Raw genomic sequence first — 1,147,128 nt, 5'->3', positions numbered from 1 at the left:
GGTTTCGTGGAAGCCACTGCTCTGGAAAGTGCATCAGCAGTGAACATGAATTTACTGGGTATGTAGGTCACAACCAAATCATATTTTTGCAACTTTATCATCATTTTTGAATCCTTAAGATGTAGTCATTTAGCGGTTTGCTAAATAACGCTATCAGGGGCTTGTGGTCCATTTCAACTTCCACTATCTGTCCATAAATATACTGATTGAATCTCTCACAAGCAAGCAATATTCTTAAAAGCTTCTTCTCAAGCTGTGTGTATCTGCCTCAGTCAGTGATTTGGATGCATATGCCAGTGGCTGCCAACAATCCTCTGTAAAATCACTGCACCTAACCCGGACTGTGAAGTATCTGCTGAAACTTTAATAGGCCTTTTTGGTACATAGAACTTTAACACTAGTTCTTGCATCAGTTGTTGTTTTAAACCTTCTCATGATTCCTCCTGTTCTGCACCCAAATACCATTCATTTTTATTCTCTAGGAGTACTTAAAAATGCTGTTTTGGTAGATAGATTAGTATGCATTTTCCAAGATAATTAACCATTCCCAGGAACCATTGAACATCTTTCTTTGATGGTGATGTGGCATCATTTCAAATCTTCCTCTTATCAGGTTCTACACCTTCGTTGGAAATAATGTCCCCAACAAAAGTCAGTTTTGTAACCTCTAAAAAACATTTCTCCCTATTTAGTTTAGCTCTAGTTGCTTCCAGGACTTCCTGAAGTCTACAATCATTCTCCTCTTTCATTGAGCTCCAGATGATGGAGTGATCCACTGAGGTGTCAAAACCATTAATATGTTCATAGATAATAGGTATAGTTTTGTGATACACTTCTCGTGATGAACCTATGATGAAGGGTAAGTATAAGAATGTATATCTTCCAGATAGGGTATTAAATGTGCACAGCTTTGAACTTTCTTCAGTTAATTTTAGCTGTCAAAACCTCAAGGATGCACCCAATTTACTGAAATCTTGAGCAGATGCAAACTGAGCCATAATCTCTTCTCTGGTTGATAGTTTAAAATGTTCTTTTTTTACAGCCTTGTTGAGGTCTCTAGTATCTAAGTATATGCATAGCTGGCCATTACTTTTCTCCACAATGACGAGGGAGCCTACCCATTTTGTTGGCTCCTGATTTTTTTGTATTTGCATTGCTTCCATCCTTGCAAGCTCAGTCTTGAGTTTATCACTGAGTGCAAATGGCACCTTTCTACATGAATGGATAACCATGTAGAGGGACCTGCTTGTTTATCCAGATTATATGTTCACCTTGCAAGCAACCCAGCACTTGAAATAGGTCATGATATTCCTGAAAGAGTGCCTCATAGCCAGGTTCAGTATGAGCTTGTAACGAGAGCACACACGTTTTATCAGATTGAGTTTTTAACATGCAGCCAGACTTAAAATTGGTGTCACCTCCTTTGGCACTACAATGAATGGGAGACCGTACATGGTGTTTTTATGGTTGATGCTGGCAATATACCTTCATAGGCATATTTATCCCAGAATAACCAGTTACTTTCATTTTTTTGATCCCAGTTTTGGTCATATTTTCAATCTCTCATAATCTTGTTCAGACAGAATGTTCCTCTGTCCACTTTCAGTGGAATAATTGTTCCATTCACTGTCATAGGTAGGATCCAGTCCCTGTCATCAGGCTTGCTAGATCCCAGTACGGCTATGAAAAACTCCTCAACCAGATTGTCTTTAAGTGAATACACTTGACTTTTCTGCACTTGGGATCTGCAGCATTTTACAAAATGATTATTTTTCCCACATTGATAAGAGAGTTTCCCAAAGGCATCACACTGTTTGATGCCATGCTATAATCCACACCTTCCATACGACTGTCTGTACCCAGTCTTTCCTCAAATAGTGGTTTTCATAGCAATTGGTTCCACTCTTCGATTTGACCAAATCTGGCTGTATTCTTTTGCATTTAGTAGATGGATAACACCATCTGGTGGATTTAGCTCTTTTGGCTTGTGCTTTCACAGTTTCTGCTGCCCTGCATATTTTTTCTAAAGTTAAGTCCCCTTCACGGAGCAGTGTCTCTCTTAACACATTGTCTTTAATGCCACAAACAAGACACTGTCAGCTGACCAAAGTCACAGGTTTTACTGAGTTCCCTTAATTTTGTGACATATTGTTCTATGGTGTTATCAGTTTTTTTCATGCATGTAAAAATTTGTCTTTCAAAGGTTTCATTCCTTTTTCACATGCAATGTTCCTCAAATTTAGTCAGTATTTTACTTAACTTCATGCTTTCACCTTTTTCAAACTTAAAGTTGTTATAAATATCCAGTGCTTCCTCCCCAACAACATGCAAAAAGACTGATGATTTCATTTTTCTCCTCTGCTCCTATGTTTGCCAAACGCAATTCAAATCTCTATCTAATTTTTTTTTCTAGTTGTCTGCAACATTGTCTGACAAATGCAGACTGAATGCAGATTGCAACATATCCATTTTAGGCTTATTTTCTCCCTTCTTAAGCTAGTCAAGCTAATATTGTGCTCACCAAATACATGCAAAAACCTCTGTGCCTGGTGCTCCACGAGCTTCTCTGGTGCCTCCCTCTGTCTCTGCTTTCAGCTGCAAACTTCAAATGTACTGCATCAAGTGTTAAGATGTGGAATAAGTTTCTGAAACTTTCCTAATGAAAGAGAGAGGTGTGTGTGTGTGAGTGCAAGTTAGAAGATTTGCTTCTTGAATATATCACACTTGGATAACAAAAACTGGGGTGCATGGTATTTTACAAAAGGTCCTCCCCATCTTTGCCCCCATGTCATGTGTTGTATTCCCTCCAAGGCACAGTATAGAATCTGGCCCCTTTTGTACACATCCAGCCTAAGTATCCGGGGTATAGCCACTCTAGGGTTTGTCTGGCTGTTTGTTTAGGTTGTCACCTGTGAGAAAACTAAGGTAGAGAGTTCAGATAGAAAATGTTGGGCTATTGTATAAGAGAAATAATCTCTGATGTTGAAATCTCAGAAGTCTACGAATCTTGTGAATTTCATCACATTGTAGGACTGTGTGTCTCAGTTCATTTGTGAAGCCGTTGGTGTCTGGAAGTTTTATAGGTTAGCAGTATACCAAGGTTAGATTTGTCTCTACATTAACAGACCAAAGGTAAAGTATTTTGTTCTGAATGATCTTTTCTTGCATTTGAGTTTAAAAGTGAGTTTACTCTGCCTCCAGATTTGTCCATTCTGAGTCTGTGGCAAATCAAATATTGAATTTATACACACAAAATTGTACAATTGTCAGCAAAGAAAATATGTGCTCTTACAGTGGAACTTGCTGTGCAGCTCTATAGGTGAATTATGCTAATAAAATCCTCATGTTCAAATACTTGCATTGTAAAAGAATTAGAAAATAATTTATAGTAGAATTCTGGATTGTTCATTTATTATAAAATATAGCTGAGCATATGCTGTGATAATTGGTAAATCTCTATACTGACATTATAAAGCAGAGCAAAAAATAAACCTGTCTTTTAAAAAAATATGTTTTCATTCAAATTTATATGTTTCCCTTAAAGTCTGAATAATCCACATTTTTGCTGTTCAGTATAATGAACCACTTCATGTAACCTCTTCAGACAGATGAGCTGTTTTTATGAAAGACTGGACTGATTAACAAAACCATCATAGTCATAAATATTATCACAGACGTAGTAGGGAACCATCACCTTCATGAAATCATAGTAACATCCCAACACTCACTTCTACAGACCACAAAAGAGCAAAGATCCAAAATATTTGCCCCATTAATATTTTCTCTATGTAGACTAAGCAAGAATACATCCTAGCAGAACATTAGTAATGATTACCAAAGACTATACATTACTCAGATGTCACGAGTATACAAAAAATGCAAAGTGTAAAACAAATCTGCATTTCTGCTAAATATTATCTTCCTGAAATTCTAAGGCACACAGTTAGAGTTCATGTTTTTTTATTGGCACTGCTCCTATAGCGTATGCGACATCCTAATATCTACTGCACCAGACTGAGTTGGGATCAGATTACAATACAGTGACTTTAAAGGTATCACTACACCCCTCTCCTAATGCTTTGAAAAATACATAGAGTATTTCCTTCAAGAAGATCGATACATAAAATTTCAGTACATGCTATACTTTTGTCAAGACAAGAGTTGATTAAAGTGAATCATTTACTGATATATCTCCATTTGAATAGGTAGAATATTGAAGCTCAGATGACACACAGTTCTGTTTGTCAGCATGAAAATATTCAGGGGCATATGCAGATATTACAGGCTCGATGTCATGCAGCGGAGATCATCCTCAGAAATTGCCATTAGTTATGCTTCTAAGCCGATAACAGCAGGATCTACATGTAAATTAGGATCCACTGATTGTGCATCTCCAGATTCATGGGCCAGATTCTTAGCTGACGTAAATTGGTGTATTTCCACTGAAGTCAACATTATTTTAGCATCTGCTATATTGTATACATTTGGAGTGAAATTGATTGCAGTGCAAATGGCTACCACATAGGCCCTTAACATTAGCCTTAAGAGAGGCATATGTGATGCATATTGTTTTGTGCAGACACTCTGCACTGGTGTAAATTTCAGTTTCACTGAAAGAATCCCACATGGGATGTGATTGATCAAAAGTGAGTGGATATACTGTTTTTCACGATTTTATACTATCTCAAACAAACAGACCTGGAAGGAAAAATTGGACCTTAACTGTTTCTTTGCTGTACGGATCTTTGTCATACAAAGACTGGATACCAATGAGATGTAAATATAACACTTGCATCTGTACCAGATGCTCCATAATCTTGTTCCAATATTGTTCAAATTATTTGAGGGCCAACTTCACTCATTTTCTCTGGAAAAGTTCATAATATCAACTCAGAAATAACTATCAATCCTGTATATGTTAAAATTAATTGTTCATCCTTTGAAACTGCAGAATTCTGGGGTGAATAAAGTGGTAAATTTACATTCATTGATTTTGAACATCACAAATGAGCAAACAAGAAAATGGAAATTGTTTATAGAATCATAAAATGGTAGCACTGGAAGGGACCTTGAGAGGTCACCTAGTCCAGTCCCCTGCACTCATAGCAGGACTAAGTATTATCTAGACCATCCCGGACAGGTGTTTGTCTAACCTGCTCTTCAAAATCTCCAATAATGGAGATTCTACAACCTCCCTAGGCAATTTATTCCAATGCTTAACCACCATGATAGGAAGTTTTTCCTAATGTCCAACCTAAACCACCTGTCTTTTTAATCTCTCCTCATGTGGAATCCGTTTCATATCCCTAATCATTTTTTGTTGTCCTTTTCTTTTCCTTTTCCAATTCTAATATATCTTTTTTGAGATGGGGCAACCAGAACTGCATGCAGTTTTCAAGGTCTGGACATACCATAGATTTATTTAACAGCATTATGATATTTTCTGTTTTTATTATCTATTCCTTTCCTAGTGGTTCCTAAAATTCTGCTACCTTTTTGGACTGCTGCTGCACATTGAGCAGATGTTTTCAGAGAATTCCTCAATGACTCCAAGATTGTGATTATTTTTTCCAATGTTCATTACTTGCATTTATCAACACTGAATTTTATTTGCCATTTAGTTACCCAGTCACCTAGATTTCTGAAATCCTTTTGTAAGTCTTCACAGTCATCTTTGGACTTTACTATCTTGACTGCAGGGGTGCCATGCAAAAAATAGTATGTGATCACGTAATTAAGTCTGTATCATAATACATAACTCATTAGAGGATGGCACAGAGCAGTAATTTCTGCTTACTGGGAAGCTGTTGTATGACCATCTGCCTCCAGTCCCAACAAAAAAAATGAGTAAGAAACACTTCCCTGCATAGGAATAGTTATCTAGTGCCTATTCCTGTGACGTGTTGAATTAAGTCAGTGACTGATGAAGATGCTTAGCACATTGCAGGATGAGGCCTCTATATTGAGGATGCTGTTGGTCAAAACATGTTGACAACTTTACTGTCTGTATGGAGGTTCCAACCACTGTGCTTCCATATACAACTTTCTCATTATGTATTGTTGGCCCAGCTTTATGATGTGACATTTCTGTCAAATATTGTCTGAGATAATCCCTGGTAAAATTATATTTTGGGTTACACTTTGTGACTTTTGGGGGGGGGGGGGGGGGAGAGGTTCAGCATCAAGCAAAAATGTGTTTCAGATAATACAGATATTCCTTCTAGTTAGAACATAAATAAGTGTGTTTTTCATATAATAGAATTACTAGGGAGACAGGTCTATGTTTTGAAGCCCAAATAAGGCACTTTGAATTAGTACCAAAAAAATAAAAAAATTTAAATCTATCACCTATATGGGACTAGCTATTGTCTGAACACTGACATCTTTCTCAAGTGCAGATGTGTAAACCTCAACTGAAACCATATTCACATACAAAGTCTAGCCAAAAAAAAGGGAATAATCTGATAGAACGTCTGCTGATCTTACAGCATGCTGAGATCTGCCAGCTTTGGGGTTTAAGTATTTTCTTTTTTTGAAGGGCAGCATCTGGATGACCCAAACTATAGATTTAAAAATGGGAAGATTTTCAGAAGACCAGCCTCCAAAGTGTGGTAAGTGTTCCCTCTTTACTGGATATACTATTAAAGGTAACTATTAATAGTATTCTTGGAGTTCTCCTATCCAAATAGTATATAAACAAATAGCGAATGACAGTATAAAAACCCAGAAAAGAACAATAGAAACATTTATTCTGTTGTGACCTACAGGCTGAAATGAAAGTCTTTCTAGTGGAAGTGAATTGATCATTGATATTTTTCAGTAAAATGCATATGTGGTAAATAATGTTGCTGTTTCTTTAAATACATGTTGACCTAATAACTGCTTGATTTGGAAACAGGGCAGCATATAAGGAGCGTGAAAGGCAGGAAAAAATGTGTAAATGCTTAGAAATTAAAAAGGCATAATATGAGATACTAACCAACCCTCCTGCGATATTTTATGTCCAAAACTAATGAGGTTACACTTGTGAGGATGCAACATTTGGTCTATGCTTTTTACTTTTTGATGATAGATCATTACAGTACATCAAGTTTCAAATAAGGCTCTTATGGATACAGGCAGCTTAAACAAATTTTTATTAGCATGCAAGGAGCTAAGCAAATCACATGCTCTGTTTAATAGTAATTGCATAGTGTTCAAAATGAACATTAACACTTTTAATGAAGGTAGATTAGAAAGTAAAATGGAAGACCAGATAATCTCTTATTAGAAGCAGCCACTACAGTATTTTAAAAAGGTCTCAAGCAAAGTTGTGCACTTGGATACAAAATCACCCAACTGTTAACTGTCAGAAATGCCACTACTATCTTAAAATTGTATTACTTGAAGACAAGAGAGAAATCTGACACAAAGAAAGTAGCCAGGGACTGCTGCAGTCATTACATAAAACCTTGTCACAGGACGTGGTCCAGTGATAAACAAGGTCAGGCTAACATACCATCTGCTCATGGATCATAATATTGATGCTTTATTCTTTGTGTTTTACAATTACTTTGTTTCAAATTGTTTAAACAGAAGCAAAATGCCACTGGAAAATGTGCTTGTTTGTTTAACTGTTAAATGGTAAAGAAAATAAGAAAAACAGAAAAGTGCAAGTATATTATGCTCTGTACACAACAATTCAACTTTAGATTAGTTTTCAAAACTATGTTATACCGCACATCAGTTATGTGCTCTTTAGAGGCTGATGAATCATGGTTTAGCTGCCCTTGTTTGGAAGTAGCTCCTCTGGAAGCGATTACCTTGTTGACATTAGTTTGAGGAGTGTGGAATTGCCTTGGAGAAATGGACTATTACGGTTTTCTGTAAAACTCTGTCCACAGTATAACTGGACTAGCTGAAGCTAAAGAGAGTTTAGTAGAACTATGTTTGAGACCATCCACATCACAGGGTTCTGTGGAGAGGGCATAGTCTGGTTAAAAAACATAGGTTTGTATTGTTACATTCAAGCACTTTTCACAGCTCAGGCATTGTTAAGGGGCCTTAAAGTGGATGCAAATAGGCTTTAGTGTAAAGGAGAATCAAGTCTTCTTTTAAATTCCTGTCTTCTGTTATATCTTAGCTTATTAAATCAAAGAATTAAAAAAAATCCAATTTACACTTCCCAAATTGGGCCTCATTCTGCCCTCACTGAAAAGAATGCTACTCTTACTGACTTGACTGGGAGTCACCCTGGATCAGTGAAAGCAGAATTGCACTTTGCTTTCTTTTTAGCATTTCCCTCATGTTGATCTAGGAAGACGAGTCAGTTCCTCATTCTGGGTCTCATGCACTAGCATTGGTCTCCACTGTCCAGCCTGCAAACACTGCAGCGGAATTTTTAATTCAAAATAAAATATATGAATGAAAACTGAAATTTAAGAGAAAAAATCATGAAGCCATCTTTATTAGTATGTTTATCTATCTCAGGTATTATATGGCCCTTATTAGCAGGGCCTGACCACCTCACAATCTTTGATCTTGACGTTACAGTACAGTGGAGTCTTCTCCAAGTTAAGGGCCAGATTAAGTGAATACATAGTGGGAGCAAGGAAGGAGAGTTCCTTCCCTCCTGTATGGTCATTTGTAAGATTCAAGCAGAAATGCACCCTTTGAATATTGTGGTGAGCAGAAACTGCTCCCTCTCTACTGCCCATGAGGAACATGAGCTTCAAAGGGGCTAAGAAAGATTGGGGAGGTGAGTTGCACATCAATTGTGTACATCAATCAGCAGAGCTGACTGATCATTTTGAGGGAGAAGGACTAAGCAACACCCCATAAAGATAGTAACGGCAGACACTCAAGGCTGGCTACACTTGCAAGTTACAGAGCATTAAAGCAGCCCCGGGCGCCCTAGCTCACTACCCGTCCACACTGGCAAGGCATGTAGAGCACTCTGACTCCAGGGCTAGAGCACTTCTGGTACTCCACCTTGGCGAGAAGATTAACACTTGGTGCGCATTGGCTGAAATGCCCGGGCATCAGTGTGAACGATGTGTTGCATTACTGCGCTCTGATCAGCCTTCGGAAACGTCCCATAATCCCCTTAAGTCAAGTGGCCACTCTTGTCGTTGTTTTGGAATCACTTCAGGCATGCCGATATGTGCTTTGAAAACTCCGTTTCTGACAGCCGGCATGCTTATCTGATCCAAGACAAAGCAACCATTACTGTGGAATGCTATGCGTGAGTGAGAGAGGCTGGGGGGGGGGTAGGGGTGAGGGAGGGTCTGTTGCTGTCTGAACTTACAAGACAGCATGCTGACATGCTCTCAGCCCCCCCATACCCACTCTCTCTCCCCCCACATACACACAACACACTCCTTGTCACATTCCACCCACCCTCCTAATTTGAAAAGCACGTTGCAGCCACTTGCATACTGGGATAGTTAACATGATGCACTGCTCTCTGTGGCCGTTGCAAGAGCTGTTAATGTGGCTATGCCAGTGCGCTTGCAGCTGTCAGTGTGGACAGACTGCAGCACTTTCCCTACTGCGCTCTACGAAGGCTGGTTTAACTCAAAGCGCTCTACTTCTGCAAGGGTAGCCATGCTCTCAGCTTCTGTGCACTTAAAAGCTCCAGTGGCCATCTCGCTTCCCAGAGGCAGTTCCCTTTTCTATGATCTGTATATAAATGGTGCAGTCAAGCCCTATATTTGTAAAACGGTATTTTATGTGAAGTGTTTCACCAAATCATATATAGCAAAAGATTCTGCCTTTTTTCCTATTGTATTTTCTATTGCTTTTTTTGTTTGGTGGGGGAGGGAGAAGGAGTTTTTGGTGTGGTTTTGTGTGTGTGTGTAGATTTGGAGTAAAGCCCCCAACCCTGTTGTGATATGTACAGAATCTGATATGTTCACTATTTGTGGTTATGATCCCTTTTCTTCCACTCTCCATTACTAAGCTGCTTTGGTGCCCAGTTTCTCTTCCTGTGGCCTATATTTTAGAGCACTTAAATGAGCTATCTTGTTGTGTAATGGACATTCCATCCTCTCACTCTGTCCAATTACAACTTTATACAAAATCCCCACCAGAGATACTTTGAGTTCATTTTAGCCTCTTTCTACCTGATAATTTTTTTCAAAAGATTAAGGATTATCAGGTGCCAACATTATTTTCTCTCCATTGGCAGTTTGTCTGATGTGTTTTTCTGAGCATTTATTGGTTTTTTTCTTTTCTAAATGTATAATTTCCCTCTCTCCTCTCTTACAAAGTCATTATTGTTCAAGCTGGTTTAACACACACATGCACCAGACAACTCAAAATCAAAATAATTCTAGTGAAGTCAATGCAAATTTTTCTTGAGAAAAGAGAGCAGAATTCAGCCCTAAATATTATCATATGCTTCCGCACCTATTTTTATTCAATTCCACTGCTAGTTTATTTTCCATCCTACTCTGAGTTGTATGTTTCTAACACTTTCACTGAACTGACTGATAATATTCGCTCCTATTTTCACAGAGCTGTGGTCATTAGGCCTGAATTATTCTACATATGTTAAACTTTTACATCAAAATGTTCTCTTCGTCCTCAATTACAATTGCAGACAGAATGTTTAGGAGGGTTTGAAAATTTTCTCCAGGTTACTTCACTTGGGGGATGTAAACAGAATGTGATCCTACCCTGCACAGTAACTTTCCCAAATTGACATTGGGGGGGGGGGGTCCCATATACAGTGTGGTGTTGTTTCACATATCAAATTTATTCTGTTTTAAAAATGAAAGGTTTTCTGTTTAATTCGACAGTCATTGAGTCCTTTATTCACCTTCACCCCCCGTCCCCCACCTCATACAGAAGTAGCAGCTCTGCATGTGAGATTAGACCCTCATCTACATTGACTGCACCACAATTAAAGGGGGCAGAATTTGTCTGGGCTTACTCAAAGAAGGATAGCTCTGCTTTGGTGGGGGCAGGGGCGGGAGAACTTCAGAAACTGCTGTAAAAAAGGTGCTTGGTGGTCAGCTTTGCAGCAGTGACTCACCGCCCGCCCCCCAGGAATGTGTATAAAGGTACAAAAGCTGGGTGGGGCAAGTCTCTTTGCTCCACGCAGCGAGGAAGTCAGCAGCAATCAGGATTAAGCAGTTTGGCACCAGGGGCACGGAGAAAGGTGAGCTCAGGAAAACAGGGGGCTGTTTTCCCCCCAGCTCCAAGGGCAGGAAAGGGCAGGCAGAGAAAATTTACAAGTTGGGGGTGATTTAGCAAGTAGAGCTTTGCTGCTGCAGTCAGGAGACAGGCTGGCTTCAGGCTCTCAGCATGGGAAACAATCAATGTGCATTGGGAGGGGGAGGCAAAGGCAAGGAAATGTAACTGTTTCAAGTACCACTGAGCAGTTTGCTGCTCAGGTGTCTATACCTTTGCCCAATGGAGCCCAAGGGCTGGAAGGGGACCCAAGGGATACAGTATTGCAGCAGGGGCAGGGGGTGCTCACAGATGCCCTGGGTGGTGTGTTTAATAACTCAGGGCCTAACCCAGGGCAGCCGCATGAACTGAGGGAGGGAAATGACCAAGGGTAAGCGTCCACGCATGTAGTTGGGCGGTCAGTGTGGATTAATGGGGTAGTCAGCAGAGCTGTGCAGCAAATGGTCAGTAAAGTTGTTTCTAAGTTTTCTCCACAGCATTACAGTGCTTCCAAAGGGCACAAGGTCACCTAGAACCAGGAAGCTCTCTTCTACTGAACAGAAGGGATGGCAGTAATGCTGATCACAGGGGTGAGTGTGATCTGAACCACACAGAGGTTGGGGATATGGGTGGCAGAGGTGGTATATGGCATCCCAGCCTGGCAAGGGGTGGCAGTTGCAGGGGCCACAGTGAGGTTCAGGGACAGTTGTCAAAAAGTTACTCAATGAGTTCACCTGATGGGGACAGGAGTGAGCCGATCAGGGTAGTAAATACTCTGGGCCCAGGAGTGGGAGGTCCAGAAGCCTGGGCAGACCCACCTTCAGTGTGGGCACTGATGGTATTACACAGCTGCTGCAAGCTAATTTGCAATTACTGCAGCAGATTCAGGCAGCTGTGTGTGTAGGGTCTGCACAGGGTGACAGGGGAGGCCCAACATGGGCTTAAGTTTTGGCAGAAGGCCCCCAGCAAGGGTAGCAAAGCCCATGTTGGGAACGAACCTGTGGGTACATGGGGACTCATCGGCCATCGGGACATGTAACTTCATGGGACATAGTAGAGACTCCTGGGAGGTCTGAAGGGTAGCAGGGCTCTGCAGAACTCCCTCCATGCAGACCTGAGTATGGTTATGCCGGGGTGGCTGACCCGATGGGAGTTCACCTACTCAGTACAACTAAATATATCCACGTATTCGCCTCTCAGGATTTTATATTGTGCCTATTGCACAGGGAGGTGACAGACAGTATACATGGGCAAGGCCAGCAAAATAGCAAACTGTCCAAGAGGCCAAGGGTGCCTAGAACATGAGAAAATTTGGAGGCTACCTTCCTCATCTATGCAGGTGTTATAGTACAGGCCTACCCAGAGAGGAGCTCTGCCTGGGTTAAGCATATGGATATAATTAGGCAGGCACACAATATGTTTGGGGGCATGTCCTGGTTTAATTATGATGAGCAGTTTCGATTAAGGGCAGCAATGCAAACTGGGATAAGGTGGGACATACCTCATCACATACTGTGGTCGCAATGGATGACACTAAGGGTGCCGGGGTTTGTTCATTCCTCAACAAACTCGGGAGGGGCCCCAGGCACGTAATAGCATTTACTGGACATTTAATGATGGTGGTTGTTTTCGCAACCCCTGTAGATACAGGCATGTTTGCGAGACATGTTTTGGGGCCCATTCAGCCCATTCTTGCCAGAGCAGAAGGGGAAGATATTAGGGAGGAAACAGGAATGGGGGTGGCACAAGCTTCAACCACAGGTTTGGCACGGGTGGAACAGGGTGTCTGGGACACAGAGCACAAGCTGGGGAGGGGAGAAAAGCGGGGGTGGTGCAATGGGCATGGGCCCCAATGCCAGTTATGCCGGATGTGTTAAGGGTTCGCCTATGGGATTACCCTAACATGGCAGATGGGGCATATTTGTGGTATGGGGTTACAGCAGGATTTTGGATCCATTTTGTGGGAAATAGAATTCATTTGATGTCAAAAAATATTTAAAGTCAGTAGCTGGGATGGGACATACTGTTCAAAAAAAAATTGCACAAGAATTAAAGGAAGGCAGGATAGCTGGGCCATTTAATCAATTGCCTATAGCACATTTCAGAGTTTCTCCCCTGGGGTTGGTCCCCAAGAAGACCCCAGGGACATACCGATTAATTCATCACCTGTCATACCCGCAAGGTGGCTCTGTTAATGATGGGATAGACCTGGCACTGTGTTCCGTACACTATTCCTCCATTGATGAAGTAGTTCGTATTGTTAGGGCATGTGGCCCTGGGGCGCTAATGGCTAAATGTGATATCAAGTCTGCTTTCCAACTCCTGCCGGTGCACCCACTGGACTTTGACCTGTTGGGTTTCTGTTTTGAGGGGCAATTTTATTTTGACAAGGCTATGCCCATGGGCTGTTCAGTATCCTGTGCAGCTTTTGAAAAATTCAGTACAGTGTTGCACTGGGCAGTGGTGCGGTCAGCGGAACTAAACCACATGGTGCATTACTAGGCCCTTCCATTACATTGACCTACCTGGGCATTGAGCTGGACACCAGGGAGGGCATATCTTGGCTCCTTCAGGATAAGCTTCAGGAGCTATCGGGGTTGCTCCAGAGAGCACTGGGGGCTAAAAAACTCAGGCTACAGGAACTGCAATGTATTCTGGGGCACCTGAACTTTGCTTGCAGGGTTGTTGCTCGGGGTGGGCGCAGCAATGGCCAGGCCACACCATTACATACAAGTCACTAGAGAGATGAAGGAGGACTTGGGGGTGTGGGAAAGTTTTCTGAGTCGATTTAATTGCATATCATTGTGGAGGGAGAAATGGTTATTACAAAGGGGGTTAAAAATCCACTTGGATGCAGCAGGGGGCACAGGTTTGGGGGTGTTTTATCAAGTCAAATGGTGTGCACAAAAATGGCCTGCTGCCTGGACACAAAATGGGGTTGTGTGAGACATGACCTTGGAATTTTTCCCCATTTTAGTTGCAGTGGTGATTTGGGGATTGGAGCTGGCTGATGAAAGCGTGTGCTTCTGGTGTGACAACATGACAGTAGTACAGGTTATCAATTGCCAAACTTCCAGATCGCACAGGGCTATGAAGTTGCTAAGGGTGTTTGTTCTACAACGCTTAACCTTCAACATCTGTTTTTCTTCAAAGCACATGCCGGGCATGGATAATGGCATAGCAGACACCTTGTCTCTTTTCCAGTTTGACAGATTTTGCAAGCTTGCACCAGGAGCTAGCAGTAAACTTGAGCAGATGCCGCTGGCTCTCTGGAACCTCGGAATATGATGTGGCGTGAAAGGGAGATTTTTGGCTCCAGCTTACAAGTTGTTTATTTTGTTTTGTCAATTCCAGGATCCAGGCAAGGGGTCATCTATGTGGCCCACCGTGGAGGGTTGTTGCAGTACCGGGTCAAGAACAATTCAGCTGTTGGTGCCCCTCGACAAACACACATGGGGCAATGGATTCTCTCTCTCCAGTAGGGCTGCTAGGCAACAGGCCATTTGGAGATGTCTGGGAACCCATCAGGGTTGGGGGGAGGCAGACAAGCAAATTGCTGGTGCCTCCTTGTGGCGGATGTTCAGTGCAGGTACTCCATAGGGAGGGCGGTTAGTGACCAGATAAATGGCCTGGTAAGGGACTTAACAGGAGGTACTGGATAAAGAAACAGAATGGGGGAGGGGGTTCGGGGACTCCATTGATTGGTACGGCAGGGAGCCAACCCACCCACCCCATTCTCATAGCCTTCCTTAACCCTCTTATGAAGCTGGTGGATGGTAAGGTCCAAGCCATGGGTCGGCTGGGGGACCTGGATGGAAACAAAGGGGGACTGGTGGAAGCCCCAGAGAATTGATTTGAATAAGCATGGATTTGCCTGCACTGTACACTTTGTCTGCCGGGTAGTCCCAGACAGCTATAAAATAAAGTTGCGGCCTGATTAAAACCCATAACAAGTCTCCTGTCCTTCTTGTGGTGTACCCAGACAATGGGTGAAGTTATGGAGTCACTGGGAATTTTGGCAGTAGCTTCAACTGAGCAAAAGTTTCACCAAGTGCCTTTATATAATATCAGGGGTATTTGTACTAGAGTCATATTCTGAAGACAATGGTTCTCATTCTCCATTCAGTTTGGGATTGATCTTGCAAGGTGCTGAGCACTCTGGCCCCAATTCAGTTAATCACTTAAGTACACACTCAACTTTGTAAATTGACTTCAATGTTTTATGATTAAATTTATGCATCTGATAAGGTACCTTGATGAATCAGCACCAAAATCAAAACCCAGTTAAAACCAGTGGAGTTACACTGGTCAAGAAAAAAATAAGTGAAAGGAAAATTAGGTCTTATCTGATAGCCTAAACTGGATTACTGAGTCTCTATAGTCACATAGCACAGGGGCAGGGCAGGGCCTAGAAGTTTACAAGAGTGTATGTAATATATTGATTATATGAACTTTAAGAACTAGCAAACTTCCCTCTGTGTCTTTATCAGTTGACAGAATTTGTGTGTTTGGTTTTTTTTATTGAACAGGCTTGACATGCCCTTAGCCTTGGCCAAGTAATTACTAAAATCATCACCAATCCAGCCTTTTTTTAAGCTTTCCAGCCTAAGACTAAATGAGATGGTTTTGCTGTAGGATATTATATCAGCTTTCAGCTTAATGGCGATACAATTTTTTTCCCATTTTTGCAGACTTACTGATTCCTTTTGTGTTCCAGAAAACACCTGTACATACTGCAGACACTCACAGGATAGACATTCCAACGAGAATCTCATGCCATGCCTGCTGAGACCCAGGGATATGGGCAGAATGAAGAGTCCAGGCTAATGGGCATGTAGAGGAATTAATAAAGAGTTAGCACTTAATCTATTGCCACTCTAAGTGGATAAAAAGGTTGAGAGGAGATAGAACAGGGGGCCATGAGAAAGCAAACACTCTTGAGTCAGAGTGGGACAAAAGATCAGGTTAGAGAGCAGCCACCCAAATGTTTACATCCTCTCTGCCCTGCGTTGAATGCAAAATAAATGAATATTCTCAACCCACACTATCTGCAAAAGACGGGAATAAAACAAGTGGGGTGGAGAGGGAGGAGGGTTGAACATCCCAACATATATTTTAAATAGGTTTTCTGGGCTAAAAGACACATTCAACTGAGCACCCGTGGCCAGAGTCCTACAGGACAGACATCTTTTTGGTAGATCGTCTAGAAAAATATGAGGGGTGGAAAACAAGAAGAAACAGCTCCACTGCCTCTTATAGACAAGTGGATCCAAAATCCCAGCATATGTGTCAGATTCCCCAGGCTTTGGACACTGGTCCACAGGGCTCTTCAGAGTTAGTAAGTGCCAACCTGTCACCAACTGATTGCTAGCTATTACCAGAATAGGAGCTGAACCTTGATAGAGGACCTCAGTCCTGGGACCTGATTGGTGGAATGCTAGGGGTTGTGATTCATTCATAACTTCTATTCAAACCTAGCACAGGGGCAGGGCAGGAAGTTGTCTGTGTAACTGGGTTTACCATGCTTAGGACTGCATCCTCTGAGATACTTGCCAAACAGACCTTGCCAGTCTCCTGATATCCAGTTCGTCCTCTGGCCTGACTGGGGCTCTGATCTACCAGTAACCCTACACTTCATGCTTCTGGACACCAGACTCTCAGTTTTGCCCTCTGGCCTTCCATGGACCCTGACCTTCTGGTATCTGACCTGACCTGGCCTGACCCCTGTTCTGACCACTAGGTCAGACTGCCCATGTCCTGGTCATGACAATATGGCCCTCTGCCTGCTGGCTGTTTAAAGGCCCATAAGAATTGAAATATTGCCCTGATTCCTGGGTATGTCACCTGATATTTACTAGCTACAACAAACTGAATATATTAAAATCACTGTAAGTAAGGCAATCAGACAGCAAACCTTCGCCCTCCACCAAACGAATTAATCAAAAATAATCCCATAATCATTATTAGAAAAGTATTTAGGAGATGACCAACACCAGTTCATATAGTTTGCTAGGCAAATCAATCACACAACCCCTTCCCCCTTGTTTATGTGAGAGGACAGAATATAGTTACTGTCTTCGCTGAAACCAGGCTTATCTGGGTTCTTGCTCAGCAGGATGTGGTATGTTGATTTGAGACTGTGAATGTCTACTGATTCCATTTGGCTTTAAATACTTAGCAGGAAAATAAAAAGCAAACAGTAAAAATTGAGAGAGGAAGTAATTTTGAAAAAATAGACTTTGTTTTCAGAATCCCCAGCAAGCTCACAGCAGGGGTTATAGCTGAGTCATGTTGTGTGCGCAGCAGGGCCGCCCAGAGGGGGGGGCACGCCCCACGCGCCTGCTTGGCGCGCTGGGGTCTAGAGCCGGTGCGCAGACATGCAAGCTTACATGGGGTCAGCTCATGAACAGAGTCATTCCATGTGTGTTCAGCAGCAGTTCTGTCTGATACAGAGAGATCCCTAGGGCACCTTACCAACCTGATATGGCTCCCCCAACAGTGGGAAGACTAAAATGAGTTCTAGTGTCTGCCCTTAAGCTCAGGATTGAGTCTCAACAGAAAAAAATGTGTGGGGGGGAGGATGAGAGAGAACCAAGCTAGACCCACCGAACAAGATGGTGGATATGGAGGGAGTACGTCTTCAGATTCATTTAGTTCCAGTAAGTACAATAACCCAACAACATAATTGTTGGATATAGAGGTGATGTAGTTTTCTGCTTCTCCAGGTTTCCAGAAGCTAAGGGGTTGGCCATCCTGCTTGACTGTAAAAATAGCCAGGAAGGCTATAAAGTAGGTCAGTCCATTCTCCTTGGCAAACTTTCTTACCATTTTGAACAGGGCTTCCCCCTGCCCTTTCCCCCTCCCAGGTACATCCTGATTGTACTTGAGAAATATCAGTATTTTATGCCCATTCCCCCTCAGGTGGGTTTTTTTTGGGGGTGGGGAGGAGCTTTTCAAAGGATAGATTCATTTACATTGTGTTTTAGGAATTTAAATATAAATACCTTGGGCCTGGGCATTATCTGAGGATCTTAAACAAAACTACTGGCCTGCCCTCTTCAATTTCCTCAGGAACCTGACCACTCCCAGATTTCTTCTTCTAGATGGGCACTCCAGGTCACTGATCTTATCTTGCAGCTTTTGGATCAGATTACGTTGCTGGTCTGTAGTGATCCTAGCAGAGCTCACATTGTCATGTAAGGTGGATAGTCTAGTTTCTGCCACCCCAGTTCTGGAAGATAGCTCCTGCAAACTGACCTGGTGTGCTGCAGTCATAGCTTTAATTGCAGCAATATCTTCTGTTTTCTTAATCAGGATTTGCTCTTCTAGTATCTACTTTGGCATTTTATACACTTGCTCCAGGCCTATCAAGGTCTCCTCCTTGAGCGGCGCCCTGCACAAGACTGATGGAGAGCCTCTACTTCTTCATAGTATGTGGAGAGTCTGGGTAAGAAGGCAGTGTGTGTCCAAAACCGGCTCCATCTGTACTAAGATGTTGAAGAGCAGGCTGACACACCCAGAGATAAACACTATGGTCTTAGTATAGTGGATGTGGATGGATTTTAGTAGGGCTGAGCAGGAGCTCTAAGTCTAGGCAGCCATCTAACACTGCTGGTTCCTGGAAGTCCAGAGGGGAAGGTATTTTGAGGATGAGAGTACACCTGGAGAGTGTGACAAGTTGGGAGGCAGGAGAGAGAGATTACTGAGCTGGGGACTGGTCTTAGGAACCACTGGAGGGGAGTGAAGAAGAAGATAGCTGTAGTAAGTGCAGGCCCTGATAAAGGCCCAGTATGAGGCCTGAGGCCTGAACTGAAGTAATGAACAAGACTTAGCTAAAAAGCAAAGTGAAGCTGTGAGCCAGAGGCAGGCCCTGCTCACAGAAGCAAGGAAAGGGCTGATGCTGCAAGAAGATATGTACCTAAAAGGTACTGAACACTAGATATCAGAACATTCACATACTTGCACATTCCACACGGATAACAAAGAACAGACTGGCCCATCCCAATGACAGGGGCAAAAGGGTAATATGATGGATAGAGTTATTTTGATCGAACCAACATGTACAAGGTGAGAGGCGGCACCTTAATACGTAGAGGGGTTGTACTGTGCTACGTAGAAAGGTTGCACCTCAATACGTCAGATGTGATGTGTAACTTGTTTGTATCTGTGTATAAGAATGCACTCCTGGGGCGGCGTCTTTGTCCAGCCGAGGGGGCAGTGGAAACTCCCGCCACTGACTGAGCTGGGTCCATTGCCAAGAGGCACTTTCTCGTAGTATGCCCTGAATTAGGCTAAGAAACCTACAGGCAACTGCCATTGTGTCCGAGGTCGCAATAAACCTAGTCGACGTGACTTTGCATCTTACTGGACTCTGTGGTTATTGGGGGTTCTCGTCGGGTCTGCTGTGTCAGCTATCTGGGCAGAGCTGGGGCAGCACACAGAGGGAACTCACGCACGCAGCCGAGTGATATCAACATTGGAGAGAGCAGAGCACCACACCGGTACAACTCTGACAACAATAGCTGAGGTCTGGCTGGAAGGAGGCAAGGCAATGAGTTCCTTACATGATTTCATCAGGCATCACAGTCAAGGCAGGTGGTCTCATAGCAGGTAGGCTAGGGAAGGCAGTGCTTAAAGTGGTCTGAAAAAAAGTGTGTGGGGGGCCTCTCATCCTTCCAATCAATTCTTCTCCCAAATTAGGTCTGCTGCCCCAGGTTCACTTGTGCTCTGTCTGGAGCTCCTAGGGCTCTTCCCCAGCCACTTCCCTTTCCAGGCCTGGGGAAACTGTAGCAGGGTCCCTGCTCCCCCTACCCAGGCTGGGTGTTGCAGAAAGGGAGAGGGAGGAACAGAAGAGTAATCCTGTTGCTCATTGGGGGGGAAAGCAGAATATCTCTGAGATGGTGAACTTTCTCTGCTCCTCCCTCTACTTCTGTGTCACTCATTAGCCTGATTGGCTGCTTTCCCCACTTGCCACCTCTGGAAGACTAGCTAATCAGATGGTTGCTCTGTCCCATCCAGGCCGTTCTCAGAATGCAGACTCATCAGCACATGGACTGCCTCTTGGGAAATTTTATTCCCCACTTCTGTGACCAGTTGCAACCTGGCTCATTTTAAATCGTGCAGATGGGTTTGTTTCTGAAGGGGGGGCATCAAAAAAAGAAATCCCTCCTTCCCTTTCCAAGCACAGCTAGTAAGATAAACTGCAACTGCTCAGCTTTGATTGGGAAGGCTGATTTTATATCCCTGAATTGGGAGCTGCTTTTAGCCTTTCAGCTCTCAAGAACATAGGAGAGAAAAGAGCAAGGTAGTGGTGGTGGTGGGGGTGACAGCTTTAAACTGTCAAGGGGAGTGGGGCACATGACTTATGAGGAGAGGCTGAGGGAAAACTAGGCTTGTTTAGTCTACAGAAGAGAAAAGTGAGTGGTGTGGCAAAGTACCTTCTCCTCAGCAGGCTTAGTCCTTTTTAGCCTTGGAGACACTGGCTTGGGCAAAGCAAACTCTTCTAGGTAGCACAGGATCTGGCTAATCCTTTCCTCAGTCAGTCTCTTGTACTTGTTTTCTCCCCTTCTGGGGGCAGAGCACAACCTTCCTTGCTGGTAGAGTTCAGCACTTTACTGCATCTCACTCTCCCCTCCTGCTTCCATGCCAGGGAGGGTTTAAAAAAGTCTCCAGCAGTTGGAGCCAGCTGAACTTAATTAGTTCCCTGGTAACCCCTTTTCCAGCTAAACCTTATTTCCCCATGGTTCTCTCTCCTCAGTGGATTGGGAGAGGCCTTTTAACCCCCTGGGACTAATTACTACCCCTCCCTTTGTAGCTATTTGTCCTGGGCTTGCCACAGTGGGGATTTGCTAGCAGTCTTCAACTACCTGAGGGGGTTTTCAGTGGTGGTAGATGACAGAACAAGGAGCAATGGTCTCAAGTTACAGTGGGGGAGGTCTAGGTTGACTATTAGGAAACACTATTTCACTAGGAGGGTGGTGAAGCATTGGAATGAGTTACCTAGGAAGGTGATGGACTCTCCATTCTTAGAGGTTTTTAAGGCCTGGTTTGACAAAGCCCTGGCTGGGATGATTTAGTTGGTGTTGGTCCTGCTTTGAGCAGGGGTTGGACCTGCTGAGGTCTCTTCCAACCCTAATCTGCTATGATTCTATGAAACTGCCTTCCTGTAGCCCTGAGGATTAATCTGTTGGTCTGTATAAAATGTCTTTTTGATAGAAGTGTGTAGGCTGCATAGATTAATAGAATTTGCAATAAGCTGTAATGAAGATACCTAGAAACTTCTAGACCAGACATCCTGGCCTATTTCCTCTGTGACGCTGAAAGCAACCTTTAAGACCCTTACTCAGAAAAGTGATAATAGGAAACAAACCTACGCAAATTGTCTATTTCGAATATCTGCTGCAAAAGGACCTAACAAGTACACCACAAGATACGTAGATAGTTGTCATTTAATACGTATACAAAGGTCAGCCTATGAAAACAGGTACCCTCACCTTTCCATGGGGAAAGACAAATTTGGGCATAAGAGGAAGGATTTCTCCCTATAAAAGGTGTGATAATCCACCATTAGGGTAGGCGATACACCCATCCTTCTATTCTCATCGCCTCACCCTGCCTACACCTACGAAAGCTGTCAACTAATGATAAGTCGTAGTGTTCTGTCCTTTCACAGCTGTAAGTATGAAATAATTCTTAATTTCTACTTCACCTCTAAAGCATCTATGTTCCCCATTTTGATTGTGGCCCCTGCCAGCTAGTCCAGTGTCTCAGGTGACAGTAATCTGTGATATAATGCTCAAGTTTCATGATTCAGATCCAACTGATGATTTATGGGGGAGCTGTTGGTTACACATAATAAAATTTGTTTTTTAAAAACAAACCAGCAATAACAACCAAGAAACCCTAGGAAATCATCCCCCAACACACACAGACACACATTAAAGGAACAGTACTTAGGTTGCAAAGCACTCAGAGCACTGAGAAGTTCGGAAACACAAAAATTAAGGTTGCCTGTGCAACCTTAATTCAGGTCCCTGCTGTGTATGCCTTATGATCCTGTCTTTAATGGTGTAACAATATTTTTTCCACAGCCTCAGGCATCATTTGGTGCATGGAATGGTTGCATAGGTGGGCAGAATGAAGGTTGCACAGGAAGCTGTAAATCTGTCATTTTCTAACTTTTGAGTACTTGACTTGGAAGCCTAATAATGCTCTTTTAACACTTGGGTGGGATTTTGTGTGTGTATGTGATATGTATAAACAGAGATATTGACTAGAACTGAGTGAAATATCTCACATTTAACTATGGGAGTTCAGTCAGTACCTCTTTATAATCACTTGGGAGCTGAGGAGTTGTGCAAGCTGCAAAAGCAGTTAGCAAATCTCACCAACTTCCGTGGGACAGCAGCAAAGAATCCTGTGGCACCTTATAGACACACTCCCTTAACAGTCTCCAAGACCACTAAATGACTGCTTCCTATTGCAAGTTTTTTGGAAGAAATGAGCTGTTAGGGTTTATACCCCTTCCCTCCTAATGGTTTTGTGGGAAGGCAGAGTGTTTATTTTTCCCATGTGCCATCTTTTGGCGGTTAGGATGATGAAAAGAGACCCAATGGTACCTCCTGCAGAGTAGTGAGCCTACTTGCCTTTCTAGCTATTCAGCATCATTTGGGAAAGAAACTCCCCTGGCCACAATTTCTGCTGCTAGACCAAGCCTACTCTCATTGTGAGGTCTTGGTATGAGTTGCTCCAGACTGCAGCAAGGGATAGCTTCGGGCAGTAGTAGCTATGGCATTTTCTCAATTATCTAGCCACTAGAAGGGAGAGATTTAAAATTTTTATTAAAGCTAGTGTTAAAAAATTATATAGTACACAGGTTAAGAAAAGAGTGTCTATACATCTGGGTAGAGTGCTTAGAGTATCCACAAATACAAAAGTTTGTTTAAAAAGTAAGAAGATACATATAATGCATAATCAGCAATAACCCAAATTTAGGTGAATACATTTAACAATACAGTTTAGATATTAGAATCCAAATACTTGGGTACATCACTCATGAAAAGTTGTACAGAGAGTTAGTTGTGGAAAGCAATATATATCAATGAGTGAAGATTGTCCCTCAGTACTTGAGAATTAGGTAGGTTGTCCATTTAGAAAATACAATCCATGAGTGCTTATCAGCACTCCAGCTCATCCCTCGTGGTATTGCTGATGTTCCTCGACCACCTGATGGTGTCTGATACCATGCGTTGCTGCATCAGCCGAATGTAGCGTTGACCAATTCCGCATTCTCTCAATACTTGCTCGTTACTGGAGTCGCATGCGCCTAGGGGTCCAATGATCAGCGTGTCTGTCTGAACCTGGTAACCCTTAGTTCTCAAGGTGTCAGCCAGAGGGGCATATTTCTCCACCTTTCGAGCTCGGACTCTGCGGAAGGCCGGGGTCCTGTTCTTGAAGAGCACTGTGATGTCCACCATGATGATCTTTTACACACTAAGTAATTCCAAGTTTCTAGTGACTAAACAACCTAATAATGTTTTGATCTGGTAGTCACATATCCTATTCTCAATTCATGCATGAAGTCAAGGAGAATTTGTGGAAAAATTGCATGCAATATATGGTAGAATTATCATCTTATAATTCACAGGTAATCATAGTTATTAAACATGTCATGTATACATAATAGAATAATATAGAAAGGCAAATGTAGCTTCAGATTATGAATATATACAGAGGTAAATTCCTCTACTTCTTTCATTTATAATCTTTTGTCCTATACAGTACTATTTATACTGTTTTTCCTGAGTACACAAAACTATTATGTCAGATGTATTAGCCCTTGTTTTCTAAATATTCTTTCTTTTTAATCAGCCTTCTTTTGCTACTAGTTTTAGTTTTTTGTCTTGTGAATTTTTGGACCCATCTATTTTTGGTTGATTCTGTCCCTGCCTGTGATTATATTCTTGTTACTTCAAAATCTTATACTTCTGTTAAATTCCTTAGCTATTTTTTTTCTCTCTCTCTCCCATCCCTCCCCTTCCCAGTCCTGCGGGGAAAAATGCTTTCCAATAAATCTCTTAAGTCCCTCCTTAAATTAATTCCTGGCCTGGAAGTTTCTGCTGTCATACTTATTTCTTATTTTCTTCGCCTCTCATACTTCCTCAAATCTTGACCCACTATACTCCTTAATTAGTTCTTGTGATTATTTACTGGTCTTTAACTCTAAAACTTGCTGCACATTTGTTTAGTAGAATGCAGCCAATCTTTCCCATAGCATCAATTTCTTCAGCATAAAGAGTTCAAAACAGATTCCCTACTGAGTGTTATCTTAATCAGGAAGGTAGCACTGCAAGGCTTACTCTCAGCTAAGAAGTCCCACTGCGCAGCATGTCTCTTTGAGTCTTTAATGTTTTACTCCTAATTTTACAGCAATCTAAAAGTTGGGAAACTTGCTAATCAATTAAAAGGTTAGAAATTTCAGGGTTTAATCATTTTATGGGCATTGCCCTGTATGTATTTCAAATATTGAAAAGATTCTGCTATTTAAAGGCATTCAGGCCTGGAAATTGATTAAGGGCTACGGTTAATGTTAACAACTGCAAAAACACAATCCAGGTAGTGTAGGAATGGCTAAGTAGCCAATAGCAGTTTGTACTTTCTTGAAATACATAAACAAAAGCTTTCTAAAAAGTGAAAGTAACATGAAAATCCTTACCATTTAATAGGAGGGAGGAGTGGAAAATATCCATCTAACGTTACTAGAATAAATAGCCCATCTAACTTCCCAATGTTTATTCTGTAGTATTTAATATATGTTTAGAGTAGAGCTAGTCAAAAATTTCCACTATTTCCATTGGAAAATGCCATTTCATCAAAAGCATTTTTGATGAAATTGAATTCTTTTGACAAATTTCCTGTGAACTTCTTTCAAAATGAAAAAAAAAATTGGGGGAAAAATTAAATTGTGTATAAAAATATTCATTTTTATAACTTCGTGGCACATTAGTAATAATAGCAGTGCTTGATTCATAAAGGAATTTAGGCATGCTGATATTTAGGCCTGGTCTACACTACAGAGTTAGGTCAAAGGAAGCCGCCTTAAGTCGACATGTTGATGTATGTGTCTACACTACCAGGTCCTTTATGTCGACCTAAGCCTTCTCTGATGTCGACTTCTGTAATCCACCTCTGTGAGAGGCGTAGTGCTTAGTTCGATTTTCATGGGCCAACTGAGAGGTAGTGCAGACACAGCATTATTTGACTTACTTGGTCTCCAGGTGGTGTCCCACAATGCTCATCTGTGACCACTGTGGAGATCATTCTCAACTCTGCTGCACTGCAGCCAGATACACAGGAAACAGCCCCTCCCCTGCTAAAGCCCGCGGAACTTTTGATTTCCTATTTCCTGTTTGATCAGCATTGAGAGAGTGCCAGCTTGAGCACAGCTGATCATGGAGACTACACGCCCCAAACGGGCTCCAGTGTGGTCTGCACAGAAGGTGGTGGATCTCATCACTGTGTGGGGGGAAGAGTCTGTGCTCCGATCCAGCAGAAGAAAACACTAACATTTGTGCAAAAATCTCTCAGGGAATGGGGGAGAAGGGCTACACAAGGGACACACAGCAGTGCCATGTGAAAATAAAAGAACTTAGCCAAGCATACCAGAAGGCAAGGGAGGCGAACAGTCATTCTGGTGCTGAACCCCTACACATGCCAGTTCTACAACAAGCTGCATGCAATTCTCGGGGGTGATCCTGCCAGCACCCCACAAGCAACATGGACACCTCACAGGTTTGTGAGTCTTGGGACAATAAGGAGGATGATATGGTAGATGAGGAAGAGGAGGAGGAGAATGGGAGACAGGAGAGTGGTGGAATCCATTCTCCCCGAGAACCAGGAAATATTTTTAACCCAGGAACCCTGTGGGTTGCAGGACATCATGGTGGCTGACCATGATGCCGGGGAAGGCACCTCTGGTGAGTATACAATTACAATGAAAGTCGAGTTAAACTTTAGCAGGCGCACATATTTGGTGGTATTGCACGTTTACTGTGCAGAAAAAGTGAGGTGCTGTGGTTCTCTGCTTACAAGAGGTCACTCCAGCTATGCAGAGGGTGGCCCCTGGAAAAGTCACATTATGTGGACTGAGATAGCCTGGGAATCCTTCATGGATATCTCTAGGAAATTGTCATGGATGTACTCTGCAATCCTTTGCAAAAGGTTTCTGGACAGGGCAGTCTTATTTCTTCCACTCCTGAATTAATTCAGCTGGCATCATTGTGGTACACAGCATAGCAGCATAAGGACCGGGTATATACCCAGACACTTGCAGCATCTCCTTCCTTTCTGCCTCTGTTACCCTCAGGACACTGATATCACATAGGGTGGCTTAGGGGAAGTTCTGATTAAAAGTACATACCTGAAAATGTTTCTCCCGTTCCAACTTTACAACCCCTTTTCCCCAAGGTTATATTTTTTTTCTGTTCTCCCTCTCTACTTATGTTTGTTAAATAAAGTAAATAGGTTTGAGAAATGTTCTTTATTGAGTAGAAGCAGTGGGCTTGGATGGAGGGTTGGCTTTACAGGGACACTGATACAAGGCAGGTGAAGGTTTGGGAAAGCACAGTGCAGACAAGCAGCTCACATTATGGTGACTCATTATTGAAACAGCTTTTCAAAGCCTTGCAGATACGAAGCACCCCTTGATGTGCTCTTCTTATTGCCCTGGCGTCTTGCTGTTCAAAAATCGCTATCATGTGACCTGTCTCAACTGTCAACCCCTGCGGAAAATTTCCCCCCTTTTTTCACAGATATTATGGAGCACACAGCAGGCAGCTATAACCATGGAGATATTCTCCTCACTAAGGTCCAACCTTGTTAGTAGACTTCTCCAGCACCCTTTCAAATGACCAAAGGTACATTCAACCACCATTCTGCACTTGCTGAGCCTATAGCTGAACCATTCCTTACTGCTATCCAGATGGGCAGTGTATGGCTTCATGAGCCATGGGAGCAAGGGGTAGGCTGGGTCCCCCAGGTTAACTATAGGCATCTCAATGTCGTCAATGTTAATTTTGTGGTCTGGAAAGAAAGTCCCAGATTTCAGCTTTTTGAACAGACCCGAGTTCCTCAAGATGCATGTGTCATGAACCTTTCTCGACCATCCTACACTGAAGTCGGTGAAATGCCCTGGGTGATCTACCAGCACTTGCAACACCATTGAAAAGTATCCCTGTCGGTTTATGTACTCTTTGGCAAGGTGGTCAGGTGCCAAGATGGGGATATGCGTGCCATCTATTGCCCCACTGCAATTAGGGAACCCCATCGCAGCAAAACCATCTACTATGTCCTGCACATTTCCCAGACTCACTACCCTTCATAGCAGAAGTCGATTAATGGCCCTGCAAACTTGGAGCACAGCAACTCCCACGGTTGATTTACCTACTCCAAATTGATTCCCCACTGACTGGTAACTGTCTGGCATTGCAAGCTTCCAAATAGCAATCACCACTCGCTTCTCCACTGTCAGAGCAGCTCTCATTTTTGTGTTGCTGAACTGCAGGGTAGGGGAAAGCTCTGCACAAAGTTCCTAGAAGGTGGCCTTCCACATTCAAAAGTTCTGCAGCCCCTGCTTCTCAACCCATACCTGCAAAATGATGCAGTCCCACCAGTAAGTGTTGTTTCACAGGACCAGAAATGGTGCTCTACAGAGTACAGCTGCTCTGTGACTGCCAGCAGCAACTGTACGTTGTTTTTTTTTCAATGGCTTGCAGCAGGGCTGCTTGCAGGAAATTGGTATATTCCACGTGGCGAGCCTTACTTCAGCTCTGGGAATACTGCAGGAGAAGGCGTGAGGTGTTTGAGATGCTCACAACAACAGAGCACAACTGAGCAGGATCCATCCTTCTGGGGTTATGGAGTACATGCGGTGGTTTTAAGGCATGAAAACCTCTGGGTTGTTTGCCGTTGATATGACGAGGGGAGCACAGTGCATCATGGGATGCCAATGCAATGTTCCCATTCTCCCCTGCGACAATGTTTTGGTCCCATGAAACATTGCACAAACTTCCCAAAGCAAACTGCGGCAAGTTGATCTTTGGGATAGCTACCCACAATGCACTGCTTTGTGCATCGATGCAGGCACTGCTAGTGAGGACACACTCCATTGAAACAATTAACATTATGTGGCCACGCACAATTGACTTCATTAATTCAGGGGCTCAAGGTCGAATTAGATAAAGTCGACTTAATTTTGTAGTATAGACAAGCTCTGAGTGTCATCATGCTTAATTTTTAGGAGCCTAGAAATCAGTGGGATTCACAAAGCGTGAATTCAGTGCCTAGGCCAGTGGTGGGTAACCTGCAGCCCATCAGGGTAATCTGCTGGAGGACCGCCAAACAGTTTTGTTTACATTTGCACTGCCCCCCGCAGCGCCCAGTGGCTGCGGTTCGCCATGTCCGACCAATGGGAGCTGCAGGAAGCAGCATGGGCCGCAGGGACTTGCAGGCCGCCGCTTCCCACAGCTCCCATTGGCCAGGAACAGTGAACCGCAGCCACTGGGAGCTGCGGGTGGCCGTGCAAATGTAAATAAACTGTCTGGCAGCCTGCCAGCAGATTGCCCTGACAGGCCACATGCAGTTCACGGATCGCAGGTTGCCCACCACTGGCCCAGGCTCCCTATACAATGAAAGGATAGTGTAGTGGGGTAGTCACCCCCCTCCTGCCTGAAGGGGATAAAGCAGCCCTGGAGAGGGCTGCAGTGGGGAAAGCCAGGCTGACTGGGAAAGCAGCCACAGTTGTGGTCAGCTTAATCAGGGCCCAGCTGGCCCTAATAAGAGGGTTGTGGGCCAGAAGCTGAAAAGAGACACCCTCTCTCTAGCTCTCAGAGAGAGAAGGATCTGGCTGCTGGGAGATGGGAAGGGTACCTAGGGTGGAGCAGTGTTGGGGAAGGGCAGAGGGATCTGCAGCCTAGCAAAGCTGCACGCTGAGTAAAAGGCCCACAAAAGGGTACTAGGGCTGCAGACAGGCAGCCCAGGAACAGGCAGAGACAGCTAGTCCAACCCCCCTTGCCGATGATGAGTGGTTTACAGACTGCCATCTGCACCAGTGAACGGGAGCTAGATGATGACTGGCAGTAGCCACTGAGGAGAGGTGAGGATAGGGGGTTGGGGATTCCCCTGGGAGGGGAGACCCAGACAGAGGGGGTACTGCCATGAGAAGAACGCCTGGGGGGAAAGGGCACCAGGGTCTGGGAGGGACATGGGGCCAGTGGCAGGAAAGACGCCAGCTGACAGAGGGTGCTCCAGAGCTGGAAGAGAGCTGATTTCCTGGACAACCAGCAGGAGGTGCTGCGTGGGTGAGTCATCTCCCTGCCACAGGTAGAGATTAAGCATTGCAGAAGGGGATTCACATAAGCCATCATGCTAAGTAGCTCCCTGCCCAATTTAGCCAATGGGAGATATTGGAGTGTTTTAAATTCTTCCCCTCTCAGGGACTGTAACTCTGTAGCCTGGGACTCTGTAGCCTGGTGGTTAGTGCACTCATTTGGGAGTCCCAGGATCCTGTGAAATTGTTTTTTAACATTATTTATCCACTGTGAATCCTAGTGTCTTTTCTATAGTGTCACCACAATCAAGTTTCTTTGTGAATCTAGTCCTCAGTGTACTATCAGATCCTATTATAATACATGAATTGACTGTGATATGACATGACTACTGACATGTCATAAAATAATGTAAAATGAAAATATACAAAATGAAAATTTTAAAACAAAAATTGGTTTTGAAACAAAAGTTTGATTTTTTTCAAAACAAAAATGGAATTGTTCTGAAATTTCATTTTGTGGGAAATTTTGAAAATATTTCTTTTCGTTCTGATTCAGAATAAAAACAAATTTCAAAATGTTGACTTGTCCCACAAAACAAATTCTGAGTGTATAAAGCAAGTGACATAAGAATGATGGTTATCAGCAAATTTAAGGAAAAGCATATTGTGATAGAAGAAAAAGCATATTACATAAATGGAAAACAAAACTGAGGCTTGATTCTGCTCCCATTCAATGCAGCAGAAATTTTAAACTTAACTTTAGTGACAGCAGGGTCATTGTTTTTATATGGATATAACGTAGTGTAATCTTGCTAGCTTATATTAGACCATCTTATGTTTGTTTTGATTCTGTTTAAAGCAAAATTATGAATCAGTTGATCTCTTGCACAGGCAAGATAATTTAAAGTAGGAATGTTTTAAAAGTTCACAACTATGAAAGTGATATGTTTCAGTGGAGTCTAGGTCACACCTTGACACAGTGATCTTCTTACAAAATTTTTATCTTTTCAAAAATGAAATTATTTGGCGGGAGGGGATAGCTCAGTGGTTTGAGCATTGGCTTGCCTAAACCCAGGATTGTGAGTTCAGTCCTTGAGGTGGCCGCTTAGAGATCTGAAGCAAAATCAGTACTTGGTCCTGCTAGTGAAAGCAGGGACTAGACTCAATGACCTTCCAGTTCTATGAGATAGGTATAGCTCCATATACTTCTTTAAAAAGGGAAGTGATCCAGCCAATTCTTCAGTGATGTAACCTCATTCATCACTCACTCTCCCCTTTCATGATATACTCTGCCCACCCATTCTTAATGTTGCTGCCTTGTTTAGTTCTATAGTGGAAATATAATGCTAGATGAATACTGTCATATTTATATATTTTGTTAAAATTTGTAGTGAAGACTTCAAAAGTGATGTGGTCCAATGATGCATTAAGTCAATAAACCTGTGTACTAGGAAACCTCGCAGTGTGAAATGTTGCTGAAATAGAATATTTTTTCATGAATAGAATTGGAATACTTAATCTGTGTAGGGTTATGAAATATGTTGCTTATATAGTAGTGTAATGAAGAAAAAATAGCATCAACTTTAAATATGGAGTGGCTACTACCAGTTCATGATACTGTATCACACTAGCAACCCACTACCCGGTGTTTCAGCCAACATTTCAGGACATAAAAGAAAAATGGTAAACTACAATGTCATATTATTCTTTCTCCCTAGTAGCAAAGTTTGAAGCACAAATGTTTGTTTTCATGCGCAACAAAAACTTAATTATGCAGTACAGGCATTTGGGTTCCAGACGTATACTTAATTGTATGCTTTCCTTAAATAAAGTGTAATTTAATGGCACCGTTTGTTTAATACTTTGAAAACACATAAAACCTGTTTGGGAAAAAAAAGAATCAGCAGTTGGCAAGACCTCTGCCTGAAATACTATTTATTAAGGAGTGGAAATGAGGACAGAGTCTGTACTGAAATGCAGTTTACCCATGCTGTGATGCTGAAGCTGAATTGCAACAATTTAGTTACTGCAAGCTTTTTGTTCTGTACTTGGGTTGGTTGTTCCCTTAATTCATGAACCAATGTATAGTATTCAGTAATTACAATCTGTGTCTAGTACAATTGCTTCAGGAGCCTGCTGTGATCAATAACTTTCTACCCTGCACCTCTCTAAATAAATATTCCTTTCAACTCTCATAAAAATCATGTAAATAATAGATGATGGAGGAGTTGAAAACCAAAATCAGTACTAAATAAAACTATCAAAACAGGACATTTTGGGTATCAAATCTCATACATTATCCTGTTTCTATCCCATTTTATAATACATTAGTTTTCTATTTATTTGTTTGGGATTTATAAAAATACCAAAAAGCACACTTAGTCATAAGCTCCATGTGCCCTTAGCACATCACAGATAATACTCCAATTTAACTAGAGTGAAGCAGCACAACTGAGTATAATCCTTCCAGCAGTGTAAAGCTCTAATCCCCTTCACCTCTCATAATTAATGATCCATTAACATAGTATATTCACCCCGGGTGGATCAAAAAGGATGTTTTTTTTCAGTTCACCATTGTAAAGTTGAATATTTTCGGCTGTGGGTGACATTTCCATTTCTAAAATTGCAGGGGTATAGTGTATGAGGGTTGGTGTCATGATAGATATGCCATTTTGATAATTTTACAATTGATTTTGCTACTGAAGGCCTAGGTCATATTTGCAAGAGTGACAAGCACTTAGCTCTTTAGTTTCATTACTTAGGCGCCTAATGCCTTATATTTTGAAAATGATACTTAGGCTCCTATATCACTTGGGTGCTTGTGAAAATTTTACTCACTATTCCTAAAAAGAAGTGGAAATTATGGGGCCAAACTCTGCCTTCATTGATACCCATGTATCTTCACTGATGTCAGCATAGGCACCGACTTCCACTGTTCCTGGTGGGTTCTTGAACCCATCCCAGCCCCTGGCCCTGCCCCTCCACCGCCTTCGCCCCGCCACCATTCTACCCCTTCCCCAAAGTCTCTGTCCCCTTCCTCACCTCCTCCCCTGAGCACTCCGCATCCCCGCTCCTCCCCTTCCCTCCTGGAAAGTCCTGTTTGGTGGATGGAAGCGCTGGGAGGTAGGCAGAGGAGCAGGGACACGGTGTGCTCAGTGGGGGGAGGAGGTGGGGTGGGGGGAAGTTGGCTGCCAGTGGGTGCAGAGCACCCACTAATTTTTCCCCATGGGTGCTCCAGCCCCAGAGCACCCACGGAGTTGATGCCTAGGGAAGTCCAGTGGGATTGTATGTCTCTAGGTATAAATGTTAGCAATGATATTTAGCTATATACCCAAGAGTAACAATGCATTTACAATTAATTTTGTAGTATTTTATATGTATTTGCTTTATTTAACAGGACTAAAAAGACTTTTTAAATGTGAAATGGCTCCTTTTGTCATAGTAGATTTGTCTACAATACCATACATGGACCCAATTCATGAGTAACATTATGTATGTGTACTCAATGGGATTAGTCACATGTATAAGGCTATTCATGTGCTTATGCGTTTGAAGGATTGGAGTGAGAGTTTTTATACTCTGTTTATTGAAACCATTATTCAATGTTCCAGAGTTCAGCTAGGATTCACTTTGGTAATATTAGCAGAGAGTCCTGTAGCCGTGTTAGTCTGGATCTGTAAAAGCGGCAAAGAGTCCTGTGGCACCTTATAGACTAACAGACGTATTGGAGCATGAGCTTTCGTGAGTGAATACCCACTTCGTCACCCACGAAAGCTCATGCTCCAATACGTCTGTTAGTCTATAAGGTGCCACAGGACTTTTTGCCGCTTTTACAGATCCAGACTAACACGGCTACCCCTCTGATATTTGGTAATATTAGCACTTGAACGATGCTTTAAAATTAATATAAAGGGCTATGTATTAAAATTGTGTAAATCAACTTTGATCTGCCCTCCCAAACCTGAATGAGTTCCTTGTAACCTTAATTTCAGATATATTACACCTGAAGGGGATACAAAAATTGACCATAAACCAAAACTAGGAATTCCTTAACAAAAAAACAAACCTCCCAATCTAACGGTCCACACAATATGATTATTCTAATCCATTTAGTGCCTTACAATGTACAGTACTGCACAGGCTCAACCTATATACAGTTGTTTAACAGCCATATAGAGCCCTTGTACATGTGCCATTTCCTTTGACAGCAGTGTTTGCAGATTAAGGGCAGTATATGGCCCAAAGAACTAATATTAATGCTCTTGGAATAGTCTTTTCTCTTCTGAATTTCTTTAGCTCTGAATTTAATACTTTTCTTTGTTTTGTAACCAAATGTGTAAATAATTTACAGTTTGCCTAAAGTCAGATAATCCTGTCATTATTTAATCTTGTTTAGTCTCAGCCAAATATTTAGCTCTTTAGTGATGGAAGGAAAAAGCTGTGTATTCAACAGTGCTAAAAAGCCAAAGGAATATATAACTCCTGGAAACTCTTGTAATTCTGGAATATATGTTTTAGTTACTGCCAGATACATGAAATTAATTATTTTCAGTCCTGCTAAATCAGGCAGAGGAGGAAAGGAGAACATGCTCTTACAAAAGGGTCAGGTAGCAAAAGATTTCATATTTTTTTAAAAATCAAACTTTGCCATGAATCAAATCCAATGTATTTTACAGGGGAGAGACATTTTTCTCTAAAATATTGTGCTTGAAGTGAGCTTACACAAACTGAAAGGTAACTTTGTAAAATTGGCACCTTCTTACTCAATAGATCTATTTTCTGTGTGTATTTCGCATCTTATCTGCTTATTTTAGTGACATATCTTTGTGCTGCTTTCTACTCCATTTCACACTGTGGAGCCAACCCAACTAAGAGAGAGTGAGCTGTGTTCGATTCCCCCTTGTGCATCAGTGCAATTGTTTACTAAGGGAAAGATTGTCACAGCCCTTATTTGGCCATGCAGGAGAATGTGGAGGAGTAAAACTCCTTAGTCCTCTGCCTGGTGCTGCTTAGGTCGTGACTCTGGCCATGGAGAGGAGAGCAGGGGTTCCTTGCTGGATTCTCCCAATTGTGAAGCTGTGGCCAGTGAGAGGGTAAAGAGAGGTGACTGGGGATAATGGAGCCCTGTCTCCCTTCTCCTTCCTTTGATGACTCGAGTAGCTGGCTGGGAGTAAACTGCTCTGTGGAAAGAAGTGAAGAGCATGGCGTGAACAGGTGAAATGTAATCCGATGAATCACAATTTGTTCTCTGGTCTCCTCCTGAGGAAGTGCAGCAACCCTGCTTCCCCTTACATTAGGTTGATTATAACTCTACTGTCTAGACCTAAATTGTCAGTTTCCATTTCATTGATTTCTATAGGGTTAGAGAAATGTCACTGAGAGCATAATTTGACTGCAGAACCATTATTACTAATGGTGAAACAAAGAACCCAGCTTGACTCTGAGATTCCAGGTTGCGTTTGCTGATTATTAAATGTGCAGTTTACAAATACAGATTCTCTGGCAAATAATAAACCTGGAACCCCGCAATGTTACATTTACACAGTCACATTTCAGAGCTGAGGGAGGGGTAATTATCAGTTGCTTGTATAATAATCATTTTTATACTCTGAATATTTCATATTGATTAGTGGGCAAACACTCATCTTGGAGAAGCCAAGTCTGGGCATTTTCACTGTGTAGACTTGATCCAATGCTGACAAGGTGGGGGAGGACAAATGATGTTAATGTGAATTCAGTAATAAAGTGTCTGCTAACAGGGCCAGCTCCAGCGTTTTTGCCACCACAAGTGGCGGCAAAAAAAACCTAAAAGCTGCGATTGGCAGCACTTCGGCAGCAGCTCTGCCACCTCGCCGCTTCATTCTTCGGCGGCAACTGCAGCCAAATTGCGGCCAAGGAGCCGGACGTGCCGCCCCTGTCCGTTGGCCGCCCCAAGCACCTGCTTGCTGCACTGGTGCCTGGAGCTGGCCCTGGATGCTGAGCTTTTTCAGAGAATCTTTGGCACTGTCTATAATATAAGGTACTTTATGCGTATGAGAAGTCCTATTGAAGTACTGGCATTGCAACATTTTTTTTTAAAAGAACATGGAACTATGTCATGAGAAGGTGTCATAGCACTGGTGATAGTGTTTTATTTCTCTTTTAGAAAGGATGAAAAGCTGAATGTCAGAAGGATTAATAATTGTTTGCAGAAGCAGGGCCTCTGGGTGAAGTCACCGCAGTTGCACTGGTATAAGTGAGAAAGAATTTGGACCTTTATGTATGTAGTTGGACTGAACATTCATTAAGTTACTTGAACAGCAGAGGACAAATAAATCATATTTCTAAAATCTAAGGTTTCTGCTACTCTTGTTCCAGCTCCACTGGTAACATTCTTAAGTCTTAGTAACTATTCTGATAATCTGGTTTCTTTGTTATTTATGGAAATCATTATCTGGTGTGTTTTTGTTTTGTTTAGCAGATGATCATATCACTGGAAAATTTGTCATAGGCAGCAAGATGTAAGAAAACAGTGCATTCCATGCTTTCCACCTACTGTTCTCTGGAATCATAGGAAATAGAGCATTGCAGGTATACTGAGCTTCAGGAAAGATCCTACAAAAGATTATTCTAAGTTAAGGTCCTGGGGGAGGCAAATGAAAATCTGTAGTGCAGAAAACCTGCTTCTCAGTTATGTTCTTGTTACTATTTTAATTTGCTATGCTGTGATTTAATACAAACAATTAACCTGATGAGTGTTTGGATGGTCTGATTTTTTTTTAATTGGCACTGATGGCACTCAGCACCTTTGAAAATCAGGCCCCAGGAATCTCATATTGGCCATTCAGAAATTAGAGCATTCAAAATTAGTGGCCCCTTTTGAAAACGTTGGCCTTAAAAATTTTGATCAGTATCATACTATTATCTAAGAAGTGTGGTACTAGTTCATAGGATAGTTGAGGCCATGTAATATTTGGCTCCTCATATAAAGGGCACTATGTAAGTGCAAAGTATTACTATTACTTAATCTAAAAATATTGGAAGGTCCCAATCCTGTAAACCGCTACACCTAGGCAGACCCTTACACCAGTGCACAGCAGCCTGAAGAATTGGGGCATAAGTTAGGAGTTACAATTATTGTGTGTCTGTAACCTTTAAATGTTTTTGTCAAGTCCATCTAATCATCAGTATGCTACCACAACAATAATTAAATAAAGCTCCTGTAGACTATTTTTCAGATTTGATTGTGGGACATCTGTGATCACTAAAATCAATAGTACTGTGATCACAGTGGGCATGAGCTTTGTAAGAATTACTTTCAGTAGAAAAGGAATCACATTTTAGGATATTGCAACAATCTGTCAGCAGTAAAATAATTAATGATAAAAAAAATCATCCGTAAGATAAAAAGAAATGGAAACACCACATAGCTCAGTAATCACATTGATATTTATTGCTTCAGACTGGAAAGATTATTTTTAATGTATCATGTTGTTAAAATGAAATGGTAGCTTACGTGTGTGTGTGTGCGCACAGATCTATGCGATGTATATAATGAATGACTGATACATTTTTAACTAGCAGTAGGTAAACATAGAACCATTCTTTTCAGGAAATAGGAAGGTAACTTGGTATGTTACCCCAGAAAATTGTTACTTAAAACTACTATTTTAATAATAGATCATATTTGATTTTAGAATAGAATATGGTAATTTTAAAATACTGATTAACATAACTGATTAACATCAGGTCAATTAGCAAAACAGCACAACTTTATGTAACTATGTTCCTTTATCTAAATAAATTTAAAATAAAAATAATATGATGATAAAATTTTATGTGAATAATTAAGGGAGAGAATCCTGCAGGTACTAAAATTCTTATTTTTGTCAGAAATTCAGCAGATCACTTCTGTTCATATACAACTGATTATTAATAAGAAATAAACCAAAAAGAGAAAGCTAAATCTATTATTAATACATTTAAAGTCAATAGCATATTGAAAATGGATAAGAATTAAACTAAGAGGAGACACTGAAAGCAAGCAAACTAAGATGACCACATTAGCATGCTGCAGGCACCAATAAACTGGTGGCATTATCTATAAACTCTAAACAGTTATTAAAGTTGTAGAATGAGATTCTGAAATATAACTCCGCTTTCATAAATTTTTATGGTGTCATGAAACAATGATATCACTATAGCTCAAAACCCTTGCTTTAAAGGGGATTTATTTCTGTGGAGAATGGAGATGACCTTGATATTTTCTGCAAGATTTTGTGATAGTTAAACCATTTTTCCTGTCTCCATATGTAATCTTATGGAAAATGACAAAAGTAGAAAACATGAGGTAGCTAAAGACTAAATGAGGCATATTTATAGGACATAGCATGGCCTTTTCCATCAGTAGGTTTTAGATGGATGTAGAAATGTTGTCTGGTTTCCTTGAACAGTTTCTCAGCAATATATAAAAACAGATTATTCAGTGTAGTGAAGCTATGTATCTGGACTCTAGTATCTCAGAGCTGGATTTGCCGCTGACTTTTATAGTAATTTCCCCGGGTGAAAAACTAGCAAATCATAATGGTGGCATTGTTCATCTAGTTTGCACAGATAGAGTTTACTACTCAAGAGGCAAGAAGTAAAGAATCAGGCCTTCTATCTATAAATAACAGAAAAATCCCCCAAATTTTTAACACACATTCGACATAGCTAATGGCATGTCTACACATGGAATTAGTTAGGAATAACTAATCGGACATAGTTATTCCTGAATAACTGTATGGGAGGACACTCTTATTCTGGAATTATTCACACCTGGAGTTATTCAGGAATGTCTATTGCACTTTAAACACATACCCTACCTTAATGTGAATTAACTTTTGAGTTTAGACAAGCCCTACGGTTTCCACTACTGGACTCATTTTTAACTTATCCTTATAGCAGCTTTAACTAAAACTCTGTTGAAAATGGTTCCAGTTACTGGAGCCTTGTCTATGCTGGGGCACCCACCACTTTTTACACTGGTTCATCTGAACTGGAAGTACTAGAATTGGTGGGAAATTATAGCTAAGTTTCCTCAGTGCAGAGCAGACACAAGGGCAGCTCCTCAGTTGCTGTAAATCGTCATAACTCCACTGACTTCAGTGGCTTCTAAGGCTCAAATTCTCATAGGCTCTGGGCTTGCAAAACAATTATAGCCATGTTTAATTTTACACGAGCAGTCTTGTAATGGGGCTTCCATTAATAGTTAAGCAGAGGCATTACTGTTTGCAGGATCAAAACCTTAGCTTTCCTCTCTCTCTTTTTCAATGAATGTAATGTGTTCCTTCTGCAAAACTTTGTTTCCCCTACAACAAAGAGAAACTTGTTTTTATGCTTGCTAGTAAATAATGAACAATATAGAAGGGTATGTTATAGCTGCACACTATAATGACCCCATAATTATGGATTTGTGGTTGAGCAAGCACATTCTTTATAAGCCACTAGTTTCAGGTACTTATAACTTTTTTCAAAGAGTCATCTCTGGGTTCTTGTTTATTACCAGGCCAAAGAAGGACTTTTTTAAAAAAAAACATTTATTAAGATTCTTTTCTGAGCTGTAAGAATGTGAGGGGAAACAGTGATGTCCTTCATAAGAAAGTAATTTTTTCACATTTATATTATGATGTTTGGATAATTCAAAATGAGTTTAAAAACCAAAATCTGGCTGTCATTTGGTTTAGAAATACAGTTAAGTATTTCTAAACCTGTCCCATGCATACAAGCTCATCCAATGTAACTAAAACTAATGATATGCCAGGGCACAGATATCCAGATTTACACATACTTATGTCTGTAGCTACACACAGTGAAGTCAATGCATGTGCATTCATTTCAGTTGTTATACAAATAATAAATATTAATAATGCATGATTTGTAGTATACATGTGATAACATTCACATAAATGCAACTTTCTTCTGCATGTTTGGTCAATCATAATTCCTAAATTATCTTCTTATTTTAACCCAAGAAATGAAATGGGAGGAAAAAAGGCAGAGGGGAAAGCAGTAATATGATTATGATATTAAATGCATAGGTATTAAGAAATTCAAAGCAATGGTTCCTAAGGCAGCTGTAACTTGTTCATCTTTTGTACATCAGACAAGTAAATGTAACATTCTGTATAGTAGTACAAGATAATATACTTGCACAAAGAAGGTGGTTCATATTGTGTAAAAGGGTGCGCTCATCCTTTATGGAAGACTGCAGGCGCAGCACACCCTGTTCCTGGATTTGGCCCAGTCTCAGTGGAATTCTGGAAGTTGTGGTTTCCAGGAATGAGCCGAACTATAGGTCTCACCAAGGAATTCTCGGAAGGGAAATTGTATTTAAGGAAGCCCGGGCCCTAGAGAGCTTACAGTCTCAGTGGTCTTTAATGGAAAGGTTTTTTTAATCTTTATTTTGTTTTTTACCTTTTATGTAAATTATCATCCAGACTGAAAGTCTGTGGTTGCTTTGTGTATGGAAAACAGCAGAAATTGTAGGATAATATCTCTAGTAAAACTCTGTAGAGGGAGTGTTTCTGCCTCACACTATCTTATTGAGACAAAGTTATTTCTGCTTCTTCTCAACCCTCCCTTGAAATATTTTTCTATGGTTTGGGAGGGACAGTGTCTCTTACCTGGATGCTTTGTTCTCGCCCCTTGCCACTGCTGGGTGGAGCTGCCAGCCAGCATCTATTGAAGTCCCTGGACAAAAGTGGTGGGAGGAATTAGGCCTCTGGTCTCTAATAAGGCTTCTGAGATTAGTAAGAACAAGAGTCTGAGGGCAGATTGCAGATGTAGCCAATGCTTATCTTTCTAACATTCATGGACTTGGGCTTGTATTTATGTTTTGTATCAAAACTTGAACCCATCCCCATTTCAGAAGCATTCAGGGTTCAGGGAAAATATTTTCAGAGCTCTGTCGATTGCTTCAATAGTTCAACCAAATAAAGATGTATGTGAACAAGAAATAGAGTATCATATTTCATATATGGCTAGGTCCATTCATAATACATGCATAGCCCTTGACATAATACCCTGACATCTATGAAGATGACAAGGAAACTGAAGTTACCCCTTGGCTAAGAAGTGAATCCCATATCCATAGATCCTCCAAATCTTCATAGGATAAATACAAAATTCAGACAATCAATGGGTATATATTAGTTTACTAACAGACCAACCAACAATTTGTTAGTAAAATACTAGAGCTTCAGGGCTTGCCTATACTTAAAATGCTACAGCAGACAGCTGCACGGTTTCAGCTGTGCTGCTGTAACGCTTCACTGTAGACTACCTACAATGACAGGAGGGGTTCTCCCTCTCCATCTCCCTGAGAGGTGGTAGCTTGTTCAATGCAAGAATTCTTTTGTTGACGTAGCTCCATCTGCATTGAAGCTTAGGTCAGCTTAACTATACCGCTCAGGGGGGGTGGATTTTTCACTTCCCTGACTGACGTAGTTATTTTCTAGTGTAGGCCAGACCTTAAGAACGGCTTTAATTTGTTCTGAAGTTGCAATTATTAGTAGTTTGTATAGTGAATTTCTCTAATTTCAAATTTGGATGCATGTGGGTGAAAATATGCTAGAAAGAATCTTGGTTTTGTTTATCACTAGTTTTGACATTGTTTAGCAAAAGGATACTAGCAACTGCGGTTGTCTTTAAATTTCCCACAACATATTGCAAATGGATTATTTAAATTCCTTTGATCTTAAGAGACTTCCTTTGTTGGAGCAGATATGCTTAAACTGTGTCATCAACATTGTCAAATATCAGACTTGGCAGAAGGATGACTAGTTTGCTCTGATACAAGTAATCTTGTCTCAGTAATATACAATTAAAACATATGATGTTCTTATTTGAAATGTGCCTGCGGGCTAGAAATAGGAACATCTTATAAATAGAAAGTAAATGAATAAAATGAGTGAATGAATGCTACCCAACATTATCTAGTGAAAGGAGAGTAATGCCCACTAAGCATCCATTAACATCTGGGAAGTAAATAATGCCAAATCTTAGTTAAATTGTTTCCTGTTTAACACACACAACTGGACATAAGCATTGAAATACTGTAGTACAGTGATTTGGGTTATATAAGCACTTAGCTAAGAAGAAAGATGTGCTGTGAACAAGTACTTATTGGGTCAAACTGTACTGCCTAAGCTTTGTTATCTGAAATACAGAGTACTTCATTAATAATCTCTTACATACCACTCTAGAGTACAATACCCCGCACTGAAGCCAGGAGTCTATTTTTCTTAAGTCAATGAGCACCTGATGAATTTGGCTTCTCCTTTCAACCTATTAAATGTGTTTGAAATGTATCCATAACTTTAGTGTCTAGACACCAAACATGTCAGTTTATTAACATTAAGTACATCATTTGATCTTATCTCTCCATCTTCTCCCCATTCCAGCTGTCTTTGATTTTCTTTCCCGCTTTCCTTTTCCTCTTCTCATTTTAATATCTCTTGTCATCCTTGTCAGATGTTAGTCAGGGTGGTAGTGTTATTGGAGGAAGACTTGTCCCTAGGGCCTGAGAGTGTGAACCTGGACCTTTTCTAGTTGAACAGCCTTTGAGAAGATCAACTACATTGAGGGCTACAGATCATGACACTGAATCTGAATATTAGGACCCAGCCATCTCATAGACAATGTCCTCTAGTTTAGTACCAGGAATTTTAAATCAGTCCAGAAGTGAAACAGGAGCCAGTGAAGTGAGCTGTCTTTGCTGCTTAAGAGAATAACCCCTATGTGCAGAATGAGTTATAGTTTCTACATAGCACTTAGATTGATCCCTGTATAGAGTTGCAGTAGCCTAACCTAGCATTAATGAAGGCATGGATGAGAATTTGTGGCAAGGTCCTCATCAAAGAGGGAAAGATGCAGTCTCTTGGCCAGCCATTGTGGTAGAATTCAGTGCTTGCATTGTGGCATTGGCATTCTATATAAAAGCTCCACATGTTGTGAAGTGTTTAACATAATCTTAAGGCTGCTTGCACCTTGACACTGTGAGGCTCTGACTTTAACCAGTAGTTATTTCAGCTACCTGTCAAGCTCCTCAAAATGTTTCCCTCTGCGAAGTTACCACAATGAGTCACCAATACAAATTAAGCCTTGTTTACAGAGACTAAATAGGGGAAGGGATTTTTATTTCTCATTTAATACAACAGTCTACAGTAACTGGAAGCTTAACAAGGAACAGATTGGAAGGATATCCACTGTTCTCACCACAGCTGCTGCTACACCATGATACATATTGCATCTGAAATGAAAATGCAATCAATTTCTGCTGTTCATGTTTGATGAAAGTGTCTCCTTTGATAAATCTGTCATAGTGCTAGTTTTTGAAAAACTAGAAGTAAAAATGCTAACACTGTTTTCTGAGTCTTCAAGGGACTAAGACAAAGATGGCAGTTGACCTTATTCTGGAGGTTTTTGACATTAAACAAATGCCAAACACCCAGCAAAACTTTTTAAAATTGGCAACGGATAACATATCACAGGTAACAACCAGACTTTGTACTAAGAGAACATATTTAAAACACAATTCCCATAAATACCCCCAATGACATACAAAATTTAGCCAATTTTAAGTCATATACATTGGCCAAACTGGACAGTCTCTACGCAAAAGAATAAATGGACACAAATCCGACATCAGGAATCATAACATTCAAAAACCAGTGGGAGAACACTTCAACCTCTCTAACCACTCAGTGACAGACTTGAAGGTGGCAATTTTGCAACTTCAAAAACAGACTCCAAAGAGAGACTGCTGAACTTGAATTAATATGCAAATTAGACACAATTAACTCAGGCCTAAACAGAGACTGGAAATGATTGAGTCATTACACTAATTGAATCTATTTCCCTATGTTAAGTTCTCCTCACACCTTCTATGGGTCATCTTAATTATCACTTCAAATTTTTTTTTCTCCTGCTGATGATAGCTCATCTCAATTGATTAGACTCTTCCTGTTGGTATGCATACTTCCACCTTTTCATGTTCTCTGTATGTATAAATATCTCCTGTCTGTGTGTTCCATTCTATGCATCCGAAGAAGTGAGCTGTAGCTTACGAAAGCTCATGCTGAAATAAATGTGTTAGTCTCTAAGGTGCCACAAGTACTCCTGTTCTTTTTGCCAATTTTAAGAGTTCATGTTCAAAACAGTGTGTTCTATTTTGTTTATTTTAACTTTCATGTTTAAGAAATTACTTTTCTGTCAAGTAATATTTGTAATGGCAACACAGGATATTTGTAGTCTAATCCACATATTGGGTGCTGCTCTCACTTTACATTTTTTCCTGTGCCTGCCTGCCTGTGCCTCTACTCACCACAGTCTTCCTTTTTCCTCACAAAAACTTATTTAAATTTTTTTATTTAGGGAGAGAAATCTAAGCCTTGAATACTTGCCCTCTATTTGTATTGAACATGCCTCATATGATGGGAGTGTCTCTTACTCTTCTGAGTGGGTCTGCTCTAACAATGCTAGGTTAGGTTTTCCCATTGCCGTATGTGCTAAAGGATAGAATAGGAAGCAGGGAGGAGTAGGACACTGATTAGAAAGTTTTCAGAGCTGAATAGCTGCACAAAGTACCACTTTCCACAGTTTAGTTTTAAAAGATTTCAGGCTTTCTGATGCATATTCCTATCCTTTAAAAGAAGCATCAGTTGTAGGAGCTAGACAAGATTTAGTACTGTGAAGACAGAGAACTGGACCCTTGGGTCCATTACTTGGTGTTAAAAGAATGGTCTTCATGTCTTCCTAACAGAAACTAATTTGATAAATATTTTTATTTTATAATATGGGTGACTGTGACAGGCCAGTTAAAGCAGTAATGGATTTTACATGCCTAAATGGAGTTTAAATACCTCTCAGCTACTTTATATGAAAGTTGAAGCATGAAGAATTTCCCACCCCTTTAAGAGAGAGGTACAAAATAATTGGAATTGTTGATCTGGAAACCATTTACTTAAGTTTCTTCATCACAAAAAGATGCTAATTTCTAAGCAATATTGACTCCTGGGCACATGGACTTGTTTTCCTGTGCACTCACTATATTTCCTGGACAACAAGAAATGGAGATTTCTGGAAGTTATATTTTTCCCCTCTACTTAACACAGAAACATATCTAATTCTGCTGGAGCTGTATTGTTTTTCCTGTAAACACAGACTGTAATTGCAATCCCCAGAAGTGGACCTTTCTTGTACCTTCCAAGGGAGCTATATGAGCTTGGGTCTTGTTACTACTTTAACTAGGTGGCTATGTACCCAGATCCATGTAAATACAGAGAAAATCAAATTATTCATCTGAAAATTCCAAGTAACTACATGACAATAGTGAGAAGACAGTTAAAGGTACTCCATTCCCCACACACAAACAGAGGGTAACAGGGTCCAACTGCAGATGTAAGTACATAGATCAGTTAGTAATTATATGGGAATAAAGGTTCACTTTAAACATGATAATTTGGCCATGCAGATAAAGCTATGAATGTAAGATTCTGTGATAATTCATGAAGCAAATAGTGTAACTTCAGAGCAATTACAATATAACTACCATGTATGTACAAGAATTCTAAATATGTACATGTGTTAAGTATGAGACTAAAGGAATAATTACTAATTCAGGCCTTACATTAAGCTTCTAGTTATTTGATTAATGGTAATTATACAAATACAAAAATAGAATGGCGTTGTAACTATGCTGTAATGTATCTGTATTATAGAGAAATGGCAAGCAAAAATCTAATACAATTAATCCTCCTGAGAAGCTTCACTGAGTGTGAAGTAGGCGAAAGTGGTAAGAACGCAAAAGACAGATCATCTGTCTCACCTACCGACAGATCATGGATTGAAGCACATTGATAATTCTGATCGCAAATCATCATGAGAACGCCTAAGCAAAGAACAGATGCATTTCCTCTCTATGTTTGATCGGTTAACTTGTGTATTTCAGAACCGTGAAGCACCAGTGTGCATAGTGAATGTTTAATTTTTACTTAAAATACAGGGGAAAAAAATCCAGAGAGAGCCATGCAGCAGTCCAATGCTTGGCAGGCAGCATGTATTTCCTGCAGCTCTCTCAAGCTGGGCTTCTACACAACTCTGTCTCCAGTCTGATCAAACAGATGTAGGATAGACTATTAGTAGCAACAATGTGCCAATTTAAGTTGTTCCAGACATTTCTATCCAATAGGATCACAGCAACTTACATGGATGCCATCCTAATACATGGATAAATACTGAGGTAACTAATCCCTTAGTTACTGGATTAGAAAGATAATTTGCATAATGTTTTAACAAGCCTCATGGTGATCAGTCTGTTTTCATTTCTGTGTCATTGCCACTATTCTCTTGAAATGTGTCAAATGAACACTGGAGAAAATTATATTGCATCTAGTTGGTAGGGTTTGCCCAATCAAAGTGTTAGTAGAAGGAGGATATGTTAGAAATTTGGCTCCTAAATCACTCAGCAGTAGTCAAAACCAAGGAAACTCAGTCATGCACCACAAATCAAATGTAGAGCTCTGGCTTTGCTTAATTAAACCCCAATATATTAATGTTTAACAGCCTGCTGGTTTATTGTAGAATAAAAATTAAAATCCAAACACTATTACTTACTTTCCTTCCTAGGCATTTTTCTTTTTCTTTTCTATAAAATCATCTTGTTAATATAGTTTAAAAAGCAGAAAGAAAATATGCTTGTTTTGTGCTGCTGTTCCAGTAGCAATGCATACATGGGGAAAACTTAACTGAATGCTGTGCTATATTATTTATCACTATCATTGTAGTAATTGTGACTGCCCGTAGAGAGACCTGCATGGCACCACTTTGTATTCTACTACCTAGTAGTGATTTCTGTGGGCAAATACATCAGTATGCAGCAGATTGCTATATTGTTGCAAATTGTCCTATGCAAGGTGGAAAATAAGTGTGTTTAATCTCAGTAGAACGCACTATTGTATAACACCTAAACACAAAATCTTTACTGGACTTTAGGGCAACAGAAATGATTTTTTAAAAATTGTATATTATTTACTTTTATATAAAAACATTTTTTTTCCTTTTTTTATTCCTTCACTACCAAAAATATCTTCACCACCTGCCCTTACTCTCCGGAAGCTGAGAATTTTATTAATTAAGGGAAAGTTCTTTTAGATTTCAAGAAGAGCAAAATATTCTTCTCCGATCCAGAATGTATCTCAGCTCTGGTATTATTGTGTTACATGCATGTGATCCTTGCTGACAGCAGTTGAAGTTCTGTGTGCATAAAGAGTGTGAGTGTGTTAGAGTGGAGGTCTACAATATAGATCTGTAAAGATTTTTATCTTGGAGAAGAGTGTCATTTATGACTGGGATCTTGGGAAAGATTTTAGATCTTTTGTCCTTTCTAAATCAGTCAGTTATCAGTGGGGTGATTCAGCTTCAAAGTTTTGTACCTTTTGGCTCTTTTGTAATTTGTCTCAGGCCCTGATCTTGCATTGAGTCCCGTGTACACAGCCCCTTATACCCCAGTGAAACCCCATTGAGGACAATGTGATTGCACACAGATGCAGGCATCCACTTGAGTGGAGCTCATTGCAGACAGAGCCTTAGAGTTTTATAGTTTATTTTTCCCTCCCTAGAATAAAATACCTTTAAAGCAAGTTTGTAGTTTTCTTCAAGCAAATTTAAATTTGACTAAGTTCAAGGTGAACATTCAGGTACAATCACCACAAGCAATATTTTTGAAGCAGAACTGTGTAGTTACAAGTATGTGTAAGCTATATATGCATTCGTACTGTAGACATCAGTCAAAAGTGGAGGATAACTTTAAGATATGGGGAGAGTGTTATTTATTTTATTAAAACTAGTTTTTGTATTTAATAATATTTAAATTCCAAAACCAGGAGTGCAAAATTAAAACAAAATAAAATATCCCATCCCACATTTTTGAACTTCAAAGATTAAGCCATATTTCTTTTTGAGTTTTAACATGTACTAGCTCTCTTTTAGCCAAACTATCATTTGACCATCCTTAATAGAATGTAGTAATGTGTGTTTATAGGGCTTAAAAGTGAAGGCATTTTCAAGTCCTTGGATGTAAGATTATTGCTGTTGTGGATTGAATTTGATTATGTAACAAGGTGTTTACTCCTCATAAAGCAACCTTTATTTTGACATACTGTGCCTATAATTTGTCAACAAGTGCAATTAAAAAAGAACTGTCTTAATCAATGAATTTAAACCTCCCCTAAGACCTTCGTATCACCTTAGAACTGTCACACTACTTCTTTTTTTCCAGAGTTATGGAATAGCTCTGGGCCATGTTTGAGCTTTGTCAGTAATTTCTGTGCTTTGCATGTTGGTGCTTTTGATGCAGTCAGCACTGAATCTTGCTCTGCTTTCATTGATTCTTGCAAGTGTGTTGATGCCATCAAGTCACATCATAGTGTTATTTACAATCCTATTGTTAATTTCATAACATTTCTTATGCTGAAGTCCTTGAAATTTTATTCTGGTTTTGTCATGAGTTACTGGAAGGCAGGACAGTGACTCAGGAGGGATCATATTATTCTGAAGGTTCCACAGCTAAGATAGCATTTTACCCATAGTGTTAAAATGTTTCCGCATTCTGTCAAAAGAATGATTAAAAAAAATAGACTGGCAGACATTACATTATTTCTACCTAATCATGTATTACACAAATAAGACTCTTCAGGGCCTGAATTGCTGCCCTCTGTTCATATACCTCATGTATAATATGAAGCAAAAGGCCAAAAGCCAAGTGTTTTCATCCATGCAGGAAGTGCAAATTATAGAACAATACTGCATACACTGGAACACATTTTTGCTACGATAGAATTATTCTGTATTGTTTTACAGGAAGTAGAAAATACACTGACAAAGAATCTTAAAATTTCAAAGTCAGTATTCTGACAGCTGGGGTCATGATGAGGTCATACCTGTGGGACGGCAGTACTGCAATCACACAGCTGTGATTTCAGCAAATCCGATTACCTACTTCCTAATTCCATTTTATAGTAAGACTTAATAGTACATTCTCCAAATGAACATCTTGGAGGCACTGAGTAGTTTTTGTGGCTTCAAACAGCAGAGATGTGTATCAATGGACCAATAAAACATGCTTTGGTGATAGTCTGTCCGTCCTCCAATTTTAGTGAAACTAAATGAACATTCTAGACATGCTTACTTGGGGCTGATTCATTTAGTTTCCCCCTTCAGATAACATCTCTAATAGATGTAGGATAGAATATTAGAAGTAACAGTGGCCCAGCTTCAGTTTTTCCTTTTTTTAAAAACAAAAATAAAAACAAAAGACAACTGATGAGACTTTCAAAAACTGCCCAAAATGCTCTGTTCATTTCTCTGTGTGTAATATTATACACTTTGTTGCATGTGGATACTGTGCATATGCATCTGGTACATCTGGAGTAGCTACAGACCATCACAAAAAATGCTTTCTCCAAATCATGAGAGTTAGAGCCCAGAATAAATCCTAAATGTGGATATTTGTTTCTCAGTTTTAAAACTGTCTGTTAAACAAAGCTGAGAATGCCTTGTTTCCTCTGAAAGAGTTTTTCACGTTAAGTACTAACAAATGTTTAGTTTACTTGTGCAAAGCAGTTGCAAACTAAACTGAGTTTCACCATGCATTAGAGTCAAGACTTTAACACAGTCACAGCAGTAAAATTGCTCTGTTCAGGATAAGCAGTGCCTATCTGTGTACAGACCTGCTGTTGACCTGTCTTGTCCTCTGGGATACACACATGAAATGGACTGTACACAGTTAAACTGGATTATAACTTTTCAAATCTGCCTAATTGCAGGATATCTTTTTGTCTAGTCTAAGATGTCTTTATAGTAGCAGAATTGGAAACAAACAAACAACCCCTTCCCCCCAAGTTTTCCAAAGAGGTGTCTGTGATTTGGACTTGCTCCAGACTTGACCAAGATATTTTTGACATGGCTTCACTTTGTCGTAAATAGAAAAATAATCAATCTAGAGAGTGAGGGAACATTACATAAAGATTGTGTCTTTAGTATCCTATTCCTTGTTCTATGAGGGTACGTCTACACTACGGGACTATTCCGAATTTGCATAAACCGGTTTTGTAAAACAGATTTTATAAAATCGAGTGCGCGCGGCCACACTAAACACATTAAATCGGTGGTGTGCGTCCATGGTCCGAGGCTAGCGTCGATTTCTGGAGCGTTGCACTGTGGGTAGCTATCCCGTAGCTATCCCATAGTTCCCGCAGCCTCCCCCGCCCCTTGGCATTTCCGGGTTGAGATCCCAGTGCCTGATGGGGCAAAAATCATTTTCGCGGGTGGTTCTGGGTACAGCCTCACCCCTCCCTCCCTCCCTGACAGCGGCAGACAACCGTTTCACGCCTTTTTTGCTTGGTGAACCGTGCAGACGCCATAGCACAGCAAGCATGGACCCTGCTCAGCTCCATACCGCAATCGTGGATGTTTTAAACACCTCGCGCACTCTCGTGCAGTATATGCTGAACCAGGACCTTCGAACCGAGGCGAGTAAGAGGCGGATACGGCAGCGCGGCGATGACAGTGATGAGGACGTGGACACAGAATTATCTCAAACCGCGGGCCCCGGCGCTTTGGAGATCCTGATGGTAATGGGGCAGATTCTATCCATTGAACGCCGATTTTGGGCCCGGGAAACAAGCACTGACTGGTGGGACCGCATTGTGTTGCAGGTGTGGGACGATTCCCAGTGGCTGCGAAACTTTCGCATGCGTAAGGGCACTTTCATGGAACTTTGTGACTTGCTTGCCCCTGCCCTGAAACGCCATAATACCAAGATGAGAGCAGCCCTCACAGTAGAGAAGCGAGTGGCGATAGCCCTGTGGAAGCTTGCAACGCCAGACAGCTACCGGTCAGTCGGGAATCAATTTGGAGTTGGAAAATCTACTGTGGGGGCTGCTGTGATGCAAGTAGCCAAAGCAATCACTAAGCTGCTGCTACGAAAGGTTGTGACTCTGGGAAACGTGAAGGCCATAGTGGATGGCTTTGCTGCAATGGGATTCCCTAACTGTGGGGGGGCGATAGATGGAACCCATATCCCTATCTTGGCACCGCAGCACCAGGGCACCCAGTACGTAAACCGGAAGGGGTACTTTTCAATGGTGCTGCAAGCACTGGTGGATCACAAGGGACGTTTCACAAACATCCACGCGGGATGGCCAGGGAGGGTTCATGACGCTCGCGTATTCAGAAGCACTACTCTGTTTAAACGGCTGCAGCAAGGGACTTACTTCCCAGACCAGAAAATAACAGTTGGGGATGTTGAAATGCCTGTCGTTATCCTGGGGGACCCAGCCTACCCCTTGATGCCATGGCTCATGAACAGGCAGCCTGGACAGTGGTCAGGATCTGTTCAATTACAGGCTGAGCAAGTGCAGAATGGTGGTGGAATGTGCATTTGGCCGTTTAAAGGCGCGCTGGCGCACATTACTGACTCGCTCAGACCTCAGCCAAACCAATGTCCCCTATGTTATTGCTGCTTGCTGTATTCTCCACAATCTCTGTGAGAGTAAGGGGGAGACCTTTATGGCGGGGTGGGAGGCTGAGGCAAATCACCTGGCCGCTGATTACGCGCAGCCAGACACCAGGGAGATTAGAAGAGCACACCAGGAAGCGGTGCGCATCAGAGAAGCTTTGAAAACGAGCTTCATCAATGGCCAGGGTACTGTGTGACTGCTGTGTTTGTTGATGAACACCCAACCCCCTTGATTGACTCAGTCCCTGTAAGCAACTCCCCCTCCCCCTTCGAGTACAGCTTACTTATGCAAATAAAGTCACTCTCATTTAAAAAGCATGAATTCTTTATTGATTCATTATAAAAAGAGGGAGAGAAGTAAGGGTGTGCTTTGGGAGGAGGAAAGGAGGGATGGAGAAGGCCATTAAAAAATAATTCAGAGTAACGGCATCCTTCTGGTTGGGCTGTCCACGGGGGTGGAGTGGGCGGGTGCACGGAGCCTCCCCCCACCCCCTCACACGTCTGGGTGAGGAGGCTAAGGAACATGGTGAGGGGGGAGGGTGGTTATACAGGGGCTGCAGCGGCACTCTGTGATCCTGCTGCCGTTCCTGAAGCTCCACAAGACGCCGGAGCATGTCAGTTTGATCACGCAGCAGCCCCAGAGTTGCATCCCGCCATCGCTGATCTTCCTGCCGCCACCGCTGATTTTCCTGCCGGTCTTCCTGCCGCCACCTCTCATCTCGGTTGTCCCTCCTGTCCTCACGTTCATCCCTCCTGTCCTCACGTTCACTGGCCTCTTTCCTGTAATTTGAAACCACATCCTTCCACTCATTCAGATGAGCTCTTTCATTGCGTGTAACTTCCATAATATCCGAGAACATCTCATCTCGCGTCTTCTTTTTCCTCCGCCTTATCTGTGCTAGCCTTTGGGATGGAGGAGGGACGCTTGAAAAATTTGCAGCTGCATGAGGGAGATAAATATTTAGAAAGATACATTTTACAGAACAATGGTTATACTCTTTCACAGTGAAAAGCACTATTCACCTTACATAGCACATGTGATTTCCCTACAAGGTCGCATTTTTCATCTTAATAGTGACTGCTTGCATCTCTGGGGTTACAGATCTCAGACACAGGTCCAGGCATCAGGATTCAGCTTGCATGTGGCCATGGTAAGCCACTGTCTCAGTGATTTACCCCTCCCCCCCCAACGCATGGCTAATACCACGCTAGCTCCCTGCTAATCAACAACCTTCTCCCTCCCCCCCACCCACTGCTTGTCCGGTAGCTTGGGGAAGATCGCCTCGCCGGTGACCAAACAGAAAAGATCATCGGCATTTCACTCCTCCCCTCCCCCCGCTTCGCTACGTGCAGGAAAGTGTTTTTTTTAAGCTGCTGCATTCCACGAACCCAGTAGAAAAATGGCCACCCCCCTTACTTAAATTCCTGATTTTTAACCAGGTTATCCTGAACGATATCACTTTGCTGAGGATAACAGAACAAGATAAAGAGCGGATGCTTCTTGAATGCCAGCAGTCACCGGGACCATACGCTGCGATGCTTTGCCACGCAATGATACCTGATTACTTGCTACATGCATGGCATGGTAAAGTGTCCTACCATGGTGGGCGGAACAAGGATGCCTTGCCCAGAAACCTTCTGCAAAGGCTTCTGGAGTACCTACAGGAGCGCTTCATCGAGATGTCCCTGGAGGATTTCCTCTCAATCCCCGGACATATTAACAAACTTTTCTAAGTAACTATACTGTCTGCGAATGCATCCCAAGTCCTCTGGGCAAATCAATCATTAAAAAAGGCTTGCTTAAAAAACACTGTTTGCTATTTGCAAAGGTACACTCACCAGAGCTCCCTTCCAGGGCGTCATTCTCTGGAATAGTTGCTTGTGAGGGCTGGGAGCAGGGTAATTCCGTCAGGGTGATAAAAAGCTCCTGGCTGCTGGGGTTCACGGAGTGCTGTGTGCTCTCTGCGAGGTCTTCCTCTTCTTCTTCCTCTTCATCTTCCCCGTCTGCATAATCCTCAGACATGGCAGAGATTACAACCCCCACCTCGGAATCCACGGTCAGGGGTGGGGTACTTGTGGCGCAGCCCCCTAAAATTGCATGCAGCTCATCATAGAAGCGGCATGTTTTTCGACCTGCCCCGGACCTTCCGTTTGCTTCTTTGGTTTTCTGGTAGGCTTGTCTGAGCTCCTTAACTTTCACTCTGCACTGCACGGAGTCCCTGCTGTGGCCTTTATCCGTCATAGCCTTAGAAATTCTTTCAAATACTTTTTCATTTCGTCTTTTGGAACGCAGTTCTGTTAGCACTGAATCATCTCCCCATATAGCGATCAGATCCATTACCTCCCGAGCGGTCCATGCTGGGGCTCTTTTTCGATTCTCAGGAGACTGCATTGTTAACTGTGCTGATGAGCTGTGCGTGGTCACCTGTGCTGATGAGATGAGATCTCCACGCTGGGGAAGCAGGAAATGAATTTCAAAAGTTCGCGGGGCTTTTCCTGTCTACCTGGTCAGTGCATCCGAGTTGAGAATGCTGTCCAGAGCGGTCAGTGGTGCACTGTGGGATAGCTCCCGGAGGCCAATACCGTCGATTGCGGCCACACTAACCCTATTCCGATATGTTAATACCGATATTAGCGCTACTCCTCTCGTCGGGCAGGAGTACAGAAACCGATTTAAAGAGCCATTAAAATCGATATAAGGTGCCTCCTAGTGTGGACGGTTGTGGCGTTAAATCGGTTTTAGGCTCCTAAAACCGATTTAAACGCCTAGTGTAGACCAGGCCTGACTTATTTATTTAGGGATTTTGTTGTTATAACTACATCTTTTGAGAGAAGAGTAAATGTATGTTTTGTGCGAATACACATCACTCCCCAGTCAGAAATCCTGGGGTGAATGCTCAGCTCCACTGAAGTCAATGGATATCACTTCTGGTATCTGTAACGGGAGCATTTTGCCACTGGATGCAACGCACTACAATTATAGTGCTTCTTTCAGCTACATATGCTCTTTTCAAGCAAGACTACAGTACTGTCATCTTGGGACATGACTAAGGCCCTTTACTCCAGCATTAGACATAGAAGAGGTAAATAGCAGTCTTCTAACTTTATCATTCATTTTATACATATTTTAGATTCACTGTAGAAAATTCTTAGAAGTCTAAATCTGTGGTGTTTACCACTGACTCATTAGGAGCTTTGGTGGTGCAAAGTTGGTGCTTAGCCTTTGCACCACCACAGGAGAAAGTAAAGAGATCCCCTGTTATGTGGGGCATAAGGGCTGGCCACAGTTGCGGCCCTGATTCCCCAAGTAAATGTAAGACCTGCACTCTGGATGTTTCCTTCTGATAACTATTGGATGGGATAGGGTAAGTATCCCATGCCAGACTACTGAGCTGGGTTGCATGTTCATGAAGCTGTGCAGGGAAGTATGTTGTACCACATAAAGTCGTGTCACAACCCCCAATCTGTCCACTCAATACTGAAGCTCAATGCCTCCTGGTCCTTCCTTTACCCCTCTGGCAACATATCTATGCACCACCCATGTAGCATGCATGCATCTAGTCTTAGGAGAGATCAAAGAAATACATTTTGTTTACATATCTACAGATTATAGGGATCCAATCCTGCAGTTTTTATTCTATCAGAATTCAGTGTGAATTTTCCTTGCATGTAGACTGTAGGATCTGGGCCCAAATTATTTAAGGCTTCATTCTGCCAATCTTACCTGCATGGAAAAGTACTATATTCCACCAGCAGTCCCACCGGGGCCTTTAGGTGTTTGTACTACACAACAGCCATCTATTTAGTCTTTGTGATAGTAGCCTCTCTAAACTGTGGTTGCATTTTCTGCCATCAGAGTACCTTCTTCATTTTAACTCTTCTTAGTTATAAAAGTGATCTGTGAGGCACAATAGAAGCAGTACCTATTTTTGTATTTTTTTATATTTTATCTCACTGCAGCATTAACAATTTTACTTTATGTGCAGTGCTATCATTCATGGCACAATTGTTTGAAAATGCTGAATATGATACATTAAAAATTGGTTTTTCTAAAATTCCACTCCATATTGGGAAGGCAATTACTTTGGAAATCTTCTTCAGCACTCCTGTTTTTCAGCAATTTTGCATCCTTGTTGTGTAACTATGCTTTTTAAATATTTATATGCACTCTTCAGTGGAATCTGACTGGGAAAAGGGGGGAGCTGTAAAGCAGTGGTGAGGATAAGCTATGCTTGTACTTTCATTTGTATATTTTAAAGGAAATAAATAAACTGTGTGAGGCCTATGTTTATATCTTCATTTTGGATGAATAGTAGGATGTTTTTGTATATGAAATTAGCTCACAGGGACACAATTGAAAATGTTGTGCCAGACTTTATTGAAAGGACACTCCTTAGTAGTTTTATTATTGTCTCTTTAATGTGACTATTCTGATTCACAAATGCTTTTTTGTTAAGATGTGGGTACATCAATGAATATGAAGTGTAGAAAGAATGTGTTGTCTGTCACAGTCAAAGTGCAAATAGCTGATGGCCCAAATATCTGTTTTGAGATGCATTTTTTTAGCCTTGTCTTTATTTGAATTGAATTAATGTTTCTGTGTGAACTTACAATGGGTTCAGCTCCTGTTGCTACAATTTCCAAATCAATATGGTGAAAGTTACCTTTTATGATTCTCTCAGATTGGGAGACTCTTAGGAGTACATGAAAAAATAATTCAGTGATCACAAACACAGTTACAAGTAAACAGTCTTGTTTATATTAAAGTTCTACATTACACTCACCTACAAATCTCCCTTGCTGACAGAGCCCAAGCAATAACCAATACTGTATTCATACTCACTTCCCCAAAGATATTATAGAGTCTGGTGGCTCTCTCAACAGGTAATCATCAATAGAGGGGTGGTTCCTGCTGAGTTCTTTCCACTTTTACCCAATCAGAGAAACTCTTGTATATTGTTCTGACCACGTCTAACACATTATGCACATGCATAAGGATTCCAACATCTTTTTCCTAATTTGTATTTCCACACCCCATACATTTTGGGGTGGCCCACTTTCTATAGATTGTTCATGTTCTCTTAGTTCCCCTTTCCCTTATTAGTATCTTATTAACATTTATGTCAATCTGCTTCCAGGGTTAACCCTGTGGTCAGAACAGAACTTTCTGTGATGTTACAGTCAGGTGTTTTGTGCTCTATTGACATATATTTTTTTCCATAACATCACCTATTGGCACATCTTTTACAGTAATCTTGTGGTCTTATTGGCATAGGGTCAGTTTTAGGAAACTCACTCATGTCAAATCTCCTTAAGCCTTCAGCCTAGTGTGGTTAACCTAAAATCTTACAGGCCTCAGCTTGTAGGCCTTGCTTTACTGCTTCACCTTACTTATATCCTTAATACTCCTATAATCCCATCCTACTTACCTGTTCATCATGCATTGATTACATATGAAATAACATGTGAGTTAACTGCAACAATAACACAACTGAATGATAAAATGAATAATTTGCTACAATGTACAAAGTACAGCGGTTACATATACCATGTTTATAAGATTTGGGGGTAGATTGCAAGCAATCCCCTTGATTTCCCATAGGACTATGTGCATAAGTGCTCACCAGTGTAAATAAGGGATCTGCAATCTGGCTCTATGTGAATACTATTTGCGCTGGGGTCTGGTAGCACTGTGTATCTATAACAGAGAAAGTGGTTCTGACCGGGTAGCACAGCCTTTTTACTGTTGTCAAAGGGGCTGATGGCCACTTATTAAAGGTTGTTGGCCTTGGAGATAATCAGAGGATTGTTACAGGGTTATTGTGGAGGGATGCTAATGGCCCACGCTGTTCAGGAGAATGTATGTCCCAGAGTTAAAGTTTCAGAGAGGTGGGTTATATCCCACGAAAGCTTATGCCAAAATAAATTTGTTAGTCTCTAAGGTGCCAAAAGGACTCCTCATTGTTTTTCCAGAGTTAATGTGTTTCCCTAGAGGTTTCAAATGCAGAGGCTAGTACTTGGTTCCACACTGTGACAGTTTGTGGGAGGAAGCCACAAAAAGTCCTTTTGTTGATCCTGGAAAGAAGCAGAGGCATCCCGTTTTGGCTGGAAGGGCTCAGTTGGGGTTTTTGAGCCAGGAAACTTCCTGTGTGCTGTCCATTCCTACTGCTGCTCAAGGAAACAGGACTTTTTGTGCATTTTTGTAAAACAAAACAAACAAGATTACATCAAGAATATACTACCAATTCAGTGTCAACAATTCCTTATCCAAACAGGTACCAGCCTACAAGGCCCTGAACTTTGGCTTTCTGTTTCGCCAAAGGGACAACACTTCCCTTCAAAGTCTGTCAAAAGTCAGGGCTGGGGTTGCTCAAGTGATGTGAGGCCTGGTGCTAAGTATGTTGCCTCTGCATCAGTGGAGGACATAGGTTATGGCCAACCAAGTTGACTCAAGACTGCATTGAGGATAGCTCAACACTCTGCACTCAGTTATCGTCTTGTAGTTTCATCAGCCTGTTATGTACAGGCTTATAATGTGATGGAGCAGGCCAATATGTCACCATGTTTAGGCTTCATTTGGCTTGAGTTGTTTTGACAAGTTAAGCAGCAACCCATAACTGTGATTTTTCAAGAACATAACTTACTCTAAAGTCATGATTTTGTAAGGGACACAAAAAGGGTCAAAATAAATCTTTTAATGGAAGGTGGTAAACGGGTGTGAGAATGTAAAGCTCTACTCCCTGGCATGCTAATATTCTGAATCACTGTTCTTTTGGGGTTGATATTTGTAGAGTATTGATTGTGTTCACATTATGAATATCATATTAGTTTATTTCCAGAAAACAGTCAAAAATAGCCTTGAACTCCTTTCTTTTTGTGCTTATGAAGATAAGGGAATTCAAGATTTCATTTGGCTAGTGCTGGAATAATTTGATATTTTGAAGTTGTGTCCAAACTGTTAAGTTTTGTCTAGTGCTTCCAAAAGATCATGCAAAAATCCATTCTTATTAGAAGAGTCTAATTTTCAGTAGGTTTTTTTTAAATTCCCATAGAAATTATAAAACTATTCTTTCTTGCATTTCTTTACTAGAATGGTTTCATGAAACTTACTTCTGTTCAAACTCACTCATTTTCCACCTCATATCCTATATGAATTATAAAAGTAAATTTTACTTAAGACAAAGAAACCTAGTGAAACTAGAAACAAGGGATCACATTCTCTTCTGATGTAATTCTATCAAAGCCAGTGTAGTTACTCCAGCAGAGAATTTGATCCATAGAAACAATAATAAATACAGGCTCCATATTGAAATACAACTTCCTAAATCTCAGAAAAAAAATGCACAACGCATATATTAATGGGAGGAAAAAACCTGGGAAATGATCATAGAAGAGTAATGAACAGCAGTGGGTGACATTGGACAGCAAACATACTCCTATTTTCTAATGAGATATGGTTGCAAAAACAACCAGGATCAGGTCCAAGACAGAAGGATTTGCACATACCAGACCAGGCAGAATTCATACCATTTCTTTATTTACATGAACAACAAAATCTATTACCTAATGCTGATGATAACATTATTATATAATTAATTTGTTGGTTTAAAATAACTAGATCAGTACACATAAATTGTAAATATAAAAATGTATAATCATAGTTCTTACATTTTTCTTTGCTACTTATTGAGTTTTCTGGTACATAGGTAAAAGCAATAAAACAATGCCTAATGATGCATTTAAAATTTTTAATGCGTTTTTTTAATTGCCTGCCTAAATACAGATTTATTTGCATAGTAGAGTCATGCTCACTATCCAGGGGCTTGTCTTTAATGAACAAATTTATCTGGATGATGATCTGCAGTGATACATTTGACTACTCAAGTAACTCTTTCAATGTTTCTTATCCATTTGCATTTCAAACATGATCAGTTATGAAGCAACCCTGTCCAGTGCCCTGAATCCCTCTACAGTTTTATAGCAACTGGTTGTTACGGGGGAGTAGGCTATCTGGCCCTTTGCAGCGCTCTTTTGTTGACCTATCCTGTTAGCAGGAATTAGTGCCCTGCATAAGACTGTTGAGTAAGTTCTGTATACTCATTGTGGCAAATGTGGCCTGTTAACATCACTATATAAATGGTGGGTTTGATCCTCTGCTCAGAGAGAACTTTGGGTAGCCAAAGGGAGTCAAACCTCTACAAACAGCACAATTTGGGGAGAAAGCTTAAACTGAAGATTATCTTCTATTTGAGTTACGGATATAGCCAAAGCCCAGGAAGGGATAAGTATGGCCTTATCTGATTGGCCAGATTAACATTGGGCCTAATGGAGTTGTGTAACAGGGAGTAAGACCCCACCCCAGGCCCCTGTGTGGATACTTTAGGGATCTGTTACAGCAAAGCACTCAAACAAGGGCTTAACACTCAATCAGAAAGGCCATTGGAGTAAATGGATAATTTATATAGAATCACAGAAATGTAGGGCTGGAAGGGGTCTTGAGAAATCATCTAGTCCATCCTTCTGTGCTGAGGCAGGACCCACATATACCTATACATACCTAAAAAAGAACACCTAATTAAGTACTTTACTAGAATAGGACTTAAGGCTCCCTGCATCCCAGATCCTGGTGTGGGAGGGAGAGCAGGCGCTACATGCTTGACGCTCCGTGACATTACCCAGGGTATGATCTGGACTGTTGAACAGCTGTGTCCCTTCAATTCTCTAACCTGGGGTGCCTTTTACACTGCTTTGCTGTGAGAGCTACCACTGCTGGTCTTCTCTCACACAGCCTCCAACATATAAATCATTCCCAGCTATACTGTATGAGTGCTTTGGCCAGCCACTCTTGCATTACACTGCAGAGAAACACCAGTAAATTCCCAGTTAAAGACTTTCCCCCAGAAATGCATCTTGCACTGCCCAACCCTCTCCTGGGCAACCCAAGCTCATATAAAGTCCATGATTTTATTAATAGAAAATTATATGCACAAATCCTCTTATCTCAAATGGAGCTTCCCAAACACTTCAATCCAAGTCCACTGGTCTAGATGAAAGAATAAAACAAGTTTAACTACAGATTTCAAGTGATTACAAGTAATGAAGGATAAAAGTCAGAATTGGTTACAAAGAAATACAAGGTATAACACAACCGACACCTAACTTAATAAGCTAAGTTAATTCAAAGCAAAAGTCTCTCTCACCACATGTTCTAGTAGTTTTACTGGCTGAATTCCTTTCTGCCAAGATCCCTCCCTAGTCCAAAGATGCATCCTTTGTCCTTCAAGTGTTGTCGATGCCATGAATAGAGATGAAGGGAGAGATATCTTGGAGCATCTGTTCCCCATTCTTATACTTTTTCTTTTTTAGGGTATGTCTACACTGGCAAGTTTCTGCACAACAAGTCATACCATTTTTTATTAAAACGCTGGAATTAAACTGATGTTGTGTGTCCACCCTGTGCTCCTTGTGATGGTGGAGCACATCCACATTAACAATTCTTGCAATGGCAAAGAGAGCAGTGCATTGTGGTAGCTATCCCATTGTGCAACTGACTGCAGGGTGCTTTGGGAAGGGTTTGCAATGCATCATAGGGCAGGCTCAGCATCACATGATGCAGGTTTCCCAATCCCATTGTTCCATGGGCATCCTACTACATTGCCAGCTGCTTTTCAACTGAAGTGTGTGTGTGTCAGGGGGGCAAAGTGTGTGACAGGGAGTGTGTGTGTGTGTGTGTGTGTGTGTGTATGGAGGGGGGGAGGAGAGACAGTTTGTTTTGGGGGGACAGAGTGTGTCAGCAGGCTGTCTTTTACCTTCAGATAGCGGCAGGAAGCAACCAGTCCTGAGCCGGGGGAGGGAGAAATGCCAACATCAGCCCCCACCTCCCTCTCCAGCTCTCTGCACAGCAATCTCTCTCTCTCTCTGTCTCACACACACACACACACACACCTGCCTCTGTGTTCAACAGCATGAGCATTCCACATTAATGGTTTGCTTGTGTCCCTGAGCAGATCAGCACAGCACACAAGGGCTGTCAGAAATGGAACTTTGAAAGGGGAGGGGCGCATGTCTCCAGGGCAACCAAGTTCAAAACAATGAGCAGAGTGGCCACTTGAGGGATTATTGGAAACTTCCGAGGCCAATTGATTGCTTTCTGTGCTGTAATGTGTTTACACTGCCAATACAGCGCTGGACCCTCTGCGCTGTAAGGCTTACGACTCCTGTTGAGGTGTTTTTTTGCAACTCTGCAACTGCGGAGTTTCTGCGCACTAAGTGGCTTGGCAGTGTGTACACCTCGGGAGTTACATCACAGAAAGTTGCTTTACAGCGCAGTAACTTGCCAGTGGAGACAAGGTCTGAGAATCATCTCCAGCTGGGGTACAGGAGACAGAAAGTCTGTGGAGATGGGAACCTCCAGCTGTTTCTTTGGCCAAGATGTAAATTTCTCGCTCGCACCCCTTTTTCCTTGCTCCATTTGATTTCATTGACATCCGGCTGAGGCATCAGTTTGCCTTTTGTCCCTGAGGAATTAGTGTGTGGAGCTTTGTCTTGGATGTGCCTAACATGCTGGCCAGTGAGCTCAGCTGGCACCAGATGGAAGCAAATGTCACCCTTCTCAGTGCTTCAGTAACTTACTTCACACTTAAGCAAGTGGGGATCAGGGAAGGAATTGTGGCTCTGCTGTGTATCTCACTTTGCACAGGGCCTTAAGGATTTGTCTAACTACATGTGTGTGCTTTATTTGGAGCAGGGTGGGAATGCCACCTTCTTCATGACTCTCAATGGAAAAGTGTACAACTCTGTAAATCATGCCATGCAATTGATCTAGACACATGGTCCTATTTGGCAGTTGCACTTTAAGAAAAATTAAATACTGTTTTGCTTTCAGTCACTTGGATCCTTTCTTCCTTGACCTTTTAAGGATGTTCTTTTACCTCTCCCACCATAGTATATAATAAGGATGCTCTGTTTGAAGACACTTTTTATTCCATTTCTTAGTAAAAAAAATAATTTTCTTTTACTGTGATCAAAATTTCTTTGGCTGTTTGAGATGAATAACTGCATTTTTTTGTTTTTTGTTTCTAAATGATTTTTCTAATTTAAAATATTTCATTTAAAGTCAAGGCTACAGTAAAGACATCTATAGTTTAAAAAGGTGGCATTGGCAGCCCTCATTGAAAGTTAATATCCTTGAGTGGTTTTTAAAAAATGGTTTTGATTTAAATATGTTTATAGCAGTTGAAAAGCTGTATAATGAGCAATGGTCTTCCTGTTCATTTCAATTCTACATGAATGAGAAAACTGACTCTTATTTGTTACTTCTATTCATTAATAAGTCTCTGTACTTAAAAAAAATCCATATATAATTTGCTATAGTGTGGATGTCTCATGAAGATAGTAATACGCCAACAACCTTTCAGTTACTGGTGCCTGGCTCACCTTCTACCCAGGTCATTAGAGGTTGACATTTGGTAATGCTGATGGCCATTTGAAGTGAGTTGTTGTTTTGAGCCCAGTTCTGGGTAGACTAGTGAAAAACCTTGCTCATTATATTCATCATTCTTCATGACAATCTGAAAGAAGTTAAAAATGGGCTAGGAATAAGGAACAAACTATTACCTCTAGAGATATTGTTTTTGAGGAGAGCTGAGTGATATGTATGGCTCAATCCTGCAAAATGCTGAGCTCTCCGGTCCTCATCCCTGAAAGCACTTAGGCAGATACTCAACTTTAAGCACATATATATTCCCACTGAAGTCAAAGTTAAATATCTACTTAAGTTGCCAGCTGGATCAGGGCCAGAGTGTTCCATGCCCTGCAGGATGAATCCATAGTAATGGAGATAAAAGCTACAATCTAAGAAAAGATTTTCATTGACCTGTCTGTATACTTTAAAATTTTTTTTAAAAAAAATCCAGAGGATGCTCCTGGCAGCATTGCAAATAAATTTGGCATGAATTCCCAGCAATGAGTCACTGATACAGAAACATGACAAGTATGAAATATTGTTTAGCTCTTAAATAGCCCCAGTCATCCAAGGATCTCAAAGTGTTAAACAAACATTAAGCCTCACAACACTTCATTATCCACATTTTACAGATGAGGAAACTGAGATGTGGAGGTTAAGTAACTTGTCTAAGTTAGCTTCAGAGGAACAAATCATACAAGTATCCTGATTCCTAATCCAGTACTTTAACTAGTAGATCACTCTCCCTCCTCCTAAAGATAGCAATAGTCGTTCTGTGCTTTCCTTATAGACTAAAGACTCCCTGATTGTATCTATATATTGTCATGTGTTTGGGGTACATTATAAATGTAGATGACTTTAGTACTGATACTGTAGTTGTCAACTGATCATTTTGGATAGATACTTCAAATATGCCTGTATGATTTACTTCTGGTTTTATACATGAAGGACCAACTTTTTTTTCTTTAAACCAGTTTTTCCTGCTTTTGCCTTCAGGCCATTTTCAAACTGGGTCATTTCAAGAACCTGCTCAGATTCTGAGCTAGAAGATTCCTGCGGGGGAGAGAGTGGTTTCTCAAAGACTTTGTATATAGTAGCACCCCTGCAGTGCTTAATATCTGAAGTTTATAGAAGTATGATTTCAATTTTCCCCTTAAAATGCGGCTCGAGCAATTTTGCCAGCACATATTCTTCTTTGTCAAATATTTCACTTATTGTAGGCTTTGGAGACAGCTTGAGAGCTATGTCTATTGCCAGCGTTTTTGCAGTTGTATGCCTTTGATCATCAAAAAGGGGTTGGATTTACTCCAGCACAATGCATAGATACTGTGTACTTTACCTGATTAGTAACAGTATCTAGCGAAGTTAAGACACATCCCAAGGGACAAGAGAGGCAACCAAGCTGCCTGTCAGATTCCAAAACTACAGATTAATATACCATCCCTGCAACCTCTTTTTACATGGCAAGTTCCTTGGTGCCAGGTGTACGGGTGACAATTTTGGGGGTACCCAGGACTGAGAGTCACATTGTTACTTCCCTGACTCCAGAGAGAGACAGACTTGCTACTGCTTAACTGGGTATCAGTTCCCTGATACCTCCAGTTAGTTAGCCGCTCAAAAAAATCTCCTCTGGACGATGTAAGCCCTTACTTTGATTTGCAGATTAACAATATTTGCACCCCAGTCCCTGAGGCTCTGAAGTGTTCCCCCTGTAATGTTCAGCTCCTTATCCACTGAACACTTACAGTAATGCCAGGTATGCAATCTCCAAGAGAACAGTGTCCACACCAACTTGAATGATTCCGTTTCGGATCAGCTCCTTGTACAATACCACAGAAACAAGATATATTTATAGTGAAGACAATCATAAGTTTATTAACAAAGATCAAGATTCAAGAGATAGAGTAAGGAAAATGAAACAGAAGGGTTACATATAAAATAAAATTGATACACACTGTCTAGAGAACAGTTAGCATAGTAAATCACAAAAAATACATTCAATGTATTTAAATTAAAATTTAAAAGAATAAAAAGCACAAGAGGAAGAAAATTCAGAGAACCATCTGCCATTTATGTATGTGATAAATGAAGTGTGTGTGTGGGGGGAAGGGCATGCTCCCTTTTATGGACACTCAGCCAGCCAGTAGCTATAAAATCCCTCTTAGTAGCTGTTCTCTAATTTCTCTACCTGTAAAGGGTTAAAAGGTCTCACTGCTATGCATAAGTAAAAGGAAGTAAGTGGACACCTGGCCAAAAGAGCCAGTGGGAAGGCTAGAACTTTTTAAAATGGAGAAAAGACTCTCCTTTTGTCTGTCTGTGGTTGTTCTCCCAGGGAGAGGCGAACAGGGCAGCAGCTATGCTGTAAGAAGCTTGGGCCAGGTATGAAAAATCATCATCATAGAATCATAGAATCTCAGGGTTGGAAGGGACCTCAGGAGGTCATCTAGTCCAACCCCCTGCTCAAAGCAGGACCAAACCCAACTAAATCATCCCAGCCAGGGCTTTGTCAAGCCTGACCTTAAAAACCTCTAAGGAAGGAAAAACCTAGTATCATACCTAGAAACTACTCATTTACAACCCCAGATATGTAAGTAGATCAGGAAATGTCTAGGAAGATGCAATTAGGTTTATCCCTTTTATTTCTTTATGGCTTGTGGATTCCTCTGTGCTAACCCCAGTTGCTTTTGTTTTGTTTGTGACCTTTAAGCTGGACCTCAAGAAAGCTATTCTTGGTGCTTGATCCTTGTGGTTGCTCTTTAAAATCTAGCAATACCTTGAGTTCCCAGATGTATTTTCTTTCTTTTTTTTTTAATACAATTTACCTTTTTTAAGAACAGATTTGGATTTTTGTGTTTTAAGAGGATTGTTCACATGTTGTTTAATTAGCTGGTGGCAATAGCTGATTTCTATTATTTTCTTTCTCAGCTCTTCCCTGGAGCAGGCGGGGAGATAGGGCTTGAGGGTACCCCCCAGAAAGGAATTCCCAAGTGCGCCTACCTGGGCTCTCAAAGGGGTTCTGCACTTGGGTGGTGGCAGCATATGCCAATACAAGGTCAGAGAGAAGCTGTAACCTTGGGAGTTTAATACCAGCCTAGAGTGGCCAGGATTAATTTTTAGAATCCTTGCGGGCCCCCACCTTGTGCACTTTAAGTCCCAGAGTGGGGAATTAGCGTTGACAATGCTCCACACAAGTTCAAATAGCTCACCACATTGAGGGACTAGGAATGGAGTTAGAGTTCAAATTCAGCTTTTTGATGGTGTTTGGAATGCTACCTTGGTGATTAGCAATGCAAAAGACTTTGTGGATTGGACTGGAGTGGAGGAGAGGGTGAAGCAGGACTAACTGTACCATTGCTGAGGAATCTGGAAATAACACCAGCAGCATGGTAGGGATTTTTTTTCTCTCTCCAGGAACAGAACAGAAGAAAGTAGATGTCAGTAGATGGAAGGAGAGTACACCAAGAACATCGGTTCTTAGAAGTCACTTGACAAAATAATTTTGCACTGTAAAATTGGATATAGTGGCTTGGGAGAAATATCTGCACAGTTAACAGGCCTTAAGCAGTGTACTATGAGGAAGGAGGAGGAGGGACTATTCAAGCAATACCGATAGTAAGTCATAAATAAGGTACCTACTGAGTATCATAACCTCCAATGTCCCTTTGCCACGTTCAGCCGTGTTGTGGTAGGTAGGGTGGTGTATAGGCAGAGTTCCCTGGTGAACTTACATGCAACTGTTGTAGAAACATTTAAAAGAGCAGCAAAAAGAGGAAGAAACACTTCTTTTATAGCTTCTGCTAATTTCTTGAGTGTGAGGGTTTCCTGGAACTCATAAAAAATGCACAGCACATTGTCTTTTCTACCAAGGGAGATGCATTGTTTTAAAACCCTTGGTCACGACCGCTTATAGAATGAAACAGATGCATCTTGCCACTTATATATGGACAGATGAATGCATGTACTTTACTGTACATTATCTTGTTTCTATTCAGCTCAGGAAAGGCAATCATTCCTTGCCTATTGATTATATTCTATTAATACTTGTGAAGTGTTCTCAGATTCCTGGTTAGAAGGTGCTATAGAAATGCTAAGTGATATTATTGGGAAAGAATAATTAGTTCTGCAATTTTTAAAAAATATCCCACTCAGCAATGCATTGTATATTTTGCAGAAGTTCCTATTTTAAATATATGTCACTTGAAATTATTCACTATAGTTAAGGTTATGTTGGGGCTTTCATTATAACACCATTTTCATATGATCAGAACTTTCTGAAAAAAATCTTATATGGGACTGAAACATGATCTCCACCCAGAAGTTTTTTGTTTTATTTTGGTGTGGGGTTTATTTTTATTTTTTTGAGTTTTCTTTTTCTTATTTCTTTACAATGTGAGGACATTTCTATCAGCTGTTTGAAAACACACTTTTTCAACACAATGACATTTTTTTTCTGCTATCCAATAACAAAAATGGCCAAGCCTCTCCAATAACTTTCCAAACCTTATTGAAGAAATCTTTGCTAGCTTTGGGGGTAGGAAGGGAATTAAAAATCAGAAAGTGTAAGTTATTGCAAAATCCATTTTGAACCCTATTGCATTTCTGCTATTGCATTGTCCCGTGTCTCAGTTACAGATAAGACAAGTTGCATTTGCTCATATCTCATTGAAACACACCTTGTAATTCTCCAAACACTGCAATCTGTTGTTGCTTCCCTCATCTGTTGCTTTTACAGCAGTGCTGTATCCAAGATGTGTTCAGTACAGACTTGAGGCCTTTCGAGGAGGGCACAGAACAGAAGTAATAGGTGAGAGGACACTGGCCTTAGCTAGATTGTACATCTGATTTTCTGGCCTGTTTTTATAGGTTAGTTCAGTCACTTGCTTAGATTATTGGAACTGGGTCATTTCAGGTACTTGTTTAGATTTTGAATAGAAAAACCCACCTAAGTTGTACTGGGAAGTGATATGTTCTGCTCAAGGAGAAATGTAGTGATTGAAAGAGCATTTTGAAGTGAGTCATAATGTTGTTGAAGTGCATTTGGTGATTGTATATGATAGGTGTAAATCAGTATCCTTGTGAACTGCTTATCTTTTGCAGTGCTCTTAACTGTGGAAAATATTTTGGTATTCAGTGTGTGTGTCCATGCAAATATATAATATGGCAGTTGTTCATACATAATATTTTTAAGCACCTAACTAGTGTGACTGGAAGAGCTTGGGGCCTTCAGATCAAAAGCAGGGTCCAACACACTGGAGAACAAATTAAGGTGACGGTGCTGTACCTCTTAAGAATCATAGTGGTATGTCTTTGCTGTTTGTTTTTAAATTCTACTTTACTTTACTCCCCATGGGTGCAGCCACATTCATATGCAACTGACAGACATTCTTTCAGATAAGGTTGCCAGCTGCATCAGAGATTATTAGTAAGAAGGCTGATAATATCCTCATCTAGCAACATCTATTACTGTTATTTATTCTTTATTTGTATAGCTTGAAGCATGCACATATCTCTTCATAGACCTAAGAAACCAAACTAGGTTTATTTTGGTACTAAGGACTATAAGAGACCAAAATGCAGACAGAAATTAAAAACGATTGTCCTCAGCATGCTTCTATTAGACTGAGTTTGTCATTCAGTTCAATTTGGCTAATTAGTCCATTAAAATGAGAGTACCTCAGAAATTATGGTTCACTTGTGGATATTCATTTGTTTTTGTTTTTTTAATTCCTAATTTTTTTAACCTTTTTCTTCCTTTTTTCTTCTTTTGTAAACCACTCCACTTGGATTATAATAATTCAGTATAAATTTGATGAGATTTGCCAAGAAATATGTGATATAAAGTTAGCAGCTATAAATGGTAGAGGAACAAGGATCTGAATTATCATCCATCTTCTCCTAAATACTACAATGTCATCATAAGCCTGGATAAATAGATGAGTTTAAAAGGCTTGAACTGAAAGTAACACAGTGAGTAACAAGTCGAAAACCAAATATTGAATGTGCCAGTGACCAATTGCATGTGAACATTTATTACAGGGAAGAAAAAATCCTCTTTACTTTCTCTGTATGGTTTACTTGATGGAAAAATATTAATTCTACAAGAGGCAGCAGTAACCACTATAATTAAGTATCAGAGGGGTAGCCGTGTTAGTCTGGTTCTGTAGAAGCAGCAAAGAATCCTGTGGCACCTTATAGACTAACAGACGTTTTGCAGCATGAGCTTTCGTGGGTGAATACCCACTTCTTCAGATGCAAGAAGAAGAAGTGGGTATTCACCCACTGAAGAAGTGGGTATTCACCCACGAAAGCTCATGCTGCAAAACGTCTGTTAGTCTATAAGGTGCCACAGGATTCTTTGCCACTATAATTAAGGTTTCCAGTCTGACCCTCCATTTCTAGTTACAACTTACCAAAACTTCGTGTTTTCAGCTTTGCTTTTTCTTGATACCTAAATTTGACTTTTAAAAAAACTTTGAGTGGAATAACATTTACTTACTTTTACATTCAAGGAAATAAAGGCACTTTCCCTCTTTTGAGGGGAAAAAATATTTGACTTTTTTAACCATTCCAGCTCTGAAATATTATGATAAAGCACTCTCTGCAGCATACCCAGTAGCAGCAAGGGAGCCATCTTATCTGTTTTGGTCAACTCAGCAATAGCAGCCTGACATTCTTTGTATTTGGAGATTCCTCCCCCCAACCCGCCCCGCACCTTTCCTCTCCCCCATGCATGGAAGTAATTTGCATTTGTCTCCTGCTTAAAGGTAAATCCAGTATTCCATAATGTGGTGTGTATCCATTATTAAGAATCTTATTATTTAAGATCCTTATTATTAATATCCTCACCTTATTGTTATCTTAAAGATCCTATTATCTTATTATTAAGAATTTTATTAGACATTCAAAATACATCTTGAAGATGCTCAAAGCTCTCTAAGCAAGAGTCTTGGTGATCCTCAATATCTTGTTGCAATTTTTCCTTAGTATGAATTTATTATTAATCATGTTTATACAGAGGTGCCTAAAGGGCCAACCAAGAATGGAGCCTCATTATACTCAGCACTGTACAAACACAGAGTAGCAGACAGTCCCTGCCCTGAAGAGCTTACAGTTTAAATACAGTCAGGACAGACACAACAGGGAATCCCCTGATTTCTGTCAGTGGGAAAGGTAATCTTGGACTCCTATTACAAATGTGTATGATTAGGAGTGGGATGCCCATGACAACACTTACTCAGAAGCCATGCTCCATGCATGTCATCACCCTAAAAAGCTCTGTCAGTCCTGAGTGCCAGAGCCTGACAGCATTTGGGGTATTGGGTCACTGCTTAACAGTGCAAACAGAAGGGCTGCTCAAGGGGTAACAACGTTCTCTGTTTTTGTAGCATTTTGTAAATTCTGGAGCCTGGCTGGCCTCAGCGTAGGTGTGTACCACAATAGTCAGCACAAGTGGGAACAGTGCCTTTGTCTGTCCCTAGGCAAACTGTTGTTGTTGTGGCTTTTTCCCTGATAACTGCAACAAAGTATTGATACAAGCAAATGAATAAAGTAGACTGTCTGTCTGTTTTTGGTGATGTCTTCAGTGGTCAGCTGGAATTCCCAGCCGTGGTGGCTAGGGTTCCTAGAGCTATGGTTAATTTCACAACAACTAGTAGAACATGTGTCTTATGAATCTGGCTCTCCTCAGCTCCTCATTGAACAAAAGAATGGCCATACTGGGTCAGACCAAAGGTCCATCTAGTCCAGTATCCTGTCTTTGGATCACTCACTGACTTTCTAATTTTAGCTTGTGCCTCTGGAACACCATCACCTTTCCATGACCATCCATGTCTTGGATATCCGATGCTCTGATTAAGGTCAAATCTTCCTCTTTTTAATCTGCCTCAGATGGACCAACTGCAGCATCACTGCTCATTCTTCTCAGCTCAGTCCCTGATTGCCAAAGATTCCTTCAGGTCACTCCTAACTCCTCCTTTCACACATCTCACTTCCCCAAAAAATGCCTCATTCTCTCAAATCTAAGTGGTATAGTGGGGTTTCATAGCCACTCCAGCACAGATATGTGGTGATTTAGAGGCTTAGATGCTAATTGGAGACATGGGGCCAGATTCCCTGATACACCATAGAAGGGCTCAGAATGCCAGAAGGGGAATGGCTTTATGGCTCTCCCTTGTTCCTAGAATCTGCCAGTGGTCCAGGAGACACTCTGCTGACCAGAGTCCCCAGAACTCCTGATGCTCCATCCTTGTCCTCTCCTCTTGCCTGCCTTGGAACATCCCCTGTGTTGAGGGTTGGGAGAGGAGGGAGAAAGTTGAGTCGTCTTTAAGCAAAGGTAATCCTCTGCTACTGAGTTAAGGCTACTAAAGTCCCTTCTGTGCTGCACCAGCTGTGCAGAGAGGATTTTTGAGTGGTTGAGGATCTCGCCCATTCTCAACATGCAGCTGCCAATATCACACTGAGCTTGTATGACCCAAGCTGGCCTAATCATGCTCCCCGCAATTCTAAAAATTAGTGATACCAGTTTACTTCCACAACCATTAACTATTTGCACATTCTGATCCTTCAGGTGCATAAACATTCTGCATGCATCTACCAAACTCCTCTGAAAATCCTGTGTGTGAATATTGCCTGCTTTCACTCTGGAAGAATTACACACTTAAAATGTTGTGCCTTAGTTTAGTATAAAATTAGTGTACCTTAATTTAGAGAGAAATCTATTAGATAATTTTCAGAAGTTGTTTTGCATAGGTGAGGGAAAAACTTAAGAGATGCTTATGAGGAGATTTTGAGAGTTAATAGACTGACTAAATAAACTAATACAGATGCCCCCAGGTTATGCAAACCCGACTTACGCAAATCCGCACTTACGGAAAAAGTTCTGTAAGCTACAAATAGGAAGTTGGGGTTTTTTCTCCATAATTGTTGGGTATACGTTTCCAACTTACGCAAAATTCGAGTTATGCAAGGCGTTCTGGAATGGAATGCTTGCGTAAGTTGGAGAGCGTTTGTATAATGCTACTCTAGATTTATAAATTCTTATTTTAAGGCAGATTTATTTATCCATTTATTTGTTAATCCTACTGGCAAGGCCACATAGCCCATAAGCAGCAAACTTTTGGCTTTAGAATGTGGTTCATTCAGCCAATACCAATGAGACCACTATATCCAATTTTACTCCAAATGCTAAACTTTCAAGGTAATCACATGATGCCTAATTTAGGAATAATGGGCCACACATTACAGTAACTCAGTGACATTTATGCTAGTTAGATTCTAAATTGGGCTAACAGAATCATTTATTTATATGGAAAAATCATAAAGCAAATTTATAATCCTAAAATAGAGGTAGAAAATGTAATATTTGAATTACTTGCCAGTTCCCACAACATCCAGCTGATGTATCTTATTTCTATGGCTCTAAATCCTATATGCTTTACTCTTTCTTTCAGTGTCATTTTCAAACATAAGCCTTAGCTCAGGGCATTCGGTCAGACACTCATTTAATAGAGAGAAGTCTTTTCAGCATCCCCTTATTGGTCTAACCATAATTGCAATAAGAATATCCAATAATTCTTAAATAGTTCCCATTGCCACTTGGGAAGGCTACAAACTTCATTATAAGAATATAGCTTAATTCACATCAATTTTCACTATTTTCTTGAGACCAAAATTGTCAGAGTCAGATAGAGTTTTACCTGTGTAATAACTTCAGGATCTGGCCTCAGTTCTAAGTTCAGAACTTCCCCTCCCTTTTATCACAGTCCCTCTTTCCCCCCAGGTATAATGTAATAACACAGAAAGATCCAATTCTCAATTAAACTTTTGAATTACATGGCCAAGCTCCAGAGTGATCCACAGGGCAGGGGTGGATAGACATTCCCCTGCCTATCTTGGCTTCAGGACCCATTCTGGTAGGTGTGCTCAGAGCATGCCTATTGAATCGGTTCCTATTAAAAAAATACAGCTGGAAGAGGTGGTGGTACTTCCCCTAGAACTTTTTGCCCAGTGGTTACAACACTTGCCTGCAAAACCTGGGTCCAATTTCCCCTTCTCCCTGGAGGGAGAAAGGCATGGTTAAGGCACTCTCCTGAGAGGTGAGAAATCCCTGTTCAAATCCTAAGTCCCTTTGTAGGTCTACGCCTGAGAGGCGAGATATTTTTAATGTATTGTTCCAGATGCATGGATGGCACTTTACAGACAAGGGCCCAGATCCTCAGAGGTATTTAGGTACCTAACTCCCATTGATTTCATTGACCTTCAAGGATCTAGACCAAGGTCACATCCCCAAGAAGATTACATGCAAATTTAAACTGATTATGTAATGACAGGGGTTACCAGATGATGAAGAAAGGATGAAAAGAAGAAACCAAACTAAGGGAGAGGAAAAATGCTCTTTGAAAAGATTTATTTATGGCATTCTGATTGTATACATATTTTCCAAGTTCCTGTTATAAGATAGGCATTGTTGATCGTGTGCATGTGAATATCATTAGAGTATTAAGATCACTTATTAATCTTAAATATCTTCTATCTAGCTCTTTCCTGAGTTTTGACTTCTTACTGTGATTTTTTTAAACTAACCAAGCAAAGAAGAAATGTCAAATCAAGTAGTGAAATACAATTGGATGAAGTTCATACAGTAAAATATAAAATCTGCTACTGATATATTTTCTGTTAGAAGTTGTACATTGTACATTTTCTTTTCTGTGAGCATATGACAGCAATTATGAGGGATGGCTGAAGATTGGATTCATTCCTAAGCTAAGAGTTAGTTAGAACTATTGATTGATTTTTTTTTCTAGTACTCTTTCTTTCAGTGTCATTTTCAAACATACAACTTAGCTCTGGGCATTAGGTCAGACACTCATTTAGTAGACGGAAGTCTTTTCAGCATCCCCTTATTGATCTAACCATAATTGCAATAAGAATATCCAATAATTCTTAAATAGTTCCCATTGCCACTTGGGAAGGCTACAAACTTAATTGTAAAAATATAGCTTAATTCACATCAATTTTCACTATTTTCTCGAGACCAAAATTGTTTATGAATCAAACTACATTCAAAGATATGACCTGCCTAAGTACTGTGGTAGAGTTCTTTGGTTTAGCTCTAGAAAATCATAAAGATTTAAATGCTATTTTAAATAATGAAATAAAAAAACATGGGTTGTGGAAAATGATTGGGCCAGATATTAGCGAATATTAGCGAACTCTTGCTTAGGGATAGTGATATTTAAATTAAGATCCTAAGATTGCATGACTCCTGCATGCTCTGTGTTTTCTGCTACAAGTAGGACTTTGAAAATATATTATGGACAATGATATTTTTTATGCAAGAGGCAATAAGGTCATCTTGACCTGTATTAATGATCCTGTCTTTAATAAATGAAGATAAACAACTACATACTTGCAATTGATTATGTGTGAAATCCCAGTTTTGTTTTGGTGTTTTTTTGAAAGTCAATAGTTTGTCTTTAATTAAAGGATCATAGATTTTCTTAATTCTCTTGCCAGGAACTACTACTTCCAATGAAAAGGTTTCTTAGCTGTTTTAAACATAGTGGTGTTCCAAATTGTTGCATTCTTGAAACAAGGAAACTTGATTGTGGTGGATTCTTCAGTCTCTTAAACTTTATGTGGTTGTTTTCAGCACCTCAGGCAATGAATGAGAAGCTCAGTAGAACTTACAAGATTCTAATCAGGTTTATGGGTGCATAGAACAATGAGGCTAAATCTTACCCTGATAAAACTATCCAAAAACTTTGTAGTTTCACTCTGCTGCTGCCTACAGACACCCACAGGTCACAGAAAGCTTCCTACTGGTCACAGGCAAATGCATTTTTTTCAAGCCATGAGTGGTACTTCTGAAAACTGAAGCTATTCAGTCCACCAGGCATTTATCTTTATATTACTTGATTTTGATACCCTTGTGCTTCTGCTTACTGATAAAGGACCTGACTTTCAGAGTGTTATGAGGTCTACTAGCCTTCTGCGTCCTGTGGATGTAGGATAGTGACCTAGTCAGAAAACCTTGACGCTCCAGATTGGATAGGCAAAGGCTAAATTAGAAAGGAAAGAAGTAATTGGAGCCTTTCCTGGAGCACAGAAGAGGGAAGAACAAGCCCATAGTGAGGGGCTTGGGGTGGCTGAGCAGTGGCTAGAATGGAGAAGACTTCATCAAGGGAGTACTTTTCACCTTACTGTAAGCCTACTTGACTTAGAAACTGTGCTTTTGTTGGACAGTTTAAGGGACTTTCAGTTCCCCCTAAATGAAAAAAAGGTCCAAAAATCTGTTTTTCAACTTGTTTATGGCTTTCTCTTTCCCTGTCTGGGGCAGAAGGAAAATCCATTTACTCAGTACGGAGGTGAAGGCAGTAGTCTCAAAGGCTGGAGAGTCTGTAGAGAGAACCCAGATTGTTGATTTGAAATCAGAACCTGAGACTGGACGTATATGAGGGGTTGCCCTCCCCGCTGCCTTGCGAGCTGTAGAACTATAACAATGGGAGGTTACCTCAGGACACAGATGTTCTGACCACCTCCAGTGCCTACTGACTTCATTTGTGCTCTTCCTCTCCAGTTATCTGTTCCCCTTGTAACTTGCTCATGCTTCCCCCTCCTTTCTACATTCCCAGCTTATCTGGAGACTTGTCTGGGGTAGGGGTTTCTTATAGCTCCCTTCTTCCTGATAAGTCTAGAAGGGGACTTATCTTGTGCTACTAGAAACTCCCTAGGCCTAGGCAGAATGAATGGAATGTTTCTTGTTCCCAGGCATGCTTCTCATTGCGTGGAAGGGGAGCAGTGAGAGCAAATCTTTTTCTGCATCATATTCTCCTACCCCTCTGCATTGTGATAGCTGACTAGCAGGAGTGCTGCTGAGCAATTTCAGCTGGGAAAGAGATGGAACAGCTGCTGGAAAGTGCACTCCTGAATCACACAAGTTCTAGCTGCAGACAAAACAGTGAGTGGGGAAGTGACACCTCATGCAGCTTCATTGAGCAACAGGCCTGGCTGGATATCTGTTAGACAGACTGTAGCTATTGAGTGGGACCGCTTGAAACTTTAAACAATGATACAGTGATTACTGGCCCAGTGTGGGGACTTGATCCATGCACTCCCACTCATCTCCACAGAATGCCTTCTAGGCATCAGGAGACAAAGCACCTGTAGATGAGATGGAAATGGTATCAAATTGGATGATTTTTGCACAGAATCCTGAAATTATCTGGCTTTTAAAACCCTTACTTGATGGTGGGGTGTCAGATCTGGAGTTACTTGCTCATGACTTGTTGCTAAAATGTTTGATATGATAGTATCAAATTTATCATCTTTGACAAGTCTAGAAATCCTTACTCCCACAAACTCCCCTTTGTGAGAATTATAGAATCAGTTCTGTTATAAATAGTCATATTCTAAAGTCAAAGAGTCGGATCACTGTTTTTGCTCAAAACACGGTTAAGTTTCCCAGATATTTACTGTGTTTTTTAGTGGTAATTTACTTTGGAAAGGATAAAAATAAGACACAATTAGACAGCTGTATTTGATGTAAAGTTCAAATGTAAGAGCCATCAGAGTCTGCAGGTTCCCTTTCTCTCAGCCCCCATATTGTGCCTGATCTTGCACCCATTGAAGTTGATGGCAAAATCTCCATTGACTTTAATAGATGCATGATTTTAATTCTTCCAGTTTTATTGTCTCTTTACTTGCTCATCCACTTCCTGTCTTTAGTTCATTTAACACTGGTCTACAAAGGGTGGTTTTCACTTTTTCTATGTAAAATACTAAGGCCAGGCCTGCAGGCAGTTATTACTAAGCATAGAAACTATTTTTTATGAGCATTTCCACCTAAAACAATGGGAATAATCACAAAAATAAGCTGTGCTCAGAATTGTGTTTGCAGGACAGTGTCCATATTTTGTGTATTGTATCTAGGACATTTTTTTCCATGCTGTCTGTGTGGATTAGAGGCACAATTTCAATCAACAATGATGGGAGTTGTCTATTTTTTTGATGTATAATTAGTTATATATGTTACTGGGTACATTCAGTGTCATACAGTAACAGATACAACCACAGGTTTTTGTAAAATACCTTTTAAAGAGGAACTTGAATGTTGACCAGAAAAAAAAGATTTGCAAGATACCAACAAAAAAATCCACAAAGATTTGGATGGCTGTAAACTTTATTCTTAAATACATATTTTTAGTGGGATTATAGGAGTCAGTGAGAGAGAGAAAGCATAACACAATAAATGATGACAGTACTGCCAGCACTGCATTACCTGAAAATTGTGGTTCACGGTAAAAAATAGCAGAGTATCACACTGAACGTGCTGGCCTGGCAGCCCCTTGACAGGTATGATGTAGGAATATAACCAGTGCTGAAAGTTCCTGCTTCCAGCTAACAGCAAATCACCATAGCAACTATAGTCCTCAGAATTTTGTAGTAACATTAGCTGTTCAAATTGACTTGCAAGGTGTTTTTAAGAGAAATATATCTTATAAACATCAGTTTTTTTTGTCAGAGCAGGCTGTGTTGGATCTTAATTTATATTTTCCCTTTAGGATATTTAGACAAACTGGTCACCAAAGTGGGAAATATGATTTCATACTACTGCTCTGTATTCTACACATCAGGAATATACTATATTAGTTGATAGCCATGTCAACCCAGAGTACAGACTGCTATCAGCCTTAGCATCTGCGGTGCACTTGCTGTGCCTATGACTATTAGATGCAGTGGAATAATTTAGTTTCATTGTTTCAACTGGAACATGTGGCCTGTGTTGCATGAAAATGGATCTTAATCATCAATCCCGATTCACGAATATGCAGCTTATCCCACCTTCTGGTGATAATATAACTAATGTATAGCTAAAATGGAATGAAGTAATTGCACTAAAGCTTAAAACACTGTGAAACTGGCAAAGAGGTTCACTGATATCAAAACAACATTTGCTAACATTTCTTTAAAAGTTTTGGAAGTGTTCTATTGGCAGCATGGGAGATGAGGTCACTTTCTTTTTATACGAATGGCTTCACTAACACACAGTTGCCCATGAGCAAATGCATTAGCAACATGTGATGTTGAATTTAATGTTAGTGTTCAATCACCCAATCACAGAAATGTAGGGTTGGAAAAGATATCAAGGAGTCATGAGGTCTGGCTCCTGACACTGAGGCAGGATAAAATATACCTAGACCATTCCAGACAAGTGTTTATCCAACCAGTTCTTAAAAACCTCCAATGATGGAGATTTCACAACCTCCCTTGGAAACCTATTCCAGAGTTTAACTATCCTCATGGTTATAAAGATTTTCCTAATATCTAGCCTAAATTAGATACTTTGCACCCCTCTCAGCTTGGTGTCATCTGAATATTGTACAAATATACTCCCCACACCATTATCCAAATCATTAATGAAATTACTGAATAGTACCACACCCAGACCACAGCCCAGCAGGACCCCATAGAATATGCTCTACTAGTTTGACAGTGAACTACTGAATAACTAATGAGTATATTTTTTCAACCAGTTGTGCACCTGCCTTATAGTAATTTCTAGAACACATTTCCTTAGTTTGCTTATGGAAAAAGTAATGGGGGACTAAGTCAAAAACCTTACTAAAATCAAGATATATCACATCTACAGCTTTCCCTGCTATCCACTAGTCAAATAACCCTGTCAAAGCAGGAATTTAGGTTGGTTTGTCATGATTTGTTCTTGACAAATCCAGGCTGGCTATTCCTTATAACCCTATTATCCTCTAGGTCAGTGGTGGGCAACCCACAGGCCACATGCAGCCCCTCAGGGTAATCTGCTGGTGGGCCACGAGACAGTGTTTACACTGACCATCCATAGGAATGGTTGACCTCACTCCCAGTGGCCGCGGTTTGCCGTTCCCAGCTAATGGGAGCTGTGGGAAGTGGCGGCCAGCACATCTCTGTGGCCTATGCCACTTCCCATAGCTGTCATTGGCCAGGAATGGTGAACTGTGGCCACTGGAAGCTGCGGGCGCCATGCCTGCAGATGGTCAATGTAAACACTGTCTCGTGGTCCACTAGTGGATTACCCTGAGGGGCCGCAGGTTTCCCACCACTGATCTAAAGTGTTGAGACAATCACCCCATTATTTAGTGAGCATAGCTAGTCAGAGAAAAATCTGTGAGATCTGATAGTTATCTTGTACGGTATGTACACCATGTACAATCTTACTATTGCAATTAACAGCTCAATTTGTTCTCCCATGAACTATATAAAGGAGGCAAAGCTTCAAAACAGAATAGATGATCAGAGTTAGCCCTGACTTTCACATTCATCTGTTAGCAGAGCTGTTTTATTGAAACAAAGTGTTTTAAAGGAAGTGTGCAGCTTACTTCTCAACTATGGTGTCAGTGGAACAAATGGAAACTACCAGAACATGTCTAATAGCCCGCTATCAGTTTAGCCCAATATGCAGCGAGGGTTTCAATTTTACTTATTATCTGAAAAGTAACAATGCTTGCACAATTTTAGTAAGGTGAAAGAAAAATAGTAAAAGAATTATAAGTACTGTGATCCTTTCCTGTCCTGACCTGCACAACTGGTATAGTGGAGCAGCAGAGAACAAACTCAGGGAGTTATACATTACATGAATATTTTTATATTAAGAATACCCTTTCCCAGACAGCTAGTACTGCATGTTGACTATTGCAAGGACATTGAGTCCATTCTCTGCTCGTATTCATTTCAAAACTACAATTGAACTGATAGCCCTGCCATTTAAACAAGATGTACACTTGAAAACTTCTTTTTAAAATCCACCAAGTTTAATTGCAGGGTTTCATAAGGGAGCTGCACAATACCCATTGTGACAAGAGGTATAATTACTTCATGCATACCAATTAAATTGTGATTGACAAATGCAGTGATATGAAACATGTTGTAGTTAAATAATGTGCTTTAAAGCTTCCCTTTAAAGAAAGAAAGCTGAAAACAACATATCAAGCAATTGTAACAGTACAATCATTTTAACAGGTGATAAATCTTTCCTGCGGTGCAAATTAGAAATGTGATTTATTACGAATGGCAGTAGTGCTCAAACTTTTTCAGTTGTGCCCTATGCTCATTCCAGTAAATGAATCTGTCTGCACCACCCCTCCCCCCCATTACTGCACAGCCAAGGCTTCCTCAGCAGTGGAGCTTGGACTGAAGAAGGAGCTGGGGGTGGAACTAGAGATGGGGGTTGTGGCAGGTTGGACTCCCCTTGCAGGGTGCAACCTGATGTGCTGGGGTCCCACTTAGCCAGTCCGTTCCACCAGCCTGGGCTCCCTCACTCTGTCCTGTGCACACACAGGTAGGGATGCATCCAGCTATAGAATCACACAGAGGCTGCAATCAGCTCTGTGTGGGAAGACTCAGCTCAAAGAATTGCTCAGCACTCTGGTGCACACACCCTCTGAAGTGTAAACCCAAAATTATATTGTCTCTCAATGTGGAGTAAGATATCCACAGTTTTTTGCCTCCCCCAATTATGAATTGCACAAACTGGGTTTTAAAATAAACAAAAAACAAGTGTATCAACTACAAAAGGTAAATTTTAAGTGATTATAAGGGATAGCAAACAGAACAAAGCAGATTACTGAGCAAATAAAACAAAACACACAAATTAGGCTTAATACATTAAAGAAATTGGCTACAAATAGCAATTTCTTACCCTAAATGTTGTTTTATGCAGGTTGCAAAGTTTCTTGAAGGTAAACTGCACCGCTTGCAGATTAAATCTCCAGGTATCCCCTTCACAGGCTGACGTTTCTTGCCTGGGCTCAGCCCCTGCCTCCCCCAGCTTAGTTCCTTTGTTTCTTCACTTGTTTTCAGCAGTCTTCCTTCTTGGTTAGGGAGGGAGTGGAGGAGAGCCAAGATTAGCTCACTTCCTAATCTTAAATAGGATTTGTGTACAGCAGGAATCCTTTGTTTCCTAGTTTGATCCCCAACCCCTTTCCGTGGAAAAGTACCAGCATTTCAAAATGGTGACATGATCACATGACCCTGCAGTGCTAAAGCAGCATCCCAGGAAACTTCTCAGGAAGGAGGGAGATTAGTATCTTCAAAGTCCTATTGTCCTTCCTAATGGCCCATCCACACTGTTTACATACTGTCTGGTGGGTGTTCCCCAGGTGAAAACACAGTTGTAATTTTTACATAGTCAATATTTCTAACTTCAGATACAAAAAATGATACATGCATACAAATTGGATAACCACATTCAGTATATCATAACCTTTCCAATGATACCTCACATGACCCATCTTGCATAAAATATATCTTAGTTATGCCATATTCATATCATAACAATTTTTCTATGAAGAATATGGGGCATAATGTCAGAGGTCGTGTTGCCAGGCATCTGGTTTTCGACCAGAATGCTCAGTCAAAAAGGGACCTTGGTGGCTCCGGCCAAGACCGCTGACGGGGCTGTTAAAAGTCCGGTCAGCAGCGCGTCGGGGGCTCGGGACTAAGGCAGGCTCCCTGCCTGCCCTGGCTCCGTGCAGTTCCTGGAAGTGGCCGGCAGGTCCCTGAGCCCCTAGGTGCATGGGTGGCCAGGGAGGCTCCACATGCTGCCCATGCCCTGAGTGCCAACTAAGCAGCTCCCATTGGTCAGGAACTGTGACCAATGGGAGCTGTGGGGGCAGCATCTGCAGGCACGAGGGCAGCATGCAGAGATTGACTGGCTGCCCCTGCACCTAGGGGCCACAGGGACCTGGCAGCCGCTTCCTGTGTGCTGTAGAAAATGCTGGAGGGACCCTGCACCCCCACCTGCACCCTAACCCCCTGCCCTAGCCTGAAGTCCCTTCCTGCACTGAAACTCCTGCCTGGAGCCCACACCCTGCAATTCCCCTCACTCCCCAACCCATGCCCTAGCCCTGAGCCTTCTCCTGCACCCCAAACCCTCCATCCTCAGCCCCATCCCAGAGCCCACACCCCCTACCACAGCCCAGAGCCCTCTCCACCACTGAAAACCCCTCATCCATGGCCTCACCCCAGAGCCCACACCCTAGCTGGAGTCCTCACCCACCTCCCATACCCCAACTCCCTGCTCCAGCCTGGTGAAAGTGAGTGAGGGTGGGGCAGAGTGAGCAATGGAGGGGGGATGAAGCAAGCAGGGGGTGGGGCCTCAGAGAAGGACTGGGGCAGGGGTGTTCAATTTTGTGCAATTTGAAAGTAGATAACCCTAGATGGGGCAGGAGCTGGGGCTAGACGCAGAGCAGGAATGAGGGCAGAGCCTAGCTGGAGGAGGGCCAGAAGTGGAACAGTGGTGGGGGTCGGAGAGGGACTGAGAGGGCAGAGCTGGGTCGGGATGTGGAGCAAGACTGGGAGATGAATGGGATTGAAAGCAGAGCTGGTTTGGGGGCAAGCAGGGCTCGAAGTGTGGCACTCCCTCCCTGCACCCCAGGGGAGCTGGCCCCAGCCCTGCCATGCACTCCCCCCAAACATTCTTCTGCACCCCTCTAGGGGTCATGCCCCACAATTTGCGAACCACTGACCTATGGCAATAAATTAATAACAAAACAAAACGTGCATCTATTTGACTTCCCCACGTCTTACTTTTAAATGTGCAGAAGATATTTGAATCAATAATTAAACCTTAGCAGAAGTCTGTAATTCACCACAATTCTACTGAGATACTGCTCACTAAAAACTGACCCTAACTGTTAAAGTCCACACATTTCTCTCCTACCTTCAAACTTCATTTTTTAAGAAACTCACTAGATGTTAAATACCAAGGCATCAATTATTGTAACACTATAGAGGATTCATTTAGTCAGGTCCAGTAAAATGCACAGCTCCTATTTTGTGTAAACAGACTAGAGAAATATGGTCTAGATAAAGCTACTCTACTGGTTGAAAGACTTACTCAAAGAGTCGTGAATGGTTCACTATCAAACTGCAAGGGCATATCTAGTGACTTGAATAATGGAATGGAGAATATGTTTATAAAATTTTCAGATGACACCAAACTGGGAGGTGTTCTAAGCACTTTGGAGGCTAGGATTGGAATTCAAAATGATTTTGACAAATTGGAGAATTGGCTTGAAATAATTTCAATAGAGATGAAAAGTCAATAAAGAAAAGTACAAAGTACTCCACTTAAGAAGGAAAAATCAAATGTATATCTACAAAATAGGGACTGATTAGTTAGGCAGTAGCACTGCTGAAAAGTATTTAGGGGTTATAGTGAATAGTACCCTTGGTGAAGCAGTTGCTAGAAAGGTTCATATTCTGGAATATATCAACAGGAGTGTTGTATGCAAGGCACAGGAGGTAATTGTTCTGCTCTATCTCGGGACTGGTGAGGCCTCAGTATTATGTCTAGTTTTGGGCACCCCAGTTTAGGAAAGATGTGGTCAAATTAGAGAGAGTCAAGCAGAAAGCAACAAAAATGATAACAGTTTTAGAAAATATGATACTAATAGGAAAGGTTAAAAGACTGTTCAGTCTTGAGAAATGACAACTGAGGGAGGACCTGATAAGTCTTGAAATATGTCAAGGGCTGTTATAAAGAGGACTGTGATAAATTGTTCTCCACGTCCATTGAAGGCAGGACAAGAAGTAATGGGCTTAACCTGCTGCAAGGGAGATTTAGGTTAGAATTTAAGAAAAACTTTCTAACTGTAGGGATAGTTTAGTACTAAATTAGGTTTCCAAGGGAAGCTGTGGAATTCCCATCATTGGAGGTTTTTAAGAACAATTTGGACAAACAGCTGTCAGCAGTGGTCTAATTATACTTGGTATTGAATGGGGTGGGAGAATGGACTCTCAAGGTCTCTTCTAGCCCTACATTTCTATGATATCCAGGTTCAAATTATCACTCTGCCTGATTGAGGCCGGAACTTGAACCCAGGTGTTCCACCTTCCTGGTACCCAAATTATACCAAGTCATTGGATATTCTCATGTGGGTGTCTCAGTGTCTCCCACTGAAGTTGTTTTACTTTGTGTAAATGATGAAATATTCATTTAGTAAGAGAGAGATAATGACTGTCTAGCCCAGTGGTCAGGGCACTAACATGTGCAGCCAGAAATCTTTGTTTAAGTCCCTGCTCCAAATCAGGCAGGGAGGGATTTGAACCTGTCTTCCACATTTCAGGTAACTATTTGAGTATATAAGGCCTGGTCTACACTAGGCGTTTAAACCGGTTTTAGGAGCGTAAAACCAATTAAACGCCACACCCATCCACACTAAGAGGCCCTTTATATTGGTATAAAGGGCTCTTTAAACCGGTTTCTGTACTCCTCCCTAACGAGAGGAGTAGCGCTAATATCGGTATTACCATATCGGATTAGGGTTAGTGTGGCCGCAGATCGATGTTATTGGCCTCCGGGCGGTATCCCACAGTGCACCACTGACCGCTCTGGACAGCAATCTGAACTCGTATGCAGTGGCCAGGTAGACAGGAAAAGCCCCGCGAACTTTTGAATATTTCCTGTTTGCCCAGCGTGGAGCTCCGATCAGCATGTGTGGTGATGCAGTTAAAAATCAAAATGAAGAAAGAGCTCCCACATGGACGATGCGGACGTGATCGCTGTAAGGCCAGGCAAATCTGTTCTATCAGCGCTCTGTTACAGAAGACGAAATTCAAAATCATTTTTAAAAAATCTCCAGACAGATGCAATAGCAGGGACTCAGCGCACTGCTGCATGACAAGCGTAACGGAAAGCCAAAGAATCAAATGGACGCTCATGGACTGGAGGACTCAAGCTATCCCACAGTTCCTGCAGTCTCTGAAAAGCATTTGCATTCTTGGCTGAGCTCCAAATGCTTCTAGGGTCAAAAACAGTGTCCGCGGTGGGTCAGGGCATAGCTAGGCAATTTACGCACCCCCCCACCCACCCCCAGAAGTGAAAGGGAAAACAATCCTCACTGGACTCTTTTACATGTCACCCTATCTTTACTGAATGCTGCAGATAGACGCGATGGTGCAGCACTCAACACCAACATCCTTGCTCCCCCCACGCCATGGATGGCTGATGGTACAATATGACTGGTATCCGTCCTCATCATCAGCCTATTGGCACATGGGGCAGTGCAAAAGGACTGGTAACCATGCTGACTAGCATGGGTAAGGTCAATTAAGGGTGCCTGGTCCTAATTTTTCGTGGTAGATGGTACAGTATGGCTGATAACCATCGTCATCATAGCAACAGGGGGCTGAGCTCCATCAGCCCCCAACCTTCATGTGTAAAGAAAAGATTCAATTGCCCCTGGACTAGCAGAGGGATGCTGGGCTCCTCTCCTCCACACTCCTTACTGTCCTGTCTGGACTATCATAGCAGCTGGAGGCTGCCTTCCACTCATATCTCACTAACAAGTCACTGTGTCTTATTCCTGCATTCTTTATTACTTCATCACACAAGTGGGGGGACAATGCTACGGTAGCCCAGGAAGGCTGGGGGAAGAACGGAATCAACAGGTGGGGTTGTTGCAGGAGCACCCCCTGTGAATAGCATACAGCTCATAATTTCTGCAGGATCTGACACAGAGCAGCTGTGCTCTCTGATTCTATGATACAGTGGTTCTCTAGTACACTTGCCCATATTCTAGGCAGGACTGATTCTATTTTTAGATACCAAAAAGGAGGGATTGACTCAGAGAGTCATTCCCAATTTTGGCTTTTGCGCCCCTGGCTGATCTCAGCCAGGGGCACTTATGACAGCAGCAAATGGTGCAGTGCAAAAGGACTGGTAGCCACGATCATCTTATTACCAATTTATGGTATGGTAGATGGTACAATATGGCTGGTAACCATCTCTGCTATCATGCAAAAGCAAAAGCATGCTGCTGTGTAGCGCTGCTGAATCGCCTCTGTGAGCGGCATCTAGTACACATACGGTGACAGTCACAAAAGGCTAAACAGGCTCCATGATTGCCATGCTATGGCATCTGCCAGGGCAATCCAGGGAAAAAAGGCACGAAATGCTTGTCTGCCGTTGCTTTCCCAGCGGAAGGAGTGACTGATGACATTTACCCAGAACCACCCGTGACAATGATTTTTGCCGCATCAGGCACTGGGATTTCAACCCGGAAATTCCAAGGGGCATGGGAGGCTGCGGGAACTATGGGATAGCTACGGAATAGCTACCCACAGTGCAATGCTCCAGAAATCGATGCTAGCCTCGGACCGTGGACGCACACCACCGATTTAATGTGTTTAGTGTGGCCGCGCACACTCGATTTTATACAATCTGTTTTGTTAAACCGGTTTATGTAAATTCGGAATAATCCCGTAGTGTAGATGTACCCAAAGAGTGTGGTGTTTGTTGTACTACTATTACCACCACCCCTCCTTGCTAACTTGGGGCTGAGGAGTCCACTGGGTGACAGGAAGCTTTAAAGTGAGTCACTGCAATGCCTAAGGGCTAGAGTCACAAAGGGATTTAGTTGCCTAACTACCATTTAGACACCTAAATCTGAGAATCAGGCTCCACTAGTATTCATAAAAAACCCACTCAGCTGCCGCTGAACCCTGTAGGCACCTAAACTCATTCAGTTCCTAAGGTTTTGTAGAAAAAGCTTCCTAGACATGTTTCTGCTTCAGAGCATGCACACTGCTGCCCTCCAGTTACCTAAGCCCCAGTGCAATACACAAATGGGAGGAAGATAGGTAATTATCCACCTAACTCAGTGGGGCAGAGCCACTAAGCACCTCTGAGTCTGCTTATCAGACTGGGCTGGGCATGTGAGCTCACTAGGAGCAGCAGCAGACGCACCCTCATAAATTTTAGCCCAGGTACTCATCTGGGATGTAGGAGAATGAAACAGTGCCTGGGTCAGAGAGAGAGTGAGCATACAAGCAGGAGACTGATTCAGTAGCCTGATGTTTAGCATGCTGAGGTGGGAGACCCTGGGTTCAGTCCTCCTGCTCCAATTACTCTTTCCTTATTTAGCCAAAGTAGAACAGCTTTAACAGGAGAGATTGAGCAAGCCCCAGCTCAGAATATTCCCTAACTCAGTGGTTTGAGCACACAAGTGATAAGTGGCTGATCCCTGTTCAGATTCCATCTCCTCCCACCCCCACTCAAGGTGAAAGGGAAACTCAAATTGGGGATCTCCCACATCCCAGTAGCCTAACCACTGCGCTAAAAGTTTTGAGGAAGCACCTCCTCCCCTCCACCCCAACAATGTAGGTACCTAACTCAGAGAGAGAGGCTTTGCTGCTCATGGAGGTGGAGTTATTAACTTGGCGTAGCGGGGCAGCTATATCAGGGGGAGTGAAATTTAAGTGTAGACACTCCCATAGTTAGGGTAAAATTAGCTGCCTTCCGTTGACCTAACTCTGTAGTGTAAATCACACCTAAGAATCTCAAGGAGAGGGGGGCACCTACCTCCAGCCTGGGCTTGGTAACTGAACTCGCTGAGAGGGGTGGGACACAGGACATACCCCTTGCCTTGGCATCTTCCATTGGCTGTGTTAGACAGAGAGCTGCCTAGCAGGCTGGCTTTTATGAATCCCACTCTTAGGCCTTGTCTACACTTGTGGCAGCATGTAGGGGACATGTAGCTACACACCACAGTGAAAAGCAGTCTGCATCCACACTCACTGTAGTGTGTAGCTACATGCCTCAGTGAAAGCAGCGTGGAAAGAGTCTGGCAGCAGGACATTATACTGCTAAAAATAGCAGTGTAGCTATGGGAGGCACTGCATGGGTATGTAAAGAGCAATGTAGGGCGTGACGGGTTGAATCACAAAACCCCCCTTGGGAGCTGCCACCTGATGTGCCAAGACTACTTCTGCCCCTGTTTTCCTGCCCTGTCAGCTTAGGACTTCAGTGCCCTGCCTGGTTTGAGCCAGACTTCCTAGCCTGCCGCAAACCTAGACCCAGGTCTGAACCACGTCTCCTAACAGCTGTAGGCTTGACTGAAAGCAGCTTACAGAAGTGCTCTTATCTTTAACACTCAGACGCCCAACTCCCAGTGGGGTCTAAACCCCAAATAAATCTGTTTTACCCTGTGTAAAGCTTATGCAGGGTAAACTCATAAATTGTTTGCTCTCTATAACACTGATAGAGAGAGATGCACAGCTGTTTGCCCACCCAGGTATTAACACATATTCTGAGTTAATTAATAAGTAAAAAGTGATTTTATTAAATACAGAAAGTAGGATTTAAGTGGTTCCATGTAGTAACAGACAGAACAAAGTAAATCACCAAGCGAAATAAAATAAAACACGCAAATCTATGTCTAGTCAAACTGAATACAGATAATCTCACCCTTAGAGATGTTTCAGTACGTTTTTTTCCTCAGACTGGACACCTTCCAGGCCTGGGCACGATTCTTTCCCCTGGTACAGCTCTTGTTCCAGCTCAGGTGGTAGCTAGGGGATTCTTCATGATGGCTCTCCCCTTTCTTCTGTTCCACCCATTTATATATCTTTTGCATAAGGTGGGAATCCTTTGTCCCTCTCTGGGTTCCCACCCTCTCCTTCTCAATGGAAAGACACCAAGTTAAAGATGGATTCCAGTTCAGATGACATGATCACATGTCACCGTAAGACTCCAAGCTTTCATTCCTCACAGCCTCACTCACAGGAAGGCCTGCCTGCAAACAGAGCCATCCACAGTCAATTGTCCTGGTTGATGGGAGCCATCAAGATTCCAAACCATCATTAATGGCCCACACTTTGCATAATTACAATAGGCCCTCAGAGTTATATTTCATATTTCTAGTTTCAGATAGAAGAGTGATACATTTATACAAATAGGATGATCACACTCAGTAGATTATAAGCTTTGAATTGATACCTTAGAAGAGACCTTTTGCATGAAGCATATTCCAGTTACATGATATTCACTCATTAGCATATATTTATAAAATCATATAGAGTGCAACATCACAATGGGTATATGACCTAAGGTTCTGGTATGTCTGTATGCTACTTGCCTAAGCAATGCCTCACATTCTGCTATTTATACTCATGCTGGCTGGACATACAATGTGCTGCCGTAAGTGTAGATCTAGCCTTAGGCATCTGTCTTCCTTCATTGATTGCATAGGAAGCCTGAGCACCTAATGCAGGCTTTGTGAATCCTAGTGATTTTGTAGGCACCTACGTTCCTTTCTGAGCCTAGCTCTAAGTGCCCATCTATCAATACATTAGCAAAAAAAAAAATGCACACTTCACAGAGGCACTTGTGCAGGACTTAAAAATGCACAATCAAACAAATATCTGTGCCCCAGGAAATTCACACCTATGCAATCTAGTCCTGACTTTTTAATTTAGAAAAATAGATTATTCATATAATGTATGAAGTATGCACCTTAAAAATTAGAGAAGGTAGGAAATGCAACTTGGCTACATTCCCAAATATAACAACTCCTATTCCTGTTTTCATTGTTAAATATATTAGGAGAAGATCTCACAAGCATGCAAGCATATGAGTTACTTTACACACAAGTATATTCATCGATTCCAAAGCCAGAAGGGTCCACTGTGATCAGCTAGTCTGACCTTGTGTATAACACAGGCCATTGAACTTCCCCAGAATCATTCCTAAAGAATAGCTTTTAGAAAAGCACCCATTCTTCATTTCAAAATTGCCCGTTATGTGAATTCACCATGACTCTTGGTAAATTGTTCCAATGGTTAATTACCCTCAGTGTTAAAAATGTATACCTTATTTCCAATCTGAAATCATCTAGCTCATTGACTTGTAACAAACTACTCACGTATTCTAATATTTTCCAGAATGGGCCTATCCTCTTTAGTTTGGAAAATATATTGCATCATGTTTATATGATATGAAATGGGAGTGATACGCTACTGAGGAAGGAATTTTAACTTTTCCCCTTTCTGATTTTTAAAAATCTTAATTGTGCAGTTATAGCTGTCATATATTTAAAGGGATGCCTTGCATTTACAAAATCACAGTTCTATTTGAAAGGTTTTTTTTTTAACTAACAAGAAATACGTAAGATTATTATAGATGAAATAAACAGTATTGCCAACCCCATGAGTATGTCAGCCCCTCCCCCATCATGAAATTAGCTTTAAAAGTCAGCAGGTTTAAAAGAAGAAGAATAAAGGAATGGTTTTTATTTGCCTTCTGATTTTTGAACCTCAGTGTTTAAGTGAGTCATGTTTTCAAGCTTTTTTCCTAGAAACTTATTTTTGTTTTAAATAAAAGCTCACCTAATCTACATGCCTCCAGCAAACAATGCTTTACGAAAAACACCAGTTATCACCATACTCAAGATAAATTATGGGAGTTAGCAATACTGACAAATTAGAGGCAAACAACATCTTGTTGTATTATCATAAGGACCAGGACCCCATGACACTGTACAACACAGAACTAAAAATCCCTGCTCCAAGGAACTTACAGTCTTAAATATAAGACAAGAGACAGATGGGGGGAGAACAAGGAAACAGAGACAATATTGATCAGCCTGGTAGCTTAAATAACCGGAAAGGAATAGCTTATTTCTACACTTGGTGCTGGGGAAGCGATTCCCAGCTCAAGTAGCTATACCTGCACTAGCTCTCATCGAGCTAGTGTCCCAAAAATTGTAATGTAGCTGCAGTAGCACAGGCAGTGTGAGCAGCAGTACAGGCTAGCTGCCCTGAGTACAAACACACCTGGACCCCATGGGTATGTACTCAGCACAGCTAGCGTGTGCTGCTGCTCACCACTGCCTATGCTACTGTGGCTACACTACTGCTTTTAGCACACTAGCTTGATGAGAACTAGCACAAGTATATCTGCCTCGGCTGGGAATCACACACCCGGCTCCAAGTGTAGACTTAGCCTTACTATATGCATTGAAGTGCAAATTGTATATAGTCAGTTTTGCGGTAGTGTTTCTCCTGTGAAATCATCTCCCCCAGTTCTGCAGAGTGATGCCTGCAGCAAGACTCTTTTTCCTGTGTGGAGTTGTATTGATTTAACTGGGATTCTGAATGAATACAAAGGTCCATCTGCAGGCAGCACTTGTCAGTGTGCGGGCCATAGATTCCCAGGGCTGGCACAACTCATAACATTTGGGAGGCTGCGACCACGGCGGCGGGACCTTCCTCCACGTCTGTTGGGGGCGGCATTTCGGGGGCGGAAATTTCCGCCACCTAGGGCAGCAAAAAAGCTGGCTGCGCTCCTGTAGATTCCTATTCTGGAAGCGGTTGTCTATGTGCTGAACTTTATATAAGCGAGTAGTCTCACTGAACTCAATGGATAAAGTGAAAAATGTGTATAAGAGTTTGCAAGGTTAGGACTTTGTCCAGTTACCTCTTTGTGGAAGAGTGACAGCAAACAGCAATAGTAAAAAGAGAACCATTTAAATAACCAGGAAAATGTGATTGTAAAACCACAAATATTGTCGGAGAGACTTGGAACTGGTAAAGTCCATGAAACTAATAAACTTTTTAATTGACTAGATGTCAAGTGGATGGTGTTCCTTCAGCGTATACTGCATGTATATCAGGTATATATTATATACATTGTTTGGTTCAGAGGGCAATAGAAGTAAGATATTACCTGAAGGGAAAAATATTTCTGAGATGTTTGTATATTGCCTGAAGCTGAAGCTTGGGAGCAATATGTACAATCAAAGGAACCAGTTTTACCAGAAGGCATTTTTTGGTTGGTTTACTATCATACTGATGACATCCAGAAATTGCGGGAGGTGGTTAACACCCTTAATTACTGCTTTTGGCATAAGTTAAGCCAATGGAGGGTCATCGGCAGAAGGAGAGTTCCTGAAGAAGACCAGGCATGGAGATTTCTCCTGGATGCAGGGAGATGCACTACAAGGTGTTCCCTTCCTTCCTTCCTTCCTTCCTTCCTTCCTCATCTCCCCAGTTCCTGCTCTTTCAACTCCTTGTTGTCCCAGGCCTTTCTTCCTATGTCCCTTCTCTGCCTTCTCATTGCCTGCAAGAGTAACATATTTTTGTTGCTTTTTAGCCACATGGTACCACTAAGTTATAGCAAAAGTAGCTCTTTGCTAAATTGGTTACTTTTCTTTTTCTGGGCTTTTCCTTTTACTTTCTAAAGGAGAAAATAAATGAAAATGTAACACTACATTAAGCTTGCACAGCTAAGCACCCAACAGTCTGGCAACCCCAAAATTAAGGTTGAGTAAACAGCTTTTTTCAAATGCATTATGATAACCTGTGATCACACAACTAAAGCCTATCACAATGTAATACGTGGAAAAGGGCAGAGTTAAGATTGTATGTTCAACTCTGACATTCATATTTCGTGACTTTTCAGTGCTTAACTGTACAACCTTGACATTGCATTAGTTTTGGATTTAATACCTTTCAGATCTGGTCTGTTGGACAAGAAGCTGTGTCAAAGCAATTTGGTGCTGCTATGTTTATGTATAAATGAGTTGTGTGCCTGATCATGAAAGTGTATAATTATTGTGAATTAAGTAGTTAATGGAATAATAAGTGGATCAGAGTTGTGTTCTGTATATGGCACGTCTCCCCGCTTCGAAGTATGTGTTACAGTTTATAATGGGCATCTCTTACAATGTTTGAGGGCTGCATAAGCACCCCCAAAGTGTGTAGGCTTATTCAAAGCTAATCCAAATCTCTAGAGCCTGCAAATGTCCCAAGAGTAGGCTCTCCCAAGATGTCTGGTACTTTTGTTTGGGCCAGAATTAAACAAAAGGGGAAACCTATCAGAATCTGGCTATTTCAGTTCAAGCAGAAAAGCTAAAACCACAACATGGGAAAGTTAAAATTACTTGGTTGGGGAAATGGGGAGAAGTTAACTGAACAGGTAGAGACCAGGGCTAGTAGGATGATCAAGGGAATGGAAATCCTATCTTACTGGAGAAGACTAAAAGAGCTTGGCTTGCTTAGCCTAATAAAATGAAACCTAAGAGGGTGATATGATTGCTTTCTATAAAAACATAATGTGCTCTACACCTGGGAGGAAGAAGAGCTAATTAAGCTAAAGACAATGTTGGTACAAGCACAAATAGGTATCACCTGGCCATGAATAAACTTAGACTGGAAATTAGAAATTAGACTGTCAGTGGAGTGAGGTTGTGGAACAGCCTTCCAGTTAGGTTTTTTTGCCTCCCACTACTCCTAACTAGTTTTACAATGGAACCTGATAAGTTTAAGGATGGATTTATAGATTGGGGTTGCCTGAGACATCAGGCGACGGAATTCTGTGACCCAGGAATTTCCTTCCACTCCTGTGTTCCTTTATTGGGAAGCAGGATAGGTTATGGGTGATCTGCCTATTTGAAAGGACGATACAGAAACTGGCTGGGGCAGATATGTGCAGACTGGCCTCTGAAATGCAGCTTCTGAGCATCTGAAAGCTAGCTATTAACTGTCATTAAGAGTATTTGTGTCCTTAATGGACCATCTCTTAGAGAAAGCAGCAAGTCCAAATGTAAGGTGTCTGGAGAAAACTGGTTTGGAATGTAAGGTAGAGGTTCTGGATTAAGGGAGGCATGTCTGGATATGCAAGCTAACCCTGCTGAAGGTGTTTCATAACAGAGAATTCCTGACTCTGCAAGGGGTTAGTATCTAATTAGCAAGGGAAGCTGATTGGTCAATCTATGTGACCAGAGAGGACATCACTGCTGCAAGATGTAACATTATTCTCTTTGTGATAAGTTGAGAATGCCTTATCTAGTTTAGTTGTTTACAGTATTGTTGTACCCATGTTGGTCCTAGGATATGAGTGAGAGAAGATAGGTGAGGTAATGTCTTTTACTGGACCAAGTTCTGCTGGTGGAAGGGATAAGCTTCTAAGCTTCACAGAGCTTTTTGAGTCTGGAGAAGGTAACCAGAGTGTGTCAGCTAAATACAAAGTGGGACAGCTTGTTACATATAAGAGGCTTGCACATGTTGTAGGAGAACACTTATACTGGAGTGGGCAAAGAGCACCTCTGCAGTCATAGGACAGAGATTTTTGCCACTTTTTGAAGTCTTGAAGCTCTCCAGTTTCCCAGTGAAATTGCTAACAGTTTCACTAGTTTCAGTGCAAACCTTGAAACACATCAAGTTAAACCTGGGCTGCCTGAGAGCAGGAACTCTAATAATTGGTTTGGATAGTGATGTGTGATGGGGAGTGGGAATCACATATTCTGGCATTGCTTGGTATTTTGGGAGGAAAGTCACAGAGTTTATATAACTGATTTATGAAGTGTCTTTGCAGTACTGCAGCTGCCACAGCCTTTGCAGTTTCTGAAGCAAGGAAGCAGCTCTAAAGAAGAGGCAACAGCTGTTCTCTGGTGCCCTCCTTCCTGGGCTCCCATTGCTTCAGTGCTAAATTGGCAGACATCGGAGGCCTGATCCAAAGTCCACTGAAGTCAATAGAAAGACTTCAATGGGCTTTGGATCTGGCCCTTGGTTAGCAGAAATAAATGAATTCAACTAACTTGTTAAGCTGGTTTAAAACATTTAATAACACTTTTTTGTTGCAGAACTAAAGAATATTTTTAGATTTAATCATGTGATCTTTTGATGTCTGACATTTTTTATTATTAACTCAGACTTTGCCTCCCTACTCATTACCACGTCCCTCTGATCAGACAATGCTTTTCATGACATTTACTGTGACAAACCATAGTGCCAAATATATTAAAAAGCAGCATGGCACAATGGGGCAGGAGCAATAATTCATGAATCGCCCACTGAAATGAGTGGGACATTTGTACCATCTTTGTAGTCTTTGAGCCCCTGACTCTTTCTAGCAGGTGGCAGTGTAAGGGTATATGTGACAGAGTGTAATTAATGCTGTATTGTTCGTGTATAAGTGTGTAAGTACTGCATTTTATTCCATGCTTCCAATGTGTGGTCTATGTACCTGTGTGGGAATATTTTTGCATGTGAATAACAGTGATGAGAAAACGGAGTATATTATTTGACTACTGTAATAATAGGAACATACAGTAATTTAAAAATATTGTATTGTGAATGAAAATGTGGTTAATATTACTCGATTACTGGTATAAGTGGATAGTAACCGTGATAGAATGGTTACGGGTATACAGTGTACCTCAGTTACAGAACAAGATGACTATAAACATTAGGGTAATTGCAAAATCATGAGGATATACATTCAGAGTGCTTGAGAATCCCATATGTACAGATGCTATGGGACTTGCATTCTAAAAGCTGTACACCTGGATAATCTGATCTCAGATAATTAGTTTAATAAGAATATAGTGAAAGTCCTCTGCAGATTTAGAAATGTAACATCACTATGTACGTCTGCAGTGAATGGCCTTGAAGGGATTCCTTTCCCCGCTTCTCCCAATGTATACTGGGTTTTGATTTGTTTTGTTGTTGGCTCCTTCCTCTGAAGCATGAGAGATGGCCACAGATGGAGATGGGACATTGGATGGATTCTCTCTCTTGCAGGTGCTTGGCCAGCTGATTCTTGCTGACATGCTCAGGGTCTAAGCAATTGCCATATGTGGGTTGAGAAGGAATTACCCCCCATTAGATTGGCAGTGAGTTTGGGGGGGGGTTACCCTTCCTCTGCAGCTTGGAGTGTGGCTCACTTAGCATGATCATCTGGGTATAGCTCACTTAATTAATTCCCTGCCACTGCAGGGAGCTTGGGCATCGGTGCACCTTGGTCCCCTCCCATTCTCTACCTGTGGCACATAATAATTTGGTCACCTGTGGGCTGCAATATTGTGGTTTAATTTCAGCTGTTGGGTTTAGTGTGCAGATGCTGCATGGTTTTGGTGGCCTGTGGTATACAGGGGGACAGACTAGATGATCTGGTGTTCTCAAACTCTGTACATATGTTTGTTAATACTTTATGTTTCTCTATACACTCTGCTGCTATGGAACATGTAGGAAAACAAATTAGTTTGTTCTGTTATCGAAGATTTCCTGTATGAAATGTTAAAATAAAAATAAAATAAAATAAAATAAAACCTATTTTGCTATCAGATTTATGCACTGACTTCAGTGGGAATTTCATGTGCTTATCTGACGTAGAATTTGGCCCAGAAGCTTTATGTTTATTATGTTAGAGCTGTTCAGAAGCAGATCTAAATTTCATACCTATTTGTTTGGAAACTCATGTGTTGGGGGAAGGGTAGGATTTTGGGGGTTTTTTTGGAAAAGGAGAATTTGAGGAGCTTGCTATCCTGATGCTTTCCTTCCTTGTACTTTCTGAGCTGTGTATATCACTCATATCTACTTAATTATCCGATGTGCAATATTTTTGGAAAGTTAGAAATGTTCACATTTTCAATTAAACTCCGTTAAAACCACACACAAGCCTCTGAAAATCATCTGCATTATGGAAAAGTCTGAAATACATATTGGGTAAATAATAGTAGACTAGGACTTGTTTTGTTTTGTTGTTTTGCAAGAGTTTGAAGACCTATATATCTATATCTTGGAGCCTATTCTAACCTCAGTACAGACATGCACTTTTCATGGACTCCAGTGGGAGTTACACAAGAGCTTCCAAGAACAGAGTTTACCTCATAGCCTCAGTCCGTTAATGGACTAATGCAGTTGCTGGGACTCGAAAACATCTGCTCATTTCATTGGGAATGGGGGAAGAGAAGGAGGAGATGATGCACCAACTATGCAGGATGGAGACCTAATTCTACAATTAGAAATGAGTTAAAGTCTACCCTGAGATTATCCCTGAGCTAAAGTCTACCCTGAGATTCAAGTGTGCTGATCTCAGCACTCTAGTGTTGAACAAAATGCACAGAGCTTGAGTTTTGGAAATCTCTCTATCTATAAGGTTTTCAGTACTAGTCTGAGTTGGAAGCTTTTTCTCCTGGGGCCCATTGAAGTTAATGGAAGTTGCATGTGTGCAATTGACAGGATGATCAGCCCCTTGTAATTTAAACCTGTATCTCTTCCCGCCTAAGGGGGAATCATTTTTTTAAAAGCCTTTCTAGCTAAAGGGAAACCTATGCTAACTGTCAGGCATAGAAGTTAGCTATTCCGGCACAAGTGGAATCCTGCATGTACAGTAATTATATTACATTCATTTTTAATTAGAAGCTGCAGCCTTCTGCTCCTTGAAAAATTATACTTTTTTTTTCCTTTTCTGACAGCTGTCTGATTCACTTCTTCCACTGCTTCCCATTGCCTATTTTCTTATTTTCTCCTGAACAGAATGTGAACCCCATAACATTAGGCGTATTCCCTCATTTCCTTGTCAGGGAAAAATGTTACCATTCATGGCTGTAGAATATTCTGTAGTTTTTTAAATAGTTAAGAGAGGGATCATGTTTAAAAGCAAAGTCTAAAGCAAGTATAATAAATACATTTTTATATACTAGCTTATGCTCTCTCTGGGCAGTAAAAGTCAATCCTAGATTTTTTTAGGAAGAACTATAAAAATGTAAATTACTGAGATCTGATTTGCTCTTATTGCCTTAGCTCAGTTCTAACACTTAAACTTAGAATATATAGCTGCTGGAGCTAATTAATACTAGGTGATTTACATATTCAGAAGACATCCTATAGTACTCTTTTTCTCTCAACTAATACGAAATAAATGATCAAAAGCTCCTGAAGATCCTTAAGAAGGGTTCTGTATTTGAAAATTTTGCCATCATTTAAATCTTCAGAATTCCTCCTAAAAATGGCATAAAATTTAAGTTGTCATATTTCCTTTGTTTTTATAATAGGACATAGGGAGTAAGACACACCATTTTGTTTTTATCTCACAATAAATGTTTATAGAGATATCAATATCTAAAGGAAACCGGAGTAATTAAAACATAATAAAGTTTGATGTAGAGGTTCTACCCTAATAAAATTTGCAAGATATGGTTTTATATCAAGAGACAAACATGTACATATGCAAAAATATCATTCTGCATTGTGGGAGGACATTTGCAAAAGAGCAAAGACAAGACTAGAAGCATAAACTAGACAAGAAGAAAAAAATATTGTCCCTTTTATATTAACTATATTATATTAGTTACTGATCCAGCAAAGTGCTTAAGCACATGCTTATCTTTAAGCACGTGAGTAGTCTCCACTGAAAGAAAATGGAATTATTTGCATGCATAACATTAAGAACATGTATAGTGCTGTAGGATCTGTCTGCTTTGAACTTTCACATTCATCTTTTGCATGGGGCTGTCATATGGCCCAGTTACAACAGAATATAAATTGTAAAGTTTGTTGGCCTATGGAAAATACTGAATCATATTGAAATACTGCGTCTTTATAAGCTGGATGTTGATGTACCATAATGATTTAATGCAAGTATAAGGGAGATGTAGTTGTACAGCATATAAAATAATGCAGAGAGCTGTCAGGCATTTCTGTTTATCCTTCCTATTTACTGGTGTCAACACTTCAAGAAGGATGTTGATAAACTGGAAAGGGTTGAGAGAAGAGCCACAAGATTGATTAAAGGACTGGAGAACATGTCTTATAGTGATAGGTTCAAGGAACTCAATCTATTTAGAGAAGAATAAGGGAATGACTTGATCACAGTCTATAAGTACCTACATAGGAAACAAATATTTGATAATGGGTTCTTCAGTCTAGCAGACAAAGGTATAATAAGATCCAATGGCTGGAAGTTGAAGCTAAACAAATTCAGAGTGGAAATAAGGTGTATCAGTGAAGGTAATTAACTACTGGGACAATTTACAAGGGTTGTGGTGGATTCTCCATCACGGCAAGCTTTAAATCAAGACTGGGTTTTTATTTTGTTTTATTTTTAAGTTCTAGTTTCAAATGAATTATTTTGGGGAAGTTCTCTGGCTGTGGAGATCAGACTAGATGAGCTCAGTGGTCCCTTCTGGCCTTGGAATGTATTAATCTATTCTTCATAATACAAGAGAAAGTAGGCCCTTTAATTTAATTAACTACAGAATCCCTACTTGTATTGGTGAGCCCTTATATAAGTAGTTCCACTGAAGTTATTGTGCAGATGGCTTGAGGGGAGAAGTGATTTTTATGTTTTTATGTGTGAGAGAGTTCTGCACATAGCCCAAAAGAATCAAATGTAAAACAGATGAAAGGAAATACTCCATGGAACATAAATGAGATGTGTGGAACTCACTGGCACAGGAACTTTTTGAGGCAAAAATCTTAAGATTCCAAACAGATTAGATAATTGTATAAATAGCAACTATGTTCAGACTAACTAAGGCAAATTATAAATACTAACAAACATCAGAAACAGATTGCCAGCTGCATTCAGTGGTATAGTCTGGTAATTGTTGAAGATTCATCAAGTATAAATCCACAAGTGATCATTATGATCATCTAACCTCCTGCATAGTACAGGCCATATAATTTCACCAAGTGCATCAAGTCCATAACTTCTGGCTGAGCTACTGCATATCTTTGAGAAAGATATCCAGCCTTGATTTAAAGTGACAGAGAATCCTTTATATCCCTAAGAGAATCCACTGGTTTGCTCCAGATTGGCAATTCCTATTCCTAATTTAAACATATTAAAATCTTTTTCTTTTAAGCAGGAATATATACTTTCTCTGAAAAGTTACATACTTGAATTTTCTCTGATAGGTAAGTAATAGTGATGAGGTAGGTATTTGACATTAAAATATCTCTGGTCTCTTAAATGGCAGATGTCTTTACTATAGTTGTCCTGTTTTTTTAGATGAATATCACCCTACGAATAGCTAGGTAGTTTATAGATATCACTTCTGTTTGCATGTAGCTAGATATCAACAAGGTAATTTCTGAAAATACAAAGACATATACCAACTTTTGGTGCTCATCTGATTTCTCTTTTTAAAAAAAAATATTTTTCCAAATGTTTGGTAATACATTATTTTTTCCACTAGATTCCAAGCTTTTATTTTTAGACAGACCTCTCATTTGCAATATGACATGAATCATGATATGATTAACATTTGTATACTGTTGTTTATAAAGTCTGCAGAGTTCACAAGCATGATAAAACTACAAATTATGGTCCAGATCCTGCAATCTCTCTGCATAGTCATAGGAACTTCTGCAAGGCAGGTCCCAGAAAGACTGCAGAGCAGGGCCCCATATATGGAACTGACATTTAAAGTTAGAAGTACATAGACACTGAACAAAATGTAATGTAAATAACGTTCGTATTTGTATGCACAAAAGTGACAGAATAATCTGAGATATGTCATTAACAGAGAGAGGAATGAAAGTATCCAGAATAAAATGCTTTCCTCCTTTACATAAAATATTAATTTTAAAAGGGGATATTATTACATTTCATCATTTTAAAAGTAATCTGAAATAACAAATCATTCTCCTTTTTAGTTCAGATTTATACCACTTAGTCATTTGCTCATCTCTACTATGCTATAAAGTGGATGGCTATTTGGAAAATTGATATTGAGGGTGAAAAAGAAATAGTGATGATTTAAGTATTTCTGTTATACACTGTATTTCCACTCCATGGATATGATACATTTCTACAGTTCCATTAGTCAAGGTCAGGCAACATATACTTTGTTATAGTAAGTTACATCAAGGGGGTCTTTTTTAATGGCCTAAAATTTTTGTTTGGGGAAAAAAGTAGCAATCATTGTCTCTGTCAGAAATACAGAAAAAAATGAGATTCCCATGAGCCACTCTGAAACCTACATATTACTGTCAGCAAGATTATTGCAGGTGGTTTAATATGTTCATTTTTATACACAGAAACAAAAGTGTCTGCTTGTCACACAAAGGTCACTTGACTAAAGAAGGTTTTGGCTAAAGGGCCCTTCATTTCCTATTAGAATCTGTGGTAACATGGATATATCTCATTTTGACACTTTAATTAGAAATGTGTTCTTAAGAACACATCAACATTATCGCTTCCATTTTGTGATAAATCAGTAAGTAAAGGTGTAGTGCCAGATTTGTACATGTATTTAGGCACCTAAGATGCAGACATGTGCCCAATGAGGTTTTCAAAAGCCAACCTGAAATCAATGGGAGTTAGGCACATAGACACTTTTGAAAATCTCACTGGATGTCTACCTTTAAAAATCTGGCCCAGTTATGATAATTGGTCCTGCAAATTTACCCTAATTGTGAACACAACCATGAAAAGTGTGTGAAAGTTCATAAAAAGTCTCAAAAACCAACATTACAAATGTTGGTGGGAAAAGTTGCAAAAAGGAGGAGACAAAGACCGAATTAATATAAAAAGGGTTTTACGGATATTACTCAAGGACTGCGTTAAGATTATGACTGGCAAACAAGAGAAGTACAGGACCAGAAATTGATAAACCCAAGTTGGTGTTTCAGAAATTGGGCCTATTGGTAGATAAAATAATGAGATGATGGACTCTTCTTCTCAACATTCCCTTCTGGGGTTCTTTAAAAGAAAACTTTTGGGAAAAATTACCAGAAGCAGCTGGTGTCTGCCAACAATCATTGCAGCATGACTTATCATCATGGCTATCATTCTCACCATCTCCTAGGACCTTCAACCTTCTTTGTCCTAATCCAGAGAGATGTTTTCACCAAATCAGGCCAGAGAGAGGATCCCAGATGATGCCAGTACCTCCACCAGCTCTAGCTAAATCCCGGAATCCACCTGATATGTGAGACTTTGTCTCCTCCCCTTCACCTGTGTGACCTTTTCTTTTCCTAACTTATTTTTCCCTCTCTCTCTCCTTTTGCTTTCTGCTTAATAAGAGTTACTCTTAGTTAGCAGATACTTTATATTTTGTAACACTGCAGTGAGTCTGTGACCAGAGAGAAAACTAAAATCAGTGCCCTAAATATCCCGTATGCTGGTACAAGCTGGCCAGGTCTCAGAGTTGCTGATAAACTGGTCTTGTGTTTTTCCAGCAGTGAGGTTGCAAATGAAAGTCAACACTACAGTCAACATAAGCTACATTTTCTATCTTTGCTCTTCTTTTTCTCTCCCCTTTTGAGCGTTTGTTTTCTTGGGAGATGTGATTGGACTTTCACAACAGCTATAACAACAACTCCAGCCTATGTTGGTTAAGTTCTTCTCTTTTCACCAAAAGGACAGTGTAAACAGAGTCTGAATGAGCTCTTCCCTGACATCTAGTGATGAGCTGTGGAAAATAACTTCAGGAGCTGATCTCGTTTGCATGGGCACACCCACCCTGCCTAGGTGCTCAGCAGGATGGGATTGCTTGACCAAATGGTCACTTTTGGCTGGTGTGAGATCCCCAGTCTCCTTGTTATTGGGGCAGGAGTAATAAACCTAAACTGCCCTTGCTTCAATTTAAGCCCATTGCTTCTTGTCCTATCCTCAGAGGTTAAAGAGAACAATTTTTCTCTCTTCTCCTTGTAATAACCTTTTATGTACTTGAAAACTGTTATCATGTTCTCCCTCAGTCTTCTCTTCTCTTCTTCAGACTAAACAAACCCATTTTTTTCAATCTTCCCTCATAGGTCCTGTTTTCTAGACCTTTAATCACTATTGTTGCTCTTCTCTGCACTTTCTCCAATTTGTCCACATCCTTCCTGAAATTTGGCACCCAGAACTGGACACAATACTCCAGCTGAGGCCTAATAAGTGTGGAGTAGAGCAGAAGAATTACTTCTCATTTCTTACATCACACCTGCTATTACATGATGAGGCATTAGGACAAATAACAGAAATATCCAATACACAAGACCTGGTAGCAAAGGGGAACTTACCCAGACATCTGTTTGAAAAGTAACATGGAAAACCACAATTTTTCCAATATTTTCTTGGATTGTGTTGAGGACATTTTGTTTCATAAAGTGGAAGAACAGCCATTTTATGGGTTCAGCCACTTTAGACTTGATTCTAACCAACAGGGTGGAATTGGTAGAGAATCTGAAGGTGGAAGGCAATTTGGGCAAAAGTGACTGTGAAATCATATATTTGATTATTTTAAAGAAAGGAAGAATTAAGAACAGCAGAACAAGGACAATGAACATCAAAAAATCAGACTTCAACAAACTAAAAGAAATGGTAGATAAGGTCCCATGAGAAGAAAATCCAAGGGAAAAAAGGGGCTCAGGAGAGATGGTAGTTTCTAAAGGAGACAATATTAAAGGCACAATTGAAAACTATCCTGATGTAAAGGAAAGATAGGAAGAATAGTAAAAGGCTAATCTGGCACTCTTTAATGACCTATAAAATGAAGTACAAACTGTGGAAACATGGACAAATTTCTAAGGAGGAGTGCAAAAGTATACCACAAGCACATAGGTTCCTTATATACATTAGGAACAAAAGAAAGATGAAGAAAAGCATAGGTCTTGTACTAAGCAGGGAAAGGAGAGCTAATCATTGATGGCATCAAGAAAGCCGAGGTGTTTAATGACTATTATGGGTCAGTCTTCACTAAAAAGGATAATGGTGACCTGATACTCAACATAATTACTATTAACAACAGGGAAGGAATGCAAGCTAAAATAGGGAAAGAACAGGTTAAGAAATATTTACATAAGTTAGATCTATTCAAGTTGGCTGGGCCTGATGAAATTCACCCTAGGGTAATTAAGGGGTTTCTGTCCTAGTGGATGGGGTGAAGCAGTAGACATTATATGTCTATATTTTAGTAAGGCTTTGCACATAGTCCCACATGACATTGTCATAAGCAAACTAAGGAAATGTGGTCTAGATAAAATTACTATAATGTGGATGCACAATTGGTTCAAAGGCTGTACTCAAAGAGTATTTATAAATGGCTCACTGTGTAACTGGGAGGGTGTATCTAGTAGGGTTCTTCAGGAGTGAGTTCCTGGTCCAGTACTATTCAATATTTTCATTAATGATTTGTATAATGGAGTGGAGAGTATGCTTATACAATTTGCAGATGACAGCAAGCTGGGAGGGGTTGCAAGCAATTTGGTGGACAGGATTACAATTCAAAACAATCTTGACAAATTGGTTTGAGTTCAACAAGATGAAATTCAATAAAGATAAGTACTTTATTTAGGAAGGAGACATCAAATACACAACTACAAAATGGGGACTTACTGGCTAGGTGGTAGTATTTTAAAAAGGATCTGGGGGTCATAGTGGATCACAAATAGAATATGAGTCAACAATATGCAGTTACAAAAAAGCTAATATTCTGTGGTATGTTAACAGGTGTTTTGTATGTAAGATATGGGAGGTAATTGTCACACTGTACTCAGCATTTCTGAGGCCTCAGCTGGAGTACCAAGTCCAATTCTGGGCCCCACACTTTTGGAAAAATGTGGATAATTTGGAGAGTCCAGAGGAAAGCAACAAAAATGATAAAAAGATTTAGAAAACCTGACCTTTAAGGAAAGGTTAAAAAACTGGTCATGTATAGTCTTATGAAAAGAAAACAAGGGGAGGGGGACCTGATAACAGATTTCAAATATGGTGATGACTGTTATAAAGATAACAGTGATCAATTGCTCTCCATGTCCACTGAAGGAAGGACAGTGAGTAATGGGCTTAGTCTGCAGAGATAGAGATTTAGGTATTAGATATTAGAAAAATCTTTCTAATGATAATGGTAGTTAAACTCTAGAATAGGCTTCCAAAGGAAGTTGTGGAATTCCCATTATTAGAGGTTGTTAAGAACAGTTTGGACAAACACAAGTCAGACTTTGGGCTTCCTGAGGTCCCTTCCAGGCCAACATTTCTATAATTCTATGGTATGAAGGTCTGAGGGGAAATATTTGCCAAAAACTGCTAGGTGTGTCATCCATTACTTTCATTAGAATATTCTGCAGCACTGGGGGGAAATATTGAGAAATTGTGAATCTGTCCAGAGAACTGAGACTGAACAATTCATTAAACAATGTGACTGGCAATTTATCATGTGCCATGCATGAGACAGCCCAGCAGAGATGGAGACTTGCTCTCTCTCCAGGCAGCAGGTGGATAATCCACAAAAGAGGCTTCATAGCATGCAAGAAAATCTTTCTGGTAAGAAGGATTATAGTTTTGGGCATAGTTGTGCGATGGCCCTTAATTCCTGCCACAGGCCTGGTATCTGTTGAGCTGGCAGGTGGGGTTGTATAAAAGCGTATAAACAAATTCAGCAAACATTAATAATAAAGCGTCATTGCTTTGTTGTAGGTATTATGGCACAAAAGATTAACACCTCCTGAGTCTACAGAGCAAAAATACATGAGATAAGATGTAACCCGAGAGACAAAACACATTTCAGAACTAGTGAGTTGCTATTAGAGTGGGATGAAATATGGGTATGGATATAGCTAGTATTCTGCTACCTGCCTTTATGTATAAAGTTTATACCACAGGGATTTTGGAAAGATGAATGACAAGAATGTCTGAAGAAAATGTAACTTATTTACATTTGTCCTGGGTTTGCCTCGGCAGCTGCTGTCTGTTGCTTCAGCAGCTTGGTTTCATGTAAGTGACAGGCTGTCAGATATTGAGTTTATTTCTTCTGGCTTTTTATTTGTTTGTTCTTTCATTTGTGGGTTATCATTTTAAGGAGAGGAATACTTATATTTCTTTACCAGAAGTTATTGTAACAGGGTAGCTGGCCCATTAAATGGATATGGGCTCAGCTCTCCTGTTCCAATCCAGGTGTTCCCAGTTCCTCCAATAAAGAGGGTGGGGCAGCACCTGGAGGGCTATATAAGATCAGGCAGGAGATGAGAGTTATCAGAGCTAGAGGATGGTTCCTGGCAGAAGACTGAAGTTAGGAGAGCAGAAAGAGGGGTTTGCTGGCTGGTAGCCCCAAGCCAGAGAGTGAGGGCTGAAGGCGGCAGTGAGAGGTACCTGCTGGTGCTAAACTGAAGAGCCAGCACCAAGGCCCAGAAACAGCTGACGGAAGGGGGAGCAGCAGAAGGGCTTATGTGCTGATGTCTCCTTGCTGGAGAGTTGCACCCTTGAGGGATGTTTCCACCAGAAAGACTGTGGGAGCTCCTGCTGGGAAGAGTGGGGTTGCACACCAGAAGCATGGGTGGCACACATAAGAGCCTGGGGGAGGCTTAGCCTCCCCTCAAAAAGGCTGCCATGCTGGGGGCAAATGTATAAAGTTTAAACCACCGGGATTTTGGAAAGATGAATGGCACGCCGGCACGCTGCCTTTGGAGCGCTGAATGAAGCTCCCTACAAGTGTGTGGGGGCCACCGGCACCTGAACCGTGGCTGTGCCCCGAGGTCCCACCCCTGCTCAGGTTATCAAGAGGGAAACTGAAGTGAGGGCCCACTTGCAGGGTTGCTCTGAAGCCATGAGAGGGTGCCTGGGAGGAGGACACTTGTTTACTGTTGTCATTTAAGGGTGGGTTTGTTTGTTTAGGACAAAAGTCTGTCATAAGGTAACAAAATGCCTGGACATCTCTGCTTCTCTTTTCCCAAGCTACTGCCTTTTGGGGAGGGTTTCTGCCACCTTCTGTGGTACTATAAGGGGAATGTTATTGCTACCTAGTCTCTCAACTCTAGGTTTCACAGCTACTAGGCATCTGGCTGTGAAGTGCCAACAAACATGCTCTCTCTGACTGCTGAAAAGTTGAAACACTGAAAAAAGATGAAAACTGCCTCTGTTCTTCCTTCCCACCTCGGCTGCTCCTAAAGTGGTAGTAATGGACCTAGGTGCATGGATTTTCCAGACACTGATTATAACAATCTTTTTAGTGTTATCCATGGATTGCAGGAGTGAGGAGGAAAGTGAGATTTTTTGAGGGGGCAGGGGGATGGTGTGGGAGAGGATGCTTTGGTATACAAACCCGTTTGTTGCATCTTTTTATCTGACATTAGCACACCCTAGATTGGCATATTTTATACACCTATAGTATAAGTGTATGTACTGTACCATAACTGTGTCCACTGATCAGTCATTACACTGGGTTTAATGTGCAGGTGCTGGCTGGTGGTGGTGCCCTGTGACTTTCAGGAGGTCAGACTAGATGATCTGATGGTCCTTTTTGGCCTGGCATTCTATGGCATGCTCACCTCAGTATATTGACTGATGAAGATGCACCCGGGACTATGCTGTTCCACTTTCTAAAAGGTTTAATTTTTAATTAAATGGTTCATTATTAAACAGCAAAGTTCACACAGGCACATAGTGCTTATGAAAAACAATCCCTATATAAAACTGTCTGAGCTAGATCCTAAGCTGCTGTGAAGTTGTGTACATCCATTGAAGCCAATGAGGCTATAGTGATCTACACCAGATCAGGTTCTGATCTTCTAATATTTAACCTCTATAGATTTAGTTCTTAAATGCACAATTTTAGCTACCTGTTTCTGGTTATTTTTTTATTATTATTATTATCCCTCTATTCTCCCTCACCCCCACAGAGCTGCTGTAATAATGATGCCACTTCATGTAACATGGGTAGGGGCTAGGAAGAATCTTTTGCTTATCTCACTAAGAGTCCTGCTTTCAACCTAGACCGCCCCCAGCTCATGCTTGTCATCTTGCTTTCTCTCCTGTGTCCTGGCCTCAAACTCTGGTGCTCATGCCCCTCTGCTGCTGCTGGACCTGTGATGCTGATATGGCTGCACAGAAGCAGAAATGCAAAGAAGAAATCATTAAGTACTTGTTTGCTTTAGAGTGGCTCTGCTCTAAATAGCAAAAGTTACATTTTTAATATCGCCCAATGGGAATTGATCTTCATTGCTGTTGGTCCTAGTTACATCAGTATCAGCGATTGTTAATCATTGCTGGTGATGGAGTGCCAGTATCAAAGAAAGACATTAGTTACCATTCTTGAGTAAAGGTATGGACAGGATAGTAGCCAATCCCCTCCAGCAATACCTGACCTCCACCAGTTTCCTAGAATATCTAGGAGTTGATTTCAGTGGGATTTAGGCACCTAAATACCCTTGAGGACCTGTCCCTCTCTCCCTACCAGACTTCAGACATTAATGTGGCAGAGCGATGATCCTGAGTGCTCTACTGTGAGATTTCCTTATAGCCTAAGGCAATGGACAAACATCCATGCTAATACTACCTGTTCTATGAGCTGCCTTCAACAGAATCACCCAAAACGACTGAACTGCCGGCCCATCTATGTGGCTTGGCAGGGGTCAATGGAGCTACATTGGTTTATCTTCATATTTGATTTAGGCAAATCCCAGAGGATTTGCTCCTCTCTGACTGCATATAGCAAAGGATGCCACCTTAACCCACCCCTGCCCCATGGCTAGATGTGGCATTACAGCTCCTTTTTGTCTCATTTCCCCCCACTATCCTTCAGCCTCCTCCAGCTATTGGAGTGCCCTGATCCTCCAGCCAGACCACTCTAGAGTCCAGCCTCTTCCAGAGCTATGGAGTCCTTTGCCAAAGTCCTACTGTAACATATACAGAAAACAAACCTTCAGCCTAGCCAAGCTCCGCAGGCCAGCTCTTCCTCACAGGCACACCTTGACTGCTGTAGTCTTTCCCGCACATCAACCAAAGCTCCTGTGCCCCCAACAACCCCAGTGTCTGGGGGCTGGCACATGCCTCCCCTCATTCAGGCTACAGCTCATCAAGTTTCCTGCCTCCATGCAGGCTTCCAGCTCAACCTGAGAGTAGCCTATCTGCTTCCCAGAGGTTAAACAAGGGTCCTTCCTGTCTCCCTCACCAGTTGGTCTTCCCCAGCAGGAGCTGATGACCAAGGCTATGTCTACACACTGAGCTAGGGGTCTGATTTTTTTCCTCCTGCTCAATTATGCATATGTGCGCTAGCTCTTATTGAGCTAGTGTGAGTATAAAGAGCCGGGCAATCGTAGCAGCAGCAGAGGCACGGCTGAGCTGGGGAGAGTACAGACCTACCTGAAACCGGCTCAGGCATGCCTCTGCTGCTGCTACCGCTACCGTAGCTGCTCCGCTATTTATACTCATGCTAGCTCAATGATCAGGGGAATCACACCCTTACCTCTTAGTGCAGACATAGCCCAAGTTGAGCCACCTGATCTACAGCTGATCAGGACCAGTTGGGGGAGGGGTAGCTGATCTGCAACAGACTGATCCCTTAAGAGCCAGCCTGCATGTGACAGAACCCTTATGCACAGGGCCGGTGCAAGAATGTTTCGCGCCCTAGGCGAAACTTCCACCTTGCGCCCACCCTGCGCCCCCGCCCTGAGGAGCCACCCCCTTGCGGCAGCTCCCCACCCTCCACCCTGAGGCACCCCCCCTGCCCCAGCTCACCCCTGCTCCGCGCACGAGCACCCCAAGCATGTCGTCGCTGCTTCATTTCTCCCAGGCTTGCGGTGCCTAAGCTGATTGGCGCCACAAGCCTGGGAGGTGGGAGAAGTGAAGCAGCTCACCCCTGCCTCGCCTCCTCCCCGAGCACACCATGGCTGCTTCACTTCTCCCATCTCCTGGGCTTGCGGCGCCAATCAGCTTAGGCGCCACAAGCCTGGGAGGCAGTAGAAGTTAAGCAGCCACGGCGTGCTCGGGGAGGAGGTGGGGCAGAGGTGAGATGGGGCGGGGAGTTCCCCTGCGTGCCGCCCCCCCCCTTACTTGCTGCAGGTGGCCCTCCCTGCGCTCCCCTGCCCCAGCTCCCTCCGCCTAAATGCTGGCAGTGACCGGAGCAGCCAAAGATCTGGCCACCGCGGTTGCTGCCAAAGAAAATGGCGCCCCCCCCCAAATCCCAGTGCCCTAGGCGACCGCCTAGGTCACCTAAATGGTTGCACTGGCCCTGCTTATGCAGAGTCTCACAGATCTCAGTCCCATCTCCCTCTCCTATTCACCATCTGTGTCAGACAACATGGGGAAACTGTGAGATGCTATTGGTTTAAATGACATTAATATGCTGATAACCAGGAGCGGTGCCACGGTTTTTGCCGCCCTAGGCAGCAGCACTCCTCCTCTGAGCATTCGGCGGCAGGGGTCCTTCTGCTCCACGCCTTTGAGGCACTTCGGCAGCGGGTACCAGAGTGAGTGAAGGACCCACTGCCGAATTTCCGCCGAAGACCTGGAGCAGAAGGACCCCCCACCGCCAAATTTCCACCGAGAGCAGCAAAATGTCACCCCCCAAATCCTGCCGCCCTAGGCGACTGCCTAGGGTCACCTAGTGGAAGCGCTGGCCCTGCTGATGACATAGGTACTGTAAACATTTATTTTCTTCAGGATCAGGATGTACTGTCATACAGCTGTTAAGGTGTCTGAAAGGAATAAACACTGGGATGAAAAAACAGCTGGCTCAGGCTAAATGCAGGAAAGCTTGAGGTGACCCTGGTGGAGGGAATAGAGAAGCACTGATTCCTTGGAAGGCACCTGACTTTGGGTTGTTAAAATGGTGGGCAGCCTCAGAGTCTTACTTGACTCCTCTGTACTACTGAATAATCAAATAGCAGTAGTGACCAGAAGTGATTTCCATGTTCCCCACCAAAAATTTTCACAGCAAGGAGGCTGTCCCTTCTCTTCCTGGGCACAAATCTTCCCATAATAGTGTATGTCTGTCCTCTTCAGACATGACTGCTGCATTTATTCAAACTGAGGAATTTTGTGAAGGTCATGTGGTAATGGCCAATATGCAGAAACTTTTCTCCTGTAACAGATGAGATCATATCACAACAGCATTCCACGACCCATGCTGGCTCCCCACTGAACTGCAGATCAGTTCTGTGATACTGGACCTCATCTTCAGAGATCAGCTTCTCTTTCCAAACCACACCATAAATCCTATAATTAACAGGATCTTTAGTGCACAGGTTGCAGCTCTTGGGTGCTGGAAATGGTTTTGGGCAGATGACCCATGGTTTGGGCATTTTCCTACCATTGAAGAGCAGGAAGAATTTGTGTCTTGTCTTCTCATTGGATTCTATCCAAGTTCTTGTACCACACCCATTCCTTTGGCGTTTGAATGTCTTTTCCAGTTCAAAATTAAGGCATGCATCTAGCTGTGGAAAGGGGTATCTTTCCTTCCTTTAGATATCTTCTACCTGTAATAACACATGGAAATATGACCCAAATGATGGAGGATCAGCCAATAATCTAACAGCAGTTATATTTCTACATCTTGGGGGAGGGATAGCTCAGTGGTTTGAGCATTAGCATCCTAAACCCAGGGTTGTGAGTTCTATCCTTCAGCAGGCCATTTAGGGGTCTGGGGATTGCTCCTGCTTTGAGTAGCAGGTTGGACTAGATACTTCCTGTGGTCCCTTCTAACCCTGACATTCTATGATTCCTTGAATTTGGTTTCTTAGTACTCTTGTGACATGTGCATTAAGACAATATAGATAAAGAAAGTAATGTGAAATGCTACAATGTCACCTTTGCAGACACATTTCCTTGTATAAAAGTGCTTTTATGTTTGGGGATTTTGTGATGTCAGTTATAAATTGAATGAAATTAAACAAAGAAAAAATAGGCTGAAAAGTAATACAAAAATCCAAAATGCTTTTGGAGCTATTAGATTTTGTAATAGTCTCCCAAAGGGAGGGATGGAAGCTCCATTACTTTAGACACTTAAAAGTAGACATTACAAAATGCTAGAAAATATATTGTAGAAAAGAACCACCTACCTTGGTAAAAGAATTGACTAGATTACCTATTAGGGCTTCTCCAATGTTTATTGTCTATGATTCACCTCATACAGTCATTTGGATAAAGGAAATGAGAGTTATGTAAAGCTCACAGTAATTAAGTTGTCCTGAACTGGTGAACTAGTGCATCAAGAGATAAAATAACCACAAAATAAAATGCATTCAGCTCCAAAACTACTTTATTTGTATTTGTAATGTAGAGCAAGAATGCTGCTAAATTAAAATATTTGCTTGAATAAATTTAATCAGTGTGCACACAGTCTGAGACTGTTCATTTTCAGATCCTTCACCCATCATTGTGGTCATTCAATTTTTTTTAATCTCTTTACTGTCTACTATCATCTCTAACTTCTGGCACTGCGTTTATGAAGAATGACCACTAGAGTGCTGCAGGTATCCACTCAAGTTGAGCTTCTGTACCTTCGCAGTCATTTTATCAGCTTTAGATAAGCAGCCATACATTTTACATAGAGAGTTGATTTCCTGCAAACTATATATATGTAAATAGTTTATGGCAGCTGTGTATCTATTAAGCCAGCTAATACCTGAAATCAGTGTGAGTGCAGGAAAAAAAAATCTGGTCACTTCATTTACTGGGATGCCTGGAAACTGCACAGTGAATTAGAGGAAGGACAAATACATCATCACCCCAGTGTGCTGAAAAAGATTATGAAGTAAGCATTTTTTAATCTCTGTGTGCTCTCTATCTATAACTCTATTGGTAAAGCTATCAATAATTTACGGGGAGTGTTTTATTAGTAAGCTACCATCGAGGCATGGGAGACTGTGTGCAAATAATGGGGCAGCAATACTGAGTCGCCAGTCAGAGATGACTCAGGTAATATGTTCCTTGTTTTGAAATGAAATGTAAGGTACTTAGATGCCATGGCTGTAAGCCCAGCATCCATTTCTGAATGAATAAAAATAAAACTACACAGTAGAACCTGACCGATTCAGTCTGCACACATGAAAATCTGCATTAAGGGCCCAATCTTGCTCCCCCTGAAGGCAGTGGTAAAGGTTCCAATGACTTCTGTGGGGCAGGATTTGGCTCAAAAAGACAGATTTCCAGGTTTGTAGTTTAGGGGGAACAGATCCATAATATGATGTGGCTGTGCAATGTGCTGAGCCAGAGGAGGTGATATCCAGGTTCCCAGAGGTAGTCCCAAGTCACCCTATGGCCCCGCACGCAACAGTGGCTAACCCTTGGGACAGGATAACTTATGATATATCTTCCTTCCCAGTGTTTGTTTCTCTTCCCTTTTTAAAGGACATAGCTGGTTCTCAGCTGGAACTGGACACAGAGTTCCTTCCAACTTCAAAGCAGCTTTAGGGGTGTCGTTCTGAGAGCAGTGAGTCTGACTCTGGCTCCCATTTCATTAGCAGTAGGGAGGAGCAGAACTGGTTAGTGATCCTGTGTCAAGACCTAACACATGCTGTGGAGAAGCCAGGGCGTGATACTATGCTTCCTCATTCCCCTAGAGGGAGCATGTCTCCTGTACTGGCTCTGTCCCGTTACTCACTACAGGGCAAAGGGCAGGCTGAGTCAGAAATGGGTTGTAAGGCAAGTGTGGCAAAGATGTTCCTGTCCCTAGTCTGTTGGGTTTGAGTGACTGTAAAGGAGCTATTTAAAAAAATCATTCTCAAGCTAACTTAAGACAAGGCCAGAATGTTACTGAGGGGAGTGGAAAAGAGACTGAAGGAAGCCTTGTCAGACAGGAACCATTACCATGGTAAAGAGGAAAAGGTAACTGCTCCAAGCTTGCTCCGGCGATTCTGTCAGTTACAGCACTACAAAAGGAAAGGCCGTTGGGACCAGGGCCGGCTCCAGGCACCAGCTTATCAAGCAGGTGCTTGGAGCGGCAACTCCGGAGCGGGGCGGCACTTTCAAGTATTCGGCGGCAATTCGGCGGAGGGTCCCTCACTCCCGTTCGGAGCGAAGGACTTCCCGCTGAATTGCCGCAGATCGCGATCACGGCTTTTTTTTTTTTCCTCTGCTTGGGGCAGCAAAACCCCTGGAGCCAGCCCTGGTTGGGACAAACAGTCCTTTCACCATCATTGCATTTCTTAATGTAGAATCATAGAATCATAGAATCACCATCTCAAGAGTAAGCTAAGAAATCCTTGTAAACCCCTGGAAGAGGAGGAGGGCTGAGGTCACTGTAGCTATGACGAGCAGCAAGATGGACAGAAAAGAGGAATAGCAAAAGAAAACTGAAACAAGAATAATCTCACACATGCACATGCTTTCTGTACAGCGAGGAAAAAAGGAAAGAGTCGAAAAGGGAGAAATAGCAATTTCAGTTTAAGTAGGGAAAGGCTGTAATTCTCTTGCCTTTCTCCTTGGCCTGCTATTAAATTCCTTTCTATTTCACACTCCTGTATCCCACATCAGCAGTGTCAAAACTGTGTTGTAAAGTTAATGAAGAATGTGGTTTTAAAGTGTTTGATCTTTAATATATCCTCTAAAGACTTTTATATGCCAGGAATTTCTAATTAAATTGATAAGTCTTTTATCAACCTTCCAATCTTTTTCAACCCTTGCCTCTTTTACGAAGCTGAGTCTGTATGCCAAAATCAAAGACCACTCTTGGAAAGTTTCAGAAATTCCATAGATCTATCTCAAACACATGGATTAATACAGGGTTTACCTAATCACCCATCTGGAATTAATCTCTGGAAACCTGAGAGAAAATCCTGGCACACAAAGTAAACCAGAATGCCAAATTCTGCCCTCATGTAGGTGTATATAAACCCATTGTCTACTTAAATGTCACCGTAACAAGTGACTCATAAATATTTATTGTTAGAATTTGGCCACTGGTGTGTTGTGGATTTTCAGCGATTTCATATTTCTGGGCATTAAAAAAATATTATTGACAGACAAATCACGTTACATCCCAGAGAACAATCAAAGGCCCTGATCTTGTCATGGAATGTGCACAGGTGGATATCACATGCACACACAGTCACTCTGAAGTCAATGGGATATCATGTAGGTATAAGGGTCCAGGTCTGTGGATTTCTTTGCAGGGTGAGGGTTTAAATGAGGACCAGCTCACCTACTGCTGCATTGAATAAAGTTTTGGGTGTTGTGGCTGATTGAAATTGTATTGTATATTGCTGAACACCTCCATCCTAGACACTCTAAGCAAACTTCTCACTGGCAAACCCCACTATTAGGCAACCTGAGAATCAGAGCTACATGACTACGAAGTTAGAAGGGGGTGGAGGGGCATGGATAGAAGTAGCAAGAATGTTCACAGTAGAATCTTGTGTCTTTTTTAAAAACTTCAGCCAGAATCTCACTGAATTTTTATTCTGATAGCTGGATAAGGGACTGTGGGTTCCACCATTTATGCATAATATTTACTTTTGTGAAATGTCATATTATGAAAATAGCAGCAAAGAATCCTGTGGCACCTTATAGACTAACAGACGTTTTGCAGCATGAGCTTTCGTGGGTGAATACCCACTTCGTCGGATGCAAGAGTGGAAATTTCCAGGGGCAGGTAAATATAAGCAAGCAAGAAGCAAGCTAGAGATAACGAGGTTAGATCAATCAGGGAGGATGAGGCCCTGTTCTAGCAGTTGAGGTGTGAAAACCAAGGGAGGAGAAACTGGTTCTGTAGTTGGCAAGCCATTCACAGTCTTTGTTTAATCCTAAACTGATGGTGTCAAATTTGCAAATGAACTGACGCTCAGCAGTTTCTCTTAGAAGTCTGGTCCTAAAGTTTTTTTGCTGGAGGATGGCCACCTTGAGATCTGCTATTGTGTGGCCAGGGAGGTTGAAGTGTTCTCCTACAGGTTTTTGTATATTGCCATTCCTAATATCTGATTTGTGTCCATTTATCCTTTTCCTTAGAGACTGTCCAGTTTGGCCGATGTACATAGCAGAAGGGCATTGCTGGCATATGATGGCATATATTACATTGGTGGATGTGCAGGTGAATGAGCCGGTGATGGCGTGGCTGATCTGGTTAGGTCCTGTGATGGTGTTGCTGGTGTAGATATGTGGGCAGAGTTGGCATCGAGGTTTGTTGCATGGATTGGTTCCTGAGCTAGAGTTACTATGGTGCGGTGTGCAGTTACTGGTGAGAATATGCTTCAGGTTGGCAGATTGTCTGTGGGCGAGGACTGGCCTGTAGTTCTCAAAACTACAGTACCCGCACGAGGAAATAAGGAAACAGATCAACAGAGCCAGACGTGTACCCAGAAGCCTCCTACTGCAAGACAAACCCAAGAAAGAAACCAACAGGACTCCACTGGCCATCACATACAGTCCCCAGCTAAAGCCCCTCCAACGCATCATCAGGGATCTACAACCCATCCTGGACAATGATCCCACACTTTCACAGGCCTTGGGTGGCAGGCCAGTCCTCGCCCACAGACAATCTGCCAACCTGAAGCATATTCTCACCAGTAACTGCACACCGCACCATAGTAACTCTAGCTCAGGAACCAATCCATGCAACAAACCTCGATGCCAACTCTGCCCACATATCTACACCAGCAACACCATCACAGGACCTAACCAGATCAGCCACGCCATCACCGGCTCATTTACCTGCACATCCACCAATGTAATATATGCCATCATATGCCAGCAATGCCCTTCTACTATGTACATCGGCCAAACTGGACAGTCTCTAAGGAAAAGGATAAATGGACACAAATCAGATATTAGGAATGGCAATATACAAATACCTGTAGGAGAACACTTCAACCTCCCTGGCCACACAATAGCAGATCTCAAGGTGGCCATCCTCCAGCAAAAAAACTTTAGGACCAGACTTCTAAGAGAAACTGCTGAGCTTCAGTTCATTTGCAAATTTGACACCATCAGTTTAGGATTAAACAAAGACTATGAATGGCTTGCCAACTATAGAACCAGTTTCTCCTCCCTTGGTTTTCACACCTCAATGGCTAGAACAGGGCCTCATCCTCCCTGATTGATCTAACCTCGTTATCTCTAGCTTGCTTCTTGCTTGCTTATATTTACCTGCCCCTGGAAATTTCCACTCTTGCATCCGACGAAGTGGGTATTCACCCACGAAAGCTCATGCTGCAAAACGTCTGTTAGTCTATAAGGTGCCACAGGATTCTTTGCTGCTTTTACAGAACCAGACTAACACGGCTACCTCTCTGATTATGAAAATATATGACTTTGCCTAGCTATAACTTTAAGTGCCTGGACAATCTACTGTCCTGCAGGATGGATCAGTATTCAGAGAAGTCTATTTGTCATCAGTTAAACATTTCAAGTGTATGTGCTATGCCTGTGTCACTGGAGTGGGGCAAGCTTATCTTTTGGACTGTATCTGTTGCTAGAATTGGGATTAGTTTTGATCTGTGTTCTACCTTTTTATAGTTAAAGAAGATTGGTGTATAGAGTGAGGGAGGGCTGAAAAGACTAGGGCTTGGGCATAGAAAAGCCTCCTCCATCAGCAATTGAGATTGTAGTTTGATGCATGTTTGGAATCAGATGCCTTTAAAATGTCTTTATTCAAAACTTTATTTTCTTCTGTGCATTTGGAAGCTTTTGGAATTTGCAATTCTCAGCCTCCTGAAAAAAAAAAACGAAGCTAGCCCAGGTTTGTTACTTCTAAATGCTGTATGTGTGAGCAGGCTTCTGATTATATGCATTTGGCAAACTAAAGAGTAACACACTATGTAGTACACACTATGTAGTACGTTTGTTACCGTACACAAAATGGGAGAAAGAACAACTTCCTCAGCAAGCGTGAAATTCTCCCCTGTGCAGAGGGCCAATTTGAGGCCTATGACCTACGTAAGCTCTCAAAATAGGACTGAAGTGGTGTACTGACCTTGTAGTGGCTCTCTACACAGGGGAGAATTTTGCTCTAATCACAAGAGCAGGCTAGTTGCACAAGGAAGTGCAAGGGGGAAAACTGTTGCATGAACTGAGAAGGTGCCTTGAGGAAAAAAGAAATACCAAGAGCCAATTTTGATTTTTGAGATAACTGGAGTTGTAAGAAGACATCCAAATGAAAATTGGCAGATGTTAGAAAGATTTAAAATTAAAATGGGACCTTGTGGGGCCACAATTCTATTTGTTTGGGTTTTTTCCTGGGTGCGGGTGGGGGGGGAGAAAGGAACTGAAAATCATGTTCAAATTCAACTACCACCTTGGTGCTGATGAGTCACAGATCAGCCTTTCTATTCCAGAACTGTCTTAGATTTCTGTCCAAAGTAAAATCTCAGCCAGTCTCTCTGACATCTCACGGATGTATAGCCATCAGCTCAAGCTCAACCTGGCTAAAAGACAACTCTTTATCTTTCCCCCAAGCCCTCCCCACTCCTCCCTCAATCATGATGGACAACACCACCATCCTGCCTGTCACTCAGGCCTGAAAGCTGGGTATCATCTTCAGCATGGACATTTCTCTCTAGGTTTCACATCCAGGCTATATTAGAAATTGCAAGATTCTTTCTACATAACATTTCTAAGACATGGCCATTCCTATACAGCTAACACTCTTGTCCGGGGTCTCCTCATCTTGCGTCTCAATTACTGCAACATCCTTCTCTCTGCCCTCAACAAGTAAACTCATGTTCTGCTCATACTCATTCAGAATTCTGCTGAGAAGATAATTTTTGTAGCCCACTGCTTTGACCATGTATCCACTCTTTTTGCATATCTCCACTGTCTTCCGCTTCCCAACTGCATAAAACATAAACTGCTTGTCTTCACTTTCAAGGTACTTAATGACCAATCCCCATTGTACCTCTCATTCACTGTTGGAATGTCATCTCCTGCCTACAGTTGTGATGCCAGCCTCCTTCACTCTTTGTTAAGTTTCAAACAAACACCTTCATGCTTTTGCCCAAGCTACCCCTCATGCTTGGGGAGGACCTCCCTGTAAACATTCACAAAGCTACCACATTATACATCTCCACGTCCCTCCTTAAAACTTTCCTTTGCTGTGATGCCTACAAAAACATAATAGTTATACTACTGGTGTGCTGATACCACTGCCTGTCATGCTGACCAATAATGTCTCATTGTTTCCTTGTACAAATAATAAATAATAAGAATAAGAATATCTGTATGTGCAGATACTCCTATATTCTCTGAGCAAAGAAGTGGTCAGTTCCTAAGACCCAAAGAGCACAGCTAAGCATTTGTGTGTTGAATACAAAACTATACTTGCTTTGAAAAATGTGCATCATTCATCAATGAATAATGCCAGCAATGCCTTCGGTTTGGCAGAGTTTATGCTTCACCTCTTGTGCTGGTGAGATACATGCAACACAGTCATCTTGGGATGCCAAAAGCGTTGAGTAATTTGTATCAGGGGAATATATTGGGCCTAAAAGGAGTGTGTTTTTAAACTAATACAGTTCAGCCTTGAGTGGTCCTAAAGATGTAAGTGTGATGATTAGCTTGTACAATGGCAGGTTCATATTTTGTTTTTGTTCTAAACTGTGGAAGGAACAAGAGCCAGGATTCTGTCAAACATCTATAGCTGTGATACAGTAATTACAGAGAAGGCCTGTTAGAGCATTGACCAGCATCTAACCTGTTAACATCTTGTACAAAAATAATTGATTTGGTCTTGAACTGGCTCCCATTGAAACCAGCTCATCTTGGGAAGGATTCAGTCTCTTGTTCACAGGTATTTGATTGATGTGGGTGGTTGGCAGAGCTATTTTATTTATGCATTCTGAGAGAGGCAGATTTGTATGCATTTTTGTTATACTATACACAGATGCCCCAAATGAGGAGGGAAATAATTTTCATAATTTTTTTAAAATATATAAATAAAATGCTGAATGAATAATTAGGACACCATTAGAAGACAATCTAAACCCTCAAACTTGCAAGTGTTAGAATAGCCTCTTGTGAGAGAGAGCCTTTTCTTTTTCTTCAGTTTTCCTATTGTCTTTAATGAGATTTAATTTGAAGACCTAGGCCAAGAGTTTAGGGCAGAGATTTTCTGAGAAGTTTAGTAGAACTCAGATGAGTTTCCTTCAATCTTAACTTTTTGTTTTTTAAAAAGTTTGCAAATGAAAACATGATTGTAAACCGGCCAACAAAGTGTCGTCGTTGTGCTGTCTTGAATGTGGATTTCCTGTTTGGAAAGGAACAAGATTGAATCAAGGTTTCCTGAACCAAACTCTGATCCAATCCTAACCTTTTCCCGCTGCCATCCAGTCCCTATCTCATTTTGTATCACTCTGCTCCTATTAGTGCTTTCTTCTGTACTAACAGGCCTGATCTAATTCTTAACTGGTTCAATACCCTCTGCTGATTTCCCATGATTTCATTCTTGAACTAATTGTAATCTGTTTGGTTGCGCCAGTCTCCATAATATTCAAGCACCTATATATCCAGTGATCCTCACACTCATTGTAGATCCTGAAAGCCTAATTATATTTTCACTTAAACTAGTTTTGCATCTGTTTATCTCCATTAGCTTCAGCTGAGTTACTCCAGACTTATACCAGCCTAAGGGAGGGCAGATTGAAGACTTGGGTCCCTACATCAGAGTGAAATCAAAATTCCATTTCAAATACTGGAGTAAATATGCAGATGCTTATATCAGCATGTCCAGATAACTTGTATCCAAGAGTTTTAAAAGATCTGTCTTAGAAGGTCATTGGATCATTTATGTTGATTTTCAATAAATCTTGAGCACTGCAGAAGTTCCAGAAAAGAAGGAGAAAGTTAATGTTGTGCCAAGTTTTTAAAAAAAGGCTAATCTGGATGATCCAGGTAATTATAGTCCTGTCATCAATCCCAGGCAAGATAATTGAGTGGATGATGCAGGACTTATTAATAAAGAATTAAAGGAGGGTAATGTTAATGCAAATAAACATGGGTTTATGGAAAATGGATCCTATCAAACTTACTTTATCAACCAGACTTATAATCTTATAAAAAAAAGTATAAAGATAATAGTGTTGATGAAATATACTTAAACTTCTGTAAACTTTTTGACTTGGTTCTGCATGATGTTTGGATTAAAAAAACCTAGAATGATATAAAATTAACTTGGCAAAAATTAAATGGATTAAAAACTGGCTAACTGGCAGGCCTCAAAATGTAACTGTAAATGGAGAATCATCATTGAGTTTTCAGTGGGGTCTCGCAGGGATCAGTTCTTGGCCCTATGCTACTTACCGCTTCTATCAATGACCTAGATAAAAATCTAAAATCATCACTGATAAAGTTGCAGATGACACAAAAATTGGGGGAGTGGTAAATAATTAAAAGGACAGGTCACTGACACAGAACAATCTGGATTGCTTGGTATACTGGGATCAGGCAAACAATATGTATTTTAATATAGCTAAAAGTAATTGTATACTCCTAGGAACAAAGAATGTAGGCAATTGGGAAATGGGAACTCAGTCCTGGGAAGCAGTGACTTTGAAAAAGATTTGGGTGGTTGTGTTGGATAATCAGCTGAACACTGAGTTCTCAGTGTGATTCTGTGGTCAAAAGAGTACATGGTATCCTGGGTTATATTCACTGGGGAATCTCGAGTAAGAGCAGAGAGTTATATCACCTCTCTATTTGGCATTGGAGCGACCGCTGCTGGAATCCTGTGTCCAAATCTGGTGTCCACAATTCAAGCAGGATGCTAATAAACTAGAGCCACAAGAATGAGTGAAAGATTAAAAAACATGCCTTACTGTGATAGGAGTTCTATCTTTGTAGCTTAACAAAGAAATGGGGAAAGGGTGTCTTGATTACAGTCTATAAGTACCTACACAGGGAACAAATATTTAACAAGGGGTTCTTCAATTTAGCAGAGAAAGGTATGACAAGATCCAGTGACTGGAAGTTGAAGCTAGACAAATTCAGCCTGGAAATAAGGCATAAATTTTAACGGTGAGAGTCATTAGCCATTGGAACAATTTACCAAGGGTTGTGGTGGATTCTCCTTTACTTGCCATTTCACATCAAACTTTGATGTTTTTGAAAAAGCTATGCTCTAGGAATTACTTTAGGGAAGTTCGCTGGCCTGTGTTATACAGAAGGTTACTCTAGATGAGCACAATGGTTCCTTCTGGCCTTGGAATCTATGAAGTTTTTTGACAATAATGATGAAAATTGGAACAGGCATGATGCCAGCATATTCCTAAGTTGCCTTTTCAGCTTCCTGCCTATGAAAGGCAATTGGTGATCCAGGCCTCAAGTCAGCAAAGCATTTAATCATCTTCTTAATGCTTAGTTTTAAGCATGTGGTTATGATCTTTGTGATTCTGGGACCTAAAATAAAATATATATTGCAAGTAAAATAACTGAAATATTTTCTGTCCTGTTGTTGGGTATGTGGTCTTTTTCCATTCTGAGGCATGCTAAGAAGCTCTTTGCTCCAAAGGAGAATGGGTTTGATAAGCTCTGCTGACCTAGTGAATAGAAATGAGAGGTTCAGCTACTACCTGCAGAGGCAGCAGCATTTTCATACTCTGTCTGACGATAACAGTTAGTCAGGCAGTCACCTCCCCAGGCTGGTGGTTGGTTTTTTGGTTACACCTAATACTTAGGGCCTTAATATTCAGAATTAAATCTATATTTTGGCTCCAAAATCAGTACCTTGATGGTCTTTCCTCCCTCCCCCTTGGTGCTTAATCAGCCACAACTCCTGTTGATGTCAATGGTTGCTGTGGTTATGGGTGAAAATTAGGCCATTTACTTAGGCAGCCAAGTTTGAAAATATTGGTATGATCAGATATGTTTAGCTGTAAATCTATATGTAGATCTCTATGTATTTCCAAGGTGGAAAATTAACTACAAAATTAGGAAATAACTAAGTTTTTCCTAATGTCCAACCTAAATCGCCCCTGCTACAATTTAAGCCCCTTGCTCTTTGTCCTATCCTCAGAGGTTAAGAAGAACAATATTTGTCCTTCCTCCTTCTAACAAGCTTTTATGTACTTGAAAACTGTTATCATGTCCCCCCTCAGTCTTCTCTTCTCCAGGCTAAACAAACCCAATTTTTTCAATCTTCCCTCATCAGTCATGTTTTCTAGACCTTTAATCATTTTTGTTCCTCTTCTCTGGACTTTCTCCAATTGGTCCACATCTTTCCTGAAATGTGGTGTCCAGAACTGGACATAATACTCCAGTTGAGGCCTAATCAGCGCGGAGTAGAGCGGAAGAATTACTTCTTGTATCTTGCTTACAACACTCCTGATAATACATCCCAGAATGATGTTTGCTTTTTTGCAACAGTGTTACATTGTTGACTGATATTTAGCTTGTGATCCACCATGACATGCAGATCCCTTTTCCCACTACTCCTTCCTAGGCAGTCATTTCCCATTTTGGATGTGTGCAACTGATTGTTCCTTCCTAAGGGTACGTCCATACTACCCGCCCGGGTCGGCGGGTAGCGATCGACTTCTTGGAGTTCGATATATTGCGTCTCATCTAGACGCGATATATCGAACTCCGAACGCGCTCCCGTCGACTCCGGAACTCCACCACCGCGAACGGCGGTGGCGGAGTCGACGGTGGAGCCGCGGACTTCGATCCCGCGCTGTGAGGATGGGTAAGTACTTCGAACTAAGGTACTTCGAGTTCGGCTACGCTATTCACGTAGCTGAACTTGCGTACCTTAGTTCGAACCCCCCACCCAGTGTAAACCAGGCCTAAGTGGAGTACTTTGCATTTCTATTATAAAGTCATTTATTAATAGAAGTTGTTAATAAATAAAATATCAATAATGAATTTATTAATTAATAATTAATAATTGATATTAAATAGTAATCAATAAGGTCATTTTTAATAAAAGTCACTTTGCATTTCTATTAATAAAGTCAAAATGTACTAGTGAGGCTAATATACTTCCATATTATTGTGGTCCCCCTTGAATAGCAATAAATTATCATTATGTTTGCCTGAATTTCACTTATAAAAAACTTTTTATGGGGGTCTTTATCTTGGCCACAAAAGTTTGCTGTCACTAAAGGAGGGAAGTTTGTTTCCATTAAAAATATGTAAATAATAGAAAAACAAATAAAACTTTGTGATGCAAGGGAGTAAGAGCTTTATGGAGTTTGGTTAAGTGCTTGTTTTAGTTCTTCCATGTCATAGTGCCCATGTGGACTCCTTCTCTCACTGAAGAAGAATTTTTCAGGAGTTTCAAGGGGCTATGGGCTCATCCCCACTTATGACCCAATTAGCTTGCCTTCTCAGGTGGGGAGCGTGAATCACATGACCATCAATCAGGCCCCTACCTTATTTAGCTTAGATACCTGGGGGAAAAAGCTGCAGAGTGAAAACAGAGTCCTGTAGAAGACTTGGAGATAGCAGGAGAGAAAAGGACTCCCACTAAGTAGGGCTGGGAGGGTCCTTCCAAGGTAGACGAGAGATAGAGTCCAGGAAAAGCCCTGATGGTTAGAGAATGGTTAGTTCTCTGGTAAAGAGTAAGAAAATCTTTATATAAGTAGAAGCCCAGGAGGGGTGGAGGACCATTTTGCCTTATGATGTACTTGGACTCCCCAAGGGGAAAAGCCTGGAAAGTAAGCCCTGGAAACAGGGCTGTGGAGTTCCCTTCTTCAAGAGAGAGGTTTTGTGGCCTAAATGGACACTGAGATTTGTGTGAAAGATTACCCCAGAAGGGGTGAATCTCATTTTTGTTACCTTGGACTCTGGAGGTTTTAAGGAGACCTAAGAAGGGGAAACTGAGGCAGAGCTGCTGCAGAGCCATTCCATGCTGTGAGGGGGGCACTAGAAACAGTGACTTGTAATAGAGCTTAAATTCCACTAGTATTGGGTTCCCAGTAAACAAGCAGCAAACAGTGCTCATGCAACCCCTACCTCCATAATACACAATTATTATTGAAGTAGAGAGAGTTCCCCACCCCCCTTGGCCCCCGGACTCTAACAATAGAAAAGGGCTCCTTACATAAAGGCATTTTGGGGAAGAATGGCCATTCCTTTCAAACACCACAATGACAATGGGAGGGTATCACCTTGAGCATTCATTACTGCCAAGGAAAAACATTAAATATGTGGTGTTGCTCATGCTAAGCTGAGATAGTGCTATGCTTTTCCCTTCCTTAGGCTGCAGAGGGAGCTACTCCATTCCTGTGGCTGAGGGCACTAGGCAGAAAGGAATGCACATGAGGAAAGAGAGGATTATGAAGAATAAGAAGCTGTTTATTTTAGGTACTTACTATCATGAGGGGACCATATGTCTGACCACCTCACCATCTTCAATGTATTTATCCCCACAACAGCCTTGTGAAGTAGGGAAATACTATTATCTCCATTCCAGGAGCTCAGCCTAGTTATCTTAACACAGGGTAGGTTAATGGGCAACTTGATCAGAGTTTATAAGCACTTGCATGGGGAACAAATATGTGATCAGCTTGTCAGTCTAGCAAACAAAGGCATGACAAGAGCCAATGGCTGGAAGCTGAAGGTAGATGCCTAAACTCACTCAGCACCTATTTTTTTGGATAAAAGTTCCCTTTGCACCTATGTTTCTGCCTCTATGCTCATATTCTGCTGCCTCCCTGTAGGTGTCTGGACACCTATCTCCCAGGTATGCCCCAATGCATTTCACAAACGAGGCAAAGCTAGGTGTTCAGCTGCCTAAGTGGCATGTGGGGCCTGATCTGGTAGGCATTCTCAAAGGCAGCCTACTGGATTGAGTCATATTAAAAATCTGTCAGGAGGAGGAAGTGGTGCTGTCTTATCTTACAGCTCCCAGTGGCTGGAGCACTCACCTGGGCTCTGAGAGATCTGGGTTCAATTTCCCTTTCCTTCCCTGCCTGTTTAAATCCTGCCTCTCAGGACAGCACTCTGGACATGGAGCTGTGGGATATTTTATAGGGCTGCCTCAGTCTCTCTCATTATTTATCTAGTGGGTCAGCTTCAACAGAAGAGTGGTTGGAGCAGGGATCTGGACCACCTGAGAGGTAGGTGTCCTAACCACTGGACTACAGGGTCACACTCTTTATGGCCCAATGACTCTGGGTAAATACTTAAATAGTCATTGGGCAGCGGGGTGTGTGTGTCTTTGCACATACCTGTTTCATTGGCATCTCCTATTGGCCAGCTTAGGCAGCTCCCTGCCTTGCATGCTGGCTTATGTGGATCGCGTTTCATGGGACCTCTTTCTCCCCATTCATTGTATGGAGAGCCTAGGTGCCTAACTTGGTTTTATGGATTGTTGTGTTGTTCCTTGATTTTTTTTTTTTTAGGCATCTAAAAGGTAGGTGCCATGACATTCAGCATTGCAATGCCTAAGTCCTGTAGTGGATCCCTAAGTGACCTGCCCAAGATCATGCAGGAAGTTTATGGTAGAGCAGAAAGTTGAACCAAGGTCTGCCAGGTCCTAAGCTAGTTCCCTAACCACCGATCTGTCCTTCCTCTCTTGCACTGTGGAACACAAGATTTGGAGATCTCATTTATGGGTGAAATTCACCTTGGGCAGACTTTCAGCATAAGGCTGAGGTACCACATATTTCTCACTTAAGTCCTGTTTAGAAGGTTTAAGTGAGGCTTACATAGGGCTTGGCTACACTTGTGAGTTAGAGCGCATTAAAGCAGCCCCGGGTGCCCTAGCTCACTACCCGTCCACACTGGCAAGGCACGTAGAGCGCTCTGACTCCATGGCTAAAGCACTCCTGGTACTCCACCTCGGCGAGTAGAATAACGTTTGCTGCATCTTGGCTACAACGCCCGGGCATCAGTGTGACCGAGGTGTTGCATTACTGAGCTCTGGAAATGTCCCACAATCTCCTTAAGTCAAGTGGCCATTGTTTTTGAATTGCTGCAGGAATGCGGATATGCCCTTTCGAAGCTCCATTTCTGACAGCCGGCATGCTTATCTGCTCCGAGACAAAGCAACCATTACTGTGCAATGTTGTTTGTGAGCGAGAGAGAGGCGGGGGGGGGGGAAGGGAGGTCTGCTGCTGTCTGAACTTACAAGATAGCATGCTGACATGCTCTCAGTACCCCAAAAACTGATTCTCTCTCCCCCCACATACACACAACATGCTCCTTGTCACATTCCACACCCCCCATTTGAAAAGCATGTTGCAGTCACTTGCATGCTGGGATAGCTGCCCATAATGCACCGCTCCCAACGCCACTGCAAGTGCCGCAAATGTGGCCACGCCAGTGTGCTTGAAGCTGTCAGTGTAGACAGATTGCAGCACTTTCCCTACTGCACTCTCCGAAGGCTGGTTTAACTCAAAGCACTCTACATCTGCAAGTGTAGCCATACCCTATAGTCTATTTGGCCTTGTACCTGCCCTTTGCCAAGGGGAGAATTTCTTATCTCCAAGCACTGTCCCCCTTTCTCTTGTAGCCTGGCTGTATATATCTTAGTTTCATGGAGTTTTCTGTTTTACCTTCTATATTTCAAAGATCTTTCTTCCCTTGCTGGGTGGGGCTGGCAATATCTACCACCTGCTAAGGTTTGTGGAGCTCAGAAGACTACAAATATATGGTAGTCCAATGACTTGGCATCTAAGTATTACATATTCTGCAGACAGTGGAAAAGAAGCAAGAGAAAACTTATCTTGCTAGCACATTCAGGCTTGCATATCTTGCTTGTAATTCAGACCTCTGAATTCCTGCTAAAATGCTCTATACTTGTTTACAGCAGCTTCTCTATGATGCTAGCTAATTGGCACCATCAGTAGGGCATGTAACAATTATTTACGGTTTCTGTCTGTTGATTTCAGTGGAAACAGAAGTTGTTCAGGCTGAGGTTTTACTGTTGGCTGTCAAAATATAGCATGATATTAAAAGAGCAAAGGTTAATTATGCATTCTTTTGAATCAGGTGCTTATAGTAGTTAGACATGTAGTTTGCAGACATAGCCCAAGCAAAGTAGTATAATATCACAGTATGAAATCATCTTGTACAGTTCCATGTTTTTGTTTTTTAAGTAAGTCTAAGAAATTACAGGATCGAAAAATAAAATTATTTAACTTACAGACTTGAAACTGTTTTTCTGCTTCTAACAATTAAATTGAAACTTTTAGGAGAAAAAAATGAATGGCCATCAGCTCTGGTTTGTGGGGTATATTCATGGCATCCCACGCTAGAACAAGAAAGTAATATTCTCTCTCTTTACTTTTCTGGTGGAACATCATGTAGAATATTGCATTCAATGCTTGGCATTGAAATACCAGGAAGGTGTACACCGAGTGACAGAAATTCGAAGACCAACAATAATTGATGTACATAGAGAACATTAAAACCCCAGACCCTAAATAAGTGTATCAGTAGCTTGGATAAATTATGATTAATACTAAAGCCCTTGCTTACTCAAAATGTCATCGATTTTGAGTAGCCACTGTGCCAGATTACTGGTCACAAATGAGGAAAACAAGAGCCTGATTTTTTTTCCAAAGGTGTAGAACACCCCCAAATCTAGCAGAAGTTTGTGAGAAGTGCAATTTCCAGGAACTCTGAAAAACAGGCCTTAAGCCTTTAGTTTTTGAAGGTGGTAAATACTGTGTCAGAAAGGAATTGTTAATTAAACTGGACCATAACTAGGAGTAATAGGATTAAACTAAGAAAAGGCAAATTTAGCTGGAATGTCAGAAATTAACATTCCAGTTGTGAAATCTGCCTTTAATAATATTCAAGGGAATGATTGCTATTCCTTTTCATGGCTTGCCATGTTTTTCACCTGTCTTTAGTCTTTTGCTAATCTTTTCCAATACTAGATTGGTAAACACTTGAAGACGTATTGTAAAGAACAATTCTGAGCTGATGGCAAATGGACAAGATAATCTATAAAGCCCCAATCCTGTAAAATACTCCATGTAATGGACCCCTGCCCTGGTGTGAAGTCCCATTAAAGTCCAGCCATGTACAGAATCCGCGTTTTAATCTGTTCTATGGCTAACTTTGACGGTGCTCTGAATTACTGTTAAAGAGCCTGGGGCTGCATGCTGTGTATTCACGAAGTTCTGTGTAGTCCATGTAGACTAGGGATTTTAAATGTTATCAGACTCTTCTCTCAGTTGTTCCTCTGGACAAACTCTCCCTCATCCTAATTGGTGATTTACTTCAACCCACACCTATCACTTCATAAGAGAGAATTATTTCTCCCTCTTTCCACCTGCCCTCCATACTCCACTCCTTCCTCTTTTTCTCTCCTTGCTTATCCCACCTTGTCTCCCAACCTTCAGCGCTCCTTCACTTCCATTTAGTTAATCCAACAAAGCACTCAAAATTTAAAATAATAACACAAAACACAGCATAACAAAAATATTGTGAGACTGGCATGATATTTGCCATCCATTGCAGTGATTCCTGTGCTTGTATTTTCCTCTTTACTCTCTTTTTGTCTTTTCTAGTTGGAGTGCAATCTCAGGGGAGGAACAGTCTCTTGTATGGTGCATAATGGGCTCTGATCTCAAAGCTCCAATGTGCCACAAATAGGTAAGAGCACTAGCGCTATAGAAATTTTGATCTAAATCCATCATAGAAACACAATCATGGGAGTCAGTTTGGCCATGAAGGTAGTCTTAGAAATACAATAAAGTTTTCCAGTAAGTATCTAGCACGCTTCTAATGCAACATAAATAACTCTACATGGGGAGACTTTCAAAGGCACAACTGGCAGTTAGCTACCCAAATCCAATTGAAAGTTACTGCTTAAATGTCATTTGTGCCTCTGAAAATCTCCCTCTTAGCTCTCATGTTCTCATGCAATTCTTCTACAATCCAAAATTTACTAATTTTCCCAATTCTGATTCTTTCAAGTCAAAAACCAATCACTTATTGTTTGAAACATTTTAAACAGTCTCAGAAGTGATTGTTTATGTGGAGACTTCAGTAAAGAATGTTTTGTTTTTTTACTTTAAAAAATATCATTGTGTACATGAGTATCCTAATATATTTTTGTTCATATTCCAAAGTAAAGAAGCTTTCTCATATTCCTCCTGGACCGTTTTTTAGTTATATGGTTGACATTTCAGCATTCCCACAGTATTCTTGCCAGCAAGTTAAATAAGTATGGGCAGGATGAATGGACAGTAAGGTGGATAGAAAACTGGCTAGATGGTCGGACTCAACGGGTAGTGATCAATGGTTCCATGTCTAGTTGGCAGCCGGTATCAAGTGGAGTGCGCCAAGGGTCGGTGCTGGGGCCGGTTTTATTCAATATCTTCATTAACGATCTGGAGGATGGTGTGGACTGCACCCTTAGCAAGTTTGCAGATGATACTAAACTGGGAGGAGTGGTTGATACGCTGGAGGGTAGGGCTAGGATACAGAGGGACCTAGACAAATTAGAGGATTGGGCCAAAAGAAATATGATGAGGTTCAACAAGGACAAGTGCAGAGTCCTGCACTTAGGACGGAAGAATCCCATGCACTGCTACAGACTAGGGACCGAATGGCTGGGCAGCAGTTCTGCAGAAAAGGACCTAGAGGTTACAGTGGACGAAAAGCTGAATATGAGTCAACAGTGTGCCCTTGTTGCCAAGAAGACTAATGGCATTTTGGGTTGTATAAGTAGGGGCATTTCCAGCAGATCGAGGGATGTGATCATTCCCCTCTATTCAGCACTGGTGAGGCCTCATTTGGAGTACTGTGTCCAGTTTTGGACCCCACACTACAAGAAGGACGTGGATAAATTGGAGAGAGTCCAGCGGAGGGCAACAAAAATGATTAGGGGGCTGGAGCACATGACTTATGAGGAGAGGCTGAGGGAACTGGGATTGTTTAGTCTGCAGAAGAGAAGAATGAGGAGGGATTTGATAGCTGCTTTCAACTACCTGAAAGGGGGTTCCAAAGAGGATGGATCTAGACTGTTCTCAGTGGTAGAAGATGACAGAACAAGGAGTAATGGTCTCAAGTTGCAGAGGGGAAGGTTTAGGTTGGATATTAGGAAAATCTTTTTCACTAGTAGGGTGGTGAAGAACTGGAATGGGTTACCTAGGGAGGTGGTGGAATCTCCTTCCTTAGAGGTTTTTAAGGTCAGGCTTGACAAAGCCCTGGCTGGGATGATTTAGTTGGGTTTGGTCCTGCTTTGAGCAGGGGGTTGGACTAGATGACCTCCTGAGGTCCCTTCCAACCCTGAGATTCTATGATTCTATGAATAAAACATTAAAAGGAACATGAAAGGTGCAAATTAGGATCTATAATAGCTCCAACAAATACATTAATACAATATTCTAACATTATTATTCTATATGAAAATCTCTTGAAGATAAAAAGGATTTGGTCTATAATATAAAATGTAGACATCTTACAATTGCTTAATATAACATGATGCTTAAAATGATTGCTCTCTATGTGAACACTTCAAAAGTAGCAACTAACTGAGAAATACTTTAAATGCAGCAAATCTAAAAGTTTATTCATTCTATTACAAATCCTCACATGAATAAATCATACAAGGAGTTAAACAAAGCAGAAGTGTTTGGAAGTTTAAATGGTCTCAGCTTAAAATTGTAGGTCCGACCTAACATTTTTCTAGACGCTCTCAACAATTAAGTGCATTTGAGAAAGTTTCATTTTTTGTAGTATTTCTGAGCATGAATTTTGTGTAAGGGAAAGGGATGGCTCTTAATGAAATGATCTTCCCACTTTCCCCCCTGCACCATCTTATGTCCTAACAGCAACCCGGGTCACTCATGTATGAAAGGTGACATCTTGGCCCCACTGAAGTCAATGGGAGTGTTGCCATTGGCTTCAATAGTGTCAGGATTTCACCTGCAGTGTTTGTTTCATAGAACTGTCTTAAGCATCAATTGGATCTGAGAGTCTCTAAGGGTTGTTAACAGAGATTTTTCTTGGTGTTTGAGAGGCAGCTTTGATCATCTGCACATGAATGCTATTTGCTGTCTAATGTCTAAGGCAGGGATCGGCAACCTTTGGCATGTGGCCTGCCAGGGTAAGCACCCTGGCGAGAGATGTGCTGGCCACCGCTTCCCGCTGCCCCCATTGGCCTGGAACAATGAACTGCAGCCAGTGGGAGCCGTGATCGTCCGAACCTGCGGACGCGGCAGGTAAACAAACTGGCCCAGCCTGTCAAGGTGCTTACCCTGGCAAGCTGCGTGCCAAAGGTTGCCGATTCCTGGTCTAAGGGTATGTCTACACCAGAAACACTACAATGGCGCAGCTGCAGGGATTATAATAATAAGAGATATACCTATCTCCTAGAGCTGAAAAGTCATTAAGTCCAGCCCCCTGCCTTCATTAGCAGGACCAATTTTGCCCCAGATCCTGAAGTGGCCCTCTCAAGGATTGAACTCACAAGCCTGGGTTTAGCAGGCCAATGCTCAAACCACTGAACTAGCCCTCATTCTTTCATTGCTGTAGTAAATCCACTTCTCTCAGAGGCAGTACTAAGTCAACAGAAGAATTCTTCTGTCAGCCTAACAGTTTGTACATTGAGGTTTAGGTTGGCTTAGCTATGTCTCTCTCAGGGGAATGAATTGTTCACACCCCAAGTGATGTGATTTGCTTGACCCACCTTTGTAATGTAGACTAGCCTTACATATGCTGTTGGTCTCTGATAGTTGGAATGCCACCTTCTGGTGGTCCACAAAAGATATAAACATTATTGCAAGTAACAAAACTTCCCTGTTAGCTCACCAAATGGAATCAAAGGCCTGGCATACATTAAAAAGTTAGGTCAACCCAACTGTTGTTCTGGGGTGTGAAAAATTCACACTCCTGAGCAACATGGTGAAGCCGACCTAACCTCAGCATAGCCACGCTAGGTCGATAAAATAATTCTTCTATCAACCTTGTGTATACCTCTTGGGGAGGTGGAGAACCTATGCTAATAGGAGAACACCCTCCCATCACTGTAAGTACTTTCTATGCTGACGCACTACAGTGGCACAGCTGGAGTTGTTCTCATGTAGTATTTAAAGTGTAGACAAAGTGTTAGGCTTTGTCTACACTGGAACAATGTTAGCAAACTTTTGTCATTCAGGGATTTAAAAAAACACTGCCCCAAATGACAAAAGTTTTACCAAAAAAGGATGCCAGTGTGAACAGTGCTTTGTCGGCAGGAGCGCTCTCTTCCACTGACAAGCAGCAGCTACACTGCACACCTTTTAATGGCATGGCTGTAGTGGCACAGCTGTTTTGCTAAAAGGTGGGTAGTGTAGACAAAGCCTTAATGTCAGTCTATTTGAGCAGGCCTGTAAAAAAGCTCTGTAAATGCAAAACTCCTGGGGGTGGGGGATTAAAAGGAGCAAGCAGGCAGATCAAGTCCAGTCTCTCATAACTAAAGAAGCTTTCAGGAAATCAAATGTTTTTACGTGTATTTGGTACTTTTCTGTTTGGTATTAAAAGAATAGAATGTTTCTCATTTCCTTTTCCATTCTGCTAACAACTAACTTCAAAAGTTTCATGTGACTGGGTTTCATATATATTATACTGAATTTGGAGAAGATGGTAATTATTTGATTCATATACTAATTTAGAGCAGGCAGCTCACTATGAAGTTAATCTTCCAAGGTACAGATTAATCCTGGGTTTTGTGACCCACCTGGGAGTATAGTATGACTGCTATCTGTATTTCTGCTTGAATTGTAACAGTATATTCATATTGATTTGCAACAGTCAAAACCATGGTAACATATCAGTGTTCACCCTTTTGTATAAAACAATTACATTTAGAAATAATCTTTTGAGAAAACTGGAAGGCATTCAGTTGAATTCATCTGAGTGTAATGTGCTGTGCTAATGAAAAAAAGAGCTAGAGTCACAAAGGAACTTAAGCGTGGTGATGCTGAGCATTGCCACGCCTAACTTTCATGCACTCAGAAAACACTGGGCCTCACAAAGCCTGAATTAGGTGCCTAAGCTCCCCATACACTGAATGGAGGGACATAGGTACCTCAAAATGGAATACACAAAAGCCAGCACACTAGGGAGTGCCTCACCTAAGCTAGCCAATGGGCTATATCCAGGAGATGATTTGCCCTAAGACCTGCCCCTCTTAAGTAGTTTGGTACATCCCTGCAGCCCAGAATCTGCTTGAATTTTCAGCTGCAAACCCTCTCTAGGAGTTAGGTGCCTACATGGAGATGGTGGGGGGAGGCGCTCCCTCTTAACTTTTAGTCCAGTGATTAAGCTACTCACCCGGGATGTGAGACACCTTCCTTGGTTCAAGCCCTCCCCCCTGCCCTCTGCCTGACGGAGAGAAAGGTCTGAACATGGGTCTCCTACCTCTCAGGTGAGTGTCCTAACCTCTAGGTTATTTATCTCCTGTTGAAGCTGTTCCACTATAAGTTAATGAATCGTTGGAATCTTCATTGTCACGAGTAGGTCTTCTGATAAGAAATCTAACAGTCTTCTATTGTGCTCTCAAACCACGAAACATATAGGCAGATACTTGTTGTCAAAAGAATGTTTCTATCACTGCTGACAAAAAAACCCATCATTATAAGTTTCATTTATCACCTAAAAACTCTTTTGTGTGTGTGTTACATCATCTTATATTTCATACACAGCATTTCACATAATCTGTGATCTCTCTGAACACATATAAACCTCTACAGTGCTTTAATGTTGCAGGGTTGTCATTCAGCCCCACTTCCACACCGAATGACTTATCAAATAAATGGCATATTGGGAAATACCCACTAAGTTCACAAATACTTAAGATGCCATTTCCTAGACCTACTTACTGTATTATTGTACACAATTCAGCATAGAGCAAGTTATATTGTTATCTCTAAGAAGCAAGCACTCAGATCACAGGGAGATTTGATTTACATTCCCAAAGCTACAGCAATTTCTAAAGCTTTTCTCCTAAGAAATGAACATAAATCACTTAGCAAAGAATGTGAACTTTAATAAGCAGCTTTTAAGTCTTTATAAATTCCATAACTGAATTTCAAAATTGCAAAGATTTGTTGTTGTTTTTTCCCCACACAATTTTTATGGTTGCATCCCAATTACTATATCTGAGTGCCTTGCCTTGGAGGAGTATATGGGTTGGGAGTTGAAAATTCTTCTCCTTCTACCTTCTAGATAGCTATACTCAGTCATTTTATAGTTGTTCTCATAAAGGATCTGTTACTTGTGGCTAATGCTACTCCATGGATTTGTCCATAGGTGGTAGTCCTGCAGTGACTGTTTGCCTCTAGTCTTCCAAGTTTTTCATGGCACTTGAACTTCATTGTTGGGAGCCAAAATAAACAAATAAATAAAATAAATAAGAGAAGGCCAAGGATATTTATCTATTCACATCCCTGTCTGCACTGCTGCCTCAATACCATTAGTTCAGCTTAAAATCTTTACTAGGTATTTTTTAATTTGCTTGTACATACTTGAAGAACATCAATATATATCTAGGTAGATACTGATGTCCCTCAAATACAAACAGGCAAATTAAAAAAAACCAACTATTAACATTTTTAAGCTGACCTAATGATCTAGGTGTACAACTTGTAGGAAGAGGGCCTGAAACATAAGCCCTTGTATCAGAGGCCTGGTATGAGGCCTGTGCTAAAGTAGTGGTCAAAGCTTTTCTTATATAAAGCAAAGTCAGGCTGTGAGCTAGGCAGGGCCTGCTCACAGAATCTGGCAAGAACAGGACTGATATTTCAAAAACACACATTCCTAAGAAGTGCTAGGCACAGACTATACACACAAACACATTCCAGAGGCGTGGTACCAGAACACCTTGCTACCAACACATTCCCCAAAAGATAACAAGAGCATGCTGACCCATCTTAAAGATAAGGCAAGGATAACAATATGATGGATAGAGATGTTTTGATTGAACCAACAGGTACAAGGTAATCGGTGGTGGTTAGTTATGTCTTAGGGTTGCCAGAGTTGCCAACTCTGACTGAAGCTATTCCAGGAGATTTTTCCCCCCAACATGACATAATGTCATTTTCTTAAACTATCCTATTAAAATCTCCTGGACTGCTTTCAATAGTCACTGGGAGATCAGTGATGATTCCGGGAGACAGTGGTAATAGGTACATCAGAGGGCAGTAACTAGCCACATCAAGTAACTAGCCACGTCAAGGGGGCAGCACATAACTTGTTTGTATATGTGTATAAAGATGTATCTCAGAGGGAATGTCTTTGTATGGCCGAGGGGAGAAGGGAAAGTCCTGCCATTCATTGAGCCAGTTCATTGTCACAAGGATACATGTGTTAGTGTACCTGTAACCATTGAGACAGGTCATTAGCACGTGCTTCATCGGCAATAAACCCGACCAAGTTCCATGGCTGAAAACCGAGTCTGTGAATTTATTGGGCAGTTTGATCAAAGTCTGCTGTCTCCACTATCTGTGCAGAGCTGGGGCAGCATACAGAGCAAACACACACCCATGCAGCCAAACATCTATCAACACAACTGTTCATGGACTTTATTCTTTATATATTTTTCATGTAAATTAAATGCATGTGAAAGCGTTAGCTGTAACAGGCCTGGCATCTAAAGTCTCTAGTCATAAACCATAGAAAGCTGTAAGGTGTCTTCCACTGTGCCATCGGTGTGTGCCAGCCATGAAATGGTGCAACTGGCTGAAAGGATAAGCAGTAGTGGTCAATTTCATTAGTCATTTAGGGACGAATTTTTTTTAAAGATATCTAGGCACCTAAGGATGCAGATATGCACCTTGTGAGATTTTTCTAAAGCTGTTTTTGAAATTCCACTAGTCACTTAGCTGCATCCTTAGGTGCCTAAACACCTTTAAAAATCTGTTCCTGAATCCTATACCACTCTACTGTGAAAGTCATCTAAGGCAGTGCTTCTCAAAGTCGGGCTGCTGCTTGTTCAGGGAAAGCTCCTGGAGGCCTGGGCTAGTTTGTTTATCTGCTGCTTCCACAGGTTCAACCAATCGCAGCTCCCACTGGCCGCGGTTCACCACTCCAGGCCAATGGGGGCTGCGGGAAGCAGCGCGGGCCGAGGAATGTGCTGGCTGCCCTTTCCTCAGCCCCCATTGGCCTGGGACGGCAAACTGCAGCCAGTGGGAGCTGCGATTGGCTGAACCTGCAGACACGGCAGGTAAACAAACCATCCTGGACTGCCAGGGGCTTTCCCTGAACAAGCGGTGGACCGGCTTTGAGAAGCACTGCTCTAAGGTACCAATTAATGCCAGTTGTATTGTTCTCTAGCGTGGATATCTGTACATTTTAAAGTAAACTGATTAACAGCAAATTCATTTCACATAGGCTGAAAAACATCTCTAAGAATATTGAATCTGTCCCAAGTTGCTAACTAGTGAGAAGGAGGCAAAATATTGCACTGCCAATCATCTGGGCCATCCAGTGTCCTGTGGTTTTATTTTCTGATAGTTATTAAAAAAGAAGGGAAAATGTACATTACCTCTTGTGTAAGTTCACGTAGAATTTTGTAAATCAAAAAGAAGTGCAAAGCCATCACTTTCCTGTAACACTTCAACCACCATCATGTCTCATCCTTAATGACTGAACCGGGGTCACATAGACAGGATTGTACTTCTGTTGGCAACACTCATTGCTGTACAAGTTGAGTTCAAGGGGTTCCAACTACTGGATGAAATTTTATGCAAGAGATCAGACTAGATGACCATAATGGTCCCTTCTGACTTAATCAATTTGTAATCCTTAAGTGGCATAGTGATATAGCTACAGTGTTGGTCTGAATTTCTATTCTTTAGGAGAGTGGTTTTCAGCCTTCTCTATACTGCTCCCCTGTCAATACCAGGGCCCCTTGAGCTTCCAGCCCAGCTATATGAGATCCAGTTCCCATTCAGCATAGCAGTATGGGATGGGGTAATGTGGTCTAAACTCCCTGAGACCTGTTTGTGACCCTCATGGTTCTTGTTTTGGAAAAAAAAGATTTTCCTTCTTTTTTTTCCAGATCTATTTAAGATAATAATATTATATTAATATATGATATTAATCATTTTGTTCTCCCTCCAAAATCCTCATTTATGTCTGTTTAATGATGAATGACATTAGAAGTACCTCAAAATAAAATAGGACACTTTAAGAAAAAAATCTGAAAGTTTGATTTCAAGTTCCTCATGCTTTATAAAAATCCATCTTAAAGATATATTTTTCTGGCTAAATGATGGCTGATAATTTACATCTAGTTCATGGAGGTAAATGTAGAATCCAGTTCTATAAATATTTAAATCAAAGTAATTGGAAAAAATACAGTAGAGTACATTTCATCTTATTAATGGACAATGATTCTCTTTTATACTAGATCAGAATTTCTTATTAAACAACAAAATAGGAGACTTTCTTTAAAAAACTATGAAATAAAACCTAGTATTTTCCCCCTTTCTGTTGCACTATATCATGTATATCAAATTTCCAGTTTCACATACTTGTTTTATACATGTGATCTGCAACATTTGCACTAACACTGCTGATATAGTTTTCTGTCTACTGAAACTTTTCATAAATTAGGTTAAGTATTTGTAATACTTTCTGTATATTAAATATCTGTGTTATCAGTATTATTTTCCAGAGCCGTTAACATCTTATGGAAGTTACATGAGCTGATGGTCTCTATCACAGGGTGCACAGGGTGCCTTTTAATGGGATTGGGGCTCATTTTCATCTGTGACAGGTTTATGCTGTCTCTACAGGTGCATGGAATGAGAGAGAACCTGCCTTCAGATGGGTAAGGCTCTGGGGAAAGAGCTGTGTCACAAGGTGAGATGACTCTTTGAGGTCCTAGATTTACTTCACCCATAAGTAGGTTCTTTACTAGTCCAGGGGTTACATGATGGAATAATGTGGTCTGCTGAGGGGTGTGCATGCTGCATGAGTTTATTCAAGGAAGAGAGTCATAGAAGCAGAAGGGTGTGTGAGCAGCTCCATTCAGAGACGCTCTGTGGTTCCCAGGGAAAGGGCCTGGGGAACACAAGCACGTAGGAAGGAGGGAGGAGTAGGAGACTATTAAAAGGAAAGTCTCATCTGGGACAGGACTAAGAACCCTGCACCAAAGCTGTGAGTCAGCTAGGAGAGAAGCATGGAAGATGTTAATGAACCAAACTCCCTAAAGGGGAGGGATATAGAAATTCACTGGTGGTGAAGAGGAAAGTGAGAGCCTGAATCAGCAAGGCCCTGCTACAGTCTGCATCTTCTAAGTGGACACACATCATTAATCACCAACACTGATATCTTTGGTTGTTAGGCCTGGTCTACACTATGAGTTTAGATCGAATTTAGCGGTGTTAAATCGAATTAACCCTGCACCCCTCCATACAATGAAGCCATTTACTTCGACAGAAAGGGGTCTTGAAATCGATTTCTGTACTCCTCCCCGACAAGGGGAATAGTGCTGAAATCAACATTGCTGGTTTGAATTAGGGTTAGTGTGGATGCAATTCGACGGTATTGGCCTCCGGAAGCTATCCCACAGTGCACCATTGTGACCGCTCTGGACAGCAATCTGATCTCGGATGCACTGGCCAAGTAGACAGGAAAAGCCCTGTGAACTTTTGAATTTCATTTCCTGTTTGCCCAGCGTGGAGAGCTGATCAGCACAGGTGACCATGCAGAGCTCATCAGCACAGGTAACCATGCAGGCCAAGAATCAAAAAAGAGCTCCAGCATGGACTGAACGAGAGATACTGGATCTGATCTCTGTATGGGGAGACGATTCCATGCTAGCAGAACTACGTTCCAAAAGACGAAATGCCAAAACATTTGAAAAAATCTCCAAGGGCATGATGGAGAGAGGATACAATAGGGACTCACTACAGTGCCGTGTGAACGTTAAGAAGCTCAGAAAGTGCACCAGAAAGCCAAAGAAACAAACGGATACTCCGGGGCAGAGCCGCAGACATGCCGCTTCTACACTGAGCTGCATGCAATTATAGGGGGGCCCGCCACCACTACCCCACCCCGACCGTGGATTCTGAGGAGGGGGTACCCTCAGCCATGCCTGAGGATTTTGCAGATGGGGAAGATGAGGAGAAGGACGAGCTTGCGGAGAGCACACAGCACACCGTTCTCCCCAACAGCCAGGATCTTTTCCTCAGCCTGACTGAAATAACCTCCCAACCCTCCCAAGGCGGTATCCCAGAGCAAGAAGCCAGGGAAGAGACCTCTGGTGAGTGTACCTTTGTAAATATAAAATGTGGTTTAAAAGCAAGCGTTTTTTAATGATTCATTTGCCCTGAGGATTTGGGATGCATTCGCGGCCAGTACAACTATGGAAAAGTCTGTTAATGTGTCTGGGAATGGAGTGGAAATCCTCCAGGGACATCTCCATGAAGCTCTCCTGGAGGTACTCCAAAACCCTTTGCAGAAGATTTCTGGGGAGGGCAGCCTTATTCCATCCTCCATGGTAGGACATTTACCACACCATGCTAGTAGCAAGTAATCTGGTATCATTGCATGACAAAGCCTGGCAGCGTATGGTCCCAGTGTTTACTGGCATTCAAGCAACATCCGTTCTTTATCTCGCTGTGTTAACCTCAGGAGAGTGATATTGTTCATGGTAACCTGGTTGAAATACGGGAATTTAATTAAGGGGACATTGAGAGGTGGCTGTTCCTACTGGGCTGTTTGCCTGTGGCTGAAAAGAAATCCTCCCTGCAAGTAGCCAAGCAGTGGGGGGGCATTGGCGCTGAGCTGTTTGCATTTGGCTAGCAGGGATCTTCCCTGATACCAGCCACGTGGTGGGGGGAGGGGTAAAGCGATCATCCCAGAGAATTGGATGGGGGGATAGTTTGGTTTCTGCTGCTGCACGTTAACAGGAAAGCCACAGCACTCAACGGGCTTTGCTTGGTATGTGGGAAAGGAGGGCTCTGCTTTTATGAAGGTTGCAGAAGCCGAAAGACAATAGCTTACCATGGCCGCATGCAAGCCGAATTCTGTTGCCTGCCCTGCATCTGTGATCTCTAACACCAAAACTGCAGACACTCAATATTAAGATGTAAAATGCGACCTTGTACCAAAATCACATGTGCTATGCAATGTGAATAGTGTTGTTCACTGTGAAAGAGTATACATTTTACAGAACAATGGGTATCTTTTTAAATAGTTCTCTCCCTTTTTTCCCTCCTGCAGCTGCAAATTTTTCAAGCCTCCCTCCTCCATCCCAAAGGCTATCTCAGATAAGGCGGCGAAAAAAACACATGTGAGATGAAATAGTTCACTGAGATCATGCAGTCGACCCGCAATGAAAGAGCTCATCTGAATGAATGGAAGGACACAGTATCACAGTACAGGAAAGTGGCCAATGAACATGAGGACAGGAGGGACGCTCGAGATGAGAGGTGGTGGCAGGAAGATCAGAGGAGGCAGGATGCAACGCTGGGGCTATTGCGGGATCAAACGGACATGCTCTGGCATCTGCTGGAGCTTCAGGAACAGCAGCAGGATCACAGAGTGCCACTGCAGCCCCTGTTTTACCACCCTTCCCCTTTCCGAAGTTCCATAGCCTCCTCACCCACACTCCCAAGAACGCAGAGGTGGGGGAGGCTCCGTGCACCCTGCCACTCCACCTCAGTGGACAGCCCAAGCAACAGAAGGCTGTCATTCAACAAGTTTCGGAGTGGCCTTTTCCTTCCCTCCTCCCTTCCTCCCACACCCCACCCGGGCTACCTTGTCAGTTCTCTCCCTATTTTTATAATCAATTAATAAAGAATACATGGTTTTTAAATGATAGTGACTTTATTTCCTTTGCAAGCAAGCTGTGATCGAAGAGGGGGGGGAGGGTGGCTTACAGAGAATGAGTCAATCAAGGGGGCAGGTTTTTATCAAGGAGAAACAAACAGAACTGTCACACCGTAGCCTGGCCAGTCATGAAACTGGTTTTCAAAGCTTCTCTGATGCACAGCGCTTCCTAGTGTGCTCTTCTAATTGCCCTGGTGTCTGGCTGCGCGTAATCAGTGGCCAGGCGATTTGCCTCAACCTCCCACGCCGCTATAAATGTCTCCCCCTTACTCTCACAGAGATTGTGGAGCACACAGCAAGCAGCAGTAACAATGGGGATATTGGTTTGGCTGAGGTCTGAGCAAGTCAGTAAAGTGCGCCCGCGACCCTTTAGAAGTCCAAATACACATTCTACCACCATTCTGCACTTGTTCAGCTTATAGTTGAACAGCTCCTGACTACTGTCCAGGCTGCCTGTGTATGGCTTCATGAGCCATGGCATTAAGGGGTAGGCTGGGTCCCCAAGGATAACTATATGCATCCAACGAAGTGGGTATTCACCAACGAAAGCTCATGCTCCAATACATTTGTTAGTCTATAAGGTGCCACAGAACTCTTTGCTGCTTTTACAGATCGAGACTAACACGGCTACCCCTCTTATACTATAGGCATGTCAACATCCCCAAAAGTTATTTTCTGGTCTGGGAAGCAAATCCCTTGCTGCAGCCGTTTAAACAGACTAGTGTTCCTGAAGACACGAGTGTCATGAACCCTTCCCGGACATCCCATGTTGATGTTGGTGAAATGTTCCTTGTGATCCACCAGTGTTTGCAGCACCATTGAAAAGTACCCCTTGTGGTTTATGTACTGGCTGCCCTGGTGGTCTGGTGCCAAGATAGGGATATGGGTTCCATCTGTTGCCCCACCACAGTTAGGGAATCCCATTGCAGCAAAGCCATCTACTATGACCTGCACATTTCCCAGAGTCATTACCTTTGGTAGCAGTAGCTCAGTGATTGCTTTGGCTACTTGCATCACAGCAGCCCCCACAGTAGATTTGCCTACTCCAAATTGATTCCCGACTGACTGGTAGCTGTCTGGCACTGCAAGCTTCCACAGGGCTATCACCACTTATAGACTCATAGACTCATAGACTTTAAGGTCAGAAGGGACCATTATGATCATCTAGTCTGACCTCCTGCACAAAGCAGGCCACAGAATCTTACCCATCCACTTCTATAACAAACCCCACTTGCTTGTGAATTGTGAGGGCTGCTCTCATCTTGGTATTCTGGTGCTTCAGGGCAGGGGAAAGCAAGTCACAAAGTTCCATGAAAGTGCCACTGGGAATCGTTTCACAGCCACTGGGAATCGTCCCACACCTGCAACACTATGCGGTCCCACCAGTCTGTGCTTGTTTCCCAGGCCCAGAATCGGTATTCCACGGCATGAACCTGCCCCATTACCAACAATGATCTCCAAAGCGCCGGGGCCTGCGGTTTGAGAGAATTCTGTGTCCATGTCCTCATCACTCTCGTTGCTGCGCTGCCATCACCTCCTCCTTACCGGGTTTTCCAGGTTCTGGTTCAGCATAAACTTCACGATAATGAAGTTTATGCTGGTGTTTACAATGTTCATGACTGCTGCGTTGAGCTGAGCGGGCTCCATGCTTGCCGTGGTATGGTGTCAGCACTGAAAAAGGTGCAAAAGATTGTCTGCCATTGCTCTGACGGAGGTATGGGCGACTGACGACATGGCTTACAGGGAATTAAAATCCACAAAGGCAGGTCTTTGCCTCAAGGAGAAACACAAACAACTGTCACACAGAATGACCCCCTCAAAGATTGAACTCAAAAGCCTGGGTTTAGCAGGCTGTTGATTTCACAGAGGGAGGGGGGGAAGCAAATGAATACAAAACAAATCTGGTCTATTTCTTGTTTTGATCCACTCCATCTATCTTTTACATCTTAGGCTGGCAGCAGACGGTGCAGTATGACTGCTAGCCATCGTCGTCTGGGTGCTTAGCAGAAGATGCTGCATTAAGACTGCACGCAATCGTCATCTCCTGGCTGCTCGCCAGAAGATGCTGCATTATGACTGCTAGCCCTCAACATCTCCTGGGTACTCGGCAGAAAATGGGAAATGACCTGGCTGAGTCACTCCCATCTCTGTATGATGATGATGGCTTTCAGGCACCATCTGCTGCCAAAAGGCAATGAGCTGCTGCTGTGTAGCAATGCAGTCCCACGTCTGCCAGCACCCAGGAGACTGACAGTGATGGTCAGCTGTGCAGGCTCCATGCTTGCCATGGTATGGTGTCTGCAAAGGTATCCCAGGAAAAAAGGCGTGAAACGGTTGTCTGCCGTTGCTTTCAAGGAGGGAGGGAGGGAGGGAGAGGAGGGCCTGATGACATGTACCCAGAACCACCCATGACAATGTTTTTTGCCCCATCAGGCACTGGGATCTCAATCCAGAATTCCAATGGGTGGGGGAGACTGTGAGAACTATGGGATAGCTACCCACAGTGCAACACTCCGGAAGTCGACACTAGCTTCGGTACTATGGATGCATACCGCCAAATTAATGTGCTTAGTGTGGCCGCATGCACTCGACTTTATACAATATGTTGCCAAAAATCGAATTATGTAAAATCTGAGTAATCCCATAGTGTAGACATACCCTCAGTCTCAGCAGAAATACCATACATTGAAATGGTATTGTCTAGTCTTCTGAACAGTCAGAGACAATTTGTATTCCAGGACTGGATTATTTTCTCATCAGGGCTCCAATTCAGTAGAACACAATACTGACATTAATGGACTTGCATCAGTTGAGGATCTCACTTGTTATGTTCAAATTTAAAATAATCAAAAAGAATCAAAGGCATGCCAATACCTTCTTAGGTTTTTAATGAACCACAAGGGTTTCAATACACATAGAGTAGAGGTATAGTAAACACTATCATAGTTAGCAAGTCCTTACAGAATTCTTCCTTTATATTATGTACATAATGCAGAGGCAGTTGTTGTCAGTGTATGACAGGAGAATTTTACCTCAAGCACTTTGGTCATCCTCTGATACTTCCACCCCAAAATATCACTCTCAGTCATTGGTGATAGTTCAGAGAGGATGCTGGGTAATTTATGATGAGATGAGTAAAATCAATTTAAATCTTATGGGTACAGGTCACAGTTCCTGCTCAGAGGCTAGAATAACATGCTTGACTGCTATAAAATTTTCTATTCCTGAATCATCACTCTTAGCTTGATTGTGTGAGTTACACCTGTTTTTTCCATTCTTCATTTCCTTATAATCATCTATTTTCTCCAAATTATACATTAACAGGATTGGCTGAGATGACTGTTGTTTCACTGCATTGTGTAGTGAAACATTTGTGGTAAGTTAAAAACCCAGCAAAGTGCTGTTATGTCCCAAGGCAAATAAATACTTATAACATTTTATAAAAATATAGCACTCCTCTCTTGATACAGAAAGTATTTACATAAAAAAGATGTCTGTGTTCTTTTTAGTTAACAGGTCTTAAATCTTCACAGAGGTAATTGCTGCTCCATTAACTATTCCCTGCCCGAAACACTTCATTGATGCAAAGTTAAGGTTGTCTGGCACCTTTCCAGAACATTGGATGGACCTCTAATTAAACCTCTGAAAACCAGGAAATGAAGGGGAGCCCCAGACTCTGTACTCTACTTTGGCAGCTAGGGGAGAGGGACGAGGCTTTGCAGTAAAGAAGGGTTTGAAGTAGAGACTTGAAGTGACCCATTCATCTCAAAGGTAGGGTTTCCGAAGACTCAAATATCCCATTAAGATGATGAATATAGCCGGACACAATAGCTGTGAGGAGAGTGAATTGATCCATTCCTTTCAGTGAGTATTTTTCTCCTCATTTTGCAAAGTTTACCTCAGCCCATTGTGGAATACTAATTTTCAAGACAATCTCATTATCCAGGTGAGTTTTTAGAGCAAATTGAATATTAAAATCAGCTCCTTGTTTGGGGGCTGTATCTGAGGAATCCTTTGACTATTGACTCCAAATTACCATCAAGAAATATCCCCATGCACCTGTTGTGGCATACCAGTATTCAAGAGGATCTCACATTAATTTTAAAGCATTTTGAAAATTAAAAGTAGCTCATAATGGGGGCAGGAGACCAAGATCAGAAAGTCCTTAAATAAATGACCCCAAATTTGTAACACAAACTCTACCTAGCCCCTCTTTTGGCACACCAGTTTCAAGACAATCTCCCTGTGCCTGTTGACTACTAAAATAATTGCGGTTCAACAAGGACAAGTTTAGAGTCCTGCACTTAGGACGGAAGATTCCCATGCTCCTCTACAGACTAGGGGCAAAATGGCTAAGCAGCAGTTCCGCAGAAAAGGACCTGGGGATTACAGTGGACAAGAAGTTGGATATGAATCAACAGTGTGCCCTTGTTGCCAAGAAGGCTAACTGCATTTTGGGCTGTATAAGTAGGAGCATTGCCAGCAGATCGAGGAACGTGATCATTCCCCTCTATTCGGCATTGGTGAGGCGTCATCTGGAGTACTGTGTCCAGTTTTGAGTCCCACACTACAAGAAGGATGTGGAAAAATTGGAGAGAGTCAAGCGGAGGGCAACCAAAATAATCAGAGGACTGGGGCACATGACTTATGAGGAGAGGCTGAGGGAACTGGGCTTATTTAGTCTGCAGAAGAGAAGGGGTGGGGGGGGGGGGATTTGATAGCTGCTTTCAACTACCTGAAAGGGGGTTCCAAAGAGGATGGATCTAGACTGTTCTCAGTGGTACCAGATGACAGAACAAGAAGTAATGGTCTCAAGTTGCAGTGAGGGAGGTTTAGGTCAGATATTAGGAAAAACTTTTTCACTAGGAGGGTGGTGAAGCATTGGAATGCATTACCTAAGGAGGTGGTGGAATCTCCTTCCTTAGAGGTTTTTAAGGTCAGGCTTGACAAAGCCCTTGCTGGGATGATTTAGTTGGGGATTGGTCCTGCTTTGAGCAGGGGGTTGGACTAGATGACCTCCTGAGGTCCCTTCCAACCCTCATATTCTATGATTCTATTATTCTACTTCTCTGAGGGGAGGGGGGAAGTAGAGAGTGGAAAGATGCCAAACAGTACAAAGAAGCTAAGATGTTGGTAGGGATATATAAACAGAATCAAATAGCCTTACAGGAAAGCTTGGAATGAGACACAGGAAGTTTGGGCAAAAGCAAGAAAGTGCTCAGACCAAAGATGAAGGAGGTGAGCTGGGGAAGAGGGCTCTGTGTTTCAGAACCCAACCCATGCTCTGCAGCAGAATGACCTGGATACCCCCAAAAGATTTCTGTCCCAGCCTAAAGAATGCTCTGGAGCAGTGGTGGGCAACCTGCGGCCCATGGGCCACATGCAGCCCATCAGGGTAATCCACTGGCGGGCCGCGAGACAGTATTTACATTGACTGTTTGCAGGTGTTGTGTATTTGGTTGTCATGGGTTTTGTTACTATGGCAACTTCATTGGAAGGCCTGTGTCAGACAAACCCTTTGACCAAATGGCTCCAACTTGCCCCACTAACTTGACTGCTGGCCCTAATGTGGCACGGCATCATTTTGCTGGGATGGTAGCATCATTACAGTCACAGTAGCCCCATGATGCTTATTTAACAGGGGTAAAAAGATTGACAAATTCTGTCTTTTGTGTTAGAGAATAACTGTTAAATGTTTGTAGTAGGGTTATTTTTTATTGGAATATAATTTGAGGTGTTAAGACACTTTAGCAAAGGGTCATGTGATTAATGTGACTAGTGTGATATTTCCTTCTGACCTCTTTTTCTAAGGAAGCATAGCACTTTGTGGAGTGACAGGTAAGTAGTCATGGAATAAGAGAGGAGGTCCTCTCATGGATCGGTAATGAGTTAAAAGATAGAAAAAGGATAGGAATAAATGGTCAGTTTTCAGAATGAAGAGAGATAAATAACAGGGTGCCCCTAGGATCTGTCCTGGGATCAGTGCTGTTGAACATATTAATAAATGATCTGGAAAGGGTAGTGAACAGTGAGGTAAAATTTGCAGATAATACAAAATTATGCAAGATAGTTAAATCCAAAACAGAGTTGCGAAGAGTTACAAAATGATCTCTCACTCCTGGGTAACTGGGCAACAAAATGGCAGATGAAATTCAGTGTTGATAAATGCAAAGTAATGCACATTAGAAAATATAATCCCAACTATACATACAAAATGATGGGGTCTAAATTAGTTGTTACCACTCAAGAAAGAGATGTTGGAGTCATTGTGGCTAGTTCGCTGAAAACATCCACAAGAGCAGTTAAAAAAGCAGTTAAAAAAGGAAATGGGTAGATAAGACTGTAAATAGCATAATACTACTGTATTAACACATGGTACGCTCACACCTTAAATACTGTGTGCAGTCCTGGTCATCCCATCTCAAAAAAAGATATATTAGAACTGGAAAAGGCACAAAAATTGGAGAATTGCAACAAAAATGATTAGAGGCATGGAACAGCTTCCATGTGAGGAAGCGATACAAAAGACTGGGACTGTTCAGCTTAGAAAAGAGATGATTGGGAGGGGACATGATAGAGATGTATACAATCATAAATGTTCTGGAGGAAAGGAATAGGGAAGTGTTATTTACCCCTTCACATCACACAAGAACTAAGGGTTACCCAATGAAATTAATAGGCAGCAGGTTTAAAATAAACATAAGGAAATACACATAATGCACAATCAACCTGTGGAACTCATTGCCAGTGGATGTTGTGAAAGCCAAAAGTGTGACTGGGTTCAAAAAAATTAGATAAGTTCATGGATTATAGGTCCATCAGTGGCCATTAGTCAAGATGGCCAGGGATGCAACCCCATGTTCCAGGTGTTCCTAAACTTCAGACTTCCAGACTTCCAGAAGTTGGGACTAGATGGCAGGGGAAGGATCACTCGATAATGGCAGTGCTCTGTTCATTCACTCTGAAACATCTGGCATTGTCCAGTGTCAAAGACAGGATACTGGGCTAGATGGACCATTGGTCTGAACTGGTATGGACATTCTTATGATAGATATGAACCCTTGAGTAGTGTAGACTAGATAAACTATTGTAGAAAGTTGAAATATGTTTTGTATTAATTCTTCATAATAAACATGTTACTGTTTTGACTGACAACAATATCCTGGCTCTATGTTAGTTAATGTTGACCTTAAGCCAGTCCTTAGAAAAGTGTTCTCTCTGATGGATGCTCAGCACCCTATTGGAGCATGGTAATAATGATGAGAATTGTGACTATTTGCTTTTCCTTGATTATATTCATTTCCATTGTTCAGGAAATGAGTGAGAGACATGTGGCATGATTACATTACACTAAAGCTGCTGCTTACTAGAATCTTTCACCTTCCCTCTACTTAATTAACATAATTTTCCTTGACAATATTTCTTAAGTAAAATGGGAGTTAGCATGTGAATTTTAGATTTTAGAAGTATTGGTTCTTAAACCAGAAGCTTTGCTTTCAGGGCAAAATTTCCAAAAGGAGCCCTTGCAGAAGAGCAGCTAATATACATTCACCAAAAGCTGCCACAGACTTTTACCCAGAGTAACTTTTGTGATATCGCTTGCCTAAAGGGGGCCTGGGTGCTGGATACCAGCTGAAATCAATCCTGAGCAGGTGATATCAACTTGTCAAAGGTCAGACCCATAATCTGAGTCCCAGGTGTGTGCAAAAAAATGTAAGAACAGTAACATTTTACTGCTCTTATTTTTTAGGGTTGCCATATCTCAGGTACCCCTAACTCAAACAACTTCAAATTTACACCACTAACCCTATTGCAGATCCCCATGAATTAAAGCAAATTTCAAGATAATCTTAGTAAGCATCTGGATTTTAGCTTACTTTATACAATTGGCTGTTGAACAGGAAGCTAGTCTCAAATGTAACTATATTAGTGACACTGTCCCACTAAAATGTAATGGCTAAATGTCAAGAAATATCTTCTTAAATCAGACTCCTCTTGTGACATTATAGGCAGAGATGACATCAATGCCAATAGTTAAGGTTGCTTAATATGTTCCATTATAAAATCCCATTTTCAGTTGCTTGTAACTTTGCCAAACAAACAGTTTGGGCTCAAATTATTCATGCTGGGTGTCTGCTTCAAGCTGAATTTTTTGAAAATTTCAGGAAAAGCAGTTCAGTCATTGTCTTGCCAATGCTAATAAATTCTTACAATCATTTCTCTTAAAGATCTAGCACCTCCACACTTTGGAGCATGGACTTGGAATTTGACAGGGGTAGCCTTGACTTCAGGAGCTACTACTATGAAAATCCACCCATGTGTGATCAGGGTACTAAACCAGTTATAAGGTTTCACAGGCAATCTTAATTCTAAAATGTTATAACTTGATTTTGCAACCTTAACAAATTACAGTAATTTATGTAATATAATAAACAAGACTTGCCCAGCATGAACATGAATCTTTTTTACATCCATCCCATGCTAGTGTTGGCACACGGCATAAAAATTAGTCTCTTCCAGTCCTCTCTGTCATTTGTGGCTGCTTCCATCTGCTGTGTTGAGATTGACTATTCTGCCTGTCTGTTACAGCTGCCTCCCTGCTGCATTCCTTTCTGTTTTCCTCTCTGTGTGGCCGCCCCCCCCGGCCATGGGGCTAGCAAGAGTCATAGCCTGGCCCTGCTCAGTGGAATGGCCTTTGCAGACTAACCGGAGCCATTGCTCTGCTCAGGTGGGGGTGGGCCTCTGCCTCCTTTGTTCAGACCTGGGCTCGGTGTAGGGGGCACTGCCCAAGAATGCAAGACCTTATATGGCCACATAGCTGAGCATGTAAGTCATGCCTGTGATTTAGGACTTGCCCGGACATGTCTGTACTCACCTGAAGTCTTCTCTCCTCCCCTGTAAGAAGGGGAACCAATCAAAGTTACTGGCGGGAAACTGCCTAAGTCTGCCTATATAACCAGACATTTTGTAAGCAGACCTCGGAGAAGGTCCTGCATTGCCACCTGGTCTGATCAGCTAGGGGTCTTTGAGAGGGCCCTCCCCCCGCTCTCGTTTGTTTTTGAGCGTACCCCCGTTTTTAAACTCCCCTCCCACGAACAACGAATTTTGCCTGGAGATCTCCTGATTATTGTGAACAAATTGAGTCCTCTCTGCGTCCTCTGATGCTGAAACTACTGTACCTGCTTCTGCCTCTGCTGTTGTCCTGGGGATTGGTAAGAACTCTCTCTTGCAGACCCTTCCTGTTTTAACTGCTGGCTTTTTCTTTCCCCAACGGACAGACCCAAGTTAACTCCTTGGTCTGCATCTGTAATCTGTTTCTGGTTTTGCAGCTCCTTTGCTGCTAGAAATAAGCCTGTGCCTCCCTGAATTCTATCCTGGGCAGCTTACCTGCTTTGTTCCACTGCTGCAGCCACACCCTTGAACAACCACCCCTAGTATAAGTATTAGGTTAAGTTAAGTTTAGCATTATACTCTGTAAGTTAGGTTTAAAGAATTGTTGCATTGTGTTTTGTTACTTGCTAATTTGTGTAGTCTTGGTTAAGTTAGATCATAGATAAGATTTTGCTGTGTTTTGTATAATTGTGGTTAAGTCTGTCTTTCCACTGCAACTCTCCCTCCCCCCCCAGCTTCTTTGTGTCTATCTGACTCCTTACAGTCTGTCTGTTCTCTGTGTCTCTCTAAGTTTAAATCTCCCTCTGCTCCACCACATGCTCCTCTTCCTCCATCCCAATCTAGCATAAAACCCCATTGGTTACTTTTCCCTCTCTGATGCACCTCACATTCTATATTTACACCACTGTGACACATTTTTACCTAAAATTGTTTGTTATTTAACACATTTTTATCCATAACTGTTAGTTGGTTATATGCTGCTGTGACTCACCTTTCTACATAGAAATTGTTAGCTACCTGTTACATTTATACCTCAGTGTTAATTGTTTACCAACTGTATTGTACCCCACTATTGAAACCCCCTATACTGTTCACCAAAAGAAACCCCTCCCCAATTGTCTACCTTAACAAACCCCACACCCCTCACTATTGAATTTTCCCTGTTTTTGTATTTTCTTAATAAAGTTTATTTTGCACCCCACCTGTGTGGTAATTGTCCCCCAAGATCCCCTACCTGCTGGCAGGGACACTGCCCTCCTTACTGATGGTTCTTCATATGGTTTCTCCTAGATACTCTCATTTGCTCACACTAGCTGACTTCCACTTGAAAGTTTCATGTGGGAGTCTGTGTGCTGGCATATAGAGTATGTGCCCCACATATCTTCAGCACATTCTTCCGAGTCTATTGCAGATGAGTTGCTAGTTGGTGATTTCTTGGATCTCTTTGTTGGTGAGGAAATATTTCCAACCAATAGATCTTTCATAGGCACTTTAGACACCTTCTAAAATAGTTTTCTGTCTAACTTTTTGGTAGATCTTCAGCTCTTGCAGCCATATTTTAGCACTGAGATTGTTTGAATTGAAAATTTCAGTTTTGTTCTGGCACTGTGAATCTTTGATTTCCATGCATTGTTCAATTTAGTGAATACAGTGAATGCCTTTCTTATCCTTTGTCACTTCCTTCTTGAGATCTTCATTTATCAATATGGTGTGCACTTTTTAGATCAACCTCATCATCTCCTCATATACAACCCACTTGAGGTCAATTCCTTCCATCTGTACTCAGTCCAAATTCCTGCTGAAGTCAGTGGGTGCATTGCCTGTGGGAGATTTGAAGGGTGTGGGGCATTGTGTATGTTCTGTTTTGCGTTTTACCATACTGTTTTCACTTATACTACTTAGGCCACATTCATTCAGGGATTAAGGGCTCTGTTCACATGGAGCTCATTACAGATTTGGGTCTTTTGTGTGTTCCTTATGGCAGGAACCTGTTAATTTTTGGTACAGATTTCCCATTGTACAGCCCCAGATACACTTATGTTACTAAAATAATTATAATGGGACAAAGTCTACTCTCAAATTTGGACATTTTTTCAGTGGAGTCACTCTGGATGAGTGAGATTGAGAAAAGAATTTGGCCAAATTTAACTATTATGAACAGTTATTTAAAGAAATGTACAACAAACAATACCAATATTTGAAATTTTATAGTAATTTTGAGAATAAAATATAAGCAGCTAAAATAGCTTTCCTGTTTTTAATTATTCACAGAGCTACAAAATCCAGTAACATTTTACTTCCTTTGATCCTTGTCTGACTTTTTGTCTTTCAAAAAAACACAAACTCCACTGACTCCAGTTAGGAGTGAAAAAAGTGGACATCTGTTTAGGGATCGAAGTTCTTGTTTTTGTTCATACACTAGAATATCACATTTTCTCAGAAGACCTTGGGTTTTGAAGTCAATGAGATTACTCATGTAGATTAAGCAAGTGCTTAAGTACATTGCTGAATTAGAGCCTCTAAGGAGGCATAAAATCACAGCCTGCATGATCACTTGCTGAAAAACTGGTGCTAAATTGGTAAACCTCTTGTTTGCATGGGGTCAGAGACTTCTAATTGTTCCTGCAAATCAGATGATACATGAAGCCAGAATTTCTGTTTTTTTTATATTTCTGTGCTATGTTCCCAAAGTCGCCTATTTCAATTTTACATTCATTACACACTTTAGAATTGCTGCAGTTAATCTTATCCATTTTTTCTAAAGTGATTTATAGTGTGCTCCATGCAGAGAAACTAATGTTTTGCTGACTCAGAAGATTCCTAGAAAGAGTTTTTTTTTCTTTATCTTTGGAAGAACAGTGCAAGTCTAACAAAGTCCACAAGTGTCAATTTAGTCCTGACTTGGTAATACAGTACCTAAATGCAATTACACAACTCAAAAAGGGCAGAAGAACTGAGGACTGGAGCTAATCTGAATAATGTAGTGTCTCTCGTCTAAAGAAAGGTTCTTGAAAGTATTTGCATGGGTCATTGGATACACTGTGTTAAAAGAACTTACATTGCTGCTGATTTTACTGTAGTCACATGGTTTCAATCCCAAGGTTTCTGGAGATATTCTCTGAATTTGTGCATGCCCCATGGACCAATTCAGTTTTGGTATTATCAGTTGACTAAAGTTGAGGAGAGTACATATTTTTATTTCAAAAGAGTGTGTGTGTGCATATATACATACATATAGATTTAGTACATAATTAATACGTTACATGAGTATGGTAAAATGTATTTATGGGTTTTGTGAATACCACTTGTGGTGCAAAAATATAAATAACTAGGAAAACAGTGTCAGGTTCAAATGATACATCAGAAGCATGCATGACATAACTAAACTCAATAAGGGAATGTATTTGATTGACCCTGCAAAGGAAAAGACTCTGAAATGTATCCTGTCACCAATTAAAGACAAGCTTTCCATTTGTGTTGCAGACAGACTGTCACCATGTTCTAATCAATCTTGGTTAGTCAAAGCATACAACAAAACTATTGATTTGTATTCATTCTGCTACAAATATTGACTAGATTCCAGCACTAATAGATAGTTCTGTTGTATGCTTTTGAATGATTACTGTGAAAAGTAAGAATATTTAACAGTCAGATGCAGAGTATTTTATTGTATCTGCAGTTAACCAGGCATTCAAATAAAATGTTATGGTATAGTGATTCCTTAATCTGATTATTACATTCTTAGTAATTAGTGTTCACAGTACTTCATTTGAAAGAAACATGCATGGACTTCTAACACCATTATATGCCAGTGCTAATTTATCTAGAATGACTGAGGGTTTTTTTATACTATATTTTATTAAAATAAAACCAATTTAGTTTTCACTAAACCACAGGTTTAAAGAACTTGGAAAACAGAGTAGCTAGATTGGGTGTTTCCCTAGTTAAGCTTTTGTTGTAACATCCACCCAATGCAAAGCCTTAAAATCAAGGAAAAGCCCAGTTTTGGGACACTTCTTAGCCATACCAAACACCTACATAGCATGTTTCTACACACAGTGACACACTTCTATAAGAAACTCCCTTCTGTCTCCTACTCGTAAGGAGAAACACTACATACAACACCCTAATCTCCCTCACTGTATAACCCAAATGTTAACCTTATGGTTGCTTAACCTCAGGAACACTAGTAAATATTGAAGTATGCAAAAAAGGTTTGTGGCATACTATGTGTTTGTGAAAGACGTATGAGGTCATAATTAAGGTTTTGTATTGCACTGAGAGCAAGACTAATGTGTTGTATGTACTATATGGGTTTCAGAACTAAAACCCCACTCTTTCGTAGCTATAATAATCCACCTACAGTACTAAAAGTAATTTAAGAGTCTGGAGATAATATTCAGTCTATATAAGCAATGAGTTAGGAAAATTACTTCTGATTGGTGTAACAGGGCTTCTCAAAGGCAAACAAATGAGGGTTTTGCTCATCTATATCAATATAGATCTCTCCTCTTCTGGAAACTGTTGGCTTTGATCCCAGGCAACATAGTTGATCTATAGGCATACATAATCCTAAATAAGAAACAAATAAGAATGTTCAGGACCAATAGCTCTGAACTTTTTCTTCTATAACAACACATTCAAAGCCCACTAGGTCTATTCTTCTGTACTTCTTTTGATGGGTCTTCTATATATCCCAAATGTTTAGATTTGCTTCTAAAATAGTCTCTCCCCACCCCTTGAAGATGCAAGGTTTCGTCTTTAGAAGAATAACATCTTTACCACTTTGGAATCTGTTGGCTTCCTAACTGCAGAAAAAGACTGCTAATATGAAAAGAATTAAAAGCACATAGGCATTAGGAGGGTTAACTAATAATTAAATTGAGAGGACAAGCTCTTCATATATGAAATATTTGTACTAAACAAAGTAGGGTTCATTCTTTATTACAGTATACATTATTTGTATGGGGCTTGCTTCTTAAAGAGACAGAACATTTAACAGTGGAATACTTCAGCAATTATTATATCTGTTGTGCTTCCTTTGACCAATAAGATGTCAGAGTAGTGAAAATCCAGGTTTATTAATGTGCCAGTCATACTTCTACAGTGTGATAACACTGTCAATTTCATAAAAGTGATGTGTCAGGTTGAAGCTAGTAATGAACTTTGCCAAAGGGGAGAAAGGAGCAGGCCATGCTATCTGTGACAAAGTGCTTGAAAACAGTAGTTGTACCAGCACTCTGATCACTGGATTACTAATTAAATCACCCAGAGTAAATTTGAGGCACAATGCTGTGCCTAATTGATAGATTGGGGATGGGCGGGAGACAGAACCCATTAGCCCAGAAAATAGAAAGGCAAAGGAAGGAACTGCTCAGGGAAAGGAAAGAGATTTGTATGCTATTGAGAGTCAGAGCCTGGAGAGCTCTCTCAGAGGGAAGATATCTTGGCTGAATGAGCTAAGGAGTGTATGCTGTTGTGTATATATTGAGCTGCACACATTTGCAAAGGTTATGTGTGTGCGTGGGGTGGAACACAGTAAATAAATTGCATAAGGTGTTTGGCCAAAAAAAAGGTCTCCATGCAGTTTGTGGCTAGAAAAGAGATAGGAGTGAGGCAATCCCCTGTCACACAGTCCCTTTCTGCCAGGTTTCATTCCTATGAGATGCTCAGCACCTTCAACTCCCATTGAGGATTGAAATTAATAGGAGTTGAGGGTGCTCATTACCTTTCAGGAATCACTCAGCACCTTGCATAAATGGGCCACTACAAAAGACAGTGCTGGAGCTTCTTGCTTGAAACATTCCATAAGAACAGAGGGACTGCCCTTCAAGTAGAATGAAATGAGAAGGGGAAGAATCATTAGATAAATGGGGTGGGACATTAACAACCCACAGAAAGACAGTCTAAGTAACATTAGGTCTGATTTTTCAAATGTCTTATGGCATGCAAATTCCAATGAGCACATAGCATAATTATCATACACACGTACAAATAAGCTTTTGCAATTCAGAGCAGGGCCAGCTCCAGACCCCAGCGCGCCAAGCATGCGCTTGGGGCGGTGTCCCGCAGGAGGGCGGCAGGTGGCTCCGGCGGACCTCCCACAGACATGCCTGCGGAGGCTCTGCTGGTCCCACGGCTCCGGTGGAGCATCTGCAGGCATGCCTGTGGGAGGTCCACCAGAGCCGCGGGACCAGCGGACCCTCCGCAGGCATGTCTGCAGGAGGTCCACGGGAGCCACGGGACCGGCGACCGCCAGAGCGCCCCCCGCGGCGTGCCGCCCTGCTTGGGGCGGCGCAAATCCTAGAGCCACCCCTGATTCAGAGGATATGTACATGTAACAGAATTCAAGTGTGCATGCACTTTGGCAAAATTGAAAATCTGGCCATTTCTGCCTTGCAAGTGTGTGTTTCCCAATTTGCCAAGTATACCTGCCAGCGTTAATATTCTATTTGTTTGAATGGATGACGTCTGTGGTTTAGACCCCTTCGTGTCTCTTTTGAGTCCCCCCCCACCCCTTAGATGACAATCCTAGCTTCTTCCGTCAATCTCAAGGGAAAAAACACATATTTCAACCTCTCTGGAATTGCAGCTCTGAGTGGCAGCGCCTCTATTTCCCAATCATGGCAACATGATAGGGCCCCAATTGTGTTTTGCACTGGTGACAGCCTCTAATTAATGTGAATCAAAACAAAGCACTATTTATTAATTAATTCTCCCAAAGATACATAACAATCTGAGTCAAGGAGAAAAACAATAAAGACCCGTTTGTATATTTTCTTACAAGCTTTGGTAAATTCCATTCAACCCACTTACCCACATCTCTACGCTCTGAGAAGCAGACAGTCCTGCTGTATTCTCTTCCTCCTTTCAGATGTCCTGTCAGCATCTTCACCCTGGACTGCTGCTCACACTCAACCCCCCTTCTTCCTTGGGCCATCGTCTTTAAGGTTTTAGTATCTGCTTTGATCCTAGGTTCAGGTCTGGGAAGAATTAAACCTTGCTAACATAGCTGGAGCCAGGCAGGGGTTATTTCCCAATTAATAGTTTCCTGGTGATTTCCTCAAGGACCCTTGCTATCCTCTGGACTGTACCTTATCTCCGTCATTGTTTCATTTCCTGTTTCCTTTCCCTGTAACAGCCTCCTTTGATTTAACTCCTTGCAGGCAGGCAGGATTATAGCAAATAAGCAAATTGAAGTTCACCTGATGTAAAAATAATAAACTCCCACTTTCTCCACAGTATCTGAGGCCTGGTCTACACTAGGACTTTAAATCGAATTTAGCAGCGTTAGTTCGAATTAACCGCTCAACCGTCCACACCAGGAAGCCGTTTAATTCGACCTAGAGGGCTCTTTAGTTCGAATTCGGTACTCCACCCCGACGAGGGGAGTAGCGCTAAATTCGACATGGCTATCTCGAATTAGGCTAGGTGTGGATGCAAATCGAACTTACTAGCTCCGGGAGCTATCCCACAGTGCACCACTCTGTTGACGCTCTGGACAGCAGTCCAAGCTTGGATTCTCTGACCAGCCACACAGGAAACGACCCGGGAAAATTTGAATTCCTTTTCCTGTCTGGGCACTTTGAATCTCATGTCCTGGTTGGACATCGGGGCGAGCTCAGCAGCACCTTCAACGATGCAGAGCTCTCCAGCAGAGGAGTCCATGCAATCCCAGAATAGAAAGAGGTCCCCAGCATGGACAGACCGTGAAGTCCTGGATCTGATCGCTGTGTGGGGCGAGGAGTCTGTGCTTTCGGAGCTGCGCTCCAACAAACGGAATGCAAAGACCTACGAGAAGGTCTCCAAAGCCATGGCACTCAGAGGATACAGCCGGGATACAACGCAGTGCCGCATGAAAATCAAGGACCTGAGACAAGGCTACCAAAAAGTCAGAGCGGCAAACGGATGCTCCGGAGCACAGCCCCAGACATGCCGCTTCTACGAGGCACTGCATGCCATTCTAGGTGGGTCTGCCACCACTGCCCCACCAGTGACCGTGGACTCTGAGTATGGGATAGTGTCGAGGGGCAGTTCCTCGGCGATGTTCGCCGATCGGGAAGATGAGGAAGGGTTTGTGGAGGACGACGCAGGCGACAGCGCTTACAATACCGCTTTCCCCGACAGCCAGGATCTCTTCATCACCCTCACAGAGATCCCCTACCAACCCTCCCCGGCCATTAACCCGGACTCAGAATCAGGGGAAGGATCAGTCGGTAAGTGCTATAAACATGGAAACATTTATTTTGTAAAAAACAGGAATAAAAAATATGTAAAAACTATATAAAAACTTTTCCTTAAAAAACTATATAAAGAGAAGGTCCACACATATAGGGATGGAACAGAAATCCTCCTGGGACAGTTCCACGAAGCTCTCGGAGAGCAGCTCGAAAAGTCTCCGCAGGAGGTTCCTGGGGAGAGGTGCCTCCGTGGAAGCACACTCTTCCGCGCCAGGCCATCCTAATGTACAGCGGAATCATTGCCTCCACCAGCATTGCAGCATACGGTCCTGGTCTGTGCAGGGATTCGAGCAGCATCTTCTCTCTCTCTCTCCGAGTGACCCGCCTCAGGGTAATCTCGTTCGGCGACTGCTGCATCTAATTAGGGCAATTAGTGTACTGTTACTATTGTGAATGCTTGACTTTTACTTTGCATAGCAATGACCTTCGTTTAACAGCCACGTGTTGGAGGCCACAGAGGAAAAGCATACAGTGATCTTTCCCGTGCACAGCCGCGAGGGGCTGGAACAGGGTCAGACTTTATTCTTTACAGATTGCCTTCAGCGGGAGGGCACAGCTATCCATTAACTGTTAAGCAGCCTATAGTGTAGGGCTTACCAGGCCTGGCTGCTACACGGATTCAGCTGTACCGCCCCGCTTGTCCGATCTCCTGTGCAAGACCGCAGCCAATGAAAGCGTATTCCGAAATCTTGAACTTGTCCTGAGAGCTCGTGAGACTAGGTGCCCTGTATGGTCTTGTTCACAGAAACTGACTAGACTGTGTTCAGTGTTCGCAAACGTATCTTTTCAAGGAAATCACTTCCTTTTTCCCATCACACAGCTGCGGGTCTTTCACGAACTGCCCCGGCATCCCCCTCACAGAGGCTGGCGCAGATTAGGCGGTGAAAGAAAAAGACTAGGGACGACATGTTCTCTGAACTGATGGCTTGCTCCAGAGCCGAGGCGGCCGAGCAGAGACAGTGGAGGGAGACCCTATGTCAGCACCAGCGCTCACACAGCGAACGGGAGGACAGGTGGCGGCAGGAAGACCAGCAGGCGACTCAAACGCTGCTTGGGCTAATGAGGGAGCAAACGGACACGCTCCGGCACCTTGTAGATGTTCTGCAGGACCGCAGGCAGGAGCAGAGAGCCCCCCTGAACTGTATCTGCAACCGCCTTCCCCCGCCACAAAGTCCTGTCCCCCCCTCACCAAAAATCACAAGAAGGAGGGGCGCTAGGGGCCGTGAAAACTGTCACTCCACCCCAGCAGAGCGCTCATGTACCAAACAGCTCTCATTCCCTAAAGTATGAGAAGTGCTTCCCTTCCTGGATCACCCAGTCCCAAATCCAAGTTTCATCCCCCCACTGTGTAGTTGAGTATTAAAAGTAGTTTATTGTTATTCACTGTTTCCGTCACGTTTTCCTTGTCAGAAGACTTTGTGTGAAGGGGGGGAGGGGTTTTTTAATTGCATAGGACAGCCTCCATTACCAGGGTACAGACTTGGGGGCAGGATCAACAGCAGGACACACACAGACTGCAGTCACTAGGCACTAGGGTCATTCTGGGAGGTGAATGCTGCCCTGGGTCAGTCTGTGAGGTGTATGCTGCCCCAGGGTCCTAGCGCCTGACATCCACAAATGGCAAGGCAGGCTGCCCTTACCATGCCCTTCCCCCCTAGCCACGAGCCTCTCCGATGCCCTGAGCCCCAGCAAGAGCCCTCATCCACGGACACATACTCACCCTTCCCACACACCCCTCACCCCTTCCTACGCCCCAACCCCCAGTCCAGAGCCTGCATCCAAACTCCGTCCCAAAGACGGCACCCCTCACCCCTTCCTGCAAACCCACCCCTTCCTGCACACTCACCTGCAACCGTCCTCCCCCCAGAGACCGCTGTAGGAGCAGGAGCCTGTCATTCCTCTAGTGTAGAAGCGGTCTGGACATCAGTGCACACCGTACCCACCACAGTCTGCGTCCATGTTTCAACCCTTGAACAGGAATTCATAATTAAAGAAAACTTTATTAATAATCAGTGTTCCATTAAAGTTATTTTAAAACGTGTGTTGGAAGGGGGAAACCTGGAGAATGGGGTATGTAACCGCATATCGAAGTCAACAGTCACTGAAACAGGCTCAGGTTCAGCTTCTCTGTAAATCAACTAGAGAGTCATAGGTTACCCTGCTCTCCGAGGAACCTATCTTTCAAAGCCTCCCGGATGCACAGCGCTTCCCGCTGGGATCTTCTATCGGCACGGCTGTCTGGCTGAGCGTAATCAGCAGCCAGGCGATTGGCCTCAACCTCCCATCCAGCCATAAAGGTCTCCCCCTTGCTCTCACAGAGATTGTGGAGCACACAGCAAGCAGCAATAACAACGGGGATATTTTTTTCGCTGAGGTCCGAGCGAGTCAGTAAGCTCCGCCATCTCCCCTTGAGACGTCCGAAAGCACACTCCACCACCATTCTGCACTTGCTCAGCCGGTAGTTGAAGAGTTCCTTCTCACTGTCCAAGGCGCCTGTATAGGGCTTCATGAGCCAGGGCATTAGCGGGTAGGCTGGGTCCCCGAGGATCACTGTAGGCATCTGCACATCCCCAACCGTTACTTTGTGGTCCGGGAAGAAAGTACCTGCCTGGAGGCGTTTAAACAGACCAGAGTTCCTGAACACACGCGCGTCATGAACCTTGCCCGGCCACCCGACGTAGATGTTGGTAAAACGTCCCCTATGGTCCACCAGTGCTTGCAGCACCATAGAAAAGTAGCCCTTTCAGTTAATGTACTCGCTGGCCTGGTGGGCCGGTCCCAGGATAGGGATGTGAGTCCCATCTATAGCCCCACCGCAGTTTGGGAATCCCATCGCAGCGAAGCCATCTATGACGACCTGGACGTTTCCCAGGGTCACTACCTTTGAGAACAGTTGCTCAACGATTGCGTGGGCTACTTGAATCACAGCAAGCCCTACGGTAGATTTGCCCACGCCAAAGTGGTTCGCTACTGACCGGTAGCTGTCTGGCGTTGCAAGTTTCCAGAGGGCTATGGCCACTCGCTTCTGCACAGTCAGGGCTGCTCGCATCCGGGTGTCCTGGCGCTTCAGGGCAGGGGACAGCAAGTCACAGAGTTCAAGGAAAGTGCCCTTACGCATCCTGAAGTTCCGCAGCCACTGTGATTCATCCCAGACCTGCAGCACTATGCGGTCCCACCAGTCCGTGCTTGTTTCCCGGGCCCAGAATCGCCGTTCCACACCATGAACTTGACCCATTGCCACCATGATCTCCACTGCGCGGCGTACCCTGCTTTATGAGAGGTCTGCGCCACTCTGTGACTTCCTGTCCTCACCGCGCTGCCGGAGCCTCCTCGCCCGATTTCTCAGCAGCTGACTGTGGAAGAGGTGGACGATAAGGTGCGAGGAGTTGACAACGGCCATAAGTGCAGCGATGATCGCAGCGGGCTCCATGCTCGCAGTGCTGTGGCGTCCGAGCTGTAACCGACCAGAGAAGGGCGCGAACAGATTTCCCGCCGGCGCTTTCAAGGAGAGAGGGCGGGAGTGACGGTTCTATAATGACAGTTACCCAAAACCACCCTCGACACATTTTTCCCCCCAGCATGCATTGGGGGGAAATCCCAGGATTCCAATGGGCAGCGGGGAGTGCGGGAACTGTGGGATAGCTTCCCACAGTGCACCACTTCCAAAGTCGACGCTGGCCCCGTTACTGTGGACTCAGACAGTCGAATTAGTGTATTTAGTGTAGATACACAAATTCGACTTCATAAGGTTGATTCCACAAATTCGAATTAAGTAGATTCGAAATAGTCTTGTAGTGTAGACACACAATATTATGACACACAATATTATGGGTAAAATCTTGACTCCCATTGACTTCAGTAGGGCTAGGATTTCACTCTGTGTGTTACGGGGAAGGGTTAAAATACATAAAGTTTATTGACCTTCTTATTTAACATATGGATGAGTTCCTTTTATTGAATACTAAAAGAACCAGAGTGCAGAATAGTCCAACTGACTCAAAGTTCCACTAGTTCTATTGGAGTATAACTTCCACCTGATTACTCCCTCCATTCTTACTCATACGAGTAGTCCCAGGAACATGATTTCCACATTAGAGATCAGGATTGTGATTAACAATCATTAAGTAAAAAAAAATCACCACTTAAATTACATTTATAGCTAAACACAAATTATACTTTAACTTCTCATGATAGGTGACAATCTTTTTAGGAATAAGTTAATTACTGAACTAGAGCAAGGGATACATTTTTAATTACACAGACATCTATCAAGGGGTTCTTTTAAACAATCTGATTATTAACAGGCCAAGCAAGTGAATATGTATTGCCTTTTTGTGGGTGAAAGAAAAGAAAGTGAAATAGAGAAGTAGATAAAGTTGAGTTTTCTCATGGGACAACACAATCAGAATTAACAGAAGTATTTTAAATTATTTTCAAGTAAAGTAGAAAAAGAAGGAAAATAGTTACTTGTAGTTTTCCTGTTAAATGATTGTTTTCAGACATCCACAATCTATGGTCTTTTCCTGTGCATCTGGACCCAGTGAAACTCTAAATTTCAAGCAGGGAAAGTACATGAATCAAATCACTTGACCGTCTCCCTGTACTGTGATTTTTCTGCCATTGCAAGTTATTTTGGATGATAGTAAGATCCAAAGGTATCAGGTGAGGTTGAAGGAAAATTGCGGATCTGGTGATGACCAACTAAGAACTTAATTTTTGCTTTCTCTGCAGTGGAAACTCCTCTTCATATTCTCACTTGATGGAGGCTGTGAACAGATGATGTTTTAGGTATGGTAGGACTAAAGAGTGTGACATTTAAATCTAAATATTAAGGAAATGGCCATGTGACCCTTACTCATATGATTAGTCCCATTGAAGTCAATGTAACTGTAACACATACAGTTTCTGGGTGTGGTGTTCTGTCCCATCTAGTGGCACCAAGACCACTTAGAGATAGAGAATTAAACGCGTCTGCTCTACAGCCTTAGCTAACAGCCAGTTGGCTTTTAGCTCATGCGGTAGAGGCTTATGCACTGAGATCCAGGTTCGATCCCGCTCACCGACAACCGGGATCTGTCGGTGTTACATAACTACTCACATAAGGAAAAACTCACCGGCATGTATGTATCTCATCCATCCTTCCTTCTCACCAGGATATGCTTCAGCCCTACTAGGCCCCCACCAGCATGAGTAATGGTTGCACAGGTGAACATAATGTTTCAAATATATGTAGAGCACAACTTTACTTTGTTAGCATAGGTCTTCACTTCAAGTTAAACTACTCATGTGAACAAAATTTAGCAATGTGCAGTATCAAGGCTTAAATTATACAAAGAAGGAAGACTGACTGGAAATGCTAAAATTTGTCTCAGGCAGTATGAGTCTTCAAGTCCACAGAAATTGTGATAAAACCTTTTGACAATAAGTAGAAGATTTCTTCACTTCTATATTTCCAGACAAGCACTCAGTAAATGGAACCAAACTTTACTTTGTAGGGTCCCAGTCTTTGATTAAAATGGGATCAAGTCTCTGATGTATTGACACTTAGGACACTTCCTTTTGGTCCTTATCTTATCTCACTGCTCCCTGCTTCTTTCAAAAAAGAGGCCACGGGAAAAGGATTTTTTCCCCAAAAAGGTCAGTTTCACTTCTAACATAACTATTTTTTGATGTATGTATCTCATCCATCCCTCCCACCATCACTTTTAGCCCAATGAGACCCTCTCAGCTTGTTAAATTTCTGTTTTAAGAGGGTGGGTTTTATAATTTTGTTTGGTATTCCAAGTACCTCAAAGGAGGGAGAAGACTTATAAGGCTTATAAGATTTTGATTAGTAACATTTTATAAAATACAAAAATATGTAATTATATTACACATTGTCTACATGTCTGCAAAATTGTATTTTTTTAAAATGACACCCTTCAGGACAGCAAATATTATCTTCTAAATTAAATATAAATATAAATCAAGTATAATGCAAGCCAGATGGCAAAATTTCCCTACACAACTTTGTGACTAATGATATTCTAGGCCAGATTCTCAGGTGGTGTTAAATCCAGGGGGCTATGCTTATTTACACCAGTTGAGGATCTGGCCTCCATTCCTGCAGAAACTGATTATATCAATAATTTGTGTGGTGTTTTAGTAAAGTTGACCTCTGTCTACCTTGAAAAGAATGAAAACTGGTGCATTATGTTATGAAGGGAAGTAGTGGATTTGCAACCTCTTGATGTCTTCTGTTCAAGACTGGATGCCTCTCTGGTGGATATGCTTCAGTCAAGCACTAGTTACTGGGCTCAGTATAGGGCAGGGATTGGCAACCTTTGGCACGTGGCCAGCCAAGGTAAGCACCCTGGTGGGCCAGGCTGGTTTGTTTACCTATCGCGTCCGCAGGTTCGGCTGATTGCAGCTCTCACTGGCCATGGTTCGCTGTCTCAGGCCAATGGGGACTGCGGGAAGTGGCATGGGCCAAGGGATGTGCTGGCCACTGTTTCCTGCAGTCCCCATTGGCTTGGAGCGGCAAACCATGGCCAGTTGCAATCGGCTGAACCTGCAGACGCGGCAGGTAAACAAACCGGCCCGGCCCACCAAGGTGCTTACCTTGGCGGGCCTCGTGACAAAGGTGGCCGATCTCTGGTATAGGGTAACTGGATGAAATTCTTTGGCCTGTGTTACATAGGAAGTCAGATTAGGTGATATAATGATTCCTTATGTCCTTAAAATCGGTGACTTTATGAAAATTAGTCTAGCAAAGCTGCTCATTCTGTAACTAATTTTTAAAAAGAAAGAAATGTATGATATTCCTGCTTTCAGCAGCAAATTACTTTTAAACTGTTTATAGTAACTCTTCAAAAAAAGAGGAGGTGAATAATGGAAACACAAATACAAATAAGTGACAAGTCATAGTGCTAAGCACTACTAATTTGCCACATATGCTCCAGAGGTGGACTTCAATTTACAAGGGGCCAAGGTGCTGTAACCTTATGCATCTTGCTATTAAAGATTAGAGGACATACAAGCTTAAAATGTGGAAATTATTTCAGGTCACAACATATTTGGAGCAAACTTAATACATGCAAATTGCTTGAATCTTTGAAAGCTCCCAAATTTTGACCTCTATGGGACTAGATCAATAGTAGTCCAGGGGAGCCCACTATTCTGTTTCCCCTCTGGGACAGATGTTTCATTTTTTGCCAGTCCAGTTTCTGTCAATCAGGACTGGGTTTGGCTTTATTAAAGCCAACCTGATGAAGGCCTATACAAGAAAAAGTGGTAAGATTTCTTAAATATATAGGAAATGTTCTCATGGCCCTTCACAGCTAACTGTGCTTCATCCATAGATGTCTTTTGAATAAATAAATACATACAAAGATCAATGGGATATTAGCAAACTATGCTAGGACTAGCCAGGTAAGTACCAATAACTATTAAAAATGTTATTTGAAACAACTTCCCTGACTTTTTTCTCCAGCCTCAAAAAGAAAAGCTCTTGGGCTTTGTGAATGGTTGAATTTCAAGCACATTCTAAGAACTGCAGAGCACCTGCAACTTCCACCAAAGCAATGATAATATAGTACTCAATAAGTTTCAATATTTATTATATGATTCTCACATGTCTTTCTGTATCTTAAGCATCAAAGAATGGCACAAAGAAGCAAAAGCAATGTCTGTGGATCCTTAAGATGGGGAAGATCACTTAATAGGGATTTTCTATATCCTAGTAAAGAGGAGAGGATAGAAGTTGATAAAGTACAGGTGAGAACTGAAGAGAAACAGACAAATAAAGAAAATTCCATTTAATTACATCACGTGAAGGCAGACAAATATTGACAAGTTTTATAAGTGTTTGTACACAAATGCTAGAAGTCTAAATAATAGGATGGGTAAACTTGAGTGCCTGATATTAAATGAAGATATTGATATTATAGCCATCACAGAAACTTGGTGGAACTATGATAATTAGTGGGACATGGTAATACCAGGGTAGAAAATATATAGGAATGACAAAGTAGGCCGTGCTGGGGGCTGGGGTTGGGGTTGGGGGAGTGGGGAGAGGAAGTTTCACTATATGTGAAAGAAAGCGTAGAGTCCAATCTAGTAAAAACTCTTAAAAGAATCAAAGTATACCATAGAATCTCTATGGGGAGAAATGCTTGAATAATAAGAGTATAGCAGTAGGAATATATTACCAACCACCTGACCAGCATGAAATGCTCCAGGAGATAAGAAAGTATATAAAAATAGAAAACTCAATAATATAGTGGGGGAGTTCAACTATCCCCATAGTGACTGGGTACGTGTCACCTCAGGATGGGAGACAGATACAATTTCTAGACACCATTAATGGCTGCTTCTTGGGGCAGTTAGTCCTGGAACCCACAAAGGGAGAGAAAATTCTTGATTTAATTCTAAGTGGAGCACAGGGGCTGGTCCAAGACGTGAATATAGCTGAACCACTCGGTAATAGCAACCATAACGTAATTAAATTTAACATCCTTCTGGGGGCAAAAATACCAAAGAAAACCACCCCAGTAGCATTTAACTTCAAGAAGGGGAACTGCACAAAAATGAGGTTAGTTAAATGGAAATTAAAAGGACCAGTCAGCAGAGTCAAATGCCTTCAAGCTGCATAGAAACTTCTTACAACATCATACTAGAAGCTCAAATTTTAATGTATACCCCAAAATAAAAAAAATTTAAAAAGTAGCATGTCCAAAAAAAAAAACCCATAAGCAGGGCTAAAAAACAGAGTAAAAGAGGCAGTTAGAAGCAAAAAGACTTGTTTTAAAAACTGAAAGTCAAATCCTATTGAAGAAAATAGAAAGGAGCATAAACTCTGGCAAGTCAAATATAAAGGTGCAATTAGGAAGACCAAAAAAGAATTTGAAGAGGAACTTGCAAAATACTCACATATTCACAGCAAAAAATATTTCAAGTACATCAGAAGCAGGAACTTGCCAAACAATAAGTGGGGCCACTGGATGATCAAGGTGATAAAGGAGCACTAAAGGATGATAAGGCCATTGTGGAGATGTTAAATGAATTCTTTGCATCAGTTTTTACTGCAGAGGACATGAGGGAGATTCACACATGCGAGCCATTCTTTTTAGGTGACAAATCTGAGGAACTGTCCCACATTCAGGTGTCAATAGAGGTGGTTTTGAAACAAATTGATAAATTAAACAACAATAAGTCACCAGGGCCAGATGGCATTCATCCAAGAGTGCTGAAAGAACTCAGATATGAAATTGCACAACTACTATTTGTGGTACAGGTTCTGTACCAGATGACTGGGGGATAGCTAATATCATGCCAATTTTAAAAAAGGCTCCAGAGCAATCCTGGGAATTAGACTGGTAAGCCTAACTTCAGTAGAGGGCAAATTGATTGAAATGACAGTAAAGAACAGAATTATAAGACAAATAGATTAACACAGTTTGTTGGGAAAAAGTCAACATAGCTTTTGTAAAAGAAAATCATACTTCACCAATCTATTACAATTCTTTGAGGGAGTCAGCAAACATGTGGACAAGAGTGATACAGTGGTCATAGTGTACTTGGACTTTCAGAAAGCCTTTGACAAAAGTATCTCACCAAAGGCTCTTAAGCAAACTAAGCTGTCATGGGATAAGAAGGTCCTCTTATGGATTCGTAGGTGGTTAAAAGAGAGGAAACAAAGGATAGGAATAAATGGTCAGTTTTCAGAATGGAGAGAGGTATAGTGAGGACCCCCAGGGATTTGTACTGGGACCAGTGCTGTTCAACATATTCATAAATGATCTTGAAAAGGGGGTAAACAGTGAGGTAGCAAAGTTTGCAGAGGATTCAAAATAGTTAAGTTCAAAGCAGACTGCAAAGAGGTACAAAGGGATGTCAGAAAATTGGGTGATCAAACAATAAAATGGCACATAAAATTCAATGTTTATGAATGCAAATTTATGCACATTGGAAAATATAATCCCAACTATACATACAAAATGATGGTGTCTAATTAGCTGTTATGACTCAAGAAAAGGATCTTGGAGTCATGGTGGATAGTTCTCTGAAAACATCTGCTTGATGTGGGGTATGGAATGGCTGCCATATGAGGAGAGATTAATAAGACTGGGACTATTCAGCTTAGAAAAGAGAGGACTAAGGGGGGATATGATAGAGGTCTATAAAATCATGACTAGTGTGGAGAAAGTAAATAAGGAAGTGTCATTTACTCCTTCTCATAACACAAGAACTAGGGGTCACCAAATGAAATTACTAGGCAGCAGGTTTTAAACAAACAAAAGGAAGTAGTTTTTTCACACAACGCACAGTCAACCTGTGGAACTCCTAGCCAGAGGATGTTGTGAAGGCCAAGACTATATCAGGGTTCAAAAAAGAACTAGATAAGTTCATGGAGGCTAGGTCCATCAATGGCTATTAGCCAGGTTGGACAGAGATGGTGACCCTAGTTTCTGTTTGCCAGAAGCAGGGAATGGGCAACATGGGATGGATCACTTGATAATTACCTGTGCTGTTAATTCCCTCTGGGGCACCTGGCATTGGCCACTGTCAGAAGACAGGATACTGGGCTAAATGGACCTTTGGTCTGACCCAGTATGGCCATTCTTATGTTCTTACGTGCAGTGGCAGTCAAAAAAGCTAACATAATGATAGGAACCAGAAGGAAAGGGATAGATAATAAGACTGTAAATAGCATATTGCCACTATAGAAATTCATGTGTTCAGTTCTGGTTACCCCCATCTCAAAAAAATATATTAGAAACAGGGAAACGTACAGAGAAGGACAACAAAAATGATTAGGAGTATGGAACAGCTTCAACATGAGGAAGGTATTCAAAAGACTGGGACTGTTCAGCTTGCAAAAGATGACTGGAAGGAGATCTAACAGAGATCTATAAAATCATGAATGGTGTGGAGAAAGGGAATAGGAAAGTGTTATTTACCTCTTCACATCACACAAGAACTAAGGGTCTCCCAATTAAATTAATAGGCAACAATAGGAGTTAAAATAAGCATAAGGAAGTACTTCACACAATGCATAGTCAACTTGTGGAACTCATTGTCAGGAGATGCTGTGAATGCCAAAAGCGGGATCACAAAGAATTAGATAAGTTGATGGAGGATAGGTCCATCAATGGCTATTAGACAAGATGGTCAGTGATGCAACTCCATGCTCCAGGTATCCCTAAACCTCTGAGTGCTGGGACTGCATGATATGGGATGGATCATGCAATAATGGCAGTGCTTTATTCATGCCCTCTGAAATATCTGGCATTGGCAAAGACAGGATACTGAGCTTGATGGACCATTGGTCTGACCAAGTATGACCATTTTTATGTTGAAGATTCTGCAGATGTTCATTTTTAAACTGTATTTAATTAATTTATGGTGTGAAGGTTGAGGTAGTTCTAGTGTTACGCACAACACTGGGCTTGCTCACCTTCTGCCTGTATAAAAGAGTTTGTGACCATGTGTGATGGCAAGTGCATACCCCACACTGGACAAGATGAGTGGTGAGAATCCTACCCCTCAGACTGTGCTGGGCATGCTCCAAGTGCTGTCTCAGTATGAAAGGGAGAAGTCCACCTCACTCTAGGCTGACCACCGTGGGGAGAAAACACTTGGTGGAGGCTCCAGGCCAGGAGCTGCTTCAGCCACAGACTTTGGGAACAAGAGAATCCGGGGACCAGAGTGGTGAACTGCTATCTCCAGCAGACAGCCAGGAGTTGGACTCCCAGGGAGTTACCCCCTCCAGGGAACCTGGAGACCCCTATGCTGTATGGACTGCTACCTCAGGAGATGCATTAGGAAGTGTCCCAGGGAGGCGAAGGGAGTGGTATCTACTACCCAAGCAGGTCAGCATGTTGCGGTAGGATTCCCTGCTGACTGGGTGATGACCACTCCCATCACCAACAGGGCCTTGGGCTGGGACCCAGTGGACAGGGAGTGTTACCTATCAGCTCTGTATTCTTGGGGAACCAGGGTGCAGTATCCAGCCTGTCTGACTCACAAAGGACACCCTCTCCCCCATCCTCTGCTTGAACCAATACCAATCAGAAGAAAGACTTACAAAATGCAATGAAAAGGCAGTGAGAGATACACCTAACCCCCTCTGATAAGGGTGACAGAATTAAGGCAACTCCCCTAGCCTCATTTGCATCAAAGACAGGACAAGGAGGCATCTCCATTAGCATACAGAATGAAGAACAAAGATTCCAAGGCAAGAACCACATTGAACTCTGGGATCAGAAAAGCACTGCATGATGGGTGATCTCTGCTCCAGCTGTTAATGAACCTATGCCTGCACACGCCCAGCTCACTAGTTATCAGACCAATTCTAGTAATAAATCCTTTATTGGTATCCAAAATACAGAAGCTGCCTAATTGTATTGTGAGCTCCCTCAAAGGAAGGAATGATCAGTTCCTATTGTCTAGCCAGAACAAAACAACTTTGGTATACTCCCTGGAACCATCAGTTTGCCCATAACCAAATCTAGTGTTCTTCCTTGAACCATTGTTGTTTCCCTACAAAAAAACCCTACTCATGCTCATGTAAGTCTTCTGATGCCTGGATCCAAAATCTGCATCAGTTCCTTTGGGACTTCATCTTCTTCTGACTGATCATGCTGGAAGCTCTGCCTGTCTCCAGCACTCCGGACCCTCAGCTACCACCACCACCTGGGAACCCTGACCAGTTCAAGCTTCACAGAGTGGTGAGAACTCAACTGTCACTCCCTCTCTCTCCCTCTCTCTGTTTTTTTCTACTCTAGGTATAGCTTTCTTACCCTGACTTGTGTAATCAGTTATAGTTATATACACCTCTACACCAATATAACGTGGTCCTCAGGAGACAAAAATCTCACTGCATTATAGGTGAGACCGCATTATATCAAACTTGCTTTGCCCCCACCCCCATTCCTTGTTCCCTGACCGCCCCCTCCAGAGACCCCCCTCCCTAATCACCCCCAGGACCTCACCCCCTACCCAACCCCCCTGTCCCCTGACTGCTCCGACCCTTATCCATGCCCCCATGCCCCCTGACAAGCACTCACCGGCAGCGGCGGGAAGCAGAGCAGCGTGGCCCTAGTCTGCTCCACTCCACCAGCTCCCAGACGCGATGCACCGCTTCCCGCCGTTGGTGAGTGTGGGGAGGTTGGTGGAAAGGATGCTCCCCTGCACTCACCTGTGGCAGGAAATGGAGCGATGTGGCCCCAGCCCACTCTGCTTTCCTTGCCCCGGCCCCAGCTGTGTCACTGGGAGGCGACTGGGGAAAGGTCCTGCAGCGGGAAGCGGAGTGCCATGGCTGGGAGCTGGCATAGTGGAATTGGCTGGGGCTGGGCTGCTCCGCTTCCTGCCGCCGGTGAGTGCAGGGAGGTTGGGGAAAGGACGCCCCCCGCACTCACCGGCGGTGGGAAGCAGAGCGTGGTGGCCCCAGCCCACTCCACTCTGCCACCTCCCAGCCACGGCGTTCCGCTTTCCCCTGTCAGTGAGTGCAGGGAGGTTGGGGAAAGGACGCCCCCCCGTACTCACCTGTGGTGGGAAGCGGAGCGCTGCGGCTGGGAACTGGCGGAGTGGAGCGGGCTGGGGCCGGGTTGCTCCGCTTCCACCACTGCTGGTGAGTGCGGGGGGGATCCCTTTCCCCCGAGTGACTCAGCTGGGGCCAGGGCGAGGGAAGCAGAGTGGGCTGCTCCTGGCCCCCTGCTAATCCCCTGGGCCACTCTGGGACTGTGGGGTCCCCAAAAGTGCCCTCCCACAGCTCCTGCCCCCCAGACTGGGGGGGGGGGGGAAGCCCCTGACCTCCCCCGAGATCCTCTGCCCCTTATCAAACCACTCAGCCCCGGACTGGTCTGGCACCCTTAACACACTGCTCAGAGCAGCATGTCAAAGCTTTACTGTGTTATATGCGAAACCGCATTATATCAGGTCATGTTGTATCGGGGTAGAGGTGTAGTTAATAGTAGTGTTTGCATAATTCTTCATAACAAACAAATGTATTATATTTTAAAACCCATTTAAAATCCATCAACCTAATATTTTTGTACGTCTGAAAAGCAAATGAAATTATAAACTTTTAATTACAATTAAGTAGATGATAGTGTAGTCTGGAAAATATCATTGCACTGTAGACTTCCCACAACAATTAATTGTTGACTTCCCATGTCAACATATATAATCCCTATTTTGCTTCAGTCTTCACTAAAAAGGTAAATTGTGGCTAGATACTTACCACAATTAATATTAACAAGGGGAAAGAAACGCAACCCAAAGTACAGAAAGAACAGGTTTAAAAAATATTTAGATGAGCTAGATATATTCAAGCTGGCAGGTCCTGACAAAATTCATCCTCTGTACTTGCGAAACTAGCTGAAGCCATCTCTGAACCATTAGCATTCATCTTTGAGAACTCATGGAGGATAGATGAGGTCCTAAAGGACTGGAGAAAGGCAAACATATTACCTATTTTTAAGAAAAGGGAACAAAGAGGATCTGGGGAATTATAGACCAGTGAGCAAAATTTGATACCTGGAATGATACTTGAACAAATTATTAAATGATCAGTTTGTAAACACCTAGAGCAGGGGTGGCCAACCTGAGCCTGAGAAGGAGCCAGAATTTACCAATGTACATTGCTAAAGAGCCACAATAATACATCAGCAGCCCCACATCAGTTCTCCCACCCCGTTCCCAGCACCTCCCACCCACCAGCAGCCCCACCGATCGGCGCCTTCCTCTCCCTCCCCACACCTTCCGATCAGCTGCTTTGTGGTGTGTACGAAGCTCAGGGGAAGGTGGAGGGGGAGGAGCAAGGGCACTGTAGGCTCAGGGGAGGGGGCAGGAAGGGATGGAGTTGGGGCAGGGCCTGTGGCAGAGCCAGAGACTGAGCAGTGAGCACCCCCCGTCACATTGGAAAGTTGGCGCCTGTAGCTCCAGCCCCGAAGTCAGTGCCTATACAAGGAGCCACATATTAACTTCTGAAGAACCACATGTTGGTCCAGAGCCACAGATTGGCCCCAGAGCCACAGATTGGCCACCCCTGACCTAGAGGATAATAAGGTTATAAGTACAGTAACTCCTCTCTTAAAGTCATCCCAGTTAATGTTGTTTCATTGTTACATTGCTGATCAATTAGAGAACATGCTCTCCATAGAGCAGGGGAGAACATGACAAGGGTTAGGATGGAGGGAGCCTGCTGGCAGCAACTGCTGTCTCAACTTGCTGATCTACTTAAAAAGGCAATGTACTTAGAGTGCGGTCAGCGTACTTAAAGGGGCAATGCACATCTCTCTCTCACACACACAGGGTGTGTGTCTCTGTCTTTGTCTGCCATGCTGTCTCCCCTCCCTCCATTTGTGCTGCCTTGTTGAGTGTGAGGTTACATTAACAACAATATGTTAACCCTGGAGAGCTCAGCTGTTCTAGTTCATCATTTAGCAGTAAGGCATTCCCTGGGAAATATCCCAACCTCTTCCACCCTCTTACTTCACCACCTCAACAAAGCTTCACAATCATCATTGTTCTGTAAAGTATTAAAATGTTTGTTTAAAACGTATACTGCGTATATATATATAGTCTTTTGTCTGGTGAAAAAAGTTTCCCTGGAATCTAACCCCTACATTTACATTAAATCTTATGGGGAAATTGGATTCGCTTAACATCGTTTCGCTTAAAGTAGCATTTTTCAGGAACATAACTACAACGTTAAGCGAGGAGTTACTGTTATGGCCAACATGGATTTGACAAGAACAAAACATGCCAAACCAACTTGACAGGGTAACTGGCATAGAGGATAGAGGGCAGACTGTAGATATGATATATCTTGATTTTAGTAAGGCTTTTGACATAGTCCCACATTACATTTTTGTAAGCAAACTAGGGAAATGTTGTCTGTATGAAATTACTATAGGGTAGGTACAAAACTAGTTGAAAATTTGCTCATTTCACCATATAATTATAAAATAAATCAATTGGAATATAAATATTATACTTACATTTCAGTGTATAGTATACAAAGCAGTATAAACAAGTCATTTCATGAAATTTTAGTTTGTACTGACTTCACTAGTGTTTTTTATGTAATCTGTTGTAAAACTAGGCAAATATCTAGATGAGTTGTTGTACCCCTTGGAAGACCTCGGTACTCCCAGGGGTATGTGTACCCCTGGTTGAGAACCACTGGTTTTATATATTAGAAAAAAACCTTTTTGACTATAAGCATAGTTAAGCACTAAAATAGGTTTCCAAGGGATGCTGTGGAATCCCCATCATTGGAGGTTTTTAAGCACAGGTTGGACAAACACCTGTCAGGTATGGTCTAGATTGATTTGGTCCCACCTTAGCACAGGGAGCTGGACTAGATGATCTCCCAAGGTCCCTTCCAGGCTTATACATCTATGATTCTATGATAAATGTGTACTAAATTATATAAATACTAATTAGAAATATTTTGTAATTTGTAATTCTGCAATGCTTTTTTTATTTGACATCCACAAAAATTCCCCATTAAATCTGAATTCTGTAAAACTAAGGCCATATTGTGATATCACTACTCTACAAGCAGTTGACCTTAGTGGGACAACTCATTATGTAAAATACTTTTCAACATGAGCAACAGTGTCAGAATCTGGCCCTAAATTTCCACCTTGCCCCCCGCTCAAAATCTGTAATCATGGAGTTCATAGCATTGTAGAATTATTTCCTATAAACAAGTAAGATATTGCACTTAACTCCCTAACCAGAAAAAGAATGGCTCAACATCCACTAACTCCATGCGATTGTTGAAGCTGTAATTCAACACACCTCTCAGAATAAAGGAAATCTATTTGCTGTGATACAAATGAAAAGCCACTAGATGACTTAATTCACAGTGGTGTCAGCTTATTTAAAAAAATCTTGTTTGTGTTGCTGCCAGATCAAAGATGAAAACTTAATTAATGAACTGCATGGAAGAGGCAACTGAATTGATCCCACCCCCACTATATCTCTGTTGGGACATCCTCCTACATCCAGCCAAAATGGAAAACTCTATCTCTATCACCCGAGCTCCTTAGTGAAAAATATTGCAAATATCGTTGTGAGAGTTATATGGGAATGTGACATCAGATAGAAATTACAGACTCATGCAGGACAGGTATTCTTAGCAATAACTAAAAAACAACTGTAGACTTTTTATGTCAGGCCATTCAGCAAAAAATTCTGCATAGCCCAGACAGGAATCCAGTACAGCTTCACAATTCACTTTGCAAAATTGGTTGTTTGCTATGTGATAAAAAACCCTGAAATAGATATTGCCACTGGAATTAATCTAATCTTAAAATAGAACCTCTGGTTTTACTTTTGGATGGTTGTTCTGGATAAAATAGGTGACTAAAACTTGATAATCATGGAAAGTTATATTTCTGAGAGACCTGAGAGACAGGTGCTAAAAATCACATTCTCACTAGGTGAAAGTGATTATCTTGAATGTAACACACTGCTGCAATCAATATTTTGGGAGTTTAAAAATGCTAACACAATCCCTTTTTCTCCAGCAAATAAACTTCAGTATTATGAGCAGATTTAACAGCATTTGCTGAGTTTTAAAATGTCTTTATTGCTTTATTTATTGTTGAAGTTGGTCAGAAAGTGGGAAAAAATATTTTTCACAAACTTTCTGAAACTTTCATTTGTCTTTCTTTGAAACATGATTTTCTTTGAAATTTTCCAACCATGTGCATTAGGTTATGCACATCTCTAAGAGGCCTGTCACCATAATACAGTATCTAGGCACCACTGAATATTAAAGAGTTCTCCAGAAACAAATTGCTGAGAACATTTAACAGGGAGGGAGGTGGATGCTCACTGAAAGATATGACACTACTTTTAATCTGAAGGATGAAAGATTGAGTTCACTCTAACTTCTGGTGGTAGCAAATGTCATAGGTAAGAGTCCTTTCCAGAGAATACTGAGCCAATTGGCCTCTGATAAATCAGTTTGTCAGATAGCTAGGCCCTACCCATTTGGGACTTTGAAGATAAGGATCAGGATCTTGAACTGAAGCCAGGATTGCGAGTAGTAGCAATTATAAGCACAGAGTATTGGCACAGTGTGTTACTGTCAGTCTACTCCACTTAGTAGGTAGACTGCTGCATGTTAAACCATGTGAAGTTTGTGGGTAGTTGTCTAGGTCGAACCAAGGTATTGCACAATAGTAGTTCAGTTCTAGGCTGACAAAAGTATGGATCACTATGGCTAGCTTTATATCTGAGAGGAACTACTTGAGTAAACTGGCCAGTCAAAAGTGAAGAGAAGGATTTGTGGACACTGCTGCTAACTGGGTACCAAAGGAAGATTCCATTAGGACATTGGACCACATGGCAATCAGAAGGCAATACTACCTCAGTACAGGGTGAAGTCGCATTTTTTGCTAGTTCTACCAACTATTCCCTCCCTCACATTTTTTGGGACATATGGATCCTTTTGAAAGGGGAGCAAATGCTCATCATAATCCTCTGCAATCTGAGATTTATAAAGGAACAAATTTATCTTAATGAAACATCATCCCTGAGTTCTAGTTCCCAAAGCTGATTCAGCAGCATTTCCTGAGCAATGGAAGACAAGGTTGCCACTAAGGCTAACATCACTAATATGAATCTGTCCATAGGTCTGAGGAGTGCCATCTGTGAAACTAGCACTGTTACTATGTCAAATCCAGGTAAGAAGCCATATTGGAAGAAGTCTAAGATATGGCTAGCCGCCACCACCTCAAAGCTCTTACCCAGGAAAGGAAGGTGACAAATTGTGAGTAAAATGTTTTCTTAACCCTGGTTTCAAACTATAGAGTAATTCAAGATTGTGTGGAGCTCACATTCTCTGAGGGAAGCATCTGATATCTATCAGTTGCTGCCCGAGGTATTCCCTGACTGGTTTATCTTAGCCATGGTGGACAAGCATCCATTTTGTATGTTTTCTTTACTTTCAATTTTTGTTTGCATTTGAACATTCCTTTGTAATGTTAACAATGCAAGCATTATGCTAGTGTAACACTGACAGACCCCGGTCATCATTGACCCTGGGACCTCTGGAGCTTAGTGCCTCTACAGCATGAACTAAAAGCCATGTGGCTCTTAGAAAAGACTGTAGGGCAAACTCATCTCTCTCTCTCTCTCTCTCTCTGTCAGTGGTCCGGGTGCCACTAGATGGGACAGAACAGCACACTCAGGAGGTGTGTGAGTTATACTAGGGCATAAGAGAAGATTACTCACCTTGTGCAGTAACTGAGGTTCTTTGAGATGTGTATCCCTGTGGGTGTTTGTGTGGCGCTGCGCTCGTAGTCGGAGACTTTTAGTAGCAGTGCCCGGTTGGGTCGCACATGCGTGGTCCCTGCCTCATGCTGCTTCAGGCAGTTAACCAATGCTGTGTGACCAACTCCCACTCCGTTCTTTCTCTACTGCAGAGACTAATAAGGAAACTCCGAAGTAGAGGGGAGGAGGGAGGGTAGTGGAGCATCCACAGGGACACACATCTCGAAGAACCTCAGTTACTGCACAAGGTGAGTAACCTTCTCTTCTTCTTCGAGTGCTGTCCCTGTGGGTGCTCCACATAAGGTTACTTCAGAGCAGTGCCCTCCAATGAAAGGAGGGGCTTCGGAGTTGAAGTCGTGACCTCCGATAGTAGAGAGCATCCGAAGGAGGTGTCAGATGTTGCCTGTGGCTCTAAGGCATAGTGCTGTCTAAAGGTATGGGCTGAGGCCCAGGCAACAATTCTACAAATGTCTGTGATAGGTACATTGTGCAGGGAAGCCATGGAGGCTGATAAGGCTCTAGTGGGATGTGAGTGAATCCCCCTGAGGGATTGGCAGTCGCACTGATGATAGCAGAGTTTTGTGCAATTATAGATCTACATGGAAAGTCTTTGTTTAGAGATGGTGCTCCCTTTGGAGCATTCAGTGATGGATAGAAACAGTCTGGGTGATTTATGGGATGGTTTAGTTCTGTCTATGTAAGAAGCCAATGCCCTCTGAACATCAAGATTATGAAATGTGTAATGTATTCTATCTGTGTGGAGTTCAGGGGTGTGGTCTGAGGGAGGCTTTATCTTCAAAGAAGACCACGTATGGGAGTTCTGCCATGAAAACCCAAAGTGCTCCCATACGTCTGACAGATGTTATTGCCACAAGAAATGCTACTTTCATAGAATGGTGTAGCAGTGATTATGTCATCCTGGGTTCAAACGGGGAAGAGGTGATTATCCAAATGACCAGGTTTAGGTCCCATGGTGTAGTAGGCTCGTTTAGTTCAGGGTAGGCATTATTGAGTCCTCAAAGGAAGCATTGGGTCAGTAGATCGGTAAAGATGGGATGGCAATCCACCTTGAGGTGGAATGTTGTGATGGTAGGTAGAAGGACTTTTATTGAGCTCATGGATAGGTCTGACCATTTGAGTTCTAATAGTTAACGCAGTGTAGAAGGTAATGTCCCTGGGATGGAAGTCATCCATTTTAGTTGGCACCAGGCTTTAACTCGTCTCCCCTTCAGGGTGTATGGGTAACAGTTCATTTCTGTTCAACTGTGTAACTATATTTTGTACCACATCTGAATAGGTCAGCTCAGGTTCCGTGAGCCATGCAGGAGCCATACTCTGAGATGGAGTTTCTGTGAATTCAGGACACGGCCTGAGTCCTGGGACACTGGGTGAGACAGAAGTGGGAGTGTGATTCATGTATGCACGGTCATGCTGAGGGGGTAAGGATACAACAGTTTTGCAAGACCATGATAATAGATGACTTGCATCCGATGAAGTGGGTATTCACCCACGAAAGCTCATGCTGCAAAACGTCTGTTAGTCTATAAGGTGCCACAGGATTCTTTGCTGCTTTTACATGATAATAGAATTACTGTGGCACATCCAGCCTGATTTTGTGAATCACTCAATTCAAGAGAGGAATAGGAGGGAAGGCATAGAGAAGGGGAGCATTCCACTCAAGCAGGAATGCATCGCCTAATGACTGTGCATCGAGACCTGCACCGGAACAAAAATGAGGGTGTTTGGTATTTTGTGCAGTTAATAAAAGATCTACTGTGGGGAAACCCCAGTGTTGAAATACATGCAGGAGTACTATGTTGTCGCATTCCCTTCACAATCTTGAGAAATTTGTCTGCTGAGTGTATCTGCTGTGGTGGTGTGGATATTTTGTCTGATGCACCATCGTCAGGGTTTTATGGTTTGCACATAGCGGTACTGCGAGTGTGCTCCCCCTTGTCTGTATATATAATACATACAAGCTAAGACTTCAAATAGCCTTGTCCTTGATGAGTGGCAGGAATTGGGAGCAAGCGTTGTGGACAGCTTGAAATTCCAATAGGTTTATATGTCAAAGGGATTCCGCAGGGGACCAGCGGCCCTATATAGATGTGGGTGCAGGTGTGTGCCACATCCCTGGAGTGAGGCATTTGTGGTCTGAATGAAGGGTGCCCCATGCATACATTGGTCAATTTTCCCCACCAGAGAAGGGGGTCCTTTATTTTTCCCGCTATTGTGGGGTGCTTGTTTATATCATACCTGTGTGGAACAAAGTTGATACATAGCCTTCCTTGTAGGCAATGAATGTTTAATCTGGTGCGTTTGACAGCAAATGTTGTGGCTGCCATGTGGACAAGAAATTGGGGGAAGTCCTGGCAGATACCTGTGGGCTATTTCACGCAGGGGGTATGAGGCTGGTGAGAGTGAAAGAACATTGTCTCGGTAGTGAGGCTATAGCCTCGATAGAGGTGAGGTGGGCCCCAATGAAGTCCAGCTCTTGCACTGTTGTTAGAGTGGGCTGGTCGGTATTTATTAGGAAGCCCAGATTTGTGAAGTCCTGGGACAGTGGGTGAGATGGGTTACCACCTCTTCGGTGGCTTCCAGTGCTGTCTGCTGGGTTGACGCTTTTAGCAGGAAGTCGCTTATAGTGTACAGTGTGACCATCTTGAATCGTGTTTCTGACGAACTTGTTGAATTATCGGAGGTCAAGAATTGGTCTCCATCCACTGGAGTTCTTGTTAGGGGAAGTTGATGGTTAGGATGCAGCAACTTGAGAAGTAGATTGTTGTCCCCTCATGGCCTGTGTCTGCGACCCTGTGAATCAAATCACCACTGTTGTTGTTTGAATACATTGGCCAGTGATATCATTGGGATGTAAAGTAATTCCTCTGTTTCCTCTTTGGTTTGTGGTTGTAGGTTCCCAAGGATCAGAGAGTCGCTCATGAGTCCCTGAGTGAGTGAAATGAGTCATCTGCCTTTTTGGCAAATAATTTGGGCTGGCAAGTTTTCCACCGTGGATTGCACTTCTTCAGAGAAGACAGAAAGATAGAGTGAGGAGACCTTTCTCATTACAACCACTGTCGACATAGATGTTGCAGCCCTGTCCTCAGAATCAAGTGCTGTGAATTGTTCTCCCTTGTCCTTGGCAATAAAATTAATCAATTCGGGCATTTTTGTGTAGTTTGTATAGTTGTATTTTGTTAGTAATGTCGCATAGTTGGCTATGCAGAGGTGCGGGGTAGCCAAGGAGTAAGCCTTATTGCCAAAACTGATCAAGTTTTTTCCAGCAGTGCCATGGTTTTTCCACCACCTCAGCTCCCAGAGCTGAGAGCACAGGCCTGCCGGCGGAGTGGCTGTAGATTGTGGCATGGAGGCACAGGGCTCCAACCTCCCCTCAGTTCCTGCACCAGAGCCGTTCCCCGAAGTGTCTGTCTGCAGGGGTCCTGGAGCTCTCAGCTACGTGAGCTCCCGGCGCTGACAGTACAGCCAGTGCTATTATTATCTGCGGGACGGTTGTGGGTTTGGTTTTTTTCCCGGCGGTGGAGACCCAAGTGCTTCCTCGAGTGTTGCCCGGCGTGGCAATCCGATGTGGGGTTGGAGAAAGCATTCCTGTCCGAAGCCAAGGCTAGCGAAGTGAGGGGGGTGGGGTCCGAAGCCTCATGCCCGGATGCAGGTCCAAGAGACCGCTCCACTCCCTGCCTTTCTGTGAGCCTGAGGCAATACAACACTTTTTTAGTGCCTGAGTCAGAGGCACTAACACACAGGCAGCAAACACACTGACTGTGACTGTTAGGGACAGGCACGTCAAGCCTGGAGGCAAGGCACTGAGGGCCCAGGAAAACAGGCATTCCCGTTGCGGGTGGGAATGGGGGTGGGGGAGGGCTTTCACCCTCAAAGCGGCTGTGTTTCTGAAGTTCCTGGCCGTGATTCTGTTTGTTTGTTTTTGTTTTTTTAAAGCAAGGAGAAAAGAAAAGGGAAACAAGCTAAGTAGCAGCTAATAAGGAAACTAAGTAACAGGGGTTTTAGCCCACAAAAGCTTATGCCCAAATAAATTTGTTAGTCTCTAAGGCGCCACAAGTACTCCTTGTTCTTTTGACTGTACCTAATTAACTAAAAAGTAGCGAGAGACGCTGCCGATTGCTCCGACTCATAGCCAAGAGCAGTAGAGAAGGAACTGAGTGGGGATTGGTCGCACAGTGTCTGGTAACTGCTTGCAGCCGCGTGAAGCAGGACCACACATGTGTGACCCAAGCGGGCACTACTACTAAAAGTCTCCGACTGTGAGCATAGGGGCACACAAACACCTGAAGTGGAGCACCCACAGGGACAGCACTCAAAGAAGAAAAACAAATACCTGAGAATAAACAAAAGTAAAGCTGACCCCTCTTTTCATCGTTTACTGAATAAAGTGCAAAAATAGAGCAATGAATTTTAAGCCTGTCAGTTTTAATAATTTAAGCATGTTTTATGTTTTTAAAAATCTGATTTTTTAAAAACAGATTAAAGGTTAATTGTGTGTAATTCATATTTTTCTTTAATCAATATGATTTTACCTATAGCTTAACCAAAAAAGGAACTGAAATGTAGTATAGCTTTTTCTTTTCTTTTTTAAAAATCAAATCAAGATGCAAACATTTTAGTCTTTTAAACAATTGCATCCAGGTATACTAAATTTCAGCAACATATGTTTAAAAATAGGATGAGCCAAGATATTAAACTCTGTCACAGTTTATAATACAAATATCAACTCGGTTTCAAAAGGGAACTGTCAATTATTTATTACCCACTGTTGAGGCTGAGGGTGGGAGCAAAGATGCAGTCAGGCTGTGGTGGGGGCTGGCAGCCATATCCATGGCCAGGTGCAAATCCACTTCTGGCCCTGCACCCGCCCCCAGCCTTGGCCCCAGGCCAGAAATGGACCCACAGCCAGTGGCCAAGGCTGAGGGCTGGCATAGGGCCAGGAGCAGAGCTGCGCTGAGGCTGGAGAGGAATGGGGTTAGGAACAGGGCCGGGAGCCAGGGAGGCAGGTGCAGGCAGGTAAGGGCTGGGTGGTGCTCCTTCCCTGCCCCCTGTGAGGGCTGGCCTGGGACCGCTGAGCCCCCCAGTCATTCCTCCACATCCTCCTAGGGGGTGGCCACCACACTTTGGGGACCTCTGATCTAAATGGAATCTCTTCAGGTCAGGGACTGTTTTCTTTTATTTTAAAAGTCTGTACAATGCCTAGCACTATGGGACCCCATTCTTGATTGGTCCCATGCATTACTGTATTAAACATGGTCAATCTTAGGTATTTCTATGGCCCCTATTACCATGCTATCTGAGCACCTCACAGTCTTTAATACAGTTAGCCTCACAACACACCTGTGAAGTAGAGAAGGTGGGGAACTGAGTCACAGGGAAATAAAAGCAACATCTATACAGCAGCTGAGAAGTGTAATCCCCAGATTGGGCAGATGTACATGCAATAATTCTGCTCAAGCTAGCACCTAAAAATAGCAGTGTGGCCACAGTGGCATAGGTTAGCTGCCTGAGTATGTAACCAGAGGGTCAAGTGGGCCTGTACATGGCTGGCTAGCTGAAGTTACTGCTCATGCATCTGTGGCTACATTGCCAGTTTCAGTATGTTAGCCCAAGCAGAGCTAGCACATGTATTCAACTGAATTCAACTTCCCAGCTTCTGTGTACATGTACATTAAGTGATTTGCTCAAAGTCACACAAGAAGTATGTGGCAGAACAGGCAACTGAGCCTGGCTCTCTCAAGTCCCAGGTCAGTGCCCCATTATTATGATTATTTATTAATAAATAATGCCTTGGTAAGGATATTTCCTGATATTTAGTCTACATTTTCCCATGTGTAATTTCATTTTACTATGTCTAGTTCTATCCCTCGTACCAGCTAAATAATTCGTCTCTTTCCCTGATGTGTTACACTCTTTATATACTTGTAGACTTGTATCCCACTTTCGTACTGCTTTTTCAAACTGTACATACTCAACTCTGTTTTTTCCCATAAAAAAATGTCAGTGTCTATTTTTGAACACCTGTTTATCTCTTTATTGTAGTGCCTGAAATGGAATGCAGCTTTCCATATGCAATTACATCATACTTCAGTAGGAGGAACTATTTCCTCTGCTCCATATAATAGATCTTATATAGCTACAAATTATATTGGCCTCTTTCCTGTCAGATTCCACTGTAAATCCCATGTGTAACTTGCAATCCATAATAACTGGTAGCTCTCTTTCAACATTAGCCAAATAGTGTGGTGTAGTGGTCTGGGCAGTGGCTCCAAGTAGCTGCATGGATCTTGCTGGCATGGTAAACTTAGTGAGGGTAGCTAGCAGCAAAAGCTGTTAGCCTTAGGGCACATCTGGCTATCCAAGTGCACGGAGTTTCCTATGGTGAAGCTGGCAAGATAATTTTCAAAATATAACATTGGCCAAAATGGTGCTGGAGCAGGCTAATGTATAGCTTAGAGCAGTGCTGCAGACAGGTTATAATACACAAAGCCAAGGAGTCATGGTCCAACACTTGGCAAATATTGGACTATAAAGACCAAAGGAAGACTGGAAAGAGAGAGAAAAGTAAGCAGGACAAAAAGGGCCATATTTGCTGCTCAAACTGAGGTGGGTGCAAAACATACATGATCAGAACAAACACACACAGAACAGTTATGTGACAAACTTGAAGGCTAAGACCTTTATTTGAACAGGCTGGAGTACCTGCAGTAATGATGACAATGCGAAGGCAAAGGAGAATTCTACCACAATAAACTTAGGATATTGATATCAGAAAGAGAAGATGGTGGGTACCAGGACAGAGTTGCATTGGTTCTAAAGCCAAAGGCAATCCATGATTTATGATATTTAACTCAGTATCTCCTCATATGCTGAAGTCAAGATTCAGAATCAAATCCAGTCTAGTTACAATAAGCAGTGACCAAGGAAGAAATTGATGACATTTATAATCTACAAAAAATGACATAGGAAGTTTTAAGAGAAGATGTGTTATTGGTGAAGGGAGATTTTAATGCAAAAGTAGGATCAGACTAGAATTCCTGGGCTGGAGCACTACACAGATTTGGACTGAGTGAAGAAAATGAAAGAGCAGAAAAGCAGAAATGTAATAGACTAAGCAACAACCTGCTGATGATGCCCATGCTAATTCAGCAAAGAAAGACACAGAGGAAGTGGAGATGGATATCACCTGATGGGCAAATGAAAACATGACAAACTTTGTACTTGTGAGCTGCAGATGGAAATCAAGTGTGGTGTCATGCAGATCATTTGTGGCTGATATTGATGTGACGGTGCCACCCATAAGGCTTTATGGAAATATGCTTATGAATGTATATATATAAAACATAACTAAAATGTGTTTTATGCTATATATGCCATGTAACATATCTCGGTAAAGGTCATGATCTACTGAATCTATTAATCCTATTTGTATGCATGTATCATTTTTGTATTCGAAGTTATAAATATTGGCTGCATACTTGTTTGATTCTAAGTAGGCTGTAGTGAAGCAGTTGGTCAGCTTCCAGAGAAAAGACTATTCCCAGAAAGTGCCCAATCAAGAAACACTTAAGCCAGCAATAAACTTGAAGACACCAATCCACATCTGGGCTTTCCCAGGAACGTGGATTGGCTGGTAAGGAACTCAGTCATGCATGGACATGTGACTTGCCCAGGTGACTCCAAAACTCCATTTTGTAGCTGGATTATGCATAGAAGAGAGGAGGGGGTCTCCACCCACAAGAGAAAGTCTATTTAAGCCCAGGGGAGACCACTCCATTTTGTCTTCATCTGGCTAAAGAGAGAGCTTCTCCACCCCCAAAGATACTTGAAAGAAACTGGAACAAAGGACAGTGACTGAAAGGGGTGTGAGTGATTGCTGGACCCAGACTAAAAGGAGATTAGTCTGTAAAAGGAAGCATTCTGGAACTGGTGAGGATTTTATCTGTATTCAGTTGGATTAGACATAGACTGGCATGTTTTATTTTATTTTACTTGGTAATTCACTTTGTTCTGTCTGTTACTACTTGGAACCACTTAAATCCTACTTTCTGTATTCAATAAAATCACTTTTTGCTTATTAATTAACCCAGAGTATGTGTTAATACCTGGGAGGCAAATAGCTGTGCATATATCTCTATCAGTGTTATAGAGGTCAAACAATTTATGAGTTTACCCTGTATAAGCTTTATACAGGGTAAAATGGATTTATTTGGGTATAGACCACATTGGGTGTTGGGCATCTAAGTGTTAAAGACCAGAACACTTCTGTGAGCTGCTTTCAGTTACATCTGCAGCTTTGGGACAAGTAATTCAGACCCTGGGTCTGTGTTGGAGCAGACGGGTGTGTCTGTCTCAACAAGACAGGGTGCTGGAGGCCCAAGCTGGCAGGGAGAGCATGAGCAGAAGTAGTCTTGACACATCAGGTGGTGGCTTCCAAGGGGGTTTCAGTGATTCAACCCGTCACAACTGGATCACAAGTTAGTCCAGGTATCAATGAGATTGAGCCTGAGAGCAATCGAAAAAGTGCCAAGGACTAAGATCTATGAGATGGGCAATTTGAAAGAGCTGGATATCAGGAAAGAATATAAAAAAGCCATGCAGACAAACATCAGGTCTCTGGTGAAAGAAGAAATTAACAGTGAAGAGATATGGAACAGTGTAAATAATGGGACTACAAGAGCAGCTAACAAGTGTAGGTCTACAAGGCCAAAATGAAGAAACCGAGGAGGATAATGGATGAAATGCTGCACTTGAGTGACGAGTATAGGAAACTGAAGGAAAATAAAAAGAAGGACATAAATATAAGAGCTGAGTACAAAGAGCTATAAACAAAAAATGAAGAAAGACAGGAACAACTGAATAAGCAAATATTGTAAAGAAACAAAAGAATATGTGAAGAGAAGTGTGACACAAAGGTTGTATCTCAAGATACAAGAACTGAGAGGGACATATGAGTTGAAGATGGTAGTGATGAAAGGCAAGTATGAACAAATAATTGAGAATGAACAAGCAATTGAAAGTTGTTTTTTTTAAACTTTATTAAGGCAAAGTTACACTAAAAATTAACGTATTGCATCATACATTACTTATTACTTATTCAGGATCAGATTAGTATTCAAAGAATCTGTCTAAAGATTCTGGCTTGCTGGTTGGCAAGCCTTCCTCCATTTGAGTATGCTAAAAAGTGTGAACAAATTTCTAATTACCTATCCTCTTTTTGGCATTTCTCTCATGTACATACTTGCTGTGAAAGCTTCCATTGTAAGGACATTCCATATTTTACTATACTACAACTCCATAGGAGGAGAAGTCACACTTCCCCCAAAAAAATGTGCAATACAATACAATACAGTAGATTCTAAAGAGCTATACACAGTAGATGAAATAGTCCTGGAAAATGAGGGAGAGCAGATGCCAAAATTTTGAGAAGGAATAGTAAAGATCTTAACAGAAAGCTTGAAAAAGAAAGTCACTGGGAAGTGACACCATAATAACAGAGTTGCTGCAAGCAGGAGAGCAATACACAGTAAAGGTAATGCATAAGCTATTTAATAAGATTCACAAACAAGAACAACTGCCAAGCAAATGGAGGAAAGTGATAATAGTACCAACCTATAAAAAGGGAGATAAGAGTGAGTCCAAGAACTAGAGAAGAATCAGCTTATTGAATGTGCCAGGAAAAGCATTCACTAAGATGTTGTAGCACAGGAGAATGAAGAGGTATGCAGAAGTGATGCTTGCAGAGGAACAGGATGAATTTAGACCAGGATGAAGTACAATAGAACAGAATGAAGTACAATAGATCAGTTATTTTGTGATAAGACAGACATAAGAGAAGTGCATAGAACACAAGTGAACCTGTTACAACACCTTTATAGACTTCACACAGGCTTTTGATAGCTTTTGGCAGAAAGGGTTATGGCAAGTTATGCAAATGTATGGCATGCCTGAAAAACATTTACAAGAAGTTGAGAGTGATGAGAGTAAACAAGAAGCTGATGGAATGGTTCAGGATGACTGTAGCTGTGAGATAAAGTTGCACGCTATCCCCAGATTTGTTCACTGTGGTACTTGAAGCAATAAGTGCTGTAGTACTGATAGATGAAATGGGAGGAGTCAAGTTATCTGGTAAGATAATGCATAACCTTAGATTCACAGATGTTATTGACCAAGGGGGATTGACAAAGAGTAAGTGTAAGGTAAGTAAGAGTAAGGTAGACCAGGACAGCAAAAAATTAAAATTGAAGATCAGCATGGAGAAGACAAAAATTATGGCAAGGAGAAGACAAGAAAGAGAGGTAAAGATCCAACTCTGAGAGAAAGAACTTGAACAAGTGGAAAATCATGGTGTACTTTGGAGGACTAGTATAGAAGAATGGGAATTGTTAAGATGACAGACAAAGAAGAATCAGACTAGCCGCTACTGCATCCAGAAAACTCTGCAAGATCTGGAAAGCACAAGACATTTTGCTAAAAAGAAAAATCAGTGTATATGAGACGACTGTCATGACACTACTGCTCTATGGGTCAGAATGCTGGAGTATGAGCAAAGATGATGAACAAAAGATTTTGGCAGCAGAAATGAACTGGCAGAGGGGAATACTGAGAGTTTCAAGACTGCAGAAAATAAAAAATGAAGAGATAAAACAGCTTATGCGAGAAATAACAAGAAAGATGACTGCAATAGTTTGGACACCTGTCAAGAATGGGTCTGAAAAGAATACCATATATGGGGATATATACCAGAGTGCAAGGAACTAGAAACAAAGGAAGAATTGAGAATGACAGAACAAAAAGTATTGAAGATAAACAAAGCCATGAAGCTGGTACAAGATAGAAGGAAAGTGGTGGAAAGACTTCATGCCCCTTAGTTGCTGATGAGCTGACAGATGGGAATCAAAGACAAGAAGAGAGTGGTGGGGGCAAAGGGCTGGGACTCAGATAACTGAAATTCTACTATTGTGACTTGACTTCTGTCTTGCTGTTTGGATGCTTTTTGCATCCCTCATTTAGGGATGAGGCTTATTTACCTTGGAATAGTGCTAGTAGATTCCTGGGTAAAAGAAAATAATTAGGAAATATTACTCTTTCCAGACTTCTTCCTTGTACAGAATGCTCACTCCCACCCTCCCAGTTCCATTATCCTCTGTCTAACCAACTTGATTATTACCACTATTTCTTGCCCATAACTCTTATCTTTCTATGCTATTAACTTTAGAGGTGTACTTAAGCTACACATTTCATTTCAGACTTTACCAGGATGGCTTGCCGCTTATGGGCGGAAGGACTGAGCCTAGGCAACCCTGTTTTACTTAAGAGGCAAAACTGGGGTGGATCAGAAGATTCCTTTACAAAGAGCAGCAGGAAGCTGCAGAGTGTGCCTGTCAGGAGAAGAAAATTAGGGCCAGAAGGTCAGCCAGAAAGGACTGTAACTGGTGGCTTTCTGTGAAGCAGATTGGGACAGAGGAAGAACTTTGTGGCAGAAGAATTAGAGTTGACTGTTGTGTAACGGACTTTATTTTGGGGACTCTGAGGATTGTTTGAACCTTTTCTTTTGTTAAACTAGCTATGGATGGGCGTGCTGTTAGCTGCAAGAAAGACGGTGGGGAGTTCTTAAGGGGCCTGCAAGAGGAGTGTAATGGGACAGGGTGCCTGCAAAGTAACCCCTACCCACGAGGAAGTGCTCACTAAGTGGCCTACACAACACAGACATGCCTGCCAGAAAAGAATCAAGCTTTATCTTCCAGAACTATGATGTTTTTCAATTAATAGCAGGAATTAAATAGCCAAAAAACAAACAAACCTGCACACACCAAAAAAAACCTCCCACAACTTTTTGTCAGTAAACAGATATAAATACACATAGGAAACAGATCTGCTTACTAAAAAGCCATTTTATATACCTGCCCTGAGCAATTTACAGTTTAAAAATAAACAGTAGATAGGCACATAAAGCATCAGGTACCCAAAAAATGTTACCATGCCACTGTGCTCATAACAGAGGAGTGCAAACTTGTTAATCAGAGGAGTTCAAGTTGTTAGATAATAGGACTTAATTGGGATTTTGACTGCCATTATTTATGAAAGATTTTGATGCTGAAGAGGAATTTAAACAGAGAGGGTGGTTTTCACATTGAGATGAAATGGCTGTTGCAAATGTAAGGAGCACCTGGAAGAAAGTAGAAAAAAGATATAAAAGCAATCATTGGACATAATGTGTGAAGTGAGTGAGAGGAAAAATGGAAAGAGATAAGAGCAGAGATGTGGGCTGGAAAAGAATAGTACAGAACCTTGGAGGTAAAGATGAGAAGAATGAAATTGATGTAGGAATCTAGAAGAAGCCAGTGGAGGTAAAGGTGGAGAGTGTGATATAGTCAAAAGATATACAATGAAGATTCCTATAGCAGCAGTTTGGCAGTTTTCAGGGGATTAGGTGGGAATAAAGGTCAGCAAGAACAAGGTTGTAATAGTTTAGCTGAGAAATGGCAGAGATAGAAAGGAAAATGCGACTTTGAGAATGAACAAGCAAGGGGTAGGGTTTGTGGTGGGAAATGGAGAGAATTGTGTCAAAAATTAGATTGTCGTCTCTACAGGCTGACAATGGTGGCATCATCAGTGTGATGGAGGAGAGAGAGAGAGAGAATAGGCAATCTGGACTGTTATTTTTTAATTTTTCTCTGTGTTTTTAGCCTTTCTAGCTTGTGTTCTAATTAATTTTATTTAAGGATTTTCTACCTTTTATTGGCGACTTACTATTTGGCTTTGGGATTTAAAAAATCAAAACTCATTTGGCTTCATTTATGTTATGGATTGTTGCTTTATGTGCCTTGCAGTAAAGTTGTATTTCCATTAATTGTGCCTATGATGGGTCATCCATTCAGTTATTTCTTCATTTCAGCATATTAAGCACTATAAATGTTAAATAGACTTGTACTGTAGATAATTTCATTTGATGCATGTTTTTGGTATAGTGGGAACTTGTGACATAGATCACATAAATTAAGTAACACTATGATCCTGCATTCCGGTACACACCTGGAACTCCCATCAAATTCCACTGGAGTTGTGGGCACATAAGGAATATTGCAAGTGTGACAGGGCACTACAAGTAGCACTCTAGTCACTGATCTTGGGGCACTGTGAAGAGTGCAGGCTTAAGTGAAGATAATTAATCAACTTCTTCTGGGGATTACTGGGCTAATTGGGTGAAGATTGCTGGGCTAATGGAGCAATTGGCTCTGGGATTGGGAGGATATAAAATGGAGGAACAGCAAATGGGACAGGCTCAGAGGGTGAGCCTAGGCTGAGGAGTGAAGGCTGTGTGGAAGCTGTCAGGGTAGTGACCAAGGTGCCTGGTGACAGCAGGGAATGTGGCATTAGCTGATGAGGTGTGAATCAGAAAAGTACCAAATAATGATACACTTTTTAATGAGGCTGTTCTATATCTCTGATTTTTCACTGTTTAAGATAGTAAGGATCAGATCCAAAATCCACTGAAATCAATTGGTGTCTTTCCATTGAGTTTAATGGGCTTTGAATTGGGCCCTGTAAACCAAAGAGAGCAGCTCCCAGATTGGAGAGATCATACGAGCCACTAATGAAGAATCAGGTAGAAGGTGGGGGGTGGGGTCGGCAAGGCACCTTGCTGCCACCTTTATTGCTGCCCCACTCCCCATTGATCCCAAATCTAGGAACAAAAAATGCAGGCCATGCTTACAGGATGGGAGATTCTACCCTGGGAGGCATTGATTCTGAAAAAAAATATAGGGGTCATGATTCACCTACCAAATTCATGGCTATGAAAAACATGTCACGGAGTGTGAAATCTGGTCTCCCCCAGGAAATCTGGTCTTTTGTGTGTTTTTACCCTATACTATACAGATTTCACAGGGGAGACCAGCATTTCTCAAATTGGGGATCCTGACCCAAAAGGGAGTTGCAGGGGGGCCATGGTATTGCCACCCTTACTTCCGCTCTGCCTTCAGAGCTGGGAGGCTGGAGTGTGGCAGTTGCTGTCTGGGCGCCCAGCTCTGAAGGCAGCATTCCACCAGCAGTGGCACAGAAGAATACCATACCATGCCACTCTTACTTCTGTGCTGCTACTGGTGGTGGCTCTGCCTTCAGAGCTGGGCTCCCGGCCAGCAGCTACCTCTCTTCAGCTGCCCAACTCTGAAGGCATCAGCAGTGCAGAGGTAAGGGTAGCAGTACTGCAAGCCCCCTAAAATAATCGTGTGATCCCTCTACAACTCCTTTTGGGGTCAGGACCAGTACAATTACAATATCATGAAATTTCAGATTAAAATGGCTGAAATCATGAAAATTATTATTTTTAAAATCCTATAACTGTGAAATTGACCACAATGGACCATAAATTTGGTAGGGTCCTAGTCATGATGGGTAATCAGGTGAATATGAGCTCCCAGTGCAACACTGTGGCCAAAAGAGTTAATGCAATCCTGGGATGCATAAATAGGGGAATTTTGAATATGAGCAGAGAAGTTATTTTATCTCTGTATTTGGCACTAGTGTGACTACTGATGGAGTACTGTGTCCAGTTCTGCTGCCCACAATTCAAGAGAGATGTTGATAAACTGGGGAGGGTTCAGAGAAGAGTCACAAGAATGATTAAAGGATTAGAAAACATGTCTTATAGTGACAGACTAATCAAGATCAATCTGCTTATTTTAAAGAAAAGGTTAAGGGGTGACTTGATCACAATCTATAAGTACCTACATGAAGAATAAATATTTAATAATGGGCTCTTCAGTCTAGTAGAAAAAGGTATGACACAATCCAATGGCTTTAATGTGACTACTCAAGCAAATAACTTGTCTGCACAACTAGGCCTGTATATTTTCTCAGATACATAAGTGAGTGTACATTTTGGCCCTAAAATTTGACACCCAGAAATGGAGGCCATCGATTAAAAACTTTTTTTTTCTAATGACAATCTAATTAGGTAGTTAATGCTGCTACATATTATTAGTGGAATTCTGGGACTTTAATTATAATTTTTAAAATATGTAACCAGAGGCCTTGGAGACATGCAGACATATACACACCTATGCTGCCCTTTGAGTTCAAGAATTGGGACCCAGGGGCAGGAAACTGAGTACAGGGGTAGGGGTGCCAAGGATCAATCAGTGACATCACAATTTTACTTTGGAATAATACTACTTGCTAAGAATAAGTGGATAACGTTTATCTCTAGCTGTAATCGTTCAAATGATTCCCCTTTTATACAGTTTCTTGACATTAAACTGCAAGTAAGAAATCCTTTTTTTTACATATCAAAGAATGTATAATTTTAATACTAGCCCCCTACCCCTCTCCCAAAAAAACCCCCATGAGGGCAAATAGACACTTTTTATGATTTAATTAGATTTTTCTTTTCTTTTTCTTTTTTTACATTTTTGCCACTTATAGGTAGTCATAAACCTTTCATCAGTAAGGATGGTGGTTTAACATACTCTCTTATCAATACAAGAGTGTAAGGGGATAATAAATCCATGCATTGTGTTCAAAGTATTAAACTATTGTTGCTGATCTTTTAGAGCCTCTGCTTCTTTCAGAGCTGGTCTATTGTGATCTCTCCTTTATTAGACTTATTAAAAAATAAAACACAGAAAAACTTTGCTTAAGCTGAAACATCAAATCAAATAAATATAAAATACATTTTTTGATTTTTAGTGGATATAGTGAACATACAAGCTCCAAACTAGCAAAGCAGTCACACCTCATGATTAAAATGTCATCTGAAATCTGTATTTCATGATTGACAGACTTTCATGAAATATTTTTTTAAAATTAGATTTAAAGTACAATTTTCAGAAGCCTCTAAGTGACGTAGCAGTTTACGTATCATTGAAAATTAATGTGACTTAAGCTTTTATGGTCTTAAGTCACTTTTGAAAATTAGACTGTAGAACATCTTACCCCTGGTCACTTTGAGATATATATACCTATTCTGTACTCCCTACATGGACACAACTGTTTAATGAATACAATTCTTTCTACTGCACAAGTTCCTTAAACATGCATATATATTGTGACAGGGTTAGGCCAGATGGCTACAGGAGAGTGATAGAAGGCAGATATATTAACCCCAGGTTAAGTAGGTCCCCTTTCCCAGGGTAAGGTAACAGGGAAGGTTCCAGAACAATCAGGAACTTTCTGGAAACAATTAAGGCAGACAGGCTGATTAGAACACCTGCAGCCAATCAAGAAGCTGCTAGAATCAATTAAGGCAGGCTAATCAGGGCACCTGGGTTTAAAAGGGAGCTCACTTCAGTTTGTGGTGTGCGTGTGAGGAGCTGGGAGCAAGAGGCGCAAGGAGCTGAGAGTGAGAGGGTGTGCTGCTGGCAGACTGAGGAGTACAAGCGTTATCAGACACCAGGAGGAAGGTCCTGTGGTGAGGATAAAGAAGGTATTTGGAGGAGCCCATGGGGAAGTAGCCCAAGGAGTTGTAGCTGTCATGCAGCTGTTACAGGAGGCACTATAGACAGCTGCAATCCACAGGGCCCTGGGCTGGAACCCAGAGTAGAGGGTGGGCCTGGGTTCCCCCCAAAACCTCCCAACTTCTGATCCAACACAGGAAGATCTCTGAGGCTAGCAAAATCCGCCAATAAGTGCAGGACCCACCAAGGTAGAGGAGGAACTTTGTCACAATATACATATATGCAATAATATTTAATTGCATGTAGAGTGGTATAAAAGTTCAAAGAGTAATCTCATCCAGGCTTTGGGTGCCCTTCCATAAATTACATGGAATAAGTAAAATTGAACAGCCAGGAGAACACAACTCCTCTGCATGACAGATCAAACTCCCAACAAAACTTACCCTCGGCAGCAGCCCACTGCCTATGTCACTCCTGCAGTGTGTCCTGAAGGCTAAAAGACCAGGACTATTTCAGAGTAGGGAGGACATAGGTTAGTGCTGAAGGCCCCCTACTACCACCCCTCTTTCTCGCTCTTGAATCAGGAGAATCTGGCTTGAGATTTTCCAATGAATGTAAAGGTGGCAGTGTGGCATGAGGGGAAAGATGGCCTCTCAATAGGATAGGTCTAAGCCAGAGGTTGTCAATTATTTTTTATCAAGGTATAGTCAAGGTCCAGACACCAGAAAAAAGGATAAAAAATAACAATGATAATAATAAATGCAGGATGCATTCAAAAGCATCTGATGGTATGGATTTGGCCTGTGGCCCACCTATTTGTTGACTAGGCCAGTTCTAAGCCATTTAAGGCCTTATAGCTATACATACTGTGTGACATTCTAAGCCCTGGTCTACACTATGAGTTTTAGCAGTGTTAGATCGATTTAACCCTGCACCCATTCACACAACAAAGCCATTTTTGTCGACTTAAAGGGCTCTTAAAAAATTGATTTCTGTACTCCTCCCCAATGAGGGGATTAGCGCTGAAATTGACATCGACAGGTCGAATTTGGTGTAGTGTGGACGCAATTCAATGGTATTGGCCTCCAGGAGCTATCCCAGACTGCTCCATTGTGACCACTTTGGACAGCACTTTGAACTCAGATGCACTAGCTAGGTACACAGGAAAAGCCCCAGGAACTTTTGAATTTTATTTCCTGTTTGGCCAGCATGGCGAACTCAGCAGCACTCAGCAGCACAGGTGACCATGCAGTTTCCCTAGAATGTTTCTACGCTCCCCATATCATCTCTGTCCTTGAGGTTATCGCAGATTAGAAGGTGAAAAAAATGCATTTGTGATGACATGTTTTCCGAGCTCATGCAGTCCTCCCGCACTGATAGGGCACAGTGTAATGCATGGAGGCATTCAGTGGCAGAGGCCAGGAAAGGATTGCAGTGTTTGCTTAACAGCAAAAGTATCATGCCTCACTAGCAATCCTGCCCAAGCCAGGTCACCGTGTCACATGACCTCTGTGCCATGCCTTGGGCAGGGGCATGACCGCTTTGTGAGGAGGAAGGCCATAGATATAGACATTGCATTAGGTAGCTTCTGTAGCTAGAGAAAACAGTCCTGTGCATTCGGCAAAATCTGTGCCAAAAAAGAGACGCCCCATAGTGTAGTGGTTATCATGTTCTCATGTTCACCTCTCATTCAAAAGCCCTGTAGTGTCGTGGTTATCATGGTCACCTAACATGTGAAACATTCCTGGTTTGAAACCAGGTAGAAGTAGCTCACTGTTCCTTTTTTCTGACTCTCCTCCTGCATTTTTAGTCTTAGAACAGACCATGCTGTGAAATTTTACTTTGAATTATATCAATTATGAGTTAAATAATATGGAAGCTCTCTCTAAGTTATAGTCCTGGGTTCCTTACCCTTTCAGCTGCTCTGATAAATGAACATTTTTGTTAGGGGTGGGGGAAAATTTTCATGAAGCCTTTTATAGGGACTAAATGCTATCTAGGACTCTGAAATAATCTTAACGTGGCCCATAGAGTGCAATCCTTCATTCTGGATTTGTCATTCCACAAGTTGAACTGCTCCTTACTACTGTCCGGGCTTCATGAGCCATGGGAGCAAGGGGCAAGCTGGGGTAGGTGCGACCACGCAGTGCTGCCGGCTGGGAGAGCAGCCTGAGGCAGAAGCCTCCAGCTCGCATGATATTCCAGGCAGGACTGAATCTCCAAGATATGAAACTTAAAGAAGAGAATGACCTGGAGTCACACCCATTCGGTGTTCTAAGAGGAGGATAGCCATGTCTGTCCAGGCACCCCTGATCAACTTCACCAAGGTCTGCCAGCTGAGCAGGGCTGAGCAGGACCCTGGCTGGCAGGAGCCGGCAGACATAGCCACTCAGCCGCTTCCAGTCTCGGGCTCCGTCCGCCGGACTCGTTCAGTCCGCTGCCTGCCTAGGGTTCCGGTCATCCAGGCAGGCAGCGGACTGAGCAGGTCTGGTGGACATGACCCCAGAAAAAAGGCGTGAAATGATTGTCTGCCGTTGCTTTCATGGAAGGAGGGTGGGGGCTGATGACATGTATCCAAAACCACTTGTGACAGATTTTTGTCCCATCAGGCATTGGGAGCTTAACCAAGAATTCCAATGGGCAGCAGAGACTGCGGGAACTGTGGGATGGCTACCCACAGTGCACTGCTCTGTAAGTCGATGCTAGCCATGGTAGTGAGGATGCACTCCACCGACTTAATGCGCTTAGTGTGGACATATGCAATAGACTGTATAAAATTAAATTCTAAAAAACCGACTTCTATAAAATGGATCTAATTTCATATTATAGACATAAAGCATTAACCCTGTAATGTTATCTTCCATAAGTCTATAAGCTAATCAAGGACTACTTTTTGGGGTAAATAGTGACCAACAGAAGCAAAGGGCTCACAATTTAGTTCTAAGCTGTTGTTTATTATTATTATTTATTTTATTATCTATTAAAAAGAGAGGAACTCATCATCTCTTTCCCTTCCTTTTTTTCCCAATATGAAATAGTCTGATTGGATCACTCACCCTGGTTGACACAGTCCTATTATCAGTGAATGACCTGTTTCATAAGTGTTTTGAATCAAACTCTATGTGGATGGGGGGAGGGGTCATGTCTATAAATTCAAAATGTTCAAGAAGAATCTCGAAACAAAAACACATGGGCCAGAGAGACATTTTGAATATATTCTTGTAAACAGGTGTAATCCCTCAGCTATGAACACATAGCAGAGAACGTGTGGAAACGCCGTTTGCATCTGTCTTCCGGTATAGATGTCCTCATAGCTCAAGTTTCTCGGTCATGGTGGTTATAATGGCTCCAGGAGCCGTTGGGATATGCTAATAGATGTACAGTCCATACTTTTACATTCGCTTCCTCTTTCTCTCACTCCACAACAGGCTTAGTGCATCCAGGATGTTTGGTCATTTGACTGATATAATTAGAATATTTTAAGTCAAAAGCAGAGAGAGCTACACCTAGAAACTGAGCAAAAGGCGACACAGGAGTGTTGAGAAAATGTCATTTTTCCAATTTACGTTCAAATTGCCCCGGGAATCTTTGTCCAGGCGTTAACATGTTTTGATTTCACGAGCAATATTTTTGGAGGTGGTGAATAGCTATAAACTCCAGTCACTGTTTACTTCAAGTCCCGTTTTATTTTCTCTTGCTGCAGCTACTTTACTCGCGGAGCAGCTTTAAGTCTCGGAGGCGGGAGCTTTCGCGGCCGCTCGCAGGGAAGCGTCGCCTTTCCCTTTCCCTGCGCGGCGCGGGGTATCTCCGGAGCGTTGTCCCTCCCGCTGCGCTCACAAGACGCCGCGGTTTTTGCCCTGTTTAAGCAGCCGCTCGCAGTCTCAGGGGAGTTGCTCTCGCCCAGGTTACAGCTACCCGAGCCGCCTTCTCTTCCCTCGGGGAGGGCGCTGCGCCCTCCCCCCCTTCCCTGCTCAAGGCTAAGCCCAGCTGGGCCAGGTGAAGCAGCCCCTTGGCACCCGCAAAAAAGTTCCTGGGAGAAGAGGGCGGCCGGATTCAAACTTCCCCGTCCCTCCTGTGACTCCGCGCATCTCCCCGCGCCCGGGCGGGACTAAAGGTCAGGGGTAGGGACCGCTTTTGCGGCTGTAAATCCTCTGGCCGCCCCCCGCTTGGCCACCCACCACCCGGGCTCCCCCAGAGCCACCCACCACCCGGGCCCCCGCGGAGGGCAGGGGCGACCCAGGGCTTCAGTGGGACAACCGGGAATCGTCCTCTGTCGCGCTGCGGGTGTGCGGGAGCCGCGAGAAGCCTCGCTCGCTCCCCGGCCCTGCCCCGGCTTCTGGGTGCTGCTGCCCCAGCGCCTAGGTGCTCCGTCCTCCCCGCCGCTTCAGCACCTCGGCCAGCGAGCGCAGCCTGCGCACCCCGCTCGCCGCCCAGGCAGCGGGGGCCGGAGCCAGCAGCAACGCACCGCCGCCTTGCGGGTCTCCGCCCTCCAGCGCGCAGCCACCAATGAGCGGGGTGGGGAGGTGGGGGGCCCCTTCTTCCCGCCTCTCTAGTTAAGGCCGCGGGGACCAGGCTGTAGCTCAGTGGAAGGGGCAGAGGCACGCACGGAGCGAGCGGTGGCTGTGAGGGGCAGCGCAGGGCAGGGCACCCCCGCTGGAGTTCAGGCCAGCTCCGTGCCGGCGGAGCGGAGAGACCCCAGGTGCCCAGAGCGGGGGAGGGAATTAGGCAACAATAAGCAGCCGGCCAAGCCTCTGCATCCGAGCAGCACCTAGGGCAGGCGGACGGTCCCAAGTGAAGAGCAGCAGCAGCGGTACTATGGAGCAGGAGAAATATCTGCCCGAGCTGATGGCAGAGAAGGACAGCCTGGACCCGTCCTTTGTTCATGCAATGCGCCTCCTGGCTGAAGGTAAGACTTCACTCCTCCTGGCGTGTGGCATGCCTCGTTCACGCTGCCTTGGTGTGTTCTTAGCCAGGGGACGTGCGCTGCCATGGACAAGCAACCGGAATCCTGCGCCTTGCCTTGGACTCAGCCAAGGCATTCCGCGCCCTAGAGCAGGCAGGCAGATGACCCTCCCCCCACCCCTTTTTTTTTTTTTTTTTTTTTTTTGGAGGGACCAAATCTCTCAGATGGGAGAGATACCAGCAAAGATTCTTGAGACTTGCTATCGGGGTGAGGAATGACTAATCGGCTTAGCCATCGCAGGCAGTGGCATGAGCAAGAAAGTGCAGCGTTCACGGAAATGCCCACTTCTGAAGTGGGAAAGATGGGGGGGGGGGCAAAATAAATTGTGATCAGCACATTGCTAGTGAGAGAACGTGTGTATAGGAACTATATAGTCTGTATTTCCGCAGCCTTTCTCAAGTGCAGAGTTGCTGTTTAAGCTCGTCACTCACAGGTTTCTGTAGAAATATTGAACACTAGAAAGGAAATCCGAATTTCATCGCTGACGATGAAACACTATGGCAGATCTTATTCCCTCTCTTGTGTCTACTGTACATGGAAATAATCAACGATCAGTTGCTTTGCAAAGTATGGATTGTGTTTTATATGTTTGTTGTAGTAAGGCAGAGAACATTTATTATATAGGGAGATGCATATTGTTCTCTGGGTCTATTAGCAATAGTTTTCCAAGCTTGTTCACGAATAGCTCCTGCTAGCCATTGTATGGAGTAACTTATAACATTAATTTAGCAAATATCAGCTTTGAGAATTATATTTGTATATAATAAAGATGTATATTTTATTTTTCAGTACTGGAAATGCCTGTCTTTTCATGATTTGTCATTAAAATGATTTATTTCATTGAGCAAATGAAGTATTGCTATTGGGTAGGTTCTTTAGTAGGGCTTTTATATGGTTCCTGATTTTATTTACACAAAGACAGATGCTAGGTTCTCATTAAACTCATTACATCTTGTTTTTCATGTTTAAGTATCATGTTTCAGTTTATATGATAACAGCTAAATCTACTACTATATCTATAATGCAGCATTTTGTCAGTTGACTTTTCTGTTTTTTATATTCACTGGATATGGCATATCAATTTCATGACATCATTTCAATAAGGACTTGATGCATTTATCTTAGGTTTGTACTGTGATCTAAAGAATTGTCTTGACACAAATTGGTCTTCATTATATCACCAGTGCTTGTGATATAACTACATTTTGTGAATTTTGAGGCAGCCAAATTACTTAATTAGGAAGACTTTACAAACTTTATCTTTCTTACTATGCTATGTTGTTAGTTATTGACTACAGGCCTTATTGTACAGCCCTTCAACTACAGAAGTAATACAATCAGTTAAACTCTCCTCATGCTTTCTGTTGCTTTTTCCTGTGTATGATGTTGATTCTTTAAAAGATTGTCTAGATTGGATACAAATGTAAAAGAGAAGTAGTGACAATGAATCATAAATCAAGATTCTGTATCCAAATCTGAAATGAAACTAAAACAAAGAAACCTGTAATGAGCTCATAAAAATATTACATCACAAATGTAAACTACCCTAAAATCTAGGAAAGTGAATAATTTTTCAAAGTTCCATATGCCTTTAAGCAAATTCATAAGCATTTAAAACTTTTTGTGCTAGCACTTAAAACAATTCTTAGGTCAGCAGCCTTCATATTGTCTTTCTTAAATTACATGGTTTATTGACTGAGAATAAAGTTACTGAATCTAGATTTTCAGAGTGCTTCTCTCTGATAATGGGAAGTCCAGGATGAACAGTGACACACATTTAATATACTTATAATACCTATCTTGCTGTTGCAGAGATAATCACAATAGTTTTTACAGCTGGTATACTAATTTGCAGATGATGAACCTAAATTCCTTATTGCTCAAAGGGGCATATTTCTTGCACTCTGCAATTTGATCTTTTCCCAGCAGGGGGAAGTATCTACTGAAAGAGTGCATTTGAGAGAGAACACATGAAATAAATAATTGAAAATGTGGAAAGTATAGTCAAATTAAAAAAAGTGTCATTTCTGGATTTGCAGTTCATGCAAAAGTTGCATTTCAGACAACTTTTGAGATTGAGTAAATTAATACTTTACTGGTTTCTTTTGAGTGTAGCTGGGCTGAGTGTACCTGAATATTTAAAAAAACAATGGTAAGTTGTCTCTGGAAGCTGTAGAGAATGCTAATATAGGATTCACACCAAATACCTGATATTTACCTTCAAAACACTATCTGTCAAGTTTTCTAGAGATCCATTTTAGATTTTTACATAAAATGACTATTGAAATAGTTTAATTAAAGTATGAGAGCAACTAGTTAAAGCAGCAGGAACAAATTTACTTGTTACTACTGGCTATAAATAACAGTGCCAGAGATTTTTCCTTTAGAAGGAAGTATGTACAATAGACATAAATTCATCTGGATGCCTCACAGGTAGAACAAAACTGGATAACTGTAAAAGGTTTCCTACACCACTGAGTTTCTATGGGATGTCTATATTGGAGCCATGGCCTCAGATTCGAGATTTTGACTGTATGAAAAATAATATATGAAAATCTTCATAGCAGCCAGCTACTCTTTTTAATTACTGTTTATCGTGCCTCTTGATTGGCAATTGATTTCAATTAAATGCACAGTACTGTAATGTTCTTTTTTTTTTTCTTCAGAGTTGAGAGCCTATTGCATTCACTCTGACTTGAAAGTGCTGTGATTTTTTGATGTCACTTGCTAACACCTGGATGTGAGAGTAGATAATCTTCTGCGGAATCCTTAGAAAGGCATACAGGAGATAAACACTCCATCAATACAATTTCAATTTAGGGCACCTTATTGCATTATAAAGATCATTTTGTTTCTTCAACAACTTGTATAATGTTCTTTAGAAATCTTTTTCATTGTGTATAACATTTAAAATGTGACTATATATTTTCCCCTTAATGCCTTTTTCCATAGGTAGAGAAGGGGTTCATGCATATGGAGTTAAAGTCTGGGGACTAGATAGTGTCAGTACTAAGCATACTCAAACTCCATTTAACTTAGCAAAGATGGAGAGCAATCAGCACCCAACAAAAGTACAGAGCACTATTATTATACTGCTGGAACCCCAACCATTGTGATAGGCACTGCGATAAAAATAGTAAGAGACAATACCTGCATTAAAGAACTTACATTCTTAACAGTCAAAGGAAGTATTATCTCAATTTTGGAGCTGTGGCACAGAGCAATTAAGTGACTTGCCCAAAATCACACAGGATATATGTAGCACAGTCTAGAATAGAACTGAGGTGTCCTAATGCCAAGTCCAGTGCTTTCACCACAACACAGTCCTTCCTCAGTATCATTAGCCTGCTCCTGTAAAGATGACCCCTATATCAGAATGGAAATAAGACATTTTTAAGTGAGAGTAATTAGCATACAAGGAGAACAAAAATTTAATAGTGGGCTCTTCACTCTAGCAGAGAAGGGTATAACACATTTCAATGGCTAGAAATTGAAGCTAGACAAATTCAGATTGAAAACCAGGTGTAAATTTTCAACAGTGAGAATAATTAACTATCAAAACAATTTTTCAAGGGTCACAGTGGACATTCCATGACTGTCAACTTTTAAATCAAGATTGAATGTTTGTGTAAAATGTATGCTCTAAGAGTTATTTAGGGGTAGTTCTATGCCCCGTGTGATACAGGAGGTCAGACTAGATAATCACAATTGTCCATTCTGGCCTTGGAATCTATGAATCATGATCACATCATTAGAGATGGGGAACTATTCACAAATGTTTTATTAGAAAAACTTGTGAAATATGAATATTCAGGTCTGTAATAGTTTATTCAATATATTTCCTCCAATTCAAATTATTTATTAAAATAATATCATCCAATCAGTTTTCAATACAGTGAAACCTCTGTTAATTGTGGCTGCTTACCCTGGTCTATCAGCCAGTAAAATCCAAGTCCCTGAGAGAGAATTTCTCTTTATTAATTATACTTGATTATGCAGCCACCTATTATAAAAGTCAGAATAACAACAAGCTCTTTGATGGCTCATATTAACAGATTGCACTGTAAATTGGTTGTAGTTTAACTTTTTTTTACTGATAAATAAGATACTACTGCTTCTAGTAATATTCCCCATTAGTATATAGGAATAGTTAATATTTGTTTTAAACAAGTAATATCTTACCTATCAATAAAACAGTAAGAAAACTTTTTGAGCTGTACCCTGCACCTTCCATATAAAATATTTGTTTGTCTGCCAGTAGCATTGTGACAGGTGCTGCACAGAGTCTAGGTGAGCACATGATGTGATTTACGTGGTTTTTTAAAAATAACTTTTTGCATGAGTGTAAACAAACATGAAAATGATTAAAATAGCTATGAAGATGTATGAAAACATGCTTGTGTGATTCATGATCTGTAAATGTAGGTGACCTATAGCAACCTACAAGCTACTAGATCATCTTTTGCTTTTTTTGAAACTTCTGTCTTACAACAGTAATATCATTATTTTTAGTAAGAGAGTGTCAGCAACTGGACATTCAGTTAGACCCAGGGCTGGCTCTAGGTTTTTTGCCGCTCCAAGCAAAAACATTTTTGTCTGCCCTCCACCCGAGCCCTGGGCTCCCCCCGCCCCAAACATGACCTCCTCATTCACCACAGCAATCCCCATTTACTCTTGCAGTGGGGATCAAACCGTTTCTCCTATTTTTATTTCACTTTAGTATAAATCTCGCCCCCCACCGTCCCCCGCAATTTTAGTGTTCCAAATGCACATAGAAGGCATAGGGACTAACCGTCAAACCTTGTACCCGGAAAAGGATGGGGATCTAGTAAAGAAGGTTCAGGCAGAGGAGTGGATGTGGGGGTGCTTGGGTCTGTACACTAGCGGGGTGTGATGTACTCACAGAGGAGGGTGGAGGAGGAGAGGGGGTATCAGGAGGGTTGTGGGAGAAGAGGTGGAGGGGAAGGGGAGGGGAGGGAGGAGAGGGCTGAGGGAGGGTACAAGGGGAGAGATGTGGGTAAAGGGAGAGTACAAGGGGAAGGGGTGCGGTGAAGGAGCGATGGGGGGAGGTGCAAGTGAAGAGGCTGTGAGCGGGACGGGGGGTGCAAGGGCTGAGAGGGGCAGGCGCTGACAGCTGCTTCCCCAGCCCCGTGCAGGCAGAGCCGAGAGGATGGACACTGACTCCCAGGTGCCCGAGCCGTGGGGGTTCCCTGGCGGGGCAGTATCCCCCACTGCCCCACTCGGAGCCTGGCTCTGCCTCTCCCCACCCCAGGCGCTGTGGGGGCATGGGGCAAGCAGCATGGGGCTGAGGTGGGGGAGGTGCGTGGAGGGCTGGGTCTGGAGGCAGGAGGGGGAGGCAGCAGCTCCTTGGCAGCTTGGGTTGCCCAGCCACTGGCCCCATCAGCACACAAGCCAGGATCCGCACCCCCTGCGCCGCCCTGGGGAGACTCAGAGCAGCAGCGGTGGCAGCAGCAGGACCCCTTCTCCCTTCCTGCATCCCGGGCCCCGCTTCTCTCCTTCCCCGGCTCCTCACACACTCCGGGAGCCCCTCTCGCCGCCACAGCCCAGGCTCGGCTCCAGGGTACGATGCTCTGTCTCTCCAGCGGCAGGGCTCTGGCCAGGGCTAGCTCCTGGCTTTTTGCTGGCCCAAGCAAAAAAAAACAAAAAACGGGGGGGCGGAGTGCGCCCCTTGGAAAGTGCAGCCCCAAGCACATGCTTGGAGCGCTGGTGCCTAGAGCCGGGCCTGGTTACACCATCATTGTAGAGACAAATAACAATTGTCTGCAGATAAATCAAATATTGCATGGACTATGCATGTGTGATTGTGAAAATGTCTTGCAAGATGTGATGTAAAATACACTTGCATGCTCACCTCTAGCACAAAGAGTACAAAGACCCAAGGTAAGAAAACCCAGTCAAAAGAAAAATACCTGCCCCCCATAGAAATTTCTGTATAATATATAGAATGATAATCCTATATTTCATGACAATACAGTTAGCCTCAGATTTTCAAATGATGCCCTGAAGCTAGTGGGGATACAACAATTTTTCATGAGACAAAGATGCTGTCAGCTTGTCCCCTAAGTGCACAATCCTGTGTGTCTCTTTGAAACCCCAGATATATCAACATAATCCTTTGATCTTTATTAATAAACCATACACCCTCCCGCTGTGTGTTTCTTCCCATAGATTTCATGATCTGTTGTTTTTTTCGCCATCTTGTTTAGCTAGTAACTCCATATGCAAATAGCCTTAGATTGTGAGACACACAATATACAATAAGAGATATAAACATCTGGTACCCTCCTCCCACCCTGTCTGAACAGAAGCTGTCAGAGGCATGTCACTTCCTGGTGACCTGTCTTTAACTTCAAGGATTTAAGAACATCATTTCCAGTATAGATGCATAATTTCTTAAATATTATCTATTCATACATTTTACTATGATTATGATGACCAATGGGCTCTTGGCAGAGCCCTTACATGCCACCCTGGCATGAATTATTGTGGATATGGGTGATCCAGGGGATACTTGTAAAACTCTATGCCTCCTGTGCCCTCAGCCAGTTGGCACAAAAGGGTTCCTGGGTTACACCGACCTCCATATAAGTCTTGACTTAGGCCCAGGCCTGCAAATTGTTCCATGGGGGCAGACCTTGAGCTTGCCCAGAGCCCCATTCAAATAAATTGGGCTCCATATAGGCTCACTCTCATCAAGCTCTTTGGAGGACCAGGGCCATTAATTCAACAGTGATGAAGTCATACAGCCTCCAAATCCCTTGAGCCCTACTGCTATCATTGACACAAGCCTGCAGTAATTGCTGTAGCCAGCATCACAGTTATTGGCTCAGTATATTTGCATTTTGCCTCCTACCTGATTAATGTACTGGGTCTACTGTACAACTAACAGTATTTTATTTTTAGGCCCCTGGAAATTAATTTGCTTTTTATATAACAAGGTGGTTTTGGATCATTAATATATATTTCTAATATGAATCTTGGGGCAATAATAAGGTCACTGTATGCAAATTACTTTTCCTTGTAATGTCTAATGACATGAAGATCATATCTTTATTGAAGTTGTGAAAGATTATTGGTTAATTCTGTGATTTACTTTAGTTAGGCCTCAGACATTTCTGTAATTTTTATTTAGTAGTATATAATAAGCTATTAGTCAAATGATATCTGCAGTCTTAGCAGCAATGAGAGTTCATTAGTTCACATTGTCTAAATATAGCTTTAACTTAAAATGAGTTCAATATAAATGTTAAAGCAAACTCATACATTAATATAATCTACAGTCACTTTTTCTACTATTGTGCTCCTTTTTTGTGTGTGTGGGTTTTTTTTTTGTTTGTTTTTGTGTGTGTGTTTTGCTGATGTTTACATCAGGGGAGAGGATATCTGAGTTGACAGAGAAGGAAGATTCTATTAATCATCATTTATTTTGTTGTTCCTGGAAACAGAGTAAATAATTAGAAGATTGACTTAAGAAACCATGCAAATTCTCCTTAGCATTTTAAAAGTTTTGTGTTCATTGCAAACAATGATTTTAGGGCAGTTTTTAACATTTTGCCTAAGCTCATGATTGATCTACATTTTTGTTTTTATTAAATGAAAAGAAACAAGTAGAGGTAGTGCAAGTTAAATACTATTATTATGTATTATTTCTAAAGTGTAGTAATGTGCTAGACATTATGGGCTGATCCAAAGCCCATTGAAGTCAGTGGGAGTTTTTCCTTCATAGCCTTCAATGGGTTATGAATCAATTGCTATACAAATATCCTATGCTATTGGCTGAGAAAATTAAATATAATGGTTAGAATAATAAACAAGGAAAATGGAAGTACTTTTATACTGTAGCATGGGTTTTTTTAATGGGATATATCAGTTGGACTACTTAGCTATTCAAAACAGGATGAACATTACCAAACATTATATATTTAGAAGTTTAACAGTTTCAGAAAGTATTTTTGTCTTTCGCTGTATAATGCAAGGAGTGTCCTGAACATACATCACTTTAGGGAGTAGTAAATAGACTAAAACCATTAAAGAATGACACAGGTGAAGCTGCCTCTGAAGCTGCCTTCCTCGGCCCGCATCACTTCCTGCAGCCCCCATTGGCCTGGAGCAGCGAACCGCGGCCAGTGGAAGCCGCGATCAGCTTAACCTGTGGACGCGGCAATTAACAAACTGGCCCAGCCCATCAGGGTGCTTACCCTGGCAGGCTGCGTGCCAAAGGTTGCGGATCCCTGTTATAATGCATAAATGTGGAAATGTTGGATAATTTCATGACTAATCTTTATTAGAATGCAAACACAGTATATGCAATTTGTGCTCCCAGCAGCAGTACCTTAGGCTGAGCACACTGACTGGGTACAATACTATTTTTAAAAAATATAACAGCCATTATATTGAAATGAAATGAAATTATCCCAACTGCAGTCCAGAGGAAGGCTAAGTCTTCCACACAAAGTGAGTGATTTTTAACTGTATTCAATTTCAAAGCTCATTCCCTCTCCTTCAGTTAATGGCACTAATAGGGGGAAGAGTTTAGTGCTTCCCCTAGCCCCTAACCCCCTTCATTTACTAATTCATTTTGTAGATATATGAAAAGTAAAAACTTTTTTGAAAGACGGGAAAGGAATGGGAGGGGACTTACTAAAGTGTGTATAATATAAAATATTTGGCGTAAGGGTGAGGAATATAATGTAGCCACCAGGGAGCAGAACTGATTCTACAATGCATTCCTTAGGAGGCTGCATATATCATGGGGCATTGTGGTCTGGCCAGACAAACTGGGAGTTTGAGATAAAGTTTGAACTGCATAGTACAGGGAGGGGACTGGACTGGATCCTTCATAATACTAAACACCTTGGTCAAATCCCCTTTAACACTTCTACCATAAGTTCCAGACAAAATAATCCTAGATATTACCATGTCCTTTAAATCATAGACCCATAAGACTGGAAGGGACCTTGAGAGGTCTTCTAGTCCAGTCTCCTGCATTCAATGCACTATTAAGTATTCCCTAGACCATCCCTGAGAGGTGTTTGTCTAACCTAGTCTTAAAAATCTCCAATGATGGAAATTCCACAATGTCTCCAGGCAATTTATTCCAGTGTTTAACTACCCTGACAGTTAAGAAGTTTTTCCTAATGTCCAACCTAAACTGCCCTTGCTGCAATTTAAGCCCACTGTTTCTTGTCCTATCCTCGGAGGTTAAAGAGAACAATTTTTCTCCCTCCTCCCTGTAAAAATCTTTAATGTACTTAAAACTGTTATGTCCCCCCTCAGTCTTCTCTTGTCCAGACTAAACAAACCAAATTTTTCAATCTTCCCTCAGAGGTCATGTTTTCTAGACATTTAATCATTTTTGTTGCTCTTCTCTGGATTTTCTCCATAGCAACCAATGACTATTAGCCAAGAAGATCAGGTATTCAACCGCATGCTCTGGGTGTCCCTATACCTCTGACAGCCAGATGCTGGGACTAAACCACAGGGGATGGGTCACGTGATAATTGCCCTGTTCTGTTCATTACCTCTGAAGCATTTGGCATTGGCCACTGTCGGAAGACAGGATACTGGGCTAGAAGGACCATTGGTCTGACCCAGTGTGGCTGGGTTCCTATGGTGAAATACCAGTACCAAATAGCAGTACCAAACTGTTTTAAATGACTTGTCTTTCTGAATTCCCTTTTGACATTGTAGGTGCTAAATAAACTATGATAAAGGTAAGGATAATTTTAACAGGATAATTTCCTCCATCTCAATCTTCCTACAGCTTTTCAGCATGAAAGAGAAGAATAATGTTGGATACATGATATTTATTTTTCTGATATATGTACAGCACAAAAGAACTACCAAGCAATTTAGGCTCCCCAAAAGTGTATGCATTTATCTCCCCAATGTTAGTATTTAAATTATTAGGGGTTATTAAAACACATTTTTAAAATGGGAAGGCATATCCTCCTGATGGTTTGTGTCTGGTTTTAGGCATATATGTGCAATGTGTGTGCAGATGCTCACGTACCTTTTTGTGTTCAAAGGCTCTTGGCAATTATTTTTGTCCTTCTGTGGTCAGATTTTTTCCCCCTTCTCTTCCCCACTCTGATTTTCACTGCAATGTTTTGATTGGTGTTCAGATAGGCTGTTACTAGTGCAAAGTGACCTGTGTTTTGCATTTTTAAAATTCAGTTTTGTTATGTGGTGCTGCTTCTGAATTATTGTTAATATTAGTGTTTGGGTTTTTTTTGCCTACCTCTGTCAGCTTGTATAAATCCAGATTTTGGAGCAATTTGCAGAAACAGCCTGTGAGGAATAAGTTAGTGATCTAGGGGAAAGGAACAAGGAGCACTGAAGGTTACAATGTCAACAAGGAAAGGGAACAAAGAGGCATGCAGGCTATACTATGAGTCCCTAGTTCCCCTTCCAGAAGAACTAAATTGCCAAGTAGACCATGGCGTGGTAGTGTGTACACCCAATACCAATCTGTGGCTCTACAAACCATCTATGGCACAGTTGAAAACACTGTTGGTGCTTAAAAAGTACGAGTCATCTGAAATAATGTGTCTGGAGCAAAAAAACAGTGACAGCAGAAGAGTGAGGTTCTGGCTGTTTTTTCATTCTTACCCAAGTTATGAGATAGCACATTTCTACAGTTAACCATTTGTACTGTTAACTCAAGTAGAAAGTTCCTGCAGTAAGAGAGGAAAGAGAAATCTAATTAGAGAAAAAGCAGAGAGGAATGAGTTTGAAATACACCCAGGAAAACGAGTTTAATGCAATTCTGCAGCTATATCAAACCCAACAAAATCTAGAGCTGGAGATGGAAATTAATGTAAACCGGTAGCAATGCTCCATGGTTTCTTCCTTCTTCTTGATCTATTCCTCTCCCTATTTCTCACAGCCTTTAGTTATTTGGAAGATATTTTACTAGGTACCAGTAACAAATATCTTTAAAAGGGAGGTGGGCGGAGAAAGGAACAAAAAAACAAAGGAGAAGGGAGATAAAAAGTGAAGGCGAATGCAAGGGTGAGAGAGGAGGAATTAATATAAAAAAGAGGATGGAGGTAATGACTCAAAGAAGGAGGTGGAGAGAAAGCTAAGGGAGAATTGAATAAGAAGTGCAGGGAATTAGACAAATCCCAATTTAAGAGGGGTAATAGATTCAATCACCCCCACCTCAGGAAACTGATGAAAGCCAGAAATTTTCAACCTTTCCATTATTTTAATTTGAAAGTTTAATAGGGAGGTCTGAAAGCTTACAATTAAGTTTTGATTAATTAAAATGAATAGATAAAAGCAGCTGCTAAGCATTTTAAATGAACTGCATTTATTTTAATATAAAATAAGGAAAGAAAGTTCAAAGTCCTATTTTAACCTTCTGCAAACATTCCATGAACAATTATGACTTTGAAGTTAGTGTATTTGGCTGTGGGTTAGGGGACATGTTATTGGTATCTGTACTGTGAAATTATATACTTATAATTAAACAATAATTACACACACACTTCCAACCATAAAGATGCTGCCAAAGCTGTACAAATCTGCCACAGAAATCTCTCCCTTGTAACAGAAGTTATAAACCTTTTAAAATATTATGGTTAGACCGGTGACAGTCACTATATTTGGGTATTATATTTTAAAAGCTATTACTGAAACACTGATTCGCTTTTTATTTAAATTCCTTTAATGTGTAAATTAGAATTCCTTAATCTTCATTGTAGCTTTTAGTTACACAGTTTGAGATTGCTTCTTTTTTCTCTTAATGAACCCTTTCAATTTTGCATGAGACTATATCAGTATTATGAACAAAGTGACCTGGGAAGGGCCTCTTTTATTTATTTCTATCAATAGTCTTCATAACAGAGATCAGAATGCTTGTCTAGGCTCTGATCATCATTTCCTCTTTGTTCCTCCAACTTCTTCCTTCTATACTGCCCTCCTCCAGCTTGTTCAGAACAAAGATGCCAAAATCATCTTCCTAATCAGTCACTAAGACCATATCACTCCCTTCTTTCACTGACTCCCTATGATGGGTTTACAGTACTGGTCTAGGGAAACCTCATCTCTCAGCAGCTGCAGGGTATTCTCCTGGTGGAAGGAAAGTTTAAATGGACCCTGGAACCCCAAGGGAAGGAGCTACAGATTGAGCCAGGAAGTGCGGCTGATGTCTGAAGCTGTGAGGAGAATGACAGTATCATTCCTAAGCTACTCTGGAAGCAGTGATACAGAGTCCCCTACCCCGACATATCTTTGGGAGTTGGAAACTCACAAAAGACTGCAAAGAATCAGACAGTGTCCTACTGAAAAAGTGGGTACTCCTTAGCCTGTGACCACACCCCAAACAGAGGAGCCACAGCCCAGTAGGAAGTGACCTAGGGGGGAGTATAACTTGGGGTGGATCCACAAGTAGTCTGGTTAGTGTGACACCTTTCCAGGGCCCTCAGTTGGGATGTGATGGAGTGGGAAGGCCTGGGTCTCCCTACCTTGCTTCCCTGTACCTCTACCATGATAGAACCCAAAGGGCTGTGGAAGAGAGACTCAGGAGGAATTGAGGCTTGCCACATATGATTTGGCCAGAGCTCCCTCTAGAATGATCAGGCCAGAAAGAGCTGTGAAGCCACTGACAGGCAGCTGGCTATCAGACTGATCCAATACACTCCCCCTTAAGCACTGTATCACATTTTATACTTCTTGTCCTCTCCTTCAAAACGCTTAACTACTCCCCAGTTGAACACAGACCTTTCCTCTCACTGAGTTCCCTTCAACTCTTCTGTTCCACCAAGTATGCAGGTCTTGATGCCTTGTCAGCTTCATCCTCCCTTTCTATCTCAAATGCACTTTTCCATGCTGCTCTCTCTTTATGAAATGCCATCCCAGTTTTCTCAAGTCCTTAAAAATATGCTTTTCCCATAAAAGCCTTCAAATAGTGAGTTTTATCCTCATTTCTGGACTTCCCAGTGTGTCTCATCTTCTAAAGGTCTAAACTAAACTTGTTGGGGAAAACATTCATTATATTTTATGTATAGCATATTGCCAAGAACACTGTTGTTGTATCAATTAGACCCTAGTTTTCAATAACAATAACATTTTATATTATTTTATTAATAATTATTATTTATTATTTATTGATTTTTATATTATTTGATTTTTGAAAAGCAAACAGCAGAAATTTATTATGCTTGCATACAGGCAAGGTTTATGTGAACAATTGAGTTTTCGTTATTAGTAGATTTGAATTGCAGATATGTGATTCATTTGCTGTGGACATTTATGAAATTCATCTTAGGTGGTTAGAAGTATTTAAATCACCAGCTTAGAATAGAGTTTCACACTTGTATAGCTCAGTGGTTCCTAAACTGGTTTGTGGACCATTTATGATCCATGGAATGCTTGATCTCTTCATTTTCTTCAGATGCATTTATAGATGCCCTGGGTTGTTTTTGCAAAGAGGGGGCTGCCTGTGAAAACAGCTAAAAATGAAGAGAAGGAGCTAGCCTAGTTGTTTTTGCTGTAAAGGAGGAGAAGCTGGAAAGGAATGGTTCTTGTGGACTGGAACAACTAATGTAAATGGACCTGCCAGCTACAGCAGGAGAGGAATGTCATGGAGAACTTCAGAGACAGGAACAAGTCAGTGGTAGAAGAAGACCAGGTGACTGCGTAGTGTATTCCAAGGGGACAAGGGAACCAGGTGACTGGAAAGAATGCATAGAGGAGTAGTGTGGGAGGTAGGAACAGACCCTTTGTGAGAGGGAGACAAATAAAGATTAAAATGATGTGATTTCCTTTTTCCAAAAACAGCATAACACTTATTGCATTAAAGACAGTACACAATCCTAAATACTTTCCAATTACACCTCTAACCCAATATAATGCTGTCCTCTGGAGCCAAAAAATCTTACTGTGTTATAGGTGAAACCGCATTATATCGAACTTGCTTTGATCCGCCGGAGTGCACAGCCCCGCCTCCCTGGAGCACTGCTTTACCGAATTCATGTTATATCGGGTCGTGTTATATCGGGTCGTGTATTATGTTTTCCATGTAAACAGTTTTTGTATTTGCTACATGTGCTCTGTGTTTACAGAAGGTCTGTTCAATGGCAAATGGGAAGGTTGGAGATCCTCAAGACAATCTCTCTAATAAGGCATAGTGTACACTATGGAAAAGGTTGTCATCTCTGCAGGCTATATCTTTTGTCCATTCTCATATCCCTAATGTGGGACTGGATGATTTTAGATAACAGAGCCGATACCATATTAAAATAGAATATAAATTAGGGCAACCAGATGTCTTGATTTTATAGGGACAGTCCCGTTTTTTGGGTCTTTTTTTATATATGCTCCTATTACCCCCCACCTCAGTCCTGATTTTTCACATTTGCAGTCTGGTCACCCTAATATAAATGGATCCATCCCAAAGGCCTGATTCATTGGCTTGGTTGTACAGTATGGTGTTGCGTATGCACTCCATCAAATCTGACCCTTCATAAGTACTCCGTGAACTTGGCATTTCCTAGGTCCATAAGAGTTGGTCTGACCAGGTCTTTGAACATTGTGCCTCTTGGTTAAAGGAAAACATTTTTATAAACATTTTGATCTGACCTCTTGTCATAAACAGATAGTTAAGGGTTAAGGTCTGTTTTACCTGTAAAGGGTTAACATGTAGTACCTGGTGACCACCTGACCAGAGGACCAATCAGAGATAAGATTTTTTCAAATCTCTGTGGAGGGAAGCCTTGTCTGGGTGAGAACTGTTTTTGAATCTAACAGAGGACAGTCATGTCTCCAAGTTCTCCTGGAGTAGTTTCTACTAATTAATAGTGAGTATTAATTAGAAAGGCGAATTAGTCTTATGATTTGATTTCTATATTTGCAATTGTGTGTTTGCTAAAGGAAATGCTTTATTCCTGTTTGCTGATATTACTTTTACTGAGAAAAGGGGGAGAGGGGATTCTCTCCAGAGATTGATAAGGTTATACCCTATGAGTGTCCAGCTTGGGCTCATAGAGATTCTGTACTTTCTTTTTGTTCTCTTAATAAATTCTTTTCTATTAAGGACTTGTTGGTCTTTCCTTGGGTGGATTCTCAGGGAAAGGGGAGGGGGAGGTATCCCTCTGTAGTTGGATCCCGGTATCTCTCCTAGAAAAAGGGAGGGGGGAGGAAGCAGGGGGAATGGTTTGTTTCTCCTGGGTGTGAGAACTCCATGGATTTGGGGCTCTTGGAATCCCCTAGGATTTTGGGGAAGGACTGTGTCTCAATTCACATTTCTTAATTGAGTGGTGGCAGCGAGAAGGAACCCCACCCTAAGGGTTAGGGTGGTGGCAGAATACCTGCGGGTCCCCATCTTTGAACCCACAAGCTCAAAGTGGGGGTGAGATCCCATAGGACATGGTGGCAGAATACATGCGGGTCCCCATCTTTGAACCCACAAGCTCAAAGTGGGGGTGAGATCCCATGACATGGTGGCAGCTTACTAGATCTAAACTAGAATTTTAGTTTAGAGGGAAACCAAGTCAGGTCCCCACATTGGAGCCGAACAGCTCCAAGTGGGGGTGAGACCTTTGACATGGTGACATGCGGGTCCTCACTTTGAAACCGCCCAGTTTCAAGTGAGGGTAGACCCATGACACCTCTGAATTAGAGAGTTGCTATTATTCTAACTAAAATGCTCAAACTACCATCACAATTGGCACTACCTTTCTGGTAGTGTCAGAGAGCTCAGGGAGTGATTGAGATTGAAAACCCAACAACCTATTCTATCTCATCTATGGTATAAGGGTCATTCCAGAAAAGGAATCAGATACGTTGAGAACATCTTGGAAAGCATGTTCAGCTGTTGTATGTTTTATGTCTAAACAGTGAATTACAGTCTCCAGTATTCAATATGGTACATTTCATATATAGCGAACTTTCATATATATTTTTTAAAATAATTTCTATATTATCTACAAATTGTATTAGTTTCTAAGCTGCATATTTGCCAAAAGTCCACTTCAAACTGTAAAGGGAAATGAACTAAAAAGAGGTAACAAAATGTCTCTCAATTGAGAATTCTGAGGGGGTAAGACTGGTTTGATTCACTCTCAGATCTTGAATCTCATTAGTGACATGCATAGTAAAATATTGATATAACTGAATTGAGCCTGCTAAATGGGGCATTTAAAATTAGAATAAAGATTAGTTTTCTCATTTATTTTATATAATAAATACAGTGATTAAAAATATTGTAAAACATTTTAAAGCAAGGTCACCATTTATTTATCTCAGGGATTTTTTGGCTGGTTTGAAGATATTTTACCATTTATAGTAGTGTACAGTAAAAGGCAGGACAGGAGAATCAACCTGAATATTGACAGGTAAAGGTATATATTGATCATAGAAATGTAGGTCTGGAAGGCACCTTGAGCAATCATCAAATCCAGCCCCTTGCACCGAGGCAGGACCACCCTGACAGTTGTTTGTCAAACCTGTTCTTAAAAATCTCCAGTGATGTTGGTTCCACAATCTGCCTTAGAAGTCTATTCCAGATCTTAACTACCCTTAACATTAGAAAGTATTTCCTAATATCTAAACTAAATCTCTGTTGCTGCAGATTAAGTCCATTACTTCTTTTCCTATATTTAGTGGACATTGAGAACAATTAGTCACAGTCCTCTTTATAACGGCACATAATGTATTTGAAGTCTGTTATCATGTCCTCCTTAGCCTTCTTTTCTCAGGACTTAACATGCCCAGTTTTATTAGTGTTTCCTCAGAGATCAGGATTTCTGAATTTTGTATCATTTTTGTTGCTCTCCTCTGGACTCTTTCCAATTTTTCCACGTCTTTCCTAATGTGTGGTGCCCAGAACTGGACAGAGTAGTCCAGCTGAGTCCTCCCCAGTGCTGAGTACAGTGGGACAATTACCTATGTTTTACACGGAGAAGGATAGCTCAGTGGTTTGAGCATTGGTCTGCTAAACCCAGGGTTGTGAGTTCAATCCTTGAGGGGACCATTTGGGGATCTGGGGTAAAAATCTGGGGATTGGTCCTGCTTTGAGCAGGGGGTTGGACTAGATGACCTCCTGAGGTCCCTTCCAACCCAATGATTCTATCCTGATAATAAATCTCAGTGTGATATTAACCTTGTTCACATGAGTCACATTGTTGACTCATATTCAATTTGTGATCCATAAATTGTAACCCCAGATCCTTTTCAGCCATACTACCACCTAGCTAGTGGCATAGTTTATACAATTTTATAATTATGCATTTGATTTTTCATTCCTAAGAAAAGTACTTTTAATTATCTTTATTGAATTTCATCTTGTTGATTTCAGAGCAATTCTCCAATTTGTCCACTTTGCTTTGAATTCTAATCCTGTCTTCCAAAGTGCTTGCAACCCCTACCAATTTATTATCTGCAGATTTTATAAGCATACTCTCCATTCCGTTATCCAAGTCATTAATGAAAATATTGAATAGTAGTGGACTGAGGACTCAGTTCTGCAGGATTCTACCAGATAAACCCTCCTAGTTTGATAGTGAACCATTGATAGCTTCTCTTTGAGTATGATCTTTGAACCAGTTGCATCGACCTTATAGTAATTGCATCTAGCCCAGTGGTTTTCAAAGCCAGTCCACCACTTTCCCTGAACAAGTGGCATACCGGCTTTGGGAACCACTGATCTAGAACATATTTACCTAGTTTGTTTATGAGAATGTCATGTGGGACTATGTTAAAAGCCTTACTAAAATCATGATGTATTGCAGGGATCAGCAACCTTTGGCACGTGGCCCGCCAGGGTAAGCACTCTGGCGGGCTGGGTCTGTTTGTTTACCTGCTGCATCCACAGTTTCGGCTGATCGCGGCTCCCACTTGCCATGGTTTGCCGCTCCAGGCCAATGGGGGCTGCTGGAAGTGGCGCGGGCCGAGGGATGTGCTGGCCGCAGCTTCCCGCTGGCCCCATTGGCCTGGAGCGGCAAACCGCGGCCAGTGGGAACCGCGATCAGCCGAACATGCGGATGCAGCAGGTAAACAAACAGGCCCGACCTGCCAGGGTGCTTATCCTGGCAGGCTGCATGCCAAAGGTTGCTGATCCTTGATGTATTGTGTCTACTGGTTTCCACACCCTCCATCCACTATATCAATAACCCTGCATAAGAAGGAAATTAGGTTGGTTTGGCATGATTTGTTCTTGACAAATCCATGCTGGCTATTCCTTATAACCCTTATAACCCTATTAGCCTCTAGATTCTAACATACTCATTGTTTAATAAGTTGTTCCAGGTATTGATGTTAGGATGACTAGTCTATAATTTCCTGGATCCTCTATGTTTCACTATCATTGCCCTTCTCCAGTCCTCTACCACCTGTTTGTCCTCCATATGTTGTTAAAGATAATTGCTAATGGTTCTGAGATTGCTTCAGCTAGTTATAATATATTTATCAAAGTTAGAGAATAAGGCTGAGGTCTTGAATCTTAAAGTCTGATCCAGCTCCCATTACAGTCCTTGGAAGGACTCTCATTGACTTTAATGAGTTAGATTGAACTGTTATTGACTAAAAAGAGAGGACGAATTATTGTAAGCTGCTAGAACTAAGCAGGGGAAGGCTACCATTTTCTTTGGATCTAACTTGGCACAATATTGTCCAAACATCATACCATATAAGCTGACTTTTCAAAGGCTGTTGCCTGGTGTAAAAGCTGGACATATAGGAGTCAATCCTGTATTCCTTGTGGACACAGCTTCCACTGACTTCATTGAAAATTTAGCTATATGGGGAATGCAGGGCAGGGCCAGCTCCAGCTTTTCTCTGCCCCAAGCAGAAAAAAAAAAAAAGCCCATCGGCAGCAGCTCATTCACTCCACTTCATTTTTTTGGTGGCAATTCGGCAGCAGGTCCTTCACTCCCTCTCTTCCTCTTCAACAGCACTTCAGCGGCAGCTCAAAGAGGAAGAAAGGAACTGAGGGACCCGCCGCCGAATTCCTGCTGAAGACCCAGAGGTCTCACCCCTATACCGGATGGAGTGCCACCCCTTTGTATTAGCTGCCTCAAGCACCTGCTTCCTTCGCTGGTGCTTGGAGCCGGCCCTGCTGCAGGGTTAGTGTTATACTTTCCCCCTAATTACCAAATTACTATATATCTGTAGCTTTATTTCTTAGAGTGAAAAATCCCATAACAAAAGGCAGTCTTATTGAAGTAGGAGAGTAGCATAGAAGGCTGGTTAGGCTCACCATTGAGTCTGATGGATAAGTCCTGGAAGGACATTTTAGGCAGAATTTTTCTTTTTATAGGTGGCAGATCCTTTTCATAAACTGCAAGATCTGTAGGCCCTCGCATAATTCTAAGATTGGTCAAAACTGAATGAGACAGAATTGAATAGGACAGTAAGGATAAAGAGAAAACAATGATAAATTCCAGGTGCTGCAAAACCAGGAAAAGAGGACAGAGTTGAGAAAGACTTGATGATTTTCTGGCAGATAATGGCAAATAGCTTAATGTTTCCAGTAAGTTCACATAAGCCTCCAGAGAAAATTAAACAAGTTACCCTGTATCCACATTCTTACATTAACTGTCTGAATTCACTCAACTGCATTTCCACAGTAGTTTATGTATAATACGTATATTGGAACAAGACAAGTGACTTAGATGAGCGGGGAAGAGCATTTCCACAGCTGAATAGCTGTGGTACCCTAAATCACTGAGACAACAAGTCTCCATACAGCTCCTTTTCTAATTCTTGAAAAGACGATGGACCTGATTCTGAGCTTACTTACTCTCGTACAAGCAAGAGCAGAATTTAGCTCCACATTATTTTTAAAACTAAGAACTGTAGATAAAAGATGAAGTCTGGTTCCATGTTCATATTTAATACCACTATTTTAATTTGTTTTGCTGAAACAGAATTAGTCTACAGATTTTCTGTTTGAATTTACTCATTGTTTTGAGCTAAGAATATTCCGTAGCTGCTGTAAAGATAGAAATTTACAGAAATTTTGCTTGTATAATTTTCCACCTCTCTCCCCAAAAATAGCAGTCACATGTTTGACACACACACATACAGTACACATACAAAGTAAGACAGTTTCTGCCCACAAAATATTTGCAATGGAGAACTGAAGCACAGAGAATTTAAATTAATTTGCCCACAGTCACAGAAGGAGTTTGTGGCAGAGCTGAGAACTGAATCCAGATCTCGTGATTCCCACTCTAGTACCTTAACTACCATCCTTCCTCTCCATGATGGAGGGTAGCCAATGAATTAACATAGTGGAGGATTTTTCCCTTTTCCCTCTTCTCCCCAAAAATCTTGTGTGCTTTTATGTACCTAGACATTAGTAGAATAGGAACAATCATCCCCCTACATAAGATCACACAAACCCTGCTTCCTTCTATTTATACCAGTTCTGATGGGTCAAGCTCTCCATCGGCACATATATATGGGCAGGATTTGGTATTGAGTTCAGAACTGCAAGGAAGGCTGCTTACTTACACCTCACACTCTACTGTCCATCTCACTGCTGTCATTCCTTTTATTTTTTGCACTTATATAGCATTTTTTATGCAAAAGCAGAAAATCTTTTGATAACAAATAGCACTAGAAAGCAGGAGAAATGAAGGAAATGAAATATGCAATATTTTCTAGATTTTGATGTTTTCTTTGGTTGATAGTCAAATATTGAATCTGGGAATTGCAGAAAGAGAGTGAGGCTTATGGTTAAACTATAGTAATTCCACAGTGAAAGCGACAGAAAGAAAAAACTAACAATAATGCTATGGACCCAAAACTAATCACAAGGGGAAACATGATGGTACTATATACAGCTATTTGAATAATATTGATTGCACTGAAGATGCACTACTCATTATTAAAATTTAACTTTGCAATATTTCTCTCATCTTTTATTTTTAAAGGTTAAATGTATTACTCCAATGTTTTGTTTGAACTGCATTATAGCATGGTTTGTCTCCATATGCATAAATTCTAAGGAAGGGAATTCAAAAAGAAAACACACTTTATGACTGAAGAGAGGAAATGACTGATGCATTTTCCCCAGGGTTTTTCTGTTTGCTATTTGTGGGAAAGTGACATGCTGTCTTCAGTTTTCACCAAAGATACGTTCCTAACTCGATAATTTAATTTCTGTGAAGTGTTTTATGCTAGCCTAGATTCTTAGGCTCTGTCAGCAGGGGGAGACAAATGTTAACTCCCATCTTTCATATTTAAAAATACTTGCCAGAGTCCACAGTGAACTCCTTTTCAGAATGTTTAACTTCCAAATAGGTTTTGATATTTATATCAAAGTTCTAATCTAGAAAGCTTCCTAAATGCTTGTACACACATATTATACATCATAGAGCTTTTGTTTAGCAGCACACAATGCTACACAGCATCTTAGGACAGGAAATGAAGAATGCTGAACATACAATTGAAATGGTAAGGGGAAGTTAAGTGATCAGACTATTACCAGCAACTACACTCTAGCCAGCATGCTGGAGCTGATATTGAAAAGCCTTGAGAATTTGAATGGCTACCACTGGGGATATGTGGGGTCTTACATCCAAATGGTGAAATTTTTCAGCAGCATTTTCTCCATTAGTTCAGTAGTGACTCATGGGAACTCATCCCCTGAGTCATCAACACAACTTCTTATATTATCCTAGATTTTCTCTAGATAACTAGCCCTGGTCCTACTTAGAACTGATGAGATCACAGATGCATTAGTTTTGCAGGTAATTAATCATCATGACCCCCAAATGTTTTTCAGAATCACTGGTTCCTAGGATAGAGTCTCCCATCCTGTAAAAATGACCTATGTTCTTTGATCCTAGATGTATACATTTACATTTAGCTGTATTAAAAGACATATTTCTTACCAAGCAATCCAGATCTCTCTGTATCCTCCCTGTGAATGAAGGTTACCAACAACAACAATACTCTTAAACAACAAGTCTCTGTAGTGCTGAATGTCCATGGCCACATTGTATGGCTTTATTCCAGGTGTCTAAAAGCTCCACAGGGTTATTACTGATTTGATGCAGCCAGGTTAATTGAAGAAGACCAGATGGCTGCTGCCAGTCCCCTTTTGATCTCAAATCTGATCTTCAGGGCTCAATGTGTAGGGACTTTATTTCTAAGGTGGGCTATGTGACCAAAAAGTGCCAGCTGGTGGTGAACAATGAAGACTTAAACCTCTTGAGGCTAGTTCTCAATAAAACATCATTATTACTTATAAACTCAAACCATCCTGAAACCAGCCCAATAATTGCTTCTGGAAACTCATGTGAAATGCTTTTATCCACCTTCTGTCTTGATTAAGCATTATTCATGTTTCAGGTCTGCATAAGAGGATTGGAAGTACACAGGTTTGATAAATCCATACTTTTGTATATTATTTCACTTTCTTTTCACTCCAGATCCTATGCAGGTGCTTCATGGCTGAGGCTGCTAAACCAATTCTCCTTAGGATGTCTTGCTGGCTGAGCCCATTTGATGACAACTTACTACCTAGATAGATGAAATCATCCACTACTCCTATAGTTTGCCCAGCAGCACAAATGTTTTTCATCACATTTTATTTATTAGTCAAAAAAGAACAGAATTACTTGGCTAACATCCTAAGCAAAAAGTTACCAAATTTCTTCATGTAACTTCCACTTCTTTCTTTCCTTCGAACAAGTTCATTTATAGAGAGAAAATTAGCTACATACATGCAGGGAACTTTCTTTGCTTGCATATTTCCCTAATGCACCCCTTGATCTTTCTGATAAAAAACATTCTGTCAGTTAATCCTTCATCTGAATACTGAGCAGTGTGAATGTCATAACAAGTCCCTGGCCTCTGAATACTAAAAAATGCCCTTATATTGAATTGTTAAGTTTTGTAACCTAAGACACATTAAAAAAACATTTGCTGGTTCAAGGGATCATCATGATATTGTCCAGGTAGAGGCCTTATCTTGATTCAAGTATTTATCTTCGAAGATGGTTACTGAATTTCTCCCATGAGGATTTCTGTGAGACCATGCCAGTGCATTGGTGATAAATAACCAATATTAGGTGTGGTTGGAGGCTAGAAATGTAAATTACTGAAGTAATCTGAAGGGTAGATCCAAAAAGGAACTTAGGTGTTGCAATGCCTAACTTTTAGGCATGTTGCCACCCAGTGGAATCCACAGCTCTGAGTTATTTATTACTTATTACTTATAATTTGTATTACCTTTTTACCTAGGAGCTCCAGTCATGGCCCAGGACCCCATAGTACTAGGTGCTATACAACCACAGAAGAAAAAAGACAGCTTCTTCCCCAAAGAGTTTCCAATCTAAGTATATGACAAGAGACAAGAGATGGTGACAGACAGATGGAGGAATACTATCTAATAATACAAGACAGACACAGAGCAAGGAAAATGGGTATAACACACAAGTAGAGTGAACAACGGTGGTGGCATACACCACTATTTAATTATTCCAGCTAAATGGAAGGGAAAGAGGTGAAGGGGGCAGGGCAGAGGAGGAGAGGGTACGGTGGTAGGTGTGAAGTGAAGCTGAAGTGAAGAGATTGTGAGGGAAGGCAAGGATTGGAGCAAACAGGCAACCACACGGGGTAGAGAAAATCAGACAACATGCAGCAGCTTTGACTGGAATGTCCAAATGTCTCTGCTGCTATCTCTGGAGTCTATGGCTGGTGGCTCTCTGAAGTTCTCCCCCAAGGCCATGTGGCAGGAGGAGGGAAAGCACCACCTGAACCTAGTGCCCCCGGAGTGTGTGTGGGTCTCTCCTGCACAGTTCTGGGTGCAGGGATTGTTGTGTGGAGGGCTCACTATACTCTGCAACAGGAGAGTTAGGCACCAAAGAATGGCATCCACAAAAGCCAGCACACTGAGAGGGCATCTGCCTAAACTAACCAGTAGAAAATGCTGAGGAGAGGGGTGTGGATCCACTCTTCTCAGGGAGTTACACCCAAAGGTCTGGGGTCGGGGGAGGTGCCTCTCTCTGCTTGGGATTCTTAGCTATGAATACTCTCCTAGAGTTATGCACCTAAGCGCTTTTTCTGCCACCTCCCCAAGAAATACACAGGGGAAGCCTCCTTGTTAATCCTTATCCCATTGGTTAGAGAACTCACCCAGGATGTAGGAGACACCGGTTTATTTCCCTATTTGGCTAATGTGAAGCGAGGATTTGACCCTGCATTTCCCACCTTGGACTGTAATGTCATTCTAATTTTTTATTTGGCTCAATGCATATTTGAACACTTATACCCAGTAGAGCCACTTCAATAGGAGAGATTGAGAGAGAACCCCCCTTTATCGTTGCCATCAAAATATCCCATAGCCCAGTAGTTAGCACATTCACTTGAGACGTGGGCAGCCCAAGTTCAAATCTCTTGTCCCACTTAGGGAAAAGGTGAACCCAGGTCTTCCACATCACAGGCGTACCTTACCACGGAGATACACATTATAAGGGGGGAGGGGGCTGCTGCCTCTTTTTTCCCATCCCAACTGTTTTATGTACCTCTAGGTGCACTCTGAGAAATCTATTGGATCAGACCCTGAAGGTCAGATAGGCCGGGCAGTGCCTAGTTTGAAGATCCTGCTGGAGCTTAGATGTGAGCCGGGCACCTAAACTGAGGCAGCTATGTACATGCTTGCTGGCACAAACTTAGGCATGTATGAATTTTAGGGGCCTCCTGGGCTATGCATCAGCTGAGCAAGGGTTTTGAGATACTCAGTTGAACCTACATGTTGGTCTTAGGTACCTAAGTTCTTTTGTGGATCTAGCTCTGAGTGCCTTGTTTGGTAAACTTGACTGCTGAATTCCTAACTGCATAGGTGTTATAATATGTTTTAGGGAGAGAAATCTGAAAATGGGAGAAGAAGCAGGACTTTTTGTATCTGGTTGGATACACTGATAAAGGAATATCTTCCAGTTGTCATTTGTGGAGCTTTACTATCATCCTAGATATATACTAGTAGGTGGAATAGATGAATGCTTGTGGTTGAGCAACAAAGAATTAAAAATTATTTTAAAGGATGATTCTTATCCTGTGCCCAAGCAATTTTATACATTAGGTTCAAGTTGATAGCTATATGTGTCTGCAGAAAGAGCTTAGTTATTCATATAGGGCTGTTCTATTCTATGACAGGTTTGGAGAACATATCCCTGCCCTCTATTTACCCTTTTTTCCATTTGGAAATTATTACACCACTAGACATATGAAGATCAAATTTGACTCCAGTTGCACACATCTTTTTTTCCTGGACTTTAACTTTATCTTTCCTATTAATAGTTCATGATCACCACCACATTCAGTACTTCTGTACATCCAGCAGTGACCTTTTATGCCTTTTCCTGATAGTAAGTCTGGTTTTTGGTTTGGCCATTGTGGAGTTCAAGTCACCTGTACAGGTCTTTGTGAGAAAACCAAGTATCGCCAGTAATTAGATTGTGCATCTCAGAGCAAGTTCTTAACCTTTCCTCTTTATCATTTGCTGTCCCAATGCCATATGGTCCAACCATGATCATTTTGTTACCATCTCCACTACCAACCTTTGCATCCATATCTCCCATTATCAGCATTATATCATGATTAGGAATCTCATATACAATGCTATCCAGCTGTTCTCTTTCTCTTCTGCTGCTTCTGTTGCCATGTAACACCAGATCACAGTTATACATAGCTTATTGTTGGAAGTAGGAATCCTTCTAATGGCAATTTGATCACACACCACCGGTTTCTAGTTGTTCATTGTTTATGATGCCCTGGAGAGGTTTTAGTTGGGGGCTGTAGGTGAGTGCTAGTTGCATTCTGTTACTTTCTTTGTTGGGCCTGTCTTGTGGTAGGTGACTTCTGGGTACCCTTCTGGCTCTGTCAATCTGTTTCTTCATTTCACCAGGTGGGTATTGTAGTTTTAAGAACACTTGATAGAGATCCTGTAGGTGTTTGTCTCTGTCTGAGGGATTGGAGCAAATGTGGTTGTATCTTAGAGCTTGGCTGTAGACAAATGATCATGTGATGTGTCCTGGATGGAAGCTGGAGACATGTAGGTAAGTATAGCTGTCAGTAGGTTTCCGGTATAGGGTGGTGTTTATGTGACCATCATTATTTGCACTGTAGTGTCCAGGAAGTGGATCTCTTGTGTGGACTGGTGCAGGCTGAGGTTGATGGTGGGGTGGAAATTGTTGAAATCCTGGTGGAATTCCTCAAGGGCCTTGTAGACGGGCTGACTCACCCCTGTGGCGCCTCTTGCTGGTGACTCTGGGAATTAGCTCTATTCCAGCGCTGGAGCGCCCTCTGCAGGCTGGTGATCCACCTGTCCTCAGGCCCCCGTGTCCCTCCCTGGACCCGGTGCCCTTTTATTGGGGGTGCTGCCCCCTGGCAGTAACCCCTTTCTCTCTGGGTCTCCCCTCCTTGGGGAACCCCCACCCTCTATCCCCACCTTGCCTCAGTATTAGCTACTGCCAGTCATTGTCTAGCCCCACACTCTGGGGCAGACTGCAGTATCAGCCTATTCATCACAGGCAAAGGAGTTTGGACCTGCTGCCTTGGCCTACCCCAGGGCTGCCCTCTGCAACCCCCAGTACCTGTTGGCCCACTGCTAGGCCGCAGCCTGGGGCTTTCTAGGCTGGAGCTCCCCAGCTCCTCAGCCTTTCCCCAGCCCTGCTTCACTCAGGTACCCAGTCTCTAGCTCCCTGCAGCCAGGCCCATCTCCCTCTGAGTGCAGAGTGAGACTGTCTGGGCTTCTAGCTTCCCTGGCCTTCTTATAAGGCCCTTGGCTCAGTTTGGGGCGTGGCCCCAGCTGCAGCCCCTTCCCCAATCAGCCCAGCCTAGAGTAGCAGCTCTCAAGCTCTACCAGGCTGCTTTTAAACCCCTCAGGGCAGGAGCAGGGTCCACCCTGCTACAGGCCTCCTTCCCATGGGTCTCGATGAGGAAGATGTCATCAATGTAGCACAAGTAGAGTAAGGGCGCTAGGGGACAAGAGCTGAGGAAGTGTTCTAAGTCAGCCATAAAAATGTTGGCATACTGTGGGGCCATGCAGGTATCCATAGTAGTGCCGCTGACTTGAAGGTATAAATTGCCCCCAAATCTGAAACAGTTGTGGGTGAGGACAAAGTCACAAAGTTCAGCCAGCAGAAACAGTATCTCCGATAATGTCACGGCAAACCTCAGCTCTTGTCTCTGCTCTACTTGTGCTACATTCATGACATCTTCCTCATCAGGACCAATGGGAAGGAGGCCTTTGAGGAATCCCACCAGGACACTTCAGAAGACAAACAAATAATAGGATGCTAAAGAAAATAATCCAAACACAACCAAAGTCGGTCTTACCTAGAGGTTGACCACCAGCTAGATGGGTGGACATTGTATTCAGGACATGACCAGGCTGGATTTACTAGAGCAACAAGCCATGGACAAGAATGAATGGTGATACTGTGCTGTTTCCTGTGTCTGCAAAGATACTCCAGGATGTATAGAAGACACCACTAGAAGGAGAGGAGGACACAATCTGTACCCTCTTCTGTGCACAGGACCTGTGTTTATGGCTGGCCCTTACATGGGCTCCAGAAAGGGTGGAGTTTTTAAAGGGCCACTTGTATGTTTTCCCCAGCCCTTTTCACCTGTGTAAGTCTGAATCTGAGCCTTGCCCTCCATGTAGTGAGAATCTTTTGTCTAAAGGCTCATTTTTGATGTGTACCAGCTCCTTTAATCTTTACCATGTTTGGTAAGGGATCCTGTATTTTCTGGTTTACTCTGAAATTTGACCCTTCCCTGGGGAATATACTTCCCTGATTGATAGGTCTGTGAACATGGGAGAGGGGGAAAGGAATAGGGGAAAAGTAGTTGTCTTTCACTTATGTATTCTGTTATTGTTCAGAAACTTTTCAAAAGACACTGGGACACATTTTGCCATAACTTGCATCTACATGGACTTCAATATCTTGCACAGGGTGTAGACCAGTTACAATCTTTGGAGTTGTGATGGGGTTTACAGACCCCACACTAAACCAGAGCAGGGCATGGGGTAGTACTAGGCCCTGGAGGCAGGGGCAGCTCTATGTATTTTGCCTCCCCAAGCATGGCAGTCAGGCGGCTTTTGGCGGCATGCCTGCGAGAAGTCTGCTGGTAACGTGGATTTGGCGGCATGCCTGCGGGAGGTCTGCCGGTCCTGCGCCTTCGGTGTACCCACTGCCGAATTGCCGCCGGGACCGGCAGACCTCCTGCAGGCATGCCACCGAAGGCACGCGCTTGGTGCGCTGGTGCCTGGAGCCTCCCCTGCCTGGAGGCCCTGTCCCTCAGCAGTTTTGGGGCATGCTCCAGGTGGAGGGACAGTTCAAAGGATCACTGGTAGGCCAGGGACAGGGTAGAAGGCATTACAGGAAAGAGAGGCTGATGGAAGAGTGGGAAGAGTGACTACGCATTAGAAAGGCTGGAAGCAGCAATCCATACTCTTCCTCTTTTGGAGTTGGCAACCCAAGAGAGCCCCTGAAGGAGGGGATGTTGTGCCCTTGGCAGACTATGTTGATACTGCTAACACTGTTACCATACCGCAAAGAGAGGAGCCACAGCCTGGATGGAAATGACCTGGGTGGGGAGTGTAACTTGGGATGAACCGCTGAGTGGTCTGGACACTGCAACAACCCTTTGGGACCCTGGGTTGGGACCCTTTGGAGTGAGAGGGCACAGGTCCAATTCCCCTCTGTCATGAGAGAACCCCAAAGAGAAGGAGGGACACATGAGAGGACAGAGGCCTGTTGTATGTGACCCGGCAGGGCCCCCTCCAGGATGAGTAGACTGGGGACAACTGTGGATCACTAGGCCAGCTGGCTGTTAAACTGACCCACTACAGGAGTCCTATAAAAAGAAGGGTTCTGTGAGACTTCAAGTATATATGCACTTTACGTATAGGATAAAGCTCTTCTCAAAGCTTCTTCTCTGCTTTTGTTTTCAATCATTCACAGAAGAGAAATTCAACTACTGTATAAACTACTGGTGTGATGAGGGAGAAACCTACCACACCTCTACTTCTACTAAACCTAGCTTTCCTTTCTAAGGACACAATTTGCAGATTTCATAAAAAGAAAGAAGCCATTCAAATATATACCCTTGCACTATGAAAGTCTTCAAAATTGGAGGATTCAAATTCCTCCCTAGAGTGTGCTGAACCACAAACTTCTATAACAGAAATAGGTTACTCAGAGGATGAAGAAGTGCAAAGATGCTGTAGGCTACTTTAATTATGTTTGCCAATTCTTGGGTCAGTGAAAAAGGAAAGTAAAAGTTGAAAGTCTAGTGACTTAAGTTGCTATTAAATCATTCCCATTTAAACAGTACTTTATGATATTTTTAAAACCACACTAACAGGACATCATTGTGTGCAAGCCAAAGTTTAAAAAGCTAGTTAAAACTGAATCAAACAAAATATGCTCAAGAAAACACCTGCCTTTCTGAATTCTATGTATATAATTGAGAGAAAGACATTTTAAATTAAAGTAGCTGGAACAGCTGAATTTAAAAACAACTTTGCTATTATCAAACCTACCGTAGGGTTTTTAATTGTCTGGGTTCATTCTGGCATTGAATCCTTTTAAGATCAACATTCTAAGATCATTTTGCAATTCAGTGGTATAGATTACCTTGAGTAAGAGAACTGGTATGTTTGTTAGACCCTATCTCTTTGGAATAGTCTCTCAGGAAAGTGGTGGCAACACTATTACTTATATTTAAAACTAGACTTGACAAAATACAGTAAATATACATTAGGGAACAACAGAGCAGAGAGATGGGTTTTTATTCTGGCAAAAACTCCAGTGCTCATTAGATTTCCTAATGTTTGGTGTTCTGGGTTTGTATTCAAATTTCATAGGATATGAAGGATTTCATACTTTCCAGTTTACCCCAGCAGACTTATGATGTTATCAAGGTAAAATCAGGTCCTTTCCCCCTTAAATCATCCTTCACCTGCTCCAAAGACTACAAGGAGAATATCTATAGATAACATATTTTAATTGGAAACTCATCCCAACATTGCAAACCTATATACTATATATGAGTATGTCATTAGCCAGAACCACCTACTGCAGCCAAAATATGCATAGAAGCAAAGAGGAAACTAGCCCCACTTTTTCCTAAATGTACATGACAGCATATGTCATAGAGTTTAAGACCAGATTGTCTTTTCTGACCACTTGCATCTGACTTTGGCCACATCAGAAGACATAATACTGGGTTAGACGGACCATTGGTCTGACCAAGTGTGCCCATTCTTATGTTCTTATGTTAGATGCATATTTTATAACACAGGGATTTTATGTGTAACACCCTTTTGAAATTCACATATCTTGTTATTTCTGCTCACTCTTTCAGTGGAAAAAGATGAAATGGAGGGGTATTTTCCCTGTGACATTCAATAGTATTGCTGATTTTTCTAAGGCTGTTCTCTAAGAGACGGTGTTATTTTATTAGAAAATGCCCTGTTGACACTGAAGTTAGGAGCAAGATCGTAGCAACAATATTGTGCCTCTAACTGGAACTTTGGATGGTTTTACAGAGCATGCAGAGAACTGTGGGAATAGGGTCCATATTAGTGTTTGGGAACATTGACTTCTCTCTTGGGATCTTCTTTTGTTATTATGTTTGACATTGAGCTTTCTCCTAGGCTTCTACTGTACAATAGTGAAATGAGGAGAGGAGTCTTTCATGAGATATATTGAAAGCACACACACACACACATTTTGTGATAAGAATAAGAAAAACTGAGCCATGTTGGTGATTTGTGATGCAGTAAAATAAAATCCTTTCCTAAAGAGTACAAATGCAATATTGTTTGCTGAGCTATGAATATCCTTATTTCAGAGACTTCAAGAATAGCCAGTTTCGGGATCTGAGGAAGTCTTCAGGGGGACAGGGAGTGTTTATGGTCGCTGGGGAGGAATAAAGCTTGGCTATCCTATCCTATGCAAATCCTCACTTGCGGCAGAATCTTCCTTCTCCTCCAGACCCTCTTTCTTTCTCTATTAACCTCCCACTATTGCCAGTCCCTGCTTCACTCAATGAAACAATAGTGAATGGATATCTGAAAGATGGGCCAGTTGCTGCAAACAAAGCAGAAGAGCTATGGAGCCAACAAGCAGCTCTGTGCTTAGAGGTCAGCTGGTGGGCAGAGTAGAAGGCCTGATTCAGATCCCACTGACTTCAATGGGAATTGGATCAGACTTCTAAATGACACCCATCATCCGTCTGTGTTTGTACAAATAACACCTAAAAAGCAACATCCTAGGGATAGTATTATACAGGAGAGGTTAGGGAGTAATTAGTTTGATTTACAAAAGTGTAAGGAAAAAGAAATGATGAATTAGTTAGTGTGCACCTGAAAAATGTTATGTTAAGGTTTATTTTTAAATTTTAAATGTTATTATTTAAAGAGAAAAGATCAAATGAATAGTAATGATCAGACCAAAATTAAATAATTACATATCAGTTCAAAATTGTAAAATCTATGTTTCTGATGATGATTGTATACAATTAATAATGTATTTCAACTTTATAATCCATATCTGATTACATCTGTTCCTAACATGACATAAAATTATTTTGTATTTCACGGAATTTTTCTAAGAAACTCTACTAGATGATAAAATAGCACCTATAGGCTGGCTCCCATTTATTATTATAAATGATAAGAGTGTGTTTCCTTCCCATTCAATTCCATGCCTCAAGTGCCAGAACAGTATGCCACAGTTAATAAAAAATAATTAAGAACTACCACGGGAAAAAATGGTTTCCTCAATGGCCCTTCTGCGAGACCTTGACTAAATGATTGATCGTTTTAGTCATTTGAAACAATGCCATGATTTCTTTATGGTAGTGTTCTGCATAGCCTTGATGGTAGGATCATATTAAAACCATTTCTTTTCATAAAATAAATGCAGTTCCTCTGAATTTTCTATTTGTGTTTCAAAGAAGACATAAAGCATTCCTGTTGACAGTCTTTCAGGTTATTATGGGATGGTTACCAGGTCCTTTTTTACATTTTGTGTACAGGGCTGTAAGTTATACAGATGTCCTTCTGATAAACCAATGAGCACTTTCTAGTATTGGTTGTAAGACATGACTAAAGTTTAAAAATGTGTTCTATAAAATCTGTACAGATTCGTCAAATATATAGTTATCTAAATAAATAAATCCCTAGTGTTCGTTATATATGGTACTGGAATTGATTTGAAGAGACAGTTTTTCATATGCATAGATGAAATGCCAGAATGGGAAAACCAGTCTGACTGGTATTTATATATCTATAGTAGCATCTGAGGCAGTAGAATATTTAGAGGAGGATGGAACAAAAGGCACATTTCAAAAATCTTGTAAAAGATTCTTTCAAGGCAGTGAGTTGTAAAAGATTTACATGATACATTATTTTCTCCTGAGTAATTTATATAAAATAGCTAAAATATTAAATCACTTTGAAGAGTAACATCTCAGGACAGAAGAAGGTCATATGATTTTCAGGGATCAGTGTTTGGTTCTGTCTTGTATAACATTATTATGAATGATCTAGAAAGAGAATATTAGTAACATTTGCTGATAATGCTAACTTGGAAGATGTTTTGACACTAGGTGAAATAACTAGTATCTTTAAGGGTCAGGGGGATATTAGAAATATGGACAGCAAACGACAAATTGAGACATATTTCTTTTTACAGATGGATTTCAAAAGAATTACTTTTGATAGACACTACTAGAGCTGAGGAGAATTTGGCCCATTGTGTCTCAGCCAATACATCCTGGTGAAAATAATAATGATCTAGATACTCAAAGAGAGAGATCCAAAATCCACTCAGATCAGCAAAAAGGCTTCCATAGGCTTTGGACCGGTATTAAAAGGAAAAGTCTGGAAAGCACAAATGTTGCAATGGAGAGCCAATAGAGACCAACAGATTAGATACAAATATGCAATATGACATGACAAGAAGGAATAATTAGGGGTCTGGATGAGATCATCATATAATAAAGAACAATTAAGGGGCCTAGTCCAATTAAAGGCCCTAGGATAGTGATGAATCCAGTCAACCCCTGTTGAGGGTGGTTAGTTGACCTGTTTGAAAGTGTTTAAATTTTCAAAACTTTGAGTATTTGCTTGCAATTTAAAGATAGATAGATAGATAGATAGATAGATGCTGCTTTTTCACTACATGACAATCAGTGGAGCATATAGTAATCGAAGTGTGTTAAGAGAAGGTTAATTTTGGGGATGCCATATGGGTGTAACTAGAAATAATGGGATAACATTAAGAATGGTAGAAATGCAGGTGAATATCATGAAAAAAAATCCTGTCAGCAAAAGTTATCAGATTATGGTATAGCATCCCATGGGATGTGGGGGAAGCTCCAGTACTTGAGGCTTTTACATCAAGAATAGATAAAACTATAGGGAATAATGTTGTGTTGGTGTGGTAAAAGACTAGAAGCAAAATCTTGCTCTCTGTATTTGTGAGTGGTCCCCTGGGACTTAATGGAGCTGTATGCATGAGTATGGCAAGCAGGATAGTGTGTGTGTGTGTGTTGGTATAATTTCTATAATTCTGTAACCCACAGTTTAGTCCTTGCACCTATCTATCTAGACTAATGTGTTTTCTTCTACAGTAACTCTTTTTCAATATGTTCAGTTGCAGTTTCCACTGGTGACTTTGGTATGTTCTACATGCTAATTACTCCATGTGCTATAAAGTTTCTCCTGAATTCCTTTAACAGCTGGTCTGTTCTTAATTTCAGTTTGTGCCCTCTTGTTTTTGGATCTTATTCTTTTTTATATCACACAAAATTATATTTTCCTCTAAAGATCTGGGAAGTTTTGCTATTGAATTCAGTGGTGCCAGGATTCCACCCTTGATTTTGTGAAATACTGAGTGCCTTCAACTACCACTGACTTTATCTAAATCTTTTATTTCCTAAGTAAGATAAATATAAACATTTTCCTTTGCCACCGTAGCATAATTATAGTTTGCAGAAAAAAATAACAGGTGTAACAAGTTCTTTTCCATAATTCAATCAGTTTAATTCTGGAATAGTAAACTTGCAGTATTTGTTTTCCATTTGTAAAAATAATTTTCAGAATCTTTGTTTATATCAGAAGTGTAGCTGCTGGCTACCATGCTGTATGTAGACTGTTTTAGCTGTGATTGAAAACAGGGCTTCAGTGTTCTGTTGCTTCATGATTTCTGGTAGGCACTGGAGTGCCAGTTTCAAAGAACTGAAACTGTGATGGGGGAAGAAGAATAAACAGGAAGAGAAAGATAAGTAAGACATCAGCCTTTTGTAATTGAAGGAAAGTAAATGTTTAGGGCCAGCTTATTTGCAAAAGGGCCACCAATGGATATGCAGGACACAATGGGACACAGTGGTCATAATACACTATTATTATAGACTTTTTGAAACCCTTTCTTTCTTTCTTTCTTTCTTTCTTTCAATCATCAGCTGCAGGAAATAGTAGATAGTAGTGTTTATGCAGAAATGTTGGATATCTGAGAATCAGCCTATATACTGGCATTAGGAGTTATTATTACTGAAACTCGTTCAACCATATCTAATAGCCTGGAGCTCATTGTCTTCATACTTCTCTTCAAAGAGCTCAAAGTAGGAATTTGTCCTTTATAACTAGTGTATGTCTCATAACTTTTTTGAACCTTAACTGTTAGCTTTAATTTTTCCTTCCCAGAAGTGTAAGATTGGCAGCAATAGATTAGTCATTAGAAATCGTGAAGCTATTGTGAAACTCTATTAATGTGTGTTTTTGATTTGTAATTGGAAATAATTATGTTATAAATCTGTACTATAAAATCAGTTTAAATATCTTACACCTGAACAAACTGTTCATGCTGTCTTCCCTGTACTTTTATTTTTTTTATTAAATCAGAGCTTAAACATGGTACTACATTCTTTCAGTGGTTGTTAAACAAATTTGCTTTGTTAAATATAGTTTTGGCTTTAGTGGGTTTTATTCAGGTTTAGAACTCCTTAATGAATTACTCAAGATGTAAATCAGGAGGGCACACCTGAAGGGAAGAAATGCTATAAACCATTCTAAGCCAATGTCTTGTAGAACCAGTACTAGTAGAACTTCAGGCCTCCTTCTGAACCTCACTGAGGGTGACAATCCCTTATGGGGTAGATGAAGCTAGTTCTAAGACTTTGGCACTGTTTAAGACCTGTTATAGGCTAGACTGTCAAGAGATATAAAAATTGCAATAAATCACGTGATTAATAAAATTAATCACGATTAGTCACATGATTAATTGCGCTGTTAAACAATAATAGAATACTATTTATTTAAATAATTTTGGATATTTTCTGCAATAATTACAAAACAGAATACAAAGTTTACAGTGCTCACTTTATATTTCATTTCATTGCAAATATTTGCACTGTAAAAAACAAAAGAAAGTATTTTTCAATTCATCTCATACAAGTACTGTAGTACAATCTCTTTATCATGAAATTTGAACTTACAATGTAGAATTATGTACAAAAAACCTGCATTCAAAAATAAAACAATGTAAAACTACTTCAGAGCCTACAAGTCCACTCAGTTCTATTTCTTGTTCAGCCAATTGCTGAGACAAACAAGTCTGTTTACGTTTGCAGTAGATAATGCTACCTGCTTCTTGTTTACAATATCACCTGAAAGTGAGAACAGGCATTCACATGGCACTGTAGTAGCCAGTGTTGCAAGATATTTATGTGCCAGATACACTAAAGATTCATATGTCCCTTCATGCTTCAACCACCGTTCTAGAGGACATGTCTCTATGCTGATAACGGGTTCTGCTTGATAACCATCCAAAGCAGTACGGACTGAAACATGTTCATTTTCATTATCTGAGTTAGATGCCACCAGCAGAAAGGTTGATTTTCTTTTTTGGTGGTTCAGGTTCTGTAGTTTCTGCATATTTCAAAATGTAGAAAAACATTCAAAAATATTTAATAAATTTCAATTGGTATTCTATTTTTGAACAGTTTAATTAAAACTACGATTAATTGCAATTCACTGTTTTAATTGCAATTACTTTTTTGAGTTAATCGCGTGAGTAAATGCCGCTATCGACAGCCCTACTATCTATCTATCTATCTATCTATCTATCTATCCTCATGGAAATAGAGTGGGATGGGAAGAGCTAATACTGTAGCTGCCTGCTAACAAGAGCCATGTTGTTTAAGTATATCTCTGCACCACTAGCTCTTTCTCAAGATATAGCAAGGCTAAATATTAACCCAATGTGAATGTTTAAAAATAGCTTCACATTAAAATTAATACAGCTTGGAGCTGTACTAATCTCTAGAAATGATCACATTTGCCAGCTGGGTGCCTGTTCCTGCTTGGCATAAATGTCCTTCATATTCAGTATGTATTTTTCCCCCCAACAATATCTCTACTCCTGTATGTTGGAGTTCTTTCCTTGCAGGAAAGAGGCCAGCATTTCATCTCTAGAGCTTCATTTGAAAAATGTATTATATCTTTTAAGGCATGATGGGCTGCAGGCAGTGATTAAACTGCCACTCGCCAAGTCACATTTTGCTAATCATTTATACATTTAGGTCAGATCATAAAATTGCTACTGGAACTGCTTGCAGTTGGCAAAGGAAAGAAAATCAAATGCAATTATCTCTGTGACACCAATAAATATGGGCTCATGAACCTGAGCTTTCAAAGCATACCAACCATAAGCCCAAATTCATAGCAGTTGAGAAGATAATTGCATTTGAACACAGTCAAAATGTCTGTTCTACTGTATTACAACCTGCAGTGCTAAAGATTTGTTTGATCTGCAGTCTTTAAATGGCTAAAGCCACCATAGAAAAAATCAGCATTAAGGCTTCCAGGTAATGGAAAACTATAATTAGAAGATGAAATTGCAAGGAAACAATATGGAAATATGGTTTTAAAAGTATGGCACTTAAAAAAATCTTAATAAAAACTGCACTTTTTTGTAACTTTTTGGGTTCTATTTAAATAAAACAAAACTTAAAAAACCTGTTATTCTTCTAAAAAGTTTTAATAGCTGTAGGTAAACTTAATCTTTAGCCCTGTGTATATTCTTGATAGAGTTCTTATTTTAGCCAAAGTAAGTGGATCACTGAGTCTATACATGCACTGTATAATTTCTGTTTTCTTAGTGTCTTGTACTCAGTTCAATCCTATTACTCCACTTTTATCAATAGTTAAAAAATAGCCTATACTAATAGGTTCAATAGAACAAACATGCCTGGTAACATCTAGTGTGATGGAGCAAGGCCGGATGGCTACAGGAAAGTACTGAGGAACAGGTATGTTAGCCCCAGGCTAAGCAAATCCCTAGTACCATGGGAACCAAAATGGCAGTTGCTCCAGGGTAATCAAGGCACCTGGGACCAATTAAGAACTTTCTAGAAGGCACCGGAGAGAGCTACATTGATTGGAGCACCTGCAGCCAATCAGGGCAGGCTAATCAGGGCACCTGGTATAAAAAGGGGAGCTCACTCCAGTCAAGGGAGGAGGAGCCAGAGGAAGGAAGTGCGTATGAGGAGCTGGGAGCCAGAGACACAAGGAACTAAGAATTGAGAGGGTGTACTACTGGAGGATTGAGGAAACACCATACATTCAAGCAGTATCAGACACCAGGAGGATCCTATGTTGAGGATAAAGAAGGTGTTTGAAGGAGGCTATGGGGAAGTAGCCCAGGGAGCTGTAGCAGTCAAGCAGCGGTTACAAGTAGCACTATAGAGACTGCTGCAATTCACAGGGCCCTGGGCTGGAACCCGGAGTAGAGGGCGGGCCCGGGTTCCTCCCCAAGCCTCGCTACTCCTAATCAGACATAGGAGGAGTTGATCCAGACTGTGGGTTTCATCCAAGGGGAAGGCCACCGAGGGAAGGAAATCCGCCAATAAGCGCAGGACCTACTAGAGGAGAGGAGGAACTTTGCCACACTAGTCAGAGAGTCCATTGCATTGATAGTGCGTATTAGTACCAAGCCAGTGTCAAATAACTTGTGTATCGTATACTCAGTAGAGATGTACATTATAATTATACATGTATAAATGTATATATTATTACAAAAGTTGAATGTTGTTGAATGGTGTTTGGAGATTTGAAAATGTAAGTTACATTTAAAATGTGTACTGTATGTTATAAAATCATACATTTTAAACAGATTAGCTTGCATATTTGATCCAATTGAAGGTAAACTATGTAATTTAAATGTAAATAGGCTGAGAAGCTAAATTTTGGTACTGTGTGAAGTTCTGTAATTCTAGCTTTAACTGTGTGTGTCTGTATTATTGACCACAGAGATCAATAAAGATAGATTGAGTTGTTTGAAGAGCCCAGATACAATCTGTGTGCCCATGGTATTCTAGTGCTTAGTGGGTAAGAGAAGGCTGATTTTGCAAGAAGGTTCAATGGTCCTACTAGCATGAAGCCAGCATGAGTTAGGGTTGCAGGACAAGGCTCTAAGCATTTAACTGCATTTTTCTCTTGTTCTGGTCATAATAAGACATAAAATCTCCTCTTCCTCATATGACAACATTAAAAGAAATCCAAAATATAACTTCACATAGTAAGACGTGTTCATAAAATTCATGCAAATTTTCAAAACTCCTGCAATCAGATCTGCGTGGGTGTTGTATCAACCAGGCAAGTTACTGACAACTTCAACAGGACTTTATTTTTACAGTGGAAACCTCTATACGAAGCAGCTGCTGCACCCTCTGTAACTCTCACTCAGCCTCCTCAACTCCTCCCCCCTCCTTCCTGTTTCCTGTCCTTTCAGACCCCCCAACAGCCAGTGCTCCCAGTTCTAATAATTACAAGCACATCTAAACACCACAGTGGCTAGATCCCTGCTGATGGGTTTCAACATGGATACAGGGGTCTGTGTGCTTGGATTTGAGTGTAGAATCAGGGCATTAGATGTAATACCTAAAAAGTATATTCTGATGTACAGCATATAGAATGCTTCCCCTTGGTATAACAGAATTACACCCTAATACAGGGATCAGAACCTTTGGCACGTGGCCCATCAGGGAAATCCGCTAGCAGGCTGGGAGAGTTTGTTTACCTGAAGCATCCACAGGTTCAGCCGATCGCAGCTCCCATTGGCTGCGGTACACCATTTCAGGCCAATGGGGGCTCTGGGAAGCAGCGCGGGCCAAGGGATGTGCTGGCCCGCGCTGCTTCCTGCAGCCCCCATTGGCCTGGAACAGTGAACCATGGCCAGTGGGAGCTGTGATCAGCTGAACCTGTGGATGCTTCAGGTAAACAAACCATCCTGGCCCACCAGCGGATTTCCCTGATGGGCCGCCTGCCAAAGGTTGCCAATCACTGCCCTAGTATGACATTAAAACAAAAAGAAACCATAAAACCCTACTAAATTAACTAATTGGGTATTTAAGTTACTTAGGGCCTGATTCAAAGCCCAGGGACATCAGTTGAAAAACCTCCTTTAGCTTCAGGCTCTTAGTTTCTGCTACTCCGAGTTTTGGATAGTCCTACTTAGCTAAACATCAGCTTAATACTCAAAGTGTGGCTTGGTTTGTTGCACTAAGAATATAAAAAGTAGCAAAGGAAATGCTAATCAATCAAACCTTGGTACCATACATAGTGAGTAGTCCCAGTGATCTCATCGTTGCATACAAGGGCACATTAATAAATGTTTATTTTACTGATAATTGTATTTTTTAAGGCACAGTCACTCAGTTATCTTGAAACTTGTTTTTTTTTTAAATTGTAAAATGAGAAGTAGCAAAAAACAATCCAACAACATATGTTTAAAGCAGTTTAATTTGTTTTGTTTCAGGTGATTTTGCATACTTGACATTTGTATTTTTCTGTGAAATGCTACAGTTGCTTGAAATGTGAGCATAAAATTTCAAGAAGATGTGGTATAATAGTTAGTTCTCATTTATTTATTTATTTTACAGTGAGGCTGAAAGAGAGAAATCTATTGTTCTGATGAAGCTATTTACCCCATGCTCCCTGTCCAGGTTGTCTCCTCCAAAGTTGACACAGTAAATGCTCACATTTATATACAGAAACCAGTGATGAGGTCACTGATCCACATGTTTGTTGGTGAGGTGAATTGTCTCATCCCATGCAGATCCTCCAGTCAACAAGTGAAGATAACAGTAACAAGTCCAAGCTTTGCATTTAATAATAGTATAGAGTCTATATGACTGAATGTAGAAAAGACAGACAAAATGCAGAGAGATCACCATAATTTATGAGCAGACAAGTTGTAATGTGGTCCCAAGATCAGTGTTTACATAGAAAAAGTATGATGTGCGACTACAAAAAAACAGCAGGAGTGGACACACTTGTTTCTTTGTTCCTCACTATGAACCAAAAAACCTCAAAGCATTGATGATTAATCAGTTACAGGAGTAGAGATGGTAAGCCATAATATGATAAAAACTTGGGTGATAAGAAAAGAGTTAAATAGATCTTTTGCCCCAGTCGCCCTCCAGGATTCCTTCCTAGCTGTAAATATGTTACCAAAGGATCTTATCCATATGTTCAGCTGTACATTGAACCAAACACACTAGAGGGCTACCGGTGTATAGATTTCACACAGGCATTTGTGGTAACCCTAGATGCAGTTTTTTCTCTGCTTAATTGTTAATCCCAAAGTGAAATAATTTCCTTTTCCAGTTTAAATAATTTGTGCCCTAGTTCTGGGACTACGTGGGAACTAAAAGAAGGGGAAAAAAACCAAAGCAAAGTTAAAAAAAAAAAGCCAGGCAAATGGTATCATAGTCAAACAATCAATAAGTGTGTAAATTATACTAGCCCTCCTAAATACAGTGGAGAAGATGGTGTAAATTGGCATAGCTTCTGCCCAGTATGCCTAAAGATAGTTACCGGGGACCCCCCAAAATATGGAATTGAGTTCTGATAAGCATCCAAAATATTACATAACTATAAAGGTGCTGCAGTTTTCTATCCCCACACAATCTGTCCCCAACCCTCACATTATCTGTGTTGTTTTCTTAAAGGTTTGACTGTTGGCTTGTTACTTCCTCAAGTGCCTTTGGTGGATTGCAGTCACCACTGGATCCTTTCCACTTTCTCTACATCCTTTCTATACAATAGTGACTAAAATCAGACACAGTACTCCAGGTGAGGCGTTACCAGCACCGAGTAGTGTGGTACTATCACCTCTCATGACTTGCATGCTATGCCTCTATTGATGCAACCTAAAATTGCATTTGCTTTTTTTGTGACATCCATTGCTGACTCATGTTGAAGCTGTGATCCACCACAACTCCCATATCCTTCTCAGCAGTGCTGCTACCAAGCCAGTTTCCCCCCCTTCTGTATTTGTGCATTTGTTTTTTCTTCCCTAAGTGTAGCACCTTACATTTGTCTTTGTTTAATTTCATTTTGTTCTCTATAGCCCATTTCTTCAATTTACCAAGATCCCTCTGAATTTTGCCTCTGTCTTCCAAAGTATTGGTATCGCTCTCTAGCTTTGTGTCATCTGCAAACTTGATAAGTATGCTCTCTGTACCCACATCCAGGTCTTTAATAAAGATGTTCAACAACACTTGATCCCAAACAAATCCCTGTGGAACCTCACTTCAGACCTCCCTCCAATCTTACATCACTCCATTAATAATTATTCTTTGCTTGTGGTTGTTTAACCAATTATGTATCCACTTAATGGTAGTTCTGTCAAGCCTGCATTTCTCCAGCTTACTTATCAGAATGTCATGTGGGACTGTGTCAAAAGCCTTGCTGAAGTCCAGGTATATTATGTCCACCGCATTCCCCCTACCCACCAAATCAATTATCCTATCAAAGAAGAAAATCAGGCTGGTTTGGCATGAACATATCTTCCTTTATGACACCCGACCATTTCTTCTAGGGACAGCCCCTCTGTCTTTTTCCTTCAGTCTTGATCTGTTGGACTCTTATCCATATAGGTTTTTTTCTGGACTGCATTTTACATGACCAACTATCTGAGCCCACACTCTCTGATTCGTTTTGTTTGTCTGTTACTTTGAGCATATGGTCTTCCTTGCTTATACCACTCATCCGTCTCAACATTTGCATTTCTGTGGAACAGATCAATTGCTCATGTGTCTTCTTTGTTGTCCAATACTCAGTGTCATATATTAAAAATGGACAGACAATTATTTTACAGACTTTCCCTTTTAATCTTAGTGGTATCTTCCTGTGACATACTACACTACTTATCTCTCTCCATTTGAGCTAAACATTTATTATTCTAGCTCTAATTTAGTCCTCCATTTTCCTGGATTCTGGAATTCAGATACTTGAAACTGCATTTTTTATATTGTTTGCCTATTTAATTTCAAGGATAAGTCTTCAGTATTCACATCATTGATATTACACAGGGCCGGCTCCAGGGGTTTTGCCGCCCCAAGCAGCCAAAAAAAAAAAAAAAAGCCGTGATAGCAATCTGCGGCAATTCAGCGGGAGGTCCTTCGCTCCGAGCAGGAGTGAGGGACCCTCCGCCGAATTGCCGCCGAATAGCTGAAAGTGCTGCCCCACTCTGGAGTGGCCGCCCCCAGCACCTGCTTTATAAGCTGGTGCCTGGAGCCGGCCCTGATATTACATAGCATATACTCAGTTTCTCCTCCGCTTATTTTGAGCCCATGTCTCTCCAACACATCTGTCCATTTATCAAGATCCTCTTCTAGACTATATTTATTTTCACTGCATAGAATTTATGCTCTCCTGACATTCACAAATCCTTGCACAGCTACAGCCTAAACCTGTAGGCACCTAAAATCCCTACGGTTTTATGTACACTGCAATTAAACATGCATGGCTGGCCCATGTCTGTTGACTTGGGCTTATGGGGCTCAGGCTATGAGACTTCTTAATTGCAGTGTAGATGTTTGGGTTCAGGCTAGAGCCGAGGCTCTGTGATCCTGTGAGCAAGGAGGGAATGAAACTGAGTGGTGTAGGTGCCTAATTCCAGGATGTGAACCTGTGAATCCTAAATGGAGATAGGTGCCTCTCTGTGGCCAGAACTTAGGTGCCTAAATCCCTTTGAGGGATGGGGGTTAGGCCACACCACTCAGCATTTCTTATTGGCTATCTTAGGTGGCTGCCTGCACAGCGTGTTGGCTTCTCTGAACCCTATTCTTAGGTATCTAACTCAGGGTTGTGAAATCCACTAGGCAGTAGGGCACCTAAAAGTTAGGGCTGCAACAGTGGGCATTATGGAACCTGATTCCCTCTTGTGAATCCCCACTCCCCTATGTACCTTTAGAGTATTATGGGAATATTTGAAAGAGTGCATGGCTGTGAACAGGTGAGGCTACGCTCTGATCACTCAGATGTTAATTAGTTCCCCTTGAGAAGGCTGACAGGTGTAATTAGACAACCGGGCTGGCTAGCTGGCTGGGATAAGAAGTCAATTGGCCCAAGGCTGATAAAGAGGCAGGAAGGAAGGGCCAGGGGAGAGAGGGGACCAGGACTAGTTGAACTTAGTTACATGGATGCCTCAAGGAAGGGAGACCTCTGTTCCCCTCAGGTCTAAGGGAGAGGGACAAAAAGCTCTGTTGGTGCTGTAACTAGATTGTTGCAGAAATGGTGGCGGGAACTTAAAAGGATACAGCAAAAGTATGACCACAGGACTCCATGCTGTTTCTGTGAGGGGAAGGCAGGAAAGGAGTCATGCCCTGTGACAAAATATAAATCAATCTGAACAAAATAATTATGAAATGGGAGAAATACTAGTGCAAAGTATACTATATTTTTAAAGGAAGCAATTGTTCCAAAAGACTGAAAAGTCACTAATGTGGTGACTCTCTAACAAAAGAAGCCAAAGGAAATCCTAGGAATTACAGACCAGGGTGCTTCGCTACCATTTCCGGGAAATTGATTGAAACTTTAATTAAGGGTAGAATAGTAGAGTACTTGGATAAATATAATCTAATAGGGTCAAAGCAGCACAGCTTCTGTAAGGGAAAATTGTGCCTCTTCAGCCTGCCAGAGTTCTTTGAAAAAAGTTAATAAAAGTACATAAAGATGACCAGCTCAATATAATGTACTTGGATTTTCATAAAGCTTTTGATAGGCTTCCTCATACTAGACTACAAAAAAAATGAATAACCAAAGAGTAAGGGGCAAAGTATAGTTATGGGTTACATTGATAGGAAACAGTCACAGTGCATGTCTGCTTCTCATAGTGGAAAGGGCCAGCACTGGGGCCAGAGTTATTTAACAATAAGGATTCTGAGGAGGAAGTTGGCAATACTTTGGCAAACTTTTTGATGCTGTAAATTGTAACTATTAAAAGCTGTGCAGATTGTGAGAAACGCCAGACAGACTGAAACACATTGTGGAGAAATGGGCTGCACAATGACAGCGTATATTTAATTTGGACAAATAAATATATATTGATGGTTAAGTTCCTTTGAGCAGGGTCTGCCACTTACTATGCCTATCTATGATACAATATCTACCACAAAGAGGACTTAATCTAATCTAGGCTTCTAAGTGCTACCACAAAAGAAATACTAATAATAATTAATAATGTTGATTGGCCAAAGTAGTCAACATTTTTATATGCCAAATATTACATAACAAGAAATGGGATAACTTTACTGGAACTACTATGTGCACAGTTAGTCACTGTAATGGTATATTGAAGATTTCCATAGATAACTATGGCAGGACTGACACATAATGAAAATTTGCAAAAACAAGGATTATTTATCTTGGAGAGGAGAAGAGTATGGATGTGCTCAATTGAGCTGCCAGATGAACTGCGCCTTAGACCTCTTTTAGTCCCTCTCAAGTGCACCCTTTAGGTGGCCAAACTAGCTTTCTGCACCTCACTCGAGGTGCAGCCATGTGGGCCAGCCACTCACAGACTGGATCTCTGGATTGCAGCTCCCTTGGTTCCCAACCGTGTTAAGGACAAAAGCCCAACTGAGATTGGGCACCTGTAAAAATTTCCCATCAGGAGTCTCTGACAGCATATGCTTTTAGTGAGCTTGAAACAGCATCTTGAAGCAAAACATTATTTATTCATTCCTCAAAGGTAAAAAGCATGTAAAGCAAACAGTAAAACCAGCAAAAGGCCTACATATTCCTTATACCTTTGTAAATTCCTTCAGCTCAGCTAACTCCATATCTGGCAGGAAGAAAGCAGACTGATCCTGCTGCAGTTTCTATCTCTTTCCAGTGTGTTTGCCAGCCTGTTAGCGTTGCACTCCTAGCACTGGGTAGGCCTTCCTACTTCACCCAACCCCTTTTTGTTCTCTAGGGTCTTTGAGGTTTTAGATCCCCTTGGATCCCAGTCTTAGACTTTGAAAAAATGAGCCATTCTAAACTGGATGGATCCAAACAGGTTTTTTTTTTCCATTGGTGGCTCAGCCATTGTTATCTAACGTGCTTTGGAGATGTGTACCTGAGGATGTCTTATCTTTGCCATTATTTCATTTCTTATTGGAATTGCCCTTGATAGTCTCTTCCAATTTAAGCAGGTTAATGTCAAACAATCTGAGGGGCATATGATACTTAAAAATACTACACATAGCGTCTTAATTCTCTACATGAGGTACTCAGGAAAATTAGTGAGTCCATCTCTTTACCTTCTACCTAACACAAAATCAAGGGGATATTTGTAAAATCAAAGCAGAGTGTATTTAAAACCTATGAAATGAAAGTCTATAGTCAATAGTCTATAGTGTAGGGCACTAATTGCTTCTACAGGACATTGAATCAAATACTCAGTCTTGTTTTTTTTAATGGGCTGAATACATAGCAATAAATAAATATTACGAGAGTAGAACAGGGGTCTCAAACTCAATTTGCCATAAGGCCAGTGCCAGTCCTCAGATCCTCCCAGTGGGCCAATTATGTCACTGAAGATGGTGTTCAGAAAAGAAAATGTTTATATTGTATTTTTTATTTTGAATTTCTTAGAAATAATAAAGCTGTCATACAACTTTATACAATTCTTTGCCTGCCAGAGAGTTTTTAGTGTTTGCCAGACACCTGGCAACGCTTCAGTTCTGTCAGTTTGTTGATGTTTGGCTTTCGTGACTGAGCAGTTGCAACCTTCAGGATTGCAGTAAGGTGTGCATCAGATAGTTGTGTTTGGTATTTTGACTTGTTTATAGTCATTGTGGAAAAAAGTGATGCTGTCTCCATAGCTGACTCTGCCCGGCAACTAATGATGCTGCCTCTATGGCTGATTCTGCCCAGAATCTAATGATGATGTCTCTGTCCCTCTCCCCCAGCCAATGGGAGCTATGGGGGTGGAGCCTACAGCAGACATTGGCGGCAGCATCTGCCTGCATCCCTAATCCGTGGGTCACAGTGGGGAGTTTCTTGGGCCACAGATGGCCCACGGGCCAGGAGTTTGAGACTCCGGGATTAGAGGAAGGGCACTTGATTCACCATTGCCCTGCACCTTGTGTATTCTTTTTAACCTTGTAAAGTGGACATAAAATGATACCAAATCAGAAATTTTACACTAATTTTTCATGTATAAATGTCAACACACAGTATAGGACAATGGAGAATTAGGCCTTGGATGTCTATATACTAGTCAAAAGAAGGGAATGAGACACCTTGATTTTTTAATTTCCAGCTCTGCTGCTGATCAGTGGCTTTGGCCAAGTTACTTAAGTTCATCTCATGGCCAGCCAGGTCTTGACATTTCACTGTCTTTCCCCAGTCTCTGTGTGTGCTACATTAAGATGCTTCAGGACCTGTAGCAGAGAGGGGGCTGTGGGCAGTTTGTGCTGCTGTGCTCTCCATCTTCTGACAGTTGGAGGCCACAGACTAGGTTCAAAGCTAGTGGAACCAATGGAATGATTCTCTAGCCCAATGTCTGTAGATATCCACTGTAGCCTAGTCAGTTCTGATATGTTTTAACAAAAAAAATATTCTTAGCACTTACATAGTATGAATTCCATGAGTGGTTTTCAATAGAACATCTATTCAGATGAATAGATGTTTAACAGGCAGCATGATTTCTACTAAAGTCAGCTCAGGACTGGGAGCCAGAAACTCTGAATTGTAAATCCTGGCTTTACCATGGGCTTGCTGTGTGACCTTGGTCATGTCACTTTAAAATAAAAGTTTTCAAGCTAGGGGGCCTAAAGCAAGAAAATCACATCTTGAAGCAAAACATTATTTATTCATTCCTCAAAGGTACAAAGAAGGGTAAAACCAACAAAAGGCCTACACGCATAGGTATTCCTTATACCTGTGTAAATTTTCAAAATTGACCTCTAAAGTCTGAATTTATGGATGCCAAACTCTGGACATCTAATTAAGGTACCTGAATCCATATTTAGGTATCTAGCTTTTTGAAAGATAGGACCTAAAGTTCTGAGTCTGCGCTTCCTCTGCCACTAGGTACTACCAAAATTTGAAAGATTGAGGCACAAAGATTAATTTTTATATCTTGAAATGGAATTTAGATTTTAAATATCTTGGGGAAAAGTTGAGAGGAGGAGTGCTTGTGTCTGTTTTTTGCACATAGAACTGATGGAAATTCATCATCCCAGCGTGTGTTCCCCGTGACCCACCACACAGCTGGTCTCAACTCAGATCTAGTTATAATATGAAGATGTTATGTGCACAATCCTCTGAGGCCACTGACAGAGCTGTTCTGTAGGTAGGTCTGCAGAAGCTGCTGAAGAGTAATGTAGCCATCACCAGTCCCTGTTATTGTTGTATAAATCCAAGACAGAGAATGAAGACTGCCCCTGCCGTGAGGATCTTGCAAGCTAAAGAATAGACACAGAGAAGACCAGATGAACTAGAAAACCCAGAGGAGAAACAATAGGTTGGGAATGGGGGTGGAGTGGGAGGGAGAGGTGTTCCGTGGTTTATTATTTAAAAAAAAAGATTTTTACAATTTTAATTGCTCCTTCTTATGAGCAACAGAGAAGAAATGAGATTTTAGGAATAATTTAAATAAAGATAGGGTGTGGCAGTTTGGAGAGAGCATTCCATGTAAGCGGCAGCCTCAAAAAAGTGCAGAGACTGAAGTGGGAGAAAGAGATGAATGGGGCAAAAGGCTGTCGTTAGGGGAGTGGAGAGGGGAAGGGGCTGTGATGAGAGATGAAGTCTAACAAGGTAGACCTGTGGAGGGAGTTTAGAGTAAGAACACAAAGTTTTAAAGTTCATGTAGATGTAACCTATATGCATTATATGGCAGCATTTGACTTTGTTTCTCCCAAAGAAAGATAGAGTGCCATTGGGGAGGAGAGATGGATTTTAGTTGGATACTCTGTGTATTTTCACACATGCAGAGTGCAGAGCAGGGCAGCTCAGCTAGAATGGCCAGAAATGAGATGTGGCAGTTACTAGACATGTTCAGTTGCTGTTTATGAAGCTGTATAGGCAGTGGTCATTGTGGGCAACCCCCCTACGAGTTATCCCTAGTCACCTTCTGAGAGCTGAGCCAATCAGAGGACATGGGAAAGATTATAAATATAGGAGTTAAAGACAGCCCTGTTGGCTGAGGGGCTGAATTATGCAGGAAATGTGTTTGTTGTGATGGCTTGTTCCCAATCCTTTTACCACTCTGAATACAGGTCAGTGCCATTCTAGCTTTACTTACTTGGGAAGCCTTCCATTAGGATAATGTTTAACCCACCTCAGTTGAGGGAGAGCTGGATGGAGAGGGGGGAGAGCAATTGTTACTTGCAGGGACTACAGAGTTTATGGAACTTGCATTTAGCTATCAGCTAACTTCTTTAAATTGAGATTCTGCCTCAGTAAAAGAGAGAATGGAGCAGAGCTGAGGGAGATGAGGGTTTGTTCATGCTTAACTGATTTAGTTGAATTTATGGGGAGAGGATAGTGCCTTTTGGAATGAAAGCCTTGTAGAGATCCAGGGAGCAGATATTCAAATGCTGATCCCAACACACCTACCACTTTGGATACAGACTACAGACTTCTGTTTCACCAGTAACTAAGGCCTTGTCTACACTACAAGACTATTTCGAATCAACTTAGTTCGAATTTGTGGATTCGACCTTATGAAGTCGAATTTGTGTATCCACACTAAATACACTAGTTCGACTGTGTGAGTCCACAGTAACGGGGCCAGCGTCGACTTTGGAAGCGGTGCACTGTGGGAAGCTATCCCACAGTTCCCGCACTCCCCGCTGCCCATTGGAATGCTGGGTAGAGCCCCCAATGCCTGCTGGGGGAAAAAATGTGTCGAGGGTGGTTTTGGGTAACTGTCATTATTGAACCGTCACTCCCGCCCTCTCTCCTTGAAAGCGCCGGCGGGAAATCTGTTCGCGCCCTTCTCTGGTCGGTTACAGCTCGGACGCCACAGCACTGCGAGCATGGAGCCCGCTGCGATCATCGTTGCACTTATGGCCGTTGTCAACTCCTCGCACCTTATCGTCCACCTCTTCCACAGTCAGCTGCTGAGAAATCGGGCGAGGAGGCTCCGGCAGCGTGGTGAGGAGAGTGGCGCAGACCTCTCACAAAGCAGGGTACGCCGCGCAGTGGAGATCATGGTGGCAATGGGTCAAGTTCATGGTGTGGAACGGCGATTCTGGGCCCGGGAAACAAGCACGGACTGGTGGGAACGCATAGTGCTGCAGGTCTGGGATGAATCACAGTGGCTGCGAAACTTCAGGATGCGTAAGGACACTTTCCTTGAACTCTGTGACTTGCTGGCCCCTGCCCTGAAGCGCCAGGACACCCGGATGCGAGCAGCCCTGAGTGTGCAGAAGCGAGTGGCCATAGCCCTCTGGAAACTTGCAACGCCAGACAGCTACCGGTCAGTAGCGAACCACTTTGGCGTGGGCAAATCTACCGTGGGGGTTGCTGTGATTCAAGTAGCCCACGCAATCGTTGAGCAACTGCTCTCAAAGGTAGTGACTCTGGGAAACGTCCAGGTCGTCATAGATGGCTTCGGTGCGATGGGATTCCCAAACTGCGGTGGGGCTATAGCTGGGACTCACATCCCTATCCTGGCACCAGCCCACCAGGCCAGCGAGTACATTAACCGAAAGGGCTACTTTTCAATGGTGCTGCAAGCACTGGTGGACCATAGGGGACGTTTTACCAACATCTTCGTCGGGTGGGCGGGCAAGGTTCATGACGCGCGTGTGTTCAGGAACTCTGGTCTGTTTAGACGCCTCCAGGCAGGAACTTTCTTCCCAGACCACAAAATAACGGTTGGGGATGTGCAGATGCCTACAGTGATCCTCGGGGACCCAGCCTACCTGCTAATGCCCTGGCTCATGAAGCCCTATACAGGCGCCTTGGACAGTGAGAAGGAACTCTTCAACTACCGGCTGAGCAAGTGCAGAATGGTGGTGGAGTGTGCTTTCGGACGTCTTAAGGGGAGGTGGCGGAACTTACTGACTCGCTCGGACATCAGCGAAAAGAATATCCCCGTAGTTATTGCTGCTTGCTGTGTGCTCCACAATGTCTGTGAGAGCAAGGGCGAGACCTTTTTGGCCGGATGGGAGGTTGAGGCAAATCGCCTGGCTGCTGTTTACGCTCAGCCAGACACCCGTGCCGAAAGAATATCCCAGCGGGAAGCGCTGTGTATCCGGGAGGCTTTGAAAGCAAGTTTCCTCGGAGAGCAGGGTAACCTATGACTCTCCACTTGATTTTAAGAGAAGCTGATCCTGGGCCTGTGTCTCTATGTGTTGAGTGAGATCTGCGGTTACATACCCCGTTCTCCAAGTTTCCCCCACTTCCAAAACACATTTTAAAACAAATTAAACGGAACAGTTATTGTTAATAAATCTTTTTTTTACTTTGCATTTCTGTTCAGGGTTTGAAACATGGACGCATACTGTGCTGGGTACGGTGTGCACTGATGTACAGACCGCTTGTACAATACAGGACGGACAGCCTCCTGCTCCTACATAGGTCTCTGGGGTGGGGGACGGTTTCAAGTGGTTGTGCATGTAGGTTTGCAGGAAGGGGCGAGTGGTGCCGTCTTTGGATAGGGATTTGGATGCAGGCTCTGGGCTGTGGGTTTGGGCGTAGGAAGGGGTGAGGGGTGTGGTGGAAGGGTGAGTATCTGTCCGTGGATGAGGGCTCTTGTTGGGGCTCAGGGCAGCGGAGAGGATCGCGCCTACGGTGGAAGTGCATGGTAAGGGCAGCATGCCTTAACATTAGGGGGTGGCAGGCGCTAGGACCGTGGACAAGCGTACACATCACAGAATGACCCGGGGCAGCATACACCACACAGAGTGACCCTGGTGACTACTGACTGCAGTCTGTGTGTGCCCTGCAGTTGATCCATCCCCTACCCCCCCTACATACACAGTCTTCTGACACGAAAGACGTGATGGAAAGAGTGAACAACAGCAAACAGCTTTTATTAATCTACTACATAGTGGGGTGATGAAACTTGGATTTGGGACTGGGTGATCCTGTAAGGGAAGCGCTTCTACACAGTTATAGCGTCAGAGGTGTGTGGTACATTAGCGCTCAGCTGTGGTGCGTGCAGTGACAGTTCTCACGGCCCCTACCGCCCCTCCGTCTTGTAATTTTCGGTGAGGGGGGGACAGGACTTCTTGGCGTTGGAGGGTGGTTGCAGATACAGTGCAGGGGGGCTCTCTCCTCCTGCCTGCGGTCCTGCAGCACATCAACAAGGCGCCGGAGCGTGTCCGTTTGCTCCCTCATTAGCCCAAGCAGCGTTTGAGTCGCCTGCTGGTCTTCCTGCCGCCACCTGTCCTCCCGTTCGCTGTGTGAGCGCTGCTGCTGAGAGAGGGTCTCCCTCCACTGGCTCTGCTGGGCCGCCTCAGCTCTGGAGCAGGCCATCAGTTCCGCGAACATCTCATCCCGAGTCTTTTTCTTTCGCCGCCTAATCTGAGCCAGCCTCTGCGAGGGGGATGCCGGGGCAGTCCAGGAAAGAGCAGAAGCTGTGTGATGGGAAACAGTAAGTGATTTCCTTGAACAGATACATGTTTGCGAACAGTGAACACAGTCTAGTCAGTTTCTCTGAACAAGCCCATACAGGGCACCAAGTTCCACGAGATCTCAGGACAAGTTCGAGATTTCGGAATACGCTCTCATTGGCGGCGCCATTGCACAGGAGAGCGGACAAGCGGGGAGAGACAGCTGAATCCGTCTTGCAGACAGTCCTGGTAAGCCTTAAAGTAGATCATGCTTATCAGTTAGTGGATAGCTGTGCTCTCCTGCTAAAGGCAATCTGGAAAGCAGAAAGGCTGAGCCTTTTCCAGCCCCTCCCGCCAGTGCACGGGAAAGATCAATGTATGCTTGTTCTCTGTGGCCTCCTGCACGTGGCTGTTAAGCGCGGGTCGTTGTTATGCAACCTAATTTTAAATCATTAACAATAGTAACAATACACTAATTGCCCTACTTAGATGCAGCCTGTCCAGAACGACATCACCCTGAGGCGGGTCACTCGGAGTCGGAGAGAGCGGATGCTAATGGAAGCCCTGCACAGACCAGGACCATATGCAGCAATGCTGGAGGAGGCGATGATTCCTCTCTACATTAGGATGTCCTGGCGCGGAAGAGTGTGCTTCCATGGAGCACCGAATAAGGCACCTCTCCCCAGGAACCTGTGGAGGCTTTTCGAGCAGCTCTCTGAGAGCTTTGTTGAACTGTCCCAAGAGGATTATTGTTCAATCCCTATATGTGTGGACCTACTATTTATATAGTTTGACATTTAAAATGTTGTATATAGTATTTCTATTTTTTCTATACCTGTTTTTTAAAAAATAAAAGTTTCCATGTTTATAGCACTTACTGCCTGATCCTTCCCCTGATTCTGAGTCCGGGTTAACGGGCGGGGACGGTTGGTAGGGGATCTCTGTGAGGGTGATGAAGAGATCCTGGCTGTCAGGGCAAGCGGTATTGTGTTCGCTGTCACCTGCGCCGTCCTCCACAAACCCTTCCTCATCTTCCCCATCGGCGAACATCGCCGAGGAACTGTCCAGGTACACTATGCCATCCTCAGAGTCCACGGTCACTGGTGGGGCAGTGGTGGCAGACCCACCGAGAATGGCATGCAGTGCCTTGTAGAAGCGGCATGTCTGGGGCTGTGCTCCGGAGCGTCCGTTTGCCGCTCTGACTTTTTGGTAACCTTGTCTCAGGTCCTTGACTTTCACGCGGCACTGCATCGCATCCCGGCTGTATCCTTTGTCTATCATGGCTTTGGAGACCTTCTCGAAGGTCTTTGCATTCTGCTTGTTGGAGCGCAGCTCCGAGAGCACAGACTCCTCGCCCCACACAGCGATCAGATCCATGACTTCCCGGTCAGTCCATGCTGGGGACCTCTTTCTATTCTTGGATTGCCCGGACTCCTCTGCTGGAGAGCTCTGCATCGTTGCAGGTGCTGCGGAGCTCGCCCCGATGTCCAACCAGGACGTCAGATTCAAAGTGCCCAGACAGGAAAAGGAATTCAAATTTTCCCGGGTCATTTCCTGTGTGGCTGGTCAGAACATCCAAGCTCGGACTGCTGTCCAGAGCGTCAACAGAGTGGTGCACTGTGGGATAGCTCCCGGAGCTACTAAGTTCGATTAGCATCCACACCTAGCCTAATTCGAGCTAGCCATGTCGAATTTAGCGCTACTCCACCTGTCGGGGTGGAGTACCAAATTCGAACTAAAGAGCCCTCTAGTTCGAATTAAATGGCTTCCTGGTGTGGACAGTTGAGCGGTTAGTTCGAATTAACGCTGCTAAATTCGACTTAAAGTCCTAGTGTAGACCAGGCCTAAGAGACGGTCATCTATTAAGCTGCTACCTGTGGAGATCCTCACACTGTTTGTTTTCTGACAAGGTTCTGAAGTGTTTGAAAGACTGAGATGCTGCCATTTTCACCATGCTCTGAAAAGTCCAGGTGACACACACTGCATATTATAATCACACCATAAATACTGAGAACTCATCTCTGAGAGAAAATCAGAGGGTAATACGTTTTAATTTGTGTGCTCTAAAATATAGAGTTGTAGATGTTATGCTGAAACCTTGTATTTGAATAAATGTAATAGCAACAAAGTGGGGTATAAGGAACACCAGTACATTAACTATTTAATAACTTTTGTTTAAAAGATATTTGTAGTATTCCAAATACTGTTTTCAGTGTTTTCTACTATTTACACTGTTTTTTTTCTGTGGGCCTTAAATCTTTGTTTTATTAAAAAAGTGTATGGAATTCTCTCTATGAAATTGACTGGGAAATTGTTAACCTCCATTTATCAAGATTTTACATACAATAGCCCTGAGGTCTAGCTCTGAAGAATTCTTTGAGAAATGTCCTTAAAAGACAGAACTCTGTGATTTGGCAGAGTTAAGATAAGGTGCAAGAAGAATGAGGGGCAGGGAGTATAACAGTTACACATAATATTACCTCAGTGTCTTCCTATATAGAGGTCCAGAGGGAAGTGAGAGAAGGAGTCACATAAGAGGGTGACAAGTTTTAATAAATACTATGGACTGTTGGCTGCATCAGTGTCACTTGTAGACCCCTCACACTGTAGTACTAGCTGTTCTGCCTGGCTGTAGTACTTTAGAACCAGTGCCTTTTCTTTCTCTTTCAAATGCCTGTTTTTAGCTCTCTGTCCATTCCCACACTGCATCATGGAGTGCTCTGTTCAGTGCTTTTAGGAGATCCTCAGTTTACCTGAAGGTTTTTCACCAGGCTGCTGATCCATTCTGTGCTATTTTCAATGGGTGTAATGATGCCTCTTTGTAGGATTGCCATTTCCTTCTTCAGTATCCCCACCAGAGCTGACGGAACTCTGTCTCATGGGCAGCTGTTGGGGTTCTATTTCCAACTTCAGTTTTGTCTCTCAGTGTCCATTTCCTTGAAACATGTCCTTATAGTCTCTTAGAATGCTGGGCAGGGACGACCGTGACTGTTCTCCATCTCTCATGTTGAAGATATTCTGTGGTTCCACTGCAATCAAATCCATGGCTTGCACTGCCCTGCTCCCCGGCAGTGAGTGGTACTCCTTTGTATAAGATACTATAACCTCAAATTATAAACATCTCTTGTTTAATGGGTTTCTTATTGAGAGCCTTCATTTCTCTACTGGTCGTATTGTATAGCATCAGCACGTGGACACATCTCTCCAGTCTAATATGGCTGCTTAATAGTGTTGCTGGGATTATATTACAGCTGGGTCCACAATCCATCTGGAATTGAATTGTTTTTTGATCTAATACCATAGTTGCAAATATGACAGTAGAATGGCTGAGACTCCTTTTGGATCTGCTAAAGTCATGCTGCATATTTTTTTCTCCTCATTTGGAAGTCTCCACATCCTGAATCTCTGTATACACTACTGATTTTTTAATTCCCTGGGGTAGCTGCAGCATTGGGACATACAGTGGTTCTGTTTCCCACAACTCTTACACTGTTGCCCAAAGGCTGGGAATTTTTCTTTCTGCCTTTTGTGTTGCTTTCTCCTGTATATACACTGAATCATGATGCCTGCATTCTTAGCCAGTCTGTTACTGTCCTGATCCTGGATTCCTTTGGCTTGAGCCTGTGCACTTATTCTGCAGTAACAATTGTCATTGTTTTGATCCATTTCCTAGACAGGTCATCCATCCTTGCTGTTTGGAGGCCTTTCTTTAGGGTTAGATCTGTTTCTTTCAACAACCTCTCCTATAAACTGGAATCCTGTCTTTAATATGGGAATCTTTAGTGTCTCCAGAATGACAAGTGGTTGCCAGTTCTCAGCTCTGGAAAGTAAGTATCTATTCCCCTTTCTGCGTCTTGGTTTCAGGGGAAAAAAAACAATATTGCTCTACAGTCTCATTCTGTCTGGGGTCACAGTACTCATCAAACACCTGGATCTGCTGTTCCAATATTTTAGGGATTATTCATGGTAACCATGTATGTTGTGTCTGTCTCATTTCTCACCCTTTTCCCCCCAGTGAAATAATGAAAATCTTTACCATCATTTTCTCATCTTTACACACGGGGGGAATACAGACTCAATTCTTGCTTCCATGCTTGTTCAAGGTGGTTTTATCTATCTATCTAAAAATCGGTCTACTTATCTGTATAGAAATCCAGCATTCCTTGTGGTCCAAATCCCTTCATGCTGTCTGTTCTGTTTGCTCTGTTTCTTGGTGCTACTTTGCTTGCCTGTCAGTCACACACACTCTTCTTTGCTATGAGTTTCACTAGCTTGACCACAACCACCATGTTTCACGTATTTCATTTGAGTAGTAACTTGAGAGGACTCCATGCTTGTAAAAATAAACTGGCTCTTTAATAAGAGGACTAGTTAAAGAGATCCTGCAACTGCAGATAACATTCTAGCTATGTGTATTTACACTAAGTTCCTGCTACCACCTCCAAATTCTTTCTTTCTGGTCCTCCTTCCAAGTTTCATGCAGGTTGCTATACAAACAGATCTTTGATTCTTTGTTGCAAAGGGAATAGATAGAAAAAACCTGGGATATCTTGAAGAGCCTAAGAAGCTGAAGCCATAAATAAAGTCTTTTCCTCCTTGAGAGTACCTGAAAGTCTTTAAAAAAATACTAAAAGTTCCCCAAAGAATCTGAACAGGCAACTGAAAGAACTCTCCAGAATAACCTATATTGCTATGAGAGACTGCTGATAAGGAGTGATACAGAAGTGCATTGAGATAAGGTCTAGTAATTGTTTGCTTAATGTTTGGTAAAGTTGTTTTGATCTATTTTACCTGTATAAATAAAGTGTTTTCCTTTGCTTATAGTGTGTATATAGGTCACTCTTGTTTTCATAACCACCCTGGATTTTTTTGTATATATTTTGTTTTTAGTATGTTGCTAGACTTAAGACCAAACTTTTTTTTGTAACTCTTCTGCACCTTGTCTAAATTAATTTTTAGGACACAGGCATTGAGGCCAGTGCCAGGTAATTGATCATTAAAGTCAATGGTATTATGCCAGTAAGGAATTTGACACCTTGTGTCTGCTGCTCATGTCTATGAGGAAGATTAATTGAGAGGAGAAGGCTCTCTAATGTGATTACTCTTGATTCTTGCTACCATAATATAGAGAGACATGGATGATAACACTGAGACCTATATACCAGCCAATAGGGATTATTTGGTGGCAGTGTAATTCATTAAAATTTTCATCTAAAAGTAATGCATTAAATTCCCTTGTTTATGATTGGCTTTGGGGGCAGCAAGAGTCAGCAACGACAAACTTGGATATGTGATAAGAAGCACTGCACAGATGTGACTTGGTTGCAATGCAAAGTTGTGGTTTTCCCACATACTCGAAGGCTCCAGAGAGATTTTTCACAGCCTCTCCAAGACATTCACATTGATACAACATTTACTCAAAAGATAGGTATGGTTTGATCTAAAGAATAATATATGGCTCACTAATAATTATCGTATTATGCTGAAGTTTGTGAAAATGAAGGCCATGTCTTAAGAAAAAGTTACTACTACTGTGAGGTCTAGTAACTGCTGCTTCATAGACTCTACAGATATGGAAATTCCAGGTTGCTGAGTGAGCATATCTGCACGCACACACAGGCCTACCAGTTTTAAAGTCTGAAAATAAACTTTAGTGATCAAGAGGATCATCTGAATTATGGATACTCCCTGGAGGAGATATCCTCAAATATTTGCATGGAAATCAAATTGGTATCTTGTGAAAGAGACAGTCTCACTCCAATATATTTCACTTGAAATTAAAATACCAATGATCCTCACATCAACACGGAGACATCCACTGATAAAAATGACTGTGAACTTCCTCTCAATTATTGACAACTCAGTAAAGAGTTAAATGGAGACAGTAATCTGTGAGCAGCCACTAACTACTATGTGCAAGGAGGTGGAATGCAAGAATGCATACTCAGAGGCAGAAACATAGGTGCCTACAGAACTTCTACTGCAAAAACTTAGGTGCTGAGTGAGCTTAGGTGCCTACAGGGTTTCAGCAGGAGATTTGTGCATCCCCCTGGAACCTAAAACTGGAACTTAAGCACCTTTTGTGTCTCAATTCCCCATCTGCAAAATGGGGACAAAAATACACTCTTTCTGTCTTCGCAGCAAAGAGTCCTGTGGCATCTTATAGACTAATAGATGTATTGGAGCATGAGCTTTCGTGGGTGAATACCCACTTCATTGGATGCATGATGCATCTTTCTATCTTGCTTATTTAGAGTGTAAGCTCTTCAGGATAGTAATTCTCTTACTATGTGTCTGTAGGGCATCTAGTACAATGGGGCCTACTAGGAGCTACTTTAATATACATAATAAATAATGATTATATACATTAATAGCATAATTGAAGTAAGATAAATAATATTTGGTCATCTCCCTGCCAGTGAAGATTCATATTGTAAAACTCTTTTCACCTGGCTAGACTGAAATTGGTAACATTAGGGGTGTGCTGGTGCTGTTCAGTATTCCAGTAGTGTATTCAATCTGCTCTCAGCTGTTCATTTTCTTTCACCTAGTGTTTTTATATCCTCTTCTGTTTATACAGACAATTTACTTCTGAATCTTATTTTGCATCTGAGACTGAATTAATCAATTTGGTTACCAGGTTTTTTAAAGCCTTATTTCACTTAAAATCTACTTGAAGAAATAATGCATGTTTCACAAAATAAAATATTTGAAAATGTAGTGCCATTTTCATATTTAAGAATTTTACAAGGTGTCTATTTTATTCAAAATATAATACTTACCTGCCACGAATGTAAAACCATACATATGGCTATATCTCCACATAGTGTAAATTGGCATCACTCCATTGACCAGCTGAGGAATTGTCCCATATACATTTCTATAATATGTTTTATAATAAAGTACTATTTATGTCTGTTTTTCAGTTTTTTTTATTGGGAGTGGCTTTAACATAAAATATCAAGTTTTATAACAAAAATCTCTATTTAAAATATATATGTGACTCACAGATAAGCAAAATTACTATGAAACAATTTAGTTTAGCACTTTTTTAACACTAAAGCACAAGAAGCATCTTTCTCATCATAAAGATCAAAATGATACACCATGATGCCTGGTTTTGCAATTAGAACAATTGAGATTAAAATTTCTGAACCTGAAGATTAATTTTGCTTTCTTCTACACTGCTCCATATACATGAAATAATCTGTCTGTATTCACCTAGTTCATGCTATCAGCTGTTCTTTTAAAAATAGTTATAATTTCACTAAGTGGTAATATAATAGTGATCTGCAGAGATAGGAGCTATTAAATTGCCCTGTTTAAGAAAAAGTTGAACCAATTCTCATTGTACTCTACCTTAACATTGGTTGAAACTTTAGAGTTATCCCATATTTTGTAATGGCACATGGAAAAATGAAAATGTAAGCCTGTGGTTTGGTTCAGGGTGTGCTTTTGTGAGAATATGACATCAGCTCAGCACCATTCATAAATACAACTTTACCAGTCAATCCTGATCATCAACAGTCATCTTGTTTTCAGTCATCAATGGTACTCAGACAGACCTTCAGCACAGAGAATTGCTCCTTTTTCAACATACTTAGAAATTTCTTGCACGTAAATAAGTAATAAAATAGTGGTTGGTTTGTTGACATAACATATTAGCAAAATTTCCATGACCATGAAAAGAGGTATGAAAAGTCCACAGAGAATTCTGGCATACCATTGTAGCATGAACCCCATGCTACTCCCTACATATATGAAAATATTGAATGATATCAGTGTGTTTAAAAATAAACGTGAAAATGTCATCCTTAGCTCAAGCCATTATAACTGCAGGTTGTGCAAAAGTGTGGGAGAAGATGCCTGTTCTTTTTCTAAAACTGCCCTGCCTTACTACTTTCTAGGTGGCTGTTTAAAAGATTTTGTTGCTATATGAAAACAAGTCACAGCAATGACCTGCCTTTAGCTACTGGATTCTCTGTACCATTTTCCACAATTATATGTTCACAGTCCAAATGAAAAATTCTATCCATGGTTCATGGTTGCAATAGCATTAATGCTAGAACAAAAGCCTTGGACCCAATAATTCAGCTGCAGTGTTGGCTTGAACCTTAAGACTGCCTGATTAGACTATATAAAATGGACAGTTGTACGACAGAAGAGAGGGGCACTATGATTTGTGTAATTAATTAACTATTTCCATAGCACATTGTGTCTTATTTAAAGTTTTGTGAGGCACTGTCCTTCTCCTGAAGTGTTTTACAATTTAAAGAGATCAAATCCAATATGAGACAAGGTATGGAGAAAATTTTGGAGATACTGTTGCTAAAACTAGGGTAGGAAGATTTTGTGGAAGAAGTGTGTTTGATGAAAGGATCTGACCAGAGGGAATGGAGAGATGGTATGATGGTCACTGGGAAGGGGGTGAGTTTTCCCAGTAACAGGTAATCTGCCAAAAACTGCTTTTGAGCTCCAGAAACAAGGAGAGCTCAGTCTGAGGCAGTTACTAACCTTTTTCTTCACCTCCCCCCCACCAAACCCCCAGCTCCTGCTTGAGGCAGACACACAGCACTTCTTTCAGTATGAGTGAAGGCTCTGGAGGGCTTCTTCTAGCCAGTGACCTGTGGTGGTCCTGGGGAATGCCGACACGGATAGAGACAAGGGGACTATAAACAGGGCTTTGAAAAGGCCCGAGACATTACCTGAACTCCTACTGGGAACAATAAGATTACCCGGGAGTGGGAGCTCCTCTAGGGAGGGGCAAGACTCAAAAATACTCTGGCTCGAGCCCAAGCTAAAGGTGAGCTGACTACAGATGGACATAAAGTGAGAGGTTATCCATGGATCGAATATAGTAGGAGTGAGAGAAGGAGCAGCACAGAGGGAATGGAGCATGGCAAAGAATCTGCCCCATGATCTTCCTAGGTTGTCGGTCTGATTTCATCCTCTCCGTCTTTGATGCTTTTCCCAGATACCACTTTTCTTTACCACTTAGGCCCCAGTTCAGCAAGTTACTAAAGCATGTGTCTGACTTAAAACTTGGGAGTAGTTCCACTGAAGTGAAGGGAACTGCTCGCATGCTTAAAGTTGTAGGCATGCTTTAAGTCACTTGCTGAGTGGTGCCTTTGATACTTCTTGAAAACCCCATTCTTTCACAGTTCCCACAATAAGTGAGTTGTTAATATTCACCATTTTATTTCTCTTTAATAAAATAAACAAAACCAACACAATTACTCAGCTAGCAAGATGCGCATATATTGTGCATAGATGTGCAGTTATTGTGTTGCCGTAAGCCTTATCCCTCCAACCTCATCTCCTCAATACTGTGTTTTACCATCCCATATTGTGTTATGTCTGAAATTTAGAATTTAATCTCCTTGTGGGAGGAACAGTGTTTTTCATTGTTTTCTGAGAAGCACCCATCATAAAATAATACAATAGTTAATGCACTGCAGCAGCAAAGATCTCTGTCCATCTGGAAAGCCGGCAAGGAAGGGAAACTCTCAGAGATGAGAACACCGTCCCGCCTCCTTCTTTGTAGTAGCCAGGAGGGTAGAAAGTAGATGTGTCAAATGGAGTTGTAGAGAGACATAGAACCATCATAGTGCCAGGGTCTGGAATTTGTGTCACTGAACTAAAATGTGATATTGTGTTGCATAGCTGTGATGCATTTGAATGCAGTGTCAGGGCATCAGGCCTGTGTATATTTTGTGTCTGACTGCAGCTCCTTGCAGTTACTAATTAGCTCTCCATCAACTCTCAGGTACTGCTGTTTTCAATGTTTACTAGCTAAGATTTAAAAAAAAATATTTTTATTAATTCTGTCCCTCAAGAAACTATAGCACACAGACTTACTGACCTTTTTACTTTTTTATTTTAAAAGCTTAACAGGGAGGTCTTACAGCATTTTAATATATTAATATAAAATTTTAATAAAATTATAAGTAGCTTTGGATAAGCCTTATTGAAATTCATAGCCAGACCTAAATATTTTTAATTAAAAATGCATATTGAGATTAAAGTCAAATTTCAACATTCTACACACCTTAGAGAGACAAGGTGTGTAAGGTAGTATCTTTTACTGGACCAGCTTTTGTTGGTGAGAGACACAAGCTTTCAAGCTCCTCTTCAGGTCTGGAAAAGGTACTAAGAGAACAGTAGTGCTGTTGGGTTAGGTTTTACACTGTTTGTTTGGGATAGTGGAGAGACAGCCAAAATTGGTAGGATTACCTCTGTTTCTCACCCACAGTGGATTTTGCATTCACATATTCTTAGAACTACAGGAATATCACAATGAAAACATCTATAGGAAGTGGCCTAAGATATCTCCCAACTCTGCTGCTTATGTTGACACTGAAAATCTGCAGACTTACAAGGCTATTGTTACCATGCAAATCAGATTACATAAGGCTGTTTCTCTCTCCTTTGCGCTTGGTGTCAACAACAGGTCCAAAAGGTGAGGGCAGGCTTCTATAACTATCTCAAAACTGGGTAATTCTGCTGCCTCTCAGTTTAGCATCATATTCTATTATCATTCAGGACACTGGCACTAACATGCAGTAGTAGTAATAATTAATACAGTGGTTGCCATTACAAAATCAACACTGACTAGAACTTGCCACACTATGGAATGCGAGATATTGTAGGCTTCTTCCTGTAGTTACAAAAGGAAAAACATTTCAATATCTAAAATACAACAGTTCATAAATGTAAACTTTTTAATAGCCATCACTGTATGTTTACAGCTCTCTATATAGCACATTGCCCTAAGGATTGCAAAGTTCTTTACAATAATACATCAAATAACAACAATCTGTGGTAAGTCGTTTTTTCCCCACTTTAGTCAAGAGGAAAATGAACACTTGAATAAGTTGCCCATACAGCCAGTTACTGATAATGCTGAGAGAAGAATCCAGATCCCCTGATTCCAAGTCCTATGCTCTAACCACTAAACCACACTCCCTAGATTAGGGATAGGCAACCTTTGGCATGCGGCCCGTCAGGGAAATCCACTGGTGGGTCAGGCCAGGTTATTTTACCTGCAGTGTCCACAGTTTTGGCTGATCGCAGCTGCCATTGGCCGCGGTTCACTATTCCAGGCCAATGGGGCCTGCTTCCCTGTATCTCTAAGCAACATCCTTTGCTAGTGAGTAGTCAACAGGTATATCAATCTCTGTGTAATGTAGCATTTCCAAGTACATCTTTAAATATACAGTAATTTTTCTTTAGTTTTCATTTAGGCTTCCTTGTCATACCACTGGTAGACTGAAATAGTAGCTCAGATTTACTTTATCTATGAACTGTCACTCAAAGCAATGTTACATGCTTCAATTAAATCTCTTCTAAATCCTATTACTGCCAAGAGGAAATGCCTCAGAGCAATCAGGGGTTTTTTTTAAGCAAACAAAATGCTAGCATCATACTCCAGAACAAATTACACTGTGAAGAGCAACATGTGTCTGACGAAGTGGGTATTCACCCACGAAAGCTCATGCTCCAATACGTCTGTTAGTCTGTAAGGTGCCACAGGACTCTTCGTTGATTTTTACAGATCATGACTAACACAGCTACCCCTCTGATACTTTACACTGTGAAGGTTGATCATTGCAAAGATTTATCATGTGAAAGATATAATTTTTCAGAGTTTTATGAGGAGAAGAGAAGAGAGTAATCTTCCAAGTTGTAGCATGAGATTAACCTTTTATTCTCCATCTACTTTTTTTTAAGAGCCACTGCTTTGGGAGAAATATTAAGGGCTGATCCTTCATCAGAAAAGTTAATAGGAGTTTAAAGAAATAACTAGTTGTCATAGGTTCCAATGGAAGGAGGATTAGCCTTTTATACTACACAGGAAATGTACAAAGTGAACTCTACTCCCTGCCTTGTTGTGCCTTGTTTTATAGAGACAATACATACTATCATCTATATATTTAACTTCATATTTATCACACATTCATTCTACAAAACATAAACTTTGTCCATTACAGAACCTAGAAGTAGCATAATATGAACAGAAACATAAATGCTGAACTTTTCACTCTTGACATTTTCAGTTCCTTTTTCTAATGCACTTGAATTTAGGCATTGAAAGAACTAGCATTCTGGAGGTACATCACAGTATACTGTTGCTATAGTTCACACAGGACTATGGCATCTAAATTTAGTGCTGCATAATCTTGAGGCTTCCATTTTAGGAGGGCAGCTACAGTAAGAACCTGCAGTCCCAAACACTTGATATTTGTATATGGCCTTTTCTTCCCCTTTTCATAGATTTACTGCTTTAAAAGAATTGCCTACACAGTTAAATTAGAGCAGTTTATTTACTTTGTTGTTCAGGCTTTGGTCTTGCATTTTGTTCCTTGAGAAGTGCAGTTTTTAGAAGATTATATTATAAAGTCGCACTTGTCTGTCATATCTACACTGCATCTCCGAAATTTATAAAATGTAATGCGTTCAGGGGGTTTACAGTAAGAAAATCTAAAAATGCCACTTGGCCCTAACAGAAAGTTTCACTGGTTGACAGCTCTGTTATAGAATTCAGTTAAGGAGAGCCACATCAGGCTGCAGATTATTTATGATTAATAATGGTCAGTGCACATTGGTCCACCCTGCAATGTGAGGAACTCGCACTTTATGTTGGAGAAGTTATCCCTCTCTTGCCTTCCTCCTCATTCCACTGATGTCAGAAGTCAGCTGCCCCATTCCATTCACTCCTCCACTCCTCCTAATGAAAGGTTATATTTTTCAATACAAAGGAGTTGCATGGCCTCATCACAGCCTGACTGTGTGAGGTCCACTTAAGCTGTAGAGTAGTGTAAAGGTGGTGATTTACATGAAGATCCCCTATTCCTGAGTGACTGTGGAGCTGCAATGATATTTTTCCCATTCTCTTGGATAGATCAGTCTTCTGTGCAGTCATCCGCACACTCAGGGGGACTTGGCTGGCACTGAAAGCCTTTTTTGTTGTTGATTTTGTTTTTTTGACTGGCTAGGGGCTTTTTTGTACAGAATAACTTTACACTCTTGAGTCTCCTCAGATCTGAGTCCAGTAGGAAGCTGTCTAGGTTTCAGGGGCGTGCCTGCGGGAGGTCCACCAAAGCCGCGGGACCAGCGGACCGTGGGACCAACGGACCCTCCGCAGGCACGCCTGCGGGAGGTCCACCGGAGCCACCTGCTGCCCTCCTGGCGACTGGCAGAGGACCCCCTGCGGCATGCCACCGTGCTTGGGGCGGCGAAATGTCTAGGTTTTATACATTTTAACTAAATAATAGATCTAATACTTGGGATTATCATGCAGATGTTTGGCAATCCCTGGAGGTTTTGGGATCCAGAAATCAATGAATGGAGTGAGATATATGTACTATATTTTTAACACCTGTGAGCAAATTGAGTATTTCTACTGATAGTGAAAATAGTCATTTTATTCCATTGTTGCTGAATATTATACATGAGAGAATGGAAGAGAATGACATATGCTCTTGCAAAATGTGAGAAGAAATTGGAGTATTTTGTGATATGTCAGAAGGATCAAATGTACTGTATTGCTGGGGTTTTGGTTGTGGTCAAGGCCGACATTTATCATGACATTTATGGTACTGAGAGACATGCTATGAAGTATTGCAACCCCAGTGCAAATTGTTGTATTATTGCTAAGATATAGATATACTATATGTAGAGATAGATATTGTGATCTTAATGACACAGATTTAAACATATATTAAACTGTTTGGCCACTATTGTTGTTTATTCCTCAGATCACACCGATCAATTATGCCAATGGCCTCCTTCATTAAAGAAATCTGAGGGAAGTCCATACTGGAGTGGACAGATGGGCATGTATGGGTTAAATGTGGATCATGTATAGTTGGAATACAAAACATACATCTGCAAAAATCAGAGGTGTAATTTGTTTTTTTCTGGTGATGAACAGTGAACCAGTGCACTTTGCAAGTGAAGCATACAAATCTTCAAATGGCAGAATTTGTTCCTGAGTTTGTTGCTGGAAATGATGTAATTTAGAATAGAAATACTATCTCTGTGGGTGAAAAAATGAAACTCAATACAGTTCTTGCTAATTTGCACATCCCCAAATCAGGGTCTGATGGGCAAGAATAGCTAGCAGTAGCTTTCTATTGCTTGTATGGGTTATTTCAAGTGGTCTGTTACAGTTTTATACCAGTTTGTGTGTGTGTGTTGTGTTGAGTTGGATATATTTGTCAAAACTTCAAAATTACTCATGACACGCATCTCTGGGGATAGTGTGTAGGGTTTTAATTGGTACAGGGACAGAAGTAGCATAGATTTTTGTATTGTCATTACATGAAATAAGTTTAAGGTTTTTTGTTTCTTACAGAATAAATCTGCTCTGGTGTTCTGTCTGATAGTTTTGAGAGAGAGTGAGAAATAGATTGTTTCTGGAATTTTATGGATTTTTTTTTTTGGCTGTACCTGAGCAAGATTTTTTTACTCCTTGTTCTATGTTTCGCCTAGATTATTTTAAAGAAAAATGTCTAGAGAAAAAGTTCCTGCTTGATTAGCATTCAGGAGTCTCAGAAAGGACTTACTGTTTTGGCTTTTTTTCTAAGAATACATTTAATAGCATATTCTATATGAATCTCTAATTGTTTTGAAAACAATGACTGTAGAAATATTATTATAACATACATATAGGCCAATTTACCCAGTGACAACTAGAAATTAATATGTTTTGCCATATTCTTGGCTTAGTAACTGTCATGAATTAATCAACACCAGTTCTTGAAATCTCAGTGCTTAACTGCAAAGTGTAAGTGTGTAGCTCACTGTGGCTTTTAGCAGTTTGCACTTAATGGGTGGCTTATTCTCTTCCGAGAGCACAGGTCACTATCTTCTCCAGGGTGTACAGCTTCAGAAATGGTGACTTCTGGGCATCACTTTATGCTAGTTTTACTTTTGCACTCATAATAGAGTAGTAATCAGAAAAGCTGCTAATGTTTACAAAGCCTGTGGCAAAGCTGCATCCTAGGTTTTGGTCACAACATTATCAAAGCCTGAAGCACTTATCTGGGCTACCTCTGAATTTATCCAGTACAACCAAATGGAGTAATATGGAGTGATGTTTTCAGTCTTTCCACATACTGTATAAGGGAAAATGAGCAAATGTCATTTTAGAACATTTTTGCTTTCTAAGGAAAACAAGTAGATTAACTAGACTCTACAATTCACTAGACTCATTCTATTTAAAGCTATCAGTCACATTGGACTTTAATACATTTTTCATGCTTGCTATTATGTTAATTAGTTTTGGCTAATTAAAATAGTTTTGTGAAGAAATAATATGTTTCTTCATAGTTCATCACTTCTTGCTATTTGATGTTGTAGTGATGACATAATGCTATACTTGTCACATCTTAATAATTTCTTTGATGAAGAATTGTGTGATGTTGGAATGTGATTTCAGGAATCATATTGTTACGAGGTTTCCAAGCTGCTTTTATACATATAGTTTTCATGCAACTGTCAAAGGTAATTACACTGATTACAATATTAAATGCACACTTTGGGGGATATGAACTGGGAACTCAAGGCAAAAACTCAAATACTTAAATTTTCAAGAAAACTTCTTTGAAAATTGGTTAACATAGCCTCCCTATGTAATTTCATAAAAGACATAATGAGCTTAATAACTGGGATCTTTAATTTGTATACTGTTGTAACACTCAAAAACTGAAAAGACTTTCAAATTGGAAAAAGGCATGATAATTTTTTTAAGGTTTTAATGCTATTTTGGTCTGGGAATTTGTTTTCTAATCTATCTGATATTTCAGTGCCTCTTATACAGACTTATAGTAAATGCCAGTTCTTGCTTTCCTTCTCTCTTTGATACGAAGTACCAAACAGGGCTGACCTTTCCCCCACTTACTATTTGTTCGGACTCTGGAACTCATGGAGATATTTCTGAAGAAATTTTAAGAGCGTCTCTTGATCATCATAAAATTTAAGGTGGCTGAAAACATAAACAGCATAAGTTAGTAAAAAATAATAATTAATCATTCATTGTACAACTCCATTGCTCTTTTCCAAGAATTGTATTTGCTTTGGCAGTTTTCTAAGCTTTAGAACACAATTTTGGTAATACTGTGGATGTGTCTTCCCTTGGATATGAAATTGGGTGGTTAACTTTGTTTACTCACTTTCCATTTTGGGAAGAAATGCACAAAGGGCTTACTTGATACTATCTGGGTCTCAATTGTTCCTTCACTTTAAATGGACACACTGTTTAATAATTGGAGATATACCAATCTTCTAGAACTGGAAGGGACCCTGAAAGGTCATTGAATCCAGACTTCTGCCTTCACTAGCAGGACCAAGTACTGATTTTTGCCCCAGATCCCTAAATGGCCCCCTCAAGGATTGAACTCACAGCCTTGGGTTTAGGAGGCCAATGCTCAAACCACTGAGCTATCCCTCCCCCCACTATAGTATGCAGTGTTGTTGTAGCCATGTCAGTTCCAGGATATTAGAGAGACCACGTGGGCAGTGATGAGCTGCCAAATTTTTAACAACCGGTTCCCTCCTCCCTCCAAAATTTTAACAATGGGTTCCCTCCTTCCCCCCTGCTCCGGGGGGGGGGTCGTGCCCCATCCAACCCCTCATGTTCCTTAACACACACACTCCGAGACCCCTGACCCATCCCCCCTTCCCTGTCCCCTGACTGCCGCCCCACCCAACCCCTCCTCTTATTCTCAATGACCCCCCAGAACCCCTACCCCATACAACTACCCCTTCTCTCTGTCCCTGAGTGCCCCCACCACCTCATCCAACCCTGCTCTTTCCTGACTGCTCCCCGGGACCCTTGCCCCCATTCAATCCCCCTGTTCCCTGTCCTCTGACTGCCCTGACCCCTATCCACCCCCCCACAACCCACCCCCTCCCTGCCCCCTTACCACACTGCCTGGGGACCGGGTCCACTCTGCCAGGACCACGACCGGCGCTGCGGGGCCCAACTCCCCGGGCCGGGCCGGCACCGGGGCCGTGCCGCGCTGCGGGGCCCGACTCCCCGGGCCGGGCCGGCACCGGGGCCGCGCCGCGGGGCCCGACTCCCCGGGCCGGGCCGGCACCGGGGCCGCGCCGCGCCGCTGGCCCCGACTCCCCGGGCCGGGCCGGGCTGGCACCGAGGCCGCGCCGCGCCGCGGGGCCCGACTCCCCGGGCCGGGCCGGCACCGGGGCCGCGCCGCTCGGCCCGACTCCCCGGGCCGGCATCGGGGCCGAGCCGCTCGGCCCGACTCCCCGGGCCGGGCCGGGCTGGCACCGAGGCCGCGCCGCGGGGCCCGACTCCCCGGGCCGGGCCGGCACCGGGGCCGCGCCGCTCGGCCCGACTCCCCGGGCCGGCATCGGGGCCGAGCCGCTCGGCCCGACTCCCCGGGCCGGCACCGGGGCCGAGCCGCTTGGCGGCAGCCGGGGGGCCCCACTCCCCGGGCCGGCGCTGGGCTGGAGGCAGCCGCGGTCTGGGACCGGGAGCTGCTGAGCCAGCCGCACCTCCCCTCCCCCTCCGCGCCCCAGCTTACCTGCCTCCATGCTGCTTGTTCAGGCTTCCCGCGAACATCTGATTCGCGGGAAGCAGGGGAGGGGGAGGAGAACGGGGCGGAGCAGGAGAGGAGCAGCGGGAACTTTTGTTAAATTTAGTAGCCCTTAACAACCGGTTCTAAAATGGCTGCTAAATTTAACAACGGGTTCGCGCGAACCCCTGCGAACTGGCTGCAGCTCACCCCTGCACGTGGGTGAGGTAACATTTTTTACTGGACCAACTTCTCTTGGTGAGAGAGACAAACTTTCAAGCTACACAGAGCTGGGCTGATCTGAAGAAGTGGTCTGGGAAGCTGGAAAACTTGTCTCTCTCACCAAGAGAAGTTGGTCCAGTAGATGTTACCTCACCCACCTTGTACATATTGTAGTATGTATTTTACAGTTACAAATATATGTTTATGCTTTACCAATACACTTTTGGAAGCTTGAAATATTTACCAACTTTTAGGTTTTTCCAATTTGGAAGCATGAGCCTTTTCCATGCATATCCTAATGGAGTTTGAAATTAAAATTTTTATAAATGTAATTTCTTATGTGTACACAATTATCATTAATCCATGATGTTGGCATATCTCTGGGAACAGTACTTGTTAGTTATCTGTTGCTGCTGCAAAACCAGTAGAATGTGCGCAAGACAAAACAACAGCATATTATATTTGAGTGTGTCTTACATAATCTTTGGTTTTTTAAAAATGTCTAATAGCATCAAATTATATAATGGAACTCCCTTGATGAGATTACTCCTATGCTTAAAACTTGATATATTATTCAAGATAATTGATGAATGATGGACATATTTAGGATTCAGAGAAATCTACATATAAGATAATTTATCATAACTTTAAAACAAATCACATTTGGAGCTAAACAAAGTAGCTATATGTCTTTAAATCCACCTATAATTACATTGTTTTCCTGTTGCTAAGATGAGATCAGACTTGTTTGAAGGCGGATGATAGGGGTGTTGGATTTCTTGATTGGTTTCTGAAATATTAGATTAAAACAATACTGTTATTACACATTTTAAACCAATTAACATTTTCTTCTTTGTAGTTTTATGGTGTTTATTTTATGAAATCATATGTATATTAAGAAATTATTGATTAAATATTTTTCTCTCATAAGTAAACAAACAGTCTGCATGATTTATGTCTATTTTGTGTAAGTGGAGCTGCCTGGCTTCCCAATACTGACTGACTGGCACCTTCCCATCCACCAATTTCTGCATTCTCATCCACTGAATATGCAGCTCTTCCTGCTTCTTCCTATCTGCTTCCCTTCTAAGTACCTTGAACCTTCCCCCTCCCTTCCACTGATATATATTCCAATCCATTCTGTCCTTGCTCCACTGAATGAGTGATCCCTTTCTTATCCCACCTATTGCCTCACACACCCTCCCTTTGAGTCAGTGTTTACCATCCCCTTTGCCCACCCTATACTCAGTGGTGTACAACTGCTTTCCTATGGCTAGAAGGGGGGGCACCTATCCTCTCCCAGCTGGCAGAAGGAAGGGTTAAAGGCCCACTAACCCCACATTCTGGAGCAAGGCACCTGATTTTTACGTCATGTCAATACTGAGTCTAGCAGAAAACTGGAAATTAGTCATCATCCAGCACCTCTCAATTTGACTAAATCTTCCACTCCAGTCATCTGGACTTGAGTTCATATGTTTTTTTAGAGAGGATGCATGTAGTTACACCTTTGTGAGGATGCTACCAAATAATAATGTTTCCTCTTCATATGATACTTCGTCTCCAGTTCCACTTGAATCCACATCCTTGATTCCCTGCCTGACCCATGTTCCCTCACAGTACAAAGATGAGCATAGGAACCTGTGATTCTGTTCTCCAAAGCCTGCACTAATTAAAGGCTAGCTCAGGTGAAACATTATTCTACTCTTTTGGTGGGATAACTGATGCATACTGCTTGGTTGTGAAGTCATTAACCAAATGGCTGGATACACATACTGTTATGCACATATCTGCTAATGAACATGTCCCATTGCAAACACTGTCAGTCAAGAAAATTATGTGGATTTGAGACACCTTTGGGAGAACTTTAATTCCATAAAACAAATTGGTAGTTTGTGATGTATATAATCCTACTCCCATATGTTTCAAACAAGGGAAATAGTACACATTTTGTTCCAACCAGCATACTGAAAGTTCAGTTAATTTTAGCATGAACAAATTCAAATATGCTGCACAGGAAAATGAATTTAAAAGCATCCTTTAAAAACTCTAAAATGAGCCAGGTGAGTACAGTCTTATACTAAATTTGATCACCACACAACAAGATGTGATGGAGTTGCAACATTTTGTAGAATGTGGCTGTGACAGCTTAACATGCCTTCTTTGCCCCCTGCTGGAGGCATTGGCACCTTAATACCTTCTGTTCAAGGTAAACCACTCAGAGTGGGCTACTGCGAGACAGTCTTCCAGAGGCCTAGAGGGGTCAGGAGGAAACACTGACCATGTGACAGCCAGCAGGCTAGTTAAGAAGGCATATCTGCTTCTTTTCAGGAGCAGATTTGGGTAAGACTGATATGGAGGAGGAGCTACTCCTCAGTGCTAGCCACCTCAGAGTCTTGTCTTCTAACTAAGTGCTTGTGTTTGAGGTTTTGTTTCTTTATTTAAAGGCACTATGACAGGGTGTACAAACCTCACACTGTGCAACAAGGGGTTAAAGGATTAATCTGGGGCCCAGCCAGCCCTGCCCCGCCACACCTGCAGCAAATGCTCCATTTGGTGGAGGAATTAAAAGACAGGGAAACAGCTTATTTGGTGCCAGACATGGAAGAAAACTAAAAAGTCTATGCCAGAGGACCTGTGTCATTGGGATCAGCTGATGGCCTCCCTCCTCCTGTTTGCCATTCGGGAAGTCCCACAATCCTGTACTGGCTTCTCCCAGTTTGAGCTCTTATATGGGAGACGACCCTGGGGAATTCTCGATGTGGTCCAGGAGATGTGGGAATGACAAACTTCTAGAACTGAGAGTGTCCTACAATATGTGGTGAGACTCAGGAAGAGAATTGAGACCGTGGGAACTTTGGCTAAAGAAAACCTCCTCACCATCCAGTAGACTCAGGAACGCTCCTATAACAAGGGGGCACAGGTATGCACTTGTAGGCCAAGCGATCAGGTACTCCTTCTGCTCCCGAGTACAGAATTTAAACTACTCACCAAGTGGCAGTGGCCCTATGAAATTGTGCATCAAGTAGGCCCAGTCAACTATGAGGTTAGAGAACCCAACATATGGAAGCCCACCCAGATCTCTCACATCAACCTGCTGAAGGCATGGAAAGAACGAGAGCCTATTTATCATCCTGTATCCCCCTGAACCAGAACTAGGGTCACAAGTGACTGAGACCCTTTCCCCAGGTGCTATACAGGTGATGGAACAACTAAGGGCCCTGGTGAGAAGCCACATGAAAGCCTTCCCAACAGTGTTCTCCTCCCAACCAGGAAGGACCCATCTCACACACCATCACATCCAGACCAAACCTGGACAGCTCATCTGGGAGAACCCCTGACAACTTCCCAAGAAAGTATGTGAGGCTGTAAAATAGGAAGTCTAGACCATCTTGGAGCTTGGGTCACTGAGGAATCCCACGGCGAGTGGTAAAGCCCTGTCATATTAGTCCCAAAGCCAGATGGCACTGTCTGGTTTTGCATCAACTTGAGGAAGTCAATGCAATCTCCAAATTTGACACCTACCCCTGCGTGGATGAACTGCTAGATAGGCTGGGCAAGGCTCAGTATATCACCACATTAGACTTAATGAAGGGGTATTGGCAAATCCCACCCACACCAGACACGAAAGAAAAAAATGGCTTTGCAACTCCATTCAGCCTCTATCAGTCTTAAACTATGCCCTTTGGAGTCCTCATGACATTCCAGCGCCTTATGGATCAGGTTTTGCAGCCACAGTACTCACAAGCCACAGACTATTTAGATGATGTTGTCATCTACAGCCCAAACTGGAAAGAACATCTGGCACAAGTTGCGGCCATGATCCAGTCCCTATGGCGGGCTGGACTAACAGCGAACCCTGCCAAATGTAAAATAGAGAAAGAAGAAACCACCTAGCTGGGATACATTTTGGGAAAAGGACAGATCTGGCCCCTTATAGATAAAGTTCAGGCCCTCTAGGCAACCCCACACACTTCCAACAAGAACAGGTCAGGAGTTTTTGGGACTCGCTGGCTGCTACTGCCGGTTTGTACTGAGATTTTTTGATGATCACAGCCCCTCTCACAGATCTAGTCATGAACAACAGCCCCAAAAAGGTACACTGGCCCGAGGCCTGTGAAAAGTTCTTTCAAATTTGAAAGAACTCCTATGTAAAAAACCAGTCCTATTCAGTCCACACTTCTCCAAATAATTTATTTTACAGATGGATGCTTCAGATGTGGAACTGGGTGCTGTCTTATCTTAGGAAATAAAGAGGGAGGATTGTCCCAGGCTCTGTTTGAGCCACAAACTGTTCCCATGAAAACAGGCCTACTCTGTCATTAAAGGAAGGCCTAGAGGTAAAATGGGCTGTAGATTTGCTCCAGTATTATCTCTGTATCAGTGACCTGTCATCTCCACTACTCAATTTTTGTGTCGTCTGCAAACTATATCAGTGATGATTCTATGGTTGCTTCCAGCTCACTGATAAAAATGTTAAATAGCATGAGGCCAAGAACCGATCACAGCAGGAGCCCACTAGAAACATATCCGTTAGATGATTCCCCATTTACAGTTGCAATTTGAAACCTCTCAGGTACCCAGCTTTTAATCGATTTACTATGTGTCATATTAATTTTAATAAAAAATGTCATGCAATATCAGGTCAAAGTATACTACATCAACACTATTATCTTTATCAGCCAAACTGTAACCTAAAAAAAAAATCAGGTTAGGTTGGCAACATATATTTTCCATAGACTCATGTCTAATGATTTGCATTAATTATATTTCCGTCCTTTCATAAAGAGTTAATCAAATCCAGTATCAACTGCTCCATTATCTTGCCAGGATCGATATCAGACTGGCAGGCTTATAATTACATGAGTCCTCACATTTACCCTTTGTAAATATTGGCACAATGTTAGCTTTCTTTCAGTCTTCTGGAACTTCCCCAGTGTCCCAGGACTTATTGGAAATCAGCATTAATGGTCCAGCAAGCTCCTTTGCCAGCTCTTTGAAAACTCCTAAATGCAAGTTATCCAGACCTGCTGATTTTAAAAATATCTAAGTTTAGTAGCTGCTGGTTTTCTTCTGAGATATTAGTGGAATGAAAATATTGTTATCATATGATATGACTACATCATCTGTTTTTCCAAAATACAGAACAGAAATATTTATTGAACAATTTTGCCTTTTCTGTAGTATTATTGATAATTCTACCATTTCCATCTAGTAAAGGAACAATACCACTGTTAGTTATTTTTGTCCCTAATATACTTAAAAACCTCCTTATTGTCCTTAACTCTGCTAGTTATAGATTTCTCCTTATGACCCTTTGCTTCCCTTATCAATTTTTCAAAGTCCTAGCTTATGATTTACATTGATTACTATCAGCCTCCCCTTTCTTCCATTTGTTATATATATAAATAAAAATATTTGCTGCCTTCACTTTCCCACTAAACCTGATCAGGTTTTTCATCAATATAGCCTTCTTCCTCTGTTGTGAGATGGTGTCTTTTTAGATATATGGTAAAATGCTCTTAAACAATTCCTATCTATCATTCACATTGTCAGACTTAAATTAAATCCTTCTTCCCAGCTGATTTGGCTCATTATTGTTTTCATCTTTGTGAAATTGGCCATTTTAAAGCACCAAGGAAATATATAAGAATTTACACACATGTGCATGTGCGCGTGCGCTTGCACACACAGACACACATGCACACGATATCAGTGTTTCTGCCTTTAACTTCATCTATACCACTCCACTGCTTGCGATAGCAGTGAAGGTGGCATATCCAATGACCACTGAAAAACAGTTATATTACATTCCTTTCCATTTTTTGCCTTACTTGGCACATTTCACAAAATACTCCATCTCATTGAACACATGCCTTTTCATGTCTGGACCTCCTGGTGACATTAAATATATCTTAACAGTAAATCAAGCACATTAAATATATCTTAACAGTAAATCAAATTCTTCGTCTTTTTGTACTTTTGTGGTTAAGGCACTGTACTGAAATTCCAGTGAGCTGGATTTTGTTCCTGGCTCTGCCACAGACTTCCTCTGTGACCTAAGGAAAGCCATTTAATCTCTTCCTCTCCCTCTGAGTTCCCCATTTGTAAAATGGAGATATGTTCTTTCCCTATACTTTGCCTGTATTGCTCAATTAGATTGTAAGTCCATTGAGGAAGTAACTGTTGCTTATATAGGAAGTAATATGCCTAGTGCAGTGGTGGGCAACCGGCGGCCCATGGGCCACATGTGGCCCATCAGGGTAATCCGCTGGCAGGCCGCCAGACAATTTGTTTACATTTGCATGGCTGCCCGCAGCTCCCAGTGGTTCACTGTTCCTGGCCACTGGGAGCTGCGGGCAGCTGTGCAAATGTAAACAAACTGGTGGCCCGCCAGTGGAATACCCTGACGGGCCCGTGGGCCATAGGTTGCCCACCACGGGCCCAGTGCAATGGTCTCTCAATATCTGATGGGGCCTCTAGGCACTACTATAATTCAAATGATGATAATTTTTTTGGGGGGGAGGAGGGGAGGGAATATTGAAGCAATCATCCTGTTATGACTCCGATCTTCCAGTACAAACATAAATGATACAATTAGGCATAGCTAAATTCAGACTGGAGATTAATTGACAAAATTCTGAAATTGGCAGCTGGAACAAAGAGCACTGCACAAACGCATGCATGCATATGACCAGTGAGTATACAGAAAACCATGCAAGAGCCAGTTTGGCACAGCTTTAGCATTAGCCAAACTGTGCATTATCACTGATTGCAAGATTTCCACTGCCCAAGTTGACTGTAAAGAAAAATACACAGACATTTAGGAGATCTGCTAATAGATCATGTCTTTAGAGTGTCTTAGCCCAAAAGTTCTCAAACTGAGGAGAGGCAGGGGGGCATGGAATATATTTTGGGTCTGTGTGAGAAGCTTTAGCGGGGGAAACTTACTGCACACAGTTTACCCACAGCAATAAATAACTAGCAAAGCTGATTCCTCCGGACATATCTGGTCCTCAGATAGCACTGTGCATTTTGACAGATTTCTGTTAAGCTTACATAGCATTAAGACAAAGTTGTTACCATCTGAATGTTAGTCCATTTGCTACGACGCAGCACATTTAATTGTAAGCATCAACCACAATCATAGTTTTGCTTTTGCTCTTATTACAATGGATCATTGGCTCTGTTTGAATCAGTGCCTTACTGTTTTTAATATTTTTGGGAGCTGCATGTTGATTTTTTGAATCGGTATATGTACTTGTGTTTGTGGGGAGGGAGCTAAAACACAAAGAAGGGGGGCCCTATCAAATAAGCTTGCAAACCAGTGTCTTAGCCCATGTATCAGAATGCCAGAGACATTATAGCTCTTTTTCAGTTCACTGCTGGCTAAAGAATCATGTACTGCATTAGCAGTCTAACAAACCTCCCCCATTTTTGTTTAAATTGTAGAGTTATATAATATTATGGAGTTGCCAGTCACAACTCTACGATTGGGTTACGTTGAATTTTGAAAGTAAACTTGGGAATCAACCTCTTTGTGATGTACGACGAATACAGTGTATCCTCTCCAGTTGCAGCACTTACTCTTTGAACACTGAATGCATTGTCTGAGAATATAAAGTAAAGCAGATGATTGGTTTCCAATCTAAAATTAATTTTAAATTGAGAAATTTGGAAATTTAGCACTGGAATTGGAGCCATCCTCCTCCCCCTAAAAGATCTTAATAATGGAATAAAATAGACTCTTCAAACACTGTGTATGGTTAAAACTAATTGAAATCTCATGTATAGGCACCCAATGAAGAAAATTATTAGCCTAAATTGTTAACAATTGTTGTATGTGACTGTTGTTATTCTACAGAATATAGAAAGGCCCAGGTTAACAGCCCAAGTCATTCCTCACTAGCACCATTGTAACATCAAAAGTAACTCAGCCAATTATTAGAATCATAGAAGATTAGTCTCCTTTGACATTCTCACATCCCCACTAACTTGTATGCTCTCCTCACACATAGCCACTTTCCTTGGTTCCCCACTTTGCTGCTTTCTAGTGTCAGGAAAGTTGGGGTGGGACAGATAGCTCAGTGGTTTGAGTATTGGCCTGCTAAACCCGGGGTTGTGAGTTTACTCCTTGAGGGGCCATTTAGGGATCTGGGGCAAAAATCTCTCAGGGATTGGATGACTTTTTAAGGTCCCTTCCAGTTCTATAAGATAAGTATATCTCCATATGGGCGGGGGGGAAATGTGAGGAGAAGGTAAGAAGAGAAAGTGGTGATGTGATAAGAGATGAGGAGAAAATACTATAGATGTGGGGAAAGCTAGGTCCATAGAAGGGACCAGGTTAGGAAGATTAGTGCTGTGCAAAGAGTCTGGAGGGTAGAAGACCAATCCCAGAATGTTGATGTCTCTGTGCTTTTTAAGGACTTCCCCTTGTGCTCCTGCCTCAGCTCACCAGCTTTGCTCTTTCAGTGGCATGGTGAGCTTTCAAGCACTGATGCTTTGTCCAGAGAAATTGGGCTGTCCAACACAGACCCATGCCTGTTGAACAGACCCAGTCTCTCCAGCACAGGAACCCTCACTACATAACCCTCTTTCCTCTCACCTCAATCCATTTCTATTCACTCATCCTGACCCTCTCACATAACTCCTTTCCCAAGCATCTCAAGCCTATACCACTAAAACAGCACTGTTCTCACTCTTCTCATCCCCTGCTCTCCCCCCACCCCATTCCCTGCCTCCCCCCACTGTCTAGTCTGCCTTCAGGGTTTCATAGACAGAGTTACATTTATCTTGTAGTGACACTATTAGAAAAAGTATGAAAACAAATGTCTTCAAAAATAAATGCAATCTGGAATGACAAATCCTAAAATGCCTTAATCATTAAATCATAATAGCTATTGCATGATATCATTACAGGGCAGAGAGGCAAGGTTGTATGAGTGCCCTAACACTGCATTTCCATATCTTAGATTAGCGTTCATTCTGAAATTCTAAATTTTGTATGCTTGTTTTGGGGATAATTATAAAATTCTTGCCATTTTTGTTACCGTTAAATTACTGGAAACTGCTAGAAACATGTGTGGGACTAACTTCTACTAATTTTCATTATGTTTTAGTATATTTACCATTCTTATAAATCAATTATTGTTTTGATTTTGGGTTTGTCTGCATTTAATTTAATTTATTTATTGTTTGTTCCTCCCTTTTTTTCTTGATGATCATTATTTGCATTATATTATTAATGATGTTATAGTTGTTGGTTCCCGTCATGTTACTTTGACATTAAAAGAATTTTTTAAAATCCTATATTGTGGGGACTACATTGTGTCTTCAGTTTTCTTCATGTCAGTGGGACCTGCAATTGAATAAATAAAAAGAGAATTTTGTCCATATGTATATTTAATTTGTATGTATTTTTACATGATGGTACTAATTTGAAATAAGTTAAAAGCAAATATTTCTTTCTATTTCTTAATGGTATCATTCTTTGTCTGGAAAAATAAGGATGGGATGACCTCAGATGTATAACATACCCAAGATTTAGTACCCTTGGTCTATGATTTAGCAATTGGTCATATTTGAGAGGGAAGAGATTTCAAAACATATTAATCTATTCAACAATGCATTTATTCATTATGAAAAAGTGGCATATTAATGTTTATAAGAAATATTTATAACATTGCACTGTAAAGAATTCATCAGAAGGCAATCAAGACAGATTAGTGGCTCAGAGGTATATTAAAATAGCAATGTAATTTATTTCAGCCTTATCACTAATAAACACAAGTAAATGCATTTTTAATAAAACATAGACCTGCTGCCATTTAGAAAGAGAAAAACATACAGTAGCTAAATTACTTTCATTGAAGTTGCTTGATCTGATATTCAGAACTGAGAAGAAAATTAAGAAGCGATCAAAGTTGAAGATTCTAAGTTATGAAGTTTGCACAGACACTTCATTAATGATTTCTGTTTCTTATTATTTTGCAGACAGTACAGTTGAGATGCTTGCAAGATATACATAATTTATAAACTAAGATGAAGTGGGCTTTAAGTCACTGATTTGACATTTCTTGCTAATACTTTGATACTAGGTTTTTCTTTCTTAAAGAAACTTTTTCATATGAACCAAATGGATTTGTATTAAATACAAGGTCTTTAAAATTTTATTTCAATTTATTAATGTCTAGATTCACAGGAAGACCTAACAATAAGATCACATGGTACCTAAACCACTTAGCTACCCCAATGAGCCTAAAAAATGGCCAGGAGCTAAAGCAGCCTCCTGTATAAGTTACAGCAGCCTGAGGGCAGGTTCTAACTTGAACCAACCTTTGGGGTCTATTACACTTCCAAGAATCATAGAATATCAGAGTTGGAAGGGACCTCAGGAGGTCATCTAGTCCAACCCCCTGCTCAAAGCAGGACCAGTCCCCAGACAGATTTTTGTCTCAGTTCCCTAAATGGCCCCCTCAAGGATAGGAGTCACAATCTTGAAATTAGTAGGCCAAGGCTCAAACCACTGAGCTATCCCCGCCCCAATCACCTAAGCACAGTATATTTCAATGTTGCCACTAAACACCCCTCTTTGGTCCAATGTCCTCCCGCTTCTATGCCTAGAGGGGGCCGGAGGGGAGGTATAACAGTATGCCAGCTGAGATCCCCTCATGAAGAGGAAATCCTCAGACAATTTACACCTGCTGCAAATGACTCTGGCACGTGCCAGAATCTGGCTCCAGTATTCTGGCAGCAGATATATTGAGGGGCTCAGCGCTTTCTGTTTTTTGTTTTCTTTATCTGTTTTTGCCTGAAAGCAAACTACAGATAAAGATGGTGAATGTAATTGTTGATCAGTTTAATAGTTAGTCCGTTGCTTAAAGGTATCTTAAAAAAGACAGATTCAAATTATTTTTTCTTTTTGAAAGAGAAAGACTGCCAACGACTTTAAAAATAGTCTATGTGGTGACAGAATCAATACTGAACAAATAGCAGCATCCAGATTTTTCAGTCATTGTAGATAAATTCAAGTGATATGGCACATGTATTGAATGGATGTGTCAGTACCAGTAACATCATCACAGTACTGCCCTTAGGACTAGTTATGTTGCCAGCTGGTAACTCTGGAAATTGAGGCTTATTCAATGGAAGGGTCCTGTTTATTTCAACTGCCTTAGTATGTAACAAGGCTACTACACGGGCAATAATTGACTTAACTCCTTTAAACATGAATTTGACTTAAGAAAATGTGGTTAACAGTAAAAACACTTGTATGTCCGTATACATCCATCAAAGTTTATTTAACATATTCACAGTGGGAAAACTGGATTCGGTATAATATTTGTTTAGCACAACCGAATGCATAAATGAAGCTGATTGCATGGGATAAATTCATTTCCTGAATGTACTCAGAGGAAATACTTTTATCTGGCTGCATCCTCACATTTCATTGATTGAAATGGATGTTCTATTATAATTATCCTAAAATGTACATTTAAAAGAATAGGAGTTAAAAGTTCATAAAAATAGCATGAATATCTTTAATCTCAAATGAAATTTATGCATAATGTTCATGAACAATTCATCCACTTTTGAAATTTCATTATGTGCTTATTCAAAAGAAAGCTGCTTTTATTTTGCTATGAACAATCATCAACAGAGCATAAGGGTTTTGATGAAACTCCCTCTGTGTGTCTCTGAAGGCCAGATATTTTATTATATATGTTAATAAAATAACAAATCATAATCCACATCTTTAGCTGGTGTAAATCAGTGTAGGCCCATTTAAATCAATGGGGTTAGCGGAGGATTTTAGCTGAAGATTTTGCCCAGTGAGGATTATCCTTAGCTGAGGATTTTGCCCAGTATGTCAAAGTTAAACTTTAACAAGAAAAGAGGTATTAAAATATTAGATATGTATGGTGTGGCTGATGCTTTTGCATTTTATTTCCTTTACTTTTTAAGGGAAAGAAAAGAAAGATCAAGTTATTTAGCTTTTTCAGTTTACAATTCTGCTGGCCTCACCTACAGAGCTTTTTAAAGTCACGTGCTATGGCGCTAATGAGCCAAAATGTTCCTGTAAAGCCCCTTAGTCAAGAGATAAGTGACTTGCTGACTTTGCAAGATCCATCTCTTGCTCTGAAGTTGTTACGCATCCAGAAGTTACACATGCTGTAGCGGATGAGCTTGTAAATTCCTGTAACCAAACAGCTGTATAGTTAACCACCTGTGCAGTACATCAGTCTTTAAGTGAACAGTTAAATATTTCTTTTGCCCACGTTGCATCCTGCATTTTCAAACTCAAAATGACTTAAATGTAAAGCCATATTTTCCATTCTCCATAATGCATTATGGCCTGTCTACATTTATAATCTAAATGTGAATGTACAAAGTTCAGCTCTTTTTGAGTTATCATTATAGAAACTGTAGTGAGGCATTTCTTTTTCCTAATGGAGAAAAAGCATTGTTCTTCTAACTCTTGTAATAGGTGAGGAGATTTTGTCAATCTTTCCAGAATATTTTGTCTTCAGAAAGGAACAAACATGGAAAAGTTCAGCCCTAAAAGCTGACTTTCTATACAGTTTCAGCATGTGAAAAGAGGGTATTAGAATGAAACCTTCTGCAATCTTCACTATAGCGGATGCAGCTGGTACAACTGATATAACTAGCAGGTTATGAATGTCTGTAAATTTGTCCTAATAAAGGGCCCAATTCTTCTACGGAAGGATGTGACTGGCTTTCATTGACTTATATGGGAATTACTTGTAGCCTGTAGTGGGAGAATATGATCCAAAAAACTAGTTTTTCATATAAATATTACTGACTAGTGATCAGAATGCTTTTTCTTGCAACTTGGTTGCAATAAGGACTAGACATCCTGTGCCAAATGCTATCTTGAAACTGGTGTTTTCAGTTCCAGTTGATTTGAACAGGAGTCAGCACATGTGCACCAGAGGACAGAATTTTACGCTTTTATAGCAGTACCTTAAGAAGAGTTGCTTAGCTTGAAGATCAGTGAGTGATGAGAATTCCAAACTGGTAGCTCAAAAAATGGTTACTCTTCTTAATTGCCCCTTTTGCATATCAATATACATTTCTTGTTTTCAACTGAAGGTACATAACAAAGACATTTTCATAACCTATCATGAACTTCAAATTAATAGGTGAAGTATTAGTTGTAGAAAATTAACTTAATTAAAATGGTAAACATTAGCTGATGGTATTTTTTCCCACAAAGAAACTGATCCGTATGAAAAAGTGCTATATTCATTGGAGGGATGTATAGGATAGCAATTGTGCTGACTTCAACGAGCATCACTAAAAGCTAGCACCACCTTAACTGATAAAGCATAAAGTTAAATTAGTGCACTTAGTAGTGAAAAATAAATAATATCACATTTCCGTAAAAAAAGTTCAACCAGTTAACAGTTCTGTTACCTTAAGTTCCAATTGCAGTGATAAACTTTGCCTTAGTTTATCTCTGTGCAACCCAATCTACCTTCAGTTACTACACCTATGCAATCCTATTCATAATCTTCAGTGGGGCTCACACATGTAAGAGCTAGGTTGTGCGCTGTGTACTGTTAGCAGTGCTGGAAGGGATGCACGAGGTCATGCAGCATCTGGAGTTCTCTGGAAGAATTCTCACTGACTCAACCAAATTTCTCCTAGGGAGTCTCAGACACTGCACATAGATGCTTGCTGCATCACTCTTGAAAAGGTTACATTACACTTTTGACTCATTGCCAAGCTAGGGTAGAAGGTGAAGGTCCCTTCCCTTTAGGTATCTAGTGCCTGAAGATGTAGAAAAAATAGAGGATATGTTCCCTATCATGATTCTAATCAGCTCCTGTGCTGGAGTGTGTCGCAATCCGATTCATAGTTATGGCTATGTATGGCCACTTGTCGGGTCAGGTTGTTTACTCGTCAACTCCAGTGTGCCGTGTGCAAAGCCTTCCGACGTTAACAGCTCGAAACCTGAAGGGAGGAGGGACCAGGGAGCCAATCAGATGCTGACACGAGGGAGTGAGACCCTTCTATAAAACTAGGTTTCCCCCCAAAATTTGTGTGGAGCATCCGCGTGTTAGCTGAAGGACCTGATCACTCGTTCGAGTGCAAGAAGGAGGAACTCTCCTTGCACTTTCTATTCATTTCTGCACCCATGTAGGGGCTTGCCAGAATCTGATCCAGAATTTGGCCATGCAATTTGAAATCAATGAACAACAGCGTGGAAGATTCATACTGTGAGAATCCATCTCATGTTGCATAACTACTATCTGTGCAGTGCCAAGAGGAGACAAACAAGGTGAAGATCTGGGCGTAAGATAATACCATTTCTACAGACCGGTTTTTAAAAAGTTTTGGAGGCAAAATAAGAAACCACCAGAACATAAGGTATGTCCAAACTTGGAGCTGGAGGTGTGATTCTCAGCTGGAGGACACATACTCACACTAGCTCTCATCAAGCTAGCAGGCTAAAAATAGAATATAGCCATGGCCAGGGCCGGCTCTAGGTTTTTTGCTGCCCCAAGCAAAAAAAAATTTGGCTGTCCCCCACCTCAGCCCTGGGCTCTCCCCTCCCCACCTGTGCCCTCCCCCACCTGTGCCCCCTGCCACCCCAGCCCTGGGCTCTCTCTTCCCCCCCCACCCGCACTCCCTGCCACCCCAGCTCTGGGCTCTCCCCCCCGAAACGTGACCTCCTCATTCACCACAGCAATCCCCATTTACACTTGCAGTGGGGACTCAAACCATTTCTCCTATTTTTATTTCACTTTAGTATAAATCTCGCCCTCTCCCAGTCCCCCGCAATCCCATCTTTAGTGTTCCAAATGCAGGGCCGGCTCCAGGCACCAGCATTCCAAGCTGGTGCTTGGGGCGGCAATCTGCAAAGGGCGGCAGTCCCTGTTGTTTTGTCCCCAGGCAGCGCACCGAATTGCCGCCACGGGCGGGGGTGGCAGTCCGTGTGCCCTTAGGGCGGCAGGCGCGTTTCCGCGGCGGCGGCAATTCGGCGGCAGCTTCTACGTTTAGCTGTCCGGAGCAGCTTCAGCTAAACACAGAAGCTGCCGCCGAATTGCCGCCACCCGCGGAAACACGCCTGCAGCCCTAAGGGCACAGGGACTGCTCCCCCGCCCAGCCCGCGGCGGCAATTCAGTGCGCTGCTTGGGGTGGCGAAAACTGTAGAGCCGGCCCTGTCCAAATGCACATGGAAGGCATAGAGACTAACCCTCAAACCTGGCACCCGGAAAGGGATGGGGATCTAGTAAAGAAGGTTCAGGCAGAGGAGTGGATGTGGGGGTGCTTGGGTCTCTACACTGGCAGAGAAGAGAGTGTGATGTACTCACGGAGGAGGGTGGAGGAGGAGAGGGGGTATCAGGAGGGTTGTGGGAGAAGAGGTGGAGGGGAAGGGGAGGGGAGGGAGGAGAGGGCTGAGGGAGGGTACAAGGGGAGAGATGTGGGTAAAGGGAGAGTACAAGGGGAAGGGGAAGGGGAAGGAGCGATGGGGGGAGGTGCAAGTGAAGAGGCTGCGAGCGGGACGGGGGGTGCAAGGGCTGAGAGGGGCAGGCACTGACAGCTGCTTCCCCGGCCCTGTGCAGGCAGAGCTGAGAGGACGGACACTGACCCCCAGGTGCCCGAGCCGTGGGTGTCCCCCCGGCGGAGCAGTATCCCCCGCTGCCCCACTCAGAGCCGGGCTCTTCCTCTCCCTGCCCCTAGCGCTATGGGGGCCTGGGGCAAGCAGCGCGGAGCTGAGGTGGGGGAGGTGCGCAGCGGGCTGGATCCGGGGGCAGGAGGGGGCGGTGGCAGCTCCTTGGCAGCTCGGGCTGCCCAGCCACTTGCCCCATCAGTACACGAGCCGGGATCCACGCCCCCTGCCCAGCCCGGTGGCATCCTGCACAGCCCACTCGGGCAGGGAAATGCCGCGCCGCCCTGGGGAGACTCAGAGCAGCAGCGGTGGCGGCAGCAGGACCCCTCCTCCCTCCCTGCATCCTGGGCCCTGCTTCCCTCCCTCCCCATCTCCTCACACACTCCAGGAGCCCCTCTCGCCGCTGCAGCCCAGGCTTGGCTCCAGGGGACCATGCTCTGGCTCTCCAGCGGCAGGGCTCTGGCCAGGGCCAGCTCCCGGCTTTTTGGCGCCCCAAGCAAAAAAAAAAAAGGTGGGGAGGCAGAGTGCACCCCTTTGAAAGGGCCGCCCCAAGCACATGCTTGGAACGTTGGTGCCTAGAGCCGGTCCTGTGCCCATCAGAGACCCTAGGCACTTTTTTGGAGCAGCTAGCCCATACTGCCACTCAAACTGCTGCAGCTACGTTCTGCTTTTAGTGTGCTACCTTGATTAGCGCTAGTGTGTGGAGATACCCCCTTAGCTCAAATGTAGACATACACCTAGGTAGAGCATTGGGTAAAATGTGAAGGTAAGCTAAGCTAAAACTAAAATATATTCAGAAGTTTGGTAGGTTATTAAGAAAAAACCCCTCAGATATTACTTTTGTTGAATTTTCATTACTTAGTTGTGATATGATTGCCATCTTATTCTATACAGATTATTATTTGGTTCCCATCACTGTGGTATCTGAGTGCCTTCTAGAAGTGTAATTTTGTGATGGGACTAGCATCTGTTGTGAGGTTTTTTCCTTCTTCCTCCCTTTACTATGACTTCTCAATGATTTTTCCCAAACTTGATGATGACAAACCTAGGCCAGAATAATTCATTGCTGGGTTTGTAAGTCTGACAGCTATAGCGGTCACGTTATTGTCTTTGTAGCTTATTTATTTATCTCTCAATGCTAATGATTAAAATAACTATTAAAATGTACACTTATGCTTCCTTCAAGTGGCTCATTTACATTTACAAATAAAGCACTGCTAATGTAAATAGATAATTTACTGTAAGGCAAAGATTTGTTTGCTGCTACTAGCCCAAGAGCTTATTTTCCATTTGAATCTGCTCCATTCTTTAATTTCCATTCAAGTTTAATATGAACACTTATCATTCATTTTTCTGCTATATTTCGATATGAATTCATAGCCATTTGTACTCAGTGAGAAAAAGGACTGATTCATATTCATCAACAGTCCTGGAGCAAAAATGCAAATATTTGGCAGTGACCCTAGGGCATGGACTTCTCTGATGAAATGGTAAAAACGTATCAGAACATTCATGATCTGTTCAAGAACATTTGCTGTTATTCACAAAGTCAGACATTCCACTGAGCCTTGGTGACCTTTTTGTGTTTAAAATCCCCCAAAACATTCACAGCAGGTAGTGTATGCTGAAGATATATTGGGTTTTGGTCTGCCTCTTTCTCTACTTGTTCCCTGCATGCACATTGTCTTATTATACGCATCCATGATATACAACATAGTTTTCCATATATCATGCTTTCAAAGTTGAGGAATTTGTTAGTCTCTAAGGTGCCACAAGTACTCCTGTTCTTTTTGCAGATACAGACTAACACGGCTGCTACTCTGAAACCTGTACATCATTGTTAATCATGGTTCAGAGTTACCTTTAGCCCAGTATTTTGTCAGATTGAAGAAATCGGGTGTTTTTTAAAAATCTTACTTCCTCCCCTTGTCTGCCATAACCATATTAAAGAAACAAGGTGGGTGAGGTAATATTATTTACCAACTTCTGTTGGTGAGAGAGACAAGCTTTTGAGCCACACAGATCTCTTCTTCAGATCTGGAAAAGGTACTTCCAGCATTGCAACTAAATGAAAGATGGACCGGATTGTTTAGGGTAAGTAGATAGCACATATTCTAAGGGACCATTCAAGGTAGAGTAGCTCATTAACACCTCTGCCTTCATAGGACAAAGGGAGGGGGTTAGTGAGTTACAGTTTGTTGTAATAAACTATAAATCCAGTGCCTCTGTTCAGGCTGTGATTTTTAGTGTCTAGCAGAATTATGAATTTAAGCTCCCAGGCTCATCTTTTGAAAGTGTTGTGCAGGTTTCCCTTGAGGACAAGGTCTGATAAGTCAGATATAGAATGATCACTTTGGGAAAAGTGTTCACCCACAGGTGATAGCGTGTTTTTGTCTGTTACCATTTTCCTGTGTGAGTTCATATTGCATTATGTTAAGGTACAGAGGATATACAAATCTGCTAAAAGAAGGGAAACAAAATTTGAAATAAAATATGTGTGAAACATAAACAAAACTGAATAACTGCATTACCTGATTCAACTTGGTTATTCAAAATATTACTGTCAGAAGGTGTGTTTTGTAGCCATCCATATTTCAGACTTCAATTCAAAGATGGGAGAACAATGGTTTGCAGCATAATTCTGAATGGAATGTGTGACATTCACTGGTAATGAGTATTGCAGTGCAAGATTAATGTCTATCAGTTGGTAATGGTCCCGGGCCTGATCTAGTGTGCATTGAATTCAATGGAGAACCTCCCATTAATTTTAATGGATTTTGTATCAGGCCTAGATGCATGTATAGGGTCACTACCTTGATCCCTAGTGAATCAGGAGTGAACAATGGCCCAAATTTCCCCTCCCGTAGTAGAGGTGCACAAGGGAGAGCTTTAAGACAGATCTTTTCCACTCAGACAGCTAAAACTCCTATTCAAATTCTCATAATCTCAAGTCTTGATTACAGCAACATCCTTCTCTCTTCTGCTTGACAAATACAATCTTGCCCTACTCATATCCACTCAGAATGCTGCTGCAAAGATCATTTTACTAGCCCATCACTTTGACAATGCTACCCCTCTCTTTGGATCCCTCCACTATCTGCCCTTCTCTATTGGATCAAATCTAAGAGGCTTGTCTTCACTTTTTAGGCCCTTCCCGACATATCCCTAAATTGCCCATCTACCTATCATTTCTCAGTCACTATTGATATGTCAACTGCTGCCTCTGATAAGCATATGATGCCACACCCAGATCTTACATAGTATGCTCATACACCCTTATTCCTGGCTAAACTCCACTTGTCGGATCCACGACAAACAAACTTAGGTGGCAAACAAAGAAGGATTCCAAATGAGTGTGTAAGATCACAGGTAATTGAAACACCCATATATATCATGTAACAAAATGGAATTTTTGTCACATCAATCTATTTTATTATACTAAGCAAAATTAAGAATTAACTCAAAAGAAATATTTCGTTTTCTTGTAATTGATAAGAGTAGTAACAAATCTTAGTGGATACATATGCATAATCCAAATATCATTGCTACTGTTGGAATCTTTCTCTGAAGAGAAATCAAGAAACAAGAGCCAGATTTCTTCCATCTTTATTCAAGTCAAGTAATCCATTGCTCTTTGAGTAGCCCCATTAATTTCACACTGGCGGATTAAGGTACGGTACTTCTCATCCTTAATAAGTTTGGTAGAATCTGGTCCTAAATAAGCATGGAGAATGACTAATCATTTATCATGGAAATGAGCCTATTAAGTCCATGTTGAACTGACACATTGGTAGGGACAGCATGGGGAAATTTGCATTGCTGATGTTTGTACAGTAGTTGTTCAGTGGACAAAAAACTTCAGTTTCAAGTGCTGTCCATCAAGCACCATTTATAAAGACTAAATTCATTTTTCCATAAACAAGGTAGTTTTAGAATATATCTAATGCTCAGCCAGCAGTAAACCATTTTATATTACTCTCTAATTTAGGACTTACACGATGGGTGTTATAATAGAAGTCCATATGGCATGTATTTGATACAAGAACTTTTGTCATATCACTATATACTTCTCCCAGTGAATGCTTCCTCCTCCGTTACAGTGTCATTTGTTTAACCCATTCTGCATTGCTGATGTTTGAGCGTGTCATTTAAGCATTTTTAGCAACTCATCATTGCAGCCTCCTCAGACTGTTGATCCATGAATAAAAGCAATAGTCTGTGCTGCAGCATTTCTTTTCAGATGCTTAGAAATTGCCTTTATTAAATACTTTCTATGCAGTTCAAGAGACAAAGGATTCATGGAAGACAATACCCAAAATACAGTATACATCATAAAGAAATATCTGTGCAGTTTCTGTTACTTGGCAGATAACCTGCACACATTGCACATACAACCTGTTTTGACACATTGTATTATGCCAAGAGATTCAATTAAATGAATAAATGATTGAGGCATTTTTAGACTGGACATAATGGACACACTGGACATCATATTCATATCGAAGCAATCAACCTGATCCTCTTTTCTTCATGTGCTATAGTGTGATGGCTGAAATAAGGGTGCTGGCTCGTAGTGTGCATATCATGTCTTTTGAGGCATGTAGCAATTGAGTGTTCAGTCATTGTAGTGCTCACATTAGCCACATCATTTTCTAAGGAAAAAAGATAGAGAACACAATACAAAAAGAATAAGTCTGATATCTTTCTGTTCAGTTATTTATATATTTTACTTATACTAGAAAATGGTGCTCCAAATACCAGTGATCGAAGCATTCCAGCACCCACCGCTACACTGCCTTCAAAGGACCCTTTCTATGAACCAGTGGTCTTTATCTTGGATCACAGATTATCTTTCTATTGCACTAGCAGCTAGACACATGATCTCAAAGAAAATATAATATTTTTTTCAAAGATTAAAATGAATCCACACTATGGACAATTCTTTTTATTGTTTGTTTTAAAATGTGTTTTGAATTGGGACGTATTTAACATTTGAACTGGTGATATGTCCCTAAAGTTTCTCTGACCGGGCTTGATTCTAATGACTTATACCTCTTGGAACACCTGTGTAATATTTACACCAGTGGTTTTCAAAATATGGCCTGTAGGTACATCACATTGTTTTTAGAACCTTCCGTGTCATCCATCATCAGTGCAAAGTGTGATGGGTCCTTTCTGTTTTGTTCTCCGCTTGGCAGGGTCTCTCTTAGAAAAGCCTGATCTTTATGTCTCCCAATTTTTTGAACTGCTACAGATGGCTCATCCAACATTAATTTCTTCTTTGCAGTATATGCCAGACCAAGTTGTGTCCTGTAGAAATTTTTCTCCTCAGCTTCGCCTACAATTTTTCTCCAATATATTAGGATTATTTGTCAGAATCCATAAAAGAATGTTAAATAAGACAGATGATAGGCTATCAGATTTTCCTTTCTGTATTTGGGCTTTCACCTATAATGACTATAATAAAGTCCTTCACAAGAGGCTGGTAAGGAAATTACATAGTCATGAGTTGAAAGGCAAAGATCTGTCAATTAGAAACTGGCTAAGAAAGAGAACAAAGAGTGGAAGTAAAACATCAATTCTCATGAGAGTTGGTTAATGCATCCCTAAGGTTGCGTGTCAGGTCTGGTGGTCTCCGATGTGTTCATTACTGTTGGGGGACAAGAGAGGTGGCAAAATTTGGAGATGAGACATAAGTGCTTAGATTTGTTGACTCGAGAAGACGGAGAGTAACTTATGGGCTAGATAGTGGCTGGCTTCAACCTGAACATGTAGGGGCCCCTTCTGTTTCCATTTTGTTCAGCTTCCCAGTATCTTGGGCTCAAGAGGAGGGGGAAGGTAGTGGGAGGAGACTGCGAGGAGTTTTCAATACCCTAACTCGCTGGTCAGTGGATCTCAGCCAGGGCAAGGGGAGTATGTTACACCTGGTAAAGGACTATAGCAAATTGCTCTACCCCTGTCAAGAGCAGGGGAGGAACTGTGACACTCTGAGTTTCATTCCTTCACAGACCTCCTCCCAGCATAGCTCATCTATGTGTAAAGGCTCAGTATAACCCTAAGAAAACTGACTGGACAATACAGTGGCAGGTGAAATTCAATGCACACTGGTGCAAAGTAATGTACATCTTAACAAACAACTTAATTAAATTCCTCATAAACCTGGACCATTCTAAGTTTGTCCTTTGTGTGTGTGTGTGTGTGTGTGTGTGTGTAATAGCCCAAATTCACATCACCTGTAGATAGCTTGCTAGCTGTAAAGGTGCTTCGCTTTCCTTTCTATGCTAATGTTAAAAAAAACAAAAAAACGAACAAATGAAAAACAGCCTTCACTGCCAAAGAAGAAGGAACATTTAAACTATTAGAGGACTGTGACAAGACAGAAGAAAATAAAAATACACAGAAGATTGCATTCCTCTTGCAAAGTACACGTCCTTTCTTTTCACTAATGCACTGTTCTTTTAATTAGCTATTTTTCACTTACAGCCCTATTTTCACTTTCCACTTGTGGTGCTGCATTAACAAAGCTTTACTCCTATCAGGAGCCTCCTTTAAAGTGACTGAAATTAGAATGGACATTAGTATTGGCCTCAGTCATCCAGATAGGCAGTCTGTAGGGACTAACTCTCACAGGGGTGAATGAAAATCCAACTTCTCCAGGACTGAATTTGCTGGCTATTTCCCAGCAAAAGAACAGTTTGGACTTCTATTTTTTTAATCCTATAGAAATGAAAAGATGAATCTGCACATTCTGCCAACTGTTGTTGGTGATGAGTACATCCAGACCACACCAAAAGACTTGAGAAAAGTAATGTAATTTTTATTTGCATTTCTAAAATGTCAGTTTATTTATTAAAATTTACTAGGGTATTTTAGGAAAAAAGCATATAACTAGTTGAAAGAAATATTCCTAAAATAACTTTTTTCTTAGTCTAGCACAGGGGTCTGCAACCCGCGGCTCCAGAGCCACATGCGGCTCTTCAGCCTCCTTGTTGTGGCTCCCTTCGGCCTTGACAAAAGAAAAAAAAAGAAAAAAAAAGAATAACGGTTATTTATTAATTTAATTTTTATTTATATATTATTTTATTTTTGTTTATTTTGTTGCACAGTTATCTTGGAGTTCGAGGTGATACTTTAACATTGAATTTTTAAAAAGTTTTTATAATTTGTCAATTAAAATATGCGTCACATCCACGTCTATAGCCCTGGCCTTTACCTGCAGGCGGCTTCTTGAGTGTGCGACCCCCGTGGTAAGCTAACCATGAATACATCCCAAAAAAGAAAAATCTCAGAAGAAAATAGAAAGTTTAATTCTGCATGGACAGATTCCTTTGCCTTCACTGCCAACGACGCTGGCTTACCTGTGTGCTTGATATGTGGCGAGAAATTAGCAAACAACAAAAAATGTAACGTTGAAAGACATTTTCAAAACAAGCACTCAGCATTTTCTGAAAAGTACCCAACTGAAGATGGGCGAAAGAGAGCGATTTCGGAACTACTACGGAAAGTTGAGCAGAGCAAACATACTTTCAAGAAGTGGATCAACTCTCCAAACTCAACTTCAGCTGCTAGTTTTGTGGCAGCTCATGAGATCGTAAGGAGGGGGAAGCCGTTCACAGATGGAGAATACATGAAAGAATCGTTCATAAAAATATCAGAGCATCTATTCTCCGAATTAAAAAACAAACAGGAAATTATTCAGAAAATTAAAGAAATGCCTCTCTCTGCAAAGACCGTTAAGGACAGGACCATTAAAATGGCAACAAACATCAACAGTAAGAAAATTGATGACATCAATTCAGCTCAAGCATATTCAATTGCCTGTGATGAGTCAAGTGATGTAAACGATATTGAGCAGACAGCACTGTTATGCAGATATGTGAACTCTGATGGGCCGCAGGAAGAACTGATTGAACTCATACCGTTAAAGGGCCAAACGCGGGGACAGGACATTTGTGAGGCTGTTTTGAGTTGTCTAAAAGCCAAAGGAATAAACACCACTCACCTGGTGTCAGTGTCTACTGATGGTGCACCCAGTATGAGAGGAGCACAGAAGGGCTTTGTGAATTTACTTCAAAAGTCGCTGGATCAAGAGCTGATGACGTTTCACTGCATCTTGCACCAAGAAGCACTGTGCGCTCAAACATTCCCCCCTGAATGTGTGGAAGTGATGAACCTCGTTATTAAGATAGTGAACAAAATAATTGCAAACGGGTTAAACCACCGACAGTTTTGTTCATGGTTAGATGAAGTCGAGAGCGCATATTTGGATCTCCTGCTGCACAACGGAGTTCGGTGGCTGTCAAGGAGAGACGTGCTGAAACGCTTTGCTGCTTGTCTGGAACATGTGAAAACCTTCTTGGAAAGCAAAGGCCTCAGCTATCCCGAACTGGGAGACCTCGATTGGCTGGAAAAGTTTTATTTCATGGTGGATATGACAAGTCACTTAAACACGCTGAATAAAAATCTCCAGGGAAAGGGAAGCACGGCCCTGCCATTGCTGGAGGATGTTCTGGCGTTTGAGCGCAAGATGACAGTGTTTGCCAGAGATGTACAGAGAGGTACGCTCTCTCACTTCCCCTCCCTGAGAGAGTTCAAAGAAGAGAACAATCACATAAATTGTGATTATTTACACCGTGCAATTATGGCAATGCAAGCTGCATTTGGAGAAAGATTCAGTGAGTTCAGAAAGGAAAAAAACACTCTGTCCTTCCCTGTCACACCGCTGGACATCGACCCATCCCTGCTGAACATATCCGCATTCACAGGGATAAGTCAGCCCAATCTTGAAATTGAACTGGCTGACATAGCGGATAAAGACTTATGGGTGTCCAAGTTCAAAAGCCTGACAGCGGATCTCGAAGAAGTCGCCCGTCAGAAGGCCACTCTCGCTAAAGAGCACAAATGGAATGATATTGAAAACCTCCCCAAACCCGACAAACTTGTTTTTGAAACATGGAGTGCCATTCCCGACACGTATATGAACATGAAAAAGTATGCATTTGGAGTCCTGTCCATCTTTGGCTCAACATACTTAAGCAAGCAAGTTTTCTCGAGCATGAACTTCATAAAGTCCAAATATCGCTCCCGCCTCACAAATGAGAGCCTACAGTCCTGTGTGAAGATCAAAGTCACATCTTACAGCCCCGACAAAGGGAAAATCAGCATCGAGCTTCAGAAACAGAAGTCACATTAAACAGGTGAGAACACTAGCATTTAACAGGCTATTATTATTCAGAAAAAAACATTTATTTCAGACCCGGAGCTGATGTAGTTTTTTATTGTATGTTCAGGTGCTTCGGTTGATTGCTGGCTGAGAAAGAAACCTGAAGAGGATGAGAGCACACTGAAATGGACTTGTCAAAAAACGTTCCTAATTTTATGTTTACTTTTTTAAAACTGCTAAGCTGCAACTATATGTTTTTTTATATTAAAGTGGGCTACGTTTTATTTTAATTTTACACAAATACGGGAAGGACTCAAAAAGGCCTGCATAGTTCAGTGTTTAATTTATTTCAAAGTAGGCCTACACATGCACACTGCACTTCTGTTTGTTGTATTCTGTTGTTGTAACAGGCAAAATTAAAAAAAGATTAAAACTTTTAAAAGTTTATAAGCAGTGTTATGTTTTGCGGCTCCAGACTATTTTTCTTTAGTGGAAGAGGGGGCAAAATGGCTCTTTTGATAGTAAAGGTTGCCGACCCCTGGTCTAGCATCAGATTAAAGTTCTTGTGTTGACTGGAGCATAAGCAGAACTAGAACTGATTGACTTGCAACACAGAACTCTCCTGGAAATATTCTTCTTTAAGAATGAGTCCTTGGCATTCTCTGAGCCCCAAAGGCTATTTCCTTGCTAATCTACACATCTGACAAATTCTTCAGTGTGCTTGAATCAATATAGGTTTGCCCAAGTTCCCTTTCTGCTCTGAACATTCTTAGAAACAGATTGACAGATGTTCCTTTTGACCAGCTGCTAAGATTTGCAGAGACAGATGTGTAAACAGATGAAAGGCAGTTAGTTTAAGAAATAAAATGCATGCAGTCTGATCAATTTGTTTCAACATTTTCATTGTGGGTTATACATTTTCTTGTATATTAAATATTTCATGACATATAAGCTATTACAGTATAAGCCATTTCATCAGGGCATGGTTAATTGGGATGTTTGTTTTCAAAGAGGGCATTTCTCAAATCTGGGCAACATTATATATCATACTGCTGCTTCAGCTGGGATGCTGGAAACAAGGGAGATTTATTTTAAGTTCCATTATTTAGCAGAAATGGTCAGGTTACTTACAATGATGAGGTGTGAAAGTGGGGAAGTAGGCTGGTGCAAAAGTTACAGGTGAAGTGCTGAGTGTTAATGGACCTGCATAAAGTATAATGATATTTTCCTTAGCTTGAAAATTCTACGTAAGGCAATAGTTCCTTCTTACATTTAAAATCAACAATTCAACTCCCTATTTAATTGTTGAATCCTGGTGGGGTGAAAAAAAATCAAAAAATGTTTTTATGGCTGAGTATGGTGTGTTCCAGTTCTGTGTGGCCAGTTTATGTGCAAATGTGCAATAGTAAAACTGATGAGAAAGCATTCTTGTGATCTTTCTCCTTAGTTCATATATATATATGAAATTTAGTTTTTTTGTTTGTATTAAATAATTTTCTGTGTTTTAAATGATCTTCGCTATTTTAAATGGATTCCTGTAACCCATCAGTAGAAGGAATTGAATCAAGGTGTTTAGCTAAATGGGACAGTCTCTTTGCCCTCAATACATTTTAATTAAGTGGCCTGACCTCTGTAATAAAAACAAATATTCCTAATGTAAGGTGCTCAACTGCAAGATAACATAGGCCTATGAATGAATATGCATATAGGTCTCCACTATAAGCTGGTGTACCACTGCTCTAGAGATTTACTTCTGCTCATCATTAGACTGGAGTAGTGAAATCACACTACTCTTGTGCTAGCACAGGGAGGTAAGACTATTTCTCCTTGTGAATACAAGTACTCCCACTTATAGTTTACTTGTTCAGCGTTTCAGTGTCATCTTCCATCTTAACTCTGGTCAGGGAGTTTTTATCCTGAGAATGCTTTGTTTCCAGTCAAAACTCAGGGCTCCACTTTTGAACTTCCATTGCATTTTTTGTTTGTAGGTGTCTAGTATAGACTGAGTTTTTGGAATTATTTGTGTATGACCATGGCAGATAATACCGAAGGCCCTGATCTGGCCGGATGCTGAGCATCTCATGTGGTATATGGAGTGCCCTTTTTCCCCATAATTGAATAGGAGATGAAGACACTGAGTATTACTCAACATATATAAAAGCAGAGGTGGGCAAACTATGTGGCCCGCATGACCCTCCTGCCTGGCCCCGGAGCTCCTGGCCCGGGAGGCTAGTCCCTAGCCCCTCCCCTGATGTTCCCCCTCCCCCGCAGCCTCAGCTCACTTTGCCACTGGTGCAATGCTCTGGGCGGCAGGGCGGGGCTCTGAGGTGTTGCCGGGCAGTGCAGCTGCAGAGCCGCGGCCTGACCTGGTACTCTGTGCTGTGCGGTGGCATGGCTGGCTCCAGCCAGTCGGCACGGCTGCCTGTCCTGGTCCTCTGAGCTGTGCTGCCAGCCACCAGTGCTCCAGGCAGCATGATAAGGGGGCAGGGAGCAGGTGGGGGGAGGGGGGAGTTGGACAGAGGGCAGGGGAGTTCGGGGTGGTGGTCAGGGGGAAGGGGGTGTGGATAGAGGTCAGGGTGGTCAGTGGGCGGGGAACAGGGGGCAGAGGTCCCGGGGGGCAGTCAGGAAGGGGGGGGGTTGGAGGGGCGAAGGGGGGCAGTCAGGGGCAGGGATTCTGGGGGGGATCAGGGAGAAGGGGTGGTTGGATGGGGCAAGGGTCCTGGGGGGGGCAGTCAGGAATGAGAGGAGGGATTGGATGGGGTAGCGGGGGGCAGTCAGGGATGGTGAGGTCTGGGGGTGGTCAGGGGACAAGGAGAGGTAGATGGGCAGAGGTCAGGTGGGGGCCATCAGGGGACAGGGAACAGGGGGGGTTGGATGGGGCAGGAGTCCCACAGGGGCTGTCAGGGGGCGAGACGTGAGGGGATCGGATAGGGGGTGGAGACTGGGCCATGCCTGGCTGTTTGGGGAGGCACAGCCTCCCCTAACCGGCCCTCCATACAATTTCGGAAACCCGATGTGGCCTTCAGGCCAAAAAGTTTGCCTGCCTCTGTATAAGAGGAATAAAAAACAAGATACTGTGCTTGTGGAACTACCTGTTTCAAATAATATTTGTTATTAATTTTTGAAATTACTCTGAATTCATACCCATGTAACTAAGAGCAGAATTTGGCTGTAAAGGTCTCAAATGGTTTAATTTACATGATAAAGGATAAAAAAAAAAAGCTTGAGTTACTTATATTCTTTAAATTCACTTAGGTATCTAAACCCAAGCTTTTAGTACCTGTGTCCCAGTGTTTAGTACCGGTGACCCTGGGCTCCACAAAACCCTTGTGTGGTTGCCCCCTAACTCTGTAGCTGCCTAAATTCACTCCGCCTACATTTCCACAATAATAGTTTCTTCAGTGCTTATGTTTCTGCCGCTAGGTAAGTGCACTGCTGCCTTACTCTAGCTGTCCAGATCCCTATCTCCTGTCTAAGACCCTGCACAATCCTCACAGTAGGAGAAGATTAGAACGCCTTCTCCTAGCTTGCTGGTAGGGCTCAAATGAGTGCCTTAACCACTGGATCATAGAGTGAATCTCAGTATTTCTCTGGCCCAATTAATATTTAATTTTTCAACATGTGAGACAGAGTGGCCCTCATAAGAATATCCTATAGTCCAGTGCACTCACCTGAGAGCTGGGGAACCCCTATTCAAATCCCATTGGGTAGAGGGGGGAATTGAAGTGGGATTTCCTATATCTTGGATAACTGATCTAAGCACAAGGCTAAGCCCTCCACCTCCAGCTGTTTGCATGGAGTTAGCCGGGACCAGGAGCCTAATTAATTATCACAAGAAACAGTTTAGGTGTCTAAAATGCATGATTCTAGCAGAGGGGTCCCCAGCAATGGATTGCTAGCACATATAGGTGTCTCCGTGCAGCATGGACTTAGGTGCTGAACTCTGTGAGAGGGACGAGGCTTAGGACACACTCATTTCTATTGGCATCTCTCTTTCTCCCCATTCATTGTATAGGGAGCCTGGCCTTAGACCTTTTAATTTAGCCCAATGTGTATTCTGTTTACTGTAGTGACAAAAATATGTTTCTATTTCTTTTTACTCCTGTTACCCTTGCAGAGTGAGAGGAAATAGTGAGGTGGGTACTACTACTACTTGTATATCATCAACAGAATTGTAACTGATTGGCACTCAGTAAACATTTGTGCAAGATGTTTGAGGGCAATGAGACTGCACAGATGTCAATAACGGTGTAGTTTACCCTACACAACTCTTATTACTGGTGATATAACTGAGAAAAGTGGAAGGTTGAGAGGGGATTGGAATGTTAGACTCTCTGAGTCCAGGCTGAGTTTCTAGGGATGGAAGTTAAGAAAATGTTTTCTCATAACCTGAGACAATTTTTTAAATAAACGGAGAGAAAATAAATGTATCTCCACAATGCCATATCTATAGAGTTACTTTTCAATAATGGGAATGAAATTAATGAATGGTCAGATCTTAAAAATGTTATGGAGAAACAAATGGCAAAATGTGGACACAGCCTAGACATGAGAAGTGAGGGAGAGGAAGGAATCAAAAATAACTCTCAACTTTTGAGCTTGAATGAAAGGGAAGATGGTGCTCTCAAAAGTGGCAAGGCATAAGAGAGTGGAGGTGTATCATAGGTTTCACCCCCACTCTGAACTTTAGGGTACAGATGTGGGGACCTGCATGAGAACCCCTAAACTTAATTACCAGCTTAGATCTGGTTGCTGCCACCACCCAAATCATTTAAAACAGCTGTTTATGAGTTATTTGGGAAACTCTGTCTTCCCCCCCAAAATCTCTCCCTCCCAAGTACTGTAACCCTTCCCTGGATAACCTTGAGAGACTTTTCCACCAATTTCCTGGTGAACACCAATCCAAACCCCTTGGATCTTAGAACAAGGAAAAAATCAATCAGGTTCTTAAAAATAAGACTTTTAATTAAGGAAAGGGTGTAAAAGAAATACCTCTGAGAGATTAGCATACAAGCTACTCTCACAGACAACAGATTCAAAACACAGAGGATGTTCCCCTGGGCAAAACCTTAGTTACACAAAAGAAAACCAAATTTGATTATCCCTCTAATGCAGAAAGACAAAGTCACAAAAGGAAATAAACATAAGGTAATTTATTCCTTCTCTAATACTCACTACCCTGCGTGATTCCTTGATCTTTTCACTCCGGCACACAACTTAATGAAGAGAACAAAGGAAAAACTTCCCTCTTTCCTCTTGAAACATCTTGTCCATCCATTGGTTCTTCTGGTCAGGTGTCAGCTAGGCTAGGTGAACTTTTTAACCCTTTACTGTCTGTTTATGACAAGGTGGATTATGATGGAATTAAGGAGTAAAGGAACATCAATCTTTCATGTGTGGCCATTGCACTTTTCCAGTTGTTTCCATCTAAAAATATTGTTTTTATCCTTTAATGTTATTCTAGAGAATTCACAAAACTAATCATTTCATGAAGGAAAAGTTTCAAATTACTGTGTAGTCACCATAGTGAAAATCAGATGTCTTTAATCAGTTTTTGTTCAGTTCCAAAGTAATTCAAGAGTATTTGCGAGTCAAGTTTTCACACTTATTATTTAGCCCTATGACTCTTTCTGCTATGAAGGGTGTGTCTACACTGTGATTAAAAAAAAAAACATGGCACTGAGTCTCAGAGGCCAGATCAGCTGACTTGCTCAGGCTCTGGGGCTCTGGGCTATACAATTGTAGTGTAAACGGGGCTCAGGCTGGATGCCAACCCCAGCCTGAACACTACACTGCCATTTGATAGTGATGCAGCACAAGTCAGCTGACCTGGGCCAGCCACGGGTCATTTACTGTAGTGTAGACATACCCTTAGACCTGGGGTGAACTACTGCCCATGGGCCGCATCCGGCCTGCAAGCCATTTTCAGCTGGTGCACGAGCTCCCACTGGGTAGCGAGGTCTGGGGCTTGCCCTACTCTGGTGCTCAGGCGGGGCGCTGGGTCAGGGGCCACACCATGCGGCATGGCCCCGCTCCGGTGCTCTGGCTGGGGTGCTGGGTTGGGGACTGCACCATGCGGCTTGGCCCTGCTCTTGCGCTCCATCCAGGAAGCTGGCTTGGGGGCCGCTTCGGCACTCCAGCTGGGGTACTGGCCGTTCCATGCAGCTCCTGGAAGCTGTGGCATGGCCCTGCTCCAGCTCCCAGGTGCTCCAATGGGAGCTGCAGGGGCAGTATCTGCTGACAGGGCAGCATGCAGAGCTGCCCGGGTGCACCTCCGGGTAGGAACCAGAGAAGGGACATGACACTGCCTCTGGGAGCCACTTGAGATAAGTGCTGCTCGGGGCCTACACCTCCTGTCCCAGCCCTGATCCCCTTCCCACTCTCTAAACCCCTCAATCCCAGCCCAGAGCACCCTCCTACACCCTAAAATCCTCATCCCCAGCCCCACCCCAGAGCCTGCAGTCCCAGCCAGAGCCCTCACCCCCTCCCACATCCGAACCCCAATTTTGTGAGCATTCATGCCCATCATAAAATTTCTATTCCCCAATGTGGCCCTCAGGCCAAAAATTTGCCCACCCCTGCCTTAGACAGATATAGGATAAAAAAATTTAAAGTATTTAAGTGATTTAGGAGATTAAGTCCCATCCTTAAAATTTACTTAGGTGCTTAAGACTAGACTTCTAAATGTATTACCTAACTCCCATTGAAATTAATTGGAGTTAGGCACCTAAATACCTTTGCTTTGGGATCCTGACTTTCAGTGAGACTTGGGTGCCAAAGTGCTTTAGTGCTATTGTATTTAATAGATTGTGTATAAGAATCCATAGTCATCCATTTTTTTAGATTTTATTAATTACTGAATATCCTTAATAGACAAGCAAGCGAGAAAACAAGCAAAATGATGGTTGAATTACCTTTTAAGCGAACGAACAAACAAAAACAAAATCTTTTTATATTTTGGTGATCTAGTGTTATGTGTCAATATGGGTGCTTGTAATGAACGTGCTAGTAACAAGAGATGAAAGGGTGCATGCATGTCAAGGAAAAATCTGAGTTCCATCATTTTCCTGCAGAAATGTTCATATTCATCACACATTCCAAAAAAAAAAGGGGGGGGACTTGTGGCACCTTAGAGACTACAGCCCACTTCATCAGATGCATAGAATGGAACCTATAGTAAGAAGATATATATACATACAGAGAACATGAAAAGGTGGAAGTTGCCATACCAGCTCTAAGAGGCTAATTAATTAAGATGAGCTATTATCAGCAGGAGAAAAACAAAACTTTTGTGGTGATAATCAAGATGGCCCATTCCAAACAGTTGACAAGAAGGTGTGAGGATACTTAACATGGGGAAATGGGTCCTACAAAAGTTTTTTTTTCTTCTGCTGGTAATAGCTCATCTTAATTAATTAGCCTCTTAGAATTTCCTCTTTTCATGTTCTCTCTTGTATATATATCTTCTTACTATATGTTCCATTCTATGCATCTGATGAAGTGGGCTGTAGCCCATGAAAGCCTATGCTCAAATAAATTTGTAAGTCTCTAAGGTGCTACAAGTACTCCTGTTCTTTTTGTGGATACAGACTAACACGGCTGCTACTCTGAAAAATTCAAAAAATTAAAAAATACCCAAAAAACTCCAAACAAACCTGGACTTAGGTAGCCAGTTAAACAAAATATCTTGTTTTATTGAAGTTTTCATGCCATTTGGCAAGCAGAATAGGAAGCTAAATGAGCTCTGAATGTGCACCATGGATCCGATCCTGCAAGAGTCCTCCTGCCTGGAGCTCATTAGGACTGGGGTTTTTGTGTGGTGTTCAGTGGAGTTTATAGATTAAGACCTTAAGGTCTTTCTAATGTAAAATGTTTATTTACTCCTTAAATTAAAAGTTTAATTTACCCAGAGGGAATTATCTGAGTCCTCACATTCTAAGTAGTATTTAAATGTTTTTAAAACTGGGTAAATTAAAACAAATAAAAACGATAAATCCTCCTATAAACACGGTAATAGTCTTTCTTTATAATGAAAAATTATGTAATCTTTTGGATGAATAATGAATTCCTAGAAATGTGTACTTATTCAGTGACCCTCTTCAAACTGTGAGACCTGAATTTTACCATAATAAAGCCTAATGTGAATGTTGGTGATATATGTATTAATAACGAGTGGAGTGATTAATGCTGAGGAATCAAGGCTGCTTAAAATGCTTACTAAACAATAAATCACTGTCTTACTAGTTTGCAAGAACTTATTCAATGAAACAATGAGAGGAGATGGGACACATTGAATGCAATAAACAATATAAATTCTTTGAGAGATATTGGCACAATTTTGGGTGTTGGCTTGAATTAATAACATTTCACCTTTTTCAGTTCGGTGGAATTGATTCTTAACTATAAAAAGTATGAAAAATGTGATTAGATTTCTGAAATTCTTGAAAATAAATTAGAACAACTTCAAATGCACCTGGAAGCAGCATTTCGATAAGGATAGCTCTTTAGTGTGAATAAACAATGACTGTTTATCAGGTGACTTCAGAGGAAATCTTCTCATGGAATTATACAAAGTAATATTGTAGGACTATGGTTATAATGTTGCTACTTCAAACTGAATTATTGTTTATTGCACTTTGTTCAACTAAAAGATAATTTGTTCATGCAATTTATTGGAGTATTATGTCAGTCTTATTCTTCCACTTATCTGTGGACTGGTAGAAATTTACTTTAATGTGAGACAAACTTACATTAGTGTTAGCTACTTGAATTACCACTTAATCAGAAACTTTCTCTTAAACTCTTAAACCATCCACCATTAAAAATTTACAAGAACGGGTTTTACTTGGCAGTTTGGAGGGGCTCAATGCGGTATGGGGAATGGAATGGGATACTGGAGAAAAGGCTGTAGTTGGATTAAACCACACTGTTATGGAAGATAATCTATAACAGAATGATTTCATCAGAGCTGAGTTACATACTGATACTGTACTTTTTGCTTTTCTTCCTCTTTTGAAGATTGTTCCCCAGTCATGATAAATAGTTTACAAACTACATAGTAAATTCCTATCCCTATGTTGCTCAGCACTGAAATTACATAAGTGTTAGGAAACATAACTGTTAGAAGCAAAGGTCCTAATCCTGAGAAGTTCTGGATGTCCTCAACTCCCAGTGATTCCCCACAGTTGTTTGCTGGTATGGATGGGATGCGACCTATCAACTCTTTCCTACTGAGCTGCACCTTGCAATCACTTTTTCACATATGACATACATTTTGAGCTGAGGAACTGAAAAGAACTTGAGAGACCACATTTTAAGTATTTGTAGACTCCACTCATAGACTTTGAGAATGGATTTTTGGTCAGAAACCTGTAACTTTCTTACATGCCGGCTAACTAGAAAACCAAAGAATCTGCAATCCACGCAAGAATTCATAATCATTCTGAACCTCAGCATCTCATCTTAGGCTGCAGTAACATGCATAGCTTCAATTTCTGATGTCATTTTCATTCTGTAACTTCTAAGCAAAGCTGTGAGTAGTAGAGGGAGACAATGAAGTATTCATAATGAAGAAGGACCATAAAAAAGGCTGGATAACAGCATCAAAGTCCATCTCCACCCACTCTGTTGATCCCTAAGGAGTAGAATAGCAGACATCTTTGAATCAGCCAAAAGGTTTTAGGCACGGGAAACAGTGAGCAGCTGCAAGGGGACTGCAAGGATTCACATATTATTAGGGTACTCTAACCTTAAATTTGTGTTCCCAATTAGTAATTTAAAAAAAATGAATAAAACCAAACTAAATTTGATCCTCCAGGACAGTCATAGATCATTTAATTTAATGGAGGGCTATGACTGACATAATAAATGAAAAAAAAATTAAAACTTTACTTAATATAAAATAGTTAGTTAAGCAAACATGCATTACAGGATAACCACAGACTGCATTTATACTGATACACCAAGTGAAATGATGCATTTAGGGATGATCAGTCCCTAAATGAGGAGAATTGTTATAATCTATTCTTCAGCAGTGCCTTGATGGTGGATGGAAGCACCTAATCTAAATTTAGCATGCTACTCTTTATAATCAATTATAATAATACCCTTAATTAATTAACATTAAATCCACCTTTTTAGCATTATTACATATTTCTATGTTCTCATTGGCTATTTAACATTAAACATTAATTAGCATCCTTGTAAATACCATACCAATAACTATCAAAATATTAAAATTATATCTAAAACACTTGTAAAAACCAGTTAGGACCAAAATATGTTTCCAACATGATCTGTGTTTATGCCCTAATTTATCTCCAACTTGCTTCTGAATGGTCTCACTTTACTTCACAGTACTACAATCGTACATAAATGTGCATTTTTAATACATCAGGTTCCTAAAATACTCAAATTAATTCAATAAGATTTGTCAAGCCTATTTTTAGGAAATAGATTTTTGGACCTTCTTACATTTCAACACATTTCTATATAAACATAAGTAAGCATCATCTCTATAGGCTTTAGTACATAAGAACGGCCATACCAGGTCAGATCAATGGTCTATGTAGCCAATATCCTGTCTTCCGACAGTCACCAATGCCAGGGGCTTCGGAGGGAATGAACAGAACAGATAATCATCAAGTGATCCATCTCCTGTCATCCATACACAGCATCTGGCAATAGGGTGACCAGATGTCCCAATTTTATAGGGACAGTCCTGATTTTTGGGTCTTTTTCTTATATAGGCTCCTATTACTCCCCACCCCGTCTCGATTTTTCACATTTGATGTTTGGTCACCCTATCTGGCAAACAGAGGCTAGGGAACTTCTGAGCATGGTTTCATATCTCTGCCCATCCTAGCTAATAGCCATTGATGGACCTATCCTCCATGAACTTATCTACTTCTTTTTTAACCTTGTTATAGTGTTGGCTTTCACAATATTCTCTGGCAAGGAGTTCCACAGTTTGACTCTGCATTGTATGAAGAAATTCTTCCTTTTGTTTGTTTTAAACCTGCTGCCTATTAATTTCTTTTGGTGACCCCTAGTTCTTGTGTTATGAGAAGGAGTAAATAACACTTCCTTATTTATTGTCTCCACACCAGTCAGGATTTTATAGACCTCTATTATATCTCCCTTAGTCCTCTCTTTTCCAAGCTGAAAAGTTCCAGTATTATTCTATCCTAATAAGGAAGCTGTTTCATACCCCTAATCATTTTTGTTGCCCTTTTCTGTATCTTTTCAAATTCCAATATATCTTTCTTTTTGATGGGGTGACGAGATCTGCATGCACCATGGACTTATATAGAGGCAGTATGATATTTTTTGTCTTATTATCTATCACTTTCCTAATGATTTTCCAACAGTCTGTTAGCTTTTTTGACTGCCTCTTTTTAAAGGATGCCTTTTTGCCTCAAACTGCTTCCTTTACTTTGTTGATTAGCCATGGTGGCACTTCTCTGGTCCTCTAACTGTGGTTTTTTTTGGTTTTTTTTTAAATTTGGCGTGTACATTTAAGTTGAGCCTCTATTATGGTGTCTTTAAAAAGTTTCCATTCAGCTTGCAGGGATTTCACTTTTGGCACTGTGCCTTTTAATGTCTGTTTAACTAACTCACTCATTTTTGTGTAGTTCCCCTTTCTGAAATTAAATGCTACTGTGGTGGGCTGCTTTGGTCCCCCTCCCCCCCCCTCCGGATGTTAAATTTTATTATGTTATGGTCACTATTACCAAGTGGCTCATCTTGGACCAGATCCAATGCTCCACTTAGAACTAAATCAAGAATTGTGTTTTGGGTTCCAGGACTGGCTGCTCCAAGAAACAGTCATTTAAGGTGTCAAGAAAGAATTGAATGGGACCTTTTTCATTTGACTTTTTCTCATCAGATCCTACCTGTATTTTATCATCTTCCATCCTCTCCTCTTTACTAGGATATAGAGACTCTCCATTAATAGATCCTCCCCTAACAGATGTCTCTGTCTGAACCACGTGCTCCTCCGCACCTGCCAGTTTTCCCCCAGCCCTTAGTTTAAAAACTGCTCTATGACCTTTTAAATTTTATGTGCCAGCAATCCAGTTCCATTTTGGTTTTAAAAGATCCCATCCTTCCTGTACAGACTCCCCCTTTCCCAAAAGGTTCCCCAGTCCCTAATAAATCCAAACCCCTCTTCCCTACACCAACATCTCATCCACACATTGAGACCCTGCAGTTCTGCCTGTCTATCTGGACCTGCAGGTGGAACTGGAAGTATTTCAGATAATTCTACCATGGAGGTCCTGGACTTCAATCTCTTATCTAGCAGCCTAAATTTGGCCTCCAGTACTTCTCTCCTATCCTTCTCTATGTTATTGGCATCTACGTGTACCACGACCACCAGTTTCTGCCCAGCAATACACATAAGCCTGTCTAGATGTCTTGAGAGATTCACAACTATCACACCTGGCAGGCAAATCACCATGCCAAGTCTGCCACTCCATGCAGATGGCAATTTCCTGCTGTATCCTGGATAAACTTTATTGGATTAAGTTTAAGTATTTTAGGAGCAGAATGTATTAAAAATGCAAATGTTTATGTGCTAATGTGGGATTGAATGGAACTTCTTTAGGATGAAGACTGGAATCTCTAGGAAGCATTATAAACTTCAGAAACATGGAGTATTTTGAATGGAAAGTGAGTTTCTAGGAAGTACTCAGGAGGAAGGAAATGCAAATTCTCACCTATGAAGCCAGCCTTTTAAAGCTATGCTGCGGACAGAGAAAATGATTACTTGCTCTGGAAACTCCAGTTCAAAGACCTCTGAACTACGAGGATGGTCCACTGAATTTTCATGTAGGCTTATTCTGAGCTGAGGCTGTTATGGATTTGTGACCACAGAAGAGACCCCTTTATGGGGTTTGAAGGATTAATCACCTACTTGAGCCCATGCTGTTGTTAGGGTGATCTCTGATAAGCTTATTATGAACATTTATGTAGATTCTTGTATTGTTTTAATGTTTTCTCTGTATTGCTTTTACCTTAAGAATAAAATAGACTTGCTTATAAGGAACTGTGTGGTAACTTATGACTGTAGCAATTACATGGTATACCATATCTGAGGAGAGAAGTGAAGCAGGTCTGCTTAGGCAGACTGCCTCTTTTGCTGGGAATGACATAGTGAAGGAAGGGAGCTGGTCAGCCTATCAAGAGGGAGAGAGACACAGGTGTCCACCCAAGAAAGGCAATGTTTGAGGAGCCAGAAGCCTGACAGTGGGTGCCCTTGCTGGACAATAGATGGGGGACTTGCCTTGAACTGTGGCACATACAAGCTAGATGCCAAAAGAGGCAGCCCCCTAGCAGAATCTAGAGAGAGCACCCTGTTAAGAATCTCAGCACTCACCTCCACTTTCCAGAATCTGGGAAAGAGTACTGGGCATCTCACCAGGGCACTGCCTATGGGCTTTATTGGTGTCACCCTCTCAATCCCTGATCTTTTATACCTACCAATGAAATGGTTAGTCGGTGTATGCCTCTGGCAAGGAGAGGTCTAGTAAATTTTGCAAGCCCTGTACAGGTATTTCTATTTCTTTATATGTGCAGATGCAAAACATCCTCCATAACTATTTTCTGCAAATCCCTTTGTGCCAGAAGTATACCAAACATACCAAAATCCAGATAAAACTAAACAGAATAGAAAGTATTATATCCTGTAAAGGAGATCTTATAAATCATAAAGTATAATATATGCATAATTAGTATTTTCACTACAGCCTAATCCAGCCAGGCACTTAAACTTGTGTTTAAGTGCCTTGCTGGATGGACCTTAGGGTGGTGGATGTTAGAGAAATCCCAGTTGATAATTAACTCTTTTCTCTCAATCATCAGAATCAAAGTTCTCCAAGGCTAGAGAAAACTGGGGAGACTGTTCCACAAAAGAAATGCACTTTAAAATGGCTTACTGTTTTTGTATGATTTTCCTTTCTTTTTGTTCTGGACTCAATCAGTAAATCTCTATGTCCGACAACTCACTTTTCCCTGACTGATTTCCTTGTCAGATAAAAGAAACACTGAATCAAATATAATAAATATTAGCAGCTTTCAAACTTGCCTTTCATCTAACTGGCAGCATATTCATAAGGCTTTCTAAGATGCTCTAGGGAGTTTGTTCATTAAAGTCCACCTGGCTAGCAAACAGCACTCTACAGTTCTGCCAATACAACAGTTGTGACATCAAGCCTTCATTATGGTCCATGCAGACTGTCTCCCCAGTGAGGGATACATATGACTTCAAAGACACTTTACAAGAATGTCAGTCTCCAAAATTTTACCTGTGGCTTTCTTTCTCCCTTTGGAAGGATTTCATGACAGGCATATTTAATGTATGGTATAACTTCTCAACTTTTTAATAGCAATATTCTCCCAAAAGCAATGAAGATTTTTAATATCTTTTAGCTAGCATTACTTTGAATCCTTGACTAAATCAAGGTGCTATATTTTACTGGGTCACCACTCCCACTTGCCATCAATTCCAAATCTTTTCTATATATTTCACACTCTAGTGCTGGCATCAAATAACCATTCTCATTCTTAACTAGGAGACAAAGGCCCCATCAACGGCTTTTACTTATCCTTTGGCTGGCTAGCTTAATCATAAACTGCCCATATTTCATATGTGTGGTCATATTTAGTATAGACCTATTATGGCATGGAGTATTTTATTGTGAAACTTATTGGCAAATTTATTCCCAGGAATCATATTCTCTGAGCTGGTGCTAATATTCTTAAATGTAGAAAGAATAGACCTTTCTACTTGCAACCCTCAATAGCTATTCAAAACTATTATTATTATCTCCAGATTCTGTTTAATCTACCACTGATCTAACTATGAATTGACATTACAGACTCACAGCTCCAGTAGTATTATAATTTGAAGATAATATAGCTTCTTGGTCCCAACACCAAGGGAATCTATTGATGTTAACACTGTGGCATTCAATTCTTATTAGAATGATTTTTTTTGGTAAAAATTAAAATATTAACATGTTGATGCATGTCCAATTCTGATTCATTATGCTGAGGAATGAAGTGATTTATCCCCTGCTTTCTCTTATTTTCTTCCTCTGATAGAGCTACTTTGCTTCCTTAACAAACCTTTCCAGCATTTACTGAATCTGGAATCCAAAAGTCTTTCGGGGTATTTGTATCTTCCCTATTTTTGTTGCTGCTTTCTTTTTATTTTAATTATATTTTAATTTAATTTAATTTTAAATATCTTGGATTTGGAGCTCTTTAAATAATATATTGAATTTTGTTTGATTTCCAAACAATGGCAAAAACATTGTCCTTATGGTAATGCAATATTGCTATGGGTTCCTTTTTGCTGTTTCCTAGAGAACAGATTTTGTTTCCATTAGGAGGCTAATTGATTTTAAGGACAGTCTTGTCAGGGCCATTTGCCTCTATCTTATATGACTCAGAATAAATTTTTAATTTTTTTCAGAGTGAAAGGATCAGCTAATATATAGTTCTCACCACAATAAGTATATCCAGTAACCAAGCAATGAAACACAACCTGTGTTTTTCCCTATTTGCATTCTTTTTGTGCAGCTGGAGTGAAATCCAGGATTTTCCATGGGCCTTATAGGTTTATGGTCTAGGATGAGGATAGATTACACAAATGTGACTCTTGTGCAGCAGGCTCTGTTTTGAACTTGAAAGGTCGTATATTTTTTTACTGACAAGCTAAGGGCCAGATTACACCACCCTTAGTCATGTTTAATCAGTAGAGCCACTTGCAGTGTAAGTCACTACTCAGTGTGAGTCTGGCAAAGTCCATCCGTTAGTCTTTTTCTTCTGAAGTTAATGTCAAATATTGCTCCTTACAATGTGCTGTTAAATTGTAACCCTAAGGAACACTTTTCTTACACTGACTCATTTGGCTTTTCTAATTATTTTCTAATTCTGTGTCAAATACAAAGCTATTTGGTTTGTTTTTTCAGGTTTACTGTTGTGTATTTTATAATAGATTTTATACATTCTAGTCTTATAATATCAAGCAAATGTTAGTTCTTGTCTTGGAACTGGAATGTTGGAATTGTTTACAGCTTTTCTACCTCTATGTGAATAAGTGTGTATTCTAAATTTCTCTACAGATACAAAAATGATGTTACATCGTGTTCCTTTTTATTGTACACTGTGTATCCTTGTATGCTTGAGAAAACAACATGCAGTGAGGAATGACTCATTTATAATTATTTAACATATTAGAAAATTGATGAATTAAAAAAAATTGTATGAAATGAAGGATCCTGGAATTATTTGGAATAGTCTGCATGTTTTAATAATATTCACTATGGATATGTGGAAATGTCCTTATGCAGTATTAATTATTATTTTTAATATTTATTTATCATTATTATATTATTGCTGACAGTGCCCCCAGTTTTGCAGTTGCATCTGCATAGGCAGACCACTGTGCCTCCACAGAGCTCTACCGGTCAGTGAGATAGTACATTGGCACATGGGACTACTTGCATACAGTCAGTTGCAGAAGCTGGGCCAATGTACTCAGCACTGTGCAAGATAAAAAGATAAAATCAGTCTCTGGTGTTAAGAGATTACAGTGTAAAACAGGGGTAGGCAACCTATGGCATGGGTGCCGAAGACGGCACACGAGCTGGTTTTCAATGGCACTCACACTGCCTGGGTCCTGGCCACCGGTCCGGGGGGCTCTGCATTTTAATTTAATTTTAAATGAAACTTCTTAAACATTTTAAAAGCCTTATTTACTTTACATACAACAATAGTTTAATTATATATTAAAGACTTATAGAAAGAGACCTTCTAAAAACGTTTAAATGTATTACTGGCACGTGAAACCTTAAATTAGAGTGAATAAATGAAGATTCAGCACACCACTTCTGAAAGGTTGCTGACCCCTGGTGTAAAAGATGGACAGGATGCACCAGACTTCAGAAAACAAACAAACAGAAAACCCCACCAGATTTTAGCACTCATGTATTTCCACATGGGAGCTTTTGGATGCAGAGTTCTTTTTAAAATCTACCTCTAAAAAGATACGAGAGAATAACTTGGATGTTTGTATATATTTTAATGGATTATAAGCATTATGAATTCTCTGTTTTTGCACAAATGAGATAGTTTCTTCACAAATAATTGCCATAGGCACTTACTATTTTTTTTAATCAGAGCCTTCAATTTGTCTTTAGTGAAGTCTTTTTGTGTATCATCTCTTTAAGAGCTATGTGGCAAATTTAATCTGTGTTTTCTTGGACGCTGTGATCTTTCAGTTCCGATGGCACTGAACCAGAATTATGCATACCTTTTGTCTACTCCAGATTGGATTGTTGTGATGTACTCTTTATGGAGTTACACTTGAAGATTACTACTGAGAAACTATATCTAGTGTAGAATGCAGTGGAACAGCTGCTTGAGGGAGTCCATTTGCAGAGAGCACACAAAACCTCTGCTTCACGGTTTGCACTGGTTTCCAGCTCATTTCTGGGTATAACTCTCGATATTGCTTTTCACCTCTAAAGATTCAATATGGCTTGGGACTTTGCTGCATGAGAAATTAATCTATCTTCAGGTTATACTGTGATAGTTGAAACCTGTGGAGTTGCTCAAGCTAGTAGCCCAATGATTTAAAGTGGAGGAGGTTGTGGGCAAAGTTTTTTCATTCATGAGCCCTTTACTCTGGATCTTATTTCCCCACATTTAAGATCCCAGATTTATCAACTTACTGAATATCCTGAAAGGCCTACCTTTGTATTAAGTAGGGCTGTCAAGCGATTAAAAAAATTAATTGCATGATTAATTGCACTGTTAAAGAATAACAGAATACCATTTATTTAAATATTTTGGATGTTTTCTACATTTTCAAATATATTTATTTCAATTACCACTCAGAATACAAAATGTACAGTGCTCACTTTATATTATTTTTTATTACAAATATTTGCACAGCAAAAAACAAAAGAAAAAGTATTTTTTTCAATTTACCTAATACAAATAATGTACTGCAATCTCTTTATTGTGAAAGTTGAACTTACAAATGTAGAATTATTTACAAAAAATAACTACATTCAAAAATAAAATAATGTAAAACTTTAGAGTCTACAATTCCACTCCATCCTACTTCTTGTTCAGCCAGGCAGTGTGGCAAGGGACAGCTGAACTGTCGGAAATGGTAGACTGCTGGCCGGCTGTTGCACAGGGAACTTAGAGGAGCGGGAAGCTGAGAGCGGGGCTGCTGCCCCACCCTGGTTCCAAGCCCCCACCAGCTAGCTCCTGCTCTTCCTGCAAGCAGTGAACAAAGCAGGTGGCTGCCAAACAAGGTTATAAGGGAGCATTGCCCAACTTTAAACGAGCATGTTCCCTAATTGATCAGCAACATAACAACAAAACAACGTTAACCTTGATGACTTTAAGTGAGGAGTTACTGTATCACGTGAAAGTGAGATCAGGCATTCACAGGGCACTGTTGTAGCTGGCGTTGCAAGATATTTATGTGCCAATTGTGTTACCTGGGGTTCTTTCAACCCAAAGCTCTTGGTAACTTTTACTCCATGCGAGGTGGTGTCAGGAAATAAATCAGGGGAGACACGGCTGTCCAACTGATAGATGGCTGGTACAAACAGGACAACACAAGAGTGCTTTCACTTAAAGCTAAACTTCACTTAGTCTCAAGCACTTACACACATCCACAACAGGTTAGTAAAACACCCCCAACTCTCAATAAATTCCAAAGCTGAGTATGGCTCTCGAGTGGCACAGCGGCAGCCCGTCTGCCAGTGGGGAACACAAGATGCATCCAGCAGGAGATACCAATCCCAAAGTGTCCCACACCCTCAAACTCTCTCCCTTATTTTATACATTAGTAACACAATGACATGTCCCTTAAAGAAAACTTGTTAAGCAAGTAGTTTCAATGGTCAAGCAAGAGGTTTCCTTCTGATTACTGATTAACCAGGTGTGGGTTTTCCCCAGAGTTTGCAGCCTTGAGTCCCTAATAGACATTCCCGAGGGCACATCCTGCTCTTCTAAAATGCATGTATCACCAACTTCTACACAATTGTTATTAGTAAGGACGCGGGGTAAAGCTGCCCTTTCTGTGGCACCCAAAACCCCCTCCCCTCCTGCCTTGGTCAAGCTGAGGCTGCTGCATGGCCACTTTACGGCCTGCTGACTTGGCTGCTTTTAGCAATAAGCCATAGTGGTTTCAGGCACTTTACTGGTTTGCCCAAATCTCCCCGAACAGATGCACTAAAGATTCATATGTCCCTTCATGCTTCAACTACCATTCTAGAGAACAGGTCTATGCTGATAACAGGTTCTGCTCGATAACCATCCAAAGCAGTGCGGACCAACGTATATTCATCATTTTCATCATCTGATGCCACCAGCAGAAGGTTGATTTTCTGTTTTAGTGGTTCAATTCTATAGTTTCCTCATTGGAGTGTTGCTCTTTTAAGACTTCTGAAAGCATGCTCCACACTTCGTCCCTCTCAGATTTTGGAAGGCACTTCAGATTCTGAAACCTTGGGTTGAATGCTGTAGTTATCTTTAGAAATCTCACATTTGTACCTTCTTTTGTCAGATCTGAAGTTAAAGTGTTCTTAAAATGAAAAAAACGTGCTTGATGCAGTTATATAGCAAAAAAAATTTACATTTGTAAGTTGCACTTTCACAATAAAGAGATTGCACTTCAGTATTTGTATGAGGTGAATTGAAAAATACGATTTCTTTGTTTATCATTTTTACAGTGCAAATAATTGTAATAAAAATAATAATATAAAGTGAGCACTGTACCCCTGGTATTGTGTTGTAATTAAAATCAGTATATTTGAAAATGTATAAAAACATCCACAAATATTTAATAAATTGCAGTTGGTATTTCATTATTTAACACTGTGATTTAAAGTGAGATTAATTGTGATTAATTTTTAAATTGCGATTATTTTTTTAAATTAATCACATGAGTTAACTGTGATTAATTGACAGGCCTAGTTTTAAGGCTTTCTTCCTGACGGATTAGTGTCAGGTGCTTTGTTGTTGTTGGGTTTTTGTTTTTTTGTTTCCCTTTAAGAGGACAGAGTTGGATTCTTCTATAGACTTTGACCCAATTTGTAAACAATTATTGGTTTTAATTACTGTACATGCACTAAGAATACATATTGATTCAAGCACTTTACAGCTCTTCATACCTATTCATCACCCCTCTCCCCCACAATACTGTACCCTTGTTCTAAAGTGTCATTAGGGTTGATTATGGCATTGACATACCTCCTTCAAATATGTGTGAGATTTTACCTGTCTGGGAATACTGTTTAATTTTGAATCCCGCAGACCAGGTCTTTTCTCACCTTGGAACCCCCTCATGCATGAAGAGTGTAGCGCAAATAGGATTAGCTGTTTTGGTGTCATCTTCCCCTTTGGAGTGAAGCAGATCCTGGAGTTGCTCAAACCCTGGTCCTCTGCCCTGACCACTTATATAAGGCCTAGCAGGTAAGACTGGTAGTCAGACTTCTAATTCAGTTGTATCCCTCTAGTCACAGAGTTTCATCTCCTTTCCTGCTTTCCTCTTTGCTCTCATTGCTCGGACTCACAGTCAGGCGCTCTCTCTCTCTTGTTCGCTCTCTCTTTATCTCATGATTCCAGCTTGTGGCAGGGTGTGTGGGTAGCAGCTGCACATCACTCTTGGGTTGGTGGATCCAGCCATTGACAGATTTTCCTGGGACTGTGGCTGGTTGTTCTGGCCTAGTAACTCCATCTAGCTCCCACTGGCTGTCCAGATTTGATTATTTGGGTTAGTCCATCATTTGGGGTCCTGTTGGTCCTTTTTTCTCTCTTGATAGATTCCCTATTCAGGGATTCCAGGGAATCAGTTTACTTTCATTTACCCAGTTGTTGCTATTGGAGCTGTTTAGTGTTTGCTTTCAACCCACAGAATTATTGGGAGCTACATTTACAATTTAAACTGTAAGACTTTGGGGCAGGAAATCCACCTTTATCTACTATGCACACTGATGGTGCTATATATAAAATAGTAATAATAACGTCATTAATAAAATAGAATCTTCAGTGATATTGCAAAGTCATTACACAAATGTACTTATAAACAGTATCATGCATTCACTCTCTTCTTATTCAAATACTTTCACCCAAACACTTCCACTCACCTAGAAGTTATGTATGTAGAGCACCAAACATATGTCTCCTAACACTAGATACACATTGCTATTTGTATTACTAGGTACATGCAAGAGCTAGGGGATATAATTCACAGATGAAATGAAAATTTCTCCCAGTTGGAAATAGACCATTCTTGAAAATAGTCTCATTGAGCAAATTGTGTTTTTTTAATGAAGAAATGCCACCACCTGCAATGCTATATAATAAACTGAAAAGCTAGATCCCCAAGAAGAAGCTAGGTAAGTGCTGGCATAATTCCTCTAAATGGGAAGCAAATGGTGACAGATTAAGGAGGTGTTTGTAGATTCCATTTTATGGTAGGTTGGACAGGCTGACAAGAAGAACATTATTTTTTGATGAGTTTTGACATGACTCTACATATAGCAAGGGGTTGTTTTTACTATGGGATGCCTAATTTTAATAGAAAAACTATATTAATGACACAAGTTTTGTAATAGATGTCAAGTACAGTGACGTGAACTATAATTAACATAATTTTATTGGCATTGTAAAAGTAAATCAGATAGTTTATAAAGAATAAGAGCCACTCTCTCTTTCTGGTGTGTTTTTTCCCCACCCTGTAATAGATCAGGCAGATAAAGGATGAAGGTAATTTCCTCCCCTGTGAAATTCATAGGGGACACTGGAGCACTATAGAATATTATATCTTCATACTTTCTCATATATAAATTATACATTATAATATGTAATATATGTATAACCTTATATATATAGATATATATAGTTCTCTTATACTTTCCTTCTGTACAATATAATACACATTCATCTTATCTCTCTTAATTGGAAGAGAGCACACACACCACAGTCACACCTGGGGTCAGGTCAAAACCAAAGAAGAGTTGTTCGATTAGAGAAATCCCTTACATTTTAGAAGACATATTTTCCCCAAAGAGAAATATATATATAAATAATTTCTCTTTGGTCAAAAATATGTCTTCTAAAATGTAAAGGACTTCTCTAACCCAGCAACTCTTCTTTGGTTTTGACCTGACCCCCCGGTGTGACTGTGATGTGTGTGCTCTCTTCCAATTAAGAGAGATAAGATGAATGTGTATTGTACAGAAGGAAAGTGTAAGAGAACTATATGTGTTGCTGATGAAAGGCAAGAATGGAGTATGCTTGAGGATTGACAGGTACTGTAGGAGGTAATTGAATGGCTATCTGTCTTCTTGCTTTAATTCAGTTAACTTGGAGGAAAAGTGGGTGGAAAACGTGTGAAGTTTTTCTTAAGAGCTGCTTTCTTTCCTTTTTTTCCCTTTCTTGTAGGATCAGTGTTGGTGAAAATGTTCCACTGGATTTCTTGTTTTTCTTCTTGTTGGATCAATGCTGATGCTCATATACCTGCCCTCTTAACTCTTCTGAAATCCCATAGTATCTCTGGCCTTTAGCAAAAACAAAACATCTAATGGTTGTATTGATAAAAAATAAAATAAATACTGTTTTAAAAACTAAAGTTGTTGAGTGAATTTTCATAATATATGTTGCACTGAGGGTGGGTTTTCTGTTGTTGATGGGGTTAGATAGGGAATGTGCATTATGGAGGGAGGCTTTATTGTTGTTTTTTAAAGTGAGTGAGCATATAAGTTTGTGCTGCTCACTTCCCCCATATTTACATTATATCCTAGTTTCATCATGAATGTATTGTATTTACTCTGAGAATTGGCACATCTTCCCCTTCCTTATTCTAATTCCAGAACTCTTTGGACGTTTTAGTAGCCCTTCAGTGTCAAGCAGTTGCTCATAAAAGGTCTGATCCAAAGCCAGTTGAAATCAATGGAGATCTCTCCATTGACTTCAGCAGTTTTTTTATTGTGTCTAAGGGCCTATGCGTCATCTAAATCCTACTTAAGCCATAAGTGGTACATAGGCTTTATGCTGGCCATCTGTTCATGGCTAAATTTCACTATAAAGGAAGGAGCCAGGCCCAAGGTTTAGTATCAGGGACTTGCCTGCCATGAAGAATTCAGGACCCAAACCTAATCACTGAAACAGCAGCATGATCAGCCCTGTAGTGATGGGGCAGAGTGTAAGTGCATCCCTCTGAGCTCTATGGCTGGTCCAAGGAAAAGCATAATAAGCAACAGTGGGAGCTCTTGCCTGTCAATGGGTGGGTCATGAAGTGGGCCCTTTGGAGGTGTGGTGGAATAAAAAGAACTGTGGAATTTCACAAGATGTTCTGATAAATTCCTAAGATAAGGATGTGGGTATGGAGAGAAAATTTCTTTTTTAAGTAATTGTTCAAATTTGCATACTACTGAAATACAGTGAACAGAAAAAGTCCTTTCTATACCAAATGGTGTGTATGGTTTTCTGTGGAAAAGCCATATACTGTAAACCAAAATATGTCAGGATTCACTGAATACCAGCCCAATGGAAAAAGGAAAGCCATATCTATAACTGTTAAGTTAAAAAAAACCCTCTTATATTTTACATTTTTTACTTTTTACAGACCTGGGGTTGAAATCCAGGTTCCACTGAAGTGAATGTGAATTTTGCCATTAGCTTCAGTGGGACCAGGATTTCAGCCTGATGCTGATCAGTGCAATAAAGCAAAGATGCATTATAAGTGATCAAGGAAATAGCTAATTTTTGCTAATTCGGTGTGTTCTGAAGGTCCTAATTATGACAAGAAATTTTTCAACCATGTCCATGTGGCAGGAAGTGTACCAGAAAATCAAGGTCAAATTTTTCATTCACCTTTATCTCTGTAAATCTGAATTGATGACTCCTGGGAAGTTAATATGAGGGTGCAAGGAGTCCAGGAGAGCTGGCTGTATTTTAAAGAAGCCTTATTGAGGGTGCAGGAACAAACCATCCCAAAGTGCAGAAAGAATAGCAAATATGGCAGGCGACCAGCTTGGCTTAACAGTGAAATCTTCAGTGAGCTTACACTCAAAAAGGAAGCTTACAAGAAGTGGAAATTTGGAGAGATGACTAGGGAAGAGTATAAAAATATTGCTTGAGCATGCAGGGGTGTAATCAGGAAGGCCAAGGCACAATTGGAGTTGCAAGGGATGTGAAGGGTAACAAGAAGGGTTTCTACAGGTATGTTAGCAACAGGAAGACGGTCAGGGAAAGTGTGAGACCCTTACTGAATGGTGGAGGCAACCTAGTGACAGATGATGTGGAAAAAGCTGAAGTACTCAATGCTTTTTTTGCTTCGGTCTTCACAGACAAGGTCATCTCCCAGACTGCTGCACTGGGCAATACAGTATGGGGAGGAGGTGAGCAGCCCTCAGTGGTGAAAAAACAGGTTAAGGACTATTTAGAAAAGCTGGACATGCACAAGTCCATGGGTTCAGATCTAATGCATCTAAGGGTGCTGAGGGAGTTGGCTGATGTGATTACAGAGCCATTGGCCATTATCTTTGAAAATTTGTGGCAATCAGGAAAGGTCCCAGACAATTGGAAAAAGGCAAATATAGTGCCCATATTTAAAAAAGGGAAGACAGAGAACCCAGGGAGCTACAGACCGGTCAGCATCACTTCAGTCCCCAGCAAAATCATGGAGCAGGTCCTCAAGGAATTCATTCTGAAGCACTTGGAGGAGAGGAAGGTGATCAGGAATAGTCAACATGTATTCACCGAGTGCAAGTCATGTCTGACCAACCTGATTGCCTTCTATGATGAGATAAGTGGCTCTGTGGATATAGGGAAAGTGGTGGATGTGGTATATCTTGACTTTAGCAAAGCTTCTGGTACAGTCTCCCAGGGTATTCTTGCCAGCAAGTTAAAAAAGTGTGGATTGGATGAATGGGCTATAAGGTGGATAGAGAGCTGGCTAGATTGTTGGGCTCAATGGGTAGTGATCAATGGCTTGATGTCCATTTGGCAGCCGGTATCAAGCGGAGTGCCCCAGGGGTCGGTCCTGGGGCTGGTTTTGTTCAACATCTTTATTAATTATCTGGAGGGATTAATTGCACCCTCAGCAAGTTTGCAGATGACACTAAACTGGGGAGAGAGGTAGATACGTTGGAGGGTAGGGATAGGGTCCAGAGTGACCTAGACAAATTGGAGGATTGGGACAAAAGAAATCTGATGAGGTTCAACAAGGACAAGTGCAAAGTCCTGCACTTAGGAAGGAAGAATCCCAGGCATCGCTTCAGGCTGTGGACCGACTAGCTAAGCAGCAGTTCTGCAGAAAAGGACCTGGGGATTACAGTGGATGAGAAGCTGGATATGAGTCAGCAGTGTGCCTTTGTTGCCAAGAAGGCCAACGGCATATTGGGTTGTATTAGTAGGACCATTGCCAGCAGATCGAGGGAAGTGATTATTCCCCTCTATTCGGCATTGGTGAGGGCACACCTGGAGTATTGTGTCCAGTTTTGGTCCCCCCACTACAGAAGGGATGCAGACAAAGAGAGTCCAGCGGAGGGCAACAAAAATTATTAGTGGGCTGGAGCACATGACTTATGAGTAGAGGCTGAGGGAACTGGGGTTATTTAGTCTGCAGAAGAGAAGAGTGAGGGGGGATTTGATAGCAGCCTTCAACTACCCAAAGTGGGGTTCCAAAGAGGATGGAGTTAGGCTGTTCTCAGTGGTGGTAGATGACAGAACAAGAAGCAAGGGTCTCAAGTTGCAGTGGGGGAGGTCTAGGTTGGATATTAGGAAACACTGTTTCACTAGGAGGGTGGTGAAGCTCTGGAATGGGTTACCTGGGGGGGGGGGTGGAATCTCCATCCTTAGAGTTTTTTAAGTCCTGGCTTGACAAAGGCCTGGCTGGGATGATTTAGTTGGTATTGGTCTTGCTTTGAGCAGGGGATTGGACTAGAAGACCTCCTGAGGTCTCTTCCAACCCTAATATTCTATGATCCTATGATTTATATGGCTAGAGTCACTTATGATTTTCATTGGTGTACTGTCACAGAGATCAGATTTTTGGGAAGTTTTTTAATGAAAATTGGTATTATTGATCCTATTGTTGGTAGCAACAATTATGATGTAAAATAATATCATTTTTGCAGTAGTGGTAAGCAACACAGTTCAATAAATAGTGTATCAACTCTTGCACTGGTTTAACAGTCAATATCTGTACTTTAATAATGTTTAATGTCGGTCCAATGAAATAAATCTAACCAGTTAACCTATATTTCAGCAAGATTGCAATTGGTTTAACTATTCAACCACTGAGTAAAATGTCCACTGCCAGCAGTAGGTGACAAAATAAAATTGTTCAGTTAAACTGATTATTTTCAAAAACATTTTGCAGTTCATAGAGGGTGAGAAATGTTTCTCAGTATGTGAATGTTCATACTTATGCAGTGAAGAACATGGGTGCAGCAATTTAAAAAAAAAACATATTCTAAAAGAGACTACTTGCTATGATTATACTGAGGAGATTTCAGAGGAAATGGGGTTAATGGGACTTATCAATGTTCATCTCCTCCGAAAATCATGTAGCTCAGGGATCAGCATCTTTGGCATGCAGCCCACCAGGGTAAGGACTGGCGGTCTGGGCTGGTTTGTTTACCTGCTGCGTCCGCAGGTTTGGCTGATCGCAGCTCCCACTGACTGCGATTCGCCACTCCAGACCAATGGGGGCTTCAGGAAGCAGAGCGGGCCGAGGGATGTGCTGGCCACCGCATCCCACAGCCCCCATTGGCCTGGAGAGGCAAACCACGGACAGTGGGAGCCACGATTGGATGAACCTGCGGACGCGGCAGGTAAACAAACCAGCCCAGCCCACCAGGGTCCTTACCCTGGTGGGCTGCATGCCAAAGGTTGCCGATCCCTGATGTAGCTTATTTGAGTGCCTAAATTTAACACTTGGATTTAAAAATATTGCCCCATGTGACTTGCCAAAGGCTACATTTTACTGTTTATGAAATAATAATTTTCCTTTAATTACCACACAGGGATATTGTGAGAATAACTTAATGTTAAAGCCTCAGTTCAGGAAATCATCCCTATTCAAGACAGCCCTTAGCTTGTGCTTAAGTCCCATTAAAGTCAAAATTAAAGTTAAGTACATGCTTAAGTGCCTTCCTAAACTGGGATCTATAAAAGTACTTTGAAGACTAAAAGTGCCACTATAAACTATAGATTAATTGATTTTTAGAGATGGGTTAGACATGTCAGTCCATCTCCCCTCCTGGTTCAATATTACCCATGTTGTACATTTATATTTGCTTTGCCCAGTCTCATTTGTATATCCATAGTGACAGGCCTTTCCCCACTTTCCTTAGAAATATTTCACAGTCTAATCGTTCTCCCTGCCAGGAAGCATCTCCAGATTTGCAGTCTAAATAGTCCCTTTCTTAATTTGATCCCATTACTCCTATTTATGATTCTGTGCACCACTCTAAATAATACCTCTCCCTTCTTGCTGTTTGGTCATATTAATCAACTTCCAAACAAGCTATATGTTTTCTTAACCTCCTCAGGAGTTTGCCCATTGTTCTGATAATGAAAATCCACAAATTGAATATTCTCTGTATGGCTGCATTAGAACTATGTATGAGAATACCTATTTACCAACCCACTGTAGAACGCAGTGGCTATTTTTGCTGCCATACATTGTTGTGTAAACTCATGCCTAGTTAACTGTCCACTATCACTCATACTGTTTCAGCCATGCTGCTTTCCTGAATTCTCCCTCCCATTGAATATTGTGTAGCACATTTGTTTCCCCAAGTATATTAGGCTGCATTTTGCCAAATTAGAACTCATTTTTGGAAATCATTTTATTTCTTTTAGTATTGATGAATCAATTTCCTTGTCCTGAATAATATTTGTGTCGCTCTTTCAAATTTAGTATCATCTGAAAAATTAAATTACTCACCGTTTCCTCCCTATTTGAGATCCATTCTATGTCTGTGTATGCCTATCACTGTGACATTTAAGTGCTGATCTATAATGAAGGGTTTAAGTAAGGCTGGATCTAACGTAGTCAATGTTAAAAGATCAACATTTATTCACAGATACTGAAGATGGTGGTAGCTTTGTAAGCACCAGGACAGAGGTGTGTCTGAGTAATTGCATATACATTGCTAATTATTGTTCCCCTTCCACTCATCTCTGGTTATCTGCCTCTGCTTTGTGATTGCAAGCACCTAAGGAATGCCCCTTCTGGAATGTTTGTTTGGAAAGCAGCTATAATAACCTGGGCACTACACTTAATAACTAGAAATAATGATATTGCTAGAAATATTGAATTTGTAATCATGCCCTCTGATATCACTAAGCTCTTTCACTAGACTCATCTCCTCAAAGTGATGTGTTGCTGTTTATCATTAGTCTTTGCTGACAGTGTTACTACCTGTTGTCAATGTATGTGACATTGTTCATAACTAAGTGAGTTTGAATAAAATTTTAGGGTGATTTTGTGAGACTGTTAAGTGCTTTTAAGTATCATTATTCCCATGTGTATTGAACTATGTCACCTAACAGCCCTGATCTTAGTTCAGAGAAGATATTGTGTAGTGTAACAGTTGATTTTGTCACTTGATTTAATTTTGCATATCAAGTAAATAAAGGGGGCAGATTAGTTAATATCTACTTAAAAGTAGTTTAAGAAGCTTTTTTAGTGAAAAGAATTGTTGGTCCTGAACTGCTAACTACTAACTACAGTACAATAAGTATCTTATTAATCCCAATTTTTCATGAGATCTAAATTAAAACGTCAATATGATATTTTATTATTGCATAATCAGCAGATTAAAACTGTTTGTTTTAACAGTAGCCACTTTAAAAAAATACACACAGATGTGTGCGTGCACACACACACAAGAAAGTGATCTCATTTGGAAAAGTAACCTGAACTTCATTTATGACCTCTATGAAAATCACACTTGCATGGAAAATGTCAGTAGAGTAATGACAAGATGATTCTTTCATTCTTGAATGCTTTCATTGTAAGCTAAACAATTACAAGCCAAATCTTACTGACTGTGGCAGGTCTCATTTACAGAGGTCCATCAAGCATAGCCAAAGTGTTTCTCTTCTCAGATTTGGTTGACTAAATGGAATCTTTGGTAAAGGTTTAAAGGGGAGGTTTTAAAAAATGTTCAGCATTGGTCTATTTCTTCCTCCCATTGAAATCAGCAGAGTTCTACTGTTAACATCAGCGGGAGCAGAATTAAACAATGCTGAGTGCTTTAAACCTCCCTCCCTAAAAAACACTCTTTGTATCAAATCCTAGTTTCAATGGAATTAATGATGCAGGGTTATAAAAATATGATGTAATTGGACAAAAAAACAAGCAGTTGTAAATTGACTTAAGTAAGACCAGACACAACTCAAAATTTACAACTGGTTGTTTTTTTGTCCACTTACATCATATTTTTATAAATAGAAGAAAAAGTCATATTAAGTCTAGCAGAATTTCTGAGGATGACAAATATCATCTCACTGATTGCTTTCTTTTTGTTAAATTTTTCAGAAATTGAAAAATTTCAGGGTTCTGATGGGAAAAAGGAAGATGAAGAAAAGAAATACCTTGATGTCATCAGCAACAAAAACATAAAGCTGTCAGAAAGAGTACTGATCCCTGTCAAACAGTATCCCAAGGTACTGTAACTATAATTTAATATACTGTTAGTGTTTCACAGCAGAGAAGTGGAACAATCATATGATTAATTATTTTGTTTTTTGACTTTAGAAACACTGTGCAGGGCTTCAGGATATTTAAAAGTCAGAATGACAGTTTCATTCTTGGATTTTGTATAATTAGAGAGTCTGGTCCAAACTGTAACTTGTGGCCTTATTCAAAAGCCACTGAAGTCAATGGAAGTCTTTATATTTGTATCAAGTCCTTAATCAGGCAAAAGTTTCATTGATTTGTCATAGGAGTTACTTCTTAACAGTGATGAGCTGCCAAATTTTTAACAACCGGTTCCCTCCTCCCTCCAAAATTTTAACAACGCGTTCGCTCCTTCCCCCCCCTCCGGGGGGGGTCGTGCCCCATCCAACCCCTCATGTTCCTTGACACACATACTCCGAGACCCCTGACCCATCCCCCCCTTCCCTGTCCCCTAACTGCCCCTTGCCGCCCCACCCAACCCCTCCTCTCATTCTCAATGACCCCCCAGAACCCCTACCCCATACAACTACCCTTCTCTCTGTCCCTGAGTGCCCCCACCACCTCATCCAACCCTGCTCTTTCCTGACTGCTCCCCGGGACCCTTGCCCCCGGGCCGGCACCGGGGCCACGCCACGGGGCCCGACTCCCCGGGCCGGGCCGGGCCGGCACCGGGGCCGCGCCGCTCGGCCCGACTCCCCGGACCGGGCCGGGCCGGCACCGGGGCCGCGCTGCGCCGCTCGGCCCGACTCCCCGGGCTGGCTCCGGGGCCGCGCCGCTCGGCCCGACTCCCCGGGCCGGCTCCGGGGCCGCGCCGCTCGGCCCGACTCCCCGGGCCGGCTCCGGGGCCGCGCCGCTCGGCCCGACTCCCCGGGCCGGCACCGGGGCCGAGCCGCTCGGCCCGACTCCCCGGGCCGGCGCTGGGCTGGAGGCAGCCGCGGTCTGGGACCGGGAGCTGTTGAGCCAGCCGCACCTCCCCTCCCCCTCCGCGCCCCAGCTTACCTGCCTCCATGCTGCTTGTTCAGGCTTCCCGCGAACATCTGATTCGCGGGAAGCAGGGGAGGGGGAGGAGAAGGGGGCGGAGCAGGAGAGGAGCGGCGGGAACTTTTGTTAAATTTAGCAGCCCTTAACAACCGGTTCTAAAATGGCTGCTAAATTTAACAACGGGTTCGCGCAAACCCCTGCGAACCGGCTGCAGCTCACCCCTGCTTCTTAATAAAGACTGCAGTATTTGTCCTTGTCGTTGTATAAACTTAATGGCCACATTTAGAACAGAATATAATTTCACAGCAAGAACATGTTGGAGAAAAACAGAGTTCTCACTCTCTGGTTGGGTGCAGCAAGTCAGATACTTTATTATCTCTAGCAATTGCATGAAGGGAGAGAGTGCACTAGGACACATGGTTTCCCCCACCTAGGCAGGTCTCTCTAAAGACAAACAATTAGAGCCAACATTTATACCTTTTTTACACACAATAATGAGCAACAGCTGCATATTGTTTATACATATTCCTTCTTGATATCTTATTTCTCTTAATTTCTGCTATAGTCTGCATTCCATTTTTATCTTAACACTAGGTCAAAACAACTTCTCACACAGTTCTTTCCCACTCGCCTCACACAATCCTTGCTTCTACAAGTCTCACGTTATTAGGGTTACAGCTAGCCTGACTCTTGCTCACAGAGGGGACTGTTTGCATTGAAATCCCCTTCAAATCCCTGTCAGTCTTGCTCTACTTCTACAAACATAAATGCAAGTCCAGTAATTATGAAAAGTCAGCTCAAATGAGCTGCAGCTTCTTCATTTGTTATACTAATTTAACGGAACAGTCGTTGGATAACTGGGCAGTGACTAACAATATACATGCCTTCCTGCAAAATTCACTCAGCTTTGGCCACAGCATCTTCTAATTTAGTAGTTTGGTCTCTTCTGCATTATATGTCATGATAAATGAAAATTATCATTAGCCCACAATTATCATACGTTAGCCAAACGTGTAGGTTCATAAGCTGAAAATGCCTCTCCATAGCTCTGTATAATAAAGAGCCAGGATATGTTGTTGTATTTTTACATAAAAGAAGAGAATGTGATTCTCTTTGGACAGCCTTGTATTTTACATAAACAGTTGTTGTAACAGTATTCAACCTGAAATGATAAACCTCTCAATTTGTCTCTAAAGCATTTTTTCTTGCTAATTTATTATCACATGGTATTTGGTTCACCATTAGCCTTGATTACACTCTCAGTTTTTTAGTTCCATCAGTAATAGCAATAAATCACAATGGGTAAAAAGCCTATCAACCAAAATGAAAGGTGTAAAAAATTGAGATTCAATGATTCAAGATGACATTTACTTCCTGAATAGTGAATATAAAACTGAGATAATGTAATCATCCAAATGGTAAAGACCTTAGAAACGCACACAGTGATATAAAGAATTACTTTCTTGCTTCATAGCCTGAGGTACTTTGCCTAGATTTGTAACATTTTGTATAAACGCTGTAGGTGACCTGAAATTCTTAATAAGAATACAGTAATACTGTATCTTTATAAAAGCTATTTCTGATATTCTAATTATTCAGAATACTGTTTAATGAGGATAGACGAATGAAAGACAAACTATTTAATAGATAAATGCAATAATCTATTCAAATACAGTACCTGTGTATGATTAAATTAACCTTCATTTGCTTTAATTAGCTTGTTATGTTAATGAGAAATGTAAGTTATAAAATATTTCTGGATGTTTTGAGCAGTCAAACAAATTATCTGTACTGTAGGTAAGGAATTTTTTTCATTAATATAAAATAGACTCCGAAAATTTCTGTTATTGATTTCCTGCCAACATTGTCTTCAGAATGTATAGTTCTCAAATCTTCATGTATTTTGCTTCTATCTGTTATCTTCTTTCTAGAAACATAGGATTTGCCATTTTGGATCAGATTATTGGTCAGTTTGATCCAGTGCCCTTTCATTGGTGGTAACCATCATCAATTACATTTGGGGAAAGTGAAAATCTTCCAAATCATTGCTAGCCAGTTCTGTAGTGCTGTACATGGAGATTGGTGGATATTTCTTCCTGATACCCAAACTAGAGCTCAGTCTACAAATTAAAACATTAGAATTGATTGCTTAGCAAGAATTTAGAATGTAATCCACAGCAGAAGCCAGGAAATTTCAAGATTTGGGAAGAATCAAGGATTCATTAAATAGGTCAAACGTGAAAGAATAAAGTATTAATGAGTTATCATCAAACCAGAGCTAAGTTTGGCAGCCCAGGATTACCTTTTATAAATGTCTCTACTGCTTAGTTAGTATGTTAACTCATCAGAGATTCCAACACTATGTTATTCTAGAAAACATACAATGTGTAAATTGGGCAACAAGGGCATAATTTCGTGCATTTATCAGATCATGTCAATAGGAGCCCTTCATTAGAGTGAAACCTACTTTTCTGGAAAGATAGGAAAAAGATATGCCATACAAAAATGTAAACCAAATGGTATATTATTTGGCCGTATCTTCTATGTGCTGTATTATACAAGAACATTATTTTAGTGATCAGCAATCACTGATAAACTATTACAAAATTAAAATTCCTAATGAGCACTGTTGGAGGGGATCTGAAAAGAAGGGGAAGAGCTATACATGTCTGCTGGGTGTGCCCGGGAGCACAAAACTTTGGATCAAAACACCTGACCAGATTAGGAGAAGAAAATACATTACATGTTGCCTAAAGATTCCCCAGATATTTAATTAGGGCTGCCAATCAACAAATAAGCTTTTTGGATGGAATTTGCCCCTGTCACGGCTTCTGCACCACTGAATTTTATACTGCGTATGGCATCATAAAGTGCTACAATCCAGCTCTAGATACACAGGTTGAGCATCACTATCTAGAGTATAACAGGAATAGACTAGCTAAAGTCAGTTTCAGAAGCAGATGGCTAGACCTGATTAAAATTAACCTGAACACACAGCAGGTTTCTGGTATCTAAACAGCTCTTCAAGTTGCAGAATGAGTGTTTTAAGTTTATCTACGCTCATGTGTCTATCATTTGATTCCTGAAGTTGCTGCTTGGAGACAGAGATCATGATTAGTGATGACTATCTAATATTATTATGTCAGGTAAAGGCAAAAACCTATTTTCCTTTAAGCAAGGAAGCATAAGAACAGGATCCTCGAGCCTAAAGTTTCCAGCTTAGACAAACCAGCTGAAATACCAGCTGAAAGGTGATAGTACTGGGTTTTGAACTTGCAACTTTGTTTAACTCTGCAACTTAAAAAATGTGTCAAAATGCAAATAGGTGTGTTTACAAAGATTCAGGTAACATTACCTTCTGGAAAGATTTAACTCTTTAACTCTTTCCAAGGAGAAGATGTCAAAATGCCTCTACTGATAAAGAGTATTGGTCTAAATCAGAAGTGATGTGTTAGGTAGTATCTTGCACTCATTCACTTATAGATCTGATATGTAAGGGAATCTAATTTACTGTAAGGACTTAAAACCAAAATAATGAAATTGGTTTAATTCAGAACATCAGTTTTTTTATTGAAAGTCTGTATTTGTTGATGCTCTCATTTCAGAACAAAAGTGTTCTATTTATGTGTAACTCACAGCACATTGAAATAGAACACTTTTATTCTAAAATTAACATAACACACAGACTTTCACCAAAATAATTGAAGGTGTGAATTACATCCAGTTTGATTATTTCAATCCCTATGTAGAGAAACCCTAACTTACACTTTCTCACAACTGTTTCCTGGCTAAGTTTAAACAGAAGTCTTTAATTTACATGTTCTTATGCCCTCCTGTTAGCTGCTTTTTCTCCACAACTCCTTTCTTCTAGTTCACAGGCATGGAAGTTAGTATAACTCACAACTTCCTTAGACTTTTAGGGCTTGTCTACACTTCAAAGGCTGCAGTGGTGCAGTTGCACTGATTAAGCTGCGCCAATGTAGCACTTTAATGAAGATGCTACCTATGCCAATGGGAGGGCTTCTCCAATCGGTGTAGGTACTCCACCTCCCCGAGAGATGGTAGCTATGTCAATGGGAGAAGCTCTCCTGTTAACCTAGCATTGACACTGGGATTAAGCATTGCTCAGGGATACAGAAAATCCACACTCCTGGGCAATGTAGTTATACCAACATAAATTGCTAGTGTAGGCCAAGCCTTAGTTTGACTCAGTGGGACAAACTTGGAGCTGATGTGTAAGGGAGGAATGGTCCCTTCCAACCCTGATATTCTATGATTTTATGAAATTACGTATTATATGAGTTTGAGTTGTAAAGAGTCTAAGTCCAGCTGTCGTCTATATTAGTATAATTCCAGCCAGACCCCAAACATCTACACCTCAGTTTTAAAATCCTGCAGCCTGAGCTCCCTGAGCCTGAATCAACTGTGTGTGTTTAATTGCTGTATAGACCTACCCTTGGAATATGTATATATAGGAAAGAGCAAAGAGGGATGGGCAACCGAAAGGAATGTAATTGCAGGAGACAATGAAGAATAAGAGGAAAACACATGTTTCTTTCCAAAGAAAAAGAAAAGAGAGGCAAGAAAAAGACATAAAATAATAATTTAAAATAATAGATAAGAACGAGAAAAGAAAAAAGGTGGCATGGCAATAATAGAGGGACAGCCAGGAGTCGTGAGAAAATGGAAGGGAAAACAGACAACTTTTAAACTTGTGACTTTCTTACTTAAGTCCTTATATTTTATTGGCAGCTTCCTTGTACCTCAGAAAGTTTCTGGGTTAGAGATGAGATGGCTATTTTGAGCATGTTCTATGAGTGTTGCTAGCTGCCTACCTACTCTGGATACTGTAGGTGAATAACATGCTGTTCATTTGGTTGCTAGTTACTTTCCTCTGGATTTTATAGTTAAATATTGATTGTTATCTAACTTTTGTGTGCAGCGGTCTCTTGTATCATCACTCACTTTCCCCGTCAAGATATGCCTTCACTTACTGAGGTAATACCTGGGCCTTAGGTATAGGCTGGAGTTAACTTAGAGCCTTCTATAAACAGTATGCTATAGATAGATAGAGAGGGCGGTTTTGAAGCCAACATATAACTTGGTTCATCCAAGGATTTTTGGCCATGTTTAAATATGGCCCTGCTTCAGGTGGCTCCACTATTAGTGTAGGAAGAACTATAGATGATCTGCTCACTTTCCTGAAGTCCAGCCTTGATATACCTCTTATAGGGGACTGGTTTTTAGTTTAAAATGTTATATACTACAAGAGGGCTCAAAATGAGGCAGGAATTTTGGCAATGCCCCTGATGACATCTCAGGCAATTCCTGGCTGTAATGGAGCAAGTGTTCTCTCTGACTCATTCACTTTCTATCTATGTGTACTTCAGTCATTCCTTTCCAGAGATATCTTATTTCTGGGGATCATAAAAATATTTCTGAATGGCACATTTTACCTCTTATGGAGGTCAGCACATTGCACACAATGCAAGTATTTTTTTTAATGGCTAAGGGGAGAGTATCCCAAAGTCCCATAACAAGGTCTTCATACCCTTCTTCAAATCACAGAAATGATTGCAGCCCTATACTATTGATATACCTAGTTGACTTATATGGAACACTTTTTTAACCATTTCAAATAAAGTGCACAGACTATAATCTTTCTTGCCAAGTAATAGTGTTTCCCTTCTTGAGGGCTGTGGCTGGGGATGGCTGACTGGGGAAGCGGCCGCAGCTGGGTCACGCTCCAGTCAGGCTACAGCTGGCCTATATACAAAGGCTGTTAGCCAGAGGCCTAAGATAAGTCTCTCTCCAGGCTGGGAGAGAGCTGGGCCTCGCTGCCTGCAGAAAGGGTACTGGGAGTGAAGCAGGGCTGGGGAGAGCCAGAGGAGCAGGGGAGCTCCAGGCTGGCAATTCCCCAGGCTGCAGGGGCTGGTCCAAGGCCTATAGAGTTACTGAGAGGCAGAAGAAGGCAGCAGGTCCGAACCCCCTTGCCTATGATGAGTGGCTTTTACACTGCAGTCTGCTCCAAGGAGTGGGGGCTCAGTGATGACTGGCAAGGTGGGGATTAGAGGGTTGGAGGTTTCCCAGAGAGGGGAGACCCATAGAGACTGGTGAGGGTTTTGCTAGGGGGCAGCCCCCAGGTAAAGGGGCACCTGGGTCCTGGGAGGAACACAGGGGCCAGCGGCAGTGGGACACCGGCTTGCAGATGGTGCTCTGAGGGCTGGAGAGCTAATTCTCTGAGATGAACAGCAGGAGGTGCCATGGGGTGAGTCCCGCACAAGTTCTCAAACTATTTTGTAGTGTAGACCACACTTTATTACTGACTTTATCCCTATGGCAATATGTGCATATGTGTAAGGAGAACAAGGGATTAGAGTAGAGATGGAATTAAAACCAATAGTAAAAGGTTTTATAGCCATATAAATAAGAAGAAAACAAAGAAAGAAGTGGGACCTCTAAACACTGAGGATAGAGTGGAGATTAAGGATAATCTAGGCATGGCCCAATATCTAAACAAATACTTTGCCTCAGTTGTTAATGAGGCGCTTAGGGATAATGGTAGGATGACAAATAGGAATGAGGATATGGAGGTAGCTATTACCACATCTGAGGTAGAAGCTAAACTCGAACAGCTTAATGGGATGCAATCAGGGGACCCAGATAATCTTCATCCAAGAATATTAAAGGAACTGGCACATGAAATTGCAAGCCCATTAGCTAGAATTTTTAATGAATATGTAAACTCAGGGGTTGTACCATATGACTGGAGAATTGCAACATAGTTCCTATCTTTAAGAAAGGGAAAAAAGTGATCCGGGCATCTACAGGTTTGACATCTGTAGTATGAAAGGTCTCGGAAAAAAAATTGAAGGAAAAATTAGTCAAGGACATTGAGGTCAATGGTAATTGGGACAAAATACAACATGGTTTTACAAAAGGTAGATCGTGCCAAACCAATCTGATCTCCTTCTTTGAGAAGGTAATGGATATTTTTAGACAAAGGAAATGCAGTGGATCTAATTTACCTCAATTTCAGTAAGACATTTGATATGGTTCCACATGGGGAATTATTAGTTAAATTGGAAAAGATGGGGATCAATATGAAAATTGAAGGGTGGATAAGGAACTGGTTAAAGGGGAGACTACAGTGAGTCGTACTGAAAGGTGAATTGTCAGGCTGGAGGGAGGTTACTAGTGGAGTTCCTCAGGGATCAGTTTTGGGACCAATCTTATTTAATCTTTTTATTACTGACCTTGGCACAAAAAGTGGGAATGTGCAAATAAAATTTGCGGATGACGCAAAGCTGGGAGGTATTGCCAATACAGAGAAGGACTGGGATATCATACAGGAAGATCTGGATGACCTTAAACTGGAGTAATATTAATAGGATGAAATTTAATAGTGAAAAGTGCAAGGTCATGCATTTAGGGATTAAAATAACAAGTATTATTGTTATAAGATGGGGAGGCATAAGTTGGAAGTAACAGAGGAGGAGAAGGACCTCGGAGTATTGGTTGAACACAGAATGACTATGTGCCGCCAATGTGATATAGCTGTGAAAAAAGCTAATGCAGTCTTGGGATGCATCAGACGAGGTATTTCCAGTAGAGATAAGGAGGTGTTAGTACTGTTATACAAGGCACTGGTGAGACCTCATCTGGAATACTGTGTGAAGTTCTGGTCTCCCATGTTTAAGAAGGATGAATTCAAACTGGAACAAGTTCAGAGAAGGGCTACTAGGATGATCCGAGGAATGGAAAACCTGTCATATGAAAGGAGACTCAAAGAGCTTGGCTTCTTTAGCCTAACCAAAAGAAGGATGAGGGGAGATATGATTGCTCTCTATAAATATATCAGAGGGATAAATACCAGGGAGGGAGAGGAATTATTTAAACTCCGTACCAATGTGGACACAAGAACAAATGGATATAAACTGGCTTTCAGGAAGTTTAGACTTGAAATTAGAAGAAGGTTTCTAACCATCAGAGGAGTGAAGTTCTGCAGCAGCCTTCCAATGGGGGGGAGTGGGGGCAAAAGACATATATATCTGGCTTCAAGACTAAGCTTGATAAGTTTATGGAGGGGATGGTATAATGGGATAGCCTAATTTTGGCAATTAATTCATCTTTGACTACTAGCAGTAAACATGCCCAATGGCTTGTGATGGGATGTTAGATGGGGTGGGATCTGAGTTACTACAGATAATTCTTTACTGGGTGTCTGGCTGTTGAGTCTTGCCCACATGCTCAGGGTTTAGCTGATCGCCATATTTGGGGTCAGGAAGGAATTTTTCTCCAGGGCAGATTGGCAGAAGCCCTGGGGCTTTTTTGCCTTCCTCTGCAGTGTGGGGCACAGGCCACTTGCTGGAAGGTTCTCTACACCTTGAAGGCTTTAAACCATGATTTGAGGACTTCAATAGCTCAGACACAGGTTTGATACAGGAGTGGGTGGGTGAGATTCTGTGGCCTGCATTGTGCTGCAGGTCAGACTAGATCATAATGGTCCCTTCTGACCTTAAAGGCTATGATTCCATCAGGGCCAGTGCAACCATTTAGGCGACCTAGGTGGTCGCCTAGGGTGCTGGGATTTGGGGGATGTCATTTTCTTCGGCCGCGACCGCAGCGGCCGGATCTTCAGCCACCCCGGTCACCGCCGGCATTTAGGTGGAGGAAGCTGGGGCAGGGGAGCGTGGGGAGGGCCGCCTGCAGCAAGTGGGAGGGGGCATGCAGGGGAACTCCCCACCCAGCTCACTCCTGCCCCGCCTCCTCCCCGAGCACGCCATGGGTGCTTCACTTCTCTCACTTCCCAGGCTTGCGGCACCAATCACCTTAGGCGCCGCAAGCCTGGGAGGCAGGAGAAGTGAAGCAGCAACGGCGTGCTTGTGGTGCTTGTTCTCGTGTGTGGAGCAGGGGTGAAGTGGGGCAGGGGGGTGCCTCAGGGTGGAGTGTGGGGGGGGGTGGGGAGCTGCCGCAAGGGGGCACCTCAGAGTGGAGGCGGGGAGCTGCCGCGGGGAGGGGGGGCCCCTCAGGGTGGGGGCGGGGGACCGGGGGGCGCAAGGTGGAAGTTTTGCCTAGTGCGCGAAACATCCTTGCACCGGCCCTGGATTCCATGAAACCTAAGAATGTTTTTCCCTAACTTCCGTATGTATGCATTTTCTTCAAATACATCAAAAATCCATTTGCCCATCTGTAATGGGTCCGACTCACCCCTGTGGTGCCACCTGCTGGTGACTCTGGGGAATTAGCTCTTTCCAGCGTTCGGAGCGCCCTTCTGCAGGCCGGTGATCCACCTGTTTGCTACTGGCCCCATGTCCCTCCCAGGACCCCGGTGCCCCTTTAACCTTTAATTGGGTTTCCCCTTCCCAGGGGAACCCCCACCCTACTATCCCCACTTCGCCTCAGTAGTGGCTACTGCCCAGTCTCTATCTAGCCCCCGTTCGCTGGGGCAGACTGCAGTAGCCAGCACTCATCATCGGCAAAGGGGGTTTGGACCTGCTGCCTTGGCCTACCCCTAGGTTGCCCCCTGCAACCCCCAGTACCTTTTGCCCTATACTAGGCCGCAGCCTGGGGTTTTCTAGGCTGGAGCTTCCCCAGCTCCTCAGCCTTTCCCCAGCCCTGCTTCACCCTAGGTACCTTGTCTCAATTCCCTGCAGCCAAGCCCTTCTCTCTCTGAAGGCAGAGAGAGACTGACTGGGCTCCTGGCTCATAGCCTTTTATAGGGGCCAGCTGTGGCCTGATTGGGGTGTGGCCCAGCTGCGGCTACTTCCCCAATCAGCCCAGCTTTGACAGCAGCAGTTCTCAAGCCCTGCCAAGCCACTTTTAAACCCCTTAAAACCAGGAGCAGGGATCCACCCTGCTACACCATCCGTAATCACTCCTTACTTTTTATGCTTTATTTTGAAGGAAGACAAACTTCCTTTTGAAATAACATTAAGTTCATCCTAGTGTGCAATTTTTCTAATTGGTATATTGCTGCATCCACTTCATTAAATGAAGCATGTCACATAAATGTGCTCTGTCCATAATGTAGATGTTTTTCATTTAGTAGCAGTTAATTTTTGTTATGTCAATTCCTATTCTCATTTTACTATAGCATACATATAAAAAGTATAGCATTTAAGCCTTGCTTTGTAAATTTGTCCCTTTGTACTATAAAAGGTTTGAAAATTTGGGCATGTACAGTGCACAATATCAACTGCAAGATTGTTCAATTTGGGGGAAGCCCTTTCCCCATTCAAGTGGGTGGGAGTTTTTCCTTTGATTTCAATAAAGCTAGGATTTCACCATTGTGTGAAAACTGGATTTGTTCATTGTTTCTGCTTTGTGTAAGCAGTAATTTATAAAATGCATGAACAACCTAGGGAATAATATACGCTAAGTATAAATAATTTATTGTCTTTAATATTACATTTATTCTAAAAAAATTTCACTGTATTGAATAATGTTTGTATCTTCTCAGATTTCATAAACTCATACCTTCATGTAAATAACTTTCATGGTCACTCACCAGAGCCACAGAATTTATTCTGAAAGCTGGGGTTTCCTGCCCTTGTTCTGTCACAGAAGCACAACTCCGCTAGAGAAAATGGTGATTTTATTTTCTTAGCATCCTCTTCCTTTTATGTTACTCCCCTGGGAGCCTGACAGCTATCTGTCCAGCTTTCACAGCAATTCTTGCTATGTTAAGCATCTCCAGGTGATTTGTGTGTTTGGGACCCTTTTTAAGCAAGTGAGTGCAGGGAGCAATAGGCAGAGATTGGTTGGTGTGAAAGGATATTAGAATTGCAGAGGAAACAGAGTATGAACTGTCAGTATTGCTGTTACCAGAAATGAAGAGAGGCCCTTGTTGACATGTATGGAAGCAGGAGAGTTTGATATATCACTCAAGTGAGGAAAAGTTCCTGGGGATTGGATGAAGGTTGATATTCGTTATAAAGGCAACAGAAGCCAAAAAGGCTAATTATAGATTGAAGACTTCAACTTGTACTTTTTAAGATGTGAAGACTATATACTTGGCAAAATATTGGAAACTAAGTTATCAGCAATGTGGATTGGAAGAATAGCTCTTGTCTAGTTTTTTTTAGAAGAGTAGCCCAAAATGAAAAAGGGGACAATGATTTATTTGGTTCCATTGTGCTACATTATAAAGGGGGTACTGACTTAATTAATTAAAAGGTTCTTTATCATACACCCAAAAAGTTTGCACTCTACCAGCTATTGATAGGTAGCGGGAATCACTGAACTGGCAACTCTTTCACACAGGTCTCATTTTTAGTTTAGTTTTAGTTTAGATTCACAAACTGATGATAGGTGATACCAAGTTTCTTTATCAGTCAGGAAATAGCCCCTCCACCAAGTTTAATATTTACCCAGAACCATTAGTACAAGTCACAGCATAAATTTTAGAAAAAGCAGTGTTGCCAACTCTTTCAACGTTATCATGAGTTTCATAATAGCTGATGCTTTTCTTAAAGCCCCAAATCCTGAATTCTTGTGATTACATGAGAATTTCAGCTTTTATTTTAAAAAAATGCCCCCCATGATTGCAAGGAAAAGCATGATAATATGACCCCTAAAGGCTATTATATCACTGGACAATTGAGAAGATCCATTTTTTAAAAGCTCGTGATTGAAGGGGCTGGACTCATGATTATTGAATGCTTGAGATTGGCGGCACCAAAAAGCATTGGAATTCTATCCCAGAAGGACGTAATATTTAATACATGAGCTCTCAGGAAGAATTTGGAGGGGAAGGGAAGAAGGGGAAACAGTTGAGTTAAATAACAGGGAGGATGTTGCCTTACAACTTTTCCCTCTCTTCAGTGTAATCACACTTGATTTTGCTCTTTAAAGTTACTTGGACACCCTGATTTATGGGGAAATACTTTTAAAGGAGATATCTGATTACGAAATAACCAGTGGGAAAAGAATTCATGATGCAGAGAAAACACAAGCAGAGAATCCAGAAATCTGCCAACTTTAAAAAAATCTAAGCTGGTCAGAAAATGCAGAAGAATGTATTATTTCACTAAAAATATAAATGAAATTTTACAATTAAAGTAAGTATATTATTTTTTTTTTTATTTATTTTATTTTCTTACCAGCTCTGTTAGGACCTCATCTTTTACCACTGACATTAATGGTAGCTCTAGAAGTGGTAGTGCACCATCAGGAGTCCAAATGTTAAGACCCAAGATTATCAAGTGACTGGCATGGAACAACCACTGTAGCTCCTTCCTTTCCATGATCAGCTGCAGGCTGAGGGAATTTTGCTCAGTGCCTGGAGAATTTAATTTGGCCATGTTGGTTTTAACATTTTTAACAGCATTTCTGTTAAAATCAACTCCAATTGTACTAGCCAACTTCTATGGGGTACTAAAGTATTTTACTCTCTGCAGGGTCCTAATTGCAAAGAATGACAATGTCTTCTAGATGAACTTTTAGATCCTTGATTCCCTTTGTTTCATTTTACTATCCAGGGCTATATAAATCTATAACAGCATAATTGAAAAGACAGACACATAATTAAAAGACAGCAGCACAAAAGCAGGCCCATAATGGAGATTTTTTTCCTGACAACAAAATCATGTAAAAATTCTTTTTACAATAGTATAGATTTCTTTTCTTCTTGTATATCCTTCCACCTCCAACTTTTATATCATGTCACTTGAACTCATCCTCCTTACAATTACAAACTGGGGAGCTAAATTACAGACCTTTGATTTACACTGACTTTCTCCTTTTATGAATTCAGTATTGTCCACAACATTTCAAGACACACTTTAAGAACAATTACTGCCATTTAACATTTATGTTGCGTCAGCACCCAAAGGTCCAAACTAAGTCAGGCCCTGTTGCTAGGTGCTATACAAAGATCTAATAAATAAAAGCCTCTGCTCTGGAAAAAAAACATTATTGGTGAATTACACAAATAAGAGGGTTGCATGGGGGAGAGTAGATAGCAAATATAATAGGATATGCATAATTCTAGCTATTATCAGGTTTCCTGAATGAATTACAGCCAAGTTGTGTTTTGAGGAAGGGCTTGAAGGTGATGGCTTTTTCAGCTTAATGGAAATTAAAACAGCAGTATCAAAAAATTGCTATTTCCCTAATGAAAATGAAATTATCAGGGAAATAGTGGATCTTTTTGATACTTCTGGTTAATTCAGCTACCTTTGCTGAAAACCCAGGGTTGCAAAAAAACCCTGCATTTGTGTTCCTCAGAAGCAAAACATTTTTAGGTACATTTTAAAATATTGCACTTGGTTTTATAGATATGATTTCATCAGAGATCCACAGTTAAAGTTTCTGCAATGCTTTATAAATGTAACCCTTCATTTTATCTCAGTCCAATAATGTGAATGCAAGTTTGACTGTTATCATAATAATGATCGTTGTATATTCTAATGCACACTGTCACGCACACAAACTCATAATACAGGACCAAAATTTTGTTTGGAAATGGAGAACAGGCCTCCAAATGTAGGAAAACCTTGACAAGCATTTTTCACCTTTACCCTTGCTTTTTGATGAAATGTGAGAATGTTTTGCATAAAGACATAAAGCAAAATATTTATTGAAGGAGGTGTAATACAGTTGAAGTAGGCTTTTCCATTGGAAACACTGCCAACATATAGAATAAGAGATCTGATCTTTCTTTTTAAATGTGGGGGAGTTGCATGTATAACTTCCATTAATAATAATGTATTCTAATTGGGAAGTTTGAAATGGCAGAGAAGCTTCAGACAAGAATAAAAAAGTTTTATTCCAATTATTTCATAATGGAATAAGTTTTCCTCTACAACATTCAACCTTCATATTTGGGGGATTAGCAGAATACTAAAGAACATTATACTAATCTTCCCATGAAGTTATGTGGTTATATTCTATGCCTCATTATGAGGAACTATATGGAACAGATATCCCATCAGCTTATGGGGATCTAGAATTTTTAGTAGCCATTTTATAATTTATATTTAATGCCCAGATCTTAGTAGTTGTAAAGCAAGGCAGGTAAATGTGGCATGTTTTCCTAAATCATTAAGGTTTATTTGTAATCCATATAAAACATGTCAAAGTAAGGATGTGGTGCAGGACTATCTGTGTTAGAAGTATGATTTAAGAATTAAATGTTCAGGAAAAATATCAAATTAAATGGTGTGGAGGGGTAGGGCTAAATGTTCCAAAATTGTGGGTTATATTGTGCACTGCAATTGATTTCATGAGGCAATGAATATTTGTGTACTTAGCTCACAGCCTGAAGAAATCAATTGGATTGCTCAGAGTGTAATTAAGCAGAAAATTTGTTCCAGTGTCTTTTAATCCTAGACTCATTGTAAGCAAAATCAAAATATGCACTTGAACTGTTACTGCAACTTATAATTGGTCAGATTTTTTCTTATTCCTATGCTGTTCTAGTCTAGACTGGTCAGATGTACTACTAATTCAGAATCTGCAAGAGCTAATCAGTTCCTGACTGCAATCTGGATATTGTACTTGCCTCAACCATATTAACATTTTGTCAAAGTAAAAGGTCTTTTTCCTCCTTTGACATTGCAGAACAAAATCTGTTATTCTGTTGTATGAGTCTGAAACTGACTACAAAATAGTCATCTATGTTAATTTTTGTATCCAGCTTTGGCAGAGGATTATTATAAATTCTGAAAGTCAGTCATCAGGTAAAACATTAACACACTAGCTGAGGCTCTATACTGATCTCATTCTATTAGTCCTAATTATTGCAACACATGACATAACAGAACACATCACATCACACCCTTAATTTGAGACTTCAAAAGTATCTAAGTAAAAAGGACAAATTAAGGACATGGGCCTAAATGTACTCCTTTCAGTGTATAATTTGTAAGAAGAAGGCTTAGCAGTCAGGTCACTCCGTGCAAGATGACATTTTCAATCTAAACTTGTGCTTCATAAGGGGGAAGGTTTTGAGGCTTTGCACATGGGACAATGACAAAGATGTCATATCCCAGAGAGAGAGGATCTGTGAAGAAAATCATATTCTAATTCTGTAAGAGCACTGAGAAATCCCTATATTGCTCCTAGAGACCTTCTTTCTCTTGTGAGAGAAACCTAGTGAGAGTCAGCTACCACCACTGAGCATTCCTACCAACCATGAGTTCATGCCATACTGTTGTTGTTGTTCTTTATCATTTGTATTATAGTAGTGCTTAGGAATCCCAATAATGACCCAACCCCATTGTGGTAGGTGCTGTACACAGAATAAGGTCAGTCCCAGCCCCAAAGACTTTACAATCAAAGTATAAGACCAGAGACCACAAATGGATATCAAGAGATGGAGGAATTCAAGGAAAGAATGAGATGATAAGCAGTGGTCTCTCTCAATGCACCAGCAGTCTAATCAAACTCAAGTTTTTTTGTAGGCCTCAGAGCAAATTAGATTTTTAAGGAAGGGTTTGAAGGAGGAGGATGAGTTAGTTTTGCAGAGGTTTATATGGAGCTTCTTCCATACTGAATGAAAGATGATTGATGTAGGGTAGGGATGGGTTGGGCAGGACCTTGCAGGTGAAGACAAAGTAGCTTATGTTTGATACAATAAAGGGGGAGCCAGTAAAGAGGTGCAGAGAGAGATTTGATGTGGTCAAAGCAACCAAGGCTAGGAAAATTATCTTTGCAGTGGCATTTTGAATGAATATCACAAGACTGCATTTATCAAGGACAGAGAAAAAGTGTTTGTGGTAATCAGAATGTAAGATGATGAGAGACTGCATGAGAGTTTTAGCTTTGTGGATGAATAGAAATGGCAATATCTTAGCGATGTCATGCAGAAAGAATCTGCAAGACTTAGGCATACTCTGGATGTGAAGACTTAGGGAGAAGTCCAAAGTGATCAAGAAAGAAGTTACCTCAGAGGGTTTGGGGAGAAGGTTAAGAGTTCTGTTTCAGCCATGTAGATCCTGGGATGGCAGCTAGACATCTATGAGGAGTTGTCAGAGAAACAGACTGAGATTTTTGTTTGGGCAGAAGGAGACAGGTCTGGAGTAGAGGTAGATCTGTGAATCAGCCACATAGAGATGGTGGTTGAATTTGTTTGTGGGTTAGATTACCCAGTGATAAGGTGTAGAGGGAGAAGAAAAGAGAACCAAGTTCAGATACTTGTGGAACCCCTACAGAAAGCTGGAGGGAAGAGTGGGAGCATCCTCCAAAGGACATGCTGAAGGAGCAATTAGAGAGGCAGGAGGAGAATCAAGAGAGGGCAGAATTGCAGAAACCAAGGGAGGACAAGATTTTAAGAGGAGCATGGTTGACTCTGTGGAAGGCAGCTAACAGGTCAAGGAGGATGAGGATGCAGTATGGTTCTGAGATTTGGCTATGAAGAAGTCATTAGAGACTTTGGCAAAAACAGTTCCAGTAGAGGGGAAGGGGCAGACGCCAGAATGGAGAAGATCTAGGATGGAATTGGAGGAGAGGAACTGCAGGCAATTGTAAATAGTGCATTCAATAACCTTAGAGATGAAAGGAAGAAGGAAGATGGGGAGACAGATAGACAAGCAAGTGGGGTCAAGATGTGTTTGTTTTTTTTAAATGGGAGAGACTCATCCATTTTTGGCAGAAGTGAGTGAGAAGTTAAGGAGATGAATAAGAGGAGGGGATCACTGTGGGTGCAAGGGAGATCACCAGGTGGGAGGGGATGGGGTCACTGGGGCAAATGGAGAGGCTAGAGAAGGAGAACAGATGAGAAACTTCTGTATCTGTGACCAGGGGAAAGATGGAAAGTCAAAACAGGGCAGGAGAACCAAGGGGAGGAAGCAGCTTATGTTGCATTTTGTATTTTGTCAAATTTCTCTTGAAAGAAATAAGCAAAATCCTGTGCAGAGAGAGAAATGGAGGCAGGAGGAAGTTTGAGGGGTGAGTCAATGATGGCTGGAATTGATCTGAACAGCATTAAACATTCATTTCAATTTTCCATAAATTTTAATCTCTTTTTTCAGGGGAATATGCTGTGTAGAGCAGCTGCTCCTCAAGCTTCCTTCACTGTTTATTTCCACACAATCTCTTTATAGCCTCACCCACATGGTTCTAGTGCAAAGGGCTTTGCAGGCTTGGGAACAATGGAGGGGCATTTTTTATGTGCTGATATCTTCCTTCCATTGTATGTCAAGCCTCTCTTTCTGCTGTTGTCTCCAATGCTGCATGCTAGGGGAGCATCAAGTTCAGTGTCTGTCAAACCTCAGCAATTTTTTTCTGTACTAATTTGTTTTTCTAATGTTAAACAAATACCAAACAAACAAGAGATTCTTTCCTAGGTTTGAGCTTTGGATGGATTTTGCACTACTGTTTATGTTCTGTAAATATAAACTTCAGGGCTTTTTAATACAGATTGTTTTTATGATTTTATTAAAATGTACTGAAAAAATCATTTTTCATTATCTTGCTTTTAACAAACTTGCATAGCTAAGGTATAGCACCACTATTCCATTGTTTCCCCTTTCCCATCTACCATTTTATTGGCACTCCCAGGGGTCAATTATCCATACTGTTCAGTTTAAAAAGGAATGTAAAAGGATGTGATAAAGTAGGCAATGGTCAATTTTTTCTCAGTGTCCACTGAGGGCAGGACAATAAATAACCAGTGACATCTGTAGCAAGGAAGATTTACATTAGATATTAGAAAAAATAAATATCTATCAAAATATTTAAGCATTGGATCAGGTTAGCTAGGGAGGTTGTGGAACCAGCATTGTTGGACATTTTTAAGAACAGGTTAGACATACACCTGTCAGGAGAGATCCAGGTATACTTAATCCAGCCTTAGTGTGTGAGGATGGACTAGATTTCTTGTGATCCCTTTCGCCCCTACATTTCTGTGATTCTATGTCCATATTCCATTAGATGATGTAAATATTCCCTAAAAGCACTTATGTAACTTTCCATTGATATGTGATTTCATTTCTTTTAGCTACTGGACAGCAATAGTCACTGAGGCTTATTTCCAATGTAATATGCTGTATTTTATCAACGTAATTGCTAGAGTTTCATTGATTTAGTCATATTAAATTTAACAATATTCCCTAACAAAAATAGGATCCAAATCACTGGTCTTTGTGCATCCAACTGGAGGAGATGAGAACAATAGGGAAGAGAGCTCTGCAGCATACTCCCCAACAACTCAGGTGGCAAACAGCAGGTCTGAAGGGTAGCCATACTCTGCTAGATGCAGATATGGGTGTAAGAGGGGCCAAAGTCTGCAGTAACTTGTGATGGTTCCCTCACCACATCAAGGAGGGGGTTTTCAGAGGTTGCCAGAGCTGGGAGATTATCCTGGCAGCACATTTCCTAGAAGAGCTGAGGGAGGGTTGGGATAAGCAGCAGTGTGGATGCCCCTGCCTCTGGTAGATCCTCTGAGATCAAAAAGTTTAATAGGTGGAACATCTGTCTTCCTCTGTAGGGATGTGTGGGTAGGGAGAAAGCTTGTCCCCTGGCAGAAGCATGTGGAGGAATGCCATGAGTTGAAAAACAAAGTTTCCATTCCTCTAGTCAGAAATATACCCTATAAGAAAGAGCAGGGCCCCAATTCTTCCCTAGTTACATAACACCTGACCTGAGGTATTTGCTCTCATGAATTTGTCCAGATAAGATGAGGAAGGGCTCCTCCTTTAACTGCACAGTATTGCATTTGAAATTAACAGATACATTCTATGTAACCCTAAAGCCATAAAGACCAAAATAAATTTAGTTAAAATGTTTGTTGTTCATTAACACAAGGGTAATATTTGAAAACTACAAAACAGTTTTGATCAGTGTCCCTTCTCTTTAAGGGCCTATTGGAGGAGGTAGATGCTGACAGGAGCTGAGGATGTTCACGATCTTCAAAGCTTCAGGCCTTTAGTATCTTCCCAAACCCCTTTGAAGAGAAATAGTATGAATAGATTATATTGTATAATGTGGAAACCGGCTGTCTGTTTAGTCTGAGAAGGCCTTCTTTGTTACACTGGAGTAAATCAGTGTGTTTGGTGACATTATACTGCTGTGAATATGATGACAATCTGGGCCAGGCTGCATACACATAAATGCTTTCATTTTGAATAACAGTGTGAAAGATAGAAAAATCTGATGTTTCCTTCCATAAGGTCTTTTCCATTCCAGTCTTTAAAGTTTTATAATCTAATTCAGCTTTAAGTGACTATTGTAAATAGGTTTCTCCTCCTAAAAAAGGAGAAAATAGTAACAAAATACTTCCTTTTTAGTGGAACAGAAACAAGGGGTCATATTCAGCCCTTGATCTATTGAGCATGTTGGGGAAGAGCCAAAGTAGTAGTAGGATTTGATCAGAGAGCAGAGAATATGGATGTCAGCAATAGGTGGGGGATTTGATAGTCCAGGGGGCAGACAAAGTGGAGATTGTTTTATCTTGCTCCTATTTTAATCACATATAGAAAAACATAAAGCTGGTTTCTTGGTATCTCTTTTACTGGACATGAGGTCTCAGAGGTGTTCCAACAAAACAGATTTAAAAACTGATTAAATACATGACAAGAAATAGATTCCAGGCTATCCGTTTTAGTTAGTTGGTGGCCCTATTATCTAGGTCCTTATGAAATGGCATCAAGACAAATAATACTATTTAAGAATTACTCTAAGATAGGAAATGGTATGTACAGAATGGCATAAATGGCATGACCACACACCATTTGCTTACTAATCATAGGCTTCCATGTACTGTGCATTGAAATATATTAAATTTTCAATTATGTGAACTCAAGAAGAGAATTAAACCTTTCTTTAGCCATTATTTTAAATAGAGGATTTTTTTTTAAATGGAGCAACTATAGGATTGATATTACCCTGCCAGCTTCTCTGGATCTTGAGCAGTACCCATACATTTATGCTATTAGAGATTTTTTTGTAGACCCTTGCTAGAATGTTAAAAGAAAAAGGAGAGTTGAGACAAACATCTGCATCCTGGAAATTACACAAATTTGGTTCAGGACAACAGACTTTTTTCAGTGTCTTGTTGAGAGGGCAGAGCATAGCTGTGGTGCACCAGAAGAAGCTCCAGAGAGGACTCACCCTCTGCTGAGGGGACAGACCAAGCCTTCATTCTTCCTCACCCACCTTCTCATGAGGAGTACTGGGGATGCAGCACCTGCTCTCCCTATGTACCCAGAGTATCCCAAATATAATCACACATGGGGGTGAGGTCAGACTTAACTCTGCTTTCCGGCACAGCTGTATTAGAGACAAGCCCAATATGCCTCTTAATATCAAGCCTGCTGAAGAGAATGTGGAGGTGTAAAAGATTTTTACTCATTTCTAATGGTGCTATCCCAAAATTGACCCAAACCAGGATGGTATCAGGGAAATGATTCATGAAGTAACTAATACAGAGCTTCTTATGTTCATATCTCTGTAATTTTTAGTTTTTATGCCTGGTCCTACACGTGAGCCACCTAGTCCAGTATCCTGTCTCCTACACTGGCCAGTACCAGATGCTTCAGAAAAAGGGGCAAGAAATCCCACAGATTATGCCAAATCTGTCCTTCTCTGTTAAGATTTCATCTTAATCCCTAATAAATCTCTGGTACTGTCATAGTTATGGGGCTAGCTATTTTAATGGATTGTAACAGTTACTGGGTGAACTGCACCCCTGACTCCTGCTGGTCTCAATGAATACATGTCATTCCAGGTCTCAGGCATCAAACCATCACTGGGCTCCAGGTGAAATCATGCAATTCTTCCATTCTGACCAGGCGTTGTCTGCAGTCCCCAGTATAGCCTTTTAAAAAAAATTAAATTGAATTTAGTATTTAACTTCTATGCGTTCAGCTCCTGTTGCTACAGTTTCAAATTCAACAGAGTGAAAATCACCTTTGGTTCTTTTCTCAGATTTGGAGACTCCAGGAATGCATGAAGGCCAACTTCATACTACAAGTTTGTACTACAAGTTTTATTAAATCAATATGTAAAATTACAATTACCAATGCATATGTAAATCTATAAAAGCCAATGCAATGACTAAGACTGTGATCATCCTCAAATCCTCAAAGATATTCTTTGGTCTGATGGATCTCGCCACAGACAATTGATAGGGGGATGGTTCCTGTTGGGGTTCCCCATGGGGTTGTCCCCTGGGGTCTTCCCACTTTTACCAAACCAGGAAACCTCTTTTATATTGTTGTTCTGACCATACAAAACACCTTATGTATGCACATGCGGGTTTCAAACCTCTTTTCCTTATTTGTACTTCCACACCACATGAATATTGGGGTGCCCCATATTTCATAGGTTGTTTCTGATTCCTCTTATTCTCATGAGCATCTATGCACAACACATAACCTATGGTCAGGCCAGGACATTCCATGCTGTTACAATCAGGTGTCTCCTGATCTTACACAATACGTTGAGGTCTATTGAAATCTAGTTTTCTGTAACATCGCTTATTGGTACATCTTTTACTGTAATCTTATGACCTCACTGGCATGGAGTTATTCCTAGATCACCCATTCATGTCAAGTGTTCTTAAACCTATGGCCTTCTGACCAGGTGGACTAGATCCAGAGGCCCCCTGCTGGAGGCTTGTGGCCCTGCCTCATCCTGTCCCAGAAAAGAGAGAAGTCCTCTAGGTGGCCTAGAGTGGCTGCAGGGTAAGCATATAAAAAGAAGCAGCAGAGACAGAGCAGTCAATTGCTGCCTGGAGCTGGAAGAGAGAACCAGTTTCCTCGCTGGCTGGAAGAGCAGCAAAACCATGGACAGCTCAGTGTGGGTAGGTCTGAGCCCAGGGAGAGCTGCCAAAGACTTAGGGAGCTTAGAATGAGATCCTGGCTGGCTGCGGGGGACTGAGCAATGTCTGAGCCCAGCCAGAACAAGTGAGGGTACTGCAATGGGCCCTGTTGGTGTGGTTAAAGACTGAGCCCAGGAGCAGGGCTGCTGAAAAGGACACACCAATGGAGGATACCACAATGGGCTCTGTTGGACTGGTATAGTGGCTAGTGTCTCCAGGGAGGAAGCCTTTATGGAATGTATACCCTGGAAGGGGGTTGTTATTTCTGTTCCACCTACAGACAGCGTGTGTGACTCAACCAAAGGGCTGAGTCACTACAGAAGACATCAGAAGAAGGGGGAGGGATAGCTCAGTGGTTTGAGCATTGGCCTGCTAAATACAGGGTTGTGAATTCAATCCTTGAGGGGGCCATTTGGGGATTGGTCCTGCTTTGAGCAGGGGGTTGGACTAGATGATCTCTTGAGGTCCCTTCCAACCCTAATAATCTATGATCAACCAAGAAGGAGGTGCTCATGAGAGGTGGGTCTCATCCATTTAAGAAACAGAAAGCTCACATCTGACCTGCAGTTGCCTATTACAGCTAAGCTAAAATCTTACAGACCTCTGCCTCTAGGCCTTGCACTCCAGCCATGCTTTACTTATATATCTAATATACACTCATGACTCCTAAATACTTGTCAGTCTTATACTTCTGTAATCCTACAACTTAAATGGCATATGAATTGACCATAACACCAAATAACACAATGATAAATGGATGATAAAATGATCTAATTAGCTACACGTGGTACTAATACTCATCACCTCAGCATGTGTGACTTAGGCTCAGGTCCTGCAGTTGTGTTCCCATTGGGGCAATGACGGTGGTGGTCAGTGACCAAACAGCCTTCTTAAAACAATGTATCATTTACTTAGAACAAAAGCTTTTAAGAGAAAACATATCTTAAAAACAATAAAACAGTCTATACTCATGCCTGCTTACCAGCCATGTAGTCATCTTCCACATGGGGGCCCTGGCAGGAATAGCTCCCTAGAGACTTTCTCAGAGCTACCCTCTGTGTTACCTTGATTCCTTGTCAGAGCTCACTGATGCTCCCTGGGACATCGCTGGCAAATCACCCCCCTTCATAAGAACCAAGATACTTTTTAACTGTTGATAGCCCTTTGATTTGATAACTTCCAGCTCTGGCAAAACAGGGTTTACAACAGGCTGGAGATGGGATCATTGAAACCAGCAGCTTACCCCATTGACTTTCAAGTGTCTACCTAGATTTTCTTTTCTGGGAAGCCATAGTGTTGCTTTCCTCAGATTTGTCTTGCTAGATCAATGCATTCACACAGGCAAATCCTATAACCCAAATATGCAACAATTTTTCTTTGCTACTCAGGACACGTATAGACTTCTTGGGAGTGATTACTACAGATTATTAAATAGCAGTTCCACTTCTGGCCTAATGGATGTCTCCCTCTGGTGGGTGAGAGTACTGAGTATGTGAGACCCCCTAACATCCCCTTTTATTCGTCTAACATACATTCGTCTTAGAATTCAAACACATAAATCACATTTTGGACTCTTGTCTACGGTGCAAAAAAACCATCCACGGCTGTGAGTCTCAGAGCCAAGGTCTACAGACTTGGGCTCAGGGCTCACACTACAGCAGTAGATATAGCCTTGTAAACATTCCTTATCAGGCTCCGAAACCCAGGGAGGAGAGGTATGTCTGTACTGCATTGTAAATCTAGGTCTGTGAGACCCAGGCGTGTGAACTTGGTGTTTCCAAGCCCTCACTTGAGTGTCCATGTCTTGCAATTGCTGAATCCAGGTCTCACAGGTATGCTACTGCATTATACAGATCTTCTGACTCAGGTCTGCAGCTTGAGCAGTGTCCACACAGGAGTTGTAACCAAGTCACAGCAGGTCACAGGCTCTGACACATCCAGTTATGCCCCATATTCTTCATCAAAAATATGCTTATGATATGAATATGGCATAACTAAGATGTATTTTCTGTAAGCTGGGTCATGTGAGACATCATTGGGAAGGTTATGATTTACTGAATATGATTATCCAATTTGTATGTATCATTTCTGTATCTGAAGTTAGAAATATTGATGATGTAACAATTACAACTGTGTTTTCACCTTGGGAACACCCACCAGACAGTATGCAAACAGCCTGGATGGGCCTTTAGGGGCAACAATAGGTCTTTGAAGATGCTAATCTCCCTCCTTCCTGAGAAGTTTCCTGGGATGCTGCTTTGACTCTGCAGGTCAGGTGATCATGTCACCTGGTACTGGACATATTGTACTTCTAGTGTTTTTCCATTAAGAGGGAGTGGGGGTCAAATTGGAAAACAGGATTCCCACCATATGCAAATCATATTTAAGGCTGGGGACTGAGTTAATCTTGGTTCGTTCTTCACTGAATCCCCACCCAAGATGACTGCTGGAGACATCTAAGAAACAAAGCCAAAAGGGAAGGGGGGCAGGGAAAGTACTGAACCTGGGCCGGGAATGGTGTTTGGCCTGTGAAGGATATACTTGGAGTTTTAAGCTGCAAGCAAGAGCTGTCTATCCACAAAGAAATTCTGAAATCTGCTTAAAACAACATTTAGGATGAGAAATTACTATTTGTAGCCATTTGTATTTTTTTAGTGCAGCGGTCCCCAACGCGGCATTTCGGCGGATGCTCGACCGCCGCCGCAGTCCTTCGTCTGGCACCCGCCAGATGAAAAGGTTGGGGACCGCTGTTTTAGTGTATTGAGCTTAGTTTGTGTGTTTATTTTATTTGCTCAATAATCTGCTTTGATCTGTTTGCTATCCCTTATAATCACTTCAAATCTACCGTTTGTCGTTAATAAACTTGTTTTTTTGTTTATTCCAAAACCAGTTTGTGTAATTCATAACTGGGAGGAGAGGGCAAAAAGCTGTGCATATCTTCCTCCACATTGAGAGAGAGAGCGAATTTCATGAGCTTACGCTGTATAGATCTCTATCCAGTGCAAGACAATATAATTTTGGGTTTGTACCCCAAAGGAGGTGTGCACTTGAGTGCTGGGCAATCCCAAGCTGAATTTTCCCGCACAGAGCTGATCTCAGTGTCTGGGTGCCTTTCCAGCTGAATGTGACCATACCTATGAGTGTACTAGAGTAGGCTTGAGGGCCTTGCACAACAGGATAGGGAGAGGGAGCCCAGGTTGGTGGAACGGGCAGGCTCAGTGGTACCCCAGTGCATCAGGTGGCACCCTGTCAAAGTGCTTGCTATTTTGAGTCAGATCAATTTGTGTCTGATGGAAGGAGGGGGCGGCTTGTGCTCAGACCTCGATAAGAATCTGGTCTTAGTGTGAAGTGTAGACATACTTTTATGGTTCTATCTCGTCATAGATTCCTATAAGGATGTCTACACAAGGATAAATGCTGACTTGGGCCATCAAGGCTTGAGGCTGAAAAATTGCTGTGTAGACCTTCGGGCTTGTGCTCCAGACCAAGCCTGAAGTCTAGACAGCAATTTTTAGCCCTGTAACCCAAGCCTTGCAAGCCCAAGTCAGCTGACTCAGGCCTGTCACAGCCATGACATGGGTCTTTTATCCCTGCATAGACATACCCTATGATAACTTTTGACTTTGTTCCTAAGACCCACAAAAGACAAGAACACATAACAGAGTGAGCTACAAAATTTCAAACTAAAAGTCAAGACATTTTTAGAAAAAAATAGCAAAATAAACCATTAACTACTATGTTGTGCTCTCCCATAAAAAATAGCCAAACTATGTAGAATAGAGTTATAAAACCCTGAAATTAGGGGCTCATAATGTAAATGCTGACAGAAACAGAATTCTAGAGGCATGGAGGGTGTCAGTTTAATTAAGTTAGAGCTAGTACAGATTGTGTTTTAGTATTCTCTTAGCTTCTACAAGAGGAGATGGTTTATTTCTTTCAGGCATAATTACATGTGCCACGTTTTTTTGAGATTGCAAGAATCATACTAGCATAAAAAGGCAAGATGACTTCCAGAGCACTTACCGTCATGTTTTTCATAATATCGTTAGAGAGAAGAGCTTACTGAAGGTGGAGGTAAAGTGGAAAACATTGCTTTTACTTTTCAAATATTTTTTCCAGCATTCCTTCTAAAGATAATTATTTTTACAAGAGATCATAGAATCATAGGGGGAGATCGCCTCCTCCAATGAAAATACCTGCAGAATGGGACACAGAGAGTAGGAAAACTCTGTGAGGTTTCCCTCATGGCATTTCTCTGAGAGTATTCCCTCAAGGAATCTGAAGTATCCACAAGTATCTGAACTTGGTTCTCTTTTCTTCTCCCTCTACACCTTATCACTGGGTAATCTAACCCACAAACAAATTCAACCACCATCTCTATGTGGCTGATTCACAGATCTATCTCTACTCCAGACCTGTCTCCTTCTGCCCCCCAAAAAATCTCAGTCTGTTTCTCTGACATCTCCTCATAGATGTCTAGCTGCCAGCCCAGGATCTACATGGCTAAAACAGAACTCTTAACCTTCTCCCCAAACCCTCTGAGGTAACTTCTTTCTTGATCACTGTGCCCCAGTGTGGAACAGAGAGTTTGGCTCAGAGAATCTACAGATTTTCTGCAAACAGGACCGTATGCATGCTGGCTCTGTGCTGGTGCACTGACTCTTGGGCTCTCTGCTACACTTTCACCATTCCGGCATCACTAGAACCATCTGCCTTGGCTTTCCTCCCTGTACCTACCTGGACTTCCCCTTTAGGGGGCATTCTACAGTCCATGGGGGCTCCACGGAAAACTTAATGTGACCTAGTGTTGCATGTTGCATTCACTTTTTCACACATTGTCTGCGGTCTGCCAAGGAGGAGGATGTATCTGGATCTCCCCTTGTTTGCAGGAGCCAGAATGTAGGAATTAGGGAAGGGATTCAGCTGAAGAGATGGGTGATCACTTCACTGCCTCGCTGTACAGTAAGGAGAAGGTTTGTAGGTGGAGGATCTCCCACATATGCGTATGTTGGTAGATTGCTCTTCCTCATTGAGACTTAGAGATGAGTGAAAAACTACTGCAATCATTTTGGAAGCAAAATAAACTCCCACTGACTTCAGTACAAATTTTGCTTAGTAAAGGACTGTGGAATTTGGTATAGAAATACTAATTGTCAACTTATCCATCCCCTGCCTGTTCACAATTATTACCTATATTATATATTCAGAGCTCTGAATAGTCCAGTTTTAAATTAGATAGATGGTGGGGCTTCTTTGTTACTTCCTTTTTGAGGATGAGTCCACAGACTTATAGATCTCTGAAGGATATATTTTCTTTTGGACAATGACAGTATAAATTATTAGAAACATAGGTGTGATGTGGTATATTTTATTAATCGATAAGCCCACAGTTTATTGAATTTGTAATATCATTTTTACAGTTCATTACACACTGTGTCTCTGGCTTCTTTACAATATTCATAAACAAGAAAGAAACATAATGATTGGAAAGTGTTGTCAAGTTGCTATAATTCATTTTATAGTATTTTATAAAATATTTCAAAGATATGTAACAATTTATTCCTTGATGGAGACTAACTTCAGAAGTCTATATTTCAGCAGAAATTCCCACATCAGTAACATTTGAAAGTCTTCCAAATGGACCTACACTATTTCAAGAACATGAGCACCTTTTAGAAAAATATCATTATTGATTTTTTTAAACAATAAGAGTATGGACAAATGAGAAGCACAACCAAATCTATCCCAACCAAAGCAAATTTAATTTATACTCCAATAGAAGTGACTGATAAAGATAAAACAGAACTAAACATAGCACAGAAACACAGACTCAATAATAATAATGATGAAGCTATTTTTGTAACATTTTGACCATTTCAAATAACCAAACTATTTTTTAGTTCCCCTACCTCTTTTCAATATTCATTCTTTTAGGGACTGATCCAAAGCCCCACTGGAAAAAATCTCCCACTGACTTCAATGGGCTTCGCATCAGGCATTTAATTATTGTAAAATTAAAGTAAAACTCTCCTGAAGCAGAATTAGTCTGTTAATAGTGTGAACCTTACTTTTGGTAAATATTTCATTGACAGAGGCTTGGTTACTTTCACGCTACAGCAGGCAAGAGAGAAACTCCAAACAAATCACCTTTCATAGCACATATTCACTGCAAAGAGGTAACAAGAATATGTTTAAATAATATATGACATTTTCATGTTACTGCTTGTATTATGAGTACTGGAACCTCAAAATACCTATTTAGTCAAATGAGAAAATGAATACTAATAACATGAAGTGTGTATGTGAGGCTTACTATCATAAATAGGATTATTGGGGATGCATTAATTGGATCTCTGTTGAGGGGAAGGAGGAGATTCTAAAGTTATTTCAGCAATATCAGTTTGACTTTGAATTTATCACTGAACAAAATGATCAATCAGTATAGCACTCTGAAAACTATAAAAGATTCTGAAAACTTACTGGCTATTAACACTTGTCAAGTTTAGCAAAGGGTAATGAGAGAATAACAGATTCCCCTCTGCACACATTCCTTCACTACCGACAGAGACTGTGTAAAATGTGGTGTGTAGTCCGAAAATAGGACTGTATGTATGTATGTATAGCAAGACAATTATAATCTATAATCATTAAAACAGCAGTGAACACAAAGCAAGAAGGGATGAAGAACTTGCATCACAAGTCTAATGTGACACCTGATAAAATCAGTATATGCCATATAGTTTAGTTATTTTAGAGACTAAAGACTCATTTGTGCCATAGAGGCACAGCTCTGACTAAGTATGAGGGGGGCAGTCATGATGGTATAGAAGGGATTGTGCCTTAAGTGAAGTGGTGCTTCATGGACCTTCCTGGTATGCAAGAGCAGAACATATACCTAAATTGAATATTCCTCTCACTGGCTAGAGAGTAAGTATGGTTCTAATAAAGGAGTTAGGAGACTTGGGTTCAATTCCCTGTTCTACAGACCGGTTTTTTTTGTTTGTTTGTTTTTGTGACTTTGGGAAGAACACTTAGGCCCCAAACCTCAAAGATATTTAGATGTCAAACTCCCCATATCAATTGGAGAAAAGTGCTTAAATACCTTTAAGGATCTGGACCTTAGTTTCTTCATTCCTTAGTACACGATCTGTAAAAGCACTTAATAGCACTTCCCTACTTTATCGGGGTGTTCTGAGGATACATTAAAGACTGGGCATGTGGTGTTCAGATGTGTTTGTAATTATTAGAACTGGGAGCACTGGCTATTGGGAGCCTGAAAGGACAGAAAACAGGAAGGATGGGGGAGGAGTTGAGGAGGCTGAGTGTGCAGCAGCAGCTTGGTAAAGAGGTTTCCACTGTAAAAATAAAGTCCTTTTGAAGCTTGTTACTACCTTGCCTGCTTGATACACCAGGGAGGTGCTCAAATACTACAGTGGAATCCATATAAATGCCTTAGATAAATAGGACTCAATCAAAAGCACAATACAATGAAGGGAAAAACTTCTGTGGCTCTGCTGGATTTCCTGAAGGTACTGGCACTATTGGTCATAGCCCTACTCTCTCCCTTTTAGGCTATGTCTACACTTGGAGCTCACAACCAGAGGTAGTGGTGTGATTCCCAGCTTGAGGAGATATACTTGCGCTAGTTCTTGTCAAGCTAGTACATTAAAAATAGAATTCAGCCATGTTAGCATGGGCAGTGGTGAGTAGCTGCATGGGCTAGCTGCCCTGAGTAAGTACCCATGGATTCTAGGTGGGTTTGTATGCAGAGCAGCTAACCCATGCCGCCACCATGCACTGCTGCCTGTGCTACTATGGCTACACTGCTATTTTTAGGATGCTAGCTCGATGATAGCTAGTGCAAATCTCTCTCTTTGAGCTGTGAATCACATCACTAGCTCTGTAGCCTTAGAGGAGCAGAGGGACTCTGCTACCACTACCCTTGTGCACCTTCTCAAGCGACAGTCCTAAAAGTGCAGCTTTCTTTCCAGATTTCTATAAGATTTAAGGAAGCTACATACATAATATTGTATCATTGCATTTTTGCTTTTTCACTATTGATTTATTATTCATCCCAGAAAACTGATGCTGATAGAGACCAGAGTATCTTCTCTGAGTGCTAGTCAATATTCATATTCCAAGTTGGTGGATGCAGATCCAGTGTGCACACATCAGAGAATTTTCTAGTCAGCAGTATCTAGTGGGGCAGCACAATGTGCCCTCCCTTTACTCATGCACTTTGCAAGGGTATAAAGCATGGAGCCGCACCTAGTTTTTTCTTTATTTCTTGGGGCAACTCTCTTCAGAATTTACCTCCAATTCAGCAATTATTAGTTAGCAGTTCAGTTTAGCTAGTTAATTAGACCTATTGGGCACTCTGGGGGAAAAGAGTTCTGCCCCCTAAGTCACTTGCAGTGCTGGCCGCCATGGCTGATCACCACAGATTGCTGAGTTTTAAGAACTGCTAATATTGAAAGGCAATCTTGCCTCTGAACGATGGACACATGAGGTGTGTTCTTGTTCTGGCAGCAACTCCAGCATGTGCCAGCCAACTTCAGCAAAGTAGAGATGAACAGCTGAAAGATCAGACTGGCAGAAATTGACTCAACTCTGCCAAAGAGGTTGGGTCAAAGGAATCAATGTCCAAAAGACCTACTACCATATTGTCAGGCCCGAAATGATCTTCACATCACTGATGGCCTGCTTCTGAAAGGACAGTACATTCTCATTCCTGTGCTACTTAAGAAAGAGATATTCTCCAAACTCCATGAAGAACACCAAGGTATAAACAAGTGCAGGGCATGAACATAACAGTCCTTATGGTGGCCAGGTCTGAGAAGTCAAATTCAGACCTTAGTAGAGAGCTGCAAAATATGTAACAAAGGGGAAAAATAACTTCCAGAACCATTACTCTGTACAAAGCTACCTGATAGGCCTTGGCAGCAGGTAGTCACAGATTTGTTTTTCTGGAAAGGACACACATACATTGTTGTAGTCAGTTACTTCTCCAGATATATTGAATTGCCTATATCTACACAGACTTCATCGGCACAACTCATCCAGAAACTAAAGTCAATACTTGCAAGACATGAAGTTTCATAAGTGCTAAGAACTGATAATGGGCCTCAGTTTAACTCCTAGCATTAGAAAAATTCCTAGCATTAGCAAAATACTTTGATTTTGAATATCATTCTAATAGTCCATGTTAACACCAGAGTAATGGGAAGGTGGACGAGCAGCGCAAACTTTAAAAAGATTTATGCAAAAATCAGTGGACCCATATAAGGCACTCCTGGTATATCAGTCAATACCACTTTCATCTGGACTATCACCAGGAGAACGTCTGATGGGAAGACGACTAAGGATGCCTTTACCTGTGGCACCAATACAGCTTAAATTTAAGATGTCTGACTAGAAGGAATTTCACGAACAGGATACTGAAATAAAAATTTGGCAATAACAAAACTTCAAAGTTCAGCACAGAACAAAAGCACTACCTGAACTGAGAGTAGAGAGCAAAGTTTGGCTCAAACACTCCCAGACAATTGGCACTGTTTGGAACTTGGCAGAAACTCCAGATCCTATCTAATGCAGACTCTGAAAGGACTTTGCTGGAGGAACTGGCTTCAATCTAACTCCACACACAAACTCAGCAGAAGTGAGAACATGGTATGGAAACTGATCAGAGAACCTCAAAAACCTTATCTTTAGAATACTGCACAGGATTATTTAAATGCAATTGATAAGGAGACAGAGTAGTGTCAATAGTTTTAAGGAATTTGAAGTATATTTTGAACTGTTTTCTGTACATACATTGGTTTATGATTTAAGGTTTAATCCTTTATAAAATGTATAAATAATGGGAGAGGTGAAATAATGAGTTTCTGGACCTCCACACTTACCAGAGATGACCAGGATGTGTTGCAGAAGGGATCTTAATAAATGGTGGAACTTCCTTGTTAGGCAGTTCTCTAGTAGCTGCTTACAATATGGCTTATTGTGTTTATGCCCTCATATTACAGTCCACTCTGTCTCAGTGAAGGCTATGTCCTAGAGTGCTGCAAAATCTGCAGGTCCTTCTCACAGCGGACCCAGCACTCAAGATAGTCACTCCTGAGGGCCTTACTTATGGAGCAGGCAATGAGGCCAGTCTCTGGATCCTTGGAAGACCGGATGCTATTGAAATCTGCCCCAGCTTCAACATTGACCATGTCTGAAAGGTCCTTTGGGCCAGCAGCTTCCTCATCCAGGAAGCACAGAGACAGATCAGAGTTAGTGTGCAAGACTACAAAGGAGAAGAGGCAAAAATCACCCTCTCCAGATTAAACTTTGAAGCCACATAAGACTACTTGACTGTTAGATATTGCCTCAAAATGTAGGAAAAGTTCCCTGAGCACCGGAGCCAATACCAACCTAGTGGACTCGGCATCGTCCGAGTGGTTCCGGCCATATTAGAGGACCTGCCATACTTCTCCATGGCCTTTTTAGCATCCTTGGTACCATGGCAACTGGTGAGATTGCTGGCTAGAATGGTACTGGGCAGAAACCTAACTCCAGTACTGGCCATGCTTTTGAATCTTGCACTGACTTCAGCATAATCACCTCTGAATTGATCTGCAGGTGCTCCTCCACCCTGGCCCACAACACCCCTATTCCTAAGGGAGCTGCATTCACCCCGATACCATCCAAGTCCCTGGACCTGGCTACTTTTTTGTTAACACCATCTGGCCAGGTTCCCCCTACACCCAGAGGGTGAGTACCACCCTTCCCAAAGGACTGTTCCCTCTCATCTTCTGACTTGCAAGAAAGTCCTCAGACATCTCTGGCCTAATTTCAGGACTTGTTGGCATTGATCTCAACCAAGGGGATAAGAATCACATACCCATGTCCAATGGTGGAGTGCGGAACTGACCCAACCTGGTATTGGGACCATTGGAATGAAACACCAGGTGGTCACAGTATGTGGAATATGTGGGTCCCCTGAGAGCCCCACTACTATCAGGGATTAGCCTCTCCACAACACTTGTGGCGCAGACAGTCACGCCCATGCCAGTGTTTGGAGCTGTCTGTGCCAAGAGAATTCTTTCCTGGGTGCTGGTGGGTGAGTCTTGCCCACATGCTCAGGGTTTAACTGATCGCCATATTTTGGGTCGGGAAGGAATTTTCCTCTGGGGCAGATTGGCAGAGGCCCTGGAGGTTTTTCGCCTTCCTCTGCAGCATGGGGCATGGGTCACTTGCTGGAGGATTCTCTGCAGCTTGAGGTCTTCAAACCACAATTTGAAGACTTCAATAACTCAGACATAGGTTAGGGGGTTGTTATAGAAGTGGATGGGTAAGATTCTGTGGCCTGCTTTGTGCAGAAGGTCAGACTAGATGATCATAATGGTCCCTTCTGACCTTAAAGTCTATGAGTATGAGTCTATCCGGAGTGGGCTGCCCTGATGCAGCTGATACAGAGAGAACTCCAGATAGCACTGGCCACAATCTCATTACTTACAGATAATGTCATAGCTCCAGATCATTCTTCTGCCATTCCTGAGGACTAGAAGATATTTCAAGACCTCATGAGATGAGTAGCAGCAGCCTTAGCGATACCTACTGAGGATATGTGGGACATGCCACACAAACTCCTTGATATTCTAGGATGCTTAGTGATCCCAATCAACAGGGGGATAGTGGAGATGGCAAAACCCCCATGATTGACTTCAGCATCACTGACACCGATGTCCAAATGGGAAAATAGATGGCACATGACTGCTGGAAGGACCTGGGCAATGTTTGCAAAGGGGTCCCATACAGTCCCAGTTTGCTCTCAAGAACCATGATCATCGGCCCTCCATGTTTGGATAATGGCCTCACATGGGTGATCTCACAGCTCAGGGCATGTGGTCCATTACAGACAGGGCTTTACACATCAGTATTCTAGAACTCAGGGCCATATACTGGACATATGTAACCTTCCTTCTGGATATTCACAGCCAGGCAGTCTTGGTGATATCAGACACTATATCAGCAGTTTTCTACCTAAACACAGATGTAGAGGGACAGGTTGCAGGTGTTGTGCCTGGACGTCATCCAGCTCTGCGATTTTGCTATAAGGCACAACATTACCTTGTCAGTGGTCCATCTCCCTGAGGTGAACCATGTGAAGACAGATGGCCTGAGCAGGCACTTCTGTGACAATCATGAGTAGTTGCTTCACATGAAAATCCTTCAGGACATCTTCCACACAGAACTTTCATGACAGCAATGAACAACATATGTCCAACATATTTAACTTCTGTTCATGGGGAGACCACAGTCCTGGCTCTCTTAAATGCCTTCTCCGAGAGATGGTTGGACTGTTCTATGCATTTTATCCATCCCTTTTGCTGCCCAAGATGCTGTGAAAAATCAAGCAGGAGAAAGCCAGGTATGGCCAAGGCAAATATGGTTCAGGAATCTCCATGACCTCTCTCTAGTACTGCCAATCTCTCTACCCTGGATCCTTGACATTCTAGTCTGTAATGGAGGATTGCTGCTACACCTAAACTTGAATTCCCCCCACCTGCTGGTGTGGATGCTTGCTGGTTGACACCAGTAGAGTTGATCTGCTTATGAAATGTTCAGCACATTCTTATTAGTAGCAGGAAAAAATCCACTATGTCTCTAGGTTTCCAAAATGGGCACAACAGCACTGGATTTCCTCCATGCATTTAGGAATTCAGGGGGTCCTGGAGTACCTACTGCACCAGAAGCACTCCAGTCTCTCACTGAGCTTACTTTCGGTTCACCTGGCAGCCATTTCTATGATCCACCCACCAACTGGCCAATCCTTGATCTTCTCCTACTCCATGACAACGAGGTTCTTGGCAGACCTCTTCAGATTTTACCTGTTGATCAAAGATATGGCCCCAGCATAGGACCTTAATCTGGTCCTTTGAAAACTGATAGATGCCACCTTTGCAACTATGGCTCTTTGCCTTACCTCTGGACATTAGCAAAATCATATTGTTCCACCTGAACAGGACAAGACCCTTTCAGAAATGTCCCAGGCTGTTTCTGGATTATGCAGCAAATTGAAGGACAAACTGTGTCTATGCAAAGAATATCAAATTGGATTTCCCAATTCATCAGGTCATGTTACAGGCTAGTGGACAGGCAACCACCCAGCAGAGTACATGCCCCCTCCAGCAAGGGACAGCCTACCTCGTTGGCTTCTGTAGTGAACCTGCCAATCCAGGATATTTGCAGAGCAGCAACCTGGTTGTCCATGCACACGTACATTCACAAAGCATTACATGTTAGTGCAAGTAGCCAGATACAAGTGGCCAGTGATACAAAAATTGGATGATCTGGGTTAAAATTCATATTTACACAGACTCTTTGTACCTGCCCTGAGTGGGGACTACTGCTTGGAAGTTACCAGCTGTGTAATATGTACAGACTATTACTCAAAGAAGAAAAAAGAGGTTACTATGTACGGTAATGGATGATCTTTGAAATGTGTAGTCAGTATACATATTCCACAACCCACCAACCTTCCCTGCTGCTTTGGAGTCCTGATGTCACGGGCTGTCATGGTGGTAAAGCTGTGGTGGAGCTTTTATGCCCTGGCGACGTGCACACGGAAAGAAAGGGCATGTACACCACTCCAGCAGGTGCGGCTGACTAGAAAATTTCCCAATGCATGCTCACTGGACGTGCACTCACCCACTGTGAAAAATGTAAATGGAATACATATCTCAAAGAATATTATTTACCTTTATAGGTAGAAACTTCTTTCTAAAAAAGAGCAGAAGTTTATACACTATCCCCAGCTTGAGATGGATTTCTTTCAAATGACTTGTCCTTATATCATCTTCCCTGATCCAGTATTCAATGAAATCAACAATTCTCATGAGCTTTAGGATAGGGCCCTCAACTGATTAGCACTATAGAAATTCTCTGCTTTTTCATGAAGCAGCTGAGCAGTCTGTCATGTCTTAGACTCCCACACTCCCAGACTGTACACAGTCTCAATCTGCATGTAACTACAATAATTGATTTGCATCCTTATTACAGTGTTTGTTCTTAAAACTTGCCAATTTTGCTGCAGACAAATGTATAAGATAGCCACAATATTTGGTGTATTCCTACTGTAGGACATTCTTAGAGATTACTGCAAACAATGAGGTAACTGTATCTGTTTATCAAAGGCAAGTGACATCTCAATGGTTAAATTAAAAATATAATACCAATGAAGAGATAACACAATGAAATATTATTAACACATATTTTAATTTCAAAATCATTCTAACAATAATAAAACATTTGTAATGAAACTCTGGTATTCCTTTGTACCCTAATTATCAAAACGTATTAGGGTAGTTTGTAAGCTACAGTATACACTAATATACTTTGCTTGCAAAACAAAATATGCATTTTAAAAAAAAAACCTGATCATTTTGAAACAATTTTGATTACCTTACACTTTGTTTTCATGATGCTCTATTCCTCTCTGTTCTGTTCCTGTTGTTTCCTTTCTGGTTCATCCAAAACAAAGCTGGTAAAAAATATGTAGGTAGTAGTAATAGCAAATATATATTGTTAGTATAATATCAAAATGCATACTAGAATCTTATCTGAAGTATTCAGCCTTTCTGTCTGCAAAATTAGGCTGGAAAACATTCAAGAAGACATGCCCTAAAGAGAGTTCCCCTACTTCAAGCTGGAGGTACTCTGAGAATAGCCTCTCCTGCTGTGTTTTGGCTCTTTCACTTCTGGTTGGAAGGCAGAGAGTTGTAAAAATGAGAGAATTTGTCAAAGAGTTGAACAAATATTTAAAATGGCAATATTCATTTCAATTTTTGAGTTTATTCTTATTTTTGCCAAACTAATATGCATCTTTATTACTGGGCACTTGAAACAACAGGGTTTTTTTTTTGTTTCATTTGTTTGTTTTTTTCTCTACTGAAAACAACACAAGACCTAGGAAGAGCATCTGGCTTCTTCTCAGTTACCTTACATTGAAACAGTAGAGTTTTGAGATGGTGGTCTAGATATAAAGACTCTGAAGTTGGAGTATGCATGACTAAGGCTACAGTTTTGTCACGGAGGTTGCAGAAGTCACAGAATCCATGACTTCCAAAGATCTCCATGACTTCAGTCTTGGCAGCTGGGAGCTGCAGGGTCCCCCCTCCTCCCACAGTGGCAGGTTAGCTGTAGGTCCCCTGCTGCTTGAGGCAGTGGGCCCCCAAGCTCTCAGCCACGATGGGCAGTAGAGGTACCCTGCAGCTCCCAGCTGCTGCAGGCAGGGGGGCTACTCCGCAGTTCCCCGCCACTGGTGAGGGGATTGGGGGACCCTGCAGCTCCCCTCCACCACAGGTGGTGGGGGGCCCAGAGCTCCCAGCCACCCTGTAGCTGCCCAGTCCCTTCCCATTTTATCATGGATATTTTTTCTAAAATCGGGGACAGGTCACAGGCTTCGGTGAATTTTTCTTTATTGCCCATGACCTGTTCATGACTTTCATTAAAAATATAAATGACAAAATCTTAGCCTTATTCATGACTCCCCTTCTTCACTCCCTCCTACCTCTTCCTCATACTATGATGCATTGAAAACTTCAACATATGCAGGATTGGATTAATAGATTGTAAGGCCAGAAGGGAGCATTGGATCATCTACTCTTGTTACCCAGGGTTCTTGCAACCCAAAGCTCTTGGTAACTTTTACTCTGTGCGAGGTGGTGTCATGAAATAAATCAGAGGAGACACAGCCGTCTGACCGATAGATAGCTGGCACAAACAGGACAACATGAGAATGTTTTCACTTAAAGCTAAACCTTTACTTAGTCTCAAGCACTTACACACCTCCGCAACAAGATTAGTAAAACACCCCGAGCCCTTGATAATTACCAAAGCTGATTATGGCTCTCGAGTGGCACAGTGGCAGCCTATCTGCCGGTGGGGAACACAAGATCCATCCAGAGGGAGAGACTAGTCCTGAAGAGTCCCCAAATGAGTCCCACTATCTCAAGCTTTTTCCCCTTATTTATACATTAGTAATAGAATGACATGTCCCTTAAAGAAACCTTGTTAAGTAAGCATTTCAATGATCAAGCAAGAAGTTCCTTCTGATTATTGATTAACCAGGTGTGGGTTTTTCCAGACCCTGCAGCCTTGAGACCCCAATAGACATTCCTGGGGCACATCCTGCTCTTCTAAAATGTATCAGCTACTTCAACACAATTCTTATCAGGAAGGTCGTGGTTAAGCTGCCTTTTCTGTGGCAGCCAAAACTCCCTCCCCTCCTGCCTTGGTCAAGCTGAGATTGCTGAATGGCCAATTTACAGCTTGCTGACTAGGCTGCCTTTAACAATAAGCCATAGTGGTTTCAAGCACTTTACTGGTTTGCCAAAGTCTCCCCGTACACCCCGAATTTTGCCCAGTTATCCATGTATTGAGCCTAACAATTTGTGTTTAAGTAAAGCATATTTTCCAAAAAGGCATCCAGTCTTGATCTGAAGACAAGAAGAACTGGAGAGTCTACCTCTTATTTTGGCAGTTTGTTCCAATGGTTATTCATCCTCACTGCTAATTTTCCCCTTGTCCCCCTTATTTCTAAGTTGAATTTGTCATGTTTTAACTTCCAGCCACTTGTTCTTGTTATGCTTTTCTCCACTAGATTAAAGCCCTTTAGCATCCAGTATTTTCTCCTCATGAAGGTGCTCACCCACCCTAATCAAGTCACAGTTGAAATTTCATCTTGATAAACTAAATAGATTGATCTCTTTAAGTCTCACTGTAAGGCAGTCTGAAGTGGTGACAGTTGAAATCCCAAGGCCCAGTTCCTGCAAGGTGCCAAGACTCCGCAACTCTCCTGAGTTTAAATTGTTGGCAGTTGAGAGTACCCAGCAATTTACAGGATGCACATAGGATCAGGCCCTGTTCTCCAAATACCCATAGAAAAAAGATCTGCAGATCACTGAATGATCCCCAACACCATCTTAAATACACAGAATTATTCAGGGCTCCAAAGGTTGCACACAAAGAACTTAGCAGGAGAAAAGTGGAAGCTCTTTAATGACATCTATTACTGCCTTGCATCCATCAAGAATTCAAATTAGAAACTATATCATATTAGGCTCTTCTGTAGTAAAGATGTTATTCCAGAAGGACATGTATATTTTACATGAAGCATTGTTCATTATAAAATCATTTTTAAACATAAAGGGCTTGATTGTAACTCTCCAATCCCTCCAGACAAAGGGGCAGTGCCGGCACCAGATTGAAACTCTGAAAGTTACAATCTCCTTCCTGCTTCCCTCTTGCTGCAGAGGTAAAGTAACCTGTACTAGCTCTTTTGCTGACATGAGCTACTTCCCTCTCTGTGGTGACACTTGTGCATTGGGGATTGGAGTCAAGGCTTTCCCCAGGGGAGTGACAGCTCATCGACAGCTACTCTCCTATCCACATTGATTTCAGTGATGCAGGTGGCCTATGCCAAGAGGTTCTTTACTCCCATTTACTCTTTTGTTTAGGTGCACTTTTTTTTACCCAGCGGTTGCGTCTAATATGCTGTGTGCTCTGCTACATGAAACACTTGTTTTGATTCTGTGCAGAAAGACAGAACCCCGCTGTCTAGAATGGCCATACTGGGTCAGATCAATGGTCCATCTAGACCAGTATCCTGTCTGTCACAGTGTCCAGTGCCAGATACTTCAGAGGGAATGAACAGAACAGGTCTATTTTCAGTGACTCAGACCACCATCCACTCCCAACGTCTGGAGGTGTAGGGACACCCAGGGCATGGGGTTGTGTCCCTCACTATCTTGGCTCATAACCATTTATGGACCTATCCTCTATGAACTCATTTAATTCTTTTTTGAACCCAGTTATACTTTTATCCTTCACAACATCCCCTGCCAACTGTCAGGTGGTCGGTAGTATACTCCTGCTACTATACTCTTTTTGTTCAAGCATGAAATTTCTATTCATAGGGATTCCCTGGTAGAGTTTGATACATTTAAGACTTTTATTATATTTGACTCTGATTTTTTCACATATAGTGACATTCCCACACCAGCATGATCAACTCTGTCATTCATACTTATTTTGTACCCTGATATTATCATATCCATTGATTACCCTTATTCCACCAAGTTTCTGCAATGCATATTACATCCATATCCTCATTCAATACCAGGGACATTAGTTCACCCATCTTAATATTTAAACTTCTATCATCTGTATATAAGCACTTTTACATTTTGTCAGTAATCAGTTCCTTATCTTCATGTGTTATATTTCAGTGGGGCTGATTTATGTTTGACTGTTCCTCATTAGCATAAGAACTTAAGAACGTACATACTGGGTCAGACCAAAGGTCCATCTAGCACAGTATACTGTCTTCTGATAGTGGCCAATGCCAGGTGCCCCAAAATGAACAGAACAGATAATCAAGTGATGCATCCCCTGTCTCCCATTCCCAGCTTCTGGCAAACAGAGGCTTGGGACATCATACCTGCCCATCCTGGCTAATAGCCATTAATGTACTTATCCTCCATGAACGTATCTAGTTCTTTTTTGAATCCTGTTATAGTCTTGGCCTTCACAGCATCCTCTGACAATGTGTTCCACAGCTTGACTGTGCGTTGTGTGAAAAAATAATTCATTTTGTTTCTTTTAAACCTGCTGTGTATTAATTTCATTTGGTGACCCCCTAATTATACTACTTATGCTTCACCAACTTCTATCCTCTCCTCTTTACTACGATATAGAGATACCCTTTAATAAATTCATCCATAAGGGATGTCTCTGCCCACACCATGTGCTCTTAGTTTAAAAAAATCCTCTACAACCGTTTTAATTTTACATGGCAGTAATCTGGTTCCATTTTGGTTTAGGCAGAGCCCATCCTTACTGTATAGGCTCTTCCTTTCCCAAAAGGTTCCCCAATTCCTAATAAACCTAAAACCACCTTCCTACACCATTGCCTCATCCACACATTGAGACACTACAGTACTACCTGTCTTTCTGGCCTCACACATTGAAATGGAAGCATTTCAGATAATGCTACCATGGAGGTTTTAATCTTTTACCTAGCAGCTAAACTGGGTCACCAGGACCTCTCTCCTGTCTTTCCCTATGTCACTGGTACCTGCATGTACCACGGCCACTGGCTCTTCCCCAGCACTGCACATAAGGCTGTCTAGATGTCTCATGACATCCACAATCTTTGCACCTATCCGGCAATTCACCATGAGGTTCTCCCAGTCACCACAGACGCAACTAACCATATTTCTAATAATTGACTCTTCCATTACTATTACTTGTCTCTTCCTAATAACTGAGGTTCTGTCCCCAGGAGAGGTATCCTCAGTATGAGAGGATACCATGACATCATCTGGAAGCAGGGTTCTAATTTTGGGATTATTTCCCTTCACTCCAGCTTGATGCTCTCCTTCCCCAAGACTTTCATTCTCCTTAATAGCACAAAGGCTGTCAGAATAGGTATGGGGTTGCTCTACTAATCTATTGTGACCCTGAAATTCTCCTCTGTGTACCTCTGTGTCTCCCTTTTCTCCTCCAGTTCAGCCACTCTGGCCTCAAAAGCTCAGACTGTATCTCTGTGGCCCACAAGCTGTTTGTACCAACATGCACGCATATGCCACCTGCCCACAGGCAGGTAATCTTACATGCTGTATTCAATGAAATAAACTGTATAGCCTCCTCTCTGCTGATGGACTTCTTCCTGTATTGTTTTTACTTTTGCAGGTTGTTTGTTTGGTTTGGTTTGATTTGTTTTTTTATGGGTGTTATTGGCCAAAGTTTAGAGCATGTTTGTTAGGTGCATCTGCCTCTCACACTTCCTCTGTAAACTCCCTCACAAAACTCCCATGTTTGCTGTCCTCTGTGAACTTAGGAGCTGGCTTTTTAAACCCCTGTTCTCACCGAGTTAGCCCCAACCCCTTGTCAAGGGACCCTATAGGAGTTAGTGATCAAAGAAGCTAGAGCCTCAGTAGTAAGCTCTCACTAGCCTGCCAGGCCACTTGGTTTAGCACAGAGCCCTCCAGACAGACAATGCTATAATCTTCAAGCAAGAACATGGCAAGCACAGAACAAACAAACTAAAAGACAAACTTACCCCAAGGATCACATAGTCTCTCCTCCTTCACCTGGAGAACTCTCTACCAAAACTCCCCTGTTTGCTGCTCCTGTTCACTAAAACATAAAACACAGAGAGAGAAGAATTTACAAGAACAGCTTAAAACAAATAACTTGGAAAAAGCAACACAACAGTTCTATGTATTTGCTGTTTCTCAGTTTCAGTGCAGAACAATACAATTCTATGATGGGAATATGAAATATTATCAGGCCCAGTCCTGCTCTTATTGGAGTCAATGATTTTTTTTCCCATTGATTTCACTGGGAGCAGGATCAGACCCATGATACAATAAGGCCTCAACAGAGCAAAGCTCTTAAACGTGTATTTAAATTAAGCACATGAGTAATCCCATCTCTAATCAGTAAAGCCTTTAAGCATCTAGGTAAGGGATTTGCTTAACTGAGGCCAAATAGTTTAACATATCTCAAAAAACTTTGCATGCAAAATGTTAAAGAGAACAGAGCCAAAACAGCTCTACTTCCTGCGAACATATATCTGTAGATTTTCATCATTTTTATCATAATTAAACTGTCATTGTAGTTGGTTTGAAATTGTTTAATACCTCAAAGGTTCTCATAAAAGCAAAACTCTCATACAATTGAAAATCAGGTATAACAGAATTCTAGATCAGATATTCCCGTAGAGCCCATTGTTTCTCTCTGATGTCAAGTTAATAACTTTATTTCATATTGTATGCTATTCCATATCCGGATGTCTCGTGTAATCAACTGGCATTTTGAATGCAAAGTGGTAACAAGATTTTTTTCACAAATAAGCAGTTGCAAGAAGAGATATTTAAAAATTCCAAATGACGCATGCAACTTCACAAAAGCAACACACGTTTGTCACTGTTGGGCCATTTTGCTTCTCTCGTGTCCAAACCTCCCAGGCAGAGAACTTTTACCCTGAAAGGTTATGTCCTGCTCCTTGCTGCCAGCTACTTTTGGGAGTTCTCTCAAATCCATCTCATCATAACACACATGCAGTTCCTCTCTAACATTATCTTCAAAGTCCTAAAAACAGAGACATGAACTATAAATCCTTCAAGGGAACAGAGTTTGGCTGCTACTTAGCAGCTCTGTGAATGCTCTGGGGGTAGTGGGAGAAGGGACAGCTTTTCCTGAAAAATCTGTTTTAGGATTCTGTTGCTATGGAGCATAGTAAGGTACTGCATCGATGTGTTAGGGCCAAAATGCATCCTACTGATTTTATGGCAGATTACTAGATCTGGCACTATTTATTTGTATTTGTATTGATATTTACTTAGTATAATTAACCTAAAGAAAAATGACATATTATTTTCAGTTATCAAATATTACATTTAGATTATATAGAGAAATAGTGACAATACCCATTTTTAAAATATATCATTTTCAGATGAAAAATACCTTTGTGTCATGATATGAAGACAAAAATCAAATCACTGAGAAAATAATTTATCGTAGTAAAATCTGAGTTTTCACCAAAATAAGATCACTAAATCTCGTGGGAAAAGAGAAAAGGATAGGACTATAGATGATCATTTAAAATTAATAGTTCACATATAAACATGGCCTAAAAGCTATGCTGAAAAGTTAGACCCTACACCTGCAAAAGACATGCACACATGCTTAAGTTTACATGCTGTGAGTAGTGTCACTGATGCCAGTGGCGCTATACACATTGCATAAAGTTTAGCATGTGTATAAGTCTTTACATGTAACTACCTTGGGGTTTAGAGAACATGGTCCATTTAAAACTTTTCCCTGAGGGCGTGCAAGGAAGTGCTGATTGTCCCATGAAGAGGAAGTGCTGTTTGGGGGCTGGGAGTGTGGAGATAGGGAGAGCTCCAGAAGAGAAAGAAGCAGTGGAGAACCTGCCCAAAGCCTGGGATTGGGGACGCCCCAGGATAGGAACCAGGAGGAGCACTGTGCCAGGGAGGAATCACCGAAGATGGACAAAGTAGAGCTGGATGCAGTATCACAGTTGCCCAGAGCTGCATGGGGCTGTGAGTACTAGGGCTTACAACTTTGCACTGGGAATAAGGAGGGAGGTTGTTAGCTAGTTAAGTGGGGAGGTGGTCGCTCTGTATGGCTTTGCAAAGAGAGCGGCAGAAGAGGGCACCAGAGGGGTTTGCTGGGGAAAGTTTATTGTCGCCAAAGATAACCAGAAGCACCCAAGACTCACTCCCAGACTGGAACTTTGCCCATGACTCTTGAACTCTTAGTGCAGATGCATTGCTCAGTGTCTGCCCTTTCAGATTGTGTACACTGACTGAGCCTGTGGGACCTCGTGTTGAATGTAATCCTGTTTTACTGCTCCCCCTATCTTCCGCTCTGTGGTTCTTCTCCATTCATCCCTCTGTGAATAAATATTTCCCTTTCCTATATTCATTGTATTATTCTGGTGTGCATGTGTTCACTCTGGGCAGGGGTGGCTCTAGGATTTGTGCCGCCCCAAGGAGGGCGGCACGCCACGGGGGACGCTCTGGCGGTCGCCGGTCCCGCGGCTCCGCGGGACCTCCTGCAGACATGCCTGCGGAGGGTCCGCTGGTCCCGCGGCTCCGGTGGACCTCCCGCAGGCAGGCCTGCGGATGCTCCACCAGAGCCGCGGGACCAGCGGACCCTCCGCAGGCATGCCTGCGGGAGGTCCATCGGATCCTCCTGCCGCCCTCCCGCGGGATGCCGCCCCAAGCGCGCACTTGGCGCGCTGGGGTCTGGAGCCGGCCCTGACTCTGGGGATTTGGAACAGGTGTCCCCTGGGGTGGAAGGGGGTTTCCTTGCTGCGTTCCTGCACATTCCTTTTCTTTGCCAGAGCTGCTTGCAGAGCAGACTCCATCTTGGCCACGAGGGCGCTAAAGTGACATACTGAATAGGGACCTTGATTGATAACAAGCTCTGTTTTCCAAAATCTGGTGCTAAGCCTTCTGATATTCCTGCTTCAGAACCATCATCAGAATAGGCTTACTTTTGGTAAGTCAGAGAACATTAAAATGTTTTCCAATCACTCCAGTTGTAGTATTCGTGCAGATTTTGATCTATAGATAATTTCAATTTTGCACAGAGAACTGCAGCAGATCTAAATAGCAAGAGCATATCTTGAAGTATGTTGAAATATATGTTCTCTAATATAACACAAACTGTGCGTCCGTTTATTCTGCCACACATTGCATGATTCTTTCTTGACTACAAGAAGAAGCAAATACAGTAATCACTGTGCCAGGACAAAGATTTAGCTTAATAATAAACAAATTGTAGACCCATTGCTGGGAATTTGAAAATCTTTGATATTTGAAAAGAAGGCAAAATAATTCAGCAAGTCTAACAAACAATTCAATTGAAAGGTCTCCCCCTTCAGATGTTGAAGGTATGTTCAGTATCCAGACAGAACTTTTGGTATGATTTTTTAACATTTCCAGTTTTCTATGCAAAAATGTAATTATCATTGATTAAAACAGCCAAAAGCATTTTGATGTGTTGTATGTCAGTTTCTAAAATGACTCTCAGCCCCATCTCTTTCGTAATAAAATCACTGCTGTCTCATTGTGACAGTTTAACAGACATTGGGTCTAGTTTTCATTCAGAAATATCAACCCTTCTGTGCAGGCCCTGTATGGCAGAAATATATGGGACCTGATTCTCCACTGCATTACTCTGGTTTTATGCACACTGATCTCCACTGATTTAATGGCCCCTGGTTCAAACAATACTTTTGGTGTCACAGCAGAAGTAGATTTAGATAAAGCTATGGATTCATCAGCCAGTCTATTAGCTTTGAATGCAATCAGGGATTGAGTCAGAAATTGTGAATCAATTCATAATCTCTTTGCACTTGTTAACTGTCCCTTTGGTTTTGTGAGAAGTTTTTCAGTTGAGCATTTTTCTAACAGTGCTCCCTACTTATTCTTCTCTTGCCTCTTTTATGAAGACATTAAGGCCAACATTTTCAAAAGTGGTCTCTGCTTTTGGGAGATATTTTTTAAACAAAATGACCTAAGTGCCTCCTTAGGGCAAAATCAATGTAAAGAATCACTCACTGACCCAGACAAATATTTTAGAAATTTCAGAAGAGGAACACGTTGTCTCTAAAAGCCATATTAAGTCAGCATTAATATAAATTTCCTAACAATTATCACACAAGAGACAGAAATACAGTATGTCTTAAAAAGAAGCATTTTACAGGCCTTAAAATAAACCAAATGTAAATAGGAGGAGAAAATAGGAGAGAAAGTATACCCAGAAAGCAGAAAAGCATCATGCAGCAGTATGCAGTCCCAGGAGTCACTTCCTATGGGCGGGACCCAAGATGTTAGCCTGGAGCACAGGAATGCCAACATTTATAATTCTGAAGCTTCAAGGATTTATATTTTCAGGAGTATGGTTTGGAAACTGTAGGAGATTTCACATGAATCATTTATAATGGATTATTCTGGGAGCCACTTTGTTTGGCAATTTTTAAATGAAATTTCCAACACAGAAAGTTTAAGGTCATTATTTGACATACATTCTGTTTTAATCCATAAAACAGTGAAATGTGGTTGTTATTATATCCATCTGTAGCAATGTAGAGCAATTTTACCAAGCTTTGGAATAAATACATTTAAGATGATACACATTTTTCAGTCGAGTCTGACATCTAACTTCATGAATAAAAAAGACCCTATTAATCATGGGTGATAGAGTCAAATACATTGTGTTTATCATTCTTGTAAGAGAATAAGTTGTCTTCTGTTAATGTTTTGAGGTACAGCATAGTAATTACACAGTACAAATAAGTCAAAGCAATAATGCACTGTGTTGTATGTAGTCACCTTGTGTACAAACTTCAAATAAAAGCAGCAAAGAGTCTTGTGGCACCTTATAGACTAACAGACGTTTTGGAGCATGAGCTTTTGTGGGTGAATACCCACTTCGTCGGATGCATGGGTATTCACCCACGAAAGCTCATGCTCCAAAAAGTCTGTTAGTCTATAAGGTGCCACAAGACTCTTTGCTGCTTTTACAGATCCAGACTAACACGGCTACCCCTCTGATACGAAACTTCAAATAATTGTTTCTAATTTTATATTAATCTTTTTACATTGTGTGGTAAAGGTCAGGTTGTTAGTGTATATGCAAATACAATCCACAGTATAGTATATAAACAAACTAAACTAAACAGCTCTTTAATACTTGCTGGCCAGCACTGTTCATAATCTTTCATATGATTTACAAAACAAAACGAATGCAAGGTTTATGTGGCAAGGACATAGAAACAGTCTTTTTTTCATTATTCTTTAATACAGTAAACCAGTCATCAACAATTCACTTACAATATTGTATTATTTATGCCAGAAGAAACAGTTAATAGTAATTTGGCATATATAGCTGCCTGCATTTCATGTGAAGGGGTTATTTTCACTTAGTTGATAGTACAGTATTAAGGGTATTTGATTATTGAAATGTTCAAGTATGGCAGAGACTAGATGTTTTAAAGGGGACTACAGAGCCTTTCACTTCCAGGTCACAGGTTTGAAAACAAACATAGCAAAAAGGCAACTGAAAGTCATTATCACCTGGCAGCTGTTCAGTGGCCTATGCAAAATGATTTGATAGTTTTAGTCCATTTCCTAATGGGAAAATGACTTTATCACAAAAAACAGTGGATTAGAAACAACAAGCATAATAAAATCCCTGAGAAGTGAATGAAATATTGTGAATGAGAATATATTAGGTAAAGATTTTGCAAATGAACATCAGAAAAAATGAAGGGTCACTTTTTAAAGCTCTAAGTGTTCAGTGGGCTTCGCTTTTAAAAGCTAAGTCCCATGTGTGTCTTACTATAGCATACCTGCTTTACTTTTATTATTATAAAATGGTGTTGGTCTCAAAAGTTCAATCAAATGGTGGTGGTTCTTCTTTTCCTCCTCCTCCTCTTCCAATGTTAGTTATATTAATTGTGCTTTGTATTGTTATCTCATAACTAGACTCTGCACTCCACACAACTCATATTTTTGCAGGCTTATGTACATATACGTATATAATCTGGAATCTCTGGACATCTAACCTAACTCTTCATATCTTCTTTCCCTTTCTTGCAGGCAGACTGGATTAATTCATATCCTGACAGTAATTATGCAGCAGCTCTATAGTTAAACCTCATTTCCCTCCTTCCCCACCCCGTATCATTTTGCCTCCAAAACACTGAGCCCCAGAAATTTCACAAGGCACATCTCAGCTCTGGGGAAAAAAATCCTGGGAAGTTTGGAATCAATTATGAAATGTATTTTAAAATTATGGTCACAGATCCTGTGCATGCCATGGCCCCTTTGCACTATGCTTCCAGCTCAAAGTGCCTTTAATGCTACCAGAGCTACCCACAGTGGGGCATAGAAGGCAGGGCTAGGCTATCCCTACATTGTGCTTATCCTTAGCTCAATATAAGCCTCTGAGCTCCATTGGCAACTGGAGCAAGTTAGAAGAACCCTCAAGGTTCTCTAACTTACATATGTTGACTTATTGACTGCACAGCCTACCCAGGATAAGGGGTTCAGAAAAGTGGCTTAATTAAGTACATGCAGCCTCATGAACTGTGCTGTGCTTGTTTAAAAAACACTCTCATTGATTTCAATGGGCTTTAGATCAGGCCTTAAGAATCTAGTTCAGCAAAAGTAGTTAAGCATATGCTTAAATCCATCCCGTGCTTAAGCCCATCAGCAAAGCATTTAACTATGTACTTAAGCATATTAAAATTAGACACTTGTATATGTGTTTTACTGAATAGGGTTAGACTGCTTAGGTTGCACCTACACTACAAGCTGGAGGGTGGTGATTCCTAGCTTGCTTAGATGTATTGATGCGAGCTCTTATCAAGCTAGCATGCTAAAAATGCGGTTCCATTTACTGGGTTATCCTGTTCTTCTGTAAGTTTTTGTGGTGGTTGGTTGGTTGGCTGGTGTTTTTGGCAGTATACAAAGTATTTGCCAAAAAGGACAATTTGAAAGTGAACCACTCTTTTTTTTTCTAATACTACAGTTGATCAATGATTAACTTGTATTTTTAAAAGCCACCTGACCCTATCAATCTAGCAACCTCATGTTGTGCTGGGTTAGGTCTTCTGGAAAACACTTCCTCTCAATAAGTGATAGGGAATCCTATATCCAGGATAAGATGAAAGAAGCAGCATAGACTAGTATTGACTGGATTAAAATTATGGGTAAAAAAAGTTTAGAAGGTCTAAACTTCCACCTGTTTAGTGTAGCAGGGTGGGGAAATTGCTGCTGCAGTCAAATTGATATAGTTGATGGACTGAAGCTCTCCATCTGCCCTCAAGGTGTCCCCTGTAAAATTAATGCCCGTGTTATTGTGCTCTGAAGAAGAACAGTGGTTTTACTTTAATTCCACTGCATGTTCTTTTTCTGGGTCCTTAAAGCACCCAAGCATGTCGGTGTCTTTTCCTTTTCTCTCAGATTTGTAACAGGGCCTTCTTTAAAGCTGCAGCCTATAAAAACAGTGCTTTAAACTTTCTGGATGAGAAGATATGCACATATCAAAAGCTTTTGCTGTTTCCATGGTCATTATTTTAAACTAACTATAAGGAAGACTTAGTAAGCCATGGGTTATGGAAACAGCCCCAGCTTTACACCCACTGTACACTACAAGCTGCAGCAATCAATATGCATGGCAGTATGGCAGCTTTTAACATGCAGAACTGAAAACAGTTAAACCTTGAAATATATTCAAAAGATTTAGAAAGAAATGGATAGATAAATTGTGACTCTTGAGCCACTGCCCATAGTACAGGAGTGCTTGTACCACTTTCTTCATCATAGTCCTTATCTATACTCTTCCTAAATCTTGCTAAGATTTGTATCATGATTTTGCACAATCTGTTTTTTTTCCTATTACCTCTTGCTCGACACAGAGTTTGGAATTAGAATCTGGAAAAATCACTGACTGCCACCTCTCCACCCCCACCATAGCGAGATGAATAACTGAGATGGGGGCTGGCATAAACTCTCATCTCTTGTCACAAAGAGGAAGTGGCCTCAACATATTACATATCATGCAGTAACACCTCTGCATCTCCATGGAAACAGTGGCATCTGCACATCTTCAGATGGCCATTGTTAAACAGGGCTATTGTATTCTTTAAAAACAAAATAATGAATTACAATAAAAATGAGGGCCATAAGCTAGAATTTATTATTCATATTGAGAGACACATTAGGAGTTTTCTTTAGGACACTCATTGTAAGCTGAGCTGGTTTGTTACATACTCAGGCCTTCAAAACACACACAGAGGTGTACTGCTTTATACTTAACTTTCATACAGAGTAAATGAGCATTAACAGGAGTAGGTTTAGCAATTTCTTGCATGTCCATCCTGTTGCCTAGGTCCCCACACACAAGTTTATTCTGTCTTTTGTAATGTTATTGTTGCCCTCATTAGGTGTCAATATCATCTATGAGCCAGATTTTTAAAGGTATTAAAGCACCTAAAGATTGAGATAGGTGCCTAGTGGGATTTCTAAAGCCACCAGAGTAGAATAGGCACCTCACTCAGGCAGATCTGAAAATCAAATTAGATGTGTAACTTGGTACTCTGCTACTAGGCACTTATCTGTATCTTTAGGCACCTAAATAACTTTGGAAATTGTCCCTCTACTTTTAAACCTGCACCTTATATATGAGGGGCCAGATCCTCAGGTGGTGTTAATTGACAAAGCTCTACTAAAGTCAGAGGCGTCTTTTCTTTTGCACACCAGCAAATTTCACCTTCTTACCCCATTGCTAGTTGCCATTGCTTGTTGTCTTCGTCCTTTTTGTATATACTGAATAGCCTTTACTGTGTCATGTATACATTCTCTCTTTCTATTGGTTGGCTGCCCATAGCACATTCTTATTCCCCTCTTTAGTGTCAGATGTGAGGGTTTTCAGCTAGACCAGTTTGCATTTGCTTATATGCCCTACTTTGCCATTATGCTTATTTCTTTGAACTGTGAATGGTATGGATTCGTGTCCATGTGGTATGCGTCTTTGGAATCCATGCCTTCCATGAATGTATGTACATACAGATACTCATGCTGGACATAACCATGATTCAGGTGTAATCTACTTTCAGCCTTTCTAGTTCCACTTTTCTCACTTGCACGTTTTCCTCAACACATGTGGAAGAATCTGGGTCCTCATTTTTATTTTTCAAGAATATATTTTAAAGGGAGGGGGATTTGGATATTTTGCATGTAACTAAATTATTATATCTAGGCCCGATCTTACAGCTTTTTGCATGTGGGTTCACAGATCTGTTCTCATGTAACATGTTGAAGGCTCAAGACATTCATTTGTATAACATATCTCTGTAGGTTTATATGCAGTATATACACTAGTACTCATACAACATACATCTCTATTTCTTATTCAGCTAAGTTCAAGTGTTTTTTTATTACATTCATATTTGATACATTCTCTGTTGGGGAACTATATCCTGCATTTTCAGTGGGCTGCTCTCTTTGGCCCCAGTCCTTCAAACTCATATATGTAGTGGACCCCTGCACCTTCCCAGAGCCAACCCCACCCATATCAGTGGGGCTCTGTGCTAGTGCAGTGATTTCCCCACACTCATGAACTTGGCAAGATTAAGGCCTGTGTTGTTATAGCTTTTTTCACCTCTAGTTTCTCAGAACTCTTGCCCATTTCTTCACATAAATATCTGTCACCACTGAATTATTCAAAACCATACCTTTTACTCAGTTCCAAAGTAAATTGTATAAATGTGAAATTATTCACTGTCAAAATGTCATTTTGTTTGAGAGATTGCTTTTTATTAAAGTTTAATTTTTTAAAAAATATGAACATAATTTAGTAAATGTAATCCTTGAAAGGCTGGCATTTTGCAGTCTTCCAGCCAAATGAATGATTAGGTGGATATATTAAATAGCAAAGAGTCCTGTGGCACCTTATAGACGAACAGACATATAGGAGCATGAGCTTTCATGGGTGAATACTCACTTCTTCGGATGCATCCGATGAAGTGGGTATTCACCCACGAAAGCTCATGCTCCTATACGTCTGTTTGTCTATAAGGTGCCACAGGACTCTTTGCTGCTTTTTCAGATCCAGATTAACATGGGTATCCCTCTGATACTATCATTAAATAGTAGCTCTAGCTAGTAGTGAGTGCTGTTGTTATGGTTGCCATTTTATCTGTATTTATCTGTAGGCTGGGTTTCACCCAATCACTTTCTGTGCTTGAAACTGGTATTTTCTTCTCCAGATTTCCAGCTATCTCTTTGTCCCCTCTCCAAGGTGCATCAGAAGAGGGCACAAAAGCCTCATGATTCTTTTACCCAAGTGGAGAAGTCATCCCAGGCATTGGTACATTTCTTGTAAACAATGACCCAGTGCCCTATTTAAATGTATATTACCTAAAGTGTATATGTATATATCAGTGGTGGGCAACCTGTGACCCATGGGCTGCACATGGTGGGCCAACAGAGAGGGTTTTTTTACATTTGCATGGCTGCCCGCAGCTCCCATTGGCTAGGAATGGCAAACTGCAGCCACTGGGAGCTGCGGGCAGCAGTGTAAATGTAAACAAACTGTCTGGCTGCCTGCAAGTGGATTACTCTGATGGGCCACAGGTTGCTCACCACTGGTATATATACTAATGATACAGTTAAAATAATGCATACTTCATAGAGGCCCTAGACAGGAGCTACAAGAAAACATACTTGTGCTTTCCAGAGTGACCATTCATTCATTCATTCATACAAAACCTTGGAAATTAACTAACATGGCTCCTATCCTAAAAAGATTTATGCCTGTTCTTAACTTTATGAATGTGAGTAGTCTCATTACATAAGATTTCTTGGGATCAAAGACCATATTAATGTAATTTTGTAGTTGCACAGTTAATATCACAAAAGTGTTGAAATGCAAAAGATCACATGCCTCCTGGACTTGTAGGCATACAAGCCTACAAGAAGGTATTAACTATTTTCTTCTTATTTTATATGTAATGTCTTTTAAAATATGTTGCATAATGGTCATTATTTGTATTGTTATATTCCAGACACACACAAAAAGACACTGCCCAAAAAACCAACTCCTCTACCTACCCCCCAAAATGATATACAGGATGAATGAATTAATATTGTGGTGGTCATTTATCTTTTGCATTTCCCTACTTTTTGTTACTGTTATCTTTAATTTTACAGTCACATAGGTAGCTATGCACACACATTGTGTTTGTGTTTCTGTGCATCTCTCTCTCTAATATTCTTATAGTCTCCAAAAATAATTTAAAATGTCAGGTTGCAGAAGAATATTCTGTTGCTGTTTCTTCTTATGTTGTGTATAGAGAGGTTTATTCTGCTCTCCATATGGTACGTAATTGCTATCAGTGTCTATATGAGTTTGGCACACAAAGGAAGAAAGAACTAGACCTCTATGTTGTTATAATACAATGACCCTTGTTCAGTCTGTTTGCTGAACAGGAATTGTTATTTTGAAACCTGAATAAATTCCATTAAAATAATTTGCCTAGGGAAATCTGTAAAAAAAATGGATTTGTTTTAGAAAATTAGACAGTGCTAGTAGTATGTGTAATAAAAGAAACAGGGGAGAGCAGAAACTGGGAAACAAAAACATGCTCTTGAAGGAAGGATTCCTATAGTTGCTCACTCTAATTTATTTTTCCACTACTTAATCAGTGTGGATTTACTGTTTTTTTCCTACATAACTCCATGATGATAAAGTCTGTGTTGTTTGTCAGAAATACTACACTCTCTAAGGACAAAGAATCAACTTCTGTTTGCTTGTATATAAGGGATAGTGCAGGGGGGAAAAAGCCTTGGAGCTCATTTATTATTTGTTCCTAAGTTTATTATAGTTCTTGGGAAGGGAAAATGTTATGCTACTTGAGTAGGAGGTAATTTGTGGGGAGATATTAGGACGATTATATGTACATCTTAATTCTATCAAATCATGGATTTATATACAAGCTGCATATATTCACGCTTTTAAAAGATGACATATTTTCAAAACTTATAACTACAAAAAGATTTGTTACTACAATTTGAGTGGACATAATAAGGACCATATGCCACTCTTGAGCCACACCTGCAGCTCACACCAATGTGCCTGAATGGATTGAGTATATATGGTCCCCCAGGGCTGTCGTCAACCAAAAATCACCAGCCCATTTTGCTGGCCCACGGAGGCACCACAGCTTTGGAGCTTTGCCTTTTCTAAGCTGAGCTGTTCCAGAGGGAAGGGGAAGATTTGGCTATGGAGATATATTATATGAGTAGAGAGGAGCTCATTTACATGAATTTCCCATCCTCTGAACAGATCCACAACTCCCGATCATAGATCTTTTTATTTATTTATATTAGGCCTGATGAAGGAAGAAAGGCTTTTTTGTTTGTTTGTTTGTTTGTTCTGGGTTATTATTCTGGATAGATTAGTCTACTGGGCAGCCACTGACTTTCAAAACCATATGAGGTGTTGTCTTTCTAGAGATCTGTTAGTTTAACCTATTTTGTGTTCCTTTCTTGGTGAAATCACAAAAAAATATAAATAGTATTTTATTTTGCAAAAAAAAAATTAATCTTCCATCTTTAATCTTCAGTGATAATCTGATGCTTTGGTTTAGAAATATTTACTGTAGCAGTAATAAACTCTCTTTGTTTAATTTTGAACCTGGCACAAGATCATTTTGATTTATTCACCAATTATTCATTTGTAGGCAGTGTGTAGACAGGCTAGCGTTCCTTGGGAAATTTCATCATGTATATTATTTGTTAATAAAGGATAACAAACACAGCAGCCAAAGGACAGTTCTATGCAATACTTGGAGTGTATACATTTCCAGTGTCTTTTTCACTTAGATTATTTCCACTTTTTTTCCTATTCCATTTGAATTCCACATGTCTGCCTTGCCTTCTGTGCGAGGGATTTCTATTTCAGTGGATATTGTAATTGAGAGAAACTAAATGAACCCCCACTATCCTCATTTGTCTTTAAGGCAAGATAACCACTTATGCAAGTTTCACTCCAATTTTGGTCACTGAAGCATTTTACTGGTTCTGATTAGTCCCATAGAGTGGGAGAATCATCATCTTGTCAGTTCAGAAGAGTCATTAAAACTTGTGTAAGCTGTGATGATGCATGAGCTAGGGATATGTAAATTCCCTGTTAGTGAGTGCATTCTTCATCCTGTCAATTTTTTGCTACCTGCTGTTAACACTGCAGCTGATGAAGAGAAAATATATAAAACAGACTGCTTATAAAGGAGTACTACAGGTGAGCCTTAAACATTTACAATTAGGCTTCTTTATAAGACCTGATGTAAAACTGATTTTTCACATTATTTGGGGAGAACAATGATAGAATGTAACTATCAAATTTATATAAAACAAGCTTTCTCTATCCTGGAATGTTCAGTGGGCAAAGGAGTCAAAAGCAGAGGTATCCACACAATGATCAAGGTACACCAATTCCTTAATAGGTGAATAATCAGGTTTCCAAGTAATACCACTTCTTCTGTACTGCTTTTGTTTGTGCAGCTGGCATTCACTGCAAGCGGTCCCTAATCCAAGGTCACACGGCCTGCACAATATTAAAGAGATGACTTTCACATGTATTTGAACTATTCTTGAACAATAAATCCAGTGTAACTGGCACAAGCAAACTGGTATTACTTCTACTACGAGCTATCTTTTTCTTTGAACAAACATATTTACTGTGGTAAATGCAGGACAACAGTATTCTTCATTTACATTTACTTTCAGTTCCCCAAGGGCCTTCTGTCAATATTCCAGGAAATGATACGCTACCCTAAAACTCAGCACTGCAGGAAAGGTTGGTTAAGTGTAAAAATGTCTGACCACACTGAACCTCTAACCTTGAGGCAATGAGTCTTATCAGAAGATCCTATTATATTTACATTTATCAGCATTTAGCTCAGCCAGTGGTCAGTGATTAATTGTATGATGAGGCAGTCCAAATCACTTTTTCTACATTGACTTATTTAACATGCCTATCATCTTGCACATGCACTTGTTCATTGTTTATATAATGGATAGAATAAATGACATTGTAGCATTTTTGCAATATTGTTTAAACTGTGAAATACCCTCACTACAGCCTTCTAATTCTGCCTGGTAATAGTTAAGTCCCTTTGGTTATACTGTGTATCTCAGCTCACTAAAAAATGCCTCTTTCACTGATGTTTTTGAAGTTAGGATGCACATTCCCAGTCTGTGTGGACATTGGTCACAGATTCAGGGCAATCTACCAGGAAGGAAAAGTCCTCATAGCTCAGCCAATGACACTGCAACTTTCAGTACATCAGGCCCTGAGGTTTCAATTCATTCCCAGTCCCTCTCATCCTCAGTCACAAGCAGGCCTCAGTTTAGTAGCAGTATGTTTTGCTTGCTCCTGGAGCTCACTCCACCAGGAAGATTTCACAGAGTTTTAGAAACAGCTTATTTTCTGCTGCAGGCAGAATGCTGCAGTTCTAAACCAGTGGAAACTAAGCACAGTGGACTGTCCAATATCAATAATAAAACCAAACATCTTATACACAAAAAGACACATGTAATATGTGTATTGAATTAACCTTGCACCAGAATTAAATTCAATACTATAAGAACCCATTGGAAACCTACTACTATCACATCTGCTCTAGAGTTCCTCCTCCAGTTATGAAACCAGCTTTGAAGAAGCAAATAGATTGTGTGTGTTACTAGATTAAACTAAATGAAAAATTTCATGGTTATGGCAATGATTTTAGGATTATTGCCATCAAAACCAGGTTTTATTATCTTATGGTTTTACTACAGCAGTTCAGACAGTTGGGATAGTCTGTCTGCTAGCAGACTGAGACAAAACCCTCTGAATGTTCATCAATGACATTTCCCCAAAAAAGTGGGGTTTGCAGCCTTCTGTATTCTGATTTCTCAGTTGGTGTTGAGTCCCATATGTGGAAATAGATTACCATTTGAACTGAGATTCTATGAATGTTACAGGTTCTTTATGAGAATAAGAAAGCCAGTTTCCCTTCCAAGTTTTATCTGATCATTCGCTAACAAGTGCTAAGTACTTGATCAATCATCCCCAAACTCTAATATGTTTATGAGTACTGGGTATGTCAGAATTTTGGGAATGGCACATGAGGCTACTTTTCTTTATCTCCGGGCTCAGACTTTCTGCCTTTGTGATCGTTGGGAGTTTTTCAGCTTAATACAGTCTTTAGTAATGGAGCAGGTCTTTAATAATGAACCTCTGGGTAGGACCATGATATGCTGAAGAAGCTCATTTCCCCCAAGAATAGCCTTTGAAGAACCCAGGATCCATTTCAGGTTGGAGCATACACCAGACATTGGACACTGCTGGCATGCTCAAGGAATTCAATTTGTAAAGCTAGTGTAGAACCCGACTGGTTGGGAAACATTGTATTATATATTGTATCCTAGTTAACTTTTCAACTCTTGCTTTGCTGTTAGTCTGTGAACAGCAGTGCTGTATCCTTGGTTTTCGCATCTGTTGGGCACTCTGAACCTATGAGTACAGTCTGAGATTCCTGGCAATAGTAGACACCTCTAGTAAGGTACCAAATTGAGATTTAGGGCTGGTCTACACTACCGCGGTAAATTGATCTAAGTTATGCAACTTCAGTTAAGTGAATAATTTAACTGAAGTCGAAGTAGTTAGATCCACTTATTGCGGTAGCTACTCTACGCTCTGTCAATGGCAGAGCGTCTCCCATCAACTTCTCTTATGCTTCTCGGAGAGGTGGAGTACACAAATTGATGGTAGAGTGCTCTTCAATAAAATTAGCATATTTTCACCATACCCACAAAATCGACACTCGCTGCATTGATTGCAGCAGTGCTGATCTATGGGTAAGTGTAGACATGCCCTTACTGAAGTATTACTTTAGCCTCTGGGAGCCCACAGAGATTTGAAAGGCTCTTGAAAATTTTCAAGATCAGAGGTGGGCAAACTATGGCCCGTGGGCCACATCCAGCTGGCGGGACCGTCCTGCCTGGCCCCTGAGCTCCCGGCCAGGGAGGCTAGCCCCCAGCCCCTCCCCCACTGTCCCCCGTCCTCTGCAGCTGCAGCGCACTGCACTGCCAGTGCTCTGGCCTGATGCTCCTGCTGGGCAGTGCTGGCGGTGTGGCTGGCTCCGGACGGGTGGCGGGGCTGCAAGCTCCTGCTGCTCTGAGCAGCATGGTAAGGGGGATGGGGGGTCAGGGTCCTGGTGGACAGTCAGGGGACAGGGGGCAGTTGATGGGGCAGAGGTTCTGAGGGGGGCAATCAGGGGACGGGGAACGGGGGGTTGGATAGGCATGGGAATCCCAGGGGGGCTGTCAAGGGTCGAGGGTGTGGATGGGGTCGGGGAAGTCAGAGGACAGGGAGCAGGTGGGGTTGGATAGGAGGTGGTGTCCCAGGGGGCAGTTAGGTCCTGGGAGAGGTTGGTCAGGGGACAAGGAGCAGAGGGGGTTGGATGGGTCGGGGATTCTGAGGGGGGCAGTCAAGGGGTGGGAAGGGGTGAATAGGGGGCTGGGGCCAGGCTGATTGGGGAGGCACAGCCTTCCCTACCTGGCCCACCATACAGTATTACAATACCAATGTGGCTCTCGGGCCAAAAAGTTTGACCACTCCTGCTCTAGATCATAATGTTCTCCCATTGAAAGGCTGAATGCTGGCCCAATTTACATTTTAAACTATATTTCATAATTAGGCTCAAATCACCAACTGTGGATACCTGGAAATATGTTTGTAAGTGTTATGCCATTCCAGAAAGGACACCTTCATCAAAACCAGTTTACACTGAAATTGTCTCATTGCACGCTAAATCAGAGGGACTTCCCAAACTATTTTTCAGAAAAGAATAGGTGTCCAGAGTTCTTACATTGCTTTCATTGCTTCCCTCCAAGAGAAGCAGTTCAGCGTAAATTAAGCACTCAGACCCCTGAGATGAGTGCTGACACAGTGCTTATGACCCACATAAATCCCACTTCAGCCCAACATAGGCCTTGTGCTAGCCCTCTACACCAACACTATTCTCCCTTAGCTTGATGGAAGGGGATGCTGGGTACGTAGGACATTTAGTGTGTGGTTACCAAAAAAAATGTATTGATCTGAAGTGTACCCTGTGAGTTCCCACTTCAAAATGAAATCCTCAGCCCTGTGGCCCCGGAAGTTATTTTTTCTGTTTCTTTAATCTCCAAATGCCTACATTAATGTCTCTGTCATTTGCTCCTATCAAAAGTGTGTATTTCTTTTATGGCTAAGTAGATCCAAAACAAAATATTCTACTATTGCAATCAGGATATGAGAATGATAAGGGTGAATTTCTTGCTTATTAATTTGGCCTATTCATCTGGTTTCTCTGAATTTTTTTCATGTCTAGAAATCAACTCAAGAGAGGCACTTAAGGCTGTTAGTTTGGGGGCACTTATGGGTTTTGCAGTTTGTTAATTATTATACTGAAGATTTTCAAATGAAGATACTGAACTAAATAGCTCTCTGTATACGAAGAGGTCATATATAAATTCTGTTTCCAGTCTTTGTTGTTTATCACTAAGAATCTGTATCAAAATACTTAACTGTCAGTTATGAAACTAGAATAAGCCAAACGGTGTTGAAAGTTAGAAATGCACATTTTTACTGTAATATATAAAGGCACAAACAAATTATAAATTATAATTATTCCATATATTTTGTTTAAAGATTATTTCTTTTGAAAGTATTAATTAAAATTATAGAATAGTCTTCCCATCTAGTCTCTTATGTTAAATTATCTTTCAGTACTCTAGTTGCATAAAGCTATTGCCATTGTAACTGTAGTGACCTGCTATACAAGTAATTTGTTTTCTGGGAGTATGAAAATTGATTTTCCTCTCATCCAAAATGATCCCCATACACACAAGTGTACAGTATTACCACTGGCAGAGGCTGGGCAATCAACAGCTTTTTGAGTATCAGCATAATGCGATTGTGTCGAGGTACTTCACCTGTCATTATAACACCCTTTATTTTCTGTGTAATACGCTGATGTAGGTAGTCTTTTTGTCCCTGAGTGCTAATAATTCAGTTGCCCTTTATTTGTTGCAGTTTCCGCATGTTGTTAAACAAAAATAAATGAGTAATCATATGTACCTTGGAAGTCTTTTTATAAAGAGATTATAGTTTTAATACTACATAAATGCTGCAAAATACAGCATATAAGTCATGTTGATAAGTGTCTTCCTAGTAGCATTTAATATTGTTCAGTTCAAGGAGATCCTCTGCAAAATAATAAGCACAGGCATGATGAGAATATATAAAAGGTAATTTTAATCACAAATATGTTCTGTGGGGTTTTACCTCAACTTGAATACTAATTTAAACATATCTTAAGTGTTTAATTTCCTTTTGTTTTCCTTAAAGGTATCATTATATCATGTCATGTTTGTAACCCTTCTGCCCTTCTGAGTTGGCAGCAACAAGGGCCGGGTTCAGTATCCAGGGGTTCCGTTTCAATAACATGATGCAAAACCGGCTCGAGCCCCCACCCAGTGACCTGGAACAATTACATACCACCCCCCCGGGCGCCTCTAGGAGGCAATACTTCCCCTCTCGCAAGCACGGAGTCCAAGTGTAGCAAAATCCTTTTAATAAAGGAGGGAAACAATGTGGCATTACGTTGGGGAAACACCACAAACAGGATTCATAACACAAACCATGAGCAAAAGACCCACCTCCAAGTAAGTTTGGCAGTGTCCTTTTCCCTTAGGGTCTTAAGTCCAATCACCCCAAAGTTCAACAACCCAAAAGTCTCTGTCCCTGCTTAGTTCCGCCCCAGAGTTCAAAAGTTCATCTGCAGAGTTTTACCCCCCCCCCTGCAGCCTGGGTGGAATTGTGGGGGGGGCACACGGGGTATTAAGGGGCACCTTATGTGGGCCGGGGCCGAGGCCTACAAATAAACAATATACAAATCTCCATGGAGGTCTGCTACAGCCTTCACCACAAACAGCTCTGCTCCACCAGCCGCTCCGCTCTGCTCCTCCAGCCGTCCCCGTAAACTGCTCCGTTCTGCTCCACTCACTGTTCTGTGGGCTACTCCAAGCTGCTCCGCTCCACCAGCTGCTTTACTCCACCAGCCGTCCCATGAACCATTCCAGCTGTCCCTGCAAACTGCTCAGCTCTTCTGCGCTCGCAGCTTCAACCGTCCTGCAAAGTGCTCTGACAGCCACTTAGCAATATATCTTCAGGCTCACCCACTAGTTAACACACACTCAGTGATCTCAGCTCAGTAATTTTAGCTCTTTTAGCAATTTCAGCTCGTAGTAGGGGAGCCTCAGTGCTGGTGCACCATTGGCCCAAAGTGAATTCAGCTCAGCAGTCTTTAGCTAGACTCCTAATGGAATCAAAATTAGCTTTGCTATTCAACAGTGGAGAGGGAGAAGGAGGTGCAATTGGTGTTGGCCCTCAAAAGGGGCCCATACCATCAGGTACACACACCTGTCATCAACCTCTCTCAATTCACTGGGCTTTGGAACCCATGTCCCTTGTCTAGTGAGTGCTACTTAGTTGATGGTGAGACCCTCTGTCATAAAACAGTCTCATAGTCCTTCATTCACATAATCAGGGTAACAACACTTTATTCCTCCTACCCCAATAACTGAGAAATTGGGGATCCCACAGCTGTCAAAGTGACCATTTTGGGCTACCGTGGACTCATGCTAGGCGGAGTGGGTGTGCCTATGCAAACATGATCAGCCCCCTACGTTCTTTTCCACACTCGCCATAATTCACCACCAGATGTCAGGGTAGAGCTCATCCTGACTCTGCTTACATTCCGACAAATCACACTCTCCACTATACCAACTCACTGGTCCCCTCCAAAGGGCCTCAGATAGCCCACTTTAGCTTCCACAAGCCTGTGTGCTAAATGTATTGGCTCCTCACTAGTCACCCCAGGTGCATCATAAGTTAACCATTTTACTGGTCTTATTACCCTGTCTCACCTATTGAGAAACTCTGTTGCCGTGGTAGTGGGGGACATCCTCTTGAGAGACGGATGGAGAGGTTTCCTTTGAGGTCCCCTCAGCTACTGGCATAGGCCCCTGCATTTCTAGTTCTAACAGTGGAGGGTCGAAGGTGCCCAGGACATCCTCCACCTGTATGTCTCCACTGTCCAATAACCTGTGTGTGTCATCACACGGGGGTCCCAGGGTGGCTCAGGGGTGTCAGGAATGGGCCTAAATACTTCTGTCATGGGGTTTAGGGTGGAAGAGGAGGAGCTCTCTTTTGATCGAGACTGAAATCTTGTCTCCATCCCAGGATACACCATGATTGTGTCTTCCTCCTCAGACTCACTCTCAAATGTGCTGCATAGGGGTAGGTTAGCTGCAGGGGGCTGGCTGTCCACATTGGAGGGCGGCTTTGGTCCAGCACCTTCGTTCTGCCCAGTTGCCCTGTTGTGGCCCATCTCATAAGGGGTGCCTACCAATTCCCCCACAGGGAGCAAAAGGTTTCTATGCACTGTCTTTGTCTGCCCTGGACCCTCTTCAGGTTTGATCTTGTAGACCGGCAAGTCTCCTAGCTTTTCCATCACCAAGTAAGGTATTGCCTTCCATCTGTCAGCTATCTTGTGTTTGCCAGCAATACCCAAATTTCGCAGCAGGACTCTGTCCCCCGGCTGGAGCTCTTGCAGACGTACCCTAGCATCATATCGATGCTTGTTGCAGTCTGCATTCTTCCGAGTCACAGATGTAGCTAAGTGATAAGCATCCCACAGCTTTTCTCTTAGGGCAGGTCTACACTATGGGGGAAAATCGATATAAGACACGCAACTTCAGCTACGTGAATAACGTAGCTGAAGTCGAAGTATCTGATATCGAATTACTTACCATCCTCACGGCGCGGGATCGACGTCCGTGGCTCCCCATGTCGACTCCGCTACCGCTGTTCGCGTTGGTGGAGTTACGGAGTCGACATGAGCGCGTTCGGGGATTGATATATCGCGTCTAGATGAGACGCAATATATCAATCCCCGAGAAATCGATTGCTACCCGCCGATACGGCGGGTAGTGAAGACATACCCTTAGTCGGGATACATATTGCTGATGAGTTTCACAGCTATCTCCATCCTCTGATACACCAAAGCACAGGTCTATGGGTAATCTTGGTTCTCATCCAAACATCAAGAGATATGAGGTGACTCCCGTAGCATTATTCTTTTTGACGTTGTAGGCGTGCACCAGAAATGCGACATGTTGGCTCCAGGTTGCCTTCTGCTCTGGCCGCAAAGTCCCTAACACATCTAATAGGGTTAGGGTGAACCTCTCTGGCTGAGGATCACCTTGCGGGTGATAAGGCGTTGTTCTAGACTTTTTAATCCCCGCTATCCTCAGCACCTCCTTCAGAAGGTGACTCTCAAAGTCCCGCCCCTGATCTGAGTGTATCTGGGCTGGGAATCCATAAACTCAGAAATATTTTTCCCACAGTACTCGAGTGACAGTGGTGGCCTCTGATAATGTGTGGGATATGCCTGTGCATATCACGTATAATGGTCGGTCACTACTAGAATGTTCCCAATGTTCCTCTTGTCTACTTCTAAAGACAAGAAATCAATGCAAACCAGCTCCAGAGGTTTGTTGCTGGTGATGTTCTTCACATATGCAGCCCTCGTGGGCAGAGTTTTCCTTTGAACACATCGAGCGCAGCTCTCACATTTCCTGCGAACATCTTCAGCCATCCGGGGCCAATAGAACCTACTACGAATAAGTTCCAGGGTCCTCTCCATCCCTAAATGTCCAAAGTCATCATGCAGGGCCCTCATGGCCAGGGCTCTGTACTTTTTCGGCAGCACTAGTTGAGTCCGTTGCTTTTGTAAAGGGTCTGTGGTCACGTGGTATAGCACTCCCTGAATCATGCTTGGAAATATCTGCATGTTTTTAGCTGAAACAGAGGGAGAAATGGGAAGGTATACAGCAGATGACCATTTTCTGTGTGTTTTATAGTTTGATTATTAACTCTGTCCTTGACATAAGACTGCTATTGTTTTTTAAAGGTTAGAATGAACAATGTATTACGTTTCTGAATTGTTTTTCATGTATCTGACTTAGCTCAGCTTTATTCTCTGCACATTCCATCTACAATGAGCATCTCCTCACAGCTGCTACATGTTAGCCAAACTGAACATGCTCCATCCCAGTGTTGCTGGGGCTGAGCAGGACATTCCCTGCATTTGGATTTTCTTATAACCAGAAGCAGCTGTGTGGTGAGGTACTGGAACAGCAAGATAGAAGTCTGTCTCTTCTGTAGTCTCAATGACCCCACCTCTGGCATCCAGGCAACATGTAAGAGTTAGTTTAACTTGAATGCAGAGGGTTACTGGGGCTAGGTTAGGAACACAGGAAATGGAGACAGGCACAGTGCAGGGAAGAGTAGATAGGCCCAGGAGACAGAAAAAACCTGTGTGGGCTGGGGCAGAAGGGTTTATAATCAAACCACTACAAAACTCAGCTTTCCAGAACCCAGATATTTCTTGGCTGTCTAGCAAAGAGCTGTCAAATATATGTGTCTCTATGCCCCTCAGGTTGCTGGAACACATATAGTATAACAGTTTGCTACTGCTGTTATACTATTAGCTCTAATGGTGGAGGTCTGTGGAGTGGATCAAAAAAAGGCTTGAGGGTCATTGTACATAATCAGCTGCATATGAGCTCCCAGTGCAACATTGTGGCCAAAAGGACTAATGTGATCATTGGATGTATAAACAGGAATCTTAGGTAGTAGGAGGAATGTTATATTACCTCTGTATATGGCACTGGTGTGAAACTACTGGAATATTGTATCCATTTCTGATGTTCACACTTCAAAAAGGATGTTGATAAATTGGACAGAATGATTAAAGCATTGGAAATTATGCCTTATAGTGATAGAATCATAGAATTGTAGGACTGGAAGGGACCTTAAGAGATCATCTATTCCTGTACCCTGAACTCATGGTAGGACTAAGTATTATCTAGACCATACCTGACATGTTTGTCAAACCTGCTCTCAAAAATATCCAATGATGGAGATTCCATAACCTCCCTAGGCAACTTATTCCAGTGCTTAACTACCCTGACAGGAAGTTTTTCCTAATGTCCAACCTAAACTGCACTTGCTGCAATTTAAGCCCATTGCTTCTTGTCCTATCCTCAGAAGTTAAGAACAATTTGTCACCCTCCTCCTTGTAACAACTTTTTTTGTACTTTAAAACTATTATCATGTCCCCTCTGAGTCTTCTCTTCTCCAGACTAAGCAAACCCATTTTTTCAATCTTCATGTCTGTAAGTCTTGTTTTCTAGACTTTTAATCATTTGTGTTGCCCTTTTCTGGACTTTCTCCAATTTGTCCACATTCTTCCTGAAATATGGCTCCCAGAACTGGAGACAACACCCCAGCTGAGGCCTAATCAGTGTGGAGTAGAGCAGAAGAATTACTTCTCTTGTCTTGTTTACAACAATTCAGCAGTTACATCCCAGAATTGTGTTACACTGTTAACTCATATTTAGCTTGTGATTCATTATAACCCCGAGATCCCTTTCTGCTGTATTCCTTCCATTTTGTATGTGTGCAACTGATTGTTCCATCCTATGTGGAGTACTTTGCATTTGTTCTTATTGAATTTCGTCCTATTTACTTCCGATCATTTCTTCAGTTTGTCCAGATCATTTTGAATTTTAATACTATCCCCCAAAGCATTTGCAACTGATCCCAGCTTGGTATTGTCTGCAAACTTTATAAGTGCACTCTCTATGCCATTATCTAAGTAATTGATGAAGATATTGAACAGAACCGGACACCAAACTGATCCCTGCAAAACCCCACTTGATATGCCCTTCCAGCTTGACTGTGAACTACTGATGAATGTTTTTACAACCAGTTATGCACCCACCTTATGGTAGCTCCCTAGTTGTATTTCCCTAGTTCATTTATGACACGGCCATGCATGACAGTATCAAAATCCTTACCAAAGTCAAGATAAACCACATCTTCTGCCCCCTCCGCCCCCCAGCTAGTTGAATCTCATTTTGTGCCTTGGCCTTTTTTTTGTCCCTACATGCTTGTGTTATTTGTAATTTGACCTAGTTTCCACTTTTTGAAGGATTCTTTTTTGAATTTCAGATCATTAAAGATCTCCTGGTCAAGCTAGGGTGGTCTCTTACCATACTTCCTATCTTTCCTACACAGATAGATTCAAGGAGCTCAATCCATTTAAGTTTAACAAAGAGAAGGTTAAGGGGTGAATTGATTACAGTCTACAAGTATCTACATGAGAATAAATAATTGATATTTATTTAGTTAGCAGACCAAAGTATAACAAGATCCAATTGCTGAAAGTTGAAGTTAGAGAAATTCAGGCTGGAAATATGGGAGGGTAATTTAACTTTGGAATAATTGACCAAAGGTTGTGGTAGATTCTACATCCATGGCAATTTTAAAATCAAGATTGGATATTTTTCTAAAAGCTGTGATCTAGTTAAAACAGGTATTATTTTGGGGAAGTCCTATGGCCATGCTGGAGGTCAGACTAGATGATTACTGTAGGAGGACAGGGAACCACGGAAGATTTTGTTATGGCCTAGCTTAGGAAGTTCCGCTTTCTCAGCGCCTGGTCACTGTAGGGCACGGCATGCTAGTTCCAACCTGCCATAACCGGTTGGAACCGCTGCGTGGAAAGCCCCTAGGCTGTTGGCCAAGAGGGGCGGTCCCGGAGGGTGGAAAGTCCCTATTGCATTATGCATGAGCTGATTTGCTGTTGTTATATAAATATGAGCATGATTTATGCTTGCTTTTGGACTCTGTACCAGGCCGAGCTCCGGAGCACTGGGTTCCCCGCCTCCGTGACAGCAACGCTTGGAGTCCCCATTGCGGGTGTGTCACTTTACCTTCATTAAAGCCAATAACTCACAGTGTGTGTGGGCCTCATTCTTGCAGAGCACCTTGGGAGGGCCTACGGCCTCCATAGAACCTAACAATCACAGTGATTCCTTCTGGCCTTAGAATCTATGACTCTAGAGGTCCCAGTTATCCTGGTAACTCATATGGGGGAGGGGGATGGTGTCAGCCTGAGTCAGACCTGTTTTCATATCCCTCTACCTGATTTGGATCCATTAGGCCAGAAAGAGAGAGATTGGCTCTACAGTCCAGGTACTCACTTGAGATGTGGGGGAGTCAGATTCAAGCTCCTGCTCCATTCAATATATTTATTGTTATTTACACAAAGTGGAAGAGCTTGAACAGGAGAGATTTGAGAGAGACCCAACCTAGAATACCTAATAGTCAGGTGTTCAGAGCACTAATCTGGTATAGGAGAGACCTGGATAAAAGTCTCTGCTCCAAATCAAGCAGAGTGGGGATTCAGATCTGGGTCTCCCACATTCTGAATGACTGCCTAGTCACTGGGCTTGGTCATTCCAGGACATACAGGCATGCCAGCCAGCCCCCAAAAATTTCCAATCTGCTTGTCCCCAGCCATCCTTTGTGCAGGGTACATGTGCTCAGAGCATGCCTACTGGATCAGGCAAGAAGTCAGTAAATGTCTAGTTTGAGAATCCAACTGAGGCCTAGGAATGAGCTAGGGCTCCAAACAGCTCACCAGCTGTGAGGTGGTGTAAAGACTTAGCCAGTTTTATGAATGCCCATTGGCAGAAACTTAGGTGCCTAAAGAAATTTAGGGCAACTACTGGGTTAGGAACAGCTGGTAGTTTTGTGAATGTCAGTGGTGCCTAAATATTGGATAAAGACTCCTAAAGAGGCAGTTAGCACCTAAGTCCCATTGTGAATCTAGCCTGAAAGCCAATCTTGAAGTTGCCTGTGCAACCTTAATTTTGCCGTCTTAAGACAGTCTGTAATTATGTGATCACACACTTTTTCCACTTTTTCCACATTCAGTGCACAGGATGAAGGGTGTTCACCCAATGGGTAGTTATTCAATATTTCTTTTTATCCTTATCATTCAATAGGGAGAGAATAGGGGAAGAATGAGGGGGCGTGTGACTGCATCTATAACAGCTCACCCACCTGTTCTTGTCTTTCTGCTTGGTGATGCAGGATGTGTTGTAGCTACTGCAGCCTTAGGGATGTAGTAACTGCTGTGGAACAGTTATTCTACTACATTCTGATCTCCAAGGAGGAATTTTTTCTCACCCATAATCTCCATGCCCCATCCGGTCTTCACACTCAGGGTCCAATCTAGTTGCTTTGCTTGTAGGCAGATGTTTGCAAATTTCCTCATTTTTTTATGTAGTAAGTTACAAGCTGCCTCAGGTGCCCTCCTTCATGTCTTCTTACTACTCAGTAAGGCAACTGAATTAGGAGAATAAGATGACTCCCATTTTGCTTGAAGTCCAGTATCAAACACAATATGGAATCCTCCTTTTGGCCCAAGTGCCTTCCTCAACTATAAAAGTATGGGAAAGTGCTGGGGAGAGGGGAGGAATGACCATGGCTGACAGGTTGAATAGGCAGGAGGAAAGCAGCAGCTCTCATTCATTTGGTTTCTGATTAACAGCAGATTGTCCTTTAGCGATTTTACAGCCCAGTTTGTTTGCTTTCTGTGTATTTTATTCTCTCATGTGAAATTTGGAATGTTTCCTCTGTAGTGTGCACAAGGCAGGCACTCTGTATAACTGTGAATGGATCTGAACAGAGTAGAGCAGCCTCTGCAAAACGATTTACATATTCGCTCAACATTCCTTGAGAAATAACCATACAGTGGTTGTGCAAATTATTCTGCTGTGATTGGCTAATAATGGCGGTTAACCAGTCATACTTAAGGGATTTGCACACAATAGTTATCGATAAAGATGTGTAAGAGAGTATGCAGATCAGATCTTCTCAGTCAATTAGTGCAAGGATTTTTGCATACATGGGGGAAAAATTAGTTATACATCAATAACTGTTCAGTGTCTCTGTGACCTTATTGGCTGAGACAATTCCATTTTATTATAACCAGAAATAAGAGTTTATAATGGAAATGTCAAAACTGCCTCAATAGTTCTATAGTGCCACTGTAATTAAACTGAAAACCTGCTCCCACTGCATGGACACAGTTCTCTCCTTTACTCGATATCTATGAACGAATAAACAAATTATTTTTTCCAAAAAGATTGATATTATTGGAAACTATAAAATCATTCTCCCATAAAACCTGAAAAATGGTATTATGTGAAGAGGTGCTAAGAACAGCAAGCTTTGTTTCACGATTTTACAACAACAATGGGATATATGATTATTTTAATATGGACACCATGGTAATCATTCAGTAAATATCTAGACTACTCTTTAGGTCAGCAGAAAGCAGTTAAAAGGAGGCTGCAGTAGTCCACTTAACAGTATAGCTTACTTAACTTTATTTTTAAAGAATTAATCATATAGCTGTAAATACAGGTTAATTATAGCACTGAATGAATTTTCATATGGTTATGTCTCAATGTGTTATAGTAACAAAAAAATCCAAAATCTTTTACATGACCTTGGAATTTAAAGCTAGCTTCATGTAATGGTACACTAAATCCTTTTAGTTCTTCTGAGATGGCAGCACAAGTAATCACTGTCTGTTGACATTACTGAGCAGAGTTTGAAGACATAGGCTTATTAGACCTTACCGATACCAATTGCATCAAGGAACAAACAGACATTTTGATAGCTAACGAACTATGCTTCCTACTGAATAATACTCTGTAAAAAGGAGTAGAGCAGTCGAGAGTGTGTTTCTGGGAGGAAAGGCTATAAATAGAATAACATTGGATTGTAGGGGGAGAAGGTGAGAGCAATGGCTTAAAGTAGCTGATGGCCTAATGTAATTAATATTTCCATAGATGAGGCTATGAACCTTAGTGAAGTGCTTCACTGATGAGTGAAGCTAAATACAGTTTAAAATTGTGATTCCATTTTTTTAACACAAAACAGAAATGATAGAAGCCCCCTGTTAATTTTTGTTTGCTTTTATTGCAAATAAAAATACAACATGCAAGATCCCACTCATGAAATATTTGCATTGCTTGAAGGTGGCCTAAAATAAAGTGTTTATTTTATTACACAAATTGTTTTCCCCCACTTAAGGCCAAAATTCTGCATCAGGATACATCATCACAAACCTCACTGAGAAATCCATACTAACATAGGTGTGTGTACTAGCAGACTGGAGCCTAAACATCTGGGAGGGAGAGACAAAAAGAACAAATACATTTTGTAAAATTATTTAAGTTGATTATTAAATAGTAGAAGACAGGCAGTTTATTGGATTGACCACCATAAACACACATAGTTAAAAACGCAGACAATATTAGTAAGTGTTGTAAGATATTCATTAATTCAATGAAAATTTCCCAGAGGGACAAAGTGCTGGATTCTTCTCTCTTCTATAGAATAAATATGCAGAATCTAGTGAATATTTTATTTATTTGGGGGTCTTTTTATGAGCTCATTTTGATTTAGTTTGCCTCATTTCCTACCTGAGTTGCAATACCAATATTCACCTCTAATAAATATGAATAACCAGCCATCACATTTTAAAAATAGAGAGGTACTTGAACTAACCCTGAAAGAACATTTGTGTCTGCTGTTTATGATGACAAAAATCTGGTGGATTGTAAACTACTTTTTTTTATTCTTGAGAATATGCCTTATTATTATGAGCTTCCTTCAAAGAACAAACAAGCTAGCAATTAGGCAGCCTTAATTAAGAGCAAAGTGTGAACACTGGGATTGGATTAATTAAGAAAAAAATGTAATCTACCATCTCAGCAGAAACAAAATATATACTTTTTGAAATAGTGGTCTTCAAGATTTGAGTTGAACTAGTAGCATATTTCACTAAATTACAGTGTTTTATGGATGAAATACCATTTTTTTAAACTAAGCTTTGCCTTATGGGAACATGATATCAACTAACAAAAATTAATATGTACATAATGAGTGCCTCAGGAAAAGGTGGAGGCATAGCCAAAGCAGATGCTTGTGCTATTCTTAGCTAATGTAATGACCCCTAGGACAAACGGGTACAAATGGCACATTTAGACCCAGCTGTAAGGCAGTTCTGAATTTTGCTGAGGGCAAGACATATACCAACCAGGGACAGAATATGGGAGCACAAGGTTGCCTCAGAGATACCTTTACCCTCCCACATTGTGTCTGCATCAAGCTCAGAAACAGAGAATCTCCTGCCTCTTTTATGATTGTGATAGCTTGTCCTTAGTTTTACAAATAGAGGATCATGCACCAACGCCATGGCTCTGAATTGGTCATGAAGTCTGCAGAATGTCTTAAGGGCCTAATAATCCACCGCTGTGTTGTGTAGTACTTTACTCCATGAATTGTCCCTTAGCGGACATATCAGGAACATCATATACTGGTGGTGGTGGTGGTTGTTTTTTTCCTGGATGTCCCTTTAATAAATCTCTGTTATAGAAAGCTCTAGTATCTGTGTCTTGAGCATTCTTAAATAAATGCTTGGTAAGATGCTGAACACCTCACACAAGTTACTGACTACCTTCAACTTTCATTAGGAGCTGGCAACTGTTATTGACCTGAGGGAGCTAGGAAATTCAAAAGTTTAGGCTCTAGCAGATAGCCTGGAAAAGTAATGGCATCTAAAGCCATCAAACACTTTCTTATAGTTATCTGGTATACCTTCCATTTTTATATCACCAGTTTAACGCACATGTAGCTCTTTAGCTGATTTTAAAATGTAATAAAATACACTGGAACTTAATTACTGAATGAGACAACTCTTGGTATTAAGAGAAAATGATTGTTACAGTAAAGGAAGAAATATAATAAAGAGGGAGTTTGAAGTACTTTAAATTCTTCTCTGATCCCCTTTCCATGGTTCTCAAAATCAATCAATACCAGGGAACAAACAAAAAGAAAAGTGATCATTCAGACTTTTTGTAATATATTGTGTGTATAGGTGGTGGTGGGGAATAGAATTTTGAATGATCTAACCTAAAGATGACTGAATCTCCTGAAGAAGATGGTTTAGCTTTCCCCCCGTAACTGAATCTTTTTATTTTTTTTAAACTATTCATTTTAGAAACAGTGGGACAGATTCTCAGCTGTGCCAATTCTGTTGGCCACAGGTTGGGGATGGTAAGGTTCAAATCATTCAGTTGCAGTTCCCTGTTCCTGGACTTGTTTCTACATCAGCCCTGGCCACAGTGAGCTTTGGAGCATCCTAAAGGCTAATCTAAAATACCCAGTAACAACCTCACAGAGCCCACGTGACACCTGAGGATTTGCAGATTATAATGTGCTTCAACTATGCTCAGTTTCTCCTCCTCCTCACACTCACATGCTAAGTTCCCTGTAAACTGCACGGCCGTGTAGCCATGCAGCAGCCTATTAAGCCATGTAGGTGCTCAGGGAACCCACCCGGTCGAGACCTGCCATGGATGGGGGCAGGGCACCCCACCCCCAACCCAGCCCCAGACCTACCACGGACGGGAGAGAGGAGCCCATATCCTAGCATAAACCCAGCCCTGGCCCGGACCTGCCATGGCTGGGGAAGGTGCACCTATCCTGCCACTCCAGCACCAGAGCTGCCGCAGTGGGGAGAGGCACCTCTCCCCGCCCCAGCCCAGGTGCTGCTGCGGGAGGAGAGAGAGCTGGGGGGAGTCCTCTCTTCCTTCCATAGCACCAGGGCAGCCTGCATCCCAAACCCTTCATTTCCAGCCCCACCTCAGAGCCCGGACACCCAGCTGGAGCCCTGACCCTCCACCATAAACCTCTGCCCCAGCCCGGAGCCCCCTCCCAGACTCCAAACCCCTCAGCCCCACCCCCACCACATGAATTTTGTTATGTGCACCAATATGAAAGTAATGTGTCACACGTCACCTCTGTATTGGTGCACATAACAAAATTCATTCCACACATGTGTGAGAAAAATTAGAGGGAACACTGCCCACATGTGCCCTTTTGGGGGAGTTGCCAATGAGATATTGGGTTTTAAGTCCATTTTCAAAAATCAGCAGTTTCTCCAGAAAATTAAATTAATGTACACAAGGTTTGTGAGAAGGATGTTACAAACCTTCTTCAAATTTTTTTTTATTATTATTTTATTTATTTTTATTTTGGATTGTGTTGTGTCAAATCTTATAGGAACCATCATTATGTAACAATCAAAAGCATTAATTTATGATCCAAGATGCAGAGAATAAACTACAACTTTTGATTTTGATTTTGATTTTAGAATCATTCACTTTAAGACATATCAAATAGGAGAATTCATATACTAGGTATAAATAAGTCTGGACAATGTTCACCTGAAATGTAAGTCATCTATCAGATATGAATTCTATGTCTTGTTGTCAGCTGGCAGGATCGAACCTGGGGCCTCTGAAGCAAAATGCATGAACCTCCACCGCATGAGCTAAAAGCCAGCTGGTTGTTAGATAAGGCTATAGAGCACACTAATTTTATCTCTCTCTTTAAGTGGTCTCGGTGCCACTGGATGGGACAGAACACCACACCCAGAAGGTGTGTGGGTTACACATGCAAATACAATAAGACTGACTAGCTTTTACCAATATTAAAATAAACGAGACATCATCTAGTCTCAATTTATCTAAATAATAAAGCTGATTATTCACTACAAAAATTGTTAATGTTTCCAAAGGGTTTGTACAGTTTACAGCATTGTCATTCTCATGTAACAACATTTTCATTTTCCCTTAACTTATTTTTTTTAATGTCTTAAACAGCAAGACTTAAAACAAGGTTCATCCCAACAGCTATTTACCTCTAGTAAGTGATGAATAGTTTTATTACATTACATGGGTATAAGGCATTTTATTTCCATCTTGTACCTTTCATAATAGTGATATACTATGCTAAGAAAACACTGGATGAAATGTGTGCTTTCTATTCAGTTCAACAACCATTTTGTACTCAGGTCATCTCTGACTTCTATTTTGCTGATGTTACAGTTGTTCTTGAGCGCAGCTAGAAAAAGACAAAATGCAGGTAGAAAAATTGAATGGAAAGTTTATATAGTGTTAGATACATGTAAATGGTGGAATTAAGAAACTGCACACAAAGGAATGTGCTTTACCCACAATTAAGCCTGAGGTAGGCACCATGCCTCAGGAACCACTAGAGAGAATGGCTCTGCTGCTACCTTTTTAATCCACTCCTCACCTGTCCTCACTCCTACCCTCACCACAACCTACAAGAGGACAAGTGGTAATATAGATGCTAACCTTTCCTGTTGCTGGCTTTTGTATATGGGCACAATTGACAGTGCAGGTTTCTTCTACCCTTTCATCTTCTTGAGCAGTTGTGCAGAGCTACTAACAATCTAACCCTCTGACAGCCATATTAACATAAAACACTTATCTTCAATTTTAAGACCCTTTATGACCTATCCCCGTCCTACTTATCTTTCATTAAGTACAGAAAGTTGACTCCAACCTCTGATGGGCCCAGGATGTCAGCCTCCATCACCCACTGGTTACATTTTCAAACAAAGACCTTTGGGCTGTCTCTCATGCTGCCTCTCATGCTTGGGAGTAACTCCCCATCAACTAACTCATTGTCTTCTTTCAAATCCTGCCTTAAAACTCTCCTTTGCCATGATGCCTACAAAATACTTGACAAAGATTAGGCTGCTAGTGTGTTGAGACCATCTTCTCTCATACTGACCAATGTTATCTGATTGTTTCCTTGTACTCTCCAGTCTGTGTGTCTGTATCCACCTGTTATCTCTTGTCTTATACTTAGATTGTAAGCTATTTGGGGAAGTGACCAGGGACAGTTGCAGACTAAAAGCCCAATGCTGTTAAAAATATTGAATTCCTACAATTTAAATTGTCTTCAGTTGGACTTTAGGGCACTCAGCACCTTGAAGGAGGATCATACTAGTAGGTTTTTTGTTTGTTTTTTTCTTTTTCATAATGCCACTTGTTTAGCAGCTGACAAGCCTTCACTGTAATTTATTAACTGTAATTTATTAACTTCTTTCCCTGTGAGATTCCTTTGACTTCATCTGAAATACCAGAGAAACTCTTTTCTTCCTCTATTTTACACCTACTACTACTGAGGCTGTCCTTTGAACTCTCTAATCATTTATCTGTGAAAATCAAGATGAAAATATCCTTCAGAAGCTGTTAATGCTTCTCTTTAATTGGCTGAGAGATCACTGAGCACATTGGCTTCCTAGCACTACTAATTCTTTTTGGATTAGGGATTGGAAATGGGAATTTAACCCTAGTCTCCAGTACAGCAGTAAAGAGCACAATTAATAAGCAACAGGGATGTACTACTTCTTAATAGATTACTTGATTTCCTAACCATTAGCTGTTTGTCTGGGTGCTGGACATTGCTTGCTATTTAGTTGTGGGTTTTCTTTTCTCTACCTTCAGTACTATATGTGGAGTGAAAGTTTTTTTTCAAATATAGTGAACCATCTACCTTTATTAGAAAGGAAAGGCAAACATTTATAATAATTTCATTTGTCATTAAATTATGTTTCTATAATAGATTAAATTTAATGAGGTATTTAATACATATGCTCTAGTTGAAATAGACAAGACACATTCTGATAAGCTTAAAATTTCATTCTTAAAAACTACACTAACATTGTAAGAAAGTCTCACAATATGTATGTTTTTATTGTACTGTCTCCATCCCTGTGATGATGTTAATTTAAAATACTAAAATTAACAGTGCAGGTAAAACTGCAATTGCTAATAGCAGACATTCCTATTTTTCAGTAAAATATATGATATTGCAGATTTTTTTAGAATAGGATGATATGGTGAATGTATAATAGCAATTACAAATCCTGGCTAATATTATGGTTGGAAAAGTAATGCCTGCTATAGTTAAGGTTGCAAAATAGTTTTGACTGCAAGTTCTCATAACTTTGCAAAACATTCACGGTTAAGGTTGAAATTTTTCATGCTTGGTTTCTGTCAAAAGATAATGTTTTCTCTCTGAGATGCTACAGCTACGTTAGGGCTCAATAAGGCAAAATAATGAACACTTCCTGAGAGGTACTATAAGTGGCTCTAGCTTTAGTGTTGAGTAGGAGCTAAGGGATGTTAAGTACTTCTCAGAAGGCTCAGCACAATGCAGAATCAAGCCTTTAGAGTCATCATTGTATATAAGTCATTTATATTATTCCTTGTGCTGTGGAGTATCTTGCAGTTGTCTATGCTGGATTCCATTTGCCACTGTATTACTCACTTGTGTTAGGTCTGTAGCCTGTCAAAATTTTCCTTCATCTTGATTAACTAAATAATTTTGTATAAACTGCATGTTTTTGCATCCTCACTGTTCACTCCATCTTCCCAGTTAAGCATTATATTTGTTTTTAAGGCTAAGCCTGCATTAGCAGAAGGTCCTCATAGCTATGGGAGTCCACAGAGGCATCCTGACCTACTCATCCAAAATACCTCTGTGGTCCCTTTGAAATCAAGGCCACAGTGAAAGAGGTGCCATGTTTTGGAAGGATGCAGTGTGCACTACCAGTGCACATTTCTTCCCTCCCTTCTTAATAAGGGTGTGCAAAGATTTTATGTGTAAGAATGCAGAGTAATGGAAAGGTTCCTTGTCTAGCTATTGAACACCTCGGTATTGAATTTTCTGCATGCTGAATTCTGACCGTTCATCTCTTCCTAGCTCTTGACCTCTTTTCAGTCAATGATGGGAAATTTTACCTCACATCCTGTGGTTACTAAGTTTCCTTAATAGCCTCTTGAGAGAGGATTTGCCAAGCACATTGAAAAAGATTAAGTTAATTATACCATTTCCTTGACTCTTTCATTTAATCCAATGGATTTTAAAAAGGCATGATTTTCCTTCACAAAATCATGTTGGTTTGTTCCTATCATATATCATCCAGTTATTGTGTAATGCTATTCAACAATTTTCTCAAACTTCATAGAGTTAACATTTACTGGTCCATGTAATTTCTGGGATTTACCTTAGCTTGTGTTTTTTATTTTGCATTCTTTTGGTATAGTAGCTGTTTTTAAAAACAAATTATATATTTTTGTTAGCATTCATTCATCAGTTCAGAAGGAATGAACTTGGATGAAATACCTTCTGGGTTTAGTGATTTATTGCAATTTAATTTCTCGGGTTGTTCCAAGCTATGGCACCTGCTGGCTGTATTTGTTTTTGATATCATGTTGGAGGCATTGATTTGGGAGGAAGGATGGGGGGGAGGGGAAGAGGAAATCTAAATTATTTCCTTCTCCATCCAAATTATTTCAAATATCTTTATTTAAAATAGTTTCCCTCCCATTTTACAGTTTTATGAAAGTGCTTAAGGATTGGCAAAAATCCTTTTTTCTCTCTTTTATAAAGTGTAGAGCATTAACTGATTCTGTGTAGGAATTATGGGGGCAGAGAAGAAAGGGAAATCTCTTCTTTATATATCAAATATATTTAAAAATTATGTTTTGCCTATTAATGCAAATTCCTCATAGAGCTTTCAGACAATCAGAATCAATCTCATCAAAATGAAACTAATTAAAATCACAGACCATATGCACATCTCGTTCTTGGGTTTCGAAAGCAACCAAAGAGTGTGTGGATATCTGGTCTGTAAAAACCAAGGAGTTCCCCAGGTGAGCATCTTTGTGTACCATTGACTAGGCTTCAGCAGCTGACTTCTAGAACTGAGATAATTTCAGGAATCCAATAGAGATCAACGAGACCCCTTAGGAATAGAGCTGATCAGAAATTCTTGAAAGTTGCCATACAGTACTAAAATTTGCCAACATGTTTTCCATTTTCCAACCATCTCTGTTAAGAAACCAACAGTCACAACAAGACCTATGTATTGGTAGCATACAGCTTTCTACTTGCTCTATGAGACACAGAAGAGGAGGATATTAATTTGCTGCTGGCTTATGATGGCAAAAAAAGTGATATCCCTTGTGCCAGCTCAGATATTCCGTATAGTTCATTGTGAGGGTGAAGGCAATGCTGCACCCACTTGCTTCAAGGTGGGGAGTTTAGTCACAGATTTTTAAACTTTTTGCAGGTGTAAAAGACCTATTAGGTTTTCTGACTTACCCCCTGCCATTGCAAGATGTTCCCGACAATGCATTCACTAGTATTTTGTCCAGTCTAATATTGAATGGTCCCAATTATGGCTCTTCCCAATCTAATAGGCCTCACTGTTAAGAAATTTTAGTTACTCTTGTATTTGTAGCTTCCTAGTAACATTGCTATAAAGGTTGATTTGACTTGTGTTTGCATATATTTAAGCAAAAATTGGTAATTTTACAAACCAAAAATATTCTGGACTTATTAAAGGGTCTGTATTCCCCATGCTGTCCTTATGCAATGTTCTATTTTAATATTTTTAGTATTTAAATTATATTTTTCTATTTTGGTTCTTTATCTTTGCTTGCTTTCTGCCTTACTTTATTTGTACCTCCTCTTCCTCTTTGCTCTGTTTATTTGATTGTTTTGTTTGTTTTTCAAAACATCATTTGGTTCATTTTAGTTCAAGTGCTAGGCACATCTGCTTGGTTACCATCTGTTTGTAGTTCAATGGAAAACTGTATCAGGAGCCCAGGGAGTTCTCGGAGTTCGGGGATCCTGGAAAGGCGAGAGCTCTTCAGGGATATCCTTGCATCTTGCTGTAGCTTTGCTACTTCTTTCAAGCCTTTACAGTTGGAAGCTGCAGTTAAAAACTTTGCCTGTCTCTCCTAAGCCTGATATAATTTGTGTACAAAAGGAGCATTGATTTTGACAATCAGCATTTGGAGAGGGGAACAGTATACTGTAATTAACATTATATTTGATTTTAGAAATGGTTACCATTGCCTACACTGGAATTTTGCTTATATTATTTTCCTGTATTTGCCTCTTCCTTCCTTCTCCTCCCCCCAATTCATTTTATGTTTCCTTTAAAAGAAAACTGTGCCTATTGTGCTCATCCCAGAAACCTGGAAGAATCAAATATAATAATCCTTTCTCAGAATTCAAATTATTAATTATAGGGTGAAATGTGTTTTAAGTCCTGGTATTTTAAAAATGTGAGGGAAATTCAGGTCTCACTTATACTGTTGTGACTCTTGAATAACTGCACCGAAATTGACAGAGTTACATTGAATTGATGCTAGCATAACTAAGAGTTTTATTTGGCTCCACATTTATTTGTAAAATTAAAATTAGCTATTCTGTGGCAGGTGATGGGGCAGATACATGGGGTATCTGCAGAGTTTGGGACTGGTCCCTGAACCATTTTACAAGGATCAAATCCCATTCTTTTTGTAGAACAATTGTAGAGAAATCTCTGCCAAAGAACTTCATGGAGATTTCTGCCTCAACCCTACATCCTGTTCCAGAGTACATGGTGAGTGCTAGGAGTGTGGCAGGGTGCAGCTCATACTCCACTGGGGTAATATAAATTGAAAACTTTACACTAGTGGCATAATACAAAACTCCTCCTCATGCCAAGACCAGGTGACACAGGATCAGAGAACTGGCAGTGGCTTCCTAATGCGCATCCCACCCTCAACCTCCTCGTCTTCAGGCTCTGTTCAGCTGCAGCTGAAAATCCAACCTATATAGCCTACTCTGAAAAGGTTTAGTTTCTTGACTTATTGATGAGCTGTAGCTTCCTTTTCTCATCTTTAGACAAGCATGTAAAAAGGGGGATACCTGCCAATTATCTCTTCAGTTCTGTTCCCAGAGACCCACATGACACTGCTTAGATCTGGATAAGGGTCACCAGGAAAACTTCAAATTCTGTGGGCGCTCTCCTTGGTTTCCTGGGTCTCCAACATTGGCCTGTATTTTGCATGCCATATGTTGGTTAAATCTGGTATAGAAATCGGTGCAGGATGCTCCCATTAATGTAGATAAGGATTTTCAGTTCTGAAAAACAAAGCCACAAATGTTATTTACTTACAGAAACTTTGAGACACTACAGTCCTGGAAGTGAAAAAATGTTGTCTTCGATTGGAACTTGGAGCTTCTCCGTAACAGCTGGTCCAGGAGTGATTTTTTTTCGTACATAATGAGATTAGATTTTCAGTTATAACTAAAAGGAAACTGATCTGATTAGCTGACCATGCTCATTTTAAAAACAAGTGGGTGCTCAGAGTAATTGCCTCATTGTACTAAAATTGTTAATGATACAGCATAAGATGAAAAAGCTGATACAGTGGACCCTGCTTTTAAGAGAAGATAACTCAACAGATTTTCCTTAGTGAAATACCATAAGGCTTTCCTTTTCTGGCTTACATTTTTCCAGCACTACAGAGACATTTGAGTTACAGGGAACCATTTTATGTACAGTAGACAGATATTTATGGTTCATAATAAACTGTCGTTGCTGCTTAGGCCCTGATTTACAGTATTTGTTTTCAGATATGCTGTACTAAATTTTGCTAGGAGACACTGGCACATTGATTACCTTTAGTTTGCAGGTCAACTGGGACTGTGTTCTGCTTATAGAGAAATAGGACATTACGGTAAAGGTTTCTGAGATGGAGATCATTTTAAAATACAAGAGACTTATTTATCTATGTGCAAATCTACCAACAATGACACACAAGCATGTTCCAATTTAGTAGCAAATGAAAAAAATATTGATTGTCCCTGAAGTATGTCATCAGAGCACTTAAAAACCTTTTACATGAGCAGAAGTAGAAACACAGAGTGCATTAAATGCATTTTTCTTCTTTAATGGAATATATTCTTCCAGAACATTAGGGTATACAGTGGGCTAAGATTATGCAAATTAAGAGTAATTATGTCATTTAACACACTTTCTTGCCATTTTTTCTTGCATACCTGTTGTAAATCCCCTGCTATAAACAATTTTGAACCAGTTATTATCTTTTTGTTGCAACTGTTCATTTTCCCCTCTCCTGTTATATTATGTAAGAACAAATTAGTCTGCTTTTGTATTGGTAATAATCAGTTATTCATCACAGTGTAGCAACCTTCCTGAAAAATTATCACTAAGAAATTTTCCAGCTAGGTGAAGCTGAAGGCTTATGATTATGTCTCAGAAGCTTATAATAATAAGGTAAATAACAAGATGTATATTACATAGATAAAAATGCAAAAACTTATGTCCACCTTCCAACCCCTCCACCCAGTTATGTTGAATGGGTTTTGTCCAGAATACACATAATGCTTCTTAATGGGAAAGTAATAATGAAACATGGGAAATAGTATTACTAGCTAAAAAAAAAAGCCATTTTGGTAATGAATCATTTATTTCAATTCAGTTATGGATTGTATATGCTGGGCAGGAATGTAAGGAACTTGGAGGCTGCCGAGTTTACCTCAATTACTATTCTTGGAAATCATATTTAGAAAGAAAAATAAAAGTAGTAACTTGATAACTTTTTAGATAATTTTTATCAGATATGCATAAAATATTTTTTAACTTTGGATTTCTAATGAGCAAACCAAGAAGAAATTGGAATGACCCAATTTTGAGCTCAGATACTCTTGTTTGTACCACCAAAATAGAATAATGTTTGTTTGTAAGTTGAATAGTGCCTGAGTGCAGAACAATAGGTCTGTAAGAGCATTGCACCCCAAAAATGTGTTAGAACAACTACCTTAGCATGTCTGTATAATGATCTTCAAAATGGGTCATGGCTTGACCAAAAGTGGGATAGTATTAGCCAACCAATTCATTTATCCTACTGGCTAAAAGAAGCATGTGAGGGAAACGTTTGTTCATTGTATTCTATATGCATGGTGAAATAAACAATACCCATTAACTTCCTCCACTGCCTATACACAGTAAATATGATTACATCTATCTTTCAGATATGGTCATCTGGATTTAAATAAAAAAAAATCTCATGCAATTACTGTCAGAGACGGGAAAAGTTGCACATATGGAAAGTCTAATCTTTCATGGACTCCAAAACCAAAACATATCATGTCTTCAAAGATTCATATTTGAATCTCTGAATATAATCTAAGCACATTCCTGAAATATTTTTTCATTGTATCTCTTTCAGACCACTGTGCCTGGGAAAAAGTAGCAGAATGGAAATTGTTTATGCCTAAAATGAAAGGGCTGCAGCATTTTATGTCATAACTCTAAGTGAAGTGTGACATGCTGTCTGTTTGACTATGACACATAATTACTGGCTGTAACATGAGTTGCATCTCATTGATAATCATACTACACACCACTGGATGTTGTAAAATTAAATGCTTTTTCAGACATTCTTGATTTCAGTAAGCATGATGACCAGAGGGTTGGGTTTTAGGTGAGTAGAGGGAAGTACTTTGTCAAACCAACTCTGTTTGAACTGCCAATCTAAATAAAAATATTGCAAATACAGTCATCAGACTATAACATTGCAATATCATGAAGCTGTATCATACTATGAGAATTTTATATCACAACATGATGCAGTTTGTGACACATCATCATTATGTCACAATGCCAAACAAAAAATCCCTGCACTTCAGTAGCCCATCCTTAGAACATAAGCTAGCAGGCTGCTTCCCACTTGGTGAAACAATGATAATGAATGGAACAAGGTAATACCGTGTCACAGAATATATAGAAATGACAGAGTAGCCTGTGCTGGTGGGAGAGTGGCACTACATGTGAAAGAAAGAATAGAGTTAAATATAGTAAAAATCTTAAATGAACCAAACTGTACCATGGAATCCCTATAGATAGAAATTCCATGCCAGAATAATAAGAGTATAGCAGTAGGAATATACTACTGACTACCTGACCAGGATGGTGACAGTGATTTGTGAAATGCTGAGGGAGATTAAAGAGGCTACAAAAAGAGAAAACCGAATAATAATGGGGGATTTCAACTATCTCCATGTTGACTGGATACACGTCACATCAGCATAGGATGCAGATATAAAATTTCTAGACACCATTAATGAGTGCTTCCTGGAGCAGCTAGTCCTGGAACCCACAAGGGCAGAGAACTTGATTTATTCCTAAGTGTGCACAGGATCTGGTCCAAGTGGTAACTATAGCTGAACCACTCAGTCATGTCAACCATAATGTAATTAAATTTAACATCCTTGTAGGGGCAAAATTACCAAAGAAAATGACCACAGAGGCATTTAATGTCTAAAAGGAGAACTATACAACAATGAGGACTTTAGATAAAGGGAAATTAAAAGGAACAGTCACAAGAGTGAAATGCTGCATGTATTTAAAACAACAACACTATAATAGAGGCTCAAACTAAATTTACACACCAACTAAAAAAAAATTAAGAGGACTGAAAAATCCCACCATGGTGAAACAGCTGAGTAAAAGAGGCAATGGGAGACAAAAAGACATCTTTAAAAAGAGGAAGTCAACCCTACCAAGGAAACTAGAAAGGAGCATAAACTCTGGCACGTCAAGTGTAAAAGTGTAATTAGGCAAGGCAAAACATAATTTGAAGAGCAATTACTTAAGGACACAAAAAATATTTTAAGTCCATCAGAAGGTGGAACAACCTACCAAACAACCAGTGAGGCCAGTGGATGATCAAGGGGCTAAAAAAAAACACCCAAAGAAGACAAGGCTGTTGTAGAGAAGCAAAATGAATTCTTTGCATCGGTCTTCACTGCAGAGGATGTGAGGGAAATTCCCACACCTGAAGCATTCTTTTTATGTGACAACTCTGGTGAACTGCTCCAGATTGAGATGTCGATAGAGGAGGTTTGGGAACAAATTGATGAATTAAACAGTAATAGAACCAGATAGTATTTACCAGAACCAGTATTCACCTAAGAGCTCTGAAGGAACTCAAATATGAAATTGCAGAATTGTGTGTGATGGGTTGGATCACAGAAAACCCCTTGGGAACTGCCAACTGCTGTGCTGAGACTACTTCTAACCTGTTTTCCCTGCCAGTTTGGGACTCCAGAACTTTGCCTTATTTGAGCCAGACACGCTTACCTGCTGCAAACACAGACCCAGGTCTGAACCGTGTCCCCTAAACGCTGCAGGTTTAACTGAAAACAGCTTAAGAAGTGTTCCTGTCTCCAACATTCAATGGGGTCCAAACCCCAAATAAATCTGTTTTACCCTGTATAAAGCTTAAAGAGGGTAAACTCATCCATTGTTCACCCTCTATAATACTGATAGAGAGATATGCACAGATGTTTGCCCCCCTCCAGGTATTAATACATATTCTGGGTGAATTAATAGGTAAAAAGTGACTTTATTAAATACAAAAAGTAGGATTTAAGTGGTTCCAAGTAATAACAGACAGAACAAAGTGAATTACCAAGCAAAATAAAATAAAATATGCAAGAAGTAAGAAAGTGATTACGGATGAAATTTCACCCTCAGAGATGTTCCAGTATGTTTATTTTACAGACTAGCCTCCTCCTAGTTTGGGGCCAGCAATCACTCACCCCGTGGTTACCGTTCTTTGTTCCAGTTTCTTTCAGGTATCCTTTGGGGATGAAGAGGCTATCTCTTGAGCCAGCTGAAGACAAAATTGAGGGGTCCCCCGGGGGCTTAAATAGACTTTCTTTTGTGGGCGGAGACTCCCTCCACTCTCCTATGCAAAATCCGACTCTCATAGAATCATAGAATATCAGGGTTGGAAGGGACCTCAAGAGGTCATCTAGTCCAGCCCCCTGCTCAAAGCAGGACCAATTCCCAACTAAATCATCCCAGCCAGGGCCTTGTCAAGCCTGACCTTAAAAACCTCTAAGGAAGGAGATTCCACCACCTCCCTAGGTAACCCATTCCAGTGCTTCACCACTCTCTGAGTGAAAAAGTTTTTCCTAATATCCAACCTAAACCTCCCCCACTGCAGCTTGAGTCCATTACTCCTTGTTCTGTCATCTTCTACCACTGAGAACAGTCTAGATCCATCCTCTTTGGAACCCCCTTTCAAGTAGTTGAAAGCAGCTATCAAATCCCCCCTCATCCTTCTCTTCTGCTAAACAATCCCAGTTCCCTCAGCCTCTCCTCATAAGTCATGTGCTCCAGCCCCCTAATCATTTTTGTTGGCCTCCGCTGGACTCTTTCCAATTTTTTCACATCCTTCTTGTAGTGTGGAGCCCCAAACTGGACACAGTACTCCAGATGAGGCCTCACCAATGTCTAATAGAGGGGAATGATCACATCCCTCGATCTGCTGGCAATGCTCCTACTTATACAGCCCAAAATGCCATTAGCCTTCTTGGCAACAAGGGCACACTGGGGCACACTGTTGACTCTGAGATGGAGTTTTGGAGTCACATGGGCAAGTCACATGTCCATGCATGACTATGTTTTTACAGGCAGCAGCCACTGCCCACATGCTATCTTGAATGTCTCCAGGAAGACTTCTTATCAGGATTGGAGTCTTCCAAGACCCATTGCCAGTTAAGTGTTTCTTGATTGGGCACTTAATTTGCACATTCCTTTCTCAAGCTGACTAAATGCTTTACTAAGGCAACTTAAACAAGTAGACAGCCAATATTCATAACTTCAAATACAAAAATGACACATGCATACAAATAGGATGACTATATTCAGGAGAACATAACCTTTGCAGAGATATGTTACATGGCATATGTAGCATAAAACGTATTCCAATTGTGTCATATATACATTCATAAGCTTATTCCCATAAAACATTGTGGGGTGCAATGTCACACTGTAGTATTTAACCTATCATTTAAATTAGGCTTTCCACCAGATGGGTTTTCAGATTTATTTGGGCATAAGCATCTGTAGAAGCGAGGTTTTTTACTTACGAAAGCTTATGCCCAAATAAATCTGTTAGTCTTTAAGGTGCCACTGGAACCCTTGTTGTTTTTGTGGCTACAGACTAACACGGCTACCCCCTGATACTTGGGTTTTCAGAATGCTTTTGACAAGGTCCCTCACTATAGTCTCTGAAGCAAATTAAGCAGTCATGGGATAAGAGTGAAGATCCTCTCATGGATCAGTAACTGGTTAAAAGATAGGAAACAAAGGGTAGAAATAAATGGTTAATTTTCACAGTGGAGTGAGGTAAATAGTAGGATCCCCCAAAGACCGGTACTGAGACAGCATTATTTAACATATTATTAAGTGGTCTGGGAAAGGAGGTAAACAGTGAGGTGTCAAAGTGTCCAGTCAATTCAAATTTACTCAAGATAGTTAAGACCAAATGCTGACTGCAAAGAGTTATGAAGGGATCTCACAAACTGGGTGACCAGACATCAAAATAGCAGATGAAATTCAGTGTTGATAAATGCAAGTAATGCACATTAGAAAACATAATCCCAACTGTACATACAAAGTGTTGGGGTCTAAATCAGCTGTTACTACTCAAGAAAGAGCTCTTGGAATCATTGTGGATAATTCTCTGAAAACATTTGCTCAATCTGCAGTGGCAATCAAAAAAGCTAAGAAAATGATAGGAACATTAGGAAAGGGATAGATAACGAGGGACTAAATATCATAATGCCACTATATGAATCTGTGGTATGCTCACACTTTGAATACTGCATGCATGTCTGTTCATCCCATTTTAAAAAAAGATATATTAGAATTGGAAAAAGTAAAGAGAAGAGCAACAAAAATGATATGGGATATGGAACAGCTTCCATATGAAGATAAGTAAAAAGACTGGGACTGTTCAGGTTGGAAAAGAGAGGATTAAGGGGTGGGGGAATATGATTGAGGTGTATTAAATCATGAATAGTGTGGGGAAAATGAATAAGGAAATGTTATTTACTCCTTCACATAACAGAAGAACCAGGGGTCTCCCAATGAAATTAATAGTGGGTTAGTGTAAAACAACACAAGGAAGTACCTCTTCATACAGCACAGTCAACCTGTAAAACTCATTGTCAGTGGATGTTTTTCTGTTATTCTCTCTGAAGCATCTGCCACTGACCACCATTGAAAAACAGGATACTGAGCTAGGTGGACCATTAGTATTAGACCCGGTATGATCATTCTTGCATTTTTATATAGCTAGTACTCTCCTCTCTACTCCAGGGATGGGCTTCTTCGGTAATTCTGTGGTGACATTGTTTACTCATCAGCTTGGGATCCAAAGCAGAGGACTCTTCATTATTTGGCACTATTTTTGCCATTAAGTAGATCTTCTGCTATTTTCTCTTGATTCATGGAATACAGGTTTTACTGAGCTTGAGTCATAATATGATGGCATTTACACTGCAGTGTTACAATGTTTTCAGATTGTATTAATGTTCTAGATTCATTAGACTTTACAGATAAATAGCAAGCCTGACTCTCTTGGGATTTACTTATCACTAATATACAGATGATCTGTGTAAAAGTTATATAATATTTAAAGTTACATATTGATATGTATGATATATTTGGTTTATTTTGTCTTGAAACATCTATGATGGAATAATATACCAGAGTATTTATTGCCACTTTGTCCCTTAGACATTTAGTGTGTCAGATAATGTTGTTCCTCACAGTTGAGACGGTTTGAGTGTGACACAGAGACCTCCTGGGGCCAATGGCGAAAGTGTTCACTGTTCTTTACAAGAACTCCTGTCTTGACTTGACCCAGTACACCTACTATACCAGTTTCATGAAGGATAGCATGTACTGAAAGCTTGTAGCTTCTTGATACTCATCATTTCTGCAAGATGAGTGTACAGGTAATATTTTAGAACTAATGTAACTGTATTGAAAACTATGCCTTATGGTCTTGGAATGAAAGTGAGTCACCAGAGAATCATATATCTTGGTGATGGCCCATTCAAATGGAGGTGGTTGACACTCCTCCCAGGCTAGCCAATTATGTAATGTATTACTCAACTATCCATCATTGCAACAACACAGAAAACATACTGGGTCAGTCCAAAGGCCCATCAAGCCCAGTATCCTGTCCTCTTACAGTGGCCAATGGCAGGTGCCCCAACTGGAATGAACAGACAGGTTATCATCAAGTGATCCATGCCGTCACCCAATCCCAGCTTCTGGCAAACAGAGGCTAGGGACACCATTCCTGCCCATCCTGGCTAATAGCCATTGATGGACCTATCTTCCATGAAAGTATCTAGCTCCCTTTTGAACCCTGTTATAGTATTGGCCTTCACAACACCCTCTGGCAAGGAGTTCCAGAGGTTGACAGTATGCTGCGTGAAAAAATACTTTATTGTGTTTGTTTTAAACCTGCTACCTATTAATTTCATTTGGTGGCCTCTTGTTCTTGTATTCTGAGAAGGAATAAATAACACTTCCTTATTTACTTTCTCTATACCACTCATGATTTTATAGATCTCTATCATATTCCCCCTTATTCACCTCTTTTCCAAGCTGAAAAGTCCCAGTCTTATTAATCTCGCCTCATATGGAAGCCATTCTATACCCCTAATCATTTTTGTTGCCCTTTTCTAATTCCAATATATCTTTTTTGAGATGGGTGACCACATCTGCACATAGTATTCAAGATGTGGGCATACCGTGGATTTATATAGAGGCAATATGATAGTTTCTGTCTTATTATCTATCCCTTTCTTGATGATTCCCAACATTCTGTTCGCTTTTTTGACTGCTGCTGCACATTGAGGGGATGATTTCAGAAAACTATCCACAATGACTCCAAGATCTCTTTCTTGAGTGGTAACAGCTAATTTAGACCCCATTGTTGTATATGTATAGTTAGGATTATGTTTTCCAAAGTGCATTACTTTGCATTTATCAACATTACATTTCTTCTGTCATTTTGTTGCCCCATCACCCAGTTTTGTGAGATCCTTTTGTAGGTCTTCGCAGTCTGCCTGGGACTTAACTATCTTGAGTAGTTTTGTATCAGCAGCACCTCACTGTTTACCCTTGAAAAGTCAATGGAAAACGATCAAAGATAACCTATAAACATCAAAACAACTTGGAGGTTACATAATGTTACATTATAAGAGATAGGGGATTGCCCTGTCTGGGAATGAAGACAAAAAACGGATTCATCATATCACAGGGTAGAGAAAGACCCTCTGCATCCATTCACTGAGGAGACATCTTGTTGAGCAGGGGTGTTTCATGAAAGATTGGCTCTTGGCTCCCGAGAAGCCAACCCGCTCTGCAAAAGACTGACGTTTGAGTGGGGAAATCTACTTTATTAGATAGGAAAGGTAACTATTAATAAGCGTAGTCCCTAGTTCTGATTTTATGAGATTGTTTTGTGTTGTAACCATCTGTCTCTCTTGTTTCTAGTGGAATCTCTATCCTTTCTTATAACAAACCTTCTTTTGTTTCATTATAAGTGCTCACAAGCACTTTGTGTTTATAGAAGAGTGGTGATTTAAGGTAAAACTGGTATACTGCGGTGCATTGTTCCTTTGGGAGCAGAGGATCTGGGATTCCTGTAAGTAGTCAGTGTCTTCAAATCACAGGTGGATGCTTCAAGGGGACTTGAGGGCTGGAGCACACCTATTATTAACCTGCAAAGCAAAGAAAGAACATAGCCCAGAGCTGAGTGCTTAATTGTCTGAAAGGCTGGTGGTGTTAGGGAGCTGATGTCCAGCCACATGGGCAAGACTCCATCTTACTACATGTAGGGGGTAAGAAGGTAACTCACTGCCATGGCTATCCTGAGATCCGTCACAGTGAGTATGGACTAAAAGAGGAGTTTGCATAACCTGGCACATGATTCACTTGAGTCAGTGGAATTTATCTGTCTTAGATTTGCCAAAGGGATACAATCAGACTAAAGATCAGGTTATGCTTCTTTTAATCTGAAAACTTTTCTAAACTTGAAATAGGCATAAATGTAAGAATAGGAATGGGCAGGATTCAAATTCCGCATCTACAACCATTTAACAAGTCAAGTTGAAATTATACTTGCATATACCAGTTCCCTGACATAAGCATAAATATTGGCAAAGTATGGGATGTCATTATGTTTTGTAAGAAAAGACATGAAGAAAAAGATTAAAGTTATTATCTGAAGCAAATATCTGTGAATCCAGATGCTTCAAATGAAGATTAAAGAGCTTTATGTTGTGCGATATTTAAGTAAAATAATGTACTTTAACAAGGAAGTTTTTCATCTGACTCTAATGATGAAAATACACGATGGTTCTGATGGTGATTTTTTGGAAGCAGATTAAATAGAAGAATATAGAAATACATTTGACATGGAATAGTCGTGGGGAATTTTGACAGTGTAAATCAGTGTTACTGAATGCAATTTTGTTGCAGGTTAGAGCATTGTATATTCTCACCTCAATGCAAGGTCATTTATTATATACCCATATATTTTTAAAGTGCTAACATTGCTAAATACTTAGACATTTCAAAAATACCTTGTTTTTCATCTTGGACATAAGTAACAGAGTATTCTGTCTTGTTTTTGGTCATTCTGCTGTAATTTAATCTACTTGGTTAAAAATCAAGACACTTTTTATTGAAAGTAAACTATCAGAAACATTCTGGTGAGCTTGCAAAGGGTAGTGGCTGCTTCAGAGTGAGCTCTCACTTTGCGCCCCAATTTCATTAAAAAGAGATAAATTTTGCCAATCACTTTGAACATTTTTTTAAAGGACAGTTTCTTTTAACATTTGTTGCAATGGCCACAAAATCTGTAAATGGACAAATGCAAGGCTTGAGAGCAATAGGCTTGAGAGCCTGAGCTCCAGCCAGAGCCAGAGCATGCACGCTGCTGATTTTAGCATGCTAGCTTTAGCCTTTGCTAGCATACGTCTAAACGTATGCTTACACAACTGGGTCGTAGATTTAGAAGGTAGAGCACACTGCAATATTTTGCATATAATGGGCTATTCAGGAGAAATAGTTTACTGTAAATGCTAAGAATGTTTGTGTTCTCGTTTATATCAATGGATTCATTGTAGAACAGGGTAGGCAACCTATGGCACATGTGCCAAAGGCGGCACGTGAGCTGATTTTCAGTGGCACTCACAGTCCTGACCACCAGTCCAGGGGTCTCTGCATTTTAATTTAATTTTAAATGAAGCTTCTTAAACGTTTTAAAAACCTTATTTACTTTACATATAACGATAGTTTAGTTATATATTATAGACTTATAGAAAGAGACCTTCTAAAAACATTAAAATGTATTACTGGCACGCGAAACCTTAAATTAGAGTGAATAAATGAAGACTCAGCACACCACTTCTGAAAGGTTGCCGACCCCTTTTGTAGAATATTACCCTCCGAGGTTATTTTCCCCCTTGCAAATATGAGGAAAACGGGTGAAGAACATTTTGAGCTACAAGCTATTAATCATTTATCTTGAGTATGGAGCCACTCCAGCTTGGGCCACACTTAAAAGTTTTCCCAGCATAGACATGTTGGTTAGGAGCATGAAAAAATCTTTCTTGTTTTCTGGGAGATTCCAGCTGTTATTACCTGAGTCTTTCATCCCCTACTTAGTGACTGGCCTCTACCAATTTAATTACTTTTATCCTAAGGACAAAACCAATCATTCCTGGATGGAACATGTGTCATCCCTCACAGCATCCCTACAATGAGAAAATATATCTCATGACTGGTCTCTTGTTTAGGGAAACAATTCTAAATTATAATTTTTTATATATAATTATTTTGCTGAACACGTGCAATTTCTGTTTAAACCAATGGGAACTATGAGCTCTCATTAGCTCTAAAAATTACACCTTCCAGTGCAGGCAGGACCCCTTCACACTCCGTTATTGTGTCGCTTTCTGTACATAAAACTGCTGAATGCAGTGTTCTCAAAATGAAGTAAATATTAAGTTAAAAATAGGATTGTTATTAAATGTAATTGAGGCATTCAGTAATGTAATTCTAGAGATAAACTCTATAATCCTATTATACAATGAGAGCCAAATCCTGTTCTTTGAAAGAAAGAGTTGCAAGTGAAAAATGCTATGGCATCATTGCACATTATTAGAGCTATTTTTTCTTCACTTTCTGGCTATTATTGATGTTTATATGGCAAGTCTTCTTTCCTGCACAATGTTTTCATCTCATTCTATAGAGTATCTAGCCATTTTGGCTCCATCTCACGTTCTCCCATTCATTTGTCATGTACAATATGCTTTGTTCTTCCTTCCAAATATTGATCTAGAATCATTGTTTAATCTGCCTCATCGCAGGCTTAACTAAAGCACAGTTATGTCATTTCTAGAAGGCATGCCACCAGCCACCAAACTGCAACCCACCCTGTTTTTTAAACCCTTTTGCACTCAAATGGGGTAAAAAAATAATTTCTGCTTTGGTAATCCAATTTAGAAGTTAATCCAAATGGCAATTAGTGCATAATTTTAAGCAATCAATTTGCCAAAGTAAAAAAAATGTTGAAGGGCAGGTTTACCCCATTACCCATTAGGGCTGTTATCATCCTATGGCCTAGTCCAAATAACCACTCTTCTCGCCAGGATGGTATGAACTAATGGTTAAAGAGGCTGTCCTTAGATTCAGGGCAGCATGGCCTAAGGGCCAGTGTCAATAGGATGACTCTTCCGTGCAGGGCAGTACGGCCTAGCATCCAGAGCCAGTAGGACTTCCTTTCCGCGCAATGAAGTATGGCCTAGTAGCCTACCTTTGTTCTGAGGCCCTGTAGCTCAGGACAGTATGACATAATGGTTAAAGTCATGAGGATCACCCTTCTGTGCAGGGCAATATGGCCTAGCAGCCAGAGTTAGTAGGACCACCCTTGAGCGCATGGCAGTATGGCCTAGTGGCCAAAGGGGGGTGGGCACCACCCAGGAGTGGTGGCTGAGATAGAGAGACCAGGGCACTCCCTAATCCACTGGGTTCTAACCTGGGGCCTTAGCAGCCGCGAGCGTATCTGCCACTGAGTCAGCATGCTACCTCTGTTCCCAGTACCACAACTGGATCAATGTCTGTCTTCCTGCTCTGTAGCCCACAGGTCCTCTGTTCCCTGAGATAGTTGACAGGTGACATTCACAACAACTCCTTCCCATCGTGGGCTTCCACAGACAGTGGGGTATTCGCCTGGGTCTCAGCAGGCCTGGCCTCCATGGTCTGGGGCTCCGACAGCTCCCAGCCAGGAGCAGGGGCGGCTCCAGGCACCAGTACAGCAAGTGTGTGCCTGGGGCAGCAAGCTGCAGGGGGCCGTGTGCCAGTCGCCGTAAAGAGCGGCAGTCAGGCAGCCTTTGGTGGCATGCCTGTGGGAGATCCATGTGCTGCCGAAGGCCGCCTGACAGCCGTGCTTGGGGCAGCAAAAAACATAGAACCACCCTGGGCAGGAACCTGCAATGCATGTCCACTCTACTTCCTGGTCAGGGCAGACTGAGCTGAGCTGCTCCCTTTTATACTGTAAAAAAAGCAGAGTCCTGTGGCACCTTATAGACTAACAGACGTATTGGAGCATGAGCTTTCGTGGGTGAATACCCACTTCGTTGGATGCATGTAGTGGAAATTTCTGGAATTTGACTTTGCTGGTCAAATCTTGTGCTCTTACTCAGGCAAAAGTCCTATTTGAATTCAGTGGGAGTTGCAAGTGCTCAGCACCAGTCAGAATTTGTAACCCAGTGGGATTTCACTGTATGGTTATGTGTTTTTATGTTCAGGGCTTGATCCTGCGAGATGCTAGGGAAAGTGTGTGAGTTCAGGATGCACAGAGCCTCATAAGAAATACTAAGGCCTTACTGAAGAGTTTGTCATTAAAGAGCAGTCAGTGCATCATGAAAAATTGTGAAAACTATAGATTTTGTTATTGCAATTTTTGAAGTAGTACAGGAAACTGAGATCTAAAGAAACAAGATCAAAGTTTCATTCATATGTCCTCAGTAATACAAAAGTGGCAGGAAGTATACAGAAAATTCATTATACAAAGTGTAAGTAGAATTGGTTCTAAATAAAATGTTTTTGAAAGGTTCCTCCAAGCTAGTAGCATAGAGCTATATTAATGAGTTTGCATATGTCAGTCAAATTAAAATAATGCTTTGCGTTATGTACATGACCTGAATAATAAAATAAAAATGTTTGTACAGTGCTCTGAACATGCAGATTTCTGCATAAGTTCTGTTGCAAGTATAATTATTAATAATAATTAAATGCAAAAACCCAGTGCACTTTAATAGTCTTTAATTAAATTATCATATACTATTTCTCAAATAATACAGTGTTTTCAGCAAAGTTAGATACAGTACCATCCATATATGTATCTAAGATCAAATGTGATTATGAAATCAAGCATATTGGATCAAATGTCAAACCTCAGCTATTTTTTACTCCAATACTAATAAAAAGAAACCTAGAGACAGAGACCAAGCCTGGCAAATTTCATCCCCAAAAAGTTTCTGAAAGTGGCAAATTTCATCCCAAAAAAGTTTCTGAAAGTGAAAAATGGGATTGTGATGATAAATCCCAGATATAGCTGTTATTTGCATGGATGTACAAGGTTGTCCAGGAGACTTCTGCCCTTCTATGTCCATGTATAGGGGCCAGCCTCAACTGCAGACTCTGTACTGAAATGGGTAAAAAGGAAGCTGAGCCGTTCGTCCCTGCCTCCTAACCTCCTGCACTGGCAGGCTGAGCTGGCCAAACATGGTGGGGGCTAAGATCCACAACACACTGCATGTTGGACAGCTCCAGGAAGCATTATTTCATTTCCCCCATCACTGAAATAAAGCCATCTCTGTGGTCAAACGCGGCAACAGTTTAATAATGTACAGAAACATTACAAGAAAAAGCATGTATAAAACATCCTTGATAGAAAAATCAGACTCCCCATCCCTCCCTCCAATTACATGGGCAGATAAGCCAATTTCTCATTTTAAAAACGTGCTGTACAGAGTCTTGTTGATTTTAATCACAGTATTCAACAAGTAGTTACACAATGTGAATAAGAATGGCAGAATCTGGCCCGCAACATGCAGACTCAGAGCTGCTAATATATAGGTTAGAGCAGGGGTTCTCAGACTGTGGGGTGGGACCCCAAGTGGGTTGGGACTGGGTTTTAATGTGGTCACTAGGGCTGGTGTTAGACTTGATCGGGCCCGGGGCCAAAGCTCAAGCCCAAGCACCACCGCCCAGGGTCAAAGCTGAAGCCCAAGAACTAAAGCCCTGGGTGGCGGGGCTCAGGCTTCAGCCCTGGGCAGTGGGGCTCAGCTAACAGACCCCCTTCCTCTGCTTAGGGTGGTGGGGCTCAAGTTTTGGCTTTGGCCCCTCACCCAGTGTGGCAGGGGTCAGGTGGTCTCAGGCTTTGTCCCCACCCCGACCCCCGCTCCTCGGGTTGTGTAGTAATTTTAGTTGTCAGAAGGGGGTCAGGTGCAATGAAGTTTGAGAACCGGTGGAGTTAGAGAAATAGCTGTTGGAATGTACCTTGGGAAAGACTTGATTAAATTTACCTAAATAAAGATACATCAGAGATTAAACACAATTATTTGTAACCTGAAAATTTATTTTAATGCTAAGACTTATCTATATTCATTTATTTAAATGGCACAACTTGTTACCAAATTCTGACAGAAAATAGCTAAAATGAAAACTGAGGGAATAGTATGTTATATCCGTATGGACTTGTACTCTGGAAGATGTTTGTCTAGAGTCACTGACCATCTGTTTCATGGAGTTATGCCAAAAATGTATTTTCACTGTAGATTTAGGTGCTTGATGCGAGCTAATAAATAACCAGGCAATTATTGCACCATCCTCTTCAAGTACACTGTAAATATGAGCTTCCGAGCATTTCTGAAGATAAAAAATGCATATTAAAATGTTTTCCATAAGTAAATCTTTTAGAGATACTGCAGCTTTAATGACTCTTGTTTTGGTTGCTTGTACCTAATTTATCTCTGATGTAATTCAGTTGACTTAATAGAATTACACCAGGTATAAATTTGGCCCTCCAATAGTTGGAGTCTATTTTCCTTTTCATGGGCTAAAGCCTGGCCACTGTTCAAAGCCCAAATGAGATCCCATGCAGGAGAGCGCTATGGGTGGTTTCATTCTTCTTCTCAGAGGACTTGTAAGGTAGTTGATGTAGTCTCAGGAGCACAGTAGCCTATGACAGAAGCCTCATACCTCTGCTGGTATACAAGTTCTCCAGAACTTCCTGTAGGCATGGATTCACTATTTACTGTCCCTCCCTTTCCCCATCGCCATATGTTCCCTGCCTAAAACAGAAACCTGCAGAGTTTAGCTCCAGTATGAGGTGTGTTTGTGTGGTGGAGGTATTCCCCCTCCTGTGCAGGCTTCCTGCATCCTGCTCCACTGGCTGCGCAATATATTGGACTGTACATGGCTGCAGAGTATTGGGGGATGAATAGGATTTGACCTTATATGTTTGCAAAACTACCTTTTATGCCAACAGGAGACATGCATGCCTATCAAGAGGTGATACACTTCTTAATTACCTACTATGATTATCCCATCACAATTGCCAGAGTTGGGCCAGAAAAGCTGCTATATGTCACAGCATGGTATTCACATAACAAAATAAGAACATAAGAATGACCATACTGGATCAGACCAATGGTCCATCTAGTCCAGTATCCTGTTTTCCGACAGTGGCCAATGCCAGGTGCTTCAGAGTAATGAACAGAACAGGGTTATTATTGCATGATCCATCCCCTGTCATCCACTCCCATCAGCGCTCCGGGGAGGTGGGACTGCGCACTCTGGCGGATCAACCCAAGTTCAATATAATGTGGTTTCACCTATAACGTGGTAAGATTTTTTGGCTCCCGAGGACAGCGTTATATCGGGGTAGAGGTGTATATCTTTTCTGAGATGGGGTAACCAAAACTGCACACAGTATTTAAGGTGTAGGCAGACAATGGCATTATGATATTTTCTGTTGTATCATCTATTCATTTTCAGTGGTACCTAATATTCTGTTAGCTTTTTAGATTGCTGCAAAAAACTGAAAACAGTGTAATAGAATTTCTGGTATGGTACTTTGACTATTTGGGAATTTGGGGCAAAGGAACACACATTTAAAACAATTAAGTTATTTAACTGTAAACATTGCTTACTGTATAATGCATGTTTCAAGAGAGTGGCTAAGACATGGATTAAGTCTGCCTATGTAGTACCATATAGTCGATGGAATTAAACATGCCCTAATACTTATTTGCAGAGTAATGCCAGTCTTTAAAATCCACTATGTACATATTTTATGCAGCCTACAACTCATCTCTGCAGGATCAGTCCCTTAGGCTATAACATTTCCAGATAATTATTAGACAATTTATAACATGTATAAATATAAATTGTCAGCATCTATAGACTTTTTCTCAACAGTTCCTTTCTTTTCAGACAACAAAGAAGGCCAAATTTTGGCTCACCTGCATGGGTGCCCTTCCCCGACTTCTGCAGCCATTATACCACATACTGAATTCCCTGAGCACCAGTAGAGACACTGAAAGGGGAGAAATAGTGCATAGTCACACCTTATCTTTCTGTACTGCCTTGTGAGATGCAGCTAGCAAAGCAGAAATTCATGCTGCGCTCACAAAGGCTGTATAGCAACCTCTTCTGAGTGCCCATTGTTACACCATCATAGCCATCCTGCCTGCCATTGTGCTTGGCAGATAGGATAGCTACAGGGACTTGAGCTTGTGTGCTTTGACTTCGCACACAGCACAAGCAGGGGCTGTGTCTTGGAAAGCCACAATACAAACCTGTATATTTCCTGAATGCATATTTACACAGAAATGGAGTTGATATAGTCTAATGGATAAATATTGTTCAACAATATCTAGAAACTTCAGTGTTAGGTTTGAAACTGAGTCCTTACTATTCCTTCTTCCTTTTGTCACCAATATTTGTTTTATTTTTATTCATTTCAACATGAAACATAATAAAAGAACACCTAATCCAGGCCCTAGGACCCCTTAATAAATGACAGCAAGCCAACAATCTTCACAAAGAAAGCCAGTCCCTAAAACTGAAATTTTCTTATCTAAACACCCCAAAAAAACCCACACTCCCACCAGAGCCTCAGACTTCCCCAGACACCTGCCCAAATAGCTGGACTTTTCAGTATACTCTAAAGGTCAACAACCAATTAGGGCTGTTTCAGACTAATCAGAAGAGTGAATTCCATAGTTGAGGTCCCTCTTTAAGAGTACCAGTCTTCTCTTCCATATCCCATGGGAGTACCAGCTTGAGCACCACTGAACTGTTGAACAAACTCTTGAGAAGAGAGACAGTTTATCAGGTTTATTAAGTTATGTGGTTTTCTGTCAGTGCAGTGTAATATTACTTTACGAAACCTGGTATTGGCACATTCCAGGCACATTGGCACATTACTTCGGGATTGTACCTCTTTGTCCAATACTACATTACAATCAGAGGGTCTGAGACTAGTAAATGGACTTTCAAAACAAATGAAGGGAGTAGCTTTTCTGTCAGTTCTCTGAGCTCTCTTTGTGGGGAAATTCAATGTATGTGTTTCCTGTGACTAATGTTAGGGGCCAAACTCTACTTCCAGTAAAACCTGTGAACCCTACTGAAATCAAATCAGCTACACAGATTTAGCTGACAACAGAGTTTGTCCATAAGTGTTTAATTTGGCTGCGATGCTGGTGATTATGTATTAAGGGGAAACACCACCCTTTTATACACAAGTACCTCTTTTGTGTCCAGCACTTGGATATTTAGAGGAACTACCTGTGATCTATAGTTAAAGTACAATACTGAGAGTCAGGCCACCTGAGTTCTATACTTGGGTTGGCTACAGACAGTTTGTGATGTAGAGAAAGCCACTTAATCTGTGCATAATTTTTCTCTTGTGTAAAATAGAGACAAGAATACTCCCCAAGTCCTAGGTATTTTGTGAGGCTAAATTCTGTTGTGCTCGGAGATCTTGAGGATACATCATATGGTGAGGTGTTTACATCGCCTTGTTAGTCATCTGGGGGTCATTTGAACCACCTCAGCATATGCTAAGTTGCTCTTTCCTTTTGTCATGATGTATTTCCCATATTCCTTTCAACACTGCCCGTTCTACCACTTCATTCTTTAAGTGGAATTACTATAAATTCCTTTTGCTCTATGGAAGAATACCAGAGTGATACAAGTCAGGCTGCCTTGTCATTTGCATATTTTTGTCTGACCAACTTACAACCAGCTATTAACATGCCACTGGCTGAGGCATCCTGCCATTTGCTCACTGAATTTAACACAAAACACATGTTAAGGAAAAGTTATACACAGGGTACTGTACGCTAACTTCAAGAAGTTGCCCACACATACATTACTGTGTTTCTAGGGCCAGTTTTGTCTCCTTAGTGAGCACCCCAAACAGGGCAAAAACAGAGAACTGCAGGTTCAGCAGGTGCAGTTCTAATGTACGGAATGGGCAGGCTCAAGTCCACATCACCAACTTGCAGGAGAGAAGAGATCCACGGGTTTCCCTGTGCCCAAACAGCCGTGGAGTTTGGGAGATGGGGAAGGGGAGTAATAGAAGTGAGACCAGTGTATCCATGATTACAATGAGCCTCTGGTTGTTCTCACCTACAAACATAGACACAGGAGGAACACAGGAATCATGAATACCTCTGATGCCTTTAGGCCTAGAGAGGAGGATACCTAAGTTCTCTCACAGACCCCATGAATCTCCTTGGTACACAGCCCAAGGCAGCCCAGAGGATTCAAGGGGCCTGGGGTCTTCAGCGGCGGGGGGCCCCCGCTTTGGTGATAATTCGGCGGCGGGGGGTCCTTCCACTCCGGGCCACTCCGAAGACCCACGGCGGGGACCCCCCACCGCCCAAAACCCGGAGTGAAAGAAGCTCCGGAGGCCCAGGCCCCACAAGAGTTTTCCAGGGCCCCCGGAGCGAGTGAAGGACCCTGCTCCAGGGGCCCCAAAAAACTCATGGGGGGACCCTTAGGGGGCCCGGGGCCTGGGGCAAATTGCCCCACTTCCCCCACCCCCGGGCGGCCCTAACACAGCCTGTTTATTCTCAGGACTTAATTCCTAGAACTAAATCATATCATTTTTTAAAAGAAAGGAAAATTATCCTTTTAGGAACATATGTTTACTGAAGCCAATATGTTATCCTTTCCTTCTCCAGTAACTTGCTTACCAATATTTATTGCACTTTCTGCACACCATCTCTTTAGTTCATCTTTATCTAAAAACAGATATTTTATTCACTTTCTAGTTCAATTTTGTTGGGAAATTGCTTGGACCAAGAGGAAACTCCTTGAAGAGGTTACAAGAGGAAACAGGTGCAAAAATGTCTATCCTGGGCAAAGGTTCCATGAGGGATAAAGCTAAGGTATTGTACATTAATTCTGATCTTAATGTTAAGTGTACATAAAGTTATATATAGTGCACTCTTCTTAAAAGGTTAATTTACATTAAAAAACTACTAATTAAATTTTAGTAAAAAACTATTCTCACGTCTATCTTCTTCCGGCAATGGTTTGTTTGTGAAGCTTACTGCTATAATTTGGACATGTGTAAATGTGCTATGTGTAGTTTTATTCTTGTCCTCCATGCTGTTTAATATTTGTCTGGGGATGTTGCACTTTTCCCTTTTGAATATTTATTAGATAAGACATATTTGAAACAAAGAGTTTCAACAGCCTTGAAGAAAAAATTTAAATAGCACTGAAAGAAACACACCATATGGCACATGTTTCATCCTTGCTGTTTGGAATGTCCACTTGTTCGTGTCACTCCTCTGTAAGATGACTGTTTATAAAACTAAAGCAACTTTATTTAACTCTGAATGAAAGAATGTGACTTTATACTGTTAGTGTACTTTATCATCATACAGTCTGATCTCGCTTCAACATGCAAATAGTATCTGTTCATTCCACTGATCTATATTTTACATTGACATATATTTCAGTGGCTCTCTCTGTCACCAGTGCTATTTGTTTCAGCAGTTAAAATGGCAGGGCCAGGATAAAATAAAAACTAACCAGCATTCTACTATTTTTATGAGTGACATTATTTGGTTTTGGTGACTCATTTTTTTCCACATCACCAGTCACATTGGTATTATCAGACCATTGGCAAAATTAAACAAATGAACAAACAAAGAGATGAACCATACAATACGATGCTATTGATATGAATAATATTATCCCTAGAATTTAAAGCCAAATTTCCCACATAAAATGTATTTCAATTTGCCACAGATTTCTTTAAGATATTGGTCACAGAAGGACTTTAATTATCTATTTGACAATCTCATTTTTATGGCTTTATTTTTGTTATGGCTTGATTACATCAAAGAGTTTATTTTCAGTTATTGACAAGTAGAATATTTTATAATCTTTGAACCTGCTTCTGGTACTGTAAAAATATTGCTCTCCGGATCAGTAAATGCATATGCTGCTGAAGTGGCAATAATGTACATTTATATTGTGTGTGCCAGCTCCTTGCCCAGCTACTCATTCAGATTATTATTGCCAAGAGCAGGAATGACCTGAATAGGGGCGAGTGAAAGGCCTGTTAGATCAGGAAGTGTTCGGACATAAACAGGCAGACTAAATCCTCTGAATCTTAGACCAGCCTCCTCACCTAGCATGTCTCATGAATCTGATCTGACAATCCAAGATATACTAGACATTACTATTTACTGCATTAGACAACACAAAGGGCTGGATTCTATGAGCTGCTGAGCACTGCAGCAAAATCAGAATTCAAGGTACCCTTCCTCCTTGGAAAACAAGACAGAATCAATGTTCTGGAATTGAGAATGGACATCATGGAAACTCAGTTCCATGAGACTGATGTACGATATGTTGTTTCAAAGTATGGCAGTGATGAAAAAATTGTAGTAAGACAGGCCATCGTAAGTGACTTTCTGTTTAACCTTGCCATAATGACTGAAAAGAAAACAAAATCCCCAAGTAATTAAAATGAAAGATAAAAAAATACCTGAAACGCATGAATCGTTACCAGGATCCAATGAGAGGAAACTGGGGACAACTAATGGTGACTGTATAGCCAAAGTAGTTCTCTCAGACAGGATGTTCCAGGGACAGATCCTGGAAAAAATTGGTGGTGGTGGGGTAGGACTTTATTATGAACAGAAACAATAGCCTAAGCCTTGCTATGCAGAAAAGGAGGGGAGGGGAATTGCCATTTTCAAACAAGCTTTCTTGTAGGAAAACATCCACTGGTCTCCTTTATACAGTAAAACATGGAACTTTCACTGAGCTTAAATATTTATCATTAGATTCGGCTCTGGCTTTTTGCACCATTCTGGATATAGTTGCCAAGATCAAGGCTTAGAAAACTCCCCAAGGATTCCCCAGGCTGGGGGAATCTCCAAACAGCTCCTATGTGACTTCTCTCTCTCTCAGCCCCTAGCAGTAGATGGCACAGCCTGGGTGCCACCACTGCTGCCTGATACGTGGCTGTTAGAATAGTCCATTGGGTGTGTGGACAGCTGTGCATAGGGTAGAGCAGCTGACTAGATTAAAGCCACCTTTGTCCTCGTCTTCTCCAGTCCTCTGCTGGCTGCAGCTGGACTGAATCAGAGTACTGGGAACATAATTTTTATGATATGACTGTTGGAAAAGATGAAAAATGTACCTGCTCTGAAGTCCTTAAGCACATATTTTAAAGAGGACTTATCTGCTGATTTGCCCTTTCCAAATCGATGAGCGTCTATGACAAACAAATATTGAAATGATGGAGTTGTCAGAGAATTTATGTATTTCACATGGAGGAGGAATGAGAAATTGGAGGATTTGACAGTGGGGAGATTTATGCAAATGAAGTAATGAATACGAAGCAGGAAAACATACAGAGAAGGATGGGAATAACATTGTAAATTGATTATGAACATAGGCTACAAACAAAGGACCATAGTGTGCCTGGCCCTTAGCAAGAAGGCTCTTCCTTTCTACCCCAGCCCTTTTGTACAGTTACAGCCCATGAACTCAGACAGCACAAGAACTATAACAAGGCTAGTGCCCAGAGTGGTGCTATCTATAGTAAATGGGACTGGGAGGGGCCATCATCATCAGTGTTGCAAATCCCAGAGAGATGTAGCTTCCTTGCAGATTGAGCACCACCTAGATCAATCTCTAGCTAGGTTCTTAACAGGGCCAGTGCAACCATTTAGGTGACCTAGGCGGTCGCCTAGGGTGCTAGGATTTGGGGGGTGCCATTTTCTTCGGCAGCGACTGCGGCGGCCGGATCTTTGGCCACCCCGGTCGCTGCTGGCATTTAGGCAGAGGGAGCTTGGGCAGGGGAGCACGGAGAGGGCCACCTGCAGCAAGTAAGAGGGGGGGGTGGCACACAGGGGAACTCCCCGCTCCAGCTCACCCCTGCCCCGCCTCCTCCCCGAGCACGCCGTGGCCTCTTCACTTCTCCCGCCTCCCAGGCTTGCGGCACCTAAGTTGATTGGTGCTGCAAGCCTGGGAAGCAGGAGAAGTGAAGCAGCAACAGCGTGCTCGGGGAGGAGGCAGGGCAGGGAAGGTGTGAGCTGCTTCACTTCTCCTACTTCCCAGGCTTGCCGCAAGGGGGGCGCCTCAGGGCGGAAGGGGGGAGCTGCCGTGGGGGGGGGGTGCCTGAGGGTGGGGGCACCGGGGGGAGGGCGCAAGGTGGAAGTTTCGCCTAGGGCACTAAACATCCTTGCACCGGCCCTGGTTCTTAAGAAGCTTTGACTGGGTGTTCTGTCTGTGTTTGTCATTGGTGGTCTTATCGTGCCACAGAAACCTTTTGCATCCACATGACCACCTAACATGTAGCAAGAACTGGAAAGGGTGGATAGGGAGAAATCCTGCTCCTTCATCAGCCTGTGGGTGTTATTCTGTCCTTAGAGGTGTTTGTGCACAAATACTGCACTATGTAATAGAGCAGGGGTAGGCAAGCTATGGCACAGGTGCCGAAGGCAGCACACAAGCTGATTTTCAGTGGCACTCACACTGCCCGGGTCCTGGCCACCAGTCTGGGGGGCTCTGCATTTTAATTTAATTTTAAATGAAGCTTCTTAAACATTTTAAAAACCTTATTTACTTTACATACAACAATAGTTTAGTTATATATTACAGACTTATAGAAAGGGACCTTCTGAAAACGTTAAAATGTATTACTGGCACACGAAACCTTAAATTAGAGTGAATAAATGAAGACTTGGCACACCACTTCTGAAAGGTTGCCAACCCCTGTAATAGAGTATTGCTGTGGCCATGCGCAACCCCAGTGCATCAGAAAGCATTGTGCCTCAAGTGGGCACACTGCCTCGAAGGGTATCCCCTGCCCCACACAATGTATGTGTGACTCCTCATGCAGGACAAATCCATTCAAAGTAGGCAATAAGAGAAACTCAAAATGAAGAAGGTGACCAGCTTCAAATGTACACTGTGTACCGTAGAAATTATGCACCTGCCACAGGAAGTTGTGCTGGGAACTGTGGGATAAGCACCCAGAGGGCAATGCTATGGCAACAGTATAGCAGAGCATTAATGGGCAACAGTTCTTTACCCAGTCAGCATAGCAAGAGTGGATACCCTGCACTTTTGTGATTAAACTGATACCACTGGTTTAATTAGCAACAGTTCAATTTTCTGTGATAGATGCAGCCTAAGGGGACAGAGTAGCATAATTTTGGACTAAAATAGCTCCAGTTAACACAAGAAGTTGCAATTACAATTGGAAGCACAGGGGGTAAGGTTGTCTTGTAGATGCACTTTTCTCTTAGACTGGTTACCCAGAACTCTGGCTTTAATGTTGACTCTACTCTAAATCACTGAATTTCAAAATGTTTAGTATCTAAATAACAGAGTATATTTTTGAATTGACTACAGAAGGCATTACCTAACACGAAGGATGCAGCACTGATCAGTGTGAATTGTGTCCATCGTAAGAGAACAGCCAGTTTTCAATGAGATCTTATGACAGGTTGAAATAACAGGCTCTCCATCCTGAGAACTCTCATTATTTTGCTGACTCATATGATGCTATTATAGCTTGTTACTCCTGTAGTGGTATAGTATTATACACATGCAAATTTATTCATTAGAACTGATAGTGCTGAGATTAAACATAGTCATACTAAATTGCCCATCTTTTTGTTCTTTTTTTCGCCCTTCTTCCAATTCACGGAAGACAGTTGTGAAAGAAAACAAAAATCAGTAGATAAGAGGAAATTGATTATGAGTTAATCAATTGAGGGACATCAATCCACATAAAGTTTGTACATGATTTACAATCATATCCAAGTTAATAATTGCTTGAAACATTATTTTTAGGAGCTAAATCTGCAAAGAATACATGTTAAGCAAGCAATTATGTGCTATTAAGCATACACTTGTACATGGAAATAAAGTTATTTTCATGTGTTTAATAAGTGAGGGCCCTCTTTTCTACACAATGCAACTCCTGTGCTGAGTCCAGTCCTTTCTACCAAATTGCAGATGTGTCCCCTGTGGGTTGGAATAACTATTCTATGTGAAGAGAGGACAGGTTCCATCCAGAGGAATCAGGGGGACTTTTGGCCACTGCCGGGTCATTTACTTTTTGGGTTAGTCTAGTGAGGGAATCCCTTCCCCCATCACAGGGTGTTGCAGAAGGGAAGCGGAAGAGAAGCAGAGTGCAATCTTTGGGCTGGACTGACCCTTCCATGCTTCCCTGGTTTCATTTTCATGTATAGAGTAACAGCCTTTAATAATAATAATCTTGTATAAACAATAAGTATTCTTCATATTGTTTAACTGTTTTAGAATAGCATGTGTGAGAGAACAGAATGGATATGAATGATACCAGATGTGAATGGATGGCATAGGAAGCTATAGGGTCTTCCTTGATCCAATACTGACCAATGTTGTCTACATTCCTCTCAGGGAGGACAAGTAGCAAACAATGCTTAAGCACATGACAGTCTGGCCAGTATTCAAGAGACAATCATTTGGTAAAAATTGCTTGATGACCATCCCATTTTCCATCTCTCTCTTCTTGGGTAAGATGATTGAAAAGATGGTTGGGAGCCAACTCCACCAAAATCTAACATTTCCTCAGTCAAGTTTCCTATCTGATAGGCTATGGAGACAGCACTAGTTCTGTAGCTGGACAGTTTCTTTAGGGCCAGACACAACACTAAAATGTCCATGCTAACATTAGAATGTTCACTGAGTGTTTTATTACATAACCTTTAATTTTGTATATGATGATGAGTATACTTGAAATTGGAAGCTCCCTGGAGTAAGGACTGCATTTATTTGTGTCTTGTCGTGAGCACATCATTGGTGATTAACAAATAAATAATGATAATGATAAGAGGAGTACAGATAAGCTCAGGATAATAAGCACAGTCCAGTACCCAAGTTACATGATATTTGGCCAGATCAAAATATCTTTTATTTTTAATGAATGTTGTCTGGGATGAACTTTCATGGGAATATGTCAGATTATCCTTGGGAAGCATGGTCTTTACCCAGAAATATAACTGTACTTTGGATAATACTATTTATAGTGATGGACATGATTGGTGAGAGAGGACAGGGGAGGCTATGATCCCAGGTTAACAACAAAAGGGATGAACAAGGCAAAATGAAAATAGAAAAAGTATAGGGACAAGGAAGAAAGAGTGAGTATAAATGTGGTCATAGAGTTTAAAGTGAGAAGGGATCACCAGATTATCTGTTCTGACCTCCTGTATATCACAGGCCACCAACACCACCCAGCACCCACATACAGTTGGTGGTAGGTTTTCATGGGCCACAGAGCAGAAGGACAAAGTTATTTTACAACCATAGTCTCTTTTACTGTGTGTTTAAATATATGTCAACAGTGTTCAGGGCTCTGGGTAGGCATTCTTTGGTGAAGAATTTTAAATCTAAATAAATAAATAGCCAAAATACAGAAGGCAGAACAATTAAATTACAAAACAGCTCCCAGCACCTTAGTAGTATTCACAGATATTCCAAAATCTTTCAATTAAACCATGATTTTTAATTCAGAAGGACAGGATTTGGAAATAAATCTGTAATTACTTAGATATAACAGAACTTAGATATAACAGGGAGGAGTATAAAAGTATTGCTCAGGCATGCAGGAGTGAAATTAGGAAGGCCAAATCACACTTGGAGTTGCAGCTAGCCGGAGATGTTAGGAGTAACAAGAAGGGTTTCTTCAGATATGTTAGCAACAAGAAGAAAGTCAAGGAAAGTGTGGGCCCCTTGCTGAATGAGGGAGGGAACCTAGTGACAGAGGATGTGGAGAAAGCTAGTGTACTCAATGCTTTTTTTGCCTCTGTCTTCACAGAAAAGGTCAGCTCCCAGACAGCTGCACTCTGCAGCACGGTATGGGGAGGAGGTGACCAGCTCTCTGTGGAGAAAGAAGTAGTTCGGGACTATTTAGAAAAGCTGGACGAGCACAAGTCCATGGGGCCAGATGCGCTGCATCCGAGGGTGCTAAAGGAGTTGGCCGATGAGATTGCAGAGCCATTGGCCATTATCTTTGAAAAATCATGGCGATCGGGGAAGGTCCCGGATGACTAGAAAAAGGCCCATCTTTAAAAAAGGGAAGAAGGAAGATCCAGGGAACTACAGGCTAGTCAGTCTCACCTCAGTCCCTGGAAAAATCATGGAACAGGTCCTCAAGGAATCAATTCTGAACCACTTAAAGGAGGGGAAAGTGATCAGGAACAGTCAGCATGGATTCACCAAGGGCAAGTCATGCCTGACTAACCTAATTGCCTTCTATGATGAGATAACCGGCTCTGTGGATGAGGGGAAAGCAGTGGATGTGCTATTTCTGGACTTTAGCAAAGCTTTTGATACAGTCTCCCACAGTATTCTTGCCAGCAAGTTAAAGAAGTATGGGCTGGATGAATGGACGGTAAGGTGGATAGAAAACTGGCTAGATGGTCGGGCTCAACGGGTAGTGATCAATGGTTCCATGTCTAGTTGGCAGCCAGTGTCAAGTGGGGTGCCCCAAAGGTCGGTGCTGGGGCCGGTTTTATTCAATATCTTCATTAACGATCTGGAGGATGGTGTGGACTGCACCCTTAGCAAGTTTGCAGATGACACTAAACTGGGAGGAGTGGTTGATACGCTGGAGGGTAGGGATAGGATACAGAGGGACCTAGACAAATTAGAGGATTGGGCCAAAAGAAATATGATGAGGTTCAACAAGGACAAGTGCAGAGTCCTGCACTTAGGATGGAAGAATCCCATGCACTGCTACAGACTAGGGACCGAATGGCTGGGCAGCAGTTCTGCAGAAAAAGGGGTTACGGTGGACGAAAAGCTGAATATGAGTCAACAGTGTGCCCTTGTTGCCAAGAAGGCTAATGGCATTTTGGGTTGTATAAGTAGGGGCATTTCCAGCAGATCGAGGGATGTGATCATTCCCCTCTATTCAGCACTGGTGAGGCCTCATCTGGAGTACTGTGTCCAGTTTTGGGCCCCACACTACAAGAAGGATGTGGATAAATTGGAGAGAGTCCAGCAGAGGGCAACAAAAATGATTAGGGGGCTGGAACACATGACTTATGAGGAGAGGCTGAGGGAACTGGGATTGTTTAGCCTGCAGAAGAGAAGAATGAGGGGGGATTTGATAGCTGCTTTCAACTACCTGAAAGGGGGTTCCAAAGAGGATGGATCTAGACTGTTCTCAGTGGTAGAAGATGACAGAACAAGGAGTAATGGTCTCAAGTTGCAGAGGGGGAGGTTTAGGTTGGATATTAGGAAAAACTTTTTCACTAGTAGGGTGGTGAAGAACTGGAATGGGTTGCCTAGGGAGGTGGTGGAATCTCCTTCCTTAGAGGATTTTAAGGTCAGTCTTGACAAAGCCCTGGCTGGGATGATTTAGTTGGGTTTGGTCCTGCTTTGAGCAGGGGGTTGGACTAGATGACCTCCTGAGGTCCCTTCCAACCCTGAGATTCTATGATTCTATGATTCTATGAACTTGTCACACAGGCCAGTGAGCTCTCATTCATAGGTATTAGTTTAAAATTTAAATGATAATTACAGTACTTGAGTTAAATCCTCTGGATATCATTGGGTTAATTGCTCCCTCAATATAAATTATTTTGTATTTAGACAAACTCTGTTGGCTCTAATTTGTATTTTGTACACTTTTTTTTTAATTAATTTCACCCAGTGTTTAAATATTCATATATTTTTTCTTCAAGCTGTTTGGAAGGTGCTCTCCCCTTCCACGGTACTATTTCCTTAAACTGGAGAATAAGCATTCGGTGCAGCATAGAATTTCACCATGGAAGCTACTTGTCCATCTGTGAAGTCTTTGTCAATTATTGAATTAACTTTTAATTGCTTTCCTATTCAAGTTTCAGGTACTGTTTAAATAATGTACTACAAATGGGGGCTTTTCATTAGAGAAGAGGCAAACTGAGTAAAAATATTTCATTGCACCTAATGAATCAAATACTTCCCACTCCACCAAGGATAGAGATGACCCTACACACACAGAAGAACCACTAGCAGAGCAATAGAGTGGCAGTGCAGCTGCTAGGCACCAAGCTATCAGATTGAACATAGCATCACAGAAATGTAGAGCTGGCTAGGGCCTTGAGAGGTTATTTAGCCCAGGCCCCCATCCTCAGGCAGGACCAACTAAACTTAGACCATCCCTGACAGGTGTTTGTCCAACCTGTTCTTTAAAACCTCCATATATGGGGATTCTACAACCTTGCTCAGATGCCTATGTGAAAGCTTATCTACCCTTATAGTTAGAAAGATTTTTCCTAATATCTAACCTAAATCTGCTGCAGATTAAGTCCATTACTTCTTGGTCTACCTTCAGTGGACATGGAGAACAATTGATCACCGTCCTCTTTATAAACAGCCCTTATCATATTTGTATTTCTTCACACAACACATAGTCAACCTGTGGAACTCCTTGCCAGAGGATGTTGTGAAGGCCAAGACTATAACAGGGTTCAAAAAAGAACTAGATAAATTCATGGAGGATAGGTCCATCAATGGCTATTAGCCAGGATGGCAAGGAATAGTGTCCCTAGCCTCTGTTTGCCAGAAGCTGGGAATGAGCAACAGGGGATGGATCACTTGATGATTACCTGTTCTGTTCATTCCTTCTGGGGCACCTGGCACTGGCCACTGTTGGAAGACAGGATACTGAGCTAGATGGACCTTTGGTCTGACCCAGTATGGCCATTCTTATGTTATGTTCTCAATATTATCAGGTCCCCTCTCTCAAGGCTAACTTTTTTTAACCTTTCCATGTCAAGTAGAAAGGACTTTTTTTTGTCTTGACTGCTGTAATACAACTGTTCTAATTGAGTGACTGTTCCACCATCGATGCTCCATCTTTCTTCCTTGCCACTTCTATTGTGTATTTTCCAGATGCCATGTTTACCTGTACTGGCTTTAGTATAGTGCTAATCACCATAGCATGTGTTTAGCTCACAAAACTCCTGAAGTACAAATGTATGATTATTCCAATTTTATAGCTGGGCCTCTGAGCCTTAGAGGGCTATTTTCTACAAGAGGTTCTGGTCCTAATCCAGCAAAACTCTTAAGCATGTGCTTAAAACTAAGCACATACTTAAGTGCTTTGCTGGATTAAGATTGAATCCAAAGAGATAAATTGACTAACACACAGGAAATCTGTGGAGGATTTGGGAACAGGACTCAGGACTGTTGTGTCTCCACCCAGTGCCTTAACCACAAGACCATCCTTTCTCTTTTTTTGGGACAGCAGATGATTATATCTTTACACTAGACCATCAGCAGAGCACCATAATGCCTGAGCAGTAAATTCTCTCAGAGGATTCTGGAACCTCACCAGTTTTCTGGGAAGACCACATAAAAGAGTTGCCCTGCCCTACAGGAGAGAAGAAAGCCTATAAGTGCAATCCAAAAAAGATAATGATCTGAGTATAATACTATGTCCTATTCCCAGGTTTTATTGAAAAATTAGATCCAGACTGGGCATGCTGGCATGAGTTGAGGCAGAAACTATATGGTTAAAATGGCCTTGATTCTCCACTGCTTTGCACTTTCTATAGTCATTTACACCAGTGCAAGGTGAGTGTGGAAATGGGTGTGTAACTACCAAATCAGAACAGTAGCATTTTACACCCACTTTGAACAGGTGTAAGTGACAACACAAAGTGCAAGGTAGTGGTGTATCAGATACATTGGGCCAGATTCTCTTCTCATACCAGTTTTAAACCTGTTTAACTTCATTCACTTCACTGGAGTTACTTAGAATTTATACATAAGTGAGAGATTCTGTCATTCCCCAGAGAATGTTTCTACTCTTTTATTTGTAAATATAAGTTGGAATATTTAAAAAAAATAGTTCTAAAAACACAGACTACCACCCCTTTATTTGTAACCCTCTTGGAGATGTGATCTGGAATGTGTTCAATTATCCCTGAAATATTTTTTCCCTCAAGTAAGACATTTTTGCTCCATTGAAATAAATTCTCCATCATCTTCAATTGTAAAGTTACTGAGAGAAAGGAAAACTATGTGAATTACTGGATTTAGAGAACTGGCTCACATCCAGAGGCTTGAACAGGTAATTTTAGAACACTAAATTTTGTTCACTTTTTCAAATTTTCTGTTGGTTTTCCCTACAGATTTGATTTCTATGGCATATGTAAAGGTAATATTGACTTGGCTATTATTACCTCAACAGACATGCTCTCTTTGAGTTTGCAGCCATTGTATCCCAAGAGCAGTTTTAGCTTCTGTCATAAACAGATAGTTAAGTGTTAATGCCTCTTTTACCTGTAAAGGGTTAGAAAGTTCACCTAGTTAGCTGACACCTGACCAGAGGAACCAATGGGAGGACAGGATGTTTCAAAAGGAAGGAGGGAAGTTCCCTTTGTCTTGGTCAGTTTCAGTTTTGGCTGGAGTGGAAAAGATCAAGGAACCAGCCTCTTATCAGAGAAGTAAGTTTTAGAAAAGAATAAATAGGTTTATGTTTATTTTCTTTTGTGACTTTGTCTTTGTGCAATTAGAGGAATAATCAAATTGAGGATTCTTTTGTGTACTAAGTTTTTGCCAAGAGGAACATCCTCTGTGTTTTGAATCTGTTGACTGTGAGAGTAGCTGGTATGCTAATCTCTCCCAGAGGTTTTTTTCTTTTACCTTTCTTTTCTTTAATTAAAAGTCTTATTTTTAAGAACCTGATTGATTTTTCCTTGTGTTAAGATCCAAGGGGATTGGATCTGGACTCACCAGGAATCAGTGGGGGAAAAGGAGGGGGGATCCAAGGAATTGGATCGGGGTTCACCAGGAAATTGGTGAAGAAATCTCTCAAGACTATCCAAGGAAGGGAGTTAGTACTTGAGAGTGGTGGCAGCAAAACCAGATCTAAGCTGGTAATTCAGTTTAAGGGTTCACATGCAGGTCCTCATATCTGTACTCTAAAGTCCAGAGTGGGGTTGAAACCTATGACAGCTTCAAGAGCAGGATTAGGCCCTTTCTATGTCTTCTAACTATGAGTTGATTGAACAGTAATGTCCCAACCCAATTAAGCACATTCTTGCCTGCTTAAATATGGCCACAAGTTCTGGGTCACTTCTGTGAGGTCCTCCAAACCACACAAAAAATCCATTGCCCCTATCCACCAAAATTTAGGATCACATACAATGACCATCAAATGAAACTCCAGTGATTCGTTCTCATTTCAATGAGATGAAACAGGACTGTTAGCACCCCACCCCCTTCTCAAACGTTATCTGTCAAGGAAACAAAACACATTCCATTGACAAAATGACACTTCCAATTTTTCTCCTCTAGACAACCAAAATTGTTGCTCTTTTGCTCTCTGTCAATCTTTCTGGCTCCTATTCTTACATTGGGTTAAGCACCATCTGAATGATCATTTATTTTAAATGTTAAAAGAATCTTTCAAAGGTTACACTTCACATGTAAAAATTAATGATTTTACAGCCATTTGAACCTCTTCAGCCACATTTTCAGAACTGTTTTCTATTTGTGAGTGTGTAACTTTGCCTATGGAATCATTCATGGTTTTGATGTTTTCCACACTTTCACTTTTGCAACAAATATCACAATGTACATGTTTAAACTCCATATTAAACACATGGATTTTTCACATACTCACTCAGATTCCCAGCTGCATCCAATATCCAGTGTTGCTTCTGAAGGGGGATTAAGGTGGAACTGCAAAAGAATTGTTTATTGCTTCGTAATATTGGGTCTTGTTTTCCATTGGCCCAGTCCCTGGCCTCATTTGGAGTTGCTAACCAGCTATTGCAAATTATGTAGATTGGGCATTGCCCGTAGGAATCAGCAAAGCAATTGGGAATTGCCAGAGCAAAGCAGACCACTGCCCATGCTTACTTCTCCCCACCCCTCCAGCTATAGCCCCAATTTTTCCCTATGCTTCTCAGTGCAAAAGAAGTGGAGGAGAAGGTGTCTATGCTGGTTTTATGCCAGCTGAGGACTCGCCATGACAGGGAAATCTTCACCTGAGCAAATCCAAGAGCCTTATGGCTCCTTTGTGCTGGTGGACCAGTTCACAGAGGCTATATTTGCGGGGGGGGGGGGGGCGCCGCGGGGGAGGAATTCTGGCCAATTTAATGCTATAATTTACACATGCATGATAGCAATGCATATTCAATTTTTGATGGGTTGGTTTGTTTTACAAAGAGATCTAGCATTAATTATCAAATGGTCATCTTCATAGAAAACCAGTACATATGCCAATAAGATCAAGCAAACAAATTATTGCTGAAATTTGAAAACTGAAAAAAAGTAGACATTATCCTTTCTTTCATAAAACCTGACCCTATTTTTCATAAGTTCCAAGAAAAGTGATAATAGCAAGAGCTGTTTCATACATGTATGCTTCATACATACATACTTTTAAGAACCTTGAATGTTTGTAGCTTTTTTTGAAATGTGAAGTTTGTTTAGGTATTAGTCACCGCCTTTGATTAGTAAGGGAATCTCTCAGAGGCATAGGACCTCAAGGTTGGTCCCACTGCGCTCAGCGGCAGCTTTGCACATAATACAGAAACCAGGGGTCATCCAATGAAATAAATAGGCAGCAGGTTCAGATCAAATAAAACAAAGTACTTCTTCACACAATGCAGTCAGCCCATGGAACTCTTTGCCAGAGGATGTTGTGAAGCCAAAATTATAACTGGTTCAAAAAAGATTTAGATAAGTTCATGAAGGATGGATCCATCAGTGAATTTTAGCCAAGATGGTCAAGGAAGCAACCCCATGCTCTGGGTGTCTCTAAGCCTCTGACTGCCAAATGCAAGGACTGGCCAACAGGGGATGATCACTTGATAATTGCCCTGTTCTGTTCACTGCCTTTGAAGCACATGGAATCGGCCACTGTCGGAAGACAGAATGCTGTGCTAGATGGACCACTGGTCTGATGCAGTATAGCCATTCTTATGGTTGCTTATGATTACCATTGGCTTCAGTGGACACAAAATTCCACCCATAATATTTTACTGTGTGGGAAGATGAAGTTCAGAAGAAAAATGTAGATGTTTGCCTATTAATTCTGAGATAGTAAGGTATTATCATTAGTATTTATTATCTGTATTACCACAGTGTCTAGGAGTCCTAGTCATGGACCAGGGCTATATTGTGCTAGGTGCTGTACAAACACAGAACAAAAAGACAGTTCCTGCCCCAAAGAATTTACAGTCTAAGTACAAGACAAGAGCTAATAGCTGGATACTAACAGAGGACTACAAGAAAACAAAGAAACTTTATTGGCAAGCACAATAGGCAGTGGTATGAGCATACCAGCAGACTAACCATATGAAGTGTTTTGTAAGCATCATGGCAAACAAGTTTTGAGGAGGGTTTTGAAGGAGGATGCTGAGTTTGTTTTGTAGATGTTTACAGGGAGCTCTTCCTTATCAGGAGGGACAGCATGGGAGAAAATTTAATAAGTAGGCTATTGAGGCTGGCATCATAGGCCCAATCGGAGGTGAGAGTCAACATCTCAATAAGCAAATGAGAGATGATAGGATGGGGCTAGTTAATGAAGGGCCTAGAAAATGAAGATAAGCAGCTTATCTGTGTGTTAGAGAAGGGGGGCAGTGGAGAGATGCAAAGAGAGGGATGACGTGATCAAAGCAACAGCTAGGAAAATGATCATTGCAGCAGCATTCTGAATGGATGTGAGCAGGGCTAGGTTTCCTTTGTCAAGGCCGGAAACAAAGATGGTGCAGTAATCAAAGTGTAGATGAGAGTGTGTGAATGGATAGAAAGGCCATATCTTAGAGATGTCATGCAGAAAAAATCAGCAAGATTTAAACAGACTGGATGTGATGTTCTAGAGAGAGACCTGAGTCTAAGATGATGCACAGGTTTAGGGCCTGAGTGACAGGCAAGAATGGTGATGTTGTCCACAGTGATCAAGAAAGGAGGTAGCAAGGAGTACTTGGGGGAGACAGGAGAAGAGATTAAGAACTCTGTTTTAGCTATGTTGAGGTGTCAGAAACACATGTTGAGACAATTTAGCTTGGCCACAAGGAGACCAGTCTGGTTTAGGTGCAGAAGTTCAAGCACTGATGGACTGGAAGTCACAGAAAGTCTGAGTGATAGAAGGTGGAGGTGGACTGATGGGTGGTGCTGAAAGATACAAAGTGATAGAGAGGGGGAACTCCACAACAGAGATATCAGAGAAAGAGAGAGAGAGCAGGGCTAGACACTAGATGTGTCCTAGGGAATAAGCCATGTGCGCCACTTTAAATATTTTCTGCTAAATTGATTCATGAAGTAATATAATATTTCCATGTTATTAATGGTGGCATTTTCAAAACTGAATAACAAAGAGGGCAACTGAACCTTCTCTGAAGAATTACATACTCTAGGGCTGGTATTTTAGAAAATTACATTGTTCTATGGGGACACTCTTCAAAGAATTATATCAGACGTTGAACAGATGCTGAAAGATCCCTATTTTATTACTGATGCAACGCAGTGGTGATATTAAAAGTCTTCATCTCCTCCCTCGCATCTGATGTTAGAATAGACTCTCATATTTCACAGTTCTGTCAGTATAGTTGTGAGACTCATATTGCTGTTTCCAAAAAAGGCTGGCTACTTGTTTTTTTGTTTTTATACTGATAAATTAAACTACTTCCATGGGGCCAAGTCCCAAGGTGGTTCTTTAGGGTTTTTTTCTGTTCCAAGTAAAAACTGATGAAAGACCTCAAGATTGGCCTTTTATGGTTTTCTACAGAGTCTCCAGTGTGAGAAACAGAATGCATAGATTCTAAGGCCAGAAGGGACCATTGTGATCATCTTGTCTGACCTCCTGTATAACACAGGCCACAGAACTTCCACAAAATGATTCCTAGAATGTAGCTTTTAGAAAAAAACATTCAATCTTGATTTAAAAATTGTGAATGGTGGAAAATCAACTATGACTCTTGGTAAATTGTTCCAATGGTTAATAACTCTCATTATTAAAAATGTACGTTTTATTTCCAGTTTGAATTTGTCTACCTTCAATATCCAGCCATTGGATCATGTTATGCCTTTTTTCTGTGAGACTGAAGATCCCATTATTAAATATTTCTTGCCATTGTAGCTAGTTCTAGCCTGTAATCAAGTTACCCCTTAACTTTCTCTTTGTTCAGCTAAATAGATTGAACTCTTTGAGTCTATCACAATAAGGCATTAGTACCTTACTGCTCTATCTTATTTTCTTTTTTTTTCTTTCCCCTCAGTGCACATATTTCTTTCTCTGCTATTAAAACCCTTTGTGTCTCCTCCACCATTCCCTTTCTTGTTATTGTAGTAGTACTAAGTGCAGATGAGCCAATATTTGATAAAGCTTAGGTCAGTCACATTCAGATAATAAGATTCAATAATGTTATATATCCCTGGCCCAGTAAACAAGAGTTAGGAATTCATGCTTCAGTAGAAATCTGTTCCATGAGAGTCTAGACTTCTTAAAAAGAGGAAATTAAGGGGAAACATATTGGGTCAACCAACAACTGGCATATGTGTGATGCAACTCTTTACTAACATGACTTTACTAACACAATGTCCTGCTAGGTTCAAAGAGTGGTGTGTGCTTATAAAGACAGTGTTTCTAAAGGAGCATCAAAGAAGGCATTTTGCATGGCAAAAGGAGGTTCTCAAAGAAGTGTCAGGATGTTCTTTTGAGAAAGGAAGTGATAGTTATTCTCTAGAGAGTAAAATGCTCTTTATTTTTTGTTTTGCCTATTTGTAACAATTCCATCTCAGTAAGACATTGGCCTGAAAATAGCTTCATTAAATACATGGCTATGTTTACAGTCATGTATTTTCACTGGTTTTCTGTTCTATGTTGTAAACCTTGTTTGACAGCACCAGATATATAAATAAAGCACCATGTATCTGATATACAGTGAAATATATGTTCTAAATTGGAGATGAGCCCCTGCATAAACCAGATACAACTTTTCTCTAGTTTGCTCCACTGTGGAGTGAATTAAAATGCTCGATTCAAACTCTCCTGAATTTTGAACTTTGAAATCCAGATCTGTGTTAAACTCTTTCAAATTTCAGACCACTTTGAACTGGTGGGCCAGAGTCTCAGCTGGTGTAAACTAGCATAGTATCATTGGCTTTAATGTCTATCATGGTCAGTCTGTTATCTCCTACCAGCATTACATTCTTACCTCTATTCAATCCACTGGTGACTTTTCCCACTGACTTGAACAGGAGCAGGATCAAGCCCTAAGGGCCTAATCAATGTGAGTTTTTGGAGCAGGTCATAAGTTCTGTTACATTTTTTTTAAAAAAGCCTGAAACAGTATCAGAGAGGGAGAGAGCGAGAGAAAACTGAGAGACAGAGAAAGCATGGGTATCTGACCTTGATGACTTAGAGCAGTTTTGGGGACTGTAGATCTTTCTTGCTGATGGCTTTTCCCATCTGTACTTCTGCAGACTAGTAATTTATATTCCAAAATATTTTATTTATCTGCACGGGGCTCCATAAAGACTAGTTTTGATCTTGCTGGGTTTTGTTTTACGATAATTGTTCTTGCTGTTTTACATATAGATAAACACAGAAACGACTGTTTTGAATTATTTGCAGCAATTATGTTAAATCCCAGTTTTCCATGCATAATGTTATCTGTACTCCTGAGGACCATGATAAATACTTTTAATATTCTTTAATGGGTTACTGTTACAAGAAATTTTGCACTGCCACAATAGAGACAGCATTACATTAAATTAAATTACAGTGCACACAATTAAATAGAATAATGAAAAAAATCAGACTTGAAACAACAGCTCTTTGGAGCCCTCTGAAATCCGATTCCTTGATAAACATAATAGGAGAAGCTGGTGAGTGAATTTAGATAGCTAAGGTAGATATTATTGCATTTGTAATATCTCCATCGGGGATTAATGTTCTCTTATTCAGGGACATTGATTAGCCTCTAGATTATTTTTCTGATTGATTACTGTTGTACTGTAGTGTCCCTTCTTCATATATCTAACCAGAATCAATATAACTTATAGCTATAACTTCATCTTGGCACAGTTATGGTGCAATCTGCAGTAATTTGTGGTTTCTCAATAACAGTTTTAAAGAAAATGTGCACAGTCTGTTACTTCTGCTTGTAGCCATACATTACTAGAAAAAAATTAACTTTCTTGTATCTTCCCTGAAGAAGAGAAATATTAATTTTACATATATTGTGACATGAGAATCTTTTCAAGGAAATTGGAGCATGAGCTTTAATTTTATTTTCTAGAAAGTAGTTAGAAAAGTGCAGCTTTGGACAGTCATTCTTTTGATTGACTATAGCAAAAAAGAAAAGAAAAGAAAAAAGCAATATATTTTTTCACTGATCAGACAATATTTGAAAATACGTTTTTTTTCTTTTCAAATATTTTTACTGGAGATAGGCTTGAATTGAATCCCTAGATCTGGTATGAACTCAGAAATAGAAGTCAGTAGGAACCCAAGTTCTAGTCCTGGTCCAGCTGGTGACTTCCCTTATGGCCAGGGGCAGCTCCAGGCCCCAGCACACCAAGAGCGTGCTTGGGGCGGCAAGCCACTGGGGGCGCTCTGCCGGTCGCCATGAGGGTGGCAGGCAGACTGCCTTTGGCGGCATGCCTGTGGAGGGTCCACTGGTCCTGCGGCTTTGGCGGACCTCCCGCAGGTGTCCCTGCGGGAGGTCCGCCGAAGCCGCGGAACCAACGGACCCTCTGCAGGCAAGCCGCCGAAGGCAGCCTGCTTGCCGTGCTTGGGGCGGCAAAATGCCTAGAGCCGCCCCTGCTTATGGCTTTGGGAAAGTGACTTCATTTCCCTGGGCCTTGGATTCCCCATTGTTAAAATGATTATAAGAATACTTACCTACTACCTTGGAGGGTGTTGTGAGCATTAATTAGTTAATACCTACAAAGTACTTTACAAAAGCTACATATTAGAACTACTCTTAAGTCAACATTTTTGTCAAGCTCAGAGCAAGTAGAATGTTGTGGCTGGCCCTGTTCTTCATAAATTGCTGGTCAAAGCTGGACTTCAACACCCCTGACCTTTAACAAAATGTACATCTAGTGCCAAGTGTTGAAACTTGGGCCCATGTTTATTTTTTATTCTACTTTTAACAGGTTTTTTCCAAAACCTTCTTTTTTTTATTGGCTTATTTTATCCACAGATAAGGATAGTTCCTCAGCACGTGTAAATCCACTACTTTTATTTACAGTTTGGAAAAGATGCATGTGAGCAAGAAGGACAAAGCTCCATGCCAAAGACATCCTACCGTGGGGCAGTGCATTGTCTATTAAATACCTCGGTCTTAGAGCGTTCTATCTTCCTAGAGCAGGGGCTCTCAGGACAAATTAGTGACCTCAGTGTGCGGCCACCAACTCTTGTTGTTTGTGCCCATACACTTTTCCCTAAAATACTTAATAAACTATAGGAAAAGAAAATAAATATTCACATATACACATTCAAATCATTTAATTTATTTATTGCTCACTAGTAAGTCTGTTGTGAAAAGTGATGTTAACAAACATACAGGTATCACTTTTCACAGTTGACTTACTCAGCCCTGGCAAGCCTGGGGACAAATTTAGCCATGGATGGTGGAGGGGGGGTCCAGGGAAGGCATCCAGGGCCAGGGGAAGCAGCAGGAGGCTGGAGCCTGAAGCACTGCAGCTGGGGGACGGAGCCCGAAGCCACATGGCTGAAGCCTGGGGCCTGTCACTGCGTAGCCAGAGCCAAGATCTGGAACCCAAAGCCCCGTGGCCAGAGACTGCCACCCTGCCACCCAAAAGCCTGAGCCCCGCTGCCCCTGGGAAGGTGGGGAACTCACCGGTTGCCTGCTCCTCCAGTGTTGTGCCCCAGGTGACCCCTCCTGGTGGCTCTAGCAACCAACATGAAGGTGGTGCATCCAGGAACACGGCTCTGCCTTCCCCGCCCAGTCACAGGCCAGGAGGCTGTGGCTGCAAGAAAAGCCCCTGATGGCCACATGCGGCCACAGTGGCCGCATTTGAGAAATACTGTCCTAGAGTGACTGTACAGCTGATGTCCATGTAATCCCAGTTCCTGGGGGCATAGTTGGTATTGCCTTTAAGTTTTTTTTTTCCTGATCTGGTGCCAATCTACTTACTCCCCTCCTCTTCACACTATTCCTCCCCCACCCACCAAAAAAACCCTACTAGAAACAATCCTATTTAACTAGTTGTGATTGTTTGGGTTTAAGGCTTTTAATTTTCCCCCAACACCTAGACCCTGAGATCACAAAGCAACTTCATGAAACTTAAGCATGTCCTTAACTTTAAACACGTGCCTCACTGAATTTTGGCCTTAATGGGAAGTTACTATGCTTGTTATGATGTGCAACTTCCACCAGAGTGCCCCTCATGTTGTGATGTGGGGTGCTATCACTCTACTGTCCCCTTGTTCATCCTGATTCCACAATGGTTTGGCTCGTCTGTGGCCTCCAGACAGATCACGTCTCAGTCCATTCCTTTCCCTTTCCAGGGTTAACAGAAAAGTCCAAAATAAAAGAACACAAAGTATAGTGGCCACCAAGCTGGCCCTTGGCCGCTGTTTGGAACACATAGCTCTTGGCCTCTTTCACTCTAGACACATGTACTTCCCCTCTTGATGTGGGAAGAGGTAGGAAAACCTAGGCCTACCCTCTCCTCTGGGTTCCAGCCCTGGGGCCCTCTTTGAAGCAGCTGATGATTTTTCTTCAGTCCAGAGGTGGGAGAAGCTCACCTTTATAGATTCCCAAGGCCAGAAGAGACGATTGTGATCATCTAGTCTGACATCCTGCGTACGACAGGCCATAGAACTTCCCCAAAATAACTCCTAGAGCATATCATTTAGAAAACATCCAATGTTGATTTTAAAATTACCAGTGATGGAGAATACATCACAACCCTTGGTAAATTATTCTACGGGTCAGTTGTTTTCACTGTTAAAAATGTATGCCTTTTTTGTAGTCTGAATTTGTCTAGCTTCAACTTCCAGCCATTGGATCTTGTTCTATCTTTCTCTACTGGACTGAAGAGCCCCTTATCAAGTACTTGTTCTCCATGTAGGTACTACAAACTATAATCAAATCATGCCTCCCCCCTTCCTTTTGTTAAGCGAAATAGATTGAGCTCCATGCTCACAATAAGCATGGGAGGTGCATATCCTAGGCTGTAAGAAGCTGTGCCTCCCCAAACAGCTCAGTGTGGCCCTGCCCACACTCCACCTGGAAGGTCCCCTCCTGATTGCCCTTCCTCCTTCGCCCCAGACCAGGCAGGCTGGCTGCTCCTCTTCAGAGAAGCGTGCTGGGGCCAGGGGCGGGGCTAGGTCTAGGGTGGCCACAGCCGGGCTGTGGACAGGACTTGGGGTGGCTGGGGCCGCCCAGTAGTGGGGGGGGGCATGCACTGGGTCCACACCGCACAGCAGGGAGGGGGAGATTGAGGCTGGAGGTGCCGCACAACATCCACCCGGCACTCGGTGGCAGGGCTGGTGGCCATGAGGCGGGGGCAGAATCTGGACTCTGTCGGGAGAAGGAGGGAGGGAGGGGTGGGGCTGGTCAGGGGCTAGCCTCCCCGAGCCAGCGGGTCACCCAGCCCCCATGACTAAAAGGCAGGTTTTCTATTCCTTTAATCATTCTTGTGGCTCTTCTCTAAGCCTTCTCCAATTTATCCACATCCTTCTTGAATTATGGGCAACAAAACTGGACCCAGTATTCCAGTGCCAAATACAGAGGTAAAATAACTTCTCTGCTCCTACTGGAGATTCCCCTGTTTGTTTCTCCAAGGTTTGCCCCTGAACATGGGCCTGAGGTTTGAGGGTAGGTGTGTGTGCCAAGGTGCCAGTGGCACAGGGGGAGCTTGAGCATCAGCGGGGGTTGAGGAGGGTGGGGGGCAGACATAGATCAACCCCCATAATATTTCCATTGTGCATGCCCGAGCCCCTTCTGTCTCCCTGGTTCTGCTGTCCCAGCCTCAATCTCCTTGCAACTTTCCTTGGCTGCTTCTATCTTTGCCCTGCTTGTCAGTGTCTTCACTAGCCTGCAGACTCCTGCACCCCCAATGTCATGGGGTATGGTCACCACTTAGGGGCACCTCCTCCTGGCTGCTCAGGGGAATAGCTACACTCATGTCTGACACCCCCTTCTGCCACTCATTCATACGCCTTGCCACCTCTCTGTCTCACTGTGACTTGGTGCTCTGGCCAGGTCACTATAATCCTTCCCTTCCTGGGTATCAAAGTCCTACTGGATGACCATCCTAGGCAGTCTTCTCTCCTATATGGTCTGTGCTACCTCCCCAGTGGTTGGCAACGGGCCCACCCATTACCCCAGGTGTTGACTGAGGGACCCTAGAACCAGCAGATAAGGTCTGCACAGTCCCCAAACTAGATACTGTTGCCCTAGGCTGCTCCTACTTCACGTCTATGAGGCTCTTTCTCCACCCTTTTCTGGGTTGCCCTTCATGCCAGCCCAGGACACCAGGGCTTCTATTCTTCCTCTGGTTTCCTCCTTTTCTGCTCTATAGCTAGAAAATGAGTGTAGGACCCCCACACCACAGTCCCTCCTTCCGCTGCCAACTTCCTCACTTTATCATAGCCCCACCATTTCCTTCTTATCTGGGCTCTATTCCCAATCAGTGGTTACTTATCCAGCCTAATTCCATTCTGGTGTGGCCCATCAAGTTAATTGGCCCCCGTCTCCAGCACATTTACCCTTCTGAGGCTGGTGTAGGGTGAACATCCCATCACAGCCATCTTGAATTTGTGCTTCCTTATGTCTCCTTCTTAGCCAGTTACTCAGGTGCTTCCTTGAAACTGCTTCCAGGCTCTCTGGGAGCATCAGGGATGGATTTTGAACAGTTGCTTTGTCTCTTGCCTTAGAGCAGGGGTGGGCAAACTTTTTGGCCCGAGGGCCACATTGGTATTGTGAAACTGTATGAAGGGCCAGGTAGGGAAGGCTGTGCCTCCCCAAACAGCCTGTCCCCTGCCCCCATCTGTCCCCTCCCGTTTCCCACCCCCTGACTGCCCCCCACAGAACCCCTGACCCATCCAACACCCCCTGCTCCTTGTCTCCTGACCCCCTTCCTGGGACCCCTCCCGCCCCTAACTGCCCCCTGGGACCCCTCCTGCTCCCTGCCCCCTGACTGACCTGACCCCTATACACACCCCTATCCCTAACCACCCCCTGGGACTACACCCCCTATCGACCCCCCCCCATGCTCCCTGTCTCCTGACAGTCCAGCCCCCACTCACACTCCCACCCTCTGATAGCCCACCCTGGGATTCCCACGCCTATCCAACCACCCCGTTCTCCATCCTCTGACCGCCCCCCCGAGAACCTCTACCCCATCTAACTGCCCCCTGCTCCCTATCCCCTGAATGTCCCCCAGGACCCACGCCCCTTACCATGCTGCTCAGAGCAGCAGAGCTCGCAGCCCTGCCGCCCGGCCAGAGCCAGCCACACCGCCCGCACTGCCCGGCAGGAGTAGAAGGCGGCCTAGGGTGACCAAATGCCCTGATTTTATAGGGACAGTCCTGATTTTTGGGTCTTTTTCTTATATAGGCTCCTATTACCCCCCCACCCCGTCCCAATTTTTCACATTTGCTGTCTGGTCACTCTAGGTGGGCCAGAGCGCTGGCGGTGCGGTGCGCTGTGGCTGCGGGGGAGGGGGTACAGCGGGGAGGGGCCGGGAGTTAGCCTCCCTGGCTGGGAGCTCAGGGGCTGGGCAGGACGGTCCCGTGGGCCGGATATGGCCTGTGGACCATAGTTTGCCCACCTCTGCCTTAGAGCAATCAGTATCTCCCTCTTTCAGACAGGAATTCCCCCAGCATTCCTCCTTGGAGCTAGGGTTTACTTTATTAAGGTATATCTGATCTGTTGCTGTCATTAATTTGGTTCTTGGATTATTTATATTGTTTGAATTTGCATTTCACTGTAAGGTTTTTGTTCCTATTCTTTTTCTCATCCCCCTGGTAAGCCCTTCTATATTATAAAAGGAAGTCAGTGCAGTTTCTCACATTTTTTGGAAGCTTCCTCTTTCCATACCACAACCCTTATATTGCCTACACTATGGACCCGTTCTCCAGTGGCTAAGGGTCAGAGTCTGTGGTAGTAGACCTGAATACCTCTTACTCCAAACCCCATTATCATAGTCCTGAGCCCTTGCCACAAGACAGTGCTGAAAGTGAAGAGCAAGTGATATGAGGTGCTTCCATTTACTCAGATTGGGTGAATGGGAACAATTTCCAATTTTGCTTAAGTTTTGTGGTTGTTATCAAGATTTCCAGTATTACTTTTTATCCTCTTAATATCTTGCCTAATTTATTCATGAATATACTGGCATGACATACAGGTGTTTGCCTTGGACTGTATTTTGACAGCCCAAGTCAGAGTCACTATGTATACAAAAGTGTAAGCTTTTTTCATAAGGAAAAAAGAGGGAGAATTAAATAGGAGGAAAAATCATTCATTTGCAACTTATGGTAGCTAGCTATGAGAATGTGTTTTATAAGGAAATGAGTCACCAAAATGATTAATAAATGATAGGTTGTAAAAGCTGTTTCATAATTATAATATTCAGACAGTTCGTCTAAAAATGTAGTAAGCAAATTGCTTAACTGTACTTAATATTTAAGTTCATGTACAAAAGACAACTACAGTACCTAGTGACACTCATTATTATTTTCTGCCCATATTCCTAATTGCTTTATGTCCCTTTATTAGTTCTCTGTTCCTCCAAAGCAGTATGAACTTGAATATCATATTTAAAGAATAATATAGAGGTGTGTTATTTTTAGGCCGCTTCACCTGAATGTTGCTGGCAGAATATCAGTTCAGGCAAACATAATTTAAATACTGTACTCTCAATAGCTTAGGCTTGACACAGATAACCGGAGATGTTGATATGTCTTTCTGAACAATGACAGTGCCAAGGAATTTTGAACAATGTGGGACAACGCTAAAAAACAAATTGAGACAGACACCTTTCTGTAGAATATAGAGATTGTGGGATAGTGTAAGATATTCAGGATAAGTCTATGAAGGATAGTTTACTTTCTTGTGGATTTTCATATAAATTATGAAATGGAAATTGTTCTTTAGCAAATATATAATCAACCTCTTAATAAAATAATGGTGACATAAAGACAACTTTATAAAGTAGCATTGTTACTGACAGCAGATCTAGCAATAATAAAATAAACAATGAGCAAATCTGCCTGATTAACAAAAGGTCCAATGGTATCACTGACATATTTTCAATATATAACCTATGTTAGAAAAGAATGGAAATTTGAATTTCTTCTTCTTCGAATGTATTGCCAGCTCCTGTTTCTGGCTGTGTTCCATAACATGGGTAGTAGAAACATGTGCTGTCTACAGACTGATTTGAGCCATGATGTTTGGAACTGAATCCAAACTTCCCAAAGTCCGGGTGAATTCTCATTAAAGGTTTTGCTTCAGACTCTTTTTTCCTACTTCTAAACCAGTATTTGTGGTGTCTAGTGACCAAACTAACTTTTTGGCCACCTCAGCTAAGTCTGGCAACTTGGTTTTGCTATATATGTTTGGGAAAATGCAGCAATCCACTGGTATAGACTGATATGGATAAATGGGCTTCTCCAGTCTGGATGCTTTTCAACTGTCATGATTGCACATGCCTGTGGTTTTGGTGTGGATAAAGCAATCAGTCAGCAGTGAGGATGCTTAGACTGCAATACAAGTTCTCCTATTTTTCATTGCTCACCATCATAATATTTTGTAATAGAGAAACATGTATTTCTTTATCTCAATAGACTAGCTGGACATATTTCAATCTCTGCAAGCCTGTTGTTTCCTGCTGCAGAAGAGGCTCGGAAATCAAAGTAACCTGGAGTTGATACAGCCTTAACTTATGCTATGACCTTTTAGTATTAATGACCACTGTAGTTCCTTACAGTGTTTACAATCCATATGGACTGTGTTGCATGTCCTTTCATCAGTGTGGCTTGAATATCCCATTCTGTAGTGTTCCCAGTCTTTTCAGTCTGTTGATTTTTTTGTTTTGTTTTTGTTTTGCTTTTCATAACATGTTGTTTACCAGCTTTTTGAGCATGGGAAAATATTTTGCCAAATATTCAGTGGCATTCAGTTAGGAGCTCTTGTGTGTCTACAGCATATGTGGTGGCTATCAATTGGTATGATATCTTCCTGGTTAAGACTGAAACCCCTTTGCTGTTCTCTAATCACTTGGCGCTAGCAGCCTAGTTCGTTGAAAAATAAAGCATTGTGCCAAGTTCTTATAAGCTGTCAGTGTTCATTTCTAGAATAAGACTGATAAAGTGGGCTATATAGATCATACGGCCAGTGTTCAGAAACACTTTTTGCATGCCCATGGTAGTCTTGTTAGCAAGACCCAATAAAATTAAGTGCCATGTCAATTAAAGCTGACACAGCAGTTATTCAGGGTTCGTAGCAGTCACTTGAGTCATTCTTCTGTGAACTCCTTGTCACAATCACAGGATAAGCTGTCTGCCAAAGGTTGTGCAAGAAGAGACAGCCCAATTTAATTCACACAGCTTGTAGTTAAAGTTGAAATAGTGTCATTTAAAACTATGTTGCATATTGGGACATAATGATTCCTTCAAGCATTTCATGTTTAAAATATAGAGATACAAAGTTGTGTTATCTGGTTTGGTCAAGAGGGCATTGCTTCTCAATTGCTATACTTGCACTAATATTTGTGAAAAGACTCATGAACAACCAGGGCATTTAAAGAAAGATTATAACATTCCATAAAAACCATCACATTGGTAAATGTTGAAAATGCTGGAGAAGAAGAGGATGGTGCTGCAGATGATCAGAAGTCATGTGGTTTGCTGGATTAAGCACAGAGAGTTTAAGTGACTACCAAAACAATACAGCAAGGTAGCTCCAGAAGCAGTGTGAGAAGCCGTATCTTCTGATTCCACCTGTGCCTATTCTGTTGGGCAACACTGACCCCAGGTAAGTCCCTTAAGTACCTGAAGTCTCAATGTTCTTATAGGTAGGATGGGAGACAATGACTTTTATTATACATACAATCTTAATATATATAGGATTTGAGATGTCCTCAGCCATATGTATTAGCCTCATTTCATGGAATAGAAAACTGAGGTTCAGAAACATTAAGCAACTTGCTTGTGGGGCAAAGGAGTGGGCACTGGGAACCAGCAGCAGCTCTAGGTTCAAATTCTAATATTAATGTACTTAGTGAATTGGGACAGCTAATGTCTCTTTGCATCACATTCATTACAAAATAATATTGGTTAAGTGCTGTAAAAATGCTACATATATTATGGCCAATCTGTGACAAAGGTAAGAAAAGAATTCATGACTTCCTGCTCCCAGCCCTGTCATTTGGACACCAAACCATCAGCCTCCTTTGGCAGATTTTACATTTTTGTTTTAAACAAACAATTTCATTATATGAATATTTTGCACAGCTTTAATCATGGGGAAAAAAAATAGCCAGCAATCATAGAAGCATTCAGGCGCAGCATCATCTACTCAGTTCTGAGCATAGAACATTCAATTTTCTTGAAAACTCAAAATAATAATAATAATAAAAAACAAATATTCAAAAGAAAAAAAACTGACCTGCTTTACTTCTGAACAATTCTCCTCTTTAAGGCTGGGTAGAAAAGTACACACATTCATACCTGCAATCCAGCTGAGGAAACAGAATAGGAATAGATATATTCTGTATACTATTACGCCAGATCCTTTACATGTGTACCCATTCATACCAATGTCTCTCCCTTCGTCTCAAAAGAGATGGAGAGAGAAGTTAATTTGCATGGATAAGTCTTGGACTTCTTTGTTGTTTGTGAAAAAGCATCATGCCAAGATATCCTGTAATTATGTTACACTCCATATCATAGTCGCTCTTAATTAACCAAGGTGTCAAGGCCTTAAGAAATCCTCCTTCAGGCATCAAGATTACATAAAACCATCATAATGCAGCAAGAGGCTACCACAATAAGTCATGATGATAGGATTTAGCAGATCTGGCACAAAGACCCTTCACACATTTACATGATTCTACAATCCCACAATGACATTCGTGCCCTAAAAAGAATCAAACACAGAATCACAGTAGCATGGGGGAGTTGTCAGGTTAAGTCACTGGTGAAGATTTTTACTATAATCTAAACTATATAAATCATTTTTTAAAATGAAATAAAAATTTGACTGCATCCTTCCCCCCCGAAATGAATAGAGGGAACAGTTTTAGTGTTCCAGTGAATGTGCTTTGAATCTCCCTGGTTTAAATGAAAACTACAATATGATTAGCCATTGAAGATTCCAGTCTCTGTGGTTCTCTCTTAAATAAGATATACATTAAGAGTGTGAACCAAATTCTGGCACATCACATAAAAGTCCCCCAAAATGTTGTACACATGAATAATCTGTTGGGTATTATAGTATGAGTGTGATGATGCACATGTATTCTGGCCATGCACTCTTGGCCCTATTCTTCTGTGCTCTAAGATTGCTCTCATAGAGAGCTTGCTGAGCAACCTCCCCGCAAATTTTAAGCAGAGACAAATTTGGGGCAGAAGATATCCACTCCATGCTTTCCTCTTTGTCCATGCATTTTCTTGACTGTGCTTATGCACACCTATCAGCTAGAGTGTAGTCCCACTACATAAGGTCATTTCACTATTTACATAAATACTCCACTTATTTTACCATTTAGATTTTCTCGTATTCATGTTCCCCCACACACACTTTGGGAGTCATGACTTTAAATCACCTGGCCATTGCAAAGGAACAGAAGAGAAACATAGAATCTGAAGATTGGTGCATTCACAGGCCCATAAAATAACATGCACAACCTATTTAAATATTATAAAAATAGAAATGCATTATAATCTTTTAAAAGTGGCACCTGTTTTAAAATTGTACATGCATGCATCTCATATCTTCTCTTTTGTAAAAAATAATCATTTGGGAGCACACCACACCTTGCTATAGTAAGATTAGTAGCAGCAGGACACAGGGGTAAGGAAACACTGAGGTTTGCCTTACAGAGTTTCTGACTCATGTCTTCCTTGGAGGAGGGTAAGGCTTTAGGGAGCTGCATAGGAGGCGGAGAGTGAGGATAGCATTGAATATCTCAAAAGTTAATGGGGAAGAAGCAAAAAATGAATGAATTTTCATGCTGTATCATGCCCCTTCTGTGTTAGCTTGCCAGTAATATTTGAGCAATCAACTTGTACTAGCAAAAATATTTACAGAATACAAATTTAAGTCACATCCAGCAATATTCACAGACACCCACTTTTAAGTTTCCCCACGAGCATGTGCCAAAAATGCTCATGTGCTCATCCATTTAGGGAACAGTAACAATACCATGTGGCCAATCACAACTAGATCAATAAATGCTAAGGCCAGAAGAGACCATTCTGATCATGTGGTCTGACCTTCCATATAGCATAGTCCAATGAACTTCCTCCAAAATAATTCTTTTAGAAAGATATCCAATCTTGATTTTAAAATTGTGAGTGATGGAGAATAAATTGTTCCAGTGGTTAATTATTCCTTGTAGAATTCTTCACCTCTGTGCATGTGCATAACTTATGTCCCCTGCAGATTTCTTTGCTTTCCCACAGAAAAATGACTTTCTGACAGGGATGCAAAAGAAAACTATGAGAATGGTCATGTGACCCTCCCCAGCAGGGCAGCCAACAGAGAGGTAGATCACTGTGGGGCAGGGCTAGGGAAGACCTGGCTGGTGGCTCCTACCCTGAGCCAGGCTCAGCTGCTAGTCCCAGCTCGGCTGGGGAGGAAGGGACTTCCTCTTCCCCTGCATGGCATCCAGGGATGGGTCAGCCCCATCCCGAGATTTCTCCCCCAGCTGCAGGAAGCTCTGCAAACTCCCCTCACCCACTTGCTGCATCCATCACTCCTCAGCTGCAGGAGGAAGGATCCCTGTACAGGGAGCTGCTCCCCCATCCACCCAATTCCTGTGCATCCAGACCCCCTCATACTCAGACCATCCCACCAAACCTCACCCCCCTGCACTCAGAATCCCCCACCCCAAGGAGCCCCACTTGCCCTACACCTGAACTACCCCGATGAGCCACACGCACCCGGATCTGCACCCCATCAAGCCCCAACCAGCTGCACCTGGATTCTCACTCCACTGAGCAATAGTCTACAAAGACATGAGAGTATCTTGTTAATTAAGTGTAACCTCTAGAATGTGTGTTATGATTTTGAGCAATACTGCTCAAATGTCACCTAATCACCATCAATCTAAAAAATAAAACATGCAATGATATTAATTATAGCAGGGACACCATTTGCCTGGCTCTCTCTTGTGGCCAGAGGTACTTCTTCACCACCCTCCATCTGCTCATTCTCTTCAGGGTCTCTCAGGAGTGCTGTATATGTAGCTTTTCCTCAAGATAATCATCAGCCCTTCCTTGAAGTAGTAGCCCAAAGTAATTCAAGATAGTCCTCAGTCTTCCAAACACAAGGTCCACCATAGCAACCCCATAGTTTGTATTTATCTCCAATGCTCTTGCTGACCACAGAGCCTTTATTCTGCCCAGCAGACGCCTAGCCTACCAGTTCTGGCTTCCTTCTTCTGTCATCACATACCCTGTTTTGCTAGGGAAGGCAGCATATATACTTCTCTTCATCTGAGACCTCCGCCTGATTGGCTAAGAGAGAAGGGAACCCTGCCCCCTCTGCACACTACAGAGCTCCTGATCCTAGGTCCTTAAAGTAACAATGTCCTGGGGTCTTCACATCCCACTGCTTAATCCCCAGGACCCTCCACCTCTTTTACGGTTTCAGCTCATTCCTAACCTCTGCTCACACCAACTTCTCTGGGAGGGGGACTTGTGCCTCCCCCACAGGTTTAGGCTGTTATATTAATCTAACAAATATGAATAATAACAAAGAAATCACAATCTACTCCAAGATATCCCAGGAGCAGAAAAAAAGCCTAACCTCAGTGAATTAATTACTCCTTACAAATTATTCCCACAGCTCTACTTAAATGTAATAGCTAATGGAAAATCTATGGACCAAAAGTCTGGGGCTAAATGGTATTTGTTGTAGATTATTGGTGCTTTTCTGTCACATGGATGGCAGTAATGTCATGCTAGGGTTAAGATCAATTTACTTTTATTTTACTTAAAAAAATACTACTCTCTCCCCCTTGAGAGTACTGAAGACAGTTTTTCTTTTGTTTTAGGTGCTCACAATGAACCCAGGCATATAATAATCTGCAGAAAGGAGCTGCATGTGCAGAGATATGTTTTTATATGTTAATTTGAGGATCCAGAGTTTCTTTCTAACAAGATTAATCATGTCCTTTGGTTTGAACCTTTTTTTCCCCCCTAATTATTGCAGAAATAGAAATGGCTTGTCTAGCCAAACCACATACACACATTTCATTATTATTTTGTAGGTTATATGCTTTCATTTTGTAGGTTTTTTATAGCTAATTAGGAAAAGGACTAACTTCACGGTTATTAAAGAAATATTATATATTTTCAGTGTCAAGATTTTTTGTAAGAGAGAAACTGTTTTTTACAACACAGATAACATAAATTGTTGTAAAAATCGCAAGTATCATCTATTGGTCACATTAAGAATTATTGTTTATGCAGCTTAATTTATTGTTTCCTTTTTTCTTCCCCATTGACTGATCAAATCCCTTTTAGGCAATTTAAGAAACCATTTATGTTATTAAGGGCTTCTCACTTGTGAATGTGCTGGACTTTTCCAAGTGCTTAGAAAATACTTATATTTTTAATATGCATATTTTATAGGGCTGTTGATTCATCGCAGTTAACTCACGCGATTAACTCAAAAATTAATCCAATTAATAACACTGTTAAACAATAGAATATTTAATAAATTTTAATTGATATTTTTGGATTTTTTTACATTTGCAAATATATTGATTTATATTACATCACAGAATACAAAGTGTAAAATGCTCACTATTATTATTTTTATTAAAATATTTTCACTGTAAAAATGATAAAAGAAATAGTATTTTTCAAATCACCTCATACAAGTACTGCAGTGCAATTTCTTTATCATGGAAAGATAACTTACAATGTAGATTTTTTTTGGTTACATAACTGCACTCAAAAACAAACAAAAAAAAAGTAAATCTTTAGAGCCTACAAGTCCACTCAGTCCTGCTCCTTGATTAGCCAATCCCTAAGACAAACAAGTTTGTTTACATTTATGGAAGATACTTCTGCCTGTTTCTTATTTACAATGTCACCTGAAACTGAGAACAGGCATTCACGTGGCACTTTTGTAGTTGGTGTTGCAAGGTATTTATGTGCCAGATATGCTAAACATTCATATACCCCTTCATGCTTCGGCCACCATTCCAGAGGACATGCTTCCATGCTGATGATGCTTGTTAAAAAAATAATGTATTAATTAAATTTCTGACTGAACTCCTTGGGGGAGAATTGTATGCCTCCTGCTCTGTTTTACCCGCATTCTGCCATATGTTTTATGTTACAGCAGTCTCAGATGATGACCCAGCACACGTTTATTTTAAGAACACTTTCATAGCAGATTTTATACAAAACACAAAGAAGGTACCAATGTAAGATTTCTAAAGATAGCTACATCACTCCACCCAAGGTTGAAGAATCTGAAGTGCCTTCCAAAATCTGAAAGGAATGAGGTGTGGAACATGCTTTCAGAAGTTTTAAAAGAGCAACACAATGCAGTAACTACAGAACCCAAACCACCAAAAAACAATATCAGCCTTCTGCAGGTGGCATCTGACTCAGATAATGAAAATGAACATACATCAGTTTGCTCCGCTTTGGATCATTATCGAGCAGAACCCATCATCAGCGTGGATGCATGTCTTCTGGAATGAGGCTGAAGCATGAAGGGACATATGAATCTTTAGCGAATCTGGCACATAAATATCATGCAGTGCCGGCTACAACAGTGCCATGCGAACGCCTGTTCTCACTTTTAGGTGACATTGTAAAAAAGAAACGGACAGCATTATCTCCTGCAAATTGTAACCAAACTTGTTTGTCTGAGTGATTGTCTGACTAAGAAATAGGACTGAGTGGACTTGTAGACTCTAAAGTTTTACATTGTTTTATTTTTGAATGCAGGGGGGGTTGTAAATAATTCTACATTTGTAAGTTCAACATTCATGATAAAGAGATTACATTATAATACTTGTATTAGGTGAATTGAAAAACACTATTTCTTTTGTTTTGTACAGTGCAAATATTTGTAATAAAAATAAACATGAAGTGAGCACTGTACACTTTGTATTCTGCATTGTAATAGAAATCAATACATTTGAAAATGTAGAAAACATCCAAAAATATTTAAATAAATGGTATCCTATTGTTTAACAGCACGATTAATCACGATTAATTTTTTTAATCATGCAGTTAATCGTGATTAATTTTTTTAATCATTTGACAGCCTTAATATTTTAAATATAATGTTTTCAAATGACTCTCTCTCAAATACTAGTGCAGTCACTTTTTTAGAAGGCCAAAGGACTACTTTAACCATGAGACTTTGAAACTTTATACATACATGGAGAAGCCAGAAAATAACCAGTTTATAAATGGCTTAAGCCTGTTGGCTTCCCTCCATCTACACACTGTGTAGGAGAGTTGGCAGTTTGGGGCAGGTGTTGGGGAGAAAAATGGTTATGTGGGGGAGCTTCTGGTTGGGAGTAGTATTCATTTCATTTTTCAGGCTTTATTTTTTGTAATTTTTTATTTTTATGGAGTTGTCCAAAAATCTATAGTTTTCAAGGCTTTTTCTTCGCATATATTGTAATGAGTATTGTATGTTTATATATATTACTCTTTATAGTAGTACACGTCTACCTTGCTATAACGCGACCCGATATAACACGGGTTTGCATATAGCGCAGTAGCAGCGGGGCTCCAGCGGTGCTTTAAAGGGTTCAGGGCTCTGGCTGCTGCGGGGAGCCCTGGGCCCTTTAAATCACCGCTGGAGCCCTGCCGCTGCTACCCCGGGGCTGCAGCAGCGGGGCTCGCTGGTGATTTAAAGGGCCCGGGGTCCCCGCAGTGGCTGGAGCCCGGAGCTCTTTAAATCATCGCTGGAGCCCTGCCGTCCCTACCTCGATATAACAGGGTTTCAGCTATAACACGGTAGGGATTTTTGGGTCCCCATGACCGCGTTATAGTGGGGTAGAGGTGTACTTCTTTCTAAGCCAGCTGGGAACTCCAATTGCATATATGTATTTATTAATCAGACCTGAGAAAGTTATTACACAATGGAACTTATAATGAATTTATTACAATTAATAACAAAAGTATTCAGAATTGTGCCTTTTTATTAATTTTCAGTGCAGAGATATGTTTTTATATGTTAATTTGAGGATCCAGAGTTTCTTTCTAACAAAATTAATCATGTCCTTTGGTTTGAACCTGTTTTTTCCCCCCTAATGTGAGGTCATGCAAGACCTTTTTATGCACTATATGGATATCAACTTCTCTGTGAGAAGCATGGGAATAGAAATTTGACTGGAAGAGACAGTAAACCAAGGTTCAATCAAAGAATATTGTGTCTATAGGCTCCTTCATTTTTGAGGAAAATTTAGTTGGTAATATATTGTATTTATAGTGATGCTGGTCCTATCATTCTTGAGGAACCTGTAGAATGAAACAATGTTTTGGGTTGCTAAAAAGTTTTATTGTTGTTTTTGTATTTGGTTTGTTTGTTTTGGGTTGGGTTTTTTGTTTCTGTTCTTATTTGGACTCTTTTCATCAACTGGAATTTGTACTTAAAGGTTCACTGTCAGGTTGAATATACATTAAACACGATAGAATCTAATGTATTCCTTATTTGCTCTCAAATTTTAGAGAGATTAGACAAGTCAGTTTCACTTTTGTTTGTGGTTAGTCTTCAGGCAGTTTTACTTTCAGGCTCTCATGAATTAGCATAATGTTGCAATGATTAGATTGGAAACAGTATGGAGAAGGTTTATTATTTTTTCAAAGAAGTTTCAATGGATATTTTTAATACTCATGGTAACTTTCTATTGATCTTATCTTCTGTGAAAGTTTGTTTTGAACAGTTTCGATTTTGGGACAAATTTGATATGATAATGCCTTTGTTAAACCTGGAAAAGTTCCTTCCTAACATCACTTCCTTTGAATCCTAGAAAGTAATCCTGAACATTGCTCTAGTGTTATGTGACAATATTAACAAACTCTTAACTTCATACCCATCTATTCACAGGGGAATGGAAAGCAATAACACTGTTTTTGAATACTTCTTATTTTTTTCCATCTACCAGTGCAATGCTGGGGCCCTATAGCTTATAAGGATGCCCATGTAAAGTCTTAGGAATGAGACACTGTTTTCTAGTATATGAGCATCAAATATTTTCCAAAAATAATATGGCAGTGACAATATTAATGGCTTGCCTTGTAAAAGTAAGAAAGGAAAATGCCCTATCCCTGCTTATTCAAAGAATCAAAGCCCCAGTGACTTACTTATTCAGTGTATAAAGAGATAAAGCTTGGTCATCCTGATACAAAATCATGTTACATGGGTACCAGTCACGTAGCTCAGTTTCCAAATTATGAACAGTTAATACTTCGGCTGAAAAGTTTGCAGTTAATGCATAGTCTGAAATTTGCAAAATGAGGACAAATGATACATTTTTTCTCCTTCTCTTTATCTATCTAGTCTTCCTTCTTAGGAAGAAAATATTAATCAAGAAACTGCAAAAAGCAAACATATTTGTAAAAACCTCAGTGTTTGCAGACTGTTCATAACAGAGAAAGGGCTTAATTTACCAACTAGATCATTTCAAATTGTTCCCCAATTTCTTGTTGGCCTGAAAACTGACACTTACTGAGTCACAAGGATACTGGTTGCTACAAGCCTCATTGTAGAGAATGTCTCAATGTCTGCGAATACCATAACCATCTATACCTTCCAGGACAGAAAACTGAACCAATGATGTTAATTTATTGTTCATTTATTGTGTGATGTTACAGTTAACTAACATGTTATGTTATATATCAACATTGTATGTTAAATAAAGTTAAACTGTAGGATTATAAAAGTATAAGACTGATCAGTAGGTAGAAAGAATAATCAAGTACTAAACATAAGTAAGACAAGCTAAAATGCAAGAACCTGTAGTCTAAGGCCTGCAAAATTTTAGCTTAGCTATTTTAGGCCTTGAAGACAAGAAATAATAACATAAGTCAATGACCAAAAAATAACCCAATGCCCTAAAATTATGGAAAAAGAGATACCAGCGGATAATATTGCAAAAGTGTAATGGGAAGATAAACTTTGAAATTATAAAATGCTGCAACAGCAAATATTATCTCCAACATGTGTCTTAACCACTGGATAAAGGTGGTACATCCATGTTAATAAAAACCTACACAGCCTATAGAATTTGGGGTCCCTTATGTTTGTAGGAAACACGAACCAATAAGAAAGAAATGGTTAACACTTTCGTGTACATGCGCAGAATGTAGGTCTAGACAAAATCACAGTATATAAAAGGGTGCCCAAAGCAGGAATATTAAGCTCCCTATGGAAAACTCCAAAAGAAACCATCCCTCTACTAATAACCAAGCCATAAGGAACCCATCAGACCCTAATACTGTTGTTAAGGCTGTAAGTATAACCATATTTGTAACTTATGCATAGGTTTGTATAGATTTTCTACGTGCTTTGGTATAATACCACATTACAAAATTAGCTTTAAATAAAATAAAAGGCTGCACTATATAACAAGAGAAGAAGTCTACAGTATAAATACTGCTTTGTCTTTATTTTGGGGATTTGTTCTTTTGATGGGTAACTATGGAATACTGATTATGGCGGCACCAGGTAGCAATTTCATCTATAGTTAGGTATTTGATCTTAAAAGAGTTTAAAATGAGGCATTCATTCATGGGAGGTTTTCCTCTAAAACTAGGTGGCCAATTCGATTAGATTTCACACAGTTTGTTCTGGCACTTTTTGAATTTTCATTGTAGTTTTTATTTGGTTTCTCTTCATACATTTATAATAGGAAGTCATTGGATTTGGATTTAGGCTCTGGTTGAAATTTTTCCTTGGCAGTCCTACTTTCATTGTTAATTAATAGCTCTTTAGAAACATTGTATGTCTGCACAAAACTTGGTAGAGAGGTGGATTCTAAATAGATCTCATGCAATGGCTTTTTTTTTAAGGTTGGATTTAGCCACCATTTAAAACCATTTTTAACATTATAACTGAAAGTTTATGTGCAAAGCACATAAACTTGATTCATGGGGACTGGGCACATGGAAGCTTCATTGGTTGAAGGGAACCAGTTGAACATAAAATATTCTACCTCAGGACCTATATTCTTCTGCCAGATTTTATGCTGCAATACAGAAAGGCTAATGTGCACCTGCTGTCACATGAGGGTTTCCTCTGTGTGTTAAATAAAATGTTCTCTGCCAGGAGCATCTGTGCTCCTTCCAAACAGATGCATTGCAGCCCACTAATGCAACCCCCAACAATGTGTTAAAACAGAAATTTTGTTGTGAAGGTGGCTACATACACATACAACACACCTGACACAAAGGCAAGGAAATAAAATCAGTGCATATCCTCTGCTCCTCCCCACATCTCCTCCACAAGCACCAGCCATGTCATTTCCACAGCAAGCATATATCAAAGATCACATAATGCAACCTTTTCCCTCAGCCTTCCATCAGCTCCTTTAACTACCCTTCTGCACACAATCCTTTATGTACCTATCCTGTCCCAATAATATTACCCCAAACATCCACAATCACTAGTGATGGGGAAAAATCATGTGGGAATGGGCTGTGGGGAAAAGGGTGAAAGCAGAGTTAAGAATCTGGCTTGATTCTCTTTCTTCTGTGATTTGATACTTCTGAGTTTTCTGATAACAAGGTAGTGAAGAAGTATAAAATGTGTGTGTTATGGTTTGTTTATTTGGTTGTTTTTGCATAAGCTCTTTTTTATGTATGGCCTTGATCCTGCAAAGGTTTACAGGTAGATTTTACTTTGCACATGAGTAGTCTCCCTGAATTCAAAAGTACTCCTCACATGATAAAAGTTAATCATTAGAATAAGCTTTTGCAGGATCAGGACTTGTGTTTGTACAGCACAATGGATCCTGATAACAAATTCATATATTACCATAATACAAATAAAATAATAAATAATTAATACCTTCATTTATGTGGCCTTTTTCTTTCACATTATAAAAATAAATGAAAAAAGCAATCTCTATGATTAAGATTAAAATTATTTCATATAAGAATGGCATTGGCGGATGTTGTCTAGACAGGATACAGTTGCATTAAAAAAGTTTTGCAACATTGTATATCAATGTATTCATTTTATTGTGTATTGTACCAATTTATGCCTTGATGCAATGAAACTGTTAATTGTTCAGTACATTAACATTTTGTCCAGTGACATGTAAACTCACAATCTACTCTAAGTAATGTTTAGGTGGATCGAGAATTGCTAATTCTTGTTTTAATATTTCCACTAATTTTAACAAGTATTTAACTTTGAAAATTAAAAAAGAAAACATTCATGTTTTCCTTTCCTACCAGTCTGTGACATATAAAAATTATTAACCATTGCATCAGTTATTCCAGTTCAAAGTTTTCTAGCCACCATTCCAGATTTCTTACTGCTTCTTCTCATTAGGTATGTGGGTTTAGCTAGGCTAACTCCACTGAGAATTCAGAAATATTAGACTACCAGCTTTTGGATCTTGGTTTTCATATGTTGAAATTCAATTCATTAATCATATTCACAAGGGAGAGTGGAGATGGATGTTGAAAGTGTCACTCTCAACTAAAATGTAATATTTTCCCTGGACAGTTTCCAGGTTGCTATTGTTCTAGAGAGTCAGACAGTCATTGTTCTTCAATTCCAAGTTGAAGCAACCCCTTGTTATAAACTTTGCTGTATACTTTTGAAAGTATAAAAGGCCAATTAGATCTGTCTGTGGTAGTGCAGGCTTGAAGAAAAAAAATTGATCTAATTTAAGTGATCCATAGACCTTTCCTTTGTTTATAAGTTCTTGATGCTGTTACAAAACCAGTAACAGTACAAGTACAAGCATTCCCTAAACTATGTTAGAAGCCTTGAAATGGCAACTGTAAAGGGGACTTTGTTTTCTCACATAATACTTAAGTACTGTTCTTCTTTCAAGTGTACATAGATATTAACATTTTTCCTCATACCCCCACTGTAAAACATTATCCTCATGCTGTGATGAGATTGATATGGGATAACTAAGGGAAAAGGGTTAAAATTATATTGTGATTTGGACTACAATGCTCATGCAGGGGAGTAGGAACTGTCCTGATACCCCTTCAGGGTCTACCTGGAAACAACGGGTGCTGTGCACCTGCTTACTTCCATCTTGAGTGGGGAGGTTCTACTTCTCCAACATGCTGGCTAGCACAGCTGAGTCAGACAGGGACTGTCACAGCAACTGGAATAGGACAGCATTAAATTACTTTCTCCCTGGAGCAAAGTGAAAGAAGGGAAGGTAGGGGAAGGAATTGTGCCTCAAAAGGCGTCTCCAAGCTACAGGACTCCTTGGGGCTACTCCAGCAGTGGAACAGCTTATAAACTACCCATTGTTCAGGGCTGTGCCTAAAGCCATGATCCATTGCTAAGGCCTGGATCCTCCAAGGGACTTAGGCATTATGATGCTCAGTTCTGCAACACCTAACTTCTATTAAGCACCTAGAAAATCACAGGAACAACAATGCAACCCACAAAGCCTGAGTTAGATGCCTAGCTCTCCATACAATGAATGGAGAAAAATAAGTGCCTAAGTCTGTAATCCACAAAAGTCAGGATACTAGGCAGGGAGCCACCTAAACTAGCCACTGGGAGATGCAAGTGAGAGAGGGGTGTTCTAAGTCCCTCCCCTTCACATAGATGGTGTGGTAAGATGTTTGGCTGTGTGTGTATGTTCCCCTTGTGTGCTGTCCCAACCCTGCACAGATAGTTGGCACTGTAGACCTCAAGCGAACCACCCAATGACCATAAGATCTGTTAAGGTACAGAGGCACCAGGCCAGTTTTATTGTCAATGAAGCATGGTACTAGTGTCCTGCAGACTCTACCAGACCCTAATACATGTATGTCTGTAACAATGGACCAGCTCAGTGAAGGCAGGACTTTCCCTTTCTCCTTAGGCTAGACAGAGACACTCCCTTTGAGGCTCCATTTTATATATCAATACAAACAAGTTACGTACTTCCCCTCTGACACTGTTAGTTGACACACTCTGATGTAGCTGGTTACCACTCATCACCTTGTATCTCTCTATCCATTACACTGTCATCCTGACGTTATCTTTAGGATAGGTCAGTGTGTTCCTGTTATCTTCAGGGAATGTGTTGGTATTGAGGTGTTATAGTACCACCCTTCTGAAATGTGTTTGCATAAGTGCTCTGTTAGCAGGGCCTGCCTCTAGCTCACAGCCTGATTTTGCGTTATATCATCTGTGACAAAGTTCCTCCTCTACCTTGGCGGGTCCTGCGCTTATTGGCAGATTTGCTCACCTCAGTGATCTTCCCCACAGTCTGGGTCAACTCCTACTGTGTCTGATCAGGAGTTGGGAGGTTTGGGGGGGAACCCAAGCCCACCCTCTACTCCGGGTTCCAGCCCAGGGCCCTGTGGATTGCAGCTGTCTATAGTGCCTCCTGTAACAGCTGCATGACAGCTACAACTCCCTGGGCTACTTCCCCATGGCCTCCTCCAAACACCTTCTTTCTCCTCACCACAGGACCTTCCTCCTGGTGTCTGATAACGCTTGTACTCCTTAGTCCTCCAGCAGCACACCCTCTCACTCTCAGTTCCTTGTGCCTCTTGCTCCCATCTCCTCACATGCACTTCCTCTCCTCTGGCTCCCCCCTCCCTGACTGGAGTGAGCTCCTTTTTAAACAGAGGTGCCCTGATTAGCCTGCCTTGATTGGCTGCAGGTGTTCTAATCAGCTTGTCTGCCTGAATTGGTTCTAACAGGTTCCTGATTAGTCTAGTGCAGCCCCTGCTCTGGTCACTCAGGGAACAGAAAACTACTCAGCCAGTGACCAATATATTTGCCCTCTACCAGACTCCTGTACCCCACTGGCCTGGGTCTGTCCCTCCCCACTGCTCAACACCAAGGGGTTGGGCAGCTTGGGATGCCAGACAGCGCACACGTGACAAGCCATTGGCATTACCGTGACGGCTCCCTGCTCTGTGTTGCACACAGAACTGGAAAGGTTGGAGGGATAAGAACCAACTGGTCACCCTTGTGTTCTTCTCCTTGTTCCGCTGCATCCATTGAAGAGGGGCATGGTCGGTCACGAGGACAAATCTGCGCCCGAGCAAGTAGTAGCGCAATGCTTCCATGGCCCATTTTACGGCGAGGCACTCTCACTCCACCACTGCATATTTTTGTTCTCTACTGAGGTAGAGAATGGGTGTTCCGAGGTAGAGAATGGGTGTTCCTCCTCCCCGACCATCTGTGATAGAACGGCCCCAACCCTACTTCCGATGCATCTGTCTGCAGGATAAATTCCTTGGTGAAATCAGGGGCTATTAGTACAGGGTTACTGCAGAGGGCAGTCCGTAGGTCTGTGAATGCTTCCTCTGCTGTGTCAGACCATCTCACCAGATCAAGTCCACGGGCTTTCACTAGGTCTGTCAGGGGTCTTGCCCTTGTGGCAAAGTGGGGGATAAATCGTCGGTAATACCCCACTACACCTAGGAATGCCCGGACTTGTTTCTTGTGACGTGGTCGGGGCCAATTTTGGATGGCCTCCAACTTGTTCACTTGGGGTTTTACCAGACCTTTTCCCACAATTTACCCAAGATATTTGGCCTCCGTAAACCCTACAGTGCACTTGACAGGGTTTGTTGTAAGGCCAGCTCGCCTGAAGGTATCAAGGACTGCCTCCACCTTCTTTAGATGAGTTTCCCAGTCTGGGGTATGAATGACCACACCGTCCAAGTAGGCAGCAGCATAACTGTTATGAGAGCATAATAGCTTGTCCACGAGGCGCTGGAAAGTAGCTGGGGCCCCATGTAGTCCAAAAGGGAGAACAGTATATTGAAAAAGACCCTCTGGTGTAGAGAATGCAGTCTTTTCCTTTGCGTCTTCCGCAAGGGGAATCTGCCAGTACCCCTTTGTCAAGTCTAGAGTAGTCAAGTACCGGGCATTACCCAGACGGTCCACTAGCTCATCAATGCGAGATATGGGGTACGCGTCGAACTGGGATACTTTGTTAAGTTGCTGGAAGTCATTGCAAAACCTTGTGGTGCCATCAGGTTTGGGCACCAGCACGATTAGGCTGGACCACTGACTGTGGGATTCTTTGATGATCCCCAACTCCAGCATTTTTTTTACTTCTGCTTTTATTTCCTCCCTTTTGGCTGCTGGCACCCAATAGGGTTTCATTGTTATTCTGGCCCCAGGGTTCGTGACGATGTGGTGATATTTCTCGGTCGTTCGACCCGGTTTTGTCGAGAACACATCTTGATTCCGGAGGATCATCTCAGACACCTCATTCTTCTGGTCTGGTGTTAAATCAGGAGACACTCTCACCTGTTTGGAAGGCTTGTTTTCCTGGCTTAGGTCTTTTTGGACAGTTATGCATGCCTCTTGTGCATGCCAGGGTTTCAGAAGGTTGATGTGATAAATCTGTTCTTGTTTTCGGCGTCCTGGCTGCCGCACCTTGTAGGTTACTTTCCCCATGGGTTCAACCACCTCATAGGGCCCCTGCCATTGGGCCAGAAGCTTGCTTTCTGCCATGGGTACCAACACCATCACCCGATCCCCTGGTTGGAACTGTCGGACTTTTGCCTGGCAATTGTAATAGGTTCTCTGGGCCTCCTGTGCCTTTTCCGAATGTTCCCGTACAATAGGGGCTATCCGGTCTCACATCTGTATTACATGTTCTATTATATTTCTCCCCTCATTGGGTTCATCTTCCCAGATCTCTTTGGCAATGTCTAGTATGCCACGGGGATGATGCTCGTATAATAACTCGAAGGGGGAAAACCCAGTTGAGGCCTGAGGTACCTCCCGGATAGCGAACATAAAGTAGGGTAGTAGAGTGTCCCAATCCTTCCCGTCCCGACTTACCACCTTCCGTATCATAGCCTTGAGGGTTTGGTTAAACCTTTCTACCAACCCATCAGTCTGCGGATGGTAGACTGAAGTTCTCAGGGTATGTATATGGAGCAGCGTACAGAGGTCCCTCATTAGCTTTGACATAAATGGGGTTCCTTGGTCTGTTAATATCTCCTTTGGTAGCCCCACTCAGGCAAAGATCCCCACCAGTTCTTTGTCTATCGTTTTAGAGGCTGTGTTCCGCAGGGGGACTGCTTCTGGGTAGCGAGTAGCATAGTCCAATAAAACAAGTATATATTGGTGGCCCCGAGCCGTCTTCTCCAGGAGTCCCACTAGGTCCATGGCTATTCGTTCAAAGGGGATCTCTATAATGGGAAGGGGTACTAAACGTGCCCTCAGGTGGGGACGGGGACTGTGCAGCTGACACTCTGGGCAGGACGCACAGTACCTCCGCACTTCTTCATGTACTCCGGGCCAGAAGAACCGTCGTAGGACTCGTGCCAGGGTCTTCTCTACCCCCAAATGCCCCCCAAAAAGATGACTATGAGCAAGACTTAATACAGTGTTCTGGTGTTTTTGAGGTACTAGGATCTGCTGTACCTTCTGCTCCTGTACTGGTGCAACCTGGTATAAGAGATTCTTCTTCATTATGAAGTAGGGTCCTGGTCCCTGGGTTTTCCCTTCCACGGGGACCCCATGTATTTCAGTCGCCTCCTTCCTAATGCTGTCGTACCTTGGGTCTTCAGCCTGGTCCCGTCCAAAATTTCCTCTCCCGGGGCTAATCTGCCCAAGATCTAGGGGTCCAGTCTCTGTTGCCTCTACTGGTTCAGAAGCATTAGGGTCGGGGGTCAGACTTGGGTGCTTCTCCCTCCTGGGTGGCCTCCTTTTCAGCTGCTCGGGTCTGCCTACCTACGAGAGTGACCCTCTGGCTTTGAGTCAGTATTCGGGTTCCCAAGGCCTTAGCTGCTCTCCTTTCCCTTTTTGACTTTCTTCTCTGTCTGGGAATGGAAAATAAATCTGGGGATATTTCAGAGAAGACAGGGGGTTGACAGTCTACTGTGGATGCCTCACTAACTTCAGGGTTTCCCTTTTCCTCTAATCCTCCTACTGGGAGTAAGTTTCCAAACCATGGGAAGTCCCTCCCTATGAGCACCGGGTATGGGAGTTTAGGGACTACACCTGCTGTTACCTCAGTAGTGTTCCCCTGAAGCTTGAGTTTTACTGGGATGGTGGGGTAATAACCAACTGTCCCATGGACGCATGTTATTCCTGTATGCTTAGCCCGCAGCAGCTGACTACACTTGACGAGCTTCCCCGGGACAAGCGTGATAGCACTCTCCGAATCAACCAGTGCCGTGGTCTCTACCCCATTTAGTTTCACTGGTCTGGTGTATATATGTGGGGTTAGTGAGACCCCCACAAGATGGATTAGGGAGCATGGGTCTGCCCAGTTCCTCAGGTTACACTGCATCGGCTCCTCAGCATTGGGAAACTGTGCAGCTATATGTCCCCACTCCCCGCAGGCATAACATCTGTATGGGGCCTTAGGCATTCCCCGGTCTCTTGGTTTGGGCAATCTAACATCATGATCCTCTTCTCCCTCTGTGCTCCGACTCTTTGTGGGCTCTGGTGGGCCTTCAGCCCCTCTCTTTTTCCACCTGGGCCCTCCTGGTGGCCCAGTCACCCGAGCTCTAGGGCTTGGTGCTGCTAGTTTAACCCGGGGTGCCTCTTCCTTAACTGGTCGGGTCAGCTCCCTCGCTGTCCTTCGCCTCTCTACCAGGGCGACAACCTCGTCATAGGTGGAGGGTTCATTCTGGCTTACCCAGGCACAAAGGTCTGGCGGTAGTCCCCTCATGTATCGATCGATGAGCAGAACCTCTAGTATCTCTTCCGGACTCCAGGACTCCATTCGCAACCACTTTCATGCGAGATGGATGAGGTCCTACAATTGGGACCGCAGGGTTTTGTTTTCCTGGTAGCTCCACTCGTGATACCGTTGGGCCCGCACTGCGGTCATTACCCCAGATCTGGCCAGGATCTCTGCTTTCAGATGGGGGTAGTCTGCTGCAGCCTCTTCAGGCAGATCATAGTAAGCCTTCTGGGCCTCCCCACACAGGAATGGGGCAAGGATGCCAGACCACTGATCTCGAGGCCAGGCCTCCCGTAGGGCTGTCCTCTCAAAGGCCAGAAGGTATGCCTCTACATCATCCTCCCGCGTCATTTTCTGCAGCCAATGGCTGGCCCGTATGATCTGCGTCCTATCATGGCTGCGGTTCAGCTCTGTAAGGGTCTTTACCTGGTTTACCAGTTCCCGCAACATAGCCCAGTCTTGAGAAGCCTGGTCCATCAGCAGGTGATTAGTCTCTTGCTGCAGCCGCACTGCCTCCTGTTGGGCGGCTGCCTGGACACGGGTAGCCTCCTGCTGGGTGGCCGTAGCTTGTATCAAAGCCCGTACTAAGTCATCCATTGTGGTGAAAAAAAAATAAACCCTCTACCTTTTTTTTTTTTTAAATCACTCTCCTTCTTACAAATTAATCAGAACTTAAATGAAAAGCTCAGCTCACATCCTAATTAGTGATAGTAAACTGAGATGACCTCTGATTTCTAGTGAATCAGGGTGATCTTTTCAATAAAGGATAAAATAAATTGGGTCTGATTGTGCTCTCATTTACCCAGGTACAATGGAAGATTAATTCCGCTATATGGACTCATGCTAGTTTAGAAATGGTTTGAGATCAGAACCAGGTCCATTAATTTTTTTTGCTGCCTCCAAATCAACCTGTATAAATAATTACATTCAACCAGTGTAAAGATTTATCCCTTTGGATACCTAAATAATATTGAGCATTGTCCATCCAACACTATATTCCTTTGCTTTCTATAAAAGACTATTAATTCAAATAAACTGTTTACCACTGGACAGAGGAAAAAAAGATACAAAGAAAAAAGGTATCTATGGAGTCTTATACTAATAAAGGTCTATATGCAGATATAGAACACGAAACTGAACCGTGCTTGAAATTATAACAAGAGAAAAAAACCCTAAAAGAACTACACTTGGAAACATGGCGAAATAGCAAATTAAAATTATGATGAGTGTGACAAAGTTCCTCCTCCTACCTTGGTGGGTCCTGCGCTTATTGGCAGATTTGCTCACCTCAGTGATCTTCCCCACAGTCTGGGTCAACTCCTCCTGTGTCTGATCAGGAGTTGGGAGGTTTGGGGGGAACCCAGGCCCGCGCTCTACTCCTGGTTCCAGCCCAGGGCCCTGTGGATTGCAGCTGTCTATAGTGCCTCCTGTAACAGCTGCATGACAGCTACAACTCCCTGGACTACTTCCCCATCGCCTCCTCCAAACACCTTCTTTCTCCTCACCACAGGACCTTCCTCCTGGTGTCTGATAACGATTGTACTCCTTAGGCCTGGTCTACACTGGGGGGGGGTCGAACTAAGGTACGCAAGTTCAGCCACGCGAATAGCGTAGCTGAACTCGAACTACCTTAGTTCGAACTACTCACCCGTTCAGACGCCACGGGATCGACGTCCGCGGCTCCCCCGTTGACTCCGCCACCGCCGTTTGCGGTGGTGGAGTTCCGGAGTCGACGGGAGCGCGTTCGGAGTTTGATATATCGCGTCTAGATGAGATGCGATATATCGAACTCTGAGAAGTCGAATGCTATCCGCCGACCCGGGCGGGTAGTATAGACATAGCCTTAGTCCTCCAGCAGCACACCCTCTCACTCTCAGCTCCTTGTGCCTCTTGCTCCCAGCTCCTCACACGCACTTCTTCTCCTCTGGCTGCCCCCTCCCTGACTGGAGTGAGCTCCTTTTTAAACAGAGGTGCCCTGATTAGCCTGCCTTGATTGGCTGCAGGTGTTCTAATCAGCCTGTCTGCCTGAATTGGTTCTAACAGGTTCCTGATTACTCTAGTGCAGCCCCTGCTCTGGTCACTCAGGGAACAGAAAACTACTCAGCCAGTGACCAGTATATTTGCCCTCTACCAGACTCCTGTACCCCACTGGCCTGGCTCTGTCACACAGCAAAATTTTGACCACTACTTTAGCCCAGGCCTCAGGCCTCAGATACAAGGGCTTATGTTTCAGGCTCTCTTCCTACTACAGATGGTGCCTAAGTCCAGGCTGAAAGGAGGCACCTATTTCTGCATGCAATCCACAGCTTTCCAGGACAGACACCTAAGTTGTTTCTTATAAGAATGAGTTAGGTGCCTCATGCCACACAAATGGCAGGAGGAGAAGGAGGTGGTGGCATCTGCCACCATTAGCATATGACTTTTAGTCCAGTGGTTAGAGCACTCATCAGGGATGTGGGAGACCCAGGTTCAGTTACCCCCTCTGACTGAGGGGGAGAAAGGATTTGAACAGGGGTCCCCCACCACTCAGGAGATTGTTCGAATCATTGAGGAATGGGATAGTCTGATGGGATATCCTATCTGAGGTTAATAATAAACCCAGTCACGGGACTATACAGTGGGAGAAAGCACTGGGTTGGGTTTCACAGAATCTTGATCCTATAAACTCCCATGAGTGAGTTTTGTGGGACTGCACATATGAGGAAAACTACTAACATGAGAAAGAGCCAGGGCCAGCTCCAGGCACCAGTGCAGCAAGCAGGTGCCTGGGGCAGCTAACGGAAAGGGGCGGCATGTACGGCTCTTGGGCGGCAATTCGTCAGTGGGTCCCTCAGTCCCTCTCGGAGGGAAGGACCTGCCGCTGAATTGCCACCGAAGAATGAAGTGGCGGCGGTAGAGCCACCAGTGAAGTACCACCGATTGCGGCTTTTCTTATTTTTTTTTTTTGGCTGCTTGGGGCGGCAAAAACGCTGGAGCCAGCCCTGAAAAGAGCTATGCCCATAATTAGTAAACTCACCTATACTATTACACACCAATACACTATACCTTGTAATGCATAATAATTGAGTTTTATATTCATGTAGATAGCATATAAAACTCAAACTAATATGTCATCTGTAATCTGCTAATTAAAATGTTTGTTTTGCTTTAATTGAGGCAAACCATCAACTTTACCCTGATAGATATGGCAGCTCAGGATAAACATTTGAAAACCAAAAAAAAAGCAAAACACTTGGCACAGTTCAGCAAAGTTCCCCTAAGCATGTTCTCAAGTCCCACTGAAGTCAATGCAACTTATGAATTTTCTTACAATTAAGCACGTTTAAAGTATTTTGCCAATTTGGGGACAGAAAGTCTAGCTTCTGATAGTCATCAACTTAGTGAAACTAAAAAAAATGTGACTTACTTAATTGAAGGAAAGTTGGGTACAAAAATTACATACAAGAAACTGCAATATGCATAATTAAGGGCAAGAAAAGATATTTAATACATGTACTGTATTATAGATACCTTAGGCATGAATTATAGCACCATGATAGAGTTTTGGTCTCTGCTTTTTTTCCGTTTGTTCATTTTAATAAAATTATGGTAATATTCATCTATATTTTCTTTTTCAGTGGACAGTAAGTTACACGGTAAATACTTTTTAAAAAAAGAAGCTTTCCTGATTCTGGAGGAGAAAAGGCAAATAAGATATATGAATTGGCAGCACTGGCTTTCAGTGAAAGTTTAAGAAGTGTACATGTTAATAAAATATTAAATATCAGAGGGGTATCCACAAAAGCAATGTGGAGTCCATTGGCACCTTAAAGACTAACAGATTTATTTGGGCATAAGCTTTTTTAGTTTAAAAAACAAAAACAAAAACACTTCTTCAGATGCATGGAGTGAAAATTACAGATGCAGGCATAAATATTGAGTTTTTTCATGAAGCTGGTGAATTTCCACTTCATGCGGCTAAATTCAGTGCCTTTTTTTTTTGTGGATACAGACTAACACGGCTATTCCTCTGGTACTTGGCGCTGTGCAAGACACTGAATTTAGCCGTATGAAGTGGAAATCCATCAGCTTCATGAAAAAGCTCGATATTTATGCCTGCATCTGTAATTTTCACTCCATGCATCTGAAGAAGTGGGGTCTTTTACCCACGAAAGCTTATGCCCAAATAAATCTGTTAGTCTTTAAGGTTCCACCGGACTCCTAATTGTTTTTAAAATATTAAAGTTACTTACCAACAATATATGTCCCCTTCCTTCCACTCTACTCCCCTCCGCCTCTGCCTTCCTCTCCCCTGTTTCCTGACAAAATGGTGCCAGTGCTTAACTTTGAGAGCGTTTGCAGCTGAGAATACCAAGCAGCCAGAGGTACCTCAGTGTTGCCACGCCAAAGTGCCTTTATGAATCTAGACTTTAGAGTTTGTGGCAATAAAAACTACCATGGATCATGAAAATTAATAATAAGGTATAAGTGTGCTGTTCAACATAGTATAGAGCAGTATCCCAAAATCAAGAATAAAAGCTGAAAAGATTAATTTTAAAGAGATAACTGTTCTGTGCTGAGCCTCATTAGTTCTAAGTCACAAAAATATGAATTTGATATCCCTAATAAAGCATTATACATTTTTTCCAGACTTCAGTCCTGAGGCTCTGATTTTACTATAAATTATCAAAAGTCAGACCTGACAAACTTCCATAGGCAGGCTGTAAAATTGTGCTTGCAAATTTACACCTCCCATGCCCCTGCTTCAGACTTCTTTTACAGGTGCCTTTTCAGAGATATTTTGCCTATTAAATGGAAAAGAGTGATGGGTGGGGGAGTTAATTCCTATCTTATCGATATATGCTTTGATTAAATAAACCTGAAGCTGGTGAGCACATAGAGGGTACTTTCAATAAAGCACTGGGAAGCTGTTAGTTATATCTTTTGGCACTGTGATAGAATAGCAGGCCCACTTGCTGCTTGAAACTCAGCTTTTCAAAGTGTAGTAAAATCTGCACAGTTAATTGGATTGCCTTAAAATTTGGCGTACAGTCAGTGATCCAAATTTTGGGTATTTGAGCAAGGGGCTACCAAGATACAGTCCTCGGGGGGGGGGGGGGAGGGGTGGTGACTTTTTTTTTTTTTTCGCTCACAGATAGAGATCAAACCGGGGCTCAGGTCATTGCACCAGGATCTCCGATGCTTGAGAGTTTCACCAACAGAATGAATAGCACCCACCAGCACTTTTGGGAAAATCAACTTAAAGTGTTATTTGAAAATACCCCAGGGGTATGTGAGCCCCACTCTCTGCCCTACAGTGTGTGTGCCAGGATCTGAGGGCCCCTGCATATTTATGGAGGTCTGATGACCCCACCTGGCCCCTCCATGGGAACCAGTTCTGAGGGAGTTTGCCTTTCTGGGGGGGGGGGTATGAGCCCCTCTTCTCATCCCCTCTCAGGTGAGCTGGGATAAGGGGTCCTTGCCTTTTTGCGGGTGTCCAAGCCCCACTCCCTTCTCTCTCTCTCTCTCTCTCTGTGTGGGTGGGTGCGCGCGCCAGGATCTGGGCATCGCTGCCCATCTCTGGGGTCTGACACCCATCATGTGGCCCCTCTTGTCAACCAGGTTCTTGGAGGCTTTCCTTTCTGGATGGGGGATAGGGTTTGAGCTCCTCTCCCTACCCCCCCCCCATGAGAGGGATCTCTGTCCCCCAGGGGCGTCTTAACCATGTACCCTACCCTCCTGTTTCTGTGCCAGAGTCTGGTGGGCCCCTACCCATCTATGGGAGTCTGACCCCGCCTTCCCTACAATCCCTGTGTGAGCCAGATTCTGGGGGAGCATTCCTTACTGGGGGGAACTTAGTTACAATCCCTCCACCATATAAGCTGTGATAATAGGAGGGCTTGCACCTTATGGAGGTACAGTGATTGGTCAGAGACCCCAATTTGAGGCTGTTTGAGCAAGGGGTTTCTGAGATACAGCCCCTTTGAAAAAAACAGATTTTTGGGGGGGGATCCCAACACAATCTGCCAGTGACAGTGGATACCTCACAGTTTCTGGAAAAAGGTGCCCCAGTACTGCACACTAATGAGGAGCTCATTGAGGAAGGTGACATGGATGATTCAGCCCAGACCTCTTTGAGACCCATCTGAACCCAGAGACGGAACTCACCAAGGAAGGGAAAAGGGACTCAAGTAGGGGTAATTTACATCCCCATTACTGCATGCCCCTTTTTAAAAAAGATTTATCCATGACTCCTGAAACTTTATCTCCTCCCTCAAAACGGCAGCCAAACACACGTAGGCAGGGAAGAAAGGAATTCTGTTTTAAAGTAGCCAGTTTATTTTAAGATCATGCACTGGCAGTACTAAGCAAAACCAACAGAAAGAAACAGGAAAGAATCCAAAAGCATTCCCAAACACGTATTGTTGCAAATACCTTTCATGCATTCAAAATACATATTTTCTGCATGAAAAAAGTAAAATAAAATTTTAAAAAATCAAAGGTAACTTACCACATTGAAAATGGAAAAAAAATACTTCCTCTCACTGAAACATGCAACACCATAAGCCTATATTTGTAAAACGATTACTGGAATATTATGTCCAGTTCTGTTGTCCACGCTCCTAAAAGGATGTGAAAATACTGGAGAGAGTTCACAAATGATCTATGGGCTACAAAATAAGGTTTATGATGTGAGGCATAAGCAATTCAATCAGCTTATGGAAGAGAAGGCTGAGAGGTGACTTGATCTCTGTGTATAGGGCCTTAAACCTGGAAAAGGAGATTTGATGGGGAAGCAGAAAATGAGGAGTTTTTCACCTGTTCTGACAAAGGCATAACAAGATCCAGTGGCTGGTAGTTGAAGTGAAACAAATTCAACCTTTAAATAAGATGCAGTCTCCCAGCAGTGAGGGTAACAGCTTCCCGGGGAGGTGGTGGATTCACCATCACTTGGAGATTTTAAAACAAGATTAGATATCTTTCTATAACATATGCGTTAATCCAGGAGAAATTCTACTGCTGGGCGGGGGGCGGGGTGGGGGATTGGTCTGCATGGTGGTTCCTCCTGCCGGGTAGTCTGTGAATCTATGAATCCCTTCCTTTCGGTTCCATGGGGAGGACAGGATTGCCTGCATTGCCCGTAATATGCTCCTAACACTTGCACTTCTGCATTAAGACAATGGGCCAAGAGGGAATTTTTCCCCTAATGCACAATTGTTTAGATGTATTTTGGTATCCATCTGATGGAGGGATGGGGTGAGCTCAGCACACAGGTCCAGGAATGTAGGTTTCCACATCCAAAAATTCTAAATCAACTGCTGAGTCATCCCAGGTTCACACCACAATGTGAACCCACCACTTGAGGTTCATTTCATGGGCCCAGAACTGCTACTTCAAAGTGTGCAGCTGCTTATAGAATACCTGCAGCATATGGCCAGTTTCATGCACAGTCTGCATCATCCACCCATCTGCCGTATTCTCAGTTTCCCTGCTGCTGTGGTAGTTGTCCTAGTTCTGTAGATACGAAAGAATCAGGCACCCTGTCTCTGAAACAGACGAGAACTGCACTGATCTGTTCAGCATCCATGCTTCTGACAGTGAGCTGAGCCAAGAGACTGAAAAAAAGTAGCTGATATTAGGGACCAGAGGGAACAGTGGGAATTTTAAAAGGCAGCACAAAAAAGAGTACATTATGGGATGGAACAGAGGAAACTGTTAGAACTTGACCCCAAACTCCCAAAATTCCCTAAGAGGTGTGCTGGTATCGCACAGCACTGCAAAATTTTCCCATGAAGTAGTGCACTGGATGGTGGCATGGGAGACACTGGGATGCCTACTCATAGTCCCACACTTCTTTTGCTGCTACAGCATGGCACTGTGAGGATGCAACCAAACAGAAGCAGCAAACAGGGGAGTTTTGTGAGGGGGGTTCTCCAGGTGAAGGATGAGTGACTACATGACCCTTGGGGTGAGTGTGTTGTCTGTTAGTTTGTTTGTTCTGTGCTTGCCATGTTCCTGCTTGCTTGACATTTGTTTTGGGGGCTGTGTGCTGAGCCAATCAGCTGGGTAGGCTGAGATGCTCTAGTCTGCTATCCTTTGATCCATAATACTTTTTAGGATCTCTTGACAAGGGGCAGGGCTAACTCAGGGAGAGCAGGAGTTTAAGAAACCAGCTCCTAAACAACCGAAGAGCAGCAAATGAGAGGTTTGTGAGGGAGTGTGAGAAGCAGATCAACCTAACAAACAAATTCTAAACTTTGGCCAGTAACCAAACAAAACAGCAAACAAACAAAAACCTCTGAAAGAGTGAAAATGTTGCAAGCAGAAATTCAGAAGCAGTCTGGGGACTATCCACTGAATGCAGCATGTACAATTATCTGCCATGTGGGCAGGTGGCATATGTGTGAATTCAACTCCTGGCACTCAGAGATAAGGTATGGGATCTTGAGACCAGAGTGGCTGAACTGGAGGAGCTAAGGGAGACAAAGTGGTACATAGAGTAGACTTTCAGGGACACAGTAGAGTGGGGGAAGTACATAAAACTGGAGCAGAGGAAAATGATCCCATAGTTGGAACACTCCTTCCAGATGATGTCAGAGTATTCTCTCTCCCAGATATTAGGAAGAAACAGGTAACAGTAATGGGGGATTCAATTATTAGAAATATAGGAAGTTGGATTTGTGATGATGGAAAGAACTGATGGTGAATTGCCTGCCAGGTGCAAAGGTTGTGTATCTCTCGAGATGTCTAGATAGACTTATGTGCAGTGCTAGAGAGGAGGCACTGATCATGTCACACGTAGATACCAGTACCATAGGAATAGGTAGGAGAGAGGACCTGTAGACCAAATATAGGCTGGTAGGTAACACAGATTAAAGTCCAGGACCTCTATAGTAATATTCTCTGAAATGCTTCTTGTTCCATACGCAGGGCCAGTTAGCCAGTCAAAACTACAGGGTCTTAATGTGTTGATGAGACAATGGTGTTGGGAAGAGGCATTTAGGTTTATTAGGAACTGGGGAACCTTTTGGAAAAAGGGGAACCTATTCAGGAAGGATGGGCTACACCTAAATCAAAACAGAACCTGATTGCTGGCATGTAAAATTAAAAAGGTTGTAGAGGAGTTTTTAAACTAAGGATGGAGGGAAAGCTGACAGGTGTGGAGGAGCACCTGGTTCAGACAGACATATCCCCTGGGGAGGAATAATTAATGGGGATACTTAATAGTCTAGTAAAGAGGAGAGGATAGAAGTTGGTAAAATACAGGTAGGAACTGAAGACAAACAGTCAAATGAAGAAGAGTCCCATTCAATTGCATCACTGGAAGGCACAAAACTAAATACTGATAAATTTTATAGGTGTTTATATATAAAAAATACCAGAAGTCTAAATACTCAGATGGGTGAACTTGAGTGCCTCATATTAAATGAGGATTTGATATAACAGGCATCACAGAATCTCAGTGGAATTATGGTAATCAATAGGACACAGTAATATCAGGATACAAATATATAGAAATGACTGAGTAGGTTGTGCTGGTGGGGGAGTGGCACTATATGTGAAAGAAAGCATAGAGTCAGATATAGTAAAAATCTTGAATTGATCTGTACCATAGAATTTCAATGGATAGAAATGCCATGCTTGAATAATAAGAGTACAGCAGTAGGAATATACTACCGACCACCTGACCAGGAGGGTGGCAGTGACTGTGAAATGCTCAGGGAGATTACAGAGACTACAAAAACAGAAAAAAATAATAATAATGTGGGTTTTCAACTATCCCCTGTGATGGATTATACAAACCCCACATTGCCCCGAAGAGTTTAAAGGACAGTATTGGGTCCAGCTTGCCCCGCCCCTCTTGCCCTGCAGAATATGCTTCAGTTGGAGACACTGTTGAAAAAGGAGCAAGAATTTTTTTTTTATAATTGGAGATATACCTATCTCCTAGAACTGCAAGGGACCTTGAAAGGTCATTGAGTCCAGCCCCCTGCCTTCACTAGCAGGACCAAGTACTGATTTTGCCCCAGATACCTAAGTGGCCCCCCACTCAAGATTTGAACTCACAACCCTCGGTTTAGTAGGCTAATGTGCAAACCACTGAGCTATCCCTTCCCCCTGGAGCAACTAGCAAAAGGCACAAAAAACTAACAGCAATTTTTTAACGTACATCAGAAACAGAAAGCATGCCAGACAGTCAGTGAGGCCATTCAAGGTGCTAACGGAGCACTCAAAGAAAATAAGGCCATTGCAGAGAAGTTCAATTAATTCTGTGCATCAGTCTTCACTGCAGAGAATGTCATGGAGATTCTCAAACCTGAGCTATTCTTTTTAGGTGACAAATCTGAGAACTGTCCCAGATTGGGGTGTCAACAGAGGAGGTTTTGGAACAAATTGATAAATTAAACAGTAATAAGTACCAAGGGTTCTAAAGGAATTTAAATATGAAATTACAGAAATACTAACTGTGATATGCAACCTATCACTTAAAGCAGCCTCTGTACCAATTGACTGGAGGATTGCTAATGTAATGCCAATTTTTAAAAATGGCTCCAGAGGCAACCCTGGGAATTACAGGTTGGTAAACCTAACTTCAGTACCAGGCAAATTGGTTGAAACAATAGTGAAAAACAGAATTATCAGACCTGTAGATGAACATGATATGTCAAGGAAGTGTCAACATGGCTTTTTTCAAGGGAAATCATGCCTAATCTGTCTATTTGAATTTTTTGAAGGGATCATTAAGCAGGTGGACAAGGATGATCAGTTGATATGGCATACTTGGGCTTTCAGAAATCCTTTGAGAAAGTCCCTCACCAAAGGCTCTTAAGAAAACTAAGTAGTCAGTGGATAAGATGGAAGGTCTTCTCATAGTTCAGTAGCTGGATAAAAGGTAGGAAACAAAGTGTAGGAATAAATGGTCAGGTTTCATAATGGAAAGTGGTAAATAGCAGGGTCCCCCAAGAATCTGTACAGAGATCAGTGTTGTTCAACATATTCATAAATAATCTGGAAGAAAAAGAGTAAAAAGTGAGGTGACAAAGTTTGCAGACAATATAAAAATAATGATTGTTAAGTCCAAAGCTGACTGCAAAGAGTTACAAAAAGATCTCACAAAACTGGGTGTCTGGGCAACAAAATGGCAGATGAAATTCAGTGTTGATCAGTGCAAAGTAATGCACATTGGAGAACATAATCCCAACTACCTTGCAAAAGGATGGGGTCTAAATTAGCCGTTACCACTCCAGAAAGAGATCGTTGTGGATAGTTCTCTGAAAATATCTGCTCAGTGTGCAGAGGCAGGCAAAAAAGCCAACAGAATGTCAGGAACCTGTCAGGGGCCAGCTTGCTGCAAAGCCAGTTTCCTGGCAACCCAATGAGTGCAGCTGACCCTGATAGAAGACCCTGTTTGATTGACTGCACCACCTGATTGGCTGCAGGAGTCAATAGGCTGATATGTAAGCTCAGTAGCAGCAGCAGCAGCAGTCTGTTGGCTGTTCAATGTGCTCCTTGCCTGCAGCTGTTTTTGATCCTTTTCCTGTCTCCAGCCCTAGCTTGCCCCTGCCCACCACCTGTCCTGTCTTATGACTCTCAGCTCTGACCCTTTGCTATGCCTCCTGAGTGTGACTCTGGCTTACCCTTTGTCTTTGGCTTCTGACTATGACTTCAGGCTCTGACCTTTGCCTTTGCTCCAGGACACCATCCTGCCTGGATTCAGCTCTAACTAATAGGCAAGGCTGTTGCTCAACCATTAGGCATTTGCCTCTGGCAAATGCAACCTCATACTCTTGGTGTCCTGAAACCTCTCACTTCCAGAAGTTGAGACTAGACAATAATTGCCCTGTTATGTTCATTTCCATTGAAGTATCTGGCATTGGCCACTGTCAGACAGGATACAGGGTAAGATGGTCCATTGCTGTTATCCCATATAGCTATTCTTATGATGCATTGCATTAGCAAAGGCAGCCAAATGTGAATGTACTCTCCTGAAATAGCTGTTGGCAACTCTATAACAGCAGGACTTTTGCCAGTAAGTTTTTGTAGTGTAGCAAGCCCTATGGCAGAATCAGATTCAGGGAGCTATTGTGAAATGCAACATGATAATGGCATGTACAGCTAACTAAAATCTAGTACTGAAAAGAACTTTACACCAAATGTGTTGCTTATACTGCACATCTTATGGGAAAAAAAAAGAGAGAGAGAGAGAGGATATTGTTCTGTTTCATTTTTTTCTATCTTCTCCTAGTAATAGGATGTAGATATGTAGATGATACCACAGGTCACTGGGAACTTTAACTAAGGGGACTGATTCTTACATAGCAACATCAAATCATCTCTGTACTGTATTTTTGTTTTTTTGTTTGGAAACTTGATCTTTGCTATGACATCTGTCACTTATGTAAAAATCAAGTGTAAGGAGATGTAGAGTCGCTGATAGTTTAGACATATCCCTCTTAAATCATATAAGAACCTGTCATCCAACATTGGCTTTGAAATCACTACCTGCTTCTGAGTGTAATAAAAGTTGAGGTTGCTTTGCATGGCAGAAAAGCATATCTTAAACTAGTAATAGCACCATCTCAATAGTATGTCTGATTGCTTAGTTTTTCTTCTCATTGTCTCCTGACTGTGGCACCAACAGTGTAACATCTCATAAAATGGTTCAATTTCCATGAAGATTGCTGAGATAAAAGCAGTTAACACAAATAAGTATTTGAAGGACAAAACTGATATATACTATGTATCAGATTCATGCCAGTGCTATTGCCTTTATTCATAATGGTTAAAATAATAGCTATAATCCTTTATACAATTTCAGAAATGGTGTTTAGGCAGTCTTTTGATTTGCCAAGCATGGCTCCAATGGTTCCATTTTTTTCTGAGTGTTAGGATTTCTGAATAAAAATATTCCAGTTGCATTAGGTTTTAAAAGCATTACACAACTGGTTCTTGTTCTTGTAGGTAATGTGTTTATTAAATGATATATACAATCATTATCTCACCTGGAAAAATCACTTGGTCATTTTTACTTCATGCAGTTATTGTGTCCTGTTTAGCAAATAGGCAAACCTCAGTTCAGTTTTGGATTTGAAAACAACCAAACACAAATGGTTGCAGCATGAGCAATGTCAACTGCATGCCAAAACATAGAGGTAGCTGACTGAGGTCAAAATAAGTGAGAAGTATGAAACATTGAATTATCTGTTTCATTATTCTGATGGATAGCAAAATCTGTATGTATTTTTTTAGCAACTAAGCATGTTTGTTTAATTTCAGTGGGCATGATCATGCCAACACTTACTACCTTAAAGTCACTGGGACTGCTCATTCGTCCATGGAGTGCATCTCAGGCTCACAATATAAGTGACAATGAGAATTATCCTTTTAGTTTTAAATTTTGGTATTACAAATGTATGTTCCTTTTGTCTCATTCATTAATGGTGTAATTGTGTCTGCTAAAGGCTTGAACCCTTAATTCCTTGAATACATAGAATGGGAGTGTGACTGGGTGGACTAGGCCCAGATGCCCTCTGCTGGAGGTGTCAGGATCCTCCCACACCTGTCCTAGGAGAGAAGCAGTGGAGCTAATTACATCAAACGGCCTAGAGAGACTGCACAGGAAGCAGCCAGTCAGGGCAAGGGGCTAGGCCAGGGGTCGGCAACCTTCGGGACACAGACGGTCAGGATAATCCACTGACAGGCCACGAGATATTTTGTTTACGTTGACCGTCTGCAGGCACAGCCCCCCGCAGCTCCCAGTGGCCGCAGTTCACCATTCCCAGCCAATGGGAGCTGCAGTAAGTGTCATGGAAGGCAGGGACCTGGTGACTGCCACTTCCCACAGCTTACATTGGCCAGGGACGGTGAACTGTGGTCACTGGGACCTGCGGGGGACCGTGCCTGCGGACAGTCAATATAAACAAAAATGTCTCATGGTGTGCCAGTGGATTATCCTGACGGGCTGCATGCCGAAGGTTAGCAACCCCTGGGCTAGCCAATCAGAGGGTTGCAGGCTAGTATAAAAGGAGCTGTAGCACAGCCCACTGTCAGTTCCTTGCAGGAACTAGAGGAGTGCAGGTGATGCTCCTGGCGAACTAAAGGGAACTGCAGTATCACTGACAGCAGAGGTGAGGAAGAAATCCTGGCTGGTTGCTGGGCCTGAACATTAATAAGCCCTAAGTTGAGGGTGAGGCTTTGGTGAAGGCTGGGGCTATGGGGAAGTGGTCCAGGGAACTGAAAGCAGTTAAAGGGAGACTGTGGTGCTTGGCTGCTGTTCTTAGGGTCCCAGGGCTCGGTTCTCTCATAGGCCACTGGGAAAGTGGTCTACAATTGGACAACCATAAACCCCCCAGAAGGGGATTTGATTTACTTAGTGGCCCAGCTGGAGAGCTGGGGCCAGAAGGACCCAAAGAGTGTGAAACCATTGCCTCCAAGTGGAAGCCAAGGGGGTATGGCCTGATACCAGAGCCAGGATTGTTTAGACTGTAGATGCACTCGCCCAGAAGGAATGCGTGTGAAAAGTGGGTGCCATGTTCTTATAGGGAAGGATTTAAAGATTTGGGGTAAACATTTCAAAAGGTCCTCCTGAGTCATTTTAAGATGCCTGCTTCTCAATGGAACTTAGCTCCTAACTGATTTAGTGTGTGTGTGTGTTTGTTTGTTTTGTTTTGTTTTGGGGGGGGGAGGAGATGGGGAACTCAGTACTTAATATCAATTAATACATTTCAGGATTTCTGGACAACAAAAGAAACAAAAAATCTTCTTGCCTTGTGGTCCTAAGCAATATAGAAAATCTAACATAGAAAGGGCTGCTATTCAGTTTTGTTTTATGTTCATTTGTACTGGTCCTGAAAGTAAGCAACAAGGTATTAATGCACTAACCATTTAGAAAACAAATACGTCAGTTCCTTTTCAGCTGGAGGCAGGTCAGAATGCTTACTGGGAAAATCATTTCAATGGAAGAAACATTTGTGACAGACTGATGGTAACATTACGAGGCCTTCACTTTAATTGACATAATCTGCATATTTTATGATTGTCTGAGATTTGGCTACTGTATAATGAAAGTTTTGCAATTCTCAGAGTCTGTGCACAAGGTTATGTCTTTTTGCATATATCTAGGAGCATAAAGGGAATTGGAAGAGTGCTTTTAATTGCCAAGGATGATTTGGATGATAACTCTTAAGTACAAATTGAATATTAATTCTTAGTGCAGTAAAATGAGCTGATTCTTTGAAGTTTGCTGATACTTATCCATTCTGGGAGAATACTGTTCCATGTTTTGAACTGATCAAATTATTTTAATGTCATAATTTAAAATTTTCTGTGACTGACTGGCTACAGTCCAGCCAATGGGTTTCTCCAGATGAAAGGGAGCTGAGAGGTAGCATAAAGAACCAATCAGATGAAGGATTTTGGTGTTTTACACACAAGACTCCTCTTCATTTCCCCCAATCTAACTTTGATTCCTTCCTATAAAGGAATCTTCAGAAGAAAAGTTACCTGCAACCAGCATGAATGTACTGACTGGCAGCGTGAAGACAACAGACCATGGAAAAAGGCCTGATAATGGCTTTTTCTCAAAGGAAAATCCCTAGCTTTCATGTTTCCTATAGCAGTTGTTTGCACGCTGCTACTCAGTACAATTCTTTGCTGTGAATTCTCCCTGCTTCCATTGTTGGACCAGATGGCGGGTGGGTCCGACAAAGCCAGAGGTGGAGTAGTTCTCAGTACATGTTGGGATTTTGTGCATCTTGCCAAAAACCCAATCATCAGGCTTCATTCACATAAGAAAATAGAAGTATGCATATTTACCTGAATTGTCCATAACATCTGGTCCTTGGACATAAAATCATAGGACTAGAAGAGACCTCGAGATGTCATTTAGTCCAGTCCCCTGCATTCATGGCAGGACTAGGTATTATCTAGACCATCTCTGACAAGTGGTTGGGGATTTTTAAGACCAAGTTAAACAATGATGGAGATTTCACAACCTCCCTAGGCAATTTATTCCTGTGCTTAACTACCCTGACAGTCAGGAAGTTTTTCCTAACGTCCAAACTAAACCTCCCTTGCTGCAATTTAAGCCTATTTCTTCTTGATCTATCCTCAGTGGTTAAGAAGCACAACTTTTCCCCGTCCTCCTTGAAACAACCTTTTACATACTTGATAACTGTTATCATGTCCCCTCTCAGTCTTCTCTTTTCCAAACTAAACAAACCCAGTTTTTTTTCAATCTTCCCTCATAGGTCATGTTTTCTAGAACTTTAATCATTTTTGTTGCTCTTCTCTGGACTTTCTCCAACTGGTTCACATCTTTCCTGAAATGTGGTGCTCAGAACTGGACACATTACTCCAGTTGAGGCCTAATCAGCGTGGAGTAGAGCCAGGGCCACCCAGAGTGTCATAAACAGATAGTTAAGGGTTAAGGTCTGTTTTACCTGTAAAGGGTTAACATGTAGTACCTGGTGACCACCTGACCAGAGGACCAATCAGAGATAAGATTTTTTCAAATCTCTGTGGAGGGAAGCCTTTGTCTGGGTGAGAACTGTTCTTGAATCTAACAGAAGACAGTCATGCCTCCAAGTTCTCCTGGAGTAGTTTCTACTAATTAATAGTGAGTATTAATTAGAAAGGCGAATTAGTCTTATGATTTGATTTCTACATTTGCAATTGTGTGTTTGCTAAAGGAAATGCTTTATTCCTGTTTGCTGATATTGCTTTTACTGAGAAAAGGGGGAGAGGGGATTCTCTCCAGAGATTGATAAGGTTATACCCTATGAGTGTCCAGCTTGGGCTCATAGAGATTCTGTATTTTTCTTTTTATTCTTTAATAAATTCTTTTCTTTTCTTTGGACTTGGTTAATTCCTTCCCTTGGGGAAATTCAGGGGAAGGGGAGGGGGAAGTGGGCTGCTTCCCTGTGTGTAGAGATTCAAGGCGTTTGAATCCAGGCACCTCTGTCTCCAGAGCAGGCTGGAGAGAGGGAGGAGGGGGGAGGTTCCTCCTCTGCGAATTGATCTGTGTTCCCAAGGGGGGAATATAGGGGTGTCTCGGCCCACGTAATCGACCGAGTGGTGGCAGCCTGAAGGAGACCTACCCTAGGATTTTGGGGTGGGGGGGAAGACATGCGGGTCCTCACTTTGAAACCGCCCAGTTTCAAGTGAGGGTAGACACCTGACATGGTGGCAGCGGTGTTTCGGACCCAGAGAGAGAGGCAAGGCTTTTCTACCAGAGGCACTCTGAGGCAGTTTCAGGGTTACAAGTATTTTCAGTTTTTTGCAGGGCTTTCTGTTACAAAGCCTCCGGTGGAGAGGTACTGGCGTCCATTGTGATACAAGGTACCACTCAGGATTCCTGAGGTGGGGGGAAGTGCTCGCCAAGTACATTCCCATCCAACAGGAAAAGCAGGTTTGGGGGTTGCAGAGAGAAACCCTCCAGCCAGGTTTTTTTTCTCCCTGTGTCTTTTGAAAGGATCAGAAGACAGGAGAACACAAATCCCTAAGGAATAGACCAGATTTTTCTCAGGGGTATTGTTAGCAGCAGCCTTTCAGCTGGGCTGCTGAGTACAGCAACTCAGAGCACAGGCAGTTTACAGTTCAGCCAGTTTGGCTGAAGGGAATTTAGTTTTCCAGCAGGCTTTGTTGGAAGCAAGTTTTCTTCTGTTGCTTGGACAGGCAGCTGGAGGAAAAGGCAGTTTAAAGCAGTTTTCAGGGTTAGGAGGTTTTTTTCTCTGCTGGCTATGCTGAGGAAAAACTCTTCCCTAGAGGTGTGTCCTTCCTTTGTGATATCAGGTATCACTCAGGATTCCTAAGGTGGGGGGAAGTACTCGACAAAGTACATTCCCATCCAACAGGGAAAACAGGTTTGGGGGAGGGTAGACTAAACCCTCCAGCCAGGTTTTCTTTCCCTGTGTCTTTTGAAATCCTCTGGAGCCAGGGAATACAAATCCCTGACAGGATTTACTAGACTTTTTTCGCAGGTACTAAGTAGCACCAGCTTCTTCTTTTTTTTCTCTTTTCTTTGTCTGCTTAAAAACAGCTAGGGAAAAGGTGCAAGTTTTTCTAGGAGGTTTGTTAGAAGGACCCCCACTGTGAGGTACTTAGCAAGTGCTAGAAACAGGACAAACCAGTTTTTTTTGGTCTTCTCAGTATATCAGCAAACAGCAACTACACATTTGCAAATGAAAAGGTTTTGTTTCTTTTCTATTCAGTCTCTCGGGAATAGAAAGGGTTAGGAATTGGAGAAACCAGTTCACTTACTGCAGAGGGGTGTGGCCAGCACCAAAAAGCAACACCAGCAAGCCACACATAAAATTCACTGACTGCAGAGGGGTGTGGCCAGCACCAGAAGGCACTGTTCCCCATCCCAAGAAATTTCCCACCTACATGGCAGGTGAGGACACTGAGGCCTTCTTCAAAAAGGTTAAAAGGACCTGCCATGGGTACAGCATCCCTGAAGACCAGTACAAGGACTGGTCAGGAAAAAGGACTTTTGCTGTCTATTACAATTATTCCATCCCCATGCTACTGGGGGAAGACTTGGCCAACCATGTGCAGCTGGCCAAGAGGGGGGGAGTGGTCACCCGCGGCCAGGCCAAACAAGCAGGCACTCCCATCCCTGTTCCTGAGCCATCCACCAGGACCCTGTCTGTGTTACCAGAGACCCAGACAGAGATGGTGGAACCGGATCCCATGCCAACAACTACAGCAGCCATAGTACATCCAGTCCCAGGACCGGAACTGGAAGAGCAACCAGCGGCACAACCAGCGCCAGCACTGACGCCAGCGCTTGCAACTCCACCACCAGGGGGCGCCAACGGGCCTAAACTGGCAGAAGCAGCAGACAACTCTACCCAAGAGGCTCAGCCAGAGCCTGAAATATCACCTTGTGCACCAGCAGAAAGCGGTCCACAGTCAATGGAAACAACCTCATCACCTACATCGCTCCCAGAGGAACTGGTGTCTCCCGCCTCAAGGGAACAGTTCCAGACAGAGCAGGAAGCCGATGACAGCCTTAAGAAAGCTTGGGCGGCGGCACGCAGCAACCCACCGCCTCTCAGCTCTTCTACCCAATTCCAGTTTGTTGTAAAACAAGGACTTTTATATAAGGACATTCTTTCTGGTGGACACCAGGAAGGCCAGCATCCTCAAAGACAGTTGGTAGTTCCAACTAAGTACTGGGACAAGCTCTTAAGCTTGGGCCCTGACATCCCAGTGGGCATTCTGGGGTCAACAAAGCAAAAACAGGTTAAAAACATTCCTTCCACTGGGAGAGGATGGGCAAGGACAATGCCAAGTATGTCCGCTCAAATGCATACAAAGTGTTCTTCAGTGTCAAATATCTTGTTGTTTACATACTTAGTAGTATATGTAATAGTGCATGTGTTTTGTTTATCTGTTTATGTTACAGTGCTAGGAGGAAATCACCACCAGTAGTTCCCACTGTTGGCGATTTGGGGGGCGTGTCATAAACAGATAGTTAAGGGTTAAGGTCTGTTTTACCTGTAAAGGGTTAACATGTAGTACCTGGTGACCACCTGACCAGAGGACCAATCAGAGATAAGATTTTTTCAAATCTCTGTGGAGGGAAGCCTTTGTCTGGGTGAGAACTGTTCTTGAATCTAACAGAAGACAGTCATGCCTCCAAGTTCTCCTGGAGTAGTTTCTACTAATTAATAGTGAGTATTAATTAGAAAGGCGAATTAGTCTTATGATTTGATTTCTACATTTGCAATTGTGTGTTTGCTAAAGGAAATGCTTTATTCCTGTTTGCTGATATTGCTTTTACTGAGAAAAGGGGGAGAGGGGATTCTCTCCAGAGATTGATAAGGTTATACCCTATGAGTGTCCAGCTTGGGCTCATAGAGATTCTGTATTTTTCTTTTTATTCTTTAATAAATTCTTTTCTTTTCTTTGGACTTGGTTAATTCCTTCCCTTGGGGAAATTCAGGGGAAGGGGAGGGGGAAGTGGGCTGCTTCCCTGTGTGTAGAGATTCAAGGCGTTTGAATCCAGGCACCTCTGTCTCCAGAGCAGGCTGGAGAGAGGGAGGAGGGGGGAGGTTCCTCCTCTGCGAATTGATCTGTGTTCCCAAGGGGGGAATATAGGGGTGTCTCGGCCCACGTAATCGACCGAGTGGTGGCAGCCTGAAGGAGACCTACCCTAGGATTTTGGGGTGGGGGGGAAGACATGCGGGTCCTCACTTTGAAACCGCCCAGTTTCAAGTGAGGGTAGACACCTGACACAGAGGATCGGGGGGCCTGGGGCAAAGCGGGGGAGCTGCGGTGCTTGTACTCACCCGGCAGCGGTCCGGGTCTTTGGTGGCATTTCGGCGGCAGGAGGGCCCTTCAGTCGCTCCGCATCTTTGGCAGCACTGAAGGGCCCCCCGCCACTGAAGACCAAGACCGTCACCAGGCCAGGGCTCGCGGGGCCCAGGGCCTGGGTAAAATTGTCCCACTTGTCCCCCCCCTTAATGAATTTCATCTTATTTACTTCAGACCATTTCTCCAGTTTGTCCAGATCTTTTTGTACTATAATCCTATCCTCAAAGCACTTGCAACCCTCCTACCTTGGTATTTCTTATAAGTGTACTCTTTATGCCATTATTTAAATCATTGATGAAGATATTGAACAGAACCAGACCCAGAACTGATCCCTGAGGGCCCCACTTCATATGCCCTTCCGTCATCACTGTGAACCACTGATAACTACTTTCTGGGAACAGTTTTCCAATGAGTCCCGAGTGTGATGGGATCCCCTGGATGCAGCCTGGGTCTGTGGGACTACTGTGCCTCCTTAAACTCTCCAGCCAGGGCCGTCTCTCACAATGCTTTGCTAGTGACAAGCAACAAGCCCCTTCAGATGCTGTTATCATTCAGCACAATTGCATGTAGTGCCCCATACCCAGCTAGATTGCATGAATGCTCCCAGAGCCACTCCTGAATCTCAGAGAAAGGCACCAGCCTTGTACCTCAGAAGTATATGATCTTGCACTGCTCAAGATGAGCAATGCAAATTTATTAATTGGTTCACCACTTCATGAATGGGAAGTGGATATACATCAGCCTTTGTAAACCTGAGCAAACATCCTTACCAAACACTTGAAGCAAACTCACTGGTAAAGATAAACAGTTAAACAAATGTATTGACTACAAAAGATAGATTTTAAGTGGTGGGCAAAAGTCAGAGTGGTTACCAAACTAAAATAAAATATAAGCACACAGTCTAAACTCTCAACCCTATTAGACTGGGTAACATCTAGATTAATCAGTTTTCCTCGCCCCACGGGATATTGCCATTCATAGTACACAGGTTTCACTCTTGAACAGAGGATACTGGCCTAGGTTTCAAGTTTTCAGTCTTCTGAATGTCCTTGTTGCTAGTTGCATCATAGGTGAGGGAGGGAGAAAGGCCCCGCATGGGGCCCCTGTACACTGTTTTATACCCTTAGTTCCATGTGCTTGGAGAACAGAAGTCCAGGCATGTCTGGCGGGCATTGAAGAGTCACAAGGTAAAGCAATAGTCCCATGTGTCTCCTGTAAGTGAGTCATTGAATTGTAACTCCTCTGCTGGACAATGCCTGGTAATGTCTGTTCAGCACCCACCTGGGCATTGTTTACCTCCTTTCTCATTGTCTCTAGAGATCTAGTATCTGGGCGCTTCCCAAATCCACAGCATATTTTAGTGACAACCATACAACACAATTCTCATTATTTCATATCCATTAATGATATACATATTTAGATAGAACAGTGACTTTCAGCAGCTCATAATCTTTCCCCGATACCTCACACAGCTTGCTTTATATGCGATATCACAATTATATATAAATCAGGAATATGGGGATTACAAGATGCTCCCCCAAGGTACAGAATGTCACATTGAGAATGCTGTGGCACCTTATAGACTAACAGATGTTTTGCAGCATGAGCTTTCGTGGGTGAATACCCACTTCTTCGGATGCAAGTAGTGGAAATTTCCAGGGGCAGGTAAATATAAGCAAGCAAGAAGCAAGCTAGAGATAACGAGGTTAGATCAATCAGGGAGGATGAGGCCCTGTTCTAGCAGTTGAGGTGTGAAAACCAAGGGAGGAGAAACTGGTTCTGTAATTGGCAAGCCATTCACAGTCTTTGTTTAGTCCTGAGCTGATGGTGTCAAATTTGCAGATGAACTGGAGCTCAGCAGTTTCTCTTTGAAGTCTGGTTCTAAAGTTTTTTTGCTGCAGGATGGCCACCTTAAGGTCTGCTATTGTGTGGCCAGGGAGGTTGAAGTGTTCTCCTACAGGTTTTTGTATATTGTCATTCCTAATGTCTGATTTGTGTCCATTTATCCTTTTCCTTAGAGACTGTCCAGTTTGGCCGATGTACATAGCAGAGGGGCATTGCTGGCATATGATGGCATATATTACATTGGTGGATGTGCAGGTGAATGAACCGGTGATGGTGTGGCTGATCTGGTTAGGTCCTGTGATGGTGTTGCTGGTGTAGATATGTGGGCAGAGTTGGCATCGAGGTTTGTTGCATGGATTGGTTCCTGAGCTGGAGTTACTATGGTGTGGTGTGCAGTTGCTGGTGAGAATATGCTTCAGGTTGGCAGGTTGTCTGTGGGCGAGGACTGGCCTGCCACCCAAGGCCTGTGAAAGTGTGGGATCATTGTCCAGGATGGGCTGTAGATCCCTGATGATGCGTTGGAGGGGTTTTAGCTGGGGACTGTATGTGATGGCCAGTGGAGTCCTGTTGGTTTCTTTCTTGGGCTTGTCTTGCAGTAGGAGGCTTCTGGGTACACGTCTGGCTCTGTTGATCTGTTTCTTTATTTCCTCGTGTGGGTACTGTAGTCTTGAGAATGCTTGGTGGAGATTTTCTAGGTGTTGGTCTCTGTCTGCGGGGTTAGAGCAGATGCGGTTGTACCTCAGTGCTTGGCTGTAGACAATGGATCTTGTGGTGTGTCCGGGATGGAAGCTGGAGGCATGAAGGTAGGCATAGCGGTCGGTAGGTTTTCGGTATAGGGTGGTGTTAATGTGACCATCACTTATTTGCACCGTGGTGTCTAGGAAGTGGACCTCCCGTGTAGATTGGTCCAGGCTGAGGTTGATGGAGGGGTTATCTCTAGCTTGCTTCTTGCTTGCTTATATTTACCTGCCCCTGGAAATTTCCACTACTTGCATCCGAAGAAGTGGGTATTCACCCACGAAAGCTCATGCTGCAAAAACATCTGTTAGTCTATAAGGTGCCACAGGATTCTTTGCTGCTTCTACAGAACCAGACTAACACGGCTACCCCTCTGATACACTGAGAATGGGCTTTCTAGTGAATTGATATAATTGGTATAGTCATCACTCATTAGAAATTTCATAAGCATATTGCAGAGTTTGCATCCAGACTCAGTTCACTATGATCTGTAAATATGAACACATTGCAAAATTTGTCCCTCATAAGAAAGTGAGCTACCACTTTTATTTGAGATCTTTGACAAATCTGTTTTTTTTTCCAAACAATTTTATTCACATTTGGTAACTGGAAGTCAGATATAAAATTACACAGAACTTAAACTCATTTTACAACATATTTGTTTGAGATGAAGATACATCCAAGAACTGGCACTGATATCTGAATTTATTCAGTAAATAAGCATAAAAGTAGGCAGTTAGATTTTCTGGGAAGGGACTTAGAGAAAATTCACACCTTTCCACTGGTAAGTGATATTGCACTCTTCATAAATAGTATGCAGAACCTAGCTGAATGGAAAAATGTGTATGACTATTGCTCATAAAATACGTTTGTGAGATAGTATCAGAGGGGTAGCCGTGTTAGTCTGGATCTGTAAAAGCAGAAAAGAATCCTGTGGCACCTTATAGACTAACTGACGTTTTGCAGCATGAGCTTTCGTGGGTGAATAGTGGGTATTCACCCACGAAAGCTCATGCTGCAAAACGTCAGTTAGTCTATAAGGTGCCACAGGATTCTTTGCTGCGTTTGTGAGATAGTAAAACTCTTCCCCTACATCCCAGAAGGAGGAACTGTTTACAAGATGAGTTCCTCCATCAGTAGCTATTTGAGAAATTTGACTCATCTCTAACTATTTAAAATAACATTTTCCTTCACATATTCGGGAGATAATATGAGATTTCTTTGCAGTACTTCAATTTGTCATTATTTCCTGTATTCTAGTAGTCGAGGAGATAGTGTATCACCATTATTTGTTTACTGAATCAGGTAATGAATACTGACAGCTGCTGAAGGCTTGGGTCAATCCAAGTTTAAGAGCTGATATTTTGATCAGTTACATGTAAATGAATCAGCATTCACAAAGACATGAAAGCCTTGGCTTTGACACTGTAGGAAGACAAGACATCAGGAATGTGGTTTAACTAGGCTGCAACTTTAAGTAGCATATTTGGAAGCTATTTGACAATGTCCAGTGTAGGTCATCCTTCCTTTGCAATCTGTTCCACCTGGTGGAGGACTACTGTCAGTCCTTTTCCTCATGAACATGGTCTCAGAAATGTTGTAGGGATCCCATTACCCTCCCGTCATCTGAAGATTAATGGGCTGGGGGGAAAGGCACTGGATCCTTACTGTACCATTCATTAAGAGCCTCCATTCCATTTCCCAGCTTCTTTGGAGGATGCCTTCTCCTGATTTTGCATCCGACGAAGTGGGTATTCACCCACGAAAGCTCATGCTGCAAAACATCTGTTAGTCTAAAAGGTGCCACAGGACTCTTTGCTGCTTTTACAGATCCAGACTAACACGGCTACCCCTCTGATACTTCTCCTGATCTGTTTCCCATTCAGGTTTCCGATGGAACCAGACCCCTTGTTGAATGTACTAGGCACCTGCTAAGTTGTGACAATGAAATTTACAACCTAACCTACTCACTGTGTCCCTGGGTGCTGAGAGGAAAGTGAAAAAAACAGCCCATGAGGAAAAAATTCTCTTCTAGCCCCCAAAGGGACTATGAGGATGTCTACAGCAAAGCCCAAAAGACCTAGTACTACTCTAATACCAAGGTGGGGAAAGGGGGAAGGTATTCTTCCCATGCAGAAGGTGCCCTAGAGCAGAGGAAAGGATTTATAACCCCTCCCTTTGGGTGTGTGGGAGCAAACAGACTTACATTGCCCACTTCTGTCCAATCAAACAGCCACAGACAAACTGCCCCTTCTCAAGCCCATGAGGAGGCTGAGTGCCCCCAGGAGGGTGGGTGTGGGCAATCCTTAAAGGGGCAAGTGTGTTCTTTCTCCTGCTGACACAGACAAAGCCTCCTCATTCTGTGGCTACAAGGCAGGATGGAGGGAATCTGATCACAGAAGGATGGATCAGTTGCAAAGTAATTGAGTTAAACAGGATGATCAGTTCCAGGCTTTGCATCTTGTTCCAGTCCTGGATCCTTGATTGAAGGCCTTGCAACTTTCACATGGCTCATCAGAAACACAACAATGTTGTTGTTCAGTCATGCATGAAGGACAGAAGAACCACTGGCACAGAAGGATATAAAGCAGCAAACACAGGCATAGGCTATATTTCTCCCTTGGGTCTCTCCATATTTTGCAGCCGATGTGACTCCTGAGCTCATGATTGGAAACATAAGCCTTTGGAGAAATTTTTTCATGCATTGCCTCCACACTGATCCAGGAATATAATGAGCAAAGTGGATGAAGTGTTGCACTTCTTGCTCGATGAGCCACTTATAGATGCTACATACAGCTCATTTGAATACTAATCAGTAAAAGTACCTTTAAACAAATGTGTAGCATAGCAGGCAAGAATATTGGAAGTGAACTCTATATTTGAAAGATAGCTGCTTTAACTTTATGTGGTTATATTATGACTGCTGTTCTGTAATAAAGGTACTAGTAATGAATTAGCAGATAACTGAAAATACTGTTACCCCTTTTGATCTGAGCAGCTAGCCAAAAATTGAGGTCTTACAGGTTGTTCCAGTCAGCAGGAGAAATTGATTATGGAGTCAGGGACCTTTGTGCAATCTTTTTTATTTACAAGGAATGTACAAAGTCCTGCTGAACGCAAGAGAAATGAAACAACAGGAGACAATTTCTCTGCTCACAACCTCCAAGCCTCTTTCAGCCAGTACCACATCATGCTTGGCTAGGGCTGTGTGTGTAGCTTCCTTCTGTTTGTGTGCTTCTCCCAGCTTGCCTCCTCATACCTACACCCCCACTTCTCCAAAACAATATCAGAGAAGCCCCCAAATTACCTTTGTTTTGGTTTGGAGCCATTATTATTTCATAAATCAGCTAAACTGTATCTGTTATCTTAAATCGAGGTGGGCAAACTTTTTGGCTTATGGGCCACATTGGGTTTGCAAAACTGTATGGAGGGCCAGGTAGGAAAGGCTCTGCCTCCCCAAACAGCCTGGCTCCTGCTCCCTATCCGACCCCCTCCCACTTCCCACCCCCTGACTGCCCCCCTCAGAACTCCCAACCCATCTAAACCCCCCATTCCTTGTCCCCTGACCACCCCTTCCCGAGACCCCCCAACCCTAACCACACCCCTAGGACCCCACCCCCATCTAACACCCCCGCTCCTGTCCCCTGACTGCCCGAACCCCTATCCACACCCTTGCCCCCTGACAGGCTCCCCGGGACTCCCACACCTATCCAACCCCCCCATTCCCTATCCCCTGACCTCCCCCACGAACCTCTGCCTCATCCAACCTCCTCCTGCTCCCTGTCCCCTGACTGCCCACCGGGATCCTCTGCCCCTTATGCAACCCCCTGGCCCCAGCCCCCTTACCATGCTGCTCAGAGCAGCATGTCTGTCAGCCGCTCTGCCTGGCAGGAGCCAGCCATGCCGCCCAGAGTGCTGCCCGTGCAGCGGCCTGGCTGCGGGGGATGGGGAACAGCAGGGGAGGGGCTGGGGGTAGCCTCCCTGGCCAGGAGCTCAGGGGCTGGGCAGGACGGTCCTGCAGGCAGGATGTGGCCCACAGGCTGTAGTTTGCCCACCTCTGTCTTAAATGAAGGGTGGCAGTTACACCCACCATGTTCAACAAGATTTAACTCAACTTATAACAATATTAAAGGTTTCTTTAGGGAAAAAAACATTCTGTAGTGCTAGATGTTCCTATAGGTTTACACCACTGGGTCTCCAGCAAGCTGGATGCACTTTGTGTAGAGTAATGTGGTTCTCTGGATTCAGTTTTTAGAATGGATTGTTTCAAATTTTACAGTTTCCTGAGCTGAAAATACTGACTGTCTCAGACGGTCAACTATTTTTATTTTAATGCTTAAATAGTTATAATTAACCAGCAAGTGAGACAAATTAGGAGAGGTGTCTCTTTCGTTGATGCTGCTTCAGAGCAACAATCTCTTCCTTTAAAGAGAGGCTTCTAATATCAAAATTCAGCCTCTTCTCAATGAATACAAGATGTTTGGTGTTGAATGATTCCTCAAGGAATCAATTCTGAAGCACTTAGAGGAGAGGAAAGTGATCAGGAACAGTCAGCATGGATTCACCAAGGGCAAGTCATGCCAGACTAACCTAATGGCCTTCTATGAGGAGATAACTGGGTCTGTGGATGAGGGGAAAGCAGTGGATGTGTTATTCCTTGACTTTAGCAAAGCTTTTGATATGGTCTCCCACAGTATTCTTGCCAGCAAGTTAAAGAAGTATGGGCTGGATGAATGGACTATAAGGTGGATAGAAAGCTGGCTAGATCGTCGGGCTCAACGGGTAGTGATCAACGGCGCCATGTCTAGTTGGCAGCCGCTTTCAAGCAGGGTGCCCTAAGGGTCGGTCCTGGGGCTGGTTTTGTTCAATATCTTCATTAATGATCTGGAAGATGGTGTGGTCTGCACTCTCAGCAAGTTTGCAGATGACACTAAACTGGGAGGAGTGGTAGATATGCTGGAGGGTAGAGATAGGATACAGAGGGACCTAGACAAAGTAGAGGATTGGGCCAAAAGAAACCTGATGAGGTTCAACAAGGACAAGTGCAGAGTCCTGCACTTAGGACGGAAGAATCCCATTCACTGTTACAGACTAGGGACCGAATGGTTAGGCAGCAGTTCTGCAGAAAAGGACCTGGGGGTTACAGTGGACGAAAAGCTGGATATGAGTCAACAGTGTGCCCTTGTTTGCCTTCTTGGCAACAGCATTCGGGGATGTATGTAGGGGCATTGCCAGCAGATTGAGGGACGTGATCATTCCCCTCTATTCGACATTGGTGAGGCTTCATCTGGAGTACTGTGTCCAGTTTTGGGCCCCACACTACAAGAAGGATGTGGAAAAATTGGAAAGAGTCCAGCGGAGGGCAACAAAAATGATTAGGGGGCTGGAGCACATGACTTATGAGGAGAGGCTGAGGGAACTGGGATTGTTTAGTCTGCAGAAGAGAAGAATGGGGGGAGGGATTTGATAGCTGCTTTCAACTATCTGAAAGGGGGTTCCAAAGAGAATGGATCTAGACTGTTCTCACTGGTACCTGATGTCAGAACAAGGAGTAATGGTCTCAAGTTGCTGTGAGGGAGGTTTAGGTTGGATGTTAGGAAAAACTTTTGCACTTGAGAGACAGAAACCCCTGTTCAAATCCCATATCTTTATCAACCAGAAGAAGGAATCAAGCTGGGGCCCCTCTTATCCTGGGTGAGTTCCCTAACCACTGGGCTAAAGATTGTAATGGAGGTCTCCCTCACTGACCATTGAGGAGTTAAGTGTTAACTGTTGCCATTCTTGCAAGAAATAGCTCAGGCACATGACTCCAGGACTGGGTTCACAGTTATGTATCCAAAGCAGAGGTGCCTTTTTCCAATCCAGAGTTATGTGCCTAACTCTGAGAGGGGGAGGCCTTAGAGAACACTTTCCTTGGCATCTGCTATTGGCTGGTTTATGTGGCTCCCCGCCTAGCATGCTCAGATGCTTCTCTCACTCTAGGCTTTGTATAGTGAGCATAGGTGCCTAACTCAGATTTTATAGATTCCACTGAGTGGCTGGGCACCTATAAGCTTAGTGTTGCAACACCTAAATCCCTTTGATTTGGGCGTTAGGCCCTTATTCAGGAAAGCATCCTTAAAAAGGCGGGGTGGCTGAGCAGTCACTTAATTTTAAGAGTATGTTTAAATCTTTCTCCATAAAATGCTATTTAAGCATGTGGATAATTGCTTTCCTGAATCAGAACCTCAAGCTGGTTAAGTCTGTAGTTAAGCAAGAGCTTAATCAACTTGCTGAATTGGGCTCTAGAAGCATAATCCATCCAATTGGAGCAGGGATCATGCTGCTTATGCATTTGCCCTTGTGCATAGGGAAGCCTGGACAGGAACTGTTCCTTCTGCAATTCCCTCAGAAGTGGTGCAACTTCCACACTGTTTGCAATGCATGACTGTGGTTTAATGCCACAGGTCTGCCCTTTTTAAAATATGGGACTGCTGTACATTAAACCTTGGAACATATCTCACCTTTTGGCAACAAAAAGTTCACAAAGGGCATTCATTCAGACCTGTGAATGAGTTTCAAAATGTTTTCTTTCAGGTAAGTCAACTTACTTCTAGTCACGATGCCCATTGCTAATTTCATCAGGGGCGGTTCTAGGCAGCAGCAAAGCAAGCAGGTGCTTGGGGCAGCCCATTTGCAGGGGCAGCAGCTGGCAGGGATCCAGCCTGGGAGCTGAGAACCAACAGAGGGCCCTGGGAGCTGTAGTTCTTTGGTTAGCTCCCTACTTATAGAGCCAGCCCTGGAGCAGGGAAAGAACTACTTTTCCCAGCATTCCTTGGCTGCTATCAACAGCAAAGGGAGGGGGAGGGAGTATGATAGCTGAAACTTCAGCTGTAGCTTTCTGTGAATGGAGAGCTCACTGCTAGAGAGAGGTGGCACTGTGAATGGGGGACAGGTGTGCCCAAGGAGTAGAAGGCTTTGGCCCAGATATCCCCTTCAGAAGACATCCCCAGCCTGGATTAGGGATACTGATGTGACCTCACCTTGCAACCCCCAAAGAAGGAATTGGGTGGACTAAATGAACAGTGCCCCTCTCTAGCTGAAGCCTAGCAAGGGAGATATGTGGATCCCACTAGAATTTAAAATGAAAAGTAAGGGAGGGGAGGCTCTACTGGACCTGGGCAGCTTTAGATACAGTATCAGGCACATACCGTATTTTCCGGCGTATAAGACGACCCCCTAATTTTCCAGTTAAAACATAGGTTTTGGCCTATACTCGCCGTATAAGACTACCCCCCCTTCCTAGGCAACACCATTTAATAACATCAGATTTGATTTAAATAATTTTAATTAAAATGGTTTTGACTTACCGGTACTTAAAATCCTTCAAAATCCTCATCATGTTCATCCTCTGACATCATAAGTTCATCAAAGACTTACTTTGCCGTCGAGATCTGCAGGTAATTTTTGTGCAATTCTGGTCTTTTGCCTCAGTACCAGATTATGCCTTTCCAAGAACCTAGTACACCAGGATACAGTGGCCTTAAATCCTTTACTGTGTTCTGGGTTAGATTTGGCCCACTGAAGTGCAAACATACGTAATTTGTTTCGTGTCACTACATAACCATTTTGACAATGCTCATGCACCATGTCTGCTACGTGCTTTTCAAGTTCTGACCAATGTGGGGTGCCTCTTCTTAATGCACACTTACTCCTTGGCATACTCTTTAATGCATCTTCATTTGCTTTCCAGTCTCGGACCATCTTTTCTGTTACTCCATATTGACTTGCAGCAGCACAGTTATTATGTTCCTTGGCAAAGTTTACAACTTTCAGCTTGAAACTGGCTTCAAATTTCCTTCTTCTTGCTGGAGCCATGATGGGGTCTTTTCTACCAGCCATTTGTTGTACACCCACTTACAGAACGTCCCTAATCTTTTAGGCTGCTGGAAGTGCGGTAATACAGTACTGTAGCTTCGGCTACATACAGAACGTCCCTGTGCTGATACTGTATGTACCGCGCTGAGCCAATCCCGGCAAGCGGTGTATTCTATTAATGCATACAAAGCCTGCTCGGATTGGCAAAGGTTGTAATAGCTCGCCTCTCTGACTCAGCCAATCCGAGCAGGCTTTGTATGCATTAATAGAATACACCGCTTGCCGGGATTGGCTCAGCGCGGTACATACAGTATCAGCACAGGGACGTTCTGTATGTAGCCGAAGCTACAGTATGTTTATACCCGGCGTATAAGACGACCCCCGATTTTTGGGGGTTGTTTTTTAGTATAAAAAGTCATCTTATACGCCGGAAAATACGGTAGGAGGATTTCCACTTCTGAACCATGGAAGCAGAAATTGACTTTTTTCTTTCCAGATTTAGCTAATATTCAGAAAGAGAATCTAGCACCTGCCTTCCAGATTTGAACACCTCAAAATTCAGGAGTGCTTAAGCTCAATTTGGGCAGCTGTTACTTCATTTCTCCCAAATCAAATATACTGATCCACTGTAATTTGCTGTAGAAAACGTAGGATAAAATTGAGCAAGAAATGCTTCCCAGTGGTTTTTATGACTGGAATTGCTATTTTCAACAGCCATTGCCTTTTTTTTTTAAATTTATTTTTTTTAAGTTGTATTTGTTTAAAAGGAAGATAGTGATATTGCACTGGCAAATTCCCCATAGAAACAAAGAGTGGAACAAAAGAATAATAAAGGCACCTCAACTTTTCCGCATTTTTGGAGGACAGTCTTATAATATGCATCCAGATATCCTCCAATCACACAAGCTGAAAATTGTTCCACTATACTGCAGTTCTGTAGCCATATGGGAACCAATCCTGTCTGTGTTCTGTGCACATCCAAAATTCCTGCGGAATGACCCACCCTGGGAGCAAGTTACCAGTAACCCAGGGCTGGGGCGGAAGGAGGGTGCAGGTGGGAGGGGGGGGGAGAGCCCAGGGCTGGGGCAGCAGGGGGTGTGTGGGTGGGGGGGCACTGGTGGGGAGAAACGGGGAAGCCCAGAGCTAGGGCAGCACAGGGTGTGTGTTGTGGGGAGAGCCCAGGGCTGGGACAGCAGGGGAGTGCGAGTGGGGGGAGGCCCAGAGCTGGGGCAGCAGGGGGTGCAGGTTGGGGGGAGAGCCCAGGGCTGGGGCATCAGGGGGGTGCAGGGGGGAGCCCAGGGCTGGGATGGGGGCAGCCACATTTTTTTTTGCTTGCGGCAGCAAAAAACCTAGAGCCGGTCCTGAATCTCATACAATTTCTGGATATGGGAATATAGTAAAACCTGAGTGTTGCATGTTCACAATTCCTTCTGGAGTTCATAGAGAGGAATTATGGATATTGGAATATTGATAAGGTCTATTTACATTTTTCTTTGGATGTTTTAAATGCCAAACATTGTAAATTGTGTGTTGTGATTACTTTGACATATGCATTTTGCAAAAGCTGTTTTGTATTTCAAGTAATTCAGGTCTATCATTTTTGGGTAGTATGTACTGCTTCTTAAAGAAGACAAATGATAGTTATTTGACCAACAAACCCCTCAGTGCCAACTGGCAAGGGGGTTGAAGAATATCCTGATTCTGGCATGTACATTCTGGTACATCAATGAATCTTATGTGAAGTCTTAAATGAAAGCCAAGGTAACACTGCTCATTAACATTGTTGGAAAATATATGTATAGCTACTATGTAAGGACTTATGTGTGTGTTTGTGTGTATTCATATACACCTCTACCCCGCTATAACACTGTCCTCGGGAGCCAAAAAATCTTACTGTGTTATAGGTGAATCCGCGTTATATCGAACTTGCTTTGATTCACCAGAGTACGCAGCTCCCCTCCCTCCCCCCGAGCGCTGCTTTACCGCGTTATATCCAAATTTGTGTTGTATCAGGTCACATATCATCAGGGTAGAGGTGTACATATACATAGATAGATATAGATAAAATACTGAAAATATGCTCTTGGATTCTGTTTCTCCACCTCTGCTGTGATACAGGTTTCCTGTCAGACAAAAGACACTTGTATCTGCCTCTCTGTTGGTATGTAAATTAAGCACTGTAAGCTATCACATTTACATATGAAGTCAACAGATATGAAGCCAACAATGAAATGCACACAGCAGGGGCAGAGAACCTTATCTTGCAAAAATCTTCAAAGGCTTGCTGGACTATATTTGGGGAACTGAGAAGATGTCCTGTCATCTTGCACCTAGGAAGTAAACAGGCAGTGTGTTTACATGTATGAAAATGAATCTGAACCAGCCTTGGTGAAATAAAACTTCTTTAGACAAGAGGTTAACCTATAAAATGTAGTCTGTAGAAAGAGTATTATGACTTTGTTTTATATGTTACCTTTTTGTTTCAATTATCTTTACTCATTATTTCTTGAGTTTTGAATCTTTTATAATAGACTTATTCCAGTTTTCCCTCTAAATATATCTGTGTTGTGGTATTAAGCAAGAAACCAACTTGTATGATTGAACTGGGATGGATGTATTCACTGTTCCTTTGGGACAGCAGACTTGGTATTTCTGTGACTATTCAGTGGATAAGAGGCTGAACACTGTAGGGGAACACTTCAAAGGGGTTTGGGATCTGGGGTACACCTACTGTTAACCTGAAAGGCAAAGTAAGGGCAGACATAGCCTAGAGGAGAGTACATGGGTGGCTAACAGGCTGGTGGTGTCAGGGAGCTGCTACCCAGTTAAGCACATGTAAGTCTTCCTCATGCTGGAAGCAGGATGTAACAAGATGACTCAGTCCTGGGTACCCAAGAGCCATCACAATTATGTTTGACAACAATAAAATATTCTTTTTTGTTTTAATCTACAGGGTCTCCTAATATGTCTAATGTAGAATGCTGTCTGTTTATTACTACTGATTTTCAAGATGAATTCTGATCATAAATAATTGGCAATTTCATTAATTGCTTTAGGACTGTTATCTAGCTTATTAGCAGTAACTTCTAGCCTTCTATGGGACCGTTTGTGGTCCTAATCGAGCAGGAGCAGGGCCGGCTCTAGGCACCAGCGTTCCAAGCATGTGCTTATGGTGGCCCTTTTCAAGGGGCAGTATTCCGGCCCTTTGGGAGTGGCACTTTTCAAGGGGTGGCAGTCCGGCTTGCTTTTTTTTTGCTTGTGGTGGCAAAAAACCTGGAGCCAGCCCTGAGCAGGAGAGTAGCTTTTAAACATCTGAAAAAAACCTATTAACAAGTTTGTTAAAGACAAGAGAACTTGTCTATTCTTGATATAGTAATTATAGCTGGAGAGAGATGGGTGCATTTAATGCAAGTTTGAAATTAGATTGCATAGTAATAGATATGATAATGCTTGACTGATGCTATGGATCAAACTCTTCTTAGAAATGTGATTACAAGTTGCGTGATTGGAATATTTGTTCTGCGAGGGAAATGCCTATTCTTCCAGAAATTTGCTTTAATTAAGCTACCTCATCCATTGTTTTTCTGACAAATTTTCATAGAAACGTAAACACTTGAAGTCCTCGTCAGTCTTTCAATTTTGTGTTTATACATATTTCAGTGTGTTTGGAAAAATAATATATTCCATTTGTTACCACATAATGCTATAATTACTACATTTGAAGGTATGGTAGTACAAGCACAACACTTTTTTCACAATTTATACTTACTGCATTTAAATCATATTTTAATATATTTGTATTGACTATTTAAACAATATGTCAGTGTTTCTCAAACTGGGGCCGCCGCTTGTGTAGGGAAAGCCCCTATCAGGCTAGGACGGTTTGTTTACCTGCCACGTCCGTAGGTTTGGCCGATCGCGGCTCCCACTGGCTGCGGTTCGCCACTGCAGGCCAATGGGAGCTGCTGGAAGCGGCGGCCAGTACGTCCCTCGGCCTGCGCCACTTCCAGCAGCCCCCATTGGCCTACAGCGGTGAATTGCGGCCAGTGGGAGCCGCGATCAGCCGGACCTGCGGACGCGGCAGGTACACAAACCGGCCCAGTCCGCCAGGGGCTTTCCCTATACAAGCGGTGGACCCAGTTTGAGAAACACTGTTTTTAACTCTCTAGTCTAGGACCCTTAACTTTCCAAAGAAGGACACTTAAGTGTATATATATATGTATATACACATACATATATTTAGTAATTTAATTTCTTAAATTAGTCCTTTCATAGCTTTTCATAGGTTTTTGTTTGTTTCTGTTTTGGGCTGGTGAATGATATGAATGTGGAGATACCAATTAACTCTGGACCTTGCATTCTGTATTGTCTCGAAATCACTTTGCCTTCATTGTAGACCAAATGAACCAACATACATTCAGTAATGGGGTTATGGGAAGTTTGTCTTTTTTTCTTTTCTTTTTTTTTTTTGGTATTATGGGCCTCATTTGCACCAATGAAATGTGAGATGATTTCACATGCAAAATTAGTAGATCCATGATTTTTAATGTCTGGAATGTCTCTTCCCTTGCCACATGTTATTTTTCCTATAGGGAGCGATGGGCTGCAGAGTGAGCATGTGACACCCCAATCACAGGGCAGGGCAGTCAAGGCCCTAATTCAAACTCTTCTCCAGCCAGGCCATGGAGCCGTGACTCATGGGCCACGGGCCTACTGGGCCACCCGGCTGGTAAGTGCCTGACTGGGTCCCACAGCATCCGCTGGTGTTGGGGCAGCAAGCGTAGCATGCTTCCTCCCACCCCGAGTAGGCCCCGGAGCCCCCACCCTGGCCTCATGTCCTCCCCACCCACCGTCCTTGGGTCCAGACCCTGGAGTGCTCTCCAGTCTTTCTCCACCCCAACCAGTCTGGCTCTACTCACCCGCTTCTGCCACATCCCAGTAGGGGTGCCATTTACAGAGGTGGTGGGGAGGCACCTGCCCCCTCCCTAAGTTTTGTACCACCGGCCAAGAGTGACCACCCATGCTCCCCCATTGCTCACTCCTTTTCCCTCTCCCCTCACTGGCCAGGAGTTGCCCCCTCCCAATACCAGAATCTGAAATAGGGGAAGGCTGCAATGCAAGGCCACCATTTCCCTAGGGCTGTTCTTTGCAGTCAACTTGGTCCCTCCTGCTACCTGGAGCCTCCTTCCTGCCCCTTTGCTATTCTGGCATGCCCCACTAGCTGGCTCATAGTCAATAGCTTCACCACCTTGCTCCAAGCCCCAAAGTACTCACCCTATTTTGCGGCCCAGATCACAACCCATACACATTCCTCTTCTTTCTCTCCCCCCCCCCCCGCCCATCTCTGCAACTTGGCGCAATTGTGAGATGCAGAGAAATGTTTGTGCAGGATGAGCAGCGACACCAGGTGGCTCAGGCCAACCCTGCATGTCCTGTTTTCATTTCAGGGAAATACGGTCACCCTAGTTATGGCTCCCTGATTCCCTACTTCAGCCTAAATTAGCCTAGGCTGCATTAACTTGCACAAATATTCTGGCCTGCATGAGATCATATGTCAGCTGGCAAGTGCAGCACACATCAGCTGCTCTCCCTCCCTTCCACCCCTGACTGGACCTGGTTTTAAAAGGGGAAAATGTTTCAGCAATTTTTGTTAACATTTTTTCATCACACGTTTTCCGATTTTGAACACTTTCAACCAGTTTTACCCTGACATGACCCCTGTGCCGCAGGCCACAGGGATAGATGTACAAGAGATGTCTGTACTGCCTTCACATGAAGGGAATGGAGAGTGCCACAGAATCTGCCCCAAAGTATTGATTGTGGCCCTTTGACCTTTTGGAAATAATATGGTTAGACTTCAGACTGAAAAGCTTGGACATCACTGATATGTAGTCAGGAAGAGGTTTTTTGTTTTGTTTTATTTTTTAACAGATGCCTGCCCCAATGTGAAATGTGGGCTCAACTATGCATTCATCCAAACCCCATAAAGATATATGTATAAATAAGAAATATGTATTTATTTTAATTCCTTGATGAATACTATATAGAAAAAGGATCTTTCCATTTGTGAACAGGAGTTAAGGAGGAAGGTACCCAGGTGACTTAAATAACTAAGGCATAAAGCATGTCTGAGAGATTGCCTTGCTCTCAGTTCCTGCACACTAACATGGCAATTGGTGTTATCTGGGGTACCTGAGCTAATGTTCTCCAGACTTAAATATCAAGGAGCTGATAGCCGGGTGTTCTCAGTGATCTGTGTCCAGGAAGCCCACTTCCTTTCTATCCACCCATGGAAAGGGATGTATGTGTGTGTGTGCATAAAATATTGTTTGTGGTGAGGATTTTTAATTTAACTTTGTTTGTAAAGTCATTTGACTTTTGTAACTGAATACATTTTATAAACTAAAAATCCAACAAAACAAAAAAAATCCAAGGCCAAAGTTGGATCCCCCACATGAATCAGTAGTCACTTAAATGAGCCCCCCTTATTTATAAAAGGCAGATGCATAAGTATGTATTTGGGATTATAATTGTGGCACACACGTCTCAGAATTTTGTTACATATATTTCATAGAAAAAGAGTTAAGATTTAACAAAAAACCTTGACTCGGTCTCCACCATTATATGTCTCCAAGTATTTTATAGGAGTCTCAGTTTGTTGAATTCCTTAGCATATTTTCATAGTTCATTATGCTCTTCTCTGTCCTGTGTGTACAGTAGGTTCTTATAACTTTGAGAAGTCAATCCACCTTTTGGTATGAGTTTCCTCATGTATAAAATGGTGGTGATACCTGTGAATTCCATAATACTTACGAGCTCCACAAAGCTGATGATGAAACTTATAAATTCCTTTGGGACTTGATGAAACTCCAAAATGTTGAAATTTCCATTGTGCATATAAGCCCCATGGCACATACTCAATCATATCACACTACTCCTATGCTCTACGTTTCTTCCATAACTGAAGTTTCTAGCTACACCATTTTTGATATCGCTCTTTAAAAAAAGTTAGCTGACTTTCCCAACAAACCTCAGATTAATCCCCCTGAATATTATTTGTCTCCACATGACAAACTTCAGGCTGAAAGAGGCTTTTTTTAGAAAAGAAAGAAAGTTGGAGTAGGATTGGTATTCGGCTTAGTTAATATTACTTACAGAAGTAATTGTATAGTCCTTTTCATCTTCAAAGCACTTTGCAACTCATTAATTAGATAATGTTTTTAACCTTAACTATGGAGTGGCTTCTGCAGCACCATAAATTGAAGCCAGAAAAATTCAAATTGGAAATAAGGTGCAAATTCCTAGCAGTGAAAGTAATTAATCATTGCAAGAGCTTACCAAGGGAAATGATAGTCATTGTCACTTGAAGTCTTTAAATTGACATTGGACACCTTTTCAAAAGATAACTTGTGACTGAACTAGAGTTTATTATGCTCAACAGCATACATTTAAATAGGGAAGAATAATTCCCTCCACTACAGTAATTCCTGGGTGAAATACTATGGTCTATATCATGAAGGCTATCAGACAAAATTATCTTAGTGGTTCCTTACAGCCTTAAAATCTATAATCTTAATGAATTTTTGGGCTAGAAATTTCCTTACTCTATTTAAAAGTAAGAAAAGTAGTACTAGTTTTCATGCTTGTTGAATTAAACATTGGGAAAATGGATTTTTCTTGTCTTTAGTGAGACTTGGTGAACACTTCAGTGTATTGCATCAGTTTTGAGACCTATGCTGTATGAGCATGACTTCCATGAAGCATCAAAAGTGTGTGTGGGTATCATCATCTGTGATTATAAGATCATATCCAGCAGAAGCAGAATCATATCTGAGACCTCGCAGAAGTTACAAACTTTGCCAAAATAGCATGCAGAGCTTGTAACTGCTGAATGTTTATACATTTAAAGTACTGATCCCATTGCCATATAATGTGAGTCTTATGGTAGTTAGCATCTCTTGGCATACTACTTGATGAAGTTATAAACTTCAAGCAGAAAGAAAACATTACAAAGTGTCAGGAAATATTTTGCCCAGTTCAGAGTCCCTAGGCCTTCAGTGTAATCTACCAAATATGTGTCTAGTTGCCTCTTTGCACCACCCCATGTGCAATATTCAGAAAAGCAGACACTATGAAAGTGGGGAGTCAAACCTGACAGCTATATATTAAGGCGACTATGGGGAGAAAAAAGTACCTCCAATCAAAAAATTTGCCATTAATAATGGAACATTGTTTAGTGTGATCCATTTTAAACACATTTTGAAGCTAAGTACATACTCTAGATCTTTACGTTCATACATGATTAGACAGACCTAGCAAAAAATATTCAACAACCTCTGTCCCAGCTGGGCTTTGTGATGGTGCTGTTCTTGGCATCTCTTGTGTCCCTCCTATATGGTTATATGTATGGATATGCTAAATCCTGAATCACTTAGTCTTGAGCAATGAATTTGGAAGCAAGGTTGCCATTGTGCTTGCAGAAGTTGTGATTTCCTAATCTGCCATGTTTTGCCCTGAGCTGTATGTCTTCCTCTCCTTTTATTTCTCCTATGGCCAAAGAAGTATAACCTTCTGCTATCCATCCCTGACGTGGGATTGGATGTGCATTTGAAAATTCAGCCACTTTCCGTCTCCCCCAACCCAGGAAACTGGCCTGCATGCCCCTGCAAGAAATATTGATGATGATACCACTGGAGGAGATGCACAGCACTATCTTCTCCCTGCTGTTCCTGAGAATTCACTATTGAGAAAAGGCTGCTGCTGGGAGGAGGCTCTCAGCCTGGCAGTGAGTTTTGAATTTATGGGAAGGAGTCTGAAATAAAGAGTTCAAATAGATTTTTTTTTTTAGTTTATCACATTGTTTCATCCGTCTCAGCACATAATGTTACCACACTATAACACATATAAAACTTGCTGAACAAGGTATGCAACAGTAAATCATTATTAATATTAGTCCATTTTGTTTTTTACCTGTGCAAAGCTATCATAAACTTAGTGATCCAGACACATTTTTTCCCTTTACTTCATTAAAAAATAATCAAGTTCATTTTTTAAAACTTCAAAGAGTGTTGGTAACTTTCCCTAAAAGTCTGAGAGTCTGAGAACTTAATTTTTGTGTTTCTCTTTGTTGTGAATCAAAGAGAAATAGGACTGACATTTGCAATAATTACTGCATTGTTTCATCATGTTTTGTTATAGCAAAATCTAATTCTGTTGAAAGTCTTCATATCTAATTATTCCAATGCGTGAAATTCTTTATAACATATCGTAACAGACTGTCTCATACACTCTCCTTGACTGTATTTTTTTCATGGGATCTAAGTGGTAAAGCTGTAATGTCATTGACACTAAAATTCTGATCTAGTGTAAGAGAATTTCTATCACATAATGGACTCTCACATATCTTTCTATAAGACTTTGTTCACTTTTAATAATATGCAAATAAAGAAGAGCTTCACCTTAAAAATTAAAACATGCTATATAATCTACACCTACCAAAACACCAGTATGAGAGCAATGCTTGATGACGTGATTTTGTTTTTATTTCTTCAACAGTGATTGAACAAACTCCCTCTACTACAGGGGTTCTCAAACTGGGGGTCAAGACCCCTCAGGGGGTCATGAGGCTATTACATGGGGGGTCACGAGCTGTCAGCCTCCATCCCAAACCCCACTTTGCCTCCAGCATTTATAATGGTATTAAATACATAAAAAGGTGTTTTTAATTGATAAGGGGTGGGGGGTTGCACTCAGAGGCTTGCTATGTGAAAGGGATCACCAGTACAAAAGTTTGAGAACCCCTGCTTTACTAAATACTACTGAGTTGATATTAATTTTCATGAACTGAGCTTGCAGATCTATGCTCAGACTTCAAAGACAAAAGTTTTGCAGTGTGATTTCTAAAATATACATGTCAATATTAACATTTTAAATCAAATGAAGCACACTTTCTTCAGCCCATGTGCTACCATGATTTAATGTGTGACTTTGGGGAAATTACTTAACTTCTCTTTCTATCATTGTTTCCCCATCTGTAAAAGGGGATATAATTGTCTAGCACAGATAGGTACGATTTTGTCTAAAAATATATTTAAAAATTGAGCTTTCAACCTTAACTCTTAATTTCCTTTCTTCTGAGTCCCTGCTTTCCCACCTGTAATATTGCCTATCAGTAGATTTGTTTAGAGTGCATTATGTATAGTAGTGACAAAGTTGCCCATTATGTTGTCATAATAAGCCGTAACCTTACCACAAATTTCCCAATAATTTGCATCTTTTCAGTGAATTATATATAGCATATTGTAGAGATATTTACTCTTGTATTACACTTTCTAGCTAAGGACCTCGAAGCACTTCGCAAACACTACTGAATTATGCCTCACGACACTGCTCTGATGTAGGAAAGAATTATTATCTCCATGTTACAGATGGAGAAATTGAGGGATAGACAGGTTAAGCGACTTGTTCAGAGTTACACAGGATGTCTACGGTAGAGCTGGGAACAAAACCCTAATCTCCTAACTTCAAATCTAGAGCTTTAACAAGTGAAACATCCTTTTCCTGAATGATACCATGTAATTTTCAGAAAAGTTATAGCACTGTTTTGATGAGAACTCAGTAAATTACTCAAATCTCCATATCTTAAAATATTCTGGGCCATAGTAAAAATACGTGTGGCTGAAAAGCCTTTCTACAGTGAAGGTTCACACAGCTTGTCTGTCTTCCTAATGCAGTTTCTGCATTAGAGTTAATGATATTTCAATATTTCTGAAGTATTTAGCATTTTTCACTGTACTGATTACAATCTGTTGTAGATGATAATTATGCTGCTTTTATCACTCAAACACTCAAGTGATTTTTAAATCTTCAAGTGGCTCATACCAGATTTTTATTTCTCAGAGGGTTTGAAAGTCTGCTTAGATTATGCCCTTCTGTCACATTAGCTGTAAATGCTAAATCAATGCAAAATGAATAGATTCTTATTTCTAAAAATAACCTTTTTCACAGGAAGAAGAACTAAGGAAAAGTGGGGAAGCCAAATATTCACACTTGAGCGACGAGCTTCATGTTCTAATTGAAGTGTTTGCTCCACCTGGGGAAGCTTATTCACGTATGAGTCATGCCTTGGAAGAGATTAAAAAATTCCTTGTTCCAGTAAGTGGCTCATAACATTTTTTTTTTCTAATTGTCTCTAGTTCTGCTACATTGAACTCACTCATTCTTTAAAATCCTACCTGCTTCACGAAACAATTTGATCTGCAGAAAATTCATCTTATGCCCAACAATCCATTAATTGTTCCTTAAGTATCTTCTGCGTGGGATTTTTTTATGATCATAGGTCATGGACATTAGTGTAGAAATATGCTTCTAAGATCCTTGATTACTGTATATTTGTACTGGCACTGTTCGCATGTGCTACATTTTATATAAATATCTTTCTATAAAAGATTCTGAATTTACATGCAAAACTAAAAATACAATAACAGCATTAGTTATTGTATCGGCAGAGTTTACACTAATAATTCTAATCAGCTCCAATATTACTGCAGTTCAGAAGACTAATCCTGACTCAGGCTTGAATTTAAAAAAAATATCGCTATTCAGGAAAGCACTTCAGTATGTGTTTAAGTGCTTTCTGAAACAGAGGCCTGAAACTCTAGAACATTATGTAGTGGGAGAAATAAGGGATGGAGGAAACTCCCTTTCATTTATATTTGTATTATACAGAACTACTTCAGCTTACCCAAACTCCTTGCAATCTGAACCAGATTTATGTTCCTTTTTGCCTATTAATTTCTTTGCAAATTCCTTCAACTATTTGAAATTTCAGTTGTTCAAATTTATTCACTGTACCCCATGACATTTTGATATTCAAGGTTTTACTTTATATATAATCTGCATTAATGATGACTTTGCAACAGTGTTGTGGCATGGGCTGCATACCAAAAAAAGCTGTGGTTTTGTCTAGTCTGATCTGAGGGCATAGATACGGTTGAATGCAATGAATACAGAATAAGAGTTGATTCAAATTTTGCAATAAACAAAAAAAGCAATAAAAATGTCTACTAATTAAAAGTTCTGTCTTCCAACAAGAACGCAACAATGCATTTACTATACTTTGTACCCATATAATACACATTAAAGTAAAACAAAAACAAAAAAAATTCAAATACTCAAATTGATTATAGCATAGGCTAATCATTTAGAGGCTTTCTTTTCTTGATTCCTTTTTTTTTTGTTTGTTTTGTTTTAAATTGTTCTTTTTTGGATACAGTATTTAAAACCTTATATTTTAACCTTTGAGCAGGGGGTTGGACTAGATGACCTCCTAAGGTCCCTTCCAACCCTGAGATTCTATGATTCTATGATTTTACAACCACTGAACATGGTGGTGTTTTTTTAAATCAGTAACTTGAAAATGGCTACACGCAAACTGTGAGATATTTTGCTTTAAATAATCAAAATTCATGCTAAGTGTGACAACAAAATATACCATGTTTGAAACAGGCCATTAAGTTGTCACTTTTCATCCCACTACTATATTTCCAGTTTGGAAATATAAATGATGAAATCAAATGATCTTTTAAATGCTCTTATAGTGGAAGAAATTAATGAGAATTGAAAACAGTTTACTAACATAAATTTCGTTTCCAGATTGATCATGCAATAAAGGGGACAGAATAAGAATATAAGTATGGTCATACTGGGTCAGACCAATGGTCCATCTAGACCAGTATCCTGTCTTCTGACAGTGGCTAGCTCTAGTTGCTTCAGATGGAATGAACAGACCAGAGCAATCATTGTTTGATCCATCCCCTGTTGTCCAGTCCCATTTTCTGGTAGTCAGCAGTTAAGGGAGACTCAAAGCATGGGGTTGTGTCCCTGACCATCTTGGCTAAAAGACATTAATGGACCTGCCTTCCATAAACTCATCTATTTTTTTAACACAGTTGTACTTTTGGCCTGTACAACATCCCCTGGCAATGAGTTCCACAGGTTGACTGTATGTTGTGTGGTGAAGAGTTAATTTTAAACCTGTTGCCTATCAGCTTCATTGGGTGACCCTTGGTTCTTGTGTTTATGTGAAGGGGTAAATAACACTTTCTTGACACCACTCATGGTTTTATAGACCTATCGTATCTCCCCCTAGTCATCTCTCTTTTCTAAACTGAACAGTTCCAGTCTTTTTAATCTCATCTCATATGGAAGCTATTCCATACCCTTAATCACTTTTGTTGCCTTTCTCTGTGTCTTTTCCAAGTCTAATGCATCTTTTTTGAGATGGGATGACCAGTACTACATGCAATATTCAAGCTATGGGTGTACCATAGATTTACATAGTACCTTTATATTTTCTGTCTTATTACTTATCCCTTTCCTAATGGTTCCTAATATTCCATTAGCTTTTTTGACTGCCTCTGCACATTGACAGCATATGTTCAGAGAACTATGCACAGTGACTTCAATATCTTTCTTGAGTGGTAACAGCTAATTTAGACCCCATCATTTTGTATATATAGTTGGGATTGTATTCTCCAATGTGCATTACTTTGAAGTTATCAACATTGAATTTTGTCTGCCATTTTATTGCCCAGTCACCCAGTTTAGTGAGATTCCTGTGTAAGTCTTCAGCAGGGCCGGCTCCAGGGTTTTTGCCGCCCCAAGCAGCGGGGGAGGGGGGGAATAAAAAAGCCGCGATTGCGATCAGCGGCAGCTCCACCATGACACTTTCTTCTTCGGCAGCAATTCGGCAGCAGGTCCTTCCCTGCAAATGGGAATGAGGGACCCGCCGCCGAATTGCCGTAGAAGAGCCCAACATGCCGCCCCTTCCCCTTGGTCGCCCCAAGCACCTGATTGCTGACTGGTGCCTGGAGCCGACCCTGCTCTTCAGTCAGTTTTGGTCTTAACTATCTTGAGTAACTTTGTATAATCTGCCCATTTTGCCAGCTCACTGTTTACCCATGTTTCCAGATAATGTTATGAAGATTTTGAACAGCGGTACAGTACAGATTGATGGGGGAACCTTGCTATTTACTTCTCCATTCTGAAAACTGAACATTTATTCCTACACTTAGTAACTAGTTAAAAGATAGGACACAAATCCATGAGAAGATGTTCCCTCATACCCATCACTGCTTACTTTTGCTTAAGGGCTTTTGGTGTAGGATCTTGTCAGTCTGTCTGAGTGCTATATCTACTGGATCACCCTTGTCCACACACTTGTTGACACTCTCAAAGAATTTTAATAGATGAGTGAGGCATGATTTCCCTTTGCAAAATACATGTTGACTCTTCCCCAAGATATTGTATTCATCTGTGTCTGATAATTCTGGTCTTTACTATAGTTTCAACGAATTTGCCTGTTGGCAATTAGGTCATGATAAAATATTGCAGGGCAAATCAATGCAGCAACAAAAAATTGACAATGTACCTTGAAATGACAATTTAGCTGCAGCTAAATTATGTAGATGTGCCAAACTTCAGAGCGTGAATTTTTATAGTTAAAATAATCCCTGGGTTGGAGGAGTTTGTGATTTAGGTGGGGCTGATAGCACTGCCTACTATTAAGGTTGCTTGAAACTTCTATTGCAAGACTTTATTTTCAGTTGCTTATAATTTTGTGAAACTAAAACCATTTAGACTGAATTTTTCCATGTTGGGTGTCTGAGGCTGATTTTGTATGTTTGTTTGTTTGTTTGTAATTTTAACCAAAATAGGCCAGCCATTTCTGACAACAAGGCTCCAGGGCATCATTGAAATGCCTTTATCCATGAGACTGTCCTTTCTCATTCTACAATCTATTGCCTCATTCATTACACACCTTCCAACATCTGCAACCAATTAGGCAGGGGTCCTATAGACAATAGCCTCCTTGACCTCTACCACACAATCCTGATTCATCCCTCAGACATGTCTATTCTGTGCATTGAAAGGCTAGGCCTACACAATGAGCAAGGGGTGTGATTTCCAGCTCACGTATATCGATTTATGCTAGCTCCATTATGGCTAGTGAGACTATAAATAGTAGCATAGCTGCAATTAGCACAGTCAGTGGCCTGTGCTGAGTACAAACCTGCCTGAACCCCATGAGTATGTATTCAGCATGGCTAAATTGTGGTACTCCTTCTGCTGCCCATGCTACTGTGGCCACACTATTATTCAAACTCATGCTGTCATCAAGCTAGCACAGCAATATGTGCCTGGGCTGGGAATCACATCTCTAGCTCATAGTATAGACCTAGCCGATGAGCCAGGTGTACAGTGGAAAAACTAGTATGCGATCTTGTAATTAGAAACAGTATCATAATGCACAAGCAACCGGAATTCTGGCATTTCTAATTTCAGTGCTTGACTTTGCAACCTTAATGTTTGTTTAACATAATGAGGGTGTGTGTGAGGGGGGAGGGGGCTGAGAGAGAGAAATTTACTGTGCAAAAGGGAAATATTAATACTTCCTTAACTATTGGGCCAGATTCTGCAGCCCCAGTTCATGGTGACTAGTATCATACTCTGTGAGTGGTCTTATTGAAACAATACAAATAAGCAGTAGAGAATCTACTGCAATGAGCCTTATTTAGTTAGCTTATTTTTCTTGTATATACCACTTTGAAAAGTAACTACCATCTTAATCTTAAATTATAGTGATGATTTACATACCTCTATTTCAACCACCCATCCTATGTTCTACCTCCATGCAAAATATCTCTGTCCTAGGAGAACAAAGAGAGTGGTAGAGTTGTGTGGTCAGGATAACATAAAAGTTTGGTGAAACGCTGTCTTTAATATTCAGATTCTGCACAGCTTAACATTGTGTACTGCACTTATTTGTTTATAAAAATGTGATGCATTTCTGAGCACTACTAAAAGCTGTATTGGAGGAGATATAAAAAACAGATTTGTCAGAAGGTTTGGAACTTGGTTTACAGTAGCAATAATCATACCAACAAGTAACGACTACACTTTCTCACTTGGTTATTAGTTTTATCCTGTCTCTGCTTCCTTTCAGATTTATAATAACCAACAAAGTAATTATTAACTGGTTAGTTACAACCTATGTCCTCAGAAAGCTTGTACTAGATAATTTCCTTTTTGTTCCATGTTTACTGTATATCTTTAATCTTTAATCAAATGATACTGTGTTTATAAAATATAATTAATTGTAGCACCAAATAGCTATTATTCCATTACAGGATTTAAAGAAGAACCTTACCCATTTATTTATAGTGACTCAGTGACCTGATAAAGGATACAAATGAGCTTTCATCTTACTTATGGCATTTTTTTTTTACTTTAAATTTAAGTGGAATATTGTGCTCAGAATGATTGACTGTTTACATCAGTAACATGGAAAGATGTTTTGGTAATTTATCATAAGCTTTTAATAAGACTACAGATTTACATATGTGCAGAAAAAAATAGAGGAAAGCAAAACAATACAGATTGGATGTGGGGATAATAAAGAGAGCATTAAAATTATCTATATATTACCTGATTCAAAATTAACAAACAAGTGTGTTTATTTTTCTTTAACGGCACTTTATTTTCATCTTCAATCTTGTCCAATTATAGTATTAAAACTTTTGCTAGCAAAGATTTCACACCACATTGGAAGACAGAAAATGAGTATTGGTACTGGATATTGCAAAAGCTAGTTCCTGTTGAAGCCAGCAAGCAGGTGGTGTTTTGGGACTCCATCCAATAGGAATTTTAAACGAATCATTGTACCGTAAAGGTTTGCAACCTTCACTAGTTTAGTGATTGACAAGGTTTTACAACTATGGACCTGATTCAAGGACCAGATATTACATTTTTTTTTACAATGAATTGAGGCCAGCATATGGCTCTGCAAACCCTCATTTGGGTGTCCTGGTCTGGCCCTATTCAAACCTTGAATAACAGGTAGATAAGGCTTATTTTGCAGTTGATCTCACAGGACCATGTTCTCTCTGTTTTTGCACAGAACTCCCACCTGCCTCCACAAGTCCTCTGTGCAATTATTGAGGGGAGAATATGTTCCATTATGTATTGATTTGTACACTCTGTGATAAGATATAGATATAATGAAAACAGGAGAGGTCAGATGAGCCATGATTAGTTGTGGAAATGTGACAATTTGAAATATCTGTCTATTCACACCTTATTCACTCTTTGATGTTGGGGGCTCTTTATGTGTATCTGTCAGACTGCAAACTCCATTTTTGCATCTCTGTCCTTTTACCTGCATATTGGACTATAATCCTTTGGTATACAGCATGAACTTTGGGGGAGGGATAGCTCAGTGGTTTGAGCATTGGCCTGCTAAACCCAGGATTGTGAGTTCAATCCTTGAGAGGGCCACTTAGGGATCTGGGGCAAAAATTGGTCCTGTTAGTGAAGGCAGGGGGCTGGACTTGATGACCTTTTGAGGTCCCTTCCAGTTCTAGGAGATTGGTATATCTCCATTTATTACCTAACAATAATGGATTGTTAACTTAAATGTTCTTCATTAAAATGGAACAGCACTAAACAATAGGTTGATTCCTACCCAGGTGGATTGGCTTATCAGGGGAGAGTTCACCTGGCAATGAAATCACCTGGAAGGGGTCTGAGCTCACCTGTTGAGGCTAATCAGGAGGTCATATGAGAGAGGAGATTGGAAGGTTATAATAGGGCAGGAGCAGCTCTACACTAGTGTATTGGGGGGCGGGCATTTTCACCAGCTCATGCTGAGGGAAGCTGCTTCTAGAGCCTGATGGGGCAGAGGCAACCCCTCTTGTCCCAAGGACTCCCAAAGGAAGGGTGAGTTAGAGTGAGGGGTATTGTGTTCAGGATGATTTGTTGTGTTTCTAAATGGTCTATTAAGTATAGAAGAGTTGACTCAAAAGCCTTCTGCTCAGCCTGTGTCTATTGGCTTCTGCGATCATGTATCCCTAAAGTAGTAAATTGTAAACCAGGCTTTCACCTTTGTAGGGATTCTGGGGAATGCTTAAGAGCTGCTGGAGAGGTTATGGGGAGATGGCACTTTGTTTCAGGGCCTGGATAACTGGATCACAGGGGTACCCACTGCCAAAAGTGTGTCAGACATGAGGGCTGCACCTAGAGCCAGGAACTGCTCTGCCCCAACAATCTAAGGGCATGTGGAATTCAGTGTTTGGATCCCTCACAGTAGTCTGGTGGGTTTCTAGCAGGGGAGCGTGACCAGATCAGTGACAGGGACAAGTACCTCAGTATTGAAATGTGACCGGTATATAATTGGGCTTTTAGGTGCCTGGTGAAAACATGCATTCAGTTTTAAGCTAACAGCCAAATTCGAGTTGACATAAATGGTGGAATAAGGTATCCATCCATAAATGGGTATAAATCACACACTGAGGGGCCTGAAGATCTCTGATACAACCTCTTGTGTTTGCTTCTACTTCTACAGTCTTGCCCTTCACCAGGTAAGTTACACTTACATACATACAACTTAACTTCACTGCCATTTATGTCATCTCTGAATTTGGCCCTAAGAATTCCGAAGGTTTTCTTCACCTTTCCTTCTCATTGAAGAGTTAACGAAAAGCATATCTCTGTGCAGCCAGTGTTTGCTTGGGGCTAGCAATTCTGATCTTACAGACTCAGTTAAAACTTTTTTTGGAACCTGAATCATAAGATTGATGGAAAAAATCAAGTGAAACTTTTAAAAACAATATATTTTTGTTTTTTATCTTACTTCTAGGGTCACACTTTCATTTTTTTTCTCCAAGATGATGAGAGCTGGAAACTTTCTTTACAAGAGAATTTTAACTTTCATTTATCACGTGGCTCCAGGAGTTGTGGCTTTAAGAAAAACACCAAACAGTTTGAGACCTAAGATGAAATTGTGAGGGGTTGGCAATATTGAAAAATAACTTTTTTATCTAGTGTTTCCTCTGGCCTACAAGGAGAAAATGATCCCAGGTTCATCTGAGTACACTTACATCATTGTAGCACTTCATTGTGGACACTCACTACCATGATGGGAGAGGTTTTCCCATAGCTGTAGTTCATCTACCTCCCTAAGAGGCAGTGGCAAGGTTGACAGAATTCTTCCATCAATTTAGCACTACTTACACCAGGGGTTAGGTCGACATAGCTATGTGTCTCAGGGCTGTGAATTTTTCACATCCCTGAGAGAGATGGCTATGCCAATTTAAGGTTTCAGTATATACCAGGCCACACTTTTCCTCAGTAAAATGGAAACAGCAATGCTTTCTTCCCCTGGAAGGGTGTTGTGAAGCTTAATTCAGTCATAGAGATAAATTCAAGCACAATTTGGATCTGGATTCCAAAGGCCTCAACAGTTGTGGACATTTGAATCTGAGATATTGGTTCTTCCCATCATAAATATAAAATATATCAGTAAAATTTAGATGTGTCTTTACCTTTCAAGCCACCCCCACCCACCACCAAAATGGGAGTAGTTCAGATACTGAATTTTGGTTTAATCTAAACTGTATATATTAACAGCAAAGAGTCCGTTGCTGCTTTTACAGATCCAGACTAATACGGCTATCCCTCTGATACTTGTATATATTAACAGTTCTACAGTGCTTTGAGGGCCTCACATGGGATGTTACATATGTATAAGGTGTCATATAGTATAACACATTTAAGTAAAATGGAGGGGAGGTTCTCTAAAAATGAATAAAACTGAAATTCAGTAGTTTATTGCCATAAATCTGTGAAAACAGGGACATTTCCACAGTGGTGGAACTGAACTGGGTAGTGTAAGGGGAGGGCGGGGAACACATTTGGAATCCGTTTATATCCCTTACCAGAGGGGAGGTTTCATGTTCATGAGGGTAAGCGTACAACAATTTGTATGTAAATGGCAGAGGTCTAGAAGGCTTCTGATGTAGACGAAATGCCTTTGTTTCTAACAATGGAGGGAGGTAAGATTCAGTAAGTAGATAAGAAATAGTCTACATGAGATTTAGTATGCAAGTTAGACTAGATGATCTAATGGTCCCTTTTGGTTTTAAAATCTATGAATCTGACACTATGTAGACTGTCTGCCTATTTCTCAGATTTGTGATATAGTTCAAACCACCATGACACAGTTGCCCAGGAGTTTTAGATAAATAAGCACAGTACTTGGGTTTGACTGTTTTCATGGTGGAGAATTTGCACTAGCACACATGTACACTTGAAGTCCACTTTCATTTCACAAATAAAGTCCTGGGACAAAAGTGAGTGATACAAGAGGTGTCAAGAGGGAACTCTTTACCCTGTCTCTGGTGGCTGGAGAAGAGCAGGTTTCTTGGTCTGTATAATGCTTTCTTCTTCTATAGAAATAGCAAGAAACACTGTAGAGAACACTTTGTCACTACCACTGTTGGCTGGGGGGAGAGCTGGAAGCTGATGATATCTTTGACTCATGATTTGGCCATGGTTGGAGACCCATGTGACAAAGGAAGGAAGAGAATTAAAACCATATAACTTGGTGTGGGAAGATAGAAATGAGAGGAATGAGGGGATAGAATTATAGTGATAAATGAAGAAGGAAACAGGTTGCTAAAGAGAGACGTGGGAAGACAACACAGAGGAATGGTAGGGGAATCAACCCACATTTGAGACGAGAGGGAAACTGAAGAGAACAAATAAATGACTGGGAAGGAAATACTTTATAGAAAGAATAGGAACAAATGTAGCAGTGGGCCAGGAAATAAACTGATTGTGAGAGGGTAACTTCCAGACCAGGAGGTCAGAGTTCCCCCCTCCCCCATTTAGTAGGGAAGAGACCTACTGTTGCTAAACCAGGTGACAGTTCCCTGCGCCCCCCCCCCCCGAGTCCGTTAGTCACCCTAGACAAACCTCTCAGAACTCTGCCAGCCCTTACTTTGCCTTGCAGATTAACACTTGGTGTACCTTCGTTCCCAAACTTCCCAGTGTCCAGCCCCTGTCACTGAACACTCAGACTAATTACCAAGTGTGGTGACTCCGAAGAGACAATATGTGCACAGCAGCTTACTTGATTGAATCAAGAAGGCGCATGCTACTTACTATCATGGCACTGAGATGAATTTCAAGTAAGAAGAGAATAAGTTTATTAACAAAGAACAGAGAATCACAGATTCAAGTGAGGGGGCTTTTAAGGTCACAGGTAGGTAGTAAAAAAAAAAGATGGAAGACAATTCATACACTGGGAGAAAAGTGGGGACTGCACCCTTCATTGGAGGTCTTAGCTGGATCTTGCACTCTCTGCTAGTTTCTGCCACATCTGGGAAAGTAAAAAGCTTCAGATTTCCCTCTTGAATGACTCCAGCACTATTACCACCCCCATCACTCCATCCCAGTTTCTCTCTTTCTCTCTCTGCAACTTGAAAAATAATTGAAACATTAAATGTTTGGTGTCTTAAATCATATATATCCTCTCTGTAAGATAGTACAGACAACAGTGTGGACTGTTTTCTTTTGGCATGCCTGGACAAGACCCATCTCTCTTGCTCCTTAATGCTATTTCAGCATTTTAATGGTTGCAAAACTTGTGGATATCCTATCCATTCCACTGCTGTCATGGCATCATCTAAAGTCCTGAGATTTTGGTGACAGACCTAAGAGCTTTATAAATTCTTGAGATAAATTCTTGAGGTTGGTCTCTGCCCAACCACTATCCTCAAAATGATGTGTTAAGATCAATGAAAGGAACCAAACTTAGAAAAAAAGTGTTTTTAATCTGATTTTAATTGAGATTTGTGCTATGTCTTAAATTGGTTCTTTTTTTTTAATTACTGAAGTTTACACCCTGTATACACATGAGAGACAGAGAGCACTAGTGTGTTGGATCATCTACACTCCTCTAGATACCTTGTTTTGAAATGCCATTCCATAGAGCAAAACTGGATCCTAGGTGACAGCTTGTGTGCTGAGATACAATTGAAGCCAGGTGTACTATGGGAAGCTTGACAGACTGCTTTGATACAGTATTTTGAATGTGTTGCTATGATGCACATTATTAAACTGTATGAGTCCCCGTCATGCTGTTGCCTGCCTACATGAGAGCCTGGCTTAACCATGTCCATCTGTGTCTCAATCACTGTGGATATGTTACAATTTGCTTAAAGAGATCTTTGTTTTCACTTGGCTAATCAGTCATTCCAAGGAGCTCATCTCTTCCCATGGTCAGACATCTTATTTCTACTAGAACACTGAGGCTTATGTTATTCGATGGCACAGGCTGTTATCAACATCAATTTTTTAAAAAAAAGTTACTTCATGTGTCCAGATTAAAAAAGAAACAATTGAATGGATTCTCTTTTCTACCATGCCTCTGAAATTGAGGCATCATTGGACCATAGCAAAAGGCTATATACAGATCCTCTATATAACATGATTGACATCCTTGCCCCCTCTTCAGACCTTGTATACTGGGTAAGAGGGCTGGAGCAACATAAAGAGTCCCTAAGAAAGCCCCAGGGTGAATTCTTAGCCCAATTGAAGTCAATGTTAAAACTCCCATTGACTTTAATGGGACCAGGTCGTCACCCCAGGGTGAAGGGACCAGGATTCCATAGGTGTAGGAAATGAGGCAGACAGCTGTAAGGCTGTCTTCTGAGCTCTCCTCACCAAATCCTTCAGTAGGGGATGTGACTGGAGGGTAGAAGGGGTGTATTATGGGTGAGGTTGTAGCATGAAGTGCTGTGTAGATTCCAGGCTTCACTGCTACCTGTGGGAAAGTCTGGGGAGGATGCTATGACCTGGACAGACCCTGCTCCCTTCCTAGAGCTGTCTAAATTATTATGAGGGCTGCTCCAACCCCCACACTGAAACCCAGAAATGGGAGAGTGCAAAGATGGCTTAAAGGCACCATTGCTCCCTTCACCCTTTCTACAAATTAAGAGGCACAACACAGGCCCTTTATATCCCTTAAGTATAAAGGACCTGATTGGACTTCCATTTAAATCAATTGTGTTGAATCAGGCCCAAAATAATATTTCTTGTGCTTTTATTTTTTTTTCTGCCAATGTAATGTCCTTATGCACATGAATGTAGCCAAAGCTCAGGTTTCATTTTGAAATCACACATTTAAACATACTCCCACGATCCTCATACTGTCCTCCCAGTACATCGCCTTTCCTTGCAATCAGAAGAAAAAAATGAAAGATCTCTTCCAAAACTGGTATTTATGCCACTATCATAATGTTAAGAAAGGGAAAGATTAGCACAACATTAGTTTTCTTTAGCATTTGTTCAGTAATATTTGGGTATAGGGAAGGAAGGAGGGGATCTAGCAGCTGAGCTTTTGTTGGCTGTGCCCAAAGTGAGAGCAGAGACACTTGCTAAATTCGAAGGAGTTTTATGCGCCTTGCCATTTGCATTAAACACTGTAGTATATGGGAAATATTTGTGGTTCTACTGAGGATTGTTACAATGCTAAGAGGCAAGGGGAAAGACGAGTGTCTGAGAAAGTTCAATCTATGCTTAGACATTTAAGCCACTGTGTCATTTTGTATCCTAGCTGTTGGTGGTCCTCGCAATGAGCTTCACCCCTAGGCATTTTCAAATGATGAGTAAGCCCACTGTGAATTTTTGTAGATATCAGAGTACAGAAATCCTTATGGACAACACATATATTTTGGTTAGAAAATAACACAAGATGTAACTTTTGAAAGTTGCAGATCTCTGCCTTGTAAGAGTGCAGATATACACAAAAAACTCTTTCTGACCTACCTCATCTTTGCATTCTTCGTCAGAGAACAGGATCCATTCAGCTACTTATGTCCCCATAGGCAAAATGAACTATTTATAGTATTCCTTGAATGGGGTGGAAAGTAGATTGGAAGCAATGGATTTCAAGGTAATTAATCTGGATGGAATTCATGAATCAGTCTGAGATAAAGGAGGAGAGAATATAAAATACTAAAAAAAAGTGACTGAGCTAAGCAAATTAGATAAATAATAGGTGGTCAGAGAATTTGGAGATTCAAATGAAGCCTAAAATTATCAGAATGTTGGATGTTCTTTCTGGGAAAGAAATACCAGATCCAATAGCACTGAATTTTTTTATGTATCCCAAAATTGGCTAATTATAGCATAAACTGTATCAGTATAGAAAATTGCTGCTGTAGCTGTATACACAAGGCTGTCAACAAGGAAGAATTGAGCAGCTCATTGATTGTGACCTTATCTGATTAAAGACAGAACAGGTATCTAAGGCACCAAGGCAAGCTAAGGATCTCAAATATGAGGCTATATTTTTCCCCATGTTGAAGCCCAGTAACACAGCAGAAAACAGCCTCAGTGTGATTAAAATGATTGTTACTAATGAAAACATATTGTGTAACTTTTCTGTCTGCTACCATAAGTAGTGAGCAAACAAAGACAATTATTTTTGTTTTCTAGGCTACTGTGACTAATATGATACTTGTAAAAATGTAGCTTTATAACACACTGAACCTACTGGAAACAGGTGATAGACGTTGACTAGTAAAGAATACCTATTTCCCGACTCTGTAGGCCTTGAGTGCTGGAGGTCGGGCTGCTTAAATTTAAACTGGCTTTACTGATTAATTGTTAGTTCAAATTTAACTAAGAGATGTCTTGATTCCTGTAGTGGATTAAATGAATCCTATCCATAGTCTGAGAATCAGTCTGAAAAACATTTTGAGATCTTTTTGGTTGAAAGGTGCAATGTAAATTGTGACCCATTATTAATTTGCATACTGAAATCTTATTAATTAACGGTATGAAAGTTGCCTTGGGTTTTTTGAGATTTCAAAATTAAATTAACGACACTTTCTATGGACACAAAAGCCATGAGAAATTTCCTTAAGGCTTTTCCCTCCACCCACATGTGTGTCTCTCTCTCCCTTCACTTGTTACTATCCATTAAAATGGCTGGGCCTTGAAATGGCTGGGACAACTCTAGAGTGCCCAGCGTCCATTATGGGTTGATTCCATAACTGGACATATACCTGGGGAAAGATGGAAGTATAACATACTGATGTTGCCTTCCTTCTAGAGCAGTAATCTTGTTTGGAGATGTGTGTCTCACTATGTTCTCTGAGCTGTGAATGCAGATAGCCTCTTTCTGAGACCAGCACTCTGAGTGTGGGCTTTTAGAGCCCAGTCATTTCTCACCAATAGCTTTTTGCTGATGGTCTCTGCTCATTTCAACTATCTGTGTTGAATATCAATGCTAATGTGGTCTATATTGTGTGAGTTGATGCACACGTGTTTTTGCATATGTACATATTATTGCCCTTTGCTCATTGACTTATTTGAAAATATGTTGTGGAGCTATTATACGCAATGGATATATATGGTAAAAAATTGTTGATAAGAAAATTGCTTTTACAGTGCATGTTCTGCATCATTTTCATTGTCTCTTTCTCAGACTTATTATGTATATGTGTACAAAATCTATTAACCATCCGTGACCAGTTAATAGATTGCATTTCTTTGTGTAAACCTTGGCTCTAGTTAGGTCATTCTTAAACTTATATAGCTACGTTCTCAATCTTAGCCAGTTTTACTGTCAACCTGATAAAAACATGAATGTTTCTGGATATGTTAACTTCTGGAGCAATATCAGATAACTTAACTTAAATGCCACAGTGCATGAATGCATAGTACATTGCTTTTACCAGGGAGATTCTGCTGTAATTTCTAATGGATATTTGGCTTCAGTGAATGAGTTGCCACCTGTTAAGTAGATTCTGGGAGGAAGAGGAACCTACAGAAACTAAAATCTATTTAAATAGTAGACTTGCCTACAGGAAGAAATTACATTTAACTAAAACTGTACCTCCCCACTAATAGCTAGCCATACCAGCGTAAGTGCGGGAAGTGATAAAAGGGGAGCCTTTATTGTTGATAATGTTAATAAGATGATCTGCCTAGAAGATCAAATTATAAGGTATAGTAACAATATTGAAGTTAGAGACTCTCTCATATGTAACTATTTTAAACTGTCCTAGAAGTTGTCAGGATATTTGTCTCTATGGAATGATTCTTTGGCATTAACATACAGAAAGATTATTTGTTTCCATCATGCAATATAAGTTTACAGGAGAAATAACCTGTTTTTACCCATTTTTCTTGATTTGCAATGGAGTTTTTAACAGCAACATACATTATATTTTGATGACTGCACAGTTACTTAGGAGTTCACATTTGTCTCACTATCAGATGTCCATAGCAACAGCAGAAATAGAACTGAAATCATCCTTTTCCAAAAAGATAGGCCTCCATTACTTGAGCTACAAGAGAAATTCCCGGGCCCTAGGTTATCGCACATGGTCTATTAAATATAGCCAAGCTGTTCCAATTCCATCACGTAGAATATAATGGTATAAGCTGAGTTCTAATGTACAAGCTAAACAAACCTTGAGAATGGGCATTAAACTAGCAATGCTTAAAAATAGATTTGGTCCTTTTTAAAACAAAAATAGATTAAATCAATATATAACAAATCTATAACTACAGTTTGAACCAACAGAAGTTTAATAGTGTTTTTTAAATAAGGAAATGTAACTAGGAAAAGCTGCACATTTCTACCCTCCTTTTTTTCAATCTTCTTAGAGCTCATTGCATTATTAATTTTAGATCATCCAACAATATGTGGTATATCACTTGGTGGAACAAAAAACAATATTGAATTATTGAAAAAATGCATTCTGGTGCAAAGGGCCAGATCAATGCCTGTGCACCCCTTTGTCCCATTTAAGTCCTCAAAATATGGCTTAAGTGGGACTTCACTAGTGTATAGGCCTTTTGCTGGCCCTCTGCTTAGGGAGTAGTGCCCTTCTTTATTTCCAAGAAACCTACTCTGCCCTACTGATGGAACTGAGAAATAGCCATAAGTATTTACAAACTATTAAGAATCTTTGGCTGTATACAATAGTATAAAATAATTATTCCTCGCACTGTGCTCCTTATGGCATGAATCCTGCACGCAGATCCACGTGGGCAAACCCTTGTATCTGTGCAGAAACCCAGTGAAATCTCATTCAATGTCTACTCTGAGAAACTTCTATTGTCTAGAGAGGCTGAGAAGTAATAAAGCCAAAAGAAAGAAACAAAGAAATATGTAGGGGGACCAAACCATCTATAAGGCATAACAGAGTGAAAAAAAATACAGATGTCTCTGAAGGAAGAGTGAAAGGAAAATACCAGCGATATGAACAGAACTCCAGTAAAACTGAAAAAACGATAGCAACACGCTGAGCAAAGGTTGTGCAGATTTTAAAGTTCTATATACTTAAAGTTGTGTAAATTTGCTGTTTAGATAGCATTTAAATCAGGTGCAGTAACAAGTGTCTTTACTCTTTAAACTAGGAAAATGAATTCCAAAATCTAAGAACAAAGTCAGTAACAGGACTCTGATTACTATTGGATATCCAGTTTGTATTTGCCTTTCTATATATGTGGGGAAAATATTTCTTGGGAGGTAAGTACATCTAGTATATGCAACATAAAAGCTCCATGGTGGTCAGTACACCACCATACAATAATACAATAAACAGTTAAATGTAGCATAAGGCTGAAACTTTACTGCAGTAGGAAATTGGGCTTCACTTTTATTTGTCTCCCTCATCAGGTCTACACTATAAACATCAGTATAACTGCATCACTCCAGGGGTTGAAAAAGCCACACCCGTGAGTGACGCAGTTATACGGACCTAACCCTGGTGTAGACAGCACTGTATCAATGGGAGGGCTTTTCCTATTAACAAAGCTACGACCTTGCAGAGGTGGATTAACAATGCCCATGGAAGAAGCTCTCCTGTTGGTGTAGTGGTGTCTCCGGTGCTGCTACGCTGCTGCAGCATTTGAAGTGTTGTCAGGGCTTAAATTCTCTGAGTACTGCCTGGAGCCCTGAGGCTCAGGTTATTTAGCCCCACAGGAGACGCCAGCTGAATTTAAGCCCTGAGTGTAGTCCTGCCCTGGCAAAAAGATCAAATAACTAAGGGGGAAAAAAGGAGATAAATGGTACTTTTTTTTTTCTTTATCAAAGTTAACTGCAATCAGGTCAATATTATTTTAGGGAAGATTTTGTCTGTTCTTTCTGTCAGTGAAGTCATAAAATACTTTTATCAGAAATAAATTGATAGGGATTTAGTGGCAGCTGCTCTGCCACCAGCGTCAATACAAGCTAAAAATTCAAACCATAGTTAACTATGGCTGGAGTGGAGCAAATGAAATCTGTTCATTTATGTAAATGTTCAATGATTGATGGAGGTCAGGAAATGTGTCTGGGTTTATTTGCCACAAAATTATTAGCTTTCAACAAAGTCTACATTTAACTTATTTAACCCACTTTTAAAAAAGGGTTAATAGTTTTTGTTCTCAGAGCTAACTTTGTAACACTACTAATAGGACAGATGAGCAAGGGAGAACAAATTAATGCCCCAAAATAGAAATCCATAGAAGTTTGCTCTGCAGCAACAGCTTTTTCTCCTAATAAATCAGCTTCTGTGGAAGGTCGTTATCTTCTGTACCCCGTTGTGACAGATTCCCTGGGGTGCAACCTGGAACTGGGGTACTGCTGAGCCCTATTTTACCAGCCTGAGCTCACTCTCACACTGTGATTCTGTGACAAGCTGCAAACCCCTCCAGGTCCTGAACCCAGACAGCCATCCACGGGTAGGGACACAGCCAGCTGAGTTACATGAATGCTTTTGCCAGCCATCTATGAACCAACAATAGAGACCCTCCAGCCAACTTCCCACAGATCCCCAGCCTAGGACTGCAGAGCTGTACTATCCTGCCCTGATCAGAAGCCTGACCAGTTTAAGTGTATTACCCAGTCCATTCCTCCTGCAGTGTGGAGAGGACATTCATCAGTTTTTATTGACTGGGCACTTCAAGCAACATGCTGTTTTAGGTAAAAAATATAAAACAGATTTATTAACTACAGAAAGATAGATTTTAAGTGATTATAAGTCAGGGGTTGGCAACCTATGGCACACGTGCCAAAGGTGGCACGCAAGCTGATTTTTGATGGCACGGGGAGCAGGCTGAGCCGCTCAGCCTGCCACCGCTCTGGGGATCCCGCTGCTGGCCCCTTGCCAGCTGGGGTCCCGCCACCAGTCCCACTCAGCACCCGCCTCTGGCCTTGGGGAAGGAACCCCAGGCTGGCAGTGGGCTGTGAGCCGAGCTGACAGGAGCCGGCAGCTGAAACCCCAGAGCAGCGATGGGCTGACCCGGTCAGCCTACCGGCGCTCTGGGGTTTCCGCCGCCGCCTTCTGCCAGCCGGGGTCCCACTGCTGGTCCCACTCAGCGCCTGCTGCTGGCCTGGGGTTCCTTCCTCCAGGCTGGCAGTGGGCTGAGACCCCAGATGGAAGGAGCGGGGGGGGGCTGAGTGCCACTCTGGGGTTCCCACTGCTGGCCCCTTGCCAGCTGGGGTCCCGCCACCGGTCCCATTCAGCGCCCGCTGCTGGCCTGGGTGAAGGAACCCCAGGCTGGCAGTGGGCTGGGACACTGGCTGGCAGGAGCCGGCAGCTGAAACCCCAGAGCTGGGCTTGCTGACCTGCTCAGCCCGCCACCACTCTGGGGTTCCGGCTGCTGGCCCTTTGCCAGCTGGGGTTCCTGCCACAGTCCCACTCACCTTGCTTCCAGTTGGAGTTCCAGTGCAGGCTCCCTACCAGATAGGGTCCAGGCCTCCTGCCCTGCTCAGCCCTACCAGCCGCCAACTCCACTCACCTTAGCTGCTGATCTGGGGTTCCAGCCATTTAACAACTGATCACCTAGAAGCCCGTATGCAGCTTAAAGTATCCAAATACGTGCCAGACATTGGAAAACTTAGCAAGGTAAAGCAATGTCAAGGATCACACTAAACATATAAGATCTGCATTTTAATTTAATTTTAAATAAAGCTTCTAAAACATTTTGAAAACCTTGTTTATTTTACATGTAATAGTAGTTTGGTTATATATTATAGACTTACAGAGAGACCTTCAAAAAAACATTAAAATGTATTACCGGCACACGAAGCTTTAAATTAGAGTGTATACATGAAAACTCGGCACACCACTGCTGAAAGGTTGCCGACTCCTGTTATAAGTAGTAAGCATATAGATCAAAGTTGATTACCAAAGAAATAAAATGTAAAATTGCAGTGTCAGTTCCACAAACAGGATTTGAATCAAACAGTGTCTCACCCTGATAGACAATACAAGTAGGTCACAATCTTCCATACACAGGTTGAAAGTCCTCTTCAGCCTGGGACCCAGTTCATCTTCCCAGTTCAGTCTGTCTTCTCTAGACATGTTTCTAGGTGTTGAGGTGTGGGGGGGAGTGAGGACAAATGATGATGTCACTTCCCCTTTTCATAGCTTCTTCCAGCTTGCTGGAAAGATCCTTTGCTATGATGTGAGTTAAACGGCCTCCCTTGTGTATGTGCAGGGCCGGTGCAAGGATACTTTGCGCCCTAGGTGAAACTTCTACCTTGCGCCCACCACTCCCACCCCTCCCCCCAGAGCATCAATTATAAACTTTCAAAAATGAATACTGCATAATATGGCATTGTTCATTAGAATTAATACACGTTCGGCTTAAAAATTTATTAATTTCATTATTTAGTTTACATATTTAATTAAAATAAATGAATAACCTGACAGGATGTGGGGCTGGCTGGCTTCGGGCAGGGGGGTGCGGCAGGGGTTGGCTGGAGCCAAGGGAGTGTGGGGCTGGCTGTGGACAGAAGGTGCGGGGCTGGAGGCAGGGCAGGGGGTGCGGGGCTGGCTGCGGACAGAGCAGGGGGTGCAGCAGGAGTTGGCTGGAGACGGGGTGCGGGGCTGGAGGCAGGGCAGGGGGTGCGGGGCTGGCTGCGGGCAGGGCAGTGGGGTGCATCAGGGTTTGGCTGGAGATGGGGTGTGGGGCTGGCTGGGGGCAGGAGGTGTGGGGTTGGCTGGAGACAGGGGCTGTGGGGCTCGCTGGAGGCAGGGCAGGGAATGTGGGGTTGGCTGCAGGCAGGGCAGGGAGTGTGGGGTTGGCTGGAGACAGGGGATGTGGAGCTGGCTGCGGGCAGGGTAGGGGGGTGCGCCAGGGGCTGGCTGCAGGCAGGTCCGGGGGTGTGGGGTTGGCTGGAGACAGGGGATGTGGAGCTGGCTGCGGGCAGGGCAGGGGGTGCGGCAGGGGCTGGCTGCGGGCAGGTCAGGGGGTGTGGGGCTGGCTGCCTGCGGGCAGGGGGTGCAGCAGGGGTTGCGGGCAGGGTGGCGGGTACCAGGGCTGTCCCTATATATTCTGGGGCCCTACACAACCCCCTGTGGGGGAGGGGCGTGGTGTCCCTGGCTTCTGCGGGGGGAGGGTCCTGGGGGGTGCGGGGGTGCCCCAGGCTTCCATGTGGGGGGCAAGCCTCCGGGGGGCAGGGCTGGCTTGGGGGACAGGGGGAACCACCCCCCCAGCACTCCACGGCAGCGCGGCTGGGTCTGGGTCTCTGCACTTCCCCCCACTGGTGAGTGCAGGCCCAGCCCTGCTGCAGAGCTCAGGGGAGGGGGGGTGGGGCTGAGCAGGGGCGGGGGCCCTGGGGAAGAGTCAGAGCATCAGGGAGCAGCGCAGCGCCCCCGGCAGCCAGAGGGGGAATGACATCAATTCCCAGCCGGCCGGAGCTGATTAAAGCCGCAGCGCCCCGTGAGCATCCCAGACATTTTGGGCACTGCTTTTTGGTGTCCTCAAATCTTGGCACCCTAGGCGGCCGCCTAGTTTGCTTAATGGTTGCATCGGCCCTGTGTATGTGCTACCTCTGAGAGATTTTCATAGTATACAGTTCCTGGGGTAATCCTTGTGAGTGTGTGTATTCCCCTTAATGCACCATCCCCAGTTTCTGGCTGCCCCATTTTTGTACCTGAAAGACTGGTTGTGGTGGTTTCCAACCTCACAACATATTTCAGTAGCACACATAGCATAACTTCACATACAATGATAGCACACACAACTTAACAGGATATTAATGTTCAACAGATCAACACTTTTAGAATGATACATCACAAGACATAATTTGTAGGAAACATCATAAGTATATCACCACAATAAGTATGGGGTGCCAGGTGTTGCACCCATTTTCCCCCATGCCTCCCCAAAATCTCCTCCTTCATTTGCCCATTATACTTCATAGCACCTGGTTTTCAAGTCTATCTTCCCCTGCTTTAGCTAAAGAACTACTCTTCTTCTTATATGGGCCTTCCTTCATTAGAGTTTTTTTCCTTGATTGCCTATAAAGTCAGAGTACCTAGCACATTGGTAAAAGCTATTGTGAATACTCCTCTCTCTTTTCTAGCCTGAACCAAACAGGAGAACCAAACCAATCATCCAGATATGTTAAGAATGTTTAGTTAATTGCCAATTAATTCCAAATAAATATATAGCATTGGTATTGATAATTTGGGCCAGGGAGTGTGATCAAGTGCTTAAATATAGTCACTATTGTTCATGCAGATATGGTATGCAAAATATAATTATTCACCAGAATTTGGTCCAGGAAGCAATTTTACACCAGGAAAGAACAGCACTGAGCTCTGGTCACTGGGAGGCGAAGTAGGGGTCACCTTCCTTTCTAGCATAGCATGGGTCTCCCTCTGTTAGGATCCAAATTACAGGAAAGCCCATAAAACCGGAAGATAAACAAGGTTGAGAAAGTGACAGGATGAAAAGAATAAATAGATGCTTCTTCTGCACAGAGGAAATTGACCAACATAGCTATTCTGGAATAACTATTCCACTATAGCTATTCTGCTATAGTTTCGCTATTCAAGAATAATAACCCCAAGTTTATTTTGGAGAAAAGCATCCACACAGCAGATATTCCAGAACAGCTATAGTGGAATAGTTATTCCAGAATAGATCTGTTGTGTATCCTGTCCACCAAACCTTTGTTCTGGTCCTCAAAATTGACACAACATAGCATACTAATCTTTGTAGTTTCATGTTCAGTAGCATATGCGGTGGGAACCTTGGACAAAATTTTAAAGGCATTTAGGCAGCTTAAGGGATAAACAGGTGCCTAGTGGGATTTTCAAAAGTGCCTTGGCAACTACCTCCCACTGAAATTAAAGCCTGGTTCACACTTTAGGTTGACACATATACAGCATCCAGGGTTGTGGAAATTCCACACTCTTGAGTGCCTTAGCTATGCTGACCTAAGTCCAGGTGTAGATGCAGCTAGGTCAATGGAATAATGCTTCTGTCGACATAGCTACTGTCATTTGAGAAGGTGCTGTTCCTAGCTCAGTAGAAAAATTCCTTCTGTAGCTGTGCTGCAGTGTAGACACGGCCCAGAAATCTGGCTCCTCCCTGGAAAGCCCATTCAAATTTAACTATCCCATCTTTTAACACAAAAGCTCAACTTACATGTAATTTTGAAAGAAACTACTTTAATACAATGGCTATTATGTAAATAACATTATTGGTTTAATATCTGCTGCTACTTTTGTTAGTATACATTTTTGAGAGGCAGTATTAAAATAATTCCTAAAAGTTCCAGACATTGAATTTAGGCTCGAATTGAATCTGGTTCTGGTATGCATCAGATTCCTGAATACCAAATTGCTACCATTTTAAAAAAGATACTTTGATCCTCCATCTGATATCCTTACTCGTGATGAATAGCACCCAAGTTATGAGTGAGACTACTGACGGAGTAATTATTCAGTGTGAGTAAAGGAATTAGTAGCTGGTCTGTTGACTTTAGTGTTAGCTGAGCACCTGCTTGGGCCCCTCTGCCATAATATTAATTATATTCAAATGTAAAGGAATTATTTTGGACTACATGTTGTTGAATGCAATTCAGTTCTTTTTCCTTAGTTCAGTAAATGCATATGTCATCCTATTAAATTGGGAAACAATTGGTGACTGGTTTGTTATTTCTCCTTATACCTTTCCATTAGAAGTGGTAGAACACACATGACAGGAATATATAGACCTCTTACAATAGCTTGATTGGCTTGTCAATACTTGATTGCCTGCATTTTTTGTTTTGATGAAGTATCAATTAGGGAGTAATAAACAAGACATAATAATAATACTTAATCTTTTTTTTTTTGTAGGTGAGCCTCAATACTTTCTAAAATTAGGATTCCCTTTGGGATTTTTATCATCCCAAGTAAAGATTTCCATTAAGGGGATTTTGTACCAGAACTGGTTCTCACAGTTTATCAGATTTCTTTCCTTTATTAACATCAAATCTGATGGCTCAGTAAAGAATTAAAAGTAAAACAGTTCTGCCACTAACAGGAAACTAATGGTAATATTATATCACTGTGAGATGAAATATACTGGGTTAGAAAAATCCAGCATCACCTAGTTTTTGAAAAGCCATATGATGATGGCAATTTGGAGAGAGTTAACTTTTAAACATTGCTTAATGCCAAGATGTGGAATTAAAGCAGTTTTGTTTACTGAACTCTCACTGACACGTTTCTGAGGAGAGAAAAGGACATATTAGGGCCAGTGCATCATTGACCACTTTAGCTGCTTGTGTGTGGGCATACCAATTTAGGGTACAGATGTTGGGGACCTGCATGAGAAGCTCTATGCTCAATTACCAGCTTAGATCTGGTCTGGCTGCCACCATTCACAAGCACTCCCTTCCTTGGGTAGCCTTGAGAAACTTCACCAATTTCCTGGTGAACACAGATCCAAACCCCTTGGATCTTAAAACAAGGAGAAATTAACCATCCCCCTTCCTTTCTCCCACCAACTCCTGGTGGATCCAGATCCAACCCACTTGGATCTAAAAACAAGGAAAAATCAATCAGGTATTAAGAAAAAGGCTTTTAATTAAAGAAAAGAAAGGTAAAAGAAAACCCTCTGGGAGAGATTAGCATACCAGCTACTCTCACAGACAACAGATTCAAAACACAGAGGATGTTCCCCTGGCAGGGCCGGCTCCAGACCCCAGCGCGCTAAGCGCGCGCTTGGGGCAGCATTTTGCCGGGAGGGCGGCAGCCAGCTCCGGCAGACCTCCCGCAGGCATGACTGCGGAGGGTCTGCTGGTCCCGCAGCTCCGGTGGACCTCCCACAGAAATGCCTGCGGAGGGTCTGCTGGTCCCGTGGCTCCGGTGGAGCATCCGCAGGCATGCCTGCGGGAGGTCCACCGGAGCTGCGGGACCAGCGGACCCTCCGCACGCACGTCTGCAAGAGGTCCCCCGGAGCCACGGGACCGGCAACCGCCAGAGCGCACCCCGTGGCGAGCCGCCCTGCTTGGGGCGGCGGAAATCCTAGAGCCGCCCCTGTCCCCTGGGCAAAAACTTAGTACACCAATGAAAATACCCAAATACCCAATTTGATTCTACCTCTAATTGCACAAGACAGGTTACAAAGAAATAAACATAAACCTATTTATTCCTTTCTAAAACTTACTACTCTGATAAGAGACTGGTTCCTTGATCTTTTTCACTCTGGCTGAAACTGAAAACAAACAAAGGAAAAAACCCTCCTTCCTTTTGAAACATCTTGTTCCCCCATTGGTTCCTCTGGTCAGGTGTCAGCTAGGCTAGGTGAACTTCTTAACCCTTTACTAGTAAAAGAGGCATTAACCCTTAACTATCTGTTTATGACACCAATTAAGTGTAATTATCATCCCAATTAACTGTTGTCCTTTGCCAGTTAAATCTCATTTGGTTTAATTCTGCTCCCTAGGACACATCCCAATTAACCAAATTTCCTAATTAACCTTGTCTTGATTAAGTGATGTGCACTGGTACTATTTGCATTAACAGAGAAAACTATTTTCATAAGACTTGTTTGTTTTGTTTTGTTTTTTGTTTAAATACCTTTCAAAGGACTTGGTTTCTGTTTACTGGTCTCAGCAAATAAATGGACCACATTTTGGCTTGTTTTTTTTAAATGAGTACTTACACTGAACAGTTGGATCGTTCACATTAGTAACTCAAGCAGGATTTGACTAAGAGTTATCATTAGTAGATTATTTGCATCAAAGGAGTTTCCATTCTACCTGTTTTGCAGATTGAAAGTTAAAGGTTTTTCAAATGTAATGCAAAGACAAGGCTAAAGCTGCAGTTGATGTAAATCGTTGTAGTGTCTTGATTTCAATTGAGCTATGCAGTTGCACGCACCTAATACCTTTGAAAATCTGGCTCCTGTTCTACAGTGTTAAGTGAAATACAATTGGAACATATTCAGTACAGAGATTGCCCTCCATCATTGGGCTGATTTAGGAAGGCATGATTTAGCTTATTGACAAAGCACTACTGAGATGTTTCCCTATCTGAAGCCTGTGAATGAACAGGCAGCTGTGATGTCTAGAGCTGTTTGACCCTAATGGTTCACATCACATAAAGAACACAAGAAAATAAAAATTGTTGTTTGGGGAAAAAAGCCAGAGGTGAAAAGATGTGTGATACAGCAGTATAGTATAGCATTCACTGTATGTTACTCCTAATTGCCCTTTTATAGTGCTTTTCATTAGATGATCTCAAAGTGCTTACAGTACCAGTCATATCTGACCAAATCCTGAGAATGGAGAGCTTCATGTTTAGAGCTGGCTGATGCTTCACAAGCAAGATTGATACTCAGTCATTGGCCCTTGAATGAAATCTTGAGGAGAAAATCCCTTGGAAGTAACTGCAGAGCCTGAGACTACACCTCTCATAGTCTTGTGCAACCACAAAACGATGTCAGAGAGTGGAGGGGAAAGGCCCTCCCCAGCTTCTGTGGTCACTCTGTTAGGGAAAACTAAGGTACTGGTTGCAAGGAGGAATAATCTGGGGGGAGGGGATGAGGCGTTCATTTCAGTTCAGATTGAGAGCCTATCCTGTGTTTCAGGCACTCTTTCAAATGTGAAGGCAACATTCAAAACAACACTAAATGACAACTCCACGTGTATGCAGTATTGCTGTAATCATGTTGGTCCCAGGATGTTAGAGACACAAGGTTGGTGAGGTAATATCTTTGACTGGACCAACTTCTGTTGGTGAGAGAGACAAGCTTTAGAGCTTACATAGAGCTCTGAAGAAGAGCTGTGCTCCAGTCATGACCACTATTCCACCATGTTGCTATTATCTCTATAACATCTGGGGCTGGCAGGGGGCAGGAAGGACTTTCCCCGCAATGCCCAGTTGATTAGATGTATTTTGAGTTTATCTCCACCTTCCTCTGAAGCATCAAAGATTGGCCACAGCCAGAGATGGGATACCAGATACTAGAGTGGAACAGTGCTCTGAGGTGGTACAGATAATTTTTTTCCTTAGATGCTTGGCTGGTGTATCTTGCTCACAAGCTCAAGGCCAAACTTATCCCGAGATTTGGGATGTTGGGGGGAAAACTATCACACTCAGAGATGAGACACTCAGATTTATTAATTCAGACCTTTATTTGAACCAAAAGCATACCTTGGGATTACAATTACTATTAAAGCAATGGCAGATATACAAAAAATATAATGATCATGATGGATTTCTTCTATGGTGATCCAACTAACCTCTTCAACTGTGGCATATGTATACCCATCCAATTATATAACCATAACTTTCCTCCAATCAACTTTAAGCATTGTGTCTTGTACAACTTCGACAATATGCATGCACAAGCTTCTCTTTTATATAACTTTTGCTGTCCACGCTATTTCAATGTAGTTATCTATTTTCTAATTGGTTTATTACCATTGATCGTGCATGCCGACCAGGCCACCTACCACTTACTCATTGTTAGCAGATTTCCTGTTTTTCCTTACTCTCCTTTTGGCAGTGCATTTCGAATGTCTGTTGTACTGATAACTTGCTCTTATCTATGTAGTATCATCCAACTTGGATACACGCTATGTTCAGAACATCACCTTTGTCCTACACAACAGCTATAAACATTATTAAGCAAGTTCACATAAGGACAAATTAACAAGGCAACATGTCAAGCAAAGACTAGGCCACAGACAGCTCGTTTAGCATAAGCCATATCCTGGCCTGTCCAAACTCATTCACTATATACAACCCATGCTTGTGACATTTCCAACTGCGATCAGGCAGGGATTTTCCTCTAAGGAAGATTGTCAGGGACTGTATCTTCGTGTGCACAGATCGCCTGGTCATATTTCACCTAATCAATTTCCTAGTATTGCAGGGACCTTGCATGTTGGACTTTTTCCTGGTCTCTTTCCATGGCACACAATAGTTAAGTCTCATGAGGACTGAAATACTTTAGTCTAACTAAAGTCATTTGGCTGAATGCAGAGGTTTCTGGGTGAAACTGAATGGCCTGTGAAATACAGGAAGTCAAATGAGATGAACTAATGGTCCCTTCTGTCCTTAAACTCTGTGAAACTATGAAAAATGGGCCTTGTAGCATGCACTGGTTGACAAATCCAAGCTCTAGGGGACATTCAAGATCAGTCAGGCCAGCCTTATGAGACCTGATTTGCAGGAAAAAAAGGCCTGCACATTCCTTTACTCCTAGAATCAAGATTTGGCCTGTCAATCTTAAAATGTTACACTTTTAAAATTTAGCAAAGGGATGGCTATTATGTAAATCTGGTAGTCAACAATGCTCAACCATAACAGAAGCAGGAAAGATAACAGAAGCAGGAAAGAATAATAGCTTATTCTGTCTTTTCTGGGTGGCTTATGTATCTATATTTAGGCTTTTAATCAGATAAAAAAACAGTTGTGGAAGAGGAAGGAGAATGTCATTGGCATGATTGCTTTCATAATTTTTACTGTGGGAGATATTAAAACATTAACAATAGATTGTATCATACAAAGCTTCTGATAACATTATAATTATCTCCAACCAGCTGGGAAATGAAAAAGGTTGAACGTGTTTCCCTATTGAAAAATTCCTCTGTTAGAATGAAATTTGGTTTTATGTCTCTTATTCTGTGACTTCTGTGTCAGATTCACTTGGAGTTCACTGGGCAAGGCAATGTTTTAAAAAATGTATATGGAGAATCCTTTAGTACTGCAAGATAATTTTAGATCTGCATAAACCTTGCTGGTTTCAGTTTATACAGGTCTTGATTAAACTCTTTTAATTGATTTTTGGTTTATATGGTTTCACACCTTTGAAGTTTTACTTAGTTTCAAGTTAATTAGGTTTCATTCACAAAGTGTAAAGCTGAATGCAATTTAAGTTGACCAAGCAAAACTATTAAACCCTTTGGCCTTCTCAGTCCATGTGGCTGCGTTGCTTCAAGCCTAACTCCCTGCAATTCCCTGTACCATTTGTGTCCCATCAACAGCAGACACTCTATGGAATATTGGTCCTTTGGCTCCAGTTCCACTGACCTTGATACATATTAAAATCCAAAATGGCAGGGACAAACCTCTGTGAAGAACCAGCAAAGTCTTATTAACGAGTTTTTATTGCTTATGTGTTGGTTGGTTTAGACAGAAATTGCAAGTGAGAATCTTTGTGTAAGCAGTATCCTAATAAGCAGATAAAAGATTTTGCTTCAACTTTTGTCCTGTCTAGATTTATGTTAAAACTTTACATTGATGATGAAAATTAACTTTTTTCAATTTCATGTTACATGTTTCATACAAAAAGCAAAGGAAACTGTAGAGAAAATATACCATATTGTAGTATACAGCAGTTTTCATTGAGAAGCTGCTAACTTTTCTTTGCAACAGTTGCAAACTTTCCTAAGACAAATTCATGATTTTGCCTGGTGGTTAGAATTTTATTAAGTCCCAATAAATCCTGTATTCACAGAGGAAATGATAACGTTTTGTGCTCAGTCAGTTTGGTGACTACTCACAGAAACCTAACTTATCGCATATAAATACTCATGAAGTGAAAACTGGTACTTTTGCACTGTTGCAGTCTTGACCTTGGGAATCAGTAAAGGTACTTCATATTCAGAATGCAGGTATTATGGGTAAAGGATATGTTGCAAATAGAACTAATCACTAAATGGAAGGGAAAACTATAACGTTTGTTTTTCATTGAAATGTAATTGCATTGAAATATTCTGATTAGCACTAGCAAATAAGAGGGAGCAAGGTTTTATAAATGCACTATAAGGGCTAGATTCTGTTACTTTTACTAATGCTAAGAAGTACCTTACTCCACAAATAGTTCCACTGATATCACTGGGACTACTCACAGAGTAAGATACTATAATACTCAATGTTAGAAAGGGTGGCGGAATCTGGCCCTTAGTCTTAAGCTTTTGAGGTCAAATAATGTCTGTTACTAAAGAACTGGTGCCAGGGCCCCCGAGATTAACAAGAAGATTCCCCTTGACTTTAGTGGACTTTGGTTCAGGCCCCTGTGTGTTTGTACAGGACCTAGCACAATTTAGGCCTGATCGGGCTAGGGTATCTGGTTGATACTTATTATTATTACGTTATTTGACTCTCCACTGTAAATAATAAATCAGTTCCATATTTATTCCCTCTTAACATATCAAACTTGTTACATTTACAAGACAAAAGCATTTTTTTAAACTTCCAGTACTGCAAAATCTAAGTGGAACAGAAAATCAAGCTGCATTTGTACATCTTGCACCATCCCCAGCAATATAGATTCTGCATTTAGAACTCGGCTGACAATTTTGTTAGTAATTCATGAGGCAAAATGGAATTTAATTAATTCTCCCATAGCTATGTTTGTTCGGGAGCATTAATGATTGTAACAACTGGTGTTCGAAGTACCAGAAGATATGAAACAATAAACAACCGGAGCCAAATTTTCAAAAATAATTTACACAAATTGCACATACATCCCTTTACTTGTAGATTTTTAGTTTTTGTGCATGTAAATAGGTATTTCAACATTGCAATTAGGTATGCAAATACCTTAGCACGCAAAGGAAAAAGTTACCCTTTCAAACGGATGCATGCGTGACTTGCTGTAGAGAGAGCAATTGAAAATGTGTGCCATTGTTAGCAGATATATTTTATAAGGAGGTGCTACTTTTTCAGACATATTTCATATAAATTGGCTTTCTTCACTGCTTTCCTGGAAGCTAGAGAACATCACTGGAAGATGTGTTCAGAGGCCTGGCTCCTGTGAGTGTTCTACCTGCCAAGTTTTGTGATAATTGCAAACACTTGAGGGAAATAGCAGAAAATCCCTTTGAAGGATAAAATATAATAGCCCAAATGGGAAGTTATGAAAGCATGTTACTGGAGTTCAAGCATCCAAGGAGAGCCTGGAAGAAACCTAGAGTTGTTCCTGATTTGGATTAAATTAGATTATTTTATTTTACTAATATGACTGATAAAAAAAATTGCTCAGCATGAAAACGAACACAAACTATAACTTCATGGGATTAGAGATGGGAAAGACCCTAGGGTAATCTCCACTCCCTCTGTCAGTGCTGGACTGTGAAATAGATCTGTGTGCCTTTACAAGAGACAATTAGAAACATCATTTGTAGGAAGAACAGAGGTGGAGTACTGGGACCTGGCAGTATTCTATGATGTAATAATTCATTTAAAGCAGCATTAAAAATTATTGTTACTATATTTCATTTCAGTTTTAAGCATTATTATTTTGAATGATCATAAATAGTCAAGGTGTAAAACCATTCAGATTTCAACAAGGATTTATTTGCCATCATTCCAAACGATGACAATCACAAGCAGCCAAAGAGATTCTCCCTTCTCCCCGCTCTGGCCCCTATATACCACATGGAAACATCAGTGGATGAGCCATCAAAGCCCCATTTACAGCTGGAGTTGAATTCTCTCAGCACAAGCACTGTGGAAGACAGATATAGACTGCCTTCCAAGAGCCTAGCTCTAAGCTCTGGCACAGGGGCATGGGGCAAGACTGAAACATGCAATGCTGCAGAGATTCCAGTCAGTACTGTGGCTCATAGGGCAGTGCTGGGAGGATGCTGAAACTTACAGGCGCCCAAGAATATTTTATCCTCGTTGTTCAATGTGTGGCCCTGTCCTTTATTTAATACATATCATTCAGACCCTTCTCTGAGTACAGAATGATTAATTTACTTATGGGCTTTCCTATAGGGGTTTCATCACTGAAGCATATAAACATTAATTAATTAATCTTCACAGCTCCCTTTGAGTTTACATGGCATTTTCTCCACTGCATTGAGTGGGAACTGAGACACAGAGATTAAGGTCAAAAGTGTCAACTAATTTTGGAGGCCCAATTTTACCTGTGTCCTTATTCTTCAGAGAACTGGCCATTTATAGCACTTTGTTTACTCAGAGCACAGCTCACATTGACTTCAGTGTGCAATTGTGAGTACTCAGCACTTCTGCAAATCAAATCCTAGATGTCCCACGTTGGGAACCCAGCAAATGAGCTGCATACAGTTAGTGGCCACTATTTAAAAGTTTTGCTTAGGTGATTTTGCACAGCATTACATGGGGACTCAGTGGTAGAGGCAGGGATATAATCCAGTTCTCTAGGTTGGCGTTCAGCTGCCTAAACTACAAGACTATTCTTTCTCTTCCTGGAATCCCCTGCCTCATTCACAATACATTTCCAACTTCAGCAACAAATGACGTAGAGAGCCTACAGACAACAGACTCTTTAACTACACAACTCTGATTCATTTCCTGAGCACCATCCATCATCTGCACTGAATTAGGCAGGTATCTTGTGGAAAGAGTAATACATGATCACATAGTTAGTGTATCACTGTACATTTGCACAAAGCAGCCAAATTAAGGTTGCATGGGCATCTTAATTCTGACTTTTGTGAATGCTTTACTTGCCACATTAACATTCTTTCAGTGTAGATTTTTTTTTGTATTCAATTTCCTACATTTTGAAAAATGCAGACTGAAATATTAGAAATTCTATCATGTGGAACCATACTGACTCTCACATAGTCAGTTCATTAATAGGGTTGGAACCTTTAGATCCACCAAATGGACTTCTGTCACTTGAGCTCATGGAGTAACTGATAGCAGTAATAAGTTATCATCCTCTGTGTGGGGAGGCATTCATTTTGCTCTGCTATTTGCTGACAGCAGTGGAAGGCAGCCCTCAGTGGTGAACGAACAGGTTAAGGACTATTTAGAACAGTTGGATATGCACAAGTCCATGGATCCAGATCTAATGCATCAGAGGATGCTGTGGGAATTGGCTGATGTGATTGCAGAGCCATTGGCCATTATTTTTGAAAACTCGTGGCAATCAGGGGAGGTCCCGGATGATTGGAAAAAGGCAAATATAGTGCCCATCTTTAAAAAGGGGAAGAAGGAGAACCCAGGGAACTACAGACTGGTCAGCCTCACCTCAGTCCCTGAAAAATCATGAAGCAGGTCCTCAAGGAAACCATTTTGAAGCACTTGGAGGAGAGGAAGGCAATCAGGAGCAGTCAACATGGATTCACCCAGGGCAAGTCATGCCTGACCAACCTGATTGCCTTCTATGGTGAGATAACTGGCTCTGTGGATATGGAGAAAGCAGTGAACTTGATATATCTTCACTTTAGCAAAGCTTTTGATATGGTGTCCCACAGTATTCTTGCCAGGAAGTTTAAAAAAGTATGGATTGGATGAATGGGCTATAAGGTGGATAGAAAGCCGGCTAGATTGTCGGGCTCAATGGGTATGGGTTGTGGTCAAAGGCTTGATGTTTACTTGGCAGCTGGTATGAAGCAGAGTGCCCCAATGTCCTGGGGCCAGTTTTGTTTAACATCTTCATTAATGATCTGGATGATGGGATAGATTGCACCCTCAGCAAGTTTGCGGATGACACTAAACTGGAGGGAGAGGGAGATACGCTGAAGGGTAGGGATAGGGTCCACAGTGACCTAAACAAATTAGAGGCTTGGGCCAAAGAAATCTGATGAGGTTCAACAAGGACAAGTGCAGAGTCCTGCACTTAGGAAGGAAGAATCCCAGGCACCGCTACAGGCTGGGGACTGACTGACTAAGCAGCAGATCTGCAGAAAAGGACCTGGAGATTACAGTGGACGATAAGCTGGATATGAGTCAGCAGTGTGCCCTTGTTGCCAATAAGGCTAACAGCATATTGGGCTGCATTCGTAGGAGCATTGCCAGCAGATTGAGGGAAGTGGTTATTTCCCTCTATTCGGCACTGGCGAGGTCACATCTGGAGTATTGCATCCAGTTTTGGGCCTCCCACTACAAAAAAGATGTGGACAAATAGGAGAGAGTCCAGTGGAGGGCAACAAAAATGATCGGCGGCTGGGGCACATGTCTTAGGAGGAGAGGCTGAGGGAACTGTTTTTTTTTAGTCTTGAGAAGAGTGAAGGGGGATTTGATAGCAGCCTTCAACTGCTATGGAGTTCAGCCGTTTGCAGTGGTGGCAGATGACAGAACAAGGAGCAATGGTCTCAAGTTGCAGTGGGGGAGGTCTAGGTTGGATATTAAGAAAAACTGTTTCACTAGGAGGGTGGTGAAGCACTGGAATGGGTTACCTAGGGAGGTGGTGGAATCTCCATCCTTAGAGTTTTTTAAGGCCTGGCTTGACAAAGCCCTGGCTGGGATGATTTAGTTGGGCTTGGTCCTGCTTTGAGCAGGGGATTGGACTAGATGACCTCCTGAGGTCTCTTCCAACTCTAATCTTATATGATTCTATGAAATGGTTAAAGACATGTCATCCATCATTTAATGTTTGACTGAAAAATTATTGGTGAATAAACTGTAGGAAACAACCCTTCACTGACAGGGCAGACTAGGTACCCTTATAGCTCATTCCTATAATTAATTTCTATGATTCAATTTCTCACAGAAGTGTTCTGACAGCTACCAACAACATTGTGAGAGGTACATAAATAGAAAGTCATGGGGCAATTTCTGAGAACTTATAAGTCTTGCAGTCATTTAAAAGGGGAGGCTCCAAAGTTTTCACAAATGTCTAAACATGTACAAAAATGTGTACAATTTAAGTAAAGTAATGGTATATGTTCTTTTATTTCTTGCAAAATTCTTCAGTGGAACACCTTTTTAATAGTCTCCACATATGGGTTTAGAAGACTGTCATAGAAGGTGTTGGCTATTAAGACCTACTTAACCAAACTTGTAATTAATGTGGTCTGAACAAAATTTTTGGGAAAATGGACCAAAGTATTCCAATTATCTTTAGAGAGTAATAACTTATACAATGGGAAAACTTCAGCCCTCCAAAGCTTGGAAATTAGTCCAATGACAATATAGCTGGCATTGTTTCCAAAAGTGCAAGATGTTAGTCTAGATACTGTTTCTGAATAATATCAGAAAGTAGTGGATTAAATCTATTTCCCAATTACTTAACAGTTAAAACAAACTGTTGAAGATATTCACAATAGATTTCAAATATTTTTTGCATCTGTCATTTAAATATCTTTCTAGCATACATGGTAGAGGTAGCGCTGCCATCCTAGACCCTCTCCAATATGGCTTCTGATCCTTACGTTCAACTGAAAGTACTCTTGCAAAAGTCTCCAGCTAAAACTCCCATCTGGGCTCTCAAAATCTCACATTTTGATTGCTTCAATGTCTTTTACTTTACCCTTGACAAATGTAATCTTGCCCTTCTGATAACCATTCTGAATGCTGCTGAAAAGATTATTTTCCTGTCCATTGCTTTGGCCATGTCGCCCCTCTTTGCACCAATCTATTGGCTTCCTCTCCTCTCTCATATCAAACATAAGCTACTTGTCTTCACCTTCAAGGCCCTTTCTAGGCAGCCCTATCATTTCATTCATACACTCATCTTCATCAGAACCTTACATGGGAATTGTCATTACCTCCTACATAAATGGAAGATGAAGGACAGTCCAACATGCTAATGTGGAGAAGGCATCCAAACCATGGAACATCTAGTGAACTGCTACTACTTATCTTCTCCAAATGCTTCAAAATGGTTTCCTTGAGGACCTGTTCCATGATTTTTCCACGGACTGAGGTGAGGCTGACCAGTCTGTAGTTCCCTGGATCCTCCTCCTTCCCTTTTTCAAAGATGGGCAGTATATTTGCCTTTTTCCAATCTTTGAATTCCATAGTCATTAGACTGTTTAGAAAATGTTCTATCTGGACTGAATTGTCTTTTGTTTACTTTCATCTCATTTTTCTTAATACCCACTTTTACCACCACCCTACCCCCCACAAATATAAAAAAGATGTGTATGCCCCATATGCTTCTGGCCAAATTTTGAATTTAGGGCACCCAGAAATGATCAACACCTCTGATCAACAGACCATTCAGTTTAAAACTGTCCAGGATCTTATCACACCTATTGCCAGGATGAGCACCAGATGTATGTGCCTAATTTTAGACAATGAACTTTTAAAATTTTGACTAGAGCTCTTTACTTGATTTTTCAAGAATGTTAGATAATACAAAGGCAGATTTCTTATGTTTAACACTTACTTTATAATTTTATAAAGAAACTGTAGATATTACATTATAAAAGCCTATGCAACCTAAACAATCATATTAATGTTTCCAATTTCCATGTAGAAATAATGTCTACCAATATTTTAATTTCATTTGGGCAGGAAAGAAAGAGATCTCAACAGATGGCTGTCATAAACGCCATATTGCATTTTCAGAATTAGTTTACAAAGCTATGCAGCTTTGCACAGATTAAACAGTGTAATTTTTTTCTCCATGTTCATGCCAAAAGAAATCTGGCGCAGAGAGTATTTTCAGGTTTTATTAACTAACATCAGACCTGGTTAACCTGTGGTTGGCTTGTACATAAATCTGTATGTTCAGAGTTTTATGAGAAAAACAGTCAGATGGCATACAGTAATGACCTACTTGGTAACCTGATTAGAAATAATGTTAGACAGCATTGCTACTGTCTTCTGCCTTGCTACTCTCTTCTATTACTATGATGATGATGGGCCTCAGACTGAAATGATCACATGCAAATTGAGCTTCCAAAAGGGGACAACATCAGAAGACAGGTGGATAAAGGCACAATTAAAATATAATTACATCTCATGATATTTAAAACAAGGCCATGATTCTTTTTGATCTTACTTGTGATTTTTGAAGTTTGGGATTGGCAATGCTGGATATAGTGCACTTTGAGAAGGCAGGAGGAAAGTATAAATTACACCAATTGAATTTCATTCTATATGTACCTAACTGGTTGCAGTTAGTTTAATTTCTTTCACCAGAGTGCATATTCGCATTCTGCGGTCTCTTTTGCCACTAGTCACCAGCAGAACGTAGCTCTCACCCCTCTAGGGTCCACTACATTGACTCACTGAAAATAAAATATGCTTAATGCCTTAACAGGTAGTTTTATTTCATGCAATGTTTGAAATATTTAATATGCAAATAGATGCAGTCCCTTGTGGAAGATCCTGAGAATATAATATCCTCAGAAAGATTTTCTGTAAATCCATGCCATTTGATGTAATTAGTACATTCTGAAGCCATCAGCATATTCTCTTCAATGTATTTTTGAGCTAAGGATAAAAGTTACTTCTGTCAGAGATTAAGCAGTAGTAACCACCAAAGAGGGATGAAGTCCAGGAACCTTCTTGCCTACCTCATTTTATCCTCCAACATATCCTTTAATTGCACAAAAAGTATGGATAATATTATTAGGAACAACAATCATAAAAATAACCTGGTGTCTTGTTCTCAACACTAATTTTGGACACGTATTATTAGAGATTTGCAAATATAAAATTACTACAGATTTGTCTGCATTACTAAGATGGCATTGCATCACATGGAGTCAGTTCCATTTGATACTTCAGCACAAGGGAGACTCATGAGCTATTGCTTCTGTCTCTGACAATACATCAAAGATGGCTAGTGACAATGAAGCTTGGCGTCAGTTTATTTACTATGGCTGGTGTTAAACAGGCTCAGTGCTGAAGCATCATTTGCAGCTGTTTTGAGGAGCTCACAAGGCTTATTGGTGATTGGCCAGTGGCAGCTGGTACTGTCACCTTTGTAGACTCAGTATAAGTGCACTGATGTGTGATAAGTCTGGGGTGCCTATATGCTGATTCACCAGATGTGGGTGGTTCTGGGGCTCCTATAAGGTAAATATCAATAGACCAATGCCATCAAACACTCGCACACATACAAGACCTGCAATGATGCACTGCTGACCGTTGATGTTGGGTTTCTAGAACGATAGCACTGATCCGCAGAAGTGTCTGGCCACCTCTGCACTCTCTCCTCTGACCAGCTTGAATGGAATGAAGATCATTGTCTTTGGGAACTCACTCCACATAGGGAGTTTCCCCGTGTGCCTGGAAGACATTATTGTTTTCAGCAACTTGTTTCCACTTTTCATGGTTTGATTAGGGAGAAACTGCTCCCAGTAGTGGTTGTCCAGTCTTTAAAAAGGTGAGCATGATTTCCTGTCACCAGTGTGATTGTCCTCTCCTGCCCCTTAGAGCTATATTATGAGAAGGTATTCTGCTGCCTGATTTAATTCCTACTAAGTTGGGAATGCTTGCCACTTCCAACTTTTTTCTCCTACCTCCAGAAATATCTTACTTTAGTCTTAAAGAATCAGCTCTGTCAACTTCAGGTATGGACCTGGGTGGTGTAATTTCCAGTTTAAGAGGCATACCCATACTAGCTCTGATTAGCATAACATGATAAAATGAGAAGTGTAGCTGTGGCAGTACAAGCAGCGGAATGGGCTAGCTGACCAGAGTGTGATCCCATCTGGAACCCTAGATATGATTATGGACAGTTAGCCCTGACCACTGTCTGCACCACTACTGCTACACTTCTGTTTTTAGTGCACTAGATTGATCAGAATTAGCATGGGTACATCTCATCAAGCTGGAAATTACATCTCCAGTACTAGTGTAGACATACCCTTAATGCTTTGCTCTATGAGCTGGTATCAGCACTGCTGGTTCTCACCAGTCATTTGGTAAGAACTTAAGTATCAGAGGGGTATCTGTGTTAGTCTGGATTTTTAAAAAGTGACAGAGTCCTGTGCAACCTTATAGACTAACAGAAGTATTGGAGCATAAGCTTTCATGGGTGAATAATCACTTCATCAGACGCATGATAAAAAGTTGTGGCCTGTTTACATAGTCTGGGTGTAAGCTTGTTCCCTTATCTGAGTGTTCAGTTAATGAAGGACACTGCTGTGAAAGGTGTCTAAAAACAAATTTTAGAAACTGGCCAAGTAGTGGAATCACTAGGATTCAAGCTAAACTGCTTAGATTCCAGCTGATCTCCAACCCGAGGACTGGAACACATAGGAGCCTTGTTTGCCAGGGCTAATCTGATTCTGCACACCTTGTGAAGGGTTCTGGGACACAACCAAACCGCCAAAAAGAATTTGACAGTCATCAGATGTCAATTTTTTAATCCTGCATTGGAATAGTGACCCCTGGTGACCGTGAATGCTCGTGGCTTGTCTCCATGAGACAATATCAGTAGATTCTGAATTCTCAGTTGAAATAATAATTACATAGCAGCTCACATTATATGATGGTGACAGATAACCACAGGGTTCTCTGACCCAGAACAGTCCTGTATTGACTCAGATGGGATCTCCCCATCCTTCCAGTTTTGTTTACTTAAACGAGTGAAGCCTGGAGCACTTAGAAGCCAGGAGCACTTGATGTCTCCTCAAACAACTCAACAATTGTTCAGGAAATCCAGAATCTACTATGCATCAAGAACCTTCACAATTCTTATATCCAAATCAGAGGTGTTGATTCAGGAGGTCATTCATATCATTTCTTTATTAGCAAGGAAGAGAAAATTGCATTAGTGAAAGTTGTCTTTTCCATCCACTAGGATTCTGTGTTTCAGACTCGATCACAAAGAGACATGCTCCCTGCAGTCCCCTACTGATCCCATTGGGAGATTATGTACAACCCCACCAGGCTGAATTATCTGGTCATGAATAATCACTTAGATCTAAGGTCCTGCATTCCTTTCTAATCAACATCCCACTCTCTAGTTACATGATGGGCAGATCTCTTGAGTGTTAGTGTCTCAGTTACAATGTTCTCAGGTCATCCTGGCTTTCACAAAAATGGGACTTAAACTCCTAAGTCACATAGGTATTTTTTTGAAATTTTTACCTTTACACCTAAAAAATAAGTAAGCATGCATCTCTTGGAGCTATTGAAGCCTGGCCCTTCACTGCTTGTCTTCCTTCTTTTCTCATTTTTGTGTCTGGTTTTAAAACAAATCCCATCCGCATTCATTTGGCAGCATTTTTCAATATGAAATAGCTGCAGGTGGTCGATTGGCCCCACAACCTCTTGTTGTCAGATTCTTGCTGTGTTTGAGAGATATGAACTTCTTCCATGCCCCAGGGGCCTATATGTTTGTCATGATGCTTTGAGTGTTTCCTTTGAGCCACTGGTCTCTGGTGATTTCAGGGGTTTTGCACAAAAAGTCACATTTCAGTGTTTGTGAAAAGCAAGCATCAGGTTTTCCTAACTGAAACTATCTGGTGCTAATTTTTTCCTGCTGATACGCCAAAGGTCATAGATTCCTTCCTTACACACACTGAACTCATGTTTAAATAAGCTACTCAACCTGACTACATGGCCCCACACCTCTAGAGCTAGACTTGTTAGAGCTGCTTCACATCTTTCCATGGAAATGATAGTCAGACTTTTAAAACCTGGGATTATCTGGAATCTACCCAACAGTCTGGTTTCTGTTAATTAGACAATTGACTCCTCAACTATCAAAATAATTGTTTTCATAACTGTCTGAATGCATCTCTTCATATTATGTGATGTTACCTATAAGGAGAAATATATTTTTAAAAAATGGTTAACAGTTCTATAGAAGGCAGAGGGTTTTTTTCTTTTTCTTTTCCTAGTTATAATCAAGTCTCTGTAGTCCCTGGCATTGATAAGACAATTTGTATTCTTTCTGCATATTTTACGTGGTATTATAACTTGTATTAAAATTCTAGAAGGAGACCCTTACCATAGTTGTAATACAGTAGTTATTGTTTCACAATGAAAGAGACCCAAATTCTCCCACCAGCTGGAATCTTATTTCATTGGTGTGACCGAATCTTGAAACCTATATGGTTATGTAAAAACCAAAATCTGTGATGTGCAGTCATTTTAGGATTTTGCCACTGACTTCACTTGTTATCTGCATTTTATTGAGGCATCCCTCCAATAGTCAGGATCCTGTGTTTATGGTATGTCTTTAAAGATGGGAAAATTACTTACCTTGAAATTGTGCTTTTCTTGAATACAAGTTTATAACTCCCCCAGCTACCTCCCCTCTGAGTTTAGAGAAGTGGTGGGCAAACTGCAGCCTGTGGGCCGCACATGGCCCATCAGGGTAATCCGCTGGCGGGCCACCAGACAGTTTGTTTACAGTTTCACAGCCACCTGCAGCTCCCAGTGGCCGCGATTTGCTGTTCCTGGCCAATGGGAGCTGTGGGAAGCAGTGGCCAGCATGTCCCTGAGGTCCACGTCGCTTCCCGCAGCTCCCATTGGCCGAGAACAGCAAATCACAGCCACTGGGAGCTGCAGGTGGCTGTGCACCTGGAAACAAACTGTCTGGCAGCCCGCCAGCGGATTACCCTGATGGGCCACATGTGGGCCATGGGCCGCAGGTTGCCCACCACTGGTTTAGAGGCATCTCTGAGGTGGGGTGTTTGGATACTACCCACTGATTATCCATTTCACAATTTTTCATACCTTCTGGGAAGGGTTGCTTCCACAAAACGATGGGAAAGAAGATGGTCATTTTCTGAAGAAAAATGTATTGACATCTCTGTACTTTAATGAGCTGGTGTTTGAGAAGATTCCACTCTTTAAAATAAAATGTCTGATGTTCTGTCACCAGTCTGAGGCATGTGAGGATGAACATGATGAGTGGGGCCCTTGAGTAAGCATCTAGATACTCCAGAGTGTATATTTAAAAAAAACAAAAAACCCACCCCACCTAGGGAATGTTCTCTACATTACTTGCATTTGATGGCATAAAGCTACAAAACCCTAGTGTGGAAATCTTATGTGATGACATCTAAGACTATCCTGGAAAGCAGTGACTTTGAAAAAGATTTGGGAGTTCTGGTGTATAATCAGATAAATATGAGCTCTCAGTGTAATGGTGAGGCCAAAAGGGCTGATGTGATCCTTGAATGCATAAACTCAGCAATCTCAAGTAGGAGTAAAGAGGTTATTGTACTTAGTATTTCATCAGTAGTCCAACCAGTGCCAAATACAGTGTCCAGTTCTGGTATCCACAAATCAGGAAGGATGTAGATGAACTAGAGAGGGTTCAGAGAAGAGCCACAAAAATGATTAAAGGATATCTTATAGCTACCGACTCAAGGATCTTAATCTATTTATTTTAACAAAGACCAGGTTATAATGGATGGCTTACTTGACCAGAGTCTGTAAGTTCCTACATGGAGAACAAATATTTGATAGTGGGATCTTCAATCAAAAGACAACGATATAACACAATCCAGTGGCTGCAAGTTGAAGCTAGAAAAATTCAGACTGGAAATGAGGGGTACATTTTTTTAACAGTGAGGGTAATTAATCATTGGAACAATTTACCAAGGATTATGGTAGATTCTCCATCACTGACAATTTTAAAATAAAGACTGGATTTTTTTGTTTTAGTTTTAAAGATATGCTCTGGTTCCAAAGAAATTACTTTGTGGAAGTTTAAGGCCTGTGTTATATTGGAGTTTAGATTAGACAATCACAATTGTCCTTTCTGGCCTTAGCTTCTATGAATCATCAAAGAAGCAGAAATCCAAGATAGCAATATTTACTTTTCAAATGGATTCAGATGCTACCTTATTAGAGCTATAAAATCTATATGTTTAAAGGTTGAATAAAGAAGGGCAAAACTGAAGAGCATTTAGAAATATTCTTTGCTGTGGACTAGGAGATGTAAATAGACAACATCATAAACACTGTGGATTAAATCCTGCCTTTTACACCATGAATCAGATTCACACTTACAGTAACTCCATTGTTTTCACTGAAATTACCCAGAGATAACTTTGACTCCATATTCTTCAAGGGCAAATCATGCACAAATACATTCGAGGGTTCTTAGTCTGTTCCAACTTTTTCAGGATGTAGTCTTATGCAACATGAGTAAAAATTGCAAACATTGTCATTTTGTTTTGGATTATATTAATATCAATTCCATTTAGAATTACTTGGTATTTATAATAAATAATGTAATATATTTGATCATTGATTTTTTCTTTATGTATGTTTTAGCCCTCTCCCTCCCTTTTCATTCATAGATTGTGAGCTTTTGGGGGCAGGGACTATGTCTTCCTTTGTGAGTCCAGATTGCAGAGCCCATGGTGCATGCTATCAAAATGTAATTAGCTATCCAATAATAATGGAAAAAATCAAGCTATTTACTTGTATTGGGGAGATGGTATTGTGGCCTGAGCACAGGAGTAGGTGTTAGGATAGGAATTTGTGAGTTCTAACACAAGCTCTGCCATTGACTCAGGGTATGAACTTAATCAAACTATTTATCCTTGATGCAACTAATTCTATGTATCAGCAGACATTAGTAAGAAGGTCCTATTTCCACATAGCTCTGCAAATGATGATAGTGATGATGAAACAAGCCAGCCTGGGCAAAAAATGTAAGAAAAGAGTAAGAACTATGAAGAATGACAAATGCATGTCTATATTAAGCAGAACAGACTTCTTAAATGTGTTTGTAACTCAAAGGCATAGAATTCGCTACATGCGGAATATTGGCAGGTCATTTATCCAGTGTATGGGGAAAACAGTTGTTGGTTAGTGAACAGAAGCACTGGGCAGAAACTGAATACATTATCCTGTTACAATACAGTATTCTGAAGACACTGAAAGAAAAGGGATGACTGTAGTATTTGCAAAGTGGAGGAGGGGATAAGTGACTCTGTAAAAAATACTAGACACAATACTGTAGCTGGTGATTTAAAATAATATTAATCACATGCTCAGGGTTTAACTGGTCACTATATGTGGGGTCAGGAAGGAATTTACCCCAAAATTAGATTGGCAGTGACCTGTTGTTGTTTTTTTGTTTGTTTGTTTTTGTCATCTTCCTTGCAGCATGTGGGTGCAGGTCACTAGTCAGGATTAATGGGTATATCTCACATAATCATTTCCATGATGTTGCAGGGGCCTCAGTCCCTCTTATTCTCTAACTGCAGCACATAATTGCCTGGTCCCCCTGGGCTATAATATCTTGGTCTAATTTTGTTTGCTGGGTTTAGTGTGCAGGTATTGGGTGGTAAGTGTCGCCTGTGTTATACAGAAGGACAGAAAGACGATCTGGTGGTCTCTTCTGGCCTTAAACTCTATGAATCTAAATATAAATTGTTGAATGAAGGGCTGCTAAGGTTGGCCCAGTCATGCGTACTGCTTTACTTGGTCTCATGGCTGACCTAGGACCAGTTTCCACTGGCTACCCTTAAAATATCCAGACCCTGGGATGCTTTCCTTCAGAGCTTTCTGGAAAGAGGAGGCAACAGTGATGAGAGATTGAAGTCAGGGAGAGATGGCGTAGAAGGGAGGTATTAGACCTAGGTGGAGGTGGAATTAGAATGAAAGGAAGGATGAGGGAATGGAGATAGACCAGAAGGAAAGAAATGACATGGAGAAGAGATAACCAGGGAATAACACAGTGGTGAAAAGTGAATGGGGGAATAAGGAGAAGATGTGTGAAGAAAAAGGGAATGTGTGAGACTGGGAGACAAAGGAATGGAAGGAAGACGAGGAAGAGGTTTAACAAATGAGAGAGGTTGAACAAAAGGAAGAGAGGAAAGTAAGAATGAAGAGTTAAATAATGTAAAAAGTATTACTGGATGAGAGGCAGGGACCACACATTTTATATGGGTAAAAATAAAAAAGTGGGGGAAAAGATAGGAGGGATCAATCCAAAAAAACGATGTCCTATAGCCAGAGCAATGAAAAGCTTTATATACATAAAAGAACACATAGTTTTCATGGAAAGTTACTGTATGGGAGCACATGGAATCTGCAGAAAAACAAGCCACGATATAAAGGAAAAGGCAGAGCATGCCTAGAGAAATGGGCAAGGAGAAAAGTGACCAAAAAACCTCAAGGTAGACAGGTTTTTTCCCACCAGTAGTTTATTAGGTGTTAGATGCTAGAATTCTATTTGTATTGAATTGTGATGTGCGGTGGCAATGACTACATGGGGGTTCTGAACCTCCACTATTCTCTGCTCTCATCTGCAATCAGATGAAAATTCAGCAGTTATATATCCCTACTACAACTGGCTATGAAATACTCTCCTCCCTGACCCCAAGATGTGTGCAGCATGGACATTTGCTTGTGGGCCTGCAGATCTGATTTCATACAGGACCACACAAAACCTAAAGACAGATAATGGCGTTGACAAGAAATAGCTGCTGGAGAGAGTGCAGATAACTTGGCAGGTGTTGTTGGAGTCATTATAAAACAATGACATCCTAACAAAGCGTGTTTCTTGGTAATATGCCTGGTGGCACTCTAAGATGCCTGTGGAGTCTGAGTCTGCCAGAGCATATCTTTGTTACTCTTGGTACTTATTTGACAGTTTTTGATTTTGTGGCAACTTGTTCCTTATGTCTTGCTTATTCACTTGTGATATTTTGAACACCATCTGTTTCTTCTCTCTCTGCTTTTTCTTCTGTTCATATACTCTTCTTAAGTCTTGTTGAACTTAAAAGGGTTTTCTCTTCACCCTAAATTTTAATTAGATCTTTGAGTTTTGATTCATTATTGTTAAGGCTTAAGCTTTGCCCTTCCCCTCTCCTTCAGACAAAGGACCAAATTTCCCTCTGACTTACACCATTGCAAATCCAAAGTAACTCTGACTAATGTCATTGTTCTGCATATGCATTGGTGTAAGTGACAGTATAATTTAGCCCAGTGGTACTGAGACCTGTGATTCAGGAGCCAAATTAGCAATCAGCATTACCCAAAAGAGCCACAGTAGTGTGAATTCATTCTTTTATTTACTATAGTACTGTATATAATAATAAATTAATAACTCAGTGCAAGTTTCAGAGGGGTAGCCGTGTTAGTCTGGTTCTGTAGAACCAGTGCAAGTTGATAACTTAATTGGTTAATGACATAGTAAAAACATCCTGATTGGTTAATAATTAAATCAGACAGTGTTTTAATATTATGTGCTGCAAATTGCTGCAGAAGACACATTAAAGAGCAACTTGCAGCTCATGAACCTCAGTCTGAGGATCACCGATTTAGCTGGATCCAGCATTCCTCTACAGGGACAGAACTCTCTTTGACCTCACTATGCATAAAAACACACAAATCCCCTTAGGCTATGTCTACACTGCAACTAGGAGTGAACCTCCCAGCCTGAGAAGACAGATGTGCACTAGCGAGGCTTGAGCTAGCACACTAAAAATGGCAGTGTGGACGTTGGGCCATGGGCTGGAGCTCAGGCTCTCAAGCCAACCCACCCACCTAGGCTTGAGAACAGCAGTATTTTGACTGACAAAGAACTTCAAGATCAGGACCTCTTAATTTTGTTACAGCTTTTAAGAGTGCAACATGCTGGACTGTTCTTCTGTCCTCTAAATATTCACAGGGGCCGTAACAGCCGTGTCTTTAAAAGAAACATCAGCAAGTTGTTTTTGTCATTGCACTATGCCTGGGTCATATGCTTTCTTCATTGTTAATAGGAATGATGGGTTCTATGGAAAAGAAAAAGAACATCGGACCTTTACAAGCATTTTGCTGAGATGAGTGTTTAATAAATAGCTTGCTCTTTAAGATATCGTACATACTGAAGGACATCAGTGTCACTGGACAAAAAACAAACAAACAATTTCAGAGGATCAGCAACTGTAGCAGCATAGTTTTTCTTTTGAAATGAGTTGGTACATTATCTGGCTTTGTCACAGCACTAGACTAAGGAAGCATTTGGGGAAATTCTGGAAAATAAATTGGCCATTTTCGGCTTGATTCTATTCATGTTGAAGTCCATGGATATTTTGCCTCAGACTAAAATGGGTGTAGGTGTTTATTTTTTTTTTAATTTGGTTTTGGTTTTTTGATTTTGCATTTATACATTTCTCTTTGCCAAACTTTGGTAATAATGAGGGAGAGAGATGACAGCAATTATAATTGAACATCTCTAAGGTCAGTGACAAGTTAAATAACAAGAATTTTGTTGTTTAATGTAATGCACACATTTGATTATTTCAATACATTTCAGAACAACCATTCTAATGAACTACCAGAAGAAGTGTGGTTTTTTAAGTTATAAAATTCCTTAGCAACACAAATTCAGAGAGGATTCAAATAAACATGTATTGAACATGTATATTGACATCACAACATGCCCATCAACCCAATCAATAGATGAACTCATTAAGCAGCATGGGTATTTTTTTGTAGATGGTCAATAAAAGGACACATTTTTTTTCACAAAAAATATTGTGAACGGTGTATCCCTTTATTCAAAAATTTAAAAATTCAAAATGTTTTGACCAGCTAGAGTCATGCTTAGACTCAAAATATTGTGCGTGTACACCTGAATGCATGCACACACACATGCTTTCTGGCCTCAGAGATCACCTTGGTTGCCAATGACCTGCCAGGTAAAATGTGAAAAAAGGAGACTAGAGTGCATGTGGCACAAGACTCACTGCAAGTCCAATCATCAAAGACAAAAATAATCTGTATAAATTCTTATACACTGTGTGAATGCATTAAGGTCACAAAGGTTGCACAGGTACAAAATGAGAAAAGGATTTAGCTCAGTTTCTATTTACACTACTAGTACCTCAATGTACTCTAACTACTGGATGAATCATGTAGTTTTTCTGTATTCATTGCCCTCTTGTTCGAAATACACTACTAATTTTGTCAAAACAATAGGCCTCCTCAAGTCTTATGCTGTATGAGGAGGCTCTGCATTAGAAACAGTGGAATCTTTGATGTAGATGACTGTTAGGTCTGTGCTATACAGTACGTACAAGGCAAACATCGTCTCAACATCTTTTATATTACTCTGAATATTCCAGTGGGACCCATGGAGTAAAGCAAATAACCCCCCCCAAATTGTGTTAAATTCCTGAGGCTTTTTTAAAAGATAAACTGGGCAACAAACAATGTTGTAGCATCCTAGGACATACTGTACAATCCTATCATTACAATACAAATAAATATATTTTTTCCTGTAAGATGCCACCCACTGTAGTATTCTCACTGGGACATCTATGGGATAATATGGAATCTTTATGGTAAGCTATTTTGGCAATTGAACAACACGAATGGTTGTAGAGCTAATGTTTTTGCATCACTGTAGCTAACCTATTTGAACTATAATAACTGTAATTATAGAACCTTTGTGATGCTTTTGTGAATTTTACTGTCTAGGTGCCACAAACTCAAGAAAGAGAGCGATTACTTGTGCAGAAGCTGATGTGATAACTACCTTTTTGTTTGCTTCAGGATAAATTGTGCATTTTAAACGTGACTGTAACTAACTCTGCCAAGGTCACTTTATGGCCAGTGCCCAGTAGATATGTACATCACATAAAAGTGTTCAGTAATTTACACTGTACTGAATTTTGGTAATTCTGCCTTTGAAAGCCTTAAAGTACCTTTCCTGTCAGGCTAACACATTTAAAAGATTGGATGAATGAGCAATCAAGTCATATTAGAGAGATGGGATTTTGTACAACAATAGCCCTGAGCATAATATCACAGAGTAAGCCAGTCATTTTTACTATGTTAAAAAAAAAGACTGCTAATGTACTACTAAATACTAAAAATATTAAACTGATTTACATAGGACTCTAATATTCTAGGGAGCAAGACAATTATTAGAAGCTAAAGGTGAATAAGACCTATTACAGTAGGCATGTAATCCATCTCTCTGACAATGTGGGGTTACTCCTTATAGTATATCCTCCGGGTCAGCCTAAGTTATTCTAGTAAGATTTCCCACAGTCTAAAGCTCCCTTATCGAAATTTCCTTAGAATTTAATTGTAATGAAACATATAGATGCTATGAAGATTATTTTTAGAGCCCACTGAATTGAATAGTTTGATCTTTAATATAAATGTAATATAAAAGTATTGGGGTTATAATTCTTCCTTCAGTTCTATAGGATAATAGTTAACATTTTGTGTTAAATTCTTTGTCTTCTGTCCTGTCCATATCCCCATCCCCTAGGGATATGTGCTAGCTGTGTTGTTAATTGTGTTTATTATGGTAATGCCTAACAGCCAATCAAGAATGGGGCCCCATTGTGCTGGGTAGTACACAAACACAGAGTAGTAGATGGTCCTTCCTCTGAAGAGTTGACATTTTAATTAAGCAAGACAGACACAGGATGGGGGAAGGGATCTAACACCCAATCACAATGAACAATGTGATGTGAGCAAATGTCATGTTAGTTTTTCCATGGATGGGATAAGCCAGAAAGGGGAGGGAAGGAGGACAAAGCAGGGGAGGAGATGATACAGGGGCAGGTGTTGAGTGAACCTTTTGTGTTGAAACTGTGAGGATGGGGAAGAGGGAGAGTTGGAGCAAACAGCCAATCAGAACAAGGCAGAGAAAGTCTAATTAAAAGTCAAAAGTCCCTGTTTGATTGTTACTGCCCCTGCTTTCACTGGCAGGAGTCTCTCACTGACTCCTCTCTGCAGTTTTCCCCCATGGCCATATGGCAGTGGGTGGGGAGGTATCACCTGGGGCGTAGCACCCTCAGAATGTGGAGGAAACTCCCTTGTGCTGGTCTGGTCCAGAAGAGTTCTGGGGGAGGGATGGCCCCAGCAGGGCTCCATTTTACCCTTTCCCACCAATAGCTGCTTGTAATATACTTGATCTTCTATAAGATGTTTTGACTTGATACTACATACTATACAATTTGCATGGCACACATTAAATGGATTAAAAACTGGCCTACTGATAGGTCTCAAAATGTAATTGTAAACAGGGAATCATCATTGATTGTGTGCGTGCCCAGTGGGGTCCACAGGGATCAGTTTTGGCCCAACATTATTTAACATTTTTATCAATGACCTATAAGAAACTGTAAAATCATCACTGATAAAGTCTGCAGATGAGACAAAGATTTGTGGAGTGGTAAATAATGAATAGGACAGTTCACTTGTACAGGGTGATTGGATTGCTTGGTAAATTAGACACAAGCAAACCATATGTGTTTTAATATGACCAAATGTAAAGTTATAAATCTACGAACAAAGAATTCAAGCCATGCTTACAGGAAGGGAAATTCTATCCTGGCAAGCAGTAACTCTGAAAAAGGCTTGGAAGGCATCATGAATAATCAGCTGAACATGAGCTCTCAGTGCAACATGTTGGCCATCATGACTACAAGAAGTGAGGGGGAGGAAATATTTAAAGAGTAATAGGGGAGTCCAGATGATAGTGGCCTGAATAACCATAGGAGCTTATCACAGTCACTGTTGTATCCCCATTTTGTCCCCTTCATTTGTCTGTTTATGACACTCATTTGTGTCAAGTCACTTTCAGACATTATGTTCTTCTGGTCAGGGAGCTAACTATAGTTGTTTCTCAGAGGCATTTAATAGATGCTCAGTACATAATAATACATTAATAATAGATACTTAAATAATAAAGAATTCAAAGATGATACCAAGACTGCAAGCCTGAGTGATAGAAAACATATTGTTGTTGTCAGGGATAGAAAATGGAGGGAGAGGAAAGGGCTCAGGAGCAAAGACAGTACATTCAGATTTGGACATATTTAACCAGATCCTCAACTGGTGTTACATAGGTTTTGCTCCACTGAAGTCATGGAATTATATTGATTTACATCAACTGAGGATCTGGTCCACTTGGTGGCAGCAGGAAACCCATGAAGAAATAGTGATAGGCAGAGATGTGAGAATGGAGAATGTCAGATGCATTTTGGAATCATGGACAGGAAAGTGTCCAGGAATGAATTGAACATACAAGCATAGAATGTAGAGGGAGAAGGAGTGGAAGAACTGGGAAGAAGGCATGTGAGAGAAGTGGGAAAAACTGAACAGAGGAACCAGCCAGAGACTCCAGCCATTAGGAACAGAAACAAATTCATTCAGATTCTAAAGCCAGAAGGTACAACCGTGATCATCTAATCTGACCTCCTGTATTACACAGCCCATAGAACTTCCCTTAAAATAATTCCTAGGACATATATTTTATGAGAACATGGAGAATCCACCACAACACTTGTTGAGCTGTTCCAATTGTTAATGAGCCTTACTGTAAATAACATTGGTATATATTTGATATATGCCATCATGTGCCAGCAATGCCCCTCTGCCATGTACATTGGCCAGACCGGACAGTCTCTATGTAAAAGAATAAATGGACACAAATCAGACGTCAAGAATTATGACATTCAAAAAGCAGTTGGAGAACACTTCAATCTCCCTGGCCACTCGATTACGGACCTAAAAGTCGCAATATTACAACAAAAAAACTTCAAAAACAGACTCCAATGAGAGACTGCTGAATTGGAATTAATTTGCAAATTGGACACCAATAAATTAGGCTTGAATAAAGACTGGGAGTGGATGGGCCATTACACAAAGAAAAACTATTTCCCCATGCTTATTCCCCCCACCCCCTACAGTTCCTCACATCTTGTCAATTGCTGGAAATGGGCCATTTTCATTACCATTACAAACAGTTCTTTTTCTCTACTGCTAATAATAGCTCATCTTAACTGATCACTCTCCTTATAGCGTGTATTGTAACACCCATTGTTTCATGTTCTCTCTGTGTGTATATATATATCTTCCTACTGCATTTTCAACTGCATGCATCTGATGAAATGGGCTGCAGCCCACGAAAGCTTATGCTCAAATAAATGTCAAGTATCAGAGGGGTAGCCGTGTTAGTCTGGTTCTGTAAAAGCAGCAAAGAATCCTGTGGCACCTTATAGACTAACAGACGTTTTGCAGCATGAGCTTTCGTGGGTGAATACCCACTTCTTCGGATGCAAGTAGTGGAAATTTCCTGGGGCAGGTATATATAAGCAAGCAAGAAGCAAGCTAGAGATAACGAGGTTAGATGAATCAGGGAGGATGAGACCCTGTTCCAGCAGTTGAAGTGTGAAAACCAAGGGAGGAGAAACTGGTTCTGTAATTGGCAAGCCATTCACAGTCTTTGTTTAGTCCTGAGCTGATGGTGTCAAATTTGCAGATGAACTGGAGCTCAGCAGTTTCTCTTTGAAGTCTGGTCCTAAAGTTTTTTTGCTGCAGGATGGCCACCTTAAGATCTGTTATTGTGTGGCCAGGGAGGTTGAAGTGTTCTCCTACAGGTTTTTGTATATTGCCATTCCTAATGTCTGATTTGTGTCCATTTATCCTTTTCCTTAGAGACTGTCCAGTTTAGCCGATGTACATAGCAGAGGGGCATTGCTGGCATATGATGGCATATATTACATTGGTGGACGTGCAGGTGAATGAACCGGTGATGGTGTGGCTGATCTGGTTAGGTCCTGTGATGGTGTTGCTGGTGTAGATATGTGGGCAGAGTTGGCATTGAGGTTTGTTGCATGGATTGGTTCCTGAGCTAGAGTTACTATGGCGCAGTGTGCAGTTGCTGGTGAGAATATGCTTCAGGTTGGCAGGTTGTCTGTGGGCGAGGACTGGCCTGCCACCCAAGGCCTGTGAAAGTGTGGGATCATTGTCCAGGATGGGTTGTAGATCCCTGATGATGCGTTGGAGGGGTTTTAGCTGGGGACTGTATGTGATGGCCAGTGGAGTCCTGTTGGTTTCTTTCTTGGGTTTGTCTTGCAGTAGGAGGCTTCTGGGTACACGTCTGGCTCTGTTGATCTGTTTCCTTATTTCCTCGTGTGGGTACTGTAGTCTTGAGAATGCTTGGTGGAGATTTTCTAGGTGTTGGTCTCTGTCTGCGGGGTTAGACAGAGACCAACACCTAGCAAACGGATGGACATCATACCTAATGGACTAAAGGTAAAAAATCCACTACTATCTACATACTACACAGACCACAGTGAGAGATTATGCCATACTCTATCAAAGAAACTGAGGAACCACCTGATCAGTCTTTGCTTGCTTCTTGCTTGCTTATATATACCTGCCCCAGAAAATGTCCACTACTTGCATCCGAAGAAGTGGGTATTCACCCACGAAAGCTCATGCTGCAAAACGTCTGTTAGTCTATAAGGTGCCACAGGATTCTTTGCTGCTTTCAAATAAATGTGTTAGTCTCTAAGGTGCCACAAGTACTCCTGTTCTTTTTGCAGATACAGACTAACATGGCTGCTACTCTGAAACCTGTAAATAAAAATAAAGTATTCATCATACTAGGTGTTGAAATACTTCAAGTTGGATTGTTTGTTACCATAGATATATTTTTTTCTGTTTACATAACTTGTTTTTTCCTAGTAGTTAAAGGCAAAAGAAACCACTGGGAAAATGGAACTCCATTCTCTATGTGCTAATATGTTTGAGAAATAAAATAATATAATGGTTAGAAATGTTTTCTTACTAACCAACCTAAGTGGTTTCATAAGTACATCTCACAGTACATGACAAAGGAGGACAGCATTATTATCCCCATTTTACAGCTGGGGAAACTGAGGGACAGACGGGTGAAGTAATTTGTCCCAGGTTACCCAGCAGGCTAGTGGCAGAGCTGAGAATAGAATCCATGGCTCTGCCCACTAGTCCAGAACCTTTCCAAACCAATTAGCTTTTGTAAATTAAAACTGGCAAAAAGTTATATCTTACTGGTCTATGGCAGGTGAACATGGAGTATATTAGTTATATTTTTAGATCAGGCTTTTATTTGCATTAAATTGTGAAGCACTGGTATTGTCTGATGATTTAAATCTTCATCCTTGGTTTTAAAAGCCTGCTTTAGTCACACTGGTGTCTTAAATAGAGAAATGTCTTTCTGCTAGTTTTTTAGTCTAGTATGTTAACTTTCAGTAAGTGTTCCAGTACTTTATCCTAATCCAGGAAACATCTGTTTTAGAAGGCAGCTTGCAATAACAGTGGTGATGACTCTACCATAGTTTCCGCCAGAGTAATATATTGAATTTTCCACATCAGCACTCCTTGTTAAATAGCAAGCGATTCAAATCATGGAACTATACACTATCCAGAGAGGGGGAATTATAATGTGACAAAGCAGCAGTTTCGCACATAGAACAGTTAAGCTAGCTTATCAGTTATCAGCAATTCAAGACAAAGGCAACTATCCTGCTTTATGAAAAAAAGAGAGCCTTTTCCTAATGATTTTTGTAGGTTACTATGAAAACCAGATTATATCATTAGACTTCTAAACAGGCTTCATGTTTCTGGTATTCTACTAACCTATGGGATCTGCTTTGTTAACTTTATACTTAGATAGCAAGTTACTTGTTGAATTTTGTATAGAGGATTTCTGGCAGAACATATTACATATTGAAAATATTTACAATATTTGAAATTTTATTGTCAGAATGGTTTTCTGACAAAAAGTCCTTTTCACAAAACTGAAGTTTTCTGTGGGAAAATTTCCATTTTGCCAGAAAATTTTGATTTTTCCCCAAGAGGAGAATCAAAATGGCAGTTCCCCTGCTGTCTGATAGGCTTTTGTCAGTTTCACTTTCTGCAAGTGAAATTGTCAAAAGTTTTCCAGGATGGCTGCTGAGACTGCGGACTCTGACTCTCTGCCTTCCAATCTGCCTTTCTCCCCTCAGCCCCAAGGTTTTTTATTTATGTGATTTTTTTTCACAATATTCAGAGAAAAAGTGTTTTGCTCAGAACAACATACTAACCAACTTCTTTGCTTTTTGATATGTACCCACCAATTTTGTACCTGCATTTGAACTGCATAAATAGCTTTGCATGGTTCTCCTTTCATGCAGTTTAGCTAACCAGAAAGAACATTAAAATAAATCAAAATTCTGTACTTTGTGTGTGCCTGGGTGTGTATTTGTATAAACTTGTAACTGAAAAAAAAATCACTTTTCATTTATTTGCATTAGAAACTATTGCAAAGAAAACGGTATAGCATGTAGAGAAAAGATTAGAAATAAAACAGATTTTCAAAGGGGGGAATAATAGGCATACTGAAAAGTCTGCATTTGCCGATATAAAAAGAGTAATTTCATTCAAAGATGCACAAAAAATTACCAGTCTTATAAGTGCAAACTTCTCTGCAAATGTTTTTTTCTGTGTGTGTGTGTGTGTGGCTTCAGATTTTTGTGGCCACACACTTGTGGAGGCACATCTGCTGTACTTACTTTGGAAACATGGCTGTAAATATGTATTGTCTTTTCTATTAAAAAGCAGGACAGAGTCAAAAAACAAACAATCCTTAGTGTAGAGTGTTTTACTGTCTGACCCTGAAATGTAACTTTTCATGGCAAGAAAATAATAAATCAGAAAGAAGCATGAGTACTATAAAGATTAAATTTAAGTTTAAGGAGGTGGATGTGATGGTGTAGATAAGAATTAATTTACGTATGCAGGAGAGTATGATGATAGTTGCATAGATCCTGTTGTATGGATCAATTGACTTCATCCCATATTTTGGCAGTGCTTAATTTATCACAATGGATGAATCATTTCAATTTCAGGCTTTTATATTGATTATCCGTATGGCCCAAAATTTGTTTTAAATGTTCTAAAACTTAAGGTTTCTTTTAACACTGCAGGAAATGGGTTTCAATTGTAGTGATATCATTCATTAGTTTAAATAAGATTTCAGCATAAATTCTGGCTGCTTTTTTTGAAACAAGAGCATGCTAATGTGATTTCAAGTCAACTTCTATCCATTAACAAATGACTGCATTGGTAATTGTACCATAAATATCTGTGAAGCTGCAATGACTCGCTGGAACATTGTCCCTTGAGTCAAGTAGTCTGCCTCATTATATATATTTGCTCTTTTTCTAGAATACAGTAACAAGTAGAGCTGATCCAAGCTGCAAAATTAGGATTTGCACCTGTAACCAGTAGCAAGAACAAGGTCTGGGTTCAGTCTGTCTAGAGGTCCTTTAAAAAAAATAAATAAGATGATGACTTACTCTCCCACCCAAAGCCTTATTCCTATTTCTGGGAAATTAAAATATAACCTTCCTGGTCACCTTTCTAGGTTGTTCTTCTCCACTCACAAGCACTGAGGAGTCCTTGGGAGCATGGAGCCCCATAGTAGCTTTTATTTGGGGTTCAAGGGAAAGAAACCAAACAAAAGAAACACAATACAAGTATTGTTATGCTGGGGTTAGGGTGAAACCTAGTTGAAACTGGTGGTCATAACTTCTGGTTTTAATCCAGGTTAAACAATTAAGATCCTTTATGGGTTAGATAGCTGAACAATTGGAACTACTGCCCAAAAGACAGGCCAAGTTAAAGGCTGAAGTAGGAGCTGACCCTGCATTCTGAAGGTTTTTTTCTGGGGTGTGAATGAGAATGTAGGGCTGGATATTGTTTGGAGCTGTGTGTGAGAGAGAAGCAGAAGAACCACTACAGAAGCACACATAGAACGCAGCAAGGAAGCACCAGAGACAGCCACAGAAACACTTGTAGTGTGGCCCTTCAATAAAGCAAGGAGAAAATGAGCTTTTGGCTTCATAAACACTTGGAACCATGAGCAAATTAACTATCTCCTGCTGTTTGATTCCTACTGTGTTCAGCGAAACAGGAATTTATGTACATTCTGTGTAAATTAAAACAAGATTGCATCAAAGAAATACCTGACTCATCATCAGTTTCTGCTTCTAATGGAAACAGCCTGCGAGATGCCAAATATTGGCCATCCTCACCGTCAAAAGAGGTAACTATAGATGTGCATGCACACAAGAAAATGAGCAAAACCCAAGCAGTATTGGGAGTATGTTAAACAGTACTAATCCAAGTATTAATTCAGTGTGTTGAGGTTCAGAACTTAGCCACACAACAATCCTCACTCACCTAAAACTTAGGTCTAGTTACATTGGTAGTTTGGAGAATCAAGGAGTGGTTTTTTTTTTTACACCTGTCTGCTCTAGTCCAGAGAAGTCTAAACCTCCAAGTCCCATTATTATATGCAGCTACCTGATCCAATTCTGTGACTTCAGCTATGCAGTTGCTGATCTGGTCTGTCCTTGCTGTGAAGTCAGCTCTGTCACTGCCAGTCCCCTCCTGGCTCAGTCCAGCCCCACAAAATCACTTCACACAGGGTTTAGAATCTCCATCTGGAGAATTGAGAGGAAAACAGGATCCTTGAACAGAATCTTTCTTCTCTGGGACATAGCCCCTATCTCTTGTTCAACTTGAATCCCACAGAGTCCACTACCTGCAGTGGTGAGCTGGAGCCGGTTCCCACCAGTTCCCAAGAACCGGTTGCTAAAATTAGACCTCCATGGAGAACCGGTTGTTAAAGGGCCAGGAGGTGGGCAAAGAACTCCGGTCCACAGGCTGGACCATCCTGTTGCTGGCGAGGCTAAGGTTCCCCTGGCCCCTCCCCCATTTCCCCCCAGCTGCAGCGTGGCCAGCCACTGGCACCAGCTGGGCAGCTCAGCTGAGCTCCTGAGTCATCCTGCTGCTTTGAGCTGCAGGCAAGGTAAGTGGGGGGGGGGGGCTGCAAGCTCCAGGGCTGCTGGGGGGGGCAATTTTCCCCAGGCCCTGCATGGGCCCCCGGCCCCACGAGTATGTCTACCCCCCCCCGGCCCCTCTCCCGCTCCCCCCCCCCTTAAATCAGAACTTTTTATAGGGAACCGGTTGTTCAGATTTTGGCAGCTCATCACTGACTACCTGTAAACTCTGTGTTGACCCACTGATTCCAGGGCATATCTTGTGTAGTGTAATGTCCTTTCATGAGTATAGTTACAGTACCACTCTACTGCCATTCATACAATGAGACCATAAAGAAATTCCAAATAAAGCAACAAAACAGTATGCAGAACTCTGGGTAAGAAACATTGTAATTCCAATAAATTAGTCTGACCAGAGCTGGCTTTTCCCCTGGAAAAGAGTTGGAGCAGAATGTTCTATCTCTTTAAGTGTTCTAGCTCTGAGGCTTGCACATCAGTGAAATAATATACATTTGCTGATAGGTAAGATTTGTTGATGCCAATAGAAATTGACAGCGCTCAGCACCTTACAGGTGCTATGAATCCTTCAACAAATTTTCATCTCATATCTCTCTATTATCATTCATCTTTGCTAAAATTTTTATTATAAATAATAAATCCTTTTTAGCTTTGGTCAGTAAATGGAATTTAAATGCACAATGTAATGTTGATAACATATAGCTATCCTGATTTTGGTGTATAATATGGTCTAAAGACAACATCACTCTATATTGCCATTAAAATAATTGAATTTAAAAAATGGAAAAGGCAAACAACTTAATCTGTCAAATTCTACTTAAAGAACTTTTCATTTGTGTAGGAGAGCTAAGAACAGTACTGTTGCTTCTTGGTGTGTAATTAAATTTTCTGTTATGATGATTGTGAAATATAAATTTCAAGATTTGAAGAGCTGAGCGATATCAAACTTTGCCTTTAAAGGCTAGAGATGAAGAGTTAGAGAAATCAGCATCTATTTTTTAAATTAAATTTAGAGGTAAATTATTTGAATTAATTGGAGAAATGGAAAGAGTCTCCAACAATACTGACTCGGCTGGTTCAAGAAATGAACAGGCTAAACATTGGATAAATTAGTTATTTACTAGTTGTAATAATTAAGGATTTGTCACATTTGTGTTTCTTATATTGAAACATTTTATACTATAAGGCTAAAATACATTATTCTTGGAAATCATAAAGTTTAAAGTGGTTACTATATACTTCACATTGACATTTAGGAGTTTCATGATCAGGCTTTATAGAAGGTTAGAATAAAATTGTTGTATCTAGAGGACAAAGTCATTACCAGGAAGAAGTGTTGCGGATCATTAATGAAAACAAAGACTAAGTGATTTGAGAACATCTGAAAGTTTCCATCAAAGAACCTGCAGATAAACATGTAGAAAAGAAGTTAATCACTAACAAAAACCCATAAACAACAGATGAAGTCATTGCTCTGATGGATGAAAGAAGGAAAGTTTGTCAACAGAAAAAAAAAAGAAACACTAAAGACAAAATAAAATTATAAAGAATGAATGCAGATTCCTAACGTCTGAATGGCTGAATGAGAAATGCAAAGAAACTGAGTTGGAGAAAGAGAAAAAACAAAGTCAGATATATCAAAAAAATAAGAGCCTTACAGAGGAAAGGTGACTAATACCACCATTAAGGACAAAAATAGACAATATATGATGGACCTAAAGACAATAATGAAAACTGGCAAGAATACATCAAGGATCTATATGGTGGTTATAGGCCTGAAAAACCTCAACTAGAGATCAATCAAGAAAGCCTACCAATAACAGATGAAGAAAATCATGTCAGTAATAAAAAGACTTCCAAATGGAAAAACACTGGTTATGAGGGAATCCTGGCAGAATAGTTAAGCATAGTGGATGAAGGCTTGAAATCTCTGCCAGAGGTAATAAAGAATATATTTGAGGTAGGAGAATTGTTGGAAGACTTTTCGACCTCACTGTGTATACAAATCTCTCCTCCAACCCCACGGCTAACACTATGGACAGTAAAGATTGCAGAACAATCAGCATTTTATCGCATGCCTCTAAGATACCTTTGCAAGTTGTTCAAGAATGATTAGGAGTGAAGACTGATAAGGAAATAAGTGAACAACAATACTGCTTCTAATGTGGAAAGGGCATTATAAATGCTATTATGAACTTGAAGCTCATATTAGAAAGATCAACTGAAATGGAGAAAACAATGTTTTATTGACTTCCAGAAAGCCTTTGACAGAATCTACCACTACAAAATGCTCAACTTATTATGTTCTGTAGGGATTGATGAATACAAGCTCAGAGGAATAAAACAATTATACTGGAATCAGAAGGTAATTATTATGTGATATGAAAAGTAAAATCTAATAGAGATCCAGAGAGGAGTGAGACAAGGTTGTACGTCACCAACTTTATTCAACGTTTATAGTGAGTGTTTGATTAAATTAATGGAAGAAACAGAGATATTAAAATGAATGGAAAATGGATGAATAATATTAGCTATGGAGATGACACTGTGCTGTTAGCTGATGCAGAAGAAGGTCTCATGAAGTTAGTGGAGATTATATATGTATATAGAAAAAATATGTTCTAGAGTTGAATGTGGATAAGATAGTAATTGTGTTGGTATGTAAGGATCCTAGGAAAACATGCCAGATTCCAGTGAATGATACAGCCTTACAGCAAGTGGGAAATTATTGTTCTTTAGGAAGCATCGTTATACAAGATGGAAGATCAGATGCAGAATCAGCACCAGAATATCAAGAGCAAAAGAGATATTCTGGAAGGTTAAACATCTAATGAGAAGGGACACAAATCTGAGGACCTCTTAGAAACTTACATTTGATCTCTGTTAAATTACAGCTGTGAAACATGGACAATTGCCAATAAAGAAATTTCAGTCCTTCAAATTATCGCGTTATAGAAAAAAATTGAAAACATAGCGAGACTGTGTAACCAATGAAAAAATATTGGAGATTATTGGAATTCAGCGAACACTAGTTAGAGATTTTATTAAAAGAAAAATTTGATGTGCAGGGTACATTTTAAGAGGTTCAGTACGTGATGCATGTTTATGGGTACTGGAAGGGAGAGTTGATGGCAGAAGAACATAAGGCAGAAAAAGATGATATTGGATGGATGATGTGGTATTCTGGATGGATCAAAAGGACTGTTCATCCACAAAGAGAATAGTAGAGGATCGTTTAGAATGGGCTACCGTGGTTGCAGACCTCCAGCAATGGAGTCACCCTATAAGAAGAACTAGTCACTAAAATTTTTTTAGAAAATGTATATGACTGAACAACAGAGACCAAGTAGCACTAGCTATCATTTTTGACTTAAATATGAAGAGGTAGTATTTGGAGTCAGCTACAGTATAAATATTGGTATACCAAGCTATAATTCATTGGCGTCTCCGGAGACTACCAATCCTACCAGATGGATCACTACTTTGTAGTGGTGGAGAGGCTTGCGTGTCTCAGTGACTCCAAGAGCGATGCTGCCTGGAGTCATGTACTCCCTTAGGGTCGTCCATGGCAGAGGTTCCAGACAAAGTGTGATCCAAGAAGTTCCTAACAGCATAGCAGACGGAGGATAACTGCACAATGGAGGTGAAACTATTGTGTAATGTTACAACGGCTGTAAAGGTGGCTGAAGGCTGCAGCAAATAGAGGATTTCCAATTGTCATGGTGTCCATGCCATTGGTTTCAAGTCCTCTATCTGTCAAGGATAGTGTGGTGACTGTTGTGCACCAGTCTCCCCACTTTAAAAGAAGTCCCACACAGGCATCTTCCATTTTTTGGGAAAATAACATTTGCACAAATCAAAAGTCCAGTGGCGATCGGCGAGTGGCGATGGGAACCGGACAGTGAAATCTGGAAGTTCCTAGTCACAGACCAACACACAGGTGGTGGGTGTGTGATACAGTCATCTTGCTCGAAGATTGAGGCAGGTCGAGCATCTCGGCAGCTGCACCCACAACTGAGCAGTCCTTTTTAGGATCCACTCTGCTCACCCCACATGGGAAAGGGGTTAGAAAAGGTACCCTAAAAATAGTCTTGCCTCTGTTTCTCCTGGCTGGATAGCCGCATCCAGAAGGATCACCACCTCAGCGGTCAAAAATGTAAGAACCGTTTCAACTTTGGACCTTTGAACGTACGTACCCCAGTGGACAACTCAAACAGCGACCGACCAGAGCAACATACAGCCATTTATCAGAGGGGTAGCCGTGTTAGTCTGGTTCTGTAGAAGCAGCAAAGAATCCTGTGGCACCTTATAGACTAACAGACGTTTTGCAGCATGAGCTTTCGTGGGTGAATACCCACTTCTTGCATCCGAAGAAGTGGGTATTCACCCACGAAAGCTCATGCTGCAAAACGTCTGTTAGTCTATAAGGTGCCACAGGATTCTTTGCTGCTTATACAGCCATTATTGCTCGTGAATTGAGTTGGGTTAACATCGATATTGCTGCTTTGTCCGAAACTAGAAGAGCTGATGAAGGACAGGTGAGGGAGAAGAAAGGAGGATACACCTACTTCTGGAAGGGAATATCTATAGATGAACCCAGATTGAATGGAGTGGGCTTTGCTATAAAGAACAAGCTCATAAGGTGCCTCTCTGAGGTATCAGTTGGCATCCATGAGCGGTTTATGACACTCCAACTGAGGCTCACCAAAAATCAACAGGCAACTATTGTGAGTGCCTATGTATCAACACTGGATGCCAATGAGAATGTAAAGGAATATTTTTTATTCTCAGTTGGAAACCATTTTATAGGAGACCCTACAGCAGACAAGATCATCCTTCTGGAGGATTTCAATGCATGTGTTGGATGAGACTCAGCCCTGTGGAAAGGAACAATCGGGAAAGAAGGAGTTGGCAAAAGTAATTCAAATGGAATTCTGCTCCTGACGAAGTGCGCTGAACATGAGCTTATTATTTTGAACACCCTTTTCCAACAAAAGAAAGTTCAAAACATCTTGGAGACACCCATGGTCAAAGCACTGGTATCTCCTTGACTACATCATAGTTCCTACCTGAGATTGTAGTGACGTACTTCTCACAAGAGCAATGACATGCGCTGATGACTGTTGGACTGATCATCGCCTTATTCGATCCACAATGAAAATTAAGATCGCTCCCAAATGGAGGCTGCAAAAGAAGCAGGTCAGACGCAAACTGAAGGTTCAAGATTTGAAGGACCCTATTAAGCGTGACCACTTCCAAGCAGTCTTAGAAGACAAGCTCCCATCAGAGTTTCCAGAAGAAATTGAGGAACATTGGAGCCTGTTAAAAGCAGTAATCATCAATGCCCATGAGGAAACCATAGGCTACCACACCAGAAAACATCAGAACTGGTTTGATGAGAATGATGCTGAAATTGAGCAATTCATCAATGAGAAGGGAATGGCATTTCATGCTTGGCAGAATGACATACATTGTAATATAAAGAAAGAAGCCCATGCCAAGGCGAGGGCGGAAGTACAACATAAAACCGGAGAACTTAAGAACAAATGGTGGACTGAGTAAGTGCAAGAACTCCAACATCTCGTGGATATCCACAATACATGTGCTTTCTTTAGTGCCAACAAGGCACTTTATGGGCCAATTTGTGGGCCAGTTTATGGCCAATTTGTCATGGTATGAAATCCTCTTCACTCTAAGGATGGAACCACACTTCTGAAGGACAACAAAGCCATCAATTCTCACTGGAAAGAACATTTTGAAGATCTCCTTAACTGTAATTCTATGGTTGTAGATGAAGTCCTTGAGCAAATCCCTTAACCACCATTTAGGGACGAGCTTGGAGACCCTCCCAATTTGTATGAGGTGCACAATGCCACCATGCAGATGAAGAACAACAAGGCAGCAGGTCTAGATGGGATCCCCGCTGAAATCTTCAAAAAGGGTGGACCAGAGCTAATTTGGCAGCTTTACCTGCTTATCCTTCAGATCTGGATAAAGGAGGAGATACCCAGTGAAATGAGGTATGCCTTGATTGCCATCCTCTTCAAGAAAAGGGATAAAGTGGATTGTGGAAATTATCGTGGTATCGCCCTCCTAGCCACTGCAGGCAAAGTTCTGGTGTGGATCCTTGCAACCCGCCTTTTGCCCCGTCAGAAGAAATTTTACCAGAGTCACAGAGTGGTTTCCAACCATGTCGTGGAACTGTGGATATGATCTTCCAAGCACTGCAGCTGCAAGAAAAGTGTCGGGAGCAAAACTGATCACTGTACATAGCTTTTATTGATTTAACTAAAGCCTTTGACTCACTGAATTGCCGTGCCTGTACTTTTTAAGATTGGATGTCCTATTAAATACATCAATGTCCTAAAATTGCTTCATTATAACATGAAAGCGACTGCTCTGAACAGCACTGGCTCCCAGAGTGAACCTTTCAGAGTACAAACAGGAGTCAAACAGGGCTGTATCCTCGCTCCAACCACATTTGCAGTTTTTATTGCTGTCATTCTTTACCAAATTGCTGGGAAGTTTACAGCTGGCATTGAAATCACTTATAGAATGGATGGAAAGCTTTTCAGGCTTAGCAGGCTGAAAGCCAAGATTAAGATTTCCACAACATCTATTGTGGAACTTCAGTATGCTGATGACAATGCAATCTTTGCCCACTTTGAGAAAGATCTTCAAACTATCTTGAATGTGTTTGCTGATGCTTACACATGTCTTGGTCTCACTCTTAATATCAAGATTAAAGTGCTCTATCAGCCCTCCCTAAATGAGATATTACATACCCCATCTATCAAAATCAATGGAGTGGCACTGGAGAAAGTCGATCATTTCCTCTAGTTTGGAAGTCATCTTTCATCCAAGGCAGATATTGATGCAGAAATTCAACACTGCCTGATCTGTGCCAGTGTAGCTTTTTCTCATTTATGGCACAGGGTCTTTGAAGATCACGACATTCGAACAGACACCAAGCTTCTTGTTTATCAAGCCTTTATTCTCCCAACACTGTTGTATGGGTCCAAAACTTGGACAACCTATAAACACCACTTGAAAGTCCTTGAGAGGCACCATCAACACTGCCTTCATAAGATCTGAAGATCAAATGGGAAGACAGGTACACCAATATTAGTGTTCTGGAAGAGGCAAAGACCACTAGTATCGAGGCAATGATTATTTGTCAGCAATTCCTCTGGACTGGTCACGTTGTCCGGATGCCAGACCATCACCTCCCAAAACAGGTCCTGTTCTCTCAGCTGAAAGAAGGGTACCGTAATGTGAGTGGAACGGAAGCATTATAAGGACTTGCTGAAGGACAACCTAAAAAAAATTAATATTGACATTAATACCTGGGAGACACTTGCCCAGGATCACTTAAAATGGAGTGAAGTCCTACGTGATGGTCCCCTGCATTTTGAACTTGCTCGCCGACAAGCTGACAAGGACAAGAGGTGCAGGAGGAAGGAGAGACTGGTCTCCAGTCATGGTCAACAGCCTCCTGCTGAGCCTGAAAACATCTGCCCTCATTGTAATAGGACTTGTGGTTCAAGGATTGGCTTTATTAGCCACCTGAGGACCCATAACTCCCATGGAAGATGATCATACTGGGTAGCGAGTGATAATCCATCATCATCATCATCATTCATTGGCACTAAATCATCAATGCAGTCCTGAATTTCTTATTCAGGGAAAACTGTTGAACTCAATGGATGGGTTCTCTGAGAAGTTACGAAAGGGCTAGCTGCAAATGTTGATAGGCATTCTAGTACAGAATTGTTACTGGGGCCACAGTTCAGCTGTGTCCTTAAGCATGTACCCAAGTTTATGCATGGAGGAGTCCTGAGTACTCACATGCTAAAATTCCTTGCGACTCAAACTAGAAAAGGAATGAACAGTCTAATTTCTAAGTCTCATTGTTGGATTATTTAATACATTCTGAGCATTCTTTCTTTTCTAATAATTTTATGGATTTGAAGAAGGGAAGCAGTGGCCAGAGTAGCACTAATTTTGTTCATAATTTTTGTTCAAAATAATAATTTACATAATTGCGTATTGATGTGAACTGTGTATACTAAGAATACCTAAGTGTACCTTCCTTTTAAGCAGATATATTTGTTTTTTAATTAAAGTGAACAATTTACAAGAGAGAGGGGATTTTCTTTTATAATATACAAACTGCCAAGTGATTTGAAACTAATTACAATCAGTGCAGAAGGGAACAGGAAATAAATCTGTGTCCCAGAAACAGAGCTATTATTGTTTCTTTTTTGTGGTGTGACATAAGCTTTGTCTGCTTTGCTGCCAGAAAAAAAGAACAATAAAATTCATATTTTGTATGTACCAAGTAATCATCTGACTCAAAAATTAATCTGTTGAAATGTATCTATTACAATAGCAGAGTAACCAGGCAGAGTTATAAATTACCGATACTTGTGCTCTATCCATAGTAGTAAAACTTTCCACGTATAATGTGTGTTCTTGTTTAATATATATTTTGTAAGTAGAATTGTGACCTTCAGATTTTCTATCTTAAGTACTTATATGGTCCCACTTACCATAGCTTCTGAGTGCTCCACAATCTTCAATGTATTTATCCTCTCAAACCCCCTGTGAGATAGGGAAGACCTATTATTCTCATTTTACAGATGGGGAGTCAAGGTACAGAGAGATGCTAAGGGACTTGCCCAAGACCATATGGGAAATCTGTGGAGGATCAGGTTTCCATGAAGCCCCAGGTTAGCACTCTAACCAATGGACCATCCTTCCTCTCCTTTCTAAGAGCTGGGTCCTTACAGTTGCTAGTGTATGTATATAACTCCTAAAGCATGTTGCTCAGAAGCTATTGCAAAGCACTGAGTGATATTTATATTCCTTTTACTTTGGGGAAACCTGTTTCAAAATAGAAACTTTAATATTCAATACTGAAACCATCATCATGATTTTTTTCACTTTTGTTTATATTCTATCATACTGTATGTATAAAAATACCAGGCAATGGATAATTAACACCCTTCTTAAGAAAATAAACTGGAGGTCTGAGGAGACAAGAATGAATTTAAAGGAAAATGTATGCTGCTGAGTAAGACACGTCCTGAATAAACTAGAGAGTCAGCGGTGACTAGGGCTACTTGTTTCAATCTGCATTTTTCCACTGTTCCTCAAGGAAGCAAACCTTGCTAGTGTGAACTATGCTTCTGTCAACCTGTAGACTGCAGTATTGTCCCAGGTACCATATCTGGAATTATATCTTAAGACCGTGGGGCGAAACCTTATTACATAAGAGGGCCACATAAATCTAAGCACAATCTTCTGTGCACCAAACAGATTCTACATATTGTAATAAGATTTAAAGTCACCTTTATTGATTTATATTTTAAGTTCAGCTTGTTTCATGTGTATTTAGATAGACAATACTGTACATAGAAACAACCTATTTACACACTTGTGTAAACTAAAATGATGTAAACATGACAAAATGCTAATCAATCAGCTGTTAGTATATTGTGTTTAAACTGACCGCAGACCTTATGAAATGCTCTGGTGGGCCGTGTATGGCCTGCGGGCCATAGGTTGGGCAACCCTGCCTTAAGTTAAATTGGAAACTCAATCTAGTACAGAATGCTGTGGTTCATGTATTAAGGGAGTTTCTGAATACAAACATGTAACTTAAGTGTTCCAGACTCAGAACAGGATGCTTTTTGGTTTCTGGAATTTTGGTGTTGCCCCATAAAGCTCTTAATTGCTTGACACCTGAGAGTCTACCCCTCTCCCCAAGCTATAATACCACTCTAGGGATCAGCAGGGGTGCTCGAACTGGTCCTCCATTAGAGAGTCTCTAGAAGGGCTTCTCAATTTAGGAGTTTACTTCACTTTTGCCTTTTGATGTTAAATCCTTTGAATTTTTTGACCTCAAAGACATCTTGTAAAGTCAATCTGAGCAGGCATTTGGAGAAACTGAAGCAACTGGTTAGGGTTTTGTGGTACCATAAGGGGTTTGAGAGATTTTGATCTGTAATATGTTTTGCTGATGGTTAGTTGATATGTTGATGATAGGCAGGGAATGTGCTGGGGTTCTGTTTTGTAATAACTTTAAAAAAAAAATATTAATGGCAAGAAGTGCCTAAAACCTACACAACACATTCATTTACTCTACTTTTTTTAAACCAAATAAATAAACACTCAGAATGGAAGAGAAAAAAGAAAGAGGAAACATGATAGAGAAGGTTAGCTGGGCCTCTTATTTATAATGCTTTCACATTGTACCAGAATAAACAGTACTTGAAAGTAAATAGCAACAAATTTACAGCTGATGGTAAATGATTAATCTGTGAGCCTCACAGCTGCAGAATATTTTAAAGCATATTTTAGTAAGTCCCTACATTTTCAGTTTTTTTGCATCTTGCAGATTTTTTTATTAGCCATTCATATATTTTCTATGAAAATTATCAGGGAGAAGCTGAAGGATATGGCAGTTGGGGCTTTTTGTACATGGGAGTGCCTGAGACAAAGTTTAGGATTGTGAGATAAGCATGTTAGCTGAATTTTTATGACAAAATGATCAGCAGTGAAATAATTAAGCATGATGACATTTAAATTGTCATCTTTAGGTTCTTGCAGTATACCTGAAAGCTTGTCTCTTCACTAACAGAAGATGGTTCAATACAAATATTACCTCACCTACCCTGTATCTTTAGGTTTTAGTATTAACACCCAATTGAAATAAATGGGAGCGTTTTCCACCTTTCAAAGCTGTTGTTTCTGTCTATCTGCAGACTCAGAGAGTCATCACTGTATCAGTGTAATCATAGCTCATATTTTCAAAGTTATCTTCACCACCATGAATGGAAGTTTAGATATTATGGAGCAAAAATTGCTGCAAAGGACTGGGTTCCACAGCAAATTTCTTGGCTATAGAATCTTGGGACATAAAGGAACTTGCTTATACTTCCACATACTTTTCTATAGAACTACATTGGTTTGTTGCATTTTTTATTTTACTGGAATTAATTCTGAGTGTAGTTGACCCAACTGCTTTTAAATACTTCTAACTTTTTCAGTATAGATTACATGTGTATTCTTCTGGCAGGTGTCACCAACTGGCATTGTTACACATAGTCTTCCAAGTCCTCTTTCTTAGCATGCAAATATGTTTTGACTCTTGGGAAGATGTGACTCTGTTGCTGTTAGTTTCGGTTACTGTTCTGTGTCAAGGAACTATGCCCTCTGCCTTGGTCTCTGATTAGAGTGAATTCTTCAGATAGTTGCTCCCTGGGAACCAGGAACTGGTGCTGGGCTGAGATTCTTCGAAGAAGAGATTGCCCTGCAAGCTGTTTGACCATCTTTCAGAACTTGTGTATGGGTAAATAAAACAAGTTACACTTAGAATACACCAGACTCTATGTTTCTGATTTTTCCTCTGCCGGGAAGCAGACTGCAAGACTCGAACATCGGCTACTGCTCAGCAATGGTCCTGGAAGAAAGGATAACATAGTGCTGAAAGAAGGAGTAACAGTATTATTATTTAAATGCCAGCTATTTTTTCTTTATCTCAGCTTGCATTTCTACAAAATCTACTCTGATAAATCCAGAACACTATTACTGCAATAGGACCCAATCCTGTGAACTCCATATTTGGCGGAAGAGCCCCTATTCCCCTTTATAGAAACAGTGACCAGCATTTTGTACCTGATTAGATGATCATTACATCTAAGATGGTCTCCAACTTTGGTTTTATTGATCAAACCTGGATTATTTCTGAATTTCACTATATATGATTATTAACACCATTAGTATAACTGTTACAATTGTGTTTGTAATAGATTCGGCGCTCTACAAGGCAGCCCTTGCGCAAGAAGCTTATTGTCTAAATGATCCAGAACAGCCTTTGACTTGGCTGTCTGTTAATATACAGTGCAAGAATTCAACCCTGCACTACTACTGTGCACAGGTGACTGCTCTAAAACATATACCCCATGTAAAGTAACTCAGACTTCCTGTATGGGGTTTGTTCATTTGTTTGTTGGAAAAGACAATAAGAAAACATAAATCCAGTCTAAGCTTTCTCCCTGGGTTTAGCGTCTCAGTCCATCACCAGGTCCTTTCTGCCTCAAAGTTAAAACCCTCCATCAAGGCAGCCCATGTCAGAAGACCGCTTTATCCTTTTCTGTGCCCTCCTGGAGAAACCTCCCCCTGAGTTTGATATTACTGACAGGTTTTGTGGAGATGGGATGGTCTCAATCCTTTCCAAGGAGAGACTATTAACCCCTTCCTGCACTAAATAAGTATGGTGTTAGTACAGCCTATCACAGCTTCCTTCCTTAGTTTTTTCAGTCAGCATGTAGATAGCTGAAATAATCTGAATTGTTTCATTGGCCTTTCTAACAGGCTGTATCTGTGGGGAGGGAAAATACATCTTTGACTGACTTCTCATACAGTATGGGTGGTGTATTTCAATATGCAAAAATCACTTTTCTTATTAAATTGTTTACTTCAGTCCAAATCTTTGCTGCATCAGCCAGAACCAATATTTCTGTTTGTTGACACTGCTTTTTCTTACTCATCCTCAATTTCTGATTGGTTATTTCCCTCTCTTCTGTAAACTCTGCACCTCTACTTAATTAATTTAAAGTATGTATGTAAGAGAGAGAGAGAGAGCGTACTGAACAAAGAAGGGATATAGAATTACTGTGGGAAATGCTCTGGAAATAGCAGCTCAGAGTACAGTAAAAAACACTGCAGTAAAATTGGCAGACAAGATACTAGGGGTAAAATTTTCAAAAGCAGCTAAGTGACTTAGGACCATATTTTAAAAGGTATTTAAGCACATAAAGATGCAATTAGATGCCTAGTGGGATTTACAAAAGTGCCAAAGTGAGTTAGGCACCTAAGTCCCATTAAAAGAAAGAAAGGAGAATAATACACAATAAAGAAAATAAGGTGCATAAGTGATGTATATCAGTTGTTCTTGTTCCATGTTTGCTGTTGGGTTTGGGATTATGATTTTACATACTTAAAGTAATTCAGTTCCTGTCATAATTGGGTTATCATGAAAAGACTTCACAGAAGTATGTCTATTGGAAGCACGTGTATAAAGAAATGGACTTCTGTGGGAGGAGTCAAAAATGAAAGATGGAGAGTAGGAGTTCAACAAGAAAGAGTTGATGGAAGCCAGCTGGTCTGCACTGATATTAAAAAAAAATGGAATAACATGCTCTGGAAACAAATCACAAACACTTGTATAGTGAGTTGACTTGCTGGTCTCTCTGGAATTAGCTCGTCCAGCCTCTGGAGCACCCTCTGTATGCCAGTGTCCCGCTGCCACTGGCCCCCGTGTCTCTCCCAGGACCCGGTGCCCCTTGTCTTTGGGGTGCTGCCCTTGGCAATACCCCTGCAGTCTCAGGGTCTCCCCAGCCAGGGGAACCCCCAACCCTCAGACAATCTAGCATACATCATATTTTTAAGTTGTGAGGTTCTGTCATTACCTCACTGCTCCTCTAGCTACAGCTCTGCTCAATTTACATCCCTTGTTTTGGTGTCCCAGTTTCCTTGCTTACCCCTATATTTTCCATAGGCTAAGTCTTTAAGGTCTCCACTCTCAGAGATCTTTCAGTTTTAGTCACAAGTTGTTCGGATCAAGGCAGAAATTACTGAGTGAAATTCAGTGGTGTATTATGCAGGAGGCCATACTAGGAAATCACAATGATCATTCCTGGCCCAACATTTATAAATTTCTCTCTCCTCCTCTTCCTATTTTCATTGTCTCTCAAATGTCATTTTTATCTCTTATCTCTGTAAGCTGAAGTTAGGAAAATTCAGACTAGAAATAAGGTACATATTTGATAATTAGCCATTGGAATAGATTACCAATGATATATTTTTTTCATTACTTGTAGTCTTTAAAATGAGACTAGATGTCATTCTGAAACATGCACTGTAGTTCAACAAGAGGTTACAGGCTTGATGCAGGAATTAATGAGTAAGGTTCTGGGGCCTCTGTTGTGCAGGAGGTCAGACTAGATGACCACTTCTGGCCTCAAAGTCTATTAATCTAACAGTAGTTGCAGCATCTGGGACCTCCCTTCTCATCAGCCATCTGAAGAGCAACAGTGGTAGCCACACACCACTCCCTAGCCATCTGTAGCACAGACGCATCTTGGGCCCACTCAATGGCCACAGGAAGATGAATAATAGGGCCTCTTATCTCCAGGTATGGATATCTGAGCACCTGGTGTGCGTGGGGGGGCTCCTTGAAAACCCCTTTAGGAATAGATGGCCTCATCGTCCTGCAAGCAGTCTGCTCCATACTCTGTATTAATATCGCTGATGCCCTTAAATGATCCCACAGCTGGCAGACCTAGGCATGGGCCTTTTGTTCCTAATGGTTAATCCAGAACCAGCTATATGACTGGGGAGGCTGGCTGACTTAGATGGCACAGTAGGAGCTGAAGACCACTGTATCAAAGCTTCAGAAGGCAGCTCTAAGGCAATGTGTGTCTTTGGGCCTGTGGGTAAGTGGAGAGGGCTGTTGCAATGCAGGATGCACTGCTGCGGCGCCTCCTGATGGTCTCTCAGGGAATTAGCTCGTCCAGCCTCCGGAGCACCCTCTGTATGCCGGTGTCCTGCTGCCGCTGGCCCCCGTGTCCCTCCCAGGACCCGGTGCCCCTTGTCTTTGGGGTGCTGCCCTTGGCAATACCCCCGCAGTCTCAGGGTCTCCCCACCCAGGGGAACCCCCAATCCTCTATCCCCACCTTGCCTCAGTTGGGGGCTACTCCCAATCACCATCTAGCCCCCACTCACTGGGGCAGACTGCAGTGTAAAAGCCATTCATCATAGGAAAGGGGGTTTTGGACCGGCTGCCTCTGCCTACCCGTGGGCTGCCCCTTGCAGCCCCAATACCTAATTGGCCTTCCACTAGGCCACAGCCTGGGGGGTTTCCAGGCCAGAGCTCCCCAGCTCCCTGGGCCTTACCCCTGCTCTGCTCGGCTCCGCTCCAAGTACCTTCTCTCAGCTCCCTGCAGCCAGGTCCCTCCATCTCAAAGCTAGAGGGAGTCTCTGCCAGCTCCTGGCTCACTGGCCTTTTATAGGGCCAGCTGTGGCCTGATTGGGGCACGGCCCAGCTGCGGCCTATAAAAGGCCAAATCAGCCTACTAGCTGCTTTCTCTCAGCCACAGCCCTCCCCAGGGCCGCTTTTAACCCCTGTTCCTCAGGAATGGGGCAGCTGCCCCACTACAAGGGCAAAGGTGAAAAATGGAGCAAAGCTGAGCTGAATCTCTGAAATTTTATCTAGATTGCTGAAAGGTTTTCAAATGTAATATGGGATTAAACTAGCGAGAGACACAAAGGGTAACATGAAAACATTGTACAAATACAGTAGAAGCAAGAGGAAGACCAAGGCCAGAGCAGGCCCATTACTCAGTGAGGGGGGAAAGACAATAATGTGGAAATGGTGGAAGTGCTAAATTACTTTTTTATTTCACTTTTCACCAAAAAGGTTAGTAGCGATCAGACATCTAAATAGTGAATGCAATGAAAATGAGGTAGTATCTGAGGCTAAAACTGGAAAGAGGAAGTTAAAAAATACTTAGCCAAGTTAGAGGTCTTCAAGTCAGCATGGTTTAATCAAATATATCCTAGAATACTCAAGGACCTCATGGAGGAGATGTCTCAGCCATTGGCAATTTTCTTTGAAAACTCATGGAAGGCAGGAGAGATTCCAGAGGAAAGGAAGAGGGCAAATATAGTGTCACTCTATAAAAAGGGGAATAGCAATCAATTTGCAACCACCTAGATGATGATAAGGTGATAAGTAAGAGTCAACATGCATTTGTCAAGAACAAATCATGTCAGGTCAACCTAATAGCTTTCTTTGACAGAGTAACAAACTTTGTGGATAGTGGGGAAGTGGTAGATGTGGTATATTTTGACTTTCGTAAGGCTTTTAATATCATCTTGCATGACCTTCTCATAAGCAAACTGGGGGAATATAGACTAAAAGGAGCTACTATAAGGTGGGTGCATAACTATTTGGAAAACTGTTCCCAGAGAGTAGTTATCAGTAGTTCACAGTCAAGCTGGAAGGGCATATTGATTGGAGTTCCACAGGGATCAGTTCTGGGTCCGGTTTGGTTCAATATCTTTGTCTATGATTTAGATAACAGCATATAGAGAGAACATTTATAAAGTTTGTGGACAATACTGAGTTGGGAGGGATTGCAAGTGCTTTAGAGGATAGGATTAAAATTCAAAATGATCTGGACAAACTGGAGAAATTGTCTGAAATAAATAAGATGAAAAACAATAAGGACAAATGCAAAGTACTCTATTTAGGAAGGAACAATCAATTGCACACATACAAAATAGTAAAAGGATCTGGGGAGAGCAACAAAAATGATTAAAGATCTAGAAAACATGACCTATGAGGAAAGATTGTAAAACTTGGGTTTGTTTGGTCTGGAGAAGAGAAGACTGAGGAGGGACATAACAGTTTTCAAGTATATAAAAGGTTGTTACAAGGAGGAGGGTGAAAAATTGTTCTCCTTAACCTCTGAAAATAGGACAAGAAGCAATGGGCTTTAATTGCAGCATGGGAGGCTTAGGTTGGACATTAGGAAAAACTTCCTGACTGTAATAATCTTCTGAGCAGATATTTAAATGAATTATTTAGTATAAAAATGAATCATTTTGAATATCAATACTCCTTGAGGCTCCTTTAGCTCTGTTGTAGCAATGACTAATCTCATATCACTGGACCAAATTTCATTTAAATACCCACACAGAACTTGCATTCAAGACATTGGCAACTTCACTCTCACTGCTGAGAAGCAAGATGTCACCTCTCCCTTCCTTGGTGCTTGTAAAGTATGGTGTCCTGTGCTGACGATGCCGGGCATATTTAATTGTGCATGCTTAAAGAGAAAAACGACATCCACACTAGAGTTAGTGCAGTCTGTGGCAACCTGACAAATCTCCCAGCTGTCAAAATGAAGCATACATGACTTTGGCTTGTATCTGGTTGCATTCTGCTGATAGGCATTTATAGGCACAAACTCATGTTGGTCAAAACACGTTCTGATGGAGACTGAGAAGTGTATAGTCTGTTTTATGTGTTTTTGATCTTTAATGTAGCTTATTTATAGACAGACAGTAATCAGGTAGACACTAACCTATTTTTTGTTTGTGTTGTGTGTGAAGTGGCACAATATTTATTAGTGTGGGTTATGCCTAGGGCCATATCAAATTCATGGCCGTGAAAAACACGTCACTGAAATCTGGTCTCTCTCATGAAATCTGGTGTTTTGTGTACTTTTACCCTAGAGCAGCATTTCTCAAACTGGGGTTCCTGACCCAAAAGGGGGTCACAAGGCTATTGTAGGGTGGTTGTGGTATTGCCACCCTTACTTCTGCACTGCCTTCAGAACTGGATAGCTGAAGGTATGGGGAGATTGTCACTTTTGGGGAGGGGGTCATAATTGGATTTACATGTTTATATTTTGTTGGTTTTAAATACATATTCATATTTTGTTACAACACTGTGAAATATAAAATATAAATATCTGAAAGCTTGAAATTCAATATTTTTTAAAATGACATTCACAAAAAATGGACTGTGATTTTGGCAGGACCCTGGTTATGCTCCCTTTCACCTAGTTGTTGAAATGCATAGTTTTTGTCCTGAGCTCAGATGGCTTATATCAGGGGTCGGCAACCTCTGGTATGCGGCTCGCCAGGGTAAGCACCCTGCCAGGCCGGGCCAGTTTGTTTACCTTCCGTGTTGGCAGGTTCAGCCAACCACGGCTCCCCTGGCCGCAGTTCACCATCCCAAGCCAATTGGGGTGGTGGGAAGCCGCGGCCAGCACATCCCTCGGCCCGCACCCTGGCTTATATTCATGATTTTGACTATTTGTTTAAGTATTTGTCTGCATGTACAGCAACTGTTTTTACATAAGTGCTGACATATATGGTCAACTGTATAGAGGCATATGGCACTAATGTGATATGACAGTCAGAGAAGAGGACATTTGGCAGAAGAATCATCATTTATGGTGCTCTGCAGGCTGTCCATCTAAATCCATCATTACCTGGCACCTATGTTCTAGCAAAATAGTTGGACCAATCTGGGAATAGGCATAATGCCATCCTAACAGATGGATATGAGTGTAGGTAACCAAAAGACCAGGCATACACATTAAATATGCCTTCAGAGAGCATGAGTCTTATCTAGGGACATCAAAACTGCTTACTTTGAGCCTCTCTGTGTGTAGTTAAGAGCATATGCTACCACTACAATGCAACTTGGGCTAAAACCAGCTCCCACAGTTCTGGTGAACTTTATATTAATTTTGTGGCTGGATGAGATATCTCAATTATTATTAAAGACATGGAGTGTAAAGTTGTATGGCACAATTGCAGCTGTGCTGATTCCAAATGACGTAATTGATCTCTATTGCAAAAGAAACACGTGCAAATTTGTATGTGGAAAAATCAAGTATAATGGTGATTCATTCTTATAAAGCCTTTATTACATTTTCTGCTGTGATTTCTTTCTGTTTGCTGTGTGAAAATGAAATCCTGTTCTGTCAAAACATTTATTCTTTACAACATGAAAAGTCCATTAATCTCATGCTCTAGGTGAAGATGGGGTTGAATTTAACATTGCTAGTTTGTCAATGGTGTGCCCTTAAAATGTTAACATGTACTAAAAAAGGCACTTGGGGCACTGATGCACTTATGCACTATGGAAAATAAGAAAATGCAATCAAAGTAAAATAAATTTATCTTTACCACCAATTCTAAGTCGTCATTGCAGTTAACTGAACGGAACAGTGTTTCATGTGACAAATAAAGGATACATGAGGTGGCAGCTATCCAGCATTCCAAATTTTGTAGCTCTTATCTACAGGAGGCCCCAAGGCCACAGCTGGAGTTAAAGAGAATATTCTTAGTTAAGCTGCATGTACAGATTAATTGAAAGGCTTATCCTTCAAAGAATTGCCCATGACGTCTGATCACTGCACATCTGAAGTGAATGAGATTTACCCAAAGATGGTGGGACAGGTAGAATTGATATACTGAATTGATGATATCCTGAGAGTAGAACAAGCAGGTTTTAGATAAGTTCTGACACTCACTATCTACATCAAGAATGGCTTCCAGACTAGCCAGAGATAGATGCAGAAATCCTAGGTTTTACTGCTGCACATAACACAAACTGGTCTACTATACAAACTGTCATTGATTCACAGCCATGACAATCCACTTTGGTAGGAGCTATTGCTGAAAAGCCATCAGCTCCATATTTTGTTTGTTTGTTTTTGTCTTCCAAATAAGCAGCACCTGAAAGTCCAAGAACAATGGTCTGCCTGAGGTCTCAGTTCTAGCACTGACAATTTTCAACCTCTTTACAAGTGGCCTTCCCTACACTACTGTAAGGAGTTTTAATTACACAGACATCTGTTTGACAGGACAGGAGCAAGATTTCACTCATGTAGAAGAAGTTCTGATGCTGACATGAAGATGGCCCATTATTGTAAAGTGGCATAATATTTATTACTAAATATTACTTACTAAAACCTCACTGAAAATAAAGACAAGAAACAACCTGATCAGCAAACTTGCCTCTGTATAAATCCATGGTACGCCAACATATTGAATACTGCGTGCAGATCTGGTCACCCCATCTCAAAAAATCTATATTGGATTTAGAAAAGATACAGAGAAGGGCAACAAATGATTAAGGGTATGGAACAGCTTCCGTATGATGAGAGATTAAAAAATCTGGGACTTTTCAGCTTGGAAAACAGATGACTAAAGGAGGATATGATCGAGGTATATAAAATCATGAATGTTGTGGAAAAATTGAAAAAGGAAATGTTATTTAATCCTTCACATAACACAAGAACTAGGGTAACCCAATGAAATTAATAGGCAGCAGATTCAAAACAAAAGAAAGTTTTCCTTCACAGTCAACCTGTGAAATTATTTGCCAGGGGATGTTGTGAAGGCCAAAATTATAACAGGGTTCAAAAAAGAACTAGATAAGTTCATGGAAGATAGGTCCAATGGCTTTTAGCCAGGATGGGCAGGAATGCAACACCAGGCTCTGGGTGTCCCTAGCCTCTGATTGCCAGAAGCTGAGAGTGGATGATGGGATGGATCACTCGATGATTATCTCTTCTGTTCATTCCCACTGAAGCCCCTGGCATTGGCCACACTGCTGGAAGACAGGATACTGGGCTAGATGGACCATTGGTCTTACCCAGTATGGCCATTCTGATGTTCTTATATATAACCCAAACGTATCTGCCCCCACTGTAACAAACTAGACCCCACTTCCCTCCCAAAGCTGGGATAGAACAGGGTCTCTTTCTCTCTCCACAGAGTTAATAACAAAGTAAGAATATACATTAAAATTTTAAACCTAACCAGCATCCATTAAGTGATTTGACAACAGATGTCAGAACATGTTAGTATTAGAGCTGAGTGAGTCTAATATTTATTTATTTTTCTTTCTTTTATATAGGAATTAGATACAGTGCTCCTGTCAGCTAATTTGTAAGTTATTATCTGAAGAATTTTCTCCCTAAAGCAAGACATGCCACATCTATCTCTGTTTAAAGATGTGTTTAATCCACTGAGCCACCATCTTTGCTCAAGACACCCTGTTTGGACTATCCCCCAGTGGTTCTCAACCTTTCCAGATGACTGTACCCCTTTCAGGAGTCTAATTTGTCTTGCGTGCCCCAAGTTTCATCTCACTTAAAAACTACTTGCTTACGAAATCAGACAAAAAAAATTACAAGTGTCACAGCATTCTATTACTGAAATATTGCTTACTTTCTAATTTTTACCATATAATTATAAAATAAGTCAATTGGATTATAAATATTGTACTTACATTTCAGTGTATAGTATATAGAGCAGCATAAACAAGTAATTGTCCCTATGAAATTTCAGTTTGTACTGACTTCACTAGAAATTTTTATGCAGCCTGATGTAAAACTAGACAAATATCTAGATGAATTGATGTACCCTCTGGAAGATCTCTGTGTACATGTACCCCTGATTGAGAACCTCTGCACCGAGGAACCTCAAAATCTCCACCAGGTTGCCTAATTGATGTCAAGAACAAGTTTCAAACATAGCCAATGCCTATCTTGTGACAACCCCCTGGTTTTACTTTCCACACCATCTTTACGTAAAGCTCAATGACTTCAGATGTGCAGTGATCAGATGTGCTGCTAATGGCTATATGTGGTGCCTTTGTGACTCCCTGCTTTGCTGTTGTGGCCATCTAGAAGATGTAGGCCACATACATGCAGGCTGCACCTTTTGGCAAGGGCGGGCTGGTTCCCTCTTCCCTCAGCTACTGAATGGTTAAGACACTCAGACTGTTGAATGGAATATCCAGTGGGTATCCTGAAGCTGTTATTCTGGAAGCTGGCAGGCCCCAGTCATAACCTAGGAATATAGGGAGTGCAAATCCATCTTTCCCTTTTTCTCCTATTTCTCTGCTGAGCACAAGAATGGAATAACAGAATTGGGCACTAAATGTGTATGTAAACATGTTGCTCTCTATTGGCTATATAAAGCTGCAAACAAATATTTTGTAGCTGAGAGGGTTTTTTTATTGGCTTGTGCAATAGGGATCTGTGTTTTTGGAGATGTAAGCCCAGATTTCTATTCCTGGCTCTGCAGGTGTTTGATTTATTGTGGAGAAGTGACAGCCTCTTCACATTTAAGTCTGACTGTGTGATTTTGCTCCCCTTATACCTAATACACTAGATTATGATACTTCTCTTACAAATTGTTTAAAACCGCCATACTTAGGCCAGCTGTAAAATGAGGCTACTGATGCTTACTTTTGTAAAGCCCTTTGAGATCTCAAGATGAAATAGCTCTGTATAAAGCATTATTTCTCAGACACTTTTTAAAATATAGTCTAAGGCTAAGAGAGGTCAAGTGACGTGGCTGCTAGGTACTAGTAGATAGGTGTTTGCAGAATCAAGAGCTCTGAGTGCTAGTCTAGTTTTACCAATATTTATAGTGAAAGTTAGGCTGGACTACACATGCATGAAGGGCTAACTTAGCTGTGTAGTGAATGTGAGTAATAGTATCTTATTAGGTGCAGAATGAATAAAAGAGAGGTTCGGGGAATCTCTCAGTGTGCATGTTTCAAGATCTAAAAAGTCTGCAAAGAGGTTTGGGTTGAGTTTCAGGTACATGGTTTGGTTGGTTCTTGTTTAATTTAAATGGGTTCACACATCCTTAGCTGTGATGTGATTATCAAATAAATTATTTTGATAGTTTAAGACAACTGAGTTCATACACTTCATGAGTAAGTGATTGCTAAAGTCAGTGATCAAAAATTCATATATTTTGCCTAATAATCCATATATAGACATTTATGTGGCCCGATTTACAGAAATACTGAGTTCTTTTGAATGTGCTGGGATTTTCAGCACCTTTGAAAATCAAGGTATCTGTGTAGAAGCCTAAGTATTCAGGTGTCTAGTGTTTAAGAAAATGTCCATTATTTCTAGCATAAAGCAGATGGTACCCTTATTATTATTCTTAGCAAGGCAGACTGACTGGACATCAGTAATATTTTAAGGATATAAACAACATGGATCTATCAGGAAAAGATATAGATTAAATTAGATTATCAGAGATGAGGTTTCATAATTAGTGAATAAAAGACTAGTACTGGACAAAACACCTATCACTCAGGAGTCAATTTTAATGTGGGGTGAGGGTTTTCTAAAATGCTGTATAAAGTATGTAAATACCTCATTATTCTTTGTTCAGTACAGGTACATCTTACGCGCAACATCTTGTGTTCACTCATGTATATTCACTTGGGATTAGATGTATCTGAAGCACCAGCAGCCTAATTTTTCCTCAAATGCTAGGCACTGAACTCAGCTACAATTAAATATTCAGCAGATACTCTATTGCTAGCTAGACTCATGTAGTAGTTATGAAAGATTAATTCAGTGCTAAATTCCTATTTAATGAGGGAGTTGAAGTAAGCATCACAGTCTAAAATCTCAGACTTCAGGTTTAGAAGATTACATTTTTATTAGGCTTTGTAAAGGGCACGTATGATAAATGATCTCTGTAGAATTTATAACTTTTAAAATCACTCTCTTTCAGGATATCCTTCCAAATACATTAGCTACAGGTTTTGATACCAGTTGAGTTGAGGAGCTTTCTTTCTGCCCAGTATATCTCTAGAGAGGGATACTTGTAAGCAGGATCCCAGAATGTGTCAGCCTCCCTTCCTCACTATCTTTTGCATCCCTTCCATCCTAACTTGCCTTTCATTTTGGATAAGGTTAATTTATGTTTGTGTTTGAGACCCCTCAGCATTTCTCTGGGAATTCAGGAGCAAACCAAATTCTCTAGGTTGATGTCTTAATGTTGAAATAGTGTCATCATCACAAGTGGTTAGCATAATATTACTCAATGGTCAGTGGAAGATATCTGGTTATATCTGTAAATGTTACCTGTTGGATGCTATGTGTAGTTTTCCTACCATCTATTACACAGCAGGTTGATCTACCAGGATGCTTTGGTGCAATACCACTAATGACATAATGAAGGAACACTGTGCAATAAGATTCGGGGCTTGGTGTGACCTGTCAACTATTATTTGGGTTTAATTTTAATAATAATAGTAAAAGGGTGTTTTCCTTTAAAGTTGGAATTACATTAATATGTTTTATTATAGTGCCACTCACTGGAAATTTAGTGTTAAATTGTGTTCTGGCGTCCAATCTCATACAAGGAAGTAAGAATCCCCCTTATGTCCCTAAGCAGACTACCTAGATCTTGGGTCCAAACTCTCAGGAATAGAGAAGGGGCTACAGGATGGCTTACTCCTTCCTTGGACGGTAGGCAAGGCTAGTGTGGGGAAGGGTAGGGAAGGAGCGGAGTCCTGGTTCTATATGTCTATCGGCTGGCTTGTGAAGCTCAGTCAGTGAAGGGAGTACTAATTATGTACACAAATGACTAGTAGGATTTTTTTTAAAAACGCTGCTAAAAAGAAGTGTCGCTTGTGGTGTACTCCAGGCTGTGTTTTCTGATCCTCATATCAGTCAATGCTGTTGTTTGTCAGATCAGTTGCTTCCTCAAGGATGGAAAAACTGGAGGGTTGAAATTCAATAATCTTTTCTGGTTTGAAATACTAATTAACTGTTGCACACTCTATTGTCAGAAAGCCAGCAACTGCATTAGAGTTTTATACCCTTAGCAGCAGGCACAAGAGTTAGCTACAAAAGCAAGGGGATTAGAGAAAAAAGGAATTCTCCTTGAGACTAAGAAAATAAAAACTGTGGACTAAATATAAAATGTCTATGATGGTCATGTTATATAATACTGTATCAGTAAAAACTGAAATTCATTTGATCTGCTTACTGATCCAGAGAAAGCTAGGAATGCTGTGGAGTTCGTTCTCTAAGATCTCGGCTAAGTGGGTCTTCCTTGTATCATGAGATACCTGATACTTAGCAGTGCCATTCCTGAGGTCTAAAGAGAGCTCAATTTAGCTCTCCTGCTAAGAAGATATATGGAGTAACATAAAGTCTGTTTTTACTCAGGAGAAAAATTAAGTAAAGATATATGGACGTGGAGGTTCAACCTAAGACTCCCACATCCACTGGTAGGCATGATTAAATTATCCAGTCAGGTTGATCCAATTTAATTTGCCAGGAAATAATGTCAAAATGGAGTCTGTGTTTTGGAATAGATAGTAGAAGATAGGGATTTTTAAAAATAGGCAATTAAGAAATACCCCAGAAATGATGTATATTACTAGATTTTTATGCCATTACACTATTTGAGATCAGCACCATTGTATGTGACCACCCTTTTACACTTTGTCCTTCATATGCAGTAGCTCTCAAAAGACAGATTTACAAACCGTGATAAGTAATGTGTAAGTAACCTTGTGAACACATTTACATCCATGCTCCCCAGTATTAGAAGCTACATGCACAGTCCCCATATATATACACAAATCAGGGACAGGTAGTTGCTGCACATAGAATTTCTATCATTTCATGTGGGAGTGCAAGAAAACTGCAACAAAAGTGATTTGCATGTGCAAAGGTGTATGTGACCACACAGAGTTTGGGTTTAGGATGGTTTGACAGGAAGGCCAAATCTAGACACCAAAACCTCAGACAGTTCTGTCTTCTATCTTTCAGGACTACAATGACGAAATCCGTCAGGAGCAGTTGAGAGAATTGTCGTACTTGAATGGTTCTGAAGATTCAGCACGTGGACGGGGCATTCGTGGAAGAGGAATCCGGGTACCACCTGCAGCTCCATCAAGGTACTTTGTTCTCTTATGCAGCCAGACTTTGAAAACATAGCCTGTTGAAACACGTATGATCTTTATAATCTGATTATTAACATGGTCAATAAGCCAAAATATGTTTCTCCTCAACACTGGTACATGGTTATTTCAGTCCCGAGTCTATGACCCACAATTCACAGATGTTAGGGCCATAGTGCTGCCAGAGTCTTGCTGTGCCAGTGTATATGGCTGTGGAAGAATCATCCAAGGTAAGGGATTTCTCCAATGACAGAGTCAATTTCACCATTACAGACAGCATGGCTGGAGCTAACTTAAGTCCTATTGAGTCTCAACTAACAGATAATCATCTTGGAGTACTTGACAGCAGGTGTAACTCAGAGCAGGCTTACTAGAGTATGCAGCCTGTTCCAGATTGAGGAAACTGAAAGACTCTTTTTGCGCGCGCGCACACACACACACACACACACACACACACATGCATCGCCACTCTGCAGTGTGAGCTGTTTATCTAGATTGGAAGGTCTTAGCCATTATCACTGCAAATTCCCTAATGGACAAAATGAATGCACTGTGTGCAACAGGCATTGTTAATTCCATAAAGGATAACATTATTCAACAAATAACATGTTATTTATTGAATATAGTATCAGTTCTAATTGGAGTAGTTAGAATGTGTCCTAACACTGGCTTGCACAATCCTTCCAAGTATTACCTGATTATGATATTTTCATATTTTCACTGTAACTATGTATCGCACTGACTTTGCTCACTATATGTTTTAACTTGTATTGCTTCTTAAGACCCACTTCCACTGTTAAGTCCACAGGAAACTAGCCATCTAAGGCAATAGTTTAACCCAGGTTGACCTTGTGCCTACATACATTCATTTCTGAATGAAGCTTAATATAGGTCTGTTTTTAATTTAAAAACAAGTAAGCAAGCAAAGAAACTTCAACCTCTGTCATCCACCATGTTGTGGACTAATCTTCATTAACCCATTAATTTGATTCATGTTGTCTATTTCCTTTGTTCTCCAAAGGTCCCCATACTGTTTGTTACTCTCCCTTCAGTTCATTAATGGGAGGAATCACATTTAATTATCTATATTGTGAGGCACTTAGCACAATCTTACACATGATAAAATACTAAATAATACTGATTTTTTTTCTCAAAGCATTGTATTTGTTAAGGTCTGCCTCCTCCAGCTCATATTACTTTAGTTGGGATATTGTAACATTAGAGCAGACCTCTTCCTGGACTGTTCCAATATCCCTTCTCTGTCCTGTATTATATGGAAACAACACCATCATTTTTTCTGCAGATTTTTGCCCCTGCCAAAAATGTGGAATCAGCATATTAAGATCTTGCTTGTCATAGTTTTCCTTTGATTTGACTAAGAGGCAGTGAAAAGGACATGAATTTTCAGTTATTTTAAAGGATATTGTTAAATGGTTTAACTTGCAAAATTCATCTTTCCCCACTACTGCAATCTGGAGATGGGTATTTTTCCAGTCTTTAAATATAGCTTAAAAGCCGACCATCCTGTCAATAAAGTTTCAGAAATACAATGGTTACTGTCTATGCAAGACTTGTACACTGTTACTGCAAAGTCACACAAGGAAAACCAAAAGTTAACTACCAACCCCATTCTTAGGGCAGTGCTGACATAATTGATTCTGTTGATTCACAAACAAGGAAGTACATAACATAAGAACGGCCGTACTGGGTCAGACCAAAGTTCCATCTAGCCCAGTATCCTGTCTACTGACAGTGGCCAATACCATGTGCCCCAGAGGGAGTGAATCTAATAGGTAATGGTCAAGTGATCTCTCTCCTGCCATCCATGTCCACCCTCTGACAAACAAACAGAGTCTAGGGACACCATTCCTTACCCATTGTGGCTAATAGCCATTAATGGACTTAACCTCCAGGAATTTTTCCAGTTCTCTTTTAAACGCTGTTATAGTCCTAGCCTTCACAACCTCCTCAAGTAAGGAGTTCCACAAGTTGACTGTGGAAATAGAGCAGACCCATATTGGCTTTTACTTTATAAAATATGGAGGTGGGAAATCAGTGTCTGATAAATCAAAAAGGACTCTAACAGAAAGGGTAAGAACATTTTCAAACTTCTTTTTTGCCTTCAACATGTCCTGTTTGTCGGTGTTGGCAGCTCTTGTTCTTTGTCTTCCAAGCACACAGCCATAAGAAGATAAGAATGGCAATGGTCCATTTAGCCCAGCATCCTGTCTTCTGACAGTGACCTTGTTCATATCCTCCTTCAGTGTCTCAAACCACTAGATTTTGTACTCTGACCAACATATCCCATGTTTCATTATCTCACATGATCCAACCATCTCAGGTGATACTCCCACAGCTTTTCCATGAAGATCTCATTTCAACGGTGTTAAGTAATTGTTGTTCTCTATTCCTCTATTCCTCCTTGGCCAGAATTCTGGCCCATTCATCATGGATGGCTTAATCATTTTCAAACTATGAAGAAAATACTGAAAACAATGAATTAAAATAAAAAGATGAAAAACATTATAGCATTTTGGGCAACATGAAACTAAAATACACAAATGGCAAATTTGAAATGTGGGGCCAGATCCTCAACTGCTACGAATTAGTGTAGTTCTGTTGAATTCAATTATATGCCCCATGACTTCCTTTAACAAATTTACATCCTACAACTGTCTCTTGTATTTTGTAAGGTAGTTTTTTCAATGAATAACTCTAAAAATGTTGCAAATGAAATAGCTGGACTTCAAGTCATTTGACAAAGCACAGTGGACTAGAAAATGTAAATTCATTGCATAAAGGTCACACCTATTCAGAGTCTATAGTATCAGCAGCAGCAACTTGTAGAAAAACAGGCTCACATGAGATATAGACATTTAGGATCACACATACTTCATCTACAGTTACACAGGGATTAAAGACAATTTTTTTAAATGTATATGTCTAGAGTTAGACATGTAAATCCATATTTAGGGCTCAATATAGTCCCCCACTGAAGTCAGAGGAAAAGCCTCCATTGACGTCGTTGGAGCTGGGTCAGGCCTGTAGACACCTAAATAGTAATGGCCTAATTTTTAGAGGTGCTAAGCACCCACCCCCCCATTATTTTTCAAGTGTAGTCCTAACTATTATAATAATGATACTGAGCATTTGCAAAGAACTTTTCATTGTTGAATGCATTAATTAACAGTATAAGAAGATCAAGAACAAATTGTGTCAAACCAAACTAATAGCTTTCTAGAGAAATGGTCTGAAGTAAAAAGGATGAAATTCAATAAGGACAAATGCAAAGTGCTCCACTTAGGATGGAGCAATCAGTAACACACATACAAAATGGGAAATGACTGCCTACGAAGGAGTACTGAGGAAAGAGATCTGGGGGTCATGCTGGATCACCAGCTAAATATGAGTCAACAGTGTAACACCATTGCAAAAAAAGCAAACACATAGAGTGACCAGACAGCTAGCGTGAAAAATAGGGACAGGGAGTGCGGGGTAATAGGAGCTTATATAAGAAAAAGACCCAAAAATCGGGACATCTGGTCACCCTACAAACATATTCTGGGATGCATTAAGAGTGTTGTAAGCAAGACACAAGACATAAATCTTCCACTCTACTCCACGCTGACAAGGCCTCAACTTAATTATTGTGTCCAGTTCTGGGTGCCACATTTCAGGTAACGTGGACAAACTGGAAGAAAGTCGAGAGGAGAGCAACAAAAATAACTGAAGGTCATGACCTTTGAGATAAGTGACCTGTGAAAGAAGTTTGGAAAAAGTATGTTTGTTTAATCTGGAGAAGAAAAGACTAAGAAGGCAAGTTTGGTGAAGAGTCGAGGTTTCCCACACTCCACCACAAGCACAGGGCTAGAGCAGCCACATTTCAGGAGGGCACTAGGAAGTCAGGGATACGGTTGGTTAGATTCAGGTATGCATCCTGCAGTGTGGACACTGGAGCCCTCGGTTTGGGCCCAGGTTAGAAAATTGCTAACCCTAGGGTTGGCAACCAGTGCAGATGCTCAAGCCCTGGGTTCTCTAACCCAGGGTCGACTGACTTGAGTCCCTCTAACTGTAGGCTTACATTGAAATGTAGACATACCCAATGTGGGTTAAACCTCTATTTGCCAAGTTTCCCAGCAGTAAAATGAGCATCATAATTATGGTCCACCACTGTAAAGTGCTTTGAGATCTGCAAGTAAAAGGCCTCATTCTTCCCTCACACTATTTTTACATCACTTCAACTCCATTGTATGGAATGAAATTACTTCTGATTTGCACCAGGGTACGCAAGAAGGGAATCAGGTTCAAAAGTTGCTAGGTCTGTGCAACCTATTACCTTTTCATTAAAACTACAGACATATTCCTTTTTGAGCCATTTTCAGATGTATCCTACAAGCTCTTAGCAGTGTAACTCTCAGGTGCTGCTAAAACCTTGTGATATGTTAAACTGTGATAAGAGAATAAGAGCCTTTAAAATTAGATAACAATTATGTCCTCACCTCAAGTACATATCTTTGTTTCTCTTAGAGGACGTGGGGGTGCGCTTCCTCCTCCCCCACCTGGGCGAGGTGCCCAAACACCTAGAGGGACACCAGTGACACGTGGAGCACTCCCAGTTCCTCCTGTAGCTAGGGGTGTTCCAACCCCTCGAGCAAGGGGAACTCCAGCAGTCCCAGGCTACAGACCACCCCCTCCTCCAGCACATGAGGCCTATGAAGAATATGTAAGTAACTATATGTTTTGATAATTGATATGAGCCAAACAGCTTTGGCAACTTGCAGGTACCTCTGTATTTGAGGACACTGGGTAGTCCAATAAATGCCTACACGGTACCACATACCCTTCACTGGTAGTTATATACTGTGCATGAAAAACTGTGATTTAAGTGACTGGAATCATTTGATGATATCTTTTAATTGTACAAGTATTAGCTATGGGTAGGAATAGGCTGAGTTCTCCCAATTATCTTTATATTTTCATGTGCATATGTCTTTGCAAAAATTTAATATGAATGAATGGAGATGGGGAAAAGCACACAAAGTTATTTCATCAATATTTTCTAAAAGACTGGGCTCATGTGTTGTGAAGACTGATATTCACTGTTGTCTGAGCATTTAATTTGTGCTATGAGAAAGATGCATTCACTTGTCTAGTTAAGCTGCTTCTACCCCCTTATAGGATGTTACGTATATAAAAGACTTAGGAATTCTTGACAAAAGGTGTTTTTAAAATGTGTGGTGATTGTTATAGCATGCATAAAGCATTCTAAATATGTATGCTGATTTCCAGAAATATAAAAAAGAAATCCAGTAGAAAACATATCTGGTCTAGTTTTTATAAATCTAAAAAAAGGTATCCTAAACTTTCAAAGTGGGCTTTTGAAATAACACAAGAAAGGTACATGCCTAACAAAAGAGCAATATATTTATTCCAAAAAGCATATAAAAGACAATACTTATTGTAGGTTAGTTCTTAAAAAATAGAAGGCTGTGCCTTTGTGGAAAAAATAGCAATTTTTGTGTATACTTTTTTATGCTTTGGATTACTGTTCTTTCATGTTATAGTTTATTATTTTCTTTATTTGTATTCAAAATTAAGAGTGTCATGGGTACAAGGAGGACAAATGCAAATTCAAACAATCATCAGGAAAACTGAGGCCATAATACGTATTTAATAAGATATTGAAAATAATTATGTTGTAAACATAAGGTCTTTCAAATGATCCTTGTTAATGTTACCTCCTGAAGCTATCACTATAACAACAAACATTCAAATAGAGGGAAAGTATTATCAAATATAATGTCTGACTTTTTTAAACAACAGTAATTAAAAATGTAATATGAACATTCCCTCCCCATCCAGTAGTCATGATATAGAACTATCAGTAGGTGAATCAATGAGAAAATAGTTTATCTACAATTAGAAAATCTCTGAAATCAGAGGATGGAAATGTGGTAAAAGATATTCAGTGTCAAAACGGTTTACCAGTATCTCATTCATTTTTAGAGTCCAGATAAGCCACAGCCCCTTCAGTCAAGGTGGAAGACTATGATACTGATTACAAGTAAGAAATGAGGATCAGTTCTTTGTGTGCTAGTACATATACATATTCCACTGTTGGTGAGAGATCATCCAGTGCACATGTTGGAGAATTTTCTAGTCTGCAGTATCTAATAGGGCAGTGCATGTGCCTATCTTCTTCTTGTGAATTCCGGCAAGGATATAAAGGGCAGCGTATGGGGTCTACAAAGAGAGGTAGTACCAAATCAGAACAATTGCACTCTTTGAGTAGTACTTTCACTGGTCCTCCCTTTCCATCCAGCTTTCACCTCTGGCTCCAAGTAGCTGCTTATTTGTGTCAACAGCCACACCTCTGGACACCACTTTGACTGGTGGGCTAAACCAGTTAGAAGGTAACTGTGACGGGAAATGTCTTTCCCCAGCATACTAAGTCTAGGTCGAAGGGCAGGAAAGGCACCACAACAACAAACTGTGAAATACGTAAGGCTTGGCAAGGCACAGCAGACATCAAAGGCTATCCACTGCAGCTAATGAAGTTGCCAATTGTTGCAAACTTTTTTGTCACTGGTCTTGAACTGCAGCAACTGGGAGTGTCAGATTGCATTTGAGCAATGGGCTTCACATTTAAAAATCTTCACACACAGGCATTCATGCATCATTAAATAAGAAAGTCCTGTGACAATGGGCAACTGGTGAAGTGACAGTGTAGCCTACTGACATCTGTTCATGACCTTTCTCCTCGCAGATCAGACTATACAGCCACAAGAACACAGGAGATGCCATGAAGTCATTGTTGGATATGACAGATAGCCATGCCCTCTGATGCAAGCGCGATTCTGACTCATGACACTGGGTCTTACGGCAGCTTGCAAGTTCATCAGCCCACAGGCAAGGCTCCACTTCCAGCAGCTTCAGGCCTGGCTGTCGTTGGTCTACTGCCCAGGCAAACACCACCTGGATAAGATGGTGCGTCTCCTTCTGGCAGTCTTCCAGTCACTGGACTGGTGGAAGGACCAAAGCAATGTGTGGAAAAAGAGACCCACACAGTCCCAATTCACCCTCAGATTATGGTTCAGACCATAATCACAGAGACTTCCACCTTCAGGTGGGCAGCCAATATAAGCAATCTCACAGAGCAAGTCTTAGGGTCTATAATGCAGAGGGCTTTGAAAACAAGTGTTCTAGAACTCAGCGTTGTACACAAGGTATGTGTGGCCTTTCTTTTGGACATTTGCAGTCAGATAATCCTGGCCACATCAGACAATATGGTGGCCGTCTTCTACCTGAACACTCAAGGTGGGAGGGGGCTAGAGGTGAGGACAGATTGCTATAATTGTGTCAAGAGGTCATCTAGCTATGGTACTTTGCCATAGAACACAGCATTATCCTGACAGAGGTCCATCCCCATCTTCAATCTATCATTTTGTCATAGTTCCCATATTCAGGTATGCATGGGGCAATTAATTTAAGTTGTCGTGATCAGAGAACCAGATCAACTGCTGTTGCCCAGCACTCTGTCCCAACCTCTTACAACATTTCTCTTAGTGTGACCCTGTAGGAAATGGCAAATAAAAATGAGCTCTTTGTTCAGCATCACCTTGACTGATGAAGCCTGTGAGAGAGGATTGCATTCCTGTCATTTTTTCATTGTCAGTTAAGATTGCTTGGTTGAACCTTCAGTTTTTATCATGTGCCTGAAATATAGTGGTAAAATTAATAATCTTACAATATTTAAAAACTAAGGTAAGACTTTTGGAGGCTACTCATAGTTGGCTTCAGGACACATTGTGAAAGGCATTTGACTGTGGAAGTCATGTAGGAGCTGTGGTATTAGTTGTCCTTCACTCAGGAGATGCTGGTTGTTCTTCCTTTTGTTTGTGAAGAGCTATGATCAATTTCTGACCGAAATCTAGAATGAGATTAGACCTGTTTCATCACTCCCCCCATTTTCCCCCCTCCCCCCAAAAAAGCTAGCAGCATTGGCCAATTTCAGTTTCAAAGCTAAATAAATCCATGGCTTAAAATTATCTTAGTATGTCCAAGTTTGATTTGAATTTCCACTCTTGGACTAAACAGGGAGGAGTCTGCAATATGTTGGACCAGATCCAGTGCCCATTGAAGCCAGTGGAAATCTTTGGATCACATCCTTAATGCACCATTTCAGCTGAAATGAAAGCACAAAATTAATTCACTCTACCAAGTTTCCACTCTAATTAAAGATCAGATGGTAGCACATCAGACTCCCCTGTAAAATGTTCTTTTGTCCAAACAATAAATATGTCTCGTGTAAGGCTCTTTCCACACACCCAACAAATGGTTCAAAGCAATTTATTCTTTAGCATGATCACCTAGTTTAACTTCATCTGGTGCAGATATGTCCTAGGTGTCAATATTTTTTCCTTCCTTTTATCTTTAGAAGTAAGTAAACATATCTCTTGATAAACAAGCTATATCTTTTGTAGTTATCTTTTGGAATGAGTGCAAAACAATGCTTTTCAGAAAGTCCCTAAAAAGAACCACAGGGAATGAGATTGATTGTGCTTTTAATGTCATGCTGTTCTTCCACTGTGATGCACATTTTAAGCTATTTAAAATGAAAGAAAGCAAATGTCACATTCAACTGTTTACTCTAGGCTTTAATGGTTAATTATGTATTTCAATAGTTTTCAAACAAACTGGAACAAATATACTACTGTTTATTCACTAGCAGCACAAGCAATGAATAGCCTAACAATAGGGGACACATCGTCACCTTTTAACATTATATGAAAAGAACAGCTAATGTGCTTATGTGACTATGATTCCCAAACTGTGCTTGTGGAGGCTTTTGCTTAATATTTAAGCTAAAGCCTTTATGGTTTTGAAATAATTGTATTTGCCACAACCTAGAGTGTGGATAGAAACTGAGTATAAAGACCTTTACTTCATTAAATATTGGTATCCAACTCAGTGCCTTAACTGATGCATTAAATGGAGATATTGATGCCTGATCTTGCCTACTTTTGAAGTAAATTGCAACATTCCCAATGGATTTTGATGGGAAGTGGGGTCAGTTGAGGAGAAATATTTTTCAAGTCAAATACATTTAAAAGAATGAAAAAGATTGAACACAATTATATACAAATATGAATTTATTTTACAATTGTAGACTATCATTTTCATAGTCCATTTGTTTGTGTGTCCATTCTGGCTGTTAAAAATGATGATAAATTTACTGAGACCAAAGATTACCTGCATAAACTGAAATTTTAGACAAGGGAATCTGTATGGCTGACTACCATATTGATTAAATATGATTGATTAGCTATTATGCCCAAAGCACTTAAAGAGCTAAGCTATGTTCGACTAATATCTGCTGTGACTTGAAAAATCAAATTGTATTTTTACTGTAATAGCAATAAATAGTGTGATTATTATATTATTGGGAAGACTATGTGTTGGACTTTAGAAGAACATTATGAATGGTAGTTTCGTGGCGGTAAAGAGATCAAGCTAAATTCTTTTGTTAGTTATACTCACACCAGTGTAACCGAAAGAAGAATTTGGCCGACAGACGTAACAGATAAATTCACTTCAAACAAACAAACAAACACATAAAAATAGAATTAGGAAAAAAGGAAATGTGCAGGTCAGCAGTGAGCCATCAATGTCTAAGTACCTGCAGTATTAGAGGTTTCATGCTGAACTGTGTAATGTCCTGGTTTGGGTTGAGATTCCAATTTCCTTATCACACAGAATAATGCCTGTTAGGAGCTTTCCTAACCCCTCCTGTGGTTCTTCTCATGCAGACAGAAAGCAGAAGCCCAGAAGCCGAAAGTGCAGGCAATGTGATGTTTATTGGGGTTAGTTCAAAACAAGCCGTAGCTCTGACACTGCAGAGTCTTTTCCCAGTGTTCCCGTTCTCTATACCCCCCCTCCTTCTTAGTGCACCCAAGTATACCTACAGTGCATGTCCCTGGTCACTTACAACTTATGGTCGTATTCTGTTTTGGAGGGTCGTGAGTCTGGGGGCTTGGTACCACCTCTTTTGTGGGGAGGGGTAAGGAGTGATGATGTGTTCTGGCCAAGGCCAGAGTTTTCTTTGGCTTTTTGTGTTCCATATACCTTCCTCTCCATCCCCCCTTGCCCCTTCTAACTGGTTGCTTGACCTGGGTTTGAGAGAGGAGTGAGGCAGCCTTCCAGTGTATGCTTGTATATTATGCTCCCACCATACCCAGTAACACTTTAGCTCTATTTCTTATCTCATTTCACCCCACCTGCTTGTGTGCAGATGTCTTTGATCTTTATTCACACATAGTAAGGATAGTAGAGTATCAAAAGTCAAACCCCAAATTCTGTCCCAGGCTAACAAACAAGCCTATATACTAACAATACAAGCCCATGGGATTGCTCATGGAATAAGGTATCAATTAATTTGAGTACAGACACCTGAATCTTCACATTCATGAAATAGTCACAGCCTTAGCATCCTTTTTAAAATAGACCTTGTTCAGTGAACTTCGTTTGAGACTAATTATTATTTGTAGTTCATAAGCAAAACTTCAGTCACAAAATTATAGAATAGTCTTATGTCTACATCCCTGCCACAAGAACTCAAAAATATTTTTGAAAGTGAAATCCTAACTATTTCCACCCATAAATGAATGAATACCCTTCCTGACTGAGAGATTAGATGCCAAATTTCTAGCTCAAGGATTTCATTTTTTCCCCTGCCAGGCATAATTTAAAAGAAAATGCTGATACAGCCTTATAGGGGTAATAATGCTAATACAGCAACAGCGTAATAAATATTCATATTCTTGTATATAGATCTATATGAAGGGCAGCTCTGAATAGAATATTTGGTCTTCACTTAGTCCTGTATAAAAACACACATACTATATATCTACATAACATAATATACCATTTGTTGACCAAAGACAATCCAACTAGCTAATAAGGGTGTTATGAACAAAAATAGTTTTCCAATATCCATTAGTTGTCAACCAACTGATCACTTAGCAATTTGCCAGATAGTAAATAGTCTGTATACAAAGCTATTTTTTGGCTACTAATTGGCAAAACACTATCACGGCTTTGTCTCAAGCCAGTTTTCTGCTTTTTATGATAGGGTTACTTGCAAAAGCTTGGATGGTCCAGAAATGAGGATGTTCATTTCAAACTTTATCTGAACTTTGTTCAAGAAATAAAATTGTAAGGCTATTGTGATCAGGCTTTCTTTGGAGAGTTCCATTTGTACATGATTTCAGTAGGGATGAAAAAATATCACAAATAATGTTTCTTACAACATTTTGAAAATTTTCATTTGGTTCTAGGTCATGCAGAGGCACTAAAAAATGTTAACATAATTTTGGACTATAAGAACTTAAGGGTTATCCAGGTTAATGAGACCAAAAAGGACACAGACACACACACAGTAGAACCTCATTAATCTGCAATAATGAAGGAAACCCAGTGTAGATTACTGATGCTTGCAGACTATGGATACTCACAGACTAGTGGGTCACCAGACAGTTAGGCACCCCCAGGTCATTATAGAGAGCCAAGGAAGCGACTAGACCCATGACTAAAGCTTGACATCACTCACACCAATCCTGATACCACCACATCAACAGAATCTTATTGGTGTGTGCTTCAGTGAACTGCAAATCAAATATCCATGTTCAGGGCAGGTTTGAAGTACATTAAATTGCAGTTTAAGTGAGGTTCTAGTATATAATACAACCACATTGCTGATTATATAAGCACACACAGTTCTTCCTTACACATATAGTTAATGGGGTATTACTGCTCTATGCGTTATGTTTATTTATGAATAATATTTACTGCAGATTAATACTACACTATACAACACAAATTATAATTCAAGAATCCTATTGAATTAGAGCATTTATGGACTGTTCAAAAGAGTATTGTAGGTATATAGGAATCTAAGAAGAAGTGGACGTTTTAAACATAAAAGGTTGTTTCCTTTTACAGAAGGTCTTTATCATTTATGGATCATATATCTTTGGCACTGAGTTTTGTTCATGATTTGTTGTCATCTAGCAACTTTGGAAAAGCTTCTTATGGAACAAACCCCATTTTAACCAATTACCAGTATATATGGAAGGCAAAGTTGTTACAGAATGCACATTTACTTCATTGTTTGATGAAAGAAAGTGCTGACAGGCCTTTTAGCCAATTGACTCTAAAAATGAACGTAATGATCACTCAGGCTAATCAAAAGAGAGGACAGAATATTTGGTCCAATAAAAGGCTGGTAAGTATAGCATTTTTTCTGTAGTCACTTTTCTCCCTGAGTGTATGTAATTCATTTGTAGCTGTGGGTTTCAGTTGCATTTAAAAGATAGCCTTGCACTTAGAAAGATGGGTATAGTGTGTTACTATAGTGTGTTACTACTGTGGGTGCAGAAATCCCATTGTCTGTGCTAACAGTGTGCTAAAAATTTTCTGGCGTACAAAACAAGCTGAAAAATCTAATATTGTCTGAATTTTCACACACACACCACCTCTCCCCCAAACACACACATACATAACAATGTTTATGTGGGTCGAGATTTCAGAATACATCCATATATATTGACATAGATGTATGCGCACCTGTCTGTCTTATCTATGTCAGATGTATGCTCTGATCCTGCCAGCTAATCCATTTGGGAAGATCCTTATGCCTGCTGGAACCCCACTGAAGTTAATGAGGTATTATATGGACACGGGGGTATGCTTGCAGGTTCAGGGCTATAGTGTCTGTCTGTCTCTGTATGGAAAAAAGTAGAAATGTAAAGTGTTGGAGACAAATGTCTTTAAAGGAATAAAAGGTTTCATCCAGACAACTTTATTGGCTCTTCTTTTCAGCTTTTTGGCAGTTATTTATATTTTTTGTGTATCATCCTTGTACCAATGATATTGATGCCTGTTGTCATTTTCTGAGGATTCTGAAAGTGCTTGGTCCTTTACAAATAGAGAGAAAGAACAACTGCTTGATTAAACTAGGTTAGATAATCTCGATTATGCATGTCCCATATGCTCAGGTACGGCGGGAACTAAGATTCTTTAAAGAATTCTTTAAGATTCTTGTTGTTCTTTAAACTTAAATGGTTAAGCTGCCCTGCCATTCTCCTGTGATTAGGTTTGATGGGTTGAAACAGATTATTTTAATTTCAAGCCCCACCTGCCTTTTTAATTGAAAGGTAGGCCTGTGATTCAGCACACTGTTAAACTGAGCATAGCTGCAGGTGGATACTAACAAAAAAATCTGTTTTTCTAATGGAACCATTCAATGGTAGTTGACAGAGGCCCTGTGAAGGGTGAGAATCTTGCTAAATGATTAATGAGCTCAGCTCCTAATATTTGTGCATGTATCCCATGTTACTAACACTTTAGAAAGCTACCTACTTTTGCTGGTACTATCTAATTTTACTCACTCGTATAGAGTAGCACTAGTATTGTATATTTTAGAAAGGAGCAATGGGATGAAATTAAGACTGAGAATTTAGGATAAATATAATGATAACTTTGAAAGAGAATGGTAGAAGTCCCATCACTTGGGGCTTTTAAAACTAGGCTGCAAACCACTAGAAAATGTTCAGGAGCGAACAATCCTGCATTTGCAGGGAGAAGGACTGGATGATGTGGTAGGTCTTTTTAAGCTTTAACTTCCATACTTGTATCAATCTTTGTTGCTTGTATTAAAGTATGTGTGTCATTCCGGAAAATGTTATAAACCCAATGCCAGATAACTAGTTTCATATGGTTCTCAAGTATGTTCATTTCTAAAATAATCTGAGCTGTTATATTTTACAAGGGCTGCAGATTTAGTGTATCTTTTAGAATTGCAGTAAAAATGTTGTGAAAATTGATCTTGTTATAAAACTTAGCACCTCAGATTTGACCTGAAGGCCTCTTAGCGACATGAGTAATCAGTAAAAGAGGAGGATTCAGGGTAATGGCTCTGAGGCAATAAAATGGAAGATTGAAGAGGAAAAATATTCTTCCTCCACACAGAATTTCTTTCACCTGATGAGAAGATGGTTGGCCAGTATTTCAGTAGATTCTACTATCACTATGACTGCTATTGCTGAGACATGGCTAATATTTAAAATACATTTTTGATGATAATTCTGTTACTTTTGTAAGTGAATGTAGTCAGATGAATAGTGCCATACTGACCTCCCTGGAAAACAGTTTTCTCTATATCCCCCAAAAGAGGTACAGCAAAAATAATTTTATTTCATTATTACTAATGTCTGGGCCCAATCCTGAAAGGTATTGAACACTGAAATAAATAAGAGGTGAGGACATTCATCAGTCATAGCAGTGGACCTATTTTCCCAGTAATGTTCTTCAGTGGCAATCTTTAATCTTTGTATTCATTCAGTCTTTGAACTCTTCTAGAATGGCCAATAAGGGTCTGTGATGAGAACATTTGTCCATTAGGAAATCAGCTAATTCCCACCAAATGGCTGTCAAATGTTAATGATATGACCATAGATGAGACAGCTGCCTTGAAGTGGAAGGTTCCATATCAAATTATCACTCCTCTCAACTTTCTAGTCTCTGATCCTTGTGTTTCAGGACTTGCCTACACAGGAACATCCAGTAAAATTAATTTGAATTAACTAAAGGTGTGAATTTGAAGTGGATTAATTAAACTGCATTAAATCTCTGTGGAGATACTGTAATTCATAATTAAAGTGGATTTAATTTGGTTTATCTTAATTTACTTTGGAAGTAAATTAAACTAAATTGAATTAAAGCCACTTTAATTCTGAATGAGGGTGTTCACACACATACATCCTCTTCTACTTCAGAATTCCAAACTTTATACTGTATACTGAAGACATTTTTCTTAGAGATCAAATATGGGACCATTATTTTTGGTAAATATATACATTTGTTCACTTATGTAGACATTTCTAAATCAGAATTGTGATAACTAAGAAACTTACTTAATGGATGACTGCGTTTTTTCTAAAAAAAAAATCTTTTAAACTTTTATTTAATTTGCTCCTTATGGTCTTCATCTTAATGTGGCTCTGCCTAGTTTTCATCCTTGTATTTTTGGAAACATCACTGAACACCTCTAAGAATAGGGTATTATACTTCTGAAGACTAAGCTTATGTCTCTGTAAAAGAGACAAATATATTTTAGATCATATAAATCAACTGCATATATTGAAAATAAATGGTTAGACCCCAATCCTGTGCTGTGTGGACACAGTTGAATTGCTACATATACATAAAGCCCTATTGACTTCAGTGGGACTCCATGAGGGTGCAGCTGCCCACTCAAATGCTAGATAATGTAGGACTGCGGCTGTGATGGGAGAATGATGGATTTAAAGAAAAGGAAAATATTTAGAAATCAAAGTCATCTTCTCTTTTGTACCAATTGTGTTACAATGTGTTGATATTAATTAACATCTGGTCAAATCTGCTGCCCCCATATATGATAATATATACTCAATATAAAACATTCTCAAAATGATGCATTTTTGTTAATTTCATATGTAGGTGGTTAAAATTATTTGCAGACCCCAATATATTTGCAAAGTTTTAAGTGTCTATAAAAGTGTATAATGTTGTTTTGATTTAGTATGGTGACTAGAGAAAACTGGAAAATAAAGACTCTAAAATGGAATATTAATATGGTAGTTTGAAAAACAATATTTCTGAGTACATGTAATAAGATTACTTACAACTAATCACATAATAATACAGATGTAATTTGGCAGAGTCTGCCGATCTGATTAGAAGACAGCCACTGGTAGCTTATCAGAAAGCTAGACCTTAGGAAGACAATAATGATAGTAACCCAATAATTTACATCCTGTATATAGTTAAAATGTATCTAGGTTCTTTGAAATCAGAAGTCCTAATGTAAGGCAAAAGGGATGCCCACCTGAAATTATTATTGTGTTGTCTAGACAAAGTATGGGAGACTAAAGGGGCCCAGGCTTCAATGCAGGTTAAACCCCCCAAATCACATCCTCAGATTATTTATGTTGAAAAAATAATTAAAACAAAGTGTTTCTGAAAACCAGATGCTGCATCTCAATCTACCAATCCGGGGGAGGGAGGATTACAGACCGCAACCATTTCACAGTTAATCTATTTCTGCTCAACAGTCTTTTGCACTTTCTTCTATGCCACCTTCTGCACAAGTAACACCTTCCCAGAGTTGGTTTGTAAAACCATTACCAGTTCCCCATTCGGAATCATTTCTACTGTGGTGCCTATAAGAAATTAGCCAACTGGAAAAGGGAGTCAATAAGGGATCAAGTGTGTGTATGTGTGTGCACGTGTGTGTGTGCGCACACACATGCACACAATATATTTATATGTACAGACACAATAAAACAGTAAGATATGTATCTAACTATGCTAATTGTCTTAGATCATGGTAATATCAGAGGTAATGAAGCCAACCACCACCTTCAATCTATAGTTTATTTGCATGCAAAAATTTCATTGGACGTAATGACTCAGTGATATGAGGGCATCTGCACAGATGGCAGATTACTTGGCCCAGCTGCCACAGTTCTTCAAAGGTTGATTCAACACCCATATAATTCAATACAAACTCCCCAAGAACAACCCACACACAAATCAATACAACCAGCACACACAGTAACCCCAAATACACAATAATCCTCACCACAGCATACTTGTCTTATTCACACCCACGCAAATCAACGCAAATCTCACAGTCCAACACACACACTCCCAACCTTCCCTCATACTTGTCATAAAACCATTAATTAGTATTTAATACAAAACAGAACAAACAGCCAGCAAAATATTTTGCTTTTTTGTTATATATATATTCCCCCTGCACCCTTTGTATATATATCTGTTTTGGATGATACTGTAATATAAATAATAGTAAAGGTTACCCACATGATTCTCTGCTGTAGTTAATGAGAAATGTATGGCTAAATGCATTTACATATCTTCAAATATTTAGGTATATGTGTTCAAAGAAACATGGTGGTCTATATTCATCTCACTTCACATTCACTTAAATGGAGCCATACCAGGGAGGAATTGGCCAAATGTCAAGGATTTTAAATTGCCATTACAAATAATTGGTGTGTGTCTTGTGAATAAAGTTCAAATTAATTATTTCCTTTCTATCTAAAGCATGTTTACAAATTGTAAACTATGAGTGTGGCTAAAATCATCCCTCAGAAACAGCATTTTATGTAAAATCTTGTTAACATGTATTCAATGTATTAAATTTTCATATATTTCATACAATGAATGTAATCAATAAAATGGATTACAAAAGCAACACAAATCCCAGCTTAAGTAAAACATAATCAGTCATTATATGATTCCTAAAGATCTGGATCCAGTCACAGTGAGCCATTTGTAGGAAACAGACAGATAATGTCAGACTGATTTGAAGGAGCTAATCCAGGAGATCCAGTTTACATTGTGGATGTAAAACAAATACATCATCAAAATCTTTACTAATAAAGGACAGCATAGTTCTAGGCTATTAGCTGGAATATATAGAAAGTCAATTGAAATCCACAAAGTAAGTATTCTACTCTCCAGAGGAAAAGTGATCCAGACCTAGAATAAAATTTTCAAAAGCACCTGAGTAACTTAGGCTCCTAAATCCCATTTTAAAAGTGACTTGGGGACTTAGAACACCAAATTCCGTTGACTTTCAGTGAGACATAGGGTCCTAATTCCCCGAGTCAAAGATCCTAAGGTCAAGACATGGACCTTAGGATCTTTGTACATCTAAATATAATTTTTTGTCACAAAACTTTCTATAAAAATAGAGGTAAATTTTTGGGGGGAAAGCCTATGTAATTTAGGAGTTTAAGGCTGTGTCTACACTGCCCATCAGTTCAAGCTATGGGGGTGTGAATAGCAGTGTACATTAAAGTGCTGTGCTGTAAATCCTGTGTGGACACTCCAGTCACAAACTGAAAGGTTCCTAGTTCATATTAATGTAGTCTTGTTTGAAGAGGTTTACATTAATGCAAACTAGGAACCTTTTAATCTGCAACCTCAGAGTCCACACCGGGCACAAAAATGACTTGGGCACTTAGAAGCCTATATCTCACTGAATCTCACTGGAATTTAGGTTCCTAAGTGCCCAAGTCAGTATTGAACGTAGGACATATGTACTTCATTTCGGGCTATGTGGGTGTGAACAGCAGTGTGCACCAAAGTGCTGGACTGTAACTCCTGCGCGTGGATGCTGTGGGCACAAATTAAAAGGTTCCTAGTTCGTGTTAATGTACTCATCTTCAAACAAGACTACATTATTGTGAACTTGGAACCTTTTGGTCCGCACCTGCAGCATCCACACATGGGAGTTAAAGTTCAGCACTTTGATGTTCACTGCTATGTATACCCCCGTGCTCAAAACTGTTGGGCAATTTAGGTAGGCATAGCCTTGTGTTCCAAAGTTACATAGGGTTTTTTTCCTCCAAATTTTACCCCTGTTTTAATAGAAAATGTTGTGACAAAAATTCTAAATCTAGATATAAAAGAAGAGTCTATCTACTTGGAAAAGCCTACCACATTCTTAGGAGGAAAGCTCATAAAAATTCCCCACTAGGAAGTACCATCATAACTATTTCTGATCAGAGGGATTGAAACAAAATACTGCTTGGAAAGAAATAGATTTTAAAGGGCTCAAGCTGCTGTTTTTCTAAGGAACTGAAGCCTCCATTTTCTAATTATCAAAATTCATTCTTTGATCGTAACTCATATATATTCTGGCATCAGAAATAAGCAGTCAATTAACACTATCCCAGAAACTGCTTAAAGTAAATTATGTGGAATAAAAGTAACTAACAAAGACTAAAATGAGTCATTGTGTGTAATAACTTCCCTACTTTGTTGACATATTCCTTAACTCTTTCCTCTAGCGGGGGAAGGTCTTGTGTGTATTTGGTAACATGATGTTCTTTCACACAATGTATCCTTGTTACCACTGTGAGAGTGGATGAATGCTTTATATTAAATCAATTAGATGTTAAGTGGGTGTAGTTAGAATCTAGAAAATTAGCTTTGGCAGGAGCATAGCTTTAATTCTTGCCCAAGTATTTTCTCTCTCTTAAAAATGATGCATTCTGACATATAATCATTTTGTTTTTTGGAGAATGGTCTTGATTTACTAAAACTTCTGGTTAAACTTCATGTTAGATTAAAAGCGTTGCTACAGGAATTTTTCTTTTCTTCTTGTATTATACTGACTTATTTGTCCTTAAAAAATGAGAATGAAAAAATTGTGGATATTTTTGTTAACAAAAATTTCTAAACTCCAAGTGTCTTCTCTATTATGCTTACTATATTTTAGGATGCCTGATAAAAGCACAGAATTACATGACTTCTTCATGATTTTCATACTCAAAAAGGTTTCAGAGTGGTAGCCGTGTTAGTCTGTATCAGCAAAAACAACAAGGAGTCCTTGTGGCACCTTAGAGACTAACAAATTTATTTGGGCATAAGCTTTCGTGGGCTAAAACCCACTTCATCAGATGCATGGAGTAGAAAATACTCAAAAAGGATTTTCAAGATAACATCAAATGCATTAGCAAATAACAGGGCAGTAGCTTCAGTAATCAAAAACATTGGGTAAGGAAAGAAAGCATAGAAGAGACAAATAAAATTTAGAAAAATATTTTAAAACTGCTGAAATCTCATAGGACACATAAGATCAGACAATGTATAAGTTGCCCACCACTCATTATCCCTGTAGGGCTGTATGCTCAGATACAGAAATACTAGAGAGGTATAGACCTAGATATTCAACACATTATGTGTTTACAGTTGGTATGTTGCTCATGTCTATATTCCATCTTCTGAGCAGGGATTTAGAGGTATAAGCAATTTAATGAGGTGAAAATCCATGAACACAGCATTGTAGAGCTAGAGCAGCACTTTGAAAAATGAGGAGGAGACCTGAGTGTGAACAGCTACACTTCTAGGTAAGCAAATTACATTTTCAAAGAAAATTACTCTGCTGGGCTGGGTCAAGCCTGGGCTCCAGAGATGCCCTTTGGTTGGGCCTCTTACAACACAACCCAAAACATAACGTAGTCTGAGTCCTTCCTACAAAAGACTCAAAATCCTTTGGCAGCTGGGACTGGTGAGGCAAATTCCAAGCCCTCAGTGAAAAACAAAAAGTGAATAGAACAGATTGTGTATATTTATGAAGGAATCAAGGGGGGGAGGTAATCTCTGTCCAACAGTCCAGCCACTTCCCCTGTGGCAAATGGGGGGGGACCCAGGCCCACCCACTACTCCAGGCCCCAGCCCAGGGACTTTTTAAATAACAGCCTCCTGCTGCTCCTCTGTAATCTCCTTCAATGCTGCTATATTTCTCCTCACTTCCTCATGGCCCTAGCACCTTCTTCACCCTTACCTCAAAGTACTCAGCTGCTTAGTCCAAGCTGCCAGCCAGAAGCTCCCTCTCACTCCCCTGATCCCTGCTAGCAGCTGCTCTATTCAAGGTGCTTAGTTCTCTCAGCCCTCTAAGGGTGCAGTCCTTACCCACTGGGCTCCCAGCAACAACTGCCCCTACTCTACCCTCAGCTCCCTTTTATCTGAGCCTGCCGGGGCTGAATCAGTTGCTTCCTGCAACTGCTCCCTGATTGGCTGTGCTTCATGCTGCCTCTCTGACCTGCATGGCCATTGCTCCTTCTGGGGCATGGCATAATTAACCCCTTCTATTCCTGTGTGGTATAGGTATCACATCACAGTACCCTTTCCAAATATATGATAGAGACCTAGGGGGCCAATGTGCAGCAGCTTGTTCTGTGCACAGAGGGTATATCTACACTGGAATAAAAGATCTGCAGCATGGTTGTAGCTAGCCCTGTTCAGTTGAGTCAGGCTTGCAGGGCTAGAGCTGTGAGGCTAAAAATTGCTGTGCAGATGTTTGGTCTCAGTCAGTGTCATGACCCAATGGCCCCCTCCCTCAGAGGGTCCCCTGGGAAGGCAAATTGGTATTGTATGGTGCTAACACTGTTGCAGGTATTGCAAGACATTTTGGGAAGGGTTAAAGGTGTGAGTGAGGAGTGAAATATTCCTTTGCAGGTTGTGAGAGGCCGAAGGGGGAGGAAGAGGGAGACAGGAATGGGTTAACTCGACGCTTCAGCTAGATCTAGCAAAGATAAGACACTAACTCCAGCCCAAGGCCACAGCACACAACTGACTCTCAGCTGCCTGCCAAGACAGAAGGGGGCCTGGATTCCAACTCTGACCAGCCATGAGAAAGGAGGCTTCAGCTGAACAGACCTGCAGGGGCTGCGAAAACTAGGGATACAGTGAAGGCCAGCAAGGGGGAAAACAGCGGTTTTCGCATCCCAAACCATTTTTGTATCCCTGAAGCTGGTGTGTTTTGGGAAAGCTGAGGAAGCCACGGAAGACCGGTTTGGACTGATACAAAGAGCATGGGGGACAGAGGTCTGTGAATGAGATGCCCCAAGGAGACCCCAGGACTTAAAACCCTCCTGGGAGCTAAAGCAACTTGGAGATTCACAGCAGACCCTAGACTGCCTGTGCACAGGACAGAACTCTCGCCCATCCTTCCCCCTCTTCTTCTTATGTTACACCCAGGCTTGGCCAGCCTTGGGTTTTGCGTGTGTGAGTATGAAAGTGGGTTAGGGAACGGGCACTTATGCTTTCTTCCTTCCGTTGAGTGACATGGGGAGCCCCCGCATTCACCACTGTCATTTTATTAATAAAGCTTTAAAACTTAGACCCTTGGTGTGCTCCTTTATCTCCTCCCCTAACAATCCCGCGGCCTCAGCCTGATCACCTGACGCCTTAGGCAGATTGGTAACAGAAATCTGTCACAGCTGGAGCCTGGGCTCTGGGACCCTCCCCCCCTCACAGAATCCCAAATCTCAGGCCCAAGCCGGAGCCCAACACAGCAATTTTACAGCCCCACAGCCCAAGCCCAGTGAGCCCAAGTTGGCTGACTTGGGCCAGTTGCAGGTGTTTAATTGCTGTATAGATGTACCCAAAATATCTCTGGAACATAAGATTTAAACTTCACACTAATTTTTCTACCTCTCCCAGAGAGAGTTCCCCCCAGGATCCAGGTGCTTCCTTACCTTGCAAGTTTGGCCCTATTATCTTAAGTGACCCTGTTAGTGTGGGCAAGTGTCCTTCCAGTGAGACAAACTAGACAACTGAAATCTGCTAGTGAGAAATATTTTATTGTCTATATATTAATGCAATGCAGCTTTAATTGATCTATACTAACTGATATAATGTTTCTAGGAGTTTAAATTAGCAAGAGAAATACCTCTAAAGCAAGCCAAAGTACAAACTGACTCATAAGATTACAACTGTTTATCCTTTACAGTCCTTGAAGAGGTTGATTTGTAAATAAATGTACAACACCAAGACTTGTGTAACCAGCTTGAAGGGTTCAAACACACAGGAGTTATATTCATTACGGGGAGAAGAAGGGGAAATCACATCATACATCTTTCAGGCAAGAGGCTTGTTGATCAGAACGTGAATGTAGAGATTATTTCAAAGCATGCCATATGAGTTGCCCTTGTGCTTTACTTATGCAGAAGCATTGGCTGCATTAATTTAATGACATAATATTCTATCAATTCTAGAAGTTATAAAGTGAACCTATATAGCTAACTGACTGAGCCTTACAAGGATGATCATGTCCGGATGTGACAATAATTTCTTGGCTCAATAATAAGATGATGTGATTTCACATGTCATGTTTTGTGTGTATAAGTAATAATCCAATATATTGTAAGAATTAACCTGTTTCTGTGTAATATATAGGAGCTCTTTGAAGGTAGACCACACTGAAAGTAAATGGGACTGTGCTCCTAAATCACTTAGACACTTTTCAACATCCTGCCCAAATCATCATTTACCTAGGGAAGACCAAAAGAGCTTTTTTACTCTTCAGTGATTACACTGTGAACTATTATTATTATTTATTACCATAGCACCTAGGAACCCTAGTTATGGACCAGGATCCCATTGTGCTAGGTGCTGTACAGTCACAGAACAAAAAGACTCCTCCATCCTAAAGAGTTTACAATCTAAGTAACAGCCTATCTTATCTCTATTCTGCTGTATAGAGGTTCTTATAATGCCATCATCCCCATAGTATCTGAGCTCCTTCCTGTAATACTTTAAACAATTAGCCTAACATCTGTCACATGTTGTTCATTCTTTCTGTTATCCTTTCCCCAGAGGAAAAGTTGTATGGGCTGTGTGGTGTTTTGTTTTTATAGGTTTTATTCTTAATTCCTATGAACTTTATATGTTCCTATTAGAGAAAGAAAGGATGAAGAAGTGCACTTTCAATTTAGGTAGCATGTGGTGAGGTTTGTGATGGTTTCCTGAGGCCGCTTATTCCACAATCTGGGACTGGCTCCCAGTTGTCTCCTGCACAGACAAGCTTTACTCTTATGATAGAAAGTTCCACTGTGTCTAAGAAATGGAGTTGTTACTATGGTTCTCATCTGAGAACTTCAAGTGATCTTTTAGACCATTGAGTACCTTGAAAATAAGGACCCGACCTTGAAGCCAATCTAGAGAGGGAAGGACAGATTTGGTGTGCTCACAATGGCCTGTGTTGCTGAAGAGGCATGTTCCACACTAGTTGGAGTTTTCTAAGATTTGATGAATTAGTGCCCAGGTATATTGCTTTTTTGTAGTCCAGCTGAGAGATGACAGAGATTGAATTGAATCTAGCATATTTGTTTTGACTGTAGTTGGCCACTGACTAGGCTATCTGTAAGCTTGCTCAGGTACTGAAGGTTTGATATTGGGTGGTATTTGGCTAGAACTAATATATTGAAGATAGGTTTCTTCAGTGCTATTTGAATTAATATGTCTTTGAAGATGGAATTAAATATTCCTTCAATGAATAAGGCACTGGTTATTTCAGTAATGAGTAGCACTAGTTGTTCATGACTCTTTCATCTGCCAGGAAAGGCAGCAGTCAGATTCACAGGTCTCGGATTGAATATCCTTCATGGTGTCCAGTATTCCAGGGATGCAGGACGTATAGTTTGTTGGCAAGTATAAGTGGAACAGATCCATGAAGTTTTAGAAGCCTTTGCAGTTAAATAGGATGGTAGATATTCATAGACTGTGGTGCAGTGATTTGGTATGAATTGGGCAATCATGGTTAATGAAGCAGTTTACCACCATGGGATAACTCCTTCGGGTGGGATTTGGCTTCTTCTGTGGAGGCTCAGAGGAAGCTTCTCTTTGCCTATAATACAGCCTTAGCATAGCCTTGGGGAAATTCTTTGAGTTTCAATTTGTCTGTTTCAATCTTTGTTTTCTGGTAATAGCACTTGAGTTTCTGTGTTTCATGTGGTGCAGAGTGTCACAAAACCAAGGAGATCTATATGGGAAATGGAAAGGGAGGGGCTGCCTGTGGGCCAGTGTGTCAATGATTGAGGCATAGAATACAATAGTAATAAGTCACCAGGTTCTTGACACTCAGACTGTGAGTTGAGTGCCACTGTCCTCTAGCATGTTCCATATTCAACTAGGTTATTCTCTGTGTAGAGTAACTCTTGTCTTTTAAAATAATGGTGGCTGCTGTTAAAATTGGTAGAGGTTAATAATCTAGAAATAAGAGCAGACTTTTCATTAGTCTTTCAGTGAATTATATTGTGAATTAACTACTTTTTTATTAGACTGTTGATCTATTTGTATTATATACTGTGACCTATTGAGGGTGTCAGTGTCAAATTGTGAACTCCATTTTGTTTTCTGAACACCGTTTCTTTTCAGGGGCTCCACTTTGTATTGTAACCTTCCTGCTATATATTCTATATCACAATGGAGGTTGCAATACATTTTGTAGTGGGGCTTGACACGTAATTGAAACATGTGTCTGAAAAGCTGGTATAGAATAGTCCATGGCCATAAACGAATGTCTCTCAATCCCTGACCAACCCATCTCTATATGGAAGCTGGACTGGGGGGAAAGGACTGGAATTTTTCAGTCTGGATACAGGGGAAAAGAGGGTCAGACACTGTATTTAAGGGGGTGGGACGGGACTCTCTGCAAAAGAAGGGCAAGCATCCCCACATGCAAGGAGACCCAGCTAAAGAGTCTGGAAGGGATGTCCATTCAGGACTGCCTTTTATTTTTCAAAGATCTGTATTGTTCTAGCGCTGTTAAAGAGTAAAGGGCCTGTGGTTAAAAATTCCCTTGTTAAGCCTGTATTCTTTGTTTGCCTGGCACATTGCCCCAAAGGGCTTAATTAAGAAGGTCAGAGTGCCCTCAGCAAGGTGTAACTCCCAGGAAGCATACATGAGGAACTTGGGAGGACTGAGACACTGGTTTTGGAGTCTAATGCAGCTCGACTATGGGGTCCAACTGCCCAAGAAGAAGGTCAGATGTGATGTTTGTATCTGGCAATGTGCCTGAGAGACCCAGAGCTAGGAAAAGTGATTAAACACTACCCAGATCCAGGGGGCCTAGAAGCATGTGGGATCTATTGACTGAGTCCACTCCCAACAGACTCAGAGTTCATCTGGGGTGGGACCGGGGGCAGGTTGTAACATATAATATTCAGCTTTAGTGTAGTACTCCTGAGCGAAATCACAAATAATTTTACAATAGGAAAAATATCTCATTGAACTAGATAATCTAATAGGTCATTGTCACTGAATATTTTAGTCTATTATTTCATTGCCAAATAGGTAATAAGATATATAACCAGTTGTGTGTGCAATAAATGCATATCCAGTTCTCTCTACTCACAAATTTCCTCAAATCTTTCTACAGTCACTGAAGTACTTCTGCATACCAGTGCTTCTTCTGAAGGCTATCTAAGAAAACCCTGTTGATTATGTTTAATAGTGTATTTAGACTAAGTGCACAGACTTTTCTTGTTGGGTAAATAACCCCAAATATGGATAATGATCAGCATGTATTTATGATCCATATAGAGAAAATGCACAAGAGAAATCAAAGAAGCATGTTTGGCGTATTTAAAGCCAGGCTTCAAATATGAAACTAAGATGGAGAGAAGAGTCACTACTGCCACAGGACTATTCATTCACTAAAACTTTCTGGCAGTAAAAATAAAAGTGTAAGCTTTGGTTCTCTCAACACCCATTAAATCCAGAAGTCACTTACTGTATAAATGCTGCTGATTCACCCAACTTGCTGCCCTCTCTGGGTTGCTGATGATCTTGAGATACTTGACCTGGATTTATGTTCAGTCTTGTTGACTATACTGAAAAGCCATTTGTTGTTAGTAAGAAGAATTTTGTCATGCTAAGATACTACATTCTCCATCTCACTGACCTTTTGTTTCACCTCATCCATCCTCCCTTAGAATTTTTCACCTGTCATCCTAATTAGAGTTAGTGACTTTTGCAGCTCATTTAGTCTTGGTGCATTATATCTAAGCTTTGAGAGATGATGTCTTTCAGATACAGGAGTTGCTTATGAATCCCAGTGCAATGTACATAGGTTATGGTTTGAAGGCATCTTTGACACTGAATGAGTGTAGAATGAGAAAGATACTTCTGCTCTTTTCAGCATAACACATAGGAGAGAGTCTCTTTTCAGCATAATATGCAGGAGAGACTACAGAAACTGCTTGTAAGGAATTTAAACTGAAAGAGAAAAAAATACCAAAGAATCTAACAGAATTTTCATCTTCCTTTCTGTTGCCCACCTATGAAACCCCCTACGAGCTATAATAATGTTATAATATGTTATTTATGTAGAACCTAGTGTGTACTAGGTGTTTTACAGACACATTTGAAGACAAGATCTGTGCCCTGAAAAAGTATATTCTAAATGGACAACATAGAGGCTGGTGATTGAGAATGGGATGCAACAAAGAGCAAATGAAAGATCAGTGCCATTTCATATGTATTTTGTATATGGTGTGATAAACTCAGGACAGACAGCTGCAAAGGAGGGGTACAAATTGGTCTTAGAGGGTTAAAAGGCCCTTCTCCCTATCAACTGGGGGATAACTACAGGTCAATCAGGTTCAGCTGAGAAAGGGTTACCAAAGTATCAATTAGAATCAGCTGAGAGGGAGCTACCTGAGGTTAATTAGGATAAGCTGATTCCAACTAAGGGCTGCCGGAGACCTTTTCAAACCCTCGGGGAGGGAGAGAGAAGGAGTCTGTTGCAAGGAGGTTAGGAGCAGCCAGATAGCGACCCTCACCAGGAGGAGAGGCAGTATTCCCTCCCATAAAGGAGAAAAATAAGCTAAAAAGGACTGGTACAGAGAAGGAATGGACTTCCCCTGTGCCTCAAGGGGGACCATATTACCCAAGCCTGTCTCGCCAGGGCTAAAAGCAGCGGAGGCTGGGGAGACTGAGAAGGTGCCTTGCCACAATGGTTTGTTTTTGTTTATCAGTGTAGTCAACACAAAGGGAGCCAAGAGGCTATGAGCCTCATGAAGGCAGTATATTAAGTTTAAATGAGGTTTTCTGGCATTAATTAAATTCAAATAATACATGGCATTTCAGAGAGTGACTTCTTCAAGAAACAATAGGCTTTAATAGGCCCAAAGGCATTTTATGTACATATTTTTGACATATCTTTGGTCTGCAGCAAGGATGGGCATATCAGTTATTTTCCTTTTTCTCTGAACCTTCATTTGCTCTTAAACCCAAACTTGAACCAAACTTTTTGTAGATTCTGTAATGCTCTGATATGGTGAAGCTCTCTTATAAGAAAGAGCCATCTATAGTGAAATGAGTTACCCCTGATTTAACACCAGATTATTCCTATAGATTTATGCAAGTCATTTATAGTGAAGTAGAATTTTAGATGTAGGGAAGTTCTGGAGACATAAATTATCCAACAAAAGCACATATACCTAACCTTATTATCCTGTTTGCACACCTTCCACTTTCATGTGTTCATCAGGCATTCTGGTACCACACAGATGGGCAGGATGATATTATTTGTATTTTGTTAGTTTCTTGAGGATCCAGCTGAGAAGTGAGGTGCGTTGCAAATACATGGTCAACAGAGGTGGATTAAGGTTTTGTAGGTCTCTGGGCCAGAGCAAGTGGGGGGTCCCCTCTCCACCCCTTTCCGCCTATGGTCCCGCCCCCGTTCTGTACCTTCTGCCTGCAGGCCCTGTTCCACTCACAATTCTGCCCGATTGCACCCCCCTACTGCAGCCCACCAACCGATTGGCTCCTTTCTGTGCCTTCACTGTGGCCCAAAGACCAGAGAAGCTCTGTCCCCCCACACCAGGGCTCTGGGGTCACAGTAGGGAATGAGAGCTCCCGCAACCCTGTGGCCACAGCAGAGTTCCTTCAGTCCTGGGGCTCAGCCAATCCAGGTGCTCGGATTTCCGATGCCGCCCCTGCTGGGGATTAGGTTCGGGGCGCAGGGGCTTACCCTGCCCCACCAGCTGCTTCTGTTGGGGAGTGGGGTCGGGGCCCGGTGGCTTCCGCTGCCCTGTGGCAGATTTCTGCTGGGGGAGTGCCCATTTCTCCAGGGCCTTCCAATTGGCTGGGTCCCCTGGGCACGGGCCCATTGGCTAATCTGCCACTGATGGACAGAGACAGTTCCTGCCCTGACCAGTTTAATTATTCCCATTTTACAGATGTAGAAGGAGACTAGAGAGGATGAGTGTCTTATGTCAGGTGACACAGGAAGTTTGTAGAATTGAACCCAGAATTCTTGTGCCCCACCCCAGTGTCTTGACCACAAGACCATATATATATCAGAACATACATAGAATTAAGCTAATTAAACAGTAGCATCCTAATAGAGAAGTAAGTTTATCTTTTATCTGTACAACAGATTCATTTTTAGATGGTTTTAAACTGTCAATTTCTGGAAGATATATGTTAATGTGGAGATCAAATGAAAGTGGGTGAAAAGATTAAAATGATCCCCAAAATATTAAGCAACAGATTTAAAAACTGCTAGGTTCTAGTCTCTGGGGTGTCTTCCGCTGACTCCCATTTTGTGTGAAAACATTTAGTATGTTAAGATGATCAATTCACAGATATCAGCATCACTGCCAAATGCCTTATCCTGCTCATATTGCAGTCAATAGCAAAACTGGTCCCTAAATGGGTCCCTATAATAAGAGATAAAAGATGGATAAACTCCTATCTGAGTTCTGAGGTCTTTATGTGCTGAAGACAAAGAATAAAGGTCTTTTGTATGAGCAACCCTTGCTCCCAAATATACTTTGGCATTCTATACAGACCTGTGATGCATATCCTGTTCAACCACCTAAACTACTTCTGCAGTGTAATCAGTCTGAAAAACTACAGATGCTGTACATTAGATTATCTACAGGAGGGCAGAATGGAGTCTTACAGGTGATGACATGCTGGAAAATCATACTGTTTCAGCTTTTTGAGACAATATTGATTTTTCTGAGGTAAATGGTTAGTTATTACTAAAGCTGTAGGTGTCAAATGTACAGAGAGAAAATTTACAATAAAAATTCAGAACCCAGAGTTTTTGCATCCCTAGAAATTATGCACTCATTGATAATTAGTATATTTTGAGAAGAAAAATGGAAAGAATCAATACAAAATTACAGATGGTGCTGTTTTCTGACACCTAAAGGCAAATTAAAAGAATATATATCAGGACAGGCACTGGGACATCTTTCTTCCCAGAACAGAATTGTTCTCATGTGGTTAGTCAGATTTAGAAATAGTAATAACTTGATACTATTGGGGGTGGAGGAAAGAATGTAGGAGAAGATGAAAGTGTGCAAGGGAAGGAGAAGGTTGACTGAGACATTTTGAGAGGGATTGCTATGAGAGAGGAGGAAGCAAATGGGCAAAAGTAAAGGAAGGAGGGGAGCCACACAGATGTGGAGAAATTCAAGGAGAAATGCAATTGCAGGGCAGGGATCTAATTTGAAAGCCATGTGTGATGATATGGGGAATTTGTCTGTATACAACTTATCAATTCTGGTTGATGTTACAAAATTGTTATTGTGATATTGTTGTATCAGTGAATGCCTACAAGTGGATGTGAAATCCACCAGTTGCTAACAGGGGCTGTAGCACATCTCTGCCAGACCAGGAACAATATTTGGTAATTAAATCTTAGATGGTCACCTAATCAGTGAACACCTAGGATAAAATGGGTCAGCTGAAGTTGGGAAAAGTTAGTCCCTCCAATTTCTCTGCAGGGAGGTGGGATGGAAAATCCCTAGCAGCAGAACAAATAAACCAGGTGTTGGTAGAGGGACATATAAACTCATGGAACTCACAGAATCACACAGGAAGAATTAAGTTTAATTCTGAAGAATTAAACTGTAACCCCAGAGTGCTATGCCACTGGAGTTCTAAGAAGGGCTGGACTTAAGTTACAGGGAAGCCTCATGGGTAGTTCCCAAGGACCAGGCAGTTGGATTGAAGGGCTTCAAACACAATAGCCTGGGGAATGTCCAGTCAGACGGCAAGCTCTACCAAGGGTGAAGGTGCATGACAGCAGATGAGAGAATGTGGAAGAATAATGGTGCAAAGAGAGAAGAAATAAGATAATGGTGGGGGAGAGAGAAACAAGAGCAAGATAGCAGTGAACAGAAAGAATGGGCCTAATTCTAGAAAGTATTGACAACAATCAACTCCCTGTGATTACAATGGGAGCTGAAAGTACTCAGCATGCCACAGCATTAGGCTCTAAGGGAGACATATTCATCATTCTGACTATACTAAAAAGATACGTGCCTTCAGTTCCTCTTTTTTTATACCTTTGAAGACAGCACTGTCCTTTCCCAACAAAACCTACTGGTCACTTTGTTTGCATAAATAAGTTTTTAGATGTCATCAGCATAATTGGTGACCTCTAGTGCAATCTCTCATTCTGTATATAGAATCATAGAAGGTCAACTAGTCCAACCCCCTGCTCAAAGCAGGACCAATCCCCAACTAAATCATCGCAGCCAGGGCTTTGTAAAGCCTGACCTTAAAAACCACTAAGGAAGGAGATTCCACCACCTCCCTAGGTAACCCATTCCAGTGCTTCACCACCCTCCTAGTGAAATTTTTTTTCCTAATATCCAACCTAAACCTCCCCCACTGCAACTTGAGACCATTACTCCTTGTTCTGTCATCTTCTACCACTTAGAACAGTCTAGATCCATCCTCTTTAGAACCCTCTTTCAGGTAGTTGAAAGAAACTATCAAATCCCCCCTCATTCTTCTCTTCTGCAGACTAAACAATCCCAGTTCCCTCAGCCTCTCCTCATAAGTCATGTGCTCCAGCCCCCTAATCATTTTTGTTGGCCTCCGCTGGACTCTTTCCAATTTTTCCACATCCTTCTTGTAGTGTGGAGCCCAAGACTGGACACAGTACTCCAGAAGAGGCCTCACCAGTGCCGAATAGAGTGGAATGATCACATGCCTTGATCTGCTGGCAATGCTCCTACTTATACAGTCCCAAATGCCGTTAGTCTTCTTGGCAACAAGGGCAGACTGTTGACTCATATCCAACTTCTCGCCCACTTACACCCCTATGTCCTTTTCTGCAGAACTGCTGTCTAGCCACTCAGTCTCTAGTCTGTAGCAGTGCATGGGATTCTTCTGTCCTAAGTGCAGGACTCTGCACTTGTCCTTGTTGAACCTCATCAGGTTTCTTTTGGCCCAGTCCTCTAATTTGTCTAGGTGCGTCTGTATCCTATCCCTACCCTCCAGTGTATCTACCACTCCTCCCAATTTAGTGTCATCTGCAAACTTGCTGAGGGTGCAGTCCATGCCATCCTCCAGATCATTAATGAAGATATTGAGATATTGAAGATACCTCCATTTTATATTCTGAAGTATATGAAGTATATGCCCCAATATGGTGATGTGTACTTGAACTCAATGTGAGTTAGGGCACACTGTACTTTGTGGGGGTCAGGTCTTATATGAACAAGTACACCATGCAGCTGCCCATTTCCTTCTCCTTTATCTTTGCTTTAACAGCATTAAAAAAATAGACCAAAAGCTGAAAATTGTTCTTTGACAAGGTCAAAATCTCACAGCAGGACAGTATACAGGATATTTAATATTTAAAAATGCCCTGAAACATGGGCAAACTCTGACCCAAGTTCGGCAGGTTACACAGGTCTGACTGAGGGCAAAATTTGACCAGCAATCTATAAAAGCAGACTATTTGAAAATGAAATAGTTCCAGATTTGTCTGCCAGTACAGTTCTAGAACAGAATTTCACAAATGCCGGAACATTTCCTGTAGTCTTTTAATAGCCTTTCTAATGCAATACAGTGTTTTGAGAAATGCTAACATTGTGTTATTAGCTTGAATAAAATGCCTATTTGTCATTGTCTAGGAAAATGTTAGATTAAAAGGTTCAATAAAAAAGTTCAGTCAAATACTTAAGATCCAGTTTATGATACGTTGTAACTAGAAAGTTTTCTTAAGGATACTGTAGGAAGCAAATAATGAATCTGCTTATTGTAGCATGTGATTCAAATTCACCATATTTGTTTGGTTTATAATCCTGAAGAAATTCTAAATTATACATATACATATATATGTATAATCATGGATGGTTATTATTGGTTTATCATGGAGTTTAATAAGCTTGTGTGAATGCTTGGTTTTCCATTCATTAAGAATAGCATCCTCTCCCCTCCAACTCTGGCAATTGTGAAATAAAATATTTTTTGCCTTGTTCTTCAGACCAATGCATAAGTTTCATTTTTGGTTCTATGGCATGGGAGGCAACTCCCAGAAACTCAATGGATTTAAGACAATTATTTGTTTTTAAAGCAATGATACATCTGTACTATTCAGGTAGCTCCAGTGTCAGCTAGAGAGCAAAGCTGACACAAAAACACAACCAGGGAATTTGCATGATGAAACTAACCTGATTTGGCAAGTGTCTGAACATGTTCGGAAAGGGTGCAAAAAGCTCTCTCTCCTCCTGAGACTGTTACTAATTTTAGCAGTGATCAACACAAAAAATCTCTTTAAACATTTTTGGACAGTTGACAGTCATATTTACTCTCTAATCTTTCAGCTGCATAACAGTTTCCTGTAGTTGCCATTTTGATTTTGTCACTGCAGCATTATTTATTTATAAAATATTTGTCTCCTATTAATGTCTACTCGTTTTCAGTCATTAATACAAACCAGCAACTAGCAACACATATAAGGGAGTAGCTGTAGTTCTGGAGGCAGGGGTGGGCAGCTCCCCTGCTGTTTGTTGCGATCAGTTATGATGCTAAATCACAAGATACACATTTCAGTGCTATACTGTAAATTATATAAATTTGACCACACCAAAAAAAGCTATATGAGTCCTGAATGTAGTTATAAATTATTTACAGTATGTTATGGTTTGCTATTTGTTTGTCTATTAAGTTTATAATAATATCAATCTAATAAAGCATTCAGAATAAGGGAAATGTGAACACCTCTAAAATTTGCAGTCACAAAATATGTAAGGGGTAAAATCCACACCAGTGCAAAGGGTCTATACAAGACCCTAAGCGCTATTTGGTCCCCTGACACATAATGGTATGGAATATAGGTTTCATCAGCAGGAGTTTGGGGTGGCCATCCTACTTTTAAGTGACAAAGTATGTCATCCAATGCAATGGTATATGAAGTCATTTTTAGGATAACTTTAATATATGAAAAATATTTTTAATATTAAGTATGAACCTTAGTTGTGGATTGAATGAAATGTTGGTTGATACATAAGATGCTTTTATGGTTAAAATTCTAGGAATCAGAATATTTTGCTGTTGCTCTTTCTTTTGGGTAAGATTTGTTAAATTTCATGGAATACTCGTTGTTGATTTTCTTTAATATTTACTTGTAAGGACAGTAGGATGCATTTATATTAGATACCCATTTTTTCTCGAGTATGTACATCCCTTAGTGAATTTTCCATTTACTTTCAATGGAAAACATTTTCAACAATAGTTTATATTTTGTAAGAACTGTTGAAAATACCGTGTGTGTGAAAATTGTGAAAAAAAACACTGAGTTCAGTGGAACAGGACTTAGGCAGTAATTTGTATTAAGAGTTCCTTCTATAGAAAAATATCAAATAGTGTTTTCTTTAAGTAGGTTGATTGTTCTCTTTTTATATGACTACAGCTAATGCATTTGTTTAGAAAAAATTGTATGCATATTTTACAGTGAGATTTAAAAACCTCAAAATAAATCTCTTCTTCCTAGATGCAATGTCATCCCATATGAGTTATCATTAAATTAAATACATTTTCTTGTCAGAAAAAGCTGTCGTTTTTCAGCAGTATGAAAAAATGAATCTAAATTCAGGCTTTCAGCATATATTAAGTTAAAGTCAATTTAAGTGAACATTTCTAAGTTTGATTGATTCAAATTATTTACTGTACCTCTGTGTCTTATCTCAATGATAGGCTAGATTTACAGGCTATTTTTTCCCCTTATCCAGGACATTTGTATTCTTTCCTTATATTCTGTAAGTTAAATACAGAATTTCCAGACAAAATTTAAATTGCATTTGCAATCAATTTATCTTAGCATTTAGTTTTTCAACTCCAGTTCCTAAATTGTATACCAGGTGTTTGTAAATGCACAAAATATGGAGAAAGCAACCCTTGCTAAAAGCATCATAGTTTACACTGCTTAGACACCATCAAAGCTATGAAACAGGTGTGAGTTGATAGAGGATTTTGAATGTATTAGCATACAAGTCAACATACTAAGCATACCACTGTGTTTCAGATCCTAAAGGCTTTGAAAGTCAGAACTTTAGGAAGCTTGTCATATTTTTAGCCTGCAGATCATTATTCTGTTTTTCAAAAGTGGTTAGTATGATATGCACTATCCATCAGAAGTCTGTAATAACCCTGAGTAGCTGGGTCTCGGGTCCACATGTGCACTCTCAGTTTAAAGTTGGAGTATGGGTTACATGCAGCTAAGCACCATAACAATCCATCACATGATACAGAGAAAAAGAGTTTTGAGTTGGAATCACTGATCTCCAAGGCACAATCACCCAGTGGCCTCCATAGACCCAGATGGGCAGTACTCCCCATTACATGGTACAGAGGCACACAGATATCTAAATATCTAATTTATGGTGAAGTTTAAAAAAAAAATCATCAGACCAAAGAGTCTTTCAGTGACATGAAACAAAGGATAATGCATTTTCCTTTGTTAAAATTCATAAATGTTAAGTCCTGAAGGGACCATTATGATCATCTTGCCTAACCTCCTGTACAATACAGGCCATTTTTCAACACCCTTTTTGAAGTGGGCACCAGAACTGGACATAGTATTGCAGTAATGGTCTCATTAATGCCATTGACAGTCATAATGCTATCATACTTCCCTTCTCCTACTCAATATTCTTATCTGCTTAGTCATTCAAGGATCACTTAATCTTCCCTAGCCACAGCATCACACAGGCAGCTCATGTTCCATTGGTTTTCCACTGTGACCCTTAAGTCTTTTTCAGAGCCACTGCTTCTCAGGACACAGTCTGCCATCCTACATTCTTTTTCTCCTTGATGTATTATCTAGCATTTGGCTCTATTAAAACATATGTTGTTCAGATGAGCCCAGTTTAATGAGCAATACAGTTGTTCTGTATAACTTATCATAGTATTTTACAGTAACTAAAACTTATGTCTGTATGAGCATACAGAACACATTACACAAAGGTTTCTGTATATGCAAATTGTGTTTCTGCAGTTAACTTTTTTTTTCATGCAATATGCCTGTTTGTGTGCATAGCAGATGCACATTTGTGGTTTTACAACTGTGGCTTTGGTGCATACCTTTAGTAACATGACCCAATAATTTTAATATACAGCAGTATAGCACAGAAAGTTTGGGAAGTTTTTCTTGTTGCATGTTGCCCTTTTGTTAGGATGAAGTCCACCTTTATTTAAAATGACAGCAATTTTCTGGACAATCCTCTGAGGCAGTGTTTGCCAAACTTGGGACGTCGCTTGTGCAGGGAAAGCCCCTGGCGGGCCAGGCCGGTTTGTTTACCTGCCGTGTCCACAGGTGTGGCCGATCGCAGTTCCCACTGGCCAATGGGTTCGCTGCTCCAGGCCAATGGGAGCTGCTGGAGCTGCTGGAAGTGGCGTGGGCCGAGGGACTTACTGGCCGCCACTTCCAGCAGCTCCCATTGGCCTGGAGCAGCAAACCGTGGCCAATGGGAGTCACGATTGGCCGGACCTGCGGACGCGGCAGGTAAACAAACCGGCCCGACCCGCCAGGGGCATTCCCTGCACAAGCAGCGTCCCAAATTTGGGAAACACTGTCCTACGACATCAGAGACAAAGTTTATACCAAAAAAGCAATTTTGGAGAGATAAAGGTGAAGTAGGCATAAGGCATATAAAGTATATTGTTTTATATACAAGTAAGTATTTTGAATAGTCTCGATTTATGATTTAGTCATCTATAACACTGATTGCCATTATACAAGTTTTTGCTGTGAATACAAATAAAGCAACAAATGAAGCTACAGTGTCTATTATCTAATATATTTATATTTTAAATAATAAATGAAAACTCCAGATGAGTTTTCACTTTGTTTACTCTAAAATTAAATATATTGTACACAAGCATAGCCTTTTTAGTCATGTATCAGAGGGGTAGCTTTTTAGTCATGTCATCTCTGATTGATTTCTTGAATAGTAGCTATTTGTATATGGACACCAGAAAGAATCAGCTAAAATTCCAGCTGTGGTAACACAAAGCCCTATATCTGCTGACTTAGGAATTACTATATTGAAGTCTGCCAAACATGACCTCTCTTCCCTCCCCCAGCCCCCCAACATACAGAGTTCCAATCTTAAAAAGACTCTATGTCAACATAAGGATCAGGCAGCACAGATTCCTGTGCAGGCTTGAGGCCAAAAAGAATAAGGATGACAAAAGACATATTCAGGTCACCTATAATCTGAAATTTTCCCAGGAGAAGACAACAGACTATTAGCTTGCATGAATGCCAGAGAAATGGTCAAATACTTTATTAGAATAATTAGGGTTTTAATTTATTGATTGCAGGGCTAAACTGAACAATTGTCCTTTTCTAACACTATAATGGTGCTGTAAGTTGTACCAGAAACCTTGAAACCAGTAGCTTTTCTCTTAGTCACCAATATAAAGTTATTTCCTTTAGATTCACATAAAAACTGCAGTACATCCATCCACTGCCAGATTTTTTAAAATGAAGATGTTCTGCGACAGTGTGATAGCTTGATAATCACTTCGCTAAAGATTACTAATGTTTCTGTTAGCATTCTAGATTCAAACAATAAGATTTTCTCTGTGGAGTAATTTTGTAGTGAACATTTGAATAGGGAGCTGGTTCAAGAAAGTAAAGAAAAGTGTTTGAATCAGAGAAATCTACTTTGCACTGTGCTATGATTAATTTTAATTATAAACTACCTCATTATAAATTCTATGAATAAACATACTGAAATTCTGCAAGATTAATAATGGATCCTGAGTTAGCTTAATCAAACAGTTATCAATTTGTATGTTAGGTATCTTATACCCACTGGATAATCAAGATCTGGGTGAAAATGGTTAAGAAAGATTTTAAAAGAGCCATAACTAAACTAAATTATGCTTAGCATAAAGAAACACATCTCTAATAAAATTAGTGAAATTACAGAGAAACTCAGTTTTGGCTTTTCTCTTCTACATAGGGTCATATTCAGAAATGTCCCCAAATTTTAAATCCAGACCCCGAAAATTTCTCCAAAATAGAAAAAACTATCTTAACTGAAAAGGTTAATGTGGCTCTGTTTGGAAACCTAAGCTGAAATGATAATTTTTGATGTTTTACATTTGTATAATATAAAAGTATAAGTAACTAAATGAGATATTTAACGGGTTCATCTCTGAATCATCCATGATTTCCAGAGCTACTATTCAGGGAAAATAAGCAAAGGTAATATGCAGACTCTCATTTTTTTAAACAGATTTTGAATATGGATTCATGTGCTTTATTGTATACTGAAAACATGCCTCACACAGCTAGGATCCTGGGTCCTATCAGAAAACCAGCAGTAACTAATTTGTTTTTCAGCACGTGTATTATTGGGACACTGCATAAGTAGTATTTATTGCATATTGACCTTGTTTAGTAATAGGTGGCAGTATAGCTTGTCGTAGCAGCTTTGGCAGAAGGTAGCAAGGTGAACAATGCTTTAGGTTAAATTCAACAGGAAAGTAATAAGAAAGCAATTTCAGATGTCATAGAAACTAAGAACACACAAGATGAGGTACATTTTCTTTACATAGCTAAGAATACAAAGGACAGACATTCTTCCTCAGTCATAGAGCTGAGAAAGAAACTGCAATGGTTCAGTATTGTTTAACACTCATAAACTGCAACCATAAATCAGCAAATTAGCTAATGATTGCCTCTGGGTAGTCATACATGATGAAAAACAAATGAGGAAAGGTACTCATGCATTGCACTTTGTAGCTACAGGAAAAATTAAAGTTCCATCTTCATAAAAAAACTGTTAAAGGGATGTTATACAGGGTTGTGCCCTGGTAGCAGGACAATTACTGCTCCAAATGAGCATGTTTTAGAATAAATGCCACTATACTAAGTCTGCATTTCATTGCTAATGGTTGTAAATGATTCATGATGTAACTGGGAAAATGTAACTGCAATGGAAACTGAATACTGCATTTACTTGTCATTTTGAAATAATCCCAACCTTGAAAACTAAAAGCAGACACTACTAACTGATTCTAATCACACAGCAATATCAGATGTTTTTTTTTTAAAAACAAATATTGAATTCAAGAAACGCAGTCAAGCAATAACAAGTGTCAGGATTATGACGAAAATCAGTTTAGCAAGTATGAGAAGTAAAACCTTAATTTATGTATCTTGATAACTAAAATCTTGAATCCCAATATAAGCATATTAAAGCTGTGATATCGCCATTATTATTGTGGTCCTGGCTAGAGGCCCCAGCTCTATTTCACTAGGCCAGTGGTGGGCAGCCTGCGGCCCACGGGCTGCATGTGGCCCACCAGAGTAATCCCCTGGCGGGCTGCGGGACAGTGTTTACATTGACCATCCACAGGTACGGCTGCCCGCAACTCCCAGTGGCCGTGGTTTGCTGTTCTTGGCCAATGGAAGCTGCGGGAAGTGGTGGCCAGCATATCTCTGTGGCCCGCTTCAATTAGGAAAGCTGATAGGATTACATCTCCCAAGTGACTTAGGTGCCCTTGAGAATTGGATTTTGGCTCCGAAATACCTTAAGCCCTTCTGAAAACTTTATCCTGTATAAATATACAACAGACTCTACCTTGAAGAACTTACCATGTAACTTCTCTATTATTGTAACAATAAGTTATTTCTAAATGTCTGCTCGTCACTATGGCCTGATCTACACTAGAGAAATGACTCATTGCTAACAATGAGTGTTATCAGCTGGTGCCACTGAACATGAGTGAACACGAGTGAGCTAGAAGGGTAGACGAAGACAAACCATGTTTAGCACCATGTTCCAAAAACTATGTTAAAACTTGGCCTTGGTCTTAAGAGTGCACACAACAGAAAAATCTGTTGAAGAGAGTCTGGAAAAGAAAGAAAAAAACCTACATGCTAGGGAGTGGGAAGTTCACATAGGTGGAGGTTTGCCAGATGTGATGTGGAACCCCATATCCCCACCAATTTATAGGGGAAGCCACTCAGGGCTCTATGACCAAAGTGAGGAAACTGCATTTCCACCATTACAATTGGTTATAGGGAGTGGCAAGTTGGAGGGAATCTGATGCACCCCTTTCTCTAGGGTTCACAACTTTGTAACCAAATTAATAATCAGGGCGTCTCCAGCTTTGTGTCACACAGCCATTTTACATTTTCTTTGATGGCTGACATCAATCTGGCATTCACCACAATTGTTAGCATGAGCCAAACTGTCATAAAGTTTCATTATTAATTTAATTGTACTAGAGTAGTATCTAAGGGCCCCAATCTCTCTGGAGATCTATAATACTCAGCTGTATATAGATATACATATACACTGTAAAAGACAATCTGCCCCAAAGTGCTTATAAATTTAAAGACTACCCACACAAACAAATGGGGTTGTGGAAAGGGAGGAAAGGGTAATGCTAACACTAGCTTATTTTGCATAGACTAGTTTTGTTAACAGTTCATAGGAGCACTAAGCCAATCTGTATTGGTGACCTCAGCTCAGTACCTATAGTGACCTGAGTCAGAATCAGAGAGCAGTGTACTGAAGCCAGAATATCTGAGGTGAGACTAAAAAAGGAATTTTAAGAAGACTGATATGGTGGATTAATGGTTTTGATTGGGAGTTTTCCCCATCAAATCAATGGCATCTGGGTTGATTGGAGTACATGGGCCTGATTCTGCTATCACCATTGTAAATCTGGAGTTAACTGCACTGAAGTCACCTGCTTATCAAGGTAGAAATGGTACGAAAGAAAGTTGAGCTTAAAGATGGAATTACTTGGGCAGTTGCAGAATGTTGACAGGAGAGTACGGATCCTATAAAACAGTAAACATTACATGCATGTCCCTTTCTACATCACTTTTCCCTTTGACATCTTTTCCCTTAGGGATCATCATTGTCCAGGAAGGCAAGCAAATATGATGTCTCCTCCTCATGCAGACTTTTGAATGTGGGCTGGTCTCTTTCCCTCATGGAGCTCCTTATCCAGCTTATTTGACCTTGGTCTCTCCTGCCTTGCACATATTCTTCCTTTCTAGCCCCTGTTCCTATGTGTCACCTGGCCTCTTTTGTTTTGTTTCTCTCATAACTTTCCATGGCTCCTACCTTACCTCCCCTACTTCACAGGAATCAGTTAAACCGTTTTTTCTAAGGACACAGCTGTTTGTTTGTATTTTCTGGGGAGGGTTTTTTGTTGGTGGGGGGGGCGGGGAATTGTTTTTTTTAGCATAACCTGTTGTGAGGTTTAAGTACCATCCTCAACTCTAAGTCAAGTATCAGAGGGGTAGCCGTGTTAGTCTGGATCTGTAAAAGCAGCAAATAATCCTGTGGCACCTTATAGACTAACAGACGTTTTGGAACATGAGCTTTCGTGGGTGAATACCCACTTCGTCGGATGCATCCGGCTACGAAAGCTCATGCTCCAAAACGTCTGTTAGTCTATAAGGTGCCACAGGATTCTTTGCTGCCTCAACTCTAAGTGTTTCCCATTGTCCCTGTCTGGTGCATATCTGCTACAGGTCTGTCAGCAATGATGGATCTACATACAAATAGGCACTCATTATCCAGCAGTTTTGCGTTATACAGCTTCACATTATCCATCAGAATTCAAAAGTTGAACAGATATTGCCCCGGTTCATCACAGGTATAGAGAGGTTATTTTGTGTCTGTATTTGGCATTGGTGCAACCACTACTGCAAGGATCAGCAACCATTGGCCTGCGGCCCACCAGAGTAAGCACCCTGGCAGGCCGGGCCAGTTTGTTTATCTGCCGCGTCTGCAGGTTTGGCCGATTGCGGCTCCCACTGGCTGCGGTTTGCAGCTGCAGACCAATGGGGGCTGCGGGAAGCGGCACGGGAAGAGGGATGTGCTTGCCGCTGCTTCCTGCTGCCCCCGTTGGCCTGGAGCGGCCAACCGCGGCCAGTGGGAGCCACAATCAGCTGAACCTGCGGACGAAGCAAGTAAACAAACCGGCCCGGCCCGCCGGGGTGCTTAGGCTGACGATTCCTGCACTACTGCAATACTATGTCTAGTTCTGGTGTCCACAACTGAAGAAGGATAAATTGGAAGGGATTCAGAGAAGACCCACAAGAATGATTAAAGGATTAGAAAACATGCCTTACAGTGCTAGACTCAAGGAGCTCAATTTATGTAGCTTAACAAAAAGAAGGTTAAAGGGTTTCTTGTTCGCAGTCTGTAAGTAATTACATGGGGAACAGATATTGGATAATGACTCTTCAATCCAGCAGACAAAGGTACAACAAGATCCTATGATTGGAAGCTGAAGATAAACACAGTCAAACTGGAAATAAGTCACAAATTTTTAACAGTGAGGATAATTAACCATTGAAACAACTTACCGAGACATATGGTGAATTCTCCACTGGCAATTTTAAAATCAATTTTAGATGTATTTCTAAAATATATGCTCTAGTTCAAACAGGAATTATTTTCGGTAAGTTCAATGGCTTTTGTTATACAAGAGGTCAAACTAGATTTTTACAGTGGTCTCCCCTGGCCTTAGAATGTAAGAATGCAGAAATTGACATGTAGCCTGCCCCTTGAGACAAAGAAATAGTCACTGCATAGTCCAGGAAAACTGTTGAGCTTCTACAGGCAAGTAGCCACAGAATCTGTTTTAGGCTGGACAGACCACATTGTCCTTAAGCCCTGAAGTAAAGAGCTTTAAACTTTGGATTTTATTAGATTTTTAATGTAAGGCCACAGCTGGGAGAAGAGTGCTATCAAAGAACTGTTAAATTGTGTTTTTCCCCCAGAATTAATACATTTTCTACAGAGACCACTTTTTGACCAAATATACAATGTGTTTTATGGTTAAAAGAGAAATTGCTGATATTTTAACATTTTAATAAAACACAACCCCAAAGCTGTCAACTGAGGTAATGTGCAGTGTGATATAGTAGTGTCTTGGGAAATATGCTCTGAGATGTTGTCGGTAATGAAACTAAATCACTGTTTTATATTAGTTTGCTTTAGAAGATGAAGAGTCACTGTATTTAACTATGTAAAAAATAAGAACACATGCAAAAAGACACTGATCAAATAATACCAGTTACAAATCAAATCAAGAGTATAGACACAGGCAAACAGTCAATATATAAACTGATATTTATATATTCACAGCTAAACTCTCGTCATGGTTAATTTGAAGATGCTCACAACAAAATCTGTAAATCTCAGCGAGATTTGGACAGTTACAGCAATGTTTGCAGTCATGTGTATCCTCTCACTCCATTGCCTGATGCCCCATTGCCCATTAACTGTGTTGTATAGATTATAATCCTGTGTTCCATTGGTTCATGGATATAATTCAGTGCAAATCTGTTGAGAATTACCTATAAACATCACTTTCAACCAGTTGTATCACAAATATGATTCATTATGACTGAATCTGATGTAAAACACAAAGAAAAAGTAATAAATTACTACATATAAAGCCTGATTATGGGCTTACTTACATGGGTATAAATTAGGAATAACTCCACTGAAATCAGTGGCATTCTAGCACTGTAGAACTTCCTTAAACAGAACTGTAGTCAATCCCAGGAAGCACATTAACGTTTTCCAAGTACTCTACAGATATTAACTGGTTAATCCTTCCATCCCACCTGTGAGCTGGAAATAAACCTGCAGTTTTATAGTGTTTTATATTTTCCAAGCACGTTACAACTGTAATTGATTTAAGTAAGTGAGGAAGGTAAATGAGTGCTATTATCCTAATTTAGCAAATGGGAAACCCGAGATTCATGAAAAGGATTTGACTACAAAGTGATTTGATTACACAGGAAATCAAGCATCAACATTTTCTTTTGGGCCAAGTTTTGTCAGAGGAAGGGAGTTCAGCCACATGGGCATCTTTCCCCTTCCTCAGGCTTTTCCAAAAGCCCTGTACCCAGACAGAAGTGTGTAAATAATGACCGGAAGGTGAGAGGGCATGGCCAGTCTGTTATGCTCTAACAAGCATTAATCCCTTCCAAACCTACTGAGATTTTCTTTCATCACTGAAATCTGACACTGAAAGCATTAATTTAGGTGGCTGCGTATGCCATGCCATTAATTCCTTGTGGGGAGCACGGGGGGAAAGGGGTCTGGGCAAAGGCAGGGAAGCCATGACAGCATGATTCCTGAGGGATGCAGAATCCAAGGATAAGATCATAGAAATGTGGGGCTCAAAGGGACCTCAAGAAGTCACCAAATCCAGGCCCCTGCGCCGTTGCAGGACCAAGTCAATTTAGACCATCCCTGATAGATGTTTGTCCAACCAGTTTTAAGAAACCTCCAATGATGGAGATTCCACAACCTTCCTTGGCAGCCTATTCCAGAGCATAACTATCCTTGTAGTTTGCATTTTTTCCCCTAATGTCTAACCTAAATCTTGACTGCTGGCGATTGAGCCCATTACTTCTTGTCCTACTTTCATTGGACATGGAGAACACATGATCACAGTCCTCTTTTTATAACAGCCTTTTCACATTCCACTCTCTCTTATTTTCTCAAGACTAAACATGGCCAGTTTTTTTAACCTTTCTTCATAGGTCAGGCTTTCTAAACCTTTTATCATTTTTATTGCTCTCCTCTAGATTCTCTCCAATTTGCCCACATCTTTCCTAAAGTGTTGGATGCCCAGAACTGGACACGCTAGTCCAACTGCGGCTTCACCAGTGCCGAATAGAGTGGGATAATTATCTCCCATGCCTTACATTTGACATTGCTGTTAATACACCCCAGAATAATATTTTGCAGCTGACTCACATCGTTGACTCATATTCAATTTGTGAACTACTATAACCTCCTGATCTTTTTCCACAGCACTATCACTTATTCAATTATCCCCCATTTTGTAGTTGTACATTTGATTTTTCCTTTCTAAGTGAAGTTCTGTGCACTTGTCTTTATTGAATTTCACCCTGTTGAATTCAGACCAGTTCTCCAATTTGTCAAGGTCCTTCTGAATTCTAATCCTGTCCTCCAAAGTGCTTGCAACACCTCCCAGCTTGATGTCATCCACAAATGTTATAAGCACACTTCTAACTTCATTATCCAAGTCATTCATGAAAATATTGAGTGCCAGGACTGACCCCTGGGGCCCTCAGTAGATACACCCTCCCACTTTGACAGCAAACAATCAATAACTACTCTTTGAGTATGGTCTTTGAACCAGTTGTGTAGCCACCTTATAGTAATTTAATTTAGACAACATTTCCCTAGTGTGCTTATCAGAATGTTATGGGGCTGTGTCAAAAGCCTTACTAAAATCAAGTTGTACCATATTTAGTGCTTCCCCCTACCCTCTAGGCTAGTGACCTGGTCATAGAAGGAAATTAGTTTGGCATACCGGGAAAGACCCAAGTTGCAATTCAGGCCTTTCCCAGTTGAAGGAAGTTGAAATTTCCTGGCGCATCTACAATGCAATGAGAATGCAGGATTCCCTTCTCCCACCAGATCTGCTGGACTTTTCTTATAGATGTCAGAACATACTTGAGTTGGGAGGGCAGTACCTGCTTATCTACGGGTAGCCAACCCGTCCCTGACACTGGCCCAAAATATTTTTCATTTTAAAGCCTAAATTTGACTTTTTTTTCCTCCATCATGTGAATATACATTGTTTTTGCTTAGGGTTCCTCTCGGATCCCGTAGTGATCTTTTGAGTAGGAAAAAAAAATTCACAGAATGATTTTTTTTAAAGAATTGCATGTATTTTTCAAACAGATAGAACATTTTGATTACTGACATGGCATGACTGATTCTTTCTGAAATTCTGCTTAAATTTTACTCCAGACACCTCTGGAAGACAATAGATTGGAGACCATTTGAAGATTTTATTTTCTTCATCCAGATTCATGCTTCACAACACATGGGTATCACCCTATGTAAGATTCCCCAAGTGCCTCTTTATGGTAGGTTCAAAAATCCCCTGTGTGCTGATGGAGTGGTCTAAAGGGGACTTGGCATAGTACAGGATCTGTATTCACTGTAAGCTACTGTAAGACAGGAGGGGACTATGTTTATATATAAACTACACAAATGAGGAAAACGTTCACATTTTTGTGCTTTTCATTTTCACAACTATGGGTCAGTGATAAAAACAATAAATGCTCATTAAAACTATTAAAATTAAAATAATTCCAAAGTCTTGTACAGGTACATACAAATTACCCATAAGCTTTAGAGTACTGGGTGATTAGGCTGTCACACAGTGTGCCCCTTACACTCAGACAGAAATTGATCCTCCATGAACCTCTAAAGCCTTGAGCTTTTCATGACTCCAAAAGCTTGGTAACCATTCCACCCACCCTCAGGTGCGTTTTTCCACACCTTATTCTTATTTTGAGCGTTCTTTCTGTGTTGTTGGTGCTAGTGGTATTAAAAAGAAAAAAATGTTCATTTCAATTTCTTTATAAACACTGGAATAATAAACCAAATGTTTACAAAATCAAAAACACAAAATCGGTAGGGGGGAAATAAACTTGCATGTGGATATTAAAAAATTAAAATTTTATGAGAAGTTGGTTCTGTGTTTTTAAGTAAACATCTCATCATCTGATGTATTTATTAGTGGTTAAAAGGAGTTCTAAGTACATGCTGCATATGCATATTAATTTTAATATCATTTACATACTAAGGAATGTAGTTCAGTTTACTAATAAGTAGAGATGCACTAAATATCTGTTTTAAGTATTGTAGACAACTAGAAAGTGCATTTGCATCATTATTTTCTGTGGACAACAGGGCCCCATTCACAATTTGATTAGTTGTAGTTGGGCATCTCTTCTGGAAATCTCTAGTGGTGAGAAAAACAAATCAGTATTAAATATTGAAATATATTTGGACTGCCACTTTAAAAAACAAAACAAAACTAGAAAAGGACTGTCTTTTGGGGAAGTCTATTATCCACAATTACCCTGGATTAATTTAAAGATTTTTACCAAATGCCCAACCTTCCTTATTTCAAATCTCTTTTTAAAATTTATTTAATGAAACCTGCCTTCCTTTATTAAGCTCCTCACTAGCAGTCTGTCCACTCCTTGTGTTTTCACTGTTGTGACATATATCCTATTTGTCTGACATAGATGTAGGGACCTCCTTTTTATGTATTCTGTAAAACATCATTTGCGTTCTTAGCACTCTATACATGGAAAAGTAATATCTTTTAAATCTGCACCATCTCATGGGTTTTAGTTTTTAGGTGGAGCACTAATATAGTGGAACAGTTTGTATTAATACCTGGATGTTACCATTTGTTGCATTCTGTCATGATGGTAGTAGCCTTTTCATTAAGAGAACCTGGAAGGTTATAGACGGAGACAGCACCACTGTAAATAGAAGACAACTAATGCTGAAGCAGTTATTCTTAGCGTGCATATTTCCCTTAACAAAACAAACACAAAAGGAGCCAACTGTAGTCTGGAATTGCTAGTCAAAGATAAATGCAAGTGGCATGAAGCCAAGTTGTATATCCCAATTAAGAGGATAAGTGGAAGAATATAATTTGTGCCTCTGCAATATCTATCTTATTTATGGTTAGTAATATAAGTGCCTGATTTGGACCACCAGAATCTAATTGATTGATTTAATAATTGTACATTTATTAGCACTGTAAATAATTGTAATGAAAAAGGTTTTCTCCTTCATTGCTAATCTCCCTTTATGTTTTACAGTAGTATCATAAAATTTTGGATTGAAATCAAAGTATAGAATTATTTTCTTAAAGTCAGAAAGAAAAGCATTCTACCTACATTTATCATTAACTGAAAAACTAACATAGGAAACGTATTTTGTGTAGTAAACAAAGACAGAAATTTTGCAGTGGTAGGATAGGAAAATCACAAGGTTTGTTTGTTTGTTTTTTAACTATTGGTAACTTCGTGATTATGGTCCAGATGCTTGCATCAAATTTTACTCCATGAGTGACCCCATCGGAGCTCATAGGCGTAATCATTGATATTAGTAAGGTATTAGTTATTGGGTAAGGAACATAGGTAACTGATTACCCTGCTGGAATTTACTTACTCACTGTGAGTAAGGATGTCAGAATCTGGCCCTATGATATTATCACTGTAGGATCCTGTGTTTATTCCCAACTTTGTGACTCATGGTTCTAGAATTTAAATTCTTCTGATATCTTAATATGTAAAAATGAAAAGGAGGCAGCTAATATTGGACCCTTATTCGGGTGAAATCCCAGGGATGTTCTTGGGTAAGGACCAAGTAAAAATTAAGTGGGGTGGGGACAGGGAAGGCAGAACTCCAAGAGGCCCCAGTTCTGGAGTTATTCCCAAATCATTCCATGGAGAATGTGGGGGTTGAATTAATATTTAAGTAGAATGCAGTTCTGCTCCCAAAACCTATAGGTCCATCAGGATCCTGAGAGAGCAAGGTCTCTGTACTAGCTCTCTAGAACAGGTACCTGTTTCCTGACAGAGCAGCATTAGTATTTTAGGTTAGGGTAGAATGTCAAAAGAAATACCATATTCCCGGGTTTCTTAGTATGTGGTCCATGCAACCTTTTCTGATGGTCCATGAAGAGATGACTGGTCAAATAGTGATGATTCCTCTTTCTCATTTCTAGCTGCTAGATTGAATTAAAAGAACATAAGAATGGCCATATTGGGTGAGACCAATGGTCCATCTATCCCAGTATCCTGTCTTCTGATCATGGCCAGTGTCAGATACTTTAGAATGAACAGAAAATGGCAATTGCTGAGTGATCCATCCCCTGTTGTCTAGTCCCAGGTTCTGGAAGTCAAAGGCTAAGAATATATGCTTTTCTAGTATTACTTCCTCATGTAAGCAATTGCCGTAGTCAGGGCCATCCCTAGGAGGGTCCGGGGCCCGGGACATAGGCACTGAGTTTCTATCTACTGCCTATGTGCTCCCCCCAAGCTTCGCCCAGGTCCCGCCTCCACTCCGCCTCTTCCCACCCCTACCCGTCTCTTCCCCACCCTGTTCTTCCCCCTCCCCGAGCATGCTATGCCCTCGCTCCTCTCCCCTTCCCCCCAGCACCTCCAGATGCCGTGAAACAGCTGGGAGGCACTGGGAGGGAGGGGGAGGCGCTGATCGGCAGGGCCTGCCCGCGGGCAGGAGGTGATGGTGGGAGGAGGGCTCCTCCTTGCCCCCCCCGTCTGTCTGCCTCCCGCTTCACCTCCCCGCCCACCTCCTCATGAAGTGCGGGGCCCCCCAAAGTGTGGGGCCTAGGGCAGTCGCCCTGATTCACTGTACCTTAGGGACAGCTTTAGCTGTAGTTGTCACACTGATATTGGGAAGCATTATATCAGACAAGGTCTCTGTTAAAATACGGTCCACATTTTACGAACACTTGCCACACCTAGTTGAAACTGAAGGGGAATTTATTTACGTGATATTTAGGTAATTTATAACATAGCTGTGATTTTGTTCAGACACCAGGATTAAAAACCCTAGACTTGCAGAAAATGCATGAGCTTTTTAGTGATGAAACACCAGATTTTTAAAGGATTTTAGGTGTCTGAAGATGCAGATAGGTGCCTAGTGGGACTTAGGTGCCTATCTGCATCTTTAGGCACCTAAATACTTTTACAAATCAGGGCCCCAAAGTCTGTCTAACAGAAGGGACCAGTAGCAGTGCAATGCTCCCTATCGCTATTCTGGGACATTGGTTCATTTTTTACTTAAAATGTCCCATTCCTTGAATCGTCATCATCATTTTCTTCATCACACCTAAATTTTCCCTGGAGTTTACCCCTGCAAATACTGCCTCAGTGCTATTTAGTTTCTGAGATTGGTAGTATTCTGCATCAAAAAGTTGTCAAGGTTTCAGGATGACAGACAGCAAGGCATAGTTTATGATTACAGGGTGAAGAAACATCTTGAGATCACGTTGAAAGCAAGTGCAAAGACATTAGTGTGGAGGCAGCTTTAGGACTTTTATGCCTTTCGAATAGCAGGGACTGGGAGAGTTGTAGAGATGAGAATATGTGCCTGATTCTAATTTCAGACTTACACCAGTGAGAATCAGGAGTAACTCCATGGAAGTCAGTGGAATTTCACATACACTGGTTATACACCAATGCAACTTCATTGACTTCAAGCAAGTTGTTTTTGATTATGATCAGAATCAGACCTTCCGTCTTCAAGAGAAGTGGGGTAATGTTACATTGTGTGGCAGGTTCAGTAGCTTACTGTGTGCATGAACTGCTGTGGACAAAGAAGAAATACTGAGGTAAAAAAAGCCCGGGGGGGGTGTATGTGCACATGTACACTTTATCTGGGTTAGGTACAGGGAAGATAATTAATTCTTGCACACCTGAGGTAGGGTCATTTTCCCTCTCCCCCCCCCCCCAACTTAAAAAATGTATGCAATTCTCCTGGAAATTAGGTCAATGGTGCATTCAGTTGCATAAGGAAGGGTGTTTGCTGAGATTATCAGAGTTTTCAAAAGCAAAACACGATATTTTCTAGCAGGAATATAGTGCAATTTCCATACCAAGATACCTGGTGCTGTGTTTGTCCTTGTAGCGGCTTTTTGTATTCTTAATAGCTGTCTTGTCCAAGAACCTTGAATGATTAATGAAAGCAGAGTATGTGCTAGGGTCTAGTTGAATTTGTATTTGGGTGGTATGTTGCCTTCTGACCAAATGTCAGGCAAATTAGCGTGTAATTGATTGATGTGCATGTCATTAGACAGAAAGATTTCTGAATAAGGGGTTATATGATAAAAATTGAACATATAGTATTAAAAATAGTCTTCCAAAATTCAAGGATGAAGTAACATCTTCAAACCTATTTCTAATATATTAAAAAGTAGAGATTGCAGGAATTGCCCATTTTAGAATTTAATCAGAAGCCAAAACTTTCAAAAGACTCCAGGATGAAGAATATGGATAATGAAAAAGTGTCACTCAGGCCAGCAAGCAGTGCTAACAAATTGTCATGTCTTTGTCAAATAGTGATCACTCATTCTGGTGTCAAGTAAAGACCATACAAATTGTAATTTTATAGATCTTGAAAGATGCCTAATCCAAGCAATCTTCCTTGCTATTTTGTTACATAAAGGTCTAACAAACTCAGTAAAATGTTGAAAAGACTGTACAAGTTCATAGTAAAGCCTAAGTAATAAAGCACTGTAAAAATGGGATTACTGATATAAAACTATGGATTAGCATAAATCCTATTTACCCCTTCTTACTAAGGTATTGTAAAGCAAGCAGGCTTATGTAACAGGATTTAATCTTATTTAATTTTCTTTTTTAAGAAAGGGTCCTGTTGACCCTAAAATATGTCATACAAAAGCCAATTTGTGAAATACACTTCACTACAGATTCTACAAGATCTCTTGTGATTAATACTAATACATAAACTCAACATAACTGTATGATGCATGTAGTTTAGACCTGAGATCCCTATACTGTCACTTTAAGAGCCTTATACTGTAGTTATCATGCAGGCAAACCTAACACTAAAATCAGTAGAAATCATTCCTATGTATCAGCACTGAAATTGGGATCAAAGTGTACATTTTACATGGAAGTATTTTGAATGATATGCATATTTAATATTGTCCTCTTTTTTTACTACATTTCCCTGGAAATGCAAATATGATCTATGGGGCACAGCCTGCTAATAAATTGGCTTAGTGTAATTATTTGTTATTCCTAATTGTATTATCAGTACTGCCACTCAGTTTAGAAAGATTAGGGTTGTGCTTCTGAAATGTTATGGTAAACATTATAAAATTAGATTACTTCACATGTGCCATACTTGCATATGATAAACGAAATTATCTAACTGTTCATTTCTAACTTCTACAGTTTTCTATACTGAATACAATGCATGAAAATACAATACAGAAATTAGTTGTAATCATGAATGATCATCTTTAATATGCTCATTTCTATGTGAAGTATAGTCTTATTAGCTACATTATTACAAATGTCTTTGCGAAGTCATTTTGCTGATTAATAAAAATGGGCTTGTTTCCATTTGAGTTACACTTCTGCCTCATGATAAAGGTTAATTATGAAGTTTAGGATAAGGAGAATTGGAAAATGGGTTTATTTATGGAAAAAATAGTATTCCTTTTCCAGGCTGCTTATCAGGATGCTTAACTTCAATTTTTATACCATGTTTGCTGTTAATGTACATTTCACAGAGGCAACCATTTAACTAATAAAATTACTACCACGATAATGTTGATAGCAAGATATTACCCCAAAAAAATAAATACTTGTAATCAAACTATGTTTAAGGTTTAAAAAAAAAACTTTTTTAACAATGTCTTCTTGTGTAGCTCAGATAAAATGTCTACATTATTTTTAAGAGCATTTAAGAAGCCTACAATCTGATGTAAAATCTCAGGTAGCATTTCCCTGAGGCATTTCCCTGAAAGTGTTATCATGTGAACTGCTTCTGATTCCACTTATATTTCCTTGAACTCTGCACGGCCATATGAATGATTTTCAGGACTTTAAATCTAGAATGATACAGTCTAAACTCAAATTATCAGCTTTATTGAAAGGAGGATTTAATATGATTGTATAAAATTTTCTTTATTACCCCTAGTGCACATAAGTTATTTGTCTTGATATGTTTTTTTTTAAATAAAGGTTAAATTGGAGAGGAATTTTTTTTTCTGCTTATGATAACTCAGTATTAATCTTGCTCATCAGCTCACTGAGGTGAAAGCCCACCATGCATGCATCTGAGGATGAATGTGGCTGTTTGTGGAAATAAATCCTCTCTTTCATTGGGGGTAAATGCTGCCCTGGCTGAAGGAGCAGAGCTGCTAGCACATGCATACTGTACGGAAGGATCAGTCAACTCAAGCAAGATTCATCATGGCAATGTTGGGAGACACCAAAAGAGATTTTCAAAAGTGCTCAGGATCACTGCAGCTCCCATTGTAATGCAATATAGTCAGATTTTCATTTTCTTTGGAAAAACTGTCTAACCCTACAATGCACTCAGTCTCAACTCCTGTGCAGCAGCAAAGTGCACACTTTTTGCAGACTAGCAGTTGCTGCTAATTGCAGCATTCCCACTAATCTGCTTGCAAGCTAGATACATCCTATAACTTGTAGAATTTTGGTTATATGTGCACCTAAATTCTGTGAAAATGTCTGATTTCTGTGACATTCTGGTGCAGTAGACTGGAAATTCTGTTATGCCTTCAATTACATTTTAAAACAGAGATAGTAAATGAAGTACATATGAAATTGTAATACACAATCAATACATAACCTCTAGTGATTCCTTACTTTGATAGAAAATTTCATTTACTTTACTCTGGCTCTACATTTGCAATTTTCTGTATGCCAAAGGTTTTTGGATGCATAATGTATAGATACACAGTGAAAGTTATAAAAACCTTTTCTAGAAGTTTTGGCAGGTTCTAAGCCAAATTATTTCATTTTAAAATTTCTATCACAGCTTTTTAAAAAGTAGAAAATTTCAAAAAGCAACATGCTTTTGTGAATCATTTGTTTCTTTCAAAATGACCACACTTTCATGGAAATGTTTTGTATTTGAAAAAAATTGACCAGCTCTACTCAATATGAAATGTTCATTTCAAAACTCCATGATAGGCAATCATTACATGAAATAATTACATGATAAACAATTATTTCTTCAAGATCATTTTTATGGACTGTTGTGTCAATAGTGTTCACACTGAGGAGTCAAGACTCTGCTGAATAGAGTACTGCAAATGGTGCACATCCTGCTGTCACTGCTGAGAAAAGGGTCTGTCAGAAATTCAGTAATTACATTTTAAACATTTTATATATTACTGTAATAATACACAGAAAGGGAAAAGAACACTTCATTAAAAAAATCATTAGCTTAAAACCCATAAAGGAAATTACACTCCAAGTTAAGACTGAGAGCCAAATTCCAAGGCCCAGATCCACAAAACGACTTAAGCCCCTAATTCTAAAATGAGAGTCTCAAAACCCCTGCTCAGCTTCCGTCTAACTCTAGAAGTGCCTAAAGTCCCTCGGCACCTACATTTTTGCTGTAAAAATCCCCTAGCTGCCTAAGTTTCTGCCACTGGGCCTGCACATAATGCTTCAATGTAGGTGCTCTAAACCCCAGAGTGCTCCTCAAACCAGGTGAAGATAAGCATTGCCCTGCCTATCTCACAATTCGTAAAGCTCACCTAACTCTATACAAAAAAGTCCAGGGGTGGCCTCCATTATAACCTTCAACTCAGTGATTAGAAAACTCACCAAGCATGTGGGAGTCCATGGTTTAATCCTCCCATGCACACAAACACACCTTGTCTGATGAAGAGAAGAGGTGTAAACCTGGGTTTCCCACCTCTCAGGCAAGACAACTGAACTATAGATTCATTCCTTCTCGTCCTCTGGCCCAATACATATTGGAATTCCAGTTTCAGTGGAACAACTTCAGCAGAGGAGATTGAGAGCCATTCTAAAATATCCTGTAGTCCAAGGGGTAGGTCTGCTTGTGGATTCGGTCCCAATACCTTTACTCAATCTGAATTACTCCACATTGTCCTCAACTCTGCAGGCCATAGATTTCTCCTTGTGTCCCTTTTTCTTATTGATTTTCTATAGTACCTTCTGTTATATGTTCATTACTATCCAGTTCCCCTTTCTTCCATTTGTTATATATTATTTATTTATTTTTATAGCAGCCTTCACTTCCCCATCTAAACCAGGTTATTTTTTTTACCAATATGGCCGCCTTTCTCAATTGTGTCTTTTGGGTCATCTAGTAAAGTGTTCTTAAACAATTTCAAGTAATCATTCAGCTTTAATGGCTTGCAGTCTCAGACTCTGACTATGAGGGGAGAGTGTGATGAAACTGCTTTCTCATTCTGGCATTCCAATACACCGCCTCAGAAGTCCTATACATAAAATAGTTTGGGGTATAGATCCACGTTGACCAGCAGGCACCCCTGCATCTTTATCAATGAGGTTTAATAGCCCTTCCACAACATTTTTTTACCATTAATTATGAGAACTTGTGATAATCCTGATATTCATATACATTTCCAATCCCTTTGTGAATCTTGTTAAATTCTTGGCCTCAATTCTGTCCTGTGGCAATAGATTCCATTGTTTAATTACATGTTGTGCAAAAAAGTATTTCCTTTCATAGCTTTTGACTTTCCCACATTTTAATTTCATTGATTGTCACCTGGTTCTTCTGTTATGAGAGAGAGAGAACAGAAGTCCTCAATCTCTCTTCTCTAGACTATTCTTTAATTTTATACTTCCATCAAGTGCCCTCATATTTGTCTCTTTTCTAAAGTAAACAAGCCCAGTCTTTTCAATCTCACTTCATATTAGAATTTTTCTGTGCCCTTGATTATTCTTTGTTGCCATTCTATGAACCCCGTCTCGTTCTGCAATATCCTTTTTGAGATGGAGTGACCAGCACTGCACGAAGTATTCCAGATGAGGCTGCACCATTTATTTATATAAAGGATTATAATATTATCCATTCTACCATCATCTTTGCTTTTTTTGACTGCCGTTGCACATCAAACAGGGGTCTTCAGTAAGCTGTCTACAGTGATGTCCAGGTCACTTTTTGGAATTGCTACAGTTTATTTAGAAACTGGAAATGTGTATGAGTTTAATTTTTTTTCTCCAGTGTACACTACTTTGCATTTGTCAACACTGAATTTAATTTGCCACCATGTTGGCCATCCACTTAAGGTATTTCTACACTGCAAGCACTCCAATGGTACTGATGCAGCTACAGTGCTGTAGAGTAGACACTACATTTACAGAGTTTTTTTCTATCACTGTAGTAAACCTCAAGAGGTGGTAGCTAGGTCATCAGAGGAATTCTTCCATCAACTTAGCTATATCTTCTATGGGGATTAGATCAACCAAACAATATCCACCAGGGTGTGAAAATTTTCACAGCCCTGAGCAATGTAGCTAAGTTGACCTATGTTTTAGGCAGCTGAGGTCTTACTTTGCTTATTTCTCTCTTGACTTCTTTACAGTCCACTCTGGTATTCACTAATCTAGATAACCTCATGTCATAAACAGATTTTGCTACCTCACTACTCACCACCACCCCATCATCCCCCTGCCTTTCTAGATCATTAATAATTATATTAAGCAACACAGGACCTAGTATGCAGTCTTGTGGCACCATGCTGTTAACCTTTTGCCATGATGAAAATTGATCATTTAATACTACACTTTGTTTTCTTCCTTCAGCCAGTTTTTGATCCGTGACAATATTTTGCCTAGCTCATGACTACTTAGCTACTTTTGTAGCCTTTTGTGTAGAACCTTGTCAAAGGGAGGGATAGCTCAGTGGTTTGAGCATTGGTCTGCTAAACCTAGTGGTGTGAGTTCAATCCTTGAGGGAGCCCTTTAGGGTTCTGGGGCAAAAATCTGTCTGGGGATGGGTCCTGCTTTGAGCAGGGGGTTGGACTAGATGATCTCTAGAGGTCCCTTCTAATCCTGATATTCTATGAAAGGCCTTCTGGAAATCTAAATTGGTAAACTGGTTCTCCTTCATCCACAACTTTATTGACATGTTCAAAGAATTCTTAAGCAATTAGTGAGACATAATTTTACCTTGCATAAACCATACTGATTAGAATCTTTCATATCATGATCTTTCAGGTGCTTTGTTATTCTGTTTTTATTATTATTTCAATCAATTTACCAGGCAGAGATGTAAGATTTACTGCCTATAATTCCTTGGATTAGTTTTAGAGTTGTACATATAACATTTTCTATCCTCCAATCATCTGGAACAGTAGATGTATTTTAATGAGAGACTGCGTATTTTTTTATAAATAGCTCAATAACTCCATACTTAAGATCTTTCAGAACATTTGGATGTACTGTCTGGAGTCAGTGTTTTATTACTTTTTAAATTATCAATGTGTTTCATCACCTCTTCTTCTCATACCTCAGTCTCAGAAAGTACCTCATCTTTTTACTAAAAAAGAATAGGTCTGGGGTTGATGTCTCCAATATTCTTGATGATAAATACTGATATAAAGAAGTCATTTAGCTTCTCAAAAGTGTTCTTTTCTTCCTTAATTCTTCCTTTTTATACCTGGATCCAGGGATTCTTTCACAGATTTCTTGCTTCTGATAACCATATTGGTTTACTCCTTGCCTTCCTGGTTCTCTTTTAGTTGAGTGGTACACATCCACTCACATTGTTTTCTTTAGTAGCATCCATGCCACCTCTGAAGATTTTATTTCCTTAACTTTTAACTTTAGGACATTTTTTATTACATTTCTCATTTTATTGAAATCTCCCTTTTTAAAGTTTTGTGAAACTCTGATACTTTTTGGAACCCTATTTGCCCCTGGATGTTGAACCTAATTATGTTGTGGCCATTATTACTTAGGAGTTCAGCTATTGTCACATCTTGAATTAGTGTGTGTGTAATTTAAAATTAAGTCAAGACAACTCTAAAACTTGCTGTCCCAATAAGTAATCACTTGAAATGTCAAGAAATTCTCTCTAAATTTTCTCCTATGCTGTTTGTGCCATTAGATTAATTTATATGTGGTAGTTGAAGACCCACATTATTATTATTTTGTTAGATTTTGTGTCTGATCTCTCAGTGTTGCACATTCAATTTCTTTTTCTTGATCAGGAGGCAGGTATTATAGTCCTACTATCATTTACATTCTTACATTTTGGGATTTGTATCCTTATAAATTCTGTGCACCTCTCCAGTCAGATTTTTTTTCTTGATAATTTGTATGGAATTCCTAATACACAGAGCTACTGCTTTTCAATTTTTGGTCTACTCTCTCTTTCATACATATTTTGTAACTTGGTACTACAGTATCCATTTTTTGTCATTCTATCATGTTTCTATAATTTCTATTATATTAAGATCCATGTCTACTGAAAAGCTTTCTAATTCCCCTATTTTTAAATTTTGTGCATTTGCATATAGACATTTATAGTTTTTATTCTCAACTAGATGCCTCTTTATACTTAATTCCTTTACCTGATACCCTGTTGATTTTACAAACTATACCCCTGTGTTCTTCCCCTGTGTCTCTTCTAGTGCAGTTGCAATTTGCATCCTACCTGTTGTTAGATACACAAATGCTATTAACAAATTTATTTGAGCATAAGCTTTGTTAAATTTGTTAGTCTCTAAGGTGCCACAAGTACTCCTGTTCTTTTTGCTGATACAGACTAACACGGATGCTACTCTGAAACAAATACTATTGTATTACCAACATCTTTAACAGCTGTATCTATTCTTGCTATGTGGTCCTCAGCTTCTATTGGCTTTCTCCCAGCCTTTAGTTTAATCACTCCCCCAAGGCAGGAAAAGGAGGTGTGAGGATTTATAAAATAAAGCTAATACCAGTTAGGTAATATCATGATGATTGAATCTTACAAATTTTGATCATGTGCTCAATGGAGAATGAAGTAGGGTAAGAGGTAAGGAATAGACTATACAGAAGCAAAGGTGAAAGGTAAAAATCTAGGTGGAAGTGGTTTTTTAGGAGTGATTTAAAGGAGACCTAGAAATGAGGCCACTTGAAAATGAATGTAATTCCAAGTGTAAAGAACAATAACGAATAAGGCATAAGTGTGGAGGAAGAGACAAGGCAAGCAACAAGTTGTTAAGGGTGGCTAGGGCATCAGTTGTGAGGTTCATAGCAATGGGACATGAAGGGATTAAAGTAGAAGCACAGCTGTCTAGAGTAAAAAGTGAGATGAGGCATTTTGACTCCATGTGGAATTATGCAGGAGATAGTGAAGGGATTCAGGGACTAGGATACTACTCAAGCTGATGGAATATTTATGAATAGGATTAACTCACTAAATCCAATTTATATGTACGGTATATTGCTAAGATGAATTAATTAAATCCATGTAGCAAAAAATATATTACCCATAATGTGTGATGCAGAAAATGATTAATCCATTCCATATTTAGTATACTAGCAGAGGAAGTTAGTTTTAATAAACAATGAAAAAGCCTCTAGTTTCCATCTTGTAAATTTACATTAGGCCCAATTTTGGTACCTTATTCAAGTTTTTTGGGGTGGCTTAGAAAATACCCATTAAAACTTTTTTTTAATAGAAAATGGCCTCTTTCAAAAATGAAAATTTTGTTTTAACACTGAATTCTATAAAAGGCCATCTCCAGACCATCCTAGAGGAGCCTTCCCTCAGAAAGTACATCCTAGGAATGTGAGAGAGGTGCAAGAAGAAATGACTGCTCACGAAGGATCCACATTCTGAGAAATCATTAGAGCATAGGTGGTAGAAAGAGGCCAGATGTATGAAAACATTTGGTTGTGTACAACTGCAGGAGGTATATCTGATGACACACCTATAGAATGGTCCTCCCAAAATTGTTAAGTAAAGGGAGTCTGATTCACAAAGTTTGGATCTAGATCTGAAGTCCCCCCCAAACTTGGGGGTGTTTGGATCTTCATTTATCGTTCAGACACAGCTCTAGTGTCCATTACTGGGTCCTACCTACATTACCTTACACTTTTTATTTTTATGTTGCAAGAGAGCAAAGAGACTGGGGTAAAAAGATGACAAACCCCCTGCAACCTTATCAACAAAATAAACTTAAAACCGCCACAATCCCTACAGAATGACAAAAGGGGAAAAAAGCGATGAAGAGATCTTCTTGAGGTCATGTTAATGAATTTAGGGAAGTAAAGAGATAGAGATGGAAACATGAGATAAGAAAAATGTGAAGGGATGAGAAAAACTGGAAGAAATGATGATAAAAGAAGAGTTTATGTATTTAATACTTATTTTTATCATTCTAAAAATTCAAATCCATGTTTGAAATATCTGATCTCTTCTGAACTTTGAAGTATATAGCACAACTTGAATTAGAGCACGAATTTCTTCCTGAAACAAGAGAATGACATTGTAATGAGAATATTTTGTAAAAAAAATTAAAGCAGGCGAAATGTGGGCTTAACAACAGATAATATTTCCTATGAGCAAGGGCTATTAGGCAATAGGTATGTAGGAAAATAAATGAGATACATCATATAGAGGATTATAAAGGATGACTGGCTACAACACTTGAGGTATTAATGTAAAGAAAAATCCTGCTCCAGACAGGGAGCTGTTAACTAGGTGACCCCAAAAATACTTTGCAGTAAAATATATTAGGAACAAAAAAAGAATCCTAACAACAGATTGGTCCATTACTAAATGAAAGAGGTAAAATGATCAATAATAATGCAGAAAAGGCAGAAGTGTTCAATAAATATTTCTGTTCTTTATTTGTGGCAAAAACAGATGATGTAGTCATAGAATATGGTAATACCTTTCCACTCCACTAGAATCTCAGGAGAATGTGAAACAGCAGCTACTGAAGTTAGACATTTTGAAATGATCAGGTATGCATAACTTGCATCCAAGAGTTTTAAAAGAGCATGAGGATGAACTCGCTGGGCCAGTAATGGTGATTTTCAATAAATCTTTCAATAAGAGGAAACTTCCAGAAGACTGTAAGAAAGCTAATTTAATGCCAATATTTATAGGATGACCCATATAATGATAGGCCTGACATCAGTCTTGGGCAAAATAATGGAGCAGCTGATATGGGAGTTGATGGATAAAGAATTAAAAGAGGATAATATAATTAATGCAAATAAACATGGGTCCATGGAAAATAGATCTTATCAACCTCACTTGATATCTTTTTGTTTTATGAGATAACAAGTTTGGTTGATAACAGTAATAGTATTGATGTAATATGCTTAGACTTCTGTAAGGCATTTGAGTTGGTACCACATGGCACCTAGATTAAAAAATATAAAGATATAATATTAACATAGCACACATTAAATGGATTAAAAGCTGGCTAACTGATAGGTCTCAAAATAGAATTGTGAACCGGGAATCATCATCAAGCAGGTGTGTTTCTAGTGGGGTCCCATCCTTGGCCCTATGCTATTTAACATTTTTATTAATGATCTGGAAGAAAACAAAAAAATATGATAAAGTTTGCATGTGACAAAATAATTGTGGGAATGGTAAATAATGAAGAGGACAGGTTACTGGTACAGAGCTATCTGGCTTGTTTGTTAAGCTGGACAAAAGCGAACAATACACATTTTAATAAGACTAAATGTAAATGTGAACGAAGAATATAAGCCATACTTACATGATTAGGGACTCTATCCTGGGAGTTGAGAGGTTATTTTATCTCTGGTTTTGGTACTGGCACAACTGCTGCTGGAGTACCGTATCCAGTTCTTTTGTCTACAATTCAAGAAGGATATTGGTAAATTGGAGAGGGCTCAGAGAAGAGCCAAAAGAATGATTAAAGGATCGGACAACATGCATTATAATGATAGACTCAAGGAGCTCAATCTTAAGAAATAGAAAGTTATCGCATGACTTGATTATAGTCTGTAAGTATCTATATGAGGAACAAATATTTAATAATGGCCTCTTCAATCTAGCAGAGAAAGGTATAACAAGATCCAATGGCTGGACATTGAAACTAGATAAATTCAGAGTGAGATTACAGATCATTGGAAAAACTTACCAAGAGTCACGGTGGATTCTCCATCACTGACATTTTTTATATCAAGATTGGATAGTTTTTTTCCCTAAAAGACAGGCTCTATGAATTATTTTGGAAAAGTTCTGTGGCCTGTGTTATACCAGAGATCAGACTAGTCACAGTGGTCCCTTCTGGGTTTGGGATTGATGAAAAAATCAGATTGCTAGCCAATGGAGCAACCATCGTGGGGGCATCATCTTAGATGGCTTGGCTGGTCAATTGGGAATAACCGGGCTGTGGAAAAAAGACTTTACACCTAGGACCTGTACAGGCATTTAAGGAGTATGGAAACTAGTCTCAGGTATACATAGAAAGGAACATTTCCCTGCAAAGGGGCAACAGACTAGGAAACTGTCTCTGGAAGATAAACTGACCCCAGGCTGGGCCCCAAGAACTCCAGGGCTTGGTAAAAGAAAATATATTGGGTCTGTTCTGTTCCTGTAACTCAAGTGAAAAGCCTGTCTCGGGCCAGATCTACTCTACAAACGTTTGCTGGTATAGCTAAGTAGGTAAGGGATGTGAAGCGGGATCCCTGGCCAACATAAGAGTACCAACAAAAACTTCCAGTTTAGACACGGTTATATCGGCCAAACTGCACTTCGCCGAAATAGCTTATTTCTGTCAGGGTGAAATGAGGGGTAATGGAACCTGGGTCCTAATTTCTTCTGCTACTTTTCTCACTACAGTGCTACAATTGTAGACTTTTCCTAAATTTGTTTTTAGTAAAGAATAAGATCAGATAAGTCTAAACGTGCATGCAGGCTTTTGCTGTTTTAAAATAATTTTCTCTAATGCTTTGTTGCATATGGTCAATAAATCTACTTGTTTTAAGAAGGCTGTTTGTCACTATCCAGCACTGGTAACAAGCTCCCATAGGACAGAAATGCAGGTGTTCAGTCAGACCTGCAGGGAAATAAGCCGTTGGTATAGATACAGTGTTGTACCCAGATCCTGGGCTGAGAGTCTGAGAATTGTAGGACAAAGAATGTCATGAAGCCTAAACCTGAGGGAATGCACTAGAGGACACATGGAAGGACACAGAGTAGCAAGAAACCCTGTAACAGTGAAACTCATGCGTCTAGGACTTAAGTCAGTCTCTAACTATTAAAGAGCAGGATGAGACCTAATTTGGGGGGGCAAATCATTCCACAGCTGTCTGCTGCAGGGTTTTTACACCTTACTCTGAAGCATTTGGTACTAGCCACTGTCAAAGACAGCATGATGGACTGGATTGACCTTGGGACTGATCCAGTGTGACAATGCCTATGTTCTTATGTACTATTACTTTTGAGTGTTATCTGATTTTTCCATATTTGACTAAGTAAATTTGATTGTAAATTCTTTAGGGCAGGGACCATGTCTTATTTTTTTAATCCCTTTAAAGCACTAGGCTAAGTCGCTGTGCTATATAAATATGTATAAGTAATAATAACTACAGACAGCATATAAGGCATGATTTCCATTGAAAGCATGATTTGGTCCTCTACTTTGCAAACACCAAATAAAAAGGTTTTCAGATTCTCATTATATGTGTGGTCTGTGGCCAGAAAGGTTTTATTTTCAAAACAGATTTTGGGTGGTTCCGATAAGATGCTTTTAGGTAGGGGACAGGAAAAAAAGTGTTAATCATAGTTTTAAAAAAATCTTTTTGGAACATCCCACCCTCAAAACAACAGGATGGGAGCAGGGAGAAGCTCTGCTTTACTGATCTTCAGCTGGCATAAGTTAGAGCTACCCCATGGCTGCTCTGAACCATACCAACATAGTAAGAAAAATTAAGTTTCTAGCCCTCATGATCAGTGGTGGATTAGCCACTGGGCCAACAGGCCCGATGCTCAAGGGCCTCAGCCAATTATGGGGGCCCTGGAAAAATGGGCATCCCCACATCCTGACCCGCTCCGCCTGCCCAGCGTTCCTGACGGGGAGTGGGGTCGGGGTACGGGGGCTTGCCTCGCTCCACCTGCCCAGCACTCCTGACAGGCAGCAGCGGAAGCCCCCAAACCCTGACCCTGCTCCCTGGCAGGAGTGTTGGGTGGGCGGAGCAGGGCAAGCCCATGGCAGGAGCACTGTGCAGGCTGAAGGGATTGGGTGGGTTCACCACTTGCTCTGGCCCAGGACCCCACAAACCGCCACTGCTCATGATTGCAAAGAAAAGCTTGAGAATGGAAACCCAAGCCTAAGTGATGCAGTGGTGTTTGCCTGTGTCTGCGTAGAGCCTGAAACAATGGCTCTGAGCAGTGTAGCCTGCTCCAGGACTCTCACTGAAATGTTAATGTTGAGACCCACTACTCTTCAGCAGAGAACTGTGTTTGTGACAGAATAAGAGTGTAGAGAGCCTTACCCACACACCCAAGCAGATTCCCCTTTCCACTGGGGTGAGCACTGAAAGGGCCTTTCTCCTTCTATTCCTGCCTCTCTGAAGGGGAAGAGGTCCCCTACATCTGCCCTTGCTGTTTCTGAGAGGGGCTCTGCTGCCATTCCTCAGGATGGAATGAGAGGAGAAAGGTTCCCCATGCCACTGCTCCTGCCTCAGGGAAGAGAGGGAGACCATTCTGCTACCACCTTTCCCAGTGAAGGTGAGACACAAGGACAGAGCTATGAGATGCCCCATATCATGATGTGCCCTGGGTCATGGTTTCCTTTAATCTTCCTTCAGCGATATAAACCAGCCATAATGCCAGTTTAATTGGTTGGAGCCCAGTGTGAGGAAATCCCTGGAGGTTGTGAACACATCATAGCTGTTCCTAAAAATCCCAAATTTCAACCCATAATGTAGGATTAATGGTCAGGGGGTAAAGATATATATAATGTATAAACACTTACTACCAAGCGTAGTTCCCACTACTGTGTATAGACAGCAGTTTATTTCTTACACTTAGCTCTATGCCCAGCCCTGTCTGCAAGATTGGACGCTGCACATGTAATGAATATCATCCATAATGAATAGTTCAGCTGGCTCTTATGAAATTTAATTCACTCCAACTTTTAGCTCTAATACTTGAAATATTCAGTGCAGGTACTATATCATCATTACGAGAGAAATTTAAATTTGCACTGTTCTCTAGAACACAGCTTCTGGGTCCCATGGCCTCTGACTGGGAATATATTAACACAAAAAAACTTTATTCCCTCCAGTTAAGGTTTCCAGCTAGTGTTAAAGTTGCAACATATGTATACCAAGAAACACTGGTGTGGACACAGAAGCAGTGAGAGGCAGACACCGTAGTATGGTTAAATGCAGAGGCTGCAGCATTATTTAAAACTTATCTACCTGGGGTAATCCTCCCCAAGCTATCTGACAGGGTTGCTTCAGTGCAGATCTCAACTGCGCACCAATCACCCTGCTCTACGTAAATCTGAGATTAAGTGTGAAGCTTCCTCTGCACCCTCAAGCCTGCCAAGAAACCTTGACTTGGAAGTTTGCCAATTTTTTCATATGGGGAAAAATCCCTTCCAGATTCCCAAACTGACAATCAGCATAGCACCCAGTATCACCAGAGATCTAGCAATTAGATTAAAGGTGGGCAGGGTGGGGCTGAAATAGGGAGTCCACACTGGCCACCTTGCCTAGGCAGCAAACTATATCAACCCCACCACCACCACCTTCCACCATCACCATATGGGAGTCAAACACCAACCCCAGCACTACTCTCCCACCACCCATGGCAGCATGGGTGGGCAAGGTCCTGGAGCATAGGCCGGGGCCCCAGTTGCAGCATGTGGGAGTCCCCCTTCCCATGCACGTCCATGAGGAAGGAAGGAAGTGGGAGGGGAAGAGAGAAGAAGCAACCTCCATACTCTGAAAGCAAAGCAGGGAGGCAGAGTGAGAGAGAAAGGGAAAGAGACGGGGCATGTGGAGTGTTGCCTCAGCTGCTCCCAGTTATGATCTCTCCCCTACATGGTGTGTCCCTGAGAGATTTATAGGGTAAAAACATTCATCATAATTGACTAACATATAGCTAATCTTTCAAAATCAAACTTCATATAGAGAACACAGCTCAGAAGATCAAGAGGGTAGTACTCTGATGTTAGATGGTGACATCTTCTATTTGAGGATCTCAAAGTGTGTTACAATCACAAGGCCATACAATGACCCTATGCAGTAGGTATTATGGTACTATTACAGTATGTGCATTTTATAGTGTGGTAAACTGAAGAACAAAGGTGTTCACAGTTTTGCTCAAAGCAGTAGCAGAAAAACTTAGGACCTAACTCTCACTCTCAGCCTTGAACGATTAACTATTTTTAAGGGTGCATTGAAACAGTTGAATCTGGTTTTGCAGTGCAACAAAGCGGAGAAATCCAATTCTGTATTCTCATTTCAACTTTCTGTCAATGAGGGTAGCAATGGGCTTTGGGCTTTTGGGTAATAATACATATAAAATATCTGAAATATGAAAAAAAGAAGAGTGTTGAACATTCTAGTTGAATTTGCGTCCCAAGGGTGGAAAAAAGTTGCATAATTGCAATATGTAATAGCAATCCGTTATAACAAACACATTGTAACATCTGACATAATACATTATGCCAATTTCTTTGAAAACACTGCATTGATGATTAATGAACCTGTTAATGTTTCTTGAGGAAATTTACAATGAATCCCACCTAACAGACTGTATGTATCCAGTAAAATGTTTAGATTGAATATAATTCAAAACCAAGGAGCTACTTCAGTTTTTCAGATTAAAAACTGATATTATACTTCTTCTAAATCACCAAGAAGTGAACAAAAAAAATCAAAAGATAAATGGGATTTTTGATGGATTTTAACCTGAGTAACAAGGGGAACATAACAAATACTGCTTTGGACAGTAGAAGTTGTCAGTCTATAATACTGAGCACCACATAATCAGCCCTGGGCACATCAGTACTCTAATTACAGGAAGTCTGGCTCTTCACCAATGATTTAACACTTGATTTATTTCCTGTTCAGGTTGTTCAATAGAGCCAGAGTTAATTGGTTTTCCAAAGGAGTGTTAAAAAATATAAAGATCTAGCTTCATTAAGTGGAGGCTGTACTTATTATACACCACTGAGTTGTAAGTCCATGTAAAGGTTAGTGGGGTGAGATTTCAGGGCTTTGCGTACAAAACCACAGCCTTGACTTGGTCTCTTTGCTGATAAATAATAGCTAATAGCTGATAATTGCCCCCAACGGCTTTTTTTCTGTATGAAAGAGGAAGTTTTGTGAGATGAAAAAATATCTCCAACCCAAATATATTTAAATATTATAATTAGTTGTAAGCATTTCTGTGCTGCTCAGCACCTATTATCTGAGCCCTTCTAAAAAAATTACTATTTCTCTGTTCAGTTCCAATTTATTTTCTTTTATTTATGAAGTAGGGCAAAGGTTTTATTTAGAGCTTTCCTTCAGCTTTAAAAATTCTGTCCAGGTTCCTGCAATATTTTTGCAAGCTGATTGTGTAATATGCTTAATGTGATGTTTGACATAGTAAATTACAAATCAGAAAACAAAGAAAGTTGACAAGAATTTCTATACAGGTAACAAAGAATCATCAGGAATGACTTCCATGCTACTTACTACTTTTCTGGAACAGCTAGTGTTTTGTTGTTTATTTTTAATGCTGAAAGGCATCATCTTCAGTAGTTTTTAATATTTTGTTTGTTTGTTTTTTAAATAAAACAAAAGAGACCCAGAATAAACAGTGAGAATTCATCCTTCTGGTAATTTCACGGAAGCAAATTGAGTTACCTCAGATATGAATTTGACTCATGGTTTAGAAGATATCTGAACATGGAGTTTACATTTTGTAAATCTTTTTGAAAACTGTTAAGAATAAGCAATACTTCAAGTTCCACTTACTTTCCAAGACTCTAACATTAAATTATCATGGCAAAATAATGATTCATTTGGTTTTCAGCTCCTCAGGGCATAGCTTCAACAGCTGGGTTTTTGCATAACTGGAGGTGGGGAATTTGCATTAACCTCTCCATGGGTTTTCCCCAGGAAATCCACCTCACACATTGTCCCAAATGTCCATTCTTGTCTGGCACATTTTCAGTACAGCCCTTTGAACTCCCAGGCCTCACATCATATTTCCCCTTTACAGAGGTTACATACAATCCTGGCCCATAGTAATACATAGACTTTGCATTTAATACAATGGATTCCCTATCGATATTTGAATTTAATTCAATAAGGTCTCCCAAGGATATGGCAGGAAATTTCTGTCACAGTGATCACAAATACGTCCTATTCTCGGTATAATGGAAAAATGTGTTAATCCCAGATGGTCCTTTATTGAAACTATGGCCAAATGGTGACCTTTGTATGTACAGTTGAATTTATGAATCTCTTTGATTTTTGCTTTCATTGAATTAATCTCCAATTTGTTTCTAGAGACCAGTGACCTTGTTTCATAGGTATTATGTCCCAGTTGTTGTCCACCAAACCTACCACGGATGTGTAACACCATCTTTCATTGTTTCTAAATATATATTTTGAGATTCATCATTACTTATCAGTAGAGCAAATAGTTTAGGGAGGTCTCCACTTCTGTTATTTAAGGTAGCAGGGATATTTATCATTTTTTGTGATTTTAGTGAGATCTACAGACAGATAATTTTACCAGCAGGGTTCAAGGTGCTTCTAAAACATGTGCACGGTGGTATCCCATGATTCAAAGCTTGCCTGTAGTAATGTAAATTGCTTCTTAGTAGTATAACTGAAGTATCCTCCTGTATGCTCCAATATCTGCAAAAGTTTGTGAACACAGTTTTTTACTATGCCGGAGGCTGACAGTACCAACTGTACTGGTTTCTTTTGGTGTCGAACATCACCTCCAGCTTTTCTACCTTTCTCTATGACATCCTGAACATGATGATGACGGATGCAGGGGAAAAAATGTTTCCTTTTAGTTGTTCATCCACTTAACTTTTATTTTCCCTTAATCCAAGACATGGTGGTACAGGTTTGGAGTTGGATTGGTTCAGAATCAGGGAAAATAAACATTTGCAGGAATGGTGTCCATAGCCTCTGTTTGTCAGAAGATGGAGATGGATGGCAGGAGAGAGATCACTTGATCATTACCTGTTAGATTCACTCCCTCTGGGGCACCTGGCATTGGCCACTGTCGGCAGGATATTGGGCTGGATGGACTTTTGGTCTGACCTAGTATGGCCGTTCTTATGTTCTTATGCAGTGTTCTCCATTTTATTAAATATATTCCTAATTTTTTATAGGCCTGATGCCACATCATTGAAATCAACGAAAGTTTTGCTATTAACTTCCATCATCATAGGATTAAACCCTATATAGAAAGTGATTTTTCATTACTCTCTCATGTTGCTTTTCTCTCTTGCTATAATATATTCTACCAAAATAAGAAATTTTGGCTCTATTGAGGCATGTTGGTGTCAATAAGAAGGACTATGTATTCAGTGATATAAGAATCCAAGGGGATATATTGACTTATATAACACAAAATTCTAAAGCTTCTTCTCTCCCTACATGGGCATAACTATCATTGACTTTAGTAGTACTTAAATAAACCTACAGGGAGAACAGACTCTTAAGTGAAACTTACAACGAAATATTTTTGTGCAAGCAACGGACCATTCAAACTAAATTTTTTGTTATGCCATGGTAGTGTTTGCAATGTGCTCTCTATGGGCTTTTCTCTAGATGAACAGCTAGTGTGTGGAAAATTAGGGTGTAAAGCTATACCTCATTAGTGTGCTGCACACTGAGTCTTTGTGTGGATCCTGGTACTATAAGTTCTCTAACATTAGACTGATGGGAAAAATTCACATGAGCTAGGAATGAGAGGCCAATGACATTTTACCAATGACATTTTGGATTATAAGGTGGAGAGAAAGCTGGCTAGATCATTGAGCTCAATGGGTAGTGATCAATGGCTCCATGTCTAGTTGGCAGCCAGTATCAAGCAGAGTGCCCCAAGGGTCAGTCCTGGGGCCGATTTTGTTCTGTCTTCATTAATGATCTGGAGGAACTTGTGGATTGCACCCTCAGCAAGTTTGCAGATGACACTAAACTGGGAGGAGTGGTAGATATGCTGGAAGGTAGAGATAGGATATAGAGGGACCTAGACAAATTAGAGAATTGGGCCAAAAGAAATTTGTTGAGGTTCAACAAGGACAAGTGCAGAGTCCTGCACTTAGGATGGAAGAATTTCACGCACTGCTACAAACTAGGGACCGAATGGCTCGGCAGCAGTTCTGCAGAAAAGGACCTAAGGGTTACAATAGACTAGAAGCTGGATATGAGTCGACAGTGTGCCCTTGTTGCCAAGAAGGCTAACGGCATTTTGGGCTGTATAAGTAGGGGCATTGCCAGCAGACTGACAAGCATGATCATTCCCCTCTATTCGACATTGGTGAGGCCTCTTCTGGAGTACTGTGTCCAGTTTTGGGCCCCGCACTACAAGAAGGATGTGGAAAAATTGGAAAGAGTCCAGTGGAGGGCAACAAAAATGATTAGGGGGCTGGAGCACATGACTTATGAGGAGAGGCTGAGGGAACTGAGATTGTTTAGTCTGCAGAAGAGAAGAATAAGAGGGGATTTGATAGCTGCTTTCAGCTACCTGAAAGGGGGTTCCAAGGAGGATGGATCTAGACTGTTCTCAGTGGTAGCAGATGACAGAATAAGGAGTAATGGTCTCAAGTTGAAGTGGGGAAGTTTAGGTTGGATATTAGGAAAAAACTTTTTCATTAGGAGAGTGGAATGGGTTATCTATGGAGGTGGTGGAATCTCCTTCCTTAGAGGTTTTTAAGATCAGGCTTGACAAAGCCCTGGCTGGGATGATTTAGTTGGGGATTGGTCCTGCTTTGAGCAGGTGGTTGGACTAGATGACCTCCCGAGGTCCCTTCCAACCCTGATATTCTATGATTCTATGATTTTATACACTTCCAGAGTAAATTTTCATCAGGCTATGAATAATAACATTACCACAATTAAATGTTTTCTTTCATATAATTTCACGAAAATGTTCTTGGACACATGCATTACAGAGGAAAAATCCCCAAATGTGCAGTGCGTGACGCAATCACCCTTTTTCTATTATATGTAATTCTGAGCCAAGTTATGGGATGCTGATAGCCTGTTATATTTACTCCCAACCTTTAAGTGATTGAGGAGATGTTGTGTGTCATAAGAGATTCTTGAGTGTGGTATGTCCGATAAGCTTCATCAAATTTTGTCAGCCAATTTTTAGAAACTGACATTTGCTCAGCATACCACTTGAACTTGACATTGGTTTGCAAGGGATAATGAAAGGATTTATCAAAATGCGTTAGTTTAAGTATCAATAAAACATTGGGTTTGGATTTTGTTATTGATTAGCCCTAGACATGTCCAAAACAAAACTGTATTTTGAAGGTCATTTTTATCTTAAAAACACAGCAAATATTTTAAGATTGTTGTCATGGCTTAGTAGTGTCCTCACCTTGTGAGATTTGTTTTGTTAAATTCTGTCACATGAAAACTTATTCTAGCTTTTGGCTAACTAAATGTCATAGTATACACCTGGGCAGCAAACTAATTGTAGTAGCACATCTCATTAAGAATGCTGGATTCCATAATAACTTTTCTTCAATTGCTACTGCATTTAATGAGAATCAGCACAACACAAGGCACATTACTGGCCTGACAATTTGTTCTATTGATTTATTATGCCTGCTTTACGGGTGCCTACATGAAAGGACTGCAAAACATTTGTCAGGTATTAGTGCTTTTTGACTTCTTATTTCCGTGAAGGTAGCAATAAGAGGCTCACTTACAACATGACTTGGTATTTTCTCTTTACTCAGTCTTTCTTTTTCCCTCCAAAGGCTAACTGAAAGAATCATTGTGAATTATTGAGAAAATATTTAGTCATAAACAGATGTCAGTAGTAAAAGGGGGCTAGTTTCATTTTATACATGGTCACCCTGCCCAGTATGTTATGATATTGTAGAAGATGTTAAGATATTGCACACATTTGTTCTATGTTTATAATAATTTCCACAGCACTGTGCATGTGCTGTATATGCATTAAGAACGAACGGAGGAAACATTTTCAAAATTTGGCCCTAGATATTTCTAATTTTTGCCCGGAAGGGGTGTAAAATATACAGTCATATCTTGAAAGCATTGAGCCATCAAATTTGGGCCTGGCATATATTATGAAAGGTTTCAAGTACTTTTAGTAGCAACAGCTCATTTGTAAAAGAAGTGCCTTCAGAAGTTGCTAGAGTGAAATGAAAGCACCCAAAATTGCATCTGGCAGAAGGGATAAGAGCAGCAGTGAAGGCAATGTAGCTGCAATTAAATTTCAAAGGAAATTAGGTGCAGTTGGTAACTGGAGCTCCAAGAATTTGTGCCAGTAATTGTCCTTTATGTGTACACACAAGGCCCCTGATCCCAAAGCCCACTCAAATCAACAGAAAAAGTTCCCATTGGCTTCTCTGGGCTTTGGATCAGCCCCAATGGGAGCAACCCACACCAGCTGCTATATATATATCATTGTTCCAGCAGTTTATCAAAGAGCAGCCACAAACCAGATTTTCACTTTGCAGCATGATTTTGACGAGTTCATTTATCAGCAATATGATTCCTGTGCACATTTAGGCAAAATTCAGGATGAGAGAAAGATGAACCAGGATGGAGGCGACCCATGGATTCTGGATGGCACAGAGCCCAGCCATAGCTCCAGAACAGGATGTATAGGTCAGTAGTCAAGTATTTAAATGTACAGATATGATACACAAATGATACTGAGTCTCTGAGGAATTACATGACATCTGGAGAGTCAGACATGGTACTGTTATGCTGTACCTTTGATGATTTATGTGACACCACCATTAGGCTCCTGGCAGCAAGATCTTTTCAGAAAACCATTGGGAAGACCACAGCCATCAGTCAGTCAGACATCTCTGCCTGCTTAAAGGACTATCTGGGATTAACAGCAAATCATGAGAATTCTCTAACATACCAGAGTCCTGGATACTATCATGTTCCTTCTCAGAGTTCCATCAGGAAATGAGGCAGCCATCAGGGCACAGAAGGGGTCCTTTCCCCCAATGCATGAGTCATCTGTGATGCAAAACAGCTCCTGGTTGTCTTGGAACAGTATCCAGGCACAAGACATGACTCTTATGTTCTTAGGAAATCTGGCTTTGCAGTGGAATTTGAGATTAACAAGAAGAATGGTAGCCAGTCACTGGGAAAGCAGGAGCTTTCAGTTTAATTATTATTGATAATAATACAGTGGACCTCAGTGTTGCCATAGAAAATTATTTCTATGTTGATTATTCATTTATGTGTTTACCTCTTAAAGTTGTAGCAGAAAACTCTTGTTCCAAACCTCTGCACTATCTCAAAGAGTATAGCCAGCCTTCCTTCCTCCTTCCCCTCTCCGCAGGGGATGTAACCTATCTCTCACACCTATGCTGAATGAAATACAATCTGCTAGAATTATGTCACATACTTGGGCAGGGGGAGCTTTTAAAGTAGTGTGCCTCCAGATATCTGAATTAAAGATGCCATCATAGAAATAATTTTTGGCATCTAGAAATTAGATATCTGGAGGCACACTACTTTACACCTCCACACACACACACAAAAAGTGTGTGACGTAATTCTAGCTGGTTGTATTTCATTCAGCATAGCCGTGAGAGAGAGGTTACATCTCACCTGCGGGAGAGAGGGGAGGCTGGAGATGGAGGTGAGACCCAGAGGATTGCAGTGATCATGATTCTGAAAGGCACTTCCCAGATTACTTTAATGCCTCAGGTTTGCATGCTAGAAATACCAGGAATAGACTAGTTAAGCACAATTGCTGAAGTGTGAGTAGTGCCAAAACCTTTGAATTTCTGACAGCTTCTAAATTCTGGCTCATAAGGGAGAAAAAGAGGGGCAGTAAAAGAGCCCCAAATAGCTGTCAAAATTAATGTCTGTATTTGAAAGGACATTATAATGTGTCTGCCACAGTGGTAAAAAGTAATTCGCTGCTGCGTAGACCTCAACATTAATATAAAGCTGCAGTGCAGTAGCAGAATCAAAATGCTTCAGGTAAAAGCAGCACCAACAGTCATTCCAACTATTAATAACACATTCCAAAATATAACACCAAAAAGTTAGCTGAGCAAGGAATAAAATGTCTGGCAAATCCACTCAGGGCCTAACACATTCCAAATAAAAGAAAACAAAAAGCAATCATTTTAATTTCCCTCTCTTCTTTCCCTGTGCTTGGCTACTAGCACTAACATCTCCCAATCCCCTCCTCTTGTGACAAAGCAATAATTAGTTTTGGCATCCCCTGGCATATCTAGTTAGGATTCCTCTTGTACATCCCTCCAGTCCATACTGAGGCACTGGTTAGTTTATCAAGGATATGAGTGATGGCTCCTCGAGGATCTCCTCAAGGATTTTGAGAAAAGCTGTGATAGCGCTGTAACAGAATGCACCCCTGTATTCACACTCCAACACACTATTGTAATAATAATTGAACAAGGCATGTCTTCTGAGGTATCATATGAAAACTCATGACTTGTTGATCAGTAATATCATGATAAAATGCATGTAGCAACATTGTGTCAAGTTATGACATAAGCTGAAATCATGACTGAAGTGTCTGGGGAGTGGTTAGACCAGTTGTAGGCACCCTTTCCTAAAGACGCCACTGAACTTAATTGGGAGTGTTCCAGTGAGGAAGATCCTGAGTGCTGCAATCCAGCCATGGAGACTACTATTCCTGTGATCCTTGGAGAAGAGAGAGAGACTTTCTCTCTCCAGGGGTACAGGGAGAGCATGCGACGGGTTCCATTTTGGAGAGGAGCTGAGATTGTTTTTGGTGGAGCTCTGTCCATACTAGGAGCTGCTGCTAAACTGCTGCTAGGAAGCCAGAAGCTGCTGCTGAGAGCCTGCTGGGGCTTTGATGAAGCAGGGAGCCTCAGAAGTGGTTGGTGGCTTCACTGGAGACAGGGCAGAGAGTGTTGCTATGCCTAGAGCTGACTGAGTTGGGCTTGCAATGAAGGCACTTTAAGTAACCACCACCCTTGTTTGGGAAAGTACTTATAAGGGAAGGGGGACAGCGAAGAGACTTTAAGGGGTTGTCTGAGTCTGAGAAGAGACAAAATGGTCTTTTCATCAGACCATACCCAGGGTTGCTGACATTTGGTTAAAACAACTCCAATCTTCAGAGGGGGTGTGCAGCTTGGAATGATCTCAAATTAGAATTGTTCTGCTCCTTTTTGCCATGGCTGGACTGATTCACTGAACCAACAGAATGTTGTCTCCAGCTATAAGATCTTCAAGCATGTCCATGCAAGAAAGTGTTTAGAATTCTGAAATCCAGAGGAGTATACACTCAGGGGTGTAGTAAATGGTGGCTCTTTTAATGCAAGTTAGATAAGTTTCATTTACTACTGTACAATGTATTTGTTAATTGATTTATTGAATTGCTCCCTGCTAATTAAATTAGTCATGACATTCAATCTCAGTCTGTTATACCATGTTTCCTTAAGTTGTTAAGTAAAGGTGTGTTAACTTTAATCTAAATGTATATTGGGTGTATATTGTTTATAATTGGAGATCTGCATCTTAGCAAAGAAACATTATGACATCCCCTTCCTCCACCTGACCTCCTGTCTCTTGGGGTTCTCAGCTGGAAATGCTTTTCAAAGAGGGACTGAAACTATAAAAAGGAGGGGCAGATACCCCTTCTCCCTCTCCCTGTTCATCTCACTCTTTGCATCTGAGAAGACAAAAGAAGCAGCCACTCGACTCTGGGGGTGGGTTCCTGACCTGAAGAGTTTGGTCAGGAATGCCACTGGAAGCATGTAGGCAGTAGAAACCATTTTACCTTTATTTTTCTTGTAACCATTTCTGACTCTTATGCCTTATTGCCTATACTCACTTAAAATTTCTCTCTGTAGTTCATAAACTTGTTTTATTGTTTTATCTAATCCAGTGTGTTTAAGTTAAAGTGTCTGGGTAACTCTATTTAAGGTAACAAATTGTGTTATCCCTTACAGGGATACCGGACTTAATATGTTTGGACTGTCCAGGAGAGTGATGGGCTGTACAAGACATACATTTCTGGAGGGGAAGTCCGGGACTGGGCGTGTATAGTAACTCCTCACTTAATGTTGTAGTTATATTCCTGAAAAATGAGACTTTAAGTGCAACGATGTTAAGCGAATCTAATTTCCCCATAAGAATTAATGTAAATGGGGGGGTTAGGTTCCAGGGACATTTTTTTTCACCAGACAAAAAACTATATATTATATAGATATACACACAGTATATGTTTTAAACAAATAATTTAATACTGTTCACAGCTATGATGATTGTGAAGCTTGGCTGAGGTGGTGAAGTTAGAGGGTGGAATAGGGAGGGGTATTTCCCAGGGAACGCCTTGCTGCTAAATGATGAACTTGCACTCGGCTGAGCCCACAAGAGTTAACACATTGTTGTTAATATAGCCTCTCATCAAGGCAGCATGAACAGGAGGGAGGGGAGACAGCATAGCAGACAAAGACAGACACACACCTTGTGTGTGGGAGAGAGAGAGAGATGCACACTGTCCCTTTAAGTAAACTGACCCACTCTTAAGTGCATTGTCTTTTTAAGTGGATCAGGAAGTTGAGACAGCAGCTGCTGCCCCAAGCTCTCTCTGTCTCTCTCCGTCCGTGTCCCCTCCCTGCTCTATATGGAAAAGAAGGGGTAAGCAGGGTGCAGGAGCAGGGGGGAAGGGGACTTACTGACATTAGCCCTCCCCTTCTCCCCCTGCACAGCAAGCAGGAGTCTCTGGGAGCAGCTCCAAGGCAGACGGCAGGAGCAGCACATGGCAGTGTGGGGAGGGACAGCTGAACTGCCAATTGATAGCCTGCTGGGCGGCTGCAGCACAGGGAACTTAGGGGAGTGGGGAGCTGATAGGGGGGCTGCCAGTCCACCCTGGTTACAAGCCCCCAACAGCTAGCTGCAACGGGCTGCTCTTCCTGCAGGCAGTGGTCAAAGCAGGCGGCTGCCAAACGACATTAGAAGGGAGCATTGCACAACTTTAAACAAGCATGTTCTCTAATTGATCAGCAACATAACAACCAAACAACGTTAACCAGGACGACTTTAAGTGAGGAGTTACTGTATTGGGGTCACCCTGTAGTATAACCCAGGCTGGTGAGAGCACGAGTGTAACCCAAGTGTGACTGACAGGCTGCAGTTACACACAGACACTCAGGGTATGACTTGTATGCTGGAAGGCTGTTTGTGAGTGGTCCACGTGGGAGCTACTACCAGCATGGTATTGCAAGGCAACCAAGATTGCAGGGCGGGGATGAAACAGCCCCGCACTGGTCTGGATTGCATCCTGGTATGTCACTAGTGACAAGTTGTAATGTCTTTGGCATGTATACCACAGTGCCCAATTTCAGCTCCATACATTCCCAAGTCTGAAATGTGAACTACTGACTCTGCCTTTTCTCAGACAGCTCTGCAATCCCTGAAATGGCATGTCTAATATAAACCTGCCTCTGTCAAAAAGGCAAGGCTGTGTCCTTCAATCCCTTAATTCTGAGCACCTTCTTGCTTCTCAGTCAGAGTCTTTCTGCAATATGGGTGATCTGTTGAGGGACATTATCCTGACTTTCCATGCCACATCATTGCTCAGATGCTTGTGGTGGTGTGTAAATACCTCATAATCATCACTGGTTGGATATGGAGTGGTTGCTCACTTTCTGCCCTCTCATCTGGCCAGATAATCTAATAACCGCACCCACAGGCTCTCTATTTACATCAGCCAACCAAGGGAGCAACAGCCATCTGATACTTCAAGGGTAAAGGCTCTGACATGTACTATATGATACACAGATAAAGGTCTTTTAAGAACCCACTGTGCTTTTGCTGCCTATCAGAGAAGGGTAGATTAAGGTGCTTTGTTGGATTAGGAGTAATGACACTAATACCTACTAACTATAACCACACTGTCCTGCTCCCAATCAACACAGCAATGCTATTTGCTGACAAATCCCTGATTGTACCAGTGCCAGGAATATAAGTGGATTTACCAAATATTTGTTAGCACACTGCAATGGTGTTTAGATCAGAGACCACTCTCCTGAGTACTATTTGAGTTCTGGCGGAGGAAGATAATGAAGGAATTAGACAATGTACCCAAATTGCCTAAATCTGTAAAGAATGCATCATCACCAACTGAAATTGAATAAGCCCTCAGCTCCTGCATTAATCAACAATGCAAATCAGAGCATGCTTTGCACTGCCCCACCCCACCCCTCGCTCCCCGCCCGCCAACTGATATGCAAACTTGCAGGTACAATACTTGATCTTTCTGTGCTGAAAAGAAACAAGTGGTATATCAGAGTGGTATATGGGAGAGCATTAATTAAACTGTGGGTATTTTCCTAGTGTAAGCCCAAGAGCCTGCAGTTCTCTCAGTTGGGTAAGGGATATCTATTAGTTGCAATAACTGAAACTGTCAGTTGATTTACCAAACAGAATCCAAATTGATCCTGCGGCTAATACCATTTCATAGACATCAACTGCTATTTTTGTTGTTGAGGGAATGCCTGGGGTCCTTTAAGGATCTTGTAGTAATAGTATTTTCATTTAAAGGATTGTGGTACATTATAATTGTTATTATCTATATAATAAGATTCCAGGGCTGTCCCTGTGTGTCACTCTGAAGCCTAGAATGTCTGTTGAGTCTGAGTGAAGAGATTAAAAACAGCTACAAGCTGTTCCGAGTATCAGGTTCAGTCATAGGTTACTGTTCAATTAAGTTCTCAGCCATTTTGACTTTACAGATCAGAGGGGATGCAACCAATCACTACCCTTACTCTACAGCTTATTTGTATGCAAAGTTTCAATGGCTACCTGAGGGAGATTGCACAGATGGTAGATTACTTGGCCCAACTACCACACTCATCCGACAGCACGGGCTTTTAACTACAAGTTATAAATATTATTATGTGGTCCAAATCGGGATGTGGACCCAATAAAATACAAAACTGTTATGGATCATGCCTGGATTGATAAAAGGAGATAGTCAAATCTATACAACTTTTATATACATTTCCAGTATATTACCAATACATAAATGAGTAAATATCAACTTTCTTCAACTGCCAAGGATACGCTGGCTAACTTCTTGTAGGCTTTGTGGCAGAAGTATACAATCTGAGACTAAATCCTGATCTATACTTTCATATGCATCTCACATAGCTTGCAAAGGAAATGTATTTGTTCATATATTCACACTATACTGTCAAGCAAACTATAGAATAGAAACTGCTGGTGTCAGACATAACAATTCATTTGCAGCTTCCATGGGCAGTGTGCTATGATAAGGTTTTGCAAGTTCAAAGAATCGAATTTGGATTTCTTAAATTATTTCAGGAGGTAATTGACATTTGATTATTTTCTATCCTTGTTAACTCAGTATCTGGCACTTTTTTCTGACTATCTCCCTCTTCTTAGCAGCGAGAGGGAGATGTTTTGGGGGCAGAAGTAAATTATTTTCACCCATAGGACAGTGGGGAACTTCCTGAGATTTTAATTTCCTTTCCCTAACTCTATTTGCATGCACCATCTACTGAGTGTGCATTCTTCACCTTCAGTTGTGCAGAATGAAAGTGAATGAAAACATTGGGGCATAAGTTCATGCAAAATATATTGCACCCCACTCCCATTTCGCCCGCCCCCCACAATTGTGACTCTCCCTGCATTTATTGACTTCCACAGTTGGCTTTTTTGCAAATATTTGACATCTGCATTTGTCCCACTGGAAGTTATCATCGCTGTGTCTGCATTACATATATGCTTGCAGCCACGTGAAAAATTTTGCCTTTTTGAAAATTTGGCCCATAATGTGAAAATGATTGAGTCTTAGAAACTTATTTATTATAATAATATTAATTACTAGCTATAGATTTAATGAAAAATGGTCAAAACAAAATATGTAATTAGATGACTGAGGAAGTCACCAAGAATATGTTCTTGGTTTGACCATTTTGCTGCTACTTACAGTTAATGAGGACATATTGCAAATATTTGACCAGCAAAATTACTCCTTTGCCAGTATTTATTTAGTGCTATGTTTGACAGCAAATGTATCATGTCATAAAGAAAAATTGCACTTGCTCTTGGTCAGTAATGTTTCTGTAACTTAAAGTTGTGATGCGGTTTCACAGTAATTAAACTGACTCTGCTGCAGTATTGATATTGAGTTTGACTGCTAGGAATTTTCTAATATATTAATGTGTACTGTACCAGGGCTTCCTGTTTCTGATGGTAGGTCTCTGTTCTACTCAATTTTGCTATATTTTTAAGCAATTCTCTATGCTGGAAGACACACTAATAAATAACAGGAAGTGGGACCCCTGCTAGCTGCATAAATAGCATGTGAAAAAATATTAGATATTTAAGAAAAACTGAAACTAATTGGTGGTTCAATGTCAGGTATTAAATCTTTAATTTATTTTTATGTACAAAAATAGGGGAGAAAATAGTTACACAAAAAATCATTTTTTTAAAAAAGCAATTTTTCAGCAGCAAAGAGCTCAAAAGATTTCAATCCACTCTACTGCTCATATTTAACATCTTTCATTAGCGTTAACGTGCTCAGAGATTCAGAAGACAGAGTAAACAGCATGTTAATTTAGGATTCAATCTTGTACCCACTGAATTTAATGGCTGTATCTGGCCATAGATTTGCAAGTGATATTAAAGTGGGATAGCATAGAAATAGCATGTAAGGCCTAGAGAGAACATAAACTTTGTCAGAAAATACTAAAAGGAGATGGAGCTTGGAAAAATGCAAGTTGGCCTGATCTGGGAAAAAGGTCTTAAACATATGTAATCTGTGGTGTGTAAAGACATATAGTGTGGGAAGGACTAGCCTGAAATGCACTGATGCCAAAAGAGACCAGTAGGAAATAGTGGGCTGCAAATTAGCATTTGTAATGTGATATGGAAGTAAAATAGGCTACTGCAGTTTTGAACTGCATGCACCATCATGTAACAAAATAGGGAAGAAGTAGGCTACACCTTCAAATATTATGCCAGTTGCTGGACACTATATTACAAGAAATGTACTGATAAATTGGATGGAGTTCAGAGAAGAGAGCAGCAAAATTTCATAGTAGGTTAAAGAAATGAATTTGAGAAAATATTTAAGAAGGTAAACATTTATGGCTTGTTTAAGAGATGAATCAAGAAAGTGCATGGTTGCCTTAACAAGGAAGTTTACATGTATTCCACATACTTCTTATGAGGCCCTTTAAAGTAATTCCACTACTTAGCTGTTCATTCACTTCCTGAACTACACGTTATGGATGAAATTCACGCATGTGCAGAGGACCAGCAGAAAGTTTATGCACCACTGAAGTCCCACTTAAACCCTCAAAATGGAACTTAAGTAGGACTTCAGTGGCACGTTAACTGGGTCTATTAGTAAGTAAAGGGCTGGCCTTGCAGGTGGGTGACATACCATGGTCGGGGGGGAGGGGGTCCTTGGTCAAGAGGCCATACCCACCTGGGAGATGGGGGGAGGGGATAAAGTTAGCTATGGGGTGGGAGACAGGCACTCACACGTGTCCCCTCTCCGCCCTCCAATCAATATGACACCTCCTGCGCCACCACCACTCTGCCTGCTGCTGCTCTGCTTGCTGAGTGGCCACCCACTGCTTGGGAGCAGTACTTAAAGGGTGCAAAAGAAAATTTGCCCAGGGCACCATTTTCCCTAAGGCCAGCCCTGAGTAAGTGGAGACTGAACCCAGAATTTACACAGGGCAGCTTGGAGTCAAGTAACTCATTACATAAGATGTTTTTCTTGTCTGCCATTTACCTTCCTCCTGCCAACCAGGGCATGCATACAGCATCCTGCAGCTCCTAGTTCCACCATGCAGATAGATCAGATCATTGTATTGCTGGATAATGTGGTAGTAAGGAGATACCGTATCCTTAACCATCACATAACCTAGAGCCAGGATTTAGACCTAAATAATTTGTCTTGTTAATTTCTAATTTAAAATACTTTCTGAAATTTAATATTACTGAATTATTGGGAAAAGCTGCTGAATATATATTAAATTATTAACAAATGCAATTTATTAAGTCTACACCGATTATATATACTCCTATTTTCTAGAGCTTCTAAGAGCTCTGCACCCAATGAACATATGCCCCCCTAGACTTGTGTGTATATGTGTACACACACACACTTTCCTACATCTCCTGCATCCAGTCATTTATTAGTACTGGATAAATCCTTAAATTAGGTCATGGTGAATCTCATCTCTGATATTCTGCTCCCCTAGCTGTGCAGAACTCCCATTGATATCAGTGGGAGTTCTGCATATTGAGGGAAAGCAGACTATCAGATCTGAGATCAATCATACAGATCTGAGAGAAAAGATTTTCCCTCTGCATGGAAAAGAATGTATAGTATTGCATGTTGGGGGCTGTTTTGCTTATACATTATAGATGACCTATATTCTAATAGTTAAATTTTCATCCCAAAATTCAGACGCAGCACTATGCACATTTATATTTTGAGTTCTAAATTAAGTTTTCCACTTGCTGTTTCCCTCTATCTAACAGTATTATTTGTACAATATCATTTTTTGCCTCAGGTTTGTAGGAGAAAAAAAGAATCAGTGAAAAACTACATTATAGGAGACAAAAGTCTCTTTGAATAGGACACCTGCTGAGTTGATGAGATGCCTGTTGTGGGATATTTAGCATTGATTCAGAATCATGCAGCATCCTAGAGCTTCTGTAATAATAGGAAAAACAACTAATCCTGTCAAGTAGACTTGCTACAATTTCTGTGGAACCCAGATCTGATTTTTGTGAGTTGAGATTAAAGTATGAATTCCCCTCGTATTCCTAACAACTAAATTCTGCCCTTAGGTGCCAATAGGTGGCTCCCATCAAAGTCAATTAGTGGCCATGTATGCCTGAAGAATTTGGTACCAAAGCCCAGTCATGATAACATCAGAATCTAAACTTAACTTCTTGGTACAAAACTTGTAAAAGGAAGAGGCCGGTAGCAGAAGAGTGGCAGGAAACAGAAAGATCAAGGGAAGAGGTTAGAAATGGAAGTTAAAAAAAAATTAAAGGGAAAAAACTGAGGTCACAGCACTATGAAGTATATTATACTCACCTGTACTTTATTTATTTTATTTATTTCTTCAATCCCAGTTGCCAAGACGGCTACTCATTCCAGTTGCAGAGGTCAAAACGCAAAATGGCAGGAACAAATTGTAAAAACAAAATCTATCAGTCACTCAAATGGTAAACAAAAAAAGTGAGTCTTATATAGTGTCCTTAAAGGTCACTAGACTTGGGCTGCCAAGTGGAGTGAATTCAAAACATGAGGGCTGTCAGCTGAGGAAGCTCTGCTTTGTTGCCTTAAACTGCTAAAACGTAGAAAGCTACAGCAAGAGTCTCCCAGACAGTCTTACCCATCTGGACAGCATAGAGGGCATTAGCATGTCATTCATATAGAATTCCTATTAAATACATAGGTCACAGATCATTCAGGACTCATTAGCCAATATTGTGAACTGGAAACTGGAAACTAATACAGGAACCTGAGAACAGATGTTAAGTGTTCAAGTTGCCCTGAAAAACTGAGGAAATGGGGGGCTTCTGCATGGTCCTTATGGGTAGTTCTAAGCAGAGTAGTAATCGGGCATGGAGATGACAGAGACACATATGACTACTGCATGATCCACATAGGAACAACAGAATTCTCTTGGTGATCCATAGATGATAACAGGCACTTTTGACCACTGTTGTTATTTGAGAATCCACGGGGAAAGAAAGTTTGAGGCTGCATTTCAGTAAGGAGCATGTCTATGGTTCAGACACTGCACCCACCATTCCTCTAATTCCCTCCCCTTACCATCAAGCACCATTTCTCTCATATCAACCAGTTTATTTTCAGCTGGATCCCTGTCTTTGTGAGACACTTAGAGACATGTTGAGACTATAGAATTGGGAGCCAATTTAAAGAAGATATTGCTGAGTATCATCAGCACATTGATGACATCATCTATCTGTGGTATTTTTAAAGTGACTATCACCATGATATTTAAGCGCCATACAGAAGCTAAAGATAAAACTGACATTCTTAAATGGTAGAATCCTCACAGACTCCCTTGTTTCTGGTCAGTGCTGTCTCGAAGTCTTGCAATCTTTTCTAGTGGTTTCAGATATGTATTGAACAGAAGGGGAGTCCAGACGTGCAAGGAACTTCCGAAAGTAGGAGCGAGTATACAGCACTATCCTGTGCAGCCTTTTGGAGAGGAGGAGAAAAGCCACTGAGATATCATTCCAGCCATTCCACAACAATGAACCCACAGACAATTTATCAGTCAGAGGTACTGAAAGCTACTGGTCAAATAGGAACAAAACAGACACTTTACCCTTGTCCATCACTGGAAGGAGATTGTTGGACACTGACAGCCCATTCTCCTTTCCTACTACCATGTTAACACCTGAACCTAGAATCATAGAGGTCAAATAAATCTGTTGAATCTAACCATGGCTGGAGCAGTCCCATTAACACCTTTGGCAAAAATAGGAGGTTTGTGACTGGGTGGGGATTGATACAGTTGTTAATAGACAAGTATAGTTTGCAGAGCAAAGACCTAACTACTACTTAAGCATGACTTCTAGCTTGCCTTCCCAGAGACAGGCATTGACAGCCCTCTCCAATAACTGAAGCAAGGTCTCTCTGCTGACTGGACTCGGCAATGAAGTAGACAGGTTCTTTCCACAAGTGACTGATCACAACTCCCCAAGGACACCCAAAACCTAAATAAGCAAAATTAGGTGAAAACCAAGCAATAGTGATGATTTATTTCTCCTTTCTGCCTCAATAATATTTCCATAGAGCTGTTGTAATAGGTTTTTTTGTCTGAATTTGTAAGTTTTTATCTTAGAAATAAGTTATATTTTCATGCATTGAGGAACACCTGAAACATGCTGAGCCAGAACGATTAATTAGAATTCCTGGAGCTCAGAACAATTCCACAGGTCTATGTTTTGCAGATGCTATTACTGAGCAGATGTAAAATTTCTTGGCCTTGACACATAGCCGCTACATAGGAATGGTAATATTCTGTATGATGCAATCCATCAAACACACAGCAAGTGTTCTGCCACTGGCACTCCAGCTTTCTGTACATAGTGCACAGAAGAGTATTGTGTCTTAGGGTTCTGATCATATTGCAAACCACTTTCTGGCCTGATGCTCTGCTGTGTTACACAAGTTTTATGCCAACGCAGCAAAGCAGAGAAACAGACAAAAGAACTTTCAGCATGGAACTTTTATTGGTAGTAAATCAACACAATTGCATCTAGAGCTGGGGCACACTACAAAAAAATGTCATGAATGTTTAAACTTTTTAAACAAATTCCCTTCAACAGTGCTTAGCCCCATTTTGTTCTTGATTCCTTCAAAGACTCCAGCAAGTTTACTAGCAGTTTACTAGCAGGAATAGTAAAAAAAACAAACAAATAAACAAAAAACAACAGTAAATTTTAAGCAAATATTGGAGAGTGGTCACTGAAAATGAATTTGGAATTTGTAACTGCACTTATTTTTTAAAAGTTACTCACAGAGTTAGGGAATACAGGCAAAACAGCTTGAAATTTAAATATCAAATACTTACATTGAACTTCTTGCAACAGCCCAAGCATTAAATGCAGAAATTATTCTGCTAATACAAATTGAATAAAAATGCAATAAATAAATCATTCTTTAAAAATTAGAGCATTCTCCTGGTTATAGTTAGAGCTTTGGGAGTCTTCCTACTATAGACAGTCTTTTAAAGGTTTACTAACAGCAGTTGGGAATTATCTCCTCCTGAACAATGCTAACATAGTAGTCATTCATATTAAAAACTGAAATATATATTTGCAGTCTGGTTGTGGGAGGATTGAACAGGGGCGGCTCTAGCGATTTGGCCGCCCCAAGCACGACGGCACGCTGCGGGGGGCGCTCTGCCGGTTGCCGGTCCCACGGCTCCGGTGGACCTCCCGCAGGCACGCCTGCGGATGCTCCACCTCAGCCGCGGGACCAGCGGATCCGCCGCAGGCACGCCTGCGGGAGGTCCACCGGAGCCGCCTGCCGCCCTCCAGGCGACCGGCAGAGCGCCCCCCGCGGCATGCCGCCCCAAGCACGCGCTTGGCATGTTGGGGCCTAGAGCTGCCCCTGGGATTGAAGATGCTGATAGAGATCTCCAGATTTCTCTGTGTGGCCCCAATCAATAGAACCACTTTTATTTAAAAGCCTATAGGGACTTCACTAGCCTTGATTCCCAGATTTGCTTGTACCTGTGCTGCTGTGATTTGAGAAATGTGATGCAAGGTGATGAATAGATCTGTGCAGAGGACAGAAGCTCCATTTCACAAAGGATTTTGAGATTTCAAATGGTGGCTTTGTTCTGAATCAGAACAAAACCCAAACAATTTCAAGGTTCTCCAAAAAGGAAAATTCCAATATATAATATGTTGGTTGAAACATGGTTTTTGACAAACTTTATTTCATTTTGTTTCAGTTTTTACTTTCTTATGTTGTTTTATATTATAGTATATCTGACAATACAAAATAAAGAACATTTCCAAATAAAAAGTCATCCTGAAACAAAAAGTAAAAAAGGTTTTATTCCAAAGATGTCATAACAAGACATTTCTACGGTGTTGGATTTTTTCCCAATCTTTTTCTGAAATGAATTTTCAGGGATCAACCAGATTTTGCAGAGCATTTAGATTTTGACAGAATTGCATATTCCAATAGAATATAGTTCCATCAAAAGTTTCTCTGACCAGCTCTAATGATGAGATGGTTCATGGCCTCAAAAAATAAATAATAATATATGACAAGGTAGTGTACAAGCATGCTTTAAATTAATATTTCAAATGCTGACTTCAACTTTGTGTTGGGAGAAGCTGTGTGTATGTGCTGTGTTGAGGGTTCTCTGCTAGTATGCACCCTTTCCTCCTTTTACTGCTCTTGTGGCAGCAACATAAACACAGGGGTGGGTGTGTAAAGGTAGATCCAAAGCCCTGTTTCTTGCAGAGTATCATGTGAAATTATAACTGTATTGCCAGACTATTCAACAGAAGTGGCATGTAACCAGCTTACTGCTACTGCTATGCTCTGTTTGTCATATAGTAGGTTCATGCCCACCGGATGTAGGTTTAAATGCACATACTTTTTTGTTCCCTTCTAGAAGTAGAAAGCTCAGCTAAACTTAGAAATGTATTCAAGACTAACAAGAAATCAAATATTTTACATTTGTGTGCAATGTCCCACAAATATATTAACAGTCAGTGAAAAAAATCCTTTATCCATCTTTTTTTATGCAAAAAAACCTGTCTAATGTGTGGCCTTTCATGGGTATTTCCACTTCAATAATCTTCCTTTTGTGATTTTATAAGTTTTAGTGTTGCTTGCTTTTCATAGGGGAATTGTATGATTGTATATATTGATTTTTAATGCCTTGGAACATTACATTACATAATCAAAATAATCGCAGAAAATCTGTAAAACATCACCTAGTAAAATAAAAAGTCAATTAATCGTAGTTCAGATTGGCTGTGATGGATAAAAATAGAGCTTAACAAGTACACTGATTCCAGGATGTTACACACAGATGTTATTGCTGCATTCCAGTAAAGCAATGTATTTTTCACTCTTGCCTAAATATGTTGACTTGTTTTTGTGCATGTGTACACAAGCAAGGGAAAATAGGAGTGCTGGGTGTCCCCTTCAGAAGAAGACTACAAACCTTTTGAAAAGATGAATTATCTCAGGTCCTGTAGTAAGAGATCATAATAAATTTCATTCTGAAGAAAGACATGAGTCTAGATGGTGGTAAAGATGTCAGTGTGGGGACAAAACAAAAGTAGTGGTCAGGGCCTCAGTAGCCATTTCATCAAAAAACTAGTCTCCCTAACACTATGGTATTGGACACTGGCTCCATTTAGTTCAGCTTTACCTAATGAATCACAAATATAAATTTCTGCAGTGCATGCGTTTTTCCCTAAGAGGGACATATATTGATGTATTGATATGTGTATTGATCTGCCCTGACCATTTTTAGTTTATTATTTCCAAGAAGGTTGTAGCCACAGGTGGTATGGCTTTAGCTTTCAGTTCAGTCTTGCATCACTGGCAAGGACAGAGCTGACGTATCAAATGATATCAAACTTGCTTGTTAAGAACAACTCCAATATTAGTAAAAAGTTGGGAAGAAATATGGGAAACATGGACTCTCATGGGTACAAAAAATAGGGTTGAAAATACCTGATATTTAGCTTTTCATGAATCCCTCAAAAATGAGATTGTTGATGGATTCGAGCAGGGATACTAAGGTTTTTTTGTTTTTGTTTTTTCTCCGCACAGCTGTACTATAGCTGAGCTGGCTAATTAGAAGAGCTGTGAGCATGTTAGATTTGAAATAACCTTTGAACACTGAAAAAACCTCTACTGTTTAATGACTGGAACTGGCTGAGGAGTTTTAAGAGCAATTCTTCTGTACTCTCACAAAGCTGATTAATGCTGCTTGCTTGAATATATGAGCATGATATTTCAGGAGAAGGCGAGATTTTGTTTGAGCCAACACAATAGTATATAACACCTTTCTCTGTACAGTATATCTAGTTTCCTACCATATGTGGCGGGCAGTGGGAGGATAAGGGGGGTGTTAGTGGCAGATCTCCACTAAATGATTTCCATACATTTCCTCTGCTTTATTGTTTCGTCTACTTCTCTTATCTAGAAACTTTTGCTCCCTTGTTTTGGCACGTTTACAGTGATAATAGGTATTTAATCTTAGCTCTTGCGCCCTATAAAGAAAGCCTCAAGGCTCTTAGACAAAGAGGATGCAGCAGCTTTTCCTTTATCCTATTTCTGCTTTGTAAGTTTCAACCATCTCTGTATTACTAATTTCCCTGTAGTGTTCGTCTATTTTTGTTTTGACTCATTCCCAGAATTGGAGAAAATATTGATTGTTTGACAACAATCTGTAGGGTTTTTTTATTTTAAAAAAGAAACAAAAAACATTTGTCAAAGACACAAAAGCTGACTTGCGATCAATGGGAAATACACTAATGGGGTGTTTTTCTCTCATTAACTTTTAATGTAATTTAAACATCAAAAGCCATTACATGAATCAGACTGCTGGGAGGCCAGAGAGGTAGAGACAAGGACCTGCTTCCTACTTCTGCCTTCCTACTCCTAGAGAATCCACCACTTGGGCTGCGGGGAGCTCAGAGAGGCAGACAGGGCCTTGCTTTCTTTTTCTGTCCCTCCTCCCAGAGGATCCACCATCAGGGCTGTTGGGAGCCCAGAGAGGCAGAGACAAGGGCCTGCTCCCTGTTTGCCACCACCTTCCCACTTTTCCTGGGAATCTACTAGCACATTTTTGGCCTTTATATGCAAAGGTAAGCAGAACTTAAATGTTATTATTGGGCAGTAGCACTACAGGCCTTGATAGGTTGATTTAATGGCGATTACAATATACACTATATGCAGATACAACAGGAAGATTTCACTACCCCCTTAGAGGTAACAGTTTTCTAATCAAAACCTCTAAGATCTTCTTTTAACGAATCCCATCAGGCAGTTTCCCTTATCTTAAACACATGGGACAAAGCATTAAGCGACAGGAACTGCTTTTTCTCTTTTACAACAATTGGATATAATCCAAACTTCTCTCCAGGAGACGCTGATCATTTTCAGTCTCAGTCCTGCAAGGCACAGAATGCCAACAACTCCCACTGACTTCACCAGGACTCCTTGTGGGAAGAAGTCAGGACTTTGCTAGATCAGGCCCTTTTACTGACTAATCACAATGCCCATTTTCAAACTCAAGAGTGTAAATTTCTCAGTTGCCATTTTTCTGCCAGGACTAATCTTTTTTTTCTTTAAATACTTCCTTGCTTTTCTCAGAAATATTGATGCTTGGAGTCTGCTATGGGAGTACACACATTCAACTTCCCCTACCCTGGCACTCATTGCAGGGTCAGATACCTCTGGGTAAATTTGTCCAGAACATAATTTAGTGACTTTGGTTGCAGAAAGCTTGTTGTACACCTCTACCTCGATATAACGCTGTTCTTGGGAGCCAAAAAATCTTACCACGTTATAGGTGAAACCGCATTATATTGAACTTGATTTGATCCGCTGGAGTGCACAGCCCCGCCCCCCCGGAGCACTGCTTTACCGCATTATATCCAAATTCATGTTATATCGGGTGGTGTTATATCGGGGTAGAGGTGTAGTTGAAAATTCCCTCCACCAGAAAGAGCATATTGGAGTGAGGAAGAAACTTGTGTTGGTAAACGGATTGTAAAATTGTCTGATTTTATTTTACAAGAGCATTTGACATAATTAGATCTCAGGCTGTCTATCTTTGAGAACAAGAGGACATTAAATTTGCATAAAATATGCAAGATGCAGTTGCAGAAACAAGATAGGGATATTTTTGACATACTACATAAATATCTCACAATTAGACATCAGCTACATACAAACAAACATGCACATGGACAGTTTTCTTATGCTTTAAGGAAATATTGGGGTCTTTGCTGAATGGTATTCATATGCACAAAGATACCATTAACATAGAATAAACTTAGAGTGTTCTAGCTTTAAATGACAATAAACAGGAAATTCAGAGTTAAGGCTGAAGTGCCATCCTTCAGTGACTTCCTTGTGTTTGAAAAAGGGGTTTAGCACTTTGTTTCCTACAAAACAAGGGTTTATCAGAAAATGCTGATTCATCAAACCCAAAATGTTACATGGAATGTACCAGGTTGACCAACTTCCCACAAAACTCAAGATTCCAATGGAAAGCAGTCTGTCAGGCAGGGTTGCATTGGACACCTATCTGATTCCCTGTCAGTGCACCTGGTGGGCTGCTAGGAAGCATGGCCATCCAGACTCCACAGCCTCACCATGTGGACTCCTTTGATTCTGAAGCCAGGATTCTCAGGGTTTCCAGCTGGGAGCCAGGCACCCTGGAAGCCCTGACAGTCTCAGCTTGACACACAGCTTTCATTGCTCCTGAGCTCCTTGCTCCCAGCTGGAGCTCGGACTCTCAGAGTAGGGAGCTGACTCTGTGGGACATACCAGGCTGCTCCCAACTCTACAGGCATGCCCCATAGTCTGGGGTAGTCCAAGGCGTCCCTAGAGGGTGGGGGAGCCAACTCCTTGATTCACTTTGGTAAAATTGAACTGCAACAGTTTGATTTTTCCCACATGAAAGTTTTCAAAGTTTCCATTCCACCAAAATTTCAAAATTTCTAGTTTTCATTCTGAAATGGAATGAAAATGTTCTCAAAATGTCAGAATTTCCTATAGAATGAAGATTCTGAGTTTCAATCAGCTCTTCTGCGACATCAAAGACAAATTCTACAGCACTAGCTACTGACCGCAGTCAGGACTGTCTGTAACAGATGCAGTTCTGTTCCAGACAGACCACCAGATGAGAGGGCAACATGCAGCATTCCACTGGCTCACTATGGAGAAGCACAAGGGTGGAAACAAAGAGGGTACAGGGCCAGGTCTTCATCTGGTGTAAATCATTGTAACTCCATGAAGTCAATGGAGATAACTTACACCTATTAAGGATCTGTCCCACCAGGGCATCTTTAGCTCCTCAGAGAAGATTTATATCATTTCATTTGGGGTCAGTCCCAGGAGGCATAGAAGCCCCACAATTCATACAGGTTTTTTTTTCCTGGGAGGTAGAAAAGGGGGTTGCAGATGAAAGAGTATTGCACCCAAACTGAAACTGGCAAAATGTTCAAAATTTGCTGCTTTTGCTGTTGGTGCAAACATTTTTTCAACATACCTGTCTGGTATTAGTATGTATTTAGGCAGCTAAAAATGCATATTATACATGAATCCATAGAGGACCCAAAATTGATATCTTATTTTCACTTTTAATAATGTATTGTGATGGGATGTATAGACCCCACATCGATAAGGAAGGTGCCAGAGAAGCCATGGGGACAGAGCTAGCCCCACCCATCCAGCCTTGTCCATCATGTATGATAGGCAGGAGACCTTTAAAAGAAAGGCAACTGGAATCAGTGGGGGGTGGAGAGGGAAGAGCAGGAGACTGCGGGAGTGACTCCTGGAGCCAAAGGGGTTATTCCCATCCAGGAGATCTTCATCCTGTCCCTACTGGGATTGCAGTGAGTTCCCAGGGAGAGACTTAAGAAGGCCCTCAAGGGGCAGTGTCCCCATGTATCAAGTAACTGGGTTTCGTCGGGTTCTCCCATCATCTAGGAGAAACATCTCAGGGGACTCCTTTACATGCATTTTTTGGCACATTTGACCACCCAGAGGTGCCTGGATTGGGACAAAAAAATTCCACTTGCACTAGCCACCTGTCACAAAACTTTAGAACAGGAAATACAGAATAACTTGTTATGCCACAGTGGACTGTGACCCCTTTGAATGGGAGTACTCCTATCACCCATCCAACCTTTCTGAACACTGTGGATTAACAAGGTCATGATCTCACCCTCCCAAATTCCTGATCAGGATGGAGACAGGGATGGTGTCTGCACTGGGACAGGCACAGAATGTGGTTCTGCTCCCTAAACACATTGTGGCTGAGCCCTGAGCATAGGCAACATTGTCTCTCCAACTAATGCAACATCTTAACCATTGTAAACAGAAGTTGAATTGTTTTCTTGAGTGTACAATGGTTAATTAATTGTTGTAGGTAGAGAGGCAACACAAAATACCATTATGATGCTTACTTGCATAGTTCAACAGGGTTACACAGCACTTTAGAAATCCATACCTCATAAGCAAGGTGTAGTAAGCTGCTGATGGTGAAGTGCAAAAGCTTAAACAGACAACATATTTTCTGTACATTACCCTAGGATTTTTTAATGTTTCCTTTCTCAGTTGTCTGTCATCTGGTGGATTTATGCAAATATGTGGCTGAAAGTTAAATGCTAGCATTCCTGTGTGCCAAGGGGCAATGTTTTTGACCTGTGGTGGTGTTCTACAATCTCTTTAGGTTCCAAAGTAAAATTCAGAAGTGAACTGAATTTTTTTTTTAAAAAATCTGCAATACATTATATAATGTGAGTCATTATTATTAATTAGTTTAGGTTCTTATTTAATTTATCTGCTTGGGTGGACTCAGAGCCCAAAAGCAAATTGTCCATCTAGAACAGAGTTATTCTAGTGCAGGTCAGCTGATCTGGAAAAAACAGGACACCAGTTCCTGCACCAATCTTTGGGAATTCTCTTATCTTGCCATACAGTTTTAAACATGGTGCTCATCTATTTTATGCCCCTCACCCAAAACTTTCACTAGGCCCGCTGTCACTTCATCAGGTCCCACTGCCTTACTGTTCTTCATTTTCTGGATGGCATTTTTTCACCTGTTCCTTCATTATTTCAGACTCAGACACCACATTAGGCTCACATGTGGACAACTCCACCAAAAGGTGTTTACCTCATTTAAGAGACTTTCAGCGTACTGTTTCCACCTCTCCTTCACTTGTTCAGGTGTTACTGGCAGTCTTTCCTGGTCACCATCTACAAATAATGTTGCAATATCATCCTCCTTCCCTTTCCACCCCATTTTTTCAGTGCTATAGATCTTTTTTCCCAGTCAGCGGTGGGTAGTTTGCAAGTTCAGTTTTGTGATAAATGAAGGGGGGAAGAAGCTCCCTTTTATGGACACCCAGCCAGCCAGTAGCTATAAAATCCCTCTTAGTAGCTGTTTTCTATTGCTCTACCTGTAAAGGGTTAAAAAGTCTCACTGCTATGCATAGGTAAAAGGAAGTGAGTGGACACCTGAAAATTTAAAATTGAAAAACGACTCCCCTTTTGTCTGTCTGTGGTTGTTCTCCCGGAGAGAGGGGACAGGACAGAGTAGTTATGTTGTAAGAAGCTTGGGCCATGTTTGAAAACCCACCAGTATCATACTTAGAAACTACTCTTTTGAAACCGCAAATATGTAAGTAGATCAGGAAATATCTAGGAAGATGTGATTAGGTTTATCTCTTTTTTATTTCTTTATGGCTTGTGGATTCCTCTGTGCTAACCCCAGGTACATTTGTTTTGCTTGTAACCTTTAAACTGGACCTCAAGAAGCTATTCTTGGTGCTTAATCCTCTTTTTAAAATCTAGCAATAGCCAAAGTTCCCATATGTACTTTATTTCTTTTTAATTTTATTAATAAACTTTACCTTTTTAAAGAACAGAATTGGATTTTTGAGTCTTAAGAAGTTTGTGCACATGTTGTTTAATTAGCTGGTGGCAATACCTGATTTCTTTTTTCCTCCTTTCTCATCTCTTCCCCAGAGGGAGTGTGTGAAAGTTCTTGAGGGTACCCCACAGGAAGGAATTCCCAAGTGAGCCTTCCTGGTCTCTCAAAGGGGTTCTGCGCTTGGGTGGTGGCAGCATCTACCAATCCACAGTCAGAGAAAAGCTGTAACCTTGGGAGTTTAATACAAGCCTGAAGTGGCCAGTATTAATTTTTAGAATCCTTGCAAGCCCCCACCTTCTGCACTTGAAGTGCCAGAGTAGGGAATCAGCCTTGACACTACAGATCATCTAGCGCACTCTTTGGTCTTCTTCACTTCCCACTTGGCAGCTTGCTTTGCTTCTTTGTATTTATTTTATACCCTTTTCTGGTTTCCCTTAAGTAGTGGAACAACTGATGGGTACAGTTACCATCACATGGGATGAAGATACTAGAGCACATCTTGGATGCTAGGATTAGGCAAATGATGGGATTTCTCTTTGAACAAGAACAATTTGGTTTTAGGAAAGGACAGGAACCACAGTTGCCATGTTTGATAGGTTTCAGAGTGGTAGCTGTGTTAGTCTATATCAGCAAAAACAACGGGAGTCCTTGTGGCATCTTAGTGACTAACAAATTTATTTGGGCATAAGCTTTCGTGGGCTAGAACCCACTTCATCAGATGTATGAAGTGAAAAATACAGGAGCAGGTATAAATACATGAAAGAATGGGGGTTGCTTTACCAAGTGTGAGGTCAGTCTAACGAGATAACTCAATTAACAGCAGGATACCAAGGGAGGAAAAATAACTTTTGAAGTGGTAAGAGAGTGGCCCATTACAGACAATTGACAAGAAGGTGTGAGTAACAGTAGTGATAAATTAATATTGGGGAAATTAAGTTTAGGTTTTGTAATGACCTAACCACTCCCAGTCTTTATTCAGATCTAATCTGATGGTGTCCAGTTTGCAAATTAATTCCAGTTCTGCAACTTCATGTTGGAGTCTGTTTTTGAAGTTTTTTTGTTGAAGAATTGCCACTTTTAGGTCTGTTATTGAGTGACCAGAGAGATTGAAGTGTTCTCCTACTGGTTTTTTAATGTTATGATTCCTGATGTCAGATTTGTGTCGATTTATTCTTTTGCATAGAGACTGTCCGGTTTGGCTAATGTACATGGCAGAGGGGCATTGCTGGCACATGATGGCATATATCACATTGGTAGATGTGCAAGTGAACAAGCCCTGGATGGTGTGCCTGATGTGGTTATGTCCTGTGATGGTGTCCCTTGAATAGATATGTGGACAGAGTTGGCAGCGGGGTTTGTAGCAGGGTTTGGTTCCTGGGTTGGTGTTTTGGTTGTGTTGTGTGTAGTTGCTGGTGAGTATTTGCTTCAGAATGGGGTGCTGTCTGTAAGTGAGAACTGGCCTGTCTCCCAAGATCTGTGAGAGTGAGGGATCATCCTTCAGGATAGGTTGTAGATCCTTGATGATGCACTGGAGAGGTTTTAGTTGGGGGTTGCAGGTGACAGCTAGTGGCGTTCTGTTACTTTCTTTGTTGGGCCTGTCTTGTAGTAGGTGACTTCTCGGTACCCTTCTGGCTCTGTTAATCTGTTTCTTCACTTCATCCGGTGGGTATTGTAGTTTTAAGAACACTTGATAGAGATCTTGTAGATGTTTGTCTCTGTCTGAGGGATTGGAGCAAATGTGGTTGTATCTTAGAGCTTGGCTGTAAAAGTGGATCATGTGATGTGGTCTGGATGAAAGCTGGAGACATGTAGGTAAGTATAGCGGTCAGTAGATTTCTGGTATAGGGTGGTGTTTATGTGGCCATCGCTTATTAGCACTGTAGTGTCTGGGAAGTGCACCTCTTGTGTGGACTGGTCCAGGCTGAGGTTGATGGAAGGTTGGAAATCGTTGAAATCTTGGTGGAATTCCTAAATGGCCTCCTTCCCATGGGTCCAGATGATGAAGCTGTCATCAATGTGGTGCAAGTAGAGTAGGGGCATAAGGGGATGAGAACTGAGGAAGCAGTGTTCTAAGTCAGCCATAAAAATGTTGGCATACTGAGGGGCCATGCAGGTACCCATAGCAGTCCTGCTGACTTGAAGGTATAAATTGTCCCCAAATCTACTCTGTCCACATATCTATTCAAGGTACACTATCATAGGACCTAACCACATCAGCCACACCATCTGGGGCTCGTTCACCTGCAAGTGATAGAGAAGTGGCTAGACTACCAAAAGAATAGCTTCTTGGCTCTTATAAACCTAAAAAATGCATATGATAAAGTGGGCAGAATGATGCTCACACCAGTGCAGAGGAAATATGTAGATCACCTAAAATTGTGATCCAAACATGTTTTAGAATAACAAGCCCCGGTGTGTTAACCCTAAGTCTGCTTGCTGCTTATCATATTGATGCATTATGTCAGCAAGAAGATCTCAATGGGAAAAGGTGAGAAGCAGCTATATGCGTATCACATACCAATAAGGGCATCCTCAAAAGAAAGCCTAGAGGAAACAGTAAACCAGAGGTATGACCAGCTAATCAGGCATGGCATGAAAATAAACATGACTAAGACTGAGGTCACGTGGGTCAGTAGAGGTGCCACGGGGAACTGGATATAGAAATTAATAGAATGAATTGAACCACACTGACAAGTTCAGGTAACTTGGTAGCTAGGTTGTAGAAAACAGCAAGCTTGAATGTGAGATACAAACCTGACTTGGGTATGTGAAAGTGTGTGGAATAATAGCTCAGGTGTCATGTATGATAAATGTGCGCCACTGAGACTGAAAGCCCAGATGTATAGGATAATGGCCCATGCCATAATGCTGTATGGTGCTGAAGTATGGATGATAAAGAGATGGTGGGTTCATCACCTACAGGTGTTTGAGATTAGATGTCTTCAGACTATAAAAAGAGTTATACAAAGAGTCAGATTTTAAAATAAAAGCATTAGAATGGAACTCAGAGTCAATGATGTGGCTGGCAAATTCAGGAAACATGACTTTGCTGGTTCAGACACATATAGAGGATGAATCAAGAAGACCCGATGAAGATAGCATGGCAGGAAAGGGTAGTAAGGGAGAGAGGAAGGCAGGGAAGTGATGAATGGATTGCATCAAAGAAGATGTAAACACGTGGCGCTTAGTACCAACTCAGACAGAGGAAGATGGCGGATGCTAACACGATTACTTGACCCTGGATGATGGGAAGAAGAAATAGTAGTAAAGGGCATTTTTTGTGTTTCAAAAGTATTAAATACTTGACTCTTTTTAAATCAAGGAACAACTTTTTTGGACTGCAGTGGAGTGATTAAAGGTTGTTAATGGGACATGTGGTATGTTAACAATTTATTACATTGTCTAAAACAGTGGTTTCCACTGTTCCGCCGCTTGTGCAGGGAAAGCCCCTGGCGGGCTGGGCCAGTTTGTGTACCTGCCACGTCCGCAAGTTCGGCCGATTACGGTCCAGTGTCCACAGGTCACTGCTCCAGGTCAATGGGAGCTGCTGGGAGCAGCAATTGGCCGAACCTGCAGATGTGGCAGATACACAAACCGGCCCGGCCCGCCAGGGGCTTTCCCTGTACAAGTGGCAGAACAAGTTTGGGAACCACTGGTCTAAAAGTTACAAACTAGACTTCCTCTATCTCTATTAAAGGGACACAATAAACTTGACATCTAGCCAGTTTCCAGATATAATCTGAAAATCAGCTTCAGGAACTACACTTGGCCCTCAGTCCATTTGCCATTTTTTGTGCCTTTACAGTCACAATTTTTCATGATTTTTTAAAAACTCGCTTTCTCCTGTTTTGCAGTGTCAAAAATCCACACAATCAAATGGGTAAGCTGACTACACATGCAAAGCATGAGACTGGCATTACACAAACATCTGCCAGATGTACAAGTAAATAAACTGTGGGGGAGGGATTTCTGTAATCTTCTTCAATTATAATAATGTGTTACTTGTACCAGTAGTAGGTAACATTTTGAGCCAGGAGTCAGATTTGTAAGTTGCTGTCTTTTTTAACATTCTAAGCAGAGCATAACCAATATTGGTAATAATTTTAAAGAAATGGTAATATAAAAGGAAGTACAAATTAGATAGATTTGTGATTAGACTGTGCTATGCAATTTCTGGTTGCTAAGAATCAGACGGTTCTTTCTTAAATTAAACATTATTCGTCTGTCTTTAAAGCTTATTAAATTTGAGGTCTTCTTTTTGAGTTCTAGAATTCTTAAGTTTTATACAATGTAAAGGAAACAACACTGCAGACAAAGATTTTGCCATTTTACAGAGAAATTGATTAAAATTGGAACTACTTTTCTCATAAGTGTACCTGCTAGCTTATATGTTGTACCTGAAGTCAGGTAATATGTCTTTGCTGATTTCAATGGAGCAAGTAATTTCTTCTCCTGCAGTATGAAAATACTTAAGATAACTTCAAATGGATTGAAAATTTAGGCCAATTTTAATATAGGCCATTTGCAGATGTTTGTACTCGTTTTATGGTTTAATTTATTATTTTCTGCAATTGAAGATTTTGTTGTCAGTAATTAAGTTATGTGGTCTTTTTTTCCTGTTTTCTGGCAACAAATAATTGTGCTTCATTTTAGTGTCCTTCTTTCCTTACTTTTTTGTTCATTGTTTTATGTTTGGCCATCACAGAAGAGGGGAGGTACATATGTGAAGGTTCCCTCCAGTAGCCAGAATACACATAACTCACATTCAATAGAAAATGGCAAGTCATTGGTACTTTAGTATATAAATAGGATTAGAAGATTATGTTGATACTTGTTTCCATATGCAGGGTGAAACTGACTGCCAAATTTGTTATCGGAAAGGATTTTTCCCCCAGAGTATATTAGAAGGAATTTTGGGGTGTAGGTTTTTTTATTATTATTTTGCTTTCCTCTGAATCAAATGAATGGTGATCATCTGTTAAAATCAGGTGACTATATACCCCAATAAAACATGTCCTGAGATTACAGAGCATGAGTATGGGTGAGACCACTGCCCTGCCCATCACCATCTTCTATCAGAGCACAATCAGCAGAATGTTAATACCTTCTCTTGCAATATTTTCCATCTTCATTCTTCACTTTTGATGAGGCATATGGGAAGAGAGAAAGACTGAATGATCTTTGTAAAAGATGTGAAGGTAATTGTACAAAAGCATTCAGAGTAACATAAGTAAAATATATCATACACAAACTGCCTAGTGTCCAGTTGCCTTCCTGGAGTGCTGATTTAAATTATGTATAGCAGCAAAACGATTATTTTCATAACAAGAAAAGATAAACCATGGAGAGATTAAGGATAATGCAACATACTAAAGTACCCACTTATATCCAGGGTCTATTTTGAAACACCCATGCCATCCAACGTGCTAAAAAAATCCTTAGAAAGTTAAATGCCAGCATATTCTCTGTTACATAAACTAATATAGATAAACTAGCATGACAACAAGATATATTGCACCATTAGGCTAGTGCATTATGATGGAGCAGTTTAAAAAGGTCTGACTAGACTTAAAAAAAATCTGAGTGTTTTTGTTAGGATGTCTTAACTAAATGAATCTTAGTATCACAGTAGTCATAGAAAAACTTATTATGGCAATCCTTCTTCTTGTGCATAATTGTTTCCTCTTTGTTCAGTAGGGCACTAAATATCCCAACACTGTGGTTTCTCTACACATCCTTTGGAAAAATCATTCTGCTGTATAATAAATTTCACTATTAAGAAGTTTCTCTTAATATTTAACCTTAAATTAACCTTAACTGAATTTTATCCAACTATTCTTAGTTATTATAATCCCTAGTATCACCCTAAACAAGTCTTCCTTGGTCATTGAAATGCTTGTGGTCATTGGTCACACACCTATGGTCTGGTCTACACTAGGCGTTTAAACCGGTTTTAGGAGCGTAAAACCGATTTAACGCCACACCCGTCCACACTAAGAGGCCCTTTATATCGGTATAAAGGGCACTTTAAACCGGTTTCTGTACTCCTCCCTAACGAGAGGAGTAGTGCTAATATCGGTATTACCATATCGGATTAGGGTTAGTGTGGCCGCAGATCGACGGTATTGGCCTCCGGGCGCTATCCCACAGTGCACCACTGACCGCTCTGGACAGCAATCTGAACTCGGATGCAGTGGCCAGGTAGACAGGAAAAGCCCCGCGAACTTTTGAATATTTCCTGTTTGCCCAGCGTGGAGCTCCGATCAGCACGTGTGGTGATGCAGTTAAAAATCAAAATAAAGAAAGAGCTCCAGCATGGACCATGCGGATGTGATCGCTGTAAGGGCAGGCAAATCTGTTCTATCAGCGCTCCGTTACAGAAGACGAAATTCAAAATCATTTTTAAAAAATCTCCAGACAGATGCCATAGCAGGGACTCAGCGCACTGCTGCGTGACAAGCGTAACGGAAAGCCAAAGAATCAAATGGACGCTCATGGACTGGAGGACTCAAGCTATCCCACAGTTCCTGCAGTCTCTGAAAAGCATTTGCTCCAAATGCTTCTAGGGTCAAACACAGTGTCCGCGGTGGGTCAGGGCATAGCTAGGCAATTTACGCACCCCCCCACCCACCCCCAGAAGTGAAAGGGAAAACAATCCTCTCTTGACTCTTTTACATGTCACCCTATCTTTACTGAATGCTGCAGATAGACGCGATGGTGCAGCACTCAACACCAACATCCTTGCTCCCCCCACACTATGGATGGCTGATGGTACAATATGGCTGGTATCCGTCCTCATCATCAGCCTATTGGCACATGGGGCAGTGCAAAAGGACTGGTAACCATGCCGACTAGCATCGGTAAGGTCAATCAAGGGCGCCTGGTCCTAATTTTTCGTGGTAGATGGTACAGTATGGCTGATAACCATCGTCATCATAGCAACAGGGGGCTGAGCTCCATCAGCCCCCACCCTTCATGTGTAAAGAAAAGATTCAATTGCCCCTGGACTAGCAGAGGGATGCTGGGCTCCTCTCCTCCACACTCCTTACTGTCCTGTCTGGACTATCATAGCAGCTGGAGGCTGCCTTCCACTCATTTCTCACTAACAAGTCAGTGTGTCTTATTCCTGCATTCTTTATTACTTCATCACACAAGTGGGGGGACAATGCTATGGTAGCCCAGGAAGGCTGGGGGAAGAACGGAATCAACAGGTGGGGTTGTTGCAGGAGCACCTCCTGTGAATAGCATACAGCTCATAATTTCTGCAGGATCTGACATAGAGCAGCTGTGCTCTCTGGTTCTATGATACAGTGGTTCTCTAGTACACTTGCCCATATTCTAGGCAGGACTGATTCTATTTTTAGATACCAAAAAGGAGGGATTGTCTCAGGGAGTCATTCCCAATTTTGACTTTTGCGCCCCTGGCTGATCTCAGCCAGGGGCATTTATGACAGCAGCAAATGGTGCAGTGCAAAAGGACTGGTAGCCACAATCATCTTATTACCAATTTATGGTATGGTAGATGGTGCAATATGGCTGGTAACCATCTCTGCTATCATGCAAAAGCAAAAGCATGCTGCTGTGTAGCACTGCTGAATCGCCTCTGTGAGCGGCATCTAGTACACATACGGTGACAGTCACAAAAGGCTAAACAGGCTCCATGATTGCCATGCTATGGCATCTGCCAGGGCAATCCAGGGAAAAAAGGCACGAAATACTTGTCTGCCGTTGCTTTCCCAGCGGAAGGAGTGACTGACGACATTTACCCAGAACCACCCTCGACAATGATTTTTGCCCCATCAGGCACTGGGATCTCAACCCGGAAATTCCAAGGGGCATGGGAGGCTGCGGGAACTATGGGATAGCTACGGAATAGCTACCCACAGTGCAATGCTCCAGAAATCGACGCTAGCCTCGGACTGTGGACGCACACCACCGATTTAATGTGTTTAGTGTGGCCACGCACACTCGATTTTATACAATCTGTTTTGCTAAACCGGTTTATGTAAATTCGGAATAATCCCGTAGTGTAGACGTACCCTATGCTACTGATGAATTAATTGATGTCTCCAAATTTGGTTTTCCAAAGGCTCTTCCTTGTTTTTTATTACATTTCAGCAAGATGCACTGCTACAAAGACATGTTCTAGTAAACATTTTTACTACATGCTGCCTGTGGGTGTGACAGAAAATGAGTTGGCATCAAAATATAAATGTATACAGTTCATCTGGCAGCTACAAGATATTATCAGCACTTTGGCTTTTACATAATAGGATAGGGATTCTGAAAGAATACCAGCCATATGTGGTTGCTATGCTTCTGTCCAAATTTAAGAACATATTTTTTTTAGATTTATATCACCAGAAACATAGATACCTTATATAATGCAATCCTCTTCTGCTTCACACCAATCTCTTGGATGCTTTTACTGTCATAGAACTTTACAATATCACTATGTTCTTTTCCAAATGAGAGCATAATTATCAGGCACTGGTCTTTTGTTGTTTTCCCAATTTTTCTTGGCATTCTCTGTTTCATTTTTCATTTGCATCTCCATTATTATTTTCCTTGCAGTTTATAGATTCCAATATTTTCATCTCAGATACATTTTTCACACCATGACTTGGTGAACCTGAACTGCTGGATTCCAAAGAATTCCTTTCCTCCAGACTCTGCTATTTCAGACTCCTTTCCTAAATTCTACAGCAAGAAATTGGAGTTAATTTATGACACCTTTGAGCATCATGCCCCACATGGAAAATCCCAATTTGAATGTGCACTGAAAATGGAAAGTACCAGATTGCAGATTGTATACACAGATTCTGCAGTCACTAAGGAGCGTACCATCTCCCAGATTAATAACTGAGAACAACAAATGCCTCAAGGACCCGCTTGGCACCAAATACAAAGATTTGAGAAGGGGAAGAAATCTAAATTGATAGAAAATATATAAAAAATAAATCGGATTTAATGACCTACTAACCCACATAACACATTGAGACTGATTTTGGCAGCCCTTATAACTAGAATGGGAGTTGTGCTTCTATAAGGAAGATAGTAGCATGACCATTGTCTTGGTTGTCCTAACAGTGACATTGGTATTCTCCCCGCCTCCCACACACACACGCATATTTCACTGTATCACTTGCATGACTAATTGATTGCTTGGTGTTTCTGTTGAAACCCTCATTGTAGCAATGGCAGTTCAATCTGAATATATGTTTCTGTTTGTTCTAATCTTTATTATACAGAATCAAACATCTGTTTTCTACATCCATGCCTTCTTGCTATAAATATACATATATTTAGTGTATATATAGTGTAAATATATATTTTATATATTGACTATAAAGATATATTTTAAATGATCATTCTGAAGAAAATTCTATAAACAGCATGTTTCTTTACAATTAGTAAAAGTATTCATTTATTGTTTATTGATTATAATATAAAGTGCTCATGACCAAAGTGAGGTCTTGCAATGTTCCCAGAAGGTGGCAAAATCTGAGATCAGCCTGATATCCAAAAGAAGCAAATTCCACAGCTTAAAGGCCATCTGCAATGGATGCATTGTCCTTGGGTCCCATGAGGTCCATGCTAGAGATGGACTGCTGGAATTGGCTTTGGATCTCTCGAGTCTGGTCCCCTGCACTCATTGCAGGACTAAGTCATATCTAGACCATTCCAGGTGTTTGTCTAACCTGCTCTTAAAATCCTCCAATGATGAACATTCCACAACCCCTCTCTAAACTATTTATTCCAGTGCTTAACTACCCTGACGGTTAGGAAGTTCAACTTAAAGTACCCTTGATGCCCGTTGCTTCTTGTCCTATCCTCAGAGGTTAACAAGAAGAAATTTTCTCCCTCATCTTTGTAATAACCTCTTATGGAGTTGAAAACGGTAATTATGTCGCCCCTCAATCTTCTCTTCTCCGGACTAAACAAACTCAGTTTTTTTTTCAATCTTTCTTCATAGGTCATGTTTTCTAGACCTTTAATCATTTTTGTTGCTCTTCTTTGGACTTTCTCCAATTTGTCCACATCTTTCCTGAAATGTGGCACCCAGAACTGGACACAATACTCGAGTTGAGGCCTAATCAGTGTGGAGTAAAACAGAAGAATTACTTCTCGTGTTTTGCTTACAACACTCTGCTAATACATCCCAGAATTATGTTCACTTTTTTTTTTGCAATGGAGTTACACTGTTGACTCATATTTAGCTTGTGATCCACTATAGTCCTCAGATCCTTTTCTGCAGTACTCCTTCTTAGGTAGTCTTTTCCCATTTTGTATGTGTGAAACTGATTGTTCCAACCTAAATGGAGTACTTTGCATTTGTCCTTATTGAATTTCTTCCTGTTTACTTCAGACCATATCTCCACTTTGTCCAGATCATTTTGAATATTAATCCTATCATCCAAAGCATTTGCAGCTCTTCCCTGCTTCGCATCATCTGCAAACTCTATAAGTGCACTCTCTCTGCCATTATCTAAATCATTTATGAAGATATTGAAGAAAAGAGGGCCCAGGACTGACCCCTGTGGGACCCCACTCAATATGCCCTTCCAGCTATGAACCACTGATGATAGTCTCTGGGAATCGTTTTCCAACCAGTTATGTACCCACCTTATAGGAGCTCCATCCCCCTCCATTAGGCTTGGGGAGAGGGATAGCTCAGTGGTTTGAGCATTGGCCTGCTAAAGCTGTGAGTTTAATCCTTGAGGGGACCACTTAGGCATCTGGGGAAAAATCAGTACTTGGTCCTGCTAGTGAAGGCAGGGGGCTGGACTCAATGACCTTTCAAGGTCCTTTCCAGTTCTAGGAGATAGGATATCTTTATTTATTTACCCTATCAAAGAAAGCTATTGGGTTGGTTGATCTTACAAAATTCTTCTTGACAAATCCATGCTGACTGTTATTTATCACCTCATTATCTTCTAGATTTTTCAGATTGATTGCTTGATTATTTGCTCCATTATCTTTCCAGGTACTGAAATTACACTGACAGGTCCGTAATTCCCTGGTAGATTGGCACTATATTTGCACTTTTCCAGTCTTCTGGAATCTCTCCCATCTTCCATGACTTTTCAAAAATACTCACTGATGGCTCAGATATCTCTTCAGTCAGTTCCTTGAATATTCTAGGATGTATTTCATCAGGCCCTGCCAAGTTGAAGACATCTAGCTTGCCTAATAATTTTTAACTTGTTCTTTCCCTATTTTCCTACATCATTTTCACTGGCATTCATTCTGTTAGATGGCAGTCACTACTCAGCTTTCTGGTGAAAACTGAAACAAAAAATTTGTTTAGCACTTCTGCCATTTCCATGTTTTCTGTTATTGTTTTTCCCCTCTCATTAAGAAACAGGCCTACCTTGTCCTTGGTCTTCCTCTTGCTTATAATGCATTTGTAGATGTTTTCTTGTTACCCTTTATGGCTCCAGCTAGTTTAATCTCTTTTGTCTTTTGGACTTTCTAATTTTGTCTCCCCCATGTTTGTTTTGTTTTTATATTCATCCTTTGTAATTTGACCTAGTTTCCACTTTTTGTCCAACTCTTTTTTGAGTTTCAGCTCATTGAAGATCTGTTAAGTCACTTGCCATACTCCCTATCTTCCCCACACAGTGAGATAGTTTGCTCTTGTTCCCTTTGACAAACTGCCAACTCTCTTGAATTGTTTTTCCTCTTAGACTTGCTTCCTGTGGGATCTTACCTACCAGCTCCTTGAGTTTATTAACCTCTGTCTTCTTGAAAGCCATTATTTTTAGTGTACTGTTTTCCCTCCTACCATTCCTTAGAATCATGAACTGTATCATCTCATTATCACTGTGGCCCAAGTTACCGTCCACTTTCAAATTCTCAACCAGTTTGTCCCTATTTGTCAAAATCAATCTAGAACAGTCTCTCCCCTAGCAGCTTTCTGCACCTTCTAGGGAAAAAATTGTCTTCAATACATTCCATAAACTTGTTAGATAACCTGTGCTCTGCTGTGTTATTTTCCAAACAGATGTCTGATGTGACAAAGTTCCTCCTCTACCTTGGTGGGTCCTGCGCTTATTGGCGGATTTGCTCACTTCACAGATTCACCATGTGGGTTGGGAAACAGCCCAGAGACCTTCCCCTCTGGTAGAAACCACAGTCCAGGTCAATTCCTCCTGTGTTTTGATCAGGAGTGGGTGGTTTGGGACGAACCCAGGCCCACCCTCTATTCCGGGTTCCAGCCCAGGGCTCTGTGGACTACAGCTGTCTAGAGTGCCTCGTGGTACAGCTGTACAACAGCTACAACTCCCTGGGCTACTTCCTCATGGTCTTCTCCCAGCGTCTTCTTTATTCTCACCACAGGACCTTTCTCCTGGTGCCTGATAATGCTTGTACTCCTCAGTCTTCCAGCAATATGTCTTCTCACTCTCAGCTCCTCGTGCCTCTTACTCCCAGCTCCTCACATGCACACCACAAACTGAAGTGAGGTCCTTTTTAAACTCAGGTGCCCTGATTAGCTAGCCTGTCCTGATTGATTCTAGCAGTTTCTTAATTGGCTCCAGGTGTCTTAATTATCCTGCTTGTCTTGTTTCTAGCAGGTTCCTGATTACTTTAGTGCAGCCCCTGCTCTGGTCACTCAGGGAACAGAAAACTACTCATCCAGTGACCAGTATATTTTCCCTCTATCAGACTCCTGTACCCCACTGGTCTGGGTCTGTCACACTGAGTAGTCCCCCATCACCACCGATTCCTGTGTTTTTGATGATTTCATTAGTTGTTTTAAATAAACCTCATCCACCTCTTCTTCCTGGTTAGGTCATCCGTAGTATACTCCTACCGTGATATCATCTTTGTTTTTTTACCCCTTTTATCCTTACCCCTAGATTTTCAACAAGCCTGTCTCCTATTTCCATCTCAACCTCTAGTCCAAGTGTATACATCTTTGATATACAAGGCTCCTTCCTGAGCAAGCTGTACACTTCAATAGCAATAATCCAGTCATGGGTATAATCCCACCCAGTCTCTGTGATATCAACTGTGATGTTGCACTCCATAATGTTTTATGGAAATATGCTTATGAGTGTGAATATGATGTAACTGGGATATGCTTTATATCTCTTGTAAGCTATCATTACAAAGCTTATGACCTACTGGATATATTCATACTATTTGTATGCATGTACCATCCTTGTATCTGAAGGTAGAAATATGAAGTATAACTCTGAGGTCCTATTGTAACTATGCAAAGTGTGGGCAATTAATGGTGGCTTAGAATCTTGATGGCTCCCATTAACTAGGACAATTGATTGTAAACTGAACAGGAGTACTTGTGGCACCTTAAAGACTAACAAATTTATTTTAGCATGAGCTTTCGTGAGCTGCAGCTCACTATTTACCGGCAAGCCTTTCTGTGTTCATGTGAGCCAGCACAGGAAGAATGAAGGCTGGGGTCTCCCAAGACATGTGAACATATCACCTGATACAGGAATCCATCTTAAACCTGGTGCTTTTCCATTTAGAAGAAGGGATGGGGATCCAGAGAGACAAAAGATTCCTGCCTTGTGCCAAAGCTATAGAAGGGGGTGAAACAGAACAAAGGGGGTGGCCAGTCATGAGAACACCCCTGCTTTCCACCTAAGATGTCTGCTGGAACTAACAAAGACTGTACCAGGGTAAAAGATTGGGCCCAGACTAGGAAGGAGTCTAGTCTGTGAAAGATACTTATTGGAACATCTCTGAGGGTGAGATATTATCTATAATCAGTTTCTTAATGTATTAGGCTTAGACTTGCCTGTTTTTGCTTTATTTTGCTTGGTGACTTACTTTGTTCTGTCTGTTATTACTTGAAACCACTTAAATCCTACTTTTATACTTAACAAAATCTCTTTTGTTTATTAGTAAACCCAGAATAAGCGATTAATACCTGGGGGAGCAAACAGCTGCGCACAGCTCTCTATCAGTGTTACCGAGGGAGGACAATTTATGAATTTACCCTGTATAAGCTTTATACAAAGTAAAACAGATTTATTTGGGGTTTGGATCCCACTGGGAGTTGGGTGTCTAGATGCTGGAGGCAAGTAACGAACTGAGCAGTTTAGTTAAAGTCTGCAGCTTTGGGGGCGTGGACCAGACCGGGGTCTGTGTTGCAGCAGGCTAGCATGTCTGGCTCAACAAGGCAGGGTTCTGGAGGCCCAAGCTGGCAGAGGTAGCTTCAGCACATCAGGTGACAGTCCCAAGGGGGTCTCTGTGACCAAACCTATCACACCAACTATGTCATAATTTGGTTTATTCACTAGCATTTCTAGTTTTTCCTGTTTATTTCCCATACTCGCACTAGTATATAGACATCTAAGATATGGATCTGATTTCCCCTCATCTCTCTCTTGTCCCTGCTATAATGGCCCATGCTCCCCCAAATTCTGACCCTTCTCCCAGGTTTCCAGGTTTTTCACTTACCTGTGGGTTTTTGTCTCTGCCCCCGTTGAACTTAGTTTAAAGCCCTCCTCACTAAATTAGCCAGACTGTATCCAAAGATACTCTTCCCCTTCCTTGATAGGTGGACCCCATCTCTGCTTAGTAGTCCTTCTTTTCAGAACAGCATTGTGTGGTCAATGAAGCCAAAACCCTCCTGGCAACCAGGCATCCACTCCAGGATACATCTGTCTCTGCCTGGGCCCCTACCATTGGCCAGAAAGATTGAAGAGAACACCACCTGTGCCCCAACTCCTTCACCCTTACTCTCAGAGCCCTGTAGCACTTTACATCTACTCAAGGTCATGCCTCACAGTATCATTAGTGCCCACATGGATGAGTAGCATAGGGTTGTAGACAGAGGGCTAGATGATCCTCGACAATCCCTGCATAATATCTCGGATACGGGCCCTGGCAGGCAGCAGCACTCCCTGGGATGCCATGTCAGGCTGACTATGGGTGCCTCCATCACCCTCAGAAGGGAGTCACCGAACATCACCACCCTACATTTCTTCCTGTAGGGGTGGCCACGATTCTCCCAGTCTTGGAAGTACAGAGCTTCTTCTCCACCTTTGGGGGTGATTCCTCACCCTCATTGCCAGGATAGCATAATGGCTCTTCATCACTATGGTCAGTTGGGAGTAGAGATGGAACACTGCCTCCTGCCAGAAGTAACCGGCAACCAATGTCCTCCCAGTGACAGAGCCGTATCCTCCTCTGCCAGTGGTGTGACAGCAGTTCTTACTAGCTGGATAGATTCTCCATATGAAAAGAGGTCTTAGTCATAGCCAGGCATCCCCTTTTTTAGGCTTTGAAGATAAGAAAAAGGATCTTGAATTATGTCTTTAACTTAACTGGCAGCCAGTGTAGGGTAGAAAACACTAGTAAGAAGTGTTCTCATAAGTTTGCCCCAGTGTAATGGGGTTGACACCCACTTCTTGCAAGTGCCCCCTCTGGTTGGGTGCATCCACAGTTTTTAAACCTGTTCCAGCCCTGGTATGGGCTTCCTCCCTGGAGACACTATATTCCTGTGACTCTCCCCAGCTCAGTCCCTACTCAGGGTCAGCAGCGAGCCTGGAGCTCCTTCATTGCTCCCCTGGTCCCTGCTAGCAAACGGTCTTTGGCTCAGTCCTAGCAGCCAGCCAGGAGCCTCTCGGTCTCTGCATCCACTTAGCTATATGTTGTGCTGTAGTTCTCTCAGCCAGCCAGGCATGCAGTCCTTTCTTCTCCAGCTCCAAGCAGCAACTGCCCTGTCTCTGGCTCTGTAGCTCCTTTTTATAGGGCTCTCCTGGGCCCTGATTGGCTGCTTCCCCTTCAGCTACTCTCGCCTGCATGGAGGACCTCTCCACTGCTCCTTAGCTGGGATGGGTGTGGCAGGACCCTGAGGCCTCCAGCCAGGGCACTCTGGCCCTAGTCCACCCCATCACACTCCTCCCCTCCCCAACAGGATTGGGGTGGTAGTTATATAGAGGATACTCTCTGTTTTACCCTATTTGCCCCACATTAGCAGGGTCTTCCCCCTCTCAGACTTCTCTGTCTGGAGGGCTATTAGTTATAGTCTCCCGGTGCCCCGATCTAGCAAGGTCCTTTTCACTCTGCTCTCTTCACCTTGAGAGTCTGTATTAGTCCTCATCCCTTTCAATCAGGGCTCCCTCCCCCATGCCTCACTGTCTGGAGAGCTTGTGGCCAGGCTTTGCCCTGGTGTCCAAAGTCTACTCTCCCAGGTCTTTCTTACCTGGAGAGTGTGTTCATGGTCCTTTGGCTCACTTTCACCTCCTGGGCTTTGGGGTCTCTATACGCCGAACCTCTAACTGTGTCTCATAATTGTATACCATGTGGAGCAAGCACTCTTTTTCCTCCGCAGTGAACTAGAGCTCTTCAGTCAGCTGCTCATTCCTGAACTTGAGATCCTCCATTTTCTTTTCTGCTGCTTCCAATTGTTTCACCAGGTCATCGTCTCTTAGGAGGGAGCTCATAAAGCTTGCCTGCACTATTCCCCTCTTTATTCTGTTCTTTATTCCAGCCCTGTCCTGTTCTTTATTCCAGCCCTTCTCTTTTGCTTTTCCCAGCTGGGGTGAATCTGTCTGGGTCTCTGCCAGTTAGCACACTGGGTGTTTTAGCCTGAGTTTCCACAATATTCCGCTGGACCCTGAACTCTGTCTGGGTACCTGCTGTTCCCTGCTGGGCCTAGGTCTCTATTGTATCCTGCTGGACCCTCCTGATCCTTTTCCCTCTGGGCCTAGGCCAATGCTTCCTGCAAGGCTAAGCATTGTTCCCTCTCTCCCTTGGCTTCCACCTGTACCCGGGCCAATTCCTTCTCTACCCAGATCATCTGGCTAATACCTTTCTCTCTGGAGATGTCACTTTCTCAGTAGGTCTCTCATGTCTGAGGTATTCTGGTCTCACCGCTGGGCTTTTTTCTGAGTTCGCCTTACCATAGCTCCCAGTCCCTCTGCATTCTTTCCCATCTGAGCCTGGACCCTCACAGTCCTGCATCACTGTCTGGGTCCTTCCCACATGAGGGCTCAGTAGATCACCTAGTCTCTCCCCAAGATTATAGGCCATAGCAGATCCTTGACCACACTAACATGGAGTCAAGCTCTCTGGACCTGTACCTCCATAAGAACATAAGAATGGCCATACTGGGTCAGACCAAAGGTCAGTCCAGCCCAGTATCCTATCTACCAACAGTAGCCAATGCCAGGTGCCCCAGAGGGAGTGAACCTAACAGGTAATGATCAAATGATCTCTTCTCCTGCCATCCATCTCCACCCTCTGACAAACAGAGGCTAGGGACACCATTCCTTACCCATCCCTTGTTAATCAGGGGTCAGTCCAAAGGATCCCTGCATCTGGTACCAAATGTAATGGGGTTGGCACCCACCTCTCATGAGCACCCCTCTGGTTGAATGTGTCTGCAGTCTTTAAACCAGTCCAAGACCTGGTATGGGGCTGTTTTCCCAGGGCTTCCTCCCTGAAGACACTATCTTCCTGTGACCCTTCCCAGGCTCAGTCCCTACTCAGGGTCTGCAGCCAGACAGGAGCTCCTTCATTGCTCCAACAGTTCCTACTAGCAAACTGTAGGAGAACATAGAAGAACATCAAGTGTTAGGCAAAAGTCAATATGGTTTCTGTAAAGGGAAATCATGTCTTACTAATTGTAACAGGGTGCTGGCCAAAAGGCACTGACCCAGCCGCTGTTAGCTCAGAGCCTGCTAGCTCAGCTCCCAGTAAGAGGAAGTGATTGGAGCTGACAGGGCGTGGCTGATTAAAGCGCTAAAAGAGAATCACCTGTGAGCTTGATGGCGGGAGGCCTATAAAGCTCGCAGGAAGGAAATAGAAGAGGAGGAACAGGAAAGTGAGGAGTAAGGGCCTGTTGCTCCCAGCTATCTGGAAGAGCAAGCTGTTCCCCAAGGGGCTACCTGATTGATTCTGAACTGTATATAGCTGTATATAGGTGGTTGTGGGAAAAGACAGGGAAATAAGAGCACTGGTGTGATAAAGAGTGGTCTCCAGCTAATTTGTACCACGAGCGACGAAGAGCCCGTCTACACTAATCTATTAGAGTTCTTTGAAAGGGTCAACAAACATGTGGACAAGGGGGATCCAGTGGACATAGTGTACTTGGATTTCCAGAAAGCCTTTGACAAGGTCCCTCACCAAAGACTCTTACATATATTAAGTTGTCATGGGATAAGAGGGAAGATCCTTTCATGGATTGAGAACCAGTTAAAAGACAGGGAACAAAGGGTAGGAATAAATGGCAAATTTTCAGAATGGAGAGGGATAACTACTGGTGTTCCCCAAGGGTCAGTCCTAGGACCAGTCCTATTCAACTTATTCATAAATGATCTGGAGAAAGGGGTAAACAGTGAGATGGCAACGTTTGCAGATGATACTAAACTGCTCAAGATAGTTAAGACCAAAGAAGACTGTGAAGAACTTCAAAAAGATCTCACAAAACTAAGTAATTGGGCAATAAAATGACAAATAAAATTTAATGTGGATAAATGTAAAGTAATGCACATTGGAAAAAATAACCCCAACTATACATACAATATGATGGGGGCTGATTTAGCTACAAGAAGTCAGAAAAAAAATCTTGGAGTCATCGTGGATAGTTCTCTGAAGATGTCCACGCAGTGTGCAGAGGCAGTCAAAAAAGCAAACAGGATGTTAGGAATCATTAAAAAGGGGATAGAGAATAAGACTGAGAATATATTATTGCCCTTATATAAATCAATGGTACGCCCACATCTCGAATACTGCATACAGGTGTGGTCTCCTCATCTCAAAAAAGATATACTGGCACTAGAAAAGGTTCAGAGAAGGGCAACTAAAATGATTAGGGTTTGGAACAGGTCCCCTATGAGGAGAGATTAAAGAGTCTAGGACTTTTCATCTTAGAGAAGAGGAGACTAAGGGGGAGATATGATAGAGGTATATAAAATCCTGAGTGGTGTGGAGAAAGTGAATAAGGAAAAGTTATTTACTTGATCCCATAATATAAGAACTAGGAGTCATCAAATCAAATGAAATTAATGGGCAGCAGGTTTAAAACAAATAAAAGGAAGTTCTTCACACAGTGCAGTCACCCTGTGGAACTCCTGGCCTGAGGAAGCTGTGAAGGCTAGGACTATAACAGGGTTTAAAAGAGAACTAGATAAATTCATGGAGGTTAAGTCCATTAATGGCTATTAGCCAGGTTGGGTAAGGAACGGTGTCCCTAGCCTCTGTTTTTCAGAGGATGGAGATGGATGGCAGGAGAAGAGATCACTTGATCATTACCTGTTAGGTTCACTCCCTCTGGGGCACCTGCCATTGGCCACTGTCGGTAGACAGGATACTGGGCTGGATGGACCTTTGGTCTGACCCAGTATGGCCATTCTTATGTTCTTAACTGTCTGTGGCTCAGTCCTCGCACCTAGTCAGGACCCTCTCACTCCCCAGGTCTCTGCCCATGCTTATCTTTCCGTTGAGCTAAAGTTCCGTCAGCCAGGCAGGCATACAGTCCTTTCTTCTCCAGCTCCAAGCAGCAACTGCCTTGTCTCTAGCTTTGTAGCTCCTTTTAATAGGGCCCTCGTGGTCTCTGATTGGCTGCTTCTCCTGCAGCCTCTCACCTGCTTGGAGGACCTGTTCCTTACCTGAGATGGGTGTGGCAGGACCCTGAGGCCTCCAGCAGGGAGTTTTTTATCCTAGTCCACCCCATCATACCCAATTGGAAAACTAGACAAAAGCAGCAACTCTTTGTTGCCTGCAAGTACAAACCCATTTAAAAACACGCTGCAGTAATCTAACTTGGAGGTGAGAAACACATTGTTTACTGTAGGTAAGTCCTCATCCAAATTGAGAGAATTCACTTTTAGCCAGCAAAAATGAGGAGAGAGCATTTTTGGTTAAAACTTGAAATTCCAGAAGCAAAGATGAGTCCAACAGGACTGAGATTTTTGACTAGCTTGACAATGTGAGTGTGGATGCCCTTAAGGGTAAAGTCACAGCTCCTGACGGTTCCTCAAAGTGCTTCCTTCTGCTAGTCATCATCCTCTCTCTTGCTGAGACTGATCTTTAGCCAGCTGCTTTTCACAGAAGTCCCTATTTCCTAAGAATAGCAGGGAGATCACAGAATCAATCCTAGACAAAGAGAAAGCTGGGTAATGTTATCATATGGATAATATCTGATAGTGACCTTGCACAAAAGACAAAATTGAATCCTGTGGAACTCAATAGCTGAGGTATCTTTAAGAAGAGGAGCAGTTACTCATCACCACTTTCTGGGATCTTTCAAAGAGGAAAAACTCTTCCCCCTAACATTCTGTGACCCAGTCAGTTCCTAATCTATAAAGGTTCAACTCAGTGAAATAGATCTGGCTAGCATCCATGATACTGCACAAGCTGACTGCATTATTTTTAACATTGTTGGGTTTGAAGGAAATCCCACTTACCAACCTAGGTGATTTTGAAAAATGAAGCATTTCTGAACTCAGGGACATATTTTCCTCTTGATCTTCAGAGATTTAGTTGGGATAACATTAACACTGATAAGGATTATGTGCACATAATCCTTGAGTTTTGAGAGGATTCTAGTCCCCTATATACGTCAAAGAGACAAAGTTTATATTGGATTTAACAGTTTTTGTTGGTTCCGTGCTATGTACTGTCAAAGATGTTTTCATTTTACATAATGTCAAAGACAAAAGAGATTGAACATTGGATTGTTCCTAACAAAATATGTATACATTTCCTAAAATCCTGAGAAATAAATAAATTGAACTAATCTGTCCCTGATATATCAATTCCAACTGACTGCAGATGTCACTTAAATACCTTCTATTCCTTAGTGTTGAAAAAGATCACATATAGTTTTAAAATATTTGGATCAGATTCCTACTTCCCAGGTACGTTGTGGGAATTCAAAATATTTACAGACATTAACAGGTAAAGTCAGAAGCCACTATGAGCCCGATCCAAAACCCACTGAACTCAGTGGGAGACTTTTCCATTACTTCAGTGGGCTTTGGATCAGTACTTACAATTATTACCATTACCATACATATTGTTATGTGAAATCTCCCACATGGATTCCCACTAAAAACTCAACTTTTAAAAACAATAGCAATCCCCATACCACAGTCTCTGAGATATCTGTCTCACAATGAAACACTGGCGTATGTAAGGTACCACATTGTGGAAGGTGCAAGTGCTGATACTTTTTATTTGTTTATGATCTATTTATTTAGGAAGTATGAACACAGTTTACAAATCTTTGCCAGGCAAATGTCAGAAACAAAATAATCATTACAATAGTGAGTGTTTGATTAAAGAGACAATATACCAGAACAAAATCATCAGATCTCTCTATTTAACAGGGTGTAATATTACAGAGTGACCATCATTACAACACCTATTACATGTTGGTTTTAGCAATTTTATTAAATTGAATGAAATCTCTGATTGCACACATTTAATAGATAGACATGCCTGTCAAATGTTAATATTCAACAAAAAAATGGACGTGTCCTGGTTTTCTTGCAAGTGAATGTATTTTGAGTATTGAATAAAAAGGTAACACAATATCTTTGTCCTCTGTCTATTTTGCTGGGTATGTAACTGGCTCCTATTTTTTTTTTAAACAGTCCTCTGTGGTTGGACTAGTATTCTTTTTTCCAATGAGAGCTATAAAAAGCCAAGCAGCTAATATTTTGATGGCAAGTGCTTAAAAGTGATATTTGTTGTAAGGTACCATGGATTTGTTATCCTGTGTAATTTAAAACAAACAGACATTTTAGGAAGTTTCTTTAGACCCTCTTTTTCTAATCTATGTGTTAAATGACTTCCCCGTTTATAATCTCTACTTTCTTTTCTGGGTTACCATATCCAATGTTTTACATAGTTGATCTGAACTGAACTGAATTCACATTGCATCCTGAATGTACTTAGATTAGCTAACCAGTCTAGATTCTTTTGAATGTAATTTCATTGTCTCTCATTACAGAGAGAGACTCAACAGGTCTTCTAAAACTAGAATGTTCCATTCATATTGCCTTTGATTTTAGAAATGAGAGATTCCATGGGTAGTAGTAAGTGAAGTTCTGAGAATACTTCAAAAGCTTTTCCTTGCTCCAATTTTAAAAGTTATCTGCATTCCTTGAGTTAGTTTTATGATAGTTATTTCTGACCAGCATTAAAGATGGCCAACATTTTCCTGTCATAATTTTAAACCGAAAACTGATTTTGATTAAACTTCTTTATATTCTGACTGGAAAATTCTACATGAAAAATTTCATTTTTTATCACCATATCTAAACTAAATGAAAATGTTTGTTCTATCTCATCATAAAATGCCATTTTGTTTCAGTTTTTCAAAACCAAAAATTTCAGTTTTTTATTTTAGGCGTGGGGATTTTTGTGGTTTTGTCCTCACTTTCCCTTTGTTATTTTGACCCCGATTTTTCACTGAAAAAGCTTGGAAGTGTTTCAAAAGTGGGGAAACCCTGCTTTTATACTCTTTCTTACTATTTTCTAGGTTTAAAAAGGTGAAGGGGAAAGCAGCCCCTTAATCCAGAAAAAATGAAAAAAAAATCTGAAAACGAAAATGAAATCACAGTTTAAATTGAAGTGAAACCATCACTTTAATTTTAAAATATTTTTCTTGAAATGAAATGGTGATTGTCATTTTGTTTCATTTTGGATACTTGCACTGGAAACCTGAAATTTGGGGAATAAATATTTTTTTTTGAAAGGGGATTTATTTTTTAACATAAAAAATTTGTGGGTAAAAAATTGCATTTTTCAACCAGCTCTAACTGGCATACATATTCAGAGATAATGAATTGTAAAGACATATATGCAAATATTCCTGTCCAAAGTACATGTTCACTCATCCAGCATAGAACGTGTGACTTGTCTGACTAATTACAATTAAGTAATACAGATGAAAGAGTGAATACTGAAGACTCTTAGAGAACTGTTCATAATCAATCCATATGGCTGAAATAATTTAAAAAATGTTGCAACTATTTTCATATAGTGAACACTGCAGTCTCCCCACAAATATTCAAGAAGCGAAAAGAGACTAAATCCTTCTGATAAATTATTCATTGTGAAGTATTCACTCAGGTCTCAGAGACAGATTGATAGACAGCAAAAGCATCATGAAGTGTATCTACTAACTTTCTCCATCTTCTTGCAATCTTATTTAGAATTCTATCCTCTCTCATTATAAATGTGTAATGCCAATGAGTGTCAGTGCAAATTATGTGTGAGTTTCAAGGGGAGACAAGAAATGTTAGACATTTATGGAATCCAAAAAGAGTATGTCCTGACAGGCAAAAAGGGGATGTGTTTCAGCTGTGCCAGCTCAATCAAGGTAGCTTGACACAGCTGAATGTGCAACCCTGTTAATGCGCAGGCTAACACATTTGATGGTGTGATAGCTGGGCATGTTGTAGGTTATGAGGGAGCCTTGTCAGGGCTTTTCAGTCACATTACGTTAACTTGACTAAGCTAAAATGATTGAAAACACTCTTTTTAGCCCCTCCCCCACGTGGTTAAAGTGTATTCTGAACAAATGTAGAACTTGCATTGCAAAACATTGGAACTATTTTTTTGAAGTTCTAGGATACTTAAAAACATTTTTTTTAAAAAAAAATCACGATTCTCTAGTTCCTAGTCATGGATCATTGAAGGATTTACTAATGATAGAATTGTGTGCTTCGTCAAACATTCACAAAAGGCCTACTCCTCCTGTTAAAATCAATAACTAAACTGCCAGTGATGCTAATGAAAGCAAGAACTAGCCCAAGTAACATTTAGAGCAGACGCTGATATTGTGATCAAAGAAGCTCTGAGTTTCATTCCCTGCTCTGACACAGACTGCCTGTATGATTTTAAGCACATTATTTAACTTCTGTTTCATTTTATCCATCTGTATGTTGGGGATAATGATATATTTCTATTTCATGGGTTTGTTTAAAAAGCTTAACTCATTAATGTTTGTAAAACACGTTTGAAATCCTCAATTGGAAGATGTTGTTATATTATCATAGCTAAAATCAATTTAATTTTTAAACAGGGAGAAATTGTTTTTTGTTCTTTTTCAGAATGCATTTCTACATTTGCAGTTCCCCAGATCAACAGAGAAATCTTTTTTCCTCTGTGTATTTCTTACTCATCTTGTTAATCTTATAAGCCAAATTCTACTTCCATTGAAGTCAATGAAGTCAAAATCATCCAAAGAACTTGGTGGTGATGGGGGAGTTCAACTACCCAGACATCTGTTGGGAAAATAACACAGCAGGGCACAGATTATCCAACAAATTCTTAGAATGTATTGGAGACTTTTTTTTTAATTTCAGAAAGTGAAGAAATCTACTATGGGAGAGGCTATTCTTGATTTGATTTTGCAAATAGTGATGAATTGGTTGAGAATTTGAAAGTGGAAGGCAGCTTGGGTGAAAGTGATCATGAAATGGTAGAGTTCATGATTCCAAAGAATGCTAGGAGGGAGAACAGCACAATAAAGACAAAGGATTTCAAGAAGACAGACTTTAGTGAACTCAGAGAGTTGGGAGGTAAGACCCCATGGGATGCAATCTAAGTGGTAAAACAGTTAAAGAGAGTTGGCAGTTTTTCAAAGAGACATTATTAAGGGCACAAGAGCACTTCACACTGCGTAGGAAAGATAGGAAGTATGGCAAGAGACCACCCTGGCTTAACCAAAAGATCTTCAATAATCTGAAACTCAAAAAACAGTCCTACAAAAAGTGGAAACTAGGCCAAATTACAAAGGATGATATAAACAAATGAAATAACACAAGTATGTAGGGACAAAATTAGAGATGCCAAGGCACAAATGAGAGTAAACTAGCGAGAAACATAAAGGATAACAAGAAAACACCTCAAATACATTGGAATCAAGAAGAAGACCAAGGACCGGGTAAGCCTTTTACTCAATTGGTGGGGGGCGGAGAACAGTAACAGAAAATATGGAAGTGGCAGAAGTGTTAAATGACTTTTGTGTTTCAGTTTTCACCAAAAAGGTTAGTAGCAATTGAATGTCTAGTGAATGGTAATGAAAATGGAGTTAGATCAGAGGCTAAAATAGGGAAAATTACTTAGACAAGATAGATGTCTTCAGGTCAGTGGGGCCTGATGAAATACATCCTAGAATCCTCAAGGAGCTGACTGAGGAGATATCTGAGTCATTAGTGATTATCGTTGAAAACTCATGGAAAATAGGAGAAAATCCAGAGGGCTGGAAAAGGGTAAATATAGTGCCAATCTGAACAAACTAGAGAAATGGTCTGAGGTTGTGGAATTTCCATCATTAGAGATTTTTACAAGCAGTTTAGACAAACTCCTGTCAGGGATGATCTAGATCAGTGGTGGGCAACCTGCGGCCCATCAGGGTAATCCACTGGAGGGCCACAAGACAGTTTGTTTACATTGACCGTCCGAAGGCATGGCTGCCCATAGCACCCAGTGGCCATGGTTTGGTGTTCCCGGCTAATGAAAGCTGCGGGAAGTGGTGGCCAGCACATCCCTGTGGCCCACACTGCTTCCTGCAGCTCCTATTGGCCGGGAATGGTGAACTCCAGCTACTGGGAGCTGTGGGTGGCCATGCCTGCTAACAGTCAATGTAAACAAACTGTCTCATGACCCTCCAGCAGATTACCCTGATGGGCCGCATGTGGAGCACGGGATGCAGGTTACTCACCACTGGTCTTGATAATAGTCCTGCCATGAGTGCAGGGGACCGGACTAGATGACCTCTCAAGGTCCCTTCCAGTCCAACGATTCTACGATTCCTTAGTTTGCCATTGATTTCAGTGGGAGCAGGATTGGGCCCAATATGTCATTATTTGTTGTTTCCTTTTAACATTACAAAAATATAGAGATTATGATATCACTGGTATGTTCATTTCATGGTATGAATAATCCAGGAGAAAGAGATATGAGCCATGTAGAAGACTGCTTTCTCTTTTCATACATCCAGCTCCCTGACATACTAGTAAGGATAGAACAACCCTCAAAGAGATCAAAAGGACAAAATCAGCAGTAATTTCTGAAAATGGGGAAAATATACTCACTCTGACAAAATTCCTCCTCTGCCTTGGTGGGTCCTGTACTTTCTGGTGGATTTGCTTGCCTCAGAGGTTCACAGCAGTTTGGCCACTTTTGCCACTGACTCAAACCTGCTGTTCACTCAGCTAACCTCATCACTGGCCAGCAGGGGGAAAGGAAGGAGAACAATCCCTGCAGTCTCTGTTGTCCCACCTAGTGAGTCGAGGACAGGCCAGAGACCTTCCCCTGTGATATGACTCACATTACAGGTCAACTCCTCTTGTGTCAAATAGGGAGTTGGGGGAATGAGGTGAACCCGGGCCTGCCCTCTACTCCAGGTTCCAGCCCAGGGCCCTGCAGATTGCAGTTATCTACAATGTCTCCTGTAACAGCTGTGTGACAACTACAACTCCCTGGGCCACTTCCCCATGACCTCCCCCCAGCACCTTCTTTGTCCTCACCACAGGACCTTCTTCCTGATGCCATTTGTATTCCTCAGTCCTCCAGCAACACGTCCTCTCACTCCCAGCTCCTTACGTTCCTCTCCCTAACTGAAGGGAGGTTTTCTTTATAACCAGGTGCCCTGATTAGCCTACCTGCCTTAATTGGTTCTAGTAGCTTCTTAATTGGCTCCAGGTGCCCTAATTAGCCCGCTTGCCTTAATTGGTTCTAACAGGTTCCTGATTGTTCTGGAATACTCCCTGTTATTTTACCCAGGGAAAAGCGACCTGCTTAATCTGGGGCTAACGTATCTACCTTCCACTACTGTCCTCTAGCCATCTGGCCTGACCCTGTCACATCAGGAACAAATGAATATATAGCATCTGGTTTGAGGGTGATGGGAACGATATTTTTAAAAGAGAAAAATCTCTTGTTACTTTCCAATGTGGCATTGTTTGCTTTATGAATCGCAGTCCATGAGCAAAGGACAATATCAGAGAGAGAAGAGAAAAAATAAAAGTTGAAAGCAAAATAATGGATGGTGGAGAAAGACTGTTGTCTCTTTAATTTAAACAATTCCACACTCAGATTTAGCAAAACAATAGAGGAAAAGTTGGAAAGGTGAATGAACCCTTCATACAAATACTGTGTGCTTAAGCATTTAACTTCCATTATTTGGCTTGAACAGCATTTTTCCAGACAGGAGATCCTTTATGACATGTTAAAGTATAGCAATTTTCAGTAATTTATAACAAGTATAAAATACTTTAATTTGAATGCCTCTAAAATTGTATTGCAAAGCTGAGGCAACTTCTTGCTAATTATTATATATGATCAATTCTGCAGATCTGTAAGAGCTTGTAATAATATGGCTGTGTTCTTCAGGAGCCTTTTATGTTGGAAAGAAACAGCTGAAGGGAGACAACATTATATTGCAACATCTGAGGGAACATTTTATGAAATATTAAAATAAAAACTATCTTAAACTTCTAAAACACTGAGGGAAACCCCATCCAGGACATATAAAATTGCCTCTTCCTCTTTTGCTGTTACAGTCTCAGGCATTCTGATTTTAATCTTTTCAATTGCCAAGATATTTAGGGGTTTAGGTTTTATCAGAAAACTAAGACAACGTAACGGCAATCGACCAAAAGGGCAGAAAGCTTAATAACTCCCACTTCCTTGTTATGGTATGAGACCAGAGTGTTTCCAACTTCTTTTTTTATTCAGGTGTATGGCTGTGCTTCAGGAAATATCAGAAACCACTACTGTGTCTTGTCAGATTATTGTAGTTAACTAAAATAAAAAGTACTAGCAGATCAGTCCTGCACTTATTACTAAGTCTGGGTCTGGCGTAAGGTATAAGGCCCAGTATATGTATAAAAATATGAACAGAGGATGAAAAGCTCTTTGACTGCCCAAAGTATGCATTTTAAATTGTATTTTATTTCCAGATGTTCTTTTTAGGAGAAATCTTTTCTTCTTTTGTTCCAACAGATGTTATCTTAGTTAACAATAATTTCTTTCGAGCCTATCCTCCAAACTATTCCCTCTAAAGTCTTTTCTCAAGCCCCCTTGTCCTTTCCCATGATACTTGCCCTAGCTACAATGTTTGCAAACTCCTAATAAACATGAGCAAATGAGCTTGGACTTCCAGTTATCACGAGGGCTGTCAAGTGATTAAAAAAATTAATCACAATTAATTACACTGTTAAATAATAATAAAATACCATTTATTTAAATATTTTTGAGTGTTTTCTACATTTTCAAATATGTTGATTTCAAATACAACACAGAACACAAAGTGTACAGTGCTCACTTTATATTTATTTTTTATTACAAATATTAGTGCTATAAAAACAAAATAAATAGCATTTTTCAATTCACCTAATACAAGTACTGTAGTACAATCTCTTTATCATGAAAGTTGAACTTACAAATGTAGAATTATGTACAAAAAATAACTGCATTAAATAATAAAACAGTATAAAACTTTAGACCCTGCATGTCCTCTCAGTCCTACTTCTTGTTCAGTCAGTCACTCAGACAAACAAGTTTGTTTACTTTTACAGGGCATAATGCTGCCGGCTTTTTATTTACAATATCACTGGAAAGCAAGAACAAGTCTTCACATGGCACTGGTGTAGCTGGCGTCGCAATATATTTATCTGTCAGATCCATTAAAGATTCATATGTCTCTTCATGCTTCAAACACCATTCTAGAGGACGTGTCCATGCTAATGAAGGGTTCTGCTTGATAACAATCCAAAGCAGTGCAGACTGATGCATGTTCACTTTCATCATCTGAGTCAGATGCAACCAGCAGAAGGTTGATTTTCTTTTGGTGGTTCAGGTTCTGTAGTTTCCACATCAGAGTGTTGCTCTTTTAAGACTTCTGAAAGCATGCTCCATATCAAATCCCTCTCAGATTTTAGAAGGCACTTCAGATGCTTAAACCTTGAGTTGAGTGCTGTAGCTATCTTTAGAAATCTCACATTGGTACCTTCTTTGTGTTTTGTCAAATCTGCAGTGAAAGTGTTCTTAACATGAACTACATGTGCTGGAACATCATCAGAGACTGCTATAACATGAAATATATGGCAGAATACATGTAAAACAGAGTAGGAGACATACTATTGTCCCCCAAGGAGTTCAGTCACAAATTTAATTAATGCATATTTTTAAACGAGCGTCATCAGCATGGAAGCATGTTCTCTGGAATGGTGGCTGAAGCACGAAGCGGCATATGAATGTTTAGCATATCTGGCATATAAATACTTTGCAATGACAGGTACAAAAGTGCCATGTGAATGCCTGTTCTCACTTTCTGATGACGTTATAAATAAGAAGCCGGCAGCATTATGTCCTGTAAAAGTAAACAAACTTGTTTGTCTTATTGAGTGGCTGAACAAGAAGTAGGGCTGAGTGGACTTGTAGGCTCTAAAGTTTTACATTGTTTTGTTTTTAAGTGCAGTTATGTTACAAAAAAAAATCTACATTTGTAAATTGCCTTTCATGATAAAGAGATTCACTACAGTATTTGTATGAGGTGAATTGAAAACTACTATTTCTTTTGTGTATCATTTTTACAGTGCAAATATTTGTAATACAAATATTATAAAGTGAGCACTGTACACTTTGTATTCTGTGTTGTAATTGAAATCAATATACTGGAAAATGTAGAAAACATCCAAAATATTTAATACATTTCAATTGGTATTTTATTATTTAACAGTGTGATTAAAATGGCGATTAATCGTGATTAATTTTTTTGAGTTAATTGTGTGAGTTAACTGTGATTAAATCGACAGTTCTAGTTATCACCTCCGCTGTCTTCAGTGAAACACAATGGCAGATGGCAAGGGGTTGCAGGGATTCACTGTTTGGGAGATTTCTTCCAAGGAAAGAGAGAGAGAAACTGTGCCATGTAGGAGCCACACCATCACAAAAAGAGCTTGGGATTATACAGTCTGCAGCAAGTATGCCTGGCCTGCTTATTGGTGGACCTGGGATTTCCACCCCTCTGCACACCCACTTCACTTCTTTGTGCTTCACATTTCCTCTCTGTAAAATGGGGATAATGATACTCATCTCCCTTATAAAATATTTTGAGACATATTGATTAAAAGTGCTATGTAAGAGCTAGGTATTATTATTATCTGTAAAATGGAGATAATAGTACGTCCCTAACTCACATGAGGAGTGTTGTGAGGGTGAATACATTAAAGATTGTAAAGTGCTCAGTTACTACATGAATGGGGGCCATGTAACTACTTAAGATAGAAAAACAAATCTTCTTGAAAGGAGACAAACAGGTCACCATTCCAGTTTGAATCAGTACCGCTACAGAAAGCAACTCCTTCCTCAGACATAGACTAGAGTACACATCCTCCGCTGATGTACATCAATAGAGCTCCACAGACTACAGTTTATACCAGCTGAGGGTCTGGCACAACATCTCCACTCATCTTCTGTTTTCCTTATCCCTGAACTAGTCCACTCTAGAGCCACCTGCTAGAAAGAAAGTCTTGGATCAGTAACATGGCTTCAACAGCACTGAGGGAAAGAGTGCCAGGTGATGAATATGGTACTGAATTCAGTCCTGTTCCTAGAAGAAAATTGGGTTTCTTGTGCCATTTGACATGATTTTGGCATATGTGTGGGTCTCTTCTTGATTAAACCATCAGCTTTCTTGCCACCCAGCAGGTAAATTTTATGTTGCCCACCCTACTATCCAAAGTGTGTGCTTTTGGGTCTCCACATCCCAGAGACCTTTGATCCTCTCAGTTCTAAGATGCTCTGGCTCTGTGAGGGTCAAGGCAGAGGAGAACAATAATGCCTTTAATTGCTGCAGTGATTTTTTCAGTCTGCATTGTCTGTTTGCTCTGATTTTAACTAAAATGTGATTATAAATGCACTCATCACTTCTACTTTCAGCTCAGAATGAAATGGTACCACGGTGGGGAAAAAGCACAGTCCAATTGGCAAATGTGACCACACTTTAAAAGTCAACTGTTTGGCTTTTGTTGCCACTGATGTTTATTCATGATGTTTATTCTAACACTAATAATTAATTAGTCACATTAGCATTAATTCGGTGACTTCTGTACAGTACTTTGCAATATAAAATACTACAGATGGGCTTATTACTTATTATAATTCTTAACAAGATTCTAGTCTTTCAGAATGTTCAGTTTGATTCTCAGGAGTTTAATAATAATACCTACCTTTTACCTAGCGCTTTTCATTCAGAGATCTCAAAGCACTTTACTAAGGAAGAAAGTATTGTTATCCCCATTCACCATTTAAGCCCAAATTCCCAAAGGTATTTAGACACCCAACTCCCATTAAACCAAGGGGAATTAGGCATCTAGATACCACTGAGGATCAGAGCATTAGCACCTATTTAATGTTGATGGTATACATGCAGTTCAGTATGCATGCAACATGTTAAAAATCTTCCTTGATCGTTAGTTTCTGGGTAAGGAAGTGAATCTAGAAATCTGGGAACTATAGATGGAATCTTAACCCTGCCATCTTTAATGGGAAAGGAAAACATACAAAACTAATTTCATCACAATTAAACATTCTTCCTTTCCCTTCTTGCATTAACAGATCGAGATTTTGCAAATAAAGATACAACAGCCCCTTTGTAGGACAATAGACTCAGCTTGATAGGAGCTGAATGGTGACAAATGATATCATGAGCCCAGTAGGATTCAGTTTCTCTTAAACTTACATAAAATTTTAAAAGAGAGAATCACTAGCCTCAAGGCTGCTTTGGTTGGAATGAATAAAACCATCAATTGCCTTTCAGCTCACATCCCAGTAAGTAGCCTGGTTGTTGGAGACAGCCAATACATTTTCATATGCAAGTTTCCTTCTGCCTATCTTTATCATTTTTGGCACTGAATTTACAAAACAATGCAGTATTCAGATTTTAGGACTGATCTGGTACCTGCTGAAATAAATAGAAAGACTCCCACTGAGTCCCTCTAAGAGCTTGATTCTACTATAAGCTGCCAGTATCTCTGAGTGTCATGTAAAATTCATTGGTTGCTATTTCTAAGAAGTTGGCAATAAAGAACTACCTCTTTTAAAAGTGTTCACTTTGGAACCTTTAAAAATTCTAGTGGTGTCCTTAACCTCTGCCACTCAAGCTTGCAACCAGGGGGTCATCTTTAGTTCCTCCCTTCTCATCAAGACAGTCAAGAGGCAGGGGTGAAAATAAAATACAGGTCTTACCGGTACGGGTACCACTCTGGCCCCTTCTCCTCCCTCCCCCCGGAAGGGGCAGGGCTTCAGACGGAACGGGAGGGGCAGGGTGGAAGTAAGTTACATTCCTTACCTGTACAGTCCAAACACAAGCAACCCACCTCTCCTACACACTTCATGGATCCCTCCCATTGCATGACTTAGATATAGAAAATAAAGCTACTATTACTACTACCAGTATTGTTTGTAATAAAACTTTACTATTGGAATAATCCTCAAAAACTGAAAACTCACTGTCACATTTTTCTCTTTGTCCTCCCTCCTCCTCCTCCAGCCAGGCTGCCTGACGCGGCTAGGCTCTCCGTTCCCCCAACCCCTGCACTCAGCAGGGGCTGCAGGGGCTCCCCTCTAGCTTGTAGCAGAGAGCAGGGGGACTGGCTGAGGGAGAAGCCTCCCCAAGTAGCCTGCTGCCTGCATAGGAACAGTTTAAAGTTAGCTGTTCACTCCGTGGCCTGAACCGGGGGATTTGGGGCTATTTCTGGCATCCTTGTTAATTTCACTCACGGTTGGCGGGGGGTGTGACCAAAGCTGGAGCAGTTCTTTTCTGCCCCCTGGATGAGGCGATCTTCAATAATATAATACACAAAAAATACAATCAAAATCAGGAACCATTTCCAAGTTCAATGTGCCTCCTTCACATAAAGGGTGGAAATCATACATCGTATCTTCTTTGTGCTTGTCTTGGAGGGCTTTGAAGGAGGCCAGGTCTGAAGGGTAGGCGCTAGTTATATTTTTATGTCTCATACAGAGCTAAGCACATTGTTGGAGCTAAACAAATAGTAACCAGCAATGGTAATGTAAAGTAAACAAATGTAAAATGTTGAAATAGGGTTTAGAAAAAAATAATCATTAGCAAACCACTTTTGTTCTTTCAGCTCCATTAGCTTTGTTTCCTTTTCTTAAGTGGATTTAGCTGAAACATATTGCTGCCTTGTGTAAAAATAGCCCCCTGTACAAAGGGAGGGCTGAAAATTGTATCAACAGAAAATAACCAAAGGCTAAAGTTAAAAATCTTTCATCGTATAAAAAGAAAAATAATAACCAAAAGTACCAGGGGGTACAACCTGGATGATAGAGTAGAAGACTTCTTATGAAAGAATATTTTTCCCAACTAGCTAAGAGAGACAACAGAAATGTGTTTTGTCTAGGAATTTATGATGTTACAAGTTTCTGCTCATGGGTGTGCGTGTGCATGTTTTTCCCTTGAATGATTAATGGGGATTGACTTACCATGCATGCTTCACAAATTAAACTGTTGAAGACTAAAATCACATAAAATCATTTTCAATGTCAAGAATACAGCTAAAAGGGCTCTGGGATTAGTGAGGTCTGAGGAATGACAGCAAAACTCATTCAAATAAAAAACAAGACATTGCAAGTGCATCAGTAAAAGAATGATCTCCGCAGTCTAAATTGTGCTTCAGCATCCATCGCTGAAGAGCAATCTTTTTGAACATCATTTCCGTTTAGACGGTAGTCAGGCTGTCACATTTGACACTGTTTATCTAATATGGTTGTTAAAAAGAAGAGCTTGAAAGAATGTCTTACCAGAGATTTGAATTATGATGAACATCACTTTCTGGCTTCCACCCTTTGTCGAGTCCATTGTCATTAACAACAGCCTTAAAACCCTCTGCACGCATACTGTATGAGTAAGTTACGGGGATAAAAGCTTTGCGATTAGAGCAAGTTATGAAGGTGTTAAAAACATATATTAATCTACTACATACAATGCAGGAAAGTAAAAAACTTGTTTCTTATAAGAATTTGATTAATTTTCTACAGTGTAAGACGTGCTTTCAAATAAATCAGCTGTATGATTACTGTGATAGGCAGAGCTGTGCTTAGATTTGTTATATTCCAATACAGTTCGTTCTCTCTCTCTCTCTCTCTCTCTCTCTCTCTCTGTATATATATATATATATATATCATGAATAGTTTTGGATCAAATAAACTGCATTTTTCAACAAATAAGCTATTAGTCTGAAAAAATTCCTCAGATCTATATATTTAACTCCTCAATGTTCTTGTACAATATGTGACATAATAAATATCTACAGAAAGCTGCTGGTTATTATTGGCAACTTATGTAAGTAGCCTTTGACCCGGACAATCTGGTTAATTACTGACAAGCATCTATCTCCTCTTCCACATTTGATCAATGCTATTTTACTTCCACCCTGGCCCCTCCCCTTCTGTCTGAAGCCCTGCCCCTTCCGGGGGGTGGGGGGGAGGAGAAGGGGCCAGAGTGGTACCCGTACCGGTAAGACCTGTATTTTATTTTAATCCCTGCCTCTTGACTGTCTCAAAATGAGGTTAGCCTTCTTGGCAACAAGGGCACACTGTTGACTCATATCCAGCTTTTTGTCCACTGTAACCCTTAGGTCCTTTTCTGCAGAACAAATGCCTAGCCATTCGGTCCCTAGTCTGTAGCAGTGCATGGGATTCTTCTGTCCTAAATGCAGGACTCTGCACTTGTCCTTTTTGAACCTCATGCCTGAAGAAACCCTTCTTGTTACTCTTAACATCTCTTGCTAGCTGCAACTCCAAGTGTGATTTGGCCTTCCTGATTTCACTTCTGCATGCCTAAGCAATATTTTTATGCTCCTCTCTGGTCATTTGTCCAATCTTCCACTTCTTGTAAGTTTCTTTATTGTGTTTAAGATCAGCAAGGATTTCACTGTTAAGCCACGCTGGTCGCCTGCCATATTTACTATTCTTTCTACAAGTTGGAATGGTTTGTTCCTGCAACCTCAATAAGGATTCTTTAAAATACAGCCAGCTCTCCTGGACTCCTTTCCCTCTCATGTTATTCTCCCAGGGGATTCTGCCCATCAGGCCTGTTGGGTAGATCCATTCTCTCCTGGCTAAACATTCCAATAATGTGGTATGGGGCACTTGTTTATATTCCCTTAGGGGTACTCTCCAGTGGTGGTCTGAAAAATTTCATCTTTCCCCCCTTCCTGCTCATTAGAGGGCATTAGGAGAGTTAATATGGAAGCATGGCCCACAGTATTTTCACACAATTCCATACTTCCATTGCACTTAACTCAGCTAATGCAGCTGAACACCTGGTCCAGTGTCTGGTAGATTTTGGGGAATAGATAAGAGCTAGCTGGGGCTGAAGCTAAATCTAAATAAAACCGAGGTGATGCTGGTCAGCTGTGAAAGCAAGGGGAAGATATAGCAAGGATGATTTCTCCATCTTTAATTGAATGTTTGCATCTCCCATTTGTGGCTTGTCACAATCTGGGGAAGGGGTAGTCAATTATTTTTTGTCATGGTCCAAATGTCTTGGTCAAGTTCCAGACTCCAGAGAAGAAAATAATAATGAAAAACCCAATGATATTGATGATAACTAAATAAAAAGATATTGGGTCCATTCAAAAGTGTCAGGCCATCCAGATTTGGCCCGCGGTCCGCCTATTGACTACCTCTGGGGGGTTATGAAGGATCCTCTACTGCTGCTATATGATCATGAAAATTTCGGACCTCCACTCCCAGTTACAAGATTATGATGGTTTCTTCTGAATGCGGAACTGGCTGCCGTGAGCCATAATTTTGTCACCTTGAGGCAGTACCTTAAAGACATTCAAAAATTAAATCTTATGCAGACTTCAGTGGTTCACTTTGTAAGCAGAGTATCTTGCCAACATCACGTGAAACCTCTGTGATCTGTACAGGCTTCCTGGTGCTTTCCAGGTGGAGTTTAATGTGTTGGTTGTGACCAATAAAGCTCTAAAAGGCACTTTAAATCGTCATCCTTCCTTGTGCCATACTTCAGTGGAAGCACTTGTGCTGGATCTCCCTTGATTGGGAGTAGTGTTTCCCCAACTCAGTCCAAAATAGCTTGTAGTTAATAACCTTCAGAGCATGATGCCAGGTTCATCTGTTTACTCACCCTGATGAAAAGGGAGGGATTTGACCAGGTTCAGTCTGTGTAGAAGTGAGGAGTTTTATGAGTCTTCTGTAGAGGGTTAGCTGCTTCTTAATATTTTTGTTTGTGCCCAGGGTACCGAGGGTTTTGGATAGGTGCCTCATTTTAATATTTTTGTAAATCTTAATGAATAAATAAGTATTGGAAAGGTGTAAACACCAAGGAAGTAAAGGCCTGAGGGTGAAACAAAGGGACTATTTAGCAGTAGGGGGTGAAATTAAGAAAGGTAGCCTGACAGCGAGATCTATTAGGCTGTTGAATAGTGAAATGGTAGAATCTCTACTGCTTGAAATATTTAAAACTAGGTTAAACAAAGCCCTGGAAAATAGGCTGGAAGAAACAACCTTACCCTTGCAAAGGATTGGAATATGCAGTCTAATTCTCTTCCATTTCTACTATCTGTGATTGTATGCTCTAAATAAAAAAATTATAGGCAATAATATCAATTTCAAAGCTATCTATCATGACTTTCAATGAATAAAATTCCATTATTTTCACTATTTTGCTTGTCACTCCATTACAATCATAATTACAAATAGTTTATTTTTAATTAGATCTGACTTTTAAGCAGTTATTCTTCTAAAAGAATGAAAATAATCTTTTTTTGTTAAGTTAAATCCTTTCACATAGCTTTTGAAACTAAGAAGAAATTTCTACACTGGATCTAATGCTTGAGTACAGAAGAAGAGAATATCATGCTAGAAATATATTTTCTAATAATCTATTGTATGTGTCCATTGGGATGTAATATACGCATGCTTTCTTCTTTATTCCTGTACAGTAGATAGCACAATTTAGAATTTTGTGGTTCCGCTTTACTCAACTGTGATTAGCAGCAAACAACAATGTGCTATATACTGAACCAGTGTCTTGGAAGAAAATACTAGTTGGATTACTGCTTAAGCACTACATTGGTAGTTACTATAAAATATGATTGATGTCAAATAACTTAACAAACAACTAATATATGAGCCATATATAATAGGAATATTTGTTTACTATTTTGGAGCTTGCTAAGAAAATTACTTGGACCTCATTAGGTCTGATTTCCTTACACAGGGTTTGAAAATATCTCTTCATTCCAAATCCTGCAGTTGGATCCACCTGGGCAGAGTCCTGCACCCATGCATAGCTCAACTCATTTCAATGGGACCTCACATGGATTAAGATGGGGGCCTTACTTTGGAGATGTTTTGGAAGAGACATTTCAAGATAAAAAATGAAAGCTTAGGAAAATAATAACTAGGATTTAATGGCAATAGCACTGTGTTAGTGCACAAATCTTTCATCTTCAGATATCTGCCTTATGGTTCAGCCAGGTACCTAGGCACCATGAGTAATTTTAAACATCTGAGTAGTCCAGTGGGCTTCAATGGAATAACTTACATGTTTAAAGTTATTCACCTACTTAAGTATTTGACTGAATCAGGGCCTAATATCCAGTTTATGTTCTGAGTGAAAATGTTTAATCATCTCATGATAGTCTCCATTTTTCACTTTGCAAAAACAGCCATACATTTTGCCATAATTTAGCATGCTTGATAATTTCTACTCAACTGTGACCTAGAGCTGGAAGGGCTGAAGTACGGAAGCTGGCTGAACTGGGTGTGATAGACTGCACATCACCAGCACACACAGTACCTAGATCAAGCCAATGCCGTTAGCTCCTCATGTTCAAGAACACTAAATTAATTTGCAGCTTTGACAGAAGAAACCCTTACATTTGCATGTGTTTTCTTGGTAGATTTTCAAATTGAACCTCTCATAAAACACAGTTTTTATATGGTTTCATCTGTTATACATACGTTGTTTCAATAAATGCTCCTATTGCATGTATTTGAAAATAACACGAAAGATACTACATATCTGCTGATCCCAGAACAGTAGTAAAGCAAGAAACCTCTCATTTTGCAACATCTTATTCTAAAAAGTGCTTTGAAATCTCTTCAAAAGAAAAAATAATCAGCCTTAAGATTTAAGAGATTAGATTTTACATAAGGAATGTTGGTATGTTGTATAAGCAGGTATATGAACAGTAAGTATCTTAGTATCTCAACAGTCAAGTAATTCATAGCTGGATATGATTTGCATATCAACAGCAATAACGCTGATATTTCAATATAATTACAGATATAAAGATTCTGCTCAAAGCAGAGAACATAAAGGAGAGAAGCTCAAGAATGTCAGTGGTCATTGACTTATACAGTATTGAGTGGTCTAACAACACTTAAGAATGATAAAGAATATCAATAACTGGAGTTAGACTTATGTACTTTCAATAATGTAGGCTCCATTCTACAAAGATTCTGAAAACTTGATTGAAAGTTTTCAGTTAAACACAAAACAAGTGTGCATGATGCTGTCAATCACATTTTGAGCACGTCTTGTTCCACTTGATTAAAAAAAGAGCATAAAAACTAGATGAAAATTTGAAAGAAAAGTTGGTACTAGATTTGTTTTTTTTCACTATTTGTGGGAGGATAGCTTACTGACACTAACTTGCTGGTAGAATTATATTCTTCACTCCCTCGCCAGCCCATTTCACTCTTCAAATCCTGTCCATTAGTGATACATTTCCCATAGGATCAAATTTAAACTTCTTATTCATGTCCTCAAGGCCTTACACACAGCCTATGTATTGCATTTTATGTCTTATGGTGTTTATCCAGATTCCCCCCTTCACCAACTAGTTTGTATGTTCCACCAATGACAGCAAATACATCGCCCTGTTCATTTCTTCTCCCACTTTATCTCTGTGCCTTCTTCCTTACTGCTCTTATTCATGGATTGGCTTCCCCTACTGCATTGTGCCATCTCATCCTCCTAAATCCCACCTCTTCAACAGTCATTCAATTGCCTTATCTGCCTCAACATTATTAAGAGGATGCAATAAAGAAAGTCAGAGGAAGAAAATATTCAAAATTATCTTCCCTCTACATTTCCCCATCTCATGTTATCTGTGTCTGACTTTTAGGATGCAAGATCCTTGGAAGAGAGATTGTTTTTACTGGTATCCAGTACGGCTCTACACTGCTACTGAATAACATGATACTGGTACCAAGTAGCTTTGGTGATGCAACAGCAAAAAACTGGAATTTAAATAAAACAACAGATTTACTTTTTCTGTGAATGGAAATAACTACAGCTAGCAAGCATTCCTTCAACAGCAAAATGAGGACTATCTCTAATGTACGTTGTTGGTTTTAATCCCTATCATATCTTATATATCTGCCTCCAAAAATGATAAATAGTGAAGTTGTTGGGCATCTGATGTTTCCATAACAGGAACTGTATTACCAACAGATTGAGCTAACACAAAATCTGTCCATGGAGTAGAAAGATTATTCATACCGTAGATAGAAAAATCATTACAAATGTCTTCTGAGGATTTTAAAAGACTGACAACTGATCTATCTGGGTTTAGCAATTTATTGATGGTGTTACAGAGTTGCAGGACAGCTCTTTACTGTAGTAACAATCACTGAAAAATTAACCACTTCAGCCTTAACTAAAGCTTTGTAATAATCTAGCAAGTGAAATTTCCACTGGAGAGTACCCATAAAGGAATATAAACAAGTGCCCCATGCCACATTCTTGGAATGTTTAGCCAGGAGAGAATGGATCCACCCAACAGTCCTGATGGGCAGGATCCCCTGGGAGAATAACATGAGAGGGAAAGGAGTCCTGGGCCTTGAAAAATGACACTTATTTGGCTTCTAGGAACTCCCCTTTTTACCTTCCAAACACTGAAAATGGGGCATTAATATTAAAAGATTGCCCATGTCACAGTTCATAAATGTGCTTAAGATACTATGAAAGAACTTAGCTGGTTGCTCTAGAAAATCCAAAAGTACATTTAAATCAAACTTTGCTTGTAGCACTCTATGCTACATTACTGATTGTGGAATTAAGGCAGATTAAATATACCTTGGCTAAATTCAAAATAATGTGCATCGGCAAGCACATTCTTAATTCATCCTATACAGTAGTTGAGGCTCTGAACTTGTAGGACTCTCTGAAGGAAAGACTTATGAGAGCCATGGATATAACTGAGAAGAGGCCTGCCCATGTATAGCAGCAATTAAAAAAGCTAGTGGTTAAAATATATGTAACTGGAGATTAAACCAACAGCAAATATTAAAGATTGCATATATTGTTATTAGTAGTATTATTATTATAGACTAGTGGTACAGTTTCACCTATGTACTGTTTTGGTTGCCACAGCTAGAAAAAAAAATCACCAAAAATTGCGAGTGATAGATTGTGCACACACACACACACACCTCAAAGATTATAAAAGTGCAAAGAAATTCATAGCAGGACTTTACATTTTAAAAAGAGAGATTGAAATTTTAGACTGGAAATGAGAGTAGTGGGAAGGGACTTGTTAAAAGTGCCTAAAATGCTGTAAGATACAGCAGAAATAGATGATTCTTTTTTAATCCGGAAGCATGTCTGACTAAGAGTTCAAGTTTTCTAAACTGTCTTTCCATACCCTTCACATACTGTTCTTTTAAAAACAGCATGCAAACCTCTTCTTACTCATGAATGACAACAGCTTCCCTTGCCAGAGTGTTGACTCCAAAATGTATTGAAAGTTCTTACATTCTTCCAAAGATGTCTCGTCATTCATCTCCCCCTTTTTTATATTTGAGCTCAGTACACATTTTATAGAAAACTACATTCTGGTACACCAGTTTGCAATTTCAATTTTAGCCCTTTTTGAGGTTTTGTTTTCTCCCATTATTTGGACATACTCTTCTCAGTAGTATGGTGGATCAACGAATACCTAGTACAATGAAGATTCCGTTAATAGGACAAAATGTCTTTGGGAGGTAGCCCTTACTTATGGTATCTATTTCTAAGTCACCTATTATCTTGTTATCTAAGTGCCCTGGACTCAAACTCTTAGAATTATTCTTTAAAGGTGATATGAAGGCCACAACTTATTACTCTGATTTTGCAATTCTTACATGATCTTCCCATTTTTATGTGTATCCATATTTTATGCGTATTATCTTTATTGTTTTTAAAGTACTTATGGGTATAGATCCACTATACTTAGTTGTTAAGTTTGATTATTCCCACTTACTAAATTCATGTGTTGTATTGAGAATCTTCAAAGACATTTGTGTGTGTGTTTGGAGATGGGGAAAGGTTTGGTAAGTAAAATGTTATTATTACTCTAATTCTTTTGATTCATCTGCATTTTCTCATCCTCCTCCTTAGAATTCACTAAATGCAACAGATTTTTATTTAAATCTCTGAATTATATCGACTCATGATCCACTTCCTTTTCAAAGTCATTAATTACTACAAATAAAATTGCTAGTCCCAATACAATCCCAGAAGTGTATTTCTGTTCTCATCTTTGCATATGTATCCATATCGGTCTATATATTCCTGATCACTGTAATGTCAGAGCACATCCTAGTACTTTAACAAATGAAAATGTTCTCTCTTTCCTGTCGCCAAAAAGCAAGCTTAGACTTAATGAGTGAATCTGTGAGAATGAGGGTACTATTGTAGGGAAGCTGGGGTGAAGAGGTGGCTATTATACTTGGCTCTGAATATGGTGAAGTTTGTGGTCATGTTTATTTCTGCTGGTTCTATCAGTTCCTTAGCTGTGGTCCAGTTCATGTGAAAGTTATTTTCCCACAGTCACAAGCCTACCCCTACCAGATGATAGCATCATCTTTCCAGTGGAATATGAGAGCCTGATCAGGGAGGGAGGGAGGGATGGTTTCTCAGGCAACCAGAACTAGTCCCATGGAGATCCTTGAAAATCAAACCTAATCAAAAGCCTTTTGGAATTCTAAGAAAACTATGTCTATTGGGTCCTCCTTATCTGCAATTTCATTAACATTTTCAAAGAATACTACTGGTTTAGGGAAGGACTTTTTTTGCTTTACAGAAGCCATGCAGTTTGACACTATCAGTTTATAGATATCATACAAGTGTTTTAATACTTTGTGATTATACCAGAGGATAAATGTTCAGATAGTATAAATTGACCTACCCCTGATCTGGCTCAGTGTCTCCTTGAGTGGGAAGTATTCCACCTTACAATCACACACATCAATTAAATTAGTTTGTGAGAACTTATATAGGCAACAGAAGTGTGAAAGGTATTTTCTGAAAGAAATGTTGGTTAAATTAATAGAATTATATATATTCTAGATAAAACAAATTAAGTATCTGATCCAAATTTCACTGAAATTCATTTCATGTACCACGTACTGGGTAATCACATTAAAGGACTCCATGCTTGTAAAACTAAACTAGCTCTTTATTAAGAGAACTATTTACAGAGATGTTGCAAGTGTAGCTAACATCCCAACCAGGTACATCCACACTGGCTTTCTGGCGCCTTCTTCAAACTGATCCCTCCTGCAACCTGTGTTCCTCCCTCCAAGATACACGCAGGTTGCTACAAAATCAAAGGGAATCAAAGGGACTTCAATGGGCTTTGGAAATCCCCTAAGTCATTTACTTTATTGCCCTAATAATGCAGGCTTATGTTTTACTATATATATATATATAGCATGGTGCTTTGTCCTGTTTAGTTTAATGTATCTTCAAGTTCTAGAAATTAGAAATTATTACATTATACTTAATTATTTGAAATGGTGCTAATAATGTGTTACACGTGTGGTAATGAGTGAGAATTCACTTCCAAAAAATAGCATGAGATAGAGAGAGAATCTTGAACCAGAAATATTATTTTTAATTGTTTGAGCTTTACACGTTTTATTTTCCAGTTCTATTTGAACTACCTGCACCATATTGATATACGCTGAGCCTTTAGGGAGCCTGTTCAAATCTGTAACTTGTACTTCCTGAAGTGTCAAGTATTAATAACTGTTCTTTGTTCTACTGGTGCTGAGCGTTGATCCACCTGAGGCATTAGTGTAAGATAATTTGTTCCCTTACCTTTCCTCTAATACAGTGAGCAAGTGCACTGCCATGCTTTCCTTTATCTATTCTATTTTATATAGGTTCTTATACTGCCCTCATCACTGTAGTATCTCAGTGTCTTCAGTAATTCATTAAGCAATGTGACTAATGCCTGTCACATGTGGTTCATTCTTTCTCTCATCCTCTTCTCAAAGGGAGAATTGTGGGTGCAATGTAACGTTTTGTTTTGATCGGTTTTCATTTTTTTTTTCGCAGGGGGCATTTAAATGTACACGTTGCTCTGTGTTTATATTAGAAAAGGCAGGTCGAAAAAAAGTGTGCCTTGCACTTGAAGTGCAAGGTGGTGAGGTTTGTTATAGTCTTTAATTGCTGTGAGTTTGTTCCACCGGCTTGTATCTTCCCCTGAGAAAATTCAGTATCATGAACAGACAAGCTTTACTCTTACTTTAGAAACTCCTGAGAAGTAGAGTTGTCAGCCACAGACTTCAATCTCAGAGTTTTAGGTGATCTTTTAGATATGCTTGTCCAGACCACTGGGCATCTGAAGGTGAGAGGACCAAGACCTTGAACTTGACTCAATATTCTATGGGAAGACAGAGTGGAGAGCAGAGGACAGATTTGCTTTGCTTGTTGTAGTCTGTTATGCTGAGGAGTCTCTTTGCAGTTTCTTCCTTCAAAATGATTAATTGAAATCAAGAGGATCACTAATAAGGTTCCAATATAAAATAATTTTCCCCTAGTTAATCCAGTTCCTTCTTTTCATGTCTAGCTGTGCCTAGAAAAAGTTTCTTTTTTTTTTAACCAAAAATGTCCAGTTATCTTGTTATAGTTTAGACATTTTAGGTAAAGAGTGAAAGCTTTTAGGTAGGTACAGGAATTTTAAATACTTTTTATGCTGTTACACCATTTAGGTTCCCACATTGTCTCTAGTTAAGTTCCAAGCCATCATAACTACTCCAAACAGCCAGACTTCAGTAGTGTATGTCATATCTTTTCCCTATTCCTGGAGTTGGCTGAACATGTGTGCTATCTTGAGGAACACCATTACCTAGGAATCACTGTTCATGCTTGGCTTTTAGCCTTCTTCATGACTAAGGTCCTATAAGTCAGCACCTCAGAATCATCTCCTGGTCAGAGCCCCCCATATCTGTCCAAGGACAGATTAGTCTTTCATTTGTTTCAAAGCCCTTACAAATGAGGAAACAGAATCCTTCATTGCCAGGAGCAGCCTTTTCATCTGCCTCCAAGTTGGCGGAACATTTTGATTATGATTCCTGGGCTGCTTCAGTGCCACAGGTCATTCTGCATTTTTGACTATCAATGCTTGAACACCTTCACTGTAGGGACTCCAGTGGTGACCCTCTCAGGCAGAAACCATCTGGTCCTGCAGTTGCAGGTTCTTTGGTTCTGGAGTCTTTCAGAGCACTAAGAAGTCCTCTTGTTTGGCAGACTGTTGTTGCTACTGAGCTTATTCCCTCATATCTGGGGCTTGTCCAGGCCCAATGTTTGTGGAAGCCTCCATTATGTGGTCCTTTGCCCTCAAGCATAATGGTAAGATGAAGTAGAACTCAGAGACTCACTGCTGTCTTAAAAGAGAAATAAGAATCATTGTCATGATTCTAGGTTGATCTTGGTTCTGGCTTTCTTGGTTCCTAAGGAGCTTCTGGCCCTTCCAGTGATATCAGTCCTTCTGATTCCACAAGATTCTCCCTGCTTTGGTGACTGTGCAAGTCCCTCAGTGTTGACTGTGGTGTCTTGAGGATGGTGGAGCAGGTTTCCTGGTTATATTTGTAGGGAAGAGGTCTCTGTAGGAAAGTGTGCGATCAGAATCAGTAATGAAAGAGCCAGCTTAAAGCGAGGTAGGGTAAGCTGAGTTTCATTGAATTAGGGAGCAGCCAGTTTTCTCTCTGTGTGTTTTGGGTTCTTGCATGTTATCATTCTGAATTCTAAAAAATAAAGTAGTGTGACATTGAAACCATCCAGGAAGGGTATTTATGTTTTTGTCTAATTTCTCTGAGTGTAGGCTGTGAACATAACATTGATGAACTAATATCTTCTATATGGTACATGTGAAGGGGTTCGACTCACCACTGCCCCCTGCCGGTCGGTCTGGGAATTAGCTCTTGACCACTCTGGTGCATCTTCGCCACGTGGTACCTTGCCTGTTGTCTCCATTCTGCTGCCCTGGGACTCATGTTGCTCCCTGCTTGACGGTGTTCTCCTCAGGACAGTCTCCACCTGCCTCAGGACACTGCCCTCCGGCGGTGCCCACTACTCTGGTCTCACTCCCTTCCGGGGGGCCATTGTTAACAGCAGTACCTCTGTTTGTCCCTGCCTCGGCGGCCAACCACAACCCTAGAGTCTAGCCCCTTGTCTCAGAGGCCGGTTGCGGTCTGTCTCGGCCCCGTCCTTAGTGGCCAAGGGCAATGCTAGAGGGATGGGGGGGACCCAGGCCCACCCGCTATTCTAGGTCCCAACCCAGGGATCCTCTAGCGGCAGCCTCCCTCTGTCCTCCTTCTCTCCCCTCTCGTCTGCCTAGTTTCCCTGAGTCACTTCCCCTTTGACCCTATGCACCTTCTCAACCCCTTCTAGGAAGGGCCGCAGCCTGGCAGATATCTGGGCTGGAGCTCCACTCTCCTCCTCCGAGCCTGCCCAGCACTGCTCTGTCCAAGGTGCTGCTCCTTAGCTCAGGAGCCAGTCCTTCTCCCTCACTAGTCAGGGAGTGACCAACTTCTCCTCTGCTAGGCAGTCTTTATATAGGACCTACCCCAGCCCTGATTGGCTGCCTCTTTCCCTGCCCTGATTGGCTCTCCCCAGGCCTTCTCTGATTGGCTGCTGGTCTACGCAGCCTCTCAGGCCTGGTTCAGCCCTTTTTCTCAGGGGGTGGGGCACCACCCCATCACAGTACCCATTGCTTAAAAGAGGGATCCAATGAAGGTCTTCTGGTCTAAAAGATGTATCTGAGTCATCTGATTCAGAGTTTGTGTTCTGGGGATGCCTGATTCAGCATCACCACCACCAAGACAGATTAGAAGTGTAACTGCATCTTTGGTGGTTCACAATCTTCACTAGAAGCCAATGCTTAGTTTTCGAAATCTCTGGGGTAATTTTATGTAGTTGGTGTTCCACCTATTCCAGACCATTAATACCCCAGGTTTCATTCCAAAACTTCATTCTTACCTTAGGAAATGTAGTTCTATAACCTGGATATTAGAAAAGTGCAGAGTTCTCTTTTTATTTGAATAATACTAAGATATTTAGGGAGTCACCAAAACTTTTTGTATCTATTAGAGATCAAAGTAAATGAAATACTATTTCCATGCAGAGCCATTCAAAATGAATTATACATACTGAAACACATTACACTTTGGCTAGCCTACTCATACTGGAAGGTCTTAGGGCTCATTCTACTAAAACTAAGGTGTCTTAGATGGTTTATCCCCAATAAAGTTGCCATTATAGAAATCTGCATGGTTACTATCTAGTGCTCTATATACACCTTCATCAGGGCTTGCCCTCTCTTTACTTGATATCTACATCTGACAATCAATTTGAGAGTGCAGTTCTAAATTAATTACAATGCATCAGCCCACATTCCTGGAGTCAAGGTGTTGTACTGATAGCTAGAATCCCACATAAGAAAAAGAATATACAGTCAATTCCTAGTAAATGTAGTTGTTTGAAAGTGTTATATATTCACAATACCTGTCCATCTTCCTCTCTTTCCTTTGGAATTCTACTCTTATAGGATTCTAGGCTTTAGCAGAAGGAACTGAGATGTTTGGGGACCACACAGCCTATAAGAACCTTGGTTCTGAAAATTTGCTGCTTTGTGGGGGTGAAGCTTGTGCAGTCCCAAGGTGCACTGTTTTTCTGGAAGGTTTCTGAAGCCCAGTAGCTCTTGTGGGTGCTTCCCATAAGGGTGAATGTCCACTGTTATTACTAAGTAACCTTTCTTTCTTTCTTCACTGAACACACTTTGGTAATTAAACTTGTAATAGAAAATCATATTGTCAACACTGAAAAAGCCTGGAATGCTCAATAAAGCTAAAGGTGATTGTTGTAAAGGTTATTTAGAATGATCATTATCGTGGCTCCTTTCCCAGATCTAGACACATTTTTTTAAAAAAAGGACCAGATGCTATGGTTTTATACTCAATAACAACATTCTTAACAGTGTTCTTAGATCAATATATTTTTTCACCATTTGTTCATTTCAGTGGTTATTATTCACCCAGAAATAATTACAAAAACTTTTGTAATATCGAATTCCTGAGAAAACAATTGTCTTCATTAGCATCTGTCATTGTTCAAAATGAACCTGGTTGAGAAGCTGTTCCTTCAACAGTGCACTGTGTTATATCAATGGATAAACTAAGTTCTCAAATTAATAATTTATTTCTTTACTCTTTCATCATATGTGCTTATTGTTAGCATGTTTAGGTGTATAATTCTGGTCTAATAGACTGCATATTCATGAAAACAATCCTGTATGCAAATATAGCATCTATATATTAATACATATTTTTTACAGCCTAATATACTTTCTTATTTATCAACTTCTAAATAGGGTGTATTATTTTTCCTATAGGGATATGATGATGGATATGGGGGTGAATATGATGACCCAAGCTACGAAGGATATGATAACAGTTATGCCACCCAAACACAGAGGTAAGCAATCGTAATTATAAATTGTTTTTTTCAAATGAACTACTAGACCTAGCCTTTGTTCTCCTATGCATTTTGTATAATGTGAATTTCAAATCTTACTTTCTGACAGCAAACAATTCTTCAAAACATCTGAATAATTTTTTTAAATACTTTTAATCAAATGTAATCAAAAAAGGCTACCAGAGTTAACATACAAGATTACCAGAATTGAGGAAAGAAAAAAATACATTTATAGAATCATTTCAATTTTAGCCTATTTTTAAAAACAAATCTAAGTGATTATCCCTTTCCTCTACTTTGAGTCTCTCTGAGTTTTTCTTTCTAGAGTGTAAAGTCTTCAAGGCAGATATCATACTTTCCTTCCTGTTCGTACACTTCATAGCATATCATGAGCTCTACCAGAAACAAGTAATAAATAAAAATGATAGTGGTAAACACTTGTGATTAGTCAACATACACTAACAAAGACAACTGCAGGACTTTATATCCGTAACCTTAGGTTTGGGGGCAAACAACCTATCTATTTTAAGACAGTTTGATAAATTTATTAACAGAAGTAAATGATGCGGTTGGTTGCGATAGCAGGGAACTATACTCAGTGACCCAGCAGGTCTCTTCTCCTCCTCTGTCTCAGGTGTTCCCAAATTTGGTTTGCAGCTTGTTCAGGGTAAGCCCCTGGTAGGCCGTGAGACGCTTTGTTTACCTGAGCGTCCGCAGGTATGGACGCACAGCTCCCAGTGGCCGCAGTTCACCATTCCCCGCCAATAGGAGCTGCAGGAAATGGCGCAGGCCGGGCCACCACTTCCCACAGCTCCCATTGACCAGGAAAGTTTATTCAAAAAGATTATTTAACTTTAAACAACTGTTCTGTGATCCGGGAACACACTTAGCATTGGTGGTCCTTTAATAAAAGGTTGTATTTTGATAGCCAGTGATGATTTATAGTGGTAAAACCAGCCACTTTTACTTCATTGAACCATTCTCCAGTTGAAGGAAGGGGAAAAATACTGAAACCACACACCAGTCCGTCAGTTATTTCAGTAATCGTAATTCACATCAGACTACCTCATAGTTAATCAGTTACCCAGTTAACTGAGGCCCAATTAACTGAGTGAGTCCAAAGATATGGAAATGGTGTGCCTGAACAACCACTGAAACAAACTTGTTTTGTGCCAGCTACTGTCTCAACAACATTCAGAAGCAATACTTCAGCATAGTGTTCCCCAAATTTTCATGTCATGGCCCCCCTCACCCTTCTCTGCGTCCCCTGCCCCACGCTGCGGTCAGGAACCAGAGCCATGAGCAAGCCTGCAGCTCTTGTGGGGTGGGGGCTGAGGCCCAAGCCATGACCAGACCAGGAGCCGGGGGCTGAGGTTGGGGCCACACCTGGAGTTGGGGCCGTGGCTAGGAGCTGTAGCTGGGACCAGGGGCCATGGCTTGGTGAGGGGCCGGAGCGGGGCTGGGTGGCGCTCCCTCTCCACCCCACCTGTGGGAACTGGTCCAGGCCCTGCCTCACCCTCCAGAACACTCCTCCATGCCCCCCTAGGGGGGCACACTCCACAGTTTGGGGACAATTAAGGCACCCAAATTTGAAAATGTTGGTTATGTCTTTACTCTGTGAGGCTAATGACAATAATCTTCATGGGCTAGTGGTGAAATCATCTTTCATTACTAATGTAGCTAATAAAGGGCAACCATTTACCATTTAATTGCAGATACATTCCTGTGAATATCGCTTGTCATCTTATTTTCACTTAAACTGCATGTCAAAAAACTATTCTTGAAATGGCCATTCAACTATTCTTGAAATGGCAGTGAAGGAAAGAGGTCAGATTACAGAATGACAAATGAAGGTGTAGAAAGGGAAAGATAAATCTCTTACTGAATTAGTAGGGTTCCCAGAAAACAAACAAAGAAACAAATTTTCCTGTAGAGAGTTATGCACTTCAGAGATTGCAGGTCCTAAAATTAACATGTTCACTGCTGAGTACTTCACTGATGAAGATGCCCATCAGAACCATCTTCAGCTCTAGAACTGCTGTAGTGGTAATTGAGATGAATAAGAAGGTGATGCCTTTGGTAAGTATTCGTTGTAGAACCAGTGAAGATGTTAAAGGGCTTTGTAACATGTGAATGTTTACCCTTTCATGTATACTTTAACCACACTTCAGAAGTAGTGGTATATTAGTTGCTGCATGTTCATAGGCAAATACACCCCTCAGGCTCACCGACATGTGCGGGGGGGGCAAATTTCTGAGGGCCCCAGGCCCTTTTAAATCGCCCGGGTGAGCCGCAGGGCTCTTAGGCCTCTGGAGGGCCCCGCGGGCCATCACAATTGGCCAGCATGGTCCATCCCGGAAGTGATGGATTCGTTACTTCCGCCCCAGGCCCCGCACCCCTCTAAGGACAGCCCAGGGGCCTGGAATTGCTGTCAGTGTGCCTGACACCCCCTCTTCTCAAATGTACTCCAACTTTTTAAAAGTCCATCTCTATGTACACGTATTGTCACAGGAGAAATGGTGTTTGGTTTGGAAATAATAATTAGTTAGAAATCACTATGCTGAGATAATTTTCTATATCATGACATTAACTTGTAGTTCCTTTGTATATCATAGCCCTAAGCAATTAAACATGTCCATTAAACTAATGAGAAAAAACACATTATATTCAAGTTACAAACGCTAGAGATGTTTTATATCAAAAAGAAGACTTTAAAAGGAATCAAAATAACTATGTTAACCGAACTAATATTTGTTAACATAGGTTTAGCAGACATTTTTCACAAATGTGAACTAGCAGCAAAGGATTCATAATATATATTATGTGCCTAAGCAATAAATAAAATGTTTGTTTCTGGCCACATGTAGCCATCCTTACCTCTCACGGCCACCACTTGGAAAATCATAAGCCAAGAGGCTGCCATGAAGAGCTAAAGGTGTCAGGAATCTAAGTTCCCTGTATGCCACATATAGTCCCACTGACTTCAGTGGAACCACTAGCAATGTGAGCCACTGCTCTATGTAAGGGTCGCAAAAATTAATCCATAACTTGAAGGATGATGATGTGAAAGTACCTGAAATTAATTGTAAACTTTTTGAGAGACCTGATAACCTACATAAATTCCAGTAGGATTATTGCTAATATGAATGTATCTATGAAAAGTATAGTATCAGAGAACTTCAGATTGACAGCTGTAGTTTTCATCTAACTGAATTCTGCCTAATATCAGCAGTTTAATTATCAGTAGTCTCATGTGACTAGTCACATTGGGCTTCTGTAGAGCAATACTCCTAACAAAAATATAACGCAGAAATTGATGTGTTTTCAGCAATTATATATCCGTCTGTTCTCCTGCAGTGGCATTAAGTATACTGCCATGAAGATGCAAGTGTCTTCTAGTTCCACACTAATGTTATAATAATACAATATTAATAACTATATTAATAGCTTGCACTATTCATTCAAGCAGCAATAGTTTCTGCAAAACTGACTGACATTCATTTAATTACTCAGGCCTATTGTAAATCTAAAGACTGCATCCAGCCACACAGATTAAATTTACAACATTATTGAATTTGAGGGGGGATTTTTTCCTAGTTATTCTTTTCATGTAATTATGTTCATGCCACCTATCCATATGTATTGCATGCGGTCACCCCAAAAGAGCATTTTTAGATGTATCCATTAGAACAGAAATCTGTCTCTTACTCAGTAGTCTACACATATAGGGCCCAAACTTGCTGAAGTGAAGTCATGGCAAAACATTCATTGATTTAAATTATGTAGAATTGGATCTTCACTGGTTTTTTTTTTTTTGCCTTACATTCTAGTCCCAGTCCTCCAGCCTTGACTTCAGTGTGGCTATTCATATGAGAACTGCAGAACGTGGCTGCATATGCTGGTAGCATAGATATAGATTAACTATAACCCTCCATGGAAAAATGGGGCACTAGACACAAATACACCTCTACCCTGATATAACGCGACCCGAGATAACACGAATTCGGATATAACACGGTAAAGCAGTGCTCCGGGGGTGGGGCTGCGCACTCCGGCGGATCAAAGCAAGTTCGATATAACATGGTTTCACCTATAATGCAGTAAGATTTTTTGGCTCCTGAGGACAGCGTTATATCGGGGCAGAGGTGTATGATTCTATACTCCTGCAGTTAGTTACTAATTTTTAGTAAGGAAGGCTTGATGGGTCACTATGGCCATGACCGTGCACCACAGCTAAGCAGAGGGGGCATCACACGAGTCAGCTGTACTACCTGTGCACCTGTTGAGAGCTACCACCCACCAAGGCGTTCTCTGCTGGGCAAATCCAGCTGCTTTCCACCTTTTTGCACCACTCAGCCCCACTGGCTTTTGAGGAATTATCCCAATTAACACTGGTTTAAGTGGGAGAAGAATCTGGCCTAATATCTGTTTTTGCTAGAGTAGTTTTCAAAGAAATTTTAAAGCAATATTAAATTGAAAAAAAATACTGGATCAGATTCTTTGGCCTGCTTCAACAGTTTGAAGTGGCTAGAAACTAGTTACATCTTCCCAGTGGGTGTAGAGCTAGTGTACCAGGCTGGTATTTCACATCCTGCTCTCCTTGCTCCTGATTAGGAACATTTACAAGTGAATCTGACATTTCCAGCACTAGAACAGTGAATGTTCTTGAATGTATCATTAATGGACTGAGCAGCTGGTTTGCATATATTTTGCATATTGTGATCAAATCATATTAAGTGATCCAAGTCTCTACCTTCAGGACAGTTTATAATAGAAATGATATCAACTCTTATTCTTTCAGATATTTTAATACAGGCACCGAAATGTGTGCATATCCTTCAGATTATAATTCTACACAATACTGCATAAAATTAACTTTTTCTTATAGCTCTCTTCTTATGTATGTAGCAATGAAGCAGAATTAGCTAAAAATACAAACCAAATTAGAAACAAAATATTTAACAGAGTGTCTAGAGAACAAAGACACAATTACACATGTCCACTTATTCTACTAATCATTAAAAAACAGGAAGAAACATAGCAATTGCCACATCACAGGGGACTTAGACTATGTTCTAGCTACACAGCAGCTTCTTAAAGAAATACGCTCATCAGCATTGCTTTATTTTTAGTCTTAAACAATATCCTGTGACCCTCATTGTAATATCTGAGTGCATATTACAAAAATTAATATGAAAACTGTTGTCAGTCTTGCCTCTGGCATCCATGTTCATGGATGAAGTAGGTACTCCAAAATGACAAAAAAGACAGAGTGAACAAAATGTGTCTTGCATCACTAAGCCAAGGCTCTGGCAGACTGCAAGAGGAAATGAATGTCAGAAGCAAGAGCGCCCCAGTCAGAATCCCCTCCTGTTCTTTCTCAGGATCTGAATCCCATGGAGCAGCACCAAGACTATTCAGTTGATCACAACTTCCACAACAGTAGAGAAAATCTATGTGATAAATACCCAGGTCACAGGCCATCCATGTGTTTGTAAATGATTACAACAGTGTTACCATAATGGCTAGGAACCCTAGTCATGGATCAGGACCCCACTGTGCTAGGCACAGTAGTAGCTGAGATATCTCAGTATTTCCCTATGAAAAGTAGAATACAGGTATCATTGAGAGGTAGCTATTGGCAAATTTTGACTTTTTAATGATGTCCACTATAGAGGGGAAGTCTTCTCATAGCTCATCACTAATCCATCAGTTCCCCTGGCCCTGATATTTTAACAGAAAACCATCGCCTGACTCCCTATTTACCTACTTACATGGTCTTGTGCAGGAAGCCTGGCAAGCTGCTACATATTCTGGTGTTGCAGTGTCCTCTTCAGGTGTGACCAGATGTTTACTCCCTTGGCCAATCATCCTTTTCTGCTCCATGACCAAATATCCTCTTCCTTTTCCTCTCCAATCCTCAGATGCAATACTCTGAGGGCAACTTCCACACAGCAAAACTCAGAAACTCCATCACTGGATCCCCCTCCCACTGAAGGAGAGAAATCTCTCTTCATTTAATACAAGTAACCAGCAGTTTTACCTGTACTGGACACAATGACCACAAAAGAAAAACGTGGGCTTGGTTTTGTTTCTGTACAAGTTCTTTATTCTTAAAGCGGAAGACATGCTAAGTATAGTAATGAAGTAGAGCACAAACTGATTTAATTTCCTACCAAATTATTGATGAACAAATATTTTCAAAAGACATAAAAGACAAAGATACAGAGTTGTTGTCAAAACACTTTCAGTATTATCTGCATGTGCTAACGCTCCCGTGCTTACTGTAGAGCCTCAGTAAATTGCATTCAGATGTATATGTCCTGATTACATTCAGCAGTAAACTGATAGCTATAGATGAGTATAGATAGGTGTATACAAATAAATCCATAATGCCAAAATCTGATACCCTTACTTATGTGGAATAGTGCCTTACTCTGTAATTAGCCCCAGTGTTTTCAGTGTGACTAGCTGCATAGTATAAAGTACTATTTCATACTAGTTGTAAATTAAGGTACCCATGAGTAAAGGTATCAGTTCTGGTTCTAATTTCTGCAACAGAGTCCTTCTTTCTTATATCCCCGGCTGACACATAGATATGCCTATCACTTTTGTCTCACCATCTCTGAATATTACAATATAAGAAAATATATAGCTAGCTCTACCAGGCAACAGCTGGGAGAGTGCCTGCATGGTTCTTTGTAAAATATCGTATACTGTATAATTTTTCTCTCTTGTACCCTCTCCCCATTTTAACCAGCCTGCATTGTATTTATATTATGCTGTATTTCATTTTGGTTTTGTGCTTATATCCACCTGTTCATAAATAAAGATTTCCCTGCATTTTATTTTCAAACCATTGAAATCAATCACGGCAGCAAGCCTAAAAGATGACATTTTATGTATCTTCACTGCAATCCACTTACAGCATTCATCATCAGAAACTGTTTTCAAATGCCACTTCTCATTTATTTGATTCAATGAGCAAAACTGAATCAAATTGAGTTGCTCTGAAGTAGAGAAAAGTTTGTCTTCTAAATCACTTGTATCCTCTAAAATTCTTGGAAGATTTTTTTCTTCATAGATCTCCACTCTTATGTCTGATGTCCCACTAATAACATTTCTGGAGTAGATTGTACAGTTCTAGAAACTCTCTCTCTCTCCCGTCTGTGTCATTGAATAGGGATCATGGACCATTTGTCTGGCAAATTGTGTCTTTAGAATCCATCATTTTCTACAAAACTCCAGAGAACTTGATGATGATTTTCTCTCATGTTTTGTGTGCGTGCATGTGAGAGAGAGCATATTTGGGGGATGCAGCAGTTATTAGTGTGTCAGTGGTCATAGCATATAAATGGGAGACAGGTTGCTGTTCCAGACTATGCCACTGATTCATTGTGTTACCTTGGGACCTAATTCTGTAGCTCATCCACTTGTACACTGGTGTAATTCCATTAAGTCCACTGATTTATGTTAGCGTAAGATCAGAGTTTAATAGATTTGAGGGCCAGAATGGAGCACTGTGATTATCTTGTGTACTCTTCAGGCATATTACAGGTATAGAATTTTACCCACTGATTTCTACAGTGGAGAGAATTTATTTCTCCCTGTTATACTTGTGAACACTATCAAACTGAAGCTCTCAGAATCAGATCCTCTGTTTTCCATTCTATAAAATAGGGTAATAACAAGAGCTAGATGAATGACAAAAAAAATTTCCACAGATATTTGCTTGATTTTTTTTTGTATGTTCTTAGGCCATGGTCATTTTGTGTTCATTTTCTGGGAATAGTCAGGAACCAAGTTTTATTAGATACCAAACATTAGATTCATGTACACTCATCCAGTCAGTGAACAGAATGATATGATGGCCCACGTCCCACAAACACAGATGCACATGCTTAACTTTAAACATGTGAGTAATTCATTGACATTTTGTTATATTGAGACTACTCACATGTTTAACTTTAAGCAAGTTTGCAGGATTGGAGCTAAGTGATTAATCAGAACACTCACAATTAAGCAACACACCTCAAATTATTAATACTCAATACTGCATTCACTGTTCAGACTGAAACATTTGCAATTAATTTATAGTATAAAAACACAGTACATTTCCTAGCACCTTGGGGCCCTGATCCTGATTGGAGCCTTTGGTTGGACCTGCAAAACAAATAATTAATAATAAAATACATTTGAATAACAACTATATTCAAAGAAATAATCCCGGGGAGATACTCCAGGAGCAGAAAAAGAGGTTAGATTTGTCAAGTAAATTATTCCTTCTGCTCTAGCAATAATCCTACTCTGATGATACTTTCAATCAAGAATCACTCCTGATCTCATGCTTCCAGCCTGAGTCCTATTGGAAATTCTCCTATATTTTAAGATTTTTTATATTCTTATGCACCTGTAAGCTGATTCAAGATCTCTGCCCCACTAAGCATGCTCTAATTAATGTACATCAGTGCCCCCAGCATATTCTCTCAGATCTCTTTTGAAATTTTCAGATGAAAACTTTTTATTGAAGTTTTCACAAAAATACTTTCAAATATTATTTTGCAAAAAAATTGAAAATTAATTTAGTTTATTGGCTTTCAATTTTTTCCTTCTCGCCTTACTTCTTTGTTTTACCTTTTTTCACTCTTTTCAGTGGTAAAATGGAAAAATGAAAAAGAGAAAAGGAGGGAAAGGAGAAAGGAACAATACCCCCCCCCCAAAAAAAGTCTAAAGCAAACATTTTTAAAAAATATATCTTCATGAAAAGTTGCTCATTCTCAAAACTTGCAGAAAGCACATTTTTTCCTTTTGGGGGGAGGGGAAGAAATCATTATCATTTTCATATTTCTTATTATGTAGATATACAAAAAATCTCTTTTCTCCCTCACTAAATGTAAAAGAGGGTCAGCTGTCCCAGAAAAGAGAGTGGACACTGGAGAAACGAGACTCCAAAAGGTAGATTCAGAATTTATCACCTCTTCATTTTTATCCCAAAATCATATTTAGCACCAACGCTGAGCTGAGGTTGGTGGGTGGAGATGAAAGTCCTACATAACGATATTTATATAAAAGTAGAATTATAAAGGAACTTCAGGTCTTGCCAATGGAGAGTAAATAGTTCAAGGGATGTCCCAATAGACAGTGTAATAACAAACATCATTCCCTCAGTGCTGATGATTCAAGTCTTAGGAAGCAAATGGGAGACTACAAACACCAAACAATTTGGTGAACATATTTACTCTAAATGTGAAGGGGTTCAGGGAGCATTTCCATACAGCAAATGTTCTACCAGCGCTAAACATGTCAAGCTGAGGGTTTGTTTCTTTGTGTCAATGTGCAAATCTTTGGGATTCCCAGGTGCTAAGCTGCTGATACATTCACTGTGTCATTACACTGAGCCTCGATAAGAGGGTAAAGCCTCAAAAGCCACTGGGATTTAACCCTCTTTCTTGACTAGCTGGAAGCACTGATATACCAAGCCTCTGGATGGTACTGGAATGGTGGCAATGAGCCATAGGAGATGCCAATGCAGTTATACCAAAGGTTCTGGCCTAGCCATACCAGGAAGCAGGAAGAATCCAAGTGTGTCTCAGTGTTAGTTAACTGATGTGGGCCACGGACTCTTTCTTTTCTTCTTTGATTGTATCGGAGGCTGGCAAATAGAAAATTGATGCTGTCTTATCTCTGTAAATGAAACAACCTGTGGAAAGACCAGAAACAAATACTAATAGTTTTAAGAGACATGCAGAAATTAAGAAATTAAGCATTTTGGGTTTAGGAAATCAAAAGAGACACTCACTGGAAGTCAGGGGACATTAACAGAAATGGTACGTCTACACTGTAGTCAGGAAAGTAATTTACTGCTCAGGTAGGCATACTTGCACTAGCTTTGATCAAGCTAGCATGCTAAAAATAGTAGTGGGGCCACAGATACATGGGCTAGCTGCCCAAATACAATCCTATCTAACCCCGTGGATACGTACTAGAACAGTAGGCCCATGCCACCACCTGTGCAGCCGTGGCTACACTGCTCTCTTTAGCAGGCCAGCTCAATCAAATCTAGCATGGATACATCTACCTGTGCTGGAAATTGTCCCCCGCAGCTGAAATGTACACATCCCCCTAATGATACCCAATCCCTAATAGAGACAGCAGCATTAGAATCTGAAGCTGCTTGAATTGGAGCCATTGGATAGGTCCTTCACTGATCATGGTTGCAAAGGAAATGAAGAGATTCTTCTGGGTCACTGAATTATCTGTTGTTGAAACAAGCTCAGTAGGATAGTACCCTCAAGTTAGCCTACAAGTGCTTAATTAGTTCAAAAACCTTAAGAGCTGGGAGAGTTTGCTGCACAATTCACACAAGTGGCATGAAAACCAGAAGCAAGAATTTGGCAATATCTTCAGAGAAACAGACTTACTATGTTTTTTTTCCCCTTACTCACCTTCGTAAAACATTTTGAAGTCCCCTGATGGAAGGTGCTAGGCAAGTGAAAGTACTATTGTACAGTATGGACCAGATCCTCAACTCATGTAATTGGTTGTAGCTCAGTTGAAGTCATTGAAGCCATGTCATTTTACACCAAGTTTCTGCCCCATGTTATGTCTCCAGAACAAAAGTCATATTATGTTTTTATATTCTCAGCAGAATGTTGAAGAATTACTTTGAAATGCACTCAGCTACCTTTCATTTTCTATGTTAAAACACTGTGCCATATGGGTGTTAATGATTACCCATGGTCGCTCTTACATTTTACTTTTTACTTTAAAGTTTAATTGTAAGTTTTATGAATTCACTATTAAGCATTTAAATTACACATGGAAAACTTTTAAAAGTATCTGCCTGTGACATGTCTCTCATTGGCCTGAACTCAGTCTATATCTGGACTTCATCCATCCATGAAAGGTACCCACATACTGATTGCAAACTGGAAGTGAAGAATATCATATTCCACTGAAACTATACCTAAGATAATTTAATCAAAATGATAAGTAAGGGGAGATTTACTTTGTTATTTCTGAGAGAAGAAGTGAAGAAATTCCATAACAGGCTCTGAACTATTAAAAAACAAAAATAAAATCAAGAAAGCATGTCACTAAAGCTAAGTTATCATTAATACTCTTAAACTAAACTTGGACTAAATCAATCATTCATTCATTCATCATTAATTCTCCTTCTTGTGGAGCATAAAGTGCAAATTTCTTATCACCCATTCCCAGATAGCCCAGTCTCCTGCCAATATTGTGGCTTCCTCTATAGTAAGCCTGGAGCAGGCAAGGTCAGAAGCTATGACATCCTTCCAGCATGTGCTAGGCTGTCTGTGAGGTCTTCTCCATCCAGATTTTGTTGGGTTGAAGACATAAAGCTGGTGGGGTGTATGGACTCCAGCATACAGAGCAGATAGTCAAGCCACCTGAGCTGCTGTTGAGTCACTTCAGAAGATATTGGAGGCTGGTTGGTCTGACGCCTGACATCCTTGTTCGTAACACGGTAAAACTACCATATGCCTTCAATAGATTGTTGCTGTTTCATGTTGAAAGCATCCATCTGGTGCATTTGCACCTCTATGGTAGCCCAGATTTCAGAACCACTCCTATAACATTGCTGATTCAAGGTGGCTTATCTGTTTGGAACATACCCTGAAAACCATTGGGTCTCCTACCACTTTGTCATTTGGATTGAAGCAATACAACATTTCCTGGTAGGACTCTGCAAGACTCATTGAAGTGTCCGGGATGAGCCAATTATTATTGGCCATCATTATCCTATGGTCAGGCCCCAATGGTGAGGGCAGTGGCCACATTTGCCTTGGTGATGTTGCCTTGGCCTTGTCAAGGAATGCTTGTAAAGCCCTCAAAAGCTTCACTCCCATCTCCAGATGTATTGTGGTGGCAGGACTTTCTCATTAGACATGGCAACAGCATCATCATCGTCATGCTTATGCACTGATTAATCTTACCAACAAGGAGAACAAGGAACAATATGCACGAGCCATGTATGACATCATCAGCAGAGTATCCACTCATGACATTATTATTGTTATCCAATGCCAATGCCACACTGGGTTGCTCAAACAGCTTGGCTGGAAAGTGTTGGGAATTTTTTATGGATGCAACCACAAACAATAATTGTGAGCAACTGCTCGAGCTTTGTGCTGCAACCAGACTCCATGTTTCTGACACTGGTTTCAAAGGAAGAACATACATGCATGGACTTGATATGGGAATGATGGGTGAACCCACAAAGCACTAGAAAGTGGTAGCATCCTGAACACCAAGACAGGATGTCCGAGAAGATGGAAAGAACACTTTCAGAACCTTCTTAACTGCAGCACCAGCAGGATGCAAAGAGTCCAGTGACCACACCTCCATATAATGTAGAGGATGTCACTGTGGAGGAGGTACGAAGTGCAGCCTGTAAGCTAAACAATGGCCATGCTGCTTAGCTGATCGAGCATGTCATGGATTCCATTTTGGAGTAGCTGACCCATATTATCAATAGAGTATGGATTCATGAGAAACTAAAACAATACAGCCATCAAATTAAGAGCAACAGAGTCAAAGCAACAAGTTAGTCTAAGTGCTGTATTGAAATTAAATTACCAATTTAGTTAAAACATCAGATTAATACACCAAATAATCAACCCTGTTATTAAATGTTAAAAAGGGATCTAAAGAGGTGCCTGTCTGTTTGGTTATGAATCCCAGCTAAAGATCACCAAAGTCAATCAAAACAATAACTTGGAACTAGTTTAATGTATTGTTACTGAAACAAGATTATTATTTAATGTCTGAACCACAACCTCAGAGCCAATTAAAAGCTTCCTCCTTAGATTTCAGTTCTTGAGTTGTGGCTAACCCTTTCCTTTCCCATTCTCAGCAAAGATATTATAATGCAGGCCTTAATAGAACATTCTGATATGCAGAAGTTGGATAACTCTCATTTAGCAATTTAGGCCTTCAGGCAAATCAAATGGGAGGGCTACCTTGGAGCCATGCAACTTGATTCAATCAGGTTAGGATTAAATCATCTTTAGCTCAAATTTACTTGGAAAAGGCCGACTTAACTCAGAAGCTTAAAAAAATATCAGTGTTTGCATACCACAGAGACTAAGTTTATGAGCCCCCAAAATATCAAAAATACAGAACATGAGACCAGTTTTAAGAAAGGTGACACAGCTTTACTTTAGTGAAAGGTCTTGAGGTGATATTATGTCATCAGTTTAAAGAAAGTTTGACCCTATAAAAATAACTCCTTGAAAAGATTTAGCGACAGCCAGACCCTCAATATTCATCCATCAGAAAAATTAAAAATAAACGTGATCTTATGATCAGATGTCAACATACTTCTTACAAACAAGACAATTTAGGGATTTTTATATTTAGGAACTAGGCCATAAGCCGAAAAGCTTATTTTTGAAAGTTTTCATCTTGATAGAGAAAAATTACGTTAAAACCTCCTAAGATGAGAACCCATTTAAGAAATAAAAATAATGAAACCTTAATGAAGGTCTGTATCCCCATATTTGCTACTTCTCTCATAAATAGGACCATTGAAGTTAACATCTAAGGGTTGGAAAATCAAGCCCATTGTGATTTGGAAGCCCTGTGGCTAAAATACTGTGCAGCGCTTAAAAATGTAGGAGTTTGATGTGAAAGATTGGTAATGAGTTAATATATTTTCTAAAACAGATATGATTACTTCCTGCTTTCAGGTAGGTGCATGTACTTAAGAAAATTACACCTTGTGTTGCTTGAAGAGTAATGAATGCTAATCACAGATAATGGTGTGTTGTTTCCAATTAACACCACCAAGAAAACATGGTGTTTCTAGAACTCATGAGCACTGTAGTTTCTAAATTATGGGATGTCACGGAACTCTACAATTAAATAACCAAGTTTTGTTTATGCTGAATTCATTTGCTGATTATTTACTGAGATCTGCTACCGATCAACGTAATATGGTTGAATTATATTTATCTGTAGTGTGATAATGTCTTTTAAAAGCCCTAAGTATATAAAGCCAGATTTTACAGTCCAGCTTTTCTCAATATTGTTACTAGAGAATGACTTTTTACAAATGTATGTTGTAGCCTGAGCAATTATTAGAATTATAATTTTTTTTATTGGGATGCAACATGCACTTGTCACAAATACAAGGTCATTCCTCAGGTGATTAGTTGGATTTAATCAAGATGATAAAATTGGTGAAGCACACACACCAACTTCATAAGCTTTTGTTAATTCAAACAAATATAATTGAAATAATAGAAAAATCAAGATACATAAGTATAAGAATAAGATAAATACAGTAGAGTGGTTTCCTGTACTGTTCATACTTGCAGTCTTACACTGTGCATACTTACAATCTTATGGAGACAATTAGAAACAAGGGGAGAAGAAAAAGTAAGTGGAGCACATCAGGAGACTGGTCCCAGGTCAGGCAACATGCTGATCTAGAAATGGACATACCCAAGAAAGCAAGGAAAGTTCCAAATGATGTATAACCATAGGTCATTCAGTCCACATGGATTCAGGCAACATCAGCTCACCTTTTCCATATGTGTCAGCAATACCAACCCATTGTATTATATACAAGCCTTTCTAGCTAACTATATTTATGCTTCCAATACCTAAGTAATTTGCATCAATGTGGTCTGCCTTGTAACAAAATTTCCAAAGTGTATGGATTAGAGTCACTTGTTTTATACAATGAATTGGGGGGAAGTGATTTATTTCAATTGGCTGGAGATTTCAAGAGGTGATGTTTTTGTTTGTTTTGTTTTTTCCTAACTCTGCTACTCCATCACCATTCCCATCCTCTTCCCCAGAAATGCAGTCAATAGGTCAAAATTATGCTGTTTAAATCACATTACATGTGATTTTTCATACTATTTGTCATATCTGACATGTCAGCTCTCTGTTTTGAGCATATTTTAGGTCTAAGTTGTAGGAAGTCTGAATATGATAAGACTGATTATTTAACCCCCTGCTTTATTGCACTCATTATGCTCTCATGTTTCCATTTAACTTTCCAATGAAATCACTAGAAACATATAGCATGGCTAGTATGTTCAATAGATATATTGTGCCTGGTCAGCTCTAGAATATTTAGCATCAGACCTAAGTGCTTATATGGCCATGTCAATGTGGTATTTGAGCACTTGAAAAACTGCTTGCTGAAACAATGACTTTTTAGGAAATATTACAGAATATTTATGGGAAATGTACTTTTAATTTTAAAAAATCATTAGTATTTGCATTGGAAAGCTGATTATAATTTTACCTAGCCAGTCAGGAAAAAAACATGTTTGTTCGAAACAGCTTCAGTGTCAGATATCAAATGCTTGCAATGAATGTTCTCAAGAAAAATACATGATTTTTTCTTAGGAATTATTCCAGGAAGAATTATGAATAAGAATTGCATTCAAGAAATTCAAAATCCGATTTTTGTCTACAGCAATGGTAAAATTGTGTCTAAGCAAATAATTATTACAAATTATTTGCCCAACTCTATTATCTTTATAAGATTTTTTTCTGCAGTGTTAAATATGTCTCTGTTTCAAATACTAACCAATTTTTTTTTAAATCTCCTGGAAAATAGCCAAAGTAATAACGCAATGTTGAGGTGACCATGGAGGTTTTGGTATCTTTGTGAGAGCCCATCAGATGGAGCCTTTAATGAAAAAGGTCAAATAAAACAAACAAAAAAATTAATAGGAAACATATTATATTTTTTATTTTGTTCATCGAGGGTGGGGGAAATACAATTCAGTAATACAGATAAATTATAAGCTTTACTTGGCAGTGCCTAGCTGCCTTTTATTATTTTATTTGTGCAGTGCCTAGCAAACTGGGAATTTGGTCCTGATTTTGGGGCATGCAGGGTGTTACTGGAAAACAAATTATAAATAATAATAATAGTAAAGCTAAAATGTGACTAATTCAGTCTCCATGTTAACATTGCTCACCATCTTTGTTTCACAGATATGTTGGTGCCCATTACAGACAATAACTGCAGATCATTAATTAGCAGCATGCAACAATAATCTAAAATGGCCTCTTCATTTTTTGATAACCTATTGTTATGACCATACATAATCACTGTTGACCAACAAACAAATAACTGGCAAGCAGTAGTTTTGAAACTAGCTCTGATTTTCCACTTCCTTGCACTTTGTATATTCATTTACATCTGTGCAAACAAGGGGAAAAAATCTACTATTCATTTATTAACATTTTACACTTACTTTGCACTGGTACAAATAACTGCATAACGTTAAGGCTACGTTTTAGTTATGGGTATTTTTAGTAACAGTCATGGACAGGTCACGGGCAGTAAACAAAAAGTCTAAAAATACCTGTGATTAAATCTTACCTGCTGGGAAGGGGATGATCCTGAAGACTGCTGCTGGGGAGGGCAGCGTGGGGCAACACTTCTGCTGGGAGGGAAGTGGCCTGGGGTCACTGCTGCTGGCAGGTGGGCAGCCTGCTGGGGGGGGCAGCCCGTGGCCCCGCCGCTGCTCTGGTGGGAGCAGTCCAGGCCCCTCCCATTGCCACCGCAGGTCCAGGCAGGAGATGACCCAGGGCCTTGTTGCCGCCACTGCTGATCCAGGCGGGGGATAGCTCGGGGCCGGCCACCACTGCTGCTCTAGGCAGGGGGTGGCCCAGGGTCCCACTGCCACAGCCGCTGGTCCTGGACCGCTGCTCCAGGGCAGCACCAGGGACCAGTTGCCTGGGAATGCCAGAGCAGTGGCCAGTGCAACTGGCCCCGGGTCCTCCCCAGCTGCTGGGGTGGTCCTAGGGTCAGCCACACCAGGGCTGCAAAATTCACGGAGGTCACAGAAAATCATAGAAACCCATAAGGCTGTGGATAATCAGGCCTTCACTTTGTGAGGAATGTAGGCAGACCAACCTTGCAGGGAGTGTAATTGAAAAATGGAACAAAGTGCCAAAGTCCTCAGTAAATGCAAGCATCTTAAGGTTCAGTACAAAAGGCTGCAACAGACTGACAATATCTTGTAATATCCTGAACAAACCTTATAGAATTAAGATAAGCTTTACTGAGTTAAGTTAAACATTACTGAATTAGGTTAACACCTTTTAGGTACAGTGTATTAAAAATGCAGTTGTGTATGTGGTGTTGTGGCATTGTATGTACTTCTCTATTAAGGAGGGGGGGGTGCTAATAAACTTCCTCAGTTATTAGCCTTGGAGAGACATGCATATACTAGTTCAAACTGGATTTTCCAGGGGACAAAGAAAATACTTTTTATTAAAAATCCAGAGTTTATTCTAACCTAAGGCTCCATTTTTGATCTAGCAAACAAACAGGACTCCTGGTCAATGGAGGGCCTCAATCTTTAGGGAAGGATTAAAAGGACAAGGACTACTGAGGTCTCAGAAGACTGTGTATTTATTCTGAGATGAAGTTCTGATGAACTTGTAACCACAAGGAAACCCTAGGGCAGGATATTATAAGACTGCACCTTGTTCTTGTGAATTGAATTTCTATCCCTAAACTTCTGCTACATCTTTGAAAAATAATTCCTATGTTTACACATTTTTGGAATGATCTTATTTTTAAATTAGTAGATAATGCATGAAAATAAAAATATAACGTGATTGCACTGATTCTAGTGTCATTTGACTGTTATGTTTGGATATAAAGGTAATAACATTTTAACTTTTGTTTACTATCTAAGCTTTTGTGTTGATTCCTTCTGATTATAGTAACATTTCTTGCTGTCTGAATCTATTGCAGTGTGCCTGAATATTATGATTATGGTCATGGAACAAGTGAAGATGCTTATGACAGCTACGGTAAGGCCTGTTCTATCTTTAGTAAAAGTGTGAAATCAAAAAAACCAATCAGTCACTGACAGCTCCAAAATTACTTCTACCTTCTTTTTGCTCTGCTTTTACAGAAGCCCAGACTAAATTGATTTGTGTAATTCTAGGGTGAGATTTGACTTATGGAACTAGGACCAGAAAATTGGACAGATCAATTTTGATCAAAATTTCAAAGGCAATTAATCACATAGATCAGTTTTAACAGCAACAGTGAGCATGCTGATTAGCGCCTGAGTATATTTCACAGTGTCAGTTGTCAGTCTTATTGATGTGACAACAATATTGTGTCTCTCCTGCTGTCATATCCATTATGTCAAGCAACAAGTATAAGGTAGTCAAAAAGATTTTTTTATTCTTGGAATGATAGTACCAACAACTCCAATTAAAATCCAGAATTCTAAAATACTTTACTGCAAAATGCCATGTAATTTTTAACTTTCTATGGATCAAATCTTGCTCCAAACTTCACAATCATAGAATGCCTGAACACGCTGGAACTGGTTCCACTGCATGGGGGGAAGAGGATGTGCGGAGAAAGGACAGCTTTGCTCCAAAAGGGTTCCCTCTTCCCCAGTGCACCTGGGAAGTTAATGGTAGTTCTGATGGCTCCATGACTGCGCTGATAATGAGAAAAGCTCCCTGTCAAGGTTCCCCTCCACACCCTGAACTCTGGGGTACAGATGTGGGGACCCACATGAAAGACCCCCTAAGCTTATATTCTACCAGCTTAGGTTAAAAACTTCCCCAAGGCACAAATTCCTTTCCTTGTCCTTGGACAGTATTACTGCCACCACCAAGTGATTTACACAAAAATTCAGGGGAGGGTCACTTGGAATCCTTATCCTCTCCAAAATATCTTCCCCCCCCTTTCCTGGGGAGGCTGAGAATAATATACCAACTAACCGGTTAGCAGTGTGAGTACAGATCAGTCCCTTTAGCTTGAGGACACTAAAATCAATCAGGCTCTTAAAAGAAGAACTTTATTATAAAGAAAAAAGTAAAAGAATCACACCTGCAAAATCAGGATGGAAGGTAACTCTACCGGGTAATAAAAAGATTTAAAACACAGAGGATTCCCCACCGGGCTCAGCTTCACAGTTACAAAAATAGGACTAAAACTACCTTTGTAGCACGGGAAAATTCACAAACCAAAACAATAGATAACCTAATGCATTTCCTTGCCTTACTTACAATTTCTGTAATTTTAGATGGATCATTCCAGGTATGTTTTCAGGAGATGTTGTACCTGCTTGGTCTCTCCCTCAGTCTGGAGAGGGAACAAACAAAGAGAGCCACAAACAAATCCCCCCGCCCCCCGATTTGGCAGTATCTTCTTTCCTCATTGGTCCATCTGGTCAGGTGCCAACTAAGTGATTTGAGCTACTTAACCCTTACAGGTAAAGCGATTCAGTTCAGCTGCCAAGGAGGGATTTTATGCTACCCTTTTCTTTATATTTATGACACTCCCCAGAGAGATGGATAGGGGACAGCCACAGAGCTTGCTGCATCCCCTCTCAGACTACAGTAGCAGTGCCACAGCAGCTTTGCCGCAGCATTGTGACCGAGAAGAAGGATTCATTCCCACCTTGCCCGCTGAACTCCACAGTGCATGGCCTATTTACTTGGGCCGTGTTCCTAGTCCAGAATCAGGCATTAAATATTACTTTAGATGGTGCATTGAAATCCATTCCTTCTATTTCTCTTGAACGTTTTGCAGTAGTTTTTTACACTCAGTTGGAAGATCTGAGCCTGATTTCAGATGGTGTATATCAGCATAATTTTGAATTAAGTCAACAGAGCCATGCTGATTCTCACCAATTGAGGGTGTGGCCCAATATGTTCAAAGTATAACATCTGATGTATTATTAGTTATTAACTGTCATAATGTGCATGGTGTTTTCCAAAACACACAACAAAACAAGAGAATGATGCTGGAAATGAAAATTCCAAGTGAATGGTAATTTTATTCATGCAGCTGTGAAGCAAATTTTAAAGCAATGCAAAGTTGCAGTTTCCTTTGTATTTGTACTGAAATCATGCTTTCTTAAGGGACATTGTCAAAATAATTGCATTGCATAATCAGAAATAACTTATTTTTGTATGTAATCAGTATTCGTGATACATGTGCTTTATACAATGTGCAGTCAAGTACATTTTCAGTGCTAAACAAGTAATAATATTAGTGTATTCATATGTATGTGTGCGCTTCAGTTACCCTTGGTTTTTGTGTGTTGATTTGCTGTTATCTTGAGTAAAAAGAATATAATCTCTTCCAAAAATGCTGCAAATGCAGTGGTCCCCTAACAATGGGGGGCAGGAGGAATGTTTGGGAGGGTGTGTAGCCAGGGTAGCCCCCAGGGCGGGCAGGGAGGAAGTGCCACCCAGCCCCACTCTGCCCCCAGCCCAGCTCCAGCCCCAGCTACAGCTCTGCTCTGCCTCCTGCTTCTCCCTCAGCCCAGCTCTAGCCCCAGCCCCACTCCACTCCCTGCTTTGCTCCCAGCCCAGCTCTGCCCTCAATCCCTCTCTGTCCCCAGGCCAGCTCTGCCTCTAGTCCCAGCTCCTCCCCACTCCTCAGGTTTGCCCCCAACTCCACATTCAGCCCTAGCTCCCCTGCTGAGCCAAATGTGCAGTAATGGAGGGGTGTGTGGACACATTCCATTACTGGTAAGGAGAGGGCACAACAGAAAAAGTTTGGGTACCACTCTGCTAAAGGGTTGAGTTACCCAGAGAAGCATGATGTGAGCCCAGGTTTGAGAGCCTGCTACTCCTGAGTTCTTAACCTATTCCTGAAACTGACTCTCTCTGTAGATTTGGGCAAGTGATTTACACCACTCTACTGCCATTCCTTGGTCTGTAAAATGAGGATGATAGTACACCCCAATGTAACGCGACCCGATATAACACGAATTCGGATATAATGTGGTAAAGCAGTGCTCTGTGTGGGGAGAGGAGGTGGGACTGCACACTCCGGTTGTTCAAAGCAAGTTTGATATAACCTATGACGCGGTAAGATTTTTTGGCTCCCAAGGACAGCATTATATCGGGATAGAAGTGTACTTGTTTTCCTATACAAGGTGTTGAAAAGGCTAATTAATTAAGGTTTATAACTTGCTCATATAAGATCACTATTGTGAGATTATGAGTCACTCTTGTGCTAGGCTCCAGCCAACCCACAAACCAGGAACAAGTTGTGTGACTCAGGTATATAAGCCCCACAGGAGGAACAGCTGCTCAGTGTCACTCCAGGACTTGGAACTCTGCTGCCAAATGGTGGCAATAGACTCCTCGCGCCTTAGCCTGCTCCAGCCCTGTTTCTAGCCCTGCTCCAGCCTTGCTCTCACTGCTGCCCTGCTCCTAATCCTGCTCCAGTCTCTTTTACTTATTACACCTGTTTTACTAACAACATGCTAGAAACTTAAAACAGAGAAATCATTTTTCAACTTTTTTCCCCTAAAAATGGAGAGCATTTTAATCTATATCCTGGTTCCTGCCGGTTCACATGCACTAGCATGTTCATAATATTGCTCACACACCACTCTGTTAGCCTATGTGTGCACTCTTTTTTCTTCTTCCTAAAGAAACAAAGATTTAAAATGACTGTTAATCTCAGTGTATGTGTATTCTGCATTTATCTTTTTTATTATTGTTCTCTTGTGAACAGACTCTAGCTCTTCTCCTCACCCAATTATTTCAACACTTCCCACATCATCCACAAGCAATCAGGCTCCACTCTATCCTTACATAACTTCTACCCTTCATTGTCCAGTAAATCTCAGTTCTCTACTCCTGTTAGTGTAATTTGCCATGAAACTTCCTAATCCCCAATTCTGTGTGAATTCAGCCTCCCCTGTATTTCTAGCACCTCACACAAGTGAAGACTATTTCTTTCTCTCTCACCCCAGCTCAGCAACTAGTAATAGCTTCATGTCTTCTTGTGACTCCAAAAATATATCTATTCTATTCCCTACTAACCTTCTAGCCCACTCCTCTGTAACACTAAATTTCACCCCTACCATGATTAACACCACCACACAGACAAATCGTGATCACCAGCCATAATGCCTAATTCCTTTTCTTCCTTCAAAGCCCCTAGAAAAATCTCCATTTCCTTGCCCCTTCACAGCCTATTCCACTTTCCTTGTCATCCCTTGTAAACATCATGAAGACATGTCTTTTCCCCTGGATTACCCATCCCTGCCCATGTGATTCCTGATTTCTTAAGTTTTCCCTCTCAGCCTCTATACCTTTCCTCCACTCTATACTTCCTCCCACGTAGCATTTTACAATCTCATTTCCTAGTCAATTTTCCAGGGGATGGCTGTTAAGCCTCACAATGAGAATCCTCTCATTCTTCAGTCTCACTATGTAAATTCCAGCAAATAATAACAATATTACTATATAGCACTTATAAGGCTCTTATATGTAGTATAGGGACTCTAGATTTGCAAAGTGCTGTAAAAACATTACAGCACCTCTTTGTCTCCCCGATAAGAGCTCTTAGCATTGAATTCTTAACTTTCTAGCTGAGCTCCTGGGCAGCAGGACCCTTTCCATCCTCCTGGAGTAAGATAATATAGGTTCTCCTATGCCCTCTAGAAGAGCCTATGGTGGAGGCTGGATGTTGCTCCTTCTTTAAATTTATTCAGCAATCCCTGTTGCTGGGTTGCAAGCATTAAGGGAGCATGTTTAAGCAAACTACTGAAATAGAAAAGAGTATGTGCTTGCATGGAAAAGTCCTGTGGAACTGAGCAGGAATAAAACAATCTGGTTTTACAGAAATCACTTTAAACTATAGACTTGAATAGATGATGATAGTCTTAGTTTAGGTTGTTGGGTTTTTTTTTACCATCCTCTATAAAGTGATAGCAGGGATATATTATCCCACTAAATTCCAAAGGTGATGTAAGAAGAACTTTTCCCACTGTCAGTCTCGCTCTCTCTCTCTAGGGAGCTTCCCTTCCTCTCTTTGGATTGACTGTGGAGTTGATGCTGATGAAATCCTTTCACTTAAATATATTGGGCCTTTCCATAAGACTAACAAGCAAAGATTTAGGGGGAAACTAAGGGCTCAGTCCCTCAAATTACTGAATGCATTTCACAAGATGCTGAGTGCTTTCACCAGGGCCGGCTCTACAATTTTCGCCGCCCCAAGCAGCGCGCCGAATTGCCGCCGCCTGGGGGGGGGCGGTTCGTGTGACCTTAGGGCGGCAGGCGCGTTTCCGCTGCGGCGCAATTCAGCGGCAGCTTCTATGTTTAGCGGATGCCGCACCGGACATCTAAACGTAGAAGCTGCCGCCGAATTGCCGCTGCCGCGGAAACGCGCCTGCCGCCCTAAGGGCACACAGACCGCCCCCCCCCCAGCCGCGCCCGCGGCAGCAATTCGGCACACTACTTGGGGGCAAAACAAGGGGGACTGCCGCGCCTTGCAGAATGCCGCCCCAAGCACCAGCTTGGAATGCTGGTGCCTGGAGCCGGCCCTGGCTTTCACCTCCTATTAACTGCCATAACTTCCACCCAGCTGGAGGTGCTCAGCACTTGCAGGATTGGATCCTAGATTTGGGAGCATAAACCAGGGTGACAGTGTCTTTTTAACTTTATACAGATGCTCGTATTTTATAATGAACTTCATGCAAGTGGATTAATTTATGAGTAAATGCTATTTCCATGTGTACCCATTGTTTTCCATTTACATAATTTTGCATTTCCCCCTCTAGTGTTGTTGCCCTTCAGGAAGGTATCTGGCAAAAACATGAAGTTAATGACTTGTTTTATTATAAGCAGAGTAAAGTAAAATGTATGGCTTAAAATGAAGTAGCATAATCAGAATAACTATATCATAGTCATAATGTACTGGGAAAAGCCACTACTGCAGCCTGTGCTCCTCTTTTCTCTCCCTTTGCGATTCTTGTTATTTTGCCCTAAAGGGTAGCCACTTAAATCAATCAAAGCACTGAGACATGATATGGAGGTACATCCTATACCTGTGAACCTTGCTGACCATGTCCAAACTCCATAAGCACTGACTTATAGCACAGAATCCTGTCCCTCTAGCTGGACTAATCAGAAAACCTGGGGTGCATTCTCTGGGGGTAGTTTAATCTTTAATTGTTTGACAGTCGTGGACAGGAATCTGGAAAGAAAGTCCCCAGGACATTATAATGGTGATTGTCCTCTTTGTAGGAGTACTGGGAAGTAAGGGAGAAGTGTGTTGCCGCCTCATCCACGCTGCTACACATCTGCACAGGGCTGCTCGCCACCTAGTCTTTAACATCTTTGTCACTTGGGCTCAAACTTTCTTGGCATAGGAACACATTAGAGTAAATGAAAACTACTTAGGTATTCATTACAATAACATTATTCAGGATATTTGTATTTTTGTGTGTGCACATTTGCTCAAGTTGCCATATAATTTTGCTTTGTTTCCACTGCAATTTAGTTTTAAGTGTTCACGTGTAAAGAATTGGTTGTTTAATTTTAGGATTATTCCATTTTTAATTAAACAATGGGAATGTAAATTCTTAATATAATTCTTTTGGCTGTAAGACATCAAAGTTCCAGAATACTGCCAAGATGATTTGACTGTCTATTTTTGTAAAGATTACCCAGCCAATAATTCATTAAGAGAGCTTTAAAGTGTGATTAGTTTGGCTAAGCGAAGTTCTGTAGAGGCAACACTGTGTAACCAAATGTTTGTATGGCTGACAGCTAAAATGGACAGCAATATTCTATTCCCATGCTCATTGTTTATATACCAAATCAGCACTTGCAGGATACAGGAACAGTTAATTACATGTTCATTCTTTATTTGAAGTAAAGTAGACAGCTTGGGCTGAACGAGGAAGAGTAAAAAATGAATATGTAGATCTGAAATATGAGGTGAAAAGAAAGTATGTATGGGATAAAGAAAAATAGGAATTCTGTACCTTAAATCAGGCTATTTCAACTCCATTAGAGAACATGAGCATTCCCATTTGCATTGAGATGCTTGAGTGATTACTATCCCAGTGTGAAAATAAAGCCCACAATGGATTAATCTATTGCATTATCAAAGCAAAATGAAGCCACATAGAAATCATACTGACCTCATGTTTCACGGCACAGAGACAAATATTTTGTAAATTTTGAAAGAAAATATCAATTGTTAGCATTTGTTAGCATTTGTTTTGTAAAGATGATGAGTTTATTCTAATAATCGTAGTCAAGTCCAATAATAATGCAGATATTGCCATTCATTGATCCTGAAATTCAATTAGCTTGTGTTGTTGAGGGTTTTGCCACTGTGTTTTTCCAGTCTGTCTTCATTTTAGTGTTCAAAGGCAGGAAATCAAGTGAACTAATGTGATAATTTTTTTAGAAAATTGCAGATATGATAATGCAAGTAGTTGGATCACAGGGACCGTTCCCTTCATTGCTGTAACTTTGACGGTGACTAAAAGCAAGATACTCAGCTGATGTAATTCAGTATAGCTCTCTTGGAGTCAATAGAGCTGTGGTGATTTTCACTAGTATCTTGCCCTAATTCTTTAGAATATTGTCTAGTTTACAAACTGAACATCACTTAAGTAATTTATTATCTTTGGAATGGCAAACAGCCGTATATCAAAGAAAACATTTTCATTTGATTTTGAGTTCTTGGGACACTCCTGGTTAACTGGGCATACTTAAAACAGTCCGTGTATGCCAGCCAGCCTCTGCCTACACTTACACAAGCCAGTATAGGATCACAATTAAATCTTAATTTACAGTGCTTTGTTCTTACATGGTGATGTTCTGCCCAGTAGGGAGGGTCCTGCCATGGCCATGCACCCTACCTTGAAAATATGTGGGCTGTTTACTCTTGTGCAAGCCCTCTGCTCTGGGGGAAATTTGCACATTGAAAAGCCATTCTTTGTATCAGTTGTTGCTTCTTTCTATGGGATTTCTTTATCTGGAGCATACTATGGTTAAGAAACCCTGATATCACAAGAACTCCCCTGTTTGCAATTTCCTACACTTGTAGGTCAATATTTTTGAATATGCTATAGAATGTTAATTAACCGCCACTTCTGCTGATAGATTCAGTGTTCAATACCTAATTCCCACTCAGGGCATGTCTATAGGACAAGTTAGTGTGCAGCAAGCTGGGGCATAAATCTACAGAGCTTCAGCATGTGGCACACTTGCTGTCTATGTGGCCCCCCTACGGCTGTGTGCTAAAGATTTTCTAATGCCCTTTTACATACTGATCTTTGAAACAGCTGTACAGAAAGTGCACCAGTGAACTTTTAGTGCGCAGCAGCAGAGTCCACACAGCCATTTAGTGTGCTGCATGCTGGAGATTTACGCCCCCACCTTGCCATGCACTAATTTGTCATATAGACAAGCCTTAAGACTCCTGGGTGCCCTGTTTCTTGGACTCCCTTGATGGCTGTCTAGAAACTGAGGAAGAGAGGTTAAGTGAGATGTGTAAGAGGACAGACTATGTCAGTATTAGAGTTAGGATGAGAATGCAGGATTTCCTGGCTCCCAATCTCCTGTGTAGACCATTAAGCTGTGTTTAGAAAGGAGATGAATAAGAGGGGACATGATAAAAGAACACAAAATAATGAATGATTTAGAGAAGGCAGGTCAGCAACTTCTGTTTTCTCTGTCTCATAACATGAGATATTCAATGGGATTTAAAGGTAGAAAATTAAAAAACAGTAAGAAGAAATATTTTTTCAACAGCATATAAGTAGAGTGTGGGGGACTCATTGTCACAGGAAGTCATTGAGGCCAAGGACTTGGCAAGATTCAAAATGTGATTGAACATTGATATGGAAATCAAGACTATCCAGAATTATTTAATGATAAATGTTTTCAAATGGATATTAAACTTCATGCCTCAGGCTTAAACCAATCTTTAAATATTAGAGACCAGGATGAGACCTAATGTAGGAGTCAAGTTATCCAACTTTTCTCTACTTACACCTTCCTCTGAAGCTTATGGTAATGGCCCCTGGCAGAGAGAGGATATCAGATTAGACGGACCTTGAGTCCACTCCACTATGGCTGTTTCTATGTCTCTCCCTCAAGTTCAGTATAGCATTTTAAATAGATTTATGTTGCATATGTAGAGGTAGCAAACAAAAGTTACTTTCCTCTATTCTTTTCTACTCTGTTCAGGATTTTATACTCTACCAATCACCATAATATCTTCTCTCCTATGTATTATAAAACCCATTATGTAGGATACAGTGTACTGTAATTAACATTTCCTTGATTTTCTGCAACTTTCCCTCAAATCTTTTCATTCGTGGCGTCACCTTAGCTGTCTCCAATGCAAATATACCTTCCAGATGAGATTTATGATATCTTGTAAGGTTATGATTTTTAAACTCTGTAAGAAATGGGAGAGCATTTTAAATTCAGATCTGATGGCTACTGCGGGGATGACATTAAAGTTAGTGTCATTTTGTCAAATCCCTGTTTTAATTAAGTTATAATTCTTTGGAAAGTTCTGTGTTTAAACCTGTCATATTCTTTGAACTTCGTGTATATCCAAAACCACTTGCACTTACATATATTATGCTAGTACAGCATAAAAATATGTATCACAAGAAAAGAAAATATTTTTTATTTATAGAGGCTCCTTCCATTTCTCCTATTATTCCTGAATTATACATCACTTTTATATGACAGTATAAGAATAAGTTAATCATGCCAACTATTCTTATCATATGTAGTATTTCACACTAAGTATTTTACTGCCTTTCATTCTAGGAAATGTATATTTTGAGAAACTAAGAAAAAATATCCCTGTAATACGGTGGTGTATATAGTGATAACACATCTGCACTATTTCAGGCATGACAACAGTGTCACTGAACATATCACATTGTACCAGCTCACATTAAGAGAAAGCTTATTTCTTCTGGAAATAAGGTGAAGGGAAAATCACTCCCATACTGTTGTGTCCATACTTATCTCACAATAACACAGCTAATGGCGTGTCTTATCATTGTAGCATACTGTAGGAAAATTATGATTATTGTAATTAAACTATGGTAACAAGATGCTACAATTAAATCTCAGCTCAACACATTTTAGTTTAGTTTAACAGATGTGTCACATTGTTAATGACAGATTTCCTGCTATTTATAAAGGTCTGAAACCTTTACAAGTTATATATGACAAACTAATCTAATTTTATGTTTTAATAAACCATACTTATGTAACAGCATCTGTATAGTTACTATAGCAGTTTTAACACAACAAAGAAAGTTCTATCACTTATGAATAAAAACTGGAGCCTCGATGCATATAACATTACCCAAATCCAGCCTTTTCTCAGTGTTTTCACTGTTCCATATTGGAACTGGGTGAAGTATTTGCAGAGACTAATTTATTTGATGTATTTCACCCTTTTCTCTGTTTGCAAGTTATCCACAGAAAACTTTGATTTTGACAAAAATATTTCTTGTTTTGAGTTGTTTGACTAGGATTGTTAAAAATGGTGATGAATAATGTTTCCTGCTATGAGGTATGCCCCATGTTGTGATAGGCATGTATAGGACCCTCGGAGCTTGAAAGGTGTGTTGTGGGGGTGTTCGTCATTGTAGCAGTGGAGATGTGTCTGCAACATTTGCATCTGTTGTTCTGGCAGAGTCTGGGGCCGCTTTGAGTTGGTGTGTCCTGGTCTGTGTGGATCTTGCTTCTGATGATGAAGTTGGAGAGATTGGAGGGTTGTTGGAAGGCCAGAAGATGGGGTTCAGGAAAGATTTCTTTCAGGATGGGACCCCATTGAGTATGAGCTGTAGTTGTTTCATGATGCCCCGTATGGGTTCAAATGTGGGGTGAGAGGGAACATCTAGGGGTGTTTAGTCAGAATGGGTTTTATTTCTGTATTGAAGCAGGTTTTCTTGGGGTATTTGCATGGAGCTCTGTGTAAGCTCAAAAGCTTGTCTCTCTCATTAACAGAAGTTTGTCCAATACAAGATATTATCTCACCTGCTATGTCATTCTAATATCCTGGGATAAACATGGCTACAACAGTACTACATGCAATCAAATTAAACCATGATCTTAATTACTATCATATACTTTTTAACTGTCTAAACACCAGAGCTCAATTTTATCTCTTCCTGGCCACCTGTATTGCAGAAATTGATCCTGGAAGAATAAAACAGTATAGAAAACTGTGCCAGCAATATTGAGAAGTTAAATAAATTGCCAGCTCATGTCTCCATTATTGCTGGTAATTAGCAATGAATAGAATTGTAATTTTAATTAGAAAATAACATCTCTATATGCAAATCAGATGCAGTTAATACATGTTTCTTTTATTGTAACACAGTTTTGCTCTATGTCTTAAAACAATCTACCTTTGAATCACTTATATTTGTTGACCGTTTGTGTTTGCGGAAGGGTTATCCATGATGCTGGAAAATTCCATTACAAAGTTTTGAAATGCTGAGTGAAAAGCATCTCCAATATGTACAGTAGTAGAGACTTACAACAACAAATATGTAAGACCTTGAACCTTCTGGATACTGGACTAGATGGACAACGTACCTGATTTACTATGGCAAGTCCTATGCGACTAAGATTGCTTTGGGACTAAATAGCAAAATAAAAACAACAATTTTATTTAAATAATTTTCCCTTTGCTATGGGAGTACATACTTAGCCTGAGATCCTCAGAGGTACTTAGGCACGTAGATACATTTGAGGATTGCATCTTAGCAGCTAATAATAGGAGCCTGAGTCATAAAATCCTAAGGGTTAATTTAAAGAAACTAAGGCTTATTTTCAGGTATACTGTCCAGCAAGACTAAAATCAAATTTCTGAATATAAGTCATGCAATGAAACAATAGATCTAAAATATACCTCTCTTGCCTAGTATACTTGCAACTCACCACAAAATCATCCCTAACCATGTGTCTGAGCCAATATATAAATGAAGCAATGTCTCTAGTAGATACAGGAAGTTTATTAAAAAACCAATGAACATAATGGGTAAGAGGCAATGTGAATTTTCACTGACAGTACTGAAATACTAATACTTAATTGTCAATTGATCACAAACCAAGGATGCTGGCAGCTAGCAATAATTACAATTAACTTGAGTTTCCCATTAACAGTGGGGTCCAAATATTGATTCACACTAAATTTACAGCAAACTGAAAGAAGTATCCAGTTTAATTTAAAGGGTTCTGCTCATGAATTCATACACATTCCCACAGGAAAACATCATTAACTCATTCATATAATTGATCAAATGCATTTCCCATCAATGTAATCACTAAAAATCAAGAAAATCACAAGTTAAGATAATATTGATAGTCACACCCAATGTAATACACATACCTTATGCCAAAATACACTCAGACTCCTCAGCACGATAGCAGACTCTCTTACATTTCTATCGTGCTACCCACAGTATGCATATTCAGTTTCTGAAAACCACACACAATCAGATACACGACCTTAGTTCTCACCTCACCTCAGATTTTCCTCTAGGTAGTAATGACCTATTGTAGACGTGAAGTGCAAAGGGGATTGTGTAGGGGTGAGGAATCTTGTTGTATATTGGGAAGTGTGGTTGGTAATGTATGTGAGTTGAGAGGTGTGGCTATTAAGATGATCTCATCTGGTAATTTTTAGAAATTTTGTTAATAAGAAATTCCTTCAGCAACCTCAATTCTCAGTTAAGAAAGTTGTATGTGGGGGAATTTCCTTATTTTTTTCATAATCAATAAAATGAAATGTATTTCCCTCTTAGCCCTGCAGCATGTACCCTCCCCCACAATTCTGAAATCCTGTTCATCTTCTGTAGCCCATGGCCTTACCCCCTAAATCCTGCATTCTCCTCTATGCTTCCTCCTTTGACCCTTTCCAAACCCCCTCAAGCTCCCATCCCATTATTTTGTTGCCCTTGTGGTCTCCATTCCCTCTGTCTTCTGCAACCCCTCTTCCATGCCCCTTCCCCCTGGACCTATCATTGTCTTCCATTCATGCTCTCTGTCTCCTTTCCTCCATTCAACTTTTAAACACTGACTTTTAGTGGCATTGATAATATCGCAGCTGAAAATTAGAACAGGATGGGGATTTGGGGACAAGGAGGGAGGAACTGACTTGAGTGGTGGGACTGAGGAGAAAGGCTGGGCAATGGTGCAGGAAGTTATGGAATCATGATGCGCAGGAGTTGCCAGCAACCAAGGGGAACAAGGGCTGCCCAGGACTCCCTGCTAATAGTCTGGCCCCACTGTTCAGCTCTTCAGCCCATGCATGTACCACGTCCCTAGCCATGCTCCCCTGCCTGCCTTTTTGGTTCTCTGGATATAGCTCTTGACAACCCCTCATCCTTTCTCTGTGTTTCCTTTTATCCATGCTCTTCCCTCTGCCCCAGCCTCCCTTGGACATCCAAACCTGTAGCAGCAGAAGTTCCTCTTTGATTGAACTTTTACGATCTGTTGGAGCAAGGCTCTCCTCTGGTGAATCTTGAGGTTCCTCAAATGGAGAAGATGCCCTTGTAGCTTAGCAACAAGGCTTCCCCTGTTTCTCTACTCTCTCAGCCTTTCCCAGCCTTTCACCCGGGCAGAGAATAGGGAAGGCTTCCAGGCAAAGTCACCTGAAAAATGAACCTTGTTACTCTGCTATCCAGACCAATTCTCCTTCAATCCACCAGGTGGGAGGCCTGGTCCAACAAATCTTACCAGGTCCATCAGACTGGGACTCACACTGCTGTAGCTTAACTTGTCTCAGGAAGGCTGGAGTGGTGAGCCATGGAGAAGGCAAGGCACAGAGATAGTTAAGGATGGGGGCTAGCAGGCTGTAGCTAGGTAACCAAGGAGGCAGACAGAGCATGAGGATTAGTATGTCTGTGCAAAGGGAAGCTAGGCTAGGCATAGGATACAGAGGGAGCAGCATCAGACAATGGAAATAGTTTGGTAACCTTGTGTGCCTCAGCTTCAGTTCATTTAAAGTATCACACTTAAGTTATGTTCTAGAGACCGAAATAAACATTAGATTTAAAAAATGATGGACTTTAAATATTCTGAATGAGCAGATTCTTCCTCCACACTGCATGAAACGTTTATCACAAATTCAGTTATAATCTCCTTTGTACGGGTGTTAATGTTGGAAAATTCACTGCAGAGTAGCAAATGAAAATTCTGCTTTAGCTGCAAATCTCTAAGCAACCTTAAATGTAGAATTACAACTGACACCTCCATCTTAATCCCAAGAGACAAGTGATACATTTGGAAAGTAATAATATCTTGCCATGCAAACTCTCTCTGTTTTTAGGCAGTTTGTTGATGTGCAAACCTCAAAAAATTTAGAGCACTCATGTGTAAGGATCACATGAGGACTCAGAAGTTTGGATATATCTCTGTAGTTTATCTGTACTGTAGAAAGATTTCAGGCTCACTCTTCTCTTCTCCTGTCCCTGCCCTCCTAGAATCATAGAATCATAGAATATCAGGGTTGGAAGGGACCTCAGGAGGTCATCTAGTCCAACCCCCTGCTCAAAGCAAGACCAATTCCCAACTAAATCATCCCAGCCAGGGCTTTGTCAAGCCTGACCTTAAAAACCTATAAGGAAGGAGATTCCACCACCTCCATAGGTAACCCATTCCAGTGCTTCACCACCCTCCTAGTGAAAAAGTTTTTCCTAATATCCAACCTAAACCTCCCCCACTGCAACTTGAGACCATTACTCCTTGTTCTGTCATCAGGTACCACTGAGAACAGTCTAGATCCATCGCCTTTGGAGCCCCCTTTCAGGTAGTTGAAAGCAGCTATCAAATCCCGCCTCATTCTTCTCTTCTGCAGACTAAACAATCCCAGTTCCCTCAGCCTCTCCTCATAAGTCATGTGCTCCAGCCGCCTAACCATTTTTGTTGTCCTCCACTGGACTCTTTCCAATTTTTCCACATCCTTCTTGTAGTGTGGAGCCCAAAACTGGACACAGTACTCCAGATGAGGCCTCACCAATGTCGAATAGAGGGGAATGATCATGCTTGTCAGTCTGCTGGCAATGCCCCTACTTATACAGCCCAAAATGCCATTAGTCTTCTTGGCAACAAGGGCACACTGCTGACTCATATACAGCTTCTCATCCACTGTAACCCTAGGTCCTTTTCTGCAGAACTGCTTCCTAGCCATTCGGTCCCTAGTATGTAACAGTGAATGGGATTCTTCTGTCCTAAGTGCAGGACTCTGCACTTCTCCTTGTTGAACCTCATCAGGTTTCTTTTGGCCCAGTCCTCTAATTTGTCTAGGTCCCTCTGTATCCTATCCCTACCCTCCAGTGTATCTACCACTCCTCCAACTTTAGTGTCCCACCCACTGCAATGTCTCTGACTAGCTCTATTCTTCTGTTCCATAACCTCAACTCTGTAAGTTTTCTATTCACCCCCTCCAGTATATACTTCCACACTGTCCTTCAATAGCATCTCTCTCCTTGTGATCCTCAAAACATGTCCCCAAGTTTTCTGCCTCCTCTGTCTCACATTCCCTTTTCGGACCCCTATCTTTGTGATTCTGTCATGGAGATCATCCTAGCCTCTCTGCTGAGTGCTATATGGCCTTCAAGTCAAATTACCCCTCACTCTGGAATTTACTATGTACCAGAACATATGTGAAAGGGCTGGAATCATAACCCTTGATTCCAGTAGATCTGGCTTCAAATCCAGATTTCATGTTCTGTAGTGATAACTGCAGCTTGTTCCTTCCCAGAAGTAGCAGCATTTGTTGGCTCCCATAGAAAAGAAGATATTAAAAAGAGAACAGATCAGGGATGCAGCTAGGCAGGTGAGTATGTGAAAGCTGTGGGAGAAATAAGTCACTTCAGTATTCTGTTTCTGAGCTCCCTGTTTGATAAAGTATTATTTTTAGCATTCTTTTTAAAATAAATCTGAACATAAAATTAATTAGATAAAGCCATTATTGTTGTTAGAAAATGCCTTTTTATTACAGTAAGGAAATCACAAAAAGGGTCTCATTTTCAGTTGTACTTCCATGCAATTGTGATAATAAAAACTGACTTTTATGAATCAAAATGGTCCATTCAGGATCAGGGCCGGCTCTAACCTTTTGCCATCCCAAGCAAAAAAAAAGAGCACCACCCTGCCGTAACATCCCCCCCGCGAGTGCCGCGCTGCTGATCCCCCCACAGCACTGTGACGCCAAAGCCCCCGCCCCCAAGCGCTGCGCCACCCAAAGCCCTGCCCCAAAAGCACCGCACTGCCCCAAGGCCCCGCCCCCCGAGCGCTGCGCTGCTTGAAGCCTTGCCCCCCCAAGCGCCATGCCACCGAAGCCCCCGCCCCCCGAGCGCTGTCCAGCAGAAACAAAAACAAACAAAAAAAACCCCTCCAGCGCTGCCCCGCCGAACGAAAAAAAAACCTGAGTGCATCCCCACCCCAAAGTGCTGCCCCAAGCACACGCTTGGTTGGCTGGTGCCTGGAGCCGGCCCTGTTCAGGAGGTCTCCACATTGGGGCTAGGTGCACTCTGGCCCTTGTGCAGATGCACAGAGTTGGCAAGAATGCAAAAGCATTTTCCCCAAATGCATCCAACCGTGCCAATACCAGGGACAACCACAATCCTTATGCCGCATAGAATGTAGGAACTGATGCCTTAGTGCCTGATCTACCCTAAATGAGAAAGGTGGGTGAGAGACCATGGCAATGCTATGGCCAGCAGAGCTAATTAGGGTGCACAGAGTTGGCTGTGCCATCCAGAGAGACATTGTGCATTCTTCCCCAGCACACTATGTGTTTTGAGGCACAATCCCTACCTGAGCTACCCAACACCAGGCTATTGTCAGTTACAGAATCTATCTATTGGGGTTCAGGAAGCTGTGCAGTTCTGTGCAGTAGGTGATGTAGTATCATGTACAGAAAACAACAATGGTTGGTGTGGAGCCCATCAGAAGAAAATCTTTGCCCCTTCCTGGGTCTGGATGAATCAATGTAATCAAAGTAGAATATTTTACCAAGATTGCTCAAATATTTCAAGCGACTAGTACATGGAAATATGCAGGCATTATTTTTATTTTTGAGAGTGAAATCAATAATTTAAAATAGAGGTTCCTTATGGGACCTTGAAAAATGGCAACATGGTGGGTCAGCTTGTTTTTCTTAACACTCAGAAATATTTTGTTGCTTTAAAATCACTTACTGTCATAAAGGAGGGTGGATGCTCCATGATATAGAATTGCTCTATAGTACCTTGACCAGAGCAGTTCCACACTCCTCAAAACATAGCTGTAACTGTAGTGTGAACCTCGGTTGCTAATAACTTCCCTTTATATGGAATTAAAAGATAAACTACAGTAAAATAAAATGAAAACTGTTAGTACTGCAGAGACCCGAGCTGAAAGGGAGAGGCCCCCATCTAATTTGAGAGCAGTGGTTTCTTGGCCAGAAGGAAGGTCATGGAAATGTAGGACATTGAGCATAGGGCTGAGTGCAAACCAGAAGGGAAAGAAAGGCAAAACTTACAGTATGCAACTGGTGAAATAATATGGACTCAGCCTAAGTGAAATGCTGTATGAAGCTTAGTGTAGATAGAAGATAACTGATCTATTTTGTGCCCTCTTACCTTTATAGGTGACCTGCACAGTATGCTGTGCTTTTCATACAGAACATGCCATGTTTGTTATTTTGCCACTGACCCACATGAAAGAGCACTGCACACTTGCTTGTTGACTAACTGGTGTTTCCACCTTTGGCTGGTTGCCAGTTTCTTGGAGCAGGCACTGAAATTAGATCACTGGTTTGATTCATTTGAGACTGAGCTGGTACCTTTGTCCCACTGCTCTGTCATATTGTGTGTGTGTTTCACATCCTTAGGTTGCTGATCACAATCTATTTTACTGACACAAGATCTTATGCCTATTGCCTTCCTAGGTGGCAAACACAAAGCTATTGACTTGCTAGCCATTAAATGAGACAGTCACAGTGACCTATGATAAAGAAACCTTATTGCGTTAACTCTGATGCTGAAACACATTTAGTGCTCATGTAGGTGTGATATTAAAATGTATTCAACATTTAGTACAACACTTGGGCAACACTGCAAGAGGAACTATCGTCTAGTGAAATGAGCTCAGAACCGGGAGTCAGGAATGAGTGAGTTTTAATGCTAAATCTCCTCCTAACTCACTGTTTGATTTACAGCAAGGCATAGCACCTCTCTGTTTCCTGCTCTCCATCTGTAAACTGGAGATAAAGCATATCTCGTGGGGTGTTAGGTGGATTAACTTGACTGAGAGAAAAGGTGCTGCTCTCCCTGCGTGGGATTTACCTATTGTGTCTCTGAAGGACAGAAAAAAGAAAGGCATTTGGATTGGAGTGAAGGGAGGGGAGAGAGGGAAAAAAAACCCTAGAATGAGGTATGGAGGGGAAGGACACATTTTCATATAGAGCAGTGGTGGGCAACCTGTGGCCCGGGGGCCGCATGCGGTCCGTCAGGGTAATCCACTGGCAGGTCGCAAGACAGTGAGAGAGAGAACGGCGAGCAGAGAGAATGGCCAACCGTGGCCCCTGGGAGCTGCGAGCAGCCATGCCTGCGAACAGTCAGTGTAAGCAAACTGTCTTGCAGCCCGACAGCAGATTACCCAACAGGCAGCATGTGGCCCGTGGGCCACAGGTTGCCCACCTCTGATATAGAGGAACAAAACACTTAGGGTTGTTCTCCCTGATGTTGAAAATAAATAAATAAATGGCTGATACATAGGAGTCTGTTTTGGTTCCATCTTAGGGATATTACCACACATAGTGCTTTCTAGTGTGAGTAGTCCTGTGGAAAGTAAAAAAGGGTAAAGCTTGGAGTTATGGATGAAATTAACAAAGGGAAAATTTAGGCTGCACAGTGGGAAACTCTTCCTGATCCTCAGATGTAGGCACCTGCAAAATAATCTCCCAATGCACAAAACACTGGTAAATTTATTTCATTTTTATTATAATAGCACACAGAGGCCAACCAGAGAGGAGCTCCATTATGCCGCATGCTGCACAACTATATGGAAAATGAATCCTTGCCTCACAGACCTTACAATCTACAACAGAGAACAGTGCTGCACCGGCAAGACTATTGATTAGATGGTTTGCCTGTTCTTCTCCCCCTCTAAGTTTCCAGGTCCAGAGTTAAACTGAGAGGTTCATTCCTTTGTTTGTCTCCAAGATGGCTGCTGGTATTGCTGCTGAAGCTCTACTAGTGGCTGAGAATGTCATTTTGAAATGTATGGGCATAATGTGGGTCAGTAAGTGTGTGTAATGTCGCCCCCTAGTGTCTGGCTCTTTCCACAAGAAAGAAACTACTAACAGGTACTGGAGCTCAAGTGGTTTCCAAGGTGAAGGTTTAGGCTTCTACTTCCAGATCCCTTGTGTGATTTGCATAGAAATGTTGTCTGTAGCATCAGGAATGGCTACAATCTGACACTCTAGGTACAACTGGGAAGCCTCTGGTGGCATACCAAGAGCAGTTGCTAGCTACTTTTTCCCAAGGACATGCTTTCTTAACACATGCAACTCTGAGCCTGCTACTGGGTATTGCTGTCAATAGGTTTCAGAGTAGCAGCCGTGTTAGTCTGTATCCGCAAAAAGAACAGGAGTACTTGTGGCACCTTAAAGACTAACAAATTTAATGTCAATAGGGTACAACTAAGATGCGCTCAGCGCATTTCATTATTTTGGGCAAGAAGAATGGGCATCATACATTTTAAAGATATATAGGCCCTAGCTGAGCTCCTCCTCTATCTTAGGGTAAGGATGACTTCCCCTTCTATGTGGGCTGGTAAAAATCAACTATACTCCCTTAAGGAGGTAGAAGGCAAGGAACTAACTCTTGATTGCCGTGAGAAGATGTGACCTGGGATGGAGCAGGGAGCCACAGGCTGCAAATTAGGACTTCCTCTTTTCCCAAAATCAGATGTGGGTACAGAGAGCAGCAGAGAGTTACTCTAGGAACAATGTTTGCCAGTAAAAATAAGCTGGGTGATGCAATGTCATTTTTATACTATGTAAACTCTGGCTGAAGGACTGTAGATTTCTCTTCTATATGAGGGTATTGGAGAGAGCCTGAGGTGGGCGAATGTTATTATTTTGTCTTTGTGTTGTGCACCTACTGTGCCTGTTGTTATTTTAGTCATTTTTATTTATATAAATAAATTGCTTTTCCTTTTTTTCATCTAAATCTTACATCTCCCCAAGGGTTCCCTGGAAATGCACTCACACTTCAGCAAAGGGTAATTGAAGCTGCAGCACATTTAGAGCAAAATACCATTTTCAAAGGGTATAATGAAACAAACTGTAGAGTCTGTACTTTTAAATTCAGTATATGGGAAACTATTCCCCTCCGGGTGTAAGAGACCTGAGGATTTAGGTTTATATCATATTGTCTGCCACTTCTTCAGGACTCCAGGTGATAGCTTTCCACGGTAAACTTTGGTTTTGTGTGACTATAAAAACCTTGATAATCCACAAAAGAACATTCTGAAAATCTCAAGGGTAGGAAGGGATGGGAAGTGCAACAGAAGTCTAAGCCATTCCATCTGAAAGAATAGTAGACTATGTGATATACTTTAGTACTGTTTATATTTTTTTTATTTCTTTTTCATAAGAAGGCATCTTTTATATCTTCACTTTTGTTTCCATACCTTTTGTGTTTCCTTATTCAGAAAATGTATTTTCGTTACAAATTCTGTTGCCTACATATTTATCTAAAGCTATCCAATTATTCACTTACTAACCACATACATCAATGATGTTTTAAAAATAAAATCATGATCACTTAGTTAGGACAAGCTAAAGAGTTTTACATATTATTGCTCCTTCTGGGTACTTTGAAATATAATTTACCTTTGTGATTGCAGTATCTCTGCCATGATTAGATTTTCCAATTAATCAGCTATGAAAATGATGAGTAACCTGACTTTTTATGAGAGACTAGATTCATGTTTCAGAAATGCTTGTGGTCCCTAGGAAAATAAAAGCACAATAATAGTTGTCACGTGTTCTGAGTGGAATATTTTATGAAATATTTTTATATTTTTGGAATTTTAAAAAGATACCAAGTGATCGCTACAATAGGCTCTGCATGTCAAACTTCAAAGACAGATGACTACAAAGCATTCTTTTCTGAACTTCAGGAATTGTTTTTCTTTTTAAAACAGAAGTTAGGACAATTTATAGTCTAGAAGATATGTAGTAGTTCATTTACATTAGTATTAGATCGTGTACATTTCCTAAAGCTGATCTTTTTTTGATACAAGGTGATCTTTAAAACCAGAATAGATTTCCTTATCCAGAGGGCTGTAAGCTGCCCTTGCAGAGGAGTGAAGTTGAAGATCTATTAGATTTTTCCACATCTACATTCTATTATCGCAGGTGAAAGTGGGACAATCCACTTGACTTCAGTGGAGTTGCCCTCTTTAGAGAGTTGCATTTTACATTACATGAATAAGCAATTAATATGTTGACTTGTTAATATTGAAAATATCAAACACTTAACAGAAATAATTATCATTCTTCCCTTTTATAATGTCATCCCATATGTGTTCTTGTTCAAAAAGAAACTTTGTATGACACTTTTCTTTTTAGACTTTCCTAATTTTCTATAGCTGATATAGTTTTCAGGCAGAATAAACTTGTAGGTCTTGATTCTGCTCTCATCCACATACAAAGTGGGACAATGTGGGGCCAAATCATGCAAGTAGCTCTGTTGGTTTCAGACACATTTTAAAATCATGCTAACTAGACTGTGACTTCCAGCACCAACCAAGGAGTAGTCCCGGGAGGCATTTTGATTCATACACACCCCTTTGAGGCACAATTCCTTCTCTGCTTCCTCCTTTTTCCAGTAGGGTGGTAATGTGCTGCTGGCCTGCCCAACAGTAGAGTTGGTTGAATGTTATTCTGTCAGAAAATGCTGTCTCATCAAAATCAAAACTTTCCACATCAATTTGTCAATTTCAATAAAATTTCATTTTCAAAAGCAAATTGAAATGAAGCATTCCATAAAATGTTTTCGTTTGACTTTATCAGAATGGAATGTTTCAATTTTGGGTTCTAAATGGCATTTTAGAATTTTATTGTGTTTTATATTAAAATTGAAACTGGAACAAAGTGTTTCAATTTTATTGGAACAAAATATTTTGATTCATTTCCAGGCAGTTTCAAAATTCCATGTTTTTGTTCCAGTTCAAAATGAAAACAGATTTCAAAATTGCAGAATTTCCTGCAAAATGGTCCTTTTGGTTCCTTCACAGCTCTAATCAGCAGTAAATTACAATACCCACAACTCTGTCCAATTCATTAGGAGGATGAAGCCAAGATTCTGCCCCTTCCCATTGACTACGGAGTAAGTGGACATGTACCATCCCTCTTGTCTTGCACTCCCATGCCCAAGGACCAGGTATAACCTATCTAGAGATGTAAAATGGGCCCTTATTCGCCTGTGTAGGAGTGGTGGCCAAGTCACAGTTTAGCAACATGAACACACACATCATACGTATGTTGACTAAGCTTTTTGTACCACAGAGTTTCCGTTCAAAATTACTTATTTCTCGCACCTCCCTCACTCTGATTACTGTGCCACTCTACGTTATGCAATGTAAAGAAATGACTAGGAAGCATATTATGGATTCAGCAGATAGAAGGAGGTACTGTTCTGTGAAGAGTAGACATAATCACACTCGATCTAATCCTATATATGGTTTTATATATGGTTGACACACTGACCATATCTGCTGAAAGCACCTATTTGTACCTTGGACTCACCAGATGTGCAAAAAAGATTTTTCAAAGAAAAAGAGCGTTTTACAGTATAAATGTTGCTGGCCTGGGGGCAGGCAAAGATACAACTACTTTTCCCAATTATTTTTTTTTATTGATGCAGGATTTTTTAAGACATAGGGCAGAATGGAACTTTCTGTACATGTTAGTTTCACTCAATTCTTTGTCACTTTATCTCCTTCATAAATAAAGTGCATAAATAAACTATCAAAGGAAAGAATGGAGGAGACAGCTTCAGCAAGTGTTCCACAGCCACTGAAGCCAGTTGAAATATGGGACCATTACCTCAACTCTCCGACTATTATAGAAGGTGCTTTCCCTTCCACTCTAACCAACCTGGTTTAAAAAAAGAAAAATTGTGACATTTCTAAATGGAGGTGAAGATTTTAAAGTTTTACTTTATATTTAATTCAAGAGTATCATTCCATAAATCAAACAGCAGGCTAAATTTCAGGCAATATGGCTATCTTTCTGGAAAATTATTATTAATATCCTCTTGATTTTTAATCTTCCTTTATAATTTTTGTATGTATCTTCCTTTCTATAGAAAGTTTTAGTCTCATGTTTTGTTGATTTAAAAAAAAATGAAACAAAATGACTACATATTCTTTAATGCTCAGGGCAGGCTTAAGGCACAAAGAATACATGCACAACATGGCAACTCATGTTTGGTGAGTCCTGTGGCCAGGCACTGACTTGACATCTCATATCCCAATCTCCCCCTTCTAGAAGTGGAGGAAAGGGGGTAAAAAAGAAATGGTTAGATTTCCCCCACCACTGCATCTTGGGTCCCACAAAGTTTAAGAATGGATCCACTGAGCTTGTTAGGAATTAAATTAGAATATTACACAACAGAGTACAATTATGTACATATCGTTCCACCCTGATCCAAAATAGCTAACAAATGTATGTTGCTTCACAACTCACCCCCTTCTTGGTGTTATTTTTTTTAACAAGTTAACAGAATAAAGGAAACACCAGCCCACACCTTCCCTCCAGGCTTTGCTGGTGCTAGGGTCCCCCTCTTAGTATTGCTCAGCACCACACACTAGGTATGTGTGCCTAAAGGGGCCATTCCGACCTCACTTATATCCTGGGAAAGTGAGCATCACCTGCCACACTGAGTCTGGAGAACTTGGCAGTGTTCTCCAATCCACCTAACAGGACAGGTCAACTGAAGAATCAGGGAATCATCCTATTAGTTTGTGCACTGTCAGTCTTGACCAGGGAAATCCATTTTAAATGGCTGCCTTCTTAGGGAGACACATTTTGCATAATACTAAATACATGAACAATAAAGCATGTACATTTGTAAAGATGGAAGTAGTTAAATTTTAAATCTAAGTGGATTAAATAATTTTCAGGTCCCTGTCAAAATTTATGAAATTGAATAGTCCAATTTGTACCATTACATTGCCTGTCTTGTAAGTGGAGAAAGGTACTCTCACTTTAGGCTAAGGTAAAGGGCATATAGTTTGAGTTACCACTCAATTAATAATTTTAAGATCACTATACCAGACTTCTCCACTCTTTGCAATTTACCATTTCCCCCTGCTTTTTATTGTGCTCTCAAAGCTTTTTCTTGGTTATGTCAACCCATCTTTTCCTTTGGCTTCCTTTCAGCCACTGTAGACTCTCCTTTCAAACTTCTTCCTAGCCTTTTCTTTCCAAGTGTCCATTTTCTTATGCAAGTTAAAAAATCAAATTCCCCCCCCCTCAAAACAAACACAAGAATTCCTAGCACTTATAATAGTACAAATATTAATCTTCACAATGTATATGTAATATCAGCACAATGATCATAAGTAAAAAAGTCTACATTAGCCACCCTGTGGTTTCCAGGATACTGCTATATTTCCTTACAGGCCACAACTGTAGTATCTCAGATAGCACAGTGTTGTAAATGTTAAGGTTTTAGAGCTGGTGGAACCATTTATCCAGCTTGACAGAAAAGGGGAGTTGCAAGGGTGGCATGGCCAGCAGATTAGAAGAAAAGGGATTGTTGCTCCCTTTGAGACCTCTTCCTCCCCAGAGAGGGAATTTGCTTCAAGGAAGAGGCAGGAAGCAGTTCAGCCAAACTCGGTTGGAGGGAGACTTATCTCCTCTGCCACAAGTAACGGAAAGAGCAAGGTGGGTATTTATATCTAAAGGCTGTGCCAGCAAAAAGCCCTCTTTTGACCAGCTGTATCGGAAGAAATATAGGAGGCACTGGATGTGGTTTTAAGGATATGGAAGGCCACAACCTCATCCTTAAATATCTGGGAATTCTCGGCAGACAAAATTTTACAGTTCAGGTAATTCCGTCATCATTTCCATATACTCAAGGGTTCTGTTAGCCGCCCTCCTTTCCCATTCAGGTCCCAGCCAATCCGCTGCTCAAACCTCAATACTTCCCTTGTTTGCAGGCTAAGGGGGCAGGGGCGGCTCTACGTTTTTGGCCGCCCCAAGCAGTCATGCCCGGGAGGCGCCCCGGAGCTGCGGGAGCAGCAGACCTCCTGCGGGCATGACTGCGGAGGGTCCACTGGTCGCACGGCTCTGCTGGACCTCCCGCACCTGCGGACAGTTCGCAGGTCCGGCGGCTCTGCTGGAGCTGCCGCAGGCATGCCTGCGGGAGGTCCAGCCGAGCCGCGGGACCAGCGAACCGTCCGCAGTCATGGCTGCGGGAGGTGCACTGGAGCCGCGGGACGAGCGCCCCCTCCGCAGTCATGCCTGCGGCAGGTCCGGTCGTCCCGGGGCTCCGGTGGACCTCCCGCAGGCATGACTGCGGCAGGTCCACCGGCCCAGCCTGCGGCTGCCCCGGGAAAGGGCCGCCCCACGCGCGTGCTTGCCGCGCTGGGGTCTAGAGCCGGCCCTGTAAGGGGGAGCTATACTGGAGGAGGGTTGACCAGTCATGGGAGCCCTGAACCTCATTTCTCCACTCCTTTAAAGAATGCCACCTTGAAATCATTTGCCAGTCCGTTTTATCTGACCACCGTACCCATTCCCTATGCAGTACCTGCACTTGACATCCACCACATGGAGGCGCCAGCATTAAACTTGGCTGAATTGCTGAGTGTAAGATTTGGGATTAGAGCTCCTGGTTCTGAGTCCTAGGTTAGTTCTTTAATCATTGGAACACACCTCTTTTCTATCCTCTAGGGCTCTCATTTTCATGTCTGCTGCCTTAGGAGAGCTAACTTTCATACACATCTGATTTATAATAGTACCAACATAATCTGCGTACCAGTCTGCCAGCATTAAGCATATTAACTTAGTTCTTTCTGAGTATTTTTGTCATGAAAACAAAATTCATTCAGAAGTTTATGGGAATGCTGCCACCCACAGTAATACTTCTTCACTTAATGCACTTGCCTCATTTCCAGGTATTGTTCCTTCCATTATTTCATTTCCCTCTTTTTGGTCCAAAATGGAAGTGGAAAATCAAATGTATTTCAATTTTGATTCAACTCCTAATCTTGTTAACATAGCAGCGGCATAAAATATTATTCCCTTTGGTGCTTTAGCTTGGGATGTTAGAAGCTCTGTATAGAATACGTTCTGAGCTGATACACTAATGCTGTGTTTTTTCCAGAGCTGACTGCATTACCAGTAAACTGAATATTCATGCTCTGCTGAAAGTGAAGGAATGAGATATGCTAATCTTTACTGCAAATTCTATAAGCAGACAATCAAACCTTCTTAAGATTTTAGGAAGGACAAAGTAATGGATGATAAAGCCACCCTCAGTTTGTGTTTGTTAAACACACAACCAGGATCCTTGGGATCTTTGACAGTCACTGTCACTGATAACTTTTTGCACTTTCAGATTTAGTCTTTTACAAAAAATGTTCTCTTCTTCTGTTTTTAGCACAAGAAGAATGGGCCACAACCCGTTCCAGCCTAAAGGCACCACCTCCAAGGTCAGCCCGAGGGGGTTACAGGGAACACCCCTATGGTAGATATTGAAGGTCCTCCTCATCTGTGACCTCAACTCAAAGACAATTAATAGCCTGTGGTCTCCACATAAACAGCAACAAGACAAGTAATAGTCCATTTCTTTTCTATCCTAGGGATTACTGCTCATGATTACCCTGTGTACTACTTGTATTTCCTATAACATTGGAGTGACATTGACATTAGTATTATTTTATAACACGGACTTAAAAAAATAACTTTGGCAAGCATTGTCTATAAACCATTTGAAGGATGATGTTCTCTTGGTTGTTATTCATTGTTGTGTGTAACTTAAGAAAAAAGAAAGCATGATGCTGTTACAGATCTTGAGTCTCTCTACATACTAGCTAAGGCTGAGTTTTTGTTTAGGGTTGCTAGAAGACTGTAATATGATTTTTTTATTTTGAACCAGACAGTAATCAAGATGTAGATAAGATGTTTTAACCTGTCTTTTTTAATATATGTTAGTTAGATTAAGATGTTCGATATTAAGTTTGTAAATTTAATTTTAAATGCTGTTTTAATGGGGTTGAAAACAAGCAGCTACTGTATGTATGTAGCTAACTGAATTTGTTCAGTGTTTTAACCTGTATTTGTTAAAAAAAATCACATAAAGTTCCATGTGTAAGCTTCTCTAAATAGGAAACCATAATTTTGTCAAATATGTTTGCCATAATTTGTCAATAAAGCTGAAACCTTTTGTAACAAACTAAATTTGGAATTACTTGTTTTCTAGCTTTAAATGCCTGCTTTATTTCTTTTTCAAGAGATGCCTAAAATGTTTTATATATAAAAATTACAAAAATGAACCCAAGCTTGTTTTAAGAATTTTGTGTAAGACTTTAAAAGTTGTATTAATAACTTATGGTTGTTAAATAATTTAAAAGTTAACAAACTAAACTGTTACATGAATCATGGTTAGTAAACACTAATGTATAACATGTTAATGGAAAAAATTGCTTTAGAACAATAAATGGATTTTAAACTATCCTCTAAGCTTGATCTTGCTAAACACAAACTCTGATTGACTTGTTTGTATTAGCATGTCTCTCGTGAGAGTGTAATGGAGTTTAAAGAGGTAAGATTACCACTTACCACTGTTAGACTGTCTAAATGCTAGTTCTTCAACCTTTGAGTTTCCCCGCACATTAAATATCCCATTCAACATGTGAGCATTGCATAGATTCACATACTTGTTTTCACTCAGAGGAGTGCGTTGACTGCATTTGCATAGTATATAACAATCTGTCTTGACAAACAAATCATCAGTGTCACTGCCCAGTTATTGCTATTCAACTTCAAAAACTTTATTTGTAATTTTCAGTGCTAAATATCACCGCCCTTGAAGGCAGTTTAGAGGGCTGATATTTCTTTTGAGACTATCAGACTTGATGGCTGATGATTATTAAGGAAATATGTCGCAGGACTCAAAGGATGACTAAACGTTAAACAGGTAACACTAATAGTAACTCTGTAATTTTGAGTATGCAAGAGTAATGTTAAATATTCTCAGTTATTAAGTTACTGATAGTTAAAAAAGTAAACCTACCAAACCATAACAAATAGGTATATAGGCTATTAAAACAACTAATTAACATTAACTAGTGGCAACAAAATTATTTTACAAGACATAACCCTGAAGGTAATAAACAGAACTAAAATTAACAATAATAGTAATGCAACTCTTGCTAACAACAAATATATAACCTAAATTTTGATGAAAAAAAACCTGAAGACTTGATGGTAGGGATTCCAAAACTGTTAATCCTTTAAATACAGTTTTTTTGTTTACGGTGGCTTTTTGTCAATGTGATTGGTTTACTTTTTTGATGAGAACAAAGACAGGCCTATTGCTGTTCGGTTTGTGAACAAAATCTCTTGCAGCTGGAGTTGCATGCTAACTTTTTGAATAGTTTGTGAAGCATATGTCCTGTCATTTGAATCTGAAATGTTGTTCAAGTGGATTCAGTAGGTTACTTATTGATTACATTGAGTTTGTTCTGTCTCGCTATTTCAGGGACACACAGGCAATGGACAGCTAAGCTGCAGATGTACTGAGAAGTGTTCAGGTAAGCTATGCCATACCTGATTGTTTTTAATTGAGTCTCTTTTACTCTGTGACAATAATTTTATATATTTTTCTGTATTTCTTTTCATTAACATTTTAAAGGCTTAACATAAATAATTCTTTCTAACTGTGTTCACTTAAATAAAAGGCTGGTGATGGTATAATTTCAACCAAGGAAGTTGCTGTTGTTTTGTGTGATACTTTTTGTATGATGAGAGAATTATTTGATTGCTGAAAAAATGAGTGGCAGCATATGGGTTATCTGCAAAAGTCATTTCCATAACCTAATGTTTTTAAAATAAACATGATACACTTTGTGATTTATTCTTTTAAAGACAGGAGCTCATCTTTATGAAAAACATATGTAAATTTTGGAAGTAAACAAGTCATCTGGTCTGCACTACCGTGTGAAAGATACGGTCCTGGCTTACAAATTGCTTTTCAAAATATGCACAGTTATCCTCTAGGATAAAGTAGGAAGTGTGCAGAAGAATATGAAGTTTGTTTATTAGGAGCTATTTAAGTGTCATGCTTTATAATGGCTGATGTTAGTAACTTGAAATGGCATTCATCAATTTCTCCATTATGCCTGGTTTTCTCTGTTTTTTCCGCTCAATATGTTTTTAAAGGCAAATAAGTATTTTCAGTAATATTGTTAGACGGGTTTTAAATTTTTGTTTAGTGTTTACACTGAAAGAAAAATATCTCTGTGTTGGAGACATCAGATAAATTCTGCATTAGGTCTGATTTTGTCAAACTACCCGATACTTTCAACCTCATCACACACAAAATACAGAAAAAATAGGTGCCCATCAAACACCTTTGAACATAATATGTGTAATAGTGGTGAACTTTTGTTTAAACTGGTTTGTAAAATGGCTCCGCACTTAGGGCTAAATCTGTCTCACTTTAACCCACATAAGTTGTCTCATTGATTTCAATGTATTCTGTGCATTCAATATTTATGCAAGTAAATCAATCAAGATTTGGCCTTTTTTTTTTTACCAGATTATACAGCACATGGGTTGTTTCCTATAATAATAAATAAAGTGCCTCATTATTAGATACACTTATTTACCTTTAGAAGTTGGCATGAAATACAGTTACATCCATTTTAAGGCCTCTTTATTGGTGTCAGAGCGGTGTAACACAACCTTAGGGCATGTCTATATACAAAAGTTGTATTGCTGTAATTATCTTTTATAGTTAAAGCAATACAAACCCCTTGGTGTGTAGGGAGATAGACTGGTATAAAGGTGCTTATACCAGTTTAGCTTATTCTCCTAACAGAAGGGGAATTAGCTATATTGGTATAAAGCAGGGGTCAGCAACCGTTCAGAAATGGGGTGCTGAGACTTCATTTATACACTCTAATTTAAGGTTTTGCATGCTGGTAATACATTTTAATTTTTTTAGAAGGTCTCTTTCTACAATTCTATAATATATAACTAAACTATTGTTGTATGTAAAGTAAATAAGGTTTTTAAAATGTTTAAGAAGTGTCATTTAATATTAAACTAAAATGCAGAGCCCCCTGGATCAGTGGACAGGACCTGGGCAGTGTGGGTGTCACTGAAAATCAGCTTGCGTGCCGCCTTCGGTATGCATGCTATAGGTTGCCTACCCCTGGTATAAAGCATCTTTATATTGGTACAACTGCATGTATACTGTGTGTACACCACATAACTATTATGGTAAAGAAATCAAACTCCTCACCAAAATAGTTATACTGATACAAAAACTGTGTAGATCAGGCCTTAATGACTGTGTATAAACTGTGTATAGATTCAGGCCCAAATAGCGTAAAATAAATTTCTCAGCAATGGGTCAGATCCTTATATGGGGCATATTGGAGTAGATCCTTTGAGTATGTGGCCCAATACATACATTATGATCAGGGCTGGCTCCAGGCACCAGCCCAGCAAGCAGCTGCTTGAGGCGGCCAACAGTGAGGGGCGGCACGTCCGGGTCTTCGGAGGCAATTCGACATCAGGTCCCTCACTTCCTCTCGGAGCAAAGGACCAGCCGCCGAATTGCCACCGAAGACTGAAGCGGCGGCGGTAGAGCTGCAGATTGCAATCGCAGCTTCTTTTTTTTTTTTTTGCTGCTTGGGGCGGCAAAAACCCTGGAACCGGCCCTGAGTATGATAGTAGCATAGTGTCATCTAAACTACTGTCTCAGGGGCCAATTTTGCAATCATTATTTGTGTTGAGTAAAAGAGTTGCAGAATCGAGCCCTTAGGACAACGATCTGTTCTAAAATCAGTGTATTATTTGGAAGGAAATAGCATAAGTCAGTGAGTGTAAATATTTATGCAAATAGTTGTTTATTTCTTTAAAAGAAAATATGAAAAAGTACCTTGAGATCACAGGTTTACATACCATTCTTACTCATCATTATTGCAGACTGTTTATTCTCACATTGCCAATGTGTATTACAGCCAGCAAACTTTATCTTTTTAATAAGGAATCCATCCTATGACTAATTTATGAAACCACTACATGGGGCTATGTTCAGTCTAATTGTCATCCATCTTGAAAGCTTATGTGACAACCTACTCTGCATTCCATATTAAACACCCAGTGTACGTTAGGGTCAGCCATGATTCTACAGCTCTGAAATCAACAGCCATCATCACAAAATATGTAGATGCTTTGCTGTTCAATTTTATCGATTGTGAAGTGCTTGTCAGCAAATAGGCAAGTTTTAGTTAGCAGAATTCAAACCCTGATTAGTTTTCTTCATAATATCAAAAAATCTAATTTTGCTCATCTGAACTAAGCATGTTTAATACACAGGAAGAGAAGCGAGCTGAAAATTGGAATTTCCATTAAAATCATTAGAAGGCTATTTGTCAAAGTTGACTTATTGTGCAAAATTGTTTCATCTTTAAAAGACATTACTGCATTTTTATTCTGACTAGTTAAAATAAAAATACCTTGTAACTCTAGACTGTTATTTTACAAATTATGCAAAAATATTCCCAAAATGAAATAAAGTTGAATATTGGTTTTTTAATGGCTTTCTCTTTTAACGTAGAGTGGTTTCTTTGTTAAAAAAAAATGCTCTTCTTTCATGATTTGCAGTAGCCAGTACATGTTCTCCTGGTTAAAAACCTTTGTTGTGTCGATTAGGGATAGGGTGACTAGACAGCAAGTGTGAAAAATCGGGGCAGAGGGTGGGAGGTAATAGGAGCCTATTTAAGAAAAACCTCCAAATATTGGGACTGTCTGGTCACTCTAATTAGGGACTCCTTGGGTAGACCATTGTAATGTAAACATAAGCAAGAATTATTCCAAGTATTAATTGCTTTGAACATGTTCAGTGGGATTAGTGCAAACCTGTGATTACTGGAAGTGTTACACACAGAATTTTAAAGACTACAGTGGGAGATTCACTTGTTCTGGTGCAGTTTGAACGCCTTATTCTTTCAGAAGCAGATGACCTTGAAGGGTGCATTATTCCAAAGGTGGGAGGTAGCTTTAAAAATCAGTCCAGGGTGCGATCTGATCACTGCCAGCAAAAGCTCTCTGGGATGAATCAGAGTATCTTCTGACTTGCCAAGGCAGGACCTCCCCACTATTAGGGTTGCACCACCATCTACAGGTTTCTGGCAGAGTAAAGGTTGCAGGAAGGTTACATTCCTGTACCCTCCTTTTTGGTGAACTTTCTGTGGCTGAGCATTCAAGATCCTGGGTTCTGCAGACGTGTGCCATTGGAGCTAAAGGGATAAATTGGGCCATGTTCCTAGAATAGCAACAGTTTTAACGTGGAAAATCAGCAAAGCTCATGTAATAATAGCTTTTCCATCAGAGCTCATCTTGTATCATTATATTCTGAAATGAGAAAATTTTAGATTTTCATATTAATATATTCAGAAACTCCGGAAATATGGTATATAGGGCCTGAACCTTCAAGAACCTCAGTGCCTCCTCCTAGTTTCCGAGGGCTCCCAGGCTTCATTGAAAACAATATTACAGTATATCCATAATGCTATCAGCAGGTCTTTCATTTACACTATCAGATATTTCTCACTGTTTGTATCACATTTATTCCATAATGTGGGGACAATTACCCCTATATACTTGAATATAAGCTAATACAGCAATGTTGAAATTAGCAAAAATGAGTGACTTGCATATAAAATGAATTCCTCATACCAAGTGCACCCACACATCTTGCCCAAACCACTTCACCTTATCTCTTGAGTACAAATAACCTCCACCCCCAACCCAATGCAATGTGTGTCCTGGCAATGCGACAAGTTTGTATCCATCAAGTTGAAGGATAGGACCAGGGGTCAATGCAGCAGGTTCATGCCCCACTGTGCTCCATAGCATCTGAAGTAGGATTGGACTTGTGAATTTGCTACTGTACAAACTTTCTATCTTCAGAGGGGCCATGTCAGAGTCATGGTGTTGCAGCCTTGAAGCTGCAGTAGCTACTACATAGTGACTTGGCAATATGGGCCAAAAGATTCCTTCCCTTCCAAAAGCCATCCAGCAACCCGAAGCCCAGCCAGCCAGTACCTAGGCTGGGCATGGGGCTGAGGATCTGGGATTTAATACAGCGACTTAGTTACCGTAATTGAAGATGAAGACTAGTACATTTTTATGGGTCTATCCAATTAGAAGACTTGATATTTTAGCATAAGCACATTAACTAACTTTCAGAATTATAGTCCAAATAAATGTTAAGGTTAAGAACAATTAAAGAAGTGTTTTGTTTTATTCAATGGAAAAAATTAATTTGAGCCATGTGAGTGAAGTTTGCTTCTAGGGACCAATGATGTACAATAATGGAATCATTTTCTTTCTTTTGCATGTTGTCTTGCTAATAGACAGTATTCAAAAGGCTTGGAAGACCTGATTAATACAATTGCAAAGTTAAAAAATAAAGGCAGGGTACGAGACTGAAATTTAGAGATAAAAGCACGGGAGAGAAAATGTTTTGTTGAGATCTGAAAAGGGAATGTAAAATGTAAAAGGGATGTAAAATGTTATGCTTATAAAAAGCGCACGGGATCTTTTCAGGGGAAAAGGCAATATGCCACATTTATTGAAAATATAACAGTTAGCATATGCATTCAATCTCTCTCTCTCTCTCTCTCTCACACACTCACACTCACACACACTCACACACACACACACACACACACACACACACACACACACATGTACGTCCTGCAGATGGCCTTATAGTTACCAGTCTGTCGAGTCAATCTAATAGCCAGTTAGATTGGGCACGGGTGAAGAGCTGGGTTCTGTTGGTTGCGATCCGATGCTCTGAGGCTTTGTAGGACTGAATCCAGAGTTCTATGGCAAAACACCCAAGCTTTATACTTATAAATTCCCACTTTAGTGTATGGATTTTGCAATGTTATTCTGTAATCGTTAGTTCTTAATTATGTTAATCTTGGGGTTTTCTGCTGTTATCTCTTATTTGTTGTCTTACCTTCAGGGGTGTTTGCCTTACCTCTGAGGTTGTCAATGCTGCTAACTCAGATACAGTGGATGTTTTCTGATTGTTTCCTGCTGTCTTTTCAAGTCTCTCACTTCTTCTTGACCATCTGGACCTTTGTGATGGCTTTCACACTCATCCTTAACTATGCACACATTCTTTACTCACACCAAACAATTTAACAGAGAATTTCAGACAGGATTACAGTTATATGGTTACTAAAGGGATTACAAAAGAACCTTACACAACTTTGCAATGCAGATAAGAAACCAGGCCTTATAGCAAATACTGTAATGAAAACTTATCCTAAAACAAAAGGTGAACATAATCAGCCATAAGGACTGTTCTCGTCTGTTCCTGCCTTAACATCAGTTCAGACACAGGCAGCCTGTCTGATGCATTTTTACCAATGGCTCCTTGGGCCATTCCTTTCTGCTATTCAGAAAGGGTGGCTGGCAGGATATGGTCAAATCATACACCAATACATTTAATACATGCTACATTATTATATCCTTTATTCTAAATTATCCAAAATACGAACATAAAATCCTACTACTACAGAATCAATAGGGCACAGAAGTTCTGGAAGGTATTTCCATCTGGATTGTGCTGTGGAGAAAAAAAATTGTGCATCAGTAAAGTCACAATTCTGTGAAATATAAACACGGATTCCAGGGTTAGGCCTTTTGTGCAGTGCACTGCCTTCCAGCATCACTACTGTTCTGGAAAAATCCCATAAAAAGTGTAAGAAGGATAAAGGCATCAGAGTTCTATAGAAGTTTAACCACCCTGTAGAGTTTAATAGATAATTATATTCTTTCTATAGTACTTTTAAACCATTCCATGGAATGGAACAGAGAATTATATCCCTACAATAGAATTCTCTGTTATTCAATAATTCTATAAAAGGATAGTAAGGTCTATAGGACTTTTTCATACATGTCACCAGATTTCTTTAAAGAGGATGTAGAGATACAATTGTGGGTTCCAAATAGGAATAGGTTGAAATGATTTGGACAAATTCTCAGATCGGGTTTGGTAAATTCATCTTATGGTGGGTAATAAGATGGCAGGTCAGTAATTTTTAGTAGTATCTTTTTCATGATATCAAAACATAAATCTGAAGTTTCTTGATGTGCAAATGTTTGTTTTTGGGAGAGGGCACTTTGTTTGTTAATTTGTTTTAGTCCCTAGTGCCATAGCAACTAGGTACACTTAATACAAAAATTAGAAACATATAAATTACATATGTCATAAAAGCTGTCATAAAAATAAAGATCCACATTATCAAAACTGTCACCAGCAACATTAGACAAAGAACATCTCAGCTCCCTGTAACAAGCCAAACCAAAATAAAACCAGAAGACAATTGCCTGAATGCTAAATAGAAAGATGAGATTGACATTGTGTTCTGAAGTTTGCTCTGCTCATTGAAAATCTGAGACTGCCTTGCAATTTGCCATAGAAACTTAGAAACTAAGAATTGTGAGCAAGAGCATCCCAGCCAATCTTAATAGTTTGGGCCACGGATTTAGAAAAGTTGCTCAGGTAACTATCTCAGACCAGTTAGGGCTTTACAGATAGGCACCAAAACTACCATTCACTGATCTATTATCTCATTTCATTCTTAGAACCACTATTGTTGTTATTAATTATGGACCTGATCCAAAGCCTCTTGAAATCAATGGAAGTCTTTCCATTTTCTTCTATAGATTGATTTGGCCCTGTATGTTAAATGCCAATGTTTTGCTTGGCACTACAAAAGAAATTAAACAAGTCAGGGCTCCTGTCCAGAAGAAATTACAATAATGATTAGTAGTACTTTGCATAGTTTGGTTTTTGAAGTATTTATATTTTGTAATGAAGACCTACTGTGTAGAGTAACTGGTTGCTAAAGGCAGGAATGCATAGATGAACTGAGGATATCCATAGTGATATAGTTACAATTTTATTACATTTTTCTAAACCGTAGATGATCACTGTCTGCCTAACTGATTTACTATAGTTTTATTAAAAGTTTCCAAAGCAAGGAAATATGTGTCTTGTATTATCCTACATCTATTAAAAACATCTATGTGGTGGAACAAAGGTCACTTTCTGAAATATAAGGAGACTATGTGAATTTAAAATTGAGAAACAATAATTATTTTAACCTCCATTTAGAATATATCACTATTTAAAGGACCATTTTGATTATATAAATATTAGTAAATGGGTATACTCAGTACTTACCAAAAAGCATGAATGCTTCCTTTTCTGGAACAACTGAATCACCTTTTGAATATAAATTTGATTGTATCAAAGAAAACCAACATTCTTAAGATTAAATAAGCATGAAAGAAATTTCAGGCTTTCATACTTCAATCTGTAAATCAGAACTCATGTTTATAGAACAAAGGTCAATTTCAGACTCAAGCTATCTTTGGATGAGGCAGGTATTGATGTGTTAACATGAAAAAATGGAGGTAAAGACTCTGCAAAAGGTGATTAAACAAACAAAGTCTTGTTTATTCATGAAGTGTTTGCCAAGATGCTGTATAGACACTGTTAGAATGTTTTGATTTCCTTTAGAAATATTTACATTTACAATGATGCAAATAAAATCTCCAAAGTGTTTTAATGTCTTGATGAGAGCAAATTTTATTTTGAAATTAGTGCTATATATATTATTCTATTACCATTATACAGTACTCCTACGTTAATCAAAGTACATTGTTATTATTAAGGACAAATAATGGAGACAACCTACAACTATGAGTTTACTTGACTGTATCATATCTGGCATGCTGTTCTGAATGTGCTAGCTGATGATAGATGGCTTATTTACTGGAGAACAGCGGCTACATTTGTTACTCTGCTTTACATTTCGGGGATTTCACATTGTGTCCCAACAGCAATCAGAGACTCTGAAAGCAAAACAGCTGAGCTGTGCATTTTGGTTTTCTTAGTATTCTGGGATTTTCCCTTTATTTCTGCAGAGTAAACAGGTCAAAATGTAAAGACAAAACATTTTGTATCAGAGTTCACTGGATTCACTTACTATTTTGTATTGAATGCCCAACCAGTAATTCATTATATTTCTCCTAACAATTTTGTACTGCTACCAGTCAAATCCAGTTGAAAGGTCTGTCACATGCAGACCTATCTTTGTTGTGCTTCCCAAAGGAACATATTCCTTTGTATACCTACAGCAGCTACAAAAGATAATCAAGAATATTCTCATTCAAATGAAGTGCTGATAAAATAGAGACCTAGACAGAGTATGGTAATAGTGTTTTAAATGGATAGCTTATTGCTTATTCTGTATGGCATTTTGAACGTAACACATCTTTTATGTCTGTGTTACAGTGCATGATGTAAAGCTATAAACAAGCAAGAAGAATGCTCTATCACAGGGTTTCTCAAACTGGGAGTCCTGACCCAAAAGGGGGTCACCAGGCTGTAATAGTGGGATCACAGTATTGCCACCCTTACTTCTGCGCTGCCTAGGGTGACCAGACAGCAAGTGTGAAAAATCAGGACGGGGGTGGCGGGTAATAGGCGCCTATGTAAGACAAAGCCCCAAATATCAGGATTGTCCCTATACAGTCAGGAAATCTGGTCACCCTCGAACTGTCTTCAGAGCTGGGCAGCAGCAGCTGCTGGCCAGGCACCCAACTCTGAAGGTAGAGCCGCCACTTTCCCCAGCAGCAGCCAGAAGTAAGGGTGGCATGGTATGCGGGGGGTCATCACTTTTGGGGAGGGGGGTCATCACAGCCTGGAATATTTTCAAAGGGGGGTCCATCATAGGCAATGCACATAAGGAGCCACACATGTGACCTGGGACTAGCTGGACAATGAGACTGGAGTTAAAGTTAGGGAAAAGGTGGGGACTGAAACTGGCTGGGCAGGATGGAGCTGGGATGAGAAGCCTGAGGAGTGGAGACTGGGTCTGGGTCAGCAAGGAGAATGGGACTGGCAAAAAGGACCCAGGGGTGAGAAAACATAAGACTGGGCCTAAGACACTTTGGAAGGGATGGGACAGAAAGGGTCAAGCTCGAGGAAAACAGGTGGAGTCTGTGCCCGCTATAGAACACTCTCCTTTCGATCATGGAATGGAACTCAAGACTCACCATTCTGCTGTCAGCAAATATCTATCAAGCCAGTGTGATAATGGCTGGTGCACATAGGGCTGACAACTTACTACTGTTATCAGTTACTCCATTAACTCAAGTGGCAGAGGTCTGTGCTATGGATCTAAAGGTTCCAACCCTGCTGATGATCCATGCAGGTGTCAACATTATACCAAGTGAAAGACTTTCTGTTTTTTCAGTTGACTTTTTAAAACATCTAGAAAATTATACACCCAAAAACTGTTTAAAAGCACGTTATTAAGGTTGCAAAGTCAAGCACTCAAAAGTTAGTTGCAGAAGTTGGAATCTTCAGAAATTTTAGATGTTAAAATCAAAGCATCCACTGATTGCGAACTGAAATTTTTCAAAGACTTATAGCGCTCAAATTTGGGCAGTTTTCTAGGGGATGAAAGCAGATGATGTGAAGAAGGCAAGGGGTTGCAGGAAGAGAAAGGACTGTCCCCAGTTAAGGCGGTTGACTGCTGCCCTGACAAATTGGAGTCTATCCTTGCTTCTACTACCGAGTTCCTGTGTGGTGCTAACCAAGTCACTTAAATCACACTTTTCACTGGCGGTCACTAATAGTATGTTCCTCATTTTCTGGATGCCTAACTTGAGATTCTGATGTGCAGAAGTGCTGAGCATTCACAATGGCAACTGAAGTCAGTAGGAGCTGTATAAAGTGCTGTACATATTATACAAAGTGCTCTATAATGCTAAATAGTCTGAAAAACAGTTGTCTCAAATTGAGCACCCAAAATTAGTGGATATTTTGACCTCAATTTCTCTGTGCCTCAGCTCCCCATCTGCAAAACGGGGCTACCACCACCCCCTCACCTCTGAGGAGTTTCGTAAAGATAAATTAATTAATGTTTGTGAAGCCCTCAGATCCTCTTGTGAGTGAGCTTCATAGAAAAGGACAATAATAATTATGTCTTCGAGTGGAGTTTGAATAGTACGCAGTAAATAAAGCCTACCGCCACACACTGAACAATAAGAATAAAACAAGACATTGAATAGCTGCTGAGTAACCGAGACCTGTCCTTCCTGTGCATTGAATGAGGCGAGGATCCTATGGAAAAAATAGTCTGGGATCACATAATTTAAAAAAATACAGGTTAAAAAATTAAGGTTGCCTGGGCAACCTTAATTGTGGCATATCCTAACTTATGAGTGCTTGACTTTGCAATCTTCATAATGTTCTTGTAACTTCGTTTTGTGTGTGTGTGATATTTATATTTAGTTTGCCTAACACAATCCATTATAAAAGTTTTCCAACAATTTTTTTAAGCAAATCTTTAACACCTCTCTGGTTTGCAGCAGAAACTTTCATTTTTTCAGGGTGATGCCCCTGGTGTCATAGATGTGACCTTCACATTTTTCATGAAACTCTATTCAGGTTTGGGCAAATTATGAGCTGTCAAAACTCACCATTACCATTAGTAGCTCACTTCTAAAATGCCTCAATATGTCATCAATACTGTACAGACATCTTCTTCACTTCTGCTTCCCTCTTTGCCACCCTCCCCAACTTGTGGACACCAAACACATCAATAAAAATTCCATTTGACCTATGGAAAGGAGCACTAGGTTAGGATCCAGGAGACCATGAGTTCACGTTTCACTACTTGTACTGACTGGTATAAATAAGAGTGAGCCCTTCGCAACCCTTACTGTTATGAAAGGCATCACATCATACTGAGAGGTTACACAAGTTGAGACTACAACCCAATCTTTAACTCAACCACTTAACCATACTGTCTTTAGAGTAAATCTGCTAAATGTAAGTACTGAGCTGTCCTGTCTATAAACTGAGGATACTCGTGATTACGTAACTCACTGTTTCAGTGTGATGCATCCTGCTCAACTGGGTATTCCACAGAAGCTAATTGCCTACTGCTATTGCTAGCGATTACACTTAATCCTTTATCTCAAACAGTAGAGGGCTGTGTGCAGTGTTAAAGGCCTAAAATCTTGCCTGATTGGGGATGGAGGGGAGGGTATTAAAGTATCACATAATAGACTGCGCTGTTTTTTTAAACCTAAGAAATTACATTAAAATGCTGTGCTAAAAGAATATTACTGAGGTTGCAAAGTCAGACACCCGAAATCAGGAAATACCAAAATTAAAATAGTTTGTGTAACCCTAATTTTGCTCTCTTGTACATATTCATTTTGATACAGACTTTAATTACATGATCCCTTACCATTTTTCCACAGAACCACTATATCATTCAGTGCACGGGATGGCTAGTGCACAGGGAATGAGACAGAGTTGTGTAGTAATTAGGTTGTAGTCTGTGGGTCCTTACCTCATTTGTTACTGAATTTGGAAGGTGTGTAGAGGATAAATCATGGAACTGCAGGAAGAAAAAGGATGGTCTTATGATTTATACAGTTGTATACCCCCGAAAAGAGAACTGAGTTCTAGCCCTGTCTCTATCATAAGCTTTGAAGTGATGGTGGATGAGTCATTTAAACCAAAATGTTCACGTGGGGCCACTAATTGTGTGGTCATTTGCTGTGGGCCCAACTTGAAACACTTGTGGCCTGATTTTCAGAATTTTTGAGCATTCACTTCTGCAACTGAAGTGTGAGCTGTGAATGATCAGCACCTTTGGAAGTAAGGCAGTGTGGTCTGGAGGAATGACAGCAGGGCTGGGACTTGAAAAGTTTTAATCCTGGCCGTACCATTGACTCACTGCGTGGTCTTGGGCAAGTTATTTATCTTTCAGTTTCTGCAGTCAATGGAGATAATAATACTCACCACTCATAGAAGTGTGGTGAAAATTAATTACATAGCATCTATACAGTGTTTTGAATACACAAGGTGCTATTCAAAATGCTGGAGTACTCAAAAACCAGGCCCCCATTGAGGGATATCACTATGAGATATCCAAAATTAGTGGAGAATTTTCCAAATGTTGATTGTAATCTCGTAAGAAGTCTTTTGACAGCATACACAGAGACAATCTTTGGAAAATTATGACATACTATGGAATATCAGCAAAAATAGTTAGAATCACCAAGAATCTGGATCATAATACCAAATGTGCAGTCAGAGATGATGACATTAGCCAATGATTTGCAGTGAAAATTGGAGTAAGGCAAGGATGTATAATGTCCCCACTATTGTTTGCACAGGTCATCGAGTATGTCATGAGGAAAGTAATCACAGAAGGCAACAGAGGAATTTTATGGTTACATAATAAAGCATAATTGGATGACCTTGTTTTTCCTGATGACATCATCCAGTTCAATATATCACTTAATGAAAGAAAAGACTCACCTTTTGGCAGATACAACAAAATAAAGCTGGTTTGTTCATCCACAAGGGGAAGAAAAAAATATGTCTATCACTGTCCCAAAAGTAACCATTAGAGTGGATGAAGAAACACAAGAATAAGTAAATCATTTTACTTATCTAGGGAGTGAGATGTGCAATGATGGTGACACCATGTTAGATGTCAAGCAACGAATACCAAAAGCAGCAAACAAATTTAAAATTTATAAGATTTGGAAAAGTAACATGATTGGCACTGCCACAAAAATACAAATTTTCCACACCAGCATCACTTCTGTCCTTTATGGAGCAGAGTCATGGAAATCTACAGCAGAAAATGATAAGATCAGTTTATTCCAAAGTAAATGCCTGCAGAAGATCTTCAGAGGTCACTAGAAAGAGATTCTTGCAGCATCACAAATTCTAAATAGAGCAACCCAATCTAAAGTATCAAATATGATAAGAAGATGACAAATGGCATATTTAGGACACACATTAAGGATGCTACCATCATGACTTCCATGCCACGTGATAACATGAATACCATCTGCAAAGAGAAAAAAAGGGCACCCTAGACCAACGTTATATAGAACAATAGAGAAAGAAGCCGGATCCACTAATATGACACACAGAAGCCTGAACAGACCAGCACAAGAACAAAATAAATGACAAACTGGTGCCCAGTCCACCTGATGGTGCAGGAGGATAAAGAAGTAAAAAGAAGACTCCAGTTCCTCATCTGTAAAAACAAAAACAAAAAACAAAAAACAACTTCTTACTTCACCAGGGTATCGTGAAAATATATTTATTAACATCTGAGAGGTCTGCTACTACAGCAATGGACCATAGAAAAACACAAGAGGAGGTGAATAATTCCATATTCCACAGGCACTGACTCCATGGGTGCTTCATGGCTGGAGCACCCAAGGAAAAATATTAGCTGGTGCTTAGCACCCACCAGCAGCCAAGCTCCCTCCCGCCCCCCAGCACCTCCCACCCGCCAGTGGCCCCGCCGCTCAACTCTTCCCCCTCCCTCCAAGCACCTCCCATTCGTGCTGGGAGGGAGGGGGAGGAGTGGGGATGGGGTGCATTCAGGGGAGGGGATAGAAAGAGGTGGAGAAGAGACAGAGTGGGGGCGGGAAAGGGCAGGGCAAGGGTGGGGCCTTGGAGGAAGGGGTGGAGTGGGGGCAGGGCATGGGGCTGAGAGGGGGTTGAGCACCCCTTGGGAAAGTGGAAGCTGGTGCCTGTGCCATAATCTGTACAGGGTTTACATGGAATACAATAAATAAGACTTGGGGTCACACATTGAATGATGGGGACAAAGAGCAATATTGAACCTCTAACTCATTCAGGTAGTTGGATGAGTTGGATATTGTGGAAAAAATAAGTGATCCTATAACTAAAGAGTGTATCATAATGCATACACACAAGAGGATACACTCAAAGTTGTACTGGCAACCGTAAATCTAGTATTTCCTAACTTCCCAGTGTTTGACCTTTCAGCTTGTAGATCTTTTCTATGTAATATGCCTATCTACCATCATATGTGGTATAAATATGTAGATGCTAAGGTTTTCATAGAATCATTAAAAGGTAGGGCTGGAAGGGACATTGAGACTTGAATTCGTAATCATTTAGGACCAGACCCTCAGAGGAAACAGACTGTGCACTCAGGGAACTGCATGTGGAGCCAAAGAACAGCATTTTCAACTTCAACTGACAGCAACTAGCATGTAGCAACTCTTCAGCTTCTGTTGCTGGACAAAGATGGAAGTTGCGCAAATACCCTTATGAACTCCTGTACATGGAGTTGTTGCCCATACCCTCTCCACTCCCCTAGTCTAACCACAGATCTTTCCATGCATAGAAAATTGACATGGCGCTCAATTCCTAGGATATAGGAATGTGTAGAGTCTCTCTCCATGGGCTTTCTGTATCTTGGCTCTCATGTACAGTGTAAACACTGTGTAAACACTGTGTTTCTAGGTTTGTTCTCTGCAGTTGAGGGACAATGATCTGGCCTTTAGTTTTCTCAACATTTGGGCCAAATTCTACATGCAGAGTCAAGTGGCCTATACAAAGGCAGATTTTGGCCCTATGAAGTCATCTCAGGTATGACATCCTGAAGAAAGTTATTTTTTACATTCATTTACCTCTGTATTTTCTGTCTTTACCCAGGACTCAAAGATGCTCTTCTCTCTCTCTCTCTCTCTCCCCCCTCCCCAATTGTAATCCCCAGCACCCCACTTGCCTTCTATGGCAATCCACAGAGCTGAGTCATTCCTGACTCCACCACTGGGGTAGAATTGAGCAGCCATGTAGGAGCTGAATGATCACAAAGCACAAGCAGCCCACCCAGCTCCTCTAGGCTTTCTGCTACAGGCATACTTTGGGCCAAGATTAGGCCCATTATAAACATTTTCATTTCTATCAAAACTAGTTTTGTAATTACGAGCTAGGATGCGATACCCTTACTTACAGTGAATATTTACACCATAAGCAGGCCCACTGAAATCAATGGCACAATCTATCAGGTAAAATACTAAATGTCTGTAAGGGTATCATAATCTAGCCCTTAATTTTTGCTATGGCATTCAGCCAAACCTAGAACAGAGAGAAATAGCCCAAACCTGCCATTTTTGCTCACACAGGTACTCCTTATTGTTGCAAGTGGTCTCTTTCAGTTCAGTCAGACTAGTCTTGTGATGCATTATCATTCGGGGATATCAGCATATGGCTGGGAGTCAGGAGGCCATGAGTTTTAATTCTGCCTCTCCAACTGGCTGTGTGACTTTGCGCAAGTCATTTTGCCTTTCTGTTTTCATTTCTCCATCAGTAAAATGGGGATGATACTACTGACCTACCTAACTCAGGGGTGCATTGTGAGTCAATGTATGTACAGTGATTTGAAAAGTTCTCTAAAAAGGCAATGTACTGTTCTATGGGGTGGGGTTTCCAGGATCTAGCCCCATAGTATTTAGTTAAAACATGTACATTATGTTACAATACAGAACTTGCCAATATAGCCATTTCTTTCTAATCAGCTTTCCAGAAAACTTTTTCTAACCCAGAGCTAGTTTCTCTGTGATTTTCTGCCATCATTAGATAATGTTGCTAAGCACTGCCACACAGCGGGACAATTTACTACTGCTTCAAGGCAGACCTTGCATTATTTTCTGAAGTTGCAAAGGCACATTTTTCTTGTTGTTTTAGTACACATTTCCTAAAAGCTGTGGTGGCAAAATAAATAAAATTTGGTTGTAAAATGCTGAAGGTTGAGTGTTCGGCACCTCAGTCACTGGGCCGGTTGTGACTAGAATTTTCAGTTAATAGAATTTCAAATTATGTTGCTTGAAAATAGTGAAATTAAAAATAATCTACCCGATAAAATCTAAAGCATATACATGTTTAGAGTTCTTTACTAGGTCAGAAATGTAGGATTCCAGTCTGCAAGGGGATGAGTGCTTTACTCTTATTGGAGGAATGGTTATTGCAAAGACTGAGGTTAATTAACTGCAGATACTTATTTAGGGCCCAGGTCATTGTCCAGCCTATGCTGCTGTGCAGGAGCAGGTAGGGGACTTAAGACCTGAAATGGAGGCTCTTGTGTTCACCACAGACCTTGGATCCAGGCATGTTGGGGTAATCAGGTGTTACATGCCTTGCGTTCCATTCCTGGAGCCAGTTGTTAAAGATTGGACATAGAGGGGTGTGTAGTTGGCAGAACCTGGCTACATGCCCCTGTATACTCATCATCACCCACAGCCAATGTAGAGGACAAATTACTAACCATTCAGGAGCAAAGTGGGTATAGGGATGGAATTGTGACAGAAGCTGCACTCCACCCCATACAAAAGACAGATTTTACATGCACATGCTAGCGCCTAGTTACCTAAAACAGTTGGCAGTTTTTAAGGCTCACTGCCATAGCACAGCATGTCTCTACTTTGCAAACTATAGATAAACAAATGAAAGGGTAGAAATTACTATCACTATTTTAGTGAAATTACTATCACTATTACTATTGACCGTGACTGGGACCATTACGTGTGTTAAGTGCTGTAGAAATACATAGGAAGATGCAGTCACTAGCCTGAAGAACTTATCATCTGTGAGCTTCATCTATACCACTCAAAAATTATACTGAAGTTATAAAAGTTTTCCATATGAACGTTTGTTTATATACCACAATCATATTGGTGTTTGTCTCCCCCTTCCTCTGATACAGTTCTTTTTAGAAAGAAAGGAAGAAATTTTATTGAGTGTATCCAAAATCTTCCAAAATATAGTGTCTGAAGTTAGATTCCTAGGTTATATATAGGCATTTAAATAAGTGGCTTGATTTTCAAAAGTACTCAGCAACCAGCAGCTTCTACTGAGTTCAACTGAGTCCTCAGCACTTTTGAAAATCTGGCCATTTATTTAGGTGCCTGAGAGCCTAAATTCAGGCATCTATTTTTGAAATTCCTCTCCCATGTAATTATATTTCCCTATGTCACAGAGGTGTTGCAAGGATAAATCTATTAAAGATTGTGAGGCACTCAGATGCTGTGGTAGTGGGGGCCAGTTAAGTACCTAAGATATATAGAAGTACCTAAAATATTCCATTAATATTTTTAATTACAGCTAAAATGAACTTTCTTGATTTCTCTAAATCTACTGGTATGTGCTTCTGCTGTCACGTACAAGATGATAGTGGCCATGGAAGCAGACAGATAGATGGATGTAAAACAATGAGAGAAATATTTTCACATCAGTCATTACATAGAATTCCCCATATATAGGGCCCTACCAAATTCACGGGTCCATTTTGGTCAATTTTACTGCCAGGATTTTTTTTAAAATTAGCGAAAACATCTGAAATTTCATGGTGTTGTAACTATGGGGGTCCTGACCCAAAAAATTGTCAGAATGAGAGAGGTGCAAGACTATTGTGGGGAGGGGGGGACGTGGGATTGCCACCCTTACGTCTGCCCAGCTGCTGGCAGAGGTGCTGCCTTCAGAGCTGGGAAGCTGGAGAGGAAGGCCTCTAGCTGAGTGCCCAGCTCTAAAGCCAGTGCCACCATCAGCAGCAGTGCAGCAGTAGTCTTCTGCCTGAGTGGGGAGTTAACAGCTGGAGCTGTGGAGCTTCCTGCACCTGGGGGAGATCCCAGAGGTGGGTCTGACCCAACCCAGGAGCAGCCTGGAGCAGGAGCACCTGCAGGGGAAGACAAAGTCTCATCCCTCCCAATCCCCAGACATGATTAGCAGCTGGAACCCTATGCAGGGTAGGAGCCTCTGATGGGGCACCAGATTTCACAATCCATGACGTGTTTTTCACAGCCATTAATTTGGTAGGGCTCTACCCATGTATCTCAGTGGGGAGTTCTGTATGCAACTCAGTAACATCATGTAGATTTGGATGGGCAGACACTCCTGCTTATAAAAGAGGTTTAGAGTATTCATATAAGTGTAGTAAAGATCATATTTGGCCTTTGGACTGTGCACTCAACTCTCATTCAGGTCAGAGTCCTGAATGTGCATGTTCGCCCTATGCAATGTTTAACCTTTATAGAGAGAGTGCATCACTTTTATAAGCAGTCTGACACCATCCAAAATTTATTTCTGATTAAGTGCAATTCCTCTCAACTATCTCTAAACTGACCAATCAAAGAAAATTGTGGCCCAAAGAGATGAAATGTCTTTTTACCATTGAAGGCTGCAATGCAGATCAATGGAGGCTATATTTTTATATAAGAAGACACAAAACTGAGAGGATGTCAAAAGATAAAGTGCATCGGGCTTCCCTGAGTATTTGAATTTGCTCTTGCAAAGTCAGATGGTATTGAAATAGTAATGCAGTGCTTCTTGCAGCCCCTTGAGGTGGCTGCACTTTTACAGGGCAAGTTGTTGAAAGAATCAGTCACAAAGTCTACATGATACAATTTAATACAGGGGTTTTCCATTAAAGAACTTGGCTACTAAGCTTACCACCTGCAAGCTTACTAGCAATGAGGTCAACCCACCTGTCAAAGTCACAACATTGTACCCTTAAGTGGATCTATTGCTTACTGCTTATTCCTCACACCAGGGCAGAGATGAACCAGAATATGAATACATATATAGTTACACACAACAACTGTGCAAGTAAAATACAAGCAACATTGTTAAAATATATCAGTATTGTTTTTTAAAAGTGTGAAGCAATAATACATGAGAAATAAAAACAAGTCTGTCACCCTCCTAAAATGTTTCTTAATGTGCAGTAACACCATAAAAGCTGCCTTTATTTATTACAAATAGTAAAACTGTAGTGTTAAACTGCTCAGATTCAAATCAGATCAACTGCATAATTTTTGGTGAAGAGGTGCTTATGAAATGGAAAATGAACTCCAAACTGGAAGGCTCATTGCTTCCTAATAAAAAGCAGTGAGCTTTAAACATCAGCTAGTCAGGTGATAAGTTTGTCATTTCTCAGCTGCGTTCCTGGTGGGAAGTTGTCAAGAAGGCTTGACAGCCTTTAAACTTGCATTTTCCCTGTTTATGAACCTCATGTTGCTCTATTAAAACTACTGGGAGGTTAGGAGGGGAGCCACAGTAACAGCAGTTCTATTAAAATATATTTGCAGCAGTGGATGTTGAGCAATGTTTATGGTGTGAAAATATGTGTGATTTCTGAAAAGAAATTTTCACCACTCTTCAAATCTGTTCTTTCTTGTCTAATTGTGTCCAGCTACTGTGGGGGACTGAGAAATATTAATGATTAATTTCCTAGGTGTCAGAGAAGTACAGGCTTGTAATACATCATTAGAAGCCAGAGATCAGGGAGCCTGAATTAAAATGGGAAGCGCTGAATGAATATATTACTGCTCTATACAATTAACAGCACAAGCCAGAAATCATTTACTTTCATAATTTAGAACAATGGCAGCTCTCCAGTGAAAACATATTTACGGTAATTTTACACTGCTCTCTACAGGCTTTGTACAAAAGGGAGAGAGATGAATTAATATGCACCAAAGCAGCAGAGAGAACCCTGTCATTGAACTGTTCTTTTCTTTTTAATCAATCCAGCTTCTTGTACAAAGGAGGCAGAGTTCTGAATAGGTGGAGAGCATCCAGATTATAGAGGGCAAATCAGCATTAGAGGATTAGCCTCTGCAATGTGATGAACTGGGGCTGACTTTTATCTGACCAGGTCTTCTCCATTTTAGCCCAGGTCCGATCAGCAATTTCAAGCTAACCAAACTGAAGTTACACAGACCTTCTGTCTCTACAGTTCTGATTTCCTTTCCCTATCACAATTAATCCTGTTGTCCTTGAGAAGATGTCTAATGCTGATAAATGTCTCCCATTTCACATCTGCAAGTGTGGGATTGTATAGGAATTTGTAGTAATATTTAATAGTGGTTGGGGTCCCATTAAGCTTCAGAGGTTCTTAAATTGCTTCTTGGAGTTTATTTGTCAGATAACTCAGGGTATAAAAGTAGCACCATAAACATTAATTGAACAGCCATTAAGCAGTATGACTGTTTGTTCTTGGTTGATAGAGGACATAAAGCTTCACATCCTGTGGTGGAAACAATTAAACCCAATGATGAACATGCTATCAAATATACTATTACTAGATTTAACTTCACTAAATAGCAATCAGCTGTAGTCAAAAGCATATGCAAGTGTTAGAAAGTCATATTTATACTGTCATGTCATAGCCTGTTATAAATTTCGTAGAGTTCCTCATATTTTATGCTAATGGCAAAGACTAATGGTAGTCATTATCTCCATTCATTCTCATAAAAAACTTCCTCAAGAGAGGCTGATCATAACTAGAATGCTGTTTAAAATTAAACTGTTTTTCTAAAACACAGAATATAAAAAACACTTAAATACAGGAGGCAGGCTGGTTAATTTATTTTGTTTTGAGTATGTTTGACAACTACACTGTTGTTAACTTTGCCATGCATTGAATTGATATCCTTTTCAGCAATGTCTTTGGCATGCCATGTTTCGAAAAGCTCTATGCGGGGCAGAGGGGAGGTGGTGGGTAGGTAAACCTCATAAAAGGAAACCAATGGCTGGAATAAATCTGACACTGTCCCTTTGGAGGCTTAATATTTTTTAACAAGGACACTGAATTTCCTCATCCATTTCTTATTTAAGTTATGAATTCTGCTTACTTGACAGGTACAGAGCACTTCATTATGTGCACGAACAGAAATGCTTAAACAGATGAAGAAGCTATTTGCATCTGATAGGAACTAAGTGGGACATTAAATTAATGCCAAACAAGTGAGTGCTCATTTTAGTTTTGTTATAAATGGCTGCAGTATAGCAATAATGTGTTGACTCTCATGTGCTGACAACTTCTATATTTCTTCTAAACTTGCCTTATATTTAGTGATGGGACAAATTCCTACTCTGCATGATAAAATTAGCAGTGGATACATTAATAATTGAGGAAGCAACTCCTAAGAAATGCCATTGTTCACCAGGAATGTTAGTGATTGACTGGTTTTAAAGGAAGCCTGCTGTCATACATATGTATTTACTGAAACCTCAAGTTAAGAGCCATTGTTTTTAGCCTGTGTGGTATCAAATCAACAATTTGCTTTTAGGAGATGTCAAGTCACTTGCATAGTTGCATTTTCCCACTCCATGACCAGAGTGCCTATACTCATCTTGGCAGTGTGCTGGGTTGCCAGAACCCTAGTTCTTGTGTGACTGTGTCTTCTAGTTTATAACCAAATTAAACACAATAGCACACTTGCTCCAGGGGCGGCTCTAGGATTTGCGCTGCCCCAAGCACGGCAGCACGCCACGGGGGGTGCTCTGGCGGTCGCCGGTCCCGCGGCTCCGGTGGACCTCCTGCAGACGTGCCTGCGGAGAGTCCGCTGGTCCCGCAGCTCTGGTGGACCTCCCGCAGGCATGCCTGCGGATGCTCCACCGAAGCCGCGGGACCAGCGGACCCTCTGCAGGCACGTCTGCGGGAGGTCCACCAGAGCTGCCTGCCGCCCTCCCACGGGACGCCGCCCCAAGGTCTGGAGCCGGCCCTGAGTCGCTCTAAACAATGAGTGGAACATGACTGAATAAAAGAGCTGTTCATTGTATAACATGACCACTTACAGTATGCCTCAGGTCTGCAGTTTATATGGGGTGAGATCATTCTCTCCTTTATATAAATAATGGGCATTAAACATATGAATTTTACTGTTGACCCAATCTTGTCAACTTCTTACTCATACATTAAATTTGATGGGACTTCCAGTGGACTAAAATACTACTCAATGGGCCAAATTCCCTACTGATATAAATTGGCACTATAGCATTAATGTCAATGGAACAGCACCAATTTAAATCAGCAGAGAATTCAGTCCAAACTGAGTTATGGCAACAGAAACAGGCACTATATTACTAGACTGACTGGGCATATATATATATATACTCTAATTTGGCATTGCACAAATGGACTCAATCTATGTTGTTGTTTTGTAAACAATTGTCATCTTATTTTATAAATAAGTTGCTAAATTGCAGAGAATTTTAGCATGAAAATCTGTCTCAGGGTATTCTCCCACACGTCGTATGCGATTTGTCATCAGCTAAAAAAGCAGATAGTTCCAACCTGAGTTTTTGAATATATTACTGTCATCTTGTAGCATTGTGAATAAGTTGTGATAAGATTTGATAAAGTGGCACTGTCTTTAAGACAATACACAGCACCATAAATGTAATTTCTTCCTTTTATGTATGTTACTGTTGTTATTCACCAATATTATACTATACTAATGTGGTAGCTCTATGTACAGTTTGGTATTAATCTTACTCTGTTTAAAATACTTGATTTGAAATCTTTTTAGTATAAGAAACACTTGAACAGTTTTTCTTGTCACTCAAAGTAGGAGATAAGTCTCAGAGATTCATATTCATATAATTAAGTAATGTCTCTATCTATTAGACATCCTCGAAACATCCTGAAAATGACTCAGCTGAGGAAATAACAGTAATTTGTTTAAATTTGTGGTATCAGAACATGCAGATGCTGGAGATCAGTGAATATCAGATGAAGGACTAAATGTATTAAAATATATATTCATGTACAAGTATTTCAAAATAACTTGTGCAGTAAAACCTAACATTATGCTGCATTAATTAAAACATGGAGAGTAAACTTGATTTTATTATTATTAATCTTCAATGAATGGATACAATATTTCATGAGTGTATTTTCCATTCTATGGACACCACACTATACCTTCCCTAAATGTTAATGGTAATGATGCAAGACAAATCTACGCCCCTTATAATTATCTGACTTTTTAATGAACTGACTAGATAAATGAATAAGATTGTGCACTGCTGGATGATTTTACTGCTAACCACAGAGGTAAATATTTCTAAATATACATATGAGAAAGAGGGAGGGGAAACTCTATAAAATAGTCACATGCCATTTAACAAGGCTTTATGCTTCACACCGCGATACAGTGGACTTAATCCGATTCAGAAAGGAAATTATTCCCCCATTTTTCTCAATTGCTCCCCATTCTCAGTATTCTTCCAGTGGAATTTACGTTCTGGAGTCCGTTCTGGTTATACAATGAATATGATACAGCCTGGTAACTTTTGCATCTTTTGTAAGTGTGTGCCAGGCAGTTAAGAGGCATCATCTTGAGTATTGTTTGTCCTCTATGTCTGAAATAATCATCAGATTTGTTATCTCCAGGCAGTTATCGCTCCTACAGAAGCAAACACAGATGTTTATAAGCCTTCTAGTGAATGAACAGTGGCATTTATCCAAGCTTTGTAGGTCACTTGATGTTCAAAGCAACAAAACAAATAAACAAAAAACCTTCTCTTCCCATCATAATAATTAAGGATAAATATTCCTGTATTTGTATATTCGAGGCCTTCCTAAGATATACAATGATTTCTCCCACATGGTGGTGTTATAAAGTAGCAATATGTTCTATTTGAGTACAGTTTTTACTGTGAAAAGTGACTCTAAAAAAAGCATCCGGTTTATTGTCTCTCAGAGTCTCCAAATCAGATTTAATCCATTTAGAAATGAAAAGCTGATTTTCTAATTGCCAGCCCTATAACCTCTACCTGAAATCTGAAAATCAAACTGTTCTTTGTGGCTTATGTCTCAACACCAATACTGATGCTTCTGCAGGCCAGCAAATGCTTTCCCTTACACTTGTGCACTCCCATCCCCTTCATATTTTGCCCTCAGTTACACCTACGCCCTTGATTACACCTCTTCAGTAAATTGCACTGGTCCTCTGATGGCAGAATTTGGATGTGCAACTGGTATGGAGTTGACACTTCTACTGATGATCTATGTATCTCTCTGTATTAGGGTTTTACATAGTACCCCCAGGAATGGATTATGACTTACTCCTCTGCACAGGCATGTAGTCTAGTACTTGGTCTGAACTACAAAGTTAGGTCAGTTTACCTACATCACTCAGGGCTGTGAAAAAAATCATGCCCTATGTGAAGTAATTAAGCTAACCTAAGCCCCATTGTAGACACCGCTAGGTCAATGGAAGAATTCTTCCGTCGACCTAGCTACTGCCTCTTGGAAAAGTAGATTTACTAGAGTGACAGAAGAACTGTTTCTGTCTCTGTAGTGAGCATCTAGAGCTCCACAGCAGTATAGCTGTGCCGTAGTGCTTCTAGCGTAGATATACCCTAAATGGGAGAAAAGGAACCAAATCCTTGCACCCCTACCAGTTTACCTAGACCTTGTTGTATAGGGGCATGGAGGGGTTACTGGGTGCTGCACTCCTGCTTGCTTCTCCTGTGATGCAAGTGGGAAGATTAAGTAAGGGAATGGCCAGCAGCACTGAACCACAGCAGGATGGTGGAGGAATTCCCTCTGATGAGCTTCAGAAAGTCTTGTGGGCAGAACAAGAGATGACTTGAGGTTGAATCTTGCTCCATTCAAATGTCAGAGAAAGAACAATCCTTGTAGAACAAGACCTTGAAAACCCTGCTGCCAGTGATGCAGAATGCCGCAAGTGAACTCATGGCAATGTATATAATATGCCCCTGTCAACTAGTTTTTCTAGTCCTTCTACAACTTGACTGACCAGCTGTATTACAAATATCATTATGGCACCATCCTGTACTGAAGAGTACTTTTCCTTCTGGGAGCATTACAAAAAAAATTACACTACTTCGCCACTAAAAAATCTTGGTCACTCTTATTTTTGTTGAGGAAGATTGAATTGGTCAAGAGGCCTGCAGACAACACACACCCTCTGTTTGGAAACAGTGACAACAAGAAATGTTTTAAAAATGCAGAAAGAAATGTCAATGTTCAATTTACTGCAAGGGACTAATATTTTCTAGATAGCATATCAACATCTCTACTGCCTCAACTAATACTGGCAGCCTTACTGTTCCCAGAGGCAGGCAGTCGCCCTGGCCACCAATTTCTGGGGGATGCCAAATCATTGTCGGGGAGGTAGGACACATCTCTCAGCCACTCTGTTGTGTTTTGTTGTGTCTTTTTGGTCAGCCATTTGTGGAGATTTGGGAGGTGAGGCATGAGCCCTGACTATTCCTTTATAGTCTCACAACAGCTGTTACAAGAACCTTCTCCTCTACAATTTCTGCCACCTCAATGAGTCTTTCCAATAGTGTTTATGGGTGGCACAATGTACAATAAAAGCTCAGTTGTGCAAACCCCAAGAGTAGAAGCTTGTCTTTGGAAAACGACAGGTTCCCGACCCCGACATAATAATGACATGAAGAAATGAAGTATGAGAAATCCTTTGGAAAAAAAATGATATGGAGCCTTGTACCAGGATCAAGTACATTTTATAATATATGGTTACCGTTCTTGGAATTTGAACAAACTAAAAATCACAGCTAATAAGAGTCTGACAAAACACAACAGGGTCCTTAAAGGTAACAAATGCAGATTATGATAAGATTTGCTTATACTTGTTTTGAAAGTTCATGTATGTGAATGATAAAATAAAGTGCATTTTTTAAAAAATTAGGCAGACCTTTCCTCACCTGACTACTGCTTCAATGGGACTTCTCGCAGCAGCAAGGATTATAAAATTAGTCTCTAAAATTCCATTGTGTTAAACATAAAAACAGAGAATATTGATGGACCATTGATCTGAGCCCATATGGCCTTGTTATGTTCATATTTTCTCAGTTTTGACATTATTTGCAGGGCTCATGTTCTTTATACTGTACTGAAAGTCAATGCTGCTATTCACAAGAGTCAGTACTATGCCTGGTAGTTTGCAGTTTCAGGACCCTAGAGCCTGATCCAGAGCTCATTGAAGTCAATGGAAAGATTGCTATGGACTTCAAAGGGTTTGAGATCATGCTCTAGGGTTGAATCTGCAAACTACCAGGCATAGTATTTTTGGGAATAGTTGCATGGGAATAGCTATCAAATAGCATGCAGTAATGATGCAGGTGAGAGCCGAATAAGTCATTAATTAGAAAAAATTAAGAAGTACTATAGTATTTTCCATAAAGAAAAGGGTTTTTCTTTTTAAAATATATAGCTCGCCCTGATCCAGTCAAGTGCTTAAGCACATGCATAACTGAGTAGTCTCAGTAAAGTCAATGGGACTACTCACATACATAAAATGACAAACAAGCTTTAGTACTTAGCCATATCTTTTTTTCCCACAGACCTGGAATTACTGTCCTCCAAACTCACAGCTGCTGTTAGACATGTTACCATACACTAGTTATGTTGTATAAATCTATCAGTCCATGCATTCTGGTGCTATAAGCTGCTTACATGCTATTCTAATACAGTGCATGTGCCCAGGACAAAACATAGGTTTCTGTTGGGTTGCATGGGTATAAGCAAGGGGAGGATTTGTCCACATGAAGCAAATTAACCCTAAAAATCAAGTTTCAAAATGGAAAAACAAATATTTTAAAATTTAAAAACTAAAAATAGAAATCAAGCAGTGCAAACCTGAACACTGATGTGCTAAGTGTGTAAACCCTGTTCACACTTTCATTTCCATGTTCTGTCAATTCATAAGCACAAATAGAGTCCAGGAACCATTCTTGCTGTCCTGTTGAAAGGAAGGGTCGTTTAAAAAGTAATTCATTGTTATTCAGTGGAGTACACCTACCAAGATGGGGGGGAATGTTAAGTCTCTAGGACAGCCACGTTGTTCCCAAATTATAACAATGATTACATTTGGCCTGTGCAAAAATCTATATATTTTTGGCCCTTTTCTTTTCTGTTCCTGGCCAAGAAATCTGAAATCCTAGACAGCATGAAAAATACCTTCTATCCTAGCATTAAAAGTCACCAATTTCCGTTTTCAAAATTCAGTGCAATTTTATGTGACATCCGCTTAACCCAGCAATAAAGCAAAATGGCTATTGCTATTGTTAAATAACGAGCTGTGTAAATTTCATCTGTTCAGCATGTATGTGGTGCTTTCAACACTGAAAAAAGCTATTTCCAGTGGTTATGGTTTTTGATGTTTATAATTTGAAGTAATCCATACACTATTATCATTCAGGAGAAATTCAGGGAGTTTTTTTGTGTACCTTTATTCAAACCTATAAGATCTTAGGAAATAATAACAAAACATATTTCATCATGAAGCAAACCTTGAGGCTAGAATGGACTTGGTTCACTGCTTTTGTATTTATAGTTTCTACTATAGTACATTTTGACCCTCAATTGTATGATTACACTTCCAAATATTTCATGTGAGGCCTGATTTTTGTCATGGCGAGTTACTTTGTTCCCACCGCATGAAGAAATAAAAAATGCTGAACTTCTTAAAATGTATCTCTGAAAATTATGTAAAAGTAGATGGCAGTGTGTATATATACCATCACTACACATTGAATTGTGTTGTGGCAAATGGGAAACGGAATACATTTTTGCATGACAAAGTTTTCCTTTTCAATGCATTTTAGAGATGAAGTCTTTATCTTAGCAAAGATCATTAATTAAATATTGTGATATAAGTTGAAATTATTTTTTTCCATATATTTAGGTTCTGATTTTCAGAGTTGGTGAGCTTCCACAACTGCCCTTGACTGCAAGTGTTTCAGCATTTCTGAAAATAAAGTTTTTGCATAGTTATCAGGGCCAAATTAAGGCAAGCCAGGGCTCTACATGCATCACAACAAAGGGTCCCTCATGGCTCTGCCACTGTGGCCCTGCCCTAGGGCCAAAGGCTCATCTGCATTTCAAGTGATAGTGGCAGGATTCCCCATCCCCTGAAGAGCATCAGTGTTGAGCAGGGATCCCTGCTTCCCTCACTCTGGAGAAGCAGAGACGGCCCCATCATTGACTTAGCAGAGAGGATTTATCTGCATGTGAGTAAGCAAGGCCTGCAGCTCTTTTTTCCTCCTCGCATACAGAATCCTTGTTCATTTCCTAGGGTGGAATTGACAGGGCTCCCCTTAGCAGCATATCTTGGGGTTAACAACTCATTTAGCTTCATGGGGTAGTTTGTCTGTCTCTGAGCTATTGTTTCAGGCTTTCTGCAGATGCAGACAGACTTCACTGCATGAGTTACCCTACCTCTATGTTTTCAAGCTTTTTATCACCATAGTGAGGGCTTACCCTTTTTTGTTTTTTAATGAAAGCAGAAATTCTTGCATAATTACCTGACTCCAGCCACTGTGGTCCTAGACACAGGTTGATTGTGTCCATCACTGATTAGTATAGTCCGTATTAATTGGATGTGGCATATTAAGATTTAACAAAATGACATGACACAGACGGAGAAACTATTGAAGTCCTAGGGCAAGTGATTTCAGAATTTAGAAAATGTCACTAATGATCCTATCTGCCAGAATATAGCCACAAGGTGGTGGTGTGTTGTTCAGGTGAGGAGGAAAGCAACTGTAAATGAGCCTATCGAAACCCATGCTTTAGTACTCCCATTTCCATGGACCATCCAGTCTCTGCAGCTTAGCTGCACAGCCACAGGAGTTACTCCCTCCCTTACACTGGAGTTCATCATTTGCCTTTCGGTGCAGAGCATGGTTACCATGGGCTCCAGTTTCATAACCAGGAAGGAATATGTTAAAAACATAGCTAGGAATGGGCAGGAGGAAAGAGCTCCTGATTTTAACTCTCCACTCTCATCCCCAACCCTGATGAGTGCTAGAGACAAGTTTCTTCCCTTCCTGGAGGTTCTAGTAGGCCACTCTGTGATGTTTTGGTATCAGCCAGACCAGTCAGGGTTCTGTCACTGTAACTTTGGGTACGTTAATGCTATGCTCCTGGGTGGTGCATATAATAGACTGGGGAAGGCTGTGCCTCCCCAAACAGCCCCGTGTGGCCCCACCCACGCGCCGTCCCAGGCTCCCTCCTGCTGCTAGCCCAGGCAGGCTGCTCCTCTTCCAAGAAGGGAATCTGGCTGAGGCTGGGGCAGCTAGGGCTGCCTAGCACTGGGAGGGCTTATGGTGATGGGGCCGCACTACCCAGTGCTCCAGGGTTGTGGGAGGGGGGAACCGTGCACCACCACTATGGGGTTGGAGGTGCTCAGGAGACCCAGGGCCGAGGGGGCTGGTGGCTGTTTGGCAGGAAGGGGGCCGGGGGGGGGGCTCTGGGCTTTGGGGGGTAAGGGGAGCACGAGGGGCAGGGCCTCAGTTGGAAGGGGTGGGTCTGGCCGGGGGCTAGTCTCCCCGAGCCCGTGGTTCACCCACTGCCCATGGCTATGCTGCTATGGCTCTGACAGCTGTAGCCAACTTACAAGCATAAAGGTCTCAACCCTGGCTTCCATACACCAGGTTACTCCTTGCAGGTTCACCCCACTAGCCCTTCTGGTCCAAGTCCCCCCAAATCCATCTCCCTGAGTTCTTAACTACCAACCACTTGAACTTTTCCCCTCTGGTTTGTCACTCTTCAAGGAGTAAACTTGCCCCCAATTATCAGTTTTCCTAGTGACATACACTTCACACAGTTTGCACAACAGAGACCTGCTTAGGGTAAAAATAAACAAAGTTTATTTAATAGGAAAATTGTAGATTCACAGATGAAATAGTAAGGAAAACCAAACACATACAAGTTACACAGAAAATAAACACAAAGATGCAATCCAAGGCTTTACATTTCCATATTAGCTAAATTTCCTTATCTACTACAAATTACCTATTATCTCTGCATAGTTTCCCAGCATGTCCTGTGTCCTAGAGGGGATCCATTGTTTCACAGACAGCACCCTGCTTAGATGCTGGCCCTCAATTTCAGGACAACCTTTACTTCACCTTTTCCCTTTTAACAGACTTTAGAGGTGCTTTTTCCCTGTCTCTCAGACTATGGTTATTCGTGATTACACAGAGCAGGGGAAACTCCCTCCTTCCTTAGTTTTCCCAAGACTGGGGTTTTCTTTTCAGTTTCAGTGTCTTTCTATTAACTTTAATGGTGCACCATTTTCTTTCCCTAGATTTTACAATGTTAGGTGCTTGCAATTAATTTTGTGTAAACAACTAGCTGGAGCGGTGTCTCTCCTTGCCTGATTACTTCACCCCCTATTGCGAGGTGATGCTGCAGTTGCATCCTAGTTACAATGTTCTACACCAGGGATCGGCAACCTTTGGCATGGGGCCCATCAGGGAAATCCACTGTTGGGCTGGGACGGTTTGTTTACCTGCATTATCCGCAGGTTCAGCCGATCGCAGCTCCCACTGGCTGCAGTTCACCATTCCAGGCCAATGGGGGCTGCGGGAAGCGGCGGCCAGCACATCCCTCGGCCCACGCTGCTTTCCGCAGCCCCCATTGGCCAGTGGGAGCTGCGTTCAGCTGAACCTGCGGATGCTGCAGGAAACAAACCATCCCGGCCCGTCAGAGGATTTCCCTGATGAGCTGCTTGCCAAAGGTTGCCGATCCCTGTTCTACAGATATACATATATTCCTAACTATAACATGAATCCAGATCTCCTAATGACCTCAAGTTCAGACCATTACAAGTTTTCATTAAAGACCTTATTGACATATTTATACACAATAACATTGTATACAGCTGATTCAGTTGCTTATTCTTTGGGGTTTAGACCTCTTTTTCTCCACTGGGGGTTTCTGGACCCTGATGTTCTGCCTAGATTTTTTTAATAAGAAATGAGTATTCAACCCAGTCAACTATTTTGTATATTTATCTTACATAGAAGAAATAGATCTCAGCAACAAATACCTCAATATGTTCAGCCATCAACCTTGCTGACTGACATTCCATAAATTATGTAAGACCCCATTCCCACATTAAGATGAAGACAGATTTCTTAAGCATGTTCCAAGAGTCTTGCAGTCTGAATGGCAAGAGCTCTGTTATTGTAAGTGGTGAGTGGGGTAAGTGAAAATAAACAATGGAATAGAGGTTGTCACAGAATAACAACCGAATTAGGCTTCATAGTCATGTGTCTGTAGATGCAAGAGCAAAGATTGTTCACAAACCTGTATTTGGTTGTATATGGTATAATAATAGTGTTTGCTTTTTTCCATAGGACTTTCTATTCTTTTGAAATCCAAGCAGTGGATAATCCTGGCCACTGTTATTGTTAAGATAAACTTTGAAGTCTTTTAGGGATTGTCAGCTTTCCTTTTTACTTATTGCAAATTGTGATTATTAAATGAAGACTGCATCTATGAAAGGAAAGAGACACAGAGTAAAGAGTATGATTAGATTAATTAATCTACTTCAGATATTTAAAGTCATCCAAGTTTACCTAGTCATTGTTATACAATTCATCTGTTTGAAAATACATAGAGACTACTTTGATGGATGTAAGTAGGTTAAGCAATAACCTGCAGGGATTGAAAGGCTCTCTCTCTCTCTCTCTCTCTCTCTCTCTCTCTCTCTCTCTGGGATTGTGCTACTTTATTGCTTACCCAAAAAAAAAAAAAAAGGAAATTTGCATGGAATAAAACTATCCACTAGACTTCAGTGACTAGTAAAAAATAATTTATTTCATGACAAGCATTAAGCGGTATTTAGAACAATCACTTCTGGAGAAACCTCCTTGACATTTATCATCCAATCAGAAAAAGCTGGTATGGGAAAGACCTGTTGGGTCACACATTTTAGTCCCTTGCAATGTAGAATCATTCCCGATAGTGCATATTCTCAAATGCTTTGCCAGGCTCATTTTAAATAATTCAAGGGAAGGGGATTTGTGTGTGTGTGTGTGTGTGTGTGTGTGTGTGTGTGTGTGTGTGTGTGTGTGTGTGTGTGTGTGTGTGTGTGTGTGTGTGTGTGTGTGTGTGTGTGTGTGTGTGTGTGTGTGTGTGTGTGTGTGTGTGTGTGTAGAGGATCTAAATAGAAAACCTAAATAGAAAATAGGTTTTACATGGTCAGTATTGTATATATACTACCCTTCCTATTTCAACATTTAAATCAACATTACTGGCCTGACAACTGTTGTTGATATGTTGAAATGGACAAATTGAGTGCAGTTTCGGATTTTGTGAATTGATCAAAATATTTTGATATTCGCAAAACTAATCAAAATTAACAAACTTTTTTCTAGTCATTTAAATCCATGTTCTTTTTCAAGGGACATAGAAGAAAATTGTTTTTTTAGCTCACAGGAAACTTGTACTATGTTTTAGGGGCAGACTATCACGTCGAAAAAGGTAAACTGGCATTAATGAGTGCCAGGTAACTAGAGTTCATATACTGTTCATATTATTTTGTATTAGATTTTATTCTGCCTCATCTTTCATTTTTGAATCAGTCTGTATATATTTGTTTTAGTCCCTGCTAAATAGAACATAAAACTAATAATTCTGAAGTTTGAGTGGGTTTGAAATTAGGCAAAATGATTTGCCCAGCCCTGTTGTTAATAGAATTTGTGCACGTAACTCCCCATACAGCACTTTGAAGCTGTACTAAGTGACAGCAATCTCATTCCGATCAGAAGAGCCATATGGCTCCATTATGTGATTGGCTGGTTTTTATGGTAGCTCAGAACAAAACATTTGTGATCTTTACGTCTGTGCAAATTAGTTATGTAGATGGGCAAAAATAGCAGCGCAGACACATATGGCTTCATAGTTTCAATCTTTTCCACTTCATCTCCTTATAGGAGACACATAAGGAGGATTCCAATTGATCAAGGTGAAAAGAGAGGAAAGAAATCAGCTGGATTTTTTTCATACAAGGAATCTATATAGACAGTGCTGGTTGCGCCAGGAGATTTTCACTATTCAGTCTGAAGAACAAAATGAGGTAAGACTGAGGTTACTTTAGATCATGTCTGTAGAGTGCTTATACTTCCCACCACCCAAGACATAGCATTAGGGTTGAAGCTACATTAGGAGTGGGAGCTACATATGTACATCTAGAGGAGAATGTATCTGAGAGGGACTCTGCATAAAACTTGTAGTCACTGATTTTCATGATGATCCTAATCCTTTGTCTAAAGATGAATCCAAGAGTCCTTGCCTGTCACTGTATTCTTGTGTTCATCCTTTGCTACCTGTGGATATGATGCAAATCACATGAAAGAAATTAATTGCCTCTTTCATTGTCCACAGTTGTTTTGTAGACCATGTTATAGCAATATACTGTTTCCAGTTGTACCTTTAGGTTTGATAAGAGGTAATTTAAAAGATTCTTACTGTGTGCTTTTAAAACACTTTGAGCTAGGTTCACAAAGATACTTAGGTGTTGTGACACTCAGCATCGCCATACCTAACTTTTAGGCACTTGGAAAATCACTGTTATTCACCAGGGCTCCTTATATGGAATGCAGGGAGATAGGTGCCTCAGAATGGAACCCAGAATTCTAGGTGATACATCAGTTAAGCTAACCAATTGGAGATGCTGAGCTGAGAGAAGTGTGCTAAGCCCTTCCCTCTCTTGGAAATAGGAGCCTCCCTCTGTTCAGGAGTTTCAGCTGCAGACCCACTCTTGGCGTTAGGTGCCTATTCCATTTTGGCAGAGGTTGGGGGCTCCCTCATAATTTTTAGTCCAGTGGTTAGGATACTCACTTGCGACCTGGGAGACCCCCAGTTCAAGTCACCTCGGAGAAAGGATTTTAACTGGAATCTGTCACCCCTCAGGTGAGTGCTCTAACCATTGGATTATGGATAGTCAGAAGTGGGGCTTCTCAGTCTCTCCTGCTGCTTCAACAGGCGAGATTAAGGAGGCCCCATATCAGAAAATCTCTTAGCCGAATAGTTAGAGTATTCTCATGAGCAGTGTCTTAGCCCGGATCAAAATTCCTTCTTCCCCCGCTGGTGGACTGGGGGTGTTGTCCACATCCCAGGTGAGTACTCTAACTCCTGCTCTGGCCATATTGTGTAAGTTCACCTATGGGGGGGGGCAGTCTGGAAGGCAAGGTGTGAGCATGGTTACTGGATTGGGCCCTGTAGGTGAGTTAGGCAGAAGAATTCCAATTTCCCCTTGTTCATGCATCTATCTGGGGCTTAGGCATCTGGGCACCAGGCATGGGGCTGCAGTGCGCATGCCCAGAGACAGAAACACAGGCACCAAGGGAACTTTTACCCCCCCAAAAGTCATTGCTGAGTAAGTTTATGGGCCTACAGTGTTCAGCAGAAACTGAACAAGGGTTTTGTAAATCCTCAGTGGGACCTGATTTAGATGCCAAAAGTGACAGCTAGGCACCTTACTACTTTTGTGAATTAAGCCTTACTGACCTACAAAACTGTGAATGGTAGTAAGTCATTCATAGATTCTAGGACTGGAAGGGACCTCGAGAGGTCATAGAGTCCAGTCCCCTGCCCTCATGGCAGGACCAAATACTGTCTAGACCATCCCTGATAGACATTTATCATATATGAGAGAAAGTGTTAACACTGGGTCTTGGATTGTTGACTGCTGGCCTGTTATCTTTGTTGCTGCCAATAAGTAAAAATCACGAGAATTTTTAAATGGACATTTTGACATTCAAACTACATTTTCCAAAGGTAGGAAGTATTCAAACAACTCTGTAACTTGAAATAATGCATGAATGTTAATAACTCACACATTAGATATTTCATGCTTCTTTGTTTTCAGTGTTAATTTTTCATTGTGCTGGTGAATGTAACCTTTTAAAACAATTGTAAACTAAAAGCTCCACAACAAATTGGCCCAATAGTCACCACAAGCTCTTAGCAATCATCCTTAAAATTGACACTGATGTAGGTTTTGCTCACAAGAGGACCATTGCTGAACTGGGCATAGTGTTATTGAATTGACATTTAATTGTATATTGTCAGTCCAAGAGATGGTGGATTCTATAGGTCAGAGATTACTTGAAAGCATATTTTGCTACTATGCTTGCAATCCAATAAAAAGGATGAGCACTTCAACTTAAAGTGTTTAGTTTTCCCATCTGTTAGGAAACTTACACATATTCACAGATTGCAAGACAAAGCAGCTAAGGCAAACAAGCAAGACATATTGAAAGTTACAAGCTGTTTATCTAAGGTAGATAATATTGTCCTCATAAAAATTTATCACGGTGTAACTTTAATTGGTATCACACTGACATTGGGAAGAATGCTGACATTTTTATTTATACTAAGAAAGTCTCAGGTGAGGTGAAAGCATTATAAAAATGCCACATTCTGCCACTTTATTCATGTTGAGTAGTATCTTTCTTTGTGAGTAGCCCCACTTTCTTCAATGGTATCCTAGAAACCAGTGACTCTGAAAAGGACTTAGAGATCATGGTAGATAACAAATTGAACATGTGGTCTGAGTGCAATGCTTTAGCTAAGAGCAGTGGTCCCCAACCTTTTTGGCTGGTGGGCACCAGCCGAAGAACTACTGCGGCGGTGGAGCACCCGCCGAAACACCGCCGAATTTCAGCGAGAGGCGTCCTCGCCAAAATTGGGGGCGACACCTCTCGATGACATCACTTGTCGGCAAGAAGTGTCGTCATCGAGAGGCATCCCTGCCGAAATGCCACTGAAATTCGGCAGCATTTCGGCGGGTGCTCTCCCAGGGGCCAGGATGCAGGCGCATTAAGATGCCCCCGCGAGCACCATGGCGCCCGCGGGCACCGCGTTGGGGACCACTGGCTAAGAGGGTAAATGTAATTCTTGGAAGTATAAGCAGGGGAATATCGAGTACGAATAGGACGATGGTATTCCATATATGGCAGTAGTAAGACCATTACTGAATACAATATCCAGTTCTGGTGCCCACAATTCAAACAGGATGTAGAAAAATTGGAGAGGCTTCAGGAAAGAGCTACATGGAAAACATGCCTTATCGGGAGAGACTAAAGAAGCTCAGTCTATTTAGTGTATCTAAAAGATATGCCATAGCTCAAATACAAGTTATGGGCTTGATGCAGAAATTATCAAGAAGTCCTTTGTTTATGCTATGCAGGAGGTCAGACTGATGATAATTAATGGTCACTTCTGGTCTTAAAATCTATGAATCTAAGGATTTGTCTACACTTAAAATGCAACAGCAGCTCAGCTGGGCCACTGCAGCTGGGCTGCTGTAGCACTTCTGTGTAGACATTACCTACACGGATGGAAGAGATTCTACCATCAGCATAAGTAATCTACCTCCCCGAGAGGCGGTAGATAGGTCTTCTGTTGACCTAGAACTGTCTATCTGGGGACTTACTCTGTCTTAACAATGCCACTCAGGTGTGGATTTTTCACACCCCTGATTGATGTAGTTAAACAGACCTAATTTTCTAGTGTAGACCGGTCTAAGAATCTATGAAGTTTTGTAAGGCTGATAGAATCTGACCCTCAGTCATATACGCTATAACTTTTATTGAAATATCTATTTTGGGGATTGTGATATAATGCTTTAATTCCTCCTTTTCTAAAATATTTCTAAAGACACTGGAAATATGTAGCCTTTCAGATTGCAGTAGCTACACCTTCAGGCAGAAAAAAGCTCTGAAAATATGCAGATTACAGTCTCTGAATTGTCATGATGATAAATTAAATAGGTACCACTTCACAATTCTTGTTAGGTTCTGATGCAATAATGATGCAATACCAAAAATATGAACGTATGCTATGTGCTTTGAACTACAAAAGTGTGTTGTACTACTTTGATCTTCCTCAGTATTCTGTATCTTAACTGCTTCTCATTCCATTCTCTTTTCACAGGTTAATAAGACTGGAAAGTTGGAAGAAATGTAATGACAAGCAAATCAAAACACAGCATTTTGAAAGGTCAAAATGGGACATTACATCCTTATTATCCCAAGAATACAAGAGTGTAATACCATGGCACTATTTTCCAGTGAAAAAAGATTTTAATCAAGAGCTGAAAATGGAACAACTTTATTTCTTTCTTGTGACAAAGATTATAACAAGGCTGTGAAATAAATCTCTTCCTGTTGTAATCTTCCAAGTGTGGATCCTACTTGTATGTCAAAGACCTAAACTATACCAAAGAGTTCATACCCATATTATGCCTTTCATCAGTATCTATAACTATATACAGTGGATATCTTTTAGAATTCAACATTTGCCTTCTGAAATCACACTTGCCCATTTTAGCTGACGCATTGCATCTCTGTTTTACATTAGCTCCTTCCTCAAGGTATGGAGACATTTTAAAGCAAAGGAATTTACAGTGCATCCAATAGCTTAGTAACAAACTACTAAATATATGAAACTGTCATGATCTGATCTGTCGAGTTTAGTCATTACACACGTGAAGACTCTTCCTCTAGGACTACAGGTCTGAGGAAACAAAAGCTAAGCTATAAGAGAAATGTTACATTTTTAAACACCTAAACATACCTTTAAGGTTCCTGTGACCAAGACTATTTCTAATTATTGAGCAAATAATGTAATTAAAATTAAAGGTAGACACGTGAAAAGCAGAGCTCTTGTTTACTAGCTAAAAACCCCTCTGCTTATCCAGCTTGATATTTGAGGAGTTTGATACAATGTGTAGAATTACAGTTTAGGTGTTAGTAATGTTAAAATCTGTTATGCAAAAACATTAAATTCTTTCAAACCATAACCAGCTTTTAAATATTGTTAGTGCTATTGGTATGGGTGGATCCTGCTCAAGATCTGTCAGGTAAAAATTAAGAGAAGACAAAGTGATGTTCATATATGTATTTTCCAGGGAAATATGCCTGAAGAAATTCCATCTTCATGATACTTTCAAGTCAGCATCTTGCTGAGGAAAGCCATTTAGCTTTGGTGGCTTGGACATGACAGCACCAAGAGATGTTTGGTTTCCCATGTTTTGGTTTTAAGTGAACAACCACTCTCTGGTACTTGAGCTTTACCCTAGTCATGCACATTACTTTGTCCTCTCTGATTGCCCTGCCATAGTTCAGTGATAAGGAAGGGGGGAGATCAGGTGACTTGATCCAAAAAATTTTTCCAGGCCTTGAGTACAAAAAGTGTTTGTTTGTTTTTCCTTTCCTTGTTGATTTCCTTTTCCACTAGAGACTGCAGATGCATGTCATCCTTTTTTTTCAGCTATAAGGTAGAATAGTTTTTCAATGTACTCACAATCTGCAACATATTTTGAAATTTCAAAGATTTTGCAAAACTACACATAAAAAATCCTTAATGGTTGTTCATTTCATAAGTATCTATAGAAATTAATGTTTTCTTAGTGTCTAAAAAATTCCGCAAACTGCAGTTTAACGTATTATGTCTGGTTCTTTGTAACTTAAGATAATTTGTTAGTTATGAAACTAAAATTGCTGTACTGAACTCTCCTCTGTAATAATGCGCCTACTGTTAATATGAGGATGCAGGTATACAGACAATACGAAACAGTAAACGGTATGACACCTTGTTTGTGAATTTATTAAATCTTTATAACATAAATCCACTAACATCCTCCTTGCATTTGAAATTTGTACTAATATATCTGAGTGCATATAAACATGCTGCTAAGAAATCATCATAGATTTCATTGTATAGAAGGGATCGGCAACTTTTGGCACACAGCTCGCCAGGGTAACCATCCTGGTGGGCCGGGCCGGGCTGGACCAGTTTGTTTACCTGCCGCATCCACAGTTTCGGCCAATTGCAGCTCCCACTGGCCGCAGTTCACCATCCCGGTCCCTGTTGTATACCTTTTTTCCTAGATATGGACAAAACGACATTAACACCTATGATTAGATGGAGAATTTCAGCTTTTGATAGGACACTGTGCTTACACTTTTCATACTGTGCATTTTAAAAACTATGTATTTGTATAGTCACACAGTAGACTGCAATATTTATAATGAAACCAGAACGGAACATCAAGTAACTTTTTGGTGGTTGTTATATACTCTTTTCAGTTTTGCCTTTGTGATTAGGTTGTTACTGTTGTCATTTGTAACATTACCCAAAGTTCCCTATGCTTAGCACAGGAAATTCCTAGGAAATACTATGACTACCAGAGGCATCATTGTTTAGTTACCGCATGCAAATTAGGAGTTATAAAGGGTAATTTATTTGTTGAAAACACTCAGAATAGTCACATGTACACCAGAGATCCAAACCATAGAATCATAGACTATCAGGGTTGGAAGGGACCTCAGGAGGAACAGGATCACATGATTTCCTATGAGCAGAACTCCTTACTTATACATAAATGAAAAGAGATGAGGGGTGGGGAAGAGTCTTTTGTTAAAATAGGAACAAGATTGAGGTAGAGGAGAAGAAAGAGGAAGGTGATATGTGAATGGAAGGTGTTTGGTAAAGGAGCAGAAAAGGATAAGGTCCATGATGGAGCAAGCCCATTGAGCTTTTTAAAAACAAGGAGGGTTTCTTTTTAATGGATTCTTGAAATAAATGGCCCAATTTACAATAGACTGTTTTTGAAACTCACACAAGTGGAGGCTGCATATTGGGCCTCACTGAAAATGTACTCCTTTGTGTGCACAAATGTGGATTTGCATGTGCAGTTGGGTTCATGGCATGTTTTGTAGGTTCAACAGGCCATAGGGGCACATAGTTGAAGCCTGACAAAGTGGGTGCTCCCACAATGTGTATATAACAAAAATAAAAAACAAATGCAAGTACCTCCAGGGAATAGTACCGACAGCTCAAAATCTAGCTTTGGATGTATGTGCATTTGTTTTGTATTTTTGTCTCACACAACCCATTAGTTAGTATTTTATGTATAAATAAACTATAAACTGGAAAATACACTAACGACCCATGAAAGGAAAGCAGTTGCATTATTAAAGAGAGGTAAACATAATTTGACATGAAAGGCATTTTTAGAGACAGTAGATTCTGTCTGATTTACCAGTGTGCACACAGCAGTTAATATATCTTTCACCATTACTACCACCTGACAGCTGTTCAGCATCCTATGGGAAATACAATGGTGGTCACAGTCCAGTTCACAGTGGACAGGTGTCAACGTTACAGAAATTGCCACCCCGGTACTAACTGGCACATTTGTTGACATTCTCGGCAGAGAGGCCAGTGATTGAGTGAGCATGGAGACTGAATTGCAAGCTCCACTGAAGTGAGAGAATCTGGGCCCAATCCTTCTCACTGAGTGGCAGTTCAGCAATATATTTCAACTGGTATAGGATTGGGCCCACTGTCTTTTTACTTGCCTTGTATGTCACATGACAGTTTAGGCACCTTCTTGGGACTCTATAGCTTACCTGCCAACATTGGTCAACAAAAAGCCAGTAGATTTAAATTTGCATAAATGAATGATGGGTGAATTAGAAGACATGGTGACAGTGCAGGGCTGCCAGCTCCTCTCCCTTGGTGTGGGCAATGTTGTGCAGAGTGCATGCTAGCCTCTCCCACTGCTCTCATCATTGGGATGCCTGGAAAAAAGCCCAACACCGTCACCAATTCCTCTAACTCTGATCTGTGGAAATAGGATGGGGTTGTTAGTTCCTCTGCCAGCAGATGAGATGGAGGGGTACTCTCTCCCTTCATATCCTTACCCCCTTTCAAGTCTCTTTGGCCTGAAGGTTTTCTTCCCACGTCCCCAGGCAAAGCCTGGAATGGGAGACCAACAGCTGGAGTTGCAGACTCTACACTTGCAGGGGGGCAGAGGGAGGAATGAGAATGACCTAGTGCACATGCTGAGGAACTAAGCTGGCCCTAACCACATTACAGCAGCTCTGATTGGCTGTCTTCCCCAGGAGGCTGGATATTATGGAATACAGCCACTAAGAGGGGTTTTCTTTCACAACTAGGTCTGAAAAGATATAGTGCAACCTGTGGATTTAACAGGTCTGATGTAAGACAGTTCGCACTATGACTGTCCGTGTTATACCTGCATAGAAGATTTCAGTCTCCAGATCTAACAATCTATCACCTTTCATGAGCACTACAGTGAGCTGCATGGTACCCTACACATCACTATTCTGCACATTAATAAATTCAGGTTAGATAGACATGTCTTGTAGATTTAAACCATAACACAACTGAAGCTGTGCAAGCACAAGATATAAATAAAATCCACAATGCTATATAGTTGCTGTCATTCATTTGTTCCTGAAGAACATGAGCACAAGACAGGTTTAGCTATTAAAAGAGAGGATTTCTTTAAACAACATTTTGTGTAAGGTGGTAATGGGGGTAAATGGCAACTTTTTATGCAGGCAAGGAAAAACTCCATTTTAAACCAATTCTCTACAGGGTTATCATCTATGAGTTGCTCTTTTTTTTTTTCAAACTGTAGATATGTCTGCACTTTTGCTGTCATGTAGTGTACAGACATTGTCTGCCCAGCTAACATGGGTTTAACTAGCAGTGTAGATGGTGAGGCACTGCTAAGGTGAGCCGAGTACAGCCATGCCAGAATCTTAGAATATAGACTCTACACAGCGCGCTATACACCCAAGCAGTGTCTCTTGCAGCTACACTGCTATTTTTAGTATTGTACTGTCCCGCTGCTGGAGTCTTTCACTGATACATGTCACTATATACCACAATGAGTGTGGACGCAGCCTGCTTTTCCCTGTGGCACCTAGCTACACGTGCCCTACATGCCATTGCAAGTGTAAATAAGGCCTATTTGTCAATAGAGTGGATGTTTTCTAGTGGTTAGAGACGAAGTCGAGTTCTTGCCTCAACTTGCCTCCTGATGTGGGTGAGTGAGTGGCTTTTAGCAAGCAAAAGTTTACAAACTGCCATACCGGATCAGACCAATGTATCTAGCCCAGTATCCTGGCACTAATAGTAGCCAGTACCAGAGCTTCAGGGGAGAGATTATGGCAAATGGCGTGATCCACCCACTCTCCATCTCCTGGATTCTGGCAGTCAGAGCGTTAGGGTTGCCCTCTGCATGGGGTTGCATCCCTGACAACCTTAGCTAATAGCTACTGCTGGACCTATCCACCATGAATTTAACTAGTTCTTTTTTAAAACGCAGTTATACTTTTGGCCATTATAACATCCCATAGCAATAAGTTCCACAGTTTAACTGTGCATTGTGTGAACAAATACTTCCTCCTGTCTGTATTAAACCTGCTGCCTATTAATTTCACCAGGTGACATCCTTACACACCCAGTTTTTGTATTGTAGAAAAGGGTAAATCACACTTATTACCTTTTCCACCCCATTCATGATTTGATAGCGCTCTCTCATGTCCACCCTAGTCATCTCTTTTCTAAACTGACCAGCCCTATGCTTTATAGTCTGTCCTCATATGGAAGCCGTGCCATACCCTTGATTTCTGTTGTCCCTCTCTGAATCTTTACCAGTTCCACTATATCGTTTTTGAGCTAAGATTACCAGAACTGCACACAGTATTCATGGAGTGGGCAGACCATGGCTTTATATAGAGGCATTATATTTTCCAGCCCTTTCCTAATAGTTCCTAACTTTCTCTTAGCCTTTTTGATGCTGCTTAAATTTTCAGAGACCTATCCATGCTGATGCCAAGATCTCTTTCATGAAGGGTAACAGCTAATTTAGAACCCATTATTCTATATGTGCAGTCAGGATTATTTTTTTCCAGTGTGCATTATTTTGAACTTATCAAGGTTGAACTTCATCTCCCATTTTGTTGCCCCGTTACCCAGTTTTGTGAGAGTCCTCTGTAACACTTCACAGTCAGCTTTGTTCTTAACTACCTTGAATAATTTTTGTATTATCTGCAAACTTTGGCACTTCACCTCTCATGCCCTTTTCCAGCTCATTCATGAATATGTTGACCCTGCTGTTTCATTATCTCTCTGTTGTGAAAACTGACCATTTATCCCTACCCCCATTGTTTCCTGTCTTTTAACCAGTTATTGACCCATGAGAGGACCTTTCCTGTAAACCCATGACTACTTAGTTTCCTTAAGAGCCTTTGGTGAAAGGCCTTGTCAAAGGCTTTCTGAAAGTCCAAGTACACTATAGCCACTGCATCAGCCTTGTCCATAGATTGGTGAGGCATGATTTCCCTTCACAAAAGCTGTGTTGACACTTCCCCAACAAACTGTGTTTATCTATGGAGCCGATACCTCTGTTGTTTACTATAATTTCTACCAGTTTGCCCACTACTGAAGTTAGTTACATTAGCTACCTTCCAGTTGTCTGGTACAGAACTGTGTGTCAGTGATAGATTGTATGCTACAACTAGTATCTCTTCAGTTTCATATCTAAGTTCCTTCTTGGGTGAATTCCACCTGGTCCTGGTGACTTATTACTGTTCATCGATTTGTTCTAAAACCTCTTCTATAGACACATCAGCCTGGGACAGTATTTCAGATTTCTCACCCACAAGGGTAGCTGTGAAGTAGATATCTCCCTCACATCTGCTGCAGTGATGATGGATGCAAAGAATTCATTTCGCTTTTCTGTAGTGGCCTTGTCTTCCTTGAATGTTCTTTGACACCTTGCTTGTCCATCTTGCTTGTCCCACTGCCCGTTTGTTTCTGGTGTACCTAAAAAAATTCTAACTGTTAGTTCTCAAATTATTTCTTCGCCTGGCTTTTTACACTTAACCTGCCGGAGTTTATGCACCTTCATATTATTCTCATTGGGATTTGACTTTCAATTTTTAAAAAATACGTTTTTGCCTCTAATGGCCTCCATTACTCTGCTGTTTCGCCATAGTGGCATTTTTTGATCATCTTATTGTCTTTTCTTAGTTGCCATATACATTTGGTCTGATGTTTTTAAATAATCCCTGTGCTACTTTCAGGCATTTGACCCTTGTGCAGCTCCTTTTAATTGCTAACAAGTATCATCATTTTTGTATATTTCCCCCTTTTAAAGTTAAATGTTACTGTCATGGTTTTTTTGTTTTTTGTTTTTTGTTTTGTTGTTATCCCTCCCCCCCCCCCCCAGGATGTTAAATTTAATTACATTATGATCGTATTACCCCATGGTTCAGCTATAGTTACCTCTTGGACCAGGACCTGTGCCACTTAGGACTAAATCAGGAATTGTCTCTCCCCTTGTGGGTTCCAGGACTAGCTGCTCCAAGTTATTAATGGTGTCTAGAAATTCTGTCTCTGTATCACAACCTGGGATTACATTTACCCAGTCAGTTTAGGGTAGTTTAAAGCACCCATTGATTTTCTACTTTTGTAGCCTCTCTAACCTCCCTTAGCATTTCACAACCACTGTCACCATCCTGGTCAGGTGAGTAGTATATCCCTACTGCTATACTCTTTAATCAAGCATAGAAATTCTAGCCATAGAGATTCGATGGTACAGTTTGTTACATGTCAGATTTTTTACCTTATTTGACTCTGCTTTCTTTAACATATAATGCCATATAATTTGTCTAACTCAGATTCATTGTGAGAATGATTTCCTACTGCTTTAAAATCCTTTGATGGACGCAACATGAAAGTTCAAAGGACTGTATTGTTACAATATATGAAACTGCTGGTTTCTTAATTAGGTGAACTTAAACTCCCTGCCATGTGCTTCCTAGGCAGTAACTGTTTTGCCTGTCTCTACTTTAATTAAATTAGCTAACATATTTTACCCATTTTCCCATTTCTATACAACCTCAGATTGTCCAAATCAGTGTTTAAAATTAATTTTCCTTTGGAATACAGAAATCTAGACTGCTCTTATTCAAATTATCACTTAACTTTTAAAGATATCTAGACCTACAGATAAATACAACACAGATCAGCCAGGTCTGACTTTAGGATTTAAAAAAAATAAAAGGAACTAAAATAGGTGTTAAATTTGAGTGCAATTATCCTCAGCAGCTAGAGCACAGAGAGGTTACTGATGCTTGTTATTTCTACATTCTGAATGAAATGTAGACTTGAGAAAACCAGGGGAGTTCTCCTTCTCTGTGATGAAGGCCAAAACTTCTGAACTTGAAGAACATGATGATGTATATAAGAAAATGAGAAAAGTAAGTTTAAAAAAAGACAGAAAAGTGTGTTGAAAGGGCAACTATAAATCATAAAGGGCTGAAAAAATTCTAATGAGTCTGATGATTATGTGCTTCCAGCATTTTATCTGAAGCTCACCTCTCATTAGAGATTGTGAGATTACATGTACAATTACAAAGGCTTGAAAAATACATGGGGCTAGATTCTGAGCCACTTCCATCGGTTTTATACCAATGTAACACCAATGACTTGAACTGATTTTTTTTTAAATTTACACCGTACATGTAAATTGAGACCAGCCTGTACTCTTTTTTTACCTTCAATGTTAATAAAAAGCAACAGATGATATACTGTGTTCCCCAAGCCATCCTGGAAAAAGAACTGTTAGCCTAATGGGGGAAGAGGTGGTGGGGAGAGAGAATAGTGGAAGATTGTTAAATGTTTTCTCTCTAGTCTAATTGAGAGAGAGAGAGTGCGTGTGTGTGAGAGAAATATACACTGAGCTAATTTCTTCTAGCCTTTAACTGAAAGAGACTTCTTGTTAAGTAGAACTGAAAGAGACAGAGAGATATAACACTATGAAGGATCAGTTTTGCTCCCATTGAAATGAGTGACAGTACCCCCACTGACTGCAGCAGCATTGTGAGGTATAGATCCTAGGGGTGGATCCTAAAGATGTGGTCAGCTGATCAAGTGAGCAGAGGAAGCCACATGACATCACTGTGTTCTTTGAGTTGGCTGAATCCTGAACTGAACAATACCTGAGATGTGAAGTGCAGGTGTCTACGCTAAGCCTCCTGCCTAGAGTTTTTATTTCCTCCCCTCCCCTCCTTGTTTCTCTTCCCAGTCTTTTATTTATTTATTTATTTATTTATTGGCCTTCTGTCTAAAAGAAGAAGTAATCCAGCTTAGACAACTATAACAAATCTAAACTTGCAACACTGCTAGGAAAAGCAAGCTAAGAGCAATGAGTTAGTCTGATTCTGGTAAAGGTTTGCCTGGGCTTAGAAGCGCTAATAAGGGCATGTCCCGTGTGCTGCACCTGTGATTTTTTCAGCAGCTAGACTGCAAGTGAGAAAGCGTCAGTGAGAGAAGTGCGGTTTTTGTCAGTTGCTGGTCTTTCTTCCTGTGAGTACGGCCTATGAAACAGAATCAGACTGAAGAGTTACCACCTGAAATGGCTTTCTTATTCCTCCCAACAAAGGCATTCTCAGTACCATTGGAAATACCATCTAAAGGGCTGTCTGGAAAGAATTTAACAGACTTTGTAGGCTAAAAGGAATAAAGGAACCGCTAACATGAAGTTTTATTTTTTAAATTTCAAATGCTTTAACTATTTTTTCTTCTTTTATGAGTGATAAATAAACAATTAAAATGTATTTTTGGTGGCTGTTTGCAATGGGAGTAAGCCAAACATAACTTCATGGAAGCTACAGACTATACGTCACTGTTAGCTATTGTAAAAGTAAGATAAGGGCTTTGTGACCACCTTCAATTTTGAGCCAGACACACTTACTCAATAATACATTAAAATGTACTACACCGTATTGTGTGAAGGATGACAGAATCGGGACATGAACAAATAAGATGAGGTACAGTAACACTTCACTAATCATATTTACCTAATTATTATGTATTGTACTTTCAATTAAGGCAATATTTTCTAAAGTGCTTAAGTGACTTAGGAACCTAAGGCCCATTGACAGTCAATGGGGCTGAGGCATTTTTGAAATTTTCATTCTGAATCTTCATTTCTTGCTCTTCATAATAAAATGAGAGGGTGGGGTGAAAGGGATAAATGAATTGATGTTCAGCCTGAACAGTTATCTATGCTCAGCTTCCATGATGCATATTTGCAAACACCTCTTGCAAGGTGTGAATGACACTTTTCATGAAATTTTCCTTTCTGGTCCATGTTGATTAATTTTCTCTAATTAACTTATACATCTTTAAAAATGGGCATAATTATACATACCTACATTACAGAACTGTAGTGAAGAAAAATTAATAAATGAATGAAAGATACTGTGGCAATGGAGGGCAACATAGGAACCTAGCTAAATAGAAGTGATGCATCAAGTTTCAGCCACATAGTTTCTTCTAATGTTAATACCTAGTTGATGTTTTTTTTTGTTTTGGTTTGGGTTTTTTTGGGGGGGTGGAAAGTGTTTCCTGGGCAAAAAGGAGGTTTTAGAGACTTTTCACCTGTCTGACTGATGTGAAATATCTCCATTTGATGAATTTAATGCTGTTGCTTAGTTACCATTGTTACTGTAAGTTTTATGTGTTAGGTTAGTTATTCAGCAATTCTAAATGGATATTTATTTATTAGTAAAGCTAAATAAGCAAACTAATAATGGGCATACTATGGTAAAAGCACCACTTAACACTTTGAAAATATGAGTTACTCTTTCTTAAAGATAGGGTTGTTCACAATTGACTTTTTTTTTAATTGTATATTTATTACCATTATTAAATTTAAGAGGCTAGAATAACTTTTTACTGGGTCCATCACACCAAAACAGCTACCAAGCTGGGGTGGGATTTACAAGGGAGATTTCAGCTAATCATTGCAGCAATTCACTTTTAGACACCCTGCTGCCAAGTGCAATTCACAACCCTGGTTAGGTGCTCAGGCGTTCTATACAATGCATGGAGGGGAAGAGAAAGAGATTGACAGAAGCTAGCACATTGAGCTGGGAGCCATCTAAGATAGGTAATAGGAAATGCTGAGGAGAGGCCCCACCACACAAAGGGAGTTAGGGACCTAACGCTGGGCCTGAGACACCCATTTCCCACCCTATCCCTCCATTTTGTGAGCCACAGCTGTGAACCCTCTTCTGGAGTTAGAGGCCTAAGGCAGGTCAGCTGTTTTTCAAGAAAAAAACATGGAGGTGGTACCCCCCCCAGTGCTTCATTCTCTTTGAAGTTCTCTGGAAAGGAACTGCAGATTGAGCATCAAGCCAGAATATATCCATCACCTGCACAGTAGGGCAATGAGTATGCCCATCACTGATGGGTATGGCAGCATCATATGGGAGGCAGATGTTGAAGCCCAGGAACTTAAGACACCATCATATTAGGTGTGAACAGGGATGTATGCTTGTACAAAGGAAGGACATGCAGGGTGTATACGCCCCTTATACAGGGAGGTCTAGGAGGCAAGAAATACCTTTATCACTATTCTTAACTAACTTAACAGTAATAATAAAGAAAACCTATCAAAACACTAGCTATAATAAACTTTTAAATTGTGAAAAGATAGCTAGCAAGTTGGTAATAAGGAACGTGGACACCATGAGTTCCATACAGCATAACAGATCAGAATGTGGGTTGTATCTTATCAGCTATCGACACTGCTCCTTATATCATCCCTGATTGTAAACAAGAGGGTGTGAGGAGTGTAGGTGCAGATTCAAGAGAATCTTGTGTGCATGAGCTCTAAGAGTGGAATCTGTGTGGACAGTCACTCAAAGACAAAGTGGCGTTTAGTCCCACTTTTGGATCCCATCCCGTGTCTCCAGACTAATGCAGTTTTCTGTTGAATAAGAAATAATTGCTGTGTCCCAGCTAATGCTGTGTGGTAATTTTTGACTTTTTAGATAGTTGTCATGACCACTGTATGCTGAAAAAACAGCCTGTATATGAGTCATTGTTTTCAGTTCTTGTATAGAGAAACTCTAATGCCACAAGCTTTGAAATAGACACATTGCCCCAGCTCTTTATGAGGACTGAGTACTAAACTCACTTTGATTTAACAATCAAGTTAGCCACTCTGGAAGATATAATTGCCTTGTGAATGTACCTGTGTGAAGTATTTGCTTACAAACATCTTGTAAAATGTCACAGTTAAGAAATTCAGCTCTTGTTAATTCTGATCCCACGGGTACCCATGAACAGACAGACTCAGTATTCAACCAGCCCAAATTGCACACAATGTAAGTTATGGACAGTTTGCATGCAAAAAAGGCTTGAGAGCTCAATGCCCTCCCTGATCCTGTTATGGCTGTATGCAGGGCTGGTCCCTGTGCCCCAATTTAGCACTTGGGACTGATTTCACACCAGCTGCTAATGGTTTAAAGGGGTGGAAAATACAGCTAGGGATTGATGTGGTGTAGAGGCATCCTGCATACTTCCCTTGTATTGTGGTCATTTTTCCTTTTCCCTGCTACACCTTGGCCCCCACAAAGTCTGCTTTGCACTACTCTGGGACTGGGAGCATGACTGAGGAAAAAGGAGTGTGGCTAGACCCTCTGGCATTCCAGTGATCCTCAGCTGTTGAAACAGCTCTTGGAAGGTGTTACAGTCAGCACAATTTAGACCAGCCCTCCAGTTAATATTGGGCAGGATCATGCCTATATTAAGATGATGCTTGTACACGAGTCAATAATAATGTTAGCTCCTAAAATGGAGAGAGCTTTTTGTCTTCATAGCATATTACTCACACTCAGTTGTTCATTCTCTATGCAACTATGAATTATTATTAATTCCCCTACTTTACAGATAGGGAAAATGACATAGAATTTCAGCATCTTACCCCAGGAAATCACCCTTACCCACAAAGAGAATCACTAACAGAGAAATATTAGAATCTGAGAGTTCCTGTCTGCCAGGAGGGTGCTCTGAGCTCTGTGCTGCTTTTAAATTTCGCATATTTAGAGATGGCTGACATTTTTTGACAGAAGACTTTTCCTGCGGAAAAATGGGAATCCTAAAAAGGATTTTTTTAAATTAATTAATTTGGAGGGGAAGATGTCAGAAAATGTCATTTTCAATCATTTTTTCCTGTAGAAAATTTCTAAATGAAACAAAAGGGAAGTTTTCATTTTTGTTAATTTTTTGTTTTGTTGTTTCAAATACATAAATAATTCAGAAATGTAAAAAAAAAAACCCAACACATTTTAGTTTTTCTACCACTTTTGCTCTTTTTGGGGGGATGGGAGGTGGACTGAATGAATGATGCTCACTTTCATTTTTCCACTTTTCTTTTCCTTTTTCTACTCTGACTTCTCAAAACTTTTCTAACATTAGCAACACTACAGAGAGACTAAAGGGAAAATGAAACAGCAATTCTCACTCTGTACATTTGAAAAAATACTGAGCAGGAGAATTATTGAATTCCATGTTTCCTTTTGCAACTCTTTTCCCAAAAGGAAAAAATGAAAATACTGAAGCCATCATTCTATTGAGTTTATGGACAGAAAAGGAAAAGGGGGACACAGAGGAAAAACAAAATTCAAAATTATGAAATTTCAAAAAAACTCCAATTGTGGTTGAAATAAAACATATCTTTGAAAAAGGCATCAACTATTGATTTAAAGATTCTGAGGCCAATCATCAGCTGATGTAAATTGTCCAGTGGATCTATGACACCGTCCATCAACTGAGGATCTGCCCTTAAGAGCAATGAGGAACTTACCACTTCCCTGGCTGAGCTCTTGCAGTGGTTAATTATTCTTGTTGTTAAAAAGGTGTCTTATTTCTAACTTGACTTTTACTAACTTCAACCTCCAGCAACTGATTTTTAATGCATGGAATGTGATTATAGTTCTTTCAGTTAAACAAACTGGGAACATGTCTGTGCAAAGCCTTATACACACCTGCCACCAGTTAAAAATACAATCGTAATCAATAAAACCATTACAAAAAAGCAACCCATTAGGAAGTCATCCTTATTTGTTATAAGTTAGTACTTCAGTGACATCCAATTTCCTAGCATGTTTCCAACAGACAGTCTCAATACTCTGAAATTATACTAAAACTTTGTAGGGCTGTTAGCCAATCAGATGTAGTAATCAAATGTCCTTGAGATAATTATGGAGGGTGGAGATTGCTAGTCTCCCATTCTTTAGTCAATTGTATCAATTGCTTTTAACTTCCTAGTCTTTTTTTTTAAAACATTTCTATTTACTTATTTGGATATATACACAACAATACAAGGAGCACCTAGCCATGGTTCCAAGTGTTCCCACCACAAGTTACAAGAATGAAAATAAAATAAAATAGCAGTTTACCCTTGGCAGCCTATAGAGCTCACCTCCAATAAAATACAAATGCCCCTCACTCATGCAGCTCTAACCTCTATTAAACCTCACATCCTCAGCAGTCAGGGTAAACAGAGGAGCCTTGCAGCATACTCTGATGGCCAACAGAGCAGGGCTTTTATGGACGGCTTGTGGAGCTTGTTCCAGAATGGAGGGCCGCTGACAGGGCATGCTCCACTTCCAGCTGCTTTTCAATCTGGCACTCAGAGAGAGGTGATCTCTGAAGCAGAAAAGTCCCAAGCCATTGGGGCTTTATAAAGGTCTGTTATCTGCTCTTGGCTTTTATAGCACAGATGTTTTCCTTCTGCTCTTAATCCCAAACATTTGAAGGTCCCATTTTTTGTGGCATTTCTTTAGATTTTCACATGTGGGCTGGGCTAGTCACTCTGGTTTTAAGAATTCACCATTAACATTTTCTTGAGACCATGATCTAAGGCTCTATCTACACTAGAGAGCTTACAGTGGCACAGCTATACTGATGTAACTGTGCTGTGGTACGATCTCTCGTGTAGCTGCTCTATTCCCACAGGAGAGGGCTCTCTCATTGACATAATTAAGCCTCCCCCAACAAGCGGTGGTAGGTATGTCATTGGAAGAAGTTCTCTTGCCAACATAGCACTGTGAACACTACCGCATATACCAGGAAAATATATGTCGCTCAGAGGTGTGTGTTTTTTTCCCCTGAGTGATGTAGTTTTGCTGACATACGTGGTAATATAGACCTGGCCTAAGTGTTTTCATTTTTCAACATAAACTTTGGATTTTGCTGTTGGGGTTTGAGGTGGTGGCTGAGTGAACTCCAGACCATCACACCGGACACAATTCAACAGGCCGCTGCACACATTCCTCCGTGGCATTCTAAACAGCACCTTGTGGTATCACAGGGGTTGGCAACCTTTAAGAAGTGGTGTGCCAAGTCTTCATTAATTTAAGGTTTCACGTGCCAGTAAAAGGTTTCGCATGCCAGACCAGCAGCGCAGGTGGAACCCCAGACCAGCAGTGGGCTGAGTCGCTCATCCCGCTGCTGGTCTGGGGTTCCATCCACCGGCCCCTGCCAGCCGGGGTCCTCGCCGCCAGCCCCGCTCAGACTGCTGCCCGCCCGGGTTCCATCCATCCAGGCCAGCAGCGGGGCTGAGCAGGGCTGGCAACCAGGACCCCAGCTGGCAAGGGGCCGGCGGCCGGAACCCCAGATCAGCAGCGGGCTGAGCGGTTCATCCCGCTGCTGGTCTGGGGTTCCGTAATCCAGGCCGGCAGCGGGCTGAGTGGGGCCGGTGGCCAGGACCCCGGCTGGCAGCAACGTGCCACTAAAAATCAGCCCGCGTGCTGCCTTTGGCATGCATGCCGCAGGTTGCCAACCCCTGTGGCATCAAATAGAATTACAAATTTGTTTAATCTTAGCTGTAAATCCAGGTAAAATAAATTACTAATGCTGTGTTCAGCAGAATCCATATTCTCCAAAGTTTGATTTTTTCATGGATCGGTAAAATTCTATTACAACACTCCAAAAAAATGGCTAAATTTACTTTCATTATATTAACAAAAGAAAAGTCACTAAGGCTATCTGGTGATCTTGAACATTAAACAAAACAATTTCTTTTTAAGTATTAAATGGCAAGCCGCTTACCACATGGTTTATGTAATCCTCTTCTGACTAAAGCATCTCAGTGAAAGATGCTAGACATGTCAAGCAGCACAGACAGTAAAGTATTGTTTGAAATGGAATTTATTTTTCTAAAACATGGAGTCTAACCTGCCTAATGTCATTATTTACTCCGATAGCTGCTGCATTGTACCTTAGTAAAAAGCAGCAAGAAATTGTTCCAGATACCCTTCCACAGTATAACCACGCTACGCACTGCACCACTCTGTCAGGGTGATGTAGGGGGAAGGGGAGGGAATGTTCCCCTCTGGAAGATGGAAGATACATAATTCACTGCAACCACCAAGAATGTTGAAGGAACCATACAAAGAGGTACCACATCTCCCTGCATGTTGAGAAACCAGACAAGACAGCATAGCAGCCCACTCCATGCATAATGGTATTGAGGTGAGTAGATTTTTGACTTGCATGTGGCCCTGGATAGGGAGAGCCCTGGAGACCATAGGCTGTAGTAACAGTGAACCTGCTGTGCTGCTCACCATCCCCTAGGTCTGGCTCAAGGGAAGGACTCCACCCCATAGCCCATGTTGGTCCCTCATGCAGTAGGTCTGTTCTGGTTTTGTGTGAGGGACCAGGATTTCCCCCTAAATACAAAACAGAGACTTCAGCCTCATGTAATCAAGCATCCATATTGCAGTGCAAACATAAGTAGTTTCTATACAGGTCTCCAATTTGTTTCTCTGTCTTGTTAGCTGTCAGTCCCTGACACATTAACTGTCCACTGCTCTTCATTCCACTGTATCATCTCCTTGTGACGTTCTATTTTTAATAATTACACAGCCCCCATTATTGGAGTATACGAGTGCCTTGCAATCTTTAACATATTTATCTTCACATCAGCTCTGTCTTCATCTTCTAGCTTTAGTCCCATCTATTTGGGGTTGGCTCTTCAAGTCCTTCTCCATTCCAATTGGTCTTGAAGTAGTTCCTTGTAAACTTCACAACTAATCAAATCCTTTGTATAACATCCACCCATCTAGTTTTGAGTCTTCCAACCATTCTATTGATCTTAGAAGTGGGGGGGTAACACCCTGTTTCCTTTATATTCTTCCAGTCTTTTTTCACATACCCAAATCATCTAAGCTTTTCTATAACAGGTATCACCTTCACACTTCTCCTAATTAATTCATTCTGAACGTCATCCATCCTCGTAATTCTAAGCATCAGTCTTAACATTTTTATTTCTACTGTCTTTAAGATCAACTCCTGACTCTTCATCAATGCTCAGCGTCTGGAGCCCAGCATTTGGAGGCTTAATTGCCTGTCAATCTGAAAAGAAAGATCAGTAAGATGGTATTCTCCTGTGATGTCTTTCCTGTTCTGCTTATAAGTTCATCATTGAGTTTGCAATTATCCTGTACTATCCTATGTAGGTATTTGCACCTTTTGTAGTGGTTGCCCTCCCTCCCAGATCTCCAGTCTTGTGTTCCTGCAAGGTATCATCGAATCTACAGACCATATACACAGTTTCATTGCTGATTGTCATGCATTTCTTTCAGGTGTGCACCACTGTCTGTAAATCTTACTCCACTTCCTCTTTGCTCTCCCTCATGAGCAGTACATTATCTGCAAAAAGCATGCATCACAATGCCACTCTCTATATGTTTTCTGTATATGCACCAACCATCAAAGTGAACAGAAAGCCTTGATGTGCTCCAACACCCCTGTGATATAGAATTACTGCTACTTTCCTTACTAATACTCTGGAGTTTTATAGTTATTTTTTTTCATAATCTCTGTCACAGATTGGATTCTTACCCAGCTGATTGCTCTCATATCTCTGCATGTGAACTCAGACATGCATAGTTTTATGGTTCATTTTGACTTCCGCTCTTTCTCAATGAGTGTTCACATTTCTAGTCGTTACAGGAACAGTTAGAAGTGTGCAGATGTCAAAAGATGGTGTTACACAGAAATCAAAGCTTCAAAGATTTTAAAATGGAAAAACACCAGTTCGTTCACTTTTTGCATTCTGACAGTACAGGATTGTTCCATACAGCATCTTGGAGTTTGTTTGATCCAGATGAATTTAAAATATAAGTGATCATAGCTTAAGCATTTCCCTTTAGAAGATACCTCACTCTGATTGAAAGAGAATCTGCTTTTTAAGGTCTTCTACGGCCTTCCAATGGTTCTCCATAAAACTGTGACTTTTCCTGGTTTGGAATAGCACACAATTAAAAAATCATCAGGAATTCTCTACTATCTTCCCAGACCTGTTATTTAAACTACAAAAGAAAATACAATCCAGTATTTTTAGGGGCTTGACAAATATACAAAAGACAGGATTGTCACAGTTATAGCAATCCAACTTAATCACACTGTGTCTAGGGTAGGTAAAGCACCATACACAATACAGAATGGAGTCATTGAGAGACTCCATGCAGTATACCTCACACCTTGTGTCATACATATTGATTTGAAGTTATTTTCCCTTTGGAAAAAAATGAACTAGTGTCTTCCCATTCAGAACTTGAATGGTGTGTGCTTTAAAACAGCCATGCTTTGCTTTAGTTTATATATATATACATACATTTAAATAAATGTTTGGTGAAATATTTTGATTCCAGCATGCTGCTCTGGTGCCTCATGTTCCAATTCTCTACTATAGGCCACCTCCCTGAGCCACAGTTTCTTGGGAAGGGGAGGCAGTGCATAGTAGGAGTTCCATGGCCACAACGCATCATGGGAGATTGTCTGCCTGGAGAGCCCCAATCATAAAGAGAATGGTGGCATGAGGCAACTGAACTATAGTTCCCATGAAACAACACGGCAGCATATCCAAATCAATATATTTTGGTTTCTTAAGATTTTTTCTTTTCCTTTTTTTGGGGAGGGGGGTTTGAAAGAGTAAGAAAAAGAAAGTTTCCTGGAGAAAACAAACGCTTTTCATGAAAAATGTTGTTTAATTGAAAAATTAATTTTTCATCAAAAACAGTTTAGAATGTTTACAACCACCCCTTGATATAATGGAATTATTTACGCCTTCTTGCTTTCCCTAGAGATAATGCACAGGACTGGGAGCCAGGACATCTGGTTTCTATTACTGGCTCTGCAGCAAATGTTTATGAAAAAAATCACATTCATTGTGTCCTGGTTTCCTCACCCATATTATGATTCCTGAACCACCACAACTTCCACATAAATTATTAGAAGGTACTGCATGCTCAGCAGCTTTGAAAATCTGACCACTTAAGTGGACTTGAATGTCTAAATTTAGGCACCTATTTTGAAAATTTTGTCCTGTGGTTTCAATTTAAAAAGTATCTGAAATTGGTGAACCTTTGTTGTTTTTTTCTACATTAAAATACTGAACTGATTTTAAAAAAAATACTTTTTGATTGAGAATTATCTTTGTCAAGTTTTACCTCAATAGGTCATCTAATAACCCCTTGAAAATAAACTGGAAATAGCTACTGACACAGCTTAAGGAAGAGGATATATAAAAGAAACGTTTTAAAAAATCCAATCCACAATAATATTTGCAGACTTACGTACTAAGCCAGTCAGATCCACTCTGTGTTATACATCATTTTATATTTAAGACTCCTTGAAAAGCAGATTATGCCTATAACATAAGTGCACTTTTAAAAATGTGAGTTGTTGTTCCAAAGAACTCTAACATTTTGAGATTGTATTTGAGTGATAAATAGCTGTGTAGACAGCACATGATGTGCTTTATCCCCAAAGCCAGCACATATTCTGTAATCAACAGAACTTCAATTAACTTGGGAAACCTCAGCACGTGTTTATGAAATATCACTTTTTCATTTAAACAAACACTTGTAAACTTCAGTAATAAACTGGGGAGTTTCCTTTACTTCTGAGATTTAGAATGAGAGAGAAAACAAGCATCACATTCAAGCCTCATGGTTCAGCAGTGAGCAAGTCCCTGCCTTGTTTTCTCTAAAGATCGTACAGGAGTTTGCCTCTGTAGTCGGTATATATAATCCAGAATGGTTTTGCATCTACAGTGATCATATTGTAGAAACCATAACCATTACATGTTTTCTGCCTGTCTTCTACTGCTGCTGCTGTAGTTGGTAAAAATATTATGCAATTCTGTTTTTTGGTAAGAGCTAAATCTTGAACAGAGTAGCACACTTCTGGTTGTAATGGTAGCAGCTGTGATATTATTTGAGGTAGGGGTGTGTGTGTGTGTGTGTGTGTGTGTGTGTGTGTGTGTGTGTGTGTGTGTGTGTGTGTGTGTGTGTGTGTGTGTGTGTGTGTGTGTGTGTGTGTGAGAGAGAGAGAGAGAGAGAGAGAGAGAGAGAGCAATGGGGTGGCACGTGTGTGTGGTGGCGTAATTAAGTGAATTTAGTGTTTGTGCTGGGGTGCTGGTCTTAGAGAATGAAGTCCTCCGACCAGCTACCCTAAGGGCAAGAGATAACGCAAGCTTCCCCTCCCTGTCCTGATAATGTGCTTCAGCCTGACCTTGAAGGATCATCAGAGGGGTGAAAGGGTAGTTCAGCTTTTTTGCTTATTTAATACTGGGGATCTGAGCAAAAACCATCTATCAGAGTGCCACTTCTGATGATGGTTTTTGAGATGTGGATATCTGTCCATTATGAATTGCACTGAGACCACCTATTCATTTAATGTAGGTCACCAAGCAACCAGATGGTAAAACAGATTGACTACTTACAACTCTGTTTATAAACCAAAATAGTTCAGTGACAGATCCTATAGCTCATTACCAAAATCACTTAACCATCCAGTCCCTTCCCCTTTATATTTTAGGGGAGTTAGATCACATTGTACAATATCTAACTCTGTGCAAGTAAATACAATATATGACAACTAAAGTACTGTATCATAGACCACTGTCTATCATGCTGACTGATACTGTGTCATTGTTAGAGCTTGTCAGATTCAACAGGTTTCTCAGCAAGACCCCCTACAGCAGCCATGTGTCAGGGTACACATCTGGACTGGATACAGCTTCAAGTCCCTATTCTGTCTGATTCAAAGCAGGGGTTTGAACACATCCCCAGTGAGTACCTAAATCACCAGGCTTTTGCTTATTCTGGGGTGGGCCTCTCTCATTTTTTGTGAAAAATTTTGACAGTCCGCATTTTCATTCTTCATTGGAATAAAAACAAATTTCAAAACCTCATGATTTTTTGTTAAATGGAAATGCTCTTTTCCAGCCAGCCGTACTCCCGTCAGTCTGTCTGTATCCATCTGTTGTCTCTTGCCTTGTGCTTAGATTGCAAGCTCTTTGAGGCATGGTGTGACCTCACATGAGTGCCCCACCGACCAGGTGTGTCTGCACCTGTGCTCTCAGCTTTGCTCTCCTTGTGGTGACCCCTGTTAATAGATAAACTTCTTGAGCAGGTTTTCAGTGACTTTGTCCCCTGGCTGAGTCACACACACAGTTTGCAGATGTACAAACAAAATAAACCCTGGGGTACAGGTCCAACAGGGCCTTTCATGGTGCCCCCTGTAACTTTTCAGTTTGTAGCCCTGTCTCCAGGCTTGATTCTCAGTCAGTCTCACAGGGCCTACCACAGTACCCTGATTAACCTCAGCCCTTCCAGGACTAGCTTCCAATGGTACCTGCTCTCTTATGGAGCAATTCCACAGGGCCCCTCCCTGGTGACTCTTTGTGTCTGTAGTGAACCTTCCTGACCCCAGCTCTTCAGCTGAGTCACTAGTTCAATTCAACCCCCTTCTGGGGTTACCACATTCAATTAAACCTCATCAGGGTCTTCTTCCCCCTTCTCTGAGCTTAGACCTTTCCACCTGTGGCAGGGGACCTGTGGCCAGGGGTGGCTCCTGGCACCAGCACACCAAGCGCGTGCCTGGGGCGGCAAGCCACGGGGGCACTCTGCTGGTCACCATGAGGGCAGCAGGCAGGTTGCCTTCAGCGGCATGCCTGCGGAGGGTCTGCTGGTCCCGCGGCTTTGGCAGACCTCTCGCAGGTGTGCCGCTGAATCCACGGGACCGGGGACCTTCTGCAGGCAAGCCGCCGAAGGCAGCCTGCCTGCTGTGCTTGGGGCAGCAAAATATCTAGAGCCGCCTCTGCCTGTGGCAGCTGCTTCCCTTTAACTACTTGATTCTGCAGTTCCCTGGTCCACTTCCCTTATTAGCTTCAGCACTTTTAGCTTCAGAATCACGCTTACGTCAGGGCTGAAGTCTTGCTTGAGTCCCAGTCATCAGCCAGCAGTACCATCCTTGCCCCTCCAGCCAACAACTGATCTGCTTTGTCCAGCAGCTCCTTTTATATGAGCCTGCTGGGCTCTGATTGGCTGCTTCTCTGCAGCATCTCTAGACATCCTGGAGGACCCACCTCTACTGCTCTTTCCTGGGGCAGGGTGTGGTACGATCATGAGGTCTACAGCAGGAGCCTCAAAGGGCCTGATAACTACATCACATAGGGACTGTCTTTGTGTTCTATGTTTGTACAACACCAAGCACAATGGGGTCTTGAGCCTTGACTAGGGCCCCTATGCACTAGAGTAATACAAATAATAATAATTATTATTATACTTAATAACAGATAACACTAAGATTTTGTTCCTGCTCCTGAGTAACAGTGATCTCTTTGAGCTTTCATTGAAGCCAAGATCAGGCATTTTGTTGCCATTAATGTACATTACTATGTGGAAAATCTGAAATAGCATATACCTTTCATACTTCTATCTCTGAAATTGTGAAACCCTGTTCGAGTGTTAAGGATAAGAAGCATATCATTTCCTGTTTGCGTCTCTACAACTAGTGCATGAAGTAATCCGTACACTTTTGTCTTCTATTCCTTCCTTTTTTCTCCTCTGTTTGTATTTGGACCCTTGTAAAAATGTAATATAGGAGTGTGGGTGGAGCAGTTTAAGTTAAAAATATACTGAACTATCTAGAGAGACAATGTAGGTGAAATAATATCTTTTATTGGACAAACTTTGGTTGGTGAAAGAGACAAGTTTGCAAGCTCCACAGAACTCTTCTTCAGGTCACTCTGTGGAGCTTGAAAGCTTGACTCTTTTACCAACTGAAGTTAGTCCAATAAAAGAAATTACCTCACCTACCTTGTCTCTCTCATGTCCTGGGACCAACACAGCTACAACAACACAGAACGATCTAAACAGTTATTTCCAAAGTGCCTTCTGGAAGCATTATGATTTTTATTGTCACACAGATGCATTCTCAGCCATATGTGAGCAGAGCAATAGTGACATTCAATTGTCAGGATAATCAGAGAAGTGCACAGCACTCCATATAGCTAACGTACTGTATCTCAGGGTGATTTTCTTTTCCAGCTTGATCCTTTAAATGTGTCAGTCTGAATTCATATTGGATATAAACTACTTTACTTACTATGCTTAGTAGAATTTAAATGTGATGTGGCATTAATAAAGCATAAAGGAAAAATGCTAATACCATAAGACTTTCATGTTGTATCAGCACTGGGTAACTATTCTTTGTTATGTATCATTTTTAACAATGCTTGCAATCTTTTCATGGTCCATCTTCTTTTCTCCTGTGCATATGCATTTCTAGTATAGTAAGATTAGACCAGCCTGAATCCTAGTGTATCAGATCCTTGAGCTATCTTGGTGAATCAGAAGTGAAATGTGCAGACTTCCAAGTACAAAGTGAAACAATGCATTATTTCCTATTTGTGAGTGCAGTCTGGGAACCTTTCAGACTAGAACCATGTCTGCTGCTTCCCAGTATGCTGATGGCATTACTTTTTGAGTCATATTTAGTTTTTTTAAAAGTGTCATAAAAATAAAGGGTCTCTAAAATCTCATTATTGCACCAAGAGTCTTTAGAACCTTGAAAAATTGTGTGTTATAATAGGGCATCTATCATTCGTTTCAGTTGAAGGGATGGTTGAATTGACAGCAAAAGCATACAAATCTTGAATGACAGGGCACTTTTGTTAAAGAATGCATTAAAAAAATCATACATGCCTTGGAATGGCTATGTGAAAACAGGGGGAACAATCAATATTTTGTCAATCAATATGTGTTATTCCTTAGTAAAATTACATACTGTACTGTATTTTACTTAGGGCCTGATTCTGCCACCATATCCACCTTGGGCTAGACTGTGGGTATGTCTGCACTTCAAGCTAGATGTGTGATTTCCAGTTCTGGTAGACATACCCACACTAGCTCTGCTTGTGCTAGAGTGCTAAAAATATAAGTATCGCTGTGACTGTGCAAGTGGCAGACGTGTCTACCTGGCTGAGTGTGATCCTGACCAGGACCCCAGGTACATACTTGAATGGCTAGCGTGACTGGTCACTTGCAGCTACACTTCTCTTTTTAGTGTGTTAACCAGTGCACATAGCTCAACATGTAGCTGTTCCCTGTGTCACAAGGACACAGCTCATAGCAAACGGAGGCACACTGCTGTATTGTTCCAGGAGCACGCCAGGGAAAGTATTGTCCCCTGAGGAGCTACAACTCCCTCCCTGTTCCCCATCTTGTGCTAGGAGAGTAATAATTTATTGCTGATCTAAACCAGTTGCCAACTATTACACCCCTCGCCCCATTCCCTGACCATCCCTACCCACCCTCTTCAGGGGAGAGCAAGCAGGTGCACACCCCCTATTAAGCCTTGTACATCTGAAGTAAAGGTGTGTGTACTCCACAGAGGGGGTTCTTACTGCCCCTTATGCCCCTGTGCAGGTCCTGAGTCAGAATCAAAGTTTACTCCTCAAATAGTATATTTGTACACCAGCTATCCTCTTGAATGGAATGACTCATTCTGGATCTGGACTTTGCCACACGGAAACAGGCTATAGTAATGAATAATGTGTAGCTGTGTTGCAGCAGGAGTATCCCAGGGAAAGAACTGTGGCTAAGGAAACCAATTCCCTTCCTGATTTCCCTCCCCCACAGACACACACTTTTTCTAGTGGGCAATAATTTGCTTCAGTAACTTCCCCTCAGTTCTGCCAGCTGGCATTTTGTGGCCAGAGCCACAATTCCATTCACTCCCTGACCACCTGCTCCAGGGCAGGGGGGCAGTGATTGCTCAGTGTCTGCTGAGACTGAAGTAACCCACACTCTGCATGGAGGTTCTTACTTCCCCTTATGCCCTCATATACCTGGGAAGTCCAGGCACAATCAATCCGTTGGTGGTATGAAGCATGTTAACCAATCATAAATACTGATGCTGATAACACTCTTTCTTTGGTCACCTCACTGTGCTGCTGTAGCACTTAAGAGCTCAAACCAGAGAAGTGCTCAACTCCCAATGTATTGAGGGCACTCAGGGAAAATTTTCAAAAGCACCAAGTAACTGAGGCACTGAGTCAATGAGATTTAGGCTCCTAAGTCGCTTAGTCCCAGATCTTCACCAGTATTTAGATGCACTACATACCTTTAAGGATCTGAGATTCAGTCACTATTAAATATTATACCCTCATGGGAGGCAGTCAGCACCTTGCAGGATTGGGTCCCAGAGCCAGATACCTAAAGTGCTAAGTATGAGCAGCTCCCATTATCCAGTGCTGAGTAGTTTTGAGAAACTGGCTATGTATATCTTTTGAGACAACAAAGATATTACATGTCTCAGTTCAGTTCAAATCAAGGGTAACCACAAATGATTGCATGTACAATTAATCGTGAAATAGAACAAATGGAATCATTTGTATTGGGTGTTTCGGAAATCTACGTGGACAAGAAGTCATGTAAAATATTGCCTTCCCTTAGCAGTCAATTATATTATGACTGACACAAAACTACTTTTGAAATACTCCTCAAAGCCAACAGGCTGCTTTTTTATCTTTGTGCCTAAATTTAGAGGAAAAATGGCAGAATATGGCAAGAGATCTGACAGGGTGTCAGCATGGCAGCCCTGCTTAGTGAAATTGGTTCAGAAACAAACCCCTATGTGATCTGGAGAGCAAGGGTCAACCTTTCCATCAATATGTTAAGTCCCTTTTATCTTCCTGTGTCTATCTTTTGAAATATCTGTGCTACATAATTTCAGCAGAAAAGGTACCTCAAAGTCATCTCTGTTAAGGAAGACGCCGCTTTAATGGGATGAAGTTTGACAATCCCCGCTGCAAATATTCCAGCCATATTTGATGTTCTGCATACCGCTCTTTCAGCCATGCCCTGTCAGGGCATATAAATTCAACAGGCTTGGTAAACAAGTGACCCAAAGGGAGCTGCTAGTAAATATTCAAGACTCAAGTCAGCCGTAAAGTGATTACTCCCCTAGCATGTCTTTAATATTTTCCCCTCCTCTCAGTCTGTACATTTGGTTAAAATTCCTTCTTTTAAGCAAAAGCCAACATATTCAGTGCCATTCCTCTGTGGGTTTGTGTGCACACACATAAGCATGTAGATCTGCTTTCTGTGAAGTAGCAATATAGCAGTATCCTATACAAGTCACATGAATGCGGGGGGGAATCATCCATTTTCCCTTTTTCTGATGAGAACTGAAGATTTTGATTATCCTCCATGTTTCTTCTGAAAAAACCAACACAATGTATATGGTTCGTGCTTCCAAATCTTTTGCCCTTCTGCTTCTCTGCTTGGATATTAAATTTTTAAACGTGAAAATGTGTAACTTACTGCCACATTCCTATTAGTGGTACAAGAGCATCACTGCTTCTGTATAACCTAGGCATTCTGTGTATAACCCATGCTTCCTGCATCAGAAGCAATTCATGGAGCTAGAAAATCTAAAATGATGGGATTTGTCCATTGCAAAATATATTGTATTTTTAAATGTGCAAAATAAAATATAAAGTTTTAAAAACAAATAATAAGCAAAAAATATGTAGCACAATAATAATCATGTAAACTATATGCAGGCAAAGTGAGGAAGGGGCTAATGAAATAAAGCAAGAAATAACTGTGCAATGAGTGATTTCTGGTGTTCGGTATTTGAAGGAAAGTACCAGGCACCTTGGAATTACGGGAACATTTCTGGGTTTAAAGAGATCAGGCTGAGGTTGATTGTTGAAGCATTCTCATGTTTATTACTCAATAGTCCCTCCAAATCACCAGCACTCCTACACACTGTAACCTCTTGCTTGATGTGAGACCTACGTCAAATGCAGGCCTGCTGGAGAAGCCTATCAATTGCATTAGTCAGCATGAAGGGACAGAACACAGTCAGCATCAGCACTACCATATTTGAACGCTCTGTGCATCACAGCTCAAAGGTATGGTTGCAGAGCTGCTATGGATGCCTCTTCAGAAGCCATGAATAAGAGAGAAAGGATGGTCCAGTATGTAGGGCACTAGCCTAGGCGCTGAAACACAGGAGTTCAATTTCCTGCTTTACCACACTTCCTTTGTGGCTGTGGGCAAGTCACTTAGTGCCTCAGTTCCCCATCTGTAAAATGGGGATACTAGTACTTTTCTATCCACAGAAGTCTTGTGGAGTGCACTATGGTAATCGTGGGGGACCAGCAAAAGAGCTGAGATAGATTTTAATTCACATTTTTAAAAATATATTATTTGCAAAATAATATTGGGACTACTCTTGAGAGCACATGTCCCAGAAAGTAGAAAAAAGTGTTTTTATTCTTGACTTCTGAAACACAGGACACGTCTACATTGCCCTGCAGTTTGGACTACAAAAGAATAGCAGTGTGTACACACCGTGCTGTGCTGTATCTTCCTGCCTTCCCCGCCCTCACCCTCCCTGTGGATTTCACAGGCAAACACAAAGGTTCTTAGTTTTCATTAATGCAGTTGAAGATGACTACATTAATGCAATACAGGAACCTTTTTATTTTACCCCTGCAGCATTCATATGGTGTGCACTGCTATTCACACCTTTGCAGTCCAAACTTCAGGGCAGAGTGGATAAGCCTTAAATTTCCTCTTGAGCATAAAAGTCTCTTCTTGATTCTCCAAGTCATTTGTGCTCTCTCTCTCTCTCTGTGTTCACTTAATCATTGGTGTGTGTGTGTGGCATGTGAATATTCACTTAATCATTGAGCACACACACACAAACTTTCCCCTCTACCTTACCCTGTTGAGACAAGCAAATCAGTCCCCGGTGTTTTCAATGCAGAAGGTCAGTAAGATACTGCCATTGCATCTTTTAACTGTTGTAATATTGATTATTTCATCTTCAAATCCTTTTCTCCAACAACCTTCTTCCTGTCAGTCCTTTGATTGATAAAATGATGAAGTCAATCACTCTATAATGCCCTTCAGTGCAATTCTCCCAGAGCACTTTAAATAATTTATTGTTGCAAACTCTTAAATCATTCCTAATTTAGCAAAAAGATTCTTGTATATACAATGTTTTTTTTCAAAAACTTAGATTTCTAAATCAAACAATCAATAAATCTAGCAGAAGATAACAAAATCAAGTCGATCAGTTAAAAAAAATTCCACAATTGATAATAACAGAATTACCTTAATGCTATAAACATAATTTTGATGCTGCATAAAATCTAGAGTTAACTAGAGATACAAGCAAAAAGAAATTTTGGTTTTAGATCTAAATTTCCTCAAAGTTCAGGTATTTTCATATCAAGGTTTTGGTTCTGGCCCATCTCTATTACCAGACAGTCTCAGAAGATCTACTGGATCATGTGGATATTAAAGTTCAGCCCACAAATTTAGAAAATATTAAGTTACCTTAACTTAACACAACATTATCTGAATTAGTTTTGTTTTATTCAAAATTCACCGTGGAAAGTAAATATTTAATAGGTGCCTCAAGTGATTATGAATGAAAATAAAAAGGACAGATTGAAGGTGTGAGAAGGATTAATGAAGGATATTGTTGAATACATGATTTGAGCTAACGTGAACAAAGAGGTTTTCATTTCAAAATGAAACTTCTGTAGTTAAAGAGAAATGTTGGAGAAAGGAAGTTCTCTGTTAGCACAGAACCAAGGAATCACTTGGCTTGAAAGGAGCATCTAACTAGTCGTCTCGTCCATCATGCTGTATCGAGACAAGAGGGATTTCCTTATCCCTAAACGACGTGGGGAGGGGCTCAGAGCCCAGAATTGCAGCCCTAGCAGGACGATCTACACTGCTATTTAGTGTGAGCCCCAAGAGCCTGAGTCAGTTGACCCAGCCTCTGAGATTCGCTGCCATGGGAGGTCTTATTGCAGTGTAGATGTTCCCTCAGTCTTTTACATTATATCCTATTTTACAAAACTGGGATTTCACATTGGTGACATGGTGATGCGGAATGAACCATCACCATGTCGCTGCACCTAAATAGGGACCTAACCCATTGGAGGAGAAAAAGGATCTCACTCAGGCTCTGATCATGCAATTAGAAGAGTGCCAGGGGATCCCAGTGCCTATGTGGTTCTCTTTGCAAGAGCAGGACCTTACATCTTAGAGTCCTTATACCTGTAATACTCTTGTGTGTCCAACCCGGTCTATTTTTCATGCCTTTTTTGTATATTTGGAATCTACTATAATTCAAGATCCTTCTCTCTCAAACTACTGTGTATCCAGTGAGCCCTCCTCAGATGACCCAGTCAGGGGCATCATTATTTATTCAGTCACCTCTCTGAACTTCATTTTAATTATTTCAACTTCATTTCTCCAAGTTGATACTGTATGTCAATCCTACCCTTTAAAGTGTTTGTGAGCCATCCCTGATTTACAACATCATTTGATTAGCATAATAATATTAGCCATGTAAGGACAGATTCTCACCTGGTGTGAATCAAAACAAATCCATTGTCATTGTGACTGTGGTGAGCAATTACTCCAGGAAAGATGTCCTTATGGGGTGAAAAGTGTTCAGAGTGGCACAGAAAAAAATGATTTTCTGTGTCCAGCTATCTGTTTTAGTGTTCCTATAGAGCCCAGGAATTATACTACATAGTCTTGAGCACTATGTACTGGCACTTTATTTAATAACTATTTACATCTATGCAGAGGTAAAGCATTCTTGTAACATCTCTCAACAGAATAATTTCAATTAACTACACAGTCCTTCAAATGACCAGGTAACTTCACAGTTCTTACACTTCATGTGGTTCCACTTTGAGTCTCTTACTCCTACTCCCTTTTGGTCTCAGGAGATATCAGTGCCAGTCAATTTTCTGACATTGATTTTACAGACTCCTGAGGGTCACCACTTGGTGAAAACCCCCTCACAGTCACGACTCATCTCCCTGCATCTACAGCCACATGGGAGGCCTTCACCTGGATCATCCCTTGAGGACAATTGCTTCTTTGCTGCTCTTAGAAACTGATGGCAGAGTTGTCCTTAAATGTCTATCAGGTCTGAGTTTAGTTCTTCTCTGTGCCTACATGTCCCTGCTATCCCTGTTTTGTCTCTCTTGTTAGATGCTGGTTGTACTGTTAGTGGTTCGCCTATCTGGGGTTTATGGAGCTTTTTATTACCTCTGTGACAGTGGTATTTGGCTTGCTGTCACTGATGTTTAATGTGTTCTGAATCTTTCCCTCTACAGCTGACTTCATTATCTTTGGTGTCTAAAACTAGGTGATCTCTAATAAGTTAGTCTAAGTATGCCATATTGCATGATGATGCTAACTGGTACAGCCTGGTTGCATAATGGTCTATAGTTTGTTTTAGTTTTCTCTGATGTTGAAAATCTCTCTCATATATTACATTTTTTATGCATAAAGTAGTTTTATAAAGCATCTAAGATTTTAGTTACATCTTGCCTTTATTAGCTATAAATGCTAAGAAATGCAAATGCATGGAGATATATGTGAAAACTAGAGCTTCTTCGGGACTTCATGGATAAACTATCAGCTGGTTGTAAGACTGGACAAAGAAAGCATAGCAATCTGAGTGGCTATACTGAATACCACACTGCGTAAAGCCAGTTCGTGGCCATTATTGAAGTGACTCAGTACATATGGTCAGCCAAAATGAAAAATTGCTGTAGTAAAAATGGTTTACTTTTGACACCATGTTAAAAGCTGTGGTAAAAGACTGCATAAAGGAATCCATTTGTCATGCACAACTACAAGTTTTACTGGTCCTGTAAATCCCAGGATTTATGCTATATCTTTTTGAGCACTATCTACTGGCACCTCATCTAACTATTTCCATATATACAGACTAGATCTGGTCAAAAGATTGGAAAACATTGATATGTCAAAATTGAAAGGTTCTGTGGGAACATGGCCACTTCAACACAATTCCAACAGAAATTAGCCAGGATGGGCAGGGATGGTGTCCCTAGCCTCTGTTTGCCAGAAGCTGGGAATGGGCACCAGGGGATGGATCACTTGATGATTACCTGGTCTCTCCTTCTGGGGCACCTGGCAGTGGCCACCGTCGGAAGACAGGATACTGGGCCAGATGGACCTTTGGTCTGACTCACTATGGTCGTTTTTATGTTTCCTGCCAGCTTTCCTGCCCAGCTCTATGGCAGCTCTGGCAGGCTCCCAGGGAGGCAAGATCCTGAATGTTTTGGGAGCTGAAGCTCACAGCTCTTTGGCAACCTGACCTCCGAGGGCTTCCAAGGTCTCAGCTTCCTGAAAGCCCACAATCTCTTGGAGCCCAGGCTCCCTGCCTGGCAGGCTGCTGAGGTTCTGGGCATCACTGGGAACTTTGTAAATGTTTTTGAAAGGTCAAAAGAAAATGTTGTGTCAACTTTTTAAAACAAAACTTTGGCATTTCCATTCCATGGGGATGTGTCATTTTTACATTTCCTTTTGGGATAATTTTTTTTTGTAATTTTCTAATTTCTCACAGAAAACAAATTCCAGTTGATGACCCGGTCTAATACAGACATAGAGCATGCAATAGCATGCTGTCACGCTGTCTGGAGTGACTCACAACAGAGAGTGCCAACCTCAGAGCCGACTGTCAGGAAGTAGGGCAGAGACTAGGGTTGCCCTCCTTGTTTCACTGGGATGCTCCTGGGATCAGGCCCTATCTCCCGGAGGCTACTGACACCAAACCAGGAGATTTTATGTGCTAAAAGTCCAGCAGCGCAGTGGAGATAAGACAGGCTCCCTGCTTGCCCTGGCCCTGGGCTGCTCCCAGAAGCAGCCAGCACATCTCTGTGGCCCCTGTCTGCTGCCCTCACACCCAGCACCAGCTCTGCAGCTCCCATTGGCCAGGAACTGCAGCCAATGGGAGCTGCAGGGGCGGTGCCAGCAGGCAGGGGCAGCTCGCAGAGACCCCTGACCCCCTGCCAAGAGCCGCTACTGGAGGGATGTGATGGTCACTTTTGGGAGCTGCCTGACATAAGCTCCACCCACCCTCTCAACACACCCCAACCCCTGCCCCAGCCCTGAGCCCACACCTGTGCTCAAACTCCCTCCCAGAGCCTGCACCCACCCCGGACCCCAACCCTCTACCCCAGGTTCAGCCCAGAGCCCCCTCCCACACTCTGAACCTCTCTGCCCCACCCCCCATATGCACCACCTCCTGCACCCCATGCACCACCTCCTGCACCCCAATTCCTTGCCCCAGCCCAGAGCCCACACCCCATACTCAAACTCCCTCCCAGAGCCCGACCCCTCACCCCCTCCCACACCCAAATTCCCTCCCAGAGCCCGCACCCCCTCGTGCACTCCCACCCCCTCCCCCAGGCTCAGTCCAGAGCCCTTTTCCACACTCCATACCTCTCATCCCCACCCCCCAAGCCCATAGCCTGCACCCCCTCCCACACCCCAATCCCCTGCCCCAGCCTGGTGAGAGTGAGTGAGGATGGGGAGAGCAAGTGATAGAGGGAGGGAGGGAGGGGGCTGGAGTGAGTGGGGGTAGGGCCTTGGGGAAGGGGAGGGGCAATGGTGTTTGGGTTTGTGCGATTAGACAGTTGGCAACCCTAGCACAGACCCAAACTTCTTGTGTTCTGAATTAGATTGCACCTATCCAGTAACAAGTGTAAACTCTTAAAGCACTATAACAGTCTTATCATGGAGTCACAGACAGTCCCTTTGGGGATTCCACCCAGACAAGATGGACTTAGTGATAGATGGTTGCTATACATCAAAGATCACAAAATATTCAGGTTGCTCCCAATCCCAAGAGACTGGTCACTTATCCCAGGTCAAATCCGTACCTTAGATCTCACACCAAAGACAATGCTTGTACTCAATCCTAAAGTAAACTATCTATGGATTTGTTAACTAAGAAAAGAAATAAGAGTTATTACAAGATTAAAGCAGGCAAACATATATACACAAATGAGTTACAGTCTATGATTTTAAAAGGTGACAGATTTGTAGTAATCTGTCAGTTCTGAATGCCTTTTAGTGCTAACCCATGTTGACTCTGGGAATTTTTGCTTCTGTTTCATAGCTCCAGCCCTGTGAGAGTCCAAACAGAAAGATCCAAAATTTTCTTGTCAGCTGTTTTTATTTCCTTCTTTCAGAATTCAAGCGGATGGGAGGAGTCCTTTTGTATGTAGTCTCTTCCTGGGTATGAGGGGGCAATTAACAAAGTCTTTGTATTATGATGTCCCAGGATGGCCCATTTAGTTTTAATTGGCCTTCTTGATGGGCAGAAGACAATCCTTCTTCACTAGGTTCACAGTTTCAGAACAAACATTTTTTACAGTTACAAAGCAAACAAATTAAATATTACCGTATAGCATGTGGTGATATTATAAGTTAGTGCAGGGGTTCTCAAACTGTGGGTTGAGACCCTCTCAGAGGGTCACAGAGTTATTACATGGGGGGTTGCAAGCTGTCAGCCTCCACCCCCAAATCCTACTTCGCCTCCAGCATTTATAATACTGTTAAATACAAAAAAAGTGTTTTTAATTCATAAAGGGGGTCACACTCATAGGTTTGCTGTGTGAAAGGAGTCACCAATAAAAAAGTTTGAGATACACTGAGTTAATGCATGCAGCAATTTACAAGCATTTCATAAAAGTCTAAACACATTCTTACAATTCTAATAACCATCTTAACCATACTAACACACAGGTGAAACAGACTAGTTTCCAGCGATTAATCTGTCACTGCTTGACTGAGTCCTAAAGCCTTGGCAAGAGTTGGCACCTGGTCTGCTAGCATCACACATGCACTCCCGTTTTCTCATGCTGATTCAGATCTGATGGTCAGGGATGGGATGGAATAATGTCCTGGTGCCGCTACTGAGCATAAATGCATACCTGAGGCTCCTTGCAGTCAGTCTGGTGGGTCAGCCAATCAGGTTCTGCCGCAGCCCAGCTGGGTTCATTAACTGGCCTGAGGGTTGAGTTGGCAAGCCTCAGGCTCAACTGAGGGAATTCAGACCCATATTTCCTGACACCTCCAGCCTTCCTAGCATAAAAAGAGGCTAATGGCACCTACAGTGCTATCTTACAAAGCCCTTGAACTCCAGGTGCACAGAGACTTTGAGTCTCTACCCCTATGCAGAGCAGACTGGTGGAAGGAAGGTGGGCTACGCATTTGCCCCAGCTCCTCTCCAGTCCTTCTAGTTTAGCCAGCCCATCATTCTGTCTGATAGAACTGTAAAAAGACATGAGATGAGCTCAGTACAGGAATTCAACTAATCTAATCTAAAGTGTCTACCTCATTTTCATCCTTTTCACCTAACATTATGCATTAGAAATCTGACAGAGGGCTCTGTCAGACTGAACTATTGAACTCAGAGTGGCAAAAGTCCCTTCCCAGGCTAGAGATTTAAATCATTTTCAAAGTTAATTTCCAGCTCCCAGATGGAGAACAAATCTAATCGAGTTTACTTCATTCTTCTGACAAACAGGATAATGTTGTTTGCATACTCAAAAAGGGAACATATCCTAGAAGGCAGCATGGAGACTCACATTATAGCAGACAACAAAGATAATCCTGAAATGTACCATATGTGGATCTGAATGTGAATAGGAATTTGAGTTTAACCTGTTAGATCGTTTAGGTCTCCTGGTAACCCCTTTCTAAAATGAAATTATGCATTGTTTACAAGTGAATAGGGCTCGCCGTATACTGAAAATATTCCTTAAAAGAAAAAAATCCTTCCTGGATCAGAGAAAACTGGCTATGTTGTCAGGGTGAAATCCTGGCCCTTTTCGAGTCAATGGGAGTTCTGCCAGAATTTCACCCTGAGGATCAAATTCTCTTTAGTGACAACACTCCCAATAAGAACTGAATCAGGCTTTTAGAGTAATTAACTTTGTTCGTACAAGGTATAACAGAAGTGTTATTCGCAAGATATAGCTTAAAATAAAACTGGCTAAAATAACATTTGAGTCATTGAATTACAATTACAGCACTATCAAAGATAGGAAATAACCAGTGTTAATTTTCTTAATTTAAGAGCTGGGAGATTCTATTTAAATCTGTGTTCCTGCGATCTCATTGAAAAAAATCTCACAACTGCTGCCAGTTAGACATGAGTTCCTAAGTCTCTCAATTGTGTCCTTTGTCAGTAACAAAAGTGTTCCCAGTGAAACAGCAGATGTATCATTAGGTCTGTTTGAGGTAGTTTAACAATTACTGCATTTTTTCCTGTTTCAGACTATCACATGTGACTTTGTGTTGTTCTCTTGGACAAGCAGATATTATAGTTTAAAACTGCTGAAAATACTTAAGTAGCCAAGTTACCTCAACTGTAATAGGCAAACCATCATTAAAGTCCATGCATAAACCAAATGTGCTTTGCTATGGGCTTAAATCCTAATTTGTATTTAACTTTTATTTCTTTACTTTTTATCTGTGTTTTATATGTAAGTAAATAGGCAAATTACACAAGCGGTTGTGGAGTTTTTAGGCATAGTGTTTGATATCCCAGACAAAAAGCTTCATCTAGCTGGATTTAATGGTGAAAGAATATACCAGTAACTGAAGGGTAAAAGTCCTTGCCCAAAAATTCTGGATATAAAAAAATCACCTTACAAAGTCAGAAGTTTGAGCCTTACAAGAACTTTGAATGTTTCCAAGTTTGGTAGTTCGCAGTTAATGTAACCAGAACAAAACTATCTTAACTCTGCCCCATCAGTGGTCCCATCCTTACTCCTTTGTCTCCCTGATATGTCCACTTGAAAGGTTTGAGAGGCTTTTTGGGGAGCTACAAAAGCTACAGTTCCTGGTCAGCCTGAGCACAGAAGACTCTCCTATGTAGCTTCCCCAACCTCAAACCAAGCCTTAGGGAGGGAGGCTCATTGGGGAACCACACAGACTTAATGATACCCTCAGTCTAAGTAGGGTCCCCAGCAGCAAACAAGCCTACATAAACTCCTGGATCCCTAAAGGACCAAACTGGATCCTTGGCCACCAATGACCCAGAATTGGTTCTTCACAATCCTTGCAATTCCAAACAGGCTAGTCAGCATTGGATACATCAGCACAAACTCACCAGGGCTAGCAAGCCTGATAAAGTTCAAGGTTTGCCCCAATGAGCCTTGTAAAATTCAGAGGTGATTATTTCCTCTTGATCCCAAGAGTAATGGATAGTGGAGAGAACCCACACATTTGTGGGTTCTTCTCTTCTGTTGTCCTCCATGGGCCCACAGTATGACAGGAACCCCCCACCCCTTGATTTCTTTCCCTCGGAACTTGTTTTCTCCTCTCCCTCAAGGTCTGCAGATGTGCAGTAGTTGATCTTTCTTCCTTAGGACATGTCCTGGAATGTGTATAGGTGCAGTGAATTGGGAAACTCTCCTCCTCAGACCTAAGGAGTGAACTATTTCTCCGACGGCTGGTTTCTTCTGTTTCCCAGCTGTAACTCTACAGCTGCCAACAAGCCAAACTGAGCTTACTGACTCCCCATGGCCCATGCTGACATTGCTATTTACAATGATAATGACTTTTAAAATAAGAATCCAATTAAATAATCTTGGGTTATGTTAATTACTTCTAAACTAGATGAATCTAGGGAACAGCATTGCCAGATAAGGACACAGCTACATGTTGAAGACGTAGTCTTCATAAGAATATACACAGATAAACATAAAGCTGGGCCTTTATGCAATGGATGCTATGGCAGAGGGGACTGGAATTTCCACTGGAGTTCATTGGTTCTTCTGCAAGTGCACCAACAAGAGCAATTTCATCTAAGCCTCTTTAGTGGTATGTGGTGCAGGAATGTTAAACACAAGTATATACACAGGTATTAGATATACTGTGCATTATGGTGTAGTGTGGATTGGCAGGTCCACAAGTAGTTAGTGTACAGCTTTTATTCACAAGGGTATACATGAGTATTTTCTGCAGCTGTTATATGGTGTTAAGTATGCAGTGTTATTTACTCAGTATGTAAAGGAGACTGAAGTCTTTCTGGATCTAGTACTATCTAATTTTAGCTTGAGGTCATTGTCTGTCTTTGTTTCCTATGCATTATTAGTATTTCACTACCTCAGACTGGTCTGAGGAATAATTGATACAACCTGATATCTAATCAATATATTGCAACAATAGATTCAGAGGATCCAAGGCCAGAAGGGAACAACCTGATCATCTAGTCTGACCTCCTGTGTAACAAAGGCCAGAGAACTTCCCCAAAGGTCATATCTTTTAGAAAATTATCCCAGGATTAAAAAATTGTTAATGATGCGGAATCCACCACATCTCTTCATAAGTTATTCCAATGGTTAATTATTCTTACTGTTAAAAATGTACACCTTGTTTCCGGTCTGATTTACTTTGGTGTTGAAAAGGAGCTTCTAGATTAACAGTCAGTTTTCTCTCTATTTTTTCAAAAACAAATCTCATCAGGGAGTATTGACTTGGTCCAGTCTGCTGTCTACCACGAGTTAGTTGAAACTTATGCATTTCATTGCCTACAGTTACAGTGTTCTGCACAATCAGAAGCAAATTGTCCATTTCTGATTGAGTTGCAAGAGCAATACAGCATGATCAATTGATTCTCTTTCCCTAAGAAACCCTGGTGACTCTGATTCTAGACAGACCATTTGTTTAGTGGCAATAGTGGAATGGATGGAACAGGCCTCATAATGCTGCTGCCGCTACTAGGCTTAGATAACCAGATGATAATACTACTGAGTTTCTTCAGCCAGCTTCATAAACAGTCTTCTCCTAAGAAAGATATTTCAAAATGGAAATCAGAACATAAAAAGAGAATTTTACTAGCTGCTGTAGGTATTTTGGAAGGAGCCAATAGTGTTCCAAATGCAAGAAAAATTGGATTGGCTTAAAAGGTTGCATGAATGAGAATGTGTTATTATGATTTGTAAGAAACATTATGTTCTTCAAACCATGTGGCTCATTGCCTCTTCCACTTCATTATTTTGCATTTCTAGAAAACAGAAAAATTTGCTGCAGACATAGATGCTGGAACCCCCTGGCTTGAAGTGCTTTCCATCATATACAGGGTTTACAGTTTGGTTCAGTGGCTCTTAGCACCACCACTATACAAATTGTTCCAGAACCCCTGGCTGCAGATATCTGAATGTCATTTGAAAGATGATTCCACACAATGATTTCACAGCATGCAACAGAAGAGATGGAATCCTCATTGCTTTGACTAGGATGCTCCTTCCAGGCAGATGGTGTCCACTCACCTTCCAAAAGCAAATTGAGATGATAATTTTTGCAAAAATGCAGGCAAGCCTAATATTTATAATATTTATCAGTATGCAGAAATTAGGTTTTGAGATTAAAAAGGAATAGTACAAAGAGCGTTATAATGTATTCCCTTGAACAAAAGGGCTAGATCAGGGATCGGCAATCTTTGGCACGCAGCGTGCCAGGTTAAGCACCCTGGTGGGCCAGGCCGGTTTGTTTACCTGTCACGTCTGCAGGTTCGGCTGATGGCAGCTCCCACTGGCCGTGGTTCACCTCTCTCCCCATTGGCCTGGAGCAGGCTGCATGCCAAAGGCTGCCGATCCCCGGGCTAGATGAATGGGGAGAGGAGCACAGCTCCTCCTCCTTCTCTGCTAGAAACAGTGGGCAGCTCCTCTCCCTGGCTTAGGTAAGCAGTTCTCCCCTGCGGCTCCCCTCCTTCCTCCTGGGCTTGTTCAGAAAGAACTTCCTATCCTGTTTCAATCTACTTCAATAACTGCTTATATGCCAGCAGCAAAGTACTGCATCCTCAAGTGGTTATCAGTAAAACTACTTCACTCCTAAAGGACCTGCACCTACTCCCATTAAAATCAATGAGAAAACGACCATTGACTTCAACAGTGTAGAATTGCCCCAACATAAACCTGGTAATATACGGGGAGACTTTGGCAAACCAGTAAAGTGCCTGAAACCACTATGGCTTATTGTTAAAGGCAGCCTAGTCAGCAAGCTGTAAATTGGCCATTCAGCAGTCTCAGCTTGACCAAGGGAGGGGGGGAGTTTTGGGGTGCCACCGAAAGGGCAGCTTGACCCCATGTCCTTCCTGATAAGAATTGTGTTGAAGTTGCTGATACCTGCATTTTAAAAGAGCAGGATGTACCCCCGGAATTGGGGTCTCAAGGCTGCAAACTCTGGAAAAACCCACACCTGGTTAATCAATAATCAGAAGGAGCCTCTTGCTTGATCATTGAAACTGCTTACTTTACAAGTTTTCTTTAAGGGACATGTCAGTCTATTACTAATGTATAATAAGGGGAAAAGGTGTGAGATAGTTGGACTCTTTTTGGACTTACCCTCTGGATACACCTTGCAGTTCCCACCGGCAGACGGAAGATTTGGCCACGGGAAACCTGCTGCTGTGTCACTTGAGAGCCACACTCAGCTTTGGTAATTATCAAGCGTTGGGGGTGTTTTACTAATCTTGTTGCGGACTAAGTAAAGCTTAGCTTTAAGTGAAAGCACTCATGCATTGTCCTGTTTGTGCCAGCCATCTATTGGTCAGATGGCCATGTCTCCCCTGATTTATTTCCTGACACCACCTCGCACAGAGTAAAAGTTACCAATAGCTTTGGGTTGAAAGAACCCCGGGTAACAGTAACAGTTACAAGGATACATCTGTGCAATTTCCCCCTACTAAGTACAATAAATGCTGTACTGCAGATAGCATGGTAACATTCATTCTCAAAAGCACAACTGCATAGATTTTCATGGCGACTACAGAGTCATGAAATACATGGACACGGTGATGAGCTTTTTTTTTTTTTAAAAGGAAAATATTATCACTCTAGGGGAGAACCAGCCTCTGTCAGTTAGAAAAGGAATCCTTTCTACTAATTGTGAGAACAACATTTCAACGTGTTAGTAAAAGGGGGGGGAGGGGGAAAGGAGGTTACTGGAAACAAATTTAATATCAATTGACCTTCCATTCTTTAAGAAAAAAAATCTTTTTTCATGTCAGTCCTGTTTTCTGTTACTGCAATGACTGGCTTAATCAATAGTACAACCAAAGATGTACAAGATCTACAAGATGTACAATTTTTCCACACTGCCACCACTTCCTCCCAGGAGAGACACTAATTAGACAAAATAGTGAAATTTTCAAGGATCATTAAACACACTGTGCAGTGCTGCAGAAAGTTAGTATTAAAATAAGTGCCACAGGCAAAATGCCTGTGGCCTTTGTTAAGATGCATTTACCTCTGCATTCAGAGACTGTTGGGAATCTATCCTCTAGAAAACAGTAAAACAAATAAAAAAAGCAGGTCCTAATGAAAAAATGCACATTATTTTATTACAAAGGAAAAGGCAACTATTTTAGGTCAGCAGGCATTCTGTGTAAAATAAACAAAAACAACCCAGAAAGAATGTTATGTTGACTTTTCAGTACATTTGTAATAAAGAGTCAGGAGCAGGTATCCTTGAATGAATGTTAAGTCAGTTCAGATCACCTTCCTGAATTTAATACCCCTCATCAAAATTATTCCTTACCAATGTGCTCTTTTGAAACTTGTGAAAGTAACAATGTATGGATATGGAGCTGACATATTTAAAGTCCTTGACAGCTGAATTTATTGTAGAATCTGCTGAGCTAGCAGGGTGAAGAGCAGTGGACAGTTTCCTACACTGCTGGGGCCAAGGAAGAGAGGAGACACACCCCATACACAAGCTTCTCTACTATAGTGAAAGTATGGGAAAGATTTAAGAAAAGTGATTGATGGAAGCGAGATTAGGTGGCTGAAGACCTCAAAAATAAGTTCACAAGGAGCCTCAAATATTCTAATGCGATCACTATTCTATTCACCCCCCATGCAGGATAAGTAAGTTCTGTGGACTTTATTGCCTCTTAATTTATGTGTCACTGGTGCTTTGTTTGAAAAGCTATGTATTTCATTTGATATAGTTTTAGCCACCTATACCCCTCTTTATGATAGCAGATCAGTGAAATGCCCTGTTGTATGCCAGATTGCACAAGGTGCTAAAGGCAGATTTTAAAAATGTATTTCCTAATGATGCAGATAATTACCTACTGGGATTTCCATAGGCATCTAGGCCCAGGTCCTCAAAGGTATTTAGGCACCTAGCTCCCATTGATTTCAATAGGAGTTTGAAACGTAGGTACTTTTGAAAATCCCACTCTACTAGGCATAAATAGTTTAGAAAATCAGGCCCTTAAGGCTTAGTGAGATGTTGAGCACCTTCTCAATGGGAATTCAGGGCACTCAGCACCTTGCAGGATCAGGCTTTTCCAACATGGCTGACATGATGGTAATAGTATCACTGGTCCTGCTAATGCAGAGGCACAGCAAAAGGGAGAAATTGCACCACTTTTCCTAAATGAAAAGACACTGAGAAAAGTCCATTTCACTGCATATGAAATGGACCCAGGTTCCTCTAGTTGGTAAAACTTTATGAAGTCTGTCTCCCTTATAGAAAGAGATAATCAAAGCGTCCTGAAGAGAAGCCAAGCTAGCAGCAATCCCCAATGTTATCTTGCATGTCTCTGAGGAAAACTGGGGCCTGACACTCCCTTCAGCTACCTCCTGCAGCTGAGTTGCTCCATACTCACAGTTCATCAAGTGGCAGCTCTTCCCACCTTCCAGAGAGTCTTCTTCTGTGTCCAGGTTCTTATATTGGTGCCCATCATTGTCATATCTACATGCCTTAAGGACAATAGCTCCTCAAATCTCTGAGAGATTTTCACAGGAGGAAGCTGCTTGACTTGCTTCCAGCTCCTAGAAGTGCATAAGTGGGGAAAATACCCATACTTTTACTGGAAAAGGCTCTTACTCGAAAGCAGGAGTATAAATTTTTTCACAGTAGCTAGTAGCAACGATATACAGTACTAGGGGATATGGGGCATCCCACCTAGTATGTAGTTAGGCTGCCAGGAGACAACCAACATGAAGTATGGAGTGTTCAGGCAGCAGGAGTAGGTGGCTAGGTGCAGAGTGATGGGCTTCCACTTGAAGACTCATGTGCTTCAGCAGACAAATTCATGTCTGGTCACGTAACCCATACAACCTAAACCCTACAGGTACTGTTCAGCTGTAATCATGCCCCTTTCTTTTATTTTTCTTGTTAAAGACCCACATTAAAAAGACAATTTATAGCTCACTGATTTCATCTCCCTCCTGGGTGTATTAAGGAGCATATTAGTGTTTCTTTGCCCCTTGTTAAATGTGTAAAACCCTTTCTCATTCCCCCTTCCCCTTTGACTACCATTAACTCATTCTGATTTTCTGCTGATGTCATCTTCTCCATGAAAGTCGTAACTAACTCCCTTTCTTGGTTGGTCCCCTCCCTTATTTCCAGCACAGGTTCCCAGATACACAAAGCGTTTCTTTGATGTCACATTGACCAAATGTTCTTTAGACCCTTCTTTTGCAGAAGAATGTTAACTCTTGTGCTCTAATTCTGCTGTGTTGGAGGATGCCACAGCTTGCTTCCAAATTCATGGGATTTATGACGTCCTTCCAGTTCATCATGCACAGTTAGATTTCTTAGGGCTGGTCCACACTAAGAAGCGGGGTCGAACTAGGGTACGCAAATTCAGCTACGTGAATAGCGTAGCTGAATTCGAAGTACCCTAGTTCGAACTACTCACCCGTCCAGACGCCGCGGAATCGAAGTCCGCGGCTCCAAGGTCGACTCCGTCACCGCCTTTTGCAGTGGTGGAGTACCGGAGTTCGAACTATCGCTTCCGGAGTTCGAACTATCGCGTCCAGATTAGACGCGATAGTTCGAACTCCGAGAAGTCGAACTCACCGCGTCGACCCGGCTTGTAAGTGTAGACTAGCCCTTAGTTTTCCTCAGATTTACTCATTTGAAACAAGTCATCAGCTATGATAGGGGGCCCTGTGAAGAAACATACTACTATATAGGGTAATGCTATTTCCAAACAGCAGACTGAATTAGAGCTTGATAGTGAAGCAAGATACACTAGACATGAGTGAAAGAAGTACCAGTGAATTACAAGTACAGCGCTTTAATGTGGCTTGTGTAGTTGCAGCAGAGCGCTGGGAGAGAGCCACCTCCACCTCCCAGTGCTGGTGCACTGTCTACACTGGCGCTTTACAGCGCTGAAACTTGCTGAGCTCAGGGGAGTGTTTCTGAGCGAGAAAGTTGCAGCACTGTAAAGTGCCAGTGTAGACAAGCCCTCAGTGACCATCATGTGTTCAGATTGTCTGTTTAGCTGCCTGGCACCATTGACTAGCATCAGTGACTGGTGGCCTTTGGTCACGTCTTTGAGGAATTTGATTGTGCCAACACTTATTCCTGGAAGGAAGGAAGGAAATGAGAAGCAAAACAGCAAGTAGAATCTCAGGACCCTGTGAAAAGCAACAGCTCTGGAAACATGGGCAGTTCATTTTTATTTAGTTATTTATGCATTTATTTCACTTTAAATTTAACTTGCAGGGATAGCCTGGTGAGATACACTTCTTGTTTCTGGGAGAGTTTTGTCAATAAAGTTTGTGAGCAAAGAATGCTCTGCGTACATATCTAGCAGACATATTTATAATCATGATGGTAAATGGAAATGTCAGGGGACATTGAGCATAAATTGGCAAGCTGCTAAAAGAGGCTTGAGAAAATGTTGGCCAAAATCTCCATCACAAGTTTTAAGACTAGGATCCCAGAACTATGCACACAGGAACATTGCTCAAAATTCCATCTTGCAAAAAACAAAACCCATAAGTCACACCGGAGAAATTGGATAACTCACAAGGGGCTAAATCTGAGCTCTTTACTTTCACAATGAAATTATCATTAAAATGGCCTGGGGAAATGCATCTGTCAAAGTGACAGTTGCATATGGTCTTTGAATCATACAGTTGTTCCATATACTATATAATAGTGTTTTCCCATTTTAATCTTTCAGTCAATCAAAGACTGTGATGCAATGAAACTCATTCATATTTTAATTTATCTAAAGAGAATATAAACTTATTTTAATTGAAAACTTCCTGCATTGTTGTTTCATACATTTAAAACAGCGGTAATATAATTTATAGCTTGATAGGACATATTTCCAAAACAACCTGCTGTGAGTAATGAAAGTGAGTGCCATAGTTCAGCCACTGAATATCAAACACAGCCACGGGGGCTGATTTCTAAATCACTGCATGCATAATGATGGTACGGTGGAGTTACGGCTGGAGTAATACTGGAGTATTGTTGAATTACTGCATCTGCAAAACTTGGCGGGATGGACAAAAAAAATCACTCTAAAATGGTCAAATTGTCATTTTCTCTCAGAGAACTTGCAGACAGTGATTTTGAACAGTTGTCCTCTGTCTAAAGAGTTCTGGAAAGTTCTGATCTAACATTCCTTCTGTTCACAGTATATGCAAGGAATGGGATGATGGGTGGGGATGGGAAGAGATGAGATGTACTGAATTGCAGTGTCACAAATATACTGAAGAGACTCATCCCTGTGTCACCCTGTCCTCAAACCACAGTGGAGCCATGTATTTACTTTCAGGACAAAGAAAAGGAGGAACAAACTGACTGAAACTCAATCTAGATCTGGTGGAAGTGATGATGGGAGATTGGGGAGGAAATATCCAGTGAACATCACAACAATTATCTTTTGCCTTGTTTGAGAGGGGCATGCCCATCTTTTGTTAGTGATGTTTGCACACAGGGGAATCCCCTTTCTGATGTTCAGCTGCTCCTAGATTCCCAGGTGTAGTACCCAAGACTGTTTTGTGGCATTATCTGTGCAGGTGCCTTGAAAATGACTCAAGATACTTTTTTTTTAATGCAGAACAAATACAAACCTTTAAATCTAGCCCCAGATACAGGGAAAGTTGTCGGCTGAACATTCTGGGCCATTTTCTCTCCAGCTTCCCAGTTTTGTAGGTTACAACAGAGATTTATTCCCTTTGAAGCATCTGGCATTGGCCACTGTCAAAATATATGCTATTTGGCTGGCTGGACCATTGGTCTGCCACTGTATGGCTATTCTTATGGAAGTCTGTCAGGGACTAGCTAGGTTTCCCTGATTCTGTGCATGGCCCTGGTCCTGGGTGCAAATTAGAACATCCAGAGGGCTGCTCCGAGATGTGTCAGCCAGAAACAGTACCAACAGCTCCATCTGCCAAGTGAATATAACAGGCACACAGCAGGCTTGGATCATATCTGCTTCCCTCCTCCCAACATGTTCAAAATGCCCTTCACATCCAAAAACACACCTCCTATCTTTGATAAGCCTGCCCTGTGCTGAGGAATGAAGGGACAGTGAGGTAAGAGCTGGCTCTATGCCTTCCCACACTTGGGGAAGCCAAAGCTAAAATGCCATGGCTAACATCATCACCCTTGCACCAACTGTGTGCCAGGTTGGGTGTGTGGTCCTGAAGTTTATATCTATTATTCCCACCAACAGCCAGAGCCACAGAAAGACAGCTATGTTTGTACAAAGTTATGATTTAGTGGAAAGAACAGGAGTACTTGTGGCACCTTAAAGACTAACAAATTTATTGTAGCATGAGCTTTCGTGAGCTACAGCTCACTTCTTCGGTCTCTTATCAATTCGTGGGAGGGGATTAAAACAGATTGAGGGTGATTTGTTTTGAACAATCTTTGTTAGACATTGTATAAAGAAGGCTACTGCTGTATGTGAGACAGGACTTAAGTAATTACCTAATATAATTGAGGATGATCAGTGCAAATTTGAAAATGGCACCATTCAAACATTATTAAACTATTAGCTACAGTAGTGACTAGAGCTGATTGGAAAATTTTACAGGAAAACTTTTTTTTTCATCACAAAATGCCAATTCATTGAAACTGCAACAGTTCCCAGGAAAGGGTTGGTACCAGCAAATTTCCAAAGAAAAATTGAGGAAAAAAAGTTTTGAAATTGATGAAACAATGAGATTTGACATTTTCTGAATGAAAAATTTCCATTTTTCAAGACAAAATGACCTTTCACTTAGAAATGTAAGTTAATTTATAGTAAAAAAAATAGTTAAAAATTAGAAAAGTCAAAATCAAAATAAACCATTTCAAAATTATAAAAAGAAAATGTTTTATTCCCCCAATTTGATTTATTTTTTCAGGGGGGATTTTCAATGTGCAATTTTTTTCAAGATTTGGACTCTTTGTCTTGATTTGGGTTGGGAAAATTTTTCAAAATCTCAAAAATTCTCATGGATGGAAAACTATTTCCAGCTCAGCTCTAGTAGTTACCAAGGAAAAGTCAACAATTTCCACAGCTACCACAATGATATCTGCATTGCCCAGAGTTTTCCCTATACTTAGAATAATATGTTTTTATTGTAAGCATGTCAATGATTAGAAAATGAAACTGATTTTGTAATGCAAACATGCACTTAGTATATCATTCCTGCCTTCTTTACATTGACCTACTGTGAAGTGGCAGATTTACTTTAAGTTGCTTCTAGGTGTTTGGAACAAGAGGAAAAGTAGTAATTTCTCCTCATTAAATGGTTGCATTTCTTTTCTTATAGGGAGAGCTAGATTGTGGGTTTTAAGAGATAAATCGGTATATGGGATGGTGTAGAGCCACATGCCCCAGTATTAGCACTGGACAGACTGCAGGAGAAATGTGTCTTGGAGAAGAGGTACATTTACCATTGATGCTGCTTCTTGCACAAAGGGGCCCTGATCCATTAAGTATATGGAAATCAGATTGCTCCCCTTGGTGCACCAGCACCACTCCACAGCTGGTATAGAGAGCAGAGGTGGGGATGGGGCTATAGATGAACAAAATGTAGGTTCTTTTCTTTCTTTTTTTTTCATTGAAAAGGTGTGGGGGACAAGGAGCTCAATTATATCACTAGCATCTGCCAGTGTTCCCGTTCACATAAGTACATTTATACTAGTATACAAGCATTTGAAATCACTCTACATACTGTTACTTAAGTCCTTTAAGTATTATGTTCTTTGTACTAATATTTAAGTATATTTTAAAGATACTTAAAGTATATGTATTGTTTTTCATCTGCAAGTACTTTTTCAAAATAGTTTTTTGAAACAACCACATCCCTCCCATCTGTCCCAGGTTTTGGCTGGCCCCAGAACCCACTGACCCACCTTGGGAGCTTCAAACCCTCAGTTCTGGCTGCCAAGGATTTTTTTCTCTTGGCCCTGCTGTTGCCCCATTAAGGGAGGAAGGTGACCCCATCCCCTTCACTTCTGATTGGTCCCTGCAAACAGCCCTGGAGAGGCTCGCTCCCGAGCCCAGCAGCAGCTGGGAGCCTCTACCAAGAAGGAACAATCTTCAGGACAATACGGTGAAGATGATGCTGTTATTAAAATAAATGCCCATCTCAGGGAAGGATATGCTGTCTGTACATAATATTGTTTTATATATATAATGGAAATGAAATGTATAAATTTATTTATATTTATAAGAGGTTTTTATGGTTATGTGTGTATATGAATATAATGTCATTGTTGCTCTTTTTCTTTCTCTTCCCCTATATGCTTACGGTATATTGTTTAGTTAGTTGTCCATATATTGACTAAACAACTGCAAAGAAAAGGGAGTTGAAAGTACTGTACTTCCACTTGCACTTTTACTTATAAATACAAAAGAAATATTTCTACAACATAGTTATAGGTTTGCTTATATAAGCAGTCCTGTAATGGTGTACTTACTACTTACACTTAAATCTTTTTTATCAGTACTTACGGCAACACTGGTGTCTACATGGGTATGCATCTCCATGTGTGTTTGCGTGGCGAGGCCAGTTCATGCACTCGTATATGTAGCATTCCATGTGTCCTCTCCCATTGTTCTTTGGCCCCCTGTTGTTCATGTGCTCTGTCATCCCCCTGCACTGTGTCCCCTCTCAGATCACTTGTCTCCCATTATCCCCATGCTCTCTTTCTTCTCACGCTTTGGGTCCAGTCTTCCCAATAAAAGGTATCTGTTCCTCTCCCAACAGTACCTATCTCTGGGAAAGCAGAACTAATAGATTTCCTCTCCCACACAATCCTCTTCAAAGCTCTCCTCCAGTCATCTCAAAGCCATTCCCCAACACAAACTATTGCCAATTGAAAGCCAAAAAGATGTCATCCATTAGAATGTTGGGCAGTCACAAGGACACCAGGAATATTTTACTTGCACAGATCCAATATTTGGTATGTGACATGATATATGGAGCCTGGGCAAGTTGAGAGTGGAGACATGGACAAATGGTCTTCTCTAAAAACAGCCCCTGTAGTAGCAACTCTATGAGAGGCTCACACAATCCCTGCACTTCCCAAATCATAGAGAGAGCTGACACTGCTTTTGGATGCATCCCTTGCACAAGCTTACAAGTGGGGGGAGGCAGCAGGGAAACATCTCGCTTACCCTCCCTGCACCTGCATGGTGACACACAACTTGCTCCTCTAAGCAAGGCTCAGGTCTTGATTGCGCCCTGTAAGATTATTTCAGGAGCTGAAATGGAGAGCACCAGGCACATTAAACATCTAATGATTTATGTAGACCTAGGCTGTATTGCACACTAGGAACTGGGCCTCTAAACACTACAATAACACAAAGAGTAAACAACTGTGTGCAGATACGTGTGTGATACTCTACATGTTCAAACAGTCAGAAGATTAGCACAGGACCCTTGGCTTCCAAACTAAAGCACGTTTCACTGCTGTGCAATAAGGGCACGATACAACTGGCCTGTATTTTTTTTTAGGTTCTTATTTTGGCTCCTGTTGTGTATAGGAATTCAGTAATATCCTTTTAAATAATTTGGGAGCCTTCTATTGGTCCTTCCTGTCTTCTTTTGCAGAAGCCACCAGACCCTAATGGAGCAGTGATGTATATATGCTTCAAGGCCTTGTATGTCCTTATTTTGTTAGTAAACACGGTTACTTGGAATTCACCTGAATCTATGTGTAGTTTCTTTACATTCTTAGTGTTTTGTAGAGAGCAAAGACAGAACAGCATCACCATGCTATTGAAGCACCTTGAAATCAGGACAGCTCCAGGCCTGCATTAACAACTTTGGCTCTGCTCCTCGGTGTTTACTTGGGCAAAACGTCCACTGGCTTCAGTGGGAGATGTTCCTCAAAAAGAATACAGAACCAAACACCTTGGGAGCAAATAGGAATTGCCACATGTGCGCTGAAGCTTCTCTTTAGAAAGAAATAACTCTTCAGCTCAGCGTGATACGAAGAAAACACAGAAAACAGTTTGTCCACATCAGGGACTAAGGATCTCGTTATTTTTATTTTAGAGGGGCTCAGATACCACAGTGATTGGCACAATAGAACACACACAGAAGCATCGGAGAATTCCAGCCTCTCTCACTATGACAGCTACATTAGGAATACTACAAAAAAAGGATGATGTAAGGAAATGGATGAAGGTGGTTTTATGAGCATATTTTAAAATGTTTGGTTTGGGTGTTTGTCTATACTGCCAGCTTTCATCCACAGAAAACTATTAACTGTAGGGAAAAGAATAGCTGTGGCCTTATCATTGCACCATTATTGAAAGCTTTAACAGTCTTTCAAGGACAGAATCCAAGTGGCTGCTCTGTAATGGCAGGGGTCTGATCTCGGGTCCAGTGGTGTAAATCCAAATAATCTATCTGTGAAAGCTAAAGGTCCTCCTGTGCTAACAATCTTGTTCTCAGTGCAATTACACCAGTGGAACTGAGATCAGAATGTGGCCCATTGTATTTTCCCTCTTACTATTCTTAAAAATGCTATTACTTTTAATCCTCAATTTTATCAGTCCCTCCACATGCCAGCCTGATGTTTGCAGGCTGACCAAGATGAATCTTTATTTTTAGTCAAGGTTCTCCTTTAAAACACCTTGCCAGCATAATGTGTATCTGTGTTTGATTATCTAATCTATGAGCAGATCAGTCCTCTCAGGAAAGAATGTTAACTTGCTCCCAAGAGAGCAGAGTGGTTGTTACACAGACATGTATCTGCATCCATCTCTCTCTTGTATCTTTGCGATTCTGCTAAAACAGATTAGATAGATAACAGCAGATAGCAATGCAAAATACTATCACAGCTTTCATCTGTGGATCTCAAAGCACTCTTCAAACATTAACTAATTAAGCCAAATAAGTCTGCAAGGTAAATACCACTATCAACATTTTACAAATGGGAAAACTGAAGCACAGGAAGGTTAAATGACTGGCCCAAGGTCATACAGCAAGAAACAGCAGACCCACAAATAAAACTCAGATCTCCTAACTGCCCATCCTGTACTTTAACTATGAGACCTGGGATCAGCAACCTTTGGCACATAGCCCATCAGGGAAATCCGTTGGCAGGCAGGGATGGGTTGTTTACCTGCAGCATCTGCAGGTTCGGAGATTGCAGTTCCCAATGGCTGCGGCTCGCCGCTCCAGGCCAATGGGGGCTGCAGGAAGTGGCATGGGTGGAAAGATGTGCTGACCACTCTTCCCACAGCCCCCATTGGCCTGGAGCGGCGAACCACAGCCAGTGGGAGCTGCAATCGGCTGAACCTGCAGGAAAACAAACTGTCCCGGCCCATCAGCGGATTTCCTTGACGGGCCGCATGACAAAGGTTGTCGATCCCTGTACTAGACCCGTCTTTCTTCCAAGGTGTAACTAATCTGATTGACTGACTCAGAAAGCTTGCCAGACCTTCCAAAAAATTCCTTACAATTTATTTTTATTGTTAAGAATATTTTAATAATTAACTGGGAAATCTTGATTTAACCCTTTTAAACACTTGAAAATGTACATATAGTACATGTGGAAACAACAGAACATTTTCACAATGCTGCATGATGCTCAGAGAGAATAGTCTCAAAGTATGTGTGCTTAGTGTAAAGAAACCCCAATGCACTTGCCTCTGTATTTATGAGAAAACTCACCCTATATCAGCTAGACAGAGAATTCAGAGCTGAAAGCTCCTATGACCTCCAACTATCTAAACTGTATTCCATGATAGATTATTAAAACACTAGGTGAGGCTTATAAAATGATTCTAATCTACATTAACCACATCACTATTTACTCTTTAATTCCATCAACAAAGACTAAATGTGAATCAAGCAGTATCTGTACTTGATGTACAGAGAAAATCTCAGACTTGAATCAATATACTGTCTGTTGTCATAAGCACAACTCTGGGATTATAGAAGTAAAAATTGCTTTCTCTGTTTGGCTGACTGAGTTCATGAACTATCCTGTCCACTGATTAGAAACTAGATCATGCTTTCCTTGGCATTTATCCAGTGGCTGTCTGGTATGAAAGGGTAAAAAAAAGCACATATAGCCTACCTCTGCAAAAGTAGAAAGGCCAGTGAGTCACATATCTTGGGTGCCTGAGGCACAAAAAATGCTGTTCTCTTCTTCTTCTGGTTACTTTCCATCTATACTGTTCTGTGGGAATGCTGGACTTAAGGTATCAACCTGTATTAGTGAGGGGGGGGAACTTCATTGTAAGATGCTTAAGTGCGGTACTGCAGACAGCATATGAAGACAGAAGTCTCGGAATCCTTTTTTTATTACTTCTCACCTACTGTGCACACCAGAAGTGCCACCTGGAAGACTAGGACCCAGTACCAGCTGATTTGCATAAATATGAAAAGGAGCGTGGGCTGAGACGAGGTCTTGGATTCAAATAAAGCTGTTAAAGAGGACAATTGTTTAGTCTAGTGGTTTTCCAATAATGCCATCCATTCTTTTGCCACATATTGATCTCAAATGTTCTGATTTACAGGAAATTCCATAATTAAACAGCACAATAAGCACCTAACAAATGTGCTGTAAAAAGTATTGCTCAATTAGCAATAGGTTTCTGTTAGTGTCTTTATTTTATTTTTATCACACTCTACACAAATCTCCTATTTTAATTGTGGGGGGGGAGGTGAATCTCAAAAGGCTCAAAGGATGAGTTGTGTCCAAATAAGCACCAGAAAGTTTGTATAGAACTTAATCCAAACATAGAGCCTGCCTAGTCATACTTATACAACCAAAGCTTCCACTGACTTCAACAGGTCTTGCATAAGGACTGCAGGATGTGGTGCATATTGTGACCAGATCCTCGTTTAACCCAAACTATTCTAGCTTCCTGAGGTTACAGAATGAGAGGCGGATTGTGACTGACCTTTGTGGGATTTTTCTCCCCTTTGTGGCCCCAGTCACAGTCTATATTCCTGAATGCCATCTGTGCCCCCTCTCCCAATTTGGGGCTGCTCCCTCCTAGCCCCCTGAACGGCATCCTAAGGGATGGTCCAGCTCATGTTCTTTGCTCTCTTTATAGCTCTGGGAGGGATTGGGCAACCCCTTTCATTTACAGAGGTTCTCCACCAACCCCAATCATGTCCTGTGCCTCCAGTGCATAATCTAATCTTTACGCTGGAAATTGATTGGCCTTATTTTGGAACCATTTTTATATGATATTTGGGAGCTCCCTGATTGCATCTTATTTCAAGCTCAGCTACAACTAGCCTTTTCCACAGAATTACAGCAATCCCCATTCTATCCAGAAGCATGAAGAGCAGAATTGTCACGAAAATGAAAAATACATTTTAAAAATAAAGGTTTCACAACTTTTGCAAATCTAAAACTTTGGGTAACATTTTGTGTTGGTTCTTACTTTAACCAAACCAATTCACCCATCTTTAGTTTAAATATGATTGGTCGTGATGTGTCCAGCAGTTCTGCAGGCCCCACTTTCATTTGTATATTTGCAAATCTCTGATTTATAGCATTAAATGCATCAGCCATTTATTTCCATAAATTCTTGCATTTTAAGACTAGAAGGGACCATTGTGTTCATCTAATTCAGTGGTCCCCAAACTTTGTCAATGCCCCCCCTTACTCCTCTTACCTGGTCCACACCCCCACAGGCACCATGGTCAGGGGCAGTGGCAGGGAGCAGGGCCGTGGTTAGGGCTGGGGGCAGGGCCAGAGTGGAGCTGGGGTCAGAGCAGGTCTGGGTGGTGCTCCCTACCTTCCCTCTGTAGGGGCTGGTCTGGACCCTGCCAGCCTCCTCCCCTCCCGCCAGTATTCCTCCATGACTCCCAAAGGGGGCCACTCCATAGTTTGGGGTCAACTGGTCTAATCTGAACTCCTGCATATCACAGGCTAGAGAATGTCACCCACTTGTTCCTGCACCTAGCTCAATAACTTGTGGTGGAACTAGAGCATATATTTTAGAAAAACACCCAGGTTTCATTGAAAGACTCCAATTGCTAGAGAATTTACCCCTTCATGAACTACCCTAATGGTTAATTACTTTCACAGTTACAAATGTACAACTTATTTCAGTTCTTGACATCTAAACAGTACCAACCATTTTGATAGTCTTTTGAAATAGACAGATGTTTTACTTTTTCAAATCACAATAAGTTGCAGCTGTTAAGAGAACCTGGCAATTGTCTTGACGGCACTCAAAGGCTGACCACGAAGCAGGTCTTCATTAGGGCTACTGCATTATTTTTTCACACATCACACCACAGGATCCATGCTCAATCCTTAGTCTCGCTTTACTCAGCCAGATATCTCACTGAAGTGATTGGATTTTTTTTCAGTAAAAATTGAGTTTAAGTCTCATGACTTCCTGAGAGATTATCCAAAGTAATGGTTGCGAGAAAATACATCAAGTCTTCAGGATGTGGCCCAGGATGAGCAAGTTTGCTATAAAACTACACACTGTACAGTCTCCAAACTTATCCAACTACTGTGAAAAAGATTTGTTTCACTGCCCTTAACATTATATACTTGTGAATAAGAGTGCCACACTGTTCCTACATTCAGTATTGTTTACTTTATACGCAGTTGGCATGAGTCCAATATTTTGATATTTGTAAAGACATTAGAAATATGCGATTTTTCAATAGATGTGAAAACAATAATATACAGATTCAATACACAATGAACAAGATAAACCAAATTATCCCCTTTCTTCTGCAGCCCCAGTGGAAACCTGCATGTTGCAAGGGATGTAAATCAGAGCAGAATGTGGCTCACTAGGTTCAGGCCATGCAGCCAAAATATATGGTGACCACAATAATGAATATATCATTCTATAATTGTCTTTAGCTTAGATGTTGTAAAGTCATTGGTCACTTAGTGGGTACAATTTCCAGGTGCACTGAGATCATAGTCAGATCAGAAATGGGAAGGCAAAGGTAGCTTGAAGCCGCCTATATTCCCTTTGGGGCCCTTCATGCAAATTATTAAAACCTGCCCATTTCACCAGCCAGGGATCATGTTCTGGCCTCATCTTCTCTGATCTCCATTATATTCCACTCCTAGAAATCCCCTTTCCTGTCAGACCCAACATGCCTTCTATGCTGAGAGTTAGCTGGCTTAAAGCCAACTCTCCAAATTCCCCTGCACTGGGCAATTCTGCATCAGCCTGTTCGAGCTGGTTTAAGGTCCCCGATCTTAGTAACAGGATTTGGCCCAAAGTGCTTTTTTAACAGTACATATGCCTAACAGCATCTTCCCAATGCAACTCTCAATTTTTTCCCCATTTCTCACGCCATACACATAATTCACCCAAACATGGGCTTGACAAATCCAGTTGCTTACTTTGGACTCATGAGTCAAGAACAGTGATGATAGTGAGAAGGCTAAACGTGAAGAACATAAGAAAGATAATGCACACTCATGAGACAAAAGACTGATTAAACAAAAAGATAACGACATTGCAATTAATATATTATAACCTGTGCAAAGAAAGAACGCTGCCTCTTCCAGCCTTAACTCTCTCACTACCTCAACAGCAGATAATGATTTTTCAGAACAAAATTGAGAAGTCTGTGGTCACTGCAATAACTCACCATAATAAGAGCTTGATTTCTTTATCCCATGGGCACGACAAAGAAACCTAATGCATTTTCCAGGATGACCTTTGAATATTTTCCTTGTCACTTTAACTTGGCTTAAAATATGATAAAGCAATTTTCATGAAGAAAAGAAAAGACTAAAACCCATGTAATTCAACTCGCAATAGATTTTACAGGCCTCAATGGAATTAATTACTGAGAACTTGCACATGTAGTAATTAATTTCATGCAATTCAGCACCATCTGCAGATGCATTATTTCCTTTCAAAGCTACTATAATTGATGTAAAACTGAAATTGTTAGGAGTTTTTTAGAAAGCAAAAGCCTCTGCATTTTGTTTATGCCAAAACAATTAGATAAGGAAATTAAATATTATTTGAAAAAACTAAACTTTTTTTTTCTGAATAGAAAATGGCTTCCAGTTGTTGGTAAGGAAACTGCCTGCAAACAACACAGAACTATGATGGATTCAAAACCTCTGTGTGACTTTAAAAAACTGTTTTCTGTTTTTAGAAATGTTTATGACTTTTTGGAAGGAGTTATTTGTCAATCACAGGTTAAGTGTTGTTCATTAGATCATCAATCACTGTACCAGCTACAAATAAAAGGTATTTATTGTATATATAGTGGGTGAAATCCTGGCCCTCTTGAAGTCAGTGGCAAAAATACAGTAGCTCCTCACTTAAAGTCATCCCAGTTAACGTTGTTTCGTTGTTACATTGCTGATCAATTAGAGAACATGCTGGTTTAAAGTTGTGCAATGCTCCCTTCTAATGTCATTTGGCAGCCGCCTGCTTTGTTCACTGCTTGCAGGAAGAGCAGCCCGTTGCATCTAGCTGGTGGGGGCTTGGAACCACGGTGGACCGGCAGCCCCCCTATCAGCTCCCCACTCCCCTAAGTTCCCTGTGCAGCAGCCGCTCAGCAGGCTAGCAATTGCCGTCAGTTCAGCTGTCCCTCCCCCCACTGCCATGTGCTGGTCCTGCCGTCTGCTTGGAGCTGCTCCCAGGAGCCTCCTGCTTGCTGTGCAGGGGAAGGGGGAAGAGGGAGGCTAATGTCAGGGTGTCCCCCTCCCACTTACCCCTTCTCCATATAGAGCAGGGGAGAGACACAACAGGGCTCAGGACGGAGAGCTCTGGACGCAGCTGCTGTCTCAACTTCCTGATCTTTTTAAAGTACTTTTTATGTACTTTAGAGTGTGGTGTCAGCATACTTAAAGAGGCAATGCTCATCTCTCTTTCTCTCCCCCACACACACGGTGTGTGTCTCTGTCTTTGTCTGCCATGCTGTCTCCCCTCCCTCCATTCGTGCTGCCTTGTTGAGTGTGAGGCTACATTAACAAAAATGTGTTAACCCTTGACAGCTCAGCCGAATGCTAGTTCATCAGTTAGCAGCAAGGCGTTCCTTGGGAAATACCTCACCCTCTTCCACCCTCTAACTTCACCACCTCAACCAAGCTTCACAATCACCATTGCTGTGTACAGTATTAAATTGTTTGTTTAAAACTTAGTTTTTTGTCTGGTGAAAAAAATTTCCCTGGAACCTAACCCCCCACCATTTACATTACATCTTATGGGGAAATTGGATTAGTTTAACATTGTTTCACTTAAAGTCGCATTTTTCAGAAACATAACTACAATGTTAAGCGAGGAGTTACTGTACTCTGTATTATTTATATATTACAAAGATATATCAAAGTTGTCTATATTTTGACTATTTCTCTGTATGTTGCTTGTCTTGGGACCAAAAAAAAGGAACTGAGAAGATATGGACTATTTTTCTTGTATTTTGTATCCAGTAGCCACTCTATTTATCTACCCCAGTTCAGGAAAAGCATTCCTTCTTCTGGAAGCACTTACTTAAGCTGAAAGCAATGGGAACTGTCTTAAGACCTTTCCTCAATTAGGGCCTTAGAGTCCAAGTGCTTTGGAGCAAGAAGTACTCCAATGGAGTACAATGGAGCACTACCAGGAAGCAGTGCTTGTTTTCAGGAGAGCACTTGTCAATTATTTGTATAACATTGGTATTTATAAGCGCCAACCGACAAAGGATAGGAGAAGCACAGGCACTACAGCTGGCGACTATCTGGGGTACAAGGGCTCTCAGACTCAATGGACCCTCCTCCTAATTGTGCAACTATGCAAGGGATATTTACCACAGTCTAGTCTATACTTTTCATCTTATACCAAATATCCACTTAACTCTCTAGGCTAATAGAGAAGACACAGAAAATAGCTAAAAAAACTATGTTGGGCGCTAAAGGCAACATAGTCTTGACATCCCTTTCAGGATTTTCTCATTTTAGAATGCTATAGAACAGCCCAGGTGAGTTTTCTGAAATATAATAGTTTATCAAAACCAAGGTGGGAAGAATGCAAACACAGTAACAAAGACAACAAGTACCGCTATCACTCCAGGAGCAACTACTTTTAAACAAACCAAACAAGAATATGTTTAGAAAAAACCCTGTAAAATCTCACAGAATTCAAGCAAATACTGAACAAAAGGCACCAACGCCATGAGTGCTCTGGGGCTGGAGCACCCACAGAAAAAAAAATAGTGAGTGCTCAGCACCCACCAGCCACCAGCTGATCAGCCATTCAGCAATGGTCAAGAGGCGCTGGAGAGGGGGGCGAAGCAGGGATGGGAAGAGGTGGTATGAGGAATGGGGGGGTTGGGGGAGGAGGCAGAGCAGGAATGAGAAGAGTCAGAGTGAGGGTGAGGCCTTGGGGAAAGGGCTGGAGTGGCGTGGAGCACCCACCTGGAAAAATGAAAGTGGGCACCTGTAGTCCCTATCCTCACAGAGTAGTGCAGCAGGAAACTCTGCTTCTTATATGAAAACATGCATGAAAGAAGCTATACATGATACATTTAAAATTTCCAGTTCACTGGTGAGGGCCAAGAAATGTTGGAATTAGATTAAAAGTTTGAAAGGGTGAACGTGAATTTCATTTATTGAGTATGAATAGGGCAATAAGGCTTCCAAAAAGGGGCATGAAATTATACTCCTAAGAATGTTACAAGAATTGGCTATTTTTGTACTATTTCCCACTATCCTTACAGTCACTGACAAGAAAAGCTATAATGGGTCTAGGGGTGGATGGGGAGAGGGAAAGGTATTTTGAAACCCTGAGAGCTTCATGGGTCTGGATTGAGTAACATTTTCCCGTTCCTGCTGCAAGCTTTATCACAATAGGTTATTACCACATTTTCATATGTGATATATTCTCATTGAATATTCTCATGCTCCTTATTGTGACAAAGGCACAGAGTCAACAAATGAAAGCAAAAAGTAACATGAATTAATGCAGAATCATAAAAATAGCTTCATGCTATGACAACAAAATGGCTCAGGATGAATCCTATATGATGATTAGATCAGGAATTGGTAAAACAAGCAAACAAAAAACTCCACACAAATCATTGTTTCTCCAGACAGATTATGATCTTTCAATCCTCCTTGGAGCCACTGTACATGTACAAGCAACTCAGGCTCCTGAAAGTTTTAATTTAAAGGGCTGTAGTTCAATTTTGCTCACCTTTTAAAAAAAAAGAAAAGAAAATATTCAGACTACTGAGCTTTGTCATTTTCTGCGGATCAACTTGGGCAAACAATTCAAACTTGCAGCTGTCTAACGCAAGATGTATTTTGGTTAAATACATTTAATATACAGTAGATTGCTTTGTATTTAGCTCTTCATAGACACTGTTGGCACAATATTGTGAGTTACCCATTTCAGATGTTACATAACTGTGTTCCTGACTTTTAAATCAAAGAACATTTCAGGTTACAAAATCTGAGGTTTCATAATCACATACACTGTAGCATGCTGACCTGGATCCTGTGCCACTAGAGACAATATGCTGCGAGCCTGGTACTGGATGGTGGGTTTGAGTCCATTATCACATATCACTCATGCTTGTGAATCAGTATAAGTTTGTCTGAGTAAGGAATGGATAAAACTTGAGTAAACACTGTGTGAGGGTCTTGGGATTTGTCCCTGTTTGTGGTGGAACAGTAGGTAGTAGTATTATAAATAAGGTGATCAAGTCTTTTGAGAGTCAGAGACTGAAGACTATTTCTGAGTCTCACTACATATTGAATCTGTCATAAATTGCTAATATAAGTAGTCCAGAGTTTCTATTTATTATATCTTTTAAAAAGAATAAAAAATATTGTCAAGGGTAGAAATCAGAAAATAGAAGGTTTTATAAGTCTAATAAAATATGAAACCATATAAAAATAAAGAAATGAACATACACTACCTCATGTATATGAAAAATCCTGGGATTATAGAAGGGGATGTGAGTGCATTAACACTTTTATGTATCAGAGAGGGGTAGCCGTGTTAGTCTGGATCTGTAAAAGCAGCAAAGAGTCCTGTGGCACCTTATAGACTAACAGACGTATTGGAGCATGAGCTTTCTTGGGTGAATACCCACTTCGTCCGTGCATGCATCTGACGAAGTGGGTATTCACTCATGAAAGCTCATGCTCCTATACGTCTGTTAGTCTACAAGGTGCCACAGGACTCTTTGCTGCTTTAACACTTTTATGTGATTGCACTTAATACTTTTATATGGTCCTTTAAAATGTACCCCATATGGTCTCGTTTTGCTTTGAAAGTTCCAGACCTTTGAGCATCTGCAACATATCTTCAAGGGGGTTCTTTCATATCTTCCAAGCAAACAGATGCCAAGATAGACAAAGTAGATTTGGCTAAATTACACCTGCCACCTTCTTCGACCTCTGCTTTTCTCCATTTAGAATTCTACTACCCCACCTCCAATAAAAAATACATTCATAGTTCAGCATAGTGTCACCAGCCTAGTGTAACTGCAAACCAAACCTGGTGTAATTGCTACCAGGTAACTTGAATACAAATATGCACACATGGCAATAGAATCTGTGTTCTCCTCTGGAATAAATTCCTACTGTGCATTAAATATCTTTTTTCACCAAGTTTTGAAGCATCAGATTTTAGAGATGAGAGTTTTCTTCAAACAATGTGTGAGAGCCACACATGAGTGTACAAAAGAAAATAACTGCTTACCCAAAAAGTGAATTAGGGAGGAGGAGTTGTGGGTGACATTGTGGGCTGTGTGGCTCACATGACATTGAACTGAAAAGCATATTATAGCTCTGTTTTAGGCCTGGCATATGCCACAAACTAGAGGTGTCATGGTATTGTTTTTTAGTACAAATACACCAGGCATTTTCCTAACACAAAGAAAGAACATGCAAATCCCTGTCCTAAAGAGCATACAATCTAAATTGACAAATTCTGGAAGGAACCAGAGTAAGGCTTAACAGAAGGTTTAAATATAGCCCTAGGTTGAACCATGAATGGATGTTTCTGATATGTGGTTTAGAAAACAATTATCCAGGCCAGATCCCCACACTAGGGGGAGAATGTGTCTTTGTGGAAGGAAAAATAGTGGTAAAAGCAAAGCTTCCATAATTACAGATAGAGATCTATAACCAACCACTAATGTGAGGAACTCTAGGATGGAACAATTTCCCATATAGTGTTTAGTCTGTTGCATTAAGTCTAAACACTATATGCTCCCATTCAAGTAGCATATATAAGCCAAAAACAACCACAAAAGGCCTGGAGAGAATTTCCCCAAGACACAGAAGCATAGGGCTAATGATTTAAGCACTCTGTACTGCACTCTCTTGACAGGTCCTCTCACGGTGTTATGCCAAAGGTGGTGGCCGAAAGGAGAAGATTGCGGTTATCAGTGCTATGATGATACTGGACTGTAGAGCAGCCCATAGCCACCAAGGTAAGTCTGCATTAAGTTAGGGCAGCCTCAGCAACTGTGCCAACTTATACTCAGAGCAATTTTGTTCCCTGCAACAGCTGAGGATCTGGGTGGCACAAAGGTGGTGTAGTGCCACTTTTGCCCTCACCCATCATCTTAGGCTACACTCTCTGATCTGCATCTCTCCGAAGATGCAGTACAGAATTTAGCCATTTCTTTATAGCATCAGGAACATATCTCAATTCTTTCCCCCTTATTTCAAATCCACAATACAAAATTAATTCGATTAAACCTCAATTTAGATGTCACATAGAATCATAGGACTGGAAGGGACCTTGTAAGGTCATCTAGTCCAGTCCTTTGCACTCATGGAAGGACTAAGTATTATCTAGACCATTCCTGACAGGAGCTTGTCTAACCCAATCTTAAAAATCTCCAATGATGGAGAATTCACAACCTCTTGAGGCAATTTATTCCAGTGCTTAACTACTCTGACAGTTAGGAAGTTTTTCCTAATGTCCAACCTAAACCTCCCTTGCTGCAATTTAAGCCTACTACTTCTTGTCCTATCCTCAGTGGTTAAAAAGAATAATTCTTCTCCCTCCTCCTTGTAGCAACTTTTTATGTACTTGAAAATGGTTATCATGTCCCCTCTCAGTCTTCTCTTTTCCAGACTAAACAAACCCATTTTTTCTCTCATAGGCAATGTTTTCTAGACCTTTAATCATTTTTGTTGTTCTCCTCGTGACTTTCTCCAATTTGTCCACATCTTTCCTAAAATGTGGTGCCCAGAATTGGACACAATACTCCAGTTGAGGCCTAATCAGTGTGGAGTAGAGTGGAAGAATTACTTCTCGTGTCTTGCTTACAACACTCCTACTAATACATCCCAGAATGATCACTTTTTTTTGCAACAGTGTTACACTGTTGACTCATATTTAGCTTGGGGTCCACTGTGACCCTCAGATCCCTTTCCACAGTACTTCTTCCTAGGCAATCATTTCCCATTTTGTATGTGTGTGATTGTTCCTTCTTAAATGGAGTACTTTGCATTTGTCCTTATTGAATTTCACCCTATTTACTTCAGACCATTTCTCCAGTCTGTCCAGATCATTTTGAATTTTAATACTATCCTTCAACACACTTACAATGCCCCCAGCTTGGTATCACCTACAAACTTTATGTGTACTCTCTATGCCATTATCTAAATCATTGATGAAGATTTAACAGAACCAGACTCAGAACCGGTCCCTGCGGCACCCCACTCATTATGCCCTTCCAGCATGACTGTGAACCACTGATAACTACTCTCGGGGAATGGTTTTCCAACCAGTTTTGCACCCACCTTATAGTAGCTCCATCTAGGTTGCATTTCCCTAGTTTATTTATTTCAAACGATCTTGCATTTTACGTCCAAGCTAACTTACCTCTCCTCTCTTAGGGAGAAATCAAGTAAAAATGAAGCTATGACTGCATAATGCAAGTGTCTGGGAATAAAACCTTATGAGGATCACCTTCATGGAATTGCAAGGCATAAGCAATAGAGTCTGAAATTGCTCCACACTCTTTCTAACATTGCAGCATAATGCGCTTTCATCCAAGCTGTTAGGCTGGCTACAAATCCACTACATATGGTGTAACATTTCCTAAAACTCCATTCACACATTTTTATAGAACTCCAAGTGAAAAGCCAAAAATGTCTAAGATATCAACGGAAAGGGATTGCGCTATTCACAGTGTGGCTTTTGTGCATTGCAATGCAGATTGTTTTGTCAAGACGTCAAGCCAACTAAGATTAAACTTGAACTCACAGGGCTCAACTCTCATGTAATTCCATGGGACCAAACTGTGCCATTTCAGCCCTGTGATGAGGATTGATTAGGAGCTGCATCACCCAGAGATACAATGGATTGTATGCACAATCCCCTTCCAAGTAGTCTAAATCAAAGAGAAGGAGGCAGAATGCACTACCCTCTTGTAGCCTGCTCTCCCACTCCATTACGCATGCCCTGCGTTGCAGCTGATATGGAAATGGGGGTAAGGGGCAGGGCCACAGCCTCACCAACTACCCATTCCCTTTCAGTAAATGTGTACCCTCTGGGGCACAAGGAGGGTGTAGCCCTTGTACTCCCCTAAAATTAGGGAAGGCGATTGTGCCTGTCTGTAGAGCATAAGGTAGGCAGAATGTCTCCAGGTACGGTGGGCGAGTGAGCTCAGAGGTAGCTCCTACACTACCTTTTGGAAGCATGGCACATACTTCCTCTGTGCCAGCTGCAGTTTGCCAGCCTGTGCAGAAGGGCAGTGACCCCAAGTGTACCTCACCCTATACTAGTATCCCTAACCTAGCGCTCTTCCAGTACCAGCATTCAGGGAGCTGCCCCCACAACATACACATCTGTATGTGCCTCTGGCCACACACAATCAGGCACTGTAACATTAAAAGAATACACATGAGAAATAGAAGATTCTAAACCTACCTCTTTATGATAGAGTATGAATAAATAAGAGTGAGTGATTTATACTGCATTAACCACAGGAGAATTCAACTACTATAAACATCATGTACACTTGAAATTATAGTGACAATTTAAAGGTAATTGAAGGATTCTGTGTGTAAATGTGTCTATATATAACAGAAGGTCCATTTACCAAAAATTGAAGGGAATAAATAATGTGAGATACAATTTCTTTTATACCAAAATGACACTCCAGAGAGAAAGGGAAAGTAGAAGCAGGATAATGTGACAGAAAAAGGCAGACAAAGGGCAGTGCAAAAATGCATGCAGAGTGGGAGGGATAGCAAAAAAAAAAGGACAATGTACTCAGGAAAAACCCCTGGGCTGCAGTAAGGAGAAATAAAGGTTAGATGACATGATACTGGTAAAACAAAGAGATTAAGTGAAAGGGATAGGTGTAATGGGGGAAGAAAAAAGTAAGAGACTGAGACAGAGAAGAACAAAGTTGAAGGATAAAGTATAAAGGAAGATAATTAATATGATGGAGATAGATATAAAGGTAGTTCAGTGCTAAAGGGAGAGAAGGAGGGAGTGAAAGACAGGACATTTCCACATGGAGACAAAGAGATTTATGTGATTAAGGCATGAAAGAAAGGAAGAGAATGAAATGCATTGGGTAGGTTACACAACATAATAGAAAGAAGTAGGTCAAGGAGCTGTTATGGAGTCACAGCTAGCTACAACACTGACAAAGGCGAAAGTGGTCAGCAATGAAGCAGGAAAGGATTGTGTGCCAAAGGAATGGCAAATTGCTGAGGATCTGGCATTCCTGTGAGTGGCTGAATTTTAAAAAAGATCTTGAACAAGGAAAACATGATGTACTGTCTGAAAAAGTGAAATAGAAGATAAAGTGGGGAAAGAGAGAGAAATATTTCAAGGATATGCTAGAAGAAATTCCAATAAAACATTTACAACTGGCTCCTCCATAGTTCCCTCTCACTATGGCATCACTGGACCCAAAGCCAGCATGGAGACCATGTGCTGATCTCCTGGACTGGGGAGTTGAAAGCTTGTTCTCTAGCCGGTTCCACAAAGGGGCACATGGAATGATTTGAGGAGAAATCTCCCTGAGGAGAACCCTGTGGAGACCTTGTCCCTCTTTAGCTTCCTCACATGAGTTTTTCTGGAGCTGATCTGGCCCTATGTCTTGAATACAAACAGCTGATTTTTCACATTGTTATGATTTTGATAATTTGTTTAGCTCTGCATTTTTGGCCATGTGAAATATTTTGGATCATACTAAAAATTGCAAGGTTTATTTAGAATTTCCCCAGGATTTTGTTACTCCTCAGATACTATCTTAAGTAAAATCAGATATTTGGTATCAGATTTACAGAGATTATGGAAAATATTTTCACCACATATAAAGCTCTTGGAGTGTTACAGTCAGTGGCAACACATAAACTCTATATGAGAAACTCTATTTGGCTTTTAACTTTTCAACAGTCCACTGGAGTTTGTTTTACATTTTTTAACACTTCAGACCTGGTGAACAATATTGGTGGAAGAGCCCTTTTAAATGTGAAAGTAGAAGTTGATGGCACTTTCTGGATTGCACAATATCTTGTAAGTATAATAGACCACATATATTTTTGAGACAGTAGTAATATATTTACAGATTTTTTCAACATTTTCAAGGCACATTTTGAATAAAATTGGCAAAGCAGAAAATAGTTTTAAAAATAGTTCATCACTAATAATTCCTAGCATCCATTTTTTCCAGAACTAGCTCCAGTAACAACAAAGGGCAGGTTTCATAATTATATAATAGACTACATAGCTCCTAATTAACAAATGGAAGGTGGAGTAGACTATAGGACCAGATTCTGAAACCCTTATTCATCCTGAGTATTGCCTTACTCTACAAGCAGTCCTTCAGAAATCAGTGGGACTACTCAGTGAGTGAACTACTACTCAGCATGAGTAAGGATTTCAGAGTCTGGCTCATACTTATAACTTAGCTATTTTGTATGGCAATTGGTCAGGCTTCTGCTTTACTTGTAAGTTATCAAGTCTGAACCCTAGCTGCAATCCCTTAATTGGTCCCTCTTACATTGTTAATGAAATTTTATCATCTATATATATGGATGAGTAGAACTCAGTATATGTAGCTCCCATTTACTTCACCTGAAATTTTAGGTGTGCAGAGAATGCTGCATCAGGTCCTTAATATATAGATTAAAGCCCTTGTACTGCAAGTGGTTCTACATAGAAAGAATCCTACATTTTCACACTACTGCATGGACTTCAATGGGTTTGTGAGTACAGCCAGTTGCAGGACTAGGGCCTTATTTTCCTGAAAAAGGTACTTTGCCGAAGACACTCTTAGTGCATGCCCTATGTGGAATCGAAAACCTGTATTTGAAACTCATGAAGCAAACACCTCAGGCTTGAATTTCTAAACTGATTCTATGAGCCATCTGTACCAATCAGTGTCTGTTCAAGATAGGAAAAAGTTTCATTTCTATGCACGCTAAACACGGCTATGCAAGCAGCTGAGTTTCATGTAATCAGACAACTAACGGAGGAAATAAAAATAGAAAGTCAACAAAAGACTTCTCCATGTTCAGCATGTACATTTCTCAAGGCACATTAGTGGCCACAAAAAAAGACTAGATGGCCCATTTAAAGCCTGCTCTTTGAAACAGTTAGGCATTTATTTTCTGTGAAAAATGTACAGCTTCAATGTAGCTGGTGATGATGGCAATAAAATAGGAGCACTGACAAAGTTGTTTCCCTCCTTCTTCACTTTTGAAAGATCTTCTCAGGAGATGGCTCTGGTGAAGTAGCCAAATAAACTAGCTGCTTCAGTAACACAATTCAATAGGTGGGCTCATAGTTTAAAAAAACATCAGATAAGACAGCATGAAATGTTTTGAAATTTCAATTAAGTTTTTTATTGATATTTTGACTTTTATTTAAAAAAGAGGAATTGTTTCATTAAAAGTTCATCTCCTGCCCCTTTATTTATTTATTTAACTAACTTTACTATCAACTGATTTCTCTTCTTCAAGGAGGATTTTACAACCTGTAAACACAAAGAGAACTCCATGGAGAAACAGGAGTGTGACACAGACAGCTGCAGCAGCACAGGAGCCAGCAAACAGAGCTGCAAACAGGGGAGTTTGAGTGGTACTTCTGCTGGAGGGACGAGGCTGGTAGGGGCAGTGTGCTGGGAGAGAAGCTGAGCCCTGACTAGGGGGCGGGGCTTCTCTGACTAGGGGTCTTATAAAGGTAGCCAGCCAATCAGGCAGCTGCACAGAAGCCGGCAAACAGAGCTGTAAACAGGGGAGTTTGGGTGAGAGTTTGCAAGGGGACTTTGGGGGGAAGACTAAGAGGCAGGCAGAGGAAGAGAGGGGCTAGTGAAGGGAGTGTGTGATGTTCTGGCAGTATTTTGGTGCTCACTAGGGGTTTGTTTTGCTGTGGGTGGTGGTAGTATGGTTTGGTTTGTGTTTCCTGAATTTACAGGATTTAGGTGGGAAGCCTATGACAGATACAGAGGCAGCAGTGGACTGTTCTCTTGGGATGGACTTCATCTGAGTAGGGAGGGAAATAGACTTCTAGGCTGGAGGCTGGCACAACTGATTAAGAGAGCTTTAAACTAGGAATTGGGGGGAGATGGTTGGGAGAGGTTCAGGTAATCTCCATGCCGGATTTTAACACTGAGAGGGAAGAAAACGAAGTAAGAAAGGATACAGCCATTGGTAAGAGAATGGACATAAGGAGGAAGGGTACTGTAGATACCAGTCTAATAGGTGACACTGGCAGTAGAATGTCTGGGCCTAATCGGGTAAAGAATGTGAGCAAAGCCAAACAGCAAAAATTAAGATGTACACCAATGCAAGGAGGTGGAACAAAACAAAATGGAGGAACTAGAGTTACTGGTGCAGGAAATGAAACCAGATATTATAGGGATAACAGAAACATGGTGGAATAGTAGTCATGACTGGAGTACAGGTATTGAAGGGTATGTGCTGTTTAGGAAAGACAGAAATAAAGGCAAAGGTGGTGGAGTAGCATTGTATATCAATGATGAGGTAGACTGTAAAGAAATAAGAAGTGATGGAATGGATAAGACAGAGTCTGTCTGGGTAAAAATCACATTGGGTAAGAAAGCTACTAGAGCCTCCCCTGAGATAGGGGAGTGCTATAGACCACCATGATCTGAATTGGATATGGATAGAGACCTCTTTAATATTTTTAATGAAGTAAATACTAATGGGAATTGTGTGATCATGGGAGACTTTAACTTCCCAGATAGAGACTGGAGGACAAGTGCTAGTAATAATAATAGGGCTCAGATTTTCCGGGATGCGATAGCTGATGGATTCCTTCTCCAAGTAGTTGCTGAACCAATAAGAGGGGATGCCATTTTAGATTTGGTTTTGGTGAGTAGTGAGGACCTCATAGAAGAAATAGTTGTAGGGGCAATCTTTATTTGAGCAATCATGAGCTAATTCAGTTTAAACTAAATGGAAGGATAAACAAAAATACATCTGTCACTAGGGTTTTTGATTTCAAAAGAGCTAACTTTAAAAAATTAAGAAAATTAGTTAGGGAAGGAGATTGGACTGAAGAACTTGTGGATCTAAAAGCAGAGGAGGCCTGGAATTACTTCAAGTCAAAGTTGCAGAAACTATCAGAAGCCTGCATCCCAAGAAAGGGGGAAAAATTCATAGGCAGGAATTGTAGACCAAGATGGATTAGCAAGCATCTCAGAGAAGTGATTAAGACAAAGCAGAAAGTACACAAGGACTGGAAGATGGGAGTGATCAGCAAGGAAAGCTACCTTATTGAGGTCAGAACATGTAGGGATAAAGTGAGAAAGGCCAAAAGCCATGTAGAGTTGGACCTTGCAAAGGGAATTAAAACCAATAGTAAAAGGTTCTATAGCCATATAAATAAGAAGAAAACAAAGGAAGAAATGGGACCGCTAAACACTGAGGATGGAGTGGAGGTTAAGGATAATCTAGGCATGGCCCAATATCTAAACAAATACTTTGCCTCAGTCTTTAATGAGGCTAATGAGGAGTTTAGGGATAATGGTAGGATGACAAATGGGAATGAGGATATGGAAGTAGATATTACCACATCCGAGGTAGAAGCCAAACTCGAACAGCTTAATGGGACTAAGTCGGGGGGCCCAGATAATCTTCATCCAAGAATATTAAAGGAACCGGCACATGAAATTGCAAGCCCATTTGCAAGAATTTTAAATGAATCTGTAAACTCAGGGGTTGTACCGTACGACTGGAGAATTGCTAACATAGTTCCTATTTTTAAGAATGGGGGAAAAACAGTGATCCAGGTAACTACAAGCCTGTTAGTTTGACATCTGTAGTATGCAAGGTCTTGGAAAAATTTTTGAAGGCGAAAGTAGTTAAGGACATTGAGGTCAATGGTAATTGGGACAAAATACAACATGGGTTTATAAAAGGTAGATCGTGCCAAACCAACCTGATCTCCTTCTTTGAGAAGGTAACAGAATTTTTAGACAAAGGAAACGCAGTGGATCTAATTTACCTCGATTTCAGTAAGGCATTTGATACGGTTCCACATGGGACATTATTAGCTAAATTGGAAAAGATGGGGATCAATATGAAAATTGAAAGGTGGATAAGGAACTGCTTAAATGGGAGACTACAACAGGTTGTACTGTCAGGCTGGAGGGAGGTTACTAGTGGAATTCCTCAGGGATCAGTTTTGGGACCAATCTTATTTAATCTTTTTTTTATTGACCTTGGCACAAAAAGTGGGAATGTGCTAATAAAGTTTGCAGATACACAAAGCTAGGAGGTATTGCTAATACAGAGAAGGACCGGGATATCATACAGGAAGATCTGGATGACCTTGTAAACTGGAGTAATAGTAATAGGATGAAATTTAACAGTGAAAAATGCAAGGTCAAGCATTTAGGGATTAATAACAAGATTTTTTGTTATAAACTGGGGACGCATCAGTTGGAAGTAACAGAGGAGGAGAAGGACGTTGGAGTATTGGTTGATCACAGGATGACTATGAGCTGCCAATGTGATATGGCCATGAAAAAAGCTAATGCAGTCTTGGGATGCATCAGGCGAGGTATTTCCAGTAGAAATAAGGAGGTGTTAGTACCATTATCGAAGGCACTGGTGAGACCTCATCTGGAATACTGTATGCAGTTCTGGTCTCCCATGTTTAAGAAGGATGAATTCAAACTGGAACAGGAACAGAGAAGGGCTACTAGGATGATCCAAGGAATAGAAAACCTGCCTTATGAAAGGAGACTGAAAGAGCTTGGCTTGTTTAGCTTAACCAAAGGAAGGTTGAGGGGAGATATGATTGCTCTCTATAAATATATCAGAGGAATAAATACCAGGGAGGGAGAGGAATTATTTAAGCTCAGTACCAATGTGGACACAAGAACAAATAGATATAAACTGGCCATCAGGAAGTTTAGACTTGAAATTAGATGAAGGTTTCTAACCATCAGAGGAGTGAAGTTCTGGAACAGCTTTCCAAGGGGAGCTGTGGGGGGAAAAGACATATCTGGCTTCAAGACTAAGCTTGATAAGTTTATGGAGGGGATGGTATAATGGGATAGCCTAATTTTGGCAATTAATTGATCTCTGACTATTAGTGGTAAATATGCCCAATGGCCTGTGATGGGATGTTAGATGGGGTGGGATCTGAGTTACTACAGATAATTCTTTCCTGGGTGTCTGGCTCGTGAGTCTTTCTCACATGCTCAGGGTTTAGCTGATCGCCATATCTGGGGTCGGGAAGGAATTTTCCTCCAGGGCAGATTGGCAGAGGCCCTGGGGGGTTTTCGCCTTCCTCTGCAGCATAGGGCATGGGTCACTTGCTGGAGGATTCTCTGCACCTTGAAGTCTTTAAACCACAATTTGAGGACTTCAATAGCTCAGACCTAGGTTAGGCGTTTGATACAGAAGTGGGTGGGTGAGATTCTGTGGCCTGCATTGTGCAGGATGTCAGACTAGACGATCATAATGTTCCCTTCTGACCTTAAAGTCTATGATTCTATGACTATTCCTGAGACACCAAGAAGGCTTAACTAGAACTCAAGGGAAAGACAGCAGAAGGAAAGTAGAATTATAGAGTATCACAAAATGGATTATTTTAGCATATATTACAGATCAGAATCTAGTCAGTGCTCAATAAACACATTACTGGATAAGAAACTAAGTCTGGTCAAAGTTCTGATAGTTTCCAGGAGTTACATACTGCTTTTTCAAGTGAAAAAATGTCTTTGAGACTTCTAAGGCTTTTGTCTTTTTGTACAGCAAATTCTACTCTCGAGTTTATTTGCTTTTTGGAAATCAATAAAGTTATTTGTACAAAAGTCCCTTTGTATTTGTCTAGTCTGGTACTTTCATTTATGTGAACAAAAAATGGGACATGAAGGAATTTTCACATTAGCTATTCTACTTGTGGTATGAATCACTTGAGACAAATACATTCAGAGTTTAGGAAAAGTTCAAAACGTTGAGTCACCTTGGTTTTTTTGGTTTTTTTTACATTTTAGACAATCAAAAAAAAATAAGCTTAACTAAACAAAGTTAACCCTCTGGGGACTAGACATATGGTGGAGAGTATTTTACTATAGCAATCTATATTTAACATTGCTTGATACTTCAAAATATACTTGTACTCTTCAGTCCATTTCTCACCAAACTTCTCCAGATTTAGATCTATTTCCAAGTCTTGTTTAAGTTTTATGAAAGATTCACAAGCTGATTCTATCAAAATTATATTGTATTTGGAAAGTGGTTTTCCACCAGTAGTTCACCACACCATTCCTCCCTGAGTTCTTGTATGTGGGAGGAACAGTCCATTCAGGGGGTACCTCATTCTTACATTTCCATACCTAGCCAGGCCCTACCTTCTCCCTGCCTCTTCCTGCTCCCTTTGGGGTGTCCTGTACCATATACAGAAATAATATTCCCTGAATTCTAGGATACTTGTTTGCATAGGTGTAGTTTCACTTCTATATTGTAGGGGGCAGCTCCAGTCAGGCCAATGGGGCCGTACATGGGGCGGGACACAAATTCTGTGCCTGCCCACAGGGGCGACATTTCATATTGAGTGGGCACAACTTTAACCATGATTCCAGGGGCTACTTAGGCAACTGAAAACTAATGTTTTTGCAGGTAACTTAGAAATGTCTGACAGGAGCACTGTATCTAATGCCTCTATCAAGAAAGAAAATTAAATAAATATAATGAGTTACCATGCATTATATTAAGAGTTTCCATCTTATGTCAAGATACAAGAAAGGTAGGAGACAGACGGGGGCCAGGAACAAGGGCAGAATGATGAAGTGACAGTGAACCAAGCATGTGCTGTATAGTAGTCATGCACCACTAGGCTAGCCAGGATACCAGAAGAGGTACAGGAGGATTAACTTTGTGATAGCTCCACCCACTCCATAGCATGAGGAAGGAATCCAAAGATGTTTGAGGAGATGGCAACATAGGGAGTGGGTCACTGGATCTGCATTAAGATGGAATTGTCACCAGAAATTAGGCCTGTGCTGGCTGCTGCTGCAACAAGTGCTACATATTTCTTTATCCTGGCATGAGTGGGAAAAGTATCAGTCCCACTGAAATGTCAGAGATTTCAAAGCATGATGAAGACTGCAGATCTATCATGTCCAATGGGCTGTCCTAGCCTGAGTTGGAGAACAGGGGCAAATTGGCCCCTGTCAGCCTCAAACAGGGTAGGAACATTGTTTCCCCCTTGGTTCCTACACCATGCTCAGCATAGGTTCAGGAAAGAATTCAGCTTTATGAGTCAAGGTGATCACGGAAGGCCCACAGGAATGTAGTGAATCACCTGCATAAGCCAAAGTACTCCAGTGCATACAGGAACAGAGATGTGAGCAGGTGTGACACAGTTACATAGACATCCACAATCTCTCCTTTCACAAGATAACTATGTCAGCATTCGCTTTACTGCCAGTGGCACAGCTGTAACCCAGAGGCCCCGCTTGAAATTCCACATGTCCAATATTCCTAAACCTGACACACATCAATCCAAAATTCACTTCTAAAATCATTTCTCACTTTCCCATGCTGCTTCTAAATTGGTATTTTTGCTCCTCTTTTATTACCTTTGCATCCTTCTATAGCCTCAGTATAAAGAAAATGGAATGAACACAACTTCTTAAAATGCAGTTTGATTGAAAGCCCAGACCCTGTGGTTGGCCAGATGAAGAGAAATGTCACGGATACAGTCGTGCTAAAAAGACAGATGGCTAATCCAAAAAAATATCTGCAGACTCCAAACTCCCTATTGTATTTCTTTGGAACGTGTTTGACTTTTTTTTTTATTTATGTGTGTAGTATCTTGTATTTTTGCTCCCTAAGCTCCTTATTTTTGTGTTCATTTTACAGTCTGTTTTTGCAGGTAGTGGTGTAGAGCTTGACCCTCTCAACTGAGTTATAGTGTTTTCTTTGAAAGACGTCCTGAAAATGTTTTGTCTTGACTGATTGAGGGATTATGACATTGTTCAGAGCCTCAAATTCACCAGGAGATTGTGTGAGAAATTAAACAGTGGGAGAATGCCTGAGTAGAAAGAAGAGAAGAGCCTCAGGCCAGATCTACACTACAAACTTACATTGGTATAACTACAGTGCTCAGGAGATCCACACCTCTTGCCCCAGCCCAATGAAAGTGAGTGAGGGTGGGAGAGAGCGAACACCGAGGGAGGGGGAATGTAGTAAGTGGCAGGCAAGGCCTCGAGGCAGGGAGGGAGTTGGGTGTTCAGTTTTGTGTGATTAGAAAGTTGGCAACCCTATCTAAAACCACTGGTAGATTTGCCTGAGTAAAGACTGATTAAAGACCTCACGATTTGCCCCAGAATTATTCTCCTATATAAATCTTGTTCTATCATAGAAGTAACCAAGACTATGGAAAAGCAGGAGCTCTCCCTACAGTTGGATTACTTCAGCACAACAACTGTACGTAAAACTACTTATCCAATCACCATGAAGGTTAACTCCTCAAGGCCACAAGTAAAGATGTATAATAGTCACCCTGAGCTGTTGCTAGGAAGCATCTTATACTACAAAAGAAATAGTGACTTGCTGGCAATTATTTTAGCATTGCTTTATTTAAAGTTGCAATGTAAAGCAGCATATATGCAGAAGAATTTTCAAAGGGGGTTCTGGAATCCACAGTAAGATGCTCAAACACTCATTATTTGGTGCTCTTGAACCTTTGGAATTTTCAAAGCTGAGGATGATTAGTAACAGAAGTTTGAATATTCGGCTGTCTTTTTGGGTAGTCAGGCTGCCTTGGGATCTAGTTCCAGCAGCAAGCTTAGCCACTGGGACTTTCAGAAGCCACCTGTCACATGTGCTCAAGTGACCTCAGTATGCTGCTCCAGGTTCACAGCACTCAGTAGGAACTCAAACTGGTTGAAAGCAATAACTAGATAAAATGCTCAAATGGATGTGGAAAAACCCTTTCTCCATGCTTAATATCCCTTAAGCAGGACTCTGGAGAATTGTTGCAGAAAAGGAATGTACTCCAGACAAAGGGGTACCTTGGCAGTCTTTTTGTGACAAACCAAGGAACACATCACTAAGACTCATGGGGAGGGCTGTGAGCACTTCTGAAAGTCTCAGTTGAGCAGCCAGCACAATCTGAAATGTCCCATGCTCATTATAGTCACAGAAATGTCACAAAAAGAGGTATCCTCTTACTTTAATAGCTGAAAAAATGTTTAAATTACAAATAGAGAATCATGAAATTGAATTGCAGCACAGAACTTTAGGCTTCCTGTCTGCCTACTTTTTGAGGACAGTATCATGCACTGCATCCCACATTTGGATTGCAGCAAGTGGACAGTCAACATAACATAAAAATGACCATATTGGTTCAGAGCAATGGTCCATCTAGCCCAGTATCCTATCTTCCAGCAATGACCAATGCCAAATGCTTTTCAGAGGGAATGAATAGAACAGGGAAACTATCAAGGGATCCATCTCTGTCATCCAGTCCCAGCATCTGGCAGTCAGAAGCTTAGAGACACCCAAAGCATGGGGCTGTGTCGCTGACCATTTTGACTAATAGCCATTGGTTGACCTATCCTCCGTGAACTTATCTCATGGAGAGGCTTGGCATTCAGATCCTTAAATGTGTGCTGGAACTGTCCACTTGCTACACGTATTCCCCTAGAGCACACAGCAGGGCTTGCGTGGGACTAACAAACTTGTATGGAATTGCCCTGAACACTCACACCTGTGCATGTGAGCTGTACAACAGCTCCCTCACTGCCATACAAGTTTTAAAAACCCCAGCATCACTTATGGTCACATGATCTCTGGGGTGTCAGTCTGGTTGAGTTTAATATTGTGATTGTTTCCTAACTATTCAGTTTCCAACTGTCTTCTTCTATCAGCAGAAATCAAAAGATTAAAGCCTCTGGTAACTATTACCATAAGAAATGAAGAATGACCTTTTCTTTTACTGGTCTCAAGGCATTTGACCATAACCTGCAAACAGATAAACTGACTAAGTAAAACAAGGTTTGAAAAAGAATAGCAATAGGTGGATATTGTTAGTTATCTCATCCTCCTTGTACATTTCTCTCCATCTCTAGTCATGTATTTGTGTTACACTAGTCAGTTGTGACCACATTCTATTACTTATGTATTTTTTTGGAAAAGTCTTCTGCCCTTTTTCCGTTTCACTGTTAAAGACAGTAGTAATTTTTATCCTAGATTAATTTGTTTCAATTCTCCTCTGTGTTTATGGCTCTCTTTCTTCAGATGATGTGTATCTCCTCTGTCTCTCATTAGTTTGCTGTGGCAGCAGTCCACAGGGAATTAACTATTTCTGGAATTCATTCAGTAACATAGTTCAACTAGGCCTTTATACTTTGGACAAAGACAGTGTCTGCCATGGCAGCTATTTATACTACTCTGGGACAAGACTTATTGGTGACAGGGACACCACAGTTACAGGTGTCACAAGGATATAAACATAGTGTCAGTCATAGATTCCAGCTGTGTTTTCTTATTCATCTGGAAAGAAAGTATTACAAGAGAATTCTATTTTGAGGTTTTCATATTTGTAATTAGATTGACAAAGAAGAAAAAAATAAATTATACAGTTCATACAATACACTTACACACAGATTTCTGTTCTGTAAGGCAAAGATAACATAATAATACTGTGTACTGTTGATGAATAGTGAAAGAAATGAAATTAATAGCAGCAAATTTAAAACAAACAAAAGGATTTTTTTTTCACACAACATATAGTCAACCTGTAGAACTCTTTGCCAGAGGATGTTGTGAAGGCCAAGATTATAACAGGGTTCAAAAAATAACTAGATAAATTCATGGAGGATAGGTCCATCAAGGGCTATTAGCCAGGATGGGCAGGGATGGTGTCCCTAGCCTCTATTTGCCAGAAGCTGGGAATGGGCGACAGGGGATCGATCACTTGCTGATTACCTGCTCTGTTCATTCCCTCTGGGGCACCTAGCATTGGCCATTGTTGGAAGACAGGTTACTGGGCTAGATGGACCTTTGGTCTGACCCAGTATAGCAGTCTTTATGTTCTTATGAATAATAACTATATGAGCACAGAAACACTTTATAAATTACACTCTCCACTTGAATATCACTCTAATAATATTGCTTATCCATTAACCTAATTGTTCACACTTGGGTGGAAAATATTGCTGCACAACACAAATACAAAGCTAGAATTTCACATGGTAGATGTTCACCAACATTTGTTAATGCATTTGTCCCTTTATAAAGAGGATTCAATAGTAACTGAATACCATGGTACGCAACATGCCCTTAAAATGCTTTGTCCAAATGGAAATGTGGCTACACAAGCTCATCCATAATTGTTGGGCATCTGATAAATATGTAATAAATGCATGATTGAACTTTTAGGTGTTGCTTTATTACAGTGTGCCAGTATGTTTTCACAAAATCAGAGATTAGTTTGGTCCTTACAAAAGTCCTGTTTATTTGGTGCTCTTGAAGTGCCTATAATAATGCCTTTTAAGCTAACAACAGGGGACATGGATCAGTGTTCATGTCGCAGTCTCCATCAGTACTCAGCCCAGGCCTGGGAGGCTAATGATCCACCCAGTGAACCAAATTCAGTGATGAATCCTGGTCATGTGCCTCCCGAGGCACATTGCACATATGCTAAGAAGAAGCTTAACAAGACTACTCTATCATGTCCTCTAATAGGTGGAACAGTAATTAAAATTAGACCTATAAAAGGTGCAGCCTACACTAGAAAATTGTACCACCATTGTAGTTAAAGCAGCACACCACCCCCTTCTGTGGCCAGAGTTATATTAGTATAAAGGGGCTTTATACGGTACAGCTATTCCCATATGAGAAGAAGAATGAGCTATACTGGTATACGGCACTTTATAGTAGTATAATTGTGACCATACTAGGACTTGTACTGGTACAGCCATATCAGTAAAGAAAAAAAGAAAAAGAAAAATCACAACAGTAACGGACTTAATTATAGTGGTACAAAAAATATTGATTGTGTGTAGAGTACACCTAAGATGACTAGGCAAATAGACATTGGCCTCTCTAAGGCCTGGTCTACATAGGAATTTACTTTGGTATGGCTACATCTCACAGAGGTGTGCAAAATCCACACCTCTCAGTGACCTAGTTATAGCGACCCAACCCCTGTTGTAGACATTGCTATGTTGGCAGGAGAAGTTCTCTGTCTGCACAGCTGCCACCTCTCGTGAAAGTGGATTAACTATGTCAATGGGAGAAGTTTTCCAGTTGGCGTGGGAGAGTCTTTACTTAAACGTTGCACAGCTGCAACGATGCAGCTTTTTAAGTGTAGACCTGCCCTAAGACTAGGAAAAGAAGGTGTGTTTAGTAAATGTGTTGGTTGACACACATTAATTACATGTTTTTAACACCACTTATCACCTAATAAAGACAAAGCTAGTGGTGTTAATATGTTTTACCTGATCCCAGTCAAACCTACTAGAGTCATGGTTTTAAATACCACACCTCATTTAAACTAGTTCTGTTAGGACAACTACTCACCTAAGCAAATCTCCACAAATTGCTACAGAATTATTTTATTAAAAGTGCACATATGCATAATTAAGTGAGTAAACTCCATCTATCCTAGTGTTGGTGTCACTAGGCATGACTCTAGGTAACTCAGGAGGGTGGAAAACCATAAGTGTCAATGAAGCCTTCCTGTATTAGGCCTGAATGAACTAAAGTCACTCCATGTCTGACCAAAGCCTTTCCATGTTTGAACTTTAATCGACCTAACAAGCTAGCAACAGAGAATGGAATGTGTAACAGCTAGTTATCAGGTGCAACCCCACTCACACCGGTACTAGGAAATAATAATGAGGCCTGTATGCCTCTGGCTAAGGGGCAATATAACAGATCAAAAGAAATAAAACAAGATAACGGTTCAAAGAAGAGTTACTAATGAGCTAGGCTGGTTCCCGCCAAGTATGACTTAACTGCTTAATGTAATTGCTATTGCAAAGTGTAATCTGCTGCATGGGAATGAAAGGTAGGGGGAGTGGGGGGGTAGAAGAGGCTTAGTTAAAGTTATGTATAAAAAAGAGAAAAGCGGCTTGTAGTTGTGTGCTTGATCTGAGACAAGTCTGTATCCTGGCACCGCTTTGAGATCTCAAATAAACTTTGTCTGCTTCTCCACCTTGGTATGTTTATTGGAGCGAAGCACACCGGGCAACGAACCGCTGTTGCTGTCCTCGGGCATTCTGTGCCGGCAACACTAGTATAATCTCAATCTTACTTAAAATTTTTCAGAAAAAAAAAGGTCTTTCTATGAGGAACATCTATGACCAGATTCATAGATTTTCATAAATCCATATAAAGTTTAAGGCCAGAAAAGACCATTGTGATCATCAAGTTGACCCACTGCATAACACAGACCATAGAACCTAACATCAAGCTCATAGAATCATAAAAGTGTAGGACTGGACAGGACCTCAGCAGGTCATCTAGTCCAGTCCCCTACAGTCAAGGCTGGACTAAGTAATAACTAAACCATTCCAGACAGGTGTTTGTCTAACCTTAAAAACCTCCACTGACAGAGATTCCACAACATCCCTAGGCAATTGGTTTGAGTGCATAACCACCCTGACAGGAAGCCTTTCCTCATGTCCAACTTACACCTTTCTTGCTGCAATTTAAGCCCATTGTTTTTGTCCCATTCTCAGAGATTAATAAGAACAAATTTTCACCCTCCTCAATCTTCATGTGCCCCCTCAGTCTTCTCTTCCCAAAACTAAACAAACCCAGTCTTTTCAATCTTTCCTCTTAGGTCATTGTAATCGATCGCGCCGGGGCTCGAACCTCCTGAGGGCAGGAGGGGAGCCACACCGACTCACTCCACGTCTTCTGTGGAACCGGCTGAACAACAGTAGACAGTATTAGGAAGCTCAGGCCCTCTGGTGCAGGGGGCTGAGCGGCAATACAGTACACGGAACTCAGGCCCTTTGGTGCAGGGCTGAGCAGCAAACAGTACAATGAGCTCAGGCCCTTTGGTGCCGGGGCTGGGCAGCAAACAGTACAATGAGCTCAGGCCCTTGGATGCAGGGGCTGAGCAGCAAACAGTATATAGAGAGCTCAGGCCCTTTGGTGCAGGAGCTGAGCAGCAAACAGTACAAAATGGCTCAGGCCCTTTGGTGCAGGGGCTGAGCAGCAACAAACTGTAGTTATATAGGCCCAGGTCCCTAGACCGGAGCGTTGGGTGAGGGGGAAAACTGCCACCCGCGAGTGGGGTGGCAGGGGGGACACAGGCCCACCCACTCCACTGTGTCCCAGCCCGGGGCCCTAGCAGCGGCTATCACCGCTGCTGGTCAGTGGGGTCCTGACCGCAACACACTGACATCGGTACCTCTGTGTCTGCAGCCTGACAGGGGTCGGCTACCCCCGGGCTACTTCCACTTTCCCCCTCAGGGCCTACCTCGTCGGTTGCGCCGGGTCCAGGCCAGTCAATCAGCATAGGCTCCTCTCGGCCAGGGTTGGTGGCAGATCCGGCAGATCCTTGGGGAAGTCCGGCCAGGCATGCTCAGGCGGCTCCTCCGGGTAACAGCAGGGCTGGGGAGGCTCCGACAGCTCCTCCTCGTAGTGGGCGCGGGGGAGTTCCGGCGGCTCCTCCCAGTACCAGGCCCGGGGAAGCTCCGGTGGCTCCTCTTCCTAGCGGGCACGGGGAAGCTCCGGCCAATCAGGACAGCTGCCTCGGGCCCTGGAGGGTTCCCAGTCAGGAGCTCCCGATGGTACGTCTGCTCCCTGCGGCGGCTGGGCTCTGACTGAGCTCTGGCGGCCGGCTCTTCTACTTCCTGTCCCGCCCCTTGACTTCCGGGGGGCGAGGACAGGTGGTGGTGGCTCCGCCCACTTGGGTGTCTGCAAGGGCGCTCCCTCTGCTGGGCAGGAGGGGAGCCACACCGACTTACTACAGTCATGCTTTCTAGATCTTTAATCATTTTTGTTGTTTTCCTCTCGACTTTTTCCACTTTTTCCACATCTTTCCTGAAATGTGGCACCCAGATCTGGACACAGAACTTCAGCTGAGGCCTTATCAGCACAAAATATTACACATAAAATATGTGTAGCAAATATACTTCCCTGTGTTATAGTACACACTGATATTACAGTATTCAGAAGCATAGTTCATTTAAGTCACACCTAATAAATATAAATTTTATAAGCATGAAATGCACATACTAAGTAGTTCAATGTGTCTTGCTTTATCACATCACGTACATCCCAAGTGTCAGCTTACTTTAAAAAGGCTTAGCTATGATTTCTTTGAAAGGGGACATAATAAAACACACATTAAAAGTACTACAGATTGCATATATTTTTGAATCTATATCATATGTTCTAAGACACCAAAGAAGAGAGAGAAAGTCTCTGAGGCTTGCTATGAAAATTGTAAACAAAGCAGTTAACTACTGTACATCACATGGAGCCAATCTGTTTACAAGGACAAAATAACTTAAAATTGATATGTTGAAACAGAGAATATGTAATATTGTATGTCTTTTGCTACATTTTAAGAACATAAACCAACTATAAGGAGATGCCATTATCCTGGGAAGACTCGGGTCCATCTTGTAAAAAATATAATATTAGAAAATAATGACCTAAAAATGGTTTATTTCAGTGTTTTGAACATTTACAGAAAAATATTGTAATCAGTATAACTTCTATTAATGTCAGTAGCACTGCACGTGCATGTTCATAATGATGGGAGAGTAATACACTTTGGGCTTGTCTACGTAATCCATTATTACACACTAGAGAAGTGTACATTCTAGTACACACTAGATTGTTGCGCACTAACTGGTCAATGTAGATCCTGCTGAAACACAATAAAAGTCTCCCAATATGTGTTAATGCACTCCCATTTCAAACAGTATTACACTAACGGGCACTAGAGAACATTTAGTGCATGCCAACAGAATTCATTCAGGCCAGTTAATGCACAACACTCTAGTTGACAATAGAGGAATGTAAATTCTAGAGCACACTAATGCACCGTGTAGACAAGCCTCTTGTGGTGACATACGGGGCCAGATTTCAAAAGCAGTCTCTGTGCTCAGGAGTTTTTCCATGTGTAAAACTTGACATTTCTGTGTACCAAATCAATAGTTAGGCACTAAGTTTCTCACTTTTCACATACAGTGCTGTGTGCATATGAAAATGCCCATTTTCAAGTGTGAAAAAACACTCATATGAAAAATAATTGGGGGCTCAAATTTACAGGCCAGGTCAAGATCCCTGTAAATATTTGGCCCACAATGTGCTATTCAAAAGTCCCTAGGATAAATCAACTCACGGAGTCAGCAGAAATGGCTTGCAGCTGCTCCTACACATTATACAATTCTGCTTAAGACATCCTGAAGCATAATACCTGGCAAGCTCCATTCTCTTAACAGAAAATAACAGAAATGGGAGGTCCACATCTCTGTAGCTTTATACCTGTGACGAAGGCAATACCTGTGACATCAGACACTAGACTGGTATTGGAGTCAGAAGATATTTTCAAAGGGGAAGTAAAGGTGGGTGTAGCAATGGGGTGTGGTCTCCACAGAGACTAACAGCAAGGGAGAGCCAGATGCCCCCTGGTGGGCGGAACCTGGAAGGCCTAGGAAGTAACAGGAAGTATAAGAGGCAGGTCCTGCCGCTCAGTTAGGCAGGAGCCACTGAGGGAGGCAGACGCTTCCAGCCTGCTGCTGGAACTTGTAGAAGACTTCTGCTATCCTGAGGACACCTCCCAGGTGCCAGGACTACCAGTTACACTCAATGCAGAGGCACTGCTCGGATTGCCACTGGCAATATATGCCGGGGAGATGGAGGATGACCCCGGGGTTCAGGACACCCTGAGGGGAGGGGAGGAAGGAGACCAGGCATAGCAGCCTGTAGTCTGGCTGCAGTGTCACCCAAAACACAGTCAGTGTGTTGCAGCTGGATTCCCCACTGACCCAGTGGCAGCCCACGCTGCCACAGTTAGGGCCTTGGGCTGGGATGCAATGGAGTCAGGTGGGGCTGCATCCCCCTACTGCTGCCACCTCACCCCTGGGGTGGCAGTACTCCCCCTTCTTAAGCGAAGAGGCTTGTTTGTGTCTGGCCCACCAGAGCCAGGATGACTGTTTGCTGGGTGCCTAACCCCTGCTGATGCCCAATAGACTGTTTGGTGTCCTACCCTGGCTGAGGGCCTGGGCCCCTGAACTGTTTGCGGCTCTACCCTAGAGTTGGAGCCAGAGACCACTAATTTCCCCCTTTACTCAGACTGTTGTTTCAGGAGCATTGCAGCAAAGGGGCATGGCCTCCCTCAGATACTGACAGTGAGGGAGAGCCACACCCACTTACACGCTTAGAATGGGTATGAAGCATTACAATACTGACCCAAATCCTAGCCCTCAGCTTCATCCTCTTGCATCACTCGAGCAGTCCAAACGTAGAGATAGCAGGATTCCAGTGATGTAGAGCAGCAGTTCCCAAACTTGGTTCGTGGCTTGTTCAGCATAAGCCCCTGGCAGGCTGCGAGACTCTTTGTTTACTTGAGTGTCCACAAGTATGACCGCTCGCAGCTCCTAGTGGCTGGGAATGGTAAACAGTGGCTGCTGGGAGCTGTAATCAGCTATACTTGTGGATGCTCAGGTAAACAAAGTGTCTCGCGGCCCACGGGGGCTTACCTTGCACAAGCCACGAACCAAGTTTGGGAACCCCTCATGCAAAGGAATCCCCATGTGAATTAAAAGTAGTATAGACATCTCTATGCCACCTGTTCCTCCTCTCTCCAGTATGTGGGGGATGGTTTCCAGGACAGGCTGGGAGCAGAAGTGGCCTGGCCAGAGTGCACTGCACACTAGTAATCTCTGGCTAGTGGAGATGATCCTAAATGATGGCTGCTGTGGCTGGTGTAATTTAGAGCAGCCTCTAGCATGCTTAAAATTATGCTTTGGGCTGAACGGGTTTCCAGATCAAGGAAAACAATTGTTTGAATGTAAAAATCTGAGTCTAAAGCTAAAGGCACACAGACCGTTTGTAAATAGTGTTGTCATGACATTCTTAAATAAAAATCTGAGTGGGAATATGTCTGTATTTAATCAAATTTGTGTAAAGTTTTGTTTACAAAATCTAATTTAATAATGAACATTCATAAACATTCATATTTACTCCAAAATGTTACTAATTTATTGTACAGTTGAAAAGCATTTAAATACATGTACTGTGCAGAAAGTCTTTTTTCTTTAAGTCACATAGGCTTGGTTTTTTACCAAAGTAAAAATCCCATTCAGAAGTATATGAAATACTTTGGAATCATCACTTTCTTAAAGTATTGTTGCCAATCATATAACATGACATTTTTAAAAACTCATTTGCATTTTTGAGATAAATGGCTTGGATTAAGAGACTTTGCTACTAAACAAAGAGCATTTTATATACTTTTTTGGTGGGGAGAATGGGGAGAATTATTAGCTGATTAGGTGAAATACTAATATAATATTGGTACGCTGATCTGCAGCCTTGTCTTGTATTTAAGAATAATAATCCAATTTGAATTTAGACTTTAGCAAGGTGTCAGCTACAATGTCATTTCCATAAGTAGTATTAGAAAAGGGATTTCTTGAGATACTGTGTACCATTAGGCTTATGTAGTTAAAAACAAGATGCAGCAGAATGTCAAACTATTATCAATTCCTTGTTCTAATGCTCTTTCCGTCAGTGTCATTTCTGGTTCTTTTGGTCCATAGTTGTTCCTAAAACCATATTTAAAAATATTTGATATACTTTTTCATTCATAAAGTTTTAACAAAGCTTTATTTTAAACAAATAATTTCAACAAATTCTACTGATCGTTCACAGCTTCTTTATAATCTCTGTAAAACTGGTACTGTGTTAATAAAACCCTTTGTATGCATATGCAAACTATGAACGGGGCGGGGGAGTGGGGGTTACTCACATACATATCATTATTCACATGGAAGTTTGTAGGTATGGGGCGTTATATCACCTTCATCACACTAAAATCTATGAGACTGGAAGGCTGGAATTCCTCTACAGAGTGTGCAAAGCTTATCAAATGTTCCCTTCACCTTTGTTACAACTGAACATGGAAATAACTTGTGTACAATCAAGGAAGTAGTTTAACAATGTAGTAGGCTCAATGCTAATAGCCTCTATTTTTAATTGGGCAGAGCCTGTAATATCTGTACTGAAGTGCTGATTATACTTCACAAGTGTCTTAGATAGGTGGAAACACTGCAACCAAGGGAAGTGTTACTCTGTAAATAGAAGATAAACATTAAGGTCATTAATTTGGTTTAAGAGGGAGAGAAAGGAAACATTGTGGACACAGCTGGCTTTCAACATTTCCTTGTCTGTAGAACAAATTTGCCCTCTCAGAGATTACAGTAAACTGGAAGGAGTATGAGATGTCAAGGAACAGCAAGAAATCCTTTATAAAACTAGACAGGAAGACAGCGAGGACTGGCAAGAAGTCAAGACAGCTAAAGTGATGAGGATGTTTCTAAGAGGTCTCCCTGCCCTCACAGTGTCTCATGTGGCTATGGAGCTTGGCTGGATAATGAATAAAGCTCTGATTGCAAATTTCCAAACCTGATCAGAGCAGGTCAATGCTGTTTCAAATGACTATTGTTTTATCTGTCCAATTGAACGCCTTTGTTTATCTCATTGAATGCAGCTTTTACATTATGGAATTCCCTGTGGCCCCAGCTCCTATCAACAATCATGTTCTGCTGCTGCATTAAAGCATTTCACAAAGCATGTTAAACAGGTTTCTTTCCGATCTCTCTGACGGGGAAAGTAATGACTATGTTTAAGGGACATTTTTTTCCATTCATTACTGCATTATAAGTACAGACTGTGAAGCATTTCTTCTGACAAATATATTCACATCCTGTTACATAATATGCAGCCTGTTCTTATTTTCTTTTATAAGGAGCTGTTACATTCAGAAACATTCACTCATGCTTCATTTTCCGGTCAGTCCGCTTTAGCTTTATATAGGATTCACACCTTACAATAAAAACACTGTTGGTCTCATTTCATGCCAGGGTACCGTCAACACTAATTCCATATGGGTGCTCAGATTATCACTTAAGTACTCTTGTACTCAATTTAGGCTCCCAAAGTCTAGTGGCCTTCTGACTGCGTAAATGTGGCAATGACTGCCCAACTTTAGGAACTTTAAAAGGGACAATGTAGCACTCATGTCTGAAAACTAGTCTCTTGACCTATGGGATGCTTGGCAGTAAGCAAATAGACTTATGTCAGAGGTTTTGTATAAATAAATAAATATGGCACTGATTTTATTGTCATTGCTACTCACCACTCATTTTGCATCCAAATGAATTTTATGGTACATCACAGGTTTTTGAAAACGGGTGAGTGTGCCAGGTGTCCCTGGAGCCTGAATGCAAGCCCTGCAGGTGCTTTCAGTGGTACTGCTGTAGAAGCCAGACTCAATGCCATTAGGAGAAAGGACAATAAAAGGCTGAAAGGACAATCTGAGGTTTGTGGCATGTGTGATGGCCCTATAAGCTCATCCCTTTTCCATAGGCCCTGACTTCTGCTCCTGCCAGTGGGTGCTCGACTCCCCTCTGCCCCTGGCCCTGCCCCAACTCCACCTCTTCCACGAGGCCCTGCCGCTGCACCGCCCCCTCCCATCCCTGCCCCAAAGTCCCTGCCCCAACTCTGCCCCTATTCCTACTCCTTCCCCAAATCCCCATCCTGGCCCCACCTCCTCCCCCCTCCCTCCTGGAGCTTGCTACAGCTTTTCGGCAGCAGCAAGTGCTGGGAGGTAGGTGGAGAAGTGGGGATGTGGCGCACTTGGGGGGGAGGAGGAGGTGGGGCGGGAGGGAGGGGAGCTTGGCTGCCAGTGGATGGAGAGCACCCACTAATTTTTCCCCCTGGGTGCTCCAACCCTGGAGCACCCATGGAGTCGGCGCCTATGCCCTCTTCTGAAGATAAGGAAAGTCTTTGGAGCCTCACATGCTGCAGTTTGGCTGTACCTCTGATGCTCTGGGTGTCTTCTGGGTTTTTTTTGTTGTGTCATAGCATTGCCATTTGGTGCTTCTGGGCCAGCTAGGACTCCTCCTCACCTTCTCCTGGACAGCCACTCAACATGGCTCCTCTCCCACCACAGTCACCATGTAGAGCAGGAACTCTGCTGAGTGGCTCACCAAGGCAACAAAAGGCAGCTGCAAGCCTCCCATCCATCCCCCTTAGAGAGAGAGCGTTGGAGGACTGTTTCCCCAAGGCTTCTCTTGACGTGGCTTTTTGGTATCACAGACTATATCCTGTAGCCTGAGTCTGGGTTTCCTTATGGTCTCCTGGCTGCCTTTCAGTTTTCTTTATCCATCTCTTTAGTCCACTCTCTCTAAACGTACAAAGTATGACTTCAAAGGTCCCTGTATGAACTTCTCTTCAATTTATCTACCAATGAGTCATATAGAAGCAGCATTTATATAAGCACCAAGACATATACAGGCATCTGATGAACACGTTGAGTAAAATTTCAAAAGCACCTACGGTACTTAGAAGCCTCAGTCCTATTGACTTTCAATGAGACTTAGACCCTAACCCTCAAAGGTATATAGGCACCTAACTCCATTGAAATCAATGAGAGTTAGGTGCCTAAATATCTTTGAGGATCTGGACCTCCATGCCTAAGTCATTCTTGAAAATGGGACTTAGATAATGGGTAGAATTTTCAGAAGTGCCTCAGGAAGAAGCATTGAATCATAGAGCACAAGAAGAGAGAACCTGGGCAAAATCTCCTCTCATTTACACCAATGCAACCTGAATGAAGTCAAAGACTTGCACTGATACATGTAAGTGCATAATTTGGCCATATTTCCTAATAAATATAAAAAGATGAAAGTCTCCAAATGTTTGGTACAACTTTCAATTATAGTATATATATTCTCAGCTAGTATGATGTATATACGTCAGTTGGATGATGGACACAGTAATGACTCTTTTCTCTATAATTTTGTTGATCAGTTTAGAATTCATGAAAGTAAGGTGCTAATTGCACTGGTTAACACCAAACACTGTGACTCTAAAATATCGGAAATACGTACTTAGTGTTTTAATGACTATCCATTTATTAAGTACCACACAATAAGTGAAATTATTGTTAGAGTTTAAACAATTGCATCTGAGTTAACAGACTACCAGGCACCTATTGTGTGTGGCCCATTCTCCCTATTTTTTCCTGGCGGTTCTACATGAATCTAATATGATGTTATAATAGGTAGCATCAGTAGGACTGAGTGAACACTGAAGACCTTGGGCTATTCATGCTTGATTTCTCTCCAACCTTCCATTGATTCAAGTTGATATTCAGATTCTGAGGCTAAGAATAGAGCAAGAACAGAACACCGATTTCAACAATAAAATTTCACTGCATGTGAATGAGAACAATGCAGAGTGACACATGGAGTCCTGGCTACTGGATAGTTTTATGAACAATTAGGACAAAGGGAAAAATAAAGCAGCTACTGCAGTTTCCTTTGCCCTTTTGATAGATACACCCTTTCAAAATTCCATAGCGGGTTTGCTTTACAATTACACCTTCTGGAGGGAGCAAACATGAAAGTCTTCATGATCCCTGTGGATACTACCTGTCAGTGTTTGAGTTTAAGACAGCTGTAAGTGCCTCCCTTGAGCATTAGCAGAAGAACTACTTGATTTATGTATTTTCCCTGGATGTAAATGTCAGCCTTATCACTGAGGAGGACATATGGCAGCAAGTTCTGGAAAGAGAAATCTATTTCATAATGAATTCAAATCTCCTGCTGAGATTAGAACTCAGAGCACCACAAAGCAGAGGTCAGCACGCAGAGCAGAGTATGTCAATGCATCTGCCAATTGCTGTCCCTTCCTGACAAAATCAGTTTCTTAAACTTTCCTTTAAATTGCTGTTACGGAAATGTCCTGGAAGGCTTAGAGTTGGAGACACAGCAGAAACAAATGCAGTTCCAAGAAAGCTTCTGCATGCCAAAATTATTCTTCACTTTGGACTAGATTGTATTTTTTCAATTTCCCCTAAGTAAGGGGGCAGGGCATAGCTTCATCCCTCCTGGAGTAGTTCTGAGAAGGAATTGTAATACAGATGCACACGGTCCTCCCTTGGTTTCCCTCTTTGCTCTAGGGACAAATAATTTGGAATATTTCTATATCAGTAGCAGATTAAGCCACCACAATGCTCTAGCCAGCACAGCTGTCAGCACAGAGGGGAAGCAGAGATGGAGCTTTGGCTCCATCCATTCCATGCCCAGATGCTTGCAGTGGGGAGCAGCAGCCCCGCACAGTTGGCTCTGGATAATGATGCTGCAGCCCCACCTCCCCTGTATAAGCATAGGTGAAAGTCCTGCCCTTTCATGATTTTTATCCTTTTGCCTTGCATTAGTCCTTATTTTCATTGTAGAACTCTGACAAAACTGCCCGGGGAAAAAAAATTATTCCAGTTTATTCGACAATATTGGCATAATCTTTCGCTAAAAAGGATCTATCCATACTGATCAATGTTTCATTGTTTCATCCGTAAAAGTCACTTCCCTGCCATGAGCCAAAACTTCAGATTTTGTGCCTGCTTCTGTGACACAGAGTTAAGGCTTCGTACCCAAGCATTGTAAACCATTCCATTCTAAACCATTCCATCAACACATACAGATTCAAATAAACATTGGCAGAAAGCAATCTACCAGGCTGAGCAACTCTGCACACAGGTTCTGGTGCTGCAATGAAAAATTCCATGTCAAGCAGATGGGAATGGGTTTGTTGGAAACTAGTTGCATGCTACTCTTCCAGAGATGCAGAAAGCATGCACTGGACTTGTCTACTGGGAATTTCACTAAGCACACAAAGAAAATGCTAATGCTGCATGGAAAATCTCAATTAGAGACTTTTGAGAAACCTTTTGTAGGCAAAAAAAATAATTTTTTTTTGCAACACTGAAACATTTTGCAAATGAGTGTAGATTTTGACAACATGATTTGGCTGGGAGGAATTTAAAAAAACCCAATTATATTCAAAATGAAATGTTTTTATTTTTTATTAAAAATAATTTTCTTCTGAAATTTCCTTCAATTTTTAAAAGTATTTCAGAAAGCTCAAAATTGAAATGAAACCTTTATTTGTTGGTGGGATCAGGTGGTGTGTTTGATCCAAAACATTTTTTTTTTTACTTTTCAGTTTACTGAATTTTTTTTAAACATTCCTTTTGAGTTGACCCAAAATTAATTTTTTATTTTTTTTACTCCTTGAATCTGCTAGTGTACTGAAAACTCAGTTATTTGCATAGCATTACACTAGTGCTAATCAGGCAATCATCAAAGGAATGCTAGTCAGCAACCTATTTATAAGTGCCTACATCACCAATATCTCATCTCTTTCTTCACTGTGTTTACTTTATTAATGGAATTTGAGACTTTATTTGGCTTGCCACTGACTTCTTAAAAATGATTTGATTGGCTGGAGGTCTTTTTGGTGATGTCATATCCATGTATTAGTGTGCTATATTTGGTATGACATCATCAGGCAGAGATCAATCAAATATGGAGAAAAAATAAAGTGTCCAGTCCTGAAATATGCTGACCACTTCTTGTGAGTAATGGAGCACTTTAAGTATCCATTAACCTCAGAAGTCCCTGCTCCTCCACAGACTTCCTTTATGACCTTGAGCAAGTCACTTAATCCTCTGTGTCTCATTTCCCTCTATCAAATCAGAATACATAGAACTTTCCTACTTAACAGGAATATTGTGAGAATAAACACATTAAATATCATAGAATCATAGAACTGGAAGGGACCTTTAGAGGTCATCTAGACCAGTCCCCTGCACTGAAGGCAGGACTAAGTATTATCTAGACAATCCCTGACAGGTGTTTGTCTAACCTGCTCTTAAAAATCCCCAATGATGGAGATTCTACCACCTCTCTAGGCAATTTATTCCAGTGCTTAACCACTCTGACAGTTAGGAAGTTTTTCCTAATGTCCAACCTAAACCGCCCTCACTCCAATTTAAATCATGAGATGTTCAGATACTACATAGATGGAAGTCATAGAAATACCTAACATAAACAGATAGGCCTTCAAGGCTCAGACTTGCAAAATCAGACCCACAGTTTTTTGGGGTCTACATATATAACACACACACACTCTCCACTCAACTTAATCATTATATGTGCTGTGCATCTGCATTTCCTACTGAAACAATAGTGAGCATGCATGCTCACTACATCTCAGGATCATATCTTGTAATTCCCTTTTAGAAATTTGACTACGGAATGAGTTTACAAAGTTGATTTTCCTTTTTCCATTTGACATAAACTTTGTATATTGCAGTGTTTCTAGTACTACACTGACAAAGGGACTTTTTAGATATGGACCTTGTTTGTGAACTCAAATACACGTAGGTGTAAAATTGCAATGGCAATGGATTTGTGACTACGAAAACAGAGGTCCATCTAACAGCAGACTGAAAAATTAACCTTAAGTGTTTCCATTTGTTTACTTATTTGTTGGTCCAACAACATCACTGATTGTGTTAGTCAAAAGGAATGAGCCCAGCTCTGGGAATAAAGTTTGTTATTTAACAAAGCTGGTGAGGGAGATCAGACCCCTCATACCCACCCCTTTCTTTCATGCCAAGATTACATTAGTGGAGAGTGGATTAATATGACTGAGGAGAACAGTGGGTTAAAATCATTTTTAAAATACAGATGATATTCTCCATTAAATCAAAGATGGTCAGCTGCAACTCCTAATGCAACCTACCTAACAGGTGTTCTACTCCTGATAGTGTTTGGCTCAAGAGTTTTAAAACAGGTTTAAAGATCATGTGAGATTTCTGGTTTGAAGACTTGCTGAGTACTACTGAACAGTTGCATCTCTCATTGATTTTCAAGTTTTAGGTACCTCTTAGGATTTGGCCTTTCAACAATCTGAAAAAAGAGTAGCCAAACTGTAGCCATCAGAGCTTTTTCATTTTGCACCATGGACTTTCATAGTTTTCAATATTATTTTGATTATTTTCATCCTTTTAGCTGACTGGTTTGGGTTTTTTTGTTTGTTTGTTTTTTGGTCCTGTATACCAATAAGAAACATTATTAGTATCAATAAACAGAAAGATTTCTTTAAAGGGGATTTTTCTTAAGAATAAATCTAGTGTAGTTTCTCCTTCAGATTAAGATGACCAGAATGAAGCATTAAAGTAAAGCTTTTTAACTAAAAACCTCTTACTGAGTCTTCAGCTGCAAGAAAAATTTATGCAGATATTTGCAGCTACTTGAAAATACAGAAATATCAAATTTAGCATTCAGACCTATATTGTTGATAGCATAATAATGCAGTCAAACCTCTCCTCCAGGGAAATAAATAATCCCCAGAAACACTTACATCTTTGCAACTAAACACCCACACTATACAGTTGTTTACTGTAGTATGAACTACTCTGAAATCTGATTGGTAGATAACCTCTGGGAATTTTCTAATGCAAACACTCTACCAATGCCATTTGAATAAATTAAAATATATGATTCCAAACAACAACTCTTTTGAAAATCAATTCCGTTTTGAAGTAAAATGAATTACCTGTATAACAGCCAATGTAATTAACTATTCTTTTAATAATCTGCTGATTTGTCAAAGTGACACACTGAAATATCCAGAATAGAATGCAAAGCAAATAGAATAAAAGCAATGTGTCTCCTAAGCTTTCTATTTGGAGTGTGACTGATATTTTTGTAGGGAAAACATATATCCTACAACTTTCCAAACAATGTATGTTAATAGCCATGTATAATACAGTGGTCACAAAGATCAAGATTATTACTGCAATTTTTTTCCTTCCTCCTAGGAATAATGGTAGGGCTTGAGTCTCTCTTCATTTACACTAGTTTTACACTCGTGTATCTGTCCCCCATGTACGTCACTGGAATTACTCTTGATTTACAGTGGTGTAAGTGAAAGAAGGATCAGACCCATGTATCCTAAACCAATAGTTGGAGTGATCCACACAATCTGGAGTTATGCAGGTAACTGAAAAGCTATTAACTGATATTTTACACAGGTGAGAACACCGTATGTCAAAATGCTGGTTATCTTGTTCTAAACCATGCTAGATGAGATCCACTAAATTGGAAAAGCATAAGGTCAGATTCTCAGATGGTGTAAATTGGCATAGCCAGTTTGAAAGCAATGTCCACTGAGCCCCCAGCTACTCTTCATAAAAGTAAAACCCCCACCACTGACAATCTCTAATATACAAGCCCAGTTTCCCTTATAATTTTGTTCAATTATGTACAAAAGGCAGCTGCTAACAGATGATTTTACTGTTGGTCTCTTGGGTGATTGCATAGAATAGAGCTGCTCAGAGAACAGAGAAGAATCCCATGAACGTTTTCCAAAAAATGCGTTTCTATTTTTTTTTAAGAAAAAATATTCATTAAAATGTTCTGACAGGTTTATTTAGAATAGTTTTCACTGTATTTGCCCTCCCAATAGGCTCTCTGCACTACTGCAGACTACCATACATTTACGTCATTGCTGCAAGTATTGCTAAATTCTGCTCGCAGCTGCATAAATCAGTATACTCCATTAATTTCAGTTACTCCAGATTTATACCTGTACTGAAAAAAAGAATCTGTCCCAGTACTCCCATGAATGATATCACAATATCAGCTGATCAACATAACCGGTTGCTGTGATGTACTTGCAACAAGTATCACTTGGGGATAGTATAAAAAAGTTGGCATTCATTGTTTCTGACTCGGCTGGATGGGTAAAATATTCAGCTGGACCACAGACCTCTAAACATTTCAGGATTAATTACCAATTTTCAGATAAATATATTTTAATTTTGGAATGAGAAGTTGTCTTTATTTTTATTGTTGTTGATAAAACAAAGAAAGCAACACATACTGCAGGCGACTAGCATAGATCCTAGACCTCATATCATCTCCTTGTTGAGAATAGCCAAAGCACAAGTTCTGGGGTGGGGGAGGTGGTCAGGCATTTTCCATCAGAAGGATTTTTCAGCAGAAAATGCAGTTTCCGCAAAAATCAAAGTTTTCCACTGGAAAACTCAGTTTTGCCAGAATTTTTTAATTTTCCATCAATAAACCAAAATGAAATATTTAATTTTGGGTCACTTTGACCCAAATCATAACATTTCAGTTTATTAAACTCATCCAAAATGTTTTGGTTCAAGTCAGTTCAATATTAGGCAGCATTTCCCTAGGATGCTGCATTGATTCATAGCATCAGTGACTGGGAAATGGCTGGGAAAGTTCAGCCAGTAGGACTGCTGAAACATGTGGTGAGAAAGACCTTGCTTTGAATTCATATCCTACAATTCTACTTTGTTAACTTACACATTAGTTGTGTTTTACTTTTGGTTTTTTTGTAACCAATTCTGACTTTTATGCCTCATTACTTATATTCACTTAAAACCTATCCTTTTGTAGTTCATAAACTTGTTGTATTGTTTTATCTAAACCAGTGTGTTTGAACTGAAATGTTTGGGAAATTCAATTTGGAATAACAGGATTTGTGTAAATCATTTTTCGTTAATAAAATGACAGACTTTATATGAGCTTGTATTGTCCAGGAGAGAGCTGGGCAGTACAGGATGTAAATTTCTGGAGAAAGTCTGGGACTGGGAGTTTGCTGGTGTTGCTCTGTAGTGCAATTAAAGAGTGGCTGGCTGCAGCACTCACACAATATAACTGAGAGTTATATTATTACATACTGGGTGCTGTCTGAGAGCAGACCAGGAGTGGTAGCTCTCACAGGAAAGCAGTGTAAAAGGCACCCCAGGTTAGAGAGCTGACAACTGTTCATCAGTCCAAATTGTACCCTGGGTATTTCACGGCCACTTGGTACATTGTGCCTGCAAGTGCATCATGAGAGATGTAGTCTGGCCAGACAACCCAGTTATTAGGGGAGAATGGAGACATCAGACACCCAAACTACATCTCCCATAAGGCCATATAGCACCATAAGGAAATGCAGTTAGACATGAGGGAAAACTAGAATTTCCATAGTGCTGAAATATCTGATTTTTCAACATTGTTTTTGGCCTAAATCAGGCCAACAAATGGAAACACTAAAATATTTTGTAGAATGAAATTTTGAAGTAAAATTTAGATTTTGAAATGCTGAAATATTTTGTTTTGGCATTTTGATCAAAACAAAACGTCTTCATATTCATGAATAAAATGTTTCATTTCAATTTGTTGAACTGACACAAAACAAATCGTTTCATCATTTTAACTGATAAATGTCATCATTTCTTATGCCGCAAAAAAAATATATGTATTTCAATCTTTTGTCCTGATTCAGGCCAAAAAAACCATAAGAGTTGAAAAATCAGATTCCCATGGTACAGAAATTCCAGTTTTTGCTTAGCTCTAGCAGATGCTAACTTCCCATTTTTCTGTTATACTATAACTAGATTGCTGAATCTCATTGGTACTGAAAGGAACCCTTTGCTCTGCACATACAAACTAAAGCCCAATCTACTTGCTGCCATAAGATTGAACAGAAATGCGGTCAGGATTCTGAATAGATTTTGAATAGTCATATGTGGATTGTGCACTCAAGTTTTTGACATAGTAGATGGCATATGCAGCAATTGAAAGTGATTGCGTCTCATTCTGTAACATCTTGACGGTATCACTTTACCATGCTAAGAGAGCAAGTTTATGCCCATGTTGTAATTCTTATCTTGAAACTCCCCTTGATGGGATCTCCGCTTCCATGGTCTGTTTCTTCATGTAAAATAATCTGTTTAGTACCCCTGAACTCCTGAGACCCTGTAAACCATGGATTGAATTTTCTTTTCCTGTATTGCATTTCTGCCCTTTCAATTTATGTTCCTCTAAGAAGTGCAGCTAAAGCTACATGTGTAGAGATTAAAGGCAGGTCTACTGTGGTTTACAGACATCAAAAGCCATGAGCAGTACGCGACTGGAGTAAATTGCATGGTACTGGCTTTTGTTAGGCTACAAAAGCTCCTCATTATCATTCCTGTTGTGAGTGCTCTCTGCTGCTTTCCAAGTGATAGTATTTATCACCTCTGATGGGCATCTACAATCTCCCAAGAGAATACAAGTGCTTTAATCCACACATGGGGGAGGAGAGGGTTCGATAGTTGGATGTATTGAACTGTGAAAGCTATTGTTTGTGAAAGGTCACACGTCACTTTTCCTGGTTAATTTTGATTTGCAGAAACAATTTTGCATGGCGTTCAAAAAACTGATTATAAACACAATCTACATTTGGTGGCAAAGTCAGTTTTCAAAATGTACCAACTGAAGCTGTCTGTGAAGGAAGGAGTTTGTGTCATTGTTTCAGAGACCTAATCAGTGTTAAGAAGCAGCTGGATTAGTACAATTCCTTCATCTGTTGTTTATGTGTGTGTCACATATGGTATTTATAAACTGCAGGAAAAGAGCTCTACTTCCAGCGTTTTTAAGTAGCACCAAAGAATCTGCTGAGAGCCTAACAAAAATATTCCTAGAGTTCGTCTACACTGGACTTTTCAGCCCTTCTCCCACCGTTGATCTAGCACTGCTGCAGAGCGATTGGTGATAGCACTATTGTGTACGTGGCATGGACATTTTTACTAACATGTCAACTGAAACTTGAGCAGGCCAAAGAGAGTTAAAAATGTGATGGTCAGTCTCTAAGGTACCACAAGTACTCCTGTTCTTTCAGTCTACAATAGCACTTCCTCCATTGCTACAACTGGCGAAGTTGTTTGTATTAGACCAATGGTTTGCAAACTGCTGGTTTGCAAAATGCTCTCAAACATTAATGCTTATATATATTATGATGGATGTCCTTCAGAGAAAGAGAGAGATCTTAGTTAAGGAAGTTCTCAAGTTAAAATGTTGTTAGTTTGCTAATTCTTACTGATAAAATCCTGTAACTATACTTATATATGCAACAGCCTCTTTCAAAATAATTATCTACCTTGTCTAAAGCTTTGTTTACACTTCAAAGTTGTACTTCTAGTTAAAGTGGGATATTCTCCCTAGTCTGGAAATAGTTATAATGGTCCTTTATTCTGATATAATTATCCCCATAAGGAAGTCACTTTTATACTAGTATAACTGCATCCAGACTATGGCTTGTATTGATTAACAGTATCAGTAAAAAAAATAATAATAATCACACTTCTAACTAACAGTTATACTGGTATAACTTTCAAGTGTAGACCAGGCCTAAATGTTTTTTATTTATCTCCATTCCCCGACCACTATTTAGCAGCTTTTGATCTATCTCCAGGTCCAATTCAAAGCTGTCCTACTGATTTTCAGAATTTTCTATGGTTTCTCTCCAGTCACCTCAGATCCATCTAATCCCCCAATTACTTCAGTCTGATTCGTTTCTGTCCACTCCCCACAGTTCACAAAGGAATTGTGCTTTTGTTTGTTCTGTCCCATCTATTTCATTTTCCCCACTCCTATTTAAATTACATCTTAAACCTTCCTTCCTTTATCTCCAGTTGATGGGTGATGCTGTCTATAAAGCCTCTTATTTTACTATATAAACAATCTTTTTTTCATATGACAAATAATGATTTTTTTCCTTTCATAGTTTTCGTGGTTAGCTGAATCATTTTGGCAGCTCTCAGCTAAAAAAAGAATAAGAAGGCACTGCATATGTTTCTACATCTAAAATGGTTTATAAATAAGTAAAATAATGAATTACTCAAATGTAATCACTTGGGCTGTCAAGTGATTAAAAAATTAATCGTGATTAATCGTGTGATTAAAAAAATTAATTGTGATTAATTGTTCGATTAATCGCACTGTTAAACATAATAGAATACCATTTATTTAAATTTTTGGATGTTTTCTACATTTTCAAATATATTGATTTCAATTACTACACAGAATACAAAGTGTAAAGTGCTCACTTTATATTTATTTTTGATTACAAGTATTTGCACTGTAAAAAAAAATAAAATTTATTTTTCAATTCACCTAATACAAGTAACGTAGTGCAATCTCTATCGTGAAAGTTGAACTTACAAATGTAGAATTATGTACAAAAAAATAGCTACATTAAAAAATAAAGCAATGTAAAACTTTAGAGCCTGCAAGTCCACTCAGTCCTACTCCTTGTTCAGCCAATTGCTCAAACAAGTATGTTTACATTTGCAGGAGATAATGCTGCCCGCTTCTTGTTTACAGTGTTATCTAAAAGTGAGACCAGGCATTCTCATGGCAATGTTATAGCCAGTGTTCCAAGATATATACGTGCCAGATGCGTTAAAGATTCATATGTCCTTTCATGCTTCAACCACCACTCCAGGGGACATGTGTCCATGCTGATGATGGGTTCTGCTTGATAACAATCCAAAACAGTGTGGACCAACACGTGTTCATTTTCATTATATGAGTCAGATGTCCCCAGCAGAAGGTTGTTGTTTTGGGTTCTGTAATTTCTACATGGGAGTGTTTCTCTTTTAAGACATCTGAAAGCATGCGCCACACCTCATCTCTCTCAGATTTTGGAAGGCACTTCAGATTCTTAAACCTTGGGTTGAGCACTGTAGCTATCTTTAGAAATATCACATTGGGACCTTCTTTGCGTTTTGTCAAATCAGCTGTGAAAGTGTTCTTAACATGAACATGTGCTGGGTCATCATCTGAGACTGCTATAACATGAAATATATGGCAGAGTGCAGGTAAAAGAGAGCATGAAGGGGCACACAAATGTTTATCATATCTGGTATGTAAATACCTTACAATGCTTGCTACAAAACTGCCATACAAATGGCTATTCTCTCTTTCTTGTGACAGTGTAAATAAGAAGAGCAGGGGCGGCTCCAGGCACCAGCATGCCAAGCATGTGCCTGGTGCAGCAAGCCACAGGGGGCGCTTTGCCGGTCGCCGCGAGGGCAGCAGGCAGGTTGCCTTCGGCGGCATGAGTGCGGAGGGTCCGCTGGTCCCGCGGCTTCAGCGGACCTCCCACAGGAGTGCCGCCTAATCCGCAGGACCGGGGACCTCCCACAAGCAAGCCACCGAAGGCAGCCTGCCTGCCGTGCTTGGGGCGGCAAAATACCTAGAGCTACCCCTGAAGAAGAGTGCAGTATTATCTCCTGTAAATGCAAACAAACTTGTTTGTCTTAGTGACTGGCTGAACAAGAAGTAGGACTGAGTGGACTTGAAGGCTCTAAAGTTTTACATTGTTTTGTTTTTGAGTGCAGTTATGTAACAAAAAATGTACATTTGTAAGTTGCATTTTCACAATAAAGAGATTGCACTACTGTACTTGTATTAGGTTAATTGAAAAATAGTATTTCTTTTGTTTTTCATTTTTACAATGTAAATATTTGTAGTAAAAAATAATATACACTTTGATTTTAATTACAACACAGAATACTATATATATGAAAATGTAGAAAAATATCCAAATTATTTAATAAATTTCAATTGGTATTCTATTGTTTAACAGTATGATTAACTGTGATTAATTTTTTTTAAATCACAATTAATTTTTTGAGTTAATCACATTGGTTAACTGCGATTAATCGACAGCCGTAGAATGTAGTAATGAAACTTTGCAGGCAGGAAAGAAGTTTAGCATCTACTAATTAGCTCACATTGTTAATCTTCTAACAAGATATAGGTAAACACAGACGAATACAATTAGTATTTATGTCTAATTCTCTAATAGTACAGAACTCTCATCCATATAATATGGCTTTGATAACTATCTACAAGGAATGGCCCTGATTATCATTTCAATACTTTTCTAATATGTCCTTAAAAGTTGATTTTGGGTCACTTAGCCTGCTGGTTGTTTAACCCTCACTGGCTCAGTGTCACAGCCTCATTCCTCAGGTCCCTATGGACCAGCCTCCCTAGGCAGATTACTGATATCCGCACGTGACATTTAGAGCAGTAGAGGTTCATCTTGTAAATACCTGTTAGGAATCTTTATACCAGTGAGGATTGCCAGAGTGCAGCACACTCCAGACAAACTGTTTTATGCCCTGGCATCTCTCCCCTCCCTCCAACCCCCCACCCCATACCATGCAGGGCCAGGACAGGATGGGTCAATCTAGCTACACTGGCATTACACAACTCAGGAATTCCCTAACACCAGAAGAATTTTCAGGTCCAGGTCCACACAGGGCATTTTTAAGTCCCTTTTGCTCTGCTAGGGCAACACAAAGTATGCAACTGGGCTGAATGATTTAAACAGAAGCTACACAAGAACCGGTCTATTCTAATAATCCCAACACCAGCTCTGGAAATCTCTCTGTCTGGCTCTGAACTAGCTATTCCATTTAAATCTCATGTGGTCTGGCTTCATATCTCCTTCTGCACCAAATTCAGATGCCTATTCTTATTATCAAAGCTTTGCACAGCTCTGCCCCAGCCTACAAAAGCACCAAGCACTTTGTTGGTGCTATATAAATAACAAATATTAACACAAATCTTGGCTCTCATCGCCTTCCAATACCCCAATGTTACCCCAGTTGGGCCCTGCATGCTTTCAATTTTGTTTCCCTTTACACTGTCTTTTCATCTTTCTCCCACCACCACGATTTTCTCCCCTATGCCTGGAATGAATTCTCTGGTCCTCTGTACCAAGTAATCTTTCTCCTCCTTGAGTTAATTAAATAGGACTTAGATCAAGGCACCAATCCACTGTGATATGAGCTCTGATATTAACTCTTTCTGTTCAGCTCCTGGAACTCTGGACTTGAGGAAGTCCTACCCTTTGGACTACACTAATAATGGCTACCAGAGCCCTCTGATACAATTTTACCTGCATGCTTGGAGCCATGGGTGGTGTCAGAATGGACTAGAAACTCCTGCTGCGCCCAATAGGGAGGCTTCTGCATGAGTCGATATGGACAAGCAGTTTGCTGAACTGGTAATGAGCTAGGAGTGCTGAGTCCCTCAGTGGGATGGGCCAGCCTGACTAAGAGACTAGTTTCAGTTTTGAGCTTTGAGTTGGGACTCACTGGGAAGGAAGTAGAACAGTTCAGGGAGTCTCTGATGAAATCTTCCTCCCCACACAAGGAGTCTTTGCATTGCTGTGGAATCTAGTGCATGGGCCAGGCAGTTCCAAGCCTGCAGTGATCAGCACTCAGAATGGCAGAGATCAGATGTAGCACCATCTACTGAGAGCCAGCCTAGTCTTCCATGGGACTCTGAACCAGCTAGACAGGAGAGGACCTTCCACCACACAAGGGGGAAGATGTTGTCAGGGGACCTTTTGTTGCTATTGTTTAAGCCAGCCAGCATTCACAGTGCTGCAGCATGCATTTCCAGACTCATCCTCTGTGCACCATTGGCCTGGGAAGGTGCCAGGGAGGGAGCAGGAGGTTGGGAGAATGAGTGTTGGGAGGTAGGGAATTTGATTTGTTAATTTTTAGTACTTATTAGTTAATCACCCTTTCCTTCTCTGGATCCTATTTTCCTGCTCCCAATAAAGTCCCACTTTGTTATACTGGGGTGTGTCATTTCTTTGATGGGGTTTGTGTTGATGTACTTTGTTTCTTGTGTACTGGGTTTTATACTCCTGCCAGAAGTGGTAGCATTATTCACTTTCCCAAGGGGCAGCACCCTTTGTACCTTGAGCACAGTGAGGAGTGGAGGCACCAAGTGTCACAAAAAATAAACCAGGTTCCAACCCATGTGAGGGGAGGAGAGAAACCATTACAAGTCAGAAACCCCAGGAAGGAGGCTTGAGCCACTATCAGAAAAGAGACTACTATGCTCAAATCATTTAACCTTTCCATCTTAGTTTCCACAGGGTTAAGTTTTTGAAAATTGTTACAATTCACTAGCATGCACAAAAGCCTGTGGAGCCTTCAGCTTACTTGGACAATTGCTCCTTCTTAGCACCAGTAGCTGGGCAGCAGTTTTAGTTAGAATCATCTTACTAACCCTCCCCAAAATGTGCAGGCTGACACTGTGCTTCTAATATAATCAAAGTGGACATGAGTTATGGTTGGCTGGCTGTTAAAAAACTGTTTCTCAGATACACTGAAAAATACTATGACTGAATCAATTTTCTTCAGACTTATCCAGCTCTTCCCTGTATTGGTATGTCCCGCTTCTCACAGTGCATCCAGAACCACATCATTAGTAAACTTACCCTACAGTCTGTAATAATTCTTGGGGGGTTGGGGAAGACAGTAATGTAGGGAGAGTAGTAAAACTTTTTTTTTTGGCTCCAATTCAGCAAGTTCTTCTATGAGACTACCCCCTTGTGGGTGCATGGGAGGAACAATAGAGGCCTTTGTGATTCTCCAAGTTAAACCCAAACATTATTATTAAATATTAAAACACAATATAAAATTAAAAAGAGGGTAAATTTCAATTTTAAAACAGTAAAAGCCACTTGCATTTACTATTTGACTAAACTTTCTTAACTTTAAGAAAAATCATTTCAGAATGGTAAATAAGGAGAGTTAGGGCTGGGTCTTGAGCAGAATTTGTGTTGACTAATACAATAATTATCCATGTTAAGATAAACTCACCATTTTGGGATTAGTCACTTGCCTTTGAAAGATTTAAAAAAAAGTAGTAATTACAACATAAATATTCTCTTTTTTTACTTTTATATTTATTTCACATACACATGTGAGATCCACTGCCGAAGGTTTTTGATCTTTTATTTGATTCTTGAATAGCTATTTTCTGGAGCATAAGCCTTAGGGTTGGTCAATCTAAAAATGTAGGTATCCTAATTTAACAAGTACATTTCTGGGCCTAAAGATGCTTTCAGGTGATAAAACCAAGAAAAGCTCTTATCACAGTGAATAGCTGCATGCTCATTTTATAAGCTTATCTATGGGAGACATGAAGTACAAAGAAATGTAACAGCTTTTAAAGGAGTCTGATTCTGCTGAAACCATAAATGTCTCAAGCTATTTTTAAAAAGCAGACTCCTGGTATTTGGAAACCAGCTATACAAGTCCACATTCAAAAAAGATTGCACAGTTTTGTGGTGGCATTTAACTGAGAGATTTAATCCACCTGGACTCTTTTTGCCCAATAAATCATTTTGTTAAAGTTTAATCTTGGACTTTATTGCAGACTCACCTAATTCTACCCTTAAAGATACAGCAGATGAAGTTGGGTGTGCTGGGCAGAGAAATAAAATATTTTCATTAAACATTTATCTTGCCTCTACCAGCGAAGGCTTTTGACCTCTCCAAATCATAGTATTAAAAAGGATTTGAGTTTAGTTTCAAAAATTTGTTTTGATTATTTAAAAAGAAATACAAACCAGCATCACATACGGAATTTAGAATCCTGAAGGATTATCAGTCAGCCTTGAATTCCTGCTAATCTATTAAGAATTTAAGATTGTCATTTGAAAAGTAAATGTCCCCTAGGTTTCCAATAGAATCTTGAAATTTACCATGTATGTTGATATTCTGAGGTACTAATGATCTCAGGGTAGATAATATACAAGCAAAAACATATGTTTTTTAATATGTGCTAGAATTTTCTTATTTCACAAGGGGAAACTTGATTAGTAGAATTAATTTTCAAAAAATCTAATTTACTCACTGAATGTCCTGATTCTCCACTCTGAGGTTTTACAACAGTGTAAACCTAGGGTTTTATACCAGTCAATTGACTTTACCAGAGCTATTTCTGATTTACACTATTGTAAGCAAGAAGAAAATCAGGCCCAATGTATCTATTTGTAGTCTGGGTAATTTTGCTAACATCTGTAACACAAGCAGGGAATAAAAGCACATTTCAAGCCCTTTGCTAACAAGTTACTACCATGAATTGCTCCAGTTTATATTTGATTAGCACTGAGATGGGAGCTAAGAATGCCCAATGTCTACAAAAATCAGGCCATATGTATGGAGTTAGGTGTCAGGCACCTACATTTTATTTCTCATTGGAAAAGTTCATGGTCCCAGACATAGAATGTGCTCGCAACAGGAGATCCCCCTCTAAGTCCACTCTAAAGAGGACAAAAAGAACAGAAGTACTTGTGGCACCTTAGAGACTAACAAATTTATTTCAGCATAAGCTTTTGTGGGCTACAGCTCACTTCTTTGGATAGCTTATACTGAAATAAATTTGTTAGTCTCTAAGGTGCCACAAGTACTCCTGTTCTTTTTGCGGATACAGACTAACACAGCTGCAACTCTAAAGAGGACGGATCCAACCCTGTCCAAGTCAGACAGGCCTTTGCATCCAGCTCCCAAAGACAGATTGTCCTAAGTCCCCAGGCCATGATAAAAAGGCTAACAAGAGCAGAGCTCCATTAGTATCAGACTCCACACCAATGTCATCATCACCAGCAATACTACCCAGGTCGAAAGACCAAGAACTGTGAATACGAAGAAAACCAGTCAGGTTAAATTTCAAGTATTTCCTAGTTCTCAAAAAAAAAGGGAAGGTAGAGACCCATTCTTGATCTGTATCAGCTTGGCGTTTTTAGTGACAAATTCCATATGGTTACACTGGTTTTGATAATACCATCCATGGAAAAGAACACATGGTTCACAGCTCTTGATATGAAAGATGCATACTTTCATGTAGACATTCACTCCTTCCACAAAATATTCCTCAGGTTTATGGTGGATCTTGACCACTATCAAAGGGTGCTTCCATTTGGTTTAGCTACCTCACCCAAGATCTTCTCCCAAGTGTTTCTAGTAGTAGCAGCATAGTTCAGATGAAGCAGCTACATTGTCTTCCTGTATTTAGATGACTGACTTCTCATTGGCAGGACACATCTAGAAGCCCTTGCATCAACCTCTTTGCTGCTTCAGCTTCTATCATCCCAAAGAGTCTGTGTGAATTTGGAAAAGTCTATCCTGCAGAATACAGAATTTATAGGAGCAACCTTAGACTCAGTCAGGGAGAGGGCTTGTGTTCCAATGGACAGATGACCTGCAATAAGCATTATCATTCTACCTGCAGAGAATGAAACAGATCAGAAAGTCACCTAGACTGTTCATTGCAATAACTTGACCTTAGATTTGTTCTGATGTGTCTTCTCGGTGGATATCTGCTATATCCTACCTCCTGCACAGAGTAAGGGTTCTCTACAAGGGCACAAGGGGCTACAGTGGCATCACTTGAAAAGGTAGCCTTGTTTGACATTTACAGGGCAGCTAGATGGAGTTCCATTCATGAGAACTCCTCTACTGGCACACCTTTTGGGGCAATGGTTCCAATAAGCAGTTATCATACCTGCTTCCTCATATCCTCCTACTCTCTCAGTATCACTTGTCAAGCACTCACTATGGAATACACATAGGGAACAGCACTTGAAGAAAAGGAAAGTTACTTACCTTGTTGTAACTGGAGTTCTTTGAGATGTGCGCTCCCCATATGTATTCCATTATCCACCCTCCTTCCCCTCTGCTTTGGATCACGACTGTATTCATGGTAAAGAAGGAACTGGAGAGGCAACCAGTCTGCTTCACCTCTTATAACCTTGGTACGGAGCACAAGGAAAGCAGAGGCATAAGCATATATCAATAGACACTGCTTGCAAGAATTCATTGGACTCAGGTACATGAGGCACAGGCATGAAATCCAAATAGGGACCACACATATTGAAGGACTTCATTTACCATAAGGTAAATTACTTCCTTTTTCTTTATCTTGGCTCTCTTATCCCATTTCTAATTCACAACAGAACGTTTCCTCCTATCCTACTAGAACTGAATTACTCTAAAAACCTCCTGTGAGGGACTTCCTCAAAGACTTTTTGAAGTTCTCTTAGATATGAAAGTGCAAAGGAACTGAAAATGAGATTGATTATATGTCTATTGGTTCTTTCCCCCCCCACACACACACTATTTTTTGACTACCTCAGACAATTCTAAGAGAAGCTCTAAATCTGGTTTAAGGCCCAGTTCTACCCGTCTTCCCTACACAGAGTGGTGTCTTACTCTATGAGTAACCCCATTGAATGAATCAATCCCTTGGTGATCTACTAAGTCAAATATGCCTACTTAAAAAGAAGTTGCGGTCAACATCCTCAGCTTACACTCCAGGTTGGTGGTCAGTTCAAACACATGCACAACCACGTCCACATAAGGATGAGGCAACTGCTTTAATGCCTTTGTAACGCACTGTTGAGTATGTCCCAGCTCCTCCCACTGAGCCCAATCCACAGAGTATGAGTCTGTAACAGCCCCACCTAGAGAGTCTTGGCTGTTTCAGTCAAGCTGTAGCAGCTCATCCCTTTACCCCTGGAGGTCCTCAGTTCAGTATCTTGTAGGGTGACCAGATGTCCTGAATTTATAGGGACAGTCCCAATTTTGGGGTCTTTTTCTTATATAGGCTCCTATCACCCCCTACTCCCTGTTCCGATTTTTCACATTTGCTATCTGGACACCCTAGTGCTTTGTGTTGATCAAGATGCTGGCTTTCACACCACCTTCTGCACATGGTAGATAAATTGTGTGGTTCAGACTATGCTTCTAAATCATCACAGAAAGAATAGGTTACTTATGCCAAAATTTCTTTGATTTAGAATTTTGCTTTAAGTAGAGGCTGCTCGGGAAAATACACACCAAAACATTATTGTGGAAGTACATATTTAAAGTTCTGTTATCTTTTTGGGGGGAAGGGGGTTGTAAATGATGTCTGTACTTGGTAAATATTTGTGCTACAGAATTGTTTCTTCTCCCCCTCCCCCAAATAGTTTAGGAATAAAAACCCATCTGTGTTCTTATTTGTGTTTAGTCAGTGCCTAAGACCTAATGTGGGGGTCATATTTAGAATAAGTCAGATCAAAGGCTTTAACTGAATAATAAATATTTTTCCTGGTGATTTCTTGTTTTTTCAATGTCTGACTCTCTGATGGGATTTTATTTTCAAGGCCTCACTATGCCAAGCTGACAAAAAACATTTGGGATTGTTTCCAAATAAATCCAAAGGCACCTGCACTATGCTTGCCTATGCCTCTCTATGCTTGAGAGAGCAAAGGAGGGAGAGAAAGAACAGCATACAAGCCAAGTTGCAAAGTGCAAAATCCAATTGCATATTCAATGTGGTAGAACGCTGGAAGCCATTCACACATACTGTTTAAGTTACTATTAGGCATCCAGTCTATTCTGCCAAAAGAAAGACAGGAAGAAAATCTACTGCACATACTACTGTATGAACATTCCAATGGTATCTCTCATTTTTATCTTAATAAAACTGGCAAGTGCTCTGATTTAGATTAAACCAGTCCAGTCCAGTAACTATTCCAGTATTCCACTCTGTAGTGGATAGGGTCTCTCTCAGGTCATTTGCTTCTTTGACAACTGCAGCCACAGGCACCTCTAGTGCCCATTCTACCTGACTTGAAATTGCAGAAAGGAAATAGGACAAAGAGTAAGATGCTATAGACCACTTCTGCCCCAGCCCCAGAATGAATTACAGCGAGGAAGGAAGAAAATCTGAAATTGTGGCATCTGGTGACATATGTAAGTTTCTTGCGGAAGCATAGGAAGTGCTAGCTCCTCCCTTGGGGTATTTATAGTTCTCAGGAGCCCTCATTTTTCCTGCTCCAAACTCTCACCCTTGCTTTCTGGGCCACTTGGTAATAGACTGTCTCATCGAGAATCTTGGGCTGTGGGATCAGAATCTCCAAGAGATGCCTTTGCCTAAGTTGTTATTCATATATAACCCAGGTCTTTTCCTTTGAAGTGCATCTATATTATAACACTATAAACTAATAAATATTCATGATGGTGATGAAGACCTGCAACGACTTCACTGGACTGTCATCTTAGACCAAGAGACACCAGTTATAATGAGTATATGATAGAAGAAAAAAGTCTTGTGAGATGAAGTCACTCTGTCACAGTGATCACCACTCAAAATCTTTTGCCAACTGCACAACTCTTCCCATTTCTGAAAGTAAATTACTGAATAGACCTCTGTGCCTCAACGTGATCATAACCTTAATTAAGGTCCTTATATTCTAAGAATTTGATTGCACCTTTCTATACACAAGAAGAAATTAGTCAATGTTCCTTAACTTTGACCCAGGACTTAGGCAAGTGTAGAGTGTGTAGCTAACAAGGGCCACATACTTGGAAGGCCATGCACTCTAGAAGATCATCTCTTGGGTCAGATAAGAGGTAGAGATGGAACCAGTCTTTGCCATCTGGCTGGTTCAAAAGTGTTCTGATTTTCTCCTGTCCTCATTCCCCCAGACAGACAGGCACAGCTGTGCGCTCAGATGGTTGTGGATAGCCCCCTCACCTACCATGATCCCAGTTTGGCTCACTCAGGTCAGGTAGCAGAGCTCTGTTTGTAAATGCTTCCCCCAATCTGAGTGTATTACAGAAAGTTTCTGCCTGTGAAAGGCACCCGACTCCTTCTGCCTGGGGACAAACCACTTATCACAGGGAGGAGTGACTCCTGCTCAGAGAGTTAGAGCACAGACTGGGGGGCATGTCTACACAAACAGCACTGCAGCAGCATAGCTGCATTGAGGCAGCTACACTGCTGCAGCACAACTGATGAAGTCACTCTATGCTGATGGGCGAGAGCTCTCCCGTCGGCATAATAAAACCACCACCGCAAGCAGCAGAAGCTATGCTGGCAGCAGAAGCTCTCCTGCAGACATAGCACTACACCTGTGCTTATGTCAGGTTAACTTATGTCACTCTGGGGGTGGTTCATTCACACCCCTAAGCAACATAAGTTCTGCTGACATAAGCTGTAGTGTAGACATAGCCTAAATCTGCTAAGCTGTCCACCAGGGCCTTCTGGAGTCATGGGGAGATATCACACAAGCAGATCTGAGGGCAGTGAAGGAACAAGAAAAGTAATGTGGGAAATGTGAATCCCCATTGAGAAAGTATAAATGTGATGCTTATTTACCCAGCCAGCAGTAGAACTCCTCTCTAGACGAGCAGGGTCCAGAAATCTGCCTGAGGCCCCACACATATGACTTCACAAAGGGCCTTGCGGACCCTAGGGCCAGCCCTGTCCTTCTGCAAGTTCAAGAGTTAAGGATGTGTTGAATGTGCAGTGTCTTTCTTCCCCCAACTCCTTTGATAAATTTGATCTAAATAGTTTTTGAAGGTGTATAGGAGAAGTCAGAGTCAAGAAAAACCAGGTGCTTGATCTCTGCCTCAGTACTAGCGAAGCAGAGATAACCAGAGGACAGCCATTAATTATCAGCAAATTACAAAGCAATCACCATGCCAAGTCATAGGTAAAATCAATTACAGTGACAATTAAAGTACTCAGACATCAGACTTGAAAGCCTTGCAGTTAATAGATGCTCTAATACAAGTTAGCAGAGACTCCAAGCTCCAAAATATTCAACTACCAAGCTAGATTTTCACTAGAAAGAATAAAGCTATTAGTTAATAGCAATTATTTGTATAACAAACTAAACACAAAAGTACACAGAGAAATTTACCTAATGATCTGACTTCTTCCATATAGAGATGAATGTTTATGATAGTGTCTCAGTTCTCAGGCTGCTGACAAGCACCTCCTACTTGAAGGACTCAGAAAAATCCTTTGGGCCCCCCATGTGCCTCTAGGTAGGAGGCCCTATGATACATATTGTGTTAAATAGTCCTTTTGTGTTGATGAGGATGGGGACTCTTGTTTCTACAGTAGAAAGGAAGAGATATAGGCAAGCACCATGCCTCTGGGAATCCATCTCTTGAGCACCTATTGTCTGTATCTCTTCCTTTCCACCCTCCAAGGATGGGTTCCTAAAACACAGAACAATTATTGGCGGCATCTCTGTCCACTCATGCTCTCTCAGAATGCAGAGCTCTTCTGTTCAGGCACTATAATAACTCGCTGCAGCTCTGTCCATAGCCTGGAACAGAACTCAGATTTTCTGACCCCTATTCCTGTACATTAGCCACAAGACTATCCTTTGCCCCACAGAGCCATGAAAACTGACCTACCTCCTGTTAGCAAATACAGAGTAACACAGAAGTGTAACTTGCACTGTATGAAAAAAAAATAACCCCAGAAGAACACTCCGTTAGACCACTGTACTGGACATATCTGATGATTCCTCTACCATAGAGGGATTATTCATGTTCTACTTCTTCTCTCCTCCCTTGTGATCTGTTGCCCTCACAATCACTCATAACCATGGCTGACACTGCCGGTGTTACAGACCTGAAAATGCACTGTGGTTTTGTCCTATATTTGAATCCCCTACAGGAACACTTAGTACCAGACAGCAGATGGCCAGTGCATTCAAACAGAAGAAATTAATGCATGGAATCGGTGTTCTAGTATATTAAATAGCTCTATACTTGCCCTTTGATTTTTAAAAATAATTAACGATTAAAGAGCTGAATATGAATATGCAGATGTTTTAAGTAAAACAAAACCCAATAATCAAATTTGGATCTAACAAGTAGAGGAAGTGAAAACACAGGTTACAGAAACTTCTCTCACTAAATGTTAAATGTCATAAAATCTACACAACCAGGTCCATGTGTTCCAAATCTCTGCAGATCTCCCATGAAAGTAATTATCATAATGCTGCTATTTATCAAAATCTAAATCAGGGGTAGGCAACCTATGGCATGATTGCCAAAGGCGGCACGCAAGCTGATTTTCAGTGGCACTCACACTGCCCGGGTCCTGGCCACTGGTCCAGGGGGGCTCTGCATTTTAATTTAATTTTAAATGAAGCTTCTTAAACATTTTGAAACCTTATTTACTCTACATACAACAATAGTTTAGTTATATATTACAGACTTATAGAAAGAGACTTTCTAAAAAGGTTAAAGTGTATTACTGGCAAACGAAACCTTAAATTAGAGTGAATAAATGAAGACTCGGCACAGCACTTCTGAAAGGTTGCTGACCCCTGATCTAAATTAATGTGTTCAGTAATTGAATCCTAAGTGCAGAGTATAGCTATATACACAATTTTTTTGATGGTGGAACTAGCTGAAGTCTAGTTTACCTTTGCTGACAAGTCCCATATTGGGTCCATATTCATTTGACTATTTTATTTTCTTCAACATTGGAAGAGCTTGAGCATATAAAAAAATTACTATCATGCATCATGATAGATTTATTATTTTAAAATTCTGCACAAAGTGATATTTCATGTTCAAGAATGGTAAATGCTTTTTTCTATTTTTTTCTTCAAAATCTACATAGCCACAATAGACTTCTGTACAATTACCTTCCTGTATTCCCAGGACTCTTTACAATGACAGAGAGAACTAAAGGTGTTAAGACTGAGTGTGATGGGGTCGACTCACCTCTCACGAGTGCCCCTGTCGGCCAGGTGCGTGTCTGCACCTGCACTCCCTCTGCATTGCTGCTTGCAGTGACCCCTATTGGCAGTTAACTTCTCAGTTGGGTTTTCCAGTGACTCAGCCCTCCAGCCAAGTCACACACAGTCCATATGTGAAACACACACAAAACAGATCCCTACCAGGGTCCACCAGGGCCTATCTTAGTACCCTTCATTGTTCTCCACCTGCAGCCCCCTTTGAGTTCAGTTCTAGTCCAACAGGGCCTATCACAGTACCCTGGTTATTGCCCCTCCTGGGCTAGCCTTCACAGTGTTCTTAGCCCCTCCTGGGCTCACTCAGGTATTGTCATTTGCTCTGATATGGAGCAGTGCCTCCAGGACACAGTTGCCAACTTTCACGCAGTAAATAAGCACCCCGAGTTTCACAATAAGCCAAAAATCAAGCTAATCCCATTTCAAAACAAGGCCAAAACAAGCCAGTCCCTAAGAACCCCAACACTCTATGTGACTAGATCCTCTATGGGACTGTAGTGGGCCTGCTGTGCACCCCTGACTCTCTCCCCTCACTTGCCCTGCTTGTCCCCCTCCCCCCTGCTTGCCGGGAGCTGATAAAAAAAAAAAAAGCTACAATCTACAACAAGCTACAAGCCAAAAACTAATCAACAAGCAACTCACAAGCCAATTAAGCCAAAAATAAGCCCAATTTCTGTGGTTTTTTTCCTGGGTTTGGCATGTCTTCTCCAGGACTTCCTCCCTGGAGACTCTTCATCTCATGCCCCCAGCTCTGCAGCTGAGTCACTGTTTATAGTTCAACCCCTTTCTGAGGGGGAATAACTTTGTCTTTCTTTTGCTTTTGTTTGAAAATGCTCTGCAAGGATCACTTTTCTAGCCCATTTCTTTAACCATGTCACCCCTTTCTTTGCACCCTTCCCCTGACTCCCTTTTCTTCACTGTATCAAATACAAACTACTTGTCTTTGCTTTCAAGACCCTTCACAACCTAGTGCCACCCTACTCGTCATCTCTCATATCCTATGGAGATGTCTACTCCAACCTCCACTCTGCCAGTGACATCAGCCTCCATCACCCACCTGTACATATTTTAACAAGCACCTTTGTGTTTTCTCCTAAACTACCCCTCAAACATGGCAGAAGCTCCCCATCCACAAAACATCCTCATTTTCCTCCTTCAAATCCTTCCCTGAAACTCATTTTTCCTATGATGCTTACAAAACATTTGCCAAGGGTGAGGCAGCTGGTGTGCTGAGACCACATCCTATTGCACTGACCAATTTTGCATAATTGTTTCCATGTGCTCCTCCATCTCTCTTTTCCCTGCTGTCTCTTTTCTTATACTAGCATTGAAAGCTATCTGGAACAGGGACCATAATTTTGTTTTGTGTTTGTACAGCACCTAGAACAATGGGGTCCTGATTCACAATTGAGGTTCCTAGGCACTGCTGCAATCCAAAGAAGAAATAATATTTCCACTTTGGTTCTGCCTCCAGACTCATTTCTGTTAGAGGCTGGGACATGTGGTCATGCACAGTGATTAGAGCAGGAGTTGGTGGCCAGGGTGAGAGGCCAGAGCCAAAGGTCAGAGCCAAAGTCAGAAGTCCGGAATTGGAGCCGAGGGTCAGAGTCTGGTTAGCTAGACTAAGGCAAGGCGGGGCAAGGCTAGGTCCAGGGAAGAAGTAGGACTGGGACAAGGCAGGAGAAGGACTAGGAACAAACAGGCACAGGAACTAACACAGCGGTTGGCAACAGCTTTAAGCAGCCACTTAATTCTTCTCTCTCTCTCTCTCTTTATGGCCAAGCTGACCTGACTGAATAGATTATAGCCAACATCAACTATATTTCCTCAATACTTAATGGCTCATATTCTCCTGCTCTGCCCTGTCTTTTTCAGGTAATGTAGCAATGCCTTTTTAATTATACTCCATTTCCTCGATGTTTTTACTAAATAACAGAATGTATTTTTTTTTAATTTCAGAACATTTGAATTCCTCAGAAAGCTTTGCCCTTTCTTTATCACAGCCCTTACATACCCATAAAAGGTGATCAATTATTTCTTCCACCTTACAGAGCACACATAGGCCATCTTGGTATCTATTTATTCAAAAAAGACTTTTGTTGAAGCCATAATGGCCAGTTAGTACTCTAAAAAAGCACTTCATTAGTCCTATCCATGCCCTGAAGTATGTAGTTATTCTCAACTCTAGGGCACAATTCAAAAAAAATCTTCATCTTTTTTTCAATAATCCAGGGGTTTTTTTTGCCATTCCCCTTTTAAATTTTTCTATACTAGGCTTTTCAATTCCTGTTTGTAAAAGGGTATTTCTATGTCAATCCTTCCATTTCTTGCAGCATTTCTAGCTGTTTTGTCTACCATTTCATTCCCTATTATCCCAATACACACTGACATCCAAATTAATACTGTGTGTATCCCCATCTGTACTATTCTTGCTATTTAGAAATATAATTTTGTTGATTAAATCACTTCTACACACAGAAACACCCTTTTTTATAAGGCTTGAGATTGAATTAAAAAAAATGACCACTTCTGCTGGGCATATATCCCAGATCCAATTTAATGCTAGCATTATTGCTACTAGTTCAGCTGTCATGACAGCTATATAATCGGATATTCTTTCAGATGTATTAATTCCCAAATTTGGTATGCAATATACCATCCCTACTCTTCCTGTTTCAACTCCTGAATCCATACTTTAACTCAAATAGCATGTGGAGTTCTAACATTGTGTGCTATATTTCGTCTGTCAAATTCCCAACAATCCTCATGTATTTGTTTGGCCCAGAAAGTTAGGGCCCATAGTTTCATTAGTGTACCTGGCATTTTTACTTGAAGCTATCTGTAGCATGCACAGAGGTGTTGTAATGCACCACACGCAATCTGTAGTCCCTCGGCTTGCATTAAGTCTAGATATTTACCGTTCTGATTTTGATGTTGACCAAAAGCTTGGCGGCCATAGTCAATCAGTGGTCTGATTAAAAACTCTGTATGCCATTAGCAATGTTTTCTTACCTGCTTCCCAATTAATCACAGCAAGACTTCTAAGCAGTACATTTATCTTTAACATAGTTTATATGTATTAGAGAGAGGGGTAGCCATGTTAGTCTGGATCTGTAAAAAGTGACAAAGAGTCCTGTGGCACCTTATAGATTAACAGAAGTATTGGAGCATAAGCTTTCGTGGGTGAATACCCACTTTGTCAGATGCATGCATTCAGGTATTCACCCATGAAAGCTTATGCTCCATGTAGATGAGCAGACTCATCCCTGCGGCACCTCCTGCTGGTCTCTCAGGGAATTAGCTCATTCCAGCTCCGGAAAGCCCACTGCAGGCCAATGATCCGCCTGTCCTCTGGCCCCCGTGTCCCTCCCAGGACCCGGTGCCCCTTTATCTGGGGAGCTGCCCCCTAGCAGTAATCCCCTCAGTCTTAGGGTCTCCCCTCCCTGGGGAACCCCCACCCACTATCCCCACCTTGCCTCAGTATACGGCTACTGCCAGTCATTGTTTAGCCCCCACGCCCTGGGGCAGACTGCAGTATCAGCCTACTCATCACTGGCAAGGTTGAGTTTGGACCTGCTGCCTTGGCCTACCCCGGGCTGCCCTCTGCAACCCCCAGTACCTGTTGGCCTTGTGCAGTGATGAGCTGCCAAAATCATAACAACCGGTTCCCTCCTCACCCCAGGAGGGATCATGCCCCCCCCGCAGGACTCCTGCCCCAACCAACCCCCCGCGTTCCTTGATGCCCCCCCACCCCAGGGACCGCTGCCCCATCCACCCCCCTTCCCTGTACCCTGAGTACCCTCCGCCGCCCCATCCAACCCCTCCTCTCATTCCTGATGGCCCCCCAGGACCCCTGCCCCATTCAACCACCCCTTCTCTCTATCCCCTGACTGCCCCTGGAACCCTTGCCCCTGACTGCCTCCCACCGCCCCATCCAACCCCTGATCCTTTCTGACTGCCCCACCAGGATCCTTGCCCCTATTCAATCCCCCTGTTCCCTGCCCTCTGACCCCACACCCCCAAACTCCCCTACCCTCTCTCCAACACCCCCTCCCTGCCCCCTTACTGCGCTGCCTGGACGTGGCTGGCGGCTACAGTCCGGCCGCTGCTGGAGCCGGGAGCCCGGGGATGCGGGGCCGGGACAGGAGTCGCACGGCCGGAGCTGGAGGATGTGGCGGGAGCCCGGCGGCTGGAGCCAGGCGGCTGGCCGGGTGGAGCCAGGGAGGGCTGCGGCCAGAGCTGGAGCCGGGCAGCCGGGGCCGCCGCCACGCCCAGACCCGCGCTGCCGGAGCCCGGCCCCGTGGCAAAACAGCAGGGGCGGCTGGAGCCACGGGGCCAGGCCGGGCCGGAGCTGGGGGGCCGTGTCCAGAGCCGGGCATCCGGGTAGGTGGGGGCACGGCGGGGCCGGGGGGGGATGCGGCCGGAGCCGGGCGGCCAGGGACGCAGGGCCAGGGAGGGATGCGGCCGGGGACGGGGGGGGACACGGGGACGGGATGCCGCGGCCAGGAATGCGGGGACGGGCAGGGTCGCGGCCGGGGACGAGGGGGGGGAGGCGGAGCCGGGAGGGGGGTGCCACGGCCGGGGCCGGTGGCCGGGGAGGGTCGGGGCCGGGCGGGGACCCGGGGACGGGGGGGGCACGGCCAGGTGGCCGGGGAGGGGCGGGGACGTGGGCCCGGGGAGGGTCGGGGCTGGGCGGGATCCGGGTCATGGGGGGGGGCGCGGCCAGGTGGCCAGGGTGGGTCGGGGATGCGGGGCCGGGCAGGGTCGCAGCCGGGAACGCGGGGCCGGGCAGGGTCGGGGCCGGGGGGGGGACGCAGCCAGGGCTGGTGGCCGGGGAGGGTCGGGGACGCGGGGCCGGGCAGGGTCGCGGCCGGGAACGCGGGGCTGGGAACGCGAGGAAGGGGATGGGGGGGGACGCGGGGACGGGGAGGGTGCCGCGGCCGGGGCCGGGTGGCCGGGGAGGGTCGGGGACGCGGGGCCGGGCAGGGTCGCGGCCGGGAACGCGGGGCTGGGAACGCGGGGCCGGAGACGGGGGGGGGGAACACGGGGTCGGGGGGGTCGCGGCTGGGGAGACTGGGACGGGCGGCCGGGGACGGGCCGCGGCTGGAGACCGGCCAGGGCACACGGCCCCCCCTAGTTTCCTACCTCAGCATCGTCTTCCTGGGCCGGGGAAGCCTGCTTGCTTCTCAGCCCTCCCAGGCTTCCCGCGCGAACAGCTGATTCGCGGGAAGCAGCGGGGGAGGAGAAACAAGGAGGAGCATTCATGGCAGGAGGTGGAGGCAGAGCTAAGGTGAGCTGGGGCCAGGCAGCAGGGAGCGCTTGTTAAATTTAAATGCCCTTTTAGAACCAGTTTGTCCCACAGGGAACAACCAGTTCTAAAAGGGCTTCTAAATTTAACAACTGGTTCGCGCGAACCGGCTGCAGCTCACCACTGGCCTTGTGCTAGGCCGCAGCCTGGGGCTTTCCAGGCTGAAGCCTCCCCAGCTCCTCAGCCTTTTCCCAGCCCTGCTTCACTCAGGTATCCTGTCTCTAGCTCCCTGCAGCCAAGCCCTTCTCTCTCTACAGGCAGAGGGAGAGTGTTGAGCTCCTGGCTCCCAGCCTCTATAGGGCCAGCTGAGTCTGTTTGGGGCATGGCCCCAGCTGCAGCCACTTCCCCCAATCAGCCTAGCCTTTTAGAGCTGCTTTCTCCAACCACAGCCCCCTCCCAGGGCTGGTTTAAGCCCTTTAGGGCAGGAGCAGGGTAACCACCCTGCTAAACCCAATAGATACACTCCAATACTTCGGTTAGTCTATAAGGTGCCCCAGGACTCTCTGTTGTTTTTTATAGTTTATATGATCTTTCCGAAGTAATTTAACATCAAATATTACCCCTAAGAATTTGAACCTGTAAACTATATCTATTTGTTCTCCACCCAGATACAATTTACATTCCTTTGTAACTTTCATTTTTGTAAAGATCAAACCTGTGGTTTTAGCAATGGAGAACTTGAAACCCCTTGCACTTCCCCAGTCAGAGGTCTCTCATAATATTTTGTTGATTCTCTCTTCTGCCCCCTCAATATTCCTGCAACTATCCCATAGAGCACAAGTATCTGTGAATAGAGTGGAACTTATCTGTTTTGGCAGATCATTTATCATAATATGAAATAAGGTGATACAGCACAGGGAAGTGTTATCATTTTTAATATTTTATATATTCAATATAACTTTCCCAATTCTGACTTGGCTAGTCCTTTTACTCAAAAATTCTCTAGTCCACCTTGTACATTCTTCCCTTTATCCCTACTGCATCTGTTTTGTACAACAAGCCTTCCCTTCATAGCATATCATATGTCTTTTTGGTGTCTAGAAAGAAAGCTATCATCAAACTCTTGTGCTTCATTCTTTTTTGTATTTCAGTTTCTAATTAAACAATGAGATCAATGGTATATCTTCCTCTCCTAAAACCACTCCACGCCTTTTCTATAATGTCATTGTTTTCCAAATAGGAAACCAATCTTTCCTTCACCATTCTCTCTATAATTTTACCCATACAGGATGAAAAGGCAGTTGGCATATCGGCATCCACTTTTAGGATAGTTTGTCTGGTTTTTGTATTGGAATTACTACTGCATGTTTCAACCCTACCGGTATTACTCCTTTTCCCCATGTAGTGTTATCTAATTCCAAGAGAACCCTCAGACTGCTTTCAGAGAGATATTTAAACATTATGTTACATATGTTATCTTTACCTGGGAATGTATTCTTGCTGATTTCAATAGCTTTCTCAGGTCCAACATACAAAACCATTCATTCAATATAGTATCTTAACATGTTCTCTCAACTAGATAATAGATAAAGACTCTCTTCAATTAATTGTCTTTTAATCTGGTGGAAAACTTCACTTTCAGTTTCATCATTACTCATCCGTCAGAAACTTTCTGCTAATACTTATGTTGTCTCATTATCAGAATTTTTATGTTGTCAGTCATCGTACTACCTGGGAGTGACTATTCCTACTCTGAATTCCATTCATTCTTCTAATTTGCCTGTATATTTCTGATGTCTTGGAAGCTCTATTTATCAGCCCATACTACTTCCTCCAACTCTCTTTCTTTGATTTTTATTTATAATTCTTTGTGCCATTTTGCACTCCTCATTCCACCATGGAAGTGAGTTTTTAGTTTTGTGTCACTTCAATATCCTACATATGGCCACAGTAGCTGCTGTTTTAACCCCTTTATTGCATTATCAATTAAATTCTCTGTCATCACTCACACATGTTTATTTGTAAATTTACTTGTAAAAAGCTCTCCGTTACCTTTCTTAAAATGCCAGGTGGGTACTTTTCAACTACTTAACCCTAACCCTAACCTTACCTTGCCCTTAAAAAGTAAGAAATATAGGGAAATGATCACTCCCTATTCCTTCTTCCTTATATATTTCCCAGTTGCATTTACTTGCAATATCTGCTATTATAATTCCAACATCTAAGCAGGAAAAACTACCATCTGCTGCATTAAACCTAGGTGTGATGCTATCATTTAAAACCTCTAGATTATTCATCAATGAACTTTTCTAAGCATGCACCATTTTTATCAGTTGTTTTACTTACCCAAAATTTATTATGATATATTTAGGCCACAGTACATAATAGATGGTCTTTTAGCATTCTTCATTATTTCTTATAATCCTGAACTTTTAATTTCCTAGATGGGTTATAGATATTATAAAGCCTTAAAGAAATACGTCTCTTCTCCATTGGGATCACAACACCATTGGCTTACTTCTTTGTTCTCTACTGCTATGTAGTTTAATCTTTCCCTTATGAAAGTATAGTCACCTCCTCCTCTTCCTAAAGGCAATGTACCCTGGAATTTTGAAAGCAAGCTTTTCAACCAACCATATTTCCTGGATACATATGAGAGCTGGTTTAGCTTTCATTTCTAAGAGATTTTGTTTCAGTTCTTGACCATGTGCTATCAGACTGTGCACATTCCAACAAAATATTAAGACCCCCCCACATCCTAGTCATATTTCACCATTGACCTCATTCAAAATTGCATCAATAGAGTCCACTGACAGATTGCTAACATACAAGTATTTTTCTGCTGTCCTTGCTATAATTTTCATTTTTTTCTGATTTTTCCCCAGTTTGTGATGTACAATTTATCATTTCTATCATAGAAATATTCTATGATATTCTATGATTCTATGAAATGCAATAAGCCTGTTTTCACTACTAGCGCATCATCACCTATTCCTTCCACAGTGTTTATCATATTCTTTCTAGAATAAGGCTGTGTCTGGCATTCCCCTTTTCATAGAATATCAGGGTTGGACGGGACCTCAGGAGGTCATGTAGTCCAATCCCCTGCTCAAAGCAGAACCAATCCCCAACTAAATCATCCCAGCTAGGGCTTTGTCAAGCCTGACCTTAAAAACCTCTAAGGAAGGAGAGTCCACCACCTCCCTAGTAACCCATTCCAGCACTTCACCACCCTCCTAGTGAAAATTTTTTCCTAATATTCAATCTAAACCTCCCCCACTGCAACTTGAGATCATTACTCCTTTTTCTGTTATCTGTTACCATTGAGAACAGTCTAGATCCATCCTCTTTGGAACCCCCTTTCAGGTCGTTGAAAGCAGCTATCAAATCTCATTCTTCTCTTCTGCAGACTAAATAATCCCAGTTCCCTCTGCCTCTCCTTATAAGTCATATGCTCCAGCCCCCTAACCAGCCCCCTAACCATTTTTGTTGCCCTCCGCTGGACTCTTTCCAATTTTTCCACATCCTTCTTGTAGTGTGGACACAGTACTCCAGATGAGGCCTCACCAATGCCAAATAGAGGGGAATGATCATGTCTCTTGCTCCGCTGGCAATGCTCCTACTTATACAGCCCAAAATGCTGTTAGCCTTCTTGGCAACAAGGGCACACTGTTGACTCATATCCAGCTTCTCATCCACTGTAACCCCTACGTCCTTTTCTCCAGAATTGTTGCCTAGCCATTCGGTCCCTAGTCTATAGCAGTCCATGGGATTCTTCTGTCCTAAGTGCAGGACTCTGCACATGTCCTTGTTGAACCTTATCAGATTTCTTTTGGCCCAGTCCTCTAATTTGTCTAGGTCCCTCTGTATCCTATCCTTACCCTTCAGCGTATCTACCACTCTTCCCAGTTTAGCGTCATCTGCAAACTTGCTGAGGGTGCAATCCACGCCATCCTCCAGATCATTAATGAAGATATTGAACAAAACCATGTGTGTGTGTGCTTGTCTCTTCCTTCTCCTCCTGATGCTTTGAGAGTCTCCTTACAGCTTCCTCATAAGATATGTTAATTAACCATTTTCGACTTTTGTATCTCTTTAGCTTGTCTTGCCAAAATACACCTTCTATATGCTGGACTGTGATTACCATCGCAGTTACTACTTTAGACCTCTGTCAATTTTCATTTTCATTTCAATTTTCATAGGAATGCTCTTCCCCACATATACCACTTATTTCCTTTTACAATTGGTTGCTACTTTTCCATGCCGCTGGCCCTTATGACCATATGGGATATATGGCTTAGTTCTGAATATCTAAAGCCCTGTGTTACTTTCTCAGGCAGAGTCCTTCCCTTAAATATAACCAGTACAACTATTGATCTCTTGCTTTCTCCTCTTCATTTACTAATTAGTCACTTTCTTACAAATACTTTATCTCCTCTTCTGCTTTTGGTTATCTCATCACTGGTCAGCTGTAATGACACTCCATGCATTATCCCCCTCATTTCAGTCAAATACTTTGGTAGCTGGCAACTTATTTTGACTTTCTCTAGCATTTTAGTTTTTAGCAGTTTATCAGCTCACTCTTTGTTTTTACATTCCACTAAAAGATCACCATCTCACAGCCTCTTGGCTCTTACAATATCCACTATGCTTTTTTTAATCCAGCAAGCTACTTTCACAAGGTTATCGTCACCTAATCTTATATCTTTGGCTAGGGATCTTACAATTATAACATTTTGATTTATTTTCTTCTTCAACTTTGCTTTTTTGCTGATATCATTATCATCTGCTTCTACTCTTGTCTTTTTTTCCCTACTTTATATTCATTCTCCCTCTCTAACAGACTCTTTTTCAGTTCCAGAGTGATTTCATCTGGGGTCAGAAAATCCTCCAACTCCCTCCAGTCCAGCCACCCCTCCCGCCTAGTCCAGTCCAGTCCAGTCTGGGCTGGGCCAGTCCAGTCAACGAATTATTGCTGTTGGTGGTGTTAAGAACCAGTCTTTTGATTCTTCCCACCAATCAGGCAGCATTTCCAATCAGGCAGCTGTGCTCATTAGGCCAACTGTGCTCATTAGGTTGCCCAGACACTGGCTCTGCTGCAGGTCTTGCTTCCAGATTGGCTCTGCTGCAGGCCCTGGTTCCTGACAATTCTCCCCCAAAAAAGTCAAAATGAAAAGACTTCCCATGTAATGCAGGCTGTTATTATTGCCCTTTACTTTCTCTAAGGGCCAAATCGTGCCCGAATTTAATGGAGCTACTCAAGAGAGAAATTCTAGTGTTCCCACTGAAGCTGCATCCCACAATTAGTTAAGCAAACATTGTTTCCAGTACATCAGGAGACTGGGAGACAGAGGCAGGAAGCAATAGACCAGTGATGGAGTGAACATAGAGGTAGTATAGAAAAGGCAAACCCACAAAAAAATCATACAGCAACATACCTGCAATGAAACTGCTCCTCTACCTCAGTAAATAACTGCCTCAGAACAGACACATAATAAAAATAATAAATAATAACCTGCAATTCCCCAGGACAACTTATCCCCAAATACTTGGGAGAAAAGCTGATGACAGCTACGGCAGTATAACACAGGGAGAGAGGCAGTCTCTTAGTTGAATTAGTTCCAAATCATTTAGAGCTTTAAAAATTAAAGCCAGCATTGTGAAGTCCACTAAGCAACCCACTGACAGACAGTATAGCCCTCAGAGCACTGGTGTTCTGTAGTCTCAGTCCAATAAATAAGCTGGTGTTTCTACACTAGCTTCATTTTATTTGAATGGTCTCAAGATGGAGTCCCAAATACAGTGTATTGCAGTGATCAGGCCTGTAGGTGATAAAGACATGGATAAATGTAGCAAGGAGCACACATGAAATAAAAAGTGCAATTACCGTACCAGTCACACAGGGAACAACATTTTATGAGCCAAGTCTGTTCTATGAGCTTCCAACAGAATCATCATTTAATAAAACACTCCATTCTCTGTATGTGTTCCCAGTGGGGGTTACATTCCCTCCACCAAAGGAATGTATGTGGTTGCCTTCTCCAATCAAAACATCTCCATTTTATCTGGACTAAGTTTCAGCCAGCTAGCTCTCAACTAAGTCCCCAGCTCTTGCAGTTACTGGTTTATCCAATTCATTGCATCAGCTGATCAGCCATAACACTCTGTATTTCACATACCCAAAACTATGTTAGAAGAATATTATTAATGTTGCAAAGTCAAGCACTCAAAGTTAGGAAATTCCAGAATTAAGGTTGCCCATGCAAATGGTCTTTTAGTATAGTTTGTGTGTGTGTGAAATTTCCTACTTTTTAAAAAAACAAACCAACCCCCCCAGGAATTCCATCATGTGGCATAATATTGATATCCACATGGACCATCAGGGTAACTGATAGCAGTAGTAGATTGTCATCCTAGATATGGACCATCACTAAAGAGGGATGTGACACATTGCTTTGGGGTTTCACAAATATCTGCTGACAACAGAGGGATGGTGGGACTCAAAAATCTTGGGTTCCATTCTAATCTCTGGAGGGCACAGACTCTTCTGCCCATTTCCCTCTAGCTTGACCCCTTCTTCTCCATCACCTCCAACATGTCCCTCAGCCAGTCCTATCTCTCCCACACCACTGGTTCCTCATCCTAGTCCCACTCTTATCACCAACAGTACCAGTCTCCAGTCCTCAGGCATCTCAACGCAGTGGCAGTAGCCACTCCTCAGGTTTGTCATCCTAGTCACAGGTTCTTTGCCCAGCTGTTCCCAGCTCTCCCACCACTCCCCCAGCTCCTTGTCCCTACCAGGCCATTTCCCAGCCAGTCCCAGTTCCCCCGTCCAGCTCCTCATCTAATCTATCTCCCGTCTACCTACCTACAGTCTCTCACACACACATTGCACATTACCACTAGCTTCTAGTACCAATCTTCCTCCCTGGATTCCTTATCCAATTTCAGTGTGTACCGCCACCCCCAGCACTTTGTCCCTGTCTTCTGGCCTACCCAATCCCATTCTCCTCCCTCAGCACCTTATCTGATCTCAGTCTAGCCCCTACCTATAGGGTACAAATCCTCCCATTCCCATTCTCAACTCCCAGTCCCCTTGCCCAGCAGTTCTAGTCTTCCCCAGCTCCCAATTAAATTCTCTGCCCCAGCCCCCAGTTTCCTTGCCCAGCCCAGCCTCCCAACAATCTCAATACCTAGTCTCAGTTTCTCTCTCCCTTACCTTCCAGCCTCAAATCCCAGTTTCTGCCACCACACCCCAAGCTTGATGACTCTACTCCACCCACTTCCTGCAGATCTAGTTCTTGTATATTCTACATTCAAATTGTAGAATCATAGAACTGGAAGTGACCTCAAAAGGTCATCTAGTCTATTCCCCTGAACTCTTGGCAGGACTAATTATCTAGACCATTCCTGACAAGAAAGAATATCAACCTGACACAGACATTCAGCGTGGAAAATCTCAACCCAAACAGTTAAAGTTTTGCAAAGTTATTAGCAACTGAAAATAGAATCTTATAATGGGAAGTGTTCAGCAGACTTAATACCCTGCCTCCCTCTGCCTCATATATACATGTATAGGTCTCCTCAGCATACTAAAAGCATCACTGGCCACATGTCTTTTTTTTAATCAATGTAATATAATCTTTGGTCTCTCAGTATTTTCATCATCTAAAAGCAATGTGAACATCAGACCTTATGCTATTTCACATTCAAATACTTCAGTCATAAGTGAAGTATAAAATCCTAAATAGATTTCACCCCACAGATGTCTCCTTGATACAATAAAAGAACAAATGGAAATGAACACAAATAAAATACAAATACTTGAAATTTCTAATACAAATTAGACCTATGTATACTCCAAGTGCCAAATAAACATACATTTCATACATATACCTTAGAATGTGCTCCAAGTTCCAACTAAGGTAAAAAATGTTCTGTACATGAGTATCTGCTTGTCCCTGACCAAGAAAGTTAGTTAGAACTTAGGCTGTCACACTGATTGATAGATGTTTCCATGCTACTGTTTATGTCAGGTTATGTTCCCAGCTACAGCTGCAGTTGAAAACCACAGTTGAAATTAAGTGACACTAATGTAGTGCCAGCCTGCACATACACACACAAATAACATTGCAGCTGTTCCCAAGTGCCTTTTGACCCAGTGGTCTGTATAGCCATGTCCCGAGTGAATTAGTCTAGCTAGTAGGGAGAGTGCTCAGTTGTCAGAACCAGGGAGGCATTACAACAAGGGAAAAATAATTATGCGTCTGCTACTTGCTGTGTTTCTACATGTAGATTCTTACCAGGTTATCTCATCTCTATGGCAAATGGGCAGTAGGATATAAATTGATTTCTGCTATATCACCTAGGAGAAGTAAGGTGGAGGAAAGGAAACAAATATGTGCACAAACACTTCACATAGCAATCACTCCATATCTGACCTTTTGGAGAGGGAGAGGAAGAGGAAAGGGAAGAGGAGGAGAGGGGGCAAGGAGAAAAATGCAGGCAGGCTATCTGAATTGCATATTTGTCACATATCCTGTGCATTATGGCTGTGAAGGATTTCTTGTAAATGGCAAGGACAGAACTCAAGACTTTCTGTTTCTGGTACACAAGCTCCTACCAAGTGAGTGAAAATAATCTCCTATAGCTGCAGCAATATTATCATTAATGATTATATTAAGCTGCTTCTATCCTGTGTTGGACAGCTACTAGAGGGCAACATAATCCCATGCTTTGACAGGTCTGGCATTCAAGCTAGGTAAAGGAAAGTGATAACTCACATACACTTTTCTTTACATTCCAAGGGTAAGGGGGAAGCAAATGAAGGATGTAGTTTAATATCGCCTTCAAAATGGTTAGAACTTCTTCCTTCTGCCCGCTCTTTCCCTCTGCGAATAAATGCCATGCAAATTGTGGAAGAGAGGAACTTCCAGCCTTTCACTCCACAGCCTGACCCAGGCCGAAGTGGAGAGAAGCTACCAACAGCCCCTCATGGTGGAAGAGCAAAGAAGAAACTGACAAAATGATAAAAGGGAAAAAATCATTATTTTCCTATGACTTTTCCATGATTTTTTGTGAATTATTATGCTATACTCACAACTGTTAGATGAACTGGTGGAAAAGCTAGGTAGGATTAGAACAAAATTTAGGACCATAACATCCATGTTTCAATTTGTAATTCAACATTGTTCTTGCATATTTTTAAGGGCTAAACCCAATATCATTAAGGAGGAGCAAAGTGAAATAGTTTACAGGTTGACAGCACTATTCTTTTGAAAGCTAGATAAATTCCAGTTCCCTATGAGAAAGATGAACTTCTAAACAATTGCTTAATTAATTATCTGTCCGTAATACCAGTTAAAATTTTGCAAAACCAAGTCAAGAAAAACATTTTCAGCCTTAACACTGATATCCAGTTTGAAAATGATGTTATTGTACCAAAATGAGTCAATGTAATCAACTAATTCTCATTTCAGTTTCTGTTATTTATGCCATCACTATTAGATTTGCTGCACATGGTAGTTGAAGCACAACATACATCACTAGCAGTGTGTTATTACCTTCACTTTATACAGAAGCTTGAACTGTGTGTTTAAGGACAGGAAAGATGGAATGTATCTCCACACAAGATCAGATGGGAAACTGCAACTTGTCAAAGACCAAAGTCACAAAGGTGCTAATCAGGGAACTTCTATTCACTGATGATGCTTCCCTCATAGCCCACAATGAAGATCTACTACAAGAACTCATGCACTGCCTTTCAAGTGGCTGTCAGGCATTTCCTCTCACCATCAGCATCAAGAAAATGGTTGTATTAGGACAGTGAGTTCCACAAGATCCTTCAATTACCTTAAATGCAAACCAGCTAGAAGTAGTCCAAAAGTTCACCTATTTAGGTTCTACAGTGACCACCAACCTTTCACTGGATGAAGAACTAATTGTTTGCATTGGAAAGGCTGCCATCACCTGTATCAGACTAATTAAAAGAGCATGGAACAACTCAAAGCTTACCATCAAGACCAAAATGGTAATGTACCAAGCTTGCGTTCTCAGCACTCTCATGTATGGTGGGGAAACATGGACAACTTATGCTCATCATGAGAAAAGGTTAAACAGTTTCCACCTACGTTGGTTATGCTGCATACTCAACACCAAATGGCAAGATAAAGTCACCAATGCAGAAGTTCTTCAAAGAGCAAATTTACCAGGTGTGACGGCCCTGCTCAGGCAAAGATGACTGCGCTGACTTGGCCATCTGAGTAGGTTGTAAGATGGACGCATACCCCAGGACATTCTATATAGGGAGCTATCAGAAGGAACAAGAACAAGAAGACATTCCAAGCTTCACTATAAAGACACATGCAAGCAAGATATGAAGGAATTTGGAATTGATCCTGACCAATGGGACATCTTGGCAAGTGATCGTAACGAGTGGCACCATTGTCTGCATTAGGGTATCAAAGTCCATGACAGAAGCTGGCTCCTACAGCTTGAAGAGAAAAGAGCCTGTAGGAAGCAAGCAGCTCCCAACCAAGATACATACATTTGCAACAACTGCCAAAGATCATGCAAATCTCGCATTGGACTATTCAGTCACATGAGACATTGCAAACCATCTACATCATAGGCTGCAACTCCCACCCTCTCTCGCAGATGAAAGGATGCCAACAACAGAGAAGCAAACTTGTCACTATGGCTTGACTGAAATGGGGCTAGCCCATTCTATTCAAAGGCGTTCCTTTGGCATTTTGTATTCCATTGCTTAGTTGTAGAATCGTACAGGTCCTGTTAAACTGATTCAATGTAAAGAAAAAACACTTGTGAAGAGAAATCAGCAGGGCCCTTGAGAGCTGTCTTGTGAACAATGGCTTGGGATGGGCCCACTGGGCATGCATTATTTCTACTCTTTGTGACTAACCTGATATCGTCTGGCTGATTATAAATTAAACAAGACTTTCCTTTACAGCTAAAGGATGTGAAAAAAGACAAAATATTTTACCAAATATATAATACCATCGCAATCCATTTTTTTCTGGAATAGAATCCATTTTGTGGGTAGACCAAAAGTGGATAAACTAAGATACTGAAGGAATGTAAAACCACCAAATACACTGTATACTCAGATATTGCTCAAAGAAAGTTTATGGCTTAATTACTAATTCTTATCCTTTTTATTTGAGAAGCTATACAAATGTCAAGTGAATCTAGTTTCACAGTATTTGTAGGAAACCACAAGTACAGTGTCCAGGTGGTAAGCTACCTGTGCATACTATAAAAAATATGCCTAAATACTGAGGCACAATTTACTGCTAGCAGGAACTATAACTAGGCATGCTATGGGCCTGAAGCATAGGACTTTCTGATCTCAAAAGTATGGTTCAATTCTTCTCACTCCTAATTAGTCTCTGAACTGCTGGCGCCTGTGCAGAGCATCAGATCTTGGTACTTTAACAATGGGTACATGGAAGATGATTTTATATTTGTGATACTTCTCCCACATCGTTTTTTTTGTCACTCACACACAGTACAGTGATGCACAGGACTTCAGTGACATAAGATTCTGTGACAGAGGCAACTGTTTTAATGCCTTATCAGGGATTACAGTTAAGGGGGTGGGGAGGGAAGGGGAATTGATATTCCAGTGTCCCTGCCAGTGCTATAGTAATAAGAATGTTTGGGGATTTCCAGCTCTGCCACTTAAGCTTGTCTAATGGTGCTTTTACTGTATAAAAATAAATCACATGGCCAGTATTTGCATCACAAAGGCAAGAAATATTTTATTTTTAGTGAATTTAGTGCTCTTGAAAAAAATTTGAATTGGCAGTATTGGAGCCTACGGTCCTCCATTTGCCTACAGAAAAGGTACACACTGAGATACAGCACAGTAGTAGAGCTAATTGGGGGAAACGGGGAACAACTCCGCCGGTGGCCTTCATGTGTATGTGTGGCGCCTTTGCACACAGAGGGATTGATTCTTGGTCATATACTATTTACCATTTTTATCAATGACCTGGAAGAAAACATTTTTACTGGCACAAAATTGGAGGGAGTGGTAAATAACAAAGAGGACAGGTCACTGATACAGAGCAAACTAAATTGCTTGGTAAGCTAGGCTGAAACAAATAATATGCATTTTAAGACAGCCAAATGGAAAGTTATACATCTGGAAACAAAGAATATAGGTGATGCTTATAGGATGGAGGACTTTATCCTGGGAAGCAGTAACTGTGGAAAAGATTTGGGGGTAATAATGGATAATCAGCAGAATGTGAGCTCCCAGTGCAAAGCTGTGGCCAAAAGGGCTAATGCCGTCCCTTGGATGTAAAAACATGGGAATATCAAGCAGGAGTAGGGAGGTGCTATTACGCCACATTTGGCACTGGTGTAAACACAAGTAGAATAGTGTGTCTAGCTCTGGTGTCCACAATTCAAGAAAGATATTAATAAATTGGAGAGGGTTCAGAGAAGAACCACAAGAATGATTAAAGGATTGGAAAACGTGCCTTATAGTGATAGATTTGAGGAGTTCAATCTGTTTACCTTAACAAGGAGACGGTTATAGTGGTGACTTTAGTACCTACATGGGGAAGATAAATTTGATAATGGGTTCTTCTATCTAGCAGAAAAAAGCTATAACAAGATCCAGTCACTGGAAGCTAAAGCTAGACAAATTCAGACTAGAAATAAGGTGCAAAACTTTAACAGTCTTTCTATCTACTCTTTCATCTTACCATTGCCTGCCTTTTTTCAGCTACCAGGAACAGAGCTGCACAGCTTCCGCTGCTTTTTCCATGTTGTCGGTCATGGGCTCCCGTGGAAGCTACAGAAGGCAACAATTCCCCACCGTTTTTCAGCCATCGTGAACAGAGCCACACAGCTTCCACTGCAAACTCTGCTCATGTTTTCGCCGAAAACTCTGCTCTCCCGCTCTTGCAGCTCTAACAACCTTCTCAACTCCCTGAAAGCTACAGAAGACAACCATTTACTGCCTTTTATCGGCCATCTTGAACCGAACAGCTCATTTCACGCCCTTTTTCCAGGATTACCCATGCAGGCACCATAGCGCGGCAAGCATGGAGCCCTCTCAGATCTCGGCTGCAGCTTTTACCATTGTAAATACCTCACGCATTATCCAGCACTATGTGCAGTACCTGCAAAACCGAGCGAGGAAGCGACGACAGTGCAATTACTATACTGATGAGGACATGGACACAGACATTCCTAGAAGCACGGCATGTGGTGATTGGGAGATCATGGTGGCATTGGGCCTCGTTCATGCCATGGAACGCTGATTCTGGGCCCGGGAAACAAGCACAAACTGGTGGAACCGCATAGTGTTGCAGGTCAAGGATGATTCCCACTGGCTGCGAAACTTTCGTATGCGTAGGGCCACTTTCATGGAACTTTGTGATTTGCTGTCCCTGCCCTGAAGTGCAAAGACACCAAAATGAGAGCAGCTCTCACAGTTGAGAAGCGAGTGACCATAGCACTATGGAAGCTTGCAACGCCCGACAGCTACGGGTCAGTCGGGAATCAGATTGGAGTGGGCAAATCTACTGTGGGGGCTGCAGTGCTGCAAGTAGCCAATGCAATCATTGACCAGCTGCTATCAAGAGTAGTGACTCTGGGAAATGTGCAGACCATTGTGGATTGCTTTAATGCGCTGGGGGTTCCCTAACTGCGGTGGGGCGATAGACGGAACGCATATCCCTATCTTGGCCCCGGCACACTGGGGCAGCCAGTACATAAACCGCAAGGGGTACTTTTCCATGGTGCTGCAAGCACTGGTGGATCACAAGGGACGTGTCACCGACATCAACGTGGGATGGCCAGGAAAGGTGCATGACGCTCGCATCTTCAGGAACTCTGGTCTGTTTGAACAGCTGTAGGAAGGGACTTACTTCCCAGACCAGAAAATTACTGTTGGGGATGTTGAAATGCCTATAGTTATCCTCGGGGACCCAGCCTACCCCTTAATGCCATGGCTCATGAAGCCGTACACAGGCACCCTGGACAGTATTAAGGAACAGTTCAACTATAGGCTGAGCAAGTGCAGAATGGTGGTAGAATGTGCTTTTGGACATTTGAAAGGGCGCTGGAGCAGTTTACTGACTCGGTTAGATCTCAGCACAACCTATATTCCAGTTGTAATTGCTGCTTGTTGTGTGCTCCACAATATCTGTGAGAGTAAGCAGGAGACGTTCATGGCGGGGTGGGAGGTTGAGGCAACTCGCCTGGCAGCCAGTTTCGCACAGCCAGACAACAGGGCGATTAGAAGAGCGCAGAAGGGTGCGCTGCGCATCAGAGAAGCTTTGAAAACCAGTTTCATGACTCGCCAGGGTATGGTGTGACAGTTGTGTTTGTTTCTCTTGAAGTTACCCGGCCCCTATATATATGAAAGGAAATAAAGTCTAAATTGTTTAAAAATTATTCTTTATTATTTGTTGCACAACACATTGAGAGAAATCAGAAGGCAGACTGGGGGGGGGAGGTTAGGGGGGGTGGAGGAGGAGGGAAGGACAAGTCAAGAAACCAAATCAAAAGTTCACATATGGCAGCTTTCTGCTGCTTGGGCGATCCTCTGGGGTTCAGTGTGTGGGTCCCCGTAGCCTCCCACCTCGTGTTCTTGGGCATCTGGGGGAGGAGGCTATGGAACTTGGGGAGGAGGGAGGGTGTGGTCTGCAGTCTGTGGTCTTGCTGCCTTTCCCGCATTAGCTCCACCATACAGTAGAGCATGTCAGTTTGCTCCCCCATGAGCTTAACCACAGCGTCCTGCCTGCTCTCATCACGCGCGGCCCTCCTCTGTTCGTGTTCCTGTAATGCTTTATGGGACTCCACAATTGTTTGCCTCCACGCATTCAGCTGGGCCCTATCAGTGCGGGAGGACTGCATGAGCTCAGCAAATATGTCTTCCTGAGTTCGTTTTTTCCGCCTTCTAATCTGGACCAGTTTCTGGGACAGAGTAGATAGGGGCACGTTGAAACATTTGCACCTGCGGGAGGAGAAAAAGGGAGGGTAGTATTTTAAAATATACATTTCAGAGAACAAAGGGGACACTTTGGTATGAGTAAGCCATCACACACGGCCGGGCAACAGAATTCAGCTTGCAGGCAGCTTAAGAGCACGTGGGGTTCTGCTTCTTCTACATTAATTTCAATGTTTTCAAACTGCTGGGACACCTTTCCCATAGCAAGCAATGCCTGGTGGATTTGCCATAAAGGAGGCTCTCTGGGATGATCGCTTCACACAACACCCCTCCCCACCCCCGCACCTACTGCGTGGCTCCAATGAGGCTCTGAGCAGGGATGAGCCCTTTAAACTATACGCAAACAGCCCAGCACAGCTGGGTTTCCCTCCTGCCCCACACAGCGTGGCTCCGATCAGGCTTTCACTCACCAAAAGTACCTTCTCCAGGGTCGTGGTCTGGGAGCCTGCATTGGGAGTGGGCGGAAGCAATTGGGTCCAGCATTAAGCATAGTTCCTGGCTACGGGGGAAAATGGATTCCCCACTTGCCACCTGTGCACTGTCCTCCTCCTCCTCCTCCTCTTCATCCTCCAGTGACTCTTCCTCCTCGCTCCGTGCAACTCCCCCCTTGCAGGTGTCCATGGACAGTGGTGGGGTAGTGGTGGCATCACCCCCCATAATTGCATGGAGCTCACGGTAGAAGCAGAATGTATGGGGCTGTGACCCAGAGCTCCTGTTTGCCTCCCTGGCTTTTTGGTACGCTTGCCTGAGCTCCTTGATTTTTGTATGACACTGCTCTGTGTCCCTGGAGTAGCCTCTTTCCGTCATGGCCCTGGAGCCTTTAGCGTACATATTTGTGTTCTTTTTTTGGAACGTAGTTCTGCCATAAGAGACTCGTCTCCCCAACATGCGATGAGATCCAGTACCTCCCATTCGGACCATGCTGGAGCTCGTCTGTGAATCCGGGACTGCGTGACCTCTTGTGATGGTGGACTCTGCATGGTCCGCATGTGATGGTGGACTGTGCTGACAGCCACCTGTGCTGATGGTGACCAAACAGGAAATGAAATTAAAAAGTTCCCAGGGCTAGTGCACTGGAGTTGAGAGTGCATTGGAATTGAGAGTGTCATGCAGTGCACTCACAAGGGAGCATTTTGGGATAGCTCCTGGAGGCTAATAACATTGAATTGCGTCCACAATACCTTTAACCTGGGATTGCGATCTCGATTTAAGTGCTACTCCACTTGCCGAGGTGGAGTACAGAAATCGATTTAAAGAGCTCTTTAAATCGAAAAAGCCATTTGGTCATGTGGACGGAATCATTTTTTTTCCGAATGAACTCGGCTAATTCCGAAATAACAGACTAGTGTAGACCAGGCCTGAGATAAAACATCTTATTTCCAAGGGTGTTCCAGAACACAAGACAGATGCAGAATGCACAACACATTGATACCACAACTTCAGAAAACAATAATATTTAAAACATTCACACACAGTTTTCAGCTCTATACTACAGTAGACTGAATCTTTTGAACAGGCATTCCAAATACCACAGTGATGGGTATGCTATAAAGCCCAGAATAGAATAGTTTGTTACCTATATATCTGACAATGGCAGAGAGCATGAAACTGATGCAGGTCTGTAAGTAAATGACAAGGAACCACATCGAATTTCGGCTTAAACAATGTAAAGCCACTGATAATATCAAATCTAAGTTGATTATTTTTAATTAGGTGAATTTGCTGGAGTAAAGTTTATAGAAATATAAAGAGAGGATTATTTTAGCTAGAAAGTGGAAAATCTTATTATACTGTCGAGTCTGTCCCTCTTCAAAGGAAGGATACATTCTTCTGACAGGGGAGATATCTGATATTAAACTAATGACTTGATCTTAGCCAAAAGGCAGAGGGGAAATATACATTTGCATTAAACTTTGCCTGTTGGAGCAATTTCTATCCAGCTACAAGAGAACAAAACAGAGCTTTCAACTGCATGTTCTTTTTGGCGAAAGTTGTTTTTCTTTTTATTATTATTAATTAACATATTCCCAATGTTATCTGGCCAGACTTTTTTCACCCTGCATCCTTGCACATTCTCTCCTTGGAACTCCACCCAAAAGGATTTTGACTATAAAAACATGTTTGTAAAATCTCATCATTGAGCTGATACTGCCTCCATGTAGCTGGAGACCTACATAAAGCAACTTGGATGACTGCACAAAGATATATGTACTCATAGTCCTTGCCCAGTTGCTTTTTTATGATATGAATATCCATATACATTTTCACCATGCAGCCTTTCAGAGCATTAAGTTGGTGTGAGTATGATTTGCTCTTTCTCTTCCCTTGTTCCTTCAGACCTCTGATTCTCCCTTCCTGCTCTCTGAAACCAAATTTCACCTCCTTTCCCTGAAAGTCTTCCATCATTTCTCCCTAAATATTTGCCCCTCCATGGTGCTCCTGCTCACCTTTGTCTTTTCTAATAGATTTTTGTACCTAAGGTGTCTCAGAAACTGAAACCCATAACAACTCCCTTCACTCTGACCTCTCATGACACCACTTATAAAGCTCTCTCCAACTCAACGTCCTCCCTCTTCCCCTCTGCCTCTCATAGAAACCCCCTCCCATCCATCCTGCTTCACCATCTTCACCCTTCTTCTCTCTTCTCCTTTCCTACAGCCCCACCCCCCACTTCCTTGCTCTGTCTCTCCCAGGTTCCCAGATCCCCCTATACCTCTCCCAAATAGGTCTATCCTCATCTCTTCCCTGCTCCTACCTTCTCTGTCTGAAAGGTTCTCCCACCTGTGCTCCACCCAGGTTTTTCTCCCTCCAAGGTACTTGCTCTCCTCCTTCACCAAGCTATACTCCCACCTCCCAAACTCACCCTGGACTTGTAGCAATACTGTCAACCCTGATTGTTCAATAAAAAAGCATGGCATTGGAATAAAAATCCAAATAAGATTTTATAAAATAACATGTATGTTGGCGGGCAGTTATTTGCTTCTGGTGGTTGAGCTATCACAGTTCACATTTCCCAGCTTTTCTGCACAACCACAAAGCTAAACATTTTTTCCAGTTGAGATTTTTCAGATAATCATATAAATCCAGACTCTGGGGTTTTCAGGGAAAAAAAACATTATTATGAGAACTGGCAACTGTTGTAGACAAGTCCCCCATCCCTGCCCCAAACCCCATGTTGCACTCTCCCAGATTTCCCCCCTGCCGCCCAATTCCACCTTTTTCCCCCCATCTCCACACCATGTTGCCTCTATTCTTCCTCCAGGTTCCCCTTTCCAACAAGATTATTTCCTGCTTCTTACAAGGTTCTAATTTCCCCTGTCAACCCCAAAGCTCCTTTTCCCTCCTCACTCTGCCAAGGCTGCTTTCCACCTTGTGTCCCACAAAGGTTCCTCCCCCAGATACACGTGTCTTCTATGCAGGACCGACTCTAGGCACCAGCAAAACAAACATGTGCTTGGGGTGGCACAATTCCAGGGGCGGCATTCTGTGCACCTTTTTTTTTTTTTTTGCTTGGGCAGTTACGCTCTCAAAGCTTGGGACGGCAAAAAACCTATAGCCGGCCCTGCTTCTAGGGAGAAGAAGCTCCAGCTACTGCTGGTTTGGAAGACCGTGACTGTGACTCTTCCACAGCTCCCTTCCTGCTCAGCCAGACACCTTCTTCTCTCCCATTCCCTGATTCCAAATGAAATATTTTTTTCAATTGCACTTTACCGATAATCCTTTACCAGTGCAAGTTGTGTGTGTAGACAGGCCCTGAATTAGGAGGAAGCAGACTGGGAATAGTCAGGGAGCTGAGAAAAGATGTGCAGAGGCTAACTACAGTGGACACAATAGTCTGTCTGTCAGGAAACTGCAGTGAGTGAGATTGCTGCTCAGACCAGCACCTAAACAGCTGCTGGGTACCTGTCACAGGAGGAGAGTCTGCTGAGCAGATCTTCCCTACCCACTCTGCAGCTTTCCTCTCTCCTTATCCTAGCCAGTCAAAATTCAGGAGGGAAATGCATTTTGTTCCCACTGCCAAAATAAAAGTTGGGGGAGGTGCCCCCCATCCCCTCATAATTTTGCCATGTGAAGCAAGTACAGGGAAATGCATTGTGCAGTGTTTGCTTGGATAAGGGAAGTGGCACAAGCAGTGGGACTTTGTGAGGAAAATTCTTATTAGGCTGAAGAGCAGAGAGGAAGATCTTGGGGAAGTTGGAGGAAGCCTGGCTGGGAAAATTGCGGATCTCAGGAATTTTCTGCTTTAGTGCACTGAAGGGGAAATCTAGCAGTAAGGAGCCAGGGAGACAAAATCTGGCTGTGGGACGGGACCAAAGGAAATATGACTGGGATGTCCCCACCCAAGCCTGCCTCAGTAAAGAGTCATCTGACACGGGTGGGGGAAGCAGAAGGGGCAGATAAAGAAGAGAAGGGGGAGACTGGGGCTTGAAGGAGAAAAGAAAAAAAGAAATGAGTGGCAGGAAAGACGGGTAGGAGTTACAGATGGAACATAGAGGGTTTGTGAGGTGGGAAAGGAAAGCATTTGGGGAAAATAATAGATGGGAATTGCACAGTAGGAAAAAGCACACAGAAGAATAGAAGAAAGGAAAGAAATGAAAAAGGATTAAAAAAAATTAAAAGAGCTAAAGTAAAATAATGAATTGGAAAAACAGTGAAGGAAAGAGGGAAAGAAAAAATTGAGGGTAAAAAGAGAATTGCGGGACACCTTATAATATTGTATATTATACACTATAATAATAATCAGATAAGTCTGGAAAACAGACACACATAAATTAGCAGCAAATTTGAAAAAGTCAGAAAAAATATAGGAGGAAAGAAACAGACTCTTGAGAGAAGGTAATTAAAATTAGCAGCTATGGCTAGTTTTAAAAATATGCATTGCCCTTATTCCTGGTTGTAGGGAGGACAGTAAAGAAGGGTGTTTTCTGTTCTCTCTCCCACCTCTTCCATCATTCCTGGCTGTTAGGAGGATTCCCATTATATCCAATCCATTGGCTCAGCTCTGTAATCCTCAAGTGTGTGACAGCCAGTATGAGAAACAACCCTACTATTGGCTCTCCACTAACTCTGCCTGGTTTTAGCAGGGGCAAGCAGAGTTCCAATCTAGACTCACAGTTGAACACCATTAGTTTGAAAACAAAGCTCAAGCCTTCCTAATGGAGCCACTTAAATAGTCTTCATTGAAGAGACAACATTCCAGTGGAATTACAGTGACCAAAAACTATGTTAAACATATAAATCTCCGGCTGCGGCACTGGAACAGGGACAGCAAAAGTCTAATCAATATATGTCTTGTCTACCATCTCCAGCTATTATTCTACTACTAATTGCCTCTTATGGTATGCCAGTCTAGTAGCCAGCAAAGCTCTGTCTCATCATAACTTGGCTACTGACAAAGGTGTTGATTGGCTTGACGTAACTGAAACATGATTATAATCGGAGGTTTGGGCTACCCTGCAGCTTTATCCTCCAGACCGAATGGCTGGGTTGTAGAAATAGACTTATTGTTGGCTTATGCCTGGATATATGACTCCTTAACTTCAGACAGCAGTAATGTTCCATCCATGTCTGAGTTCATCTAATGCAACTTCTTCCTTGTAAAGTATCAGAGGGGTAGCCGTGTTAGTCTGGTTCTGTAGAAGCAGCAAAGAATCCTGTGGCACCTTATAGACTAACAGACGTTTTGCAGCATGAGCTTTCGTGGGTGAATACCCACTTCTTCAGATGCAAGCCTTGCATCTGAAGAAGTGGGTATTCACCCACGAAAGCTCATGCTGCAAAACGTCTGTTAGTCTATAAGGTGCCACAGGATTCTTTGCTGCTTCTTCCTTGTAAATTATTCAGGATTCAGTTAGATTCCTGACTTCACTGAGTCAGGCACTGAATTTCAGACTTTGTTCCCACTAGTTTGACTAGTTATTGAGCATTCACTATCCCATAGGTCTAGTAATTACACATTCATTGCTCTTTAAAATGACTCCTACTCAGATTTATTTTTATCTGGTCATAAATTGATCTCCTTTCAGGTCCTAATGATAGTCCCCAGTGCACCCATTCTTAATGTTAGCTGATGAAACTTGAGTATTTTTGTGAATGCTTTTACCTGGTGATTTCACCTCATCGCCTTTCCATTGCTAACAATGGCAAGAGCAGGATCTGATTGGTGCAATGCCATCTTTTCAACTCCTTTAGACAGCAATTCCAATTCTGAGAATAAGATTGTTAAAGCCTTTGTTCTTTCAGCTTGATTTTCATCTGAGCTCCCAGTATCTAAACAGAAAGATAATCTATTTCTCTGAATAGAAAAAGCAAAAAGTCCAGACAGGGATCGCTTTTAGCATTATGATTGACATAAAGAACAACTGATTATGGTGACCATGAGGATAGATATTTCATACTCAGAAGGAAGCTGTTCTGCAGGAATAATAATTGAGTCTGAAGTTATATTCAGCAGTCCAGCACCTTCTTGCTTCTCACTTCATATTTATAGTCTCTTGTGTTATTGGACAGCTGAGACCAAGGGAGAGGATTTCACTTAACATACAAAATACAGTATTTTTTAGAAATTAGATTTCTTAATTCTCTCTCTTCCTTTGCTACTGACAAACATTAGAACACTTATCAACATTTGGATACCAATTCAGTACAATACTTGTTATTGCTTTATAATTTATAAATAGCAATTCTTTTATAACTCTAATACAGTCCAAAACATTGTTTTTTAATTAACTCTTCCCTCAAGAAAGCTGGAGCTACTTGCCTATGTAATTCAGTTTTTAAAATTTTCATATGTCGCTATCAATTTGTGCATGCTCTTAGTCAGGATATAAAATCCACTTAAGGAAGAGTCAGGAGAGGTTTTTTATTGCATTGTAAGCATTCTAACCCTTGTAAAAATCAGACATTCTTTTCAGTACATACTTCAACAAAGGACCCAACCTTCAAATGTCAACTTGCTATTAATCGTTATAAATATAGACTAATCAGTTTTGATTGTAAAATTCAAGGAGAGCTTGTTTTCTCTAATTATCTGAGAGAAAATGGATTTATTGCTGGATGTATGCCCATTGTTTACTCATAGAAAAATTGACTTTGAGAACATTTTTCATGTGTCTCAGGTTCAGCATATATGTTTTTTGTACATATGTGATGTATTTACAACTTCTCCTCTACACAACAGCACACCCAGGCAGAGGTAGACATAATTTAGACCTTAAAATTCCTGGTCTTTCCTCCAAAACCCTTTCCATTCCTTCCATTCTCTGCTACCATTGAATAACCCCTCCACCTACTGAACAAGCCTGTAACCAAGATATCTTCAACTTCTTCCGCTCCCTTCCTCATCAAAAGAGTTATTGCATAAAGCCCCTGAGATACCTTCTGTTAAATAAAGTCTGCATTCCCACCACTTCACCCTCCTATGTCTTCCAGAATAAAGGTGTGTACTATTGAGAATAATTGCCTATTAAATCAAGGCAGGGATTGCCTCTGCACTTAGTCTGCATTGTGATTTAAAAATAAAATTAATGTTTTCCACTCATCTACGTGCATTTATCTGTGGTCAAGAATGTATTTGTGAACAATGAACAAATAATAACATTAGCAATGAGAGTATCCTATTATGGAAATAATCTGAGGCAGCCTTCAGAAATGTGTGTAAATTCTTCTAACCAACCTTTCTCTGTTGTATACATAAATTGTGGTTTCTTTTTTGGAGAGAATTTTTGGCAAGCATTTTATGTGGCTTTAACATAAATTCATTCCTATAACTTTGTGGCTTTTAAATCCCTAAATAACCATCAGTGGTACAATGTTTGAGGTATTGGTTTGTTGGTTCCTCTCTGTTTCCAAAATTTTACCAGCATTCTGATCACATTCCTCGATAACATATGATATTCTAGGCAATGAAACTCTCTTTGGAATCTGAAAAATAGTGTTGACATTTCCTGTATTAAAGTATAGCAAGGTCTTCTATATATTGTTCAGTGGGCCCATCTACAGATTTGGGAAAGGGACATTTTTGAGAAATTGTTTCATTATTGAAACCGCAAATAGGGACCTTAAAATAATTATATTTGCTTTTATAAAATTCAGGAGTAAAAAGTAGCATTCTGCAATTTGAAAAGCACAGTGTCTCAATTTGCAAAACTCTGCCCAATTCCGTCTGCCTTTTTGGCAGATAGGAACAATCTCCAAGAGTAGGTTAATTCCTCTGTGACAACCCACTGACTCAGGATATAATTTTCTAGTCCATTTTTACTTACAGTATGTACATAACTTTTGCTATTACTTTGGACAAAGACAGATGAAAACAACAAAATCAGCAGCAAATGCTTTAAAAAATGTAGCACTGCTTTCAGTACTTCAGCAAAAAGCTCTATCCTCAAGTTAACTGCCAGACTGCATTTTTCTGTGTGTCTTAACTCCTCCCTGAAAATATTCAAATACTTTTGTGAGAATATCTGCGTAGGCTACTAATCAAAATCCCAACCAGCCAAGACATGTGGTACTGTACATGTAATTAGGTTGAGAAGGATTAGATATCTAGTGGTAAATGTCAATAAACATCACTTTCACTGCACACACACAAATTGATGAAAAAATATTTCCAGAGATTATCAAAATTTCCATCTACGCAAAGTAAGAAAAATTCTTCTTGAGAACTTATTGGAGTTTGTCAAAATATACAAAGTTAATAGCCTTAAATCATTTGAAACGTGCATAGAAGTACATTTTCAGTACATTGCATGGGATTTAGCTACATAAAAATCATTTATCATAATAGAAGTCATACATCTAACTCTTCACTTAACATGCTGAAAACGAACCTTATAAATAATAGCTATTGTACTTGGCAAGACTATGGAGTGCATTTTCATAGCATTCTGCTGGGTTTTTAACCATATGATGATTCCCACAGAACAAAATGACATCTCTCTAAACGATTTGCAGATGACGCTAAACTGGGAGGAGTGGTAGATACGCTGGAGGGTAGGGATAGGATTCAGAGGGACCTAGACAAATTAGAGGACTGGGCCAAAAGAAACCTGATGAAACCAACGAGGACAAGTGCAGAGTCCTGCACTTAGGACGGAAGAATCCCATGCACTCCTACAGACTAGGGACCAATGGCTAGACAGCAGTTCTGCAGAAAAGGACCTAGAGGTTACAGTGGACGAGAAGCTGGATATGAATCAACAGTGTGCCCTTGTTGCCAAGAAGGCTAACGACATTTTGAGCTGTATAAGTAGGGGCATTGCCAGCAGATCGAGGGATGTGATCATTCCCCTCTATTCGACATTGGTAAGGCCTCATCTGGAGTACTGTGTCCAGTTTTGGGCCCCACACTACAAGAAGGATGTGGAAAATTGGAAAGAGTCCAGCGGAGGCCAAAAAAAATTATTAGGGGGCTGGAGCACATGACTTATGAGGAGAGGCTGAGGGAACTGGGATTATTTAGTCTGCAGAAGAGAAGAATGAGGGGGTATTTGATAGCTGCTTTCAACTACCTGAAAGGGGGTTCCAAAGAGGATGGATCTAGACTGTTCTCAGTGGTACCTGATGACAGAATAAGGAGTAATAGTCTCAAGTTGCAGTGGGGGAGGGTTAGGAAAAACTTTTTCACTCAGAGAGTGGTGAAGCACTGGAATGGGTTACCTAGGGAGGTGGTGGAATCTCCTTTCTTAGAGGTTTTTAAGGTCAGGCTTGACAAAGCCCTGGCTGGGATGATTTAGTTGGGAATTGGTCCTGCTTTGAGCAGGGGGTTGGACTAGATGGCCTCCTGAGGTCCCTTCCAACCCTGATATTCTATGATTCTATGATTTGGTAATTATCTCATCATTCTTCTAATTTCTGGGGTGCATTACTATAACCTTCTTTACTTCAAATTTGTTAACTGAATGTTCTGCTAATGATTTAGAGAGTGATTAATTGGTTTTATTAAGTTATATAACAATAGCACCACCCTCAGCAGGTTAGTTGTCTTTAGAATAAATTAGGCCATAATCCATCAAATCAAGGTCAGAACCCTGCAAATATACAAGCAAATAAGTACTCTGAGAAATTCATTATGTCAAAATCATATGATCAGTGGTATGAGAATATTGTTCCTTTAGGCAGCAGGTAGACCTGGAAGGTCAGATTTTTCTGAACCATAGACCAGTAACTGCATTTCAACAAACCTTATTGAATTTGGGAGATATGGTATGCTGTTGGTCATAAAAGTGCAGCGCATTTACTAGCAGTGTTAAGATCACAATATACCTAAGAAAAAGAAGGAAAAGAAATTACGTAAGGAATCAAGATGCTTTGGCCAGAGGTGAAATACAGACAAGATTCTGTCATATATTTTTTTTAAAAATAGAGAAAGATGATTGAATTTCAACTTTTATCTGAAGAAGTGAACATGAGCTCAGGGACTACAAAGGTTATGGGAGGGAATTAATAGAAACAGTCGGGATTATGTGAAGGACTGATCACAGTACATGCTTACAATACAGTTTGGAAGGATAGCTTTTTCAACAGCATTCTAATAAACTTCTCCAACTGAATAGTAATGAAAACTCCTGAAGAGAAAATGATACTATCAATAGTGAATTTTATCTTTATAAAGTGGGACTCTTCCTTCATTTCCTTATTGTTAACTTTGTTTAAATTGAGTTGTTTATAGGTCTAATTGATTTTTTTAAAAATTTCTAGTTATCCTAGAATGTGCCTATGTGTGTGCATTTGAGTATTAGTAAATAGGTAATGTATATATTATGTGGTCATTAGAATTGTTTCTCTGTCAGAAATTTGTCTTTGTACTTTTTTTTTGCTATTGTCCAAGATGGCAACAATTCTGTCACTAATTACTGTCAAGAAAGGGTAAATATTACTGAGGTTTTATAATATGCATCTAAAACAACTAAACTAAACGTGGATAGGAAACCAAAGTGGTCTATGACTCCTCTGGAGAGATGCTATAGAGACATGATCTAGATTTGCATATTAATCCTCTAATATACACAAGGAATCACTGAGCTGAAATAAAATTAGTCCCACCATTATATAGTGAATGATTCAGATGTTCTGTTCAGTTTGTATCAATATCCAAATGTTTTGGATGCTCATCTACATTTATCTTAATATCTTTGACCTGTAAATCATAGTATTTCAGCTGCTGTGGTATTTAATTTCTGTTTCTGGACACAGATTAAATCAGGAAATGCATAGCTGTGCACAACATTTTTAAAGGCAAAACTAAAAAATTAACCACTTCATTCTGGAGATGTAAGGACAATAGGACGAGGCCACGACCAGACCTTTTCAGAGCTCAGATATGGTTCTGGTCCAGGCCTTAATTATCCAAAGCCTCTTCTTATACCTACATGGAGGTTCACTTTACTCAGAAAAGTTCACTTTACCAGGAACTCACTTAAAGTCCCCTTTATGGTAATGAGCAGAAAGCAGACACAGCTGTTGTATCAACCAGGCAAGGTGCTAACAAGCTTCAACAGGACTTTATTTTTAATGTGGAAACCTCTTTACCAAGATGCTTCTGCACCCTCTGTAACTCTCACTCAGCCTCCTCAACTCCTCCCCCCTCCTTCCTGTTTCCTGTCCTTTCAGACTCCTAACAGCCAGTGCGCCCAGTTCTAATAATCAGAAGCAACATCTAAACACCACATTCCCTCCTCTCTTAAGAAACTCTCCCAATTAAAATAAACATTGTTGTTCTAACCACAAGAACAAATAGGAAACAAGACACTATACTATTGGCAGAAATATTACACTGAAAACACTGTAGATACTACATAACATAGTCTCTAGTCCAGACAGGTGGTCATCTGAGTCTGACAGGCTGTCTCTCAAGCCCCGGTTCCAGTGCAATGTCTTGTTGTGTTGATACTACGGTGAAGTCATCCAATGCAGACTGGGTGTTGGCATAATCTCCTCTTGGTGCATAGGCAGGTGCAAGATAAGAAGCATTCCATACTGGCCCATCAGAAAGTCGATAGCTGTAAGGTCCCTTCTTCTCTATGATTTAAGAGGAGCTGTGAATTTATGGTTCCCTTTGCGTAAAATTCCATGTTTTCATATTCTAACGAAGGAACGACACTCAAAATTTGGTTCCTTAGCACCCCGCTGCTTGTCTGTGAAAGCCTTATACTTTGCTTGGTTCTGTTCAACTGTTTTTCTCACATCATCCTCGGTTGGGGCCTCAGGTCGTGCCTTTACCAATCTAGCAATGTTCAGTTTAGTATTCATCTGTTTCCCATGCAGTAACTCTGCGGGTAATCTTTGCATTGTGGCATGTCATGTAGCCTGGCATGCGTGCAAGAAATCAGTAGTGAAAGGTATCCACAATCGCCCTTCCAGTTTAGCCGTTTGCAAACTCTCTTTCAAACTTCTGTTAAACTGTTTGATTTCCCCATTGGCTTGAGGGTAAGATAGAGATGACCTTCTGTGTAAAATGTTCTTCTCTGCTAGAAAGGTTTCAAACTCCAGGGAAGTAAATTGACTACCATTATTGGAAACCAGTTCTTTGGGGTTACCTTCCCTGCTAAAAACCGAAGAGAGGAACTTAATTACTGTAGCAGAAGAGATTTGCGATGTAAACGCCACCTCAGGCCATTTACTGAAATAGTCTATTAAAGTGATGGCATAACGACAGTCAATTGGAGCACTATCAAAGGGTCCTACAATGTCAATCGCCACTTTTCCCCATGCAGATTCAGGCAGAGGAACAGGCTGTAATGGAGGGGTACATGTCATTGCTGTCTTATCATGCATTTGGCAAGCGACACAGGATTTTATGAGTGCTTCAGTTTGAGAGTCCATCTCTGGCCACCAATACAGATCCCATAGTCGTTGTTTGGTTCTGAGAATTCCTTGATGAGGATCATGTGCCAGGTGTATGAGTTTTGACTGTAATTCTTCTGGCACAAGTAGCCAGTGTGTACCTCGTAGCACACAGCCCTCGAGCAAAAAAAGTTCATCCTGAACTCTAAAATAAGGCAGCAAAACTGGGTCAAGGTTTTTAGGGTTACTGGGCCATCTCTTTGTCAGAAATTCCTGTAGTTTTTGTTGAATTGGACACGCTGAACAAGCAGCTTGAAATTGTTCTCTTGTAACTGCAGTAAGAGTGCTTGTAATAAGCGCAACTACTACATCTTCATCCTCCGGTGGACCATCTGGTGAAGGCAAAGACAGGTGAGAAAGGCAATCAGCTACCACATTTTTGTTTCCGGGCTTATATTCCAGTTCATAATTGAAAGAGAGTAGTCTTGCAGACCATCTAGCAATATGATATCCTGCTCTTCCCAGTCCTTTCGTGGTGAGCAACATCATCAAAGGGCTGTGGTCTGTGAACGTGCGACCCCACAGGTAAGTTCTCCATTTTTCAGTAGCCCAGACACAAGCAAGTGCTTCTTTTTCGACTGTAGAATATTTTCTCTCAACATTACACAGTGTCCTTGAAGCAAATGCAACCGTCCTCTCTGTGTTGTCCTCATGAAGATGTGTGAGGACAGCCCAAGTCCATAATCAGAAGCATCAGTAGTTTCAACTGTGGGCAATGCAGGACTGAATAGTGCAAGTACTGGACTATGTACAATCAAGTGTTTCACCGTTTTGAAATGAGTTTGTGCATCCGTTGTCCACACTAAGGTTGAACTTCTCCGTAGTAATTCTTGTAACGGTTCAATGACAGAAGCATAATTGGGAATGAATTTTGCATACCAGGAGGTAAGATCCAAGAAGGAACGTAAGGTTTGCAAATCTGTTGGAGGAGGAGCATGTGAAATTGCCAGGATATGATCTGGATCATATTTCAGTCCAGCCTGTGAAATTGTATGCCCTAGAAAGGAGAGTTCAGTTTGTCTAAATTTGCATTTGGACCTATTGAGCTTGAGGCCTGCTTTGCTGATGCAGTTTAGTACAGACTGCAGATTATTGTCATGCTCTCAGTAGTATTTCCAAACATGATAATATCATCCAAATAGCACTGAACTCCATGTTGATTCTTCAGAATCAATGACATTTTTTAGAAGGCACTTGGGGCTGATGCGAGACGGTATGGAACACATTTAAAACGAAATAATCCCTCATGTGTAACAAATGCTGTGAGGTCTCTGCTATCTTCATGCAACATAACCTGGTGGTATGCACTCTGCAAATCAAGAGTAGAAAACATCTTTGCTCCACGGAGTTCTGCAAATACTTCTTCTATGAGAGGAAGAGGATGGCTGTCAATCACAATAGCTTTATTTGTCTCCCTTAAGTCCACACAAAAGCGAATGCCTCCACCCTTCTTCTATGTCACTATTACAGGTGAAACCCATTCCAAGGAGTTAATCTCTTCAATAATGTCCTTTTGAACAATTTTTCTACATTCCTCTGAAACAGCTTCCCTGACTGAAAATGGTAAGTGCCATAATTTCTGTCGTACAGGCATCATATTATTCCGCATTTTAACTTTATGCAAAAACCCATAAGCAGAGCCAAGTTTCTCCTCAACCTGATGTTGGGTCCCAGCTGAAACTGGTGTGTGTACTGCAAGAGTGCTTTGATGAGGAAGATCAATTCATCCATTAACTACCCTGAGATTTAAGGCAGCCAATAAATCTCTGCCAAGGATAGGAGTGCCTTTGTGGACAATGCAGAACTCTGCAGTTACACAGCAATCACCAAAACTAACAATTGCTGGCAGGCAGCCACGTTTGTGCTGGAATATGGTTTTTCAAATAGCACACCAACTGAACTTTAAAGAAATGCAAATAGATGGAATCAGGTAGTATAGATACTGCTGAGCCAGTGTCCAACATTAGCTGAATAGAGCGTGATTTGCCTGAGGGTATGGCGGAAACGTTTACAGTGCACTTTAACTGTTCTGGAATATGTGCAGTAGTGGTTTTGTCCACGCTCAGCACAGTAACATCTGGTATTGTAACTGCATGCACCTGTTGATTGAACTGGCTACTGCGACATACTTTAGCAAAATACCCAATCTTTTTGCAATGATTGCACTGAGCTACATTTGCTGGACATCCTGTGTAGCTTGCAAGGTGTTGTGGGGATCCACAGTGAAAGCATGCTTTTACTGTATTTTGAATTTGCTGATTCAGTGGCTTTTCATTAGTTTTCCTCCTGCAATTGTTTGTCTGCACCGATAGTGAACTTTTCTGCAAAGGAATCACAGCCCGGACTGTGCCTCCTGTATCCCTGCTCATTATTTTGTCTTCAGCTGTAGCTGACTCAATCTGAGTAGCAATGGTTATTGCTTTTTCTAGTGTATATTGCGGTTCTAGAAGTAAGCGTACTCTTACACGAAGCATGGTTGTTTTCTCAATGAGCTGGTCTCTAATCAACTCATCTGCCATATTCCCAAGTCACAAGTTACAATCAGACTCCTCAAGGAAGCAATATACTGGATTATAGTCTCCCCGGTTTCTGCTCACGCTGGCAAAATCTGTAGCGATTAGCTACTACATTCACTTTTGGCACAAAAAAGTTCTTGAATACAGTGAGTGTAGTCTCATATTTATCATCTGCAAGGGGAAAAGTGTAAAATATGCACTGACCTGCTGCTCCAAGGCAGTGGATTAGCAGAGCATGCTTTCTTACTTCAGACATCTCTGTAGCACTGATTGCAAGCAGATAAGTATCAAACATATGGATCCAAGCAGTAAAAGCAATTGGAGGCTCACCTGGGCTTAGTAGAAAGGGTGCAGGTGGGTTCAGAGGCAGAAGATCCCATCCTTGTCACCAAAATGTTGTATCAACCAGGCAAGGTACTAATAAACTTCAACAGGACTTTATTTTTAAAGTGGACACCTCTTTACCAAGATGCTGCTGCACTCTCTGTAACTCTCACTCTGCCTCCTCAACTCCTCCCCCCTCCTTCCTGTTTCCTGTCCTTTCAGACTCCCGACAGCCAGTGCTCCCAGTTCTAATAATCAGAAGCAACATCTAAACACCACAACAGCAAGCCCAGCCACCAGTTTGAGACTCCACAAACTGCATGATCTAGCTCCTGGAAATCAGTCAGCAAACTTAACAGATAACAAGGCAGGGCCCAGTTCTAATGTGCAATTCCAGAAGGAGAGGAAAATAGAAGCTACACAAACAGTAACCTCCAGTTAAGAGAAGCTTCTGACTCTTGCTTGGACCTTTAGGTCCACTTGATAGAGCTCCTATCTACACACCACTAAAGATATGGTTCGGATCTGAGCTTCAGTAATCTGTAGTGCACACAGTGATTATATGAATCTTTTGTGCTGGAACTAAAGTAAGAATATCTGGCCATCAGTTATCCCAGTTAGCTCTGGAAGTTACAAGTTTCTTAGGGTACGTCTACACTACGGGATTATTCCGATTTTACATAAACCGGTTTAGCAAAACAGATTGTATAAAATCGATTGCGCGCGGCCACACTAAACACATTAAATCGGTGGGTTGCGTCCACGGTCCAAGGCTAGCGTCGATTTCTGGAGCATTGCACTGTGGGTAGCTATCCCGTAGCTATCCCATAGTTCCCGCAGCCTCCCCCGCCCCTTGGAATTTCCGGGTTGTGATCCCAGTGCCTGATGGGGCAAAAATCATTGTCGCGGGTGGTTCTGGGTACAGCCTCACCCCTCCCTCCCTGAAAGCAGCAGACAAGCGTTTCGCGCTTTTTTTGCTTGGTGAACTGTGCGGACGCCATAACACAGCAAGCATGGACCCTGCTCAGCTCAATACCGCAATCGTGAATGTTTTAAACACCTCGCGCACTCTCGTGCAGTCTATGGTGAACCAGGACCTTCAAACCGAGGCGAGGAGGAGGCGGATACGGCAGCGCGGCGATGACAGTGATGAGGACGTAGACACAGAATTCTCTCAAACCGCGGGCCCCTGCGCTTTGGAGATCCTGATGGTAATGGGGCAGATTCTATCCATTGAACGCCGATTTTGGGCCCGGGAAACAAGCACTGACTGGTGGGACCGCATTGTGTTGCAGGTGTGGGACGATTCCCAGTGGCTGCGAAACTTTCGCATGCGTAAGGGCACTTTCATGGAACTTTGTGACTTGCTTGCCCCTGCCCTGAAACGCCAGAATACCAAGATGAGAGCAGCCCTCATAGTAGAGAAGCGAGTGGCGATAGCCCTGTGGAAGCTTGCAACGCCAGACAGCTACCGGTCAGTCGGGAATCAATTTGGAGTTGGAAAATCTACTATGGGGGCTGCTGTGATGCAAGTAGCCAAAGCAATCACTAAGCTGCTGCTACGAAAGGTTGTGACTCTGGGAAACGTGCAGGCCATAGTGGATGGCTTTGCTGCACTGGGATTCCCTAACTGTGGGGGGGCGATAGATGGAACCCATATCCCTATCTTGGCACCGCAGCGCCAGGGCACCCAGTACGTAAACCGGAAGGGGTACTTTTCAATGGTGCTGCAAGCACTGGTAGATCACAAGGGACGTTTCACAAACATCCACGTGGGATGGTTCATGACGCTCGCGTCTTCAGAAGCACTACTCTGTTTAAACGGCTGCAGCAAGGGAATTACTTCCCAGACCAGAAAATAACAGTTGGGGATGTTGAAATACCTGTCGTTATCCTGGGGGACCCAGCCTACCCCTTGATGCCATGGCTCATGAAGCCATACACAGGCAGCCTGGACAGTGGTCAGGATCTGTTCAATTACAGGCTGAGCAAGTGCAGAATGGTGATGGAATGTGCATTTGGCCGTTTAAAGGCGCGCTGGCGGACATTACTGACTCGCTCAGACCTCAGCCAAACCAATGTCCCCTATGTTATTGCTGCTTGCTGTATTCTCCACAATCTCTGTGAGAGTAAGGGGGAGACCTTTATGGCGGGGTGGGAGGCTGAGGCAAATCACCCGGCCGCTGATTACGCGCAGCCAGACACCAGGGAGATTAGAAGAGCACACCAGGAAGCGGTGCGCATCAGAGAAGCTTTGAAAACGAGCTTCATCAATGGCCAGGGTACAGTGTGACTGCTGTGTTTGTTGATGAACACCCAACCCCCTTGATTGACTCAGTCCCTGTAAGCAACTCCCCCTCCCCCTTCGAGTACAGCTTACTTATGCAAATAAAGTCACTCTCATTTAAAAAGCATGAATTCTTTATTAAATCATTATAAAAAGAGGGAGAGAAGTAAGGGTGTGCTTTGGGAGGAGGAAAGGAGGGATGGAGAAGGCCATTAAAAAAAATTCACAGTAACGACAGCCTTCTGGTTGGGCTGTCCACGGGGGTGGAGTGGGCGGGTGCACGGAGCCTCCCCCCACGCGTTCTTACACGTCTGGGTGAGGAGGATGTGGAACATGGTGAGGGTTGAGGGTGGTTATACAGGGGCTGCAGCGGCATTCTGTGATCCTGCTGCCGTTCCTGAAGCTCCACCAGACGCCGGAGCATGTCAGTTTGATCACGCAGCAGCCCCAGAGTTGCATCCCGCCACCGCTGATCTTCCTGCCGCCACCGCTGATTTTCCTGCCGGTCTTCCTGCCGCCACCTCTCATCTCGGTTGTCCCTCCTGTCCTCACGTTCATCCCTCCTGTCCTCACGTTCACTGGCCTCTTTCCTGTAATTTGATACCACGTCCTTCCACTCATTCAGATGAACTCTTTCATTGCATGTAACTTCCATAATATCCGAGAACATCTCATCTCGCGTCTTCTTTTTCCTCCGCCTTATCTGTGCTAGCCTTTGGGATGGAGGAGGGATGGTTGAAAAATTTGCAGCTGCATGAGGGAGATAAATATTTAGAAAGATACATTTTACAGAACAATGGTTATACTCTTTCACAGTGAACAGCACTATTCACCTAGCACATGTGATTTCCCTACAAGGTCGCATTTTTCATCTTAATAGTGAGTGCTTGCAGCTCTGGAGTTACAGATCTCACAGACACAGGTCCAGGCATCAGAATTCAGCTTGCATGCGGCCATGGTAAGCCACTGTCTTTCGGCTTCTGTAGTGATTTACCACTCCCCCCCAACGCATGGCTAATACCATGCTAGCTCCCTGCTAATCAACAACCTTCCCCCCCCCACACCCACTGCGTGGCTGGTAGCTTGGGGAAGATCGCCGGTGACCAAACACAAAAAAGATCATCGGCATTTCACTCCTCCCCTCCCCCCGCTTCGCTACGTGCAGGAAAGGTTTTTTTTTAAGCTGCTGCAGTCCACAAACCCAGTAGAAAAATGGCCACCCCCTTAACTTAATTTCCTGATTTTTAACCAGGTTATCCTGAACGATATCACTTTGCTGAGGATAACACAACAAGATAAAGAGCGGATGCTTCTTGAATGCCAGCAGTCACCGGGACCATACGCTGCTATGCTTTGCCACGCAATGATACCTGATTACTTGCTACATGCATGGCGTGGTAAAGTGTCCTACCATGGTGGGCGGAACAAGGCTGCCTTGCCCAGAAACCTTCTGCAAAGGCTTCTGGAGTACCTACAGGAGCACTTCATCGAGATGTCCCTGGAGGATTTCCTCTCAATCCCCGGACATGTTAACAAACTTTTCTAAGTAACTATACTATCTGCGAATGCATCCCAAGTCCTCAGGGCAAATCAATCATTAAAAAAGGCTTGCTTAAAAAACAATGTTTGCTATTTGCAAAGGTACACTCACCAGAGCTCCCTTCCATGGCGTCATTGTCTGGGATAGTTGCTTGTGAGGGATGGGAGGAGGGTAATTCCGTCAGGGTGATAAAAAGCTCCTGGCTGCTGGGGCTCACGGAGTGCTGTGTGCTCTCTGCTAGGTCTTCCTCCTCTTCTTCATCTTCATCTTCCCCGTCTGCATAATCCTCAGCCATGGCAGAGATTACAACCCCCACCTCGGAATCCACGATCAGGGGTGGGGTACTTGTGGCGCAGCCCCCTAAAATTGCATGCAGCTCAGCATAGAAGCGGCATGTTTTTCGACCTGCCCCGGACCTTCCGTTTGCTTCTTTGGTTTTCTGGTAGGCTTGTCTGAGCTCCTTAACTTTCACTCTGCACTGCACTGAGTCCCTGCTGTGGCCTTTATCCGTCATAGCCTTAGAAATTCTTTCAAATACTTTTTCATTTAGTCTTTTGGAACGCAGTTCTCTTAGCACTGAATCCTCTCCCCAGATAGCGATCAGATCCAGTACCTCCCGTGCAGTCCATGCTGGGGCTCTTTTACGATTCTCAGGAGACTGCATTGTTAACTGTGCTGATGAGCTGTGCGTGGTCACCTGTGCTGATGAGCTCTCCACGCTGGGGAAGCAGGAAATGAATTTCAAAAGTTCGCGGGGCTTTTCCTGTCTACCTGGCCAGTGCATCCGAGTTCAGAATGCTGTCCAGAGCGGTCACAGTGGTGCACTGTGGGATACCGCCCGGAGGCCAATACCGTCGATTTGCGGCCACACTAACCCTATTCCGATATGTTAATCCCGATATTAGCGCTACTCCTCTCGTCGGGGAGGAGTACAGAAACCGATTTAAAGAGCCATTAAAATCGATATAAGGTGCCTCCTAGTGTGGACGGTTGTGGCGTTAAATCGGTTTTACGCTCCTAAAACCGATTTAAACGCCTAGTGTAGACCAGGCTTTACATTAAGGGGAGTCGATAGTCTATATCTAGTTTCAAGCAATTTGTCTCTAATAATATCCAACTTACCATTTCCTTTCAGAAGTCATAAAAATTCCAAAATGAAGAACATGCCTGAATATCTACTGTACACAATACCTTATTCCTTCAGTATTTCTGTGTACAATAAAATCTCAGATATTTGAACTGCTTGGGCAACAGCAAATGGTTTTCAGTAAAATCAGCAGTCAGCAAGCCAGACACACTGGAAGGTCATAAGAAAGGGAGATTCACATAGTTGGACTGGGACCTGGATAATTGTATTTGGCTGTAATTTAAAATTATATTGTAGCTGAGATGTGAATAATTCCGACAGACTTTTTTTAGCTTAATGGTTAACAGCTTTAATGTCACCTATGGATGTTTTCTTCCAGTAAATTAGGTTTAAGTTAATGGGAGACATTAAATCCATTTTAGATTAATCTAGTAACAGGGTTTCTTTAACTTGTTTCTTTCTCAGATGCCTTTTGAGATCATTTGTTTGTTCCATCAGAGTCACTTTGAATTAAAACCCCTGTGTTACCACCTGAAATGCATGATAAAAAGCACCTCACAATTTCAAGAGGTTAAGTAGCTAATATCTGTGAGCTGTCCGTGCTGCATCCTGACAAGAAGATGTAGTTTGACACCATGTCTAATCTTCTGTGACATTCAGGTTTTAAGTGATGTTCAAGGAGATGAAAGGGCTGGCTCTGAACATACCCCAACGTGCACTGGTCTTCTGTCTGTTAACTTGCTAATGAACCATGATTGAGTAAAGTAATGAAGAGTTTACAAAGAGCCCCAGGAAACCAATTTCCAATTTTGCAACCAGCAGGCTTTAACTTCACTGCAGCCTTTGTTAATTTTATCTGGAAGGGGATTTGGATACTAAATGCCATTTCTGCTTTGTGAGTCAGACAGACTTTTCCACTCCCCGTATACTTATTTGCTAATGAATGTCTCTTCTTCAGATCCATTTTATTTCCATCCATAGTTGTTATAAATAGGCTGGAGTGGTTAAAAAAGTGATTACTGTGAGGAATGAAATTATAATCACTTTGAGAATTGCGGGTATTGAAAGGCTTCTAGATTTTAATCTTCAGCCTGACCATAGGTGAACCATAGAGACAGAAATGTGTCAGGTTAACTTTTTATGAGAAATTAAATAAGGATGAGCAAACTATTTATACATTATTTATTTATGTGAATTTAAGGAAACATACTTTTTTTTTCTCCATTGCCCACTGTATTAAAATGTGTTTCAAATTTATTTATTTCTCTGCACCTGTAAGCCTCAAGCTGTGTCACCTAAAAAAAAACCTAACTGTATACACACACACACAAAAGAGTCAAATCAAAGAAGCCACACATAAAAAGAAAATATGGATTCCTGAAGTTATAAATCAGAGATGCTCAACACAGATATCCCCACTGACCACTGGTGGTTTTGATACTCAGGCCTTCGCTAAATCACAGACATCACACTTTATTTCTTTCCTTTATTCTCAGAAACACACCATCTAGAAATTGGGATTTCCAAAAGAAACAGTCCCCAGTACAACATCTCAACAAGTATGCTGGTATTCTCAGGCACAAGTATCTAGGAATAACAAATGAACACACCTATCATATTTATATAAGATTAGTAAAAACCAAAAAAGTTAGTGTATCCATATTACAACCCAGTTGTTATTTCAAATGGTGTCAATCATAAAGAGTACAATCTGGAGCCTTAAAATTCACCCTCTCTTGCTGAAGGGATCACACACACACACACACACACACACTCCCACTCTCACCTCCACACACAGATACACACACATTCACACACCATAGCAGCTTCAGTGGTTTCGTCACCCAAGGTAGGACTTTTTAACTACAGATTTTTAAGAATGGACTTGATCTTGCAACCTTTTCAACATGACTTCAGGAGCTGGACCAGTCATGTGAGTAAAGAGTGTAAGGTGAAACTTCAAGACTGTAGCATATCACCAATACTTTCTTTGGAGCATGGCACTGAGTTAATGATGAAAAGAAGAATTTTGTATAATGATACATACAGGATTAATACTAAAGTGACATAGTCTATTGATAATGGAGTCAAGAAAAAAAAGCTAAAATGTAAAAGTGGTCAATAGCCACATGTTGTAGACAAAAAACAAAAGCCACTTTTAGGAAAAGCAGTAAGATCCTTAAAAACCAGAAGCAGAGTTGAGAAACCTGGGTGTTTTCTATGATCTCTCTCTCTTACAGGCATTTGTGTATCATTTTTCGTGTTCCACAGCCTCTTCTGGTTAAATATTGAGATAAATGGCAGACTGTGATGGGCTAAAATGTGCTTCACCATTACCAAGAGAAAAGAGGCTTTTTACTTTTTATTTTAGGGGCAGAGAAAGCAAAAAGCATCATCCAGGTGAAGCTCACTCTAGATGTTCTACCTCTAATGCTGTTTTCTAAGTCACCTTTTCCCTTGTTTCAGCTGAGTGAAGAAGGGATGGGGAAGAGGGGAATTGAAAGGCTTGAACAGCAAGGAAAGGCCAAAATTCCCATCCGCACAGGCAAAGCCGGATATTTCATTGCTCATTGGTTTGAATGTTGTTTTATTTTCAAATGAAATGTCCTTTGATTTAAAGAAGGTTGCAAAACCAAGGTTTATAAAAACCCTGTATTTCTCCTTCAAATGTGTTGCATAGTTTAACCCCATTCTCTTGACTCATTTTGCATATCCAGAGCCTAGTTTCTTAAAGCTGGAAGTAGGACAGGATGCATAGAGCACAGCTCATGGAGCCTTTTCCAGCCTTACAAGTTTGGTATTGCGAACCCAGCCCAAAGCACTATTTGTTAACATCATTATGCTCGTATCCATTTTTCATTGTTCTTTAATTGGCTAGACTGAAGTCTAGTAAAAAAAAACAAAACCATTGCCCTAGCTAGTCTCAAGAGAGAGAAACCAGAATCCTGTATTAGTATCTCTAATGACTGAACACAGCATGACTGTACCTTAATTGGGGCTATGACAGGATGGACAGTGTCACAGAGTTAGAGGGTCTGTGCTATTCCTTGGCCTTTAGACAGCTTTTCCAGGATCATCCCTTTTTGGAGGCAGCTATCCCAGGAAATCTGTACTTCTTTCCAGGACATCAAAATTCCCAGTTTTTGTCAGTCCTATAATCAGCTTCTTGCTCATGCTCAGCCAAGGCAGGCATCCTTTGTGGTTCTTTTTTACCTCCCTGGCCCCAGCCCAGAACTCTCATGTCCCTCTCTCTGAGCCAGCCCCTTGTGGTCACCTTACCAGCTGTGCTGTGTGTGTGTCTGTCTGGGTCCCCCACATCATTCCACCACCACTGCTGCTGTATGAGGCTCTCCATGCTCTGCTGCCCCCACTGGGGACCTGCCAGGCCTCTAACAACATGGATGGAGAGGAGGGGGCTGAACTGCCACAGCGGCAGCCAGGCTCCTCTGTGCCCCTGCTCTGCCGAGGCATCCCCAGCACCTGAGGCCACTCTGAGAAGCAACAAGCTGGCAGCAGTAGCACAGTGGCCAGGCTCACAGGCCCACTGCCAGAGCCAGGTAAGCAGAGCCATCAGAGAAAAAGGGACAGGGGACTTCCAGGTTGGGGCAGCATTGGTGCCTCAGGAGGGCAGGAGAAGGGAATCTGCTGCAGAGTGGGAGGAGGGAGGGGACCTGTTGCTGTGGGGTCTTTTCTGTCCAAAACGCCTCCCCCATTTCTGGCTTGACAGTCTTGCAACTGCCATGCAACTTCTTCCTGCGTGGCACCCAGCCAGATCTCCAGGTGGTGCCTCACCTCATTTATTATTTCTTACTTTGCATGAAATGGTCCAGATGTCCTACCTGGGAGTAACCCTGTTAGTGTGTCAAGCCCCAAAGGTCCACACTTTTTCTGAGGTGGGTCACACAAGCCCACAACTCTGAGACTGAGACAGCACCCCTATTTCTCACCAGGGCTCTGTGCAGCAATTCCAACTGAATTCAGACTCCTGAGAGAGACTTGACCTTCCAGTAAGTATTTTCAGTAATACTGGACAGCGTTTTCAAAACAAGACATTGCTTGGTCACAGCATGAGAAAGTCCTTAGGTTAGCATGGTAAACCTCGCTCAAGTCAGAGTCCATATTGGAAGGAGCCATGGCCCCAAGTTGCCACACTCTTCCAAGATCCATCTTGGCTCTCAATCTGTGTGTGCATGTGTGTGTGTGTGAGAGAGAGACTCCTGTGTTCTCAGCATCAGCATTCAAAAAAACAGTTTGTTCACACATCTTTTTGTCTCCTGCTGTAACCATGTGTTGCATTCACATATTCAGTCTGCTTTGGCTTCCCAGTTGTTAAGAGTTATTATTCCGTCACTGGGGCTCCCATTGGGGCCTGTTTATTAGATGTACTTAGATGGAATATAGGGACCCAAAGGGTCAAAAATGTTAACTTGACCCAGTCACTGTACAACATTTAAACAGTGTTAAACAAGGTTCAGGGTTTGGTATGCAGCGATCTCAGCCTGCTTAGTACCATGGCAAATACCATTAAATACCTTTTAACCTTTTATTAAAGATACAGAGAAAGAAGAAAACAGTTAAAGCTTTTGAAATATAAGATATTAAGTATGGAAACTTTCATTTTAACAACACCCCTTGCTCCCTTTCTCTTTACCTGGAGAGAGTTTTTAGAAAGAAGCCCTGCATTCATCACAGACAATTCCTAGTTCAAATCATTTATAAATATGAAAGGATCATTTGTTTTTGATGATGTTCAGCATGCTTGTATTGGCTGTACATTGTGGGAAGGGTTTGAGGCTTGTAAAGCACCTAAGTCGACAACATTTCTTCATCAGGACAAGTTCCTGCAAGGCTGGGTTATTTTTAATGGAGTTGCTGGTGGGGTATTAAGTTTCATTAATTTTTCTAACACGTATTTAACACACATTCCAGCTCAACTTCAAATGTTGCTGTAACAATAATTCACACATAAAGTTGTTAATTTTACAAGTCAAATAGTTGCTTTCCCATCTGAAGACATACAATAATTAATTCTTACTATGAATAGTATTACTGTAGTGTCTAGAGGCCTTAGCCAAGATCAGGATTCTGTTGTGATAGACATGGCACAAAAATACAAGAAAGACATAACCTATTGCCCAAGGAGTTTAAAATCTAAGGGCTTATGTACAAGGGATGTTATTGCATGGCAAGACAGGGTGTGAATCTACAGCACACTAGCTTGTTGTGCAGTAACAACCCATGTGAACATTGCTACAGCGCACTTAAAGTCCCAGAGTGCACTTTGGCTAACGCTACTCATAAATGTGTACAATCTAAGAAGAGAATATAACGAACAGTAACAAGGATCCATGAGTCTCATCAACTGCTGCCTCAGATAAAAGCTACGTCTTATTTATTTTATGTTTTATGAAAGAGTGCCCATCATTAAATCCCTGGGCACATCTACAACACACAAAATGAAACTTGAGGTACTGAGAAATGTTAACCAGAACACTTTGCCCATAGCACAGCCTCAGTAAATCCTTTTCAATCACCCCTGAGCCAAAATCCTTAGTGAAAAAGTCAGCCTTACATTGTGGCCTGATGATCCACAAATGTAGGCCTTGTCAAACCAATAGACATGAGATCCAGAGCCAAGGACCCTTCACTCATAACACCTTGTCTACAACCTCCAGAGTTCAATTTTAGGGAATGTTATCAGAAGGTCTCAATTGCCATGAGACTACACAAGGAAAGAGGTGTTATATAAGGTATCAAGAACTGGGAAGCAGTGGCTTGAAAAAGACTTGGTGGTCATGGTGGATATCCAGTTAAATATGAACTTCTTGTGCAATATTAAAAAGCCTTAATGAAATCCTTAGATATGTAAACAGGGGATTATCAAGTAGTAAGTTTATATTACCTTTGTATTTGGCATTGGTGCACCTGCTACTGGAATATTGTGTTCCATTCTGCAAACTTCAAGAACGATGTTGATAAACTGAAGAGATTTCAGAGAAGAACCACGAGAATGATTAAGGGATTTTAAAAAACTTGCCTTACAATGAATGAATTGACCACAAGGAGGTCAATCTCTTTAGCTTGTCAAAGGGAAGGTTGAGGGGTGACTTGATCAGTCTATAAGTACCTACACAGGAAACATAAATTTGATAATAGGGGGCCCTTCAATCTAGCAGAAAGGGGTATAACAAGATCAAATGGCTGGAAGTTGAAACTAGACAAATTCAGCATGCAAAATTTTAACAGTGAAGTAATTAATCATTGGACTAATTTACCAAGGTTTGTGATGGATTCTCCATCACTGGCAATTTTAAAATCGAAATTGAATATTTTTTCTGAAAGATATGTTCTAGTTCAAACAGACATGAATTCAATTGCCTGTGTTATGCCTGAAGATCATGCTAGAAGATTACAATGGTATTTTCTGGTCTTAGAAATCTATGAATCCCTGTAAGAGAGTAGAGATGAATTCTAGTATACTTACCTATGACTTCTGAGAATTGCATTAATATGCACCACAAAGCTAGCACAGCCAAGGAAGTGAACAGCCACTTTCTGTAGTAACTGCTGCTTTGAATTGGCCCATGTAGAACAATTTGCTGTACTTAAATGATTGCAAAGACATGGATAACTGTGGCAACATAAGCATCTAAGAGGAAATTTCCCCAAATTACTGGTTAAAAGCTGAAGGAAAAGGTTGCTTAAAATCAACACCAGCATTGAAGGCACTCAGATATTGTGATGAAGAGGATGGTATAAAAACCCATACAAAATAGATTAGACTAGCGAATAAGCAAAGTTGGGGATTGATTCATACTCCTTATCTAAGGCCTGTGGGTGGGAAAACCCCCAATCTCATCTGTGTCAGGGTGTGTCTACATTCCAGCTCAAGAAGATATATCCATGCTAGCTCTGATGCAGCTAACACACTAAAATAGGGAATAGCCATGGTGGCGTGAGCAGTGGGAGGTAGCTGCCCTGAGTCCATACCCTCCAAGACATTATATACATACTTGGGGAAGCTAGCCCCTTCTGCCACTCATGCCGCCTTGGCTACACTCCATTTTTAGCATGCTAACTTGCTCAGAGCTAGTGCAGGTACATCTCCTCAAGCTGGAATTTACACCTCCAGCTCGAAGTGTAGACATGAGGGTGGGAAAATCCGTCAATACCAAAAGGATGGGAAAATCCCTCAATACCAAAGCCAAAGCCATTCCCAGGTGCTTCCTTCTACCTACCAGTATCATCAAAGGCTCATCTGGACATAGCTTCAATCAACCTTGTTCTATACACTCCCCCTGAAACTCTGATACTGGCCACTGTTGGAGACAGGATACTGAGCTAGATGGACCATTGGTCTGACCCAGTATGGCCATTGTTATGTTCTAACAGACTCTCATCCACAGCTCAAGCCCAGCCAGACAATGGAACACAGACAGACTATACCAAGAGCTAAACGTAATCAGCATAATGATGGCACTGCAGCCCAAAGTGTTTCACTTACTGGCTTCGTATGCAGTTACACATTAAACAGGAGAATGGCAGACTGAAGCACTGCTATACCCTTCACTAGAGAGCTCTTGCAATGAATGAACAAATGTCTAAAACCATCTTCTGGGACTTCAACAGAAAGCAACAGAGTGATGAAAGCACAATCCCAACTATTGCAGTGTAGAGATGGGTCACCAATCTCTAATGACCAACCAGATTGAAGGTTGCTGACAGGGTTAAAAGAATCAGCCTAGACACCTGGCCCATTTCTGTCACCCATAAGAGGTAATAAAATAATGAAACAAGTGCAGTCTCTGTGCTATCACCAGGCCAAAATCCATATCGAAAACAGTGAAGAAACAGGATTCCAGAGAGCACCAAAGACTCCTTGTCCCAATTTTTTCAGTTGCCTTTTTGAATTAACTTGGAGACTGTAATAGTTGGCACGACTGTGTGACAACATCAAGAGAGGGTTTCTTGAGCAAGGATCTAAGATCTAATTTGAGGGAAATTGCCATTTTGCCTTTGCATTGGAAGGTGATCGTATCCGCCAGTGAGGAGCCCAATACAGCCTTGCTCATTAAAAAAAAAATTGCATACAGCCATGAAGCTCGGACTCACCAGTTGTAGACTGCAGCTCACTCAAAAAGCAAAACTGGATGAAACTGAACCAGAAATGACCTGATGTGTGCTTTCTCACCCTGACGGCTCTAGGAGCTCACTGTTTCCTACTCTTTTCCAGTTACAAAATTGGTGGCAACAGGGAAAAAGCAATACAGATTGTGGGAAGTATGAGAAACTTGCTCATGGTGTTTCTGTGATTAGGACCATTTCTCTTCCACTCACAAGGTGGGGGGAAGGGAAGAAGGCCGAACAGCTCCAATGTCCCCATGTCTTTTCACTCCCGATAGTAAGTAGGGGCTGCAACGTCTGATACAAAGCAAGGAGGGATTTCTTTGAACATCTTTCAATTGACTCTATCTGAAAGCAGAGGGAGCCAGGAGAGCATGAGCAGTGTTGCCTGATTTGGGGAGGGTTAGTAGGGACAGTGGAATTTATCCACTTAATTTAGTTTTATTTAATACTTAATTTTCTAATTAATTAAGAATGTTAGTAATAATTAATCGGTATTAATAATATGGGTATGGCTCGCCAATATGTGTGATCAGAAGATAAAAGTTCGTCTTGAATCAGGCTTCACAGAATTTATACAAGGAGATTGGGTTATGTGACAGAAAAACTATACTGAGACAGAATTAGTCAAACAAGACCTTTTATTTAAAATCAATGAAACAAGAAATAAATGTAAAATGTTAAAAGCAGTATGAGATTACAAAGTTACAAAATATCACAGTTCTTTAAGAGATATAATATGATATTACACAGTTCTAAATACACTTTGCAGCAATAGCACTCAGAAGATTTCACACCTTTGCTAGAGGAAGTTACAAAGGACCTGGCTATGAGTTAAACTCTCTTTTTAACCTAAATGTTCTAGCAAAAATAAGAATCTGTTCATACTCACAACTTTGAAAAGAATTAATACTACGACTTAGTATTGACAGCTTTCGTAGGAGAAAGAGGCTTCGAAGCAGGTTGAGACGACAAGGAAACAGAGAGATGTATCGCCTGCCCTAATGGAGGATTGCCACACCTTTTATAGGGAGAAATCCTTCCTCCTATGCCCAAATTTGTCTTTCCCCCATGGAAAGGTGAGGGTACCTGTTTTCATTGGCTGACCTTTTGTGTGCGTACTAATGACAGCTTGCGGGTGTATGTGTTACATTTGTGGTCAAAAATACCCTCCTTTGTACCCTAACTAGGTGAAAGGTTAGTAAACATTCAAAAAGTCCCTAGACATTTGCGTAGGTTTGTCTCCTATTATTACTTTTCTGAGTAAGGGTCTTAAAGGTTGCTTTCAGCGTCACAGAGGAAATAGGCCAGGATGTCTGGTCTAGAAATTTCTAGGTATCTTCATTACAGCTTATTGCAAATTCTATTAATCTATGCAGCCTACACACTTTTATCAAAAAGATATTTTATACAGACCAACAGATTAATCCTCAGGGCTACAGCAGTACATTTATATCACTGATCCACTGACCCAAGAGTTACTACCTCAAAATTATGGAATATGTACTGCTAGGCTGCAGTAAAAAAATGGAAAATCATAAGATCTTTGGGGGAAAGATAGTCTTTTTGTGATGGATTTGTACAGAGCCTAGCATACCAGGTTCCTGATCTCTGGTTGGGGCCCCAGAGACCACCAATATACAAATAAAGACAAATAGATGACCTGGAGACCAGAAGGCTGGAGCAGGCATACAAAAATTGAATCCTACAATGTATGTCTAGGGAGAAGCTTACCATAGTTGTCTCAGAAGAACAAAATTAATCTATTGGTTTAACAGTCTGAAGACTACAAGCCCTTAGAAGAATAGATCTCTTCAGTAAACTGACTTTTGCAATCATTTTCTTTGATGAAATTAAATGGATCTAAGTTATTAATAGTTGTATAAAGAAAGGTTCACTATTTCTTCTTGGGATGCACTGCTCTTTACATGATGATTTAAAAAAAAGAAAGTGAGTCTATATTGTATACAATTCCTAAGTCACTAATTGAAAACGTATTATGAAAGGGAATGCATGGCTGAGATGCTTTATTCAGTTCCAGTAACGGATTCAATGACATTTTCAGCAATAGCTCTCCATTATCCACATTATATTACTTGGTAAATTTAGCAGAAAAAAGGGGATGGGAAAATATGAAAACAAGAAATATGAAAATAATGAAACTTTAATGTAGCACAAAAAGTGTGACAGATGTAATACCACAAAGAGTCATTAAATACTTCCCAGTCCATCTCTTTATCTCTCTCATCCCGTCACTATCAATTATTCCTAATGTTTCTCCCTTTTCCTGCTAGACCTAAGGAAGTTAAATTAATTTGGGTTGTTTGCTTGTTATCTCTCCATCCAAACTGGCTACTGACATTTCAAAACCCTGTGCTACAAAATCTCTCTTAGTGGAGAAAATTATAGTAATTCTACCAGATACGCCATTAGTCATTTTAGTATTTGTTTGTTTGTTTCTTGCTGATGCTTTTTTTTACAAAAAGTTTAAACAATAACAATGGCTACAGTTCCCAGCTAACCTACTTTTCTTAAATTTGCTCGTTGTTTTTCAGATCCACAACAGAAGTTATATTAGTCTTTTTAGCATGGATCAATGCAGATGAAAGAGTGCCATGAGCAGAGCTCATTTGTCCTTGTCAACTGTGGATAACTGCCTAAATGCACTTAAAATAAAATTACACTGGAAATGGCCTGATCCTATCAGCTTTATTTAAAGTAATAAGCACTATTAGGTCTTTAAGGCCTAATTTAAAGTTGTGATAGCTTACAAAGATGTAGTGAATTCACCTACAGCAATATTTAAAATGGTCAGCTGATATATTATAGTACATATAATGAAGCATAGAGCACCAGAAGGTTTTTCACACAAGCTATGCTAAGAATAGGCTGATCCCAGCACAGAACTTCAAATTCCAGGGCTAAGGTTAATTGTTTCTCAATTCTGGTAACTGTTCCCAGTTCAAAAATATTTCCCAGTCCATAAAATTCATGTAAAAATTTAGTAATCAATAAAATATATTAACAGAATAATCTTAACTGTAGAGGTACAATCTGTCCAGACCAAGCCATTTGAATGTTTAGAGAAGTGTGTTTATGTATCAATGCCGACACAGCCAAGATTTAGAATTATGTCTTGAGTCTTCAGTTAGACTTGGTGAGTTAATCCTTACATCTCTGCAGATCCATTTGCAGGAATGGGGCCTTGTTTGTATTTCAGAAGTAAAATGTTAAGCTTAACAATTAAAGATGGGGAAATCCATAAATTGTAGCACCCAAAACTGGATAAAAACTACCTGAACCTCTTGTGTCTGACAAACTGGATCTGAAATCTTTCCTTCAAACTAGCCATTCTCACAGCACTGTGGCATTTCTGCTTCCAATCCTGACAAAAACCAGGAAATTCAGAGGCATTTTAAAAATGAAAAATTAATGGGAGGAAAATTATCAGAAACTTTTTGAACTCCAGATATTTTGTTGTCCTTTTGGTTCACATTTTGGGTGGGGATTCTAGCCAGCTTCTTTTATTTAACCTAAGATTTAATAATCAATGACAATAATTAGTTGTATTAGTTTTATATAAAGTAAATATTTAAAGATACCACTCCTTATACATGAAATATGATTGTCCAAATTCCACTGTGGTCCCAATTCTGAAAAGTACTTAAGCACGTAGAATCATAGAGCATATGGCTAGAAGTTACCACAAAATATCTACTCTGACCTCCTGTATATCACAGGCACCAACACCACCCTGCACCTGCACACTAAACCTAACAAGGGAAATGAGACCAAAGTATTACAGCCCACAGAAGACTACCCTATTATGTGCCACAGGCAGAGAACAGGAAGGACCAAAGTGCACCAGTCCTTGAGGCCCCCCACATGGCAGAGAAATGATTAAGTAAGAAATACCCAGATAATCCTGGGAAGTGACCACCTGAGAGAGAGAGCATGCTTGGTGCCACCTCAGAGCCCTGGCCCACCCTCCCGGTTTCCCATCTCTAGCCGTGGCCATTCTACAGAGCAGTGGTTTTCAAATTTTTTAGGCTGTGTATCCCTTTCCAAATAATCTAGTCTACCGCATAGCTCCTTCTGAGATAGGTATATTATGATCCTATGATTACATTGCCAAGTCTTACCAAATAAAATATGTTGCCCACCATTACAGGATTTTTTTCACATTCCCCCTGACGAGAGCTCATATCCCCCCAGGTGTACACGTAGGATGACCACCTTTTCAAAAGGCACAGGCAGGAGCCTCACACTCTCTGTGACCCAACCCCTGCCTCTCTTCTTCCCCTCAGACCCAACTCCCAGGCCAGGCCAGAACCAGCTCATGGTAAGAGTCACCCAGGGATCCCGGGCCACTGGGAGAGCCCAGAACCTTCCACCTGCTCTGGGCAGGGTGCCCAAGAGTAGCCCCCAGCTCATGTCCTCACCCCAGGGGATTGCTGCCCAGGGCAGATGGAGGGTTCAGAGCTCCCCACAGAGGCCAAGGCTTCCTAGGTAGCTCTTACCACAGCCCTGCTGCAGCTTCTGGCCTGCCCAGGGGGCAGGGCCTTAGGAGGGAAGAGGAGAACCAGTGGTGGGACCTCATAACAAGAGGGAGCTAAATGCACAGTTCAAGTCCCGTGAAATGCACAGTTTAAGTCCCAGTCCCAGGTTGAATGACTGAAGGACAGTACTTGTCCTGGATTCCCTGCGGTGCTGCTCTGCATCTGCTTGAAGCTCAGGGGCAGCACAAGCCTTTTTCTACAGGGATGGTTGAGGTAGGGCCTACCTCAACCATCCCTGTAGAAAAAGGCTTGTGCTGCCCCTGAGCTTCAGGCAGATGCAGAGCAGCACCGCAGGGAATCCAGGACAAGTACTGTCCTTCAGTCATTCAACCTGGGACTGGGACTTGAACTGTGCATTTCAGGACTGTTCCACCCAATTTGGCACAGGTGGTCACCCTACGTACATTTATCCCAGTTTGAAAAGCACTGCTTCAGAGAAAGGAGATAGAATAACTTCCCACAATATACTTGGCTAGAATTCAAGTTACCTTTGTAACTTTGAAGTTAATGGGACTATATACATGTTTAAACCTTGCTGAACTAAGACCTACTACAGTACATTTAAAGAGTAAGAAATTATACTTCCAAGAAATCTGCTTCATTTGTTGACATACTTGAGATAAACAGGATATCAATAATGATAACTTCATATTTATACAGGTATGTTCATCCTGAAGGATGTCAAAGAGCTTTTCAATCCATGTAAGGATCCATCATCTAAATCCATTTCTTGCTGGGATGAAACATGGCATCCATTTTCACTAGCAATTGCACAGTTTAGGGCAGAAAACAACAATAAACTTCTCCACTTGAAACTAGAGAAGGATTCCTAAGCAGACTGAATGTAATTACCGAAGTTGAAATCCTACCACAAAACAAGTCTAACATCACATTTCTTGAAAATATTTTCTGGGGAACTTTAATGATCACAAATGATAAGGGTCTCTATTTAACATACTATGCAAACTGAAATTTACTAGGGTATTGATTCAGTGCTGTGGCACTGATGAGACAGATAATCTGGAAAACACGCTAGTGCATTGATTCGGTGCTGTCTCAACACAGATGTGAGTGCTGTGAAAAGTGAGGAGAAGGACAGGAAGTGCAGCATTATCTAATCCTGTATTAATACGATTGTTGTTGCATGGATCCCAAATTATCTCTGCCTAGTAACAGGAGTAAAGCCTAAAAGAGGAGGGCAGAGGCAAGCAGCTTGCTCACATGATGAGTATCATTAAGCCCATTTCTTCTCCGTCACCCCCATTCTCTGGCACGCACCCTGTATAGTCTGTGCTCTTGAGAGTAAGGAAGCAGGCCAATGAGGGGTAGAGTAATTACCACCCACCCTTCAGGATAGAGGACAATTCCTAGCACTTAATCATACTTGCTCCTATATCTAGCCTCAGCTTACGCTTGTGCTGGAGTACAACAGTTTTATGCTTCCTGCTGCACACATGGATTGGCAGGATCAAACTGTACTGTTGGTGTACAGTAACAAGAATGACAGACTCTAGTGTGTGCTACATACTTACTGGAAGAGCCCTTCCAGATTTCTCGTCACAAAGTTCTGATGTTCTTTATCAGGGTGGTTTTCACATAAGATCGCTTTTTTTTTTAAATGATGTGATGCTCCAGGACTGTAGTATAACAAAATTAGTATTCATCTAGGTGATTCTAGGTGAGTTACTCATCACTCAGCTTGGACACTCATATAATACAGGAAATAGGTTTATTCCATCCAAACACTGACTTTAGCACAGTAAATATTATGACAAGGATTACCTGTTCTTGAACCATATGACAAGCTTTTTAATATTTACCGTGAGCACTTTTTGCACACCTAACTATGAAAATAGGAAAGATGATAAAGAACAAGTTTCACTGAATGATTTCATAACATACTCCATGAAATAATGTTGATGGTTGTCAAGTGCCTGGATCCCAAGCAATCCTAGTAGTTTTGCTTTAGGATAGATCTTTCAAGAAGAACAAGAACAAGTGAGGGTAATTATGACAACAGCACATTCTTCAACAATTCAACCCAGGGCCGGCTCCAGAGCCCAGCGGGGCAAGCACCCGCCTGGGGCGGCTCTTTCCCGGGGGGGCGGCAGGCTGGGCCGGCGGACCTGCCGCAGTCATGCCTGCGGGAGGTCCACCGGAGCCCCGGGAGCAGCGGACCTGCCGCAGGCATGACTGCGGAGGGGATGCTCGGCCGGCGGCTCCAGTGGACCTCCCGCAGGCATGACTGCGGACGGTTCGCTGGTCCCGTGGCTCGGCTGGACCTCCCGCAGGCATGCCTGCGGCAGCTCAACCGGAGCCGCCAGACCAGCGAACCGCCCGGAGCTGCGGGAAGTCCAGCCGAGCCGTGCGACCAGCGGACCCTCCGCAGTCATGCCCGCGGGAGGTCCGCTGCTCCCGCGGCTCGGGGGCGCCTCCCGGGCATGACTGCTTGGGGCGGCCAAATTTGTAGAGCCGCCCCTGATTCAACCTGTCCTTTTTTTTTTAAACATGATTGGTTTTTAATCAGGTATGTGTAACTGAGAATATGGCTAAAAGAAAGAACTTTCAAACTCATGTCATACTGGAAGTGGGGAATAAAACCAATCACAGTCATGCTTATGGGTGTTATGGAGAACATACCAGTCATAACATATTGCAAGGTACCATCACACACACATACACAAACACACAGCTATATGTTTATATTAGAGAAGACAAGGTGAAAGCACCTTGTACTTGCAATGGAAGGTGGTGACATTTGTGATGGTCTGTAGTTCCTGAGGGAGTTAATTCCAGAGTCTTGGGCCAGCCCCTGAGAAAGTTTTGTCTCATGCACACAAAAACTTTACCCTTATTGTAGAAGACTCCATTTTGCCAGAGGAGCAATGCTGTCAACAACCCTCATTGCAAGAGACTGGGGAACTAAAACCTGGGACTCTGTGCTGACAACACACTCACATCACCATTGGAAACTTAGGCTGAGTTTCTGCTGGAGGACTCTGTGAAACTAGACACTGCAGAACGCATCACCCAGCAGAACCTGAATGGGGGTCCCCTGCAGACCACTGATTGGCTCATGATGCTGTGTAAAGCAGCAGGCCAGCATGGGGAGCCGTCTCAGCAATGACATAGACACCTGTTTGCTTCCACACCAGACTGTGCCTTGCTGTGGACACTAGACTCCGACTTCTGAACCTTTGTCGTTCCTGACTCAGCTACTTGCCTTCTGTCTGTAACCTAGTACGACCCCAACTACCTGGTATCTGCCCCTACACTGCTACTCATCTCCTGACTGCAACATGATAACTAGTACACACATGCTGCCCACAGCCCAGTCCTGATAGTCATCAATCCAGAGCTTTAGTCATTCTTTTAAATGCCTTGGCCCCATGCCACTGAATACCTAGAAGACAAGGACAGAGATTTTGAACTTGATTCAATATAGTACATAAAACACATGTCAGATGTGGAGGGAAGGTATGATGTGCTCAGAATAGCCATTGTTGCTGAAGAGATGGTCTGCAGCTTCTGTAGAAACTGGAGTTTCCTAAGCATTGAAGGTTTCATGTCCAGATATATCTTATTATTGTAGTCCAGCAGAGAGGTGATGAAAGCATGAATAACTGAGGCCAGTCATCATCTGCCAGGATGGGATGGATTCTCCTAGCCAACCAGAGATGACAGAAGATGTTATGTATGGAAGCTGCTATATATGAAAGTTTAGCATTAATGAGGAATCCAGGAGCACTCCTAAGCTAAGCATTGAATTGGCCAGCTGTGGCTGTGTACCTTCAACAAAGACGACTGCACTGTGGCTGAAAACTTTTCAAAATTCTTTCCATTGCCCACCAGCTGTTGCCTGACCCTTTTAAAGGTTAATCATATTTGTATTGATCTTACTCTGATAAGGTTCTTGTCCCAGAATCAGGCTACTGTCACCTCAGTGGGTAATAGCTGAGCATACCAGATTCAGGACTAACTGCTGAGAAATAGGGTAGGCTCACTCCAAACTGGTGGTTATTAGATATACCAAGCGAGAAACAAAAGTCAACTTCTGTCTCACCATACTGGTTAACAAGAAGCCCAAACTGCAGTCTCCTTAGACATCCTAACCCTTGTTTCATCACTGTAGCAGGGTGATCACCCACTCCTGCGCTGAAGGGCTTAAAACATCCCTGGGAGAGGGCTGTGGCAGGGAAAGCAGCTAATAGGCTGAATGGGGAAGCAGCTGGCCCTATAAAAGGCCAGTGAGCCAGGAGCTGGCAGAGTCTCCCTCTAGCTGAGGAGGGAGATGTATCTAGCTGCCTGAGTGCTAAAGGGTACTGGAGTGAAGCAGGGCTGGCGACAGGCCAGAGGAGCAGGGGAGCTCCAGGCTGGCAACTCCCCAGGCTGCAGGGCCTGGTCCTAGGCCCATATTGGTACTGGGAGGCAGAGAGAGGGAGCAGGTCTGAACCCCCTTGTCTATGATGAGTAGCTTTTACACTGCAGTCTGCCCCAGGGAGCAGGGGCTTGATGATGACTGGCAGTAGCTCAGACTGAGGCAATGTGGGGATTAGAGGGTTGGGGGTTCCCCAGAGAGGGGTGACCGAGAGGTAGAGTGTGAGGGTATTGCCAGGGGGCAGTACCCCAGATAAAAGGGCAGTGGGGTCTGGGAGGGACATGGGGGCCAGAGACAGTGGGACACTGGCCTGCAGAGGGCACTCCGGAGACTGGAAGAGATAATTCCCTGAGATGACCAGTGGGGGGCGCTGCAGGGGTGAGTCCCACATTGTTACAATCACCCAGACACTAGACTTTATGATGAATGGTTATTTAAAACCAGTTTAATCAAACAAAGGGTCCTTCTAATCTCAAGAGATCAGTCACATAGCCAGGTCAATATATAACTTAAATCTTACCCAACAATTATGCTGTTGCTGATCCTTTAATATCTAATATCTAGTATCTATTTATAAGAGAAAAGAATGAGAGAGTTAAAATGGTTAAGGAAATCATATACTCATTGCAGAGCTCTTGTATCAGGTTTGTAGCTGTGATGGAATAAACTGCTGGCTTGTAAAGTCTCTGGTAACTTCCCAAATATTGGAAAGTCCTCAGTCCATTGGTTGGAATGCTCCTTTTAAAGTAAGTCCAAAGTCCAGACATCAGAGCAGGAAAGAGGCAAACTGGAGATGTGTCCAGGGTCTTTTATACATTTTCCTATGTGGAGGGACTGTTTTCAGTCTTGGTGGAAAATTACAGGCACCAGATGGAGTCCAGGGTCACATGAGCAAGTCACATACATGCTTTGCTGACTCATAGGAGCAGCCATTACCCATATTTTGGCTAAAGCATCAACAGGAAGGCTCACCAGTCAGGGACAAACTTCTTCTTTGGCTATTGTATAATTTAATGGGCCATCAACTTGAATGGTCCATTCACAATGGACTGGCTAATCTGAATGTAAATTACCTCATGGGTGTTACCCCCAGAGAAATGCATTTGAAATACCTGTACATAAACAACAGTCATAATTTCAGACACAAAGATGATATATGCATACAAACAGAATAATCATATTCAATAGATTGTAACTTTTCCATTGATATCTTACATGACATACTTTGTAAAAGATTTGTTGCAACTGTCTAACAGTGGCAATATTAATGATATAAATGGTCATATTTCAATCATACAGCATCACAGCTGCACAGAATTAAAACCAATTACTTCAATATCTTGTCGGGAGCCTCAGGGTATGATAAGGACACTTACACTGAGGACAAAATAAAGCCTTATAGATCTTCATTAAAATAATGAATAAAGCCAGAAAAGCTGCAAGCCACATGAAAAGATAGGAATAATACAGAATTGGGGATATCTGTGGTGTCATTCTTTGCATAAGCTCTTAGATTTGCATACTAACACCCTTCTTGAGGACCTGGTAGTAAAAAACAAAGGACTGCCCTGCCTCTGGCATGCCAGTGGGTCTGATGGTCCAGGTTCCTTAGTGTCCATGATTGATAGTAGAGCTGAAGGGTCAAATGATTGAGAAAGCATAGCTTAGCTGGGCTAACTCCACATGGTGGTTTGCTCTATTATAAGGCCTGAGCACCGTAATGAATATTCATGCTAATGCTCCACCTTCCATGCCCAAATATAACTTCCTCACTCACATAATATTGAGGTGTATTTATTCTATAGATTAACATATTAATACATATCAATACCATTTAGTTTATTATGATACCTATTATTATATTGCTTAAGCCTATTTATAGTTAACATCCATGTTCTTGCAGTGTTCCTGTTTTTACTGTTTACATTTACTGTTAAGTTCCAACTCCTACCATTGAGCAAGCGCATCCAAGTTCCCCAGAACCATCATACCATTTATCGATGCCAAAGTTACAGGCCTTCTATACTTCACTATACTTATACTAACCTATGCTAACTTGCTTAAGCTAATGTCTTACAGGATACAGGCCTGCAGGTTCCTTGCATTACAACTGAATACAATAAAAGCTAAGCTAGCCCTGTGCAGGGGCGGCTCTAGCAATTTCACCGCCCCAAGCAGGGCAGCACGCCGCGGGGGGCGCTCTGGTCGGTGGACCTCCTGCAGACGTGCCTGCGGAGGGTCCGCTGGTCCTGCGGCTCCGGTGGAGCATCCGCAGGCATGCCTGCGGGAGGTCCACCGGAGCCGCGGGACCAGCGGACCCTCCGCAGGCACGCCTGCGGGAGGTCCACCAAAGCCGTCTGCCGCCCTCCCGGCGACAGGCAGAGCGCCCCCCGTGGCATGCCGCCCCAAGCGCGCACTTGGCGCGCTGGGGTCTGGAGCCGGCCCTGGCCCTGTGGGCTACACAGCATCATTTCTATTTTGTTCCATCAGCTGTTCTTCATTCATGAGCTGTTTTCATCCAAGTACCAGGTAGTAGCATGTGGTGAAGGATAGACAGAGCTGTGTGTTATCTGCATGTTGCTGGCACTTGAGTCCATGGCGTCTGACCAGTCGACCTAGTGGCTGCTTGGGTTGAATAGTACCTTAGAGAGAACTGAGTCCTGTGGGACGCCACAAGTTGGATTTAAACCACTCCCCCAATATTAATATTGGTCAAGGAATGGTCTGGTTCCCAAAATAAGTTAGAGCTGGTTGCATTCACCCTAAAAGGTTGTCCCAACAGCTGGGATTTGCCACAATGTAGATCTTCCCAACCACATCCCCTTCTGCTTGGCCATACCCACGGTGCTGGGTACAAGTAGTGGTTTGTATGCCACCATCTCCAACAGCCCTATATTATGTGAGGATTCCTCCACAGCTATCTAAAATAGCATTATGGATGTTTTATGCCACAAAGCAATGCAGAGCAATCATAGCAAGATTCAGGATCTGGCTTTTTATTTGCTACTGCTTAAGCAGAGGCATTTAAAAATGAAATAAGTGCTAAAAATAGTTTTAATTCCAATTCTACATAGACAACGGAAGAACTCAGAAGACACACATATCTCCTTCATCTTAGTTTGCAGATTGTCTCTGAAGAAGATCAGAGGATGTGTGAGATGCTGAAATCAAGAAGGATAAATATTTTGCTGAAAGCGCTTTAGCTGTTGTATTCTTGTTAATAATTTATACTTTTATCCCAGGAATCTGAATATATAGGCTTCAAGAAGAGTTTCCGTGGGTCCTTACAGACAGCTTAACTACTTATAGATTTTGTTTAAAATGTCTCTAAGAATGTTTAAAATGCTGATATAATTGTAAAAAGAACAGGAGTACTTGTGGCACCTTAGAGACTAACAAATTCATTTGAGCATAAGCTTTCGTGGGCTATAGCCCACTTCATCGGATCAGATAATTGTGTCTTTCTGTGTATTTACTTATATACCAAAACTCTCTTTGAAGGTGACTAGGAGCTAGTGATATAATTTAAAGTTCACCATCTAAATGCTATAGCCCTGGGTGGGACTCTTTTGTAATGTCTTGAAATGATATTAGAGGTCTGGTGAATGCTGCAGCAAAGCAGTAGGCTGAGCTGCAAGAAAGAGGCGTGTAGCAGTCATACATCATTTCCCCTAACTATCCCATCTGCGTCAGCAAAACTGATTAAAGGAAATAAAGCAGAGAGTTAGCATTTAGAAGCGAAGGAGAGCCAAATTAGAATAAGAAACTTCAGAGTCGCAAGATTACTGGCAGGAGCTGAATAAAAGCACTCTTATTGAGAATTGCCTCTCTAATGCTCTTTAAGTTAGCGTGGAAAAGGGATGTGGAATAAGGGTTCTGAATTCATTCTAATAAACAAAAGCCTGGATGAAACCCAGACATATAATCATACATGGGGGAGCGATTTATGTCATTTAGACATTTAAATACCAGATTCACCTGCATATCTGGTAATATTAAGGTGATATGAATGGCACTGGAAAATAACTATAATGCAGGAATGAAGACTGATCTGAAAATGAGGCCCAAGGAGAGAATTTTGTGGGATAAAAGAAAATGAGAATAATTATATAAAGATAAGAGTCTTTCTCTTCCCACGCATTAGTGGCTATACATGAAAATGGCAAGCATTTGCCTCAGTATAAAGGAAATTTGTTCATGTGGGAGTTTTTCTTGGCAGAAACTTGATGGAAGAGCTTCCATTAAGAAGACTGTCCGGTGCAAGAAACTTCTAAACACGTGGCCTCCTCTTTGGCACCCCTTAGTAGCCTCAAGGCAACCCTGCAAGTTGTCTCAATTCCTCAGTTAAGCTCAGTACAGCCTTCAGAATACATAAATAGCCCCGTTTACAGGCTTAATTTATTACCAAAGAAAGTCCCACTGCCATAAACCAGAATCGCCCCAGTACAGTCCCAGCAGTCTAATACGAAGTCTTTCATTGCAGTGTAGACCTACCTAGAGACATTAAGGCTAAGTCTAGACTACAGTCACTGGGTGTGACTGCAGCTTGAACCAACATGCCAGGACTAGTTTTAATCTTGCTAGCTCAGGTCCTGGATCAGTGAAGCTGCAGCCGCGCAAGCTTCATCACAGGCTGTACCAAACCACTTGGAACCCTGGGTAATTACTTGTGGAGCTAACTCACACTTCCGTGGTTTTACTGTTCTAGGACCTGAGCTAGCTAGATTAAAGCTAGCTCAGGTATGGAGGCTTGAGCTGCAACCAGTGACCACCCTGCAGACATAACCGAAGTTACTATTTCTCAACCTTTTTGATACCAGGGACCAGCTTGCTGCCTTCCTAAACTATCTCAAGCACCAGTGCCAGTCCACAGATTGGTCATTGAGAAACACTGCCCTAAGTGACTTGGCCAATGGCACACAGCACATCTGTGGAAGAGTATGGAATGCAATCCAGATCTCCCACATTAGGGTCTTAACCACTGGACAATCCTCCCTCTCATTGAACTATTGTAAATAGATCACAAACTCTTTGGGGAAGACACTTTGTTTTTTCAGTATGTGTGTGTATGGTGCCTAACACCATATGGAATGAGGTTCCAATCCCTGACTAAGGCCTCTAGACACTACAGCAATATAAATACATAACCATCAGTAAAAAATACCATTATTCAAAAACCTGCAGCATTATCTTATGCTCTTCAAGTGAAACTCACTTCTGTGCAGAAAGCCCACACAGTGGCTGCTCATCACCTTACACCCTATTTGAAGGGCTTAAGTAGGATTTGAGTAGTATATGGGCCTTGTTCTGAGTCTATGAATTTGACTGTCAGAGAGAACCCACTACTGTGTACCTCCATTCTCTCACAGATATTTACAGCAAAATTATGATGTTCCAGCAGGGAAATTGCATGTGGGTTAAACAACCTGGAAAAAAAATAGATCCTGAAACCTTCACCCTTTTACAGAAGCAAACTCAACCAAATCCAAAACTAGCATAATGTGTTGCAATTCCTCTTGGAATCAATGCCTGTTTGCACAGGGGCTCAGTAAGACCAAAACTCTAAAATATTCCAACAGATAGTTCCCCTCTCCTATCCCCACATCTTTACATTTAATAATACTTTCATAGCTCTTATCTAGCGCTTTTCATCAGTAGACCTCAAAGCATTTTACAAATGGGGAAACTGAGGCATGGAGTGGTGAAGTGATTTGCCCAAGGTCACTCAATAGGTCAACAGAACCCAGGTAGTACTCTGTCCTCTGGGCCACACTACTTCTAGGTTCCATCCCACAGTGTGGATCTGAACTGATGCCAAACTTGGAAACTTTTATGGTTTGGCTTTTACTGGTAAGAATAACAAACTCTCCAGTATTCACTAATAAAACAAGATTTTTGCCCTCATTCATTTGGACATGTGCATTTGATGGAATGTTTAACAGGTGGAGAGACTTATTTGACAAGCACGGAAAATAGGGAAAGCTGCCAGACAATCTTATGTTAGATACAAACTGACAGCATCTCTCAGATGATAGGTTTGAATTAACCTTTAGACTCTTATAAAATACATTCATAGTTGCTCTCTGATGTTTAAAAACAGCAGTTTACAGTTGTTTTAGTTCACTGAATAATAATCAGCCACATTCAAAATAATAGGGTAGAAAATAACCTGAGTTTTGGATATAATTCAAGACTGGAGACTATCATCCTTGAACTAGTTTTGTTTTTTGTCACATGGTTTTTCATTGTTCATAGCAAATTAACAGTTCACCAGCTGTCAAGTACATTCTCAAATAATGCAGGGCTGAGATGAGACATTGCTGTGCAGAAAACTATGGTAGGCATCTTCAGAATGATACAAAATAAATTATTCCAGTGTTAACAATTGTGTTTTACTTCTGTGCCCTCATTACTGTCAATGATTTTTGTTACATTCTGAGTCCCTAAAATTATACCGTCTTTCAATATCGGTGTTTGTTGCTAAGGTAAGATAATTTTGTGGTAAATATTAGTATATGCTGTAGCATAAACATGACAGCAATTCTTTGTGGCTGGATAATCTGATGCAGGCTTTAAAACTGCAGAGAATGTGAAACCATTTTACCTGCCATTGTTCCCAGTAAAACCATATCTGTACCAGATGAAAATAAAACTGGACTTCTAGCCATGGAAGTATTTCCAGCTTTTTGTTCAGAATATCACCAGGTTCAGTCATGAGTGGTATTGACAGTCCGTTACTATCTAATTTGTAAGTTCTCAGCCAATTTGAATGACACCCATGTGATATGTATCTTTGCCATGCCAAGAGTCCTAGACCATTATAATATCAGAAGTAACTCAACCAGTCACCACTCTTAAACTACAGCTAATTTGCATGCAACAATATCATTGGTTGTCTGAGGGAGACTGCAGAGATGATGGATTACTTGACCCAACTGCCACAATTCTTCAAAACCATCCACACAACATCAGAAACAGCACACACAAACAGCACACTCTACTCAAGTAGGAGTAGCGAGGTTATTTTACCTCTTATTTGGCACTAGTGAGACCATGTACTGTGTCCAATCCTGGTATCCACAGTACAAGAAGGTGTTGATAAATCGGAAAGGTTTCAGACAAAAGCCATGAGAATGATTAAATGATTAGATGACTGTAGGAACTTTACACTTCTCAAGCACTAAGGGGGTTGGAAAACCGCCCCCGGATTTAGAGCGGCTGAAGTGGTTCCCACCCCCCCACACTTCCGGTCAGGAGACACACTGATTAAGCGCCGACCAGGTGCATACCACTGGAGTACGCAGTGCATAAAGCACCAATCAGGAGAGGGGGCGAGGAGCTGGCTTGTGTTAATACATGCGCATAATAGAATGATTTATGTAACCATTATAATAAAAGGACGTGGAAAACCCCCGCTTGGGGCGCTCCACGGGAACAGACTGACGGACTTGGCTTCATTCATTGCTACATCTGGTGACCCCGACGTGATTCCCCCTGCTCACCGGCTGGAATAGCTCTCGGTGCACCGAACCTCGAACCTCGCTGGAAAGCTTCGTTCCGTGAGTATGGGGGGGAAACTGTCAGCTCAGCAGAAAGTTCATGTGAAAGAGCTGCAGGTTATCATGCAACAGGCTGGCAGGCCAGCCTCCCTGGGTCAGTTAGAACGGCTACTTGCTGTAATCAATCGCCAATGTCCTTGGTACCCGGATCACGGGTCACTGTCGGTAGATGATTGGATAACGATAGGGGCGACACTGCACGCGGAACCTAGAGCCGCGGTGCAGTGGCTCCTGCTTTGGCAGCGATGTAAGGAGGCTCTGGAGACAACCGGGATTGGAGCGTCTTCCGGGGCTATCCTTCTCGCCCCCGCGCCTTCGGCCCCCCCTCCTTACCCTCGGATCTTGCCCCCTAAGCCGCCTGAGGCGGTACCCGAATGCCATGATGCATGTCCGGGTACGGATGGCTCTTCACAGCCGAATTTTCGGCTGTCCCCTTTTCAGGCAATGTTACAGAGGGAAAATGCGGAGGGAGGACTGAGCTCTGAGGAGATAAGAAAGTTATTGGCTGCGTTCCCAGTGACACATCGCCCTGGCAACGCAGAGGGGGTGGCTGAAGTGGAGATCACAGCCCTCCCCTATTCTGTTCTCCGAGAGGCGAGACGAGCGGTTACTGAGTCTGGATTGAAATCCACCTTTACCCGAGGCATGTTAGAAGGGATTGCAAACGGATATAGCATGCTCCCCCAAGATTGGAAGGATTGTTGTGAGATGCTTTTAAGCCCCGCGCAGTATGTTATTTGGGATAGTGAATTTCAACAGGAAGCATTACAACAGGGGCGGGCATCGGGGGGGGCCTATACTCCTGAGCAGCTGTATGGAGCGGGACCGTTTGCCAGCATACGGGAGCAGGCTGCGAATATCCCTCTCGTAACGCTCCAAGTTGTGGGGCGTTGTGTTTTAAAGTCCCTGTTTAAAGTACCGGTGACGGGGAACCCCTCCCGGTCCTTTACCGTCACCCGCCAGGGCTCTCAAGAGTTGTATGTGGAATTTATTAATAGATTACAGGAAGCTATTCAGAGACAGGTAGATAATCCTGAAGCCCAGTGGGAATTAATGAGGAAACTCGCTTATCGGTATCCCCCTTGAGGGACTGGTGGATACTGGAGCTGATGTTACAGTCATCTCCGCTCGGCAGTGGCCGTCCACCTGGGACAAAAACCAAAGTGCCAGCCATTTGGGGAGTGGGCGGATTGCAGGCTGCTCAACAAAGCACCCGATGGATTGCTATGACTCCGCGAGAAGGGGGAAAGGAGATTCTCCTTAAGCCCTATATTATGGATATTGCTGTATCCCTATGGGGAAGAGACTTGTTAAGCAAATTTGGATCACATCTTACCATTTATGATTGAGGCCAGTGCTGTTAGTGCCTGGCCAAGATTTGCCGCTTTTGCTTGGGTGTAGTTAGGCCCCCCTTTCTCTTGGCTGTTCGCCAAGTTTTAGCAGCTAGTGGTGTTTTTAGCCTGGTCTACACTAGGCGTTTAAATAGGTTTTAGGAGCGTAAAACCGATTTAACGCCCAACCCGTCCACACCAAGAGGCCCTTAATATCGATATAAAGGGCTCTTTAAACCGGTTTCTGTACTCCTCCCTAACGAGAGGAGTAGCGCCAATATCGGTATTAACATATCAGATTAGGGTTAGTGTGGCCGCTGATCGACGGTATTGGCCTCCGGGAGCTATCCCACAGTGCACCACTGACCGCTCTGGACTGCAATCTGAACTCGGATGCAGTGGTCAGGTAGACAGGAAAAGCCCCGCGAACTTTTGAATATTTCCTGTTTGCCTAGCGTGGAGCTCCGATCAGCACGGGTGGCGATGCAGTCCGAAATCAAAATAAAAAAAGAGCTCCAGCATGGACCATGCGGACGTGATCGCTGTAAGGGCAGGCAAATCCGTTCTATCAGCGCTCCGTTATAGAAGATGAAATTCAGAATCATTTTTAAAAACTCTCCAGACAGAACCCGGAAGTTCCAAGGGGCGGGGGAGGCTGCGGGAACTATGGGATAGCTAGGGAATAGCTACCCACAGTGCAACGCTCCAGAAACCGACGCTAGCCTCGGACCGCGGACGCACACCACCGAATTAATGTGCTTAGTGTGGCCGCGCGCACTCGATTTTATAAAATCTGTTTTACAAAACCGGTTTATGCAAATTCGGAATAGTCCCGTAGTGTAGACGTACCCTTTGACTGAGGCCAGTGTTTTATCTTCAGCCTTTTTCAGTTAATTCATTTTGTTTACATTTTACCATTCATGACTGAGTTTACTGCCCTTCCCCTTGTATGGCTAACCAGTACCCCTGTGTGGGTGGAATAGTGGCCACTGCCCCAGGAGAAGCCTTTTGCATTGTGTCACTCATGTGAGGAACAATACCAGGCGGGCCATGTGGAAAAATCCACTAGCCCCTGGAATTCGCCTGTTTTTGTTATCAAGTAAAAATCTGGTAAATGGCGAATGCTCCATGATTTTAGAGCGATTAACGCCTGCATTTAACCCATGGGACCCCTGCAGTGTGGAACCCCAAATCCCAGTTTTATCCCATATGATTATTAGCTTATGATAATAGGTTTTAAAGATTGTTTTTTTAATAATTTTTCCTTGTTTCAAAGATAGGGAGCTTATTTTCCCCGGGGAGGTGGTGGTGGTTTTTATCCAATTTTTTGGACCCCCGCCCCCGGGCACGATGGGGTTAATCCTCCCTTGTCTCCATGCCGAGAAATATGGCATTTTGATAGTCCCCGGGGTAATAGATAGTGATTATATGGGAAGTATTTATGTTCAAATCTGGGCTCTTATGCCAAAACAGTTGCACCAAGGGGACTCCTGGGCCCAGATGGTGGCCCTTCCCTTTTTGGCTAACATATTTTGCTATTGCCTGGCCGAGTCCTGCCGTTTTCATTGCAGCTTTTCTTGGCTGTTCGCCAAGCCCTCCCTCTTTCTTGGCTGTTCGCCAAGTTTTAATTGTGGGTGGTGTCCTTGACTGTGGTCAGTGTCTTTTTTTAGCCTTTTTCAGTTAACCCATTCTGTTCTTTTCGGATCCCATTGATAGTCATGCAATTTTTCATTCAAATGCTAAATTTTTAGTGAAGCATTTTAAGATCCCCCTGATTCAGGCCCAATGTATTGTTTAAACCCGTAATCATTGTGCAAGTCTTCATCATTGCCCCGAACTGGGTGTTAACCCCCGCGGCCTTTTATCCAACCAAATTTGGCAAATGGATGTCACGCTTTATCCCCCTTTTTTTTTCTCCTTGGAAATATTTACATGTTACCATTGATACCTACTCTCATTATATTTGGGCCACCCCCCAACGGGGCAAATAGGCCAAATATGTGATTAATCATGTTCTTGCTGCGGTGGCCGTTATGGGCCGCCCCCGATAGATAAAAACCGATAATGGCCCCGCCTACATTTCTCACAGATTTGCGGATTTTTGCACGCAGTGGCAAATTAACCACGTCTTTGGTATTCCGTATAACTCCACAGGTCAAGCCATTGTGGAACGAACCAATCGTACACTTAAAGAGTACCTGATAAAGCAAAACAAAACAGTGGGGGATGATGGGCCAACCATGGGAGCCAAGCAAAATTAATTAGCGATAGTATTGTTTATCCTAAATACTTTAAATGCCTTTCAGAATTTTACAGCCACTGAACGACATTTTAAGACGGAAACCCCGCTCCCACGCCCATCTGTCAAATATAGGCAGAGCCCAGACCCTAACTGGTATGGCCCCGTTCCATTGATAACCTGGGGACGAGGGCATGCCGCTGTGCTTACTCCCACAGGTTCGTTGTGGGTCCCTGCCAAAAATGTGCGACCGTGGCACGATGACGTGGCATCAAAGCCTCAAGAACCCGATACCCAACTTTAATCTGAATCTAATCGAGACCTTTCCAGCGTGCCGAGCCACGACGACGGCACCGAGGGTTACCTGGGGGCAGGTGAAGCGACTGGCGCAGCAGGCTCAGCAAACGCTGGAGAATAACAAGGCCGAGCCTACCCCCGAAAGCTTACTGTTGCTATCTTTGCCTGTTTGACCGCTAATTCTTTTACCATATTGTGGTGTTGTTTTTGTGTGTTACCGGCTAGGGCCGAACCTGAATTGTATAGCCGCATGCGTTATGATATATGGGCTTGATTTGCGGTCCTTGCCAATCAATTTTCCTTTTGTTTACAGCAGGCCCCTGAGATGCATGGCCTGTTGGGCACCTGCCTGGTCCCAGTATGTAAGGCACCAGGCGATGCTGCAGATGCATTGGGGATGTTAAATTTTATGAATGCCACCGAGATTCGATATTCTTTTATGAGCCTGTGGGGCCAAGCCACTTATGTGAAATCTGCAAGTGCCTTGTCCCTCTTTACCCCACGGGTAGCCAATCACGCCAATTTGACCTGTGCACGGATGGTTAATTGCACACGTCACAAGCCCCCAAAAGAATGTTTGCAGGTGGGTACCCCGGGATGGAACTGTACATACTTTTAAAATGTGTCCAACAATTACGGGCACATCTTGTTACCGGAGGGTTGTTTTTTTATATGTGGTCAGAGGACCTTTAATTATATTTCGGCCAATATTTCAGAAGCTCAATGTTGCCTAAGCAGGCTCACATTGATACTCCCCATGAGGTCAATGTTGACTGGCTCCCAAATTAATGAGACCCGCACCCGATGCCGGCGAAGCTTAATCCCCATGAGATCAGACTGTAATGCCAATGTCAGCCGTTTTAGTTGGGCTGAGTACATCTTTTTGGCTGCCATCCATGGGATGGGACCGAACTGTTTTGCAATATGCTTTGATTGTTATCGCCTGCTTGATTGGTTTTTGTTGCTTTGCTCAGTGTATTCCTAATATAATTAGGATGTGCTTTACACCCTGTCGGCGCAAACCCCTGGCTACACCCCAAGCTGTCATGTATGCCCATAGAATCATGAAACATGCGGACCAGGCACGGGTCGATAAAACAGAAAAGGAGGGGATGTAGGAACTTTACACTTCTCAAGCACTAAGGGGGTTGGAAAACCGCCCCCGGATTTAGAGCGGCTGAAGTGGTTCCCACCCCCCACACTTCCGGTCAGGAGACACACTGAGTAAGCGCCGACCAGGTGCATACCACTGGAGTACGCAGTGCATAAAGCACCAATCAGGAGAGGGGGCGAGGAGCTGGCTTGTGTTAATACATGCGCATAATAGAATGATTTATGTAACCATTATAATAAAAGGACGTGGAAAACCCCCGCTTGGGGCGCTCCACGGGAACAGACTGACGGACTTGGCTTCATTCATTGCTACAGATGACATGTCTTACAGTGGTAGACTCAAGGAGCTCAATCTAGTTAGCTTCACAAAGAGGAAGTTAAGGGATGACTTGATTACAATTTATAAGTACCTACATGGAGAAAAAATATTTAATAATAGGCTCTTCAGTCTAGCACAGAAAGGCATAACAAGATCCAATAGCTGGAAGTTGAAGCTAGGCCAATTCAGACAGTAAATAAAGCATATACACCTATACCTCGATATAATGCTGTCCTCAGGAGCCAGAAAATCTTACCACGTTTTAAGATATACCGCGTTATATCCAACTTGCTTTGATCCACTGGAATGTGCAGCCCTGCTCCCCCAAAGCACTGCTTTACCATGTTATATCCGAATTCATGTTATATCGGGTCGCTTTATATTGAGGTAGAGGTGTATTTTTAACATTGAGAATAATTAACAATTGGAACAACTTACTAAGTGTCTTGGTAGATTCTCCATCAAGACTGGATGTTTCTTCTAAAAGATATGCTGTAGGCATTATTTTGGGGGAGTTCTATGTCCTGTGTTATACAGGAGGTCAGCCTAGATGATCACAATGGTCCCTTCTGGTCTTGGAATCTATGAATAACGACAAATACATAGACTCCCTCACTGAAGTACACATCCTTCATTTGCCAACCTCACAAATCAGTACAAATATCCCAGCACAATACACACACAATAAAATATTCCCAAACATAACTCCTCTCATGCAAATCAACACATCCTCTCCTCATTCATCGTCCATTCAAATCAACACAACATATCCCAGTACAACACACTCACCCACCCCTACTCATACTTCCCATAAGCCCATAAACTTGAACAGCAAAAAGCTGCAGGTTGTGACTAGTAGCACCAGTTATGGCCCCGCCCAGCTCCAAATAAAAGCACTGCAAAAAAATTCACCCCTCCTTGGATCTGGCTTTATTAACAAAAAGGCAGCTCCAAAATAACTGCTCATGAACACCTAGCTTTCTTCATAGGTTTGGGTGCTCCCATGGTTCCTTTTCTTTATGCCTCTTTGCATCCAAACCGTAACTCCCTTTCCCAAAGGACTATCACTACTTCCGTTATATTCAGAGTGGAGACTAGTGAGCCACCAGTGAGACAGCAGTAATCAACCTGCAGCTCTCTACAGGATTTCAACACCTATTGAGAGGGTGGAACAACAAGGGAATCCTACAGCCATCTTTTATCTGAGATTTTCAAAGAAGTGCTTATATCAGTGGTGGGCAACCTGTGGCCTGCAGGTGGCCTGTAGGCCGCATGCAACCTATCAGGGTAATCCAGTGGCAGTCCACAAGACAGTTTGTTTACATTGCCTCTCTGCAGACACAGTCACCCGCACCTCCCAGTGACAAACTGTCTTGCAGTCCACCAGCGGATTACCCTGACCGTCCATGTGAGGCCCGCAGGCCACAGGTTGCACACCACTGGCTTATATACTACAATGATAACAGTTGATACACATTATTACCCTTATTCCTGAGATGTGAAAACAGAGGCAAATAGAGGTTAAGCCACAGTAACACCATGCGTTAGTGTCTGAGCCAGAACTCCTGGTTCTTAGACTATATTCCCTTCCTCAGTGCCTGTGATGTCAGATGATGGCTGTACTTCGCAAATATGTCATTAATCCTATAGTATAAAACACTAATTTTGCATCTCTCACTTTCCCCTCTTTTTAACATACAAATTTAAAAATCAATTTGCCCAGCATCACTTTGGCTCTGTGATGGGATATACCAGGCCCCCTGAGGCCCCTTGCTAGAGGTCTCAAAGTCCTACTACACCCCACCCCAGGAAAGAAGCAGTTAAGGTGGGCCCTCCAGGCCTGCCTAAGGAAGGCAAGGAAGCAGCAGGCTTAGGTAAAAGATGCTGCAGGGGTTGAGCAGATCAATTGTGGGCTGGGACCAGAAGGGTCAAGAAGGGCTGGAAAACAGAGAAACATTCCAGGCAAGGAGCCTGGGAGAAACCCTGCTCAAGCAGGGATAAGACACAGAGAACTGAAGGACTGTAACCCTAAGGAACTGGGTGAAGGTGATGAGACCAAGTGGGAAGCAGCCCAGGGAATGAAGCTGTTTACAGGGTCCCTGGGTTGGGACCCGGACTAGTGGGGAAGTGGCCTGAGTCCTGAAAAGGGAGCAAGACTCTTTACTAAGCCTGAGAAAGGGCTGGAATTTACACAGGCCCAGAGATGGGGCTGAAGACTGCAGAGCACCAACCATTTGTTGAACTTTGTTACCCCGGAAGGGGTTCATCCATTAATTTATTAATTGTGTGACCTAGCCAGAGGGCTAAGCCATTGAAGACCCACCCAGTGAGGTCATCAATGTACCGGGGGGTGTCAGGAGTGGGGGAAAAGAGACTGCAACATCAGACCCTGCTGACAGGAGGCACTCATGAGGTGAGCATACCCTCCCCTGTCACAGACTCCCTCAAATTTCTCTTTTTTTGGGTGTTCAAACTTTTCCAGTGCTTTGGGTCTGCCACAGCCACTGCCTCAATTACCAAATAATATGGTCCATTCATTCAGCTGAGAATCAGCATTGGACTTAGACATAAACATTCACTTTTGCATTGATTCAGGGCTGAAAGAGCCTTTCACTCTTCTTGGTGTAGACTGCAATGTCTTAATAAACTAATGTTCTATTAGAAAATGGAGAGAAAATTAATTTAAAAATTGTACCAAAAACATATGTAGGTCTAAGACTCCCTAGCCTTATCAAATTACAACCAAACTCTTCAATTTACAGACAAGACAAATCAGAAAACAAATGGCCCCATCTGAGGGATTGCCTTTGCATTTCCTAGCTCCACCTTCTTGGTATCAATCTCTCCCACAGATTCCTCCTGGTATTGACCCCTTGACTCTCCTGAAGTGGAAATGAAGCTTGTCATATATGCCCTTCAATCCACTGTAATGTGGTGGGAAAATGAACTGGCAATATTAACTCAATAGCCATGGAGTCCTAGACTGAATTCTGCTTGGTGAGATCCGGTGGCAACAGAGCAAGATCCCGAGTTGATGTATATCGATGTAGGTCCTCTGAAGTCGATTGAGTTATGTATTTTTCACCAGCTGAGAGTCTGGCCCATATTCTCTTTCCATTTCTCTGGTGCAATTTTAATACCAGGGTTCCTTTGAAGTCACATAAATAATTAGTTACCTTTCCCTCACATAAGATTTTCTCTCTTCCTGATGTTAGTTCATTAATATATAGTTAGCTCTTTTTTGTCTTGGCCTAAACTACCATCATTCCACCTTTCTCTAGGGCATCTCTGTGTTCCCTTGCTAAATTGTTACACAGTTAGCCAGTTGCATCCAGTCATACCCTTAAAGATCACATTTTCCAATAATTTCATATTGCATGATTTTTTTTACTGGCAGTGTCCAACTTGTATCTAGATGTCAGTGAAAATCTGTACAGACCTGCTAACTTATCTATTCAACAAACCCTACAAATTCAAAATTTTAACCTGTTTATTTATACAAATAGTTATAGCAGATTGTGTTGCAGTATAAAGGCCTTATTTCCTAATATAGAAAATAAGCCCTTGCTTCTAGAACAAAATCCATAAGCATGGACCCCTGTACACATGCCGAGTCCCATTGACCTCTGTGGGATAACACAGTGATCTACACTAATGGATTGTACTGAACAATTACCTAAAAAGAAAAAGTAAGATTATACATATATGGTGGATGTGTTGTAGTAGAAGATTTGCACTTGTCCCACCAGAACAATTATGTAAGGTTAGCACTTACTGTAATTTACATATTTTAAGTGCTTTAAAAACTTCAACAAATGAATTCTCATAACAAGTCTGAGAGGTAGGTAAGTACTACTATCCCCATTTTATAGGTGTGGAAACTGAGACATAAACAGGTTAGTGACTTGCCCATGACCACACAGCATGGTTTATAAGGTCCTTAGAGGTTTTTAAGGTCAGGCTTGACAAAGCCCTGGCTGGGATGATTTAGTTGGGGATTGGTCCTGCTTTGAGCAGGGGATTGGACTAGATGACCTTCTGAGGTCCCTTTCAACCCTGATATGTTATGATTCTAAGTCAGGTTCATAGTCACATTTAGAAGACCTCAGTGTCACATGACTGGAATATGGGCAGTTGTGCCTAGTGATTGTAGCAGGAGATTAGGAGTATGTACTACCACATGCTAGGAAGAACCAGTTGGAAGCAGTCTAGTGACAGTTTCACCAGATACACTGCTAGGAGCAAATGGTTCTCCTTTGTTGCTTGCTTAAGGAGTGGGTGGATCGGCTTATGTGGCCTGCATCTTGCGGGAGGTCAGACTGGATTATCATAATGGTCCCTTCTGATCTTGAATTCTATGATTCTATGTAACTCTGTTTTAATTCTGATATTAAATTATTTCTAAGAGCCTAGATTGTGCCTCCTTCTTATGAGTCTACAAGACAACACATGTTACCACAGTTTGGTAGAAAAGAGGATGGTGGTGAAGAAGTAAAAGAGTCATCTTGGAGGTGGAGCAACTAAAAGCCCCAAGGATTTGAAACTCTCAGGTAATGCAGGAGACTCCTGGAAGAGATTCAGAGTTTTGACATATATATGCAAGCAGCTGGCTTTGGTGAGAAAGAAGACCAGCAGAAAATAGCAAACATTGCAGGACATGAGGCAGTGGATGTCATTAATAGCATACAACTAAGTCAAGCAGAGAGAGCAAGTTATGACACAGTTTTGTTTGCAGAAATTTGAACAGGACTGCATACCTAAAAAAGAGTGAAACACTTGAAAAGTGTAAGTTTTGCCAAAGGAGAGTCCTTTGAAAAATTCCTAACAGAGATGAAGCTAATCAGCCAAACATGCAACTACGGACAGTTAACAGATTCAGTAATACGGAATCGAACTGGAATTGGAATCAGAGATCCAAAGCTTCACAAAAGACTACTGGAACATGTAGATCTCACTTTGGATAAAGTAGTAACACTGTGTCAGGCAGCAGAAATCATTCTGAACAGAATAAATATAATGGAAGGAAAAGAGGACACTACAACTCTGGATAGAGTGACAAAAGAGAAAAATAACTGGCAAGCAATAAGATGATACAGAACAAAAAACTCAGAAAAGCATGAAAAAAGCAAAACACAAGAGTTTGCAAGGGTCAACTTCAAAGATTGCACAAGATGTGGACACAAACACAGACCTCAACAATGCCCAATGGGAGCTGCTGGGGCAGTGCCAGCGAATGGGGCAGCATGCAGAGCTGCCTGGCCACGCGTCCACACAGGAGCCAGAGAAGGGACATGCCACTGCTTCTGGGAGCCCCTATATGTAAGCGCCACTCACAGCCTGCACCCCCTGAGTCTCTCCCCACGCCCTCACCTAATCATAGAATCATAGAATATCAGGGTTGGAAGGGACCTCAAGAGGTCATCTAGTCCAACCCCCTGCTCAAAGCAGGACCAATTCCCAACTAAATCATCCCAGCCAGGGCTTTGTCAAGCCTGACCTTAAAAACCTCTAAGGAAGGAGATTCCACCACCTCCCTAGGTAACCCATTCCAGTGCTTCACGACTCTCTGAGTGAAAAAGTTTTTCCTAATATCCAACCTAAACCTCCCCCACTGCAATTTGAGACCATCACTCCTTGTTCTGTCATCAGGTACCACTGAAAACAGTCTAGATCCATCCTCTTTGGAACTCCCTTTCAGGTAGTTGAAAGCAGCTATCAAATCCCCCCTCATTCTTCTCTTCTGCAGACTAAACAATCCCAGTTCCCTCAGCCTCTCCTCATAAGTCATGTGCTCCAGCCCCCTAATCATTTTTGTTGGCCTCCGCTGGACTCTTTCCAATTTTTCCACATCCTTCTTGTAGTGTGGGGCCCAAAACTGGACACAGTACTCCAGATGGGGCCTCACCAATGTGGAATAGATGGGAATGATCACGTCCCTCGATCTGCTGGCAATGCCCCTACTTATACAGCCCAAAATGCCGTTAGCCTTCTTGGCAACAAGGGCACACTGTTGACTCATATCCAGCTTCTCGTCCACTGTAACCTCTAGCTCCTTTTCTGCAGAACTGCTGTCTAGCCACTTGGTTCCTAGTCTGTAGGAGTGCATGAGATTCTTCCGTCCTAAGTGCAGGACTCTGCACTTGTCCTTGTTGAACCTCATCAGGTTTCTTTTGGCCCAGTCCTCTAATTTGTCTAGGTCCCGCTGTATCCTATCCCTACCCTCCAGCATATCTACCACTCCTCCCAGTTTAGTGTCATCTGCAGACATGCTGAAGGTGCAATCCACACCATCCTCCAGATCATTAATGAAGATATTGAACAAAACCGGTCCCAGGACTGACCCTTGGGGCACTCCGCTTGAAACCGGCTGCCAATTAGACATGGAGCCGTTGATCACTACCCGTTGAGCCCGACAATCTAGCCAGCTTTCTATCCACCTTATAGTCCATTCATCCAGCCCATACTTCTTTAACTTGCTGGCAAGAATACTGTGGGAGACCGTATCAAAAGCTTTGCTAAAGTCAAGGAATAACACATCCACTGCTTTCCCCTCATCCACAGACCCAGTTATCTCCTCATAGAAGGCCATTAGGTTAGTCAGGCATGACTTGCCCTTGGTGAATCCATGCTGACTGTTCCTGATCACTTTCCTCTCCTCTAAGTGCTTCAGAATTGATTCCTTGAGGACTTGCTCCATGATTTTTCCAGGGACTGAGGTGAGGCTGACTGGCTGTAGTTCCCCAGATCCTCCTCCTTCCCTTTTTTAAAGATGGGCACTACAGTAGCCTTTTTCCACTCACCCGGGACCTCCCCCATTCGCCATGAGTTTTCAAAGATAATGGCCAATGGCTCTGCAACACATTCGGCAACTCCTTTAGCACCCTTGGATGCAGCGCATCTGGCCCCATGGACTTGTGCTCGTCCAGTTTTTCTAAATAGTCCTGAACCACTTCTTTCTCCACAGAGGGTTGGTCACCTTCTCCCCATGCTGTGCTGCCCAGTGCAGCAGTCTGGGAACTGACCTTGTTCGTGAAGACAGAGGCAAAAAAATCATTGAGTACATTAGCTTTTTTCACATCCTCTGTGACTAGGTTGCCTCCCTCATTCAGTAAGGGGCCCATACTTTCCTTGACTTTCTTCTTGTTGATAACATACCTGAAGAAACCCTTCTTGTTACTCTTAACATCTCTTGCTAGCTGCAACTCCAAGTGTGATTTGGCCTTCCTGATTTCATTCCTGCATGCCTGAGCAATATTTTTATACTCCTCCCTGGTCATTTGTCCAATCTTCCACTTCTTGTAAGCTTCTTTTTTGTGTTTAAGATCAGCAAGGATTTCACTGTTAAGCCAAGCTGGTCGCCTGCCATATTTACTATTCTTTCTACACATCGGGATGTTTTTTTTCCTGCAACCTCAATAAGGATTCTTTAAAATACAGCCAGCTCTCCTGGACTCCTTTCCCCCTCATGTTATTTTCCCAGGGGATCCTGCCCATCAGTTCTCTGAGGTAGTGAAAGTCTGCTTTTCTGAAGTCCAGGGTCCGTATTCTGCTGCTCTCCTTTCTTCCTTGTGTCAGGATCCTGAACTCGACCATCTCATGGTCACTGCCTCCCAGGTTCCCATCCACTTTTGCTTCCCCTATCCCTGATCCAGGGGCGGCTCTAGCAATTGCGCCACCCCAAGCAGGGCGGCATGCTGCAGGGGGCACTCTGGCGGTCGCCAGTCCCGCGGCTCCGGTGGACCTGCCGCAGGCATGCCTGCGGAGGATCCACTGGTCCCGCAGCTCCGGTGGAGCATCCTCAGGCATGCCTGCAGGAGGTCACCCAAGCCGCGGGACCAGCGGACCCTCCGCAGGCATGCCTGTGGCAGGTCCACGGGAACCGCTGGACGACCGGACCCTCCGCAGGCATGCCTGCGGGAGGTCCACTGGCGGCATGCCGCTCCAAGTGCGCGCTTGGCGCTCTGGGGTCTAGACCCGGCCCTGCCCTGATCTCCCTCTTGCTCTCCAAACCCCTCGATCCCAGCCCGTAGCACCCTCCTGCACCCCAAACCTCTTATCCCCAGCCCCACCCCAGAGCCCGCACCCCCAGCCGGAACCTGCACCCCTTCCCGGACCCCTGCCCTAGCTCTGATCCCCCTTCTGCCCTCCAAACCCCTCAGTCCCAGTCCAGAGCACCTTCCTACACCCCAAACTCTTCATCCCCAGCTCCACCTCAGAGCCCGCATCCCCTCCCACACCCCAACCCCAATCTTGTGAGTATTCATGGCCCGCCATACAATTTCTATTCCCCGATGTGGCCCTCGGGCCAAAAAGTTTGCCCACCCATGGTCTATGAGCTGTATCTGAAGAGGAAGGAACAAATGAATGGACAATTTCTTTAGAGACTAAAGGAACTCATAGAACCTATGAATTGGACACAGATAAATGTTGTTTCTGATATTAGTGTTAAAAGGTTGGGGGAAAAGCCTGAAAGCTCCTATGGAAAAACTCATTCCTACTAGAAGTACATGTGTACTACAAGGGAAGATAAAAGATTGAATAGATCTGATAAATGTTGTGATAGTTAAAGGAAATAAAGCACCTAATGGGTTTAAAAACAAGCCAAGCCCTTGGGCTAATACACAGTGTGCATATGGTAGAGGTGATAAGGGACACAGGCATAGAGGAACAGTATCAGGGTGTTTCTGAGGGCCTACAAAAACTAGCAACTGGATATCAAATTGAACTAACAGACCAAATTGAACTATCATACATACCCGTAGAAATACTTACATCGTTTAGTAACAACAGATATGAATCAGAAGAATAGAAGATCCTACAGAATGGGTGTACTCATTAGTAAGAGTAGGGAAAAAAGGATGGAACACTAAGATTATGTCTATATCCTAAGGAGCTTAATAAATATCTCAAAGGGGAACACACTTTCAAAGACATTTTGGGGGTATTATGACTTGTGCAAAGTATTTTACTACTTTAGATGCCTTCTTTGATTCTGGCAGATTCTCTTAGATGAGAGGAGCTCCAAATTATGTACTTTTGTTATATCATATGGAAGGTATTGCTTTTTCAGGTTACTGTTTGGTCTAAAATCTGCTCCAGAAGCCTTTTGTAGGCCTATGCAGCAAATATTTGTGGGAACCAAAGGCACAGAAGTATATATAGATGACATTCTCAACTGGGGCAGCACAACAGAGGAACATAATTATAGGTTAAAAAGAGCATTGAAGTGGGCTAGAGAAATAGGCCTGAAGCTAAATGGACAACAATGTAAATTCAGACTCAGAGACATTAACACTTTAGGAGACAGATTAACTGAACATGGGATATGTATTGATCCTAGCAGAACACAAGCTATAGCAAATTTGCCACACCCAGAAAATAAGGAGGGAGTACAGAGGGTCATAGCAATAGTTAATTTTGTTGGTAAATTTATACCTAATTTGACTGCAAAACTATGCATTCATATAAAAAAATAATCAATGGACATGTGATGCAAACCTGGACAAAGAGTTTGGTATCTTAAAACAATTGATTCAGAAAGTCCCTGTCCTAATGTATTTTGACAGCAGGAGACAGACAAAATTTTCCACTGATGCCTCCAAAGAAGGCATAGGGGCAATATTGCTACAAAAATCGGTGGTGTATACATCCAGGGCTTTTATAAAAATAGAATGCCACTATTCCCAATTAGAAAAGGAAGTTTTAGCTTGTGTGTGTAGTTGTAAAAAATTACATATTCATTTATGGAAGACCAGTTGTTGCAGAAACAGACCATAAGCCCCTCATATCAATTGCAAAGAAGGGGCAAGTTGACACTCCACCCCGAATATAACAACTATTTTTCAGCTCCAGTTGAATGATTTAACAATAGTACATAAACCAGGAAAAGAGTTAGTGGTGGCGGACACATTGTCCAGAGCATATAATAAAACTGTAATAGAAACAGAGGTGAAGTAAGACATAGTGCATGCCAACCTGATAAAAAAGAATTGTCCTGTCTCAAAAAGGAAGTGGAATGAATTTTCTGAGATTACAGCTAATGAGACTGTACTCAGGGGAATTACTGCTATTAGTATCAGGTCACCAGGACATTACATACCATGTCCATATTTCCAGTTCAAAACAGAACTGTTATTGATGGCGTATTGTTTAGAGGAAACGGAAGAGTAGTGCCTAAGATGTTACAAGATGACATGCTCACAAGAATACATGAAGGATACTCGGGCATGGAGAAATGTAAATGAAGAGCCAGAGAGACACTGTATTGGCCGCAAATGAATAATGAGATAGAGAAAACCGTTAAAATGTGTGTCAAAAATACCAAACTAAACAGAAAAAAAGAGCTTATGTTGATAAACAATGAACAGTTAAGGGCATGGTCTAAAGTTGTGGATTTATTTATATATGTAGAAAAAGACTGCTTTGGTTTCGGATTGTTATTATTATGCAAAGATTGTTTTATTAGAATATACCATATCAAAACATGTAATAAGGCATGACATCCATATTTTCCAGACATGGAATTCCTAAAGCTCATGTGTGATAACGGTCTGCAGTCTGAAGGACATGAATTAAAAAAATTTGCTAGAGAGTATGGTTTTAACCATGCAACTTCAAGTCCCAAGTATCCTCAATCCAATGGTTTTGTAGATAATGGTGTGAAATTGTTAAAAGGCTTTTTTGAAAAAGGCCACTGACACAGGTACAGATCCATATTTGGCTATTATGAATATAGAGCAGCACCAATGAACCATGGACTGTTACCTACAGAGGTATTGTTTTGCAGGTAATTGAGAACAAGACTCCTTAGATGTGTATAAGCAACATAAGTGTAAACAAAATATGTATTATGACGGAGGATCCAGTGTGTTAGAGCCTTTGATGCCTAGAGCTGCTATGTGGATTCATGATAGTACTTGCTGGGAATAGAGAGTAGTAGTGACTCATGAGGTCATCCCATGATCTGATAAAGTACAGATTCCTGAAAGATATACATTTTTGAGGAATAGGAGATATCTGCAACATCTTTCTGAAGAAGAAGGTGATAAAGAGGCAGATACTTTGCTGACAAAGCACTGAGAATACCACTGAGGATCTTTCAGATCAGCAAGCGGAGCAGTCTTCTGATTCAGCTTGTGCAAGGACTGAAGTGGTCACTTAAAAATCTAATAGATGGTTCAGGGTCCTTGAAAGACTCACTGGGCTAATAAAGGTGAGTATGTTATGGTTGTACCTCTTGGGGTTAGAGAGCATGGCCCCTTTAAAACCTCATCCTAAGGCAGAGGAAATGCTTGTTCCAGCGGAAGAGTCATTGAGGTAGGAATGTGCCAGGACATGTGTGTCCATAGCTCTCAACAAGAGGGCCTACAATGAACAGGCTCTCCTCTAGTGAAGAAACTGAGAACCAGCCCACAGTCCAGTAGGGACAAAGCAGATGACCAGGGATGTCCAATGATGGCAGCCAGCAGGAGCACCATGCCAGGAAGGAATGTCCTGAAAAGGACAAACCAGAGCTGTACCCAGTATCGCCATCGCCCAGAGCTGTCTGGGGCTGTGGCTACTGGGGCTTGTGACTTCACACTGGGAATAAGGAGGGAGGCTGTAGCTAGCCAAATCGGGAGGTTGTCACTCTATGTGGGTTTGCAGAGAGTGGCAGAAGAGGGCACCGGAGAGGTTGGTTGGGAAAAATTTACTGGTGCTGAAGACGAGCACCCAAGAACTCACTGCCGGATTGGAACTTTGTCCGGGATTCCTGAATTTGGAGAGTAGATGCAGTGCTCAGTGTCTCTCCTTTTTATATTGTGGTATCATTGGGTCTGCGGGTCCTTGTGTTGGATGTAATCCTGTTTTAATTCTTCTTCACGCAGCGCACAGTCAACTTGTGGAACTCCTTGCCTGAGGAGGTTGTGAAGGCTAGGACTATAACAGCATTTAAAAGAGAACTGGATAAATTCATGGTGGTGAAGTCCATAAATGGCTATTAGCCAGGATGGGTAAGGAATGGTATCCCTAGCCTCTGTTTGTCAGAGGATGGAGATGGATGGCAGGAGAGAGATCACTTGATCATTGCCTGTTAGGTTCACTCCCTCTGGGGCACCTGGCATTGGCCACTGTCGGTAGACAGACACTGGGCTAGATGGACCTTTGGTCTGACCCAGTACGGCCGTTCTTATGTTATCTTATGTTATAGCCCTCACGTTATCTTCTCCCTGTTTTTCTCCATTCAACTCTCTGTAAATACATATTTCCCTTTCCTATATTTGTTGTACTATTTTGTGTGTGTTTGTGTTTTCTGGGGCAGGGAGGTTGGAACATTGCCCCTGACCTAGAAGGAAATTTCCTGCATTCCTGCCAGTGCCTTTTCTTGCCCAGAGCAGACTCCATCTTGGCCACAGGGGGGTACTATGGTTACATGGTATTTGTAGAGAAACAATTAGCATATATGTTAAATTGTTTGGGGTTGCTTTTGCTGGAAAGGGGAGAGTGCGGAGTATGTGCTGTGCCTTTAAGAGAAGACCACATGCTAGGAAGAACTGGTTGGAAGCAGTCTAGTGTGAGCTTCACCACCGGATACACAGCTAGGAGCACCTGGCTCGCCTTCGTCTTATGTAATTCTGTTTTAGTTCTAATAAAGCCTTACTTCTACAAGTTCAGACTGTGCATCCTTCTTATGAATCCACAAAACAACACACAGGACACAGGTCTAATGGTCAGAGCAGGAGTCAAGCCTAGTGATTAGAATAGGAGTTGGTAATCAGGAATTGGAGCCCAGGGTCAGTGCCAGAGCCCAGATGCCAGACCCAAGGGTCAGATCTGAAATCAGAGGTCAGGAATCAGAGCCAAGGGTCAGAATCAGCTTACCTGGAGTGAGGCAAGGCAGGGGCAGGATTGGAACAAGAGAGGAGCAGAACTAGAACAAGCAGGCACAGGGACTGTGCCATGGGCAATTCTTTGAGCAACCACTGAACTGCTGCTGCTGGGCTTAAGAGTTGGTCTGCTGACTCTTCCACCCAATGAGGCAGCATAGCCAACCAGGCAGCCTAATACAGGCCAGCTGCACTTGTCCAGTTGCTCTGAGACTGGGCCTACTGCAAACCCTGATTCCTAACAGTGCCTCCCCCTCAAAGGTGCCTCCTAAGGGCTTTGAGACCTGGTTTTTCAAGGGTACTTCTGATGGAACCGTTGCAATAGGTCCAAGGTGTGGATGCTCTCTACTGGTTCTCAAACCTGTGCTTCTGGACTGTAGTCTTCCTGATACATAAGGTACTGGAGCCTTCCCTTAATTCACTAAGAGTCACGGATTCAGTGGATCAAGTACTCCTCCTGTGCATAGACTGTTACAAGTGGCAATGTCAGGCTGGAGTAATTTGTCTCTTTAAGAACTAGTCTGTGACTCAGCTCTCTCTCTCCTTAGCAGCTCTAAGTTCATACATGTACCAGAAGAGGTTTCAGTTTTGTTTTTAGCCGCTTGTGATGAGGTGTATTTGCCCCACACTGGAGCAGTAGGGGTTAAGGCAGCACTCTTCACAGAGGAAGCCATGCCCCCTCGCCCCTGCTGAGCATGCTCCAACTGCTGCTGCAGTATAAAAGGGAGCAGCTGAGCTCAGTCTGGGCTGACCACTGATGAGGAAGGATGCACCTTGCCAGCTCCAGCCGAGGAGCAGCTTGGATATCGGACCACAGGTGCAGGAGATGCCGAAGCCCAGGCGGGTGCCCAGGTATCTGCGGATGCAGTCATCGCCCAAGATGCCCAGAGACTTTGAAAACACCCTGACTTCAACTGCAGGAGTCACGGTAGGAAATAGCCCAGGGCGGGACTAGCCAGTGTTCCTGCAGCAGTCCACGTGGTGCAGGCAGTTTCCACGCCAACTTAGCAGTGAACCCACTTGCAACTACCAGGACCCTGGGCTTGGACCTAGTGAGCAGGAGGAGCCCAGGTCCCCCTACCCCAGCTGCCCCCTCTGGGGGGCAGCCCATCAAACCCCCTCCTATTGACTCTGGCTATTAGGCCACTCTTCCCTGCAGCCAAGGGGAGTCCTATTGACACCAGACCTTGGGCCATGTAGCACTGAGGCTGACTTTAACCACAAGGCTACCATGCCCTTGCCCCACCCCTGGGGTGACGGGGTGTACTTGCCCCACAATACTGCCCTCCCTCCTAGTAAGACTGTAATAGGTGTAATGGGTGTTTACTTCAATAAAGAATCCACTTTCTCATATACTGTCTGTGGACTTCTTCATCAGAACATAATATGGTACCAGAAGTGGTTGGATCATGTGAAGTGAAAACTGAGAGGAAGAAAGTGGAGTAACTAAGGGTTCCAGTGGAGCTGAAACTCTTGTCATGCACTGGACAACTGGAGGAGATTTAAGCAGCAGTTCAGCATTTTACATGGGAGTGAATAGAGCCACTGAGAAGCCCAGTGAGGAAAAGGTAGCTATCTTTCTAAATATAGCAAGGGCTGAGTCTCTGGATGTCTATAAAAGTCTGCAGTTGAGCAAAGCAAAGCAGACTGATTATGAGACAGTGATCTGAAAGTTTGAGTGCTGCATGCCAATAAAAAATTAGACTTTTCACAGAGGTAGAATCATTTGACAAATTTTTAAAGGATCTCAGACTGATTCAGTCCTGTAATTTCAGAGGATCCACAGATGCCCTAATTAGCAGGGGCGGCTCCAGGCCCCAGCATGCCAAGTGCCTGCTTGGGGCGGCATGCCGCGGGGGGCGCTCTGCTGGCCGCCGGGAGGGCGGCAGGCGGCTCCGGTGGACCTCCCACAAGTGTGCCTGCGGAGGGTCCGATGGTCCTGTGGCTCCGGTGGAGCATCCGCAGGCACGCCTGCGGGAGGTCCACCAGAGCCACGGGACCGGTGACCGGCAAAGCGCCCCCCCGTGGCGTGCCGCCGTGCTTGGGGTGGCGAAATGGCTAGAGCCGCCCCTGCTAATTAGAGACTAGGTAGTGATGGGGATCAGATAATCACAGCTCAGAAAAAGATTGCTGGAGGATCCTGATCTCAAGCTAGAGAAAGCAATCAGCATCTGCCAAGCAACAGACTACCCAGGCCAGGCTGAAGCTTATGGAGGGAAAGCAAGATGATGAAATTGTGGACAGGATAATAAATCCTCAGCGAAAAGAGCACAGACAGATCAGAAATCTCCATGATAAGTCTGAGAAGTACAACCCAAAAGAGTGCAGAAGACAGCACAAAAATTGCTGTGCACACTATGGTACAAGACATAGACCACAGCAGAGTCCTGCCTTTGGCTAACGTCCCAACAGGTGCAAGAAGTATGCAAGAGTTTGCAAACAGAAGCATGAGCCCAGAAAGAAAAATTGTAGTACATTTTCTGCACAGAGAGGATGATCACAACAGTGCAAGCAACAGTGAAGAACTTTTCATAAAAATTTTGCAAGGAGTAACAGCATCAAATTACTGGACTGTTACTCTGGAAATAAATATAACACCTTTGACTTTTAAATTGGACCCTGTGCATAAGTCAATGTTATACCAGACTTTATTATAAAAGACGTGGGCCATAACTACACTACAGAGTTAAGTCAACTTATGTTATGTTGACAATCAGAAACCACTGTAATTACATCACTTGTGCATGTTCACATAACACTCCTTGTGTCAGCAGAGCATGTCCACTATTAGTGTTCTAGCACCAATAGAGAGAGCTGTGCACTGTGGATAGCTATCTCACTATGCAAATCACCACCTTCTCCCACTATAAGTTCTGCGAATGGATCGCAATACATTATGGGGGTGAGTTCACTACCCCATGATGCAGTTTTCTTCGTACCATAATCCCAAGTGCTTCTGACTATGTTTTGCGCTGTTTTTCAACTGCCCCTGTAAATTTTACACCCACCATCTCTGCCTGAAATCATGGAGCCTGCACTGCTTACCAGTCTTGTAACAAGCATTTTGAATACAACATGGCTGATCCTGCAGTATTTCATGAGCTGAAAATCTGAACGGGAATCCATGCTGCCTGCCCTGCTCTGGGCCATGGAAAGAAACAATTCAAAATTGATGTTGACATTCATGGAGCAGCTGCAAATCGTGGACCATCACTATTGGGCTTGGGAAACAAGCATCGAGCAGTAGGATCAGATTGTGCTGTAAGTATGGGATGACAAGCAGTGGCTGCAGAACTTTCATATGCACAAAGCCACCTTCCTTGACCTGTGTATGGAGGTTTCCCCTGCCTGCAGCATAAGGACACCAAAATGAGAGCTGCCCTAATAGTGGAGAAGCACGTGGCAATCGCTGTGTGGAAGCTGGTAACTCCAGACTGCTACTGGTCAGTCGTGAATCAGTTTGGAGTTGGGAAGTCCACCATGGGGGATGTGGTAATACAAGTGTGCAAGGCCATTAATTGCCTCCTGGTATGAAGGACTGTGACTCTGGGCAATGTGTAGGAAATAGTGGATGGCTTTGTGGCAATGGGGATTCCCTACCTGCAACAGGGCAATAGATGGCACACATTCCAATTTTGGCCCCAGACCATCTTGTGATGGAGTAAATCAATAGAAAAGGCTACTTCTCTATGGTATTTCAGGCATTGGTGAATCATCAGGGTTGTTTTACTGACATCAACTCGGGGAGGTCAGGGAAGGTGCATGACACATACATCTTCAGGAACACTGTATAGAAAGCTGCATGCAGGGACTTTTTTTGCAGACCAGAAGATTCCAATAGGGGATGTGGAAATGCCCATAGTGATCCTGGGAGACCCAGACTACCCCTTACTCCCATGGCTCATAAAGCCTTACACCAGAAACCTTGATAGCAGCAAGGAGCACTTCAACAATAGGTTTGACCGTAGAATGTGTGTGTGGCAGGTTAAAGGATTGTTGGCACTGTCTTTTTGGCAGGTTAGTCCCCAATGAGTAAAATATTCCCATGGTCATAGCACCCTGCTGTGCTCTGTATAACATCTGTGAAGCCAAGGGGGAAAAGTTTACCCAGGGATGGAGCACTGAGGTGGATTGTCTGGCAGCTGATTTTGAGCAGCCAGACACCAGGGCTATCAGATGGGCTCAGCAGGGATCTATTTAAACCAGGGAGGCTTTGAAGCATCATTTTGACAATGAGCTCCAGTAATGTGTCTTTCTGCAATGCATTCATCCAGGCATTGTTACTTGCCACCTTGAATGACCCTTGTAGTGATCACTGACTTAGATTTAATTATAGTCTTCAAATGTGCCCATTGCCAGTGTGTATAAATTTCTGCTGCAACCACCATGGATACATCACAAATAAAGAATCATTGTCTTTGTCAGACTAAATATATATTAAACAGCAATACATAGATTAACATTTCTTACAAGGGACATGACAGTGAGCAGGACTTTGTGAAATGAGGCTCTCACAGCTGTGTGTAAATCTAGCTGTCATTATGGAAAATATCCCTGGGGTCAAGAGCAAGGGATACTGCGATAGGACAGGAAAATGAGAGGAATATGTGTGGGGAATTTGGGGAGGGAATGGAAGGCAGTTCTATATGGGCTACTGGGGGAGGAACCTGAGCATCTCTGATTGGTCCTCCATGAGCTTTGTCATCCCCTCCTAACCCTCTGTTATCCACTCCTATCTCCTGTCTCCTCTCCTGGCTATCCATTTCTAGTTTTTTTTGTTTATTACCTCTCTCTATGCTCACTATCAGCCTGATCTGATGATTGCAGCACTTTGCGAAACACGTCCTCCTCACTCCTCCTCATTTGTCTCCTTATCTGATAGAGGCGCTCCACCTCAAGGGCCAATCTGCAGAAGCAAAAGAAACAATACACAGAGTCAATATTGTGTGTGATCACAGTATTGAACCATAAAAGTTATATACAACTCTTTCTCACTTTCCCTTGCCAAGCACGCAGCACAACCAGAGCACGTAACATGGTGAGTTCAGCTGGGGGTGTGTGTGGGGAGATGGGACAAAGGGTCTGGGTCATTTAAGAAGGAGATCAGTACAAGTGCCTAGGGATACTATTCCAAATGTTGGCACAGTTTTGCAGAGGCGGGGGTGATCGAAGCTGAACTCACACTACTGAGGGTATCCGAAGATGCAAGGGTGCATCTCTTGCATGTGTGTGGCTTCAGACTGGGTTCCTATGCTGCTTGACTGTGTGCTGCTTTGGTTGCTGCAGAAGTAATTGCCGATTGGAAAAGCAAAGTTTCCTACAGTGGTGGTGGGGAGGGGGGGGAGAAATCAAAGCAGCTCTGCCAAGGAAACTTCAGCAGAGGATTGCAGAGTATCTGCAGGAAAGTTTCCTAGAGATCTCTATGGAGGATTCCTGGGAGATCTTGGTGTGCATTAACACATTTTTCCACAGGGCCCCCAGTGCCTAGTAGCACAGGGGAATGAGAAGCAGATGCAAACAGTACCTGGTGTTGTTAATTTCAATCCCTTCTCTCACGTGCACCATGTAACAAAATAAAGGACACCTCTATCTCACGTAACCGTGCAGTATCAAAGCAAAAGGAGTACATACCAGACCTCCCCTCTTCTGCTTTAGGTACACCAGAGCCAGACTGCTGGGACTAGAGCTAGACCCCTCCAGAGTCAAAAAGAGGTCCTGACTTGCCATGCCACCAGACACATCTGTCACCTGCCCCACAGCCTCCTCCACCTCAACAATCTCATCCACCACTTCATCCTCAGTGTTGACATCACTGGTCTCTGTCTCCATGGGGCTCTTGGCAGTGGAGGTGGGGTTGCTGCTGAAGATGGCATCCTTGTAAAAGTGGCATGTTTTTGGCGCAGCACCAGAATGGTGGTTGGCCTCCCTTGCCTTCTGGTACGCCTGCCTCAGCTCCTTGATCTTAACTCGGCACTGCTGTGTGTCTCTTTCTTGCCCCTTCTCACCCATGCCATGAGCAATCGTAGGTGTCAAAGTTCCTACGGCTGGATTTGAGCCCTCTCTCTCCATAAACTCACCAGATCCAGCAACTGCAGTGTACTCCAGGCGGGAGCACAGGCCAGCCTGGTCAGCTGGGAAGATGTGATATGAGCTGTCCAGGCTGAGCAAACAGGAAGTGGAATTTCAAAATTTCCCAGTGCTTTAAAGGGAGAGGGGTGCATGCCTGTGAACCTGGCAGCAGGACAGTAGAGTAGAAACTGCTTACCAGAGCGATTATGATGCGCATTGTGGGAAACCTCCTCGAGATCATTTAGGGCAATATAAGCAAGCACACTGTTTACATTGACATTGCATCGCTCTAACTTTGTCACAAAAAGCTCTATGCCACTCATCGAGGTGGTTTTATTATGTCGGCATAGCAGGAGAATTAAATCGGTTGTGTGTACACCTCCACTATTTTGTCAATGAAAACTGACTTTTGTCGACAAAACTGTGTAGTGTGGGCAAGGCCTTGGGGAAAAAACCCACTCACAGCAAGCAGATTAAACTTAGAGTTTACAGTGGGGAGCTAATTCCTACTGTTGGTGAATGTGAGCTGGAAGTAAAGGTAAAAAATTACAGTGAAAAGATTAATTTTGTGATAGTTCCAAGGATATATGTATCTATTGTAGGGTTAAAGATGTGTCAGGCATTAGGTCTTGTTCTAAGAGTATATGCTGTACAGAGCCAGGGGCAAATAAAAATTAAAGATAAATTTTAGGATGTCTTTGAGGGGCTTGGGAAACTAATCACAGAGTATAAAATTGAGCTGTCAGAGACCAATAGTCCCATGATACATGCCCCTAGAAATGTGTCTCTGGTTCTAAGAAAAAAAAACGTAAAGAGGAATTAGATAATTTGGTTGCTAGAGGCATTATTGAGAGAGTGGAGGAACTCACAAAGTGGGTCCACTAGTTACCGGGCTTGCGTTAGAGTAGTCCTGATCATGAGCATTCACTTCACAGGGTATTCTGGGCGTCTTCCGGTAACAGCCACTCACACTGGTGTACACACACACACACACACCAAGGCCTCTTTTTTTTTTTCCTTTTTAACCTTTTTATCTCTTTTTAATTTTTTTTTTTTAACCACGATGCATCTTTACCTGGTCCGGACCAATACCATGAGGCAGTATGACAACCCCTCTTGAGGCGGCAAAAACCCCTCAGCACCGGTGCATTCTAATGCATTTACCTATGCATTACCTTATGCATTTACCTATGCATTACCTTGTTGGCCAACTCAGCAGTTCCCTATACTGCTATAAACTAACCTTGTTGGGGCCTTTCCCCAATACCACTCTGCATCTGATCTTGCTGCACAGTCAATAAGTTCAGATGGCGTGAGCCCAACAGAGACAGACGTCCCCACAGACAGTCCTCCTCCGATACCCCAATAGAGATTTCAAAAGGTCTCATACCTCTCATGTGGCGCCATGGGGTTCGAAGGGGAATGATCCGTAGTCGCCGTCTGTGGGTCCGTGGGCGTTGCCATCCCGGACGAGCCCCCAAATTGTCGGAGAAAAACTCAGTTCTCGCTTTTTGTTTGGGTGCAGCAAAATCAAATACTTTATTATTTCTCCAGTAATTACAATGGAGGGAGAGAGTGCCATAGGACACAGGGTCCCCCCAGTCCTGGACAGGTCTCTCAACTGGTAAACAATTACAGCAAGCCTTTATACTTTTGTTACAGACAATAACTAACAATAATACAGACAATAAAGAGCAACACTACATTTTGTTTATACATAAGCCATTCTGCTATCTTATTTGTCTCACTCCTAAGAAAAGCAAGCCTGCATATTTGGTTATCAGTTACAAGGTCGTAATAACTTTGTACACAGTTCTTGTCCTCTCGCCTCGCACTATCCTTGCTTCTACAAGTCTCACGTCATTAGGGTTACAGTATGGCCTGACTCTTGCTAACTGACTGACATGCATTAAAATCCCCTTCAAATCCTTTGAAATTATTTCCCTGCTTCCACAGAGGAATTAGATAATTTGGTTGCTAGAGGCATTATTGAGAGAGTGGAGGAACTCACAAAGTGGGTCCTTTCTCCCATGCGTAGACCCAAAGGAACTCAATAAATATATCAAAAGGGAACATTTTCCCACAAGGGAGGACATTTTTTCAGAAATGGTACAGACTAGATGTTAGATGCATCAGCTGGGTGTTTGCAGGTTCCACTAGAGAAAACTAGCACATGTTTGTGCATGTTTAACACACCATATGTGAGATTCTACTTTCACAGATTGCCTTTTGGATTGAGTTCACCACAAGAAGTGTTTCAAAGAATTGTATAACACATATTTGATAGCATTGAAGGCATTAAATCAAAATATTTATTGATGATATTTAAATATGGGGATATACAAGGGAGGAACATGACCAGAGACTACAGATAGCTCTGGAAAGGGCTCACTGAGGGAATTAAAATTACACAAACACAAGTGTAAATTCGAAGTTAGAGAAATAACATTTTGATGAAAAATTAACAGTGCAAGGGGTACAGATAGATCACAGCAATGTACAAGAAGGTACAATATGCCATCTCCCACAGATAAAGTTGTACAAATGTTCATGGGCATGATAAACTTTGTGAGGAAAATAATCAATGGACAAGGGCGGCACATCACAAGAAGGAGTTTGAGAAACTAAAATAGTTAATACAAGGGACTCCAGCATTTAAATTTTATGACAGCAAAAATCAGACCAAATGTCAACAGATGCCTCTAAAAAGGGCAGTGGGGCATCATTTCTTCAAAAATATGAGCACTGGAGGCCTGTGTCATAGGTTTTCTCCCCCACTTGGAGCTGTTGGGTTCCAAGATGGGGACCTGCATGGACTCCTCTAAACTAAAATCCTAGTTTAGATCTACTACGCTGCCACCAGCTAGGTTTTTAAGTGTCTAGCACACTCCCTGTTCCCCTAAACTTTCCCTGGGGAACACAGATCCAACCACCTTGAATCTCAGCACAAAGGGAAGCAGCCCACTTCCCCCTCCCTCTCTCCTAGCCACTCTGGAGAGATATACCCCGATTCAATTCTGTGAATCAACCTCAGGAGGAACTCACTCTTCCCCCTCCCCTTCCCTTGAATCTCCACAAGAGAAGGAATTAACCAAGTCCAAAGAAAAGAAAAGAATTTATTAAAAAGAGCAAAAAAAGAAAGTACACTATCTCTGTCATACCAGGATGGAACAATACACAGAGTCTAAATTATAAACCTGGAGAGAACTCCCCCTCCCCCTTTCTTTCTCAGTAAAAGCAAAGTACAGCAATAGAAATAAAGAGATTACTTCAGCAAAACACACAACTGCCAATGCAGAAATAAAAGTAAAAAAATTACTAGTTCGCCTTTCTAATACTCACTAGACTGAATAGAAGAATAATACTGCAGAAACCTTGGATGACTTGATTAAGATGTCTGGACTCCCTTAACTCCCAAGAGAGACTCTCTAAAACAAAGAACAGAAAAAAAAACTTCCCTCCACAGAGATTTGAAAATATCTTGTCCCTGATTGGTCCTCTGGTCAGGTGGTCATCAGGTCCTGCTTGTTAACCCAGTACAGGTAAAAGAGACCTTAACCCTTAACTAACTGTTTATGACAGCCTGTAGTATGTGCTTCCAGAGTTTTAACTAACACTGAATGTCAGTATGCACAAGTTTAATAAGAGGCTTTGATTCTGGTGCATGGATGCAAGAAGTTCCAAGTTTTCCTATATGGGAGACCAGTGTTAGCAGAAATAGATCATAAGCCACTGGTACCAATAGCAAAAAAAAAAAAAAAAAGGATTAGCTGACACTCCTCCTAGATTACAGATTATTCTTTCAGTTGCAGCTGTATGGTGTAAAATTAGAATAAAAAACCTAGGAAAAATTTAGTGGTGGTGGCTAGTCTGTCTAGATCTTATGATAGAATAGTAATAGAATCAAGCCTAGTCAGACACTGAATGTGAACCTGTTAAAGAAAATGTGTCCCAGTTTCAGATAAAATGTGGACTGTAATTGCTGACACCACAGCACAAGATGAAATTTTACAAAAAGTGATACAAGTAATTAATGCAGGGTTCGCCTATAAAGTATACCCCCATTCCTCATCACCAGTTTGAAGGAGCGTTGTTAGTAATGGAGGGGATCTTGTTTGGGGGCACCAGACTTGTAGTTCCCAAAATGGTACATCATGATATATTACATAGGGTACATGGGTACTGAAAAATGCAAAAGAAGGGCTAGAAATATTCTGTACTGGCCACAAATTAATACAGTTATAAAAAAACCTATTAAGACTTGTGAAACATGCCAAAAATACAGAGATCTCCAAACAAAATGGCTTATTATGGTAAATGAAGAAATTTTATCACTCTGGTCCAAAGTAGGCATGGATCGGTTTACTTTTGATGGTAAGAATTATATATTGGTTCTGAATTATTATTCTCACTTTCCAGAAATAACAAGACTTCAGAACACTACTACAAAACATGTTATTGTGAGTATCAAATCTGTCTTCACTAGGCATGGCATACCAGATGTGGTCATATCAGACAACAGACCACAATTTGATGGTTATGAGTTTCAATGTTTTGCAAGAGAATATGAGTTTAAGCATATTGCATTTAGTCTAAGATATCCACAGTCTAATGGACTTGTGGAAAATGATGTTAAGATAATAAAAAGACTACTAAATATGGCATAGGAGTCTAACATATACCCTTATCTGGAGTAACTAAATTATAGGACAGCTCATTTGAAACATGGGTTTTCACCAGTGGAGCTTTTATTTAACAGGAAGCTCAAAACAAGATTATCTAATTTTGTAGCAACTGATGATAAATATAATAAAGATGTGAATACTTAAAGCAGTGGTTCTCAACCAGGGGTAGGTCTCCCGGGGATGCCATCAGCTCATCTAGATATTTGCCTAGTTTTACAACAGACTACATAAAAAGCACTGGCCAAGTCAGTACTGTACAAACTAAAATTTCATACAAGGACTTGTTTCTACTGCTCTATGTACTATACCAGTGGTGGGCAACCTGCGCCCCGCAGTCAGCTTACCCTGATGAGCCATAGGTTGTCCACCACTGTATTATACACTGAAATGTAAGTACAATATTTATATTCCAGTTGATTTATTTTATAATGTTATGGTAAAAATGAGAAAGTAAGCCATTTTTCAGCAGTAGTGTGCTGTGACGTTTTTGTATATTTATGTCAGATTTTGTAAGCAAGTAGTTTTTAAGTGAGGTGTAACTTGGGGGTACAAAAGACAAATCAGACTCCTGAAAGGGGTACAGTAATCTGGAAAGGTTGAAAGCCACTGATTTAAAGGGTAAATAACAAATAGAAACAGAAACATTATTATGATAAGGGGTCATGGGAACTAGAGCCTTTGCTGCACATGAGAGGATATGTTTATGTGAAGGTAAAACATGGATGCAAATAGCAGTGGCCTCTTATGAGGTAGCTCCTAAGTCACATGAAGTTGTTACTAATAGAGGTCAGATTTACAGATAGAATAGGAGCATTTCAGTGCATCACAGAAGAAAAGGAGGACAAGGAGACAGTGTTCAATTCTATGTCTGAACAGGAGGAGGATACGGAAGAAACAAAACAATGCAGATACTAATGTTATGTCTCACAAGATGAGACATAACATTAGTCTGTCTCAAGATCTGCAAGATGTTGTAGGGCACTGAAAAGACTTATTGAAAACTGTTAGTTGGCGGAGCTTCTCTGTACTGTTACTGGCTGTTTATTGTGGTTTATGTCATTACTGACTGTCATTCCTTGAGAAGGGGAGATGCTAGGATCATGTGACTCAGCTCTCTTTCTCACCTTAGTAGCTCTAAGAAGTTGATACATTTACCTTGAGAGGTTTCAGTTTTGTTTTTAGCAGCCCTCCCTTCTAATTAGACATGCTGTAACAGGCACGGTGTTTTACTTGAGTAAAGAAACATCTTTCTCGTACACTGGCTTTAGACTTCATCATCAGAACATTAAAGAACACAACGCTTTGGTTATGGGTTCTCGGTGTAGGCTGAATCCATGCTGACCAATACTGGAAAATTAATGAGCAAGTCTGGGTGGATGTGGGGATGAAAATCATAGTTTCCAAAAGAATGGGCTATGTTGGATCAAGGCATGGATTTAATTGTTATATGCAAATTTGGCATAGCACAGCAGATGAAGCCAGTAGTGCCTGGTGGTAATTCAAAAAGCAGCAAAGGTACTGCTCCAATGTTTGATTGATCGTCTCTGTTTGCCCATGAATCTTTATCTGATAGGAAGACAAAGTGAGGGACTTGATCCCAAGGAGTCTGAGAAATTCATCTGGGAGATGAACTGGAAACCCCTGTTCAATAGAGTGCCCCTTGGTAACATGTGGTAACAGAGGACATTTTCTGTGAAGAGCCAAGCCATCTCCTGTGCAGTAGGAACAGTACTGCATGGGATGAAGTATGCCATATTTGTTAGGAGGTTGATGACAACCAGAATTACCAAGTGTCCCTGGGAGCATGGCAATTCTACAATAATGTCCATTAATATAATAGACAAGGCTGCAGAGGCATGGGTAGAGGCTAGAGGAGACCTGGTGGTCTTGATTATGGGTTCTTGGTATGGGATCAGAAGTCACAGGACTTTATATAATTCTTGATGTAAACTCATAGGACTGGCCACCAGAAGCTCCCAGAGACCAGCCAGGCCAAAATAGTCCACAAGCAGCAAATCATGGCATAGTTTCAATATCTGAAGCCTAGGTTGTCTTTCCAGCACATAAATACAACCCTTCTGATAGAGGAGGTCATTTTGTACTTGGAACTTAGAATCAAGTCAGGTACCCGCATTGTTCAGGGTCTGGTGCATCTGAGTTATGAACAGATCATCAAGGAGCAGGAAGAAAGCAGATGGAGGATGTCAGCCTTCTGTCAATCATCCTGTTGACAAAGCTGGACATATTGAGCATGATGGCACAGGGCTCTTCTCCAGGTTTGAGATATTCATCTTTGTGGGATAGGACATCTGCCTTCCCATGTCTTGACCCAGGTGAGTGGCTACAAGAAAGTCAAAGCAAGCAAAAAAGAGAGATGAGTGGATCTGGCATTGGTTAAGGTGTCTAGCAGTCCATATATACTCCAGGTTCTTGTGGTCCATCAGGACTTGGATAGGAACCAGGATCCTCGAAAGCCACCTAAATAGCCAGTAGCTCTTTGTCCCAAATATCACAATATTTTTCCTGTTGGTTAGCTTCCAAGAATAAAATACATGTGACAGAGTTGGCTGTACCTATGGCAAAGTTCCAAGTGTTGACCTTAACTGAAAATGGTTTAGTAAGATCTGGATGCATCAGGACAGGTGCTGAGATGAATGTCCTCTTCTGTCAATCAAAGGCTGACTGAGCCTCCATGGACCAGGTGAACAAGGCTCCCTTTTGCAGGAGTGCCATTATGGGTGCAACCAAGCTGAAGAATCCTTTAATACATTTTATGTGTCTGATTATTCTGTATTCTAATCTAGTTTTTACCAATTTGCTTGTTACTGAAGTTAGACTCACCAACTTGTAATTGCAAGGATCGCCTCTGGAGCCTTTTTTAAAAATCAGCATTGCATTAGTTACCTTCCAGTCATCTGGTACAGAGGTTTGTTTCAGAGCTAGATTACATACTACAGTTAGTAGTTCTGCAATTTCATATTTAAGTTCCTTCAGGACTCACGGGTGAACGCCATGTGGTTCTGGTCACTTATTACTATTTAATTTATTAATTTGTTCTGAAACCTCTTATAATGACACATCAATGTGGGACAGTACTTCATATCTGTCACCCAAAAAAGATAGGTCTGATGTGAGTATCTGTCCCACATCCTCTGCAATGAAGACTAATACAAAGAATTCATTCAGTTTCTCTGCAATGGCCTTGTCTTCCTCAAGTGCTCCTTTAACAACTTGGGCGCCTAGTGACCCAACTGCTTCTTTGGCAGACTTCCTGCTTCTGATGTACATCTTTTAAAATTCTCACTGTTAGTTTTTTTGTCTTCAGCAAGTTGCTTCTCAAATGCTTTCTTGGCATGCCTTATTATGCTTTTTATAGTTAACCTGCCAGAGTTTGTGCAACTTCCTATTATCCTCACTAGAATATGACTTCTAAATTTTAAAGGATGCCTTTTTGCCTCCATTATTCTGCTGTTTAGCCATGGTGGCATTCTTTGGGTCCCATTATTGTCTGTTCTGATTAGCAGTATACATTTAGTCTGAGCCTCTCTCATGGCATTTTTAAATAGTCCCCAGGCTACTTACAGGCATTTAACTCTTGTGACAACTCCTTTTAATTTTCCTCTAACAAGCGTGCTCATTCCTGTATAGTTCCCCTTTTTAAAATTAAATGTTACTGTGGTGTGGGGGGGGCGGTTGTATTATCCCCCCACAAAGATGTTAAATTTAATTACATGATGGTCACTATTACCAAGTGGTGCAGCTATATTCACCTCTTGAACCAACTCCTAAGCTCCATTTAGGACTAAATCCCCTTGTGGGTTCCAGGACTAGCTGTTCCAAAAAGCAGTCATTTATGGTGTCTAGAATTTTACTTTAAATGCTGTTCAACCAAAGTAAACATGGGAAACACTATGAACTCACCTGAAAATTTTTTTTGTTCAAATAATAAGGTCTAGTGATCTGTTACGGGGGCACTAATGCTTGGGAACAGAACCAGAACGTTTAATCATTGGCAGCTTGGGAATGCCCCACTCCCTAAAGTTCCTGAAAGAAGAGACAACTTTCATAGCCAATATAATTCCATCCTACTTTCACAATTTAGAGATTGTATTAACTATACTTTGAAAAACATAAACAGTCTTTCCTACTGCTGAACATGAAGATAATTTACCCCAATGAAATCAACACAAAGTTTTGGATGTTCAGTTTTCATCTCTTTCTCAATCTTGATGATCCTTTAGTTTCCAGGGTGGGCTGCATCTGTGGACCTTGTCACTTCAAGAAAGGAAATATTCAGGTAAGTTCAGATAAATATTCCTAGCTTTCATTGTGCAAAGATCCACAGATTTATGACAAACCATTTCACAGCAGTGAAATTCCAGGAATGTCTTTTAACTATGAGAATCCAAAGATGAGATAAACCATATACACCGCCACTTCATCTTCTCTTTACTGGGGCACTATAATATGGAAAAGACCTCTCCCAAAAATTGAGATTGGATTGCCAATTTGTAGAATTTGGTGAATTTATTTATTAATGGCCATGTGACCTCCTTGTAAATGGCCTACAGAGACATGTGACTTCTCTGCCCATTAGATTGGAAATATTCTTATGGAATGGGCTCTGACATATGACAGAGGAATAAGAAGTTCTCAGAAATTTTCCATCTACACCATATTAAAACAGGTACTGTGGATGCCTTTCTGCCTTTTGAAGCTGAGGCCCTTAGATCTAAGGAAAACAATACTTGAGGATCACTGGGGATTCCCAGACCTTAAAACACTAGTGAGGATATATGGCCATTATCACTGAATCAGCAAGAACCCCAGGTTTATAAAATATGGGATCTTGCTTGTCTTCCCTTTCCTTGTGTGTTCCTTTCCATCCCCCACTATCTTCCTTCTATCTTTTTCATTTTTCGATCTGATCAGAGAACAACTGCATCACATGGCACCAGCAGAATGAAATGAGACCATCCACCCAGCTCTGGTGAGACAGATGGACCTACCAAGACTAGCCAGATGACATTCCATATGAGTAAAACAAGCCCAGCATCCAGAGCAAGAGTTCTTGAGGTCAACCTACCAGCTTAGAGTTTCTGTCTGTAACTGACCAGTCACCTCAAGTCCTGAAAACTTCAACAAAAAGCCACATTTCCTCCACCTTTTACTAGTGCATCTCTCCTCCATCCTTTAGTGTCTGTTGGTTTTGTCAAAAGCAAGAGTAACCATAAAACTCACAGCTGAGTTAATGATCCAACAAAAGAACTGAGCCTTTCTTCCCCACTAAGGTCTGTATAATAAAACAAGAGACTCTAACCAATATCCTTCCTCTCAAAAGAGAAACTTTTTTTGTTCAACCACACAGCTTCCATTTCAAACTGTTTTGTTTTGCATTCTTCTTCATCTGTATAGCCTACTCAATGAACGTCCAAATTCTGGCATGAATTTTCTAACGTTTGCCATGGAACTAAGCAGGCCAAGGTCTCTGTACTGAAATCCCTGAATTGTCTTTAGCTGTTTAATGGTGTGCAGTAACAGGGTCATGTTAATACCTTTGACTCTCTGGGGCCACTTATTACATCAAAATTAACACAACAAACCCTATTTCAAATTTCTGACTAACACTTTGACTCAAAAATGTGGCCATCTAAGTATCAGCTGTATCCAAAGGTTACAGTTGCCTCTTTGGGAGTTTTTTCCCCTCAGCTCTGCTGCCCTCTCTGAGGTGCCAGGATTGGGCAGGTCAGCTTTAATGGGCAAGATACAGGTCACCATCTCAGCAGCCAAGTCTGGGCAGAGGTCCTTGGACCCCTACTCTGAGCAAAAGTGGAGGAAGGCAGGATTGGAAAAAACAGTTCCAGTGGTAACTGGCTTCTCACCCTCATTCTCCATGACAGGAGTGATGGCAGAAAAGCGGCAATAATGAAATGTCACACCTAAGTCCTCAGTGCTCACAATAGACAACAGAGCTCAACCAATTCCTCCTCCCTCTATTCCTGCTCTTGGGACACACCGAGGCTTCAGACACAACATAGACTGTGTAGATTTCAAGTGCAGTAAGGGGCTCCATGCACTAGTCCTTCTCTCATTCCCCTCCCCCCTCTGGCAGTCAGCTTCAAAGAAGGCCTCTCAGGGGTTCCCAGCTGTTTGGCCCATATGAACTGTGTGTGATAGAAACAGATAGAGCTATAGCCTCTCCTGATCTGGGTAAGCCATTCCAGGACATCTGACTTCTAGAATGTCTATTTTCAAATCCCAGCCCACTCTTTGAGAGACCCCAAAGCCCACTGAGAGACAGCAAGCCCAGCCTTTCTGAGGGGAGGGAGAGCCCTAATCACTTGAAATATTTTCAGAGTGATCCTTGAGCCCACTATTACTTCTTTCCATGGAGCAGAAGTATAGGACCAAATGCCCAAAGAGGAGAGAAATAAGGGAACGCTTCCTCCTCAGGGGAGGAGGGACAACTGTCAATCAGTTAGATGATCAAAAATAGTTTTTAAAAAGTATAAATCCTGTCTACATTCAGAGTCAAACTGGCAACTGAAATTCCAGTGTTTACAAGACCCTAGCTTTGAAATACTGTAAAGGACATTTAAAGCAGATGGGAAAATGAAGCAGATCCCAGTGACTGGATATATTGGATCACACTTATCCGTCACAGTGACAGAATATTTTCAAACTATTTGTCATCTGGGGGAAGAGTTCAGGAAATATCTTATTGAATTTTAAAATATATATTAATATATATTGTATATATATATATACACACACAAACACACGTTGTACACCCATATACAATAGCTTTGCAATCAGTGCTGAGAAAGCAGAATAAGATCATTCTTACAGTAAGTAAATATGTGCATTATTAAGGTATAATTTGAAGACTACTCTGTACTGACTATTAAAAATAATTGTTTTGCTCTTTCTTATGAAAAGCCATGCATCTGAAAGTGTCATGTTGACTTTTAAATTCATTTTGAAGTTCTGCATGTGCATTTATACTGTAGGATTTGTTAAGAATTTGGTAAGAAATTGCACAGCCAGAACCATCCCTATTATGGAGGGGCATACAGTCTCACTTTAATTAATTTCAAAGTCATTTGTGTATAGCCATTCCTTTTTCTCTCAATCAGGTTGTCTTAATCCAACACTGCTTTTCTCAGCACTAGAGATAATAGATTAGGTCAATGTTTTTCTGCTGAGCTAAGGTTACCATTAGAGAAATCTCTCAAACTGGCAACATGAACAACTTGAACATGAAAGGAAATAAATATACTTTATTTCATCCAGGCTAATACAGACCTATTTTGGAGTCAGAGGCAAAACCAGCAAAGCTGCTGTCAGAAAGGCCAGAGAGATTAGCTAGCTATAGCCTTTTCTTCACGATAGATGTCATTGTAGCCTGGTATGAAATATTCCAAAGGAGATGAAATGGGGGCTGAAAGAAATGTTAGTTGTGCACTACATTGAAAGTAATGTCATTATGCATGGATTCAGCAGAAGTAATGTAATCATGGCCCATGCAATGACATGATTCAATTACAAGCATTCATCTCTCACAAACATCTGGAACACAAACAGTACAATCATTTGCACACCTTTTAATGGATAAATTAAATCTTTACATTGATGTCTCAAGAAGACCTTAATTCTTTAAGGGCAGAAAATGTTTTTGAAAGAATAAACCTGAAACAGACCAGAACTGCATAGGTAACTATTTTTGTACTTAAACTATTCCCATAACTGTTAGTGATGTATTCCAAGTAATTCACAACTCAGTGTTTGTTTTTTCCTTTCGTGGGAGAGCCTAAATTGTGACAATTACAAAAAAAATCAAACATTTGGGGCAAAACTTTTGTTGATATAAATCAAAAGAAATGTAAAATAAATAAAATCCTCCACTTTAATCCAGTTTGTGTATCTGGAGAAGTGACACAAATGAAGGTTCAACTCACCTGCAAAGCAGAAATTTTTCTTTAAGTCCTCATTCACCCAGGTAGTTTTTTACTCGCGGATCACTAAAGGAAACACGGTCAGGCCAAAAATAGGCATTATTTGTTAGTGAAATACTTCCAAAAGGTTGGTTCATTTCAGATCAGCTGTTCCAAATTTAGATGAAGCAGCAAAGAGTCCTGTGGCACCTTATAGACTAACAGACGTATTGAAGCATGAGCTTTCGTGGGTGAATACCCACTTCGTCAGATGCCAATTTAGATGCTTATTCAGAGTATCCAAAATGTTTGGAACTGCAAAACTAGGTGAAATGCTGACCAAGCTCTCCCATGTAAGTAAACATTTTATGATTTTGATTGGCTCACCAATATCACAAGAATAGCTGATGGTGGACACAGACATGCAGGAGAATGGAAACAATTAAAATAATATGTAAAACAAATTAACTGAGCTATTTCAGATCTGAATCAGGTTTGCATAGAGTTTTGAGTGAAGGTCTAAAGCAATTCTTACTTTATCTGAACCAATACACATATCTTTAGGTTTTACCCCAATGCACCCCTATTTCAGGAGCCTTCTTTGCTGAATACCTGTTCAAGCACAAAATATATTCATTCCAGAATACCTGATATGCAACCACTTCTATTGATAAAGAGCCCTAGAGGGATGGATGGTTATATGTATCCTAATATATAAATACTAATATTAAGAGGCCAAGGCAAACAACTGCCCAGAACCTCTACTGAACAGAATCTGGAGGAATGAATCACAAGGAATGTACAAAATCACATTTGTATTAAAGGTCTAAACTGTCCACATTCATTCTACTCAGGGTGCACAGGTATACCACATACCTAGATACATGCCCAAGGTGTCATTGGAAGCCTGGCTGTAAGTACTGCTTTCTGATACACTAGCATGCTTGGCTACTATTATGTTAACAAACATATAACAATTTACAGTTGAAGAGGCAACTGAAGAGGCAACTCCATCCAGCCTTTCACGGGCACAAAGCCTAGTGTTGCCTATGCTTTATAGGTACTAACGGCAGCAGCAATCCACCCCAGCCTGCAAGACTATCTTTGCCTATCTTGCTTTCTGCTGTAATAGGCAATTCCTCAACCAAGCCATAACCAGACCTACCCATCATATCTGTGGCTGTTCATATCACCAATAAATAAAATAATGGCAGGAGAGAGAGGGAGATAATTATAGGAGGGTCTCCGACCATCCCTGCTGGAGGTCTGTTGTAATGAGAAGTCATCATGTGAATGCCCAAATGTGGAGGGAAACTGAGGAAACTAAGAAAAGAGATCTGTTTGCATCAGCAGCCAAAACATAGTGCATTATATCAGCACCATATACCAAATCTAGGCTCAGACATAGAACTAATTGTTGGTTTTTCATTGACCCTATCTTTATGATGAGAAGAACTTCAAATCCCTCTCCTCCCCATCCCCACCCCTTCACAGCCCTAATTGCTTGATAGATAGGGATTCAAAGTGATATCTACTGTCCTATCCATATGCAGAGATCGACACACCAATGGGGCTTTGCCCACACAAGGTGCTGACAAGAGTATTTTGCCCATTGGCTTTTCTCATTTCCAGCAGCTATTGGGTGAAAGTGGTAAAATAACCAATATCACGGCACCTTGAGTTATAATTTGTGTAGTTGATTACCAGAGGTGGAGTAAAATTCCTGTTGCTAAGAAAGTCTTTACTAATCAAATCTCAAATAGCTACTAAACATGTACAAAATGAAGGGATTTTGGCAGCTCAAGCATCTTTCTAGGCACCATGTGGTCAAAAAATATTATTGTGCACTTCCTTGTTGACACATTATGTTTCCAGGAAGTATTCCAAGTTTAAATTGTGACAATGCCAAAGTGAGATTATGTAATATTGGTATCGCCTTTGAAATTACATTTTGCAATACTAATACAATGTTATGAAGAAACAGCTTTTTGAGCTAAACAACAGATAATGAAATGACATCCCCTTAATTTATAAATTCCTAACAAACAGACTTGATATTTCCATTAAACAAGCAAAATTTAATTTTTCACCCCCTTAGTAAGACACAAAGAGGACTTTTATATAGGAGAAAAACATGGATGTGAATGTACAGTGATAGGGAAAACCAACTAGGCTCACTAACTGTAAGATAGGGATTTTGATTTATGAAAGTAAAAGAGTGAAACAGACAGAGAAAATGAAAGTAAAAGATTACAAAAGGGGGAAAATAAAGGTTAATGGGGAGTGAAGAAGAGAGCATGTGGAATGGATAACGGAGACCAGCTGAAAATAACCCTTACATGTCACACTAGGAGGGATGGAATTAACGGCTGCAAACTCAGCTGAATGTCTGAATGCACAAAATCAGACACAGTAACTGAGACTTGAAAATGTGCAGCATATACTAGGCTCTCTCTTCAATGGGAAAATATCCAAGGAAGACTTCAGTAAAACAAGCCATCAGCCACAGGGTTTTGTTTTTTCCTTTAGCCTTGTGGCACTAAAAGTACCTAACAAAGGAGGGAGAAAAAATGAAAGGTAATCAAATTCTCAGAAAAGCATATTGAAGAAAAGCAGATATCCCATGCAGAGGCATTAAAATCCCAGGTAGTACAAATCCTACAGTATCAGATTCTCCTAGCTTCTATGTTGTTCTTAACAAACTTCCAGCACTATTTTTTTTCTTTTTGACTGCAGAGTAGTTTAATTTTTCAATTTGAAGAGCTATTGGTATAAAGCATGCCTCATTAGCTTGTGGGAGGTAGCTGGTCTTCATTAATTCAGTTCTCACTTCATTTGCTTTGCACACAGTCATAATTAGCTTCAAAATAACTTAGGTAACTTTGATAGATTTATTGCTACAATTTTACTCTGATGTCATGTTTTTTCTCCTGTTGTTCCAATGTGTTGCAGAAGTTAAAAAACAAAACAAAAAAGCAAAGATTGCTTTAGGGAGCAATTTCATGTTGCAATTTTTTTAGGGTGACAATGTCCCTATACCCTTCTGGTACTCAGTTGTATGAACAGTTAACACACCGAACCTTAAGCCCTCTCAATGGCATGATGAATTTTTCTTCATTTTCTACATGGACATGCCAAATATCCTGTTCCATATTGCATGGGTTCACTGGTACAGAAGCATCTTTCAGGGCACTTCCACAGCAACAGAGAAACTTACCCTCCTGCGCACTTGAGAGCTAGGAGAGGGGTACAGTTAACAATCTTAACAATGCTCCGCAGCCCAACAAGGATGTGATCTCCTGATCTGTGGATGTAGTCATGCTTTCAGCTCCCTTGTAGGTATGTATTCAAGGTGTATGTACAATGTTCCTTTTAGTCTAAACCGTGGCACAAAGACACAGCCCCATGCTGGAGCCACTGAGTTGAAGAGACATCCAAGAAGACTCCAAAAGCTTATCTCAGACTTGGTGGGAGGAAGGTTCCTTCTCCCTGTGGATCAGCCCACTACCTAGCCCAGCTGCATGGGCTGAGTGTTGAGCTGAGGATCCAGCCATTTGTGATTCAATGTCATAATGTGACGATATAACCCACGTGCTTTATACTGCAACATTTGAATGTTTTAAGTCCAAACAAAGGGAGAGAAGCAGTGGGGACAAGATATGTTTTTTCTTTGAATCATCTACGTATTTGCAGGCATGCAGAATGCAGGGCAGACCAACTCAGCTAGAAGGACCCAGAAACATCCAGAAGTAGGGTGTGGCAAATACTAGACATGCTCAATAGCTGTTTCTGAAGTTCTATAGAAAATGTCCATTAAGGGCAAGCAGATTTGCAGCCCCACACATATTCACCATTTGAGAGCAGAGCCAATCAGAGCTCAGAGAGGAAGAGGTTATAAATACAGGAGTTAAATGTATCCCTGTGGACTCAGCAGCTGATCAACACAGGACCAAGAGATGTGCCTGCTGTGAGAGCTAGATCCTAATACCTGTACATTTTGGATACAAGTAAGTGATATCTAATGGAAGCCCTCAGTTAAACTAATGTATGGCCCACTATGATGTGTTTTATGGATCAAGAGGGTGAGCTGGGACGGGAGGGTTTATCACCCTTAGAGGCTATAGAGCCTTTAGAAATGACATTTAACTACTAGTAAGTGCTTTAAATTGGGATTCTGTCTCAGTTAGAGAGAGAAGGGGGCAGAGCTCAATGAGGTGAGATTTTGTAAATCATTAACTGACTTGACTGGGCTTGCAGGCAGGGGATGGGGAGCGGGAGAGACAAGAGAGAACCAGGGAATGGATCTTTTATATGATGGTCCCAATGTCTGTACCACTTTGGGTCACAGTCTGCAGATTTCCTTTTTCACCAGAAATTGAGATCAGTCAAGGAATGCTGCTGGCTATCAGGAACCTCAGACTTTTGTCTGCTGACAAGGTTCTGAAGAGTTTGGGAAGAAACTGAAAAGATGCCATTCTTCTCAAGCTCTGAAGACTTCAGGTGACATATACTATATCTCTGGACACACTATTGAGATTGAGAAATCATCTCTGAAAGGTCTTCAGAGGGGAATGTGTTTATGTGTGCCCACTAAAGTGTAGAAGTGCCCATGTTATGCTGAAAACTTACACTGAAATATATGTATATGTAAGGATACATCTACATTTGAGCTGGGAAGTGTGATTCCCAGCTCATGTAGATGTACATGCGCTAGCTCAAGCAGAGCTAGCATGGTAAGAATGGCAGTGAAACTGGGGTACCGTAACCAGTGGCTCTACCCTACCCAAGTGTGTACCTGCCCAGACCTGATGGGTTGTACTCCGATGGCTAGCCCAAGCCATCACCCATGCTACCCAGTTACACTGCTATTGTTAGCATGCTAGCTCAGTAATAGCTAATACAGGTCCATCTATATGATCTGGGAATCATACCCCCAGCTCCAAGTGCAAATGTAATCTAAGAGCAGTAAAGTGGTAAACGTCTCCATAAAGAACACCGATAGGTGTAATTCCAAATAGTTTATGTTTAAAAGTTACTCATAAGTACTCCACATCCTGTTTTTACAATGTTTTGTATTAAATGTTTGCTTTCTAAGAACTGGGGGGTACTCTCATTTTGAGGCTGACATGGAGCTGTTACTATGGGATTGTCTACACAGAGAAACGGACTAGACTAGCTATTGCAGAATAAGCCCTACCTTATTCCGGAATAACTTCCCCACATAGACATATCCTAACACCTTAATTCAAAGCTTTACATACACTAGCCCTGGGATTTAACTCTGTGTAATGCTTTCTGAAAAGTTCTGGAAAGCTAAAATTCTGGTGTATGTTTCAGCAAAGAGGTAAGATGAAATGCTGAAAAAGAGAGAGTAGAAGAGCTGCACATAATTTACCACCTGCACCCAATACACAAAATGGCACCCAAACAGAGCTATCACCTACAGCCAAAACACAATGCCAGAAACAGTTTGGGAATCTTCAATTCTTGGGCTTGCAGGAGGCAGGACAAAACTTTGAGAACTGGGATCATTTGACAAGTTTCAGGATAGTTGGAGACCTGCCCTGTCTATTTGGAGCATCGACTAAAAATATGAGGGAGTGTCATGGACTCACAGATTGTGCTCACTCTTGGCCCCGTGCAGTCCATGAGGAGCTGGGGCGGCTCTAGGAATTCCACGGCCCCAAGCAGGGCGGCGCGCCACGGGGCGCGCTCTGGCAGTCGCCGGTCTTGCAGCTCCAGGGGACCTCTTGCAGACGTGCCTGCGGAGGGTCCACTGGTCCCGCGGCTCTGGTGGCCCTCCCGCAGGCATGCCTGCGGATGCTCCACCGGAGCCACGAGACCAGCGGACCCTCCGCAGGCATTTCTGCGGGAGGGCCACCAGAGCTGTGGGACCAGCGGACCCTCCGCAGTCATGCCTGCAGGAGGTCCGCCGGAGCCGCCTGCCGCCCTCCCAGCAAAATGCCGCCCCAAGCGCGCGCTTGGGTCTGGAGCCGGCCCTGATGGGGAGGTGCCCCTTTCAGTGAGACAGCCCTTCTCAGGGGTCCACTCTCTCTCGGGGTTAGGCCCCTCCACCTCCTGGAGCCGCACCTCTCTGAGCCTTAGCACGCCTGTCTCTCGCCATGGGCCCCCTCAGGGAGTCCACTCGCTCTGGACCCCCAGGGCCTCCACCCCACAAAGGGGATGATACAACCCTGTTCTCTAGACTGGAGTGACACTCAGCCAGCGTAAAACAGGAGGGTTTATTGAGCATTGAACACAGCACACAAAACTCTCAGGGCCTCAGGCCTGGCCTCCCTCAGCACAGCACATCCCAGTCGGCCCTGCATCCAGGTGGGCTCTGCCTGCTCCCTCCCTCCAGCCCAGAGCCCCCCCTGCTTCCCAGCTGGGCATTTGATATCACCGGCCCCCATCTCTGCCTCTGTCCATTGTCTTCTCTCCAGGGAAACAGGGTCACCTGGGCCTCCTCTCCTCTCTTCTGCCCTCTGGCCCTCTCTGGCTGGAACCGGCTGGTTAGGTCATGGGGTCCTCTTTTTACAGCCCATTGTTCTCCCACTGGCCAGAACCGGCTGCGACTCCTGAGCTGGGTCTCCAGGTCATCAGGTCACCAGTCATAGGGGTATCCATCCTCCAGGCCATTGGCTGGGGTCCCAAGTTCCCTCTCCAGTCCTCTGTAACAACGAACTCTCTCTCCCATCACCTTGTTAAACCAGTAACACCCAGGGAAACTGATTCCCACTCCCTCTGCATGCAAACCAATGGAAAAACAAGGAAAATGCAAGAAAATCCCCCACTTCGTCACAGGGAGGGATACTTAAGTTATGGTAACTACATATAACTAAAGCTGCCCATGCCTCAGTCTGGTGCAGAAATTACTGCTGTAATCACTAAAATAGATCATTACAGATCTATCAGTATATGGGGACCAATTGAATCCATATTTTAAAACAATGGAAAAGATTGCCAGCCTTTATTAATAATTAGAAAATCTTAATGGCATTGCTCTAACATAGCAGTACTTTCTCTGTCTCCATGTGATGCAACCAGAACCCAGGGAGGAGGTGTGAAGAGTGATCAGCAAATGTTCTCAAATGATTTTTCTTCATATCTGTTTTTCATAATTGTTCATCTTTTTAGAATTCAGAATGGAGACTTAAAAGTTTGATATAATTAGACAAGGATTTGGTGAGATAGAACTAAGGCTCACCAGTAAAAGGCTGATAATAAGCTACTTTCAAAAATGTAAGAAATTGTTCCTACCTTTTATATAAAAAAAGTTTACCAGCAGTGATGTGTAAGTTCCAATATCTGAAATGGATTTGGGTTGTTGGCTGCCCCCACTGCTTTCTAATTATATTTAACATCTTTACAGCAGGAAACAGGATTTATCAGCACAAAACTCCACGCTGCAATCAAATGTGAGCAGTGAATGCCGGCACCAAGAGGTTAAAGATGAATGGAAAAGTTATAATGGAGTGCACAACTGAAGACATTTATCTGTGATTCTCTCCCAGTCTGAGCCAAGCATTTGTCTGAGATCATTAGAAGGGTCTATTAGCTCTTTATAGTCTAGACTGAAGGCACATAATTTCTAATTTAGGACTGACATTGATGCTTGATTCATGATGAAGAGCAATGTTGGCTAAGTACATTGTCATTATACTCTGTCATTATTCTCACCTTTGGAACACCTTTGGCTTGATTCTCTGTTCCAGGTGAGCTATGCACAGCATAGGAACAGGATTAGAGGGGAGATTGTTTTCACCCTGTTCTTGTGTCACACTCCAGCATAAACTAGAGCAGCTGCAGACAGCAACTTGATTCCTGATCCCTATAGCCACAAGAGGCCATTGGCAGCCAGGAACAGCCAAAGCATAGCTTAGAGATGATCCAGCCACACCCTCTTATAGACTTCTCTCTGGTTCAGGGGTGCAATTCAGACCAGTGAGAGGTTGTGACACCACCTACTCTGTAACCTTAGGTGCCTGAAATACCTTGCAGCTGTAGCTCACAACCTGGATGCCAGCAGCCAACAGACAAGCAGGTCTCACCCTGAGTGTCTATGTGCTGTACATCCCTGGATCAGCAACTCTTGACTCCAGCACAACAGCCTCACCCTGGATTCCCACCAGCCTTGGTTACTACTTGCATGCTGACCCCAACACACCCCTAGTCCTGAGTTTTCTCAATGCCCTGTTCCCTGGACAACTCAGAGAAATGTCCAGCCCTCTCCTGGACCACTCAGAGAAATAATAGGTTTGTTTGCTCCTATACAGAGACAAAAGCACATTACAGCTTATTAACTTAACTGGGGTAAATATACCCTTCCCTTCAAGCACAGCACTGAGTTGGTTTATAGTAAATATAAAACAACTTTATTAACAACAGGACATAGGTTAATTGATGCCAAGTAAAAGAAATAAAAATAGAGATGGTTACAAGCAAATAAAAATGAAAACACTCCTCTAAAAGTCCAAAACTTAATCTAACAGTTGCAGGCTTTGTTCAAGATTTTTTTCTAACCAATCTTCCCTCTTCCCAGCCATGGCTGACTTTCCCTCAGTCAGGATCTTCCAAAGAAGTACAAGGTGTTGGCTTACCTTGATTTACAGGTGAAAGATCTATATGTAGGTGGGTTTCTCACCTATATTCAGTCCCCTCCTTGGTTGAAAGACCCATCCTTCTCAGCTTGCATGAGCTCCAGCATCTTGTATCAGTCTAGTGATAGATGTCAAAATGGCTTTCTGCCTCTGTTTATATCTATCAAAATTCAATGACCTGGTTTCAAGAAACAGGATGACCTCATGCTGTTCTTCCTTTACTGTGGTCTTCCCATCTGCCTGCTCATTTGAATGTAAATGGAGTTTCCATTTTTTGGTCACATGTGGTGAGGCATAATATTAATGGATTCCTTATGTAGTGTCAATACATACAATTCACAATATTAATCATCAGTGTGTCATAGGTTTTAGTAAAACACCTCACATTTTATACTTTTAAAATACAGTAATATTGTATACAATCAGTTCATTCAATTGCTTGTCACATGAGGGTAAGACCCCCCTCTCTTTATAGTCCAGACAAAGTCTATCTTCCCTGCTGTGGTGTAGACAAGCTGCCTCCTCCCCCACTTGTTAGCTTGATGGCTTTGTTTACCTAATATGTAAATGGCCCTTCATTGTCTCTGCCAGACGATCAGACTGGTCAGAGAAGCACACACATTCCTTTGCCTAGGGCAGACCTGTTTACCAACTCCTTCTGACATGCCTGGTTTAAACACACTTTAGTCATAATTTCAGCATAGAACCATATATAGTTAATACAAAATGTATACATACATCATACAAGAATATTAATGATCAGTGAGTTATTTTTTCCTAAGACATATGACATAACATCTCTTAGGTACAGATTATAACTATAGTGAGTTGGGGTACACTGAATTGGTCAGGCCAGCTGAAACTCCTTACCTGGTACCAGCAAGCCCCTTGCCCTCTGGCACTGGGATGCTCTTACCTTCCTGCTTACAAAGCTGCAGGAAGGTTAACCACTGGCTGGCCTGGAGGCAGCAGGTCAGAGCTCCCTTTCCTGGACAAGGCAGCTGCCACCATATTAACTTTCCCCTTCATACAGATGAAACCTCATTTGTCATCTTTGTCTCTTTACAATCACCCACAACAACCAATTTTACCTACAGCGTAGTTACAAACATTTCTTAGTGACATTAATGAGGAGTGTGTTGTTAGGTTTCAAACAATATATCACATTTCACCTTTTAAATATATATCACAACATCAGTGTGTGAGATGTAATGAATGTCAAGCCTGATAAGTTGCTGACAAATGAACCACCAATGGGCCTCTGCATCACAACCTCCTACACCAATAGCTGCAAGGTGTGAGTGGTGAACAGCCTTTATTCCATCTCTACACCCTTCAGGCTGTTCTGTATACTGAGAGACTTCTCTGCTGGCCATATCCTCTTGGTTTACAGCCTCTTTTGCTGGCATAAAGGGTCTGTAATACAATAGAGAATCTGGGCTCTGGTATTTTTGGTTTTACTGGGATGCACCTTTCAATTCAAGACATTAAGTTTATTTTCTTTTTTGCAAGCTACCTATTAAAATAAAACACATATTCAGGTCTCCGTGTTATTGATGAAGAGGTCTTTTAAATGGAAGGAAAGTTGAAGTGAACATATTTGACTTTCATATTTGTGGTGCTGATCTTATCTCTTAGCTGAAAAAATTCTACCAATTTTGCTTGGGTACCAGAATTAATTGACTCAGTGGAAATGGCAGATACTCAGTACTGATCATCACCTCAGATGAGCAGGCCCAGGGGCAGCTCAGCAGGGATTATCTGAGTATTTTTCAAAAGCTATTCCATTTCAGGACTTTTATTAAATGCCACTGGCTGCCCTGTTTGTAATATAAGGAATCAGGCAAGTTGAATGATCATCTAGGAAACATGAGTCCGTATCAGCTTCATTTTGAAGTTGATACAGTGTTAATAAATCTCCACCCTATCCACACACTACCTTCATGCAAGGACTGTTCAGCTATACTGTGTGTGTCCAATACTAAGAGGAAATGGAAAAATTGAATCATGATGATATTGCTTATTTTACATGCAACTGGCTGCCCCTCCAAACTTTTGCACTCCAGCCACTTCTGCTAAGCTTTGAAAACAAATGCAGAAACAGATTAATCTATGCAGCAAGTCACTAAGAAAATCAGGGCCATTTCCCCTTAGGGCATGTCATGTAAGACAGCTACTACCCAACTCTCAGAGATGAATTAATGCAGGATCCAAGGATCTATGGATCTGCTGTTGGGGTGAGAAGGGGCACGTGGGATCTAAGGGACTGTAGATTCAATGATGGATAATGATGGAAGTCCTCCATGGGAAATGGTTATCAGGAGGTAGCACAGTCAGAGCAATGGCCAAGAAGCTAATTACTCAACACAACCCACTGCTCAGTTTCTTCTCCCTGCTGACTTTGTCTCCATCAGCTCTGAAGCCAGTCAGCAGCAGTTTCTCTGTGAGTTGGCATATAGAAGAGGGAGTAAGTACGCTATTCCCACTATCTCCATTCCTACTGTAGCCCAAAAGAACTTCCCATTCAGATTTGTTGGCCAGCAATGCTAGACAAGGAGCTCCTGACTTCATCTAACTGTTTGTGTCCCATTCAAGTGAGGCTGAGAAAAAATTTCTTAGTGACCCAGGTGGCTTGTGGGAAGAGGGGATGCATTAAGAAGCAGTCAAATGGAATGCCCACCAAGGGAGGGGGAATGGATGGGCTTTAGCCACCCCTTTATGGCCAACAAGTTGGCACTTATGACAGGAGCTGTAGAAGTAAATCCCAGGCTAGTAGAAGCAGTCCAGAATCTGAGCCGGTGTCTCGTGGCCAAGGTGGCCTGCAGAGGGGACAGCATGAGCCAATCACATGAACTTGTGCTAGTGTGTAGACGTGAGTGGCCCTCCCTCACTGTCAATCTCTTAGAGAGGCCACACCTCTTTGCTGTCACGCCCTTGTAGTAACAATAACACAAGGGGTAAGTTAACAGTTTCAGGGATTGATCCCTCCAGCGGGGTAAAGCAGTGAGTGGTTCAGGGGGCCAAGGCCTCCAGCAGGGCAGGATACCAAGCAATCTAAAGCCTACCCTCAGGCAAGGTAGAGCCAGGCGTAGTCTGGGAACCCAGACCCTCAGACAGGGTGAGATATCAAGCATCATCTAGGGCCCCACCCGCCAGGCAGGGTAGAGCAGTGAATTACCTGGGGACTCCAGCCCTCAGGCAGTGGTGGGCACCCACCAAAGTCTAGGGGGCTCCGGCAAGGGTCCTATCTCAGTGGATGGTACACTCACATAGGCCTCTTGGCTGAAGGTGGGGAAGCTGGCACCTCAGAGGAGACTGCAGCGTTTCCCAGCCCAGGGCCCTAGCAGTGGCAGAGTGGTCTGTCACTGGGTCAGCAGCTAAACTGGACTCAGGCATCAACCCAGCCGGACCATAGTCAGCTGTCCCTGGGCCACTTCTCCCCTCCCCTCAGGTGTACCTGGATCTCGGGGTTGTCTTCCATCTCCCCTTGGTACACTGCAGTAATCCCAACCACTCCTCAGGATGGGTGTGTCTGGTAGCTCGGATGAGTCCTCAGCAGGCTCTGGCTCCAGCTGGCTTGGCAGGGTGTAAGCATCTGCCTCCCTCGGAGCTTCAGTCCAACTGAGCTACATGGCCCACCTTTTATACTTCCTGTTTCTGTCCTGCCCCTCTGCTTCTGGCATGGCAGCCATGGCTTTCCTGGTTCTGTCCAATCTCTGAGGGAAGCCACACCCCTTTGCTACACAGTGAGACCAGATAATGAGGAGCTGTGATCAAATTTCACCTGTCTGTCGGTCTTTTGCCTGCCACTACGGTTGCTCTGCCCTTAGCTCAAATCAAGCATACTGTTTTGTTTGATGTGCATGTATCACCACTACGTTGACCACTGAAAGCTGGTCATAGACCCAGCTCAGGGTTTCATCCTCCCTCTGAGCTCTGCAAAGTTGGTCCCTCTAGTTAAGATGTCTGCTTCCTCAAAGAGTGCCAGCATCATTTCATCATTAGGTGGAACTTCTGGGGGATCTTCGCCTTGGCCGGACTCCCCCTTTCCAGAGTCCAGCTCCTTATCCACACCTGCCAGTGGCCAGGGGTTTGAGCCCTACCTCCCATGGACTCTTATGGGATTGGCTTTCTGCAGTCAACACCTGTCCATAACTACATTCCATACTGAAGCATTCCAGATACAGATGTCCTGGGTGCCACATGAAAAGCAAACTCTGCCTAAATGCTGGGTGGGCTCTGGCCCTGAGCCTAATGTTCAAAGTAGACTCCCCCTGTATGGCCCACTCCCTGGTTTTCCTGGTAAGGAGACTGCAGGGCCCAGAGTCCTTTGTCCAGGCCTGGTTCCAGTGGGAACCAGCCAAGGACCCTATGGATTGCTGTCGCCCATAGAAGCTGGTGCCTCTGGGACTGGAATCAGGCCATCAGGGCACTGATCCTCCCAGGTAGGTTCTCTTTCAACTCAAGAGATCCCCTTTGTCACATGTCGTCCTCTCACACAATGTCATCAAAGCCATTTCAGAAGCCAGATAGTTCTCCATAAGTCAGAATACATCATCTAGGGTCTCTGCCCCACATTTGAGCACACCATCCCTACCCCCATCTGGGAGTAGGTGGGCAAACTGCACCACCAAGACAAGTTCAGCCACCTAAACCCCAGGCTGAGCCTCTGGCTTAAGCCTTCATCAACAAAAGTCCCTCAGTTCCTGGGCCATTGTGTAGGGCCAGGCTCCCTGGGGGTATTTCTCCTCAAGGAATCACCGACAAAAAGTCTTCTCCATAATATCAAGGTAGTCCATTAGGTGAGGTGCTAACAAAAAGGCCCACTGCTCAGCTGACCATGAGGCTGCCATTGCCACTCTCTCAAGCATAACAAAGAAATCCTCCCAGTCATCCACAGAACCCATTTTTGCAAGTCTCACTGGCATGGCCACAGTCATCACAGCTGTGGTGAAACCACCTCTGGGTGAAATGCCCATGGTGTCCCTGAGGCTGCATCAAGGCCAATGTTGGCCCCCTAAATCCTGGACCAGCTGTTACTGCTGAGCAGCCATCTGCTGCAGAAGCTGCAACTGGTTCTTGATCATCCATTTTAGAAGACATTCCAGATCCACCCTGTCTCCATCTTACCAACCCATGTCCTTCAGCCTAGAGTGTTTGACAGCCTGGGTCATTCCGGCCTTCCCCTTCTCCGGATATGGAAGATCATGACCACATATTCCACCACATTGTCACTGAGTTCCTTCTTCGTGGTACCCCCCAGGCCCTGGGCTGGGTCTCTGTACTTGTCTGGGCCTCTGCTCTTTGCTGTCCAGTGGTTACACCTGGACAGCCCAATCATAAAAACTCAGCCCTCTGGCTAAGCCCCAGACAGTCCACACCTTGTGGGGTTGTTGACAAACACAAACATAAATGAGTGTGTTACAGTTCTGTCTTCAGAGTTCTCCTTGTTAAGCTCTGGCCTCCAATTGGCTCACAGGCTAATATGGAGAAATAGTCAGCTCAAAAGGTAGATCAGCATCAGCCCCCACTCTCCCTTCAGGGAGGAATTGCCTGGTAGTGGTCATCCAAGGAGCTCTTGGCCTTCAGTCAGCCCTCTGGCCGGGTGCTGAAGCCTGAAGTCCTGCTCTCCTCTCTGGTCTGCCACCAGCTGTGCTGGCTTTCCCCCTTTTAAGCTCTTCCCTCCGGTTCTGACATCTCTCACAAGTGCTGCATGGAGGGGCCATCTGAACCCACACTAGTTCATTAATCCTGTGTTGCCCACTGTGGGGTTTGTATAACCCAGCATGCTATTGTGCAGGGGAAGCAAGGCCCTGTAATAACACTGGTGGACTATTAATATACCATTCTGCTTTACAATCTAAAACAAAACCTTTGTTATTTTTAATGGCCACAAAATATGTTTTATATTTGACTAGACTTAAAGTCAACCCTAATCCCACAAAGAGACATCTGAAATAATATCACATACTGATTGTTTCACAAAAAGCAGCTGACCACATACTGTAGCTATTGAAGTGCTCCAGGGACCAGATCACCTATTCCCATTCAGCTTTGTGCTGCCTGGAGTACCTTGATTTTTGGAAAGCACTTATTGTCAACTAAATGTTAAGAACTTGGTGGGTCAAAATATAGACATAAAAAAATTCTCACCACTTCCAAGACTGTGAAAGTCTACCAAGAAAGTAACTAAATGCAGCCTGGATTTAAAAAGCTGCAGGTTTCACACTCTTCAAGAATTTAGCTTTATGAATGTTTTATCAGCCCTCCTAACAATAAGAAACAACTGTGACCTGCTTTGCTTGTTTCTCAAACTAAACTGTTGGTATTACAGTGTAATGACACACAGATTCTGCAAGAGAATTTTGCTGTAAAAGCAATTTCTTTCATTTGCAATGTAAAAAACTGCAAAGTAATTAACTTCTCAGCAGTTCCATTATGCAAAGTAACCAGTCTATAGAATGAAATATTCATTAATAATTGAATCTATGAAAACTGTAGTTAAACTATGTTGAGCTAATTTAATAGCTAGCAGCTATAAGAATGTAGAGCGTATGGCTCTTTGCATGAACAAAAATAATTCAACCTGCTAGTGTTTGAGAGTGATTTCATGATGAAATACTACAGTAAAATTGTAATGGGTCCACTACAATGGAGGATTGTTGGGGAACGATGAAAACAGAATATTATGTACAGATTTTTGTTCTACAGTATTGAATACTTCTGAGGATAAGGATAATTGATAAAATTCCCCAAATCCAAGTAATTTATTTTCTCTAAAGATGTACAGGGGACAGCCAATGCTTTATTTTCAGTGAGGACTCATAAACTGCAACAGAAAAGAAACACACTGTAAATAATAAAAATTGATAGCAACATATGATGGAATATCCAATTAAGCCAGTGAGAACTGTGCAACCAATCAAGGTCTCTGTTTTCATGTTACAGCTCCAGTCTTATCCCTTTACAGTGTCTCTCCACAGTGCTGTTTAATTGAATTTACTATTCCTTAATGGGAAACAAAATTTAGTGCTATTTACCATTACTGTCTATGGTTACCCTTTTTCTCCTTCACATGTAACAAAAACTTCTAAGTGATTTTGGCTGAAAGCAAGGTTGAAGCTCAAAGGAGCAACTCCTGTCTCACATTTCAGCTTTCATCTGCAAAATATCTGCAAATCCTTTTATACAGAAAAGAAAACAAAAGGAAAGGGGACTGTTTCTTCCTAACTGAATTTTTTTCCACCATGTGACTCAGCTTTGATTATTGTGCACATGTGATCTGACTTCTCAGCACAAAGGCAGAAGCTAAACAATAAGAAACACTTCTAATGAAATTTTATGAATCAATATCTGAAATCTTTTAATGGAATAAATGGGTCAAAATTATCCCTGGCATAACTCCACTGAAATCACTGGAATGACCCCCGGGATGCATTTGGTACATAAGAATAATAATTTAAAAAATTGCCTCTTAGGATTGCCACCTATTCCCTCCTAAATGGTCAGATGACAAACATTGAACCCAGAGTTGAACTTCTCAAAACTCAAGTGTGTTCAGAACTGTGGTTCTGATTCAAAGCTTTATAGAAATAGGAGCAAGTGTTCATGTCTGACTCCGGACCCCAGCTGACACAAAATTCAAAGGTGTTGGGGGCTAGGATTCTGGTTCAGGCCTATACCTATATGTTTTCAATTTGCCAAAATACAAAATAAGATTGTGTTTTTTCCCTCCCCCGCATCCATGCACCTTGTTTTCAATTAGTACTTCATAAAAAAAAAATTAGAAATGCCAGCGAAGTAAATCTTTTGCTGGATCCAAAACAAATCAATTTCCTGGTTCTGTTTCAAAACTTTCATAAACAGAGGGAGAAAGAAGAAAATACCTGCTCTCAAAATATAGTAAAAATTGAATTTTGATTAGTGAAACTGAAAGGTCAGTCTCTGACAGTGAAAGGTCAGAAGCTAAAGTTCAAATTCTGCTCTGTGCAGCACTCTCCTATGCGATGGTGAAAGATACTATATTAGTACTTACATCTAACCTGCATGATCATCAGCATGCACAAACCCAGTAGAAGACCTTGAAACAACCCAGATCTGGTAAATAATTACTTTAACATTTACAAAAAGATATAAATCATCTGTTTGTTCTTTTATATTTGCTGGGATTTTATAAATTTATAAGTGGAATCAGTGGTGAAATTCCATGCTGTGCTTCTAACAGACACAGGGGAAAGGGATTTAAGGTGGCCTGATCCTAGGGTGACCAGACAGCAAGTGTGAAAAATCGGGATAGGGGTGGAGGGTAATAGGAGCCAATATAAGAAAAAGACCCAAAAATCAGGACTGTCCCTATAAAATCGGTACATCTGGTCACCCTACCTGATCCTGGGCTGCTCTAAGGCCTCCAGCATAATTTAAGCAACACACGGGGCCTGTCTAAGTTACAACACAATCTCCAGGCCATGATATGGGCTGAAATCACTGCAGAGATTCTGGGTGCTGCAGACCCAGCAATGACATGCCCCTGGAGTCAGAGATTGCAAAGGGGTCCTTAAAAGGCAGACTTACAACTGCCTTCTTCAGTAGCAGCACCTAGCCAATTATCCCTCCAACCAAACTCATGGCTTTTGGAGCCCCATTCCACCACTCGTGTATGAATTTGTATGGGGACTGAAAAAGAAAGTTTAAAAAAAAAAAAAACAGTAATAGGACCAAAAAAATGCTGCCATGCCTTAACAGCAGAGTAATGGAGTCCATTAAAGACAAAAAGACATCCTTTCAAAATTGGAAGTCAAATCCTAGTGAGGAAAATAGATAGGAGCATCAGCTCTGGCAAGTCAAGTGTGAAAGGATAGTAAGGCAGGCCCAGAAAGAATCTGAAGAGCAACTAGCTAAACACATGAAAACAACAACAACAAAAACAAAATTAAGTACATCACATACGAGAAGCTTATGAAACAGCCCGTGGGGCCACTGGACAATTGAGGTATTAAAGAACACTTAAGGAAGACAAAGCCATTGTGGTGAAGCTAAAGAAATTCTTTGCATCAATCTTCATTGCAGAGGATGTGAGGGAGATCCCCACACCTGAGCCATTGTTTTTAAGTGACAAATCTGAAAACGATCCTAGACCAAGGTGTCAACCAAGGAACAAATTGATCATTTAAACAGTAATATGTCACCCGGAGCAGATGTTCTGATGGAACTGAAATATGAAACTGCAGAACTACTAACTGTTGTATATAACCTATTGCTAAAATCAGCCTCTGTAACAGATGTCTGGAAGGTAGCTAATGTAATGCCGTGGTTTTGTTTTTGTTTTTGTTTTTTTAAAGGCTCTAGCAGTGACCTGGCAATTACAGACCAGTAAACCTAACTTCAGTTCCAGGCAAACTGGTTGAAACTATCGCAAAGAACAGAAGTATCAGATACATAGATGAACATGAGGAAGAGTCAACATTGGGATAGACAAGTGATTAGAGACAGGAACTTAAGGCAACAGGAATAAGTGCACTAGCTTTTGTAAAGGGAAATCATGGCTCACCAATCTATTCAATGTTAACTGGTACTTATCAATTTATATTCTAGGTGTTTACAAATTGATTATTTGCTCCATTATCTTTCTGGGTACTGAAGTTAGACTGACTGGTCTATTATTCCCTGGGTTGTCCTTATTCCCCTTTTTTTATAGCTAGGTACTATATTTGCACTTTTCTAGTCCTTTGGGATCTCTCCCATCCTCCACAAGTTCTCTAATTGCTCAGTGATCTCTTCAGCCAGTTCCTTAAGTATGCAGTGTTTGCTGTAGCTGTGTTCGACCCAGGATATTAGCGAGACAAGATGGCTGAGGTAATATCTTTTATTGGACCAACTTCTGTTAGTGGGAGAGACAAGCTTTTGAGTTTACTTGGACCTGAAGAAGAGCTCTGTGTAAGCTTGAAAGCTTGTCTCTCTCACCAACAGAAGTTGGTCCAATAAAGATATTACCTCACCCACCTTGTCTCTCTAAGTTCCTTAAGAATCTAGGCTGTATTTCATCAGGCTGTGCCAACCTGAAGATATCTGACTTGTCTAAGTAATTCTTAACTCATCCTTCCCACATTGTCTAAGATCCTACCCCATTTACACTGATGTTCACTATGTTAGTTATCTAATCACTGCTAGCGTTTTTGGTGAAAACTGAAACAAAAAAGACATTTAATACCACTTGTGGGTGGTCTATAGTAGACATCTGCCATGACATCACTTTCACTCTCCTACCACTTATAGGTTAGCACTTTTTCCTATCTTTAGGTTCACAGCTGTGTTCACACACAGTTATCTACCTCTTCTGTTACATATCCGACCCTGAGTGAGTAGCGAACAATTAATTTTCCTAACAAAACCTGATCTAGAAAATATTTCTCATTTGTTTACAGTTCCATTCTAGATGATGTTCTAAATCCCTCAAGTGGTCAGTTTGTCTGTGGTGTTGGTGCATAGATAATATCTTACATTACATAAAACATTTCATCCCAAAGAATCCCAAAGCACCTACAAAATGTAAATGTCATTTACACACTGGTATCATTTCAGTCACCACAGAAAGGCAGCCAGCTCTGCCAAGAAAAGTAGCTACTAAATTCATGGAGGATAGGTCCATCAGTGGCTATCAGCCATAATGGGAAGAGATGGTGTCCCTAGCCTCAGTTTTCCAGAAGCTAGGAATCATAGAATCATAGAATCTCAGGGTTGGAAGGGACCTCAGGAGGTCATCTAGTCCAACCCCCTGCTCAATGGCAACAGGGGATGGATCACATGATGATTACCTGTTCTGTTCATTCCCTCTGGGGCACCTGGCATTGGCCATTGTATGGCCAATTCTTATGGCCAGTATGGCCATTCTTATGTTCTTATGTACTGTTGAACAGTGCACAATACTGTACAACATTTTATAATAGCGAGTGAAGGATAACAGACTACTAAAATACAGGAGGAATGCTAGATACAGTAGGAAAAATGGGGTTACCCAGTTCAGAATCCCTACTCTTGAGAAAACTATCTGAAATCAATGAGACTAACCTTCCCAGATAAAGGAGAAAGTTCCCACCTCTTTCTTTAGCCCACAGCTTTAAAGAGAGGAAACCGCCAGTCAGCAAAGTTCCCACAATGTTATAACAACAAGGAGTCCTTTAGGTTTCCAGGAAATGGATCTCTTGTGTGGACTGGTCCAGGCTGAGGTTGATGGTGGGGTGGAAATTGTTGAAATCCAGGTGGAATTCCTCAAGGTCCCTTCCCATGGGTCCAGATTATGAAGATGTCATCAATGTAGTCCACACAAGAGATCCACTTCCTGGACACTACAGTACAAATAAGTGATGGCCACATAAACATCACACTATATCGGAAACCTACTGACCGCTATACTTACTTACATGCCTCCAGCTTTCATCTAGACCACATCACACGATCCATTGTCTACAGCCAAGCCCTCAGATACAACCACATTTGCTCCAATCCCTCAGACAGAGACAAACACCTACAGGATTTCTATCAGGCATTCTTAAAACTAAAATACCCACCTGGGGAAATGAAGAAACAGATTGACAGAGCCAGAAGGGTACCCAGAAGTCACCTACTACAGGACAGGCCCAACAAAGAAAGTAACAGAATGCCACTAGCCGCCACCTACAGCCCCCAACTAAAACCTCTTCAGCGCATCATCAAGGCTCTACAAACTATCCTGAAGGACGATCCCTCGCTCTCAGACCTTGGGAGACAGGCCAGTCCTCGCTCACAGACAGCCCCCCAACCTGAAGCAAATACTCACCAGCAACTACACACCATACAAGAGAAACACTAACCCAGGAACCAACCCCTGCAACAAACCCCGTTGTCCACTCTGTCCACATATATATTCAAGGGACACCATCATAGGACCCAACCACATCAGGCACACCATCAAGGGCTCGTTCACCTGCACATCTACCAATGTGATATATGCCATCACATGCCAGCAATGCCCCTCTGCCATGTACATTGACCAAACCGGACAGTCTCTATGCAAAGGAATAAATGGACACAAATCAGACATCAAGAATTGTAACATTAAAAAACCAGTGGGTGAGCACTTCAATCTCCCTGGACACTCAATAACAGACTGAAAAGTCGCCATTCATCAACAAAAATCTTTCAAAACAGACTTCAACAAGAAACTGCAGAACTAGAATTAGGCCTGAATAAAGACTGGGAGTGGCTGGGTCACTACAAAAAGTAATTTTCTCTCTGTTGATACTCACATCTTCTTGTCAACTGTTGGAAATGGGCCATTTCCACCCTAATTGAATTGGCCTCATTAGCATTGACCCCCACACACACACACACACCTGGTAAGGCAACTCCCATCTTTTCATGTGCTGTATATTTATACCTGCTTACTGTATTTTCCATTCCATGCATCTGATGAAGTGGGTTATATCCCACGAAAGCTTATTCCCAAATAAATTTTTTAGTCTCTAAGGTGCCACAAGGATACAGACTAACACGGCTACCCCTCTGAAATCTGTCACAATGTTATAGTTCATAGTCAGTGGCAAGCCAGTGCTATGCCACTGGAGGATCCCCTGCATCACTGGGATGATCTTCCTATGGCTATTTGGAACTGTGGATGCAGAGTAAAGCAGCTGCATCACAGTGGAGACTTTGAGCCATGACTTTGTAGACAGTAACTAACACTTGAACTTCACTAGGAATTTAATCCAGTGGTACAGAGAGAAGCATAGATATGATGCACTCTCACAAGACAGGCCATGCTGCCCGAGATAGAATTTCAGAGTGGATTTCACATTTAATCCAGGGCAAGCTTGTTGTGATAGTCATGCCTACTGGTAACAAAGTGTAAATTAATATGGCAAGCTTCATATCTGAGAGGTACAGGCAGAGACAATGCTCATTTGGAGCTCTGCTAGAAATCAATAGCTGGAAGGAGGCAGAGCTATGAAGCTGCTGCTCTACATCAGAACAGAACTTCCTAATGCTGAGAGGAGATGGTGAGTCAAATTTAAATTTGACCTTGTTGCAAGAGTAACCTTTTCTAATGAAATAATGCAAAAAGGAGATTTAGGATTATTTCCTTAGCAACATGTTGCCTGACCTTCCCTTTGGCTGGCTTCACTGTGTTCGTGCTCAAAAGCCTAATTTCACTCTAAATCCATTAAAAGCCGGCAATTTATTGGCTTGTTAACAAAAAGGGAAAAAACACCTTCCAGCTAAGGCATGCAACTTTTTAACAGCAACAGATGACTCTGCTAAATGCAGCAATAGTATTTACTCAGTATTATCCAAAAAAAAGGATTGTTGCTGGGTTACTAAGTGTTATCGGTCATCTATCCTTTTTTTATTATCTTTCCAAGTTCCCAAAAGGAAATCATGAACCATTTAAGCAAATAAGTGGACCAAGAGATTTCCAGTTTAGAAATTTAATAGGCCATCATAGATCTGACATCTGGAAAGATCCCTGTATGCAAGGATTTTCTGCAGTATTTCAAAGATTTCAGTGAAATTTTATGTCCCAAGACTTCTTTTGTAGAGTTTGATCCTGCAGTCTTAAAACAGGTAAAATTCCCACTGTTCTTCAAGGGGAGGAAAGATGCATTTGTGGGTAAGGTGTGAATAGAAGTCATGAGATATTATGGGAGTCTGCATGTACTCTGAAAATTAAACCACTTATTTGTGGGCCTACATATGGATTTAGGTGCCATACTTTAAATGGTGACCTTAACCTCTCTGAGTTTGTTTCCCCATCTGTATATGTGCAAATTATTATGTTGCCTACAGGGGAACTGGAGCACTTGGTCTTTAATAGTTTGGCTGTCCTGAATTCATATTTTCAGATATTTCTCATACAAGGCTGGCTTCCTTAACACCCAATTAGGTTGGTTTTGACCTGTATTTTATTTTATTCTGTTTGACTTTATCAAAGCTCAGATGATAGAATATTTCCTGCTAGTACCTTTTTTTTTAAACAAGACAACTCCTATTCCTACACCTATTAAATAGAATTCAGAAAGCCTTTTAATAGTTCCAAATTCTGAATGGAATGCTATGGAATTTTAGCTCGTCACTCAAAATGACACAGAACACAGATCATCTGTTATTATATATGATATATATAATATATATATTAGTATATTATATACTACATATATGTACTGAAGTAGCACACAGGGACTCCAATATATATCAGAGTCCTATTCTGTTAGTTGTACAAACACATACAAAGTCACAGCAGTCCCTGCTCTGTACAATGTAAGGCCTCAATTGGGAGAGCATCACTCTTCAGAAAAGTACATGGAAGAGGTTTCCTGAATCAGAAAAGCATATGACAATTTAAGTTCTTAAGTGCTTTCCCAAGTCCTCTTTTGGCACAGTCAACATTTATGTCCTAGTAGTAATTTTAATATAATCTTAATTCTTCCATCTGCGTGCATATCCTGTAGTGTGAGCCTGGGGAGGATCAAGAGGAACTGGGTCTTTGTCAGAGTGGATGGATGCATCTGTTAGTGAGAAAAGGAAAAACAACAGTTTTTCTACACACCTTGAGTTTCAAAGTAATTGGATTTCCTCATTCATCTGTGCTTGAGGAGTCATTACTTAGCACCATGAGGCTTCTAATGTATTTGGACAAAAAAAACCTACTCTCCTTCCCCATCTAGTTCAGAACAGAGCAAACACCATAAAAGGCTATTAAGAAGACTACCAGATTTAAGTATATGGCTTTTTCATGTTGCCAGAAAGTTAACATGGACGTTTCTTGTGATCAAGTCCAAGTCACAGTTAAAGTATAGGCTTATGATTGTGCAGCTCTGGACATAGCCAGAGAGATGAGATGTTCATTTAACAGTAAATACACATTACAGTATATAGGAGAACTGCAGTGACCATCACGTTAGATATATTTACCTCTCTGGCCAATAACAAGGTTTGTTTAATTTTGTTGATGTAAGTAGGACTTAGTACTCACATGTGCACAGATGTTATAATTTGGAGGATAATATTTTGCAAACCTCAGTAGCTGTGTGTTCCCTTTGAGATATTCCAGGCAAAATAATGTTTTCATTTCAGATTTTCATTTTGCTCTTCACTTTTCATTGCTATGAGGGTTTGATGGTGATCACAAAATACCAGCCAAAGCAAAATAAAATTCAATTAATGTAACCAGGATTCTACTGTATTAAGGTTTGAAAACTTACGTTATTCTGTGCTGTATTTTTGGATTAATGAAATTCAAATGTGTAAACCAGTCTATACTTCTTGCCCTTTCATTTCAGTTAAGTCCACGCTGTCAATAATAAGACACAAGTGACAACTTGAAATCTAGAAATAGCAGCCATCTTCCAGCTGCTCATTTTTGGTACTCAGAATAAGCATTTTACTTTCACTAACCAGTCCAAGTAATAGATATGCCCAGTTTTTTGAAGCCAAGCTCTGCATTATATCACTCCTCTACAGAAAATTCTGTGCCTCATTGTTCTCTACTACACATATAAACTGTTGGTCTCTAATTTCAAAATAGAGCACTAAATTCAGCTAAATACTAAGTTGTCCATCTAGGAACAAGGAATGCAGGCCATATCTACAGAATGGGGGGTTGTATTGTCAAAAGCGGTGACTCAAAAGGTGGAATACTGCCAGATTAGATCTCTAAAGAAGCACACTGTGTTGTCTCAAATTATAAAATCTTCTATAATTTTAGAAGATGCCTTAAATATCTCTTTGTATCATATCACATAAAACAACCAAGGACATTTCAATGTTTCAGCTTCTGTATAGCCTAGCAAATGCAATGTACAAGGGAGAATAGTAGATTTAATGTTGTTTATTCCTATCCAATTTTTGGGTCATTACTGGAAGATGGAAAGAAAATCTGGACTATAGCTCTATCTGATTTGAGTAAACCTGCATCAGCAGGAATTACCTAAAAAGCATAAGTGATCCAGGAATGGGGTTTTCTGTTTTAAAGCTCTCAAGCTGGCATATTTAAAGATAACTCAGTGGGTACTTCCCTGAAAATATTATTTTTATCTTTAAACAGCTACAGTCCCATAATGTCTGTACTGTGTGCCCTTCGTTATTGGCAAGATTCAGTTTCAATTGATAGCTGTCTTTAAATGTCACTTTCAACAGACACGCGAGGCAGAGCAGAGACCCCTGGCACTTTCAGCTGGGGAGAAAGTGGGTCCATGACAGAGGGGCAGCAGCAGGCTCCTTTGCTGCTGCAGGGCCAGTGACGTCCCTGAAGGAATAAGTTGCACAGGAGGCAGAGTAGAGCCCAGCCTCAGGGAAGGCCACCCAACTGCTGAATGGCTCCCTCCCTGGGTGGGAACCTTTTGGCAATGGAGTGTCTTCCCCCATGGCCTGGACTCTGACTCCTCCTCATGGCCCAGCCCAAGTCTTTGCTGTGCCTCACCAGCAGGAGCGCCGCCAGCTTTTTTGGCACCGTAGGTGGCGGAAGGTCCCGCCCCCAAAATGGCGCCCCTGACAGAGGCAGCGGACAGTCCCACCCCCAAAATACCGCCGACGACCGGGGCGGCCGACGACCCCCAAATGTTAGCACCCTAGGCAACCGCCTAGGTCGCCTAATGGGTTGCGCCAGCCCTGCCCACCAGGACCACAGCCTTCTCCATACCTGGCACTTTCAGGGATCAGGTGTCACTCATCCTGCAGCAGCACAGGCAGCCCCCTGTGGCTCCACCATCAGGGCCTATCCCATTCACTCATCAGCCATGAGTGTGGGAGCCGTCCCTGGGCAGCAACTGTGTAGCAGCTCTTTGCAGCTGGGGGCTGGTCCTCCTCCTTGCAACCTGGCTGGGGATCTCTGTTCTGCTGGGCCAGGACAGCAGCTTCCCTTTTATTTTGCACAAGGGTGTCTTGGGTCCCTGAGCCATGCAGGGAACTCCCTGCAACCTCACTGTCGTGGGAGCCCCCGGCAGCCCCCACTGTCAACACAGCCCTAACCCCAACCTCCTGCCAGCCTTAATTTCTAGCAACTGTAAAAATAAAAATAGTTAAAAATCACAAAAAGTTGATAAAAATAGGGGAAAAAATCCTTACAAATAAAAATTTATATTGGTTGTCAAAATTAGGAAAAATACAAATCAAATTCTGCCAAGCCTAGTTATTCCCAATAATTCATTAAGCATTAAATCACCTATTGGGCATGCAGGCAATAGATCTGACATCTGGAAATTGTGCAACACTTTGTTTCGCATTCAGAACCTCTTTAAAAAGGAAAGTCCTTGCTCAGAATGATACAGAAAAAAAAATAGACACCAAAATAAATCTCCACATCGTGGCTCTCATTTTAAAAAAAGATGATACATAATGCATCTTGAAAAGGTTATTTCTCCATACTACCTTATATGTTGCAGTGATGATACTCTTTTAGTTATGAAGTGTATAATGTGTACTTTCACATATCATTTGATGTGGTAGCATTTGAAATGATGACCTAATTGAGCTTAGTTTTGGTTTACTCTGAGCTAATATTTCAAAGCACCTTTGAGATTGAGGGCAGCACATCATCACCTAATAGCATTTTAAAATGCCTAATTACATATACTGGATCCTTCCAGATATATAAACTCCTCTTGTTGATGGGAATACTGCTGTTTTTCCTATTATCATTCAAATTGCTAAGGGCATGGATTTATAGACTGTCATATGCCAAACAATCCTGAACCATTTGGGGTTTTATTTTGCCAGTTGGTACAATTTATAATTGTAATCATGCAGAAGTTTTCAAAGACTCTCCCATGTTTATCTTGCTCTTTAACAAGAGAAATGAGGTTTGAGCCTTGGTAATGTACTTTGCTTCTTTTCCTGATCTCTTTTCCTTTAGCGTTCACAAGTGCTGAAATTGCTACATATGAAATAAAAGCGAGAGAATTAAAAACTGACAGTAGTAGCTGCAGAGGGGAAAAAAACTCATTTCCCTCTCATGAGCTTCCTGGAGACTTTGGAGAATTCACATAGCAGGTCACATAGCAGGTTTAACTCCTATCTTTTTCCACGAGTGCATTTGAGGAGACTGCAAGAACTATGTCAAGGTCATGTTTACCTAATTCTAATGAAGCAAAGCATAAATCACAAATTGTTAAACGTCCACTGGGACTAAAAGTGTAGGTTTTTTTGAACAGCTAAGTAATTAAAAAGGCAAATGTGTTCTGTGGTAAAAGAATGTTACTATATTAGATAAGGGAACAGTCCATGACTATGTGACACTATTAATGTGACCAGAAATGATCTGGTCTCTTAAATTACTTTATTTCCCTTAACAGAATATTAATTTCAGGTGAGTAATTTAAATTTTATTAGTATCATGTTCTTCTGTACCGGATATGGACTGGCTACAGAGCTTGCTTCTGATGAGCGCATAGGATCTTTTAATACACTGCCAGGTATGGTTGAGGTTCATTTAAATAAGGTGCCACCTAGTGGTTGAAAAATATAATTACAGTTTAGCGTTCCCCTTACATCTCCCCCTTTAAGTTCTACATTCCTAACATTTACAATACTTACATTATCACATTGTCTTTGAAGTTCAGTACGTCTGTTGAGTGCCTCTGAATCAAACTGGTTTTCTAGTTACATGATCTGGACGCCCAACAACTTAATCTTCTGGCTGCACAGGCGCCGACTCCATGGGTGCTCCAGAAAAAAATAATGGGTGCTCGGCCCCCACTAGCAGCCCCACTGATCAGCTCCTTCCCCTCCCCCCCAGCACCTCTCACCTGCTGGTGATCAGCTGTTCAGCAGCGTGCAGGAGATGCCGGGGGGAACAGGAGGGGGAGGAGCGAGGTCAGGAAGAGGTGGAGTGAGCAGGGCCAGTGCAAGGATGTTTCGCGCCTTAGGCGAAACTTCCACCTTGCACCTTCCCTGCACCTGTGCCCCCGCCCTGAGGCACCCCCCATGGCAGCTCCCCCCCCTGCACCCTGAGGTGCCCCCCCACGGCAGCTCCCCCCCTCCGCTCTGAGGCGCCCCCCTTGCGGCAGCTCCCCACCCCCCACCCTCCGCCCTGAGGCACCCCCCCCTGCCCCAGCTCACCCCTGCTCCGCCTCCACCCCGAGAACGCCGTGACTGCTTCACTTCTCCCGCCTCCCAGGCTTGTGGCGCCTAAGCTGAGGCGGGGCAGGGGTGAGCTGGGGTGGGGAGTTCCTCTGTGTGCCGCCCCCCACCGCCCTTACTTGCTGCAGGCAGCCCTCCTCGTGCTCCCCTGCCCCAGCTCCCTCTGCCTAAATGCCAGCAGCAACCAGGGCGGCCGAAGATCCAGCCACCGCGGTCGCTGCTGAAGAAAATGGCACCCCCCCAAATCCCAGTGCCCTAGGCAACCGCCTAGGTTGCCTAAATGGTTGCACTGGCCCTGGGAGTGAGGGCAGGCTATGTTTGGGGAAGGGGGACAGAATGGGGTGGGAAGAGGTGGGGCAGGGTGGGGCCTTAGAGGAAAGGGTGGAGTTGGGACACGGCTTAGGGTGGAGTGGGGGTACCCCAAGGGGAACCAAAAAGTCAGTGTCTCTGAAGTTGTGTATCCACAATAAATACACTAATTCGATTGTGTGAGTCCACAGTAACGGGCGAAGCGTCGACTTTGGAAGCGGTGCACTGTGGGAAGCTATCCCACAGTTCCCGCACTCCCCGCCGCCCATTGGAATGCTGGGATTTCCCACCAATGCATGCTGGGGGGGGGAATTGTGTGGAGGGTGGTTTTGGGTAACTGTCATCATTGAACCGTCAATCACGCCCAGCATCCCTCCCTGAAAGCGCCAGCTGGCAATCTGTTCGTGCACTTTTCTTCTCAGTGACAGCGCAGGCGCAACAGCACTGCAAGCACGGATCCCGCTGCAGTTGTGGCCGCTGTCAGCTCCTCGCAACTTATTGTCCACCTCTTCCGCAGTCAGCTGTTGAGAAATTTGGCTAATTTTCAATGGTGCTGCGAGCAGTGGTGGACCATGGGGGACATTTTACCAACATCAACGTCGGGTGGCCAGGCAAAGTTCATGACACGCGTGTTTTCAGGAACTCTGGTCTGCTTAGACGCGTGCAGGAAGGTAATTTCTTCCCGGACCACAAAATAACGCTTGGGATGTGCAGATGCCCATACTGATCTTAGGGGACCCAGCCTACCCGCTAATGCCCTGGCTCGTCACGCCCTATGCAGGCACCTTACACAGCGACAAGGAACTCTTCAAGTACCAGCGAGCAGCGTGAACTGTGACTGTTCAGTTTCTTCACAGAGAAGCTGAACCTGCCCCTGTTTCTTTACCAAGTTACTGTTGACTATCCTCTGCAGTTACATACCCCGTCCACCCCGCTTCCCCAACTTCTAACACACATTTAAAAATTAAAGTACGTGCTCCACTGTAGCTTTACAACGGTGTCTTTATTGATGACTTTGCGTTAAAGGGTTGAAACTGGGACGCACACTGTGCTGGGTAGGGTGTGTGGTCATGTAAAGACCGCCTCTAAAGTCGAGGTTTGACATGCTCCCGCTCCCAGACCGGTCAGCAGTGCCGGACTGGTTGTTTCAACGGATCCTGCCATCCCTCCTTTTTTGGACTCTGTGTGAGGGGGCTATGTGGCCTTGTTGCGGGGGAGGACGGATACAGATTCCTCTGCTGCGTGGCTCTGCGGTCCATTACAGGGACCGTTGCATGACATCTGTAACCCCCTCCCCCGCTACAAAGTCACGTACCACCCCCAACGACAGAAAACCTGCAAACCACCTCCCATACCAGCTAACCGCCTACTGACTGCACTGTGTGTGTGACATGCTGCTGATCCAGCCCCCGTCTCTGAACCTTCTAAAGGTGACTGTCCTATGCATTACACTACCCCCTCAACCACCCAACGACCCACCCAAGACATCTAACACAGCGTTGTGTAAAAAACCATGACGGAAAAAGTAAGTAACAGAAAACTACTTTTAATAATCAACAACACAGTAAGGGAAGGACTTTTCAAAATGTAGTGACTGATAGCTTTTGGGTAATTTAACACTGTCCTGTGGTGCAGTGACAGTTTTCACGGCCCCTGGTGACCCTCCTTCTTGTTATTTTTGATGAGGGGGGGATTGGAGTTTGAGGCGGGGGTGGGCGGTTGCAGATAACAGTGCAGGGGGGCTCTGTCTTCCTGCCTGCGGTCCTGCAGAACATCGACAAGGCGCCTGAGCGTGTCCGTTTGCTCCCTCATTAGTCCAAGCAGCGTTTGAGTCGCCTGCTGGTCCTCCTGACGTCACCTGTCCTCCCGTTCGCAGAGTGAGCGGTGCTGCTGAGTGAGGTTCTCCCTCCACTGGCTCTGCTGGTCCGCCTCGGCTCTGGAGCAGCCCATAAGTTCAGCAAACATCTCGTCCCTTGTCTTTTTCTTACGCCTTCTAGTTTGCGCCATCATCTGTGAGGGGCATGGTGCATCAGGTCGTGATACAGTTGCACCTGTGTGATGTCAAAAAGGTAGTGAATTTCTTACAATGATACATTTTTTAAACAAAGAAACATAGTCTACTCGGTGTCTGTGAACAAGAGTATGCACAGCACCTGTCTCATGCGCACTCACTAATGGAAAGTTCGATTTCTCTGAATGCACTTTCATTGCCTGGGGTATTGGGCTGCAGATCAGAGAACCTTTGCAGGAAAGAAGAATTCGTGTAGCAGCAAGGCATGGTAAGCCAAACACTTTTGGATTCATAGAAGTGAATGTACAGCTCTGTCCTCTTGATGCAGGCAATCCTGAAAGCATAAACTCAGCCCCTGTTGCACCCCCTCGCAGCTGTTCACTGGGAAAGATCCCTGTATGCTGCCACTCTGTAGACTGCAGCACGTGGCTGTTAAGTGAGGCTTCTTGTTATGCAAAGGAACAGTTAAGCGCTCCCATTACTAATAGTACCCCAATTACTCTAATTTCATGCAGGAGTGTGCGAGAGAGATCACCCTGAGGAGAGTCTCACGGGCAGAGAGAGCACGCATGCTGGAAGAAAACCACCACAACCCAGGGGCCTACTCTGCCATGCTCGTGAGGGCAATGGTCCCGGAGTTCCAGCTTATAGCATGGCAAGGCAAAGTGTGCTACCTCGGGGCACACGATAAGCTAGCTCTGCCAAGGAACCTCCTGCATAGACTTTCAGATTACCTCCAGGAGAGTTTCCTGGAGATCTCTTATGAAGATAAAAGTTCCATCCCCCTGTATGTAGACCTTCTGTTCTCCTAATGTCTCTCCCTGTTTAGTTACTAAAAAAATGTTAACTCGTTGGTCTTAGCTGCTTTTAATAAATAAATGTTAACTTGTTTAAAGCACTTACGGACTGATCCTTCTCCCGATTCAGGGTCCGTGGTAACGGCTGGGGAGGGTTGGTAGGGGATCTCAGTGAGGGTGAGGAAGTGTTCCTGGCTGTCGGGGAAAGCGCCGTCGACGGCCTCGTCCTCCTCATCTTCCCCATCCGCGAACATCTCCGAGGAACAGTCCATCGACACTATCCCATCCTCAGAGTCCACGCACACTGGTGGGGCAGTGGTGGCAGACCCACCGAGAATGGCATGCAGTGCCTCGTAGAAGCGGCATGTCTGGGGCTGGGCTCCGGAGCGTCCGTTTGCCGCTCTGAGTTTCTGGTAGCCTTGTCTCAGCTCCTTGACTTTCACGCGGCACTGCATTGCATCCCGGCTGTATCCTCTGTCTGTCATGGCTTTGGAGACCTTCTCGAAGGTCTTTGCATTCTGTTTGCTGGAGCGCAGCTCCGACAGCACAGACACATCGCCCCACACAGCAATCAGATCTGAGACTTCCCGGTCAGTCCATGCTGGGGACCTCTTTCTAGTCTGAGATTGCCTGGACTCCTCTGCTGGAGAGCTCTGCATCATTGCCTGTGCTGCTGAGCTCGCCCCGATGAGCAACCAGGAAATGGGATTCAAACTGTCCAGACAGGAAAAGGAATTCAAATTTTCCCGGGGCATTTCCTGTGTGGCTGGTCAGAGCATCCAAGCTCCGACTGGTGTCCAGAGCGTCAACAGAGTGTTGCACTGTGGGATAGCTCCCGGAGCTACTAAGATCGATTAGCATCCACACCTAGCCTAATTCGACATAGCCATGTCGAATTTAGCGCTACTCCCCTTGTCGAGGTGGAGTACCGAAGTCGAACTAAGGAGCCCTCTATGTCGAATTAAATGGCTTCCTGGTGTGGACGGGTGCACGCTTAATTCGATTTAACGCTGCTAAATTCGATTTAAAGAGCTAGTGTGGACCAGCCCTGAGGAACAAACTGTAGATGTTGCTGATTTCTGTTGAAATCTCCAATGTCCATCTCAATCACATATGCTCTGGGTGCTGAATTCTTTTTCTTTACAACAGCTAGAATTGTCCTTCCTTTTTCTCCATCCAATTTGACATGAACATGGTCACCAGGTTCTAGACCCAAAGTGACATCTGTTGTAAAAGTTTTCATAATTCTTTTATCCAAGTTGGCTATTTTCTTCATGCCTGGCCACTTCAGAGTTAGTTTCTTTTCCCAAAGTTGGAACAGTAGTTCTGAGTTGTTTTCCGATCAACAGGTATGCTGGACTGTATCCAATACCTTCTATTGGTGTTGATCTGTAATTCAGAAGAGCAAGGAATGGATCTTCCTGCTGTAGGATTTTCTTGGCTGGCTGTTTAGCTCTCTCAGCCTCCCCATTTGCTTGTGGGTAATGTGGGCTGCTAGTAATAGGATCAAAATCATATTTCATTTGGAATTACTTTAAATTCTGCTGCAGTGAATTGTGGTCTGTTGTCCATCATTAGTTGTGTTGGAATATCAAAGTGAGCAAAAGTGCACTTCAGTTCTGCAATAACACTGCAACATGTTATGTCTTTCAAGTACATTATTTCTGTATACCTGGAAAAATAGTCCATGATGAACAGGTAATGATGCATCAATCTGTAGGTAGTCTCTTCCAAGTTCTCTCTGATAGAGGTGTTTGTACACTGTATAATTCAGCATTGTCTCTTAAATTGATTAGTAGTAGATGTAGTAGTAGTAGTAGATGTCTTCAAAAGTCCAATATCATCAAATCCTCCATCGAATTCTTGCACCTTTCTCACAAGGCCCATCATGCTGAAAACATGTTCATCTTTGTTCACATGCACTCTGAATCCATAGCTTTTGCCTTTGTAAGCTGTTTCTATGATGAATTGGCCCATGCTGTTCAGAATACCTCCAGGATTGTATCAGGTGACTTAATCTCTGGGAGGAGTTGAAGGTTACTATAAATCCTTTCTGAGATGACTATGACATCAGCTCCTGAGTCAATTCTAAAGTCAATAGTCTTACCATGAATATTCAGTTTCACTCTCCAAATAGGCTCTATGCCATCACAAGTGATAGATACCAGGGACTTGATTGTCTATAATATGAGCCAACTCCCTGACTGTTTTGGTAAGGCAAACAGCTGCAAAAAGCCCATATTTCATGCAATTATTATACTGTACACCTCTGGCCTGACATGCATCATCTCTTGGGATATAACATTTTCCACACCTTGTGCATGTATCTGGAATTTGTCCCTCTTAGCCTGGGAGTTCTCTCTGCTTGCCTCTGGGGTTTTATGGTAATGACTTTTGAACACTCAAGTGTCTGTTCACAGCTTCTAAGCTCATTTCTGATTTTTCAAGTTGCTCCTGCCTTTTGTAGCCATAGGCACCGACTCTGTGGGAAGAGCAGGGGGTTGAGCACCTCTGGGACCCAGAGAAAGCTGGCACCTGTGCCTGGGGCTAGAGTTAACTCTTCAATTGTAGCTGCTATGAGTTTTTTATCTGTTAACCCAATATCAGAGACAGGCTGGTTAGTTTCATATTTTGCATTCCCCCCAGAAATCAAAGTTTTCAGCCAAAGTATGCAGAGCTGTCATAAAACATTTCACATTTTGCACTGGTTCTTGAATTCTCTGGTGAAAACATGCTCATTCATAAAACACATTTATCTGCGGTATAAAGTATACATCAAACATAGCAAGAACCCTTTTATAGTCATCTTTGTGACTGTCTTCAGTAAAGTCAAAGGATTAAAATATATGCTCTGCTTTCTTCCCCACATTTTAAATTAAAGACTCTACTGGCATATCTACAATTTCTTTGTACAGCTTCGTAGCAATAAGAAATCTTGCAAAATATTGTTTCCAGTCTGTCCATTCTGAAGATTTGTCAAAGCTGAAGCTCTCTGGGGCATTGAAGAGTGGCATGTCAAGATTCTGCAACCTTTGTTGCTTTGTTCCTTCTGTTTGCAACTTTTGTTGCTGTTTTCCTTCTGTGTCTGTTCTTAATCCCATTGTTCACACCATGTCATTTTCTTCAGTACAAGATATGGACTGGATACAGAGGTTGCTCCTACACTAAAAGTATTCATCATAAGATCCTTTAATATTCTGCCAGCTAGGGCTGAAGTTTATTTAAATAAGGTATTTTATTCATAGTTCCACCTAGTGGATGAACAGGATAATTGTTTAGCAAGCATTCCATTACAATTAGCAACCAGCTCCTTAGAATTGTATTTAATTTCATTTTAGAAGTTCCTAAAATGCTGTATTAATTTCTCCTCCCCTTTATTCACAGTATTCTGCTTATATTAAATTGGTTGTTCTGTCTGCCAGATTGTACATTGGTACTCCCAGGGTATTTTTAAAAAATAAACAGTTCATTGCAAACATGCTGTTTTATTTGAATACTAAATGTAAATAAATCCCAAAGATCATTAAAAAATCACCCTCTCTTGAATGGAGAATAGCTCCCTTAAAGATGTGAAATTAACTAATAGTTTCATAAGCTAAATGATTTTATGATGAGTTCTGTCACCCTTAAGTAACATTGAGTAGTGCCTTACTCTGTGAGCAGTGCCACTGAAATCAGTATATGGGTGGCATAATCTGGCCCTCTGAAGTCATCCATTGTACACAAGGAATGGGATGTAGGATGGCTACTTTCTCACTACCAATGGAAAATATATGTATCTGTTACTGTTAACATTTGTGTTTGTACTAGAGCTTCATTTCTCACGTATACTGCCACATTGTGGTGTTTCCTTGGCAACTGAAGAAAACACCACAAACTTCATTGAATAAATGGACAATATATGCCAATTTCTTCACGGTGAGCTCCATTGAAAAGTCAATGCTTACCAATAGTTATCACACAATGGTAGTTGAGATGTCACATTATTTCCTAATCAAATGAGAGGGGTTCATCCTGTGGTATGAGAAGGACGCAGATACCATTTTGTTGAAACTTGGCAAATATTAACTATTTAATAGGAAAAGTTTTGCTATCATGAGGCTAGAACAACAGGAGTGATTAGTTACAAGACTTTGTTTGCAGTGTTGTTGTAGCTGTGTTGGTCTCTAGATATTAGAGCGACAAAGTGGGTGAGGTTATAAAAGATCTGACCTCATCCACCTTGTCTCTAGAATTCCCAGCAGGCTGAGCTAGAGGAGGGAAAGCTCCACTATCTCAAGACAAATTTGGCCTTGGCTACACTTGCAAATTTGCAGCGCTGCAGCAGGGTGTGAAAACACACCCTCTCCAGCGCTGCAAATTGCGGCGCTGCAAAGCGCCAGTGTGGGCAAAGCCCCAGCGCTGGGAGTGCGGCTCCCAGTGCTGTACGTTATTCCCCACAGGGAGGTGGAGTATGGACAGCACTGGGAGAGCTCTCTCCCAGCGCTGGCGCTTTGACTACACTTAGCGCTTTGAAGTGCAAGTGGAGATTACTTTATTCCTTACCCACCACAGTATAATGAGGTGTTTACAGGGCAGCCATTAGAGGTGTCTGTATATAAAGTGTCAAATGTTAGTGTCATTTATCTTCCCAGCTGATGAGAGGTTGCATTCAGCTTCCATACTGTCACACTGACAGTGCAGTTAACTAGATGCCATCAGCTTGCATAAAAATATGGAAACCAGAAGGGTTAACATTCACTATACCAATCACTTGTTTTCTTGATAGTGCTCCCCCAGGCACACCCCTCAAATTGTCTTAACAATCAGAACAAGTCAAAGGCCAGCTTGAATAAAGGTGTCTACATCTTCCAAAGCATAGAATTCCCATGGAAAGGAGACCAATATCAAGCCAATGGGTGTTCACCTGAGTAAAGATGGAGTAAAAACCCACTAAGGACAACAGGATTTGGGCATATAATTATTAATTGACCTTTTATGATTTATGAGGGATGATAATGATAAAATGTTGCACACACTGTCTCTGTTGATCAGGCCTTGATATTGCCTAGCATGAAGAATCAAGATATGAAAATGGAGGAGCTAAATCAATCCCAAGATGCAGAAAATATATGTTTCTCTTCCAGGAAGAATAAAAGCCACTCTGTGATTAAACATTTATATTGTACCCATGAGGGAATCCAGGCCAGGAGCTATACAAAGTTTTTTTCAGTCTAAACTCAAAAGCTCTGACTATTTTGTTTTTAAGAATAAAACTTAAGAACTTTGAAAATATAATAAAACTGGAACCTAAGACTCTTGCAAGATAATACTCTGGTAAGAACTATTGGTCAATACTTGCTTCATGCAGTAGGACTTATGCTGCGAGGTTCAAAAAGCTCTGTCGCAATTTATTATTTCACAATCCAAATACCCTGTGTACAGTTGAGTACCTGAATTCAATAGCTATCCAGAGAATTAGATAAGTCATTTTATAACACCACTAGCTAAAAAAGCCAATGGTAATTAGACCATAAGTTACTAGATTTTATTGTACAGACCTTGCTGATATAGGGCTCCTTTTTCATAGAAGCCAAGATGTTGTACAAAGAGATTTGTGTTACTTTCTTCAGGGGTTGAATGAACATCAATAAACCAGGCACACATACAACTTCTCCAGTTAAATCACATTCTCAGGGCCCCTCCACACTACAGCATTCCCAACAACCTTATTATGAACAATTCCACAGAATGTTGTATTGCCTGTACTGGCAAGTAGTGACATAGATAACAAATTGCCCATCTAGTCTTCAGATGGGAGGGCACAGATGAAACTGACTCTCCCTGTGGATAGCATGGCAGTATGTGTGTCACAGAAGACAGCAGCTCTGATTTCACTTCTGAGAGCTGTGTGTTCTGATGAAAAGAAGATGGTGTAAAGAGTTAGATAACTGGGATTCCTTAAATGACAGAGTTCTTATCCTGATCTTATCTTGGTTAAATATTGGTATCAGAAGTAAACAAATTTCCCTTCTTTTAGAAAGATTGTAATTGGCTATGCTGCAGATCTCACAGCATCTTGAACTACTTGTGAAGAAGTTAACTCCTATGTACATTTAACTTGCTCATATGGTGAAGCCAACTGTTCCTAACAAATCTTAATGCTCTATTCATTTGAAGAAACATATCACTTATTATTAGAACATGTGCCTCTTCCAGCAGCAGCAAGGGGTTAAGTCATGGTACACAGAACTACAGAACAAACTACCAAAAAGATTCTCTACACTAAAACTTCACATTTTGGCAAAATTTTAATCATATGAACAGGAATACATTTCCTTTGCAACCATTTGCCTGAGGAAGCTGCAATACCTGATACGTTAAACTAATGTATATTCCATGTGCTGTTAGAAATAACTGCTCTAATACCAAAGGCATTATTCAGGGGAGGGGAGGGTAATTTTGTATGCTTTGATGTTATTTACAAATATCAGCTAACCAAGAGACAAAAACATGTTGGCGTATAAAAGAAATTTTCTGAATTATCAGATCTTGGTGACGTGTGAAGCAATTTTGGTCCCAAACACACTACTTATGCTAACAATCGATGGAGTTCTCATGTGCATGCCTTTTTTACTGCTTGAAAATGATCCAGTATGGCCCCTTTGAAGTCCAAGTGATTGCATCTGTTTATGGCCTGCGGTGAGGTTGATCCTGTGACCTTAAGGTTCACATGGAATAGGTAGTTTCTGGTGGGATATTTTTGGCAGTCTTTAAGTGAGTGCATGTGTTTGTCAATGCTATCAAGAACCAGTGGATAGCAGGGACAGACTGGCATTACACACAGTTCTTAAATTATGGTGATTCAGTGGTGAGTTATTGACTGGTTGGTTCCTGTGGTATAAGAAACAGAATTCACAGACTAGCTTGCCCCTCCCTGAAATAGTTTTCAGTAAGTAACTATGTTATTCAAATACAGCAAGGCTACAGAATATGCCATAGATTCTAAAGAGTGAAAAGTGTGATAGGCCAGCTCTTCCCAACAGCTAACTAAGAGAGTCTTGTTAACACATTTTATTTGTTTCAGTTTTATAGTACCTATATTGAATTCTAAGTTCCACACAAAATTAAAATTTCCATGTCAAGTTCAAAATCACATACAAAACTGCCCCTGAAACAGTGCTGAACAAGCTCATTAAATTATAATAATAGGATAATGACAGTAACCCTGGATCAAACCAACTATATCTCCCATCTCTCTCTCTGCCCCTTCTGATGGGCATTAGTTTGAACTGGGTGCTCACTTCTCTTGCAGTAAACAGAAGTTCTTTCATTACTAACCATACAGCTCTTTTTGTGAATGCTCTATTCTGGTGAAATCTGAAAACCAGTGGGGGAAATTTAGAAAGACAAATGTCTCTTTCAAAAAACCCATTTTTTTTCAGTAAATTATTTCTCCATGTATTTTGTGTAATTGAGACTGAAGATATAAGTACATTCTAACAAACTGACAACTACCTTGGAAAACTGATCAATATGAATCTAAATCCTTCCTGTGCCATCACATGGCACTTAGGGCATGAACAAGACTCTGCCATCCCTGTCAATCATGCTGTTTGCCAAAATGGTTATGTCTTGTTGTGTTTCTACAATTTAACTTTTTTACAAGGATAGGTTGTTAGCCTATCACTCAGTCTCCAACCTGAAGGATCAGTGAACTGCTTTTGCTCTTATGCTTTGACCTTGCAGCTTGAGTGACCCTCCAGGAGATAAAACACTCACTGGCATAGCTCTCAGAGAAATTGGAACACACAGCTTCCCACCATGTGAAGGTGGAGTCCCCAGGAAAGGTGGAAAAACTGATGCTTTCATGTCATATTGCCAGGTTTTATTACCACCATTATTCTTGTCCTAATTACCAAATGTACAAACATAACACACTGCAGACCCGCTGAGGTACTTTGCAGTGCCTGTAGGCTGTACTGTAAGGGTAGCACAACACATTTGTACAATACACACACACGCTCTTTTATCACTCCTCTGGTAATGAAAAATCAGTAGTAAATCAATTAAAAGTGTTAAAGCTATTGGCAGGCTAAGAAGTAAATACTGACAGCATGGCAAATTGAAAGGCTAATTTTGGGGATGAGAGGGATGGCATAAAGTAGGTTTAGCAGGAGGTTGAAAGCTTCTGTTAAAGTAACCAAGGATAAAGCCACCGCATGTGTGCAGCTTAATGAATGCTAATTGAGAGCTGTGAGAACAAACAGGGAAGGACACAGAGCATGTGTTGGGGGGTTTGTCATGAAGCAACAGTATAAATGCTGAATTATTGAATATGAAATAAAGGCAAAGTAAATTATGTATCTAAGCTCCAGTTTTTTGGTACAGACAGATTAGTATGTCTGTACGAGAGCATATACCATATCTCTTTTTTCTCAATCACTTTTTAAAGACTTGTAGTCTCTGGAAAACCTTTCAATCAGTGAACTGTGTTTTGTGTGTGCTTGGGTGTTTCCATCCCAAGTTCTAGCTCTCCAAAATAGTTAAAACAGGACAATATAAACCTGTGGATGGATTGTTATTCCTTTTCTCTGGCTGACACAAAGCATTTCCGGTAGAAAGAAAATTGTGCTGTGACTCACGTAACATCAAATGGCCCTGAAATACAATAGATTCCAAATATCCCAGAGAATGAGAGATTGGCAAAATTTAAAACAAATACATTTCATGGCATTATCAGTTTATCATAAAAATGTTATGTATCCAAATTGGTTTCATTTTTATTTCCAAATCATAATCCCCTTCTTCCAGACTCAGTTCAGTTTCATCTCATTTCTCCATTGGCAGGAGAATCAAGTGGTACTTATTACCATGATATTCCCTTTAAATAAAACAACGTAGCTTTGTTATCACCGAGATTCAGAAACGTTATTTCAATCCATAATTGAATAAAAACCTATTGTCACATTTTATATTGAATAATTTCTCTTATCCAGTATAGTAAGAAGTACATTGAGTATTTATACTACTTCAATGTATTATTGACATTTAAGAAATTAAGAGCAGATCCTTCTTAGCCTGGAGCTTCACATGGAGGCACATCAAGCATTATGTTAGATGTGCCTTGCTCCTGGAAGCCAATGAGAGATTTTTGCCACAAGTCAGTGCAAATCCATCAGTGTGCTCACTTTTTTGAAGGAATTTTAAAATTGGGACTCCTTTTAGGAAGCAACTGGTCTCAAATTAATCATGGCCACTGTGGTACAAAGACCAAGATGTGTTAAAATGAGGTCACTAACATTAGGGATGGCTGGAATTCAAAACATGCAGCAGTTCACATTGGATGCTTAGCCAAACCGCTGGAATTTACAAAGCTGGGATGGAAATCTCGTGGGAACAGGTTTTCCTGGGACACTTCTGGCTTCCAGTGGTGTCCAGAGCACAACCCCTTGTTCAGTACTTCTGCATCTAGCTTGAATAAGAATGTGCAGAGGCAGAAAAAAAGGAAACAATTTTTAAAAATACAGGTTTAACAACTGAATTACATAACATATAACTTAATTACAAATGCATTATAAATATCCATCCATCTCCCCACATCCTTATGCTGTCTCCATCACTGTGATAGCTAAACACATTTATTAAAGGGGAAGTACCATTTTGTATCACATACCTAGAATACCATTTGGTTTCCCATATGGAACATATATATGACCATATGTTGACTTAGATACAAACTCAGATTTAAATGACCATTTTCATACACATCTGTTTATGCATATAAACAAAATATATAACATAATCACTACTGATCAAATTGTGAAGATCCCACCCAGGCACAGAAAACTAACCCCATAATCCCACCCTACATTGAGAAATCGTGAGGAACTCAGATGCCATGGTGATGGGCAGGGTCAGTGAATCTAACAACAAAGAACAGTTTCCTGGGGCAGGAGAAAGGAAACTCTGAAAGGATCCCTTCACAGAATTTCCAACAAATTCTTCCATTGGCATTATAATTTACTACCACTGCCAAAGAGTAAGAGTTCCCAAACCTAGGTGGAATCCACCAGAGATCACAGACATATCTTCCAAGGCCTTGTTCCTCCATACTGCCTCCTGCCCCTTTGGAGACATGCTGATTTAACTCTTGAGTAGATTCCCTGGAGAATGTGTGGGGAGGAGGGACAATGTGCATCTTCCCCAACCCACTCCCTCCTCTCCACATGGAGAGCCCCCATAAAGACTAACAAAGGAGGGATGGTGCTACACAGGTCCCTCCGTTCTTGCATTGCCAGGAATAAATCCATGAGCAAGGGGTTCCCTTAATGCATGGCTCCAGAGGAATGACTGGTCCTCCATCCTTACTCAGGATACTTTCACTGAACACAGTGGAAGTTTGACTGAGTAAGGATCACGTAGAGACTGCAGGGTATCACCCCTGGATATAAAACACATGGAAACATGGATGCCATTTCCTCAGGAGACATTAACCAAACTTTCTTTAAATCGGCTTTTGTTTTGTGTGGCAGTTTGAGCACAAAGTCAATAGATTTCATTTTATCCTCATCAATTTTCCGATTACCATATAGCACAGGAGTCGGCAACCTTTCAGAAGTGGTGTGCCAAGTCTTCATTTATTCACTTTAATTTAAGGTTTTCTGTGCCGGTAATACATTTTAATGTTTTTTAGAAGGTCTCTCTCTATAAGTCTATATATTATATGACTAAACTATTGTTGTATTGTAAAATAAACAAGGTTTTCAAAATGTTTAAGAAGCTTCATTTATTTATTTATTATTTTGTGCCATCCTTGATTTGTAGAACTATGTGAATTTCCTCCATTTATCAGTAAAGCTCTGTTCAGGGTTCACTCACCTCTCACTACATCTCTGCTAAGGCTAATTTCCTTTTACTGTAGATCAAAGGAAAGGATTTTGTTTTTTCCCCTCACTGCACATTTTTTTTTACGTACAAAAAAACTCAGATATTTTATTCATCATATATAAAAACCAAGCAGATGCTATGAAAAATATCTAAGGACTATCTAGGACACATGCAAAGGTTAAAACTAGGCGACCCAACTCCCACTCTCCTCCCTCCATCCCCAAGATAAATTACCTAAGTAAATCTATCTGCTGGCTTTAGGCAGACACCTTTCATTCCCTTCCCCTCTGAATTCCAGAGTCTCTTTCTTCACCGAGGCAATAGGATTTGATCTTACTGTACTGAGTAGCTCCTGAGAAGTGACAAGCAACCTCAACCCCATTAAAGACAAAGCAGGACTTGCATGGTTTGGGCATTTGTCAGTTTTCACTGTGGTTTTGGAAAGGAGCTATCTTATCTTAAATAAGTAGGGTTTTTTCCCCTAGGGTTTGGAAGCTTTATATGGCAATTGATTCTTACCATCCTTTGAATATTCTGGCTCTAGTTTAGTTTGGTGCCACACTCCAGTGATTCAGGGTCAAATCATTTCAAAACATAAAAAGTAAATTATGAATAATCTGCTGTCCTAAATATCACTATGACAAATGAAGCTACCCTAAGGTATAAATTAGTGCTCAGAACAGAGTCCTCCAGTTTCCAAACACATTCTGAATTGCATGTAATGTTTTCCAAACTTCAGTTTCAGGCCATATGATTTATGCACACACCAATATAAATCGGTGCTTTCTCAACATGTACAATTCTGTAAACTAGTGTTAATGTCAAGTTTATATTGCTATTAACCAAAATGTTAAATGGCATTCATGATTTAATTTCTTGCTGTACATATTTGCATAGTGTTCACAGATTAATACATTATTAGATGTAAATCATATGTAAAACAATAGCTTCCATTTACAGTGTAAACTTAATTAGTCATGTTCTTACAATGTGTTGAGTAAAACATTAAGCATATAACAAAAATCTTGTCTGGACTGCTATGAAGTGTACAGGAAAAGCAGAATGGTCTATCGGTTGAGCATGGGACTGGATGATTAGAGCTCCTGAAGTCTAATACTGTCACTGATTCACTGGGTAGTCTTGGGGACTCATTGAACTTCTGTCATTCTCAGTTTCCACTCTGTAAAATGAATATAGTAATATTTGTGTCCTTCTCTCACAGGGGTATTTTGGGCACGAACTGCTTAACATTTACAAATGGCTGTGTAAGCACCAAGGATTCTTATTATGATATGATTTTTTTTTTAAATATTGGTGTGATTAAATTAAGTTATTCAGCAACCTTGTAGATCCATATAGGGAGACCATTTGCATTTCAAAGAAATAAATGACTATGCATGAAACACAGAGGACAAAGGTTGTTTATAAGGCACACCTCCTGACAGTAAGTTTGTATTGCAGGATAGGCTCCTTTGTATGATTACTGTCACAGACAAAGTTGTCAGATTCTGAGTCTCACCCTACTCCCTTTCTTCAGAAACCTATAACCACCCTGATGGGGATTTCTGCAGGGTGGAAAAATCTTCACCAGGGGTAGAGCCAATGGAACCAGTTCTTATACCTCCCTCCCCACAAATGGGGTATACCAGAGACAGGTTAGAGTGAGAATGGGGAGAGGTTGGAGCATGATGCAGTTCAAAAAAAACCCAGCTGGGGAATGGTCCCTTGGGGAACTTTTGTTTTAAAAGCTATAATGATATAAAATCAACATGGCACACATTAAGTGGATTAAAAGCTGGTTAACTGATAGGTCTCAAAATATAATCGTAAATGGAAAGTCATCATTGAGTGGTTGTTTCTCTAATAGGGTCTTGCAGGGATCAATTCTTGGCCCCTCACAATTTAACATTTTTATAAATAACCTGGAAGAAACCATAGAATCATCACTTATAAAGTCTGCACATGACACAAAAATTGGGGAACTGGTAAATAATGAAGAGAACAGGTAATTGATTTAGAATGATCTGGGTTACTTAGTAAGCTAGACCAACCGAACAATATGCATTTTAATACGGCTAAATGTAAATGTATACATCTAGGTACAATGGAGGGGGCTGCACTTACAGGATATGGGGGGTGCTATCCTGGGAAGCACTTACTCTGAAAAAGATTTGGGGGGTCATGGTAGATAACCAGCTGAACATGAGCTCCTAGAGAGACATTAGGCCAAAAGGGCTAACACAATCTTTGGATGCATAAACAGGGGAATCATAAACATGAGTACAGAAGTTATTGTAACTCCATTTTTGGCACGGGTATGACTGCCACTAAAATACTGTGTCCAGTTCTGGTGTCCACAAGTCTAAAAGGATGTGCTAATTTGTAGAGGGTTTGTAGAGGGTTCAGAGAATGATTAAAGGATTAGAAAACATGCCGTATAGTGATAGACTCAAGGAGCACAATCTAGTTAGTGTAAGAAAAAAAGTTAAAGTAAAAAGTTAGTACCTACATGGAAAACAAATATTTGATAATGGGCTCTTCAGTTTAGCAGAGAAAGGTATAACATGATCCAATGGCTGGAAATTGAAGCTAGACAAATTCAGACTGGAAATAAGGAAATAAGAAATATATTTTTAAGTCTGAGGCTAATTAATCATTGGAACAATTTAAGAAGGATCATGGTGGATTCTCCCTCACTGACAATATTTACATTAAGATTGGAAGTTTTTCTAAAAGGTATGCTCCTGGAGAGGTGAACCGGGGCCAGTGGGAGCCACAATCGGCTGACCCTGCGGACGTGGCAGGTAAACAAACTGGCCCTGCCCGCCAGGGGGCTTACCCTGGTGAGCCACATGCCAAAGGTTGCCAATCCCTGGATTAGAGGATGTCTCAAAATAGAGGACAGATTCTTTCTATGGGCACATAGAAAAGTGTTGTTTTGCCATACTAGAAAATCTAAGTGCTTGTCTACACAGGGAATTGATACTGCTATAAGGGAGGGTGAGAATTTAAAGCACTGTAGTTATACCAGTATAACTCCCTGTGTGGACACTCTTATTCCAGTATAAAATGGCCTTTATCCAGCTTAGTTTAAGCCACTCTGAAAGTGGTTTAATGTCACATGAAAAAAATGCCACTCTTATTCTGGAATAACTGGTATAACCCCTTGTGCAGACACTCTCCTTGTGAGGATACTCTTATCCTCGAATAAGTTATACCAGTTTAAGTATAGTGGTTTATCTATACCAGTATAATTATATCAAAATAACACACAAAAAATTTCTATGCAGACAAATCCTAAATTTTAAAATGAACTATGGTAAATAAGGGCCAATACAGAGAGGTAATGAAGATCCTGAAATCCCATGGAAGTTAATAGAATTTAAGGGCACTCAGCAACTTGCTTGAGTCACTCATCACCAAGCAGGACCAGGCTTTAGCAGATTATATTGGATGCAGTGTGTGTGTTGCATATTATAACCGGTTATTGGAATTGCCTCTGGCTTCACAGTATGCTGCACAACAGAAGCAGCAACTATGGCTATGTTATCTCTAGAGGGAATCACTTAACTTTAAAATCAGCAGCCAGAAAACATGAATGGGCTACCAGCAGGATTGGATACTCCACCCAGAGGAGTGCAGTGGGAGCTCTGACTGCTCAGGCCTAGAGTAGGCAGTCAATTATATGAATTTATGAAGGTGTAAGCAGAGTCAGGATGAGCTCTACCCTGACATCTGGTGGTGAAGTATGGGGAGTGTGGAAAGGAATTTCAGGTATTTGCATTGGCACACCCACTCCACCTAACATAGACCACGGCAGCCTGGGATGGTTATTTTGACAGCTCTGGGATCCCCAATTTCTTTGTTATTGGGGCAGGAGGAATAAAGTGTTGTCACCCTGATTATGTGAATGAGGAGCTATGAGACTGCGTTAGGACAGAGATGTCTCACTATCCATTAAGTAGCACTTGCTAGACAAGGGACATGGGTGCCAAAACCCAGTGAATTGAGAGAGGTTGGGGACTGGTGTGTGTACCTGATGGTATGGGCCCCTTTTGAGGGCCTGGAACACCAATTATACTTCCTCCTCTCTCCACTGTTGAAGAGCAGAGCTAATTTTGAATCCTTTAGGAGTCCATCTAGAGGCTGCTGACCTGAATTCACGTTGGGCCAATGGTGCACCAGCACTGGGGCTCCCCTACTACAAGCTGAAATCACTAAAAGAGCTAAGCTTACTGAGCTGAGATCACTGAGTGCTGTGTTAACTAGTGGGGGGAGTCTGAAGATCTATCGCTAAGCGGCTGGCAGAGTGGAGCAGTTTGCAGCATGTTGGAGCAGCCCATGGAACAGTGAGCAGAGTGGAGCGGTTTGTGGGGACGGCTGAGGCGGTTCATGGGTCGGCTGGAGGAGCAGAGCCAGTCGTGGTGAAGGCTGCAGCAGAACTCCACGGAGAGGCGGAGCAGTTGGCCCCTGGCCCACGTTAGGTGCCCCTTAACACCCTGTGTGCGCCCCCCCCCATTTCCACCCAGGCTGGGGGGGTAAAACTCTGCAGATAAACTGTTGAATTCTAGGGTGGCACTGACCAGAGACAGAGACTTTTGGGTTGTTGGACTCTGGGGTGATTGGACTTAAGACCCTAAGGGGGAAAGGACATTGCCAAATGTATTTGGAGGTGGATTGTTGTTTTTTTTTGCTTATGGTTTGTGTTATAATCTGGTTTGTGGTGTTTCTCCAATGATGATGCCGCATTGTTTCCCTCCTTTATTAAAAGGATTTTGCTACACTCGGACTCCGTGCTTGCGAGTGGGGAAGTATTGCCTCCTAGAGGCGCCCGGGGGGGTGGTATGTAATTGTCCCAGGTCACTGGGTGGGGGCTTGAGACGGTTTTGCATTGTGTTATTGAAACGGAACCCCTGGATACTGAACCCGGCCCTTGTTGCTGCCAACTCAGAGGGGCAGAAGTTACAAAGGTAAAATGCGTCAAAAACAAAAAAATCTCATTGTGCCCTGCCCAGTCCCTTAAACTCTGGCACACTGCAGCAAGCCGAATCCTTTTTAGCCGACAGCACTGTAGGTGCTTCAAAAAGAAAAAGAAAATAAATCCATAAGGGAAAAAAAGGCAAATAAAAGTGCAGTTTAATTTTTGTTTTAGCTTACAAAAGCCTTTTGTTCACCCTGACTGATCTTAGCCTGATCAAATGGAAAACAAATCTCCACAGAAATAATACGGCTATCTTGTCAGGCTCTCCTTTTGGGGCGGGAGGGCACATAAAACTTTACAAGTATTGTTCTCTGATTCTCCCCTCGCTCCCACTCAGTATACCGAAAAGTGGAAGGAGAGGTCTGGGGGACAAGCATTTAAAACTAGAGCACAACCTCCAGGTTCCTCAGAGAAACTGGAAAGTTAAAAGAAGGTTAAAGAATTATGGTAGAAATGTTAACATGGAGATTCATACCTGGAATTTTGAAAAATGGCTTGGAAATAAACCCAGTTCTAAATTTCAGTTGGGGGCAAAAACATGGTTCTGAGTGGGGTGGAACAGGAGAGTTCAGAGGCCAGGCCTCATTATTCACCCAGTAGAACAACAGGGAAGAAAAACTAAAGGAGCGGGGGGAAGGGCAGGCCAGCAGCCATGAACATTTACAACTACATAAATGTAGGAGATTGAGCCAAGGAGAGGAAACAGACCTGGAAGGCTTGGCCTGCTTGATCTTATCACATTTGTCACACAGCAAGAATGAAAACTACAGAAGCAAATGGAAAATCTTCCCTTCAGGGGAAGTAGCAGACTGAGCATTGATGGAAACCTGACTGTCAGAGAGGACAAAGGAGCTAGAAAACCCGTCACTCCTACAGGGGGCAAGGGGGACAGCAGAGTTGCTCTGCCAGAACAAAAGCACAATTATTACTTAAGAAACTGAAGGAATAAAAGAAATGTTAACCCCCTATGTGCCTTCACACACACAGGTAATTGTACAGTAAGCGGACCAGCAGCTGCTCAAATAAAACACTATGATGACTGTGACGGGGCGGGACAGCCCCGCACTGGTACAGCAGGGGTTAACCCTTCTTTGCTAGCAGAGGAAGCCACGCCCAGGAAGCTCTACTGGGCATGCTCCAACTGGCAGACCGGTATAAAACCCTGCAGGTCTGCTCAGTCTGGGCTGGCCACCGGGGGAGAAGGACGCAGACCGTCAGCCCCTGCAGAAGGAGAGCCCATGAGCCTGGACCGGGGCGTCAGCCGAGCAGAGGCCGCCCCGGAGACCCCGGGGAGGGACGCCAGCCGTGAGGGACCTACGGGGGAACTGCTCCCACAACGCAGACGTCCGGCTAGACAGGGTAGGAAGTGACCCAGGGGGATTGTTGAGACTGACAGCCTTAAAGCTGCAGTACCGCTCGGCGTGTTGCGGGCGGATCCCCGCCGAGCGGGCGGCAAGGAGAGCTTGCCACAATCAGGGCCCTGGGTCAGGGCTCGGTGGAGAGGGCGGGCCCGAGTCCCCCTACCCCACCCCTTAATACCCCGCTCTGAGGAGGGGGTTGTTGGACCCTGGCCGCTAGGCTGTGCTACCCCGCCCCGAAGGGGATGTTTATGGACTCCGGCCGCTAGGCCGTGCTACCCCGCTCCGAGGAGGGGGTTGTTGGACTCGGGCCGCTAGGCCGTGCTACCCCACCCCGAAGGGGGTGTTTATGGACTCTGGCCGCTAGGCCGTGCTACCCCACTCCGAGGAGGAGGTTGTTGGACTCTGGCCGCTAGGCCGTGCTACCCCACCCCGAAGGGGGTGTTTATGGACTCTGGCTGCTAGGCCGTGCTACCCCACTCCGAGGAGGAGGTTGTTGGACTCCGGCCGCTAGGCCGTGCTACCCCGCCCCGAAAGGGGTGTTTATGGACTCCGGCTGCTAGGCCGTGCTACCCCGCCCCGAAGGGGGTGTTTATGGACTCCGGCCGCTAGGCCGTGCTACCCCGCCCCGAAGGGGGGGTTTATGGACTCTGGCCGGTAGGCCGTAATACGCCGGCTACCAGGGGCAGACCGAAGGACAAGTGAGTGGCGCGGCGCTAGGCCCCCAGCCCGCCCCTGCCACAAGGGGGTGCTGGGGGGCCAGACCCGTCACAGTGACCAAGATAGACAGATTAGACAGGCAGGCAGGAATCTAGCATAAAATTCTCTTTTAACTGAGGTGTCAGACTTCCAGGGAAAAAAATTGTTGTTGTTTTTTTCTGGATTTTTAATAGGTATTTTTATTATTATTGTTTTTCAGCAACAACTAAAACCACTGGAAAAACGTTGCTGAACAGCAAACTAAAGCATGCCTAGGGCACGAGACAAGTTTTAAAACTTCAATCTCTCTAGTGCAGGGGTTCTCAAACTTCATTGCACTGCAACCCCCTTCTGACAACAAAAATTACTACAGACCCCAGGAGCAGGGACTGAAGCCTGAGCCCACCCACCCGAGCCTCACCGCCCTGGTGAGGGGTCCAAAGCCAAAACTCAAAGGCTTCAGCCCCAGGTGGGAGAGCCTGTAACCTGAGCCCCACCGCCTTTGGCCATGGGCAGTGGGTCTTGGGCTTTGAGTTTGGCCCCAGACCCCAGCAGGTCTAATGCCAGCCCTGGCAACCCCATTAAACAGGGTCCCGACCCACAGTTTGAGAACTGCTGCTCCAGTGTCCATCTCTTTGAATAATATCACTGAGTCACTGCCCTTCCTGCATTACGACATATTCTTCCCCCACTTTTATATTGCTGTTATTTTATCTACTTGATTATCTGTATTACATTGTTGAAAAAATATTCCCGCTAGCTCTAAGGATGAGATAACTTTATTTTAAGTTTCTAAGAGAAGGAGACTTTTCAAATTTCCAGCTCTGTTTGAGCTGTTCTCTGGATCACAGGCTGTGCTATAGCCAGCCAATCACAATGCACTGCAGTGTGTGGCATCAAGAAGCAATGCCTTTCAGCATGGCTGAAGAGTAATGGTAACAGTAGCACTCAAGCTATGTGACCAGACCAGACAGTTGTGAGAAGGGATCTTATAGCTCAAAGCTAGAGTGTGAAAGAGAAAGAGCAAGTCAAAGGGGCAGAAAGGAGCCAGCTGACAAGAAGGTGAAGATATTCACTTAATAAAAACCTGGGTTTGCCGTCACAAAGCTCTGCCTTTCTTCTTTTTTCTCCATTGCTTCCTAAATGATATATGGTAATTCAACCTAAAGTTACCGAGCTTGATAAACATTCAGTTTTGTAGCAATTACTGGATCATATTCTATGGCCCATGTTATGCAGAAAGTCAGACTAGATGATCTAATGTCCTTTCTGGCCTTAAAATCTCTCAGTATTCCCTTTTTTCCTTCTGTCTTGTTCCTCCAGTATGGGAAGAGCCCCTAATTTTCTATATGTTTGTACAGCACCTAGCACAACAGGGCCCCCAACCTGCCTACCCTCTAGGTGCTACCACAATATAAACTGCAAGGCCATGATCAGTGTTTAGAATTTTTTATTTTAGTTTTTAAACATCTGTAGTTTTAAGGCTGCATTGAAGCGGACCTGCCCAAAGAGTTACTGATCGGCAGCTTGAGATAGTCCTTTTCTTTTCTCTCCTCCCCCACTCCCATCTGTAATGGGTCGGACTCACCCCTGCAGTGCCTCCTACTGGTCGTCCTCGGGAATTAGCTCAGTCCAGTGTCCGGAGTGCCCTCTGCAGGCCAGTGATCCGCCTTCCAGCTACTGGCCCCCGTGTCCCTCCCAGGACCCCGGTGCCCCTTTAACTGGGTCTCCCCCTCCCAGGGGAACCTCTACCCCACTATCCCCACTTTGCCTCAGTGTTGGCTACTGCCCAGTCTCCATCTAGCCCCCGTTCACTGGGGCAGACTGCAGTATCCGCCACTCATCATCGGCAAAGGGGGTTTGGACCTGCTGCCTTGGCTTACCCCTGGGTTGCCCTCTGCAACCCCCAGTACCTTTTGGCCTATAGCTAGGCTGCAGCCTGGGGCTTTCCAGGCTGGAGCTCCCCAGCTCCTCAGCCTTTCCCCAGCCCTGTTCCACTCAGGTACCTCTCGTCTAGCTCCCTGCAGCCAGGCCCATCTCCCTCTAAAGCTAGAGAGAGACTGCTCCCTTCTGGCTTCCCTGGCCTTCTTATGAGGCCCTGGGCTCAGTTTGGGGCGGGGCCCCAGCTGCAGCCACTTCCCCAATCAGTCCAGCCTAAAGGCTGCTTTCTCCAGCCACAGCCCCTTCTCTGGGCTGTTTTTAAACCCCCTCAGGGCAGGAGCAGGGTAACCACCCTGCTACACCATCATGGGTAATATCTTCATCTTAGCATGCCCAGTTGAATTCTTCTGTCATTACAGTGGACTGACCTTCTTATGTGAGCATGGGAAGGGCATACCTTGGCCTCAGCTTTGGCAGAAATCTGATGTTGAGAACCTAAGAGTCTGTTCTATAGGGCCAATGCAGTGACACTTTCATGCCCAGAGTTCTGTTTAGTAGCTGCTGGGGCTGGGGCAAGGAGACCCTGTAAATATTTTTGGCAGACAAAAAAAAGTCATTCTGGAAAAATGCATTTCATGAACTGAGCTGAGCTTCAAATAAATTTATAGCTAATATATGTGTGTTCTGCTACCGTGAAAGTCTTTATATGACTAATCAGCCCTTGAGGAGCCATAAGCCAACTCTGCTCTGTAGGCTGATCACAGTATGAAACCTTCTTCTTTTCCTTTCTTCACAATTGTTTATTTTAGACCAATTTATTAATTGGTTTTTAATACTTGCTAATCCGTCATATTCTAAAATGAATATTTGTTTAGAATAAGAAAATGTCTTCACAGCTATATCTGCGTTTAATTTGCAAACAATCTCCAAAATTCAACTCAGATCACTGACTTTTTTTTTTTTTTAATGCCAGCTTTCCTGCCTGAGCCTTCGCATTTCCAGGGAGGCAGCTCATCAAGAACTACATTGGCCTTACCTATGAAGAACAGTCCACATGGAGACTAGAAACTCTAGGAGCTTCCCCTTAATTACAGACAGCCCCCCAATCTAAAGCAAATACTCACCAGCAACTACACACCACACAACAAAAACACTAACCCAGGAACCAATCCCTGTAATAAACCCCGTTACCAACTCTGTCCACATATCTATTCAAGGGACACCATCATAGGACCTAACTACATCAGCCACACCATCAGGGGCTCGTTCACCTGCACATCTACCAATGTGATATATGCCATCATGTGCCACCAATGTCCCTTTGCCATGTACATTGGCCAAACCAGACAGTCTCTACACAAAAGAATAAATGGACACAAATCAGACATCAAGAATTATAACGTTCAAAAACCAGTAGGAGAACACTTCAATCTCCCTGGACACTCCCTAGCAGACTTAAAAATGGCAATTCTTCAACAAAAAAACTTCAAAAACAGACTCCAACAAGAAACTGCAGAACTGGAATTACTTTGCAAACTGTACACCATCAAATTATGCCTGAATAAAGACTGGGAGTGGATGGGTCACTACAAAAACTAATTTCCCCCTGCTAATACTCACACCTTCTTGTCAACTGTTTGAAATGGGCCACCTTGATTACATTGGCCTCATTAGCACTACAAAAGTGATTTTTCCTCCCTTGGTACTCACCCCTTCTTGTCAACTGTTGAGAATAGCTCATTTCCATCTAAATTGAATTGGCTTGTTAGCAATGACCCCCCACTTGGTCAGGCAACTCCCATCTTTTCATGTGCTGCGTATTTATACCTGCCTACTGTATTTTCCACTCCATGCACCTGATGAAGTGAGTTTTAGCCCATGAAAGCTTATGCCCAAATAAATGTGTTAGTCTCTAAGGTGCCACAAGGACTCCTCGTTGTTCTTCTCCTTACTAAGATACCTTGGAGCATTAACTTGGAGTGGGGGAGCATGACTGGTCCTGTGCATTGGATCAAACATGCACATCATATGGCAAATGTGCTAAGATCAAGCCTTATAGTCCAGCTATGACTTAGCCTCATATTTTGATGTAGCTGTAGATGCTTAGGGCTAGTGGCCTTCCCTTCCCCTGCTCTTTTCATTCCCCCTTAAAAAGTGGCTTCAGCCCCACACCCCAGCACAGATCACCTGAGTTCCATATTGATTTGGGGGATTCCACAATGGCCGTGTTCCTAGGTGATGACTCCATGTGTGTTCCCACACTCAAGCACCCACAGAAAAAAAATAGGGTGTGCTTAGCACCGAGAATCCAAAGCTTGAGTTTGGAATGTGATGAGTTCTGTGCTCTTCCCAGTTTCTGCCCTTGAGGCAGGGAATTTGTTTATAAACAGAGGCATGGTGATTAAGATAACAAAAGGCTTGTCATCAAGTTAAATTAAGGATCATTATATGATCCTGAAAGCATTGCCAGTTACTCCAGTTAAAAGACAGGAAACAAAGGGTAGGAATAAATGGTCCATTTTCAGAATGGAGAGAAGTAAATAGTGGTGTCCCCCAGGGGTCTGTACTGGGACATGTGCTGTTCAACATATTCATAAATGATCTGCAAAAAGGGGTAGACAGTGAGGTGGCAAAATTTGCAGCTGATACAAAATTACTCAAGATAGTTAAGTCTAAAGCAGCTTGCAAAGAGTTACAATTGATCTCACAAAACTGGGTGACTGGGCAACAAAATGCAATGTTAATTGCAAAGTAGTGCACATGGCAAAATATAACTCCAACCATAAATACAAAATGATAGCGCCTAAATTAGCTGCTATGTGTCAAGAAAGAGAGTACTACAAATTTATAAGAATCCTTTTCAATGTGTATGTGTCATCCTGAACAGTGGAATGCTCATTCTCCAACTTCAGAAGACTTAAAAATTAACTCCAGTCATCAATGGGACACAAGCAACTGAATAAGGTAGCTGTCCTTAACATGCATCTAGACCATACCAGGGAACTTGATGTAAATAAGATTGCTGGCAGTTTCATCCAGAATGCTACAGTGAGACATAATATCTTTAAACTAGGACATTGCTGAAGATAGCTTGTAGGTGATTGCAATGATTTTAATATACTATAATTCATGATAATGTAATTATGTAGTTCATAACAATTTAATCATTATTAAAATAGTAAAGATACCAATGATAGACACATTCAATAACTAGAACAGGGGTTGGCAACCTACGGCACGTGTACCAAAGGTGGCACGCAAGCCAATTTTTGATGGCACGCGGCGGCGGGCTGAGCAGCTTAGCCCGCTGCCAGCCTGGGGTTCCAGCTGCTACCCCGTTGCCAGCTGGGGTCCTGGCCGCTGGCCCCAATCAGTGCCCGCTGCTGGCCTGGGGACCCCCAGGGAACCCCAGGCTGGCAGCGGGCTGAGCAGGCCAGCAGCTGAGACCCCAGCTGGCAGGATCCAGCAGTCGGAACCCCAGAGTGGCAGCGGGCTGAGCCGCTCAGCCCACTGCCAGCCTGGGGTTCTATTCACTCAGCCAGTGGCGCGCTGAGTGGGGCCGACGGCGGGCTGAGTGGCTCAATCCGCTGCCAGTCTGGGGTGCCAGCAGCACTCAGCGGGGTGCCAGCAGCACTCAGCCAGCTGCTGATCTGGGGTTCCGGCCGCCGGCCCCACTCAGCCCACTCAGCCCAGACTGGCAGTGGGCTGAGCAGAGCCTGGGATCCTTGTCTGGGGTTCCAGCCACCAGCCCTGCTCAGCCTGCTGCCGGTCTGGGGTCCAGCTGCTGGCCCTGCTCAGCTCACTGCTGGTCTGGGGTTCCGTCCGCCCGCTCCTGCTAGCCGGGATCCCGGCCGCCAGCCCCCCTCAGCCCACTACCAGCCTGGGGTTCTGCTCACCCAGGCCAGCTGGAGGCTGAGCGGAGCTGCCGGCTGGGACCCCGACTGGCAAGGGACCGGCAGCCGGAACCCCAGACCGGCAGCAGGCTGAGCAGGGCCAGCGCCTGGACCCCAGACAAGGATCCCAGGCAAGGATCACACTAAATTGATAAGATCTGCATTTTAATTTTATTTTAAATGAAGCTTCTTAAATATTTTGAAAACCTTATTTACTTTAAATACAGCAATCGTTTATTTATATAATATAGACATAGAGAGACACCCTCTACAAATGTTATAATGTGTTACTGGCACACGAAACCTTACGTTACAGTGAACTTGGCAAACCACTTCTGAAAGGTTGCCGACCCCTGAACTAGAATATGAAAGAAGTGTATAAATATTCTGAAAATAGCCTCCCCCCATCACCAAACTGGCAGAGCCATCTCCCTCCTGCCCCCAAACACACACACCTCTTTAAAAGCACCCACCAGGAAAAACAAAAGTCGGCGCCTGCGGCTTTATATCCCTTGCAGCTCTCTCCAGGCTCCCTGTAAACATGGTCATACCAGGGCTGTGCTGCAAAGAACTCCCCCTCCTCCAGGCATAGCCTATTGGAAGCAGCATTAAATCAGGTGACCATAGGCACTGACACTTTTCTGATTTTCTACAGACACTCTTAGCATGACAAAATATTACATCATTTAAAGTGTTGATTTTGATTTTGAAAGCCCTAAGGGCCAGATTTTTAAAAGGCATTTAGGCACCTACTGGGATTTTCAAAAGCATCCGGATGTCTAACTTACTTTGAAACCAATGAGACTTAGGCACCTAAATGCATCCATCAAAATATATATCTGTTTTACTCCACTTAAAGTATAAGAATTTTATTTGTTTTTTCAGATATTGACTGCCTGGCTTAAATCATAATTTTTAGATGATATAGTTTTCATATGCAAGACCCTAAAAAAAATCAACATATCATGCTATAAGGATTTGTCTTAAAAAGCCACATCAACTTTGTAGGAAATGTGGTATTCAATAAACAAAGACGACAAAAAACAGGTTAATCAGTTGGCCACTTTTCTATAGTCTGTTTTCTGAACAGTTTCTTTGCCAAAAGAAATTAGTGGCATTAAATTTTATGAATTTCTTGAGGGTCTTTAACATATAGTTTCAATTATTACAGGTTGGTAGGCCAAAATAATATAAGTAATCTTTTATTTCATCTTTTAAAGGTCCCAATATAGCATTCAAGTGTATGGAGCAGTCCTGGAAGAAGCTAAGGTATGACTATATTCAGTAACCGTATCTCTCCCCTTTCAATCCTATATTCAGCAGCTACATGTGTTCTCTTTTAATGCATAATAAGGTAATAAACCACTAGTCCTCAGTTTGGTCTGTATTGGCTGAAATGATCAAGTTTTGGGCTAAAGTAATTTTTCTAGTGAAATAGCTCAACTGACTTAAAACCCACATAGTATATAAACCAAGGTTAATTGGACACATAATGGTTCTTGAGCCATAAGGTGAAGTATCAAAAAATACAAATATAAATCCCATACACCAGACTATAGTGCCTGCCATATTGTAACTGATGTAACACGCTGCTCAACATTTCTTTATATGAAAGCCATGCTGGGAAGTGAAGTAGAGCAAATAACACAATATGCTAAGTGAAACAATAGTCGGTGTGTTAATTGGATAAAGTGCAGTTTAACAGCAGCCACCCCAACCCAGTTAAGAATTAGATTAGGACTGTTATATAGTTTAAAACCTTTGTATTTAGCTCTGAAAAAAAGAGCACAAACTATATTAAAACTGATCACAAGCTCTGCAGAGATACCACCCTGATGAGCCTATAGAGTATATAGAAACATTTCCTGCAATGCCAGTTTCAAATCTGATTTTTAACTAGAGACTACTAGCTATGCCACTAGTGGGGTGATCTTCCCACAGCCAACTACTGCTGCTTTAGGGCCATAATCCACAAGTGGTTCTGTATCACTAGTGAACAAGGGCCTTACAGTTTTTACTTTTGCCTGTCAACATTTCTTCATTTACTTTTAATTCTTCATATATATTTTGGGCAGTGAAACTAGTCTGATCTGTTTAGTCGGTTTCTATTTGTTGCTATTATGTAAGCAAATCTTTAAATAAAGATAGATGTTTCACTGTTTTGTTTTTTAATTTATTAAAGCCATTGTATTCATAGAGGTTATACAAGGTGGTGTGGGGTATGGGTATGTGTATACATGTACAGTATGTGAGGTTCTATATATATATGAAACTGAGGAATCACAGGATACATTAATTTATAATCTCCCTTTCACTGTCTCACCTAATGCATCTTCCACTAAACTTATTCTGACACTTTAAACCGCTGAGCCCTTACTTATTTCAAACAACATCCGAAAAACTTTGTTGAAAGAATGTTAAGGTTGCAAAATCAATCACTCACAAATTTGGAAATGCCAGATTTAAGGTAGCCCATGCAAACTTAATTCAGCCCTCTGTGTGTATGCATTACGATAGTCTTTAATTACATGATCATGTACTATTTTTTCCACAGTGAATGAGTGAGTAGTAGTTCAATACTTCTTTTTTATCCTCCTCATTCAGTGTGTTGCTCCAGGCCTTTTTTAAACGCACATCATCCAAAGCCTGAATTGAATTCAAAACTGATTTTCCCCAGGCCATTTCTATGGTATTCACTACCATTTCTGAGTGTTTCACAAACACTAATGAATTTACCTTCGCAACCCCCCTGTGAGATGAAGTGACTAATATGCGCCTTTTACAGCTGAGGAACAGACGAAAAGAGAGATTAAGGCCAAAAATGTCAAATAACCAGTGACTTCAGGTGCCCAACCTGAGAAACCTAGGGGCTGTTTTTCAGAGTATTTAGCATTTTTATGGCACAGAATATGTTCAAAGCATAGCTCTCACAAACTTCAGCTGCAGATGTGAGCACCAGACACATCTGCAAATCTGGCCCCAGGTATCTCATGCTGGGAACACATAATTCATGATCAACTGTGAACATTTAATAAGTGACCCGCCCAGCATCACCTAAAAATTCTGGGTGCTACAGCTTTGGAATGGTCTCTAGGAGGAACCTCTGCAGCAGTGGTGGGCAACTTGCGACCCGGAGCTGCAAGAAGCTGCGAGGGTTGCAGGATGTGCTGGCCACCGCTTCCTGCAGCTCCCATTGGCCAGGAACAATGAACCACAGCCACTGGGAGCTGCGGGCAGCTGTGCCTGTGGATGGTCAATGTAAACAAACTGTCTCGTGGTCCACCAACAGATTACCCTGACGGGCAGCAGGTTGTCCACCACTGCTCTGCAGTGTGCCAGACCCTGTAGGGGTCTCTCTTTTTCTCCATGGTAAGGCTTACAGCTTCTCCACCTCCTTAGAATGGAGCTTTGGACCTGCACCACTCCTGCTTCACACCATGAGCTCCGTTCAGCAAGTGCAACTGAGACAGACCTCTGATGGAGACTCGTACGCTCCTCAGGGATTAATGCACCATGCCCAGCATTTGCAGCAACACTTGCCTGGCATTGTCAAAACAGTAGGGTTTATTCATTAACTGGAACACAGAATAGGAAATCCCTTAGGATAGTATAGAGAACTGAAGGCTAAAGCATACTCCATTCTGATTAGCCCAGAGCCCAGCCAAGCTGCAGTGAACCCCTGGTTCAAGCTCTGTCAGTCCATCCATCTGACCTCCTTTGTCAGACTCCACGTGAGAGCCCTGACTGCCTTCCAGCAGAGAACACTTATCCCCCCCAACTTGATACCTCTCCAGTCCTTTCATCTCAACTTGAGGGAATGTTGTTCTGCCCCGCTACTGAGAGCCCTCTGGGTCATCAGTTGCTAGGTATCAATGTCCAGTCAATTAGATTTGTCATTGTCTTCTCAGGGCCTCCATTGATATGGAGATCACAACTCAAACAGCTGGGCACCCCCCCCCCATATCTGTGTTTCTGCCTTCTTGGTTGGACAGAGTATGATATAGCCTCTCTGTCCCAGGCAAACCTTGTTTCATCAAACCTTGGGCATTTTGCCCCCATATACCTTGTCCACCTGCAGATATTAACTCTCATGTCTCTGCGATCCCTTGGAGGAGGTCAACCTGTATCAGCTGCTTCCCCCACTTTGGGTGTACCCAAATCCCACTTCTGGGGTTTCTCCATTGGTTCCCTTTTCCAGGACCCATGCTTAGGCCACTCCACTTTGGGTCTCTTCATACCCAGACTTAGTGTCCACAAACTCAGCTGCCAACTGGCCTGCACTCTGCAGATCCTTAGGCTTCCTGTCCACTACCCACATTTTAAGCTTACAGGGACAGATCTCAGAGTTGTTCCAACCAAACCAGGTTTTATAAATCCAGTGATACAGGCACCCTTACCCCATTTGTAGAGATATTCTCCCATCAGGGTGGTGGCTGCCATGTAGGTCACACACTGGATCTTTTGCACATCCTGAAACCTTTTCCTATAAGCCTCAGGGGTCAACTCAAACTTCAGCAGTAGAGTCTTTTCAAACTGTTCACAGTCCCCAGTATCACCTCCATCCATCTGGCCGTAGACCTCTATAACTTTGGGACTGAGTAAGAGGGTGATACAGCAAAGCCAGTCCTCAGAGTCAACCTAGTTCAAATCACAAGCCTTCTCAAAGGCAGTGAGTCAGGCATCTATATCTCTCCCCAGTTAAACTGGGGCAACAATTTGGTATGTAGGTTCCCTGCAGAATTGGCATACCGCTGTCTTTCCCCACTTACCTTCCTGGGGGTCCTCTTGCCCCTCCATGTCTCCATCTCCAGTTCATGCTTTCTCTGCTTCTCCTGGTCCACTAGTCTCCCTTGCTCTAGCTAAAGCTCCTTCACTTTCAGCCCCAACTCCCACCACTTCACATCTATCAATAGGGAACCAGGTCATGAAGACACCCTGCTGGACAGGGACCTGGGTCTTGAGGATACCCTGCTGCTGCTGCTGCCTTCAACACAATCTGACCTTCTTGGAGCCCCGCGTAGGTCTGAAACCCATCCTGTGGCAGGGGTCCTGTGTAAAAAAACAGTATGTAATTAAAGATTGTGCTCAATGCATTCACACAAGGCGACTGAAGTAAGGGTGCACAAGCAACCGTAATTCTGGAATTTCCTAACTTCTGAGTGCTTGATTTTGCAACTTAAATATTCTTTTAAATTTTAGCCTCCTTCATGCTGCCTGGGTACCAACTGGGGGCTATTGAGAGAATAGGAGAAATAATAGCCCGGCTTTCAGTTCCAATGCTTGGCACCACAGTAACCCCTGGCAGCCAGAATGAGCAATGGCCTTCTTTGTCCCTGTAGCCCTGGGTTGGAGCATGCTCAGTTGAGGCAGAATCTTACATAATTTAGCTGCCAAACACTAATGAACTCTGGACTGAGTATGTGAAAACTGTTGGATTTTTTTCTTTCTTTCAGGTTTATAATTTGGACAAATTTTCAGAGATGGTAAAAGGTACATTCCTGATACCAGTGACCTGCCTGTGAAATTTATAGCCCTTTCACACATATACAGAAGCACTACAGTTCACCACTGGAATGATTCTAAGAAGGGTTTTTTAAACAGAGATAAAACAACATTCACTCCACCCAGTTCTCATAAATGGTTGAATAATTGTAACAAACTTTTCAAACCCCCCAAGTCTTAAAAAAAAAGAAAGAAATAACAGAGTCAGACATCCTTCATGGAAAATTTCAGTCCTAATAGATAAGTTGGCAAATACGTGATTGAAAACAAAAAAAAATTATAATGGAAAATGGGGGCAGTCTTAACTACAAGTGATACTACTGGCACTGTCTATAATAAACCTGACTGAGAAATCACGTAACATTTTTTAACTCATGCACTCTTTGATTTCATGTTCTAACATGTTTAGTGGCCATCTTGTTTCTTCTCCTAAAGCAGGTAAAATCAAAAGATTAAATTGGAAAATTTCTCAAATGATTAAATAACTAATGTTATATCTTCTGTATAGAAAATGGAAAGTTCAGATTTGAGCTATCTAGATGGATATATAGTAAGCATCTAGTACCATGTAGAAAGGTAGAGTCAGACCAACACATGCTATCTGATCATATTTTAGGCCTGAATATAGATATGATCTGTGGCGGCATTATAAATTATAGAAATATTAAACAGGTTAAAAATCTAATACATGCCACAAATACTAGACGACTCAGGCTAAGGGCATTGCCATGCATCTGATGAAGCAGGTTTTAGCCCATGAAAGCTTATGCCCAAATAAATTTGTTAGTCTCTAAGGTGCCACAAGAATTCCTCATTGTTAAGGGCATTGCAGTTATTGCTGACTTTACAGAAACATTAATTCTCTCATTCCTTTACCTTAATAATGTCAAGACAGACACAATAAAATTGTTATTGAGTCCTGACAAAAATACCAAAACAGAATCAAAAGTAGTGGAACTTTTGATAACAACACTATCTGGTCCCCAATACCACAAGAGAATCAAGAAAGTGGCAAAGAATCTGGAAAGATACCATATGTGAAAAGAATACAATCATTTTTTCAGATCTAAGAACTGCAACATAAAATGGAAGAAGGGAACTTTTATTTGTCAAGTAAGCTTTTGTGAAGGAGACAGTAGTACATGAAAACATCTTCCCAAGTAAATTCCAGCTCTCACACAAAGAATCATTTGCAAAACATTACAGGGACATTGACGTGGTTTAAACCTAAATGGGACCTAAGAGGGGAAGTTTTGTAGCTAAAACACAAGCTTCCTTTCCCCTCCACCTCTATTTTAAGAGCTTCCAGAAAACTGCTGCTGCTGCATGGAACCTCTTCCTTCCTTCTCCCTCTCTGCAGCTGCCCCAGCAACTGAGTCAATGCTGGCCCTGAATGTTCAGCCACTACCTCCTCTATTCAAACCTAGTACAATGGGCTTAGTGTTGAACTCTTACTCTATAATGGAATGCAGTGGAACAGCAGCCCTGAGTGGGGTAATTTCTGCCTGACGCATGTCTGGTCTCAGTACATGCACAGCTACTGCTGTGCTGGAAGGATCTAAACAGAGAATGAAAAGGTGGCCCACAACTAAATGCAGGGAAAGAGGTGCCAGAGAGCCTGGCAGGGATACCAGGGTATGTGATCAGCCTAAAAAAAAGTTACTGAGGTTGTTGGAAAATCATAGTGCTAATGAAGCCTTTCCGTATTAGGCCTGAGTAAACCAAAGTTATGTTATGCTTGTCCAAACTGTGTTGGAAAGCTTACAGAACTCATTAGACTGAAGGCCGTGTATCTACCTAAGTCAGCTATTTCGCTTATCAGTTTTGTTTGGCTCCCCAAGTATATGTTGGCTCCCCAAGATTATGCAGCTGTGTTCCCATGTATGTCTTCAAGATATTTAGTACAAAGGGTCAACAGATGTACCTTGTTTCCCCTTCAGAATGACAAATGTATCCTCAACAGCTGTATGTCTCTTGTAGCCCCCACAAAATGATATATGTATCCTGCGTACCCAATTATCCCCTAACAGATACATGTACAGGTTCTACAGGTCAACCAAATGACGTAGACAAACGTAGGCTAAGTTGTTTGTTACTGATTATAAAAAGGCCCGTTCGGACTTGTGGGGTGTGTCTCTCTCTTTGGCACGAGCCGAGATGAGAGCACCCGCTCAGCTGACCGATCAATAAAGATAATGGTACTCGTCTCTCTGATCCTCCGTGCCTCCTTGGTGTAATTAGGTAAGCTCCGGGGGGAAAACGAGCCCTTTTGGCTAACAAGGTGATAAGTGCATAATCTCTGTACTGATCATAGATATAATCTGAAACAAAAAAAAAATTACACTGCAAATCTAAGGCAATGCATCACTTGGGAGAAGAGAGATGCTAAGCAACATGATTTCTCATGACACCACTGTTTCAATATGTAGCCCGGCTTTCCTCCTTTCCACACCACACACAAAATCCTTTAGGAAAATAGCAGGCACTGCTCATAACACAGCGTCAGGGCTTGCTTGTTAGTTCGGGGTTACATTGTGTACCTGTAACCATGCTAGTGGTTCAGATACGGCTTCACTATAGTGATGCCCCAAATAGCTGTCAGCCAAGTGAGGTAGAATGACTATCTGCAAATAAGTCATCATTTAGGGGATAGCAACATTGAGAACAGCAGTTAACCAACAGCTCCACCAACTGTAGTAAGAAAACAGCAGAAATGCAAACTGAGCTGGCCATCACATTGCTCTCCAGGCTCGTTTTGATATCTGACATGCTTTGCAGCTTCTCAGCACTGGCAGGTTGCGGGGGGGGGGGGGGGTGTTTGCTTGTTTGTAACAAAAGGTGTTAGGAATGTACTAGCAAAAATGCATGAGTATGAATAAGACAAAACAATTCCTACCACACCATCATTTGCAAGAAATCATACATAAGTAAACAAAAAATATCATTAGGAACTAGTTAATGTTGAAAGTGTATATCAATGGAGTCTACCGAACAGCCAGCAACTGTGAATGGACAGGAGAATAAACCCACCTCAACAATGTGAAGGTTGGAAATGAAAAGTTAAGGGATGCAGCCAGTTTATATATTTTGTCTTTTTTTAACTATCATCCCAGCCCCCTATATCCAGGTCCATGCCCTTCCTCGTCCCCTAGCCCCTTTCTATGCTCTCACTTCGCACCCTTTCCCAGAGCCCCACTTGCCTCATTTCACTCTGGTTTCTCACCTTTATCCTCCTCTACGCACCATATCGCCACTATAGCCACCAGCTGGAGAAAAACAGCAGTTGATATTTAGTAACATTTATCCCTTTTCAGCAACTGGCCCAAACCTGTGGGACTGACTTCCAGAAGAGAAGATCTTTCAGTTAGAGCTGGGCAAAAAATTTAGACAAAACCTTTTTTTTTTTTTTTTTTTGGAGCCATAAAATAGAGATTTGGGTTGATCAAATCATTTTGCATATTCATGTTATGAACCATTTTCCCCTCAAGAAAAATTCTGAAAAAGTCAAACCATTTTGTTTTGACATTATCAAAACTCAACATTTCAACTTGTCAATTTGAAATAACTTTTTGTTTCAAAATTTACTTCAGTTTTACTTTTTTAAATAAACAATTCCACCAGGAGTTTCTAAAAACAGCTCAATTATGAAATATTTTGTTTCTGATTGAGTAAAATATTTCATTTCACCCAAAATGATTTTTTTTTCATTTTTTTCAGTATGGCCCATAAATTGAGAAATCAGGTATTCTCACAGCTTTCCATTCAACCTCAATAACTCACCTTCCCACAGAATCCCATCAAAACAACATACCACCACCACTCAGCAAAATTATGTTGCCGAATGATGAAAGAGTGAGAGTAATTCATTTAATACAGTGTGAGGAGTCCAGGTATCACAGTGATGAAAGAGAGAGCGAGCGAGTGCCTGTCTGCACATATTTTCATGAAAGTAAATGCAACCACTTTGTGTGGATAGATGCTATATTTAAACTATATGTGGGTGATACTTGCTTAGACCTTTGCTTTCTTTGACGTTATAATTTAAAGGTTTATTCTTCCTTCAATGTGTGCAAGTTATTCCCATTGTTTTTCACTCTGGATGTACCTTGTACACTGGGCTGATTGCAGCTTTTTCTGTTACCAAGATGGCAATTCTAACATACTAGTTACAACTAACAAAAGGAATGGCAATGCTTCTAAAATATAGTGCTAGGTGTGTTGGAATATACCTGCTTATTATGGTGTTAATAATAGAACTGTACATGTGAAGCTGTCATGGAAGAACAGGATACTACAGGATCTAATTCATGATCAATACTCAACTACTTTTCATCACCCAGTTTACCTGCTAAAACAGTAGCTCATCAGTGAGATAACCTGGCACATGTATAGTATGGAAGTAAATGAAATTCTTGAAGTAAATGAAGGGTCATATTATACCCCTTTAAAAAGCAAAGGGTTTAAGCTAAAAGGTCAGCAGATCTGTGCTTGAAGGCCGCCAAAAGTCTCTCAGATTATCCCCTTCCACCCATGTAGATTTCACTGTAAAGAGCTGGCTGACAGACTGGTCTGGAACTCCATGCTTCAGAAACACACAGTCAGTGTGTAGCTAATACAGGACCCTATCCTTTGAGTTAAGATTTTGCAAATACAAGATTCTTTGGTGTCTGGCCTTAAAAGCACACAGCAGGCTCCTTAGTAATTCTGTTACCTGAAAGCCTGCTTATCTTCCTAACAGGAAATATCATTATCTGAAACATACTTATGATTGTGCTAAGAGAGCAGAGTCTGCATGTATAAATTGAAAGTATTTCACAATGGATCATCTCCATTTAGTAAAAAGGCCTCATCTCATATATTGAAGTAAGTCTAAGTAGCATAATATTGGAGTCATCGCAATGTTTTGTATCTACATCTGTAAAAGGATTGCATGATCTTTTGTCACAACAGCAGTGTAATAATTAGACTATTTCCAAACACTGAGTTCTATAGCCTCACAAAACAATGTATATAACTGTTATGCATTGCAGGTTTACGCAATATAGACGTTGCAGGATTTTAATTTCAGTAGGCTTCATATGCTCATGGGGCAGTTCCTCAGTTGGTGTCAATTGTCATAGCTTCATTGACTTCAAGCTGAGAATCTGTCTCATGAATTGGTTGTGTTAGGTTACTTAGGCTCTGTCACAAAAGAAGTAGGCTAAGACATCACACAATCCTGGTATGCACATTCAAAAAAATCTTGTGTGTGACATGGTGTCTGATATGCAACCTCATTTTGAATAAACAACTTTCATTATTACAGAGACAAAGTGGGTCAGGTAATATCTTCAGCTTTGTGTAAGCTTGAAAGCTTCTCCCTCTCACCAACAGAAGTTGGCCCAATAAAATGTTACCTCATCCACCTTGTCTCGCTAATATCCTGGGACCAACACTGTAGATAACTTTCATTATTGTGTAATCAATCATACACAGTGCTGCAAAATAAAACCAGCAGTAAATATTAGGTTTCAAGTTTTAAAAGATGATTCTACATTAATTGTCATCTATTCATGCTTAGAAATGCTTCTGTTTCTTTGGAAATTTCAGAATGCTGATCCAGAGGAAAATGAGGACAATTTGCTTTTACATAAAAAACAATACTGGAGCAAGGTTACATCTGCTAAAGAAGACATATTTTTGTTTTCACGCAATTCATTCATTGCTTTACAAAGACATAATCGTCCAGATAGTGTCACAAATCCACCCAGATGTGCCTGGGTGCTGTTTTTCATATGGATCTCTGATTTAGCTGACAGATATGTAAAAAAGCCACATGTAGCAACACAATTCCACAGTGACCACACATGTGCAGATGCTAGGGAACACATTATTACAGCTAAGAACAGTGTAAGTTAAAGCTCAAAAGGTTTCCCCCTGCCTTGCCGCTCTCCAAGGTTATTCCATGACTCAGAGTTGCATTTTTAGGATTCCACCTCTTTACTGGGCTTTCATAAACACCAACTTCAAAACACAAATTTCAAGCACAGCACGGTTAAAGGCTCACAAGGATCGTCCCCTGCTGCAAAACATTACGCCTGCTATAGACGATGCTGAGCAATAGGCAGCTATGTGTCCACTTGGGCAACAAAGTCAGTTCACCTCAGTTCCTCAACAATGGACTGCCACAAGGCTCAGTACTCACACAAACGCTTTTCAATGTTTACACGAGCGGCATGTCTCCAATGAAGTTGTGCAAATTTGCATATGCGGATGATCTTGCCCTGGCAATCCAAGCAGCCACCTTCAGTGACATCAAGTCCACTTTGAACAGGAACCTAAACACCATGGAGGAATCTTTCCAGAGATGGAGGCTCAAACCAAATCCAAATTATAATGTTATAGAAGAATTCTGAAAAAATCATGGCACCCACATAACCAATGAAAAAGTATTGGAGATGATTGGAACTCAGCAAACACTAGTCAGAGATCTTACACAAAGAGAGCTGATTTGCAGGGCACATTTTAACAGGTTCAGTGGACAATGCTGTTTATAGGTACTGGAAAGGAAAATAGATGGCATAAGAACACGAGGCAGAAAAAGATCTTGAATGGACAATTTGGTATGCTGGTGATATTCATCCACAAAGAGGATCATATAGAGTGGGATACCATGGTGGGAAATCTCCAATAATGAAGATGCCACATAAGATGATGTCTGGATCCCCAAGTATTCTTGCGTTTGTCTGTCTAGTTGTGCAATTTTCTGCAACTATTCCACCTGCTCCTGCAAAAATGCAAGTTTACTGATATAGACAGAGAAAGACCAGGAGCATGATGTGACAAACACTTACTACAGGACATGGTGTTTACTACTGTAAATAATCCCATCAAAGCCATGGCACTAAGCACATGCCCAGCAGTAAGCGTTTACAGGGTTGGGCCCCAGGTCATTCTCTGTCTTCATCAGTAAAGTTGTATGTCATGAATAGCTGTCTCATATCATAGGCAGAACTACTTTCACCCTAGTTTCTGGTTCATCTGTCAAAACACATAGACTTCACATTCTCTGTTGTGTTTAAGGGTAAAGTCCAGAAGGTAGGCAGGGCATCAAATCTTAACCTAGCACATTTTTGTTGTCTCTCACTACAGATCTGAAAAATGTCATGAAATGTATTATCTGTGCAAAGACAAGATTTGCAGTATTAAGAGCCACTCAGACATAAGCCACTTACTACCCAACCTACCACTATTAATTTCTTGAGAAAAGCATTTCTTATGACAACTGGCAGCAGGATTCCTCTTTGACCTTAGGTACTGCATAAGGTCAGTTGCAGGCTCTCTACTGAGGTAAATTTCACCCTATGTGTCAGTTTCTATGGACATGTTGTTCTGAGGCACAGGAAGCAGTACAGTACAAGTACAAGTACAGGCTTGGGAGTCAGAGAGTCCTGTACTGATTCATTGTGTGGTCTTAGGTAAATCCCTTCATTTCTCTGCCTTAATTTCCCCATCTGTGAAGTAAGAACAATAATATTCACTGACTTCACAGGGATGCTGTGAGAATGAATGAAGGGTTGTGGTGATGCAAGTTGCTAATAGCGCCTTATGCCAGGGGTCCTCAGCTAGTTAGTGCAGACAACAAAAACCATTAATACTCCTACAACAGCAGTTCTCAAACTGTGGGTCAGGACCCCAATGTGGGTCGGGACCCAATTATAATGGAGTCACCAGGGCTGGCTCAGACTTGTTGGCGCCTGGGGCCGGGGCCAAAGCCAAAGGCTGAGTCCCACTACCTGGGACTAAAGCGAAAGCCCAAGGGCCTCAGCCCTGGGTGGCAAGGCTCAGGTTACAGGCTGCCTGCCTGGGGCTGAAGCCCTTGGGCTTCAGCTTTGCCCCCAACCCTGCCCAGGACAGTGGGGCTCGGGCTTTGGCCCTGCCACCCAGGGTAGCTGGGCTCAGGCTTCAGTCCCCCCTCCTGGGGTCATGTAATATATTTTGTTGTCAGAAGGGGGTCACGGTGCAATGAAGTTTGAGAATCTCTGTCCTAGAACAGACCCAGTGGGGAACAGCAACAAAATTGAGTTTAGAAAAGTACCACATTAGAAGGTATAAAGCTGTGACTTCAATGATATTGCTTTAAAATGAGGCATCAATTTCTTTTGGCCCCACTGAACCTGTTCTGGAGGAACTCAATGCATTACATCTCTTGAATGTTCTTTAAAAGTTTTGGTGAAATCCATGATGTTAATAATTTACCTGAGGCAGTGCTTAATTTGTGCCAGGGTTTGCCATGGCTGAGCCCAGGCACCTCTAGGCTTGGCAGTTCATGGCCCTTGCACCTTGGGGCTTGCTGCATCAGTTATGAATGTAAAAAATTTTCTTTCGCCTCGGCACCTTTTTCATTACAAATTAAGCACTGACCTGAGGCCAGATTTCTCAAAGGCATTCACAGTGATTTTGATTCTGAATGGATACTCAAAGAAATCAAAAGAGAGACTTATTTGTGCAGGACATTTGAATCAACATTATCAAATCTATAAACAATATAATTTTTCTGTTTGTCATGTTTCTCTTACACCTTACATTTACTATCACCAATCAGCCTTCATTTTTATAGAGAAGTACAAAATGTGATAGGTATTATCAAGAAGAAAAAAAACAAGAACAATTGAGGCACTCTATCAAAGCCTGTCATATTTTAGCTGAGTTTCAGCAGAAATAACAACAACAAAATGTGCCAACACCAGCAACTGAAGCAAGATGTATTTACAAGATAAAGCTTAGCGTTCTCCATGCTAAAGCACCCACTTGAACAGATGAAGAGTATATGTGATTATTGCTCAGAGCATGTGGCTGATGAGAAGGTATTACTAGAGTCTCAACATTGGGCAGTAATTGAAAATGTCTGTCTCATTCTCAGTCCCTTTGAGACAGGCCAGCTGTGAAGTGTCTTCTGACTCTGCCATTCTGGGCCAAGTCATTCTCCTCATTAGCTTCCTTGAATACCACCTGTCCATGTTTAGGAATTATTCTGAAGTAAACAAAAAAACAGTACCACACTGCTCTCTTGTTAAAGGTATAGATGCAAACTTTACTGAGTATGAGAAATTTAGCTGCAGGCTTTGCAGCCTGAGCTTTATCCTGTATAATGGCCATTCTCCTGTCTTTAATACTTGCTTCCTGATTTTGTAAAACTAGAAATTATTAGATCACATTTATTGAATGTATTGATGCTGTAATGCATTGTTGTAAAGTAAATACTATATACTATTCCATGACACAGTTAATACAGTGACATTGTTTCATCATGGGGGGAATTTTCAGACTGTTAATGAGAGTTGCTCATTTAATTTGCCAACCTGAAAACCCACCCTGTGATATTTCATCTTTCTTACCCTCTTCTGTACAGGTTACCTGTCTTCAAGTAGATGATTTAGGAAGTAAGGGGCAGATTCTCAGCTGATGTAAATTGTCATAGCTCCATTAGCTTTTGTAGAGCTGTGACAATTCACACCAGTGGAAGATCCGCCCTGACTCTGCAATCTGTTTCTGAATCTTCCATTGCCTTCATTGTAAGCTCCCAACATGATTTGACTACAGACTTGTAATCTAAAGCAATTACAGATTTCCCCACAGACACACAAATTCTATCCAGCAATTCTAGTACTGTGGTATTTTCAGTTTGTTGTATGGGGATGGATCTGAAGATCTATAATCAATGTCCCAATTATCCAGGCTGAGTTTTGAAGTCTTCTAGAGGTGTCCCTTCCCCCATCTCCCACTGATTTTCTTGGTTTCTCCTGTGAATTTTTGGGATGGGTCAGTTCTGACAATCTCATGGATGTCCGGGTAGAGAGATTTCTGATTCTTGTGATAACGGAAATTGTTGTACGGTGAAGGTGCTCTCCACTTTATACATTCCCCATATGCCTCTTGCACAGAGCAGACCTTTGCATCTTTGCCGGAAGCTGATTTTACAATAAAGCTGCTTTCCTGTACTAAGGAATCAGACAAAGCGTTCCGAGTCTGACAGCCATCAGACTGGGCATTGCTGACTTGGAGCTGCACATCTGCAAGTATAGTGTTAGAAGCTAGTTACCATGTGCACAGGATCCTAGCATAGAATAACATAAAATCCTAATAAATAATTCCATACATTATATACAATAAAATGTATTATCATACTGCAGAACACATAGGCATATTGTGGGGGAGGGATAGCTCAGTGGTTTGAGCATTGGCCTGATAAACCCAGAGTTGCAACTTCAATCCTTGAGGGGGCCACTTAGAGATCTGGGGCAAAATCAGTACTTGGTCCTGCTAGTGAAGGCAGAGGGCCGCACTCAATAACCTTTCAGGGTCCCTTCCAGTTCTATGAGATAGATATATCTCATTCATTCTAATCCCTGTACTGGTTAAATACCCCTTTCACTATAATTTTGCCTATAGTGGGATGTTATAAACCCAGTTAGATGGTACCAGGAGTAAGAAGGGGGGGGGTGAAGGAAATATGTTTTAAATCAGAGGATATTTTATTTCATTAATTGGTCACAGTATTTACTACATCATCTCAGTAATTTATAAGAAATGTAGGTAATGCACTTGGGATCCCACATGCAGTGCTTCAGTTCCAGAAGCATTCAGCTCATCTACACAGTTCTGTAGCCCAGCAGTCCCCCTTACACAATTCATATAGTCCTCGGCCTCACTCTCTGTTCCCTGCCCTGAGTACTAGGAATGAACCGAAGGGTAACGAGGACATCACTCAGGGGAGGGTCCAGAGAGACTTTGGGGTACACCAAGCAAGAGAATAAGAATGAATCTTCAGAGGTCTCAGGTCCCAGCCATTGTGAGCCCAGCAGTCTCAGAGCAGCAGGGAAAGTTCTCTGCTCTGCCTTTGGGGTTTGTGGGCAGCAAGGGCAGCACATAAGGCCCATCTCAAAGGTTAAACAATTTATTGTTCATGTCCATGAAAGCACATGGACCTTGGGAACAATTCCTTTTCTACAGCCCTGATGCACATTGAAATATAAAATACATGACTTCCGGTTTTAAAGCCTTGCCTGTCTCAGAAAAATGTGCAGAAGAAATATTTGACACATTCAAAAATAAACAGCTGGCGGGATGAAGAGGAGGGTTGTGCAGGGATTACTCATTACAGGAGCAGCAATTTAAAACCTAAATAATTAAAGAAAAATCAGTCATTGAGCAATTAGCTCAAAGCCAAGGGGCAATGAGAGGGGAGAGGGGAGTTGGGGCTTTATTAAAAATATGCCAACAGCAGCTGGCTATTATTAGAAAGTTAGTTTCTAATACACCAGTTACGATTGGCTAGATTTTGGACTGGGGCCATAGACAGGAACAGCATATATCTGTGCAGCTCCAGGAACACCCCAGGGTGTAGGATTCCCAGAAGGGAATTCACCACTTGAGTATAATAGTTGTAAAGGACTACATACCCCTTCCCGGGCTGGCCAGCATGTAGTGAGGAAAGAGCCATGATTGTATTCACTCCTCACCACATGCCCACCTGCTCTCCAGGAAGAAGTCCCACTTACCCCTGCGCAGCCAGCTAAAGTTTTCCAAGTGGACCATGTAGAGTTGCAAGGTTTTCTTACTCCCCTTTATTCCTTTGCAATGGGCAGGGAGTCCAAGTCCCAGCTGAGCACTATAAGAATACCTGATTTTTATTGTATTCCTATACTGTCTCATATTCAAGGAGCATTAGGGATAAAAACCCTTTGAATTGTGTTGATTTTTATGCATCCCCTTACACCAATCTTTTGGGTATTTCTGGAAAATCGACATTTGTCAAGGTGTCTAACTGAGCTGCTGGATTAGCATGTCTGAAAGAGAAGCAGATGAAATCCAGCTGGCAGTTTAAAATCCAAAATTAAAATGCTAAGATATTTGTCATCCTCATGAAAATCCAAAAGTCCATGTAAGCATATATATCTGACGACATCTTAACAACATCATAAGTTCTCCATCTTAATGGTTACAAAGGGAACAGCATGAAAGTCTCTGTAGATACAAGAGATCCATAACTGTGACTTTTTTTTTGCCTCGCATTAAAGATGTACAGAGATAACTATACAAACCAAGCATTCAGCTGAATGAGCTGAGATCTCCAGAGGAAAGAAAAAAAAGAAAGAGTTGTTTTTATTTTAAAAAAATCCTTTTAGTTTCTCTTCATGCTAGACCTATTTCTTTACCTCCTCATTAGCCAGCCTCCACAGCCTCCAGATCAGGGGTGGATTTCAGGAAGCAAAGCCAGTGGGAGCATATGAACAAGGAGACCTAAGTACTCCCCTGCAGAGTAGAAGGACAAAGTAGTGGAGAGGTAGAAATTAAAAGGAGTAAAGTAGAGGCTGGAAAGGAAGCTGTGAGTTGAGAAGACAGAGCACATCTGGACGGGGGATATTTAGCAGCCTTTGAGCCATCCACAAAATCCAACTGCTAGTTTGCTAGACTTTTATGCACAGTTATGTGCATAAATATCATATGTTAGCTATGGGGTATTTGGGCATTAGGCCTTCTAGGAATGAATACAAAATAATAAATTTACTAGACCTCCGTTCTTTTGATTTTTTCCTTATATCTTATATCCCCTTGGTACACATGCTTGAATCAATGAACATGAATCAATTTACCAGCACGTAGTTAATAATTGTGGGAATTCCAGACGTGAATTATAAAACAACATGCTGCTACATATTTTACAGCAATAGGTTAATAGAATTAATGTTTATAAAAACTATCTGTAAAACTTTCTTCCTGTAGAGAAAAACAGGTATCTTTCTACCGCCTGCAATATTCCCATCAGCTGATAGAAATGCAAAGTTAAACAACAGAACCTCCTTTAATTTCACAGTCTGTGATTCCTTCATAAAACTTCTAAAGATCAATTATGTCCTATCAATGTTAAATCTAAGCTGAACTAAGTGATTTATGCATAAATAGCCTCATACACTGAACAACTGCAGCGCAAGTAACTTATCTATATTAAATATGAACTCAAAGGATTGTTATTTTGGCATTATTTTAAAATCAGCCATTATTTTTATCGTTTGGATACTTTACATATTCTGTTCTAGAGGTATTCCATTATATGTTGCAGAAGTATAGCTTTGTGTGGTTTTCAGAGGACTGCATAGCTGAAATAAGCACAGAGCTACGGTTTCTAGATAGGTCTGTGTGACAAAGTGTATGAAGTGAAATAAGCAGAACACATTTTCAAAGCTACCCTCAATAGCTAAGGTTTATCTCACAGTGTCAGTTGGGTTTGATGAGAAGGAAAGGTACGTTTATTTCCATTTACAATGGAAAATAGATAAGGCACTTGCACTACACCAATACTGTAAGCATATAATTGAGTGTATCCAGCAATATTTGCACAATAAAGCTCTCAAAATAGCCATCCCATCCATTCTTTTCATGGAAGACCCAGTAGAATGGCTAGATGGAAAAACAATGAGAGAAGAAATTTTAGGACATTGCTTTTCCAAAATGCTGCTTAGAAGCTTTGACATGTAAAGCCCAATATTCAAATCAAGCCAGCTTATTAGTATGCCAAATGTACAATTCGCGTGCACGGAATTACAGGTTTATGAAACTACAAATTGTGGACTACAAACTCCCGCATGTTGGAAGAACTTCCTGGTTCCTGCCAGAAATTACCCTCTGCCCTCCTAGCAGGAAGGAAGTTTCAGCACTGAAGCTCGGAGCATAAGGCAACCAGAGGAGGCTGCTGGACTGTAGTCCTGTTTGATGTTTCCTTACAGAATAAACATTTGTTCCTGGTGGTTTGGCTGAGTGGGTCTGGTCTGAAGTGAATAAAAACTGGCACACAACACAGAGCATATTGAGAAATCTCAGGCCCAAGCCCCCCAAAGTTAGGTAATTCTGCCTTGTGGCTTTTTACACATCTTCAATGACCCCCATACTGAGAGGGTGAACAGGAGTGAGGTTACATAGTAAGGAGATCATGCTGGGATTTTTTTTTTCAGTGAATTAGTACAAATGCAGATTCATAGATAAACTCTTAACAAGTGAACAAGAACTATGCTTATAGAGGCTATTTAATTAGGTAGTAGAATGAGGACATATTTAGGTTCTGCTGTAAACCAGACTCAAATGAGCACACAATTAAAAAAGCTGACATAGAGAAATCATATTAAAGCGAAGACAGGTCAAGGAAATATCTAGTCAGCCAACATCTGGCATTGTACAGCATCTACATTCCTAAATCCTTGTCATACTCTTAGCCCTACTGTCATCCAGCAGAATAAATGAATTGAAGTGTATCTCTAAAATACTCCTGTCGAGACAATCAGATTACTGGAAGTGTACTACTGGAGCACACAGAAGCAATAATAAGCTTACTGTGCATCTACACCTATTATCTGCAATTACAAGGAGAAGCAGTAGCAACATGGTTTCATCCTATAAAGCCACTGTGGAAAAAGAGAGTGGATTATGCTACCAGCCTTTGGATGAGTGTTTGTGTAAGAGAGCGAGAAACTAGTGAATATGTTCACTGGCACCTAAATTATTATTATTTGTATTACAGTAGCAAGGCTGAAGCCCTGCTTGGGTAGTTTACTATACAGGCACATAGAAAGCCCTGAAAAGGTTGCAATCTAAGGCCCCAATCCTACATACAAGCACCTGCTTGACTTTAAGCATAAGGATAGTCTTACTGAAGCAAAGAGAATTACTCACATGCTTGAAGTGACGCGTACACATGAGTGTTTGCAAGATAAGTGTGTAATTTAAGACAAGATGTGAGTGTAACAGGAGGGAAGGGTGGACAAGGGTACTGAGAGACTCTAAAGAGCATATGTTTAGCATAGGCTATACATGTTTAAATGAGTTAAAAGTTCTTTTAAACTCAACAGGTCTCTGGACAGGTGCAGAGTAAGCTATTGGGGTAGGGACCATCTCTTTGTTATGTTTGTACAGTACCTAGCACAATGGTCCAATGCATAGGAGTACATGCAACATATAATATGTACAACTAAAATAAATGAGCAATTATATTCATTCTATTCTTATACCTGGAGGCTGTTCTACATTATGCCAGGGGAGGGGATCATCATGCAGCATGATGATCCCCTCCCCTGGCATAATGTAGAACAGCCTCCAGGTATAAGAATAGGGCATAAGGCCACCTTTGCACCACTCCTCTCTGAACTGTGTTGTATGCAAACGGCCAGATCTCAGGATCTGGCCATTTGGGTTTACTGAAAGAAGTTGTGATATTTTACTATGCTTAGAATGTAATACCATGGTAAGTTATTTAAACACCCTACGAAGGGAGTGGTCAAATTTTTTCTGTGCAAAACCCTTTTCAGCGGACAATTATGACTCCAAGTTACTGAAATTTCTGTGGAAAGTGTCTGCTTTCCTTGAAAAATTTCAAAGACACTGAAACCCCCCAAATTCCCATGGAAAATTAAGAAAATGGAAAAAAAATCATTTTCATCAAAAATTTTCCCATGGGATCAAAAACACCATTTCCCAACCTGCTTTAGCCATAAGAGTAATCTTTCCTTTTTAATATCAACTCCGCTATAATGGAAATTCATTATTAGTCACATGACATAGCAAAGCTACTATACTTCATTCCAGCTCAGCTACATGCATTACTGAAAGAAGCAGATGTTTTGTTCCTGTTTAATTTGTGATTAAATCACACTGTGTGTATTTCAGTTTTTAATCAGTGAGAGTATGAACAATGTATTCTTTGCAAAACCCACAAAGTAAGAACAAGCTGCATATCCACCTACAGAGTTTTTCAGAGACTTTCTCAGCTATGTAATTAAATTCTTTGTGCACACAATTCTTATATATTTTCATGTTTTATTGATCATTCCAAACCTAATTTTGTGAGTGGATATTACCAATTGATAATTACCTATTGATATGGTAGTTTCTAGATGCTGATTTAAAAAACCATGCTCAAATACACATAGTTCATAGGACTACACACTTCTGTACATTTTTATACAGCTGGAAGGGACCTCAGTAGGTCATCTAGTCCAGTCCCCTGCACACAAAGCAGGCCTAAGTAATAACTAGAATAGAATCATAGAATATCAGGATTGGAAAGGACATCAGGAGGTCATCTAGTCCAACCCCCTGCTCAAAGCAGGACCAATCCCCAACTAAATCATCCCAGCCAGGGCTTTGTCAAGCCTGACCTTAAAAACCTCTAAGGAAGGAGATTCCACCGCCTCCCTAGGTAACCCATTCTAACCCTAGTTAACTAAACTATTCCTGACAAGTATTGGTATAACTTGCTCTTAAAAATCTCCAATGACAGAGATTCCACAACCTCCCTAGGTAATTTGTTCCAGTGCTTAACTACCCTGACAGTTAGGAAGTCTTTCCTAATGTCCAACCTAAACCTCCCTTGGTCAATTTAAGCCCATTGCTTATTGGCCTATCCTCAGAGGTGAAGGAGAACAATTTTTCATCCTCCTCCTTGTAACAACCTTTTATGTACTTGAAAACTATTATGTCCGTTCCCCCCTCAATCTTTTCTTCTCCAGAAAAAACAAACACAATTTTTTCAATCTCTTCTCATAGGTCATGTTTTCTAGACCTTTAATCATTTTTGTTTTTCTCCTCGCGACTTTCTCCAATTTGTCCACATCTTTCCTGAAATGTGGCATCCAGACCTGGATATGATACTCCAATTAAGGCCTTTTGAGTGCTCAGTAGAGTGGAAGAGTTACTACTCATGTTTTGCTTACAACATTCCTGCTAATACATCCCAGAATGATTTTTCTTTTTTTGCAACAGTGTTACACAGTTGACTCATATTTAGCTTGTGACCCACTATGACCCCCAGATCCCTTTCCGCACTACTCCTTACTAGGCAGTCATTTCCCATTTTGTATGTGTGCAACTGATTGTTCCTTACTAAGTGGAGTACTTTGCATTTGTCCTTATTGAATGTTATCCTATTTATTTCAGACCATTTCTCCAGTTTGTCCAGATCATTTTGAATTTAACCCTACCCTCCAAAGCACTTGAAATGCCTCCCAACTTGGTATCAGCCACAAAATTTATGAATGTACTCTATGCCATTATCTAATAATTGATACCTTATAGACTAACAGAAGTTTTGGAGCATGAGCTTTCATGGGTGAATACCCACTTCGTCAGATGCATGTAGTGGAAATTTCCAGGGGCAGGTATATATATGCAAGCAAGAAGCAGGCTGGAGATAACAAGGTTAGTTCAATCAGGGAGGATGAGGCCCTCTTCTAGCAGTTGAGGTGTGAAAACCAAGGGAGGAGAAACTGGTTTTGTAGTTGGCAAGCCATTCACAGTCTTTGTTTAATCCTGAGCTGATGGTGTCAAATTTGCAGATGAACTGGAGCTCAGCAGTTTCTCTTTGAAGTCTGGTCCTGAAGTTTTTTTTGCTGCAGGATGGCCACCTTAAGATCTGCTATTGTGTGGCCAGGGAGGTTGAAGTGTTCTCCTATAGGTTTTTGTATATTGCCATTCCTAATATCTGATTTGTGTCCATTTATCTTTTTCCGTAGAGACTGTCCAGTTTGGCCGATGTACATAGCAGAGGGGCATTGCTGGCATATATTACATTGGTGGACGTGCAGGTGAATGAACCGGTGATGGTGTGGCAGATCTGGTTAGGTCCTGTGATGGTGTCGCTGGTGTAGATATGTGGGCAGAGATGGCATTGAGGTTTGTTGCATGGATTGGTTCCTGAGTTAGAGTTACTATGGTGCGGTGTGCAGTTACTGGTGAGAATATGCTTCAGGTTGGCAGATGTCTGTGGGCGAGGACTGGTCTGCCACCCAGGCCTGTGAAAGTGAGGGATCATTGTCCAGGATGGGTTGTAGATCCCTGATGATGCGTTGGTCCAGACTAACTCTGATACCTAATAATTGATGACGATATTGAACAGAACCGGACCCAGAACTGATCCCTGACAGACCCCATTTGATATGCCCTTCCAGCTTGACTGTAAACCACTGATAACTGGGAATGGTTTTCCAACCAGTTATGTACCAACCTTATAGTAGCTCCATCTAGGTTGCATTTCCCTAGTTTGTTTATGAGAAGGTCATGCGAGATAGTATCAGAAGCCTTCCTAAAGTCAAGATATACCACAGCTACTGCTTCCCCACTATCCACAAAGCTATTAGGTTGGTTTGACGTGATTTGTTCTTCACAAATCTATTCTGACTGTTACTTATCAGCTTATTATCTTCTAGATGTTTGCAAATTGATTGATTAATTATTTGCTCCATTATCTTTCTAGGTACTGAAGTTAAACTGATTTGTCTGTAATTCCCCATGTTGTTTTTAATTGTCCTTTTTATAGATGGGCATTATATTTGCCCTTTTCTAGTCTTTTGGAATCTCTTTCCCATATTCCATGAGTTTTTGAAGATAATCACTAATGGCTCAGATATCTACTCAGTCAGCTCCTTGAGTGCTCTAGGATGTATTTAATCAAGCCCTGCCAACTTGCAAAGTGGGAACCATTTAGTTCTTTCCCAGAGCATCCACACTGGGAAGTTACAGTGCAGCACTTTGGTGTGCATTGCTACTCAGGCCCCCATAGTCCAAACTGAGGGGCAGTGTAGACATGCTCTGGTAACTATGCTGCCTTTGGTGGGACACTTCTGAGAGTACCAGTTCAGGACAAATTGGTTAGAGTAGGGCAGTTACAGCCCAAGGCTGGGGTTCCTTTGCACAATAAGGCAAACCAAACCAGCCAAACAGAGAAGACTTCCGTTTTACCCCACTGGCTAACCATAAGTCACACAAGCAATTCCCTTAGACACTCCAGTTTCCCAGTATCACCACCAGTGCCACTCGTTATGGGGATGAATGGTTATGAAAACCAATACCCCAGTAAAAGGAAAAAGGTTCTCCCGATCCCAAAGGACCAAGTCCTAGACCCAGTTCAATCAGATCTTACCCACGAATCATGCTGTTGCCAATCCTTTAGAATCTAAAAACTAAAGGTTTATTCATAAAAAGAGAGAAATATAGATGAGAGCTAGAATGGGTTAAATGGAATCAATTACATACAGTAATGGCAAAGTTCTTCGTTCAGGCTTGTAGCAGTAGTGGAATAAATTGAAGGTTCAAATCAAGTTTCTGGAGTACATCCACAGCTGGGATGAGTCATTCAGTCCTTTGTTCAGAGCTTCAGTTTGTAGCCAAGTTCCTCCAGGAATAAGAAGCAAGATTGAAGACAAGATGGAGGAGCTGCAGCAGCCTTTTATAGTCTCTTGTCATGTGGCCTTTCTTTCTTTGTTCCAAAGACAAGCATTCCAGCACATGGCATGAAAAAACCTTAAGAGTTCTGTCCATAGACATGTCCCTGCATGCCTTGCTGAGTCATAAGGTGTATCTGCCTTCTTTCAATGGGTCAGTTGTATAGCTGATGGTCCTTAATGAGCCATCAAGCAGGCTAGGCAGTGCTGATGCCAAACTGACTAGGGTGTCACCCAGAAGCATAGCACAAGTTTGAAATACAGAGAGTATAGCACCAATACTTATAACTTTAAATACAAAAATGATACACACATACAGATGGCATAATCATAACCAGCAAACCATAACATTTCCATAGACACCTTACACAACAAGCTTTGTACAATATTTGCTGCAAATATATGACAGTGGTTGCAACAGTGATCTATACAGTTACAGATTATGTTAATAATGTCACAGCTCCAAATAAGAGAAATTGAAGAAATGTTAAGGGGAGCATGACAGTTTCCTTGCTGCCTTCATAGCACCAGGGACCGTGTCCCACTCCTAGGTAATTTTCCAGAACATTTCCCAGCAATTGCATTAACTATTCCTTAGTGCAGGAATTGTAACAATTTTAACTTGATTGCATATTACCATATGTGGTCATTTCTTAACAGTCTTAAATGCTACATGGGAAAAATGTTTCTATTTTAAACTACATAACCCCTATTTTCTTTTCATCATTTTGTTTCAATTGGCTATGTTATTTTCATCATTTATATAGTTTGTTTTCATTTTGCATTTCATTCAGCCAATGACAACAAAAACTAGACCAGACTTTTTTCCCCGTAGTTATTTTTTTATCCTGGTACTGATGGACTAATATAATCATGTAGTATTTGAGGTGAAAAATGCTGCAGGGGAATGAATAAATCCAAATCACATTCTTCATTATTTTATTCAAGAAAATATTTCTGTCCATATTTGATTTTGTAAAACTGTTTTTAACCTGAAATATTCTGCCTAAGCTCTCTGACACTATCAGTTTACACAGAGTAGAAATGTATCCCCAGAGGGCCCAGAGAAATAACTGATAACACAAAGTGCAGCATTGTGTATTTTAATTTTACCTTGACTTTCCCTACAGCCTTCTGTGTGGTTTTGTCCATTAGTTATATAAGCTCTTTGGGGTAGTGACTATTCCTTTCATTATATGTGCATACAGTACCTAGTACAATGAAGCCTTATGTCTGATCAGGGCCTCAGGCACTACTGCAATGCAAGTACTAATGTTAATGATTCCAGGATGTCTGTCATCAGCTGCTATTAATTTTCTAAGACCATCCTTGAGGCTGCCCCTGGGAGTGGAAAAAGAATGGTTCCACACCGTACAATAGTGGTGGAACTTCAAGGTGTATTGTTCACATGCCTCTCACATCTGGGCTCATGCATCCCATCTGAACAAGATCAGATTCTTTTGGCCAGCTGTATCCACTGGGGCTGTGCCTATGCTCTGGATGCTCTCGCACCCCTTCCCCACCTGTCCCTCTGTTCTTTTACCAATACAGAATCCAAATGCTATCAGACTCTATAGTAGTGGGAAAAGAGGGTGGGTCATAGAATCCATGCATAGAACACATCTCAGAGAACCAAAGTTACTGTAAGGTCAGTAACCTTCAATAGATTGTCCATGTGGACTCCACTTCTGGTGACTAGCAAGCAGTAATTTCATAGTCAGAAGGTGACTATTCAAGTAATGATTACAGGACAGCTCTACCAAAGCCGGCACCTGATCTTGAGGCCTCATAGAACTGGAAAGGACCTCGTGAGGTCATCTAGTCCAATCTCCTGCACTCAAGGCAGGACTAATTATTATCTAGACCATCCCTGACAGCTATCTGTATAACCGGCTCTTAAAAATCTCCAGTGATGGAGATTCCACAACCTCCCTAGCAATTTGTTCAAGTGCTTAACTACCCTGACATTAGGAAGTTTTTTCCTAATGTCCTACCTAATCCCCCTTGCTGCATTTAAGTCCATCTTGGTATCGTCCACAAACTTTATAAGTATACTCTTTATGCCATTATCTAAATCATAGATAAAGATATTGAACAGAACCAGAACCAGACCTGATCCCTTCAGGACCCTGCTTGAGATGCCCTTCCAGTTTGACTGATAACTGATAACTACTCTCTGGGAACGCTTTTCCAACCAGTTATGCAGCCACCTTATAGTAGCACCATCTAGGTTGTATTTCCCTAGTTTCTTTATGAGGCGATTAAGCGAGACGGTATCAAAAGCAGCTTATGATTGTCAATGTAACTTAAGTCAACTTAACTCTGTAGTGTAGACATAGCCTTAGTAATAGCGCTGTGTGAAAATGTCGGCTGATCCCCGTGTAGCGGCAATGCAAATTTCAGAAATAGGGATCTGTACTATGTCTCAATTTTTAAAACAATCCTTGGGAGGTATCGCTTCATGACCCAAGGGGTCTCACTTTTCCACAAGGGTAGGCCACTGGCTTCAATCTCCCCAACACTGAGCTTCTGGCTCCAGGACTCCTGTTTCACTTCATGAGCTCTGCCCAGTGAATCCAACTGTGGTAGACCCCTGTTCAGAGACTTCCCCCACTCCAGGGATCAATGCACCTCAGCTAGTATTTGCAGTGACACCAGACTTCTTCTTCAAAACAAAGTAGGGTTTATTAGTCAACTGGAATACAGAATTGAGAAGTCCCTAGGTTAACACAGAGAAGCAAAGCTTAAGACATAGTTCATACTATGGATCCCTTAAGCTATGCTGCTGTAGGAACCATCATCATTTTTTTCCCTCTCTGTGTCCCTTTGTCGTAGTTCCTGGAGAGGGATCTGTGTCTCTCTCTGAACCCAGTTCTTCTTAATGCCTCCTGCTACCTCCCCTTATTGTTTTCCTTTTGTGTTGTGCTCCACACAGCCAAGTTGGGAGCCTTCCATTAATAGGTGTCAATTGTTAAGTCGGGACGGTTTCCATTGTCCCTGTAGGATCTTTCATTGGTAAGGACTGGCCCCAGCAAGTCCTTAACCACCTATTCACATCACCTGAGACAGTTAAATGACAAAAATGCTTCATGTCTCCTGTTCTTTACATTCAGTGCATAGCAAACCAAGCACATAGGCAAACTGAGGTACACATTGGGATCATAAAAATATTACCAATATTCCCACATTCTCAAAGAATCTGCCTGAGCCCTGGTAGAAAGAATAGATTCACCCATGCAGGTGAACGCCCAAAGTCACAGCATGATTAAATACTATTAGATGGTCACTTAGGGCTAGGCTACACTGGCAATGCTAAAGCACTGCCACGGTAACGCTTTAACATGGCTTGTGTAGTCACAGCAGAGCGCTGGGAGGGAGCTCTCCCAGTTCTCTAAAAAACCCAACTCTTCTATGAGGGGCGTGGCTAGCAGCACTGGTGCACTCTTTACACTGGCACTTTATAGCGCTGAAACTTGCTGCGCTCGGGGGGGTGTTTTTTCACACCCCTGAGCGCGAAAGTTGCAGCACTGTAAATTGCCAGTGTAGACAAGCCTCTGTCTTCAGAGGGACATTGCCTGAACTTTAACCCTATCTGCAAATGCTACAAACAGCCTGGGACAGCTCCTGAAGGGTCTTGTTCTGTCCAGGTAATATGAGAGAGCCCTAAAACCACATCAGGGATGTGCAGTTTGACTTCCTCTTGGATTAAGTAGGGCTTGGGAAAGAAAAGCAGCAGGTGAATCATCCAATTTAAATGAAAATTGGAAACAATTTTTGGTAAAATCTTAGGGTGGGTCCTAAGAGACACTTTGTCTTTATGAAGGACAGCACAATGTAGGCCAGGCATAAGGGTCTGAATTTCCCCTATATGGGCAAAAGTTCTTGAAATATTTTTTAGTTATCCAGCTGACTAGGAGCAGAGACCGCTACTGCTTCGGCTCGTGAGGAAGAGCTCATTGCTGGTATCAGTTGCTCTTCCATCACCTGTAGGTGTTCCTCACTTTCCTGTTCTTCCTAGCACACAGTGTGAGACTGTAACGAATGTCCTTCTTGAGCTTCTTATGGCAGGGAATTCAAACTCAGTGGGGAGGGTCAGTAGAGCCAGACTGCCTAGTCAGATGCATATCCAAAGAGAACCAATAAGGCCAAGGATGCATACTGTAAGGGGTAAGGGAATAGGGCCTATGGGTGGATACCATGGTGAGCACTTTCTCCAAGATCCTCTGGGTTTACATTTATAGTAGCAGCTCCTAGATTCCCTGTCAGACCAGTGGTGGTCACATGAGTGGGAGTGAGGTGAGTGGATGAGGGATACCTCCCTAATGTGCTCTGAAGAGGAGGAAGAAAATGAGTATTCCTCCTACAATAGTGGGGCTACTCTGTCTGGAGTTCTAGGGTGAACTTGAGTTCCATAACCACTGGAACTGGTGTCATAGCAGTACTGGTGGCCAGTATCAAGGTACAGGGTACTCTAATGAGGACAGTAATGGCGAAAGTTTCAGATGGGTCTCCCGTGCTTTGTGTCCTTGTGGAGAAAGAGTGAGAGACCCACCATCAATTATGGATGTGCCCCTCTTGGAGGCAAAAAAGGCACCTTGAGGGCTCATCATTAAGTGGAATAATCACATCAGAGGAGAGAAGTTTGGAACCTTGGGGACTTTGTTTCAGCCACAGCAGCTAAATCCCAGTACTCTCCACATCACAGTGGTTTGTTTTTTTAAGGCCAACAGTGACAAAAAGGAGAAAAACTATACTAACTCTCTCTCTATAGAGATATCTCCAAGAGTAGCAAAGTCACACATTGTGCACAGAATTGAATACGGCAGAGATTCCATTTCACTGCCACAGGCAGAAAAACAGCTGGGCCCACTCCACCCTTTATGCTCTTAGGGCAGGGTCATCCAGGCCACAGTCTCAGCCCGAACAGACATTGATAGCTAAAAGAATCTGATCTTGCACACACGGGGCGTATGCACACCCAAAGTGGAATCCATATAGACAATCAAAGAAGAATAACCCTTGAGAGGCCTGACTGCTCCCTCCAGAAGCAAAACCCAAGAGCTGTTGTTCAATGGGGAGGAAGGCCCTGGGAAGCCACCATTATAGAGTTCCTCCAGGAAGCCCCCTCATATGAACATGGGATTCTGCCTCTAAACTCTGAAATTCAGGGGTATCCACAGTGAATCCATTTGCCTCTATACTGGCTCCCAATCCTATCTTTGACTCCACCGGAGCTGGGCAGCCACAGCTCCCTCCATTGCCAGCTTATCTTTGGACAAGATTAAAGTAAGGGGATCCTTGAGAGCAAAGGGGTTGCAGAAAAGGTCATGCAGCTTCAGTCTTCCTTTAGGGTCTGAGTCAGGGGAATGGTGCTGTGGAGGCAGCTGATGCCCTCTGAGGAGCAAAGGGTAAGAGCCATATGTGAAGCATCCCATCTGGCACAGATCTCCTGGGAATGTTGGGTCTATGGTTAGCACAATAGACTGCTATGCATCTGTCCTCATTTTTCTGCAGTGCATTCTACCTGAACTTGCCGCTGAAGGATTTGTACCTCCCTGTGTTTCTGCAGTTTTGCTTGTCTTTGGGCAGGTCTACACTACGGGGGAAAATCGATATAAGATACGCAACTTCAGCTACGTGAATAACATAGCTGAAGTCGAAGTATCTTATATCGAATTACCTACCGTCCTCACGGCGCGGGATCGATGTCCGAGGCTCTCCATGTCGACTCCGCTACCGCCGTTCAGGTTGGTGGAGTTACGGAGTCGACAGGAGCGCGTTCGGGGATCGATATATCACGTCTAGATGAGACGCGATATATCGATCCCCGAGAAATCGATTGCTACCCGTCGATACGGCGGGTAGTGAAGACGTACCTATAGTAAAGCAGAAGAACACTAGGATCTCCTGTGGATTAGAAAGAACTGTAAAAACTCCCAATTTGAAAGGACCTCTGGGCCTGCTGCCTGGCTGCCTCAGGCAGCAAAAAACTTAAATTCTACTGAATTACAATCTATTGTGGCTGAAGGAAGCAGCAAAGAAGTGCCAGACTTGGTAGCTGATAGCACAGCTGCTGAAGCATCCTTTTACGGATTATAAACATCAGCTCTCTGCCCTTTGGTAGTGCTGTTGTATGAACAAAACATGCAATGGCTTAGCTTTCAAATTGGCATCCAGACACTGGAGGTGATTTATCACAATGCATGCACTCCTAAACTCTCTCATAGCACCATTCTCTGTGTGTATACACACACACATAGGCATTATGGAATTGTGTATGTGTGTGTACACACACACACACACACACCAGTGTTATATGTTATCTATATTATATACCTATACATGTATCACAGTGCATGCACTCCAAAATTCCTATTCAGCCATTCTATTTCAATCACATGTGCACACACATACATCATAGAATATACATATATCTATATACATTCAATAATAATCTTCATAATTATATGTATAATTATATTAATCTGACTATTTCTGTATATTTGTATATACAATCTGTATGCACATTTAATTTTCTAATGTATATGTATGTATATGATCGACAAAATGGTTTCCTAGGCATTTGGGACTGTGATACATGCATGTAAAAAATGTGTGTGTATATGTGTGTGTGCACGCACACACAGCAGACAGACTGAGTGACTGAGGTATGAAGGAATAATATGATCTCTGTAATAAGTGAAACCAGAATGTGCACGTCACTTTGAAAAGTGACATCTTTTATCTAGTTTCTTTATTTATAACATTTAGAAAGGCTTTGTGAAGCAAATTCTCAATCCTTACTTGCCATTTTACAAGCATGTTGAGCATCTGCAGTGTCAGGTAAATGTGTAGCTATTTACTCATCTCTAGAGATGGTGCTGATTACATGAAAGAAACAGGTGTATTTCTTGTGTAATGTTCTTCAATGTGGCGGGAACAGAAATATTTTGTCCCCTGCAGAAAATAGACTGTATATATGATATATAAAATACATTGAGTTATATAGTATAAAACAGAGTGTTATGGATACAGTGGTTGCTAATAAAATCTTTACATGTTTTCTTTTAAGTAAATAATAATATACTTAATACTGCTGCGGTATTCCTTAGAATACTTGTAAACATTGTAATGAAATCCATTGTGTGAACAAAACGTTTCCATAATTATATTCCTCCCAACTGGCCAATAGCTAGTGGTTAAGGACACTTGGTTAGATTACTGCAATGCACTATACTCCACCTGGGATTAATGGGGAGCCCAAGCCGCAACCCATATCTTGGGCAAGAAAAACTGAAAAAACCTCCTAACTTCTGTACTCTGCTCTCTACACTAGATCCTTATAGAATTCTTACTCCAATACAAAGTCACAATCCTCAGATGTAAAGCCCTACTGGGCTAGGAGCTAGCCATTTTACACACTTCCTTAGTCTTCATGATTCACCGCACTTGTTGCAATCTATATGGATGCTGAGAGCCTTGAGTGAAACTTTCTAAGGCTAGCTGTAGGGTGTTTTCAGGAAAAGGCCCATATCTTTGGACCAACTTGCCACCAGAGATCAGTATTGCCTTGTACGCCTTCCTATGCAATGTAAGGACCCATCTTTTGCATAAGCCTCCCTCTAATGGCAATGGCAGAAGAATGAAGAACAACCAGGTTATGCTCACTGTAATGGGGTGCACTCACCCTCTCACAAGCAGCCCCCTGGCTGAGTGTGTGTGCCCGCACACGCGCTCTCTGTTTGTGGTGGGTCTTCAGTGACTCAGTCCTCCGGCCGAGTCACACCATCTGTATGTGAAATAAAAACAAAGCAAACCCCTTCTGGGGTACAAGTCCGACAGGGGCCTCTCTCAGTCCCCTCTAACATTTCTCGCAAGCTGTCTCTACTCCAGTATAGAGCGGTGCCCCAGGGCTCCCTCCCTAGAAGTAATGTCTTCACCCTGTCAGGGCCTTTCTGGCCACAGCTCTCCAGCTGGGCCACTACAGTTCAGTTCCCCTTCTGAGGTGCCTCAAAGTCCAGGCCACTTTCCTAGTGGCTGGTGAGGGACACCCAGTCCCAGCCCAGGGTCTCTATAGGTAGCAGCTGTGCCGTGTCTCTTTATCTAAGCCGCACTGCTGCTCTAATTCCATGGGCCACTTCCCTGTGGCTCCAGCACATTCTTCACCCTTACCTCAGGGCACTGTCCTGGTGGAGTCCCAGCAGCTAGCCCAGAGCTCCTTCGTGTTCCCCTCAGCCTCTGCCAGCACCACTGTGTCCAAGGTCCTATAGCTCCATCAGCCAGCCAAGCGCACCTTCCACTTTCTTCCAGGTCTAGCAAGGAACTGATCTCACTCTGGCCCTGCAGCTCTTCTTATACTAGCATGTGGCATGTTGGGCACTGATTAGCTGCTTCCCATACAACAGCTCTAGGCAGCTTGAGGACCTCTCTACTGCCCTCTAGCAGGTGGCCTCTGGACCTATTCCACCCCATCATACAATAAAAAAACCTCCCTTTAAATAACAGAAGTAACATCAGTCAGAACTACGGCGAGAAATATGTTTTCTGTAGGTCTCTTTGTGGATTGTCTGTGCTTATACTGTACATGGCACCCAGGCAAAGACAGACAGACCAAATAGCTGAGAGAGAACAGCATGGGATAATTGGTTTCTAACCATTAGAGGAGTGAAGTTCTGGAACAGCCTTCCGAGGGGAGTAGTGGGGGCAAAAGACATATCTGGCTTTAAGACTAAGCTTGATAAGTTTATGGAAGGGATGGTATGATGGGATAGCCTAATTTGGGCAATTAATTTAGCAACTGATCGTTGGTTATCAGCAGGTAAGTATGCCCAGTGGTCTGTGATGGGATGTTAGATGGGTTGGGATCTGAGTTACTATAGAGCATTCTTTCCTGGGTGCTGGCTGGTGAGTCTTGCCCACATGCTCAGGGTTTAACTGATCACCATATTTGGGGTCGGGAAGGAATTTTCCTCCAGGGCAGATTGGCAGAGGCCCTGGAGGTTTTTCGCCTTCCTCTGCAGCATGGGGCACGGGTCACTTGCTGAAGGATTCTCTGCAGCTTGAGGTCTTCAAACCACAATTTGAGAACTTCAATAACTCAGACATAGGTTACGGGTTTGTTATAGAAGTGGATGGGTGAGATTCTGTGGCCTGCGTTGTGCAGGAGGTCAGACTAGATGATCATAATGGTCCCTTCTGACCTTAAAGTCTATGAGTCTATAACATTCTGTATTTAAGGCATTTAAATTCATTCCACATACAGTTGAGCATTTGAGTGGGGAAGAGAGGCAGATCCTGAGTCTGCAGAAGGATGGAAGAGGGAACTGAGTCTGAGTTGAGATTGAGGAAAGGACATCAAAACTAGGACAGGGAAGAGAAAAGTTGATAAATATGGGACTGTCCATTATAATTTACAATAGTGTAGTAACAAGACCACATGCACACCCTCCCTGCTAATTAATATACTGTGTCAGCTAATGTTGGTCTATGCATAACATTCCTAACACAAGTTAAAAACCCAAGGAAATGGAAAATTATGGTATCCAACAGTACATAGCTTCTGCTCCTCCATGCAGAGATACCTCACCACTAGCACAAACACCATACACATGGCAGAAAACACACCACAGCCATAACTCTGGCTCGAAAGAGATGCAAGCCTTCCAGCCCACCCCCTTCCCAAAATCCACCAATCCCATCACTACAGCCAGACCAGACCTTCCCACCCCATCCCTTCTTTGCAGTCACATGAAACTACACAACCACACCACCCACAATAAAGGGCCCATAAAGCAACTTCTGATGTTCTCTGACGAAATCAGAGCATTTTAATTGCTTCAGAATGGCCTTCAGGCGTCCTTCCACGGACAGACAAAAAGATTCACCAGCATTAGCTATTTATCCCAAAATGACCTGGCACTGCAAACTTTAAGGGATCTCTGAGAATACCCACATGCAGTACAGTATATTTATTATGTAGGAAACTGAGAAATATTGATACAATGTAGTGCTTTGTTGCTTTTCCTTTGTGTCCAAACATAGCACCTCTAAGTAAAATCACTCATCCTGCTCTTTGAATAATCTTACTTACAGATTACATATTAAGTAATCAGGCTGTATTTTGGTTTTACTGTGATACCGGCAGAACACAGGCAATGTAAAGCAATTGGCAAACAACCCAAAATACAAAATATTGACCTAGTAACTGTCTAATACTTGCACAAGGTCTTGTTTTTGTGCTACTTTTGAGTGTCCCTTAATTAAGGGCTTTATATTAGCCCAGCAGGGTTGGTTGATATATCGTGATATGCTACACAAATAGTGTTGACTCCAGTAATGAATAATACCTCTCAATGGACTTCATGAGTCAGCCACTCAAAACATCCTATGCTTGACTCAGTCATTACAGCAAAGGAAATAAACTGGGTACATATCCCCACAGGGTAATACAACATCCTCAGCAAGACCTGCAACAGTACATTGAAATATGCAGTGCAGATATATAATACTATAAGCTATACTATGATGCATCATCCAATATCACAGTGCAGCATCCTCACTTTGGAAGAAACAAAGGCTTGCAAATATCTGTGCCCATGGCTACACTGTACTGTGTGCAAAGTACTCCCGGCTCATGATTCTGAAAAGATTTTTTTTATTAGACATGGTGTACAATGGAAGATGATCCTGCTGTTAGAGAGCAGTGCTGTGCTGAAACTTCAAAGATTGCAAGAGGGCATCTGCTCTTTCTGGGTGGTGAACCCCGCATGTAGAGTTTTATTACCTGTTTTGTCTGTGGCTTTATGGAGTGATGCACAGGTTGACTGCAAGATTCAATGATTCTATTGAGGTATGAATGTTGTTTTATCACTGAAAATTACATCTGAAACCCTGTCTCCTGTGCCATTTAATTCAATCTTTCTCTTGTGTTTCTTTCCTGACATTTCTAATCATGGGACCGTTTCTGTAATGGCAGGAGGGGTATGGTGGTCTGACCTGGACTGTCCTCAATCCTTATCTAATATAATGAGCTATGGCACCATACATCCTTTCTGGAATTTTTTTTTCTTACAGTTCCTTCCATATTTCCATCACATGCACAATCTATTCAGTATATTCAGAGATGTGGCCTCTGAGGAAATTATACAGATGAGCACAAACCTTGTAGGAGGTTAGCTCATCATTCCTTCTCTAATGGCATTGATTTTCCTTTTCATTCCTGCAGCTGAAAAGAAAGGAAGAATTGTAAATAAGAGAGTAATACCACCGACATACTGTAATGAACAGCACAACACAGCGTGAATGAAAAACACAGAAAAAGCTGGTTTTACAAAAAACTGTCTCCAGCACCATACCTGGTGCAATTATGGAGTTTTATCTTTTCTGGCTCATCAGGTAAAGGACAGGCAATGTGTACTTCACAGTGGGAGTCATCCTGTTAAGAGAGGTTCAAGACCCCACCCTTACCGTGTTCCAGGTTCAGGCCAGACTCTACGTTTTCTGAGACTTGGACAGGGGGCTGATGGGAGATGTAGCCTAGCAAGGCATATTGGAAAGGCAGGGATATAAAAAAACATCCCTTTTCCTCAAAAGAGAGAGAGAGAGGCCTGAAGAGAAAAGCACTTACTAGAAAGCTCTTACCAGTGTGATGTCAAGAGACTTAGAGTGTTTAAGGCTGGAAATAGGATTCCCAGGTGACAGGAAACTAGGAAAAGGAAATGTAGAGCCAGGCTTCTGAATCAAGCCTGAAAAAGAAGGCTTGGAAAATCTGTAATAGACTGGCCCAGTGAGACTTGAGAAAAACCAAGCCTGAAGGAAGGCTCAGAATGAGAGGGTTTGGTATATAACGGTTTGGAGACATTTGTGTGTATAAGTGAGCCAGACTCAGGAGGGGTGATGCTATTTGAGCTATTAAAACCAAACCCCTTCTAGGAGAGAGACTTTGTTTTTAAACTTAGTTTGCACTAGCAAGGTAAGAGGTTTTTATTATAGCCAAAGGGATAAACTAACTTACACAAAAGAGGGGAACCAAGGCAGTGGTCACACCTGATGCCAGAAGGATAAGCCACTGAACTATGTGACAGAACCCCAGAGCAGGATATGAGGGATCTGCCAAAGACTTCAGCACAGACTGTCATTCTGAGGGATTTTGCCCTTTTTCCTCTCATCTAGCAATTTAATGCTAACATTTTAATTGATCTTAGTCATAATCCTTTTAAATCCTTCCTTCAGAGCAGACCTTTCTGGAACAGCCCAGTGTACTGTGAGGTCCCTTGCAGTATTTCTCTCTCCTGAGACTGTGTGGGAAACCAATCAGAGCATCAATATCCTTTCACTCACTCATACAGAAAGCATAAAGAGTTGTGAGTTTCGCGACTGCAAAGCATTGCCTTCTAGACCTATATACAGACTGAGGACTTATGAAAGAGAACCATAACTAAGACAACACTATGGATTAATTTATGAAGAACACTTGCTCAATAAAACTCTGGATCACTTTGTTAGCAAGACTTCATCTGCAACCAACTTTACAATATTAGCCATCTGGAAGATGTGTTAAGGGAAGTGTTGATGCCATCCTGAGAAAAACCTACATACACAAAACCCAGAAGTGTTTTAAAGAGAACCGAAAAAAATCAGGAAATATAGTACCTAACAGTCATTTCGATGATGTCCAGAAGTTAGGTGTACCAAGAAACTCAAACCTTCCGTACTAGCTGCAAAAGTTTCATTCTTTAAATGTTTACAACAGTTTTATGCACTTTCATAAATGTTTCCAAGCACTCACAGCAGACAAGGAGCAAAGAACCATGTCTTCTGACTTACTTACACAGTATATTTTGCACATATGCTATATAGCTTGGATAGGGAAATGCAACCAAGGGGCATTCCTGGCTGAGAGGAACTTCAGCCAGAAGAGGTTCTCTGCTTGTGGTGGGAATGAAACAACAAAATTAGATGGATTGGTAAAGGACAATTGAACAGTATACATGCAAAGGAAAAACATTGAAAAGAAAGGGAAATTATTTACCTGCTCAATAAGAGTCAGGTCTGGCTCATCTATATATAACTCCAACTGCTGTAATGGCAGGCAGACAGTGGGAGATTGGGGTCACCTTTTTCACCCTTAGCATCATGTAAATGATAGCAAGGTGGCCCCTCTCTTGCTAGTCAAATTACACTGAAACAAAGGGTACTTGCAACTTTTTTGTATCTTCTACTGAGGAGAGAAAAGGGACATTGGAAGAAGAGGAAAGTAGAAGATGAGTAGTAGGAGAAAGGAGCTGCACCTCCAGCTCTAACCTGCTACAGCTGGTTGCCAGGGTAGAGAGGTCTGATGAGACCATTCTGAATGTGCTGACACAAAGAAGTGAGCAGTGGTCTGGGACAGTATGAGGGAAACCACCATTACATGGAAGTGCTTTAATAAAAAAATAAGGGGTGCTAGGAGGAGAGGCTGGTCAAGGAAATGGTTGTGTGATGCCAGGACAACACCGCTGCAATGAGGATTGTGCAGGTGTGTGCATGCACCTGTCCTGGCTTACGAGGGGAAACTGAAGAGTGTGAGATTTCCCAATTGCTTGGTACTTTGCCACAAGCTTCTCCCTGCCATTTGAAAGCAAAAATCGATTCATCATTATTCATTATTATTTAATTGGAATAAGAGGGAAAAATAGATAAGACACTGATTGGACCAGAAAAAAAATGGACAGTGCTCAGAGACAATGTGATTCAAGCTGAACCAGTTGCAGCTGGATATCGACAGACAGCACAAGAACTGGGTATATGATGATATGTGTCTTACTGAGGAAAGAAAAGCCCTGAAAGGAAAGCTCCTGAATTCGAAAACCAATGACATACCGGAGAAAGCAAAGGAAGAGTACAAGAAAGCCAACAAAGCAGTGAAAAGCAATGCAAGGAAAGATGAATGGAGATATGCTGAAGACCTAGCAGCTGAAGCTGATAGGAAACCAGAGTCATTTGCCAAGTGACTAAAACCCTGTGTGGAAACTTCAAAACAGGAAATGGGCCAATAAAAATAAAGAAGAAAAATGCTTACAATAGAGGCAGGATAGAATAACGGATGGGCAGAGCATTTCCAAAAAGTCCTCAGACACAACAGTACCTCAGCACCAGAATTTGATGAACCATTCGAACCCGATTAGTTTGAAATCAGCATTGGTCTAACAGAGGGGTCAGAATTACAGTCTGCAGTCAAGAAGCTGAAAAACAGCAATGTGGTGGGAGATGATCAAATCACAGTAGAAATGCTAAAAGCAGTTGAAACTGCCACCCATGTCAAAATTGGCAGAGCTGTTCAATGAAGTCTGGGAAAAAAAGCCCCCCCCTCCTGATAAGTGGAAAAATAGAATCACTGTCAGATTACTCGAAAAGGGTGCTCTTACTCACTGCAACAACTGGAGAAGAGTCACACTACTCTCTGTTGTAGGGCAAGCCTTCTGTAGTGCCTACACAGGATGAAAGAGGCAGCGGTTGCAAAGTTTAGGAAAGAACAGGCTGGATTCAAGCCCAAGAGAGCCTGTGCAGATCAGATATTCACACCAAGGACCATCATAGAAGGACATATAGAATGGCAGTGTAGTGAGGCAGCCTGGCTCCCGGCCGCACCTGAGAGGGAGGAGCCAGAACAGCCGCCACAGTGGGCGGAGCCACCACCGCCTGTCCCCGCCCCCCGGAAGTCATGGGGCGGGACAGGAAGTATAAAGGCCCGGCCCCAGCGCTCAGTTGCAGCCCGGCGGCCGGAGAGGACAGACGCTCCTGACCGAGCTCCTGCTGGACCGAGCCTTCCCTGAACCCGGTACCCTGAGGAGGACTGGCCGAGCCTTCCCCGAGCCCGGTACCTGGAGGAGGACTGGCCGAGCCTTCCCCGAGCCCGGTATCCGGAGGAGAACTGGCTGAGCCTTCCCCGAGCCCGGTACCCTGAGGAGGACTGGCCGAGCCTGCCCCGATCCCGGTACCCCGAGGAGCTGCCCGAGCGTCCCACCGACCCGAGCCCTGAGGAGCAGCCTGAGCTAGCCAGCCCTCAGCACACCGAGGAGCCCATGGTGTGGGACCCAGCGCCGGATCCCAGAGATGAGCAGGTACCCATGGAGGGGGAGATGGAAAGTAGCCTGGGGGTAGCTGACCCCAGTCTGGCTACAGCAGACTTCGAGCCGATGTCGGTGTGTTGCGGTCAGGACCCCGCCGACACAGCAGCAGACTAACTGCTGCTGTTAGGGCCCCGGGCTGGGACACAGTGGAGTGGGTGGGCCTGTGTCCCCCCCTGCCACCCCACTCACGGGTGGCAGTCTCCCTCTCACACCAGCGCTCAGACATAGAAGTCTGGACTTCTCTGCTGTTGCTGCTCAGCTCCTGCTTCAAGGACCTGAGCCCCTGAACTATTGTTGCTGCTCAGCTCCTGCTTCAAGGACCTGAGCCCCTGAACTATTGTTGCTGCTCAGCTCCTGCTTCAAGGACCTGAGCCCCTGAACTATTGTTGCTGCTCAGTTCCTGCTTCAAGGACCTGAGCCCCTGAACTATTGTTGCTGCTCAGCTCCTGCTTCAAGGACCTGAGCCCCTGAACTATTGTTGCTGCTCAGCTCCTGCTTCAAGGACCTGAGCCCCTGAACTATTGTTGCTGCTCAGCTCCTGCTTCAAGGACCTGAGCCCCTAGAACTACTGTCTGTTGCCCCGCCCTGACTGAGGGCTTGGGCTTAAATTACTGTTTATTTTGCTCAGCCCCTGCCTGAGGGTCTGAGCCTGCGAACTGCTGTGTGTTTGCTCTGCCCCTACCTGAGGGTCTGAGCCCCCTTGAACTACTGTTTGTTGCCCCACCCTGACCAAGGGCTGGGCTTCACTAACTGTTGGTTTTTTGCTCAGCTCCTGCCTGAGGACCTGAGCCCTGAACTACTGTGTGGTGGCTCAGCGCCTGCCTGAGGACCTGAGCCCTTGAACTACTACTTGCTGCCCCGCCCTGACTAGGGCTAGGGCTTTACTGACTCTGTTTGCTCAGCCCCTGCCTGAGGGTCTGAACCTAGAACTGCTGTCTATTGCCCGCCCTGACTGAGGGCTTGGGCTTAAATTACTGACTCTGTTTGCTCAGCCCCAGCCTGAGGGTCTGAGCCTAGAACTGCTGTTTGTTGCCCGCCCTGACTGAGGGCTTGGGCTTGAATTACTGACTCTGTTTGCTCAGCCCCAGCCTGAGGGTCTGAGCCTAGAACTGCTGTTTGTTGCCCATCCTGACTGAGGGGTTGGGCTTCATTGACTGTTTGTTTTTGCTCAGCCCCTGCCTGAGGGTCTGAGCCCTTGGACCTTCGGAGACTGAACTGCTGATTTAGGCCGTGTAGTGACGCGGCCTGGCTCCCGGCCGCACCTGAGACGGCCAAGCCCCCACACCGGACCCTTACAGGCAGGCTCCCCCCATTACCAAATTCATTGATTTTCAAAAGGTATTTAACAGTCTGCATAGGCATTCATTATGCAATATTCTTCAGCCTTATGGAATTCCAGCTAGTGAATATCATCAGTGCTATTTTCAGCAATGCAAAGCGTGCTATAAGGATGAACAGCCACACAACACAATAGTTCAGAGTGGCCATGGGTATGAAACAGGGCTGCATTCTATCTCAGCTGATGTTTGGCATTGCCATAGACTGAATAAGGAAGAAGAGTATTGCCCACACAAACACTGGTGTAGCACAGGTAGATGGCAAATGCTTAGAAGAACTAGATTTTGCTGATAATATTGAGCTATTCAGTGACGCACCTGAAAAGCTTCAAACAAAGACAGACACCTTGGCAAAAACAGCAAGCCAATCAGGGCTCAAAATCAGTTACGCCAAAACAAACATCTTTGAAACCCAGATGTCAAGCAGTAACATCATATTAGAAAGCAAAAATGTCAAGAAAGTAGAACATTTACCTGGGCAGCACCATAGTAGCCAATGGAGACCTCAAGAAAGAACGTGACATCAAGGACAGGAAAGGCATACACAGCATCCACTAAAGCCAACAACACATGGAAATCAAAGATGTATAGTACTAAAACAAAACTGAGAATTTTCTACTCAAATGTAATCTCAGTGCTAACATAAAACATATTAAAATCTTAAAAAGAAAATTAAATGCCTTTTAAAATAAGTGCCTATGAAAGATTCTGAGTATTGGATGGAAAGACTATTACTTGTGAAGAGATCCAAGAATTACCAACCAGCAGCTTGTTAAAGTCAGAAGGAAGATTACAAAAATTAGAAGGAAGCGTTGGACATATTTGGGTCATGTACTCCTGATGCCAACACAGTCTCCCACATCAAGCTGTCAAGTGGGAACCAACTGGTGTGAGAAAACTAGGGTGAGATGGAAGCAGCAGCTGATGACAGAGAGGGATGGAAGAGACTGGTTTCTGTTCTGGACATCGGCATGGGAACAATGTAATAATAAGAATATTCTCAACTCTTATATGAATCCAAACAATCGTGGCTTTCAATTGCCTCTTTGCAACCTGCCTGGAGAGGATCTCTCTCTCTCTATTCCTGCTCTGTTCTATTCAACATCACTTTAGCAGCTGAGGTGCCTGTAGCCAGGGCACTTGTGACCAGGGGCAGCTTTAGGATTTCCGCTGCCCCAAGCACGGCGGCACGCCGCGGGGGGCGCTCTGGCGGTCGCCGGTCCCGCGGCTGCAGTGAACCTCCTGCAGACGTGCCTGCAGAGGGTCTGCTGGCCCTGTGGCTCTGGTGGACCTCCCGCAGGCATGCCTGCAGATGCTCCACCGGAGCCGCGGGACCAGCGGACCGCCTGCAGGCATGCCTGCGGGAGGTCCACCGGAGCCGCCTGCCACCCTCCCGCGGGACGCCGCCCCAAGCGCGTGCTTGGCGGGCTGGGGTCTGGAGCCGGCCCTGCTTGTGACACAAGAGGCTGCAGCATCACTAAAAAATGTGGCATTTCATAGGGGGCCCCACGGAGCTAAGGGATCCATCCATCTAAAGCCTGGGCTTAGGCCAAAAGCCTGATCTTAAGCAGATATTCATGTATTTAAATTGCAGACACATCTGTTAGGACAGGATGAGTTGCCCTGGGAGTTACACTATGCAAGAGGTGTGAGGGAGCAAAAGAGGATCATGGATGGAAGGGACTTTCCATTTGTAGCTAGAGTCCAGGAACTTTTCCAGTGCAAACCTATAACAATGATATGAGATGAGGCTGAAACAGTTTTTACCATTACATGGAATTAAGAATGAGATTGTGCCAGCCCAAGTCACAACCTGCTTTAGTAACATACAAAGATAAATGTTATTCTCTCTATAGTTAAACCATTCTATAGAGGTTTTTTCCAGGTGGGTAAAAGAGTTCAGTTAAAACACTGCCTTTTTACCATATCAAATGAAATGGCTTCAAATGACTCATCCAATGAGACATAGGAAAAATACCATGTGACTTCCACCATGTAACCTTTCCCCATCAACATGGTTTGAAAAGCACCACTGAACAGAACTCCCCATTCTTTGCAGTTTTAACACTAATACTTTTTACATGTTCAAGTCCCTTGAAAACAGAAGGACCAGAATCCAGCTTTCCCAGTTCTATGCTCCTAAGAGCAAAATGTTTGTAGCCAATTGCAGCAAACTTTTCCCAGACATACATAAATAAACTGAATACTTCTGGTTTGTGACTGCAAATCAAACTCAAACCCTAGGTAACGTCAAGAATGGTCAGATGTTTCTCACAGCTTCTAATCAAGAAGAGTACATGAGCACCACCTACTGGTAGCTGTCAATTCCACAAATGAATGGATTCAAGAACAAGAAATAGACACTCTTGGATCTTTGCAAGAAAAAAGGCAATCATGCCAGTGCTTAATTTGTGCCAGGGCTTGTCAGGTCTGAGCCCCGGCATCTCCAGGATTGGCAGTTCATAGCCCCAGACCCTCTGAGCTTGCCGTGTCAGTTATGAAAGTAAAAAAGTTGCTTGAGCCCAGCACCTCTTTCATTACAACTTAAGCACTGCGTCGCTCCATAAAATCTTTTACATTGAACATTTCCAGTTTCTATTGTATCCTATAGAAATAAGGAGATCTAGAAAATATTACCTGGTCCAAGATGCTATAATAGTCCTGTAAATGAAGATATTCCCTGCTTTATGCTTCCTATTTGATGTCAATTATATGCTCAGAGGTGGATGCAAGTGTGTCCTGAATGAGTGCAGGGTGTCATGTGGTGGGGCAGGAAGAAACAAAGAGCACACAGACAGAGGCACCCACATCTACAACAGGTATAAGAGGCTTTAACCAAGCTAACTCTGAACCACCCCACATAACACATCCTGATCCTCTCTAGGAACTGGAGGATCAGGCACTCTATGATTTTCATTTAACTCTCACACAGGAGGCTTGAAGGATGTTCCTGCCCCAAGTATATGCTATGGACAGTGAAAAAGTCAAAGTATTGTTTATGGCCTTTGCCAGTCTACCCATTCCCCTAATCACAGTAGTGGCCCTGCTGGTGCGACTTGGCCTACTTGTAAAAGCCAAAAAAAAATGTAATTCAAAGTTTGTCTGGAGCAAATGGGAAAAGTAATTAACAAACCAATGCTGCCAGTTTCCTTCAGGAGGTGGCAAATCCTCACATGTGAGCCACATGGGCCTGCAAAGTGCAGCAAGTTGATTATCTGCAGCACTGAGATATCCAGAACAGCTTTCCAGCCATTTCTTAGCTATTTAACAATGCAATAGTGAGCTTGGGTGGGCAATGGTGGAGCACAAAGTGCTCCCTGGCATATGAAACTTTCTTGAACAAAGATATATATAGGTAAAACATGCAATACCAAGCAGAAATAAATTTTTGCCACTTTTGCTTGGTGTGAAATTATTTATACAGATCTACAATACCCAGGAGGAAGGTGAATTGGCAATGAAACCTATTATTGAAGAAAATATTGGAGCCTTGAAACACTGGTAAAATGAAACTCTCATATTTAATTAAGACTGAGAAGAAAGTTTGAGAGTCTTTACTTCCATGTCTCAGAAGGAAGCTTCTATCTTCAGAACTTCAGGAAAACAGAATAATGAGCTCTCAGTCTGCACAGAAGGTGTGTGGGGGGGGGAGGAGGGTTCTTAAGCCTGGAAGAAAATTTCTCTCCCATGAGTTTCTGTGAAGAGAGTCTTAAGAATCCTCTTCTCTTCCTGGCAGAGTGAAAAACTAAGAGATTGTAAAAAACTTAAGGCCAAATTCAATTTAAAAATGTAGGTCAATGGAAAAATCTATTTGAGAGCATTTCCAAGGTTTGCACAAATTCCTCTGATAAAGAAGCCAGACATTTATTCTTTTGTACTGAATTGATTTGTTAGTTATTTTAAAGGTTATTTAAAAGGTAACTTTTCTAAACTGTTCATTCACCATAAAATGCTGTTTTTATTTGCCTTAAGTGAATTTTCTGCATGTGGAAGGGACAGGATTACATTTTGAGGACTAAGCTTCTCTCTTTAATATACAGTAGAGGAACTGCCTAGGTAACTGTAGTGCAAGCTTTCTTGAATGCTCCACTGATGTGCCTTAGTTTACAATGGAGGAGCTTAAATTTATGATACCTGCATGGATAGAAAAGATGTCCCTGTCCTCAGATTAAATCTCTCTTATCTTGAGTATGGGGTAATTGTTCACAAAACATCCACCTCTATAGGTGAAAGGAGGAGGAATATTTAATTGGAAGACTGATTTTAAAATAAATGACTGCTATCTGTAATTACTCAGGAGTCTGAAATCCCAGGGGAAAGAGATTAGTAGATGGGCAAAGGTGCATGCTAAATTCATATTTTACATATCTCATCATCACCATCACAAATCTGATGTATATTTTATTTCCCAAAAAATTACAAGTACCCAGGCAAGATTCAGTTCTCCTGATCAGGGACAAGTTTAAGGTCTTATATCTTGCACCTCTAAAGGGTTGAAAAGGGAGTTTTATATGATTGGAAAGGTGATACGAAGTAGCTCTCAATGACTTAATTCTATCCCGGTGCTGTGGTGTAATGATTGTTTAGGACCTTGTTTGAAATGACCTGTTCAACTCACATGCACAAAGAAAGCACCCATCTTATGCTAGGCCACGGAAGCCTTAGTTCTATGCTAAATTTTTCTCTTTATAGATATACATATAAATAGATACATATACGTGTTTTAATACTATGGTGCTGAGGACCATATAAGTAGGCTGATAGATAATTGGTTTTGGCTGTTTTAAAATTGCCTGAAATAAGAAAAGAGTTAATTTATTTTCTAAAACAGCAGCAGAAATTTTTTTACTGTTAAATAGCATAATAAGCTGGAAATTAACCTGGTGAAAACAGAGATGAACAGAAACACAGATCTATGAGCAAACCAGAGGAACAAGTCTTGCACTGCAGCTGCTGCATAAGAAGAAGTGGGTATTCACCCACGAAAGCTCATGCTGCAAAACGTCTGTTAGTCTATAAGGTGCCACAGGATTCTTTGCTGCTTCTACAGAACCAGACTAACACGGCTACCCCTCTGATGCACAAGAAGGATAACTCACTGAATAAGGGAGTGGCGTGATCTCAACATTCATTTCCTGTATTCTGCAAAGAAAGAAAGAAAGAAAGAAAGAAAGAAACGGTCTGAATGCAAGTGGGAGAAGTTTGGATTACTAAAATGCATTCATATTTTGTGAGTGGAATAACTCAAAGTTGAAATTTTAATTAAAAGTGTTTTACAAATTACATTTGTTACAAGTGTTTGCAGTGATGTATTTCTTTGTTCTCTAGAGCTATCTGTTTTCTTTGTTTCTTTTCCCCCCACATAATAAATTATACTCATTTACACAAAATGTTAATGCCTAACTCTTTATTAATAGGATAAAGATGGCTTCAGTAACAAATGGGAGACTGTGAATGTTAAAGGACTTGACCCTTCTCAGTTAAATTTCTCTATTCTCCTGGTGGCTTGGCAGGTCTTTTGCATAAAGCAGCATAAGAGACATTAGAAGCAAAGTTTGCAGAAGTGTCTGCTATCTTTGGGTGCTTGTCCAATTTGAGATACCTAATGCCTGACTTTTATTGCTGCTGAGAGCCCACAGTTCCTGTTGACTTCATGTGAAGTTTGGATGATCTCTGGAAAAATCAGGGCCTATTATATTTATTTTATATTCTGTTTAGGTTCTTGCACAGTGCCTGTCACTATGGGATCTGAGCACCCTAGTGTCCAACCTGAGACATCTCAAAAAGTGAAGCACCCAAAATTAGTAGGCCTTTTTTTGTAAATTTTGGCTGAAGTGTCCAACTCCCTAGCTCACCATAAGGCCGCACACTGCCTACAGATGTCCTCTGTGATAGGGGCAAAATCTACAGTCTCCGGGATCAGCTCCGATTGGCCAATTTATGGAACTTCAGTAGCACCACACTCAGAGTCAGGAAAAGAGCAGTGATTATGGCAGAGCTCCCAATTTGACCAGGAAGAATGAGAAATGCTCTTAGACGAGGCACTTTTTGAAAAAGAAAGTGAGGCCAGTACTAAATACCTCCTCCCCATGATTGCATTACTACATGCCACATATTTGACTTGCCTCTGAACCTGCATGCACACGTACAAAGCTCCTTGTTCACAGCAGTAACATACATTGCTTCCAGACAAGGTGTCAACTCAAATCAAATCATATTTTGTGAGTGGAATAACTCAAAGTTGAAATTTTAATTAAAAGTGTTTTACAAATTACATTTGTTACAAGTGTTTGCAGTGATGTATTTCTTTGTTCTCTAGAGCTATCTGTTTTCTTTGTTTCCTTTCCCCCCACATAATCAAAACCCTAGTTATGAACAATCCCTACCTTGGAAGGAAAATCCAGTACTGTCCTGATCCATACTGTCCTGTAGTATATGGCATTTGGATCCGCATTTGGATCTGACTGATTTTAAAGACTGAACTCAGACTAACACCTAGATCCAGATGTTTGCCTTTGGCCCAACTCTAATCCAAGCACAGCCATCTTAAAAAGGAATTATTCCTGTGTTATAAGACAGCAAGCCACAGCTACTGTGTTATAGATTTGCTAGGGGGTTATCAGTGGGATGGTTTCTAATGGCACAGTTGTTTCACTAAAAAAATATTATATGTGTGTGTGTGTGTGTGTGCGCGCGTGCACACACACACTGCACTGGACACTGAAACCATAGTAAAATTATGCTGGTTACAACAAATGATGTAGGAAAATAGTGAGCCATAATGAACAAGACAAGTTACATAAGCTTGTATATTCATTTTCCCATGAGCCTTTACAGACATGTTTAAATATTTCTAAAGTTGCCACTTACAGAAGGACAGTCTTTATCATATTACACACATGCAGAGTGAATGCATTATGGACATAAAATAAGTCTCACAATCATCTTGTCCGTGTTCATGTTCTTGTCATCTTTTCTTACTGATAGCAGTCTTGGCCATGGGAAACACACTTTTCTAAAATGTTTGCATGGTATCTTCATTCTCTTACATGAGTTTTGTTAATACTTTTGCCTATCTCTGCCTATTACATGCTAGTTATACAGCTAGGCCAACCATTTCAAATATGTGCTCTTGAAGTTAAGCATCTAGATACAAGTGGCCTGACATAAGAGGTGCTGAACACCACAGCAATTTATATAGTCAGAGAAAATGCAACCTCTTACACCAGGGCTGAATTTTGCTGTAAGTATAGAAGCAAAAAACACAGCTGGATGAACCTATGTGAATTATCATATCTCTATAGGAATTTTTTTATGAGAGTGTTATATTAAAAAAAAGTTCAAATTATCCAGACAGTAATCTCAAGAGTCCAGACTTGTGTTTTAGTGCTCTGTTGATGCTTGCTTGATCCTATCTTTAAAGCTTCAAGTTTTCTGACACAACACTGAAATCATCCTTGAAACAAAATGCCTTGCTATTTGAAATTGGCAAATGGACAAACTAATTAAGGTTGCTTTAAAAAAAAAAACACCACCACCACTTCATTAGTATAATAACCCTAATAATTTCTAAGCAGCAGGTAGTGATTTCCACGCAACACTATTAACATCACAAATCCCATTTGGAAATGTTAGAGGAGATACGGGTGGTGCTTGTAGCACCTCTTATAGTTAAAGGTTGCCCAATGCTTCCCATTATAAGATGTTCAATTCAGTTGCTTATAACTTTGTCAATCTTTAATTGTTTGAAGTGAAATTTCACATGCCAGGTATCTGCTGCAAGCTGAGTGTTTTTTAAATGTTTCTGCAAAATGCTTTAGCCATTTCCAGTAATGAACTTAGGGGGAAATATGCTTTTCCCATGTTAAAAAAAAATCTTAAAAATCATTTAGTTGAGAATCTATAGCACCTCCATGCTTTGGAGCAGGAACCTGAACTGGGGGGCACTATGCATCCAGGATGAGATAGAGTTAATGGCTAATCTAGCTATGGCCCAAATACTAAATACATTTACAGAGTAATAGCAAGAATTTCTGCAATAAACTGGTGTCTTATCAGTTGAGAATGATGGAGGAAGAAAAAGACCAGGAGGTATTCGTTGGTCACAGATTGACTACGAGCCACCAATGTAATGTAGTTTTGAAAAAGGCAAATGCAATCTTAGGATGTATCAGGTGAGGTATTTCCAGCAGATGTAGAGAAGTATTCAAACCATTATACAAAGGACTGGTAAGACCTCATCCAGAATACTGTGTACAGTTCTGGCCACCCAGGTTCAAGAAAGATGAATTCTAATGGGAACAGGTGCAGAGAAAGTCCACTAAGATGATTAGAGGAATGGGGAGGCTATCTTAAGAGAAGAGACTAAAAGAGCTGGCTTGTTTAGTCTAACAAAACAAAGGTTTATTTGTCTGAAACAGCTTCCCAATAGGAGTAGTGGGGCAAACAACCTAACTTACTTTTTAAAATGGAGCTTGATTGGGCTTATCTCATAGTATTGCCTGCAATGGCAGGGAATTGGACTGGATGAGCCAGGAGGTCCCTTCCAGTCCTATATCTATGACCCAATTACAGGGGGGTTACCCTAACACTTGGGGTGTGCCTTTTGCTATTCCGATGAAAAAATGCTCAAATTTGGCCAGGTTATAAGGGTCAGAAAAACTGCAGTTTGTGCGTGCTCAGTAAAGACTTGTTTGGCAGACAAGTTCTCAGAAGATTCCATCTGCACTAGGCATGCTCTATCCTCTCACCATTCTCACATGTCACCAGACTGCATATACACCATCCCCACAAAGCAGCTGAGCATGTCCCACCTCAGGGCTATAAGGCCTGAGCAGTACTTTCCCTACAATTGCCCCTACTGAGTGCTGTGGGCCACTGTGGCAGCAGGTGCAGGAACTGAAAGGAAGTACTCTTCCTCCTGTATTCAACACTCCCCTCTAATTCCCAGACACTGTGGAGGAGGAAGATGCCTGACTCAAATGCATAGGGGACAAAAGCCAAACTTGAGGGAGATGGCAATTGAGAAAGTAGATTGGGACAAGGAGCCCATGGAGGGGGAGGGAAGACAGAGATTGGATGAAGAGCCTGTGAGGGGAGTAGGAGAGACTTGGACTGGCTGGGAAAGAAGACATGGGCTTTGTGCCCCAAGGGAGAAAACTGAGATTGGATGAGTAAACCCAGGAGAGGGAGATTGGTTGGCTAAGCAAAGAGACTGGGACTGAGACAAGGAGCCAGGGAAGAAGACACAGGACTGACAGGCTCCTGGGGACAGGGGCAGAAGACTCTTTGACCACTACCACACTCTCTTTCAGAACCTGGAATGTAACCCAAGATTCTCAAGTCTCACCATTCCTCTGCAGTTAGCAAATATCAGTGAAACTACTAGTAAAGTATATGTCTCATCCCTCTCTACTGCTGTTCAATGTCGAAGATGATAACCTATTACTACTATCAATTACTCTGCTAGCTCAAGAAGCAGAGATGTGTGCAGTGCATTTAAAGGTTCCAGCCCTGCTTATGAACCATAAGCATGGTCATTGGATGTCAATATGCTGCACATAAAGAATATTAAGGTTGCAAAATCAAGCACTCAAATTAGGAAATACCAGAATTAACTTTGTACAGGCACCTTTGATTTTGCCCTCTTTATGCAAACACATTATGATACAGTCTTTGATTAGATGATCACATGCTATTTGTTTTTCCACAGGACCCCTATCTCATTCAATGTACAGGATGGATGGTGCTCAGTTAAAAAGCAGTTATTCAATAGTATGTTTTATTCTTGTGGTTTAATGTGTGGCCCTAGGCCTTATTTCAAACACTGCTCTAAAGACATAATTATTAATTTCCTCCGGTGCTTTTCTATGACATTAATATCTGAGAGCTTCACAAACAATTTATTATTTACAATTCCCCAGTGAGGTAAAGGGAGTATTATTTCCATTTTACAGATAGGGAACTGAGGCACAGAGAGATTAAGGGAAAAAAGTTTCCACTAATTTTGAATGTTCAATTTGAGACAGTGAGGTCCTTATTTTCAGTATACGTAGCATTATAGACCTCTTTATATGTTCAAAGCACAGTTCTCATTGACTTCTGATGCAGCTGTGATTGCTCAAGACATCTGCAAATCAGAACCCAGGGATTTCAGGTTGGGTACTCAGAAAATGAGAAGCACACAGTTAATAACCACCTGGGAAAAATGACCTAGAATTGTATGGGAACTCTGTGACCGGGCAGGGATAGAATTCAGTTAGCATCATTCAACTGCCTTAAGTCATGAGGCAATCCTTTCTTCATCTTGCAGGCCCCTTAAACCTTAATTCTGGCATTTCCTAGCTAATGAGTGCTCAAAACTTTACAGTTTTAGTGCTCCCTTAATATAGTTTTGTATGTGTAATTCACTACGTATAACAGCACCCCTGCCTATCCCAGTTCCTCTATCTGGCTGCCTAATTCAGTCCCTAACTCTTAACCCTTGCAGTCCCCACCAAATTCTACAATAAAAGGGGGGAAAGGGTCCATGGTATAATGTTTATTTTTAATTCCCCAACCAAATCACCCAAATTACCATGCCCTGGGATTTTCTGCAGGTAGAAGGCATGTGCAAGACTAAATTTGTGACTTCTTAAGATTCTGATCACCCTGATGCACAAAAACAGTTAAAAATATCTCAGATATTCAAAAACGTGATTCACAAATGTGTAAAGAAAACGCTAAAGAGTGCAAGAAGTGCCTGAAAAATTAAAGTGAGTCTTCCTGCTTGAAAAAAATTCATGAGGGAAATTCTGGCCCCATTGAAATCAAAGGGACCATACATTTCAATGGAGCCAAGATTGCATCCTATGTCTGGGAATGTATGTATATTACCACATTTAATCAAGGGAATTAAACTCTGTTAAGTAGAAAACTCATTGTAACCTTAAATATAGAGCTGGTGAACTCCTTCTTGATATTTGTTGACATTTCTTGATAAATTTTTTGACATAATGTTTAGTCAAAAAAGGAATATTTGGCAGTATGGTCCAGCTAACCTGTATATCACTATTGTGGGTACAAGATTTGCAAATGTCTTAGGGGGCTGGAAACTTGTGACTGCCCTGCCTCAATACTCCAGCTCAACACCGTAATTTATCTCATTTGCTGGTCTTTTGCATCAATATCACTTCACTCTCTCATATGCTAAATAGTTCAGCCCTCCTATTTTCTGATTGCAAAGACTAAGGCAAGTTTGTGTGGTAGATCACTTTTGTGACAGCATTTTGTTCTTGCTGTGAGAGTGCTTTACACTGGAGCCTATTTATATTTTATTGACTAAGACAGTGTGAATTCCAAAAATAAAAATGTTTCTTTTATGGGAAAAAGAGTAGCTGTCAAATGTACATATTTGTTTATGAGAACATGGGCAAGTTAACAGCATGTCTAACCTATTATTGAAGCAGGATGCCTGAATAATTAAAAAAAAGAATGTTAGAATTTGACTCAATCAGAAAGGTGGAAGGCATCATTTCTCTCTCTCGCTCACACACAAAATATTCCCAGGTTGTAGCCACAAGAAGTGGACTTATCTTTTCTCATGAAGGTCTTTATTTTGGCATGTTTTACCTCTGTTTCCTCTTTGAACCTATCAGATAAATCATTCTAGGTTCCTCCCAAAAAGACAGGACTGTTTTGTTTAGTTACTTTGGTTGGTTGGGTTTTTTTTCTATCCAATATTGCTTTGTTTGAAAGTACCAATAATTAAAGGGCTGGCTAGAAACAGCCAGCATTGTGCATGCTTTCTCAAAGAGTTCAGTTTCACTTCAAAATCCTGTTTAGTGACTCTGCATATGGCCCATTCTTCAGGAGAGACTGTTATTCATGCCAAGCCTGGAGTAGCTTTGTGAGATGAACTAATATATAATAGGAACTAAGACCAAACAATTCATATTAATGTGTATTCTAAGCAAGTATTTGACAAGGCAACAAAAATCCTAAGCATAAAACCTAAGTTTCTAAACAGCACAACATGCTAACAAAAATAAATCTAGCAGTTAATTTTAAAAAGAAATACAGTGTCATTTTGGAATGTAGAAAATATAGATGGAAATCCTTATTTCGAGCAGTTTTATAGGATTAATTTTTGCTAACACCAATAGTGTTAAGATCTAGAACATAATATTTGTTACAGTGGTCAGAGGCTATGTTAAGGTTGTGCACAGGAGACAACATTGCTTGGAGACATACTAAGGCTTTTCTGCCTTTGGCAGTTTTATGCTCTTGTTATCAACATGTTCATCTTCTCATGGGGCTTTAGCATTCAGAATGCTCCTGCTGCTGACTCTTCAAATCAAAATAATGTGACACAAACAGGCACTATCTTACATATGTCATTCTCTATAACTGACAGGGGCTGCTTACTAGCAGACATAGTTGGCTATAACCCAGGCAAAAAGTGTAAATCCTATGTTGAACCATAATTCTAAAATGAGAACCATTATAGTCCTTTTACTAATAATTGTAATACTCAGCACTTACATACAGTAGTGCCTTTCATCAGAGGATCTCAAAAGTACATTACAAACATTAAGTAAACCACACAACACATCTCTGTAGTTCATAAGAATTACTACCTCATTTTAAAAAGGAATTTCAGGACTATTTATTTTAGAGAGTGTTTTATAGCACCCATTACTGTAGTATCACTGTTTCCAAGGAAAATCAGAACGACTTAGTTGGTTTCCGAGTAGACTTCATAAAGTCTTCTGTGCTTACTCACATATTTTGGCTACAGACTCTGTATTAGAGCTGAAAGGTGCAATTCCCAGCTCACCTAGACATACCAGTGCCAGCTCTGCTCAAGTTTGCGTCTAAGAATTGGGGGGTGGGGGCAGGGGTCACATGAAGAGAAGATGTACAGAAGATGCCTGCCCAACTTCTAGTCTCCTCAACTCCCTGCACTAATCCACATCAATTAAGGTATCTAAAACATAACTTTCTGTCAGATATTTACTAATTAGATGAGGGAGACCCTTTTTGTTCTGTTATTATGGATCCTGCTGGAAAAGATAGGAACACCAAATGGCCTAAGCTTGAGTCTCCAAAGAAAGGTAAGGCCAAGGAAACCCAGTCTCTTGCAGGACTTTGCAGGTATGAAAGATTTTCTAACTACCAGATTTGATCTTTTATACATGATATACATGAGCTCTTTAAAGATTTGGAAAAAGTCAAAAGCTTGTTTGACCTATTTAAATAATGAACTAAGAAAAACTGTCATAGAACTCAAGGAGATTAAAACAGAGAATGTTTCCTTGAGGGAAAGACTAACCAGTCTTGAAGAGAAAAAAGAAGAATTTGAAAAACAGATCACACAGGAATACTTTGTGATTATTGGGAGTCCCTGAAGGACTGGAAGGAAAATGCATGATTAGCTGGAGGCCAAATTTAAGATTCTAGGAAAGAGACTGAAATCCAGGACCTCTATGGTTGCATTCTCAGAAATGCTTCCAGTTCCACACACAGGGCCAGATAGGGAGGCAGAGCTTCAGAGTCTCAATGCGTGGATGAGACGATAGTGTAGAGAGGAGGTGTTTGGATGTAGTAGGAACTGGGCAAACTTTTGGGATAGGGGGAGCCTATACAGGAAGGATGGGCTCCACCTAAACCAAAATGGATCCAGACTGCTGGCACTTAACATTAAAAAGGTTGCAGATCAATTTTTAAACTAAGAGATGGGGGAAAGCCAATTGCTGCAGACGAGCACGTGGATCGGACAGAGACTTCTCTTAGAGGAGAATCTATTGATAGAGATTCTCTAGGTTTTAGTCAGGAGGAGAGGATGGAAGAGGATAAAGTATGGGCCAGATCAGACGAGAAACATTCAAATAAAAAAGAATCTGACACATCAGAAAAGGGAAGACAAATAAACAGTGACAAGATTTTAAAGTGCTTGTGCACAAATGCTAGAAGTCTAAATAATAAGATGTGTGAACTAGAGTGCCTCATGATAAAAGAGGATATTGATATAATAGGCATCACAGAAACCTGGTAGAGTGGGGACAAACAATGGGACACAATCATTCTGGGGTACAAAATATATCGGAAGGACAGAACAGGTCATGTGGTGTGGGGGGAGGATTGGCACTATATGTGAAAGAAAATGTAGAATCAAATGAAGTAAAAATCTTAAATGAATCCACATGTTCCATAGAATCTCTATGGATAGTAATTCCATGCTCTAATAAGAATATAACAGGGATCTATTATCAACCACCTGACCAGGACAGTGATAGTGACGATGAAATGCTAAGGAAGGTTAGAGAGGCTATCAAAATAAAGAACTCAATAATAGTGGGAGATTTCAATTATCCCCATATTGACTGGGAACATGTCACCTCAGGACGAAATGCAGAGACAAAATTTCTCAATACTTTAAATGACCGCTTCTTGGTCAGGAACCCACCAGGGGAGAGGCAATTCTCGATTTAGTCCTGAGTGGAGTGCAGGATCTGGTCCAAGAGGTAACTGTAACAGGACCGCTTGGAAACAGTGACAATAGTATAACAACATTTAACATTCCTGTGGTGGGAAGAACACCTCAATAGCCCAACACTGAGGCATTTAATTTTAGAAATGGGAACTATGCAAAAATGAGGAGGTTAGTTAAACAGAAATTAAAAGGTACAGTGACTAGAGTGAAATCCCTGCAAGCTGCATGGACTCTTTTCAAAGACACCATAATAAAGGCCCAACTTAAACGTATACCCCAAATTAAAAAACACAGAAAAAGAACTAAAGAAGAGCCACCGTGGCTTAACAATGATGTAAAAGAAGCAGTGAGAGATAAAAAGGGCATATTTTAAAAAGTGGAAGTCAAATCCTAGTGAGGTAAATAGAAAGGAGCATAAACACTGCCAAATTAAGTGTAAAAATGTAATAAGAAAAGCCAAAAAGGAGTTTGAACAACAGCTAACCAAAAACTCAAAAGGTAATAACAAAATGTTTTTAAGTACATCAGAAGTGGGAAGCGTGCTAAACAACCAGTTGGGCCCTTGGACGATCAACATACAAAAGGAGCGCTTAAAGATGATAAAGTCATTGCGGAGAAACTAAATTAATTCTTTGCTTCAGTCTTCATGGCTGAGGATGTTAGGGAGATTCCCAAACCTGAGCCGTCCTTTGTAGGTGACAAATCTGAGGAACTGTCACAGATTGAAGCGTCACTAGACGAGTTTTTGGAATTAATTGATAAACTTAACAGTAACAAGTCACTGGGACCAGATGGCATTCACCCAAGAGTTCTGAAAGAACTCAAATGTGAGATTGCGGAACTATTAACTATGGTTTCTAACCTGTCCTTTAAATCGGTTTCTGTACTCAATGACTGGAAGATAGCTAATGTAACGCCAATATTTAAAAAGGGCTCTAGAGGTGATCCCGGCAATTACAGACCGGTAAATCTAATGTCAGTACCAGGCAAATTAGTTGAAACAATAGTAAAGAATAAAATTGTCAGGCACATAGAAGAACATAAATTGTTGGGCAAAAGTCAACATGGTTTCTGTAAAGGGAAATCATGTCTTACTACTCTATTAGAGTTCTTTGAAGGGGTCAACAAACATGTGGACAAGGGGGATCCAGTGGACATAGTGTACTTAGATTTCCAGAAAGCCTTTGACAAGGTCCCTCACCAAGGCTCTTATGTAAATTAAGTTGTCATGGGATAAGAGGGAAGATCCTTTCATGGACTGATAACTGGTTAAAAGACAGGGAACAAAGGGTAGGAAGAAATGGTAAATTTTCAGAATGGAGAGGGGTAACTAGTGGTGTTCCCCAAGGGTCAGTCCTGGGACCAATCCTATTCAAATTATTAATAAATGATCTGGAGAAAGGGGTAAACAGTGAGATGGCAAAGTTTGCAGATGATACTAAACTGCTCAAGATAGTTAAGACCAAAGCAGACTGTGACGAACTTCAAAACTAAGTGATTGGGCAACAAAACGACAAATGAAATTTAAAGTGAATAAATGTAAAGTAATGCACATTGGAAAAAATAACCCCAACTATACATACAATATGATGGGGGCTAATTTAGTTACAATTAATCAGGAAAAAGATCTTGGAGTCATCATGGCTAGTTCTCTGAAGATGTCCACGTAGTGTGCAGCGGCAGTCAGAAAAGCAAACAGGATATTAGGAATCATTTAAAAAGGGATAGAGAATAAGACGGAGAATATCTTATTGCCCTTATATAAATCCATGGTACGCCCACATCTTGAATACTGCATACAGATGTGGTCTCCTCATCTCAAAAAAGATATACTGGAATTAGAAAAGGTTCAGAGAAGAGCAACTAAAATTATTAGGGGTTTGGAATGGGTCCCATATGAGGAGAGATTAAAGAGGCTAGGACTTTTCAGCTTGGAAAAGAGGAGACTAAGGGGGGATATGATACAGGTATATAAAATCATGATTAGTGTGGAGAAAGTGAACAAGGAAAAGTTATTGACTTGTTCCCATAATATAAGAACTAGAGGCCACCAAATGAAATTAATGGACAGTAGGTTTAAAACAAATAAAAGGAAGTTCTTCACGCAGCGCACAGTCAACCTGAGAGCAGCATTTAATGGCATCAAACAAGCTCTCAGGGGACCCGATAATAAATACAGCCTCAGATACACTGTGATCTTCATAAAGAAGCTGACAAACTCTGTCAAATATTTCAATACCCCATCAGATGCTTGGCAGGCACTACAGAAATTGAGACCAGATCTCTCTAAGGGTAAGTAACATCAAGATCCTCTCATAAGGAAAAGTAAATGGAGAGTATAAGTCCTGAAGAAAAGGAATTGTGATTGGGAAAACCAGGCAACTCACCTACATATATCTGATATATTGAATAGTGTTATAGGGTATAATTAGTAATGTTGGACAAGATATGTTATACAGCTTAATCATCAATATTTTCAATACATTGATAAGCCAACAAAAGAATGTCTGTATAGTCATAACTAAATACTCATCTCCTTATATCTATTTATATTTATAAGTATTTATATGTTTATAATATATATGATACAAATATATTCAAAAATATTTACTTGTGTCTTATTTGTGATTACCTGTATGACTTTATATGGACACTTGTATATTTATTTTTACATTTCTACTCATATTTAAAGTATATATATTTATAGTATGTATGGTAATAATATATTCATATTTATTTATCTGCAAACATCATTTATGTAACTTCATTTTTACCTTTTTCATTAGTCTATTGTTATAAATATTTATATATCACATGTATATTAGTATTTATATACTATATTTTATTACTTATGCATTCATATCCGTGGAGCAATAGGTTTCATTCATTTATATACTTTGGCATATGTGGGTATTTTGGTAAACATAGGTATATTTCTGGCTGATTCCTAATTAATTCATAATGTGGGTGGAGGTTGGTGAAGATCTTGTAGGTGTTGGTCTCTGTCTGAGGTGTTGGAGCAAATGCGGTTATACCTCAGCGCTTGGCTGTAAACGATGGATCGTGTGGTATGTCTGGGATGGAAGCTGGAGGCATGAAGGTAGGCATAGCAGTCAGTGAGTGGTGTTAACGTAATATATGCCATCATGTGCCAGCAATGCCCCTCTGCTATGTACATCGGCCAAACTGGACAATCCCTACATAAAAGGATAAATGGACACAAGTCAGATATTAGGAATGGCAATATACAAAAACCTGTAGGAGAACACTTCAATCTCCCTGGACATACAATAGCAGATTTAAAGGTAGCCATATTGCAGCAAAAAAACTTCAGGACCAGACTCCAAAGAGAAACTGCTGAACTTCAGTTCATTTGCAAATTTGACACCATCAGCTCAGGATTAAACAAAGACTGTGAATGGCCAGCCAACTACAAAAGCAGTTTCTCCTCCCTAGGTCTTCACACCTCAGCTGCTAGAAGAGGGCTTCATCCTCCCTGACTGAACTAACCTCGTTATCTCTAGACTGATTCTTGCCTGCATATTTATACCTGCCTCTGGAAATTTCCACCACATGCGTCTGACAAAGTGGGTATTCACCCACAAAAGCTTATGCTCCAATACGTCTGCTAGTCTATAAGGTGCCACAGGACTCTTTGTCGCTTTTTACGCTTTATCAGAGAAATAACTGACATTATTTCCAATAGAGTTGATGTCCTAGTGGTACTAGGAGGAGACTGGATCACTGTCATGGACAATATCAGACAAATCTTAGTGTTCTAGAGGAAAATCTCAGGCTTCTGCAAATAATCCATTATTCCTATGGAAGGATAATGGACTAGTGGCTATTTGGAGACTGACACATCCTACAAAGCGTGACTACACACATTTCTCCATGGTTCATGCCTGCTATTCCAGATTAGATTTTTTCATTTTATTAAAGGTGCTAGCTCCCGCATGTCTGGAGGCAGAAGTCAGTAACATTGTCACCTTTGTTTATGCTACATCTTCTCTTCACATAGATACTGGCTGTAGAGCTACAAGATCTTCAGGATGAAAGTTAAACTCAAATCTACTTAGAGACCCTAAATTTCTTCACACGATTGAAACATCCATTCCTGACTTCTTGAAGGAAAATATAAATATGATCTTCTCTACTACAACTTTACAGGAAGCACTGAAGGTTTAAGGGGAGAATGCATACAATTTGCACTTGAACAGAAGAAAGGAATCAATTACTTAATTGTGTGGCAGAGATGGTTGCTAAGTTTGGAAAAAATATATTCAGAAGATCCTCAGAATAGTGAGCTGCTGCACTCTCTCATGACCTCAAAATACCAATACAATTTACCTGCACATCAACCAACGTGATATATGCTATCATGTGCCAGCAATGCCCCTCTGCCATGTATATTGGCCAAACCAGACAGTCTCTAAGCAAAATAATAAATGGACACAAATCTGACATCAGGAATCATAACATTCAAAAACCAGTGGGAGAACACTTCAACCTCTCTAACCACTCAGTGACAGACTTGACGGTGGCAATTTTGCAACAAAAAAACTTCAAAAACAGACTCCAAAAAGAGACTGCTGAACTTGAATTAATATGCAAATTAGATACAATTAACTTAGGTTTAAACAGAGACTGGGAATGGTGGGGTCATTACACTAATTGAATCTATTTCCCTATGTTAAGTTCTCCTCACACCTTCTATGGGTCATCTCAATTATCACTTCAAAAGTTTATTTTCTCCTGCTGCTGATAGCTTATCTCAGGGAGGGAAGGAGGGATAGCTCAGTGGTTTGAGCATTGGCCTGCTAAACCCAGGGTTGTGAGTTCAATCCTTGAGGGGCCCACTTAGGGATCTGGGGCAAAAAATCAGTACTTGGTCCTGCTAGTGAAGGCAGGGGGCTGGACTCAATGACCTTTCAAGGTTCCTTCCAGCTCTAGGAGATTGGTATATCTCCTATTAATTGATTGACTCTTCCTGTTGGTATGCATACTTCCACCTTTTCATGTTCTCTGTATGTATAAATATCTCCTGTCTGTGTGTTCCATTCTATGCATCCGAAGAAGTGAGCTGTAACTCACAAAAGCTTATGCTGAAAAACATTTGTTAGTCTCTAAGGCCTGGTCTACACTAGGAGTTTATGTCGAATTTAGCAGCGTTAATTCAATTTAACCGTGCAACCGTCCACACCAGGAAGCTAATTAGTTCGACCTAGAGGGCTCTTTAGTTCGAATTCAGTACTCCACCCCGACGAGGGGAGTAGCACTAAATTCGACATGGCTATGTCGAGTTAGCCTATGTGTGGACGGAAATCGACCTTAGTAGCTCCGGGAGCTATCCCACAGTGCACCACTGTGTTGACGCTCTGGACAGCAGTCCGAGCTCAGATGTTCTGATCAGCCATACAGGAAAAGCCCCGGGAAAATCTGAATTCCTTTTCCTGTCTGGCCATTTTGAATCTCAATTCCTGGTTGGACATTGGGGTGAGCTCAGCAGCACCGGCAACGATGCAGAGCTCTCCAGCAGAGGGGTCCATGCAATCTCAGAGTAGAAAGAGGGCCCCAGCATGGACTGACCGGGAAGTCTTGGATCTGATCGTTGTGTGGGGCGATGAGTCTGTGCTTTCGGAGCTGCGCTCCAAAAAACGGAATGCAAAGACCTATGAGAAGGTCTCCAAAGCCATGGCACTCAGAGGATACAGCCGGGATGCAACGCAGTGCCGCGTGAAAATCAAGGACCTGAGACAAGGCTACCAAAAAATCAAAGCGGCAAATGGATGCTCCGGAGCCCAGCCCCAGACATGCCGCTTCTACGAGGCACTGCATGCCATTCTCGGTGGGTCTGCCACCACTGCCCCACCAGTGACCGTGGACTCTGAGGATGGGATAGTGTCGAGGGGCAGTTTCTCGGTGATGTTCGCGGATGGGGAAGATGGGGAAGATGAGGAAGGGTTTGTGGAGGAAGAGGCAGGCGACAGCGCTTACAATACTGCTTTCCCCGACAGCCAGGATCTCTTCATCAGCCTCACAGAGATCCCCTACCAACCCTCCCCGGCCGTTAACCCAGACTCTGAATCAGGGGAAGGATCAGTCGGTAAGTGCTATAAACATGGAAACATTTATTTTTTAAAAAACAGGAATAAAAACTATATGAAAAGAAGGTCAATACATATAGGGATAGAACAGAAATCCTCTTGGGAGTGTTCCATGAAACTCTCGTAGAGGTACTCGAAAAGCCTCCGCAGGAGGTTCCTGGGGAGAGGTGCCTTATTGGGTGCTCTGTGGAAGCACACTCTTCCGCGCCAGGCTATCCTCAGGTACAGTGGGAGCATTGCCTCAACGAGCATGGCAGCATAGGGCCCTGGTCTGTGCAGGGATTCACGCAGCATGCGCTCTCTGTCTCTCTTAGTGACCCGCCTCAGGGTGATCTCGCTCGGCGACTGCTGCATCTAATTAGGGGAATTAGTGTAATGTTACTATTGGGAATGCTTGACTTTTCCTTTGCATAACAATGACCGTCGTTTATCAGCCACGTGGTGGAGGCTGCAGAGGGAAAGCATACAGGGATCTTTCCCGGGGACAGCCGCGAGGGGCTGGAACAGGGTCATACTTTATGCTTTCCAGATTGCCTGCAGCAGGAGGGCACTGCTATCCATTAACTGTTAAGCAGCCTAAAGTTTACGGCTTACCAGGCCTGGCTGCTACATGGATTCTGCTGTCCTGCCCTGCTTGTCTGATCTCCAGTGCAAGACCCCAGGCAATGAAAGCGAATGCCGAAAATTCGAACTTGTCCTGAAAGCGCATGAGATAGGTGCCGTGTATGGTCTTGTTCACAGAAACAGACTAGACTTTGTTCAGTGTTCGCAAACATGTATCTTTGCAAGGAAATCACTTCCTTTTTCCCATCACACAGCTGCGGCTGTTTCCCGAACTGCCCTGGCATCCCCCTCACAGAGGCTGGCGCAGATTAGGCGGCGAAAGAAAAAGACTCGGGACGAGATGTTCGCTGAACTGATGGCCTGCTCCAGAGCCGAGGCGGCCCAGCAGAGCCAGTGGAGGGAGACCCTCTCTCAGCAGCAGCGCTCACACAGCGAACGGGAGGACAGGTGGCGGCAGGAAGACCAGCAGGCGACTCAAACGCTGCTTGGACTAATGAGGGAGCAAACGGACATGCTCCGGCGCCTTGTGGATGTTCTACAGGACCGCAGGCAGGAGCAGAGAGCCCCCCTGAACTGTATCTGCAACCGCCCTCCCCCGCCACAAAGTCCTGTCCCCCCCTCACCCAAAATCACAAGAAGAAGGGGCGCTAGGGGCCGTGAAAACTGTCACTCCATCCCAGCAGAGCGCTCATGTAACAAACAGCTCTCATTCCCTAAAGTATGAGAATTGCTTCCCTTCCTGGCTCACCCAATCCAAAATCCCAGTTTCATCCCCCAACTGTGTAGTTGAGTATTAAAAATAGTTTGCTGTTCATTACTGTTTCCGTCATGTTTCTTTGCAGAAGATTTTTTGTGAAGGGGAGATAGGGGTTTGTTAATTGCATAGAACAGCCACCATTACCAGGGTACAGACATGGGGGCAGGATCAACAGCAGGTCACACACAGAGTGCAGTCACTAGGCACCCGGGTCACTCTGGAAGGTGTCTGCTGCCCCAGGTCAGTCTGGGAGGTGTATGCTGCCCCAGGGTCCGAGCGCCTGGCATCCACAAATGGCAAGGCAGGCTGCCCTTACCATGCCCTTCCACCCTAGCCATGAGCCTCTCCGATGCCCTGAGCCCCAGCCAGAGCCATCCTCCTCCTACACCTACTCACCCTTCCCACACACCCCTCACCCCTTCCTGCAAACCCACCCCTTCCTGCACATCCTCCTGGAACCGTCCTCCCCCCAGAGACCGCTGTAGGAGCAGGAGCCTGTCATTCCTCGAGTGTAGAAGCGGTCTGTACATCACTGCACATCGTACCCACCACAGTCTGCGTCCCTGTTTGAACCCTTTAACGCGAATTCGTTAGTAAAGAAAACTTTGTTAATTAAAAATGTTTCAATAACTTTATTTTTAAACATCTGTTGGAAGGAGGGAAACCTGGTGAACGGGGTATGTAACCGCTGAAAAAAGTCAATAGTAACTGAAACAGGGGTAGGTTCAGCTTCTCTGTAAAGAGACTGGACAGTCATAGGTTACCCTGCTCTCTGAGGAAACTAGCTTTCAAAGCCTCCCGGATGCACAGTGCTTCCCACTGGGCTCTTCTAATCGCACAGGTGTCTGGCTGAGCGTAATCAGCAGCCAGGCG

At 41.4% G+C, this 1,147,128-nt stretch overlaps 1 protein-coding gene and 3 long non-coding RNA genes across 6 annotated transcripts; 2 read left to right on the top strand and 2 right to left on the bottom strand.

Moving 5' to 3' along the window:
* Positions 1–11,081: 11,081 nt before the first annotated feature.
* Positions 11,082–12,911, top strand: LOC123366262. Its single transcript, XR_006577997.1, has 3 exons — positions 11,082–11,143; positions 11,640–11,744; positions 12,799–12,911. It is a non-coding gene; the product is annotated as an uncharacterized LOC123366262 (long non-coding RNA).
* Positions 12,912–197,795: 184,884 nt separating this feature from the next.
* KHDRBS2 (KH RNA binding domain containing, signal transduction associated 2) lies at positions 197,796–818,126 on the top strand. Of its 3 annotated transcripts, XR_006578576.1 has the most exons (13): positions 197,796–198,126; positions 322,182–322,309; positions 423,172–423,288; positions 510,176–510,322; positions 591,680–591,807; positions 596,338–596,533; positions 732,927–733,009; positions 750,774–750,832; positions 777,472–777,645; positions 779,575–779,626; positions 800,644–800,748; positions 812,512–812,654; positions 816,518–818,126. XR_006578576.1 is itself a non-coding variant. In XM_045011995.1 (9 exons), the coding sequence occupies exons 1-9, from the start codon at positions 198,036–198,038 to the stop codon at positions 777,567–777,569; spliced, it is 1,047 nt and encodes a 348-aa protein (XP_044867930.1). In that variant the 5' UTR covers positions 197,796–198,035; the 3' UTR covers positions 777,570–778,468. The 3 variants fall into 3 exon arrangements, 1 of the variants encoding a protein (XP_044867930.1); XR_006578577.1 differs by lacking the exon at positions 510,176–510,322; XM_045011995.1 differs by lacking the exons at positions 779,575–779,626; positions 800,644–800,748; positions 812,512–812,654; positions 816,518–818,126 and having other exon boundaries at positions 777,472–778,468.
* LOC123367647 lies at positions 343,891–361,857 on the bottom strand. Its single transcript, XR_006578579.1, has 4 exons — positions 361,767–361,857; positions 359,515–359,593; positions 358,590–358,764; positions 343,891–344,064 (listed from the first exon to the last, which is right to left on the bottom strand). It is a non-coding gene; the product is annotated as an uncharacterized LOC123367647 (long non-coding RNA).
* Positions 397,063–420,472, bottom strand: LOC123367646. Its single transcript, XR_006578578.1, has 3 exons — positions 420,352–420,472; positions 402,835–403,050; positions 397,063–397,152 (listed from the first exon to the last, which is right to left on the bottom strand). It is a non-coding gene; the product is annotated as an uncharacterized LOC123367646 (long non-coding RNA).
* Positions 818,127–1,147,128: the final 329,002 nt, after the last annotated feature.

Source organism: Mauremys mutica, chromosome 3 (assembly GCF_020497125.1).
Source record: "Mauremys mutica isolate MM-2020 ecotype Southern chromosome 3, ASM2049712v1, whole genome shotgun sequence".
In the NCBI taxonomy this organism is placed as follows: Eukaryota; Metazoa; Chordata; order Testudines; family Geoemydidae; genus Mauremys; species Mauremys mutica.
This window is presented reverse-complemented; position numbering and strand designations above follow the sequence as displayed.

Bases quoted from the DNA above. Each gene is read 5' to 3' on its own strand.
- KHDRBS2 (XM_045011995.1), top strand. From the start codon at position 198,036: ATGGAGCAGGAGAAATATCTGCCCGAGCTGATGGCAGAGAAGGACAGC. The intron at 596,534-732,926 runs GTAAGTAACTAT...TTTTTCCTATAG, and splicing joins ATGAGGCCTATGAAGAATAT to GGATATGATGATGGATATGG. The intron at 750,833-777,471 runs GTAAGGCCTGTT...TTCTGTTTTTAG, and splicing joins AGATGCTTATGACAGCTACG to CACAAGAAGAATGGGCCACA.